The sequence below is a fragment of the Rhyacophila brunnea genome, unplaced genomic scaffold (assembly GCF_057557595.1).
Source record: "Rhyacophila brunnea isolate RB1 unplaced genomic scaffold, BYU_Rbru_1.0 scaffold_10, whole genome shotgun sequence".
Taxonomy (NCBI): Eukaryota; Metazoa; Arthropoda; class Insecta; order Trichoptera; family Rhyacophilidae; genus Rhyacophila; species Rhyacophila brunnea.
The window spans coordinates 265083-1418515 of NW_028232752.1; the positions used below are offsets into that span (position 1 = coordinate 265083).

The 1153433-nt window shown below is 34.5% G+C and overlaps 11 protein-coding genes and 1 non-coding gene across 19 annotated transcripts; 5 read left to right on the forward strand and 7 right to left on the reverse strand.

Moving 5' to 3' along the window:
• Positions 1–7927: 7927 nt before the first annotated feature.
• On the reverse strand, positions 7928–77320 carry LOC147078798 (uncharacterized). The gene is made up of 2 exons (XM_085955120.1): positions 76593–77320; positions 7928–7979 (listed from the first exon to the last, which is right to left on the reverse strand). Exons 1-2 carry the CDS (start codon positions 77318–77320, stop codon positions 7928–7930), a joined length of 780 nt encoding a protein of 259 aa, XP_085811246.1.
• Positions 77321–77626: 306 nt separating this feature from the next.
• On the reverse strand, positions 77627–78076 carry LOC147078799 (protein CFDP2-like). The gene has a single exon (XM_085955130.1). The coding sequence runs from the start codon at positions 78074–78076 to the stop codon at positions 77627–77629; it is 450 nt and encodes a 149-aa protein (XP_085811256.1).
• Positions 78077–129483: 51407 nt separating this feature from the next.
• Positions 129484–144757, forward strand: Orc2 (origin recognition complex subunit 2). Of its 2 annotated transcripts, none has more exons than XM_085949515.1 (7): positions 129484–130226; positions 133788–134182; positions 135584–135702; positions 137654–137845; positions 139203–139749; positions 140587–140820; positions 143972–144757. In XM_085949515.1, the coding sequence occupies exons 1-7, from the start codon at positions 130120–130122 to the stop codon at positions 144166–144168; spliced, it is 1791 nt and encodes a 596-aa protein (XP_085805641.1). In that variant the 5' UTR covers positions 129484–130119; the 3' UTR covers positions 144169–144757. The 2 variants fall into 2 exon arrangements, with proteins under 2 accessions (XP_085805641.1, XP_085805633.1); XM_085949507.1 differs by having other exon boundaries at positions 129484–130146; positions 133880–134182.
• A 9342-nt stretch (positions 144758–154099) lies between these two features.
• On the reverse strand, positions 154100–161798 carry Mapmodulin (acidic leucine-rich nuclear phosphoprotein 32 mapmodulin). Its single transcript, XM_085949527.1, has 6 exons — positions 161634–161798; positions 159443–159819; positions 158998–159086; positions 156661–156732; positions 156010–156168; positions 154100–155238 (listed from the first exon to the last, which is right to left on the reverse strand). Exons 1-6 carry the CDS (start codon positions 161679–161681, stop codon positions 155183–155185), a joined length of 801 nt encoding a protein of 266 aa, XP_085805653.1. The 5' UTR covers positions 161682–161798; the 3' UTR covers positions 154100–155182.
• A 2805-nt stretch (positions 161799–164603) lies between these two features.
• Positions 164604–170762, forward strand: LOC147078802 (huntingtin-interacting protein K). The gene is made up of 3 exons (XM_085949538.1): positions 164604–164763; positions 167974–168081; positions 170127–170762. The coding sequence occupies exons 1-3, from the start codon at positions 164614–164616 to the stop codon at positions 170220–170222; spliced, it is 354 nt and encodes a 117-aa protein (XP_085805664.1). The 5' UTR covers positions 164604–164613; the 3' UTR covers positions 170223–170762.
• Positions 170763–176746: 5984 nt separating this feature from the next.
• LOC147078803 (uncharacterized) lies at positions 176747–189940 on the forward strand. Of its 2 annotated transcripts, XM_085949597.1 has the most exons (6): positions 176747–176915; positions 179444–179584; positions 180980–181082; positions 183813–183938; positions 187295–187511; positions 189669–189940. In XM_085949597.1, exons 1-6 carry the CDS (start codon positions 176840–176842, stop codon positions 189822–189824), a joined length of 819 nt encoding a protein of 272 aa, XP_085805723.1. In that variant the 5' UTR covers positions 176747–176839; the 3' UTR covers positions 189825–189940. The 2 variants fall into 2 exon arrangements, with proteins under 2 accessions (XP_085805723.1, XP_085805731.1); XM_085949605.1 differs by lacking the exon at positions 176747–176915 and having other exon boundaries at positions 179393–179584.
• An 11740-nt stretch (positions 189941–201680) lies between these two features.
• Positions 201681–724204, reverse strand: rdx (BTB/POZ and MATH domain-containing protein rdx). Of its 5 annotated transcripts, none has more exons than XM_085949586.1 (8): positions 724046–724204; positions 478881–478954; positions 447016–447091; positions 222271–222463; positions 207696–208275; positions 205749–205927; positions 205098–205240; positions 201681–204498 (listed from the first exon to the last, which is right to left on the reverse strand). In XM_085949586.1, the coding sequence occupies exons 4-8, from the start codon at positions 222346–222348 to the stop codon at positions 204345–204347; spliced, it is 1134 nt and encodes a 377-aa protein (XP_085805712.1). In that variant the 5' UTR covers positions 222349–222463; positions 447016–447091; positions 478881–478954; positions 724046–724204; the 3' UTR covers positions 201681–204344. The 5 variants fall into 5 exon arrangements, with proteins under 5 accessions (XP_085805712.1, XP_085805704.1, XP_085805697.1 ...); XM_085949578.1 differs by having other exon boundaries at positions 724042–724204; XM_085949571.1 differs by lacking the exons at positions 447016–447091; positions 478881–478954; positions 724046–724204 and adding an exon at positions 425272–425884.
• A 6617-nt stretch (positions 724205–730821) lies between these two features.
• mei-38 (meiotic 38) lies at positions 730822–734829 on the forward strand. Its single transcript, XM_085948489.1, has 2 exons — positions 730822–731054; positions 733097–734829. The coding sequence occupies exons 1-2, from the start codon at positions 730923–730925 to the stop codon at positions 734681–734683; spliced, it is 1719 nt and encodes a 572-aa protein (XP_085804615.1). The 5' UTR covers positions 730822–730922; the 3' UTR covers positions 734684–734829.
• Positions 734830–751787: 16958 nt separating this feature from the next.
• On the reverse strand, positions 751788–792048 carry LOC147078806 (guanine nucleotide-binding protein G(q) subunit alpha). The gene is made up of 9 exons (XM_085949616.1): positions 791930–792048; positions 791255–791462; positions 780733–780917; positions 773990–774144; positions 772298–772426; positions 766394–766523; positions 764813–764966; positions 760951–761058; positions 751788–753300 (listed from the first exon to the last, which is right to left on the reverse strand). The coding sequence occupies exons 2-9, from the start codon at positions 791370–791372 to the stop codon at positions 753218–753220; spliced, it is 1062 nt and encodes a 353-aa protein (XP_085805742.1). The 5' UTR covers positions 791373–791462; positions 791930–792048; the 3' UTR covers positions 751788–753217.
• Positions 792049–819094: 27046 nt separating this feature from the next.
• On the reverse strand, positions 819095–1050409 carry Amph (amphiphysin). 2 transcript variants are annotated; one of them, XM_085949627.1, is made up of 9 exons: positions 1050277–1050409; positions 831879–832014; positions 830316–830506; positions 828538–828642; positions 827145–827315; positions 825628–825832; positions 822866–823081; positions 820281–820423; positions 819095–819844 (listed from the first exon to the last, which is right to left on the reverse strand). In XM_085949627.1, exons 1-9 carry the CDS (start codon positions 1050343–1050345, stop codon positions 819764–819766), a joined length of 1317 nt encoding a protein of 438 aa, XP_085805753.1. In that variant the 5' UTR covers positions 1050346–1050409; the 3' UTR covers positions 819095–819763. The 2 variants fall into 2 exon arrangements, with proteins under 2 accessions (XP_085805753.1, XP_085805759.1); XM_085949633.1 differs by lacking the exon at positions 822866–823081.
• A 7096-nt stretch (positions 1050410–1057505) lies between these two features.
• LOC147078808 (26S proteasome non-ATPase regulatory subunit 5) lies at positions 1057506–1071255 on the forward strand. The gene is made up of 7 exons (XM_085949545.1): positions 1057506–1057812; positions 1058895–1059039; positions 1060819–1061040; positions 1063133–1063385; positions 1066492–1066680; positions 1069776–1070099; positions 1070671–1071255. The coding sequence occupies exons 1-7, from the start codon at positions 1057631–1057633 to the stop codon at positions 1070862–1070864; spliced, it is 1509 nt and encodes a 502-aa protein (XP_085805671.1). The 5' UTR covers positions 1057506–1057630; the 3' UTR covers positions 1070865–1071255.
• Positions 1071256–1129816: 58561 nt separating this feature from the next.
• On the reverse strand, positions 1129817–1129889 carry TRNAK-CUU (transfer RNA lysine (anticodon CUU)). Its single transcript has one exon. It is a non-coding gene; the product is annotated as a tRNA-Lys (tRNA).
• Between the last annotated feature and the right edge of the window lie 23544 nt (positions 1129890–1153433).

Genomic DNA, 1153433 nt, shown 5'->3' on the forward strand with positions numbered 1-1153433 from the left:
AAAGTCTAAGGTCCGACCAATGCAATTATATATTCACATTAAACGATTTTTTCTCTCGTCAAAATAAAACATTCGCGTGCCATGCAAAATCATCTCGCGTGCGATAGGTTCACCATCACTGCCCTAGTTGTTATATTATGCAAGATTTGCGAGTCAGCAATCATGGAGGTTTTACAGTCATGGACAACTTCTTCCAGCATTTCTTTATGGTGTTGTAGGGTCAATACCCTACCATCCAGCATGACTTGGCAGGAAACCATTAATTTATAACTACAATGTATCTTGCAACATAATATTGTTAAAATTGCAAAACAAGCGATTTATGCGAGTCAATCAAATTTCAACAGAAAGCTTATTTAGCAAACTAATTCAATAATTCTATTAATCAATAATATCGCAAATTAATAAATATTGCTGTGTAAGTTTACCATGATATGCACAAAAGTTGTTTGTATGAAAATCAATCTTACTCAATCATTAAAACTGCATAATTGTTCAAATTAAAAACAATTATTTATACTTTACGAAACGAATCATGCATTGCACAATAAAATTCATAAGCATGATATTCAAAATATTCAAGTAGCTGATCGCAGCATTTTCTATTGTATCGAATCACTACAAAACACTCAGTAGAAGAAAGCAGTCAGTCAGTTATCAAAGATTTAACCGTAAGGTTATTGTCGCTCCGCCCGGTCGAACTTCGCAATAATCAGAACGCATACTCGTGATTCCACTCAGCTAAATTATAATCTGTAAACTTATCTGTAATAATTAAAACAATATTTATTTGGAAGGAGATAATAAAACCAGGGTTCATTTCATTCACGCACCATATTCTGAGTTATTCATTTGGGAGTCAAACCAACCTACCCTGCCTGTTCTTTATTCCATCTCACTTACTAAAGTGTTACCAGCTGTGGTAACGGTGACTTGTGAAAACCAATGACTCAGCCATAACATTGGTTATGGCGTTTCTCTTGCACGGTTCCGAGTGTAGAAAAGGATTATGAACGGGCTGCTGACTTTAGTTCTTATAGTAGTTGAATCCTGTCAGCGAATCTTTTATAAAATTTGCTTGCTTGTGGTGGTTTGAGATGTGAAACGATGTCTACATCATCGCCAATATAGAATGTCTATCTTTTCTTTCGAGTTTGAAACCAGCGCATCTTAGAATGACTTAAAAATCAATCATAAGTAGACTTTTTTCGCCAAAAAAATTGATGCGAATCATTGACTATGATTGATGGTCGTCAATTCTTGAACGCGAGAAATTCTCCTTTATATTTTATCGTTTTCTCTGACACTACGCGAGGTGGCACTAATGAATGAATCTCAGTAAATTGCAGAATTAAATCTTTCAAAATTACGCGAACTTCATTAAGTCGTTTTATTATTCTACAGTGCCACTTCGCCACACTGTAATTAATTATACTTTATTAGAAGCCATGTCTAGTTTCTCCTGGAAATTAAGCATTATTAAAAGATATTAATGATACCTTCTTTTATTATTGTGGTCATTTAAAAATCTAAATGATAATATAAAAATGACGTCCTAAACATTCTTCGCCGCATATATTGATTCTTTTAAGTTGTACTATTTTTACAACGTTTTTCTTAGCTCGTATTCTTATTTGTCCGGTGGTTCTTTGTCCGGTACAAATCTTGCAATCGATTTTTAACTAACTTCCCGACTAGCTAGACATTTGAAACTTTTAGAATATATCAGAACACGATGCCAATACATTTTTTTAAATAATTTTAGCTATCTTTAAGTAGAATTGAATTCATTTTCAGTCAATTCTGTTTTGTATGAAAAAGTTATTTCGACACCATTATTGGTTGCTAGGGTCTGGGGTCCTAGCAACTAAACTATTAATATATACGTGCGTTATTATGGAAATCAATATGACAATATGTCAAAATGACATTTCAGTATTATTTCAAGTACTTACATTTTTTTTGATCGTTTAAACTAGTCAAGTCAAGTTTATATGATTCAACAGAAAATTTAAAAAACATTGTATATAAAAAGTTCTTTTTATCTTGTACCTATTTATTTCTTTTATAGTGGCATTTTACGGATTGTTTTATATCTGTCCAAACTGTTTTGCGCACATTTTTATTACGTTTTCTAATAATTTATACCTACTTATTTTTATATAAATTTTTATATAAATTTTTATATAAATATTGTATTTTGGTAAGATAATTTTGTTTTGATAATATGAAACTATATAGGTAGTAACAAACCGCCTTTTGGCTACGGACGAATATGGGGAGTAATCACAGGGGGAGAGAAGTGGAATGTTTTTAGTGGAGAGGGGTTTTACCAGGATAAACACTCTGTTAGTGAACTGATTTATTGACATAGTAGAAATTACAGGATATAATATTTAGTATAGTATATATATAGTATATATTACATACATATATTTGATTACACAGCACGGCTGCGGTAAGAGGTATTTAGTTAAGAGTATACATAAGTGAAACGGCAAATAATTTTCAACAATAGGAAATTTCGCACTCATCGCCAATCGGAGAGCGGTAGTTGAGGTGTGAGCACGTCAATTTGTTTTGTGATGGCGTTGGAGGAATATATTCTTATATCGTGTAAACATGACTTAAAAACGTTTCGCATGTACTCGAAAAAGAAAACATGACAATGAATATATTATTATTATTACTAATGTAACAATAAATATAACATTAAATGGACGCATGTTGAATTTTTATGATAATTTATGTTTTGTTCGGCATACGCCCTTTGCATTATCCGCGCATCGCATAGTCACGATCTTTTTAGACCATGCCTCAGCTGAAATGAGGGTCAATGAACTTTGTGAATCTGGGGTAAGAACAAACAGAAATGCGGGACGAATCAGTTTTCTTACCGATATCGCTCGGAGAGCATCCAAATGGGTGCCGTCATAAAAAGAGGGTGTTAGTAGATATAATCAATAAAGCTTTTGTAAACGGAAAAATTCATGTGAACGTTTTTCAATTAATAGATATGTTATTGCATGTACCTACCATACTATCGTGAAACTCTTTTTTTATAAATTCATTGCAATAATTATGGATACATTTACCTTCAATACCTACATGCGCAAATATATAATATTTCAGTTACAGAATTATGGGCGAAGAATGTATTTTTTAAGTCATACTTCTTTAGGCGCGTTTGGAAAATCAGATCAGAGTGTATTTTTGGCGTGTGACATGTAATACATAATTTATTTTTTCACACAAAAATAAACGCACTCGATTGGATTCGAACCACCGATTGTTCGGTTATCAGCCGAATGCACTACCATTACGCCACAGTATGATACTTCAATCGTGACGATTATACAGTATAGTATAGTTTAGAATTCTTCCGTTGCCTAGGCAGCGAATTTATTATCGTCGGCCATTTGCAATTCCTTACTTACACAAACTATTAAACGTTATAGTGGCAGTTGTTACTTTAAAAACAAAAACAACGATACATCATTATATAATTTAGTAATATGAGTTAAAGTGTATAGAAATAAACCAATGGCGTTCCAATAAGCGGTCCTTTTTCTTGAGTGTGAAATTGAACAAGATAATTAAGAGCTAGTCGAAGAATCTAGGTTATCACAAGTTTTGTTTTTGTTTTGTTACGCCAAAGAAGTATAACTTCTAACGCGCGTACATAAGTACACACCGATTTTTTTCATAGATGTAGTAAATTAACAAATGACAATTTCTATACAGAAATACTACTAAAAGTTTCCCATGGAATTTAAGTAAATTCCAAGAATCTATAATATTGAGCCAATTTTGCTATCAATTATTTTCTTCGGCCACGAATCATCATGCAACTGTTACCAATAGAATGCTAAAAGTTACCTCATTATCAATCATTCTATGCTCGTGACTCGCTTTTAGTTTTCACAATCAAGAGTAGAAAAGTTAACAAACGGTTCGTGTAAATAAATTCGAGCTTTAAGAACCGGCTCGTATAAAATAGAAGCGAGCCTGTTGTACCTCATTATTACAAAGTGCGTTGGCGGTATGCTCGGCGGTAATGATATGCTTGTTAACGACAGTCAACTTCGCAGCTTATATAATATAAAACAGCAAGTCTTGTGTTACCTGAACTAAAAGCCTACCTCCCAATTACTTATTCTAAGATATGTGTACAAACGTGTGTACAAGTCCGGTCACTCCACTCGGCCAGGGCTCGTGACAAAATAGACACTACTGAAAACAGTGGTCATAGATCGCCAACTCGAGATATAGGTTCAAACATAATAATATTAAAACATCAGGAGAATTTTAACCACATTAGTAGATTTTATATGAAATGAATATATAGGGTTAACAAATTAGTACTATAGATATTTAAAACTCCATAGCATTATTTTTGATAATATAATTGACGTTTGTTTTCAACATTGCTTAGAAAATCATCATGGAAAGATTCACACTTGTACAGCATAATACAAATTGTTAAAATCTATTACAATAATAATGAATCTATTCGAGCTTCGTTTCTGGCATGACGTGAAATTTATGGTCAAAATAATCGACTTACAGAGCTTACTATTTGTAATTTAATTGAAAAATTCGAGTCAAATGGTAATGTTTGTAATGTTAAGGCTATATATACCTCAGTTGAGTCACGGTCTAAAAAAATCGTGGCTAGGCGATGCGCGGATTGCGGGTCGCGGGTGCAAATGACGCATGCCGAACGAAATATAATTTGTCATATAAATCCAACATGCGTCCATTTAATGTTCTGCTTATTGTTATATTAGTAACAATAATAATATATTCATTGACATGTTTTCTTTTTCGAGTAAATGGGTAACGTTTTTAGTCATCTTTACACGATTTAAGAAATAATACCCCCGTCGCCGCCATCACGAAACAAATTGACGTGTTCCCAGCTCGACGTTCTCTCTCCGAATGCCAGCGAGTCCAAAATTTCGTCGCGCCTATAGTTGAAAATAATTTGCCGTGTCACTGATGTATCGTCTTAAGAATCCAAAAACCCAGAACGATCAATTATACATTGCTATCAGGAACATAGACTTTCTTATGGCACTAGATGGAATATTCTTCATAAAGGTTTCCATTTGAAGGCGAAATAAAATACAACTGACACAGGAACTTAAACCGAATGACTGATAGAAATAGTAGACATACGTGGTTTTTATTATCACTGGTGACGAATTTTAATCGTTATTTACAAATGCGTATCAATGAATCATTCCATGCGTGCAATAAGTATTTGCACCGAAAACTCTATCAGTATTTCTTTCAGGAATGGACCTGAAAAGTGTAGACAACCGCTAGTGGAAACGCGTCGCTAGATCGAGAAGAAACTGACCAAAATGACATAAAAACAGAGCGTTGGAGCGGAGCTCGGAGGAGGAGCACGGAGCACTGGAGCAATGAGATTTTACCCGGAGCACCAAAAATTTGTACTGCTCCGGATGTTTTTATATTATTAAATTTTTGTCCTAAAATCCAATGAAAATAGTATATTTTGACACTTTGCAACATTGGAATTGTTTGAAATATTGCAACACTGCCAAGTCATAAATAACCTCACTTTTTTGAGGGAAGAGGCAAATAATGAGACACGACTTGCTGTCGGAATTTTGTTTAATAGAATTAATAATGAACATGACGATTATTTTAAAACTACTTATTTTTTAATATTTGTATACATATAATACCTACTTATTAAAGCTTTTTACCCGGAGCGGAGCAGACCCTGGAGCGAAGCCGGAGCAAGTATTAGGTCCCGGAGCGGAGCAACTCAAAAAAGGGTCCGCTCCAACCAGTGACGTCCCTAGATAAAATGCCGCCTCATTTTTTATAGAGTATTTTTATCATCCTTTTATGAATCCAATATCTAAGAAAAGTGTTGTATGGATACATTACTAACAAAATATCAGACTAATTATTCGCAAATCTATACGTGTCGTTTCTGGTCACCAAGGACGTCGAAAGGCAACGGAAGTAAACTAGATATCGCGAACCCGATAAAACCAGTGAGCTGAATTTTTTAATGGAAAGATATTTTCGTTATTACTAAGTTTAGGTAGCTATTTCTATACATTCCAAATGATTCTCCTTGATTTGCCGCCCTTCGAGTAACTGCCGCCCCCAAGCGACGCTCAATCTGCCTACCCCCACGGGACGTCACTGGCTCCAACGCTCCGCATAAAAACGCTCATTTATTTTAAATTTTAATAAATATCTGATAATCTGATGGTTCAAGTACCTAGTTAATTGGATTGTATTTTAAACGCGCTTAATTATTCTTCGATTTATGAAGGTCAAAATAATAATTAACACTGTCAAAAAACAATAAAAATATTATTCTGTCGAAATACCGACATGATTCAGATCCATCGGCACTATCAGTGATACGGTGTGAATACTATACATATACGGCTTAGACGTGTGTGAATCATCCTTTAAAAAAGGTAAAGGACACCTGTATTACAAGTACATATAATATATATCTAGCATGGCGGGGAATGGTAAGCAAAAGTAGTTTTTGAATCACTCACCTTGTGGACCGTCCTCTCCCTCTCCTGTCTCTACCGATCTCTGCCGGCTAGTCGCAGCTGTCCCACCCTCAACCTTCGGAAGCAGACCGTCTTCCACGCTCTGTACATTGTCAATACTTAATTTATGACGGATCACTTTGTCTGAGGAGACCGTGGAATTGCTTCGGAACCTCCTGTGGATCTTGTTCGCCAGAAATCTGATGGGGCTCGAATGGTTTGAGTTGACCCGCTCGCTCTCACTCCTTATCGCGACGGCTTTGCTCTCCACGAGCGCGGCGAGTACCGTCTCCAACCGGCCCACGTCCAAAATACTCTTATGGAAGGTATCGCAAGGCACCAGGTCATCAGTGGAAACCGCCTTGTCAGCCACTTCTGTGATTTGTCTCATCATTCATCCGACTGGCAATCCTCTCGCGGCCTTCGTTTGAACCGCGTAGCATCAGAATCTTAACTCACACGATGATCATTTAAAAGGATTCCCTTAAAACAAAAAAAAATCTCTAACGGGGCACTGCGTAGGTATTTTATATTTTTAATAAAATATTTTTTAATATCACTAAATCACAATTATTATATTATACCGACAATATTTACCACCGATTAATAATTATTATTAATTAATAATAAAAATGTAAATTGCAACGTTGAATATTTTTTTTCTTTTGATTCTAAAATATGACAATATACGCCATGATGTCTTTTTAACAATTTATACAATATAGTAAGTTAAAATATATTATTGATGTATTGCAATACAATGATTGTTCAATAATAATATTAATAATTACGTATCATTTGTTACCTTAAAATGTGTCAAAACTGAACTGGCAACCAATTTATTTTCGCTCGACTGTTTGTGCACAGTGGATAAATAATGTTATTTCAATCTACACTAAAATCACTTTATTACTTCGCGGATACGCATTCACAAACGAGTTCATACAGTACTTTAATTAGCGTTAAGTTCTGGGATTGTTTTCACTTTATTATGAATACGATAATAATTATTATATTATAAAAAACGTCCGTCCGTAGGTAAGATACATATTAAAGTCACAAATATTCACAACGCGTCAGATAGAAGAAGATGTTTGGAATTTATAGAAGAGCGGGTTGAATTTCCCGCTGGAAAACGTTTGGACGCACGTCTTTTGGAAGATCCGACGGCGTCCCAGGTATTTGCTCATCGAAAGCTCTTCATCCGACGCTCTGTCCTCGCCTCTTCACTCCTACTCGAACTCTAACGATCGTCTTTCAGTCGGAAGTGTCTCCGACCCGTTCTATTATTAGTGATCTTTTACTCAGCGGGGAAGTACGCGCCATTGTATAACACTTCGGTCAACTACTACAGGCAGACATATCGATTTCTATTGATACTTGTCATTATTTTCTCGCAACATGTAGGCGTCTTTGACGTATCTGAAATAAAAAAAAACATAGTTATATGTTAGAAAATATATCAGTGTCAAATTTGAAACATGAGTAGGTACATAAAAGGTTTCAGTGCAGTATCAGTTAAACAGATATAGGTACAATTTAATCCCAGGTGTTTTTCGTCCTATCTTCAATCAAAGGAAAACAAAAACTGTACTACTATTTCGATTATTTTTAATAATGCATTAATAATCATTTTACACACGTATCTATTATGAATATTAATTTATTTCTATCATTTGCTATTGTTACCCATATTACACATTCTACCAACCCAAATATGTATATAACTACCTACCAGTGGCGAAGGGTGGAGGTAGGCTGTTAAGATTCGCCATAAATAGTGCACGCCAAACTTTGTCAGGCATACGTATTTCTTTTCATTGAAATACGACTACAATTTTATTTACAGATGGTGTTTGTTAGTTTTTAAAATTCAACTAAACCCTGCGAAAACCATGCCATAATAGATAACATTTAAAATTATGCAATTAAAGTATACATAACTTTAGACATTTTATAGATAGAATAATATTTTTTTATCTACTATAGTTTGGTTTAGCCAGGACCTAATGAATTTAAAAAAATGTACCAACAATTTGCTTAATCCAACGAAAACAAATAAGTATGAATGAAGCAGTGTTTACAATTTTGTTGTATTGCCCAAAGAATACCAAAACTGTTATGGTTTGGTTTAGGCAGGGTTTAATTGATTTTTAAAAACTAACCAACACCAGCTGTAAATTGTAGTCTTAGTTCAATAAAAACAAATACGTATGACTAAAAAAGTTTAATGTGCACTATTTATAGCGGATCTTAACAGACTACCTCCACCCCTTGCTACTGCTACCTACTATGCCGTATTATGCCGATAGCAAGTACGCGCCGAACACTGCAACAATTAGCACTGTTATTATGATATATAAATGCAGTTCAAGGCTCACTATATTCAGGCAGTGGGGCGAAACTGTGAATTTCGATCGTAGTGTTAGTTATTACATACTTCGAATGCGATATGGTAAAATGGTTCCAAAACTCACAATCGACAACTGACCAATTGTGTAGCTAGCATACGACAGACCATGGAGAAAATGTAATAAATTTAATATTGATACCAACCACCTCCACATAACTGACATCATGACTTTTCGTGTATGCTATCGTCTCATGTAGACGAATCACAAAAGAAAGCACGTTATCATTTCTCATAACTTGTTATTAAATCTTACCATGTAAATTGTAAATGACAAATCTTCATAAATCCTTTGTTATGACCGTATGGTCTAAGTTATATAAAACGGGTGGGTTCACAATAATTATGAAACAAGTCCAATTTTTCAAATTGAATGTGTACCATGTCTATTTTAACAGTTCCTTCAGCAGTATAAAGAAGTATTTGCTAACATTATTTTTTTAATATTAATAAAGCCTGAATATATTTTATGTTTCGACTATTTATTTTACGAGTATCATCCACGATTAGGGAATCCAATCCCGAGCCAAAATTCAGATCCCGGGATTTCGGGATTACAATTTGACAATCCCGGGATCCCGGGACTGATCCCGGGATTGGGATTTTTTTCCATTGTTAATATAAAATTTTTATATTTACAAATAACATTGATAAAATCGGTCAAAAATAAATCTAGTATAATTTATACTATTGAAGACATTTATTGTTAATATTGTATACGTTAAATCTTGGAAATACACAAGTTTAATGGAGTAAATAATATTGTAATATAAATAATAATTTGAATTTAATATGAGATTGCTATTTCTGATAGTAAAGACATAATAAATAGATCAGCGAGATTTAAAATAGTAAAGCAAATAATCATGGCGTACTTATGGCCTTTCCGATTCATAAATGTAATTAGTCAGCCAAATATGAAACTGCCGTAAAACGTATGATACTCGTATCATGGTGGAATTACTTTGTTAAAAGTGCGAAGCATTGTTTTTTTACCAATCTTTCTCATTTTTAATAATCTATGTGAAAAAATAAAATGAATCGGCAACCTACACATCAAACTTCATTCAAACTCAGTTTATTTCTAATGTAGTTATTTTGTATTAAAAGTATTTTTTCTGTTATATTTTTCATAAAAATTTATAAAAAAATCAATCCCGAAATCCCGGGATTATGTTTATCAATCCCGGGATTCATAGGTATCGAAAATAGCTCGGTATCCCGGGATCCCGGGATTCGGGATCCCGGGATTGGATTCCCTATCCACGATGGCCGCGTGGCTTAAGCGCCGGTCTATAGTGTCGAGGGTCCCAGGCTCGAATCCTGGATCTGGCAAGTACACATATTGTTTTTCAATTTGTGTATGAGTCAAATTATGGACCTAATAGGTTGAGCAAGTGGCTGACATCCATTTCTCGTAAAAATAAAATTAAGCTTAAGCCACGCGGCCATCGTGAATGTTAAAATAAATAGTCGAAACATAAAGTATATTAAGGTTTTATTAATATTAGAAAATTAGTGTTAGCAAATACCTCTTTATACTGCTGAAGGAACTGTCAAAATGGACATGATTCACATTCAATTTGATGTCATATCAACAGTGGTATTGTCATTTATGAAGAAAATTGTAGAGCTACGATTGTGATATTAACACACAATATAGAAATCTGTTTTATCTAGCCACTGAAATAAAAAAATCGAATTTTATGAAAATTGGACTTGTTTCATAATTATTGTGAACCCACCCGTTTATATAACTCAGACCTTACGGTCATAACAAAGGATTTATGAAGATTTGTCATTGGTCGACGATTAAGCCGTGCGGTCATCGTGGCTGATTTATGTCACAATAAAATTTCAATATTTATAGGCATCAATCAATATTGTACAACTAAAATTGTTTTACTGCTAATTCTTTACCCCGATTATTGTGATTCGTTGTAGAAGAGAAATATTCGTAGTAAGTGTAAGTAGGTAATAATTACAAGATAAAAAGAACTTTTTATATACAACGTTTTTCAATTTTGTTGATTCATATAAACTTGACTTGACTAGCTTAAACGATCAAAAAAAATTGTACTTGATAGAAATAATACTAAAATGTCATATAGATTTCCATAGTAACGCATGTATATATTATTTAATAATTTAGTTGCCAGGACCCCCTAGCAACCAATAATGGTATCGAAATAACTTTTCATACAAAACAGAATTAACTAAAAATGAATTCAATTCTACTTAAAGATGGCTAAAAGTATTAAAAAAATGCATTGGCTTCGTGTTCTGATATATTCTAAAAGTTTCAAATGTCTAGCTAGTCGGGAAGTTAGCTAAAAATCGATTGCAAGATTTGTACCGGACAAATAAGAATACGAGCTAAGAAAAACGTTGTAATAAAAATAAAAAATAAATAGCGATATCAAAATTGCATTTTTTGCTTTAAACCAATAAAAAAGGCCAAAGTCAATTTGTTTTTCATCCACTATAAAAATGGTTGCAATAAGGCTTTTTTGTGCGTTGACGTAAATTAAAAAAATATTTCTTTGTAAAGAAAATTACATTTTCACAATAAAATTTCGTTTCATCTGATGGCGCATTGTGTTTTATGTTTTTATTATATTATGTACTCAGTTTAATATGTTTTTTCATAAAATATGGATACTGCAATAAAATTATTCAAAAAGCAAATATATTTTTTTATCTACGTTTATATGTTCTATAAAAGTTGTAGTACAAGATGCATAAATGCAGTAACTATGTACATGGTTACTTTATTTACGCATATGGCTTAAGGTTATGTATTTACCGGACGTCCCGATTTGCTTTTTAAGCAAATATAATTACAAGATAAAAAGAATTTTTTATATACAACGTTTATAAACTTTCTGTTGAATTATTATGCTCAAACTTGTACTTGATATGAAGTAAATAAAAACAAACAAACAAATATAGAATACTGAAATGTCATTTTGACAATTCATTTTGATTTCCATAGTAACGCACGTATATATTATTAATTTAGTTGCTAAGACCACCCCCTTAGCAGCCAATAATAGTCTTACTTTTTACGGATTTTTCTGAAATAACTTTCCATACAAAACAGAATTAACTGAAAATGAATTCAATTCTGCTTAAAGATGGCTAAAAGTATTAGAAGAATGCATTGGCATCGTATTCTGATATATTTTAAAAGTTTCAAATGTCTAGCTAGTCGGGAAGCTAGTTAAAAATCGATTGCAAGATTTGTACTGGACAAACAAGAATACGAGCTAATAAAAACGTTGTAAAATAGATTGTCCCGCGTGAGACAGATAAATTCACGATTATTCAACAAATACAAATTAAACGTTTAGATTAAAACAATTACTTGACCAATTCAACATGAGATACTCATGTGCTCAAGTTTACTGATACATTTAGCAGCAGAAAGAAACTCTTCAGGAAGTAAGACCATCAACCAAGTACAATATTAATAGGTGAGTGTCTGGAAAAAATACTATTATTTTGTTATTTTGATAGTGAAAAAGTTTTGTACCTAGTTTTTGTTGTGTCATTTATGATTGAAATTATAGAAATAAAAATTTATTGAACTATGCGTTTTTTAGGTTGTCTCGCTTTTTGCTCCTAAATCCCGTTTTTGTTTATTCCTTATGGTAAAAATCCCGATTTGATAAAATAATTATCTGGCAACGCTTACCTGCCAGTAAATCCATGCACGTATATAGGCACTATTAGCTAGAACAATTTTATTTTCATGACGAATAATGAGGATTGAGCCAATGAAAATGTGTCTCAAAATGTATCTCTACTAAAAGGCTAACAACGCAGTGTTGTTAATAGCTAAGTGATTAAAAAGTATGCTAATTCTGAAAGCAGATAAGGAAAAAGAAGACGGGCTTACGTAATATTTCTTCGAAACATCAGGTCGCAGTATTTATTGCATTCGCCCTTTTAATACCCCATTAGAAGCTTTACACGAAAGGCATTATCGGCGAATACGGCCCGTTTTCAATGTATTTAAATTTTATTTTATTTGTAACTCAACCGTTATCCCCTAATTTATGGCAGCTAGGCAATAAAAAAGCAATCAAAATGAAACTATCACAATGCCATAAAATAATACGACCCATGTGTTACACTTATAGGCACGACATCAGTGTTGTGCTGTAAACAGGTGTACATTAAAAAATAAATAAAACCATACAAAGAATATTGATGTGACTTCAAGTCATAACACTCATAACATAATATTATTGCTTACCTACCCAATCATACACACATACACGACTTCAACAAACTATAGAGTCAAAACTTTAATAACACACAACTGCCAAATACCCAAACTGGCAAATCCACATTGATAAAAAAGTAGTAAAATAAGAACGCAGTGATTTTTCGAAATAAAAACTAAGCGGAAATAGAGATTATAAAGGAAGATAACAAGAAAGAGTGGGTGGAGGTCAAGCGAGGCAACTCCAACAGGAGCGAACACTGTCGGCGATGTTGACAGAAATAGTATTCACATGGCCCCCACACCATGAATCGGCGCCCCAGGCCACGATATTTGGTGGGGCTCCCTATCTATGGCTAATTTTAAGGGCAATGTGATACTCTACAGCAGTGGTTTTCATGTGCGGCCCTGGTGGCCTCATGCGGCTTTTGCGGAGGATTTTGCTGCGGCCACCAGCGCTTTACAGAATTTCCAAAATGTATTTATAAAATTACATATGACATATCTCAAATTTCTTTCCACGCTCAAATAATGATCCTTAATGTGTTTTTGTGATGAGATCATGTGTGAAATAGTTCGTTTCTGATAGCTGACTATATGGTAAAATGGTCATCGCGGAAATAATAATTGCAGTCAGCTATTTACTGAGTTTGCCAAAATTGGATACTACGGGAAATGGTTTTTAAAGAATTTGTAATTGCGATAATGTATTTAATATCGCCGTTCAATATGCTGGATACGGATTGAGTTGTTTATCCCCATACATATGATTGTAAACAAATAATAATTTAAATACATATTTTTTCCGTTAGAAACTGAATCGTGTGTACACCATTGGTTCGAATAAAAAAAACAAAGTAACACGAGCTATCATCAATGATGACGTCGTAAAATAGGTTCGTTTACAAATTTTTAAGCGCGTACAGATGCGCCGGAAAAAACATCGCTTCGGCGGGTGATTACGCCGAGCACGGGCAACAATTTTCCGCGATCGCCCCATAAAATGCTGCAGGTAGCAGGCACGTTTTATGGATCAATTCGAACTTCCGCGGGCTGCCGATTATTGTCCGGCCCTGGCGTCGAGCGAATTTAGACAATTTTATTATAGGTAAGCTCGGAGCGGAAATACTGAAATTTTATCTTCTCTTCGGAGAGATTTATTAGGGGGACGCATTTATATTTTGCAGTAACCTATTAATTAACACAGTGAATCCATATTTTTAACATTTTAATCAGCATACAATTCAATTTGGCTATGTAGGTACTTATTGTGCAATTGTAAAAGTTAAAGTAATAATTGGATAAAATAAAAGTTATAAATAACCTTAAACATATAATATATAACAAATGGCTTCTCACCAAGAATTACAAAGAAAGATCCGTTAGCATCATCAGTAGGTAAAGGTACCTAATACATTAGTCATATTATAACAAGATTTTTTTCGCATTTACATAATTTATTTTATACTACCATGTCATTTCTAAATAATCATTAAATTATCATCTTCAGTATAATTGAATGCGTCCCCGGAAAAGGGGTCTATATAATACATCATGTCAAAAAGTAATTTTATTGACTAAAACGGGTCGCGTGATCTTGAGGATAGTTAGTTATTGAAGGAGATGTTTACAATCGAAGTGATGAATTCAGAATATCCGGCCATCTGCGGCGCCGCGGCGGCGTGTCTCGCAAGCGGGCGGTAGCTTCGGATATTTTCGTACGTTCTCAGCAACCTTCGCTTGAATCTTCTTGAATCATGGCAGACGAAAATAGGATTTGTTCCAATTTGCTCACGATCGTTCACGATTCCGGAAAACCTTAGATAATAGATTTTGGCATTCGTGGCAGACGATTGGGCCAGACGCAATCTGCCCATGTAATTTGAGTATAATATACCAATTCAATTTTTCACTACCAAATAGCACATTTCACACCACACCACATTTGCTTCCATGGGAAGTATAATAGTTCCGGGTAGCTAGTCATAATATTATTATTACATTACCAGTACCTACTACATACAAAATAAAGAGAGCCCCAGCACGGCTTGTAACAGATAGTCATAGCTAGAGATTCCAATCCCGGGATCCCGGGATCCCGAGCTATTTTCGATACCTATGAATCCCGGGATTGATAAACATAATCCCGGGATTTCGGGATTGATTTTTTTATCAATTTTTATGGAACATAAAATAAAAGCGAAAATATAACAGAAAAAATACTTTTAATAAAAAATAACTACATTAGAAATAAACTGAGTTTGAGTGAAGTTTGATTTATACCCATGTGTAAGTTGTCGATTCATTTTATTTTTTCACATAAATTATTAAAAATGAGAAAGATTGGAAAAAAGCAATGCTTCGCACTTTTAACAAAGTAATTCCACCGTGACCTCATGCGTTTTACGGCAATTTCATATTTGGCTGACTAATTAGATTTATGAAGCGGAAAGGCCATAAGTACGCCATGCTTATTTGCTTTCTATTTAAAATCTCGCTAATCCATTCGTTAAGTCTTTACTATCAGAAACAGCAATCTCGTATTAAATTCACATTATTATTTATATATATATATATATATTTAATATTATTTACTCCATTAAACTTATGTATTTCCAAGATTGAACGTAGATATACAATATTAACAATAAATGTCTTAAATATTATAAATTATACTAGATTTATTTTTGACCGATTTTATCAATGTTATGTGTAAATATAAAAATTGTATATTAACAATGGAAAAAAATGCTAATCCCGGGACCAGTCCCGGGATCCCGGTATTGTCAAATTGTAATCCCGAAATCCCGGGATCAGAATTTCGGCTCGAGATTGGATTCCCTAGTCATAGCATGTTCATTTCAGAACGCTATGACATGTGGTGTTACCGCACGTTATGCAAAATTGCCACCAAACTAATATTGTATTTTATTAAACACGTGTCGTATGCGGTAGGCAACAAATTCCCTACTAACATCGATCGCAAGCTGCAATGGCAACACCGGTGAATGTTTAATGTAACGATCAAAAGAATAACTTTTTTATTTCCACGCAGTGTTGCTCTCATCAGAGATAATTATAATTAACTTTTAGCATGCACAAAAAAGTAAATATTCCTCTTGCGGTGACAGTATATTAGTGGAATAAAAAGCTTTTTGTTGTAAATAAATTGCAGAATGAATACCATGAGTGTATTTCATTGAAAAGTTGTATGGAAATGAGACATTATACTATGGTCAAATAATAATGTAAAACATGCATGTGACGACGCAAAGCCTTCTATTGAATGCATACTTAATACCTTCAATTTAAAACTCAATATTGTAATGCAAATATTTCAAGAGCAATATAAAACACTATTATCGATTATATATTTCAACAAAGCTTTGCAATCAAAAGTACCTAGGTATATTATATTTCATATTTAAGCTATCACAAACCAATCATTGCATGTGGGTACAAATAATATTTGGACTAGAAATTTTTGAATACATGATAAATAAAATTAAACCTTGCTTTCGATCAAAACCATTAAAAAACTGTATTTCGCATAGAATATCCTAACAATATTCAATACTTACAAATGTGTCTGTATTAGCTTTTCTTGGTCAAGTATATTATATGAAATAACTTACTAAAACGTAAATAGGTCAAAGATCTTTGCATATTATTTGACTGGACATTATATTTTCACTCAGACATCACTTCTACAGCTCTGCGTGCAAACAAGCTTGATGCATCATAACTCATAAGATAAACTAAGCAATTGAAAAATTCAAATGTCTTACGTCCATAATACCTACGTGTTGTTAGTGTCGAATATCGTTGAATATGGGCTCATTATCTTGAGTCCTTACGAGGTTTTCTACAACTTGTATTAAAGCGTATCCAAAAGAAATTTACCTATTGTTTTTATTCTAAGTGGCATGTTGTGAACGTCTTAATGAATAATTTCTTATGTAATAATTAAATTTCCAAGATGTCTAAGATATCAATTGTTTTGTGATCGTTGTGTTAGTGAAAAGAAATTGTCGATCAAATTATTATGTAATAATACTCACTGAGCCGATACTATTTGCCACAGTAAACGAATAATAAATAATAAAAACTATTGTGGGGGGTGGGATTTCTCACTTACCATTAATAATTATAAAAAAAAATACAAGATAAAAAGAACTTTTTACATACCACGTTTTTAAATTTTCTGTTGAATCATATAAACTTGACAATTCTATGTATTAATAATTTAAGACAAATAAGGCAATTGTCAGCAAATCATTTTTTTTGCTATTTTGCAACAAACAAATATAGAATACTGAAATGTCATTTTGATTTCCATAGTAACGCAAGTATATATTAATAATTTAGTTGCTAGGACCACCTCCTTAGCAACCAATAATAGTGGATTGGATTACGGATTTCTTCCGAAATAACTTTTCATACAAAACAGAATTAACTGAAAATGAATTCAATTCTTCTTAAATATAGCTAAAGAATGCATTGGCATCGTGTTCTAACATATTCTAAAAGTTTCAAATGTCTAGCTAGTCGGGAAGTTAGTTAAAAATCGATTGCAAGATTTGTACTGGATAAACACCACCGGACAAACAAGAATACGAGCTAATAAAAACGTGGTAAAAAATACATTCCACCTAGACACAATATGTCACATCTCCTGAAGACTTGTGACATAATAAGTAGTTGGCAATAACCTGTGCTTATTAATTGTTAAACGTTACAAATTGTGAGGAACCAAAAAATATATAAAACATAATTAACTTTCTACCCAAAAAATTTAAGTGTCCGTCTTTTCATAACATCATTTTACAGATCAAGATATGAAGTATAATCAAATTTATATCGAAAATTGTGATTATGAATACGGCTTATAAAACATAAGTGTACTTCACTAAATTATTCAATAAGTATCTCATGCAATGACATATTAAATGGACGACTCACTTCATACCCGGCGCGCACGAGAAATTGTGCATGAAAGTCATTCACAGATGTATAGGTAGATGTCACGTGACCATTGACGTATCCGTTTCCATTATGCGATACAAGCTTCGAGAATTTATAGTAATATAACCTTTATTGTAATGGCGTATTAGTGTCATGACTCATTGCGTTAGAAACAGATTCTCGGTTACTTACGACTTCTCGGAGATTAGACGCAAGTGAGCCCAGCGAATCACAGGCGACTGACTGTCCAATGGTTCCTGTCATTCAATTGCAATGAATAAACATTCATCAATATCTTAAAATGGCATTTTATAAATAATAAATAATACTAACACATGCAAAGTGATATCCCATCTTTCTTGGAGTGTGTAGTAGATTTTTTTACAATTTTTAACTAGGCACATTGGCATTTTGTAACACAATAATAACGGTGGAGTCGAAACCTGACAGTCAGAAATTTTGTATGGGCAGACCCAGCGGTGTCGCCAGACAGCTTGCAAGCAGAATGTTCATTTGAGCGTAGGATACCGATATTAAAATATGAATTTTGCCATCCGGCAGACCCGACACAAAGTGAGTGTCATTTTATTTTCTAGATGCTTCGTCCATATTAATGTCATTGATCTCATGTATCAAATAGCTCAAAAACATAATTAATTTGTAAGTAGGCGCAAATAATATTTTCTTAAAAATGAATTGTGGAAATATTTCATCAAATTAGTCTCATCTATGGAATCCAATCCCGGGATCCCGGACAATTTTCGATACCTATGAATCCCGGGATTATTAAAAATAATCCCGAAACCTTCGGTAGACAATTATACTAATAATATTTTAATTGATTAATAATGTCAATAAATAACCATCGAACACTGTAATTTTGATAAATTTTGAAAATTTCGATATTCATTTTAAAAAACCCACTTAGGGTTTTCAAAGTATTAATAATATTACAATTAATAATAATGTAAAAATTCATAATATTGCTGGAACGAATAAGAAAATGTATTCTGTCTCTATCTATACACGTATAGTATTTAAGCAAAGGCAAACGGCCTATCTGAATAGTCTTGATAATGGTGTTACAACCGAAATAGCTATCGACAAACCTTTAAAAAAAACCTGTAGAATTTAATATTAATTATATTTTCATTTCTTGTAAAATGGAATTCTACCAAGTAAATGCTAACTCAATTAACAATTAATATGTGTACAAAATTTTGTTAGTGAAGTGTATGTACCTGCACATGTCACAGGGGGAATCGCCGGATGCTCACGGATAATAAATAACCATCTTTTGTTGTCATACGCAATCGTAAGAACATTAGAAAAATAATAAATTCGTTCATTTAACCGGCTAGACGCCACTGACGTTCTGGCACGCGACTGGCGTCTAACCGCCAGTGCCATAGACGTGCAGGCAGGCACTTGTTTCTACGCCGAATTTTATGAATGTTAGTTACCTTTTCTTAAATAAATTAAAAAAACTGTTTTACTTTCACATTATTATCTCGTATATTACAATATTATTGACTCCATTAAACCCATGTACGAGTATTTCCAATATTTAACGTACGCAATATTAACATTAAATGTCTTAAATAGTATAAATTATAATAGATATTTTTGACCGATTTTATCAATGCTATTTATATAAATAAATAATTACACGATAAAAAGAACTTTAAATATACAACGTTTGTAAATTTTCTGTTGAATCATATAAACTTGACTTGACTAGCTTAAGCTATCGTTTAAACGATCAAAAAATTTTGTACTTGATAGAAATAATTCTGAAATGTCATTTTGACATGTCATATTGATTTCCATAGTAACGCACGTATTTATTAATAATTTAGTTGCTAGGTCCCCAGACCCTTAGCAACCAATAATGGTGTCGAAATAACTTTTCATACAAAACAGAATTAACTGAAAGTGAATTCAATTCTACCTAAAGATGGCTAAAAGTATTTTAAAAAAATGCATTGGCATCGTGTTCTGATATATTCTAAAAGTTTCAAATGTCTAGCTAGTCGGTAAGTTAGTTAAAAATCGATTGCAAGATTTGTACCGGACAAATAGCATACGAGCTAAGAAAAACGTTGTAATAAAAAATATATATTAACTATCGAAAAAAACGCCAATCCCGGGATCGTCAAATAGTAGTCCCGGGATCAAAAATTTGGCTCGGTATTGGATTCCCTAGTCTCATCTACTGTTCAACGTGTTTGAAATAGCATAGCTATAGCGAGCTTACGGACAATTTAATAAGACAGTTAAATTAATTCTCAAAACGAAAGCTTTTAGTTGAAGCATCTACTTTACGATTGAGTGAAACTTTACTTGTGGATCTGGCTGTGGTATAATCATTCACAATACAGTATCTTGTATACCAGGATAGTCTGCTTTACATACAGAAGCAGTAACCAAACAATGGCACTTGGAACATCATTTTGTTAAATAATCTAATCTTAGCGATCGATTAATTTTAATTAATTTTCGTTCAAGTGTGTGAAGCTATCTTAACTAGCGAATATATTATTTATCTCGGGTTGTGTACTACACATATCAATAATCTGTCAAATGTGAATGCGGCACTGATAGCAAATATCAAAATAAAAATGCAAAAAACACTATAATTAACTACAACCAATTTTAAAGATTAAAAATATTACAATAATCTATTTTACTTACCATATTTTACGATATTTTTATTAGCTCGTATTCTTGTTTGTCCGGTGGTTGTTTGTCCATTACAAACCTTGTAATCGATTTTAACTAACTTTCCGACTAGCTAGACATTTGAAACTTTTAAAATATATCAGAACACGATGCCAATGCATTTTTTTAATACTTTTAGCCATCTTTATGCAGAATTGAATTCATTTTCAGTTAATTCTGTTTTGTATGGAAAGTTATTTCAGAAAAATCCGTAAAAGTAAAAGACTATTATTGGTTGCTAAGGAGGTGGTCCTAGCAATTAAATTATTAATATACACGTGCGTTACTGTGGAAATCAAAGTGACATTTCAGTATTCTATATTTGTTTGTTTGTTTGTTTTTATTTACTTCATATCAAGTACAAGTTTGAGCATATTGAGCATAATAATTCAACATAAAATTTTAAAACGTTGTGCTCAAGTCCTACAAAGAACAATTTAGTTAAATACAACGTGATATACCTATATATATACCTATTTATGCATTGTATAATATATTTTAACAGTGCCAATTTTTTGAAATGCAATTGATTTCAATTATATTATATTTAAACGAAAGTAACTATCTAATTTTTCAAGTTTTCCATAAACGTTTAAAAAAGCTTAGTCCAATTCAAGTTTTTTTTTCGAGATCTGGTGCACCCACCAATTCAGTTTCCCTGGACTATAACCCCTTTAGCTCAAAGTAAATTCGTCCTTGTTCTAATAATACATTATTTTCATCAATTGGTTTGTGAAAAAGTAGTTGTAAAATTGTATTTTTTATCTGGATTGACAGTTGTCTAAACAAACGAACCTGGTACTGGTCGTTATTAAATAATGTCAAGAAAGCACTACAAATTACATTATAGAATAATTATTTGAATAAGAATTGATTACTATGGATTTAATCCATACAATTTGGGTAATTTTGTTCATATCGATTTACTAATACTGAAATATTGAAATATCAATAAGCCCACGGTGGCCGGGGTTCGAATCCCGGGTCTGGCAAATTCAAATGTGTTTTGGAGACCAGAGTATGGACCTAGAAAGTTGAGCAAGTGGCTAACATACATTTCAACCTTCAATTTATGGAGACCCATAATATGATCTTCTTAGGATCTAAAATGGTTAAAATATATACATACCAATATATTATTTTATCAATTGGTTTCTAAAATTAAACGATACTATCTACTGTCAAATACCAATTATTATATATCATAAAACGTGGCCAAATGTGGAACGAACACCAATTCAAGACTATCACTGATTAAATAATATAATAATATGTAAGTACAATAGTACATAATAATAATTATGTTCGTTGTAAATGTACTCTTCAGCTACATCTAAAGCAGGAATTCCCAACCCGTGCCCGCGGGCGCCCACGGACATATTTATGTATTATTTTATAATGTGCATATTAAAATCGAAATACAGATCGCGACTCACTGATACGAATCTAAATGACTGCTTAATAATAATAAATCAGGAATATCCACATACATTCTTATTTATGAAAAATTGATTGAATGAATCCGAAGCCAAAGATCCGATTAATTAAATGTCATTATTTGTTCTTATATATTTTTTGAATACGACATTTATACATCTATCGACATAAAATATAATTAACGATCTCAGTTGATAATGAAGTACTTACTCGTCAATCGAATTTATCATATGATAGGTATAATGAGTAGCCGTTATCAAATCTTTCAATCAAGCAGTTCAAAAATAGTCTCCAAATTGAATAATCATTCCTCGCACACTGTGCTTATCCGCAATATACAGAAAACTACCAACGTAATAAACCCATACTAGCATGTCATATTAAAATGGATATGAGACAATAAAAACAGTGTTTATTGATCAATTATTTATTAAAAAAAACTACACAGTAGTTGAACAAAATACCAAATTAAAATATAATTGGAATGACGAACAACTACATATCCATATATATTTTTATTAACAAAGACTCAGTAGCGAAGGGTGGAGGTAGGCTGTTAAGATCCACCATAAAAAGTGCACATTAAACTTTGTTAGTCATACGTATTGTTTTTTATTGAACTAAGACTACAGTTTACAGAATATGGTATTGGTTTGTTTTTAAAACTAATTAAGCCCTGCCTAAACCAAGCCATAATAGTTTTGATATATTTTGGGCGATAAGATAAAATTGTGCATACTTTTTTATTCATACTTATTTGTTTTCGTTGGATTAAGAATACGTATTCATATTACACCTATTGTTGGTTCATTTTTTTTCATTTATTAAGCCCTGCCTAAATCAAACTATATTATTATATTAATAAAATATTCAAAGTTATATATGATTTAATTGCATCATTTTATATATTTTATATTTATAAAATTAGAGTATTTTTTACTTTTATTATGGCTTGGTTTCGCAGGGTTTAATTGAATTTTAAAAACTAACCAACACCATCTGTAAATTGTTGTCTTATTGCAATAAAAATAAATACGTATCTCTGACAAAGTTTATTGTGCACCATTTATGGCGGATCTTAAAAGCCTACCTCCACCCTTCGCCACTGAACAAAGTACATAAATACATACCTTTTTCTAATTATCTGTTTCATTATAGTCAATAATGTTTTTACATATCATACGAAACTTCATTAATATGTACAGAGTTATTAACTAGGAATGGTTAAAAAAGAGAACTAATATTTATATTAATTCGCTGCCTCAGTACACGGGTACACTATTTTACAAAAACCTGTAAGGAAAAAATGGCTGCCAACGTTTTTGGATACCAATAAGAGAGTGATTAGATATTTTTATAAAGTATTTATATTATATTATTATGTAAATATCATAAAAAATGAACATTTTATCTAAAATTATAAAGAACTATCTAAAATTCTCTCCCAAATTTAAATTAAATCAATTTATGTAATAAAGTGTAGTATTGCACTAAAACAATTATTATTATAATCCTTTACGGCCTATAGTGTCGTGGGTTCCAGGTTCTAATCATGGGTCTATGAGTAAGAGTATGGACCTAATAGGTTAAGCAAGAGGTTGGCATCCATTTCTCGTAAAAAAATCTGTTAATACAAACCTCCACTCTGTGGAGGCCCTTATGATCATATTAGGATTGGACATGGTCTAAAGAAGAAGAAAGAAGAACATTCATGTTGATGTCACACAAATTTATCTGAAATATTATGGTAAAATAATTTTCTACTAAAATAATGCAGCCTTACCCAGAAACTTCAACTTATTCTCCATATTTTGTAATTCATAAGCCAAAACTGACATTTTGTCAAACACCCTTGTACTGATGCAGCGTATGTCAAATATAATACTAAGGTATGTAAGGTTTATTGAAAAAAAAAAATATACCCACCATTACATTGTTACTTGTTAGCTATAAATGTGCTCCTGGTGAAAATGAGGTTGAAAACCCCTGGCTGAAGTATTTACATGATTCAGTACGGTATGCGAATGTGCGGTAAGTATTTAGTAGGTAGGTATGTGCTACGAATAGCGAGTATTTTCAACTCGTCTACAAGAATAATGCAGTCTGTTTCTGCCAAACTCTCGAGATCCGAGCTCACTGAACTTATCTGCAGTCTGCTGCAAAAACAATACAGAACCACGTCACACGATAAGATAACATTCAGAGCATTGATTATTAGGTGTACTACAATATTATGCTGGATGAGTTTAGTAAATGTTATCATCATCTCATCGTTATCAACATACACATATACAACACACAGAACCATCTTTCCTACTTAATTAACTAAAAATATTTACACAGACTTTATGTTTAACACAAAAAATAGCAATTTAGCAACACGAGCTACGACGCTACGTGAAGCGATTCACCACGATTTGTCGGCGATACTTTTGGAAACTAACTCAAACATATGTAGACCTTTTATCTTACTCTAGCGCGTGTCGCAGAGATTATAAGGGTGCCGAATACTTTCTCGCTCGCACTCATGCATCGTTTTTGTTCAGACCTTGAGATAACTATATTTTACATCTACCCACCAACGTACCCTAATAAAATTATCAATGTACCTATCTCTTTTCTAGAATCACATTATGCAACTAAAATAACTATTATTGTAGATGATAATGAGTAATGACACATGATTTTTTTTTGTCCATGTCCGATCTTAATAGGATCATAGTATGGGCCTCCACAGAGTAGAGGTTTGTATTAACAGATTTTGTTTTTTACGAGAAATGGATGTCAGCCACTTGCTCAGCCTTTTAGGACCATACCCTGACTCACACACAAATTGAAAAACAATATGTGTACTTGCCAGACCCAGGATTCAAACCTGGGACCCACGACGTTATTATTATTGTTATTGTTAATATTATTAGTGGTATATAATAAGTTTCCAAACTTTGGAATGGAATACTTGGCAAACCCGGAAATAGCTTATTTTTTAGGTTTGGTAATTCCTACTAGTAAAATTTAAAAAAAAATTTAGAAATATCAAATTGAGGTGATAGAGACTAGGTTATGCACATGCTCGAGTAAAGGCGTATTTTAGCGATTTTTCTTGTCGCTACATTTATGTAGACGGCGTATTTACTACATTGTTGTGCCATGTTATCGACTGCACACGAGGTTAACTGATTATAGGATGTAAAACCTCAGCAGAGCTATTCCAACATATTATCACTTAATTAACTCCAAAATCAATTCTAAAAATTAGCTAGCCGCGATCTGTCAAATGTCATTGAGTAACACAGCTAACATAAAAAAATTACAAAATAAAAATAACTTTTTATACACAACGTTTTTAAATTTTCTGTTTATTTATTTATTTATAAAAAGAGTATTACGGCATTACAGCTATTGGCCAATGCGCCATAATATATAATAAATACAAATGTATAAAACTATCTTAATTACAAATAACAATAAAAAGACAGCATGTGTAAATATTAATGAAATATGATAATTTATACAATTATAAATTTAGCCTATTTAATACGTCCACAAACATTATATAGTTAATAAAAAACAAATCAACCTTTATGGTGCCATCAAATATGTTGAATCATATAAACTTGACTTAACTAGCTTAAACGATCAAAAAAAGTTGTACTTGATAGAAATAATACTGAAATGTCATATTGATTTCCATAGTAACGCAAGTATATATTAATATTAATAATTTAGTTGCTACGACTCACTTAGCAACCAATAATAGTTTTACTTTTTACGGATTTCTTCCGAAATAACTTTCCATACAAAAAAAATGTGTATAGACATATCATATTGATTTCCATAGTAACGCACGTATATATTAATAATTTAGTTGCTAGGACCCCAGACCCCTACCAACCAATAATGGTGTCAAAATAACTTTTCATACAAAACAGAATTAACTAAAAATGAATTCAATTCTACTTAAAGATGGCTAAAAGTATTAAAGAAATGCATTGGCATCGTGTTCTGATATATTTTAAAAGTTTCAAATGTCTAGCTAGTCGGGAAGTTAGTTAAAAATCGATTGCAAGATTTGTACCGGACAAATAAGAATACGAGCTAAGAAAAACGTTGTAATAACGGAAACCTGTAACCGTGTTAACTAATTAGAATAGGCCCTGCTGGTATATGTATCTTAGTAAAAGTTATTTTTAGCAACAACAATAAAACTGATCCGAAGATTAACGTGGAATTCCTTTCTTACAATGAACACACACACACGATATTTAAACCTAACCATGCTAGTACTAATTCGACTCATAAATTTACTCATCACCCATAGTTCTATGGGTCGAGGTTAATGCTCAGTCCACATATTTTTTATTCTAATATTATGTTATTAAGAAACAATAATATTGTTTGTTTTGAAATACACTTTTCGTTATTTCTACCCTGCTAAACACAAATTTATTTTATTAAGTAGAAGTTGCAAATGACTTGACTGTAATAAGAATTTTAAAAATTGATTAATTAATTAGGTACTAACAATTACACCAAAAATCCATTGAGGGGATTTTCTTTATCTCAACGAATCCCGTAATATGGACCTACAATTTAATCAGCTTATACCAAAACGGATTGGGATAATCGTAATGGTGTGATTCAGACTCGGAGAGTGGAATAAAATTGTTATCTAAAGACTCCATTAGCAGAATATTTTTCAACGTCTCATTATTTGTCATTCTATCAAGCGTCGATTGAGTAAATTTATTTCTTTTACTGAAATGAATTTCGGACATCGTGGAAACAAAAAAGCAACGATTGATAAATGATTATGTGACTGCCTAAAAAAGCGTCCGAAAAACAATTTAGAAAAAGTGTCTTTCTATCATTTATCATTATAATACAAACAGTGTGACTCGTTTCCAGTTAATTTGAAAATGGAATTTAAGGAATCATTTTTCAAGATGGCGAGATAAATACCATAAATAATTAGCTTATCACTAATCCTATTTAACATTCTTTTTCAAGGAAAAGTTTGTTTACTGTATTTATAATAAATGAAATATTCTAGATTTTAAAGTTTTAACGATTTCGATAAAGTTGACAGCTATCGTATTAGAATGACTTCATTCCTATTCGTTTTTCGGTAATTGTAGAAATTTTGTTTTAAGGTAAATTATTCAAGGTTATGATATTTTTCATAAACTATTTTTTTGATAAAATCATCACAATTTTCGTCAGCATTTAAGTCAAAATTGATACACTCGACAAGGAAAAAGCGTTAATCTATATCAACTGTATAATTAATTATGTACATTGAGTTAAACCATTATTTTCAGTTTAATTGTTTTATTTTAAATATCGATTGTATAGGCACTAATGGTATTGGCTTAAAATGTTTTTATTGTCAGACGTTTGAACCATTTTAAATGTACTTATCATACTTTACATATCTTATTACATACGTACATATCAGACTTTTCGGACCCTGCGATTATCTGTATTTCTGGCACCCAACTCGAGCAAGTCAGCAGCTACGTCTATCTCGGACAGCAGGTGTCCATAGACGGAAGCATGCACGATGAAATTGCTCGAAGAACAAAGCTGGGATGGAGTGCTTTCGGATGTCTGAATAGTATCTTCAAGAGTGACCTACCAGTATGTCTTAAGCGTAGGGTGTTTAACCAATGTGTGCTACCCGTGCTCACCTATGGCTGCGAGACGTGGACCCTCAACACGAGAGATGTCCAAAGGCTAAGAGTCACACAGCGAGGCATGGAGAGGTGCATGTTGGGCATCACGCGAAAGGACCGTAAGAGAAACGAATGGGTTAGGAAGCAGACAAGAGTACGCGATGTAATAGACGTTGCCAAACAGCTGAAATGGAGATGGGCGGGGCACATTGCTCGCCGAAAGGACGGCCGCTGGACAAATGCCGTCATCCAATGGTACCCAAGGGGTACGAAACGGCCACAGGGTCGCCCTAAAAGCCGCTGGATTGACGAACTGGTAAAGTTCGGCGGAAATACGTGGCAGCGAACGACACAGGACCGAGAGAGTTGGAGAAAGCTTGGGGAGGCCTTCATCCAGCAGTGGATTGACCCCGGCTGATGATGATGATCATAAATTGATCCCTATAATTATTCACGGCAAGGATAATTTTATTATTGCACTCGCCGACATTTTCCAAAACAGCTAACCAAATAACTTACACTAATGGTCTCAGATAACCCAATAACGTTTTCAAAAAGAGTGATTTAAAAAATTTATTTGCACAATATGTAAAGCCGTATTTATTACCACGTTTTTCTTAGCTCGTATTCTTGTTTGTCCGGTGGTTGTTAATCCAGTACAAATCTTGCAATCGATTTCTCAATTCAATCATTCGAATTCGATTCAATCAATCGAATCGGACTTCCCGACTAGCTAGACATTTGAAACTTTTAGAATATATCAGAACACTGTGCCAATGCATTCTTTTAATACTTTTAGCCATCTTTAAGTAGAATTGAATTCATTTTCAGTTAATTTTGTTTTGTATGAAAAGTTATTTTGGAAGAAATCCGTAATCCAATCGACTATTATTGGTTGCGAAGGGGTATGGTCCTAGCAACTAAATTATTAATATATGCGTGCGTTACTATGAAAATCAAAATGACATTTCAGTATTCTATATTTGTTTGTTTGTTGCAAAATAGCAAAAAAATGATTTGTTGACAATCGCCTTATTTGTCCTAAATTATTAATACATAGAATTATCAAGTTTATATGATTCAACAAAAAAATTTAAAACGTGGTATATAAAAAGTTCTTTTTATCTTATAATTATTTTCTATTGTCTCTAATAACATTATACTTTAGTTTATTTACTCTAGTAAATCTGACTTTTGTCATGTCCATCCATATTGTCTCAGAAGATTTGAAAAACTTATGATTCAGAATAAAGACATAAACTAAAATAGAAATAAATATATTATAGTACTAATTATAAAACTGACCATTGTACTATTTCTTTAATTACATTGTTCTTACAAATAATTGTCAATGAAAACTGTAACTTCTGAAATTCATGAAAAAAATACTATTCACTTACAATCGATCCCATACATGTAATTCCCATTGTGTGTTCAAATATTTCATTCATTAATTGATATTTTATGTTTTTAGCCATCAATACTATCGTAGATAAAGTTTAACAGCTCCCTGGCGGTTCAGTCATAAGGTAAAGCCTTTTTCCTTTCGCCAAATGGCGGATCTAAAACAGATAAAAGACTGCGCAGATATCTCGCCACGATTGAGTCTAAACTTATTGCTACTGTAAAAATAAGAATGAGTTAACGTTGGCAATGGCGGGAATTTTGAAACTTCATCACGTAATTGAGGGACCGAGAGTTAAATAAGTATATAGATATATAATTACAAATTAAAAATCTATTTTCCGTAGTGTCAAATTATAACAAACTAGGTAATTAGCTGACCGCAATAATAAATTAAGCGTATCCGTTTTTCACTTAGTCAGTCATATATTGAAGCAAACGCCAGATAATAGCTGACTCGATTATTTCAATAAAAAGAATATTATTTTGATGATATAAATAGCGAATAATAATTCATCGGAAATGTCACTCGAATATACTTTTCCAGTCTGTTACTATCTCAATCTCCGTATCGTCCAGCACATCATCTCATTGTACCGAGATGAGGACCTCATAAGCTTAGTATTTTAACATAACTACTGTAACATACTATTGTACCGACCGTTACGCCGCAAATAAAACTCGCTCCTGCATCCATCTTCGACTTCTTCATCATCATCCTCAACATTATGACCACCACACGTTGAACCCAACATAAGTATAAACGACACGTTTAAATTAAAATAGGAATGTCAGGACCAGTTTTCACATCACAAAAATCATGGGAGTTGACAAGACTGTAGCCAGGGCTTCCGTGATCGGTCAGGTAAATGAGATAAACAGAAGACAAAAAGCGACTTCATAAAATATCGATTTTTATTTTATCTATTTACATGCATTTTCTTACTTATTTATTCCATAAACAGTAAAAAATATATGGCGCTATTTTATATCACAACTATTTATGTTTAAAAGTGTGGTTGCGCGGAGCGTACTATATATTTTTCAAGTTTTAGATTAACTACTTTTAACATGTTTTAACTAAAATATAACCCAATATTATCTAGTGCATGGATTCCCAAACTATGGGTCGCGAGCGAATATTGAGTGGGCCCTCGCCACTGTATACATGAATTAACGGATCAGACATTTTTGCAGTTCACGATAAAATTCGAGCGTTCATGAAAAAGCTTATGTTGTGGAAAAGTTGTATTGGGAATGGCAAGTATGATTGTTTTGAAACACTTGAAACTTTTATTATTGAAAACCAAGTGCAGCCTAAGATGAACGTACTGTCTGAAATTTCCAGTCATTTATCACTGTTAATAAATAACTTTGACGACTATTTTGGGAAGAGATGAAAAAGTTTGATTCGTTGCGTTGGATTTGTAACCCATTTCAAGACGACTTACCAACTAGTATGTCAACAAAAGCAAGTGAAGAACTCATTGATTTATCAGAAGATACGTCACTGAAAAATAGTTTCAATTGTAAACAGTTAACGAAATTTTGGCTCTCAGTTGCTCAGTTGCCTGTTCGATGAAGCAATGAAAATTCTCCTCTTCTTTACTACCTCATATCTACCAAATACCGAAATAAATTGGATATATCAAACTCACTGCGATTAAAAGTAACTAAAGTTGAAGTTGATGCAAAAACTGTAATGAAGAAAAATAAGAAACAAATACATCCTTCCCATTGAAATAACTTTGTAAAAAAAACCTTGCAGGTGTAGGTATTTAAATAATATAACAGCATTAAGTAGTTCCACGACTCGCCACTAGGGAATCTGAGCATTACCAATATGTATGCCCTCTTTTCTCTAGGACAGCTAAGAGGTGGGTCCCAAGATTGGAAATTTTTGTTAGATGGGTCGGAGCCCAGTCAACTTTGGGAACCACTGATCTAGTGTTCATTTCACTTGGATAATAGTAATCGGTTTTGTCCACTTCAGATGGTAAATAATATACAATAATACGTATTCTATTGGAATTAAGATTTGTACTATTCCATTTGAGTAATGGAGTAATGGAATAGAATGGAGAATTGCCGACTGAAGAGAAAGCCGATACATTCACGACTAGTCCTACCTTTCCACCCTTCCCGTTGTCTATAGATGACCTGTCATTGTCTATAGAATGCTCATAGTGACGCGTCTCTCGTGTTCACATATAGATGAGTACACCTTCTACAAATGTAATGCATAGATCAATGCTACATATTTTTTGGAAATCGATATTACCACCGGTTTTGTGTGAAGTACTAGTCTGACTTTGACAGCTGATGAATAACAGGAATGTATAGTATTTATAAATAACACTGATAGAGTTAAATATTTTATGTGAGAATTTTTTATAATTTAATTTGAAACGAGAAAGGGCGAATCAATATTTCAAGCAATCTGGGATCGATTTTGACAGCTGAAAAGTGGACCACTCGTTGCTTGTGCAAAAAGTTATGGTCAGGTTTTATTAATCTAAAGATGGCGGTGAATGGAGTCAAATGGAATAGTACAAAACTTAAATCTATTAGAATTTAAATTAAAATTCCATAAAATACCCTCGGTCAATAGTATTAATATGATAATATATATAAGTATTTATTTATACGAACAATTTTGAAAGGCAATATTTAAGTTTTTTAAATTTCGTATATACTGTCCTTAACCTTAGCGATAGGTAGTTTACCAGAACTTAGGAGCCTTGACAACAATAGTATACATATTTATCTGAGAAAATGTATCCAAATATGTTTCATCTTTGTACGAAGAGTTATCAAAATTATTTCATCCCTATCATTGGATAAGATTTCATTATTTTCATAGCAACATATGTAATTTAAATATTTTTGACTAGCACAAACAATAAACTTTGCCAATAAACATTAAAAAATAATATTTCTTAGGGGTTGGCTCTCGTGGTGCAGTGCGTAAGACGCTGGCCTTCCATCCGGGAACTCTTGGTTCGATTCCCGGTAAAGACATAATATATTTGTGTGATTTTCTCCAAGCCTGGGTGTTTGTGATTGTTCAAAATTACTAACAACCACCTTGTACGAAAATGTAAGGAGTTGGTTATTAATATTTTTTTTAAATATATATATTTCTTGGAATAGTATTCTCAAAAAGAGAATCGTCTGCAGACAGGGATGCAGTTTTCCAGATTGTTATCAACCTCTTTTGCAACTGATGTACTTCAACCCTTATAACCTAAATATTAACATTTATCTACATAATATATTAATCTGTGTTTCAATAATTTGGAATTTTCATCAGTGAGTCACACAGTGAGTGAGACAGTGAGTCACACATTTAATATCCATCAATAATTGCTGCTATTTGTAATACTCTAATTGAATTATTTTTATAAATTTTCAATTGAACCATTTTTCGACCCTGCTTTTGTCTTTCTGCGTTTTCAGGCATTATGCTCACTTACATATGGCAAATATACACACCGTGACCCCGAATAGGTATTTACTATTTATATAGGTACAATATCAACATGCTAAAATATCGTCACAATAGATTATTATGCCGCCCACGGTGGCCGCGCGGCTTAAGCGTTGGACTATAACGTCGTGGGTCCCAGGCTCGAATCCTGGGTCTGGCAAGTACACATATTGTTTTCCAATTTGTGTGTCAGAGTATGGACCTAATAGGTTGAGCAAGTGGCTGACATCCGTTTCTCGTAAAAAACAAAATCTGTCAATACAAACCTCTACTCTGTGGAGGCCCATATGATCCTATTAGGATCGGACATGGTCTAAAAAAAAGATTATTTTATTAGAGTTTGTATAACCAATTAGAGCTTAAATTTCAATGCCTTCAATTACTCAATAGTATTAAAATGTTACAGATATCCAATTTATACCAAAGAATATTATTCGGTTTACAATTCGTTATAAAACATGTTTGCTTAATAAAATGATAAGGTCGTGTATTTTTCATTTTCAATATTTTCTGATGTGACATATTATTCCAGTTCCTCTACATAATATATATGTGTGTTTATACCTTTCTGTCTTTTACTTGACAAATGTTGATATCAATAGGATAGAAACATAAAAACCAAAAACGTGGTCTTTCTCAACCGAAAGAAACGTTCGTAAACCATCGTTGACTGAATTTTGAATATTGATATCGACCTTTTTCGATACGACCTGTCTCGGAAAATGTGATTGAAATATTCAATGCCAATAAAAACGGACATCTGCGATCAAAATATTTTCTCGCTCATTTTCTTATGTTCGTTTATTTTTGTGAAATCTGAGAGAGACTACTATTTTTTACCATGTTTTTATTAGCTCGAATTCTTGTTTGTACGGTACAGATTTTTTCTTGTGTGTCCAGTATACATTTTTCTTGTTTGTCCATGATTTGTATTAGACGATTGAAGATTGTTAACTAACTTCCCGACTAGCTAGATATTTGAAACTTTTAGAATATATGAGAATACGACGACAATAATGCATTCTTTTAATACTTTTAGCCGTTTTAAGCAGAATTGAATTCATTTTCAATTAATTTTGTTTTGTATGGAAAGTTATTATTGTTCTTTGTTAAGGGGGTCCTAGCAACTAAATTATTAATATATACGTGCGTTACTTTGGAAATCAATATGATATATCAACATGACATTTCAGTATTCTCTATTTATTCAGTATTTCTATCAAGTACAATAAAAAGTTTTTATTTATACATAGAATTGTCAAGTTTATATTATGATTCAACAGAAAAATTAAAAACGTGGTATATAAATAGTTCTTTTAGCTTGTAATTATTATTTCTCAATTTACTTTAGTAGGTATATAAAATGGTTACAAGCTTCTTTTGAACAGGTATATTAATAAAATAAGACATCTCAATTTTATGCTAAAACATTCATAATTACTTAACAACGACTTGGACCAGTTCTCATCCAATGATCAAACCGGATCTGATCATAATAACAATTTTATTAAATTATACCATTTAATTGCTTATTATATGTTATGTTATTTACTATAATAATAAAAAGATAAGCTAAATCTGCAACCTTTTTGTAGCCTATATACTTTAAACTTCGTATCCGGAAATTTATACGTAAACAGTTCACGCGCCGCAGTACGTGAAACATGAGTTCGTGTAACATTTAATCAAATGACGAGTTCTTCGTTGAACATTTCACCGTGGAGAATATTTGTACGTATGCTACAACATGTGGCAAATTTTATGAGATGTCTTTACTAGGTTAGGTTAGGTTAGGGTTAACCTAATTGGAACAGTACTATTTGCAAACTATCGCCGCATTTTGTAAGATATGTACAAATGTATTCCACGGTGAAATGTTCAACGAAGAACTCGTCATTAAATTTGATAAAATGTTGTACGAACTCTTCACGAGTTTCGTGACTCTTCAAGAGTTCGAATGTTTCACGGACTGCGGCGTACGAATAAGTGTCCCACGATGAACTGCATACGTACAACTTACATGTAATCTTTAAACTTGGTACACAGGTAATACAGGTGTTCACGTGGTGTCAAAACATTATATTACAATTTAGAGGCTTATATAACGTTAATAAAAAATCAATAGGGCAGGGGGCCTAATGCAGTCAGGCTTAACTTAAAATTAATTGAAATTAGCATGAATAATAATAATAATTGAAAATATTAATACATTATAGTTGACACTCTTCACCAGGGTCATTCTTCAGTAAATTTACAGAGGTGGTTCTCGTTCAAATTGATTAAACCATATACTAAATTTTTCGCCGCGACGGCGTGACGGTAGGCGACATGCACCTCAATTTGATTCGCGCTTAAGTATCACTACCACCGTGCGGTTTCTGCACATATTTTTTTTTTGTTTTCAAAATTTTAGTTTCAAATACGACAGGTGGAAAACTAAATATTTTTTTTTATAAAACATTATAATATTACAATTTTAACAATTTTATGTTATTTTATGAATCTCTCCAAAGCAACCACTAGGGAAATCCTTTTGAAAACCGAGACTACAATAACATTGATGTCCCGTGAAATGAGAGCCATTGTCGTGTGTGTCACCGTTAACTATTCTCTTTCTGTTTAAAAATGTACAAACTTCAATAGAGTCTTTTCCGACAGTAAATACGTTCTTTTTAAATTCTTTTTGTAGATTTTCGTACAATATAAAAGTTTCCTGTCAATCAATAATTTAACGTTTGACCTAGTTTTTCATATTTATCTTGAGAATTTTGTTGACAGACGCAACGGACGGTGTATTTAGTAATATTTAAAATATATATTAAATCCAATTATATAAATATAATCAAATATTGGCATATATTATGAAGTACCTGCGTAACGCCTAAGGGCGGCACATTGAAAAATTAATGCAAAATATATTATAAGATTCATATTCATAAAATTTCTATTCAACGAATAATTCACAAGATTTAAGAATGTAACATTCTAATTATTGAACATACATAATTTTGAAAGCACTTCTGAGAAAATATATTATAACCAATAGAAAAATATTTTTGAAAAAAGTAAGACACCCCCGCATGAATCATTATAATTATTGAAAATACATAATTTTGAAAACAGTGATCCATGACGTCGGTTATGGCTCGATGACATTGAGCTACTTTACAAGCTACAAGCCAGCGAATTTACAATCTGCTTGTAAACTCGCCCAGTGTTATCATCGAACAAGCTAACAAGCAGATTGTAAACAATCTACCGAGAAAAGTTGAAAGCTGGGCTACTTTACACGCTACACGCTGGCGTGTGGGCTGATATGCGTCTGTGCAGTAGAGCGATAGTAGCGACCTCCCGTTAGAAAAATGAACTACTCAATACGTCCTGTCAAAATAGTATCAAAAATTACGGCTTCTGAACGAGTGGAAAGTTTCGTGTGTCATCGTCACAATCGCACTAGCTGACTTGCCCGCTTTTAAACTCATCGACAAGCAGCTTGTAAAATAGCTCAATGTCATCGAGCCTTTAGTAATTAAAGTAATACCTACTTTGATTTTAATTACAAAAAACGATCGCCAATAGTAGCTCAATTTGCAAAGCGCTTCAGTGAATATTAAAAGCCGTTAGTTAAAATTTGTCGCAATTAAGTATGGCACCTTTAGCATAGTGGTACGAGTATATAAGATGCAGGTTCGGTCCTGTGGGGCGTCTTACTTTTTTCAAAAAGATTTTTTCTATTGGTTATAATATATTTTCTCAGAAGTGTTTTAATTAAGGTAATTAATACACATAGTGAAAATTTCATATCTCTAAGTCATCAAATGCAAGTCAAAAATTCGTTCAATAACTAAATATATTTTGTAAACACAGTGCAAAGTGTGAAAGGTAAAAACTTCAAAGCTGATTTTTTCGGTGTGACCTTTTTTTGGATTGTGGCAATTTAGTTGCGGGGGTGCGATATATCAACATACAGGTGCACACTCAAAAGAGGTGGGAGTACGAGCCTAGGAACGAAAAAAAATGTAAATTATTTGGGTCAATGAAATATCACTTATTCCTCTTCGTAAAGACTTCATGAGAGAGAATCGTGACCCAGATGACTTGGCTATCGAACAGCCTTCTCAACGAGTTGACCTCACTCCTTTCAGCATTCCACGACACGCAAGGCCTGTGATCATTGGAAGACCCGTGATACTCATGAATTAGTGCAACTATCCAATGTCTGCTTTAATATTCTAATGCGGCATTTATAAAATACAAAACAGTGAGGACGACACAGAGAGATACTATAAATACGGGTTACATGTAAATTGTACGTCAAACATTTTACCGTAGTACAGTTTGCCGTGAGCTTTCTATCGAAAGCAGATGACCGTATACTATACAGTCTTCAATTTTATTAGATTTAATATGCACATTAATTCTATTTTCATAGCCGATTTTTGCAAAATTCATGAATAATTCAAGAATGGAAACCTAACCTAACAATTAATAATCCACGGCTATTTTCAAAATTTGTTTGCCGCTGGCTTCCTGTAAACCGACAAGAAGCGTGTTTTATTTAGATATGAATTTTATGTCAGTACTATACGACCCAACTGACCAAAAGAACACACTGACGGATACTCAAGCAGTTGTCAGTGTACAAAATGAGCAAAGTGAAAGCTTCAAAATTGAATCAGGTGTGAGACAAAGGGATGCGCTATCCACTATGGTATTTAACCTTGTGGTGGAATCCATAGCTCGTGAAACCAACATAAGAGGATGGGTAGTTAACAATACAACGCAGATGTGCGCTTATGCTGACGACATAGTAATTACAAGCAGATCCAAACAGAGGATGATCGACCATGGTGGCACTATGAAAATAAAAGCAGAAAACGCTGTGCTGCATATAAACCAGTCAAAAACTAAGTATATGGTCAGCACACGCAGGTACCGCTGCAGAATGTAGACATAGGACAGCATGCATATGAAGGGGTGGACAAGTTCAAGTATCTCGGATCCAGCCTAAATACCCAAAATAAGACAGCAGAGGAGATAAAAATCCGCCTTATCTCCGGGAATAAATGCTGGCATGCCTGCAAGCGACTGGTGGGGTCGAAAATTCTAGGCCGAAGAAGTACTCTTCTAATTTATAAAACAATTATAAGGCCAGTGGTCACTTATGGCTGTGAGACTTGGTGCTTAACTCAAAACGAGGAAAACAAATTAGCTGTCTTAGAGCGCAAAATACTCCGCAAAATCTTTGGACCCACGTTGGAAAATGGGAACTACAGAATAAAAATGAACCACGAGTTTGAAGAGCTGATTGAACAGCAATCATAAGATACTGTAAGTTCCAAAGACTATGATGGGCGGGACATGTGGAGAGAATGCCTGAAGTTAGAGCGCCAAGGATCATGACAAAGTGGCTACCCCAACGGAAGAAACCCAGAGGCCGTCCAAGAAGGAGATGGGCTGACGCCGTAGAAGTGGACTGGCTTCATATAGAAAGACCCGGTAACTGGAAAAGTGTGACGAGAGACCGGAGTGAGTGGAGAGCGGTTGTGGAGGAGGCCAAATCCCACCCCGGGATGTAGCGCCGTGGAAGAAGAACTATACGACCCAAAGGGTTGGACTGTCTTTAATATACGACCATATATTTCCTATATAACATTTCACGGTGAAGTGTGATGCGGAGAACTGCATACGTACAAATTTCCGGACACGTACTATATGATCCTAACAATGATGACCATTAGGTCACGCACATTCGATAACCACTTACGGATGCCACACCACACGATAACTCCTAGGCGAACATCAGGGAACTCAGTGGCGAACACCCTTAGCTATACCTTTAGGCGAGATGTTTATCGCTAGAATTAAAGTGCGAGTATCTGGGTATGGGGAATGTACCCGGAAATTAGACTCTATAAGTAATAGGTGAGGTAAATGTGAAAGTCAATGGCACCTGCTTAATTTTGTTAATCCCGCCCCCTTCCGCCGCCTGAACAATCAAATTTTCCGAGGTCGATATAGTACAGCTATTATTATCTAAAAAAATGTTGCCTATAGATCCACCAGTATAAGTTGTCCGCTGAGTAAAGGCGCCACATTCTAACATTATTTGACATATCATTTCAAACTTTTTATACTGAGATGAGCTTAGTTCTAAATTCAAACACCTGACGATTTATGATTCAATTCAATTCAATTAAATGTATTTATTTTACATATTGTGGACATTACAAATTATAAGTTAAGACGTTCACAACATGACATGAAACAGTATTATAAAGAAGAAAGAAAAAGAAAAGTAATAAAAGGGATAAAAAGTAAACATAATATTAACATACAAACGCAGTGAAAATACAATTAAACATCTATAGTAGTAGTTCAAAGAAGTACACCGAGTTTTCTAAGGAGACCCTATTTTTTAAATTTATAAAATAGCGTCCACCTAAACTCACCCTCACGCAAGTGGAATATATCAACACCCGAAGCAATTTAGTTGAACATAGTTATTGCCCTCCCAATTGGCATTACCAGTGCCAGGTTGGTTCTGCACCTTGGGAGAATAAACAACTGATGCTTCCTATTTCTAAGATAGTTATCAGGGACACACAGGTCAACACTGGTATATCTATAATAATATGCTACATAATATCAACTGAAGTGATAATATAAAGTTTCTAAAATTGGGATTCTGAGAGTTAAAAAGTTCCACGAATGTGAGGTCGTTAAATAGTATTTGATATCGATAAAAAGGTATTAAACTTCGCTAACACTTTGAATTGGAGTCTTTTAGTTCCAAAGCAAAGTTTTTCGATCTTGTCTTGGCTCAAACTTTCATCGAAAATAGTTCACATATTATCAGGATTCCGAACTTACCCACATCAAACGTTGAATAAATACATAATATTATATTACATTTTGTATCTAGTGCTTCTATTAAATAAAGTATATTCTGCTGTACCTATACAGCTAAATGCGATACATATAACGGGTGTTTTTCTCATAATTGCTAGCGTGACAGTTATTATGAAGAATTTGACATCCCTTCAACGACTTGTTTTCCATTTATCAGAAAATATACTAATTTCATTAAAAAATTTATCATGACCGATGAAGATTAATTTAAATTCAGTTGATGTATTAATATACTGAATAGTTGATTATTGGGAACGGAAAATGGAGGTTATAAATATTGATTAATCATAAATCTTTTTGTTTGGTGATATAGTAAAATGTGTTATTGTTTTTTTTTATTAACCCGATAAAAAGTGAGTGTCATTTTTTTCCAGATACTTCGTCCATATTAATGTCATTGTACAGAGGACATTGCCAAACACCGTGATTAACATCTTCAAGCTCACTGCCGCACTGGCATCTAGGGTCATTTATTATTCCCAAGCGAGCCAGGGATGAGGCGAGATTATAATGGTCTGCTCTACAGCGATTAATTGTGACAATTGTTTCCCTTTTTAACATTTTATTGGTATACCATGGTTTGTTTTCAGAACTATAATAACTTTGAAAGTACTTTTTAAAGTATGTATCTATAGTCTAAGACTTTTTCCCTTTGTTTTGTTAGACCTTGTTTTTTAAATATATTATCTGTTTCAGTTTTGGCTATTCTCTTGAATGTTTCAAAAAAGTCTGTATACGGTATGGGAATGTGTTATTGCTATATATTTTGATATATGTTAATAATTTAGAATATTTGGTTTAGTTGAGTTTTGTTTAATGAGTTATTATGTAATATTAATATTCAATTTCAATTTCAATAATCGCAATATAATTGTTACTGCCAAAACATTATTGGATGGATAATTAAATGTATTAGTAGGTTATTTGTGTCACCTTTGAATTTGTTTTAATAAATGCTTATTGTATACATATTATTTAGTTGAAAATGCCCCTCTGAGGCGGACGAAACTGGTCCAGATTGAATTAATAAAGTGGGAAAAGTACTCTAAAGTTTGCGTTTTATTAAATTAATAATATAACGAATATGTTATTACTTTGAATATAGGTCGATATCGAACGATGTTTCATTTTTTGTTTGAAATTGACAAATGCATCGGACACATTTCGCGCTACATTAATCAATAATCACTATTTACTCGAAGCATTTCATGAAGGAAAAAAGTTTTAAATTTTCACCATAGGGCATCATTAGAAAAGGGGAAATGGAGTAAGTTGATTCTACCATCACTACGAGAGGTGCCCTGGTTTGTAGAGTCTTCTTTGACGAGGAATGAGCTTAAGTTAATACTGAGGCTAAGAACAGGGCACACCATGGGCAAAAGATTTGATGTCCTCATGGGAAGAAGTGAATCGCAGCTCTGCGATGAATGTCATGTTTTAGAGGACATTGTACATATAGCACTGCAATGCCCCAAATATGAAATTCACAGAGTACAGCTGCGAATTGCAGATATCTATGAGAATATCGACGAATTGAAGGGTGTCCTGGCGGTGGGTAAGACGGAAGAGCTGGGCAAAATTGTAAAGTTATTTAACAGAATAGGAGTGAGGACCTGATCGACGGATCCCCTTCTAGAAGAGAAGAGGCGATATGACAGCGAGTCGCAGTTAAAGCCTCTGTAAAATCACAAAAAAAATAGTTTTAAACAAACTGGTATGTATTGTATTCTCTTTATTTAATAGTGTCGGATTTCTTACTATAAAGCTACTTAAATTGTTAAATCTTAAATCTTCGTGAACTATACAATAACTGAAACCTAATATTAGCAAATAAATTGACCAAATTACCCGAAAAAATATGAAGTCCTTATGAAGTTTCTTAGAAGCTTATTTTTTTAGAGCACGTCCTAAAGAAATTTCTTCATTGTCTTTATTATTTTAAAACATATAACTATTTTCCTTTAATTAATTCGTCAAACGATTACTTTACGACTGCCTTTCATACGAGGCATGCTCACTTTTCACTCTCTTGAATCTCTTAGGTCACTTCTGCTCTTGAAACATTTTTGCCTGCTATCACGAGGGATGGTTTCTAATCCTGGCGTCCTAAATAATTTAAATTTCTATGCGCCTGTCAATTACCTACGTAGTCACAGCCATGACCTATTCTGGGTCAGAACTATTTCCTCGAGTCAAGCCTATCAGGCACCATTAGCGAGGGGTGCAAGGTTAGCAAATCCGCTCCCGAAAGACATAGACATTTTCAATGATGTAGTTTACATTTTGTTTTTGAATCTTTATTTTACAATGTTTTTATTAGGTCGTATTCTTATTTGTCTGGTGGTTGTTTGTCCGGTACAAATCTTGCAATCGATTTTTAATTAACTTCCCGACTAGCTAGACATTTGAAATTTTTAGAATATAGCAGAACACGATGCCAATGCATTTTTTTAATACTTTTAGCCATCTTGTGAGTGAATGAATAGCTAATACCAAGAATTAAATAAACGGTTCATAAAAAGAGCTAATCGTATTTTCGACGTATTCGCAATCAAATTAGTTACGGTACATAAAAAACACTCTATACATGCAACATGATTTTTCCAATAAATTGACTATGCAATAACAAGCTTTTGATCTCTCTTTGTGACTGTGGGAGACACATTTTACCACCCTCGTTATATTTCGTAATATTTAGTACATATTATAACAATTAATAACATCCTGCAACTTCACTAATTTATCAACGCGCTGGCAATACATGAAAACAGGTGATACATTTCATGGTATTATTTTTAATTGAATATAGTAGGCACCTACCTATCTATTGGCACTGAAAAGTTTAGTCTGGCACAGCGTTTCTAAAACTATGTTCCACTGAAAACTGGATATACCTACGAAGTGATCAAATATGTTCCATAAGAATTTGTACATTTATCTACTACTATTTTATTTTTCCGTTCCGTTTTTCTGTCCTGCTCAAAAAGCTCAAAGACTTGAAATTTGATGTATTCTGTTAAAATTGTGGGACAGTTCGGTACTCCAAACAAGCTAACTTTAATCCTATGGATCTGGGGACGGTCAGGGGGTGATGTTCCGTGGGAAGGAGCGGAGCCCTCTGATGGCCGAAGGTATAATCACATGGTGATCGTAAGCCTAGTACCCACGTACGTTCTTGCTCGACGGTTTTGCTCGATTGAGCATGTTGACTTGGAAGCATGCTCGTCGTTGTGTCCACACAGTGAGCAACTCGACACAAGACGCTGTAAGTGGGCTCGCACATCAGAACTAGCCGCATGCGTCTTACAACGAATTCGTCGATGTGACGTCATCGTAAACCAAGAAACAAACGTTATCAAATGGAGCTTCGCAGATTGGCCGATGCAACTGCGACGAGAGACGATCCGCAGATGCAACATGTCGCATTTGCTACAGCCTGCATGTTGTATCTAAAAAAAGTCGACTCCGCGCAAGCGCACAGCCTGCGGCTATCGGCCATTTCTGTCTCTGTCTCTGTCTACACTGTCATTGCTCGCTCATCGCTGGTCACCGCGTTTGACGTTTGTTCATACAATCAACACAATAAAAATGGCAGACGAGAGACTTCTCCTTTTTCGCGATGGACGTTTGCCGCTAGGCAGATGTGCGAGGTTGTAGCATGCAACATTCGTCGGCGGTCTCAGAAGATTTGATTTATGGCCGTCAGGCACACAAGGCGAGTTGTGATGTGCGAGCCGGCTAAGGCTGCCGTCGCACCGCCATGACTTCGACCACGAGTGAGAGCGAGGCCACACGAGCCTTTCCGGTGCGTCCTCACTCCCTCAATCAAACTTCATTGAGCAAGAATTACGGACCTTCAATCATTTTCGAACAAAAAACCATCGAGCCAGATGGCACTCACGTTGAGACATGTTGTAATGAGCGTAAAACCATCCAGCAAGAACGTGCGTGTGCAGTTACTATAAGAGAGCATAAAACTAGTCACATGCAAATCACAGCGGAAACGGCAAAGCATCAATTCACGCAATACGCATCCGATTAGGCTCTGTGTAAGACCTGAAACTGAGAAAAGCATACATGTTGCAATACTCCATAAGTACTCCGTGGTAACTAACAACACTCGTAAAGTGGATATTCTTTTGCGTCCAATGTTCATTAGTGAATATTAATTTGAATAGGTAATAAATTTTGTAAACAATTTCTCACAAATTGCTATGTAAAATTGGGAGTATTTTATATATTATGTGTATAGTATTGCGTGACCAAATAAGTTTAGAAAACTTTGATACAGCAATTTGGACAAACTGAAATAATAATTCAACGTATTTTTTTAACACAAACATAATATGTAGGTAACTATAAACATAGGCGTGGTATATTCTCTAAGGAAATACAGTTTGTTTGTTTTTTTGTGACAGGTGAGGACACGATTAAGGGCACAAAAATAAACAAACAGACGAAAAACAAGAAGGACGGCAAACAAGAAAGACTTTCATTTATATTTCATGGCATTTTTCATAATTAAAAACTCTCAAAAATATTCGAGAGAAAGGTCACAATTTTATTATTATTCTTTGTACTTCTGTCCAACCTTAGTGTACCTACCTCTTTAGATCATTTATTTTAAGGTGGAAGCTTAGTAAAGCCTTCATATTATAGTAATGGTTATAAGTATAATACATAAAAACAACGTATTCAGTCCAATGAAGCTAGAATGTAAAAGCATGGAACCTTGTGGATGGAAGGTGAGCCTGTTGTAACATGGGCACTACTTCGGTTTATCTTGGATGATTTTTTTTAATTTTTGGAAGGTTTTTTTCCTAAGACCATCTCAAATATCTTCCGAGAGAAAAGTATAACTATGAACATTGGCAATCATTGTTGAATTTAATTAAGTGGTTTTATCTATGTAGTTGTATAGACCAGTGGTTCCCAAAGTTGACTGGGCTCCGACCCATCTAACAAAAATTTCCAATCTTGGGACCCACCTCTTAGCTGTCTTAGAGAAAAGAGGGCATAAATATTGGTAATGCTCAGATTCCCTAGTGGCGAGTCGTGGAACTACTTAATGCTGTCTTATTAAATTTGTTCTAATTGAAATTAAAAAAATATTTTTTATAAGTGTTACCAAGATGAATGAAAGACTGTTGAAATAACAAACACAACTTAAATAAAAAAAAATATTACTGAAATACCTACACCTGCAAGGTTTTTTTACAAAGTTATTTCAATGGGAAGGATGTATTTGTTTCTTATTTTTCTTCATCAGAGTTTTAGCATCAACTTCAACTTTAGTTACTTTTAATCCCAGTGAGTTTGATATATCCAATTTATTTCGGTATTTAGTTTTAATGTTAACCATAGCCAAAAATCCTAGCTCCAGCGCTAGCTGGCGATATTCCGCGACTGTGCTGCCATCTGTAGTGCATTGGCAATTCAAATTATTATTATTTTATCACAATATTTTCCGTGTTTATTTAATTTTTTAGGAATTATAAATAGCTGAATGAAATATCAAATTTATCACTTCCTATTTTTTTAATTCATGTAGACAGTGGCGAGGGCCCACTCAATATTCGCTTGCGACCCACTAGTGGGTCGCGACCCATACTTTGGGAAGCCATGGTATAGACAGCTTTTATATTATTAGATACGCTTAAAATAAAGAATGTATACTTACACAAAATCGAAGTATTATTATCGGAGTTTTTGTAGTTTCAATAGTGTAATAAAATTAATAACATAACTTAATGTTTTTTTTATTTATTTTTTTGTCATACTAAAAAAAATTAGACAAAACTGTAGGCTCGGAAAACAATGATAAAAAATCTTCAAATCAATCTTCAATCAAATTTGTTCGAATGGGAGATTAATATAATATAGACGATGATTTTTTTATTCATTTCTTACTTAGGAATAGCTGTTTATTTTTTATTATTCAAATTTTTACTTTGTAATAAACATAAGTGGTATATGCATTCATAATTATTGTATCGTTTCACCTATGCCCAAGGTACGATAATGCATATCTGAATTTATTGAACCCCTGTAGTACGTATTCCTAAAATTCTACTTTTTAAATTATATGTTTTCTTCCAAAAAAATTAAGTGTGCATGAAACGGTCAAGAACAGGATGTACAGAGGTAAATCATAATAATCACATGTATCACCTGCTTTCACGTGATATAGTTTCCAATCCTGATATTCTGGGAATTTGAATTTCTATGCACCCGTCAATTTAAATGCGTGGTCACAGCCATGACCTATTTTGGGTGAAAACTGTTTCCTCATGGCAGGCTCACCAAACACCAATAGCGAGGGCTGTGCGGTTGGTCAATGCACTCCCTAGAGATGTAGACATTTGTAATGATGCGCTATGTGTTTTATTTTTTTAAATTCTATTTTATTGTTCAATTTGTATTTTTCTTGAATTACTTTTTTTTTCCATAAAATTATTTTTTGGTGTGTTTTTTTCTCTACTAATTTGATTTACCTTTATTTTTATTCTAAATGTCACGTCGTGAATGTCTTGAATTAATAATTTGTTATGTGCCCAATGTGTCTTTTTTTTAAATAAACAAATCATCATCATCAGCTGGGGTCGATCCACTGCAGGATGAAGGAGCGTACCCTAGCTCTCTCCACTCTTCTCGGTCCCTAGTTCTTAGTGCCCATTGGCTATCACTGCATGACGGCATTTATCTAGCGGTTGTCTACTCGCTGAGTGACATTTCCAGCCCATTGCCATTTTATCTGCTTAGCGATCTCTATCACATCGTGTACTCTTGTCTCCTTTCTTATCCGTTGATTTCTTTTATGATCTTTATGCGTGCACCAAACATGCACCTTTCCATGCCACGTTGCACTACTCATAATTTTTGAATTTCTCTTACATTAAAAGTCCATGGTTTACATGAATACGTGAGCGTTGGTAACACACATTGGTTGAAAACTTTACATTATTATATACCTATATATGTATTATTATTATTGTATATACATCTTTTATAGTACCTATCGGTAGCGAAGGATGGAGATAGGCTGTTAAGATCAGACACAATGGGAGGTCACCTTTGAAGATAGTATTCAGATGCCCAAATATACTCCATGTCAGTTTGGTTCTGCGAACAATCTCGTCATACATACCACCACACCGTCAATTGACATTTTTTGTCCAAGATAGACGTAATTGCTGACTTGCTCGACTTGAGTGCCGTTTATCACGTCATGTATACCTACCATAAATTCTCACCATTTTATTAAAAAATCACAAAGTGAAATAAAGTCCAAGTTAGAACAGGTTCCCCCACTTTGAAGTAAACATATTTGATATTCATTATGTGTGGTGTTCTGGGCAAATCATTCAGCACTTATATAGGAAATTGCTGTAATTTTTCGACATGTTGATACAGCACTTATGATTTATGAAATGTAAATAAATATACGTTTACCTTTTATCGATTTGTATTAACAGGCCATAAACACGACGATAACGTTAATAATATTATATCGAATGAAAGGAAACCTGTCTGTAGGCAATAAACTGATAAGATTTTCGTTTCAGGTAAATACCATATTGAACTGTTTCGAGTAGAATATGAGGTAACATGTCAAAACAGAACATGTCAAAACAGAACATGACAAAACAGAAAATGACAAAACAGAACATGACAAAACAGCAGCAGGGGAAAAATGAAACATTAATTTTTGTGGAATCTATTTAGGTTAGGTTAAGTTAGGTTAGGTCATTATTTCGTTGTACCTAGTCACCCAATTATTTGAACATATTATATTGATTAAGACGAGATATCCTAACCTTGCCGGCAACACCGAGTTAAGTCCCGTTTATTTGAGGCTATCTAGCGATTAGGAATGCAGAAATTAGGTATATAATTTGATTTATTATGGCGTATTGAAAATCTGTGCTATTAAAAATCTATCAACATAATAGAGATAAGACAATTTCAATATTAAATTTATATTTTTCCTGAAAGGTCATAGTTATATTTATCGTTGTTCTGTTTTGTCATTTTCTGTTTTGTCATGTTCTGTTTTGTCATGGAACCGAATATGAATACGAATTGGAAAAAACTATCTTAGCATAATGATTCCATTTCCCTCCGATCAATCAAAGTTTACATATAACTCTGGTTAGGTCATGTGCATATTATAATATAGTATATAATCTTAATGACTATGAACTGGAAAATGTCATCGTCAAATGTCATACAAACTCGTCTCGATTGCAACACGTCAGTGTAGTTTTGTTGTCATTCATAAAACACATGTACTTTACTTAATTTACTGTCGCATATACTTGAACTAAAAAGGTTTATGAATGTTTCAGTAGTGTTATAGCGGGATTTGATAGACACATTGATTTTTTTTCATAAATGACAGTTAATCGTAGCGGCTTTTGATAGAGGCGATAAAATTTTCATGTAGAGATTTTATTAACGAATACAACGATATATATATATCTTAATTATTTCAAAAAAGTGTTATAGCGGGTTTTGAAACTCAGCGACACACATGTAGAATAGAAAAATGTTACATTGCGCATTTCGGCTAGCCGTGTGGTATCACTGTCTCGGCATGGTTTTAATTAATGTCCATGTCGCAGTCGAGACGATTTTATGTGTGCGACAGGGCAAGGCGTACGAAAATAAGCCCGTAAAATCTGCAAGTTAAGCTATTGATGACTGCCGTATAGCTGGGGTACCAACTTAGAGAGGAGAGAATCCAAAATTTCATCGCACCTATAGTTGAAAATTATTTACCGTTTTACTGAAGTACCGTCTTAGTAACGTCGCCCATCTACCATTACCTACAGATATAAATCGTGCCCGCGACAATGTGGTCATTGAAAGTTCTATTTCGTTGCTTATCAGTGAGCAGTAGTTTATTAATACCTGTTATTATCTAGTATAATTTTTAAATTGATGTTTCTATTCATTATAACTGGATAATTTTCTATTTCCTGGTCTTTGACATCTTGCCAAAATGCAATCACTGACAAAGGCTAAACACATTGTATTAAACATATTCTAACTAAACGATCTGATCTTGTCGTGTGTCTGCCTGCCTCATTACTTACTCGTCACTGTGAACACAACTAGGGATTCCAATCCCGGGAACCCGGGATCCCGAACTATGTTCGATACATATGAATCCCGGGATTGGTAAACATACACATTTTATTTTTTCACATAAATTAATAAAAATGAAAAAGATTGGAAAAAAACAATGCTTCGCAATTTCAACAAAGCGATTCCACCATGATCTCATACGTTTTACGACAGTTTCATATTTGGCTGACTAATTATATTTATGAAGCAGAAAGGCCATAAACCATGATTTTACTTTACTATTTTAAACCTCACTAACCCATTCATTAAGTCTTTACTATCAGAAACAGCCATTTCATATAATATAATATATAAACACTAAACACAATATTGATTCTACGATTATAAATGAAAATCGTTAGATTTGTAAATAATAATATGTAATTTTTTTTTTCGACCATGTCCGATCCTGATAGGATCATATGGGCCTCCACAGAGTGGAGGTTTGTATTGACAGATTTTGTTTTTTACGAGAAATGGATGTCAACCACTTGCTCAACCTATTAGGTCCATACACTGACACACACAAATTGAAAAACAATATGTGTACTTGCCAGACCCAGGATTCGAACCTGGGACCCACGGCTTTATAGTCCAACGCTTATGCCGCGCGGCCACCGTGGGCGAATAGCTCAGTGGTAGAGCATTCGACTGCATATGTAATTTAACAAAATTAAATTAACAATTCCACATATTATGTACGATGCAGGTAACATCCGTGAAGAGAATTTGAGAAATATAATAAATAAACCAAGAAACATTTAGTTAGACGTTTCAGCCATTTACACCTATACTGTCTTTTTTATAGAAAGTAAACTATTGCGCCAGAAAATGCTATTCTGGAGACCCACTGGTCACAGGGGGAATCACTGGATAATAATAACCATTTTATATATATACATACAAAAAATATATTAACTATCGAAATAATGCCAATCCCGGGATCCCGGGATCGTTGAATTGTAATCCCGAAATTCCGTGATCACAATTTTGGCTCAGGATTATATTCCCTAAACACAACCTAATAGCGATAAAGTCGTAACGGCTGGGTTATAATATGTGTAGCACGTAATATGTCTATAAATTGAACATGATCGAAACTTTACTATTACAATATCTTCAACAAAATCGTTCATGACAGAATTAAGGTGTTCTCAATTTGCCATGATAGATATACATTATAATGAATCTGTCAAACGCCTTTTTATAACTGCCATAAAGAAACTGTGTTCAGATTCCCACGATTTCGTTTGAGGGCATTATTGAAATATATGAAACGTATTAAAAAAGTAGCCGCATCGATTTTTATTGTCGTTCAGTTCTCATACTCTGCATTATTTACAGAGCCCACGTTGGAAAGCGAGATACGAACAATTCGTCCCTAGACATTTAAGAGCATTTTTACTGAAACGAAAAATGTTTTTTATTATTATTTCTCAGAATATAAATGATGAGTGTAAACTTTTCGTGAAAAAGTACAAACAATATTTTGAAAAAAATGGTTTACATTAAAAAAAATCATTGACATTTAAAAATATAGCCATCATTTATTACTATCAGTCAATGTTTAAGGGCCCAGGTGCCGTGTGAAGGTCGAAAATGAAAAAAAATGGGTTGTAACTATTTATGACCGAATCCTGAATAATACGTAGACTTTGTAGTAAATATTTTTATGTCATTATGATTCTCTGCATTTTCTCATTTAATAAATTATTATTTCTCGAGTATATAAAATATATTAATACCATAAAAGAGTATCATTGTTATTGCCGTCGTATTAAAATTGAGGATAAAGCCATTTTTTGAACTTCAGATCAATCCGTAGTTTTATTAATGTTTTGTAAACTTTTCATTTGAGTTTGTAATTAACTCATAATTTTGGAGAAATCGCAACATTTTTAGATGATTAATCTATTGGTTCAATCATCAAAAATAAAATCAACGTTTTCAGAAATATCCAAATTTTCTTCTGATCAGGGGTGGACAAAAGAGCATCGATAGCTTTAAATACATGGGCTGTATGTCACAAAATGTGTCAGTTCTCAAAGAGAGTTCACTAGAATGGAAATAGCTGAGACTCACGGCTGGACTGCAACTCATAACACCATAATATGAATGCTCAAATTAACCTTATCCCGAGCTTTTAAATCAGATGCTTACGTATACTATTGATACTTTCATGCTTCCTCTTGTCACATCTAAGGTACAGATGCGATGTTGAGTCAGGCTAGGTAGCGAACTATGGATGCATCAATACAGTCAGAACCTGGCCTGTCTTTTCTTAAAGCCAACCAGATATCGGCATCCTGAGAGGATAAAATACCATTTACATGTACGGTAAGCATCGTACAGTGGAACTAAATACCTACACGATGCTAACATAACCTGGAAAAACGCATGAAACAGGGATTCTTGATATCACGCCACAGTGTACATTTATATTCTCTACTAAATGACACTTGGATGAAGAGAGAAAGACAAAAACATGGTATCTTGCTTACTGGACGATGCATAAAGGTTATTGAAAATTCTGAAAGGCTTAGGTTCACTTGTGGATTGTTGTTATGTTATTAAGTAGTGATTTCACTTGTAATATCATCGCAGAACATTTCAATTTTTCTATGCAAAAAAAAATTGAATCGATGTATGGTACTCGATTCTACATGTAGTGCATTTTACTATGAATTTTAGCTAAAATATTGCATTGCTATGATCACATAGCAAGTGCATGCATTGTAATGCAAATGCTGGTCGATTCATTTTTATTTTGTAGTAATTGTTTTTTATTATTATCATTATTACACATTTATAATTCAGCGCCTGTCTATTCTACACACAAGACTGCTTTTCGGCCTCTACGGCAGCCATCTAGGGAAGGTTATCGGGGTATCGAAATATTAACACTTATTAACAGCAGCATTAGTTTTAACAGGACATCTCTTGGCTGTGTTAACTTTAGAGCGAGATAGACAGTTTTGATTGTTTAGACGGCTAACTTATTCTAAAAATTTATAATACCTCAATTCATAAATATGATAAAGTGATAATATTTATCACTTCATCACTTTAGCGGTCGATAAGTTTAGAATAGACCCACAGCAGTTTCATTTAATAAATAACAAAACAATAAATATTGAAAACAAAAACGGCAGCTTAAATTCTGAATATATTTAAGTCGTTAAAAACGTCTTATTTCTAAAAACAATATAATTGACTTGCCAAGATTTTACAACGATAAAAATTCCCTTTTTTGTTTCCAGAGCTTTCAAAATATGCAGTGTGATGATCGCACAAGCGAGAAGACTATGATTTCAGTAATTTGATCATATAATTTTTTTTGTACAATTTTTGTTATCGACATTGTATCTATGACAGTTCTAGAGAAAACAATATTTCTCTAAGGAAAGCGACACTTCTTTGTTTCTTTTTTTCAAATCTTACGTTCTTCTGTGTTATACTATGTCGATTGTTTCTTATTTTGTCACTATATTAATTTTACTATAGTTAACCGTTTAAAATGGCTCCGAAATTACACTATGAATGTAACAAGTTATTTGGTAAATTACATCGGCACAAAGATAAATAAATACAATTATAATTCTCCCCGAATGAGTTATAATATGACTCACGTATATCATAATTCAAAATAATAAATGTCTGCTACGCAAGAATGTAATCAGCCCTCTTTGAAATGTGACTACCTATCTAATAATCTACTTCACAAAGTACTTCCTTCGAAGCGTCTTCCGTGAATCAATAATATCTACCGGCGTCTCCACAGAACGTGAATTGAAGTAAAATGATTTTGCAAAATAGTCATAAACCAAATAAGACGTCATTCCATATATTTTTTCTCTAATGTTAGTAAAATAATACACATAGTATCAATTATTTTTTAATATTACAAAATATGTTCAAAAATAGAATAGTGAAAAGCTATTGCAACCAGCAAATTTTCCATAAATATGAATTATAATATAGTTAAGCCTAACAAGATAAGAAGAACATAAATATAAATAAATTACATAAGAAATGAGGATGAATAGTGAATAATTATGCGTAGGGTGTTCGACCAATGTGTGCTACCCATGCTCACGTATGGCTGCGAGACGTGGACCCTCAACACGAGAGATTTCCAAAGGCTAAGAGTTGCACAACGAGGCATGGAGAGGTGTATGTTGGGCATCACGCGAAAGGACCGTAAGAGAAACGAATGGGTTAGGAAGCAGATAGCAAGCAGAAGTACGCGATGTAATAGACGTTGCCAAACAGCTGAAATGGAGATGGGCGGGGCACATTGCTCGCCGAAAGGATGGCCGCTGGACAAATGCCGTCATCCAGTGGTACCCAAGGGGCACAAAACGGCCACAGGGTCGCCCTAAAAGCCGCTGGATTGACGAACTGGTAAAGTTTGGCGGAAATACGTGGCAGCAAACGACACAGGATCGAGAGAGTTGGAAGAAGCTTGTGGAGGCCTTCATCCAGCAGTGGCCGGCTGGTGATGATGATGATATCTATACTATATGTATGTTAAGAATTATTGCAATTTATACATAATAATATGGGTGATCTAGGATAGAACGGAAAGGAGAATAATAAGAAGGGAAAACAAAAAAAAAACATAATATTTAAAAATTCGATCAATGTCCATTATACAACATTTTGGACATAGAGCGTTTAAACGGAACATATGAATTATTGAAAGGATCAACGGTGGAGAAATACATATTGTAATTTAAACAAGAGCGCCGAATAAAAGAGTTTTGTGCATAATTAGAATCGCTACGACTGACATGGTACAAAGCTTGGTTTCGCGTAAATCTTGATGGACAATGGAAATCCACCCTTTCGAGTAGGTTTGGCGAGTCAACAAAACCATTGATAATTTTGAAATACACATTATTCCTCCCATAATCGACTGGTGACAAATTATATTTTAAGTTAGGTAATATTTTTCCACCAGTGTCATCCCGCGGGGGTAGGCTAATTATGCATCACATAGGAGCGGCACATTATATAGAGCGGCAAATGAAGAAACGAATACAAATATTACAACGTTTGAGAGCAGTGGCAGTTTTCCATGATGCAGACGATGCTGTAACACCATTAGAAAGTATGGACGCCACGATTTTAAAAAATAAACAAAGGATTAAAAGTCATGACGACATAACTATTATTGTATTGTATATAATCTATATATCCACGGTGGCCGCCCAGCTTAAGCGTTGGACTATCACGCCGTGGGTCTCCGGCTCGAATCCTGGGTCTGGTAAGTACACATATTGTTTTTCAAATTGTGTGTGAGTCAGGGTATGGACCTAATAGGTTGAGCAAGTGGCTGACATCCATTTCTCGTAAAAAAACAAAATCTGTTAATACAAACCTCTACCCTGCGGAGGCCCATATGATCCTATTAGGATCGGACATGGTCGAAAAAAAATATAATCTATTGTAATAAATATTTTAATGTCGGTTTATCATACATGTATGTTTTGCAAGGGTGCCTGTAAACCTGTCAAATTTTTGTTGTAATGTTAAACCTGTCTAATTTTCAGTAGATGCTGCGGAGAAAGAATTCAAATATTTTTAATGTATTTGTCTATTTAAAATAGTTAAAAATAATTAATAAAATCGCTAAATATTTATACCTAATAAATTTGCAGATACTTTCAAACGAAAAATGAAAGGGGACGGCATTCTAACGTTTAAGGGGGGACATGCTCAGCGTACGTCAAAATGAAGCTTTTATACTATTTCCAAAGCATGATCCTGGACATTCCTTAAACGTTGTAGATAATCTATTTACATAATTTTGAAGCCTTATTACCCATTATATTTATTTTAAACATTTGATGACTGCATAAAGTATTTTTATTACATAAAATAGAATTTTTTTAAACCTCTCGTTCTAATGTTTTAGAATATGGTCATGTTTCAGTACATCCATATGCAGCATAAAAACTCCATTTTGACGTACGCTGAGCATGTGGGCCGTTAAGGGCGGCACGTTGCCTAGAGACGTCACTGCTTTTCACTAATAATTCACAGTTAACACGATTTAATTGACTAGTTATCTAACACTATGGTTGTATCAAATTTAAATACGTTGTTTTTTTTAATAAGATCTGTTTGAAACCCTCGGTAGGTTTTACTAAATTTAATATTATGAACGTGTTGATTTATTAATACATTTAATGTATAACACCCATAATTTCTGATATATAATAAATTGAAATCATTTTCAATATACCTATTTAAAGAACAGCGAAATTGCCAGTGACATTAATGGAAACATGAGAATTCTTTTTTGCTTATACTGATCGATTATAAATGAACCCACAAAAGAAAAGAAAACTCCGTTTTGATGAAAACAAGAGCATGCACATTAGAGTTTTTTTTTTATAGCGGGAAAATTTATAAATACAAAAATAGATTTATACTTTATTGTCAACCAGATCCGACAGCATTATTTTATTATGAACAGATCTGTATGAACTCCAAATTTATATTTATATTTTTCATAATTCTTAACGGCCCACGTGCTCGTCGTAGGTCAAAATTGAGTTTTTATTGTATTTTCAAACCATGATCCTGGACACTCCTTAAACGTTATACCTATGTAATCTATTTATATAATTTTGAAGCCTTAATATCCTTTAAAGTTATTTTTAACATTTGATGACTGCATAAAGTATTTTTGTTACATAAAATAGTATTCTTTTAAACCTCTCGCTCTAATGTTTTAGAATATAGTCATATTTCGGTACATAACTGTGCAGTGGTGTTAAGATTTTTTACATTTATTAATTTTTAAACGCATTTATGAAAACATTAGTATAATTTATTATGAGTTAATTTTTGTAAAATATCCACGATAAAAAATTATATTAATAATCTCTGTGATCCCAAATTTGACAAGAATTGGGCATTTTATTATTCAAAAAATCGGCAAGATTTACACATTTGAAGATGATTCTAAAGATACTTATTATAAGCTATGTCTTTGACCATTCAAGTGTGATAAACATCTTATGAATAATAATTGCTTTATAATAATTATTGACCTAAGAATAAGGTAGTGTTTTTTTTTTTAAATACGCCATTTCTTTTGTCATTCCCCAGTAGTTAAGCTACAACATACGGCCGTAGCCATAAATTGACAAACTATAATTGAAGTAGGGAGTAAAATGATATTGACGCGCGTGTTTGAACATGTAAAATACATGCAAAGAACATGTAAACCTTAAATAAAATATAATAATTATAAAAATGGGATGCATGGAAGTGGCAGCGTTTGAATGCTAATATAAACCGATACCTCTCACCTTCATATATAAATGAATTATTTTATGTATTTAAAGTTGTGATTATATTGAAATGCATGTCGCATACCGTCACGCTGTCACGGCGGTAAATTTAGTCTATGGTTTCGTTATTTTGCACAATATTTTGAATGAACATGATATTTGTAAATTCAATGATGGAGTAACCTAGTAACGAGTCTCTGTAAATTCTATAATATTTTGAACGGAATTCAACCCGCAGACCATAGATAATAAACAACATTTTGACATTATTCGAAAATGTGTAGGCATGTATAAAATGATAAAAAAACGTGCATTGAGTCATACAGGTATCGATGCAGTGCAGTAAAACGTGAGGTGACCTCACTGTTGTTTTGGTGATTTCGCTAACTGACAATGTTCGGTTAAAGATTCAAACTGTGTTACGGGATAGGAGGATCACTCTGATAACATTTTGGACACCAAGAAAAATGACATTACACACATTTTTCTCGTACCTGCAGCTTACTGTGATGTCACGCGATAGTACGCGGCAATCACCATAATATATTTTACGCTTTACCATCAACGGGTGTCATGCGATATTTGTCCATAAAAAACTAGCATCGCTTTTAAGTGATCGTTCCCCAGTGTACGTCAATTTATGCGTTTTAATTGGTACATTTTTCTGTAATGAAAAAAACATCACATCGAAATGTTTGGTTTTAAGTTATAGGTATTTGTCTAAGAACAAACATCGCATATTTTTTAACCGGCTGTAGGTGAGCGATAAATATAATATATAATTTAACAATTACACGATAAAAAGAACTTTCTATATACAACGTTTTTAAATTTTCTGTTGAATCATATAAACTTGACTTGACTAGCTTAAACGATCAAAAAAAATGTACTTGATAGAAATAATACTGAAACGTCGTTTTGACATATCATATTGATTTCCATAGTAACGCACGTATATATTAATAATTAAGTTGCTAGGACCCCAGACCCTTAGCAACCAATAATGGTGTCAAAATAACTTTTCATACAAAACAGAATTAACTAAAAATGAATTCAATTCTACTTAAAGATGGCTAAAAGTATTTAAAAAAATCCATTGCTATCGTGTTCTAATATATTCTAAAAGTTTCAAATGTCTAGCTAGTCGGGAAGTTAGTTAAAAATCGATTGCAAAATTTGTACCGGACAAATAAGAACACGAGCTAAGAAAAACGTTGTAAAAAAGGGTAGATATCTGTAAGAGTTTGGGAAACGTTGCATAAATGAGGAATGACGAGAGTTTTAAAATAAAATTTAAATAATCACAAAGTCAAACTTTTCTAATTTATGCAATTTAATAAATCAAATTTAAATAATATGTAGGCACTTAGTGCTTAGAGGCAGCTTATGTTGACGATATACGAAACATACTGACGCAGGTGTTTTAAATACTTTCCTAATTAAACAAAACACTCGCTCAGCTGCGAATTGTAACTTTATTAATGATGAAATATTCTATTATAATAAACATTATTAGCATATCGCCATAACTTGACTTAATCCGGCTACACTTTGAGAAACATGCGGAATAATGTAAAATGGTAAACTAATTATTAATGTAATCAAATAATAATTGCCTAAATTTAATATGTAGACAAAATAATAAATTATAATGCCGAATTATTTTATGAAACAAAATAGATTATAGTAAATGCCTAGGTAAATTGAAAGCGCAATGCATGTACCTAGGTATATTGTAAAACGTAGACCTTTAATGTAAGATACAACCAAAAACTATAAGTAACACAAAGTGACGTAAAAATATGCATGTTGGCCATAACGCGGAAAGACCGATCACAAAAGATATTAATGCATATGTAGACATACAAATAATCGGTACGTTATAGAGTTAACCGGACATAATATCACTTGGCGATTTAAAAAATACTGCCGTACAGTGCAACGAAAGGGTTAATAAACGACTATGATATGAACTCGCCTAGTTTGGTGGATGTACGTAACCCCAAAGAACTAGAAACTAGCTAGAGAAAGAGCTAGCAGCTACAGATCTTCATACAAAACGACTACCGACAAAAATCTAACCTAAACAAAGAGCTAAATTTAAGTCTCAAAAATTGTATATAATATTAGTATAAAAAAGCTCTTAATTTTCTTGTCAAATTACACACTCAAGAAAAAGGGCCGTTTATTGGAGCGCCGTTGGTTTATTTCTGTACACTCTTCTTCTTTTTATTGTGCCATCCCCTAGCGGAGGTCGGCCACCACCAAAGCGATCTTATCTTTGTCATCTGCTACCCGGAACAGTTCGGTGGAGCTGCACTTGTACCAATCACTGAGGTTCTTACGCCACGAAATGCGGCGCCGTCCTCTGCTACGCTTCCCATTGATCTTTCCTTAAATGACAAGTTTGGGAATGCTGTATTTTTGTCTTCTCATAATGTGAATTATATAAATATTCTCATAATGTGAAAAATTTAAACTTGTGTACAGCTGACTGATTCGCAGCTAACTTCGTACTGTCGGGCATTTTCGTAACGGTGTTCGCGCGCAGCTCTCAATTTCAAACGCCCTAAAAGAAGTAAAACTCAAACAAAAATGTCAGGAACAAACGGTCATTTTTATTTAACGAGGAGAATATTTACTTTCCTCTGGTTACCAATCCATTCTGGAATTCCTGAAAAATGTTCTAATAACTTATACCTACACAAATTTCGCATGGATAACCTCATTCTATAGTCCAAACTTTCTGTTCAAATGTGTTTTTAAATTTAAATAATATTTTATGTAGGTAATAACCTAATTCGCTGAATAAAATCTTACCTTATACATAGTACAAACTATGGTTGAAAAGTTTTTCAGTTATCTTTCAAATAATATGAATCAAGAAAATTGTAATATTATGCTATGAATGTAATATGAAAAGTGTTTTATTATAAACGAAAGTTTTCAATGAGCAATATATTCGAAGTGTGCATTTTGGTATTTATAACGGGTGGTCACAAAACCTCTACTTTAGGAAAGTGGAAAGCGGGTCAGAAAATTCATCACCTCTCTGATATTCCACGCCATTCGTGGTTTAATAAAAATTCGAGTGGAGCAAAGCAAAGCGTTTGAATATCCTTTTTGTAGTAGCGGTCTGCAAATAAATGTGCCCCATTTTTTACAAAACAGTTTACTTATTCAACAAACTGTAAATTGCATGAGAAAATTCGATGAAGAAAATTAAATATCGTTTCGCTTCACCACTGAAATATCTAATACATCAATATTGTAAAATACTTCTGATACTAAAATTCAGTAAGCTTTGCAAATGGGAAAATAAATTGAAATATCACATAGCAATATGTGCTTATATAAATTTTTTATGAAAATTGAATTGAAAGTCTAAATTTTGAGTTTTTTAAATAGTAAAAAATCGTATTAAACGTTTTAAATATGAAAATCAAGACGATTTTCTATTATTGTGTTACATTCTCATATGGGTGGGTCCATTGCCGACTCAAGTAGAAAGCCGATACATTCACAACGACTGGTCCTACTTTTTCCGCCCCTCGCCTGCCATTGTTCTATAGAGTGTTCATACTGACGTGTCTGTCATGTTCACACAGGGAATGGTTTGATTTGGATAGATGAGTTAAATGATAAATAATACACTAGCATTAACACACCTTCTACAAATGTAATGTATAGATCAATGCTACATGTTTTTTGGAAATCGATATTACCACCGGTTATTGTATGAAGAACTAGTCTGACTTTGACAGCTGATGAATAACAGGAATGTATATTATTTATTGATAACACTGATAGTTATATTTGATTTGATTTTTTTTTTATAATTCAATTTGAAACGAGAAAGGGCGAATCAATATGTCAAGCAATCTGAGATCTGATTTTGACAGCTGAAAAGTGGACCACTCGTTGCTTGTGCAAAAAGTTATGTTCAGGCTTTATTAATCTAAAGATGGCGGTGGTGCGTCACAATAATTATGGATTTCTAATTCCAATGATGTCCAATTTTCATCAAATTCATTTTTTTTTTGTTTCAGTGGCTAGATAAAATAGATTTCTCTATTTTTGTGTTAGTATCACAATTTTATTGTAGCTCTACAATTTTCCGCATAAATGACAATACTAGTATTGATAAGACATCAAATTGAATGTGAATCATGTCCATTTTGACAGTTCCTTCAGCAGCATAAAGAGGTATTTGCTAACATTAATTTGCTAATATTAATAAAGCTTGAATATACTTTATGCTTTGACTATTTATTTAAATTGATACATGTACAAACTATCAAAATATGGTAAGTATATACAGTTAAAACTTTCCTGAATTTTACAAAAGGAGTTTTAACTTTAGGTCCAAATATTTCAGGATTCATTTCGATGGACTTGATCCATAATTATTGTGAACCACCCATATCTTGTGAATTATTTGTAGAATAAAAGAAATGGTTTATTAAAAATAGTATGCAAATTCTAGTAGACGTTATAACTACTTAAATATTTGGCGAGAGCCGCGCGTCGGTTAGTAATTAAGGCAATTAATGATTCCTTGATTTAAAAACACAAAACCGATAGTCAATAATAAGGCAATTTGATAAGCATTTCATGTAGGACTTACTAGTTTAAATTATCGTAATTAAGAAGGAGGCGCGTAGCTTAATTGGATAAAGCATATTGGCGCGATTCCAGTGGATATACTGGTTCAAATCCCGTCGGACGTCGTATTTTACAACGTTTTTGTTAGCTCGTATTCTTATTTGTCCGGTGGTTCTTTGTCCGGTACAAATCTTGCAATCGATTTAGGTATCAATAAAATAACAGTCTATAAACATCTAATATGCATTACTACTAAAGATTTGAGCAGGCAACGTTTTTCAGCGCCGCTGGCAAAAAAACTATTTTTTACAAAATTTGCTGTCAAAACTAGTATTATTTTTTGCCATGTTTTTATTAGCTCCTATTCTTGTTTGTCCCGTATAAATATTTCTTGTTTGTCCAAGATTTTAACTAACTTCCCGACTAGCTAGACATTTGAAACTTTTAGAATATATCAGAACACGATGCCAATACATTTTTTAATACTTTTAGCCAATGACATTAATATGGATGAAGCATCTGGAAAAAAAATGACACTCACTTTTATGTCGGGTCTGCCGAATGGCATAATCTGTTCTAACGCCATTACAATAAAGGTGATATTGCTATAAATTCCCAATGCTTTTTGTCGGGTCTGCCGAGTGGTTCGGTTCGAACGGGTTCGCTCAAATGAACATTGACACTAGAAACACTGTTCTAACGCCATTACAATAAAGGTGATATTGCTATAAATTCCCGATGCATGATATCGCATAATGGAAATTGCGTGACGTCTACCTATGCATGTGCGAATGTCGCTATGCGCGATTTACTTGCTAGCTACTGTATTGAGTGCGTTGTCCATTAATAATGTCATTGCTTTTAGCCATCTTTAAGTAGAATTGAATTCATTTTCAGTTAATTCTGTTTTGTATGAAAAGTTATCTCGACACCATTATTGGTTACTAGGGGTCTAGGGTCCTAGCAACTAAATTATTAATATATACGTGCGTTACTATGGAAATCAATATGACATGTCTGCGTTACTATGGAAATCAATATGACATGTCTAGTACAATTTTTTTTGATCGTTTAAGCTAGTCAAGTAAAGTTTATATCATCATCATCATCAGCCGGGGTCAATCCACTGCTGGATGAAGGCCTCCCCAAGCTTTCTCCAACTCTCTCGGTCCTGTGTCGTTCGCTGCCACGTATTTCCGCCGAACTTTACCAGTTCGTCAATCCAGCGGCTTTTAGGGCGACCCTGTGGCCGTTTCGTACCCCTTGGGTACCACTGGATGACGGCATTTGTCCAGCGGCCGTCCTTTCGGCGAGCAATGTGCCCCGCCCATCTCCATTTCAGCTGTTTGGCAACGTCTATTACATCGCGTACTCTTGTCTGCTTCCTAACCCATTCGTTCCTCTTACGGTCCTTTCGCGTGATGCCCAACATGCACCTCTCCATGCCTCGCTGTGTGACCCTTAGCCTTTGGACATCTCTCGTGTTGAGGGTCCACGCCTCGCAGCCATACGTGAGCACGGGTAGCACACATTGGTTGAACACCCTACGCTTAAGACATAATGGTAGGTCACTCTTGAAGATAATATTCAGACGTCCGAAAGCACTCCATCCCAGCTTTGTTCTTCGAGCAATTTCATCGTGCATGCTTCCGTCTATGGACACCTGCTGTCCGAGATAGACGTAGCTGCTGACTTGCTCGAGTTGGGTGCCAGAAATATAGATAATCGCAGGGTCCGGGTCGTCAGGGAAATCATAGAGCGCTACCAGGAATACAAACTGCCATTATATCTTGGTTTTATAAACTATGAAAAGGCGTTTGATTCCATCAAAAAATTCTCAATTATAGACGCCCTTAGCAACCAAGGAATTTCCAGACGCTTTATAAACATATTGAACAGTATATACAGTGATGCTACAGCATGCGTGAAACTCCACAAACGGTCGTGTAAATTCCCCATTAACAAAGGTGTCCGGCAAGGTGATATCATTTCACCTAAACTATTCACCGCTACTCTTAGGACTTATTTAGGAAACTTGATTGGGAGGAAAAAGGTGTTCCAATTAATGGGGAGCACCTCAGTCACCTGCGCTTTGCAGATGATATTGTTATACTCTCACAAAACCCGAAAGACCTCCAAGGTAGAATGCAAGAACTCGCGGATGTCAGTCAAACGGTCGGTCTAAAGATAAATGTCTCAAAGACAAAAGTGATGAGGAACAAGTTTATATGGCTCAACAGAATTTAAAAACGTTGTATACAAAAAGTTCTTTTTATCTTGTAATTATTTTCAAATAGTTATGTATGTTTGATTTTATATTATTAAGTACAGAGTATAGCTAGAAATGTTTTACAACAACTTGTGTGAGTTTAGCGATGTTATTTTCACTATCATAATGTGAATCGTCAATTCTTGCAGAAAATATATAATATTTGTAAAATATATAATACTAAACCCAGTTGACAATTTCCCTTTAAGCCTAAGCAGACGGAGTCCTTGGATATATTTAATAAATGGTGTGGTACTATTTATCTGTATGTAAATTAACGATACTATTTAATAAATACTATGTCTGCCATCTATATTTTAAAAGAGATTGAACCAACTACTATAATAATGGGAGTACCTATTGCAAACTTTATGCTTTACCATAGCGATATCAGATTTTTTAAGAACCATATACCCCTGTCATATTAGTTCAAAATAACCCCATTCCCTGGAAGTGATTTCCCTAAAGACGAAGCTTTGAATATACAAAGTATGTAGCACTTGTTTCCAGTAAGTACATACCGCTGAGAACATCTTGGAAACCATTTGATGATTTTAAATGTAAACTATTTTTTTAAATAGTGCATGAGATGAATAGTGGTATTAAATAGTGTCCCAACAAAATTATAAAATAATAAATTCGTAATTTAAATAATTAAAAATCTGTTTTTACATTATTTCTTACAGCTCGATACCTGTTACAGCTACGAAAATTCTTATTTAAGTATCTTTTAATTTTCTTTAACTTTTACTGGAAAACTTTTTGATATTTATAGCTGTTAATTATATCCAACCATGTCCGATCCTAATAAGATCATAATATGGGTCTCCACAGAGTGAAGGTTTGTATTAACATTTTTTGGTACGAGAAATTGACGTCAGCCATAAAACTGCACAGCAGGGGATAAATTTCAGATGGATCCCCCTCCTACGTCGACAATGATTGTAGACATGATGTATGCCAAGTTTGGTACTATCCCCAAAAAATGCAGTTTTCCTCTATAACACATTGATTAACCAATAAACATTGTATAATACGAGAAATCATATGCCAACAACTTACTATAAAAAAAAAATTTCGACTATGTCCGATCCTAATTAGATCATATGGGCCTCCATATAGTGGAGGTTTGTATTAAATGATTTTGTTTTTACGAGAAATGAATGTCAGCCACTTACTCAACCAATTAAGTCCATACTCTGACTCACACACAAATTGAAAAACAATATGTGTACTTGCCAGACCCAGGATTCGAATCTGAGACCCACGGCGTGATAGGCCGTCGTTTAAGCCGCGCGGCCATCGTATAGCGAAATAACTAAAAATTATCCACCATTTCCCAAGATGGCGGCAATAGCAAATAACGTGTTGATGACTCACTGTGTTTTACTATGCAAGCTGTATCTATTAGTATTCAATGTCATGCTGTGAACGCCTTCAATAGATAATTTGTAATATTACTGATATGCTTAATACATCAGGGCGATTTTAATTCTATTGACCGTTGCCAGAACTCTTCATTGAGGCTGCACGCTTATCACTTATCAACCACAGGCAATGCGGTTCCTTTCTCTGCCACGCAAACTTATATAATGCATACGTTTTTTTTTTAGACCATGTCCGATCCTAATAGGATCATATGGGCCTCCACAGAGTAGAGGTTTGTATTAAGATTTTGTTTTTTTTTACGAGAAATGGATGTCAGCCACTTGCTCAACCTATTAGGTCCACACTCTGACTCACACACAAATTGAAAAACAATTTGTATATTTGCCAGACCCAGGATTCGAACCTGAGACCCACGGCGTGATAGTCCAACGCTTAAGCCGCGCGGCCACCGCGGGTATCAAATTTAGTGTGCAAACGAATTTATAATCGGTTATTATTTAATTAATATCTGCAATATAATCAGTAGAATCCATTTTACGATCACACGATCTTCGCATTGTCGTCCACTATCAGGAACAGTATAATAGAACTGCATTTATAACAATTTATATATAATATATACAACATTTTTCCTCCGCTATGTGCATATACCATATATCTTTCTTTAGATAACTAGGTGTCTACTAATAATTATATATTAAAATTTTATAGCTAACAAAAATGATACTCCCAAAACATTAAGATGTATTGTTGAGTAATTTTTTAAAGCCAAATATTTATGACTTGTCAGTTTATTATTAATTACTAACTGTTCCATAGACTATTAGCTCAATTTTCAAAGGCGAGATTTCAAAACAAATTGTGATGAGATGAAATGTTTACGTTAACATATTTTATTTAACCAATAGGCATTGGGAAAGAACAAGGAATGTCCAAGGTATTTTTATTATATTTTATTTATATTATATTATAAGTATGTACATATTGTACTTTTAATTAACTATTTTTATAAATTTATATTATATAAATTCTTAAATGTTCAATAATTAGAATGTTACATTCTTAAATTTTGTTAATTATTCGTTGAATAAAAAAAAAACGGTGTGTGTACTTATGTACGCGCATTAGAACTTATACTTCTTTAGCGTAATAAAACAAAATAAGCCGTTACCTGAGTCTATTAATATTACAGTGGATTAGGTTGATGAAAACGTACGCGATTCAGCTATGTCTCATATCGCTCATTATAATTGTAATTTAATTATTGTATTAGACCAAAACTCATCTTTGCCATATAGCGGTTATAATCGATTCAGAAATGCCCATGATGAATTAATCAAAAATTAAATTTTATATATTTTTTTGAATTATTTACCAACTCAAGTCACAAAATTTATTTATTTATTGATATATAATTTTACTCATAAGTAATACTAACATAAATATAGCCTCAAACCTTGATACACAATCTCTAAAATGAAAAATAAATATGCAATCCAATGTAAATAAAGTTTTATGAATATAAATTAACAGTGTAGAACGTTAGTCTCCAAAAATTTGTTTATAAACATATATATTTATTATGATATTGGTTATGTTTAAAACACGTGCTCTTTACTTGGTTGTATTGAACGACTAACTAAATGACACTATGCGCATGCGCATGTACCCTTGAAATCGAAATGAATATAATCATAATAATAAATTATGTGTTACATCGGCGCGCGCAATTTCGTCATACGCCAATACGCCGTCTATTTTCCAAACCGCCAAAATAAGTTTAACTTCAAAAATAGTTAATTAAAATTTATTAGCAAGTTCAAGTAAGTAACAACAAAAAATCTTGCAGTGATCCATGACGTCGCTTAGTAATTAAAAGTAATACCTACTTTGATTTAAAATACAAAAGCCGATCGCCAATGTAGCTCAATTTAGAAAGCGCTTCAGTGAGTATTAGAAGCCATTTTAGTTAAAATGTGTCATAATTAAGTACGACTCCTTTAGGATTGTGGTCAATGTGCGTGGGCACGATACCCAAGAGATGCAGGTTCGATTCCTGGTGTCTTACTTTTTTTCAAAAAGATTTTTTCTATTGGTTATAATATTTATTTTTTCAGAAGTGTTTTCAAAATTATATATGTTCAATATGTATTGTGTTTTGTTTTTAATTTATGAAATCAAAAATGTGAATTAGTCTCATTTATCTATATTTAATAATATGTAGTCCACGTCAACAAACACAACAAAAACGTCAATAATTATAATATCGATTTCAAAGTCCTTGTATGTGATATACGCAACGCGCTGGGATAAAATACATTACTTACATATGTTTTTTTTCAATCTCCGCTCATCGCTCTGCAGTCTGCAGGGTGCGTTCAGTGACGTGGTTATATGTAAATTGTACGTTTATTAAAATTCGCCATATCACAGTTCACCGCAAGCTATCGTCTCGGAAAGAGATGGCCGTAGAGCATTGTATACAGTAAAGATTCTATTTTATTAGATTCAATAAAAACATTAATTTGATATTTATTGATATCAGATATCTGATAATAACGCTGTCATTATTAACATATATATATGACTTGATACTTACGAGCACCTACATGATAATCTACTTTTAAATCATACAGAATTGCATATACGATATGGTTATATTTCTAATTTACTTACTTGCCAATTTTCTCCTCTCGTTTCCTTATATTCAGGTGGTTTTTATTAAGTGTATTTTTTTCGACCATGTCCGATCCTAATAGGATCATATGGGCCTCCACAGAGTAGAGGTTTGTATTAAGATTTTGTTTTTTACGAGAAATGATTGTCAGCCACTTGCTCAACCTATTAGGTCCATACCCTGACTCACACACAAATTGAAAAGCAATATGTGTACTTGCCAGACCCAGGATTCGAACCTGAGACCCACGGCATGATAGTCCATCGCTTGAGGGGGAGAGGCACGCTAGCAGAGAACCTAGCGAAAAATTCGAAGCTTGCAATTTGAGATTTTTTTTTTGATAATTTACAATTTCAACTGTATAAATTAATTAATATGTATCTGAAAACATTAAAAAGAATTTTTATTTTTTTTTAAATTTAAAGATAAACTTAGAATTGTAAAAAAATGTAATAAAATGTAAATTCGTTGCCGGGTCACATCTTATTATTACATTATATTTTATGGTCATATTTATTATTAAAATTTAGTTTATTAAGTTTAAAATTTTTTGTCGTTTTGAATTTTTCTCAATCTCAATGATATTTTTACCACATTTTTCTTAGCTCGTATTCTTGTTTGTCCGGTGGTTGTTTATTCAGTACAAATCTTGCAATCGATTTTTAACAACTTCCCGACTAGCTAGACAATTGAAACTTTTAGAATATATCAGGACACGATGCCAATGCATGCTTTTAATACTTTTAGCCATCTTTAAGTAGAATTGTTTTAATTTCCAGTTAATTCTGTTTCGTATGAAAAGTTATTTCGGAAGAAATCCGTAAAAAGTAAAACTATTATTGGCCATCTTTAAATAGAATTGAATTCATTTTCAGTTAATTCTGTTTTGCACGTTTCGGGAAAGAAAAAAGTAATATTTACTACTCACTATTATTGGTTGCTAAGAGGGTCCTAGCAACTTAATTATTAATATATACGTGCGATACTATGGAAATCAATATGAAATGTCAAAATGACATTTCAGTATTCTATATTTATTAATACATAGAATTGTGAAGATTATATGATTCAACAGAAAATTTAAAAACGTGGTATATAAAAAGTTCTTTTTATCTTGTAATTATCTTCCCTTTATATGTCGTATATACGTACATGTTAATCTTAATTTATTTGTGGATTTTTAATATATTATTAAATCGGCTCAAGTTGTTATTGATATTCGCAGAATTAATTAATATAAGAATTATATTCGTGTATTAACCAAATAGTTTATAAAAAACTCACTGAATTTACCAAAAACTGACGGTCTTTTTCTTTCCACAGTATTCCCTCTTCATTTGTGAGCTGATGTTGATTTTATTCATGTATGATGATTAGCATGGCCACAGATCCAACCAACATGCCCAATGTTTAAAAATATACAATCAGATTGTTGGAAAACATAATATTATTAAAAGTCACTTTTTGCTAAACATTATCTCGACATTTGGGAAATATTTCATCAGCCAAAACTTGCGATGCAATATCAAATTATTTTACCAAGTATCAGAAAACAATGAATATGCACGTACAGGGAATGGGACGATTTGACACCGCGAACTGGCCTCCGCCGATTGGCCTCCGGTAATTGGCCGCCGGTACAATCGGCCGCCGGCCCAATTGGACGCCGACCCAATTCGACGCCGACCCAATTGGCCTCCGGGAGGATTGGACGCCGCACAGTTGAATTAAATGCGCAACGGAATAGACGTACGTTACGATTTGTTGGAGTAAGTAAGCAAGTCAGTTTAATATGCTTATATCTTCTCAGTAGTTGTACCTTATACATTTCGCGCTTGACACATTTTTAATATAGATTGAGAATAATTATTATGCCTTATGATGTTTATTAGAAGAAAATAAGTCTTCCCTCGCTGAAACTTAAAGATGTGCATAATCAATTAATTTATTGTCTATACACGGGTACTTATTTATATTTACAACAAATATTAAAAATAATGTTAGATGTTAGAATGAAAATTACATTATATTTCAGCGTTTTATCGACTTAATATTATAATAGAGCTTAAACATGTATATTATTATGCATAAATGCGTATTTTAAGATAGTATGAAATTAAAAACAAAATATTAATTAAGTAAGTATAAATGTTTCAGTAGTTTGATTGATAAACTACTTAGGTACTGGGTGCTGGACGAAATCCCGAATGCTGAAATCCCGAATGGCCAAAATCCCGAAAAATATAAAAATACAAACATCAATAATTGCGCAATTTTTGCAAGAGAGACAAAAACCCATTTTTTGTGAAAATATAAAAAAAATGTAAAATACACACATCAATAATTGCGCAAGCGTGCGATCAATTTTTGTAAAAGAGACAAATCCCATTTTTGCGGAAAATGGGTTTTCCGATTGCGCAATTTTTTTTTCAGGAGAGACCATTTTATAGAACGAATGGATTTTGTGTCTCTTGCAAAAATTGCGCAATTATTGATGTTTGTATTTTGTATTTTTTTTATATTTCCACAAAAAATGGGTTTTTGTGTCTCTTGCAAAAATTGCGCAATTATTGATGTTTGTATTATTTTTATTTTTCGGGATTTCGGCCTTCGGGATTCCGGCCATTCGGGATTTCAGCGTTCGGGATTTCGGGATTTAGGCTTTCGGGATTTTGGCCATTCGGGATTTCAGCATTCGGGATTTAGGCCTTCGGGATTTTGTCCAGCACCCAGTACCTAAGTAGTTTATCAATCAAACTACTGAAACATTTATACTTAGCAGATAACTTACTTAATATTTTGTTTTTAATTTCATACTATCTTAAAATACGCATTTATGCATAATAATATACATGTTTAAGCTTTATTATAATATTAAGTCGATAAAACGCTGAAATATAATGTAATTTTCATTCTAACATCTAACATTATTTTTAATATTTGTTGTAAATATAAATAAGTACCCGTGTATAGACAATAAATTGATTGATTATGCACATCTTTAAGTTTTAGCGAAGGAAGACTTATTTTCTTTTAATAAACATCATAAGGCATAATAATTATTCTCAATCTATATTAAAAATGTGTCAAGTGCGAAATGTATAAGGTACAACTATTGAGAAGATAGAAGCAAATTAAACTGACTTTCTTACTTACTCCAACAAATCGTAACGTACGTCTATTCCTTTGCGCATTTAATTCAACTGTGCGGCGTCCAATCCTCCCGGAGGCCAATTGGGTCGGCGTCGAATTGGGTCGGCGTCCAATTGGGCCGGCGTCCGATTGTACCGGCGGCCAATTACCGGAGGCCAATCGGCGGAGGCCAGTTCGCGGTGCCAAATCGTCCTAGACCCGCACGTACATAATAATATATAAAATGAAATAAGTATAATAAAAAAATCTTTTATTCAACGATTCGATATATCTTCAATAAAATTTCTTCTTTTTTCTTCTTTCGACCATGTCCGATCCTAATCCACAGAGTAAAGGTTTGTATTAACAGTTTTTTTGTGCGAGAAATGCATGTCAGCCATAAAACTGCACAGCAGGGGATAGATTTCAGGTGGATCCCCCTCCTACGTCGACAATGATTGTAGACATGATGTATGCCAAGTTTGGTACCATCCCCAAAAATTGCAGTTTTCCTCTATAAAACATTGATTACCCAATAAAAATTGTATAAAATGAGAAATCATTTGCCAACAACTTACTATAAAAAAAAAAATTTCGACCATGTCCGATTGTATTAACAAATTTTGTTTTTACGAGAAATGGATCTCAGCCACTTGCTCAACCAATTAGGTCCATACCCTGACTCACACACAAATTGAAAAACAATATCCAGACCCAGGATTCAAACCTGAGACCCACGGCGTGATAGTCCAACGCTTAAGCCGCGCGGCCACCGTGGGTGTCCAATTTAGTGTCCAAACGCATTTATAATCGGTTATTATTTAATTAATATCTGCAATATAATACTGAGAATACATTTTACGATCACACGATCTTCGCCTTGTCGTCCACTATCAGGAACAGTATAATAGAACTGCATTTATAACAATTTATATATAATATATACAACATTTTTCCTCCGCTGTGTACATATACCATATAATTATATTTCTTTAGATAACTAGGTGTCTACTAATAATTATATATTAAAATTTTGAAATTGAAAAACAATATGTATATATTTTATTATATACGAGTACAATATTTCAAAATACCTCAGATATATACCTACCAGAAAAAAACGACGCCAGACGGGACTTGGATACTGGATTCTCGCCAATGTGCTTTACCATTTAAGCTACAGGCATTCTTCCTAATTCACCTACGCATCGGAAACCTGGACATTAACTCTGCAAAATGAACGAGTCCTGAACAGGAAACCTGAAAGAAAAATTCTCCGCCGTATATATGAACCGATCAGGGACGGCACCAATTGGAGGAGAAGATATAATACTGAGCTCTACGGGCTATACGAACATTGCAGCGCAGTTCAATCAACTAAGATTGGGAAATTGCGATAGCTAGGTCATTTGCACCGTATGAATGACAATGAACCGGCAAAGAGAGTGATGTCTGGCAATCCAATAGGGCGTAGAAGAAGAGGCAGGCCAAAGATTCACTGGATGGATGGAGCTGCCAGTGACTGCCGTGTTCTAGGGGTACCAAATTGGAAAGCGGCCACACTGGATAGGGACAGGTGGAGGGAGCTGTTGGAGGAGGCCAAGACCCACACCGGGTTGTCGCGCCCTTGATGATGATGATTCTTCCTAATTACGATTTTAATTAGTAGTTCTTACATGAAATGCTTATCATATCGCGTTGATGTTAGCATGGGTTTTCGCCAACCGCTCTGTAATGATGTCAAAAAAAGTGGCACATTAAAATCAATTAACTGATTAATTATAATAAAAGTTTTAAAACTTTTGAATAAAGAAACATAGCGAAAAAAATACATTAATGTAGGTAAACAATGATAAATATCAGTAAAATATTTCTTTTTATTCAACGAGTAATTCACATGATTTAAAAATGTAACATTCTTAATTGAACATACATAATTTGATAACACATGGGGAAAATATAATTATAACTGCATTAAATTTTTTTGAAAACAAAACACCCAGCAGGATTCAAACCCGCACCCCCTGTGATTCGCGGCCATGTGCTCTGACCGCCAAGCTATGGATGTCCAATCTAATTGTGACTGAATTAACTAACGGTTCTTACAATTCTCACCGCAGCGCTTTCCAATTATTACGTTATTCTTTTGGCAAACGGCTTTTGTATTTTAAATCAGAATATTAATAATTTTATCTTATTTATTATTTATTATCAGGATCTCTCCAAATTTTTGTTATAACGTACTTTCAGTTGATAATAATTTAATGAACTATTTGTTTTATTCAACGAATAATTGACAAGGTTCTAAGTGACACACTTTTTTCAAAAATATTTTTTCTAGTGGTTATATATTTGTCACAGGTGTTTTCAAACTATGTACTTATATTAATTATCAGGATTAAACCGATTGAACTCGATAACTGTATTCCAGTGGCCATTTTATTTGCTTCCATTAGATATCAAACGATCCGGACGTTTGTTGTTCTTGGACATTGGACGCTAAAGACGCGCCCAGCGCGTAACGATTAAGATGGCCATTCGATATAATCAGCATGTTATTTAAATGTGGCAATTAAAAAATAGTTATCTAGCCAGCAGTCAATGTGAATCAAAACAATGTTTTAAGTTTTTGTTTCTAATATCGAACAGAACCGTATTCACTGATAAACGTAGTTCTTCGTGCACAAACTCTCCAACTCACTTCGCTAATGAAGCAAGCACCATTTTACAACGTTTTTATTAGCTCGTATTCTTATTTGTCTATCCAGTACAAATCTTGCAATCGATTTTTAACGAACTTCTCAACTAGCTAGACATTTGAAACTTTTAGAATAAGTATATCAAAACACGATGCCAATGCATTCTTTTAATACTTTTAGCCATCTTTAAGTAGAATTGAATTCATTTTCAGTTAATTCTGTTTTGTATGAAAAGTTATTTCGGAAGAAATCCGTAATCTAATCCACTATTATTGGTTGCTAAGTGGGTGGTCCTAGCAACAACATTATTAATATATACGTGCGTTACTATGGAAATCAAAATGACATTTCAGTATTCTATATTTGTTTGTTTGTTTATTTTTTATTTACTTCATATCAAGTACAAGTTTGAGCATATTGAGCATAATAATTGAACAGAAAATTTAAAAACGTTGTATATAAAAAGTTCTTTTTATCATGTAATTATTTTTCTTTTGGTCAAACATTTAAAACAAAAATAATAATTCTATTATAATATACAAAAAAAATGTTCAACGAATTCCAGCATTTACATTTTACGAATTATACTAATAAATTTATTATGATGTATGTGTTGAATAATAACGAAAATAATGATAACGTGATACTCATTAGGCACAAATTTATTCGTCGCAAAACATTTGTTTTACAATAATATTTTTTTATTATGGTTAGGGCTGCTGTGTATAATATATTATATCTACCCACACTAATTAGTTGACGTATTGCGTTTACCTACTATATAATACCATGTATATTCATATTATGTTATGTATTAACCTTAGGTATATCAAATTTGATACTCATAAGACTCAAGTTAATACCATTTCTATATTCATAAATACCTTAAAATGGATATTATAAATAATTAATTATTCAACTACTTACAAATCAATCAATTTTATAAATTAATTATTATTATATTATCATTCTCTTGGAAAATGAAACAGCAAAAGCTTAAATTAATTATTACTTTGTACCTAATATAATTCCAAGTTGCTATTTTCATAATATCTTAAGTATTGAGTTTCCAAAGAAATAATTAATTCTGAGAAACAAATAAATCGTTTTGTGTTATTGCTAACTACTTACTTGTCGAGTCTTTCAAACAAGAAACTATTCAATTAATAATCTTCTATCTATTCCCAAGAACTTTTATTTTATTCAAGGTGTTTCTAGGGCACGTATTTTCTTTGTAGACCCTAGTTCAGTGGTTCTTAACCTGGGTTCGGCGGAAGTCAAGACACACACCCGACTCATATGATTCGTGATGACACGCTCCGCTTGGCCATCATTGGCTGCAGGTGATCACGCAACGACTGTAAGTGAGATCGAAGATGTATCTGGAATCGGAGACATTTCTGTACCCGCGGAACTGAAGCAAGCAATTGCCACGCACTTAGACGAGCTTGCAAAGTTTCTCGACGGATACTTCCCTACAAGAGAGTCATATCCAGCATGGGTGAGACAGCCGTTCACGTTTAGTTTTAAGGGAACAGATGTCAATGATGAATACCTCGATGAAATCATTAAAATTCAGCAGAGCCAGGTTCAACAACAAAAGAACAACAACGCTCTTAACGTTATGGTGTCAACAAATGATAACGTACCCTGTTATTGCTAAGAAAGCTCTGAAGATTTTCATACCGTTTGTTACAACAAATCTTTTCGAGCAATCCTTTTCGTGGATGCTGGACATAAAACGATGTAAAGGAACAGACTTTGTTGCGAAAATGACATGAGAGTGGCACTTGCCAAGGTGAAGCCGCGCATTTCTGAACTGGTCTCTGAAAGGCAACAGCAGAAGTCACACTGATTTGCAGTAAATATTCATTATTATGTTTTTGTTTTTGTGTGAAAATCATGTTTTAATGGTTTTGTTCTTTGAACACAGTGATATTGATGCACGGTTCATTTTGTGCACCAGTAAAATATATACTTACCTATGTTTTGAATTTGAAAAAAATCATATTTTATTTTTCCAATTAAGAAGGGTTCGTTGAATGCGCATAATTATGAAACTGGTGGGGGTCAGTACCTCCAACAAGGTTAAGAACTACTACCCTAGTTGTTAAATTCTGTGAAATACTGGAAAAAAATATATAAAAATTGAAATATAAACCAGTCTTAATTTCGTTCGTTATTAAAAAAAACAACATTATTCACTTTTATAAAAAATACCTATTTTATTAGAAAATACATGACATCATCATCATCATCAGCCGGGGTCAATCGACTGCTGGATGAAGGCCTCCCCAAGCTTTCTCCAACTCTCTCGGTCCTGTGTCGTTCGCTGCCACGTATTTCCGCCGAACTTTACCAGTTCGTCAATCCAGCGGCTTTTAGGGCGACCCTGTGGCCGTTTCGTACCCCTTGGGTACCACTGGATGACGGCATTTGTCCACCGGCCGTCCTTTCGGCGAGCAATGTGCCCCGCCCATCTCCATTTCAGCTGTTTGGCAACGTCTATTACATCGCGTACTCTTGTCTGCTTCCTAACCCATTCGTTCCTCTTACGGTCCTTTCGCGTGATGCCCAACATGCACCTCTCCATGCCTCGCTGTGTGACCCTTAGCCTTTGGACATCTCTCGTGTTGAGGGTCCACGTCTCGCAGCCATACGTGAGCACGGGTAGCACACATTGGTTGAACACCCTACGCTTAAGACATAATGGTAGGTCACTCTTGAAGATAATATTCAGACGTCCGAAAGCACTCCATCCCAGCTTTGTTCTTCGAGCAATTTCATCGTGCATGCTTCCGTCTATGGACACCTGCTGTCCGAGATAGACGTAGCTGCTGACTTGCTCGAGTTGGGTGCCAGAAATACAGATAATCGCAGGGTCCGAAAAACAGTTCCTCATCACTTTTGTCTTTAATACATTTATTTTTAGACCGACCGTTTGACTGACATCCGCGAGTTCTTGCATTCTACCTTGGAGGTCTTTCGGGTCTTGTGAGAGTATAACAATATCATCTGCAAAGCGCAGGTGACTGAGGTGCTCCCCATTAATTGGAACACCTTTTTCCTCCCAATCAAGTTTCCTAAATAAGTCCTCAAGAGTAGCGGTGAATAGTTTAGGTGAAATGGTATCACCTTGCCGGACACCTTTGTTAATGGGGAATTTACACGACCGTTTGTGGAGTTTCACGCATGCTGTGGCATCACTGTATATACTGTTCAATATGTTTATATAGCGTCTGGAAATTCCTTGGTTGCTAAGGGCGTCTATAATTGAGAATTTTTGATGGAATCAAACGCCTTTTCATAGTCTATAAAACCAAGATATAATGGCAGTTTGTATTCCTGGTAGCGCTCTATGATTTCCCTGACGACCTGTATATGATCCATAGTACTGTAGCCTCTTCTGAATCCTGCTTGCTCTCTTGGTTGGTTCTCGTCTAGAACTGTTTCGAGACGGTTTGAGAGTATTTTCGTGAAAACCTTATACAGAATTGGCAGTAGACTAATTGGTCGATAGTTTTTCAGATCTTCAGTGTCTCCATTCTTATGGAGAAAAATAATGGAGGCATTTTTCCATGACTCTGGGATGTTCTCTTCGTGCAGACAAGACGTGAACAGACGTGCGAGCACATCGCTCACCGTCCTCCCGGCCCGTTTGAAAACATCGTTAGTCAGCCCATCTTCTCCCGGGGCTTTCCCACTCTTCATGCACATTATAGCATATTCCACCTCTGTGGTAGTAACCTCGGGAAGAGGATCTCCATATTCTCCGTTCACCGGAAGATCTGAGTTGATGTCAGTGTCATCTTTGTATAGAGCGCTGTAAAACTCTACAACAGTGTCCAGTAGATGATCCCAGTTACGCACGATACTTCCGTCTTGCGCTTTTAGTGTCGCGATCTGCCGTCTCCCTATTGACATATGCTGCTTGTTCTTATGTAAGCTCCTTCCTGACGCAACAATTGATTCTACAAGGTTCATATTGAACTTACGAAGATCTTCTCGTATGTTTTTACGTAGAGTTTTGCACAGCGTGGAGTATTCGAGATCATTTGCAACTTGTTTCTCGCTTTTCGTACTCCTACGCAGCTTCATAAGATCCAACGTTTCCTTTGAAAGTTTGCTTACTCGTTCAACCACAGCAGCAACTGTCTCTTCCGAAGATTCTATAATGATTTTTGTTACTGCCTCGGTGTTTTGTAGGGAGATGGGGTCATTTTCAGCTTGGAAAGCCGCTAGCCTGTTCTCCAGCTCTTGTTGGAATTCGACTCTGCTTCTCAAGCCTCTGCGGACTCTGGGCTTCTGCATCAGTTAGAATCTCTCACGTTTGATGTTAAATCGTACTTTACACCTTACCATTCGGTGGTCGCTGCCAGTATTAAATTTGTTAATGACTGTGCAGTCTAGAAAAATATCCTTCTTGTCGGTGAGGATGTAGTCGATTTTGCTGGTTCGTTTTGCTGGGCTTCGCCATGTCCATTTTCGAGAAGGCTTCTTTTTGAAGAATGAGTTCATGATGTAGAGATTGTGGTTTTCCGCAAACTCCACTAACATGTCTCCTCGGCCATCCCTGGTGCCATGTCCGAAGTGCCCGACCGCTACATCATCCTGGTGTTAAGATCCAATTCGTGCATTGAAGTCTCCCATGATGATAGTGAAGTGACATTTCCGTTTATTTTTCAACGAACTGATTTCTTCATATAGCTCCTCCACTTTTTCATCAGGTGAGTTTTGAGTGGGCGCATAAACTTGCAAAAGCAGAATCTGGTATCTTTTGCTGAGCTGAAGTGTTAAACTTGCTACTCTATCTGAGGAGAAATCAAATTCAACTATGCGATCTTTCCAGAGTCTGTGGATTAAAAATCCGACACCGCTTGTGCGTCCGGTCTTAGTCCCATTATAACAGAGTACATGTCCGCTGTGGAGATTGACGATATCGTCTCCTTGTCGTCTTACCTCGCTGAGCCCGACAACATCCCAATCAATTTTTTCGAGTTCTTCTTCGAGCTCTAGAAGTTTGGCGTTGCTGGATAATGTTCTCGCGTTATAGGTGGCAATGGTCATTGGTAGGCAGCCGTTACCGTCTTTCCGGGGATTCTTAGCACCCTCTGCCTTGCCTTGCTGACATGATATTATGAAATGCTTCAACTGTCAAAATGAATGTTTTTTCATACAAGATCATGGACGAATTTAATTTTAAATACATATTGTCATATTATGTAAATATTAACATTTCGCAGTTGGGCAATATTATTCACAAGAGACTGGAAAAACAATTTGTCCTATCACAACATTAAATATAATTGGCGGCAACATGACCTTTCTAGCATCGTGTCCAGAAACTTGTACGTATGCAGTTCGCCATATCACACTTCACCGTGAAATGCTGTATCGGAAATATATGGCGATATATTAAAGACTGTCCAACTGACGTAAAATTCATGTCTAAATCAAGGACGGTTTTTGTCGGTTTACACTTTATAGGAAGCTAGCAGCAAACAAATTTTGAAAATAGCCGATACTGGATTATTTGTTAGGTTAGGTAAGGTTAGGTTTTCATTCTTGAATTCATGAATTTTGCTAAAATCGGCTATTAAAATTGAATTAATGTTCATATTGAATCTAATAAAATTGGAGACCGTATAGTATACGGTCATTTTTTCCGATAGAAAGCTCACGGTGAACTGTCCCACGATGAAATGTTTTACGTACAATTTACATGTGACCCTTTCATACAGGATCATGGACGAATTTAATTTTGAAAACATGTCATATTATGTAAATATTAACATTTCGCAATTGGTCAATATTATTCACAATAGACTGTTATCCGACAATATGAATACGGCCTTTTTACTAAAATTCATGTTTTATATCCATCCAATGTCAAATAATCTTGCGGATCTTTTGCAATTTGTCCCATGTCTTAAAAAAATATTTCCAACGTTATAAAGAAAAAACAATTTGTCCTATCACAACATTAAATAAAATTGGCGGCAACCATAATAAAACACTAACTAAATAATATGCATAAAAAACTAATGGCTCCATATAAAATATTTTTTTATATTAGTTTTTTCGTTCTCCTGAAGGTCATAATATTTATATATATTTTTTTTTGTGATTTTACCGAGGCTTTGACTGCGACTCGCTGTCATATCGCCTCTTCTCTTCTAGAAGGGGAACCGTCGATCAGGTCCTCACTCCTATTATGTTAAATAACTTTACAATTTTGCCTAGCTCTTCCGTCTTACCTTGATACTACCAACAGGGTCTAGGACGATTTGGCACCGCGAACTGGCCTCCGCCGATTGGCCTCCGGTAATTGGCCGCCGGTACAATCGGACGCCGGCCCAATTGGACGCCGACCCAATTCGACGCCGACCCAACTGGCCTCCGGGAGATTGGACGCCGCACAGTTGAATTAAATGCGCAAAGGAATAGACGTACGTTACGATTTGTTGGAGTAAATAAGCAAGTCAGTTTAATATGCTTCTATCTTCTCAGTAGGTGTACCTTATACATTTCGCGCTTGACACATTATTTTTAATATAGATTGAGAAAAATTATTATGCCTGATGATGTTTATTAAAAGAAAATAATTCTTCCCTCGCTAAAACTTAAAGATGTGCATAATCAATTAATTTATTGTCTATACATGGGTACTTATTTATATTTACAACAAATATTAAAAATAATGTTAGATGTTAGAATGAAAATTACATTATATTTCAGCGTTTTATCGACTTAATATTATAATAAAGCTTAAACATGTATATTATTATGCATAAATGCGTATTTTAAGATAGTATGAAATTACAAACAAAATATTAAGTAAGTTATCTGCTAAGTATAAATGTTTTAGTAGTTTGATTGATAAACTACTTAGGTACTGGGTGCCGGACGAAATCTCGAAGGCCGAAATCCCGAAAGCCTAAATCCCGAAAGCCGAAATCCCGAATATCGAAATCCCGAACGCTGAAATCCCGAATGGCCGGAATCCCGAAGGCCGAAATCCCGAAAAATAAAAAAAATACAAACATCAATAATTGCGCAATTTTTGCAAGAGACAGAAAACCCATTTTTTGTGGAAATATAAAAAAAATGTAAAATACAAACATCAATAATTGCGCAATCGTGAATTGCGCAATTTTTGTAAGATGCACAAAATCCATTCGTTCTACAAAATGGTCTCTCCTGAAAGAAATTGCGCAATCAGAAAAACCCATTTTCCGAAAAAATGGGATTTGTCTCTCTTACAAAAATTGCGCTCACGATTGCGCAATTATTGATGTTTGTATTTTACATTTTTTATATTTCCACAAAAAATGGGTTTTTGTCTCTCTTGCAAAAATTGCGCAATTATTGATGCTTGTATTTTTTCATTTTTCGGGATTTCGGCCATTCGGGATTTCAGCATTCGGGATTTCGGCCTTCGGGATTTCATCCGGCATCCAGTACCTAAGTAGTTTATCAATCAAACTACTGAAACATTTATACTTAGCAGATAACTTACTTAATATTTTGTTTGTAATTTCATACTATCTTAAAATACGCATTTATGCATAATAATATACATGTTTAAGCTTTATTATAATATTAAGTCGATAAAACGCTGAAATATAATGTAATTTTCATTCTAACATCTAACATTATTTTTAATATTTGTTGTAAATATAAATAAGTACCCATGTATAGACAATAAATTAATTGATTATGCACATCTTTAAGTTTTAGCGAGGGAAGAATTATTTTCTTTTAATAAACATCATCAGGCATAATAATTTTTCTCAATCTATATTAAAAATAATGTGTCAAGCGCGAAATGTATAAGGTACACCTACTGAGAAGATAGAAACATATTAAACTGACTTGCTTATTTACTCCAACAAATCGTAACGTACGTCTATTCCTTTGCGCATTTAATTCAACTGTGCGGCGTCCAATCTCCCGGAGGCCAGTTGGGTCGGCGTCGAATTGGGTCGGCGTCCAATTGGGCCGGCGTCCGATTGTACCGGCGGCCAATTACCGGAGGCCAATCGGCGGAGGCCAGTTCGCGGTGCCAAATCGTCCCATTCCCTACTAACATTTCCACATTGCAAGATATAAAAAGTGTCCGTTCGCGCTGTTATCGCAAGGAAACTTAATTTTACATGGTAAAAGGCCTTAAAAAATATTTCTCTGTGCAGGAATCTATCCAGGGTCTTTATCCATTTTAACGATCTGTGCACATATATATTTTTATTAGTATCATAATGTGGTATATTATATTTTTCAATTTTCTCATACTTAAACTTTCACACCAAAAATGTCGCCAGTGGTGCAATACTATTTGGATGTTGATTGACATTATAACCATGTATTATTTTATTACAACGTTTTTTTTTATTACAACGTTTTTCTTAGCTCATATTCTTATTTGTCCGCTAGACATTTGAAACTTTTAGAATACATCAGAACACGATGCCAATGCATATTTTTATACTTTTAGCCATCTTTAAGTAGAATTGGTTTCATTTTTACTTAATTCTGTTTTGTATGAAAAGTTATTTCGAAAGAAATCCGTAAAAAGTAAAACTATTATTGGCTGCTAAGTGGGTCCTAGCAACTAAATTATTAATAATAATATATACGTGCGTTACTATGGAAATCAATATGACATTTCAGTATTATTTCTATCAAGTACATTTTTTTGATCGTTTAAGCTAGTCAAGTCAAGTTTATATGATTCAACAGAAAATTTAAAAAGGTTGTATATAAAAAGTTCTTTTTACCTTGTAATTTTTTGTTTAAATACATAAGACAGTAAAAAGAAGAAAATAAGACAAGTTTTCGACAACCAGCATCGAATGTGTTTTTTCGGGGAGGATATGAACACATTGTGTTGGTCTAATATTACAATGTATTCGCACGGTACCTTCTCTGGGGGATTGTATTTTTTTAAAAATGAGTATTATCGAGTCAATTTTAACTTGAATTTGAATTAAAATTCTACTTCATTTAAGTATCAAATCTTGACAATTGCAAAAAAATCACAAATGGTCACAAATAAGTAGGATGGCATCATTTATATCAAGGATGTTACCAAATATAGACTTCTGTGTCATTAATGTTCAAAATAAAAATATATTCTTTGGTAATGTAGGTACATAGGTGGGTGAAAAGCACTTACATTTCGTTGAGAATTACCGTATGAAGCGATTTTTGGCGAAAACTCTTCACATGTTCTGTTGAACTTTTTATAATAAAGCTTTTGTGCGGGCAGACGGTGAAATTGCTTGTCTTTCTTATCTTAAATGGGAAAAACTCAAAGAAACCATTCCGTGAGGTTTTATACAATATGTCCGCCAGTGACGTCACGCGGTACACAACTTAAAACATGACAGTGGATTAGAGGGGTCTCAAATCGAGGAAGGATACAAAGAATATAGAAAAAAAGAAAATATTTATAGGTATGTTGAAGAATACAGTTTTGATCATTTATATCTATATTTACTATTGTTTGGAGCATAGTTAAGGAAGAAAAACTAAACCAATCGGCATGCCTTATATTATAGTGTTTATTAGGCAGGATATTTTACATTCCAGTTCATTTACTGGCATGCGTAATCCTGATTTTTACGTCGGTTGGGTTCGTATTTTCCTCTCTCAACAAAAAAGTGTATTTTCCATACACTCTTAAAGATAGTTACTAGGTAGTAAAAACGCCTACATCGGTTCTCACATCAAAACTCATCTCGTGTGCCGCACAGTCATAAAACAAACCTTCCGAGAACTAAGATCCAGTGTTGCTTATGAAGACCGCGTACATCTACTAGCGACAGTCACGCGTAGCCTTCGAAACGTATAGATATTTGAATGCGGTGATCGGCGAGCCAGTATAGGAATGATCAATTCGTAGGTGTTTGTATGTGACTTCGATACGACTTGGAGCCCGAGAAGGATGCAACTTGTCGATTGCAACAGCCAGATGTTTTTTTCAAACGAAACAGTCGCATTCGACTAGTCTGTGGAGCTCCATTTGGCAACGTACGTTTTTTTGTTTGTGTTGAATAACCCTGACGTCACATCGACGTATTCGACACGTTTTTAGGCGAGACGAGTTTTGATGTGAGAGCCGACTACGATGCCCGAGCGGCTTAACCGTCGGCTTATCATGTCGTTGATTCCAGGTTTGAATCATGGATCTGGCAAATACACATATTGTTTTTCAATGTGTGGTTAGAGTCAGAATATGAATCTAATAGGTTTAGCGAGTAGCTAACGTAACATCCATTTCTCGTGAAAACAAATCTGTTAATACAACCTTCACTCTGTGGAGGCTGTAGAGGTTTACTCAACCTTACAACTGACGCATTATTGTTTATGCTCATTTACATAGCATAGACAATAATACGAACAGGAAATGCCAGTCAATAAATCAGTTGCATTTCAGCCCTTTAACAGTGTAGCCCATTTACGCGCAACTCCGCGTAACATTTAACCTTAAATCAAATCATAATGTAAACCTTCAAACTCAACATAAAAACTAATGTGAGACTCCTATATTAGTGCCGTGTGTATCCAAACTTTATTTCTACAATATAAAACAAGAAAATGCAACCACTGTATATCATTCCTCACTACCCCCATAACCATATCACGCACACTCAACGCAACCTTCCAGAACAGATACTAATGAGATCGGGGCTACATCAGCATCTTCGAGGTAACCCCCGATAAGTGGTGACCCCGATGCCTTATATTATATTCCTCTACGGATCGAACATGGTGAAGTAGTAGTAGTACAAAAAATATGTTTCTTTAAAACTTTATACTTACGTGGTAGGTACATTTTAGTTACGTATATTGTATGAAATAAACATGGGAATAATATGCCATATTGATTGGTTTTCGTATTTTTTTTTTTTATTTTGAAAAATAAAGATTTTTTTCCATTTCAATTTCAGTGAGATTGACCGAGTTTGGATGTTGTTTTTATTACAATAAAAAATAAGCTGCAATGGATAAAAAATTAAAACCTATTAATCCGGTATAGTATGCGACGCTGTATTACCAAAATACGTGTTACTTTTCATTCTGATGAAACGTTCTTAATTTAAAATTATTAAACAAATACCTATATATAAAAAGGCTTAACCTTTCATTATGTGACCAATGTACTTTAGATTTCTGGTTTTGATACAACGTCGAATTTCTCTATACCTTCCCATTCGTTTGATTAAATCAACATTGGTGATCCTGTCTCAGCACAGGGAATTTTGAGTATATATCGACTGTGGAAAGGAAAAAGGGCGTCATCCACACAAATCAAATTTAACAGGATGCACAAATACGTTTTTTTATAGTTTTCGGTCAAAGTTAAAATACAAAATATACATAACCTTGAAGTGCATGATAATTAATAATTTGGTTTTTTTTATCTCTAACCTGATATTATTGAGTTACTAAAAAAATCAATAAAAATGATTTTTAATAATTCGTTTTTCCCATGTCATTTCCCTCTTCTTTTTTTAAAAACTGCTAGCTAAATTTATTTAATAAATCGGCATCTCCAGCTTACATCCTTTGGACACAACGTGTATTTAGTCGTGTAGAACGTTATTATGCAATAAAACCTATTTTGAAAAAAATGAGGGTTACGCCCTTTTTCCTTTCAATAGTCGAATTTATATATACTCCAAATTCTCGAAAAACCTCGAAAGCCTCAATACCTTACATTAAACACCATTTTTTTAAGAATATAGTCAGCCACATATATATTATATAGCAGGTGGGATTTATTTAAATTCAGAAATAATTTTGTATGTAATTATAATGGTGTATCAATAAATCTCACTAATCATATGGTGATCTTTTCTAATGGACGCCACTGATGTATTCCATTGGCGTGCAGTGATACCTACGCCACAACATTCCGTTACCTAAGTTATCAAACGCAAAACGAAACGGGAATTTCAAGCGAAAAATAAAACAATCCTCACATTTTTGGAGTACGTATTTAATATTTTATGCCAACACCATCTGCCGCTCTTGTAATTATTATTTTTTTATGCAAGGCCATGCGGCTCTGCCTAATTTAAATTCAAACAAAATACACGTGAAGTAAGAATACAAATAATATTGCAAACTCTCTTACTGTTGGCCACGGTAATTTGAAAAAAATCTGCCTTTTCTCATTTGCCCATCTCCAATACAACGCTGTGCTAAATTGCATTGTTAGCATCCAGACCACCCCCCCACCATAAATTAAAAAATATAACATATTTTGGTGAATATCTGATGATTGAAGTAAGATTAAGCCATCCGGCAGCAGTTATTAACATTTATTACTTAAGTAGGTATACCAACGTCCCTATAACGTATTGCTTTGCACTTTCAACCACGATCATAATAATATATTAGAAATTCATCTTATTTTCTCTCTCAATCTAGTAAAAAGCCATATTTTCATTCTTTTCTCACATAAAGTTAACTTTCTGTACCTAAAATGTCGCCTGCTAAAGATACAATAAAATAATCTAACTTTATATTTAAGTACCTACCTACTATATTTTTGGGGGTTGCAATGAAGGGAATGAGAAATAGGGCGTTATCTAAGTAGTGTAGTATGTGTAGATAGACATCACTTATTTGTCAAATACCCTTTCAAGATGAATGGTCATCCTTTTGATAACATGTTGTGTCCTTCAGTGGCGACTTGTCGCAACAACTCGTAGGTGAGCATCCGTAGTTTTATCTACAGCCCAATAATTGTTCATTACTAGAGTTAAATTACGGAGTGTCTGGATATAGATAAAGTACCTATCTGGAGTTCAGAGGCGCCGGCTAGATTTTTTTAACCTAATAAATCGTTTTTTTATTATGGATTTTAACTATCTTTCATACAATTTACGCCTAAACCCGAAATTAAAAGTCAATAATGCATACGTTCGCAGTCACTCGATTGGAGCAATCGAACGTGTGAATCCAGCAGCAAAACTGCAATATCCAAATGTATGTTAAATATATGTATTATTAACATCTTACTTCTCGATTATCATTATGATGCCACATGATTTTCAGTACTTTAACCCCTCCCTCATTTCGAGAGAAAGGAGCACGTAGAGACAAAATAAATTGAAATTTTATCAATAGTTTTTACAGTACATTTGAAATATTCTTTATTACTTATTCAGGGGTGTGAAGCGTTACTTTCAGGACTCACGGGTCGCCACTGGAAACAGGTATAGGTATTCAGTCGTCAATTTTTATGTATAAATAAAGGATAAGCATTATTACATTGTCTTGTAGAAAAGAAGATAAAATATGCCTTCTTCATTGATTTTTGTTTAAGGAGTACTCTTCAACTTTGGTTGGTACTACCAGTGACGTCCCGACTTCATGGGGTAGCAAATTGAAAGGAAAACAAAGTATTTTTTTGTAATTGAAATTTAGTAATTATTATTTTCTCAGTTAAAGTCACGTCACCTTATCCCCTTTATTTGACTATACACTTTTAGTCATCATACGTCTCAGTGACGTACCTACATTAAGGGAACAATTATAATGCAATACTTTTATCTCTAACATGATGTCAATTCAGTAATTCACGTGTGCTTAGTAGCCCGAGGAGGTATTTGATGGCGCCCTTAACCAAAATTGATTTAATTATAATGATTCCATAGTCATATTTTCATTCAATGTTCTCATAGTCTTAATTTTCCTCACTGAAAATAAAAAGGATTTCAAGTTATACACATTTATATTTTTATAAAAATCAATATTTTTTTAAATAAATATAAAAAAATATTAAAACGATGAATTAGTCAAAAATCTAAACGACAAAAAATCTAAAACTTAATAAACTAAATTTTAATAATAAATATGACCATAAAATATAATGTAATAATAAGATGTGACCCTGCAACGAATTCACATTTTATTACATTTTTTTACAATTGTAAGTTTATCTTTAAATTTAAAATAAAAATAAAAATCTTTTTAATGTTTTCAGATACATATTTATTAATTAATACAGTTGAAATTGTAAATTATCAAAAAAAAATCTCAAATTGCAAGTTTCGTATTTTTCCGCTAGGTTCTCTGCTAGCATGCCTCTCCCCCTTAATGATACTATTTACAAATCATGTACAATTGAATGCATATCGAGGATACATTAACAAACACTCATTTTCATGTTCAACCATTTTCATCGAAACACAATATATTATGTAATTAGGTAATCACAAGTTTAGTGGTGCATGGATAGAGCATTCAATTAACTCATACCCCGAATATAACGGCTTTAATAGAAAGTAAATATCCGGTTTGTTTTAGTTGTATCCTGCCGATTGTATAATTATTGATGTTAACATCACAATATTTCATCCACAGCTTTCTATCAACACTTAGTAAGTACCTACTCTACTAGGGATTGCAATACCGAATTCAATTTTCATTCGAGGGATTAGTATTTTCCATCACAATCCCGGAATTGCCAAAAACATGACATTTCACTTAATATTTATCCCGCATTATTTGTACTAAAATATGTAAATATTATAAACATATATACAATGTATACAGGTGCCCCAATATATATTATAATATATACACACACTTGTGTATACACTTTTTTGTGATACTCGGTATATATGTGTATCGATCCAGTTACTGCATGATTGATTACGGGAAAAGTTATATAGTAAATAAAAAGAATTTTCCGTTCCTGTAAGCATAATACATAAATACTTGACCCTAACATTCCGAAAAAATGTAGTCGAACAATTTTATTATTATTGATCTTTATAGTAGAAAGTAATAATGTCTAAATGTTATCCAGTTCCAAAGACAACAAATAATAATGAAAAACAGTCAGGTAAATTCTTAAATTTTTAATGAACTCGACATTTTTCTACTACAGGGCTCGAAATTGACCGGAACGAACCGGAGCGCCGTTCCGGTTCAAAAATTCCCAAAATTATTGCACGTGAAAAAATCAATTTGACCGTCTGAGCTATATAACAAATTTAACAGTTATATTTATAAAATGCACATAAAATTAAATAATGAAGTATATTAATATTTTCGTAAAATTATCAAGCGCTCCCGTTCGTAATACTTTTCAATTCGGGCCCTGTTGCTACCAAAAATATTTAAATATAAATTGAAATTATGTTTTTATGTATAACGACGTCCTTGTATTAGATAAGGTAAGTCGACATCCGCTCGGTAATGCTATCAAAAAAATGTTAGGTTCTAATCGCTTATAACTTACTCTTGAAAAAATAAATATCCTGGAACAAAAATTCTACGACTGTGTAGAAAAAAAATCTGTGATGATGAATACCAGTGTTAAGCTGGTTCAAACCTTCAAGATAGACGATACAGATAGGGAAAATATCGATAACTGCGTCCCGGATCTCAACCGATCTTGATATCTCAACCGGTACATTCAATAAACTAAACAATGTCTTTCGCTGATTTTTCCCAAATCAACCTCGCTGACAAACATTATTATTACAACGTGTTTCTTAGCTCGTATTCTTATTTGTCTGGTACAAATCTTGCAATCGATTTTTAACTAACTTCCCGACTACCTGGACATTTGAAACTTTTAGAATATAACAGAACACGATACCAATGCATTTTTTTAATACTTTTAACCATCTTTAAGTAGAATTGAATTCATTTTCAGTTAATTCGGTTTTGTATGAAAAGTTATTTCGACACCATTATCGGTTGCTAGGGGGTCTGGGGTCCTAGTAACTAAATTATTAATATATACGTGTGTTACTATGGAAATCAATATGACATGTCAAAATGACATTTCAGTATTATTTCTATCAAATACAATTTTTTTTGATCGTTTAAGCTAGTCTAGTCAAGTTTATAATATGATTCAACAGAAAATTTAAAAACGTTGTATATAAAAAGTTCTTTTTATCTTGTAATTATTTTACAACTATGAACTCTCTGTCGTAATAGATTTTTGGGTTTCCACCGTGTGTACTTCTTCCTTCTTTCCTCGACGTTTCGGGCTCGTTGCAGAGTCCATTATCAAGAGATGATATGAAGGAAGAAGTACACACGGCGGAAACCCAAAAATATATTAGGATAAAAACAACCGTGAAAGCCTCAAACATTATAATTATAAACTCTCTGATTCACCGTTTTATACTTTTTAGGTATTAAAGATTTTTTCCACAAAACAAACTTACTAAAATGAATCCCGAGATCCAACAAACCCTAGTAGATACCTACAAAGTTTTAAAAACTAATTTTATCTCAATTTGTCAAGCAGCTGGTTTGCTTTCTGCAAAATCTCAATACTTTGCGAAATATGCCATGTTCTTATAAAATATAAAACAACCATCTATCCATTTACGGTTTCGAGGCTCGGTTTTTCATCGCAAAACCACGGATTTAACATAAAGCTTAGGTATAGTTTCTGGTTTGAAAAACCGCTGCCGGTGCGCGAGGACGTGGCTATGTAAACAGCGGTTGGGTCAACATCTGTTGTCAAATTCTCGAAACTTCAAACACAAAAGTTAATTTCTCAACAAAACTATGAAAACTGCGACCACGCGGAAAACCTGTGGTCTTGTAATATTGTTTCATATCAAATATGTGCATAAAATATCACGTTAGATTTGAATACCAGCGAACTTGAATTACAATGTACATACATTTAACAATGTACATTATATTATAAGCTTCCTTAGTTAAAACGAAACATTAGATGAAATACAAAGAAATTAAAATATGATATTTCCTCAAATAATCGTCATCTATAGAAAAATATTTACAATATAAAAAGAATCTTTTATTTACCACGTTTTTTAATTTTTTTGTTGAATCATATAAGCATGACAATTCTATGTATTAATAATTTAGGACAAATAAGGCAATTGCAATTAAATATTTTTTTTTGCTATTTTGCAACAAACAAACAAACTAATATAGAATACTGAAATGTTATTTTGATTTCCATAGTAACGCACGTATATATTAATAATTTTGTTGCTAGGACCACCCCTTAGCAACCAATAATAGTGGATTAGAATGCGGATTTCTTTCGAAATAACTTTTCAAACGAAACAGAATTAACTGAAAATGAACTCAATAAAAAATGCATTGGCATCGTGTTCTGATATATTCTAAAAGTTTCAAATGTCTAGCTAGTCGGGAAGTTAGTTAAAAATCGATTGCAAGATTTGTACTGGATAAAAAACCACCGGACAAACAAGAATACGAGCTAAGAAAGACGTGGTAATATAGATTATGTATTGACGACCAAGCATGGATTTACTATAGGGATAAATAATTAATTGTAGAGGAGGAAACTGTTTTTCCAGATTGTTATAAATTAAAAAAATCAACTAATATAAATAAAATTGTTATTTTTGACATTTTGGTTCGGATACTAACTTACTTAGGTACCTACTATGTACCGTTTGCGTAGTATAAAATGTAAAAATGTAATACAAATGCAAGCCTCTAATAGGCGGCATTTGGTTTTAATCGGGTAATTCACAGTCGTGAAATATTCGGCATTGAGTTGAATGTTGCTTCAGCCATTCTCACTCGGATAGTGGGATCTCTTTGCAATTTCATCCCCCGTGATGTGCACCCCCTGGCTCCAGGTATTTAAGTGTGTCGACGGTTTCATAGTAGTCGAAGAAATTGGAATTAGGATAAGGGTATTTATTACACAAAACGTTGGTATTCTTTGTGATGATTTTTAAACCGACGCGAGACGAATAATTGTTCTGCAGCACCTGACGATTGGCAGCCGATTGAGTTGTGGACAAGGCCAAATATATTTAGGCCGTGGTACTGAATTGAAAATTGCGATGGTAGTGCTAGTTATTGATTATCTTTAAATGCATTGCGGTAACCCGTTCGCAATTAATGAAAATTTCCAATTGAACATTTCGTTGAAATTATTATCTAGGACTCTAGGATTTAAGTTTTGTATTATTCCATTTGAGAATTCCACTCAAATGGAATAGTACAAAACTTAAATCTATTAGAATTTTAATTCAAATTCCATCAAGTAGGTACCTTTGGTCGATAGTATTGATATTACAAACTATTATCATTTATTTTAATATGCAACAATCATAAATTTCTACAAACAGTTTACCATATCAATTGAGATGGTGGGCTACGGTTAAAATTTTTGGCATTCTTAGAGCGGCGTTCATATTCATACACTTCATCGTAACATATCTCTTAAGAATGGCCTCTGCAATGAGCCCGAAACGTCGATGAAAGAAGGAAAAAGTCCACGCAGTGAAAATCCACAAATCTATAAAATATATACGGAGTTTGTCATAACGACCGTGTTTAGGAAAAAAGGCGTAACCCACACAGAACAAATTTTACAGGAAAGGCAAAAAACGTTTTTTGAATGATTTTGGTTCAATATTAATAAAAAAGGCACATACATAGGATGCATGATGATTGATGATTTGGTATAATATCTTTTCTATCTCCTAATAATTGAGGGTAAATGCTTTTTTCCTTTAATTAAAACTTAATTAAAACCTGATTTTAGATCATAAATCGGCATTTTGCGGCTAACTTCCTTTTTACAGAACGTGTATTATAGTTGTATACATCGTTAATATCTAATAAAACCACTTTTCGAAAAATCGAGGGTTACGCCTTTTTTCCTAAACACAGTCGATAAGCAATAACTGGCACTACTATCGAAGCTTACAATTTCGTATCAAGGCCTTACTGTAGTGTGGGCCTTGGTTTTGTAAAATAACAGCGTACTCCAGGTCGAACACCTTTATCGTCGTAGTGACAGCTATTAATTCCTCTATCATGTGCTATTGAATTTCGTCACAAAAAAAACAATATTGGAAAATAAATGTGAATTCAGCCGTTTCTTTTTATTGTTTTTCTTGTTTGGGTATATAATTCGTGTTAAAAAAATTGTTCGCTTTAAAATTGGTTGTGTGGTGGGCAAGGACATTATTCGAGCACCACAAATACATCATCTATACAAGTCGTGTCATTAACAGACAGTGGGAATGACCCGTCGAGCATGATTTATCATTTTGTGAGCGAAATTTGTATGAATTAAAGAACAACAAGACGTCCAAAGAACGTGATAATAAATGGATATGCTGAATGGAAAGCTTATGAAAGCCATTACGGTTATTGCCCGTCGCTATCATCATTTAAAAGCGTAAATAAAACCTCCCCAGGCACCCATTTACTTTATTTTATTTGTCAGGTAACCGTTTTCGCGATATTAAATACATAATGAGATAAGAACCACAATAATGGCCGCTAACGAGATGAGTTCTTTGCACTGAATTTTTATTTAGGGTGTTCAAACTGGAATGAATGACTACGATTGCCAACTACATTATATTTGAGCACATAAAATGCTACACCACATAACAATGAATAATCTCTGACAGAGAAAACGTACATACTAATTTTATTTTTTTCTGACCATGTCCGATCTTAATAGGATCATATTATGGGCCTCCACTGAGTAGAGGTTTGTATTAACAGATTTTGTTTTTTTACGAGAAATTGATGTCAGCCACTTACTCAACCTATTAGGTTCATACCCTGACACACACAAATTGAAAAACAATATGTGTACTTGCCAGACCCAGGATTCGAACCTGGGACCCACGGCATGATAGTCCAACGCTTAAGCCGCGCGGCCACCGTGGGTGTATTTATCTACAGTAAAATGTTACAGTGTTAACGCGCGGCTTCATTGATCTATAACTCTATAATATCGTGGGTCCCATGTTCGAATCTTGGGTCTGTCAAGTACATTTTTTTAATTTGTGTATGATTCAGAGTATGGACCTAATAGATTGAGCAAGTGGCTAACATCCATTTCCCGTTAAAACTGTTATACAAAAACCTCCACTCTGTGGAGGCCCATATTATTTTATTAGGATTGGACATGGTTGGAAAAATAATATAGGTATGTCAAATTATAAAATTAATAATTTGAGTTATGTTTAAAAATGTCAATTGAATTTTCGACTGTCCGGAGCTCGTCGATATGACCGAGTTTCGTGTCCGGACTCAACACGTAAAAATTGTCGCCTTCTTATGTTAATTTTCTGAAATCAAACACTTTCGTGTATTCTTTTGTGCCCTAAATTCACTTCATCTCAATTAGTTCGTGCATCGACATATTCAATACCTCAGTTAATCAATCTATAAACTTTTGCTGGATATACACATTGTTTTTTTTGTTGGATTTATTTTTACTGTTTTTTTTAAGACCATAATATATTGGAAAAAGTGATTTTTGTTTTCAAACACTTGTCTCTGTGTGTTCATCTGAGTTCAATATTTAAAAATATGTGTAATTGATTGCTAAATCGATATAAGGGATAACGTATTTACAATAATTAAATTGTCATGTTCTCATCGTCGTCAATCATTATTCTGATGAATGATACTTTATTTATATCGTGCGATTGGTATACAATGAATTAATGTTTGTGCAAATATTATATTGAGTAAGTAAACTTTTATTTCCCACCCATCTTTATTATTTCAACCTTGGAAAGGGAAAAGGGCGTAATCCACACAAATCGAAAACAACGTTTTTGTTATGGTAAAATACAAAAGACCTAGATATAACCTTGAAGTGCATGATAATTAATAATTTGGTTTTAGAGTTTAGATTTGTATCTTCAACAATTTATTACGTTGAATTCCTTTGTTCATTGGATTGTTATCCATTTAATCGCACGTAGAGTTGGGTATTTCCCGAGAAAATCTCAATCTCGAGATTCGGGATTTCCAGAAAAGAATTTTCGAGAATTCTCGAGATATCGGTAAATTTTAAAAAACCCGTAAAAATCCTAAAATCTGTGTAAAAACAAATTCCAAAAAAAAATATGATTTTTTTATTTATCTCAGAAGACAAACAAAATAGAAGTAGGAAAACAAAAATAATTCAAAACATTACTTATTAAAATACGATTTCAAAAAACACAGACTGTCAATCGCGTACGTTTTTGAGACACAAAATTCCCTGATGTTGCAAAAACTGCGCTCATTTTGAGTCGACGTTGGCTTAATTGTGTTAAATGTCCCAGTCTTTGAACGTTTTGTGTTTTCTGTTCACTTTTTTCAAATAGAAAATCGTTTTTTCAATTATAATAAAGAAATTCCGAATCCCGAGGAAAGATTCTCGAGATCCGGGATTTCCCGAAATGTTAAAAATTTCAATTCTCGAGATTCGGGATAGAAAATCTCGAAAATTTCTCGAGAATTCCCGTCGGGAAATTCCCGAAACCCAACACTAATCGCACGCGTAAGGAAAAAACTGCACATTTTGTAAAGAGCGCCAAATTTGGCATCTTGTCCACACCCATTGTCCACACTTAGGAAGAGGAACAACCTGAAATTTATCTTCGTCTCATTTATTAAATTCTCATTTGAGCCACATCTTACTTAGAAATATAAAAAAGATAGGAAGATTATTGTTAAAAAATACGTTAGTCGAAAAATACTAATAAAAAACAATCTCATTATATTTTTTACACGGCAGTCATTTTGGTCTTGTCCGATGGACTTCCAACAACATTTTAGAGCCTTTTTTGAATTCAGCATCCCCAAAAACATATAATTTAACACGTAACTTGCAAATATTAAATTAAATATGGGCCAATTTAGGAAACATGGTCGCAATTTTGTTGGGGGGATAAATTTCAGGTGGCTCTCCCTCCTAAACGTCGACAATGATTGTAGATGTATCCCAAGTTTGGTGCTACCCCTAAAAAGTCCAATATGCATTGTATAATATGGGCAATCATTGACCAACAACTATACAATTATACCTATTACAATATTGCATTGATAAAATACAGGCACGTAGACAAGGGGAGGGTTTCTGATTCTCCATCCTCCCCCCCCCCCCCCTTAGGACACAAAAAATAGGTGAATAGAATATGACTTCTTCTTCGTGACCTCATCACTGAGGATAGTGACTCTGATAATTTGGTTATCGAAAAGCCTTCTCAACGTATTGATCCCTCTCCTCTTGGCACTCTACGACACATAAGACCTGTGTCAGTGGTACTCATGAATTGGTGAAACCATCTGAGCACCAGTGGTAATAGCTGCAAGTTAGGTATTCACGTGTGGGTAGGTAATGTACCCATACGTAAAACATTTCACCGTGGCACACTGGCACAGTTCGCAGTGAGCTTTCTTTTCGGAAAGAGATGACCGTATACTATACGGTCTCCAATTTTATTAGATTCAATATGTAATATAATTCAATTTTCATAGCTGATTTTGGCAAAATTCATAAATTCAGGAATGAAAACGTAACCGAACCTAACAAATAATCTAGTATATCGGCTATTTTCAAAATTTGTTTGCTGCTGGCTTCCTGTAAAATTGTAAACCGACAAGAACCGTGTTTTATTTAAACATAAATTTTATGTCAGTAGGTACTATATGACCCAACGAGGTTGGATATACTCTTTAATATACGGCGATATATTTCCGATACAACATTTCACGTTGAAGTGTGATACGGCGAACTGCATACGTACAAGTTTCCGGACACGATGTACCCGAGGGTCCCCGGTTGAAACGGCGAGAAGCTATATGTAGTAAGTGAGATAAATTCAGAAGTCAATGGTCCCTACAAAATTACGTTACGTTGCCACTTTAAAAAATCAACAATGAATTACAACCCCTTTGATACGTCATGATGGATAATTTTTCAAAATGGACTCAAATCATTTTTCTTTGTGCGCACCTGAAAAAATAGATAATAGGTATATTATGTCACCATCTAATTTAGTATCGCTATGTGTACTTGCTTGTAAAAGATTAGACGTCATAACTGTCATCGATTATCTGATAATATTGTCTGACTGCATGTCATTTAATCACATAGTTGCTGTTGCTTTATATTGTGTTGGTAGACGGATTTATTTTATTTTCAGGGGAAAATCAATTAGCTGATTAATGCTTTCAACCGCCAACTTGTTTATCTATATGCATCTTTTGGTAGTTTTTCTTTATTTTTTTTCTTCTCGATTATATAATAAACACATATTGTGTGATTAGAATCGCCAGAATATCATTTAAAAAAAACATCTCTTACTGAGAGACATTACTGACGTTTATTTAAGAATTAGCTGGTAGTAAAAATATTCGACACATTCAATTCATTGTTTATTTTCATTCGTGCAATTCAAAACTCGATACACGTTACTTTTAAAAGTTTTAATCAGCATCTTTATTTATTTATTATATATGGTTGGGAAAATTATATTTGCCGTCATTCCTTATTTACCCACCTACCTCAAATCCTTATATATTATTGTCGCAAGACCAGGGCGACCAGTAGTTACGGGTCATCATACGACCGTGATTGCGAATAACATTGAGTTAGCTCGAGTGACACCAAGAAAGCGGTCTCGTGCGGGCTTATTATAGGTTAGCCGTCGTTAACAAAAGTATGGATCAAAACGCATACGTTTGACCTTCGTTGCGCTAAATCTGATACAGTTTGACCGAACGTCGCGTCTCTCAGACATCCTGAACTTTTTATCATCATTCATCCCAAAACCAAGTGAAACCATGAGAATGACACTCCGAACTGTCCGTTTACCAGTGCATGACTGCGTGAACACCGAACCGGCTGCAGCACGCGCCAGCCTTCTCAACATAAATGTCAGTGTCTGGCATCTTGTGGAAACCCTCCCCCCTAGATCCGTAATCCACCAGCATCTTCAAATTACAGTCTACTGCTAAAAGGGCCACCAATATATATTATAATCGTCGACGACAATGAGTACATACTTATCGCGAAATCAATTCATATTTATTTCATTTTCAATCGATTATTCTGAACCCTATATAGGTATTTTGTAGTTTGTAAATATGTGTCATTAAATTTCTGACAAAACAGTGAATAATTGAATTTTAAATAACCGTCATCAATGAATACTTTAATACCGTTTGAAATGTATGACCATTTATCTATCTACCAATATCAGAATAATAAATGAATTTCGTAGCGATACAATCTGAAAGTGAAATATTATTCCATAAAATATACGTCGTGTGGTTGGTACTCGTAGCAATCAACTTAAAAGTTTTAAGCAATTTTCTAAATTGACAAAGCATAGAAAATGCTTTCAGAAAATAATCGGTGATGACTAAAATATAACGTTTAGGCAAATAATGCTGATTGATTTTGATTACGTAGGTGTGGTAAACAGTATACTCCAGTGCCACACTATATTGTTTGACGTAGAATACGGCTTTTGTGGAAGAATTACCATTAAAGCCCGTAACGCAGTGGTCTCTAATTTTTACATGAGTACAGTGACGTCCCTAGACAAAGTGCTGCCCTTAGGCAGACTAAGAAAGCCATTCTCCTTCATTTTACAACGTTTTTCTAAGCTCGTATTCTTATTTCTCCGGTGGTTTTTTGTCCGGTACAAATCTTGCAATCGATTTTTAACTAACTTCCCGACTAGCTAGACATTTGAAACTTTTAGAATATATCAGAACACGATGCCAATGCATTTTTTTAATACTTTTAGCCATCTTTAAATAGAATTGAATTTATTTTCAGTTAAGAATTCTGTTTTGTATGAAAAGTTATTTCGACACCATTGTCGGTTGCTAGGGTCTGGGGTCCTAGCAACTAAATTATTAATATATACTTGCGTTACTATGGAAATCAATATGACATTTCAAGTACAAATTTTTTTGATCGTTTAAGCTAGTCAAGTCAAGTTTATATGGTTCAACAGAAATTAAAAACGTTGTATATAAAAAGTTCTTTTTATTTTGCAATTATTTAATTTCAAATTGTATGCTAGGTACCTACATAGTTTACTGAAACAAACACAAATGCAACAAAAATCTTTTTAAAAAATGACATACACATTTGGAGGCCCTCTTTTGAAAATTTGGGTATTACAATACAAAAATAAGATGTGTTGCCAGGATTTTTAATGCTTATATTAGTTTTTAACTAAGATGTCGGTTCTTTCTAAAAAAAATCAACAGCATCGTCTGCTTCATGGAAAGATGCTCATTCATTTGCTTCCCTTTATAATGTGCTGCTCCTAAGCAACGCACAATCTTCCTACCCCCACGAAACGTCACTGGGAACTTATAAATATATTTGAAAACAGGCGACAAATTCGCAATTCGCCAAGCATAATATAGAGAGCGGCCATATTGTGCATCCAACACAATATGGTCCTTTATCTGTACATATGTGTGTCAAGGAAAAGGTAAATTAGTTCGTAGAATTAAATCTCTCTAATAAAAAATGATAATAAAAATAAATAAAGTAAATTCACTACGCCACCGGTGAGCAAAAGAGTAAACACAATAGATACTCTCTTTCTGTCATGTCATGGGAGCTACTTGCATTTAGTTTTAAGGTTAAAATATTAGTAATGTGGTTTTGAAGATGGGTTCATAACACGAAAAATTCACTGAGGATGCGATCCACTTCGTGATCGAATGGAGCACAACTCCACCGCACATTTGCTATCATAAAAGAAGCAGTACCGGACAACTAGTATGTCATTGAATTTATGTGTTGGTTTTGTGGATAATTAAACTATGATATAAATATTATAGAATAAACAAGGCGTGTGCTGCATTCACAGCATTTATAGACCGGACGTCACTGATGAATACATATGTTTTAATTAAATTCGTATTTGAAGCTATAATAATAATTTTCATACACAAAGTTTTCCATTCGAATGAACTTTGTCAAATATTTACAAATAGATTACCTACAAAATAATAATATAATATTCAAAATAAATAACAAATAACCATTCGGTATAGAATTAATTTCACGCCAGGAGTTTTTTTTAATGAAATACAATTCGGAGCGAACAGCGATCGTAAATTTATTCCCGGGTACAAAAGGCTCTGAAGGAATTTCCTCTTGTTCCATCATAATAACAATAATTATTATTTTGTAAGCTGAGAACTTTTAATTAACAATCTCTTGTCCGCAGTGACGTCCCGTGGGGGTAGGCAGATTGAGCGTCGCTTAGGGGCAGCAGTTTCTCGAAGGGCGGCAAATCGGAGAATCATTAGGCACATATAGAAATAGCTACCTAAACTTAGTAATAACGGATATATCTTTCCATTGAAAAATCATCTCACTGGTTGGAAACAAAATGTATTAATTAACATACCTACAAAATTTAACAGGAGTGTATTTTTTGTCGGGTTCGCGATGTCTAGTTTACTTCCGTTGTCGTTGGAAATCACGTTCTTGATAACCAGCAATGACACGTGCACATTTTTTAAAATATAGGTAGGTGATTACATACTTGCCTAATTTAAAATTCATCCAAATATTTTTGCCAGTCACTCGCGAATTTTGGAAGTTGCCAGGTGTATTTTTATGTGTATCTGAAACCGTGGACTCACAATATTTCTATTGAAGCAGAGATAGCATTTAAATTATATGTACTATATATTTTCGGTAATGTCTACAACACATCTCTTAGAAATTTTAGTGATGAAAGGATAATGAGAAATACTGTATAAAAGTGGGGCGGCCTTTTTTCGCTGCCTAGGGGCGGCATTTTGTCTCGGGACGTCACTGCATGTCAATCCGCCAAAAAGGCCTAGCTAACTTATTAGATATTTTTGAATATTCATTTTCTCATTGCACAGCGTCCTGAATGAGGGAATTGCTCGATTCGAACTCTTAAAAAAATAATTATTATAATTACTATTCTGGAGGTCTTATTTCTCCAGGGAATCAAATTTCTGCGATACACCGAACCTTTTGCGAAAAGTAATTTCCTGAGATTTTCATAAATTATGTTTTTCCAAATTTATTTATTTACTCCGTAAAATAATATGGCATTATGTACCTACTGTGTTTTTTTTTTTGAGTAAAAAGTGAAAAATTTTAAAGTTATTTATTTATTTAAAACAGGACATGGCATTGGGGCATTGGGGTGTGGTTGTATTATAGACGTATCCTCAAAATGCCTTGTACTGACACTTGAGTGACAAAATATATTGACGTCATCAATTAAATGAGAAAAAAACACGAAGTTCTGCGTAGGCCATAAACCAACCGTAAAACTATAGTACCTTAATCACATTATGATATGAAGAAAATTTACAATTCTTTAACTCATTGTCCAAGGAAAAATAAACGATTAAGTAATAGTAGCAGAAGAAGACACCGCATTTCATGACTTAACACCATCAGTGATCAGTGCAAATGCAGCAGTACCCAGTGGCGAAGGGTAGACGTAGGCTGTTAAGATAAGCCATAAATAGTGCACATTAAACTTTGTCAGTCATATGTATTTGTTTTCATTGAAATACGACTACAATTTACAGATGGTGTTGGTTAGTTTTTAAAATTCAATTAAACCCTATGAAACCAAGCCACACTAAATAATACTTGTCTATCTATAAAATATCTAAAACAATTCCATTAAATCATACATAACTTTAGATATTTATAGATGGAATAATATGTTTTATCTACGAGTATTATGTTTTGGTTTGGGAGAGCGTAATGAATTTAAACAAATAAACCAACAATATGTAAACAGTATGCAACAACGAAAACAAATAAGTATGAATGAAAAAGTGTACACATTTTTTTCATATCGCCCAAAGTATATCAAAACTATTACGGATTGGTTTAGGCAGGGCTTAATTGATATTTAAAAACTAACCAACACCATCTGTAAATTGTAGTATTTGTTCAATAAAAACAAATACGTATGACTAACAAAGTTTATTGTGTACTATGTATGGCGGATCTTAAGAGCCTACCTCCACCCTTGGCTACTGGCAGCACCTAACTATTCCAGGTAACATACGATAAAACAACGATCGCCAAGATGGTATGAGAAGAAAACTGGATATTACAAATTATTATTTCAATACGTTCACAACATGACATCCAGGTTTAAAAGAGAATTGGTTATGATACCAAGCAAATATTAACATGAAATATAAACAATAAATTTAAATTTTGAATATAAAAACACAACGCATCATTGAATATATCTACGAATATTTGGGAGTGCACTGATCTCTAAGTCTCGTAGTCCTAGTGATGCGTGCCACGAGGATGTAGCTTTGATCAAGAAAAGGTTGTCACTAACCACTCGGGTAATTATTAACTGCTTCATATTTTTTGCCTAATTCCTGAAGATAATGACTACTGAGGCATTGCGAACAATCTGGGACAATCCTGCGCTGATCAGTTATTGTTGATGATGCCGCTCCATGTGGAAGGCGCACGCCCTCGCAACCTCCCCCATTAAGTAATTTACTAGTGTGCATAAATTCACATTTTTCAGATAATCGGATTTAAATACCATGGACAATAACGCAGATAAAAAAAGCTTTGAGCTTTTGAGCAGAAAGTAAAAAGCTAGCATACCTTGAAAAAGATAGTCGGAAAACACTCAATTATCGAAGTGAACAAAAAAATAAATTCATTGATGAAATTACTTCTAGATGCGCCCCAAAAAGCTTGAAGAAAATATTCTAAAGACTTCTGATAACTATTTTTGAGAATACTACGCACTAACGAAACGTTGAGTATACGTAAGTCATTTTTGATTCTTAAATGGCTTAACTTGTCGCACGATGTATCCTAGAAGCTTACTTGCACGTATAACTGTACAAGTTATATGCAAATAATAACACCACAATATTATGAGAAGAATATACATAACTTACAAAGTAATCAGACAGCTTCTTAAACAATAGATTAAAAAAAACAAACGTCCATTAAAAATAAATAATTCATTCAAAAACACATCGATCTCAATAGTCAGCGCTCAACATGTAATGTATCTATCATAAAAAGCGAAAAGTTACCAGTAACTTTGATGGTATTATGAAAATTAACTTGAAGAAAATATGTGGCGAAATTCTTTTGATTTTCAATGTCTTAATCAGTCCCTATTGACTAGGTGTACTTGTCAGACCCAGGATTCGAACCTGAGACCCGCGACACAATAGGCCAACGCTTAAGCGTATGAGTATGAGTCATGTCATATGAATTGTATGAGTCAGGGTATGGACCTAATAGGTTGAGCAAGTGGCTGACATCCATATCTCGTAAAAACAAAATCTGTCAATACAAACCTCCACTCTGTGCAGGCCCATATGATCCTATTAGGGTCGGGCATGGTCGGCAAATTCTTTAAAGATTTTTGGATAATTTTATTGTATTTAACTACCATAAATTTTTTTATATTGTTCTATTTTTTCTATAATAATTGTAAGTTTATCTTTGACTTAAAATATTTTTTTTCTTTTTATTGTTTTCAGATACATATTTATTAATTAACACAGTTGAAATTGTAAACTCTGTGGAGGCCCATATGATCATATTAAGATCGGACATGGTCGAAAGAAAGAAAGAAGTGACTAGGTAGAGGTTGTGATCGAAAATCCTCATTAAGAATCTCGAGAAATCAAGAAATTTTCGTAAAACTAAGCTGCTAATCGCAACCGGAATTTCTGTGATTTTCTTGTCAGTTGTCAGATCAAACGTTTTTTGCTTTGCTTTTAACCATTTAGCTTGCAAAAAACGCATTTATGGTTCTTTTTTTATGGTTTTTTTATGGTTCGCAGTTCGCACAACTATACATTTAGCATATTTAATGAAAAACACTACAAATTTCTTTTATTTTGTTAACTGTCGCCCACGCCCACGGTGGCCGCGCGTCATAAGCGTTGGACTATCATGCCGTGGGTCCCAGGTTCGAATCCTGGGTCTGTCAAGTACACATATTATTTTTCAATGTGTGTGTGAGTCAGGGTATGGACCTAATAGGTTGAGCAAGTGGCTGACATCCATTTCTCGCAAAAAAAATCTGTTAATACAAACCTCTACTCTGTGGAGGCCCATATGATCCTATTAGGATCGGACATGGTCGGAACTGTCAATTCATGGTGGAACTGCATTGTATTGTTGTTTTAATTTAATAAAACGCATTTTTTTGTAGTACTTATTCCACTTTTAATCAATAGATTAGTACCGGTTTCGTCCGCCTCAGAGGGACATTTTCAACTGAGACATTTGCAACTTCAACAGAAAATGTCCCTCTGAGGCGGACGAAACCGGTCCTAATCCTATTGATTAAAAGTGGAATAAGTACTACAAAAAAAAAATGCGTTTTATTAAATTAAAACAACAAAACTACAAATTTATCATGATACATATAAAATGTATCTGAATTTTCTGCCAATCGTATCAGCAAGAAATGGTAATTTCATAATAATGTCGATTTCTTGATAATTATCGAGAAATCAAAAACCTCGAATTCTCGAAAGAATAAGTATTATCGATTTAACTAAAATTCTCGATTCTCGGGAAATGAAAAAACTCAGATATCACAAGCTCTAATTCATAAATCCATAATACAAAAATCGAAATAATTTACTGTGGGATGCAGGATAAGTTCTATCGTATGTTTCTGTAGTGAGATTGCCTAATGATATTTTTTTACGAATTGTTTTCTTGTTACTTTTATAAGATACAATCGTATAAGTAGCTTATAAGACGGTTGTGTTTTTTTATAAGCATTTTTTTTCAAAATCCAGAAAGAATTAAGAAATCGAAACGATCGCGTTTTGTACAATCTTTCTCCCATGTAGCCATACTTATCAATAAAACATAACCAAATATACACACAGAACTAACTATTTTATATCATGGAAAATTTAATTATAATTTATAATAAAATTAAAATGATAGAACCTCGTGAATTTAATTCAACTAATTATAGTTTAGTCTGCTTTGAATTTGAACTATTGTATAGTACTTACACAATAGTACTTACATATTAATGTAAGCAGTGGCGGCCGGTGATAATAAAATTAGGGAGTGCAAATAAAGACATGCATGTTTCTTTTCATGGTATTGAAAAAAAATCTGCAATAGCCTTCGTGGTGGAGGTAGGCGAATGCTAAACGACGCTTCCATTCACGAACAGCATTTATTTGTTGTCAAAGTTACAAAGTTCAAGCCTCTGGTATGATAAGTATGATGCAAAAGGCAATAGGTACACACATTTTTCGATTTTTATTGTACCTAATTACACTTCATATGTGCTGACATAGTTACCATGTTTGTCACTCGTAACTTCCATAAATCGTAACTGATGTAAGTATTTTAGACGTGTGTCATTGAGAAAAAGCCGTAAAATCCTCATTTGTCATCCCACATCATTCTCATATGCGCGTTGTATCATTTTTATAAATACTGGGCATGGATCATTAATTTTCCAACGGGATATCACGTGTATTAAAAATTTGCCACTTTTGTACACCTCCACTCCAAAATTGCACTCCAAATGGGACTGATTTGAAAGACATTCAACATCAAAAATAATAGTAAGTATAAGTAGGTATATTGTATGTATTATGTTACTGACTTACTTTTCTGTAGATTTATTTATATTAAAATTATTTAGTGTTTAATTTTGAAATGTAAAATTATAAAATCGTATTTGTATGGTGAGATGGCTGTACCTAACTTAATTATCACAATATTACTCCAATCGATATATTGATTGATTCAATATTAATATGGCACATCAAACAACAGAGCATTTACCTCATAACGTCATAACGTATGAAATAATAATATACCTAGTATTTTTAAATACTGCGCGGGAACCTTTTACCTACTTCATACGTACGTACAATAATATTATTATAAACGCGCCAGTCAATGGCGACATCTATCGGTCATACTTGAAGCACTAAGAGGGAGGACATTGCTCAAAGCAAGGTAAAAATTGTACGTTCAGTGAGGTTACATTTCGGCAGCATGCAAAAAAATCGTCTACGGTCGGGCACTCGGGCGGTACAGGTCGTCTTTCGAACATTCAACAAATACTATGAAAGACGTACTTACATTTATACACATCTCCAGCTCAGCGGCTGGTTAAAAATATGCCAGAAATAGTTACGTGGATGCACTTAGCGGACGGGCGACATATTAAAGATAATTTACAATAATTAATTATTACAATAAATGTAGTTATTTGAATACGTACATATTATTACATAATAATTTGGGAGATCAGTGCACATTTGCTCCTATACAAGAGCCGTCCCTGAATGTAAGTACTATTGACTGATTATCAATAATATTATATTCATACAATATAATACGTTAAAACTTTCCACTAAAAACATTCAAATTAAATATTATATTGTACTAGACGGTAACCGGAAAAAAACAGAACATAACAAAACATGGGAAAAATGAAACATTAATTTTTGTGGAATCTATTTAGGTTAGGTTAGGTCATTATTTCGTTGTACCTAGTCACCCAATCATTTTAAACATATTATTATATTGATTAAAATCTGATATCCTAAGCTTGCTGGCAACACCGAGTAAAGTCCCGTTTATTTGATGCTTTCTAGCGATTAGGAATGCAGAAATTAGGTAAGTATATAATTTGATTTATTATGGCGTATTGAAAATATGTGCTATTAAAAATCTATCAACAATCATCAATCAATCAATATTAAATTTATATTTTTCTTGAAAGGTCATAGTTATATTTATCGTTGTTCTGTTTTGTCACTGTTCTGTCCATTTGTTAATTTGGTATCAGGTAGAACACGCCTCGCATGACACACTTTATTTTGTATTGCATTAAAATTGGCCTATGTCGTTGCATGGATCCTCTAGAACAGCGCTGTCCAACTTCTTTTAAGCCGCAGGCCATTTTTTCTTTAGCAAAAATTTCGGAAAAAGTCATTTTGAATTGACTAGTCAATTCAAAAGCACAATTTGTGTACAAAAGAAAATTAAAAACAACACATAACTAGAAATAATAATAAAAACAATAATAGATATTATTAAGTTAATTTTTTTGTAAAATTTTTATTCATCAAAAATTAATTACCTTAACAAAACAAAGATTATACTTATACGTACTTATAAGTTATTTAATGGGAGCATTGTGGCCTTAGTTGTTGAGCAACAATTTCTTTTATGTCAATATCAACATATGTTGTGGCAAGTCTAACTATATTTTCAATCGTGGAGTCCTTCAAGCTATTTCTATATTTTGATTTTATGTATTTCATGTCAGAGAAGGCACGCTCGCAGATAGATATATGTACTTCCGTAAGCTGGAAAAATTAAGCAGTATATCTTATTGTTTTGAAAAAGTATTTTTAATATTTAGTATTATAATGAAATGTTTTCATATTTTAATGCATGATGGGTAATTCTGAACACAATTTTATATTTTCTTTCGCCGGACATTTCACGTCAATTATTAATTCTGACAAAGTTCTGCTCCCCAATGTTTGATGAAAAATTTGCTGTACAGCTCGCGGGCCGCGAAAAAAATTGGCGGACCGCATATAGCGTCCAAAGTATTAAGATTGACATTCTCCCATGGAAAAATCGACAGTGATACCAAAAAAACTCCACCACATAAATAGCTCACATTTTGCCGTCGACTATTAAATTATGACTATTAAATGATGCCTTTGAGATGTGGTGTTGGTGCCGAATGCTTCGCATTTCTTGGACGGAGCACAGGACGAACCAGTCAATCATCCAGAGACTGAAGATAAAGGAACGGCTCTCGACGATATGTCTGAGAAGAATTCTGCAGTGTTTTGGACATATTGTCAGGCGAGGACCGGACAACCTGGAGAGTCTGGTAGTTTTGGGTAGCTGAGTGCACGACCAAGAAGAAGAAGATTAAATTATACTCTTATCGCGAAAATACATATCGAGTCGAGGTCGGGAAATCTTTTTGATTGCATTGAATATAGACGAACACGCTAAATTTAACGCCACATGCCAGATGAGATTTTTGTAAGCTAAACGTCGAGTGAAAATACTAAATCGGACAAGAAACGAGAAAAGTTGGCAACGCTGCAGTACCATAGGATTTTCTTCTATTTGTTATCTGGCCTGTTAGTTAATTTCGCTTTCATGTTAATATTATGCATTAAATAATTTAGCTGTAATTACTAATTATACTGAAATGACTCACGCGATCAGAAATATCGACATCAATACTGCCAATGTAAAATTCTAACAAATGTGTTTATATCCATTAACGAAGCGTCTAGTACAGTGGTGGCGTATCTATGGCACGCGAGATGATTTTGCATGACACGCTTCGAAGAGAGGAAAAATAGCCATAATAATAATAATAAATGACAGATCGCATTGTATAAAGCTTAAATTACATTGGCAGATTGCGTCTCAATCCAATCGTCTGCCACGACTGTCAAAATCTATCCTCTATGTTTTTCAAGGATCTGGAGCGATCGTGAGTGAAGTGGGTTAAATTCTATTTTCCGTCGTCCCGATCCAAGCGAAGATTGCCGAGAACGTACAAAGATATCCAGTTATACCAGTGGTGGCGAGATGATTTTGTATGGCACGCGATCGAAGAGAAAAAAAATACTCATAAAAATAAATGACAGATCGCATTGTATTAAAAATAGCAGGCAAATACTCTTCAAAAATAAGCATTACGTTTGACGTAAATATATAATTTCATAGATAGGTCCTTAGACTTTATGCGTCACATAAAATATTTTCGCACTAACCTCATCAGGCGGCGGGAATGCCGCGCCGCGAAACTCTAAAGTTGAACGATTTACAATGCTTGAGACCACTGTAGCGAGAGAATGCCTCATCTTATCGATGATGTCAATCCATGCGTAAAAAACCAAACTAATTAATACATTAGCAAACAATCTCATGTATACCAACAAAAAATGACTGAACAAATAAGAAACAAAAACATGGTGAAGCTAGTAGTAATAAATGTGAATCGAAATGTATGGCGTAATTGAAAAAAGTGATAAAGCTATTTATGTGTGTTATGTTCTGTGAGTGGTAGCTATCTAGAACATCATCATTTTTAAATAGATTTAAAAAAAATAAAACTATTTTTTGGTTGTAACTGCTCGGCACATCAGGCAGTTGAAAAATAACTTTTGGGAAATGTTGGCACGCGCACGTAAAAAGGTTCACCAACTCTAGTCTAGGAGCTAATTTATATTAGTCATAAACAAAATTAGTCGCAGCCATTTTCTGAAAAATTCGCGGTTGTACGGTAGCAACAATAAAATTTTATATTTTTGACTCTGACATCAACAGGATATCGACATTTATATAAACAATGATTTCTATTCATATTCTGTAAATATTGATTAATCTAATTTAAACGCGTCTGAACCGCGTATTTTTTAATTAATTTATTGCATAACGAATGAATGATGGAGCAACTCACTACTTTTACATAATAACACACAGTCGAAAATAATCATAACTTTATTAAGGGGGGACATGCTCAGCGTAGGTCAAAATGAACCTTTTGTTCTATTTTCAAAGCATGATCCTGGACATACCTTAAACGTTGTAGATAATCTATTTACATAATTTTGAAGCCTTATTATCCTTTATATTTATTCTAAACATTTGATGAACTACATAAAGTATTTTTATTACATAACATAGTATTCTTTTAAACCTCTCGCTCTAATGTTTTAGAATATAGTAATATTTCAGTACATCCATGTGCAGTGGTGTTAAGATTTTTTAGATTTATTATTTTTTAAATGCATTTACAAAACCATTAGTAAAATTAATGTTAACATTATATAGTGACATATTTACGATAAAAAAATATATTTTATAATCTTTGTGATCCCAAATTTGACAAAAATTAGGCGTTTTATTATTCAAAAAATGAGCACGATTAACATATTTGAAGATAATTCTAAAGATATTGGTTATAAGCTATCTCTTTGACCATTCAAATGTGATAAACATTCTACGAATAATGTTTGCTTTATAATAATTATTGACCTAATAATAAGGTAGTATTTTTTTGAAATACGCCATTTCTATTGGCATTTCCCAGTGACTAAGCTACAACATACGGCCGTAGTCATAAATTGACAAACGATAAATGAAGTAAGGAGTAAGATCATGTACGAGAGATGTCAGTCACTTACTTAACCTAGGTCCATACTCTGACTCATACACAAATTGAAAAACAATATGTGTACTTCCCAGACTCAGGATTCGAACCTGAGATCCACCACGCTATAGGCCGACGCTTAAGCCGCACGGCCATCGTAGATGTAAATAAATACATTTTATATATTTAATAAAAGCGGAGAGAGCTTAATTTCACTAAAAACCCAAGTGATATAATAGAGTTCATATATCAGCATAATTGAATTTGAATCCGTATGCAACACTGAAAATCTCGTGAGCTTGAAATACCTATGTACCCATATCCTCAATTAGCCCCAAAGCTATGAAAATCCTTCTGCCATGTTCAACTTAACGCATAATTTGCGTCAGAGATTATTTTCCAAGTAGATACACACCCCATTGAAGTCTAAATACCATGGGTCACCAAATTTGACGCTCTGGCAATCTTTTTTCTAACAAAATTATTTCTAAGCTATATTTTATATTCGACAATGGATACAGAAAATATAATAATATATATTTATATTATATAAGTAACCACCTTATTCTTTAGAATTGACAAAAACCTTATGCGATTCATATTTTTTACAACGTTTTTATTAGCTCGTATTCTTGTTTGTCCAGTACAAATCTTGCAATCGATTTGTAACTTACTTCCCGACTAGCTAGACATTTGAAACTTTTAGAATATATCAGAACACGATGCAAATGCATTCTTTTAATACTTTTAGCCATCTTTAAGCAGAATTGAATTCATTTTCAGTTAATTCCGTTTTGTATGGAAAATTATTTCAGAAAAATCCGTAAAAAGTAAAAGATTATTATTGGTTAATTAAGCTATTAATATATACGTGCGTTACTATGGAAATCAAAATGACATTTCAGTATTCTATATCAGTTTGTTTTTTATTTACTTCATATCAAGTACAAGTTTGAGCATATTGAGCATAATAATTCAACAGAAAATTTAAAAACGTTGTATATAAAACGTTCGTTTTATCTTGTAATTATTTAATTGATGGTTTTCATCACGGGTATGTGTAGTTAAATCACCGACCGTGTTTAGGAAAAAGGGCGTAACCCACAGAGAGCAAATTTTACAGGAGAATCAAAAAACGTTTTTTGAATGATTTTGGTTTAATATTAATAAAAAAAATAGGCACAGACATTGGGTGCATGATGATTGTTGATTTGGTGTAATATCTTTTCGATCTACTAATAATTAAAGAAGTTATTACAAAAATATCATTAAAATTGAGGGTAAATGCTTTTTTCCTTAAATTAAAACTTAAATAAAGCCCAATTAAAACCTGAATTTTGATAATAAATCGGCATTTGCGGCTTACTTCCTTTTTTACAGAACGTGTAGTTAGTTGTATACATTGTTAATATCTAATAAAAGCACTTTTCGAAAAATCGAGGGTTACGCCCTTTTTCCTAAAGACAGTCGGACATGCAATGATGTAATTCAACTTTCCCTTTGATATTATTACTATCGACCGAAGGTACTTACTTGATGGAATTTGAATTTAAATCCATTAGAATCTTTCCCTTTGATGATAATGAAAAATAAAGGAATATAATATATTGTTCAATGAATATCGCGTTGAGAAGGATTCACAAAGAAACTCCTATTCAATGTATCACAGGTGATTTATATAGGTTGAAAATAATTATTATAATATTCAATATTTTGCAGCAGTGGTTGCAAACTTTTTTGTTGCTTCGGCCGATTTTTGAATAAAAATATTATAAAGACCTGCGAAATTCGCATAATAAATAACCAAAATAATGAATTGATATTTTTGTATTATTATGATATTTTAAATTTTAGAGTAACGAAACGCAAATATTTAAATTAGCAAAATATTGCAATTTTATGATTTTTACTGGTATGTTTTTTGAGATATTCGAATAGTGGGCATTCTTAAAAACATATGTCAAGTTGCCGTTGTTTTTTTTTTGTTAATTTGGTATAACCTACTCGGAAGCTTTTAGATAAGCAAACTTCGCATTGTTTCCATATGGTATTTCACCAGTAGGTAGAGTTGGGTTTCGGGAATTCTCGAGAAATTTTCGGGATTATCCATCCCGAATCTCGAGAATTAAAATTTTTAACATTTCGGGAAATACCGGTTCTCGAGAATCTTTTCTCGGGATTCGGGATTTCTTTATTGTCAAATATTAATTGAAAAAACAATTTTCTGTATGAAAAAAGTGGACATAAAACATAAAACGTTCAAAGACTGATCGGGGCATTTAACACATAATTGTGAACATCGACTCAAAATGAGCGCAATTTTTGCAACATCAGGGAATTTTGTGTCTCAAAAGCGTACGCGATTGACAGTCTGTGTTTTTTGAAATTCTATTTTAATAAGTAAGTTTTGAATTATTTTTTTGTTAGTTTTATTAGTTTGTCTTCTTACATAAATAAAAAAATATTTTTTTTTGGAATTTGTCTGTTTTTATACTGATTTTAGGATTTTTACAGGTTTTTTTTTATAAATTTCCGATATCGATATCTCGAAAATTCTCGAGAATTATTTTCTGGAAATCCCGAATCTCGAGATTGAGATTTTCTCAGGAAATACCCAACTCTACCAGTAGGTACATATTATTATTATCATGACACGCGTGTCTTTCAATACGGAATGCTGTCACGCCAATGTTTCAGATTTAAATCTGCTTTAAAACGGAAATGCAGATATTATGTATAATATTATATTATAGATACGGAATAATATCTCCCTTTTTCAATTTGATAGGTTCTCAATATCGTTTTTAATTTCGACAGTATATTTTTCAACATTACATAGTATTTTATTTATTTTTTTAACCGTTTAAGCCACTAACCATGTTGCTTATTATCTTACTTTTTCGTCCAGTTTTAAATTAAAAATAGGTACTTACACATTTTATGCAGCATCTATTATTTTTTCAGCAACGTAGACCATAGACAATAGAGCATATAAAAATGCGACGTTGCTAATTTATGAAAACAGCCGCGATTGACCTGTTGGTCATACCTGACCTATTATAATTCAATAGTTGCCATTTAATTGGACGACATGTTGACTTTTCGGCATCGACTTGTGTTACTTACGGTAAGGGAAGAGCTGCTCAAGTCGGTTCAACCAGCCGTTGGGCCCATCGGACCGTCCGACCTGGTCGCCACAAAGGCCAATTTTATTGCATTTAGAAAACTTCACATAGAATGTTCGGCAGTTTTGTATTAGCTTTAATTTTTACTTACTGCAATTTTTAATATTGCCTCTACGTGCTCATCTCTCCCATGGGTAACCTACCTTAACTTAAAGTCATGTAAATTCAGTCTAAACACATTTGAGTGCATGGCGACCTTAGTCTTGGGTAAATGCTCCTGAGAAATTCCCAGTCTTCAAAAAATGCTTCACACCAAACTAAGGGTCCCATGATACGCCCGATTAAAAGCAGGTGTGGTGCGGGGCGGGTGTGGCTTGGTGGGGCCATTAACTTCAATGACTACTTATTCACTTCCGAAAATCAAATACACTCGTTTTTATTTCGAAAAATACGTTTCTAAATTAATGCATTAAAATTTTCTCAATGACACATAATAGGTGTACAGATATACCTGTTTAATTAATCAGTGCCCAACTTTGGCGTGTGCTTGAATTGTTTACCTGCTTTAGTTTATACGTTGTTCAGTGATTCAATATTGATAGTTTTATCTCTGCGGCACAAGCTTTATCAAATATGAAGATATATTTACATTATTCATGAAAAAACCAAACACTTTAAAATCTTATGCTGGCTCATTTCTAATGCAGTTAGATCCTGGCCTGGTGACGGTTGAAGGTCTTTCTACCCCTGTACGTTTCGACTGACCCCGTAAATTATTAATTTCATGAGGAAAGCCGAAAAACACCAGTGTTGGTATTGTCAAAATATTTGGTACCTACCTATATCAGTGGATTAGAAGAGCACAACTTTTGTAAAAAAAAAAAAACACAATAGAAATAAATAAAAATTCGTCATCGATTATAACTATATATTATAATATGTTCTGTTCAAATTTATAATCTACCAGTTAATTTTTTCCACTCTGGAGTAGAAATTAGCACACTTTTGTCTCCCGACTGGAAGTGTTAATAATATGTATTTTGATTCGTTCATGGACCAAAGAGCAGCGACGTCCCTTGACAAAATGCCGCCCCTAGGCAGCGTCAAAATGCCACCCCATTTTTATACAGTATTTTCTTATCATCTTTTCATGGCTCCAATATCTAATAAATGTGTTGTATGGATACATTAGTAACAAAATAATAATATACCACAAAATCTAATTTAAATGCCACATCTACTTCAAGAGACAATATTGCGAGTCCACGGTTTCAGATACATTTAAAAATACACCTGACAACTTTCAATACTCGGGAATCACTGGCAAAAATATAAAATAACCTATACTTAATTCAAATATAATACGCAAATCGACACGTGTCATTGTTGGTCATCAAGGACGGAAGTAAACTAGACATCGCGAACCCGACAAAAAAGTACACTTCTATTAAACCCTTTATGTTAATTAACACATTTTGTTTCCAACCAGTGAGCTGATTTTTTTAATGGAAAGATATTTCTGTTATTACTAAGTTTAGGTACCTATTCCTATATATAGCTAATGATTATCTTCGATTTGCCGCCCATCGAGTAACTGCCGCCCCCAAGCGACGCTCAATCTGCCTAACCCCACGGGGCGTCACTGCCAAAGAGGTTCAGCGAATCACCAACAAATCAAAACTATTAAGTTAAGTCCACACTGTACTCATTCTTAATGTAAATGTCATTTTTTTGCGAACTTTAAAAAGTTTTTTACGTGCGGAAATGAGCGGAAACCCGTTATAGGTGATTTGAAAATCAAAAAATTAAAATGAAACGCCTACAATAATTCTGTCATTTTCTAACCACTGATATTTTGGTTTACACCTAAGCCAAGATTTTTGTATTTATATCGAATCGAGATTTGATGCTGTCACAATATCAAAGATCGATTCGATCTAAATAAAAAGATTTCAAAATCTGCATTCTACATAATAAGTAAGTATTCAAAAATCTTTGTCACATTTAAAACAATATTATAAAGACAATAATATCCAAAAAAATACTATGCACTTACTAATACATTATTACAAGATAAAAAGAACTTTTTTATATACAACGTTTTTAATGTTGAACCATATAAACTTGACTTGGCTAGCTTAAACGATCAAAAAAAAATGTACTTGACATGTCATATTGATTTCCATAGTAACGCACGTATATATTAATAATTTAGTTGCCAATAATATCATACAAAACAGAATTAACTGAAAATGAATTCAATTCTACTTAAAGATGGCTAAAAGTATGAAAAAATGCATTGGCATCGTGTTCTGATAATATATTCTAAAAGTTTCAAATGTCTAGCTAGTCGGGAAGTTAGTTAAAAATCGATTGCAAGATTTGTACCGGACAAATAAGAATTTGAGCTAAGAAAAACGTTGTAATAAAAATCGAACGTAAATAATTTTAAATGAAAATTATCGGTAAAATGTAACATTGCAGTTTTGTGCAAAGTGAAAAATTCTGACACTTTGATGTCGAGTCGGCCGGCCAACAGCGTAAATCTCTCATCTTTCATGAAAATTTTAGGGATGACAAAACAGAAATAGCTTATTCAGACTTACGCTTAATCATACATTCAAAGGATCGAAGACAAGCCATAACCATTATGAACCTACTTTGGCTATTATGTTTTTTATGTGTATAATATAATATATATTACGAGAATTTTATAACTGGTGAGTAACCGAAGATATAAAAGAAGATGTAAAGATATCCATGCGCATAAAACCATCACGTTTAAGAGTATGTATGCTTCGTGGAAGTGCTTATTCTTAGTACATGATATGTAATAAAGTAATTTTTTTTCGCATCGCATTTTGAGTGGAGTAGAGTGGAGGTTTGTATATAGGCTATACTTCAGCTGAGGCATGGTCTAAAAATATCGTGACTACGCGACGCGCAGACTGTGTCATAAAAATTCAACATGCGTCCATGTAATGTTATGTTTATTGTTATATTAGTAATAATAATAATATATTCATTGACATGTTTTCTTTTTCGAGTACATGCGTGACGTTTTTTAGTCATCGTTAAACGGTTTAAGAATATATTCCTCCGACGCCATCAACAAATTGACGTGCTCACATCTCGACTACCTCTCTCTCCGATTGGCAACGAGTGCGAAATTTCGTTCCACCTATTGTTGAAAATTATTTGCCGTTTCACAGATGTATGATCTTAACAGATTTTGTTTTTACAATAAATGGATGTCAGCCACTTGCTCAACCTATTAGGTCCATTTATCTAATGACATTAAATTTAAATGCTCGAATAAGAGATAATATCTAATCATTCTGTGGTACATAAAAGGTACAAAATGACTGAAAGTTCAACCCAGGGGTTCCGGGAGAAATGGAAGCAGCTTAGAGAGATCTACATCCAGTACCTTTTATATAAATTGATTTTATCAAAAACCATACATAGATAATATTATAAATAACATAATGGTATTTAGTATCAATAGATATACAGACAATGAAATATAAATAAATAGGTAGCTGTGTAGGTACATATCAAAAAACACAATGACATATCATGATAGCGTGGCATCTAAACAAAATATCAACTGAGGCATTACAATTTAATAAGTATATATCTAAATAATTAATAATTATTACACACGATTACTTCGAATATTGTTATAATATATTCAATATGTATTATAATATATGAAAATTGACAACAAATTTGTAGGGTTATCGAGACTTTTCCCAGGATAACTATATTATTGTCTGTAACTTGCGCCTAGATTTTTGGTACCTATAAAAGTCAATAGCAGCTAAAACCTTTGTAATATATTTATAATATTCATACACATTGTAAATTCACTTCATATATAATTGATGCTTATATGCATTAATATTATGGGAATGTTAAATTTACGTATATTATAATATTGTCTACAAAATGGGCTAATTATAAATTTAATGTTAGTTCTCCGTCACATCGTGGTATTAAATATATAATGTAAAAGCTTTTAGCTTGAATAATGTGCCAATGTTTTCCTTAATAATTGTGTTGTAATAATAAATGTGAGAGTATTTTGTATTTTGTTGTTATTTTTTTATACAATATTAAATCAGTTTTACAAAATTTAATTGAATAAAATGTTTTCATACCTGTTGCCATTATTCATGTCCGCTTTCTTCCCACAAAAGCAACAGCGTGCAGATAATAATAATATCCAACTAAAGTAACAAAGAGGCACAATATAAAAATCTGTTTTAGTATAAACAGTCACATTTTCACATACACTGTTATAATGTTTATATTAGGTATAACAACAGACCGTGGGGAAACAATGGATTGGACGGGCCGCGACACGTGTTCCGCGCAGGGCGGTCCAACAGAAACTGCCGCCGACGTTATCAGAGAAAAGCGTCCCCATCATCCCTGGCTGTGCTCTGTGCCGTTCTCCCGGTATGACCCGATTCGCGCCCCCCCGCCCTGGCCTTCCAGCGGGAAAACTCAAAGCCGGTACTGGGAAACGCGGACAGGTGGCGCGCATGGCGCCGGCGCCAGCCGACACAAACGATTTTCCCGCGCGAACGTGTTTGACGCGTCAAGGCAATTTTCTTTGTTGGCATCGCAGAAGGCTATTCTGTTTTAACACGTGGTATAAAACATGGTATAGTCTTGCCCAACGTCGGCAAAGTTTAAACCAAAGAGATTGGACTCCTCTAATCTCTTTGGTTTAAACTGTTTTTTTATCAATTAAGGAGAAGTCCAGTGCTAATGGTAGTTCCACTAGCGGTATCTAACAACAGTTATTTAAGGTTATACCTCAGTTGAGGCATGGTCTAAAAAGATCGTGGCTAGGCGATGCGCGGATTGCGGGTCGCGGGTGCAAATGACGCATGTCAAACGAAATATAATTTGTCATATAAATCCAACATGTGTCCATTTAATATTCTGTTCTAATAATAATATTATATTCATTGACATGTTTTCTTTTTAAAGTAAATGGGTAACGTTTTTAATCATCTTTACACGATTTAAGAATTAATACGTCCGTCGCCATCACGAAACAAATTGACGTGTTTCCAGCTCGACGTTCTCTCTCCAAATGGCAGCGAGTTCAAAATTTCGTCGCACCTATAGTTGAAAATTATTTGCTGTTTCACTGAAGTATCGCCTTAATACAGTCGAACTCGGTTATTACGATCACGGATATAGCGAGATCTCGGATGTAATAAGGAAACATTCATTGGCATTTTATTTTATGATTTTCTTCATACATTTATTCACTGTTATAACGAGCAACTTATCGGATATTCCGAGCTAAAATATCGTCAAAATTTTTCTTAAAACTGTTAATGTGTTGATCGTTTAAAAACATTTCGACCCTAAGCAATAAAATCCGACTGGACAGGATGTCGCCGGGATCGCATTACGTTTATGACACTAGTTAAGTGTCTAAGTACCACACTAAGTACCTACCTAACTGGTGTTTTCGCTGACAATATTGAAAAAGTATCCGCGCATATGGTAGAAATAAGTAAAAAAATCCAAGGTTTGTGAAGTCAGTAGGTACCTAGGTACCAGGGTTCATTACAATAAACAACTTCTTTTGTAGTTTATGAATGCCATGCTTATTTCGGGAATTTTTACGATGGTTTTCAGATTTTTTATTTTCGACTTTTTTTCGACGTTTTGTGTTATGTGACCACTCATTTAAAAATACCTATTCTCTGATATAACGAGTAACGCTTATAATGAGCAAATTCAGTCGGTCCCATCTTCCTCATAATAACCAAGTACGACTGTATATTTTTCTGATCATTAAACACATTCATCATCATCATCATCAGCCTGAATCTATCCACTGCTGGATGAAGGCCTCTCCAAGCTATTCCACTTCTCTTGGTCATGTGCGTTGCGTTACCACGCACTTCCGCAGAACTTTATCATTTCATCGATCCAGCGGCTTCTTGGTCTACCTTGCGGACGTTTTGTACCTCTTGGATACCACTGGATGACTAAATTTGTCCAACGATTAAACATTAAACATCTAAAAACATTATAAACAGTATTACAGTATTAGTAAAACATTATAAAACATTATAAACAGTATAACATCAGTATTGATCCAAATTTAAATGTGATTTCGTTAAAAATCCTATTTTTATTAGTAATATCGTATTTTATGGTTATTTTGAAATTGGTCAATTCTTTGGTAATACATTGGCCGCGCAGCTTAAGCGTCGGCTTATCTATAGCGTCATAGGTCCCAGGTTCGAATCCTGGCTCTGACAAGTACACATATTGTTTTTCAATTTGTGTACGAGTCAGAGTATGGACCTAATAGGTTAAGCAAGTGGTCAGCCATTTCTCGTAAAAGAGCCTTTTTTAAAGAGGCACCTAGCGGAAAAATACGAAGCTTGCAATTTGAGTCATTTTTTTGATAATTTACAATTTTAATTGTATTAATGAATAAATATGTATCTGAAAACATTAAAAAGAAACATATTTTTTATTTTAAGTCAAAGATAAAATTTGTAAAAAATGTAATAAAATGTGAATTTGTTGAATCGGACCGCACCCTATTATTACATATATTTTGTGGTCATATTTATTATCAAAATTTAGTTTATTAAGTTTTCTAAGCATCACCTAAGCGATTTTTGACTAATTCATAGTTTTAATATTTTTTATATCTATTTTATTTTATCGATTTTTATAAAAAATATAAATGTGTATAACTTGAAATCCTTTTTATTTATATCAATCAACATTTATTTTACAAACGAAATATTTGTATTCCTTATGTAGCTTCTACCTACCACTCCTCGAGGTTCGATACCATACAGGTGGGAAAATTCCCACGACGTATCCGGGCGCTCTACCACGCGATTGCCGACGTAGTCGAGTAGGGTGAGAAAATTATAATAATTAATGTACATCTAGCTGGGTCGCAAACCAAAATAATATGTGCAATTCAAAAAGGTCAAGTATCAATATTTTCATTACAATTGTCATATTATATTAGAATGTGCAAATATTTGAATGTTATACCCATGGCCCCCACATCCTGAACCGGGCCCCAGGCTAGGATCTTTGGCGGGGTCTATTACCTACCCCCAAGGATAAAGACAGTATAATGCTTTCCAAATAGTAGCGTTTTCCAAATGGTGTACGCGGTAAAATTAATGTGTATATTCAGTGTTTTTTTTGTATAATTTAATCAATTTTTAATACATCCATTTAAATCAGGGGGGAGCAAACTGCGGCCCGCGGGCCGCATATGGCCCGCCGGGTATTTTTTGCGGCCCGCCATCATTAATTTTACTTCTGATTACGAATAACTTTTTTATATATTTTTTAAAAAATATTGACAATAGATTAAAATTTGAAGAATTTGTTGTATCGTAAATGTATTGTCTCAGTACGTCCTCCTTGCGTCTCGTCTCACACTATGTACCCACTATTTTCTACGTTAAACATCGTGACACATTTAAATAATTTTAACTCCGCGTTGCAAGGAAAAAAAATATATGCCCATGATATGGTAAAAAGTTTGAATGGATTTCAATTAAAACTCAAGTTATTCCTTCGACAAATATCGAATAACAACGTGGACCACTTTCCAACTTTGAAGTTCCTGAATATACCAGAATATAAATTTGAAGAATATGGTAAAATTATTAAAGCTCTGAATGAAAAATTGAGTCAAGTTTAGCAATTGTACGCGATCCATTTTCAATAGATATTGATAGTGTACCGACAGAGCTACAACTTGAGATTATTGATCTGCAGTGTGACACTGATTTAAGAGAATTGCATCGTCGTGAAGAAATCTCCAAATTTTACAATGCCCTTAATTCAGACAAATTCGACCAACTTAAAGATTATGCAAGAAAAATGTTCGTTATTTTTGGATCAACCTATATATGTGAACAAACATTTTCGATCATGAACCTCAATAAAAATTCTTTACGACCAAATATCTCCGATGCCCATTTACAAGCAGTTTTGAGAATATCAACTACAAAATTAACACCTGAATTTAAAAAAATGTTAAAAAATGTACAACAGCTTCATTATTCTCATTAATTTTTTTATAATGTTTATTTTTCGTGATAATAAATAGTGTATATCTAAAAATGGTATTTTACTTGCGGCCCGCCGCTCATTTTGAATTCTTGAATTTGGCCCTCCATCCAAAAAGTTTGCCCCCCCTGATTTAAATTATGGAGTTGTCGAGTACTGATACTTACAACGTACCGTACAACCACATAATTTTAATTAATAATATTATTGAAGGAAAATAGAGACAAGGAAGCAGGCGACTTTTTTTACTAGTGAAGTAAATTTGTGATGTGTGTTTATCTCACTTATCTGGTCGACTCGCCTAGCCGTGCCCCTCCTGGGACTTCTCAGCCCCCCCCCCCTTGTGGGGGCCATGGCTATACCTACTATAAACTATAATATTATAAATAAATGGTATCTAAAAATTTATATTTTTATCTGCATGCATGTTATGATAAATATTTTTTAAAGAGGCTACTATTTGCAAGCACAGTTCGTTCCAATATTTATCTTGAATGACATTTTGTAAAGAAAATTATATCTAATTGAATTTTCAGACAGTAGCCTCAAACCCGGTGTTATTACATACAAAATATCAAAACAAAACAATGAGTAACTTTCAAATGTGGCTTATTCCTAGTTTCAAATACGGCTGGTTTCACATTAGCCAATAGTAGGTCAGCCCTTCGGTCATGTGATTAACATTTTAATGAAGATTTAATGAAGATTCCAGATTGTTAAGTTGCAGAAACGGCTCAATCCAACCTTCACTTTTAAACACGGCTTGATACAAACATTAATAATAATTAATGTAAATATATTTTTTATTAATATTGTTATTAATAAGTTTCCATTTTTTTTCTATTTTAAATATACTATACTACAAATAAACTAAAAAATCATACAAAATAGTCTGTAAAATAGTTTATTGGATTTTCCGCAAAATATGTTTTTGGTAACGAGGCTACGAGCCGTGTTTTCAAATAGTAGCCTCGTTGTCTCATTTTATTGTTAAAATAAAAACTTATTCTGCGAATGGTATTTTCATGGAAACTATGTTTTTTTTTTGTTTTTTCAAAAAACCAATCGAATTTATAAAAAAGACAAAAATAAGCGAGAATAAAATATTTTATAAGTACGACGTGTATTAATTCTACCTACCTACCTACTCACACTAGTGCAGCGATTTCCAAACTGGGAGGAGCGGAGTGTTGCAAAGGGAGGCGCGAAAAGTTTAACACAATTAATGTAGCCACAGTTATATATATATAAGTATATTTTATAAAGCGGCTGCTAATTATAAACTACATAAAAACAGTCCTATAAAAGGTTGTTTGCAAATCTGTCTGAAAATATGGAGTCTAATTTTATAATACCTCACTTACATTAATATTGTGAAGCGCGCTGGATATCTAGTGAAAAAATGAAATAAAAGGGTCAAATAATAATGTTGAAATTTGAGGCAAATTTGTTTAGGAACGATAATTTTGTTGTTGAACTTGTCTATTTGGTTGAAAATAAAAACAAAAAAAATTAGTGAGTAAATCAATGCAAGGACCACTAATGCATTCACTGATTTAAAAAGGGAAAGTGCAATGCAAAGGCATTCATAAAAATTGGAGTTTTGGAAATCAAAATTACACAAAAAATAAGTTCGCCATGAGTTGCGCCAGATATATTGAAGCAAACAAAAATCTATTTACTGAGTTCTTGGTTAGTTTGCTAATGCACTTTTCACATTATTTTATTAATAGTAAAAAAGTCGCCCGCGGCGCTGCTTTGTTTCTTTGTTACAATTTGATGTGTTACCTAATGATGATTGATATACTTAAATGATAACCCCCCTGTATAATTTAGGAAACACTACATTAGAACAACACACTGCCCTTAACCTCAGCGATAGGTAGGTGGGCCCGTCCAGTGGCGCACCCAGGGGGTGGGCCAGGGGGCCATGGCACCCCCCAAAATAAAAATTATCAGAATGTAATTCACCAGCACATTTATAGAAAAATTTCTTAGATTTTAATTTCTAACACAAAAATTTCGAAAATGTCGGGTTTTTTTAGAAACCCAATCCCTAATGGAACTGTCAAAAAATTCTCGGTGTCCACTCGAATTCCGGACTGGTGTACACCGAGTACAATAGACAAAAGACCGATCAACGAGAAATTAGGCTGTATTGTGTTGTAGCTCTAGAGTCTAGACCAGTGCTTCTCAAACTTTTTCATACCACGGGCCCCCGAAATCAGAAAATAAAAATTCAAGGCTCACCTCCCCAAAAATTTTAGTCTTTAGTGACCAACAGTCAGTGGCGCACCCAGGGGGGGACAAGGGGCCCTGGCACCCCCATTTTAAAACATTTTAAACTTTTACCAAACTTTAACAAACCCCCGTTTTAAACATTGAAATTGAAAGCCAATAAACTATACCTTTGGGCTTAGACAAATAAAAATTTCTTAGATTTTAATTTCTAACACAAAATTTCGAAATACTAATGTCGGGTTTTTTTAGAAACCCAATCCCTAATGGAACTGTCAAAAAATTCTCCGTGTCCACCCGAATTCCGGAGTGGTGTAGGTCATAGCTTGGGAGGGCTGACAGGGCTCTAGCCTGGAGGCCCGGGTTATGGGGGGCCCGGCGTGTCGGGTTGACCAGATAAGTGAGATAAACACACATCATAAATTAACTTTAATAGTATAAAAAGTCGCCTGCGGCGCTATTATTCTTCATGGCCATGACCATTTTCAATTACTTATATAATTGTGCAATATATTTTTTGATTATTATGTGTCGATACTCGACAGCTCCATTATTAAAGTAGATGTATTAAAAATCGCCAATAATTCACCGTATAAGTACCCTTAATTTGAACTAAAACACAATTTGGAAAACGTTAATTTAGTGTTTCACACTGCCTTTAATCTTAGCGGTAGGTAGGGGGGCCACCAAATATCCTAGCCTGAGGGCCCGTTTCAGGATGTTAGGACCATGGTGTAGGTACACCGAGTGCAATAGACAAAAGACCGATAAACGAGAAATTAGGCTGTGAAGAAGAAAAAGAGCCTATGGGACTAATTTACATTCTCCTCCTTGGGCCCCCCCCAATATTATATCCTGGGTGCGCCACTGGGCCCGTCAAAGATCCTGGCCTGAGGGCCCGCTTCAGGATGTGGTGCCCATGATATAATCCATTTGTCAATGAACAATGATGAATTTGGATTGACTACTATTGAAATGGATTATGCTAATAAACAAGCACATTCATCGCATGAAAAACAAATTAATTAAAAAATGAATAGGTATAAAGTAAAAGTAATAAAACCTTGTTTTTTTTTTTCTTTTTTGTATTAGTACATTGTTGACTATTTAAAGAGGTGTCTGTATTATTTAATGAAATAAAGGGGGGGAGGCGCCAAGATTAGATTGTTTTAAAAGGGAGGCGTAGTAACATAAAGTTTGGAAGCCACTGCACTAGTGGCTTTGGCGTGCTGATTTCGTATTCCTACAGTAACGCTCATGGACCATTTCAGTTCGATCCTGACACAATAAGTAGGTATTTGTACTTCTGCTCAAGCCGAATTCAGAGTCTAAGTCCGAGCAATAAAGACAGGCATAATAGGATTAACTATACTGTAATTGTATTAGTGTATCTCAACCCAGTGACATCCTGTATATTATATGGATTAGCAGATCATGCGCTGCATATGAGCGGTTAATTAAAGAAGGAATGCGAATATAACCTTTGGGGGTAGACTCCGTGGAAGTGATTTTTCGCCGCGGTGATAAGATAACAATATTTTATTCTATTATATTATATATTATAGAAGATTTTATCTGCATAGAGCATAGCATAGCATTTCACACATAAATAAGTGTGGTATGGAATGAATTAAATTACATTTTAAGACTAATAATTATCTAATTTGTAAATTCATTAAAATATGTATTTACAACTTATGGCATAAGACAATAATATACCTAAGGATTTCGTCTGTATTGCATCCCACAAACCTTGTAATATTTTAATAATAAAAAAATAATATCTACCAGTAATAAAAGTGAAAGTTGTTGCTTACACTTTTCTTACAAACCTTATCCAGCCACAGGAAAAATGTCGCCTGCGTCGCAAATTTGTTTAATGTATGAAAGTATAAATTCAAAAAAAAATTTACATTAAATTTACAAGGTCAATTTATTAAATTGTAATCCTTCTGAGGATGGTGTTAAGTCTCGCCATTTTGACACGTGTTTCATCTAAATATGTGCCAAATTGCAATGCTGCAGTAAGTTTAACTAAGTTTCCAGTTCCGTTACTGTATTGTTTGAATACGGTTACCTAGAGGCATATTGAAATATACTTGCAGTGATCGAGACGTCCCGTTTCATTTTTAGTCTAAAAATGTATGCAACATTATTACATCCATGTTATCATCAGTAAATTAATAGCAAATGCAACAAAATTCTTGAAAAAAATGAGGTACAGTGTACACATAATCTACTTCCGAACAGTGGTGGTTTTAACTACGTGGAAATCTTGGGCGCTGACAAGTATGGAGGCCCCCTTTTAATGTTTTAAAACTAATATGTCAGTACTTTCTAACGAAGCGACCGCATCGTCCGCTTTATGATAAACCGCCACTGCTCCTAAAAGTTGAAATGATCATAGTCGTTCCTTCATTTTCCGCCCTTAAGCAACGTATGACTTACCTACCCCCACGGAACGTCACTGATCAATGTTATCTATTTTATTATTTTACATAATTCGACCCCGGCATCTTCTAAATCACATAATTCGAAAAATCCCAATATATACAATATAGGTGCTATTATAAAATCCTAGATGAAATGTTTTACCTAGCGGGACTCAAACACACATATATCGCATGCCGGGCGAGTGCTTCTTAACCATGATAGTACTTGGCTCAGCACTTAGCTTTTATTTTTAAAGCGCTCGCCCAATATGCGATAGATGTTTGTTCGAATCCTACTTGATCCAGGTTTTATTTAGGATTTATCTAATAATATGACGAATGATGAAAAATGCCACGATCATTATTCTCCATGAAAAGGGAGACCCTGAAAATCTGAAAAATTATCGGCCGATCAGTTTGTTGCCAATGCTGTCCAAAGCTTTCACAAAAGTACTCTCCAACCGCCTAGAAACTGTGCCAGACGAGAAACAACCGATAGAGCAAGCCTGAGCAAGAGGCTACAGCACAATGAATGGCACGCGAATGTTTTATTTTGAAGAGAAAATAAATACTTACCTACGTACGTATAATAATATAAAATATATTTTTACAAATAAATATATACCTCTATGATATTAAAAAATAATGAAAACTAAAATATTCAGTCAACAAACCCGAAATTTATCGGCAATCATTCAAATATAACAGCTGCTTGTTATGTTGACTCGAAAATAATCGCTAAAAATGGAAAACCGTTCAATGATGGGGAGTATAATAATAGGCCTAAAGATAAACGTCTCAAAGACAAAAGTGAAGAGGAACTGTTTTTCGGACCCTGCGATTATCTGTATTAATGGCACCCAACTCGAGCAAGTCAGCAGCTACGTCTATCTCGGACAGCAGGTGTCCATAGACGGAAGCATGCACGATGAAATTGCTCGAAGAACAAAGCTGGGATGGAATGCTTTCGGACGTCTGAATAGTATCTTCAAAAGTGACCTACCATTGTGTCTTAAGCGAAGGGTGTTCGACCAATGTGTGCTACCCGTGCTCACGTATATCTGCGAGACGTGGACCCTCAACATGAGAGATGTCCAAAGGCTAAGAGTCGCACAGCGAGGCATGGAGAGTTGTATGTTGGGCATCACGCGAAAAGACCGTAAGAGAAACGAATGGGTTAGTGAAGGCCTCCGACTTCCTGACTAGCTCAGGAACTTGGAAGTGGAGGTTCATTAATGTGGAGGAACAGGCAGGAATCTCATAGACGTGGAGTAACCAAGAAGTTACAGTAGAGAAGAAAGTCGATAACTCAAGGAAACACTGGTTAAACTTCATAACTGGTATATTATTATCAATGTTGTTACACAATTTAACTTATGGTCACCCTTTATTCAAAAGTTTATAATCAAATGGCAATGAAATAATGTTTATATGTAACTAGATTCTCGTTAGTCAATCACAATAAGTCGGATGTCAAAATTATTTAACATCTACAAGCCACAATTATCCAAAAGGAAAAGGTCTGAATTGTTCGCATCCGAAATTCACAAGTAAATAAATTATGAAAAGTCATTTATTTAAATCTCGAAATTCAAAAAAAGAAAACATTTGAAAACGTCTGATTTATTTATATCTCGAAGTCCACAAAAATAACCACATTTATTACTGATTAATTAAAAATTAATTCGAATATTATTAATTAATTATTTCAAAATTAACTTGATTATTATTAACTAATTATTTAACATTAACTTAATTATTTCTAATTAGTTATGCAGACGAGATCGCGTGGGTCCCGGGGCAACAAAGCGTCACAGAGACGCCCCCGGAATCCAAAAGCAGACTGATGATCGGATTTTAGAATCTTGCCTTTTTATCCGTTAGGGGTGATCGTATTTCTTACCCATTCAAACCGATACCGCCATATGCTACACATTTATATAAGGTTGACGGATGTCAGTCTATCAACCAAACATATAGTGATATCGATGTACATAATATGATTAATATTAATATTATTTTAATTACATTAATTACCATATACTATCAACGCCCGTCCATATGTCCCACTTTATTATTTCGCTAACACATTGCATATTACATTTCATTAACCATTATAATATTACAATTATACATTACCAATTATCTTATTACCAAATCATATTTTATATTTAATCTATCTTAATTAACCCTTTATCCAACATGTATTTAATCAAAATTTAATCCTATCACCTTATTACCCTATATTTACATGGTCTGCGACCGACTTATCTCTTCCACAGTTCACTCTGAGAAGTGGTGGGACTTGCCAGAGCAAACTGCGGGACTTCTACATGTATTAAATATTGTTCTGCTTTGTCGAGGGTCGTAATCATCTAACCGGTGGTACATTGACTACCAGGATCAGACCGAGCGGTTGGGAGGCACTACTCCTTATGGGAGCGCCTTCCGCAGGGGCGGAAAATTAAGTGTGCGTCATTAGGAAGCAGACAGGAGTACGCGATGTAATAGACGTTGCCAAACAGCTGAAATGGAGATGAGCAGGGCACATTGCTCGCCGAAAGGACGGCCGCTGGATAAATACCGTCATCCAGTGGTACCTAAGGGGCACAAAACGGCCACAGGGTTGCCCTAAAAGCCGCTGGATTGACGAACTGGTAAAGTTCGGCGGAAATACGTGGCAGCGAAAGACACAGGATTGAGAGAGTTGGAAGAAGCTTGGGGAGGCCTTCATCCAGCAGTGGATTGACCCCGGCTGATGATGATGATGATAATAATATTATGAATAAAGTAATTAAAATGCTCCCGCGATATCTTTGAAAATTTTGAAAACAAGGAAAAAATTATTCAAAGAACAAAGATATGACTTCGGCTAGAAACACAGTGAAAGAATCTTAAGAACCCAATAATTGTAATTTTTAAACTTTTATAAACTATTTTTTCATTTTTATGCCCGTGGAAAACTACTTGGCACGTCAGACAGTTGAAAAATAATATTTGGGAAATTTTGGCACGCGTACGTAAATAGATTCGCCAACCCTGTTATAGAATATAGACGAGGTACCTGGATTTCATTGATTACGAAAAGGCATTTGATTCTATCATAAAATCCTCAATTATAGACGCCTTGTACAGCCAAGGAATCTCTAAGCGCTATATAAACACCACCTGAGTAACATATAGGTACAGAGTGTGTAACAGCCAGTGTAAAGCTTCATAAGCCATCTTGCAAGTTTTTTTTTAGCAAGGGTGTCCGACAAGGCGAGACGATATCACCCAAATTATTCACCGATACTCTGAAAGATTTATTCAGACAACTTGATTGAGAGAACAGTGGAATCGCCATTAACTGTGAATACCTCAGTCACTTACGTTTTTGCAGACGGCATTGTTGTCTTTTCAAACAACCCAGAAGACCTTCAGAACAGGGTGCAGGAACTTGCAAATGAAAGCCGCAAAACAGGTTTAAAGATAAATGTCTCAAAGACAAAAGTAATGATAAACTGCTTTGCTGAACCAAAATCAATCCTCATCAATGGCACTCAAATCGAGCGAGTCAATAACTACGTCTATATTGGACAACAACTATCAATTGACGATGGTATGTATGACCAGATTGCTGGCAGAACCAGACTGGCATGGAGTACTTGGGAGCATGAATAGTATTTTCAAAAGTGACCTTCCATTGTTTTTTAAGCGTACCTAGTGTTCAACTAATGCTCACGTATGCATGTGAATTAGGAGAAATTCAAAATTTACGAGTAGCGCAGCGTGGCATAGAAATTTGCGTGTTGGGCATAACGCGTAAATATCACAAAATAAACCAATTTATAAGGAAGCAGACAAGAGTACGTGATGTGATAGATGTCGCTAATCAGATGAAATGGAAAAGGACCGGACATGTCGCCCAGCGATTGGCAATCGCTGTATAAATGCCGTCATACAGTGGTACCCAAGGGTCACTAAACGCCCACAGAGACGCCCGAAAACCCCTAGATATACAAGCTCATAAAACTCAGTGGATGTATGTGGCAGCGAACAACTAGGGACCGAAAAGAGTGGAAAGAGCTACTTCATTAAGCAGTGGATCGACCCCGACTGATGATGATGATGATGAAGATGGTGGTGGTGGTGTATGAGGTTTTTCCGAAATACGCACTACTTTCAATGAAGAATTTTAATTAAATCTATTCATAATAATACAAATATTATAATAAAAAATTGTTTTCTTAATGTGTTTTTTAAAAAATTTAATTATTCATAAATAAATATAATATTATGTAGGTAGCTCTACTATAACATTTCGCGGACCACCCCCGCAGAAGCCTTACAGCCGCCCAGGGGGCCATGACCCATGAGTTTGAGAAGCACTTCATTTTATATGATAATTCTTATTATTGGAGTTGATTTATCTACAATTTAATACAGAACTATTTTCAAAAAGATACGCCGTGTATATTATATATTTATTACTATTTGACCTACCTACCCATTTTCTATTAGCTGTTCATGTATCCGTATATTGAGTAACAATAATTATTGTTGCCTATTATATTATAATATTTTTGTGTTGGCTGTTGGCAGCACTGTTCAAAATTGCCGCGTTTTATTGTGTACCGTGAATTTGACAGTTGTGTTTGTTTAGTATGGAGATGGGTTAATTTAATTAATCTGGTTGAGAGGTTGAAAGTTTATAGTTTCGCTTTGTATACTAAGAATATGGTCTGAATGCCATGCTATCTAACGTTTTACTTATTTGAGCGTATACTTAAACTTATGAAAATTCTTCATTATAATACTAGTTCCGAGAAACATTGAATTAGAAGTTCACTAAAATATTTGAATTTTAATAATGGGCACTCCGAGATCTAACCGAAGGCAGTCGAAAGTATGCTACAAAGAAGATGACTCCTTCGAGGAGTTTACCTCCACACCAAAATCTTTATCAAAACGTTCAGTTGCTCTATCGACTTCAAATGCAGTTAATCTAACTCCATCGCGCCAGAGAACAACTAAAGATAATAAACCAATGTGGAGTCCAGCCATTGTATTGAAAGACATCATATACAATAAAAGTGGCAGCGATTCGATTGATTGTGGGAATTCAACCGAAAATACAAGTCTTCGGCGTGGTACAAGAATGAGGCATAAAACGCCTCTTGCAATCGACTCTGAGAAATCTCGAAAAGTAACAAAACATTACAGTTCTTCAAGTTCTGATACTGACGATACCAGCGATGGATATGTCATCGAAAAACCAACAGGCAAGTGGACTTCTAGATCTCTTAGAACATTATATGGGTCTTTTTACTGGTTCTCCGCCACCGCTCGCTGTCATCTGTCAGTGAGCGCAGTCTTGCCAACCGAACTATAATTATAGTACATTTTGGTTCTCGTACTATAAAAAAAAGTAACATTTTCATCCGCGTACTATTAAAAAAAGTATAGTACGTCAAAAATACCACAATTTCGAAAAATGGAATTAATTGAATTCACCGGTTGTGTGAATATTCCCTATTGCTTATTTCATTGCGTTTAAAAGTCGTAATAACGTGAAGCGAGGAACGTAGTAAGTATAATCGGTACAGTTCGGTTATGAGGAATACAGCGGAAAACACATTTTGAAAATACCCGATATACTGGATTATTTGTTAGTTTGGGTTAGTTTAAGTTAGGTTAGGTTAGTTTAACCCAACAAATAATCCAATATATCGGCTATTTTCAAAACGTGTTTGCCGCTGTATTCCTCATAACCGAACTGTACCGTATTATCTATATAATATAAATAATATAAGATCTCAGTGTGCGATATTAGTCTGTGGACGTAGTCTTGCGTTGTATATTCTAAAAAACTAACGTGACAGTTAATGACGGCGGCCGGTGTTAGCATTTTTCGGTCGTAAGAGGTGTTTTAATAAAGTAGGGCTTCGGAATTTCTCGAATTCTCTGTTATGTTTATGTGACAAACAAAAAACTTACATTTTCAACACGTCCTATAATTTTTGCCGAAATACTATAATGTCTTGGACCGTGTACTATAATTCGATGACAAAAAGATAGCTGAATTCCAAAATGGCGACTGACAGATAAAGACAACAGAGAACCAGTAAAAAGCACCCATTATATTTTATTTATACCATAATTCCCCGCCAGATTAAAATGTAGGACTATATTTTAAATAGTTACCTTTAAATTAAATTGTTATGCTTCATCGGATATCTATACTTAGGCTTGCCATACGTTGTAATTTTGCGTTTGACGGTTTGACGATATTATAGTATGTATTTTCTGACCCACATGTAAGAGATAGATAATTTGAGCGCTAAAACGCAGCATGAATTGGGTGATTTATGTTAATGTTATTAAAGTCATGGCCCCCATAAAGAGGGACTGAAAGGGCTTATGCCTGGGGCGGGCCTGGCATGATCTGTCGACTAGTTAGGTGAGATAAATATACCTCACAAATTTACTCTAACAGTAAAATATCTAAAAGTCGCCTGCATATTTCACTTACAGCATATTTAACATTCTCAAATATGTGACTGCGATGCAATTTGATTTGATGTGATGATTGATATAAGTAATTAAATGATAATCCGCGTGCGGAATTTTATTTTATATTCTGTTTCCTTACTAATAAAAATGGCTATTTGTGTCGCTAAGTTTCAAAACCCGCTATAACACTTTTTCATTTTTTTGAGAAAATCAATAAAAACTTCTCAGTTTATGGATAATGGGATTATTGATGTTTTTCTTTTTTTGCCCAAGGATGATTATTGGAAATATTTTGCATACCTATTTATATTGTATTCTAGTCTACTGATTAAATAAAAGACTTAAATGTTTGGTTACAGCAGCTTTTGTAAGTTACATAGTGTTATAAAACGGTTTTTGAAATACGCATTGAAGGTTATAGCGTATTTTTTTAGGGAATATTTTGTATTTTGAACAACTTAATGTCGGAATGTTCCATTGGTGGCGCATGGTAGGATGAATTAGGATTTTATTTTTATTTAAACTTGTTGCTACAAAAATGCTGTTTTCTCAACACCAAAATATATGCATATCTGAAATGAAACAGTTAATTAGATAAAATTTGCACAGTATATATTTCAGTGGCGAAGGGTGACTTTTGGAAACAGGTAGGCTGTGGAGAAAGCACACTTGTTAAATGTATTTATGGGAAATAAGAAGATAATCCGACATAACTACTGATGAATAGGTAGGTACACAAAAACCAATGAAATTTAAAAAGTCACTGATGGTATAAAATTAAGCAATGAATTTGAATTATGTATTTTCCTAAATATAAATGCAAGATACGCTTAAAATATATTGAAAATATCCGTTGTTGTGAATCTGTTCCATAAGAATTTATAATTTAACCCGTAAACTAGACATTTTAAAATACTTCTATATTTAAAACACAGGCTTAGATACAATATCAGATTTCAACTTACATAATTGGCTGAATAAATTGTCTTAGTCTATAAATAAACTGACAAATAAAAATCACTAGATAAATTATTTATTATTTTTAACAACAATCAATATTTATATGTGATTGAATCCCATAGAAATTATTTTTTTAAATTATCTTATAAATTATTTTGAATAAATGTGCACTTACATAAAATGGAAGCGCTCCTTAAATAGCTTACCAATTTATATGGGCCGCCCCAGACGTGTTGAAATTATGAGAAACAAACTTCATATAAAAAAAGTTTTCGGTTCACGCGAACGTAATGCATACAATATGTGAAGCGAAACGAGATGTAGCTTATTTTTTTAAACCTTCGAAACATGCCATAAATGGTGCTTATTGAAATAGTGGAAAAGATCGTAAAATTATTATGACAATTATACGATAGATGTCGTTGGGCATATTGAATATATTATTATGTGATTATATTATTTAATATGTCAATATAAAATTAAAAAATATTTTTCTTAAGAAGGTAGGCTTTAAATAATCGCCTAGTATGGAGTCTTCGCCACTGATATATTTATTAACTTTTTATATTAATTTATCTTCTTGGTATCAATATTTAGCGTTTACAAAATATTATTTATATCAGAACGAGAATTTTAAATGGTTTCGTGACAACTTATTCTTTGTAAAAAATATATTCGAGAAAATAACAGTTTTAGCCAGCTCATAATTAAATTACACGCCACTGGAAATTCCGGTCATGACCCATGCATTTTTAACACATTTATGTCTAATTTAACTTACTGTTTTTGGTGCATTTGTTTGGCTCAACCTCTTACTTGCTTTATTAACTGGACATTTAACCATATTTATAAGTTCTTCACACATTTTAAGACTAATCGTAAGATTATCACATCAACAAAATATCACTCCTCTCGCAACTCACTCTGATTCTCACTTTTTATTGGTCAATTGTGTTAAAGCGGATTTCGAATGTAACACACGGTGTTATAGCGGGAATTGATTGATTTTTTATGGCCTTTTTATTTATATCAAAATTTATTTTAGGTATGGTCCCAATATTGAAACTCGATTTGATATAAATAAAAAGGATTTTAAGTTTTATATTTTTATAAAAATCTATGTTTTTTAAAATAAATATAAAAAATGGTAAAACTATGTATTAGTCAAAAATCTGAACGCTCAAAAATTGAAAACTTAATAAACTAAATTTTAATAATAAATACGACCATAATATATTATAATGTAATAATAAGATATGACCCTGCAACGAATTCACATTTTTTTCACACAAGCTAAATAAAACTTTTTAATGTTTTCAGATACATATTTATTTATTAATACAGTTGAAATTGTAAATTATCAAAAAAAAAAATCTCAAATTGCAAGCTTCGTATTTTTCCGCTAGGTTCTCAGCTGGCATGCCTCTCCCCCTTAAGTCATAACATTTAGTTTACCAATATTTCATCAAAGTGGACTATTGATAAAAGAACTATACGACTCATATAATAGCATTCATTTGAAAAACTATGTTTTAATGACAGGTCTATTCACCGACGACGACGTGGAGGGCAAACAACTGTTCGGGTTCAAGACCAGCCATCGGAAGACGGATATGGTCAGGAAAGCCATTGAAGCTGCCATGGATAGTCCCAAGACTAGTAACCACTCCAAAGATACAACCCCAAAGAAAAACAAGTCAGCCGTAAAAACCTCCTCTTCCACATCTACTCCTGGACAACGGAGAATAAAGTCTCGGCTAGATGACAACAGCCCACCAAAATCTGGAAAAACACCAGTTGGGATCGAAAAAACACCTCACCGCTTGAGAAAGCGAATGCAAAACAGTATGTACACATAACTATTTGTAAAATATAATATACAATCACAAAATTATAAATTCAAAACAAAAAGCAATACAGGATATGCCCAAGTTATCATCCCACTTTCTAAAGCAGTGATGATCACCCCCTCGGCATAAAGCAGCCTCTGAGATGATTTTCTGCAGCCCGGCAGGGACTTTTCGCACCGTGAGTGTAAAACCAAGGCATCTGCAAATTTTTCAATTTCGAGATTAAATGCAAAACAACTGCAAAAGTCGTGAACTTGATAATGTAAAAGTGAAGTAACTGAAAGAACATGCAATATAATGTAGATATAAACCAAATATTATGGTTTTTTTTTAGAAACGAAGACTTCAAACCCTAATATATCCAAAATATGTCTATTGCAGATGCCTTGGTTTTACACTCACTGTGCGTTTTTTACAATATATCAAAGAATAATATTTTATTGTTTTGTCAATTAATCAGTTTGGATTAATTATGCAAATTAAAGAAAAGTTGCTCTTCGCTGTTGTAAAGGATTTAAGTAGTCTGCGGTCTCCATCCTGGGAATTATTTTGTCTATTGATTGAATAAATTCATTGAACTGAGATTTATGTGTTAGAGCAGCGGTTCCCAACCTGTGGTACGTGTGCCACCGGTGGTACGCGAAAAATAATCAGTAATGGCGGACATAAAAAGTATAAAATAAAATAAAAATAATATTTAAACTATTGTATTTTTTCTATAATTCATAATTTTAATTTATAATATACAGTACAGTTGTTAATATGTACAGTCGATGATCGAAAATCCAACAATCAATATCGTATTTTTGGAGTGCACTTTTAAATTAATAATAAATAGAAAATTTCGGTAATAAAGATATTTTTAAATACAATTTCATTAATATTATTATATTTAAAACAAAAATTTCGCCTGCGGCGTTGCTGTAAATTTGTAAAAATGAAAGTGTGAAAACTTAAATAAATTGAGTTCTGGGAAATATAGTCACCCTATAAAATTTATAATGCAATCATTTTTACGAAGTGGTACAATTAAGCGTGATGTACTACCAAGTGGTACGCGGGCCAAAAAAGGTTGGGAAACGCTGTGTTAGAGGATAGATGAAAACTACGCCACTGTTGTGTCCAAAGAACAAAACAGATATTAAGAGAGTTCACTAATAATAAATAGTCTTTCTGTCATAACTTTCGAATCATCATCAATTGTTAGGATTAGTTATCTTAGATAGATCTGATGATGGTTTTGTACCCCGAAACATCACTGTCAATATAAGTAACTCAAAAATTGTAGAATTAACAATGTTTTAAAACCATTGATTATTTAGTTCTCTCATTGTGTGACTTTATTGAAATCATTCTTTATCTATCTGTGAGGCCTATAATTTATTTTTATTGACAGGATTGAAGAAAATGATTCAAGACGATGACAGCGATGAGCCGTTCTCCGAGTCGGAGAGCGACTACTGTCCAGCAACAGACAACAGCATTTCGGCTGATGAAAAAAATGATTCTGACGAGGTATATAATATGTTTACATCATGAAATAAATATTGTTTACTGTTGGGTTACTGTCATTAGATTAAAAATATTGCCATGTATGTTCACTTAAATTCCAGATGCAATAATATTCTCTCACAATCAGCTACGTCACAATTATGACGTATGTTCAATAATAGAATGATACATTCTTAAATCTTGTGTAAAATAGTTCATTAAATTATTAGCAATTACAAATTTGTTATAAATACTGTAATTTAAAATACAAACGCCGATTGCCAATAATTAACGCAATTTTAAGTTCAAGACTATTGAAAAATCGTTAGTTAACTTCGTTGCAATGAGATAGGACACGTATAGCTTAGTGGTCATGCATTTGGGGGCGCAGGTACAAATCCTGCTAGGTGTCAGTATTTTTTTTTTTTTCTAGTGGTAGAAGTGTTTTCAAATTATGTATGTTCAATAAAAGAATGTTACATTCTTGAATCTTGTGAATTATTCATTGAAAAAAATTGTTTATTTATTGGATAGTATCAAGGATTCTTCCGGTTCTTCTCTTACCTAAGGTTGGAAACCATCTTAGAACTGACAGTTCATAATGTTGAGTCAGGCGTATCGGGTACCAATAGGGAGAGACGTAGACATTTTGAATGATGTGCTCTGCTTTTAATTTTTAGTTTATTTCATTTTTTTTCTCAAGACCAAACTTTACACCCCGTTTACACATGCATGGAATTACTGCTGACAGTACATATTGTTGCGGCCGTCACAAGAAAATGTATGTGTAAACATGTATTATCCTGCAGTTGCAAGATTGCACGCATGAATCAAGAAAGTTCGGAAACTTCTGAATTTTCATGCGACAGTTGGGATTTTTTCGATCTGCACCTGCGCAGTAGAATGTTAGTGACGAACCTGCCAGCAAAAAAATGAACTACACCGCGGAAAAACTCATTTTGTAGTTAACCGATTTTTACGACCTGTCAAATCCAATTCCATAAAATGAAAACATCGCGTCTCACTAACTCTTAAAGAATGAGATTGGATAGACAGTCAGCACTTATTGTCACGATAGTTTAAAATACACACTATTGCTGCCAGTAAATCCATGCACGTGTACAGGCGCTATAACTTTCTATTTTCATTTTAACTTGCCCTGTATATAACATTTTTTTGTTTAACCTAAATATGTGAATGTCATGATGAAATAATTTGTTACCAATATGTACAAAATATGTTTTAAATAAATAAATAGATATCAAAGATGAAGCGTCCAGCAATCATGTTTGCCTTTTATGGTGGGGCCAGACGTATGTGATGTAATGCAAAATTGTATGAACGGCACACGATCTCGATGCGAATACTGTTGTTCGAGTTCTCGAGCACCTTTGTGTTCATGTTAAAAATCGACAGCCGATGGATTAGCACGAACGTCACTACGAGCATTACATGTAAGAATCGTTGCTACATCCATACGACAACATACGCGTTACATTACATGCGTCTGGACACGGCCTTATGTACCACGTATTTTACTTTAAATTTGACCTTATTTTTCTTTTAAAACTAACCCAAGAAAAGGCGTCACCAAAAGGACTTATAATAAAAAATCGGTGTGTGTACTTATGTACGCACGTTAGAAGTTATACTTCTTTGGCGTAACAAAACAAAAACAAAACTTACGATAACCTAGATTCTTCGACTAGAAAAAGGACCGCTTATTGGAATGCCGTTGGTTTATTTCTATACACTTTAACTTATATTACTAAATTATATAATTATTTGTCATTGTTTTTATTTTTAAAGTAACAACTGCCACTATGATGTTTAATATTTTGTTTACGTAAGGAATTGCAAATGGCCGACAATAATAAATTCGCTGCCTAGGCAACGGAACAATTCTAAACTATAATATTATACTGTATAATCGTCACGATTGGAGTATCATACTGTGCACTTTGCAAATTTTCAGAGTAAAGATTCGCACAGTGATTCGTCTACATCAAGTAGTGATGACAAACCCTTAAAAAAACTCGTCAAGCACATTAAAGAGCCGGAAAAAATTGCCACTAAGCCATACTCTCTACGGAGAACCAGAGGAGACAGAGACAACAACTACATCATGAAATCAGACGATTATTTCTCAATGCATGGAAGCAAAAAGGTAAATGAATGATTCACTTATTTCTGATTTGTTTTAACAAGCGCCTGCTGTTACACAAATAATATAGAATGTTTATTGGTCTTACCCAGATTTTCAAATTATTATTATATATCGACACGTAGCTTGAAAATATCCATTATCGATTCTGTGATGCAAGCACACCACCGATGTGAATCGAGTAATTTTCCAACTTTCATATCATTGAGATCTTTCAACTATATATATAAAAAATATTGTTTTTTTGTCTGTCCGTCTGTCTGTCCCGTATGCATTCCTATACCATTCATCAGATTGAGATGAAACTTTGATGAGTTATTGTGTGCATACTAGAGATGGGAAAACTGGTCGATTTTGAAGACTAAGTATACTTACTACCAGTATAAAAAAATACTTATTATAGAAACTTGTTCTAAAATACTTACTAGTATTTGGAATACTATATAGAGCGTTTGGCGTGCGTATGCGACAAAAGTTTCATACTCAACTGAAACTAAAACCAACTCCATATTAATATTTGAAATACGGCTCAGGGAACTCAGACTGTGTATCGGCTTCAATAGAATCGCTAAAAATACGCTGAGCTCCGCTTGTCGAAAAGTCCCATTTATTATAAAACACATTTTAAATTTATGAGTTGTTTTTCTGTTAGGTTACAATATTCTTGTTAATAAAAATGAACAACAGTGATTTTTAAATTTTAAACATGTTTTGAACGGTCAAATAACAAGCCTAAGCCTATGCGTCATCTCACCACTGTGCTACGACACAAAATTTATGACCTATTATTCATACATTCAAACGCAATAGACTAATAAATTTAAATATACCTATATTCAAGTGCTATCTCGTTCGCGCGCATTTAATGTCAATAGTGTTGAAAGATTACCAACTGGCGAGTGCACAGAACAGCGAGTCGCGATGATATCATCACAAGTTTATTGGGCCACACATACTGAGTATGGGTAGTTTCATCCGAAACTTGAGTACACAAACTGGTGACAGTCTTGACTAGTCTTTTATTCGTATGTGTTCCTATACCATTTATCCTATTACAATGAAACTTTGGTGAGTTGTGCGCATGCCTGAGGTTTTTGAATTAGTACAACTATTTTACGATAGATGGTACGCGAATCGTTTCAATTGTTTTTCATATACTTTAGCTTTCCATTAACTTCTGACTTACCTTGTTTCACCATTTCGTAGAGAAGGAATACATATTTAATAACTCTATCTCAAAAACAGTGAAAAGTTATAGTTGTAGTATTGAGGTGACGTTATATATTGTAATTAATATTTGTCAATGTATTTAATTCACCATAAATACTTTATTGATAGTAGTAGTCGTATGTGATTTTAGGTGGTCACATCTAATCACACCTTGGAGCGCTTGAAAACTCCTCGACTCACTGAAGACAAACTCCAAAGTATCCTTAAAAGTCAGCAGATATCCAAAGAACACCAGACTGCAATCAAAGAATTGTTCGAGGACCACCAAAGACTCTACAATAAGTGGATATACCTTCTAAGTGAAGGATTCAGTATATTATTACACGGTATTGGGACAAAGCAGAAGTTAATTGAAGACTTTCAATCCAAGAAACTATCCAAGCACCCGTGTATAGTTGTCAATGGCTTTTTTCCCAGTCTTACGATAAAGGACATACTCGAATCCATAATGTTAGATTTATTGGATCTGCAAAGCGTACCGTCAAACATGTTTGAAGCCGTGAGGATAATCAAAGATGAAATGGGATGTATTCCGAACCAAAATGTCTTCCTGTTGATACATAATCTCGATGGAACCATGTTAAAAAATAATAAAACCCAAAGTATTCTTTCGCAATTGGCTAGAATTAAAAATATTAATTTAATCGCATCAATTGATCATATCAACGCACCATTAAGTGAGTAATATTTTTCTATTCTTTTTCATCCATGTCCGCTCCTTAGTTAAAGCATTTCGACACCACACGATGCCCTCAAGAATCAGTGTTCACAACTTCATTCATAAAAATGTGCCAGGTATGGTAAGAATAGGAGCTAGATGACAGGAAAAAATGATGGATGATCTCAAGATCAAAAAAAATGTGTTTAAACTAACATTTCAATAAAATAACTCTTACTTACATAATAAATTATTAAAACTCTTTCTACAACAAAAATCAAAGAATTTATTATTTCAGATACAGATATATTTTCAGATGCAGGTAATAGTATTGTCAGGCTTGCTACAAATTAATCTACAATGTGAAATGACTTGCAGCTAATTTAAACATTAGGTTCCTTCAACGTTTTTGTTGATATGTCGTCGGTGTTTTGTAAAAAGGGCGAATCAACCATTTTGGCGAAATCGAGATTTTAATGAAAATACAATATGTACCCCACTAGCTTTGTTGTGTAAAAACGGCGAATTTTTATCTCCACAGGAAAGTACTGAAAAACGATAATCGACTAAAATTAAATTAATTAAAATTACAAAATAAAAAGCAAATGTGACATATTAGGCCTTTTAAAATATTATATAATAATACCTATTACAATGACAGTATTCTTTCTAAGCTTTATTATAAACTTGTTAGATATTTATAATCATCTACAGGTAAAAAACAAATACATGTCAAAAGTTAAAAATCCTCCTCCTGTAAAGTAGCATTTTGGTTGATTCGCCCTTTTTACAAAACACCGACGATATGAGGTCATTTTAAGTTAGAATACCTAAACATAATAATTTCTTGTTTCAGTTTGGGATCACGCCAAGTTGAGCAATTACAATTTTTCATGGTGGGACGTTACTACTATGTTGCCGTACAAGCAGGAAACCTCGTTTGAGAGTTCGCTGATGGTACATAAATCGGGTGCGCTGGCGCTCTCCTCTCTCAAGAATGTCTTCCAGTCACTGACGACCAATGCACGGGGAATATTCATGATAATTGTGAACAACCAGTTGAAAAATAAGAAACAGCCCCATTATCAAGGTAATGTATATTCAACTTAATATTAATCATATCGTTTTGTGTTAGTTATCCATTCTATTCAGATTATGAGGTTTCAGAAGTTACGTACTCAATAAACCCAAAACCCAGGTAGGACCAGTGATGCCAACCGTACTATAATTATAGTACAATACTATAATTTTAATTCCGCGAAAAATGTAAAATACTATAATTTTACGCCAAATATACCAAAATACTATAATTTTAAAGGATTCAAGACGAAATATCGATGGCTTAGAGTTAAAATATTGTATCTCCATAAATCATAATATTGAGAAAACTGCAATTGAAAGTTTGCAAACCTTGGAAAATTAGATTTTGTGATATAAAAATAGGTATATATCTTTGGAATGGTAGGTTTAGAAGATGCAATATTTTAACACATAAAAATATAGGCTATATTTGGTACATTTCAGTACTTAACTCATTTTCGACCAAAACTGGAGATACAATATTTTAGCTCTAAGCCATCGATATGTTCCTGTACTATATATTTTTCAGAAAAACTATAATGTTTACGCCTTCGTACTATAAACAGCATAGAAAAAATGGCAACACTGGGTAGGACATAGTTATTCTAAAGGGGTTCGTAAACCTTTGAGCGTAGAAAGAAATTTAAGACAGGTCATGTGAATTCAACCAATTTCATAATTTTATAAATAAATTTTTGAAATATCATTCTGTAAAGTGCTGGTGGCCACACATGAGAATTGGTTAAATGCGACGGATGAGACGGAAACTCGGGAGATACAGGTTCGATTCCCCGTCGGGGTGACTTACTTTTTTTCAAAAAAGATTTTTTCTATTGGTTATAATATGAGGCGTAGATTACAAAACCCGCTCTAGAGACTTTTTTGAGTTTTGAGTAAATGACGAAAAACTGTTTTGGGCATATCATGATGATTTAAGTGTAATTTTAGATGTTAAATTTCTTCCTTTACATACGGAAAAGTATAATAAAATGTCAAATCTAATGTATAAGCTGTATTTATTCAAATACATGCAGTTTAATTATCCCAAGAGCGGTCTTTGTCAGTCTCTACCTGACAGAGCGGAGTTTGATGCGGAATTTTTTAAAAAGAGCGGAGTTTGTCGCACAGTGGTACATTGTCGGCAGGAGATGATAGTTTAGTAGCGGTCCGTATTTATTTTAATTATGTAATATATTTTCGAATTTACTTTGTCTAGAAAATATTTTGTAGCCATTCTTACCTAATGGCAGCTGTATATTTTTCGCATTGTACTTACATATTTAGCTGTTATATTGGTATGTAATATTTAAAAAAAATAGTGGTATTTACTTGTCTTGAAAATATATTTTTTTTAATTTAAAAAAATAGTTATTTAGTTGAATAGTGCCTACTTTTTACTATGTCAAATTGCCTTTGTGAAACTTTTTAATTTTAATATGTTAATGTCATATACTTATTTTTATTCTATAATAAACAAAAAAAAACCATTATCAAAAAATGTTACTTTTTCTGGAGACAATTAGTTATTACCTACATACCATGCAAATTATTTGTTTAATAGGTAACTAATCTTTAATAATGATATAAGTGCCCTAATAATTCTTAATAATTTTAATATTAATGACCATATTTTGAATCAGAAAGATATTTTTAAACCCTTAAAAGGTAATTATAAGATAATTTGAAATAACAATAACATATTTTTTAATAATGTCAGTAGCATAGATAAAAAAAACCCAGCGGAATTAAGTACCGGTCTTTACCTAACTAATCCCTGTATTACCTGTGTCCCCAAATACCATGTCTGTGGGAAACCCACCATTTCCTACCAACCTATTTATTAAATGTAAAAATAAAATGACAATATTTTAAGCTATATTATTCATAATCTACTTAGGTATATTAGATATTTTATAGCATTTAATTCAGAAAACCAAATCCGATAAACAAAAGTCGCGAAGTATGAGCTTACTTCGTATTACGTATTACGTCGTATATTCTGTTGTGCATGTTACTTTTTATATACAAATAATAGTAAACGTGGAATTTCTGAAATTTATTGCAAAAACGTATTATAAAAATAACGGTATTTCTACAAGATAGCACAGCATTGTTAACTATGTGTCGTTATTACAACTAAGCTAATCTACAAATTAATAAACATATTTGAATTAAAATTCATTATCGTTCATATTAACGAATGATACAATTTTATGACGAAAAAAACTAGTCCCATGGAGATAATGATAAGGAATGTCATTTATTATCAAGGGAGATGAAAAAACTAACCTAACGTAACATAACCTACTAAATCTATCATTTGTATAGTACAAATTATCAAACAAAAAGCATTTCCCCGATAGAAAATAGTTTTCCTTTAATTATATTTTTGACACAAACTAAATAATCATAAAAACGTGTAAGAACCTTATGATATTTTATTATATCACACAGAATATTAAATATAAATGACAACAAAAAATACACGTAAAACTAGAAAATAATATGAGCCACCACTGGGTTATTCATAACAATACAGCAAAATATAGTCAATTTTTAAATACGTTTCTTGGCGTAACAGGATACATTTCCAAGCAGCTGGATTTTTCAAACGCTTCCTTGATTGTTCTTGTTGAGATTCCATCACACTAACTATTGAAACATTCATTATTAAAAGTAAAAAATAATAAAATAATTGAAACTAAATTATGACGCGCACGAGAAAACGGTTTGACGGTTTGTATGGAGATTAAAGGATTCGTGAAGAGTCATTATTTAAATCGCGGCGTCTGATTGGCCGGTTACGCAGAGAGGGTTTTACCAGAACAACTTTATTTTCAGAGCGGGTTTAGTCGGTCCCCTCGATATTTATTTTGATTTTTTGAAGAAACAGAGAGGGATTTAAAACTCTCACCTAGAACAGAAGATAGGTCTTACGAAAGAGCTCCTGCGTACATTCATAACTTTTTTTTTTGAAAAATCGCCCAGAGCGGGTTTTGTAACTCTACGCCTCATATACTCTCTCAGAAAGTGTTTTTCAAAATCATATATGTTCAATAATCAGAATGATATATTCTTAAATCTTGTGAATTATTCGTTGAATAAAAGAAATAGCTGATTTGAAATGTTTGGTGTCCAAATGTTGATATTTTTGTTTTCAGGAATTGCATTCAAGGATCTGTATTGGTCAGCCCGCGAAGCGTTTCTGGTGAGTTCAGATCTTGCATTACGAGCACAGCTCACTGAATTCTTGGATCACAAACTCGTCAAGAACCGTCGTACGGCTGAAGGCATCGAAAACCTTATCATACCCATGGACAATGTGCTTCTCCAACAGTTCATTGATCAAAATGAATAGTCTACTTTCTCGTTGGATAAGTCTGTCTTACTTAAAACTTTTGCATTGCATTCTTTATTTATTAAACATTTTTTGCTGGAATTGAAACGTCTCATTCAAACTGCCCCTAAAATACATCAATTAAACAAGTAATGAAAACATTTGAAACACAAGTCGAATAAAACTTAAAATGTGTTGGTTTCAAAGGATAAGTGAAAATATAAAATGGACCTACATCCATACAGTTAGAAAACATTATTGATTGAGTGGTTTGATTTTGTAATCCCCAGCAGCATTTCCACCAAGTAAAAGGGTTAGCCTATCTTCAGACACCTTAAAACCAGGCATACTAGTTGGGATAATATATTACGAGGGTGGGTCAATAAGTCCTTAGAAAAGCCGACAGGTGGCGCGACTAGTACTGTAAGCGGTTTGTTTTCATGCAGCGGCACTACCGATTCAGTATGCTGCGAAGTTTCAATCAGATTGGTCGGGTTGTTGTGTGTTTCTCGTACATTTAAAAAAAAAAATTGCTTGTTTACAAAAATGGAGAAAATTGAGTTTAGAGCTGTTATTAAACATTTTAATATAAAAGGGTTAACAGCAAAGGAAATAAAAAATGAGTTGGATTTAGTTCACGGCACATCTGCTCCTTCACTTGCAACTATTTATAACTGGTTAAATGAATTTAAACGTGGTCGTACATCAACAAAGGATGAACCACGCTCAGGACGTCCTGTAGAGGTGACTACACCAGAAATGATCAATAAAATCCACGATATGGTGTTAAGTGACCGAAGATTAAAGTTGAGTGAGATAATTGAGGTTACAGGGATCTCAAAAGGTAGCGTCATTTCTATTTTACATGACAAATTGGGCATGAAAAAAAATTTTGCAAGATGGGTGCCGCGTTTGCTCACAGTCGACAATAAACGCAATAGGGTGGTGGCCTCTAAAGCCCTGTTGTCGCTCATGCAACGCAATCCGGATGAATTTTTTCGTCGCTTTGTGACTGTAGATGAAACATGGATACACCACTATACTCCCGAGACGAAAGAACAGTCAAAGCAGTGGATTGCGGAAGGCGAACTATGTCCAAAGAAGGCGAAAACCGTAAAATCAGCTGGTAAGGTTATGGCTACTGTATTTTGGGATGCACGTGGAATTATTTTCGTTGACTATTTGGAAAAAGGAAAAACAATAATAGGGGATTATTATGCATCTTTATTGGACCAGCTAAAAAACAAAATTGAAGAAAAATGGCCTCATTTAAACAGGAAAAAAATCCTCTTTCATCAGGACAATGCCCGTGTTCACACATGTTTACGATCAATGGCTAAAATTGAAGAATTGAAGTTCGAATTGGTCGACCACCCACCGTATTTGCCAGATTTAGCCCCCAGTGACTTTTTCCTTTTCCCAAACTTAAAAAAATGGCTAAGTGGACAACATTTTTTTCAAATGAAGATGTCATCGATCGGACAAATGCTTATTTTGAGGACCTTCCGAAAACTTATTTTTCTGACGGTTTAAAAAAAATTGAGAAACGTCTAACCAAGTGTATTGAGCTCCAAGGAGATTATGTTGAGAAATAAAAAAAAATAATAAAAAAAAAACTGTTTTAATGCTTTTTTCTAAGGAATTATTGACCCACCCTCGTATAATATGACTGATCTGGCATTTTTTTCTAATAAGCCCAGTTTCGTCTACATTAAAAATTTGTTGTGGCAGGTAATCCTCATTTTTATGATCTCTTCATAGCTTACTCTGTATCTGCATAACTCGGCAGTCTCACCTGTTACTTTGATGTTGTGTAGTTTATTACGGCCTTTAAAATTTTGAAACCGTCCGTGGCTTGCAGTCAATGTGTTACATAGTATCAACACTATCATCATTTTTACACTTTGTCTTCAAACCGACTCAAGGCTTTATCCTGTATGAGTATAAGGCTTATTGGAATTTGTTGCTGCATATCTTCCATCCATATATTCCTCTTTTTTTGGTAATTATTGTAGATTGCATTACTACTAATTTTTTTACATGATCCATAATAATAACATAATATTCTATGTAAACACAAGCTGGAGAAGAGAAGAAAAACAAACTGGAGCAAACAGAGCATATTTTAAAAAATCACAGAAGTACGAATTCACGCAAGTCGAGGACTTACTGTATTTCAATAGCAACCTTGCTACATACACTATAATAGGTATATTATAAAGATAGGACATTTGAGTGACTGGTTCAATTTAAACTATGGGAGCTTCCAAATGACTTGGCTGCTTCCGGTGACGACAACTGAAGAGCCAGACGATACTACTAATTACTATTGTAAATTATTGCAGTGAAAAAAAATACTGTCTCGCCAGTTTGGATCCTACAAGAGGAATAAATTCACAGGGTAGTTTATTCAGTTTATAATGGGATCCAAAACAAAGGTTGGGTGAATGGCTATAGATATACCGTCATGAATCGTCAGGTGTTCGAATTTAGAACTAAGCTCATTACAGTATTAAAAGTATTGAATATGTTAAATGCTAGCATATGACGCCCTCACTCAGTGGACTGGTGGATCTATAACAACCATTATCCATAAATTAAATAATCCATATTCTTCACCTTAGAGCAGAGGGGGGCAAACTGCGGCCCGCGGGCCGCATGTGGCCCGCCGGGTATTTTTTTGCGGCCCGCACATCATTAATTGTACTTCTGATTACGAATAACTTTTTTATAAAAAAAATATATTGACATAGATTAAATTTTGTTTAGCAATAGTACGCGATCCATTTTCAATAGATATTGATAGTGTACCGACAGAGCTACAACTTGAGATTATTGATCTGCAGTGTGACACTGATTTAAGAGAATTGCATCGTCGTGAAGAAATCTCCAAATTTTACAATGCCCTTAATTCAGACAAATTCGACCAACTTAAAGAATATGCAAGAAAAATGTTCGTTATTTTTGGATTAACCTAACATGTGAACAAACATTTTCGATCATGAACCTCAATAAAAATTCTTTACGATCAAATATCTCCGATGCCTATTTACAAGTAGTTTTGAGAATATCAACTACAAAATTAACACCTGAATTTAAAAAAATGTTAAAAAATGTACAACAGTTTCATTCATCTCATTAATTTTTTTGTAATGTTTATTTTTCGTGATAATAAATAGTGTATACTTATCTGAAAATGGTATTTTACTTGCGGCCCGCCGCTCATTTTGAATTCTTGAATTTGGCCGTCCATCCAAAAAGTTTGCCCGCCCCTGCCTTAGAGCAAAAATGGTTATTTATCATTAATTCCCTCTATAAACAGCCCAGGACTTAAACCTCCTTGGGTAAAATGTACTTGATTTCACCCTTATTACATAATTTATTGTACTGACCATGTCCGATCCTAACAAGATCGTAATGGGCCTCCAGAAGGTGGAGGTTGTATTAAGAGATTTTTGTTTTTACAAGAAATGGATGTTGTTAGCCTCTGGGTCCAAACACGCATGGAAATACATTTGAATTTCTGCCAGACCGAGGATTTGAAACCGGGATCTACAACAATATAGGTCGACACACAACCGCTCAGCCATCTAGGGCGCTACTACTTCAATAGTAATATTAAACTAATTTGTATCCATATAACGATTTTATTTGTTGATACGTTTCGAAAACACATTGATAATATGTAAATTATTGCAATATTCTATAACTATTTACTATTGGGTATAAAATAGTATGGTTCTCCAATTTTTGGCAGTGACACCAGATGTTAATCTGCATAAAATTTCTTCACATGCTCGATTGCAACTTACTGTAATAGTAAAATTACAAACATATGACCTATTAAAAACTCTATGCATGCACTTGAAAAAGAAACATTCCAATGAATATTTTTCCTAGCACGAAAATAATGAGAAAACTTTAAATTACACAAAAATTCAGATTTAACAACCATAATATCGTCTCATCATCATCAGCCTGAATCTATCCACTGCTGGATGAAGGCCTCTTCAAGCTGCTTCCACTTCTCTCGATCCTGTGCGTTGCCGATCGATTCAGCAGCCTCTAGGCTCTTGCGGACGTTTTGTACCTCTTGGATACCACTCGATGACTAATAGATTTGTCCAAAGATTGTCTCTTCTTCGAGCTATGTGTCCAGCCCATCTCCATTTGAGGTTTTGAAAGAACTCTTATCACATAAGGAAGCAGACAAAGGTTTGCGATAATAATATTGTCTATGTAAGTTTAATATCGTCGCCCCAAAAGCAAAAGCGCACATGTGCAATTTTGGTGGTTTTGAGTTATGAATGCAGTTTTCTTCGTAATTTTTTTCTCTACATTATGGGCAAAACGGCATTTGTGAAGTACCCATGATTTCACAATTGAGCAAAGAAAATAAAGGTTATTTGTAAACTGATCTTCATTTAATGTATAGGAAAAAGGTAACATGTACACGATTTTAGGAACTATGTGCAAGTTTACAAAAATAATATAGGAAAAAGGTAACAAGTGTAATTATTTAAAAGTGAGTAAGGGCCTTTGTACAAAAAAAATTATTTCGTTGCAGAAAAAGGGCAAAAATTTAAAAACATGTTGGCAGGGGACAAAGAGGCCAAAATAAATATTTTGGAAGATCACAATAAGCGTAAAGTGGACGCTCGCAAATCAAAAGATGAACATAAAGCTATTCATAAATGCATATAGGAAAAAGGTAACATGTGACTTAAAACCTCTTAAAAATCAAAAATTGACAAATTACATGTGTTCCAAATTTCATTTCAAAATATTAAGTAATAACCTCCACGATTTTTTTTCACTCCAAAAACACTTGAAATGCGTTTTTCTCAAAACTCAATTTATGCACAAGTGCCCTTTTGCTTTTGGGCAATGATATATGTACCGCGGAAGAATCACTTGCCGAAATGTTCAGGAGGAACAAAAAACCTTACAATTTCGTCAATAAAAAAAATAAATTTAAATGCAATTTATTGTGTCTTCCTGTTTTATATTAGAAAATATATTTTTACTATCGTATGCGTCTGTGCAAATTAATTGCGATAGGATTATTTTGTAAATCAGTTAGACCTTACGCGGTATTGCCGCAAGTCTCCGTTCATCCGCTGTATTGGATCAGGGATATACGCGGTCTTGCTTGCTTCTTTAGTATGGATAATTCATACGCAGTATTGATTTTAACCGAGTGCAAGTAATCGATTAGTCAATTTCAAAATTTGAATGCACCAATCAATGCGGCTTGTGCCGTTTAACCAAGTGCGCCAAAAATATGTATTTTGAACATACTGGCTCATACGCAGTATCGAACTTACATAGACGATATTATATTGTGCAGGATTTTGGATCATGTCTCAACTATTTATTATAGTCTTAATACATTTACCTATTTTAATCGGAGTCGAGAGGTTTTAGTAGCATTCATCATCCAAATGATCAAATTGATGTCCAACGCTTTCTTCCTTGTTTTCTTGCGTATGCTTGATTTATTACTCTATTAAAGATCAAGACACACGGAAACACAGACGGCGCTGCGTCAACACATGTCATACTTGATTCCAAATATATAAAATTGCAATGGTCTTGCTCGATTCCAATTGTATATACTCAGGAATCGAATAAGATCTGCGTTGCCGTGTGTATCTTGAAATGTTAACACGTTTAGTTCAATTTGAAGCAAAATATTTTAGGAAGTGACATGAGTAAAAGGCCATTGAGTACTTTATAATTATTTATTTCAAATATTGTGCACTTAACAGGTATGAGAAAGCTGTAGAAGATTTTTCACAAATAAAAATATAGTTAAGTCAATAACCTATGAACCTCTAGATATATAATATGCATTTTTTGTTATGGGATAAAAATTTTGGTTTACACAACATTGCGTGAGGTCTTGTATCGATTTGAGCATATCGTGATGTAATAATTTACAAACAAAATAATTATTACAAATATTATGTTGCCTTATAAAGACGATGCTTTATTATGCAAGAATGTTGAAGGCGATCGTTTAATCTCATACTATGAACTTTGACAAAATAATAATATTTACTTTTATAATGTACAATAAATAATAAGCAATGGCCGGTCTAGAAAAACAGATTGAAACGTCAATTGACACAGATTATCTGGATAAGGATAAGTCTTTACTATGTACAATTTTCCCTCCAAAGCGGAGCATTGAGATTATATATCTACATATTTTTTATAAGGAAGCCTCCATCCGTCGAAAAACAACATGAGAATTCACGATCCGCACCTTTGAAAGTTGGCACTCTGTCGTATACCGCCGATTGCGAGACGTACGGATGTCATATTTTATTAAGATCGGCAGTGGGGGGATTTCATAATCGTAAATACAAAAAAATAATCCCATACAATTTTTTTAAGACACGTTTATATTGTTAGTATGAATTTGATCTGTTTTACATCTACAATGTATTTACATTTATGAAACTAAATGTAGCAAACGTACCTGCTACGTGTAATTGAATTATGTAAGTGGTACTGCTAAGTTTTATACAAAGCGCGATACATATAAGACCTCAATTGTTGGTGAAACGATATTAACTTTTGCTCAGTCCACACGTAATTTTTTAATAAACCTTAAATTACATTTCCTCCGCGCACGAGGGGAAGATATTTTTAATCAAAAACGAAACTACACATACGTTTTACACAGCTAATAAAAAGTACAATAATTCTTACGATTAACTTCTTACATAGTAAGTATAAGAAAATATTATTTTATAAATATCTTTTAATTCCATGGATCATATTTTTAACCTCGCAATCGTAACCTGCAATTTGTCGATTCGCAACTTACTTCTAATCGGATAAACGCGGTCCATCCCATTCTCTTTATTTAATTTAACTCCCGCACTTAGAGAAAGGATTCCCGGGTATTGAGGCAATTTCATTTGGCTATCAATACGCACTACTCGAAAGGAATAAATTCAGACATATACATTTTAAAACACAAGATTTTGAATATATCGACGAAAATTAAACAGCTAAGTGCTAAATTTAAATATATTCACACACATTCACGGTTGTATGGCGGAAGTGATATGCACATACTCACTTACAGGCCATATAATTTACTTCATAAATACACGGTAACGTTTTTCTATTTTGATATCAGTGAAGAGAGATCAAATGTTTAATTTGACACCTTCCCCAGATGGTTGTAATACAAGACTATAGAGAGAGTAGTTAGGTTCAGAAATAAGTGGATGTAAAGTAGCAGTTTTATACATGTACCCACGGTTGTTAATTTAACAGCTACAGTTATTAAAAATTAAGCAAACGGAATTGAGTTAATATGTCTTATTACAAACAATGAAAGCTAAGAATTACGAATAATAAATTATCGTTAATGTTATTTTAATTTCATTTCTTGTACTATTTCCACAATTTTTTATTTTAATCCAACATAACACTTAAAATGCTATGATGTATTCTACGAGTTGAGTATCGAATAACACACGTAACAGCGGTACCGCCAGGTGTTTTAATTATATAACTGCTAGAGTAATTATTGAATTGGGATGTTAACGATAACATGTTGAGCAAGCGTGCCATCGCACTGAGCAAACACAAGTTCAAACTTCCATTGAAACATGCGTACTGACTGCCTTTTAAATAACCGTTGACAGAATACATTAGAATGTGTCACACTTTGAGGTTATCTCGGAAATATAATGAAATGGTACTATTGGGCGTTATGGGAGTTGCATAGTTGGAATAGACTTACAAGTTCGTTTTCATCTTTGCGACGTCTTCAGTTGGTTAAAAGACAAAACCGGTTTGGAGTAAATAAAAAATTGTGAAAATAGACCAATAAATCGTAGATATCATGTCTTTTGACCAAGAAATAACAGGGGAAAAAAATTAATAATGTTAATAAGTCACGTCATGATAAATGGTTGGTGAGGAGACATCTTTATATGATATTAGATTTTGCTTTGACAATACAATATATGAGGCGTCTAATTACAAAAAGCGATGAGTCCACAATTCAATATTTTCGGGAAACACCGTTTTTATGTTTCAAGCTTCAATTATTTGTTTTAACGTGAGATTATTTTTTCCGTTGTATTCTATGTCGAAATTAGAACCAAATGGCAATTTGTTTCAGCCGATAAACTCTTAAATGTAATAAATATAGGCAAAATAAAATTGGACGTAGCGCTATTTGTACCTCACTTTTTAATTTACTCCGCATAAGGCACATATTTCCGTGGCACTGTCATAAGTTTACCAGATGCTACAGCATGGGAGACGCCCTTTTCAATATTGAACATTCCCTTATTGGTTGACTTAAACACGCGCAAAATCAACCAAGCTTTAAATAATATGAAACACGGACTTGGCGCTTTTTGTAATAAATCGAGACTTAAAATATTTTTTTTCGTAGGGCTTTGTCGCGTTTTGGAATTTATAGATCAATACATATTGTGTAAAATTATACAAAGAATACGTGCGTATTTTTTTCTCGATTTTGACCAAATGTGGACTTATCGCTTTTTGGAATTAGACGCCTCATATCACCAATATTTTCAGTTGTTTTTTTTTTAAATTATTTATAAAGGAGAAACATAACAATAGAACAATCTATATTATAACTAAACTCTGAAGAGATCCAGTTGTAATTTCTCGAAACTCATTATCATACAGCGTAATTCGAGTGTTACAGTATACTGTGTGCAAATTTATAACTCCTTTAACATCCCATAGTTGAATACTCAAAAGGCCCTTAGTTATCAGATTACTAGAATCAAATACTTTGGCTTGGGAAGGTGTTTTCGTTAACCTGTTTGGTTGAATGCAGCAAATTTCATTTATATCCGTGAATCCTATTTCTAATAATATACATATTACCCGCAGGGTATAAAATTATTTTAAATATACCTAAGGCACGCACAAGTGAATGAATACTATCGAACCTCATATGCCTTACAATTGTACAACTCTTATATTGTCCAACATGGTCATTTATATAATATATTATGTAGTAGATTATCCTTTTCATAATAAATCCTTAATTAACTTTACCATATATATATATAATATTATATATTTATTTTTTTAATTGAAAAATATGGATATTATAAAATTTTATTTATATATTTGAAATATTTATTCAAAATGATCATTTGAAACATGTACTCTTCTATTGGCTATAATAATTTATATTAGATAATAATATTTGGTCTCCATTATACCATTTTATTGTGCATGAGGTAAGGTTATAAAAACTCGTGAATGCTGAAACAAACTTTGATAATAATTTGGAAGAGAATACAACAAAAATTGATACAATAGTGACATTATAACAAAAAAAAAAATAGAAATCTACATTTAACTAAATAGGGCATAGGTACCATAATGTTCCAGCAATTTACAACTGGCAATGCATATATATATTATATTCTTAATAACATGAAACAAATTGTTCTTTTTTTATGTTGTCGTGGAGCGATATTATATAATATAGTATAAACACTTTGGTCATTCTGTATATAATCATTATAAAGGCTAAAACGATTCAATATTGCAATTATAAGACTATTAAAAATAAATCATGCACTTCATTATTAACATATTTGGGATATGTCACGGAAATATGATTTTCTCAATGAGCGGGACATATAAAAAAATTCTTTAGTGTGCAATTAATATTTTCAAGATTAAAAGAGATCGTTTTATATATATATATATACATAAATTATATAAATAGCAAAGTTTGGTTTCCATTTTCAGGCTGTTTTACACTTTGACCACATATGCAACTATCGAGTACTGTACAAAATAACTATCTTTTAAGCCACGTGGCATTTTAAAACAGTTTGCATCGCAATACATTAACGTCACCTTAAGACAAACGTATCCTAAAGGATACAGCGGTGCATACCGAGCCGAATATTATATTTTATTTGATAAAAACACTGAAAAATAGTAAATTTATCGACTCTGATGAATGTAGAAAGAAAAGATAATTAAATATGTAACGATTTATATTATATCCGGGCGTGGAATGTATTTCGAATAAGCTCTATAAAAAGAAAACTGTAATCGTTATTTATAAGTAGAAAAGGGCTATAGGATTTATTGTAACATTAAAAGTAGTCGAATATTATCCAAGTGTGTGCGTGCATTAGATACATCAACATAATGATACAATTGACATAATATAATTGCGGAGAAGGTGGATCGAAAGCGAAACCAGAGAGCGAACAGACAACAGCCTCTGTTATTAATTAATAAAATAATACTCTATACATAAAATTACTTCAACGTTGAGTTTTATATTTATGATAAAACTAGCTGTAACGAGTCGCTTAGAATGTCGAACGATGGAAAACAATACATTTTGACTTTGGTAATAATAAACGTGCATGCGGTGAATCACGGCACTCTTGACAAGAGATACGATATTGAATTTACGGTCTCCGTAATGGCTACTGTGATAATTAATACATCTTTCGACTTTCAATGTGCACGCGAGATAACAGCGATCAAAAATATAATCTCAACTTTCTATTCACGACTATTTTTATGAATAAGTAGGGATGTAATTTTGTAAAATTAATACTAAAACGATTCACTAATGAAAAATTTTGAACTTTATTTCCACTAATAATATTATTTTAGACTGCATACTCATGCGAAACAATGGAAACATACACTTCTTTATACGTACAAATATAATATAAAAAAAAACAAACATCTGACAATGTATTCTTAAAGACGATGATAGATTCAAATAAGATTAACAAAAAAGCTGGGACTCCCATGATCGCCCCGATGTAAAATAATAGCCGGGCAGTCGATACGGTAAAAAATAAAATAATCATGTAACGTATCGTGACTGTAATATGTAAGCCCGCGGAAGGCCGTCATCGGCCACGGTGGCTCGTCCAACTAGTCCGGTACGCGACGGCTTCCTTTATTTACATCATGACACATTCAGAACCAGAACTATGATTTTTGTCACTTCAACAAACAAAACGGATTAAACTCAATTGTTTGATTCACTTTCTTCCAATTTTCGCTTCTTACCCCGGGTGCTCTCTTCTGGAAAAAAAAAAACAATGCAAATCAATGATATTATCAAACTATATTACATAGATTTTACAGTTGCTTTAGTTACAAGGTGATACAAAATAAAATAGTGTTAATACCATTGTTCATACCTGAAATTTTTTTTGACTAATGAAGGTCGTTTCGAAGCCTTACAATCGGCATTCCAGCCCAAACTAATTTCCCTTACATTATCGAAAGCGATTCTCATTATACCTACCAAAAAGTTATGGCGTGTCATGATCTTTTCTTTCTCGAATAACTGAATTCTTCGGTGTGGTTTGATGCATCCAGTGACTCCGGCACTTATAATATATCTAGGTAGCGAGTCGGAAAGATTTAACACTGAAACATTGCAACACCGATTGATATGACACGCGTACCATTTGACAAACCCATCCTTTCAATTGTCTTTAAAAGCTTGCAGTCATGTATTCGTGAAGTCGCTATATTTTAACATTCTTTGCATGTATCTTCACTTTGTATGCTCGACTTAAATTTCAAATACCAAACGACGGAAGTGGATAAGGACAATAAACTGTGTCAAAATATGGCTATAATTTATTACAACTGTCTCTACATATCTCTATTTCAAAACTACTTAGATTAGGATGTAATACCCCCTTGTCATTTCTGATGAAACGCATATTACGCTTCTTTGTAATGGTTTGGCACCGGGTCATTCTAACGAAGGAAAAATCTTATTCTAATTATGTCTGAAAGATTAAGAATGTAAAAGCGTATTGTTCGATTGTAGTTATTTACCTGGGTGATTGTTTGGCTGGTTGTTTGGCTGGTGGTTGCGGTCGCCACCTTCCGCTTCTCCCCCCTCTCCTTCTTCGTCTTCCTCGCCGTCCTCGTCTTCTTCATCCTCCGCCTCCTCTCCGTAGCTCACTTCGAAGTCACCCTCCGAACTCTCCTCGCCTGCACGCAGTCAACATCACGTTTGTCAAAATACATATTACTCAAAAATCTCTCCGTCAATATACATTTAATGAATACTATCTGCCGGATCATTTCACCGATTCTTAATTATATTAGACGACGTCCATTGGGAAATTCCGATACTTGGGATCAACGAGCTCTGGCTATGAGGTGCCCGCAAACCACCACTGTCGCTACCGTTAATGACCACCGTAATGGATTCAAAACGTAGAGCCAGCCTTACCAAAGGAAATAGGATATACGGTGATAACCCAATCATTTGGATGATTGAAAACAGTGCTACACTTTAACTTTAAAGTTGATTAAAGTCGTGCGTAATTGTTGTTTGGTTACATTTAAAAAGAAATTTAATGCTGACGAGCTTATTGAATGACACTAGACAATTAATAGCCCAGAATTAGATAGCGCAGAACACGCCTTAATCAACATCCAAATCATGGAATATGTGGAGTTGTTTTCGAGATGACTTACCGAGCTGATCATTGTAGACTGCACTGAGAGATAACTCATCTTCTTCTTCTTCCTCATCAAATTCTCCTGACGCTGTAAACATATGAACATTAAAATGACAAATATATACAGAATAACACATGCCTTCTCATTCCGGTGACCAATATGAAGCGGCTATACTTATGACACAGTCAGCTGTGAGAGAATTTGTTATTCAGGACCGATATACGATCCTTGAGGTGAGGAATGCCTCTCGGTTTCATGTTACAGTACCGATATTGTATTTTTTAATTGTAGAAAAATAATGGATCTAGAGCAAGCTTTGTGAAGATATAAATTCCCCGCCTGCAGAGTAATTTCATCTCGTATAAGACGCAATGCAATAAATCCAAAAATATCAATACATAATTATGGACCTCCAGAACCAATAAGAGACCGATAAAAGGCAAATCTATTGATTGATCAATATTATGTAACCATAGAATGTATTCACTGTTTGCTTTATCAATATTTTACACACATTTAATAGCGAGCAGAAAATGAAAGACATTAAGAAACACATTAAACTACGTAAGACATACATAAAAAAGAGCATATATTAAATCTATTATTGCGAAATTATGGATAGTTTGAAGAATGGATGATTGAAAGTCGGCATATGAAGATCTATAATGCATGCTTACGCCGAGTGATGGACCCCCAGTGGAAAAGCAATCCGTAAATTGTGTACATGATCAAAGGAAACGGTGCAACTTTCTCAACTATCACCGTGCTGTTATGGTTCGATGCTTTGTCATCCATTGTCAAGCTGGTCAGGTCCAAAGTGTGGCCTGGAAAGCCCCATACTCAGTTTTGATACTTTCGATGATAACCAAATCCAGTCAGCACATCAACACTATTGTTTATTCATTTATATGGCATTCACTTCTAAAAACTTAAAAACCAGATACTAATAATTTGGATTCGAGAAGACGGCAAAAGATTCAGGAATATCTTATATTCATACTATATATTACATAATCGGGTCTCTTTTTATGCGGTAGCTACATTCCACAGACCGCATAAAAGAAGCTAGGCTTACATTGAAAAATTAGGAATGCGATCCATGACTTTCCAAAACTTTAATCTTACACTTATTGATAAAAAGCCAGGTGTTGTTCGCATACGTCCAGCGTGCCCTGATTCAAATGCTCACTATTACGCAAACAATATGCTGGTCATTGAACTTCGGAAAAGAAGGGGGCGATATCGCTCCGGGATACTCAATCTCACTTGGTTTTAGCCGGATTATACTGGGGAGAGACGACACGGATCAATAAAAAACATGGATAATCCGAACTATGGTTTTTTCTTTTTAAAATACAGTCGAACTCGGTTATTGCGATCTCAGACGTAATGAGGAAACATTCATTGACATTTTGGTTATACCGTTATAATGATCAACTTATCGGATATACCGAGCTAAAATACTGTTAATGTGTCGATCGTTTAAAAACATTTCGACCCAAAGCAATAAAATCCGATCGGACAGGATGCCGCTAGGGACGGATTAAGTTTATGACACTTTAGTTAAGTGTCTAAGTACCTACCTAATAGTTGTTTTCGCTGACAATAATGAAAAAGTATCCACGCATATGGTTGAAAAATACAAGGTTTGTGAAGTCCGTAGGTACCGACCAGCGTTCATTACAATAAACAACGTCTTTTGTAGTTTATGAAGGCCATGCTTGTTTCGGGGATTTTTACGAAGGTTTTCAGATTTTTTATTTTCGCCATTTTTTGTTATGTGACCGCTCATTTAAAAATACCTGTTCTCTGATATAACGAGTAACGCTTATAACGAGAAAATTCAGTTGGTCCCATCTTCCTCGTAATAACCAGGTTCGACTGTACTACATATATATTTTCAAAAGCAGACAGTTATTTAAACATGTTGAATACTCATTATTTATTAAGAAAATCTGTGATTTTGGTTTTGTTTGCAGGAATCTTTCTAATATCTGTTCGAATTTTTCTAGGCAAGGTATATGTTTATGAAAGTGAGCAATTTTTAAAAAAATTTAACTCATGCACGGATAATCCGCAAACCTGATAATCGGGAGTTTATTGCAATATGACATTTTTCTTTAGATATAGTAAAATTATAACGCGGCACAATACAAAATAAACTATAATAATAAATAGAGTTCATAATGGATAAATTGATTTGTCTTTAAAGATTAAACTTACAGAAAATCATTACATAAATAGAATATTTTATACCGTTTACCGATACATAGTGTGGGATGGCTTCCTTCACAACATTCTCCAAATGTTACGAACTATGGAAAAAATAAGAACGGATTATAAAAAAATTACCCAAGTCTTCTTCGCTGCTTTCCTCATTTCCATTAAGGTCGTCCTCTTCTCCATCGGAGTCGTCAGCTTCACGATCCTGCTGATCGAACCTGCAACAGACATATCATTAGTTTGTGACAGTTCTCGCATACACTCATTATATTGGCATGTTTGTGATGTCTAATGCCATAAAAAGAATCTACTTAAGAGATCTCACTACGCCTAAATTACTGCCACGTTCTGGCCGAAAGGTTAATCAAAGCATACAAACAAAATAATGAAAATATTAAGTTAGTACAATATAATAGTACTTTTACTTTTTATATTATTTTTATGTACATTTAAAGTTTGATCTAATTGAAGTAGTTTCTTGAATGCGGTCTTGTATAGACTATTATTCTATAGCAATACGGCCTTCCGACAAGAAAAGGTTCCCCATAACCCGGTATAGGTATTTATCACTTACCCGTCGAGATATTTTAATGTCGGAATGAGGTTGAATACTTTCGTTCTGTATTCTTCTATTGAGGTCACATCGTTGTTGAACAGATCTAAATTTTTCAGTTTACTGAACTCCTTCAACGGCTCCAGCGTTTCGAGATCATTTATCTTATTTCCTGATAAATTTAAATATGCCAATTTGGGGCTGGCGCTCAGAAGGTTAAGTCCGCTGCAAATCCGGTTATCGGACAGTTCCAACTTCTTCAGATTTGCAAGTTTGGGGAAGCCTTTCAGAGAAGTCAATCCCACATTGATCAAACTCAACGATTGTAGGTTGACGTAGGCGTCTGTCAAACCGACGACGCTCGTGCTTCGGCAGTTGTCCAAATTCAAATCCTTCACCTGAAGAGCGAAATCAAAACATAACGTACTTAACATACCTACACAATTCTGAAAACATTCATGAGAAAATATAGCCAATAGAAAAAATCTTTTTTCGAAAAAAGTAAGGCACCCGGCTGGAATCGAACCAACGTCTTTTGGGTTTCGCGCCCTGTGCAATACCACTATGCTACGACTGCCATGCTTAGTTGTGAATTGTGAATTTGTGAAATTGTGAATTATTCGTTGAATAAAAGAAATAGTTAAGTAAAATTATTAGCAAGTTCAAGTAAGTTGCAATAGAAAATATTGGAGAGATCATAGAGATCAGAGAGATGAGGTAATTAAAGTAGGTAATAAATACTTTAATTTAGAATACAAAAAACTACACTAGAATACACTAGTGAGCAGGTATTATTAATAAAAAGCCAATAGTTAAAGTTTGTCGCAATTAAGCATCGCAGTCCTAGCATAGTGGTAATGCGCAGGGCGCGAAACCTAAGAGACGCTGGTTCGATGCCAGCCGGGTGTCTTACTTTTTTCGAAAAAAGATTTTTTCTATTGGCTATATTTTCTCATGAGTGTTTTCAGAATTATGTATGTTCAATAATTATAATGGTACATTGTTAAACCTTGTGAATTATTCGTTGAATAAAAGAAATAATTAATTAAAACGTATTTAAATATATAATATCACTGCATTTTGACATTTTGTTGGTGCGCGATTTTCAAATAACGCCGCTGCCTTGCGACGCTAGCGCCGAACCGGTTCAGCGGCCGTCGGGTGAACTGCGATTTGACAGCGCATCGATGCCGCCCTACATTCATAAATTAAAGAAATGACTTGAAAATGTAATAATTGTGCGCAATGAATGCCTCTAAATTTCGTTAAAAGTTCTAAGAATTGATTTTGGAGTCGTTTCTACGGTAATTATTCAAACATCGTACGTGATCGTTAAATGGCGACGTACTTCGTTGCACAAAAAAATGGCTGTGTCGTGTCGACAAATCACAAGCCAGCATTGTCAAAGTTTATTAAAATAGAAATACACAAAAACCGCGCACTGACAATAATTGACCGACGCGAGTACAGTAATTAATCAAATTACTTTATATAATACACATGCGAATGACACCTCTAATATGATTTTCAAATCTTTTATTCATTTTATTCAAATGGCTCGTTCAACTTTTCCAAAGGCGCGAAAACAATATGAGCGAATGCGTCGATTGAAGCGGTATTTGTATCTACAAATGTGCATATTTTTGACACAAACAATAATATCAATGTTGACAACGGCACTATGAAAATGTAGAAAAAAGTTGGCCTCGGACAATTACTGATCGATTCGAGCCAATAATCCCAGCGTAAAATGTGATAACATAACAAGTCGAGCATCGAGAAGTCCCGAGATGACATTCGACATTCCTACGTCAAATATGTAATGAAATCGCGTTAACGGTAGCGAAAATACACGATAACCCGACTAAACATTCATTTTAGAGGTGCTCAGTATAATAATTAGCAGGAAACATAATCGGCCACTCGACAAATTGACAACGCGGAGATCAACATTTAAAAAAATAAGCTTCAAAATTTCAATATGACCGAACGACTTTCGCACGCGCGTGCCGAGGATCGGACGAGGTTTATTAGAACGCGAAATACCTGTGTCGAGAAATCGAACATATTGAATTTACTTAAAACAAATAACACATGCTCATTAGGTAACTTATGCATCAACCACCATTGGCTTCGTAAAAATGCATCGAGTATGTATTGACAAAACAATGTATACTTTCGAGTATGAATGATATTTAAACACAATACTAACTTGCGATGGATTTCTGCCTCTTCCCTCGAGCGCTATCCTTTTCTCCATTATTAAAGAATTGAATTTAACAGAAATTAACACCACACACTGTATACGACAGACGTATTATAATAGCTCACCTACGCAACGCTAGCTTGGCTTTCAAAACAGAAATGGAAAATGGGCAATGGGAAAACGCTATCATAACTACGTTATGATTTTAGTCTCGATACGAAAAATTCAAATTTCTTTCTGATCTTTTCTATGAATTATTATTCATGCCTTTTAAACAAATTATTGATTAATCATTAATTTTCGTAAACACGCTATTATTACAGAAAATAACTTTTTATTATTCGTTTCACTTTATCGTTGATAGTAAAATAATAATATTCCTTTTACCGTAGGTACTGCACGTATTTGTTTAAAAGCAAGATTTTTTATCATTGAAATATAATGTTATAGCAATTATAATATTTTACGAAAAAAAAAGTGTTTGCTAATGCCAATTAAAATTTGTTTATTAGATAAATGGAAAGAATTTTTAACACAAATAATATTATTTTTGTAGCGTAGTTACCTTCGTGTCTACAGTACTGTAGTGATCATAACTGATTCTGAAAATCTCCAATCAACAGTGTGGTCTTTCTTGGCTCTATTGGTACAAAAATATTCAATTACTTTGGCGGTAATATTTGAAAATGTTGACTTACATTAATTTGTTTAGAATAGCATCGAGCAAAAATAGGTAGGCATAAAATTTACAAGAAAATGAAATTGTAAGTTTAACCACAAAGCAGATTAGAGCAGAGTTCCCTGGGTTTAATTTTCCTTCACATGTTTGCTAAATAATCGTAAATAAAAAATAACGCACTCTTTAGTAAATTAGCCCTAATGGTTTCGTACAAAAACTAACCTAATTTCTTTTTATATCGGCGATCATTCCCCGTCTATTACTGCTATTAGCCAGAACCTTCCTCTTCTAGGACCTCGCTTACCATAAATCTTCAAATAAGTGTTAAAATGGATATCAGCTCATGATGGTCAAAGTATGTAAATTTTCTAGTTTTTACTGCTTCAGTCATTTCTTTGGCCTCTTTCACCCTTGACATCGGTAATAACGTCCACAACCACATTCGGAAACCTTCATATTTTCTGTATAATATGCTGATATTAAAAATAATAGTAATTCATAATAAGGTTTACAATATATTTTTTTGAACATTTCCGATCCTAAGAAGATCATAATAATATTATGAATCTCCACAGAGCTCACCATTGTATTAACAGATTTTCGTCTTTACGAGAAATAGACATTAGCCACTTACTTGCTCAACCTATTAAGTACTTACATACCCTGATTCCAAAAACACATTGAAAAACAATATATTACGTATTTGCCATACCCAGGATTATCAGCCGACGCGTTTGCCGCTCGGAAATATCCTGGGCGTATTAATTACAATAATTATAATCACAAAATAATTTTATAAAGATAAAAGTCATTAATACAATGTGTTAGGTAGTAAGAGGTCCGAGACAAGAATGATGCTGCTTTTTTTCAGTTTTGCGATTGTTACATGAATGTCAACCAGCGCTCGAAATGGAAAAGTTTACGAACCGGAGCGCTCGACAGTTTTCTGATGATATTTTATGTGTATTTCATAAAAATAAGTGTGTGAGATTTTCTATTATATGGCCTATCTAGCTCAGACGGTCAAATTATTTTATCCACGAGACGGAGCGATAATTTTACTGATTTCACGCACAGGAACGGCGCTCCGGTCCATTTCGAGCCCTGATGTCAACTCTTTCCCATCTGGCGAGAGTCGGTAGTGTAATGTGAGATTTTTATTTTTATTTATTATTTCATATCGTGGAATGAAAGATTTGGAATGAGAGAAGAAAGAACACTTTTGACAGCCTTCACACCACACTTCCACTCTATATAGGTAGTGAGTAGGACGAAAAAGTAGCCAAAACTCTAATAAATTCTTTAAGAATAATTATTATTCTTCGTTAATTCCACGTTTTTGTATCAGTGGGGTAAATCATTGGTACCTAATAATGGTGATGGCTAGTAACGTCCCGTGTGGGTAGACTCATATTATAAGCTGCGTAGCACGTTTTAAACGGCGGCAAAAAGTAGTTTTGCGAATATTAATTCATCTTTTGAACACGTCAGTTAGGTAAGTATTTACTTGTGTGAGTTTAGACAAAATCGTCATAATATAGGCAGGTAGATTAGTATTTGTTTCATGAAGATTGTTTGATTGCAACGTTGATAACCGTACTCTCCAGATGTGTTCATTCTAAACGCCAGTGGTTGTGAAATAATGTCAGCATTTAATGTTTTGTATTGTATTTGGTCCTCATAATAGCCTAGAAGATAATAATAAAATTGAATATGGATATAGTAGATAATGAAGATGCAATTTTATATGAATTATTGTACGAAATTGAGACGAGGAGTCATTTAAAATTACAATACAGTGACTGCGGAGGTACCGTAAAACGGGGTGAAGTGGTGCCAACTTGTGATGGTTTTTTTTCCAAATAACTCTGCCATTTATTCTAGAGCTGGATTGTAATTTTAAATATATAATAAATGTGTCTTCGAGCTCATTATATTGTAAAATAAATAGATAATAACAATACTGGGAAAAAGTTATGGTCGATTAACTGGTCCAATCAAAAAGATTGGACTCCTCCCATACATAGGTACGTGAAAATTGCATAACCTGAAAATGCAGTTTGATCTTCGTGTATTTTCAGTCGATAGTTATACACATTTATTATATTAACAGTTACAATTTTCACCTTATAAATGTTTCCTTCAAAGGAGTTTCCTTCGATTTTAGTCAATTTTTTTGTTTTATACTTTTCTTTTAGATATGGCAATGGCAATAATACAGTGCCGACATCTTGACGAAATTTCAAAGACAAACTTCAAACAATTGAATTGAAATAAAAATTGACATCTAGTAAAACAAAAGTAAACATGGCGGACGACGAAGTCAACGGTGATTGCGATGAAGTTCAAGACAAAACTCAAAAGAAAGTCGCCAAACACGATAGCGGAGTCGCCGATTTAGAAAGAGTCACTGACTATGCAGAAGAAAAAGAAATATCTTCGCAGGACATTGTGGGCGTAAGTGAAATAATAAATTTGTGACATGTGGTTTCACCTCATGTCAAAGAGACATCTAATTACCATCTTTTTTAATCATTTACTTATGACAGAGAGCGATATAACAATTCTAGTATTATTATCATGCCTTTGGTACTTGTTAAGGGTGTATCATGATGGATTGCTCAATTCTATAAATATTTTTCTTTAAATACTACCAAATTGTGGCACAAAAACTATCAAATACTCATCAAGTTTAAGCTAATGTACTGATTTAAAATAACTATTTATGGAAGAACGAGTGTATCCATGTAATTACAATTCTTATGCAAAGTAACTACTGCCTTGATATTAAATGTAATAAAATCCCAGCTCCATCTTTTGGATCTTTTTACTGGTTCTCCGCCACCGGCCGCTGTCATCTGTCAGTGAGCGCAGTGATGCCAACCGAACTATAACTATAGTACATTTTGATTCGCGTACTATTCGAAAAGTTACATTTTCGTCCGCGTACTATTAAAAAAGGATAGTACGTCAAAAATACCACAATTAAAAAAATGCTATTTTTTTATAGTACTTATTCCACTTTAATTAATATATTAGGACCGGTTTCGTCCGCCTCAGTGGGACATTTTCAACGTTGAAAATGTCCCACTGAGGGGGACGAAACCGGTCCTAATATATTAATTAAAGTGGAATAAGTACTATAAAATAGCATAAATAAGATCTCAGTGTGCGATTTTAGTCAATGGACATGGTTTTGCGTTGTATACCTACTCTAAAAAACTAACGTGACAGTTAATGACGGCGGCCGGTGTTAGCATTTTTCGGTTGTAAGAGGTGTTATAATTAAGTAGGACATCAGAATTTCTCGAATCCTCCGTTATGTTTGTGACAAACAAAAAACTTTCATTTTCTCTACACGTACTATAATTTTTGCCGAAATACTATAATGGCTTGGACCGCGTACTATAATTCGATGATAAAAAGATAGCTAAATTCAAAATGGCGACTGACAGATTACGATGACGGAGAACCAGTAAAAAGCACCCATCTTTTAATTGTTGGGTTTATCAAACAAGTAAATACAATAGTGGCTAAGAGGATGGCTAACAGGTTACATCCAACCCTATTAATAGAAGCCTGCCGTGATATATATATATTATTCTTTTTAACATGCCATGAGGCTCAATGCCAGTAGTGTGAGTGAAACAATCACAACAAACACCCGGGCTTTGAGAAAATCACATAAATATGTTGAGACCTCACCGGGATCAAAACTCGCCTTATGCACTGGACTACAAGAACCGGCCCAGACAGTGATCTACATGTATGCTGTCTAAAAATGGTGATTTACCTTTTTAACCCTTAGAATGCTACGCAACAATATATCGTTGTTTTTGATATTGGCCACAACTATCGTCGTTTTGCATTTGATGCCTGAAATGTTAAGTTAATTTTGGAACATACTACTGCTTCAGCGGTATGAAACATTTTTGATATATTTAGTTTTATTGTTGTGTAATATAACTTGATTTATATATGTTTTGTGACTGGGTAGGGTTAGAACTTATAACTATTGTATTTTTTTTCATCACATCAGCATTTTTATAATAAAAGCATTAATTTCAAATACAAATTTCAGTTTACAATATAAACAAATTTCGTTTTTTATTTGTTTACAGTCAAATTCTGGGTGGAATTACAATTTTTTATTTAATATTATACATTTGAAACAGTGGGAAAAGTATTTTAGAACAGTGTTTCCCTAAAAATACTAAAGATTATACTAACTTACTTATTTATAATTTACTAAAGTAAAATACACGGATCGTGACTCCCTGAAGGGACCGTAGATTTTCTATTGAATTAAAGTGGATTTATACTATACAAAAACAATTTCATTTATAAAAAAAATAATGAAATAAAAATCATTTGCAATATTTTAATTGTTCCGATAAGCAAACACCATGAGGACCTTTTTCACAACTCAAGCATATTGTACGCGATCTTTTAACGAGGCCACCATTTTTCCTACTGCAAACAATGCAAACTTTTTCTTTTCGGCCGGGTAATTTCCTAATTCCACTATTTTGTATTATCCCTCGTGTGGGATTGTTTCCAATAGCTGTTAAAAATAAAAACTCGATAGTTCGTTTCGCTCGCACACATGGTCGTCAGTATGATAGAGCGAGAAAGAGAATTTCAATTAATTTTAAAGGCAGACGAAGTGGGGGATATCTAATAGCCTCATTATCTATTCAAAACGATAAACTAATTACAAAACGTGTTTTCATAATATTCCGATTTCGCAGAATCAATTAGAGTGGTAAGGTGTCTAAAAATAACACAATACTTTAATTTATCGACAATTATTGGTAGCAATCTTCGACCGGATTTTGCACAACATCGTAGCAGCCAAAGGGTTAAGATAGGCAAATATATTTTTTTAAATTTAATTTTTACGTTAAGTTGTGAATTTTTCTACTCGATACCATCAACCAATTTAGTAGCGTGGTACGATTTAGGGAATAGGGATCATGGTAAAGATATAGTACTTACTCCTTATCATTTTTGAGACCAAAAAACAGGGTGGTTGTTTCTTCTTTTTTAACACCACAACAGGCCATGTGACCCAACGACAATAGTGTAGTGAAATAGTAGTGTAATTAGTAATTATGTGAAGCACCCAGGTTTTGAGAAAATGACATATTTAATTATATTGTGACATCACCGGAATCCAACCTGGAGCCCCCGGATAATAGGCCAGCGCCTTACACACCACTGAGCTCTATATATATATATATATAAGTATATAAGTCAGGCACCATTTTAAACATATTCAGCGAAAAATATTTTTTAGATTTAATATGCGAGATTAATATAAGTATATAGTATGTTTTTTATATATAATATTATAGAGGAAATATAGAGTAACGTGCTATCTATCTGTTGTCTTGGGTTCAACATACATTCAGTTTTGAGTTTAGAAAATTAATTTTTATAAATAATTAATCTAAGTACGAGTTTTGGTTATATCAGACTAAAAGCTATGACAGCATGGCCATTGTCCAGTTGGCAGTATTGTCCCGATATCCAGATGGCGGTGCCAAATTGTCCCATTCCTATACACTATGTAGCGGCACAACGTGTCACCCAAAATGCAAAAGTCCTACTGTAGATTTCCAATTTTCTTTTTAATCTAACCGACTATCCGTGTTTTGATTGCAGGCTCTCTCACTTATAAGGGATCGTCGTAGTAAAGAAGCCGCCGAGAAAATGGAAAGAGAAAAGAAACTATTGCGGGTCCCAATCTCAAAAGAAGATGTTGATCTTATTGTAAGATGATGTTTTCTTTTATTATTTATCATTACAAGGTTTCAAAAAGCACCTTACCAATGGCTGGAAAAAATAGTATTACTCACGTAGAGCTCTAAAACCTCAATCCCTTTCAAGATTATCTTCTTGGGATTGTACACATTTGGGATTTCTCCCAGCAATCCTGCCATTGTACAAAGCATTTCTGTCATGCTTTTTGTTGTTCAAATTGAGTCGTTTTCAGTTTTTAAAACACTCATAAAACAAGGAGTGCTGTGTTTGGTCAAGATACTTGTCATATCAGTGAGCTTGTGCATTGTCATGACGCAGCTGCCGAATTCCCACTGGCCACAGATTCACACTCTTGCGGTGCTCGCTTATTGCCATCACGTTTGCAAGTTCTCGGACAGTGACAGTGTATGATCAAACTCCGTACATGTTCAATGACCTCATTTCAGCTTGTTTAGGGTTTACCAGAATGTGAACACTTTCCACTGCTCCTGTATATGGTGACATTGTTGCCTAAAGCGTGCTGAATCTACCGAATGGTTTCCGCTCGGTTATTGCCAAGCTCGTTGCTAGGTTGCTGCGCGAGTTCTGTCATTTCGCTCGAAATGAAAATCTGCTTAGTACACTCTCGTACCGTATAAGCTGACTGCCATCAACTGACCCTCTCTGCGGACGGGAAAAACTCACACATGCAAATGAAGGTATCGTCCACCTCTCATGCTTCCGAGGGAAAAACAAATGTCGAATATGGAACAGCCTTCATATAATATAATGTCTCCTCCCGTTTTGAAGGAGACAGGCAAAGGTTTAGGTTCGTTAGCTTGTTTGCTTTTCTTCGCTTCAAATTGGCGGGTTTTTCTATTCTAAGCCAAACAAAGGAATTTATTTCTCATAGCTCATTTTTACAAAAATCTGTAACGAAGGTTTTTGATTCTCAACGAAGCATATGTTTTTAGACAAGTTCTCATTCATGACTCATTGTTACAAAAATCTGTAAGAAAGGTTTTTGATTCTCGACGAAGAATACGTTATCTACATTTGTATGACAAAATGTATATTTACAGCTTCACACACCGGCCTCGGAGCCCAGGGAAAGCACTACGTTATTCCATTTACCCATATCTAACTGTAGTGCGTAGATTATTCTTGTTGCAAGCCTGCAGGGTTGGCAGCAATGCCGGAACCAGTGATTTTAGGTCGGCTCTGCGGTTATTTAGTGCCATACGATTGTAAGCCTGCATTTGTCAAATTTGTCCTATCCTGTGGTGGTCGTCCACTCGCTGAGCGACATGTCACTTGGTAACTTCTATCACATTGCGTACTCTTACCTGCCTCTATCCATCGGTTTCTATTGTGATCTTTCTGTACTATACCAAACATTGTCATGCCACTTTGATGTTATTGGTTTCGCCTTATTATATTTTTTACTAACTACCCTGCCAAGAAATACGGTAAAACTCCTTTATTTTATGTTTTTGAAGGGATTTACAAAAAATTCATTAATATAAATTAATTTTAAGTTATGATCTTGTTCGTCGTTTCATACTAAAATAGTTTTTTTGGCCCTCAATGTAAGCACCCTCAAAAAAAAAAAATTATGTATTAAATAAGAACGAAAAGTGTCTGTAAACGATTGTAATATTCGAAAACGCAGAAAGTCAAACATACCTAATTAATCGGCAACGGAAGATTGCCCACCAATTGGATTATGTCCTTAGCATTGAGCACTGCAGACGAGTCCATAAATAGAAACGTACATGTGCGTCTGCACCTTAATATACTTTTCAATGATTGCCATGGATTTATTCGGATGTCATAGAATTTGTAATATTAATAATATTATCATGTGTAAATTGTGGTTAAACTGAATATTAAATATACTAAAATGAAACAGGACTGCAAAAACTATACATAAATATCCAGAAAACATGGATTCCGAGCTCTTAAAGTCAGAGTTCCATTGTAAATAACTTACTTTCTCCATGACATGTGCCATGCTTTCGTGGTTTAGCATATGCAGTTAATTGTATTGATTGGTTTTTTTATGTGCATTTCAGGTGACAGAAATGGAGATTTCCCGCACTGTAGCAGAGAGAACTCTCCGCGAGCACCACGGGGACGTCGTCGCCGCCCTTACTGCCTTAACGGATTGACGGGAGCCCCGTATTATATTTAAGCTGTTAAACATTTGAAATTTGTAAATAGATATTGCATGATTTTATTATTACTATCAAATTAAACTACTTAATTTGCATTGTCGGATTCTTGTCAGCGCTGTTTGATGTTTTTGTATCTGTGAACAATAAAGAATGGCAATTTATAGTAATAATTATTATGCTTCTCGATGAATCCCTTCAAAATTAGGGTACATGTGGGTATTTTCAGAGAAGTCAGCAAAACTAATCAATCTCATGTTAATAATATTGTATATATAGTGTGTTTATCTCACGAGGGATCAACCCCACTCCACCTGCTGTGTTGTGCGCATACCAGTTTCTCTTTCTTTTGAAATTTGCTGCATCGCATCCCGCCCAGTAGAGTGGGGGTGAGCCTTCTTGAGGTAAACTCACTATACTGAGGACGATCAATTGCGTGTACATCACATGATCGAAAGGTGTTTTGTCGCGGTCGTGTTTAGAATGTAAAATTCGTACTCACCTGTATTTGTTGAATAATACAATTTTTCTAAAGTATCTTGGGTTTTTATTAATGTTTTTGTCCCAGGTAGTGTTATTAATCCCCAAATCTCTTGAATATGATCATGGTTAGAATCTAAGGTTAAGTAACTCATATGAAAGTATTGTAAGTAAAGATTTATGTAAAGTATGGCAGTTTTCAGATCTGTGAGGCCCCCGAGTAGCGTGGACTTAACTAATTGAATTTAAATAACTGATTATTGTTATTAGACTTAATAGTGGTGACAAGAAAAATGCTCCAATTGTAATGGGTGGGAAAGCATTGGATGGATGACTCACGGATTCGCAAAAAGCTACCATAAGCTAAGATAGCTTGATGTTCAGGGTGAAACAGATGTGTTTGAAGATCAAGATTTTACTAGGGGATGTGAGGAGGATATAGAGGAACAATGGAGGTCAGTCTTCCGTTTGGACTTTGTTTTCGAAGAAAATTTGACTGGTTGTATGGTGAAAAAATATTTTAATTATAGAAAACAAGTTCTCTATAATCGGTACTCGCTTTCAAAATATACCTTCATCTTTCACAATCTAATGCCATCTGGTCATCGCATTTGACCCCCTCCATAAGAAATCCAGGAGCCAGTCGGCGGGGAACGCCTGCCCTGGGCATAGAAGGAAATTTATGTTCGTGTTTATGTAATCTTATAATTATTATTGTCAGTGTTGCGCAGCAGGGGTAGAAAAGGAGCTCTATAAAATGGGAAAAGAATACATAGTTGGAAAATTCCAAGTTATAATTTTTTTTTTTTTCGTCAATGTCCGATCCTAATAGAATCAGATGGTCCTCCACAAAGTGGAGGTTTGTATTAACATATTTTTTTTTTACGAGAAATGGATGTCAGCCACTTGCTCAACCTATTTACAGTGGTTTACAAACTTAATGTTACTACGCCTCCCTTTTAAAAAAATCTAATCTTGGCGCCTCCCCCCCTTTATTTCATTAAAAAATACAGATACCTTTTTAAATAGTCAACAATCTACTAATACAAAAATGAAAAAAAAAATTATGTATAAAAATAAACAAGGTTTTACTTCTTATATAATATTCATTTTTAAATTAATTTGTTTTTCATGCGATGAATGTGCTTGTTTATTAGCACAATCAATTTCAATAGTAGTCAATCCAAATTCATCATCATTCAAAATAATATGAAAAGTGCATTAGCAAACTAACCAAGAACTCAGTAAATAGATTTTTAATTAACTATTTCTTTTATTCAATGAATAATTCACAAGATTTAAGAATATATCATTCTGATTATTGAACATATATAATTTAGAAAAACACTTTCTGAGAGCATACATTATAACCAATAGAAAAAATCTTTTTTGAAAAAAGTAAGCCAACCCGACGGGGATTCGAACTCCGTATCTCCCAGGTATACGCCCTGATCCGCTGCATTACCATTATGCTACGAGGTGACATACTAATAGCGACAAATTTTAACTATTGGTCAATATTAATACCTACTCATCAATGTTATTCCAAATCAAGCTACTTTGGCAATCGATTTTTGTTTCTTAAATCAAAGTAGGTAACTATTTACTTATTACTTTGATTACTAACCGACGTCGTGGAATTTCTCCAATATTTTTTAGATGTAACTACTTGCACTTGCTAATAATTTATAATTGACTATTTCTTTTATTCAATGAATAATTCACAAGATTTAAGAATATATCATTCTGATTATTGAACATATATAATTTAGAAAAACACTTTCTGAGAGCATACATTATAACCAATAGAAAAAATCTTTTTTGAAAAAAGTAAGCCAACCCGACGGGGATTCGAACTCCGTATCTCCCAGGTATACGCCCTGATCCGCTGCATTACCATTATGCTACGAGGTGACATACTAATAGCGACAAATTTTAACTATTGGTCAATATTAATACCTACTTATCAATGTTATTCCAAATCAAGCTACTTTGGCAATCGATTTTTGTTTCTTAACCCTTATCATACCGGACCCGGAAATTTCCGTGATTAATGTTTATTCCTTTTAATACCGGACCCGGAAATTTCCGGTTTTTTTCCGGGCCGTAATTAATTTAATATTTTCAGCCATCTATTGACTTTTTCAAAAAACTTTTGATGCATTTAAGTAAGCAAAAATTCAAACCATTCTTCTGCATCGTTTGTTAGTAGATACTACTACTATCGACTGGAAAATATTGTTTACAAAACATCGTTTTTTTCGGGTGTTGTCGCGATTTCGGCATTCGTGCTTACGTGTTCATTCAAGTGACAGCTAAAATATTGTATACTTTCGCAACAGAATTTGTCACTATTCAACAAGAAGGATAACACAAGGGTAAGCTTATATTTATGTTGGCGGTTGGCGAGAGTTGGGGACAGTTGGAGAGAGTTGGGGATAGTTGGAGACAGTTGAAGACAATTTTAGACAGTTGGGGAAAGTTGGAGACAGTTGAGAGTTTTATACAGTTGGAGACAGTTGGGGAAAGTTGGAGACAGTTGATAGTTTTAGACAGTTGGAGACACTTGGCGAGAGTTGGACACAGTTGGCGAGAGTTGGAGAAAGTTGGAGACAGTTGAGAGTTTTAGACAGTTGAAGACAGTTTTAGACAGTTGGAGACAGATGCCGAGAGTTGGAGACAGATTTAGACAGTTGGAGACAGTTGACGAGAGTTGGAGACAGTTGGAAACATTTGGAGACAGTTAACGAGAGTTGGGGACAGTTGGAGACAATTTTAGACAGTTGGAGACACTTGGCGAGAGTTGGGGACAGTTGGAGATAGTTGGAAACATTTGGAGACAGTTGGCGAGAGTTGGGGACAGTTGAGAGTTTTAGACAGCTTTAGACAGTTGGAGACAGTCGGAGACACTTGGCGAGAGTTGAGGACAGTTTGGAGACAGTTGACGAGAGTTGGAGACAGATTTAGACAGTTGGAGACAGTTAGTGAGAGTTGGGGACAGTTGGAGACAGTTGCCGACAGTTGACAGTTGGAGACAGTTGACGACAATTGGAGACAGTTGAAGACAGTTTTAGATAGTTGGAAACATTTGGAGACAGTTGGCGAGAGTCTGGGACAGTTGGAGACAGTTGACGAGAGTTGGAGACAGTCGAAGACGGTTGGAGACTGTTTTAAACAGTTGGAGACACTTGTCGAGAGTTGGAGACAGTTAGAGACAGTTGGAGACAGTTGGCGAGAGTTGGAGACACTTGAAGACAGTTGGAAACATTTGGAGACAGTTGGCGAGAGTTGGAGACAGTTTGAGACAGTTGACGAGAGTTGGAGACAGTTTTAGACAGTTGGGGAGAGTTGGAGATAGTTGCAGCCAGTTGGAGACATTTGGCGAGAGTTGGAGACACTTGGAGACAGTTCGGATTCTACGAATCCCAAATTAAATGAATTCACCAGCAATAATAGATTGTCTGGAATAATGTCCAGACATACTCTGAAGGCGATTCCACCGATTGCAAAAAAAACAGTATGCATCGCGAGTCTGCCAAGTATGTGCTGCGCATAAGAGGCGAGGAGAGACCAGATACCTTTGTCAAGGGTGCAATGTGCCTCTTCACAAAGGATCTTGCTGACAAAAATACCACACAATAAATAATTATTGATTGTATTGAAAAAAAATCTGAGTTTTATTCCAATGTCCCCATAAATATATCTTTTGTAAGCATTTTAGTACAACACTATGTAATGAAAGATTTTTCTGAAATCATGCCGGTGTGGGAGGGTTTTCTATTTTTTTTTTGCCGGTATTGAAACGGTTAAATCAAAGTAGGTAACTATTTACTTATTACTTTGATTACTAACCGACGTCGTGGAATTTCTCCAATATTTTTTAGATGTAACTACTTGCACTTGCTAATAATTTATAATTAACTATTTCTTTTATTCAATGAATAATTCACAAGATTTAAGAATATATCATTCTGATTATTGAACATATATAATTTAGAAAAACACTTTCTGAGAGCATACATTATAACCAATAGAAAAAATCTTTTTTGAAAAAAGTAAGCCAACCCGACGGGGATTCGAACTCCGTATCTCCCAGGTATACGCCCTGATCCGCTGCATTACCATTATGCTACGAGGTGACATACTAATAGCGACAAATTTTAACTATTGGTCAATATTAATACCTACTCATCAATGTTATTCCAAATCAAGCTACTTTGGCAATCGATAGTATGTCACCTCGTAGCATAATGGTAATGCAGCGGATCAGGGCGTATACCTGGGAGATACGGAGTTCGAATCCCCGTCGGGTTGGCTTACTTTTTTCAAAAAAGATTTTTTCTATTGGTTATAATGTATGCTCTCAGAAAGTGTTTTTCTAAATTATATATGTTAAATAGATTTTTGTTTGCTTCAATATATCTGGTGCAGAAATCATTTAAAAGTGGAAACATGGCGAACTTTTTTTTTTGTGATTTTAATTTCCAAAGCTCCAATTTTTTATGAATGCCTTCACTTTGTCTTTTTAAATCAGTGAATACATTAGTGGTCCTTGTATTGCTTCATTCTCATTTTTTTTTTAAATTTCAACCAAATAGACAACTTTAACAACAAAATTATCGTTCCTAAACAAATTTGCCACAAATTTCAACATTATGATTTAACCCTTTTATTTAATTTTTTCACAAGATAGCCAGCGCGCTTCACAATAGTATAGAAGTGAGGTATTATAAAATTAATCTCCTAACTAGCGTCCGTGTTATAAACTATGCATTTGCAAACTGCAAACCTGTGGCTACATTAATTGTGTTAACTTTTTAACTTTTTCGCGCTTCCCCAGGGAGGCGCGCCTCCCAGTTTGGAAATCGCTGACCTATTAGGTCCATACTCTGACTCATACACAAATTGAAAAACAATATGTTTACTTGCCAGACCTAAGGTTCGAAACTGGGAACCACGACGCTTAACAAAGTCACTACTGACTAGTTAATTACCACAACACGGTCACTGCTAAAGACACGCCTGGCGTGAAGCAATTAGCATGATAATTAAAAGTGGTAATTAACTCGTCAGCAGTGAAAGCACTATCTAAAGGCCACGCACCTGGCGCGTCTTTAGCGGTGAAAGTCGCGCAGCCATTGCACTGACGGCACTGTTTGTATACCAATGTTTACCATAGTAATTTATTATTGATTTTTTAAGGCGGATTAACAAAATGTAGCTGGTGCCGCATTTACCCCGTGGACCTGCACACTTCCGGGTGCTTACCCCATACCCAGACACTCTTCACCTATAACACAGGTGCTCATCCACAAGTTATGAATATCCAATGAATCCAGACGAAAAAAACTTACAGCTCACCATCTTAATTTGTTGAGTCGAAGATTAATTTTGTATCATGTCATTTTCACACATAATTGAATAGCAAGTATTATCAACTATCTGAAATATTCGCTGAAGAAAGGTATAATATGACAACTCGTAGTCTGCACCTTATACATTCAGTCATATTACTCAGGGTTAACGGAGAGTAACCAATTTTTGTAGTTTGAGAAACTGTGTGAATAATAATTATTGTCTGTATATTTTTCTTCGTCAATGTCTATTCCATAGGTGGAGCATATGGACACCATGCGGCGCTTCAAGAGACCATGTCAGTCATTTAACGCCTTCCGAAGAGTCAAGCCAACGACCTGTAGTCCATCATTTCTTAAAAAAAAAAATTTGATTACATTTCCAATATTATTTGTTGAAAATAAATACAACAGTCAGATAAAACCGTCTAAAACTGTATTTGAAGTAAACTTTGGCGCAATTTTCCTTCCTTTGATATTGTAATTTGAGTATAGGTAGGTATATAATCGTGGGTACCATTTTGGTATCTTATTTATCTTTCGTTATCTATTTGAATAGCGCAGCCTATCGCAGACCATCTGTTCTATTGGTTGATATTCTTTATACTGGATTATCTTTCACTTATCTCGGCCTGTAGTAGCAATATACAATATTGACAAACGAAACAAAATGTCCTAAGGAATTCTTCCATTTCATTTGTCTTTTAGTTATAATTTCAAACATTCCGTCGAGTGTCCTAATTAATTATGAAAAATTTCAGTGTTCAGTGACAGATAAAAATGTGGTGCCTTTTTGTTTTTTTGATTTTCTTTTCCAAAATAGCGGATTCGGAAAATATTTTCATAAGAATGAAAGGTCTTTATCTTGTTTTTACTATTTATTTGTGTGTTTTTCATCACTAATACTCTGTACTAATACACCGACAGTGACATAGGTGTGACGAAAAATATTCACCGTAATAACAGCGTAGCTAAAAAAAAAGATAAAAAATAATTATTCAATAATCATTTTGTTTAAAAGAGATTCATATGTGCCCACATTTTTTATTAAATAATCTTTATTTAAATTCAACGCAGTGTTAATGTTGTTATACGTGTGAATCTGAATCATAGATGGTTCTAATATATTTGATTCTAGTTGATTTGAAATGGAAATGTGTCTATAAATTAATTTTCATGGCACACATTGTTTACAATGAATAATTTAATAATATATAATATAATAATAATTATTTAAAAAGAAAAAAATGTGTAAGTAATTCAATATTTCAGTTTTATTCTGTGATATTTATTAAGGTGCTTTTATACGATCAGTTTTGTTATCCAATCAGTCTTCGATTCCGTCATGCTGTCTGTTAAACTGACATGTAAATGCAAAACTGAAGCGGCTGTTAGCGGGAGTTATTGGTTATTGTATCCGTTTTTAGAGTTGCCGGTTAAGTTGACATGTAAATTAGTATGTTCCCATATTTTTAATACTACTTTTCTAATTTGGATTGAAATATAATTTATTTAAATATAGGTACTGCATTACACCAACCAATATGTTTAGAAAGTAATTATAATAATAATAATATATATTTTAGTGTATAAAAAATACATAAATATACACCGCCGATTCCGAACAGAACTGGCAACTGCAACTCGGGTGAGCGGACAACTGATCGCCTAAATACACCGCCATTTCAAAACTGAACGGACCAAAACAGAAACCTCGACAACAGAACTGACATTTAAAAGCACATTTATAAACAAATTTAATTCTAATTCAATGTTGTATCCAAAACACATTGCTTAAGAAAAGTTGTTAATTTCATGCGATCAGCGGGATTCAAACCCATTGAACACGAAGAGAGAGTGCTAGCTTGCGCTCTATGGTGAACGATGGCACTTCGAATATTTAAATTAATATAACGCCAGCTGTGGAAAATTATCACATGGACACAAGAATGTGGCAGGGCCCTTTTAAAATAAAAATATATATTCAGAAGTATTATTCTTACTTACTTAACCCTTCTGAGATTATCTTCTCTTCTGGGGGGGCCCAGGCCGAGCGCTCACTGCGGTTTCTTCATTAACTTTACGGACAGGTCTAGATCCATCGCATCTGACAATGTGAGACTGGCCCATATGAGTATTTGCGGCCTCAGGACATTAATTATATTGGTCTCGACTTGTTCACGGACCCCAGCATTTGTACGGAGGCATCACCTTTGTTTTTCTTCAACCAGTCCAAGTATTCTTCGGAGAATGTTATTTTCGTATACATACTTAAATAGCCTCCTGTTGTTTCTCCGTTAGACTCCAGGTGTCACCCGTACAAAGCGATCGGTTTCACAGCCATGGGTACCTGGAATTTTTGGTAGTTTTGAGAAAAATTCATCTATTGAATTTGTGAACTTTATGTATTTATTTTTTATTTCATTACATTCTAAAGAGTATTTTGGTTTTCCATTTTAGGGGTATTTGAAAAGCACACCCAACCATTTTAGCGGGTTTTGAAAGTTACCCTAATTTTTGATATGTACGTTTCATACGTATTGACGGTTTTTGGCATTTTTTAAAGTTCAATCTTTGGCCATCATATCATCATCATCAGGGGCGCGACAACCCGGTGAGGGTCCTGGCCTCCTCCAACAGCTCCCTCCACTTGTCCCTATCCAGTGTGGCCGCTTTCCAATTTGGTACCCCCAGAATACGGCAGTCACTGGCAGCTCCATCTAACCAGCGAATCTTTGGCCTCCCTCTTCTTCTACGTCCTATTGGATTGCTGGACATCACTCTCTTTGCCGGTTCATTGTCATTCATACGGTGCACATGACCTAGCCATCGCAGTCTCCCAATCTTAATTGATTGAACTGCGCTGCAATCTTCGTACAGTCCGTAGAGCTCAGTATTATATCTTCTCCTCCAATTGGTGCCATCCCTGATCGGTCCATATATACGGCGGAGAATTTTTCTTTCAAAGATGTTCAGGGCTCGTTCATTTCGCAGAGTTAATGTCCAGGTTTCCGATGCGTAGGTGAGCACTGGCTTTACAAGAGTGCTTTTAGTTCGACGAGATAGTAAGCAGGACTTAAAATGTCTTAACAGACCAAAGTAGCATTTATTCGCAGACATGATTCTCTTGTTGATTTCTTCTGTAATATCATTATGTCGAGTTACAAGAGATCCAAGGTATATGAAACTGTCGACCGTATCAAACTTGTATGGCCATCATATAGGTAACAAAAATATCCATCTAAATACATACCTATCTAACTCAAAAACCGTTTTAGGGCGATTTGAAACTAGGCGTTTTATATTTGCAATACCTAATAATATGACAGATTTGTGCCAATTTATGAATTAACAATAAATTTTCATTGTGTTTTATTTTTGTAGCTTACCGTGGATACGCATCTCAATGCAATTCGACACTAGATTGCAAGTTTATATCTTTGCAATGTATTCACAACATGTGTCTATGCGCGGCCGATTATGAATTTGATAAACACGATGGAACGTGTGTATTGTCTAGCCCAAGTAAGTATAATAATATGTTATTTTAACATTCTTATCTTCTTAAATTCTTTTTTTGTTTATGTGCTACCTTCTAAAATTTCTTTAAATCGAAATCAGTGCTGTTCAACCTTTTTACTAAATCGACACATTGGATTGACACATTACTCTGAGCAACGTTTGATCTTAGCTATCGGATTCCTTTTGGTATTCTTAGAGCGACGTTTGCATTCATATACCTACACTACAATTCATCATAAAACATATCATCTCTTGATAATGGCCTCTGCAACGAGCCCGAAATGTCAAGGAAAGAAGGAAGAAGTACACACGGTGGAAACCCAAAAACCTATTAGGATAAAAAACATGAAAGTATCAAACATTATATCGTCACCGTTCAGGCAAACGTCACCAACCCTGAAAATGGCAGTTTTGAGTTGAGTATGTCACCTGAAGCGTAAAATTATGTTCTTTAAGATGCAAAACTCACCACGGTACATTAGTTAGTAAAATTTTGCTTAAATCCAAATTATTTGTTTTTCACTAAATGACTTTCGATAAAATCTTAACAAGCAAAAGTCATTATAGGTGAATAGACATTATTGACTATATAAAAAAAAAATCCTTCGTTATAAATATACAAGCAAAAGTCACTATACTATGGATGGTGAGTTTTACTGATCCTTCTTTTCGCTAACATTGTTCAGATTATTAACAAGCAAAAGTCACCAAACCATAATTGAGCTACCTTGCCTCCTTCAAAACCTTCCAGATGTTTTAATTAGCATCAAAAAGTAAAATTACCTTAAAGAAATTATTAAAAAGACATGAGAAAATAATTTAATGTAGATAAAACCTTAAAAACATTAAAATCTGATTTTTCCTGCATTTTCAAACTTTCAAATTGCGATATCTCAAAACTATGTTTTTAGGGTTGGTGTCTTTTGCCTGAACGGTGACGATATCGTCTATGTAAGTTCAATACCGCGTATGAGCCAATATGTTGAAAATACGTATTTTTGGCGCTCTCGGTTAACACAATCACTATGTACCTTTTAATAAATTTTTAATTGCCACATTTAAATAACATGCTAATTGCATCTAATGGCCGTTTAACGGGGACACTGCAGCCAAAGAAGCAAGCAAGACCGCTTATATCCCTAAATCCAAAACAGCCGATGAGCGGAGAGTTGCGGCAATACCGCGTAAGTTCCAACGACACATAAAAATATATTTTCTAATATAAAACAGGAAGACACAATAATCGGCATTTAAATTTATTTATCTTTTTTATTGATGAAATTGCTTGGTTTTTTGTCCCTCCTGAACATTTTGACAAAAGGTCCTTCCGCGGTATTGAACTTAGATGGACGATAAGCTATTAAGTTTTGTAAAAAAATCTTTTTTCTACTGCTCTAGCTCTTGGTGATCCTTGTGACGATATCTGCTATCCGAGCGACATACAGTGCATAAATAACTATTGTGAAATGTGTTTTGACACATCAGAAGGCCTGAGATGCAGGTATGCATTTGTTATATAATAATAAATTAAACATTTCACAGGGCACAGTTTATTACTGCCTCTTTTTTAAAAGTGTTTTTCCTCGGAAAAGATTCAAGATAATGTTATCATCTATACTTATTTTTTTAGTAGTGTAGTAGTAGTGAGACAATCATAGAACGCCTCCCTTGAGAACATTGGGTGCAGGACGATTTGACGCCGCCAACTGGATGCCAGGACAATTGGACAACTGACAGAACAATTAAATATGTGAAAGAAATAAATGTACTTTATGATTTGAACCAGTAACAAGCAAGTCTAATATAAACTATTTTTAATAAAGTGAGGTTTATAATTCTTGCAAAAGTTCCTGCGGATGTTGTACTTTCACATTCCGAAATTGCACAATTTTTTCCAATTGTCCGATCCTAATAGGATCATTATGGGTCTCAGATTAACAGGGGTCTCAGGGTAACAGATTTGATTTTCACAAGAAATGGATGTCAGCCACTTGCTCAACCTATTAGGTCCATACTCTGACTCATACACAAATTGAAGAACAATATGTGTACTTGCCAGACTCGGGATTCGAAACTGGGACCCACGATGCCATAGACCTACACTTAAGCCGCGCGGCCATCGTGGCTGGACAATAACAGTCATTAATATTCCGAAAATTATGCAGTAAGTATATAAATCTGTCTTTGCAACAACCATAAACCTCACCTTAGAACAGGTTTTTAGTAAATAAATACATTATATTTGTGGTTAGCATGGTACCTATCATCCGAATATCGGAGGTTAATGATTTTATTGAGTCCAATCGAGAAACCTGTTAGTCTATTTTCTGGTTTAAATTGCACCGTATTTGTATTTCATTCACCTGTGCGGCAAGTTGTCCTGATGTCCAGTTGGTTTGGTGTTCACATTGGACTCGATGCAACCTACTCCTTAAATTTTTCAATATTAAAGTAAATGGAATTATATCATCATCCTGGAACCTGACTGTAGTAATGTGAAAAACCATAATTTTCAGATATTTGGATTGTAAGATTTTAGCGTCACTAAACCGAGAGAGAATTTATTAGTATTGAGGTAGAAATCATTTGGTGGAATTAAAATATAGGGCCCAGAAATCGTACTGATAGAACCTGGCATCCAACGGTTGTGTATATATAGTAAGATACAAGTAATGTTTCGAGCCATTGCTAAACTGTAATAAGTATTTTAATACAGTCTATTCCAGTGCAAATCCATTATTTTATTATATACTTACACATATATATGTATATATTATATAGGATTGATTAATAATGAAAATTGTATAGTTGATTATATTCTGTATTTTTTGAGATACTCATTCCAACTATGTCGAATCCTGATACGATCATATGGGCCTCCACAGAGTGGAGGTTTGTATTAGCAGATTTTTGTTTTTACAAGAAATGGATGTCAGCCACTTCCTCAACCTATCAGGTCCATACTCTGACTCATACAAAAATTGAAAAATAATATGTGTACTTGCCAGACCCAGGATTCGAACCTGGGACCCACGATGCAATAGGCCGACGCTTGAGATATTACAATATGCCAAAACTATTCTGATTTAAAAAATAGATTAATTTTTTGCAGTCTGCCGGCATTTTTACATGAATCATAAATTTGATGTAACAATCAATTTATCGGTTATCTTTTTCATGCAGCCCCTCTCCCTTTACAGATATAAAACAATCACTAAAAATTAAATAAAATCCTGATAAGAAAGATAACATGTATTGATAATTGTATCCATAAGGAAAAACTGTTTGTTTTTTATATTAAAATATACCATTGTGAGCAGTATAAAAATATTTTAACGCTGTGAGGTTATTTTATCATTATAAATAAGTTGCTTGATCAGTACCGGTTTCGGGTCAACTGGAAACCTATGTCACCTGGATTGAGTTTACAAAAAAAAATATCTGGTCTGACAATGATTGTGAAGTGTAAAAACGCTCCAAAGATATATAGATAGGTATCTACATATTGATTTCAATTCTCAACTTCATTAATTTATTTTAGACATACCTATTTTATTATTTCATTGCTATTAATGATGTATTATTTTGTAAGTCGTAATAGATTCTTGGGTTGTCAAGGTATGTTTTCCTCGAGATTTTGAGTTTGTAGTAAAGACCATTCTCAATAAACTAAAAATTGCTGGAACACGCGGTGATAACTCAATAATCTATTACGATAATAAACAACCGTGAAAGTCTGAAACATTTTGCAAGTTCACTATTTTGATGTTCTTGTTAATTACCATTGAACTTGATTTAACTCCGCTTTTGACCAAGTAATTCTGGACAATCGGCATCAATTCGGTGCCACTTGGCTTGTCTTGATAAAAATAAAAATATTTAATTTTTTAATTTTAGATACTTAAAATAAGATTTAAAAAATGTTGAAATTAGACATAATATAAAAAGTTGTAGCAATTTTAGTAAACTCTTTTCAAATTCTCTACAAAGTTTGATCTCTTTTTTCCTTTTAAATATGTCTTGAATGGGTTAAAAAATGTTGTAGGTACATACTGTTTGTTTTTAAAGAATCTCAATCATTTTTTTTATCCAACAAATAATTTGCAAGATTTGAGAATGTAGCATACTTTTTTGAACATACATAATTTGAAATACATGTACGTACCTACTAGATTGGTTTTATTTGAAAGTTTTTTCTAGTGAGTATCTGAGTGTTATTTAATTTTTTCAGCAACCATATGCAAAACCAACACATGCTTCTGACTGCGACACAGATAGCCCTAACGGCCCTGCTAATTCTAGGAATATTGGCCGTCCTCATTTTGTTTTGGAAATTGTGCAGTAAATCATCATACAGGTAATAAATTGATCATATTTGATAATATTCAATATGGTAAATGTGCCGCAGAGGTGGATGTAAGATTTTACAACTTTCTTTTTAGACCTAATAATATTACCTCATATAATCTTAGTTTGTGATAATGGTGTAGAAAATGTATGAAAATTTCAAATTTTCAATTAACGATTATTGGATCGAAAAGCCGATGCGCCGACAGAAAAAGGTATTTATTATAATTATCTACATGGAATAAACTGTTTTCGTAAAAAAAAAAATATGAAAGCTCGTGTCCACCTCTGCGGCACAATTACCTTCAATATACAGTGAAACCACAATTTTACGTTTTTGAAGTGACTCAAAAAATCATACAAATTAGTTTGGAGCATATTATACATGTTCTTTTGGAACTGTTTAGTTATTAAGTTTACGTTTTTTCAGATGTGGAGTCACAATAGTCAGAAATGTTTTTTATGGATATTTTTTGATTGACTTCTGTGATGTGACGATATTACAATATGATGTAAGACCTAAGTAAAGGTCTTTTTAAACGTCACTTCTGTTGTCCTTTCAGTCAAGGTTTCTGTTTTGGTCCGTTTAGTTTTGAAATGGCGGTGTATTTAGAGTTTAGACGATCAGTTGTCCGTTCAATCGAGGTTACAGTTGCCTGGTCAGTTCGGAATCGGCGGTGTTTATAAGAAATTATAAGTGTATGTTGTCTAAGCCCTTAGACAAGATAAGTTATAAAACAAAACTTAAAATAATATATGTATAAATAAAACTGTATCGCTTTAACTAATTCCTTCTGCGACAGATAAGTATTAAGTGATTAAGTATTTATTATGATATTGATAATAATAATAATAGGTAGTACGGACAGATATGCAATGACATTATATTATGTTACCTTAACTTATAATAATAATCGATGAATGTACAAAAGATAAATTCCATATCTCAGTTTTTATTATAATATATACATTTGAATTCAGCAATCATTAGTTTAAGTAATAAACTAATAAATAATAAATCCTTTGTAGAAATTATATAAATTTTTTTTTTATTCTATTCCTTCATTGACTCCTTCTTCCCAATCTTTTTACACCTGTCGACCGGTGAAAATAGGAGATATATTTCGCGAACCGTTAACGCAAAATAAAAACTATTATTTATGTAGTATTTTGTTTATTAGTTTTTAAATCTTCGACATAACAGATATACTATAACAGTCTGGTTTTGAATTTTAAAAAAATCGGTGTGTGTCAAGGCCTGAACAAAAACGATGCATGAGTGCGAGTGAGAAAGTATTCGGCACCCTTACAATCTCTGCGACACGCGCTAGAGTAAAATAAAAGGTCTACATATGTCTGACCTAGTTTCCAAAAGTATCGCCATCAAATTGGGGCGAAACGCTTCACATAGCGTCGATAACTTGCGAGCTCGTGTTGCTAAAATTGCTATTTTTGTGTTAAACATAAAGTCAGTGGTAAATATTTTTAGTTAATTAAGTAGAAAAGATGGTTCTGTGTGTTGTCTTGAAATGTGGTAGCCGTATTGATAAGCAAGAAGATGGTATTACTTTTCATAGGTAAGTTGATACATGTTCGTGATAATTTATTTGTATTTTATTATATATTTTAATATCAGTGACCTAGTGTTTCTTTAAAATAACTTAAATTATGGATATCTTTATCTAATGGTTGCATTTCGACCGCTTAAAAATACTATATAACGTAAAAAAATAGAAAATTATATTTTAATTCTGAGCGTCTAGTGCGAGCACTTTGGGCGAGCACTAGCGAAATGGTCTATGGTCTCGAACATTTGTAGACGAATGCGTTTGCTCGCCCACAAACCAAACGCAAGGCACGCGTAATGAGTAATGTACCTATCACACTTAAAAATATTAAGGTTAGTTTTGACAGCTAATCACATATAAAAAGGAGTAGGTACAATTCACAACGTGAAAGAATATTTTTCACACAGCAAAATAATCTATACTCCTTATTCTATGGTCACTATGGTCGGCTATGATCACATCATTGCGCGAGACGTCATGTTTCAGATCTGTCAAATAATAAAGTATGATATAAGATAGAATTGACTTTTAATAGCCCCATATCAATAAAAAACTAGAATAAAGGAGGGCCGCTTATTGGAGTGCCGCTGGTTTATTTATAGACACTTTAACTTATATCACTAAATAAATTATTTAAATATTTCTCGTTGTTTTTATTCTATTTTGGCCAATAATAATAAATTCGTTTCCTAGGCAGCGGAACAATTCTTCATACATATAATAATAAATACGCTGCCTAGGGAACGGAATAAACTATAATATTATACTGTATCGTGTCACGATTGCATTATCATACTGTGGCGTAATGGCAGTGCGTTCGGCTGATAACCGAACAATCGTGGTTCGAATTCAATCGAGTGCGATTTTTTTTTGTGAAAAAATAAATTATGTGTTACATGTCACACGCCAAAAATACACTCTGATCTGATTTTCCAAACGCACCTTAAGAAGTATAACTTCAAGAATACATATCCACCATGAAAATTCTATTGCAAACGGATATAATCAGAAACTGTTCTGTAAATAAATTATTAATGATAGTGTGCAAAATGTTACCCCATATTTCTTAGAATAGTTGACAAACGGTGACTTAACATAATCTGTTTGAATGATACTAAAACAAGCTAGTATTTCCATTACCAAGTATTTTTTTTTAAAAAAATCATTACATTTTTGATAAATTATTTGGATAATCAAAATTCGAACTTTGCGAGTCGCGCGTCATAGGTTAGTACTAGGCTTTAAATAATCGCCTAGTATGGAGTCTTCCGTGTCCGGAAATTTGTACGTATGCAGTTCGCCGTATCACACTTCACCGTGAAATGTTGTATCAGAAATATATGGTTGTATATTAAAGACCGTCCAACCTCTTTGGGTCGTATAGTACTGAGATAAAATTCATGTATAAATAAAACACTGTTCTTGTCGGTTTACACTGTAAACTTTACAGGAAGCCAGCGGCAAACAGATTTTGAAAATAGCCGATATACTGGAATATTTGTTAGTTTAGGTTCGGTTAGGTACATTATTGTCTGCAATGCTCCACGAACAATGCGTAGTTTTTTCATCTCTAATGAAAATGACCGTATGCTATATGGTCATCTCTTTCCGATAAGAAAGGTCACGGCGAACTGTGCTACGGTGAAATGTAATACGTACAATTTACAAATAACCGCCATCACTACCCTAGATGATTTCCATTTGCAGTGAAAGACTTCTCTTAGCTCATTGTTTCTTGAATCAACTACTTTCTTACCGTCAAGAACAGCTAAAATTTAATATTTCAATATTTTTTCAGGCAGCAAGCTTCCAGGCGGCGCGGCAATTCCACTGCCAGGGGAAGAATCAGTACCACCAGCAACGGCTCAGCCAGCTCCTTGCAGCGGGCAGTGACGGAAAGATTGCGAGACGCCCCGCCCCCCTATTCCCGAGCTTCTATCGCGGTACCCCCTCCCGGTGACACCCCACCCCCTTATCATCTGCATCCAGACAATGGATATGTCAACGCATCATTTGTAAGTTGTTCATCCAAGAAATTGTCCTGTTGCCAAATCGCTGATTGAAACACATTAGACAATAATATGCTTAATGTAGTATCATTATAGGATTTAATTTTACCATCATTATAGTGAAATTTTTATAGCATGTTCTATCTCTGGTTCATGATGACCTATAAGAAATACCTATAAGCTTTTAAATAATGTGGACCTATTTTTTTTGTCCATAAAATGTTACGTTAAACAATCCGCGGAGGGAAAGCAACAATGATATTCGTTTTCACGAAGTGATAGGTTGTGGGGGCCATAGGAGTAAATAATTTTGATATACCCATTAGAAATGATCGTAGAAATGTTGGATTGACTGGATTTGCACCAATGTATTTTTCAAACTGAGCCACGTGCATCCCATCTAATTATAACGAAATTAACTAGTAGTAGTTACTAGTGGCAGTGTTCTTTTGCGGATACCATCTGTAAAGCATCTTGGCATTATGTTTGACAGTAAACTGTCGTTTTGTGATCATATAGCTCTAGTATTTGTAAAAAGTGTTTTTTTCGGATGTTTCCGTATTAAAAATTCTTTTTGATTCCCTAGTTAGAAGTTGGCTTGAGTGTGGGTCGATTGTTTGGGCAGTTATATGACCTTATAGTGGAGCGAGTTCAAAAGAAAGACTCCTTTACTTGATGTTTTATGGATACTATACGTGACTTTATCCAACTGACTTTCTCCTAGGCATGCGGACATGTTATTGTAGTTTAAGTGCTAGAAGATATCTGGCCACGTATTTTTTCCGACTTATACGTGGTATAAATGAGAACCCTGCCGTTTTTGGTAGTATTGACCTGTGTGTCCCTGATAACTATCTTAGAGTTCTCTCATGGTACAGAACTACCCTACCATTGGTGATGACAATTGGAAGGACAATAACTCTGTTCAACCAAATCAAAAAAAGATGTTGTTTTATAAATTCTTAACTCATTCAGAGTATGTCCATTTACTTTTTAATTTTTGTATTTACTCTTTTAATAATATTGGTTTTATTTCTTTATTTTTCATATCATATTGTGAACGCCTTGAATTTGTAATTTGTGAAGTTCACCATATATAAATAAATAAATTTGAATGTTAAAATTACTAGCTGACATTGATACCGCCTAAACCATGGCATCCTCAGAGGATCCAAGGCCATGAGGCCTGAATCATCATTGGGCTGATTCATGCAAACATGAACAGATCGACTGCGAGGCAAATTTCTAGCCCGTAAGCAAATAGTAATTATTAATATCATTTTTTAATATTATTACCTACATTAGCCTTCATCCAATTTTGACCAATAGGTATTAAATTCGTACACTTACCTACATAAATATTGAAAGCAAAGTTCCCAGCCATACAATGTACCTAGCACCTAGAATATCTGATTTGAGATTACTTTGAAAAAATATGTATTTGTACCTAGTTCAAATATTTAAAAATATGTACCTACCTAGCAAAGAAATACAGCCCTTTTCAAAGCAGGTACCTAAAAAAGGTCTGGCTGACTATTTCTGTGGTGTAAATGTATTCCGACAAATAAACGCCCTGTTTTCGCCTATAATTCCGCGTTGTCAATCAACATAAGCATGTCCCCGAAAGAAGCCAGCAGACGATATCACCGTGACTGACATTACATCATCATCAGGGGGGTCCAGTGCACCTCATCCTACACCCCCCCCCCCCTTTCGGAGGTGACAACATCAAACAAGTGTTTTCAAATTATGTATGTTCAGTAAAGAATGTTACATTCTCAAATCTTTTGAATTATTTGTTGAATAAAGAAATAGTTTAATCAATTTATTTGATTACTTTTGCTGAAGTTTTAGTTGAAGTTGGTAGTGAATATGGCAGGGTTCTAAATGACCGGAGCGCCGAGGAAATTGGTAAAATTATCGCTCCGTCTCATGGAAAAAAATATTTTGATCGTCTGAGCTAGATAGGCTATATAATAGAAAATCTAACAAACTTATTTTTATAAAATACCTACACATTATTTTATTACATTATTTATAAAATTTGGTAATCATGTAAACATCTTCAGAAAATTGTCGAGTGCTCCGGTTCGTACACTTTTGCATTTTGAGTGCTGGAATATGGGAGTTAAATTAAAACAATGTGTTTTTTGTTCCCTTTAGGAAATGGAGTGCAATATACCACCACCCGCCTACAGTTCCATCGTTAGTCAAATCGAGGTGATGGAAAATGAACTGACCAAGATTGACACGGGACCTTCCGATATAGAACCCAAAGGGGATGAAACGATGCCCGCATCAGCAGTCCTGCATATGTAGCATTTATTCAAACAAGTTCAATTTCTTTGCCAAACTTTACCATGTCAATTTATTTTATATACCAATAGTACACATCAATATATTCTCTCGAGAATGGCTTCTGCAATGAGCCTAAAACGTCGAGGAAATAATGAGGAAGAACCCAAAAATTTATTACGATAAAATCATTATTGCGGTTTTATTAGACCATCGATAGTTAAATAATGCAGCGACGTCTAATTCTTAATATGCCTTAAAGGTTATTCATACCAGAATATATTTTATTTTTCAGTAAGATAAATACGTACCAAGTAATTCGGTCAATAGATGTCGCTATGAGATGGTACCATTTATTGTGCATACCCTTAGTAATAAATTATTAAGAGCGTACTTACACTGACACTGAAACGGCAATTAATTTTCAACAGTAAGTGCGGCCAAATTTCTCACTTGTCTGGACTCGCCAATCGGAGACCGACAGTCGAAGTGTACGCACGTTGATTTGTTTTGTCATGGCGTCGGATGAAAATATTCTTAAATCGTGTAAAGATGACTAAAAATCTTTATGAAAATATGTCAATGAATATACTATTATTATTAGTAATATAATAATAAACATAACATTAAATGGACGCATGTTGGATTTTTATGACAAATTATATTTCGTCCGGCACGCGTCATTTACACAATCCGCGCATCGCCTGGCCACGATCTTTTTAGACCATGCCTCAACTGATGTATAGCTTTAATACTATCGACTGAATTTGGAAACAATGGAAATTGAATTCAAATAAAGAAATATTTGAAATTTTGTAAACCTTCATAACGTCAATTGTTTTTTACGATATGGGTTTTATTAGGCCACATGCAAGAGTATGTAAACAACTGACGAAAAAATAAATTAGAATTGTATGTAATTGATATTAACACAATGCTTACGGGCCCTTTTAATTAATTTTGTAATTAACGTGTTAATTTGCATTTGAAAAGTAATTAGCAAAAACACAATTTTGTGCGGCTCGTAAGCTATGGGTTAATACTAAGGGGTCAGCCATGATTTTCGAAATTCATCGCCTTTTTTTATCACTGTGACTTAAGTACATAACATTTTTTAACTCCCCCAGCATTCGTTGAAAATGGTAAATTTCAGTAAAAAATGTATTTATATTTTGTTAGTTTTATCATGTCACAATATCTCCCGTTATGGTTATATGGACAACCACTAATAGTAGACGTATTTTTATACTGTGTGTATATGTGTACATAGCCCAAAGTTGCCGAAAAGCGAAATCCGGGTTATTTGAAAATGATTTAATTGGAAGGTCACAAACTTCAAATAATTTTGAATATGATTATTGCAAATAAACTGACATGGCAGAATTTGAAACGGAGATTGATTTTTTTAAAATAGCTTTAAAAGTGTAGCAATTTAACCGCACTGATCACTTGTAAATACATACTTTAATAATATAGTGTTTTATTGTAAATATGTATATGTATATATTATTATAATATCTACATTAGTTTACTGCGAGAAACTAACAATAATATGGTTGTTTCGAGATATTGACTAAAAAGAATTCTGTTAATTCAATCTGTCATATTAATTATTGCAAAAGTTTGTAAATATGAGGCGTCCAAAAAGCGATAAGTCCACATTTGGTCAAAATCGAGAAAAAATACGCACATATTCTTTGTATAATTTTACACAATATGTATTGATCTATAAATTCCAAAACGCGACATAACCCTATGAAAAAAAATATTTTAAGTCTTGGTTTATTACAAAAAGCGCCAAGTCCATGTTTCGTATTATTTAAAGCTTGATTGATTTCGCGCGTGTTTATCAACCAATAAGGGAACCTTCAATATTGAAAAGGGCGTCTCCCATCCTGTAGCATCTGGTAAACTCATGACAGTGCCACGGAAATATATGCCTTATGCGGAGTAAATTAAAAAGTGAGCTACAAATAGCGCTACGTCCAATTTTATTTTGCCTATATTTATTACATTTAACAGTTTATCGGCTGAATTGCCATTTGGTTCTAATTTCGACATACAATACAACGGAAAAAATAATCTCACGTTAAAACAAATAATTGAAGCTTGAAACATAAAAACGTTGTTTCCCGAAAATATTGAATCGTGGAATTTTGTAATTAGACGCCTCATATAACAGAATTAAATTTTGTACAGATATTGAAGTAACAGAATGATGTACTTTATGGATTTCTTTATAGGATAATATGAACCGTTGAGAATCAAAACCCATTACCGGAATGACATTACATGTAAAATTTAAAATGTTACAAACTGAAATGGAAAAACGGTACCTGGTGTGTAGGTACTTTCAGTTAGTGAAATTTCATTGTAGGAAGTGTTTACCAAAAGACGGCATTCTATTATTCTGTATGTATGAACATAATATAAAACATGCACATAAATGCTGCATGTACCCAAAATAATTTTTTTCGGTTTACTCGAAACTACAAAAAATTAGTGAGTTCAATTGAACGTAGTTATGCAGAATGTAGCCAGTCCACAATAATGTCGAGCTGAGATAGTGGCGCCTTAGTAACAACATGATTATGAAAAATGTATGTAAAATGTCAAATTGTAAATAGTATTTTATTTCAAGAATAATTTTTTTGCGGCTAGGCTATTTTCAGCAGAATGTAGAGAAAACCTTCTCGCATCTGATCTATATCATATCTCATTTTTTTATTTTTTGTGGACTGGCTACTTTCTGCATAACTATGTCCAATTAGTACTCCATGGTTATGTGTAAACATTGTGTGTGTATCACTGGGACGAATGAAATTATATGAAGCAAATTTATTCTTTAAACAGATTGGTTTTTCAGTAAAATCAACGTATGTAATTGGTTTATGATAATAAGATGCATATCTATAGTTGGTTACCTGAGACTCTAAAGTTTTTAATTTGTAATAATGTAGAAGGATTTTTAGAGCACTTAAGCTTATATGCTTGTGTGCAGTGACATTGTGAAAAGGCCTCTTTCCTCGAACAAACGCATGCCGTAGACCATTTATGAAATTGTTTCTGCTTCCACACAATCACTCTACAGAGAAAGTCATCTATAACCAACCTAGCTGACTCAGTTTTCTAAGATTACTGTGCTAAAAATGATTTTTTGCTGTTTACACATCAAAATCTCTGGAATATGGGTTTTGATTCTTGACAGTTCATATTATAAAATGTTAGTAAAACTGTTAATCCTCTTAGGGGCCCGTTCATAGATTACGTGAGCACATTTATGCGGTGGGGCTGTACTGATTTTACTTATGTTTGCCGATAAAAGCCCAGGTGGGTCAAAAAATCTTAATTCAAGATTTTCATTAGGGGCCGTCCACACATGACGTCACACGATTTTGACTATTTTTAACCCCCCTCTTTTTGACAACTCCCTTAACGTTAAAAACATATTTTTTTTAAATATTTATCCTTACATCTCCGATCCCCAATATTGTGTTTTCGGTTTACTTTGTGACATCAAATTTTCTCTAACACCCCCCCTCCCCCGCGGCCTAGAGCGTAACGTCGTTGGCTTAGCTTGGCGTAGAGCGGCTTAGTCGTGGGTCCCAGGTTCGAACCCTGGGTCTGACAAGTACATATCGTCACTGTTCTGGCAGAAGACACTAATTCGAAAAAATGACATATTGAGTTAGTTATACCAAAATGTTCCTTATTTCAAACATCACCGTCTGGAAACCTTCTTAATAATGTAAACAGTCTTTATTTTAAAATCATCTTTTTTACGATTACTTAATAAACTCACATGATAGACGATTTCAAACATTTTAACAACTTCAAAGTCAAATTACTCAAAACTAGTATTCTCCAGTTAGTGTGTTCTGTCAGAACAGAGACGATATATTGTTTTCCAATTTGTGTATAAGTTTGAGTATGGACTTAATAGGTTGAGCAAGTGGCTGACATCCATTTCTCATAAAAACAAAATCTGTTAACACAAACCTCCACTCTGTGGAGGCCCATATGATCTTATTAGGATCGGACATGATCGAGAGATTAATACTAATTTTTTTATTTTATTGTTCAGCTATAATGTTTTAATTAACAATTTTCCTTAAAAATTTGACATCTTACACTTTATGGGGGAGGGGATGCGCTTTTCTATTTTATTTGAAATGGGAGGGTGTTCCAAAATCAACAAAAAATGTGCTTTCGTAACACTTGACTACTCATTTTTACTATATCCATATATTATCACATTGTTCATAACTTAGAAATAAGAAACTATGTAAAAAAAATATATACTATATTATATATAAAGCCAAACAAGATGTGGAACTCTTATTCTGACCTCTGTAGGTGAATTATGTAGTTACCTTCTTATTGTGATATTTTTACTAATTTTAGTCAAAAATTAATGTTTTATTGTTAACTATTAAAAGTAATAAAAGTTAGCAAATGTGAAACAGTAGATGATTATGCACCCATATCAATGGCGAAGGGTGGAAGTTATGAGGCTGGTAAGATCCAACATAAATAGTGCACACTAAACTGTGTGTACAGATCTATAAATTTACCTAATTTGATGCTTTTTATAATAAAAATATGTCTAAAACGATCATTAAAAATATTAAAATTATTAACACGCCACATTTTTTTGACAAAAAACGTCTGGAGTCACCTCTTTTCAAAACATTGATTATATCCACTTTGTCTTATGATAATAGTAGGTATAACATGTTCTCTTTTTGATGCACATCGATAATATTCAAAATAAATATTTAAATCGTGAAAATAAACGTTTCAGAAAACTAATTTGTGTTTATTTTGAACTATCCGGATAATCGAGGTTCCACTGTATGTATATTATATCACCAGTTGTTGAATGTCCTTTAACCGGATGGCTGCCAATGACGAGTTGACGGGAGTTGACGAGAGACGGAATGACGTTAATGAGTCAGTTTGAGTCATTATAAAATTGGTATTTGTATGTTGAGATTGCTGTACCTAACTTTAGATCACAATATTACTTTAATCGATATTTTGATTGATTTAATATTAATATGGCATCGTTTAACGGAGCATTTACCACATAACGTATGAAATAATAATATAGTATTTTTAAACACTGTGCGGGAAAGTTAAACCTACTTCCAAGGTGCGTACGTACAAAAGGCGCTAGTCAAACGCATCATCTGTCGGTTATATTTAGAAGCTCTCGGGGGGGAACACTGCACAGAGCAAGCTAAAAATTGTACGTTCATTGCATATCGGCAGCATGCAAAAAAAACGTGTACGGGCAGGCAGTACAGGTCCACATTCAACAAATACTATGAAAGACATACAGCTTAGCGCCGGTCAAAAATACGCCAGAAATATACGTGCATGCGCGTAGAGCAGCGATATTCAACCTGCGGCCCTTTAAGCTTTCATGTGCGGCCCGAAACACATTTATTATCAGGAATTTCGTATATCTTGAGATTCGTTTCGACTTTGACGCACAGATAGTGACCCCCGAAGAGGATTGTCATTATGGTCCACATCAGATCTGGTATAAGAGTGTTGCTATTGCACACAATTAATTTAAAAAACACGCATAATTTTTAAAATCTCAAAAATGTTTTGTAAAAAAAGGGGGGTATCATGATTTTTTTAGTCACACCAGTAGTGTTGCGGCCTGCGTTACTTTACAAATATATGTATTTGGCCCGAAGAAAAAAAAGGTTGAGTATCATTGGCGTAGAGGATGGGCGACAAATTAAAGATATTTTACAATAATTAACTACTTATTACAATATGTAAGTATTTGAATCGAACATATTATTACATAATAATTTGGGAGATCAGGGAACTCAGAAATAATGGGAACTGAAATATATAACGGGTAAGGCGATAGATAATAGCATTATGGCTGATGGTAAGTGTTGGATACACCTTATATCCGTCACCACCAGGCCTTCTATTTTTTTCCCAGGACGCAAAGATGCCAAATTTGTAGGTAAATAATGGACATTTTTTTATAATAATATATATGGGTGTTTCTGACGAGCCATTTGCATTCGTGCGATATATCACTAGGTGATTATAATATTATGGGAGGCTTGAAAATAATGTTCTAATACGGAATGGGCATTATCCGCTTCCATCAATGTATGTCCTTTCTCAAGGATTAATTGCTCCACTGTGATCGATGCACTCTTCGCATGATCACTCAAAGCACTTGCCAAAATACGATTTATATTCTGGTAATTGCAGCCATCTGAAATCAGAATTACCTTCTTGCATTTTTGTGGTAAATTCTGCAAATGATCCACAATGCAGCTAGTGAATTCGTTAGCTGTGAGTCCTCCGTCTGCTTCGTGCACCATGTATAAAGCGTTACATCGGCATAAAATTGGTTGAAACCTTTATCTGGATGGTACATAGATAATATTGGTCTCTGTCAGCATAATGGTACTTTATTGAAATAAACAAAATGATATGTAGTATTGTTGTAATAAGGCCAATAAATATATAGTTAGTGGTGTTCATGGCCCCCACATCCTGAACCGGGCCCCCATGCTGGGATCTTTGGCGGTGCCCCCTACCTATCTCTAAGGATAAAGGCAGTGTGATGCTCTACAGTAGTGTTTTCCAAATGGTGTACGCGGTAAAATTAATGTGTATATTTAGTGTTTTAATACGTCTATTTGAATTTAGGAGTTGTCGAGTGTCGATACACAATTAAATTTTTTATCGTACAACCATATAATTTTAAGTAATAACATTATTGAAGGAAAACGCAGGCGATTTTTACTATTAAAGCAAATTTGTGTTGTGTGTTTATCTCACATATCTGGTCGACTGGCCTCGCCGGGCCCCCAGGCTAGAGCCCTGTCAGCCCCCCCTTGTGAGGGCCATGGCGGTGTTCAAACACAACGAAAGTGATACGTTCAATAAGACATAATGGAACTCGTTGAAATTAAAGTATTATCCAGGCAAAAATACTAAAAATAATTGAAATACTTACTGCAATCCTGTAATATGTGATTAACCGATGTATTTATCGAAGAAATTTGTTAATTTTGTAATAATTTCGCTCTTTAACGCTCTCAATACGCACAAAAATAAACAAAGCGATTTACTGATAGATGCCAACAAAGCGGCCATGAAAACAATTAGCTCCTATCTGCCATACACTGCAAACATGCCATTCCCTGTGATCATAAATAAAGCCAATATTGTGCTCGGAAAAAATATCCTTTGTGATGTGTTGTCACATAGGATATTTTGAGATGCACGATTATGAGTGTCGGCACATGGGATTTGTTGTATTTCAGTTTATTTAAGAAACAGAATAAAATAACCACATAGGATATATTGTGTCATATGGAGAAAAAAAATCCGAATCTAAAGGGGGAAAAAACTCATTTTGCCTAAAAACGTCACATAGGATATATTGTGCTGGAAACGACGAAGTGATACAATACTTTCATTTGAAAGGCTTCAGTCCAACCAATATCAAAGCGGCTGACCACGCCAGAAATGGTGACGAAAATCCACAAAATGGTATTGGATGAACGTTGACTGAAATTGCGTGAGGTAGCAGACATGGTAGGAATTTCAAGTGCTGTACATTGACTGAAAATTTGACCATGAGAAAGCTGTGCACAAGGTGGGTGCCGCGATTACTCACAATGGAACAAAAACAGCATCGTGAGGATGTTTCAATCGAGTGTTTGGCGAGGTTTCACAGCAATGAAGTTTGAGTTTTTGTGTCTATTCATAACCATGGATGAAACATGGGTCCATCACTTTGTTACATCCCCAAATGGTCCCCATTTGGGGATGTCTCTGTGAATCTGGAGAAGCCCTGATCGGTACCAAGCCAACAAATAGTTAGGGTTGATTACGAAAATTAATAATAACAAAGCCAGCAATGCTGTAAATCCTGGCCGTTTAAAAATATCTGCAACATCGCCATTGTCACCTTTTCGACAACGCTTCTCGCTGGGAGCAAAACATAAAAGGGCCGAAAATACGCGGCAGACGGCCAGAAAGTAAACACTGTTAACTCGCGCTACGCATAAAATAAATTCTAAAAAAATGTAACCATTAGTAAATATTAACGTAAATAAATCTCGTCGTTTCCACCACAATTACGGTGTGTTATTTGTCCACCTCCAAGTCCCGAATCCAGACAAAAAACCATACAAAGAAACAAAGTGACAGCATCTTTCCACTTTCGTAAATGGAGGGAGATGACAACTTCACACCTGAGACAAAGGAACAGTCAAAACAATGGACTGAAAGGGGAGAATTGGCTCCAAAGAAGGCGAAGACAGTTCCATCTGCAGGCAAGGTCATGGCGTCAGTTTTTTGGGATGCGCGTGGGGTAATTTTCATTGATTATCTTCAGAAAGGAAAATCAATCATGCAAACTTATTGCAGCGTTTGAGTGATGAAATCAAGAAAAAACAACTGCATTTGGCGAAAAAGAAAGTTTCGTTTTATCAGGACAATGCACCAGTTCAGACATCCGTTATCGCAATGGCCAAAATCAATGAGTTAAAGTTCCAATTGCTTCCTCACGCATTCACGATTATTTTCTGTTTCCAAACTTGAAAAAATGGCTCTGTGGTAAAAGATTTGCCAACAATGAAGAGGTGGAGTCAGCGGTTGATGGCTATTTTGAGGAGCTCGACGATTCTCACTATAAACAGGGTATCGAAGCTATTGAACATCGCTGGAAAAAAAGGAGACTAGGTAGAGAAATAAAGATATTTTTTCCCAATTTTTTTGTGTTTTCTTTGTTAGGTCGGGTACTTCTGGGACTACCCTCGTAAATACTAAACTTGCAGAATGTTTTTTTATGTTTATAAATCTACATATTGGGTTGTTTTGGGGAGCTTTTTGCCACGAACACTTACCGTTTAAAAAATATTATACTTAATAACTGTGATGTTTTCACAATAAGGACTACTATGAAACTGTACTGACAATGTTTCTCGCAAGTTGAAACATGTCAAAGACTAAGAAATGTAGATGACCCGGCACATAGGTGGTCATCTTCTTTTCGTATAAGTATATCGCGTGCCAACTTTGGCACGATATAGTTGGCGGATATAGTGATCCCGCGCAACATAAAATTTCACTTGCGTGCTCGCGTTAGTCACACTTGATCTTCGCCTTTCGAGAAGTGAGTCGTAGAATTGTGTCTTCATTTCAATTTCATTCTTTATCCACGACGCTTTGACCTCAATTACTGCCTCCTGTGCCTCTCCTCTGGTTCTTAGATCTTCCCATGCGCCTCCAATTTTTCTCCAGTGGTGTTCCCAACCTTTTTTGTTGGGCGGAACCCATCTCGAGTATTTTGTAAAACGTCATTAAACCCCTTACCTATCTGACACATTAATAAATTATAAAAGAAACATGTAAAGCAGTAGTTATAACTATTAAGCAGATCAAAGATGGCACCTCTTACTATTTTTAGTCACATTTTATGTAAATTCATTATCTATTACAACTACTCTCATAAATTGTCGCAAATCTTTTTTGATCGACCACACGATTTGAATGTGTTGTCTCTCAAGCAACGCACAACCTGCCTACCTGAATAAGACAGTGGCAAAGGGCGGGTGTAAGCTGTGGAGATCTGACATAAATAGTGCACACTAAACTTTGTCAGTCAAATTTATTTGTTTTCATTGAATTAAGAACTGTTTGAGGCCTGTTTTAAATCTCGTGATAACTCAATAAATTGACTCCTGTTGCGTTACGGAAACGCGCCTCTGGCGGTAACGGTCATTACTGGTAACTCAATTTATTTTTATTCCTAGCTGCTTTAAGAGAAATGGATGTTAGCCACTTGCTCCGCCTATTAAGTGCATAATATGCTCAGAGACTAAACACACATTGAAAAAACATGTGAATTTGCCAGACAAAAATAGGTTACATTAAACTTTACTATTAATAAAATGCTTTCAAGTTATCAGTGGCGGGTTTAGGAACTTGGGAGGCCAAAGGTACAGACTGATTTTGAGGCCCCCTTGATAAAAAATAAAATAAAAACCACAAATTCCAACTTCCAACATACCCAGTAAAAAGAACAGTGCACTTTCACTATCCAATAACTATTGATGTGGTTATGTCATAGGCCCTTTTATTAACAGTTGCGGGGATTTCGTTTATGGTTTAGGTAACATTTTATACTTAATTTGAGAGAAATATGTATTTATTTAAATTTTGGTAATAATTGCATGACTGGTTTTAACTGTTTCGAGGCCCCTTTTTAAATCCACTGATGAATCGATTGTGTCATCTATGTTAAAGAAAATTATAGCTGCAAGTTATACATTATATTCATGGATGCAGCTTGTGCAACTTAGTAGGGAAATCTGAACATCTTTAGATTTACGATGTCGAGTATTTGTTTTATATAAATGTTAAAAGCTTAATTTTTGCATATCGCAACCTTACTATTAAGACCTTGTGAGTCCGATATTATGGAAAAATGAAGTTTATTCGACAAAATTTAAACAAAAAAATATTTTAAATCATATCAAAACCTCGGTTCTCTAGACTAGTATGCTCTCGATCTAGCGACAAATTTTAAAAACTCGTAGGTCTCGTGGTTTAAAACATGGAATTAAAATCTCGTATTTCACAAGCAGTGTTAGCAGATTCATCGATTAGAGAGATGTTTAAAATATTGTTTTTATTATGTTTTTTCCTTCCCCTTGACGCTCTTCTCAAACAGACTTAGGAGGTTTTAATATTAGGTGACGATATCAACTAATTTCAATTCTCTAAAAGAAAAAATTACCATTTTCACTTTTAATCGGAGAGTATTACGTGGTCTTCAAGAAAGTGGAGATTTTTACAAGGAATGGTTGTTAGCTATCAGCCTGAACTTATCGGGTCTGTGCTCTCCTTATAAATCATATTATAAAGAAAGATCTGGGATTCGAACCAGCGACCATGACGTAAGAGTTGGATACTGCCACCGGTGGTGGGTACCCTAACATCATGCTCGTGCACTGTACTTGCTGCAATATTTGTTACATCAAATTATAGACATGTTTCTTCTTATTATTTGATTAATTATTCGTTTAATTAATTATAACACAATTTTATAGTACTTATTCCACTTTTTGATTAAATTTTGTACCGGTTTCGTCAACAGTTGATAATGTCCCTTTGAGGAGGACGAAACCAGTACAAAATTTAATTAAAAAGTGGAATAAGTACTATAAAATAGTGTTTTATTCAGAGCGTTGGAGCGGACCCTTTTTTGAGTTGCTCCGCTCCGGGACCTAAAAGTTTTAATAAGTATTATATGTATACAAATGTTAAAAAAATTAAAAATTGAGTAGTTTAAAATAATCGTCATTTTCATTATTAATTCTATTAAACAAAATTTCTGACAGCAAATCGTCTGTCATTATTTGCTTCTTCTGTCAAAACAGTGAGGTTATTTATCACTCGGCAGTGTTGTCATATTATTTCAAATAATTCCAGTGTTGCAAAGTGTCAAAACATACTATTTTCATTGGATTTCAGGATGAAAATTTAATAATAAAAAAACATCCGGAGCAGTGGAGCACTACAAATTTTCGGTGCTCCGGCTCCACTCCTACTCTGGGTAAAATCCCATTGCTCCAGTGCTCCGAGCTCCGCTCCAACGCTCTGGTTTTGTTTTATTTAATTAATCAAATAATACAATGCAGTTCCACCATGAATTGACAGTTCACTCTATAAAAGAAATGTTTCTTCTTTTTAAAAAAGTAATTTTTCAGTACACTCCCACCAAATGTTAATTTGAAATCCACGTGCCGCCGCTGGTTGCTACTACTCCTCTGCACACGCTAAATAAAATTGAATTAAAGAAATAAAACAATCGTAAAATTGTATGACGTATTTAATTTATGGATGATGCAATGCAGGCAAAATTATTTTTGTGAAATTTGTAATAACATTTTTTTTTTTGTATTAAGTTCAGTGATTATAAAATAAAAAGTATACAACGTTCGATTTGATCGCGGTCTCGCGGCCACATCGTTCGCGGTCCGCCACAGGACCGCGCGACACGGAGCAAGCGAACAAACAACACTCGGCACTCGACACTCCTCTCCGACGGCTTTCACTTCGAAGCGCGGAGCGGCCTCCGTCGGATACAACACTCATTCCAAGTTAAATGCAGATTATGATACTATGCAAGATGAGACATATTTTACTTTATCACAGAACATTATGGCTTATTTTACAATAACATTTAACAAGGAGAGCTAACATGACCGCAAAGACTTTATATTTTATAAGAGTTACACATTCAGTGAAGTTGTTTTTTTTTTTAAATCATTTTTTCTTTTTTTCTTATTTACGAATTCATTCATGTCACAGAAAAAAAAGTATTTTGCGAGACGTTTAGTCAAAGTGTCAGTTCGCCCTGCAAATTGTGGATGTTGAAGGACTGGACTACGTTACGTATTTAAAAATTAAACTGAATTAAATTAACCCTAAAAATTTATCTTGTTTTAATTAACGTTTATTTAATTATATTCATAACTCTGTCAATGTGACATATACCTGTAACATTATTTTTGCTGGTTTAAATAAATATTATAGTTTCGTTACAAATTTTTACTATTGAATATCTATGGATTTCTTAATACATAACGTTGTCCAATTTTTGATAAAATTAAACTATTTTAATTCTGAGCGACACATCAAGATTTTTCTGATATAATATGGAATAATTATTAGCGAAAAATTGCTATCAACAAAGTATTTACAGAGTTTAATACGCTGTTTATATTACAAAATAACATTGAAAACACATTCTGCATAATAAATGACGGTTTAAACAATTCCCAGTGGATTTATCGACACCACTTTGTAAGTCATGTTACACATTTTTTTATATTCATACAATATTTAAACACAATGTCAACCGATACAATATTTGCAAGCTCCACTTTGCAGTATTATACTGTCTTATACATATTTACAACACAAAAATTGCAGACAATACTGTAGAAATTACTATCGGGAACGATCGGTGGACGCCGGGCATTCCGCTGAGCCCTCAGGCAGCAATTTGTAATCGGGTTAAATATTATACAGTATCGATTGACACGGTGGAAAAATGACAAAAAAGCAAATAAAAATAAAATAAGCAAAATAAACGGAAAAACAATAATTATGAATCTTCTAATAAAAGTAACTAATATAATAATATGAAAGGTTTTCATTTACCCCTTTGCATTTTGCATTTCGCATTACAGAGATCATTTTTATAATAATCAAATGGCCGAATTTGCAACAAAAAAAATACTTATTCAACAATGGTAGGAGAAAATAAAAAGTAAACACGGGCGGCCACTCGATTATTTAAGAAAAATCAAAACGACAACTAATTCGTAAGACCGAGGAACTTAAAATGCAACCCAAAAGTTCCACATATCACAATAAGGTTCATGACATGAACGCTACTAGCCGGAATAGGTCAACGTTCGACAACTAATCAATCGATGCCGGACGGGCGCATGTCCCTCCAATCGCCGCTTCAAATGGAACGGATCTATTTATTCGGTCAGTATTTTTACGAATTTACGGCCAGTATTTTAAATAAATCAGTAATGAAAATTTCAGCAAATAGAATACTGTATGTACTGCAAATCGCTAATTATTTACTATATTGTATACTTAAAATAGTATAATGACTATTGTGTAATGCGTACTGGCTATTTATTATTAAAAATACTGTCAGTTTGTTTTAAATACTGATCAATTGAATAGAACTGTTAATCGTTTGAAATTTACGAAAGGGATCAGAGAGACACGTCACCGTTCCGGAAAAGGAAAACATAATTTTAAACGCTACCAGAATTCGCTTCGGGGACTTGGCACATTTTTCATTTATTTTACGAAAATTTGGTCTCACCATTTTTTTTTATTATTTGTAATCTATACACGAACGCGAGTCGTCTCCCGGTCGCGCTCATCGTGGTCTGGTGGGATTCGTGAGATTCTACAATATTATTTATCATTACAATTAGCTAAATAGAGCAACAATATTACGATTATATCATTACTCGTTACTTATACCGTACTATCTGCGTTTACAATAATTATTAGACGTAGCGAAATCAATGTGGACTACAGTTTTGGGACGCGCACCACACTTCCGCTTCCATAAAAAGTACTTATTCCACTGAACACAATATAACATATTCACAAGAGACAATCGTCGAGTCGAAGCGGCCTCTTCTCCCTCCTGTGCCGAAATCACTCCGATGATGATGACGCTTCGCAGAGGGAGCCGACGGCCGCAGATGTGAATCTTCGATAAGGTGACGCGATTCGCGCGATCGGGCGTACTCCCGTTCTACAGGGGAGCCGCGTCATTTCTACGTAGATCGAATCGGCGTTCGACGGTCGGCGAGGCGTGATAGCTTTTCCACGACGGAGACATTATTTTCACAGGAAAGGAGTTACCGCATTCAATTTGTTTATCTTTATTCAATATTATCACAATGTCGGTTTGAGGAGCTGACTCTTTAGCGCTCACGCCAGCTTCATTCGCTTCCGAGGCGGACCGATGGGCGGGATCTGTTGCTGTTGAGTGGCCAGCGCTCGGAACGCCTCCGCTATCAAGTGAGGGTGTGACGAAATCATGTTCTTCCAGCCTGCTGTGTCCATCACGTCCGTCGCGTGACTCCTGCAATTCAAACAGAAACACATTAAATTAAACGGAAGTAAAACTAATGATACGATAAACTATTCATTCATAAGTGGAGTATATGGACATACTCATTATCTTAACACGAATTTTCTAGAAACCTAACCAAATTATAAACTTTTACTGATATAACCGAATGTTTAGAATTTTCATAGAAGTTCTTCACCAAAAGAAAATAATTATTCATTCAATAAACGAAATAACAATGTCACTCCGGAAAAATTTAACAAAAATAATTCCTTCAGCTTACGTTTCCGAGTAATTTCTTTTTAAAACACTTGAAACATCAATAACATAGAATAAAATATGTTTGTAAAAGATTTTTCATTACTGAAAAATGATAAAAATAGACAAGTCTCCCGATGTAAAACAACTATATTTACCATATTGTGCCGGAAATAGCCAGGCGGTAACAAGTCATACACGAGTCATACACACAATAACTGTGTTATATAGATTGCGTGGTGAATCTCAGGCTGCAATTGATAATGTTTATGGGCGCTAATCTCAGCCCATTAACGAATTATGGTCAATGTCCATCGTCTGACAGATTACTTAAATGTATATTTCACACTTACGTATTAATAAAATCTATGGTCTGAGCTTTGAGTTGGTCGGCAGAATGCAAGTCGGCCAGGATGAGGGTCTCGGCAGCCGTCTCAACCGACAGATTCATGCACAGCGCTTCTTCGCACATCACTTTTAACCTCTCCAGGGCATACTGAAATTAAAACAATGATAATATTAAAAAACGGTCCAATAATCTAGTCGTAAAGGATATCATAATCTAAGCTAATTATAGTTTTTTTTTATCATTATTTTATCTTCTTCTTTGTAAGGACTTCGTGACTGAGAATTGTGGCTCAGATGATGTGACCATCTTACAGCCTTTTCCGCGGCTTGGCACCATTCCTATTGACATTCGGCGGCACGTAAAGCCTGTCACAGGCATTCTTGATCTGGTCCATCCATCATTATTTTCATACCGGGCTAAAATAATGTTGATTGGAATGTTTTCTTTTTCGAGTGCAGGCATTGAGTTTTTTGTCATGTTTTTTTAATAAAACTAATTTCTTAACGATCCACCGAATGAAAAAATGTGACGCAGGCGCACATCTTGTTTTCATGGTTCTGACTGTGAAATTACAGGTTGCTTTCTCAGGTTTCTTTAAAGAATATTGCATTCTTTAATCTTCTAACTTATTCATTGGTATTTTTTTAATATTTACCTTATCGGCAGCGGCGAGTAAGTCGTCGGCCATTTTGTCGAGGTTTGGCGCTCGGCCTGTGTAGATGAAGCGTAACATCTCTCTTAAGACCTCGTGGTCTACGTCTGTGATGTCCACTCGATTCCGTTTGCGTTCTTCCATCTCGTGTTCGAACATCGCTGCAAACACAGGACTGCGCGCTGTGGAACCAAAAAAAAATCAATATTATTGGTAAATCATAGTATGGTGACAAGTGAAAGATCTGATTTTAAAGAATAACCATTTTCTTAGAAGATGGAGCAACTCAGGCTAATGATTTAATTGGCTGCAAGGCGTTTCGTATGGGAGGTTTATTTGAAGCAAGATTAGCAATTTTGCTGGGAGCTGTACTAAGATAAAATCACTTTGTATTAGTGTCACAAGTCTAATCCAGGTTTTTTTATATAATGAACTATCATAATTTTAGTCAGGCCTCGAAAAATTACGACCCACCATTAATGCGGCCTGGAAACTATATTAATTAGCTATCAATGAAAACTTGAAATAAAAAAATATAACTATCAATTCTACAGAAAAATACAAATCCCTTTCCGACACACTTAGCATCCATACACCTTACAGAACACTTTGCTAAATAATCTCTTTAGAATGGCCACTGCAACGAGCCCGAAACGTTGAGAAACAAAGGAGGAAGAACACACTGTGACAACCCAAAAATCTATTACAATAATTTTTAATTGGAAAATCACGTAAAATCGCAAATATCAGTAAAAGATGCAGACAATACAGGCCGCTATTATTCTATTAATTTAAAAGTATTCTATGTTGCCGACAGAGAATATTATTTTTTTATAGTTACCAACAGAATCATTCTAAAACTGTCATGGAATTGAAAAGTAAAATAAATACTACAATGATGATATCATTTTATATAGAACTAGCGATAGAACAAGACTTCATCCGCAAGAAATACGGAAAGAAAAAGTAGACAGATATATAATCATCAGTCAGGGTCGATCGACTGCTGGATGAAGGCCTACCCTAGCTCTCTCCACTCTTATCGGTCGAGATATACAAGAAATAGACTAGATTAATATAATGAATCATTCAATTTCTAACTGTACCGTAACAAATGGACAGACAGACACTCCAATTTTGTTATTAGTAATACAGATAGCTGATAACGAGTATTGATTCTACAGGGGACGGATCAAAAGGGGTAACAAATACATATTGATACATCTCACCTTCACGTGTATTTATGTGATTTAGCATGATGAGGGTTTATGCATGTAAAGTGTAAAGCATCTGTCATTCTTTGTGTTTTTAAGTGGTCACACCTATTGCATGTATAAATACAGAGCCCTATGCAGAATCCAAGATTTCGATCCTAAGGATAAGTTGACTATAATATAGACTATAATACTGAGTATAGAGTTAAGGAATCCTTAACCATAGACAACTTTTGTTATGAACACGCCCCCTTCTGTATTACCATTTACCACTGACAGCTGCTGTCAAAATAAATTCGCATGTCTATAAAACAGTCCATACACTCAAATTCATTTAACAATGTATCTCAATATGGATATTGATAGTGTTAATTCGTTTGGCATGTACTTGCAGAATGTTATTTTACTTTTATATGCCAGCCCGCAGAAATACAACATGCCAGATGATAGAATGACACATGACTCATTTTTAAATATGGTATTATTTTCAAGAGAAATGATCTTAACTAAGGACAATGTTTCTGCATAGTGTTTTCTGCTAAGGAAATTTTAGTTATGACAAATGTTTCTGCATTCCGCTCACAGGCATCACATCATAAATATTTTATGATATGATTTTTTTTAATTTCTTCATTTTTGACCGATTTTATAGGAAAATATATTATGCTCATAAAAGAGGATGTGTTGTTGAAAAACTGTTGGAAACTCTGAGATAAAAGATGCAGTATAGTCTTACCGGCCAGTATTGCTTTGTGCGCCTGGAACTCTCGTCCGCCGACGGCCAGCGTCACGTCCGAAAAGCGTTCATTGTCAAAAAGCACTCCGAGATCATCCGACAGGCGGCAGTCGGGAACTTTGAACTGCACTATATTTGACTGTCCACTGATGTTGATACTGTCCGCCACGACTGACACTTCACAGAATATCGTAAGTTTATCCTCCGGCAGCAACCCGTTGGCCTCGTCCAGCAGGAAGTCTCTCCTGATGAACTTCTTGAATCCCCAATCTTTCCCCTGCACGAAGCGGTATGCCCGCTGCGACTCCATGGCTTTGGTTTCCTCCCTCTTCGCGTTGAGAATGGAGAATTTGAACTTGGCGCGGACCTCTGATTTGTTGCAGGACACGAGGAGCAGGTATAGGGAGAGGTAGTCTTTGCTCTCCTCGTCCAGGCCTTTGGGGTTGACTCGCAGGCACCATTTGAGCTTGTCGCTGGCGCCCGCCGAGAACGTCGACGACTTCAGCACCTCGCCCATCTCCTCCCGGCAGAAGCTGAAGTTGTTTATCGTCCACATGTAGCTGAATTTGACCACTTTTACCTGAAAAAAAACAAGAAGACACCAGTATTAGTACAATATCATTATAAAACTTTAAATTTAGTATGGCAATTTGTTGGGTGTGGTATTTGAATGTGGCAAATATAGCAAATACTCATCGCAATAAAAGTGAGGGCTTTCTCAATTAGGCTACCAACATAACTGCTAATCCGGTCGATATTTTCCAACAAAGGCGCATCTACAGTATTCTTTTTTATGCCAATAATAATAACATTAATAACCAACTCTTGTACCCAATTTTCTTTCTTCAAGAGTAAGCGAGACGCGATTGTCATTTTATGGTACTATTTGACAGGTAGTGAAAATCGGTTAACCTCAAAATGAGTATAGTTCGTTTTTTTGCCGGCAGGTTCACCACTATCGTTCAACTGCGCATCCACAGATGGAAAAAAATCCCTACTGTCGCATGAAAATTCAGAAGCTTCCAAACTTTTTTGATTCATGCACGCAAACTTGCAACTTCATAATAATAAATATGTTTACCCATTCATTTTCTTGTTATGGTCGCGATAATACGTACTGTCAACAGTAAATCCATGCACGCGTAAACGGGGTATTACGCTACCTACATTATTTAATTGAATGAATCTATCAAATTGAGCCGCCTTAGATAGCTGTGCCATGCACACAGAATGGACGTGTCACGCAGAAACTGACATTCGGCAAACCGAAAGGTAAACGAAAATCCGGCCGACCTCGTACAAGATTGATGGATAATGTAGTGAAAATTCCCACTTAAGGTTGTAGCGCCAAAAAGGAGAAAAAATAAACGAATAATTACGACTGCTTTTAGTGTGTGTGTGTCAGTAAACTAAATGAATGAAATATTTTATATTGTGATATATATTTAATTTCCCTGTATGAAATACATTATGGTGAATGAATGAGTGAAAGCGTGCAACAGGTCACGTAACACAGCGTAAGTCAAACCATTCATACAAAAGTTGCAAATTTCGCCACCAGTTACAATAATAAAGAAATACCTGTGTATGTTTTTTCGTACAATTTAATGCAGTCTTTTTGGAAGCCCATTGGGCCGACTGGCCAGGTGAAAGTTCAGCGTGCAAACGTTTTTATCGCAAGAGTAAATATACCCGAAGTGAGCAGTCACACACCTGGAGAAAGTATTGCCCGAGATCAGGCAGTGCAGGTGAGAGATTCACAGACATAGGTTTGCGTAATGGGCTCTCATTACCAATCTCACCATATTCTAAAGCTATGAGTCACCGGTCTAAAACGACAGTTGTTGGCAACTGCGACAGTCCAACTGTTGCAAAATAAAACTACTTTGATTTGCGTAGACATTGCTATTGTAGGTTACAATAATTAATGAATTAAACCTTTCCAATCCAAGGGTAGGCGTTTGCTAAATACATAGAAAATATGTATATTTTAATTCTATAAAAGATAGGCCGAGATGCATAGAATGTCACTAATCACAATAAATAGGTGTTATTCGGGTATATAGTGATTACTGTTAAATGGAGAATTAATGTGCACGCTATGGATAATCTAAAGAATAACCAGTAATTAATTAAATACAGCTATCACATCTTTTATTCGCTTCCCAACAAAAAAATATAATTTAAGTAACGATTATATAGACAAACACGAAATACTGGCAGTATTAAATACGTACCTACTATTATGAAAATATACACGATATTAACAATAATTACCTAATATGAATTTCATTGCCATACGAATCAACAATATATATATATATATATGAATAAGAAAACATGACTTGAAAACATCTCAACGGGATTTGAACCCGTTCATGTATAACCTACTAGTTTAAATTGTCGTCATTAGATTCGTAGCCATAATTGGTTCAAATCCCGTCGAGTTTCGTATTTTTTTCAAATATATTTTTTCCTAGTCGGTATAATTATATCTGAGGTGTTTTCGAGTTATGCATGTTCAATATATGGAATATTCGGTTCTCAAAATCTTGCGAATTATTTATTCGAATAAAAGAAATGGTTTATTAATAAGAAAACACTGTTGAAGCGTCCATAGTATCCAATCATCATTTGAAACAAATGGCAATGCAGCGCTGCCTTGCCAATATTATAATGTTTGCATATTCTGTCATTCTATTTTGATAATAGGTATATGCATGGCTCTTCTCGACGTCATTTTGATTTAACATATCATCGATATTCTATGCATATGGATTATAGTAAAGTTATGAGTAGAATATAACAATTATTGTGATCTTCATTACCTACTACAATAGTAAATTAAATACTCTCTCGATCAAGTCCGTCGTACGTAAAGTTATAGCAAGCCGGTGGATGGTTTGATTGGCGTGGCCGAACCGTCAAACGGTCCAAACGGCGGCCCCGAAGTCCGCTTGGCGAAACCGCAGCTCGCGTGACGTAACGGCGGTTCAAGGCCGGCCGTTGGCGCCCGCGGAGGACGGACGCGCCCGGCCCTGTCCTTCCGAACCCCCGCGAGGACGTTCACCCGCCGACGGTTCGCGGAACAAACAGTTAGTCCTACGAATGCTAGGCCAGCGTCGATTATTTTCGCTGTTTGAAATAACAACATTCGCTGTCATCTTGATGTTTTCTTTAGAGTCATTCATTACGAACTTTTCAAGACACAATAATCTCTAGTGAATAATTAGACACCCACGATAGCCGCGTGGCTTAAGCCCCGGTCTATAGTGTCGAGGGTCCCAGGTTCGAATCCTGGGTCTGGCAAGTACACATATTGTTTTTCAATTTGTGTATGAGTCAAAGTATGGACCTAATAGGTTGAGCAAGTGGGTGACATCCATTTCTCGTAAAAATAAAATCTGTTAATACAAACCTCCACTCGGTGGGGGCCCATATGATCCTATTAGGATCGGACATGGTCGAAAGAAGGATAATTAGAGTAGAAAACAAGGCAGTAACAAAAATTAAATAAGTACATGATAATACAAGAAGTATAATTGAAGACAAATACTAAAGAGTAGCGTAACATGACATGGAAAAGTGCATGTTGGGAATATCGCGTAAAGATAAAAAAAAAAACCGCGAGAAAAAGTACGCGATGTGCATATCAAATGGGAATGGGTTGGATATGTCGCTCGGCGAATGGACAACCGCTCGACAAATGCCGTCATAGGTATAGTGGTACCCAAGGGGCACTAAACGCCTACAGGGACGCCCTAAAACCCGCCGGATAGACGAACTCATAACGTAACCTAGGGGAGACCTTTATCCAGCAGTGAATCGACCCCGGCTGATAATGATGATGGAATAATATATATCGACGTATGCTTCTATGCATGTGCATTGAAATTACAATGCGAGAAACTAGTGGCATCCATAAAATAGTATTGCTTCGGTAACAATTTGATTACATAATATATGGACTCGGAGATATGTGAAACGAACTTACGCCACGCGGACACTATGGCACAGTAAGTAGAATCAATTTCATCGATTACTGTGTAAAGATATGGGCGTATACCGTGGCGTAACTAACAAGAAGAACCCTTAAAAGTTGTGAAGGGAGCGTCCCAAGACCCCCATGGCCCATATTGTGAATTGTGTGTGCAAGATTCCTATTTTGTGTTTATAATATTACATCGGTCGAGACTAGGTGAGACGTTTACTTGTCTTAATGTTTAGCCCTATTCAATAGACACTCTACGTACTGGCAGTCGGTATGGACCGCCCCCACAGAAATGGGCTGGGCTCACCACACTGAATCGAAATCTACATCTTCACAAGATTATTTCTAAGAAACATAGTCTTATGTATATTTATTTTGTTAATTTTTAGCATACAAGGCAGTATATTGGTGAAGTGTTTTCATATAAATTACAATATTATATTAATTTCCACATGATAAAATAATACATCGATAAATAGGGTAAATTGGTCAATCAGTGCCATTTGTGTGTTGTTAATAATTCATATAAATCAGTGATTTGTATTCTAATGCCTTCAAATCTTGTTAATAATAAATAACAAAGTTAATGCAATTTATTTGTTAAAATTCGCGTCTCCGTTACCGATCCTCATTTTGTACCCACGTTGTCCTAGGACCAGTGCCTATGTTCCTATTCGCAGGCCGTTCACCCGAAACGGCAACGGGGGCCGCGCAATAACCACACAACGAGGGTCGACGCCCCTCCTCGCGGCGCTGGTCGCTGCGTGGAAGCCTCATTCGGCATGCGCCGCTGGTCCGCGACCGGAACAGATGGGACAAACTTTAGCACGTGCCACCTAGAGGACGATGCATCCCGTGGTCGACATTGAACTGATGGCCCCGCCGAGGAATGCGATATATACGAATCGTAAAATATACACTACACACCTCCCTTCACTTAATACCGAAAGGTATTTTACCCAGTTAGCAGGTCATTATGATGACATTCATCACTTCACCAGACAGTTAAAGCAACATACAGTTGTACAGTTAGCAGGGTAGCATTACTCGCCCTGTTTTTCTATATGCCTCCCTTTCACATATATACTTTGTAACTCGAGTATTAATGTTAAATTTCATTATCAGCATTGGTCAATCTACTGCCGTATGAAGGCTTGAACAAGCTAATTCCATTTCTAAGTACGTTTCCAGAATTCAACTATTATCCCGTCGATCCAGCGATCCAAAGATCTACCTTTCAGACATGTTCTACCTTTCGTGTACGACGGGATGATTAGATCTGTCTAACCTTCATTGAGCAATATAAATTATATTAGTCACCCTTGCAAAGTAATTGTTACATATTATTGCAGATTTATCATGCAAATTTTGGTCCGAAAAGCAAAGAGGCTGGCCAAACTGTTCTGACAGAAGCAACAAGTTACTATTAATCCTCAACTAATTTAAAAACATGGCTCGATTTAATTTTATTTCATACACACACTGTGGACAATATAGTTTAGTTTAGATTATTTACTGAATGTCAATAATTCTTCAGTCAAAATTTTAGTGATATTTAATAATATCTTCGTTTACCGGAAAATTGGGAAAACAATATATATATTTAGAAATGACTGCAAGGGAAAGGCATTTTAGTTATATGCCAAATAATGATACTTACATATAAATTGTACGTACCGCAAAGAGATGACTTTATAGCATTGCGATTATCGTGGAGCATCGTAGATAGCAATGTCCCAATTGTATATCAATTAATATCTGATAATAACGCTGTCTTTAATATCAGATATTTGATAAGTACGACTTGATACTTACGAGAACCTATCAGAATTTGATATAAATTATACGATTTCTAAAATACTTACCTACTTACCTTTTTTTCTGTCTGTACCTTCTATTCCGGTCGGTTTTATTTAGTCATGAAATTTATCGTAACGCTATGCGACCATCGGTTTCCGATACAACATCTCACTGTAACTGTCATACGATCAACTGTATTCGTATAATTTTCCGGACATAAGTCAATCACAGAACATATAATAAATTAAATTCCGATAGGCTATACTTTTAGTACATATATACCAATACAGTAAAGTTTGACGTAGGGTTTTGAATGTGTGAGTGTGCAATTAATAGTGTGTTGTAATACACCAATATTAAATGAGCATCAATGCATAAACCGAGAGCAGTTGTTAGTATTCGATGTATGACGTATTCTTGACACATGTTTAAATTTATCCCGTATTCTTCCTTACTCGAGATCGGGTACCTGCTTCTCCTTACCGGTCAGGTATTTCAGTTCCCATTATTTCTGAGTAAATATAATACATTTGAACGCCTAAGTGCAATATGGGTAATATGACCAAAAGCTATTATTTTTAACTGTCGGGCGGTTACATCAAATACGAATATTTTTTTTACGTAAACGACTCCAAGTTATGATCAAAAAATTTAAAGAGACACATTCATATTATTATTTAATGTTTTATATTTAAACAATTCAAGGCGAGCAAGAAAAAAATAGACTCGTAAGAACAGGCAAAGAACATACTATTGGAGACTTTCTGATTTTAATATTCAAATTATTCAACATTATTAAATTTAGAAAAAAATTGCACCCACGTTATTATTAATGAAAAACATTAAACCGACTGTCAAGCGTAAAATTTTATGTAGGGTTCAGCACGCGAAAATGTAACCGAGATTCGTTGGTTATGGCGTCGATGTTTGTATCACTAAATACCACATTATGTATTATTTAATTGGGGATATAAGATATAGGTACTAATACCCTCTTTTTGTGAGTCCACCTATTATATATAAACCAATCACCACGCATTGATCTTTCATTTAAAACACAAAATCCGATTGGCAAAATTAACGTAATTTAATATGCAATTCCAGATGTAAAAACTACTGGTTAATTTTGTCGTACTTAGGACGCACGTTGTTCATTTTGGTTGACGCCTACACCCGATTTAGTCAAGTCAATTCTACCAAGTTCATTCAGCAGCATTTACTTGATAATATAAATTACTTGATGCGTTTTTAGACGACGGCTATTTCGGTTATAACACCATTATCAAGACTATACAAGTATTATGTAGTTCAAACACCTGTAGAATTTGATATAATTTATATTCCACTCACCCTCACTTGAACGTTAAATAGTGTTTTTGAATTCAGTTACGACCTCCCTTCCTATCGAACCAAGACGCGTACCTATTAGGATTTCCATCAATATATTTAGATATGTAACTTTATCATTAAGTGTATATTAGAGTATTTTATTACGTTATTAGCTCGTATTCTTGTTTGTCCAGTACAAATCTCGCAATCGATTTTTAACTAACTTCCCGACTAGCTAGACATTTGAAAATTTTAGAATATATCAGAATACGATATATTCTAAAATCTTTAAGCAGAATTGAATTCATTTTCAGTTAATTCTGTTTTGAATGGAAAGTTATTTCAGAAAAATCCGTAAAAACTAAAAGACTATTATTGGTTGCTAAGGGGGTGGTCCTAGCAACTAAATTATTAATATATACGTGCGTTACTATGGAAATCAAAATAAAATTTCAAAATGACATTTCAGTATTCTATATTTGTTTGTTTTTTATTTACTTCATATCAAGCACAAGTTTGAGCATAATAATTCAACAGAAAATTTAAAACGATGTAGGTATGTAAAAAGTTATTTTTATCTTATATTTATTTAACTATGTATTAAAAATAGCCAAGAGTTCGTCTATAAAAAATTCAACATTCCGAGCCTATTTTGTCGAGATTTGAAGATGAATAATTAATTATACAAAAGGGGACACCCAAGCGGTTTTTCTATTGTAAGTTTTTATCGAATATAATAAATGACTTCCATGTTACAAGCTGGAAGTAAAAAGAAAACAATGGACGGTTATTGTTCTTAGTTTGATAAGATCAAGCTCAAGAAACAAAATCAGAATGTGTCAAAGGAATAATAATGTAAACATTGAAGGCAGAGAAATGTAAACGAATCTCATTAAAAAGATTAATATATTTTTAACTTTACATAGGTACACAGAAGAGCGAAGACCGAGAATTAAAATATATGGATCAAGATCTCATACTGTGTTATTCAAATGTGGCTTTAAGTCCAGACAAGGTCTACAACGACACGAAACTGTAAACTTCGATGGTAGTGCTAACTATTGCCTGCACTTCAAATACAATATGGAAAACTATTTGTAAAAAATGATGATAGTTGCATGCAACCGATAATCTTCATTTACTGCGAACAGGTTACCGCGTTCCATTCGAAAATAACTATAATAGTGGAACAACTTCACCTTGAAATTGCGCAGATTGCGATTTCTTTTACTAAACAGGGAAAATTTAATTATTGCTACCGTTTTTATTTCTGACTGCTATTAATTGCAATTACTTATACTATTTTCTGTCAAACTTAAACTATTGAACTTCACGCTCGACAATATTAATAAAGCAATTATTGTTGTCAATTCTTTGAATTGACTTAATTCTTGGTCAACGTATAACTTCGACTAAAATTTTTTAACCATGGTATTATTAAAATGACGCATATTTAACGTTAGCCCAGTTAATTAAATTAAATAATGAAAATGATGTTGGTGGCCGCAGCAAAATCCGCTGGGCCGCACATGAGAACCACTGCTCTAGAAGGCAGTGATCTGGCCCTTAGTCACTGGAATTATATTATTATGTTCTGCAGTTACATATTTCAAACCTATAATACCTGTTGTACAGGAATCTAATTTTATACTAGGTGAGAATATTTTTTGGTTAGAACCCGACACTGAAAATGATGTTGGTGGCCGCAGAAAAATCCTCTGGTGGCCGCACATGAGAACCACTCACTGTTCTAGATGGAATGAGCCGGGTGAGACATTCGAGCTAAAACTAAAATCAATTATTATGCCACGTCCAAATCTCTCGGGTTTATAAATTCGAGTTATTTTTTTAAAATATATAAGTAATGAAAACTGTGGAAATGTTTGCAAAACAATGTTGTATATTTAATTCATGTAACATTTATGCATAATTTTGTACCTATAAATTTTAAAAACACTTAGTATAAGTATAATAATTACAAGATAAAAAGAACTTTTTATATACCACGTTTTTAAATTTTCTGTTGAATTATATAAACTTGACAATTCTATGTATTAATAATTTAGGACAAATGAGGCAATTATCAACAAATCATTTTTTGGCTATTTTGCAACAAACAAACAAATATAGAATACTGAAATGTCATTTTGACTTCCATAGGAACGCACGTATATATTAATAATTTAGTTGCTAGGACCACCCCCTTAGCAACCAATAATGGTGGATTGGATTACGGATTTCTTCCGAAATAACTTTTCATACAAAACAGAATTAACTGAAAATGACTGCAATTCTACTTAAAGATGGCTAAAAGTATTAAAATAATGCATTGCCATCGTATTCTGATATATTCTAAAAGTTTCAAATGTCTACCTAGTCGGGAAGTTAGTTTAAAATCGATTTCAAGATTTGTACTGGATAAACAACCACCGGACAAACAAGAATACGAGCTAATAAAAACGTTGTAAACATGTGGAAAACTTTGCAAAACAATGTTGTATAATTCATGTAACTTATGCATAATTTTGTAGTTGCCAACAAATTTTAAATGCACTTAAATTATATATATTTTTTAATACATTGCACACTATAATATAATTATAATTATAGTGTAGCATTTATCCTACCTATATAAAATGGTTACGATAAAAAATATTAATAAGTAGAAAAGGTGATTTGAACATTTTTATGCAAGAATGGAGTGAGTGGGAAGCAAGACGACACAATATGAATATAGAAAGTCGGCAAATAAACGTTTCCTCACGATACGAACCGACTTTACTGCCAACCGGGATTACAACACTGTTGAAAGTTACTATTACGACATGAACACAACATTTCGTATCGAGATCCACGTTACACAAACCATTCAAGTTAACTTAACTCTTTTTTATTTCAAACAATATGGCTATATTATAATATTACTAATTCAGTGAATCACTAAACGGTATACGAATTTTTGGGTCACAATTCGTAAGCGATGGTGCCCACAGACGCGTCGGGCGCGCGAAGTCGGCGAATGCAGTGTTTATTCATAACCATAATCACTAACCATAATCACATAATGTTATAAGCGGCCCAAATAGCACAAAATAAATATTATTACAGCGCCTCTCATAACAAAGCAATAAAAATATTATATTATTTCGGGGCTTGTAATTAAAATTTACGACGACATTCTTCAACCAGCGATAAACTGAACACGCAATAAAATAAAACAATGACTTCTCTGTAATTAAATAATTGCTTTCCGCCCGTCGATCGACAATGCCTCGCGCAGCGTGTTTTTACTCGCTGTGGTCAATGAATGGACTCCATTGTATTTTATTTCATTCGTATCGCCGAGAAGCGGTGATTCGCGAAAAAACGATGATTCATGCGGCGCGCGCGTATAATGCGTCGCCATATCCAGTGGGCGCTGGCGTATTTGATTACGTTGTATTTTCAATGATTTATGCGCCACTTGTAGAAATTTTGCGCGAGTGCGGCGCCTGATGCGTTCTGTGGGCACCATCGCTAAGACACAACATTTGTGTAAATATAATATGTGTGCAAAAGATGACAGAGAGATAAGCATACAATCAGTAGTTTTAGGAGAGCTATACATTACATTTGTGGGAAATTTACTATATTAATTGAATTGGCGTTTACACAATAACATTCCATTGAAATGGTTTTTAAATAAGGTTTTTGTTCTATATTGATTGAGATATTTATGTCGACAGCTGTTAAACCTGCTTTCATAACGATATTTGGTACAGTTCGGTTATAAGGAATACAGCGGCAAACACATTTTGAAAATAGCCGATATACTGGATTATTTGTTAGTTTAACCTTACCAAACCTAACATAACCTAAACTAACTCAAACTAACAAATAATCCAGTATATCGGGTATTTTCAAAATGTAGTTTCCGCTGTATTCCTCATAACCGAACTGTACCCGATATTTATACCAGTGTTATTCTTTCTAAAGATGGGTTCATAGCCCGAAACAGACGTCAACATAAATAAGTCAATTATCTAAGAAATCATGATCAGCCGGGGTCAATCCACTGCTGGATGAAGGCCTCCCCAAGCTTTCTCCAACTCTCTCGGTCCTGTGTCGTTCGTTGCCACGTATTTCCGCCGAACTTTACCAGTTCGTCAATCCAGCGGCTTTTAGGGCGACCCTTTGGCCGTTCCGTACCCTTTGGGTACCATTGGATGACGGCATTTGTCCAGCGGCCGTCCTTTCGGCGAGCAATGTGCCCGCCCATCTCCATTTCAGCTGTTTGGCAACGTCTATTACATCGCGTACTCTTGTCTGCTTCCTAACCCATTCGTTTCTCTTACGGTCCTTTCGCGTGATGCCCAACATGCACCTCTCCATGCCTCGCTGTGTGACTCTTAGCTTTTGGACATCTCTCGTGTTGAGGGTCCACGTCTCGCAGCCATACGTGAGCACGGGTAGCACACATTGGTTGAACACCCTACGCTTAAGACATTATCTAAGAAATAATAAAATTAAAACCATCGAAATTTATTAATTTAGCGGGTCTACATTCGATGTTTCCCCTTTTCTCACTTACGCCTATCTGCTTTGGCATACTTACATATTATTTAACTATATACTTTTTTTCAAACTTGTTTCCTTTTTCCATTCGCACACGTATAAAGAAGATTGATACATTTAACTATATAAACACCGTGTACCAAATTAATTAAGTAGAAGTAATATATTTAAGACTATATAAATTAAAATCAACTTATTTCAACCTATTGCCTCGACGTCTGCCTAAAGCCATATCGTGTGTTTTATTTGTGAACAAAGTTCCAAAGAATATAAATATCTACTTCGATATCTATTCATCTATGATACTCGTAGTAACTGTCGATTTTAAAATTAAGCAATACATCTAGTAGGAAGGTATATCTACGTAGTTTTAACAATAACGAGGAACGGTTCCGTTCGTTTAGAAGTTAGCTGTCGGAACCCATGGAAACGTTTTGTAAAATCTCGTATTACGCTTGCTTAATTTTAAGCCTATGGTTCCGATAAGGTGGCAACATTGTTAATAGTTTTTTAGAATTTGTCAAACTAACGTTTCTGAAAAGAAAAACAAACAGCGATCAATCAACAATTATTAGTGTAACGAAGGGTATACTTTGTAATGGTAGAGATCTTAGAAAAGATGTGACTTAATAGCGGAAGAATATTTCCACTGAGCAAGACAATTTGAAAAAAAACTCACGCTGTTGACCTGGGAAGAAGTTTATGCAAAACTTTACACGATTATAAAATTATTAACAATGACACAATCAACTATGGCTTGGAAATAATCTTTAAAATGAAGTAAGTATATAACTGACAACTGTTGTATCATATTTGCTATACGACGAGAGGTGTGAAATGCCGCTGACAAATGCTGTCATACGGTGGTATCTAAAAGGCACCATTAAAGGTCCCATGGCCACCCTAAAACCCATTGCAGTGACGTGACGTCCCATAGGGGCAAAGTAGTTTATGTGAAACTAATATTTTTCTAGATATTTTAGCCCACAATTATACGGGTGCTCTACCTACAAGTAATAGTTATAATTATTAGGATCGTCAATGTCTGTTTGTGTAGTCAGCGCTGTATTGTTAGAATATTAAAGCAAACATTGGATGCCCCACGCAGTTGCACCAATTCATGCATGCTACGGGTCTTCCAGTGGTCACAGGCCTTGCGTATCATAGAATGCCTAGAGGAGTAGGGCCAACTCGTTCAAAAGGCTATTCGACAACAAAATCATCCAGGTGGCGATTCTCAGAAATATTCAATGCATTCCTAGTACCTAGTTTCCCCTTATATGCGTGCTCGAGTTTGCTGATGCCACTCTTATAAACCCTACGTCTATGTAGGGATTTTTAAATGTATGTAGGTATAATAAAAAAATACTCGATAATATATAGTAAAAAACGAGTATGACGAAATAATAGACAAACACAATAATCGCATGATGTTCCACATTGCCTTGAAATTAAGCAAACATCCGCGTCATTATGATGACTAGCTGAAGGCCCGCTTGCTTAGCTGACACACGGTTTGAAAGCAGAAAAAAACACAATCAAATCGCAACTACTCACCCAGCGTAACTTATTCAGCAAACATTCTGTGGCAGGTGAGAAAAGCATGATCTCTTATACTAGATGTTATCCAATACACAATAATAACTTTTATAATCAATATGAAATAAATTTAAAAGTGATACCGTACGAAAATACTAGTATTACCATTTAAGATACAGATTACTTCTTGTTTCGTTACAATGTAGAAGGCATGTCCAACGTTACAGTGGAGTAGGCTGTGATCTACAACACCATCCAATTGTCATTATTGAACTGAACAAATATATTTGGCATAGGACACTAATTAAACAATACCACTATTTGTCTCACATCTAAACTCGTCTCGTCTGCCGCACAGCCATAAATCAAACCTTCCAAGAACGTCGATCCGGTGTTGCATATGAAGACCGCGCACAACTACCTAGCGACAGTCGCACGTAACATTCGAAACGTATATGTAGATATTTGGATGCGGCGATCGACGAGCCGGTTAGGAATGACCAAATCGTATGCGTCCTAGCGTCTTCGACTCGCAGCCCGAGAAGCATGCAACTTGTCGATTGCAACAGTAGATATTTTTTTACCTCTCTTTCTTCTTTCTTTCTTTTCAATCTGCGGAGTTCCATTTGCCAACGTGTGTTTTGTGAATAACGATGACGTCACATCGACGTATTCGACATGTTGCAGGCGGGCGAGTTTTGATGTGAGAGCCGACGAAGGGACTAATATCGCGTTGTTATGACTTCTTTAGTCTACTACTACAGACATTCGAAATTCGAGAGCATTATGTCCAGAGCAGTGTTGGCGAACCTATGGCACGTACGAACATTTTGCTTGCACGTTAACTAACGACTTTATTGAAAGAATTTATTGATCGGGTAGTTGAAAATAAAAAAAAATATTCAATCAACAAACCTAACGAAATTTATCGGCAGCCATTCAAGTTAAACAGTTGCATGTTATTTTGTCTCAAACATAATCGCTAAAACTGGAGCACCGTTCAGTGATGGGGAATGTATTATGAAAGAAGCGTAGTTAAAAGACGTCCATCATTTTGGATTTTGATGCCTTTATCTCAGTACGCAGTGACGTCAGTGTAAGGCCCGTTTCACATGGGACGTGTGGCCCCACCGGCTGAATGGACACGTTCACAAGGGGACACACGAGCGTCACGTTCATTTATATGTAAATGCGGAATCTCGCCACGCCGGTGGCTTGCCATAGGTGTCCCGTGTGAAACGGGTCGAAGTGATCAACACGCCGGTGGCTTGCCATAGGTGTCCCGTGTGAAACGGGTCGAAGTGATCAACGGGTAGTAGTAGGATTTTTGATATTGCCTCAAAAGTGAATAATAATAATTACCTGTGTGAAGCACCAGTTCTCAGCGACGGGCGTGTTGCCGTCCTGCAGGGGCGGGCTGGGGACGCGGCTCACGGCCATGCCGCCGCCGCCGCCCGCCGGGTGCGCGTTCGACGACACGCGCCCCGACTGCTGCTGCTGCTGTGGCTGCGGCTGCTGCTGTCCGCCGGACGGACACTCGCTCGCCACAGGCAACCTGAAAGACCAACCAAACGAAACACATCAGTACACAGTTTATAACGAAAATTAAACATACGTGATACGAAGAACAAGACGACAGCATGTAAAGCCGCATTTAGACCAAGCGAACGAATGTTTGTTCTTCCCCCACTCCAGCGAAGTTCTCTTGACTTAAACGCTTTTTGTTGAGCGAGGATAAGAATTTCGTTGGAGTGGGGGAAGAACAAACATTCGCTCGCTTGGTCTAAATGCGGCTTGAGAAGAGTGCAGATCAATTCTATCTAATGAAGCTTTCGATGGAATTCGATGGCTTTATGTAGGTCGTGTCCGGAAATTTGTACGTATATAGTTATATATCTACCGTATAGCATTGATATCAAATCAATGTCTAAATAAAACACTTTAAAAAAAACCAAGTAGCAAGTCGTATGCACCTACCTATCAAATTAATATTATTATTGAAATTAATAAAATTGCAACATTAGGTACTATCTTCAATGCTTCACGAACAATGCGTCATTTTTTGATCTCCATGCTATACGACCATCTCTTTCCGGTACGACAGTTGACGGTGAACGAAACAGAGAATAACACTGCGAAACTAAAATTCGGAATAGGAATTCTCGATTACTATTATCTTAGACGTAGTGGTTGTGATTGCAGAAAATGCCAATTTTGCCTCCAGAGAAATTATTTTTCTGAAATTTCGATAATTCTCGTTTCTAGAGAAATCAACAATGAGATTCCCGAGAAACCGTCATTATGCAAAGCTGCCGACTGCAACTGGAATGAAATCTTCCGACAGTCATTCAAAACGGAATTTCTTAAATATACCTATGCCGGAAAACAATTTTTGGGCGGTAGAAATTTGTCCGTATTTTTTTTTTTGGCCGGAATATCCAATAGGTAATTTCGTAATAATGTCGATTTCTCGAGAATTCTGATAAGAAATCACAAAACCAATCTCGAATTCTCGAAAAAACAAATAATCTTAATTTTAAGCATTCACAAGCTCTAGTTAGACGGCAGCGGTTGATTTTTGGATGAATCTGCGATTAATGTCAATCATTAAATGCCATTCCGAAAGATCAAAGTGAGCAAATCTATCAAACAGAATCAAGTAGAGATTTAAGTTAATATCATAGGTTAAATCCAATAATAATTAATAACTCAGTCGATATACAATTATTTCTTGACACTTAACCTACTCAATTCTGATTATTGGCAACTGCAATAATAACATGTAACAGTGTAACTGTTTAGCAGGTAGGTACAGTGCGATTAAAAAGAATATAAAGACGCGGTCTAGATCCGACAACATGTTGCACTACATTACAGTGTGGCGCAAATATTTACACATTTTTGGAAATTACTCAAACCGGCAATAAAATTCTAGAGGCGAAAGTGGCGCGGCGTTGCAAATGCAAAAGTAACAAATGTAGCATAAACACGCCCTACTTATTTGCCGTGTGCGAAACACAGGTAGGTATTGAGATTACCTAGTCGTGTGTTTGCCAATTTGCTGATTCGACTTTGCATTACAAATTACGCTAGAAAGTGGCAAATTCGAAGTAAACTAGATCTGCACATTGCCCAACTGACTAAACCTAAGTTGAAATGTTATCTTATCGAGCAATATTAACAGTGCATAGAAATTGATAGATATGTATATTGGTACACACTAAATACCAGAAAAATGGGTTACATAAAGCTACATAGAACATATTCTGTGTTGCCTGGTTAGATAATTAAAATCACTAAGGCGAGATGTTTCAATTTTATTTAAACAATAATAAATTTTAATTTAATATTTATTTACGTATATTAATCTTTACAAATTCAATACGTTCACAATATGACATAAAAAACAAAGAAATATAAGCAGTAAGAAGAAAAACAGTATAAACGGTAAATACTAAAATTATAAAGTAGCCGAATGAGCTAACCCTATTTTATGAACTTATAAAACAACGTCCATCTAAATTCTAAACATTGTAAACTCATCCTCACGAAGGTGGATCGATATAAGAAGCGATTTGGTTTAACACAGCTGCCCAAATTAACAACGTCCTGTACATTGAGAGAAAAAATAATTATTGATGTTCACATAATTCAAAATAATCTTGCAAGATTATCAATTTTATTAATGTTATAATAGAGTATAGACAATTGAGTATAATATTATAGAACCAAGAAACCAAACTAAAACTTCATTGATTAGAACCCATGTATGTTTTCTAAATAAAATATATACACGTACAGTGAAAACGCAACAATGATGCGGTTCGTCGATTGTATATGTACGTATACGTACTAATACGCGGTCATCGGCTGCCAGGCATTTATCACGGCTCCTCATACGCATGCACACTATCGACCGACCGCATTATTGTTTCGTTTTTACTGTACTTACCTATGTAATAAATAACTATCTATCTCCGACAAATATTTTATGTTTAAATTAACACATTAACAAAATTATGCGTACCTACTTCTGCGCATCTATTCTACACACAAGACTGTTATCGGCCGCTATCGGCAGCTATCGAGGGTAGTTTTTCATATTTTTGTATTGAAGTAGTAGCACTTATTGTAACAATTACAATAAGTTAATGTAGTTGTTACAATAAGTGTTATGTTTTTAACTGCACCTCTCTTGACTGTAATAATTTTAGAGCGAGATAGACAGTTTTGACTGTTGAGACGGCTAACTTATTGTAACAATTAAAATACTTTAATACAAACATATTATGATAAACTACCCTTCTTCACTTCACTCTGTGTGCTTCCATCTACTTTTATTTTGTTACTTATTTTATTTATTTTCTTATTTTATTTCTTATTTTATTACTTATGTTCTGTATTTTCATTTTTAAAAATTATTAACACTTATTTTATGCCATGTCGTGAACGCTTTGAATTTATAATTTGTTATGTTCATTATATATAAAATACATAAATTTGATTTGATTTGAATGTATTATGAGGTTATGAACAATAGTTAACTACATACTTAGTTATATTAGATAATTTCTTGTCAGAAAAAAGTTGCCATTTTTCGCGATTCTAATAATTTAATATTAGTAAATTATATTCAGGGATTCAACACGAATTATGTAAAATATTATAATAACACACAGTATTATAAGTATAAGTTATTGTAGCGTGTCTTATTTGGTATTTATAACATAACTATTGTGTATCAATAAAAAGTATCAGCTGACTGCTGGATGGATGCCGACAATTAATTACGCCGAAATGTAGATATCTACCTGATGGTGCCCATAGAACGCGTCGAGCGGGCGAAGTCCGAGTATGCAGCGTTTATTCATAACCATAATCACACGTCTCGTGCCGCGCATTACCCTTCACCTATGTAATAAGCGGCCCAAGCAGCACAAAATAAATATTATTACAGCGCCTCTCATAACAAAGCAATAAAAATATTATATTATTTCGGGGCTTGTAATTAATATTTACGACGACATTATTCAACCAGCGATAAACTGAACACGCAATAAAATTAAACAATGATTCTCTGTTATTAAATAATTGCTTTTCGCCCGTCGATCGACGACGCCTCGAGCAGCGTAATTTTGGTAGCCGTGTTCAATGAATGGACTCCATTGTATTTTCTTTCATTCGTATCGCCGAGAAGCGGTGATTCGCGAAAAAACGATGATTCATGCGGCGGGCGCGTATAATGCGTCGTGAAATCCAGTGGGCGCTGGCGTATTTGATTACGTTGTATTTTCGTTGATTTACGCGCCACTTGTAGAAATTTTGCGCGAGCGCCGCACTCGCTGCGTCAATGGGCTTTATGCCTTAGACTATTGTGATATGATATATATTCACAAGCCTGTAACAGAGGGTTAATTATTAGTTGACACATATTGCATTTATTAAGCTCACCATCAAATCGATGGTGACACATCGCGAAATAAAATCTCTTCGGCATTATTAGACAACGATCGCGAGTGATAATAACTCGGAGAAAGAGCCCGTAGAGGAGGGGGGCAAAGATTGTGGTCCGCTGAACCCAGCGAGAGGGAAAAGCGGCGCGAAGAATGAATTTCTCTGAACTTTCTTCGGCGATCGGTTCGTCTAATGGCGAAAAAACGATGTCTTTTTTATGATTTATCGCTGATATCTCTGGCTGCACGTAGGTACGGCGGATCGAAGACTTGGCACAGGAGAATGTTTACACTGGTTACTTACACAGAAAAGAAAAGTGAAACATAATAAACAATATTTGAATTGACATGCATCTGCAAGTCTCTCTTTCATTTAAATTAAATGTAGATATAAATAGCATGTTATAAATATAAATGAAATATTGATTGATAAGGTTTTGAAATAATCTGAAAATACTTATACTGTATTAAAAGATAGTACCTACATTTTTTTGATACCATGAGATTGAGCGGTAAGAAAATTTGGTACAAGTCGTTTATGGGGAAGCCAGGCGGGAACCTAATTGTCATAGCCGATTGTTCGTTCAAAATTCATGAATTCAAGAATGAAAACCTAACCTAACTTCTTCTTCTTCTTAACTAACTTAACCTAACCTAAACTAACCCAATCTAACAAATAATCCAGTGTATCAGCTATTTTCCAAATGTGTTCGCCGCTGGCTTCCGCATAACCGACTTGTACAGAAAATTTATATAATTATGCATATCTACTTGTAGCGCCTGTACAAGTGCATAAATTCACTGGCACCAATAGTGTCTAAATTATACTATTGCGATAACATCGTCTACACTTAAAAGTGCCGACTGTCTCGTCAATCTCATTCTTCAAGCGCGAGCGAAACGCGTTGTTGTCATTTTATTGTGCTATTTGACTGGTTGTGAAAATTGGTAAACGCCAAAATACTTTGCTAGTCTACGCGTGTAGTTCGTATTTTTTCCAGCAGGTTCGCCACTCTCGTTATATTGCGCAGGATCAGATATCCAACTATCGCGTGAAAATGAAAAAAATGCTGAATTCTTTTGATCCATGCATGCAATCTTGCAATTTACATGGAAATACGTGTTTACACGTGCATTTTTTTTGTTATGGCCGCGATAAAACGTACTGTCAACAGTAAATCCATACACATGTAAATGGGGTGTTATCACTAACAAGTGGAAAACTGTCGGATATATTCAGTCATAATAGTCATCGACGAATTCATCAAATTCTATGTATAACGTAGGTATAACGAAGAAATATGGACCGATAATATTGGAAGAAGGTAGAGGACGCCTTGTCAATTAGAATTAATAATGTAGTACGATTGGCAACTTTCAAACATAGGTATAATGATAATTACATAAAAGTATAAAACGACTAGTTGTAGGAACACAAAATAAAATTTATACACCTACCAACTTCGCATAAAATGATGTAAACGTACTTTTCAATATGAGACTACTGCGGATGATTAAAATAAATTGTTGACAATTTAATTAATTTGTCAACAATCAAAGGAAGGTAGTTGACCGGATGTTAATTCAATACATTTGTCAGTAACATAGCCCCTTATCTGTAAACATAACCTTTGCACAATACAATTACATACGTATTCCATGTTTAATGAATCATCACGACTAGTTTTTTCTTCAGTTTCAATATAACATTAACTGAGCAATAATAGAGCAATAATAATTAACAACTGTGCAATAATAGTATCTACTAAGTATTGTGTTTTATTTTAATTAAAACAATATCTTTCTGTAAAGAATTAACAGTTAACACCATTGATGAAAACAAACAATTGTTTAATATTTAGATAAGAGATACGTATTTCTGTTTTTACACCATTGTCAAAACGATTAAATAATTACATGCAAATGCGTATTTTTTCATCGAATATAATTATCTAGTTTCCCCAGTGTACAAGTCAACTTTCGATTTGATAATTTGCCCAGGCGTACCATTATGTTTATGAAAGTACGCGAACGAAGCTATTGTTCGGCGGAGAACGATTTTCACGACAGGCAAAACACTTGGAAAATAAAATTTATGCAATCATGATAATAATATGAATTCGATTGTTGGCGGTTGTTTCGTATACCTCGTACGTAGGTACTTGGTCTCAATTTGTAAAACTTATCATTTCGCCAGTGACACGCTGACACTAATGAGCTAAAACAGAAACGTGAAATTTAATACACTAATTAAAAGTAGGCCGATGCAAGCGATAAAACAAATCCCGTGTATTATAAATGCATTTTATTACTAATAAGTCATTTTAATTACTAGTGTGGATAAATAAAATTGACACGGAATTTATTCGATTTTTACACACACTTGTTCTATAATAAATTTTCAGCGCATTTATTCTTTACACAACGCTGCTATCGAGGGTAGTTTATCATATTAAATTTATGTATTGAGATATTATAATTGTTAAACTGTCAAAACTGTCTATCTCGCTCTAAAAGTTAACAAAGCCTAGAGAGGTGCTGTTAAAACAAAGCACTTTTTCACAGTTCGGACGGTTAACTTATTGTATCAATTAACCGCCTCTATACATAAATATGATAAACTAGCCGTGTGCAGAGTAGATGCGCAGATGTCGAATAATCAAAATATTCAGATACAAAGTAAAGCGACAACGCTTAGTCCTTTTTATTGCATTTATATCTGGGAAGCGACGACGAGGAATCAATATTGATGATGGCACCATTTATAAAAAACAAATTTACAAATTTTGGCAAGAAGGTTATACGATATGCGGCCCCGTGAGCACCAGTTGAAGAAACTCTGGTAATGACAACGTAATCTATAAGCTGTGCAAGGTTCATCAATATTGGTATTTAGATCGAGAATTGACCGTAATACATTATATGTAAAGCAGGGATCACGCACACTCTAGTGCACGCCAACCAAGGTCTTGGGAAGTTGCTCCTGGGAAACTTTCGGCACAAATTTGAACAGCGCCTATCGTTCGTTACGCCACGGTATACGCCTGCATAACGGGTGTGGAGACGTGGCGGGTGGTGGAGGGAAAAGCAAGTATAACAATATGTCTATGATTACTTGTCTTATATAGGTATTATATGATACCTAATCAGTGACCGTTTCACATAAAGCAAGTGAGGAGTGTGTAGTTTATTATTTAAGAGTACCATTTTTCGAGTGTAAAAATCAATTAAATCACAGGCATAGTGTAAAAAATCCGCCACATTAACATTTTTCTATTGGTAATATCAAATATTGGATACATAGGTAACATTTTTGTAATTGGACCTCCAATTCTGTCAATTCTGTCAATTCATAGCGACAAAAATAATTATTTTTAAAAAATATTCATGATTTAAAATATTTAAATATTAAAGATCGTCAAACTTTGAATAGTCATCAGTTCAGTGATCAGCGTATCACAATAATTGCTGTGTGTAGTTTTGGTCTCTCATATTGGATAGGCATTATCACACTTTATCAATCGGGCAAAGTCTTTACTACCCGGAATTCTATCCTGCGATATACAACCCACATGCATATAGATACCTACTTGAATTTAATCTTCAAACTAATAAATAACACTTACAAATTAGAAATGATCCCCGAGGCTACGATATATAGGTAACTATTTGGTCAACAAAAATATTGGGGAGATAGAATTTATTTAGTAATGATTCCAAATATGTAGTTAATTGATGGATGTCTGTGAGAGTCAATCAAGCGTCACTTTTACAATAATTGAACACCGTTTCATGATCGATTTCACTTTATTAGAACTTGGAATTGTATGAAAATAAATAACTCAAAAATTAAAAACAACACGAATGACGTTTACAATAATAAATATGCGTTTACTTAAAACAGTCGATCGTTGTTTTACAATAATGCAATTAAAACAAATAAAAGAAATGCTATTAATATTATAATGCAATAATAAATGCAAACGAACCTCGTTATCAATCTGCACATGTCGCAGTGCATTTCACGCCAAGGGCAGATGTGTCACATGCACTTACAAGGCACTTCAAACAGCACGGATAAAAAAAATACTTAACACATAAATTTTATATACACATACATTAAACTATAATCATCTGCCGTACGTACGATCACTATATTGTATACTTTGAAAACAGAACAGCGCGAAAATTCAAAATACCGAATAAAATCGAACACATAAATTTAATTATTTTATCGTCTGTGTACATGTACACCCACGGTATTTTTTATTTTGATTATGTATTGAAAACAGAACACCACAAAATTTAAAAAACGAACACAAAAACAATAATAATAATAATTAAGAACACATAAATTTAGTGTCTATTCTACGATCGGCGGTATATACGTTACGTTCACTGTGCAATTTGAAAATGGAACGAAAATAATTATAATTACATTCTCGTTTTGACAGTATAGTAAACTGCCAAATTGCTTCAGTACGAGTGACTGACTGGCGAGAAAGTAAAAAATGAAACGGATAAGTAATATGGAGTTATGCACGCCGAGCCGCGGCTGACACAAAACTGAAATCGGCTAAACGCCAAACCGAGCCAAGAGAGTTGTGAAGACGGATTTGTAGGGGGAGAAAATTTGACGCCGCTCTGGTGAAATAACAGCGGGGAAAATCGGTCAGGCGACGCAACTACGCAAGTAGGGGCAGGTGAAAAGTGTCCAAGATGTTTTATTAGGCAGAATAAATTAATGTGACAGAATAAAGAGGAATATTTTGTTAATGTTTACGATTCATTTAATTACAATATTCGCGTTTTTTATACTCTAATAACGGTAGGTATATTTTTGTTTATAGAAAGTGTTCGTTCATTTTCATGAAGTTTCTTAGTAGAACGATTTACCTACTTATGCATCATAGATTCGGATTCATTGATTAACTGACACAAACAATGTCATTTTAATCGGATTATCCTAAAGCCTTATCCTTTTTTGGCCGTTATCTATATATGACCCCTATAAAGTGGTTAGGTGCACACTGTAGTTTAAAAAATAATGTGTAAAATACAGATTTATAATATAATTTCTTACGATCAGTAAAATTATTACTCATGGTAAATCACTCTAACGGTGATAAAATGTCAATACTTTGGTGGAACGACAATTTAAATTAAATTAAAACACCATATTGCAATGATACTTATTCGACAAAATTTAATAAAATATCAGGACCAGTTTTGTCATTGTTTCTCTCAAGAAATTTAATAGAATTATTTTTTAACAGAGATTTTCTTAAACTTTTGTTTTTAATTAAGTTGTTTTCTTATCTTAAATTAATAATTATGAAATAATGTGTTTTTCGTATTATTCGAGAATGTTCTGCTAAGAAGACGAAACCGGTCATGATCTTGATTACAAAAATTGTGTGAAATATATACCTAGTTAGTCATGATAATAATTGAAAGTACCCATTTGAATATAGGTAATGTAGGCCACGTAGAACATTAATTATGTATGTATTACGAAAAGGTGCAGAAATGACATCGGAGTAGTTGCAAAAATGCATTTTATCAAGTGCGTTGAATAAAATAATGCAACAATTATTGCATTTTGATACATCCAAATGAGTCCAAAAGCTACATAAAGTTTAGTGGTAATAAATTAAGGGGACGACGTTGGTGGGCCGAATTTTTCAAATTGCACAATTTATAATGTTGTTCATTTATACCTGGGCGCGACCGATTTTCAAATAATAGGGAGTGTCTATTTCATTTGGGGTAAAATTCAGCAAAAAAAAAACACAAGAATAATATTAAAAGTTCAAAAAATCTAGAATCGATCTGTCTGTCGCCCATATTTGAAATTGATATCGTAACATCTGTCGTATTGAATAATGATAAACGTCTTTACACTTCATAAACACTTACAATACCTAGTAGAAAGTTTGTAAAAATAAAATTCAAAAAATGCTAGTACAGCAGGACAAGTATCCAATGTAGTTAATTTAGTGACAATAACGTGTAAATAATTTGTTAATGACAGTATTATCATTGGCAAATTGACAAACAATAGTGCGCTTACATTTATATGAATTTAAAAAGAGAGATGACTGATTGGTAGGCGAGGAAAGTGCCCGGCGGAGAAGTGAAAGGGAAAGAAAGCCAAAGTGGAAATGCATCTAAGGCTTCAATAGAGCTATGCTCAAGAGATTGTAATGATACCTTTATTTAATTCACTGTGTTATTATTAGGAAATTATCATAATGATTGATACAATAAGAGTAGAAATGCATTTAATCTCTGGTGTAAAAGTGTGTTGATAGAATCTGAAAAGAACCAGTGGTGAACACTTTTCCACGGTTAAATTTAATAGAGGCGAATATGTATTATGTATCTACTCTCGTTCTGAGCATATTAATCGATCAACAATAATTAAGTACTTATACCAGTATTGTGAAAATTCCTTTCCATTCATTATTAATAAGACAGTTCCGAATGCTGAAATTGATTGACATTTCACGGGATGTATGAGGAAAGTGGCGCCGCAGGCAATAGTATTAAGTAATTTGTTTTAATTGCCATAATAATGATTTTAGCTGAATGTGCTAATTGGTTAAGGTTTTAAAAACGAACTTCCGGTAGGTAAACTCCAGTAGTCCAGTAAATAGATTTTTGATTGACACACTTGGGTTCATTGCATTTGTCTGTCAAAGTAAACTGAATTGACGTTTAATAAATCAGGGCAAATGCCGAACAACTCTGTTAAGATCCGCCATATAGGTATATGACAATATTGTGAACACTTTTTCATCCATACTTATTTCCTTATCTGTTTTCGTTGGATTAAGAATACATGCAACACATATTGTTGGTTCATTTTCAGAAAACAAATACGTATGACTGACAAAGTTTAATGTACATTATTTATGAGGGATCTTAAAAGCCTATCTCAACCCTTCGCTACTGAAACATCTTAATGCAAGATAAGATTATTACATCTTCTTCCTCGTGTCGATTATTCAGTATCATGGTTTACACTCAGTTGAGTGCTTTCCATGTTCGGTACTAGAGACTAACTTTTGACGTTCTGCTGGCCTTATCCATTTTTCGAGACACTCGCGGGTTATATTTGCTTCGGTCCATTTCGGGAGGATTGTTATTATTATAATATAATCATCGTCCACTTATTGTAAGGATGACAGCAAGAGAATATTAATAACTTTTGGAGAGCAGTAGCAGTATGTCGGGCAGTGAATCTATGGTACTTATATCTATATACAATATGCTGATAATGGTTCCTTGCGAGATCCATAGCCGCCATGAATAAATGCGTGCCAGTTTACCTCTATACATTGTTTGACCGAAGACAATAAGGACTGCGCTGTTTACTTGAGGTTAAAATACTCACAGCGCGTCGGAAAGGAGAACGCGCTCGAAAAAAGCAAACATTTGTCCATTGCCAATATTGAATGGTAAACATACCAAGAAAGAAGAAGTTTGTTCGAGTTTTATGTGCTTGCTTTTACGGAGCTATACCGAGATAGAGTGCACTCTGTGTGGTCAAACGTTCATCGTTTTGATGTTAGTCTTGATAAGTATCAAATACTAAATAGTTTAGAGTTTGGATTTAACACCTCGTGTATTTCTATACATAGTGTAACCAACCTTACTATTCAGTATTGACTCGAAACGAAGCGAGATTTCAATGAGAAGTTTGTCTATTAAAAAAACGCAAGTTATCACGAGGTCGATGTAGGTATTATTATTTATACGAAGATACTACATTCACATACTTATAAACAATAAAAATACAATTTTACACATTTACATAGGTACTTATAATTAATTTAGAATACAGAAAGTGTCAGGATAAGGCTTCATAGCACTGGATCACCGACATTTTTTTTAAATCAAAACGGGCCCAATGGCACCTATGCGGATCCAAAAATAACTTTTTGCCGATAGTGACCGGAGAAAAATATGAAATTTAAAAAATACGTCTCGTAAAATCTTAAGCCTGAATTTGAAAAAAAAAAAAACAACAATGTCAGCAAATATAATCACTTAAAATAATAATCCTTATAATTAATATGATGTAAAGTACAATGAAATCTAAATGGTAGATGTAGTGTACACTCATCCATCTTGACTCTTGAGGCAGCTAAGTACAATAAATTATTATTACCTGGATTCTGTAAAATAGACTTTGTTTTCACCTAAGTAAGCATGACGTACCTACTTTTCGTTTTGGGTGTTATAAATCTACCTGTCATCGGGTGGTACTGGACATAGACAATATTCGTCAAATTGGACATGCATCTACCATTCATTCATAGACGTCAATATATTTCAAATAATAAGAAATAGAGCTTAGGCATAATTGATGTTACCCGCTAATTGCCATTTTCTAGTCGAAGATACCGACGACGATGTATCTATAGTCTAAGCCGACAACTGCAATAAACTTTGCAAGCAATTTATGAAGGATATAAAAATTACCTGGAAGGAAATGCTAACTGCCATTTTAAATAGACGGCTTCATATTTAATTGGAGTGTGTTTCACCTTCCATTTGCATTTTTTGACAATGTGTGTACCTATGTATAATATCGTCACCTCAATACTACAACCAGATAACTTGATTTTCACTGTTATTGAGATAGCTATTGAATATGATTCTACGTTTCCTACTCTACAAAATGATAAAACTAAGTAATAGGCCATCCATGGACTGAAACCGTATGTGGTTTCGAACCGTGTGCCATACTAAGCTTATCTTTTCTGTTCATGAAAATATATTTTCACAAAGTATATTATAGGCATCTGATCGTATCCGTTTATACCATACAGTTACACTTACAAATAATTTAGTGAAAATATATTTTGATGAACAAAAATCATGTTTAGTATGGCACACGGATCTAAACCGCATACGGTTTCAGTCCATGGATAGCCTCTAAGTCAGAAGTTAATGGGAACTGTATTAATTTTGTGTTTGAAAATATTAGATAACTTTAAAACCATGAATGCATTAAAATAAATAAAATAATATATCTAGGTACAATAAGTTTCATATTACAATTGAACATTGTTTAATTATAATTATAGACAGGCGCAATTTTTATTTTAAATAATAATTATAGCCTAGATTTATGTTAATCAAGTAAAGTTTAAATTTAATTTTCCCAACAATGACCAAATCAGAGTTATCTAGTTGTAGTATTGAGGTGACGATATGTAAGTATACCATCACGCTAAGAAAATTTAACAAACACAGCATATTTCAGATTTATATTAAACATTAAACCCAGTCACATCATAATGTACCTATGTAAAAGTATATACTTAGCTCAATACCTGTGTGCCATATATTTGGTTGTGTGGCCCAGTCAAAGTTGATATGACTTCTCTGACAATATGCATACATTTAATTTAAGTATCTATGGAATAAGAATGAAATATATTAGTGATTCATACAAATTCAAAGGTTTGCGTTGCTAACCCCGATTACCTGAAATTATTTCCACTTCGTTGAAAAGCTTTAATAAAATAATGAAACACTAAGCGATATCCATTAAGGTGGTCAAAAAATACCCCAAACAAAGCAGAGAAATAAAATTGAATTTATTAACCCGGGGACTACCGGCGAGCCGTAATCCGACCCCACGATATAATGAAACAAAAAAAAATATCGGCGATCTAAATAATGCGTATTTTTTACAGGCGTTTTAAACTGGAAATAATTGATTTTAAAAGGCGATCTGTCTTCGCAGCCTCACACATCGATGAGACGAAAGCATTGTACTTAGGAAAGTCACAGTAATTCAACACGCCGTTAATTTTTCAACAAAAAAAGAATCTAGGTATTCTTATGTTGAAGATTTTAAATATACCTGTTTGGTTCTAACTTGTCAAAGAGGAAAAATAACAATAAGCACCTACAATTGATCTTTTATTGGATAAAGGCAAACTCTGTTGTTTTCTGTCATAGAAAAACTGCAGAATTTATCAATGAAGTTTGTTATTCTCGCTGTTGGGTACATCTGATATGTGCAAAAATCCTGTAGTTATTGCACTAATTCCAAATTTGAATTTGGGCAATGCGAATGGAAACGATAAATATAAATATAAAAATAATTAATGATATATGTTTGGCAGCATCTTTTGCAGTTTTAAATATTGGTATTTTTGAGCCGAATTATTTGGCGAATACATAACTTACAGAAATAATCAATGAAATTATTAATGGACAATGCACTCAATATAGTAGCTAGCAAGTAAATTCGCGCATAGCTATATTCGCACATGTATAGGTAGACGTCACGCAATTTCCATTACGGGATATTACGCATCGGGAATTTATAGCAATATCACCTTTATTGTAATGGCATTAGAACAGTGTTTCTAGTATCAATGTTCATTTGAGCAAACCCGTTCGAACCGAACCATTCGGCAGACCGACAAAAATCATCGGGAATTTATAGCAATATCACCTTTATTGTAAAGGCGTTAGAACAGATTATGCCATTCGGCAGACCCGACAAAAAAGTGAGTGTCATTTTTTTTACAGATGCTTCGTCCATATTAATGTCATTGTAAATAATGCAAGTTTAACGTGGGATAGTTTAATTTTGAAACAGATAACGCCAATTTACAAATATAACTTTATTTTATCACAATAAGATCAATACCAATAATATATAAATATACCGATAACGCCTCATGTACTCATAATAGTATACTGCACCCGCAGTGGAGTAGTGGATACGTTGTCAAATGGACAACAAACATTAGTTATATTACGAAAGTCGATATGCTCTCTATAGGTAAATCATTCTACAGTGGCATCATGGGCGATTCGCATGTGTATTAGTATTGTTAACAATTAATACAATGCTAGCAAACATGATCAATACAGCGGCGAGTTACTTTGGTGCCACTGTTGAGTGATTTACCTGTTCCTGTAAAATGCACGTCCCGGTTAGCGCTGCAAGAATATCACTCTTTTTACAAACAAAACTCTTGATATACTACCTACGTAACCTATCATATTATTATAAATGATTATTCAAAACAGATGAGAAGCATGATGATATCGAATGCGGCACTTATGAGGGATCTGCATTGTCCCGTCTGATTTGTAAGGGTGTCATTTGTTATTCTGAATCCTCGACCACCTGCGTCGGTTTTGACAGCTGGACTCACATTCGCATTGTGCTGACTGAGGTCTCACCCGGACGGCAGTCGCTAGGAATGGTGGGAGTTTGATACGCGCGACAGGGGGGTGTAGGTACACCCAGCGCGGTGGGTCCCGCGCAAAGTGAACGAACGACCGCGGGTTAAATGCCTTCCCCGCGGACATATATCACGGGTGAATCATCATCGTGGAATAAACCGCCATGCAGTTTTTTTAAACTTTCAATTTAGGCATGTATTTATTTTGAAATGCAAATCGTTGGGTACAAAAGACACGTATAACCCGTTGGATACTGTGTAACAAACACTAACACTATATTATTTTGACTCGCGTAACATAGGATTATTCATATTAAATTTATGCTATCATATTATGAATGTTAGACCTGCTAGAGTAGGAGCTAGGGACAATAATAATATACTTACATAATTTTGAAAACACTAATGAGAAAATATAGGAACAGGAACAAGAAAATTTGTCGCAATTAAGCATGGCATTCGTAGCATAGTGGTAATGCACAGGGTGCGAAACCCAAGAGACGCTGGTTCGATTCCAGCCGGGTGTCTTACATTTTTCGAAAAAGATTTTTTCTATTGGCTATATTTTCTCGTGAGTGTTTTCAAAATGATGTATGTTCAATAATCAGAATGGTACCTGCATTCTTAAATCTTGTGAATTATTCGTTGAATAAAATAAATAGTTAATTAAAAAACAATAATAATAATTGTACTAAGACAACATATGAAAAGATGTTCACTTGTTATCCTTTGAACCCATGTACCACCATCCAACTACTAGTTCTCTATGACTGCAAACAAACTTTAACAACCAAACCCATGTAAACATGGAGAATACCTTAACTTCGCAAACTATCATTATTATAATATTATCTAATAAATTATTGTTTCAATGTAGTTACGCTAACAACTTACTGTATCATTTTTGTTACTTTTTCCAAGATTTAACGAGTTGTTGTTTTTAGAAAAAATTGTTCTCGTTCTTATATAACTATAAGACACTTGTATAATATTCTGTCGTCTTTTTCTCATGGCATTTATTTTATCAACGATATAGCATTGTCATGGTTTTAAAACAAATTGAGTTATTATTTATGGTAACAGCTGTTTCGGGTCTTCACAATGACAAAATAAAATAGATCCTATGTAGTTAGTTATTAGCATTACAAAAGATGCCAACCAGCTGCTAAGAATCATGAACTGGAAAAGACGTGCGGAGGATCGTTCCGGCTGGAGGACGGCGGTGGAGGAGGCCAGGGCTCGACTTGAGCTGTAGCGCCATCGAAGAAGAAGAAGTTGGTTATTAGTGTCGTTTGTTGAACACCCATTATAATGGATTTCTACCACGTAAACACCTATTTAATTAATAAAGTCTTGCACCAGATTATAATTATAAAGAAAATGTAAAGGATAAGCGGACTAGAACATAATAAATGTCAATAAGTATTGATCCACCAGCATAAGTTGTTCGCTGAGTGAGGGCGCCACATGCTAACATTTGACATATCATTTCATACTTTTTATACTGTGATGAGCTTAGTTCTAAATTCGAGCACTTGACGATTTATGATGGCACCTATAAGTATCTATACTGCCCCACATAAGGAAAAAGACAGCATTTCGACAAAAATCACAAATTGAGTTGGTGTACTGATAATGCTCTACGAGATACGTGAATTTCTGAACCATTTGACATAAAATCAAAAGCAGTAAGTATAAAATTTATTTCAGTCTAAAAATCGACATATTGCTTTCGTTTTTTATTTATGAAAATGGTAGTTATTCTAAACAAGAAGACAATATAACGAGATTGATAAGCAAAAACACAGCATCGATTGACAATATACTGGTTTTTGCTTATATGTACCATAAATCAAAAGACTAAAAAAAATCTTAAGAAAAGTTAAAGACGTGAATGTCGCATTGTCTCAAAATGTGACTTTGGCGAATAGCTGCATTTTTGCTTATGGGGGCAGTATAGGTATGCATTGAATAAACCAATAGTTTAATTATTATATGAGCGATCCGACAAAAATAGTGCACAATTTTTCAGTCATACTTATTTATTTTCGTTGAATTTGCGGATGGTATTGGTTAGTTTCTTTAAAAGCACTGCCTAAACCAAACCATAATGGATAAATTAATATATTCTTCTATCTATTAAATATCGAAAATTACGTATGGTTTAATTGGTACATTTAAGATATTTTATAGATAAACGAATATTTTTTGACTATTAATCTATTATGGCTTGGATTAGGCAGAGTTTAATAGAATCTAACAAACACTATATACACATTGCAGTCTCATTTCAATGAAAACAAATATGTCTGGCTGACAATGTTTATTGTGCACTACTTATGTCAGATCTTAACAGCCTACCTCCACCCTTCGCCACTGCTGATTATACTTAACCAGATAATGGAAATCCACCCTGAATTCAAGAAGCTTATTTTTTGCAACGCTAACGTGTTATAACCAAATGATTATTATTTGACTTATTGGTGGCCATAAATTTTAACACAACCTTAAAAAAAACAATTTGTAGACCGATGGCTGATCGGTTGAGGTCAGACGGCCACCCACCGGTTTTATTGGAGACGTCAAGAGCTATCATTATGACGCGACAACCGTATTAATAATACCCCTAATCTTTGTTGGTAAACGTATCGCATTTCTCCACAGTGCAACCTGCTAATAAAAAGATGAATTTAAAAATACAAACAATGTTGCCCACTCGTCCGACTGCTGATGACTCACATCAGGCGCAGACAAATTTTCCAACGTCAGAAGAAAATTATAGGTCTGAACAGAAGAGGTCTAATTTTTTTAGAATGATTATAGTATTTACACAAAAAGGGGTATTTTGTAAGGGATGGCGTGCATTTAATTTAACATCGAATGCTTTGTTTAAAAATATTCGATGAGAATGCAACATGTCAGTCTACCAAACACAAATTGTCTTATTGATGAATAACGCATTAAATTCGGATAAAACATGATACTGGTTTATTCAATTAATTTTACAATTTTGAATGTTACCTATTTGACAGACAGACATCGATTTAACAATGACCGGTTAAATATAAAATTGGCATACCTACCTACGTTATTTTCGGCTCAAAACACGTGGCAGAATGAGGAGGTAAGGTTTTCGGAAACAGATTTGTTTCATATACCTACCTGATGGATACTAAAAAAACACCAGAAAATTGAGTAATTCCATTTCCTTTTAGTGGTACCTATTACTGCAACGATAAAGCAAGAGTCATATTATAATAAACCAAAGATGGAAAGGAGATTATTATGACTATCTGAGCATGTAGATAATATATGTTTGTTGTCTGAATTTTTCGGATTACACTATCTTAAACACTTAAACCGTTCGGAGGATGGGTTAATAGCCCGAGACAGCCATCAACGTAGATAACTCAATTTCATACTTAATGGAGTTTTGGCACGTAAACGACAATATACTTAATAATGTCAGTAGGTACCTATTTCATATGTTATTTACTTTCAATCGGTACTTATTCATCATTGGAAAAACCAATATAATGTTGGAAGGGTCACCCATCAATAAACGATGGCAACCTAGGGGCGGCAGGTTATATGAAAGTATGGTGAAGCAGGCTGGTATGGTGAGGCAGGCTAGTGATCAATGTGTGACAAAATTTCCACGTTAACATTATATTATATGGCTACGTTCTAATGACCAAAGTAAATCCTCCGTGACGCCCTGCATTTTTTTTATCGCAAGTTGTCGGGTATTATTGGCCTGCTTCATTCAGTTGTATGAGAAAGCCGATTTCTTGCCCCTCTTTTTATTTAATACCTCTATGATGGCAACCATCAATTGCAATGACAATTTACTGTCGTGTGCCTTTCAGTTCTTTTAGTTTATGAATTGTATCATTTTTGAGACCCGGCGGGCAAAGGTTCTGAAATGAATAATAGTAAACTGGTGATTTATCTTATACATTTTTTTTAAATCATAGAAGACAATTTGATGATGACTAATTACTAAGTATACAGCAAATTAGATAGTAGGTATTGCTATGCAAATTATACGTAAATTCCATTTGTAAAATAGTTGCATGCAGGTATGTTCGGCTCACCGACTGTTTTTACGATTCTAAAATGCAATAAAGCTTAAACCAAGAAATCCCAATGACGCGGTGTCGAGATGTAATCTCTAATAGCCTTGAAAAGCCACCCACGAAAAACGCTACCAAGTTCCGCTGCTGTGGATCCACGATTAGCATAACCCGAGCTATGTAACAATACGTTGAGAAATTGTTAATCATTGGAAATATGCTAAAGCTATAATTCGATCAAGTACCTAAGTACCCCGCCGTCAGGCAATGATTTTAATTTGCAGTAATCATGCTACTTAGAAGAATTTAAATGCACACAACTGCAATAAAAATATATATACGTCGTTGTCCTAACTTGTTGTAAGTACGATTCACGAGCTTTGAACTAATCTAGTTTGAAGATTGTATACTAATATAGCGCAAGTGCAAACATGAACCACCTAACGCAGCTTTCGCCAATCGACCCTTCCACCGTAAGCGGTATTCACGCAGGAACGTGTGTGGAGTTACAGGCAACCGATCTCGAATGTGGAAGAATATTATGCCATAAACTTCGAAACGTGTCAAGAATATGTCATACGTGGAATACTGACAACTGCTCTCGGTTTGTGCAGTGACGCTCATTAAATATTGGTGTATTCGAAGGTTGCAAAACACACTATTGCAAGTCTATAATGCGTCGTTAATTTTCGTATAACACTCACACATTTAAAATCCTGCGTCAAAATGTAGTGTATTGGGGTACCTATCTGAATTCTACTTATTAATCGGTTCTGTGGGCCCGACATTCTTGTGGGCGCGTATTTGTAATACTTAATATGTTTTCGGCCTATTTACCTAGGCACTTTAGTATTTAGGTGTTGTATTGGAAAGTGTACTACGCTAAGTTAAAATATAACTCTATATACCTACACCCTACATTGCAATAAGGGTAATTTTTACAGTTATTTGTCTGTGACCCACTCTCAAAGAATTTCCACTAATATAATAATAGTAATAATCAAGGTATATTTTGTTGGTTTCACAACTTCAACACATTCTATCAGACTTTCCCTTGGCTTAGGGCGTGACACCATTTATATGGACAACCTATAAGATAAGTTTGAATTATTTTACCAATTTATTCGTCTACGGCCTACGCTCAGGTTTGGGGAATAGTCACGTAGCGGGCACATAAAAAAAGGGTACGCGGTTTAAGGGGCATTATTTTTAATAGATATTCAAACGAATTATTAGGGCATTAGTGGTTATATAAAAAAAAACATAGCTCTCGTGAACGATTCTTTCAATTTGGAATTTAAATTGATATTATGGTCTAATAAAGGCTCATATTGATAGATGTAAAAAAATCAATTGCAACAAAGCTGAATGGGTCGAATAAAAAAAAATCAACATTATTTAGGTACTATACTACAATGTGAGGAACGCACAGGGAATTATGATTACAGCTTACAAAAGGGTTTAAGCATCAATAAAAAAATATTTAAATGTAAGGCGTAAAACCCACTTAACGCAGCAAGTGTGGCTCTCGCGCAAAATTTCACAAGTGGCGCGTAAATCAACGAAAATACAACGTAATCAAATACGCCAGCGCCCACTGGATTTGACGACGCATTATGCGCGCCCGCCCCATGAGTCATCGTTTTTTGGCTTCTCGGCGATACGAATGAACGAACATACAACGTATCCATTCATTGAAAACGGCGAGCAAAATCACGCTCCTCGAAGCGTCGTCGATGCGACGGGCGAGAAGCCATTATTTAAGAACAGCGAACTCTTTGTTTAGTTATTGCGTGTCCGATTTTAATTACAAGCCCCGAGAAATTTAATAATATTTTTATTGCTTTGTTATGACTGTTATGAGAGACGCTGATAATAATAATTATTTTGTGCTGCTTGAGCCCCTTATTACATAGGTGAAGGGTAATGCGCGGGTAGGAGGGGGCCTACTCAGTAGTGAGCGCGTCGAGCGCTTTTTTGGTGGGCTTTATGCCTAAGGGTAGCAAGATGATGTATATTAAAAAATATGGAGATCCAAAATTTTACTACTACTGAGTATGTTTGAAGTAGTTCTTCAAGCAAAAGAAAGTTTATTTATCCACTTGAATTAGTATTACGGATGGAAAGGAGGTTCTTCGATAGATATTTTAATTTTAGAGTAGAAAACATCAATGTTGTAAACTTGTAAAGGTGGGTACCAAAAGACTGGAAATAGAAAAATATTTAACTATTAGTGTTGACAAATCGCTCGTTGAATCACTATGTGCGATGATTATGACCATAGAATATGATGAAGAAATGTTATGAAACATTTTAAATTAAAAATAATCGTAAATATGTCATCGTCAAAGATGAGGGGGCCGCACCCAAATTAAAATAGAATATGACACCGAATTAAAATTTAAATGATAATTTTTGTTCACCGAAACAATTTTATGTATCTTGCACTGGACTTGTGTGTACAGGAAACGGGTAGATACCTACTACGCGAAAAGATTGTTGACAAAACTTTTAATCAAACCAAAAAACCCAAGTGAAATAGGTAAGTTGATGCCAATAAAAATCACGATGGAAAATTGACGAATCTAATAAATTGAATAATTCATAATATTGACGTTTTAAAACAATTATAATGTAGATTGTCAAGAATAATTTTTTTTCAACGAAGAAAACAGGTTCAATAACAATCGGACAGCGATAATAAATTTCAAATGAAAATACACAGTTGGTATTGAGATTTTTCAAGTTAGCAACAAAATTAGACTCGACAAAACAAAACTGGACCGAAGAAAATAATATTGTTATGATTGGGGTAAAATATTGAGAATCAGGACAAGATGTCTCGGGACGATTGAAGAAGATTGAGAATGGAGCATTAAAGAATGGAAGCATAAAGAAGGTCGATCGCCGCGGGGATGGCGTGATGCGCAGCGGGCACCCGCCGGTTGGCAGAGGGATCATAAACCCGACAAGCGGCCCGCGACCGTCTCCAACTCATAATGCACAATTAATTAATTAGGCCGACGCGGGTGGCCGGCTCCTAAATGACTACCCCTCCCTGCCCGGCCTAATGTCTGCGGCCCCGGGCTGAGGGAATCAATGAGAAGCCCTCTTATCTAACTCGCAACGACATGTGTGGTTTCGGTTCTAGGATTCGCTACTAAATAATAATTCTATCATTATGAACATAAATCACTGAACAATGAATGAATGGTAAGATAATATTAATTTCTTATCATTTGTATAGAGACCCAGCGGTAAAGAAATGAATTCGCAATGCCCAATCGAAATTGATTTTGCAAATTTTATATTACTATCTAGTACAGGGGGGGGGGGCAAACTGCGGCCCGCCGGGTATTTTTTTGCGGCCCGTCATCATTAATTGAATTTCTGATTTCGAATAACTTTTTTATAAGGAATTTTTTTTAAAATATTGACAATAGATTAAAAGTTGTTTAGAAATAGTACGCGATCCATTTTCAATAGATATTGATAGTGTACCGACAGAGCTACAACCTGAGATTATTGATCTGCAGAGTGACACTGATTTAATATAACTGCATCGTCGTGAAGAAATCTCCAAATTTTACAATGCCCTTAATTCAGATAAATTCGACCAACTCAAAGATTACGCAAGAAAAATGTTCGTTATTTTTGGATCAACCTATATAATATGTGAACAAACATTTTCGATCATGAACCTCAATAAAAAATATTTACCATCAAATATCATGCCCATTTACAAGCAGTTTTGAGAATATCAACTACAAAATTAACACCTGAATTTAAAAAAAATGTTAAAAATGTACAACAGTTTCATACTTCTCATTAATTTTTTTGTAATGTTTATTTTTCGTGATAATAAATAGTGTATATCTAAAAATGGTATTTTACTTGCGGCCCGCCGCTCATTTCGATTTTTTGAATTTGGCCCTCCATCCAAAAAGTTTGCCCCCCCCCTGATCTAGTATCTATGTGCCCCTTTTGTCTGTTTTAAGTTAATGTATGAACATCAACGGATCGGCATTTTTCTTCTTCTTAAAATTGCGAAAATAACAAAAAATAAAAAAATGTGTAACATCTGTCAGTGATGCAAAATATGTTTTTATGTAAAACAATGCAATATGATTATTACCTATTGCTTATTTTCATTCGTCCATTTTAAAGTTAACAATTTTTTTGTGCGAAATGCAGCCATTACAGAATCACTTCATATCCACAGCAATAGTATAACTATAACATTTATGTAGGTTTACCATACGTCCTGTATTTGTGGTAAGGTATTTATCTCTCGTCAAAGTTTTGTGTAACTACCGTATTTTCATATTTTTGTAACTACTAAATTAAATAGGTAACAAAAACACAATTGTCGTCAGTGTTTAGTATGTGTTTCCCGATATAAATGAATATATATGTACCATATCCCTGCTTGAATTAATGGCAAAGCTATTAATATAACACGAGTTTCGTACACGTTGGTAAGCATTAACATATTTTTAAAATATTCAGTATAAATATTTACAAGAACTCGGTACCTACTTATTTTTTTAAATTTAACCGAACACGGCAATGAACAGATAATACGTGAAAATATGATTACAAGCTGCTAATAAAATTTACACATTGTGGACATGTATTCCGGATGCCGCCAAAGAGTGCGGCACTTCGTACCCTTGTGGCACAGCCTCAAGGGTTCCGTCGCCGTGGCCGGCCCTCCCTCACCATGCAGCGATGCTACAAAAGCGACCTACGTGATGCAGGTCTGACATGGCGGGAGGCACAGGAGTTGGCGATGGGCCGAGGGAAGTGGCGCCAACTTGTGCTTGCCCTATGCCCCAATGTTGGGACGTGACAGGGTGAAAGAAGAAGAAGAAGAATAAAATTTACAATTGTAATAGGTAGTCAAAAAGAAAGATTCAAGATACGCAGAGTGAGAGAGATATATTTGACAAAAATAATAAGGGAGTAAACAAAGGAAACATTGATTCATATAATTACCATTTTCAGCATTACCATAATAGTAAGCCTACTACATAAATTAAGAAAAAACCTAGGGGGCCTTCTTTGTTTTGTTGCGCGGGGTCAACCGTCAGGTAAAAAGGAGAAAACGAAATCAACAAAACGCAGGTTGAAACTGTTGGGAAGAGCCGAACTCATTAGAGCGACCCCTCGCCATTATTTAAATTTACAAATTACATTTTTCAAAAGGCAAAAAAAAACATAACCGCCCCCCCTCCGCGTTGGATGCTGCATTTAAAATAAAATGAACATAATAAAATAGTTATATCCGTCTGTGTGATTACAGATTTATTTAGTTACTTACGTAAGTATAAAGTATTCCACATTTTTAATACATACGTCCAATATTTAAATTAATGGATTATAAATGTGGAATAAGCAATGTTATAATTGAATTAAATTATTGTTTCAAATCTTCTCGTAGATGTACTACATTTTTGGCATGGCTCTAGTCAAGTCTATAATAATGTTGATTTTTTGGTTAACGGTTTTACTAGCAGTTGCATTAATAACTACTATTTTTAATACTATTCTTCTTCCTCGTCGTCGTCTCATGGCTACGGATCATGACCACCCCGTAATCCGTATTTCCTTATCATCTCCAGGGTATTGTGACGGATGCTACGGGGTTTACCTACAGTGAATTCCTTCATCTGATCACTCGTAAATAGAGTTGGGTTTCGGGAATTCTCGTAAAATTTTCGAGATCTTCCATCCCGAATCTCGAGAATTTAAATTTTTTAACATTTCCGGAAATCCCGGATCTCCAGAATCTTTTCTTGGGATTCGGTATTTCTTTATTATCAAATATTAATAATTGAATGAACGATTTTCTATATGAAAAAAGTCGACAGAAAACACAAAACGTTCAAAGACTGATCGGGGAATTTAACACAATTAAGCCAACGTCGACTCAAAATGAGCGCAATTTTTGCAACAGCAGGGAATTTTGTGTCTCAAAAGCGGACGCGATTGTCTGTGTTTTTTGAAATTCCATTTTAATAAGTAATGTTTTGAATTATTTTTGTCTTCTTATATAAATTAAAAAAAAATCATTTTTTAAATTTGTTTTTACACTGATTTTAGGATATTTTAAATTTCCCGATATCTCGGGAATTCTTTTCTGGAAATCCCGAATCTCGAGATTACAATTTTCTCGGAAAATATCCAACTCTACTCATAAATAATGCATCTCGCAAACAATAATAACAATGAATAAAAAATAGATATTTCCTAAAATCACATTTTTAATAACAAAAAGTGAAAATAGGTACGATATCATTTTCATTTATAATAATGTCTGACAAAGGATATTACGGTCATAATATGAAAGAAGTAGATACCTGAGTACTTATGTTAAAATAAGAATACACCAGGTGCGACCGGGAGCCACAGAGTTAATTGATTCCATGCTAATCCTTTTACAAAAATATTCCAACTGAAAGAGGCAATTACTCGGTCAAAATTTAACATTATGAATCCCGTTAAAGTGCATTGAGATTTGCCACATTCGGTTCTTTCTTGATAGAACGAAGCCCCAATTGATTTGCATCGGGTCAGTGAAGTCAAACAGTTTTGTAAAAAATATAAATTCGTTAATATATATTATTATGAAATTATAATACCAAGCGATAGTGATAAGGTCAATGTCAAAAGTAAAAGAGGAAAATTATGTGGAGGCAATAACATACGTGCATAACTCTTTATGAGTTTGTTTACGAACGGTAATATTGTATATCCGCATTGATCGAGAAATATCTACACCGATATATACTGTTAATCGATTTTTAAAGTACGACTATTCCAAAATAAATTGAATTATAATCGCGTGCATATTATGGAACTCATTTCGAAAAAGAATCAATAAATAATTCAATTTATATAACCGGGTAATTGTAACATATTGTGTTAAATTGACCTGCAGTTATTCTGTTGACTGCTAGTGAGGTGTTAACTTTATTTAAGTTTATAATAATCGAGTCTTAAACCTATAATAAATAATATAAATTTGAACTATATATTGCAATACGAATAGATTAAACAAAAATGCAAAATATTCGAAGATTGTCACAGTTTCATTGACATGGCACAATGCTTTACTGTAAAAAGACAAATCTATGTTTAGTTTAATATTTACTTCACACCCTTTCGCGGTGAAGTAGTTAGTGCAGATAAACCACCCTCCAAACAAATCCGTGGATCTAGAAAATTGATTTTAGTTTTTTTTTTAAATTTTCAAGTGGTCAACTCCAAAAATATTTTTTTTACTGGCAAGCTTGATCACTGGTTGACAATATGTCATTTTGAGAACTCAGAATTTCAACATTAAATCGTTTAAAATCCTATTAAATATTGGACTAATGGATAGCAGACTTATTTTTTCAACCAATCATTTTATTGCAAAGCCAGATATCGTTTTGCTGAATACCACACAGTATAAAGGCTAGCAGAGAGATGGCGCGTTTGTTTGATTGGTAATAAACACAAAATTTGAGGTAAGAGGAATGAAAATATAGCATTATTTTATTTGACCAAATTTAAAAATTATTTTCTGATATGTGTTAGTATTAAACTACTAATGCAGTGTGACCATTAACCGGACTTATAAGGAGGGTAAACTGAGAATAAGCATCGATTGCTTATGTATAGACATACTAAAATAACAAAATAATTTTATTGCTCGGGATATTATATTCAGTAGGTAACTACTTACAGAGACAGGTGCTCGTGTCTGAATTATCAAAAAAATTATTTTGTTGGCGGATTCCGGCACGCGCGCCAGAGTTGGCTGTCACCGCCGAGTCGCCCATGCGTGGAACAGTGTTGCGGGTGGCATTATTGTGTGCAGAGAGAAGAGAGTCAGCGTCGAAGGTATTACCGTCTATGTTTGCATGGATGGGACCACCCCGGGCGAGTGTCGCGATGCCGCAGGTGAAACCAACCGAGACGCTGCGGAAAATCAATTAGGGGAAACTTGGGTGATCCGCACATACCCACTTAAGTAAGTTATCCTAAGAATATCAGAATTAACGGGAGTTTTTTTCCCCTCACTAATAATGCAAGCAGAAACACTGCAATAAACTAGTCAATCTCAAATTATTACGTTGGGATTTACTTGTTAAAAAAACGATACATCCAAAGTGGTGCATTTCACAGATTTTCCTTACGAGGAATATGTTTCAGCCACCATTCAAAACTATTCGATAATTATTAAAAATTAGGTACCTATACCAAATTAGCTAGGTAGGTACAATACAGACATGCAAACACGAAAAAGGGGATGATTTGAAAATTAGATTTGGAGAATTATAAAATTTGACACAGAAGTGGATTATGTTAATAATTTGTGTACTACCTACTAAATTAATTTTTGGCTATACATACAATGAATTTTACAAATTACAAATTCAACACGTTCACAGCGCGGCAGGGAAAAACAAAGAAATACTGTTAAAACAATAATATACCTATAAACAATATTAGTAAAAGAGTAAATTAATACACAAAGTACATAATATATACATTGAAGTAGGTTCCTACGCCAAATGATTACAGTCTAAAACAACGTCCACCTAAATTCACCTCACGCACGGCGGAATATATAAATATCCGAAGCAATTTGGTTGAACACAGTTAATGCCCACCGAATTGGCCCAACGAGTAGTGACTGTATAATAAGTTAATAACTATGATATATTAGAGGAATTGTCCATAAATGACGTCACACGACGTTCTTTGTATTTGACCGCCCCTCCACAGTTACAGAATCTGTAATCCCCTCTCCTAAATAATAAATTGCGTTAAGAATAATATTCTTATGGATTATATTTTGTGACGTCCCATTTCATACCGCATTATCCTCACTGTAATAAATCATCACAATGTACCATACCCTCTTCCCACTTTCAAGCGTGACGTCATATATGGACGATCCCTTAGCACCCCTTTCATTTCGCAATGAAAATATAGTATCTACGATCCTATTATAGAGGCACCATGAGATTATAGGCATGTAGATGGTATTAAAAAAAACGATCTTAACTAGAAATGAAGTCATGTTTTTTTAACATGTCAAATAGATATAATGATAATGCCATATTTTATTCACGCCTTTCCATCTCCAGGAAGCAGCGTCTCCGAATAATCATGAGTATAATCTTATAATTAATAAAAAAAAATGTATCATTTGCCATTAATAATTTAATGACGATTATTAATAAGACTGCTTATGCGAAGGCAAAATGATAATCCCTGCACTAAAACAGGACAGCAACAGTGCAAGACGAATGACGAAGACAGGGAGAGATATACACGCCGCGGGTGGCCCTCCGTTTTCACTTAACCCTCGAAGATTTACAGAAGTTCATACATACTCAGGAAAATGATAATATATATTATAAAACACATGCTCACACGACCATTTCACACATACAAGAAGTTCCGCAAACAGCTGTTCGTTTTTTTATTGTCTTATCGCTGGCGTATTTTGTAAACATGCAGTATTATCGAGTGCCACACCACCATCCATCACGAAATGTATTACAATAATTACAATATAAATGCAAAAGTATCAAGCAGATATTTTCGTGAGTCAAAAATTGAAAACTATAATAATAATAGCCGTCGCGTTTGATTCAACATAGGAAGTGTGGGAGCCAGCCGATGAGGGACGCCTGCAATGGGTAGGTAGGTATAAGAGAAACGCAACATCTTATGATCAAGTAGGCGCGCACCATTTAGGAGGGCATCCGTCCGATTTCCGATGGGACAGCCTCGCTATTGAACGTCGATTGTCATAACCACAGCATAGAAATGGGAAAAGCCAGTCGGCATGAGCTAATAATGTTTTGAAGCCAGTTTATATATACGACATGATGACGGCCAGGCCATTAAACGCAAGAAAAAGACCCACGAATGTCGCCCGCAAATAATGCTTCTACGTTACGAACTTAAATACATATCATGATACTACTATCCTTCAGGTGTATACGGCGGAGATACATGATGCTGGCATGACCTGTAATGACGAAAGAAGGCTGTCGAGCAAGAGGGATTCTTGGAGGCGCCTTATCGTGTCCATATGCTCCAGCTAAAGGGCGGACATGATCAAAAAAGAAGAAAATACACACGTAAGTATTAAAAATAAAATATTCTTAAACAGATTATGTTTATCCACAATCGCGAATTAAGCCTTGTGACAGCCTCATCTAGAAGGCAACCCACTTAACATTATTTGTCTGTTTCCTGGTAGATACGTTACTAGAATAGAACAAAAATGTTTAAACGGTGTCAACATCATTCATCTGCATTAAAATGTGTACGAAAGAATGAGATTTGTACGAATATACCCAGCTATTTATGAGCGGGGTCGTTTCCGTGAGCATTTTAATTCTTCAGATATTGCGTCTATTGTGAGCCAATAGCGGCGGCAAGATATTTTGCTGGTCATTATCCTTATGGTTTAGAAATACCCTAGTAATTGTATATCTTTCAGTTTTCAACTGACAAATAATTAATTGTTTATTTGCATTAGAATCATTAGATAAAATGAAATAATACCACATTATAATATGGTGATTTTATGAAACAATCGTCATTAACAACCATGGAAGTCTCAAAAATTATATTATGATATAATGATATTCAATTTTGAATTGCAGGAAGGGTGATTACTTGGTTCTTCGTTGGCTTTTTACGTGAGCACCTCGCGATCAAAAATACGCAAGGTAACAAAAGTCATGTTGTTATGATACTTTCAACAACATTATCTCGTCTAGGCAGAAGGTAGAAGTCAGAAGTAGAACTCAATCAAAGTAAATGAAATCTACGCATCCGGCCGATGTACAAACAGCTTCCTGAATGCCTTTGATATCTCGCATTGGCCTGGAAAATTCGATATCAAAGGAATACATCAGCCAAGATCAAAGAAAAACTTGTTTAAGTAATTTAAGTTAACAGAATAATCTAAGTTAACAGATATAAATGAGAAAAAATATTGAAATGCAACATACCTACACATTTAGTCTAGTTTTAGTAATATAACAAAATTGTGCGTAGCGTGACCTCCACTTTATAACAATTATTTGAAGTGCAAAATAACAGGTGTTAACGAATATGTACCTGTAGAGAAGTCAGTAGGTACCAATCAAACTTACAGATTAAATGTTGAATCATATTATAAACTTGACAATTCTATGTGTTAATAAAAACTTTTTATTGTACTTGATAGAAATATTGAATAAATATAGAATACTGAAATGTCATTTTGACATTTCATATTGATTTCCATAGTAAAGCACGTATAATTATTAATAATTTAGTTGCTAGGACCCCTTAGCAACCAACAATAATAACTTTCCATACAAAACAGAATTAACTGAAAATGAATTTAATTCTGCTTAAAAATGGCTAAAAGTATTAAAAGAATGCATTGTCGTCGTGTTCTGATATATTCTAAAAGTTTCAAATGTCTAGCTAGTCGGGAAGTTAGTTAAAAATCTTCAATCGTCCAATACAAATCTTGGACAAACAAGAATACGAGCTAATAAAAACGTGGTAATATGAGCATTTTTGTATTATAATCAATTCATTGGTCTGACAACACAATTCATTTAATTTGTTTCAAGATATGTTCTATATTTAAATTTGGTCTTTCGGCAATTTAAAGCTATCGCTATAGATAGAAAGATATACCAATTAAATTAAACTAATAAAATTTCGAATGACAGGTATTATAACTATGTATTTACATAAGTACAAATATTCAACTATCTACCTTTCTTTTCATATTAGTTATGATATCATTCAAGATTTAGCTCGGGAAAAGTGTGTTCATCTACAAAAATTAGATCATAAATTCAACAAGAAAAAATGTGTAAAAATCATCATTATTGACGACACTTACGTAGAGTAGGCACTACTGAGTACCGATACAAGTATCTGTCCATTGATCTATTTATAGCATAGTTTCAAAAGTCAGTCAATTAGATTAAAAATAATAAATAAAATATAATATGGTGTTCTTAACCATACAATTTAATGATACTGTTGTACTGTTAATAATTGGTCTACAAGAGTACAAAGTACGTCACATACAGCATAATAAATATAATAATAAATAATAATATTGAAATAGACGCCACTTCAAGTGTACACAAACTTAGTTGCAAGTTGTAGGCAGACAATACCGCTTTGTGAATTTATCAATGTTAAGATAAACCCGATCAACAAATACCGTATTGACACTGTTCATTGTATCGAAGTGTGCATTATTGCATAGTGTAACTAGGGTTGACACAATATGTATACCGGACTACGATAGGGTTTTCACGAACTGTATACTTAACCGAATTGCAGCAACGAAACAGAGAAAACGTTTACTAATTAACTATAACATTAAAATAATTAACAAAGCAGTAGTTTATAATTAGTATTAATGGTTATTTTCAAGATAAGATTAAAAACAAAATAAACCACGCATTGTAAACAGTAAATACACAATAACATATAACACTAAGTTTATGATATTTAACAAAGATCTATTATGGTTTCATCTTTCATCCACTTATGTTACGATTTATTAAAATTAATACTATAAGTATTGTGAGTTCGAAGATGAGGAATTTTGTCAGATGTGTCAGGTCGAAGGTGGAACCAAATCAAGAATACCACAAGTTTCACACTAACAAAAGCCAAGTCGACAGACAGACAGCCAAATGATCTGGGTAGCGATACTCAGTCACGAGGTCCCGGCGAAGAAGAAGACATGATTTTTCTACCAGATTAATTGTAAATTAATACCATAAAAGTAATATTTTTTTTAAATCTAAATAATGTATTTGATTAATTCCAGTACATTAAATTATATGGAAACCTCGTGTAAGCAGCATCGAGAGAAGGCGAAACAAGATCGAAAGTTATCGAGATATATAAGATCCTCTGGAGATGTATTACCACCTGTACAGATTTATCAATTGGTTGGCTGATTAAGACGGTACTTCAGTGAAACGGCAAATAATTTTCAACTATAGGTGCGACGAAATTTCGGACTGCCCGGCAATCGGAGAGCGAAAGTCGAGCTGTGAACACGTCAATTTGTTTTGTGATGACGACGGGGGAATTAATTCTTAAATCGTGTAAAGATTACTAAAAAACGTTACCCATTTACTTGAAAAAGAAAACATGTCAATGAATATATTATTATTATTAGTAATAGAACAATAAACATAACATTAAATGGACGCATGTTGACTTTTATGACAAATTATGTTTTGTTCTGCACGCGTCATTTGCACAATCTTCGCGTCGCGTAGTCACGATCGTTTTAGACCGTGCCCCAGCTGAAGTATAGCCTTAATAAACTCAGTAAATACAATAAAAGAGAAAAGAAGAAGAAACCTGTAAAGAAAAAATATTGGTACTGTTCGGTTAAAGCGGATACAGCGGAAAACGCATTTTGAAAATAGCCGATAAACTGGATTATTTGTTAGGTTAACCTAACCAAACCTAACCTAACCTAAACTAACCCAAACTAACAAATAATCCAGTTTATCGGCTATTTTCAAAATGCGTTTTCCGCTGTATCCGCTTTAACCGATAAGTACCAAAATATTATTTTATATGACGTTGATATTACGGAGAGCGACGTTTAACCTGGTAACAAATAATCCAGTTTATCGGCTATTTTCAAAATGCGTTTTCCGCTGTATCCGCTTTAACCGAAAAGTACCAAAATATTATTTTATATGACGTTGATATTACGGAGAGCGACGTTTAACCTGGTAACCAAGCACGACGTGTTTAGTAAAAAGAAAAACAAACAATCGGTAAAAAAAATGTGAGTACCTAATCCTGCCTAATTTTGAATAACCAGTTTTAATAACGGTTATATCATTTATTTTCCACGGTTGGCAACCTTGTTTCAAATCGAAGACCACCGCTTGAGCAATGACGGTGGTCTGAATTCTTGATGGACGACAAGACATCACAAGATGGGGTGCGAGGTGACCATTGACAACAATGGTGTCGCTGTTCAATGTTTGTGGTATGTGATATTACTCATATCCCGCCGGGTAGGTAATTGTTGATCTTTTGTTAGGGTAAGCAAAACAATTTATTGAATTGAAAAAAAAATGTTTGTTTACACTTGCAACTTGTTTACACACAAAGCAGAGGGCAAAACATAATACGAATACAATTGAATGGAATGGTTTTGAGTAAAAATGAACTCATAGTGAGTTAAATTATTGTTGAATAAACCATTGGAGTGTTTATATAATATAGAAATACTACGAAATAGTTTGCCAGGAATTGAATCCAATACCATAAATCGACACGTGGTGTTACTTATTAATCTATTTTTTCATAGCAGACAGTTCGTTCTGCGACTGTGCTAGTTAATGCAAATGGCATACTAAATTTACCCCGTTTTCAATCGATTATGTTGACTTACTCAGTGGATTTCTGTGTATAAAATACAGTTATTATTTTCATAGCTAATAATTATCTAGCATAAAATGTTGTCTGACTTGTCCTCCAAACAATAAAAACATAGTGAAATATCAATATTAGGTACAAGTCGGTTATTTAGAAGCCAAGCGGCAACCACGTTAATTGTAATAGACTATTTTGAGCCAAATTCATGAATTAAAGAATGAAAACCTAACATAACCTAAACTAAAAAATAAACCAGTATATCGGCTATTTTCAAAATGTGTTTGCCGCTGGCTTCCCTACAACCGACTTGTACACAATATTTTTTTCAAAGAATAGTAATCATCGACCACTTTAGAATCATATCTACTATTTGATTTTTTTAATATTATTAATTACCATGTCATTTCTTTTTCGTACAAGGTGGTTGAGGTGGTTGTCAGTAATTTTGAACAATCATAAACACCCAAGCTTTGAGAAGAATCACATACATATATTGTGTCCTCACTGGGATCGAAACCAGAGCTCCCGGATGAAAGACCAGTGCCTTATGCACTGTACCACGAGAGCCCCGCCTATTATTTGATTTACAGCACGCTGGAATTTACAATAGATTATTTAATTTTGAAATCGTTTTACTCAACGATCATTGGTGCACTAGCTATATTCGTTTAATCGAGCTCCGTGGTAAAGATTGATAAAAATAAATTCAATTCTTGTAGGTACGAACCTAAAAATATTTAAATACCTACCTATATTTGAAATGTCCTAAAAAATAAAAGTTTATGTCGACATAAAAACAAATGAGCAAACGTTCCATTTTGGAAATTTCACCGCGCGCGGAGATCAGGCGCCGAGATATCAAAAACGACTCATCAGATCGCATTCGTCTCTTCGGTCGGACAAATAAAACATTTAAAGGTAAGACAAGGGACCGAGTTTTGAATGCTCCGCGCGCAGATATCGCGAAAGGTGAAACTAGGAAGTGAACGAGCTCAAAAGTGAAATTATAAGAAAGGCGAGCGGTGCCGAACAGGCCGCAGGAGAAATTATCATTTTACGAACGGATTGTGTATTTATTTATATTTCGAGCGCGAGAGAGCAGCCGCGTGACATAACCGAACACGCGGGCGGACGGTAATGTAGAAATCGCCGGCTGCAATATACAATACGTTCGAATTTTGAAATCGGAAGAGTTCACAGTTGAATAAATCTGCAGATCAATTTATTAAATAGTAGGCCGGCTTACTTGAGATATTAACGTTGTGTTTTGATGCCAACTTTCGCTATGACTCAATCCTAAGATAAACCACCGTCAGATACGTCATTTTGACTAATGCCTCGGTTTTATCTACGCAACGACAGATAAACATGAAGATCGTTGATCTCATTTTCTGATATTTTGTAATTTATTGTGATATAAAAAATACATAGGTAATAAATATTGTTATTATAAGGAAACAGACGAATAAATGACATTTCTCAATAAAAGCCTTCGCTATTCGGCATAAGGAGATATCAGGTCAACTAGTATAGAAGCAATATTGAATAGGCTGTGGGCTCAACCTAGTCATCGATTACAATCTACCTGGCATACACGGTATTGAAAATAATGATAAATAATTGTTGTTTGCATTCACCACCACTTGGCTGTAGCATGAGCGCACACAGGTAGGGGTTTTCCGGCCCAGACCTTCCCCAGGACCTCAGGACTGTGGATAAGTGGAAGACAACACAACCATGGACCCCTCCAAACCAACCGCCTTGCACCATACTCGGTCTTAATCGAGCACATCACGAGGCCCTGCTCTATGTTTGAATGTGGAGCATCAGCAGTTTTTTTTACGCATGTGAATGTTTCAGGAGCATATACCCAAGACTGAGATCGCCACGCTCTCAAGTGAGCTTTGGCGTAATTTAATAAAAAGTGCCATGGGAGAGGAAGGCACGGAGACTCAACCGAAATAAATGAATTTAATGATATAATAAGATACAAAAATCAAAGCTAAAACGATACGGACAAACAAAACTATGTGAAGAGATCTTCACGTCCGCAATAAGACCCCGCATTTTTTTTAAATGCAATATAATTGGCCTTTGTGGCGACCAGGTTGGACGGCCCGATCGGCCCAACAACTGGTTGGATTGACTTAAGCATTTCTTCCCTCTCGGAGCACATTCTTGGACGTTCCCAGAGGATGTGGTTTGCATCCTGTAGTTCTCCGCTAAGTGCGAGTGGAAGACAGTTAACACATTAGCCATGCCCACTTCCTACGCACGGGAATAAATTGATACTGTGCACACTAACTATTGAATGGTACCACTATAAGGCTAATGATTAAACTAGCTTAAATTCATTGCTCACTTCAGATTAATTTATAATATGGTTTGAGATGTATTTAAAAGGGTGGCAACAACTAAAACTTATGCAATGCAGTGGGAATGTAATTGACCAAAACAAGACGTTAATAATTAAAAGCAGAACCATAAAACCAACTTTGCTTTATAATCAAAAAAATCGCACTACTACCCCTACTACAGTAGTTCAACCCTATCGACGTGGGTAGGTACCTACGTGTTGTTTATTCAAATTTAATTGCAGATTGTTACTAAACTTTAGTCGTATTGAGAATATGTTTTAGTATACTTCAGGTCGGTATGAATTAGTAAAATGTAAGTCACGTTAGGTAATTGGCAAAGTATAGATTACCTTCCGGGTAGACAAGACAGAGGCTAAGCACGACTTTTCCGAATAGAAAGGCACGACCGTAAACTTTTGAAGTAGAGTACAAAATAATATTCGATGACGAAGAAAATTAAGAGGGTGGAGGAGGAAATGTAATATTGTACTTGTTCCCATCAAGCAGAGTTTTAACAATTAATTAACTGGTGAAATAACAGTTAAGTTTTAGTACTTAAATTACAATACTGTATAAATTACATAAATAGTTTATACTAAATATTGTCAGTCATAATTATTTGTTTTCATTGAACTAAGAATACAATTTACAGATGGTATTGGTTAGTTTTTGAAAATCAATTAAACCCTGCCTAAACCAAACCATAATCGTTTAGGTATGATAAGGGCGATCCGACAAAAATAGTGCACACTTTTTCAGTCATACGTCTTATTAATTGTTTTAGTTGAATAAAGAATGCATATTACAGATGGTGTTGGATATTTTTTTTTAAAATTCATTACGCCCTGCCTATAGCAAACCATAATCGATAAAAAATATTTTTCAATCTATAAAATATCTTAAATTATGTATGGTTTAATAGCAATATTTAGATATTTTATTGATAAACGAATACTTTTTGACCATTATCTACTATGGCTTGAATTAGGCAAGGTTTAATTGAAATTTAAAAACTAACAAACACTATTATAAGCATTATAGTCTTACTTTAATGAAAGCTAAACGTTTGACTGAAAAAGTTTAGTGTGCACCATTTATGGCGGATCTTAACAGCCTATCTCCACCCTTCACCACTGACACCCAGTACATCATGAACGCGATACGACTGTATAAATTAACATGAAAAACTTATACTATTATGTATTACAAATAATACTTATATTATGTATGTGGAAATGTCAATATATTGCGTAAAAATCAGTGTGGCCAAGTTGACAAAGAGAAAGGTAGAGGCTAGCGCCGTCAATGTTACTTACTGGTCAAGAAAAGAAAATGAAAGTTCGAGGGTTTTCACGGCCAGCGGAGAGTTGCGCAACGTAACTGAAGAAAGTCTACGGTCAAGCGAAAATCTCCACACTGATAGTAAATCAAACACTAAATAAATAAACGCTTGTCTATGTATGACTAATGCCAGCGCTCCATTGGCGAGCCAAAAGTCCGAGGACAATAAATCGTCTGATTTGTCTATGCTCTGCTACTGATCAACGAACGAATAAAAAAGTAGAGCTGTCAAAAGTTGCGATTATCGTAATGTCTTCCGATAATCCTATAATTTTGTGTTATGTATATGTAGACTTGCATAAAATAATACATAGCAGTGAAAACAACACATGTTTTACGTTTTCTTTTATGAATTTCATAAATATAAATAAAAAATAATTGATAAATCTCTCATTTTCTAATGCATAAATTAACAAATTAATCAATGAAAATGTTTAAAACAATTACAGATTTTATTTCAATCCGAATGATTGCGTATGAATGTCAAATCGAATTTACTTCGTGATTGACGAACCAAGTCTGGCAACTCGGAGAGTAAAATATCAAACATGTTTGAAATCCAATGAGCCTGGTCTGCGGATCAAAAAGTCTACAGATCAGGGGTGCTCCACGCGAAAGTCGTCAGACTTGCGTGCCAATGGAGCGCCGGCATAAAAGTGTGGCCACACCGAAAACAAGTCGCGCGACAACTCGTTAAATTTTACGATAAGCATGATAATTATCGTAAAATTTAACGAGTTGTCGCGCGACTTGTTGCCGGTGTGGCCCCGGCATTATATTCATCTATATTGGAGAGCGGGGTTGTAGATGTTGACAGAACGAATTCATACAGCGACAATATTTTTATATTACTTCGACAAAACAAAAAGTGTTTTAATATCATCGAGTTCCTAAATCATACAGTTATATTATTACATTATCTCACTGATTAGATTTTTACTTACTTGCTGGTAGGTGATAATTCATGGTCAGTTAAATAATAATATCACTTGCTATTCACCACATAAATCCAGTCAAGTTTTAATTCAAATGACGAGCGTTTTGCTTGTTGTTGACGCTTATTGTGATTTGATTAGTAAATGAAGCACGTCCTGTGTCAACACGTAAAATAAGTGCATTATGTGGTTCCTACTTATAATATTTTAAAGTATTATATGTATTAAGTTTATCATTTCAAATACATCTAACGACACGAGTGGCATTAAATCGACCCCGTTTAATTAAATCAGCTTATTTGACTTTTCGGTTTCGGGACAAATCATGTGCATACTATTAATTGTCGAGACAGCCGCAAAATGAGGTTGAAAACCGTCTAACCTCTTTGGTTTTTCATAGTAATGCTTTATAAACTAAAGAAATAGTAATGATATACCTCGGTACAATGACATATTAAATGGACAACTCACTTCATATCGGCGCGCACGAGAAATTGTGCATGAAAGTCATTCACAGATGTATAGGTAGATGTCACGTGACCATATGACGTATCCATTTCCATTATGCGATACAAGCTTCGAGAATTTATAGTAATATAACCTTTATTGTAAAGGCGTATTTGTGTCATGACTCATTGCGTTAGAAACAGATTCTCGGTTACTTACGACTTCTCGGAGATTAGACGCAAGTGAGCCCAGTGCATCACAGGCGACTGTCCAATGGTTTCTGTCATTCAATTGCATTGAATAAACATTATCTTAAAATGGCATTTTATAAATAATAAATAATACTAACACATGAAAAGTGATATCCCATCTTTCTTGGAGTGTTTAGTAGATTTTTTTTACAATTTTTAACTAGTCACATTGGCATTTTGTAACACAATAATAACGGTGGAGTCGAAACGTGACAGTCAGAAATTTTGTATGGGCAGACCCAGCGGTGTCGCCAGACCGCTTGCAAGCAGAATGTTCATTTGAGCGTAGGATACCGATATTAAAATATGAATTTCGCCATCCGGCAGACCCGACACAAAGTGAGTGTCATTTTATTTTCTAGATGCTTCGTCCATATTAATGTCATTGCCTCGGTACCATTATATCGTCGGTGTTTTGTAAAAGGGGCGAATTTACCAAAATGCTATTTTACAGGAGAAGGATTTTTAACTTATGACATGTATTTATTAATTACATGTGGATGATTGATTATAAATGTTTATGATAAAGCTTGGAAAGAATACTGTCCTTATAATAAATAGGTATTATAATATAATATTTTAAAAGGCCTAGTACGTCACATTCGCTTTTTATTCGTAATACGAAGTGGATATTCGCCCTTACGATTATCGTTTTTAAGTACTTTCCGTAAATTCGCCCTTTTTACACAACAAAGTTAATGAGGTTCATATTGTTTTTTCATTAAAATCTCGATTTCACCAAAATGGTTGAATCTCCCTTTTTACGAAACAACGACGATATGTAGGTAACATTAATTGAATTATCACTATGTCCGTGATCTATACGTGTATGCAGATAATAATTGGATAACAGGGATATCCATTAACACTTTGTGACACCTCTTCTACGCGCAGGTACGTCGAAAAGTTCAATACATACAATACAAATTTATCGAGCGGAAGTACTCGTATAACCGGATATGTATTAGCTGAATCCCGCACCCTGGATATAGAAACTGTACGTCGAAATACGTTGCGCTTAATTCGACAGTGATTGAGTTATTAGTGTAATAATAAATTATTTACTTTAGTTCCCACTCATCAGTTTTGTTAATAATCACGATGGATAGTGAAGATAAAAAATGATACGTCATTCCGTATAAAATACATTGTCAAAGTTAATTCGAAACTGTCATATATTGTGTATAAATATTGCAACGCGGTATGAAGATATAGATGCATATCAACATAACCTGCATAATGCAGGTAAATAAATGGACATAGGAACAAACAGTAAACATCATGCATCAACATCTCCAAGTAGAGATGAAAAGACCAGAATCGCTTGAAGGGTAGATCATTGCTGGACAAACCACATCATCCAATGATATCCAGTGGTTGATATTAAAAAACCTGAAGCCTGCAGACAGCTACACGATCGATGATCGATTCAATTTAGCAGAAAGACAATACCAAAAAATAGGTAAGCGCCAAAGATAGACATAAATCCAGCAGGGACCAAGAGTGACTAAGATAATGACATAAATACCTAGTAAAGTAAAATGATTGTCTTAACAAGTTTCTTTTATTAAGTCTATGATATTTTTAATATTGACACATGTTTCGGACTATAAATCCATCTTCGGAACGGTCTCTACGTCCTACGATAACTAATCAATAATCATAAAGATTCAAACAGAAAGCGTTCATGATCAGATATAACGAGAGGGTGTATTATGTTAATATTTGCTTTCCTCCTCGTTCATAACAGTGGCGGAGCCTTCATATACTTATTTTTAATTCAATTAAAATTTATTTTATTTGAGTAGGTTTAGGAGAGAACTTTTAAATAAGTAGTCAATATCTAAAAAGAACATTTTTAATATTAATACATAATATTATGATTGTGCCTTCAAAGGACAGGTTGTGTTTTTTCCCGGTGGGTGTCGACTTCCCTTTGCGGCCGGTATGTCCCAGCTCTATATTATGAAGTAATAATATCCATTTTCTCCGATAACAATAATATTACTAGGCAAGTAGATACAACAATATAGATAACGATTATTTTATCAATAATAATTCAAGGTTCTGAGGTAATTACCATTTACACAAACTCGACGTTATCAAAACATAGGTTCAATAATTTCAAGGTAGGTAAATATTTCTACAACGATAGGTAACTAATTTGGAATATTAAACGCAATATTAATTGAGGTATCTACTACCTAAATGTCGAAAATAATAATTACCTCATGCTAAGATAAAAACAATATTTAATATTGTAACTACATAATATTCGATATTATTTATTTAACATTTGTAACCGTACAATAGCTGTTAAATACTCTTCTAAAATTCAAATCGATAGTTTTTTTTAGGTTTTTAACCTGGTGCGTTATCGTACCCAAGGACAAATGACTACCAGCTCAAAAACCGATTAGTAAAGTTTAATGTACCAACATACGATTTAATTAATACCGTTTCAGTTGGTGCAATAACCATTTAGGAAGGCGTACCTACTAACATATTTATTTTTTAAAAGTTTGTTAAAATCAGCAATATGAAAAATCAGCTACGATTTAAAACATAGGTTTCCCAAGCTCGGATTACAGCAAATATTAAAAGCACTTGGTAAAAAGTTTCTACGTACTTTACTAATGTTTCACATATAAATTTTCTTCATTCAAACATTGAAATTTATTTATATACATGAAACGACTATTACAAATTACAAATACAATACACATACATAATATAAAAAATAATAAATAGGTAAGTAACATTAAAAAGATTTATACAAACAAAAAAACATAGTAACTAGTAAGAAAAACACATAATCAACCTACCTAAAAGTAAATTCCTAAACTGAGTTAGCGACTGATTAAACCTTATTTTTAGAAATTATAAAAATATGTATTATTTATTATCCTTCAATAAGCAGTAACATTGTATAATTATATCAATACACATTTTTTTTTAAATTGGTTCTACAATCCGAAGTGGGTCTTAGCCACCTCACTGCATTAAAAACCATGATGTGTCTAAGCACACATTGAAAAAGCAACATGTGATTTTGCGAAACTCGGGATTCGATACCGAGACCCACGACAGGTTCGGTTTATAGATGTGGAATTAAAATCGATGTAGAGGAAAATACTATCTACCTTATGGATGTTATTATAGGACCAACAAATACTAACTTAATTGTTCATTTATATATTATTTATTCCCGTTGGGTTTGATAGAAATTCCAAAAATAATAAATACTTCGCCTGCGGCAGCATTTTCAGCATCGTAACGCGTTGCATAAATAACACTGCGCATTCAATACAATATTATGCATGGTAAACGTGCTAATCGTTCGCCGATCAAAGAAAATTAATGACATTAAAAAATATTTTATGTGCATACTAAACGTGATTTTTTATCGTAAATATTTTTTATGGAAATCATAGTACTTATTATCTAGTGTCCTTGTCGTCCAATAATCTCCACGCGGGCCTGCGTCTTCTGTCTCTCTCACACTCACTAGATTTTCCCGATTAACCTTGCGGTTACACATAATTTTATTAAAAATAGAGCTAGTAAATAAAATGTGACGCACGGTTTTCATTATAAGGTTGACCGAGAGTACAATATTATTCAGGAAATAAAATCGAGACACTTCGAACGTTATGTAATCTTGTAGTACAGTTTTGCACTGCCGATCGGACATTGCATAAAAGTAATGGGCGCAATAATAGTAATAGTAAAACAAACTATGACGTTGATTTTTTGTCCCTCTCTATCTCTTACAAGGTGTCAAATTAAAAAATATATCAAACGTTTTATTATTACATTACAATACATACTGAAAAATAATTCAAATTTAATTTTAGAATACAAATCAGATTAGTAAAAAAATACATACTTAAGTACATTAAAAATATCTGACAGCTGATGTTAAATTTAGGATTTTACAAAATTTTAACATTTTTACCATCAATTTTAGTGTCTAAAATCGTGTGCAATTAAAAAATAAATAAAAAGTATGAAATGTTAAAGTACATACATGTATTATTGAATTTTAAATTAGATAGCCCAGTCACCTACTGATAAAATAATTTAAGAAGTAGCATTTATAATTTTATTTAAAATATTGATTTTAATAAATTACAATAAAATTAGCACAAATTTTGAAATCAAATTAAATTTATAAAGAGAGACCAATCGGGTAATCTTGTAGTAGGTTTCCACTTCCGGCATACAGTTTTGATATAATTTAGCATTGAACTGAAGATGTGCTCATATTTATTAAACAAAACATATCCATCATAGATGACGTCACCGTTGTCGATTTGTTATTTATTTATAAATCAATGAAATAACTACTTACATACGAACATTGTTTGTACTGGGAAGAATACACCTTGAAGGAGAAGACAGTAAGTTTCTTTGGCGGGAGAAAAACATCAAGAATCGAAAGAGATCACTATATTTATCACTAAAACTTTGAACATACCAAAACTGAAGAAATCACAGAATTTAAACCGCAATCATAATAATGTGACTAAACTACAATTCGAAATTCAAATTTAAATGATCACAGTGTGGAAGGGACCGCGAGAGCTGAATCGATACAACATGGCATCGCTCGCACGCACTCGATACAGTACTAATGTGACGACAGAAAATAATATCCGATCGGCCAGATTGACGCCACACACGACGGGCCGACAGTGGATACCCGTTCGTGGAATTGGGCCCGACGGATTACAATAACCGTACGATAAGGGACCCCATTTTGTCGCAGCGGGAGATGTGAGGAAATTAATTATTATCGCGAGGCCAAATAATTGCAAAATTCTTATCAATTCGAACAATTTGATAGTAAGTAGCAATATATTTATTGATTAGATATATCAATAGAAAATACATAGTACATATATAGACCGACCTTCATGATATTAAAATATTACTGCAACCCAGCCACTATAAAATAGGTAATATAATTATTAATATTGTCTAGAAGGCGATCGATAAACACACAGATACCATACTAAACTTATTATAATCAAAAGTATGTACCATGAGATACACAAGTACACAACATAAATTACATTTTTAGCAAGTTACCTACTTAATTCAATGTTTAAGGGTCGCACAAAATTGTGTTTTTGCTAATTGATTTTCAAATGCAAATAACACGTTAATTACAAAATTAATTATAAGGGCCCCGTAAGCATTGAATTTATCAATTTGTTTGAATAAGAGAGACAAGATTTTTCAATTTAAATTTAAAAAAAAACCAATAAACGCAGAATAAGAAATGGTTAGTCAAGACGACCAGTACATGATTCATTCGCTGATGAGGTGTGAAATTATTTATTTAATCAATTGTCATTAATTGAAATTTAAACCGTCTCTCACTAGTCGAACCAGGTCCTGCGCACCTATTCTATACATAAGGCTGCTATCGGCAGCTGTCGCGGATAGTTTATCATATTATGTATTGAGGCGGTCAATTGTAACAATAAGTTAACCGTCTAAACTGTCAAAAAGTGCTTTGTTTTAACAGCCCTTCTCTCGGCTGTGTTAACTTTTAGTTTAGAGCGATATAGACAGTTTTTTTGGCTAACTTATTGTAACAATTATAATACATCAATACATAAATATGATAAATTAATCATATTTACCACCTTGTGTATAGAATAATAGACCCAAGGATCTGTCATAAACTATACGAAAAATAATATGTTATATATAATATATTATATTTTACTAGATTGCGTTGGTTTTCGTTTGAGTATTTAACAACTTTAAAGAAATGTAAAATTATTTGAAAATTCAGAAAATTGTGGTTAAAAATGTCCTATAATTAATTAAATATGTATAATCTTTCGGAAGTATTAAATATGTCACCAATGAAAAACACAATATACAACAATTGATGAAGTCGATGAAACTGTGCATTAGTCGTATGGCGACGTGGTGTAGAAGACAACACACAAATACTTCTCACAAAAAATCACATGATAAAATTAAATAGGCATTTAAATAAGATTTAAAAAAAACGATTAAGCTTTATATAATGCATAGCAATGAAATAAGGGTTTCTGAAACGATCCGTGGTCTTTGGTTCCGCTGAAGACTGTCGCAGTGTATGGCCCGCCCAGCGAATGAGTAGTTTGAAGTTTCATATTAAAAATTCAAGTTGACCCTCAAACCGCTGACAGTAAAGTTTATCCAGCTGTTCCGAACATACGAAATTAATTTATAGTCAAAAAGTAAACTTTATAACTCCCTTTTAGACATACAATAACTAATAATATTTATGAACAATCCACACAGAGTTGTTTGTTATTTGAATGCATTATTTTTAAGTTAATTTTAAAGAAAGCAGCGTAGGTAGTAAAATTGTGCAATACCTACTTATAATAAACAGAACGAATTTACGAACACTCTGAAAGCCCAAAAATACATACCTAATTAATACGTTGAAAATATGTTTGGTTTGACCCTGAAAGACTTTGGCGTCCACCTAGTAGAGCTAGCTCTCTATGCAGATTTTTATTGCTATGATTTTAGCAATGATGCTATAATATTTGAATAGTAATCATTATCGTTTTATTATTTTATATGTATACAAACGGCGCACGCACCTCAGAACATGTAATTATAATTAATGTTTAGTTATAAACGAGAATCACATTATACTAAATTAAAACTAAAAAAATATAATGTCGTAACACAGGTAAATAAATAAAATACAAGTGAAATTGATTAAAACTTCATTCGCCGTAGACATGGCCCCCACAAGGGGGGGCTGACAGGGCTCTAGCTTAGGGGCCGGCGTGACGGGTCGACCAGACAAATACAGATCTTAAATTTGCTCCAATAGCAAAAAAGTCGCCTGCGGCGCTAGGATTATTGCCGTTTTAAAATATATGGTTGTTGGGACGTATCGAATAATGATCAACAACTCCATAACTCGATGTGTTAAAAAATCGCAAACTTACACTGAATTTCATTTGACCTCGAACACCATTTGAAAAACAATACTGGACAGACTGCCTTTAACCATAGCGATAGGTAGGGGGGCGCCCCATATCCTGGCCCGGGGGCCCGCTTCAAGATGTGGAAGCCATGGGAGGAGGTATTGAACATATCGATATACGAAATATAAGAAATATAATGAATCCTTTGACATAATGAATGCATGTGAACGTTTAATGTTTAGAAAGCAATCTGAAATAGATAAGTACTATTAAAATAATACATTTATATAAACATTATATTTTTAACTCTTTCAGGTGTGTTTTGTAAAAAAATAACATGTAGATGTGTTGACGAACAACATTGTAAATTTTATTTACCTGGCCACTTAATGTTCAATTTGTTATATTATTGATTTTTATTTCATAGCGAAAAAGTTTTAATTAATAATATGTTCATACGTGTAGTCTGTAGTATACATACGTCATAATCACGTGTAAATCGGACCAACACAATATTATATACATACGATAGGTAAATAAAGTTATTATAAACACGATATAATTATTTATAAACCTTATGTTATGGATAGAAACCTCGGATTGTTTCACAGGTCATCGCACACGACCATCCTCTTCCGTAAACCGATAATTAACCTTCGAGCACGACGGAGAGAGGTCGTTTCAGCTAATCACCTCGCTAACATGACTACTGAATACTTACTATACGAGCAAAACAATAATATGACGGCCGAGTTTCAATTTCGAATAGCGCTCGGCTAGGTTTGAGTTTCGAACAGCGCTAGTTTGAATTTCGAACGCGGCTCGGCTTCACTCACTCAACTTGCCAGCGGCCAATAGCGAACATATTACGGCTGCGGTTCTCAAACTTTGGGTCGAACGACGAAGGTGTATTCCGAGATTTTAATCTGATTTAATCCATCCGGCAGATAACTGCAGTATCTACATATTTTACTGACGTCGCAAGACCATTGTGTTATCGTCTTTTTGAAGACTTCGCATATTATATCGACTGCTAAAAGGCAAAAGGACTTTATCCACACAGATCACATTTTACAGGAGGCACAAAAACGTTATTACTATGGTTTTCGGTCATAGTTAATATATAAAAATAGACATAAACTTGAAGTGCATGATTATCAGTAGCGAGGGGTGGAGGTAGGCTGATCCGCCATAAATAGTGCACATTAAACTGTTAGTATTATGCATTTGTTTGTTTTTAAAAATCAATTAAACCCTGCCCAACCAAACCATAATAGTTTTCGTATATTTTGTGCGATACGACTAAATTGTGCACAATTTTTCATTCATATCTACTTATTTATTTTCGTTGGATTAAGAATACATATTTCATTAAGCCCTGCCTAAACCAAACTATAATAGATAAAAAAATATGAATCTACCTATAAAATATTTAAAGTTACGTATGTATGATTTAATTGCATAATTTTAGATATTTTATAGATAGACGAGTATTTTTTTTACTATAATCTATTATGGCTTGGCTTTCGCAGGATTCAATTGAATTATACAAACTAACCAAATTGTAAATTGTACCCAATGAAAACAAATACGTATGACTTACAAATTTTAGTGTGCACTATTTATAGCGGATGTCAACAGCCTACCTCCACCCTTCGCCACTGATGATTATTAATATTTGTGTCTTATTTTCTCAATATGATATTAAATATTGAGTTAATTATAGAAAACTCAACAAAAAATATGGTATTTTAATATTCTTTCCCACTTTCCTTGAAAAAAATTACAAGGTAAATAATTTAGATAATAATTCGGAATTTGCAGCTTGTGTGCAATATATTATTATCCTATAAAACAAATTTTGAAAAAACTGAGGGGTAAATCCTTTTGACTTTCTAAAGTCGATGTGCATAATGTAAGATTTTGGTCATACTGAAAATGGACAAGTCAATTTAGGATTATTACCTACGATGAACATACGTTACGATTTTAAAAATAATTTTCCAACGCGCAACACACTTTGCCAGGCCCTAAATCACAAGGACTTTATCGTGTAGGTACCTAAAAGTCAGCTAACGGTTTTATAATTCAATCGAATTCCGCGGTAGCATAACAAAGCAAAATTATTTCCATAATATCATAGACACACGCATTTTCCGTTCAGAACAATTTGTCATGTCATTTGATGCAATTTCGGCAATGTGACAGGTACGTCCGCATATCAGTTACATTATAATATTTAATAGAGGCAATGTTATGAATACTTCTACGCGGGTTATTTCTATAAACTGTGTGACATATTTATGTAACACATAGCTACCTACAAATTGACTATTACTTGATAATAATGTATATTATATAGTAATACATCCCATTTCAGACCAAATTCAATAACTGAGAGAACGTACAAATTGACAGTAAACTTATCTAATTAACAGATATACTAAGATTATTTCGGGTCTAGGACGATTCGACGCCTGGACAACCGTGCGCCACGAAATCGAATGAAATTCGAAAATAAATAGACGTTCGTGAATTAAAAGTACTTTAAAAATTATTATTTAAATTATTAAATTGATATATAATACTTGGTGAGAATTTAAATATGCACACGTAAATAATGATTTAATTGCGCTATGTTTACTTTCCAATGAGAAGAGAGTTAAAAAATAAAACATTATGTTAAGAGCAAAATAAATAAGTAGATAGATAGAAACTGACTAAAATTCTACTTTCTGTATAACATCGTACCGAACGTATATTTATTTCATCACTGTGCTGCGCCCAATTGTCCTGGCGCCCAGTTGTCCCATTCCCACTATTTCACGATATTATGATTGTTGAATTCCGTGGTCAACCTTTCATAATCCACAGGTATAAAAAACTGAAATTTGATTGTAAATCACATAGGTACAACATGTGAACGAACAAACTAATTAGGTTACCCGCGTAAAAACCAGAGGCGATGTTTTAGAACTTGTCCTTTCTAAAAAGAATCTAAAAGATTGCCATGTTGTCAATATTATATAGTATTTCTGGGTTTAGTACCTATGTATCATTTTGCCATCACTTAAAACGGTACGTGGTACCTTCCCAGCTTTGTGCAGTGAACAGGTAAAAATAAATTTGCGATCTTTTTGAAAGGTGAAATTATCGCAAAATTAACGGAATCGGAGACAACAATAAGAGTAAAAATGGCGGTGTTTTCAGCACGACAAGAAAAGAAGCTGAGAAAGTCGGCAAAACTCATTTTACAACCGAAATTAGCCATAAAATTTACCACTTCGTCGGAAGACAATATTTTTGCAATGTAGAAGTGAAATATAATATTATACATTCTTCTATAACAGGATCAGTAAGTGTAATATTAAATATTTTAAGTACCTAACTGGCAAGGATTAGGTTAGTCTATGGTTGAACCACTTTTGGTCAATATGCAGATACCTTCCAAACTAAACTAAATTACTTACAGATTTTTCTAGTTTAAACTTCAAAACACTTTTTGACCAATACTTTTCATTCGATACGACGACCCTAGGCATAGGTAAATTGTTAGAGCCCATTTCACGAAGTGATTCTGGTGGCACAAATACAATAATAAATAATCTAAAAAAGATAGTAAATATCTACTTGAATGTTATTATTGAATTGAACACATGCTCGAAATAAGATGTATTGGGAGTGGTTTAAGTATTAATTTACATATTATAATGATGATACTGTTATAATAATTAATTTTGCTCTCTTCGCTTTCGATGAACAATAGATTTCAGTTTTGAATGAGAAAGGGACGAATTCGGAATATAACTCGCCTAAGACTAACAATAATTGTTTCGATTGTAATGAATTGAAACTTTCTTATTTAGTTGTCAGGCAATAAGAAGAATCGCTGAAGTTATCGGTCAACGTAAAAGCGAGCAGTCACGACTCGCTATTTAAAGAGATAGGAAAGATTAGAAATTGCGAACTTCAAAATGGCAATCGAATATTTTCAACATTGACAATAAACAGAAAATAACGATAGCAATAAATTGCAATTGGAGAGTTAAGAAATTATCGACAATACTACTTACTATCGATAATAATATTTGCTACTTTCCTTGTAAGCTACTTTCGTAAACAAAATAGTTTGGACTAATGAAGACGGAACACAATATCGAAGTCTTTGAATATCATTAATAAAAATTAAAAAAAAGTATTAGCATATATATTATTTTATGTTTGCTATAATTAAATTAATACAATGACTTTTGTATCAATAATTGACAGTCAGCATTTATTGGTCTTTGAAATTCGTTAGAAAAGGTAGTATGTACCCACATATGTATGGTTTAATTAATTGGTAACAAGAACATATTATTATTCTTTGCGTTCTTTGTAAAAAAAATGGCAGCCTGGATTTAACTTTTTCTGACATAAGCGCTAAAACCTCAGAAGAGAGTGTGTATTGTTCAGCTATATGAAGCCGTGTTTCTTGCGTATAACACACAGTAGATTAGTAAAACCTCAATTTTATTATTATGAACTTTATTATGAAATGTTTACCATCATGTTGCTTCTCAGTACGGCTACCAAATTTAAGCACATCCAAATTATTCCAAGTTATTCAAACCAATATTTACCGGCGACATGTACAAAACATATTTCAGTCAGCCATAGAAATTCTACCTATTGCAGAGAATATAACCGTGCAGAATGCTTTCTCGCACTTATGGTTCGTATTTGTTCAGGCCTTGGCTAAAACATGGACATAGCAAATATATCTCAAAGTACGAGTGTGAAGCTTGCTACATATGAACGGAAACCTGCGGTTCCACAACACTGATCATATCGGATTCTAAGTGGAAATTGGATCCAATTGGAATCAGGCAAGAGTGGGGATGCAGTACCCGTGTGTTAGTAAACTTTATTGTCTACAGTTTCATGTGAAGACACTACTAGCCAGCTACATACATAAATGCTTTTCTTTAGCACCATTTGTAGATAGGTATAGAATACGTATAGTTTATTACTAAATGGATCACCTAAATTAAACCTACCATCTGTTATTCTAACCTTTAAAAGACACGTTTTAAAACTACCACAATAATTGAAACAAAACAGTTCATATGCTTCCGTAAAGATGTATGCATTTTAATTTTATTAAAACTCACGTGATATCGAACATAGTACGTTAAATTATGGGCGCGGGAAGGATTTTAGTTCCAGAAACGACCGTAGTGATGTAGAAGACTTGATATTATAGAAGTCGCATTGTGTCATAATGATTGTCGACTTGTAACTAAAATAAGAAACCGAAAATACACGACGTAACATCCGACACGCCCCCTTGAGTAGACATGTGAGACGGCGCAATCACTACGATGCATTTGTGATGCAATGCCTGGCGACGCACGTGGCGCGTAGAGTGCAACGCACCGCACGCGCCGCGAGAGGGTTCACGCACGAAACCCCTGAACCGCGGATTTCGATCGGTTTACGTAACGAGAGCGACGGAAGTCGAATCAAAACTTTCACCAATGTAACAACTGACTCGCTTTTTTGTACGGAATTGAAGCGGTTTTTTTGTGACGTCTGTCGAGTATCGCCGTAATTGCTGTCATACCGAAACAAAACGACATAGAAATTTTAACTTTACGGGAAAGTGCAACTTGATTAATAACAATAGTATTTATCTGTTTAAAATAATAGAAAGTTTGTTGTCAGTCTATGGCCACACCATGCATCTTAATCGTATCATTCAAAGAAATTTCAGAGACTGGTCATGGCCACACCATGCATCTTAATCGTATCATTCAAAGAAATTTCAGAGACTGGTCTGTCTGGAGGGTTTGAGCTTAGCACCCTATCCCTGTTTCGAGTATCGACAGACAGTTACAATATGTAAATTGTACAACATTTCACCGTGGCACAGTTCGCCGTGAGCTTTATTATCGGAAAGAGATGACTGTATAATATACGGTCTCCAGTTTTATTTACTTAATTCAATTTCAATATGAACAATAATTAAACTCTCATAACTCATTTTGGCAAACTTCATGAATTCAAGAGTGAAAACCCAATCTAACCTAACAAATAATCTAGTATATCGGCTATTTTCAAAATTTGTATGCTGCTGGCTTCCTGTAAAGTGTAAACCGACAAGAACCGTGTTTCATTTAGACATGAATTTTATGTCAGATACGACCCACAGATGTTGTACGGTCTTTAATATACGGCCATATATTTCCGATGCAACATTTCACGGTGAAGTGTGATACGCGAACTGCATACGTACAAATTTCCGGACACACCGACAGACATGGAAAAGATAGCTAAAAAAGCTGACTACACACGCATAATATTTTAGAGATTGAGATGATTAAAAAAATTTAACAACGGCTTTCATATACCTAAAATAAATCAATTTTAAATATTCCAAGTAAGATTAATCAAATCTATATTTCAATTGCCTCACTCTCAAATGGGATTAAGTAACTTTATCAATCAGATTATAAAATGTTTAATTTCTTTAAAGCCACCTTCAACAACGAGCTACCAATACACATATTAACTCCACTAATGTAGAATAATTATTTCACAGTATTTACATTACAGTGGGTACATAAATGCATTTACATTCATTACGGTGTATTGAATAGTTCATTAGTATAATGTTTCCATGCTAAAGTAAAGCGTACAAGAGTAGGTGGGTAACCCACTGCATACAAAGATCAAGTAGGCAGTCGCAGTACAGCAAGCAATAGAAACGTACGAATAAAATACTCAAACGAATTCAACCATGCTATAAATGTGGCCAAGGTAATTAGCAAGAATTAGGCCTGTTTCAGACGGGACACCGGTGTCGCGCTCGATATAATATAGAAAGCCTTTGTATTATGTTTATGAACGCCCCAGAGCTAACGAGTCAACGCATAATTTCGCGTTATAAATTAGAACATAAAACTGGCTGCGGTAATAGAAACAAGTGTATCGGCGGCTTGAGAATGTAACGGCCGACGAAAAAGTGTACCGGACACGCGTTGACTCATTAGCTATGGGGTGTTCATAAACAAAGAATACAAAGGCCTCCTATATTATATCGCGCACGACACCGGTGTCTCGTCTGAAACGGGCCTTAACGTCACGGCTAGAGGTGTCTAACAAGCATTGACACTACGATACGATATCGTAGATATCGATATTTTTACACCGATAGGACACGAATACCAAATATCGCGACGTTTTGTTGTTGGTAATAAAGTAATTGGCATTATCAGTGGGTACTGATACAATAAAATATTATTATGTTATGAATATTATGACTCAATAATAAAATACTTCATTATATCGATTTACTTATCAAATCCAATAAGACTCTAAGATGAATTAATTAAAAATGATATTATTACATGATAATTTTTTTTAATGTCATGTTTTGAATCTGTAAATAAGTTAAAAAAAAAAAAAAACAATATAATGTTTCATTTGAACAGAAATGTTAAACCACTTTCATAAGATATAAAGATATTCCATTTAAGCATAGAATTCCTATTGATTTGAATCTAATACATCTAGGTAGGCACGAGTGTCGCTGAATATGCGAATAATATTATGAAATGATCACGTCAAGCCGTCCTTATAATATGTAGATATAATACTTATAATCAGACGATTCTCAGTCATTAGTCAATAGATGATATTATAGACAATATTTTATTGAAAAATCTCAATTATTCGTACACTATCGTTCGAGAAAGTGACCATCTTTATGTCAAAGTTTTTACACCGATAAGCATGTTGACATGTTAGGTATTAAAATTATTTGGTATAAAGGCATGCTATTAAAGCATACACTATCTTGGCACAACATTAAATAGCTGTGCATTACAAAAATCAATGCTATTCTATTTTTGGTATCACTCAAATACTAGGTAGGTACATATAAATATATCTCTCAAAAACATTTTAATTTTAACAGTTAGTCAATTTATCTTGTACTTCAATGTAAGTTACAGTTGGGTCATCAATTAGACATGAATAAGTTCATTAGACAACTGTGCATCTTTTACAAACAACCATTATCCAATACCAAGAAGTCATTAATCTGGCTTTTGACACATTTGCAGTTGGTTACTTTCTCTTATAGTACGACAATTAATAATATTATTATATTAGTAGGTACCTACCGTGCAAAAGTTTAAAAAAAACTTTGTGCAGCAAGTACAAATATGTTGAAGTCGAGGGTGCAAAATTTGGAAAGCATTGAGACAGTCCTTCACTCAAAATCAATTTACTCGTTCCTATGTGGCATTAATATTTATACCTAAATACACTGAACGGTGAATACGTTGGTACCTACATAATATTATGTACCAAAAGATACTGAAACAAATTAACGTTGATCGGAGAAAAAGTTCAAGCCAAGTGACTCAACTCTTCGGATTAATTTCACAGTAGCTTTGGTTTGTAATGCAAAGAAACTACAGATAATAAAATAAGCATTTCCGTTTCCACTAGCATCAGGGTTGCCAACTAAACGATTGCGGAATTATCAATTATTATGCTCGAGCTGGACAAGTATTACCTCAGTTGAGGCATGGTCTAAATAGATCGTTGCTAGGCGATGCGGGGATTGTGCAAATGACGCGTGCCGAACGAAATATAATTTGTCATATAAATCCAACATGCGTCCATTTAATGTTCGGTTTATTGTTCTATTAGTAACAATAATAATATATTCATTGACATGTTTTCTTTTTCAAGTAAATGGGTAACGTTTTTAGTCATCTTTACACGATTTAAGAATTAATACCTCCGTCGCCATCACTAAATAAATTGACGTGTTCACACCTCGACGTTCGTTCCAGCGAGTCCAAAATTTCGTCGCATCTATAGTTGAAAATTATTTGCCGTTTCACTGAAGTATCGTCTTAAACGACGACAGCTGCAATTAACCGATTCTCTAGCAATGCGGATTGATTGTTTCATATTGTTTACTAATGATAATCGCGAAAAGAGATTCGGCTGTACTTTGTTGGTTAAATTGGTAAAAAGTAAACAAAGTTTTGTTTTTGGTAATTCTAAACATTTCAGTTATGTATGTTGACAGTAAGCTGTTTCGCGTTATAATAATTAAACTACCCATCTTCGGATCGGTATATGATAACTATATTATAAAGATTTAGACAATAAACGTTCATTGTCATGTTAGAACGAAAATGTGTATTTTGTTAATATCCGCTTTCTTCTCTTTCTCCTACTTGATAATAATTTATCGTGAATTCCATACTAAATTAATAAATAAGAACGTCTATGCATTGTTACGTTTTAATTCATGATGCCTTGGTTTTTTTATAATGGAATAATTTACTACAATTTTCGCGCAAAAGTCTATCCCCCAATCACCACTGTCATCCAATATACCTACTACTGACTTCATAAAGCGCAATGAACTCACAGTCATAACATGCTGGTTATAGAAAAGTCAGTATAATGATGGTGGTATGGAACCCAGGGAACTCAGAAATAATGGTAACTGAAATACCTAACGGGTAAAGAGTAGCAGGTAACCGATATCGAGTGCGGAAGAATATTGGATAAACTTAAACTCGTGTCAAGAATACGTCATACGTCGAATACTGACAACTGCTCTCGGTTTAAGAATTGACGCTTATTTAATATTGGTGTTATACACACACTATTGCACGTCCATAATGCGTGGTTCTTTTAACGTTTAAAATCCTGCGTCAAAATGTAGTGTATTGAATATAGCCTATTGGAATTCTATTAATAATCTGTTCTGTGATAGATACTCATTAATTCTGGCAAACAATACAAAAATATAATAACCCATCTTAAAGTAATATCTGCATTTTTCAATCGTCTTTTGTTATTATGGTTTTGATAATGGTGTGATAGCCGAAATAGCTATCGACTAAAAAAATTAACATGTGCGTCACATTGTACCGTTAGGATGAGTTAATAAAGTTAATACCGGATTAACCGGTTTGAAAGCTTTCATTCGAACAAAGACAACCCTAGCTGTGACGGCCGACGGATTCACGATTCGATGAGCTTAGTTCACCGATGTACGCTTGCAAAGTTTAGATTAAGCGGCTGGCGGGGAGAGTGGGGGGCGGAGCGATGGTGTGCGCCGAACACCGACAGATTCCGTTCCACGTGTCGGGGCATAGTCTCGCCTTGACCGCCGCGGCGACGACGGATTACGACGTCCCCAATGCATACAGACAGGATGACTGGTACCTCAGTAGGTACGTCAAGTGAACGGTGACATGTAAATTGGATGAAAATGCCTGTATAAGTACAATTGAGCTGAAAGCATTTGTACACATTACAGAAGAGCATTGGAAACGAATGGAATTTTCATTGCTACGACTATTTTTCCAATGTTACCTACTAATCTTCAGCACTTTGATAATCTTTCCAATAAGTATTCCGATTAGAATCTGGCAAAAAAAGTACCTAGTAAATTGGTGAAGCATTTATGAAACAATATTATTGATTGCCGATCCGGAATTAGCTGTAGGTCAGGGGAGGGCAAACTCATGTGGCCCGCCGGGTATTTTTTTGCGGCCCGCCATCATTAATTGTTCTTCTGATTACGAATAACTTTTTTATAATTTAAAAAAAAAAACATTGACAATAGATTTGAATTTGAAGAATTTGCTGTTTCGTAAATGTATTAGCTCAGTATGTCTTCCTTGCGTCTCGTCTCACACTATGTAATGACTATTTTCTACGATGAACATCGATTTCAATAGATATTGATAGTGTACCGACAGAGCTACAACTTGAGATTATTGATCTACAGTGTGACACTGATTTAAGAGAATTGCAGCGTCGTGAAGAAATCTCCAAATTTTACAATGCCCTTAATTCAGACAAATTCGACCGACTTAAACATTATTGCAAGAAAAATGTTATCTATTATACTATATCTATATTTTTGGATCAACCTATATATATGAACAAACATTTTCGATCATGAACCTCAATAAAAATTATTTACGATCAAATATCTCCGATGCCCATTTACAAGCAGTTTTGAGAATATCAACTACAAAATTATCACCTGAGTTTAAAAAAAATGTTCAAAAATGCACAACAGTTTCATTCTTCTCATTTTTTTTTTTTAATGTTTATTTTTCGTGATAATAAATAGTGTATATCTAAAAATGGTATTCTACTTGCGGCCCGCCACTCATTTTGAATTCTTGAATTTGGCCCTCCATCCAAAAAGTTTGCCCCCCCCTGCTGTAGGTAATACATATCCACATTTTATTGAATATTGCACGTGTTGCATTTCGCCGTAGCACAGTTCACCGTGAGATGGAAAAGATGGCATATAGCTTTGAGATAAAAAAAATATATAACACGTTCAATAAGAACATTAATTTGGTATTGATTGGTATCAAATATCTGATAATGACGCTGTCTTTTATATAAATATATACGATATGATTGTATGTACCTATTTATAATTAAATTATCTACTTATTCTCTTATGTCGTTAATTTGTATTCAGATTGTTTTTATTTTACGTATTTTTAAGTGTTTTATTCAGATATATGCACATAATCTCGATACTATACGGCCATCGATTTCCGACAAAACAGCTCACGTAGAACTGTGATACAGCCAAACTGCATAGTGCAAATACGGACATGCCATGCCCCAGCATCTTAAAATCAGTAATCGATTTATTTTGATGATTGGAAATCACCGCGCTTCTTTTATGTACTTATAAGAAACACGAATATTTTCAAATTGATGACAACATCTATGCCCATGGTATCCAGCAACCAGTCACTCTGTATAACACACTGGTATCTCCACTAACTGCTTGTTCTGGAAACGAGGAGAGAGACGCTAGAATGAATAGCCTGTGCGGTCAGTGGCCGCCGCTAAATGCGAAGACGCCTCGATTATTGTTTTTTTTATTCGACGCTACTTCACTTCTGAATCGCTCGACGAGCAGAATGAATCACGATGATCGCCAGTTCCGGCGAAAATGGACCGGAGCTTTGGCTCATTTGATTGAAGTACTGTAAAACCGATCCAATTTGAATATTTAAAGTTGGTACCAACGGATAAAGATCAAATTAATGTATTCTTATAGACTACCATTGTTACTTATATCACTTGATACAGGTGATAGTAGTAATACAAGTTTACTTTTATTTTTACATTTTGCATTCTGAATAATAAGTGAAACTAAGGTTAATTACGCCGGATGTCGAGTGAAATGGAGCCCTAAAAATATAACTAGGTATCTATATTAAATATTCAAAATAATAAAGTTTGGAAGTGAGGAAGATACTGTTCCTTGTTGTAAATAATATTTGCACCTTTATAAACAAAAATTTTCTATGTAAGTAGATATACAGAAATCACTTGGACCAAGAAGACAGGTGTTAAGACGGCACTTCAGTGAAACGGCAAATAATTTTTAACTATAGGTGCGACGAAGTTTTGTACTCGCTGGCAATCGGAGAGCGAAAGTAGAGCTGTGAACACGTCAATTTGTTTCCTTATGGCAACGGGGGTATTAATTCTTAAATCGTGTAAAGATGACTAAAAAACGTTACCCAATTACTTGAAAAAGAAAACATGTCAATGAATATATTATTATTGTTACTAATAGAACAATAAACAGAACATTTAATGGACGCATGTTGGATTTATATGACAAATTATATTTCGTTCGCCACGCATCATCTGCACAATCCGCGCATCGCATAGCCACGATCTTTTTAGACCATGCCTCAACTGAGGTATAGCCTTAATAATATGGGCATATAACCTCCAGTCGGAGGGGGTAGAGAAGATATCTAGAAGAAGAGAGTATCGCCGGACAAATCGAATAATCCGTTGGCGGTGTCTCCGAGGAAGAAACCGTCCTAAAGTTATATCTGAAAATTATAGTTAAGTTCCGATACATTGTCGAATCTTTCCAAGAGATAAAGCTTAAACCTTACTAAGTACTCTTTTTTGTTTTAGACAGGCATTGCCTACTCTTTTTTGTACAGGAAATCAAATAGTTTCAATACAGAATTTTGATACTATGATACCTACAACCCATTTACTTACTTTTAAAAATCGCAATCCTAAGGTTTTATTGAACAGCTTAGTTACATGTATCAAAAATGTCACATCTTCACAATGATTAAAACAAACTATTACTCTCCACTTAATTGGACTCAAATGGAATAGAACAAAACTAAAATCAATTAGGATTAAAACAAAATTTTTAATAGTTTTGAAAATCAAATTTAAAAATTGATATATTTGACAATTTTTATTAAAAGCCTTAAATGGAGATGGGCCGGACACATGGCTCGAAGAAGAGACAATCGTTGGACAAATCTAGTCATCCAGTTGTATCCAAGAAGTACAAAACGTCCGCAAGGTAGACCTAGAGGCCGCTGGATCGATGAAATGATAAAGTTCTGCGGAAGTACGTGGCAACGCAATGCAAAGGACCGAGAGAAGTGGAAGCAGCTTGAAGAGGCCTTTATCCAGCAGTGGATAGATTCAGGCTGATGATGATGATGACATTTGACAAGCGCATTTATTCTATACACAAGACTGCTATCGGCAGCTATCGAGGGTAGTTTTTCATATATTTGTATCGAAGTATTATAATTGTTAACAATAAGTTAGCAGTCTAAACAGTCAAAACTGTCTACCTAGTTCTAAAATTTAGCACAGCCAAGAGAGGTGCTGTGAAAACATAGCACTTATTGTAAGAATTACAACTAACTTATTGTAATTGTTACAATAAGTGCTAAAAAGTTTGATACAAAAATATGAAAAACTATCCTCAATAGTTGCCGATAGAAATCTTGTGTATAGAATAGATGCGAACGACTAATTTGTGATTTACTATTGTTGTTTTAATCACAGTAAAGTGATATTACAAGTCACATACTATTCAATTTATTATATCGAACTGCTTGCTTTATTATTTTTGAATCTCATTTTGACGGCACGTGAATAAGATAAACTTCACACAAACAACTGGTAGATACAAACATATATAGTTGTTTACATTTACTTTTCGTGTTTGGAGTGAAAATTAGACAGCAGAAGTATACAACTCAACAGTTGGAAAGCTGCGGCATACGCAGAGCAAAGAAAGCGTGGTTTATATAACGCGCGGCTTTCCGATAAACGGATAATTTCTCAACATATTACGCGGCTTTTAAAATGGAATCTATGTACATGTGTACAACATTCGGAGTGAGGCGAGTTTCACAAATAAATCAAACATCTTGCGTAAAGGCAAAATGCATTTACGTATGTAGGTAAAACAGATTGCTGCAATGTCTCATGTGTAGTTCTACCAATTACCATTCTTGTGAAACGGCACGTGTGTTAAGTAGGTGGATGGCGTTCAACAGAGTGACAAACGAGGGTGGCAGAGTTAACACAATAATTCAGTAGAAAATAATGTTATATTTAGATATCGCGTTTTTATTAATTATATTAGAAGAACATAGGTATATAAATAATAATATGTAACAATAATTATCCAATTAACTATAGTAATTATAAGAAGAAAAGTACTTATGTACGCGCGTTAGAAGTTATACTTCTTTGGCGTAACAAAACAAAAACAAAACTTGTAATAACCTAGATTCTTCGACTAGCTCTTAATAATCTTGTTAAAGTACACTTTCAAGATTTTTCTTGAACTTACTGGAGCGCCGTTGGTTTATTTCTATACGCTTTAACTTATATTACCTACTAATTTATATAATTATTTCTCGTTGTTTTTATTTTGAGAGTAACAACTGTCACTCTCACGTTTGTTTGTTTACGTAAGGAATTGCAAATGACCGACAATAATAAATTCGTTGCCTAGGCAACGGAACAATTCTACTATCAAATTTGGGTTTGTATATAGCTGACTGATTCGCAGCTAACTTCATACTGTAGCGCACTTTCGTAACGGAGTGCGCGCGCAGCTCTCAATTTCACTCTCTACCAAACGCCCCAAAAGAAGTATAACTTAAAAAAACCGGTAGAAATCACTGTTCCAATATTTCATCTCAGTAAACAATAATCTTCCTTTCTTGGTCATTTTCTAGCGACTGAAGATCGTGACCACCTTGAAACTCCGTCATCCTCTGAGCGACAAGACTTTCCATGGCAGTATCTATTTACTCAGATAATCCGAGAGATTTCACAAATCAAGACTAATGTCCGCCGCATATTAAAGATGGTTAGACGCAACCACAAATAGCAAGAGTAGCAGTATATGCGTACAGAAAACAGTACATGTGTACAGAAACAGTTCAGAAATGAGGATATTACGAACGGGGAAGCTTAAGTGTCGCCCGTTTGCAGTGCTTTTGTCGAGCGTCCACGCAGTCATCTTCGCACCCCCGCGTAATAACTCTATTCTATACACGAGATTGCTTTTCGGCCTCTACGGCAGCTATCTAGGGTAGATTTGTATCGAAATATTAGTCCTTATTGTAACAATTACAATAAATTAGTTGTAATTGTTACAATACGTGATATGTTTTAACAGCACCTCTCTTGGCTGCATCAACTTTACGGCTAACTTATTGTAACAATTATAATGCCTCAATACATAAAATATGATAATGTGATATGAAGTATCGCGGTCGATAAGTAGGTATAGAATAGATCCAATGATGTATACCCCGAGAATGGTGTTACCTGCGACCTGCGACCTGCGATATGTGGTGGCGTACTATATATCCGTCATAACGGACGACGAGACAGAAAGTAATAACGCATTTTTGAAAGTTATTGCATTAAATTTATGGATTTATTACGCACTTGGATACTTCATAAAATTGTGACATAGAAAATACATTTAAGCACAAAGTATTAATAGCCTTATAGCACTGAGTAGGCCACGAAGAGCGCTCCTCTTTACGGGAATAAAACTTTAAAATACGTATCGCTTATCTCGTTCGTTGGATCTGACTTTCCAAAAGGTAAAACTTACTAGTTTATGACGCGTGAAAAGTGCATCGCTATGTACCAACATACTACAAGACACGTGTAGGACAGTATAATCGTAATGTAACGATGCATCTATTAAACACAGTATAGTAAATCCATGTGCGGAGCATCAATGAATACTTGGACCGTTAAATGCAATATTGTTTATTGATTATACACATAATCAACATTATACAATATAGAGAGAGATGCAATATTAACTGTATAATATTTTAAAATAGTCAAAAATGTATTTTCAAAGATTTGAAATTCTGCACATATGTGCTCATGCGGTGACAATAAATTCTACTAAAATTTGACTTAAAAACTATTTTTTTTGGTTTAATGGGGGTTAATCTGAAACTTTCACTGATGGATTCCTCCCTCACTTAATGTTTCCAGATATAAATTATCGGTACATCGATGTGTCTTTCTACCGCGAGAAAATAATATTCACTATTTTAAATAGTGTATAAAAACACTTACCGACTAAACCAACCGTGGGAAATATTCTGCTGTACGTAATCAACGATTCATGTTAAGCTCACCTGTAAAAAGAAGAAAAATTGTAATTAATAAATTGGAAAATAATATAGGTACATATAAGGAAAAACACATAACTACCAAATATATTACAATATACAATAGAATATTATTAACTTCTTAAAAAAATAAGAGATCGAGAAACGGATTAAGACTTAAGACGATACATCAGTGAAACGGTAAATAATTTTCAACTATAGGCGCCACGAAATTTTGGACTCCCTGGCATTCGAAGAGCGAACGTCGAGGTGTGAATACGTCAATTTGTTTCGTGATGGCGACTGGGGTATTAATTCTTAAATCGTGTAAAGATGACTAAAAACGTTACCCATTTACTTGAAAAAGAAAACATGTCAATGAATATATTATTATTGTTACTAATAGAACATGGTATGTAAAACTCCCACCTCCGCTCCCGTTATGTATATGCAGCCACGTCATACGCGGCCGGCTAACATAACCCTTACGTGTGCCAGATCAAAGACTTTAAGCCCTCATTTTGTCCCGAGCAGAGCCGCACGGGACTGGTGATGCAACCTTGCACCGAAGTGCGAATGCATGATGTTAATTTATATGGCAACTATCAGAGTGACTTTAATTTGAAGAGTCGCGTCACACACGTCAAACACGTCAATTTGTTTCGTGATGGTGACGGGGGTATTAATTCTTAAATCGTGTAAAGATGACTAAAAACGTTACCCATTTACTTGAAAAAGAAAACATGTCAATGAATATATTATTATTGTTACTAATAGAACAGAAGTGCCCACCACCACCCGTCATATATGCACAGCCGTGGATACGCACGGCCGCTTTCTATGACGCTTTAAACGGCAGTTTTCATTTATATATAACTTATAAGCGATATAATAACGATTTACTTCAAGTTATCACTGTATCATTATTCATTACATCAAACAGACAGAAAAAATCACATTTAGAAATAACTTATCATAGTGAATTATGATATATCTATGTAACACTGTGACTAAATTGACAATAATAACAACGAATTGTGATTGCACTTTCTAAAAAAAAAAAAACAATTAGGCAGATATGCTTAAATTAACAATGAAAACAATAGATGCACGTGTGTCAGGAAAGATCTTCACGGCACTGCTTACAATGGACACGTGGTGACTGGTAAATAAGTACCTAATTACGTACAAAGCGAGTGGTTTTTATGACGACACAGGTTACAGAGTTAGCTAGCTTCACGTAAACTAGCAATAAAATCTCTGAGTTAACGACTAGAATATGATCTTTCTAACGAATTAAGTAAACACTGCTATCTACCAGTATATCACATAAATAACGAATAAAAAACTTTTATTAATCAACATTTCAGTATAATTAGGTATGCTTTCCGAAAACTCGCGCGAGGAAGCGATCTGTTAATTATTTTGTACCTAGCCAAGTTATCAGAGATTCGGGTTCAAAAAACTTACATTTATCTTCAAAATAACGGACATAATATGCTTACAATTAAAACCATGGGTTCACAAAGTGAGTGATAACACCCCACAAAGGGATTTGAGGACATTGCTACCCGCAAAGGCTAATTGGTTAATGACTAAGTAGACAATACGAAATATATAGGTAACTTAATAATACTCATAATATACAAATTGGTAACACAACACCAGACTAATCCTTATCATTATTTACGTATCTACTATTATACTGTGATTAAATGGAGACCAATCAATTGTGTTTGTTAGTTTTTTGGTAATTTTACTTCAAATATGTTTGATTTACAAACTGGTTTTTTGTAATTCAAAAAATACGCTCACAATAAATTTGATGCAATCTAGTTAATTAAGTTAGTTAAGTTAATAGTTAATTATATAGTTAATTAGTTAATTAGTTAGTTAATAGTTAATTAATTAAAGTTAAGTTAATAGTTAAAAGTTAGTAAAGCAAATTAGTTGAAATCGTAATAGATTTTTCTCGGGGAAGGGATGGCGATGAAAAACTACATTTGAAAGTGGACGGTGAGTCAAAATAACTTTGGGAAAATGAATTTATGTCTAAACTCTAAACCGAGCGTTTTATATTTAAAATTAACACTGCACATTGTCAGTAAATTGCGATTAGCGAGTACCTACAGTTTTTGAAAAAGTCAAAATAAGTTTGTAATCGGTAGATACCTATCCAATTATATGAATGTAATTAAAGTGAAAGGACTCAAACTGAATCATTGTTACGTTAGATTTAGATGTGAAGCATATGGACACCACGCGGGAATTAGGTCGGGTTATATTAATAGAAGAGTTGTATAGAATAGAATATAGAACATACCTATTATATGGTCAATTAAAATAAAATTGATTGAATTCTTATAAACACTGTTGAAGACACAATTAATTACATCAAAGTATTTTGTAATTAAATATTGTATAGTAGCACTCTTTACACGCGTGGTGGAAGATTATACAAAACATCAACATATACTTTTATTAAATATATCCACTGTAACAAAACCAGTCACCAACAGATAATTATTATGTAAAAATAGTAATCAACAAAGACACATCTTATATAAAACAATTTTTATATGAATTTAAAGATATTTATCAATATACCGATGACGTAAAAGACAGAATTATTATCAGTTGTATCACCGATATTACTAGCATTAACTGAATGAAAAAAAATTTACATAGGTGGAGTCAAATTAAGTCCGTTTATTTTTGGCAATTACGAAACCGTCGAGGTGAAAAATTTCCGCGAAACGGACGATAAGGAAAGCGCAACTCGGCGCCGATCGAAAAGCGAAGATAACGACGTACGACCGCGTCGGCAGCGTCGGGGCGCCGCTGCACCTCACTACGACACGTGGTCGGGAAATAGTGATGGCGGAAGGGAGGGGAGAACAGCTGCGAAGCTTTGGCGGGGGGGAGGACCAGCTGTGCAGGAGGACGTGGGGCGGGGGGAGGACGGAGAGGTTCGAGAGATTCGTTGACCCGGCCGCGTGCTGCAACCAATTTAGAGCGCCCGTACAACATTTACATTTAAACTTAGGGACATTGATATTGGTACTTTAATTTAGATAAATGTAACTAAAAAAATAAGTATAACTGCATTGTAATAAGGGTTAATTTTGTAAACTGAGTCTGACATCTATATTGCAATATATTCTCATAAATTTTCATCAGTCTTTGACCTATTCTATAAAACGTGTAGACTTCTATGGGATGATGTATCCCATAGAAGTCTACACGTTGATGATATGATGAGGTATTAATAGTAGGTATAACACTTTGTAAGCATCACGTCGCCTTTCATTGATTGCAAATTGCTCAAAAATCTTTGATAGATAATTTATTACTATTATATATTAGTACTATGGCCCCTACAAGGTGTGGGGGGGGCTGACATGGGTCTAGCCTGGGGGGGGGGGGCTTAGGGGGGCCCGGCTTGGCCAGTTAAGTGAGATATACATACAGCACAAATTTGCTTTAATAGTAAAAAAAAAAGTCGCGATTAGTGCTTCATAATATGATGCTGCTTCTTCCGACCATGTCCGATCCTAATATGATCATATGGGCCTCAACAAAGTGGTTTTGTATAAACAGATTTTGTTTTTACGATAAATGCGGTCACTCGCTCAACCTATTAGGTTCATACTCTGACTCATACACAAATTGAAAAACAATATATTGGGTACTTGCCAGACCCAGGATTCGAACCTGAGACCCAGGACGCTGTAGTACGGCGCTCAAGCCGCGAGGCTGATATGATGCTGAGGTGTTGACAACTTAATAAATCGATTGGATTTATTTAAAAATACAAAAAACGCTAAAAATGCATCAAACACCCCTAATTTGACCTCAAAGAACCCTGGGGCTCCGAGGAATACCACGTGGAGAACACTAATGTAAAAAATCACACTGCCCTTCATCTTAACGATAGGTAGGGGGGCCCGCTCCCGGATGTGGGGGCCATGATTAATAAAAATAATTTCTGATAGTAATAATTATTTCGATTAATAATTACCGACTAAAAGGTAAATCATCGGCACATATTCATTTAAGGAGTAGGGATTAATATCGTAACAGACTAATTCTGCAAGAAGTAAATACTGACTACGAAAGAGGCCATCCATGGACTGAAACCGTATGCGGTTTAGATCCGTGTGCCATACTAAACTTATGATTTTTGTTCATGAAAATATATTTTCACTAAATTTGTAAGTGTAAGTGTGTGGTATAAACGGATACGATCAGATGCATATAATAAATACTTTGTGAAAATATATTATTTCCGTGAACAGAAAAGATAAGCTTAGTATGGCACACGGTTCGAAACCGCACACGGTTTCAGTGCATGGATGGCCTATAAATTAATAACTTTACTAAACTTAGAACATAACTTGACCATATATTCTTGCATTGCTATGTTTTGGGCAGTGGTTTCCCGACGAGGCCGTTCCCTAAAGCCATAAGTGCTAAATATTAGTTTACGTTAGAAATACTTACGCAAACCTTTCAACCATTATGATGTGTAACGAAATTGAAAATAAAGTCAATTGCAATTTATTTGCGAGAGAGATTGCGCAAAAAATAAGTACGATTTCTTTCGTAAGTACGTGTTACGAAATACAACTTATGAGAAAGTGATTATGCGATCGGCAAACAATATGATGTATTTTGTACGTACATAATTCGATCGGGTGAAATTTCACATTTCGACCGAGAGAACAGCGCAACAACAATGCATCCGAAAACGCCACCATTGTGCCGAGTAATTACGTAATTCGCGTCGAAACTTAAGACGCGTTGAAAAGCTGAATAATTGGGAAAGCTTTTGCAAAACCAATAATAATATTATATTTCTTACTACTGGCACATTGGTGATACATAATGAAAGAGAAAAGAGACGGCGAGTCGCACTCTCTGGAAAGAGACACACGATTGGAAAGTATCGAAAATGGGTTAATATATTAACGTTGAAACGTTGACAGAAATGAAATGAATATCTAATAAATATAAAACACTGCGAGCGTAACGATGCATTTTGGCACAGTGATAACTTAATTAAATCATAAAGTATGGACCTATCTCTTGTGTTTACTAATATTATAGGTATATAACTTTAGGCAGACATTTCTGTACCTATCGATATACTATATCAGCTATCCGTCAAAATATGTAAGAGAAGTTTGTGATAAATTTAGCATTTATTGAAGATGTCGCCAAATTATGTCATAACACGAGACGAATAATATATACCTTTTTAATTGACTTAAACCACTCATTTATAATATAATCGGATTTAACTAAGTAAAAGGGTCGTTATCAAGGAACACACAGATAATGGAAAGTGGATTATCTTCTCACTTCTGGTTCTGGGTGACTCTGTAAGAAGGTTTAAATCTCGAGTGTGGCGATAAACTTGAACACGAAACGAAACGCGCATTCAATATTGGATATATTTTATACATAGTTATATACCAAAACTGGTTTCAACGCCTTGGTCGATATTTCGCATTTGAATCTTATTAATTTGTTCTATTTTCCAATGTTTACAATGTAAAAATCAATAATTTCTGGAAAATGATAACAAACCGCCACAATCTTCGTTGATGTTTACCGGCCTGTACTTGTACTCCTATACTACTGCAATACCTGGCATCAAATTTAAAGTAATGACCGTGCAGCGTTGCTACAAGAACGATCTGCGCGATTCATGTCTAGCATGTTTAGAAATATGTTATGTGTTACGTAGAAATATGTAGAAGCAAATAACGCGGCCTTATGGCGGACTAGGGGTTGCAATAACGGTATCCCAGTAAGTACTTTTCGATGCCGAAATATCAAAAATCAGACAATACCTACCGATATATTCGATATTGACAGTGGAAACAAAATGTATGGATCAACATAAACGACTTTGATTTTTTTATCGGATTACGCGATGTCTGGTTTACTTCCGTGGCCATTCATCGTCCTTGGTGACCAGCAATGCCATATGCTAAAAAATATTTATATTTTAAATAGATTTTACATATATTATATTTATTGATAAATACTTCAGTTTTTTCCAATTATTTTACGAATACCGGTATTGATATTTTTATTCGGTATTGCAATCCCTATACTGGACTAATTAATGCGAGACTTTAGATAAAATGGTGCCAGATTCTTGTGGCAGTGCAGGCGACTCATATGGGTGTTGGTGTCGTCACTTTCAAATGACACCAAAACCGTTACAAAATGATTTCTTCGTGGCCGCGATGTCAGAAGAATCTGTCCTTCCCCTACTATTAATATGATAATATTGACAGCGATAATGATGTTTTTCTGATGGACCGATAGCAATAAAAAAAATGTGGAATTGGAACTAAACGATAAAGTCGCGACGTTATATTCTCATAATAGCTTTCTATTGAATAATTCACCATACATATTCATCAGTGTGACATAATGAAAACAAATCCATGAATTATTTAAAATCCTGCCCAGTTTTTTTTTAAATGATAATCGGCTTTTGCGGCGTACACATTTTGCGTATTCATGTTATTAAAAAAAATAACGTAAATATAATATATTATTATATAAATAATTACAACAAAAAAGAACTTTTTATATACCACGTTTTTAAATTTTCTGTTAAACCATATAAACTTGACAATTCTATGTATTAATAAAAACTTTTTTTTGTACTTGATAGAAATACTGAATAAATATTATAGAATACTGAAATGTCATTATAATATTTCATATTGATTTCCATAGTAACGCACGTATATATTAATAATTTAGTTGCTAGGACCCACTCAGCAACCGATAATAGAGAGTAGTAAATATTACTTTTAACGATTTTTTTCCGAAACACACAAAACAGAATTAACTGAAAATGAATTCAATTCTTCTTAAAGATGGCTAAAAGTATTAATTAAAAGAATGCATTGGCATCGTGTTCTGATATATTCTAAAAGTTTCAAATGTCTAGCTAGTCGGGAAGTTAGTTAAAAATCGATTGCAAGATTTCTACGGGACAAATAACCACCGGACAAACAAGAATACGAGCTAAGAAAAAAGTGGTAAAATGATGTAGAAAATAGAATTTAAAGTACTTACATGATAAATGATACTAAGTATTATATTATTATGACTTTAATAAAATTATTAAGGCTATATCTCAGTTGAGGCACGGTCTAAAAAGATCGTGGCTAGGCGATGCGCGGATTGCGGGTGCAAATGACGCATGCCAAACGAAATATAATTTGTCATATAAATCCAAAATGCGACCATTTAATGTTCTGTTTATTGATATATCAGTAACAATAATAATATATTCATTGACATGTTTCTTTTAAAAGTAAATGGATAACGTTTTTAGTCATCTATACACGATTTAAGAATTAATACCCCCGTCGCCATCACGAAACAAATTGACGTGTTCCCAGCTCGACGTCCTCTCTCCGAATGGCAGCGAGTCCAAAATTTCGTCGCGCCTATAGTTGAAAATTATTTGCCGTTTCGCTGATGTATCGCCTTAACTCAAAGCTTTGCGAACAGGCACCAAACCAGAACAGTTTTTTTTTTTTTTTTTAAATCGATTGCAAGATTTGAACTGGACAAAAAACCACCGGACAAACAAGAATACGAGCTAATAAAAACGTTGTAATAAATAATCAATGACCCAAGTTGGTTTAACGATTGATTCGTAATGATATTAGTGATTATCCCACGATGACTAAAGAGTGTTATATTAATTTTGATTCACGAGTCATGTAAATTTGTTTCTCGGCGTAGAAAGTGTACCTATGTAGAAAGTATAAAACTATTTGAATGGCCCACTCGAAAAGTGTTGCGTTGACACGAAACGAGCGTTCCGATTGACGATTACGCAACGCGTGCGAAGATTAGTAACCACAGCGCAAATTTAAAACGAATTTAACTCAATGTAAGACGACTGACCCTCTTGCAAAACTATTTCATTTGATAATATCAACATACGACTCGTTCCCACAGTTCATCAATAGAATCTGTAGGTACGGCATAATACTGCCCATCACTATTATAAAAAGGTTGTTGATCGGGCCAACCTTCTACTAACACCAAGTACACTCCATAACCTCGAAACGGTCAATGAGTTTGTATATCTGGGATCGACCATAAGTGGAAAGGGCGGATGCGAAGCGGAAATAAGAAGGCGCACACAGATTGCAAAAAATGCAATGACACGCCTTACCACTATATGGAAGGATCGGGGAATTTCGATTGCCACAAAAATGATGCTTGTGCAAACATTAGTGTTCTCGATATTTCTATACGGAGCCGAGTCGTGGACCCTGAAGGCAATTGATGCCTTTGAGATGTGGTGTTGGCGCCGAATGCTTCGCATTTCTTGGACGGAGCACAGGACGAACCAGTCAATCATCCAGAGACTGAAGATAAAGGAACGGCTCTCGACGATATGTCTGAGAAGAATTCTGCAGTTTTTTGGACATATTGTCAGGCGCGGACCGGACAACCTAGAGAGACTGGTAGTTTTGGGTAGCCTCCAGGGAAGGCGAAGCAGAGAAAGAGCGTCTGCGCGATGGAGCGACCATGTGAAAGAGCTGACTGGGGGCACCATCCATTCTGCCCTGAGAGAAGCGGACGATCGAGAAGGATGGAAAGTCTTGGTCGCTCAAAGGATGGCGAAATTTAAATGTGGTCACGATCCTCAGTCACGAGTGCACGACCAAGAAGAAGAAGAAATATAGTAAAGCCATAAAAATGATAATTGAAACGAGAAAGGCATTCGTGTATCAATCCATCTATACTGTATTGATTTGAGGGGTAAACGGTACAAGGGGCGGCGATTTCCTTTTACGCAAACATTCAAAAGGGGGCCTCGAAACAGTTCAAACCAAGCAATTGGTATTCAAACTTTATTATATTAATTTAGTCATTCGACTGCTTAATCTACAAACCAGTCAACTGCAATTTTGATGGCATTCTGTTATAAAGCATGTCTTCTACGCACACATAAAATTTCGTTAAAATGCGTTATCGTTCTTCACACAAAACAGTCAACTGCAGGTGCCAAAATTCCAATATCGTAAATAGAACAACTCCGCTCTTTATATTATAAAAGGGAAGCTAAAATAGTGTATTAATTCATAGTGCAGCTAATTTGTAAAACAAAATTCCATGTCGATGCTGCAGATCACAAACCTTCTAAGTCAAAAAATACGATTTTACAGGGGAAGGTTAAAACTGATTTATTTGCAGCATAATACGATGAATATGACATAGGAGTTTTAATTAAAAGATCAATAAACTGGGTTATATTTCTCTTTGACATGGGAGGTAAAGTTCAACAGATCCGTTAAATTTTTGTTGATTTTTTGATACCATAAAGTCAAAATCATAAAATTTGACATAGAAGGTTTGTGATCTGCAACATCGATGTGTTAAATTGATAGTTACATTATTAAGTTATTTCTCCTTCCTAAACAATTTGCTCAAATGGAGCTAGCCGGTTTGCCGATTAAGCAGTCAATATGTGAACAATAATGATATAATATTACTACTTATCGATTCGTGGTGTCAGGGCTTGCCTACTTGCATAATAATATGTCATAGCATTTTTTTGTCTGCAATATTTTTATTTTATATAACATCTTTAAAAAACCTGTTTATTATTAAATTGGCATAAAGACATCGCTGCCATAATATACGTTGAGAATGATGTATTGGGAGACGTTTTAATATTCATGACGCTAATTAAAACCAACTGGTATGTATGCATTGACGCCTTGCTAATGCATTTGGTTTTGTTACTGTGTGTATTGTATACAAATGCTGTCGTTTACATCTTGCTACATTACTGGAGAATGAATGAATGACGAACCATAACTGGTAAGATACAATTTTGAAAGAGTTCGAATCAATTGAACGGATCAGTGGCGCTAATTGACTCTTTAATTAACTTGTAAATGACTCCTTTCCCGTGTGCATCCGAAAGTCAAAATGTTCGCCGCCTCGACAGACGGACCGAGGCGAAAGAAGATCGGAGGAGAAGGGAGTGAGAGGACCAGCGCAGGCGAAAGAGAAAGCAGAGTGTTACGAATTTCCAGCGACTGTTTATTATATATCACGGGCTTTTCACTTCGAAAGCAGCCGGAAGACGAAGACGGCGATCTATTAATGAGATTGTGAAATGATCCCAAACGGACATTGCTGCACGGGCGTCGATAGTCAGACCAGTCCTACCCTGTTTGCGGGTTGGGTTGCCAACAACAATATTATATTTCAGAAACGACGGTTTTTTTCACAGATAGATTAACAGTGACATCTTTATAAAGGGACCTAGAATAAACAAAAATCGATACATGAAAGCTTTCGTTAATGTGCATTTCTTCTATGTATTTTTTGAACGATCTCCTTCTCTCGGTGTGGTCTTTTGTGTAAAGTTGTACATATTATAATTCAGTAGCGAAGGTTAGAGGTAGGCTGTTAGGATCAGCCATACAAAATGCATCTAAACTTTGTTAGTCATACGTATTTGTTTTTATTGAACTAAGACTACAATAATTTAAGATGGTATTGATAAGTATTTAAAAATAAATTCCCTGCCTGACCAAACCATAATATTTTTGGTATATTTTGGGCGATACGATAAAATCGTAAACACTTTTTCATGCATACTAATCTAAGTTCACCAATAAATTGTAGTCTTATTTCAATGAAAATAAATACGTATATGACTGACAAAGTTTAGCGTGCACCATTTATGGCGGATCTTAACAGCCTACCTCCACCCTTCGCCACTGTATTATATATCTATATTCTGGTCAAGTCGATCATATATATTAAAAACGTTTTAAGAGGAATATAATATAAAAGTAGATAGAGAGTAGCGATCAGATATATTAAGGTTGGTTTCCATCATAATAATTATATCATTAACATTAATAATAATTATAAATTTGTGTGAATGAATAAATCTGAAAACACACACACACAACACAACAAACAGTTTATGGAAATCACAAGTATCAATAAATTGACATGTTACATTAAAAAAAATTGGCTAGATTCCAGACAAACTTGGGGTGACATTATTTTGAGAACAATTTTTCACACTAAAAAGATAAATATGGCATAATTTTCTAAATAATAAAATTAACAATAATTTTCTTGATTAAGAAAGTGTTTACCATCACCGTTTAAAGATTTAAACGCTGTTGCATTAACTAGGTACATGTCAGTCATCTACAGTTGTGTTTTGATAAGCCAATCAACACAGTGATGCAGTAAAAATCGTTGATTAATTGATAGGTTTAACGCGTATTTGGTTTTTAACAATTTCGTGAAGCAATCAATTTCGTTATTGCTCGGTATATTGGTTTTATAGATGGTATAATATATAGACCATGGTTTCCCAAACTATGGGTCGCGACCCGGGAGCGAATATTGAGTGGGCCCTCGCCACCGTATACATGAAAAAAAAATAGGAAGTGATAAATTTGATATTTCATTCAGCTATTTATAATTCCTAAAAATTGAAACAAACTAAACCAACTAGAATGTAAACAAAAGCAAGTGAAGAACTCATTGATTTATCAGAAGATACGTCACTGAAAAATAGTTTCAATCGTAAACAGTTAACGAAATTCTGGCTCTCAGTTGCTGATAATTATCCTTGCCTGTTCGATGAAGCTATGAAAGTCATCCTCCTCTTTACTACCTCTTATCTATGTGAGGGCGGATTTTCGACTATGGTTAATATTAAAACTAAATACCGAAATAAATTGGATATATCAAACTCACTGCGATTAAAAGTAACTAAAGTTGAAGTTGATGCTAAAATTGTAATGAAGGAAAATAAGAAACAAATACATCCTTCCCATTGAAATAACTTTCTTGCAGGTGTAGGTATTTAAGTAATATTTTTTTTTATTTAAGTTGTGTTTCTTATTTCAATAGTCTTTCATTCATATTGGTAACGCTTATAAAATTTTTTTTTTTTATTTCAATTATAACAAATAAGACAGCATTAAGTCATTAAGGAATGCCACTAAGGAATCTGAGCATTACCAATATTTATGCCTTCTTTTCTCTAAGACAGCTAAGAGGTGGGTCCCAAGATTGGAAATTTTTGTTAGATGGGTCGGAGCCCCAGTGGCGCACCCAGGGGGGGGGGCAGGGGGCCCTGGCACCCCCCAAAATAAAAATTATCAGAATGTAATTCACCAGCACATTTATTGAAAAATTTCTTAGATTTTAATTTCTAACACAAAAATTTCGAAAATGTCGGGGTTTTTTAGAAACCCAATCCCTAATGGAACTGTCAAAAAATTCTCGGTATCCACTCGAATTCCGGACTGGTGTACACCGAGTACAATAGACAAAAGATCGATAAACGAGGAATTAGGCTGTATTGTGTTGAAGAGGTTTGTGTATAAGTTAAATGCAACAATAATTTTTTTTGTCCATTGTCAATTAATATTTAACCTCAATATTAAAAAAACGACAATAAAAATTCGGCGAAAAGAACGACTAAAACCACCACAGTCGGCGGTGGTGTAAATCAAAAGAACATTTTTTTTTTCGGTGGAATTTGGCATACATATTGTAGCTCTTGAGTCTAGACCAGTGCTTCTCAAACTTTTTCATACCACAGGCCCCCGAAATCATAAAATAAAAATTCAAGGCTCACCTCCCCAAAAAATTTAGTCTTTAGTGACCAACAGTCAGTGGCGCACCCAGGGGGGGGGGGCAAGGGGCCCTGGCACCCCCATTTTAAAACATTTTAAACTTTTACCAAACTTTAACAAACCCCCGTTTTAAACATTGAAATTGAAAGCCAATAAACTATACCTTTGGGCTTAGACAAATAAAAATTTCTTAGATTTTAATTTCTAACACAAAATTCCAAAAAACTAATCTCGGGTTTTTTTAGAAACCCACTCCCTAATGGAACTGTCAAAAAATTCTCCGTGTCCACCCGAATTCCGGAGTGGTGTAGGTCATAGCTTGGGAGGGCTGACAGGGCTCTAGCCTGGGGGCCCGGGCTATGGGGGGCCCGGCGTGTCGGGTTGACCAGATAAGTGAGATAAACACACATCATAAATTAACTTTAATAGTAAAAAAAGACCATGACCATTTTCAATTATTTATTTAATTGTGCAATATATTTTTTGATTATTATGTGTCGATACTCGACAGCTCCATTATTAAAGTAGATGTATTAAAAATCGCCAATAATTCACCGTATAAGTACCCTTAATTTGATAAAAACACAATTTGGAAAACGTTAATTTAGTGTTTCACACTGCCTTTAAACTTAGCGGTAGGTAGGGGGGCCGCCAAATATCCTAGCCTCAGGGCCCGTTTCAGGATGTTAGGACCATGGTGTAGGTACACCGAGTGCAATAGACAAAAGACCGATAAACGAGAAATTAGGCTGTGAAGAAGAAAAAGAGCCTATGGGACTAATTTACATTCTCCTCCTTGGGCCCCCCCCCAATATTAAATCCTGGGTGCGCCACTGCGGAGCCCAGTCAACTTTTGGAACCACTGATATAGACAATGAGGTATCTCTATCGCTATTACTATCGCGAATCAAACCTGAAAATGATTGTGAACGATTTTCACGCGTAGAACGTCAGGACGCACCATCAACACAGCGGAAAATCTTCAATCTCCATTGGTAAAAAAAAATGCAGTGTATATTTTTATATTCAAACTACATAATGTATATAGACGATGTCACATTACGTTAATAATGCATACAAATTAATTTATTAAATCAATTTAACTGTCGTTCGCGTGGTAAACTATTAAAATGGTTTTGAAAAAAAGTTTTTTCCTAATTCTACAATGTTTCAATAATTATTCATTGCAGATAACTGTTTCGGGTTACAAAATGTATGTTCAGGTAGATCTATCGATGATGATAATTATAATAAATAATACTATCGACCGAGGGTACTTGATGGAATTTGAATTTAAATTCTAATTGATTTGTGTCATTTGTTCAACCCGGGTTTCGCCCGACTGACAACGAATACAATTCATTCTCGCTTCAAAGCCCGCTTGAGAATGAACTGTATCAGCTGCCAATGTGCATTTACCATTGGTGAGTGCGCAAAGTGCCTGAAGATGCCGAAAGGCGAAACCCTGGTCACAAAAAATAGTCAAGTGGATTGAATAGTCCAATACTCAAATCAAATAAATGATAATAAAATAATTATTTAAAAAAAATATGATTGTTGTATGATATTAATTTATCCGCTGAGCTTAAAGATGTTGATAATTAATTAATATTAATAGAAAATCAATAATTAGTTATGCGCATTTGGATTATAAATTATAACAGCACAAAATTAATCATTATAGGTATCAATTATTGTGAATGTAAAGATATGTCGAGTTGTTTAATATACTAATTCGGCAAATGTGAGTGAGTCGAGAGTTTCATTGTTTCCAAACTGAATAATTAATTGAGTTGCGAATGTGGTGACTGGAGTCGAAAGCGGCGAAGCCATTCAGACGTCACTACGTAACAAAACACAGCGAAAGACAAAGAAGAGCAAGCGAATAATAATCGTTTATTACAGGCGTGTCCAAGCCAGTCATGCGGCCCGCAAAATTGACACTAATGAAATTCATAGAGTTGCATTCTGATATTTGATTCAAAGAAAAATTCTTCATAGAGAAAATTATGTGTAGCTACACAATAAGTGCCGCCCTTAAGAAAACTATGAATGCTGTCCCCTTACAGTTTTTTCAAATTGTCTGTAAAATCATTAGGTAACTACCTACTAACTTATTTTATTATTTATGCCCAGCTACCTTAAACATACACAAACAATATTCAAGTTGACATACATATAATCAATATACAACAAACAGAGACGGTTTTAGATACATGGAGGTCTGTGACACTGACGGGTTTGGAGGCACCCATTAAAAAAAGGTATGTGCGATAAACCTCAAATACAATATGTAATACAGTGGATATTAAAATACAATAATAGTGACGTATCGCTTGCTTTATTTCATTCACTGCCCCTATGCAACGCTTACCTGCCAACCCCCACGGGACATCAATGTTCACAATTAAGCCTAATTCATGTAATCGCAGTTTGGCAGCACGTAGATTTGTGAGCAAGTATTTTGAAGGATGAAGTATACGAAGAGCATTATATATTATTAAGTGTGGCTGAAGATGATTCGTCTTTACTTGAGGCTATACCTCAGTTGAGGCACGGTCTAAAAAGATCGTGGCTAGGCGGAGCGCGGATTGCGGGTCGCGGGTGCAAATGACGCATGCCAAACGAAATATAATTTGTCATATAACTCCAACATAATGTTCTGTTTATTGTTCTATTAGTAACAATAATAATAATATATTCATTGAAATGTTTTCTTTTTCAAGTAACTTTTTTTAGCGAATGCCAGCGAGTCCAAAATTTCGTCACGCCTATAGTTGAAAATTAATTGCCGTTTCACTGATGTATCGTCTTAATAAATGTGGTCCAGGGAAAACAAAATGTTGAACACCTATGATTGATTAGAATGTGCTCGTCGAAAATTGTTTAGCATTTTTTTTCAACATGGCCGGTTAAATAATAACCGCTGAGTTTTCTAAATAACTCTCAATCGTGAACTTTCGCGTTGTGTTTCCATCGAGCCGGCCGAGTGTCGGGTTAATTGGTGAAAGCCTTCGCTTTTACTGAACGTACGGCTCTTGTATTATATTATTATCGTATCGAGACTTTGATATAAAACTCTCAAACGGCCGGCAAGGGATATCGCCGACCAGTTCAAAAAAGGCAAATAAGCGAGCCCCACGAAACGTAATCAACCATAAACCAAAGTCGATTGGATTTATAATAGACAATCTTTTATGCTTTCCACCAGGGCGCCACAAAGAAAGCCAATTAGATTTTTGTAAGCCTGTTGATTATATCACATTTTTATGGGAAATATGAAAAAAAAACATTGATTAGTACAATGACTGTTCTTTTCGTCATAAGAAACATTAGGTAACTACATTATTAAAACCAATTAACACAACAAATTAATTTAATAATGGGTAAATTTTCCTGTTGACACCCACGGAAGCCGCGCGGCTTAAGCGTTGGACTATCACGCCGTGGGCCTCAGGTTCGAATCCTGGGTCTGGCAAGCACATGTTTTTCAATTTGTGTGTGAGTCAGGGTATGGACCTAAGGCATAAAGCCCACCAAAAAATCGTTCGGTGCGCTCACTACTGAGTAGGCCGCCTCCCACCCGCGCATTACCCTTCACCTATGTAATAAGGGGCTCAAGGAGCACAAAATGATTATTAATATTATTATTATCAGCGTCTCTCATAACAAAGCAATAAAATTATTATTAAATTTCTCGGGGCATGTAATTAATATCGGACACGCAATAACTAAACAAAGAGTTCTCTGTTCTTAAATAATGGCTTCTCGCCCGTCTTATCGACGACGCTTCGAGGAGCGTGATTTTGCTTGCCGTGTTCAATGAATGGACTACGTTGTATTTTAGTTAATTCGTATCGCTGAGAAGCGAAAAACGGTGACTCATGGGGCAGGCGGGCACAAGGCGTCGTCAAATCCAGTGTGCGCTGTCGTATTTGATTACGTTGTATTTTCGATGATTCACATAGAAAATGCGCGAGCGCCCCGCAAGCCTGCTTTAGTGGACTTTATGCCTAATATGTTAAGCAAGTGGCTGACATCCATTATTCGTAAAAAACAAAAATCTGTTAATACAAAACTCTACTCTGTGGAGGTCCATATGATCCTATTGGGATCGGACATGGTCGGAAAAAAAAATCCTGTAACATAACATGGATATTGAAAGTAATGGTAGAGTAAGTATACGCTTCATTTTGCACTCCAGCTCTAGGGTGACAATTATGTAATATACATATTCTAAAAATAATTTTTTTTACAAATAGGTATTATCTATTTATTTATATATTTATTACCTACTACATATTATATTAATACAAGTGAATATCATTTAATCTAATTTTATGCGAGGTAATCAGGCAAAGAAGTTATGAAACGTAATATACTCTATCCAGTACCGAACTAAAGATTGATAATATTTAGTATTTTATATATCGTAGTCCTGGAACGGAACACGGCAATACGTTTCTGTTATCTTTATTGCTCCAAAATAACACGGATATTACTCAGAGCAATTCCGCAAACAAGGCGATTATCTACAATAATTATCAACACACTGCACTGCGTCTTGATAGATTCAAAAAACGCACCCGATTGCATGTAATCGACGACATTTGACAGTTCCCGGGATAATTAACTGCCTGAATTGCTTTTGGAGTTAAGCGATGTGTGTTAGAACTTAGAATAGCCCTGCATAATATGTTGTATATTATACAACTATTCAGTAAAACTGTCATATCTAAATTCATTATTTTATGGAATTATTCACAAACAGTTAAAAAAACTTAGGTGAAACTTACAAAGTATGCACTGTTACGCGTAAGTTCTATGTGTACTTGTCTTTATTTTACAAAATTATCTGTATCTCTAGTTATTCATTATGGGTAAAATATTTAGTTTCAATTATGTCAAAGTGCCTATGTCACATATTATATTGAATTGAAATATGCCAATATACTTTGGCGGGTTTAGCTGGGATTAACACGGGTAAAATTCGCATGTACTAGGTATCTAACAATAAATAAATCCGAGTGCCTTAGTGGTCAAAGTCATACAATGTAAATTGTGTCAGATTAGCTGGATAGATAAAAGAATTACGCTAGAAACGAAAGTAGGTCTCTCAAAATTATCATGTTATCGATGCAATTGAGAGCAGACGAGATAAATAATGTAATATCGATCAATTTTGCACATATTAACTAAGCTGGATAGATTACAAAATGAGTTTACTGTTACCAAGTGTCTGGAGAGGGCAGACAAAAATTTAATAATGTATTGATTATAAGCAACTAGGTACATGAGATTCCAGAGACTTAAACAATAAATTGACAACTCACGAGTAGTTACCTAAATAAAAATCAATTTTTAATTCGTTAGTGTAATAATAATTATGTACATAATATAATCCAAAATTTTGGACATGCACGCTGACTTTCGAGTCCAGTTAAAGTAGGTAGGTATATAGATTGTAGTAACCAATCAAAGTCAACAATACGCAATAATTATTATTGCTTTATAAACACGAAATGAAAAAAAAGGATTATTGGATCAGATATTGAGCGATAGCAATCATTATTATTGGATCAGCTTTGTTTCAGTGGTAGTCGTTTTGATAATCGATTGAATAAAGTTTACATTTCTATAGAAACAAAATTATTATTTATTACTATAGTAATTAGGGTAAATAAATAATCGAGGATATATGAAACAAAATTTGTTTATAAATTAGGATTGTAAATAAATATACTTAGTACCTACCAGTAGCGTGGTGGCTTCTATATCTACATGGAATATTGAAACTAATTGAATCTTAACCGACGACCGTTGATTAGCAGTTTCGGTGTAAGTAATGATAACTCCGATATGCTAAACATAACATAAACAGTATCGTTATACTTAGAATCTTTAAAAGGAAAATTAATTAGGAAAATATATCACACGATAATGAAATAAATACATACTATGTATTTCAATATAGGTAAAGTAATTTATTGAAAACTTCGAGGCGTGCTCCGCATAACAGTATCTACAGTCCCCACGCCACTGCTGAGTACATAGGTAGTTAAAGATTTGGTAGACATGGTATGTTTAGGACAGGAGGGCGAATGTAGACGTTAGTAGTTAAGTTGCACAGTGTGTTTGTAGCGTAGACAATAATGTTGATGAAAATACCGAATGCTTTCAAAGTCTGATTAAATCTATGTCAGCAGACATAAGTTTGCGTTCGAAATAAGAACAAAGAAGAAGCGATATTGATCAAATTAGGTATATTATTATGCAGACAGCATTCGCAATATAGTTCGTTTATTTTTCACAAAGTGCGTGGATTTTGAAATTTAATAATGACGTGCCGAAACAGAAAAACACATTTTCAGGTATAAATAAATACAATAGAAAATAAAGTAAAGTCGTCAGGCTCTTTGCATTACAAGTAAAAAGAAGATAGACGGCCGGGGTGACATTGAAGAGTCCCAGACTACACGACGCATGCAATGCCGTCTGGGCGAACCGCATCGGGTAACCCCCCACCGAGCCCTTAATATTTAACACACATATATATTTATAAAATAAACAACTTAACATTAGCAGATGATACCACAATAATCGCTGCTGATGAAAGAAAACTCACAGAGCTGCTACACCGGGTAGAGGAAGAGAGTCACAAATACGGCTTCTTTATTAATAGGAATTAGACCAAGTTAATGGTTGTCGATCGGGCTAACCATCTACCAACAGCAAATACACTTCAAAACTTAGAAACAGTGGACGAGTTTGTATATATGGAATCGACCATCAGTGGAAAAGGCGGATGTGAAGCGGAAATAAGAAGGCGCACACAGATTGCAAAAAAATACGATGACACATCTTACCACTATATGGAAGGATCGGGGAATTTCGATTGGCACAAAAATGATGATTGTGCAAACATTAGTGTTCTCTATATTTTAATGCCGAGTTGAGTCATGGACCATGAAGGCAAGGGAGCGGAAGGCAATTGCTGCCTTTGAAATGTGGTGTTGGCACCGAATGTTTCGTATTTCTTGGACAGAATCATCCAGATACTGCAGATAAAGGAACGGCTCTCGACAATATGTCTGAGACGCATTCTGTAAATTTTTTGACATATTGTCCGGCGCGGACCGGACAATCTGGAGAGACCGGTGGTTTTGAGTGGCCTCCAGGGAAATCGAAACAGAGGAAGAGCGTCTGCGCTGGAGCGACCAAGTGAAAGAGTTGACTGGGGGCCTATAATACTGTGACCGCTCCAGGATTAAACCGGAGCTCCCGGATGAAACGCCAGCGCCTTACGCACTGAACTACGAGGCCGCCTTCAATACGTCATTATCTCTTGAGAATGGTCTCTGCAACGAGGAGAAAATAAGAACGAAGAACACGAACAACAATAACTAATTATAATCTATTTTATTTATATTTAATTTAGAGTTTTCGGAGACATGTGACCTGAACTGACATCGCGCCAGAACAATACTGAAAATAGAATATTCTTGAAACAATGCGCTTATGTCCTATGTGCATATGTCCGGGCGCCAACTGCAACGTATTGGTGGTGTTTATGGCACTAAATTGTTATCGTTTTCAAACCGTTGGACGCAATAAAAACGAAGTGTGTGGCTACCCAATTAAAATCCAATATTTTCTCTTCAATACTGCGAAGATGATTCACAAAGGCAGACAGACACATTGTGCAAATAATGAAAATCACCTTGACGCTCTGGCGAAGGAAAAACAAATATTTACGAATACAATATTTCGAAGAACATTTGAACAGGTGGTCACCCCATCGGCAAGGACGATGCGGTTATTTCAGTCGATATCGTCGAAGAGAAGGTCGCCAGGGAGTACATCATTAATACAGATACACATTATACCAGTGATCTTCAAACTTTTCATTCGATCCCTCCCAACTCTCGCTTTCACTAAATAATCTCGTTTGGCAATAAAATTGGCAAATTGACGACGAAGCTATTCATACATAACGGTGTACGCACAATATTACAGTAATGTATTAATTCACATAGTTTTGACAACGACTAGGACCGGTTTCGTCAATTGATTCGGTGGAAAATAATATTCTATAATCTAAACTAAAAGGATGAGTCGACCTGACTGTTAATAATGTGTGAACTCAGAAAGTACCTACCTACTAATTAAAGTTTCGTTTTTTGTTTCATTCATATCGTCACCTCAATAATACAACTAGATAACTTGATTTTCACAGTTTTTGAGAAGCTATTGAATATGATTCTACATTTCCTTTTCTACAAAATGATAAAACTAGGTACCTAAGTCAGAAGTTATTGGGAACTGTATTAATTTTGTGTTTGAAAATATTAGATAAATTTAAAACCATAAATACATTAAAATAATATACTTATCTACAATATATTTTCATACAATTGAACATTATTAAATTGTTCCCAATTAGACTAGCACAATTTCCCATTTTTATAGCTAGATTTATGTTAATCAAGTAAAGTTTAAATTTGATTTTCCCAACAATGACCAAATCAGAGTTATCTAGTTGTAATATTGAGGTGACGATATTTATGAAGATTTTTCCTGATACCCTACTGCATGGCCCCCACATGGGGGGGGGGGGGGGTGACAGGGCTCTAGCCTGGGGGCCCGGCGAGGCTAGTCGATCAGATAAGTGAGATAAACAGCAGCACACATTCGGCGCTATTTTCCTTCGATAATGTCATTACTTAAAATTATATGGTTATATGATAGAATTTTTAATTGTGTATCGACACTCGACAACTCCTTAATTCAAATGGATGTATTAAAATATACAACAAAATACACTAAATATACACGTATGCGTATTTTTTTTTAACAACTATACAATATCCAAATTTCTTTAAACGAAACAATACAGGTAAAATTCCATGCAATAGGGCGGCTGCATATTGATTAGATATTATTACCCAAAGGTAGCTAATCTAAATAATTTTCTCTATTTCTTCGCAGTCACCCCTGTAGAGGTCACTTCACGAGACACGTTTTGGAAACCAACTCAGTGCACCGGTCAACAAAAAAAGTACAAATAAATTGGCGCGATTCGTCTTTCGCTATTTATTAGAAGAATGCATTTTGTGAATGAACGAATATTGTATCGTTCTTAATTGGTTGTTATAACTGAATCACAATAATGATCCGGAGGAAAGGTAGCACTGGTGCGTCACTATCTCTGACACCACGAATCACTATGTATCCGAGTTTGTCACACAAGTTGATAATAATATTATGTACATAGGTAATATTTGCTAATTCATACATTTCGCAAACACAGTGCGTAAAGCTAAATTTCTATTTTAATAATAGGGTAAGGTTGCTATGATTGGACCACTTAACTTTGTGATGGTGTAACTCATCAAATATTATTGATAAAATAAAACAAATTGTTCATTTCAATGTATTATTTACTTTATTATGTATACACTTAACATCAGTCCAATAAAATTAACCATTTTCGTGATTTAACAGGAAAACCAAATTTTTATATGTTGCCGTCTTTGGACCACATGCTCCTTGATTGGACTACTAAGTTTCCATCATTGGACTTTGAAAAAATAATAATAATTTACACACGTGGTCCAATCAAGGTGCTTTATAATAATATTTTATAAAAATGAAACAAAAGCATTCTCCGATTCTTCATGGGCTATCATAAATTCATAGTCAGCAAATACCTACATCTTTATGCAGAGGATAAATGCCTGTCTTCAGAAAGCCATTTGCAGCCGTACCGACAGAAGCAGTCCTAGAATAGGTTTTTCCAAAGAGCATAGATACTTGAAATGTTGTCACACATCTCCCAGGGTTTTGACGAAGCCATTTTTCGGTTTCATCTATCTAATAACTACTCAGCGGCTTAAAAATTACACATCAGTTTGTGGAATGTATGTGCTGGAAGTGAAAGCATTACTACACCATGTCTATTTGCATATCTACTGCATCCAAGTTTTTGGTGTGGCTTGTGTGACCGTCCAATATAAGCAAAACTTTTTTTTCTGGAGATGGTTTTACATTCTCCACAAAATGTTGCATACACAGAAAAAATATTTCTTTATTAATATAGCCACTGTCTGGGTCGAAAGCAAATATTGAACCAGGTGGTGCTCCATCTTTCAATTCATCTTTTGCTCTCTTTCGTTTAAATATGATAAGCGGGGGAACGAATAGGCCAGCAGCATTGGCACAACATACAGCTGTGGTTGTTGTGCCACGTTGTGACCCGTTTCATCAATGTTGAATACACGCCGAGCATCGTTAATGTCATTTTTAGATATACAGAAGTTTATCAAAAAAATCTTTAATTGTAACTTGATTATCCGGTAGCTCTGTTGAATGAAGTAGCTCTCGGTTGTCGTAGGCTCAAGTTTGGACGCCGTTTCATAAACCCTTAATTTTTAAACCCATTTCTCTCCTGCAATTCGCTTTTCTTTATTAAATCTATTCTTTATATTATTTTGCTCAGCAAATTGAAATGCCAATCGCCCGACATCTACTGGAGTGATATCATACGTATCAGGTATAGGTGAACAACTTTCAAGCTCGAGAATTTGGTCGCAAAGCTCTGTCTCTAATAATTCTAATAGTAGATCACCTTCGGAACCAACTATCTGAATTTCTTCTTTGGATTTTTGATTGCTTTCATCTAGTCTTCGTTTCAGTGTCGCTTTTGGAACTCCAAACATTCGACTTGCCTTGTTCAAACCTACTTCTTTTTTCCTTAATGCCTGTAATGCCAATGACATGCTGGGCTCATTCCAGGTATAGTATTACCTCTCTTCGCCATTATGGAATGCAAAAAGAATATAATGTGAAAAATGTTATAAAATCATTCCCATGATTAGACCGGTCCAATGGTAGAGGTTATCCATGGTCCAATGATAGCAACTACAGGTGCTGTCACAAAAACAAGTTTCACAAAAAAACCAAAGTATTAGCGTAACAACTTACTATTATCATAGTTGCAAATAGTAATAAATTACCTAACATAATTGATGTAAGTACAACCAAATATAGTTATTAGAATCATACTTACATTCGTTTTAGTTTTACTTGATTGTTATATTTTATGCACGATGAATACACCAACGAACGTGACTCATTTACCACATCCAAGACGAGACTGAAACAAGAGAGGCGAGGAAGAGGCATGGAAAGCTTGCTTTGTGAGGTCACTGATGGTTTCTAACGTCTTTTATTTCTGATATACCTACGTGGTCCAATGAAAGCACTGGTCCAATGATCGCAACCTTCCCCTAATTAAGTAGGATATATACATTGTACTTACTCTTTGTAACGAGGTTAAGTATCTGGTTACATTGTTCACTGAAATACATATGTATTAAAATAATATTATTATCAGCAAAATATATTAAATACACTTCTACTACTGCCTTATCACTGTTATCACTTATCATGTTAAATCTTCTTTTATGAAGATAGAGAGTAAGACCCGTTTCAGACGGGACACTGGTGTCGCGCTCGATATAATATAGGATATTATTTCACAGTATATACATTACAGTGGGTAGATTAATGCACTTACATTCATTACGGTGTATTGATTAGTTCATTAGTATAATATTTCCATGCTAAAGTAAAGCGTACAAGAGTAGGTGGGTAACCCAATGATTACATACAAAAATCAAGAAGGCAGTCGCAGTAAAGCAAGCAATAGAAACGTACGAATAAAATACTCAAACGAATCCAACTATGTTATAAATGTGGCGAAGGTAATTTAGCGAGAATTAGACCCGTTTCAGACGGGACACCGGTGTCGCGCTCGATATAATATAGAAAGCTTTTGTATTCGAATAAAGGTGCCTTTGTATTATGTTTATGAACGCCCCAGAGCTAATGAGTCAAACGCATAATTTCGCGTTATAAATTAAACATAAAACTGGTTGCGGTAATAAAAACAAGTGTATCGGCGGCTTGAGAATGTAGCGGCCGACGGAAAAATGTACCGGAAACGCGTTGACTCATTAGCTCTGGGGCGTTCATAAACATAATACAAAGGCCCCTTTATTTGAATACAAAGGTCTCTTTATTATGTACGAGCGCGACACCGGTGTCCCATCTGAAACGGGCCTAACATTCATACATATATATATATAAATAAGTGAGGTTATGCGATATCCAGCCGATCAAGTAAATACGTATTATAAAGACAACAACATTAGGTGGAAGTATTGTCCAAATCAGGGAACTCAGAAATAATGGGAACTGAAATATTTAACGGGTAAAGAGAAGCAGGCAACCGATCTCGAGTAAGGAAGAATACGGGATAAATTTAAACGCGTCGAATACTGACAACTGCTCTCGGATTAGGCATTGACGCTCATTTAATATTCGTGTATTACACACACTATTGCACGTCCTTAGTGCGTGGTTGGTTCATTTTAGTAGGACACTCACACATTCAAAACCCAGCGTCAAAATTTACTGTATTGGTAATATAGCCTATCGGAATTCTAGTTATTATAAATTATTTTCTTTGGTCCAAATACTAAAGAAAATGCATCCATTTATCCAAATAAGCCACTAACATAACCACCATCTTGTATGAACTATTAATTTATGATTTTAATATTGTCATGGCTTTTTTGAGCATTTCATCAGTGTCGACTTGGCATAATATAATAAGGTTGAGTATTTTTATTTTATTGATTTATTAATCGAAAATTCCCTACTTCATATTCTGTTCCGACGTCACTGGTAAATGTATAAAACAATATAACAATCTACAATAAACGATGAGTAGGTATTTACGGTCATAATAATATTTACGGTCATAATAACGGTAATAAGGTATGTACGTAAAATAACCTAAATGATGTGACGTCTTCTATTTCTTAGACATAGCCCAAAACCTTTGGTCAAGAATATTTATTATTAATAACTATAATACTGAGAACATGTTAAACTTTTAAATACATTAAACGATTTTTTTAAAAATAAATCTGAATAATAATTTTTCGGTTACATTGTTAGATAATTTGTACAAAAACACTTCTACGACCGAAAATTTACCGATTCACAATTGACAGAAAGCAACGGACAAAAACAGGCTCATCGCGTTTTTTAATTTTTGAGATTTAAATGCCAATCTGTTCCAACAGAGGAAGTACTCAAGAATAGTATCATTAAAACTACCAAAATCAATTTCATTGCTTCATAATTAATGAAGGAAAAATAAAGTGTAGTCAAGGCAAAAATCAGCTTATTGTGTATGTAACTTGCACAAGGATACTTATGTTTTTATTATCCTTTTTCACTTTTATTATATTTCAAAATTAATGATAAATCAATATATAAATTCTTTTACGTATATGTTAAACCTATTTTCAGAACAACAACGATTTAATTCTTCTTTTTACTCTCACTCTCATGCACAATTATCATTTTGTCGATGAGCCTGTTTGTTTTTGCCGTGCACCCTTCATATTTCATCGTACTGCCACTCTATTCCAAAAATATAACGATATTAAAATGTATTTAATAAAAAAATCCAAACAAAACGAATAAGGCAGTAAAAGTAGATAAACCTTTTAAATTAGATACCTTGCGCCTGGTACCAAAACCTCGCAACCTGTATCCAACAAACAACAGAGACACGACCGTGGATTAGAAATTCGACTGTCACGTCAGACCGTCATCGTGGGCCGGCTGTCGTGATTCGGCGGCATTAATTCCGAGCTATAAAAATGGGGACATATAGAAAATAAAACACACTTTTGCTCTCCATTCATGATATGTAAAATGATAATACGACAAACACACTTATAGTGAGGTTTGAAGAAACGACACGAAAAATAGCTATTATCAAGCAAGCCTCTGCAATTGGGATTATATTTATAAGATTAGTTATATTATGCATATTTCCATTAATACATTTTAACTGTTTGTATTGAAACATTTTAATGGCGATTTCAGTAGTAGAAGTAGATCCTTTCAGAGAAAACTGACACCCGGGCAGTTAGAAAGTATCAATCCGTTTTCTTTCGATATGAAGACGCTACCCGGGACAACATGTATTTTTCCCCGCGCCCCCCCCCCTTTAAAATTAAAAGTAACTAGGCATTTAATATTATTTATTTAGATACAAAAAATATTTAATAAAAGCATATTGTATAAATCAGTTCTGGGAAAACTTTTTGGATGAAGGGCCACATTAGGAATATAAAATGAACGGAGGGTCGCAAGTAAAATACTATTTTTAGACATACGTTATTTTCTTATCATGAAAAAGGAATTCCAATACAAAAACTAAATGATTCTGTTATAGCCAACAATTTAATGAGAGTAGGTAATGAAACTGTTTTAATTTTTTTTTTAATTTCACATGATCGTTTTGTATTGAGATTCTTAAAACTGCTTGTAAATGTTCATCGGTGATGCTTGATTGTAAAGAGTTTTTATTGATATTCATTTTCCATTTCATCCAAAAGTCCGAGCGGAGTCTCGCAAGTCTTTGAATTTGTCAGAATTAAGTGTTTCATTTCAAATCGAGCAAATATATTGGGACCAAACCTAAATAAGATTTCATATAAATAAAAAGGATTTCAAGATATACACATTAATATTTTTTTTATAAAAATTGACTTTTTTTAAAATAGATAGTTATAAAAATATTAAAACAATGAATTAGTGAAATTAGTCAAAAATCTAAACGGTAAACTTGATAACTAAATTTTAATAATAAATATAACCATAAAAATGTAATAATAACGTAACCTATGTACTAAATATGTGACAAATTCACATTTTTTTACAATTGCAAGTTTATTTTTGACTTCAAAAAAATCTTTTTAATGTTTTCAGATACATATTTATTAATTGTAATTAATAGGCACAGTTGAAATTGTAATTTATCAAAAATAATTCTCAAATTGCAAGCTTCGTATTTTTCCGCTGGGTTCTCTGTTGGCACATAGGATCCCCCTTAAATGATTGTTTATTTAATATCTGAATTAATATTAACGGAACAGAGATATAGAGTACGTATTTGACATGGTTGAGTATATTTGGACTGTTCGTGTAAATTTGATGCTATTTTGATACACCTTCACACATTGAAGGCTACGAAACTATTGCCCAAGCCCTAAAACAATATAATTTCCAGTTAAACATCGCCATTAGGATGTATGTTAAATTATGCTGGGTTGGGTAGGTTATGTTCGGTATCTACATTTAATGGCAGTCTGTTAAAACAAAAAATAAAATTATTCACGTACATAATGATAAATGTGTATTTACGATGTGGTGCAATTCGACCTATTAACCAAACTAGTCAGCTAGAATCAATCAATATTTATTTTAATATTTTCGCAATAAACAGATAAATACAGATGAAAGTGATGGAAAAACGAGCTTTATCTGCATTGTATATCTACCTAATAAGGGTCAATTTCCAGACTGCGTTAATTTGCATTGGTACGTAGTTTTTGTTAAGAGCATATTTCAGTGAAACGGCAAATAATTTTCAACTATAAGTGCGACAAAATTTTGGACTCGCTGGCAATCGGAGAACGAAAGTCGAGCTGTGAACACGTCAATTTGTTTCATGATGGCGAAGGGGGTATTAATTCTTAAATAGTGTAAAGATGACTAAAAAACCTCACCAATTTACTTGAAAAAGAAAACATGTCAATGAATATATTATTATTGTTACTACTAAAAGAAATAAAACAATAAACAGAACATTAAATGGACGCATGTTTATTTTTTATGACAAATTATATTTCGTTCGGCACGCGTCATTTACACAATCCGCGCATCGCCTAGTCACGAGCTTTAATTTAAAATAAATGAAAATAATTAAATTGACAATTGTTATATTGTACGTAACTAGAAATGAACTCTACCTACATTGCAATAAGGGTGCCTGCAAGGTTCCTGCAAAAGGCATCCATTTTTTCTGTTTATATTATTAATATTATAAGGAATAGTGACTCCTACTGACTCTGACTTGATATAAATATCAATATTTGAAAACTGGGGGCCAAAGCACACCGCGCATCGCACGGTTTATTGCGGTGTGCTCCACCACTAATATGTACCTATTTATAAAATAATAATATGTCATCCGATCCAATGTTTGCACACTCCTCCACGTGTATCGCAACAGTTCCGTTGTCAATGGCAAAATAATTAGTTAAGTATGTAAGTAGGAAAACATAATAATATCGACAAACAAACAATATTACGAATCTACTCTTCCGCGTAGTGATTGAAGGTGAAACAATAGCGTGAAGTAAATATTACAAAATGGTGTCGCAAAAAAAGATGTCTCCATCGAACAAATATTGACCATACAAATATGACCTTACGTAAATAATAATTTACTATAATATAATGCCATGCTAAACATTATTTTAATAACATTGAAAAAAATTATAGTGGAACACCATTGATACTTAACTTTACGATTAAAAAAAAAATAGTTAAGGTACCTAAATTTAATAATAAGTATAGTAACCACACGAAAATAGTAAATAATGTGGCATTTGCATCTATAAATTCAATCGGTTTAGCTTCTTGTTATGTAAATATTATAATTAGCTGTATATTTAAACTTCGAATGATATGAAATATTTTACGAGGGCGATTTGAATTCGGAACAATATTGATACAGATTTTACATGTTAGATTTGAATTTCAAATAATCGCAATTGAGATATTATGGAGTATGTATTTGACGATTCAGAGAGTATTATCAACAATCATTAGTTAAATTCGTCGTAATTAGATAAGATAGGAACATTATAGCATGTGGTCAGTGCACATGTGCGCGATTCCCAAGTGAAGCATGTTGCAGCAATCCTGCTGGGTGTCGTCTTTTTTTCAAAAGATTTTTTCTAGTGGTTACATATTTCTCAGAAGTGCTTTGCCCAATAAAAGAATGTTAAAATCTTTTGAAATATTAGTTCAATAAAAAATGTTAATTCAGATATTACGAGGTATTTGACACGGTAGATTTGAATTCGCATTCACTGCTGACCAGTTAATTACCACAACTCGGTCAGTGCTCAAGACACGCCTGGCGTGTAGCAATTAGCATGATAATTTAAATGTGGTAATTAACTGGTCAGCATTGAATGTATATGTATCTAATGGCCACACGCCAGGCGTGTTTTGAGAACTAGACGTATTAATTTAAAAATAATATAGAGTATTTTATTTTGGCGGAGTCCAATTCGGAACACGTAGGTATTTTATTAATTTGTAAGAATTTGCTTTAAATAATTGTATTCGTTCAGAATATTTATAAATCCATTTTCGGTATTTTGAAATAATGGAACAATATTCGTCCAATGGACACAGACCTAGAAACAAATAGTAGGTACAAAATGCCCTGGGAATGACACGCACCGCACACCCAAGGCTTACTCACAATTAATAATTGTTGAGATGCCGTATGCGGCGAATCAGCGAGAGCGAATGAGACAAAGGCACAGAATTTAATATAATAAATGCGGTAAATGCCAAGTAACCTTCGTCATGTCGCTACGTGTTAATCTCTCAAAGGTAAAATCATTACGAATGGTTAACCTCACGATATATGTATTGACATAGTGGAAAACTATAAGTAAGTAATAAAACTACAATCTACAAATATTTATTTGCACCCAGCAGAAAGATTGATAAAACGAAGCTTTCGGGAAGGCAGGCATAAAGTCCACTAAAGCAGGCTTACGGGGCGCTCGCGCATTTTCTATGTGAATCATCGAAAATACAACGTAATCAAATACGCCAGCGCACACTGGATTTGACGACGCTTTGTGCCCACCTGCCCATGAGTCACCGTTTTTGGCTTCTCAGCGATACGAATTAACGAAAATACAACGTAGTCCAATCATTGAACACGGCAAGCAAAATCACGCTCCTCGAAGCGTCGTCAATAGACGGGCGAGAAGCCATTATTTAAGAACAGTGAACTCTTTGTTTAGTTATTGCGTGTCCGATATTAATTACAAGCCCCGAGAAATTGAATAATATTTTTATTGCTTTGTTATGAGGGACGCTGATAATAATATTTATTTTGTGCTCCTTGAGCCCCTTATTACATAGGTGAAGGGTAATGTGCGGGTGGGAGGGGGCCTACTCAGTAGTGGGCGCACCGAACGCTTTTTTGGTAGGCTTTATGCCTTAGACTGCAGTCTGCAATTTAGAGATCTTTATTTAGCAACGTATTTGTTTCGACTTATACGAGGTATAAATGAGAACTCTGCCATTCTGGGTAGTGTTGACCTGTGTGTCCCTGATAACTATTTTAGAAATATGTAGCATCAGTTGTTTATTCTCCCAAGGTGCAGAACCAACCTGCCACTGGTAATGACAATTATTGGGAGAACGATAACTATTATCAACCAAATTGCTTCGGGTGTATTCCACTTGGTTTAGGACTTTAGGTGGACGCTATTTTATAAATTCTTAAAAGAGGGTCTCCTTAGCAAACTCTATGTACTTCTTTGAGCTTCTATAAGATGTATAATTGTATTTTAACTGCTTTTGTATGTTTATATTTTGTTCTCTTTTTATATTTTCATTTCTATCCCTTTTATTACTTTTCTTTTTCTTTCTTATTTATAATAATGTTTCATGTCATGTTGTGAACGTCTTAAATTTATAATTTGAATACATATAAGTAATACAAAATAGCATAAACAAATAATAATTATCTTGGAATACAAAAAAGCGATAAAGTATGCATAAAACTCATTTAAGGGGATTTTCAGGGCCAATTTCATATAAACTTTGATCCTGTAAATATAATCAATAGAATATTTGGTGGCGCAAAAGAGAGGTTACTCGACCCAACCGAACACTGTTATTAAGATAGCCAATTTTAAATAAATAATAAATAATTAAAAATGTTACCAGACAGAAAACCGTATGTTTTTATACACTACATTCGTAAATAGTAAACAAATATGTGTAAATACACTCCATAACTGAGATGCGACACATAAACTTGTGTTTTGGCAAATTGCACGAGATATGCCTTACTGGGATAATTTCGATGCTAATTAGACCGTGCGCACTCGTTGAACTGTCAAATTCGGTCGACAGATAAACAACTACTCACTCATTATCTCTTTGCAAATGTGTACTACACTATTTTAATTACATGTAATTTGATTAAATGCGTTTAACTTTGACAGCCAAACTAATTTTTTAGCTGCTCCTGTTTGTTGCGTAAATTTGTAAAAGTTTCATTTAAAATGCTTGTTAATAATAAAAAATAAATAATTATATTAAATAAAACACAATATGTAGTACTGATTCCACGTATTTACATTATTTTATTTTAACTATGAAGTTAAAATTAATTATATTATAATTTAACCCAAAAATAAAGACAGTGGAAGGATTTTGGAATATTGTTTCGTAAACCATGCGCAATAAAAATAAATAAATATCCACAACTGAATGAGGTAAATCACTTTTCAAATTTAGGCCATTTTGAATTATTAAAGTTTAACATGCTTATAAAAATATGAAATAACAAAAATGATGCAGTTTTTTGGCTCTAAATTAAAACCAACAAAATATGTAAACTTAAACTATTTACATCCAAGATATAATATGACATATCTACTGTAAATAAAAACACAGTTTTTAGTTTGTACGAAAGGCATTTCAAAGGAATAGTATATTTTGATAATATTATAAGCATACAATTGCAAAATTTAGCCGCATCGCATGAATAAATAGGAATACTTAGGAAAACTTCACATTATATAATAAAATGAATACTTTTAATAAGTTACCTAACAAATATTTCTGAAAACACTAAATGCGTACATTTATATAAGTATATTACAATATTTGGCTACATAGCCAGAATTTATTTTCAGTGAATATTAATACCTCCATTTTATTAGTGTGTCAAATGCTACATTCTACATTTTAATAAAAAAAAAACTTTTATCTAGCATTATTCACAAAAATGATAACGGACAAATGGGTCGCTGAAACGTAATGTGACCTGATGAGTAATAAAATATTCCATTGTGTTTTTTTTTTATTTTTAGCAGATAATGTTGAAATGATAGGAGAAAAAAACCGTGTCAAACCGCATACAGCTTTTGTGAAAATGTCATTCCGCAATGTAATAAAAAACAATAATTATAAATACACTCGGGCAAAGTTTAGTCATGCGTTCGGGACAGAGCGAAATAATATTACTTCCTATAATGTACATTATCGGCAATAATGAATGTATCACTATCGGCACCATATTAATATAAAAGAAGATATCTGCATGGCAAACATTCATTGACATGACTATGTTTTAAATTAAATTAGGTACTTTCAAAAATATATATTTTTGCTGTCCTGAGTGAACAAATCGGGTGTTTTAAATTAAGGTATCAAAATTAAGTGCCCTAATTACCAATGGAGGCCCTGATCACTCCAAATTTTAGTTATAACATAATTGAACTGGATAATATTGGTACAGCACATTGGCGCGAATAATGTCCCGTCGGGTGTTTTTTTTTCAAAAATGATTTTTTCTAGTACTTAGGTAAATAATATCTGAGGTGTTTTCACATGATGCATATTCAAATATTGTACCGATAAATTTAAATGCGTGAATGAATATACATAACAATATTGTAATTTCTATATGCAAATATTTTTTTTTTATTTATTAAGGGCGGACATGCTCAGGTCAAAATGGAGCTTTAATTGCATTTTTAAAGCATGATCCTGGACATTCCTTAAACGTTGTAGATAATATATTTATATAATTTTGAAGCCTTTTTATCCTTTATATTTATTTTAAACATTTGATGACTGCATAAAGTATATTTATTACATAAAATAGTATTCTTTTAAACCTCTCGCTCTAATGTTATACAATATAGTCTTATTTCAGTACGCATTTATAAAACCATTAGGATAATTTATGTCGACATTATTATAGTGAAATATTTACAATAAAAAATTATAATGATAATCTCTGTGATCCCAAATTTGACAAGAATTAGGCATTTTATTATTCAAAAAATGGGCAAGATAACACATTTGAAGATAATTCTAAAGATATTAATTATAAGCTATGTCTTTAACCAAAGTGTGATAAACATCCTACGAATAATGATTGCTTTATTATTAATATTTTTAGTGTTTTTTTGGAATTCGCTAGTGGATAAGCTACAACATACGGCCGTAGCCATAAATTGACAAACTATAATTGAAGTAGGGAGTAAAATGATGTTATCGCGCGTGTTTGAACATGTACCGTTTAAAAAAAATCGGTAAAATATAATAATGAAAAGTTATTGCAACCAGCAAAGTTTCCATGTATACATTATAATATGGTTAAGCCTAACAAGATATATAATATAATATAAACAAAAAAACAATATAAACCACATTTACGAGAATGGGACTAAAGTGGTGTGATGTTGCAATTTCCGCTGGTGGGAGATAATTATTGCGATTTTATTGTAAATGTGAAAATATTTTACATTGTATTAAAGCTTGTATTCAGTATACAATATTATTTTTGGTTTTTGCAATAAAGTATGATACGATGTTCGGGAATCATAAGTAATTAAAACCAGAGCGTTGGAGCGGATCTTTTTTTGAGTTGCTCCGCTCCAGCTCCCCTCGGGACCTCTTGCTCCGGCTCCGCTCCGGGTGAAAAGTTTTAATAGGTATTATATTATGTAGGTATACAAATGTGAAAAAAAAGCCTACCTACTTGTAGTCGAACAACATCTCCTTGGCTACGTGTTAAAACTGTGAACTAACAAGCTCCCCACATTTTTAACCGCAATTCCATTATAAACCAACAAGCTCCTCCCTTTTAGTCGACAGCACCTTCCGGCTTTTTCCTAAATCTTCTTGTTGGAGAGTAGTTTTAAATTATCGTCATTTTCATTATTAATTCTATTAAACAAAACCGGCAGCAAATCGTCTTTCAGTATTTGCCTCTTCTGTCAAAAAAGTGAGGTTATTAATTATCACTCGGCAGTGTTGCCATATTTCAAATAATTTCAGTGTTGCATAGTGTCAAAATATGCTATTTTCATTGGATTTTAGGATGAAAATTTAATAATAAAAAAAAACATCCGGAGCAGTGAAACACTACAAATTTTCGGTGCTCCGGGTAAAATCCCATTGCTCCAGTGCTCCGTGCTCCACTCCAACGCTCTGATTAAAACTAGTAGGTACCTACAACGTATTGGTCGTGCCACGAAAAACACTGAAATTTTCGCTATAATCTTGGCAAACTAAATGATTAGTAGAATGTTACGTTAGTTACACATTGTAAACAATATGACAAAGTAAAAATTCTGATCGGGCTCAATGGTACGAATCGTGCGTTATTGAAGACCGAGCAAAAATCAACCACAGGCGCGCATCTGTCCCGTTTTGGCCGACGTCGATGGTCCACTTTGACAGAGATAAAAGACGCAATGATAATAAATCTATTTAATCTGGTGCCAGGATCAAAATGTGAGGACGCCCACGCGGAGTGATGGCAATGCGACGTCACCTCGCGCCTAAGGTTAGCGGCCAGCGCGTCGACTCGCGACCTTAGCGCCTGAAGTGATCCGGCAGTGATAATTTAATTAAATAGATCTGTGGGAATATCAGAATAACTAGCGTTCAAAAGATGAATCATCAATCATCACGCATATAATATCATGTGAAAATGATTAAGTATACAAGTCAGTGTCGCACCCAGGGGGGGGGGCAAGGGGCCCTGGCACCCCCCAAACATGAAAATTATCAGAATGATTTTAAACATTGAAATTGAAAGCCAATAAACTATATCTTTGGGCTTAGACAAATAAAAACACGGCAAAAAAATGATTTGTAATAATTCTCCAGCACCCTTTTTTGAAAAATTTCTTAGATTTTAATTTCTAACACAAAAATTTCGAAACACTAATGTCAGGTTTTTTAAAAACCCAATCCCTAATGGAACTGTCAAAAAATTCTCGGTGTCCACCCGAATTCCGGAGTGGTGTAGGTCATGGCTGGGGAGGGCTGACAGGGCTCTAGCCTGGGGGCCTGGGCTGTGGGGGGGCCGGCGTGTCGGGTTGACCAGATAAGTGAGATAAACACACATCATAAATTAGCTTTAATAGTAAAGCCTGCGGCGCTATTATACTTCATGGCCATGAACATTTTCAATTACTTATATAATTGTACAATATATTTTTTGATTATTATGTGTCGATACTCGACAGCTCCATTAATAAAGTAGATGTATTAAAAATCGCCAATAATTCATTGTATAAGTACCCTTAATTTGAACTAAAACACAATTTTAAAAACGTTAATGTGGTGTTTCACACTGTCTTTAATCTTAGCGGTAGGTATGGGGCCCGCCACATATCCTAGCCTGAGGGCCCGTTTCAGGATGTGGGGACTATGGTATAGGTACACCGAGTGCAATAGACAAAAGACCGATAAACGAGAAATTAGGCTGTGAAGAAGAAAAAGATCCTTTGGGACTAATTTACATTCTCCTCCTTGCCCCCCCCCCCCAATATTAAATCCTGGGTGCGCTACTGATACACGTAACTTTTATAGACTGGAGACACAATATCAATATAATTATAGGAATATCCAGCTATGGGTAGTTGTCACTGTTGTCAGTCAAAGTAAAGCAGTATTGCGCTATTAAAATCGAACAGGCCATAGGTACCTACTTATTTATTTTATTTAAATATGTAGACTTGTAGAGCCAAAAATAATATTACAGCAAAAAATAAACAACAATTACTCAATAAAAATAAAATATCTACGTCTCTAGGGAGTGCTTTGACCAGCTGCACAGCCTTCGCTATTGGTGCCTGATAAGTCTGACACGTCGAAGAAACAGTTTTATTCGATCTCACTTCAATTGATGATATTGATTATTTTATTTTTTATAAATTTTTATTGTAAATGTTGACTAATCATAATTATTTGTTGATATTAATGTTATTGTAAGTGTAGATTGTTTCATATTTTGTGGTTTGTTAATATTAAGGTGACGCATCAGTGAAACGCCAAATAATTTTCAACTGTACGCGCGACGAAATTTTGGACTCGCTGCCATTCAGTGAGAGAATGTTGACCCAGAAGCACGTCACTTTGCTGCGTGATGGCGACGGGTCAATTAATTCTAAAATCGTGTAAAGATGACTAAAAACGTTACCCATTTACTTTAAAAATAAAACATGTCAATGAATATATTATTATTGTTACTAATAGAACAATAAAAAGAACATAAAATGGACGTATGTTGGATTTATATGACAGATAATATTTCGTTTGACAGGCGTCATTTTCACCCGCCACCCGCAATCCGCGCATCGCCTAGCAACGATCTTTTTAGACCGTGCCTCAACTAATGCATGGCCTTAAAAATAATTTGTTTAATGCCCCTGACGTAGTATGAAATATTAATGTCCAAACTCATTGGTTTTAAATTAATCTGTTATTGGGAAGGTATTATTGGACGGATAATTATTTATGTACCTATTGTTATATTATTTCTATCGCTTTGGATTTTGTTTGATAAATATTGTTTTAAAAAAATGTATTCAGTTGAAAATGTCCCACTGAGGTGGACGAAACCGGTCCTAATCTATTGATTAAAAGTGGAATAAGTACTACAAAAAAATGCGTTTTATTAAATAAAAACAACAATAAAACCGTTTTCATCCAAAATAGGTTATGGTTGCGACCATGCATATAATTGACGGGTACATACATATAAATATCAGGAATGGAAACTATATCACGTGAGTAGAGAAAAATGCATCAAGAGCACGAAAAATGACCTACGAGCTTCAAGAGAACGAAAGGTGAGTTTGAAGAAAGCTAGTCGGAAAATACTCATTTGAGAAATTGTCAAAGGGAAAACTGTTATATACATTAAAATAATTAGTGTATCAATGGGTTTCAAAGTGGGCACTAAAAGATTGGGGAGGCACTGGAAGGTAAGGTGGGAGAGTATGGGAAGACGATAGGGGGTGCCAGGATGGTGAAATGGGACAAAGAACAAAAATCGATACTAACTCACAACTACACGTGTATGAAACGTTTTGTCTTTCGGAGTCATCAGTAGTCATGAATGAAAAAAGCACTTAATTGGATTTTTCAGGCATGTGTAATTTATGTGTTTACGCCAGCCTGTCGTACAGATAAAAATGTAAATAATAAAACTCACCAGTTCAAGATTGCTTTTAAATGTCTGAAGTTAAGTGATAAATCGATCAATGTTTCGTTGGGACTCACCTGTAAAAGAAAAAGAAAAATGGAATTAGTAAAAAGAACAAAAAACGTACCAAGATAATCAGATACAGTCAATGGAGTGCTGTGAGGATAATTAAATAACGGCCACTTTAGTCACCCAGAACACTCTAAACAAAGGGAAATAACATAATTAAATCATTTCGGTCAGTTTCGGCGTTGTAAACATGACTACAAAAAAGCGACAAAGCTTTAAAAATTACCACATCAAGCATGACAGACGTGATTATGTGTTAACTTTTCACCACAATGTTTTTGTTTCTTTTGTCGTCAACAAACTGCCGCCACATGAATACAAGATATATAAGTATATAGTTTATGACATGATCTAGTGTCGACGCGCAAGAGGGAGGTCGCTCAAAAGGTTTCTCAATACCTTCACCCATAGAGCACCAACCTTTACATCATGGCGGGGGAAATATAAAATATTTTAATTATCAGGGGCACATGGAAATCTATTATTGACTGATCACAAGCTTAAAAAGATGTACGTAGAGTCTGCCTTCTATACGCTGGCGTGCGGTTCCCCCCGCTTAAGAGCGTACATAAGTGAAAAGGCAAATAATTTTCAACAGTATGTGGAACGAAATTTCGCCGTCGTCGCCAGTCGGAGAGCGAGCGAGTCGACTTGTGAGCACGTCAATTTGTTTTGTGATGGCGTCGGTGGAATATATTCTTAAATCGTGTAAAGACGATTAAAATACGTTCCGCATGTACTTGAAAAAGAAAACATGTCAAGGAATATACTATTATTATTACGAATATAATAATAAACATAACATTAAAAGGACGCATGTTGAATTTTTATGACAAATTATATTTCGTTCGGCTCGCGTCATTTGCACAATCCGCGCACCGCCTAGTCACGATCTTTTTAGACCATGCCTCAACTGAAGTGCCTTAAGCATCTTAACACTGCATTCCCTCTTGTTCCCACCCATTATTGAAAGCTTGCAAAAGTCGAACGCGATGGCACAATGCTTTCCGCCCGCAAACGACGTGACGTGAACGCTAGCTTATAGAAGACAGACTCTAAACACACATTTTAAATGGTTTAAAACTGTAAATTGAACAAATTATAAGAAAATATTATTTTTTATCAAAATTTACAATGTTTATCGAAAAGTTTTAAATATAATCTTGGAAATGTTGACAACACTGGTGAGAGTGCATCAAATATCCACCTCCCAGCCATGCGTACGGCGGAATACAGGGATTATTGAAGATAATACAACGAGGACATTATTAAAAGCAACCACGACCATAGATAGTCGTGATTCCGTGATATTATAACGAAGAAGGGTTCCCATATAGTTCGCCTTGCATGACCAGCAATGCCGATCAATGCTAATTCGAAAATAAACACCTATTCAATTATGCATATACGCGATGACATCGGCAAACATGTAGTTGCTATAGATTGGTCGGTATAATAGGAAACGACACGAGTCGAACGTAACCGAGTGACGCTGTCGAGGCAGTCTATATTTAAACAGAACTACATATTAACTATACATAGAGTATGTAATCCAAGGAAAGGTCCATTCTTGCAATGCAATCTCAATGGCTAGATTGCAAACGATCAATCTTCCAACGTTTCCGTAATACGAAAGATACGATTCGAGTGCAACAGTTAAGTGAGATTTAACTGTTGCAAATGTTAGCCTTCGAAATTAGTAACGAACTTGTAAGAATGTAAAAAGACCATTGAAAACATTGCTTATGTGGATGTATGAGATTTGCGTGTTGATTATTTTAACTGTTTAATAAAATAGTATATATGTGATTTTTTATCGTGTAAAGATCGAAAACTATGAATTTCTTTCACAGTCAAAAATGTCTACGTTTCAAGGGACTTATATCCTCTCTGTTTTTTCTATCGAAACCTGATAAGACTGTCACGAAGATACAGATATGTTACATGTAAATTGTACATAAAACATTTCACCGTAGGCCAGTTCGCCTTGAGCTTTCTTACCGGAAAGAGATGCCCGTATACTATACGGTCTCCAATTTTATTAGATTCAATATAAATATTAATTCAATTTTCATTGCTGATTTTGGCAAAATTCATAAATTCAAGAATGAAAACGTAACCAAAAAAATTCTCCAGTATATCGACTATTTTAAAAATTTATTTGCTGCTGGCTTCCTGTAAAGTGTAAACCGACAAGAACCGTGTTTTATAAATGAGAACTCTGCCATTCTGGGCAGTGTTGACCTGTGTGTCCCTGATAACTATCTTAGAAATAGAGACCACCAGTTGTTTATTCTCCCAAGGTGCAGAACCAACCTGCCACTGGTAATGCCAATTGGGAGAGTGATAACTATGTTCAACGAAATTGCTTCGGGTGTTGATATATTCCACCTACGTGAGAATGAGTTTAGGTGGATGTTGTTTTATAAAATCTTAAAATAGGGTCTGCTTAGCTCATCCGGTGTACTTCCTTGTACCTATCTAATTCATCTACTGATATATCTCTTTTTTTATGTAATACTGTTATACGAGGGTGGGTCAATAAGTCCTTAGAAAAGCTGACAGGTGGCGCGACTAGTACTGTAAGCGGTTTGTTTTCATGCAGCGGCACTACCGATTCAGTATGCTGCGAAGTTTCAATCAGATTGGTCGGGTTGTTGTGTGTTTCTCGTACATTTATAAAAAAAATTTGCTTGTGGAAAATGGAAAAATGGAAAATGGAGAAAATTGAGTTTAGAGCTGTTATTAAACATTTTAATATAAAAGGGTTAACAGCAAAGGAAATAAAAAATGAGTTGGATTTAGTTCACGGCATATCTGCTCCTTCACTTGCAACTATTTATAACTGGTTAAATGAATTTAAACGTGGTCGTACATCAACAAAGGATGAACCACGCTCAGGACGTCCTGTAGAGGTGACTACACCAGAAATGATCAATAAAATCCACGATATGGTGTTAAGTGACCGAAGATTAAAGTTGAGTGAGATAATTGAGGTTACAGGGATCTCAAAAGGTAGCGTCATTTCTATTTTACATGACAAATTGGGCATGAAAAATATTTCTGCAAGATGGGTGCCGCGTTTGCTCACAGTCGACAATAAACGCAATAGGGTGGTGGCCTCTAAAGCCCTGTTGTCGCTCATGCAACACAATCCGGATGAATTTTTTCGTCGCTTTGTGACTGTGGATGAAACATGGATACACCACTATACTCCCGAGACGAAAGAACAGTCAAAGCAGTGGATTGCGAAGGCAAACCATGTCCAAAGAAGGCGAAAACCGTAAAATCAGCTGGTAAGGTTATGGCTACTGTATTTTGGGATGCACGTGAAATTATTTTTGTTGACTATTTGGAAAAAGGAAAAACAATAACAGGGGATTATTATGCATCTTTATTGGACCAGCTAAAAAACAAAATTGAAGAAAAACGGCCTCATTTAAACAGGAAAAAAATCCTCTTTCATCAGGACAATGCCCGTGTTCACACATGTTTACGATCAATGGCTAAATTTGAAGAATTGAAGTTAGAATTGGTCGACCACCCACCGTATTCGCCAGATTTAGCCCCCAGTGACTTTTTCCTTTTCCCAAACTTAAAAAAATGGCTAAGTGGACAACGTTTTTTTTTCAAATGAAGAAGTCATCGATCGGACAAATGCTTATTTTGAGGACCTTCCGAAAACTTATTTTTCTGACGGTTTAAAAAAAATGAGAAACGTCTTACCAAGTGTATTGAGCTCCAAGGAGATTATGTTGAGAAATAAAAAAAAATACAAAAATAAAAACTGTTTTAATGCTTTTTTCTAAGGAATTATTGACCCACCCTCGTATTTATATAGCTTTGTTTCTAAATGTCATGTTGTGAACGTCTTAAACTTATAATTTGTAATGTCCACAATATGTTAAAAAAATAAATGAATTGAATTGAATTGAAATTGAATTATTTAGACATGAATTTTATGTCAGTATGTACTATACGACCCAAAGAGGTTGGACCGTCTTTTATACGGCCAAATATTTCCGATACAACATTTCACGGTGAAGTGTGATACGGCGAACTGCATACGTACACGTTTCCGGACACGATACAAATACAAATACACATTTTTAGAACATCGACATAGCATAACCAAGTATATTCGAGACGTAGTTGACTTGATATTCCGAATCAGTGAATCAGTATTACTATAATATATGGCCATCACGACGTGGTGGAATAAAACAGTTAATAGAGCGATGCCGTCCGATAGAAGACAAAAATACATATCTACGCATCGAGTGCTCGCGTTAACGCTGATCATAAAACATCGTAAATTCTCAAATCTAGGTTAAACAAAGCACTAAAACCAGACGCTTGCAGAGCAAATATTCGCAACTACGAATATTCGTACTACAATCGGTAATCCAGGATTATTATCAAAATGGAAAGAGATGTTCTGAATTATTAAAAAAAAAAACATGATTAAACGGTTCAAATAATCAAAGCTTGTCTGTAGTGTATATGCGAGAAATGTGTCTCTGATACTAATTCATTTGTATTTTGATTTATTTAAAATTGTTAAAATACCTACTCACTTATTTAATTACCTAAAACAAAACTCTGTTACGATTGCATTGCGGCACATTATGCCGGGTCCACACTGGCTAAATTGTACGATAATTATCATACTTATTTTATTTATCGAGGTTGTCGCGCGACATGTTGCCAGCGTGGACCCGGCATATGGCTCATATTGTATCACGGCCATGCCCCCCAAATCCTGAAGCGGGCCCCCCAACCTATCGTAAAGGTTAAAGGCAGTGTAACGCGCTAGGATATATGGGAAGTATTTTTGTCGACAGTTGTCGAGTATTATTGACATACAATAATCAAAAATTGCATCGCATAACAAATTTTTTTTAAAGTAAAATTGCGCCGCTGGCGATTTTTAACTGTGAGAGAAAATTTGTGATGTGTGTTTATCTTACTTATCTGGAAGACCTGCCATGCCGGGCTTCCAGACTAGAGCCCTGTCAGCCACTCTCTTGGGGGGAGAGGGGCATGCTTCTATTCTAAATTATATATTATATTATTATGAACATTTAAATAATTAAAATTATTGCCTATGATTAATATAAACTGCAAAGTAAGTATGTACCTATTCAATTATTCATTCAAATTAATAAAGATTTATATCAGGTCTATCAAACGAAATGAAAATGTTATAGGTTCGGGTTGTATTAATTCGAGGCCAGGTCGCACATCTAATCTCGTTTCAACTGCAACATGTAGAATATATCGATGTAATTTTGGTGGTATTTACAAAATACAATTTGTAATTTATTTAATGTGCCTCCCCAGTCCCCGTCCTTGAATGTGGCATTTTAGTTAAAAATAATTAAATACATTTGATTGGGCCCAATCGTCCGAAGACCGGCCCTGATCACAGGAATAATATTTCATCAGAGTTTCTCTTTGTTTTAGTCAAATAGGTCCTTAGATAGATTTTTATGATTTATAAATATCTAGATAACTTTTAGTTGGATATTTGGAATACATATATTGACCTACCTAAATAAGCAGTCAAACAAATCTTGCTTTTAAAATTATTGTGTGGAAGGTTAGGTTCACTCGGACGAAATTATGCGAAACGTAAGCTAAACCAATTATTAATAATTTGGAGCACACGAGCTCAGAAATTTGCATAAGTAACATATTACGTACATGTGCATGCAATATTCTGAACAAAGATTAAATTGAGAATACAGTGTGACCTATACAACTAATTTATAATGACGATAACTTGTATTACGAATGTTAAACATGTCAATTTTGAAATATTATGTTTAGTAGGTACTGAATCTCTATGTATATTTTTTATGATATATTTTGACATGTACCACGTGCCAGGAATCATCATAACGCGTACGACCAGATTGTTTGATAGTAGTTATCGTAAAATTTTACATAGATAATAAGTGCAGGCAGGCCAAACAAGGTAAACTATATAGATTATTCTTAAAATATGCAGATGAGTTGACAGCGAACGTTGCTCAGAGTAAACGATTCTGTTTGATAATATTCGTACTATTTTGGCAGACCGGATAATGAATTTTTCTGCCAGATGAGATAATTAGCAAAAGCTTAACCCAATGCTTACGGGCCGCACAAAATTGTGTTTTTGCTAATTACTTTTCAAATGCAAATTAGCACGTTAATTACAAAATTAATTAAAAGGGCCCGTAAGCATTTATTCCAAAGGTTTGTGTATTGTGAGTAGTAGTGGCGAAGGGTGGAGGTATACTGTTAAGATCCGCCATAAATAGTGCACACTAAACTTTGTCAGTCAAACGTATTTGTTTTCATTGAATTGACTACAATAATTTACAAATGGTATTGGTTATTTTTTTTAATTCAATTAAACCCTGCGAAAATCAAGTCATAATAGATAATAGTCAAAAATACTCGTCTATCTACAAAGTATCTAAAAGTATGCAATTAAATCATACATCACTTTGGATATTTTATGGATAGACTAATATTTGTTATCTATTATAGTTTAGTTTAGGCAGGGGATAATGAATTATATGATTAATTATTATTATATATAATTATATGGATTAAGTGAAATATGTATTCTTAATTCAACGTAAATAAAATATAAGTATGAATGAAAAGTTTGCCGTATCGCCCAAAATATACCAGAACTATTTTCGTTTGGTTTAAGCAGGGTTTAATTTACTTTTAAAAACAAGCTAACATTAGCTGTAAATTATTGTGGTATTAGTTCAATAAAAACAAATAAATATTACGGTACTGTTCGGTTAAAGCGGATACAGCGGAAAACGCATTTTGAAAATAGCCGATAAACTGGATTATTTGTTAGTTTGGGTTAGTTTAGATAGGTTAGGTTGGGTTAGGTTAGGTTTGGTTAGGTTAATATCACTCCCGTTTATTTTGGTAAGTGAAAAACCAACTGTCACTTTTATTTTTAGTATCTGGTTTATCGTCTGCGTTTTAGGATTTGGAGGTAGATAATTAAAAGACACCGGAATTGTGATCAGAAACGGCGAGTTTATTTAACGTTAATATTATAATCGTTACATTTTTTTATAATTTAATTTTGCGGAGGACGAAATCGGCGTGTTGGCGATTTAGCTGTTTGTAGCGTTCTGCGCGCCATCTTGTGTCAACGAAAGCCGTCGTCCAAAAAAAAGCGACGTTGCAAATCTCCAACGGTTATAATCTACTCTACGGCATTGCTGGTTCGGCTCTGTTATTATTATTTAATTATTTTCGCAATCAGCCGTTATTATTTGTTGGCTTCGATACCGATTCGGGCCTCTACAGATACACAAAGACATCCCCAAATGGGGACCATACGGGGGTGTCACATTAACCTAACAAATAATCCAGTTTATCGGCTATTTTCAAAATGCGTTTTCCGCTGTATCCGCTTTAACCGAACAGTACCATATTACTAACAAAGTTTAATGTGCACTATTTATGGCGGATCTTAACCGCCTACCTCCACCCTTCGCTACTGGTGAGTAGGTACTGTTTGAATCAAGTAAGTTGAACGATGCATAACGCGATCGTAAGAGAGGGCGGGGGGAACGTAGTGACTTTGGTGCGGTTTCGGCCGCGAGTTTACGCAAACGCAGTTTTGTGGGTCACACACAGCACAAGAGAACGAGCGCGGTTCTCGAATTAGACAAAGCCGAGGCCAACCCTACACTCGGGCGAGTATGCTTGCTGCTGCGAGCAATCGATAAGCGACCAACATCGTTTCGGATCAACTACAATTTAAAAGAGATGAAGAATTCGCATGTATGTGATAATACAGGATATTAAACTGACATGATTCGCATTTGGTCGTACCTGTACCTATAGGTACTTAATTAAAATCAATTTGTGTAATGTGAGAAATATTCTTAATGTAAAAACTGTAAAGATATGTTAAAAGGCCATACCTTAGTTGAGACAAGGTCTAAAAAGATCGTCGCTAGGCGATGCGCGGATTGCGGGTCGCGGGTGCAAATGAGGCATGTCAAACCAAATATAATTTGTCTTATAAATCCAACATGTGTCCATTTAATGTTCTGTTTATTGTTTCATTGGTAACAATAATAATATATTCATTGACATGTTTTCTTTTTAAAGTAAATGGGTAACGTTATAAGGCATCTTTACACGATTTAAGAATTATTACGGCCGTCGCCATCACGAAGCAAAATGACGTGTTTCCAGCTCTACATTCTCTCTCCGAATGGGAGCGAGTGCAAAATTTCGTCGCGCCTATGGTTGAAAATTATTTGCCGTTTCACTGATGAATCACCTTAAGCATTGCACGAAAAGAGAAACAAAATGGATAAATAGACCCAGTCAAGGTATGCGGTGCGGTAGAGACCGCCAAGCTGATGAAATGTCAAATATAATGATACACGAGGGGCACTAAATGAACACATGGGAACCCTAGAACTCCCTGGATCTACGTAACTACTCATTAAGTTTAACGGTTGTACCTATGTGGCAGCGAAGAGCTGGGGCTCGAGAAGAGTGGAAGGAGCTAGGGGGCCTTCGTCCAGAAGTGGATCGACCCCGGCTGATGATGACGATATGCATAATCTGTCTCGATACTAAGCAATTATTTTGATACACATAGGCACACAAACATAATTGTACGAGAATTATATAAAAACATAATATGTTTGTACTTATATTCATTATATTATTTCATCTACTAATGAAATTTCATCGTGAGAAATTAGCGCCACCTTTAAATACTATCAAATTATTGAGACTGTAATAGTAACTAAGCTTTGCATGAACATCGGTTATTTACAGGGAGCACACTATAATGGAAACTGAAATACCTAACGGGTGTGAACTGTGGAGTAACAGGCAACCGATCTCGAGTGTGGAAGAATATGGGATAAACACGTGCCAAGAATACGTCATTCTAAGCTTGTCATTCGTTCTGACAACTGCTTTCGGTTTATGCACTGACGCCCATTCAATATTGGTGTATTAGAAGGTTGCAACACACACATTCAAAATCTTGCTTTAAAACGTAGTGTGTGGGGCAGATAGATTATCTCAATTATGTATTCATTTGTTCTATGGTTATTTAGCACGTTGGCAAAATAAAAAAAACAACAACTAAAATGAACTTTAGATAACAATTATTATGTATACTTCAATAACGCATTGATCACTGTCGAAGGCTGTTTTGTTATTTAGCTTGTTATAATCGTTTATAGATTCACTCAACAGGGAGCCTGCGTCACCACAATCATGTTTATATATGTTACGCCGAATGTGCGAAATTGATTATTACATGAAATGGGCAAAATTTTGCCTAAATCATTAGACAAAATATCTGGTGAGTGCATGAATTCGGCAGTAATTGGGTAACAGGGCCTTGTTCATGCATTGGACAAATTAGATAGTAGCGCTACTGTGGTATTTTTTGCCACTAAACTAAATGTGTGAAATGCTCGTGGATTGGTCAAAATGTACGTATATTATCTATGGTCAAAATAGGTGGTCGCGCTCCGGTGGTGTATTTTGCAACTAATCAAACTAACCAAATGTGTCAAATGTCATTGATTATAATATAAAAATATACTATGCGCAAAATACTATAACTATATATTATGATAACGGATAAATTTTTTTAAAAGGTATTTTCGCAATTTGATTCGTGCTTGGGTATCGATCGTGCAATGGTCGATTGTATGTTTTTGATAGTTTGTTGACACTTGTTAGCTAACCTCAAAATGGACATTCAGTTGAATAATTCAGAATTTCAAAACCTAACCTAACCTAACCCAAACTAACCTAATCTCTATATATATAAAAATCTCGTGTCACGATGTTTGTGGTCGAACTCCTCCGAAACCGCTAGACCAATTTTTATGAATTTTTTTTATGTATAATTGTTAGGTATGAGAATAGGTCAACAAGTATATTTCATACCGCTAGGTGATTCGGGTATCTCTATCCAGAAAAAAAAATCTTTAAAACTCGACCGATTTTTATGATTTTTTTTTATGTATATTTGTTAGGTATGAGAATTGGTCAACAAGTATATTTCATACCGCTAGGTGATTCGGGTATCTCTATCCAGAAAAAAAATTCTTTAATTTTTTTGACAATTTTTTTTGTATTTTTTTTTATTTGGCATCAAAAAATACTTATAATTCAAAATTTTCACCCTCCTACTTCCACCCTCCCATTTTTAAATCGCGATTTAAGTATTTTTGTATGAACAAATGAACCGTCGTTCGTATTTCAAACAGAACGAAATTATTTATGTTGTTGAATGACAGATGGCGCTACGTCCGAGAAGAATTCACATGGAGCGTCGCGTTATTTTGACATTTCATTCGGCATATCACAAGGCAGTGTGTGCAAAATGTTGTACGATTTATTTTAATTTATCTATTTTTATGTGCGTGTATTACAGTGCACAATGCCAGCAAGACGCAAGGGGGGCCATTTGGGCCGTCGAACGAATAAAGCAACAAACATGCAAAATAGTAGAGTAGAAAGAACAGACGAACAAATCCAACAAGATAACAAAAACGTGCGTGTAAGCATGTCGCAATTGCGTGCATCTCAATCACAAGAGGCACGAGCTGAACGAAATCAACAACGACAATTGGAACGGAGCCAAGCGCGCCGGTTCGTAGTTAACACACGCAGAGCAAATGACCGACAACGCCAACAAGTACATCGAACATTTACATCCGCTTCGTTCCTTCGTCTCGCATTCGAGTACGAGCCAGATATTGAATATTCCGCTCATCCGAAAGTGCTGATTGGTGCTATGGACAAAGAATGTCCCCATTGTCATGCGCTCAAATTCAAACATGAGTCAGACGGGATGTGTTGCGCATCAGGAAAAGTGCAACTACCAGAAATTGAGATACTACCAGAACCATTGAACAGCTTGCTCATTGGCACGGTTCCAGATTCAAACCTGTTCCTGAAGTCCATTCGCACATCCAATTCATGCTTCCAAATGACTTCGTCCGGAGCAACAGAAATAGTTCACAATACTGCGGCAAATGGTCAACAATTCCATTCTACGTTTAAAATCAAAGGTCAAGTATACCACAAAGTAGGCTCATTGCTGCTTATGCCAAACGAACCACATACATTTTTACAAATCTACTTCATGGGCGCGGCGGTGAGGACATCAATCATGTGGATGCACGTTGCGGCTACAATAGCCTCAATTCGCCTAATGCCAGGCGCATCGTCGGCGAACTGGACGCCCTGTTGAATGAGCACAATGAATTATTGAAATTCTTCAAAGCACACATGCACGAATTGCAAAGTGACAATCACGCTATTGTCATCAATCCTGATAAAACACCAGCTGGAGAGCACGTACGTCGATTCAATGCGACTGTTGTTGACGACATTGCTGGAATCATGGTTGGCGACCGCACATCGACGCGAGAAATCGTGATTCGAAGAAGAAACAATAATCTGGAGTTCATCGCTGACACACACCGTTCATACGACGCTCTCCAATATCCGCTAATTTTCTGGAAGGGACAAGACGGATATTGCATAAACATTAAACAACGAGATCCTGTCACAGGTAATTCATTCATTATGAACATCATTACTCATTTTGAATTGAGAAAATGAATGGTTGATGTTTTTTTGTTTTTATCGGCGGTCATCGTCTACAGTGCTCTATTCCTCTTTCTGTCATAGATCCCATCCCCACACACTTACGATACATTCGTTACTTTTTATTTAACAACCAAAATATTCACTAGAAATAATTTATATGGCAGAACAACGTTTGCCTGGTCAGCTAGTAATATTATATTATGTCCAATTATAACTAATAAAACCATCCGTATTAATTTTACTTTTTCTACTGTCATGTTGACAGTTTAAGAATTCCATGCCCTGGTGAATTCATGTACTCGGCAGAAAATTTACCTAATTCATGAATAAGGCAACAGGCTTGACTATTCCATGAATTAGCCAAAATTTAGCCCATTTCATGTAATAGTTAATTTCGCACATTCGTGTAACATATACAAAATGTGTCTAAGTTTTATCCCATAACCAAGTATCACTCATCTTTCACGAGTGCTACAATAACAGTCCATCCGGCCGGCGATCGCAGCCGACAATCTCGAATCTTTTGACTTATCGAAATGCAAAAAAAAAGTAATTTTTGATTACTTACAGAACAAACGAGTTTCATACACTTTCATTGCATATAACCTAGTTCACTTTAATGTCAGGGCTGTGTTTAGAGAGGTTACCGTAACGGACAGTGTAACAATGACATGAATGTGGAAAGTACGATTAATAATGTCAATACGGGTCAATACAATTCATCATCATTAATCGATTGAGGCTGGCATAGCTGTATAAGACTGGGCAGGGCATGGTTGCTAAAGACGCGAATACCAAAATATGGTCCTCGTCAGGAATCCAGGGAGAATGCGAGTTGTGGGTAGGTCATCACGGATGTGCTGGAAAGGTGGGTCAATAACTAAAAAGTCCGCAGACGACCACGCTAACTGGAGCAGTGTTGCCATGTCTACTGAAATTTCAGTAGATCTACTGATATTTTTTGCCAATATACTGAATTTTTGATTTTTTTTCGAAATTCAAGAAATCTACTGATATGAAATGATTTACGCACGATCTTTTTTGATGTGTTACACTAGAATTGACGAAGAAACAGCGATCGAAATGGAAAATTTTACGAACCGGAGCGCTCGATGATTTTACGAAAATATTAACATAGTTATCTAAATTTATGAGTATTTTATAAAAATAAGTTTAGATTAATTAAATAAAAATAGCTTTTTGTTTTATGGCCGATCTAGCTCAGACGGTCAAATTATTTATCTACGAGATTTTATTAATCGGAATGGCGCTTCGGTGCGTTCCGGTCCATTTGGAGCCCTGCGAAGAAAGCATTGTAACTCTACCCAAGAGCGCCATTTTACCCATTAATATAATCATTGTTTGCAAAAAAATTAATATTATTAGTTATTTTTATCCTTATTAGTCTTGAAGTATATCTAATATACTACATTTTCCAAAATCTACTGATATTTTATGAAATCTACTGAATTTTTTGTCAAAATCTACTGAAATTTTAAATTTTGACTTGGCAACACTGAACTGGAGTAAAGAGGAGTAAAGAGTGGACGACGCTAGGGCTAGTTTTGAGCTGCAGCAAAATTTAATGAAGAAGACTAGATATAATAAGTCGGTCATCAAAAGTTGTTTTTGCAATCATAAGTGAGTCTCATTTGGCACTCAGTGGACTCTAAAACTTCCAAATTTGAAAAAATATATAGGCCAGCTAGTATGTCAAATCTACTACATGCACTGACATTGTAGCGCCACGTGGTTTTTGCGTCGGTTACTGTCAGCAAAATCCAATATTCGATCCGGAATCCGGTATCTCTGGTCGTAACGATTTGTGACACATTACTCTGAGTCTGAGCAACGTTTGTTCTTTGCTAATCAGATTTCTTTTGGCATTCGTAGAGTTACGTTTGCATTCATACACCTATACTACACTTCATCAGAAAACATATCATTTCTTGATAATGGCCTCTGCAACGAGCCCGAAACGTCGAGAAAAGAAGGAAGAAGTACACGCGGCGAAAACCCAAAAATGTATTACGATAAAAACAACCGTGAAAGTCTCAAACATTAGATAACAAATCATTAGCGAAAGTTATAAGCAATTTAAATAAAATATAATAATGATTACTCAATAGTTAATACAGAGGTAATTTGAATGACGGTGTAAACGTCATTATTAAATTACAATTGACCAACAAGGTTACGGCTGAGAAAATGACCGAAATAATAATAAAAAAAACACTCATAAGACAAGACAACTATATGAAATATAATAAAAATACAACAGTGATACACACAATAATAATAATAAAAAAATGAATAAATGGGACAAGCTGATAAAGAGCAAGATCGGAATGTGTACCCGAAATAGCCCAAATTTATAACAAAGTCGCGTTAAATATCCAAAAAGACAAAAAACAACACACGCATCGGGCCTAGGGATTGCAATACCGGTATTTAAAAACCGGTATTCCAGTAATTTTCGATACCGAAATACAGTTTTAAAAATCAGACGGTACCGATATATTCGGTATTAAATGTAGAGATTTTACTGTGAAATAATAATTATACACTATAATATAATGGACTTGCGTAAGTATATAATTTTTTTGATGTTTTCTACGGATGAAGTACCTAGCTTATACAATAATGGAGAAATATTTTTTTTTTAACAAAGCAGTGGGCAATATTGTGTTTGGTTTTACTTCTTACGGGATAACAGTAAAGAAATTATTAAGTGTAAAAAGTGCAACAAATTAATATAACGTAAAGTACGTGGGATTACCAGTGGGGCACATATACATTTAAGAACAGCTCATAATATAAATTTATTGAAAGATCATTTGAAGAAGAAAGTGCCTATAGTTCAACTACTAGGTATTTGTAAACATCAGCATCTAGCTATCAGCTCTATTTTTAAAGGTTTTACATATGTACATATTTAGATATTTATGCTATAAAATATTACAACGTTTTTATTAGACCGTATTCTTATTTGTCCGGTACAAATCTTGCAATCGATTTTTAATTGTCTTCCCGACTAGCTAGACATTTGAAACTTTTACAATATATCAGAACACGATTCCAATGCATGTTTTAAATACTTTTAGCCATCTTTAAGTAGAATAAAATTCATTTTCAGGTAATTCTGTTTTGTATGAAAAGTTATTTCGGAAGAAATCCGTAATCTAATCCACTATTATTGGTTGCTAGGAAATTATTAATATATACGTGCGTTACTATGGAAATCAATATGAGTTTCAAAATGACATTTCGGTATTATTTCTATCAAATACATTTTTTTTTGATCGTTTAAGCTAATCAAGTCAAATTTATATGATTCAACAGAAAATTTAAAAACGTTTTACTTATACAAAAAGTTCTTTTTATCTTGTAATTATTTTGCTATTAAATTGTTTTTAAAGAGATCTTTATATTATAGGTATATTTATTGGTAGATTTTTTTCCCATGTATTTCACGAATACCGGTATTTAATGGGAAATGCCAAAATACGGGTAAAGATAATTTCATCCGGTATTGCACAATCCCTAGCACCGGTGTATGGAAAAAGTGACGGCGGGGAAATGGCACGGCGCTCAGGTGTCCCAGATCCGTGAGATACTGTATTAAAAATGGATTAAACTAATGCGTGCACTTTCGTTTACGCTTTCGCTGCTGAAGAGATAATGAGATTTTAATTGCCCCATTTAAAATGCACGTTAATTACATCGATCGGCCGCCTGGTCATTACGCACCGTGTGCGTCTTCCGCGTCCAAAGTATTAAAAGCGAAAGATACAATGCGAAAATTAGTCGACAATGCGTTTTTAATTGATACAATTTTCGGTACTGTGTAAACGCGCTGTCACTGGCAACAAGTGAAAATTTCGGGCCAGCAAAATATTAATTGCCCCAAATTGGTTTACTTGCATTAGTCAGAAAAGTGACCTAAATTAGATTGGGCGGTTAATTCATGGGGGAAAGTGTAATTGGGTAGCGTGTTGTTTAGATACTTCTAGTAGGTTTCATATTATATTAATGGATATTTCAGATAGAGTTTTTATAGAATGTATTTATATATAACATTTATGTACAACCCTGAATACGTAGTTATTATCAATTTATGTACATTGAAATTAAATTTACTTATACTTTGGTTAATTTTAATTTAGTTTGTGTAGTATTATCGTAATATTTGTCACCCTCAATAATTGATCCACTGCAATAATTGAGTATCTTCCCAATGTTTCAATATACCAAACATGTACAGTAAAAACGAAACAATGATGCGGTTCGTCGATTGTATATGTATGTATACGTACGAATACGCGATCATAGGCTGCCCGGCATTTATTACTGCTCCCCATACGCACGCACACTAATGACCGACCGCATTATTGTTTCGTTTTTACTGCACGTGCATGACGCGTTGTTCTACTCTTGACTTTTGAATCTCAAATCGAGGATCTACATTTATAATATATTATTACACAAAATAACGAAATGCATTGAAAAAAATTACAATCATTAATTACGTTAGTTATTTTTTTAGACCTTGGAATAATATAAAATGTAGAAAATGTAATAAAAATAAAAAAAATAATTAAGAATATATCAATTATTTATAGAACTGGTGTTTACATGATATATCTTCATTTTAATGGTTTTGAATATTTGTATAATTATTATATACCTACAGTCGATCGTTCCGAAGATGGGTTTATAGCCCGAAATAGCTGTCAACATAAATGACTCAATTAAAGTAGAATTTCATTACTTTGTAGAGGTTTTACCCAACTCTACAACTGACTATAATAAAACAGACAGACTCTATACTCATTTTTAGAGCATAGACAATAACGAAACGGAAACAGTTGTCAGAGAGTTTCAAAAATGTAGACGTTACGAGAAGCTTGTCCTTTCCTTAAAATCATAGATTAATATACTTTTGTGTATCCTGCCATGTAATACTATCAGTGTAATTGTGATTTATATAAAACGATATAAAAAACCCACGTGTGTTTCCTTAATAGAGACCCCTATAATATCACATCTCACATCCAAACGCAACCGTCTGAATATACTATATTGAGGGTAATATGACAACTAGAAACACCCCCCAATAACTTTTCACCAAGAAATAATAGTTAAAAACAACACTGTATCAACAATCTCTTCCCACGAGTAATTTTGGCGATACATTTTTAAAAGTTTTAATCCGTCTTATTCTTTTCGACTGACATTAGAATAATAATTATAACCGTTTGCACATCTTACGGCCATAACGCATGCCCATTTCTGTAAATTGTGTTAGTAGATCTCAAAATATAATACAAAAAAATAATGTAAAACAAGTACAAGGATGAAATGCACACATCTAATATTATTTTAAATCTTATAATAATACAAAGTTTAAAATATATGTATTTAAAATGAGTGATTCGCTGTATAAAGTAGAAGTGACACAGATAATTCGACGTGGGACTCACTTCATGACCGGTAAAACGACGCCAAAGGTAATATATTTTACAAAAGCGAAGAGTGGATAAATAATATTTCTAACATTGGGAACACTGAGAAGAAGACCTCGGAAAAAGGACGCTTGATCAAATGTGACATAATCGCGACCCACGACTGATTTAGTTTTGCAAGAATATTAAACACCAGAAAATGAGTGTTTCGTAATGTTCACATAGATATAAGTCCAAGTATTTATACAACACGTAATAAAGGTAGCATTATTAATAATGGACACTCTAGGTTTAACAGAATTTGAAAGAGCAAAAACTTTACAACTAAACACAATTTAGTGCACGTCTGTTATGATCGTTAATCCTCTCCACATGTATTTAAGGAAGCTGTAAAAACATTGATATCGAAGAGAGGCAGTAAACGGCACAACGATTTTAGGATGTCGTATTAGAGGAAGTTGCTACGAAATTAATGACCGGTCAAACAAGGATGCCTCTGTCCTGAAGGAGCTGCACGTTCTGGGCAGGCAAGGAAACGAACAGATTAACGACACCACGGGATCTCTTGTGCCACACATATGTAGCCGAGAGAGCTAGAGTGCATTGCAGAGAATTGATGAGGATAACAACAACGAAAAGAAGAATAGTGGACACATACCCAGCAATCAAATCAAATCAGCGAAAATTGCTCGGAAAATTTGGGTTCGTATTCCGTAAAGTAGGTATATTAATTAAAGAACGTCCAACCTGTTTGGGTCGTATATTAGTGTCATAAAATTCATGTCTAAATAAAACACAGTTATTGTCGGTTTACACTTTACAGGAAGCCAGCAGCAAACAAATTTTGAAAATAGCCGATACACTAGATTATTTGTTAGGTTAGATTAGGTTTTCATTCTTGAATTCATGAATTTTGCCAAAATCAACTATGAAAATTGAATTAATGTTCATATTATTGAAACTAATAAAATTCGTGACAGTATATATAGCATACGGTCATTTCTTTCCGATAAGAAAGCTCACGGCGAATTGTGCTACGGTGAAATGTTTTAAGTACAATTTACATGTAACCGGGATAACCACAAACAATACGGTTATACCTTCATCGCACCTACAATACAAAATATCAATCAGAATCGCCACCGCCTTGCGCAACAAAGAACGTTTATATAAGTAACGAAAGTAACGAAATACTCTTTTACATCAACGATATGGAATCTTCATAGTATCGCATAACAAGTTGAACATTTTAAATAGTATTTTTATGGTTACAGTTTTATATTGGTACAAGTAGTTTGTATGCAAGCGAGAGTGTGCTTTCTGACGAGATAATTTTAAAACAATCTAATGTTAAGTATCATTCAATACGAATATTATATTAGTATTTTCATTTGTGATTGATACAATAAGTGAACAAACCAACAAATAAACCGTATCGTCTAGTGAGTCGCACACAGCGTTCCATTTATGTCCCTGAAACTGTAGGCGGATGCATTATAGTTCAAAAACCCCGAGTTCTATGTTTAGTTTGCACTTTGCAGGATAACGCACGAGTAATTTGTCTGCGGTTAAGATAACATAGAAAATGCAGAGTGCATTATTGTGATTCATACAAAGTTTGATTAAAGAAATTCAGGTGTGTAGATAGGTAGATTTGAAATAAATATAAAATATGTAATAGGCAGATAGGTGTAAGTATAAGCACAAAACACACGGGGTAACGATTTAAGTATGGCGAAAACTTACGACTCGAACACTGTTAAAAAAATCGTGGCAGTCAAGAAGAGCAATGTTCATATTAAAATATTATTTAATGAATGGTTTGATGTATTTAATACAGGCATACCAAGCATCACAAGTTAACACAATAATAATTACAAGATAAAAAGAACTTTTTATATACAACGTTTTTAAATTTGCTGTTGAACCATATAAACTTGTATGACTAGCTTAAACGATCAAAAAAATTTGTACTTGACATGTCATATTGATTTCCAATGTAACGCACGTATATATTAATAATTTAGTTGCTAGGACCCCAGACTACTAGCAACCAATAGTGGTGTCGAAATTACTTTTCATACAAAACAGAATTAACTGAAAATGAATTCAATTCTACTTAAAGGTGGCTAAAAGTATTAAAAAACTGCATTGGCATCGTGTTCTGATATATTCTAAATGTTTCAAATGTCTAACTAGTCGGGAAGTTAGTTAAAAATCGATTGCAAGAATGGTACGGGAGAAAGAACCACCAGACAAATAAGAATACGAGCTAAGAAAAACGTTGTAAAAGTCATGTACAAAATAGGATTTAAAGTACTTACTTGATAAATGATACTAAGTATTATATTAATATGACTATGAATAAATTATTAACTCAAAGCTATTATTGCGAACAGGCACCAAACCAGAACAGTGGTTTGGGCCCTTTTGAAAATATCCCATAGTATTTAAAAAAAAAAAATTAAGGGAGAGGGAGGGGGCGGTGTTTAGAGATTTAGTAGGTGCAACTGATTTCAACGCTTACTCAGCCTATTAATTATAGCTTTTTGTCGCTACAACCATGAAATATCGCATTTTTTCAGATACATTACCCATACCCACACACTCCGCACTTTGAGTCTATCGATAAACACCTGGCCTGCATGTATTATTAAGGGTGTTCATCTACGAGTTATTCCGAGCTGTCGAATCAGTTGCACAAACTGTCTTAAGTATTATTATCGTTGGTGTTCGTTTGTGTAATTTTAGACATGCCACATCGGATTATAAAAGCATACATTGGGTACCGTATCCCAGATAGTTAGTAGCACCAAATTCTGAGTGTCACGAGCTTTCCAGTGGCCACAGGTTTTGTGTGGCGTAGAATGCCGAGAGAAGCGTTCGACAGACAAATCATCCGAAGCACGCTACTGACAAAAATAAAAATAAGTAATATTACATTTACCTAAATAATTTGTATTATTCTGTTTCTTGGGAGGGGGGGGTGTGGGAGTTCTGACTCTAAGCCCCCCTTGTCCCTTGTGTGCATGCCTGATTGTGACGAATAGTAGATATACTGAATTCAGTATCAATATAATAGGTACATTTGATATGCATCAATCTGCAGCACCATGGAACTCAGAAATAATGGGAACTGAAATACATAACGGGTAAGGCGATAGCAGGTAACCGACTCGAGTAAGAAAGAATCCGGGTTAAGCTTACACACGTGTCAAGCATACATTTTACGTCGAATACTGAAAACTGCTCTCGGTTTATGCATTTACGCTCATTTAATGTTGGTGTATTACACACACCATTGCACGTGCATAATGCGTTCTTCATTTTCGTATGACACTCACACATTCACAAGCCTGCTTCACCATGCAGCGTATTGAATATAGCCTATCGGTATTCTATTTATTATCTGTTGTGTGCAGCACATATCGATAGCTCAGTTCCATAGTGCCTACAACTAGGAATTAATAGTTTTGAGTAATGGCTGATCAAAGTTTGCTCACCTACTTACACTGACTTTGTAATTTTGTGGAACTGAAGAGGAGCGATATACGAATATAATGGCTAACATAACTCAAAACTTGAAATTGTTGTATGGAACTGATAGAGTTGTACTTATAGTATCCTAGCCTAATTTTGTTTTTGTAGCGCTAAAAACATCTGCAGTCAGCATGTTTTGTTCGGCGGAGGGAAATTCAGAATTCAACACAAAAAAAACGCATAGGGGTGAGAAAAGGCAGAAGGGAGGATTCCAAAATAAGCGGGCCGGGCCTTTGCGAAGGGTCGGTCTGACAGAGGGACGAATATTTGGGGTCCGGATCCGCAAATAGAAGGTATCCCCAGGCACATTACCCACTGATGATTTACATTTATTTATATACGGTGACGTATTTGGCAACACTGAAAACAAACAAATTGCAAATTATTCATTGTTTACTTTACAACTTACTAGACTAGACAATATTATGATAATGATATCACTGTTAACCTATACATAGTTGTTATCATTTTGTTATTAGTGTGATTATTTTAATAGGTAAGATAAGAACAATACAGCGATCAAAACCCTCGGCAGTTAGGAAATGTCTAAGAAAAACTGAACTACTTAACTTATTATTAAACAATACTGCAACAATGAGTATTTGGCCAATACTAAATACCAGCAGGGCTATTCTAAAATATCACTAAACACAAACAAATATCACATAAAATATCACAACTCCAAAATCAATAATAAAAATGATAAATTTAATATGTCCTATTCAAGCAGTTAACAATTATCCCGGGAGCCGTCAAATGTCGTCAATTACATGCATTTTTTGAAAAAGTAAGACGCAGTGCAGTGTGTTAACAATTATTGTAGATAATTGCTGTGTTTATTGAATTGCTCCGAGTGATATCAGTGTTATTTTGAAGTAGGTAATACTTAGGTATGGATATTTAAGTCAGTAATGCCAATTGATCGATAATAGGAAAATAAATATTGTTGCTCGTACTACGCCAAATGGGTAAAGATGGGAACACCTACTTTCATCTCCTTTAGTTCGTGACTATCGCGATAACATTTTTTTAAACATTATGTTGCTGATCTCTTGAAATTGACCACATACATAGTTTATGTTAAAAGTTAAAAGCACTCTTTACAAGACACTTGTAAAGACAGTGCTCACCTACGCATCGGAAACCTGGACATTAACTCTGCGAAATGAACGAGCCCTGAACATCTTTGAAAGAAAAATTCTCCGCCGTATATATGGACCGATCAGGGATGGCACCAATTGGAGGAGAAGATATAATACTGAGCTCTACGGACTGTACGAAGATTGCAGCGCAGTTCAATCAATTACGATTGGGAGACTGCGACGGCTAAGTCATGTGCACCGTATGAATGACAATGAACCGGCAAAGAGAGTGATGTCCAGCAATCCAATAGGACGTAAAAGAAGAGGGAGGCCAAAGATTCGCTGGTTAGATGGAGCTGCCAGTGACTGCCGTATTCTGGGGGTACCAAATCGGAAAGCGGCCACACTGGATAGGGACAGGTGGAGGGAGCTGTTGGAGGAGGCCAGGACCCACACCGGGTTGTCGCGCCCCTGATGATGATGACATAGTTTAAGGGCACATGTAAAATTCACGTCAGCGAAGCACGTGTGGTAAAATGATTTTTATATGTGATAAAAATTATCATCAAAACCAGATGAATCTCGTAATAAAATATCTGATATTTCTCTATGGCTAATTTATGAAGATTTAAAGGCTCAATCAAGCAAGAGCATTACTAGATTTTATTCGTCGGCTCTCTAAGCCGTTTAGATAGGTTACCCGAAGTTCTTAAAGTACTTTATTTTTCATACATAGTTGAATTCGCTTCTGTCGTGTGAAATCCACAGCACGTTATATATATTTACATTATATACTTAAGAGTCTACTGTTATGATTCACATAACGGAAACAACACCTCAGATTCCACTTCAACCACTATGTCGTTCAGGGTAGAAGGTATTATCTATATAATATGAACGTAACTATATATTAATGAATTCACTTTATATTGTAATCAGCATTATAGTTTGAACAACAGAAAACTAATACAGATCGTAGTCAACGACATTGATATTGAATATAGCATAGTAAATGTTACTATGTAATTGTAATTCAGAAACATCCTGTAGGGCGTTAATAATAAATAATATTGATTTAATTAACACAAATGAAGTTCAGTTAAAAATAAAAACAAATACCACCATGCTAAGCTGATAAAAACAAAGAAAAATGTCGATAGAAGAGACAACAAAGACTAATTATTAATAATGAGCAATTATGCATAACATTACAGAAGTAAATGAGTGGGGTCGTTCGTATCTTGCTAGTTCTGCACTGTCAGTAATAAATATAAAATTAATGGAATATTAATTATTATGGGAAACACAAACAAGAAGCTGTATGGATAGATGATAGCGGACATTACTGTCCGACAACAAGAAATCGGCGATAACAGGAAGTCGCTGTAGTAGAAGACTTCTCAGTGACGTATCTGTCATGGCGGCAACCCGTGATAGAGGCGTGTTTGATTAATGTATCGTCTCGCCGTTTGGATGCGACTCCTTTTCTTCTTCGAAATAAACCAAAAGTTTACTAATAATAATTCTAACATCACACCTGAACGTTTTTGACATATTTTTAACATAAAAAGCTTCAAATTATACAAATTAACAGATCCGTACATGATTAATTTGGGGGAGTTTTCTTCATTTGAAAACGAAAGTGCGATTACCTGCACTGGAGGAGATTGTTAGTTCACCGTTTTAAGACGTGTAGACAAGAAGTTCTTGTTCGAGAATACATATTTTATAGATTCTACACTTTTCATTTTACACAAGGAGACTTTTCAAAGCAGTTAAAAATAATTGCTATGGTCCATGATGCAATAAATGATCTTGGCGCCTTATTAATCGTATAATAACAGTAAAATAATTAACATTAGAAGTTTGTCAATAAGTACAAGTTGATGTGAAATAGTGACCATAAATCTGTAAGATAAAATGAATGAATAATTGCCAATGCCTTCTTATCAATTGACTTTCAAATGTTATCCAGTTGAACGACAAAAATCGACATGTTGGAAGGCGGCATATGACACACTGTGCCGCAATTTATATTAAAATTATACAAACTGTCGTGATCCATGCTTGTTTCTAATTGGATATATTCGGAATCGAGCAAGACCCCCGTAGTGCAAAGTGATGTCTACATAATTACATATTTTTTTAATATTGGAGCAAGATATAAATTTAATTATATTTAAATTGTGTGAAAAGATGATCCATGCAATATAATATTTATTGATATGAACGATCGACGAAGCGAGTCTTCGATAAAGCACGTGACGCGAAAGCTCCGCGCCGACGTTTGAAAGAAATCAAAAGCTCGCATTGTGATAATAAGCTTCTCCGCCGTTGGCGTCTTACGCCGAAGCCTTCCCATTCACCCTCCGGAATAATATCTCGACAGGCGATGGTAAAAGCGGCCAAACTAACCCATTTGGCTGTATTACAAGGTGCGATTGAGTCCTATGCGATCACAGTGATGTAAAGTAGTAAAAATAGTTGTAAACATTGAGATAATTCGTTGAAGTTATATGTAAAAAATATATCTACCTGTAGGTACCTATATTATGATGAGAAAATGTCGTGTATGCATGATATGTTTATCATCTGCTTTAATTGGCGAAATCATTTGGGGTGTAGGTAGTACCCAATGACATTATTAATGGACGACGCACTCAATACAGTAGCTAGCAAGTAAATTCGCTTGTATAGGTAGACGTTACGCAATTTCCATTATGCGATATCACGCATCGGGAATTTATAGCAATATGACCTTTATTGTAATGGCGTTAGAGCAGTGTTTTTAATGTCAATGTTCATTTGAGCGAACCCGTTCGAACCGAACCATTCGGCAGACCCAACAAAAAGCATCAGGAATTTATAGCAATATCACCTTTATTGTAATGGCGTTTAGAACAGCTTATGCTATTCGGCAGACCCGACAATAAAGTGAGTGTCATTTTCTTTTACAGATGATTTCGTCCATTTTAATGTCATTGGTCCACAGGGAAAAATTATGGAGGATTTAAATTTTAATTATTAAGGATTTATAATGAAGGTTCCAAATTCAACGCGACAGTAAGATTATTTTCGATCTGCGCCTGCGCAGTAGAGCAATAGAGAGCGAGATAGCGATAGAGAACATGCCGGTAAAAAAACGAACTACTCATTTTGAGCTCCAATTTTCAATACGACCTGTTAGATAGTAGTATAAAATGACAACCTCGCGTCTCGCTTACTCTTGAAGAATCAGATTGGAGAGACAGTCAGCACTTTTACGTGTAAACAGTTATTGTCATGACAGTTTAAAATAAGCACAATTGCCGACAGTAATTCCACGCACGTGTACAGGTGCGTCAATAGTAAAGAAACATTCAATTTAATGCACAATCGTCAGTAAAAAGCAAACCGAAATTTAAACTAAAACGATGTCGCCCAGTCTGATAAAGCCCTTCGCAAGGTGAAACGCAGAGGTTGCTCTATGTTGGTAGGAATGGGGTGAAAATCCTGACACGCGAAGGGAGAGACTCGAGAAAAATAACTTCCTATCGCCCCATTTGGTTACACGCGGTATGAAACCCTACCGCCAGATCGATCGTTGAGCTCCACAAACGATGGGTAGTTTATAATATTTATTCCAATTCTTACGGCAGTAAAAATTGACCTGAAAAACATATAACATTAGAGTGATAGTTTATCGTGACTAATGGCGTTGGATCACGAATAACGCACATAGATAAAATTTAGAAGTATAACAAATGTATACGAAAAATACCTTCTCGTAAATGATAAATTTATGTAATATCGGGTGGTTTTTTGGTTAGATAGAACTTAAAAAAGGGTTAACTGTCAAACCGAGCTGTAATACTGCGCTCACTTTCTGACATTTATGATCAGTACCTATGGTATTTTATTAATCGCTTGTTTTTAGGAGGCAACGTGATTAGTTTGCGACGGATACTGGGTGTGGGTGGTATGACTTTAGGAGCAACGAGGAGATAAAAGGGCGCACCAGGCAGCCTCTCATCACGCTGAGAGTGAAGAGGCGACGTTGGACCTGGCTCGGCCACGTGCTGCAGATGCCAGAAGAGGATTTCAACCTAGCTTGCCTGTTCTTCAAGCCAACCGGATTCCGGCGGCCTGGAAGGCCGCTAAATACTATCTATATAGTGTTTGACCTGGAACGATGCAAGAAGACTGGCGAGCGACAGGGATTATTGGAGGCGCCTAGTGGTGTCCATATGCTAAGGGACGAATATGGCCGAGGAAGATATAAAGTTTGACACACCATCATGAATAGAGTCACGATTGAACAAAGCTACATCAAATTATCCAAAAACCAGTCATCGATTCGCGTAACTTATAATTGCATTTTATCGCAAAATTGCGATGAGATTCATTTTTGACTCAACGGATTTATTAATAAGAACAATTTCAGCATATGGAGTGAGGCAATCCATAAGAGATTCTACAGATTCTATACATCTACATAAATACACCGATTGGTGCGGTTTAGACGCTGGTGGCATCATCGGCACCGTATTTCTTCAAAAATGTTACCGGAGCTCGCGTTATAATTTGGAGATCGTTACCGGACCATGATCAATGATTTTTTGTTTTTCAGAATATGGATGACATTGATCCGGATGAGATGTGGTTTTAACAGAATGGCGCTGCTGCGTACCGACCGCAACAATCGACTTATTTAAATCAAAATTTGGCAATAAGTTGATTTCGATAAATGGACCTCTTAACTGACCTCTAAGGTCGGGAGATTTGAGACGTCTGAATTATTTCCTGTGGGGCTACGTGAAGCTACTGATTTATGCTGATAATCCAGCAACAATTGGAACCTTGGACGCATTCGTGATACACGGACAACAGTGCTTGAAAAAGGAAAAACTCCAGAATGCATTTGTCAAGAACAGCCGCGGTGACTATATGACGTAATGCCATGTATTGTCTTTCGAATTCAGGTTGTATCGGGTTTAAAAAACATCCCTTATTTAGTTCTACACATTACGGGTTTTACACCATTATCAAAAATATAATGAGGAGCGTTAATTTCATTCGGGTGCACAATATAATTATGTAATCTGTTGACAGTCCAGCCGAGAGATTTATTGGAAGCATAGCTGCCGCAAAATGTCAGTGTATAGATTCTTTAGTCGTTACAATTTGAAACCCCATCGCGCGGGTAAACCTTTTGGTTTTCAGGTAAGTGAGTGTGAAACCCGGCAGACGGCTAGGGACCTTGAACGAAGGTCGCAGATCTCTCCAGAGTTGCCGCTACCTGCCTCAGGTGTGCGGTGCATCTCATCCCACATTATCCTGCATGTTTTATTGTGTCGGGCGAATTCGGCCCCGCTCAAAGTGATCACTGATCCCCGTAGGTAGACGCATTAATATATGACCAGGTAGATAGTGACGAAGCCGATTTACCTAAACTGAAAAGAAGTATCCGAATCGAAGCAGGTATGAAACATCTGCCATTATAGATATTATAAATAATACAAACCTTAAAGACCCGCGTGCCATATAACAGACACAAATGAATTTTAGGGAGCAAAGTCGTAACAATTAGGATATAGAATATAGATAAAATGTATAATATGCCATTATCAAGCTATGTATTTTCTCATACTAGAACATGTCATGATCACATATCCATAATCTAATGCCGGGTCCACACTGGCAACCTCGTTAAATTTTACAATAATTATCATAATTGATTAAGAAATTTTACGATAATTATCATACTTATCGTAAAATTTAACGAGGTTGCCGGCGACATGTTGCCAGTGTGGACCGGGCATAATATCCAGGGAACTCAGAAATAATGGGAACGGGAACGGGTAAGGCGATAGCAGGTAACCGACTCGAGTAAGGAAGAATCCGGGTTAAACTTACACACGTGTCAAGAATACGTTTTACGTCGAATACTGAAAACTGCTCTCGGTTTATGCATTTACGCTCATTTAAGTTGGTGTATAACACACACTATTGCACGTGCATAATGCGTGCTTCATTTTCGTACGACACACACATTAAAAACCCTGCATCAACATGCAGCGTATCGGTATTATATTTATTATCTGTTCTGTGCTAATATCAATACCACGAAAGAGTATTATTGTACATAGCCATTCCGGGGTTATTCGCATATTTTCAACTTATTATTTTGACAACATTTACGTTGTACATTAATTTAATATAATGTTTAATGAATATAATAAAGTTACATTAACGTATAGGCATATATTTGTCCTGAATTATCTGTGGCACACGAGATAAAACATATGAAAATGTATAAAAGACAGCGAGAGGACAGTAGGTACTTATTAAACATAAGATGTATAAATAATGCAAATTCAAAATTTGAAAAAATTGATATTTTAATTGGGTCGTGAAAGAAAACACATGATACTCTCATCGTTTGACATTATGATTACAGAGCGGTAATATCATATCTAGTGATTAGACTCTTATTTAGCGGGCGTTACTCTAATCATTAGACTGTTAAACTATGAGATTTAAGGGTCATTATACTCATTATAATAGGGATATGGTGCTGTATGTAACCTACAGTAACCTTAAATATACACAATCAATTAAAAATAGTCACGGAGAACCCACCAGCAAAGCGTCGCCGCTAGACAAATGAACGGAGTCAGTGATGGCATGCTCAGAATAGTTTCAAAAAGGTGGATACTCTACAAAGAATCCGCCAGGCTGATGCAGCAGCTCACTGACAAATAATTGAGTCTGAATCACCAGAACAAAGACAGAATACGTCTGAGAATGTTGACAGGCGGTCCTGCCACTTGGTAATATTTGCTAATACATTAATAATAGAGTTAGTATATAATACAGTAACGGTGAAGAAACGATTAAAAGGTAATAAATAATATTATTAGCAATGTAAATTTGACGCCATTTCGGTAGATCAAGCGACATTCCGCGAATTTTAGCCGTATCTTTATATCCCATAATTTTACAGTTTTCATTTTTTAAAGCCTGAAATGCGCACGGTTCTTCGGCGCAGTTATTATTTTGAAAACGATGACAGGTGAGCAAAACAAATGAAAATAGCATTGCTGTCATTCGCAATATATACTAAACAAATGTTAATCATTACATTATAGGTAGGTAACATACGTGCAGTTGATGCGGTTCCTCGAAATAATTCGGAACATTTTGCTAAGCATGAAAAAGATTTATTGGAAAGTTTTAGATGTCATTCGGGCCATTTGGATGACTTCAATATTGGCCGTGGAAATAATACATACTTCTACATACGCAAAACATTTTTCTTGACATTAAAAAATAACCATGGGAAAATAATAAAATAATCCTAAATAATTATAGATGCCAACACATCCTTGGATGGCCTTTTCCACCAGGTAAATATGTAATAATTATAGTAGTCAAAACTATAAAGTCGACATACTTTTGTCGCAATTTACAGAATGCGGTATCCCGAGACGGGGTCCCAACAAAACCGCCTAGACATTGCCGCCAAAACAATTTAGAAAAGAGACTATTTTTATTTTTACATAATATTAGTATAATACCTAATATTAGATTAAAAAAAACATACGAATAAAGATAAAAACAAAAAGTATTTAAAATTAAATTTCAATATTGTGTGCTAACCTAAATATTCTAAATTAGAAATACAACCATACAAAGGCATTATAATTACGGTCTTTCGGTTAATTGGATTTAGTAATAATAATTTTATGTAATATGTAGAAGTAATTCTTATGGTTTAAAAATGAACCTCAAGAAAACAAAACTATTACTTGTATCAAAAATAGCGACATCAGACACTAACACAAATTTTGTCATTAACAGTGAACCAATCGAACGTATGGCCAATTATAAATATTTAGGTACATGGGTCAATGAAAAATGGGACCAGTCTCAGAAAATAAAAACTAGAATTGAGATCGCAAGGAGCGCCTTTCTCAAAATGAGAGCCTCCTTAGCAATCGAGACCTTAACCTAGGTCTGAGACTGCATATGGTACGTTGTTATGTTCTCTCAATTCTTTTCTATTGTATTGAAGTATGGACGCTAAACCAAGAGATGTCAGAGACCTGAAGCTTTCGAGATGTGGCTGTATAGACGCATCCTCAAAATTCCTTGGACTGACCTGGTGGCATATGTTGAAGTTCTCAATCGAATGGCGAAGGACCGAGAAGTTCTACGTAGTATCGAAACCAGGACACTAAAGTACCCCAGCCACATTATGAGAGGACAAAAGTACAGCGTTCCCCAACTTGTCATTCAAGGAAAGATCAACGGTAAGCGTAGCAGAGGACGGCGCCGCATTTCGTGGCTTAAGAACCTCCGTGATTGGTACGAGTGCAGCTCCACTGAACTGTTCCCGGTAGCAGACGACAAAAATAAGATCGCCTTGATGGTGGCCGACCTCCGCTAGGGGATGGCACAATAAGAAGAAGAATAAAAGTGTTAAAAACTGATGATTTTAATTCGAAAAACCAAAAAAGCACTTGTTTTACTTATTTATTTTTTTATTTTTTGCGGGCGGTTTTGTCTAGGCGGATTTGTCCGGGCGGTATTGACGAGCAGTGGTACGGGCGGTTTTGGTTTTGCGACAATGTCTGGGCGGTATCCCGAGACGTATCAATTTCTTAATCATCTTATTATTCAAGGGAATATTTCCGGTTAGCGAGGCCATGGTAGAAAGAGCACGTTCTGTTTCAAGAAATTCTAAAGAAATAGCTTTCAGCTCAGTGCTCCATCCTTTTTTAGAACAGCGACAGGCACAATGAAAATATGGGTTAAAGTTAAACGAAGACTTCTGACAAAAACTTTTTGAATATGAAGAGATTAGCCGTGGATGCATTCCAAAATCGCCTCGTTAAGACTTCTAGTTTCACAATACATAATACACACGCTTATCCGATGAGTTGGTTGGCTATTCGCTGTTATTAGTGTCAATCCGATCGAAATGAGAGCGACGAAAAATGATTGTGAGAAACATCATTGGGTCGTCACGCGCGTCACTGCCGGCTGGAATCTAGGTTGAAACACTACACGACCGCGAGTGAAATCCGCAATCTACATACACGCCCCATACAATGATTGCCGCAATTGTTTCCACATAAACAACACATTTTATAATAATAACAATCAAACTACAAACGTAATATAAAGATTGCTGGTTTTGGTACTGCGCAAAAAACTAAAGCCACATAAACAAGATTGCCATTATTGAAAATATTTTCAGAACAGATTGCCGGATTTGATTCTACGAAGATTAATGTATGTGTGTGACTTGTATGAGCGAGATGGTGTTTATTTTTTTTCATTGTATGCAACATAATACAAAGAAATTCACACAATTAAATTAACATAATTTTTATTGAAAGCATAAATTTGTAATAACACCGACTTTCACATTTCATTTACTTACTTACAAAGACGAGCATATTATTTACAATATTACATCGTGAAGTATGTAGGTCCTAATGCCATTTTATATTAAAAAATAATTCTTTTTTTTCTATTGATCAACTACTATGATTTATGGATTAGTATAGACCAGGCATGGGCATACATGAGGTCAACGAGAGCCACATTCTGGTTTTTCATATCCATAAAGAGCCACAAATCGTAATTGCTATATTATAAAGTATAAAAAAAATACATAATACGCATACACCAACGCGTGCGTCTCTGACAGTTGCATTCATATACGCGCATCTTGTTGCTTACAACATTTATAAAGGAAAACTCGCGAAAATAGTATAATGGTAAAAGAAAATACCTAATTATATTTTTATATAGAGATATTTGGGAGCCTCACTTAACCCAACGAAGAGCCGCGTATTTGCCCACGTCTGGTATAGACCAAGTTATACGATTTGCATACCCATTTAACTACAGACGAGTGGTAAAGTCTCCGCGTATGATTATGGATTGAATCCCGGATCCGGAAAATTCACACGTATTGTATGATCTGTGTTTGAAGTTTGAACCCAGAGCGCGATGCAGAACCATACTTAGGAACGCAAGTAAATAAGATACGCGCCTATCTTTAGGAGGCCAATATCGGCCACTTAGAAACAATCAGTTAAGATACCTCTTTGTGCTGTGACTAACATTCACATAATATTATGATTGTAGATCCAATTTTAAAAAAGGTAAGTATACTGGCGAAGTACTACTAGGCCACACACCCAAAAGTATAAACATAGATGTCTACACCCTGCCGCCATGCGAGTGAATAAATGAATAAATCTCATTAGTATTAGAAGTCAATACATGAGACGTATGGTATAATTGAACAGACGAAATTTTCAGTTATAGTTTTACAGCAGAATTTTATTTGCATGTATTTTTGTTGTTTACTTTATGGTTGCTGCATTAGTCAAGAATGTATGCATAGAAAAACACACTGGTGTAATTCATTCAATTGGCTGACTATTTGAATAATGCAACATTGTGAAGGCCACACTGCGATCCGCATTTTATTGCACATTTTTATTGTTTTGTATTGCATATTGAATAAGTCGAGATTCTTTTTATTTTCTAAAAACCTTTCTTTAAGCACTAAAGTGCACGGTTGCAACATCAGTCCTATGCAGCATCGTTTCGGGACAAGAAAGTGTGGCATTAAAATCTTTTCATTCTGACACGTTTATAGCGCCATGGAAGGCGGCCGTGGAAAAACCGCGACTGCATATACATGGCGGGTGGAGATGGCGTAACTCAAATCTTGATTATTAGCCTGATAGGCCGGCCTGGAGTGGAGGTTGATCACTGGTGGCGTCGAAGGAATGACGTCAAGAGGGCGTGCACCTTCTAGAACCTAGATGGAGTGACCTCGCAAACAAAATGAGTGAATAAAGACGATACATCAGTGAAACGTCAAATAATTTTCAACTATAGGCGCTCCGAAATTTTGGACTCGCTGGCATTCGGAGAGAGAACGTCGAGCTGGGAACACGTCAATTTGTTTCGTGGTGGCGACGGTGGTATTAATTCTTAAATCGTGTAAAGATGACTAAAAATGTTACCCATTTACTTGGAAAAGAAAACATGTCAATGAATATATTATTATTGCTACTAATAGAACATACGTTAAAGTGCCCACCACCACCCGTCATATATGCACAGCCGTGGATATGCACGGCCGCTTTCTATGACGCATAAACAGAACATTAAATGGACGCATGTTGGATTTATATGACAAATTATATTTTGTTCGACATGCGTCATTTACACCCGCGACCCGCAATCCGCACATCGCCTAGCCACGATCTTTTTAGACCATGCCTCAACTGAGATAACAACTGAAAGAAATCACCGGAATATCACTCCTCAATAATGAAGAAAGTGATTCAATTTATTAATTTTCATCAATATGGAAATGGCCTGGTAATATATTTTTAAATAAGCATGTGAATGCAACCGGTGGTACGTTACAGTATGCATATCATTAGATTGAGAGGAAGAAGATATTATGACGTCATAAACAATGTGAATGCAGCGTAATTATATTATTATAAAACAAATTTAATTACAACATAGAAGGTGACGTTTGTTTCGTGGACCACAACAAAATTGTCATTGAGCTGTCAAACGTTACGCAGACAAGCCTCCGCCGGGTTATCGTAATGTACTGACTAGTCTAAATTTTAAATGAACACATGCGTTGAAAAAAAAAACATTCAAAATGGCGCTAATGTGATTATTATTAATTTAATTGATATTAAGGTCAATCTACAACAGCTTTGTTGCGATTTTTGATATTTCATTTTCGCCTGCCCGCAGCGAATGAGAAAAATAATTCATAAAGATATATTATTAAATTATTATATACTAATATCGATACTTGAATATTTGCAATAAAATAATATTTTATCGTAAGACAGTATTTTATCAACCAATTTTTCATTTTTTTTTTTTTAACATATTGTGTACATTACAAATTATAACTTTAAGACGTATACAATATGACATGAATTCATGCAACATTATTATAAAGAGGAAAAAAAATAAAAGCGATAAAAATTAATATATTATATAAAGAGAAAATAATTAATATAAACATACAGAAGCTCAAAGTTCGAAGAAGTACACCGGGTTTATACTAAGGAGGCTCTATTTTAAGAATATAGAAAATAGCGTCGACCTAACTCATCTCACGCAAGTGGAATATATCAACACCCGAAGCAATTTGGTTGAACATATAAATAGTTATCGCCCTCCCAATTGGCATTGCCAGTGGCAGGTTGGTTATGCACCTTGGGAGAATAAACAACTGATGCTCTCTATTTCTATGATAGTCATCAGGGACGCACAGATCAACACTGCCCAGAATGACTAAACTATAAACCAGGCCTGCGTAAAATATAGCATTGTTGATAACAAACATTATTACTTATTTTTATTCTATGTATATTATGCATAGTGTAAGTAAATACTATAATTATAGTATAGGAAGTGCATCATATTATTATACTGCATTACGCTTCCAAATCAGTCTATTATTGAAATAAATAATTACAAGATAAAAATAACTTTTTATCTTACAACGTTTTTAAATTTTCTGTTGAATTATTATGTTCAATGTGCTCAAACTCACTTGATATGAAGTAAATAAAAAACAAACAAACAAATATAGAATACTGAAATGTCATTTTGACATTTCATTTTGATTTTCATAGTAACGCACGTATATATTAATAATTTAGTTGCTAGGACCCCAGACCCCTAGCAACCAATAATAGTCTTACTTTTTACGGATTTTTCTGAAATAACTTTCCATACAAAATATAATTAACTGAAAATGAATTCAATTCTGCTTAAACATGGCTAAAAGTATTAAAAGAATGCATTGGCATCGTGTTCCGATATATTATAAAAGTTTCAAATGTCTAGCTAGTCGGGAAGTTAGTTAAATATCGATTGCAAGATTTGTACTGGACAAACAACCACCGGACAAACAAGAACACGAGCTAATAAAAACGTTATAAAATAGCCCTATAATAAAATATACACAACAGCTGAAAAATATTTTAAGCAATATAATATCAAATCATTGTTTAAAAAAAAAGAAGGAAACTGTGTTTAGTGTATGTATTTAATTACGCAGTGTTACCAATTCGCAATGTTGGCTTCTGTGTTATTTTTAATATTATTATATTATCAGAATATATCGTCGCTATTAGATACGTATATTAATAGTTTAAAAATAATAAAAAAAAATCGGATATTGCATCTTCATGGAAATGAACTTGTGTTATTGTAAATACGGCATTTTTACATAATAATGTGTGTGCGAAATTCTTAGCTTATATTGAGTCCAAAAACCTTGACCAGAGCAGCGAATATTTTTGAATATTTTAAGAATAAAAAGTTATCATTGGCATCATTACATTAAAACCGAGAGGTAACAATAAACACAAGAAGGTGGCACCACTTGTACGAATCAAAATATGCGTACGCATCAAATTGCGTAATGATTTACAATATTTACATAAACTCATACGATTAAAATAGTTAATAAAATATGATAATTTTATAACTCGAATAAATAAGCAGACGAGAGACATTTTGTATCTCATTCAAAAGTCAATATTTGTGAACCACGATTATTGATTAATTTTCACGATTGCTATTTTGTACGTTTTAAATGGTAAAGGCATCATGAAAAATGTGCTGTAAATCATTTCAAATTGACACTAAATACTCAATGAACACGCATGAAGATGCAACAACTTGCACAGAACACAGGTCCATAAAACATGTCTGTGAGTAAATTACCTACGGCACATTACGTCGGATTCGACATTCGACAACTTTACATGTGAGGTGATAAATCTAATCCACGAACATTTATATTACCATGGGCAGTGGGCACTATAGACAAACTTTTGTGGAAGCCATTATTATTTAATCTAAATATTTATTGGGTGCTTACTATTTTACCACGTTTTTATTAGCTCGTATTCTTGTTTGTCCGGTACAGATTTTTTCTTGTGTGTCCAGTATAAATTTTTTCTTGTTTGTCCAATCTTTCGATCGATTTTTAACTAACTTCCCGACTAGCCAGCCATTTGAAACGTTTGGAATATCTGTACAAATATATGAACAATGCATTCTTTTAATACTTTTAGCCATCTTTGAACATAATTGAATTCATTTTCAGTTAATTCTGTTTTGTATGGAAAGTTATTTCGGAAAAAAAATCTAGCAACTAAATTATTAATATATACGTGCGTTACTATGAAAATCAATATGAAATGTCAAAATGACATTTCAGTATTCTATATTTATTAATAGATAGAATTGTCAAGTTTTTAGGATTCAACAGAAAATTTAAAAACGTGGTCTATAAAAAGTTCTTTTTATCTTGTAATTATTTTTTATTATTTCAATGGAGTTCAAATAATAAAACAACGTTGCCAACAATAAATTATAATATCATTAAAGAACATTTTTTGTTTTTTGAATCTCGAACTGATTCGTAATAATTATCGTGCATAAAAATAGAATACATTTGAATTAGGAATAACATAATATGTGAAATTAACCTATCTGCCTACAACAATGACATTAATATGGACGAATCATCTGGAAAAGAAAATGACACTCACTTTATTGTCGGGTCTGCCGAATGGCATAATCTGTTCTAACGCCATTACAATAAAGGTGATATTGCTATAAATTCCTGATGCTTTTTGTTGGGTCTGCCGAATGGTTCGGTTCGAACGGGTTCGCTCAAATGAATATTGACATTAGAAACACTGCTCTAACGCCTCTACAATAAAGGTCATATTGCTATAAATTCCCGATGCGTGATATCGCATAATGATATTGCATGACGTCTACCTATACATGCGAATGCGCGAATTTACTTGCTAGCTACTGTATTGAGTGCGTCGTCCATTAATAATGTCATTGGCCTACAATACCGGATTTAAATAATCTTTCAAATGATAATAAATAAACACACGCATAACAATGAATGACAGAACAATTTGTTGAGTAAACTGCTGAAATTTATTGTGATTTTACTGGCACATTGTCTGTCAGACGCGGAAACAACGAGTGTTTGTTGCACGGGCTGGCAATATCGATTGCCGAACGATTAATAATACGCGAAGCATCGTCGCAATTTGCATTGTGAACAAAATTCACGATATTTACAAATGTGTCAGTTGAATAGAGAGCACAATATACTGGCTATGACTTTCTTAAAAAGTGAAATTGAATAATTATACTGAACGCGTGCAAATAAACTCACGTAAGTCGAAAATATAAACATCATAGGAAAGCAGTTTTTAAAAAAAAAGTTATAATAAACTGTTTTATAGACACTTAAATTAAATTAAATAGTCCGTAAGTACCTACATAAAACGCTATTCCCAATTTATTTTATTTTAACACAAAATTTAAGAATGCAAAACAAAACAGTTTAATGAGCATTTTGATAACAATGCATTTTTTTAAATGTTCGCAGAAACTCGTCGGCTGATAATGTCGACGTGTTTGAATCCCAGGATGACAAATTCACTATTTTTTCAGTAGGTAAATGTAAGGACCGAATAGGTTGAGTAAGTGCGTAAAAACAAAAATCTGTTAAGAGCCCACATGCCCAACGTAGGTCAAAATGGAGATTTTATCATAATTTCAGAGCATAACCCTGGACATTCATTAAACGTTGTAGATAATCTAATTATATAATTTTAAAGCCTTATTATCCTTTATATTTATTTTAAACATTTGATGACTGCATAAAGTATTTTTATTACATAAAACAGTATTCTTTTAAACCTCTCGTTCTAATGTTTTAGAATATAGTCATATTTCAGAACATCCATGAGCAGTGGTGTTAAAGTTTTTAAAGTCTGGACTGTACCTAGCAGTGGCGAAGGGTGGAGGTAGGCTGTTAATATCCGACATAAATAGTGCACACTAAGCATTGTCAGTCATACGTTCATAGTTCAATGAAAACATATACATTTGACAGAGTTTAAATTCTAATGGATTTACGTATTGCAATATGCCATTTGAGTAGTTTTTTTGCGACCCGGGTTTCGCCTTTCGACATCTTCAGGGGCTGTGTACACCTACCAAAGGCAAACATACACTGACTTTGGTAAGTGTACACAGCGCATGAAGATGCCGAACGGCGAAACCCAGGTCGCAAAAAACGACTCAAATGTAATAGTACAAAACTGAAATCCATTAGAATTTAAATTGAACGTAGTTATGCAGAATGTAGCCAGTCCACAAAAATGTCGAACTGAGATAATGGCACTTTAGTAACAACATGATTGTTAAAAATGTATGTAAAATTGTAAATAGTATTTTATTTCAAGAATATTTTTTTTTGCGGCTTGGCTATTTTCAGCAGAATGTAGAGATAACCTTCTCGCATCTGATCTATATCATTTCATTTTTTTATTTTTTGTGGACTGGCTACTTTCTGCATAACTATGTCCAATTGAAATTCCATGAAGTACCTTCGGTCGACAGTATTAATATTATAAACAGAGTTTAGTATGCGCTATTTATGTCGGATCTTAACAGCCTACCTCCACACTTCGCCACTGGTACCAAGTAGTGTTAATTTTTTTTTCTTTAATTGAGGGGATTTACAAAACTACGGATGATAGCATATATAGCAGTGGCGAAGGGTGGAGGTCGGCTGTTAAGATCTGCCATAAATATTGCACACTAAACTTTTTCAGTCATACATACTTGTTTTCATTTAAATAAGGCTAGATTTTACAGATGGCGTTGGTTAGTTTTTAAAATTCAATTAAACCCTGCGAAAACCAAGCCATAATAGATAATAGTCAAAAAATACTCGTATATCTATAAAATATCTAAAATTATGCAATTAAATCATACGTAAATTTGGATATTTTATAGATAGAATAATAATTTTTATCTATTATAGTTTGGTTTAGGCATAGCTTGATGAATTAAAAGAATGAACCAACTATATGTGTAATACGTATTCTTAATCTAACGAAAACAAATAAGTAAGAATGAAAAAATGTGCACAATTTTGTCATATCGCCTAAAATATACCAATACTATTATGGTTTGGTTGAGACAGAGTTTAATTGATTTTTAAAACCCAGCCAATACCATCTGTAAATTGTAGTCTTATTTCAATAAAAACATATACATTTGACTGAAAAAGGTTAATGTGCACTATTTATGGCGGATATTGACAGCCTACCTCCACCCTTCGCCACTGATATATAGTGTAGATACTAGATATTATTATCTGTTGTATGTATTGAATATTGAAACGCAAGCTCTGACAATGTTAAATTATATTCTATTCATAGAAATAATACATACTATGATGGTAGGTGGTTGTAAATATATTGTGAATACAAAAAGCGTTCACACGGCAATAATCACCACGCGAGACTTTCCTGAATCCCCTTACTATATTCATTTTCCCCATGCTTACTAACATCCATCCTGACAGACGTACACACACACAGAGTGAAGCTTTACTTCAACCCCCTTACTAACAGTTGCTTGTGGCAGCGCGAATGGAATCTCTTTTATAATAATGTTGTGATGGGGTAATTCTTGAATAGAAAGTCGACGGTAATTGTATAACATTCCGTGTCATCATTAAAATTACTCTGGTGAATTAATCAAAACTCAACAAAAAAAAAATATAAGACAATTAGGTAACTCTTAACCGAGAAAGATTTTATTTACCTAGTAAAATTTTATTTTAAAATAGTGTAATTAGTATTAAATTATTCAAACTTAGTTACTTAATCAATACCAATTTAGGCGTTAACACTATTATCAAGACTGTTAGTGTGTGGTATCTATAAGTGGGTAAGTGGGTATACATATATATACATCTGAGGTGTTTTCAAGTTATGTTCAATATATGGAATGTTACATTCTCAAAATCTTGTGAATTATTCGTTCAACAAAAAAAATGGTTTATTAAAGTAATATTATTAATAATTCACAATAATCATAAAATCAACCACGATTGTTTCAATGAAATTCAAAATTTATACCTATCGCACAACGTACTACCATTATTATAACGGGTTACTTAAAATGACAAGACACTGTTAGTAATCTTGTATACCTACCTGTTATTAAACCTAGTAAATTGAGGTAAATCTGTACTAAGTAATATTTAAGAAATATTATAGGTAAATTAATCGTATGATAACTGTAAATACCCGACCAGTTTACGATAAGCATGTATGTATTTTTACATATGACAGATAGATTAAAACGCTTTTTTAAATCATATCCTAAGAAGATCATAAAATGGGCTTTCAGTCTTCACACAGCGGATGTTGTATTAACAAATTTTTGTTTTTACGAGAAATCGGTGTTGGCCAATTGGTAAACCTATGAGGTCCACACTCTGGGTTCAAATACACATTTAAAAAACAATATGCATTTTTTGCCAGACCCGGAATTCGAACGCAGGACCCTCGACATTTTAAGCCGATACATTACCGCTCGGATATCGTGGGCAACCCTAGATCTGTGAATCAATAATTAAACAGGTAGACAAAGTACAGGTCGATTTTCTAATAAAGCTAAGGAACAAAGAGATGATTTCTACGGAGACGCCACACTAAGTGATCTCAATAACATCATCTCTCCGGGATTGAGTGGTCAATGTGAGACAATATTATAAATTACATTAAGGCCATGCATTAGTTGAGGCACGGTCTAAAAAGATCGTTGCTAGGCGATGCGCGGACTGCGGGTCGCGGGTGCAAATGACACCTGTCAAAAGAAATATTATTTTTCATATAAATCCAACATACGTTCATTTTATGTTCTGTTTATTGTTCTATTAGTAACAATAATAATATATTCATTGACATGTTTTCTTTTTAAAGTAAATAGGTAACGTTTTTAGTCATCTTTACACGATTTTAGAATTAATTGACCCGTCGCCATCAAGCAGCAAAGTGACGTGCTTCTGACTCGAGATTCTCTCAGGGAATGGCAGCGAGTCCAAAATTTCGTCGCGCCTACAGTTGGAAATTATTTGGCGTTTCACTGATGCGTCACCTTAAGCGACTTTCATTAGTTAAACACAATGTAGGTACCTATAGTACCAACCGCACATAATTTAATAAAGATCAGGCCCGATTTCATCAGGGTAACAGGATATTTCCTACTGAGAAAAATTAATAGTTTAATGATATCTACCATTACATGTTTTTATTCAAAATAAAAATAATACAACGTCATTCAATTCCACTCGAATATACCATATTATTATATTATAACTATTAACAGGTGTTGTTTTCATAAATTGTTATTATCAGCCATCACGAAACAAAGGCGAAAATATACGTTGCAACTACACAAAGATACGGAAAATGTTTACAAGAATATATATTTCGCGTAGACTCTTGTGCAGCTGAGAAAGGCTGGGGCCGGCCGGGGGCCCGAGGCGGTCACAGAGGGCCCCCTCTAGCGAGGCTCCACCGCTCGCAACCGCCCCCTCCGATGTGGGGCTCCGGGGTTATTGTCCCTTGGATGTAGGGGAGCGGACGACCCCCGTTTCGGATCCGGTCGTCGGTTCCTGGGCCGAGCCGGGACATGGAGACAGTGGTTACATACATTTTACGGAGTTGTTACATATATTGTTGATAGGCACCGTGTTCTGTAACCTAATCTAATCTAATACTTATTATATTGCAATAGTTTATATTATAGGAACGATTAGGTAAGTAATAAGTATTGATTATTTTTTTGCGATATAATGATAATATGTTGACGAGGATTTGCAATCCCATAATCTAAAATCATTAAATCTTGTTCCATTCCTTGGGATTGTAAATCTAAGTATCCCAATATTAGTTAGGTACACACGAATTCCATCGGTTCCTACATACTTTCGTGAACAAAATAAATAGTACACGAAAAATAGGTAGTAATAATCAATAATCCAGCTAAAAACAATTTAAAATTTATTAAGTAATACATACACAAAACATTCATTTTCTTTTGATTTACGAATGAGAAAATTATTATATCTTTGTTTTCATATTTGAAATTCTACAATATTACACTATTCCTCCACGTCACAAAAAATGGATGATATCTATTATTGACATAAATAAATAAAGGCAATTAATAAGAAATATTGGATATACCCACTGTTCTTTCAGAGATTTTTTAATAGGATAACATAATTCAACGTCTGCAAAATCATAGTAAAAAAACACTGAGCATTAATAGGTACCATGTTTATAGACATTTAAAAGGATTATTTTCAATTTGCGTTCACGAACCCAGAAACAGGAATCGAATTCGTTATGCCGGGTCCACACTGGCAACATGTCACGCGACAACCTCGTAAAATTTTACGATAAGTATGATAATTATCGTCAAATTTAACGAGGCTGTCGCGCGACATGTTGCCAGTGTGGACCCAGCATTGGCACTAATCCCGAAATTGCAATATCCAATATCGATACACGACGAAATCCTACAGAAGTTATCATTTATTGTAATAATTCATTATGCTGAAATCAAAACGATTAAAATATTGACATAACACGACAAACAAAACGCACATTTCATATCCAATGAAAAGCATTGATCATAAATCATAAAATTCTTAACATCGGTAATTAAAACGTAATTAAACGTTTATCTTTATTTAACAATACTTATTGGCGGTAGGTACTCACTACTAAAACAAATACATAATTAATGTGCTATTAATTGCTGTAACGGCAATAAGTAGGTACAATTTGAAATAAATATAATTAATGCAATAGCAATATTTTATTACTGTTGATAGTACAACTAATACAGAATTAACTACCTGTGATATAACAATATTAAAACTTACAATGAAGCGATAAATTTGAAATATGTAGGTAGTAATAATTTAAACTATTGTAATAAAATTACTTTGAGTGATATTTAAAATGATACACAGCTACTAATTACAGTTACTAATTAATATTACTGCATACCTAAAAGCAGTAAGTATAATATTATATAACATGGGCACTATAAATATGTGTCAGAACAGTTAAGTTTAAATGATTTAACATAAAAACTAAAAAAAAATATTATATAAATGTGGAGGGTAAACCACTGATGCACAATCAATGCCGGGAACAGCTGAGCGGTTAAAAACATTTTCAATGTGTGGAACACAAGTCAGATAGATTTCTTTTAAATTACAATCACAGAAGCTGTAAACATAACTCGATAGATTAATAATTCTTCTGGTTACTTTGATAGGTACAGTGGGTTCAATAGTTTGACGTCATCATCACCTTCATGTCGAATACGTTACAACTAAACCATTTTCACTAATTCTTATTTTAAGTAAATTAAATTAAAAACACTATTTATGGGGAATAATATAATAAATAACGTAATATTATCAGAGTAAATAAAATACTCGAATAATACGTATGCCAAAAATTGTACATATGTATTACATTTCGCCGTGTCACAGTTCAACGTGAGCTGTCGTACCAGAAAAATATGGCCGTAGAGCATCGAGATAACAAGTACTTACAGTAATATTCCAATTCTATTAGATTAGTTATATTAATTGAAAATTGACAATCACGTCAAATGTTCAATTTATAAATAAAAACAAAAATATTTTCCCGTTGCTTGTGCTTCCAGCGTCATTTAAACGTAACAGTTAAAAGGTATGTGTATTTATATGGTTTCATATTTTCTGACACATGTAAACAACAAGACAACAGTCTTGCTAATGTTGATTTTAATTTCTGACAACTAAGACTAAAGGCATAAAGCCCACCAAAAAAGCGCTCGACGCGCTCACTACTGAGTAGGCCCCCTCCCACCCGCGCATTACCCTTCACCTATGTAATAAGGGGCTCAAGCAGCACAAAATAATTATTATTATCAGCGTCTCTCATAACAGTCATAACTAAGCAATAAAAATATTATTAAATTTCTCGGGGCTTGTAATTAAAATCGGACACGCAATAAAATTAAACAAAGAGTTCTCTGTTATTAAATAATGGCTTCTCGCCCGTCGATCGACGACGCTTCCAGAGCGTGATTTTGCTCGCCGCGTTCAATGAATGGACTGCATTGTGTTCATTCGTATCGCCGAGAAGCCAAAAAACGATGACTCATGGGGCGGGCGCGCATAATGCGTCGTTAAATCCAGTGGGCGCTGGCGTATTTGATTACGTTGTATTTTCGTTGATTTACGCGCCACTTGTGAAATTTTGCGCGAGAGCCACACTTGCTGCGTTAAGTGGGCTTTACGCATAGGTTTTACGCCTAAGCAATCGGAACCATCCGGTTGGTTATTCTCCTAAAAAACCAACGTGAGTGAGTGAGTGCCTATTGTGGGGGCAATAACTGTCTACTACCAACCAAATCGCTTTCGATATCGACATATTCCACTTTCGTGAGGTGAGTTTACGCGTATCTTTCGATTTTTTAAATGAACTTAATTACATACACGTTTTATTTTTCTTTGCAGTTTTTGTCATGGTGGACGTCTTGCATTTGTAAGTTGTACTGTTCAGGTTGGCCCAATATTGTCAATGTATTGAGAGCGCGAAGATTCCCGAAGATGGGTCACGTTGTTAGATGCGATAGATCCAGAGTTCCCCATAAAGTTTATGAAGGAACCCCTGTAGGTACTCTGCCCCTTTGCAGCCCCCGGAGGAGATAGACAGTTAAGAAGGGCGAAGAGAGGATGAGTGTGACTGACTGGAGAGAGAGAGAAAGATACAGAGAAGAACAAAGGACATAGATACCTGGATGACAGTTGTAAGTAAGTAGGTACTAATTCTGTTGGGTATAATCTCATATTAAAATAGTAAAAATTTAGATTCAAATCATGCTACCACAGATCAGAATGAACCACACATTATAGACGTGCAATAGTGTGTGATGCAACCTTCAAATACACGAATACTAAATGTTCGTCAGTGCATGAACCGAGAGCAGTTGTCAGAACGAAGGAATGACGTATTCTTGACATGTGTTTATATAAGTTTATCCCACATTCTTCCACAGTTAAGGCCGTACATCAGTTGAGGCACGGTCTAAAAAGATCGTTGCTAGGCGATGCGCGGATTGCGGGTCGCGGGTGCAAATGACGCCTGTCAAACGAAATATTATTTGTCATATAAATCCAACATACGTCCATTTTATGTTCCGTTTATTGTTCTATTAGTAACAATAATAATATATTCATTGACATGTTTTCTTTTGAAGTAAATGGGTAACGTTTTTAGTCATCTTTACACGATTTAAGAATTAATTGGCCCGTCGCCATCACGAAGCAAAGTGACGTGTTTCTAGCTCGACGTTCTCTCACTGAATGCGAGCGAGTCCAAAATTTCGTCGCGCCTACAGTTGAAAATTATTTGCCGTTTCACTGATGCGTCACCTTAAGTATTTCAGTTCCCATTAATTCTGTGATCCCTGCATGCTACGTATGAATCGCAATTGAATATGTAGGTCATAGGTAGCTAGCTACCTTCCCGTAATTAAAGCCATGTTATAAATTCTGTCCATATTAAAAATTTGCATCTGCTTTGTAGGTATCACCTGTTACCAGAAATTCAATCCGATTGGCCGACACAAATGATTTCTTCCTCTCGATACGTTTTCATTTACACTTGTGATAATATGAAGTAATCGTACCTATAAACATATTGCATACATTTGCAACCGGAATACGGAGTGAACATTTTAATTGCTAAGCATTCCTGTTCCACGAGTTCAATGCAGCTGCTCTGACACGCGATGCGGCATCACAATACGTATGAATGCACAAGAATTGGAGAAACAGAACAAAAAGAAAATACCGGTAAATCGGTATAATATAGCTATTGCACACACGTAAGTATAACAGCATTTTGAAGTAACGCAATTGAAACGTGATATTAAAAAATAGAATCCAGTGAGATTTGGACTTACATCTTTCACTATCTTGTCATCTAAGCTAACTATCGATCCGTCAATAAAATGTGAGAATCAATCGAAAGGGATGGTTCAAGTAGCTTTTGAAAATCATCAAGATTTATTTAAACACGATTACAGATGGCGTACGCGTATGGTGTTAAACCAAATCTGTTATAAACCAAAATGATATAAAAATCGAGACCCCAGTTCAATAGGGGAACAACTCATAAAACCTTGTTCCAAGATAATGGCGTTTGAATTTTTTGCAGTAATTCTCATTTTAATTTTACCGCCTTGATTTCGATGAAAGTGTATGTTTTTTTTATATTTAATTTAGTGGAATTCATCAATGCAAAATGAAATTGTACATTTTAAAGAATAATTAAATAAATTTAAAAAAGAACCACGAGTTAGAAGAGTTAATAAAACATGAAACGGTGGTGAAATTCTGTCGATCCCAAAGACTAAGGTGGGCTGGACACGTTGAGAGAATGCCTGAACACAGGACGCCAACAATCATGACCAAGTGGATCCCACAGTGGAAACAGTCTAGGGGCAGACCAAAGAAGAGGTGGGCTGACTGTATCGAAGAGGACTGGAGAAAGATGGGGAGGGCTGGAGACTGGAGAGGAGCAGCCAGGGAAAGGAGCATGTGGAGGACAATTGTAGAGGAGGCCAAATCCCGCCCCGGGATGTAGTGCCGAGAAAGAAGAAGAAGAATGAAGAATTAACTAATAAATTTGATTATATAACGGAATTACTGATTAATCTCAGTAAGGGTTATTCGATTTTATGACACATTAAAGAAATTTTTGATTGTTTTTTTTGCTGAATTATAAAAAAAAATTTATTCTACATCGAATGGCATTCTTAACTCAAAACCTTTAAATTTTGAGTTGTTCCCCTATTGAATTGGGATATAAAATATAGATGTCCAGCACAGGGTTTTTGGAAGCCAGTAATGCCAGAAGATGTACTTTTTCATTTTAAAATGATTTTTAAAATTATTGGAACCAATGCGTAAAATATCCAACTAATGTGTACTGCTAGTGCTCACGTATGCATATAAAACATGGACGATTGATGAAAACCGATTTCTAACGAATTGACATTTGATCAGTTGACGGCGTTCTACAGAGAGAGAAAGAAACCGGCCCTGATCCTTATTGTAGAATAATTTATGTCATAATTTATTTTACTTTAATTAAATAACATAAAATATCGAAAAACGGGAAATCACTATCAAATTCACGACTACGTTAGGATATTATGGTATATATTATGTGTACCGACTTGATTGCACGTAATAAAATTAGGACATTAAAAAATACCGGTTATTCCGTAACCGGAAAACCGGTAAGAATTCCGGTGTATAAAATACGGTATTGCAAATGCAATTCATTCCCTAGAGTATGGCCATTGAAGATTGGGGCGTCTCGCAACATCTGCAGCAGAGGAAGACAAGATATAGGATATAGAATGGGGGAAGAAGCTAGTAGAGACCGTTTCATCTAAAGATTCCGCTCAATAAGGCATTCGTAAATCATCGTTGTTTTGTAAAAAGGGCGAATTAACCAAAATGCTATTTTACAGGAGGAGGATTTTTAACTTTTGACATTTATTTGTTAATTACCTGTGGATGATTATAAATATCTAACAAGTTTATAATAAAGCTTAGAAATAATACTGTCATTATAATAGGCATTATTATATAATATTTTAAAATGCCTAATATGTCACATTTGCTTTTTATTCGTAATACTAAATGAATATTCGCCATTACGATTATAGTTTTTTAAGTAAGTACCAACTTTCCTGTGGAGATACAAATTCGCCGTTTTTACACAACACAGGTAGTGGGGTACATATTGTAAATTCATTAAAATCTCGATTTCGCCAAATTGGTTGATTCGCCCTTTTTACAAAACATCGACGAATGTGTGTTCCATAATGTTGAGCAATTAATTGTTTATAAAATTTATACTTATTATCATTACATAGCTTAAATGTTTGTCTATTTTCGTGTGTCGTAGCACCGCTGGAATTATCTGCGAAAGGGACTCTACTTTACACTACGGCAAAGCGAGGAAAGTCTCCGGTCGCTGTGGTTCGTGAATGAAAATCGGAAGTGCGATGAACCCGGACAGCCCCAGTCCATGCACCCCTTGTTTCCGCCAACCGCATCAATATACCTAATATGTATACAATATATAAATGTAAAGATCAAAATAAACATAATACATAATACCTACTTACTGAATTATGGGAATATTCCGCATATATGGACCTGAGACGTAGGGTTGCCATTCAAAAAATAATCTAGTCTGTACATTGAATTCGGTTGACTTAAATGTGTATGTAAAATAATTACAAGATAAAAAGAACTTTTTTATATACAACGTTTTTAAATTCTGTTGAACCATATAAACTTGACTTGACTAGCTTAAACGATCAAAAAAAAATGTACTTGACATGTCATATTGATTTCCATAGTAACGCACGTATATATTAATAATTTAGTTGCTAGGACAGCAGGCCCCTAGCAACCAATAATGGTGTCGAAATAACTGTTCATACAAAACAGAATTAACTGAAAATGAATTCAATTCTACTTAAAGATGGCTAAAATTATTAAAAAAAATGCATTGGCATCGTGTTCTGATATATTCTAAAAGTTTCAAATGTCTAGCTAGTCGGGAAGTTAGTTAAAAATCGATTGCAAGATCTGTACCGGACAAAGAACCACCGGACAAATAAGAATACGAGCTAAGAAAAACGTCGTAATAATTAAACTACTCGTACATACTATCCCCCATAATATCGTCTTGATTTTTGTAGTTCTTTGATCGTAAAGCTGCACCATAAAAACGCGAAGCATTTTTAATAGAAACTACTTTATCTGAATTTGGGTACTCACGTATGAATACTTACGAACGATGTTTTGTATAATTATTATAATAATATACATTTTAAAATGTCCGGACATTGTAGCAAGCTGACCGCAGAAAGGTAAGTGAAAAGTTTTTGACGGAGACACAAATGAAATTATCTATTCTTTGTTCATAAAAATATATGCCGATCACCATCACTATAACAAAATTAATATAATATATTAATGCCTTTTTCTGTGGTATGTAATAAATTCGCTCGTATGGTATGATGTTAAGGCGGACGGGGGGAGTTAAGAAAATCTATCAGGACCACTGATTATAGCTTGTCGTCGATTCAACCACGGAATACCGCATTTACAAGATACAATCCACATACCCAGACATTCCACACTTTGCGCGTGGCTCGACGGTCATAACTATTAGAATATTTAATGTCCATTGGTGTAGTCCGCGCTGTCCTGTATTTTGGACATGCCGCATCGGAATATTAAAGCAAACATTGGACGCCATATATAATTGCATCAATTTATGCGTACCACGGGTTTTCCAGTGGCCACAGGTTTTGCGTGTCGTAAAACGCCAAGAGCAGTGGGGCCAACCCTTTAATAGGCTGTTCGACAACTAAATCCTCAGTCACGAGGTCCTGACGAAGAGTAAGAAAAATTATTATTCCATTTTCCCAAATAATTTTTAGGTATTTTTTTTGTTTCCCTTGTGCGCGTCTGACACAAAATAACAGCGATAAGATTTGATAAATAATGATGATTGTCGTTTGTGGTATTCTCGATTTAGTTCAGTATCCATTGCGAAACGTGTGAGATTTAAATCTCTAAGTGAAGTGAGTTTCTCTGGATGACAGGAATTGTAGCTGCCAATTTGATACAATACTCCCGCGAAATTGACTGTCACGAGAGCGCTGTGTAAGAGGGATGTGCGAGTAATTTAACAATAATAAAATTATAACAATTTTATTCTCACCTTGTGCTTGGTAAGATTTCAAAGTGTAGTCATCTTATTTGTATACAAATGCAGCTTACCTTTAACAAGAAAAAACACAAAATTAATATTAAATACTTATTAGATATATATTTTTTGGTTTCATTATAATATGTGAGTTGCCTAGTGTCATATCTCACATATTCATTGAAAAATATCAGTTATGATACCAACAGTCAACTTTATCAACGATTTTCACATGGTTCAAGTTTAAAGTGACTTTTGATACCCAACTATTTTTCTTTGTATACACATAGACGATACTTCAGTGAAACGGCAAATAATTTTCAACTATAGGCGCGACGAAATTTTGGACTCGCTGGCAGTCGGAGAGCGAACGTCGAGGTGTGAATACGTCAATTTGTTTCGTGATGGCGACGGGGGTATTAATTCTTAAATCGTGTAAAGATGACTAAAAACGTTACACATTTACTTGAAAAAGAAAACGTGTCAATGAATATATTATTATTATTAGTAATAGAACAATAAACATGATATTAAATGGACGCATGTTGGATTTATATGACAAATTATGTTTTGTTCTGCATGCGTCATTTGCACAATCTTCGCGTCACGTAGTCACGATCGTTTTAGACAGTGCCCCAGCAGCCTTAACTTTTTACGAATGTAATATCCTAATTTAACTCATAAACGACAAAATTGCAAAATGTGGGTTATGACTCTGGGCGAGCCATGTATAGTTTTGATTTAATTAATAATATTGTTAATAGAATTATTGGTAAAATCTCACCATTCCTATTAAATATAAGTACATACTACTAGCATTGTACCAATACTTAATCGTTGTGTTATTAGGTTATTACGCTTATTATATAATAATCATAGCAAAGTGAGAATATAGTAAACAGTGGACAAGTCGTTGAATCATTATTGGAGTGATTATATATTGATTATTTGTTTATTAAAGCTGACCTAACTCATTTGATATAGAATTAGCATATTTTAGTTGGCTCTACAATACATAGTGGATCTTGGCCGCCTCACAAAGGGGTTTCGTAACAAATATTTTATATGAGGAATACATTTCAATCACTTACTCAACATATTATAAGTACTCCAAACACACGCCGAAAAGCAAAATGTGAATTTGTCAGATGCAGGAGTTGAACCCACTACTTCATATTGCCTTCGCAGGCAAAAACCCCACAGACCCAAACTCTATTATAGAATACTAATATTATTCAAACAAATATGTATAAAATAGTCAAGAATAAAATAACATTTGCATCAAAGAGATTATTAACACCACAATAAATTATGCCTATGCAGTTTGTGTTAAAAAAAACACTTTATAGATATTTAAAGATAGGTAACGTTTTTACTGCTGTAACTTTGAAGTTATATAAAATCAAATTGGCAGCTTGCTGTTGATAACAATTAGACATAGTTATGCAGAAAGTAGCCAGTCCACAAAAATAAAAAATAGATATGATATAGATCAGATGCGAGAAGGTTTACTCTACGTTCTGCTGAAAATAACCAAGCCGCAAAAAAAAATTTCTTGAAATAAAATACTATTTACAATTTTACATACATTTTTAATATAATGTTGTTGCTAACGTGCCGTTATCTCAGCTCGACATTATTGTGGACTGGTAACATTCTGCACAACTACGTTTAATTTTGCTTTGATTATCTACTCAATAATCTGATGTTTGCAATTTTACATAATTGTTAATCTAAACTAAATAATGACAGTAACACTAATGTAGTGTTGTTATCGCAGTGTGTACCTGGTAAATACATCTGCAATGCGAAATGTCCTGGAGGTAAATAGAAGTAACCTTTTAATCGATTGTATATAATAGCTACGTCTGCATAACTATAGAATAGGTACAGATTTTATTCAAAATCTTTACCTTTCATTTTAATACATAATTATAATTGTATTATTAAACCACTTTTTGCATATTTATTTATATAATATACTTAATGATAATAATTAATTACTAACTGAGTAAGTGTATATAATATCGTCACTGTTCTGGCAGAAGACACTAATTCGAAAAAATGACAAATATTGAGTTAGTTATACCAAAATGTTAATAAATACACAGTCTTTATTTTAAAGTCATCCTTTTTACGATTACTTAATAAACTCACATGATAGACCATTTCAAACATTTTAACAACTTCAAAGTCAAATTACTCAAAACTAGTATTCTCCAGTTAGTGTGTTCTGCCAGAACAGAGACGATATGATAAGTGTCATGGATGTTGTGCATGTTATCTACCTACTGTATAAAAAACGTAGGTGGGGTACGTCATTGATAAAATTCACAATAAATCATAACTGAAAAAAAAATATACAAACCAGCAGGGCGAACAAATGGATTTTCAGCGCTGTATATTTATAAAAAAATATACATACATTGTATATTCCACATGGAGTGGTAATTCTAAAATACGCTCGTCCTACAGGTACAGAACGTTTTACGAGTCAAAACGAGGCGAAACTGGGTCAAAATACTACAGTGAAGCTCTGTTCTGTTCTCTGCGCTCTGTGTAGTGGGGTCGACAACACCAGTAGGCTTACTAAGAGGGTATCGGAAACCATTATGAAAGGGGTATGTTTAAAATAAATGAATCTATACACAATATTCACAAATTTGACAAAGTGCAAGTGACCGTTAGAGATCAGGCCTGGTAATGCTTATCCAAGTTTTACAGTAAACTACCTGTCAATTATTAATACAATGCATTTTAGCGATTGCAAGAACGTCATAAATATCATTATTTTGATTTAAATTAATCAGTAGTCCTTCCTTGGAGAATTTTGAAAACCTAGGTTAACGTAGGTATTAGCAATAATTAAAACGATAGCTAAATGGAAAAGAGAACTAACTCGGACAGTGAAAGATAATTTATTCGAATCACTTTTGGCCAACTTTTTTCTTCTATGATTTTTAGGTATATTTCTGGGGGGTTTTCTACAGAATGATAATAATATATTTTCAACTAATTTGTTGTATTGTATGGTCACAGACAATAGTTTCGTGGGGCAAACGACTTATTATATGGGATTTACGTAGACTGTAGATAATACAATACAATGTAATTGAAATAACAACTTTTGACGTATTCACTAAAGATTGCAATCTTCAGATTTGAAAAATAAGAGAAATGTTAAAATAAATTGTAGGAACATAATTAGAATACATACGTTGATACTTAAAAAATAACGTTTTGAAACAGTATTTTTTGTTAAATCTCTACTTTAATTGAGTAATTTACGTTGACAGCTGATTCGGTCTATAAACCTAAATTCAAAACAGTCGACTATAACCTATACTATAAAGTCAGACAAATAACTACATTACAATGAAGTTCTACCACGTAAACCCCAGTTCAATTAATATATTCAAGAATAATAATAGTATTATTAGAAATCTCACATTCAGTAGGTAACTACCAATTTCTTGATTAATGATTTCGTTGATACGAAGATTCATAATAATTATTATGCATATTATTTCCGGTCCGTAATCCCGTGAAGATTAATGATATGTTTCTGATATTTCAAATCATTTTATTTATAAATCAATCGCTTTATTTAAATTGCCCTTCTATGCTTCACAAAAAAAAAATGTTTTTTGTCATTAATCATACAAGAATTCGAGGGAACACGAAATCGCAAATACTAGTACCAACTACCCAGGCACGCACAGTAACAATTGTTTGGAAAGGGTCCATTTCGAAAAATATCTATAATCAGTTATATTATTGACTTTAGCGCGGCAAGAGGGGGCAGGGTTAATAAAATTTAGCAGATCCACATTTACCTCGTCTACTACTTATAGTTTCTCATAGCTTAAATTAAACCGTGGACCCCCGCATTTTACCGGGCACACTCCCCATCCCAGACACTTTTGAGTCCAACGCAAAACACCTGGACTGCAGCTATAACTAAGAGTGCTCACTAGATATGCAGCATCTGAATAATCAAGCAAACATTAGATGCACCAATTCATGAGTGCCACGAGTCTTCTAGTGGTCACACAGTCGTAGAATGCCGAAGATTGGCGCCAGCCCGTTGAGAAGAATGCTCGGCAGCCAAATGATCTGGTTACCGATCCTCAGTCATGAGGTCCTGAATACTCCATCTAGCTTAATAATTTGTATTTGGTTTCCTGGGGAAGGCCCGAAAACTCCCCCTTGCGTGCGCGCCTGCAACTACCAACTAAAGGAAAGTATTAAGGTTAGTATTATATTTTTATGACACTTGTCTTGTCTCCGTCTGTCAAACGATCAAAGGCCAATTTTATTGCATTTACAAAATTTGCGGCGTCATACTGCCAACGTAAAGATGTCTTCACTTAGAATGTTCGGCTGTGTTGTATTAGCTTTCATTTGTTACTTACTACACTTTTTAATATTGCCTCTACGTGCTCATCTCTCCCATGGGTAAGTACGTTAACTTAAAGTCATGTAAATTCAGTCAAAGCACATTTGAGCGCATGGCAACCTCAGTCTTGGGTAACTGCTCCTAAGACATTCCCAGTTATAAAAAAAATATGCTTCACACCAAACGTAGGGTCCTGCGATACACCCGATTAAGAACGGATATGGTGCGGGGCGGGTGTGGTTTGGTGGGGCCATTAACTTCAATGTCATTCGATTTCAGTTCGATTGGTTATGACGATAGAATATAATATGTATATAACAAGTTTGCTGTTATATATCTTTGAACACTCGTCTATGGTCTATGCACGTCCAAAGATAATTAATTAATTTATGTAGCTATTATTTCTGAAGTGAGATATATACATCCAACGCAATGCCCTAGTTGCAATCCTTGACAATCGTTCGTGAAATCTCCAAATAAGGTCGTTCGATTCCACCCACCGGAGAACCACGATTCCACGGGGGCAATTGAAGAGATCAGCCTCATACAAAAGAAGACAGAACTGGGCTATAATAAATTACATAATAATAAAATTTATTAATTGATGTAGTCCCAAGTCGCATTGTATGCGCGAACGGTGGCACCAAATAAATTCATAAAGCCCGGCTCGACTTGCTCGTAAAATAAATAAGTCTGACACAAAAAAGAAACGGGGACGTGCTGCTTTGGAATTAGCAGTTTAATATTTTATATCAACAAACAAATTATTTGCAAATGAGACCAGTTGAATAGGAAGAGGGGAATCAAAAAGCGTTCACAATAATTCCAATTTTGAGGTCATGGCTTATTTTTATATAGCTACTTATGTATCACCTTAAAGCAGGGGAGGGCAAACTTTTTGGATGGAGGGCCAAATTCAAGAATTCAAAATTAGCGGCGGGCCGCAAGTAAAATACCGTTTTTAGATATACACTATTTATTATCACGAAAAATAAACATTACAAAAAAATAATGAGAAGAATGAAACTGTTGTACATTTTTGATTTTTTTTTTAAATTCAGGTGTTAATTAATTTTTTAGTTAATATTGCTTAACAAAACTGCTTCTAAATGGGCATCGGAGATATTTGATCGTAAAGAATTTTTATTGAGGTTCATGATCGAAAATGTTTGTTCATATAATATGTAAGTAGGTTGATCTAAAAAAACGAACATTTTTCTTGCATAATCTTTAAGTTGTTCGAATTCGTCTGAATTAAGGGCATTGTAAAATTTGGAGATTTCTTCACGACGAAGCAATTCTCTTAAATCAGTGTCACACTGCAGATCAATAATCTCAAGTTGTAGCTCTGTCGGTACACTATCAATATCTATTGATCTACATACAATATCCACATCCAGAGCGAGATTACAATCCGAAATTTCTTTCCATTCATTCCCAATCGATGTTCAACGTAGAAAATAGTGGTTATATAGTGTGAGACGAGACGCAAGGAAGACGTACTGAGATAATACATTTACGAAACAACAAGTTCTTCAAATTTTAATCTATTGTCAATATTTTTTTTTTTAAATTATAAAAAAGTTATTCGTAATCAGTACAATTAATGATGGCGGGCCGCAAAAAAATACCCGGAGGGCCACATGCGGCCCGCGGGCCGCAGTTTGCCCCCCCTGCCTTAAAGGTACCAACTGTCAATTGGAATATTAGTCAATGGCGACATAATTAGGTAAGCAGGTGGGTAAATTGGTCGGAATTCGATGAATGCGGGTTTGAGTCCCGTCTGGCACCATATATTTTTTTAAAGATTTTTTCTAATACCAATGTATATTTCTGACCTGTTTCCTTTATGTACATATGTTCAATAAAGAATGTTAGGCACATCTTTAAATCTTGTGAATTATATCGTGTGTCTAGACTTCTAGACATACGTGTTATGTACTTTTATTATATATTACTTATATTATATAGTGGCGAAAACTCCATACAATGCGATTATTTAAAGTCTACCATCTGAAGAAAACTATGTTTTAATTGCCAATTAACGTATTTAAATTGATTGCCCACTTACATTAACAGACTGACATGTACGTACATAGCACCAAAAATGGCTCCAAGTAATTTTGAACATTTCACGCGTACAACACATACATACCATTAAACCCTTATTGTAAAAAATCACACACAAACAATGTCATAACTAGTGTCATACAATCACGTGACCTGATGCTGTAGGTATATAGGCCTGACGAATCATACACTGCTTATAGGGATGTATTTTATTGCAAATATATTTATTTCGAACGCAGTTGGTCATTACTTTTTAAAATATCTATTTTAATACCTGTTTTTTCCGTGTAATATATATCTATTAAAAAAGGTAAAATAATATGTTTTGTTACTTAAGTTTAACAAAATTCAAATTCAAGTTCTGTAAATATGGCGGTCTTAGGACTTTCTTTAAGTTAACTACCACAGCAAATCTACTTTCAACAGGTACCCTTCGCCGCTGATATTTATAATATAATTAATATACTATATAATCACAGTGGCATCATTATTTAGCTCATGTTTTTTTCAATTAAATATTGCCTTGCAGTCTGAATCTTTTAAAATATTTTTTTTCAATGGATTCACCATTTAAGTATTTTGCAATTTATAAAATATAACAATCGCTCGGTATTTCCCACATATTTGTGGTGAATACCAAGCAATGACATTATACAACATGGTGAACACAATATAGGTCATTATTATATTCGGGATAAAAGTCACAATATTATAATACCGGAAATAAGGAGCAATGTTTATGAAACCCGTAAAATGATAAAAATATTGAATTGCTATTTTCTCTCTTAAATACGGCAAGTAATCACTCTGACAAATACTCAAAATAATATATGAAGGACTGACTATAATAATAATTATCTGAACACCTCATCCTATAACGTAGTTATTAGCAGTGACGGCTCGTGGATAAGATATCTGGGGGTGCTGCGGTTGATTAAAAATAATAAATGCTTACTTGGATTATATTTTACTATTAACATCAAAATTAAATATTAATTATATTAATAAGTAATTAAAATAAAGAACTTTCCATAAATTGCTCGCAGAAATAATTTTTAACAATGTTGATAAATCATAAAAGCTATATTTCTTTCCTTCGCTGTCGCGCGCGCGCTCACGTACGAACGCAGAAACGGCGATACACTGTCTGGCCTGCAGTACCGATCAAGCTCCCAGCTGCGCGCCCCGCTCCCCGCACCCCCCTGCGACAATTCGACCATATTCGTTTGAAAACGGTAGCGCAGTACCGCGGTGTATGATAATTATTGGATATATCAGTGCGCGGGCGAGCTTAATTCACGCTTAAATAATATTGATATTTTCATATAATATACTATAATTCTATTTTTCTCAATTTCCTTGGGGGTGCTGCAGTTCCGCAGTGCATGTGGACGAGCCGCCACCGGTTATTAGTAAATATTAGCAAGGTTGGTTTGGTACATGGGTCGGTAAGAAGAACCCAAAAGCCCGGCACATTCGAATTCCACTAGGTGCAAGATTTTTATATGTATGTTTCTAAAGCTTTTTATTGTTATGTTAGCATGAAATTCGTGTAATTGAAATACTAATTTGTGAAAACACGTCGATAATTTAGATTACAGTGTACTGTATACTTATACTTTATAGTCATAGTGAAACTTTCTATTATAAAAATGACAAGCCGTATGGCCGTACACCCAAAAGGAGACGCTTTCTTGCTATTTGCGGTGAAAAAATGATATCGATCATACGAAAACAAAAGGACTTAGCGCATATGACTAGATTTCGCATACTTTGACATAATTGCTACAAGGCCGGTTGCAACATTTTAACATAACTAAAACCGCACTTGACATCCTTGTGAATTTATTAATGCACGCCTTAATTACTACTAATTAGCAAGACTGCAGAAATTCATGCACGATGGCCTTATGGTAATTAGCACCTGCGATATTATTAGTGTGTTATATTTTGTTAAATCACCATTGAACTTTTTGATTCATGAAAAACCATAATTTGGTAAATATTGAATCGATATACATAAGTACCTATCGAAGTAGGTAAATGTAAATGTTATTTTTCTACTTTACATGTATAAAGCCGCCAAGATGTGACTGTACGTATAGTATAGAGCAGGGATTGGCATACGTATTAGCATTGGTATCAAGAGATATTGGGAGCCGCACTTAACCCAACGAAGAGCCGCATGCGAACGATCGGTAAAAAGATATTCTGTTCCAGCATAAAAAACTAATTCATAGCAATACTTATGTTTCCAGGGTGTTTTAAAAATATTTTTAAACTTAATCATTTGATATATATTCGGGGAAAACCGCCATATTCAGCGTGTTGAAAAGCTTGCTTCACACGTGACATATCATATCATATCATCATCAGTCTGAATCTATCCACTGCTGGATGAAGGCCTCTTCAAGCTGCTTCCACTTATCTCGGTCATGTGCATTGCGTTGCCACGTACTTCCGCATAACTTTATCATTTCTCCAGCGGCCTCTAGGTCTACCTTGCGGACGTTTCGTACTTCTTGGATACCACTGGATGACTAGATTTGTCCAACGATTGTCTCTTATTCGAGCTATGTGTCCAGCCCATCTCCATATAAGGCTTTTAATAAATTCTATTACATCGCAAACCCTTGTCTGCTTCCTTATCCACCCACTCCTCTTTTTGTCCTTTCGCGTTATGCCCAGCATGCACCTCTCCATACCACGTTGTGCTACTCTAAGTTTCTGGATCTCTCTTTTACTTAGGGTCAATGTTTCACACGCATATGTGATCACGGGAAGCACACACTGGTTGAACACTTTGCGCTTGTGCACAGTGGAAGGTCACTTTTGAAGACATTATTCAGACATATCATATATAAACATATAATCATCCGGTCACTCCATATGAATATGGCTAAGCAATGTAGCTAGTCTAGATATTATATCCACAAGAGAAATGAGGTTTTATTGTGTTAGCGATAGCTCAATCAATACATTATTATGATTCTGATTGATGTTTGGAATCATTCAATGGTTACCAAGTTTATCTTCCAAGAAGTCATATCTTCATCGGGCGTTGGAATTAAATCGGTGACCCGCTCGCAACAAAGGACCGCGACTGAGAGAAAGAGAAATAGATAAGCGGCCGGTAATAATAAAAATAAATCAGAGAATGCCTTGTGTGTCGGTTGTGCCGGTCCAATTTTGAATGGCTTTCGAGGTGACCTCAAATCGGCGGACTGCTTCACCACTCCACGCCGCGCAACCTAGAGAAATGAGCCGAGCTCCGAAACCAGTTGCGCGGCAAAGTTTTGTTTTGCTCGCGGAATACCATGCTTATGCAGTGTTGCCAACTATTGACGACAAAAGCAGTTCAAACCTCCAATATGACAAAATTAAGGAAACATAAACTGCTACACTATAATTTAAGTTTATTAATTAATTAAGTCTGAATAATTTTATTTATTAACATGCGATTTTGGCTCATCATCATAAAGTGTTTGTATTAGATTTATTTATTTATATATATTAACACTACAACAGGCCAATGGGCCTAATGACAGGAGTGCTGTAAACTAGTATATTTAGTTAACTGTCAATTCACGGATGAAAGCCAAGACATAAGTATAATCTATATATGTAATGTTTGAGACTTTCGCAGTTGTTTGTTACGTAACCCAACAGTAAGTACACTTTTTTCATATTTACTATTATATAGTATACATTTTTATATTTTATTTTTAACACTACAGCAGGTCACGACGACCAATGACAATAGTGAAGTGAAACGGTAGCGTAATCCTTTGGTAATATTAAGAAGTGTAGCAATGACAAACACCCATGTTTTGGGAAAATCAGGTAAAAAATATATTGTGACCTCACTGGGGTCGAAACCGGAACCCCAGATGAAAGGCAAGCGCCTTACGCACTGGACGACCACGATATACATTAAAGTTAGTACGGTCAGAAGATGTTAATGATAAAAGGGAACGAAGGGATTAGTTTAAAATTAAATATAGTGGAATGACAAGTAGTTATTAAAAATTGGGATAAATGTTATTATTGGGAATTCAGACTGGTAATCTTCAGAATTGCGCAATGACCACTTATCACAAATATGGGAAAAGTGACGTTTGGGTACTTAAAGGAATTCCGAACATTTTGAGGAACACGTGATTAAGGAATGTGGAATAAGAGCGTAGTTAAGTACAAAGTTAGGATAACCAGAAGGGATACATGACTCTCAGGGTGGGAATTCTTTGTTCCATTGCCTGTAATAGAAAAGTCGAAATCGAAAAAGTAAATCGGAGATTTCTATAATAAGATAATTAAATATTATTTAGTTTTTGTGTTAGGTATAAGTTATATAGAAAATTAATGATTCTGCGGTATAATTTATCAAAAAATTAAGAAAATAACTAAAACCACTTTGTCACATTGACGACGATATTTTAGACGGGGTAAGAAAATAAACTATTTGACAAAAAAAATGATTCTAGATTTTTTGGTTAAAAAGATAGAACTGGATAAACAATGAAGAATGAAGAAATAAATGAGCATGTTTTTAGTCTTCTGTTATATATAATTCAATGGAATTTTACTGACAGATTTTTAGCTCTGTTATCTGTTGTAAGTCTTCAAACCTAGTCGTGATCTCAAAAAAAAAAAAAAAACGCTACATTTAACGTCAAGATCCAGACACGGTTTTTGGAAGCTAGTGAAAAATGCTAGATAGACATGCGCTAATGGTGTACAATAATTAATATCAGGTGTTTTGTACACATTTTGTCTAAATTGTGAGGTGATCATCGAAAAATTAACTTGTTTAATAGATTAGATTTATGCTTATGTAAGAAGACCGTAAACTAACCTCACCCAACTGATAATTGAATCAGCATTCTTTATATGAAGAATATTCAAATAAGGAAATGTGATTTTTAATACTACATAACACTTATTGGAATGACACAAATTTTATGATGCATTTGCAGCATTTGTAGTAAGTAGCGATATTTTTTTAAATTTAAATATCATAAATTGTAATACCACAATTAAGTTAAGAGTACAATTACAATGACAAATAGGACACATTAAAAAATACTAGTCAATACAATGTATGTATTTCTAACCTCTCAACAAATAGAAAAATAATAAACAAAAATCGAAGAAAGTTCACAGTTTAATTTTAATGATTCACACACCTCTCTGATGTTGATTTTATGGCGGTAAACAATCTTGAACATTATCAACATAAAACACAATAATTTAACACATACATCGCAGAACAACGTATTGTAAATAAAATGGTAGATACAAATCTATGTACAAACACTGACACTGTTTCATTCTTTGGCATCTTTCTTGGGCTATCTAATGATCATGACAATGGTAACAAAACATTATGGTCAGCATGTATTCTGTCATGATGTGTTGAGCCATTGTCGAATTTTTCATTAAAGTTGTATGATTCCCAGTGCAAAGGCAGTGTCCGCCGCACTCCGAAGTCGAGATTGTTTAATTTAAATGCAAACACGAAATACCACTTTTGCAAGTGACCTAGTGAACGATCGGGCCCGGTGTGTCGAAAAAAAGTGTCAATCAAAACGCTTCCAAGCCGAATCGCCCTGACATGGAATACATTCGTTTAATATGGTCTGCGAATAGTTACTAAATAAACGATGGCCAATTTTGTTTATTTCACTACAAGGGTTCGCGAGTTTAATTAAGGCTATCATCCTACGGTCTACGGTTTTGATTCAAGGATAATTATTAATCGCTGCGGAATATTGCGCGCAATCAATTAATCGAGGGAATAAACCCATAATACCCATTATGTAAGCACAATCTATTTATGATCAACTCTTTTATACGCCTGATCAAAAATAGCAACTGACTTAAAACCATAGCGTTGGAGCGGAGTTCGGAGCAGGATCACGGAGCACTGGAGCAATGGGATTTTACCCGGAGCAGGAGTACCGAAAATTTGTAGTGCTCCTCTGCTCCGGATTTTTTTTATTATTAAAATCTAATGAAAATACTACATTTTGACACTTTGCAACACTGGAATTATTTGAAATACGGCAACACTGCCGAGTGATAAATAACCTCACTTTTTGACAGAAGATGCAAATAATGAGAGACGATTTGCTGTCGGTAATTTTGTTTAATAAAATTAATAATGAAAATGACAGTATACATATATACATACTAGTCACCCGGAGCGGAGCCGGAGCAAGTATTAGGTCCCGGAGCGGAGCAACTCAAAAAAAGGTCCGTTCCAAGGCTCTGCTTAAAACTATTTCTGTACAATATGCATAATATGTATATAAATAAATAACTATGGTGTATACGTATACCTATTTGCTTTAAGATAGTTGAGGCTGTATTATCAAAGCTCTTTTATGAGGAATGATTGATGGCCACTTGCCTAAAAAAGAATCTTTTCTCTGAACCAAACACACCCACGGTGGCCGCGCGGCTTAAGCGTCGGCCTATAACGTCGTGGATCCCAGATTCGAATCCTGGTCTGGCAAAAACACACATTGTTTTTCAAGCAGACGAAGAACATTAATTCGAATGTAAAATTGTTGTGAGGAGGAAAAACAGAATGGAAAGCTTTTAATTCTTCTGAATAATAGTGCCAGAGATAGAGTATCAGGGGTCGGCAAACTCTTGGACCAAAAGAGCCAAATATGAGCATCACAACGGTTAAAAAAAAATTCGGGAGCCATACATATATTTTTATAAATATGATTTATTTCAGTGAATGTTATTGTTTATTTATCAGGTGAAGAAGATTTTGCGAATAAACCTAACGCAAATGTAAATTTTTTTATTGTTGAAATTATAAATATATTTTTTACAGAAAATGAGTAACATACAATTTTCACGCATTCCTTAAAACTAATGTGAACAATGACCGTCGTTGCATTTCTTTGGAGAGTGTCTGTATGTTTGGTATGTAACTTGTAGTTTTCAATTTTAGGCGCGACTCCAAATTCGCATCGATTATTTGGCTTCTCTAAATGCTATTTATATTATTCATGTTTGAAAATGATTGTTCACATACATATTATGTAGACTCGAATATGAGTTCGGAAAGCTATTCCATGTATTAATGTATGTATGTAATGTATCTACCTTATTACTCGTATGTAGATCTTTAAGAGCGCTCCGCTGAGTTGTAAAATTAAATTGCATTTTTCTCTCTCCAAATCCTCAATTTTAGTGGCAAGACCTACAAATTTGGAGCTACATAACTCTTTGCTTGTTAAATCCACAAAAAAATCTATTTCAAAAGTGCTCGCGTCAATATGAAATGGAGAAAAGTTTAATTTGTCGACTTTTGCAATGGGCGGATTTAAAACGACAACAATCATACCTTTTTTGTAAAAATGTGAATTGGGAATTTGGCAAAGAGCCACACGCCAATACCCAAAGAGTCACTTGTGGCTCGGAGGCCGCGGTTTGCCGACCCCTGTGCTACGACAAGTCAACACGCAAATAGCACTTATAACATAAGCGCGCAAAAACCACGTGACGCAACAGTGTCAGCATATGCTGTGTCGTAGAAGACTAGCTATAGAAGTCGGTCAATAGATAATAATACAGGTATGCATCATCAAATACGAAGGCACGCGATGGCGGGTCGATAGGTCCAGGCGGACGATGATGCGGCCGACTCTGGCCTCGCGAATCGCCACGATGATGACGATGCTGATGGCCGGCCAAGGTCGCGCGGTTTGGATTTTAATCTGCTCCACTTGCGAAACCCACAACATTTTTATTGCATTGGCCTGATAATGGAAAATCGAGTAAAAAAAAGCGTCGCGGATCGTCGTCGATCGGCGTGACAATGATTCCGGTACAATTAACTACACTATTATAAGAATCAATGAAAACTATTATAGTGTTATTAATCACCCCACGGTGGCGGGTTCTACTGGCGTATGGTAAAAATTACAAGTTTATAGAAAAGGGTGTGCGCTGTACCCATGCCTCCCACACCCCGAAGCGGGCCCCCAGGTCAGAATCTTTGGCGGGCCCCCCTACCCATTGCTAGGCTTAAAGGTAGTGTGATGCTCTACAAGTCTGCAGATGCGTTTTCTTAATGGTGTTTCAGGTAAAATTAAGGCTATTCGGTGTATTTTTAGCGATTATTTTGTAGTGTTGAATAAATTCAATTAATATCACATTATATTAACACACAATAATCAACTATTGTTTCACAGAACTTGATATTTTAAAATGTTAATACTCTGCAAGTAAAATAGCGCCGCAGATTTGTTATCAGGACGACCCGCCACGCCGCCCCTCCCCCCAGACTAGAGCCCTGTTGTGGGGGCCTTGGTTGTACCTACCTGCCCAAATGAAGTTTCGACTTGTGAGATTTGAGAAACGATACTATGTCACACGTTAGGGGCACACTAATACGACCGTACTATAAACGCTTATGTGAAGCTTCATGAAATAACACGCCAGTATTGTCGCATCAATTGGCTTGGACGTGTCTTCCATACACACTGCAGATGCACCGAGTGACGTGGCGCGACCTTGTGCTTGCCATATACACCGATACTGTGGCATAACAAGGTGCAGTAGTAGTAGTATGTACCACGAATAAAAATATTTTATGACACGTGTTTCTCTTACACTAAAGCATTATCGAGGAGCGAAGAGAGCTTTGTGAAGTGAGAAATGGAATACTATAACAAAATTTCGAACGTAACTATTGATATTATACTTGATTAAAAGCTCACCATGTGAGCGAAAATACGTGTTATTCGATACTTCTCACCACGTGTTGAATACCAAGTTAATACTCATTTTATGAATTATCATGGGTTACTTACTAGAGGTGAATTTAATATTTAAGACGGTCAATAACACCAACATAATATTTGTTATCCGATCGAATTTGCTTTATATGGCTACCCATTGCCCGATATAGTCAGTATTATCAGTTATTTTAATAAAATTTTATTGTATATAATCTTTTAGTTTAAACTATTATTTTTGAGAACAAAAAGCTACACAAAACCGTCTTATAAATTTGTACTGAGTCTACGAAGGGAATGTTGAATTTCTTGAAAATATTGAAGAATAAAAGTTAATACAAATGACACAATTTTATCAATATTTAAATTATGTATACACTATGAATATACTATTATATAAGCACATTTATCTATAGATAAATAAACTTGAGATGACACTTCGTGAGTTTAATAAAAAAAATGTATTAGAATATGTGGTACTGTTCGGTTAAAGCGGATACAGCGGAAAACGCATTATGAAAATAGCCGATAAACTGGATTATTTGTTAGTTTGGGTTAGTTTAGGTTAGTTTGGGTTAGGTTAGGTTAGGTTAACCTAACAAATAATCCAGTTTATCGGCTATTTTCAAAATGCGTTTTCCGCTGTATCCGCTTTAACAGAACAGTACAATCGGATGAAAACAATTTCATACACGAATCTTTTGGATAGAAAAGTATGTATGAAAGGTGTGATTAGAATTCGAACGACTGAAATTGTAAAATAAACTTTCACACAAACGAATTCATGGCTATAATATAAATATATTGGTAAACAAATATTACAATAACATCATGTCAAAAAAAATTTTAATGCTGATTTAACCATGTCTTTCCAGTATTTTTAGTGCAAATGTTAAAATCATATAACGTTAATTATGTGAGTAACTCAGAGAAAAGTGTAATTTATCGGCCTGTAAAAGTGATCAAAACTGATGATTAGTAGAGAAAAATAGAACAATGGTTAGGAAACTTGACATATAATAATGAATCTATGTATCCATTTTGCGACGCTGCATGCTGCATCGAATTAAGAATACGAACAGTGGGTCAAGGACTATTTTCTGATTACAGCTGAATGGAAAATTGTATGTATTCTGTATAAACCTTTGAATAATATAATAATGAAAGAAAAAATATTTTGATAAGCATCGTGCAAATTATTGATAATGTGGAATACATTAGTCAGAATGCAGGCGTAATAATCAAATTATTATAGGGAAAAAAATATTTCTCGAGGCATAATAATTGACAATTAAGTAAAACACGTACGTGTAGGTATAGTTAAATACGTATTTTTATTGTTAAAGGGTGGGTTCAACATATGTCTCGTTAGTGCGTAGCATTCTTGAATATGGGTCGATTATCTGGGATCTTTATGAGGTTTCCTATAAACTTATTTTAGAACGCGTCCAGAAAAAAAAATCTTCGATTTCTTTAATTTAAGACTATTTTCACTTCAATAATTCGTCAAAATAATTATTTTGCGACTGCCTTTCTACAAGGCATGCTTACTTTTCACTCTCTTGAATCTCGTAGGTTATTTTTGCCTGTTATCGCGAGGGATGGTTTCTAATCCTTGTGTCCTAAAGAATTTGAATTTACATGCGCCTGTCAATTACCTACGTGGTCGTAGTCAGATCAGAAGCGTTTCCTCGTGTCAAGCTTATCAGGCACTATTAGCGAGGGATGCAAGACTAGTCAATGCGCTCCCCGAAGACGCAGGTAGACATTTTCAGTGACGTGATATGTATTTTGTATTCGAAATTTTATTTTTCTGTATAAAATTGTAGTTATGTTTTTTTATTATCATAATTTCTCTTCTTCTCTCTTATGATGGTAATATTTGTTAGATATAATGTAAATCTAATGTTGTGAACGTCTTGAATTTAGATTTGTTATGTCCACAATGTTTGGTTTCTTAAATAAATAAATGCTAACGTAGCCAAGTTAAAATTGAATAGGGTATTTTTTCTAAGGTACGGAACAACTCAATATTATCAATAATTATGTCCCCAGTATCGTTTGTGTGACAAATTAGATACTGCAGTAGATTTACCCAAGGGGTGACACTTTTATCAGTGTCAATATGTACCTACATCATATTCTACTCTACTCTGTGTCAATGATACCACAGTATTCGATACAGTACAGCATGAACTGCACATTGTTGGCTGTGCATATTTTAGCAATAATTGATTCGGTTTAAATAGGACAGTAAGTTGTTCGAGCCGTGATCATCTGTCTGACATCGGTGTTACGCCAGCAATTCAGATCTCAGCCGCAGTTATTACTGGGCGTGCGAATGTGTGAGTCTATCTATATGTACTCAAATTTATGATGCGATTCCGGTCGTGGTTAAAAAAATAAATAGTGAGCAAAGTTAGTTAGTACTCATGGCTATGTGTAAACATAGCGTAAGTGTACAGTTCAATGGGAATAATTAATGAATGAAATAAATTTGAAAATAATATGATGTTCCTAGTCAAATCAAATCAAATTTATTTATTTTACATATAATGAACATAACAAATTATAAATTCAAAGCGTTCACGACATGACATAAAATAAGTGTTAATAAATTTAAAAATAAAAATACAGAGAATAAGTAATAACATAAGAAATAAAATAAGTAACAAAATAAAAGTAGATGGAAGCACACAGAGTGAACTTTGATAGACCCTATCTTAAAAACTTATAAAACAACGTCCACCTAAATTCACCCTCACGTAAGTGGAATATATCAATATCCGAAGCGATTTCATTAAACATGGTTCCTGCCATCCCAATTGGCATTACTAATGGCAGGTTAGTTCTGCACCGTGGGAGAACAAACAACGGATGCCCTCGATTCCTACGGTAATTATCAGAGACACACAAGCCAACACCACCAAGAATGGCAGAGTTCACATTTACGCCGCGTATACCTAAGTCTGAAAAAATATGTAGCTAAATAAAGATCCCTTCTAAATTTTAAGCTACAGTATGTAAGCATCCCTAAGAGAAAATCAGTGGGATAGAGCCACGGATAATATCCATACAGCCGAAAGTAAAGGAGTCTTAAAAATGAAATGAAAACAAGTGAATGTTATGTGTCTTAAAATATAGCATTTTTTATTTATTCATTACAATTATTACCTAATTCATTTGTAACAATAATATGAATCTACGATCGTGGTGTAATAAAAATAATTGGATAATTCAGGAAAATGTAGGCAGGTAATGTTAAGATTCATTACAGCTCACTTAACAGTATATAGCAGTGGGTCTATTCTATGCTTATCGACCGCTAAAGTGATAAAGTGATAAATATTATCAAACTTAGGGTAGGTTTGTATCAAAATATTAGCACTTATTGTAACAATTACACGAAGTTGGTTTTTATTGTTGCAATAAGTGCTATATTTTAAGAGCACCTATCTTGCTGCTGTTAAAATATCGCACTTATTGCAACAATAAAAACCAGCTTCGTGTAATTGTTACAGTAAGTGCTAATATTTTGATACAAACCTACCCTAAGTTTGATACTATTTATCAATTTAGTGTTCGATAAGTATAGAATAGACCCACAGGGGCAGTCAACTTGGTCCCTACCGCCCACTATTGGGCGTTCCAGCTTTCATGTTGAGCGGTAGGGGTTTTAAAAACATTTTCATTATGTTTTCATAAAATTCCACGTGACAATTTAAATTTCAGAAAATATACTATTTGTATTGCCCTCGCATAAGCTTAGTTCACGTTACGAAAGAAACTAAAAAAAATGAGCCAGATATCCAGTATTTAGTTTCGCAGCATCAGCCTCAGGGATCACATTAATAATTTAATTAATTGAATGTAATTTCATCATACCTCATGCTTATATGCATGCAAAGTAGAAAGATAGATTTAACTACTGTACGACAACATTATTTAGGCAACAACAGGAAGTCGCTCTTATCGCGTATAGAATATTTCACAGTGTTGTCATTTTTTGAGAAAACATATCCCGCAAAATTAGGTTTTAAGTTTATATCAATTCTATTCTCAGTAAGTTTATAAGTACATTAATTTATAAGTCTAATTATTGTTCAATAAATATCAATAGAATTTTTTTTTCAAATAATTTCACCTCTTAATTATTACTATTATATTAGGTTAATTATTACAGCGTAATTATTGAATTAGGAAGGAAATGTATCATTGAACCCACATTAACTGATAATATTGCTGCAGGTATTTATTAATTAAATAACTAGAACACAAATTATGAGTAAAAAAGTAGAAGTGAAAGATATAACATATTCAATATTATATTGATGACCCAATCACATGTTTTATAATTTACAAATGATGTCTTTATATCGTATTTTTAGTAAAATTGTTGTAGAAACACATACTGTGAAAATAATTTTCTATAAATTAAATTATATCCACCTTACATAAATTTTAAAACAATATGTACCTACTTATCGATTTTAAAATTAGGAAAAAAATAGGACAATTCATTAACTAACTAATGATCATTTATACTTAATTATTATACGTCTAAAAATATTAATAAAATAGATTACGATACACATAACTTTATAATATACAAACATAATTTCCAGTATTTGGGGAAATATTTCTAGTATTACAACACTGAATTTTGACATACCTGACATGACAGGAACCCGTAAAATGGGCTTGTTGAAAGTATTGTATAGGCTCGCCTTTTAAATACGACTCTTTTTCTTCTTCGCAATACATCAAAAGTTTACTGATAATAATTCGAACATCATTTCGTATTGTGTTAGACATCTTTTGAATATAAAAAGCTTCAAATTACGTAAATTGATAGATGCGTCCAATACGAAGTGTCAAAAATGTAATGAAAAATTTGGGGGCGTTCCTAATTTGAAACCGGAAGTTCGATTAGCTGTACGTAGTTCACAGATTTGCCACGTAGCCAAGATGAAGTTGCCGGACAATACAATAAGTTGTTTTATAAAGATTTATTCTGCTAAACTTAGCGATAGCCTGACATGAAGTATTTGGTAAGTAATTATTATTATATGCTTTACCTTGCTGTAACTCTATTTATAAATTTTGTAAATTAAAGTTACTTCCCTACTTCATAAATCACCATTACTGTGGAACCGGTGGGCGGTTAGAAAATTTTACTACGAACAGAGATACAAAAGTGGGCAGTAGGTATAAAACGGTTGTAAATAGTGTGCAGCGAAGGGGTGTCTTTATCCGTGGATACGCAAGACGTAGGTCATTCGGGATTTTGTTACTGTTTTCACGCGATCACTCCACGGAAAAATGCACCCATATCCGTAAGACGTTTATATAAAACTATCTAGGTTAAGACATCTTTATTTTAAACACAAAATAAAATAAAGTTACATGTATGTATGTAATTACTAATTACTGTTCATTTTTTGTAGGTACTCGTACAATAACTCATTGATTTGCATAGATCATAGACTTGTTCGTAGAATATATTGGACGACTAGTATAGTTGAGTGAGATGGCAATACTTTTGTAAGAATGTTCGCTGGTATTTGTGATCTAATTTGCATTTGATAGTGGATCGGCCAGCCGACGAGAGGCGAGAGCTCATTTATTAAGTGCCGATTAGTCGTTTTATTGACATCACTTAAGTATATGTAAACAAATAGGTACAATAATCATTGACATACTAATGGACGCAGCAAGTCAAAAATAAAAGCGTCCTCGAAAACTCATATAACCTGAGTATGCTCTTATAAGTTTCATTCTTTCGTAAACACATAAATACAGGTAAATATAGTTGAAAAATGAACTATGCCTGGATAGGAATAAGCGACATTATTTTTTTTTTTTTTTTAGAATTATTAATAACCATGTCCTTGCTTTTTCGTACAAGGTGGTTTGTTAGTAATTTTCAACAATCACAAACACCCAGGCTTTGAGAAAAACACATAATGTTTTTGTCATGACCGGGAATCGAACCCAGAACTCTCGGGTGGAAGGCCAGCGCCTTACCCACTGCACCACGAGAGCCGCCTAAGCGACATTATTGCAAATTTGTGTTCTTGTCAAAAGAAATAAAACAATGTTGAATGTATAGACGCCTCCTCAAAATTCCTTGGACTCACCGGGTGACATAATATGTTGAAGTTCTCAATCGAATGGAAAAGGACCGAGAAGTTCTGCGTAGTATCAAAAGCAGAAGCAGTACCTCGGTCACATTATGAGAGGACAAATGTACAGCATTCCCCAACTTGTCATCCAAGGAAAGATCAACGGTAAGCATAGCAGAGGACGACACCTCATTTCATGGCTTAAGAACTTCCGTGATTGGTAAGAGTACAGCTCCACTATACTGTTCAGAGTAGCGAGTACGATCACCCTGATGGTGGCCGACCTCCACTAGGGGATGGCACGATAAGAAGAAGAATTAAGTGTTGATTATTTTTTTCCAAATATTATAATAATTATCGTCACCTCAATACTACACAACTAGATAACTTGATTTTCACTGTTTTTGAGTCAGCTATTGAATACTAATCTACATTTCCTTCTCTAAGTTACGATAAAACTAGGTAAATCAGAAGTTAATGGTAACTGTATTAATTTTATGTTTGAAAAATATATTAGATAACTTTAAAATCATAAATGCATTCAATAAATAAAATAATATAAGTAGGTACCTATCTACGATATTTTTTTTCATAAAATTGAACATTATTTAATTGTTCCAATTAGACGACCACAATTTTCCATTATTATTTTAAATAATAATTTTAGCATGAATTTAAGTTAAGCAAGTAAAGTTTAAATTTTATTTTCCCAACAATGACCAAATCAGAGTTTTAGTATTGAGGTGAGGATATGATCCAAAACCCGGTTTCGTCTTGTGACATTATCACGTTTCCTTTCCACAAAGAAATAACAGCTAATATAATGAATAAATACTAAAACATGTAGAATAATTACGTTATTCTACTCATGAAAAGGCTAGTTTTCGCGATTGACGCGACATAGGTACATGTTCATAAAAAACACATGAGAAAACGAATATTTCAGAAGAAAGTAATTTTTCCGGAGATGATGTAAAATGTATTATTTGGTGTTATTTATACATCCAGGTTAATACATCTATGGCGCAACCCTCGGTGCTTCGATATTATCAGAGAAACGAGACGAAAAAAGCAGAAGTGATTATTGTACTTCCAATATTACAAAAATTTAATTTTGTATTTGAATGAATATCGTACGTAGCTCACACGCAAGATATATTAGTCATACTTATAGTAGAGGAATGCCGTACTGAAATACACATCGAACTCGAGAAATTGGCATCAGTACAAAAATGGTACACATGAATAACATAACGTCGCGAACAGCTGTTCTTGAATACAACATTAAAAAAACTCGAACAATGTAGTTTACTCAACAAGAATAATATTTTTCTCGTCACAATGTCAAAATATTTTTACCATGTCGGCAATTTTATTATCTTCGTAGTAGATTCCCATAAAGAGTCGAAATATATACAGTATAACCCCTATTTTACGTTTTTTAAGGGACTGAAGAAAAAAAACCTAATTGGAGGGAAAATGTAAGAGGGGGGTATTGAAAAAAAAGAACATTTAAATTTTATGTTTCTAAAAAAATAACGTTTTATTAAAAAACAACATTCAATTAAAATTTTTATTGAAAAATCGTTCGAATGTCACGACCCAATCATTGTCAAGTGCGCGTAACTCGCATATTTTGAATATTTCCGACGTAAATCGCGGGAAAGAAAAACGTAAATGCGGGTATTAAATGTACTGAAATACATCAGGACTGAAAAAAATACACGCAATTGCCGGGAAAACGTGAATTCCGGGCACGTAAAAACGAGGTTATACTGTATATCGAATAATACTCGTATATAGAATAATAATATCGTCATTTCGTCCACCTTGCGTAATGTTTTTGAACGAGTTTAAAAAATATATTAAAACACACTGTACCTCAAAAATGTAAATGTGCCCTTCCATATCCCATGCCCCATCATGAATGATGATGAATACTGAAATTAAATGCGTTACAAACAAGCTCAATCCGTCTGGGGAGATCCTTTGCTGATCTTGTTTTTGGAAACTAATATCCTACCCACCAGGAAAATAAAGTTATGAATCTCATTTTACGTTTGATGGATATAAAATTAATCACATTCAAATAAGTATAGGTATTAACATAGTCATAATTCTGAAACTATTTATTGTTGCATACCAACTAGAAAAGGGTTGGCGAACCTTTTTAGGTACGCGTGCCAAAATTTCCGAAATAATATTTTTCTACAGCCAAGCAGTTTCCACGAGGATAAAAACGAAAAAAATAGTATTTAAGAATTCTATTGAAAAAGTTTAAAAATTACAATTGAGGTCTTGATATTCTATCTTTCACCGTGTTTCTATTCAAAGCCATATCTTTTATTCCTTGAATAATTATTTCCTTGTTTCAAAATCTTCAAAGTGAGGAACTCCTGGTGTGTATCCGCTGTACGACCTTTCCAACACCAGGCTTCCACGAAAATATAGCATGTGTCTGAACCAGATGTGCTTATATGATGCATAAGTGAGGCTTGAATGGTTGGTGAGATTCAGGACCACGAAACGCATCGTGGAGTCATGCGGTAAGTATGCCTTTCCTGGAGAAATTTCAGCCATGTATACGTTGCCGGTCCTACTGTGACGGTGACTTATTACATCATTTTGTTTTCTAATCTAATGAATTTTTCTTTTTAAACCGAATTGTTTTTTTACTATCGCCATTTTATTTTATATGTCTGTTCTAAATGAAAATAAGCCAACATCTTGTACGATCGAGTGTGCATATTGGTACTGATAAGGCTATATGATAATATCACGTTTAATCAAGATTCAAGTTGCCACACAGATCGTGCTATAAAAGTGAGCATCGCGAAGATGAATAATTGCGAGCGAAAAAGGGTTATTGGGTCGATTTCCTACGACGAAAGACGAGCCGAGAACCGACATAAGATAGCGTGGAGAATTGACACGCGCAGCTATGAGTACTTCGATGTAATATGGAGAATCATCAAGACGTAGATCGTAGATTTGTATGAAAATAAACATTATGCCAAAGTTACTTATGTACATTATAAATTTACGTTAATCAGGCAAGGTATTTTCGAGTGCAGAGTCTTTTCATTAAACACTTAGTTACTGTTGTATCGAATTATAAATTCTACATTATACTTTAAGAGAAAAATATTTTTAGTTGTTATTTTGCGTATTTTGCGGGTCAGGCCAAAGCCACTCAAATGAGGAGAATTGCTATGATTTTAATTCATTAAATGTAATCAAAATATTACAAATACAATGCATATTATAACTTATCATACAATTACAAAGCTATCAGTTTTCAAGCAAAATACCGGGAGGTAGATAAAAGATAGACTGTTACGATTCGACATAAATAGTGCAATTATAAAATTTAATTAAACCTTGCTCAAAACAAACCATAATAGTTTAGGTACCTATGATGATATATAGGCGATCTGATAAAAATAATGCACACTTTTTCAGTCATACTTGTTTTTTTAAAGCTGAATTAAGAATACATAATATTACAGGTGGCGTTGGTTAGTTTTTTTTTAATTCATTAAGTCCTGCATAACCAAACCGTAATCGATAAAAAATATTCTTCCATCAATAAAATATCTAAAGTTATGTATGCTTTCTTTAGTGGCACAATTTTAGATAATTTAAAGATAAACGAATATTCTTTGATGGATATTCTATGGCGTGGATTAGGCAGCGTTTAATTTTAATTGAATTTTAAAAACTAACAAACCCTATAATCTTAGTTCAATGAATATAAATGCGTTTGACTGACTAAGTTTAGTGTGCACTATTTATGTCGACTGACAAATGCAAGTTAATACAAATAATTATCAACTAGTGTTTACTTACATTCAGTTATTTAAATAAAAGCTATTGAGAAATATTGCGTTTACCCTTTTTAAATACTAGTAAAAAGTAAATAATTACCTACTTACATATTTAAAATTACTTTTTTAATACCTACGTCTATCCATCGATATCCTCGGCCCTTTAATTATCAAAAGACTATTCAGAGTTTTGCATTCGTTTGTCAGTAGGACGTGTCTATAGTGCGGTACATCTTCCACCTTGGCCTATAGAGCGTCACTCTGTCATAGATATCTGAATAGCTCGAGTTGTACCTATTCACAGCGCCTAAAAGCGATTAGTTACATCAGTATCTTAAGAATTCAAGTATCCGCAAGCCTTCGTGATGTATGCTGCGTTTATATACGTGTATTATTTTATTAGCATGTCAAATCATTGTGTGCCGAGATGTTCATCAACATTTTAGTTCAATGAAATCGCTGCTGTCAAGTCGGCTATCTGCCCACAAGCGTGAAATTGCATGAACGCGACATACTTTACTTTAAGGTATCGTTTATATATAAATAAAACGTGTATTTTTAAACAAATTTTAACGCCCATGTCTATATTAAAACTACAATTAAAACAAACCACTTTTGTTATCGCGCTATATCGATTATATGCATGTAATAAAAGTGAGATCCTAGAGTAGCTTTAATATTAAGTGTTCGAGAAGTTTGGCCGATATAAGGTTGATTGCAAATATTGCATGATAATTCATACACTTGGCCATCCATGGACTGAAACCGTATGCGGTTTAGAAGCATGAGTAATTCTAAACTCATGATTTCTGTTTATGAAAATATATTTTCACAAAGTATATTATAATCTGATCGTATCCGTTTATATCATACACTTACATTACTTACAAACCTAAGAAAAATATATTTTCATGAACAGAAATTATAAGTTTAGTGGCCATCCATAGACTGAAACCGAAAGCGGTTTAGAACCGTGTGCTATACTAAACTTATGATTTACGTTCATGAAAATATATTTTCACTGTATCTGCCTTACTGGTGTGAGGGTAAGAAGTGTTTTTCATCAGACATGTCTACTCCTAAACAAACAAAATAAAATTTAAACGCGTTCTAGATAAATGTCGCCGTCGAACCGATATAACGCGTTCTTAATATAATATATCCCCGCATACGCAATGTACCTACAAACAAAATAATATAGTATAGTATATTTGTAATTTCTACTGTCAAACAAAACAATGTCCATCCTGACGTACCCCCTCCCACTAAAAACATTCCACCCATAACTCCTGCAATTCTGCGCTTTAACGCTCAGCAACTTAAAAGGGCGATTTGTCACTACCTACTAAATTATATGCTTGATTCCGCTTGCATTCTGACGGTGTTGCTTTACGGTAGCGAGTCATGGCACCTTACGAAGGCTCAGAACAAGCGTATACTGAGCTTCGAAAACAGATGTTTGCGACGGATACTGGTATGACTTTAGGAGCAACGAGGAGATAAGAGAGCGCACCAAGCAGCCTCTCATTACGCTGAGAGTGAAGAGGTGACATTGGACCTGGCTTTGCTACGTGCTGCGGATGCCAGAAGAGTATTTTAACCTAGTTTGTCTATTCTTCAAGCCAACCGGATTCCGGCGTCCTGGAAGGCTGCTAAATACTATCTATAGAGTGTATACGGCGGAGCTACGGGATGCTGGTTTGACCTGGAACGAAGCAAGAAGACTGGCGAGCGACATGGATTCTTGGAGGCGCCGCGTGGTGTACATATGTGTACTAAGGGGCGGATATGGCCGAAGAAGAAGACAATTACTAAATTTACATTACAATATTCTGACACACTGAGAATGACTTGAATTAGGTACCTCCGTAATATAATATGAGTGCATTGTGATAGCGGTTTGTGCTACTATTTTTCGTGCGTGTGTGCGTTGACAAAAAATTGCAAAAACGGACACATTTCAAAAGCGTAAAAATGACTAGTACAAAAACAATAATGTTATTTAAAAATGACTCCGATGTATAACGTAAACCGTAAAGCCACGTAGAAGGGTAATAATCGGGCAAAACGAGAATCTCGTTTGCAATACGAGGTCACGAACGCGGCACGATAACCTACTAAATGTAATAATTGAAATTTAAAGAAAAATCGATACGGCCGCTTATTTACGAGCGAGTGGTAGGCAGTCGAAGCAATGGAATTATTTTTACAATAATACACAGCCTTGTCACTTTATTGTTATGTTAAATGATAAAGTCAGTACAGTAGCTACTGCAGTTTATACCTTCGGCAGTAAAATTATGCACACATTTTATGGGTGCAAGGTGCAAGTCAAAGATGTCAAAAGAAACCTTGTACAGAGATGGATCTTAAACGTATGGTTCGTAAGTAATAGGAAACAAACAAGGCCTGAACAAAAACGAATCATAAGTGCGAGTGAGAAAACATTCGGCACGCTTAAATCCATCGCAATATGCGTTAGAGTAAGATTGAATTTGTACGGCTGAATTAAATATTTTTTGTACACGTCGCCGGTAAACATTGGTTTGAATGACTACATTAATTCAAAAACTGCAAAACATACATTTTTTTTGTTTTTGTGTTAAATATAGAATTAGAATAATTATTTTCAGTTAATTAAATAGAACATAATATAATATTGTGTTTTTAATTTGGTAGCCGTACTGAGAAGCAACATGATAGTAAAACGTTTAACATCTTTAATATAAATAAATAAAAATGACACATTAAATAGCTATTTTCTACACCCATCCCACAGTCTTGACTAATAATTACATCACATTATATTTGTCTTGATTAATCTATCTGTCTGTAACGCACATGCGGTCTCTCTCTGATGCACGTCAATAATTTGCATGCTAAGGCAGTGTGCGTATTTGTTGCGCGATCGCGTGAATAGAGCCACCACGTTGCATCCCTTTCATGCATACTCACGTAAAATAATTAGTATGTAGCTCACTTCTTAACCTATTAAATGCATTGTATTAAAATCGACGCGTTCTTTAGTTATTAATTATTATATTGATTGCTAATGATTGCTAATAATGTTGACATTGTCACCTAGTATTTTTTTCTAGTAATAATAAATGCGAGTGTAACACGTATCGAAAAAATATGTACCTACTACTGAAATTCTTGACAAATAATAGCGAATGGCCAATAACACGGTTATTTACATAAAAATATATATTTAAAATCTAGCACTATGTTCTGTAAAAGTGTTTAATTATTGTTTATAACTCAGTTCGACCCCGCTTCGTTACAGACAGATGTCCGGATACTATTACAATTGCACGATCTTCAAGGTATTTATAACCCCTTCAGATAATTAAATGTAACCCATTTTCTATGCACAATAAATTATTGGCTGATTTTATAACCCCTTCAGATAATTAAATGTAACCCATTTTCTATGCACAATAAATTATTGGCTGATTACTGTGGTGATAACTGAACGCGAAAGACAAATTAGAGGGTCCGAAAACATTCTAATATGCTTTACGTTTAGTTCAAGAACATTATTGATGGTGTATTCACCTAGAGATCGAGCTCGTATGAGATTCTGCGAAAGCATCTAATAATTATCATTCTAATTAAATTTGTAAACAGCTACCGAAAAAAACATTAATAAATTTAAATATTCATGATTTTTTATTGTCTTTGCATAGTATTTTTTTTCCATTAATTTTATTTATGCGTGAATGTTCGCTCTCTCAAAACGTAAATTTTATGACAGAGAAGAGAATTTAATGGGTGTTTTATTCTTTTACGATTTACCGTGCATAACTCTCCCTGAGACCGATACGACTCATAAACAAGGTTACGTTGCAGACACCAATGCACTTTTTCATTGAAGAATGTTGGTTCACGAATAAAAAATGTGCATGCATATTAATTTATATAGAATAAAATTATAGTTAGTAATGTTGATTTTATTTATGTTTTATTATTATCAATTTTTACTGAGATTTAAAAGCGATAAATCAACCAGCAGAAAACAGAACTAAATAAAAGACATAATATTTGTATCAGATCTGTAACAAAAGATTTTTTTATAAATAAATGATGTAATATTATGCACTAATAATAATATATAATACCTAGTTACATTATCTCTAAAAGTAGACCGATGACACGCAATTAAATTTTAATTTATTTTTTAACATATTGTAGACATTACAAATTATAAGTTTAAGACGTTCACAACATGACATGAAACAGAAGTAATTATAAAGAGAAGAAAATAATAAAAACGATATAAATGAAAATATAAAAAGAGAACATAATATAAGCATACAAAAGCAGTGAAAATATAATTATAGGTACATCTATATAAGTTCAAAGACGTATACACAGAGTTTGCTTAGGAGACCCTATTTTAAGAATTTATAAAATAGCGTCCACCTAAACTGACCATCACGCAAGTGGAATTTATCAACGCCCGAAGCAAAATTGGTTGAACATAGTTATCGCCATCCCAATTGGCATTACCAGTGGCAGGTTGGTTCTGTTACATTGCTATCTTCTGAAAACTGTACACGAGAAATCCATTGTTTCATACTGATTGCGTCATTAACAAAAAAAGTTAGTTTTTTGAAGAATGTTACCGGCGAGTACCGGACCGCCCCAAGATTGTAATATAATTTAATGCGAAAATTGAGCGTGACAGAAAAACTCAACGTAAGAACATTCCCGATTTTGGTTGATCGCTTTTAGCTTTCGTGTTGAATAAAAGACTTGGCTTACAACATCATACAATGTCAGCTAAATAACCAAGGATACCTTCGTTATCGTCGTGTTGAATATCCTTAGATTAAGACTCGTCAAATATAGGTCACGAAGATACAAAGGTTCTGTACCTACTTGTGTATCTATAACGGTGGCATTGTTCGTAAGATCGAGGTTTTTGTACGGAGATTGTATACACAGTGAATGCAATAGAGGTAGTTTTTTTTTTTTTTTTAAGATATACATAATAATATAATAGTCCCATTATCTGATTAGAGCTACGTTTCAATTTACAATACGATAGCTGTAATATTGTAATTCTTCATTAAGCCATGCCGAACGTTAAAAGTTTATATTTCAACCAGATCAAAGTATATCTGTATAGTTACTCTATTTGTATATAGTGATGTTATGTTTCCTAACTATTTTTCAACCGACACGAAGAGAAATGGTTAACAACCCGAGGTCGTAAAAAGACTAGTGTGTAATAATAAATATACTAAAATAATAATAATTGAAGAAAAATACCACCACGGGCGACACTATTAACAAGTTTTTTTGGTACTGTTCGGTTAAAGCGGATACAGCGGAAAACGCATTTTGAAAGCCGATAGACTGGATTATTTGTTAGGTTAACCTAACCAAACCTAACCTAACCTAAACTAACCCAAACTAACAAATAATCCAGTTTATCGGCTATTTTCAAAATGCGTTTTCCGCTGTATCCGCTTTAAGCCGCGTTGACACGGTCCAAGTACGATCCAAGTACAGTTGGACCGAGTGCCATCCAAGTAGACATATTCATACTAATTATTCCTATCCAAGCTACTTGGACCGCGTCCTACTCATCCAAGTTAACTTGGATAGGAATAAATAGTATGAAGCTGTCACTTGGATGGCAGTCGATCCAAGTGTACTTGGATCCGTACTTGGACCGTGTCAACGCGGCTTTAACCGAACAGTACCGTTTTTGTTTTTTTTTTAATAAATAGTCGTTCTTTGGCTTATGTTTAAACTAAGTACCTATTAATATTTATATAAGTAATTAATTCATTAATTAATCTGAAATTGTTAATTGAAGGTAGGTATATAACTATTGATTTAATGAACAATTTATTACATAAGAAATTCAATAACAGTAGCTTGATATTTGTGGTGTTGGTTAGTTATTTTAAAATTCATTAAGCCCTGCCTAACCTAGCCATAATCAGTAAAAAATATTCTTCTATCTATATAATATCTAAAATTGTGTACCTGTGTATAGTTTAATGCCAAAATTTTAGATATTACATAGATAAAACGAATATATTTTACAACGTTTTTCTTAGCTCGTATTCTTATTAAATTTGTCCGGTACAAATCTTGCAATCGATTTTTAACTATCTTCCCGACGAGCTAAACATTTGAAACTTTTAGAATATACCAGAACACGATGCCAATGCATTTTTTTAATACTTTTAGCCATCTTTAAGCAGAATTGAATTCATTTTCAGTTAATTCTGTTTTGTATGAAAAGTTATTTCGACACCATTATCGGTTGCTAGGGGGGGGGGGGGGGGTCTGGGGTCCTAGCAACTAAATTATTAATATACACGTGCGTTGCTATGGAAATCAATATGACATGTCAAGTACAATTTTTTTTGATCGTTTAAGCTAGTCAAGTCAAGTTTATATGGTTTAACAGAATTTAAAAATGTTGTATAAAAAAAAATCTTTTTATCTTGTAATTATTTACAGTTATCTACTATGACTTGGATTAGGTATGGTTTGATTGAATTTAAAAAACTAAGAAACACAATCTACACATTGTAGTCACTGTTCAATGACTGACAAAGTTCAGTATGCACTATTTATGTCGGATCTTAACAACCTACCTCCATCCTTCGCCACTGAAAATTAATAGTATAATAATTACTTATTGTCGGTTATGTTATTCCTTATATAAGTAATTTTTTTGAAAACTTGTGTTAGTATCTGATAATTTAAAAAGTGTCTCAGTCATAATAAAAAATAATATAACCCACAATATTATTAGAATCGGAGGAAATAGTATATCAAATAAAAACCTGGCATATTATCTGTAGAAAACAAGTAAAGTAGATGTATTTATGAGGTTCTTATGGGTTGTACCTATTCAATGACACGATGGCAGAACAGAGCAGCGGATAAGTACCTACTGGCTGCAAGAGCCATGGGGAGACGACCGGTCGCAACCGTATCGAGACCGTGACACACTTTCTTATGTAACTTACTTAAAATATTTATTATACAAAACGAAACAATGTCGACGTCGAGTGCTGCTAACCACCGGCCATGGGAGACGCAAACTGTTTTACGTTGATGCAGTCTCCACATCGTGCTGTGCCAGATTGCGAAAAAAAGAAATTTTAACACTTATTTAAACTATTAACTTAACATAGAATAAACTTGTTATTTAAGGATTTCTAAAAATTCAGCGTTTACTTGGTGACAAAATTGTTTACTACATATGAAAATTAAATACGTACCTATCAAAAACTTAGGTATTTTAGATTATAATATTAGCAATGATATAAGGGAAGAAGAAAAAATCCTGGTAAATTTGAAAATTACAACCCGGTAAACGTAGTGGTAATTTTAATTGGAAAATCGCGGAGTGGCTTCATTGATACGTGGCATGCTTACAAAGGGATTTTGATAAAATTACAATAAACAAGGCATAAATATATAATAACCGATATTTAAGAACTACATTGTCATAATTTGTTACAATATTTATGTACATTTAGCTTGATTTATATCTACATGAAGTATAAAATTAACCAGATCATAACGGGTAAAATAAATATCATCGAAGATCATTATTTATAATACCAACTGAACTGAGTACTTAATAATGCTGCATTATTTGTTCTCAGCGTTATCAAATTAGCATTTTACTTGGCAGATCCTCAAATATCTAGCTTACAAAATACGCATCTGGCAAATGGCGTTACATTTAGAGTTTCCAGATTATATCTTTACACCAGATTTGCCTTACAATCAACATGCTAGCCTTTTATACGTTGTATCAGCTATTTGATGACTAAATTTCATAACTGCATTTTTCATTTATATGCCTCGTTGTTATTTGCATAACAATAAAGTCTTTTTCAGGCTTTGTTTTTGTGAAAACATTGTTCACAATTACATGAAACGTTATCTTCAATTTTCAATTTATTTGAATATTAACTTTGAGAAAATCTATCATTTTTTCTGCCAACTAGCTTATTTTCATACCCCATTTGACATTTATGTAAATGACAGTTGGCAACGCTGTTTGAAATAATTATTTAAATCAAATCGAATTCCACTTGGTCAAATAATTTTGCAAGAACTTATTCCTTGTATGTTTTTATCTCTCTTTATATTCTTATACCTACCTGTTAAGGGGGACATGCTCGTCGAAGGTCAAAATTGAGTTTTTATTGTATTTTCAAACCATGATCCTGGACACTCCTTAAACGTTGTAGATAATCTATTTATATAATTTTGAAGCCTTATTATCCTTTATAGTTATTTTAAACATTTGATGACTGCATAAGTATTTTTATTACATAAAATAGTAGATATTCTTTTAAACCTCTCGCTCTAATGTTTTAGAATATAGTCATATTTCGGTACATAACTGTGCAGTGGTGTTAAGATTTTTTACATTTATTAATTTTTAGACGCATTTATAAAACCATTAGTATAATTTATTACAAGATAATTTTTGTAAAATATTCACGATAAAAAATTATATTGATAATCTCTGTGATCCCAAGTTTGACAAGAATTAGGCATTCTATTATTCAAAAAATCGGCAAGATTAACACATTTGAAGATGATTCTAAAGATACTTATTATAAGCTATGTCTTTGACCATTCAAGTGTGATAAACTTCTTATGAATAATGATTGCTTTATAATAATTATTGACCTAAAAATAAGGTAGTGTTTTTTTGAAATACGCCATTTCTTTTGGCATTCCCCAGTGGTTAAGCTACAACATACGGCCGTAGCCATAAATTGACAAACTATAATTAAAGTAGGGAGTAAAATTATGTTAACGCGCGTGTTTGAACATGTACCTAACCGATTTTTTTTAATTTTTTTTTAAACGGTACACGGTTTTTTAAACGGATAATAAGGCTTCAAAATTATATAAATAGATTATCTACAACATTTAAGGAGTGTCCAGGATCATGGTTTGAAAATACAATAAAAACTCAATTTTGACCTACGACGAGCACGTGGGCCGTTAAATAAAAAGAGGATATTTAGAAGTGCGTGTGGGTGTATTAAATGTAGAAAACATATAGTAGGTAACTTATCAATAAGAACTTAATGCATTATAAGGACTATGATTATTTATCAATAATACAGTAAGTGGCCTTAATTTTCCAGTTGCATTTAATACTTATTTCATAACATTTTCCACCGAGACTATAATAATATTGATTATCCGTTCGGAAAACTGTGTTAATAGGCTGGCCGTGAAAACGTTATTATTACGAACGCGGCGTTTTACGATAGAACAACACGATAACAATCGCGAAAATGCACAGCGATAAAATAATAGCATAATAGAGTAAGTCAGAAGTGAAGCGAATTTACGATGCACTAAGACCGATTACGAGCTGCAATCAAACCGCGATGCGAACAACGTGAGTTGGCAAGGTCGCGATGAGATTCGATTTAATTGCATAATGATCGATGGACAGCTACAAATATGCACAGTAATTTCATCAATGAAAATAAATAATCACCGTGCGCAGGTGATGTGTCTATTATTACATAGCGGATTGGTATTTTATGCAAGTAATTATGTAGTGTAACTATATATTTTTTTTTGTTATCGAACAATGCATAAATAATTACAAAACGATATAAAAGACTTCGATGTTTATTTATCATCTGATACAGCTGCTGAGAAGAAGCAGTATATTATTTTATTACAGGTAGGAAAAATGTTACATAATAATATGTATTAAAAAACACAGTATTGTACTGTCATTGTATTAAAACAACTATTTTCAGTTTATAAACCACTATGGAACAATGATCGAAAACATTACACGTTATGCACAGCTATTTATAAAGGAATTTGAACATATTCTAACAATCTAATCAATCTATAGAGTAGGCAAGAGTTTTCAAACAATTAAAATGTTTAATTGTAAAAGAAATTTGATAAATTCAATTCTTTCCTCATATAAGTAAGTACAATGCTGTTAAATAATTATTTTTTATCCATAATTGAATAAACATGCTACAATATTTCTTTCATGATTCTTTGTGTCTACCCCTTTAATTTTCCACTTTTATTATTCATTGATGATATGGTCGAAACGGGGATGCAAAACACAGTTAAGAGGAATAACACCACCCCCTTTTGATATACGCATCGTGATAAACGTTATGATTAATTCACAATCATCCATATTGTAAGTACAATTTTACGCGTATCATAAAACTTATAGATTTAACGTCACTTCAGCATTTACTATCCGGAATTCTACTCAACCATATATGTATACAAAAATTATATTTCGATCCAACCTTCATACTAACAAAAGTTATAACTGGGGTGAGAAATACATTTCGTTACCCAGTCACTTCATTCCCCATTGTATATTTTTAACAAATCGTACGTACATACGCATTATACCTAGCTGTAAATCATTATCATTAGCCTGAATATATATATTGTTGTATGAAGGCCTCTCCAAGCTGATTCCACTTCTTTCGGTCCTGTGCGTTGCGTTGCCACGCACTTCCGCAAAACTTCATCATTTTATTGATCCAGCGGCCTCTAGGTCTACCCGTGCGGGGAAGTATTGTACCTCTTGGATACCACTGGATGACTAAATCTGTCGAACGATTGTCCCTTCTTCGAGCTACATTCCGAGCCCATTTTCATTTGCAAACTATATTACATCGCAAACCCTTGTCTGTCTCCTTATCCACTCATTTCAATTGTAAATACTACAATCAAAATATTAGCAACGTTGGGTTTGTATTTTAAACTGTTTAATAATTAATATAAGTAGTAGGTATAAAAACTTTAATATTAAATAGATTGTAAGGTTAGGCGCATTCGAGAATAAATACACAATTTAGGATATTTACCTGTTGCATTAAAAATATAATACCATAAATAAATTGCGAATTCGTTAGTGGGAACGTAATACTCAGTATTATAATTCCTACGTGGAGTTAATTATCTTGGCATTTTAGCGCCATTGAACTTTGAGTATAATTTATTTATTAAGTACTGTGGCATATCGTAAGAAAAGGACATGTTCAAGATTTTCTCGTACGCGACACAGCAATGAAAGGCTCGCAGGTTAAACCAGGTGAACGAATGACGGCGCTGAGAGTGAGGTCGCCCGGACCGTTTGGTTAGTTGGGCCTAAGAGAAACGCATTTCGACGGTCATCGCACGGGACGTCGGTATTCAAGCCGAGAGGTTTCCTTGAGACAAGGGTCAGATCAAGAATACACTGGTATAGGTCGTAACAATGGTCGTAACTTACCGAGCTACTATTTTAACTGGTGTAATTTTGACAAAGTGTATAAAAGGCATCGATCAATCAGTGAGTGGGGTTTAATATTAATTCATGTCTACTATTTTTTGGTAACCGGACAAAACAGAAAATGACAAAACAGAACAGCCAGGGGAAAAATGAAACATTAATTTTTGTGGAATCTATTTAGGCTAGGTTAGGTCCGGTCATTATTTCGTTGTACCTAGTCACCCAATCATTTTCAACATAATTATTATATTGATTAAGATAATATATCCTAAGCTTGCCGGCAAAGTCCCGTTTATTTGAGGCTTTCTAGCGATAAGGAATGCATGAATTGAATTGAATATGAATTGGGTATATAATTTGATTTATTATGACGTATTGAAAATCTGTGCTATTAAAAATCTATCAACATAATAAAGATAGGACAATATTAAATTTATATTTTTCCTGAAAGGTCTTAGTTATATATTTATCGTTGTCCTGTTTTATCATGGAACCTATTTTTTATATTCAACAAATAATTCACAAGATTTAAGAATGTAATATTATAATATATAATATGTAAGTATTGAACATAAATAATTTTGAAAACACTTCTGAGAAAATGTCAATAGAAAAAATGTTTTGACACCCCGCAGGAATCCAACACAATGCTAAAGGCGCCGTACTTAATTGCGACAAATTTTAACAATTACATTCTTAAAGTAGTAGATTTCATGATCACGAAATTGTTAATATTTTTTTTAATCGTAGGGGTCTTCAAACGCAGTCGGTGTCTTCGTCAATAAATGCGCCACTGATTAGAACGTAGAATAATTAGAACTAGGCCAAATATATTATAGTAGTTGAAAATGCAGCATGTATTTTTTTACTAAGCCAGCGGAAGTTGAACGCTTGACCTACCAATCAGAAGTGGAACACAACAACGTCAGCTCTACGGGTCGGTCGTCGGATATAAAAAATGATAATATCCAGATTCCTATAAAATATGTAGGAGGCTACCGCAGAACAGATCTGGAGGCTACTAATAGCTAGGGAGCGGATTTATATACAAAAAAATGATTATATGCATGCACATAAATGTACTTAAAATATGTACTAAAAACGAAAAAATATGCAGTTAAAAATTGAGCCCAATATTAATGATAAAAATCGATAAAAAAATTATTCATTTTTATCATAATACTTCAATATAATAAATAACAAAAGAAAACACAAATTTAAATAATAAATATAAAGTACTTCTATAAGTGCAAATAATTAAATAAGAAATACAATATAAACTAAACACAACTTTAAAAAACAAAAACGACACACTCAACTATTTCTAAATATCTACTATCTATTTACTATTTTATGTCCGAAACAATAAGTGACAATATTTTTTTAATATGTTTTGGCATTAAATTTTTCCGCATGTCTAACAGATTTGTTTATATGCGGAAAACGACAACGTCCACACAGATGATTAGGCAAAATTTAAATAAAGGCTCCTGAGTTTTCACTTTTCTGGTTATGTAAATATCATTTTTGTTAATTGATGTTCTGGATAAAGTATTGGCGAATTTTTCGTATTTGTCTCCCATCACACCTGGGATGGAAGACAATATTTTTTAAGCATCTTCCACCATGTCCAGTGACTGGACCTCAGGCGACCTCATGCCTCTTTCAGTTTTTTGAAAACTTCGGGTTAAAAAATGTGCCTCGATCCCAGCTATCGTCGGGCAATCTACGATGCTTTATAAATGAGTGCAAAAGCCCATAAATATGCACCAATGTCTCAAATACGCATTTAAATGCACAATAAAACTTTGTTTTTTGATTATAAGTATCTCAAAAGGGATTTCTATGCAACTCTCATAACTGTATGATTTATGTACCTATGATTGATTATTTATATACCTATGATTGACTGTATGATTTATGTAACTACGTATAACTGGATAATTTATGTACCTATTGTTATAATATTTCTGTCGCTTTAGATTTTGCTTGATAAATATTGTTTTATAAAAAAAATATATTCAGTTTAAAATGTCTCTCAGAGGCGGACGAAACCGGTCCTAATAAATTAGGAATTATTAAAAGTGGAATAAATAATACAAAAATGCGTTTTATTAAATTAAAACAACAATACAATGCAGTTCCACCATGAATTGACAGTTAACAAAATAAAAGAAATCTCATAACTGTGCATACACCCTAACAAAACATGCACTATCAAATAAATCCGGTCCCTACTAATAACTCCCATCTCTTGAACAAAGTTGGCATTAACGGTTAACATAGTTTTATTTTATCCGAGGTTACAAAAACACAGCTATCATCCAACATCGCCAATCATGATTCGAGAAACATAACGAAACAGCAGTAGATAATGGTAATAGAGCCCAACCTCGCCGCGTTGCCTATGAGCTAGTAGGAAATAAATAGTACACGGCCGATTAATTGCACCGACCGCGGGGGCCGAGGCAATGACGTGTCGCCGGGCGCAGGGGGGCGCCAGTTTTGCTGACAGCTCGCGAAATGCAAGGAGGGGGGCGCCGGAGAATCCGGCCATGTGTTCGGCGTCGGAGCCAAGATACGTCACTATCAGCGATTGCATAATGCGCCAACGTTAGTAAGAGCGGTGATCACTGATTACTTTTCAGGTGGTCTAATTCAACACAAAATCATAACTATCGTGGTAAAAAGAGTTTTGACAGCACCTACAAGGATTCGAATGATTTTCTCGTGTGAGGTACAACACTTATTTGAATTCATTTTTAGAAAGTGTTTAGTGTGGTAGAATTATTAACCAAATAAACATTGGATATTCTACACATTGGCAGCATCGACACATGACAACCCATTTTGGTGTTTTATTACACTGTAATTAAGATGTATCGTCATGTGTAATGTTTGCTGTATTGCATAAAAAACATGGTTCACTGATTGTTTAATTTAATATAATATTTTATGGTAAAAAAAAGATTCTACATTATTTTAAAACATTATGAATAAAGTGACATGATATACAAAATTGACTATTGAGGATATAAGTGACATATATATGTAAAATAAATATAGTAAGGGACAGTTTTTACATCATAGCTGTGTGAAAAATGATTCAAACATCCAACTGTTTTGTATTCAATAATATTTTATTCCCAGCATTGGATTATAAATATTGTTATTGCATCGTATTTAATTTGGATGCTTTTTTGCCTGAAATCTACCCCTTCAAATACTGAAAAAGCTTCTAACATAAAACGAAAGAAATATTTTTTCTCAGCAGAGTAAATAATATTTTTCAATGAATCATTTTTGAGAAATTGACAGAATGTTTAAAGCAGTTATGTATTTGGGTGTTGTGTTGTCAGCGTGTGTTCTTCCACCGTCTTTTCTCGATGCAAAGGCAATTTTTCTGAACATGGCTTCTGCATAGAGCCCGAAAACAGGAAGGAAAGAAAGGTGAAGAACAGAAGGTGAAAGCTACAGTACAAAAACACAAATGTATATACCTAATTCATAATCACATATTTAAATGCATTTAGATCCTTCTAATTCTCAGACACTAAATAATACGTATATGCATTGTAGGAGGGAGAAAAAAAAGAGAAAAATGGGAGAAAATATAAAACAGAGTTGAGTTCCGCTACTAAACTTTGAATGGGTTCAATTTGAGTTACCACTGTGGGAGTCGTCGACGTGTCGTAGGTCAAGGTGTTGAGTATGATAATGAAGAAGTCGAAGATGGATGCAGGAGCAAATTTTATTTGTGGCGTTACGGTCGGTACAATTAATAGTAGGTATGTTACAATACTTATGATAATATTCTGAGGTCCGAATCTCGGTACAATGAGATGTTGTGCGGGACGATACGGAGATTGAGACAGTAACAGACCAGGCACTTAGATTCGAGTGACATTTCCGTTGAATTATTATTCGCTATTTATACAATCAAAATAATATTCTTTTTATTGGAATAATCGAGTCAGCTATCATCTGGCGTTTGCGTCAATGGTTGACAGACTAAGTAAAAAACGGATATGCAGAATTTATTATTGAGGTCAGCTCCTTACCGAGTTTACTATAATTTGACACTATGAAAAATAGATATTTAATTTGTAATTCATAATAATATATATTATGTGGAATATAATATCTACGAACGATATGGCGACAATGGAGGCTTTTCCTAAATAGCTGTGATCAAAAGAACCCATAGATGCCTATACAAACAGTTTAGTTATTACGCTGTGGCCACGTAAGTATGTAGGTATATAATATATATTTGTATGTGTGGAAAAGCAATCATGGGAAAGCGGAAAATGGGAAGATGTTATCGCACCCTCGGCGGGGCGGGCGAACCTCGCGCAGTCAGCACCCTTGACATTTCACCATCGCCTCCACCGCATTGTCACGAGGCACCGGCCTCCGGACACGCTGGACACACAATAGCTACAAACATATTATACATACCGCACAAAGGGTAACGTTACGACTGTGTGAGCAATCATATTTTCAAATACGCCGTGGAAAATTTAAATTTTAATTAATATTATTTGAAATTTGTAAACTTTCACATGGACCATTTATCACGAGCAGGGTAGAAATTTGTGTATTAAGGGCCAAATTAACCATTTCAAAAATGTTAAAATATGAATAAATATTTATTTTATGTAAAATATATTTACATAAGTAATAGATAAGCGCATTTAATCTTTAATCAAATCATTGTTCCAATAGTAAAATTGATTTTATCTGTTTCGAATGTTCTATATTTAAAAAAAAATCGTAAATACCTCCTCGCTATCATGTGGCTCTAATGCATAATATTTCGTGACGAAAATTCATTTCTTTTAAGATTTAAAGTTATACTTTTAATATATATTATTAAAAAAATAATTATATTAATGAAACAATCAATTAAATAAACGAAAAAAACTTATGCACACGACGTATAATTGGAAAATAAATAAATAAACACAAATAAATCCATCTTCAAACGTTTAGACCGTACCTACAGTATTACAAACTAACCATGGGTTAAGTCAGTCAAATAAAGCCACATATTATAGTATCCATACAGCTTCATGTAAAGAACCAAAGTTATGCTATAATGGACACAGTAAACTCATATAATATTATAGTAGTAGTATGGTAAATGATTTGAATCAACTACGGCTATACCAAGGGTGAGGAGGTGGGCTGTTAAGATTCGAAATAAATAGTGCACACTAAACTTTGTCAGTCATACATATTTGTTTTCATTACTACGAATATAATGGTGCTGGTTAGTTATTAAAATTCATTAACCCCTGCCTATACAAACTATAATCGATAAAAAAAAAATAGTATATAGTATAAGTATCTACAAAATATCGTATGGTTTAATGGCATTATTTTAGATATTTTATAGATAAATGAATATTTTTTTGACTATTATCTACTATGGGTTGGAATAGGTACGGTTTAATTGAATTTAAAAAACTAACAAAGAATATCTATATCGTCGGTGTTTTGTAAAATGGGCGAATCAACCATTTTAGCGAAATCGAGATTTTAATGAAAATACAATATGTACCCCACTAGCTTTGTTGTGTAAAAACGGCGAATATTCATTTAGTATTACGAATAAAAAGCGAATGTGACATATTAGGCCTTTTAAAATACTATATAATAATGCCTATTATAATGACAGTATTCTTTCTAAGCTTTATGATTTGTACTCTGTACTCTGTACAGGTAATTAACAAATAAATGTCAAAAGTTAAAAAAAAAAAACTCCTGTAAAATAGCATTTTGGTTAATTAGCCCTTTTTACACAACACCGAATAACGATATATGGTAGCCTTAGTGCAATGAAAACAAATATGTTTGAGTGACAAAGTTTAGTATGCACTATTTATGGCGGATCTTAACAACCTTACTCCACCCTTCGCCACTGGGCTATACATACTATTATTGAAAACTGAGTAAAAGTAAGTGACTGCATACACCTATCTACGTTTCTTATTTTAAGTTTCCTAAAGGGATCAAAAGCACATGTCATATCCGTGGATTATAAAAGGCATTCTAACCACGACGAAATCACTATCTACTCGGTCCTTATTATGACACAAAATATTATGGTACATTAACTCCGTGGGGCTGCGTCGCTGTGTTAGTATTTATAGAGATCCTTTGAAATCAGTTTTGACATTGTACCTTCGTCAAGCCGAATTCAAAGACAGATTGCGCAGTGTAATTTTACTTCGGGGCGGATAAGTTTGTTGGGATTTAACTGGATATGGACCGATAGTAAATTTACCATAGTAAATAGATATCAGTCAATTACAGAAGTGGTGGTGGATTAAAGTGATTTAATTGAGGTACCAAGAAATGATGTTACACAATACAAATGTTAATAAATTAAATTTACCCTTATCACAAACTTACGAATAACATGAGTAATTATGTAAATATTAAATTCGTTCCAAAATCGAATTTGAGAGCTTTTTGAAGCCATATTAAAAGAGAAGTACAGATACCTACTTTTGTTAGTCGTACAAAATCGGTGTTTGATTTGCAGACTTTATAGGTACTCTTTTCTCATATTACTTATATATTATAAGATAAGGACACAGAATTCTGGAAAATAAAAGTAGGAAACGTGTCAGATCATGAAACCAAGCTAATATAAATTGAACACAGATCAATATAGCATATGTCTTGAATGTGATTGAAAAATGAACCCACATTGAAATTACGTCTTTGAAGCATCTTTCGTATTCTGCCAAGACGTTCCCACTTCAACATTGAGATTTGTGACATACAATAATAATATATAGATGGGTTAACGCACCATTACTGTATGTTAAGAACAAATACAATTGTACACATTTTCACTTGAATGATACAAAATCATCACAATATTTTGTACATCATAAAGATATGATTGAAATTTTCAATTTTTTTACATAGGTATAGTGAACTTTACAAATTATTAATTTATAACGTTTACAACATGATATTTAGAAGAAAATAAATAGTAATAAAACAGTATTAAAACTCATTTAGTGCTAACACCGCGACTGGCGCGGTTACATATTTTTCTGACTCATACGCAGCGTAAATGGAAACTCAGCCATTCTTGGTGGTATTGGCTTGTCTGTCTCTGATGATTATGTTAGGAGTCGAGAGCATCAGTTGTTTGTTCTCCCAAGGAGCAGAACTAACCTTCCATTGGTGATGCCAATTGGGAGGGCAATAACTCTGTTCAACCAAAACGCTTTGGATGTTGATATATTCCACCTACGTGAGGATGAGTATAAATGGACGTTGTTTTATAAATTCTTAAAATAGGGTCTGCTTAGCTCATTCGGTGTACTTCTATAAACTTCTATATATGTATAATTGTATTTTCACTGCTTTTGTATGTTTATATTATGTTCTCTTTTTATATTTTCATTTATATCGTTTTTATTACTTTTCTTCTATATAACAATGTTTCATATCATGTTGTGAATGTCTTAAAACTTACAATTTGTAATGTCCACAATATGTTAAAAAAAAACAATTGAAATTGAAATTGACACTTACAATAAACAAGACATATATAATAACCGATATTTAAGAACTACATTGTCATAATTTGGTACAATATTTATGTACGTTTAGTTCGATTTATATCTACATGAAGTATAACATTAACCAGATAATAACGGATAAAATAAATCTCATCGAGGATCATTATTTATATATTTTTTTGTATTCACACTTTTCTACTGTTTAATAACTACGATCTATTTCTTTTTTTGTATAATACTGTTCTAATAATATTTCTTTGCTTCTAAATGTAATGTCGTGAACGTCTTAAATTGATAATTTGTAATGTTAGCTAAATGTAAAAAAAAAAAAAAAAAAAAATTGAAGCTTGCTGGACAAAATAGGCACCGAATGGTTGATGTATAAATATAGATACGCACGTAAATGATCAAAATACGTTCAAATGGGTATAATATGCAATTAATGAGATCGTATTATTGTATGTTTAGTCAGTTCAGTGGTTCATGGTTGTGCTTGTTTGCAACGCTGAAGATGTGGGTAAGTGAGACTCGCAACAATGTCTCTTCGGCATCAGTAAGTGAGCGCTGCTGCCTACTAGCACATGAGTCTGTTCACGTCTTTGATTCGCGCTGTATCGAGGTGGGCGCGGTATCGACTCGGTTCGCGATTCGCAACGCCGACCTGGTTTCGAGTAGAAACTAACGCACCAGTCACTGCTACTCACCGCGTACCTCTCTACTATCATCGGAAATATTGTAATAATGCAAGAGAGCGACGAGGGAAAATATACATCAATACGTGAAAAGACAATCAATAATATTAATTAGATATCTGTTCACCTGCACGTGAGTGTGTAACGAGAGAAATGAATGCCGCTTGTGAAAATTCAGACATTTTTTTCAATTTCTTTACAAATAAAATTACACGGTGACAGAATAAAAACGCAATATTCGCGGATGCAACAGACACTAATATTGTAAGGTATTTCAATGACGAAAACATAGGGTGACCCCACTAGTCTCATCTTTATGGAAAGAATCTGTGGAAAAGAAAGTACTTAGGTATTTACTAAATAAATCGTCAATTATATAAAACAAGGAGGAACTAGAGTCTGTATTCTATAAGCTGGCGTCACGTCGTTCGCGGACGGAGAGCATTGTGCCATCGCGTTCGGCTATTGCAAGTTTTCAATGTGAGGGAATGCAGTGCTGAATGATGAAGCGGGGGGGGGGGGGAGAACCGCACGCCAGCTTATAGAAGACAGACTCTAAATATATATATATATTTATTTAATATATCTACCTACTGTATGATATTTATTTATATACCTATGGGCCAAAAGTCCGTTGTTCGATTGATTTGATGAGCATACGTTAAGGCTATACTTCAGTTGAGGCATGGTCTAAACTAAATCTAAAAATATCGTGGCTAGGCGATGCGTGGATTGTGCAAATGACGCGTGCCGAACGAAATATAATTTGTCATAAAAATCCAACACGCGTCCATTTAATGTTATGTTTATTGTTATATGTATTACTAATCATAATAGTAAATTCATTGACATGTTTTCATTTTTAAGTACATACGTAAAGTTTTTTAGTCATCTTTACACGATTTAAGAAAATTTTCATCCGACGCCATGACAAAACAAATCGACGTGCGTACACTTCTACTGTCGGTCTCCGATTGGCGTGTCCAGACGACGAGTGAGCAATCTAGTCGCGTGCTACTGTTGAAAATTATTTGCCGTTTCACTGAAGTAAGCTCTTTAAAATTATGACCGTGATTGTAGTCAGGACAACATTTAAAATGAATTAATGCTTAACCTACGAAGTTATAAAATGCAGGTGTAAGGTGAAAGAAGAATCTGGAGGGGTTAACTGACTAATTCGAAAAACGAAGCCGAGAAGTAGAAAAAAAAAACTAAAATTGTATTGTAAAATTTTCATCACATGTGGAGTTTAACTGTAACAAATTACGTAGGAACCACCGAGATACACTACTATATTATGTTGGTGGATAAAAAACAATAACAAATTTTCCTTTTTACAACTGAAAAGTTACGTTTTTAGATTAACCCAGCTTAACTGACGGGTTTTAGTGAAATGCGACGTGTGGTCGATTTATGTAAAACTGGCGCTGATACAATAACACAGAAATATTTTGAAAAAAATATCAAGTAAAATTAGAGAGCAATATATCGAGAATTAGCTGAGGCTTAAACTAAATAAATATACTTACAATATATTATTATTATAAGTGCATTATTAAGAGAACTTTCTCTTAAAAAGTTGTTTTCATTCCAACATATTTTTTTATTTTAATAAAAAGATGTTCAATTACAATAAAAACATATTTTATTTGTGTGGTATGTCTATAGTATTTTGCAGTGACGTCCCTAGACAAAATGCCGCCCCTAGGCAGCACTGAAATGTATACCACCAAAATATATACTTACAACTAAAACATACATACCAAATTAAATTTAGATATAAAAAGCGAAATCACCAGAGTCTGGGGTTATATTTGATTGATATTTCTGACACATTTGGTTTGTACCATTTAGCAATACACAGATTCATTATTTTTTACACCATTTTTACTATAATATTATTGTACAAGATGACGTAAAGAAATACTTTGAACTATTTCTATATAATATACCAAATGATTCTCCTCGGTTTGCCCGTTCGAGTAAATGCCGCCCCCAAGCGACGCTCAATCTGCCTACCTCCACGGGACGTCACTGGTATTTTGTATGAAGAAAATCATTCAAACTCAGTCAATCTCACATAAATTAAAATGGCAAAAATATCTTTATTTTTCCAAATATCAACAAATATAATCTCTCCATAATTCTCTTTTACAATATATTATAATATGTATATCTAAAATGAATATTAAGCTTTGTGCACGACATGGTGCAAGAGCTGTTTTGGCCAAATTTGAAGACATATCTGTCTGTTTGTCGTGTATTTTATAAAGTTACGTGTTTAAAAACAAGATAAATAAGAGCAAAAGAGTACTACTTACCTAAGTATAAAATTTTTTAGAAATATTTTTTTACTACCTAATAACTACCTTTAAAGGTGTATGGAAAAAATATGAACCGAAGCCCTTAATAATGCCTACTATCTGATTTTTTAAAGTAATATTTTATCTACAGTTTATAAAAAAACCACGTAAATCTAAAGTGAGCATGGGCAATCTATGGTATAAAACCGTTACAATATTGTATGTAATGGGTGTGGAAAAATGCACAAATAGGTATGGTACGTTTTCCCAGCGATTCAAGCCGCGTCGTGCGGCGTGTTCAGAAGACGATTATTATTGACATATCGAGATCAGGCTATTTATAGCGTATAAGCCACTTGACATACTCTCCGAAGAGTGCACAATGGGGACAAAGGAAACAGATCTGACGCGCGCAAACGACAACACCGAAACAATGAATGCAGTGCAGCTGCAAGACCCGCTCGAACACTGGATCTTGTAGATGCATTATGCATGCATAAGAAATACACGGCAGATATTCTTACGCATATGTATATAGGTTGATTTCAACGGGTAGTATTAATGTCAGTTCGATAATTTAAAGGGCTTATTTATTTTAATATAATTAATTAAAACCAAATTAGTTTCTCCACTGAATTCTGTATTCGGGGGGTTAAATAATATTAAAAAGTTATCAGGTATGTAAAAAAACATCTCGATTACATACTAGACCCATTTTCAATATTATTTTTGATATGCGATTAATCTAGACATCAATAATAGCAATTTTCATACCATTACAAGCACATTATTTGTGCGTGAAACAGGATTCAAACATATAACTGCATTGAACAAATTAGATTAGAAGATAGCAGTGGCAAGCGAAAGATGTAGGTTAATATTCGACATAAATAGAGCACTAGGGTGCTGGTTTAGCTTTAAAATTCAATCAAACCCTGCCTAAACCAAACCATAATACATAGTTTAGGTATGCTATTGGCGATCCGGCAAAAATAATTCGCACTGTTCAATCATACGTATTTGTTTTATTTGAATTAAGAATACTTATTGTTATTACAGATGTTGTTGGTTAGTTTTTTTTTAATTCATTAAGCCCTGCCTCCCAAACCATAATCGATAAAAAATATTCTTCCATCTACAAAATATCTAAAATTATGTATGGTTTAATGGGAAAAAATAGCTATTTTATAGATAATACGAATATTTTTTGAGTATTATCTACAATGGTTTGGATTAGGCAAGTTTAATTGAATTTTAAAATTAACAACTCTATCTAGACATAGTAGTCTTAGCTCAAAGAAAATAAACACGTTTGATTGACAAAGTTTAGTGAGAACGATTTAAGTCGGATCATAACGGCCTACGTCCATTGGAAGATAGAATCGGTTAAAATTATCTGGCAGATTATTTATTAATATTTATATAGTACTTACCTTTTATATATTAATAATTCTATATTACTTAGGTAGAAGGACGCACGGTGGAAACCCAAAAATCTACTACGATAAAAAACAACCGCGAACGCCTCAAACATTATATTATAGTACCTATATTATTATATATTAATAGTTTATTTAACTTAATCTGATGCAATATCTGATAGGAAACCTTCTTTTACTTCTGTGATAATATTGCCAATATCTAATAATACGGGTTAGCAGGTCAAACTATTTGTCGATGTGAATTATAGATAAGCTAAGTCAAGATTGGCACATTTCATAATAACGTATGCAAAGCCTTCAATATAGCTACAAAATGGTAATATTTTACGATTGCTTTAAATTAATTAAACGGAGAATCAATGCCACATAATTGTCAAATGTGCAACTGCTGATTGGTTGATTAATATATAAATCATGCAAAATATCATTAATTAATTGAATATGTAACCAATATTGCCACAATACTTAAATAGGTAAATACGACGACCGGCGAGACTTGAACCCCCAACCACTAGATTCGCGTCAATGTTTACCAATTATTAAATCCCATCAAATTACGTCGAAATCATCTGATAGGTACCTCCTATTCATTTTTATTAAAACGTTTAACAAATTGCATTAATATTGGCCATCGGATTTTGTGGTTTGAATTAAGATACCAATAATATGTACTTATTAACTTAACTTATATAATATGCTCAATAAAGAAAGCTCCGTTTTTAAACTCTGTGAATTATTCGTTGAATAAAAAAATAGTTTATATATATATATATATTTCATTAACTATGATAAATAGTCAGAGGATGTTCCGACTGCTCTCACGCTACACTCTGTATTGGTGCAGAGTGCGACACTTTGTACCCTTATGGCACAGTCTCAAGGGTTCCGTGGCCGTGGCTGACCCTTCCTCACCCTGTAGCGGTCCTACAAGAGCGACCTAAGTACTGCAGGTCTGACAGGGCGGGAGGCGGAAGAGTTGGCGATGGACCGATGGAAGTGGCGTCAACTTGTGCTTGCCCTATGCCCCAATGTTGGGACGTGACAGGGTGGAAGAAGAAAGAAGAATATGATAAATAGTAGCACAGGTCATCAAGTAATATGTTAATTTAGTATGTAAAAAGTGAATAACTCTTGTCTGTGTCAGTTGTATATTTATCATAGGTAGATAGAGATGGGTAAATCCGGGTAGTTAGAACAGACACATATGTACAAAACGAAATTATATTAATATTTATTCGACAAATAGGGGAATAAGTCCGGCAGTCGGCGAAGTGCTCGCGCTATTGCGAAATAAAAATGAAAAAAAAAGTAATCAAAAGTGAAATGGACACACAAAAACGGATCCAGGACAAAGCGTCTCATACTGAGTCGACATGACAATGTCACAATCGCATGATTGGCCCATCAGAGTGGAGAAAAAAATAATCAGAATAAAACTGAGCTAAGAAATAATATTTCAATGACCTGGATTAAGTCGTAGTTATTTTTTTACAAACACGACCGCGCGTAGAGTGTGTGTATCCATTTAATGCGTTATCATTTTGTATAAAATATAAATAAATAAAACGCATAACAAAATTATTATAATTTATAAACAACACAACATGCCTGACCTATCTCTCCATTTATTGTGGCCAAAAAACAAACATTTGAAATTTGAATGTTTGCAACATCTTACACACCTACCACCAGTGTTGCCAACTGTCATTGACAAAAACATACCAGACGGGTTACGAAAACAAGCTGATTGGCAGGAAAAATGTTAGATTTTGAGAAAATAAAATTTCAATACATTTTTTTGCCGATCGAAAAAGTGCAAGAATTAAAAAAAAAATGAGTATCTATACGTGTAAAAATCTAACCACATTTTCCCAGAAACTCGTTCCAAAATTGACAAGCAATAATTAATTGATTTAACAACTTACGATAAGAATCCCGGATAATCGTCAATTCGATGCCAATTGTCTAAACACACATTAAATTATAATATTTGATACCATTATATTACTATAACGCCAAGAATGCTCCTATCGTTTCATCGTATTCTTAGATTATAGAAAAAAAATTGTATTGTTTTATTTCTCAAGCCAGCTTATCTTCAGCACATTTAAAGCTGTTGAAGGCATCAAAAAATGCTAATAAAAACGCATGCATTTTTCCAAGATCTAGATGCCTATCGAAAAATGTTCAATCGTCAAATGGAAATAATCAAATAATATGTACCTGCATTCATAATATGTAAATATGTACCTAATATACATAAATATGTAGGTACCTCTGCCTACCTAAGTTTTATAAAAATAGTGCCAATAATAATCACTTCAAACTGGTAAAGGTAAATCTCAAAGTGGCATTGCAATTGGCATGCAACTAGCGGATGAATTTGGAATCTAGTAAGACTTGCGTCGACACGCTACAACTGCAGTGCTGCGTGTCTTGAGCCTGTTTGAAAAATTCTCAACATGAAAACAAACTAAATTTCTGTTAAGATACTGTTATATACTCAATAACGTATACGATGACGCAACAACGTGAATGCATCGACAAATTAAACAAGTCCGGAGTATAGATCGATTGAAGGTGAGGTAACTTGTAGTATGCCATTTGCACTGACAGGCAAATTATAGGACGTTATTGCGCGTTATGAAAAAAACACAATAATCGATAAAAACCATTATGTTGTTCTTGGAATCAGCTGAAATTTTCTGCGAAAATTATTTAATATTATTTTTGTATATAAAACAGCACATCTGTGTCACAATTAAACATATTATCATTACGTTAAATATAAGTAATAAGTAGTGTAGGTAACTGCCTAATATCAAAATGACCATAAAACTCACACAGATTTAAGTAATATTATTTTTTGTTAATTTTGCGGTATTAACTTGTTATTTGTCTGTACTGTGCTGTAAACTTGTGTAAACCCATCCACAAAACGAAAATAATATAATTGAAGATGGGTTTATAGCCCGAAACACATGTCAACCTAATTAAATCAAATATTGTAGCATCAACATTTATTATAAAACCATTATCATAAAAAACAATTAATTAACAAGTACTTTTAAGCTAAAAACTGTATTGCTACTTCATACAAAAATAATATAGGTATGTAGTAAGTAGGTACTCTCATTAGAGAACACATGACAATCGTTTTCAAATCGTGCACACGTCCGTTGACTCATAAGTCAGAATGAATTAACCAAATAATAATGTATGTATAGATAATAATTTTTGATAGGCATGTATGTAATAGAGTCGACAATTCATTCAGATGTCATCATTCTCCGAGAACTTTGAAAGTTAAACGCACAAGGGCAAAAGCTTGGCGCAGCGACCGGCAACACACTGCACGTGTGGAGAGAAAGCTTCGAAAATTAAAATAAATGCGTTTTCTTTCTTCAGTCGTGGGTTGCTGCCGCAAAGACAAAATTAAGACCATGTGATAGATATTACGAAGTGGGTAAGAATTATCATTAACGCTATTTTTAACAAAATAATTTATTATAGTACTTAGTCGAACTAAATAATTTATAAATATAAATAAACCTATTGAATACAAAAAAAAACATTGGTAGGAACGGTTTTATCAGCTTAAATGGGGAGATTATTAACTGATTATTATTATTCTCTGAAAACATAGATTTAATTTATTATAACAAGAAAGCTAGATATATTTTTTATTTACTTATTTTGGAACAGATAAGTTCCTTGAATATTGTCAGATATACAAATATCAGATAAATAATGTCCCACTGAAGCAGGCGAAACCGGCCCTGATCATAATTAAATTATGTGGATAAGTAAGTAGGTACTACGTTAGTGTTTTACTTCAATTAATTAAATGTCTTTTGAAGAATTATTTAAGAAGTGAAAATCCAGATTACTTTAGTTATTTTTTCTATATAGCGACATAAGTATAATAACATCTAATTAGATTCAATATTTAAGTTCAACACTTCTACTTAAAACAAAATATAGGTACATATTAATATTACTAAGTAATTAATATTATCAAGTACTTTGTCCACTGTGTTATTAAGAAATGTCAAAATCTACTGTTTTTGGAATGCTGCAAAAAAATGCACAATACTTATGTATATTATAATAAATTTAAATAAACATGTTTTAATGCTAATATGGGTAAGTTTACGTTTACAGCGTTGGTAAAATTAGTATGCATAGCTAACTAAAAGGACAAGGACATGTTTGTATTCTATAGAGTATAGAATGTAATGCAGGTATACACAGCCCATAGGGAACAATGGAATCAGAATATCTACCTATATACACAATTCGAAGTAAAATTATTCTCGGAGCTGCAGTAGCGCGCAAAAAAAACTTTCTACATACTTTCGAAATAAGCATCAAATGCAGAGAAAACAGATTGTGTTTGAAGTTTTTTGTGTGATATAAGATATAATTTTACCTTGCTAGCGCCATTCTAACATTGGGTAATCCAGAAATGGTTGCTTTTAGAATATCCACGATTGAAGATTGTAGCGCAACCTGGCCCCAGAAAATGTTGAATATCCAAAGGGTCAACTTTCCGCGAGAAAGTTGAGTGGACCACAAATTACTTGACAAGAGTCAATTATAATCAATTCAATACAGATTATAATATAAAACACAATCCAACACTTGTTTGGTAACAGGAATCAGTAGCAATCACACATTAAGAATTCAGGAAAATAGATTCAATCACCACACAATTTTTTTTGACAGCGAAAAGAAACTTTATTATTAATAATTATTTCTATATTATAATTATTCACAAGTATTTTTCAGCAGATACGAAAAGCATTTCTTTTTTATTATTATATTATTTATCAGTTGATTATTTGAACACATTGGGTTTGTTTTTAAATAATAAAGGGAATAATGTGAAAATGATTGTAAGGACGCGGTTGTATGTGTAGACGTCAAAAAATCATTCGGCCGGCGACACGACGCGATGCGATCGGTGTGAAGGAATGAGGGTTTTTTGGCGTACTGCGAGCGTGTCGATCGGACGCGGTCGGAACGAGCGACGGCAGGCGACTGAGGCGACCGACGGCGCCGGCGGGGGGGCACGGCGCGGTGCCGGGGGCAGAGCCGCGCGGGGGCCGGCGGGGCGGAGGCTGCGCGAAAGGGCAGCGCCCCGGCCGGGGATGATGGCTTCAACACGTCTTCGCGGCTACTGTTTCCATTGCGGTGAACGATGTGCTCGATAAATATCACAATAATGGCTCGCATTTCGTTACAATTTAACGTTTAACCATCACAATGCAATACACAATTTGATCTAGATGCTAATAAGAACGAAAAGCCATGCTATTCTACAGACGATTACATTCTCGAACATTCCATTCCTACCTCGGAAACATGATAAAACTATAAAGAATCTAATCTTGAAAATGGTGTTACAGCCGAAATAATTATCGAATAAATCTTCCCAATTTTTATTTTTATTGCAAATTTCATTTATCGCCCATTAGAATTTGCTTCAAAGTATTCATCTGTAAACGACGTCATATCTTTCACGTCCACTGTTCCAGAATATGTTATTGTCAGGAAAAATAATATAATACTTACAACCCCTCCCACCACCCCTAACTCCCTAGTCAAAATTGTAACATTATGCCAGCGCTCCATTGGCGAGCCAAAAGTCCGAGGAGAATAAATCGTCCGATTTGTCTATGCTCTGCTACTGATCAACGAACGAATAAAAAATTCGAGCTGTCAAAAGTGAAAAGTTGCGATTATCGTAACGTCTTTCGATAATCCCATAATTTTGTGTTTTTTTTTATATTTAGGTTTGCAGAAAACAACACAAGTTTTACGTTTTCTTTTATGAATTTCATAAATACAAATGTCTGCGGATTAAAAAGTCCGCAGATCTGGGGTTCTCCACGCGAAAAAAAAGTCCGAAGACTGTAAATCGTCTGACTTGCGTGCCGATGGAGCGCCGGCATTATATCCCCTCCTTTAGGCGTGATGTCATATATGGACGACCCAAATAAGACTAGGTATATTATTATGTGAAAACTCAATTCCATATAATAGATACTTATAAAACCACATACTACCTAATCCTGAGAATAAAAATTGTACATGATTACAGGACCTAATTTACCCCAATATTGCCCCCCCCCCCCCCATGAAGCGTAAATTCTGCCCAGCATGATTATATTCAGTGTTAACCTAAGTCCTAAGCAGTAAAAATATACACGTATATATCATGGGTTGCTGCCAAAAGTCGTTAATTTAGGTATTTAGAGCTAACAACGGGTTATGTGTACATAATATAAAAATGTATTCTAGAAAAAACAATCAAGGTCACCAAAAACATTGAACATGCACATAAAACGCACAGAAATTAGCATTATGCCTCATTTCAGAGGGCATGTCAAACTTCAAGTTGCAATTAATTACTCCATAACATGATTTTGAGACTTACCAGGTTTTGGCAGAAACACTTAGTCACGCAGACAATAAATCGTATAAATAGTATGCAATTTCCTTATGGATTTGAGTTTACATATCACTAAATATCAATCTTTTCCTGAATAGTGACATGGGAAAACGGAAAACCGATGTGTCGTCTCGAAAAGAATAACGGACGAGAAGGCGAAACCTAAATGTTTGGTATAATTATATTATACTTGCCTTAATCTTCTTGCAAAAACCCTTTTTTATTAACAGGTAATAAGGCAAATTAATGGCACAATTTACAACAGTAGGTACAAGTACCATAGTATTACGATTAGGTGTCCACATATACAGCGGTGAAACAATGCGTAAGGCACTGACTTCTAATACTGGGGTTCCCGATTCGATTCCAGAACTACTTACTGTCCGACAACTATAAATCGGTGATAACATGAAGTCGCTGCAGTCGCATATAGAATACTTCCCCGTGACGGGACCTGTCATGGCGACAACGCGTGCTAGAGTAGAGGCGTGTTTAAATAATGTATCGGCTCTCCTTTTAAATGTGACTCGTTTTCCTCTTCGCAATAAACCAGAAGTTTACTAATAATAATTCTAACATCACTCCTGATCGTTTTAGACATAATTGTATCATAAAATTGCTACATCCGTACCACGGGAGCGTAAAATAAAATAATAAATTTGAGGGGCGTTCCTCATTTGAAAATGGAAGTGCGATTAACTGCACTGGATGGGATTGTTAGTTCATAGTTTTAACACTTGGACAAGAAGTTCTTGTTCGACAATAGTAGCAATATTACGGAAAATAATTTTCAACACCATGCGGAACGAAATTTCGGCCGCGTTGGCGTTGACATTCGGAGAGGTTAAGTCGACCTGTTCGCACGTAATTTTTTTATATAATGGAGTCGGATGAATATATTCTTAAATCGTGTAAAGATTATTTAAAAACGTTACCCATTTACTTGAAAAAGAAAACATTTCAATGAATATACTATTATTATTACGAATATAATAATAAACATAGCATAAAAGGGACGCATGTTGAATTTTTATGACAAATTATATTTCGTTCGGTTCGCGTCATTTGCAACCGCGACCCGCAATCCGCGCATCGCCTAGTCACGATATTTTCAGACCATGCCTCAGTTGAGGTATAGCCTTAACAGGTCATACGAAAATATGGGAGAAATTCTTTGGTGATTAGAAAAATAAGGCTTTTAAATTAATAAAATAACTTGATGCAGTAAATATTGAGATTTGTGTTGAGATTTTGACCGTCTTATAATTTCGAAGTTAACTAATGAAGTCAACAAACCAAACTTTATTATTACAGTTTTCTACGTAGTTGCTAAATACGTTCCATATAACTGACATAACAAGTCCGTGAGTGTAGTAGAATGCTGATGTATACGACACTTTACACAAGATCTGACGTTTTTACTGGGCAGTAAAACAATTTACACAACAAAGCAAAATATCTGTAGAGAAGTAGAGGAGATAAAATGCGAACAATGAAGGAGTTTGGGGCTTAAATTTGACTAAGGCTATTTACGACATGCTTTCACGCCGTGATTTATCATTGGGCTTTCGGAATAAAATCATCCCTCTGATTTTGTGTCTTTGATCATCCCTCATTGCAAAAAAGCTTCCTCGGACTAAATCGAAAACTCTTCCAGGTATACTGCTTAATACTTTGTTACCTTGGAGTTATAGATTGTTTCATAATATGCGAGCGATTTGATTATGATTGATCGTAGCATTTGGTGAAAATATAAATTAGGTTATTTAAAAAGTACATAGCACAGTAAACGTCATCACAGTATGATACAATAACGAAACTAGGAAATGTTCCACATTGTAAATAACTACATGGTTGTTTAGTTAGGGGAGTAACAAAAAAAAGCTAAGGGGGGGGACTAAAAAGACAAGCCGATACAATAGAAGCGACGTAAACACTAAGGGTCGTATGCATGAGATTCCCAAATACTTTATATGGCGTCCATATAATGACAAACTTATAAAATTTCATTCCCCGATCATTAATTAAAAATTTTGAAATTGTGAATGTGTCTGAAAGTGTACGAACGGTACCATATAAATTTAATAATTATAAATGAATAATTTATCATTTGTTTTATCACATTTATTTTATAATTCTACTGTACGAAAGGATAGAGTATTCCCAGTAAACATTTCCATTTGGTGGCAATACATACAGTTATATTATGACTAACTCTATTATGAGATGTCAAAACGGAATAAGAATAAATGAATGAATGAAATGAATAAACAGCACGACTAGGAACTGTTTTTAAAGTTCGCAAATGTTTTACAGAGTCTACAAAATGAACGACGGCTTCAAGCAAACGTTTGTTGTAATGAATGTATTATTAAAATTACATTTGAAAGTGACATATAAAGCAGCCATTTTGAATGACGTGTGACGTCAGATTGCTCACGTCACAAACAGTTCTATATGTTTATGGTGTAAAATCGGTTAAATAGCTTATAAAGAATTTCGTAATCTCATACATACGGCCCAAAGCACAGTAGACAAATTGTGAACCTATTTTATTGAATTCCACATTAATCCTCCTAATCGGCTCAAGAATTATTTTGAGATTTCCTGCAACCATCTTATTGTTATATACATACATACATCAAATGAGTTGAATAGAGTCAAAGCTCATATTTTCTTATTTTCTCATTTTTAGTAATTAATAATTCAAAGCGATTCTAAGTGCATCAATCTATCTATAGAGAGAAAAATAGTTGGATATCAAAAATCACTTTTAATTATGTAAAAACCATTTCCAAAAATCACGTCTTTCTAACCAACCAGGAATCTGTATTTTCTCGCACTGTCATCTGTCATGGCGAATTTTACAAAAGAGACATTATGAGATCCATATATAGGTAGGCACTTTTAAAAAATCAAATCGAAAATGTCACTCATTATTTCGTGATTACGAACAATAATAATCTAGTGTTTTTTTTGGGATTTACTCAAAACTTGATTTTTTGAGAATGTGAGATATGACTCTAAGCGACTCAAATTATCTTAATATCTAATGAAATCAGAATATTATTATTTCGAAAGTACTTCGAAAGGGATTGTTATTTGTAAATTAACGCGTAATTCAAATAATTTAGGATTTCAACAGAGTTCTATTAAGGTACAGACCAGATATAAATAATTAGAATCGACTGTTTTCAAAACAGTCAATGGAAAACAAGCCTAATTAGACAACTGTATTATTATAATATTAACCAAGACTAGGACCGGTGTCGCATATTAAACAGCCAAGTAATCACTCATATACTTCGAAGTAGAGTATACCATGAATAGATGATAATATTTTTGAGCGGCGAGCGAGGTCAATGGGATGAAAAGCTCCATCTTCGCTAACCCGGATCCTGGTCGTAAAAATGCCGACCTAGCCACGCGGATACTCTTTTTATGGGAACGGATGGATAATATAAATAATATTATACTGTTCTGATGATATGCCATCACCATCTTCTATGAAACAAAGCCCGGCAGAAGGGAGTAAACTGTTTCGGCATAAACAATATAACCTGATAAAAACCAAGACACTTTTCATACCTATACAAAAAAAAATCAATATCAATTTTGCTAAGGCAAGCGGGTACATATTGATTAATGATTTGACGCAGATGACACTATCGAATCGTCAGACGACCATAAAAGGGGCTTCGAAAGAGTAATTCATACCAGTCATACAATAAAAATATTAAATTATCGCGTGTTTGAACATGTACCGTTAAAAAAAAATCGGTTAAGTACATGTTCAAACACGCGCGTTAACATCATTTTACTCCCTACTTCAATTATAGTTTGTCAATTTATGGCTACGGCCGTATCTTGTAACTTAACCACTGGGGATTGCCAAAAGAAATGGCGTATTTCAAAAAAACACCACCTTATTCTTAGGTCAATAATTATTATAAAGAAATCATTATTCGTAGGATGTTTATCACACTTGAATGGTCAAAGACATAGCTTATAATGAGTGTCTTTAGAATTATCTTCAAATGTGTTAATCTTGCCCATTTTTTGAATAATAAAATGCCTAATTCTTGTCAAATTTGGGATCACAGAGATTATCAATATAATTTTTTATCGTAAATATTTCACTATCATAATGTCACTATAATATAAATAACTGATGGTTTTATAAATGCGTTTAAAAATTAATAAATGTAAAAAATCTTAACACCACTGCACGTGCATGTACTGAAATATGACTATATTCTAAAACATTAGAGCGAGAGGTTTAAAAGAATACTATTTTATGTAATAAAAATACTTTATGCAGTCATCAAATGTTTCAAATAAATATAAAGGATAATAAGGCTTCAAAATTATATAAATAGATTATCTATAACGTTCAAGGTATGTCCAGGATCATGCTTTGAAAATATAACAAAAGCTTCATTTTGACCTACGCTGAGCATGTCCCCCCTTAAATTAATACTTGCATACAATATACATCCTCAATTTAATCAATGGCAAATAACCATACGATACTATCAATTTTTCTATTGAAAAAACATCAATCGTTCTTGTCATTAAATTTATATTAATCTTAAGCAAATTGACGACAACCAATCACATTAGGTGATTATAAAACTGATCGAATAGACAGAGTGATATTCCCGGAAAAGCCGTGAAACAGCGAAGCCGCGTGCGGGTCTTGTGTTCTGACCGAGCAACAGAGGTCACAGCAATTTATAACTACTCTTAGCTGAAGGTAACGGGTTAATTCGTTCTGCAAACAAAATATTATAACTCAATCTTATGTTTGCGCTCATATAACTAAAAAAATAATATATAGCGGAAAACTGGTCGAAGGGCGAATACGAAATAACAATATGTAATAAAGTTATTACTTTATGTAATTTAAATTCAGATATATAAAGAATATAGATAGACATGATAAGGTGTTTAATTGATCACCTTTAACGGAAGGCCATTTTTAAATATAAAAGAAATGTTTTCACGAAACCTAACGTAACATATTATCATATGCATACACCGCGTTCCAATTTAAAATGTGTATATAATATGTATTATGAGAATTCAGGTGTTGTCATTAATAAAAATTTGATTGTGATTGCATACAACTGTAGCTTCAGTTAAATTTAGGGATTGCAATACCGAACGAAAATGTAAATACCGGTATTTCTTAAACATTAAAAACACAGAAGTAGGTTCTTATCAATAAATATAGCTATTCAATTTTTTTTTAAATATTATTTTATAGCAAAAACTTACATACCTACATTTATTATGTTGACATTTTAAAAATATATATTGTATTGTATTGTATGTAATTGTGGAACTAGTGATTTTTTTACAAATAATTTGAATATATTAATAATTTTAACTAAAGCCCTCAAAAGTTCATCAACTCCAAAGAAGTCCCGGCAGCAGGAAAATCTTCTTAAATTCAATGATTGTACAGTCATCAATAATTATAGAATAAATGAACATTTTGTCACGGATGTTTTCTATTTCGAAATAATATCATGATAATTCATCGCGATAATTAGGTACTTATATAAATATATTTGATGAAATTTGTTTTATTATTTTTTCACCTCTGTTGGATTCACTCATTATATTATTTGCATTTTAGCAGCACATAGCTTTTAATTCATTTTCAAAAACGTAAACGAGTGTACTTTCTTAATAGTGAAAATTCCGGTATTTTGGATTTTTAAACCCGGTATTTTTGGTAGAATACTGGAATTTTGGTATTGCAATCCCTAGTTAAAGTACAGGGAGGCTTAATGCTTATCAAAAACTTAAAATCCATCCATCCCTACTTGCATTAATTAATCGCGTCTCAGGTTATGTGATACTCAGTGGCTAAGGGTGGGGGTAGGCTGGTAAGATCTAGTAGATGATAGAAGATATAGTATATTATACTTATATCGAATTTACGTTGCCAATATTATTGTATTACCTCGTTATCAGTCGTTTATTGGTGCAGCTGTACGTTTGCGAACTTCCAGCTGTTTTATTCAGCTCTATTATTAATAAATATAGTAAAAATCGAAAGGGTGCCCCAGAGAGCTTGCCGACTGCACATAGGGCCGCGAATGTGGAGTAGGGCGGGGTGAACGCGACCCCGGGGTAACTCGAGGTCGCGCCGGCAACCGCTCGTCTCTCCGAGGGCATACCGATAATACGCACCTTGAAAGTTACTAGTAAAATTTAATTTAAACCCGCGAATGTTTATAATAGGTAAACGGTTTTCGCGTCTCACGAGATGGCGTAGTTAATGAAATGTCACAGAGGTCTTAATACTCTTAATGGCTCTCACATCGTGTTGTAAATGGTTAAATGTAAATTGTACGAAAAACATTTCACCGTGGCACAGTTCGCCGTGAGCTTTCTATCGGAAAGAGATGACCGTATGCTATTCGTTCTCCAATTTTATTAGATTCAATGTGAACATTAATTCAATTTTCATAGCTTATTTTGGCGAAATGAATTCAAGAATGAAAACTAACCTAACCTAACAAATAATCCAGTATATCGGTTATTTTTAAGTGTACTGACAAGAACCGTGTTTTGTTTAGACATGAATTTCATGTCAGTAGGTACTATACGACCCAAAGAGGTTGTACGCGTACGGTCTTTAATAAACGGCAATATACCTATTTCGGATACAACATTTCACGGTGAAGTGTGATACGGCGAACTGCATACGTACAAGTTTCCGGACACGTTGATTTATAAAGCCACAACGGCGTCCAATTCTAATTGCAGTAACTTAATATCTCATTTATAATTTTACATTTTCTAATTTTTTAAACATTATTTTGAAATCGTTGACAGATGAACAAAACAAATGAAAATAACGTTACTTCATTCACGCCACGTACTGAAAAAAACTTTAATGGGGAACGTTATGTAAAGCATGAAAAAGATGTATTGGAAGGTTTTATTAATTATTATGGAAATAATACTTTTATATACGCAAGACAAATTTTCCTCGACAGTGGTAAAAAAAATATGCAATTTTACCGACTTTAGAAGGGGAGGGGGGGGGGGTTAAGGCAATCCTTTTTTGTTATTTCCATAAGGTACGTTCCTAAATTATCGATGCCAGTACAAAGTTCATAATATGATAAGAAATGTCGTGCGTTCCTTGGCGTATATATATATATATATATTGCAGATGCCTACATATAATATTATAAATTTTATTATTAACACATTGATAATTGTCAAAAATGCTATAACCAAATGCACAGTTTTAAAAAATAAAGACATCGCTTGTTTTTCTCACGACCTCACTCTAAAAACCCGACTTCGGTGGTGTTAGGTTTAAGAGCATACATAAGTGAAAAGGCAAATAATTTTCAACAGTAGGTGGAACGAAATTTCGCAGTCGTCGCCAATCGGAGACTGATAGTCGAGGTGTGAGCACGTCAATTTGTTTTGTGATGGCGTCGTAGGAATATATCCTTAAATCGTGTAAAGATGACTAAAAAAACGTTCCGCATGTACTTAAAAAAGAAAACATGTCAATGAATATAAGTACTATTATTATTACGAATATAATAATAAACAAAACATTAAAAGGACGCATGTTGAATTTTTATGACAAATTATATTTCGTTCGGCTCGCGTCATTTGCACAATCCGCGCATCGCCTAGTCACGATCTTTTTAGAGCATGCCTCAGCTGAAGTGCCTTAACGTTGCATTATGATTATGCATTTCGCCTTTCCGTTTGTTTATAAGCAGTCTCCGTCTTTGGAAGGACATCAGCTAGCATCGAATTATCAATTATACTTCCGTAATATAAAGAACAGTTAAAAGATGAAACAATGCGAAAATATTCATAGCTCTTAGGCCATCCTCCCACGGCGCAACTTATGTCCGTCGGAACTGAAACTAAAATTCCAGCCAGTATCTAGCTAATGTATTTCAATGGCGGCTCGCTGACGGCGAGACCGGAATTTCTCAGCTTCAAAACGGTCGCGAAGAGATGCGACATGCTAGTCGTGCGGTCTCTGAAGTTTCCAGTCACCGTAAAACAGTGGTACCAACATCATTAGATTTCGGTGAAAAATCATATTTTCTTACCAAAATTGCTAGCACTTCGTAAAGCCGCTAGCGTCATATCGTAAAAACAGAAACAACCAGAGACGTCAAAACTCAAAAGTACAAGATGAGCGAAGCGAGCATGTTTGTATTTTCTTTTTGAATAGCAGGAGTGATGATCCTAACAAGCTCGAGGTAGCTTTCCTTGGACATTCTATAGAAAGCCAGAAATTTGGAATCGGTTTCTTGCAGTTCCTTTGCAGCAACAAATAGTCTGCAGTTTATGTTCCTTTCTATATAAGGATGAATCCAATATTTTCTTTTATTTTGACTCCTGTATCTGTTGTATTGATAGAAAACCAAAGTCTCCTCGTCGCTTTACCCGCTTGAAGACATTGTTTGTTAAATATTAACTTAAATTAAAATAACCTAAGAAGCGCGCGTGTTTTGTACAACACAGCTGATAGTCCAGTTTGACAGTTTGAGGTTATGTGATTATTATTTCAACTGAGTTTCAGTAGCGCCGTGTGCGAAGCATCACATTGGCCAGTTTATGAGATCCTTCACAAACCAGTTCTGTCAGATTTCAGTTGCGCCGTGGGAGGAGGGCCTTACTGCCAAATTTAATCGCCATTTAAAAAGTACAATCTTTAGCAGAAATCTTTGTACAACCCCTGTAAACGTAAAACACCATGTGCTTACAATATGGTCACCATTCATTGTCTATGGTGGGTCTAGCCTGGACTGCGGATATTAATCCTCGGCCATGGGAAGTGATTTGGGGTATTCAACGTGTCACGTTTAAAAAAAAAAGGTAATAATTCCAAATCAATTAAAAGTTTAAAAACGGAATGACCGCGCGTAGTGGACAATGGATTACTTTTTTTTTCCCGAGGAATGAACGAACAAATGACTGAACAGCTGTTATATAATATAATACAAAACGCGTGTGATTGTAAACTTTACCTATGCATCGTACGTAGATACCTGAAATTAAATAAAGAGGGAATAGAATCCCTTACCAACATAATTTTCTTTATTATTATAAGTAAATGTAGGTATATTGTAAATAATTGTTTATTATAATATAAAAATATACTTTTAACTACTTATATAATCGTCTCTGTTCTGGAAGAACACACTAACTGGAGAATACTAGTTTTGAGTAATTTGACTTTGAATTTGTTAAAATGTTTGAAATGGTCTATCATGTGAGTTTATTAAGTAATCGTAAAAAGGATGACTTAAAAATAAAGACTGTTTAATAAAATTATTAAGAAGGTTTCCTGACGGTACAGTTTGAAATAAGGAACATTTTGGTATAACTAACTCAATATGTAATTTTTTTAGAATTAGTGTCTTCTGCCAGAACAGTGACGATATATTTAAATTGAAATAATGTAGAGTTGGTTATTTATTTAATGTCAAGTTATTAAGGTTTAATACTTCAGCTGAGGCATGGTCTAAAACGATCGTGACTAGGTGAACGAAATATAATTTGTCATAAAAATCCAACATGCGTCCATGTAATGTTATGTTTATTGCTACATTAGTAATAATAATAGTATATTCATTGATATGTTTTCTTTTCAAGTACATGCATAACGTTTTTTAGTCATCTTTACACGTTTTAAGAATATATTCCTCCGACGCCATTACAAAAGAAATTGACGTGCTCACACCTCGACTGTCGGTCTCCGATTGGCGACGAGTGAGAAATTTCGTTCCACCTACTGTTGAAAATTATTTGCCGTTTCACTTATGGTATGCTCTTAATCAAAACAAACAAATAAGTTATTTTGCTGGTTTCAGAAAATATGTCATGCGCATTAGCTCAACAGAACTTATTACACTGAGTAGTGAAAGGTAATCTTGCAGGAGAATCAGATGGAAAAAGAACCGATCTAATCGTAACGACTTTATGACATACTATAACACTATAAGTATGAGCTTCTTTCAATAATACGTAGTGTTTACAAGCAATAAGCGAGATTTAAACAAAAATGGATATTTACTATGGGCAATTCGATGTCCACGACAAAGTATGACTTCATATATTACAAAAAAATATCCATCATTTGATAGCTATGTGAAAACAAAAAAAAAAACGTGCGTCACTCTACCCGCACCTCACCTCTTCATCGCTGCTATCTGATTACTTTTCACAATCTCCACCTTATAACTACCACACCCAGAAGGTAACGCACTTCCCTACATATTTCCACATTTCCGCTACATTTTTCCTTACTTAATGGAAACTCTGCCATTATTGGTGGTATTGGCTTGCGTGTATCTGATAATTATCTTAGAAATAGGGGGCATCCATTTTTTGTTCTCACAAGGTGCAGAACTAACCGGCCATTACTAATGCCAATTGGGAAGGCAATAAGTATGGGATATAGATATATTTCACATACGTGAGGATGAATTTAGGTGGACGTTCTTTTATAAGTTTTTAAGGGTCTATCAACCTAGTTCACTCTGTGTGCTTGCATAAACTTTTATTTTTCTTATTTTATTATTGTCTTATTTACTAATATTAATTACTATGTATTTTTATTTGAAAATTGTTAACACTTACTTTATGTCATGTGAATGCTTTGAATTTATAATTTGTCATGTTCATTATATAATGTAAAATAAATAAATTTGGATTTGAACTGTCAGTAAAGACAGACAAAGGCAAAGTTAAAAATTATTATTTTTTTGCGTTTAGGTGTATCATAGAAATAGTATACTATAGGTATACTCGATGATAAAATCACTGACACTTCGATTTTGTATTAGAATGTAGAGATTATAAAGTTACCTAAGGTATGAAAACGTTTCAGGATGTAAAAATGTAAAGTTTTAAATTTACATGACACCTCGTGCAAAAAAAAAATGCATGAAATCAAACAAGCAGTTAATAAAATCCGCCAGCTGTCGCAGTCATATTTTTTCAGGGTTACGGAAGCAATTAACAACGCCCACCACCATTTATCACGAGTATCGTGGCGTCAAGATGAGATGACGATCCGTTAAATAATGATAACCGGTATAATATAAATTAACGAGCCAAGATGGGTGTCTGTATATTACCATAAAATGGTCACATCAAAATACAATATAATGTTAGACCAGGCGTGCCCAACGCGTCGATTGCGGTATGAATTTCGGTCGATCGCAACTGAGGGTTGTGATGAAGAAATCTCGTCTCGAGGATTCTCGAGAAATAGTCAGAAAAGGCCAATCTCGAGAAATTAAGTTTTCGAAATTTCCAGAAAAATCATAAATGAGAATAAATATTTTTTTGACGATCTAAAAATATTAGCAAATAGAGGTAATTCCATAATAATGTCGATTTATCGAGAATCTCGAGAATTCTCCAGAAATCGAAAGCAAACCTCGAATTCTCGAGAATACAAATCTTCTTGATTCCGAGAATGCTCGAATCTCGAAGGAAAAAAATCGAGAAATTATAAGCCCTAATCGCCTGTGGGCATTTCAATTCAATTATTTTTTTAACATCTAGTGGACATTACAAATTATAAGTTGAAGACGTTCATGACATGACATGAAACATTATTACAAAGAAAAGTAATAAAAACGATAAGTAGGTATAGGAATTGAGTCGTCAACATTAAAACAAGCGCGTACATATTCAGTAGTAGTATAATATGATTTCATGAACATTTTGAAGGGGTGTATTAGCCATTTTTATTTTAGTTTCTTTAACCAGTTAACATGAAAGTTGTCTCTAAATTAACCACCAGGTTAAGCTTAAGCGCAGTACGTTCTTTACAAGGTATGTGAGTAGTTTGACAATGAGTGTCCAAAAGAAGACGAATGGGATATTGAGTATTTTTTTGAAAGACAAGTGTTTTGTTTAATTGTCTCCAGTCAAAAATAGGTACTAAGTTTGTTGGAGTTGGAGAATGACAATCGGGGAGTGTGATAGTTCACTGTCAGTTTCGGTAATGGATAGTAGATCACAGCACAACCTACTTGAAGTTGGACATGTCTGTATTAAACTATCGTAAAGCTGACAACTTAATAAAACGTCGATCACACCCTCAACAGTTTTACGTCGTTAAAAGTAAAGTTAATTAATACTACTCTGCAATACTGTATTCAGTAATACCGAATACATTCTATATGCATGTAAATCAGCGCCATAATAAACTAGCACGGCTGCAATAATTCGTAATGTAAAGAACGGAAGCGATGGTCGTAGATGGACTTGTACGTGAGAGAGCGGTTAACTATTATTTTTAACATGACAAGTTATATAAGGCTAGTATTTTAAGGGTGCTTTATTTGACGTCCCTAGATAAATGCGTGCCTATTTATTTTAAAATACAAACATAAAAATGTGATTTTATCACATAGGTAGGTACACTGTAAATTTACACCACATTTTTTCAACTCAAGGCGCGAAATTATTGAAATGTATAATTCATTTTTACAACGTTTTTATTAGGTCGTATTCTTATTTGCCCGGTACAAATCTTGCAATCGATTTTTAACGAACTTCCCGACTAGCTAGACATTTGAAACATAGAATATATCAGAACACGATGCCTAAGCATTTTTTAAATACTTTTAGCCATCTTTAAGTAGAATTAAATTCATTTTCAGTTAATTCTGTTTTGTATGAAAAGTTATTTCGGAAGAAATCCGTAATCCAATCCACTATTATTGGTTGCTAGGGGTCTGGGGTCCTATCAACTAAATTATCAATATATACGTTCGTTACTATGGAAATCAATATGAGTGTCAAAATGACATTTCAGTATTATTTCTATCAAATACAATTTTTTTTGATCGTTTAAGCTAGTCAAGTCAAGTTTATATGATTCAACAGAAAATTTAAAAATGTTGTAAGTATATAAAAAGTTCTTTTTATCTTGTAATTATTTAATTTAACGCCCACAATGGCCGAGCATTTACGCGTCAGGCCTATTATAATGACGTGGGGATGGAATCCCGGGTTTGGCAAATTCACATGTTAAACATTCACATTATTTGATAAAAACACACTTTAATTGTTAAGTATAATAAGTACAAAATAATTCCTACACTACATAAAGCCGAAGCCCGAAATCGTGAATTAAAAACATGATGTACCTAAGTTATGGCAAAATGTAGTATTTTAAATCACCGAGGGTTTAAAAATACATTACTGCAGATATAATAGATTCTGCATTAATTCAGTAAAGCTCTTCGCGAATCCAGGTAGAGAAGTTATCTTCGCAAACTTTTAACATAAAGCTTCAGGTGGATCGAAGTCTCATATTACACCGAATGAGCCAACACAAATGAACCCGGCCCGTAGACCCAAGACACGAGTAAGTTTTGAGTGTAAACTAAATAATATTATGTAGGGAGGGATGGCTATAACTTTCAGGTCTTACCCAACATAAAGGATAGAAATAGACAACGGTTAGAAGCGAAGATGTTGAAGACTTTCTTATATGTTTTGAGTTAACTAAACAACTTTTATCAGTATGTATTCAATCCTCTATTCCAGTGGTTCCCAAAGTTGACTGGGCTCCGACCCATCTAACAAAAATTTCCAATCTTAGGACCCACCTCTTAGCTGTCTTAGAGAAAAGAGGGCATAAATATTGGCAATGCTCAGATTCCCTAGTGGCGAGTCGTGGAAATACTTAATGCTGTGTTATTTGTTCTAATTGAAATAAAAAAAATATTTTTTATAAGTGTTAACAATATGAATGAAAGACTGTTGAAATAAGAAACACAACTTAAATAAAAAAATATATTACTTAAATACCTACACCTGCAAGGTTTTTTTACAAATGGGAAGGATGTATTTGTTTCTTATTTTTCTTCATTACAGTTTTAGCATCAACTTCAACTTTGTGTTGTGCAGTGAGTTTGATATATCCAATTTATTTCGGTATTTAGTTTTAATGTTAACCATAGCCGAACATCCGACCTCACATAGATGTGAGGTAGTAAAGAGGAGGAGGACTTTCATAGCTTCATCGAACAGGCAAGGATAATTATCAGCAACTGAGAGCCAGAATTTTGTTAACTGTTTACGATTGAAACTATTTTTCAGTGATGTATCTTCTGATAAATCAATGAGTTCTTCACTTCCTTTTGTTGACATACTAGTTGGTAAGTCGTCTTGAAATGGGTTACAAATCCAACGCAACGAATCAAACTTTTTCATCTCTTCCCCAAAATAGTCGTCAAAGTAATTAATAACAGTGATAAATGACTGTAAATTTCAGACAGTACGTTCATCTTAGGCTGCACTTGGTTTTCAATAATAAAAGTATTATTTTTTATTATTATTTTTTATAATTCATGTATACAGTGGCGAGGGCCCACTCAATATTCGCTCGCGACCCACTGGTGGGTCGCGACCCATAGTTTGGGAAACCATGCTCTATTCTATTCAACGATAAAACTGTGAAATCGAAAATCAATTGAATTATTCACAAATAAAATAGTCTTATTTCTAAATAAACTATTATTAGGAAGGCACTGAAGTAAACTGTGGGTAATGCTAATTGGGAGGGCGATAACTATGTTCAACGAAATTGCTTCGGGTGTTGATATATTCCACCTACGTGAGAATGAGTTTAGGTGGACGTTGTTTTATAAATTCTTAAAATAGGGTCTGCTTAACTCATCCGGTGTACTTTCTTGTACCTATCTAATTCATCTACTGATCTATCTCTTTTTTTATGTAATACTTACTGTTTTATATTTCTTTGTTTCTAAATGTCATGTTGTGAACGTCTTAAACTTATAATTTGTAATGTCCACAATATGTTAAAAAATAAATAAATTGAATTGAATTAACCTAAAAACTAAAATTATGCCTTTAAATCATATTTGATTTTAGATATTTTATACATAGAAGAATATGTGTTATCTATTATGGTTTGTTCTAGGCAGGACTTAAAGAATTTAAAAAAACTAAACATCATCTTTAAATCATGCATCTTAATTCAAAGAAAACAAATAAGTATAACTGAAAAAGTAGGCAATATTTTTGTTGGATCGCCCATAGTGCCCCAGAGCATACCCAAACTATTATGGTTTGGTAAGGCAGGGTTCAATTGAACTTTAAAAACTAACCTGCATCATCTGCAATTTGTATTCTTAGTTACATGAAAAGAAATAAATAGTATGACTATTTTATTATTTATGTCTAATACTCTAATGTTTACTATTTATATCGAATCTTAACAGCCTACCTCCACCCTTCCCACTGCTACCTACAGTTTGGGAAACAATTAGCTGCAAGATAAATTGCATTGCAGATTCACTGTTGGCAAACTTCATACGTGTAGTAGGTAGTTATATAGATTTATTTTCTAAATTGATTTTTAAAAAAGTTAGCTATGGCTATATTTGACACTAATCTCGATTATTTCTAGCCACGATTGGTGAATGTATGGCAGTGGCGAAGGGTGACTTTGGAAAATAGGTAGGTTGTGGAGATCTGAGAAAAAGAGCATACATACGAGAAATAAGAAGATAATACGATATTACTACTAATGAATAGATACACACTAATGACAACGAGACACTAGTTCAATGAAATTTAAAAAACTCACTGAAGACAGACAATTAAGTAACGAGTATAAATTACTTATTTTTAAAAACATTTATACACATCAAAAATCATTAGAAAAAGTTAAAAACAATCTAAGTATATTTATTATTCTACGATTACATTTCATAGTTTTTTTTTACAATTATCTAATTAGGTATTAATTATTTTTGACAAGTGCAGTCATGACAACAATAATATGCGCGGAGGTTTTCGGCTCTGCGATAGGAGCCTACCATATTTCATACAATTCGATAGACTGTCTGAGGTTACGTGACGTAAAGTCCATACGAAAAAATATCACAACTCCTTCACAAATAATCCGACATTTATTTACGTCAAGACAGAAGGCGCGCTGTGGTATATTTTTTTTTTAAACCTTTGCAGATTCTTATGTAATCTGTATAATACATTCCTACATTTATATACGACATATTATTTCGTTGGCAAATAAAAATATTTTTATAGAATATACAATAATCAATGATTATATAAATATGTCAATAGGCAATTAAAAACTATTTTTTTTTTTGAAGAAGGTAGGCTTTTAATAATCTCCTAGAATGGAATTTTCGCCACTGGTATATATGGACGAACCCGGATCTACCACTGAATGTGATATGTTAGAATTGCCCTGCAGATACTAAAATCGGGTCGTCCGGTGTGAGACGCCTGTAAGCGTGAATGATACAAGGTTGGTACTGTGCAAGAAAAAAATCAGCGCTCGGTTGAGTGTCCTTAGGTCCTACGCAGGCAGGATAACCGCACAAGGACGAACCCTCTCCTCCCGCAACCTCCGCCCACACGCACGTTCAGTGGGCGGACTTAGTGGTGCGCTGCCAATATTGTATTTACCACGACACAGTGGTTGGCAATCTAATCAATACTAAACTTCTTATATATTTCAGTCGTCTACGTGAAGCCATGGTAACTGAGAACAATGGAACGTATTTTACAAGAGCTGTATTTATTGAAGAGGCGTTGCGTTAACGTATGATTTACTTCATTAGAGGCACAACTTTCGATAAAGAAAATTATCGTAGGTATTTACTTTTCCAAGGCTAAGAAGATTGTTTTTAATTATTGTTGGTCAAACTTTTGAAAACGCTTATGTGAAAATGTATTATTATAACCAACAGAAAAACTCTTTTTTGAAAAAAGTAAGACACACAACCCGCAGGAATCGAACCTGCATCTCTAGAGTTTCGCGCCCATGCACATATACCACTATGCTAAAGGCACCATACTTAATTGTGACAATTTTTTTACGGTACAGTTCGGTTATGAGGAATACAACGGCAAACACATTTTTAAAATAGCCGACATACTGGATTATTTGTTGGGTTAGCCTAACCTAACCTAAACTAACGCAAACTAACAAATAATCCAGTATATCGGGTATTTTCAAAATGTGTTTTCCGCTGTATTCCTCATAACCGAACTGTACCATTTTTACTAATGGCTCTTAATACGGGTCTAGGACGATTTGGCACCGGACAACTGGACGCCACGGAATTCGAAAATAAATAGACGTTAGGTACTTATAGGTACTTTAAAAAAATATGTAATATTATTATTTATATTTAAATGATTATATTATGATTTAATAGTTGGTGAGAATGTAAATATGCAGACGTAAATAATGATTTAATCGTGCATATGTTTAAGTTCCAACGAAAAAAGAGTTATATAAAGCCTTAGGCATGGTAATTCTCAATCCGCAATAAAGAATACATTGTGTTAAGAGTAAAATGAATTAAAACTACTAAGTAGTAGATAGAAACTGATTAAAATACGTCGTCTATTTCTGTATACCTACGACAGTGCGGCGTCCAATTGTCCGGAGTCCAGTCGTCCCATTCCCCTTAATACTCTCTGAAGCGCTAACCAAATTGAGATACTATTGCTCTTACTTTTTTCAATAAAGATTTTTTCTATTGGATATAATATATTTTCTCAGAAATGTTTTCAAAATTATGTAAGTTCAACAATTACAGTGTTAAGTACATTATTAATTGAGTTAGCATTTACTTGGTAGAATTCTATTTTAAAAGAAATGAAAATATAATTAATATTAAATTCTACAGGTTTTTTTTAACGAATAAGAAAATGTATTCTGTCTCTATCTATTCGTATGGTATTTAAGCAAAGGCAAACGGCCTATCTGAATAGTCTTGATAATGGTGTTACAACCGAAATAGCTATCGACAAATCTTCTAAAAAAAACTGTAGAATTTAATATTAATTATATTTTCATTTCTGTTAAGTACATTCTTAAATCTTGTGAATTATTAGTTGAAAAAAAATAGTTAATTAGTCTTTTAAACATACATAATTTGAAAAACCTCAGATATAAATCGCCAGTCGGGACGTGAACCTGTAACCACTGCATTCGCGCCAGTATGCTTTAGCAATTCAGCTACGGGCATCCTCCTATATAATTATGACGAAATGGACCAGTAGTATTAACATGAAATGCTTATCAAATTGCGTTAATTTTGGCTATCGGTTGTGTGTTGTAATTTACCTCTATATAAGACCTTATGTTATCATCATCATAAGTCGATCCACTGCTGGATGAAGCCCTCCACTCTTATCGGTCCCTAATTCTTTGCTGCCACGTACGTCCACCGAACTTTATGATTTCTTCTATCCAGCGAGTTTATATAATATTATGCACGTTGTAAAAAATAAATAAAATTCCAGTAGGTATATATCTGAGGTGTTTCAAACCATGTATGTTCAATATTATATTATAGAATGTTACATTCTCAAATCTTGTGAATTATTAGTAGAATAAAATAAACACTTTATCAGTCAATTAGTTTTGAACACAGAAGAGGTTCCCTGGTTTTGAAGTTATAACATTGTTCCCAAGACTATGTAGATACGACTGGGTAACAGCGGCGACGGGTGGAGGTAGGCTGTGTAGATCCGGCATAAATATTGCACACTTAACTTGAATACAAATCGCAGATGCTATTGGTAAGTTTTCAAAATACAATTAACTCCTACCTATACTAAACCATGATAAATGCATGAAAATATTCTTCAATTTATAAAATATCTGAAATTATGTATGGTTTAATGATATGATTTAAATTTATAAATTAGCCAAAATCTGCAATTTGTATTCTCAGTTCAATGAAAAAAAAATGTGTGACTGACAAAGTTTAGTGTGCATTATTTTTGACGGGTCTCGATAGCCTACCTCCACCCTTCGCCACTATCTATCCACCATACTATACAAACTATAATTCTGAAATTTAATATTCATGTTATACTCATTGTGAAGCGTTCAACAATTTTTTTCTTCCAGCACTAACGTAGCGAGGGATAGAGTTGAGTATTTTCCGAGAAAATCTCAATCTCGAGATTCAGGATTTCCAGAAAAGAATTCTCGGGAATTCTCGAGATATCGGGAAATTTAAAAAAACTGTAAAAATCCTAAAATCAGTGTAAAAACAGACAAATTCCATAAAAATATGATTTTTTTATTTATGTAAGAAGACGAACGAAATAGAAGTACGAAAACCGAAATAATTAAAAACATTACTTATCAAAATGGAATTTCAATGTTGTTGCAAAAATTGCGCTCATTTTGAGTCGACGTTGGCTTAATTGTGTTAAATACCCCGATCAGTCTATGAACGTTTTGTGTTTTCTGTCCACTTTTTTCATATAGAAAATCGTTTTTTCAAATATTATTTGATAATAAAAAAATCCCGAATCCCGAGAAAAGATTCTCGAGATCCGGGATTTTCTGAAATGTTAAAAATTTCTATTCTCGAGATTCGGGATGGAGAATTCGGGAAATTCCCGAAACCCAACTCTAGCGAGGGAGCAGCACGGTTTTTTTAATGCCGTATGTATCTCAAAAAAAAATCCGTTCGCGTTTAATACTTTTCCGCCAATTGCGAATCGGCCATGTTGCTTGCGTCCAATTTCCATTCGTACATGAGTAAGCAATTCTCGATCCAGGGCGGAATATCAGTAAAAGATCGACCATGCCTGTGCGAGGAGTTAATTTAATAATTCGTACGCGGTTCGCGTCGCCAGATAATAAAGTGCACTCACCAAGAACGCGACCCGCGACTGACGCTGAGGAGGCGACGGCCTGCTCCAAGGGTGCCCTCTGACGATTGCGACGCTCCTGTAAGATAAACACAAAGTAATGAACAATCTCGAACGTTTATTATGCTTTTGCGATGAAGACTATACAGTTAATTTTGTTTGCCTTTATTTTTTCCTTAATGTGCTAGGCTAAATCAGGTAGGAGTAAAAGGGTTAATAATTGATTCTAATGCGAATCACATGCAATGAAATTCATCTCACAATACTGTATAGGTTCGAAAAAGACCACAGATATTTATAACTACCCTATTTTTATATGTGCCTATATAAGTAAATGTTGTTTGTTTTTGATATTTTCACCCTCCCATCGCATTATACAAAACAATATATTAATACTAATAATAATATAAAGCAGAACTACTATTCATTTATTTATTTAAGAAAACATAACATTGTGGACATAACAAATCTAAATTCAAGACGTATCACAACATGATATTTACATTATTACATATACCACAAGAGAGAAGAGAATATAGGAAATAATAATAACAAAAAAAATAAATTAAATTAAAACATACTTAAGTACAATTTAATAGAGAAATAATTAAGATAAAAAGGACTTTTTATGTACAACGTTTTTAAATTTTCTGTTGAATTATTATGCTCAATATGCTCAAACTTGTACTCTATATAAAGTAAATAAAAAACGAACAAACAAATGAGGAGCAAACATTCAAAAACCGATTTGTCACACATTATGAAAAATGCCGTTTATTGTCAATTCTGAGAGTCCATATTTAAATCTATGAAAGGAAACCAGAATCAGTGTTCAAAGAACCTTTTATCCTATAAAAAAATATAATGCCTTGATTTTCATTCAAATAGTGTTTTGCCCACAAGTTTCATGCAAATCGTGTTTTGTCCAAATTTCAAATCAAAAAATGAACCACTTCCGCGAATTTTGGATTATACAAAATACCAGGTTTAAAATTCTTTCCTTAAACAGTTTTATAATAAAAAAACCATTTTGAGTACAATATGTTTTTCTTGATTTTCTCAGCTCAACATCTGTGTGACAAATCACGTTTTGAATGTTTGCTCCTCAAATATAGAATACTGAAATGTCATTTTGACATTTTATTTTGAATCCATAGTAACGTGCGTATATATTAATAATTTAGTTGCTAGGACCACCCCCTTAGCAACCAATAATAGTCTTTTACTTTTTACGGATTTTTCCTGAAATAACTTTCCATATAAAACACAATTAGCTGAAAATGAATTCAATTCTGCTTAAAGATGGCTAAAAGTATTAAAAGAATGCATTGGCATCGTGTTCTGATATATTCTAAAAGTTTCAAGTGTCTAGCTAGTCGGGAAGTTAGTTAAAAATCGATTGCAAGATTTGTACTGGACAAACAACCGCCGGACAAACAAGAATACGAGCTAAAAAAACGTTGTAAAATAAAATTTTAACAAAAAACATACAATTTTATACAGAAAAATAAAGTTTCAAAAACAAAATGCGAAGTACTCTGCAATACTATTATTGGCTATCTTTCGGACATTGTATATTTTGTGTACACATTTAATAAATAAATAAACATGATATTATATAGGCACATACATATATATCAATAATATGTATAACATTTCTCAATGGGTAGATAATTCAGCAAATTGCCTCGCAGTGAAGAGATACTTTTTCCTCAACGATCTTCAAGTGATTTCTTCCTTGTCTGACGAGAGACGTCGTTCTGAAGAGAGTCAGAATTGGAGAGCGACGCAATGCTAATTGAATAAATTAGCTACTTATTACTTATCCGCAGCGATTTCGATACTAAAGATAGCGCGAAACGCACATCAGAAAACCGAGCACAGCGAAAGTCTAACACAACTAGTTAAAAAGTTGACTGTGAAAGAAAATCGGTGAAAGTATAATAACAAACAAATAATATGATAGTCGGTGTACTTTAAAATGATGCGTTCTCACTGAGAAGAATTTATGAAAATAATAATACGTACATGTTATCGTAGATATTTAATATTTACATACTTTTATGAGTCACTATTATTTAATACAGCGATTTCCAAACTGGGAGGCGCGCCTCCCTGGGGAGTGTTGCAAGGGGAGGCGCGAAAAGTTAACACAATTAATGTAGCCACCGGTTTGCAGTTTGCAAAATGCATAGTTTATAAAACGGCCGCTAGTTATAAACTACATAAAAAACAGTCATATAAAAGGTTTTTAATTAACTATTTCTTTTATTCAAACGAATAATTCACAAAATTTAAGAATATATCATTCTGATTATTTAACATTATATAATTTAGAAAAACACTAACTGAGAGAGTATATCACAACCAATAGAAAAAACTTTTTTTGAAAAAAGTAAGCCAACCGGTCGGGAATCGAACCCGGCATCTTCAACGGGTAAACGCCCCAAACTCGTCGCATTCAGCCATTACGCTACGGAAGACAAACTAATGACGACAAATATTTAAGCTATTGGCTATTAAATACCTACCACTCAGCGCTCTTCGAAATCATGTTACTTCGGCAATCGATTTTTGTTTATTAAATGAAAGTAGGTAGCTATTTTACTATTACAACGATTACTAACCGACGTCTAGGAATTTCTCCAATATTTTTAAGCAACTTCTTGTACTTGCTAATAATCGTTGTAATAGTAAAATAGCTACCTACTTTGATTTAATAAACAAAAATCGATTGCCGAAGTAACATGATTTCGAAGAGCGCTGAGTGGTAGGTATTTAATAGCCAATAGCTTAAATATTTGTCGTCATTAGTATGTCTTCCGTAGCATAATGGCTGAATGCGACGAGTTTGGGGCGTTTACCCGTTGGAGATGCCGGCTTCGATTCCCGACCGGTTGGCTTACTTTTTTCAAAAAAAGTTTTTTCTATTGGTTGTGATATACTCTCTCAGTTAGTGTTTTTCTAAATTATATAATGTTATATAAAAGGTTGTTTGCAATCCTGTCTGAAAATATGGAGTCTAATTTCATAATACCTCACTGATATACTATTGTGAAGCACGCTGGCCATCTCGTGAAAAAATGAAATAAAAAGTCAAATTTAATCATAATGTTGAAATTTGAGGCAAATTTGTTTAGGAACGATAATTATGTTGTTTAACTTGGTTGAAATTTAATAAAGATTAGTGAATAAATCAATGCAAGGACCACTACTGCATCACTGATTTAAAAAACAAAGTGAAGGCATTAATAAAAAATTGGTTCGCTATGTTTCCACTTTTAAATGATTTCTGCGCCAAATATTTTGAAGCAAACAAAAATCTATTTACTGAGTTCTTGGTAAGTTTACTAATGCACTTTTCACATTATTTTATTAATAGTAAGAAAACGTGCGGCGCTGCTTTGTTTCTGGGTTATTAAATATTTTAAATATGTGGTTGAAAGATATTGGCCTCGGGGCCCGCTTCAGGATGTGGGGCCCATGATAGAATCCATTTGTCAATGAACGACGATGAATTTGGATTGACTGAATTGAAGTGTATTGTGCTAATGAACAAGTACATTCGTCGCATGAAAAACAAATTAATTTAAAAATGAATAATATAAGTAGTAAAACCTTGTAAATTTTTTTAATATATTTTTTTCATTTTTATATTAGTACATTGTTGACTATTTAGAAAGGTGTCAGTATTATTTAATGACATAAAGGGGGGAGGCGCCAAGATTAGATTTTTTTTAAAGGGGGCGTAGTAACATAAAGTTTGGAAACCGCTGATTTAATACCTACATCAAGAAGTCAGATATTACACAAAATGAGGAAATATAATGATTCGATCTGCCTCCACTATAGCTAATAATTCAGGACAAAAATAACGATTACAATCTTTATGGCAAAAGTTTTCTAGAGACAAACATCTAAATCGCTTAAAAATAAGTCAACTATAAATAAAAATCATATCTGTTTAAGTAGCTACGCGAATAAAAAACTTCGTGTCGTTTCACTGCATTTCATATTTTTATAATAAACTTTTTAAATGACCAAGTTATTTATGTGAAAAATGAAAAAGCTAAGAGTGGAAAACATCTGGATTGTGTACGGAATTAGAGCAACGAAAATAGAATAAAAAATATTATTTAAGCTCTTGCTTTGCAAAGTTTAAATTATAAAAAACACTCTCATGCAGGGATTTTTAAAGAGTTAATTGCGAATACATTATCCGGGCAAATTGTAGCGAAATAAATAAAAACACTTGATAAAAAAGCTTTTAAAAGTTTTCGTCCGAAAACGGTACAGTGGCGTGGGGGTGAAAAATAAATAAACTTAATGCCCTTTTGCGTAATTATTAATCTATTATTCGTTTGTTGTTTGTATGAAACAATAAAAAAACACTCCCATCCAATATCCAACATATTTTTTTTATTTAAATATATCCGACAAGATAAAATCCACTGGAGGCAGACAGTCGATCATAAATTTACATAATATGAACTCTGCCTCCAACTAGTACGGAACGTAGAACTTTTTGATAGTTAAGTTGAGCAGATTCGAAATAGTTTTTGCCTTCTAGAGTCTAGACTACGTCATCATATTATATATACCCTTAAACTTGAGTCCAATTTAACCACACGGAAATCTTATTCTCAGATTTCCAATTATCATCATTCAATTTTTTTAAATAACAAAAATACCAACAATCATAACGAAATGAAAAACAAATTCATTACATTTATTATGTTTAACATCAGTAACGTTAATGCATGGACAAACTACAGTATAACCGCCCCCCCCCCCTCTAACATCCACATCCACCACCATATTCATTCCGTCACAAAAGTACAGTCCACTACGAAAAGCGCAACCAATACCATTAAACTAAATAATAAACTTTTTTTACCATGTCCGATCCTAATAAGATCATAATATGGGCGTCCCACAGAGTGGAGGTTGTATTAACATATTTTTGTTTTTTACGAGAGATTGATGTTAGCCACTTGCTCAACCTCCCTGTCCTTGTCCAACTTGTCCATACTCTGCGTCCAAACACACTTTGAAAAACAACATGTGATTTTGTCAGACCCGGAATTCGAACCCAGGACCCACGACACTATACCGTTACCGCTCAGCCATTATAGGCGTAAAACTTAGTTAAATATTTTTTAATAAGTAATAGAAAAAACCTACAATTAGATGTAATAATAAGATGAAACTGTTAAACGAATGCAGTTTTTATAAAAGTTTATATTTCTTTTTAATAGTTTTCAACACGCATTGATTAAATAATTGAAATGAACTATTTTTTTATTCAACGAATAATTCACAAGATTTAAGAATGTAACATTGTAATTATTGAACATACATAATGTTGAAAACACTTCTGAGAAAATATATATGACTTTATAACCAATAGAAACTCAATTTGGAAAGCGCTTCAGAGAGTATTAAGGGCAATTAGTAAAAATCTGTCCCAATTAAGTATGGCGCCTATAGCATACTGGTCTAGGTGCATGGGCGCGAAACCGGAGAGATGTAGGTTCGATTCCCGCTGGGTGTCTTACTTTTTTCAAAAAGGTTTTTTCTATTAGTTATAATATTATATTTTCTCAGAAGTGTTTTCAAAATTATGTAAGTATGTTAAATATTTTAAGCATTTTATATAAGTTATCAGTGAATTGTATTAAATTACATATTTTGTATTATGTCGCTAGATATCAGTAAATTACCCTTAATAATATTGGAAATCGTTTCCACGAACAAAGTTGACAAATCGGATACACTGTCAAATAAGTATGAGTGATATAATAAATCTATATTTAACGGACGCCCCTGCGTCAGGGCGAAAATGGAAACAAAGGGAACGAAGCGACGTTCGGAAAAATTGGTCGGTAACCTTCGCCACGCAAACAAATTTAAACTTTCATATATATTATCAAAGGGAAAGCAGAGCAAGAGAATTTGTACGTACACGTGCGTCTTTCAAAGCCGAACTCGAAAGCTGCGAACATAACATTTTGTAGTACTTCTTGCTCAAGTAACTAAATTTAATATACGTACATACTGTGGTTGTGAAATTCAAAAGTCTCCACAACTATAAATGTAATCTTTGAATGTCTACATCAGGGTTTCCCAAACTATGTTCCGCGAACAAGATATTATTATTGTTTTACTACCGTTTACTAGGATATATTTATGGGAAGCAGGATTCTCTTATTATCCTGCAACGAAATCAACGTTAGAAACAGTCACACCAGATATAATAACTCAACATTCTAATATTGTGCTTGGTATCAAGAAGATTTGCCATTCAAGGACCCAAAATCATCGAAATTATTGAAAGCTTCATGCACTTACTTATATTTGTATGTGTTATTTTTATTTAATAATTAAGTACTACCTATATATTGTTTTTTTATCATTTTTTTAAATGTATTGATTATGTATTATTTATTTATCCTACAAAGTTCCGTTAAGATTTCAGGAAGTGTTCCATCGGAGGAAAAGTTTGTGAAACCCTGTGACAGTGACGTCACTGCGAACAGTGTCACCTTTGAACAGACTTAGAATGCTTTCGTTTTTAGTTACAAATTATCTGTAAATTCGTAAGGTGCATAGGTATATAAGTATTTATTTTGTTATTTATTTTCTGATATCAAACAGACAAAAACACCAAAAATCTTTGAATTAACACACATATACTGTTGAGAATTAAAGGAGTACCACGAAACCATCTCTCAAACAGTAGTGGTTTTAGATACGTAGGTTTGGAGGCACCCTTGTAAAAATTTTGATTGTGCCATTACAAAATGTGTTGCAAATGTGTATTACAATCAATGACATATTAAATGGACAACTCACTTCATATCATACCCGGCGCGCACGAGAAATTGTACATGAAAGTCATTCACAGATGTATGGGTAGATGTCACGTGACCATATGACGTATCCGTTTCCATTATGCGATACAAGCTTCGAGAATTTATAGTAATATAACCTTTATTGTAATGGCGTATTAGTGTCATGACTCATTGCGTTAGAAACAGATTCTCGGTTACTTACGACTTCTTGGAGATTAGACGCAAGTGAGCTCAGCGAATCACAGGCGACTGACTGTCCAATGGTTCCTGTCATTCAATTGCATTGAATAAACATTCATCAATATCTTAAAATGGCATTTTGTAAATAATAAATAATACTAACACATGAAAAGTGATATCCCATCTTTCTTGGAGTGTTTACAATTTTTAACTAGGCACATTGGCATTTTGTAACACAATAATAACGGTGGAGTCGAAACCTGACAGTCAGAAATTTTGTATGGACAGACCCAGCGGTGTCGCCAGACCGCTTACAAGCATAATGTTCATTTGAGCGTAGGATACCGATATTAAAATATGAATTTCGCCATCCGGCAGACCCGACACAAAGTGAGTGTCATTTTATTTTCAAGATGCTTCGTCCATATTAATGTCATTGATTACAATACAATAGTATAATAAACCGAATGATGTTGCAGGTGTGAATAAATCAAGGTGAAATTGTCCACAATCAACAAACGTAACACAAATATCACAATCCAAAACATGCGTTCGGAACTATTAACACGGATTCACAGCGATACATCACAAAAACACTTGTTAAACTTATGATTCTTAAGAGTTATCAATCATAGATAAATGGATTTTAATTATCTCGCGGGGTATTTGGCGCTCGCCCAACCGCGGGGCCGTAGTATCGCTAGTGCCGGCCAAAAGAGTACCGATAACTCACACAAATTAGGATATTGGATCGAGAACGGCGCGGGATTAGGTCAAATCGCTCGGGCGATCCACACGCATGCGTTTTATTTTCGAGCGACGCACCGCGCGTTCGAATTCGGTGTTCCATTTAATTTTAGCTAATGCACGGTTTTCAAAAATGTCTCACCGGTGCGTATTTTCAACCGTGTCCGGAAACTTGTACGCATACACTTCGTCGTATCACACTTGAAATATTGTATAGGAAATATATGGCCGTATGACCGTCCAACCTCTTTGGGTCGTATAGTACCGACTGACGTACAATTCATGTCTAAATTATTTGTTAGGTTAGGTTTTCATTCTTGAATTATGCAAAAATCAGCTATGAAAATTGAATTAATATTCATATTGAATCTAATAAAATTGGAGACCGTATAGTATAGGGTCATCTCTTTCCGATGAGAAAGCTCACGGTGAACTACTGTGCCGCGGTGAAATGTTTTACGTACAATAATTTACATGTAACTATTTTCAACTAGTGAAAATTCACCAATGTAAAATAAAACACTCCAATTAGGTAGGAACTCGGAAAAAATCACGCCTTTTTATTCTAGATAAAAACAAATAATAAACATTAAAAAGGTATACATATTTGTCAACTATCGGTATCTTCTTCTTTTGGTGCCGTCTTCAAACGAAGGTTGGCGACCAACTTCCAGTAGGTACCTATACTTACCTCCCTATCCTGGGACAGTCGTATCAGATTCCCAACGTTTTAGACATGGAGCCACTTACAGTGGTTGCATATCCAAAAGAATCTTTTACATACGCTTCTGCTACTCTCTACATTTCTTTGCATTATGAGTTAGAGTATATTTTTTTGAAATTGTAATTTTACCATTGATTTTAAATTAAAAAAAAACATGTTTTACACCTTAACCGCAGTGGTTCCCAAAGTTGACTGGGCTCCGACCCATCTAACAAAAATTTCCAATCTTGGGACCCACTTCTTAGCTGTCTTAGAGAAAAAAGGGCATAAATATTGGTAATGCTCAGATTCCCTAGTGGCGAGTCGTGGAACTATTTAATGCTGTCTTATTTGTTATAATTGAGTTATAAGTGATTCCTGTATGAATGAAAAACTGTTGAAGTAAGAAATACAACTTAAATAAAAAAAAATATTACTTAAATACCTACACCTGCAAGGTTTTTTTTTTATAAAGTTATTTCAATGGGAAGGATGTACCTATTTGTTTCTTATCTTTCTTCATTACAGTTTTAGCATCAACTTCAACTTTAGTTACTTTTAATCGCATTGAGTTTGATATATCCAATTTATTTCGGTATTTAGTTTTAATGTTAACCATAGCCGAAAATCCGACCTCACATAGATATTAGGTAGTAAAGAGCAGGAGGATTTTCATAGCTTCATCGAACAGGCAAGGATAATTTATCAGCAACTGAGAGCCAGAATTTCGTTAACTGTTTACGATTGAAACTATTGTTCAGTGACGTATCTTCTGATAAATCAATGAGTTCTTCACTTGCTTTTGTTGACATACTAGTTGGTAAGTCATCTTGAAATGGGTTACAAATCCAACGCAACGAATCAAACTTTTTCATCTCTTCCCCAATAGTCGTCAAAGTTATTTATTAACAGTGATAAATGACTGGAAATTTCAGACAGTACGTTCATCTTAGGCTGCACTTGGTTTTCAATAATAAAAGTTTCAAGTGTTTCATGAATGAAATATCAAATTTATCACTTCCTATTTTTTTTAAATTCATGTATACAGTGGCGAGGGCCCACTCAATATTCGCTCGCGACCCATAGTTTGGGAAACCATGAGTTAGAGTATTTTTTTTTGAAATAGTAATTTTATCTTTGATGTTAAATAAAAAAACATGTTTGACACCTTAAAATGTAAACTATAAATTAATTGTCTCAAATTGCAGGTTTCGTATTTTTCCACCAGCGGAACGGAGCGTTCATCTTAAGTGCAGCACTTTGTTTAATTATGTCAGTTATGTGTGTATGCGTAGATTCTAACGTTTGATAAATTAAATGGAAAATAGCTGGCTCTTCATTCCCACTAATTGCTATTTTTATAACGCCCTAACAAATCTGGTTGGGCGATTTATATTCGCATTCATTCTTTCTTTCCACCAACCTCAAATCCCCAATTATTGTCACAAGACCACCACTCACGGGTCATGATCGACCGTGATAAAAGTTAAGTTTAGTTACTCCAAGACAGCCGAGCGCGTAGGCTCGCTAAATCTATCGAGCTTTATCTGATACGATACGAACGAGGACGCGTTAACTACAGAGTGATTCATACAAAAAGTATCTGTTCGACCATCGTTGCAGTAAATCTGTTACGGTTTGAGTGAACGTCGCGTCTATATCATCCATCCTAAACTCATCAACATCATTCATCATCCTCATATAATATTATCATCCATCAAAAGTGTACCGTCCATTTACCAGTGCGTGAGTGCGTTAAACCGAAGCGAATTCAGCGCGCGCCAGCACTCTCAACATAAAGGTCAGTGTCTGGCATCCTGTGTAAACCCCCCCACTAGATCCGTAATCCACCATCACCTTCAAAATTACAGTCCACTGCTAAAAGCACCACCAAAATCTTTACACATGATGAGCGCCGCGAAATAAAAAAAAGTTTGAAAACCACTGCATTAATCGATATAATTTCCGAGTAAGCTCTTTGCATACCGCATTATTTTAATGTTTCACAAAAACGAGAACTCACATTGTATATTGTTAATTGAGAGAAATATTATTACAGTTGACATATTATATTATTATCATTGTGGTCGCTGCTCTGTAAATATTAATTTTCCGATAATTTAGTGTTTTTGAGAATTAATGTTCATGGCAAATAAATTAAATTACGGAATCATTGTTGTTTGTGGTCAGTGAATGCAGCGTCAACAGTCAACACGGACAGCATCGCAAAATTTATCTGTTGCGTTGTGTGCTCACAATATGTTGATTTAATTTCATGATTTTAATGATCCTATCAACATGTCTCTCTGCTCAACAATATTAACGTAAAGAGTAACGGACAAGGCGCGAATTGGAAAATTATTCTTACGAACATTGGGATTAATTTCTCTTATAACAAACATAATTTGAAAAAACTTCTTACTACATGAAAAATATGCGAACCTGCGCCCTTTGGGATTCGCGCCCATGTGCCAGACCACTAAGCTATATGTGCCATATCTGAATACGACGTAGTTATTTAGTGGTTTTTACAAAACTCTCTGTAGCGCTTTCTAAATTGCGTTAATTTTGGCAATCGGTAATTGTATTTAAAATCAAATCAAAAACAAAATCTGGTAATACAAACCTCTACTCTGTGGAGGCCCATATGATCTTATTAGGATCGGACATGGTCGGAATGAATGAAATTAATATTAGGTAAGTACCTGAATTACTAACCGGTATCAGGATCTCTCCAAATTTAAGTTATAACGTACTTGCACTTGCTAATAATTTATCATACAATTTTTTGTATTCAACGAATAATTTACAAGATTTAAAATGTAAAATTCATTTATTGAAATAAAATTTCAGGTCCTAAGCATAAACAATGGGTGTGAACATGGTGTATGTCAAATTTGGCGCTCTTTTCGAAAAGTGCAGTACTTTTTCCCCATGTCTTTTAAGACACCGCGTCAGAATATGGTAGCAAACATTGGATGCCCCAGAATCTCGTGGCATAGACCAAACTTATCGTAGAAGACTGAGAGGGGTATAAATGAGAACTCTGCTATTCTGGGCAGTGTAGCCCTGTGTGTCCCTGAGAACTATCTTAGGGCTTGCGCAGACAGAGCGCGGTCAGGCGGTCTGCGTTCCGCGTTCGGAGTTCGGCGTTCTTTGTACTGTATGGACTTCATACTGTATGGGTACACAGCCGGTGGTCAGACCGCGCCGGTCAATTGGAACGCTGGAGTTCTGGAGTTCTATGCCCGGAATTACAAAGAACGCCGTACCTCCGCTGAGCAGTCACACAACATAGAGCGAAACCACACGGGGGAGTGAGTACGCAACAGCGGTGCTTTCTCACTTCCACTCGCAGTCGGAATATAGCGGTCAAGCATTATGCAGCGCTTGTGTCAGTACAACGTTTGTAAACAAATGGAACGCTTATTGTTGACCGCCACCTGTCTGCTGTCCCTGAACGTTAGCGGTCAACGGTCGGTTGAACGCAGAACTCCGACCGCTCTCTGTCTGCGCAAGCCCTTAGAAATAGAGAGCATCAGTTGTTTATTCAAGGTGCAGAACCAACGTGCCAATGGTAATGCCAATTAGGAGGGCGATAACTATGTTCAACCAAATTGCTTCGGGTGTTGAATGTTGATATATTCCACTTGCGTGAAAGTGAGTTTATGTGGACGCTATTTTATAAATTCTTAGAAAGGGTCTCCTTAGCAACCTCGGTGTACTTCTTTGAACTTCTATATAAATGGTCTCTTTTTGTATTTTCATTTTATCGTTATTACTTTTCTTCTTATAATAATGTTTCATGTGATGTAATGAACGTCTAAAACCTATAACTTGTATTGTCTACATTATAATTAAAAATAAAAATAATTGAATTGAATTGAAAGAAGGCTGTTCGATCGCCAAATCATCCGGGTCACAATCCTCAGTCATGAGATCATGTCGAAGAAGAAAGGGGTTTTTTAGTCCACTTAATAGTTTGTCAGAGGGCGGTCCGAACCCGACACTCCCCCCCAATCCTTGTATACGCGTCTGGTGTACTTCAGACGATACTTCAGTGAAACGGCAAATAATTTTCAACTATATGCGCGACGAAATTTTGGACTCGCTGGCAGTCAGAGAGCGAACGTCGAGGTGTGAATACGTCAATTTGTTTCGTCATGTCGACGGGGGTATTAATTCTTAAATCGTGTAAAGTTGACTAAAAACGTTACCCATTTACTTGAAAAAGAAAACATATCAACGAATATATTATTATTGTTACTAATAGAACATACGTTAAAGTGCCCACCACCACCCGTCATATATGCACAACCGTGGATATGCACGGCCGCTTTCTATGACGCTTTAAACGTGTCTGAAAGAAGTGATTTTAAGTGCTCATTCCGTCCCGAGACGGAGCCGCACGGGACTGATGCTGCAACCATGCACCGTAGTGCTTAAAGAAGAAAGTTAAGAAAGAAAATGTTTGTTTTTGGACTGGCTCTGCTGTCCGCTGACGTTAAGCGCTTTGTGTACCCGCATACTGAGTGTCACGAATTGAAATGGATGAGTCTACAGAAGAGTCGGGACTATCCCGCTCCCCATACGACGCTGCAAATTTCTCAAATGCCGCAAAGTTGGCCTCGGTTGCTACCAGATCTCCATGACCAATTGGGCCCGTGTGAGGACGGACCCTGGCAAACAGCTCCGCTCGTTCGAATTCCATAAGCGGGCAATCCCAGAGGATGTGTTCAACATCTTGGTGGTCATGCCCGCAGGTACAACCCGGCCCATCTACTATCAAGCCAAACTCGTGGAGTCTGGCGGCGAAGTTGCCATGGCCGGTGAGGAACTGGCTAATCCAGTGCGAAGGTTGGAGTCTTCTAGTTTGGTGCCTGCAGAATACGTCTGGAAAAAAACGGTAAGTGTGCCGCCCCTTGGGGGAGGCGGTCCACCTCGCCTGCCATGCCGCAAATGCGGTCTTGTACACAATGTCACTTACAGTCTTTCTGTAAGGAACGTCCTCGGATCTCTGCGGTGGTGTCAGATGGACACCGGCGAGTATTGTGCTGATCCCCCTCAAGAGGAGGGTGATCGATCCTCTGACTTGGACGTGCAGATCGAGGGGTAGCACCCCCGCGAGTACGGCAAGCGCGTCAGTAGAAGTTGTGCGGTAGGCTTTGGTAAGCGAGATCAGCGCAAGTCGCTGCCCGCTTAATAGTGCGCGTCTCACGAGAGTTAAGGAGTTTACTCGGGAATGCCAAATGCTGGAGGCGTAACCGGCAATTCCCATGAAAATTGCGCCGTATGCAACCTTAAGGGCTCTAGGCTTAAGTCCCCAATTGCTGCCCGCCATTCGGGCCATTCTCTGATAAGCCGAATTGGCCTTAGAGACGGCCGTCTTGGCGTGGTGAACGAAAGACAGCTTGTCATCAAGAATTACTCCTAGATACGTAACCCTTTCGGAGAAACGCACTGAGGTCTGGCCAAAACGAACCGTGGGCGGCCGTCGAGTTATGTTGACCCGAGAACTACCCCTGAGGAGGACAGCTTCCGTCTTGCTCGGGGCAAAGGTCAGCTTGTTCAGCAACCCCCAATTAAGGATTCTGCCCAAGGCGTCCGTGGCTGCACGCTCAAGTGCCGGTCGGCTCGTCGCCCCAACAAGCAGGAGCAAGTCGTCGGCGTACGCAACGAGCGTGCAGCCCGGAGGCAGTGGCAGGGACAGAACGTCGTCAAACAGAATGTTCCACAGAAGGGGTCCCAGGACGGAGCCCTGGGGACACCCCATGGTGGTCCTCCTGTGAATCAGGCTGGGGCCGGAGTCGTAGGTTATCTCCCTATTGCTGAAGTAAACAGAACATTAAATAGACGCATGTTGGATTTATATGACAAATTATATTTCGTTCGACATGCGTCATATGCACCCGCGACCCGCAATTCCGCGCATCGCCTAGCCACGATATTTTTAGACCATGCTCAACTGAGGTATAGCCTTAATACATTCGGACGTGGTCAGTTCACAATATTTTCACATCAAGCAATTTCACGTTATTATTTATATTTATTTATGTCACTGCAAGAAGATTGTAAAGGCCCGTCGTTGAGTAATAGCCACGTAAGTGTGTCAAAAGTGTATATACGACAGTCGAGACCGTCAAATCGTAAAAAAATGTGCTATGTGACATAAGCCGCTGACGTGAGACCCGAGAGAGAAGAGGAGGGCTGTGAAAATGAAATATTAATTTCTCGGCGGAGAGTTTCACTTGCCGACTGCTTTGTATGCGAGACGCGTGGTCGAGCGACTTCGATCAGACTGTCACGACAGAGCTCAATTCCCTGTAGAAAGAATTCAAGTAGAAATAAGAATACGACTAACAATTAAACAATATTTTTAATGTGTCTCTTTCAAAAAGGTTCCATTGAGAGTTCTTGTCTACTTTTCTATAACATAAAAAGAAAAGCTAAAACCTGCACCTTTCATTGTTCAATATATAATAATCAATATTTATAATCTCATGGTTCAGTGATTTCCAGAAGTTACAGGATTTGAGCGCAGAATCTTACAAAAAATCTGTGAGGTTCAAGCGATGATGTTACAATTATGTGCCCAGGGCACATAATTGTAACGTGCCCTATAAGGTGTCTTATGAGCAATACGTCGTCAGATTTATCAAAACTCACGTGAAACGTATATACTGTCACATAATCACGACTTTGATAGCTTACAAAGAGATTTGCGAACGCTGGGGTAATCAACGGAGAGCAATAGACTAAAATGGAGGAAGGAAACTTGTGGCACTAGTCCAAATGAAGGAAGCTCTTCTCCGTCCCCCTGAGCTGGTCAAATACAACAGGTTTTGGTAGAACAGTAAGCCCAGTCGCACATTGGAAATTGCCTCGACTGTGACATAGTTATAAATCAAAACTGGGCGCAATGTTGCAACTTTCTTCCTTGCGCAAGGCCATGCCGGTACAGCGACATGCGGTTAGCCGAAATAAATTAAAAATCAACCCCGCACATGTGCCGGTGCGACATTATTATACCTGCGCCCCATGTGGGGTGAAATTAGTTTGCTTGCGACAACAGCTATCGTAAGTAAAATGTCTATATTCATATATTATATTCAACACGCCGCATCTTGATGCAGGGTTTTGAATGTGAGTGTCCTACGAAAATGAAGCACGCATTATGCACGTGCAGTAGTGTGTGTAATACACCAAAATTAAATGAGCGTAAATGCATAAACCGAGAGCAGTTTTCAGTATTCGACGTAAAACGTATTCTTGACACGTGTGTAAGTTTGACCCGGATTCTTCCTTACTCGAGTCGGTTACCTGCTATCGCCTTACCCGTTATGTATTTCAGTTCCCATTATTTCTGAGTTCCCTGAGAAACATTCACCGAGGTAATCGTTAATTCTAGGAAACGGAGGGAACCTAAGGAAATAACAAAAAATTCACATAATTTTTAATAAGTAATATCTACCATGTGCCAAGGGTTGGCAACAGTCAGCTTGGCATATTATTTCGTGGGAATAATGCATTATAAAATGCAACGAAATACAGAATGCAGTAGCGACAGGATGCGGTCAGCGGATGACCGAACAGATGTGCTTTTGCAGGTTATTCATGTACGCAGTTTTTTTTACTCCAACGAATAATAAGTAATAACAGTAGGAACTTATCGATAATATTGGAATTATTAATTCACAGTTTGTATCCGGTTCCTTTCCTGAGTGCAAAACTTTATATTAAAACAATCAACATAATAAATACCTACCAGCGATCGCCTACAAATTCGTCAGAGTGCAAATAAAAAATAAATTAGACAGAGACCTACACAAAATAAAGAAACAGATTGATTCGTATTATTAATTGTTTGCAACATGTCCAAGTGGCGGAGAAATACAGGATATGATTAGATGAAAACCACATCCTTTGGGAATGTCCTAAAATGTGTACAAAAAGGGAAGAGCTGCTCAAGTCGGTTCAACCAGCTGTTGGGCACATCGGATCGTCCGTCCTGGTCGCAACAAAGGCCAATTTTATTGCATTTCGAAAATTTGCGGCGTCATACTGCCAACGTGAAGATCTCTTTATTTAAAATGTTAAGCAGTTTTGTATTAGCTTTAATTTGTTACTACAATAATAATTTAATACAATCATTCATTGCCTCTACGTGCTCATCTCTTCCGTGGGTACCTTAACTTAAAGTCATGTAAATTCAGTCAAAGCACATTATTTGAGTAATTTGACCCCAAGACTTGGGACATTCCCAGTCATAAAAAAAATTATGCTTCACATTCAAACGGAGGATCCCGTGAAACGGCCGATTAATACCGGGTGTGGAGCGGGGCGGGTGTGGTTTGGTGGGCCATTAACTTCAATATTAATTGTTTTTTTAAGCACACATTTCTCTACCCGCGTTATAAAAATATTATACCTATAATTTATATAGGAAAGAGGATGGAATAATAACGTTCCAAAACTATATGAAATCAACAGTGAAAGACATAATATAATAAATATTCTTAAATGACTACGTATAAAGGAACGGTTCCCGATATTATGTTTGAGACGCATTCTGCAGTTGTTCAGAACAGAGAGACTAGTGGTTTTGGGTAGCCTCCAGGGAAGGCGAAGCAGAGTAAGAGCGTCAGTGCATTGGAGTGACCAGTTAAATAAACTGACTAGGGGCAGCGTTCACTCAGACCTGCAACAAGCAGAAGATCGAGAGGGGTAGAAGGTCTTGTTCCCTAAAAAGATGACACACTTTCAAGGTGTTCACAATCCTCAGCCACGAGGGAATGACCAAGAGAGAAATCAATATTGAAAACTCGGGTTATATGATAAGTATAATAATATGAATAAATTTGTTCGTAACTGCATTCATAGCAGAATAAAAATACTATTGTCGAGGAAAAAAAATAATAAATTAAGTATGAGTGTAAATAATAAAACAGTTCACAGCAAATAATTCATTATTAATTTCAAATATATGACATAGATTTTCTAAGATACCTACTGGGAAAAGAAAAAACATGAGAAATATACATGCGTTGCACACATTATTTGCAAAGCAATTTGGAGAGTTGCCCGACAACCACTGACAACTTATAATTTATGCAGAATAATAAAATATTATATGAAAACCGGACGCAATTATTCGTCGTATGCATAGTTCAACAGCGTGTTGATGTCCTATGAGACAAGACTGTCATTTTTCTATACAAATTTGACAGGTAATAACTCATACATACAAGACAATATTAATTGTAAAGGAACAACAATATTAATAAATTTAATACCACAATATCTATCTTATACTATAATAATGTAAATGTGGATGAATAAAACTGGCATGTATGCATAGAAGATACACTATTATTAATACTATCGACCGAAGGTACTTGATGGCATTTGAATTTAAAATCGAATGGATTTAATATTAATACTTTCGACCGAAGGTACTTGATGGAATTTGAATTTAAATTCTAATGGATTCAAGCTCTGTACTATTCCATTTAAGTCGTTTTTTGCGTTTAGGTTTCGCCTTTCGGCATCTTCAGGCGTCGTGTACACTCACCAAAGGCAAATACACACTGACAACGAACACCCTTAACTCTACCTTATATAGTAAATCAATACAATAAAGTAGGTAAAAACTCCATTACCTACCTATTTAGTCAGAAATTACAACAAAAAATACAATAAACAATTAATTATGAATAGCTGAAGTAAAAAACCTAATTAGTAAAAACCCTCTCTTATTAATAACAATACACCGAACAGCATATTATTATAATAAATCGTCAAACCTAATAATAGGTCAAAATTCTTTATAACAATAAAAATACTACACTCAAGAGGTGTAAATCGTCAATTCTAAGAAAAAATAATTAATCGAGTTAACTAATGAGATATTAGTCTTTAATAATACTCTTACAAGGTACCTACTTTTAAAACATTATTTTTTAACAAAAACAAAATTATACATATAAACTCGCTTAATATAATATATAACTCACCTAATATAATATATATATATATTATACAAATATACATACCTAAATTCTCATCCATAGACTCTCATACAAACATATATAAATTTTGTGTCAATACAATTGACCATATATAGTCTCATAGGTAATACGTCATATAGGATATAACAAAGGGCTACTAGGAAAGCTAAGAATGGATTTAAGTTTTGTACTATTCCATTTTAGTCGTTTCTTGCGACCCGGGCTTCGCCTTTCTACATCTTCAAGCACTATGTACACTCACCAACAGGAAAATACACAATGTGAACGAATATAATTAATTCTAGCTTATATAAAAAATCAATACAATAATGTAGGTAAAAACTTTATCACGTATCTATTAAGTTAAGGATCATAATAAAAATGTAATAAACAAATTTAACAATAACAATAGTTTAAGTGTTTCAAACCCTAATAATAGATCATTAAATAATAATCAATAAATACTACATTCAAGAGGTGTAAAATCGTCAATACTGGGAAACAACAACAACGTATTGGGAATTTAGTGGAGTTAACCAATGAGATAGATACCTTTATCAATAATACATATCAGTCTTTAAAAAGTTATACATATTCTCACATGCTACTTTTTTATAGCAAATATTTCAGGACCCAGTGAATATGCCAATCGACCACATTTCAAGTCGTGAACTATAAGGCAGGGGGGGGGGCAAATGGCGGCCAGCCGGGTATTTTTTGCGGCCCGCCATCATTACTTGTACTTCTGATTACGAATAACTTTTTTTAAATATTTTTTTTTAATATTGACAATAGATTAAAATTTGAAGAATTTGTTGTTTCGTAAATGTATTATCTCAGTACGTCTTCCTTGCGTCTCGTCTCACACTATGTAACCACTATTTTCTACGTTGAATATCGTGACACATTTAAATACTATTAACTCCACTTGCGAGGAAAAAAAAATATGCCCATGATATGGTAAAAAGTTTGAATGGATTTCAATTAAAACTCAAGTTATTCCTTCGACAAATATCGAATAACAACGTGGACCACTTTCCAACTTTGAAGTTGCTGAATATATCAGAATATAAATTTGAAGAATATGGTAAAATTATTAAAGCTCTGAATGACGATTTTTCACAAAGATTTGGTGACTTGTGACGTGAAAAAAATTGAGACAAGTTTAGCAATAGTACGCGATCCATTTTCAATATATATTAATAGTGTACCGACAGAGCTACAACTTGAGATTATTGATCTGCAGTGTGACACTGATTTAAGAGAATTGCATTATCGTGAAGAAATCTCCAAATTTTACAAATGCCCTTAATTCAGACAAATTCGACCAACTTAAAGATTATGCAAGAAAAATGTTCGTTATTTTTGGATCAACCCATAATATGTGTACAAACAATTTCGATCATGAACCTCAATAAAAATTCTTTACGATCAAATATCTCCGATGCCCATTTACAAGCAGTTTTGATAATATCAACTACAAAATTAACACATGAATTTAAAACAAATGTTAAAAAATTTATAACAGTTTCATTCTTCTCATTAATTTTTTTGTAATAATAATTAATAGTGTAAGTATATCTAAAAATTGTATTTTACTTGCGGCCCGCCGCTCATATTGAATTCTTGAATTTGGCCCTCCATCTAAAAAGTTTGCCCCCCCTGCTATAAGGTATGAACCCTTGGCCTAAATAAATAATATCTAAACAATGGACGGTACTTTAGGTTGAAATTTTTATCCTGGGTGACTTACCTACTGCCGTCGCGTAACTGTTGAACATTTTTACTACGGGGTCTATATTAATTTAATGCCTGTTCAATATTATTTACTTTATTCAATAGCAAATTGTTATGTTATTGTCTCTGTCGACCGATTTAATTATTATTGTAAGCTTTAAAAGCTTCCTGTACCCACTGCGAAAATGTACGCTTTCCGATTTCCTTCCTGTACAAACATAATAGTTCCGCCGAACAGATTTATCTACGGTCCGGGAGATGGGGCAACAGGTAAAATATTTCGAAATTCTTCGCCAGTTGGTCTTCGTGACTCAATTCTACGACAAAAGATATTTTTCTTTGAACAACGCGATGTGGGAAGTATGAAAAGATTTGCGGGAAAATGATACCTACTTACTTACACATTACCAACTCGACACAATTATTCATTTTTCTCCGAGCTTTTAGAATCGTGAAAAAATACCAGATGTTAAGTGTAGCATTTATGTTATTTATTTAATAATGTCTTGAGAAAACCATTTCCGGAAAAAATATACCATTATTATACACTTGATGTTTCAAAATAACACAATATGCTAGTAACTAGGTAGAATCAGTAGTTGCTATATAAATCAAAGTAAAACTAAATATTATTAAATTTATATACCTACTGTTACACACCCGAATGGTCCCAATTTGGGGATGTCTCTGTGAATCTGGAGAGGCCCGAATCGATACCAAATCGACAAATAGTAAGGGTTGATTACGAAAATAAATAAATAATAAAACTGTAATATAATGTAATTTAACAAGAATGGCAACACACACTTTTTGCGCATTGCTTTTCTGAGCCGGATCTTGGCGCGCATGCGCAGAAGACAGGAGGAAGGATTTTGATAGTAAAATAAAAAAAAACACATTTATTCAAACTCCGCATATAAAAGAAATTGTAACTGTATAAAAATGTAACCATTAGATAATATTAAACGTAAATACATCTCGCCGTTGCCAACACAATTCCGGTGTGTTATTTGTTCACCTCCAAGTCCCGAATCCAGACGAAAAACTACAAAGAATAAAAGTGACAGCGTCCTTTCACTTACGAAAATGAAGGGAGATGACACTACGCACACCAAATATGCCCGTCTACATCATACATTTTATGCTGTAGAAATATTATAAGTACGTCCATATTATAGTGTGCGAAAAGTTTAAGTTGGTGTGAGGTGGCTTGAAGAACTAGAATCCCCTCCTCTCGCGTTTCAGTATTGAAAGCATTTGACGTTTCTTATGAGAGCGCGGTATCAGTCATTTATAAGTGTTATCTAATAATGGCAAAAGTTTTGAAAAGTAACAGCAGGAAGATTATAAGTCATCTTATCTCCTACTGTGAAGAAGAAAAACGACAAAATAAGCTCATTCGGCCCTTCAACAATGTTATCGAACGAGTTGCCGCGGGACAGGTACAAAACACACTTAAAATTTCAATCCTAGGTGTCCTAGGTTATTGGCAAAAAATGTAAGTACCTATATCATTGTATTTGAAATTTGCGAATATATATATATACATATTTAAGAAAGTGGGAAATAATATCTTCCAATCCTGGCAATACTCTCACAATACTTCGAAATCGAAAACAATACGAACGCCGCCGCCGCCAAGTCACACGTTAAACTTTTCCGTCTCTAGTGTTGGATTTAAGAGCGTACATAAGTGAAACGGCAAATAATTTTCAACTGTATGTGGAACGAAATTTCGCAGTCGTCGCCAATCGGAGACTGACAGTGGAGGTGTCACGTCAATTTGTTTTGTGATGGCGTCGGAGGAATATAATCTTAAATCGTGTAAAGATGACTAACAAACGTTCCGCATGTACTTGAAAAAGAAAACATGTCAATGAATATACTATTATTATTACGAATATAATAATAAACATAACATTAAAAGGACGCATGTTGAATTTTTAGGACAAATTATTTTTCGTTCAACTCGCGTCATTCGGACAATCCGCGCATCGCCTAGTCACGATCTTTTTAGACCATGCCTCAGCTGAAGTATATAGCCTTAATCTTTTCTTGGATAACGAAACGAAAACTATTACTCTAATAACTTGGATCACAAAGGTTAAGAACTCCTGATAGTTATAGTTAAATATCATTTTCATTACGGTTGGGGTTTTGTATATGTTGCAGGGTATGCACAGTGGGAGGACTTCGCAAGAGGTTCTTAAGCTTGATAATTTCCCTCAACTTAAATACATCAAAATAATGATCCGATCGTAAGGCGTAATACGATTAAGAAACTAAAAGCCTTCTGTACAAGCCACAAAGCCCATAAATAAACCCTTGCACTTACTAACAATGATTGTGTGAGTCCACACACATACCACAACCTGCTTGTTTTCAGATGATGACGACTGAAAATGAACAATGGAATAAGATCGACAATAATGACATACCTACATAGGTTTCATATCAATGGTTTTCAATACTTCGACAACATTGTTGACAGGATTTCGAACTCATCAGAAGTCGGGACAATCATATTTTATAGAAAACCTTATGCGAAAATTGCGTTATAAAAATATAATACCTATTCCTGACCAAGATACACATTTATGTGCAAATACTTAATGTATAAAATAGTGAAAATAATTAATATTGTTAATATGAATTGATACAAATTTTCAAGTTTTTTTTTAAATATTCTGTCACGGATAGAAAAAATAAAAGGAGTAAAAAATCTCGTGTGTCATCGGAAGTAGCGACGCGTAGTCCTATGGGATGTTGTTTTGAATAAAATTGGTAAGACGTAAAGAAAACTATCCTAACTAATTTAACATTTAATTTGATAGCAATGTTTGCAGGTGTGGACGTTCAAAACATCGAGTTTCAAAACTTTTAAACAGAGAAGTTTTTGTTGGGAGATAAGATGTTTATTAAAAAATGCCACACCGATGCCATGTGCGACAGTACATTAAGTTGCAGTCGAGACGAGTTCGTGTGTGAGACCGGACTGGGCTAACATGTAGTATCGCATATCGCACCCTCGCAACTAAACTGCCACAATCCAAAAACGTCAAACAGAGAAAATCAGCTTAGAAGTTTTTACCTTTCGCAGTTTTGTACTGAGTTTTTGAAATGTGTTTAGATATTGAATGATGTTTTGACTTGAATTTGATGACTTAGAGATATGAAATTTTCGGTACATATACTATGAACGATAGACAATGAAACGTAGTAATTAACTCAAAACACGTAAATTTGGACTTGTGGCGGTTTAGTTGCGAGGGTGCGATATGCTTCATAGCTTTGCACTCCGGCTGTAGGATGAAAATGGTGTAAATATATTGTAAAAATACGGGTTTTAGATATATTATCCATTTATTTTATTACTAAGTATTTATTTTAGTTTATTTTATTACAAAATGTATATACATAATTATTTGATCTAATTTTATGCGAGGTAATCAATCAGAGGCATATCAGTGTAGTAAAAAGTGCAAAGTTATAATATAACCTACACTCTACCTATTGTAGATGTTAAGTGAAAGCATATCCTGTTGATAAATTAAAAAAAAGATGGCGAACGGAAGCGGCAACGTACCGAGTGACAGCACGGATGTGCGCCAGACCATCGTCCTGGCGAGACAATCCTCGGTCCTCGGTCCTCGCACACAGCACGCGACCACCGAACCAGGCCATTTCTTTTTTTTTACGACGTTGTCATTATTACACGTCCAACAGTTTATCGCTCCTCCGCAGAATAAAATTTATCTCAGCTGTCAAGACGAGCGCGAGCCCATTATTATTTGCGAATAATTTAAGCACGGTTAATAAAGTTACAATGTATTTGTATATTGCAGGCTGCAGTGACGTCCTCCTTAGGTAAAGTGCCGCCTTTAAACAGACATGTTGTCCCCTGAATTTTTTAGCTTAAAATCATCTGAAAATTAGTATCAACTTTCCTGATTTCGGCGACTTTAAACAAACATAATTACAAGATAAAAAGAACTTTTTATATACGTTTTGAAATTTTCTGTTGAATTATTATGCTCAATATGCTCAAACTTGTACCTACTTGATATGAAGTAAATAAAAAACAAACAAACAAATATAGAATACTGAAATGTCATTTTGATTTCCATAGTAACGCACGTACCTATATATTAATAATTTAGTTGCTAGGACCACCCCCTCAGCAACAGATAATAGTCTTTTACTTTTTACGGATTTTTCTGAAATAACTTTCCATACAAAACAGAATTAACTGAAAACGAATTCAATTCTGCTTAAAGGTGGCTAAAAGTATTAAAAGAATGCATTGGCATCGTGTTGTGATATATTCTAAAAGTTTCAAATGTCTAGCTATTCGGGAAGTGAGTTAAAAATCGATTGCAAGATTTGTGCTGGACAAACAAGAATACGAGCTAATAAAAACGTTGTAAAATACACTAAATAATATCTTTAAATTGTCATACATACCAATCTACCTACTGATAATTATATCGTTTCAACAAAACCTATTCTCATACAGCGTTGGTTTTACTTATGTGGTGGTTAGTGGCGTCGACAGTTATAGGGTGGGTCGATTTCGAAAAATCTCCATAATAATTTAATAAGTATTAATTTTTAGGCGGATGGGGTGGAATTAATAAAATTTGGCAGGTGCCAATGATTTCCGCATTTACCCGGCGTAATACTAAACTTATAAACTTATGGTTTCTAACGGTATTATATATATATATTAATAACGGCTTCTTTATGGTCTTAAACCGCGGACCCCCGCATTTTTACGGGTAAATTACCCATGGCCAGACACTCAGACGGGTGCTCACCTACGAGTTATGGCCTTAGAATCGTTAGTGTCCGTTTATATAGTCCGCGCTGTCTTGTATTTTATTCAGAATATTAAAGCAAACATTGAATGCCTGCCTTACCAATTCGTGAGTGCTATGGGTCTTCTACTGATAAAGGCCTTGCGTATCGTGGAATGTCGAGAAGAGAGGGCCTATTCGACAACCAAATTATCCAGGTCACGATCGTCACTCATGGGAGTCATTACCAAGAAGGAAAAGAAGTAATATTCCATTAAAGTAAATAATTAATATTTTTCGTTCCTGTGATCCTTGTATGCGCGCTTGAAGCTTATAGAGGAATCGAACGACGAAAGCTAAGTCAGAAATAATATGAAATAACATCTAAAGAGCAACATATTAATTCAATGGAAACTGATTCGTTAAGTATAAAACATAAAACAATGAATTAGTAAGGTTAAATAATCATATTGTAAAAGTATAAGATAATCTGAGGTTACAAGACGTAAAGAATCAATACAAACGTGCTGTTTCTTTGCATTTACACTTTACATTATTTACAGGGTAACCTTACGATTACAATATGGCGATCGAGTCTATGAGGTCTCCCACCAAGGATCTTCAACTTCCGGTCGTTAGCCTTACGTACAGCAGGTAAGCCATAGGTAGGTGCACGCCGAGCGGTAAGCAGGCCAGGTGCGCGGAGTACCTGCGCGAGAATATCTTGTGCACGCAAGGATGCGTCGGGTATCGAACCCGAGACCGTCGCACCGCAGCGAGGTTCTTCGCCATTTAATTGCATACCTGTGACCATATTACGCGGAAAGGTCCAATTCGACTTCGACATATTTCTTGACGATCCGAATCGTTCACGAGAATAATTGGATTTTAGATCTTCGCACACGCGTTGATATGTGTAACTCATATAAGATATGAGTGCATTATATGCAGGATTGATGATATTTGGTATATTATCTAATACGTACTCATTTACTTTAGTTGGGTAATTACCTACCATAGGAAGGTACAATCATCAATATTCAAAATACACCAAATTATCCGTCAGATATTAATTTATACAGAGTACCTACATATTTTTTTTATATAATTACAAGATAAAAATAACTTCTTATATGTTTTAAAATTTTCTGTTGAAATATTATGCTCAATATGCTCAAACGTGTACTTGATATGAAGTAAATATAAAAAACAAACAAACAAACAAATATAGAATACTGAAATGTCATTTTGATTTCCATAGTAACGCCCATATATATTAATAATTTAGTTGCTAGGACCACCCCCTCAGTAACCAATAATAGTGGATTGGATTAGGGATTTCTTCCGAAATAACTTTTCATACAAAACAGAATTAACTGAAAATGAATTCAATTCTACTTAAAGATGGCTAAAAGTATTAAAAGAATGCATTGGCATCGTGTTCTGATATATCCTAAAAGTTTCAAATGTCTAGCAAGTCGGGAAGTTATTTAAAGTGAGTGCAAGATTTGTACTGGACAAACAAGAATACGAGCTAATAAAAACGTTGTGATAAAACAGAACGACCACAAAATCAGGGTACATTCAATCAGCGAACACAACATTTTATAGACATATTATATTAATACATTTTCATAAAACTAAATTAAAATGCCAATGAAGTAACCCGAGTGAAATTTTCGAAGAGGTTCGCGCTAACTTCAAAATGTCACGCTAAGATATTATAGTTAAAACTTTTTTTATATTAATTGTTTAACCTCGATTCAGCGGCTTCAAATGATTTTTTACAGCCAACTAACTAAGAATTGTTCATTTTTAAAAAAATAATAATCGTTTTAAATTTCTAGCCAAACCGTTCTAAATGATTTTTATCAAGCAGCCTCATTAACATGCCTCATTTTAATCGCGTGAAATGAAAAATTTTGCATCTAGAAATCGTTTTAAATTATATTAAAAGAAATTAGAATGGCAATTACAAGAAGTGGCTAGCTAATAATTTATTGACTCATTTACCTGTACCTATTTAATTAAATTCTACACGACATAAAAATCAAATCAAAAATCAATGAATTACATGTTTAATAATATATTAATAGTATTGTGGCGAAGGGTGACTTTTGGAAACAGGTAGGCTGTGGAGAAAGCACACTTGTTAGATGTATTTACGGGAAATAAGAAGATAATAGAATAGGTAGGTGCACAAAAACCGATGAAATTTCAAAAGCTCACTGATGGTATAAAATTAAGCAATTAATTTGAATTATTAATTTTCTTAAATATAAACGCAAGATACGCTCAAAATATATTGAACATATCCGTTGTTGTGAATCTGTTCCATAACAATGTAACCAGTAAACTAGACATTTTAAAATACTTCTATATTTAAAACACAGACTTGGATACAATATCAGATTTCAACTTAAATAATTCGCTGAATAAATTGTCTTAGTCTATGAATAAACTAACTGACAAATAAAAATCAGGAGATAAATAATTTATTATTTTTAACAACAATCAATATTTATATGTGATTGAATCCCATAGAAATTATTTTTTTAAATGTGCACTTACGTAAAATGTAAGCGCTCCTTAAATAGTTTACCAATTTATATGGGCCGCCGCAGACGTGTTGAAATTATGAGAAACAAACTTCATATAAAAAAAGTTTTCGATTCACGCGAACGTAATCCATACAATATGTGAAGCGAAACGAGATGTCGCCTATTTGTTTAAACCTTCGAGACATGCCATAAATGGTGCTTATTGAAATAGTGGAAAAGATCGTAAAATTATTATGACAATTATACGATAGACGTCGTTGGGCATATTGAATATATTATTATGTGATTATATTATTTAATATGTCAATATAAAATTAAAAAAATATTTTTCTGAAGAAGGTAGACTTTAAATAATCGCCTAGTATGGAGTTAAAGAGATCAGAAGACGAATAGTCATAAAATAAGAGGGTTATTTTGGAATCCGTACGCGTCTGAATTTCCATCGAAAAACGAACATCTAGATATAGGTACAAACCATTGGCGTGCGGTCCATATATTCTGTGGATCTGGAACGTCTGGAGAAATATTCCATATATCCAGAGTATTTACTGTGTAATAAATAGTATGTGAATATTTATCGTGCAATTTCATGGTGACAGGTAAGCTGTTCTGACATAAATAGTGTACAATAAACTTTGTTAGTCATACGTATTTGATTTTATTAAACCAAGACTACTTACTACAAATTACTCATGCTTTTGGTTAGTTTTTCAAGATCAATTAAACCCTACCTATTCCAAACCATAATAGTTTTGGTATATTTTGGGCGATCCGACAAAATTGTGCACACTTTTTCATTCATACTTGATTTTCGTTGAATTAGAAATAGGTACATATTAATATTACACTTGTTGGATATTTTAAAAAAAAATCATTGAGCCCTGCCCTGCCTAAACCAAACTATAATAGATACAAAAATAACCAAAATTGTGCATGATTTAATGGCATAATTTTAGATATTTTATGGATAGCCGAGAATTTTTGACTATTATCTATTATGGTTTGGCTTTCGCCGTTAATTAAATAACCGTTTAATTGAATTTTAAAAAAACTAACCAACGCCATCTGTAAATTGTAGTCTTAATTCATTGAAAACAAATACGTATGACTGACAAAGTTTATTGTGCACTATTTATAGCGGATCTTAACAGCCTACTTCCACCATTCGTCACTGATATTACCTACGTACATATTTTTAGAACATAGCAAAGCTACAGAGTCCATACCAATTCTCAACGGTCCGCCAAGATTCGATTTATTACAAAATACTAACTAGATAATTTATGTAGTACAGAGTAATAGCTAATAACATTCCCACAACCAAAAGTCATCGCACGCCACTGGTACAAACACTGCTGAGACAAATCTTCCCATGATGATCAGAATGTTGTACCTACCATATTTTAATGGCGGATATAAATCATCATTATTGAAAATGTATCCTGAATGAAAAAAGTGGAGTTATTTTTTTACCTCCCTTTATAAAACAATCCGTCCAAATTCTTAGTCGACATCTTCTGTTTGCATTTCTTCCCTAACAAACAAAGGATGGACGGTCATTGGTCACCATAGCGATGAGAAAAAAACGGAAAACAGTCAGCTGATATTCGAAAAAAAAACGGATAATGAGAGTGACATTTTCACACGTGTTATTTCATACGAGCACTATCGACACTATATTTAACGAGTGTTGAAATTATGGTTCCAATTTCTCATGTAAGTGTAGAAACCTGCGTATTTTGTAACCAATTACAATTTAACTAAAGTAAAAAATCTATAAGAGATACGACTTTGTACGCACTATGACAGAGACAATGCGTTTTTAATTATTGTTCATTTCAGAGAGCAAACAATGGCCAATCATAATTGATCGGTTACAGGCCGGAAGTGAAAGAAGAAATGAAAGTGACAGTTATTTTTTATTGTTTTGACAGTGATGCAACCGAAAACGTGCCGAATGGTTAAAATAAATGTTAAAGTTGACAGAAATCGTCCACAGATTAGTTCGCGCCTACGTAAATAATTACTAGAATGCGCTATGTCTAAATCTCTCAGTAGAAAGTCAGTTACTTTGTTTTGTTTTTCTTTTGTAGTACTATAAAAAGACGATTAAGGACAATTTAGTTGGGTCAGTTAAAATCAATTGTAACGTTAAGATTGTATTGCACTTGTCGTGAGAAAAACTTAGTAACTATTTGATATCATTACGAAACACCTTTCCATCAATTTTAATTCTACACAATATTATCTAGATTCTACAGATTTAAGTTACTGTTAAACCATTTAGTACGTACGCGATAGAAAAGAGATAATAACTATGTACATTGAAATTCTAATGGATTCAAGCTCTGTACTATTCCATTTAAGTCGTTTTTGCGACCCGGGTTTCGCCTTTCGGCATCTTCAGGCGTCGTGTACACTCACCAAAGGCAAACACACACTGACAACGAACACCCTTAACTCTACCTTATATAGTAAATCAATACAATAAAGTAGGTAAAAACTCCATTACCTACCTATTTAGTCAGAGGTTACAACAAAAAATACAATAAACAAATTATGAATAGCTGAAGTGTCAGTAAAAAACCTAATTAGTAAAAACCCTCTCTTATTAATAACAATACACTGGACAGCATATTATTATAATAAATCGTCAAACCTTATAATAGGTCAAAATTCTTTATAACAATAAAAATACTACACTCAAGAGGTGTAAATCGTCAATTCTAAGACAAATAAACGAGTTAACTAATGAGATATTAGTCTTTAATAATACTCTTACAAGGTACCTACTTTTATAACATTATTTTTTAACAAAAACAAAATTATACATATAAACTCGCTTAATATAATATAATATATAACTCACCTAATATAATATAATATATATATATTATACAACTATACATACCTAAATCCTCATCCATAGACTCTCATACAAACATATATAAATTTTGTGTCAATACAATTGACCATAATATAGTCTCATATGTAAAACATCTGAGAATGTAAGTGGTAATGAATTGTGATTTCATTACATTTTTGAAGGGGTAGCAGTAACCATTCCTATTTTAATTTTATTTAACAAGTTTTCCGTTATTTTACTTCGTGCAGTAGGCTCTTTTCATAGTAAGCCGACTCGCACATCAAAACTCGTCCGTCTGAAACGTGTCGAATACGTCGATGTGGCGTCATCGTTATTCACAAAACACACGTTGCCAGATGAAGCTCCGCGTATTGGTCGAATGCGACTTTTTAATTTGAAATATTGGTCATTCCCATACCGGCTCGCCGGTCGCCGCATCAAAATATAATATATACGTTTCGAGAGCGACTGTCGCTAGGTAGATGTACGCGGTTTTCATACGCAACATCGGAGCGACGTTCCTAGAAGGTTTGATTTATTGCTGTGCGGCAGACGGGCGAGTTTAGATGTGCGAGCCGACTAAAAGAATAGTTTGCAGATGATTACAGGGAGTGCCCAAAAGAAGACAATTAACATAATTTAGGAAATTGAGTATTTTATCGTGACGTTGAAAGACGAGAATTGTTTTTTTTTTTTTTAATAATTGATAACCATGTCTTTGCTTTTTCGTACAAGGTGGTTGCTAGTAATTTTGGACAATCACAAACACCCAGGCTTTGAGAAAAACACATAGATATTGTGTCCTCGCTGGGAATCGAACCCAGAGCTCTCGGGCGGAAGGCCAGCGCCTTACCCACTACACCACGAGAGCCGCAGATAAGTATTGTTGTTCTGTAACGCATCAGTGTCCCCAACTAAATATAATATTATGTTTCTTCAAGTTGTGAAGAATGACAATGGCGGATTTTAGTATATCACTTCCAGTTTTGATAATGAAGAGAAGTTATAATAATACTATGTATGATAATGAAGTAGATCACAGCTTACTTGAAGTTGGTCATGCTCGCGATAGGTTAATAATTTTATTATTGTTGATTTATCTACATTTTTTTTATGTAATTAATTTTAACTGAATTTTGTACTAGTGCAAAAACGAGGACAGAAAATAATGCAAAAGACTAGCAAATAAAATTTTTATATTACTTAAAAAGATACGTGGAAATATTATTTTCAGATTGAAGAACTACGGTAAGTGGATGCTATATTCTCCCAACTCAATGAATTCTTACGCCAGGGTCTATAATCTAAAACAAAGATGCATGAAAAAAATGTGACTTCGCCCAGACCATTTTGATGTGACAACATTTGATAAGGCAGGCGACTAAATAATGTAAAATCAGTGGAAGATAAAACTCACCAGAACTATCAGGAGGTCTCTTCGTCTTCTTCTGCTACCTCACTAGAACAACAGCATACACGCTACGAAGACACCTGTAAATAAATAAAACCATTACTAATATATTAGAAAAAAATGCCACACGGTAGTGCAACATGTCAACATACTTTGGTATGGCTAGTCGTTCATTTGTCAAGTTGATGGTTCTTCCTCATGCATAATGTGTCTATTTTTTTGATTGTCTACGGATTACGCTGATTTCTTATCTAAACGCTACTTTGTTGAGTTTTTAACACTTCACTTCAATGTATCCACCCCTGAAATCAATTAAATTTCAATCAAGCAAATTTTTATATAAAATTTACTCACTGTACTGTAAACATCTGTCAAACGATTATGAGAGTATCTTATCATTTGTTTTCTTTCACGACCTGATTAAAATAAACGATTCTTTTATTTGCATGTCAGTTTATTTTTCAAATTTCGAATTTTCGTTTACGTGTAATATGTTTTCTCTCACCTTTTAAAACGTCTTCTCCCTGTTTCACACATGTTTTCTATCATGCGTTAAAGATGCGTTACAGGTAAATCAAGACAAATATAATATACTTATTGTAATAATTGTTGTGTCGTTAGACATACTTACAAGTACATATAATACATATTATATATTAAAGAAGGTGGGATAGGCAAAAAATAATCATTTATGTAGTATATTATTTCAAGTGTGCGTCAGCAAGAGTCAAGCCGTTACGAAATTACAACAATTTTCTGGTAAGGAATTAAGTGAGAAATATGAAATATGACGAAACCGAAACCGATATCTGTTATCAAATTGCTCTCATGTAAAGAAATTATGACGCGTCGATACGATCCAATTGGTATCTGAAATTAATTATATTATCGACGGTCAGTAGATAAATGAGTCACCGAGACTGTCAATCAAATTTAGGCATACGTATAGGTAAATCATTCTACAGTGGCACCATTGGTACTTGGCGATTTGCAGTTGTGGTGGTATTGTCAACAGGAATTAAAACAGGCATTGTAACGAATAATGTCAACACAATTGTCAAAGTGTGCAACAATGTTGCGAATCATTTATGGTGCCGCTTTGGTAGAATGATCATCTATAATAATTATTCTTCTATATCCATAGAAAACTACGTATAATCACAGCGCAGTGGCAGCCCTGCTCGATGCGTCGTCAGTGTTGCCACGCTTTCACAACAACGAAACAATAATAATTTCTAAAACACGAAACATGCAGATGGGAAAAGTCGCGCGGCGAAATCACTTTTAGTTCGCTAATCGCCTGTTTTTTTACGCTTTTTGATGCGAATAATATTTAGAAACGAACCTACATAATAAGTGAAGTCGCAGCAGTATTACATCGATGTATGTCACATTTCATAATATTTTCTACGATATATGGCGCCAACAAAACTTTAATGGGCATTTTTAGCATTTTACTGACATGTGAAAGACTGCAGAAACAGATCTGCAATCAACAGTTATATAATACCAAACTAAAATGATGACATTAATACTATCGACTAGGTACAGATAGAAATTTATATTACAATCTAATTGTTGACAGTTTTGCAAATTCCATAGGAATCGACTTTAGCAACCCGGGTTTCTTCGTTCGGCTACACCCATAGAGGTATTAGGCTACACCACACGACCCACTAACAAACTAAATGTACTACTATAATAACTGAAAGATAACATTACAATATTATACCAGCTTCGCACGAGGTTGCTTCGTTGATCGATATATTATAATCATCTAAAATAACACAACAATTACAGTACCAACTTAATTAGATTTCTCAACATGTAGGTATACAATATATCAAATGAAAATAATACTAAACTGCACCTATGTATACTTATGTGGTAAAAATTCAAAATTGTATGGAACAAACAAATAAACATGTTATATTAAACATAAGCGAACGATTAGGAACCGGGAGTATTGGAAGGAGATAGCGGAGGTCTTCATCCAACAGTGGATCGATCTTCACCAATTATGATAGCATAATGTAAGATACAGTGACGAATAGTAACTTTGCTCATAGGTACTTGTCAGTCATATATACAAGACATAGGAATAAAAATAATGTTATCTTATGTAGGTACTACTGACGAATAGTTTGGTACACACTTATGTCAATATTGAATAATAACGTGTAATAAGCAAATATTGTAGTTAGTCAGTTAAAAAACGTATTTCAATTTTAGTTGTAATGATTTAAAGCTATACAAAAAATAATAATTATTTAATTTTTACTTGAAATACTTGAAAGTTAATTAAAAGCATTCAATTCTGATACAATTTGCCGACCTATTATGATAATTTACCAGTAGATGTCGTTTGGATTATTACAGCGTTTAAATGGTTGATTATTGGTGGTAAATATACCTACGAGGTTAAAAATATGTTGCGACAGCTATTACATCAAAATTTGGCGTCTGTTACTGATATAATTATATATAATATAAAAATTATTTTTATTCTGGTAGGTTCTAAGCTTAGGTCTAAATAGCTAATTGACTAGTAATGGGTCTTCGCCACTAGTAAAACCCCGTTTACACGGTTCACTTTTGACGATCATCGCGGAGGAATCATCCGCAGTGACCCTTATAAACGCAAATTCATCCTCGAATCATCGAAAGTGATCGTCCGGAATCGAAATCGAATAAAGTTAAACATGTTCTACTTTTCGATCATCGCGGATGATTGCACCACGCCACTGCCCATGTCACGCATGCGCACTGCGCCCCTGACTAATGTCATCATAGTATTTACATAAGTACGTAAACTGTCATTCTGAATTGAAAACAAACCGGTTAAATAAATACTCCCATGATATTACGTCGCATTACCCATGGTTTTATCCACCAACGCCACTTTTTCCTATTCCTCTACATACAACAAACATTCACTAATTGTGTGAATTCCAGCCTGCACTATTATTTCAATTGACGCCATTTTGAAATGATTTGAGTATTTCACTTTCGGACACGTGTAAACAAGCAGTATGCAATTCTCTCCGGATTAGGGAATCCAATCCCGAGCCAAAATTCTGATCCCGGGATTTCGGGATTACAATTTGACAATCCCGGGACTGGTCCCGGGATTGGCATTTTTTTCCATTGTTAATATAAAATTTTTATATTTACAAATAACATTGATAAAATCGGTCAAAAATAAATCTAGTATAATTTATACTATTTAAGACATTTATTGTTAATATTGTATACGTTCAATCTTGGAAATACACAAGTTTAATGGAGTAAATAATATTGTAATATAAATAATATTGTAATATAAAAAATAAATGTGAATTTAATATGAGATTGCTGTTTCTGATAGTAAAGACATAATGAATGGATTAGCGAGATTTAAAATAGTAAAAAGCAAATAACCATGGCGTACTTATGGCCTTTCCGCATCATAAATCTAATTAGTCAGCCAAATATGAAACTGCCGTAAAACGTATATCATGGTAGAATTACTTTGTTAAAAGTGCCAAGCATTGTTTTTTTCCCAATCTTTCTCATTTCTAATAATTCATGTGAAAAAATAAAATGAATCGGCAACCTACACATGGGTATAAAATCAAACTTCATTCAAACTCAGTTTATTTCTAATGTAGTTATTTTTTTATTAAAAGTATGTTTTCTGTTTTATTTTCGCTTTTATTTTATTTTCCATAAAAATTGATAAAAAATCAATCCCGAAATCCCGGGATTATGTTTATCAATCCCGGGATTCATAGGTATCGAAAATAGCTCGGGATCCCGGGATTGGAATCCCTACTCCGGATAATCATCCGCAGTGACTCGTGTAAACTAGCCTCGGCACTCAAGTAATGTTTCTGTGTGCGAGCCCACTATTCATGCGCGCCTAATTTAGACACATGAAATATGATGAAAAAATCGGATACCTTGCATTAACAACATTCTTTTCTTCTCCAAAAAATGACATACGGCCCAAGAATGAGAATAGGTACAACGCAGCAAGAAGATCTGTGGCGAACATTTTTGAGCAATCAGAGCAGAAAAAACGTATGTATGCCGCTGTTAGTTGGCTCACAACAAATCGCTTTTCTAGGCATTTTTTTTCTTTTTATAATAATATCGAAACGTGAAGAATGCGGACATCCACACAATTGAAAGACACGTTCAAAGAAGAAAATGATATGTTATTTTATTTCATTACAATGGCGAATAGAAATGATGACAAAGTACTCTACAATAAATACATTGACAGAAGATCCGATACAGTGAAACAATTTACGGTTTCTATTCCAGACTCTTTTGACGCAGATGAAGCTATCGACTCGTCAGAATATTTTAAAGAAGGCCTTGAAACCGTGCAAGCCAGTCATAAAATTGTTAAATTATACCAATATCGTAAAAAAAATATATATATTTCTCACTAATTGAGTACTTACATACTATACAATAATAGCCACACATAACAAAATCGCATGAATTAACACCAAGTGTGTATATATCCACTCAAACAGATACACAGTGATTGTACAAATGATTATTTTTAGTTACAGGATATGATTCTAGAAAAGAGAAACAATGATATCTTTACTAGGGAACTGTTGCAGTTAGTGAAGATCAACCTGATAGGAGATGACACGAAAAGCAGAGAATTTAAAAACGGATAATTACAAGATAATTACAAGAACTTTTTATGTATGTACCACGTTTTTAAATTTTCTGTTGAATCATATAAACTTGACAATTCTATGTATTAATAAAAACTTTTTATTTTACTTGATAGAAATACTGAATAAATATTATAGAATACTGAAATGTCATTTTGACATGACATATTGATTTTCATAGTAACGCACGTAATAATTTAGTTGCTAGGACCCCAGCAACCAACAATAATAACTTTCCATACAAAACAGAATTAACTGAAAATGAATTCAATTCTGCTTAAAAATGGCTAAAAGTATTAAAAGAATGCATTGTCGTCGTGTTCTGATATATTCTAAAATTTCAAATGTCTAGCTAGTCGGAAAGTTAGTTAAAAATCTTCAATCGTCCAATACAAATCTTGGACAAACAAGAAAACAAATGTACTGGACACACAAGAAAAAATCTGTACCGGACAAACAAGAATACGAACTAATAAAAACGTGGTAAAAATGGTTGACTTGTACTGAAATCAAAATATTCACATTATAATGCGAATTTGGCTCCAACTGCATGTGACAAAAATACGCGTAAGTATTCAAACTTTAAACATTTTGTAAAGCCGCGTTGACACGGTCCAAGTACGATCCAAGTACATTTGGACCGAGTGCCATCCAAGTAGACATATTCATACTAATTATTCCTATCCAAGCTACTTGGACCGCGTCCTACTCATCCAAGTTAACTTGGATAGGAATAAATAGTATGAAGCTGTCACTTGGATGGCAGTCGATCCAAGTGTACTTGGATCCGTACTTGGACAGTGTTGGAAAAGTGTTTTTTTAGAAATTATTATACCTATGTTATGAAAATTAATTTAAAACATAATATCATGCTGTATCAGCAGCACATTGCTGAAAATATGTGCAGTAGGTACATTAGTAAACATAACCTAAAAATCAAGAGGGGAAAATTAGGTTAAGTAGAGTAGGGGTAGGGAGAATACGAAACAACTTAGGTAGTCTAACACACAGTTAAGTATGAATTATAATTCCTTGGTGTCATCGTACGAGTATTTAAAGTTGCTGTCAGAAGGTTGTAAATTTAATAAATATACAACGCAGGTGGGTACATAATATAATTGAAAAATATGCATTCTGAAGAAAATTATGCTACAAACATAAGGCAATATTAATATTTAGTTTAATGGGCATAAGCCCAATATAGTCGAAGTCTTAGCTCTCCATAAAGTTTATGAAATAACCCATGTAGACACTCAGCCCCATGGCCAATAGCTTCAAGGCGTAAAACCCACTTAACGCAGCAAGTGGGGCTCTCGCGCAAAATTTCACAAGTGGCGCGTAAATTATCGAAAATACAACGTAATCAAATACGCCAGCGCACACTGGATTTGACGACGCATTATGCGCGCCCGCCCCATGAGTCATCGTTTTTTGGCTTCTCGGCGATACGAATGAACGAAAATACAACGTAGTCCATTCATTGAACGCGGCGAGCAAAATCACGCTCTGGAAGCGTCGTCGATCGACGGGCGAGAAGCCATTATTTAATAACAGAGAACTCATTGTTTCATTTTATTGCGTGTCCGATATTTCGCTGGTAGAATAATGTCATCGTGAATATTAATTACAAGCCCCGAAATAATTTAATATTTTTATTGCTTTGTTATGAGAGACGCTGATAATAACTATTATTTTGTGCTTCTTGGGCTCCTTATTACATAGGTGAAGGGTAATGCGCGGGTGGGAGGGGGCCTACTCAGTGGTGAGCGCATCGAGCGCTTTTTTGGTGGGCTTTATGCCTTACGACGAATTCGTTGATGTGACATCATCGTAAACCAAGAAACAAACGTTATCAAATGGAGCTTCGCAGATTGGCCGATGCAACTGCGACGCTGCTCTATGCGTCGAGTTGCGTTGGCCAGAGCCTGCATGTCGACATCGGCCAATATCGACTCCGCGCATGCGCACAGCCGCACAATCGGCCATTTCTCTCCAGACTGTTGCCGCGTTCGGAGCAGCCGCGATGCGGCGAATGTCGATGTCGCTAGGCAGATGTGCGAGGTTGTATCATGGAACACCGGCTGCCCGTTCTCGGAAGTTTTGATTTATGGCGGTCAGGCACACGATGCGAGTTGTGGTGTGCGAGCCGGCTTAAGTTTATGAAAAAACCCATGTAGACACTCAGCCCCATGGCCAATAGCTTTAAGAGGGACGCAGAAAGGCTGAGTGTGACGGACTGAAGAGAGAGTGAGAGCTCGGGATAGCGATTTCTAGAGGACGGTTATGCTGTCGGCTATGGACCCGAATGGTCTGTAGCGCCAGCTTAAGTAAGTGATATTTATTTTAACTTTGTGTAGGACAACATCGAAGATATTACAAGAAATCGAAGAAAAGAAAAAAAACATAATTGTTGGGAATAGTAGATCGTTTAAGGATCGTAAATTATCAACGTAGTTTTATATATTATATTATGATTAACTTTATTTATTATCATCTTCATGAATAATAATATACAGAGTAACAGATTACATTTTATTATGCGCGCGTTACAATAGACCTTCGAGTACTAACTAGGATCACGCCGTACACACAGGTGAAGCATAGAACAGTAATTAGTATTTAGCAGTGGCGCGCAGCCAGTGCTAGAGTTAAACACGTATTTATTTTATTCTTATATTATTACTTATAATATTTAATTATGTTGTTATATTAGACGGCTATACATCAACAATAATATATACCTATCAACCGTATGGGACTTGAACCCATTGGTATGGATTAACTGACCTACCTATGTGTCCAACGCCGACCAACAGATTTAGGTACGTATTCGATCAGTCAACAGTCTGTTACTTTATGATTTCTGCCAACAATAATTTAAGACCTACGTATAAATAATTAATTACTCGACATAATAAATTCCACAATAAATAGAAATTGTTTACTGAATATGTATTGTAGAAAATTAAAACAATAAAACGGTTTATAAATCCAATTACCTCCGAGCGTGTTTATTGCGAATTTTCCGGGAAAAAAGCACTGGTTATCTGTTTGAATTTTCCACAGTAACTTAAAATGAATAACATATTAATATTCTTGGCCTGTCACCGCAGGCAGGTTACATTCTAGTGAAGTCAATTGAAAACGTGTTCAAAACTCAGTAAAATAAAATAAATGCATTTCGAATGCATAACGAATTGGACTTCTCGCAAAAGACGAGGGTTGTATTTATTTTATTTTCTTACTAGTACTAATAAAAACCAGGAATTCTAACGTATGAGTGCAAAAGTAAATTTAAAAGGGGTTACGTTAAGGGAGAAGCACAAAGAGGGATGGGCTATTTTGAGGGATCACACAATGCACAGGGATCATAAAATAAATAAATGGAAAAGGAAGTAAAACCAAAATTATATTACCATCTCTTCTTGGTCGTGCACTCATGGCTGAGGATCGTGACCACATTTAAATTTCGCCATCCTTTGAGCGACCAAGACTTTCCATCTTTCTCGATCTTCCGCTTCTCTCAGACAGAATGGATGGTGCCCCCAGTCAGCTCTTTCATCACTTGGTCGCTCCATCGCGCAGACGCTCTTCCTCTGGTTCGCCTCTGCTACCCAAAACTACCAGTCTCTCCAGGTTGTCCGGTCCGCGCCTGACAATATGTCCAAAAAACTGCAGAATTCTTCTCAGACATATCGTCGAGAGCCGTTCCTTTATCTTCAGTCTCTGGATGATTGACTGGTTCGTCCTGTGCTCCGTCCAAGAAATGCTAAGCATTCGGCGCCAACACCACATCTCAAAGGAATCAATTGCCTTCCGTTCTCTTGCCTTCAGGGTCCACGACTCGACTCCGTATAGAAATATCGAGAACACTAATGTGTGCACAAGCATCATTTTTGTGGCAATCGAAATTCCCCGATCCTTCCATACAGTGGTAAGGAGTGTAACTTATAATATTACTATATTTCGGTTCAAATCCGTGCTAGTGTATTTTTTGTCGCGGTATCAAACTATGCCGATAGTTTGCTAAGTTATTTGGCCCACTGCCCGCCCGTTTCAGAAAAAAATATTCAACCTGGATATCCACTTTCTATAAGGGAAGAAACAGGAAGATGCCGTGACAAATTTGCATTCTTTTATCACTTATATTATATAATATGTTTCTACTTACCGAACATACTTAAGCAAGATGTTGTAAATAAGATGCCCCGATGTTTAAATTATTAATTATTTATGAAGGGACGGAGTAGTGTGAAAATAAAGAATTTTGAGTATCTTTGCGAGCTTAGTCTAGATCAGGGAGGGGGGGGGGGAAACTACGGCCCGCCGGGTGTTTTTTGCGGCCCGCCATCAATTGTACTTCTGATTATGAATAACTTTTTTATAATTTTTAAAAATATATTGACAATAATTTGTTGTTACGTAAATGTATTATCTCAGTACGTCTTCCTTGCGTCTCGTCTCACACTATGTAACCACTATTTTCTACGTTGAACATCGATTTCAATAGATATTGATAGTGTGCCGACATAGCTACAACTTGAGATTATTGATCTGCAGTGTGACACTGGTTTAAGAGAATTGCATCGTCGTGAAGTAATCTCCAAATTTTACAATGCCCTTGATTCAGACAAATTCGACCGACTTAAAGATTATGCAAGAAAAATGTTCGTTATTTTTGGATGAACCTATTATGTGAACAAACATTTTCGATCATGAACCTCAATAAAAATTCTTTACGATCAAATATCTCCGATGCCCATTTACAAGCAGTTTTGAGAATATCAACTACAAAATTAACACCTGAATTAAAAAAAATGTTCAAAAATGTACAACAGTTTCATTCTTCTCATTATTTTTTTGTAATGTTTATTTTTCGTGATAATAAATAGTGTATTATTTATCTAAAAATGGTATTTTACTTGCGGCCCGCCCCGCTGATTTTGAATTCTTGAATTTGGCCCTCCATCCAAAAAGTTTGCCCCTCCCTGGTCTAGATAGATAATCTGTAGAATTAGTAGGAAAAACCTTGTTTTTTTATTATCTTACATATCAACATTTAAAGACCACATAAAATATATTAATACCACAAAACAGTGCCCTTGTAAACGTTATCGTATAAGAATTGAAGATAAAGCCATATTTGACAAATTAGAAGTCAAATTATTATTTTATGAACACACATTTTACTATATCGTAAGTTTTCATGAAATTAACAACTTATAGTCAAATATATTCAGTAAATTATTCAGTGGAGTTTGTAGTTGACTCATAATTTTGGAGAAATTTCGTTACGTATGTATGTTTATTTGGAAAATATAGTAATCACTACGAATTTAACTACTATAATTTGTTACACAACACATTAAACACGTAAAAATAGTTTTCTTAAATATTTCTTCTGTTTTCTTTCTGCTTCCAACCGACTTTACAATAAATATCACTTATTCAAATTCAAATTTTTTTCATTTTTTTACGTATAGTGAACACACTACATAGTATTAATTTAAGACATTCACAACATGACATTTAGAAACAAAGAAACATTATTAAAACAGTACTTATTATATAAAAAAGAAATATTTCTGGCACCCAACTCGAGCAAGTCAGCAGCTACGTCTATCTCGGACAGCAGGTGCCCATAGACGGAAGCATGCACGATGAAATTGCTCGAAGAACAAAGCTGGGATGGAGTGCTTTCGGACGTCTGAATAGTATCTTCAAGAGTGACCTACCATTATGTTTTAAGCGTAGGGTGTTCAACCAATGTGTGCTACCCGTGCTCACGTATGGCTGCGAGACGTGGACCCTCAACACGAGAGATGTCCAAAGGCTAAGAGTCACACAGCGAGGCATGGAGAGGTGCATGTTGGGCATCACGCGAAAGGACCGTAAGAGAAACCAATGGGAAAGTTCGGCGGAAATACGTGGCAGCGAACGACACAGGACCGAGAGAGTTGGAGAAAGCTTGGGGAGGCCTTCATCCAGCAGTGGATTGACCCCGGCTGATGATGAAGTTATTAAACAGTAGAAAAGTGTAAATACAAAAAAATATTAATTAGACACAAGGAAGTATACATCGAATGAGCTAAGCAGACCCTATTTTAAGAATTTATATACTCATTCTCACGTATGTGGAATATATCAACATCCGAAGCGATTTGGTTGAAGAGAGTTATTGCCCTCCCAATTGGCATCACCAATGGCAGGTTAGTTATAAAGTGACACCTCCGAGTTAGGAATTAAAAGAACAAAAGGGCGATGATCGAGAGTTGGATCAATGAGGTAATCGAGTATAGCGTAAGTACATGGCAAAGAAATAGTGGAGGGTGGAAATAGCAAGGAAAGGCCTTCATTCTGCTATGAGTGCTATGGATCGCGAATGCCTTATATGACGATTATTAAAAAGAACATAGTTTGACTTTGATAAATTCTTATAATTAGCACTGATGTCAATAAAGAAAAATTATTGCTCCTACTAAGTATACTAATTCGAGTTTATGTAATTTATTCTATTATAATATTATAGTCTACGACGATGTGCGTCAAATCTTTCATAAAAAATAATAATAATTAATATACAAATATCGTAAGCTCACACGGGTAATAAATCTATGAAACTTAACAGTTTTTTTATTAAATTATAAAATAAACATTTTTCTAATATTCTATCATAGAATTAATGTTGTTAAATTAACAGTTGACAGCTGTTGAGATATTAGATTTATGAATATCGTTAATTTATTAGGGTAATTAATTCCACAAAATCTTTTTTTAAGGTTAATACAATATATTATGCAGTTATCATAAAACATCCTTGGGTGCACATACTTGGGACGTATAGCACACAGTAAATAAATATATTATACATTTTATTGAATTTAAGTGTTGTACTATTCTATTTAAAATTCCTTACAGTTTGTCGACAATCAATACACGCTCACTGAATGTATTAATAGTGAGTATGTATTCAAAACTTGTATTTTACAACGTTTTTCTTAGGTCGTATCCTTATTTGTCCGGTGGTTGTTTGTCCGGTACAAATCTGGCAATCATTTTACAACTAACTTCCCGACTAGCTAGACATTTGAAACATTTACAATATATCAGAACACGATGCCAATGTATTTTTTAAATACATTTAGCCATCTTTAAGTAGAATTGAATTCATTTTTAGTTAATTCTGTCTTGTATGAAAAGTTATTTCGATACCATTATTGGTTGTTAGGGGGTCCTAGAAACTAAATTATTGAATAATATATACCTATGTGCGTTACTATGGAAATCAATATGGAATGACAGTTCATTATTCAGTATGTCTATCAAGTACAATTTTTTTTGATCGTTTAAGCTAGTCAATTCAAGTTTATATGATTCAACAGAAAATTTAAAAACGTTGTATATAAAAAGTTCTTTTTATCTTGTAATTATTTATACTTGTTATTTTATTTAGTAAGTAATAACGTTTTTTACCATTTTTGTTGTATTAATTTATTATATTATAATTTTATCTGTATTCGTTACCAGTGTATATTTACCATTAGTGAGTGCGTAGTGTCCGAAAATGCCAAATGGTAATAAGTACATACTTTTTTTTCGACCATGTCCGATCCTAATAAGATTATATGGGCCTCCATTAGGTTTTGTTTTTACGAGAAATGGATGTCAGCCACTTGCTCAACATATTAGGTTCATACTCTGACTCGTACACAAATTGAAAAACAATATGTGTACTTACCAGACCCAGGATTCGAACCTGGGACCCACGGCGTTATAGGCCGACGATTAAGCCCCGCGGCCGTCGTGGGTGTTACTTACAACAACTAAAAGATAATTATTTCTCGACAATAATTATATCGATAGAATTCGAAAAAACATTCAAAAAGAGACATATTATTAAACACAGCATACTATATAATATCGATGAGCAAATGAAATGGTAATGGGCTGGATATATCGTTTGAAAAGTTGACAGATGCTGTCATACAGTGATACCCAAAGGTCACTAAACGCCCACAGGGACGCCCTAAAACGAATTGGATAGACGAACTCACAAAGTTCGGTGGATGTACGTGGCAGCGAATAAATACAGACCGAGAAGACTGGAGGGAGCTAGAGGAGACCTTCATCTAGCAGTGGATCGACGCCGGCAGATTATGATATAATATATATTAAAATAAAAAGAAATAACTCATTTTTATATAACTCGGGTCAACTTACCTCTCGTAACCCATTCCGCGCATCTCGTAGTAATTTTATTAGGAAAGTGATATATTATGGCGAACGTGAGGTTGACTACTGCGCGGTGTTTTTGTTTTACTAGATACATTTTACTATTTTTGTAACTTCGTTTTAGTATGTATGGGGGTACAGCATCTCTGTGAACGACTCATTGTTACTATGCTAAGTATTTTGGAATAAGTACAGGTAGGTAGTATCAATCAGATGGGAATATTATTTTTCAAGACAGTTCGTTAAAAATTAAATAATTGAAACAATACTATTATCATATCTAGCAATATTTTTTTCCATTAAACTTCCTTTCTGCATAACATAGAGACGTGTTAGTGCCTACTTCATAATTTCAATTTTCAATCTATTTTTTAACATATTGTGGACATTACAAATTATAAGTTTAAGACGTTTACAACATGACATGAAACATTATTATAAAGAAGAAGTAATAAAAACAATAAAAAAGAGAACATAATATGAACATACAAAAGCAGTGAAAATACAATTAATTATACATAATATATTATGGAAGTTTAGTAGGAAGAAGTACACCAAGTTTGTTAAGGAGACCCTATTTCAAGAATTCGTATAATAGCGTCCACCGAAAACCCTCACTCAAGTGGAATATATCAATACCCGAAGCAATTTGGTTGAACATAGTTAAAGCCCTCTCAATTGGCATTACCAGTGGCAGATTGGTTCTGCACCTTGGGAGAATAAACAGTGAAATAAACTGATGCTCTCTATTTCTAAGATAGTTATCAGGGATACACAGGTCAACACTGCCCAGAATGGCAGACTACTCATTTATTTATTTAAGAATACAAAACATTGTGGACATAACACATCTAAATTCAAGACGTACACAACATGAGATTTACATTATAACAAATATTACAATATAGAATATAATACAATAATAATAACAGAAAAACAAAATAAATCAAAACATACTTAAGTACAAATTAAAACAGAAAAATAAAATTTTGAAATCAAAAAAGATACAATTTTAGACAGAAAAATAAAGTTTCAAAAACAAAATGCAAAGTACATCATTGAAAATGTCTATGACTTTGGGGAGCGCATTTATACGCATACCTCGTATAAGTCGAAAAAATACGTAGCTAAATAAACATCTCTTGAAATGAGTACATAAGTAATGCATCTGCATCCTGTAATATAATAATGAAGACCAATCTACAAGAAAGTAAAAAAAGCTTTCACCGACCACAGTAGAAACATACGATTAAAAGTAATGAAAAGTTACTTTAAATCGTAATGAGAACAAGTGTCATATATTATCATACAACATAATATCACTCATGATACAGGTTAAATAAGTTGGAAGACTTACATCAACACAATACACAAACACAATTCCAGATCTAAAATAAACATCCTACCACAAAAACAATAAAATTATTCTAATGAATTAAAGTTTTATACCATTCCATTGAAGTCGTTTTTGCGACCCCGATTTCGCCTTTCGGCATCTTCAGGCGCTGTGTATACTCACCAAAAGGCAAACACACACTGACAACGAGCACTTTTAACTCTCACTTATATAATAAATCAATACAATAAAGTAGGTAAAAACTTATGACCTACCCAAGTCAGTCAAAATTATTAATACGTATTTCAATAAATAATGTTTTTCCTTAATTTTTTTTGTACTTATAATACTAAGTATATTGTACAGTTTGTATCAGTTGACCACGGAACATAAATTTTTTGTTCTGTGCAACTGAAAATGTCCAATTGAAGCGAACAAAAGCGGTCGAGATCGTTATTAAACTATGTAGAATAAGTATTAAAACAATAGTAAAAATACACTTTTCTCACCGAAAGAAAAATGCACTATAATGCACTACCAATAAATTCCAAACACAATCAACTTGTCAATCTGTGAAATAAAATGAACACGCTTGAAAAATACCTGTGTTGTTGGGACAGTCGTGTACAAGTGGAAGAAGTTAACACTTTTGCAAGAATTTTTAATTGCTGCCGAAATCAACCAGAAAAATAAGTCATCATTGAAAGTTAGATCAAAATTGTAATCGATATCTATGAATTAATTGAAAGACTTCGTTTCATGCACACTTAATACCGAGAAAAATGAGTTGTCTGTCTTCTGATATCAAATATGTCCATATCGTCACCTCAATACTACAGCTAGATAACTATGATTAAGTCATTGTTGGAAAAATTAAATTTAAACTTTACTTGATTAATATAAATCTAGGCTATAATTATTATTTAAAATAAAAATGGAAAATTGTGCTTGTCTAATTGGGAACAATTAAACATTGTTTAATTGTATGAAAGAATACTGTAGATATATTATTTTGCATCTATGGTTTTTACGTTATTTGATATTTTCAAATACATAATCAATACAGTTCCCATTAACTACTGACTTAGGTACCTAGTTCTATCATTTTGTAGAGAAGGAAATGTAGAATCATATTCAATAGCTATCTCAAAAACTGTGAAAATCAAAGTTATCTAGTTGTATTATTGAGGTGACGATAATATATAAAATGCAAACTTTGTCTCAGTTAAGAATATCACTGGAAGAAAAATATTTATCTCTAAGTTACAAAGCCATTTAATTATTGTCCGCATTTTATTCACCCGTCACATTTTTTTGTATTCGCATTCATACTGTTATGTCACCGGTCCGTATTATGTAAAAATGTTAGGAAATACTGAGCTAGACTACAAAAGACAAAGCATATTTACGTGGCTACTGGTAGCGTCACGAAAATATATCGGAGTTAATAAACAAACTGTCGGTTTTGCACGGTAATAGAAAATGTAAGCGGGCATGCACAGAGGCGTGCCACAACTCCCTAAAATAAAGGTAAAATATAGTCTTAGAGGATACGCGGTTTTGTTTGTCATCAAAGTATACAGATATTAATTATTGTACAAGCTACTCCAGAGCAGTGCAACCCTCCCCGTTCCATTAAAATATATTGAAAATTACCATAACACCTCTGCTCTGCACCTTGGTTATGAGATTTGTATAATTCGTATGGTCAAATTCAGAAATGACAACGTTAAGTAAGCCTTAACTGAGATATTCTAAAAGATAATAATAAACACTACGCTCGTTTTTCTCACTTCTTCTGATGTTAAGCATTTGATTTGAAGTGACTTAAGCACTAATGACCTGGCTGCATAGCTAACAATTAATTAAATCTATGTGCACTTTTGTATATAACCATGAAATTTGGGATGACGAGTAGGAATATTTTTTAAGAAATTGGCCGCTCGAAAATTAAACCAGGAGACCCTAAAATCTAAAATGGCGGAGAAAAATACAATTATCTATAATTACCGCTTAATTTTAATCCTTTTCAATAAATTCAAAGATAAACTTGAAAAATTATTGTAAGTCCATAAAATACCAATATGGTGATAAAAAATCATATAATAAATCTAATTGGATTGTTTTTCAATTTGAACATGTGTTTTATGATGCTGAACACAAATTCCATATTAAACTTGATATTTCCAATGGGAAGTAAGCCCATAAAAACAAAGACGACGGTCAAAAAACCATATTTTTATATTTTCTGATTAGATCAATTTTATTATTTGTTTATACAATTATATTAAGTGTATAAAAACGTTTACACTTTTGCAAAAAAATGTTTTATTAAAAACCACAAGTCTTTCTAAGTTATCTAATCAAAAGCCGAATAAATATATCTACACGTTTTTTTTTAATAATTCACAATAAATGCTTTCGTGAGGAATCAAGAATCACTCTGCAATTCGGGAAACTATAAGTCAATGTACCTAGTTTATCATAACACCATTACATCAATATTCATTTAATTGTGTGGATTAAATACATACTTATGTCGTATTATATAATATGAAGTGCTTGATCCAAAATATTAAATATTATTTTAGTTAATATAATATATTATATAACATACTGCAAATAATATAAAGTGCGAGCCAATGTCAAACCAAATAAATACTGACTAATCGTACCTACATACATGGTAGACTAGAACAGATGCGGCCGTCAGTGCACAATGCAAGGCAGACGGGGCGCGCTTTTCTCGGATGCATTTTATGAGACACCGCGTGGAAACGGACGTCGAAAAACTTAAGCTTTTAGCGGACGACGATGTGCGAAAAGCTTCTAGCTGCGCGACAGGGATTAAACGAAAGGATAATAACTCATTCAACATGCTCAGTGACCAGTTAGGTAAACGCTTCTCACGGATCAATAAATTCGTAGTAGAAATATCATAATATGACGTATTATTTGTATACATTACCACGTACATTTATTACATGGAATAATCAAATGAAAGGCATCGGATATAATGGTTACCTACTATTAAAAAACTAGAAAAAAATACCAGAGGTGCACGTTTATTTAGCTGATGGTTCTTCCAGATCCATGTTTCTATTTTTTTTAATGATTGTGTACCTACGAGGGTAGCCGTTTATATTTCGGGAATAACAAACAAAAACGATTTTTTTATCAATGAAAACAGTTTTATTGTTTTTCAAAATATTCTCCACGACAGTTAATACAATCTTCCATGCGTTTGAGCCGATCTGAAAAGCATTTTTGCCACTTTGTAGAAGGTAACTCCAAAACATGGTTTTTGAATGCATTAACCCCTCTTCTGGTGTAGAAAATCGTTGACCACGCAATTTATCTTTGACTGTCGGGAATAAAAAGAAATCATTTGGTGCCAACTCGGGTCTGTACGGCGGATGACCCATCAATTTGATGTGTGAGAGCTCGCATTGTCTTGATAAAGGATGATTTGACGCCGACTGTTGCTTTTCCTCATTTCGCCAAAAACTTCTGGAAAACAAATGGTTGTGTTCCATTCACAATTGACTGTTCTTTGATTCTCTAAAAGTACAATTGCGATATGGCCCGTTTTTCCGAAAAAACAAGCGACCATTTGCTTCGAAGTGCTTCGAGCGCGAGCAACTTTTGTTGGTTTAAACTAATTTTGGATGAACCATACGGTCGACTGCTGTTTACTTTCGGGGTCATACGTATAGATCCAAGATTCGTCACCTGTAACAATCTTATTAACGATTTTTGAAGCACCTCGATCGTATTTTTTGAGCATTTTCTTGCACCAATCTACCCGCGCCTCTTTTTGTGCGATTGTGAAATTATGCGGGATCCAACGCGAACATAGCTTCCTTACGTCTAAATGTTCATGCAAGATCATATACACGCTAGTGTTACTAATGCCCAGAGATGCCTCATTCTGACGGTATGTCACATGACGATCTTGCATTATCAGTTCACACACAGTCAAATTGCACCTAGCAACACCAGTGTTGCAAATTCCCGAAATAAAAACGGCAACCTATGTATTAGACAACACACTAATTTCTTAACCATGCGCCACTTTGTTGATGTTTTGACAATTTCGGGATTTATTCACTATATTTTTATATTTATCTTTATAAACCTGACGTGTAGTCGCTAGGCCACTGTGGGCAGATATACTCGTACACTGATTCTCTTGAAGACGATACATTGTTCCCTTACAAAATTATTATTTTTATTTTATTTTATAGTACCTACTTATTCCAATTTTATTAATTATATTTGGACCGGTTTCGTCCGCCTCAAAAGGACATTTTCTTACAAAATAATATAACAACGCTTCCTTCGGTATTTGCAAATATTACGTACTTACTTAAGAGGTTGAACAAAAACCTAATTCTACGCATACAGAGCTTTAATATGTAATATAGAAATATTAATTCAGGTTAATTCACATACATATATAATTAGAAAACCCCCAGAAACACACATAGAAAAAATCTTGAAAAAAAATTAGGAAATGGGCGGGACTTGAACCCGTATCCATTGGATTTCGTCCAATGTGCTTTATCAATTTAATCTAATTATAACGAAATTAACTAATATTTATGCAACTGGAGTCGATTTTCAAATATATCATTCAATTTGCTTTGAGAATATTTTAAAAGCTGGTGTCACATGCCTAAATTAGGTTTGGTAAACAATGAACTATGTATTATTATTGAGGTATTTAATCACGTAAAGTAGCAAAATAGGTAACCAACGGATGACGCCATCTGCTGAATATATGTTATTATTGCATTGGAAACAATGCACATACAGATAATATAAATTGTCTTTATTTTAGACATATTACCTATTTTTCCTTTCGATAATAATTATTGGTCAAACGATTTTTTTCCGATTGCCTTTCTTCCTATAAGGCATGTTCGCTTTTCACTGTTTGACTTTCGTTCGTTTTGCTTTTTTTTAATAAATAAATGCTGATAATGATTAGACAAGTTAAGACAGTTTTACCAATTAATCCGAATATTTATAGTAATAGTATTTTCAGAAAAAATAAGAAATGCATACTCATACAACTGACTGGATTGCCAATTTTCACACAAGGAAAAAAACAGACAATAATTCATATTAAAGTATTTAACTTGCTTGTAGAATAATAACGCAATATTAATAATAATATATAAGTTAAACAGGTGTAAATAGAACGCACGGTATCTATTAATTTCTGAGTTTATAAATTACTCAACAAAATATTGTACAATGACTGTGTAGTTCGAACTTTTATGTGGGATGAAATAATACGCAATAAGGTTTAATGCGCATACAAAACGATTCAATTCGCTCGATAAACATACCAATCTTAAATATACAGTAATTAATCACCATAAACAAATATACTTACTTATTTCACATCGATTTTATTTAATTAGATTACTAAATTACTAAAAATACATTTCTTTACTAGCCCTCCTTTTGGATATCTTAAAGTTGTGCCAACTTTTTGTATGGGGACGTCACCGTTGCATTTATTGTTTGATTCGTTAAGTCAGTTAGTAGTTTTAAAACCACGGCTCATTTAGTGATTCTTTCACTGGGCCCTAAATTTGTTTTTTAAACATTATTGCCAAAAAAACAGTTTGAATACCACCTCACCTACCATATAATCATACTATGGAGTACCTTTTGTCTAAGTTCCTACCTTTGAAACCACAAATTTAATGTGTGTTTAATCCAGATCAATGACCCAATGTGTTGAACGAAAGCTACCGACAATAAAATTACTCCCGACTCCTTAAAAATCCTGTTATAAAAAAAGCAATCGTTTAAAAATGCATTCAAATTCTATAATTGGATAATTGCACAATTTGCATGTAAACATCATCATCATCATCATCAGGGGCGCGACAACCCGGTGTGGGTCCTGGCCTCCTCCAACAGCTCCCTCCACCTGTCCCTATCCAGTGTGGCCGCTTTCCAATTTGGTACCCCCAGAATACGGCAGTCACTGGCAGCTCCATCTAACCAGCGAATCTTTGGCCTCCCTCTTCTTCTACGTCCTATTGGTTTGCTGGACATCACTCTCTTTGCCGGTTCATTGTCATTCATACGGTGCACATGACCTAGCCATCGCAGTCTCCCAATCTTAATTGATTGAACTGCGCTGCAATCTTCGTACAGTCCGTAGAGCTCAGCATTATATCTTCTCCTCCAATTGGTGCCATCCCTGATCGGTCCATATATACGGCGGAGAATTTTTCTTTCAAAGATGTTCAGGGCTCGTTCATTTCGCAGAGTTAATGTCCAGGTTTCCGATGCGTAGGTGAGCACTGGCTTTACAAGTGTCTTGTAAAGAGTGCTTTTAGTTCGACGAGATAGTAAGCGGGACTTAAAGTGTCTACAGACCAAAGTAGCATTTATTCGCAGACATGATTCTCTTGTTGATTTCTTCTGTAATATCATTATGTCGAGTTACAAGAGATCCTAGGTATATGAAACTGTCGACCGTATCAAACTTGTATGCACCAATATCTAACTTTGGTGCGACTTCTCGTGGTGTGACATAGACAGGCATGTATTTAGTTTTTGCCTCGTTTATTTGTAAACCCATTCTTTTGGCAGAGGCTTCTAGTGCTGTGAATGCCCTTTTCAGCGCCAATTCTGATATGGCAATGATGTCGATATCATCGGCATACGCCAGCAGCTGCACAGGCTTAGTAAATATCGTGCCGCTGCCACGGGCATCAATCTTTGCATCCCGTATCGCCTTTTCTAGCGCAATATTGAAAAGAAGGCATGCCAGAGCGTCACCTTGCCTTAGGCCATTCAGTGATACAAATGGCTCGGATATTTCCGCTTAAAGCTTTACCCGGCATTGTACTGGTGTCATTGTCATCTCATGTAAACATCGTATATATATATTTTTTTTCTACTTCGTTTTGTGTCAGCTGTGATTGTAGTCATGCTGAATGTCATTAATTGAGTCAGCATTAGAAGATAAAAATTATATTAAATTCTACAGGCTACATGATGTTTTTATAAGTCGTTTGCTATTTCTTCTATAACACCATTGTCAAGCCTACCGAAGTGATCTCTCTCTCTCTTTCACACTTTTACTATTCAAGAGTAATACCAACTTACTTGGAAACTATATTAGGTTAAAACAATTAATTCACCTTCCTACATGTTAAAATATAATATACTAACTTATTAAAGACTATTACTTACATGGATACCGTATTAATTTAAAACAAATAATTTACATGTCTATTAAAACGAGTGATTGAGTAATCTGGACAAATGCCGACTTAAACTTATATAAGAGATATCTGTGAAAGCATTTAATTATTACAAACTAGGATATGAACACATGGTACTGTACTTTCTTTCTTTGTTCAAGAAAATTGTTGAAATTACTCCCAATACAGCCACGAATACGAATAAAGAAAACACGGTGCAAGTCTAGTAGCTCAGGGCATACGACTCTCTCTCTTGAAACACATTAATTGAGAGACAGTTAAGGCTTAGATTGCGTTCACTGTACTCTCAATAATAATGGGTATGGCACGCGGTTAAGTAATTCTATGATGACTGGTTAAAAAGCATTGAACAATGTTTCGCAAAGCTCGCCTGTCTGAAACAGGACCGTATTGGATTACAAAATTTAGATATTCCATTACAATTAAACAATAAAAATAATATTTAAAAGATTCTAGCAGCTTGGACAGGGACAGGAGGGAAGGAAGACATTGAAAGAAAGCGAATAAGGGCTTAAGCAACTCCAGCAACGCCGCTCCAGATGGATGGAGGATGTTTGCCTATAAGGCTGTATTTTCCCGCTCCTTAACAATCGGGACAATAAATATGAAGAAGAAACAATGACACACTTTTCTTATGTATCTAGGTATTTAATTTGTTTAATATAAAGACTGGTTTTATCTGTCAAGACGTTAACTAAAAAATGTCTTAAACCGTTCAGTAATGACTAACGAGCTCTTGGTCAATAATATCTAGCCATGAGTATTCTAAGACGAAGAAAATAGACGACGTTTTGGCCATCCTCACATGATAATTAGATATTATTGAAATCGAACTAGGGAAAAAATAATAGCTTATTCAATTACGATGGCCTTGCCAAAGGGTTAAAGTGCAAGAATACTTATTAATATCATTACTCCGCCAATTAATTAAAAAATAAAAAGACTTGCACGTGTAAACAAAAATAATTACAATGCAGTGCGATAAAATCCTCTTGCTTAATTGAAAAAAAAATGACAAAAATGTACTTACCCACTACGTTAATCAATATATTATATTATTCATACCTGTCAGTTTGATAGAAATAAAAATTACATTGCGCTTAATCAATGTTGTAAACATTGTAGTTGGCTATCTCGGACATTGGCATCAGACCTGCCTCAGTGGATGATTCTATGGATGCGTCAGGGGAGGTTCAACCCAGCTTGCCTTTTCCTCGCGTCGTACAAACAATTAGTAAGTTAGTTAACCATTAAAAAGTTTACATATAAAATGAATCGGATGACAAATTGTTGAATGCGCCTCTGTTACACGTGTCTCGAAGGGTGCGGCCCACTTGCAGTCTGTTAGGCGAGCGAACGAAATCAGTCGAGAGGCGGAGGGCCCAGTTTCTCGAGCCCACGCGGACCCCATTTCAAAACGGGCACAGGTGAGCGGCTATTACTTTGTACTTAATTTATTACTGCTTACGTATCTCTTTCGAATTACGGCGGCTGCAGGTAAACAATGGAGGTTCCACTTCGGAATAAATGAGATTGAAAATAAAATTATCGCGCGCCGGGAAATTTATGCAGCGTCGTCTAAAAGCTTAGGCTCGCATGAACTGCAGTTTTCTGTCGACATTATGGCTGGTAGAGCATTGAGACATTTAGAAAACGACATAACGCTGACTTTCTTTAATGTCTCTGAATTAATTATGAAAAAAATATTCAGATCCCCAAGAAATAACAAAGTTACGACGCATTTGATTTTTGTTAAAAAAAAATTATATGGTTCGATCGTATCAAGAGGGTTAGAGCGGATCTTTTTTTGAGTTGCTCCGCTCCGGGACCCAATACTTGCTCCAGCTCCGCTCCGGGTAAAAGTTTTAATATGTATACAAATGTTAAATAATTTAAAAAGTAAATAGTTTTAAAACAAGTTTTTTAAACTACTTATTCATCATTTTCATTACTTAATAAAAAGTGAGGTTATTTATTTATCAATCGGCAGTGTTGCTGTATTTCAAATAATTCCAGTGTTGCAAAGTGTTCACTATAATATTTTTGTTGGATTTAAGAACGAAAATTGAATAATAAAAAAACATCCGGAGCAATGGAGCACTACAAATTAATTTTCGGTGCTCCGGCTCCGCACATGCTGCGGGTAATACCCCATTGCTCCATTCTAACATTCTGGTTCGAATGTCTCCAAAACCTCATGATTTTCAATGTGAATTTTAGGACTTGATTGATTTATTGATAGATCCCTGGCTGATGATGATGTAGTCGAAATGCAAACTTGAAAGATAACCATTTCGCAATAACATAATATTTACATCTATCAAATTACTATTAAGATACTTCAGTAAAACGGCAAATAATTTTGAACAATATGTGGAACGAAATTTCGCAGTACTCGCCAATCGGAGACAGACCGTCGAGGTTACTGCACGTCGATTTGTTTCGTGATGGCGACGGGAGTATTAATTCTTAAATCGTGTAAAGATGACTAAAAACGTTACCCATTTACTAAAAAAAGAAAACATGTCAATTGAATATATTAATAGAACAATACGTTAAAGTGCCCACCACCACCCGTCATATATGCACAACCGTGGATATGCACGGCCGCTTTCTACGACGCTTTAAACGTGTCTGAAAGAAGTGATTTTAAGTGCTCATTCCGTCCCGAGACGGAGCCGCACGGGACTGATGCTGCAACCATGCACCGTAGTGCTTAAAGAAGAAAGTTAAGAAAGAAAATGTTTGTTTTTGGACTGGCTCTGCTGTCCGCTGACGTTAAGCGCTTTGTGTACCCGCATACTGAGTGTCACGAATTGAAATGGATGAGTCTACAGAAGAGTCGGAACTATCCCGCTCCCCATACGACGCTGCAAATTTCTCAAATGCCGCAAAGTTGGCCTCGGTTGCTACCAGATCTCCATGACCAATTGGGCCCGTGTGAGGACGGACCCTGGCAAACAGCTCCGCTCGTTCGAATTCCATAAGCGGGCAATCCCAGAGGATGTGTTCAACATCTTGGTGGTCATGCCCGCAGGTACAACCCGGCCCATCTATTATCAAGCCAAACTCGTGGAGTCTGGCGGCGAAGTTGCCATGGCCGGTGAGGAACTGGCTAATCCAGTGCGAAAGTTGGAGTCTTCTAGTTTGGTGCCTGCAGAATACGTCTGGAAAAAAACGGTAAGTGTGCCGCCCCTTGGGGGAGGCGATCCACCTCGCCGGCCATGCCGCAAATGCGGTCTTGTACACAATTTCACTTACAGCCTTCCTGTAAGGAACGTCCTCGGATCTCTGCGGTGGTGTCAGATGGACACCGGCGAGTGTTGTGTTGATCCCCCTCAAGAGGAGGGTGATCGATCCTCTGACTTGGACGTATAAACAGAACATTAAATGGACGCATGTTGGATTTATATGACAAATTATATTTCGGTCGGCATGCGTCATTTGCACCCGCGACCCGCGAGGCGCATCGCCTAGCCACGATCTTTTTAGACCATGCCTCAACTGAGGTAGAGCCTTAATAACAAGCGTTCCACGAGACAATTTTAACACTGGGTTTGCAAGATTGTATCGAACGACTCGATGTTGCTTTGGATGATAAAATAACGAACAATAGGTACTCATTTCATTTAAATAATATGTTAAATAAATAATTGCGAACATTTCCTTATTTTCCAAACTATGCGCTATAAATCCTTGAAGGACCTCCTACGTATCAAATTCCTTGCGTCAATCAATACATTAAATTAAATCAGCAAGTAACACAAAATAATACTACAACTTACATTAGTATTCACACAATAGAAGTCAGTTATGTCGGATTGTTGCATACACTATATTATTTTGATTTATATTACTATCGATCCAATTGCTAATCGACCCAGTTCATAAAACAATCAGTAATTGAATCAATAAATCAAACACGTTTCCAATATAACAAATAACCATTAAGTACCTAGAGTGAATAGTACTTGTCCTAACTATTAGTTATACACAGTATTTACAATGTGTTACGTCGGTAACAGTGGTTATTCGACGATAAACCAGGTGTCTAATAACTCTGATCTGGATCAATTCCCAATCGAATCGCAAGATGATGTCCTTATGGGGGGACATGCTCGTCGAAGGTCAAAATTGAGTTTTTATTGTATTTTCAAACCATGATCCTGGACACTCCTTAAACATTGTAGATAATCTATTTATATAATTTTAAAGCCTTATTATCCTTTATAGTTATTTTAAACATTTGATGACTGCATAAAGTATTTTTGTTACATAAAATAGTATTCTTTTAAACCTCTCGCTCTAATGTTTTAGAATATAGTCATATTTCGGTACATAACTGTGCAGTGGTGTTAAGATTTTTTACGTTTATTAATTTTTAAACGCATTTATGAAACCATTAGTATAATTTATTACGAGATAATTTTTGTAAAATATTCACAATAAAAAAATATATTGATAATCTCTGTGATCCCAAATTTGACAAGAAGTAGGCATTTTATTATTCAAAAAATCGGCAAATCCGTGCCCTTAGGTGGTAGTTTCTCGTCGGGCGCTATCGAGAAGTCGGCATATTCGCTCCAAAATCTCCTTGGGTGACCGAAGGAAGCTCTTCCTAGATTGTAGGCGTGACTATATGCCCATGTATTGTATATCTTTCATCACACATGTGGCCTGTGCGATGTACATCGGCGACTACTTATCTACAGACATCCGGTCTAGCCAGAATGTGCACATTTGCCACAATAGTTGGTTTCAACGACCCGTATGTATCTACCTTTCGCACGTATCGTGAACGGTTTCATACAAAATATGCGCATACTAACTCAGCTAAGCCACACTTGAGGTAGTGGTGACCCCCGTCTTGGGTAACTCTGAGACATCCCCTGACACCTGCACAGTTCACACCATATGTAAGGTCTCATGATACTCTAGTCTAGATTAAGACTGAGTGTGGTGCGAGGCGGTTGGTTAGGAAATGTTGTGTAACTACTAAGGAAATAGGTCGCTGTGCCCCTACTACAAATTTGAAAGTGTTATTAATGTGATATAGCCTTTAAAATAATTGTGTAATATACAAAGAATCAAAAAATAGATAGTACATATCGATGGCTCAGTTCCATAGTGGAACAACTAGAAATTGGTAGTTTCGAGTAATGGCTGATCAAAGTTTTGACTCACCTAAACTGACTTGTAGAAAAGTGACGGTTTATTATTTGTATTATCTTTTTAGTGAAATATGTTATGAATAGTAAGTAATTTTAGGGCTCAAGTTGTTTATGCTAATTATGATAATGATTTTAATAGTTTTGAGCAATAATCGGACATAGCTCTCTATGGAGCTGACAACTCTGCATGAATACTGACAATAATTAGACTTATCACTATGGAACTGACAACTTTACAATATTGAGTTAACATAATGTTCTTTATTGGCGTCATCTCAAAACATCAGTCACTGATAACAGTATATCCACATATTGGGTAACCACAAGTGGCGAAGGGTGGAGGTAGGCTGTTAAGATTGACCATAAATAGTTCACAATAATTATATTGATCTGCTTTGAATATATTGTATTGAAATTATGTTTTCTTATTTATAAAAAAAAATGATAATTAATTTATAGAAACTGCACATCTAGAGAATCTTACAAAAATATTTAATACTTGTACGCTGTTTATAAGATTTTCTGAAAGATTAAAAATAATAATAAATTTATCAAATGTAATAAAAGTTACTTAATATTTCGTTCAAAGATTTATTTAGCAATATCTCCTCTGTAATACATTCTCTCCGATGCAGAACAGTTAATCTGGTTCTCGAAGAAACCTCAATCTTTTGGCGTAAGTACCTTATCTGGAACGAGGGCGAAGTAATCATGCTTCTTAAAAAGCAAACACGATGTTTTTAGGGCGTAAGGTAAACCAACACAATGCCTCCGTTCGCCACCTGGCTGTATTATCATATGCCAGGTAAGTATACATAATATGTACCTCTTTTTATAATATTATATTATAGCAGAAAATATTAAATTCCGAAAATAATGAAATCGGAGTGACATGAAATTTACTTTAAACATGAAACATAACCTAACCTTCTTGGATTACCGATAAAAACCAAACACGGTACGATTATCTTTACGGCATATGCTCCGCACTACTTAATTCATAATATATGTATACCAAGTTGCAGAACTCCATTATAATGTTTTTTTAAGATCTCACTACGTGCATACTTAGCTGCCTCGCACATACAAACTCGGCGCGACTGCTAGCAGTTAAGTTAGTTTTTTTTGTATAAATTATTTAGTTTAAATTCAAAAAACACGTGTAACTTAATTTAATGTATCCCAGCGTTGATACATTATTCGTTGGAAAGATAGTCGTTCGCGCATGCAACAAAGTTTGAAGACCTTGTCATGCACGTTGCTTTAAGAGTTTAAGTTTAAGGTGTAGTTGAAAAGTCGCCGCAAACGTTCCAAAAGTACAGAATCCATACTATTCATAGCGCTCGAGTCACTTTTAGCGCCGAAAAAACCAAAATGACAATGAACAGCGATCAAGATTTCAGCTTGAGAAAATAAATCCTTTCAACAATAATTGAACATCTACATCAATTGAAATAAAACACAATTTCTTGAACCTACTTATTCCACATAATTTAATAATGCCGGTTTCGTCAATTTTAATAAGCCATTCTAAACTGATGTAATGTCATATTATTATTATTTTCTATATTCTCTTCTTCTCTCTTGTGAGGGTAATATTTGTTATAATGTAAATCTCATGTTGTGTAAGTCTTGAATTTAGATTTGTAATATCTACAATGTTTTGTTGTCTTAAATAAATAAATAAATATTGTGGCTTACGAAACCAGTATTGAATAAACATTACATGCTGTACTATATTTTATGAATACAATGTTTTTTCCACCAATCTCTCTTCTTCTTCTTGGTCGTACCCTTATTCCTGAGGATCGTGACCACCTTTGAATTTTGCCATCCACCGATAATTGACTGTTAATATCAATAGAATTCGCTAAACACCTCAAATGGAAATGGACTGGACACATAGCTCGAAGACGGGACAATCGCTGGACAAATCTAGTCATCCAGTGATAGGTACACAAGAAGTACACAACGTCCGCAATGAAGACCTAGAGGCCGCTGGATCGATGAAATGATAAAGATCTGCGGAAGTACGTGGCAACGCAACGCACAGGACCGAGAGAATTGGATTCGGCTTGGAGAGGCCTTCATCCAGCAGTAGATAGATTCCGGCTTGATGATGATGAATACCAATAAAGTGAACCACCATGCATACCTATATTGAATGAATTACTGAATATTTCCGCATATTTTCTTAATTTTGTTCGTCTGGTTCAGTATTTTGACGTTTAGACTATGGATTGAGTCGCGTCTGCAATATTTTTTACGTTTCTGACTTCGGATTATGTTGTCGCCGAGTCGAATCTCTGTGTGCATGTCGCCTTACATACTCTGCAACTAATTTCAATATATATGCCCAACTGATGTGACAATCTCTATTGTTGATCACGCGTGTAAAAAGGCGAAAGAGTACACCAACCTAATGTCTTACTTTTGTCATGTGCTAGTGCTACTACAATTTACCGGACTTTACCCCATCGCATGCATTATGGCATTACGCCTTTCACCTCGTCGCAAGATGAGGTCGCAACCCGAGCTTACAGCATCACTATCAACGAACTGACGGAAACAAACTATTACTAAACTCTTCAATGTTTTCTGGAGCGTCCAGTCTCCGGCGAAGAGCGGTGCGCTTTCAGACATAGCATAGCTTCCGAAATAAATACCCTGTCTGCCGGGAGACCGATAGAGAATCTAGCGAAGTGTTTTGCATTAGGTACTGAAACTGAAGCATCTATCTTTAACACTTTTAGTCAACCTCGTTTGCACCACGATCGTTCACGCCGGGATAATCATATCTCGAAAGTTCGGATGCCTATATAAATGTACACTTAAAGGTAACAAACAAAACTAGATATTATGTATGTACGTTAAAAATGAGTTTTAATTTATTATATAATTTTAGTAGAACGAATTTTTTAATTATAATTTCATTACTACTTTACTGAACGATTATTACATAGGGGCACATTACATTCCGGAGCATAGGTCGAATTAAGTTCGGGTTTCTTGTAGTATGCCATTTAAATGATAAATTATCCGTTAAAATACTCGTAGCACCATGGCGTATCCCTTCGAATCTTGGTTTCGATTTCATGCCACACTATTTCGTAGGCTTCATCCTAAGTAGAGCTTATATTTTCTCGACTTTTTTCGTTACACAAGATTCAAAAATTCTCGTATTCAAGAATATATTTTTCTCGAATTAATCTCTATGATCCCAAATTTGACAAGAATTAGGCATTTTATTATTCAAAAAATGGGCAAGATTAACACATTTGAAGATAATTCTAAAGATACTAATTATAAGCTATGTCTTTGACCATTCAAGTGCGATTAACATCTTACGAATAATGATTGCTTTATAATAATTATTGACCTAAGAATAAGGTAGTGTTTCTTTGAAATACGCCATTTCTTTTGGCATTCCCCAGTGGTTAAGCTACAACATACGGCCGTAGCCATAAATTGACAAACTAAAACTGAAGTAGGGAGCAAGATAATGTTAACGCGCGTGTTTGAACACCTAACCATTTTTTTAACGGTAAATGCCTAATTCTTGTCACATTTGGGATAACAGAGATTATCAATATAATTTTTTATCGTAATTATTTCACTATAATAATGTCGAACATAAATTATACTAATGGTTGTTTTATAAATGCGTTTAAAAAATAATAAATGTAAAAAATCGTAACACCACTGCACATGTACGTACTGAAATATGACTATATTCTAAAACATTAGAGAGAGAGGTTTAAAAGAATACTATTTTATGTAATAAAAATACTTTATGCAGTCATCAAATGTTTAAAATAAATATAAAGGATACTAAGGCTTCAAAATTATATAAATATATTATCTACAACGTTTAAGGAATGTCCAGGATCATGCTTTGAAAATACAATAAAAGCTCCATTTTGACCAACCCTGAACATGTCCGCCCTTAAGGATTGAATAAAAAAGCATGTACTTATTAATGTCTTGTATAAGTACCTATTGTAGATTGTAATAACTATATTATTTTCCCTGGTACCGATATTATAATTTCGGGTAAAAATGTCTTCATTAAAATTTCTCGCAGCGCCTGTCGTTTTCTCATAATAATATAATTGAACAAATACGCGAATATGATAAAACAGTTACCTACTTATTACATAAAGCAGAGGCGTGCTCGGCGAGTTAAAATAAAACCGAGTGGCGAAAACCGAAACCGGGTCAACCGGCGATGAGGACGGATGAAAGAAACGGTCATGCCATTTTGTGCAAGAAATCATAATTTATGGACCGTTTCGCAACGTTAAACAGCACTCAAAGGTTACTGATACCGCGCACAGAGCGAGCTTTGCGAATTTATTTATATTTACTCGTTATACCCCTTTGTCTGTTGAGTCGAGTGACATGCAGAGCTGTTAGAGCCTTATTTTTTTGGTTCGGTTCGAAAGGCAACAAAACAAAATATGTCTTTTGGTTCTATCATATCAAAATTCGGAACCCCGATTCGATTTCAATTGTTTAATAAGTCAAATGGCTCACATAATAATTATACTTACTTCCCTAAGTAGTATCACGATCACGTTTGTTTTTTCTATTGAAAATAATACAATATTTAAAAATTCTCTTTCCTATAGTTTAGGTAAATTATTTTATAATTGTTAAGCAATGACAAAAATATGACAACTGCATTTTATAAATGCCATAACTATAAATACATATTAATATTTAATTATAATACTCTTATGTTTCCGTTATCAGTCATTGTACGTGATTCTACAGGCACCGCAAAATATTTTTTTAACATGGTAACACTAGCGTCAAGTGTCATTCTATCATCTGGCATCTTTTATTTCTGCGGGCTGGCGTATAAAAGTAAAATAATATTCTGCAAGTACATGCCAAACGAATTAACACTATCAATATCCATATTGAGATACATTGTTAAATGAATTTGAGTGTATGGACTGTTTTAGAGACATGCGAATTTATGTTGACAGCAGCTGTCAGTGGTAAATGGTAATACAGAAGGGGGCGTGTTCATAACAAAAGTAGTCTATGGTTAAGGATTCCTTAACTCTATACTCAGGATTGTCTATAGTTAAGTCATGCTTTTCGGCGACTTATCCTTAGGATCGAAATCTTAGATTGTGCATGCCGCTCTAAATTGTGAAATTGTATAACACGTTTCAACGTTCCTCCGTCCTTGTCCCTCCAAGCTTCCAAAGCTCCTTAGGTTTTATGTGCATTTAAGACATTATTTTTTTCAGGCATTCAGACTTCCCATGCTCCGCGGTTTTGTTATATTAATTATATTATCGACCGAGTGTACTAGATAGAATTTGAATTTAAATTATAATAGATTTAAGTTTAGAATACCATTCCATTTTAAACTTACCTTAGGTGAGTGCACATTGTGCCTGAAGATGCCGAAAGGCGAAACCTAGGTCGCGAAAAACGACTCAAATGGAATAGTACAAAACCATAATTAGTACTTATTTAGATAATTTTTGTTATCCGATTACCTCAATAATTGTTGAATCTGTTATTACATCAAGTGACTTAATAAGCAAAGGTGGTGCTGTCAAACACCAGCATACAACAACCCGTATCTTCAAAATGTTTGCCAACTTTACTGTAGTTGTACTAAAGATGTTATATTTAATATTTTTCTATAGAGATAAAGAAAAAACAAAATATGAAAGTGAAGCAGAAAATGGACCTCTAGTTGACTAATTTTCATACAAACTATGGCGTTATTAGGTGAAGCGTATATTGTAATAATATGCACACTACAAATTTCAGGTACCTATTCAAATTCAACCACACTAGTAAAAAGCTTTTGCAAAATATTACTTACATATTTTTTGTAGTAATAATTGGCTTCAGCGTGAGTGAATAATGTCAAGATTCGGAATGAAGGATGCCCCGGTTCCAAAATAATTAAGGGGTACTCAGGGCTGCGGGGTTCGGTTCTGGTTCCATTTCCAACCCTGGTGACATCTCAGCATGGATGTCGGAGCGACCGAATTTAACCTGATATTATGCTGTCTGGAGATTTTAAGCGAATTTTACGTGTCACGTTTCGTCTATTTTTAAGAATACAAAACTAATAATATATGAACACTATCAATGGCGTGCGTCTTCAGATGCTGTACTGCCACAGATATTGAAGAAAACCTTGTACAGAGATGTAGTTAGTCAAAACATATGAAAATGAACCAAAAAGTGACCAGTCAGGGACCAAGACTAATAATTTCTATAAAAACTTTCAAAAATTATTTATTACAGAAATATTTATTGCAGTCATTACGTGTAACAAAGGGGTTAAACTAGAAAGTTTCGGGGGAGTTTTTATTTATATTTATAAGAACCATGAGATCAAGATCAGGATTGAGATGGCAAGATCCACGGTTGAAAACATGAAACACCTACATATTTTGCAATCGAGACATACGCTAGGGTACTAAAGAGTGGACTATCTCCTGTGCTATAGTATTATACCCGAACTGGTCTACGGAACAAGCCAAGAGAACGTGAACGTATAGTTATAGTCAATATGAACCATTCATCATAATTATTTAACAAACATAATTTGAAAATTCTTCTGAGAAATATATAAATAAACGATAGAAAAAATATTTTTTGAGAAAACCCAACAGGATCGAACCTGCGTCTCTCGGGATTCGCGCCACGCGCATTGACCACAATGCTATAGGCATCTTATCTAATTGCAACTAATTTTAACTAATGGTTCTTAATACCAATGACATTAATATGGACGAAGCATCTAGAAAATAAAATGACACTCACTTTGTGTCGGGTCTGCCGGATGGCGAAATTCATATTTTAATATCGGTATCCTACGCTCAAATGAACATTCTGCTTGCAAGCGGTCTAGCGACACCGCTGGGTCTGCCCATACAAAATTTCTGACTGTCAGGTTTCGACTCTACCGTTATTATTGTGTTACAAAATGCCAATGTGCCTAGTTAAAAATTGTAAAAAAAATCTACTAAACACTCCAAGAAAAATGGGATATCACTTTTCATGTGTTAGTATTATTTATTATTTATAAAATGCCATTTTAAGATAATGTTTATTCAATGCAATTGAATGACAGAAACCATTGGATAGTCGCCTGTGATGCGCTGGCTCACTTGCGTCTAATCTCCGAGAAGTCGTAAGTAACCGAGAATCTGTTTCCAACGCAATGAGTCATGACACTAATACGCCATTACAATAAAGGTTATATTACTATAAATTCTCGAAGCTTGTATCGCATAATGGAAATGGATACGTCATATGGTCACGTGACATCTACCTATACATCTGTGAATGACTTTCATGCACAATTTCTCGTGCGCGCCGGTATGAAGTGAGTTGTCCATTTAATATGTCATTGCTTAATACTCTCTGAAGCGTTTTCTAAATTGAGTTACTATTGGCAATCGGCGTTTGTATTTTAAATCAAAGTAGGTATTAATTACTTACTAACCGACGCCACGGATCACTCCCAAGATTTTTTTGTTGTAACTTACTTGAACAACTTAATGAATAATTATTCTTAAATCTTGCGAATTATTCGTTGAATAAAAAAATAGTTCATACATATCTATATCTATAAATGCCGAGTGTGAAAATTCGATAAGTAGTAAATTATTAATATAATATCGGCCGACACATTTATCAGAGATAGCCTTTCTATTTATTATCACAGGCGTGCTTTTACGAATCAATATCTTCAATGAAATATCGCATTGTTTGGGTTAACGTTTACGGTGTGTGATTCTAGCGAGAGAAATTCATGCGATAGCATCGCGAATACATCTCTCTTATTGCCTTTCATAGAGAGGCAATAATATGCTAAGTAGGCACACTTGAATGAATAACTTTGTGAATAATATTGACAAATAATACGGCTCTGTGTACGATTAAATTTGCATAGTCATTTTTTTATATTCAGGCATTACACCTACATATCATAATAATATGATAGTTCAGTATATTATGTATTTTACAGTTGCGAAGGGTGGAAGTAGGCTATTTAGATCCGGAATAAATAGTGTACAATAAACTTTGTCAGTCAACCGTATTTGTTTTCATTGAACTGCTCTCACTGATCAACTGAACCCTGCTTAATCCAAGCCATAGTAGATAATAGTAAAAAAACATTCGTTTATCTATAAAATATCTCAAATTATACCATTAAACTATATATAATTTTAGATATTTTATATATTTTTCATCGATTATTGTAGGTACGAGGGTTGTCCAATAATTAAAGACCTTTATGAATTTTTGGCGACGCGGATGTTATTTCTCAAAAGATGGCAGCACTGGCGTGTAGCGTAGACTTCCCTTTCCAGAATGAGTGGTGAGCCGGCTCGGTAGCTGCTTCAGTATGACCTTTGCGTCCGTTTGAGATGGACGCTCCGCTGTCGAATACCGCCGACTACGACGTGCGTTCAACCATTCGGTTTCTCAACCAGGAGGGAGATCCACCCTGTTGAAATCCATCACCGTCTTACGTCCAATTATGGTAATGTGATGAACCAAGCGGAATGTCAGGAAGTGGTGTTCTGAGTTTTCGACTGGTATAACGAGTATTCATGATGAGGAGGGGAGAAGGAGGAGGTCCTCAATTGGTGACGTTTTGTTGAAGAAAATCAATGATAAAATTCGCGAAGATCGCCGTCTGACAGTCCGTGAGCTCGCAATTTTGATCCCAGACGTCAGTAAGTCTACCAAACAAGCGATTCTGAGGGAAAAATTGGGGTAATCAAAGGTGTGCTCTCGTTGGGTACCCAAAATGCTGACGGAAGCTCACAAACAAAATCGTGTGAAAAGCGCTTAGATCTTTTTGAAGCTTTTGGACTCATTCAAATGGGATGTCCTCCGTCATCTTGCTCATAACCGTGACCTGGCGCCGAGTTATTTCCTTCTTTTTCTTCACCCGAAGGAACATTTGGCCGGAAAACGACCGAAGAGGACGTGGAGGAGGAGATGAGAACATTTTTTGAGTCGGTGGGGCCGGAGTTCTACTAGGGAATCGAGAACCTAGTGCCACGGCTCACCAAGTGCATCGATCGTAACGGAGACTACGTCAAAAAATAGTGGGGATATGTATCTAAAATTTCATATGCCTTTTTTGTAAAAATAAAATTTTCCTGATTTTTAAAGATTGGTTTTTAATTTTTGGACAACCTCGTACAATATCTACATAACACTTTTTTCAAAAAGATTTTTTCTATTGGTTAAGTATAATATATTTTCTCAGAAGTGTTTTCAAAACTATGTATGTTCAATAATTAGAATGTTTAAATCGTGTGAATTATCCATTGAATAAAAAAATAGTTGATTAAAAATGCAATGTAAACTTCTGTCGGAAAATGAAAGAAATTGAAATTGAACAGTGTGTATTTAACGCAAGTGAAAGATATATTTATTTTTTTATAAAAAGTTAACTATAAAAATGATTAATAATTACGAGGCCTATGCGTTCTCGATTAAATTATCGATCGGAATCCGGCAGATAACAAAAGTCGGTTAAATCTGGCAATCACTTTACTTACTATGGCGAGGTCGCCCTTTCTAAAGTAATCGATTCACGTCACACACACACAGTCGGAAATGCACGCATACACCCAGACGCGGCGCTCTGTGTGTATCAAGTGAGAGGAGAGAACAGTAACAAACTGTGACCCAATAATGTCCATCGAAAGTTGGTAACTCCATCGCACGGATCCGAAGACTTGCAGCCGAGTTTGTGTAATGGCGAGGTGTCATAAAGAAGAAATAAAAACAGCTTTTAAAACCGATCTGGTGCGTAACAGTCAAGTGCCGATGAAAGTAATCAGAAGTCGTGTCAGGCAGAATCTCAGTAGCTAGCAGTAACGTCTCGCGATAGGCCGGCGTCAAACTATAATATAATGGATACTGAACCTGCAGTTGCGCAGCTACGCCATTGCAAGCGTAAATTGTCTAAATATCAGTCATGTATCTGTTACTAAATCAGCGGCGATTTACTTTGACGCAGATGACGCAATGGACTCGTCAGAAGATTTAAAGGGGGGCCTCGAAACGGAACAAATCAGTCATACAATTAATAGATATATTCTACCAAGGCAGGCGCGAACAGAAATATGGTTGAGGTGGTTGCATTTTTTAAAAAATACCTACAGTATGTTTTTATAGTTATTAATTTTGACTATTATATTTATAGGCCTCAAAAATTAGGGTTCATGCATCAGATTTCCAAAGCCGCCACCGCATCGCATGGTAATTTGAAAAAGCATCCAACTAAAGCTCCCCCGACAATGATTTTGGACGGGAAATGGGTTTCGAGTTTGGTTTTGTACGGATTTTTTTTTAAAACTGATGGGGGCCAACATTTATTGCTATGCCACCATCCGAATGAATGCAGGTAAAACAATGGGATGCAAGTCATTTTAAGTTGGTAAAAACTATAATGTAATATTCATTATTAGGAGTCACACTATTTTCTGTATTTTAGATCCCCCATCCCACGGACCCCACCCATCGTCACGTTTCGTCACAAAATCTCTTATTACATCACAGTTTTATTTAACCCCGTTGTCTATTCGTCAATAAATGGCTGAAAATGGTTGTCTTCTTGTATTAAAAAAGTTGTATAATTTTGTTGCTTTTGTGACGTCACATTTCCTACAACCCTCCCCCTAAGCCCTTCATCACAAATAGAGAATCCAATCCCGAGCCAAAATCTTGATCCCGGGATTTCGGGATTACAAATTGACGATCCCGGAATTGGCATTTTTTCAATAGTTAATATTAAATTTTTATATATACAAATATCTACCGTTGATAAAATCGGTCAAAAATATATCTAGTATAATTTATACTACTTAATACATGTATTGTTAGTATTGTGTACGTTCAATCTTGGAAATACATAGGTTTAATGCTTCCGCTTCATACATCTAATTAGTCAGCCAAATATGAAACTGTCGTGAAATGTATGAGATCTCATGGTGGAATCACTTTGTTAAAAGTGCGAAGCATTGTTTTTTCCAATCTTTCTCATTTTTATTAATCTATGTGGCAACACATGGCTAATAAATCAAACTTCATTCAAACTCAGTTTATTTCTAATGTGGTTATATGTTATTAAAAGTATTTTTTCTGTTATATTTTCGTTATTATTTGATTTTCCACAAAAATTGGTAAAAAAAATCAATCCCGAAAGTTTCGGGATTAGTGTACCAATCCCGGGATTCATAGGTATCGAAAATAGTTCAGGATCCCGGGATTGGAATCCCTAATCACAAATCATTAATTTATAACGACAATCTTCTCCCTCATTCACCGACGAGCACATCTAATTCGGCGGAAATACGTGACGTGACATCGCAAAATCATGGACCGCCAAGAGTGGAGAAGTCCTAAAGAAGAGGAGGACGATGATGATGATGATGGCAAATAGACGATTAGTCAGAAATCAAACGAACGAAGAAAAAATAACATAATTACATAACGAACAAACAATCACAATGTAATGCAGGTCAGCCTCTTTGTGGTAGGTTTATCTGGGCGATACGAATTTGTAATCAAATTACATTATGAACTTTACTTAGGTACCTACGTTTGGAATTACAACAAACTAACTGCCCACCAGTTGACCAATCAGATTGACCCGTTGCCCGATAATAATTATTATACGACACGCAATATATTTGTTTATTATGATTTAACAATGTCGAAACAAATCCAATAACCAATAACACTTTTAATACTGCATTTTGAACATATTATCTACTCCCAGAAGCAGCATATGGCTATAAAGTTGTGCGTATATCTATAGCGTTTGTTGAATGCGAAAGAATATACATTGATATAGTAATATAATAAACAGTCACAAAATACAAGGTATCCAAATTTACTAAATATGGTATCTACTCTTAACTTAAAGTCATGTAAATTCAGTCAAATCACATTTTAGTTTTGTCTTTCGTAACCAATCCCGAGACATTCCCAGTAATTAAAAAAAGATGCTTCACATCAAATGTAGAGTCCCCGCAATACGCCCGATTAATACATTGGACGCTAATGACGCACCTAGCGCGTAACGATTAGGTGGCCATTCGATATAATTAACATTCTATTTAAATGAGGTAATTAAAAAGTAATTATCTAGTCAGCAGTCAATGTGAATACACTCATTGTTGGTGAGGGACGGTTTGGTTGGGGGGGAGGGGGATTAACCTCAATGTCACAACACACATATGAAAAATACAGAACGGAATATGCTGCAATTTCTCTGAAATTACGAGTCAATTACAAACATAATTGAAAAATATACTGAATGTTTTTACGACAAATGGATGTTGGCTACTTGCTCAACCTATTAGGGTAATTAAAAACATTATGTGTCTGTACTTGCCAGACCCAGGGTTCGAACTTGGGACCCACGCCGTCATAGGCCGACGCTTAAGCCGCTTAAATGAAAATATAGTTTTATTCTCAATTTTAACACGACGTTTACAACAATACCCTTTCAATGTATATATTTTATTTACATGGTAATTAAATTTTAATTGATAAAATGAGAAAAGATAAGATATCATCATTACAATATAAGTCTTTAAAAAGTTTAATTTCGCTAAGCTCACGAATTCCCAGTAATAACCCGAAAATCTTTATTTTCGACTTATACACAGCACCTTGGCCTAATGATTTTTACTGGTGACCGGTAATCACGTGGGCTATGAAAATGGATTTTCTTTTTGTCCAGTTCTAAATGATAAAGTAAACAAAGAAACGGGGGAAAATTCTGACATTGCATAACTGATTTGTCATAATATGTTGGTTAATTTTACGGGAACTGTTTGTTTTCATTGGCTCTACAATCCGGAAGATGTTGGCTGCCACTTAAAAACTTTCGAAGTTTCTCAACAGATTTGATTACGGTAAACGGTTGTGCGAACAACTTATTAGGTCTATCTCTGGATCAAATTACACGATGAACAAAACAACACGTGAATATGTCCCAGTTTGAACCCGCAACCCACGGCTTTATAAGCGGACACCGTAGCCTTAGAATTATTATAATTTGAGGATGTTTGGAGGTATAACTTCATCAACTTTACTTGTTAATCAATAATGGCAGATAATAAAAATGATATAAAACACACGTCAAATATTATTAATTGATACAAATGAGTGAAGCAGTAATAATCAGTCATCTAAAAAAACATGCAATCCGTACGTCATGTCCTGTTGGTGAAACTAGTTTACCGCATCAGCGCTCAATGCATCGGTGGTATTGATGGCACTTGTGTTTTATTTCCTCGGCCGATATAATAAATTATGATTTAAATTAAAAAGGTGAGCAAAACGTAGAAAAGTGGCACAAAAAATATTTATTCATCGACCAAGGCCGTATATGAAAACATGCATTGATTGTGCGCGGGTCTGCGAGAAGAGACCGATGCCTATCAACAGATATAATAACATAACGTTTATGATTTATTATAAAATAGTACTCAATCCCTCCATTAAAGCATCAAAAGACCACAAAAATAACTGAATACGTGTATTAATTAAGGCGCTAAGTACCAAATTAATAAAAACTGACATATTTATAGAAAAATATTCTACATACCAACGCCAATAACTTCAACTATAGTCTAAGTGCCTCAAGCAAGTCAAAAAAACACAGCAAAATAATTAAACTTGTCGACGTTGTAAGTCCGTTGGCGTGTTTTATTTATAATGGTGTAAGTAGCACTGCAGTGGTTAACGGCATTCAATATAAAATAGCTGACGATGGTGTGTTGACACTTGCGAGTTCTTAATACCTAAAATTATAGAATCTGCCATGATTGCTTCACACTGTAAAACTACATTTTTCAAAAGGTCTTCTTCATGAAATTTTACTGCAATGACTCGGTATTTTGTAACTACAGGCAATACTACTTTTTGGTACTTAGAGCCTTATTTAATACACGTATTCAACTATATTCACTACATAATAACAATTAACAAATTTAGTTTTGTTACAAATGAGAACGGAATCATATGCACGAGGCGTCACGTGTCGGCTTATAATGTCGTGTATCTGGGGCTCGAATCTCGAGGCTGGCAAATTTATTTCATTGTAACTGCTTTATAACATTTTTGGTAATAATTAGTTTTTGTTGTCAATATGACCATTCATTGTCTCCCAATTCCTTATAATGTGTTGAAATTCTTACACTTTCATTTTATGTAGCTTAAGTACCTTAATGTGATTATAATAATGTTTTCTGATAAACTAGTTAAATTTGATTGATTTTTTTCTTTTCAGTATGTGTTTGGACCCGGAGCGTGGAGCATTGAGAGTGACAAACATCCATTTCTAGTGAAACAAAAACCTGTTTAAAAGAGAATTGTAGAGCCATTTAAAAACATAATATGATAAAATATAATAATATACAATATTAATATGCAGTACTCAATCCACATATTTTAAAATCATCAGACCCGGTTTCGCCTGATTTAATGGGGCACTGTCAATTGATACAAAATATACAATAACAATATTATAATAATTTTTAAAAGCACCTAACCTCTAACCTGTCCTGAGGGTCTATTCTATACACAAGGCGGCTATCAACGGTAGTGCATCTTATTTATGTATTGAGGAGGTTAATTGCTACAATAAGTTAACCGCCGAAGCTGTCAAAAAGTAACATTAACATTAATATCATTAATATCAACAAGTGTAGATTGTTTCATATTTTGTGGTTTGTTAATATTTAAAATAATTTGTTTAATGCCCCTGACGTAGTATGAAATATTAATGTCCAACCTCATTACTTTTAAATTAATCTGTTATTGGGAAGGTATTATTGGACGGATAATTATTTATGTACCTATTGTTATATTATTTCTATCGCTTTGGATTTTGTTTGATAAATATTGTTTTAAAAAAATGTATTCAGTTGAAAATGTCCCTCTGAGGCGGACGAAACCGGTCCTAATCTTTTGATTAAAAGTGGAATAAGTACTACAAAAAAATGCGTTTTATTAAATAAAAACAACAATACAATGCAGTTCCACCATGAATTGACAGTTAACAAAATAAAAGAAATCACATAATTAAATTTAACGAAAATATGTCGTAACGAAAAGCCATGTATGTAGGTGGCAGAAACTGTGGGTAACCACCAGGAAACAGCTGAAAGAATTATACCGATAAATGAATATGAAATAATTAATTGTTGATTGTTTGAAAGAAGCCTCAAAAAATATACAGAGTGAATAGCATACCGTTCACGGATTCGCCTACATCGCGGTAGAGCTCGCATTAAATATATGTATTTATTTAACCTAAGTAGGATAGCCCATTCATAATTTGAGCATAATGCTAGGGCCAGAGTCACAACTTTTGAGCATTGACCTACTAACACTACTCATTCGTTTGTGGGCCAATATAATAATATTATATACAAAACGTATAAACACGCATCTGCCTTTATCTCGTTTCATTAGGATTTCATACTATAATACGAGCGAGAAGGTTTACATACAAAATAAATAAATAATATCTATTGATCGTTAAACGCGTTTCATTGATTGGACTAAACAAGAACACGGCCCTGGATTTATCCAGATAATAATATTATCATTCAGGTACGTAGGTATTATAAAATTCAAACTTTTCCTTCAAGATTTTCTTATTAGTTTATGGATATTTCAGTAGTTCACATCATTATAAAAAAAAAACTATTCGCCCATCCTATTATTATTGACATCGAGTGAAAATATAATTTTCTGACATTTTACACACACACACACACATACCTATATCAGTGGTGAAGGGTGGAGATAGGCTGTGGAGGTCCGACATAAATAGTGCACACTAACCCTTTGTCAGTCATATTTATTTGTTTTCATTGAACTAATACAAATTGCAGATGGTACTGGTTAGTTTTTATTACAAAAATCCGGTGATTGTTTGTCCATTACAAATCTTGCAATCGATTTTCAACTAACTTCCCGACTAGCTAGACATTTGAAACTTTTAGAATACATCAGAATACGGTGCCAATGCGTTCTTTTAATACTTTTAGTCATCTTTAAGCAGAATTGAATTCATTTTCAGTTAATTCTGTTTTGTATGGAAAGTTATTTCAGAAAAAACCGTAAAAAGTAAAAAACTATTATTGGTTGCTAAGGGGGTGGTCCTAGTAACTAAATGATTAATATATACGTGCGTTACTATGGAAATCAAAAAGAAATGTCAAAATGACATTTCAGTATTCTATATCTGTTTGTTTGTTTTTTATTTACTTCATATCAAGTACATGTTTGAGCATACTGAGCATAATAATTCAACAGAAAATTTAAAAACGTTGTATATAAAAAGTTCTTTTTATCTTGTAATTATTTAAATTCAATTAAGCCCTGCCTAACCAAACCATAATGCTTACTAATACAAAGAGTCTGCTGCGCGGTAAAGGGAGACTAGACATTAGTTTAAAGCGAATGGAGTCACATCTTCTCTTTCTTTCATTCCTGCGGCAAGCCGTGAGTGATACAATACGAATCAAATTATAGGTACAACGAAGTCAAACGGGCTTCCGCTTCCGCATGGTTGATTAACATTTTAACGACTCAATTCCTATGGGTCTATGAAGCGATCGATTTAAAACCACCTCGCAATAAGTAAACAAGAAACAAACCTTTATTGAAAGATAACTGGTTTTTGACCTTTATGTATAAGTGCATAAAATCTCTCGGGACTTACCTGGAAAAAGAGAAAAAATATATCGTTAATAAAGCCATGTTGAAAGAATAAAATTATGATTACTGGGAATTGAATACTTACAAATTGATGAAAATTGTAGTCATTTTATTTAATTACCTACTAGCAAATATTACCAGGTGGCAGTACCACCTGACAACATTATTATACGCCTTCTCCCTTTCAAGCGGCGACGCTTTGCTAATGGTTCTTCCTCGCCCATAATGTTTATATTTTTACAACGTTTTTCTTAGTTCGTATTCTTATTTGTCCGGTGTGGTTCTTTGTCCAGTACAAATCTTGCAATCGATTTTTGACTAACTTTCCGACTAGCTAGACATTTGAAACTTTTAGAATATATCAGAACACGATGCCAATGCATTTTTTAATACTTTTAACCATCTTTAAGTAGAATTGAATTCTGTTTTGTATGAAAAATTATTTCGACACCATTATTGGTTGCTGGGGTCTGGGGTCCTAGCAACTAAATTATTAATATATACGTGCGTTACTATGGAAATCAATGACATTTCAGTATTATTTCTATCAAGTACAAATTTTTTTGATCGTTTAAGCTAGTCAAGTCAAGTTTATATGATTCAACAGAATATTTAAAAACGTTGTATACAAAAAGTTCTTTTTATCTTGTAATTATTTATTGTGTATGTTGCCAAAGGTTACAGTAGGTCACAGCACCCTATCACAATTATTAAGTATCTTTAAATATCTAGGATAACAGACTAATTTCTCGATACTCTAATCAGTCTAATCACTTGAAAATCATTGATACGATACTATGGGCTATAAAAATAATTTGTTTGACTGTTGGGGTATTTAAAAAAAATATATTTTAGTGCTACTAAAAACTACTGGCGATCTCGGTAAAATAACTAAATAGTAATACATTAATACTTAGTAGGACAACATGGTATGGAAAGGTGCATGTCGGGCATAACGCTAAAAGACCATCAAAGAAACCAACGGATAACAAGGCAGACAAAGGTACGCGATGTGATCGAGGTCGCCAAGCAGATGCGTATCCGGAAATTTCTACGTAAACAGTTCACCGCAAGACACTTATTCGTGCGTCGCAGTACGTGAAACATGAGTTCGTGTAACATTTAATCAAATGACGAGTTCATCGTTGAACATTTCACCGTGGAGTATATTTGTACGAATGCTACAATATGTGGCGAATTTTATGAGATGTCTTTACTAGGTTAGGTTAGGGTTAATCTAATTGGAACAGTAGGTACTATTTGCAAACTATCGCCGCATTTTGTAAGATACGTACAAATGTATTCCACGGTGAAATGTTCAACGAAGAACTCGTCATTTGATAAAATGTTATACGAACTCATGTTTCACGTACTGCGGCGCACGAATAAGTGTCCCACGATGAACGGCATACGTACAACTTACATGTAATCAAGCAGATGAACTTGCAATGGGCTATGCTATCATACGGTGGTATCCAAAGGCCGATAAACGACTATGGGGTTACCCACTGGATTGACGAACTCATTAAATTTGATGGATGTACAAGGCAGCGAAAAAGAGTGCAAGGAGCTAGAGAAGGCCCTCATGTAGCATTTTGGTGATGATGACATAGTAAGAAATAAAAAATAAAACATGCAAAATAGATTTTCCCAAATGCTCATAGTGAAGCAATGTTTAGTTTAAAGTAACATGAGTTGATACAGCGTTGACTTATATCCGGCGGGTTTAATCGGTTAATGGTGTTATGAAGCAATATGTAGATTATATCCTTTCGTACATATTTGTTATTGATTATCGAAATAGGCCAAACACTCGAAAGAACCTATAGCCACCACAACGGTGCTAAAAATGAAGGGCTCGTCAACCATTTATAGATTTAAGTACATATCGTCTCTGTTCTGGCAGAACACACTAACTGGAGAATACTAGTTTTGAGTAATTTGACTTTGAAGTTGTTAAAATGTTTGAAATGGTCTAACATGTGTATCTATATTATAGAATAGGCATTTAGCTAAATTCACATGGATTTGATGCATACACGTTAATTTCTGATAGTTCTGATAGTAAGTATTCAGAGCCATTTATTTGTCGGCGTATTGGTATTAAACGGTATGCAGTCAATCAGGTATCGCCTGACTATTATGGAGTGTTTTCAGCCATGAGATTTTGTATCGAATTTTCCCAAACTGAAGGTGGGCAACGTACGATTTTGTTTGTAAGAACGTCTCCATGAGCACGGCTACAAAATAAATCTCATTGGGTTTAAGCTTGTAGCCCATATAATCTTCTCATCAGTTAACTTATTATTGAAATTCGGCATCGTCCTTCTACCAAATCAAATGGGCAAAGTAACCGTAGTGCTCTTCAAGAATGGGTCTTTGGTACCAACACCCAGGGATTCCTGAAAATTCGTCTCCAACGACATCTCAATTGACGAGTGCATGCAAATTCAAATTTTGCAGAACATCAAAATTGGAAACCATATGTACATAGGAACAATAGTGAGTTTTTTTTTAAACTATCGTGACAATAACTGTTTACACGTAAAATTGCTGACTGTCTCACCAATCTTATTCTTCAAGAGTAAGCGAAACGCGATGTTGTCATTTTATGGTACTATTTGACAGGTCGTAAAAATCTTTTAAACTCAAAATGAGTCTCTACGGCCTATGCGGTGTAGTTCGTTTTTTTGCCGGCAGGTTCGCCATTTTATTGTTCTACTGCGCAGGCGCATATCGAAAAAAACCCAACTTCGTGACAAAAACTGTTTACACGTAAAATTGTTGACTGTCTCACCAAACTCATTCTTCAAGAGTAAGCGAGACGCGATGTTGTCATTTTATGGTACTATATGACAGGTCGTAAAAAAATTTTAACCTCAAATTGAGTCTCTAGGGCCTACGCGGTGTAGTTCGTTTTTTTGCCGGCAGGTTCGCCATTTTATTGTTCTACTGCGCAGGCGCATATCGAAAAAATCCCAACTGTCGCATGAAAATTCAGAAGCTTCTGAACTTTTTTTATTCATGCATGCAATCTTGCAACTTGCATGACAATACGTGTGTACACGTGCATTTTCTGGCCGCGATAATACGTGCTGTTAGCAGTAAATCCATGCACGGGTAAACGGGGTATATGTGACCTACGCTAATCGTAATTACGTAAGTTATAATAGTAACTAAGAGAAACGACATGACATAAAAAGACATTGAACCATGAGTTTGGCAACCCTCCTAAAACAAAGCAAAGCAAGTACTAGTGCTTTCAGGTAAAATTCCCGGTGAGATCACATTACAGATGCATGTGTAATTTAATCAAGCCTAAGGCCCGTTTCAGACGGGACACCGGTGTCGCGCTCGTATATATAGGAGGCCTTTGTATTCGAATAAAGGGGCCTTTGTATTATGTTTATGAATGAATCAACGCGTGTCCGGTACATTTTTCCGTCGGCCGCTACATTCTCAAGCCGCCGATACTCTTGTTTTTATTACCGCAGCCAGTATTATGTTCTAATTTATAACGCGAACTTATGCGTTGACTCATTATCTCTGGGCGTTCATAAAGATAATGCAAAGCCCCCTTTACTCGAATACAAAGGCCTCCTATATTATATACGAGCGCGACACCGGTGTCCCGTCTGAAACGGGGGTAGGTGTATCTGTGCTTATAATTATGTTATTAAAAAAACACACACACATGGAACAGTGAAGAGTCATTATATTAAACACACTGGTTGGGCCATTTATGTTCCCATTCCACTCCTTATCTCCTCACCCACCTCCTAATCCCCAGTGTTATTGTCACCAGATAATCAATAAGCAATTACGGGTGATGAGAGACGGTGTTACAAAGAACATTCAGTTGCATCTCGACAGCGGACACGTGCGGGCTTCTAATAGCTTTCCGTCGCTTAAGCGTTTGACTCAATAGATACAGACTCATTCATAAATTATCATCATCATTCATACACCCTCACATATAATCCATAAAACTGTGTCACAGAGTGCGGGAGTGTACGAACCGGGTGACCCAAAACAACTATACCGCGTGAGCGAAAGTTGAAACCAGACCACGGAGCCATCATACATCATCACAAAGGTCAGTGTCTGCCACTCTGTTCCATTGCCCCCACCTCTAGATCAGACCTCCTCATCTCCCCTTAAAATAACTACAGTCCACTTAAAAAGCTCAACCAGAGAGATATTAAAAAAAAATACAAACGGAAATATCGAAATAATTCATTAATATCCGGAGCAGTTAGTTTATTTAATAGTAATCTGAAATATCTGGTTAGGTTACGTTAGGTTAGGTTTGAACTCTACTATTGATTTGATAGTGATAGTACCCATCTAATACTTTCAAAAGGTGGTACGCGGAACAAAGTTTGTCAGCGCATACCTTGCGCACACATAATATAAAAACCTCGCTGAAGAGGACCTTCGATTCAAGGAAGTCCGCGTGGCATTGACCCGTTATCATCGTACCGAGTATTACCGTGCAATATGGAATCTAGGCTAGGCAATAATTGACGGCTACACATTGTAATAATTGTGATATTACATAAATGATGCCATTTTGCGGACACGCTTCCTGCCTTCGAAATCTATGCAATGTATTTGTTTTATTACTGCACAGTAACGGGAATATTTCGTACGTATGAAGTTACCGATCAATGTAAAATCATGTCATGTAACCGCGATTCTTATTAAAAATCTACAAATTATCAAAGTAAATGAAGAACGTATCTATCACACTTTCTTCGATAAATATCTGTAGGTATTATTGTATAATATTCTTTAATAGTCGGCAATGTCCCTCTGAAGCGGACGAAACGGGTCCAGAATAATATTAAATAATTACAAGATAAAAATAACTTTTTATATACAACGTTTTTAAATTTTCTTTTTTTGTCAAAGCTCAACAAAATAATACAATGCTCAATATGCTCAAACTTGTACTTGATATGAAATAAATAAAAAAAACAAACAAACAAACAAATATAGAATACTAAAACGTCATTTTGACATTTCATTTTAATTTCCATAGTAACGCACGTATATATTAATAATTTAGTTGCTAGGACCCCAGACCCCTAGCAACCAATAATAGTGTTTTACTTTTTACGGATTTCTTCCGAAATAACTTTTCATACAAAACAGAATTAACTGAAAATGAATTCAATTCTGCTTAAAGATGGCTAAAAGTATTAAAAGAATGCATTGGCATCGTGTTCTGATATATTCTAAAAGTTTCAAATGTCTAGCTAGTCGGGAAGTTAGTTAAAAATCGATTTCAAGATATGTACTGGACAAACAAGAATACGAGCTAATAAAAACGTTGTAAAAAGTAGAATGGTAGTTTTGTTTTATTTTAATTAATAAAATACATTTCCATCATGAATGAATAGTTGATACCATAAAATAAATTTCTTAGGGTCGCGATAATACATTTATGAATAAAAACAACGAGACGCGACAGCAAAAATGCAGTCGCACATTGTTTTATTGTAGTTTTAAAAAAGAATGTAGGTATTTCAGTGGCGAAGGGTGGAGGAAGACTGTTAAGATTCGACACACATAGTTCAAACTAAAATTAGTCAGTCAGATGTATCTACAATTAATATTGTACATAGTGATAGTTACTTTTTAAAAATCAATTCTTAATATAATAGATCATAGTCAAAAAATATTCATATATCTATAAAATATCTATAATTATGCCGTTAAATCATAAATACAATAAGATATTTTATAGAACAATATTTTTCATCTATTATAGCTTCGTTTAGGTAGGTAGGGCAATGAAATAAAAAAACTACTTACTAACACCATCTGTAATATGTATTATTAATTTAACAAAAACAAATTCTTCTTGTCGGATAGCCCATATCATACTTAAACTATTATGGTTTGATTTAGGCAGGGTTTATTTGATTTTTAATAACTAACCAGCACCATCCGCAATTTGTACCTTTAGTTCAAAGAAAACAAATAAGTATGGTCATGACGGATCTTTACAGCTTACCTCCACTCTTCGTCACTGGTAGGTATGGCTACCACCGCTTTCTTAGTTTTGAAGGCTTTAATCTTTGTTATCGGGACAATATTTAGCTTGTTATAATAAAAATTATATGTCATCACTTTAATGTAGTGTTTCTCAATATAGCACAGGGATGAAACAATAACAATCATAGCACCTTCATAGTGCATTTAATTCTGGATGTTGCATTTTTTGTTTTTTATTTTTTGTTTTATTAAGCTACGATGTCTCAACCAGGGGGATGAAAGTTCCATACAGCGAACGTGACCACATAATACTCAGTTTTCAGAATAGATGGTAGCACGGTCACACACGAAGTCGCATGATACAAGGCCATTTCAATGACCAATCAGAGCTCACCCATGGTCCAGCAAATCAACATTCGAGCTTTCGATCAGTCTTTTCAAATTTCATGTCAATTCTACATATTTTCAAAACAAAAGCAGTCGTCCAAGTGTCAAGTGTCAGAATAATATTGCTGTTCGGCGTTTTTAAACCATATTGATAAAAGGTTTTTCAATCCTATAGCTGATAAAATAAGTTAATGGGTAAGTCTACTTTTATTATATTATGTTTATATGTAGATATATACAATTGTATGCCCCTTGAAATTTCTTTGCAGTCGTGGTATCGAAATAATGATAGTACTCGTACCTTCCTATTGTAATTTTCACGTTTGCAAATCTACCAAGGCAAACATAAAAAATAGGTAGGTATATAAAGAAGATTATGTTTGAGTAAATTACGTACCTACCTATATAAAATGTCTATATTATATTTGCGCATTCTTACAAAAGTGTAAATGGCGACCATTGTCATTTTATATTTTGAGATTAGGTAGATTTTAAAATTATTGTTTCAGAATCTACATCAATATGTTGTTGATCGTCAAGCGATGAAAATTTATAAAGAAATCTTCAAGCTACACAATATATGAAATAATTAATGAAGTCATCAATCTGACAGGAAGTGCTGACAAATAATTTCCATGGTGGGAGTGCATTACTATTATTATTATTACATAACTATGTCCTCATAAATTTATATTGTTACTCATAATTTGTCAATATGATTATCATTGCAATAAAGTGTACCTATCTGAATTGAAATATCGACTTTTATTCATTTTTGTCACAATTTCGTTTTTATAATTATAAATACTTTTTTGGGTCCGGATCTATGGTTCTGTCATAACCAAAACTTCTAGTCACGCCAATAGATGGTGCCAATTATAGGGGGCATCTTCTTGTATGGAACTTACGAATCTATATATATATATACGTCTGTTATCTATGGTCTCAACTGAGTCTTATTTTGCTTTACGTTTACATATTTATATACACTGTTAATACACATTATTACAATTACTCATGCAGTTATTACAATTCAAATTTAAGAAGAAAAAAACAACCTATACATGCGATTTACGGAATTTGAGCCCAAAGTAATGCAAATTTCACTTATATTTAAAGCGATGTACGAAACGCAAACTTACATTTTACAGAAGATAATAAATAATACTAAAAAGTAAGTACATAAGTATATTAGCTGATAACAATGACATTAATATGGACGAATCATCTGGAAAAGAAAATGACACTCACTTTATTGTCGGGTCTGCCGAATGGTATAATCTGTTCTAACGCTATTACAATAAAGGTGATATTGCTATAAATTCCTGACGCTTTTTGTTGGGTCTGCCGAATGGTTCGGTTCGAACGGGTTCGCTCAAATGAACATTGACATTAGAAACACTGCCCTAACGCCATTACAATAAAGGTCATATTGCTATAAATTACCGATGCGTGATATGGCATAATGGAAATTGCGTGACGTCTACCTACCTATACATGCGAATTTACTTGCTAGCTACTGTATTGAGTGCGTCGTCCATTAATAATGTCATTGGCTGATAAGGATACTGTCATTTCCGTACCACCCCCAAAATAGGTCCAGAATTTGACACTATTGTTTCGACAAGAAGCTGCTCTGAATAACTGTTGAAACGTGCTGATATCCTAATTCGGTAGATTTCTCGTTCTGGCTTTATCGGAGAAGTTTACCATCGCAGTCCATTGACCACAGACAATATTATCATATATTTTAAATAACATTATTTTTCTACAATTTCATTGTTTACTATCATATGGCCGAGGTACTTAACTTACTGTTTTTTCCAGTTTTGATGGTGCGCCTAACTTCTTGGTCATTTCCTATTTAACATTTTAATTGTGCAGGCAGACATCACGAATGTTGAAATCTCGGAAAATGACGTTTTATAATATCGTCTGGAAATGGCTAAATTAATATATCAAATTAGATCGATTAAATAAAACCTCCCACGAGTTACTCTGTCAGTACATGGGATTCCAATCCCGGGATCCCGAGCTATTTTCGATACCTATGAATCCCGGGATTGATAAACATAATCCCGGGATTTCGGGATTGATTTTTTTTTATCAATTTGTATGGAAAATAAAATAAAAGCGAAAATATAACAGAAAAAAATACTTTTAATAAAAAATAACTACATTAGAAATAAACTGAGTTTGAATGAAGTTTGATTTACACCCATGTTTAGGTAGCCGATTCATTTTATTTTTTCACATAAATTATTAAAAATGAGAAAGATTGGAAAAAAACAATGCTTCGCACTTTTAACAAAGTAATTCCACCATGATAGCATACGTTTTACGGCAATTTCATATTTGGCTGACTAATTAGATTTATGAAGCGGAAAGGCCATAACTACGCCATGATTATTTGCTTTACTATTTTAAATCTCGATAATCCATTCATTATGTCTTTACTATCAGAAACAGCAATCTCATATTAAATTCACATTATTATTTATATTACAATATTATTTACTCCATTAAACTTGTGTATTTCCAAGATTGAACGTATACAATATTAACAATAAATGTCTTAAATAGAATGAATTATACTAGATTTCTTTTTGATCGATTTTATCAATGTTATTTGTAATTAAAAAAAATTTATATAAACAATGGAAAAAATGCCAATCCCGGGACCAGTCCCGGGATCCCGGGATTGTCAAATCGTAATCCCGAAATCCCGGGATCAGAATTTTGGCTCGGGATTGGATTCCCTATCTGTCAGTACATGGGATTTAGATATATGTACAGTCATTTATCTCAGAACGCCTTAAATAAGAATGAAACACTTGTAAATACCAATAACATGTAACAGTCGGGTGAAATTTAAATTTTATATTTCAATGCATACAGGTCAGTCGGCGACGTAATGTCACTCATATAGTATATTGTGATATGTGAAATTGTGTCACAATTTTTTGAACAATGCGAACGTTTTAAAAAAAATAAAAACACGATTTCTCCGCGCTCTGTGAGTCAATCGACACACATCTGCGTGCGGCATCACTAAAGGTGAGATATAAATCACTCATCTTCCAATATAAAAGACATAAACTCGATATTATTTAACAAACAAATAAACACTCGAATATATATTTACAAGTCTATTACCACAGTATTATATTATAAATGTAGCACACAACTCAAAATATGTGCATTCCGATTTGATAATCGATTCAATTGAATATATTATTCTTTTATTTTCCATGAATGCCTCGGCCTACTCCAACATATTTCTAATTATTAAGAGCCACCTGTCATGTAAGTACAGGATTCGTTCAATATTACGCTACTCTTCTTCAAAATCCGTCTCAATTCGCGTCCTAAATTCTGATAAATTGCCCAATCCTTATGATTACTAAGACTTCTATTTTAGTTAGTATTTGCATATACTTGGGTGGATAAGTATCTCCTATATATTATTATCCTAAGAGATTTTGAAAAACGCACCGACTTTTTTATTTAAATACCTTTTTGTTGATTAATAAAGGAATTCACTTCAATTTTTGGAGTCCCGAATCTACTTCCATTTGAATCCGGCACAATCTGATAAAACTCGACACAATCACAGATAATATCGTTTTTAAATAGCGTTTTATATCCGTCACCATACATTTACTATTTATTAATAATTTATTATATTAATTATATAATCTACTATTAATTACTATTAAAATATAATCCAAAACCACTTCACTGCCACTTATCTGTCAAACTGAAATAATAGATGATTGATTTTCAATTGTTTTTTTTTTGTGATATAAACAAGTTCATTTGACGTGTCAGAATTCAAATTTAGAATTTGCAGGAATAGTCGAAAAATGTGACATTTCTATTAGCACCCACAAATAATCAATTTCAATCAAGACATTTATTGTAATATGAAGATAATTTTAATACTTCTATCAATAAATTGAATAATTTCAGACTTAATAAATAAGAAACTACATTATATAGGTACATATTACGCTCTTCTCAATATTATAGTAAGTCGGCGGTGATCTGACAATAGTATATATCTGCAGTTTTGGCGAGTTCTAGGCTATTGGTGTATTTTGTACAAAATGGTGACGGATCGAATGGAAATATTATTGTTCAACGAAAAAAATCCTAAAATGCTCAAATTTGACGTGAACAATGGTGTCTATCTGCATCGAAGTGTCTAGAAACTAAAAAGAAATATTATCTATCTGCTTGATTTATTTTATTATGACATTACAATTTCCATACATCTTTAAATGACTGTTTTAGTACTAATATTAAATCATTTCACTTGAAAAATAAAAATAATACCAGACCGACAAAAACAGTTTTTTGAACCCCCTGAAAAATTGACTATAAATGTCAGATAGATACTATTGTCAGATCAACGTCGAAGTATCACATACTTCCATATAAAATAGATAGGTAGTTATCGTGATTCAGTAATAATTGTATTATTTGTTACATTTAGGTAGGTAAATGAAATTGATGTGACGTTTAATACAAGTAGGTTATTAAAAATTAATGATGTTTATATATTTTATAATAATAATTATTGTATATAAAATTACAGTAACCTTTCTTCTTCTTTTATATCATTAGGAACTATCAATACCTACGCAATAAAAATAACATTCTAATAATGCTTCTTTTATCATTCATCACTTATAAGTAAAATATAATATACTTATAGTGAAATATAGTCAATTATGACATTTTTATTATACAATTAGGTACAATATGTGAGTACATACCTGCTACGTTTTCCATTTTTGTACATGATAAAAATAACACTTTTTTTATTCCCCCACCCAGATAATTGGTTAAATAATAAATTTAGCATGTTGGAATTTATTCATTAGTATATTATTAAGTACTATAAATAATTTTAAAATCAAATACCATTTTTGTTCCAAAGCAAAGCATATGGACACACCGCTTCAGGGTGGTAATTACGAGTATCTTAAAAGACATTATGACAAGTAGTTTTTACATTTTTTCAATCTAATGGGATCTTCCCCCATTGAATAAATCAAACGTATTATAACGCAATAATCTAAATGTATGAAAAATTAGACTATCCTGTAGTGGCGATGGGTGGAGGTAGGGTCGATCCACCATAGATAGTACAGACTAAACTTTGTCAGTTCTACGTATTTGTTTACATTGAAATAAGAATACAATTTACAGATGTTGTCAGTTAGTTTTTTAAATTAAATTAAACCCTTGAAAAACCAAGCCATAATACGCATCTGTCTACAAAATATTTAAAATAATGCCATTAAATCATACATCATTTTGGATATTATTTAATAGATAGAATAATATTGTTTACTAATATTGTTTGGTAGGGTTTAATGAATTATAAACATGTGTAATAATATGTTTTCTTGGTTCAACGAAAACAAATAAGTACGAATGAAAAAGTGCAATATATAAACATAGTAGGTATATTCTATTAAAATGTCAGTGGTAGCAATCGGCGATTGCCAGCTATTTTGCTAGTCCTATCAGCCTGAGGTGGTGTCAGACGATATTGTAAAGGCCAGACTCCTGAATTGAATACGTATATGACCCCAAATTTATATTGGCTGTGGCGACTTGCAAATCGCAAAACTGACAAATCGGCGACATGTCAAACTGTCTGAGTGAATGAAAAACCATTCCGAAGGGAAAACTATGGCGCCGTCTATGTATACTTCACAATTATATTAATATCCAACGCCGCCAAACCGTCTGCAGGACCTAGCGAGACAGGCTGGCGACCGCCAGCTGGCTCCGCTAGTTCTTTTAAATATTGAAAGCATTGCAAATTTTTTTTTAATTTAAAAATGTAAAACGCTTTCTTTTTCGGCCATATCCGCCCCTTAGTTGGAGCATATGGACACCAAGAGGCGCCTCCAAGAATCCCTGTCACTCGCCAGTCTTCTTGCAATCGTTTCATGTCAAACCAGCATCCCGTAGCTCCGCGCGAATACACTATATATATGTAGTACTTAGCGGTCTTCCAGGACGCCGTAATCCGGTTGGCTTGAAGAACAGGCAAGCCAGGTTGAAATTCTCTTCGCATTACAAAATCTCAAAGTATTTGAATTTCCAGAAGTGATCCAATTTTATTTTACGAAGGTAATTTAAATTTTAAATCAGTGGCTCATTCACCCCGAGAAATACATTTTCAAGAAAGGTTAGTATACTAAGTCAATCAAAACTGTTATTGAATGTGTAAGTAGGGATATCGGTCATAAAAACATTACAAAAAATATATTATGTAAACCTCAGTTTTGACAGAGTAAAATAATATTTTTTTCCGACCATGCCCGATCCTCAAGATCAACAGATTTTGATTTTACGAGAAATGGATGTCAGCCATTTGCTCAACCTATTAAGTACATACTCTGACTCATACACAAATTGAAAAACAATATGTGTACTTGCCAGACCCAGGATTCAAACCTGGGACCCACGACATTATAAGCCGACGCTTAAGCCACGCGACCATCACGCGACAAAAAAAAAAGAAAATAATGTTAATAAAAATTATGCAGAAAATAAATAACGTAAATGGCCAATATCCCAAGGTGTCTGATATAACTGGTCAGGATATAGAGATGTATTGCAAGTTGATTGCCAACCTTGGATAGTAGATTTCATGAAAAGAAGAAGATAGTGGTATAGTAATATACGTTAACAATACAACATCATATTTAAAATCAAACGTCATTTTTAAACAGATGCTTTCAGAAAAGAATTTATCAAATCAATAGGCGGATGTGGAAGTAGATAAATGTATGTAGTATTATACAAAAACACTAATTTAATCTCATTGGTTTCGGCAAGCCCACCTGTCTCGGAAAAATGACTTGCTACCAGATTGTTAGCAACTGCAATTTTATCGTAAATAAATAAATAGCATGTGTTTTTTGCTGGACATTAACGGTAACAAGTTAGTAAATTGGTACGTTATAAAAAAAATCCACCACGAGGTGTTCAATACAATAAGTAATCTGCAGTGTGGCAAATCGATCAAAGAAATGAATGCTAATATATGAGGGGTTAACAGCGCAGTATGAATTAGTCCACATTTGACAAATTACTCCAAAATAAATATACTAACGTTTAATTTTGCACGAGTATTTATTTTTCCGCAAAAACCGACGGGCTGCAAGGCCAGCGATACACGGAAATTCCGTCTTCGGAGGATGCGCGACGGAACGCCAATACATTTACATTTTATTACATATAATTTGCCGTCATCGGGCACATTACGCGGAAGATCGGTTGTCCGTCAACGGGCGCTCATAGACTATAGATACATCTAGACGCCACCCGTTGCATTGCTAAATGAAGCTGCGTGCCATGCGTTTGGTTTGTGAGCGAGCGAACGCATTCGTCTACAAATGTTCGAGACCATAGACCATTTCGGTAGTGCTCGCCCAAAGTGCTCGCACTAGACGCTCAGAATTAAAATATAATTTTCTATTTTTTTACGTTATATAGTATTTTTAAGCGGTCAAAATGCAACCATTAGGTAATGATATCCATAATTTAAGTTATTTAAAAGAAACACTAGGTCACTGATATTAAAATATATAATAATATACAAATAAATTATCACGAACATGTATCAACTTACCTATGAAACGTAATACCATCTTCTTGCTTATCAGTACGGCTACCATATTTTAATACAACACACAGAACCATCTTTCCTACTTAATTAACTAAAAATATTTACCACTGACTTTATGTTTAACACAAAAAATAGCAATGTAGCAACACGAGCTACGATGCTACCTGAAGCGATTCACCACGATTTGTCGGCGATATATTTGGAAACTAACGAAAACATATGTAGATCTTTTATCTTACTCTAGCGCGTGTCGCAGAGATTATAAGGGTGCCGAATACTTTCTCACTCGCACTCATGCATCGTTTTTGTTCAGGCCTTGGGGGCGCTTAACATCGGCGTTTGCTCCGTCCTCCGCATACCGATCTTCCGTCAGCGTCAGATCGGCAACGTTGCATTGTACATTACTTAATGCAACGCGGCACATTCGGCGGATAGTCGACGTCGCATGCGCAACTAAATAAGCGTTGGCAGTCGACTGATAATCTGCCACGGAATATTGAATGTGGCTGCAATGTTTAGTAACGGATTTACCGCGACGGAACTTCCGTCTAGTGTGGGCCTAGCCTAAGTCTCGCGTCTAGCTCTGTGTGTTTGATCTAGAATAGTAAGCAAATTTGTCAATGACCATCATTCTTTTGAAAGATGCTTGGCATTGGAGAAGGTCAAAATATTCACTCATATAAATTAAATAAAAATTAACATTAAGTATTCAGATGACGCATTGAATGTTATCATATACTTGGGTACCTATATACCTAATCCATTTTGAAGAAAATCCTAAAGACAAAAGACAGACAATTTTATTCAATTATTGTATTTGTTTGGTGTTGCCTTTAAATTTTTAATATACATAATAGCTTTAACAATGTATTGTTATATCAGTTCAGAATGTCATAATATGAAAGCGGACAAAACCGGACTTCGTTAATAAGTTATGAGTAAGTAATTAATTATAATATATAGTATTTTATTTTAATTAATGTAATTTTGCGTCGGTGTGAATATGGTTTTGTTTTGTCGATATTTCTACATTGTCAACTAAACGATTAAATAAATTAATTAAAAAAAAAAATTACAAAAGAACTGAATTCACTAATTTAAATGTAATATGTATAAACATTTAACTGACAGGGTGACAAATATTGACGTCTTCAAACGAATGGAAAAGGACCGAAAGTTCTGCGTAAAATCAAAACTAGAAAGCTACAGTACCTCTGCCATGTTATGAGAGGACAAAAATACGACATTCACCACTTCATTTTCCAAGAATAAATCACCATTAATCATAACAGGACGAAACAACGTAATTTGCAGACAATAAAACAAAATATATCGCCTGGTGGGCAACCTTAGAAATATCATTGAAAAAAACCATTTTTTACCTATCTCAAAACTATCACACAGAGACTTAATCCTGTTGTGCTCTCAACCCCGCATGTATTATAAGCATATCCAGATCATTGAGATGACTTGCACTTTAACGAAATAATAACGTATTAAATTAAATGAATCGAGTTCTTGCATTCAGTGTGGCTTATGCAACCCGTTTGTATTGCGTTTTTATTCAACTTCCGTCTGTAAGGAGCTTTTGAGATATTGCAAAATAGTATGTAAGTACCGTGAGTGTGCGATTTTTAATACACTCGCGCAGGCTGTTATGTCACTGTGTTGGCAAAGATATTTCATTCAAGAGATTCATTATTTAACACAGTGAGAATCGAAATAAAATTTGTAACCATTGTAAAAGGACAATATTAGATAACTCGAAGTTATTCACTCCGATATTATTAAAAAACAGTAACTGTTAGGTAGTTAGGTATGTTAAAAGGTCTAAAATGAAGAATTTATGGTATCATTGGAAAAAATGCTTTAACAATTTATAGACTTCGCCAACAGGTGCTATTTTGGTCTGCAAGGGCTTATAAGGAATAAGGCAAACCAAAACAACCGCATATAAAACACTTCTACTCCCAGTATTGACGTTGTATCAGAATGCTGGGCATGCAGTAACTGGATACGAGAAATATGGATATCTTTGAAAGGAGAGTTTTGAGAAGAATCTTTGGAGCTGTTCAAGAAAGTGGCATTTGGGGGTCAATGTATAATGAGAAGCTGTAAGTACATACTTTATAGGGGCGAAAAGATCAAGTAGAACATGGATCGGTTACGTGCATAGAATGCCGGAGGATATAAAAGCAAGGCGAGCAATGGACGCAATCCCTGACGGCAAGAGAAGGCCTGGACGGCCGAAATTTAGACGGCTGGACAGCGCCACAGGAGATTTAAGAAATCTTGGTCAAAGCAACTGGAAAGTGTCGCCGCTGGATCGTCCAGGATGGAGGAAATTTTTGAAGACCTGCCAAGCATTGTAGTGCCATAAACGATGATGATATATATATTTTTTCCGACCATATCCGATTCTAATAGGATCATATGGGCCTCCACGAGTAGAGGTTTGTATTTTTGTTTTTACGAGAAATAGATATCAGCCACTTGCTCAACATATTAGGTCCATTCCCTGACTCACACACAAATTGAAAAAGAATATGTGTACTAACCAGACCCAGGATTCGAACCTGGGACCCACGAAGTTAAAGTCCAACCCTTAAGCCGGGCGACCACCGTGGTTAGTAAATATATAAATATATAGTATGATGATATACTGTGTGTCAAAGCCTATGTGTTTGTTCTAAATTACTAACAACCGCCTTGTACGAAAAAGCAAGGACATGTTTATTAATAATTCTAAAAAAAAATATTTAAGAAACGTATAATAACATCCTAAACTTTTAGAAATTTACCGATACAATAATAATTGCTATGTATGTCGACAACCGTTCATCTGTTGTGTTATTTTAAATGCATTCATTTTGTGTAATTAATTATAAATTAAACAAAGGTAAGTACAACGATATTAATTTCTACTTGGGCAGCGTAATTTGTAAGGAAAATGGGCCAAAGTATGTGGATAGATTTTCACCATAGAGCATCGTTAGAAAAGGGGAAATGGAGTAAGTCTATTCTACCATCACCACGAGAGGTGCCCTGGTTTGTAGTCTTCTTTGACGGGGAATGGACTTAAGTTAATACTGAGGCTAAGAACAGGGCACACAATGGGCAAAAGATTTGATGTCGTCATGGAAAGAAGCGAATCGCAGCTCTGCGATGAATGTCATGTTTTAGAGGACATTGTGCATATAGCACTACAATACCCTAAATATGAACTTTACAGAGTACAGCTGCGAATTGCGGATATCTATGAGAATGTCGACGAATTGAAGGGTGTCCTGGCGGTGGGTAAGACGGAAGAGCTAGACAAAGTTGTAAAGTTATTTAACAGAATAGGAGTGAGGACCTGATTGACGGATCCCCTTTTAGAAGAGAAGAGGCGATATGACAGAGTCGCAGTCAAACCCTCGGTAAAATCACAAAAAAAGGTTGTTCCGAATTGCATATACTTAATCAAAATAATGTTGCATTACTAAATCTATACAGATATAATATTGTGGCCGTACTAATCGTACATGATTCGATACATAAATAAAAATAGATTTCAAGTTAACCCCACTTTAATATAAGTGTAAATATATATATATATATATTTTTAATTAAAATAAATTTTCTATTATTCCAATAATAATTATAATATTATTGCGGACAGATTTGAGAGATTCAAATCAAATTTTCATCATGGCGCAAACAATGGAAGCGCGCAGCTTCGGCACAACAAAGAGAGAACCGACTCCGGAGGTCCTTGGAAGCGGTAAACGGCAGCCGTTACGATTCGGAAATAGAATGATGTGACCTTACGGAGGCCGTGGCAAGGTCAGAGTAGACGCCGCGTTGCGTAAGGATTCCTGTCACTCGAGCTTTCGTCGATATTCCGTGACGTATGTAAATTTTTTTAACTCTATCAGTCCACTCGGAGTATAGCAATAATATAATATATATGCCACATAAAATGAAGGCAATAATAATTAATACGAGGGTGGGTCAATAAGTCCTTAGAAAAGCCGACAGGTGGCGCGACTAGTACTGTAAGCGGTTTGTTTTCATGCAGCGGCACTACCGATTCAGTATGCTGCGAAGTTTCAATCAGATTGGTCGGGTTGTTGTGTGTTTCTCGTACATTTAAAAAAAAATTTGCTTGTGGAAAATGGAAAAATGGAAAATGGAGAAAATTGAGTTTAGAGCTGTTATTAAACATTTTAATATAAAAGGGTTAACAGCAAAGGAAATAAAAAATGAGTTGGATTTAGTTCACGGCATATCTGCTCCTTCACTTGCAACTATTTATAACTGGTTAAATGAATTTAAACGTGGTCGTACATCAACAAAGGATGAACCACGCTCAGGACATCCTGTAGAGGTGACTACACCAGAAATGATCAATAAAATCCACGATATGGTGTTAAGTGACCGAAGATTAAAGTTGAGTGAGATAATTGAGGTTACAGGGATCTCAAAAGGTAGCGTCATTTCTATTTTACATGACAAATTGGGCATGAAAAATATTTCTGCAAAATGGGTGCCGCGTTTGCTCACAGTCGACAATAAACGCAATAGGTTGGTGGCCTCTAAAGCCCTGTTGTCGCTCATGCAACGCAATCCGGATGAATTTTTTCGTCGCTTTGTGACTGTAGATGAAACATGGATACACCACTATACTCCCGAGACGAAAGAACAGTCAAAGCAGTGGATTGCGAAGGCAAACCATGACCAAAGAAGGCGAAAACCGTAAAATCAGCTGGTAAGGTTATGGCTACTGTATTTTGGGATGCACGTGAAATTATTTTCGTTGACTATTTGGAAAAAGGAAAAACAATAACAGGGGATTATTATGCATCTTTATTTGACCAGCTAAAAAACAAAATTGAAGAAAAACGGTCTCATTTAAACAGGAAAAAAATCCTCTTTCATCAGGACAATGCCCGTGTTCACACATGTTTACGATCAATGGCTAAAATTGAAGAATTGAAGTTCGAATTGGTCGACCACCCACCGTATTCGCCAGATTTAGCCCCCAGTGACTTTTTCCTTTTCCCAAACTTAAAAAAATGGCTAAGTGGACAATGTTTTTTTTCAAATGAAGAAGTCATCGATCGGACAAATGCTTATTTTGAGGACCTTCCGAAAACTTATTTTTCTGACGGTTTAAAAAAAATTGAGAAACGTCTTACCAAGTGTATTGAGCTCCAAGAAGATTATGTTGAGAAATAAAAAAAAAAATACAAAAATAAAAACTGTTTTAATGCTTTTTTCTAAGGAATTATTGACCCACCCTCGTACATCGTTTATAGTATAATAATATAATTTATTTATTAAAAATGCCTAAATCCCCCAATAAAATATCCTCCAATCAATAAGCGCCAAAAAACTCAGTTAAAGTATATGGTACTAAAAATATTAAAGCAATTATAATTATAACAGAGTACCTAAAGCAGAAGAAGTAAATGCTGAAATATAAATCTAATTTGAATTAATAACTATTTCTTTTATTCAACGAATAATTCACAAGACTTTAAGAATGTACCATTCTAATTATTGTACATACATAATTCTGAAAACACTCATGAGAAAATATAGCCAATAGTAAAAAAAAAAAAGAAAAAAAGTAAGACATCCGACAGGAATCGTACCTGCGTCTCTTGGGTATCGCGCCTGTACATTACCACTATGCTTCGACTGGCATGCTTAGGGGCCATCCATGGACTGAAACCGTATGCGGTTTAGATCCGTGTGCCATATTAAAGTTATGATTTTTGTTCGTGAAAATATATTTTCACTAAATTTGTAAGTGTTAATTAAGTGTAAGTGTATGGTATAAACGGATACTATCAGATGCTTATAATATACTTTTTTGAAAACATATTTCCATGAATAGAAAAGATAAGCTTAGCATGGCACACGGTTCGAAACCGCATACGGTTTCAGTCCATGGATGGCCTATTAATTGCGACAAATTTTAACTATTGGCCTTTTTAATACCTGTTCATAAGCGCTCTCCAAATTGAGTTACGGTAGGCGATCGGTTTTTGAATTCTAAAATAAAGTATTTATTACTTTTATTTACTAACCAACGTCACGGATCACTCTAATATTTTCTGTTGAACATTACTTGAACTTGCCAATAATTTTAATTAACCATTTCTTTTATTTAACGAATAATTCACAACACAACATACATAATTCTGAAAAATACTCAGGTTCGATTCCTGCAGGGTGTTTTACTCAAAAAAAGATTTTTTTCTATCGGCTATATTTTCTCATGAGTGTTGTCAGAATTATGTATGTTCAATAGATCTGATTATAAACGTAAAATATTTAAACACGCACTCAAATATAAAATAATTAAATAAAAATAGATTCACTATAAGGGCAGTGTAAACTATTACAATAGCCGCACGATAGACAGAGTCGTGAAATAGCACATCCATCTTACGATGGGGTAGAAAGCCCGCAGAATTACAACTGACATTGGTACTTAGTAACATAAAAATTAAAACTTGCTAGTAGGTATAGAAGAATTGAAAATAACAATAGAAAGAAATGTTTTGATATACCTAATAAGTACCCAGAAGATGACATTTTTCTTGGTTCTTATTGTCATAAGGAAAGCATCACTACATCTTGAAATACAAACATTTTATAAAACAAAATATAATATGATAGGCGCTTAATCCACACAATTGTATCAATGACCATGTCACTTTTAAGTGAACGAAACCGGTCCTGACTTATTAAATTATGCGGATAATGATAGCATGGAATAAATACTTTGTGTGTCTTTAGTTAGATAGAGTTTTCGAGCTTTCAAAGGAATCATTACTCGAAGTGGATTACACAGAAGCCTCCTCCTGACAAAGGGCCTGAAAATTATTCGGCCCAGATACAAAATAAAGCGCTCTCAAGGACTTCTGCCCAAAAACTTTGACATTTCGTCGTTAACGAGAGGCGCGAGTGAATACACCCTATGAATCAAAAGACACGTTTGCCCCTTAAAAATTATTTCTTATTTCACAGTAAATTGTAAATATTATATTCGGGTTTTAATTTATTTTATTTTATTTTCGGACCAAGGTTGAGATAATATTTACTTGTTGTGTAATAAGATATAAATAATCACTTTGTGTTACCATTTATCATTTAGGAAATATTCCAGATAGGGAAAGAATATAAATTAGATGGCAGGATAAAATGCTAGATTTTCGAAGAATTAGTCGTAATTTATTATATTGTTTTTTTTTTTTTTTTAAAACAAAGAACATATTATGTAATATGTGTAGTATCTAAACAATTCATTAGGTACGAAATCACTTAAAATTTGTATGTTACCTTTACTTTATTAATTAAAATAAAACACAATAATACTTAGTAATTATTCTATATAATAAAACTTGGTTTAGTAAATATTATAAAATAAAGCGAGATGTTATAATGACAATAGCTACAAGCAGGACATGTCATTACAGTCTCAACGAATCATTGTACAAAATTAAAGTGGTAGATAGCCCTCAGTGTCAGTGTGGGCATCCCACTCAAGATCTTAACCACATTGTCTGGCAATCTGATGCCTATGACCAGGAGAGAGAGGTGTTAATGAATAAATTGGGAAAATGCAGGTTATTCCCTCCTTTCACGATTAACTCGTTTCTGGCAAAACCAAATATTTCAGTTATGAAAATTGTACATGAATTTCTCCAAAAATGTAACGTAAATGTTTAGTGTGTAGTGTAACAAAAATGTAATTCTGTATTATTAATAATGTAACTATTTATGTCTGTAGTTGAAAAAAGCGTATGTATACTTTTGTAAACCATTGTAAAGCAGAATAGCCTTCCATTCAGGGAAGAGCTCAATTGCTTCCAAATAAAGAAAGAAAAAAAATTTAATCACGATAAATACTAGTTTCTTCCACTACAGTACGTATCTAAGAAAATTCTCGGTTAAAAAATGAATTAATTAAATTAACCACTATTGGTTACATAATAATATAAGGTAAAACGATCAGAATGATAATTTTCAATCAAATCTGGTATAATATTCCAGCACTTTTATGCGAACTTTTAAGCTATTTGCGGTGTAAAAAAAGCTAATACCGCCATATGCCAGATGTGTATTCTGCAAGCCAGACGCTTATTCAAAAATACTAGAAAATCACTAGTTGAGTGTTTGACAAGAAACAAACGAATTCATCGTCATTATCGTTTTTCCCTACCCTTCGCTTACTCGTTTTTTGTAGGCAATCACTTAAAATTTGTATGTTACCTTTACTTTATTAATTAAAATAAAACACAATAATACTTAGTAATTATTCTATATAATAAAACTTGGTTTAGTAAATATTATAAAATAAAGCGAGATGTTATAATGACAATAGCTACAAGCAGGACATGTCATTACAGTCTCAACGAATCATTGTACAAAATTAAAGTGGTAGATAGCCCTCAGTGTCAGTGTGGGCATCCCACTCAAGATCTTAACCACATTGTCTGGCAATCTGATGCCTATGACCAGGAGAGAGAGGTGTTAATGAATAAATTGGGAAAATGCAGGTTATTCCCTCCTTTCACGATTAACTCGTTTCTGGCAAAACCAAATATTTCAGTTATGAAAATTGTACATGAATTTCTCCAAAAATGTAACGTAAATGTTTAGTGTGTAGTGTAACAAAAATGTAATTCTGTATTATTAATAATGTAACTATTTATGTCTGTAGTTGAAAAAAGCGTATGTATACTTTTGTAAACCATTGTAAAGCAGAATAGCCTTCCATTCAGGGAAGAGCTCAATTGCTTCCAAATAAAGAAAGAAAAAAAATTTAATCACGATAAATACTAGTTTCTTCCACTACAGTACGTATCTAAGAAAATTCTCGGTTAAAAAATGAATTAATTAAATTAACCACTATTGGTTACATAATAATATAAGGTAAAACGATCAGAATGATAATTTTCAATCAAATCTGGTATAATATTCCAGCACTTTTATGCGAACTTTTAAGCTATTTGCGGTGTAAAAAAAGCTAATACCGCCATATGCCAGATGTGTATTCTGCAAGCCAGACGCTTATTCAAAAATACTAGAAAATCACTAGTTGAGTGTTTGACAAGAAACAAACGAATTCATCGTCATTATCGTTTTTCCCTACCCTTCGCTTACTCGTTTTTTGTAGGCAGCTCTCGGGAGGATGAGAAATTGGAGAAACTAATGATATTTAATCAAGTCAAGGAAGCGCTCCTTCCAGATGGACGAGTGTGCATAGTGTTTTAGTGCTTGAAGCTGCCGAAACTAAAGACAACTAAAATATATAGTACAAAACGTAAATCGATTAACATTTAAATTCAAATTCTATTCGATTTCAATTATTTTTTTAACATATTGTGGACATTACAAATTATAAGTTTAAGACGTTCACAAAATGACATGAAACATTATTATAAAGAAGAAGAAAAGTAATAAAAGCGACAAAAATAAAAATATAAAAAGAGAACATAATATAAACATACAAAAGCAGTGAAAATACAATAACACATCTATATAAGTTCAAAGAAGTACACCAAGTTTGCTAAGGAGACCATATTTTAAGATTTTTTTAAATAGCGTCCACCTAAACTCATCTTTACGCAAGTGGAATATATCAACACCCGAAGCAATTTGGTTGAACATGGTTATTGCTCTCCCAATTTGCATTGCCAGTGGCTGGTTGGTTCTGCACCTTGGGAGAAGAAACAACTGATGCTCTCTATTTCTAAGATAGTTTATCAGGGAATCAAATGGAACAGTAACTTAAATCCATTACAATTCATCATTTAAATTCAAATTCAAATTCCATCAAATATATTATCTAAAGCTTGGTAGATCAGAGTCTGGCATTCTGGACTTATGCCACATATTATTTATTCACCGAGACGATCCCTACACATGTAGAGTTGGGTTTCGGGAATTTCCCGACGGGAATTCTCGAGAAATTTTCGAAATTTTCCATCGCGAATCTCGAAAATTGAAATTTTTAACATTTCGGGAAATCCCGGATCTCGAGAATCTTTTCTCGGGATTCGGGAATTTTTCATTATCAAATATTAATTGAAAAAAAAAACGATTTTCTATATGGAAAAGTGGACAGAAAACACAAAACGTTCAAAGACTGATCGGGGCATTTAACACAATAAAGCCTACGTCGACTCAAAATGAGCGCAATTTTTGCGACATCAGGGAATTTTGTGTCTCAAAAGCGTACGCGATTGTCAGACGCAGCGATTGACAGTCTGTGTTTTTTGAAAGTCTATTTTAATAAGTAATGTTTTGAATTATTTTTGTTTGCCTACATCTATTTTGTTTGTCTTCTAACATAAATAATAAAAAAAATCATATTTTTTTTCGAATTTTTCTGTTTTTACACTGATTTTAGGATTTTTACAGGTTTTTTTTTCAATTTCCCGATATCTCGAGAATTCTTTTCTGGAAATCCCGAATCTCGAGATTGAGATTTTCTCGGGAAATATCCAACTCTATACACATGTATGCTCTTACCTAACCCGAAGTTTAGTTCTTCTATCACCATACTACTAATTTGGAGTAATTCAAATGTTATTGTTTCGTTAAATGTGGTTAAACCAAAGCATAATGAGCGTAGGTGTGTAGGAAACTGTCACTAATCAATCAGTATAAGAAATACGTATATATTTTTTTAAATTTAGTATAAAAAACGCTACAGATAATCAGATAAAAAAGTCAATCAAAATTGACAGGCAAGTTTTGATACTACCCACAATCAATAACCGCAGAATAAAACACTAAACGGAGAACAAAAGACGTGCTTTGTCCAGTGTGTATACCCTTCTCTCAAAAAGGGTTGAAAAATAAGCTAGGGAGGATTGCGCGTAGTCCGGGAGACTTCAGTTATATTATAACATTGACGGTAGGCGGATTTCGGAGGCGGGCGGCAAGCGCGGCAGGTCACGGCCGATGGGCGGAATTCCGCCTTGGAGTGGAAACGAAATTTTCGTCGCCTGAATTTCTGTTGCCTGGCCATGAGAAAGGGATGAGAAAAACTCTGTCGCTAAGTGAAGATTTCCGCGACTGTTGAGGTTACGAAACTGGCGATTTAAAGAAGCAGGGATTATTCGAACAATCACATTCATTCGTACCTATAATTATTACGATAATATTCATATATCTATACGTGGTACTGTAAGTGTAACATTTTATGATTATATACCTACATAGTACATACAGTCACCCTTAGCAGTTAGCTTACTTTGGAATAGACGGCAGAAAACTATTCATCGTGATTTCGTTTCGAAGGAGTGGTGTGTTTGAAAGACAAGTTCTCGCGCGGTCGTTACGTTTTACTTTATTCTACAACTTTTACATTCTTACAAAAATTAATTACAGGCATGGTTTTACACGTTTATCATCATCATCCACTGCTGGATGAAGGCCTCACCTAGCTCAATCCCCTCTTATCGGTTCTTAGTTCTTCGCCACGTACATCCACCGAACTTTGTAAGTTCGTCTATCCGGCGGGGCTTCCCTGTAGTCGTTTATTGCATTCGTCCAGCCGTTGCCCACTCCATTAACATTTCGTCTGTTTAAGGTGATTCATCAGTGAAACGGCAAATAATTGTCAACCATAGGCGCGACGAAATTTTGCACTCGCTCCCACTCGGAGAGAGAATGCAGAGCTGGAAACACGTCATTTTACTTCGTGATGGCGACGGCCGTAATAATTCTTAAATCGTGTAAAGATGACTTAAAACGTTACCCATTTACTTTAAAAAGAAAACATGTCAATGAATATATTATTATTGTTACTGATAAAACAATAAACAGAACATTAAATGGACACATGTTGGATTTATAAGACAAATTATATTTGGTTTGACATGCCTCATTTGCACCCGCGACCCGCAATCTCGTGTCTCAACTAAGGTATGGCCTTAACGATCTCTATCACATCGCGTACTCTTGTATGCTTCCTTATTCATTGGTTGCTTTTGTGGTCTTTTTGCGCCTTTCCATGCCATGTTACACTAGTTATAATATTTGGATTTATCTAACATCAAGAAAAACTTACAGACACATTACAATGCATCAGTATACATCTATCACCAACGCATTATCATGATGATAGTTTAAATGACCAGAATTGTTTAATGCAGTAGCTTTATTATTAATATTAAAATGACGAATTTCTTTTACTTACGTATAAATTAATAATCCCACTACACTGTTAAATTTGTGTTGGATTAGAATATTATCACATATTAACAACAATAATTGTCGTATAATAGAAACTAACTTAGAAAGCTCATAATGTACTGGGTACTAGAGATTCCAATCCCGGGATCCCGAGCTATTTTCGATACCTATGAATCCCGGGATTGATAAACATAATCCCGGGATTTCGGGATTGATTTTTTTATCAATTTTTATGGAACATAAAATAAAAGCGAAAATATAACAGAAAAAATACTTTTAATAAAAAATAACTACATTAGAAATAAACTGAGTTTGAGTGAAGTTTGATTTATACCCATGTGTAAGTTGTCGATTCATTTTATTTTTTCACATAAATTATTAAAAATGAGAAAGATTGGAAAAAAGCAATGCTTCGCACTTTTAACAAAGTAATTCCACCGTGACCTCATACGTTTTACGGCAATTTCATATTTGGCTGACTAATTAGATTTATGAAGCGGAAAGGCCATAAGTACGCCATGCTTATTTGCTTTCTATTTTAAATCTCGCTAATCCATTCGTTAATTCTCAGAAACAGCAATCTCGTATTGAATTCACATTATTATTTATATATATATATATTTAATATTATTTACTCCATTAAACTTATGTATTTCCAAGATTGAACGTAGATATACAATATTAATAATAAATGTCTTAAATATTATAAATTATACTAGATTTATTTTTGACCGATTGTATCAAAGTTATGTGTAAATATAAAAATTGTATATTAACAATGGAAAAAAATGCCAATCCCGGGATTGTCAAATTGTAATCCCGAAATCCCGGGATCAGAATTTCGGCTCGGGATTAGATTCCCTACTGGGTACCTATCTAATTTTCTACAAAATCTGACGATCATGACTGACTGGGATATCCTTGTACGTCAATTTATTTTTCTGATGATTTTGCAATACATTTTGCATGGAAACTTTGCTGGTTGCAATAACTTTTCATTATTATACATATTTAAAATTTTTGTGATCAATATGTAACTGTTTGTTTCCTTAATAAATAAAAAAAAAATACTAAGTACATATTATACACAAGTTGTACAAGTCTCATAATTTAAAAATAAATCAACACTTGCGAGTCCCCGATTTCTGAGCAAATATGTACTTATGAATACTTACATGTAATTATTACGATATGTTAATGGGTTAATTTAGTATATAAGTAATTAGTTATATATGTCAGTTGTATTATAATATATTACAGTAAATGCCTAAACATGTTGAAAGGAGAATTTCATGTCGCTAAAACTGATTCACTTGGGAAAGTACAAAACCGCCATCAATAATTAGGACAATAATTAACTATTAAATAAAATAAAATGAGTATAGAATGTTAATCCGATTCAAGACCTCAAAACTAAGGAAGGAATTCATATAAATCATAAGCCAGTTAGTATTTCTTATCTAAGACTTCTATCAATACAATTCAGTTTATTCAGGGCATCTGGTAATCTACCAATAATAGAGATTAGGTAGGTGGACATCTTAAATATATATTTGCTTGACATTATTAGATATAACGATTTTTTCATAGATTATGGATCACCACAGTGCAAACGCCAAAGCTATTCAAAAGATTATTAGATAAAATATGTATAGGGTAAGTGCAGGTATCGTGGAACACCTACCCTTTTTATTTTTGAGTCGACAAATGTATAGCACTTTTAATCTGTGTAAAACGTTTACTTTATAGATAATTTAATTGGGTATATGTAATGTAGAGAAAAGATGAACAATATATAATATAAACTTTATTTTATATTGAAGTTAATTTAAAAATGAGTAAATTTCACAATACCTGCATAGTGAAATAGTACTACAGGTGCATTGTAGATTGTTCAATAAAAATAATGGTAAACAACAATATTCGCAAAAATGGATCGATATTCAGCATTGGAACAAAACAAACCGTATTCATACAATTCTCATACTTGCAGTATTTACAAAACTGAATAGCGAAGTGAGTGAGACATTAAAATATTTTGAAGCTGTTTTATAACCCATATTTGAAATAATGGCTTCAATCGCAATTTCCGTGTCATATATGTTATATTTTTTTTCTTTTTTCCCTTGTTGACGCACTATTAACCAATAAAAACCAAGGAGAATATTAATTTAAAGCGCATATAAATTTCACAAAACTACGCAAGCAATGTGAAATATATTCCACAGTATATTCAACAAAGTATTCCACAATACCAACTTGGACCCAATGTCAATCTAATAAGACATAAGATCAATGACTAAAATCCCTCATAAATCACTTAGTGATATTTAATCTACGTGAAATACGGATTGCAATCACACGCAAATAATTCACTTACTTTTTACTGGATTATCAACAAATCAAAACTTAGAGTGAAAAAAGTGTCACCTTCCAAAAAAGAATAAAACATAAAAAATATGGAACTGTTATTTATGCCCGTATTCCACAATTCCTGCACTTACTCTACTTAAAAGCTCAATGCCTTGAGCCACCTCCATCCAGTCCAGACAAAGTTATTCTCTTCGATTTCCAATCTCGGAAAATAGGCCGCAAAATGAATTCTAAAATAACCACTGCGTTTAGCGAGCTACCTAAGTAGGATACAGATAAGAAATAGACACACAGAGATAACGCACAAATTATTGTAATCGTATTAATGCGGTGGCCTCAAAAATATGAACGAAAACTACATAACAATGTTCACGGTAGTGATGTCAAGGCGCAGACAAAGAAAACTCGACAAACAACATTACAATGTTAAAAAATGTAAATTTTGAAAACCCTCAGAAACAAAATATACTTAGTGTAATTTGAATTTGTATCTATCCCTGTACAGGTGAGTGCTCCTATTTATTCACTTGGCCAGGCATGTCGGCAAATTTTAAAAAGCGTGTACATTCAGTTGTTACAATTTCATCGAGACTTTTAAGGGGAAGTTAATGCTTCCCCTTAAAAGTTAAAAGTTAAGTTTTTATGGTAGACAGATAGTGGTGAAGGGTGGGGGTAGGCTGTTAAGATCCGCGATAAATAATGCACACTAAACTTTGTCAGTCATACGTATTTGTTTTCATTGAAATGAGACTACAATTTACAGACGGTGTCGGTTAGTTTTTAAAATTCAATTAAACCCTGCGAAAACCAAGACATGATAGATAATAGTCAAAAAATATTCGTCTACCTATCAAATATCTAAAATTATGCAATTAAATCACACATAACTTTGAATATTTTATAGATGGAATAATATGTTTTATCTATTATAGTTTGGTTTAGGCAAAGCTTATTGAATTAAAAAAAAAACAATATAGTAGATAAAAGAACTTTTTATATACCACGTTTTTAAATTTTATGTGGAATCATATAAACTTGACAATTCTATGTATTAATAATTAAGACGAATAAGGCAATTATTGTCAACGAATCATTTTTTTTGCTATTTTGCAACAAACAAATATAGAATACTGAAATGTCATTTTGGTTTCCATAGTAACGCATATATATATATTAATAATGCTATGACCACCTCCTTAGCAACCAATAATAGTGGATTGGATTACGGATTTCTTCCTAAATAACTTTTCATACAAAACAGAATTAACTGAAAATGAATTCAATTCTACTTAAAGATGGCTCAAAGTATTAAAAAAATGCATTGGCATCGTGTTCTGATATATTCTAAAAGTTTCAAACGTCTAGTTGGTCGGGAAGTTAGTTAAAAATCGATTGCAAGATTTGTACTGGATAAACAACCACTGGACAAATAAGAATACGAGGTAATAAAAACGTTGGTAATTAACCGTGTCGGATTGTAACTCACATCTCACAATATCCGGGTGAGTGCTATCTATCTATTAACCTGTCTATCTCTCATGTTTTTCAAGTTGTTATATTTCTGTGTTTTTAAGTTCCGAGCCTGAAGTCGAAGTAGGCAATGACTGCGGAGATACCATGTCAGGATTATTATTATCATTTTCTAACCCATAACGTTGGTCTAATCCAGTGGTCGGCAAACTCATTTATCATTAACATATTACTCAAATATCAACAGTACAACGATTGAGATTTCTTTTGAGAACCAAATTTCTTAAACTTAAATTATATATGTATTGTGGCACCCCCGTATGGACCCCATTTGGGGATGTCTCCGAATCGGTATCAAACCCAACAAATAGTAAAGCGCTGATTACGAAAATAAATAATAATAATAGAGCCGAGCCGGCAATGCCATAAATTATGACCGTTGGAGATATTGCAACGTCGCCTTTTTTCGACAACGGCTTTCGTTGAAAGCAAAACACAAGATGGCGGGCAAAACGCTACAAACAGCTAAATCGCGAACACGCCAATTTCGTCCTCCGTAAAATTATATTATTAAAAATGTAACTAGTATATAATATTAACTTAAATATTCCTTGCCGTTTCCAAAACAATTCCGGTGTGTTATTTGTTCACCTCCACATCCCGAATCCAGACGAAAAACCATACTAAAAATAAAAGTGACAGTTTGCTAATCACCTTACCAAAATGGAGGGAAATGACAGTAGGTACACTGTTTATTAACTTAATAAACTTTGGTTAAAGTTTTAAGTCTTAATTAAACTATAGGTACACTGAATAAAACTTGATATTATACGTAATAATGATCTTATTTATTGATAAAAATTACATTGTCAGTATGGTATCCTTAAAATAAAATAAAATTAAACTGACAAACACTCAATGTGAATAATGGCCTTGCATCTCCTCGGAAAGTTTGGGTAAGTCAGGTTTGTATGTTGTTGGCACGACTCCAGGTTCTCGCCAATAAGACGACTTCTCAAATTCTTCTCTAAGAAATCTCTTTACTAACCACAAAACTTGCAATATTTACATTGTTGGAGGATTGTATTCAGTAATTAAATACAGAACTTGATTTTTCTTGTCTCTTCTAATGTTTCTCAACTGCTTTCTTCCTTGCATCACCGATAGGATATTTAGTGCTAAATGACGTGACAGGGCGTGTTTAGTTGTAAAGCGTCTCTCCAAATTTGACTTCTTGTTATGCGCCAATTTTTCCCGACAAATAATACAGGTCGGTAGGCCATTTAAGTTTTGAATAAACACGAAAGTGTCGGTCCATTCAACTTTAAATTCACGGTTTTCGTCTTCCGTTTTTCTTTGTAACCATGTCACATAGGTCAGAGGGAATTTATGGCAGAACCGCACTCAAGGGGCCAAAGAGCCGCATGTGGCTTGCGAGCCGCGGTTTTCCGACCACTGGTCTAATCTAAGCTTAATCAAATCATATAACAGCAGTAATTTAATATTTACAAAAAATATCGGTGGCATATCAAAACGCCAAGGCTTCATGGAACTGACAGAAGGCTGGCAGTATTAGCCTGATTATGAAAACGGAGAAAACCCCGAGTCGAAGAGAAATCCTTGGCGGGCAGAAGAGACCTCAGATATTCGCGAGCAATATGAAACAATCGTGAACCATGAAAAATGCGACCTCACTAAGCTCGGCTTGTTAACTTTTTTATTGCGTAAATTTTATTATTGAACTAAATCTTACAGTTATTTTTATATCATGTCATCTACCATTCACAATTCATTTGTCAAAGGTTTTATTTTAAATTTAAAGAAATACATACCTCGTTTAATTGTGATAAATTAATTAACTATAGTCGAAGTCTACATGCATTTTGAAAATCATGAAAATCATTTATATACAAGGTTGCCCAATCGAGAGTGATGATTTGAAAAAAATGTTTTATAATAACATTTTTTGGAGATTTGTGATAGCTACTTACGGTGGACCAGGGAACTCAGAAATAATGGGAACTGAAATACCTAACGAGTAAGTAGTAGCAGGTATTCAATCCCAAGTAAGGAAGAATCCGGGATAAGCAACACGTGTCAAGAATACGTCGAATACTACTCTCGGTTTATGCATTAATGCTCATTTAATATTGGTGTATTTCATACACTATTGCACATGAATAATGCGTGTTTCATTTCTTAGGACACTCACACATTCAAAACCCTGCATCAAAATAGTGTATTATATATTGCTCATCGAAATTCTACTTATTATCTGTTCTGTGTTCTGAACGGTTTACTACAAAAATACTGTAAATATTTTATTGTGATACTAGTTTAAAAAAAAATCTTTCTGGGATCCCGGGAATATTAGAAATGTAATCCGGAATTTCAATCCTTAGTAATTAATACTAAATGTCAAAGAAATTAAATAACTTTCAATCATACTTATAAAAAATGAGGTATCAAACGAAATACAAAATAGTTATTCAGGTTAAAACTCTAGGAAAAATTAATAAAAACGGCAACTGTAGGTATAAGTACATAATTTTACATTTACGAAATTTATCTATTTTGTGACAATCACGAGTCTTCACAGGGCACTTCTTGAGATTTTTTTCGTAATCGTTTTATGCGTAAATATGTTAGGTAATCGACCCTACTGGATTAGGTATTATATTTTCATTCAATATTTATCATACTTATAAATGCATCGTTAAATAAGATCAATTTACATAAATGATCAAAATATACTTCAAGTACGAGTATTGCATGGATTACGCACGAATTTTAAACCAACGCTACAAAATACATCATAAAGTTTAAGGTAACTTTCAAATTTCGGTTATATTAAATAACAACACCTTGAAATCGCCTACGGACACGTTTATTTTTTTTAACCAATCAAAGGTTTTCGTGTTTGATTCGATATTATGTTTTGTCAATGAATAGACAAAAGTGTGGCCTGCCGCTTGACTTTAATAATACGTATTAACAATAATTATTGTTCTAGTAGATTTACGAGAATGCGTGACGACGACTAATAAATTCACGGATCACGTTGACTTCCGCGTCGACTAGAAACACTCAAAGTCCCGGATTATTTAAATTTACCACATCTGATACGACATGTAGGAATGATTCCACCTGACATCAATCCAACCTAATTTAATTTATTCTAGTCAATCAATAGACGCTCCTTATGTTTATGGAGTACCATAATATTATTTATTGAATAAAATGTTAAACACGATTTCAAAATACACAGATCGGCTTACTTACTATGATTTTGGGTTTAAGGGTCGAAATAAACCAGATGCAAAACGAGGTCGATGCCTACCGAAAACTCTCTTTCCGAACGTGCACTTACTCATTACACCCTGTTACGCTCCAGCATTGGCATATAGGGCATGATGTGGGAGTGTCGGACAAGGTGACAAAATTCTTGATGCTGTGATACAAGCATGAGGATTGTCGCATGCTCTGGCGGCATTCGGAACACACAATCAAACGATGTGAAGCACCCCTTCATATTTACGTCTGTCACCGAGGACTAACATGTCAGTTCACGATCTTTTTAACGTGGTCATAACAGTATACCCTTAAGGTTCAGCAGAAATATCGATTATCAAAGCTCAAAAGTTGACACGTCCCATACTCACACATGAGCACAGGTAGCACGCACGCGTTTAACGAGCCACATTAGGTCCTCACAGAAGAGTTGGTTGAATGAAAACTCCGCCATGTCCATCTGGATTCCAAATTAACTAGGTAGATTGTCATCGTCGGCAACCATATAGCACCATGTGCCGCACGTTATTTTAAATGTAGATATTCAGCAATGCCGACTATTAGCATCTTTAAGAAACCAATCCACTATTCGCGAGACCCGTAATCCCCGCCGACGCAAGTTTACAACATCACGTCGGTTACATAATTATTTTCTGTCTACTAAGTCCATTGTCATTGACTAAATCCATCTTAATCGCAGTTTCTTATCACCATAAATAATAATTCAATGTAAGCACAGTTTTTCGTCATGTTTTCTTGCCATTATACGATTATGAAAAGTTAGTATGGAGGTTTGGTTTTTGAACCACACATTTGTAAACTCAAGCGAATTCCCGATGAATATTAACGGCGAAATATTAACTTTAGTTCCAATACCCTTCATAATTAATGCCTTATTGACGTTATCAGAAAAACCAGTGAAGTGTTTAGGTACTCAAAGAGGTATTGTGCTCGAAAGCGTTCAATGAGTGAAATACCCTTGAAAGTTTGGGAACCCTAGCCAATCGAACTTCCTTCGTCGTGTCAATAAGGCTTTCATTTGCGAATTTATTTATAACAAACAATGGCGCCTGACATTTCGTCAAAATAATTGGATAAGACGACGATTCGATTCAAATTATATTCGGTTCGTATGTTTTTAATCAGAGTTAATTACTTTATAATACATAATTTTGAACAGCGTCACAAATTATCATTAAAAAAGGGTTCCTGTATTTAATGAAGAATGTTACATTCTTAAATATTTTGTTTTATTAAATGGAATAAAAATTAATTAAATTACAAATTAATAATAAGTTGACGGCCTACTCTAAAACTAATATTTGAAGATATTCTTACTGTTTAATACTACAGAATTTAAAAAAAAAACCTCTGGAGCAATGGGGTTTTACCCGGAGCAGGAGCGGAGCTGGAGCACCGAAAATGTGTAGTGCTCTACTGCTCCGGATGATTTTTATATATTATTAAATTTTCGTCCTAAAATCCAATGAAAATATTATATTTGACACTTTGCAACACCGGAATTATTTTAAATACGGCAACACTGCCGAGTGATAAATAACCTCATTTTTTTTACAGAAGAGGCAGATAATAAAAGACCATTTGCTGTCGGTAATTTTGTGTAATAGAATTAATAAAGAAAATGACTAATAATACGGTGTAACCAAAACTATATTGTTTACCTATACAATTTTTTTTTACCCGGAGCGGAGCTGGAGTGGAGCAACTCAAAAAAAGGTCCGCTCCAACCCTCTGCTTAGTTGATCAATCAGTATCCTGGACTGCGATACATATAGGTTCATATCTTATTCGGTATATTTGTTTTCTAATACATATGTTTGTTTTTGAGGCTGTTGAAAATTATATTATAGGTATATTCCAATAAAACTATTTATTACAAATTTTTAAATTATGTGTACGTAATACACTATTCAGTTTTGTATAATTACATGTAGGTATTTAGTCAAGTATGTAAATAAAAAATTACTATGACAGTCCAAGTGACCGAATATCATTATACGAATCATTTCCATAGGACAGTGTAGAAAACCACGCAAAATTGTTTTTATAAATTATAATTAAAAATTAAATTAAATATTAAAATAATCCTATTGACAAACCTGTAATAAGTTAATGGCTGCAAAATATTATAAGTGCTTCAAGAATTACCACCGAATTCTATTCATTTATCCAACAAAAGTATTTCCAAGCTAATTGAATTAATATTGACTGAGGGTATTTGATGGAAATTGAATTTAAATTCTGATATGAATCGGGTTTCGCCAGAAGTTTGCCTTAAGACTGGACTCGAAAATCTATTTCTATCCTATGGAATAATACATAACTCTCATTAATTAGAACGTTAAATACATTTATTTATTCATGTACTGATAAAAGCAAACAATTACTTCAGGGTTGATAAATGGTAAATAAAATATCTAACATTTTTATCACACATTTAAATAGTGATTATTTGTTTGGTCTACCTTTTGAGCACAATAAACATTTTTCACTCACATGAGAATTAGGCGGATAATAAGAATATGTGTGTTGGGCATTTATTTACAGATGTGAAAACGAGATAAGATTTTACTTTGTCGAAAAATGGCATTGAAAATATCAACGGATCGGTAACCGCTAACCGCATTTAGAGAGTCCTCCAAAAATATAACAAAACCATTGTTTATATTGAGTCCAACAACAGCTATTAGACGACACACAGATTATTAAGCGGAATTTAGAAGTTTTTTACCACAAGAAATAAACCGATGATGAAATTAGAATTACTTGTCAACATACAAATACATTATGCATTTAACAATATTTATAATATTGCCTACATAATTTTCATGAGTCGTTAGATCGCAGTATAGTGCAGTAAACTTAGGGTTTTACCTCTATAAGTAATTCCTCTAAAGACGACTTTGGATAAGTATAATAATCCTAGTGCCAGTAACAACATAGGTACCAAATAATATCAACATTCGTATAATACGTTGTGGCTACGGCCGCCATCTTGGAAAATGGAGGACGGTTTTTAGTTTTTCAGCGATATCTCATTAACGGCTGAAAATATCGAAAAATTATTCAAATAAAACTTAAAAAAATACACATCTTAAATAAGATGTACCTGCAAGTTATCGGAACAGAAAAAAACACAGATTTTGAATTTATTTGTGACGATTGAGTTAAGGCCCTTTTTAATTCACCAATGTACTACGGTATTTCTAAACACTTTAAATTTCCAACATTATACCGCTTGTACACGTGCATGGATTTACTGGCAGCAATAGTGCGTATTTTAAACGACCGTGACAATAACTGTTTACACGTAAAAGTGCTGACTGTCTCTCCAATTCATTCTTTAAAAGTGAGCGAGACGCGATGTTGTCATTTTATTGGACTATTTGACAGGTAGTGAAAATCGGTCAACCTGAAAATTCTTTCGTGGTTCGTTTCGTTCAGGCAAAGATCGAAAAAAATCCTACTGTAGCATGAAAATTCAGAAGCTTCCAAACCTTTTTGATTTATGCTTGCAAGCTTGCAACTACAGGATAATACATGTTTACCCATACATTTTCTTGTTATGGCCGTGATAATTCTTACTGTCAACAGTAAACGAGCTATTAGATTAATTATTGATACTTGTTGTTTTACTTAGTAATAATATTTTCACGTTTTTTTTATTGTATTAAACTGTCAATTATTAACTAGAATTAACTGTATTCCGTGTCTGTGCACTTTTGCCATTGGTGAATTTGCCATCGCAAAAAATGACTCAAATGTAAATATTATAAAGTTTATAATTTGGTATCAAATTCCGCAATATTATGTCAAATAACACTACAGTACTTATAGCGTTAAATGTGTATGTGGATTACAAGCATGCGTCGCGCTCTCAAATGGAGAGAATTGCACACTATATGTGCAGCACTCTGCGCCCTAGTTCTGCGGTGAAAACGCCCGCGTGATTTGCAAATAATAAACTAATTCCTCCGCAAACAATACTAAACACACACGTCCGTTACGGAGAGCTAGAGACACGCCGGGGAAATACTGCCATTGTCGTCATGTTTCCTTCGCGTGTGTACAAGTCACCATTTCACCGTTGCAGATATCGCCGTAGCTACTTCAATGATGGTCGCATTGCTCATTAGCCGGGTTGCATATCTAAAATCATCTCGACTGCAACACATCGAATATATCGACGTAATTTTATTGGTAATCACAGAACACATGTAACCTAATGTACACACTGCTCGATTTCATTTGGAAAAACGGCTGATATCACAAGCAACAAATTTCATCTGACAGGTAGCGCACTTCTTCACTCATTTTGGCTAGCTGCGTGACGTCACTGCCCCGCCATGGGGTCATTTATGCGCAGGGAAGAAAGATGCAGCATTTGATTTGATTTATGGCTATACACCAGACGAGACGATTTTCAATGTGTTACTGGGCGTAGGAACATCACAGGGTCGCGCCTTCGATACATTTAGATAAAAAGAACTTTTTATATACAACGTTTTTAAATTTTCTGTTGAATCCTATAAACTTGACTTGACTAGCTTAAACGATCAAAAAAAAATTGTACTTTGATAGAAATAATACTGAAAAGTCATTTTGACATGTCATATTGATTTCCATAGTAACGCACGTATATATTAATAATTTAGTTGCTAGGACCCCAGACCCCTAGCAACCAATAATGGTGTCGAAATAACTTTTCATACAAAATAGAATTAACTGAAAGTGAATTCAATTCTACTTAAAGATGGCTAAAATTATTTTAAAAAAATGCATTGGCTTCATGTTCTGATATATTCTAAAAGTTTCAAATGTCTAGCTAGTCCGGAAGTTAGTTGAAAATCGATTGCAAGATTTGTACCGGACTAAGAACCACCGGACAAATAAGAATACGATCTAAGAAAAACGTTATAATAAATAGAAAATTAATACATCGACTGAGGGTACTGAATTTGGATTTAAATTATAATTGATAATTATTATTTGGAATATACAATACACCGTAACGTTTGTGATAGATAGCAAGTAGGATGTTAGATGAACTTTTATTTCAATGAATTTATTTCGAGCAATGCGGAAATAAATTTCGATGTTCCCATGTCAAATTTTACCGCTCCACTCCAAACGTTCACACATAATATCCAAGGTGAAAATTTTTGACAACCCTGAAACAAATTGCGACAACATGATCGCATAACATTGGTCTCTTTGAATGAATGTTCCTATATTTCCACTTATTTCTACTATTTTCCAAAATACAAAATGAATAAATATGTAATTGATTTACAGCATAATATTTTTTTAGATGAATACAACTTGAAAGCTTTGGTGTAATTTGTGGCTACATGTAAATTGTACGTGAAACATTTCACCGTGGCACACTTCGCTTGACCGCATACTATACGGTCTCCATTTGTATTAGATTCAATATGTACATTAATTCAATTGTCATAGCTGATTTTGGCAAAATTCAAGAATGAAAACCTAACCTAACCTAACAATTAATAATCCAGTGATTTATTTAGACATGAATTGTATGTCAGTACTATACTACCTAAAGAGGTTGGACGGTCTTTTATACGGCCATATATTTCCGATACAACATATCTCAGTGAAGTGTGATACGGTGAACTGCAAGTTTCCAGACACGGTAATTTGTACGCCATTAAAGTAATAATTGTGCTAATACCTAATAAGTATCAGAAATAATCGGTAGGTAGGTATGCAACCAGAAATTTTGGCCAATATTGTACATATATTAGAAATGGTACTGCATTACTTTTTGTACCATATACCTACACTTAAATAATTATTGTAAAATCGTTTATCAGTATGCATCTGGTAACCGGGTGAAAAATGCAATAGCCATTGCCAATTTCTAGTATAATATTATATTATGCAAATCTCCTGTATATATTGTATAAACAGGAGTATATGACAGAACGTGCGAAAATGCCTCAGGACAGATGCACTCTGGGTGATAACTGGGACCATTGAACTAAAATGCCAAGTTAACCCTTTAAGGGGCCACGGCGGCTTTCACACGGCTCATGAAGATTTGCTTGAGCAATGATTGAGAGGGAAAAGATGGGCCAAAATTATAGCCTACGATTCTTCCTGTCACACTAAACATGTGTTTATATTGATCTGTTGGTGGTTAAAATAAATACAACTAATCTATTACGCTGATAGTGGCATTATGAAACTGAAAATGCACATGCTATTATAGTCGTTATATGAAGAGATAACAGTACGTATTCACTGACACCTGTCGGTACCTATCCAATCTCGTGTTTTAAATATATTTTTCCCGCAATCGACATTGTTTAGTATTTATTGTATTATATTATTGTTGGTCAGTAAAAAAAAAAACGCGTTGATTAATTTACAATGCGTTGACATTGGCGCTACTGTTTCGTATTTCGTTTTTTTTACGATTTTGTCTTTCAATAGGCCACGATAATAATATTGTAGTCACAAGCAATCGACCTCGCCAAAGAAATTTGGATTTATTTCCGCATTTCGCATTCGCCGTGTTACGACTTAAAGTGTATTTTTTTCGCAATATTATCATTATTCATTACGTAATAATTAATTCAAAAAATGTATATAATAATAATATTCTATGACACAATAATTTAAATTTAAATTTGTTTATTGTCAATTCTTTGAGGAAGGCCATTCAAATATTATAAATAAACCAACGTAGAAATAATACAAATATATGTTTACATTTTGCAAAGCCAGAGCACACCGGTATGCTTGCTAAAAGATTTGGGTAGGTAATAGCGGTGATAATCGGATTTGGGTCATGATCTAGAAAGCCTCAACACCGAAAGACAAAACACCGAATGTAACAAAATAGAACAATAATAAAACTGACCGGCGACCCAATTACAAAAGGAAACCATATTTTTAAAAATGTAATAAAAAATAAATTTGTTGATAGTTCGTCGATGATTTGAAGCACCGTTTCTACTGTGGATCTGATGCAGTTTTATGTAATTCATCTAAACGCGTCAAAATTAATGTCTGCGCTGCGCGGTTTAAGCGTCGGCCTATGCCCTATAGTGGAGTATAGCGTCGTGGGTTCCAGGTTCGAATCCTGTGTCTGGCAATTACACATATTGTTTTTCAATTTGTGTATGCGTCAGCGTATGAATCTAATAGGTTGAGCAAGTGGCTGACATCCATTTCTCGTAAAAAAACAAAATCTATTAATACAAACCTCCACTCTGTGGAGGCCCATTTAATCTTAATATATACCTATAATAATAATAAAAACCCCATAAAACTGGGTCAATATTTTATGCACATATCTCAATATGTAAGTAGTAGAAAGAAACCTTTTTGTGTTTGACTTAATCACATATTAGAAAATTCATAAAATAAATCTTGGATAGAATGGGATTCAAACACATATCGCTCGTAGCAATGCGTATGATATGATTTTACAATAATGACACACACTTTTCCACGTCAGTCTTGAAATTATTGTTTCCAATTACCGGCAGATCGCCAATGGAAAATAGCGTACATTAGGTTGGGTTCGTTTTTCAATTATCGTATTATGCAAAACATTCCAAGTAAGTGCAATTCGCGCAATCGAGTTTGCAACGATTTCAACGGATTATCGGAATAAACTGCAGTTCAGTAGGTAGCTGATATCGATCGCTCCACTTACAATTATGCAAAAAGAGAAAATAATAAATAATTACAATAACTGATATCGGCACATTAAGGCACCCGTCCACTAGTCAATACTACCTCTGAATAAGTTAATTTAATTAGAATATGCTAACCAGCTAACCTTTTGCGCAGCGTGAATGTTAGGTATTAACAATGATTGAAAAATATCTTTTACATTTATTCTTAAGTTTTAATTTCACCATCAGACTCGCAGATCAATCAGATTCAACGATCCTCCTGAGTAATCGTCAACTTTAAATACCAATTACACGGAACGATTCAGGAACCAACTAGATCTTATTGACGCTTTATTTGATTGGTTCATAATATACACTCAGTTGCTAGTGTTAACGAATTATAAATAAACCAAAAAATATCTATCGGCCAGCTTGATGAAAAGGCAACACTAAACAGTCTTCCTTCATAATATGTTGTTACTTTAAATAGTTTAACTATGATATCAAGACAAATAACGAGTTGCTGATTGTATTTATTAGAATATTATCTTTGTTTTGTATTATTAATGTATGTTAAAATAATGAATAAGGTTAAGCAGCTTTCATTATGAAAAAGTCAAATGTGTGATGTCAAACGCAAGACAGCGCAAGGTTAATTCGGATATTTTCGTACGTTTTCGGTTATCTTCTACACCCAAAATTAAGAATTGTTCCAATCCAGTCGTGGCTCCGGGGAACTACTCAAAGGTGATTTTTCACAACCGGGGGCAATCGGTTACACATGTAAATTATACGTAAAACATTTCACCGTCGTACAGTTCGCCGTGAGCTTTCTTATCGGAAAGAGATGACCGTATACTACACGGTATCTAAATTTTATTAGATTCAATATAAAGATTAATTCAATTTTCATGGCTGATTTTAGCAAAATTCATGAATTCAAGAATGAAAACCTAACCTAACCTAACTTAACCTAACAAATAATCCAGTATATCGGCTATTTTCAAAATTTGTTTGTAAAGTGTAAACTGACAAGAACCGTGTTTTCTTTAGACATGAATTTTACATCAGTACTATAAGACTCAAAGAGGTTGGACGGTTTTAAATATACGTCCACATATTTCCGATACAACATTTCACGGTGAAGTATGATACGGCAAACTGCATACGTACAAGTTTCCAGACACGCTATAAAATAGCATTTAGCTCAGTGCCATATCGTAAAGACAGGAACGGGTAAATAGTTACAAAAAATACAACATGTTCAATAAATAAATCACTTCTTATAGTTTTAAAACATGTTTTTAATTCTACGATCTAATATTTAAAAAAAAAAAACGTTGTTTTAAAACCATCTTAGTGCAGTTGTCTTCTACCACGTAAAGTCAACATAATTAATTAAACCACACATAACCGATAACAAAAAAATGGATAATTATTGTCATTCGGAAATATTTCTAATTTCAATAATTATTTTTGAAAAAGAAAAATCGGTAATTAAAAAAATACGGAAGTGACATAAAAATTATATATTATTATTTTAATATAACGGCCTTCAATATAAGATTGCGTAACAGTATGTAGAAATATAATTGATTTTGAAACTGTTAAAACTTAGTGGAAGGCCATTGTACATAGATACATATTATTAACAAAAGTTTTTTGTATGTTTCCCACATATATTTTATATAAAAAAAACGGTTCCGATTTTTAAAAAAGGTTGTTATTAATATATTATACGCCTGTGAAATATGTAGATTTTTTTTTGTTCTTAATTGACCAACGTTAATTTTAAAACTGTCACAGGAAAAGGAAAAAAAAGTTGACGGCGGCTGATACGTTATAAACGGTCGGTTCGTTGGACTGTGAAGCAGATGAATACATAGATAAAACAAAATAATAATAGTCGAATCAGCGCGAGGACAAGGTTGGGAAAATTAGAGTAACAGTACACACAGAATTTCATATTATATTATATATTATTATTATTATGATTGTTATTTGACAAGCGAATATATGAAGGTGAATCCGACAGCGTCATAATTAAAATGAAACAGTTTAATATTCAATATCATAAAATTATCTAATAATAATAGGTGATAATATATAATTTGTATTTTCGGGTTACATTGATATTCTTGTAAGGGGGGACTGGCAGGCCTGTAGCATAGGGGCCCGGGCATAGGACGGGCCCGGCGTGGAGAGTCGACCAGCCAAGTGAGATTAACACACATCGCAAATTTACTCTAATAGTAAAAAAGTCGGCGTTACTGTATTTCAGGACTGTAAAATGTTTTAAATATGTGATTGTGCGTTGCAATTTGATGTGCTGGTATGATGATCGATGTACTTATATGATAATTCCCGAGTAGAATTTGGGAAACACTGTTGTAGAGCATCACACTGCCCTGAACCTTAGATATAAGTAAGTGGGCCCACTAAAGATCCTGGCATGGGGGGCCGCTTCAGGGTGTGGAGGCCATGGGGTAGAGATAAAGATAATAATATGTTAATCTGTTCTGTGGTGGTGTATTGCACGCAATGACATTATTAATGGACAACGCACTCAATACAGTAGCTAGCAAGTAAATTCATGCACAGCGACATTCGCACATGTATAGGTAGACGTCACGCAATTTCCATTATGCGACATCACGCATCGGGAATTTATAGCAATATCACCTTTATTGTAATAGCGTTAGAACAGTGTTTCTAGTGTCAATGTTCATTTGTGCGAACCCGTTCGAACCGAACCGTTCGGCAGGCCCGACAGAAAGCATCGGGAATTTATAGCAATATCACCTTTATTGTAATGGCGTTAGAACAGATTATGCCATTCGGCAGACCCGACAAAAAAGTGAGTATCATTTTTATTCCCAGATAGATGCTTCGTCCATATTAATGTCATTGATTGCACGTCAGTTTCATGATATTTTAAAAACTTTTTCAAATTTCAAAATAATGACAAATATACGAAAAGGTTCTAGGCTGTCCTTCACCCCCCAGCGGCGCTATAAGGGAAATCTATGCGCCACATGTTTATAGTGACATCACAGTAGATACAAAAGGTCAGTCGATACCATGTCTTCCCACGCGCATAGGCGAATAGGTCGAATACTAAATATAGTCGCTATCACCGATAGTGTTTTCGTTGCTTCTGTCGTATACCCTTCCTTTACCATGTATACCTTTTTTTCGTACACGAAACGATGTCACCTATGTGGTATACCTATTTATTATATGACAAAGGGCGACTTTGTGTTTGCTCAATGCTCCGGTGCTGGAGCATGACAGGATGAAATAAGAAACGGTTTGAGAAATGGTGTATTTCAATATTTCACATTTTCGTTCAATCCATTCAAAGTGTCACAATGTCATATTTGCATGTAGTAACTACTTACAAGTTTTCCTGATTAAAAATTATACAGATCAGTTGATTACTTTTTAGTATATTTACCGTGTTGGTAAGGACACCAAATTTCAGATAACCTACCTCGTACAACAAATTTGGCCGAGTGATTGCCCGAAGCAAACAGCCCATAGCCTTAGAAACGGAATAATAATTATTTTGCTTTCACTTCCAGGTCAGAGAGCTTTGTGTATCGGCCGCTGAAAGCTTTCCCCGTAAGAGCGGATAGTAATCACGGAAGCTCGCTGTAAATGAACTCGAAGCTTTATCGAACACCGCATAAGCTATCAAAGAAGAGTACAAACCTAATAATGAACGACACCAACAAAGAGAAATTTGATTTGGTTTATGTCAACATAAAATTACGAAAATTCGTAATAGAACAGAATAATTTTCAATAAATATGTTGTGCCATTAACTACAAAGTCTCGAAGATGTCTTCTAATGAATCCAATATAAAGCCTAGCCAAGGAGTGTTTCGAATTAATCAATTAAAAAGAGTTAGTGCGTCTTTACATAATATCATACGGAGAAAACCTTGATTGAAATAGGTACCAAAAGTTATGTATCATTTTATTAATTGGTTCAAAGCATGACTTACAGTGTTTTTGTACAGCGAGTCAATTTTTTGATCCTGGCATCGGTTGAAATAAAACCTTTTGACTATAAGAGGGATGAAAAGATTTTTTTAAAACTAGGTAATATAAATATTCTATATTAGACAATAATGGTATTAATTAATATGTAGTGATGGCTTACTAACCCATATTATTTCGCTATCATCATCATCATCATCATCCTGAATCTATCCACTTCTGAATGAAGGCCTCTTCAAGTTGCTTCCACTTCTCTCGGTCCTGTGCATTGCGTTGCCACGTACTTCCGCAGAACTATATCATTTTATCGATCCAGCGGCCTCTAGGTCTACCACTGGATGACTAGATTTGTCCAACGATTGTCTCTTCTTCGAGCTATGTGTCCAGCCCATCTCCATTTAAGGCTTTTAATAAACTCTATTACATCGCAAACCCTTGTCTGCTCTCTTGTTGTCCTTTCGCGTTATGCCCAGCACGCACCTCTCCATACCACGTTGTGCTACTCTAAGTTTCTGGATCTCTCTTTTACTTTCGGTATATGACACACAAATTCGTACAGAGCCACCATGAGTCAAAGTATACATTTACGGATCACGGTAGAAAAAAATCAAAATTTTCAAATTATAGTTTCGAACAGATGTACCATAAACATAAATAAATTACGGATTTCGGGTATCTTTGGAAGATTAGTCTGAAAAATCTGTAGATTTACTGGAAAATATTATTATTATCTTATTTTAATGTCGTCTTTTTTCATTCTAGAAATCAACCTTACATACTCGATAACAATATTATTATTTACAAGTATTATTATCTATGTACTGTTATTGGTATTTATATTTAACGGCCCACATGCTCAGCGTACGTCAAAATGGAGCTTTTATACTATTTTCAAAGCATGATCCTGGACATTCCTTAAACGCTGTAGATAATCTATTTACATAATTTTGAAGTCTTATTATCCTTTATATTTATTTTAAACATTTGATGACTGCAAATAAATGTAAAGAAATAATGTAAATTTTGCCAATTTTTTGAATAATAAAATTCTTGTCAAATTTGGGATCACAGACATTATAAATATAATTTTTTATTGTAAATATTTCACTATAATAATGTCGACATAAATTTTACTAATGGTTTTATAAATGCTTTCATAAATTAATAAATATAAAAAATCTTAACACCACTTCACATGGACGTACTGAAATATGACAGAGCGAGAGGTTTAAAAAAAATACTATTTCATGTAATAAAAACACTTTATGCAGTCATCAAACGTTTAAAATAAATATAAAGGATAATAAGGCTTCAAAATTATGTAAATAGATTGTCTACGACGTTTAAGGAATCAGGATCATGCTTTGAAAATAGCATAAAAGCTCCATTTTGACGTACGCTGAGCATGTACCCCCTTAACATTATATTATAGTGAAATTTATTCGCCTAATTTTTTATTGAACATTGCAATTGACCCGTATAATGGGTATTTTATGATGGTTTAATACTTACTTTCTAAAATAATTAGATATCTACTCTTAATTATAAAAATAAATATGAGATTGGCTATGTGACAATATTTACAAAAATACATATTTTCTAATATAATACATATAATAAAAATGTTTGAGTTGTTCCAAATTATTTACCCAATGTATTTTTTAAGTATTATTTGACCCATTTAACCAGAACACGTAAGTAACGACGTCTTTGCAGCTAAATATGTCAAACTAACTAACGAAACTAAAAAAATATCGATAAACATTTTATATAACATACAGTTTCAAGTATATAATAAATTGTTTATAATATAATATTATGTAATTCCATCGCATTGTTCATTTGTCAATATACCTATGTGTGTCTATTTTGGAAGTCTTGCATAAATAATATCCATTCAAGTACAGAAGGCCGAGAGAATCGGTTTAGGGTAAAGTCCAGGGTCGCGGGCCCGGTAAAATAAGCCCCCGTTTCAGGTCACGGCCTGCGTTCAAGGCGAAGCTTTTCCGAAAAGGGGGGCCGCCCCGCGACTCTGCCATTTATCCCCCACCTGGCCCTGACAGCTTCAAGGGCAGAATAATCCACCCGCGTACATTACACACAGTTGAACGTTTTCTTCATATTTTAATAATTTCCTTCAGAAGGTAAGTGGATTGAAGTTTGGTTTTCACATAATTACTGAAATATGTATATCAAATGCTACGTATGTATTAATCACAATAAAACACATTTTGTAAATAAAACTGTGTAACAGTGTGTTTGCTAAATGTATTTCTTTTTTAACCACAAGCCAACTAAAAAAAATTGAAAACACTAGATACATATTTACAATTCTGGGACGCAATTATTGGAGGAAACCGGTTATGATATCGTATTTTTTACCACCAATATTTACGCGAAAGTTTCAGTAATACCTACTACAATTATTATTGGCAATACTGTCTGGTATGGGGTGTAAAATTACTATAATGAGAAGTGGAGAACAATTAGGGTGTTAAAGGCTGATAATTGGTATGGTATAACCAGGGAATAGGGAGGGTTAATATAACCAGGGAAGGGTATGAAAAGGCGTTTGATTCCATCAAAAAATTCTCAATTATAGACGCCCTTAGCAACCAAGGAATTTCCAGACGCTACATAAACATATTGAACAGTATATACAGTGATGCCACAGCATGCGTGAAACTCCACAAATGTAAATTCCCCATTAACAAAGGTTGTCCGGCAAGGTGATACCATTTCACCTTAACTATTCACCGCTACTCTTGAGGACTTATTTAGGAAACTTGATTGGGAGGAAAAAGGTGTTCCAATTAATGGAGAGCACCTCAGTCACATGCGCTTTGCAGGTGATATTGTTATACTCTCACAAGACCCGAAAAACCTCCAAGGTAGAATGCAAGAACTCGCGGATGTCAGTCAAACGGTCGGTCTAAAGATAAATGTCTCAAAGACAAAAGTGATGAGGAACTGTTTTTCGGACCCTGCGATTATCTGTATTTCTGGCACACAACTCGAGCAAGTCAGCAGCTACGTCTATCTCGGACAGCAGGTGTCCATAGACGGAAGCATGCACAATGAAATTGCTCGAAGAACAAAGCTGGGATGGAGTGCTTTCGGACGTCTGAATAGTATCTTCAAGAGTGACCTACCATTATGTCTTAAGCGTAGGGTGTTCAACCAATGTGTGCTACCCGTGCTCACGTATGGCTGCGAGACGTGGACCCTCAACACGAGAGATGTCCAAAGGCTAAGAGTCACACAGCGAGGCATGGAGAGGTGCATGTTGGGCATCACGCGAAAGGACCGTAAGAGAAACGAATGGGTTATGAAGCAGACAAGAGTACGCGATGTAATAGACGTTGCCAAACAGCTGAAATGGAGATGGGCGGGGCACATTGCTCGCCGAAAGGACGGCCGCTGGACAAATGCCGTCATCCAATGGTACCCAAGGGGTACGAAACGGCCACAGGGTCGCCCTAAAAGCCGCTGGATTGACGAACTGGTAAAGTTCGGCGGAAATACGTGGCAGCGAACGACACAGGACCGAGAGAGTTGGAGAACGCTTGGGGAGGCCTTCATTCAGCAGTGGATTGACCCCGGCTGATGATGATGATAACCAGGGAACTCAGAAATATTGGAAACTAAAATACCTAACGGGTAAGGAGTAGCAGGTAACCGATCTCGAGTAAGGAATAATCCGGGATAAACTTAAATGGCCTCGCGGCTTAAGGGTCGACCTAAAACATGGGTCCCAGGTTCGAATCCTGGGTCTGACAAGTATACACATTGATTTTCAATTTGTGTATAAATCATAGTATAGACCTAATTGATTGAGCAAGTGACTGACATCCATTTCTCGTAAAAACTAAATCTGTTAAAATACAAACCTCCACTTTGTGGAGGCCCATAGGATCTTATTAGGAACGGACATGGTCGAAGAAGAAGAAACTTAAACACCTGTCAAGAATACGTCATTCGTCGATTACTGAAAACTGCTCTCGGTTTATGCATTGACGCTCATTTAATATTGATGTATTACACACACTATTGCACGTGTATAATGCGTGTTACATTTTCGTAGGACACTCACACATTCAAAACCCTGTATCAAAGTGTATAGAATATTGCCTATCGGAATTCTATTTAATATCTGTTCTGTGGGTATTACGGTTAATATTTTTAATTGTTTCTAGAAATTTTAAACTATTAATTTCAAACTTTAATCACAAGAAAGAATTCTGAAATTATTATCATTGATAAGCGATGGTTTGCAAATTCAGAAAAAAAATTACTTTTCATCTGATAATAATATGAATTATATTGAATTGTACATGCTCATTCATTAGAGTCATTAGACGATAGTTAATTCAGTTGTCAAGACTATCTGAAGTATATAGTAGATATTGTTATAGGACTCAAACACCATTATCAAGAAAGCAAACCTGTAAAATTTAATACCATATATCATTTTGGAAAATTCTAGTAAAAAGTAAATGTTAACTTAATTAATCCAGTATCCATAATATGTTCATTAACCATATATTATTAATAAACACATTTTATAATTGATCATGGATTAACGAAAAGTAAACGCTGAATATATTTAAAAAATATTAAATATTAAATGATATACGTATACTTTTATAAGAGCTTAAAGCTAATAAGGCACTTTCTGAACATGTGAAGTGAACATATTATCCAGTGATTCATCACGCGTGCAAAACTTAGCCCATTAGATCCACACACTATGTAAAAGCTCCCGCGTAGCCTTGGCCCTCTATAAATTTAACCACAGTGGCAAAAGCGCAAACTAGGATCAATTATACGTATATCTGCTATTCAAGCCATGCCTATATAAACAGAAGGCGTATTAATCGAGTGAATGGTCAGTCTGGCAGTTGGGGGGTAAAATTAACTCTCTAAATTTACGGGGTGGACGGTATCTTCTTGATGTAACCGATATTTTAATAATTTTGTTGTTTATCGGTCATAACTCGTTTAAATGTGTGGCCACTAGGGAATCCAATCCCGAGCCAAAATTCTGATCCCGGGATTTCGGGATTACAATTTGACAATCCCGGGATCCCGGGACTGGTCCCGGGATTGGCATTTTTTCCATTGCTAATATAAAATTTTTATATTTACAAATAACATTGATAAAATCGGTCAAAAATAAATCTAGTATAATTTATACTATTTAAAAAATTTATTGTTAATATTGTATACGTTCAATCTTGGAAATACACAAGTTTAACGGAGTAAATAATATTGTAATTTAAATAATAATGTGAATTTAATAGGAGATTGCTGCTTCTGATAGTAAAGACTTAATAAATGGATTAGCGAGATTTAAAATAGTAAAGCAAATAATCATGGCGTACTTATGGCCTTTCCGCTTCATAAATCTAATTAGTCAGACAAATATGAAACTGCGTATGATATCATGGTGGAATTACTTTGTTAAAAGTGCGAAGCATTGTTTTTTTCCAATCTTTCCATTTTTAATAATTTATGTGAAAAAATAAAATGAATCGGCAACCTACACATGGGTATAAATCAAACTTCATTCAAACTCAGTTTATTTCTAATGTAGTTATTTTTTATTTTAAAGTATTTTTTCTGTTATATTTTCGCTTTTATTTTATTTTCCATAAAAATTGATAAAAAAAATCAATCCCGTAATCCCGGGATTCATAGGTATCGAAAATAGCTCGGGATCCCGGGATTGGAATCCCTAGTGGCCACTGTATTACTTGCATACCATTATATTATAAGCGATTCTTTATTAAAAAGTTTAAATTAAAAACAACCCCCACTGTATGTATGACAATATGATTCCTCTAAAAGCGAAACGGTTTCAATGAAAATATGAGTCCGGCGAAAAATGATGATAATTAATAAAATAACAACATTGAAAACAACATATTCTTTAACAAGCGTGTTTATAATATATTTCTCTACACTGAGATTTCAAACTACCAACAGCCTCACTCAGAAGGCAAGCAACCCACTTCCCATTACTTCCGTTTCCTGGTGGGTACACAATACACATCCACAGCATTGTTGACCAGACACTCACTCTAAAACACGTAGGTCTAAGTAAATTCATCAATGAGCTTTAAATTTCGGTCAGTTTGAAACGGATAAACTGAAAAATGTACCCGGATTACCGCTTCAGTGATATTCACCTTTTCTTTCTTCTTCTTCTAATTCTTAATGAAAAGCTTTATTACATTGAAAACCAGTACGAAAATAAAACTAAGTTATATTTACAAATTTATATTATACAGTGACACTAGGGTTACTATTAGTTTACGCTTACGGGGAATGGCAGGAAAAACTATATGGTTTCGAAACGAGGGATAAACTACTTCATTTTATGCTCGGATCCGAACAAACACATTTATTTTGATACTGATTTCCATCAAAGCATAATGTATATGGTAATTATAATATACGGTTATGGAATTGATCTTTAACTTATTGGCGGGGTTTGAAAATGCAACACACTCTCTCGGCCCGAAAATAAATTTGCCTGGGAAAGCTACATTTTAAATGAAATTTTGTTCGTGTTAGCAACGGCGAAAAACAACTCAGCTTTTATCTCTTCTCAAGTATACCAAATTCCAAAAGCCTATATTTTTCAATTTTGCCATGGCAGGGCGTCTTGTTAAAACGCTGCGAATTTCAAACAAAAATCAAACTGGCTTTGCTTTCGTAAATAATTAATCATGATCACCTTTATATCGTATCGATGTATTATTACGATAGTAACGACAGATACCTACTTACATATTATATATACTATTTTATAATACTTAATTCAAATAATTTGGTTACATTAGTGATATAACGCAGAAAATTCTGGAATGTACACGTGGAAAGGATGGGCGAAATTACAATCCCACACAGACCTTTCTCAACCCCGTAAAAAATATTTTAGTAATAATCAGTTTAGTGAAAATGATAAATACTAGAACTAGACTATTAAGTTAGGTATATTTCATAATAATATCGTATCACTGTGAATCGAAACAATTGTGCTAAGTGGCGTGATTTAGTTTCCCCGCCATTGTAGATCCCGGGAAGTTCGCTGTTGCTACCCAGAAAGCCTTCGACGCTGGCATGTATTCGCTAATACGTCATTTTCAAGGTCACACCGCGAAATTATTATATAGAAGGCTTTCACGTGCCGTTCGTATTACGTTATCGGCAGTGACGTGCGAATGATTACGCTATCAAATTGGAAAAGCGAGAAAACTGACATTTGTATAGAATATTTTATATTGTGTTTATTTTGAATGCCAAGAAAATATAATGATCGAGACTTTCACGGTTGTTTTTTTATCGTAATAGATTTTTGGGTTTCCACGGTGTGTACTTCTTCCTTCATTCCTCGACGTTTCAGGCTCGTTGCAGAGGACATTATCAAGAGATGATATGTTTTATGATGAAGTGTAGTGTAGGTATATGAATGCAAACGTCGCCCTGAGAATGCCAAAATCCGATTAGCTTAGAGCAAACGTTGCTCAGAGTAATGTGTCAATCGTTATGACCAGAGAATCCGGATCGAATACTGGATTTTGCTGATAGTGCCGGAAGCCATGATGTTTTTACCCGTAACCCATCATCTCTAATAATATTTTTAGGGTTTATATGGATTTCGATGGCCTCCTTTACCAATCGTGCGAAATATCCTTTATTCCGACCCAGTATCTTGGGTTTCAATGTCAAATTTGTTTCCAAGTCAAGAAAATAGTCTGTATTATCATAAAATTATTCGGAAAAGGATCAGAAAAATGTGAAATGCGACATGCGTCTCGGAAATATTATGTAATCGTAGTTCACTACGAGATGCTGTATCGTAAATAAATGACCGTAAACAATTGAGATCAAATTCAAGTCTAAATAAAATACTAACAAAATACAAAATAAAAAGTACCGGAATGCAAGGGAAAGACAGAAGAAAATAGGTAGGTGAGTAAATTAGAAATACAATCATACAGTATAATTTATATATAATTATCATTATATATAATGTACTCGTAAGAGTCGTAAGTAGGGATTACAATCCAGGGCTATTTTCGATACGTATGAATCCCGGGATTGATAAACATAATCCCGGGATTTCGGGATTGATTTTTTTTATCAATTTTTATGGAAAATAAGATAAAAGCGAAAATATAACAGAAAAAATACTTTAAAATAAAAAATAACTACATTAGAAATAAACTGAGTTTGTATGAAGTTTGATTTATACCCATGTGTAGGTTGCGATTCATTTTATTTTTTCACATAAATTATTAAAAATGGAAAGATTGGAAAAAAACAATGCTTCGCACTTTTAACAAAGTAATTCCACCATGATATCATACGTTTTACGGCAGTTTCATATTTGTCTGACTAATTAGATTTATGAAGCGGAAAGGCCATAAGTATGCCATGATTATTTGCTTTACTATTTTAAATCTCGCTAATCCATTTATTAAGTCTTTACTATCAGAAGCAGCAATCTCCTATTAAATTCACATTACTATTTAAATTACAATATAATTTACTCCGTTAAACTTGTGTATTTCCAAGATTGAACGTATACAATATTAACAATAAATTTCTTAAATAGTATAAATTATACTAGATTTATTTTTGACCGATTTTATCAATGTTATTTGTAAATATAAAAATTTTATATTAACAATGGAAAAAATGCCAATCCCGGGATTGTCAAATTGTAATCCCGAAATCCCGGGATCAGAATTTTGGCTCGGGATTGGATTCCCTAGTCGTAAGTATCAAGTCGCACCTATCAAATATCACCCAATCATATTATTATATAAAGTTAGAGAGACACATCTTACTATGATTTTCATGAAAATTAGTGGCCCCTACAGAGGAACACTTTCTTCGTCGTCTTTGGTAAATACACAACCATTACTATTATAGCAGTGAGTAGGTAATAGTTTTTGAAAACGCTTAGGCATAAAGCCCATTGACGCAGCGAGTGCGGCTTTCGCGCAAAATTTCTACAAGTGGCGCGTAAATCATCGAAAATACAACGTAATCAAATACGCCAGTGCACACTGGATTTGACGATGCCTTGTGCCCCGCCTGCCGCATGAGTCACCGTTTTTCGCTTCTCAGCGATATGATTTAACGAAAATACAACGGAGTCCATTCATTGAACACGGCAACCAAAATCACGCTGCTCGAAGCGTCGTCGATAAGACGGGCGAGAAGCCATTATTAAGAACAGTGTACGCTTTGTTTAGTTATTGCGTGTCTGATATTTAATTACAAGCCCCGAGAAATAATATAATATTTTTATTGCTTTGTTATGAGAGGCGCTGTATAAATAATTATTTTGTGCTTCTTGGGCCCCTTATTACATAGGTGAAGGGTAATGCGCGGCAAGAAGCGTGTGACTATGGTTATGAATATAAGCTTCTTACGCCGATTGCGCCCGCTCGTCCGTCTTGATGGGCTTTATGCCTTACTGTCAGTTCGCGACGGTTAATAATTGAACGCCGCATTGATAGTGATCGATACAGGCTGATCTCAGTACACGCCAATGCGATGAGGGAAAAAAACTTATTATAAATACAAGATAAAAAGAACTTTTTATTTACAACATTTTTTTAAAATTTTCTGTTGAATTATTATGCTCAATATGCTCAAACTTGTAATTGATATGAAGTAAATAAAAAACAAACAAATATAGAATACTGAAATGTCATTTTGACATTTCATTTTGATTTCCATAGTAACGCACGTATATATTACTAATTTAGTTGCTTGGACCACCCCCTTAGCAACCAATAACAGTTTTACTTTTACGGATGTCTTTCGAAATAACTTTTCATACAAAACAGAATTAACTGAAATGAAATAAATTCTACGTCAAGATGGCTAAAAGTATTTAAAAAAAATGCATTGGCATCGTGTTCTGATATATTTTAAGAGTTTCAAATGTCTAGCTAGTCGGGAAGTTAGTTAAAAATCGATTGAAAGATTTGTAATGGACAAACAACCACCGGACAAATAAGAATACGAGCTAAGAAAAACGTTGTAAAAAATATATTATTTTTGTCAGTTCGATTACATTTTACAGTACTAATGTATCACTATTCGAATTAATATATATCTACCTACTTACTAAATAAACTAAATAAATCAGTTTTCATCCTGACCTGACCTAACCACCCCCCATTCAACAACGGTTTCCCCCATCACTTCCGCGATCCCCGTCCCATAATTTCAAATAGAAACCAGAAGGAGGTTTGTTAGTACCTACTGGAAAACTTTATCATTTATTTAAGCATTTTCACTCGACATTCAATAATATTGCCCTGGGAATAATGAGTAAAACTAGCTCATGGACACACTGAGTTTATAAAAATCGGTTTGACCTATTGATTGATTTTACCTGACAGTATAACCACGTTCATGACAAACGTATTTGTATTCCCAGAGTTTTTCTTTTAGTGTATAAAAAAACCCCCGGGTACCCACATTTATATTACATATATTGCAAACAAAAGATGGTGAGAAAGGAGAACTTTTTAATAAATTGTAAAATAAATATGTATTAAGGGGGGATATGCTCAGCGTAGATCAAAATGGAGCTTTTATTATATTTTAAAAGCATGATCCTGGACATTCTTTAAACGTTGTAGATAATCTATTTATATAATTTTACGCGCGTTAACATCATTTTACTCCCTACTTCAGTTATAGTTTGTCAATTTATGGCTACGGCCGTATGTTGTAGCTTAACTATTGGGGAATGCCTGAAGAAATGGCGTATTTCAAAAAAACACTACCTTATTCTTAGGTCAATAATTATTATAAAGCTATCATTATTCGTAGAATGTTTATCACACTTGAATGGTCAAAGAAATAGCTTATAATTAGTATCTTTAGAATTATCTTCAAATGTCTTGTTAATCTTGCCCATTTTTTCAATAATAAAATGCCTAATTCTTGTCAAATTTGGGATCACAATGATTATCAATACAATTTTTTATCGTAAATATTTCACTATAATAATATCGACATAAATTATACTAATGGTTTTATAAATGCGTTTAAAAATTAATAAATGTAAAAAATCTTAACACCATTGCACATGCATGTACTGAAATATGACTATATTCTAAAACATTAGAGCGAGAGATTTAAAAGAATACTATTTTATGTAATAAAAATACTTTATGCAGTCATCAAATGTTTAAAATAAATATAAAGGATAATAAGGTTTCAAAATTATACAAATAGATTATTTACAACGTTTAAGGAATGTCCAGGATCATGCTTTGAAAATGCAATAAAAGCTCCATTTTGACCTACGCTGAGCATGTCCGCCCTTAAGTATATAAATATCATCAGAATATGAGTAGTATCTACATAAATTTGACCTGCTAAAGTGACACACCATAATTCATAAAAAGCACCTACCTAAAAAGCTCCTTTTTCAAAATAAAGCTCTCGCATTCAATAACGAAGACGTCGGAAAATTTACGACGCCGAATTTTCCCTCTTCGAAGCGTCGGAAAGTACAACTCAGCTGTAATGGTATTTTGCAAATGTGAGCTGTGGGAACATCGGAAACCCAAAGCTGATGAATAGGGTACACGTGTGTACGAGTCGCGGTTAGACCAAACGATTACTCGGCAATTCTACTTCGCTAATTATGAAAAAAAAGATTACTACTAAAGCAAAGAAAATAAAAATACGTATTGTGCATAAAATAAAGCAAAATTTGGATCTAAAATAAAACGAAAGTACTTGTTAAAATGTTTTATATAAGACTGCGTTGAAGTAGTTAATACGAGGGTGGGTCAATAAGTCCTTAGAAAAGCCGACAGGTGGCGCGACTAGTACTGTAAGCGGTTTGTTTTCATGCAGCGGCACTACCGATTCAGTATGCTGCGAAGTTTCAATCAGATTGGTCGGGTTGTTGTGTGTTTCTCGTACATTTAAAAAAAAATTGCTTGTTTACAAAAATGGAGAAAATTGAGTTTAGAGCTGTTATTAAACATTTTAATATAAAAGGGTTAACAGCAAAGGAAATAAAAAATTAGTTGGATTTAGTTCACGGCACATCTGCTCCTTCACTTGCAACTATTTATAACTGGTTAAATGAATTTAAACGTGGTCGTACATCAACAAAGGATGAACCACGCTCAGGACGTCCTGTAGAGGTGACTACACCAGAAATGATCAATAAAATCCACGATATGGTGTTAAGTGACCAAAGATTAAAGTTGAGTGAGATAATTGAGGTTACAGGGATCTCAAAAGGTAGCGTCATTTCTATTTTACATGACAAATTGGGCATGAAAAAAATTTCTGCAAGATGGGTGCCGCGTTTGCTCACAGTCGACAATAAACGCAATAGGGTGGTGGCCTCTAAAGCCCTGTTGTCGCTCATGCAACGCAATCCGGATGAATTTTTTCGTCGCTTTGTGACTGTAGATGAAACATGGATACACCACTATACTCCCGAGACGAAAGAACAGTCAAAGCAGTGGATTGCGAAAGGCGAACCATGTCCAAAGAAGGCGAAAACCGTAAAATCAGCTGGTAAGGTTATGGCTACTGTATTTTGGGATGCACGTGGAATTATTTTCGTTGACTTTTTGGAAAAAGGAAAAACAATAACAGAGGATTATTATGCATCTTTATTGGACCAGCTAAAAAACAAAATTGAAGAAAAACGGCCTCATTTAAACAGGAAAAAAATCCTCTTTCATCAGGACAATGCCCGTGTTCACACATGTTTACGATCAATGGCTAAAATTGAAGAATTGAAGTTCGAATTGGTCGACCACCCACCGTATTCGCCAGATTTAGCCCCCAGTGACTTTTTCCTTTTCCCAAACTTAAAAAAATGGCTAAGTGGACAACGTTTTTTTTCAAATGAAGAAGTCATCGATCGGACAAATGCTTACTTTGAGGACCTTCCGAAAACTTATTTTTCTGACGGTTTAAAAAAAATTGAGAAACGTCTAACCAAGTGTATTGAGCTCCAAGGAGATTATGTTGAGAAATAAAAAATAAAAATAAAAATAAAAACTGTTTTAATGCTTTTTTCTAAGGAATTATTGACCCACCCTCGTAGCATAATGGCCTTATGCGATTTGCCTGTATGACATCGCTAAAGGCAATTATTACAGTTGACGTAGATGCTATTTTACCACGTATTCTTGTTTGTCCGGTGGTTGTTTATCCAGTACAAACCTTGCAATCGATTTTTACTAACATCCGACTAGCTCTAGATATTTGAAACTTTTAGAGTATATCAGAACACGATGCCAATGCATTCTTTTAATACTTTTAGCTATCTTTAAGTAGAATTGAATTCATTTTCAGTTAATTCTGTTTGGTATGGAAAGTTATTTCAGAAAAATCCGTAAAAAGTAAAAGACTATTATTGGTTTCTAAGCGGGTGGTCCTAGCGACTAAATTATTAATATATACATGCGTTACTATGGAAATCAAAATGAAATTTCAGTATTCGATATTTGTTTGTTTGTTTGTTTTTATTTACTTCATATCAAGTACAAGTTTGAGCATATTGAGCATATTGAGCATAATAATTCAACAGAAAATTTAAAAACGTTGTATATAAAAAGTTCTTTTTATCTTGTAATTATTTATTTATATGTAAAACAAGATGTTACATGAAAATTAGCCATAACAAAATTACATTTAATTTCATAATAAACTTAAACATAATAATTAATATGAAATATGAAAAAGGTTACCCTTTGAAATTTCGTATTGTCTCACTATTGCTATCAAATAGTACATTGAAAGTAAGTACAATAAAGTTTTACAAAAATGTATGGACGTAGTACCGTCGAGGTAGGGAGTTGAAATTTGGACGATTTAGTTTTTGACCTCCTCTTCACTTGCTCAATCTGTTAGGTAAAACATTCATTGAAAAACGACATGTGAATTTTTGGTAACCGGACAAAACAGATATAACAGAAGTTGAATAAACATAGCATGAAGAAACAGAACAGTGACAAAACAGAACAAAAAAAATAAAACATTCATAATATTAATACTATCGACCGAAGGTACTTGATGGAATTTGAATTTAAATTCTAATGGATTTAGTTTTTTACTATTTCATTTGAGTCGTTTTTTGCGACGCGGTTTTTGCCTTTCGGCATCTTCAGGCGCTGTGTACACTCACCAAAGGCAAACATACACTGACAGTGTTAGAACATTCATGTTTGTCGTATCTATATATTAATTAAATACTTAACATTATCTAGATTCTAGTTCCATTGTTTACGAGTAATAACTATTTAATACGCTCACTGAATAAGAGTATTTATTGTATCCACTACGGGTTTTTACAAACACATCAAACACATCAAATAATCAATATTTGTTTTTTACTGTATCCTTTACGTAGGTAATAAGAAAATACATAATTTTGAAAAACACTTTCTGAGAGAATATATTATAACTAAAGACCGGATCTTTCAAGTCTTTAACCGTCAACCCATAAAAAAACACATTAAAATGGTGGACGAATCCAATATCCTAAGGAGACTTTTGCCCAAATGATTCTTAGTATGGATTTCTACAATTAGTCAGTTGTTTTTTCTGGCAGCTCAGGTGCGATGGTAATTATTGTAATTAAAATAATCGTCTTGCCAATATTTTAACGCGACGTGCGGGCGAATTCAAATTCGCAAACTGTAATTAAAAAGGTCGCATTACAAAATTGATGGTTTGTTTTATTGCAGGTAAGTAATGGTAAACCATTTTTATAAAATGCGTGTAGAATATGTTTTTTCATAATTAAATATCGAATAGCTTTTGCGTACCTACCACTAATATAAATACAAATATTGAAAGATTTTGTCCGCTGACCCGTTTTATGTTCTAAGTGTATCATATTGATACCTATTAGTATTACCAAGCAACAATACCGTACCTAGATATCGATAAAAAAGTCACATACCTAATTGTTTATTTCTTTAGATATTTAAGTATTTTGAGGATGCTCTGCCCAAACTGGTATATTTGATTATAAACTATTGACATTGAAGAATTTCATCAAATCGATCGTAAGAAATTTCATCTTCAAAATACCAGTGGCGTACATCTGTAGATGCGAAACATCCCTGAAAATATTCGTTTGAACCTACTATTATAATATTATGTATTGCGTAAGCCGTAATTGCATTCTTCTAAAGGTTTTGCAATATAATATTGCTTCAGATTTTCACTTAGTCATTGTATTACGTTAATATTTATTGTTGTTTAATTTAATAAAACGCATTTTTTTGTAGTACTTATTCCACTTTTAATCAATAAATTAGGACCGGTTTCGTTCGCATCAGAGGGACATTTTCAACTGAACAAGGGAAGACTTAAGTAGTTATGGTAAATATAACAGACGTATCTTGATATTCTCAAGTGGCCGCTGTTGTGCATTGTGTAAAAATCTGTCCTTACTCCGAGCTGATAAGCATTGATTTGAATCCTCGTTGAATTGGTTTTACAATAATATAATAATATGTTTTTTATTATATATTTTCGTAGTATCAACATATTCAGATTTGGTACGATTTTAATAATACACTAGCTGTCCGGTCCTTCTCATCATGGGAGCAAGTTTGATTTGTTATTTGGTAGTGAAAATAGAAGTAGTTTAGTGGAAATTTTAAACTTTGATTTCAATAATAGGTATATAAAAAGTGGAATATTATTAAATATTATAGATATTACTATTAACACCTAATTCTTCCACTCTATACGTAAGCGCTTCATTAATTTCTCTAAATAATATAGTATATCTACTAATAGCAGCGTTTCTATATAATTAAGTATCGATAAAGTCTCTTGCACATATTATCAATATCATTTATTTCATATTTCATTGTACCTACTACATCGTACAACTTATTTTTCTGAAAAACATAGGTTCCATAAATTATTAACGCATTTTTTAATTAAAAAATGTTGTAATATTCGAGTCCGTCCCAAAAAAAAGGACTCCAGATGTCCGGTGTCTAATTATAACCAATAGAAAAAAATCTTTTTTTGAAAAAAGTAAGCCACCCCGGCGGGGGATCGAACCCTGCATCTCCAGGGTTTACGCCCCATCCGTGCATTACCACTATGCTATGTCAATTTTAATACCTACCCATCAGCGCTCTTCCAAATCAAGCTACTTTGGCAATCGATTTTTGTTTCTTAAATCAAAGTAGATACCTATTACTTCGATTACTAATCGACGTCGTGGATTTCTCCAATATTCTTTATGATGTAACTTACTTGCATTTGCTAATAATTTGTAATTAACTATTTCTTTTATTCAACGAATAATTCACAAGATTTAAGAATATATCATTCTAATTATTGAAAATACATAATTTTGAAAAACACTTTCTGAGAATATATTATAACCAATAGAAAAAGGTGGCTTACTTTTTTCAAAAAAAGTTTTTTTCTATTGGTTATAATATTATATTCTCTCAGAAAGTGTTTTGCAAAATTATGTATTTTCAATAATTAGAATGATACATTCTTAAATGTTGTGAAGTATTCGTTGAATATAGAAATACATAGTTAATTGTAGGTAATAAGGTTTTTACCTTATTTTATTGTATTAAATTATTATATAAGCGAGAATAACTTTATTAGCTGTCGGGTCAGTGCGCGCATACCATTGGTGAGTGCGAAATGCGAAACCCGAGTTGCAAAACCGACCCAAATAGAACAGTACAAAACTTTTAAATTTTTAAAAATTTTAACTCAAATTTCATCCAAATGCGGTCGATCGATATTATTTTTTTTTTTGAAACGTGCGAAGCGTGAACCAACCGAACATTGTATTTGCCCAATTCTCTAAATCTACAGGGAAATTTTAATTATCAAATGGTCATACAATAGGTAATTACGTTTTTCCCCAAATAGACAACGTCTTTCGAACAATGGCTACACACAGATTCAATCATTCTTCCGCGGCGTCCGGGTCAAATCCTTGCCACGAAGCTCAGATAACTTCCCCGATAATGAATAATTCGCATTCATTATGCAAAGAAAGTTTCGCAAAGTTAAAAACAAGGGGGCGGAGGTGCGGCTCGACTTCAAAGTGAGTCAGATCTCCCGAAGCGCCCCCCATGTTCCTATAATTGAAACTCGACAACCGAGATGCGCGGGAATTTATTTTTTTATTGCCTCAAAAGTTTCAAAGAACAGTAAAGTAAACTTCCGTTTCAAAAGCGCGGTCTGTTACGTAAATAAATACAAACGGTCATTCCGCGATTTTTTAAATATCGGTTTCGTTAATTTATAAAGTCTTATACAACAACAAAAACAGCCTTAAAATAAAACAAAGCCTATAAACCTAAAACAATTAACTATTTCTTTTATTCAACGAATTATTCACAAGATTTTAAGAATGTACCATTCCAATTATTGAATATATATAATTCTGAAAACACTTCTGAGAAAATATAGCCAATAGAAAAAATCTTTGTTAAAAAAAGAAAGACACCTGTATCGCGCCCTGTGCATAATTTTAACTATTATCCTTTTTAATACCTGCTACCTACAATGTTAAATCGAATAACTTACGCCAATTTAATCATTGACAGTAATAATCTTTTTGTCAACAAAAGTTTCATATATTTAGGCTCCTTCTATATAGAAAAGGGATTTCTTGAACATAATTGGGTCCATTATTTGGATTCCTTATGTTTCCTATAAGCTTGTTTTAGAACGTGTTCAGAAGAAATTTCTTCGACATCTTTATTTTAATGTAAGTATATAACATACATAATTTTGAAAAACACTTTCTGAGAGAGTATATTATAACCAATATAAAAAATCTTTCTTTGAAAAAAGTAAGCCACCCTGACGGGGAATCGAACCCTGTATCTCCCGGGTTTACGCCCCATCCGTCGCATTTACCAATATGCTACGCAGTGACATACTAATTGCGACAAATGGGAGTATGTTCAATAATTAAAATGATACATTCTTAAATCTTGTGAATTATTCGTTGAATAAAAGAAATAGTTAATTGTAAGTATACAAATATTTTCCTTTTGATAGTTTCTCAAACAAGTATTTTCCGACTAACTTTCTTCAAGGCCTCGCCAGGCTCGCCTTTTATTTGAAGCTCGTAGGTCACTTCTGCTATTAAAGTAGTTTTCCATGATCTCACGTGGTATAGTTTCCAATCCTGATATTCTGGAAAATTTGAATTTTTATGCACCCGCCAATTACATGCGTGGTCGCAGCCATGACCTATTTTGGGTGAAAGCTGTTTCCTCGTGTCAGGCTCACCAGGCACCAATAACGAGGGCTGTACGGCTGGTCAATGTAATCCCTAGAGATGTAGACATTTTTAGCGATGCAATAGGTATTTTGTTTTTAAAATTCTATTCTATTTTATTCTTTAATTTGTATTTTTATTGAATTATTGTTGTTTTTCATTATACCTATTTCTTTTGCTATAAAATTATCTTTTGCTGTTGATTTAAGGGGGGACATGCTCGTCGAAGGTCAAAATTGAGTTTTTATTGTATATTCAAACCATGATCCTGGACACTCCTTAAACGTTGTAGATGATCTATTTATATAATTTTGAAGCCTTATTATCCTTTATAGTTATTTTAAACATTTGATGACTGCATAAAGTATTTTTGTTACATAAAATAGTATTCTTTTAAACCTCTCGCTCTAATGTTTTAGAATATAGTCATATTTCGGTACATAACTGTGCAGTGGTGTTAAGATTTTTTACATGTATTAATTTTTAAACGCATTTACAAAACCATTAGCATAATTTATTACGAGATAATTTTTGTAAAATATTTACGATAAAAAATTATATTGATAATCTCTGTGATCCCAAATTTGACAAGAATTAGGCATTTTATTATTCAAAAAATCGGCATGATTAACACATTTCAAGATATTTCTTATAAGCTATGTCTTTGACCATTCAAGTGTGATAAACATCTTATGAATAATGATTGCTTTATAATAATTATTGACCTAAGAATAAGGTAGTGTTTTTTTGAAATACGCCATTTCTTTTGTCATTCCCCAGTGGTTAAGCTACAACATACGGCCGTAGCCATAAATTAACAAACTATAATTGAAGTAGGGAGTAAAATGATATTGACGCGCGTGTTTGAACATGTACCGTTAAAAAAAAATTAAAAAAAATTCGGTTAGGTACATGTTCAAATACGCGCGTTAACATAATGTTACTCCCTACTTTAATTATAGTTTGCCATTTTATGGCTACGGCCGTATGTTGTAGCTTAACTACTAGGGAATGACAAAAGAAATGGCGTATTTCAAAAAAACACTACCTTATTCTTAGGTCAATAATTATTATAAAGCAATCATTATTCATAAGATGTTTATCACACTTGAATGGTCAAAGACATAGCTTATAATAAGTATCTTTAGAATTATCTTCAAATGTGTTAATCTTGCCGATTTTTTGAATAATAAAATGCCTAATTCTTGTCAAATTTGGGATCACAGAGATTATCAAAATAATTTTTTATCGTGAATATTTTACAAAAATTATCTCGTAATAAATTATACTAATGGTTTTATTAATGCGTTTAAAAATTAATAAATGTAAAAAAATTTAACACCACTGCACAGTTCTGTACCGAAATATGACTATATTCTAAAACATTAGAGCGAGAGGTTTAAAAGAATACTATTTTATGTAACCAAAATACTTCATGCAGTCATCAAATGTTTAAAATAACTATAAAGGATAATAAGGCTTCAAAATTATATAAATAGATTATCTACAACGTTTAAGGAGTGTCCAGGATCATGGTTTGAAAATACAATAAAAACTCAATTTTGACCTTCGACGAGCATGTCCCCCCTTAAGTACCTGTACTTTTTACTCAATGCAGTGTTGCCATCTTTTCAAAGTGTAATTATAGTACAGAGCCTCCAAAATTTTAGTATTTGGGACAAAAATATAGTACGCGTTGTCATCTGTTGAAAATGTTTTTTGTTTCTCATAAAAAAAATAACGGAGAATTTGAGAAACTCCGACCAAAAATGCTAACCGAAGAATTCAAGAATGTTCATGTAAAACTAAAGTCAAGGAATTTTTTTACGTTTTTTCGAGCAATTTTTTTCCAAGTTCTCCAAATCTTCTTATATTGCGAAATTATAGTACTTTGCACCAATTTATCCAACGGAAATACCGAAATATTAGTACTTTTTACACATTTTTCCGATATTCAAAATTATAGTATTTTAGGCGTACTATGCCTGTTTTATATCGTACATAGTACGCGGACCAAAATTATAGTACAAATACTATAATATAGTACGGTTGGCAACACTGACTCAATGTGTCTTTTATAAATGAATAAACAATTGTAGTAGCTATATATAATTATATGAATGGGTATTTTCATGAGTTGGAGGTTTTATACGGCCAATCGATGACGACATCTTACCAATCGTTAAAACACCCGAACCACTCGATAATGTTTTACTGATAAGCGAATCATACGCAAATCTTATTAATTGCATTGTGTCATAATAATAATTTTAGCTTGATTACATATTGCGCATGAGTCTCACAACATATTAAGTAAATTGATACATATGCAAAACGCACGTAAACCAGTAAACGGCTATGCGTTAATCGAGGTGTAAATTTAAAATTGGCTCGATGCAAGAGTGAAAAATCCCAACGCGCCGCTCGGAGAGAAACTCGCCTTTAAAGAGAGCGAAAAAAATGTTATACGTATGCGCTCATACAAAATGAGACTGCGTAATTAAAATCCGTGTCACTGAGCACGGAAATGCGATCACCTCTCACGATTGACTTTTCTCAATAGACCTAACGAGGCGGCTACTTAGTAGTCCAGGAGTCGGAAAAACGAGGTTCGAGAGCCACCCATGCCTCTTTGATACGCGCACAGATCTTAAGAAGCCTAATAACCGAGGATGTGGAGTATCTTATCCGGTGATGACGTCTCATGTAAGTTTCGTGAAGTTCAGGACGCCAGTCATATACTTGATTGGAAGAAGGTGGGGTTAAGAAAATTGAGCAGATGCCACTGACTTCAACATTTACCTAATCCGCCTACTGGCTTCTCGTCGCTTCAACCGCGGAATATTGCACTTTTTCAGATAAATTCCCCATACCCAGGCACGTGGCCCCCACATTCTGAAGCGGGCCCCCAGGCCAGGATCTTTGGCGGGTCCCCCTACCTATCGCTAAAGAGGCAGTCTGACATTATATAGTGACGTTTTCCAAATTGAGTACTTTTAGAGATTTTTAACACATCGAATTATGGAGTAAGTAAGTGATTATAATAAGTGAGTAAAATAGACTTTTTTTCTATTACAGCAAATTTAAGATGTGTAATTATCTAATTTATCAGGTCGACCCGCCACGCCGGGCCCCTAAGCTAGAGCAATGTCAGCACCCCCGTATGGGGGCCATGCCCAGGCACATTAAAACCTATGAGTTATTGCGTGGCGTCGAATCCACAAGTGGTTATCGAATACGCGTGGCGTGTGTGTGTATGTCTTGTCTTTTAGATATGCCGCATCGGAGTATGAAAGTAAAAATTGGATGCCCCGGATAGTTATGCCAATTTATGAGTACTCTTCCAGTGGCCACATGTCTTGCGTGTCATAGAATGCTGAGAGGAGTGAGGCCAGCCCGATAATAGTTCAAATCACTCGGGTTACGATTCTCAGTTATAACGTCCAGGTCATGTATCTACTCAGATTTTAACAAATGACCAGTTTTTGCGTTACAAACATAACATTTTCTCCCTATTGCTAGCGAATATTAAATGACATTACCATACGGGTAACAATAATTAGTATATAAAATTTTGTTTGTAAGAAAATAAGTGTCTATTAAATATAATATTGTTGTATTTATAAGGCAGTAATTACTAAGTATATAAAATTTTGTTTGTATGAAAATAAGTGTCCATTTTAATATAACATTGTTGTTTATATTATCACTCGAGGGTCAATTATGTTAGCAAAACACATCACAGGAACACCCAAATTTGAAAAAAAAATACTTACATAGATAATTTTGAAAACACTAAAACCAATAGAAAAAATCTTTTTGAAAAAGTTAGACCCCGCAGGATCGAACCTGCATCTCTCGGGTTTCGCGCCTACGCACATAGACCACTATGCTAAATGCGCCATACTTAATTGCGACAAATTTTAACTAATGGCTCTTAATACTCTCTGAAGCGCTTTCCATTGTGTATGTTCAATAATTAGAATGTTACATTCTTAAATCTTGTGAATTATTCGTTGAATAAAAAAAATAATCAATTTAAGATAGATGTATATTACCTCACCGACTATCGAACCCCAAATCCCATTTAATACATGAATTCAGTGCCGTGTTTAGTGTATGATTTTCTTCTTTGTGATATGGGAAATTTCGTCGTGCCAAAATTACAAAACTGCAAGCTACGTACCATACACAAATAAACTTTGCATGGAAATGCAGTCACCTACTTTACATGAAAATAATATATGTAAGCCCTTCAAATAAATATAAATCATTGTTCTGCTCATATTTATTTTTTCCCCACTCTCTCAAAAAGTTGCCGACCTCTGGACTAGTCTAATAGTGAATTCGCAGAGATAGAGCCCTAGTTAGTAGTTTATTAAAGTCATAACATTTCTAATATATAGATATTGAGTACTGAATTCAATAAAACAATCTAATACAGACAGATACTTACCTCAGCTTATGGTAGAGTGAGCATATTTAGTGATAGGTATCTACTAAGGTTTTTTAAGGTTTTCAATAGGAAAAAAATGTATATTTTTTTTAGTTTGAATTTTGATGTTAAGGAAAATATATTAATACTGTCACAAGAAAGAATGAAATTTGAAATGTATTTAGCAAAAGAATAATTGAGATTGGCAAATATTGAGCTTACTCCGTGACATGAGAGGTAACTCTGTGATGGTATTGCCCTAATTGTGTGAAAACGTGAAAAACTAAAAATAATAATTGAATAATAATATTCAAATATATAGAAACTCTACCAATGAAAATTATGTTAACTATATTATTTTTTGATGTCTAAGAAAACTATATTTTATTAAATAAAGCCGCATTATGATAACAGTTTCCACTACTTAAGACGATACATCAGTGAAACGGCAAATAATTTTCAACTTTAGCGCGACGAAATTTTGGTCTCGCTGGCATTCTGAGAGAGAACGTCGAGCTGGGAACATGTCAATTTGTTTCGTGATGGCGACGGGCGTATTAATTATTTAATCGTGTAAAGATGACTAAACACGTTACCCATTTACTTTAAAAAGAAAACATGTCAATGAATATATTATTATTGTTACTAATAGAACATACGTTAAAGTGCCCACCACCACCCGTCATATATGCACAAACGTGGATATGCACGGCCGCTTTCTATGACGCTTTAAACGTGTCTGAAAGAAGTGATTTTAAGTGCTCATTCCGTCCCGAAACGGAGCCGCACGGTACTGATGCTGCAACCATGCACCGTAGTGCTTAAAGAAGAAAGTTAAGAAAGAAAATTTTTGTTTTTTTGACTGGCTCTGCTGTCCGAGAACAATAAACAGAACATTAAATGGATGCATTTTGGATTTATATGACAAATTATATTTCGTTTGGCATGCGTCGTTTGCACCCGCGATCCGCAATCCGGGTATGGCCTTAAATACAAAATAGCCACTGGAAGCACCTCAAACTATAATTAAGGAAATCAAACCAGCCTGTTGGATGGTTGTAAATTGCCATGAACAGACATGAACGCGGTTGTAGGCGTAGGCCTCGATGATATTATGCTCGGTGGTTTTGAATTCTCCGAACATACAATGCCAACTGTCTTAATATTTAAGCAACGGTCAGCTCCACCATCACACATAATATGAGACTATCTAATGACAGATTTCTGCCTTTGCCAGCGTCAGGCTACTCCAAGTGTATGGCTGTGGCGAAGGGTGGGGGTAAGATGTTAAGATCCGCCATAAATAGTACACACTAAACTTTGTCAGTCATTCGTATTTGTTTTCATTGAAATAAAACTACATTTTACTGATGGTGTTGGTTAGTTTTAAAAATTCAATTAAACCCTGCGAAACGAAGACATAATGAATAATAGTAAAAAAATTCTCGTCTATCTATAAAATATCTAAAAGTATGCAATTAAATCATACATAACTTTGAATATTTTATAGATATAATATGTACTAATATTATTTTATATATTATAGTTTGGTTTAGGTACGGTTTAATGAATTTAATGAACCAACAATATGTGCAATATGTATTCTTAATCCAACAAAAACAAATCAGTATGATTGAAAAAGTGTGTACAATTTTGTCGTATCACCCAAAATATACCAAAACTATTATGGTTTGGATAGGCAGGGTTTAATTGATTTTTAAAAACTAACCAATAACATCTGTAAATTATAGTCTTATTTCAATAAAAACAAATAAGTAGGACTAACAAAGTTTCATGTGCACTATTTATGGCGGATCTTAACAGCCTACCTCCACTCTTCACAACTGGTGTATGGACATTTTGTAGACCTGTTTGCTGACGTCCAGAAAAGTTTAATTAGTTTTTAGTTGATATACTCTCGCAGAAACAAAATCTAAATGACAATATTATGAACAATTGCCTTTGCGCTCTTGTTTGTAACGCTGTCTACTCGTATAATTTGCAATGAAATAATAATTATGAAAGCCGCGAGTAATCTCATTTAAAGATACAAAATAATGCAGGGCGCCTACTTTACACACTGCTGTTTACCAATAAAGCAATTATACTCGTAATAGCGAGAGTCGGGATGTATTGCGAAAGCCCTCGCTCTGAATAATTCAGTTTAATACGGTAATGTTCCTTTCTCCTTTGCGCCATCGCGATTTTCTGAGATTTCCTATAGCATTTTACTTAAACTTTAACAGTATCATAATTTTTACTTTATTATAATGAATTCAACTAATATTTTTTAACTCTTAGTAAGTAGATTAGTAACCTAGATATGAAAATACATATTATGTCTTAATTATTTTCTATGGCATTGGCATGTGAACATTAAAACCAGGCGATATCATGGGACACCTTGTCGTGTTGAAACCTTCGAGATGTAGTTGAATACACGTACCTACCCTTAAATTCATTTAAATGACATGATGAATAATATCTACTAAAACGAATGGGTAAAATGTTCAGCGTAGCATCAGCTCCAGAAAACTACAAGTACCTACAGATCGTCATCCAAGGAAATATCAACGAATTTCTTTGATTGGTACACTTTAAGTGCAGCTCCGCCGAACTGGCGATAAAGCGAACATCACTCTGGTGGTGGCCGAACAACGATAGGGGATGGCACAAGAAGAACAGGATATATAAGAAATAATTACAAGATAAAAAGAACTTTTTATATACTACGTTTTTAAATTTTCCGTTGAATCATATAAACTTGACGATTCTATGTATTAATATTAACAAATCATTTTTTACTAGTTTGCAACAAACAAACAAATATATAATACTGAAATGTCATTTTGATTTCCATAGTAACGCACGTACCTATATATTAATAATTTAGTTGCTAGAACCACCCCCTTAGCAACCAATAATAGTGGATTGGATTACGGATTTCTTCCGAAATAACTTTTCATACAAAACAGAATTAACTGAAAATGAATTCAATTCTACTTAAAGATGGCTAAAAGTATTACAAAAATGCATTGACATCGTGTTCTGATATATTATAAAAGTTTCAAATGTCTAGCTAGTCGGGAAGTTTGTTAAAAATCGATTACAAGATTTGTACTGGATAAACAACCACCGGAAAACAAGAATACGAGCTAAGAAAAACGAGGTAAAATATTCACAAATAAATAGAACTGCACCAAATCCGGTCTTAATCCGGCGTATAACGGGACTCTATGTTTGGATGGGAAGCATCAGAATTTTATTTATAACTGGAGCAGTCACTCGAGACTGAGATCGCCACCCACTCAAGACGTTAGCTGAATGCAGAACTATCCAAACTCACATTTGAAATATTTTACAGACGTGTTCTTTGAAACATACTATTCATGCATCATTACATACATGCATAAGTATTCACATCAAAAGTCCTACTAAAGTATGACATTTATCTATACAAATAATAAATAATTTAAGTAGGTTGTTTGTAAAATATTAAGAATGTTCGATAGAATAATAGTTCTGCATTCAGCTGACAAACTGTGCTCTGAGTTCAAAAAATCTTTGAGCCAAGTAAAAAAACAATAATAAAACAGCAGAACTATCCAAGTGAAGAGTATTAAAAATTCTTTATAAATCCTTAGTAAGAAGCCGGCTTGAGAGTGGGTTGATTGTTTGGGCCCCGCATCAGTTGAAATATAACCTTATGGTGGAGCGAGTTCAAAAGAAATTTTTGAGACTTCTTTATTTGAAGTTATATGGATACTATCCGTGGCTTTATCCAACTGACTTTCTCTTAGGTATGCGTACATACTGTAGTTTAAGTGCTAGAAGATATCAAAGTTTGGCCACGTATTTTTTTCGACTTATACGTGGTGTAAATGAGAACTCTGCCATTCTTGATAGTATTGACTTGTGTGTCCCCATCTTAAAAATCGGGAGAAATCAGTTGTTTGTTATCCCGAGGAACAGAACTAACGTGCCATTGGTGATGCCAATTGGGAGGGCAATAACTCTGTTCAACCAAATCGCTTCGGATGTTGATATATTTAATCTACGTGAGGATGAGTCTATTACTCATGTGGACGTTGTTTTATAAATTCTTAAAATAGGGTCTGCTTAATTCATCTGGTGTACTTACTTCCTTGTACCTATATACTTTTATTTTTTGTATTTACACATTTATACTGTTGAATACTGATCTATATCTTATGTACCTAATACTATTTTAATAATATTGTTTTGTTTCTAAATGTCATGTTGTGAACGTCTTCAACTTATAATTTGTAATGTCCACAATATGTAAAATAAATAAATTGAAATTGAAAATCTTCACGTCGCAAATTTTCAAAATATAACAAAATTGGCCTGAAGTCACTGTCATTCATTCATTGAAAAATGTAATTATTCAGAATACTGCTAAGGCCCAGAAATAATCTTTTCGTTGACTATAACAGCGGAAGCCATGGTCATATTGTTAATCGATATATACATACACTTAAATAAAAAAGACATACCTCGAATGCCATTATGCATCTATCTTTTGCGACAGGTTATAGATATAACCTCGTAAAAACAGTTGATTGAGATAGGTCCTTTTAACATTGATTATCTTACCTGAAAACAAAAAGAGAAAGCATGTATTAGTCTCAATGCAAACAGTATGCATCACTAAAATTAAATCTATGCAAACGACCAAGGGTGTCTGAAATAAAATTTAAATTAGAGAGGTAGTAATAAATAGTATACGGTTTCGAATATAAACTGTATTAATTTCAACTAGATCTAACCGGAAAAAAAATCTTTTTTTTTTAAACGGTACATGTTCAAACACGCGCGTTATCATGATCTTACTCTCTACTTCAGTTTTAGTTTGTCAATGTATGGCTACGGCCGTATGTTGTAGCTTAACCACTGGGGAATGCCAAAAGAAATGGCGTATTTAAAAAAAAAACACTACCTTATTCTTAGTTCAATAATTATTATAAAGCAATCATTATTCGTAGGATGTTTATCACACTTGAATGGTCAAAGACATAGCTTATAATGAGTATCTTTAGAATTATCTTCAAATGTGTTAATCTTGCCCATATTTTTGAATAATAAAATGCCTAATTCTTGTCAAATTTGGGATCACAGAGATTATCAATATAATTTTTATCGTAAATATTTCACTATAATAATGTCGACATAAATTATACTGATAATTTTATAAATGCGTTTAAAAATTAATAAACGTAAAAAATCTTAAGGGGGGACATGCTCGTCGAAGGTCAAAATTGCGTTTTTATTGTATTTTCAGACCATGATCCTGGACACTCCTTAAACGTTGTAGATAATCTATTTATATAATTTTGAAGCCTTATTATCCTTTATAGTTATTTTAAACATTTGATGACTGCATAAAGTATTTTTGTTACATAAAATAGTATTCTTTTAAACCTCTCGCTCTAATGTTTTAGAATATAGTCATATTTCGGTACATAACTGTGCAGTGGTGTTAAGATTTTTTACATTTATTAATTTTTAAACGCATTTATAAAACCATTAGCATAATTTATTACGAGATAATTTTTGTAAAATATTCACGATAAAAAATTATATTGATAATCTCTGTGATCCCAAATTTGTCAAGAATTAGGCATTTTATTATTCAAAAAATCGGCAAGATTAACACATTTGAAGATGATTCTAAAGATATTTATTATAAGCTATGTCTTTGACCATTCAAGTGTGATAAACATCTTATGAATAATGATTGCTTTATAATAATTATTGACCTAGGAATAAGGTAGTGTTTTTTTTAAATACGCCATTTCTTTTGTCATTCCTCAGTGGTTAAGCTACAACATACGGCCGTAGCCATAAATTGACAAACTATAATTGAAGTAGGGAGTAAAATGATATTGACGCGCGTGTTTGAACATGTACCGTTTAAAATTTTTTTTTTAAAAATTCGGTTAGGTACATGTTCAAACACGCGCGTTAACATAATTTTACTCCCTACTTTAATTATAGTTTGTCAATTTATGGCTACGGCCGTATGTTGTAGCTTAACCACTAGGGAATGACAAAAGAAATGGCGTATTTCAAAAAAACACTACCTTATTCCTAGGTCAATAATTATTATAAAGCAATCATTATTCATAAGATGTTTATCACACTTGAATGGTCAAAGACATAGCTTATAATAAATATCTTTAGAATCATCTTCAAATGTGTTAATCTTGCCGATTTTTTGAATAATAAAATGCCGAATTCTTGTCAAATTTGGGATCACAGAGATTATCAATATAATTTTTTATCGTGAATATTTTACAAAAATTATCTCGTAATAAATTATGCTAATGGTTTTATAAATGCGTTTAAAAATTAATAAATGTAAAAAATCTTAACACCACTGCACAGTTATGTACCGAAATATGACTATATTCTAAAACATTAGAGCGAGAGGTCTAAAAGAATACTATTTTATGTAACAAAAATACTTTATGCAGTCATCAAATGTTTAAAATAACTATAAAGGATAATAAGGCTTCAAAATTATATAAATAGATTATCTACAACGTTTAAGGAGTGTCTAGGATCATGGTTTGAAAATACAATAAAAACTCAATTTTGACCTTCGACGAGCATGTCCCCCCTTAACACCACTGCACATTTGTGTACTGACATATGACTATATTCTAAAACATTAGAGCGAGAGGTTTAAAAGAATACTATTTTATGTAATAAAAATACTTTATGCAGTCATCAAATGTTTAAAATAAATATAAAGGATAATAAGGCTTCAAAATTATTTAAATAGATCATCTACAACGTTTAAGGAATGTCCAGGATCATGGTTTGAAAATGCAATAAAAGGTCCATTTTGACCTACGCTGAGCATGTCCCCCCTTAAATTAGAGTAGTGATTCCCAACATTTTGGAGTCACTTTTTGAAATTCGGGAAACCCTGTCTAAAGTCTGATGGTCTGCGTTAGGCCTAATAAGATTTTAAAAACACATTCAGGTATTAATTATATCGAAGTGATGACCGACTTTTTTATTAATTCAATTGAAATGCAAGGCCGTCGCGATGTGAGCTCCGCCAGTTTGACACTATTAACATTTAAGTGGGTTTGTTATTAAATGTACATTGTTTTCTCAATATTTTATGAAAAAAAATATATATTGAGACATGCCTCAATAAACACGGCGACCGCATTATTAAATTAGGTCAACGCCATAATGTGTGCTTATAAATAAACTCGGATATTTACAAAATGTGCATACTGCTTTATGATACCAATGTGTAGTAGGTATAGAATTATAGATAATCGATCAACAGCGAAGAATCGGTACAAACGATTCCTCGGTGTACTTCTTCATCTCCAACGCCTTTAACATTGAGCCACTTACGGAGATTGCGTAGCCAAAAGAATTACTTTGTACATAGGCTTCTGCTGCCCGCTACCTTAACCTGCATTATGAGTTTGATGGTAGCAATAAGTTATTTGCTCGTTTTAGAACAGAGCGTTGGAGCAGACCCTTTTTTGAGTTGCTCTGCTCCAGCTCCGCTCCAGAGTGAGTTTTAATAGGTGTTATATGTATACAAATGCTAAAATTTTTAAAAATAAGTAGTTTTAAAAAAGGTTTATTATTCGTACTTTTCATTATATGCTAGTAAACAAAACCGACAGCAAATCGTCTTTCATTATCTGCCTCTTCTGTCAAAAAGTGAGGTTATTTATCACTTGGCAGTGTTCCCGTATTTCATATAATTCCAGTGTTGCAAAGTGTAAATAATACCTAATATTTTCATCGGATTATAGGACGAAAATTTAATAATAAAAAAAACATCCGGAGCAGTGGAGCTTTCTGTGCTCCGGGTAAAACCCCATTGCTCCACTGCTCTGAGCTCCGCTCCAACGCTCTGTTTTAGAACGTCCGTCCTCATTACTAATGTGTATCAGCCCAGGATATCTTCATGGTACGTCGATACAGTCTCGACTCAAAATCTTATAATTGTCTGCTCCCTTAACGTTTAGGCTGCGACTCCCGACAACTCCACTATACAATTATTAAACATTTATCTTGATTTGTAAAACATAGGAATTTGTTCAACATTTTAATCATCATCATCACCCACTTTGATCCTTTCCCTCCTCTTGGTCACTAAGTGATTCACTGACATGCACCTACTTTTGGGTTTTACGCATTGGCCCAGAGGTTATATACCCGCCTAGCGGCACGCGTATAATATATTACCTGCGTACGTATCTATTGGTGTTAGCGCAGGAATGGCGCCTAACGTTTGTTACGCCACGGTATAGGTACGCCAGCATAACGGGTGTGAAGACGTGGCGAGTGGTGGAGGGAAAAGCAAGTATGGCCGACATCAGTAACTCCCAACATTCTGTAAAACCTCGGAGAACACCCCTACACGGCGGGTTTGGAATTCTCGCGGAACCCCTGACATTGCTCGCGGAGCCACAGGTTTTCTGGGAACCTTCTTTGGGATTCACTGGCATACATGCTGAGGGTTGCAATTTTGCAATCCTTGTGTTATCACCAAAATATTATGAATTAAACAAAAAAATACTAGAAATCTCTCTAAATTTATATGAATAATTAAGTATAATTATTATGCAGTTTCACCGTATCTCAACATACAGGGGTGCTACAACAGCGATCTACGCGAAGGAAGTGGCGCGAACTTGTGCTTGCCCTATGCACTAGGGTGAGAGGGAGCCAAGCTATTTGAGTTTGACCAGCACGTCCATGTGGCGGAGAACTACAGGATACAAAACCAAATCCTCTGGGAATGTGCGAGAATGTGATCCGAATGGGAAGAAATGCTCAACCAGCTGTTCGGCCTATCAAGCCGTCTGACCTGGTCACCGTGAATGCCAACTATGTTTTAATGAGAAGATCTCTTCACATAGGTTAGTAAGTATGTGTTAGCTTTGTTTTTACGTATTATAATATGTAAATTAAGATTTAGAATCATTTATTTTTGTAAATTCTTAGTGCTCGTTTCTCCCATTTTATTAAATTAAATCTCAGTAAACTCTGTCAAGCCATACTTGAGTGCGTAGCTACCTCAGTCTTATGCATCTGCTCCTGCGATATTCCCAGGCGTAAACAACAGCTAATGCTTCGCATCACCGACCGAGTGTGGTGCGGGGCGATTGATTTGAAGGGAACTATTAGTTAATAGTAGTATTAAGCATTTTATTTCCAATCCGTAAAAGTTAGATTAATGGTATTTTTCTTTCTTAGTAGTAAATGACGTTCTTGAATCGCTGTCAACTATAATCTTGTAATCAAAAAGTTCATTTCCTTCTAAGTATAGTTTGGGTAATGTCTAGGTAACATTGATGTGGTGATCTGCTAATCCGGATTATCTAAAACTTAACTCATAAATTAGTCTAATTATTATCTAACCAAAGTCATAAGATATTTTGTAACGTTCAATATAAAATATTAGTAGTAAACCGAACGCGGGCGCTCGTAAATTTACAAAATGATTGGCGTCCAATTAATTATTAACCTGCGCTGAATAAAATTACAGTATCATTCAAAATTGAGATATTATTACATTTACAAAAATTAAATAAAACAGGGTCGCCTCAAAGAAACTGGCGGTGGAAATGGTATCCACTGATATAAATTAACAGAAATTATAATACCTACTTACGTCGGCGAGAGTGAAACCGACCAGTAAAGTGAGGTGGCATGCATTGCAACACGCCAATAATATGATAGCGATTTGACCCACTGGAATAGTATCAATAAAAACATGATACTTAGCACTTTTTCACTGTAATTATTGTGTTTAAACCAGAGCGGGCTTTTTTGCTTGCTTGCCGTGACCTGGCACTTCGTAAACCGAAGTGTGTTAAGAATTTTATTATTTTTAATTTTCAGCAATAACATGGATGGTGTATATATTTTTAATGTTGAAAATCATGCATTTTAAATTGCAATATATATAATCCACGAATATATTTAATTTATCATTATTCAACTCGTAAATTGAGCGTAGGAGGAAAAAAAAGGTTTTAATACCAGATATTTTTGTTTATTTTACCATTCGTGGCCATACGATCATTATAGTCGAAAGCTATTTCGATTGTAACACCATTATCAAGACTGACATAACCTAATCATTGAAAAACGACTCAATTGGTCACCGAAATTTAAATCCATAAAACCATGTTGTAATAGAATTAAATGGATATCCAAAGAGAATGCATGGCAAGAGTGTGCAAGAGACACCCTCTTGATTTAGGATACAATTAGATCATGGGACCATAAGAAATGATGCATCCAATAATCATCAATTGAACAAATGTTACGCAATAATCCGCAGAATCAGAAGCAAGAAAACGCAAAAATTGTAAAGACTACAAAAATAAACGATTTAATAAAACGCAATTTTTTTTCTAGTACTTATTCCACTTTTAATCAATAAATTAGGACCGGTTTCGTCCGCCTTAAAGGGACATTTTCAACTCATGTCAATAAGTACTACATTATTAAAACAACGATACAATGCAGTTCCACCATGAATTGACAGTTAACAAAATAAAAGAAAACAAATAAACGAATTGTCAACGCTTCAGTAAAGGAATGAGACGGTAGATTCTCAGTGTGTCAAGCATCTGATTGAAAATTCACTCAACATGGCTGTTGACCGATCGCCGGAGTACCTATATTTTTGTAAAAACGAAATTAAGTTAAATAAACTAGAACAGTTTGAAAATAATAAATAATTATCGACAAATAATAAATGAAAATCTCATTATCCACGCCTCCCCTTTTTTAAATTTATATAAAATTCAAACCTCCACTTTGTGGATGCCCATATTATGATCCTTTTAGGATCGGAAAAATTAAATTCAATATAAATATACGTCCAATTTGATATTTTACTTAGATACTTAATTTTGTGCATCCTAATATAATATCTTATTATATCCGGCGATAGATATTTCGTTCCCGTCCTCTTATAATATTAATTATTTTATCATTTTACTTTAATATTTACAACATACTTTCTTTTCTACTTTATTGTTATATTGGTTGTTATTTGTAATTAAATCATTCTTATATTTTGTATCTATTATGCATTATGGTGCATTGGCCTGTCTCAGTAATGCTATAATACTCTTTTTTCTAAATAAATAAATAAAATAAATATCCTGTAAAAAAGTAAATTACCTAATTGTTTTAAATTATTACGATTTCCACGTTCATAGATTTTATTCATGAATAGTTCCAAAGTGAGGGAGAGAGATGATCCCGGTTCATTCTATGATTTTATACGCGTGGGCTGTCTGTAATTTTGTAGTCTTGATACGGATCCCCATATCTCTCACTCATTCTGACTATTCAAGAATATTACCTACTAACTTGAAAACCGTATTAATTTAAAACATTTAATTTACTTTGTTACAGTATTGACATGAGTGTCCCTGATAAATATCTTAGAAATAGAGAGCATCAGTTATTTACTCTCCCAAGGTGCAGAACCAACCTGCCACTGGTAATGCCAATTGGGATGGCGATAACTATGTTCAACCAAATTGCTTCAAGTGTTGATATATTCCACTTGCGTGAGGGTGAGTTTAGGTGGACGCTATTTTATAAATACTTAAAATAGGGTCTCCTTAGCAAACTCGGTGTACTTATTCTTTATAATTTTGTTTCATGTTATGGTGTGAACGTCTTAAACTTATAATTTGCAATGTCCACAATATGGTAAAAAAAAATCAATTGAATTACAGATTATTTAATATTGTTTCCGTGAATACGTACCTTTCCACGTCTTAATGCGTTACCATTATAAGAAGGCCGCGACGAAATAGCTATCGGCAAATAAAATATCACTAGAATTTAATATAATTTAATAATCAGTTTGTAAAATTTTCCATCGTTTGGCTCATCGGTGGTTACACTGCAATAATTCATAAACAATGTTTTTCAAAATGCATACATTCATGTACGCGTGATACATGTACTAGTATTTGTAGAAGACCGCCAATTAGTTATATTTTAATTATCGCAGGGAAATGTAGAAACAGAGTGGCCCCGATTCAACTTCAGCGTTGACCCTATTACAATATGCTATATGTACTGATAAATAGAGCATCCAGTGCAGTGTGCGAATTGATAAATTGTTTTGAATTGGGTCAGCGAAGGTAAGGAAGAAAAGTGTCACACTTTGGCGAGAGACTGCGATCACACAGCGATCTGCAAAACGAGCGAAGTGTCCCAAAGCGGGTCACCACTTCCGATGCACGTATAGATAAATAAAAATATTATGATTCACATACAAAATGTGTATTTATAACGATAATAATTATAACATGGGTGGCACACAATAATTATGGATCAAGTCTATTATAATGAATCCTGAGATACTTGGACCTAAAGTTAAAAACCTTTTGTAAAATTCAGGGATGTTTTTTCACTATATACAGTGAAAACATCCCTCAATTTTACATATACATGGATCAATTTAAATAAATAGTCAACATATAAAGTATGTATATTCAGGCTTTATTAATATTAGCAAATACCTCTTTATACTGCTGAAGGAACTGTCAAAATGGACATGATTCACATTCAATTCGATGTCTTATCAATACTAGTATTGCCATTTATGCCGAAAATTGTAGAGCTGCGATTGTGATATTACCACACAATATAAATATCTGTTTTATCTAGCCACTGAACCAATCTATGAAATTTATTTATGAAAATTGGACTTAATCCATATTATTGTGAACTCTTTAGTTTTGATTTCATTGATACCTGCTTTAAAAATATATATATATATAAAATGAATATTGGACTTAATCCATATTATTGTGAAACACCCACAGGTATATTGAAACAATTGTAAGATAAATAAAAAATAAGAGGATCGAGTTATGGATATTGGGCATCACGCGACACCACAAAAGAAACCAATGGATAAGGAGACAGATCAATGATTCACAACCGGGTTCCGCGAGAATTTGGAAAAGCTCACATAAAAATCTTAAAACCTTTTTAGTAATAGACTAATAAAAAGTAAGGTTTAAAGTGACCTACATTTAAGCAATGTAGTGCCTATTTATAAAGTTGACTTTTAAGGGCGGTTTACCTTAAACGTTGTAGATAATTTATTTATATAATTTTGAATCCTTATTATCCTTTATATTTATTTTAAACATTTGATGACTGCATAAAGTATTTTTATTACATAAAATAGTATTCTTTTAAATCTCTCGCTCTAATGTTTTAGAATATAGTCATATTTCAGTACATAAATGTGCAGTGGTGTTAAGATAAGAAATCTAATAATAATGATAATTATAAGAAATATAAAGGATAATAAGGCTTCAAAATTATATAAATAGATTATCTACAACGTTTAAGGTATGTCCAGGATCATGCTTTGAAAATAGAACAAAAGCTCCATTTTGACCTACACTGAGCATGTCACCCCTTAAGATTTAAATATCGCAATATAGTTATCATTAAGCGTTGCCAACTTAGTGTTTTTCTTACCAGATCCAGCATTTCTGAATCTAGCTTGCGTCTAGCATAAAACTTTTCATAATAAAGCTAAAATATTAAAACAGATTTATTTTAAAATTAACATGCTTGTCTTTTGTACCTTATATCTTGCTGGAAATCAATACCACGTGGCAGTACCACATGTCAACATTCTTGTCGATGCGAACAATCTGTTCAACGCGCAGGCAGATAGCGCTAACCGGGTAGCTTAATAGGTTAAAGCACATAAGCGCTTTACCAGTGGGTTTACAGGTTTAAATCCCGTCGGGTTTCGTATTTTTTCAAAAAGATTTTTTTTCTGGTAGGTATTATCTGAGGTGTTTCCAATTTATGTATGTTCAATATATAGAAGGTTACATTCTCAAATCTTATAAATTATGCGTTTATTAAAAAAAAATGGTTATAAAATTATTATAGCCTAAGATAATATCATCATCAGTTGTGGTCGATCCACAGTTGGATTAGGGCTTCCTCTGACTCCTTCCACTCTTTAGTTAGTTAGGTAATATAATATAGCCTAAATAGAATATGAAAAAAATATTACTTATTAATAATTAATTATAAACGGATGAGTTATTATAATCACAGATGTTGGTGAAAGTAATCTATATTAGTCTAAGAAACAGCAGATAAAAGAAAGAGAATAACAGAAGACACATAAAAATACATATAATTATATACACAGTCATTTCCACACCTACTGGAAATGGCGCGTTTAAATTAAGCATGTGAGTTATTATTAAGTGGGCCAATGTTGCAGAAATATGTATTATAATGATTGCCTACCTAATATGTCTTTAGAAGACTCGAGCGACAAGGATTATTGGTGCCGCGTGATGTCCACAATGCTCCCAGAAGCGGGCGTGGATTAAGAAGAAGAATGTTTATATTTAGTACACATATAGGTGGGTACTGTAATGAGAATCGTTGCATTTTTTATGATTCTAGGAACCCGTCAATACTTTCGCTTTATTTGACAGTTCTGAATACTACAGTAAACCAGGCAGTTATTATACTGAGTATATTAATAAAATTATACTATTATATATTAGTCAGTCATACACGGGTAGAGTTGGGTATTTCACGAGAAATCTCAATCTCGAGATTCGGGATTTCTTGAAATGATGAAATTTTGAATTCTCGAGATTCGGGATATTCAAAAAAGAATTCTCGAGATATCTGGAAATTTAAAAAAAAACCTGTAAAAATCCTAAATCAGTGTAAAAACAGACAAATTCCAAAAAACTATGTTTTTTTTATTTATGTAAGAAGACAAACAAAATAGAAGTAGGAAAACAAAAATATTTCAAAACATTATTTATTAAAATAGAATTTTAAAAAACACAGACTGTTAATCGCTACGTCTGACAATCGCGTAAGCTTTTGAGACAAATAATTCCCTGATGACGTTGGCTTAATTGTGTTAAATTCCCCGATCAGTCTTTGAACGTTTTGCGTTTCTGTCCACTTTTTTCATATAGAAAATCGTTTTTTCAATGAATATTTAATAATAAAGAAATCCCGAAATGTTAAAAATTTCAATTCTCGATATTCGGGATAGAAAATCTCGAAAATTTCTCGAGAATTCCCGAAACCCAACTCTATACACGGGTATTATAATGAGTGTTTAAATTTTAAAAGAAAGAAAAGTTCAATTAAGAATGAGATACGTGTGAATTTCCAAAATAACGACGAAGAAATTTGCACACAATTTGGCACAAACTGAAATGTTAAAAATTTCATAATTACCGAATTAAAGATTCATAAGTAATGCATCTAATTACATATACGAATTTACTTTAAATTTAATGGACTATGCTAATTTACTAGTACAATTTAAATGTGAGAATTTATTCCAAATGGACTATGCTAATCTAAACAGTGCAAGAGTGAGTATTTTTACATGAGAACAATATATTAAGTGTTCATAAATATAATTAGAAATGTTACTTAGCGCCATTTTATTATTATAATAATTTACGTCGTCCAATCGTATTAATTTATATACTTTCATTATTTTCTTTAGTGTCCATTGTTTTCTATTAATTAGTATTGTAAATAATTTTAAACATGGCATACGAAATAGATTACAAATGTAAGTTGTACGTAGGCAGTTCATCGTGGGACACTTATTCGTGCGCCGCAGTACGTGAAACATGAGCTCGTATAACATTTTATCAAATGACGAGTTCATCGTTGAACATTTCACCGTGGAATACATTTGTACGTATCTTACAAAATGCGGCGATAGTTTGCAAATAGTACTGTTCCAATTAGATTAACCCTAACCTAACCTAACCTAGTAAAGACATCTCATAAAATTCGCCATATGTAGCATACGTACAAATATACTCCACGGTGAAATGTTCAACGAAGAATTCGTCATTTGATTAAATGTTACACGAACTCATGTTTCACGTACTGCGGCGCACGAATAAGTGTCCTGCGGTGAACTGTTTACGTACAAATTTCCGGATACGTACGAAATGCACATGGTTTAATTTAGTAAAAGAGATTCACCTGTAACATGTAGGTATGTAACGGACTTAAACGAAATAGTAAATATTTCAGCTTGACTTAAAAATGTATCATAATATTTCCCATCTATCGATCGAGTAGTGACAGAAGACGCGTTTTCGAATCCTGCATCTGGAGTCTGGACCCTCCAATGTGATCATTCCAATGTGAAACCCAATGGGTTGAGCGAACGAGTGATAATTCTTTATAACAAAAAGTCTACTAATATAGTATGTCAATGCTCATATTATACTCCGCATAGGAGCGAAAATTTTAATTAAGCACCTAGTATTGGAATATATTTTATATAATTGTACGTAGTCATTAACACGCCTTAGTATATTATAAATCGTGCATAGCAATAGTAAGTTATTCTATCAATTTAAAAAAAAACGTATTCCACATAATTTAATTCAATGATCAAGACCGGTTTCATCCACTTCAATGGGACCTTTGTTCAAGCAGACAAAACCGATCCTAATCATTAATAAACTAAGTATAATAAGTATGCATTTACTACAGATGTTAACTATATTAATAAAAGGACGTTGACAAGTAGATTTATGTATTACTTGGTAATTGGATGGCTACGATGGCCGAGCAGCTTAAGCGTGCGCTTATAATGTCGGGGGTCCCAGCTTCGAATCCAGGGTCTGGCAAGTAAAAATATTGATTTTCAATTTGTGTACGAGTCAGAGTATGGACCTAGTTAGGGAATCCAATCCCGAGCCAAAATTCTGATCCCGGGATTTCGGGATTACAATTTGACAATCCCGGGATTGGCATTTTTTCCATTGTTAATATAATTTTTTTATATTTACAAATAACATTGATAAAATCGGTCAAAAATAAATCTAGTATAATTTATACTATTTAAGACATTTATTGTTAATATTGTATACGGTCAATCTTGGAAATACACAAGTTTAATGGAGTAAATAATATTGTAATATAAATAATAATGTGAATTTAATAGGAGATTGCTGTTTCTGATAGTAAAGACTTAATGAATGGATTAGCGAGATTGAAAATAGTAAAGCAAATAATCATGGCGTACTTATGGCCTTTCCGCTTCATAAATCTAATTAGTCAGCCAAATATGAAACTGCCGTAAAACGTATGATATTATGGTGGAATTACTTTGTTAAAAGTGCGAAGCATTGTTTTTTCCAATCTTTCCATTTTTAATAATTTATGTGAAAAAAATTAAATGAATCGGCAACCCACATGGGTATAAATCAAACTTCATTCAAACTCAGTTTATTTCTAATGTAGTTATTTTTTATTAAATGTATTTTTTCTGTTATATTTTCGCTTTTATTTTATTTTCCATAAAAATTGATAAAAAAATCAATCCCGAAATCCCGGGATTATTTTTATCAATCCCAGGATTCATAGGTATCGAAAATAGCACGGGATCCCGGGATTGGAATCCCTAGACCTAGTAGGTTGAGCGAGTGGCCAACATCCATATCTCGTAAAAACAAAATCTGTTAATACAAACATCCACTCTGTGGAGGCCCGTATGATCTTATTAGGATCGGACATGGTGAAAAAAAATTATAATTACTACATAATAATATGAGATGTGGTGAATACCACATGATACATCCACTTATTCTATCCAAAAGATTACATGACATCTATAAAACTTTTTACATAACTAGAACGTTACGTTGAGCAAAAAGAAATCTCATTATCGTCTAAGTATAGGTACTGACAGCTGATCAATCGACAGAGGGATGGCATTGACCTCGTTCCACTAACCCCAGAGCAGCGCAGGGTGGAAAAGCAAGAAAACAACAGTCGTGAAAATACGAAAGCGGGTGGCCATAGTGAATAAAATACTTATTTTTTAATGAAATGCTTTGCGGAATTTGGATCTCTCAAATGGTATAGTAGCTAAATGGGTGCAGAAAAAGTGAAAGAAGTTCGAATCCTGCTCAGTATATTATATTCAAGATTTTTTTCTTATGGTGGGACGAGAGAAATAAAAATCATATTAAATACAATATAATATATAGTGGGTACCAGTAGCAAATGGTGGATGTAGGTTTTAGAGATCCCACATAAATAAAACACACTAAACTTTGTCTAAATTACGTCACATTTTTTAACCTTCCTCCTATTCGTTAAACAGCATGAATGATTTCAGTATAATGTTCTAACGGAATATTTTATTCTCAATGAGGTTATAACTTGTTGCTGCAGTGATGTCCCTTACCATATCCCTGTCTACTGGACACTGGCGAAGAGTGGATGTAAGTTGTGAAGATCCGACATAAATAGTGCACACTAGACTTTGTCAGTTAGGTATACTTATTTGTTTTCATTGAATTAAGAATACAAATCGCAGATGGTGTTAGTTTTTAAATTCAATTAAACCTTGCCAAAATCAAACCATACTAGTGGAGGTAAGCTGTGGAGATCCGACGAAAGATCTACACACTTTGTCAGTCATACTTATTTGTTTCCATTAAATTCGATAATGGTTGGGTTTTAACAATAAATTATTTATAAAGTATGATTGACAAAGTTTAGTGTCCACTATTTATATCGAATCTAAGCAGCCTACCTCCACTTTCGCCATTGCTACCTGAAGTACCCGGCTTCGCACGAGGTCATGTGATTGATCGATATACATTTATCTTACTAACGTAAAACAATAGTCGTTACATTTTTCAATACATAACTATTACATTATCAGTTCTAGACACACGACATGTCAAAATGCCAGCCAAGTAAAACAAAAGAAGTTAAAATCGATACGAAAATATACAAACTTTATCTGTCGTGAAAATTCAAAATTGTAATTGGCAAAATAGGAAATGGAAATCAAACAAACATATTTTGACTTATAGATATATATATTATATAGTTCGATACATCGATGGATGTACTTGGCAGTAAATAAGTAGGGACCAAGAAGAGTGGACGAAGCATGGGGAGGCCTTCATCCAGCAGTGGATCGACCCCGGCTGATGATGATAATTCATACTGCCCTGCTAAGCAAAGACAGTGTTTTAGGTTTAAGTGAAATGTTTTAAACTACATTTTCTGTTATATTATGTAAAATTATTGGATTGTTTTGACATAATCTCTAAATAGACAGCCATGACCTATTTCGGGTGACAACGGCGAGGGCTGGGCGGCTGGTCAATGCACTCCCTAGAGATGTAGATATTTTTAGCGATAATGTTTAATTTGTATTTTTTTAAATTATTGTTGATACTAAAAAAATCGTGTTTTATTAAATTAAATCAATAATACAATGCATTTCCACCATGAATAATTGACTGTTAACACAATAAAAGAAACTTTGTTCTTTTTCTCTACGAAGTTCTTTTACTTGTAGGTACATTTTATTCTAAATGTCGTGTTGTGAACGTCTTGAATTAATAATTTGTTAAGTGCTCAATATGTCTTTTTTTTTTTTTTTTAAATAAATACCTATTAAATTATACAGATTGTTAACATAATTTATATTACCATATTGTAAAATGGAATTCTACCAAGTAAATGTTAACTCAAATAATTCATTAAAAACAGCCGTTCATGTTGTATTACAATTTGAAAGTCCCATTGAAGCGGGCGAGATCAATCATAACGATTATCAAATTATGTGGAATATAACAATTTTTAAATAAGCTTGTGATTTTGTCTTCGTAGCCCGGGTACAGGTACAGGCCCACTCGGTTCGAGCGCTTGACGAACCTTTTCAAAGTTATGACCTAAATAAAAGTATTTATAAGTATACTGGGTAGATACCTACTCGATTTCAATCAGTCAAGTGTAACGAGTAAAATGACTTAAGTATTTATTACAACAAAAATAATATAATTCGATTCACAATGTCCTTTGTGTGTAACATAAATAATGTATTGCTGGAGAGGCCCTGAACTATATTAATTGAGCTTGCCCGGCCCTACAAGCCGCGGCGACCGGCGGATACATTGTGGTAACAAAGAAAACTCACAAATCGCTCCGGAATATATAAAACAATTTTCTGCCACAAAGCACAGAGGTAGCGCCCGGCCTCAATGTCACGCACAATATAGAATACGTATACATAGAGACGTCAAAGAAGTATTGATACTTTTGACCGATACTTCAGTACTTACTTTGGCATCGATACTTTTATAAATATGTAGGTTAGGGTAGTGGCTACGTGCAGTGAAGTGCCACATAATAAACTGTTGAAGTATTGAACACTCCGTATGACATTCCCCACAAATGCAACAAAATGTATTTTTAATGGAGTGAGAAAATACATAATTACAAGATAAAAAGAACTTTTTATATACAACGTTTTTAAATTTTCTATTAAATCATATAAACTTGACTTGACTAGCTTAAACGATCAAAAAAATTTGTACTTGATAGGAATAATACTGAAATGTCATTTTGACAATTCGTATTGATTTCCATAGTAACGCACGAATATATTAATAATTTAGTTGCTAGGACCCCAGACCCCTAGCAACCAATAATAGTGGATTGGATTACGGATTTCTTCCGAAATAACTTTTCATACAAAACAGAATTAACTAAAAATTAATTCAATTCTAATTAAAGATGGCTAAAAGTATTTAAAAAATGCATTGACATCGTGTTCTGATATATTCTAAAAGTTTCAAATGTCTAGCTAGTCGGGAAGCTAGTTAAAAATCGATTGCAAGATTTGAACTGGATAAACAACCACCGGACAAATAAGAATACGACCTAATAAAAACGTTGTAAAAAATTATCATGTGGGTTCGATTCTTCGCGAGGTAACACTATTATATTTTATGTGATTTTCTCAAAGGCTGGTCGTTTATGTTGTTTCATTTCTATTAATAACTACCAGCGGCGAAGGGTGGAGGTAGGCTGTTAAGACTCGCTATAAATAGTGCACATTAAACTTGTTAATCATACGTATTTGTTTGTTTTAATTAAACTAAGACTATAATAATTTACAGATGGTATGGGTTAGATTTTAAAAATCAATGGAACCCTGCCTAACCAAACCATAATAGTTTTGGGACATTTTGGGAGATACGACAAAATTGTGCACACTTTATCATTCATACGTGTTTGTTTTCGTTAGATTAAGAATACATTACGCATATTGTTGTTTTTTTTAAATTTCATCAAGTCCTGCCTAAACCAAACTATAATAATTTAAAAAAAAAATAATCTATCAATAAAATATCCAAAGTTATGTATGATTTAATTGCATAATTTTAGATATTTTATAGATAGATGAGTATTTTTTTACTATTATCAATTATGGCTCGGTTTTCGCAGGGTTTATTTGAATTAAAAACTAACCAACACCATCTGTAAATTGTAGTCTTATTTCAATAAAAACAAATGCATATGATGATATGACTGACAAAGTTTAATGTGCATCATTTATGGCGGATCTACACAGCCTACCTCCACCCTTCGCCACTGCTAACTACACTACTGTTTCACTACACTACTTTCATGGGCCTCATGGCCTGTTGTAGTATAAAGAATATATATTTATATTTAAAAGAACATCACATTTTCTTTCGTGTAACAAAATTTCCATGTGGCTTATCAATGGTTTCAAAACATTTTTTGTTGCAATTCTACAATATTGAGATAATTACATTACCTTATTAAAGGTGGTGAATTATATACACAAAAAAATAAACTATATAATACCTATCGGTACACTGAATGAGTTAAAAGGTTCTATTTGACGCAAGATCCTTGCGCAAGTGGAATATAATAAATATCCAAAGCGATTCAGTTGTTGTCTTCCCAATTGGCACCACCAATGGCAGGTTAGTTCTGCAAGTTGGGAGAATAATCAAATGCCATCGACATAGATATATTTTTGTCAATATCGAATCATGACAGTATTTCCTTTGTTTGATTTTTAAAATTCCGATTGGCGATTAACATATTGTATCAGAACTTTTGCAATATTTTCATTATTTTCAGTGTAGCTTATTTCGATATGTGCGGGTCATACTGTCGTATGCATGAGATTCCCAAAAACCTTATAGGCTATATACTGCACGTTTGTATGCATGAGTACAAAACGTAATTAGCTGTTAAGTGACGTCACGAATGTGAGATCTCATTTGTCCTGGTGTTCGTATTATAAAATTTCATTCCCCGATAAATAATTCAAAATTTTGAAATTGTAAATGTGTCTGAAAGTGTGCGAACGGTACCATATAAATTTTATAATTATACATGAATAATTATTATGAACTTTAAATAATTTATCAGCTATTTTATCACATGTATTTTAAAATTATTCTACTGTACGAAAGGTTGTATTGCCAGTAAACTTTTCCATTTGGTGGCAACACTGAATACATTTGGTGGCAATACTGAATATTATTATGACTAACTTCACTTCAATGGGACTTCAATTATTATGAGAAATGTCAAAACAGAATTATAAGAATAAATGACAGAAAATGCAAATGATTTAGATCTCTGTATAATATTATCATTTATACCAATCACCGTATGACACTATTGATGTTTCCAGTATATTTTAGAGTTGTGCCTTGTTTATTACAGTTATCTTACAATAATTAACTAGGTAGGTAGGTACCTATTTTGAAGAACGCAGAATGCTTCCACTTGTATATTTTAATGCCAGATACAGCAGTAGGTACAATTTTTTGCGGTGGTTTAGCGGAGATATTTTATCGTAATCTTACGTAAGTCCATCTTATGTCTCCATGAGAAATATTGCAAGCGAAATAGGAACGAGGCATTTTATCAGTTACCTACTACCTATCTAGATTATAGACTAGGGATCAAAATTATACGTATTTTGTAAACAGCACGACTAGGAACTGTTTCTAGAGTTCGCAAATGTTTTACAGAATCTACAAAACGAACAAGGGCGTCAACCAAACGTTTGTTGCAATGATTGCAAAATTAAAATGACATTTGAAAGTGACAGCTGAGGTAGCCATTTTGAATGGCGCGTGACGTCAGATCGCTTACGACAGAAAGAGTGTTATAAGCTATTCGATGGAAAATCGCCCATAGATATGTAGTTGGAAGAGTTTTTTTTTATCACATTTATAATTGAACAAGTTTGTTTTCAGTCGATGTGTCCAAAAAACATATAATGCTCTCAGTGTGGATCACTAACACGAACTATTTTTTCAACGGCATATCGAAATAAATAGTCACCCGTATGAATATATAAATTTAGTGTTATATCATGGTTACCGTTCATAAAAAATACACTTTTTGAAATATTTAAAAATGATCGATATTTGCAAAGTATTGATACATTTTCTTTCGATATACGACTCTACAGTAGGTATACAATAGGGATAGTTATAAATATTTCGCTTACCTATCTGCCAGCCCACCACTATAAAACAGCAATACTATATTATATGCGATATAATTAATATAATGGCTGACGAATATCAAGCGTTTATAGAAGATTTATTCAACTTATTAAAATAAACGAGATAAATTACTGTTAAAAAAACGAAGAGTTACGCTACGGAAAATCGACCGCAAGATATATTTTATTTTCCGGATTTTTTTTACTATTTCTTTCTTTATCTCACGGTTGCCGCAAAACACAAGTCGCGAATTAATCTAGTCAAAATGGACAGCCGTCAAAATATAGTAATACATTTAAAGGTATCTCAGTTTTTAAACGCATGATTTTTCTTTGTTCATACTGACGTTTCTAGCCCACAGAACATCACCGTAAGTAAGTAAATGCTAATTCACTATAATAATTAAGTGTCTAAAAAAGTTTGCTTAAAATGTCGTCAAATCCATGAAACGTACCAAATAGAGTTCATTTACTTTGGTTCAGAATATCAATAAACTTAAAGGGGTGCTTTAAACTTTACTTTGTCTTATATAATAGACCTACCCTTTGACGGTGTTCGTCTACCTACAGTGACATGAAAGTTAAACAGATGCTCGAATTAATACCTTGATCAAGATTGATTTTATCGACCGCTCTGCAAATGAATATAGTAATATCAATCAGAGTAAAATAGTTTAGCTCCCCTGGCTGTAAGGGCCTCGCTGGAATAGCGAGGATCCCTATCCAAGGTTGGCCGCCTCCTCCTCGCGGTTTAGACGGGGAAGAGTTTGTCTTCTCTCGCGGAGAAATACCTCATAAGATAATAATTGATACTACACTAAAATGTTTGTATGAATTTAAAATATTATTTAAAACGATTCACGCTGATCTGTTGCAGAGAAAATTAATTTTAAATAGAAAGACAATCATTTTCGCTTTTATATTAATATCATCAGACAATAATAAAACAATGGAAAGACATTTTATTAATTAATATAAAATACCTACACTATACTATAATATTTATTCAATATAACCAACACAGGAGAAGGCTATCCAAGTATTCGAAAACAAAATTCTCTTAAGAATACTTGGGCCCGTTAAAGGAAACCAAAGGTGGCGCATCACTACCAACGCTGAGGTGCGACTGCGAATAATTTAAGCCCGATATAGTCCAATTGTTTGCGGTTCGAATACTCAGATGGGCCGGTTACGTTGTTAGGTGCGACAGATCTAGATCTCTCCATAAATTTTATGAAGGCACTTGGCCCCTGGGCTACCTTCGGAGGAAATGGGCGGGTAACGTCAAGAGTAACGCAGAAAGGCTGAGTGTGACGGAATGGAGAGATAGCTCGGGATTCAGATACCTGGAGGACGGATGTGCAATAGGCCATAAATATGATTGGTCTGTAGCGACAGATTCATAGAATAGTACAACACTTGAATCAATTAGAATTTAAATTCAATTTGCTTCAAGTACCTACCCTAAGACGTCAGCATTATTTTTCCTCTGTATGTTACCTATGCTTATGCTTGTGCAAACATTAGTGTTCTCCATATTTCTATACAGAGTCGAGTCATGGACCCTGAAGGCATTGATGCGAATGCTTCGTATTTCTTGGACAGAATACAGGACGCTCGACAATATATTGTCTGAGACGCATTCTGCAGTATTTTCGACATACCGACAACCTGGAGCGACTGATGGTTTTGGGTGGCCTCCAGGGAAGGCGAAGAAGAGGAAGAGCGTCGATGCACTAGAGCGACCAAGTGAAGAAGCTGACTGGGGGCACCATTCATTCTTCCCTGAGAGAAGCAGGAGATTGAGAGCGATAGAAAGTCTTGGTCGCTCAAAGGACGGCAAAATTCAAAGGAAGCCACGATCCTCAGCCATGAGGGTACGACCAAGAAGAAGAAGATGTTACCTATAATACGATGTATGCAATATTCGTGTGATATATTTTACTAAATATGCATATTTGTCTCAATATAACGTAGACGATATGCCACAAAAAAAATGGAAATATTGACTTTAAAAAAATCTCTGGAATTATTAATCTTTTTGCCAGATTAAATAACCTGTAAAGGTAGGTAGGTACTATAAAAATATTTCAATTTCTTTCATAGGAGGTATTCCGGCGTTAGCTATGATAATATAGGGTCTGTTACGGATCGATAGTCCTCAGCCGTCGCCGCCCCCCGCGGCCTTCAAGGGGGCCTTGTGGAGGCGGCGAGGACGACCCGCGGGACCCGTTTCGACTGAAGGGCCCCCGAAAACGGGGGCGCGCGATCCTTTAAAACAACCTTCAAGTACACGAATGGTTATTAATTAATTTTAAACATCGGAGAAGCGAATAATTATTAATTACGTAATTACGTACCCCTAACAAAAAACCAACGACAAAATGTGACCCGTTTCTTCAGTTTAGCGGTGAAAGAACAATGTGTTATTTTTATTGAAAAGATAGTTTTGTATACGATATTTTTCAGGATTTGATAGGTACCTATAATGTTTTTGTATAAATACGACGCTGTCAAAAAATGCATGTTATTTTTTCAATGTGTATTAAATTTGATCCGATGGGTTGGGCGAATGATTATTAACTGTTCCCTGTAAAAGGTTGTTTAAGGCGATGTCTTTACCCACCAGAGGCACCTAGCGGAAAAGTACGATGCTTGCAATTTGAGACGTTTTTTTGATAATTTACAATTTCAACTGTATTAATTAATAAAATATGTATCTGAAAACATTAAAAAGATAAATATGTTTTATTTTAAGTCAAAAATAAACTTACAATTGTAAAAAAATGTTATAAAATGTGAATTTGTCACAGTACTCCATCTTATTATTACATATATTTTATGGTCATATTTATTATTAAAATTTAGTTTAATAAGTTTTCTATGCTTAACCTAAGAGATTTTTAACTAATTCATAGTTTCAATATTTTTTATATTATTTTAAAAAACACCGATTTTTATAAAAATAGAAATGTGTACAACGAAATGTGAAATGTATTGAGACCATACCTACCTAAATAAAATTTAAACCTAAACTCAATTTAAGCGTTACCTACCTAATATATTTTTGTCTAATTTTCAAGGAGCCTTCGCCTTTGGCCATCATATAGATGGGAGACACTGCTAAACAACGAGATTAATATCTTCATACCAGCAGTGGATCGAGCCCGGCTGTCCTAATAAACGTTCTCTGGGACTGCCCGTTGATGGGATCCGACCGAGCGGATCTGTTTGCCAGGGTCCGTCCACACACGGGCCCGATTGGCCACGCCGACTTGATATCAACCAAGGCCAACTTTGAGGCATTCGAAAAATTTGCTGCGTCATAATATGGAGGACGGAATAATTCTGATCCCTCCTTAGATTCATCACTTTCAACCCCTGACTCCTCTGTTTCGAAAGAGTTTAAGTACACGGGTACAGAGGACACTTCATGTTATTAAAGATAAATGGCGGTAGAGCAAGTCAAGATTATTTTTATTTTCTAACTCTTTCTTTAAGCACTAAGGTGCATGGTTGCTACATCAGTCCCGTGCAGCATCGCTTCGGGACAAGGAAGTGTGGCACTAAAATCTTTTCATTCTGACACGTTTATAGCGTCATGGAAGGCGGCCGTGCACAAACCGCGGCTGCATATACATGGCGGGTGGCGATGGGGAAACTCAAAGCATGTCCTAATAAACACTGTCCTTTCCGCATGCGCTTTTATTTTTCACACGTCAATTTCTGAAGGTGCCAAAGGTATCATGTTGATATTCGCTGGACAAGTGCTACGTTTGAAAATAGAGCTGCGGCTTCTTCGCAAGAAATAGCACCGCCATCACTTAACTGGTTTTATCGCGCAGCCCGTCCCGAAGAAAAGGTGAGGTGAGCATCTTTGCCGGCTAACCTCCCCGAAGTGTCGTTAAGGTCTCTTTTTTGTGTTGCTCTGAGAGAACAACAATGATAACGACCTCAAGTGGATCGATCACAACGATTGCTCGGGAAATTTTACCGTGTGTGCGATGACCCTTGCATTAATGACATATATCTAATGATTGAAAATTTTGAATGTCTAAAATATCGATATTGTTACGTTAAAAGAACGTAGGTACCTAAGTGATAATCTGTAACATAACAACAGGAGAGCAATTTGTAATAATCACAAGATAAAAAGAACTTTTCATATACAACGTATTTAAATTTTCTATTGAATCATATAAACTTGACTTGGCTAACTTAAACGATCAAAAAATGTTGATCGCAGGTTATCGACGTTTAGTTAAGCAACAAACTAAGATTTGGCGGCGACACCATAGCAAATCATCTCACACATCTGTAAACTTTTTATCTTACTCCAGTTAGTGTATTCTGCCAGAACAGAGACGAAATATACTAGTATTATTACGAATATAATAATAAACATAACATAAAAAGAACGCATGTTGGATTTATATGACAAATTATATTTCGTTCGGCACGCGTCATTTTCACAATCCGCGCATCGCCTAGCCACGATCTTTTTAGACCAATCCTCAACTGAGGTATAGCCTTAACTTCTAAGGGCTCAGGCACTTGACAATGCCGTTAGTGTGCGTCGACGCAGGTCTTACTTGATTCCAGATGCATCAGATTACAATCTCCAATTGTTTTTTTTATGTATGTATGTCAATTGGAGTGTAGTGTGTGTGACCCCTAAATAGGGTAAGGCCGTTTCTCGTAAATTGTCTGTTGGATCAACCCTTACATAACTATAGTGGAAATGGAGAAACAGTGATTAATTATTGCATTATTTGTTCTTTAACTGTGTATTCTGGAGCATTCGCCTTCTATGTCACTCTGAATCAACAAAATAAATTAATACATCCCAGGAATAATAGTTAGGTACTTTAATATTTAGCGGTTATTTGATATTTTCGATAGTATGTATTTGGATTCACCGATGCCATTTGGAGGACACTTACTTTTCACTCCACCACCCGCCACGTCTCCACACCTATTATACAGGCGTATAACGTGGCGTAACGAACGTTAGGCGCTCATCAAATTTGTGCCGAAAGTGCCTCAGGAACAACCTATCAAGACCTTGGTTGGCGTGCACTAGAGTGTGCGTGATTCATACTTCGATGTCAATTCTCGATGAGAAAAGACCTTCTCGCTCGCCGTGAAATGCCGCAAATTTTTTAAAAGCTGAGAAATTTCCCTCGTAGATAACAAGTCGCAACGGCCGACCGGTCCAACTGAGGGTCGGACCGACTTGAGAAACTCTATAATGGTCCCAGCGACGAGCACAGAATGTTGACAAGGCAAACAGGAAATTTTGTCAACTGCTTTATCTAGATTCCAGAATATTCCACTTGATACGAAAAGAAGTTAAAAACCCACATCCTGAATTATTCTGTTTGAAACCGGACTCTCAATACCTCGAACAATCCGGTATTATCTGTAAATTAAAAAAAAAACAAACGAAATTCGATCCAGCATTTTACAACGTTTTTATTAGCTCGTATTCTTGTTTGTCCGGTGGTCGTCCAGTACAAATCTTGCAATCGATTTTTAACTAACTTCCCGACTAGCTAGACATTTGAAACTTTTAGAATATATCAGAACACGGTGCCAATGCATTCTCTTAATATGTTTAGCCATCTTTAAGCAGAATTGAATTCATTTTCAGTTAATTCTGTTTTTTTATGGAAATTTATTTCAGAAAAAATCCCTAAAAAGTAAAAGACTATTATTGGTTGCTAAGGGGGTGGTCCTAGCAACTAAATTATTAATATATACGTGCGTTACTGTGGAAATCAAAATGAAATGTCAAAATGACATTTCAGTATTCTATGTTTGTTTGTTTGTTTTCTTATTTACTTCATATTATCAAGAACAATTAGTTTGAGTATATTGAGCATTACAATTCAACAGAAAATTTAAAAACGTTGTATATAAAAAGTTCTTTTTATAGTGTAATTATTTTTAACCAAACGCCTGTAAGCGTGAAAATTGACATATTAGTTTTTTGAATTAAAAATTTTATATTCCACATTCCAATTACAAAACTTAAATCCATTCGAATTTAAATTCAAATTCCATCAAGTAGGTACCTTCGGTCGATATTATTTAATCATTTTACAATTGCAATCATAATTATGAAATCTCGCGCGCATTATAATATGTTAGGTACCTATACGTAATCCGTAGGTCAAAATGTCCGCGATCGTAATACTATTCATATGATAACCTAAAAACAATGTTGTTAAGTAGGCATAGAAATCGTGGCCCCGTCCAAGATACGATCGGGCCCAAGGATTGTTTGAAGTTTGAACACGGCGGAAGTAAACAATGTCCACACTCCTACGCGAGATGATCACTATTGATCACTTTAACTAAAAAACCCTTGAAATTAATATCACAATTAGCAGCGTTGAGGAAATGTGCGACGTTATTATATGAATCTAATTACCAATAGGTGACGGAAGTATGGTATTATTTACATTCTAGATTATGTACAAACTGGTAAAATGTCAAGAGTATTAGAAGTAAAGGATCAAGGTTTAGCTTAGGGCAGTGTCAATCAATAAGAAAAATCAAACATTAATTTTTAATGTTTCATAATTATTATCGTTGCCGCCCGCGTTCAGGAAATGCTTCAAGCCTTTTTCATGTAATATCTTTGTATTTGGGAGTTATATAGGTATATACTAAACCAGGGATAGCGAACCTTTTTAGGTACGCGTGCCAAAAAATTTCCAAATAATATTTTTCAACTGTCCGACGTGCCAAGCAGTTTTCTTATTTCTTACAACAGATGGTCGCCTACATTAACAGAATTAAAAATAATACTTTTATTACTCCAAAATAACAGGGATATCACTCGGAGCAATTCCATAAACAAGGCGACTATCTACAATAATTGTTAGCACAGTTAACACGTCTTATTTGATACCAAATGCATCCTATTAGAATCTCTAATTGGATAAAAAAAATATATCATACCTGACAGTGGGATTGACTTCCTGGGATGATTAACTGTCTCAATGCGACTTAATAATATCATATTTATCAGTTTTTTTTATTATTTTGGAGTTAAGTGATATGTTAGAATAGGTACCTCTAGAGTTTTATATTATTGGGAGTTTGGGAGATAACTGATTCAATGGATGGGGTTCAAGTCCTGTCCGGCGTCAAATGTTTTTGGTTTTTTTTTCTTCTAATGGGTATGTATGTCACTGGTATGTTTTATAATTATGTATAATATATTTTTAGCTATGGAATATTTATAGAAGCTTTATAAAAACCACAGTTAACACGTACCTACATCCCTCCTTTATCTAGTTCGTCAACTGTGTCAGGGCTCGTTGAGATGGGTTAAATATATTTATTTTATCTGTCGCAACGCAAAGGTATGCTATTTTAGTTTAGCTCACGATTCACTTAATTGACAATGCCAACCACTATTCCGCCCCCATTGTTTCCATCTCACCTAGCATAAAATAATTCTGTCATCTTGATTAATACTGTTGAAATTAATACCTTCGCACGTTTGGGATACCGCATTGCTTTGATACATTTAATTAAATAATTTGTACTAAATTATTAGAACGTTTCAGGATAGGTATACCAATATGGAAACACACAGTAGGTATATGGGTATTAGTATATTACTGTGGTGAAGGGTGGATATGAAGGCTATGGAGATCCGACATAAATAGTGCACACTAAACTTTGTCAGTCACAATTACTTGTTTGCATTGAACTAAGAATACAAAAATTGCTGATGGTATTGGTTTGTTTTTAAAATTCAGATAAACCTTGCCTAAAGCAACCCAATTAGATAAAAAATATTGTCATAATCATAAAATATCTAAAATTAACTAAATCATATATAATCATCAGCCGGGGTCAATCCACTGCTGGATGAAGGCCTCCCCAACTCATTCGGTCCTGTGTCGTTCGCTGCCACGTATTTCCGCCGAAGTTTACCAGTTCGTCAATCCAGCGGCTTTTAGGGCGACCCTGTGGCCGTTTCGTGCCCCTTGGGTACCATTGGATGACGGCATTTGTCCAGCGGCCGTCCTTTCGGCGACCAATGTGCCCCGCCCATCTCCATTTCAGCTGTTTGGCAACGTCTATTACATCGCGTACTCCTGTCTGCTTCCTAACCCATTCGTTTCTCTTACGGTCCTTTCGCGTGATGCCCAACATACACCTCTCCATGCCTCGCTTCCATGTCCCCGTCTTAAGCGTAGGGTGTTCGACCAATGCTACCCGTGCTCACGCATGGCTGCGAGACGTGGACCCTCAACACGAGAGATGTCCAAATGCTAAAAATCATATATAATATTGGGTATTTTGTAGAGAAGAATATTTCTATCTAATATGGTTCAGATAGGCCCGGGCTTAATCGAATTTTAAAAAAATCGCTGTGTTTTTATCGTACTTATGTAAGCGCGTTAGAAGTTATATTTCTTTGGCGTAACAAAACAAAAACAAAATTTGTGATAACCTAGATTCTTCGACTGGCTCTTAATTATCTTGTTAAATTACACACTCAAGAAAAAGAACCGCTTATTGGAACGCCGTTGGTTTATTTCTATACACTTTAACTTATATTACTAAATTATATAATTATTTATCGTTGTTTTCATTTTTAAAGTAACAACAGCCACTATGACGTTTAATAGTTGGTTTACGTAAGGAATTGCAAATGGCCGACAATAATAATTCGCTGCCTAGGCAACGGAACAATTCTAAACTATAATATTATCCAGTATAATCGTCACGATTGGAGTGGCATACTGTGGCGTAATGGTAGTGCGTTTATTTTTGTGTGAAAAAATAAATTATGCGTTACACGTCACACGCCAAAAATAAACTCTGATCTGATTTTCCAAACGCGCCTAAAGAAGTATAACTTCAAAAAAACATCGGTGTAATATTATGTAATATGTATTCATATTTCGATGAAAATAAATAAGTATGTCTGACAAAGTGTGCATTATTTTTTTTATCGGACCTCCACTACCTATCTCTACTTTTATGGGTTTGTGTAGGCAGGGTTTTATTTGGTTTTTAAAAACTAACTAAAACATCTGCAATTTGTATTCTCATTGCCATGAAAACAAATAATATGTATGACTGAAAAAGTGAACGATTTTGTCTGATCGCTCATACCCTTCGCCAGTGATTTATTATGAAACAGGTGCAAATGTGGAGGTGCAAAAAATAATTTCCATTCACGTTTCAGTCGTATAACGTGGCGTAATGATCAAGAAGTGCCCTTCAAAGCTGTGCTGGATACGTCCCAGGAAAGACTTACAAATGTGTATATTGAATTTAATGTGCATTTTGAAAATTATAGTCTCAGTTCAATGAAAACAAATACCTACGTATGACTGTAAAAGTTTAGTGTGCACTATTTATGTCGGATCTTAACAGCCTACCTACCTCCACCCTTCGCCCTATAAACGTGTCCGAAAAAATGTTGTCAGTGAATCCCTTTCAAGTGGGCAACGCAGTGCGCTGTTGTCAATCACAAAGGCCTACCATACAACTTCATCGGACGCGCTCCCTGTCTTGTCTGGGATGCCTCTTGATCTACACAATATAGACTATACAGGTACGCGGCGCATCCATGATGCTCCTCAAAGGTGGAGGATGGATGTCGGTGACTTTCATCTTACGCTTCCCCGCTTCGATGGTGAAAAACAACTATTCATGACAAAGCGGACTATTCATATAATGACGCTGGGTGCAGCGTTGGACACCTGGCAGAAAAAAAATGAGATGCCTTCACCAAAGGCAGACGACACACATATGTTTTTTTTCGAAATGTAAAATAGCGTAGTTAGATCAAGCCATTAACATAAATTACATAATTAGTACGATTCTTACATTTTTAATGAATTCATTTCCCATTTAAATTTCGATTTTTAACAGTAGCGGATTATCAAAATTTTGGTCCTTAGCCACGCATTCCTCTTTTTGTACTTTCGCGTTATGCCCAGCAAGCACCTCTCCATACCCCGTTGTGCTACTCTAAGTTTCTAGATCTCTCTTTTACTTAGGGTCTATGTTTAGTCCACATATTGGTATCAGCTATTTATTACAAATACCTACTGGATGTTGAAACAGTCAGTTATGTATATAACTCATTATTTATAGGCTTACAAAAATATAACTGCGATTACATACCTATTACATACAATAATGTGTAGATTTAGGTCAATGTTAGTTTTGTTTTCGGTTCAAGGCAAATAAATATATATGACAAATATTGTACCTAACCCTTTTCCAATTTCCTGAAAACATAGATAGCCGTTTTACAGTTAGTAATGCTAAAATATAAACATCTCGATGCGTTAAACGCGTTACTGAGGGTCCTGTTCCAAAAGCACAAACACACCTAGCGTGTTTTGATCGCAAACAATTTCGAAAGTCTATTACCGCCGTGACTGCGGCACGTACCGTCGGATGGCGACACCGTAGCGCCCGCACGGGAAATAAAAGGCGGCCGGAATGGCGGGAAAATAAGAAAATGGAAGGCTCGCCGCCCGACCGGATATTGTATTCAGGTCGGGCGCGCGGGAAGCATGTTGACTTTATCCCCGCAAAATCGTTTCCTTCGCGGGGGGAAGCGAAATGACACAGGGAGATGCGGGGAGGGGAAACTCGCCTGCAAGCGGCTCTAGGTAGTTGCTATCTGGATTCTTCAACAAAGAAACCTTTAACACGGTTAATATAGCTATTAAATATAGTCAATTTAATACTCACCCACCTAAAAATACATTAAGTTACGAGTAGTATAAGTAAATCGTAATAGAAGCGAATCGAGACAAAAATGTATTAGACACAACAATTAACTAATAGTCTAAACCTAAACTAATGAGCACCTCGTACTTATAATGCAATAAATAAACCATACAAGTGTGCTTAGATGAACCTTATTTAGCTTAAAATAACCTCCGATTTTCAGTGACTCAGTCCAGTGGCGAAACTTACTACTTTAATATCAGCGTACTTATTCAATATACGCTCAATTTATATTTATTCGAACACGGCCTGGCAATATTGCACAAGTACGCCCTAAGACTAAGACCTAACCAATGAATCAATATTCCATCTTACACTAACTTACAGTCAGTTCTGCGCGACGATGACAAGTTTCTTTATTCGCTTTTGTATCATTATACCATATACGAATATTAAATTATACAGCCTTTGCAATACGGGTGATATTCGGAAACTCATGATAACGATGCTAACACACTATAAAATGATATTCGAAAAACAGATAGCTATTAATAATTATCTTGCAGTGTGCTTTTCTGTCATTGGTACAGTTTCAAATCGACAATTATAAGCTTTATTATTAAGGGCGGACGTGCTCAGCGTGGGTCAAAATGGAGCTTTTTTTCTATTTTCAAAGCATGATCCTGGACATACCTTAAAGGTTGTAGATAATCTATTTATATAATTTTGAAGCCTTATTATCCTTTATATTTATTTTAAACATTTGATGACTGCATAAAGTATTTTTATTACATAAAATAGTATTCTTTTAAACCTCTCGCTCTAATGTTTTAGAATATAGTCATATTTCAGTAAGTACATAACTGTGCAGTGGTGTTAAGATTTTTTACATTTATTAATTTTTAAACGCATTTATAAACCCATTAGTATAATTTATGACGAGATAATTTTTGTAAAATATTTACGATAAAAAGTTATATTGATAATCTCTGTGATCCCAAATTTTACAAGAATTAGGCATTTTATTATTCAAAAAATGGCCAAGATTAACACATTTGAAGATAATTCTAAAGATACTAATTATAAACTATGTCTTTGACCATTCAAGTGTGATAAACATCCTACGAATAATGTTTGCTTTATAATAATTATTGACCTAAGAATAAGGTAGTGTTTTTTTGAAATACGCCATTTCTTTTGGCATTCCCCAGTGGTTGAGCTACAACATACGGCCGTAGCCATAAATTGACAAGCTATAATTGAAGCAGGGAGTAAAATGGTGTTAACGCGCGTGTTTGAACATGTACCGTTTAAAAAAAAAGATTTTTTTTTGGTTAGGTACATGTTCAAACACGCGCGTTAACATGATCTTACTCCCTACTTCAATTTAATAAGGCAAAAAATTTAATAAATATAAAGGATAATAAGGCTTTAAAGTTATATAAATATATCATCTACAACGTTTAAGGTATGTCCAGGATCATGCTTTGAAAATAGAACAAAAGCTCCATTTTGACCTACGCTGAGCATGTCCCCCCTTAAGCTATTATTCATCCAAGTTAAATATATCAATGCCTCTTATCACATCCCATACACTTCGTCGCTGAAGGATTGGTTTGTCGAATAGACCAAATGTTCAGGAGGCAAAAAACAAATTTCATAATCCTATATTTAAATACATGTAGATATTTATAATTATTTTTACAGCATATGAGTGATGTATTTATTACCATTATAAAGTAATTTAAAGAAAAGGATGGTTCTAGTCCATTTAGATACAAAAAAACATTCTGCATTAAAAGGTCGATTTCGACAACAACGGATATTCGACAAACCAATCCTATAGTGACGACTTGTCTACCTCCTCTGTTGGTAATTCTGCTAAATATAAATGTATTTTATAAAAATGTTTGTAAACAGTTTTAAAATGATGTCAATTTGTTTACAACAAATATATCTTGGTATGGATTAGGCAAAAAAGAGCATTCACGTGGACCCATGTAAAATAGTTGAACAATATTCTTCCAGAATTTACAGGATACTTCAAACCACTAAAACTAAAACGTGGCAATCCAGAAATAACAATTCAGGTATATATAGGCGATGGTAAGTATTAAATGGGGTCACGTATAAATGTGTTAATACTTCATCTGTAATGCGGCTAGGTTGATGCGAAGTAGGGTGCGATAGATGGGCCCTTTTCCGACCTCCTCTCGCCCCACTCAGTCGCTCCCGCTGTCGGAAAATCGCGAAGTTTTTCTTCCAGGGGAACGAAAAACGCCAGATGTCGGAGTGGAGCTAAATCGCACTCCAGCCAGCAAGAGTTTCCCCTCGTACGATTAAAAGAGTTAACCACGGCCTGACAATTTATACGATCACGCTGAATGGTTCTTCTTCTCGAGTTTTATGGCGTCACTCTGAGAGTTTTTGGATAGATTTTATGATGAAGTGCCGGTTGAATAAGGTGAGACGATCCGTAAAGGTACTCCAGCTACTTTCATGATTGGATAGGTATTACAGTTATCTGATAAATAGGTAGTAGATATTTATTATCAAATTTTCGTACAATAATTTGGTATCTAACCATAGAGAATAAAATATAATGAGTCCATACAATGTCGCGCTAAATGAAAACTTCACCCATGCGTTGGATTGTATTGGTGAGTGAACGTATATGGATGAAGGCGTGCGGGAAAAAGCACAATTATTGAAAGTATTGGATAAGCTTCATTAGTGGGTATTTTAAATATAATTAATACAGAAATATCAAAATATATTATTATAATATCGTTTTATAAATATTTTTTGAAAATATGATCAAATTAAAAAAGAAAAATGAACATACAATCAATATTGAAGTCACACATTTATACTCGTAAAGTAAACATAAAATATCAATAATTACAAAGGTATGATATCACATCACGTAAAAAAATACCTACCGACGCACAATACCAAATCGAACACAAAATATAGAGTCAATAGATTATAATAACATCAATGAAAATTACAAATTATTAAAACACAAAGTGGAAAACCCATCCAAGGACGTGAGAAAAAAATATTTTTACTGAATATAAGACTGGAATGTCTGTACTGAAAATTTAATCAATAATTATTAATTACCGGGTATACATTAAGTGTATCGAATGCAAGCTAGTAGGTATAGAAAATTGCATTTAAATACAAATATTTTATGATTATTTTTTGACTGTTGAAAGGGCATGGTATTAGAAATACCAAACACTTCAACATGTTTAGTCACATTTACGTAATTGTTTCTATTACAGTGGCGAAGGGTGAATATAAGCTGTTAAAATTCGACATAAATAGTGCACACTAAACTTTTTCGGTCATACTTATTTGTTTTAATTAAACTAAGAATTCAAATTGTTGGTGGAATTAATTAGTTTATTATAATTTAATTAAACCCTGCCTAAAGCAAACTATTACTAGAGATATTATATAAAAAAATATTCTTCTAACAGAAAATAACTAAAACTATACCATTAAATCATCTTTAGATATTTTATAGATAGAAGAATATTTTTTATCTATTATTTTAATTTCGGCAGGGATTAATATAATTTTATAAAACCATCTGCAATTTATATTCTTAGTTCAATTAAATAAATAAGTATAACTGAAAAAGTGTTATTTTTGTCCGATCTCCACAGTCTACCTCTATTATAATGGTTTGGTCTAGGCAGGGTTTAATTAAATTTTAAAAGACTAACCAATTCCACCAGCAATTTGAATTCTTAGTTCAATTAAAACAAATAAGTATGCCTGGCAAAATGTCGTGTGCTCTATTTATGTCTAACCTCCACAGCCTACCTCCACTCTTCGCCAATTTAATATTATATTATAAACAAGTTTGATTTCGTCCTAACGAATATTATTTTCAATTGGAAGTCTTGGTTATAATATAATAATTGTGGAAAATATAACAAAACATACTCTTGTGTTTATTTATAATAAAAATATTTGGTACTGTTCGGTTATACGGAATACAGCGGAAAACACATTTTGAAAATAGCCGATAAACTGGATTAATTGTTAGTTTAACCTAACCAAATCTAACCTAACCTAACCTAATGACATGACCCGGCTCACGGCTAGCTCAATAATGCTACCGGGCCGTCACTGAGGAGACTAGTGATGAACTAGGAGAGGTGGATCTCCTTTGTAGTATCACAACTTTTGAATTCCCGAATAAAACTCTCAGCTGGTGTGGTGCCGAATTTATTCAGGTACTAGAGTTCACGGTCACACAATAAGGTTAACTGTCATTGTTCCCGTAATTAAATCTCATTAAAGTATCAGCAAACTATTTATTTGTTCACTATAGGATCTCTGTGAAATCTTTCACAAGTTCCCAAAAAGTCACACCTAATTCAGAGAATGTATACGCAGATATTCTTTGGATATTTTTAATTCATGAAATATTTTCCCATAAGAAAGAAAATATAATTTATTCTTTGGTCACACAGATATAGTCACAAGAATAGAATTATTTTATTGTTGTTTATAAAGTTTATTTATGTTCACAGTGTATTTACAAATATTTATTTGTGTTTACAGACTTGTTTACAAAAGGTTTGCTTAATGTTTACAAATTTATTTACTAAAATTTGTTTTTATGTTTATGAATTTGTTTACTAAAATTTATTTTATGATTATGTTTACTTAATAAAGTTTCAAAAATTTATTTTATAATTCCGAAAAAGATTTGTAAAATTTATTATTACAAACTAAGTTTATTAATTTGTTTTTATAAAACAAATCCGATCGCGTAATTTATCCCGATTACGTCACCTCGTAGGATGAGTAATGAAAAATAAAGTTACTCCGCGTGTACGTCACTACCGGCAGATACGTGCTATTCGCGCTGCGTTTTAGCGGCCGACGTCACTACCGACAGATACGTGTTATTCGCGTTACGTTTTGCCCGCCGAAGGGGGACTTACTGGTACGTAGGAATCGCGAATGTACTGAGAACCGTGTCTCACAACTTGGCAGTGAGGACTGCTGCTTGTTGAAGATCGCCGGTGAAGAGTGTAGAAACTAATGATTTTACGGGAAAAGTGGTCGCCTTTTATACCCTTCGGATAGAGGTTTAACAGGAAACAGTCCGTAAGGGATAGCAGATGTATATCTTTCTCTCACGGGATAAATTTACATATATCTCCCGTTCCTGGCAACTTTCTAATAGAGATATCTTCTAATTAAATCGGGTTAAAATTACTCTACCTTATTTTCACAAAATAAAGTTTCAATAGGGGTGTTTCAAGCACCCTCTAGAACAAGTCCCTTAAATACGCGGTGGCGATGACGTAAGCAAAGTAGTTGATTTTATATGATTTTTCGTGTTCAAACGAAGGGGAAAGTTTCTAGCTTTCCATCGAGGTATCGGAATAAGTATTCGGGTACTAAATAAGGGAATGGCAGTCTTTAAATTTAAAATGTCAAAACGAAAGGTTGACACCCATGTACTAGTCCTTTCCACCACTCTCGGCCTTTTTAGGCCAATAGAATTTAACTAAGTTTTAATAAAACTGTTTGGAGCCGCAGAAACTTTCTCATTCGATATTTACCTTTCGGACGAACATTATTACGTGAAAATACTATAATATTATACTTAACATTTCAACTTAAATATATAAATGCTTAATCCTAACAAGATGTTATACACGAGCAGTTACTAACTTATTTAATCTTGCATAGTGACTTTTATATAGTAATATGGATGTAACCTTGAATCTATTTTTACCTCGCGAGCCAGCACAGCTGGGCCGTAAATTCTAGTCGGACAGAATTCAGTTAAGGTTCAAGGTCACGCGTCAATTTGTATTTTTAGTTGCAGTATTTAATTCTTTTATTTACCCAAGATGCGATTAAGATTTATTATTATTTATGGGTAGAAACCCATCTATGCCAGAATCTTAAGTTTTTCCAATTGTTACTTTTAAAATATTCGTTATAGTCAGTAAGTTATAGCATTAACAAAATCTATAATTATAATTACGCGTCTATAAATATAGGTACGCGTTTACAGTATTTTTATAACGGTAGTTAGCTTCTATCTTGTATTGATAAAATTAGTATTAAAATTCTTTATTCACAATTATACAGTATATAAATTTATAAATATTCAATTTTCTTTTTCAATTTTCATACACTTCCATTATTGCTATAAAAGTTATTGAAGCATGTACTTGCTAAATTTTACGTAAACAATCTCTCCCATAACTTATTTTCTAAGTTTAATGGAGATTTCCCGGAAATTATTTCCAAATTAGATCGCGCCCAAATCTACGCGACGTGTCATCTCGAGGTCTGTGGTCACAGCGTTCCAATTACACTGGAGCACTCTTGATTTTCGGAGGCGAAAATTTTTTTCGTAAAATTTTATTACATTTACAAAGAAAAGGTTAACAACATACATTTTACTTCCTAATACTAAACGATTACGCTAGTGGTTACCTGTTCATGGTCTTTTTGACCATTTCATTCTTGATTCTTCCATAGTTTAGAACCATGGGACTTATATATCCTGTCTGAACCGTGTCGTGAGGTTGTCGCAAGGCTATTGAGAAGTAGAATTGACTACAAGGCTAGATTTGTATAGTTATGTCGTTAAACCATACTCTGCCATAAACACTAACTGAAGGTCGGCGTTTTTGTTCGTGTCACTAACCTAACCAAACCTAACCTAACCCAACCTAATCTAACCTAAACTAACCCAAACTAACAAATAATCCAGTGTATCGGGTATTTTTAAAATGTGTTTTCCGCTGTATTCCGTATAACCGAACAGTACCAAATATTTTAATAATATGATCCAGTATTCAAGATTTAGGAGTGTTGCATTCTTCATTGAAAGTAGGTAAATACTTCTGAGCCCGCTTAGTAACATATATTATAAAAATAAGGTAAAAAATGAAAGCCTAATGAAAGTATTACAATCAGAATATCCTAAGTGGTGCACACATTCAGGAACTAAATTAATTTCATAATCCCACCGATGTCGCCAATTTAGTATGGCGAGAATATCCGCAATCGAATTGAAACAGAACTGTCTGGTTCAATTACTAATTGGCCTACCGCCAAAGGATATTATTTGATCATCGACAGTGACGTTATTACTAAGTATCTCTGAATAGCTAACTCATTCGATTGGTTGATTGAGTTAAATTGAATTCACACTAAGCACCTACTGTGAATGATGAGCATTCATGCCGCATTCAGAGATGAAGGGTTGTTTCTTCGGAAATTGAATCAGTGTCGACAATAAGTATAATATGGTAGAGGAAAAAATAGCTGGTTGTGCTGCTTTACGATAACACACGACACCTTACAAAGGCTTAGGCCCTAGAGCAGGGATAGCGAACCTTTTACGTACATTTGCCAAAATCTCCCAAATATTATTGTTTGACTGTCTGACGTGCCGGGCAATTTTTCGAGTGGTTCGAAGAGGAAAAATAAAATAAAAAATAGTTATAAGAATTCTATTAAAAAATCGGTGTGTGTACTTATGTACGCGCGTTAGAAGTTATACTTCTTTGGTGTAACAAAACAAAAACAAAACTTGTGATAACCTAGATTCTTCGACTAGCTCTGGTGTGGTGATTTAGAATCAGGATCACAAAATAAATAAAAGTGTTTTTTTGGTTCATCGAACTATCCAAATTATTTGTTTTTCTTATTGGTAGGAAGTTGAAATGGATAATAGTAGACATTGTACACAGCGTAATCGAATTTCCCATACAATCAGTATCCGTCAGAAATATATTTCGCAACATGCGGAATCTCGCCACGCCGGTGGCTTGCCACGGGCGTCCCGTGTGAAACCGGTCTATGGATCTGACAAGACCTAAGGACTCGGACATGATACAGCACTGCAGTTGCAGCGCGTTGACGCAGGTCTGATTCCTAAGAATAATTTAAAAAATAAACCCTTTATAATTATTATACAGAAAAGACAATAGGTAAACTTAAAATTAATTAAACAGGACTTTGCCGGAACTCGCCAAACTATGCCACGGCTCCCAGTTTAAATCAATTAGCAAGTAATAACGTGAGTTTATATCGGCACAGGAAGGAAGGTCGAAACGGCACTTGAGGCTGAGCGAATCTTGCACTGAGACGATGTAACCGTGAAGTTGGTATGAAACTCGAGAATTAGTCGAGATATATCGATAGGGGACTGTAACGCCGCCTACAAGAATAATTATTTCATTAAAAGACACCGTAAGGTCACATTTGCAACGTGTGTTCATATCATCGCATTTAAATTCTCGTTAAGGCTATACCTCAGTTAAGGCATGGTCTAAAAAGATCATGGCTGGGCGATGCGCGGATTGCGGGTCGCGGGTGCAAATGACGCATGCCGACCGAAATATAATTTGTCATATAAATCCAACATGCGTCCATTTAATGTTCTATTAGTAGATAACAATAATAATATATTTATTGACATGTTTTCTTTTTATTAAAGTAAATGGGTAACGTTTTTAGTCATCTTTACACGATTTAAGAATTAATATCCCCGTCGCCATCACGAAACAAAATGACGTACTGACACCTCGACGTTCGCTCTCAGACTGCCAGCGAGTTCAAAATTTCGTCGCGCCTATAGTTGAAAAGTATCGCCTTAAATTTAATATTTGTACAAGTCTTTTTTGCTACCCAGGTTTCGCCTTTCGGTACTTTCATTCACTATGCGCACTCACCAAATGCAAATGAACACTGACACAAAATACAAATAATTATTGTTTATAAAATAGGTAGTACGTATTTATTAGTAGCAGTGGCAAAGGGTGGAGGTAGACTGTTAAGATCCGACATAAATAGTGCAAATTAAACTTCGTCAACCATACGTATTTGTTTACATTGAACTAATACTACAATTTTCAGATGGGTTGGTTAGTTTTAAAAAATCAATTAAACCCTGCCTTACCAAGCCGTGACAGTTTAGGTATGCTATTGGCGATCCGACAAAAATAGTGCACACTATCAAAGATGGCCATGGTTAGTTTTTTTTTTAAATTCATTAAGCCCCGCCTAACCAAACCATATGATATTAAAAATATTCTTCTATCTATACATTATCTAAAACTATATTATTTGATTTAATTGCATACATATTTTATAGATAGATAATTTTACTATTTTTTTACTGTTATCTCTTATGGCTTGGTTTATGTAGGATTCAATTAAATTGTAATAATTACAAGATAAAAAGAACTTTTTACATACAACGTTTTTAAATTTTCTGTTGAATCATATAATCTTGACTTGACTAGCTTGACTAACGATCAAAAAAAATTGTACCTGATAGAAATAATACTGAAATGTTATATTGATTTCCATAGTAACGCACGTATATATTAATATTAATAATTTAGTTGCTAGGACCCACTTAGCAACCAATAATAGTTTTACTTTTAACAAAATATAACCTCATATTTTTGAAAATAAAATAATCCGTTAGAACATTACACTAAAATCATTCACGCTGTTTAACGAATGTGCGGGATTTCAAAAATGTAACGTAATTTAGACAGGGTGGTAAAAATCGTTTGTAACAAAGTGTGACAATGGGGTGAAAAAATCCGAAAATTATATGATGTCATTTTAATTTCACCTTCGAAGTTAATCAATTACAAAACCGATAGACAAATTCTCTATAGTAGTCTATAGTGTACTAAAATGTATCTGCAAGAGTATTCAAACGGATTTGAAATGAATACTAAAGTTAGATAATATAATGTGGCATTATTGCATTTCTTGGCTCCTGAGGTACCAGATGCATAGTCATGCTTAACTACCGAATAACGGTAGGCATCCGAAATCAGCCGTTTCGTGACATTTTTACTAGATTCAACCACCGGAATTAGTCTCCTTGCGCGACGACGTTCCCTACAGCTAGAGACGTCACATCGGAAGAAAAAGTATGAATACCTACCAGCAGAGCTATCGAGAATATGGCAACGCTTTTCCGTTATTTTTATTGTTCCAAATTAACATGAAAGCAATTCCATACACAAGGCGGTTATCTACCATAATTGGTAATTCGTAACATAGCGAAAATTTAAGTTGTGGTGTGAAATATACGTCTCTTATTATTTGCGAAGCTCGGTCGAATTCGGGAATGCTCATGCAGGCGTATGTATGAATTTCCCACTCGAACCCGCAATTTTGTATCGAAACGTCAAACAAGAATTGAACACATCAACTTAACCTAATATTTTATTAGTCATGTCATTTCAGTAGGTATGTATTAAAAATATAATATGTAACGGGGCCTTTTACGTGGGCGAATCGGCGAAGCGTTGAGCGGCACGCGCAACTCAAACGTATAACCGTGTGTGAAAATGTTCGTAAACAATTTTTTTTGGTTGTACGTTTGAGTTGCGCGCGCCGCTCATCGCTTCGCCGACGTCGCTCACGTAAGACGTAGTGTTACTGCTCGCCACTCGATATTTGACAGCTCGCGGGCAACTATAAATTGAGGCGGCGCCGCGACCCGTAACGTAGATTATTTTTCAAAATAGTCGCATCTCGCATCTCAATTTTCAATATATTATAATTGACGTACTCTATCTCGCTCTAAAAGTTAACACAGTCAAGACTGTCAAGAGAGTAACTTCTTGTGATAATTAACTGCCGGAATACAATGTTAGAATAGCCTCGCTGGTATCGGAATAAAATGATGCTTGTCCGCGAGGAATTTATTTCTGAAAAAAATCGTAATCGCTATCAAAAGAAAAGTATCAGTCAAAAAGTATACTAAATACTTGTTTGACGTCCTACCCACGGCGTTTCGATGACGATTTGTCCCGCCCAACGTAATCGTCAGATCTATATAAACTCTACGATATCAACCTCACCAGACGACGCTGTAAATTTCGTGATATTCCATTAAGGCGATACTACAGTGAAACGGCAAATAATTTTCAACTATAGGCGCGACGAAATTTTGGACTCACTGGCAGTCTGAAAGCGAACGTCGAGGTGTCAATACGTCATTTTGTTTCGTGATGGCGACAGGGGTATTAATTCTTAAATCGTGTAAATATTACTAAAAACGTTACTCATTTAGGTACGAGGGTGGGTCAATAAGTCCTTAGAAAAGCCGACAGGTGGCGCGACTAGTACTGTAAGCGGTTTGTTTTCATGCAGCGGCACTACCGATTCAGTATGCTGCGAAGTTTCAATCAGATTGGTCGGGTTGTTGTGTGTTTCTCGTACATTTAAAAAAAAAATTTGCTTGTGGAAAATGGAAAAATGGAAAATGGAGAAAATTGAGTTTAGAGCTGTTATTAAACATTTTAATATAAAAGGGTTAACAGCAAAGGAAATAAAAAATGAGTTGGATTTAGTTCACGGCATATCTGCTCCTTCACTTGCAACTATTTATAACTGGTTAAATGAATTTAAACGTGGTCGTACATCAACAAAGGATGAACCACGCTCAGGACGTCCTGTAGAGGTGACTACACCAGAAATGATCAATAAAATCCACGATATGGTGTTAAGTGACCGAAGATTAAAGTTGAGTGAGATAATTGAGGTTACAGGGATCTCAAAAGGTAGCGTCATTTCTATTTTACATGACAAATTGGGCATGAAAAAAATTTCTGCAAGATGGGTGCCGCGTTTGCTCACAGTCGACAATAAACGCAATAGGGTGGTGGCCTCTAAAGCCCTGTTGTCGCTCATGCAACGCAATCCGGATGAATTTTTTCGTCGCTTTGTGACTGTAGATGAAACATGGATACACCACTATACTCCCGAGACGAAAGAACAGTCAAAACAGTGGATTGCGAAAGGCGAACCATGTACAAAGAAGGCGAAAACCGTAAAATCAGCTGGTAAGGTTATGGCTACTGTATTTTGGGATGCACGTGGAATTATTTTCGTTGACTATTTGGAAAAAGGAAAAACAATAACAGGGGATTATTATGCATCTTTATTGGACCAGCTAAAAAACAAAATTGAAGAAAAACGTCCTCATTTAAACAGTAAAAAAATCCTCTTTCAACAGGACAATGCCCGTGTTCACACATGTTTACGATCAATGGCTAAAATTGAAGAATTGAAGTTCGAATTGGTCGACCACCCACCGTATTAGCCAGATTTAGCCCCCAGTGACTTCTTCCTTTTCCCAAACTTAAAAAAATGGCTAAGTGGACAACGTTTTTTTTTCAAATGAAGAAGTCATCGATCGGACAAATGCTTATTTTGAGGACCTTCCAAAAACTTATTTTTCTGACGGTTTAAAAAAAATTGAGAAACGTCTAACCAAGTGTATTGAGCTCCAAGGAGATTATGTTGAGAAATAAAAAAAAAATACAAAAATAAAAACTGTTTTAATGCTTTTTTCTAAGGAATTATTGACCCACCCTCGTACTTTAAAAAGAAAACATGTCAATGAATATATTATTATTGTTACTAATAGAAACATTAAATGGACGAATGTTGGATTTATATGACAAATTACATTTTGTTCGGCATGCGTCATTTACACCCGCGACCTGCTAGCCACGATCTTTTTAGACCATGCCTCAACTGAGGTATAGCCTTAAGCGCATCCATCTATTTACATTGACGACAAAACATAATTTTCCCCCGAAAACATAAAAAAATGTCAACTAGTTTCACGGATTAAATTGGGTTCAGTTTACCGTAAAGCGTTTATAATGTGCAAACATAAACACGGTTGGTTTTGTTCCCCCAATCAACAGCGCACGTTTTTGGCCGCGTGTATTTGTCGCGACGAAAAGCGTGTTTTTCGACAAGAATCGTATTAATTTGTCAGAGAAAAAGCGGTTGTTTTTGCGCGCAAAAAAAACCTTTGTTTCGGTTCGCCGGAGAAGATTTTCTTGCGTCCGTCGATCTGCAAAGTAAATAATAACGGTTGTATGGTCTCATTTAAATTAGCAACAGTCGCTTAGAATCTCGAATTACATGGAGACAAAACGTGCGAAAGACACAGCTCACACAACCGAAGGTAAATACGAGATAAATAAATAAATACAACAATATATGGAGTGGCATAACAAGGTAAAACTTTCTTGAATGTGTAACTATGGCAAGAATTATTGGCATATTTTGAAGATCTTAGAATTGGATTAACAAACAGTAATTCTATAAGCTGTATTCATCTGTTTATGAAAAAATGTTTACGAGTCTCTGCCTCAGGCAACTAAAGAACCCCGATAATTCCAAAAAAAGAGAGCCAACGTGCCACGTGCATTTATAATTTTTTTTTTCAAACATCTTAGAATTAACAAAAACTTCCGTTTTATAACTATTTTAAACTACGTTCCGACATGAGTTCCTTCTATGCCCACGCAGGCCTCCCCCAACAAAGCTAGTTGCCACACTTTCTACGATGTAATTAGGCCCGTTTCAGACGGGACACCGCTGTCGCGCTCGTGTATAATAAGGAGGCCTTTGTATTCGAATAAAGGGGTCTTTGTATTATGTTTATGAACGCCCCAGAGCTAATGAGTCAACGCGTGTCCGGTACACTTTTCTGCCAGCCGCTACATTCTGAAGACGCCGATACACTTGTTTTTGTTACCGCAGCCAGTTTTATGTTCTAATTTATAACACGAAATTAAGCGTTGACTCATTAGCTCTGGGGCGTTCATAAACATAATACAAAGGCTTGCTATATTATATCGAGCGCGACACCGGTGTCCCGTCTGAAACGGGCCTTAGTGTCTGCGGCATGTGGCGGTGTCAACGGCGACGAACTGGTGGGCGGACAGGCTAATGTAGTCGATTTTATGGCGTGCATTTGTCAATAATAAACCCTAATATTAACAGTTACTTAAGTTTTAACCTAACTCTGTCCAAACGCGTACTATTATTTGTGTAACGATTCGTTTACCTCCCTCCAATAGGTAGTTTTCGTCGATGCTTGGTAGAGCTCTGGACCGGCTTCATTATATTATATTCAGTGATACAACGGGAATGGGACAACTGGACGCCAGGACAATTTGACGCCGCACTGTCGTAGACACGTATACAGAACGTAGACAAGGCATTTTTATCAATTTCTATCTACTACTTAGTTGTTTTAATTCATTTTACTCTTAACATAATGTTTTTATTGCGGATTGAGAATTACCATGCCTAAGGCATAAAGCCCATTGACGCAGCGAGTGCGGCACTCGCGCAAAATTTCTACAAGTGGCGCGTAAATCATCAAAAATACAACGTAATCAAATACGCCAGCGCCCACTGGACATGACGATGCCTTGCGCCCCGCCTGCCGCATGAGTCACCGTTTTTCGCTTCTCGGCGATACGATTTAATGAAAATACAAAGAAGTCCATTCATTGAACACGGCTACCAAAATTACGCTGCTCGAGGCGTCGTCGATCGACGGGCGAAAAGCAATTATTTAATAACAGGGAAGTAATTGTTTAATTTTATTGCGTGTCCAGTTTATCGCTGGTTGAATAATGTCGTCGTAAATATTAATTACAAGCCCCGAAATAATATAATATTTTTATTGCTTTGTTATGAGAGGCGCTGTAATAATAATTATTTTGTGCTGCTTGGGCCGCTTATTACATAGGTGAAGGGTAATGCGCGGCGAGAGACGTGTGATAATGGTTATGAATAAACACTTCATACGCCGACTTCGTCCGCTCGACGCGTTCTATGGGCACCATCGCTAAGGCTTTATATAAAAATAAAAAACTCTGTTTTCGTTGGAACTAAAATGTATGCACGATTAAATTATTATTTACGTGTGCACAATTAAATTCTCACCAACTATTAAATCATAATACAATAATTTTAATTAAAATAATAAAATTAAATATTTTTTTTAAAAGTACCGATTTTCGAATTGCGTGGCGTCCGGTTGTCCCGGCGCCAAATCGTCCTAGAACCGATACAACGGTACAGTTAACATTTTCGCCACCTACTTTATTTCATATTTATTAAATTACTTATATTTTACATATCATTTAGTGAGGGTTATGAATTTGTAATATTCTCTGATAGAAAAATGTTAAATTTGAATGTCTCATATACGATACGTACGATAACTCACATACGACAAAAAAGTTAAGATTACGTTAAAAAAAAATCGTGTCCGGAAATTTGTACGAGTGCAGTTCGCCGTGTGATGTAATGGTCGTACATTAAAGACCGTCAAACCTCTTTGAGTCGTATAGTACTGACATAAAATTCATGTATAAATAAAACAAATTGTCGGATTACAGGAAGCCAACGGCAAACAAATTTTGAAAATAGCCGATATACTGGATTATTTATTAGGTTAGGTTAGGTTTTCATTCTTGAATTCATGAATTTTGCCAAATTCGGATATGAAAATGCTCCACGAACAACGCGCATTTTGTGCTATAGAAATGACCGTATTGATAAGATGGCTCACGGCGAACTGTGCTTCGGTGAAATGTAACTCGTACAATTTACATGTAACCTAACAAATTAACACCTTATTAAGTGACAAGGTAAGTCAAATAATTCCCGACGAAATATAAACAAAACTAAAACGGAATACAATATGTTAACTTATTCCACCGTGCGTGTTATCTTGTTTGGTGTTAACTTTCATCAATGTCAAATTTTCAACTATCTAAGCAGGTAAACAAACAAGGAAATGACGCGATAACGATAGTGATTAGGTGGGTATGTACTTAGTATACAAATTAATAGGCGAAAACTCTGTCCGCGAAAGGTTAAGCCGACACCAAGGTCGCTTACATTATTCATATCGGCTGCTATTAAAAACAAACAATAAACAAGACAGTCAAACGGATAATCTACCAATAATTACGCTATACACCGATTTCAGTTTTCCCATCAATTTATTCGATGAGGATATACTGTACGACAACATTATTTAGGCAACAACAGGAAGTCGCTCTTATCGCGTATAGAATATTTCACAGTGTTGTCATTTTTTGAGAAAACATATCCCGTGAAATTAGGTTTTAAGTTTATATCAATTCTATTCTCAGTAAGTTTATAAGTACATTAATTTATAAGTCTAATTATTGTTCAATAAATATCAATAGAATTTTTTTTTCAAATAATTTCACCTCTTAATTATTACTATTATATTAGGTTAATTATTACAGCGTAATTATTGAATTTGGAAGGAAATGTATCATTGAACCCACATTAACTGATAATATTGCTGCAGGTATTTATTAATTAAATAACTAGAACACAAATTATGAGTAAAAAAGTAGAAGTGAAAGATATAACATATTCAATATTATATTGATGAACCAATCACATGTTTTATAATTTACAAATGATGTCTTTATATCGTATTTTTAGTAAAATTGTTGTAGAAACACATACTGTGAAAATAATTTTCTATAATTTAAATTATATCCACCTTACATAAATTTTAAAACAATATGTACCTACTTATCGGTTTAAAAATTAGGAAAAAATAGGACAATTCATTAACTAACTAATGATCATTTATACTTAATTATTATACGTCTAAAAATATTAATAAAATAGATTACGATACACATAACTTTATAATATACAAACATAATTTCCAGTATTTGGGGAAATATTTCTAGTATTACAACACTGAATTTTGACATACCTGACATGACAGGAACCCGTAAAATGGGCTTGTTGAAAGTATTGTATAGGCTCACCTTTTAAATACGACTCTTTTTCTTCTTCGCAATAAATCAAAAGTTTACTGATAATAATTCGAACATCATTTCGTATTGTGTTAGACATCTTTTGAATATAAAAAGCTTCAAATTACGTAAATTGATGGATGCGTCCAATACGAAGTGTCAAAAATGTAATGAAAAATTTGGGGGCGTTCCTAATTTGAAACCGGAAGTTCGATTAGCTGTACGTAGTTCACAGATTTGCCACGTAGCCAAGATGAAGTTGCCGGACAATAGTTACAAGAGTTGGACCAATAATGTAAGAGAAATCTGCTCATGGACGGTAACTAACCTAGTTTCATATGCAGCGAATATTATCGCGCGATTATTGTTCGCAGATGGAAGCGGATAGAATGATTACACATTGAGCGGATTTTACCAGTATTAGCACGGTAGCAAAATTAAACAAAGAAGAAAGAAACAATCACATTTAGTGTGAAAGCGCGAAACGGTCAGTGAAGCTTCAATGACATTGAGCTACTTTACAAGCTGCTTGTTGGCGAATTTACCCCTACTATTTTTAAAACTCGCCCGTTTTTAAATTCTCCAACAAGCAGCTTGTAAAGTAGCTCAATGTCATTGACGCTTTACTATTTTTTTTTATTGACAAATGTATGGTAATAAGTAGAGCGTTGGAGCGGAGCTCGGAGCAGGACCACGGAGCACTGGAGCAATGGGATTTTACCCGGAGCAGGAGCACCGAAAATTTGAAGTGCTCCACTGCTCCGGATGTTTTTTTTTATTATTAAATTTTCGTCCTAAAATCCAATGAAAATAGTATATTTTGACACTTTGCAACACTGGAATTATTTGAAATATGGCAACACTGCCGAGTGATAAATAACCTCACTTTTTGACAGAGGAGGCAAATAACGAGAGATGGCTTGTTTAATAGAATTAATAATGAAAATGGCGCTTATTTTAAAACTAATTATTTGTTAACATTTGTATACTTATAACACTTATTAAAACTTTTTACCCGGAGCGGAGCAGACCCTGGAGCGGAGCCGGAGCAAGTATTAGGTCCCGGAGCGGAGCAACTCAAAAAGGATCCGCTCCAACGCTCTGGTAATAAGTAATGACGCATGGAGAGTTCGAACGGGCGATACGGCGTCTATATAAAATATTTTTTTTTACTTCATTTTAACACTACAACATGCCATGGCAATAGTGAAACAACCACAGAAACACCCAGATTAACGATACATTGTGACCTCGTCTAGAATCGAACTCCTGGTGAGAAACGTATTGGACTACGAGGGCCGCATTCTGATTAATTGGGTACCATCCCAGGCAATGTATAGATAAATTTTAACCGTACCCTACGTTTAAGTGTACCTACATAATATTACCCATACGATATTAATACATTGGAAGATAAAGACGCACCCAGCGCGTAACGATTAAGGTGGCCATTCGATATAATTAGCATGTTATTTAAATGAGCTAATTAAAAAGTAATTATCTAGTCAGCAGTCAATGTGGAGCATACATAAGTGAAACGGCAAATAATTTTCAACAGTAGGTGGAACGAAATATTTCGCAGTCGTCGCCAATGGGAGACTGACAGCGAGGTGTGAGCATGTCAATTTGTTTTGTGATGGCGTCGGAGGAATATATTCTTAAATCGTGTAACGATGACTAAAAAATGTTCCGCATGTACTTGAAAAAGAAAACATGTCAATGAATACACTATTAGTAGCAATATTAACAGCGTACATAAGTGAAACGGCAAATAATTTTCAACACTATGAGGAACGAAATTTCGGCCGCGTTGAGGCGCGTTGCTATTCGGATAAGTTAAGTCGACCTGTTCGCACGTCAATTTTTTTTGTGATGGCGTCGGAGGAATATATTCTTAAATCGTGCAACGATGACTAAAAAATGTTCCGCATGTACTTGAAAAAGAAAAAAGAAAAAAAGAAATATACTATTATTATTACGAATATTATAATAAACATAACATTAAAAGGACGCATGTTGAATTTTTATGACAAATTATATTTCGTTCGGCTCGCGTCATTTGTACAATCCGCGCATCGCCTAGTCATGATCTTTTTAGACCATGCCTCAGCTGAAGTATATATAGCCTTAAAGATACTTTCAATGACAGTATCCGACTGACAGTCTGTTAGGTATGCATTTAAAAGATCATTATTTAGCTACGTACCTAATTGTTCTGGCTTAAAATTCTGTATAGGTACATCATCATAGATAACACAACTTCGTCATTTATGAGGACTTCCAATAGTAGCCTTAAACAATAATATGTATATTGTCCTCCCAACAAATTCAAGTTACTTTAACCTATTTTCAACTACGATGCCGTCATAAAGACCTGTTGTAATATATAATATAAAATATGAGTAAAAATATTTTATGGAAATCGATATAATAAGTAGCGGCATTTTTGGTATCACATGTATTACATAATTTGATTAAACCTTCTCCATAGACGCACTTGCATAATAGTGATAATATTTTACTTCACAACACAACTGCAATTAATGCAACGCAAACACGCGTAGAGACCGATACACATTAGGACGTCGATCACTCAAACAAACATTCTCTGTCATTTTGACATACTATTCAAATCGATTAACGCCAGTAAAATAGTTCTTAGCATAAAAAACCATGAAGTTTATAATTTACAATTGAAATAATAACGTCATTTAAGTGAATCCTCTAAATATGATAATTTCAGACCTATACCTTTAAGTGAAACGGCAAATAATTTTCAACTACAGATGCGACGAGATTTTGGACTCGCTGGCAATCGGAGAGTGAAAATCGAGCTGTAAACACGTAATTTGTTTCGTGATGGCGACGGGGGTATTTATTCTTAAATCGTGTAAAGATGTTACACATTTAAAAAAATAAGAATATACGTAAAATAAAAAAAGAAAACATGTCAATGAATATATTATAGTTTTACTAATAGAACAATAAATGGACGCATGTTGAATTTTTATGACAAATTATGTTTTGTTCTGCACGCGTCGTTTGCACAATCTTTGCGTCCCGTTGTCACGATCGTTTTAGACCGTGCCCCAGCTGAAGCCTTAAAGATACTTTCAATGACAGTATCCGCTGACAGTCTGTTAGGTATGCATTTAAAAGATCATTATTTAGCTACGTAATTGTTCTGGCTGAAAAGTGGCTTAAATTAGAACTAAACCACTTTTACGGGAGTGTTCGTATGTGTCCGTGATAGCTATGTGAGAATTCGGCAGCATCCGTTGTTATTGTTCTTCCAATGGACAGAACTATCCTGCCATTGGTAATGATAATTGGAAAGTCATAAGTGTGTTTAACTTCACTTCGGATAACGATATAATATTCCAGTTGCATCAAGGTAAGTTTAAGTGGACGTCATTGTATACATTCTTAAAATATGGAATAATTAGTTAATTCTGTATAGGTACTTCATCATAGATAACACAACTTCGTCATTTATGAGGACTTCCAATAGACGACAAGAAGCTTTAGAGTTGGGATTTAAATTCGACAGGTTTGCGTGGTAAATCTTAACACATAATTTTCAAACGCGGTCAATATTTCGCTAATCAACTTTATTTATACAAGGACTCTCATATTACAACAAAATACACGAAATACATAATAATATGATAATATTCTACTGTCATTTAAACTGAATTACAAAAAAAACCGAGGGCTAGGAGTATGAATAAATACTTCTCATATTTCCTGATAACAAATCAGAAGTCGTGGCTTAACGTTTACATGTTAAAATAATATTGTTTTTCTATTTCTACCCATAATTGTTTGAAACGATTGTCCGCCGACCAATTTCCGGCTGTTCAACCGGTCGAACGACATCTCTCGGTATATTTAGGTACAGTTCGCGAATGGCGCGAAATTTGAAATTTATAAAAAACATTGTTTGTTTATATAAAATTATTATCTTTATAATAAATAATGCATTTTTTTACAAGCTCTACCAATGTATTATTATAATAGGAACGCAATATAATATAAGTTTGTATTTTTTTATAACACTGTTTTATTAAAATATTTATTATTTCACTGCTTCAATTGATTTTTTTCTCTGTATGTGTTATGTTATGTTATTAACGTCTTAATGTTAACACATAAAAACAAATAAAATTGTATTGAATTCCGGAATCACTTCGCTAAGTTGAATTTAGTAAGTCAGTGCAAATACTTAATTACGTGCCGACACTGGATTCGGTACAACACACTCGATGCGATTATTTTGAGAGGTAATTTTGCAGTTCGCCTTCGGCGTTGCCACAACATCGCCCTACTTATCATAATATTATTGAGAGACACACTCCAGTAGAAAGCGAAAATCATTTATGCGTACACAATAATGTATGCATAATACTTTGTTCATTTGAAGAGTGCGCTGAAATATTGGGCACGTCTGACACTCTGACTTATTGGTTTGCACCTAACAAGATTTAAGTAGTGCCTCCACGATCATTTTTTCCAGGGAAAGTTGTTGAAAGAGTAGGAAGTAGTTTTATAAAGACTTTCGTCTTGTTGCATTTACGTATCTTTCACAATAAATCCATTGCTTGGATTTCCGTAGAAGCATTTCAATAAACTAGCTAAAAGCATAACTGAAGTCACTCTTCAATATGCCTACTAAGTGAGTGATATAACTCGTAACTACAGATAAGGCTAACACTAATAAGATAGAAATGATGAAGTCAGTCGCCGTGGTCCAAAACTCTGAAGCCATGTCCGGTTTTAAGACGACCAATCTCAACAAAGATTGCCAATATTGAATGTGCATGTCATTTAAGTGATTAACTTAAATTCATATTGTAATACAGACGTAATTATTAGAAATAAAATGACACACTCTTTAATATGTGATAAGTTTATCCCATATATCTATATACTCGAGGATTACAGCTTCAACCAGAGGACAAACCCACATTCCCTGCTTGTAACTAACACTTACTAATTGTCCGCTATGGATTTGGATTAGGTTTTGGTTCTGGCTAATGATTAAAATAGTTTGAAGTGATTTTACATTGCAGATAACTGCAATGGTATGCATAGGCTGCACTGGGATAAATATACTTACTTATGTTACAAGCGTAAAATAAAGTATTTTTCTTACAATATTTAGATATGAACAATGAAATAACCATACATTACATTATAAAATATAGTATATGCCATGTCACAAGTTGCCATTATTTTTTTCAATGACTACCAATTCAACGAATCTAAAAACTTTCTCGAATTGCCATCAAGTGTTGTAGAGCAACAATTTCACACCAATCCAAGTAATGTTAAATTATCCTCAGACAGTAGGTAGGTATCTAATTAATCTAATTTATTAACTATCTTAGTGAATTATAGTTAGCATCTTCCAATCATGGATAAACGAATCGACAGCTACCTGTCAGCGACTTCATTTTTTCAATGACTTATAAGTGGACCTACTATCCGTTTATTTCCAATACATATTTAAAATTTGTTTAATTCTCATAGTTTTTAAAAAAATCTGGCGTAAGCGACGTTTAGGGAAAATCAGAAAACAGTATGTGACGGGTTGCCACTAGGGATTCCAATCCCGGGATCCCGAGCTATTTTCGATACCTATGAATCCCGGGATTGATAAACATAATCCCGGGATTTCGGGATTGATTTTTTTATAAATTTTTATGGAAAATAAAATAAAAGCGAAAATATAACAGAAAAAATACTTTTAATAAAAAATAACTACATTAGAAATAAACTGAGTTTGAATGAAGTTAGATTTATACCCATGTTTTTTTCACATAAATTATTAAAAATGGAAAGATTGAAAAAAAACAATGCTTCGCACTTTTAACAAAGTAATTCCACCATGATATCATACGTTTTACGCCAGTTTCATATTTGTCTGACTAATTAGATGTATGAAGCGGAAAGGCCATAAGTACGCCATGATTATTTGCTTTACTATTTTAAATCTCGCTAATACATTCATTAAGTCTTTACTATCAGAAACAGCAATCTCCTATTAAATTCACATTATTATTTAAATTACAATATTATTTACTCCGTTAAACTTGTGTATTTCCAAGATTGAACATATAAATGTCTTAAATAGTATAAATTATACTAGATTTATTTTTGACCGATTTTATCAATGTTATTTGTAAATATAAAATTTTTATATTAACAATAGAAAAATGCCAATCCCGGGACCAGTCCCGGGATCCCGGGATTGTCAAATTGTAATCCCGAAATCCCGGGATCAGAATTTTGGCTCGGGATTGGATTCCCTAGTTGCCACGTATTTGAAAAAAAAATACATGAGTAAAGTTATAATACTTAATATATTTTAGATAAAATAGTAATATTAGTTTGTTATAATCACGCTTGGAAGATGAACGTTTTATTTATAACAGCAGAAAAAACGGACGAAGCACCATAAGCGTTATTTTAAAAAGAAAATAACAACTTATATAATTCCTATATTTTCAATAACCGTGTAATGTAATCCTATGAAACAACATAACCTTTATCCGCGTTACCTACTTACCCCACAATTTTCTTAGAATTCGTAGAGTATTGTGCTGAGCTGTAGTTTTCAAAAAGTTTCCCTGCGAAAGTCTTTTGACTTGACGCTGCATTTTCCGACGACTTTTCTCGCATTGAAGTCTGTAGGTGGAATGCCTTACAAGCGCCTGCTTAAGTATTACTTAACATTTCTGGCATAGTTGATCATGGCTAATCTTTACTGATTAACAATATTACATAAATACCGATAGTCAATAATAACGCAATTTGATAAGCGCATTTCATTCATTTTTTTTTCAATTCATTTATTTTTTTAACATATTGTGGACATTACAAATTATAAGTTTAAGACGTTCACAACATGACATTTAGAAACAAAGATATATAAATATAACAGTATTACATAAAAAAAGAGATATATCAGTAGATGAATTAGATAGGTACAAGGAAGTACACCGGATGAGTTAAGCAGACCCTATTTTAGGAATTTATAAAACAACATCCACCTAAACTCATTCTCACGTAGGTGGAATATATCAACACCCGAAGCAATTTCGTTGAACATAGTTATCACTCTCCCAATTGGCATTACCAGTGGCAGGTTGGTTCTGCACCTTGGGAGAATAAACAACTGATGGTCTCTATTTCTAAGATAGTTATCAGGGACACACAGGTCAATACTGCCCAGAATGGCAGAGTTCTCATTTATACCTTGTATAAGTCGAAAAAAATACGTAGCTAAATAAAGAATTCTTCTAAATTGCAGACTGCAGTATGTAAGCATGCCTAAGAGAAAGTCAGTTGGATAAAGCCACGGATAGTATCCATACAACCTCAAGTAAAGGAGTCTCAAGAATTTCTTCTGTACCCTCTCCACTATAAGGCCATACTTCAACTGGTGCGGTGCCCAAACAATAGACCCACTCTCAAGTCTGCTTCGAACTAAAGAATTAAATAAAAGTTTTAATACCGTAACATCTGAAAAGACCCGGGAAGTACGCATGACGAAGCCCAACATTTTAAGCGCTTTGTTACAAATGGTAACTATATGGCTAATAAATGTCAGTTTACTCTCAAACGTAATGCCAAGATCCCTTACAGATGATATTCGTGACAGAACTCTGCCATGCATCGAGTATTGGAAAAACAACACTTTTGAGACTCTGGTAAACGATAAAAGATTGCATTTATCAATATTGAATTCATTTATGACCCACTAGTTTAAATTGTCGTAATTAGATAGGAGGCTCGTAGTATAATTTGTTAATGCACAGATTGGCGCACCACCAATGGTTATACGGGTTCAAATCCCGTCGAGTTTCGTATTTTTTTCAAATATGATTTTTGGGAATAGGACGACTGGCCTCCGGACAATTGGACGCCGCACTGTCGTAGACACATGTAGACGAGGTATTTTAATCAGTTTCTATCTACTACTTGGTAGTTTGAATTCATTTTACTCTAAGCATAATGTATTCTTTATCGCGGATTGAGAACTACCATGCCTAAGGCTTTATATAACATAAAAAATGCTTTTTTCGTTGGAACTTAAACATATGCACGATTAAATCATTGTTTACGTCTGCATATTTACATTCTTACCAACTATTAAATCATAATATAATCATTGAAGTATAAATAATAATATTGAATATTTTTTTTAAAGTAAATCATAATATAATCATTGAAGTATAAATAATAATATTGAATATTTTTTTTAAAGTACCTATAAGTACTAACGTCTATTTATTTTCGAATTCCGTGGCGTCCAGTTGTCCGGTGCCAAATCGTCCTAGACCCATTTTTTTCTAGTGGATATATTATCTGAGGTGTTTCATGTTGTTTGTTCAATATATGGAATGTTACATTCTCAAAATATTGTTCATTATTCATTGAATAAAAGAAATGGTTTATTACATAAATATTGTTATCTTGGCAAATTTAACTTATCGATAAATTTATAGCACGTAAATCAAACTTATTCAATAGGTACCAAAGATTAACTATCTTTCGAATAGTACGTCTACTGACATGTTCAATACCTGCAGTCGGACAGTAAAGTATTTCAATAAATGAGCTTTTTTGTAGGGTACCTAGTCATGTTGCATTGTATATATATATAAATATATATACATATCTGTTATGTCAATTTTATTCTACATTTCCTTTTTTTAATGAAAACTTGTACGTTGTTTATATCTATTTTTATCTCATTTTAATATCCTAAGTTATAATAATTATCATTCTAAGATACGTGCGCCGTTAAAACAATATTTTGGGAGTAGGTACATGGCCATGTTTATGTGGATTAATGCGAAAAAGCTGGAAAACCGTTTATTGTTTTTTATAAAATTATTTTTATAAATTTATAAATCAACATCCACCTATACTCATCCTCACGTAGGTGGAATATATCAACATCCGAAGCGATTTGGTTGAACAGAGTTATTGCCCTCCCAATTGTTTAGTTCTGTTCCGTTGGGAGAACAAATAACTGCGAAGTGACACTGTGAAACCCAGGACTTACAAGAAATACCATGGTTATCAAACTATCATATAAGTTGTATATTTAGTTATTACCATCTCCACGACTATACGACTATAATACTGTTGACTGAGTCACTTTTGATTTCACCAATTTGTAGAAAAATATAATATTTTTTTTGAAACGTTCTTGCATAGATAGATACAACTTAATCGACCAAATCAATCAAAGTGTAAATGATTTAACTGTTGACTGAATATTTAGACATATTTACGACGTATTTTATTGATAGTTTAAGACATTTGCTAATAAAATTTATCTTCTCGTATAAGAAACGACACGGTGATAAAATTATATTATTCAAATGGCAGTCAGATACGAGAGACTGGTGATGACCACGTCGAATTATTATTAAATATTTCTGAAGAAGACCATCATTGAGTCTCGACCTAAAAATACCTTTCCAAAAACCTAATGGCGCCCAACTAATAAACGCTTCACCTAAATACCTACATAACACAAGAGAAAAAAAAGTGACAACCGAGTTGTTTCTACTTACAATACTCAAATCGGTTGCACAAACAACAGCATTAAAAGCTTGTGTGTTTTCTCTCTCCGACTTCTCATATTGAATATTCCACTCTCTCGTTCGCACGCTAAAAAGTCAAATGTCAAAAAGTGTTATATCAAAACGTGGTGGTTAAAAGGTTTCAACAAAATTGAAGGCTTTTCTTTATTGTATGTTATATTCAACAAACAAAGAGCACAATGTAGTTATAAGAATATTTGTGATTTAGGGACTCTCAATTCAGTCTGATATAATTATATGATCGGTATTCGGTACTGAATGGTACTGCTCCAAAATATCAAATTACATTATAAATGTCATCAGGGTTTAGTTTATATTATTAACTATAACCTTCTCTGGCCGCGATCAGATTAATAAAACAACATTATACAAATACAATCAAATACTATTTTATTCAACGAATAATTCACAAGATTTAAGAATGTATAATTCTAATTATTGAACATTCATTATTTTAAAAACACTTCTGAAAAAATATATTATAACCGATAGAAAAAAATCTTTTTTTGATAAAGTAAGGCACCCGGCAGGAATCGAACCTGCATCTCTCGGGTTTCGCGCCCATGCACATAGACCACTATGCTAAAGCATTACAACAAAAAATCTTTGAGTGATCCATGACGTCGGTTAGTAATTAAAGTAATACCTACTTTGATTTAAAATACAAAAGCCGATCGCCAATAGTAACTCAATTTGGAAAGCGCTTCAGAGAGTATTAAGAGCCATTAGTTAAAATAAATATGGCGCCTTTAGCATATTGGTATATGTGCATGGGCACGACACCCGAGAGATGCTGATTCGATTTCTACGGGTGTCTTAATTTTTCAAAAAAGATTTTTTCTATTGGTTATAATATATTATTTTCTCAAAAGTGTTTTTAAAATTATGTACGTTCACAATCAAATACAGTTTTCCAAAAACTACAAATCGCTAAACATAATATATGGGAAAATACCGCATACGAATTTTATATATTAGATTTATTGATTCATTTAATATTGAAAATGTTTGAATATCATATTATCGTAATTCATACCGATAGAGATATTTTTACCGGTGAAATGCTGTACGAAAAAAGTGTCATCCGGTCACAATGTTATTCTGCCATCTGTCATTTGAATAAATATTCACTATCATAATATTATGCATACAACACAAATAGACCTCTCCAAACTAACCAGCTCCGCACCACACCAGGTCTTAACCAGGCGTATCATTAAACCCTACGTTTGGATGTGAATAATCACCAGATGTTTACACATGAATATTTAAAGAACAGTTACCCAAAACTGAGGTCGTACTGTTTACGTACGATTTACACGTAAGCCATCCAAACGGACATTTCAATGAAACTTGTGAATTTAATCCCACGTCCAACTTTAGCTTCAACGATGGGTGCCATCAACGACTTTAACGACATAAAAATATTATTAAAACCGGTAGTTCATACTCTTCTGGCATCCGCAGCACGTGGCCGAGCCAGGTCCAACGTCGCCTCTTCACTTTCAGTGTGATGAGAGGCTGCTTGGTACGTTCTCTTATCTCCTCGTTGCTCCTAAAGTCATACCACCGCACACCCAGTATTCGTCGCAAACATCTGTTTTCGAAGCTCAGTATACGGTTGCTCTGAGCCTTCGTAAGGTGCCATGATTCGCTTGAACGAAGCAAGAAGACTGGCGAGCGACAGGGATTCTTGGAGGCGCCGCGTGGTGTCCATATGCTCCAGCTAAGGGGCGGATATGGGCAAAGAAGAAGAAGAAGTTCATACATCGAATACCGGTATTGCAGTCCCTAAATGAAGCAATTAACAATAATGCTTACGCAATACAAATTTGACAACTTTGATAGCTGAGAATTTAATAGCAATGCAACTTTTCGAGGCTATAAAAAACATTATAGATACCTATCAGTGATCAATTAATATTTTTTAATATGTACTAAAATTATACATACTTATCGTATCTAGTTAAGCATAATTGGTTCTGTGATAAACTCATAAAACAAATTTAATTTGATACGCGCCGTGCGACGGAAATTTTCTCGATATGTTACTATACGTCCACGTATATGTCCACATATTACTATTTTCATAGCATTATCCAAAAAGCAACAGTGAATTGCTAACAATCCACGAAAAATCAACATTTCGGGCTGAAATTCCCATTATTGCTAGCCTCCGAACGCCTCGACGAATGGAAGAATGGAAACCCTGATCAAACTTCGAAATATAACAATATGGAGAAATGGGAGACCGCTGATCACTCAACCTGTACGTGCGGCGAGTTGCAAAGAATATTGAATACTAATTCGAGGGCTTAGTGTCAAACAACACTATCTACAAAAGTGCAACTTTACAGGAGAGACAAAAATCGTTATTTTAGATTCTTGTAACTCAACAAGGGAAATGTTTATTTAAAACCTAATGTTAATATTTTATAATTTATTGTGTATTGTACATTTATCTTGCTTATGATGACATAATATGAAAACAAGGGTAACTTATGTAATTAGCGTTAAACTTTACTGACGATTTAATAAGAAATTAGGAAAGATTGACATAACGTTGTTTGACTATCATGTAGCCGTAAATGTTAAATAACGTTATCTCAAAAAAAACAAAAAACAAAACACTTTTTTGTAGATAACGTTGTCTCACTTTAAGCACTCGAATTGTGCTTATGCAAGGCTTGCCCACTGAAATGCAGTTTCAATGAGATTCTACAAGCTGAGGAAAATGGCGTTGCTTTTGACAACTTCTGGAGTGACGACGTCTTGTAGCAACCGAATATTCCGACACGAAGAAGAAGACCAAGTCCCTACCGCAGAGTTTCGACTGTGTGCCTTGGTCATGGCCCCCACATCCTGAAGCGGGCCCCCAGTCTAGGATCTTTAGCGGCCCCCCTACCTATCGCTAAGGATGAGGCAGTGTGATACTCTGCAGTAGCGTTTTCCAAAATGGTGTACGCAATAAAATTAATGAGTAGGTATATTTAGTGTTTTTTTTTTGTATATTTTAATACATCCATTTGAATTATGGAGTTGTCGAGTATCGATACACAATTAAAAATTGTATCGTACAACCACATAATTTAAAATAATAACGGCGACTTATTTTACTGTTAGAGAGAATTTCTGATGAGTGTATCTGGTCGACATGCCGTGTCCTTCTTGAGCCCGGGCCTCCAGGCTAGAGCCCTGTCAGCCCCCCTTTGTGAGGGCCATGGCCTTGGTACATGCGCCAAGATACAAATACAGAATAAAACACGAGATTGTAATAATTAGTATTTACGAGTTTACTTGTTTCTTTCTCTGTAATACAGTAAGTAATACTGAGCGTCTTACATTCGATGGAGTTTCGGGTTGTGGCTTTGTCGTGTTTCATCATCATCAGTCGGGGTCGGTTCACTCCTAGATGAAGGCATCCCCTAGCTCTCTCCACTATTCTCGGTCCCTAGTTTTTTACTGCCACGCACATCCACTGAACTTTATGCGTTCGTTTATCCAGCAGGTTTTAGAGCATTACTGTGGGCGTTCAGTGCCCCTTGGGAAACACTGAATTCTGGCATTTGTCCACTCGCCGACCGACATGTAACGACCTCTATCAAAACAAGTAGGTGCTCTTGTCTGATTCCTTATCCATTTATTTATTTCGCGATCTTTCCGGGTTACGCCCAACATGCACATTTCCATCATGTTGCGTTACTCTTAAGTTTTTGGATTTCTCACCCATGCGTTCTTGCACTTTCGTGTTAATTATTTATTTTACGGTATGTACCTACTCGAATCACTGAACTAGCCGCAGTCTGTACACAATATAATATAATTGTCTATGAGTAACTACAATCAAAGCAGGAAAACTCTATAGTGGATTTGGTATACATTTTGCTTCTTTTGATAGGATTGCAATATATATGTATCGTCAGCGTATGGGATGTGTGTGGCCACGTACAGAATGAAATAGCCTTCGGCGAGGACGCACAAAACGGCAAATAAGCAAGTTATAATGAAGCGAAAGTATAAAAATAAATAGGAAAAACGTGTTGTAGTAACGGAAATATTATATTATAATCGCTTATCACTCTTTCGAGGCGCATAAGTCACTTCTGCCTTCTGCATAAGCTTACTATAAATACCTACGTCCCGATTTGACCAGGAACCCTACGTTTGCCGAGTTATATGTAAATTGTACGTAAAACATTTCACCGTGGCACAGTTCGCCGTGAGCTTTCTATGTATATTAGATTCAATATGAACATAAATTCAATTTTCATAGCTTATTTTGGCAAAATTCATGAATTCAAGAATGAAAACCTAACCTAACCTAACAACCTAACAAATAATCCAGTATATCGTCTATTTACAAAATTTGTTTGCCGCTGGCTTCCTGTTATGTGTAAACCACCGACAAGAACCCTGTTTTATTTAGACATGAATTGTATGTCAGTACTATACGACCCAAAGAGGTTGGACGGTCTTTAATATACGGCCATACAACATTTCACGGTGAAGTGTGATACGGCGAACTGCATACGTATAAGTTTCCGGACACGCGTTTGACGATAGGTCCCGGTCACAGAACAGATTAATAAATATAATTCCAATAGCGCAGGGATATACGCAGGGTTTTGAATGTGTGAGTAAGTGATGAAAATGAACCACACATTATAGACGCGCAATAGTGTGTTGCAACCTTAAAATATACCAATATTGAATGAGCATCAGTGCATAAACCGAGAGCAGTCTTGACACGTGTTTAAGTTTATCCCATATTCTTCCACACTCGAGATCGGTTGCCTGTTACTCCACACACCCATTCGGTAATTCAGTTCCCATTATTTCTATGTTCTATGGTCCCGTTTTATAATGCTATATAGTACCTATTATCAGATCCACACGCAATAGATCGATAATTTGAGCCCTAAAACTCCACATATGAATATTTTGTATTAGAAAAAACTATAGGTATAATTACTACTTTTTGTAGATGGCTTCGCAACATATCTCATGAATTGTAAACATTTTTGTTATTGATAATGTCAGTCATCGACAGTGCAAAAAAACTAACGTTAAATAATTAAAAATACTATAATAAACTATTTTTTATTCAACGAATAATTCACAGGATTTAAGAATGTAACATTCTTTGCTGAACATACATAATTCGAAAACATTTTTTTTTACCATATCCGATCCTAATAGGATGTGATACTATGGGCCTCCACTGAGTGTAGGTTTATATTAACAGATTTTTGTTTTTACGTGAAATTGATGTTAGCCATATGCTCAACCTATTAGGTCCATACTCTGACTCCAAACACAAATTGAAAAACAATATGTACCTATTAGTAATTAAATAAAACACAATTTTTGTGTGTGTGTGGAAAGTGGAATAAGTACTAAAAAAATTGTGTTTTATTTAATTATGGATAATACAATGCAGTTCAACCATGAATTGACAGTAAACACCGTTGACAGTGTTAACAAATTAGAAAGAAAGAAATTAAACAATATGTATATCAGGATTCAAACAATGCGTAAGCTGCTCCAGTGTTTTATTCAATCATGAATTTGATCATTTTTGATTTGATTTTGATATTTTTTTGAAATCTTGAAAAGAGTGATATGGTGCCGGACAGGACTCGAACATGTATACATCGGATTCTAATGTGCTTTAACAATTTAGCTACCAGCACCCTAAGTATATATGACGAAATTAGGTAACTAATATGTTCTAGAAAAGATTCAAGAAACAAATCCGTAATAGCAAATAGTAGCAAAATAATTATTTATAGCCTCGATATGCAAAACCGAATGAGTGAGAAGTTGACTGCACGTTGATCAGCGGTGTTCTAATTAGCCACGGAGAAAGTAGGCGAAAGATGCCGAAAGGTGAGCGCCACCGCGTATTTCGACGCGCACGCGGTCAACATTTTTCCATGCAGGAGCGTGCCATTTAATTATTTAGTTTTTTTAATTGAATTAAATCGACTACATACGTTCGGGACTATTGTAAACGTATATATTATTATAATATAACTGATTATGTAGGTATACGAATTGGGTTGGTTAATGCCTACAAAGAACAATTTTGAAAGCAAAGCAAGAAGTCTAAAATCATTATCTATAACTTTTAAAACCCGTTGGTTGGGGCAAATGTGGTCGGCCTCATCCCAATATTTCCCCCCTACCTATAATCCAAATTATTGACCTCCTATCAAGTCGTGTTTTCGGCATAGGGTGTCTTATACAAGCTTGTCATTATCATTCATATTATTTATAAGTGTATACCGTGCGAGTGATAACCAGAACCATTATCCTACTAGTGCGTGATGGCATGGCCAAAGACCTGCTTCAACACATAAAGCCGAACAACATCAAGGTTAGTACTTGGATTGGCTCACGTTTAAACCACCCTCGCCCAGCATCCACATACAAAATCATCTCAAATTACAGTCCACTATAAAAAACGCCGCCACCCTTGATCGCATTGAAAAAGTATAAGTACTTACCTACTTACTTCAAAATGAATTGTTCGAATTTCAAAACCCTCCGATATTCCCAATAACAAATTTCAATCCCTCTGCTTAATTCACCCATCCAAGGCCCTGTGTGTACAGGTCGTGGCACTAAATTGTGGATTTTACTATAGTACCAATTATTGCTTATACTTCGAATGCACTGTTTATAGAAAATGATTATTATTTTATATTGAAAAAATGGACACATTAATTAGATTTGACGTAATATACAATCTAAAGTCTTAATTTATTGCGAACGTATGACCACACGCCATTCGAACTATACGCAATAATTAGCACTACGATCGGAACTCACAAATTCGTGGCGCGGCCTGACTATAGATGGCCTAGCAACTATCTCTTTTCTACATAATATAGCTCATTTTCAGATATTTTTTTTCGACCATATCCGATCTTAATAAGATCATATGGGTCTCCTCAGAGTGGAGGTTTGTATTAAATAGCATGCTAATTATATCGAATGGCCACTTCATCGTTACGCGCTAGGTGCGTCTTTAGCGTCCAATGTATTAACAGATTTTGTTTTTACGAGAAATGGATGTCAGCCACTTCCTCCACCTATTGGGTCCATACTTTGACTCACAAAAAAAAAATTAAAACCAATATGTGTACTTGCCAGACCCACGATTTTAACCCGGAACCCACGACGCTATAGATAGGCCAGTGGTCGACAAACGGCGGCTCGCGAGCCACATGCGGCTCTGCCACAAATGTCCTCTGCCCTATTTGACATGGCTACAAAGAAGAATCAAAAAAAATGGAAGACAAACACCGTGAATTTAAAGTTGAATGGACCGAGACTTTCGTGTTTATTCAAAATTTAAATGGCCTACCGACCTGTATTATTTGTCCGGAAAAATTTGCGCATTCAAATTTAGGGAGACACTTTACAACTAAACAAGCGTCATTTCGCAGTAAATATCCTGTCGGTGATGCAAGGAAGATAGCAGTTGAGGAACTTTAGAAGAGTCAAGAAAAATCAAGTTCTGTATTTAATTACTGAATACAATCTTCTAATGATGTTAATGTAGCAAGTTTTGTGATTAGTAAAGAGATTTCGACAGAGGAAATTCAGAGTAAATTGAGAAGTCCTCTTATTGATGAGAACCTGGAATCGTGCTTAAAATTAAATACAACAACACACAAACCTGACTTACCCAAACTTTCCAAGGAGATGCAAGACCATTATTCACATTGAGTGTTTGTCAGTCATTGTCATGATATAATTTTATGGATACCTACCTTAGGTACAATTTAATTTTTATCAATACATAAGATCATTATTACGTATGCTATCAAGTTGTATTCAGTGTACCCACCTTTAGTTTAATTAAGACTTACAACTTTAAGTAACGTTTATTAAGTTAATAAACAGTGTACTTACCTACATATATTATTTGAGTTTAAGAAATTTGGCTCTCAAAAGACATCTCAATCGTTGTCCTATTGATATTTGGCTCTTTTGACTAATGAGTTTGCCGACCACTGAGATAGGCCAACGCTAAAGCCGCGCGGCCATCGTGGATAGTAGATAATTTAATTATAACAATAAATAAACTCAAACTTAATAAATACTAAGTGATAGCTAATTTTATATGATGACTGGAAAACAAGTACATAACGCTGAATTGCTTTAAAATATTATAATATTATTTTGAGTTTTACACGCGTGCCTAAGGTTAACCACAACCATTATAAAAAGTGACTGAGCGAATGGATAAGTGTGTTATTTACAATACACAATATAAACCGGTGATATAAGAACGTTGGGAAACGTGGCGCTTGAACATACAGCACCGACACCGACGACCAAGTCACACATATTTTGTTAAGTAACACCACACATGGCAATAATGAGGATTTCTCTGACATTTTCGGCACATTTTTTTTAGCAAGTTTTTGCAAAATTTTCACAGCTGACAGATTCCGATGGATTTGTTCCGTCAATGGAAAGCGATGGATGATTCAGCGTACAAAGGCGCCATCGTGTCGTATGCAAAAATGTGTACACCTATCCGTACAATAAAAAACACTGCAGATTTTAAATTTTCTAAAAGAAATTGTTGATAAAGTCGACTAATAATGGGAGGAAGTGAAAACTCAACGGTAGATAATATGCCACGGCAATACGTAGTTCGTGGAACATGGCATTGTTCGTAAATAAGCATATGATTAGCAGTGGCGAAGGGTGGAGGTAGGCTGTTAAGATTCGCTATAAATGGTGCACACTAAGCTATGTTAGTCATATGTATTTGTTTTTATTGAATTAAGACTACAATTTACAGATGGTGTTAGTTAATTTTTAAAAATCAATCAAGCCCTGCCTAAACGAAACCATAATAGATTTGGTCTAATTTGGGCAATACGACATAATTGTGCACAATTTTTCAATCTTAGTTATTTGTTTTCGTTGGATTAAAACTACATGTTACACATATTGTTGGGTCATTTTTTTAATTCATTAAGCCCTGCGTAAACCAAACTATAATAAATAAAAAATATTATTGTATCTATAAAATACTCAAAGTTATGTATGATTTAATTGCATAATTTAAGATATTTTATAGATATACATGTATTTTTTGGCTATTATCTATTATGGCTTGGTTTCTCGGGGTTTAATTGAATTTTAAAATCTAACCAACATTATCTGTAAATTGTAGTCTTATTTCAATGAAAACAAATATGTATGTCTGAAAAAGTTTAATGTGCACTATTTATGGCGGATCTTAACAGCCTACCTCCACCCTTCGCCACTGATGATTAGATATTAAACACAAATAATGCGCGTCCGGAAAAGCAGTTCGCCGTATGACACTTCACCGTGAAATGTTGTATCGGAAATATATGGCCGTATATTAAAAGAATACTTCAGTGAAAGGACAAATAATTTTCAACTATATGTGCGTCGAAATTTTGGACTCGCTGGCAATCGGAGAGCGAAAGTCGAGCTGTGAACACGTAAATTTGTTTCGTGATAGCGACGATTCTTAAATCATGTAAAGATGACTAAAAAACGTTACCCATTTACTTGAAAAAGAAAACATGACAATGAATATATCATTATTGTTACTAATAAAACAATAAACAGAACATTAAATGGACGCATGTTGAATTTTTATGACAAATTATATTTCGTTCGGCTCGCGTCATTTGCACAATCCGCGCATCGCCTAGTCACGATCTTTTTAGACCATACCTCAACTGAGGTATAGCCTTAAAGACAGTCCAACCTCTTTGGGTCGTATAGTACTGACATAAAATTCATGTCTAAATAAAACACGGTTGAAGCCAGCAGCAAACAAATTCTGAAAACAGCCGATATATTGGATTATTTGTTAGGTTAGGTTAGGTTAGGTTTTCATTCTTGAATTCATGAATTTTGCCAAAATCGGCTATGAAAATTGAATTAATGTTCATATTGAATCTAATAAAATTGGAGACCGAATAGTAGGTATATGTTCATCTCTTTCCGATAGAAAGCTCACGGCGAACTTTGCCACGGTGAAATGTTTTACGTACAATTTACAATTTACATGTAACCTAAATAATGACACTTGAATATATAATCATCAATTGTTATTAAACAAGCAGGGTCAAAAGGGTAAAACCTTTTATACCAATGGGGTGTGGCATCTTTTGAGATGCTCTTCAAAAGCATATTATACCAGCTATATTGAAATTGAAATTACAAGGTACATATATTTTTAGATTGTACTTAAAACATTTTTTGTATTAATTTTAAAATACATTATTTATACCTACTGAATACTCGATGACAGACTTTCAAATCAAACGAATGCAGTGGTGTTATTGAAATTGCACGTTAACAACAGTATATTAAAATAAACTTTTAGAAAATCATGAAAAGGATACTGTCAAATAGCAAGTCCTACAATACAGCACAATTGCTCTCATAGGGAGCAGTACCAGACAGGTGGTATATCATTGAATTTTTATATTGATTTTGTGGATACAAAGCTTAAACCACCATAATAAATTATTATAATGCATTATTTTAATAATTAAGGCGCGCGCCGCATCCACAGCATCCATGGACCGCACGCCACTGCTTGATGCAGATAAAGGAATATAAGTAATATCAATATATGTACAAGTAATATTATTATATTTATCAGTATACCCAAACAAATTATAAACAAAATATGTGGTGTTAATTGGAGGAAATGTACGAAAAAATATATATGTCTGACCTTTTTCCCGTTAATTGGGTGTCTTGTTCTTATAAATGATAATGAGATGTGAGTTTCTTACCTGAAAATAAAAGAAAACAAAGTTGATAATATATTACGTATTATTTTATAAAATCAATGGAAATTTCATGCGGTAATATTATTTGACAATATTAAAAATCAAAAACCCTTAAAATAATTTATACTTAAAGAGATGGAAATGTTATGGAGTAATTTCGATTTGAAAGTTTGACATGCCCTCTAAAATAAGGCATAATGCTATTTTTGTGTGCTTTATGTGCGTGTTCTATATATCGTATGACCATTATTTTTTTTGTAGCATAAATATTTATATATTATATAGACACAGCTGTTGTTAACTCTAAATATCTCAACTGTCGACTTAAAAACTTTTGGCAGCAACGTATGCATCTAATGCCACACAAGATGTTATGTTACCTGCTTTATTCTACTATCAAATGATTTATTATTAATTATTCTCTGTAGAATTATTATGAATATTCATTGAAACCGCAGTGTCAGAGAATTGAATAGATAGGTAGGTATCTACATAATTAATATAAATGCAGCATTGAGATGTTTAGTTCAGCCGTCTCAGATTTCCTTTACCATTGAAATAAGGTCCCGCGCTATCATCGAATAGTATAAAATGTGACGAGGTTACATGGCGAGATGGCCTCCTCATACGATATTACACACTTACTAATTATTACTAATTAAGTATAAACAACACTACTTTACGGAAGTTCAGTAAATAAAAATCGCTACAGTGAGGAAATCTCTGAGTACGAGTACATACCATCATATTTCTATTATATAAAAAGATTGGATGGAAACCCCATTCTCCAGGGTTAGTAGTTTTATGTTATTAGAAACTTGATGCTTTCATATATAATTTAGGAATACTTATGTCTCATGTAAAATAACATAAAAAGATTGCCTAAAGTCTCACGATAAAGTTGGTACATAATACTACCTAACCCTATCGTTTTTTTACTGCTGCCAAGGAAAATGTCTGAAAAAGTATCATTTAAACCAGGGGGGGGGGCAAACTGCAGCCCGCGGGCCGCATGTGGCCCGCCGGGTATTTTTTTGCGGCACGCCATCATTAATTGTACTTCTGATTACGAATACTTTTTTTATAATTTTTTTAAAAATATTGACAATAGATTAAAATTTGTTTAGCAATAGTACGCGATCCATTTTCAATAGATATTGATAGTGTGCCGACAGAGCTACAACTTGAGATTATTGATCTGCAGTGTGACACTCGTTTAAGAGAATTGCATCGTCGTGAAGAAACTCCAAATTGTACAATGTCCTTAATTCAGACAAATTCGACCAACTTAAAGATTATGCAAGAAAAATGTTCGTTATTTTTGGATCAACCTATATATTATATGAACAAACATTTTCGATCATGAACTTCAATAAAATTCTTTACGATCAAATATCTCCGATGCCCATTTACAAGCAGTTTTGAGAATATTAACTACAAAATTAACACCTGAATTTAAAAAAATGTACAACAGCTTCATTCTTCTCATTATTTTTTTTGTAATGTTTATTTTTCGTGATAATAAATAGTGTATATCTAAAAATGGTATTTTACTTGCGGCCCGCCGCTCATTTTGAATTCTTGAATTTGGCCCTCCATCCAAAAAGTTTGCCCCCCCCTGATTTAAACAGTAAAGTTGATAATAATTATTAATGATCCAAATTGTCAGAATGTGCTTTGTGCTGTGTGCTTCATGCTTTGCAAAATGTTGCACATTATTGCAAGGAAACACCGCAATACATAATATTCGTGTATAATTTAATCAATAACGATTTTTAGGGTGCGTAATGCGAATGACAGCATTTTAGTTTCGTGCATCTTCCATCGACTTCAAAATATCGTTTTAAAAATCGGAACTGGGTGGAAAACCCGTGTGCATTTCGGCATTTTTTTTTGAAAATGTAAAACTTTCATTCAATTCAAACTTTAAAAGTATTTCAAATTTAACACTGTCAAGCCAAGTTTTTCCCAGCAGATACTCATTTCAATTTCCTGTTAAGCAGACGAAACGAGTCACGATCTTTATTAAACTAAGCGGAATAGATAATCACGAGTGTACATATATTGTGTTTTATGATAATTAAAACAATGGCTTTCAACCAAGACGATTAAAACCATTCTAGCAATTAATAACATACGTGTAAGTATTTATATTTTTCTTTAATACCATTGTTATCGTTTGACTGATAGTGATAATCAAACGTGTCGAAAAAAAATCATAGTTTGATAATAAAGCAAATCAGTTTCGCGACACAAGAGCTGTCAGTAAATAATAGATTTAGAAGTGCATTAAATTATAGTATGACGAAAATAACTATATTCACTGCCATCTCTCGGTTGAACTCAAAAGTTTGTGAAATACCACGAGCGGAAAATGGCTCGTAGGCATGGCCCCCACTCCTGAGGCACATCCAGGATACTTGGCGGGCCCCTACTTATTGCTAAGGTTAATGGCAGTGTGCTGTTCTACAGTAGTGTTCCCTAAATGTGTATTACACGAAACCCCAGGGTTCCACAGGGTACAATTAAAAGCGTTCTGTGTATCTTAATCGATTTTTTGTATTTTTAAATAAATTCACTCTAAATATTCAGTCATTGGCACTCGGCATCATACTAGAAACACTGATAGCGACCCCATTTTGTGGTAGTCAAGTAACATGCAACCCTTCGCCATATTTGATAAATAACCATTTTTATTAGAGAGAAAATACACAAAATTCTACACGTAAATTATCATTTAATTATTATATTAATGCTTTCGACCGAAGGTACTTGATGGAATTTAGAGTATTATTAAAGACTAATATCTGATTAGTTAACTCGATTAATTATTTTTCTTAGAATTGACGATTTTCACCTCTTGAGTGTAGTATTTTTATTGTTATAAAGAATTTTGACCTATTATTAGGTTTGACGATTTATTTTAATAATATGCTGTCCAGTGTATTGTTATTAATAAGATAGGTTTTTTACTAATTAGGTTTTTTACTGACACTTACACAGCTATTCATAATTTGTTTATTGTATTTTTTGTTGTAATTTCTGACTAAGTAGGTAGGTAATGGAGTTTTTACCTACTTTATTGTATTGATTTATTATATAAGGTAGAGTTAAGGGTGTTCGTTTTCAGTGTGTGTTTGCCTTTGGTGAGTGTACACGACGCCTGAAGATGCCGAAAGGCGAAACCCGGGTCGCAAAAAACGACTTAAATGGAATAGTACAGAGCTTGAATCCATTAGAATTTATCATTTAATTGTATTAATCATCATGGTTACATGTAAATTGTACGTAAAACATTTCACCGTGGCACAGTTCGCCGTGAGCTTTATTATCGGATAAAGATGACCTATACTATAAATAGTCTCCAATTTTATTAGATTCAATATGAACATTAATTAAATTTTCATAGCTGATTTGGCAAAATTCATGAATTCAAGAATGAAATCCTAACCTAACCTAACAAATAATCCAATATGTCGGCTATTCTCGAAACTTGTTTGCTGCTGGCTTCCTATAAAGTGTAAACCGACAAGAACTGTGTTTTATTTAGACATTAATTTTATGTCAGTACTATACAACGCCAAGAGGTTGGTCGGTCTTTAATATACGGCCATATATTTCCGAAACAATATTTCACGATGAAGTGTGATACGGCGAACTGCATACGTACAAGTTTCCGGACACGAATCATCATATGCATTAAGTAAAATAGCGACTTTTTGTTACTATTGGAGCAAATTTGTGTTATGTGTTTATCTCATTTAACTGATCGACCCACCACGCCGGGCCCCCAGGCTAAAGCCCCGTGACCCCCCCCCCCTTGCGGGGCCCATGCTCGTAGGTATATATCAGTGGCGAAGGGTGGAGGTAAGCTGTTAAGATCCGCCATAAATAGTGCACACTAAACTTTGTCAGTTATCCGTATTTGTTTTCATTGAAATAAGACTATAATTTACAGAGGGTGTTAGTTAGTTTTTGAAATACAATTAAACCCTGCGAAAGCCAAGCCATAATAGATAATAGTGAAAAAATACTCGCATATCTATAAAGTATCTAAAATTATGCAATTAAATTATACATAACTTTGAATATTTTATAGATAGAGTAATATTTTTTATCGATTATAGTTTGGTTTAGGCAGGGCTTAATGAATTTAAAAAATGAACCAACAATATGTGTAATATGTATTCTTAATACAACGAAAACAAATAGGTATGAATGAAAAAGTGTGCTCAATTTTGTCCTATCGCCCAAAATATACCAAAACTATTATGGTTTGGTTTAGGCAGGGTTTAATTGGTTTTTAAAAACTAACCAATACCATCTGTAAATTGTAGTCTTAGCTCAAAAAAAACATATACGTTTGACTGATAAAGTTTAGTATGCAATATTTATGGCGGATCTTAACAGCCTACCTCCACCCTTCGCCACTGGTATATATCATGTAATTGTTCTCATATCGACATTTTCTCAAATCATCCCGGATTTATAATCACGTTGCATTCGTGGGAGTGATGTCTGTGTTATAATGACTCTACAAAATTAATGCAAAGCACGCGAGCCCGACAAGACGGTCGCTTCCTCGCCATGGGGAGACCTCATTCTAAACCAGATTGTGACAGATGCGCCAATATTATCGCATGGAATTACATAACGACCCTGCGGCACGGCTCGATTTGCTTTCAAAACTAAACGGAGTTCAATTCAAAGTCGTCCAAAGTGGGGATGGCCTGCACCGCAAAATTTGGGTGCGGTTGTGACACTGTTCGACGGTAGCTTGTATATTGGTATTAAATCTCTACGTCTTATCGAATTACAAGCATATTGCTATCATACCAAATAAAACAGGTGGAAACGTCTGAAATGTAGATATAAAGAGTTAAGTCTGTGGAAGTAAGTGGAAAATCAATGCACATGTTCATAGGACTAAGAGAAATATAATCAAACAATTGATCGATTAGGGTTGTTAATTATTATTAAACATCTATCGAAAATGCTTTCATTTATTAAACTATTTTTATTATTCAATGAATAATTCACAAGATTTGAAAATGTAACATTCTTTTTATTGAATTTACATAATTGAACACTTTATGCATATTCTTCATCTTATTGTGCCATCCCCTACCGCCGTCATCTGCTGCGCTTACCATTGATCTTTCCTTGAATGACAAGTTGGGGAATGCTGTACTTTTGTCCTCTCATAATGTGGCCGAGGTACTGTAGTTTCCTGGTTTTGGTACTACGTAGAACTTCTCGGTCCTTCCCCATTCGATTGAGAACTACAACATTTGTCACCCGGTCAGTCCAAGGAATTTTGAGGATGCGTCTATTCAGCCACATCTCGAAAGCTTCAAGTCTCCGTGACATCTTTTGGTTTAGCGTCCATACTTCCATACCGTAGAAAAGAATTGAGAGAACATAACAACGTATCATACGCAGTCTCAGACCTAGGTTAAGGTATCGATTGCTAAGGAGGCGTCCCATTTTGAGAAAGGCACTCCTTGCGATCTCAATTCTAGTTTTTATTTCCTGAGACTGGTCCCATTTCTCATTGATCCATGTACCTAAGTATTTATACTGGGTCACACGTTCGATTGGTTCGCTGTTAATGTGGGTAACGATTGGGTAACTTGTGTTGGTGTCTGGTGTCATATACCCACTAGATTATTTTAAAATATGACATTATTATTAACGCAATTTGATAAGCATTTCTTATAATAACTACTAGTTAAACCACACTGCAGCGAATCCAGCGGCTACAGTTCCATGTCCCGTCGGGCGTATTTGCATGAGGTGTTTTCAAATTATGTATGCTTTTATTTATAAAGGCTTCTTCTTACCACACCGCATGCGCTGGTCTTTGCAATTTTTGATACTGCGCATCCTGTCTAGCAGTATTGGGTTGCGCTCTCGCAAAGTAAAAATTTTAATCTAAAAGTTATGTCCTAAAAATGACGTTAAAACGGTATATTGCCAACCAACGCCATGGCAACATAGTGTAACAACAATAATAATAACCGCCTTTTCTTCATCCCTTATGACTTGAAAATCATGATCACTCCGGAATTGCTATTGTGGTATTCTTCTTTTCTTTCAACCATGTCCGATCCTAACAGGATCATATGGGCCTCCACAGAGTGGAGGTTTGTATTGGCAGATTTTGTTTTTACGAGAAATGGATGTCAGCCACTTGCTCAACCTATTAGGTCCATACTCTGACTCATACACAAATTGAAAAACAATATTATATTGTGTACTTGCCAGACCCAGGTTCGTGATATTCTAGATCAGCGTTATCCAGTTTTATCTATACTCAGCAAGCCTCGTGGTAGATGCTATTGGTTTTTTGGTGAATTCCTTGACTACGGCCCGCTGGTTCGACGAACTAATCAAATTCGGCGGAACTCCGTAACAGCGAAAAACTAAAGACTGAGAGGAGTTGAATGTGTTAGTGGAGGCCTTTATCCAGTGGTGAATCAACCCTGGCCGATGATTTTGCAGAAATATATGAGTAAAAAGAGATACATACATAATCTCTGAAACCGTATAACTTAAGTCTGATGACAAGGGAGTGGAGATGTTTCAAAAGACTAAGATCTACAGTAGACACCTTATAATATATCTGATGAACGATGGTAATCAGCAATTGAAAACAACAAAGACTCGACGTGGATGGACTTTCCGAATTAAAGTTGTTGAAGGGACCGTGGCTGATGCTGTGCGATGTAGATCGATCGTGCAAAGGCCAATCCGCGACGAAGGGAAAGCAAGTCTGGCGCCTGCGAGCTGGATATCAATGTGACCCACTAATCCCGAAACGACGCGATGCAACACTTCGGTTAGGTACCGACGAGTCCGCGGCACGATTAAACAGTCCCAAGACGACTTTTAAACAAATACAAAAATAATGTATCTAGTACAGTAGCTTATCAAGGAGACCCCATTCTAGGTACAGGTAAGTATAGTGTTCCTACTTATAGCTTTTTAATATTTTATTAAATTTCGCTTTTACTTACAATGTAGGTAGTTAAATTTTTCCACATACATATCACTTTTTCTTATCGTTTTGTTGAACATTTTCACGTAATATATCAGTATGAGAGAGACGTAATAGATAAAGAGCAATTATGACACAGATATATTATGAATATTAGGTTAAGTGGAGAATACTGATATTTTTCACGAATGTTTTATTTGATAGATCTGTATAATAAATAATCACATATAACAATCATAAAAAACAGACCTTAATTAAATTGGACATAATTAAAATCTTTCTGTTATATCTATGAACCCTCAAATGCATAATGGTAACCCTTTAATGGCCTTTAATTTATCTTACCTATATGAATGGCCCCCACAAGGGGGGGGGGCTGACAGGGCTCTAGCCTGGGGGCCCGGCGTGGCGAGTCGACCAGATAAGAGATATAAACACTCATCACAAATTCTCTCTTTTTATTTAAAATTATGGGTTGTATGATATAATTTTCAACTGTGTATTGATACTCGACAACTCCATAATTCAAATGGATGTATTAAAATATCTGCAGAGCGTCACACTGCCTTTATTTTTAGCGATAGGTAGGGGGGCCCGCCAAAGATCCTAGCCTGAGGGCCCGGATCAGGATGTGGGGGCCATGCCTAATATGTATTACTTTTCTAGTCGATCACATTACATATTTTTATTTTTATAAATCATCATGAATACCACAAAGTAAACGCTGAATATCATACATTTGCTGTCTTTTTTTGAAAGAACAACTTAAAAATGTATAATTAGAAATAATATAATATCATCACCTGTTAAGTAAACAGAATTGAAATTACGTAAATAATATTATGTCAATATTTGATTGCATCATAATGTACAGGTACGAAGAGATGCATGATGTCATTTGTAGAATATATAAATTGTTCACTGTTCAAAGAACTAAATAAATATTTCTTACATTAGCTCGATTGGTTAGCATTTCCTAAATAAGGAAGTCAAAATTATTATGTTCCTATCGACTCGAGAATACCTACTCATGCAAATTTAAGTTACTTGGCTATGGTATGGTAGGAATCCTATATTTAGTTAGTTATTTTTTGTCAATTCAATGCTACTTCGAAAAAATATTACTACCAGGGAACCCAGAAATAATGGGAACTGAAATACCTTAAGGCATAAAGCCCACCAAAGCGGCGCTCGGTGCGCTCTCTACGAAGTAGGCCCCCTCCCACCTGCGCATTATCCTTCACCTATGTAATAAGGGGCTCAAGAAGCACAAAATAATTATTATTATCAGCGTCTCTCATAACAAAGCAATAAAAATATTATTAAATTTCTCGGGGCTTGTAATTAATATTCACGATGACATCATTCTACCAGCGAAATATCGGACACGCAATAACTAAACAATGACTTCACTGTTATTAAATAATGCTTCTCGCCCGTCTATCGACGACGCTTCCAGGAGCGTGATTTTGCTTGCCGTGTTCAATGAATGGACTACGTTGTATTTTCGTTAATTCGTATCGCTGAGAAGCCAAAAAACGATGAATCATGGGGCAGGCGGGCACAATGCGTCGTCAAATCCAGTGTGCGCTGGCGTATTTGATTACGTTGTATTTTTGATGATTTACGCGCCACTTGTGAAATTTTGCGCGAGAGCCCCACTCGCTGCGTTAAGTGGGTTTTACGCCTAACAGGTAAGGAGAAGCAGGCGACCGATGTCCAGTAAGGAAGATTATGGGATGAATTTAAACACGTGTCAAGAATGCGTCATACGTTGAATACCTACTGACAACTGCTCTCGGTTTATGCACTGACGCTCATTTAATATTGGTGTATTGAAGGTTGCAACACACTATTGCACGTATGTATATAATGCATGGTTCATTTTCGTATGACACTCGCACATTCAGAGCCCTGCGTCAAAATGTACTGCATTGTGATATAGCCTATCAGAATTGCATTTATTAAACTGTTCTGTAGTTACTATACGGATTTGATTAGGGCTACCGCAAATGGTCACCCCGATGAATTAAAAGTGTCACCAAACCAATATGGCGTATATTGTGAAGTCGCACGGTTTTAGCAAAATATACATCAGCTGTAATATGATGGCAAAACATGATATTTCCGATTTTTTGGCATATTGATATAACTCAACCCCCATACCTTCGTTTCTGTGAGATCTGCAAGCTATCAAAATATGGTATGTCTAGGTCTTATTATAGGTTAGGAGAAATAAGCTATGTCAATATATTGTGATAATTATGTCAATCGTTTGAACTTCTTTCTAAGTTTAAAATTGATCTGAACAATTTATAAAAAACGGACATATCGTGTTTTGGCATCTCACTACAGAAATTAATTCGTATTTATCTGTCTGTAACGCAGTGCAACACAGCGGACGCGACAACAACGCTGACGGGTGACATTGGCACGTCTTGGTAATTTTGAAATAAATATACAGTGTCAAATATATAGACAAGTTTCGATGATATGATGAAAACGAAATTATCAGTTTGTTTTACTCGATGTGTATATTTTTGGTATCTATCAATGTTTTAATAGCAGGGTTTCTTTTATTTCGTCATGTAGGTACAGCTTGCTGCAATACTATTGAAAACATAAAAAAATTAAAATTCAGAATAATGCGCATTGAATATTCAAACATTTAAATGAAACATCGAGAAAGTTTGGTAAATAACTATATAAATACATAATTATAACATAAAAAGAACTTTTTATATACAACGTTTTTAAATTCTGTTGAACCATATAAACTTTACTTGACTAGCTTAAACGATCAAAAAAAATTGTACTTGACATGCCATATTGATTTCCACAGTAACGCACTTATATATTAATAATTTAGTTGCTAGGACCCCAGACCCCAGCAACCAATAATGGTGTCGAAATAACTTTTCATAGAAAACAGAATTAACTGAAAATGAATTAAATTCTATTTAAAGATGGCTAAAAGTATTTAAAAATGCATTGGCATAGTGTTCTGATATATTCTAAAATAGTTAAAAATCGATTACAAGATTTGTACTCGACAAAGAACCACCGGACAAATAAGAATACGAGCTAAGAAAAACGTTGTAAAATATACGTAGATTACAATACTTCAATAGATAGGTGACCTATCTACTTACCTAATTCTCAGATTAAAGGTTAATAAAATCGTTTTTTTTTTAATTCGTCAATTTTTTAGTTATCACTGTTGACAGCTATCGCGGGTTATAAAGTCATTCGCATAACGATGATGCATTATCAAAAACAGCTGCAAAAATCGATAAACCAAAAAATATTGTAGATTTAACAAATAGGTAGGTAGTTACTTTGTATCCAAACAATTATTAATATGTTAAAAAGTAAAGCTAAATAAGACTCAATTGAGACTTCAGAGCTTAATAAAAAAAAAAAAAAAATGCAAATTCAATTAATAACCCACAATTTAAAAGTCAACAAGAATACATATTGTAATCAAGCATGCCAACGTTAGTATGCTGACGAAATTAAAAATGCGATAATGACAACTAGATAAAAATTTTCGAATATAATATACTTAGGTACTAATTGGACATGGGACATTGCGCATCTCACGTCGCGATTCATTTCTCAACACCGATTACGACGACGGCGAAAGGTGACATCTCATTTCCAAGGCGAAAATAATCCGCAGGTAAAGAAATAAATACAAAATTACATATGTATAATGGTAAAATTTCCATGCGTACCTATTTAATCCGTTTCCACACGTATTGAGAGACGATGAATTCAATTGACACAAATAACGAGAGTTCCGGAATAAAATCAGGGATACGATTATCAAGTATCACCATTGAACAATACGAATACCAGTGGCGAAGGGTGGAGGTAGACTGTTAAGATCCATCATAAATAGTGCACATTAAACTTTGTTAGTCATACGTATTTGTTTTTATTGAACTAAGACTACACTTTACAGGTGGCATTGATTAGTTTTAAAAAAAAAAATTTTGGTATATTTTGAGCGATACGACAAATTGTGCGCACTTTTTCATTCACATTTTACTAGTTTCGTTGAATTAAAAATATATATTACACATATTGTTAGTTCATTATAATATATCATATATTACATTCGTTAAGCCCTGCCTAAGCCAAACTATAATGGATAAAAAAGTATTCTATCTATAAAATATCCAAAATGATGTATTGTATATTTTTTAAATATTTTAGAGACGGTTATTTTTTTACTATTATCTATTATGGCTTGGTTTCGCAGTGTTTAATTGAATTTAAAAAAAACTGACACCATCTATAAATTGTAAACTTAGTCCAATAAAAACAATCATGTATGATGACTGACAAAGTTTATTGTGGAATATGTATGTCGGATCATAACAGCTTACCTCCACCCTTCGCCACTGACGAATACATACGCATAGTTTTATTGTAAACAGTTTGGACTATACTTAACAAAAGGCAGGCTCGTGTAGTTTTTCTCTCACAACACTTAACGTCGATATCTCGAGTATAGTGTAGTTGAATTCGTACTGACAACAAAATTATTATTATGTAAGTTGGCTTTAATTCTTCTTTATAACCGCGATCTTTGACGACCTTTTTAGCATCTCGTTACTATGTACTTATGTGTGTGTTTTTTTATAGAGGTTATTTAAATATTCTAAATTATGATATTCCTGTCTTTTTGATTGCCTATTTATATATATATTTTCTTTTTAACGCGACAACAGTCGATAATCTCCAATGACAGTAGAGTGGTGAAACAATAATGTAGTAGTAAAAGGCTTTAAGAAAATCGCATAAAAATATAGTGACCTCGCCGGGAATCAAACCCAGAGCGACGGATGAAAGGTCAGTGCCTTATGCACTGGACTAGGGAATCCAATCCCGAGCCAAAATTCTGATCCCGGGATTTCGGGATTACAATTTGACAATCCCGGGATCCCGATAAAAATTTTATATTTACAAATAACATTGATAAAATCGGTCAAAAATAAATCTAGTATAATTTATACTATTTAAGACATTTATTGTTAATATTGTATAGTTCAATCTTGGAAATACACAAGTTTAATGGAGTAAATAATATTGTAAGATAAATAATAATGTGAATTTAATATGAGATTGCTGCTTCTGATAGTAAATACATAATGAATGGATTAGCGAGATTTAAAATAGTAAAGAAAATAATCATGGCGTACTTATGGCCTTTCCGCATCATAAATCTAATTAGTCAGCCAAATATGAAACTGCCGTAAAACGTATGATATCATGGTAGAATTACTTTGTTAAAAATGCGAAGCATTGTTTTTTTCCAATCTTTCTCATTTTTAATAATTCATGTGAAAAAATAAAATGAATCGGCAACCTACACATGGGTATAAATCAAACTTCATTCAAACTCAGTTTATTTCTAATGTAGTTATTTCTTATTAAAAGTATTTTTTCTGTTTTATTGTTGCTTTTATTTTATTTTCCATAAAAATTGATAAAAAAATCAATCCCGAAATCCCGGGATTATGTTTATCAATCCCGGGATTCATAGGTATCGAAAATAGCTCGGGATCCCGGGATCCCGGGATTGGAATCCCTACACTGGACTATGAGAGCAGTCATACGTATGCCATACATACATTGCGACCTTAGTCTTCCTCGTTTCTTTGGAGACATTCCCAGTTTTACAAAATAAAACATTAACTTCAATGCCTACCTATGTACAAAAATTAACGAGCTCTGCCCTTTGACCGTCAATTATAAGCTAAATATGGATTACAATGTTTAAATCAAACATGTTTCTTATGTACATGGTTTAATTATGGAATAATTACTAAAATATTATCATTCATTCATAATAGATTCATGCTTCAAGGTTTATCGTAGCAATGCAATGACTGCACATTTAATAATGTATGGAATAATTGATTGATAAAATTTCGTTTAACGCATTCGCTGCTGAGTAGATAATGAATTTTTAATTAGCACCTTTAAAATGCACGTTAATTACATCGATCGGCCGCCTGGACATTACGCGTCGGGTGCGTGTTCCGCGTCCAAAGTATTAACAAATGCAGGCGATAATAGGGTGAAGTTTTCTACAAATGAATCTGTAATGCTAAACGACATTTGTATAATTTGACACAATGATTACTTGGTCATTTTTCAGATTGACTTTCATATATTTAACCGCGTCCGGAAACTTGTACGTATGCAGTTCGCCGTATCACGTGCTTCACCGTGAAATGTTGTATCGGAAATATGTGGCCGTATATTAAAGACCGTCCAACCCCTTTGGGTCGTATAGTAGGTACCTACATACGTAAAATTCCTGTCTAAATAAAACACGGTTCTTATCTGTTTACACCACAGAACAGATAATAAATAGAATACCGATAGGCTATATTCAATACGCCGCATCTTGATGCAGGGTTATGAATGTGTGAGTGCCTAACGAAAATGAAGCACGCATTATGCACGTGCAATAATGTGTGTAATACACCAACATTAAATGAGCGTAAATGCATAAACCAAGCGCAGTTTTCAGTATTCGACGTAAAACGTATTCTTGACACGTGTGTAAGTTTAGCCCGGATTCTTCCTTACTCGAGTCGGTTATCTGCTATCGCCTTACCCGTTATGTATTTTAGTTCCCATTATTTCTGAGTTCCCTGGTTTACACTTTACAAGAAGCCGGCAGCAAACAAATTTTGAAAATAGCCTATATACTGCATTATTTGTTAGATTTGGTTAGGTTAAGTTAGATTAGGTTAGGTTAGTTTTTCATTCTTGAATTCATGAATTTTGTCAAAATCTGATATGAAAATTGAATTAATGTTCATATTGAATTTAATAAAATTGAAGACCGTATAGTATACAGTCATCCCTTTCCGATAAGAAAGCTCACGGTGAACTGTGCCACGGTGAAATGTTTTACGTACAATTTACATGTAACTATATTTAATTGCCATTTTGTAGAGAAGGTTTGCGTTTATCGCATTAGTTAAATAATTTATGTTTAGGTAAAGGGAACATTTTAAGTAAAAGAAAGGTTGTTTATTCTAGCGAAAGTTGGGTTATGAAACGTCGAATTTTTTTCTTTAGAGCAATTTCATTACGTAAAAAAAAAAACTGCAAAGGGACATTATTATAATAATTGCAATATTGAATTTTCGTCAATTTCTCTAGGCTAGTGTAATAACATGCCTGAATAATTAATTGCGTTCACATTACTTCATACTCGAAATGAGGCAAACAGGTCCGCGTATGTTTGCCATAAAAAGGTTTTAATTAGTGTTGCATTATGGTGGTGAAGGCGCCTCGAAGACGCCCTACTGACTGCTCATTGACATTTATGATGCCTGATGATGATAAGGATAAGACAGATTGCGCGTGTCAAGATTATCTCTTGTAGGGCCGCGAAGAAAGTGGCAAGTCCAAATACGGATTAGGCCTTCCCATCAATATATTATTATGTGCATCTAATTTTAGCCAATATCGGCCGCCTATAAAACGTGCAGTTATTTGAACTACATGCCTGAAAGGTTCAGTTTGTTTCTATTAATTTTTAATATTACAATAGGCCACAAGACCGAATGGCAGTTATCACAGATACCCACCGGCTTTGAGATGTATTCGTATTGTGGCCTCGCCGGGAATCGAAGCCGGAACCCCCGGATGAGACGGATTATATTACGAGGGCTGAGAGTCTCGACACACATACGCAAACACAGCAATAAGTCGAGTAACCTTGCGGTAGCCAGCGCAGGTTACCGCACGTAATTTATTGAGATAGAATTTTCTCACGTTTATCTTTTTGTAATCAAACTATTTTATTCAATACATAATATGTATACGAGATTTAAAAATGTTTCTGAGGGTTTCCAGATTAAATATATACACTATCGATGCTACATTCTTAAATCACATTGAATATTTATACATTAAATCGTTTAATTAAATTGTAAATCCCACCACAGTATAGGAATCAATGTTATTAACTTATTTTATTAAATTAATATGTGTAGTAGAAAGCGAGCAAGGGAAAATACGTATAGGTCTCTCAGCCAGAGTTGGTGCGACACAGATACGAAAGATTGTGTGTATTGGTGAATTTCTGAAGAATATAGTGTTCTTTTACAGGCTTGTACCCAGCGCTCAAAATGGAAAATTTTACAAACCAGAGCGCTCGATAATTTTACGAAAATATCAACTATATTATACTATACTAAATTAATTGTAAATGTGATTTATAAAAATAAGTGTGCTATTTTTTTTTTATTATTTGAAATATCTAGCTCAAACGGTCAACTTAATATTTCCACGAGACGGAGCGATAATTTTGTGGATTTTATGAACCGGAACGGCGCTCCGGTGCGTTCCGGTCCATTTCCAGCCCTGGCTGTACCTGTTTTTAATGCTTCTGTGTGAGTATTCGGTCGCCTCAACTCTGGTTGTGCGATCTGTACCTATTAAATGGGCTTTCACTTTATGAACGTAAACTTAAATTCTAATAAACTGACAATAAAATAAATCGTTCGCTTTAATCGGATTGTGAAAGAAAACGAATGATAGGATACTCTCATAATAGTTTGACAGATGACTTTAAAGTCTAAATAGTAATTATACTTCCAGGAATTTATTTTCAACACGACTTGATTCTGCTGAAAAAACCATTAGATACCGCGTCGTAAACTACTGAAGAAGGGCAAAAAAAGCATGTCGTCAGAATGCAGAACTACTCTAACTTACATTTGAAATTTTTGAGGAGAGTTTTTTGAAACAACTTACTGAAATTATTTATTATCTTTATGGATAAATGGATGCATCCTATTTTAGTAGGATTATTGATGAAAAAAATTAAGCATACACTTCTCCATATAAATAATAAATAACTGAAGTAGACTGTTTCAAAAAACTCTTCTGCGAAATATTTCAAATGTGAGTTAGAATAGTTCTGCATTCAGCTGACGATGTGTGACAAATTATTGCATATAAACAACGACATGTGTGTGAACAGGGTACAGGTAATGAAAATTTCTCTATACAACGTACGCACGTATTAAAAAAATCGGGAAATCTGGTATTTAATCTAACTTCCGTTCAATTCTACCTACTGCAAGTTGTTATTAGTCTTCCGCATGCTTGGTAAATCATAGCATTTCTCGCTGGGATTTAAAAAAACATGGTAGCAGCCAAAACCTTAAAATGACACACATTCACAAGAGTGTAGGTAAGTACCAAATAAATATCACACAAACTATCGCAGATCGCACAGAAAAAATCATCTCGAACAGTTTTTAATTGTGTCGATTTAATTAAAAAGGTTAAATTATGCAAAACAAATTATAATAAAATAATGCATAACCTCAGCCTGTCCGTTTAACGCTGACCATATTATATTAAATGTGTGAGTGTCCAAAGGATCGTATTAAGAAATATGTTTGCCATTGAAAATTTCCCTTTGAGGCGGACGAAAACGGTCCAAATTTATTAAATAAAAAATTGGAATAAGTATTAAAAAAAATTCCGTTTTATTAAATTAATCAATAAAAAAAAATAAGTATTATTACATTCATTTTATTTTAAAACGTCCTTGTCGGTAGAAAGTGGCCGATATCTGACATACGAGGATGGGTTGTCATTTATTCCTTCACCATATACACATATACACAAATTAGACCGAGTGAAAATATGATCTGAACAATGACGTTTTACATATGATCCATGATGGACGTTATAGTAGGTACATATGTAGAATAGAAAGGAAAGAAAATACAGAAGAATAGCTTGTAATAGAAAAATTATACAATATTTTAAATTTAAATGGAATGTTCAGAAATCTTAAAGAGGTGGTTTCTAATCTAAAATAATTTGTGAAAAGGAAGAAAATGTCTGGAGTCTTGATGAAAATAACTGACAAGATTATTGTATTATCGAATCATTGACGATAAGATAATGACATCTGAGTTCGAATCCCGCGTCTGGCAATATATGTTTGTAACCAAGGCATGGACCTAACTCTAATTAAATTGCTAACAACAATGTTTTGTTGTAAAAATACTCAGTAAGGACCCCATCATATCGTATTATCCTCTCTTCATACCTTTTACTTCATTACTGTGAATCATGATCACTGAAAATACAAGCATTTCCAACAATCTCCTTCCATCTACACCAGTGTCTGAAAATATAATAAAATGTAAAAGGCCTTAACGGCCCACATGCTCAGTGTACGTCAAAATGGAGCTTTTATGCTATTTTCAAAGCATGATCCTGGACATTCATTAAACGTTGTAGATAATCTATTTACGTAATTTTGAAGCCTTATAATCCTTTATATTTATTTTAAACATTTGATGACTGCATAAAATATTTTTATTACATAAAATAGTATTCTTTTAAACCTCTCGCTCTAATGTTTTAGAATATAGTCATATTTCAGTACGTCCATGTGAAGTGGTGTTCAGATTTTTTATATTTTTTAATTTTTAAAAGCAATCATAAAACCATTAGTAAAATTTATGTCGACATTATTATAGTGAAATATTTACAATAAAAAATTATATTGATAATCTCTGTGATCCCAAATTTGACAAGAATTAGGCATTTTATTATTCAAAAAATGGGCAAGATTTACACATTTAAAGATACTGATTATAAGCTATGTCTTTGACCATTCAAATGTAATAAACAATCTACGAATAATATTTGCTTTATAATAATTATTGACCTAAGAATAAGGTAGTATTTTTTTGAAATACGCCATTTATATTGGCATTTCCCCCCTTGAATGTACTTAAAAATGAAAGGTGCAGTTAGCAAGGTATGGTAATTTGAGTCTGCTGATGATCGGCACTTTACTTACGTATTATTATAATAATACCTATATCATCACTGGTTACTGATTTAATTACTAATTGTGTTTCGTTATTAATTTAATAGATACATAAACAAGCGTTAATTTGTCAATGCATCATTATGTTTGTTTGGTCGTTTAAATTTTAAATAATGTAGATTTCCAGGGGGACGTTGAGAAGTTTTTTTTTTTTTTGAAAAGGGGGCGGTAGACCAAATAAGTTTGGGAATCTATGATTTCTAGACCGAATCTATGTTGATTTGGGTTTATTTTAATGTTAAAATAAAAGTGTTTGATACAATTTATTGACTATGTACCAGTGAGTATTAAATTATTTTTATTATAATAGATTATCTAGTTCAAGGTTAGTGCTTAAGTTTTGTACCTAACGGTATTTGCTGAAGATGAATTCTTAACCTTTTACCCGACGGAGGAATTCAATAAAAAGACATTAATTATTGAAATATCAACGTATTTTTAAATAATTCATTCGCACAGGAATTTCAACTTACATTATTATGCATGATAGACCAAACCAATGCTATGACAAACGACACCATAAGGATACTACTTCGGACACCGAAAAAGAATTAAGTAAGTATAAGATTCATAAATATTTGATTACTTTAAAATCATATAAATTGCTGGGCCATAAAAATATTGGTGGCGGTTCTGCAAAAATATATTTTCTTACATGTATGCAAGTTAAAAGTACAGTGCGACTCATCATTGCAAAACATTCAACGCAGGAGAGCAAAGCACATACTAAAGTCACCGGCATAAAATCTGTCGTGTACAAAATCAAATATTACACACGACGCTCGCATGCTTTGTGTGCAACGTTGAACCTTGTACCAGCCAGATTTCGTTCCGGTGACTATACCCGTTATATTTTAATTATAGTAGAGGACTGCGGCTGTACTATGTCAGTGGAAGGCGGCCCAAGGATAACCTTACTCAAACAATGCGACATGCTTGAAGGCGGGTCACACTATATCGGCAGGAATTGTAAATGATGGGTCTAGTACCGGTGATGGTTATCGTTATAATAACGTCGGTTCTCTTATTAACCAGCCCTGGACGGGTTCTTCGAGATAGTTGTGAAATTTTTATAAATAAATGCAATATGATTGTGTAGGTACTAAATCGTTAACAATTGAACGCGCGACTTAATATAAGGCCTTGTCCAGATGGCGCGATAAACTCGCGTGCATTCTAGGTACATTGTGCTCGTGGCGTCTCATCTGTCGCGCGACAAGCGCAAGCACTCGCTCGATTCTCGACAACGCGACATTTTTATTGCAATTCCAAAATAAATTACGTCACCTAGCTTGTACACTGCCAAGAATACATCTTGGCAGTTATCGCAACTTATAAAATCTCAAAGGAACCGTGTATCACGATTGAGTTGTTAGTCTTTATTCTCGCTCTCGCGCTTGTTTTTAATGCTCATTCAAAAATGAGTTACTTCACCTAGCTTATTCACTGCCAAATGAAACGCGTTATATGGACACAGCACGCAGGCGACTTTTATTTTTACTATTAAAGTAAATTTTTGCTGTGTGTTTATCTCACTTATCTGGTAGGCTGGCCTCGCCGGGCCCCTCCTGAAACCCGAGCCCCCAGGCTAGAGCCCTGTCACCCCCCCCCCCTCGTGGGGGCCATGGTCCTGTGGGATTTTGAATTCAGAAATTCCGACTAGTACCTACTACGAAAATGCTAAATTATAGGAGGTATTATTTGCATACTATCTTACATATTCTTATGCAAATTCTACAATTGAAGTAGGTTGACAAAATTGCATACTGATAATATTATATTTAAGAAGTCAAAATTATCAATTACCACTTTCAGATGTTTATAGCTCGGCCAAACATCAAAGCGTTTTTATATACCTATCCTTATGTTTATGGGAGAATGTAACTTGGAAGTATAAATTATATGTTTGGTTTTTTTATTATTATTAATCCTAAATAACTGTAACGGTGTATAAATGTACAGCTAAAGAAGCCTAGCTTAATAATATACTTTAAAAAAATACAAACTAGTAGGTAACAAATACAATCTTTCGTGTAGGTACCATATTTTGAGAAACACGAAGTGGTACTTAATTGAATTGAATATCGAATGAACATGGGAGTGTATTTTATCAGGTTTTATTTTTGCTACTTATCTCATTTTATACTTGTAGCTGTAGCTACAGTTTATTTTTTATTCATTTTTAATACATCAGTTAATCTATACAACCAATCAAAACTTAATCACAATATCTATACGTGAGTCACTCACTCGATGTGGGTTATAAAGAAATACAATGTTGAGTCTCCCTGTCGGCAGTGATAACAGAACGCGATAACATTTCCATGATCGGTGTCATGGCGGAACAAAAAAATAATATCTAATCATAGAAAACTGTCAAATGTGTGCCGAGATGTGAAAGAGTGAAGCACAAATGAAAGAAAAAAAACATTACAACAAAACGGCCCTGATTCCATCGCGAGAAGGTTTCCACTAAATGGATTTATATAATGAGGAAATTTTTGTTAATTTTATACTATTGAGGTTATCGCTATTAGAACGGATTAAGTTTTAATCTAAAGTACCTACTTAGAAGAAATTATTACTAATCTATGTTGAATTAAATAGCCTTTAATTTTCTTAATCTCTTTATCTGATGTAATTATTTTGCTTAGAAAACAGGTTGCGGAAATTATTGTTAACCTACCCTCGAGATTAACAGAAATTACTAGAAACGAAAATATAAATTGAGTAAGTTAATATTAGAGACACAATACTAACAATAGCCACACAAAGGTAAGAGTAAATTGTGCGTTTTCTGAGAGTTTCCGAAACGAGAAGGGAGTTCGTCAGGGATGTGTTTTATCTCCACAGTTATTCAATATATATGGAGAGCAATAATGCGAAGAGCCCTGGATCATTGGCAAGGCGGAATAACAATTGGTGGCCAGAAAATAAACAACTTAAGATTCGCAGATGATACCACACTAATCGCTGCTGATAAAAGAGAACTCACAGAACTGCTACACCGGGTAGAGGACGAGAGTCGCAAATACGGCCTCCTTATTAATAGGAATAAGACCAAGTTAATGGTTGTTGATCGGGCCAACCTTCTACCAACACCAAGTACACTCCAAAACCTCGAAACAGTCGACGAGTTTGTATATTCAATTCAATTCATTTATTTTTTAACATATTGTGGACATTACAAATTATAAGTTTAAGACGTTCACAACATGACATTTAGAAACAAAGATATATAAATATAACAGTATTACATAAAAAAAGAGATATATCAGTAGATGAATTAGATAGGTACAAGGAAGTACACCGGATGAGCTAAGCAGACCCTATTTTAAGATTTTATAAAACAACATCCACCTAAACTCATTCTCACGTAGGTGGAATATATCAACACCCGAAGCAATTTCGTTGAACATAGTTATCACTCTCCCAATTGGCATTACCAGTGGCAGGTTGGTTCTGCACCTTGGGAGAATAAACAACTGGTGGTCTCTATTTCTAAGATAGTTATCAGGGACACACAGGTCAACACTGCCCAGAATGGCAGAGTTCTCATTTATACCTTGTATAAGTCGAAAAAAATACGTAGCTAAATAAAGATTTCTTCTAAATTGCAGACTGCAGTATGTAAGCATGCCTAAGAGAAAGTCAGTTGGATAAAGCCACGGATAGTATCCATACAACCTCAAGTAAAGGAGTCTCAAGAATTTCTTCTGTACCCTCTCCACCATAAGGCCATACTTCAACTGGTGCGGTGCCCAAACAATAGACCCACTCTCAAGTCTGCTTCGAACTAAAGAATTAAATAAAAGTTTTAATACCGTAACATCTGAAAAGACCCGGGAAGTACGCATGACGAAGCCCAACATTTTAAGCGCTTTGTTACAAATGGTATCTATATGGCTAATAAATGTCAGTTTACTCTCAAACGTAATGCCAAGATCCCTTACAGATGATATTCGTGACAGAACTCTGCCATGCATCGAGTATTGGAAAAACAACACTTTTGAGGCTCTGGTAAACGATAAAAGATTGCATTTATCAATATTGAATTCTAGTTTGTTACGCCTGCCCCAATTTAATACATTATCTATATCAAGTTGGAGCTGACGACAATCGTCCAAGGTGACAACTTCCAAAAAGAGTTTCAAGTCATCAGCGAACAACAAAAACATAGCATTTTTTATTACCAATGCTATGTCATTTATAAAAATCGTGAACAGCAACGGCCCTAAGTTTGAGCCCTGGGGGACACCAGAAAATGTGTAAAAGGTCTGTGACTGATAAAGGCCGTACGATACGTATTGTTGGCGGTTCCTAAAATAACTCCCGAATAGTTTCAAAAATCGATCCGACAATCCAATAAGTTGGAGTTTTTCCATCAGGATGTCATGATCGACCTTGTCAAATGCTTTCGAGAAGTCATTGTAAGAACAGTCAACCTGGTGGCCTCTATCCAGTGCCGATGACACATAATCGGTAAATACCATCAGGTTAGTTTCCGTTGATCGGCCTGCTCTAAATCCATGCTGTTCATTTATTATGAATGACTCAATTTTTGGATAAATCATGTTGTGCATAATCATCTCAAGAACTTTTGCTGGTGCAGAGAGAACAGCTACCGGCCTGTAATTCTCCACTGATGACTCTGTACCACTCTTATGGATTGGAGTAACCTTCGACATCTTCCACGTTTCCGGGAAGATACCTGTCTCCATTGCGAGATTAAATATATATGAAAGCGGGCCTTTAACGAAGTCAATACAACCCTTTAAAAAAAATGTAGGAACATAATCAGGTCCCAAAGAGCGAGTATTCTTCAGTTTTTTAATAAACTGAAGTACATAGCCCTCATTAATTGAAAAAATATCGACGGATTGGGCACCACATGACGGTTTTCCTGACGTTGAGGCAACATCCAGATTTGGAATACTACTTGCGTAGACAGACTTGAAATGACCAGCAAATGCTTCTGCCACTCCATGTCCGGTCACCTCTTCGCCCTTCCAACTCATCCTATCAGTAAACCCACCATCTCTTCTTAACGATTTTACGTAATTCCAAAACAATTTAGGATTTTCGCGAATGGAATCTCCTACCGTTTCCATATATGTTCGATAGGCCCGTCGAACAGCTTGTCTCACTTTCGAACGATAGATGCTAAACATGATATAGTCAGTCTGATCATGCCCAGCCTTCCATACTGTATGATAGTTATGCTTGACCTTAATGTCCCCAATAATCTCCCGAGAAAACCACCTCGGGTATCGCCTTCCACCACGACATGGCGACTTCCTCGAAAAACATTGATCAAAAATATTATACACAATATTGTAAAAACATTGTACCGCCTCATTCACATCACAAATTTCGAGCAACTCACTCCAGTCCACTTCACTCATCAATGAGTAAAGTAGCTTGAAGTTTCCGCCTTCAAACCTCCACCCGCCGAATTGGTTGGTTTTGTAAGAGGGAATTGGAGTCTGAAGCGGACGACTCGACCGAAACCTGAGCAGAAAAACTAAAGTTGGATGATACACATCTTCGCGTACAAGAGGAGATGTGCATCGTGAAAGCGATAAGTCGATATTGCTAAATACCCTATCCAAAAGTCCATTGCTAGAGTTAGAGACATCATTGTGCTGAGAAAATCCAAAAACAGAAGATAGAAATTCAAGGTCATCGCTGACTCTTTTACCACTACGTGCTGAGTTTAGATTAAAATCTCCCATTACAATAATCTTTCTATCTCCAATTAAGTTGATATTAGATAGCATACTCTCAATAAAACACTTATACACCTCCAAGTCACTTGCTGGTGGAAAATAAATGACGCAAACGTAAATAGTGTCTCCGTCGTAGTCTGGGATCGACCATCAGTGAAAAGAGCGGATGCGAAGCGGAAATAAGAAGGCGCACACAGATTTCAAAAAATGCGATGACACGCCTTACCACTATATGGAAGGATCGGGGAATTTCGATTGCCACAAAAATGATATTTGTGCAAATATTAGTGTTCTCGATATTTCTATACGGAGCCGAGTCGTGGACCATGAAGGCAATTGATGCCTTTGAGATGTGGTGTTGGCGCCGAATGCTTCGTAATTCTTGGACGGAGCACAGGACGAACCAGTCAATCACCCAGAGACTGAAGATAAAGAAGGCAATTGATGCCTTTGAGATGTGGTGTTGGCGCCGAATGCTTCGCAATTCTTGGACGGAGCACAGGACGAACCAGTCAATCACCCAGAGACTGAAGATAAAGGAACGGCTCTCGACGATATGTCTGAGAATAATTCTGCAGTTTTTTGGACATATTGTCAGGCGCGGACCGGACAACCTGGAGAGACTGGTAGTTTTGGGTAGCCTCCAGGGAAGGCGAAGCAGAGGAAGAGCGTCTGCGCGATGGAGCGACCAAGTGAAATAGCTGACTGGGGTCACCATCCATTCTGCCCTGAGAGAAGCGGAAGATCGAGAAGGATGGAAATTCTTGGTCGCTCAAAGGATGGCGACATTTAAATGTGGTCACGATCCTCAGCCATGAGTGCACGACCAAGAAATGGCGATGCTAGTACGGTCCCCAACCGATCAAATCCGCCCCTGGTTTGCAGGAGGGTAAACCAGGCGAAAACATCCAAATTATATACCGCCTTGTATATTAAATACCTCCTACGTGGTGATTTTAACGAAAATGAGTTATTGATACCACGTGATGCGAATTTTTTTTATATACCATCCGTATTATAATATTACTTGTGAAAGATCAAATAAAAAAATACAATCACCAAATAAAATCGATATTAAATTAATACTATGTGAGAGCATCCAAAATCATGCACGTAACAATTAATCCTATGTGAGCGTCCGCCGCAATGGGCCAGTACTAAAATAATCTTATGTGAACACGGTATGTTCACATATGATTCAACGTATTCAACACTGTACATAATATAGAATTAATCCTATGTGATAAATACATGGAAAAATTAAAAAAAATGATTATCAAATTTAGTATATGATTACGATCTACAAAAAATGTTCAAAATTAATATTATATCATTTACCACAATTTTTTTAAATAGTATTTTTCGATTATCTCAGAATATGACTCAAATCACATAGGAGGTATATAAACTATAGTGACGATACGTTCATATGAAAAAGGCAGCCTTTGCCACTGACATAGGTTTTGAATGCCGCTGTATGTCGAGGGGGGTCAGAGGATCATAAAATTAACATTTTATTGTCATTTTTGAGAAAATAATCGCAAAGTTGGTACAATACTAAGTTTTTTATTACGTGAATAAGTATACATTCGTTCTTAATACATTTCTCTCTACTGTTAATCGGCGTGATGTTCTCGGCCAATTTACACTAGAACAATTTCTTTCGGGCAAGTCACCCAGAGCCACGGCGCGCGATGTGACCGGATTGCATACTGCAACACAATATTGAATAAGCCAACACGTACAATATTCTCGCGCAGCATTAAACCGAACCAAGGCTACGGAATTGTGTTAATCAAACAATTGCAAGGATCCGAACTGATTTCACACACTCGAGTGCAAAGCTGTTTGAGTTAATTACCGGCCATACAGTCAAATATGTTATGACTCGATGCCCAAAATATTAAGAGCATACATAAGTGAAACGGCAAATAATCGCAATTCATATCACAAATAATATGCACGTGTTACGCCGAATGTGCGAAATTGAATATTACATGAAATGGGCAAAATTTTGCCTAAATCATGAAAAATGCAAGCCCGTTGCCCTATTCATGAATTAGACAAAATATCTGGAGAGTGCGTGAATTCGGCAGTAATTTTTCTGCCTACTTCATGTATTGGACAAATTAGATAGTAGCGCTACGGTGGTATTTTTTGCAACTAAACTTAATGTATCAAATGCTCATGCATTGGTCAAAATGTACATATATTATCTACGGTCAAAATTGCAAGCCGTTGCCTTATTCATGAATTAGACAAAATATCTGGAGAGTGCGTGAATTCGGCAGTAATTTTTCTGCCTACTTCATGTATTGGACAAATTAGATAGTAGCGCTACGGTGGTATTTTTTGCAACTGAACTTAATGTATCAAATGCTCATGCATTGGTCAAAATGTACATATATTATCTACGGTCAAAATAGATGATCGCGCTCCGGTGGTGTTTTTTGCAACTAATCAAACTAAACAAATGTGTCAAATGTCATTGATTATAATATAAAAATATACCAATCAATAACTACTAGCAGAAACTACAGTACTCAGCAGAAAATTTACCTAATTCATGAATAAGGCAACAGACTTGACTATTACATGAATTAGCCAAAATTTTGCCCATTTCATGTAATAGTCAATTTCGCACATTCGGTGTAACACATGCACCAAACGAAGACAATACTCTAATGAGTCTAATGAATGCAATAAACTATGATCATTTGAAAAGATTGAACTATGTTCATGAAAAATAACTATATTTTTTTTAGAATAATTTTAATTTAATCATCAAATCTTCAGCGTTTTTCGAAATGTCTGTTTACACTAAATAACAACAAACGGCATAAATTCTTTTGTTGTAAAGATATGAAAACGGTAATCATATATTCTTTATACCTACTATTTACTTATATTATATAGATTTTTTTTCCGACCATGTCCGATCCTAATGTCCGATCATCTGGGCCTCCACAGAGTAGAGGTTTATATTAACAGATTTTGTTTTTACGAGAAATGGATGTCAGCCACTTGCTCAACCTATTAAGTCCATACCCTGAATCACACACAAATTGAAAAACAATATGTGTACTTGCCAGACCCAGGATTCGAACCTGGGTCCCACGGCGTTATAGTCCAACGCTTAAGCCGCGCGGCCACCGTGGGTATAGAAGTAGTAGTATATAGAATTCCATGAGCTAATTACTTTTTTGTAATAAAATCGGTAACATCAAAATATTACAATACGCGCGCGGGTGAGTATTTTCAACAATAGGTGAGACGAAATTTCGCATTCGTCGCCCATACGTCGCCAAACGCCGAGCGGCATTCGAGGTGGCAGTAAGTACAGTAAAAACGAAACGATAATGCGATCGGTCGATAGTGTGCGTACGTATGGGGAGCCGTAATAAATGCCTGGCAGCCGATGACCGCGTATTCGCACGTATACGTACATATACAATCGACAAACCCCATCATTGTTTCGTTTTTACTGTACGTCGATTTCTTTTGTGATGGCGTCGTAAGAATATATTTTTATATCGTGTAAAGATGACTAAAAAACGTTATGCTTGTACTCGAAAAAGAAAACATGTCAATGAATACATTATTATTATTACTAATATAACAATAAACATAACGCTAAATGGACGCATATTGAATGTTTATGACAAATTATGTTCCTTGCGGCAGGCGTCATTAGCTCAATCCGCGGGTCGCATAGTTACGATCTTTTTAGACCATGCCTCAGCTGAGGTATAGACTTTATATATATGAAAAATCAACTTTCTTCTAATCAACTAATTTTTCTATCGTGTGTGCGGATCATCAACCCATCTGAGTGACGTAACTAGGGTTTGACCTGAGTCACATCTACATCTGAGTGACGTAACTAAGGTTGGTGTCACCCGGTGCGGTAAATTTGCACCCCCCCCCCCCCACAGACAAACACATACAATTTTTCATTAACACTCAAATTTTTAAGGTATTTATTAATTTCAGTGATTTTATATAATAATAACACTAGCACCGATAATTTATGAAGTAAATTGAAGTAGAACGGGACTGATATAGTGATCCCGCTCGACGTAAAATTTCACTTGCGTGCTCGCGTTAGTCGCACTTGACCTTCGCCTTCCGAGAAATGAGTCAAAGAATTTTGCATGTGATGGTTTCGTGCATTCGAGCAAAACTAAAATCTGGCAAAGGAAACTTTCTTTTAAAATATTTTTGTGTGAGGACTGTGCGGGGGATGAAAACATGTGTGCGGATACATTTTGGTAGGTGTGCGCGCGCACACACGCACATCTTACCTTACAAGGAACATTGGCTATGAAAATTGAATTAATGTTTATATTGAATCTAATAAAACGGTGAAATGTTTTACGTACAATTTACATGTAACCGTGTAAACCAGCCCTAGAATAGTTAAATTATTCACACAATCCGTAATGAGTTACTTTCCATCCCCTTTCCCATTCCCTCCCAGACGTACATTGCACATGCATGTAATTAGTACCGATCAATTCGAAATTTCGCGTTATGAATTCATGACGCGAAAAGCCATCCGAAGCGATCCCCCGCATCCGTCCTGAACGGGGTGTACGTTGTCGCTGGCTGGCGAAAGGCGACCACCCACCTCCGATGCACACCCTCCCTGCAGGCAGAGTTTCCGCCACGTCCAACTTCAAATTGCAATTCTAACCCTGCGACCCCATCTGCCCTTTCCGGAGTCACTTGCAACTATATTTTATGGGATACAAATCAACCAATAAAATAGATAGGTAATATGTCGCACCCCCAGTAAAATACTGTCGTAAGTCTGAAATGGGCGTTTTCGAGTTATGGATGTGGTTGGATTCGTATTTTTTTTTGCTATTTTAATAAAATACTATCGTATCTCAAACTCAAATAGTGTCGGAGAGAAAGCACTTAATACAGTACATTACTTTCCGAAAACTGTTGAATAGATAATAAAATAGTGTTGTAACTAAGTTACGACAGTATTTTACAAGAAGCTTTCTAAAAAACTAAAACAGTACTTTTCAAAAAAATACTGTTGTAACTCTGTTACTACAGGAAAATCTTGAGATACAGCGTAATTTTCTCACTAATTGCATGGATATTATTGTTCCAAAGTATTCAAACAAAAAAAACTGGAAGCAGCAGAGGCAACAATTTTTGTTATCAACAATTAAATGGAAGTAAAATACAAGAAGTATGCAAAAAATACTTTATCAACACATTTGGGGTGAGTGAAAGGTACTGCTCCACTGCATGGAAAACAAGAGATCTTCTTTCCGGAACGCCAATTCCAGAACAAAGAGATCACAAAAATCACAAAAAAATTAGTGATGTTTAAAAAAATTATATAAGAGCTCACATTAAGTCTTTCCCAGTGATCGAGTAACATTATTTGCGTGCACAGACGTCCAAATTGTATTTAGATGGTAAATTAACAATTGCTGAAATGTATCGGTTATACAAAAAACAACAAGCTGACAGCAATATGCCATTTGGAAAAGAACACTATTATACGCATCTATATTTAATGACGAATTTAATATTGGCTTCTTTAAGCCTAAAAAAAGATTTGTGCGTTGAATGCGACCTATACAATAATTCTTCACCATCAGATGAAAAAAAACAACTTCAAGAAAAATATGAGACACATCAACCTGGAAAAAAGAGGCAAGGGATGAAAAGATCAAAGACGTAGCAGAGTCCCGAACTAATGGCCAAAATAGCGTCATTAATGTAGCTGTATATGATTTGCAGGCTGTTTTACCGCTTCCTTGCGGAAATGTGTCAACTTTCTATTATAAACGAAAGTTTGGCAATGTACAATCGTACAGTCTATAATATCACTGAAAATATTGCAAACTGATACATGTGGGACGAGAGTCAAGCTGCATGAGGATCCAATAAAATTGGTAGCTGTGTACTCGATTACAATGCATGTAAAAAATATCACCACAATGATCATTTTATTTTTTACAGTGACAATTATGCCGGGCAGAATAAAAATAAATACATTGCTGCAATGTATTAACAAAAAATACAACGATCTCTCATAAGTTTTTGGTCACCGGGCATAAACAAAATGAAGGCGATATCGTCCATTCTACAATTGAGCAGCAGAAAACCAGGGCTCTAAAAAGTGGACCAATATTTGTGCCCAGCCAAATGATTACCATTGTACAAACAAGTAAGAAAACAGGACAACCATACATAGTTAAACCCATGACGACAAATAATTTTCTCAACATGAAAAAACTAGCAGATGAAATCGGTAAAAATTACAACACGGATGAAAATGGAGAAAAAGTTTTGTGGCAGAAGATTAAAGTTATAAAAGTAGACAGAGACTATCCATACATTATTTTTTTTAAAACCAGTTATCATGAAGAATGTAGGAAATTGAATGTTCGACAACAGCAAATAGGCAAACCGTTACCAATGGATGGTCTCAATATATCCAAAGCATATCAAGAGTGGCCAAAAATAACGACAATTAAAAAGAAGGATTTGCTTTCCTCTGGACCGCTAAACATCGTGAATTTTATTATGATTTTTTGCTTCTCTTCCAAGTGATGTTTAAAAATTAAAAATCGTATGTAAAAAAATTATTTTCGCATTAAATTAAATAATTAAGTATTTTTTTGTTGTTTTGAACTAATAATTGTATTTTTCTTTTTTTTTCAATAAATGTTTAAAGATTGTACCATAACTTAATATTTTGAAAACCTTCCTTTACAGTGCCCAACAAATTAGTTGAAATTATTAGAGTGATGGTAGGGAAATTTTCATAGAAAGTATTGAGTTGATTCAAATTTTACCATGAAATTGTCAAATATCCTAATAAAATACAGTCGTAACTCAGAAATATTCAAATATCTCCGTTTGTATATGTTTTAGAGAAAAATGATGAATACAGTTGAAAATAGATCATGTTTTTCCGTAAAAATGAGTAATAATTTTTACATTCAGACTTTTCCTGTATTTACAAAGAATATTTGAAACTTCAAATGGCTCTCCTGCAAAATGCCAATTTTTGACTTACTACAGTATTTTACTGGGGGTGCGATGTAATAATAATTACTTATAAATTCACGGTATTAATTTTAAAAAAAAAACAGACACACTATTAGGTAGTATTTATTCCACATAATTGAATATAATAGTGGAAAGGGCGGATGTGAAGCGGAAATCAGAATGCGCACACAGATTGCAAAAATTGCGAAAAAAAGACACGTCTTACCACTATTTGGAAGGACCGGGGTATCTCGATTGCCACAAAAATGATGCTTGTGCAAACAGTGTTCTCTATATTTTTATACGGAGTCGATTCATGGAACCTGAAGGCAATTGATGCCTTTGAGACGTGGTGGTGAAGCACAGGACGAACTAGTTAATCATCCAGAGACTGCAGATAAAGGAACGGCTCTCGACAATATGTCTGAGACGAATCCTGCAGTTTTTTGGACATATTGTCCGGCGCGGACCGGACAACCTGGAGAGACCGGTGGTGTTGGTTGGCCTCCAGGGAAGGCGAATCAGAGAAAGAGCGTCTGCGCGCTGGAGCGACCAAGTGAAAGAGCTGACTGGGGACACCATCCATTCTGCCCTAAAAGAAAAGCGGAAGATCGAGAAGGATGGACAGTCTTGGTTGCTCAAAGGATGGCAAAATTAAAAAGTGGTTACGATAGTGAGCCATGAGCGTACGACCAAGAAGAATATAATAGTGATCAGGACCGGATTTGTCCGCTGCAATAAAACATAAGCCATGACTGATAACAAATAAATTTTACCTTTAAATTTGTTGTATAAAAGAACCAAACTACTGTTATATTCATTTTGGTAGCCATCCTACCTGGTCGCCAAAAAGGTCAACGTCAATGTTTTTTTTAAATGCGGCGTCTTATTGTGGACGCGAAGTGTCCGTACTGTTTTGACATTTTATTATATTATGTAAATTAATTAGAATCGTGTATTTTTGTTAATTCTCGTGCCCCTTTCTCACATAGGCATTTTTTTATTAAATTAAGTCTGTAAACTCAAGTCAAACCACAATTGAGTGAGTGGCGACGTCGGTATTGGGCATCTGCTCCTGAGACATTCTCAACTGCTGATGCTTCACATTCAAACTCAGGTATTCGTGATACGTTCGATTAACACAGAGTGTGGTGCGGGGCAGATTGGGTTGGAGGGAACTATTGGGCAGTGACATATTAAGTGATGTTCTCAGGCATGGTTATTTCTGCGATGTGTTTGTAACCTTTTTTCGTTAGTACTGTTAACTGTCAATTATTGACAGAAAGACATTGTAATAATTAAAATAAAACATTAATATCATCCCATTCGCTCGAGCTAGAGAGTGTTTTAAATTGACCAAACTAATCATAAAACTGTATTGTTTACTCCCAAGTGTATTGTTTAATCCCAAGTGTATTTTACAGTTCATTTAACTGCATTCCTCAAAGTTTTAAATAGAAAACCAGTAGGTAACTGGAATGCAAAACAATCTCGTTGGCAATCACTACGCGAAAGCTTCGTCCAGAGTAAATACTAAATATAAGTCCAGGCACCTGCGGCAAAAGCTCGCTCGTGTATAATGTATACCCCTTGCCCCACACCCGAGCCGATCGCTAAAGCACTAGGTACATACTGCGAGTCGAGATCGCGACAAAATGTCACTGAGTGGGAATACAGTTTATAAAGAGCAGATGCAAATGTAGGTACCCAATAAACGACAAAGTGCAATGTGTGCATCGAGTGCAGTCGTACAAATATGTACAATAGTCTATAGTTCCGATGGTTACTTATAAATTGTACGTAAAACATTTCACCGTGGCACAGTTCGCCGTGAGCTTTCTTATCGGAAAGAGATGACCTATCTATACTATACGGTCTCCAATTTAATTAGATTCAATATGAACATTAATTCAATTTTCATAGCTGATTTTAACAAAATTCATGAATTCAAGAATAAAAACCTAACCCAACCTAACCTAACAAATAATCCAGTATATCGGCTATTTTTTTAAATATGTTTGCTGCTGGCTTCCTGTAAAGTGTAAACCGACAAGAACGGTGTTTTATTTAGACATGAATTTTATGTCAGTACTATACGACTCAAAGAGATTGGACGGTCTTTAATATATGGCCATATATTTCCGATACAACATTTCACGGTGACGTGTGATACGGCGAACTGCATACGTACAAGTTTCCGGACACGGATATTTTGATATAATTTTGAATTGCAAAATCTTTATCAACCACTATGAGCAAATCGTCGGTAATAGTTCCAGTACCAGAGAAAAATTGTACAATGGAGTGAAAAAGCAACTTGAAATATTGGATATGGAGTGTAGACCAATGACATTATCAATGGACAACGCACTCAGTACAGTAGGTGGCAAGTAAACTCGCGCATAGCGACATTCGCACATGTATAGGTAGACGTCACGCAATTTCCATTATGCGATATCACGCATCGGGAATTTATTGCAATATCACCTTTATTGTAATGGCGTTAGAACAGTGTTTCTAGTGTCAATGTTAATTTGAGCGAACCCGTTCGAACCGAACTATTCGGCAGACCGACAAAAAGCATCGGGAATTTATAGCAATATCACCTTTATTGTAATGGCGTTAGAACAGAGTATGCCATTCGGCAGACCCGACAAAAAAGTGACTGTCATTTTTTTCCCAGATGCTTCGTCCATATTAATGTCGTTGGTGTAGAGTGTGTAGACATAGATTCGATAATATTCGAGATATTATTTAACGTTTATTGTAACCGATCCAATAAGTACCTACGACAAAACAAAGACACTTTTGAAGTATTTTCAGGGCTCGAAATGGACCGGAACCCACCGGAGCGCCGTTCCGGTTCATAAAATCCACAAAATTATCGCTCCGTCTTGTGGAAATATTAATTTGACCGTCTGAGCTAGATATTTCATATAATAAAAAAATAACACACTTATTTTTATAAGTCACATTTACAATTAATGTAGTATAGTATAATATAGTTGATATTTTGGTAAAATTATCGAGCGCTCCGGTTCGTAAAATTTTCCATTTCGAGCGCTGAGTATTATCTATACACAAGGCGACTATCGATCGCTTAAGTGATTAGGCACTAGTATCTATAACATATTTGTATTGAGGTAGGTACATATTATAATTGTTACAATAAGTTAGCCGTCTAAACAGTCAAAACTGTCCATCTCACTCTAAAATTTATCACAGCCAAGAGAGGTCCCATTAAAATTACAACCAACTTATTGTAATTGTTACAATAAGTGCTAATACTTTGATACAAACCTACCCTAAGTTTGATAATATTTATCACTTTAGCGGTCGATAAGTATAGAATAGACCCTTCTAGTATTTTCACACAATAATCGTCGGTCCCTATTAAAAAAGTCGGATCTGAAATTTTGTCATTTTCGGATTATTATGTAAAAGTTATTTAAACACTTTAAACATTTATACCACAATCACAGTTTTTTTGTTTGTTTGAAAAATTTCGAGATATTCAAGTTAAAAATGACGGATCTACCGAGAGTGTCCGAATAACAATGTCGGTTCTTACCAACCGACATTGTTGGCTGGGCGTGGGTGAGCAAGATGCGTCGGATCTGACAGTTGCTGCTATGTTCACCGGACAGACGGATGTTTTTATAAACGTTTAGAAAAGTTTCTATAACCCGTATTTTTATTCATTATGGCAAGCAATAGGTGACAAAGGATATTTGATGAAACATCTTTCATTGCTCGTACTGAAAAATAGCATTTTGCAGATCCGACTTTTTTAATAGGGACCGACGTATAATCCCCTAACCCACTCTACCTGTGTGAATCGTTTTGAAAGTGGAATACCTAAAATATTTGTAAAACACATACCTAAGGACCACACACTTGGACTGGCCCTTTAAGAATGTTTATGTACTTATATGAATGTTTACTTGTTTGTCATATAGTGAAGTAGCGTCCATATTCTTATGTGTAGTAGGTATATAGTAGCTTACTGGTCAATAAGATTTATATCTACGTATAATATGATATACCTATTACATGTCCATAATAACAGGCTTTGATTTTCGGGAAATTTATTATCAGCGTTGCCTTCTGTGCAGGACTGGAGGAAGAAAAAGCCGGTGCGCCATTTATCACTGCTGGTCGCGACGCTAGGTATTCCAGCGGCGCACAGTCAACCCTCGTCAACACCCACCCCCAGCCGTACAATCCCTGTCACGAGATCCAGCGCTAATCGGATTTCGAATGATTCTTCTTTGACTTTATTTATACGTAAGCATATCCTGCTATAAGAAAACCTGCGAATTAGGCTGATCTTTGGTAGCACTTAAAACATATTATTATATATATTTACATGTGTATTGTACTTGTAATGAGCACATATTTGTATAACCTGTATGCTTGAAACCAGTAGCGAAGGGTGGAGGTTTTTTTTTTTTTTTTTTGAATTATTAATAACCATGTCCTTGCTTTTTCGTACAAGGTGGTTGTTGTTAGTAATTTTGAACAATCACAAACGCCCAGGCTTTGAAAAAAACACATAAATATTGTGTGTCCTGACCGGGAATCGAACCCAGGAACTCTCGGGTGGAAGGCCAGCGCCTTACCCACTGCACCACGAGAGCCGCCGAAGGGTGGAGGTTGGCTGTTAACATGAATAGTGCACACTAAGCTTTGTTAGTCATACGTATTTGTTTTTAAGACTATAATTATTATTGGTATTGGTTAGTTTTTTTTTAAATCAATTAAACCCTGCTCAACCAAACCATAATAGTTTTGATATACTTTGGACGATACGACAAAATTATGCACACTTTTTCATTCATACTTATTTATTTTCGTTGGATTACCTACGTATTACACGTATTATTGGTTCATTTTTTTTAAATTCATTAAACCCTGCCTGAACCAAACTATAATAGATATAAAATAGTATTCTATCTATAAAATATCCAAGGTTATGTATGATTTAATTGCATAACTTTAGATATTTTATAGATACACAGGTATTTTTTTATTATTAGCATCTAGTACTTATGGCATGGTTTTCGCAGGGTTTAATTGAATTTTAAAAACTAACTAACACAATATGTGTAAATTGTAGTCTTATTGCAATGAAAACAAATATGTACGTATGACTGATAAAGTTTAGTGTGCACTATTAATGGCGGATCTTATCGGCCTACCTCCACCCTTCGCCACTGGTAAATAGAATGAATCATGCAAACTAAAAAATACTATCTTCACATACTAAAAGATAGAAATGTGGTGACGAAATGCTCGTTCTATCGAACAGTCGTGACTGGAGGGCAGGGGCGTATTAGGAAGTAAATTCGCTCGAGTTATTCATAAAATTAAGTTTTACGTGCAATGTCGCAAGATTCCAGCGAATGCCGCAGAAATTAACATTTGTATTTTTTAGCAGGCACGGGAAAACGATTACAGAAATGGCCTATTGTTTCATACAGTATTGTCTCTTACATAACTTTGTTTGTATAACGCAGGTGTACTCAACCTGTCACACGCACGAACGGCGACTGCTATTATTTGGCACTGACCACTGCCATCTTTAGATTAATAAAGCCTTGGCATAATTTTTTGCACAAGTAACGAGTGGTCCACTTTTCAGCTGTCAAAATCAGATCCCTGATTGCTTGACATATTGATTCGCCCTTTCTCATTTCAAATTGAATAATAAAATATTCTCAAATCGAATATATTAACTATCAGTGTTATTTATAAATAATATAAATTCCTGTTATTCATCAACTGTCAAAGTCAGACTAGTTCTTCACACAAAAACCGGTGGTAATATTGTAGAATGTATGTATGCTGGTGTATTATTTATCATCTAACTTATCTATTCAAATCAAACCATTCCCTGTGTGAACACGACAGACGCGTCAGTATGAGCACTCTATATAACAATGACAGTTCATACATAGACGACAACTTGAGGGGCGGAAAAAATAAGGACCAGTCGTTGTGAATGTATCGGCTTTCTACTTTAGTCGGCAATGCACTGACCCATCATTCTACGAGGGCTACTTACTGCATAGAAATAATATTGAGCTATGTAATATAAAACTATTTTTTTATTTCACATAGAGAATATCGTCACTGTTCTGGCAGAAGACACTAATTCGAAAAAATGACATATTGAGTTAGTTATACCAAAATGTTCCTTATTTCAAACTTTACCGTCTGGAAACCTTCTTAATAAATAAACAGTCTTTATATTTTTAAAGTCATCCTTTTTACGATTACTTAATAAACTCACGTGATAGACCATTTCAAACATTTTAACAACTTCAAAGTCAAATAACTCAAAACTAGTATTCTCCAGTTAGTGTGTTCTGCCAGAACAGAGACGATATATTCTTGAGATATTAATAATTATTGTAATTTTCCCTGACTATTTACAGTGAAATTCATGAAAAAATCATCGTCATAAGAGAGCACTTTTTTAAACAAGTAACTATTAAAATAGTTTTCTTGTTAAGTGCAATTGTATACAAATATAACTGAATAAAACGAAAAACGTAAATGTAAATTTATGCCTAACGTTACTAATTATTAATAAACCTTTTCTTATATTCAACGAATAATTCACAAGATTTTGAGAATGTAACATTCCATAATATATTGAACATACATAACTTGAAAACATGTCAGATATATATATATATATATATATTATATAGGTACCCACTAGAAAAAATCATATTTGAAAAAAATACGAAGCTCGACGGGATTTGAACCCGATTTGGCGAGAGCCGAACGTCGGTTAGTAATTAATATTTCTTGATTTAATACTTATACAAAAACCGATTGTCAATAATAACGCAATTTGATAAGCATTTCATGTATGACCTACTAGTTTAAAATGTCGCAATTAGACAGGACGCTCGTAAGTAACATAATTGGTTAATGCAACAGTTGGGTCGATACAAGTGGTTATACGGGTTCAAATCCCGTCGAGCTTCGTATTTTTTTCAAATATGATTTTTTCTAGTGGGTAGGTATATATCTGAGGTGTTTTCAAGTTATGTATGTAACTAATTAGTTACATACACTATAAACTTAAAATGCAATAGATATTTAAAATATTTTTTAAATAAGTATATTGATTGTACTTTCACCTAATAGTAGAGTAAGAAAAATTGTATGAAATTGTTAATAAAAAGTACGTTTGACAAAAATCGAGTTATATAGTTTTACCTGTTCAGAACAGAATTTCCCGCGTAGTTTTTACCAGACATCTCATACACGCTTACATGCAATGTATAGTATATAATGTGTCGCTACATTTCAAAATCAGCCAAGTCCATCTTTATTTATTTCTGACAATTTTGTGCATTGCTGAAGAAATACTGCTTTCTAACATTTCTGCATGATCAAAATGTGGAATTTATTAATTTTAAATATTCTATACTCGAAATAATATAAACTTTCACCCGTGTATTTGAGAAAACAAAAAGCTCTCCTATTCATATATTATGGACTTGGCTGATTTTGAAATCTAGCGACACATATACGTTTTGCTTGAACGTAAATTACAGAAACATGACTAAAAACTGTACTGTTGCACTTGCCCTTCCGGCACGAAAATATCGATAAGAAACTGCGATTAGTTTAAATTTAATATACGAATCATCATTATTTAACAAACCACAAAACTCCGTGAATTCTTATAATATAATACATTCGTGCCCGGGGACTACTTAACGCTAAACCAGGAAATAAGATAAAAAGTTAGAATAATTGAGCGCATATTTAACGTATCCTCAATATTATTTGATTTCCACAGTGATAAAATATGTCAATGTCCTCAAAGGAATGGGGGAAAAACCGAGAAGCTCCGAGTAGCATAAAAATTAGAAAACGGGGACAAAAATACCTACAACATTCATTATCCAAGCAAAGATTAACTGAATACATAGTGGAGGATAACACCGTAGTTTGTAACCTCCATGGTTGGAGCGAGTGCAGCTCCATCGAACTGTTCCAGGTAGCAGACGACAATGTGAAGATCGCCCTGATTGTGGCCGATCTCTGATAGGAGAAGGTACAAGAAAAAGAAGATGAATACCGAGTGACGTAGTAAACGCTGAATCTTAGGAGTATACTGGTACGACCGCGTTACAAACACTCGTTCATATACGTGAACTGACACATTAGTAATCAGTGATTGACATACAGCCTCCTGCACACTGCAACAGTGCTACAAAAGCGATACACTCACTGCAAGACTCACATGGAGGAAGGGTAAGAAACGTAGAGATAAACTGAGGGCAAGATGCAGTAAGAAAGTAATAAACAAAGACTAAATCCAGGGCTCTAGCCTGGGGACCCGGTCTCATGGAGGGCCCGGCGTCGCGAGTCAACCAGATAAATGAGATAAACACAGCTCACAAATTTCCTCTAACAATAAAAAAATCGCCTGCGCTACTTTACTTCGATAATCTTAATATTTTGAAGTATGTGGTGATGCGATGCAATTTTTAATTGTGTGTCGGTACTCGACAACTACATAATAATTCAAGTGGATTTAAGTAGGTACTAAATAATTAAGTACAAGATAAAAAGAACTTTTTATATACCACATTTTTTAATTTTCTGTTGAATCATATAAACTTGACAATTCTATGTATTTATAATTTAGGACAAATAAGGCAATTGTCAACAAATCATTTTTTTGCTATTTTGCAACAAACAAACAAATTTAGAATACTGAAATGTCATTTTGAAATGTCCGGACAAACAAGAATACGAGCTAAGAAAAACGTGGTAATAAAATACAATAGCCTTAATTTTATCGTGAACACCATTTGGCAATCGCTACTATAGGGCGTCATACTGCCTTTAACCTTAGCGATAGGTAGGGTGGCCCGCATCAGTGGGGGCCATGACTGCATCGCTTGAAAAGGGCCTCAACAAAGTTCATGTTGAACACGTCTGTATGTAGAATGTTGCAAGTAGTGTCCGTGTGTAAATTTATCAGAACTCTTCAATCACCGAGAGAAAATAAATGGCCAGTCGCGACTATTTAATTCGACTCGAACAAGCGGCGAAAGAGAACGCAGCTTACAAAATAATGCTCGAGACTCCATTCCATGGAGACTGTCTAAATTAAATGACCCATTGTATCGAACCAATAAACCAGATCTGTCCGTCTCTCGATAATTCCGGCTTCCTTTCATTCGCGACTAAATAACTGTGCGTTTACCTCAGTTGAACTTTTTAAATTCTTCTGGATTTAGTACGTAATTAAATGTTAGGTACAAATTTAGAACGGATTAATGGAGACAGTACAATTGTTTAATGAACGATTATAACGAGTCAGTAAATCAATTATTATGATACGTGTTAGAACCAATGACATATTAAATGGACAACTCACTTCATATCGGCGCGCTCGAGAAATTGCACATGAAAGTCATTCACAGATGTATAGGTAGACGTCACGTGACCATAGACGTATCCATTTCCATTATGCGATACAAGCTTCGACAATTTATAGTAATATAACCTTTATTGTAATGGCGTATTAGTGTCATTGCGTTAGAAACAGTTCTCTGTTACTTACGACTTCTCGGAGATTAGACGCAAGTGAGCCCAGCCCATTTCAGTACATGCATGTGCAGTGGTGTTAATATTTTTTACATTTATTAATTTTTAAACGCATTTATAAAACCGTCAGTATAATTTATGTCGACATTATTATAGTGAAATATTTACGATAAAAAATTATATTGATAATCTCTGTGATCCCAAATTTGACAAGAATTAGGCATTTTATTATTCAAAAAATGGGCAAGATTAACACATTTGAAGATAATTCTAAAGATACTAATTATAAGCGATGTCTTTGACCATTCAAGTGTGATAAACATCTTACGAATAATGATTGCTTTATAATAATTGTTGACCTAAGCATAAGGTAGTGTTTTTTTTTAAATACGCCATTTCTTTTGGCATTCCCCAGTGGTTAAGCTACAACATACGGCCGTAGCCATAAATTGACAAACTATAATTGAAGTAGGGAGTAAAATTATGTTAACGCGCGTGTTGTGTTATGTGTATGTTAAATCGATATTATTTTTTTAAAAAATCAGCAATTATTTGTGAAAAATACGCATGTTTTATAGATTTTGGTATAATTAATTGTTTGGAGGCAACCTTTTAAATTTTCTATCAAATCGATTGCATCATTTGGGTCAAAGAAAATCATCACTGCACCAGCATGGCGAATTTACGGTCGTTATCCATATTAACGCTCTTCTTTCAAAAGATTCGCATCTTTATCGTCGACTGGAGACCATAAAAGTTCCCACAGCATGACCTGCCCGAGTAAATAAACGAATGCATTGAAATCGTTATGCAAAATAATCATTGTGGGTCCGATACATCTGCTTACGTTGTAGTCGTACAGAGCAGTCGCTTATATTCGCGAGTAATTTATTTATCGGGGCGACGTAGCCACCGCCCGCGACCTGAGATACGGGGAAATTGTACCGTAGCAGCTGATTTTCACGCTACATTTCTTTGTTCGCAATCTGTTTTTATTATTACCTCTGGAGATACTTCATCTCTTTTCAAACTGAAATTATAATTTCAATTAACGGAATAAAATTTTAAATAATTACAAGATAAAAAGAACTTTTTATATAGAACGTTTTTAAATTTTCTGTTGAATTATTATACTCAATACGCTCAAACTTGTACTTGATATGAAGTAAATAAAAAACAAACAAACAAATATAGCATACTGAAATATCATTTTGATTTCCATAGTAACGTGCGTATATATTAATAATTTAGTTGCTAGGACCACCCCCTTAGCAACCAATAATAGTCTTTTACTTTTTACGGATTTTTCTGAAATAACTTTCCATACAAAACAGAATTAACTGAAAATGAATTCAATTCTGCTTAAATATGGCTAAAAGTATTAAAAGAATGCATTGGCATCGTGTTCTGATATATTATAAGTTTCAAATGTCTAGCTAGTCTGGAAGTTGGTTAAAAATCGATTGCAAGATATGTACTGGACAAACAACCACCGGACAAACAAGAATACGAGCTAATAAAAACGTTGTAAAAACGTTAACCTCACAAAGGTATCAAAACCTCTGAAAATCTAGTGTTTTTTTTTTCTTTTCTCGACTAGGTTTTATTTAAGTGTCTTTAAACTCTTTCACATTTTTTGAGAGTGAAAAAATACATTTCACCGTCAGAGCTAGAGAAAAGTCACATATCTACAGATGTTCTATAATAAATGTTATCTATGACATTTTCGTTCAAGAAACCCAGAGTTATTTTTGGTCAAAAACACTCGCCTAAAAAAGCGCCTCGGAGACGATCAATAAAATTGTCAGTCGTCAATCAAAATTCTCATATTTGTCGTCAACTGAGAAAGTCACTAATGACGCAAATGGAAACCCTGCCATTCTTGGTGGTATTGGCGTGTGTGTCTCTGATAATAAGTATCTTAGGAATCGAGGCCGTCCGTTGTTTGTTCTCCCAAGGTGCAAAACTAACCTGCCATTGATAATGCTAATTGGGAGGCCAATAACTCTGTTCAACCAAATCACTTCGAATATTGACTATTGGATTAACTTTATAATGTCTTTAGACTATTTTTTAAATAATCGCCTAGTGTTAAACCTTCGCCACTGGTATAGGTATGCTATATTACACATAGGTACATGGGTCAAATGACATATTAAATGGACAACTCACTTCATATCGGCCCGCACGAGAAATTGTGCATGAAAGTCATTTACAGATGTATAGGTAGACGTCACGTGACCATATGACGTATCCATTTCCATTATGCGATACAAGCTTCGAGAATTTATAGTAATATAACCTCTATTGTAATGGCGTATTAGTGTCATTACTCATTACGTTAGAAACAGATTCTAGTTACTTACGACTTCTCGGAGATTAGACGCATGTGAGCCCAGCACATCGCAGGCGTCTGAGCAATGGTTTCTGTCATTCAATTGCATTGAATAAACATATCTTAAAATGGCATTTTATCAATAGTAAATAATACTAACACATGAAAAGTGATATCCCATCTTTCTTGGAGTGCTTAGTAGATTTTTTTTACAATTTTTAACTAGACACATTGGCATTTTGTAACACAACAATAACGGCGGAGTCGAAATCTGACAGTCAGAAATTTTGTATGGGCAGACCCAGCGGTGTTGCCAGACCGTTTGCAAGCAGAATGTTCATTTGAGCGTAGGATACAGATAATAAAATATGAATTTCACCATCCGGCAGACCCGACACAAAGTGAGTGTCATTTTATTTTCCAGATGCTTCGTCCATATTAATGTCATTGCATGGGTCAATGAGAAATGGGACCAGTCTCAGGAAATAAAAACTAGAATTGAGAACGCAAGGAGCGCCTTTCTCAAAATGAGACGCCTCCTTAGCAATCGAGATCTTAACCTAGGTCTGAGACTGCGTATGGTACGATGTTATGTGCTCTCAATTCTTTTCTATGGTATGGAAGTATGGACGCTAAACCAAGAGATAAAGTCACGGAGACTTGAAGCTTTCGAGATGTGGCTGTATAGAAGCATCCTCAAAATTCCTTGGACTGACCGGGTGACAAATGTTGAAATTCTCAATCGAACGGGGAAGGACCGAGAAGTTCTACGTAGTATCAAAACCAGGAAACTACAATACCTCGGCCACATTATGAGAGGACAAAAATACAGCATTCCCCAACTTGTCATTCAAGGAAAGATCAATGGGAAGCGTAGCAGAGGACGGCGCCGCATTTCGTGGCTTAAGAACCTCCGTGATTGGTACGAGTGCAGCTCCACCGAACTGTTCCGGGTAGCAGACGTCAGAGATAAGATCGCCTTGATGGTGGCCGACCTCCGCTAGGGGATGGCACAATAAGAAGATATTACACGAAACTGTACCTAAATAATCACCGAAGAAATACATTAAATTATATATTTAATTGACTATTCTACCCTACATGTCAGAATATATGTCACATATCCACGAGTATTAAAACAGTCATCATTGGCCTAATATTAATCCACACCGCAGCCCCTATAGGCAAGGAGTAGAGACACCATTAGTAAAATTACCCCCCCTGACCTGGTTTTAGGTAATGTAACCTGTCCTAGAAGAGAGCAGCGCAATCGAGAACGCGCTCGCGCCTTCAAGTACCTATACCTAAACAGAACTAGTTCGCCGCATTTGCTTATCTTTACGGTAAACAAACATTTTGACATCAAAAGGAATTAATATGAAAATGATTATGATTGGCAGGCGACGGAAATAATACTGCACAGGGCGTTGGCCGAACGCTTCACGTCCAGACTTCATTTCGTATAAAGTAGATCATCTCTTGCATTCTAGAGTCTGCGCCCAACTGCTGGTCGGCAAATAATTGTCGCCCATTTTAAAATTCCTAAGTAGGTATACAGAGAAACCAAATGAATGTCAATGCAGCGCTTTGTCTCTTAAGACGGTACTTCAGTGAAACGGCAAATAATTTTCAACTATAGGTGCGACAAAATTTTGGACTCGCTGGCAATCGGAGAGCGAAAGTCGAGCTGTGAACACGTCAATTTGTTTCGTGATGGCGACGGGGGTATTAATTCTTAAATCGTGTAAAGATGGCTTTAAAACGTTACCCATTTACTTGAAAAAGAAAACGTGTCAATGAATATATTACTATTGTTGCTAATAGAACAATAATCAGTACATTAAATGGACGCATGTTGAATTTTTATGACAAATTATATTTCGTTCGGCTCGTGTCATTTACACAATCCGCGCATCGCGTAGTCACGATCTTTTTAGACCGTGCCCCAGCTGAGGTATAGCCTTAAACAACACTGAAGCCATGGTTATAAACTATTTTAGCAAATATGCATTTTTAATAATTCAATAAGCATTTCATGTAACCATTAACCAGTTAAAATCTTCGTAATTACCTAAGTAGGATGCCCGTAGCTTAATTGGAAAAGCACACTGGCACAAAAGCACTTTAAATCCTGTCGGGTGTCAATTTATGTTCAATATTATAGAATGTTACATTCTCGAATCTTGTGAAATATTCGTTGAATAAAAAAAATAGTTTAATACTTACATACTTTGTTGTGAAAACAGTAATCATTTTACAATCTAGCATGTTGTCTTCTAAACTTATTTTCTTACCCTATCTAGCACATTTTTATGAACGACGGTCAGCAATACTTAATATCACCATCATCAACGAAACCACGAACACCTTGGGATGGACCTCACGTCATCTGAATATATCAGAAAGACGAATAATTGAGTTGATTTTTCCCATTAATTCTATGATTCCACCACCCCCGGCGTTTTATTATTATGTTACAATCAAATTATTCTTGAAGTCAAAACTTTGCCGTTTCATTTGTTTCTGTTTTTTTAAACGTTCGATTTCTAATAGCGTTCGAGGCTCAACTGGGCCCAAAAGAAGAAAAGGGCCTGTAGATGAAAATTACATTATGTTTGAATGCGTTTTTATTTTTGTTAATCGACCTTATGATTTCAGATTTCACCCAATTTTTTTTCGCACAAGTAAAAATATTATATATTATTATATACCACTGGCGAAGGGTGGAAGTAGGCTTTTAAGATCCGACATAAATCGTTTACAATAAACTTTGTCAGTCATACCTACATATTTGTTTTCATTGAACTAAGTCAACAATTTACAGATAGTGTTAATTAGTTTTTTTAAATTCAAAAACACTGCGAAAACATGTCATAATAGATAATAGTAAAATAATCGTCTATCTATAAAATATCTAAAATTATACCATTAAACCATTCATAATTTTGGATATTTTATAGATAGTATAATACTTTTTATCTACTATGGTTTGGTTTAGGCAGGACTTACTGAATTTAAAAAAAAATATGTGTAATAATAAATCCTTATTCTTAATTCAACGAAAACAAATAAGTATGAATGAAAAAGTACCTATGCACTAATTTGTCGAATCACCCATAACATACCAAAACTATTATGGTTTGGTTTAGGCAAGGTTTAATTGATTTTTAAAAACAAACTAACACCCTGTGTAAATAGTAGTCTTAGTTCAATAAAAACAAATACGAATGACTGACAAAATTTAATGTGCACTATTTATGTCGGATCTTCACAGCCTAACTCCACCCTTCGCCACTGATATATACTTACAAATAACGAAATACCCCTGCAAATATGAAAAACCATAATCTACCGAGTACCGACCCAAGCGACGTCATCAAATCTAAGAAAGAAAACACCCAATGTTTGTAGATACAATGAAAATGTAACATTATGAGGACATACGATGTTTCGCGGGTCAAGGGTGTAATATCGGGGGGGTGACCCACATGTCAATGCTGGCGAGTGCTACGAATTACTATGAAGAAAAATGAAAGTAGGTATGACATGAGAAATGAGCGACGTTTGGTCTGCGTATGAGTGGCAGCCTTAAGTAGGTACCGACCGCCCTATAAAGAAAAAGTAGATGAATTATTATAGCTCTAACGTACAATGTAAAAGCATCCAACATCCAAAGCAGGCTTTACAACATTAATATTACATGTTGAACAAGAGAACGAAATCTACTATTGTATTACGTACTAGCCAGTGTTTAAAATCACCCTGAAACTAACATTAATAATTAAGAGAGAATGAAATAATATTTTCGTCAGGACTTCAAGACTGAGGTTCAGTAGTCCCCAACTATTGACAAAAACAGTCAATTCAATTCAATTTTTTTTTAACATACTTTGGACATTACAAATTATAAGTTTAAGACATTCACAATATGACATGAAACAATATTATAAAAAAGAAAAAAATAGTGATAAAAGCGAAAAAAATGAAAATATAAAAAGAGAACATAATATAAACATACAACAGCAGTGAAAATACAATTATTATACATCAATAATAGTAGTTCTAAGAAGTACACCTTGTTTGGCTAAGGAGACCCATTTTAAGAATTTATAAAACAGCGTCCACCTAAACTCACCTCACGCAAGTGGAATATATCAACACCCAACTCAATTTAGTTGAACATAGTTATCGCCCTCCCAATTGGCATTACCAGTGGCAGGTTGGTTCTGCACCTTGGAAGAATAAACAACTAATGCTCTCTTTTTCTGAGATAGTATCAAGGACACGCAGGTCAACACTGCCCAGAATGGCAGAGTTCTCATTTATACATGCCAGATGGGGTACGAAAACAAGTTATTTGGCAATAAAAAATACTAGATTTTGTGAAAATAATATTTCAATACCTTTTTTTTGAAAAAAGTGCTAAAAGTATTAGCACTTATTGTAACAATTACAATAAGTTAGCCGTCTTAACAGTCAAAACTGTCTATCTCGATCTAAAATTTACCACAGCCAAAAGAGGTGCTGTTAAAACATAGCACTTATTGTAACAATTACAACTAACTACCCCAGATAGCTGCCGTAGCGGCCCAAAGCAGTCTTGTGTATAGAATAGATGCGCTGATACCAACGCTGCTAAGGATGCAGGTTCGATCCTGCGGAGTGTCTTACTTTTTTCAAAAAGATTTTTTCTATCGGTTATAATAAGTATATTATTTTCTCAGAAGTGTTTTCAAAATTATGCAAGTATGTTCAATAATTAGAATGTTACATTCTTAAATCTTGGGAATTATTCGTTGAATAAAAAAAATAGTTAATTAAAAATTATTAGCAAGTTCAAGTAAGTTACAAACAAAATATCTTGGATTGATCTGTGACGTCGGTTAGTAATTAAAGTAATAGATACCTACCTACTTTGATTTAAAATACAAAAGCCGATCGCCAAATAGTAGCTCAATTTGGGAAGCGCTGCAGTGAGTATTAAAAGGCCAATAGTTAAAATTTCTCGTAATTAAGCATGACTCATTTAGCATAGTGGACTATGTGCGTGGGCGCGATACCTGAGAGATGCAAATTCGATTCCTGCGGAGTGTCTTACTTTTTTCAAAAAGATTTTTTCTATCGGTTATAATATATTTTCTCAGAAGTGTTTTCAAAAAATATGCAAGTATGTTCAATGATTAGAATGTTACATTCTTAAATCTTGTGAATTATTCGTTGAATAAAAAAAATAGTTAACAAATATAATTTAGTCTCACAGTGTTGAACCCATTTTTGTTTAGGTAGTCATCGTTTACCTCCATCTAACAGGCAGCCTTCGCCGCTGACTATGAGTGAAGCGAAGACCAGACAACTATGCCCCATAAAAAGTAGGTTAATATAGTCAAATCATTGACGTCGCAATTCTTCAAATTCAAGCAGTTACGCAATGCACAATGCATAAATTAATGATGATACAGAATAAAAGCAGTGAATTTATAAATAACCAGTTTAAAATGCACACGTCACAGACAGGCTGTGGGCAGGGGGGGGGGCGTTTATTTTGGGAATAAAAAGGCGGTCATGACCCAATTGAGGGCGAACTCGCGAGAGGTTGTGCCCTCTCACTGTGGAATTGGGTTAACCTGAAATCCTCATAATCGACTATGACGGTGTACGTATGTAGGTAGTAGGTACCTACCACGAAAGTTTGTCTATTGTAATCTATATAATGAACTTTACCATTCAAGCTTATATGAAAATAGAAATTTAGCAAAAATCCCAATTCGCCTTCAATTCGCCCCAATTAAGTTTAGTACTTGTCCTTTTGATTGGTGTTAATTTTATAAAAACATGGTCCGATTTTAGTATTTATTATCTTGTATTGGCCTTGTAATATAATAATAATAATTATTATAATCTTGTTGTGGCCGCGCGACTTAAGGGGGAGAGGCACGCCAGCAGAGAACCTAGCGAAAAAATACGAAGCTTGCAATTTGAGATTTTTTTTTGATAATTTACAATTTCAACTGTACTAAAATTAATAAACATGTATCTGAAAACATTAAAAAGATTTTTTATTTATTTTTTAATTTAAAGATAAACTGGCAATTGTAAAAAAATGTAATAAAATGTGAATTCGTTGCATGGTCAAATCTTATTATTACATTATATTTTATGGCCATATTTATTATTAAAATTTAGTTTATTAAGTCGAGTAAACATCGATTTTTATAAAATATAAATGTGTATAACTTGAAATCCTTATTATTTATATCAAATCGAGCTTCAATATTGGGACCATGCCTAAAATAAAATTTGATATAAATAAAAAGGATTTTTCCGTTAGGTGCCTCTTTTCGCCTCTGATAGTATAAGCATCCCCCTTAAGCGTTGGACTATCACGCCGTGGGTCCCAGGTTCGAATCCTGGGTCTGGCAAGTACACATATTGTTTTTCAATTTGTGTCTGTCAGGGTATGGACCTAATAGGTTGAGCAAGTGGCTGACATCCATTTCTCGTAAAAAACAAAATCTGTTAATGCAAACCTCTACTCTGTGGAGCCCCATATGATCCTATTAGGATCGGACATGGTCGAAAGAAAGAAGAAGAATTTAATAATGTGTATGCGTTACAATATCATCAACATATTATTAGGATAACTTGTATAAATCAAATTCGAATAGATGCAGATATTTTAACAATTTTATCACTTTACGTATAGCTCCTACTTACCTAACTGAAATTTATTATGAGCATTTTAATTAAAGTCAGCATTGTGTAATTAGTTCAGTCATATTAGGTGAATATAATCACTTACCTGAAAATAAGTATTTATAAACGGTTACATGAATAAACAGAACATGATAAAATAGAATATGAAAAAACAGAAAAGCGAAAAATAGAAATATGACCTTTCAGGAAAAATATAACATTAAATATTCTAATTGTCGTATCTCTATTATGTTGTATAGATTTTTAATGTAAGTAAAAAAAACAAATTAAATAATTCTGCATAATCGCTGGAAAGCCTCAAATAAACGGGACTCAACTCGGTGTTGCCAGCAAGCTAGATATATCTCGTGTTAATCAATCTAATATGTTCAAAATGAAAAACAACTAAATAATGTGTTTAAGGCTATACCTCAGTTGAGGCATGGTCTAAAAAGGTCGTGGCTAGGCGATGCGCGGATTGTGCAAATGACCGTGCCAATGAATGTACCGAACGAAATGTAATTTGTCATATAAATCCAAAATGCGTCCATTTAATGTTCTGTTTATTGTTCTATTAGTAACAATAATAATATATTCATTGCCATGTTTTCTTTTTCAAGTAAATGGGTAACGTTTTTTAGTCATCTTTACACGATTTAAGAATGAATACCCCCGTCGCCATCACGAAACAAATTGACGTGTTCACAGCTCGACGTTCGCTCTCCGATTGCCAGCGAGTCCAAAATTTCTTCGCACCTATAGTAGAAAATTATTTGCCGTTTCACTGAAGTACCGTCTTAAGGGGGGACATGCTCGTCGAAAGTCAAAATTGAGTTTTTATTGTATTTTCAAACCATGATCCTGGACACTCCTTAAACGTTGTAGATAATCTATTTATATAATTTTGAAGCCTTATTATCCTTTATAGTTATTTTAAACATTTGATGACTGCATGAAGCATTTTTGTTACATAAAATAGTATTCTTTTAAACCTCTCGCTCTAATGTTTTAGAATATAGTCATATTTCAGTACATAACTGTGCAGTGGTGTTAAGATTTTTTACATTTATTAATTTTTGAACGCATTTATAAAACCATTAGTATAATTTATTACGAGATAATTTTTGTAAAATATTCACGATAAAAAATTATTTTGATAATCTCTGTGATCCCAAATTTGACAAGAATTAGGCATTTTATTATTCAAAAAATCGGCAAGATTAACACATTTGAAGATAATTCTAAAGATACTTATTATAAGCTATGTCTTTGACCATTCAAGTGTGATAAACATCTTATGAATAATGATTGCTTTATAATAATTATTGACCTAAGAATAAGGTAGTGTTTTTTTGAAATACGCCATTTCTTTTGTCATTCCCCAGTGGTTAAGCTACAACATACGGCCGTAGCCATAAAATGACAAACTATAATTAAAGTAGGAAGTAAAATTATGTTAACGCGCGTGTTTGAACATGTACCTAACCGAATTTTTTTTTATTTTTTTTAAACGGTACATGTTCAAACACGCGCGTCAATATCATTTTACTCCCTACTTCAATTATAGTTTGTCAATTTATGGCTACGGCCGTATGTTGTAGCTTAACTACTGGGGAATGACAAAATAAATGGCGTATTTCAAAAAAACACTACCTTATTCTTAGGTCAATAATTATTATAAAGCAATCATTATTCATAAGATGTTTATCACACTTGAATGGTCAAAGACATAGCTTATAATAAATATCTTTAGAATCATCTTCAAATGTGTTAATCTTGCCGATTTTTTGAATAATAAAATGCCTAATTCTTGTCAAATTTGGGATCACAGAGATTAGCAATATAATTTTTTATCGTGAATATTTTACAAAAATTATCTCGTAATAAATTATGCTAATGGTTTAATAAATGCGTTTAAAAATTAATAAATGTAAAAAATCTTAACACCACTGCACAGTTATGTACCGAAATATGACTATATTCTAAAATATTAGAGCGAGAGGTTTAAAAGAATACTATTTTATGTAACAAAAATGCTTCATGCAGTCATCAAATGTTTAAAATAACTATAAAGGATAATAAGGCTTCAAAATTATATAAATAGATCATCTACAACATTTAAGGAGTGTCCAGGATCATGGTTTGAAAATACAATAAAAACTCAATTTTGACCTTCGACGAGCATGTCCCCCCTTAATAATACTGTGGAGTTGGGTACGATTACCAAAATTAATTAGATAAATTGAGGTTTTCACGCCGAATGGCCAACATGCACTGATTCTATATATTAAAAATGTATATATATTTCATTTATAAACTTAAGTTTTATAAGTATTTAATTAATAAATAAATACGACAAAAATGAATGTTCTATTTTCCCCTGGCTGTTCTGTTTTCACACGGTGTATGCATTGTCTGGTAATATAATATATATATTGTTTTTTTTTCAATTTGTGTTTGAGTATGGATCGAATAGGTTGAGCAATAGGCTAACATACATTTCTAGTAAAAAATAATAGGTATATATATGTTAATATAACCCCCACTCTGTGAATGTCCATATATTATGATTCTCTCAGGATCGAACAGGGTGAAGTATTAGTATAGTTAGAAGAAAACCGCCGATGTTAATAAATGCTTTTTCGTTTCATTGTTACCAGGTATCATCCCCTTGAGCCCCTATGGTCAATGACATTAATATGGACGAAGCATCTGTAAAAAAAATGACACTCACTTTTTTGTCGGGTCTGCCGAATGGCATAATTTGTTCTAACGCCATTACAATAAAGGTGATATTGCTATAAATTCTCGATGCTTCTTGTCGGGTCTGCCGAATGGTTCGGTTCGAACAGGTTCGCTCAAACGAACATTGATACTAGAAACACTGTTCTAACGCCATTACAATAAAGGTGATATTGCTATAAATTCCCGATGCGTGATATCGCATAATGGATATTGCGTGACGTCTACCTATGCACGTGCAAATGTTACGTATGAATTTACTTGCTAGTGCGTCGTCCATTAATAATGTCATTGCCTATGGTAGAGCCGCCACTGGACACGTGTGTCGCTCACTTGGTAAACTTTTTCAAATATGGTCAACGAAAAAAAAATTGAATAAGAAACATATAAACAATATCGAGGTATAGGTATGTGGTGAATAAAAGCTGATCCCAATTTTTTAAAATATCATTAATTGAATTACCACTAAGTAAACAATAATCTTTTGTAGAGGTCGTAATTTTATTCATTTACATAGGTACCTTTCTTTACCACTTGGTATTCTGATACTGAAGCGAATGTCTACCGAAAACAGTAAGGCCCGTTTCAGACGGGACACCGTTGTCGCGCTCGTACATAATAAGGAGGCCATTGTATTATGTTTATGAACGCCTTAGAGCTAATGACTCAACGAGTGTCCGGTACACTTTTCCGCCGGCCGCTACATTCTCAAGCCGCCGATACACTTGTATTTATTACCGCAGCCAGTTTTATATTCTCATTTATAACGCAAAATTATGCGTTGACTCATTAGCTCTGGGGCGTTCATAAATATAATACAAATGCCCCTTTATTCGAATACAAAGGCCTCCTATATTATATCGAGCGCGACACCGGTGTCCCGTTTGAAACGGGCTTAACATGTAACTTTGACGCAATAAAATTTGGATAAACTCCATTTAGACAGGAATAACCAATACCAGGGACGATAATTATTAATATTTGTAATGTGTGTAGAAGGGATTAAGAGTAGAGAGTATGATCGAAATTTCTCGTCTCTATAAATCTCGAGAAATAATGAGAGAAGTTGATTTTCGTTTCGTGGATATTTTTTTTTCAGAAATTATTCGAAATGAGAATTCAAACGCCCCAATTATTTTTATGGCAATTACATTTTCGATTTCATTCCAATAACTTGGTAAGTATGTAGGGCATGTATAGCACGTCTCTTAACGATGAAATAAAAATATATTTACACCGTTATTTTTAATCTTCAAAGGTTGATGAATGTTTCTGTATTGGGATATTTTTTATATTATGAATTTAATAAGCACTCTCCCTGATGAGTTCTTTTCACAAGTCGAAAGGTCCTAGCCGGAGAGGACGGGGAGGGATCCAATTTGTTATTCGAGTAGGTACGAAATACAGCCTCACTGACAAAAAAAACATAGGTAAGCAATAAATTTGATGTTGCTAGGGTAAAAAAAATATGTACCTATTTATTACTGTCTCGGAGAATAAAATACGAGACCAATCAATCAGTACCAAATCAATAAATATCTATTATGAAGAACATAAAAAATGATATTGGAAGATTGAAAAAATAATGTATTCACTATCCAGTGGCTTATTCTACTTTTATATCTTACAATCGACTGCTGTTTAATTTAACCAAAGGGGTGGAAGATTTACGGGTGTCAGCGTGAAAATCACAGAACTTATGACTCCACTTTTAATTTCACAGATAATAATATGTACGAAGCAACCAGTGGTATAGTGGGACCATAGAGTTATTAAATAAAAAGAGGGGAAAGGAATTGGCTTTCTCATACAACTGAATGAAGCAGGCCAACAATAGCTGACAACTTACGAGAAATAGCGACGCGATAAAAAAAAATGCATGGCATCACGAAGGATTTACTTTGGTCATTATAACGTACCCATATAATATAATGTTAACGTGAAAATTTTGCCGCAAATTGATTACCAGCCCGCCTCATCATACTTTCATATAACCTGCCGCCTCTAGAGTGGGACGGAACGCCTCATGAACCACTGCTTTGAAGCCAGATTCTATGTAATCCTTTAAAACAGTCATGCCATAAAACGCAAGAAATAAAAATCGCATCGATTCTTCAAATATTACAAATATTGAATGCGTGTTTCGCTTACGTGACTAAACTTTAGAGTTTAGGGCAGGGGGGGGGACTGTTCGAATGAAGGGCCAAAATTCAGGAATTCAAAATGAGCGGCGGGCCGCAAGTAAAATACCATTTTTATATGTAGGTACACTATTTATTAACAAAAAAAATCTAATTAGAGGAACGGAACTGTTTTACGTCTTTTAACATTTTTTTTAAATTCAGGTGTTAATTTTGAAGTTGAAAAGGCGTTAAAAGATAAAAACATGAATCTTTTTCAAAAATATAATATTGCTCGCGGGCCGCAGAAAAATACGCGGCGGGCCGCGGTTTGCCCATGCCTGGTTTAGGGCATATTATGAGACAGAACGAACTATTGAAAATAACATAATATTCTTTAAACGTTTTTAAATTTTTTTTATTGTGACAACTGTCAATTCATGGTCGAAATGCATTTTATTTAATGAAACGCAAAAATTTTATACTTAATACTTTTTCCACTTTTAATAAATAAATCTAAACCGGTTTCGTCCGCCTCAGAGGGACATTTTCAACCCACCCACCCAACAAAAATTACTAAAATAAATTTGCGTTGTATTAAATTAAATTACCTAATAGTATTTAAATGTATGCCATATTTCTCCACACTCGACAATTAAACCTTCTTACCCACTCTTCACCCAGAAGACAACCCACTTCCCCTTGGCGGCTCTCGTGGTGCGGTGGGTAAGGCGCTGGCCTTCCACCCGAGAGTTCTGGATTCGATTCCCGGTCATGAAAAAAACATTTATGTGTTTTTTTCAAAGCCTGGGTGTGTTTGTGATTGTTCAAAACTACTAACGACCACCTTGTACGAAAAAGCAAGGTCATGGTTATTAATAATTCAAAAAAAAACCCACTCCCCCTATTTTTACATTCCTTGGATTCAAGTGAAAGGTGGATTTCTTGGATGAAGAATCTGCATAAGTCGTTTGACCAAAGCACGGAGATACTTTCTTTTATTGTGTTAACTGTCAATTCATGGTGGAAATGCATTGTATTATTAATCTGAGGCGGACGAAACCGGTCCAGATATTAAATAAAAGTGCACTGAGTTACTTTTCAGAGCCGTAATGGAATAGATGGAGATTAGAACAATGATAGCCGCTAACCATGGAAACTCTGTTCTGAGCCGCTAACCTTCGTTCAGAAGACGGTACATAAAGAGTAAGAAGAAAATGTAGTGATTTTTACATATAAGTCACTTTGCCTCTCGGGTACAGAGGGATCGGCATTGACAGGGTTCACAAAAATCTGGTACCTGATCCAGTTGAGTGATTATAATATTAATAGGGATGTACCTACGGGTAAAACATCTCGATTGAATGAGTCATACAGGGTTCGCAACATGTGAATCAATCCAAGCGAGCCGCGCGCTCGGATCGTACTAATTGTAGACAAAGGAGCCCGAGCGAGCCGAGCGATATGAACTAGCCGCGTCTCCCTCCGACGCGCGGGTGTGCGCCTCCGTGCGAACGAGACAACAGCAGTTGACCTGCGCTACTTTCGCAAACCAAAGGAGGTCATACTGAGGATCTCCTACTCTTTACCTCCCCCCAGTCCGCGATAAATGATACAGCGGTTGAGCACCTTTTCTCACATTACTAAGGAAAGAATATAGCAATAATAATAATATTGTTGCTGAAGTGAATGTTGTACCTATTCAACAAAAGCATCCAGTATGCCGAGATTCGCACAGTCAATAATTGGTAGCGACCGCAAATAACAATTGAAGGGTTGAAAGTCTATGGGGTCTAAGTGCCAAAAATGTGAAACTGAGATATAGCAAAAAAAAGAATACTAACTTAAATAAGAAAACTTACATTTTTATATTTTTACAAAGTTACAGAAGAACATCAGTATAATATTATAAGTTTACATAATTCTAAAGATAAAATAAAAAAAGGAAGAATAAAATATTTTAACATGGACAATACTGAAACGTACTATGTAGAGGGGTTCTATGTAGGGGCACATAGACCCCGTCCATATTTCAATGTATTTTGTGTGTCAAAAATGGTAGACTTAAGAACTTTACCCTTCAGAATATCATTGGACTTGGCATATAGATTGTATTGAAATAGAAAATTTGTTATGGAATTTTTGGCACTAAAACCCTATAGACTTTCAATCCTTCAATTAGTATTATTAATCAGTGTGTTCAGCGATGTGATAGAAGTCGTCAAGCAGATCAAGTGAGTAGACAACCGCTGGTCAAATGCAGTCATACAGTACCTAGTATGCAAGGGGTTACTATACGACCTGCAGGGATGCCCTAAAATCCGCTGGATTGGCGAACTCATAAAGTTCATTGGATATATGTGGCAGTGACAAACTAATGACTGAGTGGAAGGAGTGACCTCGGCTGATGATGATTAATATATTCAACGATTGCATGGCATCTTACCAGGGTCCAAGGGTCTCAACTTTTGAAAATCAATGTCATTTCCAAATCTTGGAAAAATACTGTTACCACTTGTCTCGGTTAGCTGAATCATGATTACTTAGTAGTGGATGTGATCAGATCACAAAGAGGCAGTACAGGTGGCTGAGACTTGTGCTCTGCACCATTCCTTTTTGACACTGACTGCTTCAGACTGCTACTCATCATGTATCGATGCTAAAAATATCAAATCATTTCATTGCAGGTCTCGCAATCTAGGTGGCATGTGACATGATGGAACGATGAAAATGATGCGACCTTGTGCTTATGGCTGCCATAATATGCTACGATACCGGAACGTGATAAGGTGAAGTAAATATATTTACCTTTGAGACAAGGCCGGTCTTTTTAAAATTTGATAACAATGTGAAACTATAACTAATATTTCATTTTCCTCTAAATATCCGACAAACCAGTCAAAAAGAATGTTTGAAAAAGACAAAAAATAACAACATTTGGACAGCTCTATTAGTTCCTTATAGAGTCAGTGAATGTCCTTCGAAACTTTTAGACCCTATCTGAATTATGTCACATCATTTTAATTTCACATATCGATTTCAGTACATATAAAGTTCTCACAGAATATTGTCTACAATCCCCTATGTAACAAAACAAGTCACCAAATTATATCAGACCAAGGCCTGAACAAAAACGCACCATATGTGCGAGTGAGAAAGCATTCAGCACTCTCCGCGATATGCGTTAGAGTAAGATAGAATTTCTACGACTCAATTAAATATTTTTTGTACATGTCGCCGGTAGATATTGATTTAGATGACTACTGTGAGCATATTGTGTTGCTGAAATTTATTGTTTTTGTGTTAAATAATGTAAAGTTAGTTGTCATTATTTTAAGTTAATTTAGTAGAAAATATGTTGTGTTTAAATATGGTAGCCGTACTGAGAAGCAACATGATGGTATACCGTTTCATAGTTAAGTTAATAATAATAAAATTTAGGTTCTACTGTGCGTTATACGCAAGAAACGTGGCTCCATTTTGCTGAACAATACCCACTCTTTTTATATTATTACTCTGAGTATCAGACTCCCCTTAGGCTTAGTCTTAGAGGATAACACCTTGAAAGAAATGCAAAATATGCAACAAAAAATGACGGGCCTAACAGCTGATCTTTGCATAATGCATATGGGAGATTGTGAAACCTCAAATAGCACAGAAAATTAAATAATAATAAAATTATTGGTGGAAAGATTTATAACGTAGGCAAAGGTTGGCAATCGCAGATAACGTAGCCCCTTTCTCCTCTGCCTCTGGTCATATTATGCAGTGACCTGAGGCCCTCATTCTGATCTGCTTCTGCATCAGTTCAACTTTAGTGGACCATCATTCACTACAAGATATCATCAATCTATCATTTCTGTGTTTTAGTATACTTAATTCTTTTCATAAATTGTATATATTTCTATACATTACCAACAGGCAATTTGATTCAATATCAATATTTTATACTTAATGTACAAATCAGCCAATGTATTCAATATGGGCTACATGGGTTAATAAGGTTAATTAATACATACTTAGTTCTCAATAGATTTACAATGCACACATTACAAAAAGTGGATCTTGCCTGCCTCATTTTATGAGAAATGGATGTTAGCCAAATGCTCGACACATTAGATCCCTGCTCTCAGTCCAAACACACTTTGAAAAATGACATGTGAATTTACCAGACGTTATAAGTGGAAATTTTACCACTCGTCCATAGTGACGCTTTAACAATAACCTTTTTATTAACCTATAATTGCATGATACCTATTTGCCTTACAGCAACAAACTGTATTATTGTAATAAAATTTTGTGTGAATGAAATTTTATTGAAAAACATACTGTTCTCTGCAGTGGACAAAGTGTGCTAACAAAATAGTTATAGTTTTTATTCACAGGTGCCACTGATATAAAACTTAAAATGTGGTCGATTAGAAAAGTAATATATAACTACATTAAAGTGTTGCCATCATGCAGTAAGAGTTAACTCCTCTGGAAAAACAGAATACTTCACCGATCTGTGTGCCACCATTGCCTTCGACGGCTTCATTGACTTGGAATGGCAACGTTTGAATACATCTTATCTCTCCACACTAGTACAGCAGTAATTTATTGCAAACAAATTTAAGTTCAGATTACAGAACAACAATTTCATTTTTTATGAGTGGAATAATTTACATTATCGCTAATTCAAGGGCTTAGTGTCAAACAACACTATCTACAAAAGTGCAACTTTACAGGAGAGCCAAAAATCGTAATTTTAGATTCTTGTAATTTAACAAGGGAAATGTTTATTTAAAACCTAATGTTAATATTTTATAATTTATTGTGTATTGTACATTTATCTTGCTTATGATGATGTTAAAATTTATAGGGATAGTTTTAAAAAAAAATGAAAACAAGGGTAACTTACCGATGGTGCAGATCACAAACCTCCTTAGTCAAAAAATACGATTTTACAGGGGAAGATTAAAACTGATTTATTTGCAGCATAATACGATGAATATGACATAGGAGTTTTAATTAAAAGATCAATAAACTCGGCTATTTTTCTCTTTTACATAGGAGGTAAAGTTCAACAGATCCGTTAATTTTTTGTTGATTTTTTGATACCATAAAGTCAAAATCATAAAATTTGACATAGAAGGTTTGTGATCTGCACCATCGTTATGTAATTAGCGTTAAACTTTACTGACGATTTAATAAGAAATTAGAAAAGATTGACATAACGTTGTTTGACTATCATGTAGCCGTAAATGTAAAATAACGTTATCTCAAAAAAAAAAAAAAAACACTTTTTTGTAGATAACGTTGTCTGACTTTAAGCACTCGAATTCTCAGTTACAAGTCGTTTTATGGTTTAACAATAAGCAGTTGCCACTGGTAGGTATATAACGGTGGGGAAGGTAGAACCATAAAATCTATACACTGTACAATGACTGCCAGTGCCTCGTACTGATAGATAATATTTAGTATAATTGAATGACTTTTATATTGTTTTTGATTCCACAACTAATAAACTGTAACGTGTGACTGTATTTTAAATTAATATCTGAAAAACCGAAACTGGAAAGTGTTAAAAACAAAAACTATTGGATATAGATAATATGGTCAAGTTTTTCTTATTATTTTGCAATGCAGTCTACACTCTGAAATGTACCTTCATTTTCTTTAATATGTAGATTGAATATAAAATAATAATAGTATCTGTAGGTTAGTATTAAAATCTGTTTTAAGAAATTATTGCGATGTAAAATATACAAGTGGACATGTTAGAACATAGTTGGTAATAAATACTCTATAAAGAAAATGAAAAAGTCAGATTATGCATTGTGTTTATACAAACTGCCAAGAGATGGCAGCTTTAATAATATTGAGAACAAATTGCAAAAAAAATGATTGTGATAAGATAACAGTGAAAATAATCATTTAATGAAAATGTAGATACTTTTACTTATATAGTGCCGTAATAATATATAGCCAAACATTATTTCAATTAAGCGTAACTGAAATAATTAAAAATGATATCATGAAAACCTACCTTCATACCAAATAATATATTTAAATTATTAATATAAAATAATAATGTTCTTTTATCGACATATCGACGCCTAACAGTAATTAATACTCCTCGAAGCTTTAATTATATATTATGTACTATTTTTATTCACTACTTCTATAAGTCTTCAATAAATGAAAATTGAAGAATTGCGAAAGGTGGATGTAGGCTGTAAAGATCCAACAGAAAAAGTGCACATTAAACTTTGTCAGTAATACATATATCTTTTTATTGAACTAACATAAGACAAATTGCAGAGTGTTGGTTATGTTTTAAAATTAAATTAAATCTTGCTTAAGCCCAGCCATAATAGTTATAGTCAAAAAATATTTGTCCTTCTATAAAATATCTAAAATCATGCCATTAAATTATACATAATTTTAGATATTTTATAGATAGAAGAATTTTTTAATCTATTATGGTTCGATTACGCTGGGGTTAGTTAATATTAAAAAACTAACCGGCACCATCTGCAATTTCTATTATTAGTTGAATGAAAACAAATAAGTATGACTGACGAAGCTTAGTGTGCACTATTTATGTTGCATCCAGCCTACGTCCATCCCTCGTCACTACAATCTAGTTTACGCAGAACACCATTCATGCTTTCATAATGAAAATAGTCTTAAAATTAAAATAGCAATTCTCAAAGCATCCATTCTATCAGTTCTGACCAGATTTTTATTAAGATATAAAATTCTAAATAAGAAGATTGTCACATTAGACTAGACAAACTAGACAAACTTGACAAACTGATATTTTTTAACCAATTTGGGTATAATATCCATCAAACAACAATATCTTCACTAACGTATTTTAAATGTAGATATACACAGCATGCTGAGGAAAAGGTAAAATCTATGTAGTGCTATAAAAAGGCAATAACTTATGTGCATAATATGAGGTTGACACCCACGGTGGCCGCGCGGCATAAGTGTTGGAATATCACGCCGTGGGTCTCAGGTTTGAATCCTGGGTCTGGCAAGTACACATATTGTTTTTCAATTTGTGTGTGAGTCAGGGTATGGAGCTAATAGGTTGAGCAAGTGGCTGACATCCATTTCTCGTAAAAAACAAAATCTGTTAATACAAACCTCTACTCTATGGAGGCCCATATGATCCTATTAGGATCGGACATGGTCGGAAAAAATAATGAGGTGGGTACTTATGTACTAATAATAAAATGGCTAAGTAATACCAAACCAAAGAAGCCGAAGAAAACTTGTATATAGATGGAGCCTAAACAAATGAAAATGAAACAAAAAAGGATCCCTGGTCTATACAATAGGTTAGCCACAAGTGGCTCACATTTCAGGTTCATTTGAAGAGAACTTCACACTTCTACTATGAGATATATTTACCAAATATCAGAACGTATGAAAATAACAATTCGTCACAATGCAACATGCTTGAGTAGGAAATCAGAAATGCCAACATAACAATATAATATGTGCAGTTTACCAACTTAACCATGATTCTTTCAATAGGTAAATTCATTCAAATATGATAATAGAAATGGTGTAAACGACACCATCTATCTACAAAGGCCAAATTCTTTGGTTAATACATTGTTTGGACATGTTAACAGAAGTGACATATTATTGACATATCGTCTGGACTATTTACATAATACAGTTATGAATTGAATTAATAAAGACCAATCAAAATGGTCTGATCTCATAAAGTTCAACGGGTGTACGTAGCAGCGAAGAACTAAGGTCCATATAGGATGGAATGAGATAAGAGAGGCTTTCATCCAGCAGTAGATCGACCTCTTTTGATAATTATTATGATTGATCCTGAGGAGACCTGATATTATATATCATATTATAGGTATGTTATGATATTAAAACACTACTTATAAAGTCCATATTACATATGTATTATATTCATTCTGTGGGTGGGTGTATATCAACTTTGACAAAAACTCATTTCAATGTCAAGAAGACGAATTTATCTATTATAATCAATAATCAAATGGATAAATTAGACATAAATACTTGTTAAACATAAGTAACATGATTTGACAACGATTAAACATAATATTGAGTTTTCAATTGAATAAGAAAAATTATTTTCATCAACAACATGAGTGGGACCATTTTTTGTAATTAGTTTTGATAACCTCTAAATTTTGACGTTTTTTGTGTAATATTAAAAAAACTCTCCTCATGAAGATGCATATTCATGACAACTAATAAACGTATGTACGTATTTAAACGATAAACAAGACATATAATTATACATCGTTTTGCGGGTGTAGTGTGAAGTGTTTGTGATTAAATCATATAAAATTGTCACGATTTTTATAGACAAAATGTAGGTATAAAAAAATATATCTAAGGTCGCCAAAAATAAAATCAGCAGAAGAGTGTTAAAAGGCATTCATCTTCATATTAATTATCGACTAGTATAGTATTTTATTGTCAAAAATACTGAAATGTTGAAAGAAATGTCAAGGACAAAAAGGAAAAATGTATTGTATAGGTTAGCATACTTGCCAGTCAACGTGCGATAGAGCCGTGTTGTCGAAGAGCCATTGAACCAAATGCCACTTAACTAAATTAACACAAAAACATACGTACAGAACAATTACAAAATAAAAGAATAAAAAGAAATACAAAAAAGTGAATTTTTACCCCTATATTAAAATTTACACTGCCCAAAAGTCACTTTTTACTGTCTTGCCACATGTAAAAAAGCAGATCATTTTAAACAAATTTCTTGAAAGAAAATAGAAATATCAAAGCTTTTTTAAACACTGGTAAAACTACCTACCTAAATTGTTAAGATTTTATTTGTACAAAATATCTACTGTAAGATTTGCATACTAAAAATCATTATAATATTCTTTTGTGGCATAATCTCACCCCATTCCTGAATGGATGGAAGAATTTTTGTGTCAAACCACCGCCATCTTTAGATTAAAGCCTCCCCCAAACCAAAGCGAATATTCGCAGCGAATTCGCAACGCCCTCGCTATCGCTGTCGCTACCGCTTGGATTTGATGCGAATTTCGCGTTTGGCCCCACACCAAAGCGTCAGCGACGCAGCCATAGACTAAATAATTTTATTTACGCGCCAGATTTAAAATTGTAAATATTATTTATATTTTACGCCAATTATTCTATAATTTTTATGAATTAAATATAAAAAATACACGTACACTATAGCGCTTTCAGAATTGCTACAACTTTTACCCACTTTGCGTAAAGTGTATTTTAATTATCTGAAACAAGGTGGCAGCATTGGATGCAGCCATAGACTAAATACATATACGAATGTCAAAGTGACAGTTGTGTGTTGACAAAATGTACACGTCTTCTGAATGCTTATTACACGCTGAAGATATAATGAGATGGCGTGCGACAAATTACATCGACATTTAATATAACCTTACTTTATGACAGGGCAAGATTGCCATGGCTCATAGGTAAGATAGATTTACTCAGTTTCATAACTGCACATATTATAAATAAGCATTTACCATGAAGGGTTAACAGGATTTGAAGGTAATATGCTATTGAAATAACATGTCTCCGTTATTTGAATTGTAGGTTTTGACTATTTTGCGTTTCTACGCAGAGGGAGCGTACCAAAAACGGGTAGGCCAAGTCTTCTGCGCAATGAGCCAGGCATCAGTAAGCAGATGCATAGGAAACGTGTCCGATGCTATAATAGCAGTGCTTAGTAATACTTACATACAGTCGCCATACAGCGCTGACAGTCTTTAGTGTTGTGTTGATACCCTCTGATCAATTTATACAATATTACAATGTACATGTCATGTAACTAGAGTAACTGCGCATAGACACATCAAGTAAATTACCTACTCAATAAGAATTTAACGGGAATATTATTTTGTGTCGGTAAAAATATTTTTTAATTTCAGACTTCAAGAAAGGGCAGGTTTCCCGAAAATCATTGGGTGCATTAACTGCACCCATGTGCGAATATACCCGTCATACTTGGAGACTTTCAAAAATGAGCGCAGAAAATTTTCTGTAAATGTGAAATTCGTAATAAATATCATAACATGACATTTATTTTTATGCAGGTATCTGACATGTCTGACATGGACATTCTGGCAGTGAGTGCCAGATTTCCTTTGAGTGTTTATGACCAATTCATATTTAGTGGATCGTTGGTAAAAACTGAAATGAAACATCTACAGAACGACAAGAATTGGGAATTTTGTTTTATTAGGGAAGTATGTTAAACTTTACTTTACTATGGCAGTACCAGTAACAAATATTTTTGTTTGGTTTATATTCATCCGTATTTTGTACAGGTACTTCAAAGGAATCAAAATTTTGCATAGGTATGAATATGATATTTAATGAAACAGTTTTTTAATTATTTAAATCCTGATTTCTAATATTTTTACAACTTTCAGTCGAAAACATATTCAAATTAACAGACTGTGTATATTGAAATCATTCTAGTGCCACCATAGGCCAGCCAGACTCACTACACGGCTGCCCGCTGTTTGACCAGGGATGTGATTGAGTGTTTTTGGATAATGGACCACACCAGATCGCATAGCTACAGCAACAAGTGCAAGACCAACCGTGGCTATACATACAGTATACATGTATATATTAAATATAATTTATGTATATTTATTTATGGCTTATACACTGAAACAAAATATGTCACTTAACTGTACTTGAATTGTTTGCAGGATCATTCAATAAAAAATACTTGGTTTAGGTTAAGAAAGTTTTAATAATCATTTTTGCACAGAATACAAGAAAAATATTTATATAATTATTAGAATTACAATGAGCTTTAAAAGTAACACGATATTGTAATAAAATGGACAAATATGAAAAAAAATAACAATAAATTGTATATAGATAGGTGACAGGGTTCAGATGATTCTGGCAGTGCAGGCGACTCATTTAGGTGTCAGTATTGTTACTTTCAAATGACAATAACACCGTTCCAATGTGATTCGGTCGTGCCAGAAGACTCTGTCCTTCCTCTATTTAGTAACCGGGCGTTTTACAACTTTAAATGAAAATTAAGTGGGTATATAGATAGTATATTTTTTCTAGTATAATATTATTTAATTAGGTGACTTTTTATTTCTTTATTACTTGAAATGGTGTTTATATGGTAGATGGATTATAATGGTTTTGAAATATAGTTATTTTTGTTAATGAGTCATTTACCTTGACAGCTGTTTCGGCACATAAACTCATTTTCGGAACATTCAACAATAATTTGTGATTATAAAAGAGCTACAGGTCACGTAGCAAATTAAATACGCTTAGTTAAATAATAAATACATACCAAATATTTTACAAAATACACCACATACATCCATCGAATATGGTATATAAAATACAGATTCAAGTATCAAATAATTCTTGGATAAATAGATGTTTATGTAAGTATATGTTTTTTTAAATACTTACATGATACTGTGTTGTATAACATTTAAATTTATATTTTTGATTTTGATTTACATACTTAAATGTACCTACATAAATTTGTAATGTACAGTAGGTACTTAATTACATTTTTAACATTAGGAAATTACCATTATTCGATTCTATCCACCCGCCATGTCTATAATCACCCCAACGCTGGATAGAAAGAGACATCACACAAAATTGGCTGTTTGATAATAAATGGTAGTTGAAAAATATTTTAGAGTATGATTATGTCCATAGAAACAGGTTTTAAGTCATTCATATTTGTCCGAATAATGTGTAGCAGAAAAATAGAAATTTTAAAAAGGGTCTATTCAGTATTCACCCCATTCTACGGCAAACATTTTTCTTAATAAAAATAGGTACATCAATAGAGGAATCATAAAATGGACCTTGGCCCTCGCCCACGCCTTATTCATCCTTGTATATTATATTATCACACTTAATGTTTTGGAAAATTCATTAACATTGTGCACAAATGCCACTTTTGTTGATTGACACTTCACTTAGTTGATCTCTTTGTTCACGTGAAGTACAATAAAAGTATGTAGCAGCGAAGAACTAGAGACCGAAAATAGTAGAAGGAGCTAGAAGAGGCTTTCATCTAGCAGTGGAATGACCCCGACTGATGTTGATGATGAAATATTATTTTATTCCTGTTAATGCCGGGGATTTCATTTTTAATTTCTTCTGGTGCTTTGTACCTACGTTGAAAGGTTGAAGATCTTTGCTAAAATTAAATTCATCACAAAGCATTAGTATATCTCCAACATCATTCAGGTAGGTATCCATGATGATAATATAATATTATGTACTTAGAGGAGGTACCTGACCTTTATATTTACATGCACATAAAATTATTAATCTTATTGCCTAATGCAGACCAAGATATACCTACCTACATAATATTACATGAACAGAAGTTTAAGAACATCTCAATTAAGTTTAAAATGTTTGTAGGTAGGTATACAAATTAATGTGAAACAGAAAACATTGGTTATGTTAGGTAGGTACATGGAACATGTAGATATTATCTTGGTTCGCGGTCGGCACTGGGCAAAACCAGTTTATTAGCTCAATATACCTATACATAATGAAGGAAATATATACCTAGTAGGTATATAGGTACATAATATCGTTTTTGTGATTGAGGTCTCTTGAGATCAAAAAACAAACAACCTAGGTACCTATGTCCTACTGTAAATAACCCGATAGTAAGTAGTATGTAAGGTTTTTGGTCTAAAACCTTACAAAATACCACAATGACGACATGGAGTACCTACTTATCTACCTATATGTATATTATATCTTTAGCTACAATAGAAATGCTATGCTGCATAATGTTAGATGCAAAAAAATAATCTTAAAGACTACCTATCTAACCTAAAAAAATATTATCAACGAATATAAAATGGGTATTTACGTGACCGATACCGAATATGATTGAAGTAGGTATTGTAAATGATACCTAATTATAACATTATTGATATGACTGCTCGTAAGTCGAAACCAAAACGTCAAACGATCGCAATAAGTTAGAACTGTCAGTGCCCTAACAATCAAAGTTATAAAGTTTCTGTTATTAAAGGCTGTGCATGACGCAAATTAATAATATGTATTTTTTAAATATCGGGACCTTAGATTAAAGTTATTTATTTATAATAGCGTATTCATCCTGTCAAAAAACTTTACATACTTTGGTTAGACAAAGATAAAAGATATTATTATGACGACCTTCATACCATTTTCAACAATTTCCCTGCCAATTTCATCCCATATCTTATCTTTCTTTCTCATGTTTTGTAGTCACTGTCAGAGAAATTATAAAGGATTGGATATTTCCGGACCAACTCGATCAGCTGCTCAATGTCTTCGCCATTTTGATTTTACTAATTCCCTTGGCGAAATTGTCCGCCGCGAATAAATTCGCTGTCGACAGAGTTCCCGAAAATCGCAGCGAATATTCGCTGCAAATTCGCACTCAAGACGCAAGGCGGTCGCGCAAGCGTGCTCTGTCCCGTAAGCCAATACGAGCTTGATTGGCGAATAATTCGCTGCGAATATTCGCCGCGAATATTCGCTTTGGTTTGGGGGAGGCTTAATAAAGCCTGAGCATAACTTTTTGCACATGCAACGAGTGGTCTACTTGTCAGCTGTCAAAATCAGATCCCAGTTTGCTTGATAGATTGATTCGCCCGTCTCGTTTCAAATTGAATTAATATAAAAAATTCTCACATCAAATATTTATCAACTATCAGTATTATTTACAAATAATATACATTCCTGTTATTCATCAGCTGTCAAAGTCAGACTAGTCATTCATACAAAAACCAGTGGTAATATCGATTTCCAAAAATATGTAGCATTGATCTATGCATTAGGTACATTTGTAGAAGGTGTATTAATGCTAATGTATTATTTAATAAATTTTATTCAATAATTCTATTCAATTCAATTCAATAAAGCTAAACGAGCCAGCAAGGCCAGTGTACCTAGTCGGCCTATACATATATATATATCACTAGATTTATCGTTCTGACAAAGTTTTTATGCAATAGTTGAAAATAGTTATTATGATCGAAATCCCAATAGTTTTGATATGTAGGTATCGATTTGAAATATAATAATTTTCACAGACAGCACCGCGATTTCCTAACTATCGACTCGTGTGGCATCAGACGACATGACGTAATTGTGACGTCAGCCAATACACGCTCGAAGCATGCCGCCCGCCCGCAGTGCCCACCGTAGATATTATTACGATGAAACACCTATATGTGTATGGTGACAATGAATAGCGCCGCTGTCGGAGTAGCGTTATATTCTCGAGCGCTATTATCACTCCGGTAGTACGTCACAATGATGTCATATGACGTCATGTCGACCGGGCAGCTGGCACTCGCAAGTTCTAACATCGGGCCCCAGCAGCCCGATTTCCTAACTATCGTCTCGTGTGGCACCAGACGACATGACGTAATTGTGACGTCAGCCAATACACGCTCGAGGCAAGCCTTCCAACGCACACGGCTCACCATAGATATTATTATGCTGAAACGCCTATTTGTGTGTGGGGACAATGGATAACGCCACTATTTTAGTAGCGTTATTTTCTCAAATGCTATTATCACTCCGGTAGTACGTCACAATGATGTCATATGACGTCACGTCGACCGGGCGACTACAACTCGCAAGTTCTAACATAAGGCCCCAGGGTCGTGTGTGTTGATAATTTTTAAATTGTAAATGGTATCTAGGTAGGTACCTACCTACTTACCTAGTCACATCTGCAAAAAATGCATGTGTGGAAAGTTCACGAGAACGTGCGTTGTACTACTTTCAGTACTTTCGGTGAACATTTGCTTGGAAATATGTCCACACTTATTTGTTATGTGGTCGTTAATAATGTCCATTTTCAACTGAATTTGAAAAAGACACTGCGTTATAAATAGATTTTATACATTTGTTTGCAGGTGGATTTATGTAGGTTTGTATCAGGCTTATACAATAATTTATAAAAATTAATAATAAACTAGTAATATTTTATGTACCTAATTACCTACTTATTTTATGCATTGATTGGTTCATGAATTAGGTACCTAGCTACATATTTCACAATACCTTTGAAATACAATGATTTCATTTTATATTTTGTACTGATAATTACTCAGTAAAATAAAAAAATATAACATCTACATTAATAATTAGTCATTGAAATTATTTTTAGAAAGTTTTGGTCTAAGTATCAACATTATCGCAATATTTTATTGTTGTCAATTATTTACAACTATAAATTGTCTATGGTTATAAAAGACGTTTATTTTAAATTTTAAATTTTTGATCGTTGATCGTTGAATGTAGGTAGTCGTTGGTTCTGTTTCAGTGAAGTGCTCTTGTTTTGTTTATATTTTAAAAAGATATTACTTTGACATTAATTATTATGGATCCTTTTGAATATATCGCACCCAATTCTGGTGATATTTTTAAAATGGCTAATAGTGATACCTCATTTTCTGATGAATATTTTAATGTCAATCGTGAAGACAATGAGGCCGATGTTTTCAAAAAACCAGTGAGTATACATAGAAAGAATTCCTACAATCATTATAGGTGTAAGATTTTAGCATACTATGTATCTCAATTGGTTGACTACACACAAAAAAACCACTTCTTAATAACACTCATTTCACTTCAGTCAAAAATATTGACAACAGCAAAGTTGTCAAATTTGAAATTGTTTGGTCTGGCAGTAATAGAAATGCATTTTGAATTGTGTACTTAATAAGTATACTTATTATGCTTAATTATCATATTTGAAAATAGAATATATCATTCTTACTACTATGCAGATTGTAGGACAATTATTATTGCTGACGCAAGCCAAATCTGACATTCTTATTTCATCCGACATTGACAAGCCCACTTAAATCTTAGTTACTAAATTTATTCATAGCTGATAAAATCAATCAAATTATATCCAAAATACAGGCTTTTTCTTGCAATATGAAAATTTTAAATTAAATGTTGAGTATTCAAGATAGGAGTAGGTGAAGTGAAGAACCGCTTCTTCCATATTCAGCATGTCTATTACTTACAGTGTCGAGGGGTGGAGATAGGCTGTTAAGATTCGACACAAATAGCTCACACTAAACTTTGTCAGCCATAATACTTATTTGTTTTCATTGAACATGGGGATGGTTAGTTTTTAAATTTCAATTAAATCCTGCCTAATCAAACCATGATAGTTTAGGTATATGCACTATCCGAAAATAGTGCACACTTCAGTCATACCTACTTGTTTTCGTTGAATGAAGAATGCGTATTACAGTATAATGGTGTTTGTTAGTTTTTTTAAATTCGTTAAGCCCTGCCTAACCAAACCATTAATCGACAAAAAATATTCTTCTCTATATAATATTAAAAGTAATGTATGGTTTAATGGCATTATTTCAAATATTTTCTAGATAAATGAATATTTTTTGAATATTTTCTACTTACTATGGCTTGGATTAGGCAGGGCAAAATTGGATTTTAAAAATTAACAAATATTACATAAAATTATAGTTATTGTTAGTGTAATATGTGTCAAACAAAAGGCATCTCCCCTGACAGAAAAAGTTATTCCTCATGAATTTCTATACGGGATAACGTTCGATGCGGTACTTACTTATTTACAACAATAGAAGGATGTATGAGAAAGCAATAGGAATGCGTTTACTCTCCACAAATGCGTAAAATCATGATGCAATGTTTTTGAATGTTTGAGTTAAGTACAGGGGCGTGGAACTGCTAAAATTAGTCCATACTTGAGTGCTTTCGTCTTCAACTTCGCTTCATCTTTCACTAGTATATTATATACAGTTGAACTTGGTTATTTACGAGGAAGATGGGACCGACTGAATTTGCTCGTTACAAGCATTACGCGTTATATCGTATGACATTTTTCGTGCCATGTTCTATTTAAGCATAGAACATAAAAAATCTGAAACCATCATAAAATCTTCGAAACAAGCATGGCATTCATAAACTAAAAAACAAGTTGTTTATTGTAATATGAAGTGCTGAGCCGCCGGCGCTGGTAGGTACCAACTGACTTCACAAAGCTTGGATTTTATACATGCAATTCCAACCATATGCGTGGATACTTTTTCAATGTTGTCGGCGAAAACACCAATTAGGTATTTAGACACTTAACTAGTGCCATAAACGTAATCCGATCCCGGCAGCATCGATCTAGTTAATTTCCCGGTCAGATTTTATTGCTTAGGGTCGGAAATGTTGTTTTTAAACGATCGACACATTAACAATTTTGCTCGGTATACCCGAGAAGTAGCTCGTTATAAAAGTAAATAAATTTATCGAGAAAATCATAAACTAAAATGTCAATGAATGTTTCCTTATTACATCGGAGATCTCGCAATTTCCGTGATCGTAATAACCAAGTTCGACTGTACCTACAAATAATTGTATTATTTCTTCATTGAAGTTACATGAATGCTTTCTTCTTTTCGCAGCTCATGTTTGGTTGGCACGATGCGTATTTCCATCGGTTTCAATTCTGTTCAAGTTGTTCAAAGTGTCGGAGATTATAATAATCTATATTTTTATTTTCAGATTGCCAATGTACAAATAAAAAAGGAGATTGTTTCGCCGACCCCGCAAGTCCAGATAAGCAGTCAGTTGCCCACCTCAGATAAACACGTCGTAGTGAAAAATGAATTAGTAACACCGAAAATAAATCGACCCGCTGGAGAGCACCGGCGGCGGTCCATGTCCGTCCATGCCGTCATGGAAAATGTGAAACCGGTCGATCATGCGACGGAGGCCATGAGATATGTTAATATTTCTTCTCAGTTCAAGTGGACGAATGATTCGACTGTCAGACCGCTGTCGACGGCGTCCTCTCAGAACAATTTGCACACGACTGCGAAATTCATTTCGTTGGCTGAAGCCATATATCACATGGAGAGGGACACTCCTAAGCGGTTTCATTCCTCGTCGAGGAAGCAAGAAGCCCGAGACGTGGACGCCGCTCTGAATCGGAAGAAAGTGCAGCAACTGAAATCCACCATTCCCAAATCGCCGGCTCTCATGAGCAAGACAAGGATTCGTCCCGTGCACGTGCTCTCCCAGAAGGAGATCGAAGAGAAGGAAGTGGAAGAGATGAAGAAGCACAAGATCAAAGCTATGCCCATCTCTAGTGCCGTTTTGAATGGGATGTGTCATCTGGGTCCCGTTCAACGGCGCCCGATCACTCAGCCTGAACCTTTCAATTTGACTCAGGTGAAAAAGAAACCGGTCGTATTTGACGAAAAGAAAGCTCCTTTCATCGCCCGACCGGTGCCCAGGTATGTATTGGAAAAACCGGTCGAGCCTGTCAGAAAGACGATTCCGCTCACCGTTGCTGTGACTCCGAATTTCAAATCGTACAGATCGCGTTCCCTGGATGAAGTCTCCAAACCGACTCTGAAGGCCCCCGTAGTCGCCCCCAAGAGAATCAAGTGCCCCATCCGAGAAGCGGACAGGGCGTGCGGGGCCTTCGGCGATCAGCCTGCTTTTCACACGGGAGTCCCCCTGGGACAGAAGGCCGCTCAGTATCCTTGCAAGCCTCAGCCGTTCTCCTTCGAGCAACGGGACAGAGAGAGACAGCAGAAGAAGATGGAAAAAATTGAAAAAGTTTACGAGGAAGAGAAAAAACTTCGCCAATTTCACGCGAATCCTATACCCAACGCTGTCAACAAGATCAAGTCAACGGCGAGTCCGAAATACCTGCATAAAAAGGCCAATCACAATAAAGAGAACGTGGCGGAGGATATTGCCGTCCACAATTTCAAAGCGCGACCTCCGCTCGTGCTGTTCAAAGAACCATTTGTCCCTGCCCGCATGGAGAGGCCGGTCTTGGAGCCCTGCCAAATTGAGTTGACCACTGAGAGACGAGCTCGGAAGAGAGATGAATTCAACCAGAAAATAAAATCGAAGGAGGAAAACCTCGAAATTATGAAAAGACAGGCCGAAGAGGAGAAGAGGTTACAAGAAGATAAAGAAAAGGCGACTATTCGGGCGCAGCTGGTCCACAAAGCCGGCCCTGTCCGACACTACCATCCCCTGATTATCCAACCTTCCAATATGCCCCTCACTCACCCCGAATCGCCGCATTTTGCTCTTCATAAACAAATCTGTAACAGTGGGAATGCCGAATAGTTATTTTCAGTTATCGGTTAATGTCATTTGGGATGCTGGGGATTGAATGAATACAAGTTCCATACATCGACTTCAAAGTTATACGTGTGGTTGTAAATTTTACATAACTATCTGTAAACGATGTCTTGTTTTCAAACAACCTATTTAAAGAGAAAAAAATGATTTTTATGTTTTTAGTGTTAGGAGAAGGAGAAGTCAGAGCAAAACACCATATCCATGGAATATAATGTAACGTTAGGAAAAAAATGATTCAGACTCCATGCAACCCAGTCAAGTGTTTGACCCATAAATGTGGTTGTGTGAAAACACTTCCCAATCATTTTTTTATTATATGTCATTTGTATTCCTTTAATCCTCAGTATCTCATTTATTTTTTAAACCAATTTGAAATGTGTATTTTCATTTTTAATGGTCATCAAAATTTATGTGTCAAAATGCCTAAAAGACATAAAATGTTGTTTTCATTTGGAATTAGCTAAAACACTTTGGATTTAGTAAAACAAAAATATGTATGTATTCATCTTTAGGTTTAATAGTTGGAATTTGTAAATACTTTTTATTTCCAGCGAGTATATTATAATAACCAATACATTAAATTTAAATAATATTATTTTAGTGGTGTTTTAATTATTTTTACTTACTCTTATTGAATCAAAATAGCCTTATTGAAAGTAAATATTATATTGATGGGTTAATCGATGCACAGATGTTGCATACCTATTCAATGTTGTATGTTTGGTATTATGCTCTTGAAAGACTCGAATTAATAGAAAATTTAAGGTGAGATGGATTTTTTTTTGTTTAATTTATTATGTATAATAAAATTTCAGTAAAACCTGGACATACATTTATCTGTGTACTAACCCATCGATGTACCTATGTTTTTTCAATTGATGCATTCTGGCAGGATTACTGGAGGCCCCGCTCCGCATGTGCATGTTGATTTTTGACCAAAATACGTCTCATTAATGAGGGGGGGTGGGGGGTGGACATGACACGGATTTGCATCTATGTGACCCTGTGAAATTTTCATAGCATCTTATAATTAACTCCTATTAGTAAATCTGAATTTTTCACACAGTGTAATATAAATATTAATAATTTAATTTTTGTACTCGGTAGCTATTTCTCAAACTTTACTGTGGCATTAAGGCCATGCATTAGTTGAGGCACGGTCTAAAAAGATCGTCGCTAGGCGATGCGCGGATTGCGGGTGGCGGGTGAAAATGACGCCTGTCAAACGAAATATTAATTGTCATATAAATCCAACATACGTCCATTTTATGTTCTGTTTATTGTTCTATTAGTAACAATAATAATATATTCATTGACATGTTTTCTTTTTAAAGTAAATGGGTAACGTTTTTAGTCATCTTTACACGATTTTAGAATTAATTGACCCGTCGCCATCACGCAGCAAAGTGACGTGTTCCCGGGTCAACATTCTCTCAGTGAATGGCAGCGAGTCCAAAATTTCGTCGCGCGTACAGTTGAAGATTATTTGGCGTTTCACTGATGCGTCACCTTAACAAATTACTCAGTATCCATAAGCATCGCCGCCTGCAATAAGGCTGCTATTATGCGGAATATCATCATTTTGTTTTGCCTTCATTATTTTCCGAATCCCATGGTTAGAAAATAATGATTCGCAAATTATTTGTGTTTACTTCTGAACCCTAGTCCACATCTGCGTATAACTGCCTGCAAACAAATGATACAATTGTTTGTAAACTTTTCCACTCCTTTTTATGAATGTTTATTGCGATAGTCTTTGTTTAAAATAAAACTTGACGGATGGCCACATCTGCAAAAATTGCAATCAAAATAAATGTGTGGACAGATCACGAGACCGCGCATTGCACTACTTTCGGTGAAAGAGTGAACATTTGCCTGGAAATATGTCCACACTTCTTCTTCGATGGCGCTACAGCTCAAGTCGAGCCCTGGCCTCCTCCACCGCTGTCCTCCAGCCGGAACGGTCCTCCACACGTCTTTTCCAGTTCCTGATTTTTAGCAGCTGGTTGCAATGACATTAATATGGACGAAGCATATAGAAAATAAAATGACACTCACTTTGTGTCGGGTCTGCCGGATGGCGAAATTCATATTTTAATATCGGTATCCTACGCTCAAATGAACATTCTGCTTGCAAGCGGTCTGGCGACACCACTGGGTCTGCCCATACAAAATTTCTGACTGTCAGGTTTCGACTCCACCGTTATTATTGTGTTACAAAATGCCAATGTGCCTAGTTAAAAAATGTAAAAAAAACTACTAAACACACCAAGAAAGATGGGATATCACTTTTCATGTGTTAGTATTATTTATTATTTATAAAATGCCATTTTAAGATATTGATGAATCTTTATTCAATGCAATTGAATGACAGGAACCATTGGACAGTCAGTCGCCTGTGATTCGCTGGGCTCACTTGTGTCTAATCTCCGAGAAGTCGTAAGTAACCGAGAATCTGTTTCTAACGCAATGAGTCATGACACTAATACGCCATTAGAATAAAGGTTATATTACTATAAACTCTCGAAGCTTGTATCGCATAATGGAAACGGATACGTCATATGGTCACGTGACATCTACCTATACATCTGTGAATGACTTTCATGCACAATTTCTCATGCGCGCCGGGTATGAAGTGAGTTGTCCATTTAATATGTCATTGGCTGGTTGGCATCTTTTGTAGCATTATCACCCCATCGTGTGCGTGGCTTTCCCACTGGCCTTTTTCCCCCTGGGTTTCCTTCGAGGATCTTCTTCGGTATCCGTGACTCAGGCATGCGTGGCCCGCCCAGTTTACCCTCTGGAGTTTTATGGAGTTAGAGAGTTTTGAATCTTGGTATAAGCGGTATAGTTCCGTGTTGTACCTAATTCTCCACTCCCCACCATCATTCATGGGTCCGTATATCCGCCTAAGGATCTTTCTCTCAAAGCAATCCACAATTTCAGCTGCTTTCACATTTAGCGTCCATGACTCGCACCCGTATGCAACGACTGTGCGTATGACGGTTTTATAGAGCCGCGTCTTAGTTTTTCTGTGGAAATTTCTGGATTTGAATAAGGGCAGCAATGAGAAGTACGATTTATTTGCAGCGGTTATTCGGGCTTTTGTTTCTTCCAGTTCCTCGTTCTCTTTTGTAATATTGGAACCCAGGTATGTGAACCGGTTGACAACCTCAAATTGATAGTTTCCAAAACTGGAACTTTGGCCCAGCCTACTCTGATTTTGTCGGCTTTGTACCATGACTTTAGTTTTGTTTTCATTTACTCTTAAGCCAATCTCTAATGCGGCCCTTTGGAGGTGGTCAAATTCTTTCTTCACAATCTGTACGGATCTACCCATCATGTTGAGGTTGTCTGCGTAGCCAACCAATTGGCTCGGTCTGCTTAATATAGTGCCGCTCCTTAATATGTCCACACTTACTGGTTAGTTAATAATGTATGCACATGTTTTCCATCTTCAGCTGAATTCGAAAATAACACTGCGTTGTAAATAGTTTTTATACATTTGTTTGCAGGTGGATGTATGTAGGTTTGTACGTGGCTTATACAATAATTTTGTGTGGTAATTTTTATTACTTATATGAAACTTTTATTAATATATTCCATTTATTCAATTTTAACACACATTATTAATATATTATTTATCAATCAATATTACCGAGTATTATTTTATATTATTCAAATAAATTAATCTTTCCTTTTTGAATTGAAAATATTGTCGATGTGTCAAAGAATGTTAAATTTAAGTTTTACTGTAAAAATTATTTCAATTAAAGTTTTTATATATTATAAACACTAGTTTTTATTTTGTTTAATTTTTAAAATAGTGTATAAAAAAAAATATTGTTTACTTAATTCCTGTTTATCCGACCCTAATAAAATCATGAACCTCCATAGGGTGGGGGTTTGTATTGACAGATTTTGTTTTTACAAGTAATGGATGTTGGCCACTTGCTCAACCTATTAGGTCCATACTTTGACTGCAAACACAAATTGAAAAACAATGTGTTATTGCACCCAGTATTCGAACCCACGATATTATAAACCGACCAGCCACCATATATAACCAATAAAGTAATATTTATAAAACTATTGAGATACTAGGTTACCCTATATATATAAAATACCTCTTCTGGTTCACTGGATACCTCAAGAGTTCCTAAAACAGCGACTGCATTACCTCTTTGGATTTCTATACTTATTCGCTGTCTCAGGTAATCAGTTGGATGGCACTCACCTGTTTTATCAGATTTTTATATATTATAGATGGAAGAATATTAAATTTTCTTATCTATTATGGTTTGGTTGGGAGAATTTTAAATAACTAGCCAACACCATCTGTAATGTATTCTTAACTCAATGATAATAAAGAAGTATGACTGAAAAAATGAGGATTTTTTTGTCGGATGGCGTATCTATAGCATACCTAAACTATTATAGTCTGGTTGAGGTAGGGTTTAATTGATTTTTAAAAACTAACCAACACCATCTGCAATTTCTATTCTTAGTTCAATGAATACGAATAAGTATGACTGCCAAAGTTAAGTGTGCCCCATTTATGTCAGATCTTAACAGCCCACCTCCACCCCTCACAACTGAAACGGATCCATATTATGAACTTTTTGTTTTACAACTCTTGGCGATTCCAGAACGTTTTAGTGTGGCTTAATGCAGTGGCGCACCCAGGATTTAATATTGGAGGGGGCCCAAGGAGGAGAATGTAAATTAGTCCTATAGGCTCTTTTTCTTCTTCACAGCCTAATTTCTGGTTTATCGGTCTTTTGTCTATTGCACTCGGTGTACCTACACCATGGTCCCCACATCCTGAAACGGGCCCTCAGGCTAGGATATTTGGGGGGCCCCCTACCTACAGCTAAGATTAAAGGCAGTGTGAAACACTACATTAACGTTTTTCAAATTGTGTGTTTAGTTCAAATTAAGGGTACTTATACAGTGAATTATTGGCGATTTTTAATACATCTACTTTAATAATGGAGCTGTCGAGTATCGACACATCATCAGCCTGAATCTATCCACTGCTGGATGAAGGCCTCTTCAAGTTGCTTCCACTTCTCTCGGTCCTGTGCATTGCGTTGCCACGTACTTCCGCAGAACTTTATCATTTCATCGATCCAGCGGCCTCTAGGTCTACCTTGTGGACGTTTTGTACTTCTTGGATACCACTGGATGACTAGATTTGTCCAACGATTGTCTCTTCTTCAAGCTATGTGTCCAGCCCATCTCCATTTAAGGCTTTTAATAAACTCTATTACATCGCAAACCCTTGTCTGCTTCCTTATCCACTCATTCCTCTTTTTGTCCTTTCGCGTTATGCCCAGCATGCACCTCTCCATACCACGTTGTGCTACTCTAAGTTTCTGGATCTCTCTTTTACTTAGGGTCCATGTTTCACACGCATATGTCATCACGGGAAGCACACACTGGTTGAACACTTTGCGCTTTAGGCACAGTGGAAGGTCACTTTTGAAGACATTATTCAGGCGGCCAAAAACACTCCAGCCTAGCTTTACTCTGCAAACAATTTCATCAAATATACATCCATCTATAGATACTTGTTGTCCCAGATAGATGTAGCTTTTCATCTGTTCGAGCTGAGTGTCATTGATGAGGATCTCTTTTTGGCCTGCAAAGCAGTTGAACATGACTTTCGTCTTTGTTACATTTATTTTCAAACCTACTTTGTTGCTTACTTCAGCGAGTTCCTGCATTCTGCTTTGGAGGTCTTCTGAGTCTTGCGAGAAAATTACTATGTCATCGGCAAAGCGCAGATGACTCAGGTATTCTCCATTTATGGGGATCCCTTTGTCATTCCAGTCAAGTTGCCTGAATAAGTCTTCAAGGGTAGCTGTAAATAGTTTAGGTGAGATTGTATCACCTTGTCGGACTCCTTTGCTGATAGGAAATCTGCGCGATGGTTTATGGAGATTTACAGATGCTGTTGCGCTACTGTATATATTATTGAAAATATTTATATAGCGTCCAGGGATTCCTTGTTTTCTGAGTGCGTCGAGTATTGAACATTTCTTTATCGAATCAAACGCCTTCTCATAGTCTATAAAACCCATGCATAGTGGCAGTTTGTATTCCTGGTACCGCTCTATGATTTCTCTGACGACTTGGATATGGTCCATAGTGCTGTATCCTCCTCTAAATCCGGCTTGTTCTCTCGGTTGGTTCTCGTCTAGTACATTTTGCAGACGGTTTGAGAGAATTTTTGTGAACGTCTTGTAGAGAATAGGGAGTAGACTTATTGGACGATAATTTGCTAGGGGACATGCTTGTGGAGTTTGCTGAAACCAACAATCTTCACATCATGAATTCCTTTTTTCAACATAAACCTACACGTAAATGGACGTGGAGAAGCCCGACAGGAAGGACCAGCGAAATCGATTACATCCTCACTGACAGAAAATATACATTTTTAAACTGTAAGGTGATCAATCAGTTTAACACCGGCAGTGATCACCGGATGGTGAGATGTAAGATAAGATTGAACGTCAAATCAGAAAGATCCAAACTGCAGAAGAAGTCAAATGCTCGCGTATACCTGCAGAACAATACTGAATTCCAAAATGAACTCAAAAATGCACTATCGGCTTTCTTAGATGAGAACGAAACCGTTTCCCTATCCAACGCGGAGGATATAACGAATATTATTCTACAATGTGCAGAAAAAACAGGCGTAAAAAGCTCAGAAGTTACACCTTCCACCAAGCTTTCGAAGGCAACATTGAATCTTATGGAGCAGAGAAGGAAAACCAAGAGCGATAGACAGGCACAAAACGATATGGAGTTTTCATCACTTTGCAAAACCCTCCGAAGGAAGATTAGAGAAGACCTTCGTAAATTCAATGTAAACCTCATACAAGCAATTGTGAAAGCAGGCAGAAGTTTAAACAAAAACAAGCAATGCTTGTCGATAGGAAAACGTCAAATCACAGCACTAAAAGCAAAAGATGGTTCTATCGTCAGAAATTGGGAACACTTGTTAAGCCGAGTTGAAGAGTTCTACAGCGATCTCTACAGTGATGACACTGACAATACGACTATAGACTTAGATCTTCAGAGAAATGGAAATTCGGAAGACCATACTCCCGAAATTACATCCTGGGAAGTAACCCATGCTTTAAATTACATGAAAAGTGGGAAAGCCCCCGGGGAAGACGGTTTAACGATAGATATCCTCAAAAAAGCAGGAAAGGATGCAAATGAAGTACTTGCACAATTGTTCACAGCCTGCATATGCAAAGAGGATGTCCCAGAGGTATGGAAAAATGCCAGCATTGTCATTCTTCACAAAAAAGGTGACAGAGAAGACCTAGAAAATTATCGACACATAATAATCAAAAAATATATTGCACAATTATATAAGTAATTGAAAATGTTCATAGCCATGAAGTATAATAGCGCCACATGATGTGTGTTTATCTCACTTATCTGGTCAACCCGACACGCCGGGCCCCCAGGCTTGAGCCCTGTCAGCCCTCCCCAGCCATGACCTACACCACTCCGGAATTCGGGTGGACACCGAGAATTTTTTGACAGTTCCATTAGGGATTGGGTTTCTAAAAAAACCTGACATTAGTGTTTCGAAATTTTTGTGTTAGAAATTAAAATCTAAGAAATTTTTCTAAAAAGGGTGCTGGAGAATTAATACAAATCATTTTTTTGCCGTCTTTTTATTTGTCTTAACCCAAAGGTATAGTTTATTGGCTTTCAATTTCAATGTTTAAAATCATTCTGATAATTTTCATTTTTGGGGGGTGCCAGGGCCCCTTGCCCCCCCCCCCCCCCCCCTGGGTGCGCCACTGGCTTAATGTAGGTTAAGCTAATTGTTAAGTTAATTGACGCTATGTGAGTGTTATCGACGCAATTCGTTTTGACATCATGTACTCATCTAAATAATGATGGTGTTCACTTGTATAAAAAATTTCTTTTACTGCCTCAACATTAATGCAAGGCATTTTTTCAGCGCGACCTCAATAGATACATCTCGGAGCACAAGTGTGAATTTGCTACAAATGGATGTGTAAAAGCTAAACGATTTAATCATTATCCTTAGTAATTCCTTTCTTTCCATATTACAGTTGAGCTTGGTTATTACGAGGAAGATAGGACCGAGTGAATTTGCTCGTTATACAACATTTTTCGCGCCACATTCTATTTAAGCACAGAACATAAAAAATCTGAAAACCATTGTAAAATCCTCGAAATAAGCATGGCATTACTATACTACAAAAGATGTTTATTGTAATGAACGCTGGTAGGTACCTACTGACTTCACAAAGCTTGGATGTTTTACATGCAATTTCAACCATATGTGTGGATACTTTTTCAATGTTGTCAGCGAAAACACCAATTAGGCACTTATTTCAGCCTAGATTGAAGGATTTAGTTTCAAATAAATAATTGCATAAATCACATGGTGAAAAAATTTAAATATTTTAGTATGTTAATAAGAGTAATAATAATGTATATTTAGTTAAAAATATAAGTTAACACAATGAAATATTTTTTAAATTTTTTGCCTTGTTTTTTAAAAACAAAATATTTACAGAAGGGCAGCCCACCAAATATTTTTGATGTCAAAATTGTCCCTTTGACGAAAAAGTTCGTTAACCCCTGGTCTAGGTCAGGGGTCGGCAAACTCTTGGACCAAAGGAGCCAAATATGAGTGGCACAATGGTTAAAAAAAAAATTGTGAGCCATGTGTCGCTGAGTTTCAAAACCCGCTATAACACTTTTTTGAAATAATTAAGATTATTAAAATCTATACATGAAAATTTTATCGCCTCTTTCAAAAGCCGCTACGATTAACTGTCATTTATGAAACAAAATCAATGTGTCTATCAAATCCCGCTATAGCACTACTAAAACATTCAAAACCTAATAATAAGTTTTTATTGATTTTCTCAACATAATGAAAAAGTGTTATAGCGGGTTTTGAAACTCAGCGACACATGTATATCGAGGGTATACTGACAGAAAGCATTAACTCATTAAAACAAGTTCTGAGATAATCGCAAAAAGGACTTGAATTTTTTTTGAAAGCGTTCTCCCATGTAGATTTTTTTTATGATTTAAAAACATTTTTTCTACATTATAAAGACACCTTTATGGCAAACACAATATATGACATGTTACAAGTCCTGTATTTTGTATACGCAGAACGCATTAGGTCATTATCATGCTTTCTATTAGAAAAAAAAAAAAAACAATATGATTTAATAATGTTTCTATTTTCTCACCATTATATCCTATACCTTTGTGCGTTTTACTAGGACGTGGAGCGTAAAATTGTCTACATTTTGGCATTTAAAACAGTAAAAACTGACATAATGCGTTCTGTCAGTATACCCTCGATATTTAAATGAATTAATTACATTTTATAATTGTTTACTTATTAAATGAAGAAGATTTCCCGAATAAAACTAACGTAAATATATGTTTTTATTGTTGAAATTATAAATATAATTTCTACAGAATATGAATTACATACAATTTTCATGCATTCCTTAAAACTAATGTGAAAATGACCTTCCTTGCATTTCATTGGAGAGTTTCTGTATGTAACTTTGTAGTTTTTAATTTCAGGCGCGACTCCAAATTCTCATCGGTTATTTTACTTCTCTAAATGCTATTTATATTGTTCATGTTTGAAAATGATTTTTCACATACATATTATGTAAACTCGATGAGTTAGGAAAGCTATTCCACGTATTAAAAATCTTAGTATCTACCATTCTACAGTTTAGAGCGCTCCACCTGTTGTGAAATTAAATTGCATTTTTCTGTCTCCAAATCCTCAACTTTGGTAGCAAGACCTACAAATTTGGAGCTCCATAACTCTTTGCTTGTTAAATACACCGATAAAATTGTATTTCAAACGTGCTCGTGTCAATATTAAATGGAGAAAAATTTAATTTGTTGACTTTTGCAATGGGTGGATTTAAAACAACAATCATACCTTTTTGCGTCAACCATCACGGAGGAAAAATTAGTCTCGCGATATATATCAATGACAAAAAATAAAAATTGTGAATTTTGCAAGTTTTTGTAAAAATTTGAATTGGGAATTTGGCAGAGCCGCATGTGGCTCGTGATCCGCGGTTTGCCGACCCCTGGTCTAGGTGAACGACTTTGGAATAAAATTTATTGTTATAAATACGCATGTAATATTACTATACATTACTAGCAATGCAAACAATAATGTAATTTAATAAACAAAGTGTTTCTTGTTTCGTTTACAAACTGAAGCTATATATATAAATACGAGGGTGGGTCAATAATTCCTTAGAAAAAAGCATTAAAACACTTTTTATTTTTGTATTTTTTTTTTATTTCTCAACATAATCTCCTTGGAGCTCAATACACTTGGTTAGACGTTTCTCAATTTTTTTTAAACCGTCAGAAAAATAAGTTTTCGGAAGGTCCTCAAAATAAGCATTTGTCCGATCGATGACTTCTTCATTTGAAAAAAAACGTCCACTTAGCCATTTTTTTAAGTTTGGGAAAAGGAAAAAGTCACTGGGGGCTAAATCTGGCGAATACGGTGGGTGGTCGACCAATTCGAACTTCAATTCTTCAATTTTAGCCATTGATCGTAAACATGTGTGAACACGGGCATTGTCCTGATGAAAGAGGATTTTTTTCCTGTTTAAATGAGGCCGTTTTTCTTCAATTTTGTTTTTTAGCTGGTCCAATAAAGATGCATAATAATCCCCTGTTATTGTTTCTCCTTTTTCCAAATAGTCAACGAAAATAATTTCACGTGCATCCCAAAATACAGTAGCCATAACCTTACCAGCTGATTTTACGGTTTTCGCCTTCTTTGGACATGGTTTGCCTTCGCAATCCACTGCTTTGACTGTTCTTTCGTCTCGGGAGTATAGTGGTGTATCCATGTTTCATCTACAGTCACAAAGCGACGAAAAAATTCATCCGGATTGCGTTGCATGAGCGACAACAGGGCTTTAGGGGCCACCACCCTATTGCGTTTATTGTCGACTGTGAGCAAACGCGGCACCCATCTTGCAGAAATATTTTTCATGCCCAATTTGTCATGTAAAATAGAAATGACGCTACCTTTTGAGATCCCTGTAACCTCAATTATCTCACTCAACTTTAATCTTCGGTCACTTAACACCATATCGTGGATTTTATTGATCATTTCTGGTGTAGTCACCTCTATAGGACGTCCTGAGCGTGGTTCATCCTTTGTTGATGTACGACCACGTTTAAATTCATTTAACCAGTTATAAATAGTTGCAAGTGAAGGAGCAGATATGCCGTGAACTAAATCCAACTCATTTTTTATTTCCTTTGCTGTTAACCCTTTTATATTAAAATGTTTAATAACAGCTCTAAACTAAATTTTCTCCATTTTCCATTTTCCACAAGCAAATTTTTTTTTTAAATGTACGAGAAACACACAACAACCCGACCGATCTGATTGAAACTTCGCAGCATACTGAATCGGTAGTGCCGCTGCATGAAAACAAACCGCTTACAGTACAATTCGCGCCACCTGTCGGCTTTTCTAAGGACTTATTGACCCACCCTCGTATCTACTACTTAGTAGTTTGAATTCATTTTACTCTAAGCATAATGTATTCTAGGACTTATTGACCCACCCTCGTACTTACCATAGGATAGCCTTTTCCATTCGCATAGGTTTGACGTGTACACAATTTCTGACAGTTCATACATAAATCATCAGGGCTGTTAATCGGTCGGCCTAATGGTATTAGCTGGTGTGCAGTCAATGGGGTGTTGACTGATTAGTATAGAGTGCCTTTCTTCAACCAATGGTGGAAAGTGGAATTTTCGTTTGTAGGGCATCTCCATGTATATGGTGAAAAAAATCAAACCTCATCAATACTTACCTACTTTTATAGAATAGCTTCGTATAGTATGTTGTTTATTTGAAAATTTAGCTTTGTAATTGAATTGCAATTTGTTGGCAACCAATTGAACGAGTAATTGAGTGTCCGGAAACTTTTACGTATGCAGTTCGCCGTATCACACTTCACCGTGAAATGTTGTATCGGAAATATATGGCCATTTATTAAAGACCGTCCAACCTCTTTGGGTCGTATAGTACTGACATAAAATCATGTCAAAATAAAAAACGATCGAAAATTGAATTTATGTTCACATTGAATCTAATAAAATTGGAGACTAGTAGGTATACGGTCATCTATTTCTGATAAGCTCACGGTGAAATGTTTTACGTACAATTTACATGTAACCGAGTAATTGAGTAAGCTGCATCGAGTTACTTTCAAAATAAAATCATAACAGCCGCTGACCAGATGGTTAAATGTCCCTAATAAATGTTATTTAATTATTTATATATTTTGCTTTATACAAATAAAATTGTGCTCAATAATTTGTTTGAAAGGTTGCCGACCACTGGTTTATATAATATTGAAAACAGAATCAAAACAACAGACGGGTAATGACATTATATTACTTCAATGTATTGTTAATCTGGCTGGACATAACTGCATACTTGCACAAGTTTTATAATATCCGTGTATGGCGTCAATATGTTGATAAGGGGCCGTCCATATATGACATTACGCTCTATGGGGGGGAGGGCGGTTTAGTCTGTGAGTCACAAAGTAAACATATAAAAGGATCTGAAAACACAATATTGGTGTCGAGTATTCAAGGATAAAATAATAAATATTAAAAAAAAGTTTTCGTCGGGAGATCAACAATGTGACATAATGTAGACAGGGGGGTAAAAGGTTATGTGATGATGGGGGGGGGGGGATAAAAATAGCCAAAATTATGTGATTCTCAGGACAGCTATTTGTAAGGTTGGTTTTCTGTGGTAAATCTGGAATGTTTTTCAATTTTAGTTGGATGAGAATTTACAAATGTTTTATTAAAATTTAAAGACATCCAAAAATATATAATCTGATTTACCACAGAAAGCCAAATGTACAAATAATTGTTCTTAGAATGTTTTTAGACTTATCAACATATTATTCACGCCATACACGGATATATGAGGTATCTAATTCCAAAAAGCGATAAGCCCACATTTGGTCAAAATCGAGAAAAAAATAGGCACGGATTCTTTGTATAATTCTACACAATATGTATTGATTTATAAACTACATAACGCGACATAATCCTACGAAAAAAATATTTTAAGTCGATTTATTACAAAAAGCGCCAAGTCTGTGTTTCATATTATTTAAAGCTTGGTTGATTTTGCGCGTGTTTAAGTCAACCAATATGGAAAAGGGCGTCTCCCATGTTGTAGCAACTGGTAAACTCATGACAGTGCCACAGAAATATGCGCCTTATGTGGAATAAATTAAAAAGTGAGATTAGCGCTACGTCCAATTTTATTTTGCCTATATTTATTACATTTAAGAGTTTATCGGCTGAAACAAATTGCCATTTGGTTCTAATTTCGACATAGAATACAACGGAAAAAATAATCTCACGTTAAAACAAATAAGCTTGAAACATAAAAACGTTGTTTCCCGAAAATATTGAATTGTGGACTTGTCGCTTTTTGTAATTAGACGCCTCATATGACCATATATCTTCATAAGAATACACAAACGGTATCAGTTTACGCTCATGAACATGTTCAGTTGTACCTGCACAAGTATTATATAGAGCATAGAAATTCAATCACTTCCGTGTCGCTTGTTTAGTTATAAGATATATTATACACACGGTCATGTATACTTTTTACCTTGCGAGTGTGCGTTACATTAATTGTAGCTCGGTTTAAGTGAGTTTTGAGACGTGTATAAGTTTGTGTGTGTTGTGTTGCACAATTGAAAGTAAGTAAAAACAGTCAGTAAAAAAAAGGCGAGATGCTGAAAAAAATTATATTTTATGAGAAATTATAATTTACAATATTTAGCAAACATCCATCCTCAGTCTGACCTTAAGCTATAATTTCACAATCTCCCACAGAAAATAAAGCAACATTAGACTATCTTATAAATTTCAGCAATAGTTGTAATTATACACTGAACTGAAAACAGTTATGTGAATATGCCACGATTATTATGTCGTGGCATTTCGTAGTATCATATAAACATTTCCCGCTATATTAGAAAAAGATCGTAACTACAACAAAATGAATGTGCGAATATTTATTTATATATTATAAGAATAGCTCTACAAATGAGACAGTCACTAATTTTGTCAGGTTAGGTCACAGAATACATTTACAATAAGTAAAATACATTCGATTGTCTATAGCCTGAGAGCGATTGGCTCACTCGCCCAGAGACTAATACAACCAAACAAATGCAGCCATTATATAGATAATAGATAATAAATCTCTAAAATCTCATTGCGCAGAATGCGGACGATCCGCAGTCGACTGTGGTCGGTCAGCTGTGACCTCGCCTAAGCCTAACCTGACGCGTGTTCATATTCACATCCAAAGTGAATATATTATTCAGACTTAAATAGGAAATGTCGCAGATTATGATCGAATGAATCGTATTTTAGTAAAAAAACTTATTTGGTTCTACAACTTTATATAAAAAAATAGAACAAGTATCCAATAGCAAAATGTACACTGAATAAACATTGCAAAATAATGTATCATTAATTACAAAATTCTTAATTTATTTTTTGACTACGAGTTTTAAATGTTTCGCGATGATAGTCGGCTGATAGAGGTCTGCAGTAAAACAACCGTGACTGTGAAATGTTTTTTTTTTTGAATATCGTTTACTTTCATTACTACAGACTTCTTAATTATTATGATAGTGGACGATAGCTCGTATCGTCCTAGATTGTAAATGTACAAAGTTTTAGTTAAAATGTGTGCAAAAACATCAATGGCACATGATAAAACTGGAAACCGAATCAATACGTCTGACAAAGCAGCACAATGTATTACACACAGTGCAACAGGTGTGAAAATTATCATATATCAATACATCGTCTGTTTCCATTACAAAATATTCTTGTGCTCCGTTGTCGTGACAGACAAATATGATCTTCAAATATAATCGTTTAATATTGGACACACAATTAGAAAATGCATCGCATCAGTACAGAGTGGACGCGGATTATGCGCGCTACCATCATAACGTGACCACACGTAGATTACGTTTTATATAAACATATAAATTAGTATTCCCTTACAAAATTTTATTATCTATTGACAAATAAAGAGGAAGAGATTTAAATCGGTAGATCGGTAGGTACATTAACAATTCACTATTCATTAGCCAATCCGGACAGGAAATCGAAACAATTTTACAATCCAAACAATCGTTACAACCGAGTATTTAAATATTTTTAAAAAAGCTAGTCAGATGAGAAATGACAACGTGAGATAATGCAGATTTATTATCCTTTATATTTTGGATGAGTAATATTAAAATTGCCGTTTAAATACACACAAAAATAAATGATACAACTTAAACTATTGTCTCGCACGTTCGCCAGCAGCCGCCTCAAAATAATTTAGATCCTCTCTTTCTGGAGAAAGGAATCACAGCTAGTTTTACGCCACAAAATCCTACTAATCAAAATGGTGTAATTAATTTTCTTTAGAATGTTAGCAAATATTAATTGATGTTATATGAAAACAATACATCTTCTACGTGTCTAAATTAACAGACAGAAAGTATAAATATTTGTAAGGAATTTTGAGTTCCAAAGTTGTTTTTGTTCGCTTTACCGCAAACCAATTGAATAATAATATTTTAATCTAGGAGTGTATCAATGTTTTCGATTAGGTTCACTGGATACTGAAGGTGACAATTTGTCAGTTCGAGTCCCGTGTCCGGTTGTGATGACTGTTACGTTAAAAGATATTCCCCAGAAAAGTCAAAGCTTTCCGAGAGCGTAGGAATTGTAGAGGCTTTCGAGGCATCAGTTGCGAGACAACAAGTGGTCTGAGATCGGCGTGTGGATTCAGTAAACCACGTTATTTTCAAGTTGATCTAGATAATAAACGATAAATTAACACAGGCTAACATAGACTGAAATCATACATTCAATAAGATGCCATTTTTCAATAACATACCGAAAAACAATACTAATAATTTTAAATAATTATGATACCTTATAAAATATCACAAATAATGAAAATTTTGAAATTGATTTCCATGACAACAATAACAGATAATAAAATAAGATTTGAAGATGACTCGACCCGGGTCGCAGTATATATTAGTCGGCGGTGACCGCCTATCGGCAAGTATCGCATGCTGTAGCGTTCCGTGAACGAGCTGGTCGAAACGCCCGCAGGCCACGGGCCACCGCCCGACCCGAACGCGTCCCGCGCCCTTTCGCTTACATCACGCCTCAATTTATTATTTAACACCTTTTTCGATGAAATTATGTATCAATAGGTTAAAATGACTTAAGACTATTTGATTTAAATTTATATACATATACAGATAGTATAGGTGTCCCTTTCGAAACGGAAATTATTGACTATTGAGTGTTTATAGGTGTCGCATGTTATATATATTTCACAAACGTACACGTTACAGATTATACTTTGATAATGTCATCCGTATCCGCTTTTGTAAAATTACATTTACATATAAAGTTTAAACGATACACAAGCTTTCCATTAATATATGTATATCGGGACACCCGATAAAAATGTATATGTACACATGTGTGAATGTATTTATAGGTATCAACGGCTCCTAAGATAATTTACCCAGACCGAAAGACAAAATATCTACTCGACAATCGGCAATGTTGAAAGAATAGACTGTCCGACGATCACAGAAATGACTACCACTATCGGTTTTAAAAAAATACAAACTTTTTCGCTACGATCGGAATGACGTTCATCAGATATTATGCCAATCTATAATATTATGTTCGTGTTTCATTTCACTCTTCAGGTGGGTTTTCAATGCGATGACGAGTTTGATTATTGATTATCGATATTCAAACATTATATAGACATACATTATTTCTCTTCATCGTGATATTATGACACACAATTTTATTAGGCTTGCAACAGTCTAACGACATTATTAAATAGTAATGTAATGATACACATGTTTATGTAATAAGTTAATTAAAAAGATATAAGACAGTATCACTGCAAATACAATATTTAATTAAATAAATCATTCATATAATATGAAGTACAGAAGAGTAACGAATATATTACAATACATACAAGAGCAGTACAAAACATTTTAGAATATTACCATTGAATAAACAAACAAAATGGATGATAAAAGAAACGCTTCAACCACTAGAACAGTCCGTGAGCCACAAAAATTATTGTTTGCTTTTTTCTTTGATATTAAATTCCCCAATCGAGTGACCGAAGACTGCTTGAAATAATCCCAAATTTTGTTAGAAAGGTGCGGAATTAACAGCAAACATGATTATTTCACATGTATTTCCTCACATTTTAGACATTGCCGTAAATCTGTCAAGTCTATTATTTTTGGTTGACACTAATGTTGGAATCTGAACAGCAAGGATTCAAATCAATAAACAACATTTTAATTAAGTAGACTGACAATTAGGGCGCTCATAATAGCATTTTACTCATTTGTAATCACGATTAATGAGATGTCTATGTCCATTTCCATGTCAGATGTTGACAGTGACCCAACAAAGGAACTCGGTGAAGCCAAATTTTATGCGTCTAACAGCGATTCTGAGTAATGCCCAGATACAAAAAGTCGACAACTATTTTTGAGTACATTTTACAGAAACGAATCAATAATTTGGGAAGATTTAATCCAGAAGGAGCTGAAAAGTGGCTGATGAAGAAATGTGAGTGTTTTATTTACACAATATAATATTAAATGTAAGTCATAAAAGGGGCAACATTTTGGACATACATAATAGAGGTATTTTCTATTTTATTACTATTATTTAAATTGAATTACAATCTGGGATTACTTGCCACGATTGTGATCATGGCTGTCGATAATATGGTGTTTGATAAATTTTATAATTAACATATTGCCATAAACGGAATAGAAGTATTTGAAAATCTGAATTAAACAGGAATGATTCAAGAAACAATATAATATATATATAAAAAAAAAAATACAACTAAAGCTAGATTTTTGTCGAGTACAAACTTTAATAAATAAATCTTTGAAAAACATACAAAATATCTTTGTCAAAATAAAATCATGCGAACAATGAACAATTAACAATAGTTTAAATATTTGGTTTCGCTCTGAGACCCAAATCAAAACAAAAACTTTCTCGGTAAACCGTTTCCATCAGAATACGAGTGATGTGTCAACTAGAAAAACATTTATATAAGCCTTGTCTTTCACATGCAATTATACAACTAAACGTAGGTTATAAACGTTTTTTCTGCACACCGTATCACTTTCGTGCCATCTTAGGAACCGTTGAATCCATATAATTTTTTAAAAATATATTAGTGCAAAGTCTTCATATCCAATTTCATTGGAGATACTTTTGATTGCTGATGTTTGTGGTCGTTTGATTCACCAAACCTCGCGGTACGTACGCACGCACCGTCCACCTCTACACCAGGTTGTACTCTTTCAGATTTGACTGAAGAATTGTGTCCTTCACTGCGGCAAACACAAATCTGATGTTCTCCGTGTCTGCGGGCATTCAAAATGCATATTAGTCATCACATATCATGACAATATTCAACATGTCTGTAAAATTTTATTAACTCTTTATTCTTCCACATAGTTACAATAAATTTCAACAGCCATAAATTCTAATACAAATATTTTCAATAGTGGTAACACTGTTTTAGGCTGCAATGTCTTTGGTTTCTATCTGTTTCATAAATAATTATTTCATTGGTTATATTATTATGTTAATAATGATTTTAATGTTGTGCTTAGAAAAAACATTCCTATTATACATACCAGTTAAGTTGTATTTGTAATTTTATTCAACACTTCAATGTTTACAATTATTTTATGGTATTACTATATTTTATGTGGTCATTAAAATGTTAATTTCGGAGATATGAAAAAACAAGGTAGGTATCATGACATATACCTTTTAAGTGTATAGATTATTTAGGCTAAGCTTGCAAAGATACCCCAAATTCCTTATTTTTGACCTTCACACAGCACTCTGGCTCTTACTTTACCTGCGATACTACAAGGTTCTAATTTTTTTTTTTTGAGAAAACAAACCTAACAGTGAAATAGTATTTTAAGCTGCCTCATTGTTATTTTTGTTTTTCCAAAAATAAACACTTAGAACCTTGTACCGTAAAAACCCCTAACTTCACCTAAATCAATTAAACACTAGAAACTCATGTTTTTACTATCACACCACTTTAAGCCACTAAGGCGATTTCAAAGATAATATTCGTCCTGTCACCACAAAATTTTCAAACAGCCATGTTTGTGTTAGTACCGTTTTTTCGAGTCCAGTTTGAAGAGATTTTTTCGGAATACCTATGAACTTTTGCTGATTTCTACGAATCTTGTAAAGGTAGGTTCTTCGTATTTTTAATATAATAGTCTGCTTGCCAAATGTAACATGCGATTTCCAACATTTATAATAAAACATCAATTATTTGAGTATGCAATGTCAGGCTATGTTTTGTGAACTACTTGTTCCTACACTTCCCCTGGCTTAAGGGTTGTCACAAAAAATGCTATTCTTGAAATAGATATGTTTTTAGACTAAATACTATTCATCACTTTGAATCACCACTTAACAATTTTTCTTATATTTCCTTTATTAAAAATTTACTATCTAAATCAATACATAAAAATGATACTATAATGCTTTGGGTTTTTATCAGCCCTAGCGTAAATTGGTAGGTTGTATGAAACGGTCATTGAAGTGATTCCTATCTTTAAAATATGTCAAATTGTCTCTAGCATAAGACCTAAATTTTCCTAAGGTCATTTTTAATAGATTTCGTGAGTATCTATAGACAATAATTTTTTACTGGACCTACTAAAACACATTAGGCGAAGTTAGGGGATCGTGCCGTAACTTCGACTATATAAAAAATAGTGATTTATTGTATTAGTATTAAAAGGGTGTTACTTCAATATAAATAAACACTATCATTGTGCATTACATAAGGTCTCTTAAGACTTCATATTGGTGGCAAAACGACTTTCTGTTAAAAAAAACCGGGTAAAGTTAAGGGGTTTGACGGTAGTTCTGCACTCCCATACTGTTAATCCTGATCTTAATAAAATGACATCACTGAGAATGAAAATAGAAGTAGAAATTTCCCACCATACAACAATATATTTGTCGCATTCACCATTCGATGTCCTGTTATGTTATTTGAACATTTCCACCACCATTATTAAATTAAAAAAGCAATAGTTATGTCATTAGTACGAAAGCTTCATGTTTTATTAGGTTATATTTTACATATCTTACCTTTTCTAAATGTCTTATGTCCTACTAGATGAGATATTAGCTACCATTCATTATTAGTTTCGAAGCATACATTATCTTTAGATTGTAAAGAAACATAATCACTAATAATATCTCCATGTTATTTTCATTTAATCCCATAGTTTGCATATTACCACTTATGTTTTAAAGAGACTAAAATCTAACAAGTAAGCCACACTGGAATACTCTATGGACTATTTTCCATGCAGGTTCAATGGTGAACGTATTTGTACATTAATTGAACTTGGCTGGCAATACACTGAACCCTCAATTAACAAAAATTTTGTTCCTCAAGTTGTCAGTAAATCAAATTATGTAGAATAATTTTTGAAATCTGTTATAGCGAAATTCTATTTCAGTAGCATCCGTTAACCAAGAGTTAAGTGTACTATAATGCCATATTAACAGGTCCTTACTCACTCAGAACATTGGTTTTGTTTATCTTAAAAAATATTGCCATGGCATAAACTGTTAATAAATAATTCTTTAATGTGGAATAAGCATTATAATGAAGGTATTATTTGCAAAGTCACCTGCACTTTTTATCATTTTAGAATTATTAAGAATATTGATTACTTTCCCACTATCAAATCCTTTCATAATTGCTAATAGCAAAATTTGGTTAAAATCGAGGCCCACATGCCCTGCTAAAAAGATGCCCAATATCTATCTGACGCGTCTGATTACAAAAAATATCAATTCAATATTAGTGGTAAATGACATTTTTCGTAGTTGGTTGGTTATAACATCGGTTTCTTTTACTCTATCGTATTTTCTATTGAAATTAGAACAATATACCCACTTCTATTAGCTGGTAAACCCTTTTGCAATAAATATAAAAAAATATAATTGGATTAATAGATTTTAAAACATCTTTGGTGTTTTAAAGGTTATAGATCAGTTTATGTTGTTAGACACTATGTCGCGTCATTTTAATTTGATTCTCTTTGAATTTGTAATTCATCATCAACCGTCTAGGTTCGGTCTTCGGAATAAAAGCTAATGGAGGAAACTGAATTTGCAACTATATCTAAATTGAACTGTTATTGAAATATTATTAATTACATTAATATCTTACCATTCCATCGTTAAACACCATTTTTAATGCTTTATTTCGTCTCTGTTCTGGCAGAACACACTAACTGGAGAATACTATTTTAGAGTAATTTGACTTTGAAGTTGTTAAAATGGTCTATCATGTGAGTTTATTAAGTAATAGTAAAAAGGATGACTTTAAAATAAAGACTGTTTAATTATTAAGAGGGTTTCCAGACGGTAAAGTTTGAAATAAGGAACATTTTGGTATAACTAACTCAATATGCCATTTTTTCGAATTAGTGTCTTCTGCCAGAACAGTGACGATTTATAAGTGACAAATTTATTGAAATCTATATTGCCTCACAAGCACAGAAAGGGTCTGTATGTACATTTGAAATATATATTAGAACTCATTGGCTCAAGTCAACGTACAATTTCACTGCAAAACTGTAGATCTTGTCCTCATAACACATTTATATACAATTAATTGGTATTAACCATTTTACCTAATCGTAGATACCTCCTTTTGTGTATAGTACAGTGGCACAACTAGTGTTATGGCTTAGTCATAGGCACACATTGATTAAATATATTAAAATGTATTTTAATTAGGCAACTATAAACATGCAACCTTTATGTTACTGTTTTTAATATATTGACATTTATCCAACAAAAATATAAAATAATATAAAATAATTTATTTATGAAAAAGCAGCTTAGTGTATAGGTTAATAGCAGACATATTGTACTGCAGTAATGGATGATGGAGGTAGGCTGTGGAAGTGCATAACCAATCAAATGGTAGAGAGATTTGACAAAAATAATGCACACTTTGTCAGTTCATACTTCTATGTTTTCATTGATCCAAGACAAATTGCAGGTGGTTTTTAAAATCCGATTAAGCCCTGCCGAAACCAAACCACAAATGATAAAAAATATTCTTCCAACTATAAAATATCTGAAATTATGTATGATTTAATGGCATAATTTTATGAATAAAATAACATTTTATAACATCTATAATGGTTCACTTTAGGCAAGGTTTAAATGAATTTTTAAAACTAACCGATCCCAACAATTTGAATTCTTAGTTCAATGAAAACAAATAAGTATGACTGACAAAGTTTAGTGTGATTTAGTGATGTCAAATGTCCAGTCTATATCCACAGTTCGAGTGCTTAAAGTCAGACAACGTTATCTACAAAAAATGTTTTTTTTTTTTTTTGAGATAACGTTATTTTACATTTACGGCTACATGATAGCCAAACAACATTATGTCAATTTTTTCTAATTTCTTATTAAATCGTCAGTAAAGTTTAACGCTAACTACATAAGTAACCCTTGTTTTCATATTTTTTAAAAACTAGACCTATAAATTTTAACATCATCATAAGCAAGATAAATGTACAATACACAATAAATTATAAAATATTAACATTAGGTTTTAAATAAACATTTCCCTTGTTGAGTAACAAGAATCTAAAATAACGATTTTTGGCTCTCCTGTAAAGTTGCACTTTTGTAGATAGTGTTGTTTGACACTAAGCCCTCGAGTTGTACTAATACAAAAGACGTGTAGTTTTGATTAAATTAAGTAATTAACAGATATATTTTAATTGTTCTAAAAAAACTATTATGTTTAAATTTAAGTTATTTTAATAGTCTGACATGAAATGACATTTACATTTAATCTGTTTGCAGAATATTGACAGATGAAAACTCCGATGCAGTAGACAGTTTAAGTGTAATTCAAATTACTAAATGTTGTCACTCGTTTGAAAAATAATTGTCATTATAATATGAATTCAACCGATTGTTTATTTAATTTTGGTTGAGGATAAGTCTGATTTCTGGCGATGAACTGTTATTCGATAACCTGTATGTGATGATATGCAAATGTTAAATAACAAATACTCACCTAGATTCGTAATCAATTAAGGCGCACAACATTCAGAAAAAAAAATAAAAAAGGAGAAAGAAATCAAAAACACAATGAACACATATGATAAAATTTTATTAAACATGCATATTGAACAGAACCAACATAAAAAAAACAAATTGTATGTAATATGGACATAAACAGTATAATTTAAAAAAAAATCATTGATGTTTCCAAAGTAGGTATGTAGGTGAGTGAATATTCGAGGGTTTAAGAATTGGTAATCTTTTGTATACAGAACTATAAGAAGTACTTGCAAGTGTCTAATTTCTTATAGTATTATAATATGTAGGTAAAAATCTTATACATATAAATAAGTAGGTACTTATTTTTTATAGATAGGTATAAAAATCAATCAATTTTAAACCGGGTATGGAAAAATTTTAAAAAGATTTATTGAAAGAATTTTGACATTAAATAGAAGGAGCCTAATACATTATTCCCACAGAACGGATAATAAATAGAATTCTGATAGGCTAATACCAATACTAGTTTTGAATGTGTGTCCTACGAAAATGAACCACACATTATAGATGTGCAATAGTGTGTGTAATACACAAATATTAAATAAGCGTCAATGCATAAACCGAGAGCAGTTGTCAGTATGCAACGTATGACGTATTCTTGACACGTGTTTAAATTTATCCTGTATTCTTCTTTACTCGAGATCGGTTGCCTGCTTCTCCTTACCTGTTAGGTATTTCAGTTCCCTGGTTATTTCTGTTATGACATTTGAAATTATCTTGCAAATGCGTGAGGCATGGTTAATTTGGTAAACACCACAAATAATAACAACGCAGAATTATTGCCATTCCGATTTTCTAATTCACATAATATGGTGGCCATTTCTTATGTTCATTATGATCACTCACTCGAGAGTGCAGTTAGTTACAAACGGTTTTACACAAGTTTTACAACTAAATAATAATGCTGAAATATAGTATTACTGTCTGTTTATAGGCCTTGCAAATTGGCAAATAAATGTCATAGCATTAGTGTGAAGTTCTTCACAAATGAACCCGCAATACGAATTCATTTGTAGCTAACTTAATCAGTAGACCAGTGGTCATTTTTTTGTTTCAACTTTATACATTTAGGCTCCATCTGTATATAATTAGGGTTTTAACATAATACATATGTGTTTAAACTGAAATGTGAACCTTATCAATAGGTGGGGTGGTCACAAAAAATTAATTACATGTGACAACGCGATATTGATTGACAATAAATATACTATCTTAAGCTAAATTAAACTCTTTTAAGGCAGTTTGCATGATTGTGTCTTTCACAGCGCAGAATACCAGTTTGATGTTTTCAGTGTCTGTGTTTTTATTTACATGACAAAATTGTGGGAAAAATATATATTATAATCCATCAAGTGACATGTGATCCCAGGCGAGAAAGCATAAAAGGAAATTAAATATATAAAAAAAAAAAAAAAAACAACATCCAAACACATAAACATTAATAAATTATTGATGTGAAAAAAAATAAGTAATTAAAACAATAAAATAAATTATTAATTCAGTGAAATCTTATGGCCAAATTACGTGAAGTCAGACAAGCAGATGCACGCTGACCGCTGTGAGCGATTGTCAATTTTAAATAATTATCACACAATGGTTCAGAAACCAAATCAACAATCAGCGAGCATCGCGTCATTTAATATAATTTGAACATTACATTACATCACTTCAATTATAACTAAAATTGATGTCATTTAGAAAATTAACCAAATGAAATGTAGTGTCGTTAATAATTATTTAACGGTCCAATTATTGCTTTTATCTTTAATAAAAATGAATAAAAATTACTTACATGCAGAATCCCAGTTGCATACACTTATCGAGAAAATAATAATATAATATTATGAAATAAAAAAAGCAATCAGCCTACTGACTTACAAAGCAATTATCCTACAAAGCATTAGTAAACATTATACCAGAGATAAGAAATATATTTATTTTATAAACTATCAAGTGTGCCATATTTAATATATATTTAATAATAAAATGTTAAAGCTCTTTGAAATTGTACATTTAATTAAGTTATACACTCCTTTCATGAAAACGTTTGCTTTTTTTATTAGCGGTAATATGACTATTCACAGAAATGGTGACATCACCTGGTCAATAATTGGTTCAGTCAAGAAAGTATTATCAATTAAGGTAGAGACCGAAAAGTTTAACGTGAGGGCTGGCGGCGGCGCTCGTATTGTTTTCGATTTCAAAGTATTGTGAGAGTATTACCAGGATTGGAAGATATTAATTCCAACTTCCTTAAATAGATATTATATATTTTTGCAAATTTCAAGTGTGTTTTGTATCTTTCATCGCGGAAACTCTTTCAATAACGTTGTTGAAGGGCCGAATGAGCTTATTTTGTCGTTTTTCTTCTTCACAGTAGGAGATCAGATAGATGACTTCTGTCACTTTTCAAAACTTTTGCCATTATTAACACGTCTAAATGACTGATACCACGCAGTTATAAGAAACATCAAATGCTTTCAAGGTGAGGTGAATGAATACTGAAACGCGAGGAGGGGATTCTAGTTCTTCAAGCCACCGCACATCAACCAAGTCTAACTTTGGGGCAGTTTTTTTTATGACAATGTTAGCCAAAGTTACTCAGATCAATATTAAGGTTAGTAGATCAATAGTAACTTAGGAGTGAAAATAGGCATTTACTGTTACCAACATTGGTATCAAATAAAATGCATTTAAAAGCTCAGATTCGATTATTTATAATATGTAGTAATGTATAATATTGTAATTGGTAAAATAATTATATTTCTTTTCGCATAAATAACCATCAGCCATTATTGAAGGAGGTAGAGTGACAGCGGCGCGCCCCATGCACATAATTAAAGTAGAATTGTCGTTACCTGTGGCACATGTAAAGTGCGAGTATATAATTTTCTCACTGTCCGGGTTGAGGTCAACGAACATCCGCAGGATGAATTCACGAGCTGCGATCGCATCACGCTGGGGACCTACAGCACAAACGTTTGCCAACAATCTACATTCAACAAATACTCGACGAGGACAACCGAGAGCCGTTATGAAAACTGGATACGCTCCGGAGATATACATACATGTTCACCTGGTCATAATATTATTAATCATACAATTGTTCAATAGCACCCACTGTTCAGCGAAGGCTACAAAGCCCACATTTTGTTCCATGGCTTATGGGTTTGGAACACTCAATTCAACATGTAGAAATAATAACCAGGTGAAGATGAATTTTTTTTCCCACAGGTAAGTAACGGCTTTTAAGAAAACATCTCTAGCATACAAAACACTTCATAAATTGTTGTCTTGGTGGCGAACACACTTATTTCATCACAAATGTACAAATATTTAAATAAAATTGTTTGAACAAACGACTTTAAAACCACCATATTGTATGGTAGTGAGAGATACACACAAACTCAGTGCAACTTCAACTTGTTGACTCTGTTAATTTAGTTGAGATTCAACAAAACACATCTAACTTAATATTATATTGACGCAAACAGCATCAACATGACATTTTTCATTATAAGAACGGCTTTTCATACTTGCAACAAAATTGTAAGAAGATAGGAGGAAGGAAAGATTCTTCTAGCATTGCGGCTCACGACAAAATCACTTTGTAACAGTGTAAGTGTCATTTGAAAGTAACAATACTAACACCTAAATGAGTCGCCTGCACTGCAATAAGAATCAGAGACCATTCTACTCAGCATGAATTTCTTTGCCATAGTATTCAATCATTTTTGGCTGTAGTTTAAACGGCTGCAGCATCAGCTTGCCAGATTGCACAGAACAGAAAATGACGATGAACAGCAATTGTAATAACATTTTTTTTAGTTGCAAAAGATTAAGAAATTTCATTCCAGAAACTGAAACACTGCATCGGTATAATTCTAACTGATGGCTATACCTAATATTTACGTCAAATTTTACCTAAGCCTATATGAATTCACTGTTTCTTTGTTTGATGATAGCGTTTCGTATATAGACGTCGATCCAGTATAAATATTTTGACAGGTTGGTTTTTTTGATGTATTAACGACGGATTGAATCATGTCTGCGTGTACGGGTGAGAATGCAATTTTGTTGGGAGTCCTGCCTAATTTCTGTGACCTAAAAGTGTTTTGATATTTATTTCTTGAATATTATATAGAAAGACGTGTTTTGTTTTTTCTCGGACATCTACAAAATATGGAATAGGTCGTTCACCACCAAGTAAATCAAAAAATATGTAACTAGATAAATTGAGGGGCTTGGGAGTAAATAATGTTAAGTGACAAATAATGTTCGAACAAAGATAAGGACTGGCCAATGATTTAAAAAATAAAATCTGGTTCCATCAAAGAATTTTGACTATAAATAGGAGCCTTACACGTTATTTCTGTTACAACGTTTGAAATTATTTACCAAACGCGTGAAGCATGGTTAAGTTGGTAAACACCACAAATAATAATGTCGCTGAATTGCCATTTCAAATTTCTTATTCACATTATATGGCAGCCATTTTTTATGTTAATTGTGGTTACTTACTCGAGTGCAGTTATAAACAGTTTACAGGATTGTTCAATGAAATAATAATTCCAAAGTATAGTATCATTGGCTGCTTATTTACTCATCGTGACGGATTGTCTTTTTATACGTCCTGTAAACTGGCAAATAAATGTCTAGCGCGTGAAGTTCTTTACAAATGAACCCGCTATGCAAAACTATTTGCAGCTAACGTAATCAATGGACCAATGGTCATTTTTTTACTTCAATTTCATCTGTGTTTCAAAAGAAAAATACGATGACCGATTTTTTTAGCAGAATTAGTATGTTGTATTTTTGTTTGAACATTTGTCATACGAATTATTAATTACCTACAGTAAAAATTACAATAAATATTATCAGTATAGGGTATCTAGCGTACTGAAAACGAAAACACTTTAACGGTATTGATTACAGTGTAGAAAATCTAGCGAATCCTTTTGTCAATGACAAGCGAACCTGTAGCCGCCGTGAAATGAGAATAACACATCCGATCCGAGTCGGGGTTCTGCGAAAGGTAAATCTGTAGGATGAATTCTCTTGCGGGCTTATCGTCCAACTTCGGTCCTGGTCAGTCGCGGAAACAGTCAAGAAAACACTCGGTCAATTAATATAACGACTCCATGTTAGCGCCGGTACACCATCTCTGTCGATACTCATGTCAAGTGATAAATGATGACACAGAATTATCACTCAATACACTATAGTATACAGCTGGTAATGCACCATTCTTCCGTAACATTTTGATCAAGGATAAAATTGATCGAATATCTGCAACTTAACCGGTTCTATGCCTTCAGCGAGTTTTCTTGCTCTATGAGGCCGTTTTCGACAGGCCTCACATACAAATTTTAAACTCAAATTACTAGCAACAGTTGATTGATATGCATAATCTAAAAAATTAAACACACAGTGACATCTGTTTGAATAATTATGAAATACTAAGCCACAAATTATCGATATTACAGCAATTTCAGTAAAAGCTTCGTTCTAGATTCAACGTGTCGTTAAAAATCTGCGACCTGTCAGATACTGCCGTAGTAATATCATGAGGCATAGAAAAGGTTAAGAGCACTTGGAGTCTAGATGTACATTTTTAGAAGCGGGGAACTAGACCAATATAATAACAGTAGTCAGAATACGTATTTCACTCCCATTACAAGATGCCGTCAAGAAAGGGAGCTGTGGTATCATCGTAAATTTTAATTAAATGCCTCATCGTTTTAGGCAAATTTGCTATAAACAGGCACGCCCACGAGTGGTTACGTATCCTAACCTAAAAGGTTGAGCAAGTGGCTAACATCAATTTCTAGTAAAAAACAAAAATCTGTACAGCCTCCAATCTGTGGATGCCCATATGATCCTCTTAGGATCGAACATGGTAATGTAATCATTTATAGTGGCTGATATATCACAAACATCTACGGAATTAAAAATGCCTTTGTTGTTTCATGTATATCTCTGCCACATATGCATCTTTAACATTCTTTTACACCTTCAGGATAATGGCAATTTAAGTTTCTTCCAGAAGACAAACTATTCAGTTGTGTTGGAAGACAGTCTATAATACTGCTGATATTGAAAATCCTACGCCACTTCAAAGAGTACAACAATAATAATAATACTCTCAAAGTGAACGCAAAGTATGTCAGTATTGTGGATATTGTTCACTATCAGTTGGCATCACTGGAAGCAGACGATAAATATAGTGAGCGGTATCCAAAAATCTGCAGTAAATTTGTAGAGACCGCATTTATTAAAATCTCTATATAGCAATCAGGTCAAAGGTCAGAAACAACACAGAGACTCCGAATGGATGGATCAAATTAAGAATGGCATAGGCTTTTCACTGACAATGGGCCATGTGTGCTAGCAAACGTCTGGAGGGATGACGCCAAGCCATGGAGAAGATTGTCGGACACACCAAATTATTTTGGACACGATTCTCAGTCATGAAATCCTAACGAAGAAGAACCTCTATATACAGATATGGTGAATAACTCTAAGATGAATGACAGTTTAAAAAAGAGCCACGAGTCATTTTTTTGTATTCAGCATTCTTTGAAATAATAAAATTACGAAAATGTGACATCTAGACTTTCAGCTTCTACGAGAAAATGATTCTGCATAGTTATAACTCCTCTATTCAGATAAAATGGTGGTTGCTTATAATAAAAATATAGTTTTTGTGAGTATTGTTACCATCGTATTCAGGGAAGTAGTCCACAAGGTGCGAGTACATAATCTTTTCTTCGAGTAGATCTTTCTTGTTTAAGAAGAGAATTACTGATGAGTGCTGGAACCAGGGGTATGTAATAATGGTTTTGAACAGAGCCTTCGATTCTTCCATTCGATTCTGGGAACACACAAAAAAATTAGACCAACAATTACACAATTTTAACCCATAGTGAATTTAAACATCAGCACAATAAAATTATAGTTAACTTTTAAACACTACAACATGCCATGAGGCCAAATTACAAGGATGAATTAATTACAGAAACACCTGAGGTTTGAGAAAATCATATAAATGTATTGTATACCTATTGGGAATCAAATCTAGAGCCCCGGACGAGAAGAAAGTGGCTGACGCATTTAACTATACGGGTCGTCGTTAATATATAATTTATAACAGCCTTACAAATAAACCTATTAGAAAAAATCTTCTGACTGGGTAGGATTCAAACCCACGTCTACTGTATGTTGGCTGAGTGGTTTACTAATTAAACTACCGACTTAACTCTTGTCTGTGCCACGAAGAATGTTTTACAAAAATCTTGTGTATAATTCAGTCAACCCTTATAATTAATTCTATAATTAATAATTCAACCAAGATATAGGTACAGTATTTTAGGGTCAAATAAATATATAATCTTCAATTAGATACATAATAAAAACTGTTCAAAAACACTGCCAATTATATCTCCAAAGTGTTGTTAGTTTTAACTGTAGAAATGCGTGTTTATGCGTGTTTCTGTGCATGGACTTGACAATAATTAATTGCACAGTTGTCGTATTGTGGTTATTATTCAGAATTGATCAGATCACACCGTTATATGACTTCATTAAAAAAAACAGCTTAAAATATTGTAAGGTTATGCAGATAAAATCTTTTTGATAGATTCAACATTTACTTGTGATGATCATATTTGAATACGTGTATTAAATAAGGCTCTACGTACCAAAAAGTAGTATTGCCTGTAGTTACAAAATACCGAGTCATTGCAGTAAAATTTCATGAAGCAGACCTTTTGAAAAATGTAGTTTTACAGTGTGAAGCAATCACGGCAGCTTCTATAATTTTAGGTATTTAGAACTCGCAAGTGTCAACACACCATCGTCAGCTATTTTATATTGAATGCCGTTGACCACTGCAGTGCTACTTACACCATTATAAATAAAACACGCCAACGGACTTATAACATCGACAGGTTTAATTATTTTGCTGTATTTTTTTGACTTGCTTGAGGCACTTAGACTATAGTTGAAGTTATTGGCGTTGGTATGTAGAACATTTTTCTATAAAAATGACAGTTTTTATTATTTTGGTACTTAGCGCCTTAATTAATACACGTATTCATTTTATAAAACACTCGGTATTCACCACATATAAAATTGATTTAAAGACAATTGTTTTGTTCACATACTTAGTTTTAATAAATTACTTTGCGATCGAAAAATGAGAATAATTTTTATATGTGGTGAATAAATTTAATAGACTACAGAAAATAAGTTTAAACTCTTAATATTATACAGGTACATAATAAAATGAGAATATATTACCTCGTTTTCAGATTCAAACAGAATTTGGTCATATTCACTGAGCGCCACTAAAAATATGATCGATGTGACATTTTCAAAGCAGTGAATCCACTTCCTTCTTTCTGATCTCTGTCCTCCGACGTCCACCATCCTGTTTCAACATTCACGATTCATTAGTACATTGACACACTTCCATAACATTTACCAAATCTACATTATTTAGGCTTTCTAGGCCGCAGCCTCGGTGATGCGGTGACTGACTCCATGTATATTTAAAATGCGGTTCATTTGATTGAACGACTTTGAAGAAATATAAATAGGTAAGTATCAGAATTTACATGACATATTTACGAATGTCGAATAGGCCAGTTCACTACAAAAGGTGACAATATATAAAAATGACCTGTGAAGTAGCTTTTTAGCACAGATAATAATTTTAACGAAATGGTTTTAATAATTAATAAATGTCTGAAGACTTTTTTCATTCAGATTTGTGGATAATTTAACGTCCAATGCATTGTTTTTAGATAGAGTTTTAACCATGGTTTACAATTTCTTTATCGATTAAATCACTGGTTATCATCAACCAGGTTCAGCCATCCAATTAAGGTTTGCAAAACTTCGAAAAGTCAGAACAAAGCATGTGTGAAAGCACGCTTTCTGTGAACCAAAAGTAAATATCTTGTGTAGATGAATCGTGTGTTTGTTTTTAATCGATTTTTTTTATAACTCTATGAAAGTTATACTTTACATTTTACATATAATTAAAACAACCAACCAATTGTATAAACATTATTAACAACATCCGTATAATATAAATTTCAGTTAGTCAATGTCATGCAGCATGCAAAATAGTATTCATAATTATAATAGATAATATATATACATACATAAAGTTTTAGTAAAGCCAAGCATTATTAGTAAAAATAAAAGCCATGCAAATACAATGTTTCTTTTGGTTACCTCGTTTTCAGTGATTTTCTTGGGGTTGGCAACAATTATAGCGGTGGTGTGACATTCCTTACTACGGATGCTAGGGGTCTTGTATATATTTTGTTTAATAATATAAATTAATATTACCTTTTACTTCAATTTTTATGAAAGCAGTGGGGGACTGGACATTATTAAATATTTAGTACAATACACTGGATAAATATGCTACGGAACAATGTATGAGACATTCCATTGTAAATTAATATTTGACCACAGTTAACGGTGCTGAACAAAGTAAATAAACAGAAAAAATTACCAAAACAACATCAGAACACATTAAAATTGTTCCTACATGGAATCAAATAAATAAAAGAAATTATGTTAGCAATTAAAACAAATTCCCTAAACTACTTTGCGTCATTATTAACTGAAGTTAATATTCACTTAATGGACATTATAAATGTGCCATATTACATTGAGATGACCCGATTCATGATGTAAACACTGTCAGCAATAAACAAATAACCTACCCCGCATACTTCTAGCGCACAAGAAGAAATGGTACCTTAGAACTTCCGAGGTGTTAACTATAATCGATTCTCGGAATATGTTTATGTTTTAACCATTGATATCACTACACATTACGGAGCAAGTTACTAACAATTATTACTAACGGTGGTGGTATAACATGTAAAAACAAATGTTCAAAGTATGAACAGACACTCGGTGTCAAGAACCCATCAGTGTTTGATATACACTAACATAAATTAAAATTTGAACTATTTGTGGCCTGGTCTCCAAGCTTGTACGATTTATGGACGAATAGTACAATTATTGCTATTTGCGATCACTGCTAATATTGACCGTACATGTCCAAGTTATCAACTACTGACATAAGCGAGACAATACTAACACTTTGTGGTCAATTCACTAATATTTTTTTGTTGTATTCTCTCTATAAAAGTAGTGCTAATTGAAAATAATTATTTTTCATACATTGATAACATACCATCTGTTCTACAGTAGATCGCAGTATGTACATTTTATATTGTCGACATATTAGTGTTCAACGATGTTTCGACACTTTAAATATTTGAGAGTTGGGTTTTTTGATGATTGATTCGATTGAATCGCAGCTGCCGTCAGGAATGCAATTTTGTTGACGTTTCCGAGTATAAATAATGTTAGTGTCGTGTTGAATGTCTATGTGCAAGGCGCCTACTAGTTACTAGTCACATATCCTGCGATTAGGCTTTCAAAACAGTAGCGTTTCATCCTTCAAGAGTACGGGGATTGATCATAGTTAGATGCGGGTCGGATGTAAGTATCTACGTGTTCGGTTTGAAGTCGAGGAGGGTTCGAACTGCGGTACATACACCTTTGGCGGGGCGGGGTGTTTGTTAGCGATTACGTACCTAAATATAATGGAGTCGAGATCGAAAGGGTATTCGATAATGCCGGTAGTGGGTGCTCGGGCCCTCAAAATGTCTTGCTCCGTGGGGAGGTAGTCGGCCTGTTCGATTCGCTCCATATCGCTTAAATAGCTGCAACAACATACCATCGCACGCTCGCGTCACAATCATTCCCGGCATGCAATTTATTTTACGAGCCATGCAGCGATAAACGCTTCTCACACATTAGAAAGATACACGAAGACACAGCAATAACCTGATAACACTTTTCCTGTGACAGATACCTACTCAAATATACTAGAAGCATCGTAGATGCATGAACAATAATAATAGTAAAATTCTGACTTGAATATTTACAAAACTCCGTAACAAATATAGCAGTGGCAAAGACTCCGTAAGTAAAGCAAGCAGTTTATATTTTGTTATTTTGACACAAGCCACAGAAGCATTGTAATCATGCATCAGATTGCGGTGATCCCTAGCAATTGCTTGCAGCACTCCAGAAGGCCAATTCTTGAATGAAGCAGTATTGCCGGTTGCACAACCTAAGCGCAAACCTACTACAACGAAGTATATTAAATGTCAACCGGTGGTGTCGGGTACAGTATGCAATTTAGTATACACGCTTTGCCGGTAGAGGCGCTAGTAACTATCCGTTTGACTTTGACATATTAAACGTCAAAAATTTGTACGTAGTGAGCAGGCTGTTATTCTATTTTTTCTATTACCGCTGAAAGTATTATTTTGAATTTAAATTCTCACTTAAATATTTATTGTGATTTTGTAATACAGAAACACACATGTTTGTTTGCAAAATACAACGGAAATTCCGTGTTGTAATATTGTTATATTGTAGACGTAACTAGCCTGTTTAAAGATTAATTGGCTACGTACTTCAACAATGAATGATTTAATCATGCAACGTTAACAGTAAGTACTGATTAAATATGAAGTCATTACCAAAATGGATAAAAATGTTATTTAATTTCTATGACATTCACAAACGATCCGTTTTGGCATGTTTACTTTCTATCTTACTCTAACGCATGGACATGAGGTATAAGCATACTGAATGCTTTCTCACTCGCACGTATTGATGTCGTTCGAAGCTCTACACACTCAATATCTCTTATAAAACTAAAAATTTTACATGCTTCAGTTAAGCGGTGTTTTTTACTGCTTCGTTCGTGAATTGCCCTTCTGTGCGTACTCTGAATTTCAGTGTGAAAAGTAATTGTCACAAATAGTAGGTACAAATAGATTTATTCTTTCACCTGTAAATATTGAAATTACAACATGAGAAACTAGCAACATCTATAAGTAGTAATGCACTGTAAACAATCTGATTGTACGAAATTATTTGTTCAATAATTGGTTCGAAATGTATAAAAACTACTAGCACCGTACTGCGGTGAAATAAAACAAATATTCAGAAATTTGTATACAATATGCTGAAGACTAATATTTGTAGATATTTTCGGGATAAACCGATTAAGTCCTGTTTGATGAACATTTAGGTATGTAGTCTTTACCACTGATAACCGCAAGAGTGTGAAGATATCGTAACAGTAAATTGGATGTCAATCTTTAAATCATGGAATCAGGTTATTACTGTATTTCATTTGTAATAATAAGCAAAAGATTAATAAATCATACAAAATATGTTAAGAGAGAAGAAATAAAGCTACGTCTTTCGTAGATAACTATATTACATCATCGAACAGCACGAGTATCCTAAAAAAAAATGCATGCTGAAAAAAAATTAACTTATTCATGAGTACAATAATAATTCCCATCCACATCGACAAATCCACACTAAAATTAAATGAGACAGAAAGAAAGAATAAAACGTTTTGTTGTGAATCATACATACATTTGATAAAATATTAAAATCGTAACTCACAATCAATTCATGCGCTTGTTCTTTCTTTCATATGTCATAAATAACATTGTGAAATTAATGAAAATTTATCTTTATACGGAAACATAAATTTTACATTTATTTCAAACTGAAAATAAAAACATATAATAAGCAATAAGTAAGTTGTTAATATATGTAACTGAGAACTGCATAATGGCTGCTAAAGTGTATTGAAAGTGTTTTATTTGGCATTGTAATATGTAATAACAGAAGGAGCTTAGAAGTTTTTTTTACAAATAACAATAATCAATTTGCATGAATTCTGAGAGCCTTATCACAATCCCACGATGGCCGAGTGGCTTGAATCCAATCGCACATTGAAAATCGTCATAAATCAAAACTGAGCACAACATGCAACTTTATTTTGTGCGTATAGGCAAGGCCGTGCGAGGACTGTGATGAAAATAGTTAGGAGACTCCATTTGGCAACGTCTGTTTTGCGGATAACTATGACGTCGCATCAACGTATTCGACACGTTGCAGACGAGACGAGTGTAGATGTGCGAGCCGGCTAAGCATCGGCCTATAACATCGCAGGTTCGAATTCTGGGTCTGGCAAATACGCATATTGTTTTTCAGTTTGTGTTGGAGTGAAGAGTATGGACCCAATAGGTTGAGCAAGTGAGCGACATCTATTTCTCGTAAAAACAAATATCTGTTAATACAAACCTCCACCCTGTGGATGCCCATATGATCTTATTAGGATCGGACATGGTAATGCATATCACAATCAAACATGAGTCACACATTGATAACTATGTTTATATTATATATAAAAAACTTAATGTCATGTTTTAAATAATAATATAATCATGGTACTTTAGCAACTAGAGCAATAGAGCGGCTGTCTCTAAAGTCGTGGGTTTGATACACCGGCTGGCAGAATTGCATGTTGTTTTTTCAATGTGTGTTTGGATCCAGTGCAAAGAGATAAGGGTTAGACAAATAGCCGACAGTCATTCCTCACAAAAAAGGCAATTAATATAACCTTAATGTGGAAGTACACACACTCCGCTAAGGAGTGAAACCGTTGTAAGGTTTTTCCAATTAATTTTATATACTAATAACTTTGTATTAGACTGGATGAAAATATGATTGGCCAATTAGACAGTTCAAAGTAAACATGCTAATTATTGATCCATATTGAAAGCAAATAATATGGATTACAAAGCTTGTTTTAATTAATTTTATACTGATGAAATTCAACGATACATCAAAATGCAAGGTATGTTGAATAGGTTATATATATATATTCATATAGTGGCAGCTTGTCGATGACATAAAACAGTATATTTATTTATTAAATAACACTTTGTGTTATTGTTTTGTACTGTTAAAACTGAAAGATTTCAATCTTGGGTACGCTTTATTTTAATTTCACTGGATAACCAATTTGATAGCCGCCATCAAATCGGAAACTGCGCGCCGCATGTGAAACAATATATTATAACCATTTCGACAATAAAACCATGCATAACCGAAATCGTAGAACAGGGCCAATGTTAAATACAGTTCAATACACATTGGCAGGTACTCAAGACAAATAATAAATATGTACACTATATAATAATATGATGAAGAAAAAACAGAGATGCAGAAGAGGCGTAAAGTTGGTGCATAATTTGCAGTCATCCCAAGACGGCAGGTGAAAGGGTTTACCTAAATCGGATTTCTTCCAGGTCAAACGGATATTCTATGATTCCTGTTGTGGGCACCCTGACACGCAGGATGTCTTGCTCGGTGGGCAAATAATTTGTTGCCGCCACACGGTCAATCTCCATCAAGTAACTATAACACACATATTAAGGCTAGCATCGGTCCATTAAATGATTAAACATGATCCGAGTGACGGACAGTAAAGAGTCTTGTATCCGCTGGGGGTCCTGTAGAGATATCAACAGTGAAGGGTTCTATAAGGTGCGCTAAGGTGTGAACTTGTGGTATCCTTCAGTAGGATGTTTCTCATTGGACAGTTACGAACAATATAACTAAACAAAAGCTACTGACACTTGTGATTTTCATGAGCGTGGTCCAGGATGCTCACCTATACCTAAGTCGCTGCGGCCTGTCAAACTAACAAATAATGTGTCCTAACACTTCTAATTATTAGAATATTTAGTATCTATTTATGTTGTCTGCGTCTCGCTGTCCTGTTTTTTAAACTTAGGGTGTGACAACATTAAAAGCAATATATCACGGTAAATAATATTCTATTCACCCCTGGAGGCGTGAGTGTGCGTGCCTGCTTTACATCATTAAGAGGATATTAAATGATTCATACAAAACCTCCACGGTAAAACGTTCCCGTTGCTTCAAAATTTGTGTCTATCCAATGGACACTGGATTTGAGTAAAAGAATATTAATAACAATCTACCTATTATATATTAATATACAGACGGTTCTTGACTTTCTTACAATTTGTTATTTCGTACATTTCTTAAAATATACATTTTTGTCGATAATCCAAAAACTGTAGTGAAGTCACTCCCTGAAATATTTTTCACTTATAAATTTATAAACATGAGTAAGAAACGGAGAAATTGCAGTAACGATACCGACAAAAAGAAATTAGGGACTCTCGTCATACGATTGAGACAGAGATGGACGTCAAATCTTTTGCTTTAATCGGCCGTTCGTACAACCTAAGGCGGTTTACGATGGAAATATGTTTTCAAAGATTGTTTCATGGATTGACAATCAACATCGAAAAGATGTCCCTCTGAGTTTTTCAATTACTGAAGCTAAGGCTCTTAGTTTGCATGAAGATTGGAAGACTCGATTAAAAGAAGATTCCAACATGGAATTACAAGCAAGTAATCATTGGTTTGACATATTTAAACTGAGGTATTCTTTACGTAATATAAAAATCACCGGAGAAACTGCCAGTGCAGATAAACATACTGCAAATGAATTTATTTTCTCATTGTCCAAAATATTTATAATTTGATATTTATTTTTACACTGCTCTACTTTCGTACATCCAACATTATGTACGAAAGTCGAGGACTGTCTGTATTTAGAAATTAAGTTACTGTAATGACTATGGTTTAAGTTTCTGTATTTTTTATTATAATTAACAGTACGGATAAAAAACTTCGTTGCCTAGTTTTGGCAGATAAGAAAAACTAGTAAGTATTTTATAATGCAGTATTGAATATTGTAGTAATTAAAAATTTCAGATCGCTAGATCGTTAGGAAAGTCATTTGATTGAAGTGGTAGCCAGGAAATTGTTAACATAGCGGAGATCTCTTCCAGTGTAGCAATCAGCGATGGTCTGAGTTGGGCCCGCAGTACCACTATTTATTTTAATGTCTATGCAATGTTACAGTAAAAGGTGGTGTGAACTAACTATTTGGCTGAGTCGGTGAGCTGATACTCCCTGCGGCGGTCGTAGCACTCTTGGATACCGGCATCCGCCCACAATCCTTTGATGGCTTCCACAAACGGGCTCTCGAAAGTTGTCACAGTTTCAAAATCGACACTGCGTATCAACTCTGCTCTTTCCTGAAATTCAAATTACACAATATTGAGTACAATCATCCAATCGGAGGGCGGTGAGATAAATTTAAACTCTCTCAAAGTAACTTGGATCAATATGTTAAAATATTCCTTATCAAATGTAAAAATTTAACTTATGGTTGAAATTCATATCATAGATATTATTATGTAGGTAAGTGAAACTGAAAAGAAAGGTTACCAAAGCTAAGAATTCTGCAAATAATTGTGCATTGCAGATCCATTCGTAGCAAGTATCATACTTATACTATGAAATTTATTTGCCAAAGGACTGAGATATAACCACCAAGTCTAAAATAAGTTTTTGAACTATCATCATTTAATTGAAAAACCATGTTCGCAAATAGTATTACGCAAGTAACTAAAGTAAAATGTGAAAACAGACCATTTTCTTCTCTATCTACAACGCATTCGATGCTGCCAACGTACAGAATATCATTTTTTTCTATTGCTACCAATTCAACTAAGTGTACCTATTTAAATCGTGAAAAGTTAAGAGCATACATCAGAAAAACGGCAAATAATTGTCAACAATAGGTGGGATGTAATTTCGCACTTGCTGCCAATGGAGAGCGATAATCGAGCTGTGAGCACGTCAATTTGCTTTGTGATGGCTTCGGAGGAATATATTCTTAAATCGTGTAAAGATGACTAAAAAACGTTATGCATTTACTCAAAAAAAAGAAACATGTCAATGAATATATTATTATTATTACTAATATAACAATAAACATAACATTAAATGGATGCATGTTGAATTTTTATGACAAATTATGTTTTGTTCGTCACGCGCCGTTTGCACAATCTGCGCGTCGTGTAGTCACAATCTTTTTAAACCATGCCTCAGCTGAAGTATAGCCTTAATGTGATTCCTTCTGGGTCTGGATATTGTTGAAACTATTTAGTCTCTTAATTTTTTAATACATAAAACAGTCGTCTAGGGGCCATGTTTATGTAGGAGTTGAACTTTATAATGTAACACCATCGTAATCGGTGTGAAAGATTCTAGCATTGACACGAATAAACTTAATTTATTCAATAATTTCTTTTATTCACTGTGATGTTTCATTATTACCCAATTAATGAGACTTAAAAGAGACTGGTCTACGGAGTCGAGCCTGGACGTTAAAGGAATGGACCATCAGAATACTGGACACCAAGAGACAATCAAATAAACCAGAACAACTTATATGTACGTAGCTACTATCGAGCGCATGGCTCCATGCTTTTGCCCAGAGGTATTAAATAAACTTTTGCCAGCCAACCAGCCTGTAATACAGATTAAGGATTCTCTTGGCTACACGACTTCTGTAAATGGCTCAATGTCCAAGGCGTTAGAGATATGATACAAATGGCCCAGGATAGGTAGATGGCGAAGCAAATAAACTTTGTGTCCGAAAATTTATACGTATGCAGTTCGCCGTATCACACTTCGGTGTGAAATGATGTATCGGAAATATATAGTAGTACATATAATAAAGACCGTCCAACCTCTTTGGGTCGTAATAAAAAACGGTTCTTGTCAGTTTACAGGAAGTCAGCAGCAAACAAATTTTGAAAATAGCCGATATACCTACTGGCTTATTTGTTAGGTTAGGATATGTACATGCGGTCTACAATCTCGGTGCTATAGAGATAACCGTATAGTTTACAGCCATCTCTTTCCGATAAGAAAGCTCATGGCGAACCGTGCTACGGTTAAATGTAATACTTCCAATTCACATGTAACCGATAAACTTTCGTACAATTATGGTAGAATCGACTATGGAGCATTGTCATGTTATTTATAACATGACACACTATTTTTTATGATGGCAATACTACGCAAAAGATCGACAGGATCACGCCTGCGCACGGGATAGTTTGTACGCAGTTCGTCAAACTATTTACGGCGCTAAACGAGATAGCGGGCTTTGTACATGAAGGTGAAGGAGGAGTCAGGTCTCAGTGTTCATCGTTCGAAAGAAGCAGACGTCTCTCTTAAGTTCCGAGCCAATGGAACCGGGGCCCATGGCTTCGATTTTCTGACGTTGATAATGGCCAACCAAAGGACGTCCCCCCACAGGCCAGGAGATCAAAGGAACCCCATGGACCCGGCACGTTTGAAGACGCACTCCTCGATTCCGTCCTGGAAGGATTCGAGGACAGCGAAGAGGTTGAAGGGCATTTGTGTTTTTGGTATTTAGTGTTGATTTCTTTACGTTACGGTCCACCGAACTAGCATTTGATTTTTGTTCCAAATTGTCTAAATATTATATTGCATTAGGCGCTCGTAATTCATTTGATTAATTATACAACTTTATACACTGTCGCCCGCAAGTAAATTTTATATATATTAATTATGCATCTGTTGAAATTTCTTTATCCGCGCTTTATTTAATTTACCTTTCATCAATATTGTCTATGCATTTCATAGAGTGGCGCTCAAATCCGAGATATCTATTAATTCCATTTTTATGCCTTTTATTAATATAGGAACATCCACGAATGAGTGAAGTAACCGGACAGGTAACTGAGGTCTTAGAGTTATTGTCAATCTACTCACGACCCTGCACTTCCCCCAAGTCTCATGCTCTCCGCGCTCCTATCCCATTCCTATTCCATCCAACTCCAATCCACTCCTCTTTTCCTTACGTCACAATCTGATCAATTGTCACAATTCCCATCCTATCCATACCTACTTCTATATCTAATATGACAGCATGTCGTTGTCGGAAGGTTTTAAGTCAATCGTATTGCTTATATGGATGTGATCAAATATTTTTTCAAACGGTCTGAACAGTGAACAATTTTGTAACAAGATCAAGTGTCTGACAATATTATTAGAAATGAAGAAGTTTCTGGTATATATTATAGAAACAGCTTGGAAACAATTTTATTTTATACAAATTAAATATGAATGTACAGAGTTGATGCAACATCATACAGCTAAACCGAGTTACATTTGCTGAAGTTGAAGACACGATAATCCCAATAATCCCTGTCGGTTAATCCAAATACATTTGATAAATAATCTCGAAGAGAATTACACACGAAGCCGTTCAAATATACAGTGGTAGTTAAATAGATAATATTGTGACAGTTGTCAAAAAATGAATATGACATGACGAGTATTGATCTCATCTTATGAAAGTACTTGTTCATAATAGTGATTTTATATTAAGTTACTATTGGATTCAATTACATAAATGAGTAAATTGTAGCAATAATCACTTATAGATTGTTTCGAGTATTTATAGATTAAAAATGTGAAAGTAGAGAAGCTTTTTTATTTACTCAAGTTCCAATACACTGAAATTTATTTAGTTAAGTGAATATTTCAAATCTCCATCATGACCACATCATGACCACACCATCAAGACGCTATGCCGATATCCACGACAACAAAACAAAGAATTCCACAAATTTTCAGTTCAGTACAGAAGTTCAGTTACTTCTATATATTACTGCGTGGTCGAAGAAAATGATAACAGTCAGTCAGCAACTGACCCTTGAATGCCTAGGCGAGTCTCAAAAAAAAAAAAAACCCTTTCATGCCGAAGTGCACATACCGATATTTTAATTATTCTTAAAAATAAGACATAAATTTTGTGACCATAACATCTTGGAAATTATATAAACTTCAAGCTACGTCCGCTATGTTCTATGTCTCTCGTAAAAAGTAAAATATACCCAATATTCAATTGCACTGAATCCGTGGTTCTAATTAAAGTCAAAACAAACGCTCCGACATAAACCCCCCCCCCCATATAACTACTTACTTACGTACTGCAATTTAACATTTGTACGCAATTGTTTATTGCACCAAAAAAATGTTAAGCTTAAAACACGAATGGAGTATGAACTCTGGCAAAAAATAACAGACCACACTGTGAAATGACTTGAACGTTATTTAATAATAATCAGCCTCAGTAACCTTGTAATCAATTTCACTTTCATAAAGACTCCATCTCCGTAGAAGGTTAGTTTTTATCATTGTTGGATCTATCAATGTTATACCACATATTAAAAGATCATAATAATAATATGACATAATTTCGTCTCTGTTCTGGCAGAACCAATGACATTAATATGGACGAAGCATCTAGAAAATAAAATGACACTCACTTTGTGTCGGGTCTGCCGGATGGTGAAATTCATATTTTAATATCGGTATCCTACGCTCAAATGAACATTCTGCTTGCAAGCGGTCTGGCGACACCGCTGGGTCTGCCCATACAAAATTTCTGACTGTCAGGTTTCGACTCCACCGTTATTATTATGTTACAAAATGCCAATTTGCCTAGTTAAAAATTGTAAAAAAATCTACTAAACACTCCAAGAAAGATGGGATATCACTTTGCATGTGTTAGTATTATTTATTATTTATAAAATGCCATTTTAAGATATTGATGAATGTTTATTCAATGCAATTGAATGACAGGAACCATTGGACAGTCAGTCGCCTGTGATTTGCTGGGCTCACTTGCGTCTAATCTCCGAGAAGTCATAAGTAACCGAGAATCTGTTTCTAACGCAATGAGTCATGACACTAATACGCCATTACAATAAAGGTTATATTACTATAAATTCTCGAAGCTTGTATCGCATAATGGAAACGGATACGTCAATGGTCACGTGACATCTACCTATACATCTGTGAATGACTTTCATGCACAATTTCTCGTGCGCGCCGGGTATGAAGTGAGTCGTCCATTTAATATGTCATTGAGCAGAACACACTAACTGGAGAATACTAGTTTTGAGTAATTTGACTTTGAAGTTGTTAAAATGTTTGAAATAATGGTCTATCATGTGAGTTTATTAAGTAATCGTAAAAAGGATGACTTTAAAATAAAGACTGTCTATTTATTAAGAAGGTTTCCAGACGGTAAAGTTTGAAATAAGGAACATTTTGGTACTAACTCAATATTTCATTTTTTCGAATTAGTGTCTTCTGCCAGAACAGTGACGATTTATTGGAAAGTGTATTTGAATACAGGTAAATTTCATGTATTGTCAGTTAGTACACCTGTTATGATTTACTTCCATATAACGCAGGTACATATCAATACGGAGATTAACTTATTTATATTACAAACGTGGCATTTACCTTGAATAATATAATACAATAATAATAAAAAATAAATATACATATTCAGAAAGACAGGCAATGTATGACTTACGACACAGGTATTAAAATCTAATCCACTTATGGCTTCCCAGTCCCAATGGCCTAGTTTCATGGCGGTCAGTAAAATGTACAAACTATAATGCCTATGAAAACATACATATGTGGCACTGTTACATCAAACACGGCCAAAGGCCTTCGAACACTGATTCTGATTTAAACACTAATTCATATTAACTTAAAACTAAACAAATAACACAGCTAATGGTGTCGTCAGATTGCCGTATATCAAAAATAAAAAGTTGGCAGTCTACATGTCGCCAGAAAAATTTCAAATTAGACTATTAGAATTAGGCAGACCTGTGGTCCGTAAGTGGTTACAATTAAAAGTGGCCATAAGTCATACTAAAAATTTTCACACCCACATTATAAACGCAGACAACGAAATATCCTAGTGTCCTTACACTCTATAAGTGACGTTAGAACAATATTAGAAACAGGTTTATTTATTCATCTCCGTGATAGTCAAAATGATATCAACTCAGCATCAGATCACTCTCATCTGCTCATACTACAATTAATAAGTCTATAGGAGTTTCGTTTCCATAAATAGAGGTTTTGGTGACCTGGGTTTTGCCTTTCGGTATCTTCAGGCACTACGTATGTCATGAATACAATTGACAATTAAAAAATTTGTTTATACACTAATCGATTGTAAAAAAAAATTAAATAAACTAGTTAATCATTAGTCGGGGTCGAGCTAATACTGGATGAAGACCTCCCCTAGCTAATATGACTTTTCTTGGTCCTATAGTCTTTTGGTACCATTTGGATGCCACTGTATGACTGTATTTGTCTAGCAGTAATCCACTCATCGAGTGACACCTGACTTATTCTCATTTCATTAGTTTGGTGACCTCCAACACATCACATACTCTTATCTGCGTCTATATACATAGGTATTTTTTGTGGTCTTTCTGCGTTATGCCCAACATGAACTTTCCTTCCCAAGTCGTGCTACTCTTGATTGTTTGATTTGTTTCACGTTAATGAAACTCTCTTAATAAAACGATTTATATGAAACATGCACTGTTAATATGTAAATAATATAGTTTAATCATTTGTAAGTTGTATACATGTTATCTTTTTTAAAAAATACAAAACACTTGTACATTATAATTCAAATTCCATCAAGGACTCTCGGTCGAGAGTATTAATAATTATAATATATCTACCAGGGAAGTTAACATAGAAATCATTCTAATTAGAGTTAAAATATTGATACTTCAATTATTGGACATGGTACATTCATTGTTATCAGATTCATAACTCTAGTATAATACCAAGTTATATCATCCACCTGAATGTCAATCGTCTTGTCAATAGAAGCCTATAACATCGGTGAACACTAGAATAGACCAAAGCCCCAATAGGGTTATTAATTATGATGTAGATTGTATACTTACAATGTTCCCCTGGACGCCGAACTGTATTTTGAGCAGATCCATGGCGCGAATCATGCTCTGCATGGCCATGAATATGTTCTGATAAACCAGCTTGATGAAGCCCCGCTTGTCTTCATCGCTGTAGCCGGATCCGTGGATGATACGCATCTGTTTGATGAATGTCGATTTGCCAGATTCTCCTGTGCCTATAAACACAATCACATATTGGTTCAAAGACACATTATAATATCTTAGAAACAGTTACTTTCAGTGGAAATCAAAATCAGACTATACTCAATACTCAAATTTCAAGTCATGCAACAGTCTGTCTATTTTAGTTGAAAATCTTTTTATGCTATATTCTACCTACTTAATTTATCCATCAGTGGAAAATCAAAATCTTTTCTTCACACATACTACCTAAGTGATTGGACATTAATTAGGGAAGGTATTATAACACTTGTATTGTGATTTCACAACTTTTTGGTAGCCATAGAAAAATGTATATTCATAATAAATTCAAAAAAATTTCATTCAGAACAAATTCAAGTTTCAACATATTATAATATATTATATCTCGACTACAACTGAACATTTAATACTTTAACGGCCCACATGCTCGTCGCAGGTCAAAATTGAGTTTTTATTGAATTTTCAAACCATGATCCTGGACACTCATTAAACGTTGTAGATTATCTATTTATAGAATTTTGAAGCCTTATTATCCTTTATATTTATTTCAAACATTTGATAACTGCATAAAGTATTTTTGTTACATAAAATAGTATTCTTTTAAACCTCTCGCTCTAATGTTTTAGAATATAGTCATATTTCGGTACATGAATGTGCAGTGGTAAAATGCGTTTAAAAATTAATAAATGTAAAAAATCTTAACACCACTTCACATTCATGTACCGAAATATGACTATATTCTAAAACATTAGAGCGAGAGGTTTAAAAGAATAGTATTTTATGTAACAAAAATACTTTATGCAGTCATCAAATGTTTGAAATAAATATAAAGGATAATAAGGCTTCAAAATTATATAAATAGATTATCTACAACGTTTAAGGAGTGTCCAGGATCATGGTTTGAAAATACAATAAAAACTCAATTTTGACCTACGACGAGCATGTCCCCCCTTAATAAAATTGACCTACTGATTCTAAAATTGTTCTGTGATGCTCACACTCTGAGTCACGGGAGATAAGTGTAAAATTTTCTATAAATGAATATTTTTAGGCTCTGTCAATATAGACAAAGATATCTTCAATGTCTTTGCATATTACCACAGTGAGTGTAAAGAATAGATGAAACTCAATTGTTTGGTTCATTACGTGGTTCGGCTAATGTATCAAAGTTGTTTAGGACTTAACAATCGTTTTCAAGAGTGAATAAAGTAAAAATTATGTCAATGGTGGATGTCAGATAAAACTTAAGAGGGCTCGCACATCAGAACTCGCCGCATGCGTCTTACGACGAATTCGTCGATGTGACGTCATCGTAAACCAAGAAACAAACGTTATCAAATGGAGCTTCGCAGATTGGCCGATGCAACTGTGACGCTGTGACGCTCCTGCATGCGACGAATTGCGTTTGCTAGAGCCTGCATGTCGATTTCGAAAAATGTCAACTCGGCGCATGCGCACAGCCGCACAATTGGCCATTTATGTCTCTGTCTACACTGTCATTGCTCGCTCATCGCTGGTCACCGCGTTTGACATTTGTTCATACAATCAACACAATAAAAATGGCAGACGAGAAACTTCTCCTTTTTCGTGTTTGACGTTTGCCGCTAGGCAGATGTGCGAGGTTGTAGCATGCAACATTCGGCGGCGGTCTCGGAAGTTTTGATTTATGGCCGTCAGGCACACAAGGTGAGTTGTGATGTGCGAGCCGGCTTAGAGATGATAGAGGCATATTATAGCATTTATCAATGCTTAAAAAACACTGACTGTTTCACTATTCCAACTTTTTAGGTTTTGAACAAATTCAAGTACAGAATATAGAAATGAAAATGTGACCACTTATTAATTTTATTACTTTAAAAGTTAAAAGAGAAAAAATAATTACTTGTTTTTTGATTGATATCTTTTATCAATTGTCCCCATCAAAACAAAACTAGCTCAATCAGATAATTATTACTTTATGCAAATTTCGCGGTTTTTCCAAATAAAACATACCTGTCTGAACCAATTTTCCAGGAATCGAGACAAGGTGAAATGAAGAGTATAGGTCAAAGAAGTACAAGGCAAACCAGATGCTTATTTAAACAAATTCGAAGATCAAAATATATCGTCAATGCCGAAAGATCTGTTTTATTATCTAATGTAGATACCTTCAACAGTCAATATTGTACTTGTTCTTTGTTAGAAAGTATAACTTGTCAAACTGAAGATTGAGCCTGCCGCTAAAACATCTACGATTAGATTTAGAGTAGATTCTCATCTTACAGCAAATATTTGAACCTATAATAATTTTTTCTACTTATAAGACAAGCGATATAAAAGACCATACCGAAATAATGCTCTGACACAAGAATAATAATTAACGAACAATCTATTACTGTACAAGTTATATGTATGTTTGCATTTTACTGTACATGACAGTGGCAAAGACCCAATAGTAAATGATTATTTAATGTTTACCTTGTGATGTAATAAAATCATTTATCACAACCTCAATATTGCGCCGGCTAGATGGCAGCGACTTACCTGCACGGTATAGTTTGTGCAAAAAATACGGAACACTTTTACAGCGTTTTTCGATTTGCGCGAGCTACAGTTTTACCAACCATACACACTGGCTTCCCGATATAAACCGGTTTGCGCAGGTAAGCTTGTGGTAAAGCATAAGCGTCTAGCCGGCGCTTTAGTAATGACTAGTACCAAAAATAATGCAAAATCACTCTATTTGTAAATACAGTATAACCTCGTTTTTACGTGCCCGGAATTCACGTTTTCCCGGCAATTGCGTGTATTTTTTTCAGTCCCGATGTATTTCAGTACATTTAATACCCGCATTTACGTTTTTCTTTCCCGCGATTTACGTCGGAAATATTCAAAATATGCGAGTAAAATATGTAGACGTAAGACGATTTCTGGTGATAAAATAAAAATATAAGAAATATATAATGTAAGAAAGTGTTGCTAGATAGTGACAAATACAGCATGACACTCTGATCCAATAGGTATGTAGGTTTATTTGGATCTATGTCAACCACTCTATTAACATATCGATGGCTCAGTTCCATAGTGCCACAACTAGGAATTAGCAGTTTTGAGTAATGGCTGATTAAAGTTTTGACTCACCTATACTGACTTGTAGAAAAGCGACAAAAATCGGCAATACGAGGACAACTAGTAATTTTGTGGAACTGAAGAGAGATATACGAATATAATGACTAACATTACACAAAACGTGAAATTTTCGACCTATCGTAGGTAGTATGGAACTGAGCCATCGATATATTGCAAAGAAATCAACAAAAGAATCATGTCAGTAAATAAACGCTACTTCAGTCTATAAAGACATTTTATGCTCCACCACGTATGTTTTACAAGACACTCTTGTAAAGCCTATGCTTGCATATGCCTACACGTTAATTCTGCCAAATGAATGCGCCGCAACATGTGAAGGAGAAGATGCAATGCAAAACCCTTCGGTCTGTACTATAACTATAAAATTGCAGCATAATTCATTCAATTACGATTGGGAGACTGCGCTGGGTGGGTCACATGCACCATATGAATGACATATAAACTAGCAAAGAGAGTAATGTCAAAGGACATAGTAGCTCTTATGTTTGGGATACCAAATTGGAAAGTGGTCACTACAGATCAGGACCGGTACGGAGGGTTGTAGAGGTAATCATGCACCTGACTATGAATTGATAACAACTAATATTATGCTTGTTGACTATATTATTATTTTGGTCAAACACCGAGATGACACCACGCCGTCTAATTAGATTGGTAAACACACCGGTTACGAATTGAGTAAGAAAATATAGGTACATATCGAGAATAAGGCAATACTTCAAACATCATGATTTTTGTCACAGCAAGTATGTATGGCAACATTGAAATGTGTGAAAAAATTAAAACAAAAAGGATTCTAAAGATACTCCATTTCCTAAAAAAAACCTCATGCTGTATATTTTGATTATTCAGATTATTTATATCAGTAATTCTTTCAGATAATCTAATTTTTACTGTAGATACTGTAAATGTGCATCAAATCGATTGATAAGCAATTGGGCATAAATAAAACAGAAGATTGCAAAAGCGAAAAGTTTTCGTATTGAATTATAAGGAAATAAAGTTTCACAGGGAATTCTTCACGTGGTAGAGATACCAACATAACAGTGGCAGACTTTTGGAAAAAGGTAGGCTGTGGAGATATGAGAAAAAAAATATACTTGTCAGATATACTTACGGGTAATAAGGAGATAATCCGATATTACTACTGATGAATATGTACACAACACAATGACACACATCATAAGAAACAATTATTTTTTTATTTTTAAAATCAATTTTTAATTATATCTCATTGAATCCAATAGATTTTTTTTTTTTATTAGATTTAAAATTTTTTTTTTAATTATTTGTATGTAGTTATTATATGCTTAAAGCGACAGACATCGACAATAAACATATTCCTAAAGAGTGTAGGGCCTACAGTAAGCGTATTCTGTAGCGCTTATAGATTCGGTTCAAATTTACAGACATGCTTGATGTTACGTGACGTCATAGCTATACAAAATGCAGTTTGGATTCTGTCAATTGGAATCCGAAGCTAATTCAGTTGAAAATAGATGGTGCTTGTGGCCACTTATTTTTTATTCGAAACTCAACTAAATTAAACGGTATTCTTAATTCTGACGATAGATGACTCAATTGCTTTATATTTTGCATACATATTTTTTATTTACCTATTTTAATATAAATCAAATACTTGAAGATATATTTTTCTTAGAAGGTAGGCTTTAAATAATCGTCTAGTATGGAGCCTTCGCCACTGCAACATAATAACGATTTTCAAACTAAAAAATATTCGAGAGATGTGGAACGGATGCTGCGCTGTATTAGCAGAAAACTTGTTTATTATTTGTAAAAAATGCATAATCCAAACAATCATTGATATATGAAATGGTTTGCTGATAATTTTACTAGGTGACTGCATTATCTTATAATGGTAAAAGCATCTTGTGAATTAACATGAAATGAATTAATATATGTATCATTAGGGTGTTGGTAATCCGAGTACCCTGAATCTCTGAATACAGTTTGATTTCTTAATCACAAGATCTCAGAATTGGAAATGCTTTTTTTTTTTTAAATACAACATATTTTAGTGAACTAGAGTAATCCAAAGACTCCGCTGGGTGGAACACATAGAACCGATGGATAATACATTACCAAAGCCAGATTGGGGAGGAGGAGGTGTTGGGAGACCACCGGTGGTTGGACGGTGTAGAAGAGTAACTCCAGACACTCAGTGTATTAAGCTGGCATTTAGGGCAAGAGATGAGATGGTATGAAGCAATATTGAAGAAGGCCAAAGCCCACACTAGGACGAACAATTTTTTTTGTTTGCAGTGAAAAATATTACTCATAATCAATGACATTAATATGGACGAAGCATCTAGAAAATAAAATGACACTCACTTTGTGTCGGGTCTGCCGGATGGCGAAATTCATATTTTAATATTGGTATCCTACGCTCAAATGAACATTCTGCTTGCAAGCGGTCTGGCGACACCGCTGGGTCTGCCCATACAAAATTTCTGACTGTCAGGTTTCGACTCCACTGTTATTATTGTGTTATAAAATGCCAATGTGCCTAGTTAAAAATTGTAAAAAAAATCTACTAAACACTCCAAGAAAGATGGGATATCACTTTTCATGTGTTAGTATTATTTATTATTTATAAAATGCCATTTTAAGATAATGTTTATTCAACGCAATTGAATGACAGAAACCATTGGACAGTCGCCTGTGATCGCTGGGCTCACTTGCGTCTAATCTCCGAGAAGTCGTAAGTAACCGAGAATCTGTTTCTAACGCAATGAGTCATGACACTAATACGCCATTACAATAAAGGTTATATTACTATAAATTCTCGAAGCTTGTATCGCATAATGGAAATGGATACGTCATATGGTCACGTGACATCTACCTATACATCTGTGAATGACTTTCATGCACAATTTCTCGTGCGCGCCGGTATGAAGTGAGTTGTCCATTGAATATGTCATTGCTCATAATGAATGGAAGGGTAAAGGGCAGTAGAGGCTTATACAGGAATAATACACTTTAAGTAGTGCAATTTCCATGACCTTGGTAATCTCATACAATTGGCCCTGGATAAAGACATGTATATAGAGTAAGTTCGTTGCCAACTTTCGATAACAGACGACACCGAGAGAAGAAGAAATAAATACTATAGAAATTGTGACTTCCTGTTTTCATATTTGCGACAAAAGAACACCGACATTATAATATTATACAATGTCGTTTTTGTATTTATCGAGTTTTTCGAGCAGCCGTCAATGAAGCAGTGGGTCGCAGGTTTAATCAAGCGGCTGAACAAAAAAAATACATGTTGTTTATTCAATGTGTTTGAACCAGAGCAAAGGCCCAATGGTTCGGGTGAATAGTCTACAACCATTCCCCGTAGACAAAAATTGTTAATATAATCTGTACACAAGACCAATTTGCTTTGTTTAGGAGCGAACATGGTAATAGACCACAGAACAGATTAATAAATAGAATTCCGATAGGCTATACCCCAATAGACTACATTTTAATGTAGGGTTTTGAATGTGTGAGTGTCCTATGAAAATGAACCACACATTATAGACGTACAATAGTGTCGTATTGCAACCTTCAAATACACCAATATTGAATGAGCGTCAGTGGATAAACTGAGACTCCAATTTAGACACATGTTCAAGTTTATCTCATATTCTTCCACACTTGAGATCGGTTGCCTGTTACTCCACACCTGTTTGGTATTTCAATTCCCATTATTTCTGAGTTCCTGCAATTGACTTATTTTTATAAAAATTTCAGATTTTATGAGACTGTTGATATTAAAAACACAATAAAGCACAAAAATTATATCGTAGTAGATTTTTGGGTACTGTTCGGTTATGAGGAATACAGCGGAAAACACATTTTGAAAATACCCGATATACTGGATTATTTGTTAGTTTAGGTTAACGTAACAAATAATCCAGTTTATCGGCTATTTTCATAATTTGTTTGCTGCTGTATTCCTGATAACCGAACAGTACCGATTTATGGGTTTCCACCGTGTGTCCTTCTTACTTCTTTCCTCGACGTTTCGGGCTCGTTGCAGAGGCCATTATCAAGTAAGAAACTCAAAAATCTACTACGATAAAAAACAACCGTGAAAGCCTCAAACATTACACAAATATTATTTTTAGTATTTCCAAAATAACTTAAATTATTTTTTATAGTATTAAGTACATTGCTGATTAATATGTAAATTTTTGTATGAATTTTTATAAGTATTATCATCTACTTTGGTACAATAGATGCATAACCATATTGTATAGTATAAGAAAATATGATTATGAAAAAATTTGATGCTTCCAAAGTATTGGTGTATTTATAGTTGAGTTGAGTATACGTTTACACGTGAATCATTGAGTTATGGAAAAAGCACAAATATTTATGCTATGCATAGCCAATACGAAAATTTTAATAGCCAAGTACTTGATATCTTGTGGCGATTCATTATAATTATTACCGATTTACAAAAATAGACTGAGAATATTTCTCTTCATATACCTTGTGGTGGTACAACTGTGTTAAACCGAAGAATATATTATTACCTTGGGAATTACTCACTTATTTGGTACTCACAGAATTTACCACTTCTCTGTTCCGACGCCCGTGTCTTTCGCTCGATATCGAGGTTACGATCAGACCACACAACAGGTAAAAGACTTGATGTTCTCATGGGGAATAGCGAGTTGCAAGTCAACGCATTAAATTTGAGTAACATCGAGTAAAGTTGCGAAATGTCTTTGAGAACAGGACGGAGAGCTTGGTAAAATTGTAAATTTTATCAACAAAATTCGAGGGAAGATCTGAACAATGGATCCTCACTCAGAAAAGAGGGACGTCGCAGTTTAAAGTCTTCATAAAAAAAAGTTTATGTCTATTGAGAATTTCAAAGCTGCATTATCATGATTTGTAAATACATATATAACATGGTATAACAAATGTATGTGAAGGTGATAATAGCTCTTAATATTATATTCTCACCTACATGAAATTTTAATACTATTATTTTGAGCTCATCACAGAGTCCGATCTAAGGATAGGATCCCCAGAGCATGAAGGAAAAATGAGGGCGGAAAAATACGTGACAATAGATCCCAGTTATGTGACAATATACATCACTTCGTTGATCCTTTTTCATTGTAGATTTTGCTACTCCATTTGAAGAATGTCGAATTTTCAGCTTATCAACACACCTACAAATTCATCATTTATCTCTGTTGATTAGATCATTCTGCAGTTTTTTGGACATATTGTTCGGTATGGACCGGATAACCTGGAGAGACAGGTGGTTTTGGGTAGCCGTGACCAGGGAAGGCGATGCAGAGGAAGAGTGTCGGCGCATTGGAGCTGACTGGGGGCAGTTTTCACTCTGCCTTGAGAAAAGAAGAGGAACGGGAGGGGTGGAAAGTCTTCGCTGAGAAGATGACGGAATTTTAAAGTGGTCACGATCCTCAGCAATGAGGTAAAGACCAAGAGAGAGCAGCGGGTAAAATTTCAAAACAAATTAAATCCACAAGCAACGAACACACATTTATCGGCATAAGATAAAATATTGGGATCATGATCAAGAAATCAATTACAATTCTTAATCAATGTGTTGACTCTATTTCGAATCTGTTCCCAAAACTGATTGACTACATTTACCAAGTGATTTACAAGTCTATAAACATATTATTATCCATAGCCCAAATGCCCACAAGTGGATTATGTGTCTGTATATAAAGTCACAGGTCGCAGCTTCGAATGCCGGGTCTGGCAAATCTACATGTTGTTTTTCAATGTGCATTTGGACCCATAGCACGGAACCAATAGGTCATACAAGTGGTTAACAACAAGATAGACATTGAATTGTAGATCCAATGAAATAAAGATATCAACTAGTGGCGCCCAGTAGGTCCAAACTTCAAAAAACTACAAAAGATGGGATAGTGAAGTTTTGCGGAAGTACATTGCATCACAGTGTACAAGAGAGAGTCTTCACCCGGATGTGAATTGATGCAGATTAATGACGATGATGGAGAGATTCTCAAGAGAATATATTTACAACATTGTATCCAACAATATTGTCTTCTTTTACATAATACATTTGTAACATCCTCATGATATGCCGGCAGTTGCTAAATTGAGTGCATGATATTTAATGACGATATTTACGAGATAATTAGAAACACATTTCTAATTTAACCACTGTTAACAATCAAATCTAAAACATGTCATTGTTACTGTCTTCCGCTTTATCCTATATAATCGTTGATCCTTCACAAAGCTATACGAAATATAATGTATGTCTTACTTGAACATAAAATGTGGTTTTTTGACAGTTGTATATTATTGTAATCTTTCTAAGTTGCATTATTGCTTTAGCAAATTCGCTTTTAAAAAGGAGGTCAAAAATCCAACCCCATAGCCAATATTTTCTGTTATTCAAAATGTCATAATATAAATGAATGGACAACATAAACAAATTAATATAAAAGTATAAGACTAATTAATAGTTACGAGTACAAAAGCAGTGTTATAATTAAGTACTAAAAATTTGACAGGATTGTGATAAAATATTTAAAACATGCAAATTGGGCGTGAATAGATAGGTGTTGTAGGTGTGACAAATTCTAATGAATTTTGTTTTTATAGGTAGTCAATGATTGAAATAGTTTGGTTAACAATGTAAATTTTCTTCTTATAATATTATAAATACACAATTATTGTGATACTGTGTTATTAAAATCGTATCATTTTTTTTTTAAATAAACCACAAATATTGTTTAATTATCTATGAAAATAAATTGAAATAATAATTGTGCAAATAATTTCACAGCAAAAAATACGAATTAGAAATAATGTCAAAAGTAGATAATTTGCGATAAAGAGAAATGAGTTGAATATGAGGTAGAAATTTTATGTTCGTTTTTTCGTCAATATCAGACAATGAAAGATGACAAAAGCGAAAGTTTAAAAGATTTGAATAACATTGATGTGACAAACTAGAAAAAATCATTCGAAAGTAGCCATAATAATAATAAAGTATCTAATGTAATATGCCGAGTTAAAATTGATAGGTGTAATGGGAGGTTAGTACACAATGACAGATAGGTGTAATTAAAAAAGGTACAAAGCTATGGTAATGTCAAAATTAGGTGGTAAAACTATGCGGAGGTGCGTAGGGTATCATGATGAGAGTTAATGAGATCGATCAGAAAGGTGGAGGGTGTTTATTTACCTAAGAGCAGTAGCTTGAGTTCCCTCCGGGCGTCGCGCTTGTCCCTCCGAAGCTGCCGCTCTATCTCCTGGTTGATTCGCTTCTGCTCTTTGGCCTCCTCTGACATGCAGCACTCCATGGTTCGTCACTCCGGAGGGTCGGGACCCTTCACTATCTGCTTGGAGCCGTTTCCCCGATGGCAGGGCCTCTCAACCAAGGCACACCACTCCTATAAAATACATCCCTTGAACACAAATCTTTCCACAAATACGAAAAAACACGTCCGCCGCGGCGATACGCGCACCATTAGCACTCACTCGCGATCGAAACAATAGTAAAAATGCACGTCAAGAATGAAAACCGACAACCCTCTCACACTGGGTGTGGTGACTTATGGCAGAGTATATACGTATAGGTACCCTGTCAACTGCCGATATAAACACCCGGAAATCCCTTTATATACCGGGCTGAAACGATGCGCCGCGGTCTTATAATCTTGTTAAAATGACTAGATCCGAGAAACCTATCGATCTGCGCTGCACGTGCTCATTAATAAGATTAAAAGTGCGAACAAATAGTCGATTGACGGGGGTCTGCCGACGACTGGAACGGCCTAAGCGTAGGTTACAACTCCATTTTTACGGTCAACTACGCGCTTATCGGACAAAATGCTGCACTGATCGACAAAATACGTACCCAAATGAACATCCATAGGGCACACCGCTGCGTTCCACGTCAGAATATTGCACAAAACACGAACTTACACAGTTTTGAGTATACGGCAGCCGCCTCTTCTCAATATGGCGGTGGGAGATGTTGAATGGTCCAGCGCGCGTGCGCCGACAGGAAGTCGCTAAAAACAACCACTGAACGCAGTGTTGCCATCTTTTTCTATGTTGATTATAGTACAAAAGGGTAAAAATTATAGAATTTTAAAAAAACTATAGTACAAAAACATTTTTCGTCTTTAATCCTTCAAAATTATAGTATTTTTGGCATATTTGCGTAAAATTATAGTATTTAACATTTTTCGCGGATTCAAAATTATAGTATTGTACTATAATCATAGTACGGTTGGCAACACTTACTGAACGACTGAATCACACGCGACCAACATTTTGCGCACTCATAATCTAAAAGAGCGCCATTTGATTTTTAGTTCTTTTTTTAAATATTATTATTCATTTATCTCACCATAATAATACTATTTTACAAGGAAACATTGCCACAAAATCATTCAATTATCCAAAAAGTATTTCGAGTGACTATTTGAAATTAACTAAAACAGTTTTTCACTCCATATAATTTATGAAATGAATACAAGAAGATATAGGTATATTTTCCAATACATTTAAGGTAGGTTTTCCATAAACATAACTATAGGTAAGAAGAATATAACCATTCATATACATTTTCTAAAACAGCTTACATTTTGGAATAGATAGTATCAAATTAAGCATTATTTTCATGCGGTGGATTAAATTATTTATTGAGACATAATAAAAATATTAGGTATTTTCATGACTAATAATAAAATTATTGTATGTACGTTTTGAATGTTTGAATCATACAATCAACGCAGGATACAATTAGATTTACTTACTAACTTATATATACTTGGGTAATTAAATGCATTTGAAATAATAAAAAACTTTAAATTAAGCAGGTTAGATTTTTTACTAATAGTGAATTACCATCAAGTACACGCTGAATCTTTTGAAATTACTTAAATTATTATAAAACTGGTTAGAGAAACGATTATTTTAAAACTACTCTATGGTTGTCGTGTTAAATTATATCAATCAACTAACCATTTGATTTATTTTACAACCGTTTTCTTAGCTCGTATTCTTATTTGTCCGGTGGTTCTTTGTCCAGTACAAATCTTGCAATCGATTTTTAACTAACTTCCCGACTAGCTAGACATTTGAAAATATAACATATTATTTATGGTATAATAATATATTTATACTTTTAGCTATCTTTAAGTAGAATTGAATTAATTTTCAGTTAATTCTGTTTTGTATGAAAAGTTATTTCGACACCATTATTGGTTGCTGGGGGTCTGGGGTCCTAGAAACTAAATTATTAATTAATATATACGTGCGTTACTTGATCGTTTAAGCTAGTCAAGTCAAGTTTATATGATTCTACAGAAAATTTAAAAACGTTGTATATAAAAAGTTCTTTTTATCTTGTAATTATTTATTATATAATAGTATCTAAGTAATAATTTGATTTAATTGCATAATAGTAAAAATATATAGTAATATGTTAATATTGGCATGACGTAACAATCATCATACATAAAAATTAGAACGGCTAATTACAGTGACGTTCCGTGGGAGTAGGCAGGTCATGCGTTGCTTAGGGGTGGCACAAGGCGCGAATACTAATAATAATACCATGTTTGAGACTTTCGCGGCTGTTTTGTTTATCGTAATATATTTCCACCGCGTGTACTTCTTACTAAACTTCTTACCTTAAAGGAAGATGTACACGCGGTGGAAACCCAAGAAAATATATTACAATGCGAATAATACCTACAGCTTTTGAGAGCAGTGGCGGTTTTCCATAAAGCAGATGATGCAGTCGCTATATTAGAAAGTACCGACATCTTAGTTTTAAAAAAAATCAGGTAACCTATTCCATTTTATATTGTAATAGGTACCCAATGGCTGTTTATCGTACAGGAAAATCTCGTCAGAGTCTTAGATCTCCTCGTACTCAAAAACACCGATGTTTGACAGTATGTTTCGTGGAAATGGTAGATGATGTGAAATATATTGTAATTAGGGAATCCAATCCCGAGCCAAAATTCTGATCCCGGGATTTCGGGATTACAATTTGACAATCCCGGGATCCCGGGACTGGTCCCGGGATTGGCATTTTTTCCATTGTTAGTATAAAAATTTAATATTTACAAATAACATTGATAACATCGGTCAAAAATAAATCTAGTATAATTTATACTATTTAAGACATTTATTGTTAATTTTGTATACGTTCAATCTTGGAAATACTAAAGTTTAATGGAGTAAATAATATTGTAATATAAATAATAATGTGAATTAAATATGAGATTGCTGTTTAGAAAGACTTAATGAATAGGTTAGCGAGATTTAAAATAATAAAGCAAATCATGGTGTACTTATGGCCTTTCCGCTTCATAAATCTAATTGGTCAGCCAAATATGAAACTGCCGTAAAACGTATGACATCATGGTGGAATTACTTTGTTAATAGTGCGAAGCATTGTTTTTTCTAATCTTTCTCATTTTTATTAATTTATGTGAAAACATAAAATGAATCGGCAACTTACACATGGGTATAAATCAAATTTCATTCAAACTCAGTTTATTTCTAATGTAGTTATTTGTTATTAAAAGTATTTGTTCTGTTATATTTTCGTTTTTATTTTATTTTCCATAAAAATTGCTAAAAAAAACCAATCCCGAAAGTTTCGGGATTATGTTTATCAATCCCGGGATTCATAGGTATCGAAAATAGCCCGGGATTGGAATCCCTAATTGTAATAAATTTACATATCTACTATGTATTTCGTTTATTCAACGAATAATTCACAAGATGTTAAGAATGTACCTACCATTCTAATTATTGAACAACGACAAACTTTAACTTCTTCTTATTGTGCCAACCCCTAGCGGAGGTCGGCCACCATCAAGGCGATCTTATCTTTGTCGTCTGCTAGCCGGAACAGCTCAGTGGAGCTGCACTCGTACCAATCACGGAGGTTCTTAAGTCACGAAGTGTGGCGCCGTCCTCTGCTACGCTCCCTATTGATCTTTCCTTGAATGACAAGTTGGGAATGCTGTATTTTTGTCCTCTCATAATGTGCCCGAGGTACTGTAGTTTCCTGGTTTTGATTCTACGTAGAACTTCTCGGTCCTTCCCCATTCGATTGAGAACTTCAACATTTTTTTGTCACCCGGTTAGTCCAAGGAATTTTGAGGATGCGTCTATACAGCCACATCTCGAAAGCTTCAAGTCTCCGTGACATCTCTTGGTTTAACTATTGGCATTTAATACTTACTTTGTTACGTACTACTTTGATTTAATAAACAAAAACCGATTGCCAATAGTAGCTTGATTTGGAAGAGTGCTGATGAGCAGGTATTATAGGCCAATAGTTAAAGTTTGTGGTAATTAGTACTTATGTCACCTTGTAGCATAGTGGACAATGCGCACGGGGAGTAAACCCAAGAGATGCAGGTTCTACTCAGTGACGTCCCCAGATAAAATGCCGCCCCTAGGCAGCGCCAAAATGCCGCCTCATATGTTAATACATTATTTTTATCATCCTTTCATGAGTCCAATATCTAAGAAATGTGTTGTATACATTACTAACCAAATATCAGACTAATTTTATTATTCGCAAATCTGCACGTGTCGTTTCTGGTCACCATGGACGTCGAAGGGCAACGGAAATAAACTAGATATCGCAAACCCGACAAAACCAGTGAACTGATTTTTTAATGGAAAGATATTTTCGTTGTTACTAAGTTAAGGTACTTAGCTATTTCCAGGGTTCGAAATGGAACGGAGCGCACCGGAACGCCGTTCCTGTTCGTGAAATCGGTAAAATTATTGCTCCGTCTCGTGGAAAAAAATATTTGACCGTATAATAGTAGATATGCCATATAATAGAAAATCTAACACACTTATTTTTATGAAATACACATTAAATTTGATAACTATGTCTTCTAACTATGATAACTATGTATTGTTCTTCAGAAAACTGTCGAGCGCTCCGGTTCGTAAACTTTTTCATTTCGAGCGCTGGCTATTTCCATATATTCCAAATGATTTTCATTGATTTGCCGCCCTTTGAGTAACTGCCGCCCTCAAGCGACGCTCAATCTGCTTACCCCCACGGGACATCACTGGTTCTACTCCTGCTGGGTGTCTTACTTTTTTCAAAAAGATTTTTTCTCTTTGGTTATATATAATATGTTTTTTCAGAAGTGTTTTTCAAAATTATGTTAGTATGTTCAAATTTACATACAATCTGAGACTAAAAATGAAAGGTTATGTCAGTCTCCGTCTTCCCGAGGGCGGCATTTTACGTAGGGACGGCACTGGATAATTAACATTAGTAATATTATGCAACTAGAAAAAATCTTCAGTGCGTACAAAATAAATAAATAATAATATTCTTTTATTTGCCATGCTAGATGAGATAAGAGAGTGGAAAACAATAAATTAGCTCGACACCTTCCTTATCGCTGAGCATGTAGATATCTACTTTACCTAGACGTAATCTCGAAAATTTGGAAAAATATAAATTAGCATTTATTCTTATCTTTGTGACTTGTGATAAATTAAGTACTATTATTTTTATTATTCTGTACCTGCAAATAAAATGATATTATATTGCCCGGAGTCTCGTTAGACCGGGATTTGACATTTTAACATGGAACATGTTTTACTCATGATCTCCGACGCAAAAGCGTTACGAAAAATAGACGTAGAATAACTATAAACGCGCAGCCCGCCCAGTAGCCTACATTCTGTGCGACGTATTGTTCGTCTGTTATTATTACTTCTTTAGTTTTATTATTGTAATTACATTATGTATTTTCAGAAAAGTAAACTAATTGTTTGAATCCTTTGGATTCGGTTACTTTGCCAAATAATTAATTTTCTTTCGAATTTGGACAACCAGCATTCCGAGAATCAGTAGACAAAGAATGTTCCATGTTAAATAATTTTAGCCGTCAGGGTTTAAGTAACCATCATCTGAGGGGACCAGGGGGGCAGAGCTCCCCGCGAGGCGCAAAGCGCCGAGTTTTTTTTTTTACTTCCGATTAGATTCTAACTGGAATAATACAAAATAGGTATCAACTGCAATGGTTTCCCAGAATTAAAAGAATGCAATGATGCAACCATGGAACTCAGAAATAATGGGAAATTAAATACCTAACGGGTAAGGAGAAGCAAACAACCGATCTTGAGTAAGGAATAATACGGGATAAATTTAAACACGTGTCAAGAATACGTCCTAGGTCGAATACTGACAACGGCTCTCGGTTTATGCGTTGACGCATATTTAATATTGGTGTATTATTGCACACTATTCCACGTCTATAATGCGTGGTTCATTTTCATAGGACACTCGCACATTCAAAGCCATGCGTCAAAATTTACTGTATTGGAATATAGCCTATCGGAATTATATGAATTATCTATTCTGTGGTTCCAACACACGACTAATGTTTCATCAATATTCAACGCATCATCCAATAAACTTTTCAATCAGATGTCGGCAACCTTTTGCCACGAAAAGAAATAAACGGTGCACAATCTTAATCAGTTTTACGTATATTGCCCAATTTAATATTATTATTATGGATATACATTTTACAATTTAAGTGTGTTATATTCTTGTTTTTATGACCTATCTACCTCAGCGCATATATTCTATACACAAAATTGCTATCGGCGGCTATCAGCAGCTATCGAAGGTAGTTTATCATATCTATATATTGAGGTATTATAATTGTTACAATAAGTTAGCCGTCTAAACTGTCTATCTCGCTCTAAAAGTTAACACAGCCAAAAGAGGTGCTGTTAAAACATAGCACGGTGACGCATCAGTGAAACGCCAAATAATTTTCTACTGTAGGCGCGACGAAATTTTGGACTCGCTCGCATTCAGTGAGAGAATGTCGAGCCAGAAACACGTCACTTTGCTGCGTGATGGCGACGGGTTAATTAATTCTAAAATCGTGTAAAGATGACTAAAAACGTTACCCATTTACTTTAAAAAGAAAAAATGTCAATGAATATATTATTATTGTTACTAATAGAACAATAAACAGAACATAAAATGGACGTATGTTGGATTTATATGACAAATAATATTTCGTTTGACAGGCGTCATTTGCACCCGCGACCCGCAATCCGCGAATCGCCTAGCAACGATCTTTTTAGACCGTGCCTCAACTAATGCATGGCCTTAACAATTACAACTAATTTATTGTAACAAATTATAATAACTCAATACATAAATATGATAAACTACCCTCGATAGCAACATTGTGCATAGGACAGATGCGCAAACGGGAAAATTATTTTTTCCATGAGACGGAGCGATAACTTTGCCGATTTCATGAACCGGAACGGCGCTCCGGTTCATTTCGAGACCTGATTAAACCCACCTCCTCCTAACTCATTAAAATCAATATTAAATTAATACTGATATTGTGAAATGAAATGGACCCCCCATAACATTTTTCGTGTCAGATTGTATTAAATTGAATAGTATAGCTAGCGGTAGTGGCGAATATGGCGACAAGTTTCAATGTTCAATGTAAAATAGAATTGATAGCCTTTGGTATTACCCAGTGGCGGCTCGACGACTTTCTAGGTGGTGGGGTTTAGTTATTAATTATCAAATAAATGTACAAGTATGTACCTACCTACATTTTCATATTATTATAGGTACGTTATGTACGAAGCTACTTATAATAATATGATGAGGAAATGAGTAATTTTTCAGAATAAATAATATGATTATCTGAGTCGTTACTTAATCACATCTAAAAATCGTGCTTAAAAATATAAACTTAATTAATAATAATAATTATTATTATAGATTTGCCATCATCAGTTTTGAACAACAACATACAGCGAGCATTTTTACTCGCCTATGGGGTCATTCTATTCGGTCCCTAGTATGCGTATAACAGGCGTATAATAACGCTAATGCATTCACATACTTTGTAGAAAGAGATTTGTACCGCAGCAACTGGATGGGACTGAGTGACCCCGATTAGCGAAAAATAGACGCCATAGCTTTCTTAATTTGTACATAGGTGTCACCGTGAAATAGGGCGTATTAAATGAACAAGTTATGTTATTATATAATTTACAATTATTGCTTTATTTATTTGTATAATAATAATCAATATCTCTCTAAAATATCGACGGGTTTAGATAGATGAAATAAATTAAATAATTCATTTAATTTAGTAGCTTTATTATGATAATTATAAAAATATCGGCCGTTTTTTACGCATTCTCCACGTGATACCGATGTGGGGATGGTCCCTATGAACCCTTAAGGTAGAGCCGCCCCTGGTATTACCACACACTGTCGGCCTGTATCCAATTCGCAGATCGATGGCATTGACAGAACTTGACACGTGGTTAGTAATGTCTTGTATTATAATATACATAATCCTTCAGGTGAGTGTAAATTGTTTAAACCTCGATAGCTCGTCCGGCATCGAGAGAAGCCACAATAAAATGTATAACATCGAAGTTTTCAGAGTAAACCGGCATGTAGTTAGGTACCTACATAATTATTATGACTGTTCCATAGGTATAGATAAAACATGCAACCTTGCATTATTATTTATGGTATATTATGTAGCTATTTAGGACATATTCACCGCCATTTTTAGATTAATAAAGCCTAAGCATAACTTTTTGCACAAGCAACGAATGGTCGACTTTTCAGCTGTCAAATCAGATCCCAGATTGCTTGACATATTGTTTCGCCCTTTCTCGTTACAAATTGAATTTAAAAAAATTCTCAAATCAAATATTAACCATCAGTGTTATTTATAAATAATATCAGCTGTTAAAGTCAGACTAGTCCATCACACAAAAACCGGTGGTAATATCGATTTCCAAAAAATATGTAGCATTGATAATAATAAATGCATTGAGTAAATTATTGTAGAAGGTGTGTTAATGCTAGTGTATTATTTATCATGTAACTCATCTATCCAAATCAAACCATTCCCTATGTGAACACGATAGAAGCGTCAGTATGAGCACCCTATAGAACAGCGATACTCAACCTGCGGCCCGCGGGCCGCATGCGGCTCTTTAAGCTTTTATGTGCGGCCCGAAACAGAAAAAACAAACTGTTGAGTTTTACTTTTTTCACTATTGTAATTTTTGACGAACAGATATGTATATATTATTATTATTCTGTTTTAGTTTATAATTTTTAAAATCTCTAAATGTTTTGTAAAAAAGGGCGGGTTTCATGATTTTTTTCGTCACACCAGTAGTGATGCGGCCCGCGTTACTTTACAAATATATGTATTTGGCCCGACGAAAAAAAAGGTTAAGTATCATTGCTATAGAACAATGACAGGCAATGACAGGTCACCCATAGACAACAACGGGAGGGGCGGAAAAGTAAGACCAGTCGTTGTGAATGTATCGGCTTTCTACTTGAGTCGGCAATGGACGTATTACAACACTGATTTTTTCTGTATTTTTTTGTAAATCTGAATATCCATCGCATAGATATACAGATTTCTTTACGATACGTGTTTCACTCATATTCATTCATATGATTGAGAGTGGGTCTATCGTTTGGGCCCCGCATCAGTCGAAGTTCAGCCTCATGGTGGAGAGGGTCCAGAAAAAAAATTTGAGACTCCTTTACTTTCGGCTGTATGGATATTATCCGTGGCTCTATCCGACTGACTTTCTCTTAGGTATGCTTACATACTGTAGCTGAAAATTTAGAAGGGATCTTTATTTAGCTACATATTTTTTCCGACTTATACGCGGCGGCGTAAATGGAAAATCTGCCATTATTTATTGGTGGTGTTGGCTTGTGTGTTTCTGATAATTATCTTAGAAACTAGCTTGCCATTAGTAATGCCAATTGGGAGAGCAATAACCATGTTTAATGAAATCGCTTCGGATATTGATATATTCCACTTAAGTGAGGGTGAATTTAGGTGGACGTTGTTTTATAAGTTTTTAAGATAGGGTCTATCAATAGTTCGCTCTGTGTGCTTCCGTCTACTTTTATTTTTGTTATTTTATTTTATTAACTTACATTTCTCTGTATTTTTATTTGAAATACTTATTTTATGTCATACTCGTGTACGCTTTAAATTTATAATTTGTTATGTAAAATATATGTAAAATAAATAAATTTGAATTTGAAAATCTTTATATGCAGTGCAAGGCACATTATATTTAGGCCTTGACCCAAAAACTGTGAATTTTGATATTGCTTATACTTCGAATAATGTTTGTGGAAAATAATGATTATCTTTAGTATCTATATAAAATAATCTAATATATAAAAATTAATATTTGTTTGTTTGTTCGTATTTTATGCGCTGCCATACATTTCATCCGATTGCGATAAAACTTGGTAAACTTATTGCTTGCACTTGCGCGAAGAGTATATGCTATATCTTATATATATAAATGAATGTCTGTCTGTCCCGTATGCGTTCCTATACTATGTAATGAAATTTTGGTTAGTGGTTGTATGCACAACCTCGAAGGTTTATGAATTAGAAAAATCATCACCTTCTTCTTCTTCTTCATTATATTTTCTTTTATTCGTATGGTTCCTATACCATTCATCATATTGCGATGAAACCTTCGTCAGTTGTTGTGGTAACACCCACAAAGGTTTCTGAATTAGTACAACCATCTTCTTCTTCTTCATTCTATATTCTTTTATTTGTATGGTTCCTATACCACTCATCCGATTACGATGAAACCTTCGTCAGTTGTTGTGGTAACACCCGCAAAGGTTTCTGAATTATTACAATCATCATCTTCTTCTTCTTCTTCATTCTATCTTCTTTTATTCGTATGGTCCCTATACCATTCATCCAATTGCGATGAAACTTTCGTCAGTGGTTGTGCCAACATCCGCAAAGGTTTCTGAATTAGTGCAACCATCTTCTTCTTTTTCTATGCTATATTCTTCTATTCGCATGCGTTCCTATACCATTCATCCGATTGCAATGAAACTTTGGTGAGTTGTCGTGCGCATACCCACGAAGATTTCTGAATTAGAAAATCTTCTTCTATTCGTATGCGTTCCTATACCATTCATCCGATTGCAATGAAATTTTGATCAAGTGTTGTGCTCACGCTCGCAAAGGTTTCTGAATTGATACAACCATCTTCTTCTTCTTCATTCTATATTCTTTTATTTGTATGGTTCCTATACCACTCATCCGATTACGATGAAACCTTCGTCAGTTGTTGTGGTAACACCCGCAAAGGTTTCTGAATTATTACAATCATCATCTTCTTCTTCTTCTTCATTCTATCTTCTTTTATTCGTATGGTCCCTATACCATTCATCCAATTGCGATGAAACTTTCGTCAGTGGTTGTGCCAACATCCGCAAAGGTTTCTGAATTAGTGCAACCATCTTCTTCTTTTTCTATGCTATATTCTTCTATTCGCATGCGTTCCTATACCATTCATCCGATTGCAATGAAACTTTGGTGAGTTGTCGTGCGCATACCCACGAAGATTTCTGAATTAGAAAATCTTCTTCTATTCGTATGCGTTCCTATACCATTCATCCGATTGCAATGAAATTTTGATCAAGTGTTGTGCTCACGCTCGCAAAGGTTTCTGAATTGATACAACCATGTTCTTCTTCTTTTTCTTCTATTCTACCTTCTTCTATTTGTATGCGTTCTTATACCATTCATCCGATTACGATGAAATTTTGACCAGTTGTTGTGCGCACGCTCATATTAGAATTATTTTCATATAGCCATATTGTATTACACAGATATTTTAATATTAAAAAAATAATTACCTCTTATTATTTTTTAAATATCTAAGATAAATATAACCACGAAGCGACCCTGTGCGAAGCCGGGTACTCCAGCTAGTATTATATAAAAATCAAACTATGTTTGTTTGATTTCCCATTCCTACTTGGTCCCAACAAAATCCAAAGTTTATTGTTCAAATTACCTTTCCTGCTAATTCCAATTTTGAATTTTTACCATAGATAAAGTTCCCAGACTTTGAATTCGATTTTAATAGTATTATCTTATTTTCTTTGAAGACACGACAATTAAAAAAGCGTTATTTGTTATATAGGTGCTATTTTTGTTCAATTTGGCTTTTTTTTAAATGGGGACCCCTTACCGACGCCTGGCGCTAAACATGCGGTATAAATCCGCCCCTGCGCATCTATTCTATACACAATGCTGCTATCAGCAGCTATCGAGGGTAGTTTATCATATTTATGTACTGAGGTATTATAATTGTTACAATAAGTTAGCCGCCTAAACTGTCAAAACTGTTTATCTCTCTCTAAACTAAAAGCAACCAAGAGAGGCGCTGTTAAAAAATAGCACTTATTGCAACAATTATAATACCTAAATACATAAATATGATAAACTACCGTCTATAGCCGTCGATAGCGGTCGATAGCAGCCTTGTGTATAGAATGGAGGCCCAGGAAGTATATTTTACTCCAACTCATAATGCAAGAACACGTAGAGCGTGGCAGACGTGCAGATAGATTCTCTTTGATATTCAATCACAATAAGCGAAGGTGTTTGGGATCTGATTCGACTGGCTGAAGATAGAGAGGTAATTTGGACGCCAATCTTCGATAGTACACGGCACCAGGACAGGCAAAATTGATATCGGCACGAGGCACGATTGACGCAACCATCTTTTTTTTACTATGAGGCCTCATACTACGTCCGTATTGAGCATCCAATGGCTCCGAGTGTGCCTTAATTCGCTATTTGCTACAAGGACTGGCCATGAGGACAACTTTACTTGTCGAGGGGGCTGAAAAGCCGGCAGTGCACGCGACTTATAATAAAATAAATGGCCGTGACTGGTTTACTCTCTTCGCAATTCCGAATATGGGGTAATCAGTAACGAGTAGGTACGTAAACCTGCTGGAATGTATCTAGGTATATACATTCGATGCGTCTATCCGCTGGGGTTTCATTTAATTGCCATGCATTTTTATTCTTTTTGATCAATTTATTTATGCATAATACATAAGCGCGCATACAGAAAATGGTTTGAGGTATATTTTGAAAAAAACTATACGGCGTTAACAATAGACATAGAACAAGTAGGTACCACTGACTTATCCTTAGATTTTAGTAGGCGCTTCAATCGCGAAATATCGCGTTTTTTCAGGTGCGTTTCCCATACCTCGACACTCCGCACTTTGGTTCAAGCAATACACACATGGCTTCGTGGTGCTGTGTTGGCCTTTCATCTGGGAGCTCCGGATTCGTTTCCCGATGAGGACACAATATAATATGTGATTTTGTCAAAGCTTAGATGTTTGTGATTGTATCACTTCTATCACTAAATACACAGTGTCATTGGGCCTCCAGGCCTGTTGTAGTGTTAAAAATAATATATATGTATATTATAGGTATTATATAAGTATCGATATCTTCTAATATATAAAAATCAATATTTGTTTGTTTGTTTGTTCGTATTTTATGCGCTGCCATACCGTTCATCCGATTGCGATAAAACTTTGTGAACTTATTGCTTGCACTTTCGCGAAGAGTATAGGCTATATCTTATACATAAAAATGAATGTCTGTCTGTCTGTCTGTCTCCCTGTCTGTCCCGTATGCGTTCCTATACCATTCATCCGATTGCGATGAAATTTTGGTAAGTGGTTGTATGCACACCTGCGAAGGTTTCTGAATTAGAAAAATCATCATCTTCTTCTTCATTCTACTTTCTTTTATTCGTATGGTTCCTATACCATTCATCCGATTGCCACAAAACTTTCGTCAGTTGTTGTATGCACACCCGCAAAGGTTTTTGAATTAGAAAAACCATCTTCTTCTTCTTCTTCCTCATTATATCTTCTTTTATTCGTATGGTCCCTATACCATTCATCAGATTGCGATGAAACTTTCGTCAGTGCTTGTGCCAACATCCGCGAAGGTTTCTGAATTAGTATAACCATCTTCTTCTTCTTCTTCATTATATCTTCTTTTATTCGTATGGTTTCTATACCATTCATCCGATTGCGATGAAACCTTCGTCAGTTATTGTGGTAACACCCGCAAAGGTTTCTGAATTAGTAAAACCGTCTTTTTCTTCTATTCTATATACTTCTATTCGTATGCGTTCCTATTCCATTCATAGGATTGCAATAAAACTTTCGTCAGTAATTGTGCCAACACCCGCGAAGGTTCCTGAATTGGTACGACCATCTTCTTCTTCTTCTTCTATGCTATCTTCTTCTATTCGTATGCGGTCCTATACCATTCATCCGATTGCAATGAAATTTTGATCAAGTGTTGTGCTCACGCCCGCAAAGGTATCTGAATTGATACAACTATTTTCTTCTATTCGTATGCGTTCTTATACTATTCATCTGATTGCGATGAAATTTTGACCAGTTGTTGTTTGCACGCCCGCGAAGGTTTCTGAATTATTACAACCATCTTTTTCTTCTTCTATTCGTATGCGTTCCTATACCATTCATCCGATTGTAATGAAACTTTGGTACGTTGTCTTGCGCATGCCCACGAAGATTTCTGAATTAGAAAATCATCATCTACTTCTATTCGTATGCGTTCCTATACCATTCATCCGATTGCGATGAAGCTTTTGTCAGTTGTTGTGGGCACACCTGCGAAGGTTTCTAAATTAGTATTATATAAAACACAAAGTTTGTTGTTTGTTTGTTCCATCCAATTTTGATTTTTTAACTACATATTAATAACATTAATAACGTTTGCATATTTTGGATTCGATTTTAATTTAGTGTCTTTTGTTTGACCTTTACTCCTATTAGAATTATTTTCATATTGCTATATTGTATTACACAGATATTTTAATATTAAAAAAATAATTACCCCTTATTATTTTTTAAATATCTAAGATAAATATAACCACGAAGCGACCCTGTGCGAAGCCGGGTACTTCAGCTAGTTAATTAATAAAAAAAGAATATATTGCTTGGCTGTAGGTTATATTAATGTTTACTTTCCTAACAAACTTAACTTTCCATTCCAAATTAAATAATTATTACGAGTGGCGCAACGTGGCATGGAAATGTGCATGTTGGGCATAACGCGTAAAGATCACAAAACAAACCAATGCACAAAGAAGCAGACAAAAGTACGCGATGTGATAGAGGTCGCTAAGCAGACGAAATAGTAATGGTATTGTCGTCATACAGTGGCAACAAGGAACTAGGGAATGAGAAGACTAGAGGGAGCTAGGGAAGCCTTCATCCAGCAGTGGACCGACCCCGGCGGATGATGATGAAATAATAGTATACTCACCCAACGATTCATATTTTTGATTTAGGTATGTACTGTTTTATGAATGTAGGTACTGGGTTTTAGATTATCAAAATAGCTGGCTCTTAAGCCTCAATTACATTGAGTTTCTTTACGAGCTGTTTATTGGCGAATTTAAAAGCGGGCGATTCAGCTACTGCGATTTGATGATTACACACAAAACTTTCCATTCGCTGAGAAGCCACAAGCCAGTGACTATTTTGACAATACGTAGTTCGTTTTTTTACCAGGAGGTTGGTACTGCGCTCTACTGCGCAGACGCAGTAGGCCCACACGCCGGCGTGTAGCGTGTAAAGTTGACCGGCTTTCAACTTTTCTCGGTAGAGTGCTTACAACCTGCTTATTAGCTTATTCGATGATTACACTGGGCGACTTTATAGGCAGATTGTAAATTCGCCAATAAACAGCTAGTAAAGAAGCTCAATGTAATTGAGGCTTAAAGCGACATTAGCGCCATAATGGTTGGACAGTGCTGCTAAATATTGTACAGGTTGATATTATATAATTTTATACCCACCCACGATGGCCGCGTGGTAGTCTATAGCCTCGTGGGTCCCAGGTTCGAATCCTGGGTCTGGCAAGTATACATATTGTTTTTCAATTTGTGTATGAGTCAGAGTATGGATCTAATAGGTTGAGCAAGTGGCTGACATCCATTTCTCGTAAAAACAAAATATGTCAATACAAACCTCCACTCAGTGGAGGCTCATACGATTTTATTAGGATCGGACATGGTTGGAAAAATTATTATCGGGTGGTCATTGGTAATTTTCTGGATCCGCCAGAGCTGTAGACAGATAGGGTTGAATAAGAAGAATTGAGTACCTAGGACCTAGGTCAATGCTCGATATTGTATGCGCCATTGTCAAAATTTCACGTAAGGAACAATACTGCATAATGCTTGGATACCACCCTAATTCATTTTCAAAAAGTGACCTCATTAAATTAACCAGAGTGCGTTGCGTTCCCTGACCACTCTCAGTAATAGTTCCATTAATATATTAAATATCGACAGTAAAAAAAGTTCAATATTTATTGTCCCCACACAGACGAAAATATCTGTGGAATATAATATATATAGGTAAGTGCCTAGATATCTACCTATTTTATAACATGAGCTTTTGTTTTTAGTTGGCACGCTAGCGATACGATTTGCCTACTATGCGTGTACTAATTAAATTAAATCATAATGTATCTTACAAAATATGGTTTATAGTAAAAAAAGAAAGTAAAGGAAATGTCGTTATTTCATTGACACCATTGATATACTACTAGATGAGCAGTTCCCATACAAGTGTCATTTTAAAAATGTACCACAAAAGATCTAACGAATATCGTCTTATAATATTTCCTTGTAGGTATAATGCGTTAAGACCGTTAACATGGATTCCCGAATTTCACCCGTATTGCCCTGGCTGTAAAACTAAATTTGCGTTCTTGGAATAGTGAACCTAAGGGTGGCTGCAACGCAAAACAGACAGAGCAAGTCGTCATGCGCTGACTATTAGTTAGAGTAAGATGCAAGCTAGACCGGGCTTACTCAGTAAGTTTTAACAAATGCCGACTCGCTGAAAATCGGGCGTCATTTTAAGAAGCATATGATTCATCCAGTAGTATATCAATGATTGACACTAAGAAATGACCGCAACGATTTTTTAAATCACACGGGAGACACCACATTTTAATAATTCGGACAATTTTGTGCAACTAAATCTGTCTAGACTTCCGTGGTTCTTAGGGTTCCGTGGATCCCTGGCATGGCTCCCACAAGAGGGGGGGGGGGGTGACAGGGCTCTAGCTTGGGAGCCCGGCGTGGCACATCGACCAGCCAAGTAAGATAAACACCACATCACAAAATTGCACTAATAGTAAAAAAATATCGTCTGTGGCGCTGTTTCACTTTAAGAATTTAAATAATGTGGTTATGCTATGCAATTTTTGACTATTGTCAATACCTAATATTCGACAAGTTCATAATTTTATTGTGCATACCAACATTAAAGTGGGTGTATTAAAAATACAAAAAATACCCTTAATTTGACCTCGAACAAGATTTGGAATATATGCAACTGTAGATTTTCAGACTGCCTTTAACCTTAGCGATAGGTAGCGGGGGCTGCCAAAGATCCTAGCCTGGGCGCCCGCTTCGGGATGTGGGGGCCATGGATTCCCTTGAGCTTCGCAAGGCGTGTTAGGGGCTAAGCGAGAAATCGCAAAAGCCACAGCTTGAAACAAATTTTGAAAAAGAGTAAAAACTGGGCCTATTTTTAAACAATGAAGTATTTTTGTAAAGAAATCAAGGATTATAGTTATTAGTAATCAAATTCGCCGCCCACTACGCGCTGTTCATTTTACTTCAGTCAAAGCGTTTAAAATTTTCACGATAACCTGCCCAAAAGCTTTGACCAAAATGTATAAGTATAAAAATAACTACCTACGAGTACCTATATCAAAATTTTCGGCTGCGGTGTTAATAAACTACTTGCTTTAAGACTAAAAAACTTGTAAATAGTAGGTAAGAGACATGGCTCGAAATGGACCGGAATGCAACGCACCGGAGCGCAGTTCCGGTTCATGAAATCCTCAAGATTATCGCTCTGTCTTGTGGGAAAAGTACTTTGGTAGTACCGTCTGAGCTAGGTAGGCCATATAAAAAAATCGAACATACTTACTTTTATTTACAACGTTTTTATTGGCTCGTATTCTTGTTTGTCCGGTGGTTGTTTGTCCAGCACAAATCTTGCAATCAATCTATAACTAACTTCCCGACTAACTAGACATTTGAAACTTTTAGAATATATCAGAACACGATGCCAATGCATTCTGTTTTGTATGGAAAGTTATTTCAGAAAATTCCGTAAAAAGTAAAAGACTATTATTGGTTGCTAAGGGGGTGGTCCTAGCAACTAAATTATTAATATAGACGTGAATTACTATGGAAATCAAAATGAAATGTCAAAATGACATTTCAGTATTCTATATTTGTTTGTTTGTTTGTTTGTTTTTTATTTACTTCATATCAAGTACAAGTTTGAGCATATTGAGCATAATAATTCAATGGAAAATTTAAAAACGTTGTATGTAAAAAGTTCTTTTTATCTTGTAATTATTATAAAACATATACAGGTCCGGAAAATTATCGAGCGCTCCGGTTAGTAAAATTTCCCATTCTGAGTGCTGGTAAGAGACGGTGTTTTTGTCTACTTAAAGAGCCGTACAGCAGTATTGTGCCTTGTGGGGGTTCCTCGAGTTTCTAAAACATGTCTAAATGGTTCCTCCAAGCAAAACAGGTTGGTAATCATTGGATTTGACGTATGTACCAGATATGTCATAATATTATCCCTAAATTTTTAAATGTTTTTCGGTCTTGATTCTTTAAAAATCTAATTCGCAGGGGCGGCTCTGCCTTAAGAGACCGAGGGGACAGTCCCCCCCATCATTCTTTAATTAATATTCAATTACATGTTCATATTACACATGCCTGCCACAATACATTGACTTTGTTAAGTATAAATTAATTATATATTTTATGTGTACCGTTTGCCCATCCTTGATTCTTGTTTCTTGGCCCAACCCTAATGCTCTATGTGAGTTTTGGCTCTACCTACATAGTACAATACAATGATACTTCTGGGGTCCAAATTGGGTGGCCCCTTTAAAATCAAAGCAATTTTATATTATGAGATGCTATATGCGATTGCCAGTTATGATTCTCAAAATTCATAAGTAAGCTGAATAATAAGTACATCTGTTGGCCGCTTTGCACGTGCCATCGTCGTGCGATGTACATTTTACCCAAATGTACCGATGCTGGACCGGGGACATCGTAGCAGATACCTGGTCCTGCATAAGTGTGAGTAGGCAATAGAGGGCGTATTATTATTATAATATACTATGAAGTTATCTTTTCGGTCGGCTGTAAATTCATATCCCATGACCCACCGGTTTAGTTTATTAGTTAGTTTGCCAGTAAGTGATCAAATATGTAATATATCTCCTTAAGTTTTAAAATATATTTATTAATACATAATAATTTATAATATCTTGAATAATTATAACAAAGGGTATGTGCTATTTCAGTTAATTAAATCAATATTAATTTGTAATACTTAAATATTAATTGTAAAGTACTAGTTGTGGATAGTTGAATTTCACGTTAGTAAAATAAGTTTGATAGATAATATTAGGTATTATGATGAATGAGGTGGTTTATTTATTGAAATATAAGTTACAAGTACATTGACATTTGAAGACAAACTAGAAGTGAAACGATTAGGACCTCACCAACCAGTCACCGCCAACAGATTTAGTTATTGTGTATGAACTAATCAAAACAAAAAAAAAACATTTAACTCCAAACAGTTTACCAAAAAAACATAGTTGACGGCAAGTGTATCCTTGAAAAGACTATTTTGTTTTCCTTGTAGCAATAAGATTCTTTCGAACGCAGGAGGCATATGAAGATGAAGTAATAGGTACAAAAAGATATGTTTTCTACGCTTTGATTAATATTGATTAGGTAGGTACTTATTAGATATTTCACGCCATCTGACCCCACTTACTAAAAGATGCTAGAGCCGCCACTGCTAATTCGACACTGGCAGTGGAGCCTTTAAACGCCCTTTCAAAAATCAGGACACCACTAAAATTTGTTTGGCTTGTTGGATGATTGACGGTGAAAAATTATGTACCTATTACCAGTGACAGTGACATACTTAGATAAAGTGCTGCCTCAACCATTTTCAGCCTTAAATTTATTTAAAATTCAGAAGGTAAGTATGTATCTAGTATCTACCTCATCAACATCATCATGATTGGCTCTAAAATCTGATGTGGATCTTCGCCGCCTTTCGTAATATTATATTTTTTACGAGAAAATTTTAGAGAAATGTTGTTGTATGCAACATGTCAAATTGTCGATAAAGCGTCAATTACATTGAGCTTCTTTACGAGCTGTTTATTGGCGAATTTAAAAGCGGGCGATTCAGCTACTGCGATTTGATGATTACACACCAAACTTTCCATTCGCTGAGAAGCCACAAGCCAGCGACTATTTTGACAGAACGTAGTTCGTTTTTTCACCGGGAGGTTGCTACTGCGCTCTACTGCGCAGACGCAGTAGGCCCACACGCCGGCGTGTAGCGTGTAAAGTTGACCGGCTTTCAACTTTTATCGGTAGAGTGTTTACAACCTGCTTATTAGCTTGTTCGATGATTACACTGGGCGACTTTACAGGCAGATTGTAAATTCGCCAACAAACAGCTCGTAAAGAAGCTCAATGTAATTGACGCTTAAGTACCTACAAACCTGTGACCAACTCCCTCAGTGGGTCTATTCTATGCTTATCGACCGCTTAAGTCATAAAGAGATAAATATTATCAAACTTAGGGTAGGTTTGCATCAAAATATTAGCACTTATTGTAACAATTACACGAAGCTGGTTTTTATTGTTGCAATAAGTGCGATATTTTAACAGCACCTATCTTGCTGCTGTTAAAATATCGCACTTATTGCAACAATAAAAACCAGCTTCGTGTAATTGTTACAATAAGTGCTAATATTTTGATACAAACCTACCCTAAGTTTGATACTATTTATCAATTTAGTGTTCGATAAGTATAGAATAGACCCACTGAAGTGGAAATTTTAGCACAACACTTCTCTTTCTTTTTAGGAAGACATGCGATGAAAATCATTAATATTATGATAATCGTATCATTCACTTGCCTTGATAGTTTGTACATTTCCATGAGCGCCACAGGAGGAATAACTTTCCATTTTTCAAAAAACTTATTCTGAAATCATGCAAAAAGGCTGAGATGGCCGCTGGAGAGAGAGCTCAGGATAGAGATACCTGGAGGCGGTTGTTTAGTAGATAGATCATTTTGTAAGTGAGATAACATTGGTGTGTGACTGCAAAACCAAAATGTTAAATGGCAATGCCTCTAAAAGTTTGATTTTAACAGATTTTTTAAATGAGAAATGGATGTCAGCCACTTGCTTAAACCAGCAAGTTCAAATACACATTGAAAAGCAGTAAGTATATGAATTTGTCAGATCTGGGATACTAAGAGACGTGTCACCACTCATTAATCTTTTTAATAAAAATGAATTCATAGATTAGTAAAATTAAATGTGAAAAGGCTACAAGATGAATGGGAACCGCTCATGGTTTTGCAAGAAGATCAAAAATCGAAGTTATATCAGCAGCCATCCCTCCCATCGCAGCCGGTGTCAATTCTGATGAAGACCTTTGTGTCACCAAGAACATTGTATGGAGATTAATTACTAATTTAATTATGATTATAATTGTGTCTATAACGCCCACGATGGCCACGTGGCTTAAGGGCCGGTCTATAGTGTCGAGGGTCCCAGATTCGAAACCTGGGTCTGGCAAGTACACAAATTGTTTTTCAATTTGTGTATGAGTCAGAGTATGGACCTAATAGGTTGAGCAAGTGGCTGAAATCCATTTCTCGTAAAAATAAAATCTGTTAATACAAACCTATTAGGATCGGACAAGGTCAAAAGAAGAAATAATTGTGTCTATACCAGTGGTTCTCATGTGCGACCACCAGAGGATTTTGCTGGGGTCACCAACATCATTTTCAGTATTTAATTGGGCTAACGTTAAATATGCATTATTGGAAATGAGTCATAACCAAGTATTTAAAAACCATTTTGATAATAGCAAGGTTGAAAAGTCAATTCGTGGCAACAATTGCTTTGTTAATATTGTCGATTTTTGCTACTACTGTATGAAAGATCATTCAGTGTAAAGCACTTCATTAAAAACAAATATCGGAGCCAGTTGACAGCTGATGTAGACTTAGAAGCAGCCATATAGCTCGCATTGGAAAAAAGTAGATTGAGGAATTTCCATTTGCATTATTTTTAAATAAATAGACATGTACTAAAATGTTAAAATATCTTTTATTAAATGGACTCGCCTATAAATAAATTGATCCATTTTTTTAGTAAATAAAATTTAGCTTTTTAATGTTTAAAATAATTTTTTCAATCACAAGAAAAGTGAAATTTGGTGCGGCTACCAGATGTCTCCATAGAACTGTCAATGTCAATTGTGCGGCCGCTGTTAAATTTCACGTGAGAACCACTGGTCTATACTTACTGCTTATTGTTGTTTCCACCATGAGCCCCGCATTACTCTGGGAATATTTACCATACCCAGACATGCAGCGCTTTTACGCATTTTTATTTCATTTTAATTCACAAACGTATAACAAGTCGATTTTAGATAAATTAAATATAGAAAAACTTTTGCATTCAAAATTTGAACTTTCCAAGTGTGTCAAACAAAAATCATCTGAGTGTCACGTGTCATTGGTTCGCCATCCCCGGTATAGCACCCCCTTTTAACACAATGCTTACGGGCCCTTTTAATTAATTTTGTAATTAATGTGTTAATTTGCATTTGAAAAGTAATTAGCAAAAACACAATTTTGTGCGGCCCGTAAGCTATGGGTTAATAGCGTTACTTTCCACTGGTTACTAATAGATTGCATGGTTACCTATTTTGAAATTTTATTTATACCAAATTCGGTAGATGGCCAATTTAATATTAAAACCAATTTTTGCACTTGATTAATCCAATAATAGTATAAATATTAAGTATCAATGCGACTGATTGTCGATTAAATATTTCTTCTTCTTCTTCAACCATGTCCGATCCTAATAGGATCATATGGGGCTCCACAGAGTGAAGGTTTGTATTAACAGATTTTGTTTTTTACGAGAAATGGATGTCAGCCACTTGCTCAACCTATTAGGTCCATACCCTGACACACATAAATTGAAAAACAATATGTGTATTTGCCAGCCCCAGGATTCGAACCTGGGATCCACGGCGTTAAAGTCCAACGCTTAAACCGCGCGGCCACCGTGGGTGCGGGGGTTAAATATTTAGCTGGTATTCAATTCAACTCTTGAGTTATTAAAGTCATTTTTTCAATCAGTATTGTGTATTTCGATCCAGGTAATGTGAGTTTGTAATATTTTCCACTTACTAAACCCTCTTTTTCCTTCACTAAATGGGGATTGACTGAATAGCTTCAAACCAAGCCTTGCAAAACGTTTTGTAAGATACCTCGACGTTGTAGACATACTAATCATAGTTTGGAAATGTTCATATGAATTCCTTTAGAATTATGAATTCATATATTTCAAAGTCTTTGAGTAAATGGTGTAAACAGATTAGGTACCTACTGCAATATGTACAAATATTTATGGATTTTATCTTTTTAAGTATAGGTACTGTCTCAGAGTAATAATATAAAGAGAGTGGGTATTGTTTGGCAAAATGAAGCTGTGTTTCTTGCATATAGAGCACATTAGAACCTCAACTTTATTATTAACTTAACTATAAAGCGTTATACCATCATGTTGCTTCTTAGAACAGCTACCAATTTGAGACACAATATATTAACCATAATTTCTATTAAATTAACTAAAAATAATTACCAACAATAAATTTCAGCAACACGTACTCGCAGTTTTTAAATGACTGTAGTCATCCAAATCAATATTTACCGATGACGTGTACAAAAAATATTAAATTCAGTCATATAAATTCTATCTTACTCTAATGCATATTGCGGAGATATAAGCGTGCCGAATGCTTTCTCACTCGCACTTATGGTTGGATTTTGTTTAGGACTTGGTTACTTTTTTATTGTAAGGATGCACCGGTTAAAGAGACAATACCTGTTCTTGATAGAATATTAGCGTAAGTTCCACACCGTCACGTTTCTGAAGATTTGGAAGATTATCAGTGGCCATTGACAAGTTGTCTTTGGAAGAAGGCTTAGAGGCCGTCTATTGGCTGAAACCGTATTTGGTTTTGATTTGTGCGCCATACTAAACTTCTGATTTCTGTTCTGAAATATATTTTTACTAAGTATTTTTCAAGTTACCGGATTCCTGGAAGGCCGTTAAATACTATCCACGGAGTGTATACGGCGGAGCTACACAAAACACGTTTTTAGGACATAATTATGTACTACTGTGCTTTAAAGTTCAAACCATCGATTGTATAATATTATGAATACCTATTTTCTCCATGAATAGTCAGTCATCCATGTGTGTAAATACAATACAACATAATTACATACTCTCCACTAATGTATTAAAAATAATATTTTTATTAAGATAGGTTTAAAATAATCACCTGGTAAGGAGTCTTCACCACAATTTTACAGAATGTGTCTTCAAACACTTGCAATTTAACATTCACTGTCGGTCATGTTCTGTAAAAGGGCTGTAACTGTCTATTCATTAAAGTGTTTGTTTCCTCGACATTTTGGTCTCATTGCAGAGGCCATTCTCAAGAGATAAAAGTACACGGTTATAGTAGATCTGCCTAACCATCAATAGTTGCGGATATGACCTTTTCTCATATGCAGGGCTAATGTGTTTAGATTGCACTTGTTGTATCGCCTTCTCACTTTTGGTGCAACACCATAGACTATAGATACATCTTGACGCCACCCGTTGCTTTGCTAAATGAAGCTACGTGCCGTGCGTTTGGTTTGTGTGCGAGCGACCGCATTCGCCTACAAATGTTCGAGAACATAGACCATTTCGCTAGTGCTCGCACTAGATGCTCAGAATTAAAATATAATTTTCTATTTTTTTACGCTATATAGTATTTTTAAGCGGTCAAAATGCAACCATTAGGTAAAGATATCCATAATTTAAGTTATTTTAAAGAAACACTAGGTCACTGATATTAAAATAAATAATAATATACAAATAAATTGTCACGAACATGTATCAACTTACCTATGAAACGTAATACCGTCTTCTTGCTTATCAGTACGGCTACCATATTTTAATACAACACGCAGAACCACCTTTCCTACTTAATTAACTAAAAATATATACCACTGACTTTATGTTTAACACAAAAAATAGCAAATTTAGCAACACGAACTCGCAGATTATCGATGCTATGTGAAGCGATTCACCACGATTTTTCAGCGATACTTTTGGAAACTGACTCAAAAATATGTAGACCTTTTATCTTACTCTAGCGCGTGTCGCAGAGATTATAAGGTTGCCGAATACTTTCTCACTCGCACTCATGCATCGTTTTTGTTCAGGCCTTGTGCAACACCCATCTTTTGCAAATGCAAACACTGCCTTGAGAGTGATTGCTGAAAGAACCGGAACCCATGACACTTTCAAACCTAACTCTTCACATTATGTATTAATGTTGTTGGGACTCTGGTGTATTTCATTGGGTATACTTTACAAGGTGCAAAAAGTATGGGCTCAACTCAAAAGAAGAGATAATACATGATGATAACCCAAAGATGACAAAAATAACTATGGAAGTCTAGAGATATATATTATCAGTCACGAAGGATGGAGGTAGGCTGTAGAGATCCGACATAAATAGTGCACACTAAACGTATTCAGTCATTTCGTTTTCATTGAATGAAGAATACAAATTGCATGTGGTGTGTATTGATTAGTTTTTTAAATTCAATTAAACCCCGCCTTGCAAACCATAATGGAAATTAGATAAAAAATATTCCACCATCTATAAAATATCTAAAAGTATGCCATTAAATCATACATAACTTTAGATATTTTCAGTGCTCGAAATGGAAAATTTTACGAAAATATCAGTATAGTTATCTAATTTTATAATATGTATTTTATAAAAACAAGTGTGCGTAGATTTTTTGTTATAATAATATGAATACATGTATTAATTAAGGCACTAAGTACCAAAAAAATAAAAGCTGATATTTTTATAGAAAAATGTTCTACATACCAATAACTTCAACTATGGTCGAAGTGCCTCAAGCAAGTCAAAAAAATACAGCAAAATATTTAAACCTGTCAACGTTGTAAGTCCGTTGGCGTGTTTTATATAAAATGGTGTAAGTGCCACTGCAGTGGTCAATGGCATTCAATATAAAATGGTAACGATGGTGTGTTGACACTTGCGAGTTCTTAATACCTAAAATCATAGAAGCTGCCGAGATTGCTTCACACTGTGAAACCACATTTTTCAAAAGGTCTGCTTCGTGCAATTTTACTGCAATGACTCGGTATTTTGTAACTACAGGCAATACTACTTTTTGGTACTTAGAGCCTTAATTAATACACGTATTCATATTATGGTCTATCTAGCTCAGACGGTCAAATTATTTTTTCCACGAGACAGAGTGATAATTTTGGTGATTTTATGAACCAGAACGGTGCTCCGGTATTTCAAGTCGTGGATATTTTACAGATTGAAGAATATTTTTTATTTATTATCATTTGATTTTGGTAGGGTTTAATCGAATTTTAAAAACTATCTGCAATTTGTATTCTCAGTTGAATGAAAATAAAGTATGACTGACAAAGTGTAGTGTGCTCGATCTATTTCGAATCTCCCCAGCGTAGGCTGCATCCTTCGTCACTGATTGCTTTTTTCTGGTAATATAAATATCTGGATGATTTTTAAGTGATAGATGAAAAAACCTGCTAACATCTAGGGGATTTTTTTTTGGTTCAAGCTTATGGATGGCGTGGAATTAGGAGGGATTTTTTTTAAAAACTACAAGGTGAAATAAGAGAAAAAGTTGAATAACAATGTTTATTCGTAGTAAAAACTGTACAATGCATTACAGACTTATTTAATATGGACCACTCATAAATGGCACAATATTATTCTAGTTCTGGACATTTACAAATATTAATTTATACTGAAGATGTATTCGTTCGAAAGTAAAAACTGACAGAACAAAATCCGTTGCATATTATTAATAATGTATAATATAGTTATAATTATATAATATTTAAAAAACGATTACAAGTGGTTTTAAAAAAAAAGGAGTAGAGTGAATTGATCATTGTTTACGCAGAATGGCAAGTGAAGTAACAAGTAACGTCCACGTCCACGCATTGTCAAGAATATGAATTAGAGTTAGAAGAAAAATGCCTTCTCAACAGTATTCTATTGTGATCTTAAAAACAAGATATTTATCCTAGAAAAGAAATGTGTACGCATTATCGATCGATCTTACATATATGTAAATGAGTTCAAACGCCTCCGTGACTAAATATTATTGTCATAATCCCACGTGGCGTACACATTTCTTCTTTGTATTAATGTTTAGCGAATAAATAATTAATAACTTCGACCTCTTCTTAATTTCTTTCAGAAGTGGTCCCTATTCTAAATAATTCATACAAGAATCTTACGGGTCAGCAACATACTGTGAATATATTAATTACTCAATGAGGAGACAGATGTATCGTAATAATATATCATTAATATGACCGTGATGATAGTCTACATGAAACGGGATCTCACTGAGACTTTCGTAACAGTGAGATCTTTCGCAAACCGTAAGGGATAACAAATAAAATAATAATATGATAGTTTATTTCAATAATATATTAGTCATTAAATACTACAGATAAAAGAAGACAAAAGCATTTTTTATATAAATAATACACTAATAATAAGATGCTGTACGATAATGTGGGTAAATTAATCGATGATGATGTAAATGCCACGAAGCACCGAAATATCATGAACGTGTAATTATAATTACTAGCGTAGATTCACAATTTATTATTAAATCGAAAGATATGTGGTATATTGTAAGAGATAAGGCCACTTTTACGATTTATAAAGGATTATGAAATAACTATTGTACAATAAAATGCATAAAATAGCTGTCACCTAAACCGAAAATGGGAGTTAATTAAAATGTCGTCGATTATAATATATTATAATTTGATGATTATTTTTTTTTATATTAATCGAGCGCTAGAAAAGATGGAAGACCAATTTTCAGCCGATTCTTTAAATAATTTAAACATTACTTTAAGGACACTCCGTTCGATTATGAAAGTAGATAACAATCGTATTTAACAAGATAGATTTAAAATATTACAATATCTGTATTAAATTTTTAAAAATTCATAATATATTATCTACCTTTTCTTCTATGTATTTTTTTTTTTTTTTAAATCGAGTCGTCCACTTTCATGTTAAAAATCAACGATTTTTAATCGAAAAAAAATCAATACCCCATGCTTCTCCAGATATATATTTACACTTGACACAATAATTATTGTAAAATTACATTTTTATATATTACAAAAATTTGACACATGATACTTTTAATTACTAAATAAATTGGTCAAATACATTTTGCATTATTCATTGTTGGGCAATAATATATTTAGTAAAAATACAAGTGATGATATTTTATATATTTTCGTTTTGTTCATGTCGTAAAAAAGTTTCAAGATAAAATTCTTTCGAGTATAACTACTATTATGATATTTTCATGGGTATTTTAACATGGGAATAGAGTATTTGAGTGACACTTTTGAGGCCATAGTAGGGGGTATTTGTATGGCAAAAGATGGTTAAGAGTTTAACAAGTGCAATATTGTAAACAATAAATAACGACTGCTCATATAGGACGGGTGAAGTTGGCGGGGAACATTCCCTTCTCGGTCGAGTTCTCCTTCATTCCCATTAGCCAGCCCTCCTCCTGAAAGCAATCAAATATAATTATTAACAACTAATCGCGACTCGTTTCATAAAGCTGCCCGCCAATATAAACCGCAAGACGTAAGGTTTGACCCCGTCGTACGCCTTTTGACCCTTCCGCCGTATGAAGTGTACGAGCGAGTCGGGAACACAGAAAACATAACGTCTTGTGGTTATGTCAGCATGCAGCGCGAAGAATTTATACTATTCTTGTTAGAAATATATTGTATTAATAAAATTAAAACACAATACGTAGCACTCATTCTACATAATTTATTTAATAATCATCAGGACCGATTTCGTCAGCTTTAATACGACACTATCAGGTGGTAAGATTGTACATTTTGTATCGTACCATTGTAGGGGACGAAATACACCAAACGATTATTAAATTATGTGGAATATGAACTAGGGTTGAATATAATGAGTTGACTTGCCTGTTCTTCTGGATCTTCATACTCGATGACCCTGATGGTGTCGCCCACCTCAAAGGACAGCTCGTCCTGATCCTCTCGCGTATAGCGGTAAGTGGCCCGCACCCGGTACAGCACGCCCGGCGGCAGATTCGTCAGAGTTGCTCCTACCGTGGACAGAGAAATTGCAATACAGTCACTTACTAATACTGAATTAAAATATAAAATTTGTCATATTTCTTTGAATTTTTCATTCAGCCATAGGTTAGGCTTAAAGCCCACCAAAAAAGCGTTCGGTGTGCTCACTACTGAGTAGGCCCCCTCCCACCCGCGCATTACCCTTCACCTATGTAATAAGGGGCTCAAGGAGCACAAAATAATTATTATTATCAGCGTCTCTCATAATAAAGCAATAAAAATATTATTAAATTTCTCGGCGCATGTAATTAATATCGGACTGAATGAATGGACTACGTTGTATTTTCGTTAATTCGTCCAGCTGAAAAGCCACACAACGGTGACTCATGGGGCAGGCGGGCACAAAGCGTCGTCAAATCCAGTGTGCGCTGGCGTATTTGATTACGTTGTATTTTCGATGATTTACACGCCACTTGTGATATTTTGCGCGAGAGCCCCACTCGCTCCGTTAAGTGGGTTTTACGCCTTACACATGATAGTTTCTATAATGCTTGTTCAAGGAAATTAAAATAATCCAAACCATAAACAATATTTTAATATGCTAACTGTGGATTTGTATAAAAACTTTTTACTACAAAATGACATGAGGGATTGACTACATAATTTATACTGTGATAATTTTTGATAGTTACAATAATTATAATACATATATAATTAAACAGAGTACACTATTCTTTTCAGGTATATATATACACTCGTAAAAATAAGCATAAAATAATGTTGTTCGACTTCTTTTAATGATTGTGATGTATGATTTTATGGTTCAGACTGAGAGTGAGTAGGATGTCTGGCGATGTAACTGGCAGCAACACCATACTTTCTTAATTGATAAGTTTCTTGACTTTAGGCTTTACACACTGCGTATATCTGAACCAAAACCGGAGTGGGCATTTTCCAGATGTACTTATATGCTGCTGCGTGGACTTCGTGAAGTCTTGCAACTTGCATGCTTTCTCCGGAGGAGTTTTAGAGTACACCAAGGTGAACTTGAGGCTGTTGCATGCATTACTACTAGTTCCGCAGTGACTAGTTTTGTCATTTTGGTTTCTGACATATTTATTTTTTAGCTTTGCCCATTTTACGTCTTACCTTCTAAATTGCTATATGATTATAATATTATATAAGTATTGAAAGTTATGTTTTCAGTTATAAAATTGGTATGTTGAAAAATGTCATTAGTATCTATCGAAACCACAACCAATAAAGAGTTAAACGCACTTTAGAATAATTATTTTTGTTATGTTGGTATTAACTTTTCTTTAAGGTTAAAAAATGTAACATTTTAATCTATTAACCTATAAATAATAATAGTATCAATATTATTGTAAAACTTTTAAATTCAATATTTTTGTAAATAATATAAAAATCAATTTGACTTCACAATGGCATAATAAAAATATGTACAGTAATTTTTTAGTAGCGATGTTGCAATAGTAAAAAGCCAACTTTTCACACATAAAAACACTAGGCGATAGATTAAGCGCATTAATTTATACAATATTGATAAATCCGATGAAACTGAAAGCAACTTGCATGAAAGATGAAGTAGTAAATTTTTAAATGGTCTGAACTGTTTAATACTATTTGCAACCGGAGCAGGAGTACGGAGCAGTAGAGCAATGGGGTTTTACCCGGAGCACTGAGAATTTGTAGAGCTCCACTGCTCTGGATTTTTTAAAAATATTATATAGAATAATGGATTCCAATAAATTGCAGGTGAAATGGCACGGCAGCTTGGTGTTTCGTTTGGACACAATGCTGTTCGTCATTTTATAATCAGCGCAGCAGAATCAGCTAGCACTGATCTCAATAATGTTTGGCTTAAGTATTTTACCTATTTAAAAATGGACGTGTCACCTCGCCGCGGAAATATAATTTTTCTCGCAATCAATGTGCAGTTCCACGATCAAAAGGAAAAAAAAGCTGTTTTTTTCATTTGTATATAGAAATTACCCGGAGCAAAGCTGGAGCAAGCATTAGGTCCCGGAGCGGACCAGAGTCCCAATATTGAAGAATTTAGATTCCCAGATTGTATACTATACAGAAAATATCATAATGTGTATACATTATTTGTGACCAATGAAAAGTCAGAAACAGTTTTATTGGTTGCGTCATGTTAAAAACCCAGCAATGGCATGGATGTTTACTTTTAGGACTCAGATATATTCAATGTAACCACAACTCATCAACTTTACGCTGCACTATATGACTGTGACGCTGTGAGGTTACCAATGAATCAACAATTGTAAGACAATAAGATTTAATATATTATAAAATTATATGTGAAAAAAAAAATTATATCAGGAAAGACCTGTATATGCTGAATAAAGCTGTACCGTAAGACCTCATCCAATATATATATATAGCCATATACATATGTACAATAGCCTACCCAGAACATGTACACTTACCGACTGGTATATCATAGAGTTCTTCGACATTTTTGTTGTTGTTTTCAGGCGTTTTATGCGTGCCGTTTCCATTGACAATGGGCGTGGTCGGTTTGACCTCTTCCGCTTCCGCGATCGGTTTAGATTCGGGCGCGGTCGGCGTGACGGGCGTGGACAATTTCTCGGGGGCGGTCGGAGACTTTTCGGGGGTGGACGGTGAGTTGTCACCCCATGCCGCTGCGGAAACGTAACAATAAAGCCATTCCACAAAAACACAAAAGGAAAAACACCCAAACACACAAAGTATATTTAGTAAGGTCCCCGTAATGACATTTGGGTTAAGCTAGGACAGATGTAAACCGTAATAATTTCTGGTCGTTTGAATTCTGAAGTCTACATTATTTCTAATTCACAAAGTAACTGACAATTAGTATAGTATGATCGAATAAAGGTAGCAGTTTTCATGCGTGATTATCATAATAAACTGTCATAGCGATGTTTGTGTGAAAAAAATTATATGTAATACAGCAGTAAGTCATATTTGTTGAATTTTAATTGCAATCAGCCATTCATTACACATTCAGATTTATGGAAGATTTTATGTTCGTGGTGTTGCTTGTTGAAAGACAGAATAGAAATATTTTGTAAAACATAGTATATTCTTTTGAGATAGAAAACAAAAAGAAAGAATATGAATTTAATGGTCAATAAAAAAAAAATATGACTACAAAAATAAGTACATTATTTGGGGTCTAGGACGATTTGGCGCCGGGACAACTGAGCGCCGCGCAAATTTGAAAATAAATAGACGTTCATGAATCTTAGGTACTCATTATTTGTATTTAAATTATTATATTATTATTTAATACATGGTAAGAATCTAAATATGGACAAGTTAATAATGATTTAATTGTGCATGTGTTTATGTTCCAATGAGAAGAGAGTTCTTTTATTTCTATATAAAGCCTCAGGCATGATAATTCTCAATCCGCAATAAAAAACATTATGTTAAGAGCAAAATGAATTAAAACTACGAAGTAGTAGATAGAAACTAATTAAAATTTCTCTTCTACTTTCTGTATAAAATCGCAACGTCTGTTTATTTCATTCGACAGTGCGGAACCTAATTGTCCTAGCACAGAGTTGTCCTATTCCCCATTATGAGAGAATTGAGTAAATAAATTAAAAATATCATTTTCTTATCGATATTGATAAAATAATTCTCATAGAATACAATATAAGATTTAAATCTGTCCGTTCAAGCCGAAAACCCAAAATACATTCATAGGGTGTGGTTGACTAAAAACATTAGTCAAACCGAGGCAACACTGGCAGTGTCGAGTTAGTTGTACAAATAAAACAATATCTACGGATGCTCGACAAAGTTAAACAATGTCAGATCTAATATTCGTAACAATGATGGTGTACAACTGCTTCTTGTAATACACAAAAAATACTCAGAAACAGCCAGTGATGACCTACTAAAATTTCATTTACCAGCTTGGACCAAGCAAACCACAAAAAAAATCAGGTAAATTATATTAAACATTACGAAACTACTTTCGTAACTTAGCATTTTAATTAATGTAATTCATTTTTAATTTTTATTTAAAACTATGTCTTTTCTCTTACTGTTCTCTATCAGTTGAATGTATTGCTGGTTTATTTCGGTACCCATCATTGCTAAATTAGATTCGTGAGTAAATTTAAAAGGTTCATTTTTTAGTTGTACAACTTATTAAATCAATAAATTATTAGTTGGAATTAAAAAAATTAGATTATGATTAAATTTGACAATATTAATTCTGGTAAAATGAATTATTTATCAATGTACCAATAGTGTAGGGAGTGAAATAAAACAGAATCCTTCAATGTAAGTCGTAATTTACACTTAACGAGATTAGTATGGAAAGTCTAGCAAGAAATTATAAAACCATTTCAATAAACAACGATTACACTGTTGTTTTTATACTATTGTATAACAACAGTTAAAGCAAGAAAATTATTGATAATAATTAATTCTTGTTGTTTAATTCAGTCATCTTTACAACATGGATGCCAGATAAAGACTATAAATTCATGACAATATGAGCACATAGGTAAAAAAATTATATTATACGAAAATATCGCGATATCGGTTGTATGCAATACTATACAGATTAAAATTATTATGAAGTTATAATATAAATAAAACAAACGGACACTTAACAACGGAAAAACACATAAAAAAGTTTAAAAGTGTATGTTGTAATACATAACATTTGCTCGTGTTTACGTTTAGGTGCTGGTTTATAGGCAAGAATTGTGAACTGGGCCATTTAAAGACCTTTGTAAGCCGCCATAGGCAATTATATTTCTAGAGGCCTGTCTGGATATTTACTATATATTTACATTATCAATGTTAAAAGTACTCGTAAATTGAAATGCACCATGAACACCTCTGAACTCTTGTTGATACAAAATCCTGTGTATTGTACATTTTAATATAAAAATATGTATTTTAAAGTAAAGTCTGTTATTTTTATTTAGGATTTTTTAAAATGTAATATTGTAGGCCCAAGCAGGTGCTAAACAAAAAATTCATAGACCCTAGCCCTAGAAACTGTGCCCACTCGGCCAATTGGAAAAAGTGACTCCGATTGTGTCAATTCAATCATTTATCTGCCATCGAAGTTTTAAAAATGAACTGTTCAGTCGTTAAGAGTGAGACATCGAAGTTAGTAAGTTGAACAACATCAAACGGTGGAAGGAGGGCGAGACCGCCTATGCTGATGTATGCTCACGTTGTATGGTGTTGGTGGGCGTGGCGTTCCCGTTCTGCGAGTTGAGCGTGCTGGACTTGTTGGCGTTGTTGGGGGAGGAGGGGGGCGAGATGTTGTTGTGCTGCGGGGAGGGGAGTGTGCCCAGCAGAGGCTTCTTGATTGTGTACGACCCCCGCTGGCTGTCCGTCGCCAGTTTGTCTACGATCGCTTCCAGTTCTGAGTATACCTGCAAATCAATTATTATCATAGTTTTAATACTTATGTGATAAATAATGTCTTGTCATAAGTTTTAATAGGTAGTCACATTTGACTAAGTCACGATACTGAAGATGACAACGTAACTTTTATGATTGATCGTGTTTAAAATTTCTATTTTCTGTAATATAAATTTTAAATATATAGCTGGATAGTACTGGTTCAATTGAATAAATGATCCTTGCATTTGAGTATAAAAATTCCAATGACAACACTACGTCAAACACGCTCAAGATGGCCATTCAATATTCAGATTTACAAATATTATCCGTCGACAGCAGACATGTAGAAATGCATAGAATTAACTCATGTCGACAATCGACATCTGATTTGGTTTCATCAACCATTGTTACTTCAGTTGCTTTCTTGATAACGTCGTGCCTTACTTCGGCGCCACACGTGTTCACCATCCATCTTCTTTGATCACTTCTAACAAAATAGTTGAAGAATTGAATGACGCATTTCATACACATATATGAGAGTTGTTGTTTAATACCTCGAACGCTTTATTCTGCAGATTATCCAATAAAATATAATTTTTTAAGAAACCTAACTCTCAATCACTCTAAATCTCACGATGGCCGAGAGGCTTAAGCGTCGGTCTATAATGTCGTAGGTCCCGGGTTTAAATCCTGGGTCTGGAAAATACACATATTGTTTTTCAATTTGTGTTTGAGTCAAAGTATGGACCTAATAGGTTGAGCAAGTGACTTTTTGACATTTCTCGTAAAAGCAAAAATCTGTTAATACAAATCTCCACTCTGTGGAGGCCCTATGTTATAATTAGAACCGGACATGATATAAAAAAAAATGTCTTCAGATAAATGGCAGTTAACCTTTTTACATCCGCGAATCACAAAAAAATCAAAAAATGTTTTGCAGACCACCAACGTTGGAATTAAATAATAAATATTTATATTTACACTATTTTCGAAACAATTGTCGAAATATAATACAACCCCACTCTAAATGTTAACGATTTATGACTATAACAATAGTGTCTTTCATTCCGGAAATAACTTTTTAATTCATTGTGAACCCTTGTAGGTGCACGAGTTCTGAAAGATATTTGTTACTTGAAATTTAATATAAGCTTTTAAAAATGGATACTAACTATTTATGAACTGCAGAAAATTTTTGCATACCGCCTACAAATCTTCGCGTATGGTCGAAATCACTTCTAAATCTCCATATTATTCAATAAGATAGTAATTAAATATGACTAATACGGAAAGGGGACAATCTCGCTCGGAATATTATATAAAATAGACATCAAAAGGTACCTTGGTTGTCTCGGAGTGGAATAGCTGCTCGGCGGCGAATAAGGTCTGCAGGTTGGTGACCAGGAAGAGCACTCGCGAGTCATAAAGAGCCGGCAGTTCGTCGTGCAGTTCCGAGTTCAGTATCTCATAAGTTCGCTTGGCTTCCTCTAATTGTTCGCGTCCACGGGTTATCTGAATAAAACACGCGTACAATATATCATTCTGCTGTGGAAGTTATAACATTAGATTTGTATGAATATGTTGCGATATATTTGGTCAATGAAGCCAAAACTTTCTTTCGCTGGGAACATCCACAATATTTATAGTGACAATAGTTGTATAGATGAAAAGTTAAAAAAATATGCCTTACTTACAATGTCAAGGGTCTCAGGTTTGAATCACAAATAAGACAAAATTCACATGCTTCATTCATCAATTTAATTCACATTGTTTTTCAATGTGTGTTTGGCAGTGGCGAAGGGTGGAGGTAGGCTGTTAAGATCCACCATAAATAGTGCAGACTAAACTTTGCCAGTCAAACGTATTTGTTTTCATTGAACTAAGACCACAATTTACAGATAGATGGTGGTCAGTTTTTAAAATTCAATTAAACCCTGCAAAAACCAAGCCAAAATAGATTTTAGTCAAAAAATACTCATCTATCTATAAAATATTTAAAATTATGCCATTAAATCATAAATAATTTTGGATATTTAATAGATAGAATAATATTTTAACTACTATGGTTTGGATTAGGCAGGGCTTAATGAATTTAAAGAAAGAACCAACAATATATTGTGTAATATGTATTCTTAATCCGACGAAAACAAATAATTATGAATGAAAAAGTGGGCACAATTTTGTCGTATCGGCCAAAATTTACCAAAACTATTATGGTTTGGTTAAACAAGGTTTAAGTGATTTTGTAAAAACTAGCTAACACCATCTGTAAATTGTAGTCTTCGTTCAATAAAAACAAATACGAATGACCGACAAAGTTTATCGTGCACTATTTATATCGGCTCTTAACAGCCTACCTCTACCCTTCGCCACTGGTGTTTGGACCGATGTAGGTTGAGCAAGTGACCAACATTCATTTCCTGTAAAAAACAATAAAAAAAAAAACTGTCGCTCTACTCTGTGGAAGCCCATATTATTTATCTTCAGGATAGAATATGGTAAAAAAAAATATTTTCATTTTTGTCCAGCAGACTCTTTTCACACAATGACACAGAAATAATAATTAATTATAAATAAACTGTCGGTTTGTCAAGAATTTTCCTAACATGATTATTTTACTTTAGAATATCAAATCACATTGTAATGAATAGGATTAAAAGAAATTGCCCAGCCGCTGTCATGAAATACTCAATAAGAGATGAAGAAATTAATTATTACGGTTTAATTATATTACCTTAACATCGTCTCTCCTCTTAGCTGAGTTTGCCTGAAGTCCTTGGAAGCTATGTCTTTGGCCGTCGTAGTCAACTAATTTGCGGCCGCGCTTGTCAACCTTTTTCTAAAATAAACAATAAGAAAATCTATAAATATCCATTACATTTGATTACATTGCAATGAAAAGAATTTCTTAAGAGATATAAAAGATCAAGAATAATTTATAAACACTCATAATTATTGTTTGAATTCGACAAATGTGATGACGAATTGGCTCGAAGACGTTCACCTCCCCTTTTGCCTGCCGGTCTGGTCGACATTTGCTATTATAATGATAGTCGCATGCATAGCCCCCACATCCTGAAGCGGGCCCCCAGGCTAGGATATTTGGCGGGCCCCCCTACCTATCGCTAAGGGTAAAGGCAGTGTGACGCGCTGCAGAAGCGTTTTCCAAAATGGTGTACGCGGTAAAATTAAGGTGTATTTTTAGCGATTATTGTATTTTTAATATGTACATCGATTCGAATTGTGGAGTTATCGAGTATCGGAACACAGTTAAAAATTGCATCGTACAGCCAAATATTATTATAACATTAAAGTAAAATAGCGCCGAAGGTGACTTTTTTTACTATTAGTTGTGATCTGTGTTTATCTCATTTATCTGGTCGACTCGCCGCACCGGGCCCTTCCTGAGCCCAGGCTCCCAGGCTAGAGCCCTGTCAGCCCCCCGCTTGTGGGGGCCATGGTTGCATGACTTTACTCATTATTTTAACAGTTAATACAAAACAAATATAATACAATCTCTAATAGTTTGCAGTGACATTTGAAATAAGAAAATATGAGGGGAGGTTGTTTACTTCAAGTTTTTAGCACTGGCAACACAATGTAGGTATGTTATCAAACAAAAGTCAAGATGATTGACTTGTTGACTCACTGCATGTTATTACTATTTAGGTTCGACCAATTGCTCATGGCAATCACAGTGAGTTGTCAAGTCTACGAGTAGTTTATGTAAAGAATCATAAAATCAAGCATGCTTATTTCACAATATATTGTCTGAACAAAACATAATAGCGCCTGTACACGTGCATGGATTTACTGGCAGCAATAGTGCGTATTTAAACTATCGTGACAATAACTGTTTACACGTAAAAGTGCTGACTGTCTCTCCAATCTCATTCTTCAAGAGTAAGCGAGACGCGATGTTATCATTTTATGGTACCATTTGACAGGTATAGAAAATCGGTTAACCCCAAAATGAGTATAGTTCGTTTTTTTGCCGGCAGGTTCGCCATTATCATGCATGAAAATTCAGAAGCTTCCAAACTTTTTTGATTCATGCATGCAAGCTTGCAACAGCAGGATAATACATCGTCGCTGTAGGATTGGTTTCCCATAGACCAAATGTTCAGGAGACGAAAAACAAATTTCATAATCCTATATTTAAATACATGGAGATATTTAAATTGTTATTTTTACAGAATATGAATGATGTATTCATTACCATTACAAAGTAATTTAAAGAAAGGGATGGTTCTAGTCCAATTTGATACAAAAAAACATTCTGCATTAAAAGGTTGATTTCGACAAAAACGGATATTCGGTAAACCAATCCTATAGCGACGACATGTTGACCCATACATTTTCTTGTTATGGCCTCGATAATACTTACTGTCAACAGTAAATCCATGCACGTATAAACGAAGTATAACTAAACTAAAAATATTAATGAGATGCTTTATTTTCACTGTTTTCTGGACGTGTAAAATTGGTGTAAGTATTGTAAAAGTGACTAACCCTCGTTTCTGGAAATTGTCCCTGGTAAGAGTTGAGTGGAATGAGGACTTGGTCTCCGAGTTTGTGGGAGAAGTCCTGCCACAGCATCTCCATGTTCTGCGCTTGAGCGTACAGCAGGTCGTGTCCCGACCAGTTGCTCTCGTACACGTCCGTGATGGCTTCCATCAGGGACTTGGAAGCTGTCTGAACGGCTGAAAATAGTATAGAATATTTTGTTAATTTTAATCATATCAATAATTGGTAATAGATTGATTGATTAATTAACAATATTTTAAAGGAAAAATTCTGACCATGACAATTGGGACAGCCCATTTAGAGGAGTAATATTTATATTTTTATGTGCAGGGCTTTTTTCTCCTTGAATTAATGAATATTGATATTCTAGAAACTAGAAAAAATTACTCATGTAACACAGTTAAATAAATAATTACAGTAAAATAATCAAAGAAATTTTCACCAAAACAGATTTTTGGTCAGTAAGTCTGTTAACATCGACTGTGGCTGGTTGAAGGATAGGTATAGAAAGTATAGACTGTAAATTCAAAATTATCTGCCAGGAATTCCACCTATAGATACTTAATTGACAATAACTGAAAAGTGATAAGTTGAAAGGCAAATATTGGCAACATGCTAATTGATTGCACACATCTGGTGAGAAAAATTATATATCTGTCAGTGGTGAAGGGTGGAGGTAGGCTGTGGAAATTCTAAATAAATATTTCACACTAAACTTTGCCAGTCATAATTATTTGTTTTTGTTGATGATGGCCTTACGCATCGGCCTATAACGTCGTGGATCCCAGGTTCGAATCCTGGGTCTGGCAAGTACACATATTGTTTTTCAATTTGTGTATAAGTCAGAATATGTACCTAATAGGTCCAGCAAGTGGTTAACATACATTTCTCATAAAAACAAAATCTGTTAATACAAAACCTCCAATCTGTGGAGGCCCATATGATCTTATTAGGATTGGATATAGTAAAAACATACAAACAAGAATACAAATTGCAGATGGTTAGTTTTTAAAATTCAATTAAATCCTGCTTAACCAAACCATATAGTTAGAAAATATCCAAACTTATGTATAATCTAATGGTATAATTTTATATATTGTATAGATAGAAGAATATATTTTTATTTTTATCTATTATCGTTTGGTTCAGGCAAGGTTTAATTGAATTTTAAAAACCAACACAATCTGTATTTTGTATTTTTATTACCTAGTTCAATGAAAACGAATAAGTATGTCCGACAAAGTTTGAACTGAAAGCGTGAACTATTTATGTCGGATCTCTACAGCCTACCTCCACCCTTCGCCTCTCATACCTACTTAAGTTTTTTTTTTGAATTTTGCTTACCGCCAAACAAAAAGTCTATGCACCCACAATGCGTAAATTTCATCCAAATACATCTACAAAATCAACTTACACAATAATGCACCGAGTCAAAATGTAATTTGTCCAATGTTAAATTTTTTATTGAAATCATGAGTGTCTATTGAATAATATAATGTGTGTGGTCTGCCTAAGGTAATGATTCGATATGAAGATGGTGTGCTGTACCTCTGATGCATCTTATGTAGTTGTTGAACTCCTTTTGCAGTCTCGTCGCCTGGTTGTGCTGACGAGTGAAGTTCTGAAGATGCTCGTCGAAGATATCGTCGGCGGTGCGGTCTACTTTGCCCAAATTTTGAAGAATCTGAAACGAAAGAGACAGAAATATTAGTCACAATTCTGTGAAAATCAACTGCCATAATAATTAAAAGAATGCACAATATTTGAGAGGAAAATGGGGAGAGGGGGTTTGATAAGAAACGTGTATTTGATTTTTCATTTACAAATAATTCTATATAGAATGCTACATTCTTACGTCTTAAACAAAAAAATAAACTAAATTTGCCAATGCCACATATTAATCGAGTTAGTAATATTAACACTATCGACCTACTTGATGGAATTTGAATTTAAATACTAATGGATTTAAGTTGTGTACTATTCCATTCCACGTTAGTAATGGTATTACCATGATTTAATATTAATTAAATTGTTTCTATTATTGAAGGGATTTGAAAACACCTCAGAGAGCGCAGTTATCAAGTAATATCAGCAAGGTTGGTACTTCAGTCGGTTGCGTAGTGGTAAAAGACCTCGTCCAGACAGTGGAAGATGTGTATTCGAATCACACTCCGTTCAAGGTTTTTCACACCTACTTAATATTATGTTTTTGAGGGTTTTCCAAGTTATATATTTTAAAATTGGAAAACTGTTCAAATGAAACATCTAATAATTAACTGGGTTTTAATCATGCAGTATCAACTGACCATAGATAAAAAATATTCGAAAAAAGTCATTGAAAACTTTCTATTACCTATCGGAAAGTGATATTTATTTTATTCACAATAATAATATGTAGGTATGTTTGGAATGTACCTATCAATTTAATATGTAAGTTAATGTTATTTGTTTTATTTAACTTAATCAACGAAACCTGAAACCTATAAAAATACCATTCTTATACATACATAGATTCATATACATACGCTGCGATATTTAATAAAATTAATCAGTTTATACAACACTGCAGAAATAAATTCAAAATTATTATTGCTGTTTACAATGTCATTGCAATAATGTAACTAAATACATAATAATAATATGCAAGGTGTTAAATAAATAAATAATGTCAGCATTACAATATTAACAATAAATATTGATCAAAACAAAATGTTGATATCGCAAAAATTAGCTTTTCCAATTGTTATTGTACTAATAATATTAGGGAGCGAAATAACTTACCCACAACATACTCATAATATCTCTGTTCTGGCAGAACACACTAACTGGAGAATACTAGTTTTGAGTAATTTGACTTTGAAGTTGTTAAAATGTTTGAAATGGTCTATCATGTGAGTTTATTCGTAAATCGTAAAAAGGATGACTTTAAAAAAAAACTGTTTATTTATTAAGAAGGTTTCCAGACGGTAAAGTTGGAAATAAGGAACATTTTGGTATAACTAACTCAATATGTCATTTTTTCGAATTAGTGTCTTCTGTCAGAACAATGACGATATTATCTAAATAAATATAATATGCTAAATATAATATATTGTTGTTATTTATGAATGACTACTGATTAAAATAGCTGCAAGTCATTTTTAATTACAGATTCATTTCCGACAAATTTCGCAGTATTATCGCCCACAGATATCGAGACAAAACCTGAAACTTGATTATGTTGCGAATGTATAATATTATGGTTTTCTTAATTAGGCATACACTGACCGTTTGATTGTTGCTCTGTACCGAAACCAAAACATTGGTATTAAGTATTAAACAACGCAAATAATATAGTACCTAGTTATAAAGTCCTGTGAAAGGATAGACCGCGTGAAAAATATTTTTAGAGAGGCTGACAGCCAAATACAGCGAGCCACTGTTATTTAGAATAATGTACTTAGATAAACTATCACGAAAATCGCGGATAAGTACCTACACAATATTTTTTTTGTGGCTACCAATTAAACATTAAACCATACTAAAAATGCAGCATTGTTTTAAATAATGCTGTAATACAAAAAATCGTATGACCCCCTTCAACTTATTTACCAATATGATACTATTAATTAAGTTAGCATTTACTTGGTAGAATTACATTTTACAAGAAATGAAAATATAATTAATATTAAATTCTACAGGTTTTTAAAAAGGTTTGTCGATAGCTATTTCGGTTGTAACACCATTATCAAGACTAGTATTTACTTTATCAATAATAGTCTTGATAATGGTGTTACAACCGGAATAGCTATCGACTAACCTTTTCAAAAACCTGTAGAATTTAATATTAATTATATTTTCATTTCTTGTAACATGATACTAATTTTTAATTTCCATTAATATGAACTCGTTAATAGAATAAAATGTTGACAATTCAAACTATCATTGCAATAATTATTATTTCCACTGCACAGACCACATTATTCACATTTGTCGTTGATTGTTGATGTTGCGTAATTTGTTTATGGATTGGCTGTTTAGGTAAATAATTAATAACCATTGCCATAACATATAAAAAAAAAGAATCGTTACTATGAATCGATTTTGTTTTTTAAAATAAGAATACAGGTGTCGATGATAAGGCACGATTTTCATCTTGACAAAACCGGTATTGAAAATCGAGTAAACTGGGTATCTTAACTAGAAGGTCAACTATTGTTACAATGCGTAAAATTTATGTAACGAAGATAACCAAAATCACAGTAAGTAAATAAATTTGGTAAGGGAATTGGTTGACTTTAACTTCTTTTATTCATATAAGGTGGCGTGACTATAAACAGTGACGTCCCGTGGGGGTAGGCAGATTGAGCGTCGCTTGGGGGCGGGAGTTACCCAAAGGGGGGCAAATCGAGGAGAATCACTAGGTATATAAATATAGAAATAGCTACCTAAACTTAGTAACACAGGAAATATCTTTTCATTACAAAAATCAGCTCACTGATTGGAAACAAAATGTATTAATTAGGTACCTACCTACTATAAAAGTTAAAACAGGATATTTTGTCGGTTTCGCGATGTCTAGTTTACTTCCGTCGTCCTTGGCCGTCACGTTCTTGGTGAACAGCAATGACACGTGCACACCTAATTTAAAATTTATCCAAATATGTTTGCCAGTCACTCGCGACTTTTGGAAGTTGTCAAGTGTATTTTTAAATGTAGACACCTATCTGAAACCGTAGACTCGCAATATTGCCTATTGGAGCAGAGATGGCATTTAAATTAGATTTAGGGGTATATATCTTGTTAGTAACGAATCCATACAACAAATTTCTTAGATATTGGAGTCATGAAAGGATGATAAAAAGTACTGTATAAAAAAATGTGGCGGCATTTTGGCACTGCCTAGGGGCGGCATTTTGTCTAGGGACGTCACTGACTGTAAATAACCTAGTTTCATTACTTGGCATGGAGGTATTACTTAAGCTTTTCCAGCGTAGTGTCCGAAAACTCTTAAACCGAATATTACTTACAAACTAACCGGAAGTTTTCAAATGCATCATAATTTAAACAGTTCACTGTGAAGTGACTGAGTGTATGATTTTGGCATTGTGAGGCGCTTCTATATAGGCTATTTTATACAAAATTAAATACATGTACCTATTGTCGTATGGTTCGGAATTCGTGACACTAAAATAAACACATAATTATTACAGTTATAGTAATAATAACATAGTATCTTCGAGATTGTTATTATTAGAGAAAGTACCAGTTGAGTCAGAGGAAAGGTTACCCAAAGATGGGAAGACGTAACGGTGTTGAGAAAGGTCAAGTCATGGCGGAAGAAGAAGCTAAAAGGTAAATAATTTAATGATAGACCATGCATTTATATTATTTCGTAAGTTCTGTATTCTGTAGAAACAATTAGTAGTAAAGAAAACACACCCCATAATAATTAAGGTGATGGTTGCAGTTATCTCTAAATTGAAAGTAAGTATGTAATATCCCCACGCTTATTCATATTCGGGGCATTAATAGGGAGAGGCGTCGGCCTTTCACCTGGGAGCTCCGGGTTCGACCCAGTAACGTTACAATATATTTATGTGATTTTCTCAAGGTATGTTGTAGTGTCAAAAAATAATGACATGTCAGTTGGGCGACCGAACGAGTGAGTGCTACTCAAATGAGAAGGTACGTCATATATACCTACCAAAGTTTATAATTATGTGTGCTCATTATTATTTATAGAAATTTTCCACAATAATTATCGACAATTTATTTACTATCATAATTGAGGAATAAAACGAAAATTGCAACGAATGTTTATGTTTATAAATAATTATAATTACTATAACTGAAAACGCAATTAAAATATGTAACTATCTGTCCGTTAAATACAATGTATTAAATACAAATTAAAAATCATGGATATTTATAAAAAATAATCCCACGGAATTACACGTAAAACAAATAGCACATTGTGTTATTTTTATAAAAATAAGCTAGGTATCTTTTTTCAGACAATAATAATTATTTCAGTCTATTTATTTTTTCCACATTGCAATAAGCAAATAATAAATCATATCTTTATTTGTTCCGTATCATTAATTCACAGTATGGAAGCTGCATTAACAGACTAATAAGAACTTTTATATCACAAGGAAACGCATTTATAGCTTTTTACTCTATTAATTTATGTTTATGGGACGTAACCACCTGAATTCACAAAATATATTGCATGTATACCTACTGAATGAAAAATAATAATATGTAAGTAATTAAAAAATGTTCCAAATTTGAAACAGCGGGGTAGAGACCATAGATAACAGTCGTATATATTATTATATATATATTGGTAGATACCGGCGAAAGCTTTGTTTACTCGAAAGAACAGATGAATGAACGAATCAATGATTCAAGTGATTGTAAATATTATTTAACTGAATGTTAGAAAAGGCGCTGATCTATTCATTATATCTGCTGTTGCACTGCTGCATAATATTGTCAGTATCACAGAACAGATAATAAATAGAATACCGATAGGCTATATTCAATACGCCGCACGTTGAAGCAGGGTTTTTGAATGTGTGAGTGTCCTACGAAAATGAAGCACGCATTATGCACGTGAAATAGTGTGTGTAATACACCAACATTACATGAGCGTAAATGCATAAACCGAGAGCAGTTTTTAGTATTCGACGTACAACGTATTCTTGACACGTGTGTAAGTTTAACCCGGATTCTTCCTTACTCGAGACGGTTACCTGCTACCGCCTTACCCGTTGGGTATTTCAGTTCCCATTATTTCTGAGTTCCCTGGTCAGTATAATACACAGAACGATGATTTTCTTTAACGCAGATCACGCAATGGATGAGAAAAAATAAAAGGGGGCCTCGAAACAGTTCACACCAATTATTAAATTAAAATATGCGCAATACTCACACATTTACTACTTATAAGATATTTTTTTCACCATGTCCGATCCTGATGAAATCACATGGCCCTCCACAAAGTGGAGGTTTGAATTAACAGATTTTTGATTTTTTTACGAGAAATGGATGTCTGCCACTTGCTCAACCTATTACACACAAACTCTGACTCAAACACAAATTGAAAAACAATATGTGTAATATTTTGCAAACCCAGGTTTCGAACCTGGGACCTAAGCCGCTCGGCCATCGTGGGTGTATTATATTACAAAATCATAACAAGATCCATGCGTAGGAATAAACGTTAATAATACGCATTGTCATACATCAGTGAGTTGGCATCACTGTCATTCGTAATAATAATTATTTTTAATTATAGCATGTGCTTCTAGAAAAGAGATACCTAGGTAAATTGATTATGTTTGCAAGGTACGTTGGTAGTTTGAATTAATTTATATGTTGTTTATTTATTTTTTGTCATGGGGATCTCAAAATCAATCACTACCTCGGGAATCCATCTATTTAAACCCGCCACTGAGTATAGATTTGATGGGTCCATCAGAAATGTGTACCAGTGGCGAAGGGTGGAGGTAGGCTGTTAAGATTCTACATAAATAGTTCACACTAAACGTTTTCAGGCCTTGTTATTTGTTTTGAACTCAGAATCGAATTTGCAGATGGTGCTGGTTAGTTTTTAATATTTAATGAAACCCTGCCTAACCAAACTATAATCGATAAAACTATTCTTCTAGCTATAAAATATCTAAAGTTATGTATGGTTTAATGGAATAATTTTAGATATTTTATTGATAAATGAATATTTTTGACTTTTATCTAGTATGGCATGGATTAAGCAGGGTGTAATTGAATTTTAAAAACTAACACTACACTATCTATAAATTATAGCCTTAGTTCATTAAAAACAAATACGTTTGACTGTCAAAGTTTAGTGTGCACTGTTTTTGTCGGATCAACAGCCTACCTCCACCCTTCACCACTGATGTATACAGAGAGTAGAAGAAAGATTCCCATCACAATCGGCTAGCCATATTTTTTTTAGAATTATTAATAACCATGTCCTTGCTTTTTCGTACAAGGTGGTTGTTAGTAATTTTGAACAATTACAAACACCCAGGCTTTGAGAAAAACACATAAATATTGTGTCCTCACCAGGATCGGACCCAGTACTCTCGGGCGGAAGGCCAGCGCCTTACCCACTGCACCACGAGAGCCGCCGGCTAGCCATATTGTAGCGACATCTAACTAATAAGTCTGCAGAGTGAGTAGCAGCTGACACGCGATCGTGGCCGGATACCCATCGAACCTGGGACAAAATAATAACGGCGAGGGTGGGCGGCGGTTCGGCGCAGGGCGGCCTTATAAGGACCTCACTAAAAACCTCAGAACGCCGCCCAGCCTGCCTCGAGTGATGACGACATTGCCAATGTTTTATGTAAACCGCTGAGCTCGGGCGAGTCGATTCGAAGACGAAATTAAATATCTAATATTTATACCGTGTTACTGTATGTATTGGCAATTTCAATTCAAATTCTTATCTATTTGATAAATACGCAATTCGATTGATTAATACATACTATATTATATTGAATCGAAGCTTTTATAATTATACCTATATTAAATATTAATTTGCCGATCGGTAAATTACTACATAATAATAACTTCACTTAAAACTCGTTCGACGCGGACGACACGGCTGCCGTGTCCCCGTTAAACGACCATTAGATGCAATTAGCATGTTATTTAAATGTGGTAATTAAAAATTAATTAAAAGGTACGCAGTGACTGTGTTAATCTACTCTATAATATAAAAAAAGTGAGCTCACTCACAATTTTCGCATAAGGGACTTAACATGTGTTAATTAGGTGACAATACATTATATATAAACTTTGGGCGCGGTCCGGTGCCACCACACCAACCCGTGAAATGTATCGGAACTATATGGCCGTATATTAAAGACCATCCAACTCTTTGGGTCGTATAGTAGTACTGAAATAAAATTCATGTCTAAATAAAACACGGTTCTTGTCGGTTTACACTTTACAAACTGGAAGCTAGCAGCAAACAATTTTTAAAAATAGCCGATATACTGGATTATTTATTAGGTTAGGTTTTCATTATTGAATTCATGAATTTTTGCCAAAATCAGCTATGAAAATTGAATAAACGTTCATATTGAATCTAATAAAATCGGTGAAATGTTTTACGTACAATTTTCAAACGTTTTTACAGATATATTCCTCGTGGATTGTTTCCAGAGAAAAATATATAAAAAAAAAACAAGGTTGTCGTCGATCTGACTATCTACTATAAATTGAAAAGAGTTAAGTACCGAAATTTTATGTAACCCTAAATGCCGGAAGAACTATTAATAGTTTAAAATGATTTATAAATAAAAAAAACAGGGACGTAATCGATTTAAAATTGCATATTATTGATGTGTCGTCAATTTTCGCGTGCAGAGAAGGGTCGGTACAGGATCTGGTGGTGATCGGGGGGTCATTAGTATTAATATTAATAAAATTCATCGCCTCATTCTATAGCACAAATATTATTACCTATAACCTGATACATTCTATGAATATTGGCTTAAAATTAAAACAGTTAACATTTATAAATAAATTGATTGCTATTAATTGCTAACTCAATCGATAAAAATATCTGTAAATAGCAAAACAACTACATTATAAAATATTTACAAATATATTAAAATTTATTTAGGGTATTAGGTCAAACGGCTTTTTAAGTATTTTACCAAATCTAGTTTTAATGGAGTAGTTATGGGTAAAGTTGTTTTTTTAAATACGAACATCTGTAACTAAAGAAGCTGCAAATTGTGCATGATGTATGAAATATTAATTTATTGTATGCTGAAATAAATAAAAATAACATACAACGCACAAAGGTGCAAATTATGGTGATTTGATGTGACAATATTATCTGTAAAGCCTCAATTACATTGGTTACATTAAAAGCGGGCGATTCAGCTACTTCGATTTGATGATTACACACAAAACTTTCCATTCGCTGAGAAGCCACAAGCCAGCGACTATTTTGACGGAACGTAGTTCGTTTTTTTACCGGGAGATTGGTACTGCGCAGACGCAGTAGACCCACACGCCGGCGTGTAGCGTGTAAAGTTGACCGGCTTTCAACTTTTCTCGGTAGAGTGTTTACAACCTGCTTATTAGCTTATTCGATGAATACACTGGGCGACTTTACAGGCAGATTGTAAATTCGCCAATAAACAGCTCATAAAGAAGCTCAATGTAATTGAGGCTTAAGCAATTAAATAAAAGCACATGCTTTTCCCTTGACCAACCAGACGAGAACCGCCCTTTAAAATTGTGCTGGAAATATTACAAGAGGAGCTTTCCAAAACATCCCCAATGAAAGTCACGCAGGATTCCTTCGTAACTGTGGTTATACCCAGATAAATAATGCTGAGTAAATGTCACTCGTGGAATCCAGCTATGATGGACTTGAGTAGTTGGTCACTTTCGACTGATGTATGGGGACGACACTTCCTGAGGATGTATGATGAGCACCCTGCTATCTAATAATTGGGATTGGAAAACTATGTACCTACAGTTACTGCCCTTCTAAGGAAGAAAGCAGTAACTGACTCTCACACAATTTCGAGATAAATGACATAATGTGTTTTTATTCAAACTTTAGTACTGCGAATTAATAAAAAACGGTGAAAATTTTTATTAGTAGGATGTTAAAATACAAATAAAGTAATAATAAACAAGCAGTAACTGCAATAAATAGGTGCAATTACTGGCTTTTTGCTAAGAAATTTGTATTATTTTAGCTGATGTACATTTTTTCACTAAAGATTTTAATGGTATTTTAGTGATAATACTGATTTTAAAGTGAACAGAATATATTATAGCTTTCAAAATTATCTAACGGATGGCATTCATAACTCAATTTCACAAATTTTGCGAGTTACTGCATTCTTTCTTCCTTGGAAGGGCAGAGTACAGATTATAGGGTTAAATACCACTAAGATAAATTAATGAACGGTATAGAAATAGATTAATAATCGAGATTAACGATTGGCAAGGCTGTGGGAATCTCCAGGCATTATCTTAATACTGGAGAAACTGTGATGAAGAGCAGTGTGGAAAAAAACAAATGTAAAAATGATAATCTACCAGATGAAAGGATTTGATAGTAATAAATTGCAATGATAATAAATTTGAGTAATGACTGTTCTTGAAGAGTAGAGATGTATTAAAATGAAATCATGCTAAAATGGCTGATTTCCAATAACCGCAATTAAGTATTTACTCACTAATCTAGCTGAAATATTATATAGTTCAAAGAAACCGAATCGTTGTGTAAATAAAATGTTCAATATGGTTGAAATAGATAAAACAAAAACAAAGCACCCAGAATAAATACTATGCAATATTAAATAATATATTGATATTTATTAGATGAATACTATATGGTTAAATTTATTCTAGAATAATATTACATTTCACTATCTGACTTAATTATGTAGATAAAGTAAGGAGACGGGTTGACGAGGGACGTAGATTAATTGTAAGTGCTAAATTATAGTTCTGAGAAAAACACGTTTCATTTTGCCAACAAGAGATAATGATTTTGTAGTAGTCACATCGAAATGATATTATTAGTGAGATGGAAAATAAAGAACATAAAAAAAAACTATCACAGCAGAGGCCGGGCTTATCTGCCTTATATTAAAACACTACCGATACCATTTCCAGGATACTTCGGAAACACGAGATCGAAACAATATTCTCAACATCGACAAAGGTCCGGAATGCTGTCGCGGATGGCCGAAAAAGTATATAGGGCATTCTCGAACGGTAAAGAAGCGTGTGAATGAACACGAGAGGGCATACCGACTTAAAACACTACACTATGTCAGCAATTGCCGAGCACTCCTTCGAAACCAAGATACTGGGCGGGAATAAAGGATATTTCTCATGATTGGTAAAGGAGGCCATCGAAATCCACAGAAACCCTGAACATATTAATAGGGATGATGGGTTACGGTAATAATTAGTTAAGGTAACAAACAGGAGTAGGTATGCGTTATAATAGAGTTTGACAAAAACGAGGACACGTAGCTCGAAGAGACAAGCTTGACGAATCTAGTCATCGACTGCTAACCATTACAGCGTCAGAAAGCTTGACTAAGCCGGCTTTCATATCAAAACTCGTCTCGCCTACAACGTGTCGAATACGTCGATGTGACGTCATCGTTATTCACAAAACGCAGGAGCTCCGCAGATTGGTCGAATGCGATTATTTCGTTTGAAAAAAACATCTGCCGTTGCAATCGACAAGTTGCGTGCTTTTCGGGCTGCCGAGTCGAGGACGCACACAAACACATACGAATTGGTCATTCCTATACCGGCTCGCCGTATTCAAATATCTATACATTTCGAATGCTACGCGCGACTGTCGCTAGGTAGATGTGCGCGGTCTTCACAAGCAACACTGGATCGCCATTCTCGGAAGGTTTGATGTATGGCTGTGCGGCACACGGGGCGAGTTTAGATGTGAGAGCCGACGAAGAGGCTGTCGGATTGTCGCTAAAGTTAAGAAGAGGAAATATATATACCGGCTCGCCGATCGGCGTATTCAAATATCTATACGTTTCGAATGCTACGCGCGACTGTCGCTAGGTAGACGTGCGCGGTTTTCACAAGCAACACTAGATCGCCGTTCTCGGAAGGTTTGATTTATGGCTGTGCGGCACACGTGGTGAGTTTAGATGTGAGAGCCGACGAAAGAGGCTGTCGGATTGTCGCTAAAGTTAAGTAGAGGAAATATATTGCAACACTGAGAGCAATCGCATGGAAATGATCTCATCCAGTAGTGGATTGATTCTGGCCGATGACGACAATTAGATAGTAAAATAGTTAAAATCCCCGATATGTATAGGAGTCTTTATAGGTGAATATGCCTAATTTCACTAAAGTTTCATGCCCTCCAATGTAACTTTTTAGTTTTTCACCTGTGCCAGATTTCATTTCATTGTCATTGGGTTTTCACAACGACAAATAGGATTTTTAATAATGTCGCGTCGAACGACCGCGTATTGAGGTTCTCTACCCGAGTGTATCGATGAGATTTCGATTTCGGCCCAATGTCACTTTTAGTTGAGGTATGCGATCGGCCAATGAGGGGGCGTTTAGATTGTTGAATATAGAATAGCCGCGACAGGACAAGATGTCCGACCATCACACGTGATATAAAAAATGGCGATGCTCAATCTCCGAATTAACTCACTAACCTAATTGACGAATCACGGTGATCTTTGGGCAAAGTTCAACATGGTAGAGCGGTGTTTACACAACCGGAACAAAGCAGGTGCCAAGGTTATCGCATTGTATTACTATCACGAGCTGTTTTATAATAAATAATACATAATGTCAACAATCTTATCTTTAGACGTTTAAAGTAAAAACATAGGTGTTCAAACTATTTAATTTCGCTGGGCCACATTGAGCGAATTGAGCGAAGAGGAATTCTCTTAATATATAAAATAAAAAGTGTCGGGTTATTTCTGGATGGGGTTTTTTTCGGAAGACTCAAAAACCATCCAATTTTCCGAAAAAATAAATATTGTCTTTCACAATAAAATGTGAGGTGGTCGCTGTTTTAATCAGAGCGTTGGAGCGAAGCTCGGAGCAGAAGCAAGGAGTAGTGGAGGAATGGGGATTTACCCCCGGAGCAGAGCGAAGCACCGAAAATTTGTAGTGCTCCCCTCTGCTACGGATGTTTTTTTTATTATTAAATTTTCGTCTTAAAATCCAATGAAAATATTATATTTGACACTTTGCAACACTGGAATTATTTGAAATACGGCAACATTGCCGAGTGAAATAATATAACCACACTTTATAATAAATAATGAAAGACGATTTGCTATCGGATTTTGTTTAATAGAATTAATAATGAAAATGACGAATACTTAACCTTATTTCAAAATTACTTGATTTTAATTTTTTTAACATTTGTATACGTACATATTATAATACCTATTAAAACTTTTTACCCGGAGCGGAGCAGACCCTAGAGCGGAGCTGGAGCTGAGCAACTCGAAAAAGGGTTCGCTTTAACCCTCTGGTTTTAATCCTTATCACCCTCCTTACTTCTACTTGAGCACAATTTATAATATTTCGATAGTTAAATACAGAAAATGACATAACAAAAGTACTACTTAAGAGCGTACATAAGTGAAACGGCAAATAATTTTCAACAGTATGTGGAACGAAATTTCGCAGTCGTCGCCAGTCGGAGAGCGATAATCGACCTGTTCGCACGTCAATTTGTTTTGTGATGGCGTCGGAGGAATATATTCTTAAATCGTGTAAAGATGACTAAAAAACGTTCCGCATGTACTTGAAAAAGAAAACATGTCAATGAATATATGTACTATTATTATTACGAATATAATAATAAACATAACATTAAAAGGACGCATGTTGAATTTTTATGACAAATTATATTTCGTTCGGCTCGCGTCATTTGCACAATCCGCGCATCGCCTAGTAACGATCTTTTTAGTTAGACAATGCCTCAGCTGAAGTATAGCCTATAGACGATTATCCGTGAAGGATTTTTTTCTTTTTACTTAGCCAAGGTGTACTGAAATATTTAATATAGTTTATGTGGTATGAACGCTTTCTGTATGTAATAAAATAGGTTGATTCAGATTCTTTATTCATATTGTGTTATTATATAGGTAATGTTTTTTTATATTCAAAGCTACGAGCTTTTTGATAAAAATACAACGTCACAATCATGTATATTCACGTGATTTAAAATAACCGTATGCGACTTTGAATGAGGGTAGATTTTTTTTGAGAAGAAAACCGGTCGTACGGAAAAATAATAGTAATATTACGCTCTCGAATGTCAGGAGTCCCAGCGCAGAAAAAATGAGACGAACGCCACCAATTATAGCATTTTATCATAAAAATTAAGTTCATATGACTTATATGACGTATGAGAGATGAGTTGGTGATGAATAGGCTTAAGATTTTTAAGTGCTAAAAAATGAATAATATGTAGATATAATTGGAAAATATGTTATTAAAACTTCATAATTATGTGCTATAAAACAAAAATAGGTGCTAAAAATTAAAGTAAGTATTACAATAAATCATAATATATATTTCAACAGTTTAATTTATTATTTATTCACAAATAGAAAACGTTTAACTAATAAATAAAAAAATAATGCTTAAAATTTTCGAAAGTAAATCTTTGACGATTTGACCCTAGAAAAATTTAATACTTACATGGAAAAACTTCCCTCCACTTCTACAGATGTTATTATTGCCTATGTAAATAAAACTATTTCTGAAGTAGAACAAATTGAAACATCTGAGGCATCTGATGGATTTTCCAAAACAGCTTTAATATTCTGCAGCGTTTGAAGTCCGGTATTTTTATTTAAAACACTATTTAATTTTGTACTTATTTTTATTCCAATTGTCCAGGAACATTTTTTTATTTTAGCAGCAGTATTGTTTAAAATATTAATTTGCTCCACTAGTGACTTGTAGATGATTCTAACATTTCAATTGTGTTTACTAGTGTTATTGTGTTAATTAATTTTGTGTTTATGTGAAAATATGTGCTTAAACCTAAAATATATAAAAATATGTAAGTAGTTCATTATCCAAACATATTTAAAAATGGGTGCTAACAAATGTTTCAAAATTGTCTGAAACAGATAGATATTTGGACGTATTTCTGCAAACAAGATCCAACCCTCACGTGCAACTTGTTGAGAAAATACAATATTTGAGTTAGTATTGATTTAAAATGATATGTGATTATTTGATTTTATTAAAGTATCCCATCAGATGTTTAAATTAAATAATCACAAATCATATTTTTTAAATCTATAATCCCTCAAATATTGAATTTTCTCAACATGTTACACATGAGGGTTGGATCTTGTTTGCAGAAATACGTCCATTTTTAATATTGTGTTGCGGGGGCCGCTCATTTTTTTTTTTAATATCTAAGAATCCTAAGCCTACTTATGACGTATGAGAGATGAGTTGAAGATGAATGACACCGGCGAAGTGACGAGAAAGCCACAAGTAGCTCGACATGACATTTTGAAACAGTTTAGTTTAGTGTCCAATAAATTGTTGATGGTTTCGAATAGCCGAATGTCCGCGGTTCGGCGCGAAGTTAATAACCCCGGGGTATTTCTGGCACTGCCAGCGGTCGCGAAGATCTCATTCGTCGTAACACATTCCGCCGCGGAAATCTCGCTGACCCGTGACGTCACGGGAGACAAAACTGTTTACAACGGGTAAACGAAAAAGAAAATTAATTAATTATTCACAATGTGGAACAAACAGCTCAGTGGCGATTGATTATACTTGTAGCTCTAGAGGTGCGTATTTTTAAGAATCAAAAAAATGTCGCAGACCAACCCTATTAGGTAGTAACACACTCTTTTTTATGACGCCACCCATATACTCTCCCGGCGCGCTATCAGTGATAAAACCGATTTGTCACAAATTTCGGTTTACGTTTACTCCGAATTCATTTGAACTTTGAATAGTGTTTTGAATTCAGTCCGACCCTATCGAACCAAGAAGACGTGTTCTTAAGGCGATACTTCAGTGAAACGGCAAATAATTTTCAACTATAGGCGCGACGAAATTTTGGACTCGCTGGGAGCGTTGCCATGTCTACTGAAATTTCAGTAGACCTACTGATATTTTTGGCATTATACTGAATCTACTGATATTTCTTCATTTCACAAAATTCCCACCAGCCGGGAAAAAAAACTAGCCATTTTTGAACTTGGGAATCTGCGGCCCGCGGCGAAATTTTTTTCCTAAAACAGAAATCTACTGAATTTTTTTTACACATTCTACTGAAATTAAAAATTTTGACTTGGCAACACTGCTCGCTGGCCGAACACTCGGAGACCGAACGTCGAGGTGTGAATACGTCAATTTGTTTCGTGATGGCGACGGGGGTATTAATTCTTAAATCGTGTAAAGATGACTAAAAACGTTACACATTTACTTGAAAAAGAAAACATGTCAATGAATATATTATTATTGTTACTAATAGAACAAACAGTAAAAGTGCCCACCACCACCCGTCATATATGCACAACCGTGGATAGAACATACGTTAAAGTGCCCACCACCACCCGTCATATATGCACAACCGTGGATATGCACGGCCGCTTTCTATGACGCTTTAAACGTGTCTGAAAGAAGTGATTTTAAGTGCTCATTCCGTCCCGAGACGGAGCCGCACGGGACTGATGCTGCAACCATGCACCGTAGTGCTTAAAGAAGAAAGTTAAGAAAGAAAATTTTTGTTTTTTGGACTGGCTCTATAAACAGAACATTAAATGGACCCATGTTGGATTTATATGACACATTATATTTCTTTCGGCATGCGTCATTTGCACCCGCGACCCGCAATCCGCGCATCGCCTAGCCACGATCTTTTTAGACCATGCCTCAACTGAGATATATATAGCCTTAACTAAATATTTCTCCAGCACACGCGCTGTGTAATCAAACATATTATATTATACTTGTAATTTCCGGAGTGAGTCCGGGATAAGCGTCAACCAAATGCGCGACGTATTGATTTTTTATTATCGATAGCACGTGGAGAACGTCCAACTCCAGACGGACGCCGTCACAAAATGAGGGTGTTGGTACCTATCGTATTTTTAACATTCGTTTATAAGCAGTCCTACATTGGCTTGTGAAGACGTTAATCTATTAAACCAGCATTACAAAATAGTTACTAAAAGAAACTAAAGCTCCTTCAAGTACTTTCAACGGCTACTATAATAAGAGATCATTATTTTGGATGTTGTAATATGATTTTTTAAAGTTTGCAGAAAATTTTCTTGTGTATAATTATGTAGTACCAATGCATGTGAGGCATATGCCCCAGATTACGCAGGTTAAATATAAAGGTATGTTACGCTAGGAAGTCTGAAGGAAGGGTGGAAGAACGCAGTGTGTGAGATCGGCCTTCAGACGGCAATTATTGGATTTAAAGTAAGTATTAATAAAATTACTATCGACCAATTAAAGAGCACCCACTCGATTTTGGGATATGTGGACAGAGTTATTGGATGATTGCAGGACGCAACACCCCTAGTTCCAGATAATGGTGATTGAAATGTTGTTATACTGTAAAACAACTTAATAATTAATAACAATTCCTACTACATACTGTAAAACTTCTTCTTTCGACCATGTCCGATCCTAATAGGAGCATATGGGCCTCCACAGAGTAGAGGTTTGTATTGACAGATTTGGTTTTTTACGAGAAATGGATGTCAGCCAGTTGCTCAACCTATTAGGTCCATACCCTGACTTACACACAAATTGAAAAAAAAACAATATGTGTACTTGCCAGACCCAGGATTCGAACCTGGGACCCACGGCGTTATAGTCCAACGCTTAAGCCGCGCGGCCACCGTGGGCGTAGAACTAGGCGTCGTATACATTTATAAATCTACGAAAAGATTTTTCCTATAGGTTATGTAATTCTCACAAGTGTTTACAAATTATGTATATTCAATAAAACGTGTAAATTAGTCGTTGAATATAAAAATAATCAGTTTATTTATTATAAAACTTGTGTTTACACTGCCAAGTATAATTTTACTGTGCATTGACTCAATGAAATGATAAAAAAAAATCAAATAAATAACTAAGAGAATGTGTCGTTTTATTTCTCTCCTTGACTGCGATAAAACAAAGAAAACTCCGCGAACGAATTATTTGTTTTTCCGTGCGTTTGCATGGTGTCACAGCGATGTACGCCAACCAGTTAAAAGCAAATAGAATTCCAACAAACAAAATGTGTTCCCCGTTCTAAAAACGTCCGGTGATATCAAAAGTATTTTAAACGGTGCTGCCGAACATTGCCCGCTCTATAAATAAGAAACCATTAAGATGCGGTGATTTAATATCCGTTATGCGTGTGACGTTTGGTCCGTTGGATGCTGCAGCGTTGCCACCAGATGTAAATATAAAAATGAATTAAAAGGACTGGGTACTCGCGAGGCAATGAGACCGAAAGAAAAATGCATTTCCCGCGACAAAAAAAGTGAAAGTCTGACGACAGATGGTGTTGGAACGGCATTGAGAAATATTAACGGAGTTAATAGCATGCCCATAATGTATGCGGGGGAAATCTAATGCGTATATAGAAAATGCAGTACGTATGTATTTTATATCGCGATGCGTGAATGACACATTTAAATCGTCGTGATAACAGGTATACTATATTTCGAGTTCTTAAAGTCAGACAACGTTATCTACAAAAAAGTGTGTTTTTTTTTTTTGAGATAACGTTATTTTACATTTACGGCTACATGATAGTCAAACAACGTTATGTCAATCTTTTCTAATTTCTTATTAAATCGTCAGTAAAGTTTAACGCTAACTACATAAGTTACCCTTGTTTTCATATTTTTTTAAAACTATCCCTATAAATTTTAACATCATCATAAGCAAGATAAATGTACAATACACAATAAATTATAAAATATTAACATTAGGTTTTAAATAAACATTTCCCTTGTTGAGTTACAAGAATCTAAAATAACGATTTTTGGCTCTCCTGTAAAGTTGCACTTTTGTAGATAGTGTTGTTTGACACTAAGCCCTCGATTTATACTAAACCACATTGTTAAATTGAATAATATTACCTATATGGTATTAAATTTTATTGTTTATCATTAAAGTAATAATTTTTAAACAAATTTACTAGGCTATAATAATATGGCCAATTTAATTACGGTTGAGTTATCATTTTTCTATTGTGTCAGAGTGAATCCTAGGGGAACAGGTGAACGGGGGGGGAGGGGCTCTTCCGTGGTACTTCGGACCCATCGATTATGGTTAGTCGGGGTGGACAAGAGAGTTTAGTCATGTACACATGTTACATTTCATAAGCCAGGTAGAAGTATTGGCCCATTACGTACAATGTGAATAGATAGATAATGTTGAGCGTGCTCCGTGACCTCAGGAGCCAGGGAAAGAAGAAGAATCATGTTTTTTGTTTGTAACACTGTATTTATGCAAAGTTAGTAATCTAGCAGCATAAGTTTGGAATATTATATTTTGATAATGGGCAGACATCGTGCAGTATGGGTGAAAAAGCTCAGTGATAAAAGCGCGAGAGCTTTCGTTACGTACACATTCACATATTTAGTTGTAGGTACATTTGTGAAAAGCTTAAAACAAAGCAGATCTGTTTACAGAACAGGTGAAACAACTTTACTCTTTAGTTATTATGTTATTAATATTGATTGTTGAATGAAATGAGCTTGAAAACTTAATTGGGTTTACTATTCCGATGATTGCTAATTAATTAATTATATTATAATTTATAACTTATAACAGAGGATAAGATGAAAACAAATGGCACAATTTTCGAACAGAGTCGTAGATTCCTAAACATTACAAACATTTAATCAGGGGTACAATTATTCACGTCATCCCTTGGAAAGCTGTCACGTTATCGATTATGATTATATTATACAAAAACGAGTACCTACACGACAAATGATAGAATTTGAGTCTAGAATTTTCCGGCAGACTGAAAAAAGACATTTATGATATTAAGATTATAAATACTTAGTTTCATAATATAATAGAACCGCAAATAACCATTACAAGACATTGTAATAGAAACATTAACTTTTAAATTATCTAGTTATGTTTATCCAGCGATACCCTGTATTCCGTTGACCGTCATAACAATATGGTTACATGTAAATTGTACGTAAAACATTTCACCGTGGCACAGTTCTCCGTGAGCTTTGACCGTATACTATACGGTCTCCAATTTTATTAGATTCTATATGAATATTAATTTAATTTTCTTGGCTGATTTTGGCAAAATTCATGAATTCAAGAATGAAAACCTAACCTAACAAATAGTCCAGTATATCGGCTATTTTCATTTTTTTTTTTGCTGCTGGCTTCCTGTAAAGTGTAAACCGACAAGAAACGTGTTTTATTTAGACATATATTTTATGTCAGTACTATACGACCCAACCGCGAAACATGGACCCTAAGTAAAAGAGAGATCCAGAAACTTAGAGTAGCACAACGTGGTATAGAGAGGTGCATGCTTGGCATAACTCGAAAGGACAACAAGAGGAAAGTTCTGCGGAAGTACGTGGCAACAACGCAATGCACAGGACCGAGAGAAGTGGAAGCAGCTTGAAGAGGCCTTCATCCAGCAGTGGATAGATTCAGGCTGATGATGATGATGATGACTATACGACCCAAAGAGGTTGGAAAGAGGTAATATACGGCCATATATTTCTGATACAACATTTCCCGGTGAAGTGTGATACGGCGAACTGCATACATACAAGTTTCCGGACACGAATGTTTCTACAGACACCGAGAGGGATGACTCTTTCGAAATTACTGTTATCCTTTCTGCCATATGTCTAAAGAACTACGGAAATCTCTGGCGACATAATGTAGTAGAACATAGAGATATTCATGTAACTATAATTATTATGCACGCCATATGTTTTAAATATTGCGGTAGATATGTCATAGTTTAAAAATTGACCTTCCGTTTAATTTCAAATTGAAGTATGTAGGTAAGGTATCAATAAGCACCATTGCTCGATACAGTAAATAAGTATCTACTAATGCAGCGGTCGGAAAACCGCGGCTCGCGAGCCGCATGTGGCTCTTTGGCCCCTTGAATGCGGCTCTGTTTCATATGATCAGTAGAAAAAACTTGCATGTGCTATGTGCTGTTCTTTCCCTTTTCGGTTCTATAATATATTCATGCGAACAATCTTTTTAAACCATGAACATTATCAAGAGTAAATTGACAAGTCTTAGTTGTCTTATTGATGAGAATCTGGAATTGTGCCTAAAATTAAAAACAACAATATACAAACCTGACTTATCCAAACTTTCCAAGGAGATGCAAAGCCATTGTTATCATTAAGTCATTTTCATGATTTAATATTTTGGATACTTTACTTATAATTTAATTTTTATCAATAAATAAGATCATTATTAAGTACGATATCAAGTTTTATTCAGTGTACTTATAGTTTAATTAAGACTTAAAATGAACTATTTCTTTTATTCAACGAATAATTCAAAAATCGATTGCCAAAGTAGCTTGATTTGGAAGAGCGCTGATGAGTAGGTATTAAAATTGACCAATAGTTAAAATTTGTGGCAATTAGTATTTCACGCCGTAGCATATTGGTTAAATGCGACGGATGGGGCGTAAACCTGCGGAGATGCAGGATACTCTCTCAGAAAGTGTTTTTCTAAATTATATATGTAAGACTTAAAACGTTGATTAAAGTTTATTAAGTTTATAAACAGTGTAGGTACCTATCTATTTAGTTAAAGTTTAAATATTTGGTTCTCAAAAGAAATCTTAATGTTGTACTGTTGATATTTGGTTCTGTTGACTAATGAGTTTGCCGACCACTGTACTAATGGAATAATAGCCATACGATGTCATGTTGAAACTGTGATTGAAATGAACAAATAGAATCATGGCTTCTGATTCTCACAGTGACCCCGGCAAGCGAATCACGCATCGGTGGGGCGAATCAGGTCGTGGGCGGATTGCCGGCACCGGCGAGTGGGCGGGGGCGCCTCGTCGCGAACGTTGACGCGCGATTTTACCCACTTCGCGAAGGTATGCGGGCGGCCGCCTGTCGTAGGGCTTCCTAAACGTACCAGTTACTTACTTAATAATAATTACAGTGCCAGTAATGAGGGGGCACGGTGCATTTATTATGTCACGTGTGCCTCCTATAATAAGGCACGCCAGGAATTCAGAATTAATTAATTAATTAAGTCTTATAATGCAGTTGCAGAGTAGTCCATAAAACCAGTGGCGAAGGGTGGAGATAAGCTGTTAATATCCGACAGAAATAGTGCACGCTAAACCTTGTCAGTCATACGTATTTGTTTTTATTGAACTAAGACTACAATTTACAGATGGTGTTGGTTAGTTTTTAAAAATCAATTAAACCCTGCATAAACCAAAACATACTAGTTTTGGTATACTTTGGGCGATACGACAAAATTGTGCACACTTTTTCATTCATACTTATTTGTTTTCGTTGGATTAAGAATACATCTTAAGACAGGGGGGGGCAAACTTTTTGGATGGAGGGCCAAATTCAAGAATTCAAAATAAGCGGCGGGCCGCAACTAAAATACCATTTTTAGATGTGCACAATTTATTATCACGAAAAATAAACATTACAAAAAAATTAATGAGAAGAATGAAACTGTTGTACATTTTTTTTAAATTCAGGTGTTAATTTTGTAGTTGATATTCTCAAAACTGCTGGTAAATGGGCATCGGAGATATTTGATCGTAAGGAATTTTTATTAAGGTTCATGATCGAAAATGTTTGTTCACATATATAGGTTGATCCAAAAATAACGAACATTTTTCTTGCATAATCTTTAAGTTGGTCGAATTTGTCTGAATTAAGGGCATTGTAAAATTTGGAGATTTCTTCACGACGATTCAATTCTCTTAAATCAGTGTCACACTGCAGATCAATAATCTCATATTGAAAATGGATCGCGTACTATTGCTAAACAAATTTTAATCTATGTCAATATTTTTTTTTAAATTATAGAAAGGTTATTCGTAATCAGAAATACAATTAATGATGGCGGGCCGCAAAAAAATACCCGGCGGGCCGCAGTTTGCCCCTCTCTGTCTTAAGACATATTTTTCGTTCATTTCTTAAATTCATTAAACGCTGCCAAAACCCAACTATAATAGACAAAATATATTATTCTATATATAAAATATCCAAAGTTATGTATGATTCAATTGCATAAGTTTAGATATTTAATAGATGGACGAGTATTTTTTGACCATTATTTATTATGGCTTGGTTTCGCAGGGTTAAATTGAATTTTTAAAACTAACCAACACCGTCTGTAAATTATAGTGTTGTTTCAATGAAAAGAAATACGTATGACTGACAATCTTTAGTGTACACCATTTTTGACTGATATTAACAGCCTACCTCCACCCTTCGCCGCTGATAAACACACACTTAATATTACTAAGTAAAACTAATATGATTTTAAAAAACAAAGCAAGAAAAGACAGAGGCTGGATGATTTTGAAATGTGGTGCTGAAGGTGAAGTGCATGAATGCTGTCTCGTGGAAGGTCTAAAAAACCAACGATTTCATAATCAACGAACTCCTGAGTCGAGACAAACACTCATCGGCTTGCCTTTGCAGGACGCAATCAATTTATTCGTCATATAGTACGAAGGGATGATGACAATCTGGAGAATAACTCATGATATTAATAGGTGAGGTCAAAGCGTCAGCTGAATGCAGATCTAACTTACATTTGAAATTTTTGAGGAAAGAGTTTTTTGAAACATCTTACTGTAATTATTTATTATCTTTATGGATAAATGGATGCATCATATTTTAGTAGGATTATTGATGAAAAAAATGGTGCATACACTTCTCCATATACATAATAAATAACTGAAGTAGGCTGTTTGAAAAAACTCTTCTGCAAAATATTTCAAATGTGAGTTACAATAGTTCTGCATTCAGCTGACGAAAGGTCTTAGAGGACGAGAAAAAACTGACTACAGATGTCACCGGTTTTCTGACACAGTTCTTGCGTATGCTGAGAGTGGTGAAGCCAATCCGTGGAGAAGGCTGTCACACGGCCAGATCATCAGGATCACGATAAAGTCTCGACGTAGAAGATGTTAAATAAAACTATTGAGTAATATACCTGATTAATTTATTATTTAATTTTAATGTTTTACACATAATTCTTAAACTTGATATAATTTTGAAAAACGGAAAAGAATGAATCACGATTAGTAGTTCGGAAGACCTAAAAACTACTGACATCTGATTTTAAAAAGTATACCTACGGCTAAAAAGTATACGATCGGCATATTATCGGAAAACCTTAAAAAAGCTCTCACAAAAGATTATGAGAGAAAACTAGACTAGCAGGTCAGAATACCTAAAAACCATCCCCAATCAGAATATGAAGAGAAAAAGTGTCATTAATAAATCTGAAAAAAATATACTCATATATAGGAAATCTAATAATATGACGCACATACAACACGAAGTTATTTTTTTATAAAATTACCAAGTATAATTTTGTTATCAAAAGATGGTAACACTGGTCACCTTATAAATTACAAATCATTCGAGACTGTGTTTGAGCGGAATGTATACTATTTAAAATGCATATACCTATTCAATAATTATTATTAGGGTTCTTTTATTTTGTTAACTGTCAATTCATGGTGGAACTGCATTGTATTGTTGTTTTTATTTAATAAAACGCAATTTTTATGTAGTACTTATTCCACTTTTAATCAAGATATTAGGACCGGTTTCGTCCGCCTCAGTTGAAAATGTCCCTCTGAGGCGGACGAAACCGGTCCTAATCTCTTGATTAAAAGTGGAATAAGTACTACATAAAAATTGCGTTTTATTAAATAAAAACAACAATATTAGGGTTCTGTTAAGAAAACGCATACCTAAAAAGGGGTCTATGGGTCATCTTCCATTATGTCTTTATAAATATAAAGGGATCTTTATTAAAAATAGTAAGTTGGCTTCCACTTATTGCGTCGAACTTGAGTCAGTTAAACGGTGCCACTTGGTAAATGTCTGGCAGTGCAATTGCTGGGTATAAAGGTTACGTGGATCCATTATGATGCCTGTGATGATTTGGCCTTGTTTTGCCTGGCCATTCTGTTTTGAATGATAGAACAGGTTAGTGCTTCAGTTAACGCCGCATTGTACGTCAATTCCGTCCAGCAGCTTTAAATTTGATTGTTCAATCGGGAAAATTCCAAGACTGCCTTTACAACAAACACGACGAGATGTCAGACCATTATTCAAAAATGTTGATTATAGTATAAGACGGCTTGTTGCAATGCCGTTGATTCCGCCAAACTAATTTTTAGTGATTCATCCTAAGCAAGCATACGACTTGCAATTTAGCGTAGGTACTTACAGTGCATACTGTGCAAATTAATCGTTGACTTGACTTGATCCATAATTATTGTAAACCACCCAATTATAGACGAATCAAATATAATATAGAGGCACGTATTGCATTTCACTCAGGTATTATAATAGTTTAGCACACAGAACAGATTAATAAATAGAATTCCTATAAGCTATATTCAATATTTTGATGCAGGGTTTTGAACGTGTGAATGTCCTACGAAAATGAAACACGCATTACACCAAGGCCTGAACAAATACGATGCATGAGTGCGAGTGAGAAAGTATTCGGCACCCTTATTATCTCTGCGACATGCGCTAGAGTAAGATAAAAGGTCTACATATTTTTGAGTCAGTTTCCAAAAGTATCGCTGGCAAATAGTGGTGAATCGCTTCACGTAGCATCGATAATCTGCGAGTTCGTGTTGCTAAATTTGCTATTTTTTGTGTTAAACATAAAATCAGTGGTATATATTTTTAGTTAATTAAGTAGGAAAGGTGGTTCTGCGTGTTGTATTAAAATATGGTAGCCGTACTGATAAGCAAGAAGATGGTATTACGTTTCATATGTAAGTTGATACATGTTCGTGACAATTTATTTGTATATTATTATTTATTTTAATATCAGTGACCCGGTGTTTCTTTAAAATAACTTAAATTATGTATATCTTTACCTAATTGTTGCATTTTGACCGCTTAAAAATACTATATAACGTAAAAAAATAGAAAATTATATTTTAATTCTGAGCGTCTAGTGCGAGCACTTTGGGCGAGCACTAGCGAAATGGTCTATAGTCTCGAACATTTGTAGGCGAATGCGTTCGCTCGCCCACAAACCAAACGCACGGCACGTAGCTTCATTTAGCAATGCAACGGGTGGCGTCTAGATGTATCTATAGTCTATGCATTACACCAATATTAAATGAGCGTCAATGCATAAACCGAGCGCAGTGTTGTCGTCAGTAATTCGACGTATGATATTGTATTCTTGACACGTGTTTTAAGTTTATCCCGGCTTGTTCCTTACTCTAGATCGGTTGCCTGCTATTTACTCCAGTTTATTTATTTTTTATTTCTGAGTTCCCTAGTTTAGCAGGATGCATCAATGGAATAATTAGTTTGTCATTAGACTGACACAAATTCGCATTTTTCAATTGAAATTTTAAATTGGAGGGAAAAACGCACGAATAGGTATCAAGCGTAAACGAAACCTTTGTTGACTGCTGTAAACTTCCACTATAATTTAAAACACCCGCGAATTTTTCCGATTGAGTTTAACATATTTATTAGGGCTTGCGCAGACAGAGAGCGGTCGGAGTTCTGCGTTCAACCGACCGTTGACCGCTAACGTTCAGGGACAGCAGACAGGTGGCGGTCAACAATAAGCGTTCCATTTGTTTACAAACGTTGTACTGACACAAGCGCTGCATAATGCGAGACCGCTATATTCCGACTGCGAGTGGAAGTGAGAAAGCACCGCTGTTGCGTACTCACTCCCCCGTGTGGTTTCGCTCTATGTTGTGTGACTGCTCAAATTCCTATGACGGGACTGGACGGGAGGTACTGCGTTCTTTGTAATTCCGGGCATAGAACTCCAGAACTCTAGCGTTCCAATTGACCGGCGCGGTCTGACCGCCGGCTGTGTACCCATACAGTATGAAGTCCATACAGTACAAAGAACGCCGAACTCCGAACGCGGAACGCAGACCGCCTGACCGCGCTCTGTCTGCGCAAGCCCTAAAGGAATTTACAATTTCAGAGATATCGAATGTTAAAATCGACTTTTCCGTTCAACGCGATACTTTGATTTGACACACATCTACTACGTAGTCAGTTACATGTTTTAGTTAGCCTATAAAAATTGCGTTTTTCCCGTGGAAATACCTACTACGCATATAAATTAATCTAATAACGCAGGAACTGTGTATTAAATAGGTATCATCTTATATGAGTATGTATACGACTACTAGTTGGGATAAGTAAATACCATTTATTTTGTTGCTAGATTCATTGTGCTCACCCTTAAAGACCATGACTTCACAAACAAACGGTTATAGCCCTTATCGACTTATCGCTATCAGTATATTCTAATAGTTACAACTCCAATAATAAACAAAATGGTTTATTTAGAATTGCTACACTGGGATATGAAATATTTATAAAAAAATGCTAAAAGTACTATTTTAACTACTTTTATATACTTTACCTACGCAAATTAATTGTCAGAGATAGTGAGTGTTCTGCGACGCATGTTTGTACAAAGACGCAGAGTGCTTTTATATGTATGAAAATAAAAGAAAAGCTTCCGAGTTACGATATCATAAAAATATTCACAATCAGCGAACTATGCCAGACAGTGTTAAATGTTTATTATGCTTATCAATATTAAATTCATTGCACTATTATAAGATAAGCCAACAATGGGAATGAAAATATATTGTATGTATGTAAACAAACCAGTCATGTTTTATTTTAATTTAATAATACAATTTGTTGTTCATTAGACATTAACGCATTACATATCTAGATAGTAAGTTAATAGTATGTATTATAGTATGATACAAGTATTTATATTAAAATTTATACAATATATGCAATGTAAATTGATAATATTTTTATATATTCCGATCACTTCGTCATGTGCGTTGTTTATGGTTCAGAGAGCAACTAATAAATACGAGAACGTAATATATAAACCAAGTATCTTAGATCAAAAAATAATAATTAATGAAAGGTAATATTATGTACTGTGTTAAATATAGATCAAAAAGAATGAATTTTCAAGTTTTATCTTTTCTCAAATATGTCTGCAATAAGTCAGAAATCTCAGAAAGGAACAAGAATGTCTATTTTAGCCATTTATTATTTATTAGGATTATTAGGGAAGGGGCCGTAGGTGCCAACAGCTGCTATAATGGTCCTTATAGGCACATTTTATACTCACGATATATAAAATAATATAAAACACGCCTATTCGACACTTTCTGACGGTGCTGCTTTACGGTAGCGAGTCATGGCACCTTACGAAGGCTGCGAGCAACCGTATAATGAGTTTCGAAAACAGATGTTCGCGACGGATACTGAGTGTGCGGTGGTAAGAATCTAGGAGTAACGAGGAGATAAGAGAACACATCAAGCAGCCTCTCATCACGCTAAGAGTGAAGAGGCGACGTGGGATAAGGATCGGCCACTAAATACTATATATACAGAGCAGTGGCGAAGGGTGGAGGTAGGCTGTTAAGATCCGCCATAAATAATGCATATAAAAACTTTATCAGTCGTACATATTTGTTTTTATTGAACTAAGACTATAATTTACAGACGGTACTGGTTAGTATTTAAAATCAATTAAAGTGTAATTGATTAATTATTAAACCCTGCCTAAAATAAACTATAATAGTTTTGGTACACTTTGGGCGATAAGACAAAAATGTGCACACGTTTTCATTCATTCTTATTTGTTTTCGTTAGATTAAGAATATAATATATTGTTGGTTCATTTTTCTTGTCAATGGTTATGTTCATTAAGCCCTGCCTAAACAAAATATCCAAAGTTATGTATGATTTAATTGCATAATTTTAGATATTTTATAGATAGACGAGTATTTTTTGACTATCATCTATTATGGCTTGGTTTTCACAGGGTTTAATTGAGTTGTAAAAACTAACCAACACCGTCTGTAAATTATAGTCGTAGTCCAATAAAAACAAATACGTATGACTATCAAAGTCTATTGTGCACTATTTACGGCTGATCTTAACAGCCTACCTCCACACTTCGCCACTGCTATAGAGAGAGTGCAGACGGCGGAGCTACGGGATGCTGGGTTGACCTGGAACGATGCAAAATACTGGCGAGCGACAGGGATTCTTGGAGGCGCCGTGTGTTAATATGCTCCGACTAAGGTGCGGATATGGCCGAAGAAAGAAGACGAGTTTTATGTAAAAAAAATAGCAATTTATTTCATAATTACCTAATATCGAGTCGTGGCTGTTTATCTAAAAGTTAAGCTGGGGCACGGTCTAAAACGATCGTGACTACGCGACGCGAAGATTGTGCAAATGACGCGTGCAGAACAAAACATAATTTGTCATAAGAAGTCAACATGCGTCCATTTGATGTTATGTCTATTGTTCTATTACATTTATATTCTGTTATGTCTATTGTTCTATTACGTTATATTATATTCTTAAAATAGGGTCTGCTTAACTCATCCGGTGTAGGTACTTCCTTGTACCTATCTAATTCATCTACTGATATATCTCTTTTTTTATGTAATACTGTTATATTTATATATCTTTGTTTTTCTAAATGTCATGTTGTGAACGTCTTAAACTTATAATTTGTAATGTCCACAATATGTTAAAAAATAAATGAATGAATGAATTACTAATAATAATAATAATAATATATTCATTGACATGTTTTCTTTTTCAAGTAAATAAGTAACGTTTTTTAGTCATCTTTACACGATTTAAGAATTAATTCCCCCGTCGCCATCACAAAACAAATTGACGTATTCACAGCTCGACTTTCGCTCTCCGATTGTCAGCCAGTCCAAAATTTCGTCGCACCTATAGTTGAAAATTATTTGCCGTTTCACTAAAGGGGTATTATTATTTCCAACAATTAATTATTAATCAATAATAAACAGTATTAAGAAAACGTTCAATATTGTGAGATAACAGTTATTTATTGCTAAGAGCATTGTTTTGAATTGGTTTTAACATCTGGTTCATTTCGCTACATTACGCCAGTATAAATTGGACAGAAGACGAATGATAGACTGCTACATGGTGTAAGTTGGTGGCTAGCAGGTACGGAGTTGGCTATTTAAAACCGAATTAATATTCGTATTGTGGCATGGTTTAGTATACCCACCGTTCAATCATAGAGCAATAGCACTTGGCCATTTCAAAATATTAAAGTAACGGCCATAGGATTGATTTCAATGGCAAGCTGAAAAATTCGCAGACTCGAAAAATATAGTCATAGTAGGATTATGTGGTAAATTGAGCATACTATTTAATACCACTAGCAACATTTGATTTTCTGTTCACTGTTGATAATAAATTTGTATTTTTGTGAATACGCAGATGTACTCCACATGAAATTAAAAATAATTACAAGATAAAAAGAACTTTTTATATACAACGTTTTTAAATTTTCTGTTGAATCATATAAGCTTGGCTTGACTTGACTAGCTTAATAATAAAAAAAAAATGTACTTGATTGAAATACTGAATAATGAAATGTCATTTCATATTGATTTCCATAGTAACGCACGTATATATTATTTAATAATTTAGTTGCTAGGACCCCCTAGCAATCAATAATGGTATCGAAATAACTTTTCAAAGAAAACAGAATTAACTAAAAATGAATTCAATTCTACTTAAAGATGGCTAAAAGTCTTAAAAAAATGCATTGGCATAGTATTCTGATATATTCTAATAGTTTCAAATGCCTAGCTAGTCGGGAAGTTAGTTAAATCGATTGCAAGATTTGTACCGGACAAAGAACCACCGGACAAATAAGAATACGACCTAAGAAAAACGTTGTAATAAAGTAAATTATATATAAGGGATCTTTGAAAATATGTCACAAACATTGCCATGTTATGTGTAATTGTTAAAAAATACGTGAATAACTTATATTCTTAATAATTTCATTTTGTTGACATTTCAGTTGTCGAAGCTTTATCTTCGGTGGTTGTCAAGACTTCTGAAGGCATGAAATACATATATTATGTTGAGCTTTTGGCTATATTTACAGATTTTATAGATTTGACCTGGAATCATTACTAGGTACCACGTAAAGTTTAAACAACCAGTCTATCATGGCAGTATTCTCAGTTTGTAAGGTTAAGTTATTTATTTCCTGGAATTATAACGCATATATCATGATTGAGTAGGTACTTGGAATAAACAGTAACACAACTCAACTGAGAGAAGACACCTGGAATGCTGACAGCATGCATCATCTTTGGTTGGGTCATTTATATTCGCATTCATCATTTCTTTCCACCAACCTCAAATCCTCAATTATTGTCAGAAGACCACCAGTCACGGGACATGATCGACCGTGATGTTTAGTTACTCCAAGACAACCGAGCGCGTAGGGTTGCTAAAACTATCGAGCTCTATCTGATACGATACGAACGAAGACGCGTTAACTACAGAGTGATTCTTACAAAACGTACCTGGTCGACCTTCGTTGCACTAAATCTGTTACGGTTTGAGTGAACATCGCGTCTATATCATCCATCCTGAAATTATCATCATCATTCATCAACCGCATATATCATCCATCAAAAGTGGACCGTCCCAGTGCGTGAGTGCGTGAACACCGAACGTGACCCAGCGCGCGCCAGCCCTCTCAACACAAAGGTCAGTGTCAAGATTCGTAATCCACCAACCATCACCTCAAAATTACACTCCACTGCTAAAAGCGAAACCACTCTTTAATAATGATAATGCGTCGGTTCGAAAATGACAGTTTCAATGGTGGCGATGGATACTATTAGCTTCCAATGACCTATCTGCCTTATTCACCTGCTACGACTCTATCAGAAATTCACTCATCTCGAAGTTTATTTTTCGAGGGTGCGAATTTATCAGCCTTCCCTGTTTATTATGTTTTCAATTGGCGAGTTTATTTTAAAAATAACAATGTTGAAAATAGGTCTACAACCAATTGTCATCATAAATGATCTTACCACACAGTCAAGGATTCAAAATCCTTGCTATTTGAATACAGATAGTCGCTTTGTGACCAATAAAGGTAGGCACAGGTACAACATTGACCTACGAACGGCGCGCGTATAGAATAAGTGCATTATTGGGCAGGCACGTGAGAGACAGGATGCAGAAAACGCGCGTGCGCATTTGTATTCTGTCTCTTTAATTAAATCAGTCAACGGCGGTGTGCAATATAATAATGGTGCAGCTAACGTTTATTTAATGACCATAATCTACCTCGTCATGATGTCTATAATAATCAATGCAAATTGTACTGAAAGGAGGAGACAACTGGTGGTAATTATTGATTGCTATTACCGCTTGCGCTTTGGTCTACGACTGGAAGAAAGTGCAACGGGCAAGTGCACGCTTGTCGAGCTTGCCGGTTAAACAGCATTAATCAACTAAAGCAATCTGTATACGGCCATATAAGTGTAAGAAATGAAGACTTAGGAATATTTCTTAAACTACCTAAATATGCTAAAAGTTTTTAAAATAGGGTCTATCAAAGTTCACTCTGTGTGCTTCCATCTACTTTTATTATGTTACTTATTTTCTTATTTTATTACTTATTCTCTGTATTTTTATTTTTTGAAAATTATTAACACTTATTTTATGTCATGTCGTGAACGCTTTGAATTTATAATTTGTTATGTTCATTATATGTAAAATAAATAAATTTGATTGAATTTGATTAAAAAAACTGTGAACTGATGAGTCAACACGGAAGGAAAATAGTATATTGAGGTGCTAGGGATTTTAAGGGTGGAAGAGCAATTATCAATGGTGCGTTAAAAATGAAGTAAACACTTAAATTAATTGAGTTAGCATTTACTTGGTAGAATTCCATTTTACGAGAAATGAAAATATAATTAATATTAAATTCTACATGTTTTTACATTCTACAAAACCTGTAGAATTTAATATTAATTATATTTTCATTTCTTGTGAAGTAAACAAGTTTAAATGAGATGCTTTGCTATGAAAATCACAACAGCATTTTATCTCCGGAGTTCATGGACTGATATCCAATGTAAAGAATAAAATATTTATAACTTTTCATAAAAAAACAGTCAGGTACACGGTTAATTTTTTTTAAAGCAACAATTTAATAGGTAAGTTCTAATCGACTTAAGTTGTTTTTGTACTATTCAATTTGAATCATGTTTTACGACCTGGGATTCGCCTTTCGGCATCTTCGTGCACTATGCATATTCACCAATGGCAAATGCACACTGACACAAAATACAGTTAATTCTAGTTTATATAACAAATTTTAAAATAACGTTTTCACGTTCTTTTCTCGTATTAGTTTGTTATATGAACGAGAATTATAAACTGTATTCTCTGTCAGTATACATTTACCATTGCACGTATACAGCCTGAAGATTCCGAAAGTAGAAACCCGGATCGCAAAAAATGCCTGAAGTATTATAATACTACAAAACTAAAATCATTTAGAATATAAATTAAGTTCCACCAGTACCCTCACCCTCAGACAAATAGTATTATTTTCCAAAGAATAAGTATTTATTAATACTATCGACCGAAGGTTCTTGATGGAATTTGAATTTAAATCCATTAGAGTAAGTATTTGGTATAAATTTCTAGCCCTAACTCAATCTTTACTTGTGCTACTTGTATTTCTTTATTCGTCAGCCCCTCAAATGGTCAAAGAATAGTCTTGTATTTTAGAGGTCTGCAAAGGGGAAGATTGGCTAGGTGGACGATATCATACGGATAGTAGTCAACACAAATGAAAACATCGCAGGACCAGGAATAGTGGAGAAGAAGAGACAAGGCAGATATTATTATCACTTTGCCATATTTGTCCATGTTAGCATTTTAATTGTATGTGAAATATTTTTGGATGTAGTAGCTATCTAATCTGAAACAATAATAAACATGAATATTCGCATCGCAATAACTCGTCGATTATATTATTACAGGAGAAAAGAAGCATTCACAGAGGCTCATAAATATGCAAGATGCATCATGCGGAGTAACTTCCGGCAAAAACGCAAGAACCGGGCTCCGGTTTTATGGTTTTCTTCATCCATCTCATCAAGTGAACACAAATAACACCTTTATATGTGGGAAACATTATTAATTTATTAAAAACATTTATGTTATAAATTAGATACCTACTAATAACGCAGAATATTGACTATAGTGTGGATGTATTATAATTATAACATATTTTATGAAATGTGTTTTTACCTAGCTCAGCACTAGCGAAGCACTTAACTATGTGACCTTAGCCTAAAAGCCACTGTATTGACCTTGTTTCAAATTTAATAAGTTACTAGGTAAATACATACACTGTTTTGCATGGAGAGATTAATAAGACATCTCCCGGGTGAAATTGGAGTAAATTCGTAGGAAAGACCGTGTATCATAATATATGAAAGATATCCAACCGCACAATATGCTGGAAGAGGTAAATACTCGTAGGTATATGCGACTCGGGAAACATAAATTTATGCGGTTCAAAAGAGACACGGGCGACAGGGCTTCCGCGAGTTTTGTGGATATACATTATGTTATTGCCTTTACTGGCTAATTAATAAAACGGTTTGGCTTAGCCTTTATTAATAAATTGATAAATTACAAGATTGATTAATATATAAGTAATATTATTCCATAACAACATTCTAAATCGAGAATTAGCTCTCTCAAATTGTCGTGCACGTGGACATCTCACCTGTATGTTTGGTGAGGATTATATTTGGAACTCGATACGGTAGACAAGTCCCACCTGTCTGAACTAGAATACTTTAATAAGTAGGTACAGAGAGTTTAGATGATTTTCACACGTTGCACAGCTTTTCATTGTGTTCTATTCTATAAATTCTCAAAAGCTTCCCCAGTTCCCCATAACTTTCTATTAAAAAAAATCCAAACAGTTCTTACAGAAATTTCCCATACTGAAAATATTATTATAGATACTAGGTACATAATACTTATATTTTAAATTTAATTCTATGTACGTAATGGGGTTTTACCAGACATTGCCAGTTGTAGACAACATAGTAATGTTTATTCGTTATGGCAACAACAACTGCAGCAATATGAATGCAAGATGCGCAACTTAACGTGATTAAAAAATCATTACACCTTTCACACCGTAACCTTTCATTATAGTAAGTAACTCGAAACGAAAACTGGTTTAAAACAATTACTGTTTTACTACACCAATTACATGATAATTCCATTGTTTTTATACAGTCATTATAATCAATTTTAACTTTTAATAACGCGATAGTAAATCAAATTAGCAGACGGTCTAATGAAGAGAATTTCCGATGTAGGTATTAATTATGTGCAAAGCTTTAAAAATAGCAAAAGCTTGATAAAATTTAAACACGCCATAGACAATAATGAAGCTTTACATACTTATATCATACATACCAGTGGCGAAAGGTGGAGGTAGGCTGTTAAGATCCGCCATACACAGTGCACATTATATCTTTGTTAGACATACGTATTTGTTCTCATTGAAATAAGACTACAATTTACAAATGGTGTTGGTTAGTTTTTAAAATTCAATTAAACCCTGAGAAAATCAAGCCATAATAGAAAATAGTCAAAAAATACTCGTCTATCTATAAAATATACAAAATTATGCAATTAAATCATACATAACTTTGCATATTTTATAGACAGAATAATATTTCATATCTATTATAGTTTGGTTAAGGCAGGGCTTAATGAATTAAGAAAAATACACCTACAATATGTGTAATATGTATTCTTAATCCAACGAAAGTATGAGTGAAGAATTTTTCATAATTTTGTCGTATCGCCCATAATATACCAAAACTATTATGGTTTGGTTTAGGTAGGGTTTAATTGATTTTTAAAAACTAACCAACATCACCAGTAAATTGTAGCCTTAGTTCTATAAAAACAAATACGTATGACTAAAAGTTTAATGTGAACTATTTATGGCGGATCTTAACAGCCTACCTCCACCCTTCGGTACTTATACATATCTACAGTTATCATAGTAATACTATATCGGTAATACTTGTGAATCGAGGTATTATTGTAATTTTAAGCATTTGGCTTAGGCAGACCAGTTTGATTTTATTTGAAATTGGCGCGTTTTTAACAAGATGCGCTTTCTCCCTAAGAAACTTACATGGGCCTTGAATTCATAACCATCGCATTGTTCAAGGTACCGATAGACTTTCTAATACGACGAAATTTGCGACTGAGATGGTTCTATTAAAATATTGGCAAGTGCAAGTTTAACGTTTGGAGAGATCCAGGCGTCGGCTAGGCATCTATTATTGGTACCTTGATTCAAACTCCAAAAGCCGGCTACAATATTAACGTAAATTAAGAAGTACTGAGTCGCATGAGTATTAATTAATCACGTCGTAATTAGGCAGGGCGCAGGTGACTGATTGGATGCGGGTTCGAGTCCCGTCCGGCACCATATTTTTTTCAAGACAATTAATAATGTTATTAGTTAAACTCGTCTATTAAATTTATATTATACCATTTTAAAGATAGACTGGTGCATTAGTTATTGTGTTTGATAAAATAACTGTTGCACCTACGCTATGATGTAATGACAACGACAATCACAGTGACACGCGATTTATTATAATAAGCGAAATTATCTTCAGCGTTGCCAGTAAGGTCTCGCGGAAGGAGTCAATAATTCCACTGGCAAGGTTATCCAAGCTAACCACCACCGACACGACAGTACTACTTTATGCAAAACGTCAGGTAATTATTGGTTATGCGAAATATTATGATAAATTAAACTAATAGCGAATAAGTATTATATATGTTACACCGAATGTGCGAAATTGACTATTACATGAAATGGGCAAAATGTTGGCTAATTCATGTAACAGTCAAGCCTGTTGCATGAATTAGGTAAATTTTCTGCTGAGTACATGAATTCGACAGGTTACGGAATTCTTGAACTGTCAACATGACAGAAGAAAAAGTAAATTTAATACGAATGGTTTTATTAGTTATAATTGGACATAATATAATATTATTATTATTAGGTTAGGTTAGGTTTAGTAATTCTGAATTAAAGTATTCAACTGAATGTCCATTTTGAGGTTAGCTATCAAGTGTCAACAAACTATCACAAACATTCAATCGACCAAGCACGAATCAAATCACGAAAATACTTTTCAATAAAATTCTTCCGTTATCATATTATGGTTCTAGATTTTTTTGCGCATAGTAAATGGATATGAACGTCATTGCAGTTATTGATTGGTATATTTTATATTATAATCAATGACATTTGACACATTTGTTTAGTTTGATTAGTTGCAAAAAATACCACCGGAGCGCGATCATCTATTTTAACCATAGATAATATAAATGTACATTTTGACCAATGCATGAGCATTTTGATACATTTAGTTTAGTTGCAAAAAATACCACCGAAGCGCTACTATCTAATTTGTCCAATACATGAACTAGACAGAAAAATTACTGCCGAATTCACGCACTCTTAATTCATGAATAAGGTAACGGGCTTGCATTTTTCATGATTTAGGCAAAATTTTGCCCATTTCATGTAATATTCAATTTCGCACATTCGGCGTAACATATATATTATGAAGAGATAATGAAATATAATAATATTTTGTTGTTAGTAACACTCTACAGTCTACATAATAATGTAATGGCCACACTAAACTAAGCCATAAAACAGTGAATTGAATATTAAATTTGAACAAATGGAGACTGATAGAACTGACGTATGGCAGGTGTGTAGGTGTAACAAGAAGTTTTGAGCCACGACTTAACTCAAATAAGTATTTATATAAGTAATAGCTGAATAGAATCTATGAAATAAAATCAATTGAATTTACATACCTACGCCATTTTAACTGTTTGATACAGGATTGAAAACTAATAAAACTGATAGGTATAAGTTAACTCAGTAAAGCATTTTTACAGAGATACTATTCTAGTTGCAGATCGACGATATGAACATGTTATCGCATATCCAAAATAAGGCCTACACCTAAAATTTCTATGGTAACAGGCATAACTCTGACTGTTTCAAGAAAAGAGGGCCGGATTGACGGCGCAGTTTAGCCTCTAGACTAGCGTCTCGCAGCGTCTACATTTTTGAAGCTCTCTTTGACAAAACTGACGTTTCCGTTTCGTTATTGTCTATGCTCTAAAAATGAGCATAGACAATTATATGTCAGATGTAGAGTTGGGCAAAACCTCTACAAGCAGCTCCCCATGGAGCAAGCACCGCACCGACTAAGTAGGTACCTATACATCGTGGTATGGAAACGGTATGAATAGAATCAGCCTGGAATTACTTTCATCGAACAATGAATTGATTCAGGCTGATGATGTTATGAAATAGGTATAAAACGGAGACGTGGGTTGCTGTTATAGGTTAAAGGGAAATAGTCTTATGATCAAATTTACAAAATACAGTATCCACTGATAACATGAAAAAATGGGTAGTATTTAATGCGAAATATAATAATGTTACCTATTGAAATAATAATGCACGAGAGTGATGTCACATGAGTGTTCTTGCAAGGCTGAAAAAGAAATTAAATAATAGTGCATGCAATTGCGGATGTTCCACGATAATAGCACACGGTGAGAATTGTACGCTAATTAAATGATCATCACATGTTTAATGTGACGTCACCATACATACCTTGGTTATGTAAGATCTAGGTATTTATATAAATAAAGGTATGAATAATGAGATGGATGATGGGCTTTGACGGCCAACGCGAGAAAATGGTAACCAATCGTCAATCTGTATTCCTTCAAGTAGATGTTGTGTAGGTACTGAGCACCCTACGTTTTATATTTCAAAATTATTCGTTAAGCACCAGATGAACCGTGAATTAGGCAGCAGAATGAAACGTGAAAATGCACAAGTCTATTTAGGTTCAGGCTACTGTCCAAAAAGACAAAAATCCGGGTATACCTGGGGCTTTACGGATAAACAAAAGAAGGCCATCCAAGTATTCAAAAACATAATACTTGGACTCAATTAATGTCTTGAAGGCGCAAAGACTCAGATAGGCCGGTCACGTTGTTGGATGCGATGGATCTAGACCTCTTAATAAGGTTTATGAAAGAACCCCAGTAGAAACTGGGTCCCTGAACCGTCCCCGGAGGAGATGGGTGGATAACGTCAATAGGGACGCAGAAGGGCTGATTGTGATTGACTGATGATAGTTCTGAATAGAGATTCTTAGAGAACGGTTGTTAAGTCCGTATCCGGAAATTTGTACGTAAACAGTTCACCGCAGGACACTTATTCGTGCGCCGCAGTACGTGAAACATGAGTTCATGTAACATTTAATCAAATGACGAGTTCTTCGTTGAACATTTCACCGTGGAGTATTTTTGTACGTATGCTAGAACATGTGGAGATGTCTTTACTAGGTTAGGTTAGGGTTAATCTAATTGGAACAGTACTATTTGCAAACTATCGCCGCATTTTGTAAGATACCTACAAATGTATTCCACGGTGAAACGTTCAACGAAGAACTCGTCTTTTGATAAAATGTTATACGAACTCATGTTTCACGTACTGCGGCGCACGAATAAGTGTCACACGATGAACTGCATACGTACAACTTACATGTAACCTGTTAAGTCGACCATGGACCTGAATGGTCCGTAACGCCAGCGTAAGACATTATATTTCAAAATGTGAACAACAGGGAACTCAGAAATACCTAACGGGTGTGGAGAAACAGACAACCGATCTCCAGTGTGGAAGAATATGGGATAAACTTAAACACGTGTAAAGAATACGCTTGCCCTCGTTCTGACAACTGCTCTCGTTTTATGCACTGATGCTCATTTAATATTGGTGTATTTGAAGGTTGCAACACACTGTTGCACGTCTATGTGTGGTTCATTTTCGTAGGACACTCACACATTCAAAATCCTGCGAAAAAATGTAGTGTATGGGGGAATAGCCTATCGGAATTCTATTTATTAATCTGTCCTGTGGTGAACAACTAAGTATTTTCAAATATCAATGGAGTATACAAATAGTCATAGGTATATTATGTTGATTATCATGCAAACTTATAAATGCTGGCGTTTATACATTTATAATTTACATATATTATGTTCTACCGGCAAGGTGATACCATTTCACCTAAACTCTTCACCGCTACTCTTGAGGACTTATTTAGGAAACTTGATTGGGAGGAAAAAGGTGTTCCAATTAATGGAGAGCACCTCAGTCACCTGCGCTTTGCAGATGATATTGTTATACTCTCACAAGATCCGAAAGACCTCCAAGGTAGAATGCAAGAACTCGCGGATGTCAGTCGAACGGTCGGTCTAAAGATAAATGTCTCAAAGACAAAAGTGATGAGGAACTGTTTTTCGGACCCTGCGATTATCTGTATTTCTGGCACCCAACTCGAGCAAGTCAGCAGCTACGTCTATCTCGGACAGCAGGTGTCAGGTGGAAGCATGCACGATGAAATTGCTCGAAGAACAAAGCTGGGATGGAGTGCTTTCGGACGTCTGAATAGTATCTTCAAAAGTGACCTACCATTGTGTCTTAAGCGTAGGGTGTTCGATCAATGTGTGCTACCCGTGCTCGCGTATGGCTGCGAGACGTGGACCCTCAACACGAGAGATGTCAGGCATGGAGAGGTGCATGCTGGGCATCACGCGAAAGGACCGTAAGAGAAACGAATGGGTTAGGAAGCAGACAAGAGTACGCGATGTAATAGACGTTGCCAAACAGCTGAAATGGAGATGGGCGGGGTACATTGCTCGCCGAAAGGACGGCCGCTGGACAAATGCCGTCATCCAATGGTACCCAAGGGGTACGAAACGGCCACAGGGTCGCCCTAAAAGCCGCTGGATTGACGAACTGGTAAAGTTCGGCGGAAATACGTGGCAGCGAACGACACAGGACCGAGAGAGTTGGAGAAAGCTTGCCTTCATCCAGCAGTAGATTGACCCCGGCTGATGATGATGATGTTCTACTATAGAATAGATTTGGTAGTTATTTACTTATCTACGGAATATTTTTAAGCAGTACCTACTTATTACTATCACTACCGTGTTCTAGTAGGTATTTCTGGTCAGTCGATTTAGTATTATTCAATAGATAAAATAACATTGATTTCTCTCTAGTAAGTACAGTTAAGAGATGTGTTTCCGCTGGTAAGTACGAAAATAATGTAAAATGACATGTCCATTATTGAGCGACGAGTCGTCCGTCGATTTGAATAAGAAACGCAAGCCGCTGGAGCTATCATTCAAAGTAAACATTTCCAAGTGAGCGAAGTAAGTATTCATTTATTACTGTGTTCCCAAACGGTTTTTAACACATGCCCGCTTAAAACGGAAGATGCCCCAGAATTGAATGCATGCAAGATATCACTCACGAACGTAACTTGGCGATGAAATAAGATATTTTTAACAAATACCAAACAAATAAAATAAAAAATCACCTGGACAAGAGTAGTAGGTTTGAATACTGTGGCTGGATCGAATTTACATGTGTGTTTGGAATCAGGAGCATTCAATGGGCAACAGACGTCATGAATGAAGATAACACGAAATAGCGCCGCAGGCAATACTGAACTGAATTTGGATGGATGTTTATAAAGAAATAAATTATAATAACTATAAGCCCAGTCGCACATTGAAAATCGTCTCGACTGGAATAATAGTCATAAATAAAAACTGAGCGCAACATGCAACTTTCTTATGTGCGAATAAGCTAAGTCGTACAAGGACACTGACGTCACACGGCAAGCCAAATTGAATGACGAAATGCAACATTTCGGGATTATACGTATGCGCTGCATGTCAGGTGAAAATAGTTGCATGTGCCTCCAGATGGTTTCTTTCCAATCTGAAATGTTATATTCCGACAGTGTGCGAAGGCACATAAGATCATATCGACGTATTCGACACGTTGCAGACGAGACGAGTTTAGATGTAAGAGCCGGCTAATGCGTCGAGATGTTACAAAACGTGAAGTTATATAAAGCCACGTGCAGACACGACCATTAACCACAGTCACACGTGGTTGCCGCATGTTGCGGACGGCATTTTTCTTGCTACCACTCCATTCTCGCCTAAATAGTTGTCGTTGTCAGTGATTTATGACACGAATAATGAACACGTGGATTGCAGTTGCAGGTAGTTTATGTACATGCGACCTGTAGAGTAGCCACTAATGGGGACGTTCATTCTCAAGAGATCGTGTCTGAGCTAGCCTTAATAGTTTACACTGTTTACAGAAACAAGAAATCACTATTCAATGTTACAAGCATTATTTTTTTTACAAATATTTGTATTGTCGATTTTAAAAATTGAGTTTGAAACTTGAGAGTGGGGTGTTACTTGTACTGGGAGAAGATGTCACCGCAGTTTGGAAAGCGCAGGTTCGCTCGTTGGCTATTGCCTGTCTCTGGTGAAGATAGAATACGATGGCACGGATGAGTGCATTGTGTAGTACCGTGCGAGACTGTTCCTGTGTACATCCAATTCAATGGCATGACGAATTGGTAGCACTTAAGCCGTCTTAACGACACGGAAATATACTGCATTGAGCAACGTTGTATAATCTATATCTTTAATGAAATTAGCTGCGACTGCAAGCATCTACTGTTGCAAATCACACGTTTATACTTTTCATTTTTATGCGAGGATTCCGTGCGCTTGTCACTCGGGCAGCAGGTGTATGCGAGGAATTTACGGTGTCGTGGACATTAAGCCGAAGAGAAAGTCCTCAGTTTGTGATCTGTCAAATAGTAGTGGTACCGAAAAGACATACAATTTTCAAATTACCGCCCTAAAAGCCCCTGAATCAAGAAATCAGTAATTTTAGGCGAATATCCGTGATAATGAAAACAATCATACGGAGAGACTTGGCGATGAATTATACGTACCCGAAAACAAATTGCGTTAATTAAAAGGCGCAATTTTCTTAGAGATATATTTTCTCATTCAATTCAGTAAATAGTGAAAATAACAAAATGATTAGGTATCTTGTAACCAGCGTATTGGAACGGAGATCGGAGCAGGACCATGGAGCAGTGGAGCAATGGGGTTTTACCCGGAGCAGGAGCACCGAAAATTTGTAGTGCTCCACTGCGGACTTTTTTTTATTGTTATTAAATTTTCGTTCTAAAATCCAATGAAAATATGATATTTGAGACTTTAAAACACTGCAATTATATGAAATACGGCAACATTCCCGAGTAATAAATAACCTCACTCTGATTGACAGAAGAGGCAAATAATGAAAGACGATTTGCTGGCAATATTTTTTTTTTATAGAATTAATAATGAAAATGACGAATAATAAACTTTATATTAATACTACTTGTTTTTTTTTATTTAATCCGGAGCGGAGCTGGAGCTAGTATATGGTCCCGGAGCGGAGCAACTCAAAAAAGGGTACGCTCCAACCCTCTGATTATAACATTGTTAAATTAGGAATATCACTACAATATTGGATCAAAGTATTTAATTTCGCAGGGATACACTCAGTAAAAAGAAATTCTGTTGGAGAGCAAATAGATATGTTGTCCTTTTTTAGCCCTTCCTAACAAAAAAAAGAGAGGTTTTTAGTACACTTTTAAAAATAAAGGAACACATTATAATTATTTCCCGGTACATTTGGAGACCTGTATCACTAAACGTTAAACTAAACCGGCAGTTAAGATTTATAAGTATGTTTTAGTGTCGACAAGGCAACTGAACCTGACTAATGAAGAAAATAAAATAAAAAGGGAGACGTTCTTTGATTATCAAGCGAATGTTTGTATTTTAATGGGCGCCTTGATTTATATACCAGAATATATGTTCCATTAATTATCACCAAGATCAAGGGATTAGGAGACAATTTACTAGAGTGTTGTTTTAATTTACACGACGATTCAGTATCAAAACATACACACATAATAACATCTCAATGTCGACAAAACTGAAAAAATTGCTGGGAGCTTAACTAAAATAATTTAATAGACTATTTTTTAAATTTAAATTATTGACAAATGCATGTAAGTTACAATTAAAATTTGGATACACTCTGACGATGGTTCTTTCTTTTTTTCTTTCGACCATGTCCGATCCTAATAGGATCATATGGGCCTCAACAGAGTAGAGGTTTGTATTGACAGATTTTGTTTTTTACGAGAAATGGATGTCAGCCACTTGCTCAACCTATCAGGTCCATACCCTGACACACACAAATTGAAAAACAATATGTATACTTGCCAGACCCAGGATTCGAACCTGGGACCCACGGCGTCATAGTCCAACGCTTAAGCCGCGCGGCCACCGTGGGCGTGGGCTGACGATGGTTAGTATGTTAATTAAGGTAATTGATACTTTCATTCAAAAACACAAAAGCTAACTGCCAAAATTAACGTAATTTGTGAAGCGCTCCAGAAATGTAATTGTCATAATTAGATAGGACGCATACGGCTTAATTGGTAAAGCATATTGGCGCGAATCCAGTGGAAGTGGGTTCGAGTCCCGTTGGGCGTCGTATTTATTTCACATAGATTTTTTGTATACCTACATACATCTGAGGTGTTTTCAAATTATGCGTGTTAACTATTATTATTTAAAAAAAAAAGGGGAAATACGAACTAATAATAGAGCAATTAAGTATTCAATTTACTATTAAAACTTGTCAATTATAAATACCATTGAGTTCACATTATACATACAATTTTACAAAATACAAGTTGAAGACGTTCGCAACACGGCAGGTGAAAAATATAAAGAAGTACAAAAAGTAAGTTTACTTAACATAAAGCAACGTCCAAATAAACTCACTCCATCAAAGGGGAATATGCCCATCAATAATTAACAATTTGTTTACCATACTATTAATTATGTTGTGTTCTGGTGGTTTGTGCCATACAATCTTTATAAGAAATGAGCCAAAATGGGCGCTTGAAGTTGAACGATGGCAAATTTAAATACTTCCAAAATCGTCGTTACGTATGCATGTGGGTTAAAAATGTATTAGGATCTTTTTATAAGGATGTATACTATACCACTTCCATGTATGGAGTTCCAAATACATATTATGTATGAGTTTTGTTATACGTCATTATGAAAGAAAAACTCCGCATTTTATCGCATTTATAAACATAGTCGCTTATCATAAAGCAAACAGTTTATAATAATAATCCGTGAAATATTATCAAAAAATCTTTTACAAGTATGTACAACATTTTAAAGTGTGCCCGATAAGCGCCACAATGGATACTTAACCAAAAATCACTTTCAAAAATATTTTATCTCACAAGTTATATGCGGGTATTATATTATTTTACGTTGATTTTAATGGTACCCAGCTGTGATCAGTCATTAACTACACTTTTATCGTATCTACAGATTGCAATTAAGATCATTTACAAAGACAATGTTGTGTAAATAAATTGGGGCTCACGTGTATTGCTATTATCTTTATTAGATAACATACCACGATGTATAATAATTGGCTGCAATCATTTAAGTCAATTGGTATTTTTTAGTTACACAAGAAAACTATTATGAAAATTGAGAACTGCAGCTATTTTTTTTCATTTAAAAAAACGTAGCTATTTATTATGGAAATTGTGTTTTATAGATTCCAGAAAGATGTTTGAAGATTGTTTGACTGAATACATGTACGTCAGCTGAATGCAGAACTATTCTAACTCACATTTGAAATCTTAAATGTTTTTTGTAAACAGCATAGTCAAGTTATTTATTTTTTATAAATTTATACCACATTTTTCATCAACAGTTATACAAAATTATGTTGTATACATTTATTCATATACATAATTAAAGTAGGTTGTTTCAAAGAACTCCCTACTAAAAAAAAATCAAATGTGAGTAAGAATAGTAATGTGCATTTTTGACGATTTGCAACGAAAAACAATATTCTCTACAGTGTCAGAATTGTTTTTCGTAAATAAAAAAGAAAATGACAGCTCACGTTACGATATGCGATATCATATTCATCTTAATCAGTGGTATTCAGAATGTGCGTATAAAACACACGTTAGCGCCTGGCTACGTTGCAAAAAACTTATATTGAGTTTATCTAGGGTTCTGAATGGAAGAAAATTAGCTTCAAAACGCTCACGCACTGTTTTTGTTTAGCACTGTGGACGAAATGAAATAACATGGTGAAAAGGCTAAAAAAAAGCTCCCCACATGATTGATTGATTGATTCTGGATGGAGAGAATTTATTTGGAGAGGGCAGTTAAAAAAAGGGCACAGTGAAACAAAAGTCACACACTAAACGCCCCGTGGAACGAAAAAGAAATGAAAACACTGCTGATACTTGTGATAGTTTACTGCAAGTATAAAAAACTGACCGAAATGGGAAGAGCTTTAAGCTATGCGAGTCGCTCCCATCAGCTGCTGAGTACATCGAGTCTAATATTATACTATTACAATCAAGAGCTTATTTGTTATTACAACTTCTCTACTTTATTTCATGTCATTTATTATCCATAATATGTCTCTTATATCTTATCTTGTTATGTACATCCACTGCTGAAACTTGTATGTACTCAGTATTCAATATTATAATATAATTATTTATGTCTCGAATATTCATTCATTCAGAGGGTAATAAAACCGTTTAGCGTATAATAAGTAGGTACCATTGCATGGTAGAAATGGGTAGCAATATTCACAATACAAAATGTCTTCTGATTATCCCCACTCTTGCGATACGAATTACGGGTATCAGTCAGCAATGCAATGTGCAGTGAGCCGTTGACTAGCCATCTCAGATTACAAAACAGCATTGCATGCACTTTGATGCACCATCGCATTGAGTATATAGATGCCCTAAGCTTGACGGGCAAGTGCAATGTGTAATAATTGTGCAGTTATAATTTAATTACTGGCAAACAGTGGCAAGAAATCGTAACAATTTAAATACGAGACAACAACATCAGTAAACATGATAATCATCAATGCACATATAGTACAAACAGATAAATAGGCATTGTTGACTTAGGTGTGCTTATGGTTATCAAATAAGAGATATAATATCCTATTTGGCAGTGGCAAAGGGTGGAGGTAGGCTGTTAAGATCCGCCATGAATGGTGCATACTAAACTTTGTCAGTCATACGTATTCGTTTTCATTGAAATAAGACTACAATTTACAGACGGTGTTGGTTGTTTTTGTTAAATTCAATTAAACCCTGCGAAACCAAGCCATAATAAATAATGGTCAAAAAATACTCGTCTATCTATAAAATATCTTAAATTATGCAATTAAATCATAGGTACATAACTTTGAATATTTTATAGATAGAATAATATTTTTTATCTATTATAGTTTGATTTAGGCAGGGTTTAATGAATTTAAAAAAAACGAATCAACAATATGTGTAATATGTATTCTTAACCCAAAGAAAACAAATAAGTACGAATGAAAGGTGTGCACAATTATTTTGTCGTATCGCCCAAAATATACCAAAACTATTATAGTTTGGTTTAGTCAGGGTTTAATTATTGATTTTTTAAAACTAACCAATATCATCTGTAAATGTGTTCAATAAAAACAAATGCGTATGACTAACAGAGTGTAATGTGCATTATTTATAGCGGATCTTAACCACCCTTCGCTACTGCTATTTGATAACCCTGTATTTATTATTCACCTAACCACCAAACCAATGCGTGTACCCATATAGGTAGAAAATGCCGCAGTTTTATATACAAAAATTGTGCCTAAACGTATTACATGTCTAATAATTGTTTTAAGTTCTGTGTTATTCCATTAGTTTAAAATATTCTATAACTACAACTGTAGTTAAGTTATTTGGTAACACTTTGAAATCAACACAGGTTAAATGCAATTTAAAATTAACTATTTAAGTTTGATAATGTGTTATTAATGTTACCTGGTATCGCTTTAAATTAAGTTTAAGTATAAAGGGGTGTGATACAGCACGTGCTAATAATAAAGCTATTGTTTGTTACCCTATACCAGTAACTACGTAGTCTTATAATTCAACAAGAAATAATAATACGATTGCACTGAATTCGCTCGGATGAAAATTATGGCGGGAGTTTTTCCCGCGAAAACGGCGCGGTTAGTTTCCACTTTCCACGCACGCGCGCCGCCGCGGTAGTACGATGTTGCCATAATAACGCCGTTTATTAGTTACGCCCAATAAGGAAGCGTGCCGCAATGACGATGGGTTGGTAAATAAATAAATGCATTTACAGGGCAACCCACGTGAAAGAAGCGATGGGAAATAATATTATTAAAACTCACGTAGAAAGGCACTTAGTTATGAAAGACAAAACCACTCTTATCACTGAAAAAAATTCACGGAAATAAAAGCCGGTAAATGTACATAAGTATTAAAAAAAAAATAGCAAAATGTTTCGATTTTCGTGTAGCAATTAAGTTTCAAAATGGGCAGAGTGCCTTGCATGAGTTTGGAGTAAAGCATATTTCTCATTGTGGACAAATATGGCTGAAGTCTGCTGCTTAACTACGTTAGGATGGTATGTGGCTATTAGTTCTCTTAGCAGAGCTTATTCGCTCGTCAGTGCCCTCCTCACTAGCGATGGAAACGAGTCACTTAAACTTGAACATAATATTAAGTAAAGACCTACAAACTTATCTGGAGAATGGCCAAAAATTTAACTACGAACTACCATAGGACGCCACATTGAAAAACGTCATTCGAATGTCAGATTTTGCCAGTAAAAAGTTACGAGTCGTGATTGGGTAGTTTTCGACAGTGGCTCTCCCATCTCATTCTCCAGATAAGTTTGTAGGTCTGTAAGTCTTCGCGTCAATTACATGCCATGTCTCGTTTTTACTGATTAGGTCATTCGAGTCACGAATAACAAAAATTCTCATCGACCGCATTCACGGAGGACACCTGGACTTGGTTGTCTTCAGAGCGTTCACTACTTCGATTAGTGTCAGATTCTTCTGGCAGTGTAGTCGACTCATTTAGGTGCTGGTTTCGTTATTTTCAAATCACACCAACACCGTTCCAAAATGATTTCGTCGTGGCCACAATGCCAGGAGAATCTGTCCTACCTCTACTGTCCGACTCACTCCTGCTTCCGCGTTGGCTGGATGGAAACGTAGATTCAGTCATATGTAACTGAATCAGTGATGAGGCATGTGCATAAAATCTGGTGTACGACTCTTTCACGGGCAGCCTCTGACTCACATGTAGCAAGTCAGTCGCGGATGAACGACGAATGTCTAATCCTCATAGTTGACTTGATTATCCCCAGAAAATCGTCGTCCTACGACATTACAGCGACAAGTGATCGATACAGTCATTAAATTAAATCACACATAATTTAAATTAAATAATAAATGCATTTTTTTTATACCTACGTATTATTAATATTACGTGGGACTGATTTCAGTGAATTAAAGTGTTATAATATCTAAATCAAATTCATATTTAAAATGTTTGCAAAAAAACAACATTGCCCAATTATTGATTATTAGAAACATTATAGTTTTACATACGTATTTCCATACTCGCCCACTATGATATTTAAGTCCGCGAGTAATAATAATACATTGGACCCGTAATGAATCAGCACCTTTAAATTAATTTGGAAATCGCTCAGTATTCCTTGTTAGTGCAATATTTTATCTCGCAACTTGCAACACTGTATCCAGTGTCGGTAAACGACCGCTGACAGCGCGAAGGATTTTACCGATGGCATGGAATCAATAATGACATTCCGCCATACAAAAATGATAACTTAAATGCAGTTTTCATTGCTTTATTGCAATGTAATTGAATTAAATTCGTATGCGCGACATGCAGTTTTAAGTAATACATACATTCAAAGGATATGTATTATTGCGACGTTTTATAGTTAACGTTGTGCTGTAAAAGCATCGCAATAAATAGATGATAACGGTGTTTTCCAGGAAAGTGTGCAATTATACCGAGAACGAAGTCAATTTAATTTTATATTATCTAGTGGTTCACGTACGGAACATTTAATTTTATATTATCCAGTGTCTCACGTACGGGAACATCATGGTTATTAATACTACTGAGAAGAGACATTCTTGATTTGGTCTGTCCACCTGGGAGGGTTTCTATCGTCCTCTCCAGCATTCGACAAGACTTTTAAAACAAGGGTTTTGATTGTTCTCCTACCAGTATATGACAAAAAACTGTTCGGCAAAGGAAAACCGAGTAATTGAAAACAGGAATAACGAGACGCAACCACTGTTATAGCCCCGTTTTTTTTAGCCTATCTTTGTATTATTTTCTAGTATTATTAAGCAGCATAATGAATGTCTGGAAACGCGTTTGACAAAGATTTGCTTTATCGTACCATTAGTGCAGGATCCCATAGACTTTTCGTATACATAATATGCGGAACGCATTCTGACAATTGGAATAGGTTCTAGGGGTCACAAAGATATATAATGTCGATGTTGCCAGGCGATATTAGTAGTATTTTTTTTTATTGAGGTTTTAATTTTTTTTCTTATAACCCGCTAAAATTGTTCTGAATTCTTCAATAAACCAAGATCGAATCAGGGATTGATTTAAAATGCAATAATTGTACCATGCCATCGGCATGGTCGTAGAATGGTTCGTCCCATTTGAAAAAATAAAAATAGCGGGTAGTGCAATGTGTTCAAAAAATTATTGATTCTTAGGATTCTCTAGGATTGATCCTCTTAGGGTGATTCTATACAAAAATGCTACTAAATAAAATAATTTAAGCCAAGGAGGATCCTAAGAATCGATAATGAATGAATGCACTACCCGCTATTTTTATTTTTTCAAATGGGACGAACCGTTCTACAACGATGCCGATGGCATGGTACAATTATTGCATTCTCAATCAATCCCTGATTCGGTTTTGGTTTTATTGAAGAACTCGGAACAATTGTTGGTGGGTTATAAAAAAAAAAAAAAAAAATTACCACTAATATCTCCTGGCAACATCGACATTATATATCTTGGTGACACCTATAACCTATTCCAATTGTCAGAAAGCGTTCCGCATATTATGTATACGAAAAGTCTATGGGATCCTGGACTACATTGTTATTATCAATCTAAACGACTGGAATGCAATGCATCTTTATCGCTCATAGTTTCAAACTTATTTCTAATGGATATTGTTTTATAGGTAGGTATACACTTTTATTATCAAACTAAAACGTCTGAAAATGCCATATGTAATTTAATGAAGTTTATTTTATATAAAATAAAAATAGCTTTTCAATTCAGCTTTCACTCAACATTAAAGATAGACGCATCGACTGCATTCAAGCACTGTATCGAATCATACTGTTAACAAGTTATTGTCTAAAACATAATCTATTTTATATAGGTATATACTTATTATTACCAGAGAACTTAGAAATAATGAGAACTAAAATACCTAACCGGTAAGGAGTAGCAGGTAACCGATCTCGAGTAAGGAATAATCCGAGATAAACTTCAACACGTGTCAAGAATACGTCACACGTCGAATACTGACAACTGCTCTCAGTTTATGCATTGACGCTCATTTAATATTGGTGTATTACACACACGCACGCACGTGCATAATGCGTGTTACATTTTCATAGGACACTAACACATTCAAAACCTTGCATCAAAATATAGTGTATTGAATTTTTTTTCCGACCATGTCCGATCCTAATAAGATCATTTGGTTGTATTAACAGATTTTTGTTTTTACGAGAAATGGATGTCAGCCATTTGCTCAATCTATTAGGTCCATACTCTGACTCATACACAAATCGAAAAACAATATGTGTAAGTGCTTACCAGACCCAGTATTCAAACCTGAGACCCATATAGAGAATATTGCCTATCGGAATTGTATTTATTATCTGTTTTGTGATACTGAGTAAGTGATAAAGTCAGTTTAAATAATTATAAGAGGTGTTTATATGAAATTGATTTCGTTCTATAACACCAACACTAAATTTTAAATAGTCTAGCATCTGTCTTTTGCTCTAAGCGTCCAAATCTCAAATTATTGTAAGTTGATAATATTATTTTTGCCATGTATAAGTAAGTAATACATCATGGGCATAAAGACGATCTTTCACAAGTGATGTTTAACTACATAGAAGTTCGTAATTAATACGGCATAACTACAAGGGTGTGGGTGCGAAACATTCATTAATTCAATACATAGTTAAAAATATGAAGAACGGGTGGACGTTTTAGGTCGACGATTCACTGCCTGCATTGCACAATGTCCTCTCGCTCCATCATCAGCGTTTCTTGGAGGGGCAGCGGCAAGCGATCCTGCCATCTCAGGTGGAATGGGCGAGCTGCCGTCACGATTGCCAAAGTGGAAACACCTTCATACGCCATTTACGGCGGACTAGGAAGCGGCATTTTGAAACAGTCATGCGGCAACTTTTTGCAGTGATGGATTTGCAGCATAGTAAATTAATGTATTGTAATGGGTATAGGCGATTACGAATAATATTAATTATTTAAAAAAAATATGAACAAAAAGATTTCTTAATTGTAAATGAAATTAGCATATAATTAAACATCCAATGTAGGTCGACAATTTCAATTATATCTTCTTATTGTGCCATCCCCTAGCGGAGGTCGGCCACCATCAAAGCGATCTTAGATTTATCGTCTGCTACCCGGAACAGTTCAGTGGAGCTGCATTCGTACCGATCACAGAGGTTCTTAAGCCACGAAATGCGGCGCCGTCCTCTGCTACGCTTACCATTGATAAACTACTAATTAAAAACGTGTAGTTTCTATGCAATAGTTTAATAATATAAAAATAAGCTATGAGCTGGACAACCAAGTTGAATAGTAAATTGTTTGAAGATTCTTAAGATCACAAGACTGCGATATTGAAAGAATGTCAGTCGTTAAGACTTCTATATTGACTGACCAAGTGAGTACTCTAGTGGAAGCGACATGGAGGTCGTCCACCAAAGATATGGAATTCCTGTGTGGAGGAGGACAAGAACAAGGTAGACTGGTGATAGATAAGAATAGGTAGAGAATACTACTTGTGTAGAAGATGAAGCCCCGCATGGGATGTAGAGCCAAGAATAAATGAAAAAGAAGAATCAATTGATATTCTACTAAGAAAATGCAAACACAAACAATAAGCTGTATCTAAATGCCAACTAGCAGCTGACTAGTCCACAGCAAATTCATTAAATACTTTGCAACTTTCAAGTAAATTGAAATTGGGTCAATCTAATCGATCCCTACATTATAGCACCTGTATACGTACATGTCTTTACTAGCACCATTAATGTGTAAATTAAACTAATGCGAAAATAACTGTTTACATATAACCGTGCTGACTGTTTCGCCAATCTCATTCTTCAAGTGTAAGCGAGACGCGTTGTTGTCATTGTAGGTGCTATTTGATGGGTTGGAAAAATTGGTAAACGTCAAAATGCGCTGCGCTGTATTGTTCACTATCGTTCTACTGCGAATGCGCATACGTCATGCATGTTCTAAATATCGCGTAAAAAATCAGAAGCAGCTGAACTTTTTTGATCAATGCATGTAATCTTACAACTTGCACGATAATAAGCACTGTCAGCAGTAAATTCATGCACGTGAAACAGGATACTATTTCAAAGATAAATTTGTAAGACATGAGAGATTCAGAAATTAATCTTCAATTTAAAACATGCACGTAGGTACCAAGTTTTAATTCAACATGTGGGTGATATCAAAGGAGTCGCAATTTACATATTATATCCATACAGAAATGTCATAGCAATTTCCTAGTGCAGTGTTGTTTCGCTGACGTGTAATGCGGTGTATTACATAAATTGCCGACTAACCGCCAGTTGGCAATCTCTGCCATAAATCACTGCGCGATAGAGAAGAGAAGAGGCTGTACGCGTTACATAATAAATAATTCAAATAAATAAATAATAATATCGCATAGTGTACACGCCATCTTGTGATATTATTATTAGACGATGTCTCTCGCCTACGGAAGTTCTCTTGTGTTCTCACCTACGCCACTTCGCGAAAGTTGAAAGTTGAGTGGATGGTGTTGCTACATGATTGGTTTGTTCAATGTACACATAACAATATGATATGAGACACAAAATACAACACACTATTTATACTTCAAATTTTAACTAGATATATACGAGAATATTCCAGGACATTGATAGTTTCCTGGAAAAGGTAAATTACTACTTAATGGGTGGTATTGAGCCTGCAATTAGCTCAACCTGCACAGCGATCTGATAACCGATCATACAAATACCGGCAATAAAATTCGCTCTTACTACTGGAAATCGGGAAGAGCTTTTTCATGGCGACTAAAAAGATTTCAGAGAAAAGGTGAGCAAGGAAGATTGCCACGGCCTTCCTGATAGCGCCAGACGAATATCTTTCACTGGGTTTATGTAAGACTTCGGTATTTGGAGGACGATACACTGATCAAGAATCTCATAATAATATGACGATGTTTTGATGGTCCCAAAGACTGCAAATCCGTAATGACGCCAATGACATTGGCATAAGAGTAGCCAAAGCGTGGATGGTTTGAAGTTTATGTGGATCTGTCGCACATGCACGATAGAAGAAGACACACCACACCGAATGCAATTGATAACAAACAGAAAAAAAGATACAAGAAGTTAATATATGGGAAGACATTTAAATGATGACAAACATGCTATACCATCGTATTTATATTATGACAAATTCATCTTAATATACCCAATCGTTATCTAAATTCAAGTTGCAAATGGTGACTGAAGAAAAGAAATTTTTATTTTCGTGTAGTGCCGTTTTCTATCGAAGGTTTAGCAAAAAATGTAGTAATTATGACTTCTAAAATTAATTACTAAAAGGCATCTCTTTGACTGTCGATTTTGTCAGAACTTTTCCAACAGACAAAAACATCTGAGATTACGAAACTGGTCTATGCCATTATTGAAACACTGCGAATAAAAAGCTACACTTCATAGAATTTGTTTTCAATAAATGAAACTAAAGGAAATATTATATTTAGGGTGTTCTCATAATATTATTTTTGAGAAAAATGGATGTTGCACATACTTATAATACTTTCCTACAAATGATATGTTTACAGCACCAAATGTGAAAGAGTCAGACCCCGCAAGATTACTATTTTTTCGATTGTTACAACACATTTGAACCCGCGTTGGTCGATTTCCAATTTCGGAAGATCATTGTAATATCAATAAAATTTATTACAATAATGTTTATTTTGGATGTTCTCATATTGGCAAAGGAGCAAAATAATTGCTATCAATACAAAAGGATCTCATTTTCGAAGGCGGAAAATCATTTTGAAATGACTATAGTGACCTTTGCAGTATATTTGTTTATGTGACTTACTGAGGCAGACAGTTTAGCGAAACAGGTCTTGATTGACCGCCTAAACGGCATGAGGAAGGACACGTCATGCTACGACATGATCTGCATTGGTCGGTAACCCGTTTGGTAAATGGAGAAAAGTCGTGAACAGAATATGGACGGCTCACAAAAGATCACGATAATCAATAATGTGTCAACGACTGACTGAAATGAATTGTAGAGAAAAATATCAGTGTTGCGCCATCGGCCTACCTGTGACTCATGCAAATTAAAACTAATTTTCGCGTCATTAGTCATAGGTAAGCCGACAGCTCAATTCATCCTGACAGTGAAAAGTGTAATGTGTAGAGGTTTCGTATATAAACCTACAAACTGTCATGTTGTTGTCTACGGTCATTGATAGACCATAGAGAACTTCGCAAAAACGGAAAAGGAAACGGTAGCAACTCGACTGTCCTAGAACAGTTGTATTTTGGCCTTTCAACAATGTAGTTAATATACGTAACTTTCAACCTAAATTCAAATTATAATGTAAGTTAACCTTCCAACTCAGCATAAAAGATAGTCCTTTGTTAGTGCCGTGTTTATCCAAATTTTATACTACAATATAAAACCAAGAAAATACCACCACTGTGTATTATTCGTCTCTACCCGAATTTACCATATCACGCACACCCAACACAACCTTCCAGACCAGATAATCTTAATATAGGGGCTACATCAGCATCTTCGATAACACCCGATAGAAGTTCGAGTCCCACTTGGTAGACCTTTTTTCTAGAACAGTTAATGAGTTTTTTTTAAAGAATGTATTTTATATAAAATAATCTAACATTTTAAAATCTAGTATGTATATTATCTAGTACCGTGTCCGTAAACTTGTACGTATGCAGTTCACCGTATCACACTTCACCGTGAAATGTTGTATCGGAAATATATGGCAGTATATTAAAGTCCATTCAACCTCTTTGGGTCGTGTAATACTGACATAAAATTCATGTCTAAATAAAACACGGTTCTTGTCGGTTTACACTTTACAGGAAGCCAGCAGCAATCAAATTATGAAAATAACTGATATATACTAGATTATTTGTTAGGTTAGGTTTTCATTCTTGAATTCATGAATTTTGGTAAAATCAGCTATGAAAATTGAATCAATGTTCATATTGAATCTTTCCGATAAGAAAGCTCAAGACGAACTGTCCCACGGTGAAATGTTTTACGCACAGTTTACATATGTAACCATCCAGTACCGTTCACGGTTTGTTGTACTCATATAATATGGTTCTACGTTCTATTATCAATTTCCAAAAGCAGCGGATTACAATTTCCTTTCTACGTTAATTGGCATACAACAATGATTGCAGCGTTTAATTGCAGTGACGCGAAACCCGAAGAAAACGAAACGCTTCCCGCTATCGCCCACGCCACAAGGTTGCGTGACACAGACAGTATGCGCTGAAAGAAAAAACCCCACGCAGCAGGAGGCCGACCAAGATAACGGAAGGCCAACTGATGACAAAGGGAAACTCGGCGATAAAAACAAAATGAAAATGAACAAAAAAAACCATCGGCGCTATCCGGCAGACTATAACAGCGTCGTGCATAACCGCTTAGCCGGATTAACACTAAACTGAGAAGAGCTGTTATTGTGGACACTTTCTTCGATTTGTAAGATAATCACACTATTATAAGCCGTGTTATTAAGATTAGCCAGGCAATTTGACAAAAGCAAGTAAAGTACTTCTTAACACTACCACAGAATTAATCACAGCCGTATTTATTTCTATAAATTATAAGTAATATCAGTCAGGATCAATCCACTGCTGAATACGCATATTTGCACTGATTCCATTCCTTTCGGTCCCGCAGTGGCGAAGGGTGGAGGTAGCCTGTTAAGAACCGACATAAATAGTGCACATTAAACATTGTCAGTCATACGTATTTGTTTTCATTTAACTAAGTCTACAATTTACAGGTGGTGTTGGTTAGTTTTTTAAAATTCAATTAAACACTGCGAAAACCAAGCCATAATAGATAATGATCAAAAAATAATCGTCTATATATAAAATATCTAAAATTATGCCATTAAACCATATATAATTTTGGATATTTTATAGAAAGAACAATATTTTTTATCTAATATGATTTAGTTTAGGCAGGGCTTAATGAACCTAAAAAAACACAGAAAAGAAAAGGAAAATAAAAAAAAAACTAACCACATAGTGTAATTATGTATTCTTAATTCAATGAAAAAGTGTGCACAATTTTGTCGAATCGCCCATAACATACCAAAACTATTATGGTTTGGTTTAGGCAAGGTTTAATTCATTTTTAAAAACAAACCAACACCATCTGTAAATTGTGTTCAATAAAAACAATTACGAATGACTGACAATGCTAATTTACACTACTATGTCAGATCTTAATAGCCTACCTCCACCCTTCGCCACAGCGGTCCCGTGAGATACGTTGTATCCAATGATGTATCTACTTTACAGCAGAACTCAATTATCTCGTCGGTGGAGCGGGAAAATCATATACTTCGATGTTTTTCTTCCAAAATATATACACATATCGATTGCGAAAATAGTGCATATTACAGACAGTCCGACATGACGTACAATTCACATTTCAGGATATCGTCTGGTTACACACAGACTGCGATCATATAAGTATTAACTGAGAATTATTGTGATCTTCTGTATTTATTAGTATTAATCATTTACATCGTAGAGTATCTATTACCAATCACCGAGGTTTTCTTCTGAAAGCACGGTTTCCGAAAGGGCTGTCCGTTCGAATAAATGTCGTGTAGTCGTCTTGATCGATTGGCCAAAGCAGTCAGTTCGATATTCGTTTGAAATTGGCGCCTTTTTAGCAAGATGCGCTGCGATGCTAACATAAGTGCTTTCGGATTTTGACACTTAAAAAGAGACTAGAGTTGTCCTTCAACCGAACTCGAAAACATCCAATTCAAAATGTAACTTCTTCAGGGATGTTTTCCCCCCATTTTTAATAACTTAAAAATCAATCTTATTATGCACCTGTATAATGTGCTTTGTTGAATGTATAAATTATTACCGAAATAATTAATGTGCGTGGTCGGATCCGACCGTAAATGAAGTAGCTATTATCAATTACCTACCATTCGAATAGAAAACATATCATATTCTCTGCCATTCACCGTAAACTAACATAGCCTAACTATCATAATACCTACAATCCAACCATGTTAAGATCCACCAGTATAAGTTGTACACTGAGTGAGGGCACCACATGATAACATTTGACAAAGCATTCAATACCTTTTACACTGTGATGAGCTTAGTTCTAAATTCGAACACCGGACGATTTATTATGATAACTATATATATATGCTTATAGGGCAAACCTGTGCGCCTTTGAACGTTCGTTACGGTACGTTTTAGTCAGAAAAATATAATATGAATATGAAGCGCCTAGTTTCAAAAGTCCCTAAATCGATTTTAGGTAGTTCTGAGAAAAGTGAGAAAAAATCATATCTATTAAATCTGTAAACTTTATGTATTTATTTCTTAATTCGTTACATTCTAAAGAGTATTTTGGGTTTCTATTTTAGGGGTATTTGAAAAGTACACCGAACCATTTTAGCGGGTTTTGAAATATACCCTAATTTTTGATCATACGTATTGACGGTTTTTGGCGTTTTTTAATCCATCTACATCTACATACATATCACATTCAAAATTTTTCAAAAACCGTTTTAGGGCCTTGTGAAACTAGGCGTTTCATATGTGGTGTTGTAACGGGTTGTAGGTGAATACAAATAGAATAAAATTTATTCTATCTCCTTATTATTATCCTCCTATTATTAATTTAATATTATTAATATATTAATAATATTAATTAAATTATTTATTTAGTACAGCCAGTCGCTTCAGTGTGAAAGCAGATTAGTGTCCACGTCGGTGTTTACAATAATATCATAAAATAGCTTCGTATAAAACCGACTCTGATTAATTTTACTGATATTATGCTAATAATAATGTGTTTTAATTGTACACTTGAAAATGCAGTGTTCAGCTGCATGACGCTTGTTCCGTTATCAAACGGCCTTGGCGGTTTAGAAGATCCGCCTATCAATAATAAACAATCCAACAATGCCGAATGAAAGGGAAAAATCCGAGTTGCCATATTGAGATATTCTCTTGTTAATAAATCGCTTCCTTTTGGCATTATCCAATGCATAAATAAACACAACAGAAAAATGTGCACCGGCCGAGGAATTCGAAATCAAAATCTGATGAATGAAAAATTGCAACATACAAATGATACTGAAACCGCGCACCGTTAAGAACTGCCTTCTGTAAAGTAACCTATTAATTGTCAAGGTTATCTATCTATCATTGCAGTATTAAACATGAAATTATAAAATGTTATTATTTAACAAAAAAATAATGATAGATTATTACGAATCATAATGAAATAACAAAATGATGATCCAAGTTATATGCTTAATCAAATCGTTTCGAATTAATTTCGCTTGACCATGAATATGTGCGATTAATGAAAAAACAATTACTTTGAAAATGCGCTAGTAATATATTTGGACTTTGCTTTTCGTATTATATTACAAATAAAGGAAAAACTACGACTAGACAATATATTACAAGAATTGGCTTGTTATTGTGGGATAATAATATTATAATGAAAAATTGATAATACAGTTTTGATCGGAGGCGAATCAAAATGAAACATATTATTATGTATTATTTAAGAAGCGATTCCGTGGCGCGTTTTAAACGAATTACGTATGTGAGTAAAGTTTTAACACCCATTGTAGTAATGCATGTGTTACAAAATGTTTGAAACAATGTCGTATTTAGTATTACAAAACAATTAATATCTTCAGATATAATAGTCACCTAGAGACTGAACAGCTTATTTGCGACAGGTTACGAAATTCTATCGTCGGCAGTCCGCGTACAGAAAATCGACGCGAGTTCATGAGAAAAGACAACACAGACGCGATTTATTCATGAGCCATGGGATCAGGACTCAGGAACAGTTGCCCAAGAATAAGGTCACCATGCACTCAAATGTGCTTTGACTGAATTTACATGACTTTAAGGTTAAGCGTACTTATGGGAGAGAGTAGCATGTAGAGGTAAAATTTAACACGTTGATCGCCATGGGGGTCACCGGTGACCGGCATTGGATTACGTTCAGGGGGCCATGGGGGTCACCGGTGACCGGCAAAGAAGACCTGCCTTAGAGTTGTTCTACAGCGCCGGCGGGCACGCGCGCAGTGCATTTTTCAATACGCGGTGACCGGCATGGCCCTTCTGTATATTACTGCCACTTGGCCTGAAAATATGTCTTCCCAGTCACAAAATATAGGCTCACTATAGTAAAGAATGTACATAATGAAAAAAAAAAGTTTTCCTTTTAAATTGTAAATGTGTTTTTGTTGATAAAAAAATAAAAATTAAATAGATTATAAAAATGTAAGTTATAAAAAATATGTAAATATAAAAAAAATAGAATAAAAAAAATGATTATAAGGTATGTATACGTATATTTCCAGTTTATGTGTATCCAGGTATTATACTACCCAATTTGAAAACTTTTATTCCGTATTTGTGCCTTTTCTGTTTATTATACTATCTAAATCTAAATATAATTCGACCGCGAAATGGCACCATGCTCTCGTCAACACATATGGACAGGTGACCGGCGAAGTGGCCGGCCCGGCGCAATAGAATAAATTAACTTGTTGGCGCCGCGACGGACACATGGGGCCGGCACATCATAAAAATCTATATTTACGTAAAAAAATCATCAAAATGAAAAAAAACATTATATTCTTTCATTACCTATCAAATAATACCTTAGAGACTAATAATCATTTTTTAACTATTTTATGTAAAACTAGTTGGCGATCAATGTGTTAAAAATGTAGTAAGTAACAAAATAGGTACTGACACAAAACTGCCGAAAAATTTAAGTGAAGAAATCTTCATGTTGGCAATATGACGCTGCAAATTTTCAAGATGCAACAAAATTGACCTTTGTGGCGACCAGGTCGGACGGTCCGATGGTCCCAACAGCTGGTTGAACCGACTTGAGAAGCTCTTCCCTATCCGTACACATTTTAGGACCATCATAGAGGATGTGGTTTGCATCCTGTATTTCTCCACACTCTGGACATATTGAACATACATAATAAACTGCAAATTATAGTCATCATTCGGTATTTTTATAATCACACAAAATCACAGTCGAATATCTCAGACATGATTCAATTCGCCAACATATTATAAAATATTAATTTACATGTTTCTACCGATCGCCATCGATTGCTGTAATACTAACAAATCATAAGATCCGTTTCAGACGGGATACCGGTGTCACGCTCGATATAATATAGGAGGCATTATTTGTATTCGAATAAAGGGGCCTTTGTATTATGTTTATGAACGCCCCAGTGCTAACGAGTCAACGCGTGTCCGGTACACTTTTCCTTCGGCCGCTACATTCTCGAGCCGCCGATACACTTGTTTTTATTACCGCAGCCAGTTTTATGTTGTAATATATAACCCGAAATTATGCGATGACAATTAGCTCTGGGGCGTTCATAAACATAATACAAAGGCCTACTATATTATATCGAGCGCGACACCGGTGTCCCATCTGAAACGGGTCTAACGATCAATCTTGTAATAGTCCAAACTATTTGAAAGTAATTAATTGATTAACGGCCGCCATATTGACGTTAGCGTAAGGACCAACAAACGGCGAATGGAGGGAGTAAAGAATTTATTTTGCAAGGTATCCGCGTGCGTGGGAAATGTCAGCCGATAATAGCAAAGGTAATGGAGGTAACGACTCGACAGCACGCCTAGGACAGACCCGGGGGAGGTCATCGGAACAAATGGCCGCAATACTTCCATAGCAAATGATTACTTATTGTCCTCATACAATATCGTTCAGTAAATGGCATCACAATAATTAGAATTGCCTTGTTATCCTTCGTGCAGATGAAATGGATGTTAGGCATGCGAGACTGGATCAGGCTACAACTGATTTGTGTGAAAGTTTGACTACACTGACACTGCCTATCCCAAGTAATAAAAAACCGGGTGTAGCTGTAAGAAGGTATACTTATCGAGCGTGGAGAAATATGAGATAAACTTGACCACGGCGAGTTAAATGGATTCAATATTGGTAATATTTGAGGATATTTAGTGGATGCAAGTCATAAAGTAAATCCGGCTTCAAAGTATTGGTCTATGGTGACTGAATTTCATATTTATATCTTATTAATCTGTTATGTAGTCTAGCTAGCGCATAGTATTGAGTTCAATTGTAACTATTCATTCATTCGGTATTGCAATCCCTAGTTACACAGAAGATAACGAAAATACATTGTGGCAAAACTGACTCTTGGTAATGTACCAATATAGGATAAAATGGAGGCCCACGTAACGTAGTCGAGTGCGTAAGGCACCGGTTTGTCAAGATTTGTGATTTTATCAAAGCCAGTGTGTTTATGTGATTGTTTCATTTATACTACTACGTGATTATATTAAAAAAAGAAGACATTTAATATAAGAATACTATCGGTAAATTAAGTTTCGCTCTGAGGTAAAAAAAAAATATAGAAGCAAGCGGCTCATAAATTGGTGGAAAGTATGAGGCAAACCGTTTAGAGGCAATGAGTGTTTATAAGGGCTTTGGGACGAATTAATCGGTTACATTGGGGTCAATGATTGACGTTAATTTTGGTGAATGACCACAACATACGAAGTAATCGTAGAAAACTTTTCTAAACGAAATGCTCCGATCTATTTAATGACGTTTGAATGAGAAATTAAGATAAGAACACGTCTTTAATTAAACGAGAAATGTTACAATTAGTATGGGGAAATTCATTGGTAGATTATTTAATCCAACACCATAGTATTTAGTATGTAAATACTCATTTTAATTACATAATAAAATCGCGGGACTTTGTGGTCATTGTCCATAATGCATATAATATTATTGTGTACTTAATACATTTCAGTACTACAATAAATATTAAAATATTCTCATTATAACATAACAAGCCTTTATTTTCCAATCATCCAATACTCTTCAGGTAAGGTTAAATTTAAAATAAAATAATAACACCGCAATCGGATAGGTACTTTATTTCTATGTACACTATATAATTTTTTGAACAAAAAACGATTCCTTAGTGCAGTGGTTTCCAAACTTTATGTTACTACGCCTCCTTGTGAAAAAAAAATCTAATCTTGGCGCCCCCCCCTTTATTTCATTAAATAACCTTTTTAAATAGTCAACAATGTACCTACTAACACAAAAATGAAAAAAAATATAAATAAACAAGGTTTTACTACCATTTTTAAATTAATTTGTTTTTCATGCGACGAATGTGCTTGTTTATTAGCACAATCAATTTCAATAGTAGTCAATCCAAATTCACCATCGTTCATTGACAAATGGATTCTATCATGGGCCCCACATCCTGAAGCGGGCCCCGAGGCCAGGATTTTTCAACCACATATTTAATAGTCCTGAAACAAAGCAGCGCCCTTTTTTTTACTATCAATAAAATAATGTGAAAAGTGCATTAGCACACTAACCAATAACTCAGTAAATAGATTTTTGTTTGCTTCAATATATCATTTAAAAGTGGAGACATGGCGAACTTTTTTTTTGCAATTTTGATTTCTAAGGCCCCAACTTTTAATGAAAGCCTGCACTTTGTCTTTTTAAATCAGTGAATGCATTAGTGGTCCTTGCATTGATTTATTCACTATTTTTTGAAATTTCAACCAAATAGACAAGTTTAACAACAAAATTATCGTTCCTAAACAAATTTGCCTCAAATTTCAACATTATGATTTGACCCTTTTATTTAATTTTTTCACGAGATAGCCAGCGCGCTTCACAATAGTATGAATATAAGTAAAGTATTATAAAATTAGTCTCCATATTTTCAGACAGGTTTGTAAACAATATTTTATAGGACTGTTTTTTTGTGGTTTATAACTAGCGGCCGTTTTATAAACTATGCATTTGAAAACTGCAAACCTGTGGCTACATTAATTGTGTTGAACTTTTCGCGCCTCCCAGTTTGGAAATCGCTGCCTTAGTGGTAATTCATTATGCAGCAGAAACATAGACCGTAGAAGAAGCTAATTAAGATGTTTTTGAGGTATGGTATTAAAGGAGTGATCATGACCTCCTGGACTGTTAGGCTTACTAAAAAATCCATCGTTGAAGGAGTGATGATTAAAACTGACTCTTCTACTGAAAAATCAGATATTTGGCGTCGGGTCTAGGGCAATTTGGAGATATTACTCTTGGTTAGCAGCATCAACAATAAAAGAGAAGACATAAGCATGTCAGGTCAATCAAATCAAGAATGCGACGGGATCTTCATTTGTGTCTGTAATACACTCTGTCTAGAGACAACTAGATGATAATGGTCTTCAGAATAGGAATTACTTACGAATCCTCAGTAATTGTGTAACGACTGAGTAGAATTAGGCATAAAGTCCACTAAAGCAGGCTTGCGGGGCGCTCGCGCATTTTCTATGTGAATCATCGAAAATACAACGTAATCAAATACGCCAGCGCACACTGGATTTGATGACGCCTTGTGCCCGCCTGCCCCATGAGTCACCGTTTTTCGCTTCTCAGCGATACGAATTAACGAAAATACAACGTAGTCCATTCATTGAACACGGCAAGCAAAATCACGCTCCTCGAAGCGTCGTCGAAAGACGGGCGAGAAGCCATTATTTAAGAACAGTGAACTCTTTGTTTAGTTATTGCGCGTCCGATATTAATTACAAGCCCCGAGAAATTTAATAATATTTTTATTGCTTTGTTATGAGAGATTATTTTGTGCTCCTTGAGCCCCTTATTACATAGGTGAAGGGTAATGCGCGGGTGGGAGGGGGCGTACTCAGTAGTGAGCGCACCGAACGGGTAAAGATAATCTTATAAAATTTATATATCAGTTTGTATTCACCTTAAACAAAAACTATCGTTCTAAATAATTAAACACGTGTGGTGTTAAATGATTAATGTGGTAAATACCGGGTGATACATATTAGATTACACTTCGATCGTTTACAATTAAAACGTTTAAAGCACATAATTATATAGTGGGTCAATTTTGGTTAATTAATATTGAGTTGGTGTATTATAGTTCATGTTTTTACAATGTATAAATATTGTATGTATGTGGAAAATACCTATATTGTCAAGGACTAATCGTGGTATCAAATCTGAGAATTGTTGGTTTATCTATCAGTGGCGAAGGGTGGAGGTAGGCTGTTAAGTTCTGACATAAATAGTGCACACTAAACTTTGTCAGTCAAATGTATTTGTTTTCATTGAACTAGGATTACAATGTGTAGATGGTGTTTGTTAGTTTTTTTTTTAAATTCAAATAAACCCTGCCTAATCCAAGCCGTAGTAGTTAATAGTAAAAATTATGTCATTAAAGCATATTATATACGTTTAGATATTTTATAGATAGAGGAATATTTTTTGTTGATTATGGTTTGGTATGGGCAGGTCTTAGTGTAAGTAATTTTAAAACTAACCAGCACCACCGGCAAAGTGTATTATTAGTTCAATAAAAACAAATAAGTATGACTGACAAAGTTTAGTGTGCACTATTTATGTCGGAACTGAACAGCCTACCTCCACCCCTCGCCACTGTTATCTATTAATTATGGCATTCGAGTGAACTTTCAATAAAATTGACGTTTGCTAAAACACGTTTTTAGGACATTATGTACTACGTCTGTGCTTTAAAGTTTAAACCATTGATTTTATAATACTATGAATACCTATTTGAGCAATGAATAGTCTAGTCATCCATGTGTAAACATACTATACAACATAATATTATTATAGCCTGTATCGCGTCATATTTATATGGTTTGTGTATCAAAGCGTCGCATCACAAAAAAAGGACTGAATGTACAAAAAATAAAAAATAATCATGTTAACCTGACAAATGATGCGATGACAGCAATAATATTACTCAGTAACTGGATACCTGCCCATACATACAATTACGCAGTGTGATTGCCGCAATTTCGTGCTGGAGATTTGTAGAGAGATGGACGATTAGCATGATATGTGATATGGACACGAAAATTGCGCATTAGAGTGTTTCGTACAAAAAACAATTGTCCAAAACGATTTAGCAACGCTATTACTTTGCTTTAGCGGCAAAACACTTTCGGAATAATTCTATTTAAGCGTCCGAAAAATTAAAACGCATTTCTGCAAGTAATTCATAATATAATATTTCACCACTAGAGCACCACGAATGGATGCAGTAATAATACATTTGAATTGCAAAATAATTCAGTTTATAACATGATACCACAAAAAGTATTTTAATGCATTTTAGTGAACGTCTGCATAGCATTTAGTTACATTTACACAATAAATTGCGTTGGATGCAAATTTTCTATTAATTAAATTATTGAAATAGTACAACTACTATCTGCAGCTTTTGATATTAAAATAACGAAATATATTTTCTAGTGAGTTTTATTTATGATTATTAATATTAATTAACGCAACATAGCAATAAAACTGCATTCTGACAGTTTTTAACCCTCATTAAAGTTGCAGAGTCTACAACAGTTTATATTGTTCATTTATTATTATTTTTTTTTTCTTCTTTATTTGGAAGCAATTGAGCTCTTCTCTGAATGGAAGGCTATTCTGCTTTACAATGGTTTACAAAAGTATACATACATTTTTTTTTTAACGACAGGCATAAATAGTTACATTATTAATGATACAGAATTACATTTTTGTTACACTATACACTAGACATTTACGTTACATTTTTGGAGAAATTCATGTACAATTTTCATAACTGAAATATTTGGTTTTGCCAGGAATGAATTAATCGTAAAAGGAGGGTATAACCTGCATTTTCCCAACTTATTCAATAACACTTCTCTCTCCTGGTCATAGGCATCACATTGCCAGACAATGTGGTTAAGATCTTGAGTGGGATGTCCACACTGACACTGAGGGCTATCTACCACTTTAATTTTGTACAATGATTCGTTGAGACTGTAATGCCCTGTCCTGCTTCTAGCTATTGTCACTATTACATCTCGCTTTATTTTACAATGTTTACTAAACCAAGTTTTAGGAGATCTACTATAAAAGTTGTTCATTTATTATAATAATTAATTAATTGAACACAAATATTAAACCGTATTATGCATTTCCACAATTTTATTACATTCGCTATTTACACAGATTTTGGCTAACAAGCGTGCATCATGACAAGATATCACGATAACGTAAGTATTAACAATTTTGTAACCGGTAAGTGTTGAAAATGAGTAATTATTATTAAAATATGACATAAGTAAACGTTAAATTAGGGCATATTAATCGACATGCATAGTCTAATACAGGGTTTCCCAAGCTATGTTCCGCGGAACACCAGTGTTCCGCGACAATTTGGAAAGGTTTTATACATTGCAACACATTTAAAGATCTTCTACTAAGTAGAAGTAAAATAAGTAAAACTAAAATAAGTAAAGAATCTACTTTATATTGAAACGCGAGTGATGATCAATCTCCACAGATGTTTATGGCGTCAAGTATCTAGGTACAGGCGGAGGACCATCTTTTCTCAATAAATTATGAAGGAGTTTCCAAAGTATTTTTAGAACACATACATATAACTTGAAAATAAATCTTTTGCAATATCTTCCGAAAACTAGTAAAGATGATTCCTGGGTTCGGAATCCATTTTCCATGACAGCTAAACCAGCAGGCTTAAGGGGGGGGCTGAAGAGCTTGATATTCAATTATAATTTAGTATAAAAAGGACCTCGGCGTCGTAAGCACGATAATTTAAATCGATCTTTTCGCAAAAATCACTAATCATCGGAGATTTTATTTCAAGAAATATAAGTATTATTGATATTGTCGGCCGCTGTACATTATTATTTTATAAACACCTGCTCGTTGTCCGTCGATCAGAAAACAGGGCTGTCAAAATAATATATGAATTAATATTTTTAAAATGTTAGTTTCATCATAGTTTTTAATCAAACCTGTGCAAGTACATACTGATAACTTGGGTGGATTTCGTAGCAAACATACTATTGATATATATACGGGTATATTATTATTATAACCCAATTCAAATTGAACATAGGTTGATACTCAAATACTTTTATAGTATATTTATGATTTCGAGAAAATAATACGATGGTATATAATCCATATCAATTATTTGAAAACATTACATTCGCATGTACATGTATAGTGTAAAGATCAGATAACTGTTTACTTTGCAAGATAACATCAAAATGTGTATATACTTATGTAAATGACGAATGACATTTATGAGTGAGCACGGCTGAAAGCTTGGAAATGTGTTTTTTTCTATTTCAAAATCTTTTAATTGTGTAGTATTTTATTACAGATTCAATGCCAACTTCATATAACTAATAAAAAATACTGTTTGTTTCTACGAATAAAAAAAGACAGGAAGGAAGATGTGTACAAATCACGGCAATCAGAAAGGCCGGCAAATATGGCCGACAATGCGTGATACCCCTTAAGGGGACGTTCTACAGAATTGGCCTTTAGAATTGAAAATATGATTTTTTTACACGTGGTCCATAATATTATCTGGTCTACTAGTTAATATGAAAAGGTCGCGTCAAAGTTGTTTGATTTATTTGTTTTATTATATTTTATTGATTTATTTGGTGCAGTCAGTTAATCTATACATTATTTTGGTTCTTTACGCACAAATTGATACCAGAATTTCTCCGATCAGACGAGGCGTTATCTCACTACAGTGGTCTCAAGCATTGTAAATCGATCAAAATTAGAGGTTCGCGGCGCGGCGTTCCCCGCCGCCTGATGAGGTCAGTACGATGATATTATATATGACGCATAAAGTCAAAGGACCGACCTATACAATTATATATTTACATTAAACGTATTGCTTATTCCTGAAGAGTATTTGCTTGCTATTTTTTTATATAATGCGATCTGTCATTTATTATTATTATAGGTTTTTTTTCTCGTCATACGCATGCCATGCTAAATCATCTCGCGTGGTACTGGTGGGACGCGTGCCATAGGTTCGCCACCACTGATATCGATATTATAGACTTTAACAACAGTATAATATGACAAACGAGTGTCAAAAGTTAGATTGAATGAATATATGAAACTAAATTGAATGAATTCAAACAATAATAAATTATCGAGACAGGACAACCTAGCAAACGTTTATTATACATTTTTATGCGACACTGATTGCTTTTAATAGAATATTTAAAAGCAACTTACCGTTCAATTGGCACAAAATATTGATTAGCTCAGATATACCACCTGAAGGCTGATTTATTATAGGATTAGAGGCCGTCCACTCACCTGTAAAAGAGAACAATAAAATAATAAATTATTTGTACATAATAAATAATAAAAACAGACAATCGCAAATCATACCAAGCATGCAGAAGTTGGGCAATTTTTGGGATCGTAATGGGATGTTGTAAGTTAACATAATATTGTAGGTAAAGGTTACACTTTGAATGGCCAACAAAAAAATATATCAGTAACACTCAGTAACGTATAGGTGTTTGATGATATTATGCTAGTCTACGAAGCTTAAATCGTTTTAAACTTTGGGTTGTATAAATTTCGGTATCTCTAATTAATTTATTGTTGTATGATATATTAGTAGTGGTGCTCCGTCCCAACCTCTGTACGTTACGCTAAAAACGACGACGCAAACTAAGTTCCATTATCTCGAAAAGTAGATCGATTACACCCATATTTTTATATATCTTTATCTGGAAACCATTAATCGGGGATCTGTTATTAAAGTATACGGTCTCAAATTTTATTAGATTCAATATGAACATTAATTCAATTTTCATACTTAGCTGATTTTGGCAAAATTCATGACTTCAAGAATGAAAACCTAACGTAACCTAACAAATAATTCAGTAGGTAGGTATATCGGCTGTTTTCAAAATTTGTTTGCTGTCCTGTAAAGTGTAAACCGGCCATATATTTCCGATAAACCATTTCACGGTGAGGTGTGATACGGAATACGTACCTACAAGTTTCAGGACACGTAAGAGATAGTGCTAATAGAACGCGTCGAGCGGGCGAAGTCGGCGTATGAAGCGTTTATTCATAACCATAATCACACGTCTCTTCCCGCGCATTACCCTTCACCTATGTAATAAGCGGCCCAAGCAGCACAAAATAATTATTTTTACAGCGTCTCTCATAACAAATCAATAAAAATATTATATTATTTCGGGGCTTGTAATTAATATTTACGACGACATTATTCAACCAGCGAAATATAGGACACGGAACAAAGAGTTCCCTGTTATTAAATAATTGCTTTTCGCCCGTCGATCGACGACGCCTCGAGCAGCGTAATTTTGGTAGCCGTGTTCAATGAATGGACTTCTTTGTATTTTCATTAAATCGTATCGCCGAGAAGCGAAAAACGGTGACTCATGCGGCAGGCGGGGCGCAAGGCATCGTCAAGTCCAGTGGGCGCTGGCGTATTTGATTACGTTGTATTTTTGATGATTTACGCGCCACTTGTAGAAATTTTGCGCGAGCGCCGCACTCGCTGCGTCAATGGGCTTTATGCCTAAGGATTTAGGGTAATAAGCAAAAAAAGTTCTCGACTCCTGCTGAATTTGTATTTATAGTTTTTACGCATGCTTATTTGAATCACATTAACCATTCCACCCACGAATACGTAGAGCAGGTGCATTATTGTATATACATATTGCACATCGGTACAATGTTAATGTTGTAATGTTTTATGAGTCAAAATCACAATGCAATCTCTGGTTGGGGCGTAAAATAATGGCAAGATAATTGATCGTTGTGCGATATAGTAATGTGCAGGTAGGTCTATGTTTTGGGCAGCGAAACGAAGGTGTGCAGCCAACGCGATTGCGCCAAGTTCAAGTGGTGTCAATTAGGAAACAGTCGCTAAGCGGGGTGAATGCTCTGACACCAGTGCCAAAAGGGCGGGAATGATTAATTGAATACAATTATTATATTATTAATAAATTCGTACTTTTGATACAATCGATCGATAAATTAATCAGCGTTATCTTTGACGCCGATCGAGAAAAGACTTGTCAGTTTGTTTAGTTATTAACTGAATCTCGGTGCCCTTGCTACTAGTAGGTAGTCGATAGTGAGAGTCAGATATGTCTGCAAATACATTTAACTTAATGCGATATATTATATAGATATACCAAGAGACGTGTAGGTATGCTGTTATAATTTGACATAAATAGTGCACACTAAGCTTTGTCAGTAAAACGTATTTGTTTTTATTGAACTAAAAATACAATTTGCAGATGGTTAGTTTTTAAGATTCAATTAAACCTTGCCTAAACGAAACCATAATAGTTTAGTTTATGTATGCTGTGATCCAACAAAAATAGCGCACATTTTTTCAGTAACACTTGTTGAATTAAGAATACACATTATTACAGATGGTGTTGGTTAGTTTTTAAAATTCAATAAGCTCTGCCAAACAAAACCATAATCGATAAAAATATTTTATAGTTAGAAGAATATTTTTTAACTATTAGGTATCTACTATGGCTTGGAATAGACATGGTTTAATTGAATTAAAAAAAATAACAAAAATAACCTACACATTGTAGTCTTAGTTCAATGAAAACAAATACATTTCACTGACTGAAAGTTTAGTGTGCACTGGTTATGTTAAATCTTAACAGTATACATCCTCCACCCCTCGCCACTGACGTGCATTAACGATTGAAACAAACTATATGTCAGCTTACACCGTGTTCTTACGTGGCAATGTTTGTCGTTCAATCATGTGTTGAATGACAGTTGAACGTCAATTCATCACATTTCAACACAGCTTAATCAACTTGTAAGTTCAATCGAACGACATGAGGTCCTTTCTACTTTTCCTTGAATATTCGAGTGTACCAAGAAACCAAAGTGATAAGATAACACTCGCATCGGAAAGTTAAACTAAACTCGTTTGTTACACTTGATGCCATCTTAATTAAGGGGGGACATGCTCGTCGAAGGTCAAAATTGAGTTTTTATTGTATATTCAAACCATGATCCATATTAATAATTTAGTTGCTAGGACCCCAGACCCCCCCTAGCAACCAATAATGGTGTCGAAATAACTTTTCATACAAAACAGAATTAACTGAAAATGAATTCAATTCTACTTAAAGATGGCTAAAAATACTAAAAAAATGCATTGGCATCGTGTTCTGATATATTCTAAAAGTTTCAAATGTCTAGCTAGTCGGGAAGTTAGTTAAAAATCGATTGCGAGATTTGTACCGGAGAAAGAACCACCGGACAAATAAGAATACGAGCTAAGAAAAACGTTGTAATAATCGGTGTGTGTACTTATGTAATTTTGGCGTAGCAAAACAAAAACAAAACTTGTGATAAACTAGATTCTTCGACTATCTCTTAATTATCTTGATAAATTACACACTCAAGAAAAAGGTCCGCTTATTGGAACGCCGTTGGTTTATTTCTATACACTTTAACTTATATTACTAAATTATATAATTATTTATCGTTGTTTTTATTTTTAAAGTAACAACTGCCACTATGACGTTCAATAGTTTGTTTACGTAAGGAATTGCAAATGGCCGACAATAATAAATTCACTGCCTAGGACACGGAACAATTCTAAACTATAATATTATACTGTATAATCGTCACGATTGCAGTATCATAATGTGGCGTAAAGGTAGTGTGTTCGGCTGATAACCGAACAATCGGTGGTTCAAATCCAATCGAGTACGTTTATTTTTGTGTGAAAAAATAAATTATGCGTTACATGTCACACGCCAAAAATACACTCTGATCTGATTTTCCAAACGCGCCTAAAGAAGTATAACTTCAATAAAGCGAGCTACGAAAAAGTTGTAAAATCGCCACGTGCGAACAAGGCACTAGCTAGAAAACTTAATACAATATTGACATGGGGCAATGCTATTATTCTATTTTGAATTTCAATCGGTTTAAAAATGTTACAATTGTCCGGCGAAAGAGCCTTCTTAGTAAAATCCGGAAACAGTTAATAATTTCGTGCATGATACCGGTTTTTGCCCAAACAAGAGAAAATAACAGAGGAAATCTTTAATACGTGCAATGTTTTTTTACGATTGGGCAAAATGCATCTTATACGAGATGCCGTGTAACAGTTGCTTATATATGTTGTTAAATTACCTACTGTTAAATTGATAAAGGAAATTACGTGAAATTTTCATAATACGACATGCAATAGTACATTTTGAGACAATCCACACACATCTGGTGGATCGATTCATAAAAATAAATGATTGATGAAATTATCATTTCCCACAGTGAATCGAGAGAGAAAGATGATGAGTCCGCGACCGTTGGGCGTGCGGAGGAGGGAGAAGAAAGCGCGATAGCCTCGCCCACCAGCCACCACGATGGTCTGCGCACTTTCACTCAGCGCCCTACTAAACTAAACTCGTAGCGAGGAGAAAAAAAACAAGACATGCCCTTTCGTAAGACTACGTTATATTATTTCTTGATGGAAATTGTACCGTTGTTTAATACGCGACGTGTTTTGATTTAAAAGAATTTAGGATAGTTAAATAAGAGAGCGGACAAATGCAGTCATAAAGTCAGTTAACGACCGGAAAGGCACCAAGAAGATTGGAATTGCACTAGCAGCAGATCGTGCTCGGTTGATGATGATTACGTGTATTTAATCCCGTATAAGTCATCATGCATATTTATATTGGATGTATATTTGATGAAATTGTTCGCAGAGTAAAGCTAGGCTGGAGTGCTTTTGGCCGCCTGAATAATGTCTTCAAAAGTGACCTTCCACTGTGCCTAAAACTCAAAGTGTTCAACCAGTGTGTGCTTCCCATGATCACATATCCGTGTGAAATATGGACCCTAAGTAAAAGAGAGATCCAGAAAAGAGTAGCACAACGTGGTATGGAGAGGTGCACGCTGGGCATAACGCGAAAGGACAAAAAGAGGAATGAGTGGATAAGGAAGCAGACGAGGGTTTGCGATGTAATAGAGTTTATTAAAAGCCTTAAATGGAGATGGGCTGGACACATAGCTCGAAGAAGAGACAATCGTTGGACAAATCTAGTCATCCAGTGGTATCCAAGAAGTACAAAACGTCCGCAAGGTAGACCTAGAGGCCGCTGGATCGATAAAATGATAAAGTTCTGCGGAAGTACGTGGCAACGCAATGTACAGGCCAGAGAAGTGGAAGCAGCTTGAAGAGGCCTTCATCCAGCAGTGGATAGATTCAGGCTGATGATGATAAGTCATCGTGCAGTCACCAGCGGTATATGGTATGGTTGATATAATCACATACCGAAAACTAACCTTTTTATACCAAGGCCTTGACCGCCTATTGTCCACTGAGTGAGGATTCGCTGTTCAGGTCCTCCTTTCTCCAATTCTGTTATTAAAGAACTCCTACATAGTTCGTCCGTCCTTTTTGATGACATGGCACATTTCAGTTTCTCGCTGTTCTCAAAGAATCTGCGAGTCGCATCTTTACAATGTATCGTTAAAATTTGGGGCACTGTACCGATCTGTGTACAATGTAGTCCTGAATTCATTGTAAAGCTGTTAATTGCTTCTCCCCATGAGAATAAACTATTCATTTAATGACATTATTTAAAAATATATATTATATTCGTTCCGTTATATTTAAATATACATCAGTGTTGCCAACCGTACTATAATTATAGTACAATACTATAATTTTGATTCTGAAAAAAAATGTAAAATACTATAATTTTACGCCGAATATGCCAAAATACTATAATTTTAAAGGATTCAAGCCGAAAAATGTTCCTGTACTATATTTTTTACAGAAATACTATAATTTTTACGGCGATGTACTATAATCAGCATAGAAAAATATGGCAACACTGATATACATATAAAGGATTGTATTTTTTAATATAAAACACACACATAGTTAACTTTGTGCGAATATATTTATTTCAATCGATAATTTGGTCATAGGGAACAAAATATCATTCAAATGACCTCGGGTTATCTTGCAGTTCACTATCCAATTTTCGATGACTTTTTCATACATTTAGTGAAGATTTGCCATTTTCATAGTTTGACTGTAAGATTTGTATTCTGTGTGCGGTAGAGAAATGCTCTATTGTGTAATGGTAGACTTTCAACCAGTTGATTTACTATAATATAGGATAGGCCTTTAGCTAAATCCACATAGATTTGAAGCATACACATTTCATTGGATGGCGTATTGGTATTAAACGGTATGCAGCTAATGAGAATTTATAACGGGTTTGCCCAAACTAAGGTGGGCAATGTACGATTTTCGTTTGTAAGAACGTCTATATGAAACCAAACCCCATTGCTTTCAACTAACTGACAAGATGTCAAAAATACGCGCGAAATATTTGACAGGACGATACAATTATTATTAATGACAAGTAGTGAAATTCGTACCACGAGTTGGATAAACCGTATTAAGCAGAGCTCTGTATTTATGTTATTTTTATATTGGTTTATAAACGTAACAATAAAAATGCAAAAAAATAGTGATAGTTTACTATCAGTAGAGAACTAGAGACAATATAATTAGATAAAAGAGTAATACAATTAGGGAAATAAACCAAAGACAAAGGTTGTGTTAATACACTCAGCACAAAAGTTCCTGAATTGTAACCATTGCATGATAATGCTTTTATGATATTGTGGATAATATCAATGAACCCGGATATATTGGCCAAATTCGTCAAATTGGAATGCCTACGTTAAAATATAATGTATACCGCTTTGACATGATAATCGTGTTATCAAGAGAAGACATGAGTCAGGAGGGTGGGGGATGAATTTTGATTATTAATGGTTGTTTAAAAATGACACATAGGTACGTAGTGCACATTATTACATAATAATCAATTGGAAAGGCCCTCTAGGGTAACGCCTGCGAAAACACTTCTATGCACACAAGCCACCTGAAAATTAACAATACTACGTCATTTGAGTATTATGTTTTCCATTACATTTAGCTCATATATTATTTTGCATGTCTGACAATTAATAACATAGTAATATTGTGTATTTTTTAAATTATGCATGCTAAATGCGCGAGTCAGGTGAGCATTGCGTGACACAAAAAGAAATGATCGATATTGCCATAATGAAAAAATTACACAGTTCATTGAGCCGCGATAATGATAAGTTATTTACCATTTTCATTAGGAAATCGATTCGCTGGATGTGGTAACACCGGCAGCATGGCCATGGAATTTATTTACGCTAACTGTTCTGATCAGGTCTATCTCGCAAGTGGTTAGTTTAGTAGAGTGCTACTAGAGAGTGTATCCAGCTGTTACCGCTAATTGTTTTTTTTTTGTTATTTTCATAGATTGGTCGCTTGGCAGAAGCCGAAATAGTGAAAAAAATATTTCATTGATTCATTCCGCCGGAGAATTCTAATAATACGTAATTCATAGCAAATAAGGGGGTCACTGTAACGCATTGATTGCAACGGTAATAGGCATTATTACATAGAATGGATCGTAATTTTGATTATAACAGCGCGACGACGGAAAGAATTTGGTCGCATTTTCAACTGCGTTTCTTTTTAAATCGAAATTAAATAAAACTACGACAAAAATATTACTCATGACGACGGAATCGATTACAGATCTCCTCAGGTGGAAGCAAACGGACACCACACGGTGCCTTCAAGAATTATTACTACTAGCCGAATACACAATATATTGTACAATATTTAGTCACCGGAATCCAGTTGTTTTCAATCAATAGTTACTAAATCAGCGGCAGGTTAAGCCTCGATTTTGGTATATATGGTAGATCGTGGCATAGCAAAATTTTCAATGTCAAACCTTCACATAAGATGTTTTATCTTTTAATCATAAAACAAGTCATATTATTGCTGCAATGCCATCCCTGTTTCATCCCCACTATAATCGCTTTTCTTTGATTATATAGGAAATCGATACACTGGAAAGGTAATCAAGGGTCGACGCATACATATATAATATTATTCTTCTTAACACTACAATAATACATGATCCCCTATGACAATAATGTAGTGAAACGGTATAGAGAAAATCACATAAATATATTGTGAGTTGTGACCTCAGCAAAATCGAACCCGGACACACGAAAGAGGGAGGTTGCTTACTAAATGGTACTACCATGGTGGTAAATGGATATACGTATATAACTAGAACATATACAAAGATAAACGATTCGAAATTTATTCGATGTCCTTATTTTAAGATAATATACCTATAAAAATTTTCCATTCGATAATTCGTCCAACGATTTTTTTCCGACTGCCTTTTCTACAAGGCTTGTTCGCTTTTCACTCGCTTGACCCTCGTAGGACACATTTTGAGACCTGCTATCACGAGGGATGGTTTCCAATCCTGGCGTCCTAAATAATTTCAATTTATATGCATCTGTCAATTACCTATTCTGGATCAGAGCTGTTTTCTCGTGTAAAGCTTATCAGGCACCATTAGCGAGGGGTGCAAGACTAGTCAATGTGCTTACCAAAGACATGGATATTTTTAGTGATGTGCTGTGTATTTCGTTTTTGAAATTTTAATTTGATTGTATACCTAATATTGTTTATTTTTTCCTTCTCTCTGCTAGGGTAATATTTGCTATATTATATTAGACAAGTATGTATCTTTATTTAACTTGCTTGATTATAACCAGCTTTTTTAAAAAATTAAATTTCATGTTGTGAACGTCCTGAATTCTGATGTATTGTGTATGTAAATAAATAAACAATTATTATTACAAACGAAAGACACAGTATATTATGGAAGATATAAAGGCATTTGAGGGTATACCCTAGCCCTTGATATTTGAAAATACTTAGTTGTTCACCACAGAACAGATTAAGGCTATAAGTACTTCAGTTGAGGCATGGTCTAAAAAGATCGTGACTAGGCGATGCGCGGAATGTGCAAATGACGCGTGCCGAACGAAATATAATTTGTCATAACAACACAACATGCGTTATGTTTATTGTTATATTACTAATAATAATAGTATATTCATTGACATGTTTTCTTTTTCAAGTACATACGTAAAGTTTTTTTAGTCATCTTTACATGATTTAAGAATATACTCCTCCGACGCCGTGACAAAACAAATTGACGTGGGCACACCTTAACTCTCGGTCTCCGATTGGCGACGAGTGCGAAATTTCGTCGCACCTACTGTTAAAAATTATTTGCCGTTTCACTGATGTATGCTTATATGCACCGAAAAATGTTTGTTGAAAAGCAAACCACACAAGTGACTATTTAATGCTACATTCCAGCGGAGCAAAAACATCGAAATCTAATTTGAAATCATGTGATATGTTGATTAAGATGCCAACATAGGACACATTTTTTTCGGTGAGCTGATTTGACAAACCGCAACAGCAAACAAAATGATGAAGTGCGGTTTTGCCTTTCAAGAGTCAATATGTATTTAGCAACACAAGTCTCTATGGAGTCTGTCTCATCGGTTGACTTGGTCAATCGTTGAAGAGTCAGGTCTATGCTTACCACAGAGTAGTCAAATAATTTGTGAATACGAGGTAGGTACATGATAAACACAAACATAATATTGAACTAAAGTAACAGGAATGAAACAGCAGGGCGCGCCAAGCGGGGGCGTAACGGGTGCGTATCACCAGGGCCGCAATAGTCAGGGGGTGGCAAAAAACTCAGAAAATAAATTTTATAGTAACTAGCTTATTATGTATCTATTTTTAAAAGTACAGTATTATAGTGAATTTAATTAACACGTTTTTCTTGGCTCGTATTCTCGTTTATCCGGTGGTTGTTTATCCAGTACAAATCTTGCAATCGATTTTTAATTAACTCCCCGACTAGCTATACATTTGATACTTTTAGAATATATCGGAACACGATGCCAATGCATTCTTTTAATACTTTTAGCCATCTTTAAGTAGAATTGAAATAATTTTCAGTTAATTTTGTTTTGTATGAAAAGTTATTTCGGAAGAAATCCGTAATCCAATCCACTATTATTGGTTGCTAAGGAGGTGGTCCTAGCAACCAAATTATTAACATATACGTGCGTTACTATGGAAATCAAAATGATATTTCAGTATTCTATATTTGTTGCAAAATAGCAAAAAATGATATGTTGACAATCGCCTTATTTGACCTAAATTATTAATACATAGAATTGTCAAGTTTATATGATTCAACAGAAAATTGTGGTACTTATATAAAAAGTTATTTTTATCTTGTAATTATTTTATAATAAGTATCTACGTATTATTGCAGAATATATTTAAACAATGTGTAGTTACATAATAATAAGCACATTTATTAGATCAAGATCTCCGATATATTACTATTACAATAACTGTAGAAAAATATACTTAAAAGTATTCTCTCGAAGTGCCCATAGAACGAACGGTTTAGAATGCTATCATAATAGCCATAAAGGTATCTACAAACATGTAATTGTATATAGCTAGGCAATTAACCGAAGGGGCATTATTATAATGAACTACTTTGACGGATAGAAAAATAATCGCCTGCTGTACAATTTTCAATCATACTATTATTATTTATAATATAAGTATTTTGAAAACAATAAAATAACTATTTTTATTTCATATTGGGGGTGCAATTTCAGGTTGGCACCTAGGCGGCGACTGCTCTTGGTGCGGCCCTGACATAAAGAGACGAATTAAGAAATCGGCGAGCATGCAAGTAAATTACTTTCTTTCGACGTTCACCGCATACATTAAAAGTTCATTATAATTTATAATAACCAAGAAACTGGGCAAGCGTTTCGTATCGTAAAGACTTAACTGTCAAATAACAAGACGTGTAAAATATTTACCTAAAAGCGACAAGATAATCATGCATCGTAAACAGGTGATAAACCAACGGCATTGCAGTTTTAGTATTAGTTAAATTGGAAACACACAATAATAGTGAAGAAAGCACATTTTACTGTGTACCTATTTGAAAATATAGGTAAATGGTTATTGACGTCATCAGTATCGCAAGTAAATTATAACTAGCTGGTTCAGAAAATAAAATTTCGTAAAAGAAGAAGAGATAATCCCTGGACAAATCAAGTCATACCAAGAGGTAGAATTGAAGGGTTGAAAGTCAATAGGGTCTAAGTGCCAAAAAATCTAGAACAAGTTTTTTGCTTCAATACAATCTATTTTATGCCAAGCCTAATGATATTCTTAAGGGTCTAAGTTCCTAACTCTATCATTTTTGTCACACAAATACATTGAAATATGGGCGGGGTCTATGTGCCCATACATACCCTCTACATAGAACGTTTCAATATTATCGATGTTTAAATATTTTATTCTTCCTTTGTTAATTTCATCTTTAGAATTATGTAAACTTATACTATATTGATTGATGTTCTTCTGTAACTTTGTAAAAATAAAAGTTTTCATATAAGTATGTATGATTTTAGTCTGTTTTTTGTTATATCTCATTTGGCACTTAGACCATATAGTAGACTTGCAACCTTTCAAATTGTTTACCTATATGTAACTATGCGGTAACGCAATGTACAGGACCTCTAATAATATAACCAGCTTGAAGTGGCATTTATCCAACAGTGTTATTGATCCAGGCTAAGAAATTATAACGATATTTTATCAAATTATTAGGCAGAGTAGATTCGTAAAAGTTAATTATGCGAAAATTCGTTCGTGTGTTTAAACTTTGAAGGTTCACTAAAAATAGCAAACTTTATTCGCAGACAGTAAAGTATATAAACCCCATTTTATACAAAATTACAGGAAACGATCAAAAGATATACAAAGCAAATAGTCAGTATTTTTTTTATTTATTATTAGATTCTAAATTTCAAATACATTCGAGTCGTCACAAAACATGTCATTGGAGATAGAGCCACATTCGGAGAGAGACTTAGTTAAAATGCAGTAAGCAACACATTTTGACCCGAAGAGACACAAAACACGTCAGGAATGCAGAATAATAAATAGATTCTTGATCCACGACACATTTTAATAAAAAAAAAAATAACGGAGGTCAACCGCTGTATTCAAACTGTGCTAGAATTAGAAACAACTTTGAAACATTCAAATTCTGATCAGAATAAATTATAAGACCGCTTTAGACATATCTTCACACATCAATGAAATACTATATGGTTTTTATCATACTGTTTTAATTTTATCTATAGTTTAAGCATGGCGTCGAATGTGCCTGATAAAAGTATGTTAAATCCATTATTTAAACACAATAGTAAGATGCTAACGAATTTTAAAATTTATTTTTAATATTGTGAAGAATTTTAAGGCAACTGATTTTTTTATAGTTATTATTATGCAAAACATCGTTAATTTATTTAAATCACAAAATTATAACTGTAAATAACGACCATAATCATATTGGTCGTCAAAATCATTCAGGATTTAAAAAATGTACTTGAATATAGCAGAGCTCTGGGATCGTTTAGGTACGGGAATATACCTATAAGTCAATTTACAAAATATATATCAGTAGGTACCTAATCAACACCACAGAAACAAGCATTTTTCTGTACCCATGAAATCGAAGGGAATATTTGAATATTATTATTTATTATCACATAATATTATCATCAGCTGTCGTCGATTCACTGCTGGATGTAAGGTTACCACATTGCGATTTTCATATCGAGTCGTCACGTCACTCACCATGGTTGTTTCTGGATCTGAAACCCTCCCTCGCATTTATTTCCATCGCTATATATTCAGTGTGCGTTCGATATTGCGTGGAGTTTTAATGCCCAAACCGTTGTGGATTATTTCGAATGTGGAAGTAGTGTGAGAAGTCTCTCAATGTTGCCAGATAGAGAGTATACGCTATGTCAATACGTAAATAACACGTGACGCACCGTGACGTGACGTGGGAGACTTGTTATAGAAGTTGGTATATAGCTCCTTTTATACATGTCGGTTCATAGTTCTTCGCTGCCATGTTGACCCAGATAGTTTTAGGTTGATCCCGTGATCGTTTGGTGCCTCTTAGGTAACACTGTGTGACTGCATTTGTCCATTCGTAGAACAACACGTCCGGTCCATTGCCATTTCATTTGTTGTCGGCGTCTTGACGAGAGATATTATGTATAACGAGATTGCATGCAAAATCAATAATGTATTTAGGCGCTTGAATAGTATATTCAATTTAATAATCCTCGCACTGTGCCTAAAGCATGAAGTGTTCAACAAATGAGTAATACAAGTGCTAATGTCGTGTGCATGTGAAACATATACAATTAAATTCTAATGGGTTTAAGTTTTGTACAACCTATTCCATTTGAGTCGTTTTTTGTGACCCGAGACACTAGCTGAAAAGTATGTGTTTGCCTTTTGGTGAGTGTACACAGTGCCTGAAGATTCCGAAAGGCGAAACGCACTTAAATTTATTAGAATTTAAATTCAAATCGGTCGATAGTATTAATAACATAATAATATATACTGTTAATGTAAGAGAAATCAAAAAAATATGAGTGGCACAGGAAGGTGAACGTTGGGTATAACGCGGAAATACCACAAAACAAATTAATAAAATTTATTCATGGAGGCATAATACAAGAGGATTGTATTTATCTATTTCCATAAATTTTGCAAACCGAATGCATTTGGCTTAGTACTGAGTCCATTTCCGCGTAAAATTTGAAAATTAAAATTCGAACGTCATTCGCATGCAGTAAGGGCCGCACCCGAGTCATGTCTGGCCCCTTGCAAACGGCCTACCTGCGTACCTACCACCCGAAGAAACTTTCATTGAGTGACCAACTTATTTGAAATTAATTCACACTCGCGTAGAAGAAAACGTAAACCGTGGGCCGGCCGTTCGCTGCGCGGAGGCACAGGTGGCATCGAGTCATCGACGGGGCCGTCAATCGAACGGGTCGGAAAAGCTCGACATGGAAACACTGTATTTCACCTGAATTTATCACGGTGTTATTTTGGTATCAAGCAGCGTTGGGCTAATATGCTAGTTGAAATGTAAATAAACAAAGATACTGATAAATAGGTACTGTAACTTTATGACTAACCGTGACTAGGGAATCCAATCCCGAGCCAAAATTATGATCCCGGGATTTCGGGATTACAATTTGACAATCCCGGGATCCCGGGACTGGTCCCGGGATTGGCATTTTTCTTCCATTGTTAATATAAAATTTTTATATTTACAAATAACATTGATAAAATCGGTCAAAAATAAATCAAGTATAATTTATACTATTTAAGACATCTATTGTTAATATTGTATACGTTCAATCTTGGACATACACAAGTTTAATGGAGGAAATAATATTGTAATATAAATAATAATGTGAATTTAATATGAGATATATTCTGATAGTAAAGACATAATAAATGGATTAGCGAGATTTAAAATAGTAAAGCAAATAATCATGGCATACTGATGGCCTTCCGCTTCATAAATCTAATTAGTCAGCCAAATATGAAACTGCCGTAAAACGTATCATATCATGGTGGAATTACTTTGTTAAAAGTGCGAAGCATTGTTTTTTTCCAATCTTTCTCATTTTTAATAATTTATGTGAAAAAATAAAATGAATCGGCAACCTAAACATGGGTATAAATCAAACTTCATTCAAACTCAGTTTATTTCTAATGTAGTTATTTTTTATTAAAAGTATTTTTTCTTTTATAGATAGTTATAGTTATATTTTCGCTTTTATTTTATTTTCCATAAAAATTGATAAAAAATCAATCCCAAAATCCCGGGATTATGTTTATCAATCCCGGGATTCATAGTTATCGAAAATAGCTCGGGATCCCGGGATTTTGGATCCCGGGATTGGAATCCCTAACCGTGACTAACTTACAACACTATTCGGCAGATAGCTACAAGTCGGATTTTGAATTTGATGTTGGGTGTGAGTTTTAAACCAACATTAGTCAGCACGTGGTAAATATTTATTTCTACAAGGACTTCACATAAAATACTCAAAATACTTATAATGTTACACAGTTAACTACAGTAATTATACAGAAAACTACGCCATGGCGTACCAACAGCTTACCTACGCAAATAAGGGTGGTGTGAATTTACACAATTAAATTAAATCTAATAGTAGAAACACAGAAAACAGGTTGTTCGATTGGAGTGCCGTTACAGGAGAGAAGCAGTATTTTGATGTTTCAACCAAAACTTTATGACAAATATGTAAACTCCCCTATAGCGTTCCGCCTTGTAGAGAAGTTTCCTATAGCGGCCCCCCGATAGCGTAGTTTTTTTACACATGTGTATGTATAAAATTTTTGAAAAATCTTTAATTTGCAGTTGTCAGGAATTCACAAAATACACTTAAAAGAACGTAACCTCGAGTTTTGTATGGGCGCGCCTAACCCCCTACTATAACGTACTATTCCTAAAAACAAATGAGTGATGATTAGTCAAATACGCAATCGTAACAAGATAACAATACACAACCCTTACCGCGCCATTATTATGTTGGTAACAGTACCTAGGTACGTCATAAGGATGCTAAGTAATTAATTTGCACAATCGTCTATTTTGATTTCCGGTAGGTTGTGACACGTCGGGAATATGTTTGACATGTTAGGTTATGATTTGTGAATTCACAGCATTCAATGGATAAACATGGTTAATTCTAAAATCGTCGCGCGTGGTCAATATTTTATTGTCGTTTGCATCGGTTGCATATGCCTGGTGGTAAAGTAAGTGAAATCTGTCGGACGCAAAGTGGAGAGGAATGCCACTCACAAAGGCAGTCCACTCCGAGCCACCGCTTGCCCTAGTTTCAGTTCAACTCTGCGATCCTAAGAGCATGGGGAAAATCTCGAGAGACAATTGACGACTATTAAATAATAACAACTACTTAGCCAGTCATAATGCAATTATAGGTATTATTTAATTATTAAAATCGTATTGTATTAATGGCTACTTTTTCATGGTATATTACACATATATACAAGAAGCACAAATTTTGAAATGACTGAGTTATGAGGAGGATAAAAATGCAGTATTCCGTATACGTTAACAGAGTAACGTAAGAATTTCTATGACATGTGCAACTTTATCGAATTTTTCATAGTAATCAACATTGAGATGGGGAAAATACTATTATTGACGAGCATCGAACTAATCTAAATATAATAATATTAATACTATCAACCGAGGGTACATACTTTATGAAATTTGAATTTAAATTCTAATGGATTTAAGTTTTGGGTACAAGTCAGTTTACGGGAAGCCAGGCGAGAAGCGCGCTAATTTACATAGCCGATTTTGGCAACATTCATGTATTCTATAATGAAAACCTAACCTAACCTAACAAATAATCCAGTATACAGGCTATTTTCTAAATTTGTTTGCCGCTGGATTCCTTTAAACCTAGGGGCGGCAGGTTATATGAAAGTATGGTGAAGCAGGCTAGTATGGCGAAAAAGTATGGTGGGGCGGGCTGGTAATCAATTTGTGGCAAAATTTGAATGTTAACATTATATTATATGGGTGCGTTATAATGACCAAAGTAAATCCTCTGTGATGCACTGATTTTTTTTATCGCGTCGCTATTTCTCGTAAGTTATCGGCTATTGTTGGCCTGCTTCATTCAGCTGTATGAGAAAGCCGAATCCTTGCCCCTCTTTAATTTAATACCTCTATGCTTTAAACCGACAAGAACCAAGTGTTGTACAAAGTATTCCATTTGAGTATTCATTTGAGGATTCCATTCCAGGTGATCAAATGGAACAGTACAAAACCATTAGAATTTAATCTAAATATAATTATACATTTGAGACCGATTTCTTTGAGCAGCGTTCGCAATTCATTCCATCTAATGAAAATTACAAATTGTTTGTTGTTTACAACCATTGACATAAAAAAACAATGAAAGTGGTTGGATATACTTTCGACTCATAACTAGGGATCCCGAGCTATTTTCGATACCTATGAATCCCGGGATTGATAAACATAATCCCGGGATTTCGGGATTGATTTATTTTATCAATTTTTATGGAAAATAAAATAAAAGCGAAAATATAACAGAAAAAAATACTTTTAATAAAAAATAACTACATTAGAAATAAACTGAGTTTGAATGAAGTTTGATTTATACCCATGTGTAGGTAGCCGTTTCATTTTATTTTTTCACATGAATTATTAAAAATGAGAAAGATTGGAAAAAAACAATGCTTCGCACTTTTAACAAAGTAATTCCACCATGATATCATACGTTTTACGGCAGTTTCATATTTGGCTGACTAATTAGATTTATAAAGCGGAAAGACCATAAGTACGCCATGATTATTTGCTTTACTATTTTAAATCTCGCTAATCCATTCATTATGTCTTTACTATCAGAAACAGCAATCTCATATTAAATTCACATTATTATTTATATTACAATATTATTTACTCCATTAAACTTGTGTATTTCCAAGATTGAACGTATACAATATTAACAATAAATGTCTTAAATAGAATAAATTATACTAGATTTATTTTTGACCGATTTTATCAATGTTATTTGTAAATATAAAAATTTTATATTAACAATGGAAAAAAATGCCAATCCCGGGATCCCGGGATTGTCAAATTGTTATCCCGAAATCCCGGGATCAGAATTTTGGCTCGGGATTGGATTACCTACTCATAACCCATTTTTGTGGCAACAATGGTAATTATTTACTTTTGCATTAAAATTTTATAATATGATGTTATGTGACATTACGTGAAATTAGCAACCAAATAGACAAATGTTTTAAAATTCGAACATTTTCCCAACTGTCAGCTTATTAACCATGAGCTATGAGCTTATGCTTATACTTGTCATTGCCATTTGAATCTATATAACCAGCGTCCAGATGAGTGGTTGAGTTTCTTTTGTTGTATGATACTGAAACATAACATAATTTTGTAATCATGACGTAAAATTTAATGACTCAATTGTTTAAAATAATATATAATGGCATTGAATATGAAATAAGGAAACGAAATAAGAACTGTACAAGATCGGTTTTCATGGACTACTTGTTGAAATGTTTGAAAACAAGTAAATTTGCTGTACCTAAATGTTTGTTTTACTGGAAAATTTGAGTGTGGTTATTCCATTATTACACGACAAATTATCATTTTATTAATCACAGCGAATTTTTCCCCGCAAGAACCCGCAGTAATCAAATCTTAATTAAAAAATAATATAAATCATATTAACAATGGAGGACAATGTTTGTTTTATTTAATGGCCATTTGTCATTATTTCTGTCCAAACACGTTGACCGCGACTGCGACAAATTAAATTGATTAACCAAGTCGAACGATTTGGTTGATAATATTTTTGCACATTACGAAAACGAATATTTTAGTATAGACAGATTGTTTATAACGATAACAAGTGATCAAAGTAATGTCCTATTCTGAAGATTGAAGATAAAACGTTGTAAGTAAATATTATAATGACAAGACAATATGTAACCATGTACGAGTATTTAGAATGTAGATATGTATACTTACTTATAGTTTTATTCGTTGGGTATTTTTTAAGGTCTCATGTTATGCATACTATGAGATAATACTACAAACATACTCGTACGGGTAGATATATTTCGGGCGGCCATGGAAGATATATTTTGCAGCCTAAGCGATAGTGCCCATAGAACGCGTCGAGCGGGCGAAGTCGGCGTATGAAGCGTTTATTCATAACCATAATCACACGTCTCTTGCCGCGCATTACCCTTCACCTATGTAATAAGCGGCCCAAGCAGCACAAAATAATTATTATTACAGCGTCTCTCATAACAAAGCAATAAAAATATTATATTATTTCGGGGCTTGTAATTAATATTTACGACGACATTATTCAACCAGCGAAATATAGGACACATAATATAAAATTAAACAAAGACTTTTCTGTTATTAAATAATTGCTTCTCGCCCGTCGATCGAAGACGCCTCGAGCAGCGTGATTTTGGTAGCCGTGTTCAATGAATGGACTTCTTTGTATTTTCATTAAATCGTATCGCCGAGAAGCGAAAAACGGTGGCTCATGCGGCAGGCGGGGCACAAGGCATCGTCGAGTCCAGTGTGCGCTGGCGTATTTGATTACGTTGTATTTTCGATGATTTACGCGCCACTTATAGAAATTTTGCGCGAGCGCCGCACTCGCTGCGTCAATAGGCTTTATGCCTAAGAACTACGTTTAGGCAACCAGCATATAGTCAAAAACACGTCTTAGACTCCGATTTCTACAAGCTGGCGTACACGTCATCGCGTCGCATTGACGATGGGGTTGGCGGGGGGCGGACGTAATTCAGTGTTAGAATGCTGAAGCGGGGGAATTTAGGAATTTATTTCCACTAGTTCATAAAAGTACCGTGATAACGTGTACGCCAGCTTATAGAAATCGGACTCTAGATCAGTGGTTCTCATGTGCGGCCACGAAAGGATTTTGCTGCGGCCACCAGCGCTTTACAGAATAATATTTCAAAAATTTATTTATAAAATTATGAAATTGGTTGAATACATATGACTTATCTTAAATTTCTTTCCACGCTCAAATGATAGTATAATGTGTTCTTGTGATGAGATCATGTGTGAAATAGTCCGTTTCTGACTTTTCTGCCAAAATAGATATGTACTAAAATGTTCAAATGTCGATTATTAAAAATGGACTTGTCTATAAACAGATTGATTTTTTTTAGTAAATAACATTCAGTTTAAATTCTTCAATCACAACAAAAGTGGAATTTGGTGCGGCCACCAGACGTTTCCATAGAACTGTCAATGTCAATTGTGTGGCCACAGTTCAATTTCACGTGAGAACTACTGCTCTAGATGGTTGGCCCATGAGTACACGATGAACAAAACAAGTTACAATTCGCAAGACAAATGGCGACTGAAATATTGACGGACCACGTACAAAATGGATGGATACTGTTGAGGGAAAACTCAAAACACTGGGAGTACAAACTAGATGGAAGCTGGGAGACTGTCAGTAGTGGTGAAGGGTGGGGGTAGGCAATGGAGATCCGACATACATTAAATTTATCAGTAATAGGTACTTATTATTTTCAATGAACCAAGCATATAAATTGCAGATTTTTTTGGTTATTTTTTTTAAATTCAATTAAACGCTGCCTAAGCCAAGCCATTATAGTAGGGGTAAGCTGTGGAGACCCGACAAAAATAATGCAGACTTTGCCAGTCATACCTATATGTTTTCATTTAACTAAGAATACAAACTACAGATAGTGTTGGTTACTTTAAAATTAATTAAACCTTGCCTCAACCAAACCATGGGCATAATTTTATATATTTTATGGATAGAAGAATATTTTTTATCTTTTATCTATTATGGTTTAGTTTAGGCAGGGCTTAATTGAATTTTTAAAACTAACCAATACCATCTGCGCATGTATTAGGATTACAATAAATTTGTTGTAATTGTTACAATAAGCGCTATGTTTTAACAGCACCCCTCTTGGCTGTGCTAATTTTTAGAGCGAGATATACAGTTTTGACTGTTTAGAAGGCTAACTTATTGTAACACTTATAACACTTCGATACAAACATATGAAAAACTACCCTCGATACCATTCTTGTGTATGGAATAGATGCGCTGGAATTTGTATTCTTAGTTTAATTAAACAAATAAGTATGTCTGACAAAGTTTAGTGTGCACTATTTATGTTGGATCTTTACAGCCTACCTCCACCCTTCGACACGAACTATCAAGATAGTCAAAGCAGGGAAGAGAAAAAATATATCGACAAAACTAACAAAATAATTATTCCTTACGCAATTTTGTCTTGTATCAAATTCAATATAAACTATTGCAATAACGAATACACTTTGGTATTTTGAATCACAATAATATTAATTATATAAAGGATATCGTGCGTAACACATTATTTGTTTTTAGTATGAGATACATTTTCGAGTCTGTGTACACTGCAGCATCTTCTCCAAGTAACACATAGGCAAGGTACAAAGTAATAAACGAGTAAACAAACAATAGGTCGTGAATCTTTCGAGATATCATACCATTATTTTGTGGAGAAATTCGCTAAAAAGGAGCTACGAAATACCGTGACACAAAAATACAACTCACAACATTACTATCTCGAATGGTGTATGTATTTTAGGCATTTTATTGTACGTCTGATGACGTTATCGTAAAGAACGTTCATAATCTAGATTTTGCTATCAATACATACAACGTGTATGATTCAAGGCATTGGAGTTTTCAATTAGAATGTTAACACAGACAAAATCACATATTTTTAAGAGATTCAGTTATTACTTGTTGGTAATTTACAAGGACTGCATATGTTTAAAAAGATATTTCAGATTTCACGACACGTATTTCGTTCACATGGTGAGAGTTCTGAAGTATAAGTAGGTACCAAATTTTATTTTTTTATCAAAAGTAAATTTTCAATAAACGGTCCGAAATTTTGAGAAAAAAAATTGAGAGTGGAACAATTTTGGGAGTTTAAAACTTAAATAATTAATTATTGATACTACAACGCGACAATTAATGCATATACTAAGCTTTATCGTAACTTGACAATTTCAGCTGTCTCTTGATCACATTACATATTTTATGGCGACCACACAGTATTGATGAGTGTTTTATAAACGCAACTTGGTACTCATACTTGATAAAAGCTTAATATGTATACTTATAAAAACTAATATAGATAGTATTATTGATTTTTTTATGATAGCAACCTTCTGGATTCACCTTCCGCCTGTTCCCGGTCGTAAAACCGATTCGCGATGCAATTGGTTTACGAAGTATCCCAGATGCACAAAGTTCACTGTCCTTATTCGAAAAATGTTTTAGTAGTAAACCCAATAGGTATTGTACATGCGTTGTACAAAGAAATAAATAATATTTAGTTGCGTTCTTAATTTAATAGGTACTTCTCCCAGCACACGCGTTGTGCGGACACAATATTGTAGGTATACCGTATATGTAATTTCTAATGAGGACTTCCTAAAGCAACCCTCACTAAAGAAATTCCACCACACATTCCCGCCACCCCCCCCCCCTATTTCCTATGTCTAAAAAAGATATTACATATAATATGTAGTGCAGTGTGATAATCTCATAATATTGACGGCTACAAGACAGGCTTACTCAATTTTGGCGCCAATACAGCTGGTGTCTGTCTTACGGGGGCGTTGGCTTTTCGCATTGTTTATTGAATAACTCTTTTATTAATGCTACGAACTGTCAGATAGAACATATTCCACTTGATACATAGAGCACATCTTATACATATCTATCGTGTAGTGAATAATATTATGAGAACCAAACTTTACCACTTAACAATGTTATTTAATTACTGCGAATTCACTAAATAAATATAAAAAATAGGGATGTCTAGAATTAGAAGCACAGTGTGCAATAAAGAGTTGCATGCTGGGTATTATGTGTAAGAACAAAAACGAAATATTTAAATATGGAAAACAAACAAGGGTATGCGAAGTGGGACAGTTTGTAAAAAATCCATAAAGTGCAATGTGCATTGCACAAAGATTGAGGGCTGAGAAGGATGAAATTAGCTTGGAAGGGTCTTTATACAACATTGAATTGATCCGGGCTGATGACATTAATTAATTAATTTATAAACGGAGAAAATATATAAAATATAACACAAAATAATAATAATAAAACATTATAGTTGGGTAGGACAATTAATTTATAAGAATAACAAAATAGTATTTATCGTTGAATTTAAAAAAATAATTGAAAAAATAGAACAACATAACTGCAGCATGTCAAATTATGAAAACCAGTGGAGCAGTTAGACGGACAGCAGAAAAAATGTAGTGCTTGAACGGATGTATTGAACATGTCAATAGAAAAACTATTCGAAAGAGAATGAAACCTTGGTATTAAAGAATATACAGAGAAGTTGGTTGGTCGGAAAAGGGTCGCAATTTCTGTCTGCCTAGTAGGAACACGAAACTGGGTCATACTTAACAGTTCAGGGCAGTCGAAAATTGAATTTACGGCTTCAAACATAACCAAAAGCTGTTTTGTTTTTCACGTGGACAGATTAGTTAAGGAATTATAATTGTAAATAAAATATAATATGTTCGACCTGACAACAGTGGCGAAGGGCGGAGGTAGGCTTTTAATATCCGTCATAAATAAAGCACATTAAACTTTGTCAGTCATATGTATTCGTTTTTATTGAAATAATACTACAATTTACAGAATCATGGTGTTGGTTAGTTTTTAAAATTCAATTAAACCCTGCGAAAACCGAACCATAATAGATAATAGTCAAAAAATACTCTTCTATCTATAAAATATCTAAAATTATACAGTTAAATCATTGATAACTTTGGATATTTTATAGATAGAATAATATTTTTATCTATTGTAGTTTGGTTTAGGCAGGGATTAATGAATTAAAAAAAATAACCAACAATATGCATAATATGTATTCTTAAACCAACGAAAACAAATAAGTATGAATGAAAAAGTGTGCTCAATCTTGTCGTATGGCCCAAAATATACCAAAACCATTATGGTTTGGTTGAGCAGTGTTCAATTGATTTTTAAAAACTAACCAACACCATCTGTAAATTGTAGTCTTAGTTCAATAAAAACGATACTTATAATATTAACCAACAAAGATTAATGTGCACTATTTATGGCGGATTTTAACAGCCTGCCTCCACCCTTCGCTACTGCCTGATAAATACTTATAATACTGTCGAAAACAGAACAGACTGTTGGTATTAGGTATTATAAGCGAAGAGTAATTTCTAGCAATTCTAGACTTATCATTTATAAGTAGCTTCGTTTGTTGGATGATTCACCATGAGTTACCACAAAATCGAAAGTAACCATGGTCAATTAAGTATTAAATGAGCCATCACTCCATTACTAAGGATTGTGCTACAATCCGGAGAGAAATGAATGATGTGTGACGTGTTGTTCGACTGTGTAAATGAATCCTCAATTAAGCGCATGAAATTGTACTTCACAAAAGCCAAATAATGGGAGACAAACATCTCAATCTTTTCGTGATAATTAGCCCACCACGAGTCGTACAATTTGAGGTGAATACACTCCCATCCGCGCGATGATTCCGCTCACGCTGAGAAAAATACCCCTGAATTAAATATATTATACGCATATGATATAATTAGGGAATCCAATCCCGAGCCAAAATTTGAAAATCCCGGGATCCCGGGACTGGTCCCGGGATTGGCAATTTTTCCATTGTTAATATAAAATTTTTATATTTACAAATAACATTGATAAAATCGGTCAAAAATAAATCTAGTATAATTTATACTATTTAAGACATTTATTGTTAATATTGTATACGTTAAATCTTGGAAATACACAAGTTTAATGGAGTAAATAATATTGTAATATAAATAATAATGTGAATTCAATAGGAGATTGCTGTTTCTGATAGTAAAGACTTAATGAATGGATTGGCAAGATTTAAAATAGTAAAGCAAATAATCATGGCGTACTTATGGCCTTTCCGCTTCATAAATCTAATTAGTCAGCCAAATATGAAACTGCCGTAAAACGTATGATATCATGGTGGAATTACTTTGTTAAAAATGCGAAGCATTGTTTTTTTCCAATCTTTCCATTTTTAATAATTTATGTGAAAAAATAAAATGAATCGGCAACCTACACATGGATATAAATCAAACTTCATTCAAACTCAGTTTATTTCTAATGTAGTTATTTTTTATTAAAAGTATTTTTTCTGTTATATTTTCGCTTTTATTTTATTTTCCATAAAAATTGATAAAAAAATCAATCCCGAAATCCCGGGATTATGTTTATCAATCCCGGGATTCATGGGTATCGAAAATAGCTCGGTATCCCGGGATAACGGGATTCGGGATCCCGGGATTGGAATCCCTAGATATAATACATCATTAATATAAACTAAAACTGTGCCGTTAAATGTGACATGGAAAAATTATATTAGTCATTAATCGATTCCAGTGGCGAAGGGTGGAGGTAGGCTGTTAAGATCCGACATAAATAATGCACATTAAACTTTGTTAGTCATACGTATTTATTTTTATTGAACTAAGACTAAAATTATTTATAGATGGTGTTGGTTAGTTTTTAAAAATCAATTAAACCCTGCCTCAACCAAACCATAATAGTTTTGGTATATTTTGGGCGATCCGACAAAATTGTGCTAGTTTTTCATTCATAGTTATTTTTTCGTTGAATTAGAAATACATACATATTACACATGTTGTTGGTTATTTTTTCAAATTCATTAAGCCCTGCCTAAACTAAACTATAATAGATAAAAAAATATTACTACTTATATGTATAAAATATCCTAAATTATGTACGATTTAAAGGCATAATTTTTGATAGTGTGTAGACAGACAGAGTATTTTTTTGACTATTATCTATTATAGTTTGGTTTCGCAGGGTCTAATTGAATTTTGAAAACTAACCAACACCGTCTGTATATTGTAGTCTTAGTTCAATGAAAACAAATACGTATAACTGACAAAGTTTCGTGTCCACTATTTATGGCAGATCTTAAGAGCCTATTTCCACCCTTCGCCACTGATCGATTCTGACACATGCACAGATGCAAGTGGATGTTGGAGTGTCCGGAGTGGCTAAGAAAACGGTGTACAGGTACCTCTTAAATTTCCTCGTACTCGATCACGATTTCAGAAGAAAATACAGCGTTATATTTAACAAACGTATTATTGAAAACACTTATTGACTTCTCATGGTGGGATGAAATTGAAGAAGACTTCGGCACGATTCGACAGGAGTATTTCAATTTCAAGAAAACTGAGGCAAAACATCTGTAGTCGGTCTCCGATTGCCAGCGAGACCGAAATTTCGTCGCACCTATAGTTGAAAATTATTTGCCGTTTCACTGAAGTACCGTCTTAAGAACCTCCGTGATCGATACGAGTGCAGCTCCGCCGAACTGTTCCAAAATAGCAGATGACAGAGCAAAGATCGCCATGATGGTGGCTTAGATGATGGCACGATAACGAAAAGAATAAAAATTATTACTGTCATAGTAAAAAATGGTGATTCTGATGTGACCAAGACCACTTAGCCAAAATTAAAATATAAGTGCTGTCACACAAAATTATCACTCCAAGATGGAGCATATGGACATGCAGTGTTTCTATATTATAACTCTTGTGAACACATTTATTTACTCTGGGTCAAAAAAAATAATAAAACACATAATAAAAATATAGTACTTAAGTACTTATTTAAAGTACTGTAATTGCAAGTACACGTATTATTTTTCAATTTGTGTGAGTCAGGGTATGGACCTAATAGGTTGAGCAAGTGGCTGACATCCATTTCTCGTAAAAAACAAAATCTGTTAATACAAACCTCTACCTCAGAGTTTCCCAATCTTATTTGTGCCATGCCCCACTTCAACGCTTCAAAAATCTCTATGCTCCCCCTATCAAAATTTCATAGTTAACTAATAAATTCTAAAAAAAATGAATTGCTTAAAATAAAAAATGCACATAGGCAATAAATACCATTTTCAATTTTACTTTCGTAAGTAAGTACCTACCTATGTATAATAATAATTATATTAGATGTACAACTCGGAAGAAAATTAGTGCGATCCTTATGCTTGATGTGAGCTGCAAAGAGTTTTATGTGAGGTACTAATTTGGTAAATTTTAATTTTAAATCTCCACAGTTTATGATATCAAAACATTGATATACTACTAGATAAGGAGTTCCCATACAAGTGTCATTTTAAAAATGTACCACAAAATATATTACGAATATCGTCTTATAATATTTCCTTGTAGGTATAATGCGTTAAGACCGTTAACATGGATTCCCGAATTTCACCCGTATTGCCCTGGCTGTAAAACTAAATTTGCGTTCTTGGAATAGTGAACCTAAGGGTGGCTGCAGCCCAAAGCATACAGAGCAAGTCGTCATGCGCTGACTATTAGTTAGAGTAAGATGCAAGCTAGATCGGGCTTACTCAGTAAGTTTTAACATTGGCCAAGTCGCTGAAAATCGGGCGTCGTTTTAAGAAGCATATGATTCATCCAGTAGTATATCAATGTATCAAAACGATGTTTTTTCAGAAACATATCATTTACAGCGCTAAAGCGCCGCATTCAACTAAATATTATGATAGGAATGGCAACAGTAATTTTCTCGAAAAGTCATGGTAGCAATATAAAAAAAATATTTTCGAAAATGCATTTTTTAACAAAAAAAATGTACCAAATATTTAATGCTTGCACATTGCCCCCCAAAACATTCAAATTTTTCCCCGGTGGGGCGTACGCCCCACGTTGGGAAACACTGCTCTACCCTGTGGAGGTCAATATGATGCTATTAGGATCGGACATGGTCGAAAAAAAAAACTTATTCAAAAATCAATCTAATACGAAATTTTAATTTTTGAACTAAAACGACTGCAAAAACCTCTGACTATTACAAATCAACATAACGTAGGTGTCGTAAACTGGATACCATTTAACGTTAACCTGAAAGCATATGTTTTAAAATTCAAGGTAATAACAAAAAATCTATGTTTTCCGGTTTTGCCGAAACGGTGTGAAATGTTTGCCAAAATTTGAAACGGGCACACAAAATATTCTCTTTCGCATGCCTACGGTAATAGCGGTGATTTATAGCAAAACGTCGGATCGTGTCAAGAATTGGCCGTTTAAAAATGGGTCAGTGGAACTAATATTACGAGACGAATGGGCGGTGTGTATCTATCTGTATACCATTTGAGAACATTGAACCGATCGGCCGAGTAGGAAACAAACAAGCAACAACTTTACTAACCAAAATATCGGTGATGGTAGTGAAAACGATTCGTCAAAGCTACTGTTTATCAAGGTGCGACACTTTCCGTATCCGTAAATTTGTACGTAAACAGCTCACCGCAGGACACTTATTCGTGCGCCGCAGTACGTGAAACATGAGTACGTGTAACATTTAATCAAATGACGAGTTCTTCGTTGAATATTTCACCGTGAAGTATATTTGTACGTATGCTACAACATGTGGCGAATTTTATGAGATGTCTTTACTAGGTTAGGTTAAAAAAAAAAAATTCGACCATGTCCGATCCTAATAGGATCATATGGGCCTCTACAGGGTAGAGGTTTGTATTAACAGATTTTGTTTTTTACGAGAAATGGATGTCAGCCACTAGCTCAACCTATTAGGTGACCTGACTCACACACAAATTTAAAAACAATATGTGTACTTGCCAGACCCAGGATTCGGACCTGAGACCCACAGTGTGATCGTCCAACGCTTAAGCCGCGCGGCCACCGTGGGTGTCTAATTTTAGGGTTAGATTAGGGTTAATCTACTTGGAACAGTACTATTTGCAAACTATCGCCGCATTTTGTAAGATACGTACAAATGTATTCCACGGTGAAATGTTCAACGAAGAACTCGTCATTTGATAAAATGTTATACAAACTCATTTTTCACGTATTGCGGCGCACGAATAAGTGTCCCACGATGAATTGCATACGTACAACTTACGTGTAACCGTGTATCTGTATACCATTTGAGAACATTGAACCGATCGGCCGAGTAGGGAGCAAACAAGCAACAACTTTACTAACCAACATATCGGTGGTTGTAGTGAAAACGATTCGTCAAAGCTACTGTTTATCAAGGTGTAAAACTTTCAACATAAATGTTTAGTGCTCGGTATAAAAACACACAGTGATGTCCCTAGACAAAATGCCGCCCCTGCGGGTCTATACTATAAACAAGGCTGCTTTCAGTCCGCTACGGCAGCTAAATAGGGTAGGAAAATATCGAATTATGAACACTTATTGTAACATTACAATACGTTGTTAGCCGTCTGAACTGGCAAAACTGTATATCTCGGTCTAAAATTTATCACAGCAAAGAGGTGCTGTTAAAACATAGCACTTATTGTAACAATTATAACTAAATTATTGTAATTGTTACAATGTGTTAATAATTCGATACTTTCCTATTTTATCCTATTTAGCTGCTGTAGCGAACCGAAAGCAGCCTTGTGTATAGAATAGACCCGCTGGGCAACGCTGAAATAACGCCCCACTTTTAATACAGTATTTTTTTTCATCCGTGCAGGTGTCGTTTTTGGTCAGCATGTACGTCGAAGGGCAACGGAAGTAAACTAGACATCGCGAAACCGACAAAAAATTACAGTCCTGTTAAACCTTGTATGTTAATTAATACATTTTGTTTCCAACCAGTGTCCAGTGAGATGTTTTTTTTTTATGGAAAGATATTTTCGTTATTAGGTACTTACTAAGTTTAGGTAGCTATTTCGATATATTATACTAAATGATTCTCCTCGATTTGCCACCCTTCGAGTAACTGCCGACCCCAAGCGACGCTAAATCTGCCTACCCCTACAGAACGTTACTGCGAAGACGAACCCATTGGATTGACAAAACTCGGCGGATGTACATGGCAGCGAAGAACTAGGGATCGATAAGAGTGAAAAGACCTACGTAATGCCTTTATTCAGCAGTGGATCTTCCCTGGCTGATTTATATGGCACTGTTTCCGAGAAATCTCTTCCTGCATTTCCAGTTATGGACACTCTATATAGCATTGTGGCACAGTCGCGGATACGCCGTCGAGGCCGACCATTTTTCGGACTGCAGTGACGCTACAAAACATTTTGGCATATATACTCAATTAGGCAATACCTAAATAAAAGATATACCTACATATTATGACAAAATATAGATGATTGTGGTAATGGATATTCCAGATGTCTGTTCATGCCTTTATAGCATTGTATTCTATTCTGCTGGCGGTATACCGGACATAATCTAATTAGCTCAGTAGCTGATAAATGAATTATACCCATATTGCAACAATAACTTACTATTAGGAATATTTGTGAGCTTTGTCTGAATAATTTGTAGACTTTGTAGGAAAGATGTATGTAGGTATACGACATTATAATATGTCTCATCATTTCATATTCTACAAATCAATATTTCATGATCATAATATAAGTATCTTATTATATTATATAGTAAGTGTCACCGTTTGAAAATGATAATAAACCCAAATTTTGGTACATTGGAATCCGTAGTTGCATATAATTATAAAATATTCTGTAAATTTTCTATCAGAGTTTGCAATTGACACGTAATTTTCGGAGAAATGTAATTAAACATAATATAGTGACAGAGAAAACGCCTTGACTTTGTCAGTGCGCGACACAGTCCGGTGTTAATGAATAATACAGGTTCACTAACCCGCGGCTGTTGGGCAAGCGAAAAGTTTGGCCATCGAGTGAAAGACGCGCGGCTTGTGCACTTGTTGCCAATAATTTTAATAAACCTTTATATTCAAATATAATTATTTGACAAAACACTTACAACAAAAGTACAATTCCCCATATAAATTAGGGGGCGTAGAAAAATATCCCACTATATCCTCACCTATTATACAATGTAACAGGTGTGTGTTCAGTAATTTATATGAAAACACGTCTTGTACGAATGAACATTAACCGAAACCATACGAATGTCAGAAAAGCATTCAGGCCGAATGGAATTATTGTCATCAATCAAAAACACTTGCCGAAGTAGTATTTTGTACGAATTGATAAACATGTGGGTATATTTATTTGAAATACGATGTTACTTACTTGAAAACAATTATGTTCCAGTTAGATTACATAAGATAATTATTAGTCACAATCATTTTGAACAGTACTTTGGTAGGTTTTAAAATTTAAATATTAATAGTTGTACAATTTAAATTAATCACAAGAATACAAATTCACACATTAACAAAGAGGTGGTCGATGAAAATTCCATTTGGCCTTAATACTTTCTGCGATTTAAAAACAAAATCGGGATTACGTTTTCGGTAGATATTCTTTCGTATAAATGAGATGCTTTCAGAAAACGTCTCTCGCGCCCTCTGTCCGCCGAAAGGATTCCGTGTTTCTCACGCATTATAGCCTGGTGGCTGGTTGTATTTCTTCCACCCTTACGTTTAGTATAAATAATTACAAGATAAAAATAACTTTTTATATACTTACCACGTTTATAATTTTCTGTTGAATCATATAAACTTGACAATTCTATGTATTAATTTAGGACAAATAAGGCAATTGTCATCAAATCATTTTTTTGCTATTTTGCAACAAACAAACAAATAATATAGAATACTGAAATGTCATTTTGATTTCCATAGTAACGCACGTATATATTAATAATTTAGTTGCTAGGACCACCCCCTTAGCAACCAATAATAGTGGATTGGATTACAGATTTCTTCCGGAATAACTTTTCATACAAAACAGAATAACTGAAAATGAACTAAATTCTACTTAAAGATAGCTAAAAGTATTAAAAGAATGCATTGGCATCGTGTTCTGGTATATTCTAAAAGTTAATAATGTCTAGCTTGCCGGGAGGTTAGTTAAAAATCGATTGCAAGATTTGTACTGGATAAACAACCACCGGACAAACAAGAATACGAGCTAAGAAAAACGTGGTAAAAATGGAGGATTTCTTGATTCGGATACAGGAAGTGTGAACGAGGGAGTGTACCTAACATTAACAAAATACCTACTGATCAAACATTGCAAATTTTTCTCAGTGTACAAAAACACGATTTTAGCACTAAAATAATTTGCAGAAAATCTCTTTCATGCTTTTGCATCATAATCAACAAAGTCGGGTTGGCAAAGACTAAAATGAATGAAAAAAATCGCAGCGGTGACCCCGCCGATCCGAGGTGTTAGCAACAGAACAGCTGGAGGGTTCGCTCTCTGAAGAGACGAAAGTGGGTCGAGTGAGCACCGAGGTATCTACCTATCGAGAGGAATGCGGTTCGCAGCATCTTGACGTAGTACGTCCAAACCTGCATTCACATCGGACAAGTATTGAGGCCCGCGAGATTTAAACAGTTTCGGTGCTCGCACCGCACATTGTGAAGTAGGTAGATATACTATTTTATTACCTATTCAAAAATTTTCCATTAATACGATTGGTAATATTGACATAATTTTAAAACACTAATTGATCTTACCTAATTACGACGAAATTGGCTAGTATTCTCGTACATCCGAAGCGTAAATTGGTTGTTCGTTATAGAGCGAAATTAATGCATGCGGGTTCGAGTCACGCCCGGTGTCGAATATTTAAAAAAAAATATCTTATATATTACAAACTGAAGTACCCGGCTTCACACAGGGTAGATTCGTATATACATTTATCTTATATATTTAAAAAATATTAATAAGTAATTGTCTTTTTAATATTAAAATATCTGTGTAATACAAAATGGCAATGTAAAAGTAATTCTAATAGGAGTAAAGGTCAAACAAAAGAACACTAAATTAAAATCGAATCCAAAATATGCAAACGTTATTAATAGTATTAATATATAGTAAACAATTCAAAATTGGATCGAACAAACAAACAGCAAACTTTGTATTTTGTATAATACTGATTTAGAAACCTTCGCAGGTGTGCGCACAACTGACAAAGGTTTCATCGCAATCGGATGAATGGTATAGGAACGCATACGAATAGAAGAAGATGGTTGTACTAATTCAGAAACCTTCGCGAGTATTGGCACAACAACTGACGAAAGTTTCATTGCAATCGGATGAATGGTATAGGAACGCGTACGGGAGAGATAGACAGACAGACATTCATTTTTATATATAAAATATAGCCTATAATCTTCGCGCAAATGCAAGCAATAAGTTGACAAAGTTTTATCGCAATCGAATGAACGGTATGGCAGCGCATACAATACGAACAAACAAACAAATATTAATTTTTATATATTAAATACCGACCACGGTTTCCGGGCGGGTACCTCGTCTGCTTATAATGTCGTGGCTTCCGGGTTCGAATCCCGGATTTGGTAAAAAATCACATGCTGTTTTTCAGTGTGTGTTTGGACCTAATAGGTAGATCCATAATATATCATAAAAAATCTATTAACGCTATGTTTATATATTATACATTTGATGTGTTTTTTTAATGATGTAAGTATCTTCAATAAAAAAATGTTACCTTTTCAAATCTAGTAAAATTATTATTATGAATAATAAAGTTTATTTAATACCTATAAATAAGTATACATAATATATATTATTAAGTCCTGATACTATTGTCTGGTTGATACTATTTAACCACATAAGCGAAATGAAGTCATTCTACAATAGTTCAATAATAATTACACAGTTTTCCCGCCGTAGTTACCAAAGGGCCCCGTCTCTGTAACAATGGGTGTGGGATAGATTGATTCCCGAACCTAGCGAAAATCCCAAGTTTTTTTCTTTTCAATGTGTGTTTGATCGACATAGATAGATTAGGCGAATAGTTAATAATCATTCCCATTATAATGTTAATGTAGCATTCATTCTGTCTTTATAAATAATATAGAATAATATGAATAATTAGTATCGTGGAGTGGAAGACCGAGCGGAATGGAGGTTTATGCTCGACGCGGTCGACGTATATAATAACGCCACAAAGAATAAATAAAAACAAATGATTGATTTCGTATCTATCGTATACACGTAAAGAGAAATACATTTTTAGGTTAACAGGTAACCTTTGGAATTGATAAATGAATTGGTGTATTTCGGACATTATAACGTATTCCAATGATTCGTATCGATAAGTTGAATTGATACAGCGCATTATTTTGTACGGGATTGAGTAGATCTCAACTAAACTGATCAACCATTTCTAATTTATAGCGTCTTATACCTTTTCGATTCTCTAGTTTGAAAGAGCTGCCATAAAACAAAAACAAAACTCTTCAGATAGTCAATTAACATAGACACATTGTACCTAATTAAGTACAAGGCAATTCAAGAGACTAATTATTTTAAAATTAATTATTTAATAAGCTGTTTTCATAATATTATAATGATACTTGATAATATGATAGTTTCAACATGTAAAACCGCCTTTGCCAAAATTCTAGTAGCATGTTTGAGAACGAATGAATGTTAACAGTTAGGAAAATTAACATGTTTGACATTTGGTTAGCCGGCAGGTCGTGTTTGATTGAAAACTATTATCAAATACATTCTAAAATCATTATCACGAGGTCAAAGACAAAGTGAAGATGGCAAACAGTGGTCGGTATCATCAATTTTTCAGTTTCAGACGTGAATACATGTTTTTTTTTAAAAGTAAGTAACTGTTGAAAGAATTTGTGTACATTAAATTCTTGTACAGATGAAATGTTAAAAATATCAAGCCATTGTACCTACGCATGGCGAGGGAAAACCTTGGGATATTTTGGCAGTCTGACAATTTATTCACTATAACTGTGTCACATTTAATTCAGAAGTCACATTAAAAAATCTGGGCCCGAGGGGTAAGGCAACTTACATTAAAAAAAACACGACTTTTTCAATCCAAACGAAAACTGAAGTTCTGACATTGTTTTAAGTTTTTTTATTTCTTGATAAATAAAGACATTATTTGTATATAATTGTACAATTGTTATATATAAAGACAAACGCATTCCTTCCGTGCATACAATGTGGTTTATGATGATAACATTGATAACAGAAAAATAACGCAAACCAATATTATTGTGTTGAAGTATCTTTATAAACATTAATATTTTAATATTAATACTATCGACCGAAGTTGACGATATACGCCTATTGATTGTATTATTATTATTATTAGTGACATGGTTTTTTACAAACGTTTCAACTATTCATAATTTGCTGACGAAAAAGTTTTTAACTACATAGTTTATTGTATTAATATTAATTAATTTATTATATAACTTAGAATTAATTGTATTCGTTTTCAGTGTGTATTTATATTTTGGCGAGTGTGCATAGGGTGCATACAGAAGCCGAAAGGCGAAACACAGGTCGCTAAGAACGACTCAATAATTGGAATAGTACAAAACTTAAATCCATTAGAATTAATATTTTATTTTATGCGATAATTCTATGTAAAGAAGATTCTTAAATCAAATATTATTTCTATTGCACTGTTGTCGTTTTACTAGACATAAGAAAAAAATAAAAACGCGCCATTTTTTTAAAGTAATGAAATTTAGTTTTGTTCTTTTCTTGTGACACAAATGGTTTTCATTCAAGCCATCAACCACCGTCATCGGTTCAGTGGTTTTTGTAGAATTTGGTGTAGCCAGGGAGCTCAGAAATAATGGTAACTGAAATTCCTAACGGGTAAGGAGAAGCAGGAAACCGATCTCGAGTAAGGAAGAATACGGGATAAATTTAAACACGTGTCAAGAATACGTCATACGCCGAATACTGACAACTGCTCTCGGTTTATGCATTGACGCTCATTTAATATCGGTGTATTCATATTCAGGTTCATTTTCGTAGGATACTCACACATTTAAAACCCTGCGTCAAAATTTACTGTATTGGTATATATGTTACACCGAATGTGCGAAATTGACTATTACATGAAATGGGCAAAATTTTGGCTAATTCATGTAATAGTCAAGCCTGTTGCCTTATTCATGAATTAGGTAAATTTTCTGCTGAGTACATGAATTCGCCAGGGTATGGAATTCTTGAACTGTCAACATGACAGAAGAAAAAGTAAATTTAATACGGATGGTTTTATTAGTTATAATTGGACATAATATAATAGTATTATTATTAGGTTAGGTTAGGTTTTGTAATTCTGAATTAAAGTATTCAACTGAATGTCCATTTTGAGGTTAGCTATTAAGTGTCAACAAACTATCACAAACATTCAATCGACCAAGCACGAATCAAATCACGAAAATACTTATCAATAAAATTCTTCCGTTATCATATTATAGTTCTAGATTTTTTTTGCGCATAGTAAATGGATATGAACGTCATTGCAGTTATTGATTGGTATATTTTTATATTATAATCAATGACATTTGACACATTTGTTTAGTTTGATTAGTTGCAAAAAATACCACCGGAGCGCGATCATCTATTTTGACCATAGATAATATATGTACATTTTGACCAATGCATGAGCATTTTGATACATTTAGTTTAGTTGCAAAAAATACCACCGTAGCGCTACTATCTAGTTTGTCCAATACATGAACTAGACAGAAAAATTACTGCCGAATTCACGCACTCTCCAGACATTTTGTTTAATTCATGAATAAGGTAACGGGCTTGCATTTTTCATGATTTAGGCAAAATTTTGCCCATTTCATGTAATATTCAATTTCGCATATTCGGCGTAACATATACATTTCAAATGTTTACTTGCTGTCAAAAACTTGTCATTGTCAGACAAGTCATCTTACCATTTTCAATACTAACAACAATGTAAACAAATACTTTAATAATGAACAGCCTCCAGCTAGATAGCTAGAAGATAACGGAATGCAACGAGTCGTTAAACTTCTTGGTTTTCAATACGAGTGAATTAATATTTTATAGACCGCAGTAGAAATTCTTTAGGCGGCGCTAAATGGACAAATTTATGGCACAGATAGTGAGGCTAACAGTTTTTGAAATTGAAATCCGCAAAAACATTTACAGTACATCTATACGTAACTCTATAATAATTAATACTATACAAACAGACCTCTTTAGCGTATATAGTTATTTAACAATTCCATCAGTTGGGTCGACGAATTATTTGCGAAAGTATGCACTATTTGTATTACATAACAAGCCCTAAAAGTGTCTATAAAATGCTGATAGTGGAATATGGGATAGAACCCAATACATGTCAACTGTTGTTCAATATTATGAATGACTTGTCAAATAAATCAACGTGTTGTTTTATAATTATTATTTATGTGTGTCCGACACACAGCCGAACAGCCTTCGGTGATTGAAGTTATCACGAAGAGACGATTTACGTGGCTGGGACACGTATTCCGGATGCCGTCAAAGAGTGCGGCACTTCGTACCCTTGTGGCGCAACCTCAAGGGTGTTGTCGCCGTGGCCGGCCCTCCCTCACCCTGCAGCGGTGATACAAAAGCGACTTACGTGCTGCAGATCTGACATGGCGGGAGGCGCAGGAGTTATGCGATGGACCGAGGGAAGTCGCGCCAACTTGTGCTTGCCCTATGCTTAATGTTGGGACGTGACAGGGTGGAAGAAGAAGAAAGAAGATGTGTGTCCGAATCCAGTGGGTTAGTTGAGCGAATAGCTAAGTATGTTGAAATAACCTCATAATATTAATTACAATATTTACATAATAAGTATACTTTGAGTGGAAAATTATAATAATACATAAACATATTAGCGGAATCAGACAGCCAAATTAAATTTCAAACCAAGTCTCGTAACTAATTAATAAAGACAATTAAATTATAATATCCCTTTGAGAGTAACAACTAACTACGTCAAAAGCAATCATCCATAGATCACTTATCATGCAAATTGAAATTATAAATGGTGTTGTTATTTTCAAGAATATTAACATTAATAACATAACTGTTGCAATCAAAATCAGATAGCCAGAGTAATTATTACTTAATGCAGAAGTATGGAGTCTATGATATTGCAATTTATATTGCTTTCCCTGCATTCTGAGATTTATATTATGATAAGACAATCTAGAGAGCTAAGGAATAAACAGTTAACTGTAACAATACATTTGTTATGATACGGGAAATTTTAATTCACTAAAAAATAAATTACATTTTAAACGATATAAATCTTTAATGTACAATAAATATTATGGTAAGAAAGGATTGAAGAATTATTGACAAGAAAATTCGTTTGAACTGAAGAAATACAAAATATGAGACAAGAAAACTATTTCACAGCACACTAAATGCTTGTTTACACGGGTTTAGCACTAATTATTAGTACTCGCTGTTCGCACTAAACCCTGGTTGAAATTATGCAAGTATTTTTTAAATGACTCGTCACTCGACTAAAATAGGTACTTAGCATAATCTAAACCATTCGTAATATCGACACTGCAGTGTTTACTGTCAAATCTGTCAGACTCATACAGATATTATTATTTCGTGAAAACATGTATGCGGGATTGGTTGAAAATGGGTGACCAGTGCTATATGCATGTGTGAACACATTTGACTTCCGTTTAGTTGAGTTGATTATAATATTATATGTATAACGTTAATTCGAACTTGTGTGTGGAAAATGCGTGTACCTTCTACAGAGGCCTGCAAAGGACTGGTTGAATAAGGGCCGCTAGATATATTATACAGATGAATATGGTTGAAATATGATTTCTACATACATTGCAATAACGGTGATAATAGCAGATTTTCATCAGACGTCTTTGACCTATTCATCAAAATGTGTCTACTTTAATAAGTATTTACATTTTTCTGGTTACCATTATAGTTTCCTGTTAAGTATTATATTATATTATATCAATGGTTGAAGTATTGAAACATACATTTTTTATACATCCATGTATTGTAGCATCCAGGGAACATTATTAGTATTATCTGCCATAATGATGTACAGATAATAAAACATTAGGTATATTGAAAAATCAACTGGATATTTTTGGCAATGACAAATTAACACTTTCAATCGCTACGAACGGGTGAACGTAAAAATAAAATTTCCAGATAATACACGTTTAGTCGAAAAATCCGATAAATAATAAATTTAATAAAATAACAATATAAAACTATTTAACTACAGGTATTAGATTGTCACTGATATTCCATATACGTCTGATATTCCAGCGGCTGGAACCCATTGTAGAAGGAATACACGGGCACTACCAAGGAGGCTTTCGACGAGGGAGATCATGTGTTACTCAAATATTCACTCTAAGGCAGATTCTAGAAAAGACCACTGAATTCAATATTAACACGTATCACCTGTTCATCGATTTTAAGGCAGCTTATGATAGCATTAATCGATACCGGCTATACGAAGCAATGCGAGAATTTGAAATTCCGACGAAAATAATTAAACTTGTAGAGATGACAATGACACCAAAAGCACTCTTTACAAAACACTTGTAAAGCCAGTGCTCACCTACGCATCGGAAACCTGGACATTAACTCTGCGAAATGAACGAGCCCTGAACATCTTTGAAAGAAAAATTCTCCGCCGTATATATGGACCGATCAGGGATGGCACCAATTGGAGGAGAAGATACGAGTATAATGCTGAGCTCTACGGACTGTACGAAGATTGCAGCGCAGTTCAATCAATTAAGATTGGGAGACTGCGATGGATAGGTCATGTGCACCGTATGAATGACAATGAACCGGCAAAGAGAGTGATGTCCAGCAATCCAATAGGACGTAGAAGAAGAGGGAGGCCAAAGATTCGCTGGTTAGATGGAGCTGCCAGTGACTGCCGTATTCTGAGGGTACCAAATTGGAAAGCGGCCACACTGGATAGGGACAGGTTGAGGGAGCTGTTGGAGGAGGCCAGGACCCACACCGGGTTGTCGCGCCCCTGATGATGATGATGATTAGATTGTCACTAGAATACGAGAAAAAACTGTATATTGCCGACGGTAAACAGACATTAGGTTGAAACATCAACCGGTTAGTTTGGTATCTTTTGACGTCCAACAATGTCGTTTTAATGGCTGTATTTATTCAAGAGTTGATTTAAAACTTTGACGCCGGTCACTTGTAGTTAGTTACCTGGATTGACCCCTGCCGACGTCACCGTGATGACAAGAAATATAAATAATTATTATTTATATCTATGAAATGAACAACGATCAATATTTTAGACATGCCATCATTTAAAGAAGTAAAGCAAATTGAGACTGACACTTACAGTGAGCGAATGGGCATTAAATTAACATGTGAAAATAAAGCGAAAAAAGATTTTAAAGGAACACAGCAAATGTATCTTAGGTGATTACCTTAATCACCTAAGATATACTTAAGATAACCTTATCTTACTTATTGCCATTTTAATAGCACTGACCTGTTAGGGAATATTTTCTACAATATATTTAAGAAAAAAAGATTTATTATAACAGGCAATGAGGTCCAATGAGTGGTATAGTGAAACAGTAATGTAGTTAGTAATCCATATGAAACAATCATAAATTCATAGACTTTGAGAAAAATACATAAATATATATCACAATATATTTATGTCACCATCACAAGAATAGAACCCGGAGCCTCCGGATGAAAAGCCAGAGCCTTATGCCGTATCCACATTGGCAACAAGTTGCTGGCAACCTCATTAAATTTTACAATAACTATCGTAAAGTTATCGTTTGGACACGGCATTACGCACTGGACTACGAGTGATTAGATTTGTTCATTACCCAGCAACAAAATGTTATTTTTTGTCAAATGTCACATGTCTTTTAAGGTTATAGATTTGACCTAATTTTAACCCTAATCGTTTTTCGCTCTTCACCTTCACCCATCTCCAACTTTCTCCAACCACTGTGCCGCTGATTATTTTGGCCAAGCCATCGAAGTCTCAGCCGTCGAGTCTTATTCCCTTTCCTGCGAGGAATACAGACATATCCCACCTTTCGAGTGACATTATTTCTTCATTACAACCAATCTCCAAATGCCATTTTCTTCTACAGTCCTTGTCAGAACATCTCCTACCAAAATTAAGTGTCCAGAGTTCTAATCCAGATCTTAAACATGAGCGCATGAGAGTTTTATAATGTTGTGTTGGTTAGTTTTGAGAAGACCCCATTCTTCAGAAGCATTAGGAGAAATAAATTACAATGTTATAGATACCACTAGGTGGCTTTTTTCCTATAGCTAGGAAGCATTCGGAGAAATAAATTACAATGTTATAGATACCACTAGGCGGCTTTTTTCCTATAGCTAGACCAATAAATCGGTCAAAAACGGAGTTACTGCCGGATACATCTGCGATATCGTCAATATGAATTCAAACCGCGTGGGTTACGGCGACAAATCGTCTTGGCACTAAACACGAACTTGTTGCTTAGAAATCCGAGATTCCTGCATGCGACGTTTCGCAAATGATAGCGATTCGTAAGAGAAACTTATAGCAATAATCACAGAAACGTTCACTTTTTTGTTACAATTTCTTCCCCACCTAAATCGGTTTGTTTATGTTATTATGATGTGCTTAGTTTTATTGTTTGTATGCAGAGATATCACGGCTAAGTGATTTAAGGCGATTTCGTTCCTAATGAGAGTGATAGTCGGAGCTATTACAATACTGCTAAATGGATCATAACATTCTGAACACGAGAGAAACAGAGGACCGTGAGAGGTGGAGAGTCATATTCGCTCTGAAGATGACCGCATTTCAGCGTGGTCACGATCATCAGCCATGAGGGTGCGACCGAGAAGAGAAGTATTTTTTAACCGTGAAATATGAATACAAAATGAGAAAAATGCAGCAAAATTTCCACTAACTTATTGATAAAAATAACTATTTCATTGAAACTTATTCTCAAGAAAAAGAAATGGGAATCCCGATAATATTTATTTATTTTATTTATTTAAGAATACAAAACATTGTGGACAGAACAAATTTAAATTCAAGACGCACACAACATGAGATTTACATTATAACAAATATTACAATATAGAATATAATAATAATAATAACAGAAAAACAAAATAAATACAATTTTACAAAGAAAAAAACAAAATGCAAAGTACATCACTGAAAATGTCTATGTCTTTAGGGAGCGCATTTACTGATCTTGCACCCCACGCTAATGGTGCCTGATAGGCTTGACACGAGGAAACGGTTCCGATCCAGAATAAATCATGGCTGCGACCACGTAGGTAATTGGCAGGCGCATGTAAATTGATATTGAATATTGATGTAACATACTCTACTACAGTGATTGCCAACCTATGGCACGCGAGATGATTTTGCATAGCACGCGAATGTTTTATTTTGAAGAGAAAAAATACATAATTATAATAATTTCAAAAATATTTATTTTACAAATAAATATGTATAATATTAAAACATAATGACGACATAGCTATGCGTATTTACTTCGGTGTTTAATATTATTTTTACGAATACTATTTACCAATCGATGCGGAAACGGAAATGACGAATTTCATGCATACATGACAGATCGCTTTGTAGTATAAAAAATAGCAGGCAAATACTCTTCAAGAATAAGCATTACGTTTAATGGCATAGGTGAGTCCTTACGCTTTATGCATCATGCATAATATTATTAACGCACTGACCTCATCAGGTGGAGGGGAAGCATGAAAAAAGCATGGTTAAAATGCTCCCACGATCTCTTTGATTTTTTTTAAAACAAGTTACTTTTTAAACTTTTTTTAATAGAATTCTTGAAAACATCCTTTACCCTATGAAAAAGTGCCTGGCACAGTCAAAAAATAATATTTGGGAAATTTTGGCACGCGCGCGTAAAAAGGTTCACCAACTCTCCTCTACTACAGTCACAAAAATAGTTTATAATGTATCATCGTCATACAAAGAGTAGGCCGTATGTTATGTTAAAAAAAATATGGCAATCCGTGTCATTCAAGTCCGCTTATTAATTTCCTAAATAAAAATGCAAATGGCTTCACTGTGACATCAAAATTATGAAGGTCAAAGATGATTCATACAGAATTACTTTGATAGTCACAATAACACAAACGAATTGGATATGTTTAGTAAGAAAATACGAGTTTATCTTACCAATTTACGGGACACAGAAAACCAGTGGCGCACCCAGGGGGGGGGGGGGCAAAGGGCCCTAGCACCCCCCAAAAATGAAAATTATCAGAATGTCTTAAACATTGAAATTGAAAGCCAATAAGCTATACCTTTGGGCTTATATAAATATAATAAAAACACGCCAAAAAAATGATTTGTAATAATTCTCCAGCACCCTTTTTAGAAAAATTTCTTAGATTTTAATTTCTAATACAAAAATTTCGAAACACTAATGTCAGGTTTTTTTAGAAACCCAATCCCTAATGGAACTGTCAAAAAATTCTCGGTGTCCACCCGAATTCCTGAGTGGTGTAGGTCATGGCTGGGGAGGGCTGACAGGGCTCTAGCTTGGGGGCCCGGGCTGTGGAGGGCCCGGCGTGTCGGGTTGACCAGATAAGTGAGATAAACACACATCATAAATTAGCTTTAATAGTAAAAAAAGTCTTTCGATTATTATGTGTCGATATTAGACAGCTCCATTATTAAAGTAGATGTATTAAAAATCGCCAATAATTCACTGTATAAGTACCCTTAATTTAAACTAAAACACAATTTGAAAAATGTTAATGTAGTGTTTCACACTGCCTTTAATCTAGGCGGTAGGTAGGGGGGCCGCCAAATATCCTAGACTGAGGGCCCGTTTCAGGATGTGGGGACCATGGTGTAGTTACACCGAGTGCAATAGACAAAATACCGATAAACGAGAAATTAGGCTGTGAAGAAGAAAAAGAGCCTATAGGACTAATTTACATTTTCCTCCTTGGGCCCCCCCCCCCCAATATGAAATCCTGGGTGCGCCACTGCAGAAAACAAATATAAAAACTGATATAAACAATTTAATTTACATAATCGAAGGAGATTCGTTGGCACGAAGAAAATACGCCTAGCGTTATACGGAATTAATTTTTAATGTGATGTGCATGTCATCAATATTCATAATGGTGCGATAACTGTATTCATTGGAATAATATTGACAAACTAACTGTAGATAAAACTTACGAAATTAACTGAATAAGGAGTAAATTATTAAATTGTCACGATTGTCAGTTACCCTACGCATCACACAAATAAATTATTGAAATGACTGTAGCGGATAGGAACTCACACAGGGACACTAACTGACTTTCGATGTCTGTAAAGGCATAAAGCCCACCAAAAAAGCGTTCGGTGCGCTCACTACTGAGTAGGCCCCCTCCCACCCGCGCATTACCCTTCACCTATGTAATAAGGGGCTCAAGGAGCACAAAATAATTATTATTATCAAAGCAATAAAAATATTATTAAATTTCTCGGGGCTTGTAATTAATATCGGACACGCAATAACTAAACAAAGAGTTCACTGTTCTTAAATAATGGCTTCTCGCCCGTCTATCGACGACGCTTCGAGGACCGTGATTTTGCTTGCCGTGTTCAATGAATGGACTACATTGTATTTTCGTTAATACGTATCGCTGAGAAGCCAAAAAAACGGTGACTCATGGGGCAGGCGGGCACAATGCGTCGTCAAATCCAGTGTGCGCTGGCGTATTTGATTACGTTGTATTTTCGATGATTCACATAGAAAATGCGCGAGCACCCCGCAAGCCTGCTTTAGTGGACTTTATGCCTAAGTTATTGAATAATATGTTAATAATCGGTGTCCAAAGATGTCAGATAAATCTGCATCTGATCGTAATCGGCGAGTAGTTACGTACCGTGTGAATTTGGTAGGATGCCGATTGCCGGGTTGGTCTTCATTCGCATCGGGGTCATATGCAATAAAGACGGCTTTGCTGAAGGTGAATGGCAACGCGATACCTGTCGCAATGTTTTCGAGAGAAGGGACACGCCTCTGAACACAAGTACTGTAACGCTGTAAGGGACCGTTCAATGATCAATAGATTATAACTACATCATAGTAGGTCTACGTACTCAAACAATAACAGGTGAAATTGGGCTTATATCAGTGGTAAAGACTCCATACTAGGCGATTATTTAAAGCCTACCTTCTTAAGACAAATATTTTTTAATTGCATATTGACATACCTATTTATATACTTAATCACTTCATTATTTTATGTTATATACTTAAAAATAATTTATTTTGCCAACGAGAGATGTTTTACATGTAGGAATGTATTACAGTATTACACAGTTTACAAAACAACTGCAAAGGTATTAAAAAATATACCACAGCGCGCCGTAAATAAAAATAAACGCCGCGACGTCTCGACGTAATCTCCGATTATGTGTGAAATAATTCTGATTTTTTTCGTATGAACTTTACGTCTCGTAACCTCTGCAAGTTTGCTGATTTGTACGAAATAAGGTAAGCTCCTATCGCAGAGCCTAAAACATTCGCGCATAATAATGTTGTCACGACTGCGCACTTTGTCCAAAATCATTAATTAGATAATTAAAAAAATAATTTCAACGGCGTTTAATCGAATATTAATAAATAAGTAAGTATAGATTGTTTTTATAAATAAAAATAAATTTTATTTAATGATTTTTGATGGGTATACATGTTTTGAAAAATACGTAATTTAAACACATCGCTCATTTTTATATCGTCAATGAGTTTTTGAACTCTCATTGAATTAGTGTGTCGTTGTCATTTACCAGTGTGTACCTATTCATTAGTAGTAAATATCGTACTATTCTCGTAAGTATACCTGACAAGTGTGCTCTTTTTATCAGATCTCCACAGCCTACCTCTTTCCAAAAGTCACCCTTTGCCACTGGCTTATATAGTCAAGCCTGTGATACAATAAAATACAAGATATATGAGATATTATTATCACATCTATCGCGAGTTAAATACATTTAATAAAGTGGCTCTGTTGTAGCGATATAAACTTCGTAACATATTGCAAAAACGTCAAATAATTCCGTGAGATATGTGACACACATTTTAGTTAGCATTACGATTCTGCAACATCGTTTGAATGCGGCCCACACCTGCTCGCGGGCAATTAGACACCTACCTCTGCGTCGTTACATGCCAAGAGGCTGTAAAAAAAACACAACAGCGAGTTCCTACGGTTTATTGTCTGCAATGTATGGTAAACAAATATACACGTGACTTATAAATACACTAAGCATGCACGTACATCTTCTGTGATGTAACTAGTAAAATTGAATATTAAATTTATACATGGAACTATGGGAGTGAAAGATAACAAAATGAAACGATAGAGGAAGATCGAGCCCATACTAAGGAAGGAAACTTTGAAGCTTTATACAACAAAATAGATTCAAACAATATAATGGGAGTAGAGCTGCAGGAGATTTATAAAAAAAAACCAAAAAGCTACATTCAAAAACACAACGCAATAATATACCGAAAGACGAAATCCGGGTCTCAAAAAAATGCAAATGGAAAAATATAAAACTTAAATTATATACTCAAATGCCATGCACGATTTTAACGACCCATGCATAGGCGATGTTTAATATTAACTATATAACTAACTGTACCTATGTTAATTGTCATGTAATTAACACATCGACCAATGTCGCTAGATAGTAGATTTTCTGCCGAACTTTGTCTAGTTAAAATTTAGAGTGTTCAGTATGGTGCATGCAGAATTGAGTATTTACTTGACCAACTAAATAATTCAAAACAATGGTAAATATTCGCGTGTCTATTAGTCACATTTGAAGAAGTGTATATTATTATAGTAACATCACAATTACCCTATTTGCGTTTAAAATAAAAATAAAATAAAGAATGATTTACGGAATTAAGTCGTTTGATCGTGGGATTTCCGCATTACCTCTACATACCTACAAGGTTTTGGATTTTTCCGGCCGAAAGAATGTCAAAAGCAACTGATGGAATTTACAGACACTGTTAAAATGTAGTATTGTTTTAATTTTAGAAGCGATTTGAAGAAATACGCCTACAGGTAGCATGGTGCTATTCAATAAAAAATGGATTATTTAAAACAAAAGTATATCTAAAAATAGATAAGTAGAAACAAAAAATAACCGAATTAGAAAAAAACCTTTTAAAAAGTTGCATATTATAAAATAATTGTTATGTTAAATAATCGGTACAAGTATTTTTAATTTTTTACCACGTTTTTCTTAGCTCGTATTATTGTTTGTCCGGTGGTTGTTTATCCAGTACAAAACTCGCAATCGATTTTTAACTTCCCGACAAGCTAGACATTTGAAACTTTTAGAATATATCAGAACACGATGCCAATGCATTCTTTTAATACTTTTAGCCATCTTTAAGTAGAATTGAATTCATTTTCAGTTAATTCTGTTTTGTATGAAAAGTTATTTCGGAAGAAATCCGTAAAAAGTAAAATACTATTATTGGTTGCTAAGGGGGTGGTCCTAGCAACTAAATTATTAATATATACGTGCGTTACTATGGAAATTAAAATGACATTTCAATATTCTATGTGTAAATGTTTTTTTGTTGCAAAATAGCAAAAACATGGTTTGTTGACAATTGCCTTATTTGTCCTAAATTAATACATAGAATTGTCAAGTTTATATGATTCAACAGAAAATTTAAAAACGTGGTATATAAAAGGTTCTTTAATTTCGTCTAATATTATGTACGTGTCCAGTATGTTTCAAGTTATGTACCTATGTTCAGTGAGGAATGCTACATTTTTAAATCTTGTATATTATTCGTTGAAAATACCATCGCCTTGATGAAGTTTGAATTCTAATTCTTTTAAGTTTTCTACTATTACATTAGAGTTATTTAGTGCGACTCGGGTTTCGCCTTTCGGTATCTTCAGGCACTATCCGCACTCACCAATGGTAAATCAATAAGAAAAATGTTTTGATTCGCAAGAAAATGGGCAGATTAATGTCATGTTAAAGAGTCTATCGATAAAAATCAGCGAAAACTGCAAACAAACTTGGACTTGTACCCTATTCGTATACGTAGAAAAATACTTTATAATATTATTATAACATACTATACTATTATAATATACTATAAAAGGTTTTAATTTGAATGTATCTGTAGACCCACAGTTTGAAAGTTTCAAAATTATAATATGACAAGGTTTAATTATAATTTCAAATTCTAGAAACAAAAATCCGTTCCAATGAGATCTGATTCTGTATGAACGTGCGTTATAAGTAAAAATTATTGACGATTTTCCTCACTACGGTCGACGTAATTCTGCGAGTCGTCGAGATTATTCACCTAATTTAGACATCAGCAAATCAGGTAGCCAGTCCATTGAATAAAACGTAGATGTCAGTAGATAATGACGTTGTATCACCATCATTCATTTTAATCGTCCGTGTCAGGGTAAATTTTTCGCCCATCCAACAGACGAGATTTTAATTGCAGCCTCACACAACCGCGATAACATCTAATCAAATAGTGTAAACGGCACTGATAAGCCCACACACACGTGAATGACAAGATAATAAGAGAAAAAATACGACCGATCATTTATATGCGAGGCCCCACACAGATGTGCTAAGACGTGAAAATGAATTTCGAGGCGTGCATGCAATTTGATAAATTAACTAGAAAATAACAGTTGAAGCGTCATATCGCCCGGAGAAAAAATACAGGTTTTTTTACTGATGAAACAAAATGAAGAAATAGTCACCGCCAATAATCGTTAGTGATTTGTACTATATGGATGATCTAACAAGAGTAATCGATGACTTAAGAATATTCACTGACTAAGTCGGTGACTGAGGGTGACCAATCCCGAGACAAAATTCTGATCCCGGGATTTCGGGATTAAAATTTGACAATCTCGGCTAATATAAAAATTTTATATTTACAAATAACATTGATAAAATCGGTCAAAAATAAATCTAGTATAATTTATATTATTTAAGACATTTATTATACGGTCAATCATGGAAATACATAAGTTTAATGGCGTAAATAATATTGTAATATAAATAATAATGTGAATTTAATATGAGATTGCTGTTTCTGATGGTAAAGACTTGATGAATTGGGTTAGCGAGATTTAAAATAGTAAAGCAAATCGTGGTGTATGGCCTTTCCGCTTCATAAATCTAATTAGTCAGCCAACTATGAAACTGTCGTAAAACGTGTTAGATCATGGTGGAATTACTTTGTTAATAGTGCGAAGCATTGTTTTTTTTCCAATTTTTCTCATTTTTATTAATTTATGTGAAAAAGTAAAATGAATCGGTATCTTACACGTGGGTATAAATCAAACTTCATTCAAACTCAGTTTATTTCTAATGTAGTTATTTGTTATTAATAGTATTTTTTCTGTTATATTTTCGTTTTTATTTTATTTTCCATAAAAAATTGATAAAAAATCAATCCCGAAAGTTTCGGGATTATGTTTATCAATCCTGGGATTCATAGGTATCGAAAATAACTCGGGATCCCGGGATTGGAATTCCTAGTCGTAATAACACGATATAGAAAAACCGCAAGATGACAAATACTAAAAAAAAAAAACATAGCGCTGATTTTCTCAATTTTCCAAGACAGTGTTAATACTTGGACACCGAGAGTCATATAGGAAAACAATCCATGAATGAAGTTATGGTGTAGGCAGAGAGCATAACAATAGGGGAAAGTATATCTTCTGGGCGTGGCTGTGCGATTGTTGAGAGTGGATTGAATAAACTTAAACACGTGTTAAAGATTATGTTATTTTCAATATTTACGCTTGTAAAAAGTATTACAGTTTGTCACGTAGTCACCTACGTCGTAGTGTATTGGTAATATTCGAGGACATTCAGGGGGCTTTGTATTTCTTGAATTTAATTGCCTCATCATCATTAGACATTCAGTCACAAACCAAAACTGCCTTCAAACTATTAGCCTATGGCGATTGGCTTTTGCATTTCTGTATTATTCATCTGTTCTGTTGGTGTTGGCGAAGAATGGTTTCCTAATTCCATGTAGGGCAAGAGCTTAGCATCATAAAACTACGATGCCTCTCATCAACCTACACGAAACGTGACCGTCTATTTTTCGGCCACATTGCTTGAAGAGATGCGAGCAGCTTAGAGAGAAGAGCCATCACCGATAGCGTCAAAAGAAAGCTCCTGGACATGGCCTTCACAAGGGGGAGCTGACATGGCTCTAGCCTGGGGGCCCGGCGTGGTGGGTCAACCAGATAAGTGAGAAAAACACACATCACAAATTGACCTTAATACGTAGATTATATAATTCCCTAATAGTAAAAAAGAGTCTTGATAATGGTGTTACAACCGAAATCGCTATCGACAAACCTTTTTAAAAAAACCTGTAGAATTTAATATTAATTATATTTTCATTTATAGTAAAAAAGAGGCCTGCGGCGCTAATTTTCTTCAATTATTAACGTTGATTATGGTTTTAAAACATGTATTTATGCGATGCAATTTTTGATGTGTGTCGATACTTGACAATTCACTAATAATTCAAGTCGATATATTAAAAAATACTGAATACTCTTAATTTTACCTCGAACACCATTTGGAACGTTACTGTAGAGCGCCATACTGTATTTAATTTAAGTGATAGGTAGGTAGGACTACCAAAGATCCTGGCCTGGGGACCCACTTCAGGGTGTGGGGACCATGCTCAAAAGAGGGTCGCGAAAGATTTAATTGCAATTGGCAACGCTTGTAATTTCAGTGATCGTCATCCGAAAAATGGATTGTTTGATATGCCAATACAGATAACGAATGTTTATGCATTTATCTTTTTTGACGATTATTTTAAGACGGTTTAATTTCAACGAAGTTTGAACAAAATCTTTTATTTATGTTGGGTGCATGATGTTGTTGATAATAATATATTGAAAGTGTGTAGGTGATCAGAGAAGACCGTTTCTATTCTGTACACCGGTGGAATTTTTATTAAATCATTAGAAAATTCATAGAAGTAGAATGACACATAAAAAAAACAATCTGTTTTATTTTCTTTCGAAAATTAATACAAAGGCTTCGTGGGCATTGAACGTCAGATCGATGTCTCTTTTAGCGCTTAAAACGATCGCCATTATTAAACGATCAGCTACAATAAAATTCATTTTCCCATTATCCACTGACAGTAGATCGTGACATATTTTTTTTACTATCCATTTCACTCGCATCGGAGATAATGATAATTCGAAAGTGACCATAGAGCAGAGTTTCCCAATTAAATTTACTCACGGAACTCTATAAAATATTTTTGGCATAACATAAAAATGCGACGAAAAAATCACGGTTCAAGTTTAAATACGTACGTTAAAATTGAAAGGTACATTTTTTAGAGCTTGCGCAGACAGAGCGCGGTCAGGCGGTCTGCGTTCGGAGTTCGGCGTTCTTTGTACTGTATGGACTTCATACTGTATGGGTACACAGCCGGCGGTCAGACCGCGCCGGTCAATTGGAACGCTAGAGTTCTGGAGTTCTATGCCCGGAATTACAAAGAACGCCGTACCTCCCGTCCAGTCCCGTCATAGGAATTTGAGCAGTCACACACCATAGAGCGAAACCACACGGGGGAGTGAGTACGCAACAGCGGTGCTTTCTCACTTCCACTCGCAGTCGGAATATAGCGGTCTCGCATTATGCAGCGCTTGTGTCAGTACAACGTTTGTAAACAAATGGAACGCTTATTATTGACCGCCACCTGTCTGCTGTACCTGAACGTTAGCGGTCAACGGTCGGTTGAACGCAGAACTCCGACCACTCTCTGTCTGCGCAAGCCCTTAGGGTAAGTTAAAATACGACGTAAACTAGCGGTTTGCTAACATTGCCTTGCACTGTGCTTTAGGATAATGTTCATTATTCGGCTTGTCCTTTTTCTCTGCAAATTTTGGAATAGGAGATCCAACTGCTACTGATCTGTTTTCTTGATTTTTCGCTTTATTATATTCTGGTTTCAGTTACAATAATTGGTTGAGCAATTTGAAGTGGATTATAATATTTCTATTCTTTAAAGATCCATCATATATTATGGTTGAAATTTTCAACAAAGCAGATGACTGCAATGAACAAAAAAGTAGAATTTACATACAAAATAACTTTGAACATTTCAAAACACTTTACAAATTATGTATGTTCAATGATTAGAATGTTACATTCTTAAATCTTGTGAATTATTCGTTGAATAAAAAAAATAGTTAATTAAAAATAGCTTTGTTTCAAACCATTATAACGGAGCTCTACCACATCCACGCCAATTCAATTAATAACATCGAACATTTTTTGTACAAATGTAGGATGATGTGAGGGTCGATGGTGTTGTAGATTAAAGACAATCGTGGTTATTCGTGATGATGGATGAGTGAGAGTTTATTAACGGTTACATAAGTACAAGGGTACAATCGGTACAATAATATAAATAAACTGACAGTACATAGACTGAGATAGTAACGGACCAGGTACTTAGATTCGAGTGACATGTCCAATGAATTATTATTCGCTATTTATACAATCAAAATAATATCTACCCATTATAATTTAGGAAATAACTATATTAATTGAGTCAGCTACTTACTGTCATTTGCGTCAATGGACAAACGAGTAGCTGACTATTGGCATAAAATATAGATATCGCGGAAATAACCTTTGCCGTAAGCTATTTACTTATTGTACTATAATTTGACACTACGGATATGCATATTAAAGAATTTGTAATAGCGGTACAGTATTTAATATCGCCTATCAACCCGCTGACACATGTAATGAGTTGTTGATCGTCATACAAATGTGTGTACAGCGCGTGTAACCAAGTTGTCACCACTACATGTACTGACAACGATGATGAAGTGGTGTCTCTTCTCGCCATGCGAAATATGTATCAAAATACGGAGTGTAACCAATCACAATAGTTTACCGCTAAACAGATGCGGTTGTATACAACCTATATTGTAATACTTATGTAGTTTCTTGATTAAATTAGAAATGCAGTTTAGTATACAAGCTGTACAGTAAAAGCGACCTAAATGAAGTACTTACTACCTAGTCCGTCAGATAAAAACATACTTATAAATATTAATGTGTACATTTGTTCGAGAAACCCTTAAATTTACCTTATTTGAGAAACGATGATTGGAAAGAGAAAAGTTAGACGGCATGCGACGCTGTTGGTTGGTGTGTGGTTGTCGGGCAGACCGCGTGTGTTTACAACTGGATACACGTGTTTGCCAACGTAAACAAACATAAATAGTTATTTCCATTAATCTCAACTTTCGGGCAAGCCATTGAGCGTTATAATCCGATTGATCGACATGTGTAAAAAACACGCTTGACTCCAACTGACTAACGAGGATAGATTTGAGGTTTATTTCAACCATATATTATGTTACCGTAAGTTACACACAGTTTTCTTTACGTCAACTTGACGAAGAAAATTTAAAACTTAAAGTTGATCGTTACAAATTCGTTATGTAACATCAATTTTGGCCAATATTTTTTTCATTTTATTAAAATTAATATAGGTATTTACTCGGACAATATATTGCGATTGATCGGCAATCCTTTACAGTTGACACTTACTTAAACATACACAATTTTGAAAAACACTTTCTGAGAAAATATATTATAACCAATAGAAAAAATCTTTTTTGAAAAAAGTAAGCCACCCCGGCAGGGATCGAACCCTGCATCTCCCGGGTTTACGCCCCATCCGCACATTACCTCTATGCTACGCGGTGACATACTAATTGCGACAAATTTTAACTATTGGTCACTTTTAATACCCACTCATCAGCGCTCTTCTAAATCAAGCTACTTTGGCAATCGATTTTTGTTTATTAAATCAAAGTAAATCTTAAATCTTGTGAATTATTCGTTGAATAAAAGAAATAGTTACTTATATAATATAAGTGTTATCGAAACATTTCACATGGGCATAGTACCCCAATTTAGCAATTTTACTGGAGTAATTACTATTATATAAAAAAAACTGCATATAAAATATTTTTTATTTACCTACTTGCAGCTGCAGTTTAAGTGTTCACCGCTCGCGTAAGTAACTCGCAGTATCGAGTGTGAGGGTTATGAATGTGTATAGGGAGTTCGGAACGCACGTTGGGTAGTTGGAACGACGCTACGAGCTGCGGACTCAACAACTACCGTAGCAAGTCGCACAAAAAACGGTATGATAGATGCATGACTATTGACTACGACCCATCACTAGTTAGTGGTCGTGGCCCAGGCGTCAATGCCGAATCACCATAATTTGCTATATTTGTATGGACAATAATTATTGTAGCTGATTTACAAGTGGGACTGATAAAATAATACAATAATTCATAAACTCATATTCCAGTGGGTCTCAGATTTTTGGATTTCGCAGCATGACGATAACTACATTGAAGAAAATTTGTATTACTATTTTAATTAGTATAATGTTTAGAATATTTAATAAAATATTTTAGTGATGTTGTTTTAAGCATTAAAATACAGATTCTGATTAATTACGTAAATTTAATGCGCATGAAATAAGTATACTGTATAAATTATAAATGGTAGGTAGATTGCGTTAAAATAACACGAAATGCTATAAATTATGGGTATTAAAATATACAAGAATCTATTAATGTGAAAATTGATTCTGTGAAGTTGCAATTTACGTGTTTTTCAAGGAAATTATCTGACACTTGCGTCACGTGTAAGTAACTATAAATATTACATTAAACGGATGTAATAATAATGGCATATAACAGGGATGGCGAACCCTTTTACGTACGCGTGCCAAAATTTCGACTGACGTGCCGAGCAGTTTGTCATGGGGAAAAAATGGTTTTAGGAGTTGTGTTAAAAAAATAATGATGTTCCAACTGATGATACCACTCACGGAACATAGCACACATATTATAACTTTATCACTTTTTTCAATTACGCACTACATTTCGGTCTGCCAATTTCGAAACTGTCAAACAGAATACTACTAACTCCACCAAGTTTTTGTTTCTTATTTTTGGTACAGCGATTTTTGTGGGTAGAAATGAAATTGTTTGTTACTTTAATATTTAGTTTGGTTCTTTTACGCACAAATTGACATCAGAAATGATTATCTCACTACAGTGGTCTCCAGCATCGTAAATCGACCAAAATCAGAGGTTCGCGGCGCGGCTTCCCCCGCCACCTGATGAGGTTAGTGCGATAATATTATATGTGACGCATGCAGCCCAAGGACCGACATATGCAATTATATATTTACATTAAACATAATGCTTATTCTTAGAGACTATTTGATTATTATTATGGGTATTTATTATGGGTATTTTTTCAAAATTCTTCAAAATAAAACATTCGAGTGCCATAGGTTCGCCACCACTAGCATATAAAGATGCACAGTCGACCAATTCGCATCTGGATATTGATATTACAGTAATATTAACGAAAAAATAGTACAATACATTTTTTTTAAAGGGAGGAACTAAAGTGAGCCATTGTGTCGTATTATTGAATGAGAAGGTGCATGGTGAAGCTTTATGATTATTATTGATGTGAAAATAGCGCGTCAGTATCTGGTCCGAGGACCCAGTAACGTTCGGGTGCATGCGAACTGTTTCTCGTGTAGATTCAAAAATAAACTTTCGAGTTTTCCAGCCAAATGTTTTCCACTATGAAAACACACAGAGCTTGGAACTTCTAACGCGCGAGAATTGTGAAAGAGATTCGCTTCGCTGTATTTCTTAGCTTAAGATCATTCAAAAATTAAAAGTTATTACGTTGGTATCGAAACGTTGTAGGTATATCAAAGGAAAATACCACAATACCTCCACTTGAGAGGTGGCTGCATAGATGAAATCGCGGTTACCAATTACGTATAAGATTACATCTCTCTCGATCAGTTTTCTATAAGAGAAATTACAAAGAGTTTCCCTTTATCCACAGTGAAATAACACAATATGGTAGAATATCTTGTCAATTTGTTGACGGCATTGAGTTGCCATTTTGATACTTTGAGAGTTGGTAGCTCGACAGGTAACAGCTGAATGACATACCCGATGCCTAGTTCATACAACGTTACGTGAATATGTACATGAAAATTGTATACATTATAATTACAAGATACTCGAAAGTTTTATCACAGCCGTGTGATAACGTTTATTACCCAATATTATTTTATCAAGGGCGGACGTGCTCAGCGTGGGTCAAAATGGAGCTTTTTTTCTATTTTCAAAGCATGATCCTGGACCTGGACCTTAGACGTTGTAGATAATCTATTTGTATAATTTTGAAGCCTTATTATCCTTTATATTTATTTTAAACATTTGATGACTACATAAAGTATTTGTATTACATAAAATAGTATTCTTTTAAACCTCTCGCTCTAATGTTTTAGAATATAGTCATATTTCGGTACATAACTGTGCAGTGGTGTCATCAAATGTTTAAAATAAATATAAAGGATAATACGGCTTCAAAATTATAGTAATAGATTATCTACAACGTTTAAGGTATGTCCAGGATCATGCTTTGAAAATAGAACAAAAGCTCCATTTTGACCTACGCTGAGCATGTCCCCCCTTAACACCAAATCTACAAAATATGATTTAATGTAGAATTAGTCCTATTGAAAATACATAATTCTGAAATACGAATGAACGTGCAGCCAATACGAATACACTAATCATACATAAAAAATGGCCGTCATTATGTACAACGACCGATTTTAATATTTGTGGAGTTTACCAACATAACCATGCTTCAATCTTGAGACTCCTTTACTTGAGGTTGTATGAATACTATCCGTGGCTTTATACAACTGACTTTCTCATATGTATGCTTACATACTGCAGTCTGCAATTTAGAAGAGATCTTTATTTAGCTACGTATTTTTTTTGAATTATACGAGGTATAAATGAGAACTCTGCCATTCCGGGCAGTGTTAATTTGTGTGTCCCTGATAACTATTTTAGAAATAGAGAGCATCAGTTGTTTATTCTCCCAAGGTGAAGAATCAGCCTGCCATGGTTAATGCCAATTGGGAGGGCGATTACTATGTTTAACTAAATTGCTTCGGGTGTTGATATATTCCACTTGCGCGAGGGTGAGTTTAGGTGGGCACTATTTTATAAATTCTTAAAATAGGGTCTCCTTAGCAAACTCGGTGTACTTCTTTAAACTTTTAGATGTATAATGTTTATATTATGTTCTCTTTTTCTTTTCTCGTATTCTTATTTGTCCGGTGGTTCTTTGTCCGGTACAAATCTTGCAATCGATTTTTAACTAACTTCCCGACTAGCTAGACATTTGAAACTTTTAGAATATATCAGAACACGATGCCAATGCATTTTTTTGAATACTTTTAGCCATCTTGAAGTAGAATTGAATACATTTTCAGTTAATTCTGTTTTGTATGAAAAGTTAATTCGACACTATTATCGGTTGTTAGGAGGGGTCTGGGGTCCTAGCAACTAAATTATTAATAATATACGTGCGTTACTATGGAAATCAATATGACATGTCAAATTGATATTGCAGTATTATTTCAATCAAGTATAATTTTTTTTGATCGTTTAAGCTAGTCAAGTCAAATTTATATGATTCAACAGAAAATTTTAAAAGTTCATTTTATCTTGTAATCATTATATTTTCATTTTTATCGCTTTTATTACTTTTTTCTTCTTCTTTATAATAATATTTCAAGTCTGTTGTGAAAGTCTTAAACTTATAATTTGTAATGTCCACAATATGTTAAAAAATAAATTGAATTGAATTGAATCCATGCGCTTGCAAAATGTCGTAAGACAAAAGACTCCTTATATTTAGGTATAGTCGAAGAGAATAATATGTAAACGCAAAACACATGATCCACATGATGAACCACAATATTTTGTACCTAACTACTTTGAAATAAAATATCGCAAGACGTAAAATATACTTACTGAAATATTTTTGTAAATTATTCTATTAACATTTTATAATGTGTGGTTAGCTAAATAAACGTAATTGGGAAATTAATCAATAGATTAACTTTCATGGAAATCGTCAACACATTATTTAAGTATAGGGAACACCGACTAATAAATCATTCATTATTAGACGATTACAAAATTATAATCCGTTAAGTACAACATGGCACAGAATTTTTGATCGCCTAAAAAAAAGAATTAGCTAATACTCATAAATTTTATCATCATCTCTATCTCCCACATGCATGTTTTTTTACGAGATTTCACTACTTTCACCGTTCGTTGTTGGCACATAAGGAAATAATAATTCAACATTATTTCCACAATGCATGCAATAAAAATGATTTGCAGGTGTTGTTGTTTTTTATTTTGATGATTTGCCAGAGATAAAATAAAATGTTAAAATTAAAACATAATATAAAATTCGAGATTATTTAGTGATATTAAATTAACTCTGGACCACGATGGCCGAGTGGCTTACGCGTCGGCTTATAATGTCGTGGGTCCCAGGTTCGAATTCTGAGTCTGGAAAATACACAATAATATATCGTTTTTGGAGTCAGAGCATGGACCTAATAGGTTGAGCAAGTGGTAAATATCCATTTCCCGTAAAAATAAAAATCTGTCAATACAAACCTTCACTCTGTGGATGCTCATATGATCATATCGTCACCTCAATACTACAACTAGATAACTCTGATTTGGTCATTGTTCGGAAAATGAAATTTAAACTTTACTCGATTAACATTGTGCATGTCTAATTGGGAACAATTAAATAATATTCAAATGTATGAAAAAATATTGTAGATATATAATTTTATCTATTTAATTCATTTATGGTTTTAAAGTTATTTAATATTTTCAAACACAAAATTAATACAGTTCCCATTAATTTCTGACTTAATACCTACTTTTGTAGAGAAGGAAATGTAGAATCATTTCAATTCAATTTCAATTTATTTATTTTTTAACATATTGTGGACATTACTAATTATAAGTTTAAGACGTTTACAACATGACATTTAGAAACAAATAAATCGTCACTGTTCTGGCAGAAGACACTAATTCTAAAAAATGACATATTGAGTTAGTTATACCAAAATGTTCCTTATTTCAAACTCTACCGTCTGGAAACCTTCTTAATAAATAAACAGTCTTTATTTTAAAGTCATCCTTTTTACGATTACTTAATAAACTCACGTGTTCGACCATTTCAAACATTTTAACAACTTCAAAGTCAAATTACTCAAAACTAGTATTCTCCAGTTAGTGTGTTCTGCCAGAACAGACGAAATATAAAACAGTATTACATAAAAAAAGAGATATATCAGTATATAAATTAGATATGTACGAGGAAGTACACCGGATTAGTTAAGCAGACCCTATTTTAAGAATTTATAAAACAACATCCACCTAAACTCATTCTCACGTAGATGGAATATATGAACACCCGAAGCAATTTCGTTGAACATAGTTATCGCCCTCCCAATTGGCATTACCAGTGGCAGGTTGGTTCTGCACATTGGGAGAATAAACAACTGATGGTCTCTATTTCTAAGATAGTCATCAGGGACACACAGGTCAACACTGCGATGTCAATAGCTATCTCAAAAACAGTGAAAATCAAGTTATATAGCTGTAGTATTGAGGTGGCGATATTAAGATCGGACATGGTCAATAGAAAACGAAGAAAACATAAATTATCTTTGGATATCGAAGTATAAAATGAATAAGAGCTATAGACAGTTATCATATAAATACCTTTATTTACCATATTAAAACATGTTTAAATAGCATACATTTGAAAAGAAACTAGTTATTTTCATATCGGGTTGTAGCCAAGAGGGGGCGAATTGTGTATTATTGTATTCAGTATAAATCAGTTTGACTTTATTCATTTATTGAGTAAGTAAGAAACGGTCAGTCGGTCATGAATACTTTACTTGCATAAGAAATTTTCTTAATTAATAAATAAGTAAATTAGAACATAGGTAATATGAGACAAACTGATTTTTTACGAGGCATGATTTTTAGCCGTTCGTTCTACCGATCGGGTCCATTTCATGCTCTGGAATAAAACACATATTGATAAAATAAACATGTCACATTGAATCCACACCCACGAATTCAAAGACGAGCGAACGGTAACAACTCCTGCAGGCGTATTACTAAGTTATCATTATTAATATTATATTAGTGAGAAATAGTGAAACTATAAATCAGGGGGGGGCAAACTTTTTGGATGGAGGGCCAAATTCAAGAATTCAAAATGAGCGGCGGGCCGCAAGTAAAATACCATTTTTAGATATACACTATTTATTATCACGAAAAATAAACATTTCAAAAAAATTAGTGAGAAGAATGAAACTGTTGTACATTTTTTTAAATTCAGGTGTTAATTTTGTAGTTGATATTCTCAAAACTGCTTGTAAATGGCCATCAGAGATATTTGATCGTAAAGAATTTTTATTGAGGTTCATTATCGAAAATGTTTGTTCACATATATAAATTGATCCAAATATAACGAAAATTTTTCTTGCATAATCTTTAAGTTGGTCGAATTTGTCTGAATTAAGGACATTGTAAAATTTGGAGATTTCTTCACGACGATGCAATTCTCTTAAATCAGTATCACACTGCAGATCAATAATCTCAAGTTGTAGCTCTGTCGGTACACTATCAATATCTATTGAAATCGATGTTCAACGTAGAAAATAGTGGTTACATAGTGTGAGACGAGACGCAAGGAAGACGTACTGAGATAATACATTTACGAAACAACAAATTCTTCAAATTTTAATCTATTGTCAATATTTTTTAAAAAATTATAAAAAAAGAAAATCAGAAGTACAATTAACGATGGCGGGCCGCAAAAAAATACCCGGCGGGCCGCAGTTTGCCCTCCTCTGCTATAAATTATAATAATACTGAATATATCTCGGTGTAAGCATACTGAAGCCATGCATTTCATATTTAAATAGTTAATATATTATTATTATTTATATTAAAATATAAATCTTACATCACGCTGTGTTTGAGAGAAATAATTATTTATAGATAGTTTGTATGTTTGGCAATCACATTGCGCAATGACATTTTCATACTTGTATAATAATGTTATATTATTTAATAGATACACTCACAAATCAAGGCCTCCATAATTTCATTGATTGCAACAGCATGATTACGTAGATGCGTAGGTATACAATTCAATGGAATATAGAAACATTAATAGTTTAATAACAGGGAAGCGTGCCATAGTGAGGCCAATATGATTATTATCAATGTGACAATATAATATTGCACGTAGGACTCGCTTAAATTAAAATGCAAGCATCCGTGACGCTCGCTACTGGAGGTGCGCCATGGTGGCCATATGCTCCACCTAGGAAGCGTACATGGGCGAAGAAGAAAAGTAAGGACGACCAAAAAATCTATCCATCTGTATGTTCTCAAGGCCGCAATAAATGAAGATTTCCTATTGCACATTTCGTTTACCATTTATTTCAAAATGAAACAATCATCATTTCCTACAAAAAGTATAACATATTGCAATCGAAGTATGAGCAATAACTAGCAGTACCATCGAAGTTTAGAGTTTTGTGTCACGGCCTGACTATAGTGAGCAGTGGCGAAAGGTGGAGGTGGGCTGTGGAGATCCGACATAAATAGTGCACTCGAAACTTTGTCAGTCATACTTATTTCATTGAACTACGAATATTACGGAGATTGGAGTGTGTAGTGTGTACCCATAAGACATTATAGAATACAATGCCTGATTTTTCTTAGTCGTATCAGCCATTCAATGGCTACAGGATATCGTCATATTTCAAGAATTCTTAACAATTGTCACTAGACTAAGTTGTCGACCGATTAAAAAAAACGAATGAAATTTCTTAAGATGCAATTTTGTAAAGTCTATTTCTCGAGAATTTCGACAATTCTCGAGAAATTAATAAAACTATTTCAAGAATTATTGTCGATTCTCGAGAAAAGAAGACGCCGAGAAATCACAAGCTCTATATAGGTCGCAGTTGGCTAAATTAGTAAACCACATTTGCTGAAATCTCATGTATCTTGTCCAGCGTCATTTCAACAACATTAATTTCTAATAGATATACATAATTTTGAAAACACTTCTAAGAAAATATATTATAACCAATAGAAACTGCATCTCTCGGATATCGCGCCCATGCACATAGACCACTGTGCTAAAGGCGTCATACTTAATTTTAACTAATGGCTTTTAATACTCTCTGAGGCGACATGCTATATATAATAGATATGTTGCTGAGTGTTTTCAAATTACGTATGATAGTGCTATACATTTTACACTGGTGTATCTAACATAATTTGAAGCCGTCTAAATTAAAACAATGTCAGTTTATTACAAATAGTTAATATTATTCAAATGCACGTTAATTACATAATTAACTTTCTTTTTCATTTCGGCACTGCCATGTTAAGAATTAATCAACGTGTTTTAAAGCACACGCTATAAAATAATTGAAACATAATAAAATGAACAAGTGCCGAATATATTATTAGCGGTGTATAAGCAAAAGTGAACATGTGTATTTATTGAAGTTACGCGGATTTTACGCTCCAAGTAATCTATCTACTCTACGGCACATCGGTGCACATTGGAAGTATTGCGTAAACATGTATTTTATTATACACTAGCGAATGCCTAATAAAACGAAATTGTTTTCGGCATGACAAAGCACAGAAAGCGCATAGCTCAATCAAGGTAATTTAAAACTTTCCACTTTTAAACAATGATAGAAAAATTACGGTAAGGTGCTTGCACCTGCCATTCTTTCTCGCTTGCGGAATTTTAAATAATCGAATGCAATTAAAATAACATATTCTTAGACTATTGTAGACGCGATGATCACATTCGTTCAGCGAAAAAATGCGATTTTTCTATCAGCAACAGTTACGGCTAGGTTAATACGAAATGTTATGGCAACAGTAGATAGGTATAGGAATACAAATCGAGGATTTGAATTATCAGTAACTACTACCAGAGACCTCCAGTGCAGGTAGGTAGTTTAAGCTTTATTTATGGGCAGCACATTATAAGGCGGTGGGAAATTGAGGAAGAAATGCGAACGAACCTACTATTATGTGGACATCCGTAATATTCGCCTGCGGCGCCATATTTATTTGGATGTTTGCACGAAGCAGGAATTTAATGAATTTATTTGTATACATACCTATATCAATTTAAAATATCCATAAAGAAGATAATATAATAACATAACCTTCGAGTCTGCTTATGGTCGGCATTTCGAATTAAATGTATCCATCCCTCTGTATCTTAATAGGTCTCATCTAGGTGAGGGTTTCCCAAGATTTTACAAATGGGTTACAGGGTTATATATAGGCAGTGGCGGCTCGTGGATAAGATATTTAGGGATGTTGCGGTTGATTAAAAATAAATGTTTATTTGGATTATATTTTACTATTAACATCAAAATTAAATATAAATAATTAATTATATTAATAATTAAAATAAAGAACTTTGCATAAATTGCTTGCAGAAATAAATTTTAACAATGTTAATAAATCATTATAGCTATATTTTTTTCCGCTCTGACGCGCGTGCTCACGCGCGACGCAGAAACGGAGAAATACTGAAAACGGACTGTCTGACCGGCAGTACGAAGCTGCGAACACCGCTGCCCGCGCCCCTCCGTCGCCACTCGAGAATATTCTATTGAAATCGGTACTGTGCAAAGTACCTACCGCGCTGTATGGTAATATTATTGGACATTGGATGTATCGATGCGCGGGCGAGCTGATTACACGTTTAATAATATTGATATTCTCATATAATATACATAAATTTATGTATATTACAATATTACATTTGTCTCAATTTGCTTGGGGTTGCTGCAGTACAACAGCAGTGCACATGGTCGACCCGCCACTGTATATAGGTAGGTATATTGAATATTCAATAAAGAATAAAGAATGTTACATTTTAAAAATCTTGTGAATTATTCGTTGAATAAATATAAATTACTCGTATTTCTTATGGCAGCGCGAACAGATATGTACCCACAATGGCCACAATGTAAAGTATACATAATATGTCCCAAAATCAGTTTCAATTGTAGAATGTGTGGAGTTCGATGCGTGTGACCACTGTGGGAGTCATCGACGTGTCGTAGGTCATGGTGTTGAGGATGATGATGAAGAAGTCGAAGATGGATGCAGGAGAGAGTTTTATTTGTGGCGTAAACAGTCGGTACAATAGTATGTTACAGTATCTGCTTAGAAATAATATGTACCTAATCATCTTTACACTAGTTTTCGTAACAGGTGGTGACAGAAAATATAAAGGAAAATAAGACTACAACATGAAATTTGGCAGTCAATAACAATGCAAAGCTATGCACAGTCTGACCCAGATGCAGCGATTATGAGCCGCGTTCTTGAAACAATCGATTCTCTTTCGGGAATCTAAGTGCTAATAATGTCTTATATTGTTTATATGAGATTACTTTTTAGGCAAGCGTGTGCGCTAAATGCATGACGACCTCGTTTAATGGTAACAATATTTCATGTGAAAATATGACGGCAGTAAATAATCGTGTTAAAGACGTCGCATGCTCTCTCGGAAGACAGACTACAATCATAACCAGGGTTTCTAAAATAACCGATTTATGAAACTTCCGTAAATCCAGGTAACGATTTTGAGAGATTTAAGTTAAAATTTTTCCATATAGTTAATATTTCTATTATAATGTCACATAGATAAGTAAATAAAAAAAATATCGATAGGTTAGTACACAGCTGATATTTAAGTCATCTGGATCATACCTGTATGCTGTAAAAAAAATAATATATCCAAATATGGTACTTATTTGAGAAGATAATGTCTCATTCGAAAACATAACATGTCTATTTCGCCTTAGAAACACATTTTAGAAAACACGCCTTAGAAAACTTGACAGCATATTATTATGTAACTCATCATTGATATACAATAATAAAAACCAAATATATTTTATTTTACATTTCTAAAACATTCTATCAGAAATATACATATATATTTGTCCGATACATTTTGTTTGGCTTGATAGTTTACTGCAAATTAAATATTGTATTTTTATTAAGGGAGAAAACAATCACCTCCTTTTATAGTCGATCTTTTGATGTTGAATTCGCATGCGTTAAATTCACTACACGGAAAATTTCATATATCGTGGGTATCAACCGCATATGGTTTGGACATACGTACTTGTGATTGAGGCTAATCCCAAGTCACTAAGCATAAAACCCCGTTCGCACGTGCATGGATTTACGACTGCTGACAGCACGTATTATCGCGGCTACAACGCAATGCACGTATAAAAACGTATTATCGTGCAAGTTGCAAGATTTCATGCATGTATAAAAAAAGTTCAGAAGCTTCTGAATTTTCACGCAATAATTGGTACTTGCGGTACGTTGCGCATGCGCAGTAGAACGATAGTGACGAAGCTGTCAGAAGAAATACGAACTATACCGCACAGAATATTTTGACGTCTACCGATTATCTACGAACTTGTCCGAACTCACCAACCTTTCTGAATCCGTCAAATTCACATAGCGTCTCGCTTACGCTTGAAGAATGACAGTCAGCACTTTTACGTGTAAATAGTTATTATCACGATATTTTAAAATACACACTATTGGTGCAAGTAAATTCATGCACGTGTACAGGCGCTATAACGTTAAGACTTGCGTAACATGAGCATTCCTTGGGGAACTTTCTACCATCCACCAAACTAAAAAAACGTTGGCATGAATTGAAGAAGATGTATCTAATGTGTGTCTAGCGAACACTTTTTCTAAGAATATGATTTTGTATCTGTGTTTTTCTATTATACAATATAACTATAACGCTGAATGAGTGAACGTTGATAAAAACAAGTTATGAATAAAACCCGAAAACCGTGATTATACGTTTAGAATTTTCTAACGCAAAAGGCCCTGCTTCTAACATGTAGCATTCAACTTGACTGGAAGCGTGTGTGATGCTGACGATCTGTCACCTGGTTCCCACCGCACAACGGTAAGACATTTCATTGCTTTATTTCACAATTAATTAGCACGCTCGCGTCCGATTATGATTATCGCACTGTGCTTCCGTTTAACCGTTTAACTTGTGCCAGAGCGCGTAACTTCAAGACGAATAAATGACAAGATGGAATAAGGCTGGCAGGTAGATCTCGTAAGTTTATGAAATCGCATAACGTAAACATGTATAATTTAAACGATTTTTTTTCAAACATAAGAATTTAATATCTCATTCATTATTTATATAATATAGGCTTAGGATTCTTAGGTATTTAAATATTTTAAATACCCCACAACAAAATATCAAAAAAATCTTACGTGTTTCAGACAATTTTGAAACATTTAAGCCCTATTTGTTAGCACCTATTTTTAAATATTTTTGGATAATTACATATTTTAGGTTTAGGCACATATTTTCACATAAACGCAAAATTAATTAACACAATAACACTAGTAAACACAATTGAAATGTTAGAATCATCTACAAAGTCACTAGTGGAGCAAATTAATATTTTAAACAATACTGCTGCTAAAATAAGAAAATGTTCCTGGACCAATTGGAATAAAAATAAGAACAAAATTAAATAGTGTTTTAAATAAAAAATACTGGACTTCAAACGCTGCAGAATATTAAAACTGTTTTGGAAAATCTATCAGATGCCTCAGATGTTTCTTAGAGTAAAAATAGTTATTATCAGTTTAATAGAAAACACAAACCCCTACCTACAATTTTTGTCTGAAATATTTTTTTTATTATGACCAGACCTTATGAAGAGGGCAAGGCCTCTTCTTTGCCTCTTGTTACTAGGCTATGGCTATGTTACAAACAACGGCGATTCAGAAAATAAAATTAATGACAGAATAGACATCGCAAAAGGGGCAATGAACAAAATATGGGAAAGTAGTGCCATATCAAAACGGACGCCTGGTCAAGACTCTGGTCTTCTCCATCTTTCTTTAGTGTGTTAAGACATGGACCATACAATAAGAATGTGTTAGATTGATTTGTGGCTTTGAGATGTGGTGGTGTAGTGACGATTACACGGAAGGCAAAGAGGTGAATATTTACGTTTTGAATGAAATAAACGTGAACAGCCGGCTTTCTAAAACATATCTCCAGAGAGTTATGCAGTTATTTATCCACATCCAGAAAAGGAAAAAAAATATTTGGAAAAGTTCATCGTTAGCGAAAAATTATACACGTGTAGGTACACAAAATTAAAAAAATATATGTAAAGTGAGATACCTACTTAAATATTTTTTCAGTTTTGGAAGTAAATTATTATTATTTAAAATTTTATTATATCTACTCTTCAAAACTATTGTAAGAAAAATAATAATTTATTCAGTGAATTTTTGGCAATCGTTATAATCATTTTTTGTACGTTTAAATGAGATTTCCAATAAACAGCTGCAGTTCCCGCCGTAGAGACGGGAAAATACTATCGGATGTTAGATTTTGTCTTTTATAGTTTAGTTTAGGATCTGCAAATTTTATTAATTAAAATAGAGAAGGAATCATTAGTTCTCATTCTTAATTCTAATCTACTTATAATATTGGGTTTAATTGAAAAGCTACGGACTCACTTAACACTTACATAATAGGTTATAATATTATAAATTTTCGGACAAGTACGATTTTCTTCAGTGAGCAGACACTGAGGGACAGGTGATCAACTTTACTGATCAATGATGACAAATTCTTCGTGCAATGTCAAATGCGCGTTTGTTCATATTGGTAATTTGTAATGAAGCAGCTGACTCACCTGAAATAAAAAGAAAACAACAAAATCAATATAGATTGGCAACAATAATACATATAGGTAAATAAATAATTATTGATAGGTAGAAGATATTATAATTCATAAAAAGACTGAAACGAATAGTAGCGATTGAAAAATGTAGTAATAGAGAATCACAATATTGATTGCAATGCACTGATAGTAATTTCTGTACTAAATTGTTGTATATTATTATATTGAATTGGTATTATATTGAACTGATATAACTTCATTATAGGTACTTATAGCTTTGAAACAAATTTTCGTTAAGTTATAACATTTATAATTATTGACATTTACAGCTGTTTCGAGTTATAAACCCATATTCAGAACGATCGAACGAGACCTAAGATTAAAAATATCTACTACATAATTGAACAAAATACAATATAATAATATTCATATTTATTCCTCGTAATTTAATAATGATCAGGATCGATTTCATCCGCTTCAACAGGGCATTTAACGGTTGGAACAGTTGAGAATATTTGATTGAAGGGGACGAAACTGGAACTGACCGTTATTAAAATATGGAATGACTATGTATATATTGTGTTTTAATTTAACTAAAAGGTACAATTTCTTCACACCAAGAATTATTAATAGTAAACACTGTTAAAGTGATAAAATACTGGGCTTTCATTCTTGGTTTCAATGCCGTGTCAGATAGGGTGTTCACGGTAGCAGATTTGTTTAATACCTTTTGTAAACAACAGTGGCGTAGTGCAGTTCCATGCTTATTTTATTTATATTATGAAAGATTGGTTACTTTCTGAAGAAACGTTTATAGCACGAAACAGATGTCAACATCAATAACTTAAAAATAAAATTGTAATAATTATAAATAAGCAAATCTCTTAAAATATAGCGTATTGAAATATAATATAACATGAAATAATATAATATTGTAACATTGCTGAGATACTAACGAACACACGTTTCGTTAGTAAACTTTCAAAGCTGTCGAAACAAATTTTACACAATTTCAAAAACAAGTGAATCATTTCATTCCAACGAAAAAATGCACCATGCTTGTGTGCAATAACAATGAAAAAATATTAACATAATAATTTCGTCGCATTGTGATTTTTTAAGAATTAACGAAAAATTACAGCAGTTTTATATTAAAATGCCATCGAAGATCGTATCAAACGAGTGGATCTGATAAAAAAGACAGTGGGAAAATTAATAGTAGTGGGACGATTTGATAATCTGAAAAGAAATGCCGAGGGGCATCGCAAGCCGTGAGAATGGGAGACAAATTTTAATGCCAGCTGCAATAATTCGTTATTAGGTTATGCACACTGACTTGCTTGCTTTTCCGGCAAATTCATATTAAATGTTGGAGATAGATATTTGAAGTGTTCCAAAACCTTCGCTGACACTGGAGTGTACGCGATTTAGTGAAACCTAGCAAGCAGAAAGACCCCGCATTTATGCTAAAACTACCTACTGTAGAAATCGAATAGTCGCCCGATTTAACCGAGCGTCGGACTAACCGTTACGTTGGCAAATCGCTAAAAACAAAAATAGGGGATGATATTCATGGTGTCTATTGAGGACTGCTAAGGTTAAAATTTTGGCTAAGTGTGTCCATTACTTTATAATAGGTACAGCAGAGAATTGTTAACATTGACAAAGATTTGGATAATCCGTTATATTGAACTGGAAGAAATATTTTATATACTTTGGAAAACTTAGGATATCAATAGTTTTATAAATATTACTTTACTTATATCGTTTAATTTTACAACTTTTCTCACTTATTTTGTTTTACTATTTTATTATTATTAATGTTTACCTATGTATTAATTATTCTCAATGTAATTATAATCTGTAATTGGTTGCAAGTTGCAATGCATAAAACATATAGGTATTTATAAAAAATATTGACCGTAACCATAAAACAAAATATTTATATAAAATATGATTGTAATTTATATTAATTTTCGTGAGACATTCAAATAATAAAAATTCACATGAATCAAACACGGTCTCGATTTCGAAAGGTGAAATAATAAATTATATTTTACAAAAAAAATATAATAAAAGCATCAATCATATGTTTTGACAGAAGGGGGCATGTAAAGAGAATATTAGTACAGGTAGAGTAGTGTTAACATATTGCGAAATCCTAACTTCGTTTACACGCTATAAACGTTTTAGCTAATTTCGCTTATCTCGGCACAAAATGTTGGTTCAGGCTTGTTTTCGGAGGGCGCTCAAGATGTAGGTATCACTACCTACGGATTTTTCTGTTGACGAGAAATGAATCTAGTAATTAGTTTTAACAACCCACACGCATCGATATTTTGTAGACAGGCATCGTTACAATGTAGAAGTGATTGTTAACTATGAACCGTGTCTAATAAATCAGACGCTAGACGACGAGCTTTAGTTTATTTTTATGTATGAACTACGTAGCCAATATAATATACGAGCTTAATGTCTGTATTGTCAATGATAAATTCCGATGAAGTATCCGATAGTTCACAGTTAAGACAATAGTTTAAATTAACTTCGAATGTAGGTATTATGTATCCACACAAATGTAACAGAGGATTTCAAATTTAGAATAAGACGAAGATAGCCATCACCCGTGGCCCAGACTTAACTTATTTCATTATTGACTTTCCAATAATTAGTAAAATAGCCTTGATACAAATAACTTGGTCTCTTAGTAATGAAGAAATTTAGAAGAGTCGCAGCACAGTGGCATGGAGACGTGTATGTTAGGCATCACAAGTGAAGATAGAAAAGATGATTGAATGGATAAGGGAGCAAACGAGCGAGAGTAGCTATGCGACGTATTTAAGTATATAAAGACACTCTACATCTTTCTATGAAAATAGATCGAATTATAGCTATTATAGTAGACAGGATGGGAGCTAGAAGAATACGATAATTAAAGTGACACCCGAGGTATCACCGAAAGGACGCCACGGAGGACCAATGTACACTGAATTAAAGAAATATTAAGACGATACAACAGTGAAACGGCAAATAATTTTCAACTATAGGCGCGACGAAATTTTGGACTCGCTGGCAGTCGGAGAGCGAACGTCGAGGTGTGAATACGTCAATTTGTTTCGTGGTGGCGACGCACAGTAGGAGAAAAGCCCAAAAACGTGGCCAAAACCCCAGAAATGAATTTTCGAAATGGGGATACTTGAGAAGTCAGTCAGGTAGAGGACTAATGACTGCATTTATTCAATACAACTTCTGGAGGTATGTAAAAAATATTTTTACATTGGTTGAGTCTAAACTTAATGCATAAATTATTGAAATGTAGTATAAACTTTTGCATAAATAAAATTGAATAATTTTGAAAACTTGCATTTTCAATTATTCGAAAAGTTATATATTTTGTCACATTTTGCAAAGCTCATGGTCTAGGCCTTTAGTTTATTGTATAAGCTTGCGAAATTTACAAAAGTTACCTGCGGAATAGGTGCGTTTTGTGCTTGACAGGCCATTTTGTTTACTATAATTTAGCTTTTGAATGCGTAATCAGTGACCTTCAAAACCCGCATATACCAATTTTTGTCATGATCTGACACTTTTTTAACATCCATGTCTGCCATTTTGGATTGGCCATTTTGTTTACAATAATTTAGATTTCGGATTCGTAATCAGCGATCTTAAAAACCCGTATATACCAATTTTTATCAAGATCTGGTACCTTTTTAACATCCATGTCCGACATATTGGATCGGCCATTTTGTTTATGATCATTTAGATTTCGGATTCGTAATCAGCGACCTTGACAACCCGTATATACCATTTTTTGTCAAGATCTGGCACCTTTTTAACATCCATGTCCGCCATATTGGATCGGCCATTTTGTTTACGATAATTTGGCTTTCGGATTCGTAATCGGCGACCTTCAAAGCCTCTGTATGCCAATTTCTATTCAAATCAGAGGTCATTTCAGGTTATGGCCACGATTTTGGACTTTTCTTCTACTGTGCGACGGGGGTATTAATTCTAAAATCGTGTAAAGATGACTAAAAACGTTACCCATTTACTTGAAAATGAAAACATGTCAATGAATATATTATTATTGTTACTAATAGAACAATAAACAGAACATTAAATGGACGCATGTTGGATTTATATGACAAATTATATTTCGTTCGGCATGCGTCATTTGTACCCGCAACCCGAAATCCGGCCATCGCCTAGCCACGATCTTTTTAGACCATGTCTCAACTGAGGTATAGCCTTATGATACAACTGAATTACGTGGCATCGAAAAACAAAGGGGCCAAAAAGAGTGGAGGAAGCTTGAGAGGCCTTCATCCATCAGTGGACTGAAACAGGGTGATGATGTCACAAAAGAGATTTTTTTTTTTTAAATAGTTGTGTTACATTCGATGAACGTTTTTAATATAATTGGAAATATGGCGGTTTCTTTAGACATTTCGCTTTGGTTATTACGAGCTGTTATTATTTGCGATTTTTTAATTGTATCCAAATATTTTATAAACGGTGTTTTTTTACTTAAAAAATAATTCCACTGTGATAAAACAAAAGTGTGAATCTTGTTTGAAACATTTCATATAAGTAGTTACATCTCAAAGGCCTCAACTGTCCATTAATTATGATTTCCATAGCACATGCCAAACAAAATAATCGAAAACCATAAACCTCAGGCCATTATTGCTAAGGAAGTGAAGTGTTCCATTTTGACGAATGTACTCAATGCTATTTCATTATTTTTTTTAATTATGAGAGAACAGGATTTCAGAACTCCCCAGCGCATTATCATATTCTAAGGAAAGGTCAAGATCAGAGGAAGATGTCGCATTTTCACGGTTTAAGAATCTCCATGATAAACTGTTCCGCGTAGCAGATAATAACGTAATGGTCGACCACTAATAAGGAATGGCATAAGGTGTAGTCTATAACAAGACAAATGTAATAATTTTCGCCTGCCGCGCTCACTAATACAAATATCGTTTTATACATACGACAGTGCTATAGATAATCAGTGACGTCCCGTGGGGGTAGGCAGATTGAACGTCGCTTGGGGGCGGCAGTTACTCGAAGGGCGGCAAATCGAGAAGAATCATTAGGTATATATAAAAATAAGTACCTAAACTTGGTAATCGCGGAAATATCTCTCAAATAAAAAATCAGCTCACTGGTTGGAAACAAATGTATTAATTAACATAAAATATTTAACCGGAGTGTTTCTTTGTCGGGTTTGCGATGTCTAGTTTACTTCCGTTGTTCTTGAACGTCACATCCTTGATGACCAGCAATGACACGTACAGATTTGAGAATTATATTTGAATTATCGGTAGGTACATACTTACCTAATTAATTTATCCAAATATTTTTGCCAGTCACTCGCGAGTTTTGAAAGTTGTCAGGTGTATATTTAAATGTATCTGAAAACCGTGGACTCACAATATTGTAAATTGAAGTAGAGATGGCATTTATGATAGATTTAGTGGTATATTGAACATTATATAATTTAGAAAAACACTAACTGAGAGAGTATATCACAACCAATAGAAAAAACTTTTTTTTGAAAAAAGTAAGCCAACCGGTCGGGAATCGAACCCGGCATTTCCAACGGGCAAACGCCCCAAACTCGTCGCATTCCGCCATTATGCTACGGAAGACATACTAATATACCTACCACTCAGCGCTCTTCGAAATCATGTTACTTCGGCAATCGATTTTTGTTTATTAAATCAAAGTAGGTAGTGGTATATATTTTGTTAGTAATGTATCCATACAACACTTTTCTTAGATATTGGAGTCATGGAAGGATGATAAAAAAATACTGTATAAAAATGGGGTGGCATTTTGGCGCTGTCTAGGGGCGGCATTTTGGCTAGGGACGTCACTGTAGATAGTGAACGTGAATGATGAAAACGAATTTGATTTATCTTGAAAACAACGTGTGACAACTTTACTCATTCATTCACACAATATAACAAAAACAGAAGCTCAAAATGCCAGTGTCACGAAACAAACGATTAATAAAATCCCTGTTTAAGGCCACCATGTCAGTGAGCCTCGAATTGGTATGCTAAAAAAGGCTTCACTTGTCTGGATCCTGTTTTTGGTCACATGATCGCTGCGTGAGAGACGTTTGCTTTTCCATTTAAGGATTAGGATTCAAGCTAGATTCGCCCACAGTTTTTTTTTTCGTTTTGAATGACACTTCCATAAATTAATATAAATTAAGTTAGCACTGTGGGTATCATTACTATCGAGAATAAGTAAAATTATAGAAATCCATACCTAAGTATTTATTCAATTTTAGATATGTAAGTCAACGTATGTAAAAAATAATATTATATTATGATTATAGTGAAGTGGGCGTTCGTAAGACTTAAATGTTAAACTGCTTACATATTCCTGGTTACAAATTACAAGAAACTGTGAACGGAGCATTTCAATAGTCGGGCCCACATACCCACATGCCCAAAAAGGCCCAAAATTAGGTCAAAATAGAGATTTTATGGTATTTTCAGAGCATACGCCTGGACGTTGTAGATAATATATTTGTATAATTTTGAAACCTTATTATCCTTTATATTTATTTTAAACATTTGATGACTGCATAAAGTATTTTTATTACATAAAATAGTATTCTTTTAAACCTCTCGATTAGAATATAGTCATATTTCAGTACATCCATGTACAGTGGTGTTAAGATTTTTTAGATTTATTAATTATTAAACGCGTTTATAAAACTATTAGTAAAATTTATGTTAACATTATATAGTGAAATATTTACGATAAAAAAATATATTTATAATCTCTGTGATCCCAAATTTGACAAGAATTAGGCATGTTATTATTCAAAAAATGGGCACGATTAACACATTTGAAGATAATTCTAAAGATATTGATTATAAGCAATGTCTTTTACCATTCAAATGTGATAAACATCCTACGAATAATGATTGTTTTATAATAATTATTGACCTATGAATAAGGTAGTATTTTTTTGAAATACGCCATTTCTATTGGCATTTCCCAGTGGTTAAGCTACTACATACGGCCGTAACCATACATTGACAAACGATAAATGAAGTAAGGAGTAAGATCATGTTAACGCGCGTGTTTGAACATGTATCTAACCGAAAAAAATCGTTTTTTGTTCAATTTAAGTCATTTTTTCTTTAAGCTTTAGCAAAAAGATTTATTGCAAAAGTACGGAAGTCCAACATACGGAGTTTTAGTCCGAACGTGAGTATTTTAACTAGATTAGATTAACAAACTATGTTAAAACTGCTGTTCTGCAAAATATTGAATATGTGACTTCAATACTTTTAGCTGTAAGATACAGTACTTTATAAATAATGACAACTCATTTATTCGCTCTAATATCATAGATGGTGAATGAATGTTATGGGAAGGGAATTTCACTGGTGCGTTTTTTATACGTGCTAAAATTAACGAATCTGCGTAACTGGCTTCCGCAGCGCACGCGTTTCAGTGGTGCCGGAGCGGGCAATCTCCGGCCGCAATTGTTGTATTTATAAACCTCTTGGATGATAGCCAGGGTCAGTGAGAAGTTCCCTGAGTCAGCGACGGCGAACCTTCTAGCCAACAAAATAATATATTCGCAATAATTTAAAAAAAAACTGAATCATTAATGCGCAATCAATTTTGTCGAAGATTAGTCCCCGGTGGAAGATCATAATAACAACATATTAATAATAACTGGTTGTATGTACTACTTAAGCATGAACCGGTTTGCTATGTCAAACAGACATGTAGGCACAACTGATTGTTGATACACAATTTGGTTTTTTAAATGTATTCACAACAGATTCTTCGACGCGCCGCGTGGAGGCATCCACGGAGCGGCCATAGGCATAGAGTGCGAGGCAGAACTATCTGGATTGAGTTGGCAATACACTCTACAATCGATCCAGATCCAGAGTTGCTAATTTAGCGCGACTTTTGGCGTGTTGACCGTATTCCAAATGATTTCATTCTGGGCCACTGCCTTTTTCCGTAGATTTACTACCCGCAATATGACGTATTTATCATCATGTATGGATACTGTAGGCGACGCAATCTAAGTTGCCAATATGAGCCTCTTAAAGATAGACGCGTATCTTAAGGAGTTACTCTTAAGAGATGGGTATTTCCAGATAAAATCTCAATCTCGAAATTAGGGATTTCCCGAAATGATGAAGTTTTGATTTCTCGAGCTTCGGGATTTCCAGACACGAATTCTCGAGAATTTTCGAGATAGATTAAAAAAAAATACCTGTAAAAAATCCTAAAGAAGACAAACAAATAGAAGTAAGAAAACAAAAATAATTCAAAACATTACTTATTAAAATAGAATTTCAAAAAATACAGACTGTCAATGGCTGCGTCTGACAGTCGCGTACGCTTTTGAAACAAAAAACTCTCTGATGTTGAAAAATTGCACTCATTATGAGTCGACGCTGGTTTAATTGTGTTGAACTAAAATCACACGATCGCACACACTCGAACTCAAATGTTGTTATTTTTTTCAATTTTTTCAGTTTTTTTCCCCATTAATATTTGATAATAAAGAAATTCCGAATCTCGAGAAAAATTCTAGAGCTCCGGGATTTCCCGAAATGTAAAAAATTTCAATTTTTGAGATTCGGGATGGAAAATCTCGAAAATTCTTAAAAAGTATGATTCTGCACCGCGATCATAGTCTAAGAAGGCATCCTTTGTAGTACAATGTGTAAGATGCAGGCAGTGGCTTGTCATTCGGAAGCTTTGGTTTCGATTAACGATAGGGTGACCTAAAATCCACTACATTACTGGTTCGCTAGTAATTTCTCTGATTTTTAGCGAGTCACCAGTTAAGATTCTGTATACGTGTCAAAGGTGTGTGCTCTCTGCTTCAGGGAGTGATCGCACAACGACCATCGCCACCGGAGCGATAAAACATTGAAAAAACTGAGCGAAATCGAAAATTTTCAACCGACCTTGCCCATCTAGAATATTTTTTTCGCCTCTCTCAATAATATCTCCCGCGACCTACGCCCGATACGTTTTCCACAGTGACGAGAGCTTCCTAAATAATCAACGCGATTTATTTATGCACTGTCTCTTCATTACTCACGGCTGTTATTCACAAAAAAATAGCTACTTTTGTTGGCAATGAATGCATGATTATCATTGATCATACCCAAGTGTCAGACTTGACTAATTGTCACGCATCAATTTTTCTACCTATCGTGTTAGCAAGAATTAAAGATGGGTATTAAAATTGCGTCATGGCACCTTACGAAGGCTCTCAGAGCAACCGTATACTGAGCTGCGAAAAAAGACGTTTACGACGGTTACTGGGTGTGCGGGGTGGTATGACTTGCACTTGATGAGCAACGACACCGCACCAAGCAGCCTCTCATTACGCTAAGAGTGAAGAGGCGACGCTGGTCTTGGCTCGGCCACGTGCTGCGGATGCCAGAAGAGAACCTAAACCTGACTTGCTTGGCTGGCGTCCTGAAAGGCCGTTAAATAGACTTAGAGAGACAGGGATTTTTGGAGGCACCGCGTGGTGTCCATATGCTCCGACTAAGGGGCGGACATGGAAGAAGAAGAAAGAAGAAGATTAAAATTGCAACTGATCTGCCAAAACAACCTTTATATTTTTAAAGTGTTCCACCAAATAAGATATGAACTAAACATGTGTTTCCGTTGGTCAAGTAGGTATAATATAGTCTTCTCGTCTTTACTTGGTGTTGAGACTTGGCTGTGGTGCTTGTTGAGTGTGTCGAGGAATCCGTGGATGGCAAAAGACAAAAATGAGTAGTGTATGCTGAGTTGAGCTGGACAACAGATCATGTTCGTCGCGGATACAAAGTGTAGGGTAGTTTTCCCACGCTCGTCAGATGTGACGACATAAAAGAGCCAACTGTGCAGTTTTTCATAACATAAATATATAAGCCGGCTCTCACATCTAAGCTCGCCAGTCTACCGCACAGCCATAAATCAAACGTGCCAATAATGGCGATCCAGTGTTGCATCTGAAAACCGCGCGGATCTACCTAGTGACAGTCGCATGTAACCTTCGAAAGGTATAGATAGATATTTAGATGCAGCGATCGGCGGGCCGGGATAGGAATGACACGTTCGTAGGTGTTTGTATGCGACCTGGCGTCTTCGACTCGAAGCGCGAGAAGCGTGCAACTTGTCGATTGCAACAGCAGATATTTTTTTTAAACTAAACAGTCGCATTCGACCAACCTGCGTATATCTCCATTTGGCAACATGTGTTTTGTGAATAACGATGATGTCACATCGACGTATTCGACACGTTGCAGGCGGGAGAGTTGTGATGTGAGAGCCGGCTAACGTTAAAAAGCGATTGGTGGCCTGGTTCGGCCATGTGCTACGGAGACTCAACCAGACCTGTCCTTTTCCAGCATGCAATTATGTATATTCGGGGGAGCTATCACTATGATCATCTGGGTAGCAGGTAGAAGATAGGCTAGCGACATATGCTTTGAAGTGCGTCGTGGTGCTGGTTTGTTCTAGGTAAGGAGCGAACATGAAAGAAAAATTATAAGTACGTTAAATAAATAGTTATAATAATTATTATTAGAGAGACAATACATTTTTTGCGTAGGACAACATAAAATTGTTTCACCGTATTTAAAAATATGACAGAGGAGTCCCAGGTATTGTTTACCTACAAAAACTGTCTACAGCGAAAATAGATACGCGGTAGATCTTAACAAGCGTGATTAAGTATTATTAGCAAGGTCAGTATTTTTTTTAATATTGTAGCTTTTAGTCACCGAGATGAATTTATAAATTTAATAATACAATAAGCACGTATGGTTGTATCACAACCAATCCAGATTTACCTATGATATCATAATACGGCTATCACGGATGGACTGACGTAGTTATATTATGATGATAATTAATATGAGACCGCCAATTTTCTTACCGATTATGACAAAATACCCATCAAGCACCTACCCTCCCTAAGCCATTAGAAATAATTAAATTATTATTAATTTATATTTTAGTTTTTATCTAATAAACTATCTCTTTTATTCAACAGTTAATTAGCAATGTTTGAGATTGTAACATTAAATATAATTAACACACCTATCTAATTTGAAAACACTGATTTTTTTAATACGACACCCGGATTTAATTGATACCTCACTTGATTTAATACACAAAAACTGATAACCAACACTATTAACGCAAATTGATAAGCATTTCATGTAAAACTACTAGTTAAATTCGTCTTAATTAAGTAGAATTCTCGTAGGTTAATTGGAAAAGCACATTGGCGCGAATCCAGCGGTTACAGATTCATGTCCCGTCGGGTGTCGCATTAAAAAAAAGATTTTTACATTAGATGTTTTCAAATTATGTATGTTCAGTTTTTATCTATACATAGTTATATATTGCCTTTTACAGGGTGTAAAAGCCTTATAAAAGCCTTGTAAAAGCCCTCAAACGAATGAATGAATAATTTGACATAATTCTCAGCTTGATAGATAATTTTGGAGATTCATTTATTTTTATAAATGCGTGCGTTTCAAAAGGTCCCATAACAAGTCTAGTTACTAGATCTTCGTATAAAAACTATTTTGAATAATTCATATTTAAAAAAATATGATTGAATAATTTAAAATTAAACACGATACCGCGAATTTTATTTTTGTCCTTGACAATGCCTAGACTAGTCACGTTTAACTGTGTTTTTTTGCATCGTGCAAAAAAAGCGCAAGCCGAAAGAAAATAGCAGTGAATTTTTAAAGCATTGATTAATTCGCGATAAAAATAACGTCAGTTCATAACATCATAGAAACGACACGTGAGAATTAATATCTATTATGAAGATGAGCCTTCAAAAGATGTATACAAAATATTATAACTAGACACACTTTACACCTGTTATACCTACAGCCTGAATGGAGAATACATAATGAACCATGCCAGAGATCGGCAGACTTTTTCATAAAAAATAGTCAAGTAGAAGTGGCACAAAAATTTGAATTTTTTGAGGGAGTCTCTCCTATAATAAGTAGCGTAAATGACAAATGATAAAGTTCACCCGCACGCTGGACTAATCGAATAAAGAACACGGCAAAATCTTCCATGAGAATTATGAAATAGGAACTACTCATGAATACTACGATCCTAGACATGAGACGATGACTCACGTGGGTAACGAATTCAATCTTTCAGGACCGTCGACACACGGGTCTAATTAGCCACGCCGACCTGATATCAACCTAGGCCATGTTTGAGGAATTTAAAAAGTTTGCTACGTTGTATTGATGACAGAATTATTCTGATTTCTCATTAGATTCAAAACTTTCAACTCCTGATTCCTCTGCTTTTGCATAGTTTCAGTACACGGGTATAAAATACTGATGGAAGAGACAGTCAAGATCATTATTTTAATTTTTAAAACTCTTTCTTCAAGCACCGAGGTGCATGATTGCTACAACAGTCCCGCGCAGCTTCGTCTCGGGACAAAGGAGTGTGGCACTAAAATATTTTCATTCAGTTACGTGTATAGCATCATGGAAGGTGGCCGTGCACAAATCGGCTGCATATACATGACAGGTAGACATGTGGTAACTCAAACCTTAGTATCTAAAGGTTTATATTATATTATAAATGAGTCAAATCAGACATTAGGAAAACGGTTATTAACGTCTACCTATATAGTATATACCATGAGTGGGCATACATGAAAACCACATTCTGGATTTTCATAATAAAGAGCCATACCATAGTCATATTTTCACGTAAATACAAAATTCAAATTTAATTAAATTAAAGGAAAATTATTAGTAATTAATTAATTTAAAGGAAAACTGGGGAAAGAAAATACCTATATTTTTATCAAGAGATATAGGGAGCCGCACTTACCGAACGAAGAGCCGAATTTGCCCACGTCTGCTATAAATATACTTATAGACGAAAACATAATGGACAAGGACTTAATTGGCATTACGAAAAATTGTAAGAAAAGATAGTTCAGTATTTCTGAAAAAATAACTGTCCTGAAATAATAAACATTAATGGAGACATTTTTTTCGAGCGATATTCTGGCAAGTTTTGGAAGTATTCCAGATGTATTTTAACATTCAATATTAATTCGGTAGAGTCGCAGTTTGCCGACCCCTGACTGCTATGCCAATGAGAAATGACATGATTATTATAAAATAATAATTTGACACATCCATAGATAGGATACGGTACTTCGCGCCTGTTAAGTTGTTTTATTGTGTGTGGAAAATATTTGCCTTGACACCGTACCAATAATAATACCGTACTACACCACATTGTTGAATATTATAAAAAAAAATATCAAAGACATGAATGAATTCAAAATGTCTATGCAGCATGGATCTTATACCTATTGGGCTAAACCCACGAATCATCGCAGGGTGACTCAAAAATTTGCATCAACTGGAGAAGGTATTACTTGGTGTTAGTGATAAATCGATTTCACTTCGCAGTCATCACTGCCATACTTTTGTAATCATTTAAGAACAAAAATTATTGAATTCTAATGGATTCAAGCTCTGTACTATTCCATTTTAAGTCGTTTTTTGCGACCCGGGTTTCGCCTTTCGGAATCTTCAGGCGCCGTGTACACTCACCAAAGGTAAACACACACTGACAACGAACACTCTTAACTCTAGCTTGTATAACCTTATATACCTTTGGTGAGTGTATACGGCGCCTGAAGATGCCGAAAGGCGAAACCCGGGTCGCAAAAAAACGACTTAAATGGAATAGTACAGAGCTTGAATCCGTTAGAATTTAAATTCAAATTCCATCAAGTACCTTCAGTCGATAGTATTAATATTAAAAATTATTGAGATGTTGCCACTGTCTTGTACAAATATATTTTTTTTACAGAAAATTCGTATAAAAAGAGGTAGACACGGAATGTTTACTAATTTTCAGGGGAGCCAAAAATATTGATTTTTTGACATCTTTGTATGAGATCTCACAAGTCTTTTGTATGAATTTTAGTATTTCAGGGACATTGATTTAACTCATCCGTCTCGTTTATGCATACATATGCACGCAGTATGTTTCGTTTGGCTTTATTATATTTATTTTTAAAGACTTACCTGCCTTTCGCACACAGAATTAATAGTGTGAATAAACCAATGACATTATTAGTGGACGATGCACTCAGTACAGTAGCCAGCAAGTAAATAATTCAAACGTAACATTCGCACGTGCATAGGTGGACGTCACGCAATATCCATTATGCGATATCACGCATCGAGAATTTATAGCAATATCACCTTTATTGTAATGGCGTTAGAACAGTGTTTCTAGTATCAATGTTCGTTTGAGCGAACCCGTTCGAGCCGAACCATTCGGCAGACCCGACAAGAAGCATCGAGAATTTATATCAATATCAACTTTATTGTAATGGCGTTAGAACAGATTATGCCATTCGGCAGACCCGACAAAAAAGTAAGTGTCATTTTTTTCCCAGATGCTTCGTCCATACTAGGGATTCCAATCCCGGGATCCCGAGCTATTTTCGATACCTATGAATCCCGGGATTGATAAACATAATCCCGGGATTTCGGGATTGATTTTTTTTATCAATTTTTATGGAAAATAAAATAAAAGCGAAAATATAACAGAAAAAATACTTTTAATAAAAAATAACTACATTAGAAATAAGCTGAGTTTGAATGAAGTTTGATTTACACCCATGTGTAGGTTGCCGATTCATTTTATTTTTTCACATAAATTATTAAAAATGAGAAAGATTGGAAAAAAACAATGCTTCGCACTTTTAACAAAGTAATTCCACCATGATAGCATACGTTTTACGGCAATTTCATATTTGCTGTCTAATTAGATTTATGAAGCGGAAAGGCCATAAGTACGCCATGATTATTTGCTTTACTATTTTAAATCTCGCTAATCCACTCATTATGTCTTTACTATCAGAAACAGCAATCTCATATTAAATTCACATTATTATTTATATTACAATACTATTTACTCCATTAAACTTGTGTATTTCCAAGATTGAACGTATACAATATTAACAATAAATGTCTTAAATAGAATGAATTATACTAGATTTATTTTTGATCGATTTTATCAATGTTTTTTGTAAATATAAAAATTTTATATAAACAATGGAAAAAAACGCCAATCCCGGGACCAGTCCCGGGATCCCGGGATTGTCAATTTGTAATCCCGAAATCCCGGGATCAGAATTTTGGCTCGGGATTGGATTCCCTAGTCCATACTAATGTCATTGGAATAAACAGAACATCTCGTCTTTTTCTGTGACAGCGGCCGCAAATAATGGTTTATTCTTTTAGTCTTGATAATGGTGTGACAACCAAAAAGCTATTTACTAAAATACTGTATGTAGAATTTAATAATTTATTACTACTTGTAATAATACTATTAGTAATATTATTAAATAATACTATTATACTATTTTTTGTAAAACCGAATTCAATTAAGTAAAAACTGTCACAATTAGAAAGTTATATATTATTGATATGTCTGACTTCAATGGTGTTACTTTACTTATCAATTGCCGGTGGAAAGACTTCATTAATAACAATAAAACACTATAATATTATGTAGTACTTACTACACAATATCGTTTAGGTAATAATTGAAAATTTAGCTACCTAATCGTTTTACATAACAGCCATAAAAGTCACAGATTTTTTTATAAAACAATGTTGTGAATAAGTGAAAATGCGTGATAGGCAACAATAAATATGGTAAGACGATCATAACACTGACAGGTTTCAAAAAGGACACCCTGCCAAGTGCCTTCCACTATTACATAAGAAAAATCCTACATAAATGTGCATACAACTCTAATTTACACTTTATTTAATTTCCTTTCTACGGTATGTGCAATCCAAAGGCGTTCATTGGGCTACGTTTTATCGAGAACACACGCCAAATGCAGAACTTATGTAGAAATCACTTGAGTGTATCTAAAAGGGCTAACTGGTATCTCAAATACCTCACTTAGCATCAATCAACGAGGCACGAGCACAGGTTTGGCAAATAGATACGCAAGATTCACATTTAAGCCTAGTTCATAACACCACAATAATGCGTTCCGTATCCGTGTATGTTGGTATATTGTAGTTTTGAAATCAGTTTGATTGATGAATATTTAGTGCAAGAGGATAGGAAAAAAGGACTGTACGAACTAATTTCTGCGTATTTACAATAACTGAATCATTCAATACTGGTTATCTTGGGTAAATATTGGTCGCTCACCGATACCCATTGATGTTGGAAGGTTTAGAAGTGCGCAACATTTAATATGGGGGTCACATTTACAGAGACAAAAAATGAACTGCAACAATGCAAATTATAAAGGGCGACAAATGAAGGAATGCAGTGGTGGTTTCCATGAGCGGACGATGCAGAAAGTATCGAAATCTTAGTTTAAAAAATCACAAGACGCTTTTTCAGCGCGTCAGACCTCCGTGGACCTACAACCAACGCTATATGAGAGTAGGATTCGTAGAAATTCTCTAATCCTCAGTAAATGATATGCCATTATTTTCCGGATTTTTGTTGTATTTCTCTGTTTAAAGAGTTTAAGATAATAAAATAGGTAGTTATGCACCTAGAAATTTTGAAACTAAAAATGAAATGGGACGGCATGGTAAATATGCATAAAGAGGGCACTGCATATAATTATGCAAGTATATACATATTGTATCGTCTGTAACTGTCGCGAAAGAAACGTTAACGGTTGTCAAACCAAAGTATGCTCATCCTTTGACACCCACCACTTCTGTTCACCATTTCGGCCATATATATACTTAACGAATAAAGCAATGGTGTGATCGTCTCAGGAAGATCTCCCCTCAGTTCTTCGCATTCAATCTAACATATTGACAATTATAGACACACGAATACAGTCGTAAATTTGACAGGTTGTGAGATTTACTCTACGGACACTGAACTGATACGGAAATATGTAAATTTGCCATAAACCTGTTGCCGATCAAGAGTATGATTTCGTCATTATTATTGGTATCAAATGAAATCGGCTCACGCTGGCCATCGTCCAACAAAATTGCGTTACATAATAAATATAATAATTACCCCAGTATTGCCAGTGAAGAAAACTTTACGGTCTGCATAGCATGCCTATAAAATTACTTGGCAAAAAAAACATAACCGGCCTGTCGGTGACATCATCATTGTATCATTCGACGTAACTATTCAATTCGAACAGATGATGTAAATTGATTCTATTGGAGATGCAAACACAATCGTTTAATTTTATGACAATTCGTTGCGAATATTGTTATTTGTTGAATGTTTTGCACGGTATGGAAATTGATTAATTAATATTGTTTTCCTAAGAAACTAAACTTGATACATATTAATCTTTACAAATTCATTTTATTAGTGATACATAAAATTAATAGAATGGCAATGCTTGGGTGTGGTTAAGAATTTATTCCAAAGGTGACTATATATCTACAGACCGTGGCACTGAATTGCGATTTACGATGGTAGTGCTAATTATTGATTATTTTTTTAATATAATACAATAACCTGTTCGCAATAAATGAAGAGTTTCGATTGCATATTTCCTTCAAATTATTACCACCTATTTCAATATGCAACAATCATCATTTTCTACAAATAACTTACTATTTTGCATTTGAAGTATGAGCGATAACTATCACTTACTAGCACTATCATCGATGTTTAAAGTTTCGTGTCACGGCCAAATTGTATTAAATAAATACAGCCGTTTTCTACTTTTGATATTATATTGTATGGTACTGACAATTCTTGGTGAAACAAATTACATCAATTGGACGGCCATACGCAGAGCTATGTGCTTTGAATAATAAGGGTTATGGGACATTGCATCATCCCAACCCGTTGAGTCCTTACTTATTTACGTCACCATGTTCGATTTAAAGATGATCATATATGGGCAGTGACACACACATGATTTTCCGCCCCTGTGGGGGGCGCTCCCATAAGGAGTAGTGCTCCCCAGCCGCTCGGTCTGACCTTGGTAGTCAATATGCCACCGGTGTAATGATTACGACCCTCGACAAAGCCGAACAAAAACGGACGATATGACACATAGGTATAAGTCCCGCAGTTTGCTCTGGCAGGTCCCACGACCTCTCAGGGTGAACTGCAGATGTATAAGTCGGTCACGGACCATGTATATATAAGGTAAAGTGTTATAGGATTAAATTTGAATTAGATATATATTGGATAAAGGGGTTAATTAAATTAGATTAGATGTAATATAAGATTTGATTTGTTATTATAATAGGTATTGTAAATTGTAAATTAATATGTAATGCAAGGGTTAACGAGGTAATAAAGGGGGACTTATGGATGGGCGTTAGTAGTATATAGTAGTTAAAATAATTAAGATAATTAAGGAATTAATGTAATTTAAGTAATATTAATATTAATCATATTATGTACATCGATATCGCTATATGTTTGGTTGATAGTCTGACATCCGTCAACCTTATATAAATGTGTAGCATATGGCGGTATCGGTGATCAGTGTGGATTTGTAAGAAATACAACCACCCCTAACGGATAAAAAGGCAAGATTATTAAATCCAAAAGGCAGTCTGTTTTGTGGGTTCCGGGCGACGCCTTGTTGCCTCGGGACCCTTACGATCTCGTCTGCATAACTAATTAGAAATAATTAAGTTAATGTTAAATAATTAGTTAATAATAATCAAGTTAATTTTTAAATAATAATATTCGAATTAATTTTTAATTAATCAGTAATAAATGTGGTTATTTTTGTGACTTCGGATATTAGTTGACTCTTGTTTATTGAGTCTTCGAACTGTGAACTTCGAATATTAATTGATTTGACTTTTCTTTTTTCTTACTAATTGTGGTGTATGGATAATAACAATAAATCGAGTTTCTTTTAATTATTATAAACTTTGGGACTTTCGATACCTATGTGAATGATACTTTTGGACTATAATCCTTGATGAAGGAATGCCATAAGGCCAAACATATTCTAATAACAATAAAATACGAGTTCTGAAGATTTCATCTGGTGTTTAATTGACTTTGTGCCCCGTGACTTCTTGGTTACTCCACGTCCATGAGGTTCCTGCCTGTTCCTCCACATTAATGAACCTCCACTTCCAAGTGCCTGAGCTAGTCAGGAAGTCGGAGGCCTTCAGCAGCCTCACGAAAACGTTTCTTAAATCATTTTTTTTTTACGATAAATGGATGAAGCCGGCTGTCTTTCTCTAATCTTTTCTCGCCTTCAACGTGTCGAATACGTCAATGTTACGGCATCGTTATTCACAAAACACACGATGCCAAATGGAGCTCCGCAAATTGGTCAAATGCAATTTTTTAGTTTGAAAAAACATCTACTGTTGCAAGCGACAAGTTCATGCTTTCTTCGAAAACGCCAGGACGCATACGAACACCTACGAATTGGTCATTCCTATACAGGCTAGGTAGATCTGCGCGGTCCATGTGCAACACCGGATCGACGTTTTTGGAAGGTTTGATTTAAGGCTGTGCGGCAGACGAGGAGGCCATTCACAACACTAGAAGCCTCTGCCAAAAGAATGGGTTTACAAATAAACTAGGCAAAAACTAAATACATGCCTGTCTATGTCACACCACGAGAAGTCGCACCAAAGTTAGATATTGGTGCATACAAGTTTGATACGGTCGACAGTTTCATATACCTTGGATCTCTTGTAACTCGACATAATGATATTACAGAAGAAATCAACAAGAGAATCATGCCTGCGAATAAATACTACTTCGGTCTGTTAAGACATTTTAAGTCCCGCTTACTATCTCGTCGAACTAAAAGCACTCTTTACAAGACACTTGTAAAGCCAGTGCTCACCTACGCATCGGAAACCTGGACATTAACTCTGCGAAATGAACGAGCCCTGAACATCTTTGAAAGAAAAATTCTCCGCCGTATATATGGACCGATCAGAGATGGCACCAATTGGAGGAGAAGATATAATGCTGAGCTCTACGGACTGTACGAAGATTGCAGCGCAGTTCAATCAATTAAGATTGGGAGACTGCGATGGCTAGGTCATGTGCACCGTATGAATGACAATGAACCGGCAAAGAGAGTGATGTCCAGCAATCCAATATGACATAGAAGAAGAGGGAGGCCAAAGATTCGCTGGTTAGATGGAGCTGCCAGTGACTGCCGTATTCTGGGGGTACCAAATTGGAAAGCGGCCACACTGGATAGGGACAGGTGGAGGGAGCTGTTGGAGGAGGCCAGGACCCACACCGGGTTGTCGCGCCCCTGATGATGATGATGATGGCAGACGAGGAGGCAGATGTGAGAGCCGGCTAAGCCACTTGCTCAACATATTAGGTCCATTCTCTGGTTCCAAACACACATTGAAAAGTGGAAACATATCGTCGGTGTTTTGTAAAAAGGGCGAATCAACCATTTTGACGAAATCGAGTTTTTAATGAAAATACAATATGTACCCCACTAGCTTTGTTGTGTAAAAACGGCGAATTTTTATCTCCACAGGAAAGTACTTAAAAACGATAATCGACTAAAATTAAATTAATTAAAATTACAAAATAAAAAGCAAATGTGACATATTAGGCCTTTTAAAATATTATATAATAATACCAAGTATAATGACAGTATTCTTTTTAAGCTTTATTATAAACTTGTTAGATATTTATAATCATCTACAGGTAAAAAACAAATAAATGTCAAAAGTTAAAAATCCTCTTCCTGTAAATTAGGAACATTTTGGTTGATTCGCCCTTTTTACAAAACACCGACGAATGGAAAGATATCAGCTTTTTATTCCCAAAATCAGAGCATATCACATGGATAACATGTACCTACCTAGGTATAAAACATTGTAATTATTTTTATAGCATCGTATAACAGTTTGGATGTTTTGGCATGACTTGTCTGTCACTTATAATTAATAATATCAATATGTGTTCATGGAATAGTAATAAAGCATCGGATGAAAACAATACCTTATTTACAAATTTTAAAAACAACAACTATGAAGATAGTGCACTTTTCGCATAATATTCAATATTATGTACCTCAATTAGTGGTTTATATACTACACAAGTTGCTTTGTTGTATACAGGTGCGACCTTCAGAACGTGTTTTCAATAGTATGCTTAGAATGCAACACAAAATTATGCAAGAATTTTTTGCATGGTAATAATTCTCAACTCCCCAAAGCATAATCAGACCTCATTGAATATTAGTGTTTGTACATACACGTTTAAAATTCAGATAATCGGCAATTAGGTATGTAAAAACGTAAAAATGTATTGTTGAATGTGTGGTACTTAACGTAATCTGGGATATAAATAAATAGAGGTGCGGCGACTATGGCAATGGAGTAAACGCCGGCTATGATTACTAAACATAATATGGGTACGACTACAAACTTATTTATTATCATTATCAATGGATTTGTGTAGTTATGGCGTTGCAATTTATAAAGAATCCTATATCTACCGTCACCAGATTGAGATAACAGATTTCATCCAGTTTCAAGTTATATAAAAATAATTACAAGATAAAAAGAACTTTTTATATACTTACAGCGTTTTTAAATTTTCTGTTGAACCATATAAACTTGACTTGACTAGCTTAAACGATCAAAAAAATTTGTACTTGACATGTCATATTGATTTCCATAGTAACGCACGTATATATTAATAATTTAGTTGCTAGGACCCCAGACCCCTAGCAACCAATAATGGTGTCGAAATAACTTTTCATACAAAACAGAATTAACTGAAAATGAATTCAATTCTACTTGAAGATGGCTAAAAGTATTAAAAAAATGCATTGGCATCGTTTTCTGATATATTCTAAAAGTTTTAAATGTCTAGCTAGTCGGGAAGTTAGTTAAAATTCGATTGCAAGATTTGTACCGGACGAAGAACCACCGGACAAATAAGAATACGAGGTAAGAAAAACGTTGTAATAAATTTAACTGTCACTATGTTTTAGTATGTACAAGTCTACTTCAGGCCTCGTGTACGTAACTTCGCCTTTTTGCTATAATAACCCATCCTGGTCTCTCCCTGTCCCAGGGTCTATATTATGTAGCGTTTACAATTGCTTTGTTTTTTCCGTATCCGGATCTAGACATAATTATCATGTCCGGCCGAATAATCTAAACTAATCTTAGTTTTGTGCAATGTCTCAATAAAGGTGTGCCTCGCTGACATCTAATATATAAAAAATAATATTTGTTTGTGGGTTTGTTTGTTTGTTTGTTCGTTTTGAATGCACTGCCATACCGTTCATCCGATTGCGATAAAACTTTGTCAACTTATTGCTTGCACTTTCGCGAAGAGTATAGGCTATACTAATATATAAAAATGAATGTCTGTCTGTCTGTGTGTCTGTCCCGTATGCGTTCCTATACCATTAATCCGATTGCGATGAAATTTTGGTAAGTGGTTGTATGCATACCCATGAAGGTTTCTGAATTAGAAAAATCATCATCTTCTTCTTCTTCTTCATTCTATTTTCTTTTATTCGTATGTTTCCTATACCATTCATCCGATTGCGATGAAATTTTGGTAAGTGGTTGTATGCACACCCATGAAGGTTTCTAAATTAGAAAAATCATTATTTTATTCTTCTTCTTCATTCTATCTTCTTTTATTCGTATTGTTCCTATACCATTCATTCGATTGCGACGAAACTTTCATCGGTTGTTGTGGTAACACCCGTAAAGGTTTCTGAATTAGTACAACCATCTTCTTCTTTTTCTTCATTCTATCTTCTTTAATTCGTATGGTTCCTATATCATTCATCCGATTGCTATGAAACCTTCATAAGTTGTTGTGGTAACACCCGTAAAGGTTTCTGAATTAGTACAACCATCTTCTTCTTCTTCTTCTTCTTCATTATATCTTCTTTTATTCGTATGGTCCCTATATCATTCATCCGATTCCGATCGTCAGTGGTTGTCCCAACACCCGTGAAGGTTTCTGAATTTTTACAACCATCTTCTTCTTCTTCTTTATTATATATGTATTCTTTTATTCGTATGGTTCCTATATCATTCATCCGATTGCGATGAAACCTTCATCAGTTTTTGTGGTAACACCCGTAAAGGTTTCTGAATTAGTACAACCATCTTCTTCTTCTTCTTCTTCATTATTTCTTCTTTTATTCGTATGGTCCCTATATCATTCATCCGATTGCGATGAAACTTTCGTCAGTGGTTGTGCCAACACCCGCAAAGGTTTATGAATTTGTACAAACATTTTCTTCGTCTTCTTCATTATATCTTCTTTTATTCGTATGGTTCCTATGCCATTCATCCGATTGCGATGAAACCTTCGTCAGTTGTTGTGATAACACCCGCAAAGGTTTCTGAATTAGTACAACCATCTTCTTCTTCTTCTTCTTCTTCATTATTTCTTCTTTTATTCGTATGGTCCCTATATCATTCATCCGATTGCGATGAAACTTTCGTCAGTAATTGTGCCAACACCCGCGAAGGTTTCTGAATTAGTACAACCATCTTCTTCTTATATTCTATCTTCTTCTATTCGTATGCGTTCCTATACCATTCATCTGATTGCAATGAAATTTTGATCAAGTGTTGTGCTAACGCCCGCAAAGGTTAATGAATTGATAAAACTATTTTCTTCATCTTTTTCTTCAATTCTATATTCTTCTATTCGTGTGCGTTCTTATACTATTCATCCGATTGCGATGACATTTTGACCAGTTGTTGTGCGCACGCCCGCAAAGGTTTTTGAATTAGTACAACCATCTTCTTCTTCTTCTATTCGTATGCGTTCCTATACCATTCATCCGATTGCAATGAAATTTTGATCAAGTATTGTGCTCACGCCCGCCAAGGTTTCTGAATTGAGGCAACCATTTCTTCTTCTTTTTCATCTATTCTATCTTCTTCTATTCGTATGCGTTCTTATACCATTCATCTGATTGCGATGAAATTTTTGTAAGTTGTTGTGCGCACACCTGCAAAGGTTTCTAAATTAGTATTATATAAAATACAAAGTTCGTTTAATCCAATTTTGGTTTGTTAGTGCATATTAATAACATTAATAACGTTTGCGTATTTTGGATTCGATTTTAATTTAGTGTTCTTTTGTTTGACCTTTACTCCTATTAGAATTATTTTCATATTGATATATTGTATTACACAGATATTTTAATATTAAAAAAATATTTACCTCTTATTATTTTTTAAATATCTAAGATATAACCACGAAGCGACCCTGTGCGAAGCCGGGTACTTCAGCTAGTTTTATATAATTATCAATCTGTGTTTTAAATTCAACCATCATATGCATATTTGTTGTCTTATTCTTGTATGAATCTCCCGGTAAATAGGTACCACCCAGCGGTCCTCCCTTTTCCTCTGCAACGAGTGTCTTGGAGGAAGAGGTAATACTACTTGCCTGTCATCCCTCAAGCGGTTCCCTGAACACACATTAGAAGATATTTCGGCATTATACTATGACTACATACTTATAATCTATTATCTAGAGTATGCCTTTACAGTTTACAGCAACCACAAATCGCTGCCCAATTATAAGCATAGTTTAAGTTTAAACTAACACCACTTGCCATTGTTTTATCTAGATTCTAGACCTATGACGTTTAACTTAAGGCTATACTTCAGTCGAGGCATGGTCTAAAAAATCGTGACTAGGCGATGCACAGATTTTGCAAATGACGCGAGCCGAAAGAAATATAATTTGTCATAAAAATTCAACATGCGTCCATTGTTATGTTATTGTTATATTAGTAATAATAATAGTATATTCATTGTCATGTTTTCTTTTTCAAGTAAATGGGTAACGTTTTTTAGTCATCTTGTACACGATTTAAGAATATATTCCTCCGACGCCATCACAAAACAAATTGACGTGCTTACACATCGACTGTCGGTCTCCGATTGGCGACGAGTGAAAAATTTCGTCCCACGTACTGTTGAAAATTATTTGCCGTTTCACTTATGTATGCTCTTAAAGGAATAATACACACATTTTAAAGGGTTCGCTTTTTAATATTGCCGCTAACTCCCACTAACGACTTATAAAAATGTATGCCCAATAGATGATTTGATGATTTGCCCCTGAACCACGTTCGGTACTGTTACGAACTACCCTTAAACGCTGACAGTAATATTTTCTTCTGGAATATATTACGTACATTTTCCGCCATATTTACTTCTTATTAGGTTCGTCATCTTCGCGACGGCCCGTGTTTTCTCCAAATTAAAAAGCTTATCACTACCCAAAACACAATTAAGTAAATAATTTTTAATTATTTTCCAACATATTCTCACAAACCTTGTTTCGTCTCGATTATAAACTTTACAAATATCTGAATAAGCGGAGTCAACTGTGTCACAATGTAAGGCTTCGAAGGGATTAGTGATTCGATAATACCTATATATAATGAACGCAAAAACAGTAGCATCACCGTAATGAGTATGTCCGCATGGTGGGTAGGAGATAGGCGCCAATCGTAAACAAATAACCGCAAAGAAAAAAAATCTCCTTATTATTGCGAATGATTTCAATATAAAATATCTACCAATAATTGAATATCGAGCCTTCGCCACTATGTATGTAGGTATAATACGAAGGCTTCATGCCAAGTGACTGACGCGTAAAAATATTTTAAATACGAGAGTTTTATAAACACACTACCCATAAGATAAGTAATAAAAGTACTATGCAAATAATAAGCGACATCTATAAATACTATGCAATTATTTGGTCTGTAATCCTAACTAATATATCTATGAAAAAAAAATAGGTGATAAGCGCCGCATTTGGAGAATAATATTTTCTAATTAAAAATAATATTTTGAATATTGTATGTATGTACGTGCAATATTTAATTGTTTTTTTTTTTAAATATTTGAATCCAAACCACCTACATAAATACAATCCAAAGTAAGAGAAATGCAGTGGATACAGTATTGCTTGTATGAAGCGTATATTATTCTACCTTTGGTACAAAGATTGGAGAAAATGTACATAGGTTTTCTCGAATCCGGGGATCGGTATCGAGCATATTAATCCCGAAAACCGACTTATAGTGAGCTTAGGTCAATAGTGGAAAGGCTGATGATAAGTTGATTTCAAACTGTAGAATAAAGAGAATTTCGTGTCACGTACATTTAGTTACTTTGTTATAAAACGATATCTCATCGGCTTACTAAATCACTCCAGATTACAGCATTGGCCTCATTCTCAATAACGAAATAATTTCGCGACTCTGGGACTATAATATAATCGAGTGCATCTCGAGTTTGTCGGCCAGAAATAACTCCAGCCGGTGTTTGTCGGCTAGGCGACGCGCCCGAGGAAACGAAAGCGAGCGTTCGCGGGTGATTTTCCGCGGGAGACGCCGCCGCCGCGGAAACGCGGAAGTGAGTCACGGAGGCGCCCCGCCGCCCCGGCCGGCGTCCCGACGCCCGGAGACGCTGTGCGACTGACCCAAATATAAATTGACTCCGTTCAGACGGACAGACCTAGAAGAATGTGTCCCGTCGTGTCGTGAAGAATTTCCGATAAGTAAGCGAAGACATTAAATTTATTTTATTTGTTTACAAAAATACACGAACAAAAAGTTAAAATACATCTGTCATTACAAACGATTAGATACATATTGAAGGACCTACGATTATATTTGTGACAAAAAAGATTATAAGTAACTATTTATATGTGAAAAAGAATTCAGATATAATATCTATCTAACTGCTTTGTATAAAAATATTCTTATTAAAGTTATTCCTAAAATTAGATTGCACGCAATGAACTCATGTTTATTCCTATTATTATTAATGATGGTTCATTTGACAATAAAGCCTAATTTACATTATGTTACTTTCGGTAAATTCCCGATAGTTAAATAGAAAATATATTTACAAGTGTATATTGCCTGCATAAATGAACACATTACAAATTATAACCCAAAGTGAACGTATGTCCCTCTGAGGCGGACAAAACCGGTCCAAATTTAATGATCAAAGTGGAATACCTAAGTACTACAAAAAAAAAATGCGTTTTATTAAATCAAACAACAATACAATGCAGTTCCACCATGAATTGACAGTTAACAAAATAAAAGAAAAAAAAGTATAATAGGTGAATGGATTGAATATAATGATGCTTTTGAAATACCTTAAAAACATAACTAATATTCAATTTAAACTTAATGTGACTTGAACCCACACCCATCGCAATTTGACTATTGTGCTTTACCAATTGAGCCATCGACGCTAAAACCAATCACACAGAATTTTCTAATAATATTCATCCGGCGTGTTAATTAATTCCGTTACAATTGGCGACCATCTTTATTAATTAACTATCTTAGAAATTAACTAGTTCTGAATAGGTAGGTAGGTTTCTGAATATTTTTTTGTTATGAGAAACGTTTGTTAGACATCTGTCCAACTAATTATGGCGCATAAGGAATTGTACGAATGCAATTGGCCGTATCACAGTTCACGCAAATATACCAGACGCAGGATACGAATCCGCGATCGACGGATAGTGACACTATCTGTAACGAAATAATTAATTAACAAGGTCAAAGAGAAGATACATTAACCGTTACAGCATCAATTGATAACAGATACAGTTATAAAATGAACAAGATTATACAAATTTTAATCGCTGTTGCATGAAGAAAAATTAAATTTAAATAAATTACGAGTCGTCTTCAGAAAAAAAAAAACTAAACTGGAACCTTGTTAAAGAATCTAAGTTTTTGTCTGTCCGAATGATCACCAATGAAAAAGTTCAAGAAGACGAATTTAACTCACCGTGAAGCTCGTTAATTCAATACGAGACAAAAAAATGTATTACTGGTGCAATGATTCAGTATAGCAATATATTTTTCATGTCAAGGAACGAGTTGGCAATAAATTAGTAAATCTATAATTCTCACGGTTGACGAAAAAATGCAGTGTTATGTCTGGGGGTGGGCGAATTCAATAACAAAAGCTTACGATAGAGGTACTGCATTAAAGACGACGATTACATCGTCTACAATATTTATATGAATTTAAATTTATGCCGAGTGGCTTCTTTTACCTGTGATCTCAGGTGAGCGGCAAGTGACGACAGACTGTCACTTTCTATCACTCGTCGGAGCACCCCGAAGCTGTTGACTTCAAGTCTGCATGTTTGATATTTTATTTTACTCGCCGAGTTGCCAGTATTCGTCCATCAACCACTACAATAGTCCAATCTGAAGTTATTAAGCAATCATTGAGACCCAAAAAACCTAAACTTTTTTTATTTGTGAATTTGTTTAATTACATAATATTATTAGAAAATGAGAGATTTGGCAATTATTATTTTATTTGAATTTATGAAATTGTTAAAAGAAAACATAAAATGTGTGTTGTTTTCACTCCTAGGTATATAATTTTCTGTCAACCATGCCGATCCTATTAAGATCACATGGCCCTCCATAGAGTGGGGATTAATAATTGTATTAAGAGATTTTTGTTTTTACAAAAAATCACTTGCTCAATATATTAGGTCCATACTCCAAACATTAATTGAAAAACAATGTGTATTTGCCAGACACAGGGTTCGAAGCTGGGACCCACGCGATTATAAACCAACGCGTAATTCACATCACATGTACCTAAACAACATAACATTTCAGGATTATCCGTAAGACATTACGATATGTTTAACTGTCAAATCTCGACTTTTTACTCGTTCGCTAATCGTCCGTTGGTCAGAAGCAGAGCATAGCCAAATCGGACAACTTATTGTCCTCGGACTTTTGGCTCGCCAATAGAGCGCCTGCATAACAGCGAGGGACACAAATACGAAAAATATTATTATTGTGAAGTGGACACTGGTGCAAAGAGTAAAAACACAACCGTCATTTACGACGTCGGTGTATCTACGATGGGAAAATCATTCGTTTATGTTTATGTCATAGTTATTCTATAGAGTATAGATAATGAATGTCAACTATTTTTAAATAAAGATGTTTTTTAAATAATTTCACGTTGTTCCTCAAATAATTTTCGGGTCCGCCGATAACGCCATCATTCATCATCATCAGTCAACAGGTGAGTGTGTCTCGGGTGGCGAGGGGAGGGGAATTGAATGTCAATGACGTACTGCGCTCACCGTGGCGCGGGTGCTGCGGGGAAGGACAGGCGGTAGAAAAAAGCAGGTTCACTAGCGGAGCATCCATCGCACCGTTACTTTTCGCAGTGATGTTCAAAAGACTTCTGAGTAGGTATCATATTATTTATATATCAACCATTACACACTAATAATCTAGAAAACTCGTGGTTTGTATTTTATATAGTATTTGTTACGCCTAGTTTGGTGACAGTAAGTTATGTTTGTATTTTATCAGAGTGAGTTAGGTGAGAATACAGTTTCATGGACTCTCGGTGCAATATTGATGACAAATTATATATTTTACCATGTTTTTATTAGCTCGTATTCTTGTTTGTCCCGTACAGTTTTTTCTTGTGTCCAAGATTTTTACCTAATTTCCCGACTAGCTAGACATTTGAAACTTTTAGAATTTATCATAACACGACAGGAATGCATTTTTAATACTTTTGGCCATCTTTAAGCAGAATTGAATTCATTTTCAGTTAATTCTGTTTTGTATGTTTCGGAAAAAAATCGTTAAAAGTAATATTTACTACTCACTATTATTGGTTGCTAAGTGGGTCCTAGCAACTAAATTATTAATATATACGTGCGTTACTATGGAAATCAATATGAAATGTCAAAATGACATTTAGGTATTCTATATTTAATAATACATAGAATTGTCAAGTTTATATGATTCAACAGAAAATTTAAAAACGTGGTATATAAAAAGTTCTTTTTATCTTGTAATTATTTACTATATAGATCGGATGATTATTTAATTAGTTACCTACTCACTGGTCATTGGGCAGGATATTAATGAATAGTGCGTAAATATGAAAGAGCATATTATTATGTAGTCTTTGGTTAATTTGATATGTGCAAAACTGATAACATGCTTCATTCAAGAGTTCGAACTTTTGAAATCTTTCTGTCAACCGAGAAAAAAACTGCAATGAATAATTATACAAAATTAACCTTAAACTACTATAATTATTTCAAAATAACGGATTGGCCAAATTAAGGTCAGAAAACTTAAATGTGCCAATCTCGAAATTACCAATGTTGTACTTATTGCATAATATACTGTCAGTGAGCAACCAGAAATGAGTTATGGGCAGGCCTTTACCTAGCAGTGGATTGATTCCAGCTGATGGTGACAACTATGTACCTAGATAAGCAATCTGTAATTTGCAACTATCTTGTATCCTGCAGAAAAAAGCTCTCATATTTTCCTGATAGTCTATATATATATATATATATATATATATTAGTTATATAAAAAAACATCTCAAATTTCAAGGTTTTAAGTAAATAATGCCATTCGATCTAGAAATGTCTATTCTTTATGATTCAATAAAAAAAATTAAAAATTTCTCATACCAAAATCATATATCATAAAATCAAATAACCCTTTCTTGGATTAATAATGAATTCAGTTATAAACGGGAATGTACGAGTCGATTATTTGTTAAACTGTAAAATTTTATACACTGCTAAGTTTATTTTTGCTAAAAATTGCTAAAAACATTTTCAAACGCCATTATCTTAGAACAGGGTATTTTGAGTTGTTTCCCCATATTAACTAAGGTATCGATATATCCCATGAAGTTTTGGGGGTGGTGCGGTACTGCAAAGAGTCTCCACACAATGTCCTTAACAAATAACTGTTTAAATTCTAATGAATTCCATCAAATACCCTTGGCCAATAGTATTAAAATAACTATTTAGTCAACGACACTATCTATCAGAAACCTTCACTAACAAATTCATTCCGATACATAAAAAGTGGGTGTCGTCGATTTACTTTTAGATAATGATAATTACCTAGTATTATCATTGATTCTCGGAGCCCCACTAGTATCATTATGATAAAATTATATAAACACTTTGAGAACTAGTGAAACAATAGGATTGATGCGTGTGCGGTAAACCATTACCCTTTTATATTGCAAAGCAGAATTAGAAAGAGTAGAAGTTCGCTACCGCGATTGTTAATTCAATTACTATGATAAAATCTATATTTACTACAAAGAAAATATGCGCCTACCATTACAACATTGGTAATAAATACCTACATTACGTAGGAACCGTTGTTTTGGCATTACCGCAAAGATAAATAGAAAAATAAACAATTGATACCTACAATAAAAAAAGTCAAGCGATAACCTAAATGTACCTATTGAAAAAATATACGTATTTCGTCTTGAAGCAGATAATTGACATCGCCTTTTTAAGAAGAAACGCTTCTGGACGCATTTCAAGCCCCGATTCGCGACGCATTTGGTGTACGATACGTACCTCAGATGCTTGAATTTCATTCACCATATTATGAACAATGAGTTTGACATCAGTATCGACCTCCCCGCGGAAGCAACGGCTATTCCTCAGCTGTGGCATCGTCTAAAAAGATCATAGCGAGCGAGCCGAACGCAACATACTTGTCATCAAAATTCAACATGCGTTCATTCAGTGCTATGTTTATTGTTCTATTAGTAATAATAATAATATATGCACTGACATGTTTTCTTTTTAGAGTCCAGGCATAACGTTTTTTAGTCATCTTTCCAAGATATAAGAATATATTCTTAGGACGCCATCACAAAAAAAAATCGACGTGTTCTCACCTCGAATGCCGCTCGGCGATTGGTGACGAATGCGAATTTTCGTCCCACCTATTGTTGAAAATTATTTGCCGTTTCACTAAAGTATGCTCTTAACTTAATACTTCTCAACGCACACGCGTTGTATAAACAAAATATTATACATAATTTTATAATTTATAATGTGTCAATAAATCAAACCAATTACCAAAGCAGTGTTTATAGTGTACCCCTCATCTCTCTTCTCTTCTTGGTCGTGCACTCATGGCCGAGGATCGTGACTATATTTAAATTTCGCCATCCTTTGAGCGACCAAGACTTTCCATCCTTCTCGATCTTCCGCTTCCCTCATATCTCCATAAAATATTCCATCCTCTCTTTCTCACAATTCTACATGATGATCATGAGGGTTCGATCGACTGCTGAATTACTGTCTCCCCATAGCTCATTCCATTCGTTTCTGTTAATAGTTATTCGATGGGGCATTAATGAGCTTGATGAATTCACCGATCCAGCGGGAAAATTATAATATTAAAAATTAATAAGACTAGGATGTAATCAACGATATCAAACAATCTTTATAATTTTAATATAAGTTTGATTTTTTTCCATATATTATAATATAAAAAACTTGTACACGTTAGTAACTGTTAATATATACCTGTTTTAAGAGTAACCCCGATCGAATAAAATCATCAAAACCATTCACAGTTTAAATATTTCGATTTTTTACTCCGGCTTCAATGTCTTCAATAAAAACTATCAAATAAGAAATACTTACCAGTGCTACAGCTGATTTTTCAGGTTATATTAGCTACAAAACAGGTTTCGATAAAACTATCTCAAACGTGTTGTTTCTATTTTAGATAGGTATTAAATTATTAATTCAACCACATTGTCAATGATACCTACTTGTCATTATTCTTTGCTGCCAGTTAGGGGGACCTTGGTTTTAGGAACACAACTAAAACAAAATCGGGGGTAACTTTAATTTTAAAAAATAATTACAATATAAAAAGAACGGTTGAAAATTTTCTGTTGAATCATATAAACTTGACTTGACTAGCTTAAACGATCAAAAAAATTGTACTTGATAGAAATAATACTGAAATGTAATTTTGACAGGTAGAGCCGCCCCTTTAGAACTTCCGATTGGATCAAATAAATAATACTTAATTAATTAATGAACAATTAGAAAATCAAATCTTATGAATTTGGAAACAAACAAGACCTGCGTCATTTGTGTTTGAGCCCTTGCGTGACTGATCAAAAAGTATATTAATTTTTAAAAATTATATCTTTATCTCGATGTTTAGTTGTTTTCTTAATACGAATCGTAATTATCTACATAAAAAAATGTAAGGGTAGGTACTGAAAATAAAATAATTACAAGATAAAAAGAACTTTTTATATACTTACAACGTTTCTAAATTTACTGTTGAATCATATAAACTTGACTTGACTAGCTTAAACGATCAAAAAAAATTGTACTTGATAGAAATAATACTGAAATGTCATATTGATTTCCATAGTAACGCACGTATATATTAATAATTTCGTTGCTAGGACACCAGACCCCTAGCAACCAATAATGGTGTCGAAATAACTTTTCATACAAAACAGAATTAACTGAAAATGAATTCAATTTTACTTAAAGATGGCTAAAAGTATTTCAAAAAAAATGCATTGCCATCGTGTTCTGATATATTCTAAAAGTTTCAAATGTCAAGCTAGTCGGGAAGTTAGTTAAAAATCGATTGCAAGATTTGTACTGGACAAAGAACAACCGGACAATAAAGAAAAACGTTGTAATAAACAACTACTGAATTAATGAAATTAATCAATGCAATGGATTCTACGAGAGCAACAAACGCGCTGCAGGATTGACACAGAAAGATAATAATAACATATAGATGGCAACAATGGATTGAGGAAAATGACATGACTGTGCTTGTCCTATTATACTACTAGGCGGAAAAATTAATATCTGAAATAAGAAATGATTGTTATCGATTGGCTGCCACAGTTAGTTAGAGAGTAAAACCACAACAAGAAAACACTGTAAAAATACACTGTATAAAAATAGTGTTAAAATGTACAACTAATATATTAGTAGCTACAACTGATGGTTGTTAGTTAAATTGTGTTGACCTGACGAAAATCAAGTGCTAAACAGTCAAATTGAAAAGTAACACTTCGCGCTTTTAGTCCGATTTGATAAAACATCACGCGTCATATTATGTGTGAAGGTGGTTGACGACTTTAGATATTGTGGGCACACTTTTGAGCAAAATGAAAATTAAATTCTATTTTAGTTTTAGTGAAATTAATTAATAGTCCACGATGGTCGCACGGCTTAAGCGTTGGCCTATTGTGTCGTGGGTCCCAGGTTCGAATCCTGGGTCTGGCAAGTACACATATTTTTTTTTTTTTTTTTTGTGATTTTACCGAGGCTTTGACTGCGACTCGCTGTCATATCGCCTCTTCTCTTCTAGAAGGGGATCCTTCGATCAGGTCCTCACTCCTATTCTGTTAAATGGCTTTATAATTATTTTGTCTAGCTCTTCCGTCTTTCTTTCTTTCTTCTTTAGACGCCAGTGTTTTATGCACCAGAATCGCTCTCCTCCGTATCCATCCCTTCTGTATTTTCGATACATCGTGTAATCATTGAATTTCAGATAGTCTAATTCAGACCTCAGCCAAGTCTCTGAGATTAATGCTATTGAAATTTTTTGTCTTATTAAGTAGAGTTCTATATCATCCTTTTTTTGCTTCATACTTCTGGCATTCCATTGTAAAATCCTAATTTGTTTTTTATTATCCATTTTGCTCCAGAACCTCCCCTAGAATTTCCTTTAAGTGTCCTTCTTTGAATTGTTTGCATACCCAGTCCACTGCTTTAATTATTAGTTGTTTAATGATCTGCTGCCAGTCTCCCCCTTTCAGCAAGACTTTCATAATTTCTCCCATCGCGTTAACCTCTGTCTTCCCCTTTGAATTTTTCTTATTTTTTGTAGGCTTTACGCTACTACCTGTAGATATTATTGTTGAGCCTGAAGCTTCTACCACCGCTTCTTCTTTCTTTTTGTTTTCCTTAGTTTTTTGAATTGTTTCGCTTTCATCTCTTTCTACGATTTTTTTTTGTTTTAATATGTCAGCATAGCTATTATTTAACATATTTTTTTTTGCTTCCTTGAAAGGTATGTTCATTTTTTTCATTGCTTCTTTGCAATTCTTTTCCTCTTGCCACTTTGGGCATTTTTGGCTGTTTGCCGCGTGGTTACCTTTGCAATTGATGCACGTAATTTCCTCATTTTTTTCGCAGGTTTTGTGGTTTTCACCACACTTAGGGCACGTTTCTACTGTACGTCCGCAATTGTTCGCGATATGCCCATATCGCCAGCATTTGTAGCATTGCATAACCCTGAATACATACGGTTCTACAGCAAAAGAGACTCCATATATGTAAATTGTTCTCGGCAATATTTTCTCCCCAAATTTAATACTGACTGACGAGGTCTTTGTCAGCTCTCCTGTATCACCTTTTCTTGTCAACCTCTTAAGGTTGATTACTTTTGCATCACTTTTGATTTCCATTTGCAGTTCTTGGAGGTCCATATCAATATCGACTTTTCTTATTACTCCATAAGAGCAGGAGTCATTCTCTTTGGTCACAAAACCGAGATCTTTGAGTTCTCCAGCTTGTTTCACTTTATCTGCTTCTTTTTCGTCTTCTACTTGGATGTACGTCTTTAAATTTTTATTGTAAATTTTCTGTACTTTTACTCCTGCCTTATGCAGCATCTGCGCTATTTTCAATTTTAATGGAATTTTACTTCCCGTCGCTATCATGACGATGTTTTGGTTTCCCTTTGGAGTGACCCCAGAGTCTCTTCTGGGTTTTTTTCCAGAGGTCACCGTCTGCCATTCTTCTTCTTTTTCTCCAACCACTTCCTCTTCATCATCGTTTCTTTTCTTCTTCGTTTTTTTGGTTTCATTCACTTCCATCGTGGTGTTTTCCATTTTATTGCTTTTGCCGTTCACGCGGTCTTGGAATTCGCGCAACAGTGTGAACAAAAAACAGTGTGGACAACCCCTCGCTTCACAGCGTTTGACGCACTCCCCGCACAACGTGCACTATCCGTGCAACAATAAATATTTTTCACTTTTTCTCAAGCACTGGCACTGATTGTCAAAATCACATGGGACCACACATGTTGAGTTTATTGTCAAATTCATTTACAAACAATATTATTTTTGTTGTATCCCGTATGTATAACCGTTCGCGAGTAACCAGGCGAATAGCGTCCCGAATACGCAAGCGAAGTTGTACAACCTCACTCCACCGCTGTTGGCTTCCGACTGAAGTACACATATTGTTTTTTCAATTTGTGTATGAGTCAGAATATGGACTAAATAGGTTGAGCAAGTGGCTGACATCCATTTCTCGTAAAAACAAAAACTGTCGATACAAACCTTCACACTGTGGAGGCCCATATGATCCTATTAGGATCGGATATGGTCGAAAGAAAAGAATTGATAGTAAACCATATAATTACAATGAATAAAATTTGCACCCATAAAGACTGACAAGTTTTTGTCAGAAGGTCCAATTACGAATAAAATTAAAAAGCGAAATTTTACTCGACTATTAGGAAAGATTTCTTCTTCTTGTGCCATCCCCTAGCGGAGGTCGGCCACCATCAAGGCGATCTTATCTTTATCGTCTGCTACCCGGAACAGTTCAGTGGAGCTGCACTCGTACCAATCACGGAGGTTCTTAAACCACGAAATGCGGCGCCGTCCTCTGCTACGCTTCCCATTGATCTTTCCTTGAATGACAAGTTGGGAATGCTGTATTTTTGTCCTCTCATAATGTGGCCGAGGTACTGTAGTTTCCTGGTTTTGATGCTACGCAGAACTTCTCGGTCCTTCCCCATTCGATTGAGAACTTCAACATTTGTCACCCGGTCAGTCCAAGGAATTTTGAGGATGCGCCTATACAGCCACATCTCGAAAGCTTCAAGTCTCCGTGACATCTCTTGGTTTAGCGTCCATACTTCCATACCATAGAAAAGAATTGAGAGAACATAACAACGCACCATACGCGATAAAGATTACATAGAAAATTCGTGGAATACGGCCAGGTCGAAGGTAGGAGAACAATGAACAGACCAAATCAATAGTGCTTCATCAAGTTTCCCACTGATGAATGCCCTGTGTACCGTGAAGGGTTAAAGCGCTGCTAGAAGGCAAAATATTTTTTGTCAAGATGTCCTAACGAATAAGTTCCATTAAAATCAATTATTTAACTTAAGTTTACTGGCGTTCCGTACCTAAGAATCAATAACATGGCACAACTTTTTCATACATGCCAAATTAGTGGGTATAAGCTTTGTTACAATACAATGTTTAAAAAAATGATAACATACAATACGTTAGTACGTCTTATATTATAGCATTGACTGATAATACCAAACCTGTGATTACATTTACGCAAGAGTTGTAACAGATAACAGGTTTCTAATGTAGAGTAATCATGGCACTTTCTTGTGATCATTGCCAATAAAATGTATAGACTTATACACAACACGAGTATGCCTGCAGCAAACCTACAGTAAAATTACAGTTCGCGTTAATTTTATTCACTACGCAATCACACTGTTACGGTAAAACACAGCGAAGCCCAGCCCACATTATTAAATTTCTGGTAGTAAATCTTTCAGGTGTGGTTGACGACGGCTGCGTTCAATCAATTAACAGGCACCTGATAATAACGAGAAAGTGTGACACTGAAGAAGAAGCGATTTGTGACTCTGGGTAATTTATACGTCACGTCTTGTGAATAAATTGCCCACCTGAATTCCCGTTTTACGAGTTATAATACTTATAACTGAGTACCATGTTCACAATTGGTTATGATCGTGATACTGGCTTCATCTTCAAAACCATTTGAGACTTTTTTTAGAGTGATTTAAACGCCGAAGTCTTTGCTTGTTTGAGTTGTCAAAAGTCTTACAATCTTACAGGATATGTAGGCAGTTGTTCAACATAATAGCAAACATAAATGATTGAGTAGGTACCTGTATACTTAGAGTGAAGTAGAATAATCTAGTTCCAGGTGATAATACTTACATACCTATTTTAAAATGAAAACAAAATTTGCATGCGTAGCTACCTTTTTTATTTCTACCAGTGAGGAAGAATGACTTTTGGAAGTATTTCAGCTATGGAGATCATAGTGGATACTTGTCTGTCATACTTACAGGACTTAAGATAATGATAATATAATATTGTCAATTAAAGGTGGTATGTATGTCGAGATATCTCGCAAAAATAAACTGGCATGAAGTGCATTTGGGTATCTGAATAGTATATTCAAAAGTGACCTCCCATTGTGCCCCTTACACGTAAAGTGTTCAGCCAATGTGTGCTACCAATGCTTACGTATACTGATGATGACTATAATGAATATGTAAATACGAATGTCAACAAAGAATTAAGAAAGTAGATGATGTTAAAAATATTAAATGATTCTTGCAGAAAACTTTTATTGAATGATCTAATTTTTTAATAAATTATGTTGGTAATGAAAAGGCTCCAAACTGTAGTGTAATTTTCCTATTTGTTACAATAATTTGTCAGTAGATGTTACAGTATAATATACAAATTATGATACATTTACGTGCAGATTATTAGATACATCTTTTGAACGCCTATGGCCTAAAAACGACGTACAAAGACGCAGCGAGTCCGTTAGTCCTTTATTGATATAATGTAATGTAAAGAATATTCTTATTTAAGTAGGCTTTAACTTTAAAATAACCTAGTAAGGAGACATCGCCACTAATTTTTGCAGACCGCGGTGAATACGATTTAAATTTTGGGTTATTTTATTTTTGTGTCTATTTATTGTTTATTTGGGTATAACAAGTAGAAATTTCGAATAATTGTGGAATATTTTGAAACAAACAAACAATTCACTTGCTCGCGACCTTTGCTGGTCAAACATAGGGTAGGTGGAGTAGCCAGAGAATATACATACATTAATTATAGAGGTAGAAGAGAGCTATGGAAAATGAAGATTTAAATTCTAGTGATTAATTAAATTTTCCAGGAAACTGTATATTTTATAATTGACAAAAGATACAACACGTTAGAAGTATGGAAGATAATTGAATATGTCAATTACGTACCCAAAGTACTATAGTTTAAAATTGACGGTAGAATCACGTAATTCAAATAAAGGTAGTTGCAAGAAAAATAAATGACACTGCAAGTAATTTAAAAAATATTTTGCATCACATATTGATCGTGTCACAACACAGTAAACAACAAACTTACAGCACATTTGTGCATAAAATAAACCGACGCCTGCGACTGGCGCCTGAAAAAATACACTGGCCAGCCGCTAGGCAATTAGCGTATCGAAAGTAAACTAGCTATTCACGTGAAAATGTCCATTAGGCGTAAAACCCACTTAACGCAGCAAGTGTGGCTCTCGCGCAAAATTTCACAAGTGGCGCGTAAATCAACGAAAATACAACGTAATCAAATACGCCAGCGCCCACTGGATTTGACGACGCATTATACGCGCCCGCCGCATGAATCATCGTTTTTTCGCGAATCACCGCTTCTCGGCGATACGAATGAAAGAAAATACAATGGAGTCCATTCATTGAACACAGCGAGCAAAATCACACTCTGGACGGCGTCGTCGATCGACGGGCGAGAAGTAATTATTTAATAACAGAGATCTCATTGTTTAATTTTATTGCATGTCCTATATTTCGCTGGTTGAACAATGTCGTCGTAAATATTAATTACAAGCCCCGAAATAATATAATATTTTTATTGCTTTGTTATGAGAGACGCTGTAATAATAATTATTTTGTGCTGCTCGGGCCGCTTATTACATAGGTGAAGGGTAATGCGCGGTAGGAGACGTGTGATTATGGTTATGAATAAACGCTTCATACACCGACTTCGCCCGCTCGACGCGTTCTATGGGCGCTATCGCTTAGGGTTGAAACAGACACCATGACGATCTGGCACATATATGCTAAGAGCGATTTAGTGTCTATAATCATATCTATGCCATTCCGACATATTATACATACATATTGTATGACAGCTATAACATCGTATTTACACTATGACATAGGACGCCAACATAAGAAACGGGTTTTTCGGCATTTATATGACCGATCGTCAGTCTATTTGAGCCATTAGATTCAGTTTTTAACTGCACTTTCTGGAAGTGACCATTTTTTCTCTATTCATTCAAATAAAGACACGAAATGATCTGACAAATAAACAAATCATACGCGTATTTAGTTCCCAGTAGCATTTCAAAGAGATTTACAAGCTAATTAAGTTAATCATGTAAAAACCATTTTAAAACGAGGTGGGACCGAATGAACATAATTAAAAGGAATGAAAGATATGTTCAACTGACGGAAGCGCACATTCAACAACTGTTTTTAATTAAATATACAAGCTATGGTAGAAAAAAATGCTTTAATGGGAAATATGAAAGAATCAAGCATTCGCTATAATTAAAACTGGTGATTTATTTTAGAGTCAAATTACTGATGTAACAACAAAACAATAGTTTAAACGAAATATATGTATTTATATAAGCAGTTGAAATATTAAATAGTAACCACTAAAAGAGACCTACAATATTAAATTAATATACTGGACGTACCTATGAAATATAGCAACAGCAACAGCAACAGGTAATACGCTTGTCACAAGTACATTTCACAAAAAACGGAGAAATTGCAATGTTTCACGGATGAAACAAATTCAAATTATACGGTGAGATGCAGATTTTATCTTTATGAGTTTTAAATAAATAAAAAATATTATTTCTAAGGAAATATGTAGTTTCCTATGCGATACTAAAATGATACCTACCGATTTGAAAAACATGACTATGAAAAAGTACAATATTGGTAAAAAGGGATGGCTGTAGTGCTGGGTATTTCGAGAAGGATACACCTGTCCATTTGTCCAATCATTTTGTTGTTACCTGTCAGTTTATTTTGTTAAAAAAAGACAAGTTGAGCACATAACAAATTATTAATTCAAGACGTTCACAACATTATATTTAGAATAAAAAGTACAAGTAAATCAATTAGAAAAAAAAATACAAAAATAGAAATTAAACAAATAAATAGAATTTAAAAAAATTCTATTTATTTGTTTAATTTCTATTTTTATCTCTAGGGAGTGCAGTGTATTGACCGGCCGGCCGCACAGCCCTCGCTATTGGTGCCTGGTGAGCCTGACATGAGGAAACAGCTTTCACCCAAAATAGGTCATGGCTGCGACCACGCATGTAATTGACGGGTGCATAAAAATTTTAATTTACCAGAATATCGGGATTGGAAATTACACCACGTGAGAACTGAGAAAAATGCTTTAAGAGCAGAAGTGACGTACGAGCTTCAAGAGAATGAACGGCAAGCATACCTTGAAGAAAGTTAGTCGGAAAATACTCGTTTGAGAAGCTGTCAAAGGGAAAATAATTATATACATTAAAATAAAGATGTCGAAGAAATTTTTCTTTATGACTTGAAGATAATAAATTGCAATGGCGAAGGGTGACTTTTGGAAACTGGCTGTGGAGAAAGCACACTTTTTAGATGTATTTACGGGAAATAAGATGATAATCCAACATAACTACTGATGAATAGGTAGGTACACAAAAACCGATGAAATTTCAAAAGCTCACTGATTAAGCATGAATTAAGCAATTAATTTGAATTATGTATTTTCTTAAATATAAACGCAAGATACGCTCAAAATATATTGAAAATATCCGTTGTTGTTAGTCTGTTCCATAACAATTTATAATTTAACCCGTAAACCAGACATTTTAAAATACTTCTATATTAATATATATTTAAAACACAGACTTAGATACAATATCAGACTTCAACTTACATAATTGGCTGAATAAATTGTCTTAGTCTATGAATAAACTAACTGACAAATAAAAATCACGAGATAAATTATTTATTATTTTTAACAACAATCAATATTTATATGTGATTGAATCCCATAGAAATTATTTTTTTTTAATTATCTTATAAATTATTTTGAATAAATGTGCACTTACGTAAAATGTAAGCCCTCCTTAAATAGCTTACCAATTTATATGGGCCGCCGCAGACGCTTGAAACTATGAGAAAAAAACTTCATATAAAAAAAGTTTTCGATTCACGCGAACGTAATCCATACAATATGTCAAGCGAAACGAGATGTCGCTTATTTTTTTAAACTTTCGAGACATGCCATAAATGGTGCTTATTGAAATAGTGGAAAAGATCGTAAAATTATTATGACAATTATACGATAGATGTCGTTGGGCATATTGAATATATTATTATGTGATTATATTATTTAATATGTCAATATAAAATTAAAAAATATTTTTCTTAAGAAGGTAGGCTTTAAATAATCGCCTAGTATGAAGTCTTTGCCACTGACAAATTGACATGATCTTCTGCAGGTAAGTAGGTACTCGTATATTAATTAACGAAGGGTTTTAATTTTGTACACATTGACCAATGCACTTTTTTTACAATGCAATTTCATTACCAGTCAATAATATACAGTGTTATTTTATGAGAATTTCTAACATTTTGCAATGGGTAGTTAAATAATAACAAATTCTAATTCTGCACAAATTTAAAGATTACCAATAACCATGTATTTTGTTTTAACGTTTGAATCAGATGATATACCTACACTGTACCGGGTATAATATATCAAGTAATTTCAGCAATTTATCACATTCATTACAAGATATGGGCACTTGTTAGAGGAGGATTTTTGGCTCTTTATCGGACACATTAGTTTTACTCGAAGATCGAAAGATGAATTTGATTAAGCCGCAGTATTCGAACCCATGGATTATGAGGCGAATATTATGTAAAACTTGTGTATCCAAATACACAATACTATTCCGAATTCATGCGATTCGCCCTGCGATTATCTGCATTAATGGCACCCAACTCGAGCAAGTCAGCAGCTACGTCTATCTCGGACAGCAGGTGTCCATAGACGGAAGCATGCACGATGAAATTGCTCGCAGAACAAAGCTGGGATGGAGTGCTTTCGGACGTCTGAATAGTATCTTCAAGGGTGACCTACCATTATGTCTTAAGCGTAGGGTGTTCAACCAATGTGTGCTGCCCGTGCTCACGTATGGCTGCGAGACGTGGACCCTCAACACGAGAGATGTCCAAAGGCTAAGAGTCGCACAGCGAGGCATGGAGAGGTGTATGTTGGGCATCACGCAAAAGGATCGTAAGAGAAACGAATGGGGTAGGAAGCAGACAGGAGTATGCGATGTAATAGACATTGCCAAACAGCTGAAATGGAGATGGGCGGGGCACATTGCTCGCCGAAAGGACGGCTGCTGGACAAATGTCGTCATCCAATGGTACCCAAGAGGCACGAAACGGCCACAGGGTCGCCCTAAAAGCCGCTGGATTGACGAACTGATAAAGTTCGGCGGAAATACGTGGCAGCGAACTACACAGGACCGAGAGAGTTGGAATAAGCTTGGAGAGGCCTTCATCTAGCAGTGGATTAAAAAAGTGTAAATAGTGTAATAAAATAAAGAGTGTAATAAAAAAGTTAGTCACAATAATTCAGCGTATTAATTTTATGGAAAAAAAAATAATATAATTGCATTGGGAGTAGAGTAGATAACGACAATCGCATTTATTCATTTTACTGTCGACTTGGACATATCAACGGACATAATAGAGTGCCAATTCTTGGATATGGCGCGTTTTTTCATTATCAATGTCAGATAACGCAGCATGAAGAAAAAATATGCGACGATTTTATTTATAAACATTTAGTTATAATATTATTCATCCCACGCGATTTCTGAAAATCACACACAATGGTGTCAAATTTGCAAGATCGTTACCGAAGTATATTATATATTAAATTTATTTATTATATATTTATTAGGCAGACATAAGTACGCGATCGGATGAAATGGCAATGGGCTGGACACGCTCGGCGAGTGGACAATCGCTGGACAAATGCCGTAATACAATGATACCCAAAGGGCACTAACCGACCACAGAGACGCCCTGAAACACGCTGGATAGCTCACACAGTTCGGTGGATGTAGGTAAGTACACGATAGGGAAGAAATAGGGGAAGTTTTCATAAAACATTGATACCGGCCGATGATGATTAGAATTTGAATAGAATAGAAATTGGAAATAACTACATATAAAAAAACTGCAGGATCTCATATTAATATTACATATTATTTTATGGATATACCCAAGGGGTGTGTGCACAGGTATACGCACAGGACAGAGAGAAGAAGAATCAGCGTGGATGGGCCTTCATCCAGGCAGTGGATACATTCAGGCTGATGATGATGACGATATCCAAGGAACACTAAACGCCCACAGTAATGCCCTAAAACTCGGTGAATAGACGAACTCATATAGTTCAGTGGGTGTAGGTACGTGGCAGCCAAGAACTAGGGACGGAAAAAAGTGGAGGGCGCTAGGAGAATCCATCATCCAACAGTGGATAGACCCCGGCTGATGATGATATTTATCATTCTTACTATGTAGGTACGTTATGTTACCAGATTACTTGATATAACGCTTACTTTTAAAGTACGGGTAACGCAGCCGAGAAAATCGATTTAATCGGCCAGATAACAGCAGGTCATCGATTTGGGCGTGCACGCAATTAAAAATGTAAATATTATAGTGAACGTAGGTATGTTAGTATCAAGGTTATCACGTTATCAAACATAACTATGATTGATACTGTATACTTATTATATGCATGCGGAAGAACAATAAAAGTTGGTCAAAAATGCTGTTTGTTTTTTCAAGAGGCCCTTTATTTTTGACAATACGCGGAAGTTGAATTGTTGTAAGCAGTGACGTCCCTAGACAAAATGCCGCCACATTTTTTTATACAGTAATTTTTAATCATTACATGACTCAAATATGTAAGAAATTTAATGTGTTGTGTGGTGGATACATTACTAACAAGATATAGGTATAGCTACCAATAAATCTAATTTAAATGCCATTTACTTCATATATCTTCAATAGACAATATTGTGAGTACATAGGTACATTTAAAAATACACCTGACAACTTCCAAAACTCGTGAGTGACTGGCAAACATGTTTGGATAAATTTTAAATTAGGTATGCACGTGTATTTGCTGACGTGACAAGAGTGTGACGTCCAAGAACAACGGAAGTAAACTAGACATCGCGAACCCGACAAAAAATAAAGTACTGTTAAGAGTTTTATAGTACCTACCTACCTAATTAATATACCATTATTAATTAGGTTTCCAACCAGTGAGCTGAATTTTTTAAGAGCATACTTCAGTGAAACGGCAAATAGGTAATTTTCAACTATAGGTGCGACAAAATTTTGGACTCGCTGGCAATCGGAGAGCGAAAGTCGAGTTGTAAACACGTCAATTTGTTTCGTGATGGCGACGGGGGTATTAATTTTTAAATCGTGCAAAGATAACTAAAAAACGTTACACATTTACTTGAAAAATAAAACATGTCAATGTATTCATCATGTGTCAATCAAGATATTCGAATCGCAGCTTTACTTTAGCAAGGGTGTGTGGCAAGGTGATATGATTTCTATACGAAAATTCATTAAGGCAAGCAGATTGGGATGATAAAGGCATATGATTAGACGGGGAATATTTCAATCGTCCAAGTCCCGCAGACGATATAATATATTATATCAAGGGCATGGTCCCCACATCCTAAAGCGGGCCCTCAGGCTAGGATCTTCGGCGAGCCCCTACCTATCGCTAAGGTTAAAGGCAGTGTGACACACTACATTAAAATTTTTCAAATTGTGTTTCAGCTCAAATTAATGACACCTATTCAGTGTATTATTATTTTTTCTATTTTTAATACATCTCATTGAGTTGTCGAGTATCGAGATGCAATAATCAAAAGTTACATCGATCATTTATATAATTTTAAATGTTAATGGTCATGAAGTATTATAGCGCCGCAGATGACTTTTTTTACTATTAAAGCAAATTTGTGATTCGCCGGGCCCTCAGGCTAGAATCCTGTCACCCCCCCCCCCCCCCCCTTGTGTGGGCCATGATCAAAGGGTATTCAACTAGGGTATTACTATCTGACAACAGCGTCTATCTCGCAGATTTCCCAAAAACAAGGGAGTCCAACAAGGTGTTATTATGATCTATCCAAAGTTGTTCACAGTATAATATACATAAACGAAAAATGTTTGGTTTTAGGTCGCATACTTATCTTTGTGCAAACGGCAAAAAGGAAATTAGTAAGCCAAATTAAACAAACTTAAATTTGTAAATTTCTCATAAGAAGTTGTGCGAAACTCAAGCATCTTTTGGCTCCTCTGATTGTAATTTTCGACTTATCAACGTGTTGGTATAGTCAACAGGGAAATGTAGGGGACAATGTTGTCTCTGTATCTGACTTTTAGTATAAGGGCAGCCAACGTCCACCGTCTTAGCGCTAAACGGAAATAACAGCGATACGCCCGGGAACATTGCCAAATATGAAATCATGCATCATTCTGGACGAACGCACGGCGCTCGCCCTGACCCCGGAACGGAATCGATACAAACCCGAAGGGGCACGGCCGCTCGGACAGAGTGCTCGGCGGGAATAAGGCGTCCAGTGGCCGTTTGTATTTAGATATGAACGCAAATAAAACTAACGTCTCCGGCGGACCGGCGAAAGGTTATTTATTCCTGAGAAAACGGGCCATGGGATGATCTCGTTTCAAAAGCCCAGAAAAACTTAACCAAAAAAAATTAATCAGAACAAAAAAAAACTGCACAAAACCATATAATGTTTCCACCGTGAAAGAGAAATTTCAATTTCAATTTTTCAGTCCATCGCTGACATGACAACCAACAACAAAAGACATAATTCCACAATAACACGCTTGCAAACCAAAAATATTCCGAAGCAATACGCATTGACGAATTAGTTTTAATACGGAACCGAATTGATTCGGAACAGAACAGGTATATTGATAATTTATATTTTTACATCAGTTAGACATTATGGGATTTAAGACAGGTTCGTCTATGAAGTGTCGCGGTAATGATTATATCTGTTAATAAGTAGAGTGATATCCAAATTAGATGTGGCTCGAATAAGGCGAGAGGCAGGTGAAACAACGGCATGGGAACTGATATGACAGGGGAAAAGACTATTCTTTGGAAGGTCAGGATGTAATTTCAGATGAAGAGTCACCAACTTAAAAGGAACATTGTAATCCCCTCCCGGTTATCATTAAAGAAAAGACTGGTAATGAATTTTAACGGAAGGGTGCGGCACAAATATTATACTAGAAATACGGAAATAGGCTGATATACAGAATGAAGATATATATACCGATTTGATTTTTTTTCAAATCAATGACATGTACTACAACTGTTGGATCTTGGCACCCCTTGCCGTTTCATTTTTATGTATACAGTTAGTGCCTTTAGACACGTACTTTAGTATTACACTTGACCCGAGTGCATGAGTGAATCCGCGTGAACGACAACGGTTGGACATAGGCGCGCGTACATCTATCCACACCTCGCTACTTACTCCACGGCTGATATCTGACAATTTTACCTAATTGTTACAAGTGCATTATTTATCTTATTTTTTTGATTTATCGAGATGCACTGTACTGAATTAATATCAATCAGCAATGAAGTAAGTACGCGGTGTAAGTTTATCAATATTGGTAGAGTAGTTCTTGATAGTCAGATCGACAAAAATGTGTTTAGAAATGTATCGTGGAAATAGTAAAAACGCTAATCAAAATCCAAATATTTCAATATCACAGACAATTTATTATTACTATAAAACCTATATCTTTCTTAAGAAAACTCTTTACGATGCGGCCAAGATCCACATAAGATTGTAGACACAATAATAATAATATTTATATACATATTAGATATTTATATACGTATATTGGGGAAACCTCAGAAACGTAACTATAAATGACCTAAGTAAGTAGTTGTCATTCAGTAGAATTTAGTTTAAAGTCAATGTCAATGTTACATGATGTCAAATATTAAATGATATTGAAATATTAGATTGCAGGTTATGAAACGACAGTGGAAAGATATTATTTTAAATAACATCAAATCACGTAGACATTTATCGCCTACATCCATCACTTGGACACGATACAGGCGGTCGTCGACCAAACCACAATAATCAAATTTAAAAAAAAACATTTTAAATAGATACACAGAAGTAAATGAATATAAATTGTCACTACCTATTACTAAGGATTGGGTCACGGCCGATAGATTTGCTAAGCTAAAACTCAATTTTGGAAAAGCATTATTTATTACAGTCATATGGAAAGCGAAATTTGCAAGGCAACTGAGGAAAACAAACACAAGTCAAAAACCGTAACGAAAAGTGCGAGATCGCAGCCGACGATCTTACAATTGCGATAGTAACGTATTGCCGTATAATGAAAGTTGGTCGCTATGGTAATTGCGGCTACATACTGGAGTAACTACTAGGTGTTCGGAAGTATCATCGTCATAATCGGTGGCCTCTCAGGGTCGGTCCTAGTCCTTTTAAGAACAGGGAAGGGCCAGTGGCATCTTTGTTGACACCGTCCAAAAAAACTGGTCTGGTATTCAGGATTTTCCTCAGCGTTTGGGCAATGTCCATTCTTACATGTCCCGCCCATCAGACTCTACCAAGTTTAGCGAATACATCGAGCGGACGCCTTTACGCCTTGGTTATAGTTCAACACTTTAACACGTATTGCTTAGATCGACGGAATACATAGTCGTTGATTCGGAAATCTAGGGAAGTACTACTCAGAATGGGCATATATATGTACTTTAGTTTCTGTTTCATTTATGTTTAAGGCCATATTTTGCTTCCAGAGCAAAAGCTTCTCGTAGAGCATATCTGGATCTGATAATGATGTCTATGTCTTTAGCTTGTGCAAGAATCTGTACTGAAAGTACATTTGTGTCTACTTTTGAATCCCGCACAGCTTTCTCTAGGGAGATGTTAAAGAATATACATGCTAGAGCATTACCTTGTCGAAGATCATTACATTTATAGTGGCTCGGCGTGGCTTTGTATGCAATACGATATTTAGGGTGCCTATTGGTTGGCATTCGAATAAAAAACTGAACTCAGTACCACGTGCACACATATATATAAAAATATGGCTGCGAAAGATGACACTGTATTGACTGGTATTGGTTCGTTTAGCTTGGGTAGCTGCTTCATATCTGACGCCTGGATTGGGAATGCTATATACAGAAAAACAGTTTTTTATGAGAAAAGCTTTAATTTATTGAATTACAAAAATCGAAAAGAGTGAGCAGTCAAGCATGTGTTCACAGTACCTTTGCCAAAAAGTGGAAAGACGGGGCGTTCTGTATTTAATATTTGGAAAGGAATAACAAAAAGAAATGCCAAGATAAATACAGTATTGTTTATGAAAGAGCTGACATATTGAAATTCACGTTAGGTAAGTATTGCAAACATGTAATATATACGGTGGCTTCAACTGTTTTTGCTTCATATAGATGACGTTTACAAACTGCTGCAGTACCAATTTATCTAATACATAAAAATCAATATTTGTTTGTTTGTTCGTATTTAATGCTCTGCCATACCGTTCATCCGATTGCGATAAAACTTTGTCAACTTATTGCTTGCGCTTGCGCGAAGGTTATAGGCTATATCTTATATATAAAAATGATTGTTTGTCTGTCCTGTATGCGTTCCTATACCATTCATCCGATTGCGATGAAACTTTGGTGAGCTGTTGTGTGCACACCCGCGAAGGTTTCTGTATTAGAAAAACCATCTTCTTTTTCTTCATTGTATCTTCTTTTATTCGTATGGTTTCTATACCATTCATCCGATTGCGATGAAACTTTTTTCAGTTGTTGTGCGCACACCCGCGAATGTTTCTAAATTAGTATTATATAAAATAAAAAGTTTGTTGTTTGTTTGTTCCATCCAATTTTGATTTTTTTTACTACATATTAATACTATTAATAACGTTTGCATATTTTGTATTCGATTTTAATTTAGTGTTTTTTGTTTGACCTCCTATTAGAATTAGTTTCATATTGCCATATTGTATTACACAGGTATTTTAATATTAAAAAGATAATTACTTATTATTTTTTTTTAAATATCTAAGATAAATGTATCCACGAAGCGACCCTGTGCGAAGTCGGGTACTTCAGCTTGTAATTAATAAATATGAAGATGATCCACCATTCTGATCCGTATGAAGGACACGAATCTCCGAAATATAGCGGTGTGTGTTTTAAATTCATTAAGCCCTGCCTAAACCTAACTATAATATAAGAAAATTGTATTCTATCTATAAAATATCTAAAGTTATTTATGATTTAATTGCATAATTTTTGATATTATATTGATAGAAGAGTATTTTTTGACTATTATTTATTATCGATTCACAGGGTTTATTGAATTTTAAAACTAACTAACACCGTGTGTAAATTATATTAGTCTTATTTCAATGAAAACAAATACGAATGGCTGACAAAGTTTAGTGTGCACTATTTATGACGGATCTTAACGGCCTACCTCGACCCTTCGCCACTGGTGGAAACAGTGAAACTGAATTCGAGCACCGGATGATAAATCAGGGTGGCATGTTTGGCAAGGGAAATATTATAATCCATAAAGACGAAAAACGCCATTGATTTGATGAATCAAAATAAAAGATGTCATGAATATAAATATTAATTGTTACGGAGTAACGGATTGGTTATAGGTACCTGTTCACCCTATACCAGACCATCAGAGTAGACTAGACAGAGAACGGGCCTCGAACAGGTGAAGTCAGTACCCGGAAAGAACGATATAACAATATTGGAACATGTAAAACGGCATTGTACACATTCTTGCGTAAGTATAACACAATGTAATTTAGTTACATCTATAATCTAGACGAGTACACTATTATTAGAGTGATAAGGGAGTAAGGCCCGTTTCAGACGGGACACCGGTGTCGCGCTCGATATAATATAGGAGGCCTTTGTATTCGAATAAAGGGGCATTTGTATTATGTTAATGAACGCCCCGAGCTAATGAGTCAAAGCGTGTCCGGTACACTTTTCCGTCGGCCGCTACATTCTCAAGCCGCCGATACACGTGTTTTTATGACCACAGCCAGTTTTATGTTCTGATTTATATCGCGATATTATGCATTGACTCATTAGCTCTGGGTGTTCATAAACATAATACAAAGGCCCCTTTATTTGAATACAATGGCCTCCTTATTATATACGAGCGCGACAGCGGTGTAACGTCTGAAACGGGGGTAAGGCCCACTTCAGACGGGACACCGGTGTCGCGCTCGATATAATATAGGAGGCCTTTGTATTAGAATAAAGGGGCATTTGTATTATGTTTATGAACACCCAGAGCTAATGAGTCAAAGGGCACTTCCACATTAGGGTTGGCAGTATCAAGGTTTTCAAAACTTCAGAATTTTAGATTGATGGTCTAGTTTCAAAATACATACTTGTGAATTTGATTCAGCCGCTGGAGACGAGCACGAATATGTTTTATATCTACTACTCTACCGCGGTACAACATAAAATAAACATGTGATATAATGGATATCACCACCATGTTGTTAATAGTACGATTGTATGTATATACGAAATAAACTACTTTTTCATAAAACAGTACTGAAATCTGACCTTCATCTGCACATTGAAGTGTTCAAGTGTTCATCAGTTGATAAATGCCGGTGCATAATATTGTATTAATTATCTTTGAGTAGTCAGCTTACCTGAAAAAAGAAAGAAAAATACATTTAAAAATATTGTTTATAATTAAGTAGGTAACTGCTTTGCAGAATCAATGGAACTCAAATTAAACAGTTCGGAAATTATGTACGTAGGCTATTGGACAAGAATTGTATATAGATGAGAGGAATTTCTAAAAAAAAATATTATCGATGTATCAAAACTGCGACTGGGTGCCAAGGCCCCCACATCCTGAAGCGGGCCCTCAGGCCAGGATCTTGTCGGGCCCCCTACCTATCGCTAGGGTTAAAAGCTGTGCTCTACAAAAACGTTTTCCAAATGGCGTTCCTGGTAAAATTAAGTACTAGCACTTATTGTAACAATTACAATAAGTTAGTTGTAATTCTTACACAAGAAGCAGCTCTCTTGGGTGTGCTAAATTTTAGAGGGGATAGGTAGTTTTGACTGTTTAGACGGCTAACTTATTGTTACAATTATAATACTTCGATACAAACATATGACAAACTACCCTCAATAGATGCCGATAGCAGTAGTGTGTATAGAATAGATGCGCTGACTATTATTAAAATAAGTGCAATAAGTACCTACTATCATTGTGTTTTATTGTAATTGCTATATTGCAAGCTATAAATCTGGTTAGTAATATGATTTAAATCACAAATGTATTTCTTGGCGGAATATGAACGCCTCAGATATGCACCTATTACCAAAATTATTCGCAAGAATGACATAAAGGTCTGTAGTTTAATAAATATGTGTCCAAATCCCACTCGGTCGATATTATTTGTCTATGTTTTTTTCTAATCGATAATAATAATTATAATGTTTCAGAGGTTTACAAATTATATATTAAATTTTCTAACATACATATTGTGTTTTCTCACCACAACAACCCACCTCACACTACACTCTATCTTAATCGACCTTATCACGAACCCTTATATTTGGCTGTGAAGTATCCGCAGTTTTTTACACCTCCGAATATCTCAGAAGATTGAGGTTAAGGTTGAACAGCTCACTCAAGTGTGCTTTGACTTAGTTTAAAAATGATGATTATTCTGTTTTCTAGTAACATAAAATAAAATTCAATTATTGTCTACAGTTCTAGGCTCCGATACAATTTCCCAGACGCAACATTATTATCGCCGCCGAGTAAATTGAAAATTGCAATCATAAAGTACCGCACGGTCTGAAATAATGCGGCGGTCCACTTTCCCCGTCTTCGGGGGGGCGGCGCCTCGTCGGGGGCGCGCCTATGCGTGAAGAGCGGTACGTTTGGGAAATCTGCCACCGCCGCATGCGCGTCCATGCGCGGACCGGTCACAATCCCGGAAGGAAATCACACGTGGTACAAGCATAATGAGATTGATCACTTAGAAACTAGAACGAAGGTGAGAAATGCACTTAGGCAGGGTCCGTGATTGAGTGGTAGAGGTTCCTGCTTAACGGCCCACGTACGCCACGTAGGTCAAAATAGAGCTTTTATGGTATTTTCAGAGCATAAGCCTGGACATTCCTTAAACGTTGTAGATAATATTCTATTTATATAATTTTTGAAGCCTCATTATCCTTTATATTTATTTTAAACATTTGATGGCTGTATAAAGTATTTTTATTAGATAAAATAGTATTCTTTTAAACCTCTCGATCTAATGTTTTAGAATTTAGTCATATTTCAGTACATCCATGTGCAGTGGTGTTAGGATTTTTTTAAATTTATTAATTTTTAAACGCATTTAGGTATAAACCATTAGTAAAATTTTATTGTTGTTAACATTATATAGTGAAATATCTACAATAAAAAAATATATTTATAATCTCTGTGATCCCAAATTTGACAAGAATTAGGGATTTTATTATTCAAAAAATGGGCACGATTAATACATTTGAACTTTGACCGTTCAAATGTGATAAAATATCCTACGAACAATGATTGTTTTATAATAATTATTGACTAAGAAAAAGGTTTTTTTTTTAATACGCCATTTATACTAAAGATACTAATTATAATCTATGTCTTTGACCATTCAAGTGTAATAAACATCCTAAGAATAATGATTGCTTTATAATAATTATTGACCTAAGAATAAGGTAGTGTTTTTTTTGAAATACGCCATTTCTTTTGGCATTTCCCAGTGGTTAAGCTACAACATACGGCCGTAGCCATAAATTGACAAACGATAAATGAAGTAGGGAGTAAGATCATGTTAACGCACGTGTTTGAACATGTACCGAACCGAAAAAAAATCGTTTTTTATTTTCAAAATAAATCATTTGCGCAAAATCATCGCGCGTGCCATAAGTTCGCCATCACTGCCCTACAGTGTCATCTTAACTTGCTTAAGGCCATACCTTAGTTGAGACATGGTCTAAAATGATCGTCGCTAGGCGATGCGCGGATTGCGGGTCGCGGGTGCAAATGAGGCATGTCAAACCAAATCTATAATATAAACCAATAATAATAAACTAAATAACCAAATATATATACCAAATATATATAAAGTCTTATAAATCCAACATGTGTCCATTTAATGGTCTGTTTATTGTTTTATCGGTAACAATAATAATATATTCATTGACATGTTTTCTTTTTAAAGTAAATGGGTAACGTTTTAAGTCATCTTTACACGATTTAAGAATTATTACGGCCGTCGCCATCACGAAGCAAAATGACGTGTTTCCAGCTCTACATTCTCTCTCCGAATGGGAGCGAGTGCAAAATTTCGTCGCGCCTATGGTTGAAAATTATTTGCCGTTTCACTGATGAATCACCTAAACCAAAAGGAAAAACTCCGATTTCAAAAAATACACCGGTAAATTAATAAAACCCGAGAATCGTAAAGGAGTATAATATTGTGAAGACTCGAGTCAATGTCTGTTCGTTTAAAAGTTTACAGTTTTCAAAGATTAATAGCCAATGGGTACAAGCGATCCGCGAATAAAAACCGCATAAGGCCAAGGACGCAACCGCAGACAATCGTGAGCAAATAAACTATGGGAATAATAATTATTAACTGTTTTCTAAAAATAAATCGAAAACTAGTACTACTGCCTCTGCGATTCAATCGTATTTTGATTGCACGCCGGTTTAAAATTAGAAATCAATGGTGAACGTTTTAAATTAGCCAGATAACTAAATCTATTGAAGTGTATTATACAGAATAACTATGGCTATTTAAAAAAAACATAACCACACTAATAACACAATAATTAAGCGATCAATCAAACAGCTTAGCTGGCGTATTATAGGTAAATAGTATGATTGATAAAAAGATTCACAATGAATATTAGATAGGCAGATGCCTCAAAGTAAGATACAAAATTATTATAGACGGCCTTTTATACTCGTCTTTTCAGAACTCACGATTGTATACCCATTGAAGAAGAGCTTGTGGCCCTTGGACGTCAGTATTAGGGATTGCAATAACGAATGAAAATATCAATACCGGTTTTTCGGTATTTCTTAACGAATACCGGTATTCGTTAAAACATAAGTACCTACTTATCAGTAAATATAGCTGTTACAGTCTGTTTAAAACCATTATTTTATAGAAAAAAAATCCTACCTACATTATTATTAAGGTGACATTTAAAAGTATGTCGTATTAATCAAAATATTGTAGAATTGTTGATATTTACAAATAAATAAATAATATATCGATAATTTCAACTAAATCACATAAAAAGGCTGGTTCATGTGTAAATAAGCGCGCTGCTGGAAAAGCTTATTCATTTTAACACTTGTACAATCATCAATAATGCTATTATAGAATAATTGAACATTTGTCACGGATGTTTTTTATTTCGAAATGATATCAGTATGTTAATTTATCGAGACAATTTTATAAATGGGTATATTTAATGAATTGTGTTTTATTGTTATTTCACTTATGTTGGATTCAGTCAATATTTTGCATTTTATCAGCACATAACGTATACATTCAACTGAATAGGAAATACAATACAAACTAACGAAGAAATAACATTAAATTCATCATTAAAAACGTAAACGAGTGTGGTTTCTTAATACTGAAAATTTCGGTATTTTGGATTTTAAAAACCGGTATTTCGGTATTGATAAATACTGTAATACCGGTTTTGAAATAGTCATCCCTAGTCAGTATGGCGGGGAAAGTCTTACACGCTGATATCTTATTAGAATAAACTAGACAGAAAATAGCCAAATATGTTTATATGAATTTGTCGATGGTCGAAAGTCGATGGTCGAAAGTTTGATATATTTGCAGTTATGTTTGTAATATGTAATTAGCTAATTATTAGTAGATAATACTTTAAGATGGTATGCGAGTGAAGAAATCTACCTGTAAGATACTGAAAATGGTTTAAAAATCGGCAAAGGAATACAACAAGTCATTTGGCACTACTCTTGGACATGATTCAAAGAGTTTGTATTATACGTAGAGGGTATCAGTTATGACTTAAAAACTATATAAGTGTAGTTCGATTGAGAAATATTTTCTGCGTTGGGGGCATTGTTGGTAAATAATAAAAAAAAAACTCGGCAGTGCGTTGACGATTTGCTGTTTAGGATTTTACGTAATTGTTCATCTAAGTAAATATTTCGTTGTATAAACAAATTCTGTAATACAAAATACAAATAATTTTTACTACTGTGACCGAGAAAATAACTCAGAGCGTAGTGTTAGACTTGCTAAGTATGAATATGCAATGGGAAATGATTTTATCATTAGCTTTAGAAACCTTTTGAAAGTTTTCATTTTAAATATTTAAGCCATATCTTCAAATGCGTTAGTTTTCTTCAACACTATTGAAACTTAGCATCTGAACAGTAAATTATTATGACTCATTGATCACGAGCAACTTACAGCATCCTTCGACAGTTGCGCTAGTTACGGATATACTTAAATGACTTAAATGATTTTCCACTAGATGGTATCGTCAATTTTCATGTATATTAAAAATTCAATTACTGCCCGATAATTTCATTCAATAAAAAAAATCTGTTAGATTAGCGACATTCATTTTAATTACATTATATTTAATGCTGATAAGTAAAATAATATTTATAAGAGAGCCATTGAACAATATTTGAATATAAATATTTATCTGTTTCCACTACTGCTACGTACATTGCTCACTTGGAATAGTATTAACAACTTAACACGTTTTCTGCAAGTAAAAAATACATATTGCAGTTATAATGTATTTTGCATAATGTAGATTTCTTCGGCCGTTGACCGAATACATATTATTCAATTAGATGGAAAATGTTTTGGCTGGTGAAATCACCCAATATTACCATACCCAGTGAAAGTGACGACCACAATATCTTGCCTGCAATGAGTTATTACAACTAAAACTCAGAATAAATTACTAAAGTGTATTATATATTGGTCTACCTCTACCATGTCGAGTTTGCAATATAAGAGTTGAAAATATCTGTCGAAGCAGTGGTTCCCAACTACAACTCGCCGAATCTTGCTTTGGTTCTGTTAAAACGTAATTTTTGGCTATTTAGTCATTTGAATATCCACAACTTACTTAGCGTTAGAAAATGTACAATATTTACTGATAATTAAAATAGTACACGTGCATCAGTAACCAAACTGAGTAAATCGACGACTACAAAGGTACATACAAAATTTTACAACATTCTGTAACTAATAAGAAATAAGGTCTTGTAATAATAAAATATTTATTAATTGAATTAGTTGGTAGAATTCCATTTTACAAGAAATGAAAATATAATTATTATTAAATTCTAATTTAATAATAATTATATTTTCATTTCTTGTAATAAAATATTGCTTAAATATTGACAAATCATAATATGAAAACATTTAAATTAGACACTATGAAAATAATAACATAACTATATACCTACACAGGAGTCTATGGGGCGTAATCTAATATTAGGAATAAAATTAACTTTTCATACAAAGAAGTTAGGTGTACTTTTTAACTATTTTTTCGCTCGTATACATTTAATCCTCAGCACCTCATTTGACTGATATTATACGAAAAAATTTATAATTTATTTAAGGCTATACTTCAGCTGGGGCACGGTCTAAAACGATCGTGACTACGCGACGCGAAGATTGTGCAAATGACGCGTGCAGAACAAAACATAATTTGTCATAAAAGTCAACATGCGTCCATTTAATGTTATGTTATTGTTCTATTACTAATAATAATAATATATTCATTGGCATGTTTTCTTTTTTAAATAAATGGGTAACGTTTTTTGGTCATCTTTACACGATTTAAGAATTAATTCCCCCGTCGCCATCACAAAACAAATTGACGTGTTCACAGCTCGACGTTCGCTCTCCGAATGCCAGCGGGTCCAAAATTTCGTCGCGCCTATAGTCGAAAATTATTTGCCGTTTCACTGATGTATCGTCTTAAAATTATAATGCGTCGGCCACATAGGGGTTCACGATACTTTACAGCATAGTAGTAGATTCCCCTTTTCCAAAACAGGTTGGGTATTACTGGTACAGACAGAAGAAAAATATCCCAAATTATGTGCATTACATATCTAGATATTATGCATCTCAGAGCAAGTGTGTGCCAATATCCAATTTTTATAAATTATTCTAAAAAATTATCATATCTTTCGGGGCCAACTCAATTTTTAACTTTTCACCGGAATCCAAGAATTCTTAAAATCGTAAAGTCGGGCATGAATTTTTCCATAAAGGATTTTCGGACTTAAGATACACTGGCCCTTGGATACGGATATTATGTTTAATGTAACTGAAGTCATCCAAAAAATAACATGACAGTTAACATCATTACAGTGGTACAGAAATACTTTGAGTATTGCCGTTTGAACTTTTAAATTAATCGTTTCAGTCTCCAATTGAAGATAGTCTACTTATTTTATTTTCCGAGATTTACCGTGACATTTAATCAAATTTAAACAATACCGATGGAATTAAATTCAAATTAAACCGAGATTAGTCACGCAGATTAATTTAAATCTAAATTGAATGTTCCGAGACATTTTTACAAAAGGGGTAAACAAATACGATAATTTATTATTGTTGGTCGATCGGCGTATCGGCCGCGTCTCGCTTGACACCAGCTGTATGCATAGACCCGCGGTATGTCTAGGAATATAAACAAACGGTTCCTTTAGAGTTTAGAGTTTAGTTAGACTATAGTGTTTTCCATCTTATTGTGGAAGGAAGCCTTGAAATGTGGTGCTGGCGAAGACTACTGTACAGTTTTACTGTCTGACTGCAATGTGTTGTAGACTTTCTATACCACACTGTTTTTTTTCGTTGAGGGACATAAAGTCTTGAGGAAAAAATTAGGTAATGGGCAAGATAAACGAGAGAGGTTTATAAGGTCGAATGATTATGTGACAGAAATCACTGAATAACTTCTAGTATCCACCAGCTGCCTGAAAATGGAGTCAGTTGATTCTGCAAAATTTCTAAAGAAGAAGAATAAACAATAGATAATATCGAATCATTCAAAGATTAAACTAACATGACTAGGAAAGAAGACCTATTAGAAAACTCGTACACAATATAATCATTGTCACACGCTATTACTGTTATGACATTTGAAATTATTTTGCAAGTGCATGAAGCATGGTTAGGTTGGTAAACTCCACAAATATTAAGATCGCTAAGTTGCCTTTCCAATTTTATTACATAAGAAATGGCAGCCAATTTTTATGTTAATTGTGATTATTTACTCGAATGAACTTGTAAACGGTTTTACACAAATCTTACACGATTCTTCAACTAAAAAATAATGCCGTAGTGTAATACTATTAGCTGGTAATCTATTCATCGTGGCGGTTTGACTTTTTTTGCTTAAATTTCATATATTTAGGATACACCTCTATATAAAAAGGTTTTTTCAACATCTTTGCTTTGTCCCGAGTGAAATTCAAACACACGTCTTTCACTTGCCAAGCGAGAAGTCTCGACATAGCGACCCAAGTGTCTGATATGTATATGTTACGCCGATTGTGCGAAATTGAATATTACATGAAATGGGCAAAATTTTGCCTAAATCATGAAAAATGCAAGCCCGTTACCTTATTCATGAATTAGACAAAATATCTGGAGAGTGCGTGAATTCGGCAGTAATTTTTCTGTCTAGTTCATGTCTTGGACAAATTAGATAGTAGCGCTACGGTGGTATTTTTTGCAACTAAACTAAATGTATCAAAATGCTCGTGCATTGGTCAAAATGTACATATATTATCTATGGTCAAAATAGATGATCGCGCTCCGGTGGTATTTTTTGCAACTAATCAAACTAAACAAATGTCATTGATTATAATATAAAAATATACCAATCAATATGTAACTGCAATGACTTTCATATCTATTTACTATGCGCAAAGAAATCTAGAACTATAATATGATAACGGAAGAATTTTATTGAAAAGTATTTTCGTGATTTGATTCGTGCTTGGTCGATTGAATGTTTGTGATAGGTAGTTTGTTGACACTTGATAGCTAACCTCAAAATGGACATCAGAATTACAAAACCAAACCTAACCTAACCTAATAATAATAATATTATATTATGTCCAATTATAACTAATAAAACCATCCGTATTAAATTTACTTTTTCTTCTGTCATGTTGACAGTTCAAGAATTCCATACCCTGGCGAATTCATGTACCCAGCAGAAAATTTACCTAATTCATGAATAAGGCAACAGGCTTGACTGTTACATGAATTAGCCAAAATTTTGGCCATTTCATATAATAGTCAATTTGGCACATTCGGTGTAACATATACATGATTGAAATGTTTTCAAATTTTGTTAATATTTTTTTAAATAAAAGTATTAAATAAAATTTAACAAAACTGAATAGTACAGTCAGTTAAATCCGTGAGACCTATACAATGAAGTATCGCACGTGTCCGTGGAATATTTTAAAACGAAAATCTTACGGCAATACTGCTTGATTCATATTTTAAATGCGCTCAATTCAAGCCTCACCTGTCTTTAGTAAGGCGATTAACAAAAATAAAATAAAACTACGCGTCGAGTCGGGTGGGCGGATAAACCTGCAAACGGCCTTCAACAAAAAAAACTTCGTCACACAAACATTGTCAATGAGTACAAAGATTTGGAGTAAACAGCTGTTTGTTATACAAGCCGATAATAAGACTATTTTGATACAAGCGTCTGATAATGATACTAAGTAGTTTATCTTTACCTCGATAAGTCTACGTCATAACGTATGTAATTTGAAAACACAGCTTTTTCAGGAGAGGCAAATAATAACAACTTTATTCTCTGTTTTTAATTTAGAAATAAATTTTCTTCTATGAAATATCCATTTAGTATAGTTAAAATCACGAAAAAAATGTTATGTTTCTTAAATTTATCGCACTCAAGGCCTGAACAAAAACGATGGATGAGTGCGAGTGAGAAAGTATTCGGCACCCTTATAATCTCTGCGACACGCGCTAGAGTAAGATAAAAGGTCTACCTATTTTTTAGTTAGTTTCCAAAACTATCGCCGGCAAATCGTGCTGAATCGCTTCACGCAGCGTCGATAATCTGCGAGTTCATGTTGCTAAATTTGCTATTTTTTGTGTAAAACATAAAGTCAGTGGTAAATATGTTTAGTTAATTAAATAGGAAAGGTGGTTCTGCGTGTTGTATTAAAATATGGTAGCCGTACTGATAAGCAAGAAGATAGTATTACGTTTCATAGGTAAGTTGATACATGTTCGTGACAATTTATTTGTATATTATTATTTATTTTAATATCAGTGACCTAGTGTTTCTTTAAAATAACCTACATTATGGATATCTTTACCTAATTGGTTGCATTTTGACCGCTTAAAAATACTATATAACGTAAAAAATAGAAAATTATATTTTGATTCTGAGCGTCTAGTGCGAGCACTAGCGAAATGGTCTATGGTCTCGAACATTTGTAGGCGAATGCGTTCGCTCGCCCACAAACCAAACGCACGGCACGTAGCTTCATTTAGCAATGCAACGGATGGCGTCTAGATGTATCTATAGTCTATGATCGCACTATACTTTCAACCGATCAGTCATATTGTCGGAGATACGAGAATGCGTTGCAACTTTACTGTGAATATTACTGCAGCAAACACGTATCTTGACTTACGAGAAAGAGCTTCAGTACAATCATTTGTCGGAGTTCAGTATTCTGTATACTTACAAACACGTAACTCAAGATACGAGTTTATAATATTTATAAAATTCTTTTATTGTTATACGAGTTTGTGTTATTGCTTAAATCTATTATGTTGTAAAGTATGTTTTGAGATACGTGTTAGTGGAATTTGTCCGTATTCAAATTCTGAATTCATTTACATCAAACTCAAAACTGACAAAAATTGAGATACGTGTTTGTAGAAAATTATAGACGATGAAGCAGTGTCAAAATTTAGATCTAAATTGGAAAATTGTCGGATCCGATGAAGTTAGGTTAGGTAAATCTTTCTTAGTATGGAATCATAATCTATTCGCACAAATGGCAGTAATGGAGAGGATAAGTCAGGTTGGGCTAATCTGTTACATTGTTATTATTCTACAAACATCAAAATTTCTTCGAAATATTATCCATGACATTACACATAAAATAATAGACACCGGATATACATAATTAAAACAGTAAATATAGGTCAGGGGTGTCATTAAGGTCGATCGCGAAATGATTTTAGGTCAATCGCCAAAACTATTTTATTTATTCATAATTTGAAAGTATAATGGAATTTTATTTATTATACTTACATATTTATATTATCCAAATTTGTAATTATTTAATTCTAAAACCATAAAACAGATGGTAGCAATGCCACCAAATATAATATTATATTAACTTGAACGGATAAACATTTGGAATCACGTTTGAGATACTCTCTAAGCTCTAAGCCATGGGTGGCCAACCCGAGGCCCGCGGGCCGCATGCGGCCCGCTGGGTATCAACTTGTGGCCCGTGGAGCAGTGAGAAAATATGTCATTAGATGTACTAATTTCGCAAATTGAGATTCGGTATTGGCTCAAGATTTTAAAAAGCACCGTGTGCTTTTTGCTGCATTTGCAACGCCATTCTCCGTAGACGTGAATTTATTACCGGGAAATTTACAAATGGAACATTGTAAAATATGTTGCGATGAACGGTTAAAGGAGAAATTCCATCAGATTGGTTTGGAAGAGTTTTACAAAACATATTTGGACAAGGAGTAATATCCTGCAGTTTACAAACATGCTCTAATGATGACTTCGCTATTTGGAAACACGTGTGAACAGCTTTTTAGTCGGATGAAGCATATCAAATCCCGGGTGAGAACACGAATCACTGATGTGCATTTGGAAAACTGTCTGCGTGTAGGAACAATCTCACTCGATATCGATATTGATGCAATTAGTTCTGCCACACAAAATCAAACTCCTCACTAAAATTTATTATTTTTATATTATTTTGTTTATTTTTTATTATTTAAAAAAGTCTAATCTAATAAATATGTTTGATTCTCATTTTTGTTTTATTTTATTAATATATAATGTATATTTCTTTTTTGTTTTGTATAATAAAAAAATCGGTTGTGCGGCCCGGTAGGAAATCTCATTTTTAGAATCCGGCCCGGCTGCTGAAAATGTTGGCCACCCATGCTCTAAGCCGTCTAAACTCTAAGATCAAAATAAAATAACCACAGTTATGTAAATAAAAAAAAAACTATGTACAACTCATTCATATTAACGCATTACTATTTTTTTCTCAATACGAAACTAGCATTTACTACAAACAGTTTAGTATATTACATTTAAACTATAAGCATAAGGAATGACTAGCGTTACGATAGACTTATCACGAATATGAAATAATCGAAAACGGGATAAATGATACCATAATCCCTTTAGCTATCACGCAGGAAAAACGTTTATGTATTATTTGCTCTCTTGAATAAGAAAGGGGTAACCGCAGTACCTACTATTTAAATTAATGAACGCAAAACAAAAAAATAATTATTATTTTTAGACACTTCTGAATAGGGATTCCAATCCCGGGATGCCGAGCTATTTTCGATACCTATGAATGCCGGGATTGGTAAACATAAACCCGAAACTTTCGGGATTGATTTTTTTTATCAATTTTTCTGGGAAATAAATTAAAAACGACAATATAAAAGAAAAAAATACTTTTAATAGCATATATACATTAGAAATAATCTTATTATATTATCTTTTCATAAATAAATAAAACTGTTTTACTTTCACATTATTATTTATACAACAATATTATTTACTCCATTAAACCTTAGTATTTCATAGATTAAACTTCTTTTCTTCTTTCGACCAAGTCCGATCCTAATAGGATGACATGGGCCTCCACAGAGTAGAGGTTTGTATTGACAGATTTTGTTTTTTACGAGAAATGGATGTCAACCACTTGGACTATAACGCCGTGGGTCCCAGGTTCGAATCCTGGGTCTGGCAAGTACACGTAGATTGAACTTACACAATATTAACAATAAATGTCTTAAATAGTATAAATTATACTAGATTTAAATAATAATACTATCGACTGAAGGTACTTGATGGAATTTGAATTTAAATTGTAATGGATTCCAGCTCTGTACTATTCCATTTAATTCCACCTAAGTGGAATAGTACAGAGCTTGAATGCATTAGAATTTATACTAGATTTATTTTTGACCGATTTTATCAACATTATTTGTGTATATAAAAATGTTATATTAACTATTGAAAAAAAAGCCAATCCCGGGATCCCGGGATCAAGATTTTGGCTCGGGATTGGATTCCCTACTTCTGAATCTTCTGATAATTAACTATGATACCAGCCGGCAGACGTTGTAGTTAAAGTTGAAATCAATGTAAATATTTACAATATTATAAATTACTATAAGCCAGATTGCGTTCGACTGGGCATATTATATAAATAAACACTTACTTCTTGAAATTAGAGGCACAGAATGAATATGGTGACATGGTAAAAGATGGCCCGATGGTTTATTTAACACAATTCAAAATATTATGAAAAATGATTTATTTTTATTTGCAGAACCTCGGACTTAATCCGGCCATTGAATCATTATCCTATTGAAAAGATTCTCTGGCGAGAATGATTACGTATTAGGTATGCAAATACGCTATATTGTTATGCGATTTATTTTATATCTACTAGTTGCAAGTATCCAACCAAGCAAGACACATATTTCAACACGTATTATGATTCCGAAGTATTGTAGTTGTAGACATAATCTTCTATTACTTATTATACGAAAAAAAAAAACAAATAATGTAATACCCCGTTTACACATGCATGAATTTACTGCTGACAATACGTATTATCGCAGCCATAACAAGAAAATGCACGTGTAAACCTGTATTATCGTGCATGTTGCAAGATTGCATGCATGAATCGAAAAAGTTCGGAAGCTTCTGAATTTTCACGCAACAGTTGGGTTTGAACGATATCTGCGCCTGCACAGTAGAACAATAGTAGCGAGCGACCCTGCTGAAGAAAACGAACTACACTCATTTTGAGATTAACCAATTTTCACGACCTGTCAAATAGTACCATAAAATGACAACTCGTGTCTCGCTTACTCTTGAAGAATGAGTTGGCGAGACAGTCAGCACTTTTACTTGTAAACAGTTATCATCGCGATAGTTTAAAAAACACACTATTGGTACATCCATGAACGTGTACAAGCGCTATACTGCTAAGTCAACATCGGCAAATAATTTTTACAGTTCCAGGTATATTTATCGAACAATTAGTTACATATGAATATTAAAATTATTATACAAATGCACGATAAAGGGAGCAGGGGTGCACGTATGTGATAGAATATAGATGTAGCTGAACTGCAGATTTTATGTCAATTCATATATTTAGATAAAGCAAGCGCTATTAGAAATTACACATTTAATACGTTTACATGACATGAAAAGGATAATTAGTTACATTGTTTATACGAATAAATAAAATAAAACATAAACAGTGTAATAAGATAGTACGCCAAATAAGCTAAGTAGACAATATGGTAAAAATAATTGTCTTAGCTATCACTTTCGTCTCTCACAAGTGGAATATGTCAACATACAAAATGTTTGGACATTTTATTCGGCGCGAAATAGATAACGTAACCTAGAGACTGTTGGTTTTGTGTACGAGTAGCATCCAGCGAAGGCGAAGCGTCAGCGCGCTGTAGCGACCGAGTGAATTAGTTTACCGGGGGACCGATTTCACTTTGCCCTGAGAGAGTATCCATACAGCCTTAAGTCAATGGTTTAATGGAATGGGCAAGTCAAATCGATTAATTCAATTCAGTGATCAATTGAAGGACCAAAGAGTAGAATGCATTCATCCTTTTAATGCTGATTCAGGCTGATTAAGATGATGGCAGAGAAAGAAAATAATCCAAAGAATCAAATTAATTTAAAAAGAAATTTTAACTCGAGAAAAAGACTTTCCTTCTCTTAGAATAGTAAAGTTGCACTTTCTTTAGTCTGAATATTCAACTGGTTTGAAACCAATTGAAGCTGCAGTAGTTTTACTTGCACACAGTTAAACGCAAGTTAGAAGTAACTCAACTCTCGTCTGAGGCAAAGATTAGTATAATGTTTTCTCTAGCTATACGTCGGATCACGACCACTCTCTCGGGCCGTATAAATTATCGATGGACTGTTTTTAAATGGCAAGACCACATTAATAAAATTAAATCGGAGGACATAAATCGATCTAAGCGGATTTGAAAATTGTTACCTTTTGCGCAACGGCTCCAGTTTCAATTAAATTATCTAGAAACAATAATCTCAATTCTTATTTAATATAATAATTGATGAATAACGACATATTGATAAATAATTCTTACTGGCAAGAGAGTTTATCATGCATATTATATGAAAACATTAACATGTGATGACGAATAAAGACGACCCACGTTCCAACGTAGGTATTAATGTTCAGTAAGTCAGAGACCAGTTGTTCTGTTCTCTGCTAAGTCAATTTATATGTACGAGTATTATCATCAACCGGGGTCAATTTACTGCTGAATGAAGGCCTCCCCGATTCCATACATTCTTTTCAGTCCTTAGTTCTTCGCTGTATATCCACTGAACATTATTTAGGGCATCCTTGAAGTCGTTAAGTGCCCCTTGGCTACCACTGTATGACGGCATTTGTCTGACATATCCAGCCGATTACCATCTGCTTAGCAACCTCTGTCACATCGTGTACCTACTCTTGCCTGCTTCCTTATCCATTGATTTCTTTTGTGGTCAACATGCACCGTTTCATGCCACGTTTCATTACTAGAATCTAATATAGATAATATGAAAACATTTCATGCATATGCACACTAGAAAAAATCATTTTGTAGAAAAATAATTACAAGATAAAAAGAACTTTTTAAACACTTACCACGTTTTTAAATTTTCTGTTGAATCATATAAACTTGACAATTCTATGTATTAATAAAAACTTTTTATTGTACTTAATAGAAATACTGAACAAATATAGAATACAGAAATGTCATTTTGACATTTCATTTTGAATTCCATAGTAACGCACGTATATATTAATAATTTAGGTGCTAGGAGAATAATAACTTTCCATTCAAAACAGAATTAACTGAAAATGAATTCAATTCTGCTTTAAAATGGCCAAAAGTATTAAAAGAATGCATTGTCGTCGTGTTCTGGTATATTCTAAAAGTTTCAAATGTCTAGCTAGTCGGGAAGTTAGTTAAAAATCTTCAACCGTCCATACAAATCTTAGACAAACAAGAAAAAAATTATACTGGACACAAGAAAAAATCTGTATTGGACAAACAAGAATACGAAGTAATAGAAACGTGGTAAAATACGACACCCGACGGGACTTGAACTTGTATCTTCGATAATAATTGGAAAAGAACACTGGCGCAAATCTAGCAGATACAGGTCCAAGTTTCGTCGGGTGTCGTAGGTTTTCTACAAAATGATATTTTCTAGTATTTATATACATGAAATGTTTTCAAATTATGTACATATATTCAATATATAGAATATTGCACTCTCAAATCTTGTGTGTTATTCGTTGAATAAAAAAGTTACTAGTATTGTTTTGATTTCTCCTACATTAACAGTCCATGTTTCCACGCATACGTGAGCACAGTAACTATTGTATAAATAATTAGTAGTATAAAATCATTGATATACTAATCAATGTATAAAATACACATTTTAGTTGTGGGATAGAATTCTCAGAAGACAATTCAAAGAGAGATGTAAGGAAAACCGGAGTTTTGAGGAAGTTTCCTTGAACGCGTTTGCGGAAAACACACAATTAAATCATTTGAGTGCTTGATTATTAAAAAAAATATATAAGCAGTGTTACCACTACAGAATAATCCAAATGTTAATCGGATTAGCGTTGACACAGCCAGCTGTTTACGCGGCAGTTCACTCGGTTAATCTCTCCGGCAGCTGAGTAATTTAACAGCATGCATAACAGCTACTCTTGAGGACTTATTTAGGAAACTTGATTGGGAGGAAAAATATGTTCCAATTAATGGGGCGCACCTCAGTCACCTGCGCTTTGCAGATGATATTGTTATACTCTCACAAGACCCGAAAGACCTCCAAGGTAGAATGCAAGAACTAGCGGATGTCAGTCAAACGGTCGGCCTAAAGATAAATGTATCAAAGACAAAAGTGATGAGGAACTGTTTTTCGGACCCTGCGATTATCTGTATTAATGGCACCCAACTCGAGCCAGCTAAAGTCAGCAGCTACGTCTATCTCGGACAGCAGGTGCCCATAGACGGAAGCATGCACGATGAAATTGCTCGCAGAACAAAGCTGGGATGGAGTGCTTTCGGATGTCTGAATAGTATCTTCAAGGGTGACCTACCATTATGTCTTAAGCGTAGGGTGTTCAACCTATGTGTGCTACCCGTGCTCACGTATGGCTGCGAGACGTAGACCCTCAACACGAGAGATTTCCAAAGGCTAAGAGTCGCACAGCGAGGCATGGAGAGATGTATGTTGGGCATCACGCGAAAGGACCGTAAGAGAAACGAATGGGTTAGGAAGCAGACAGGAGTACGCGATGTAATAGACGTTGCCAAACAGCTGAAATGGAGATGGGCGGGGCATATTGCTCGCCGAAGGGACGGCCGCTGGACAAATGCCGTCATCCAGTGGTACCTAAGGGGCACGAAACGGCCACAGGGTCGCCCTAAAAGCCGCTGGATTGACGAACTGGTAAAGTTCGGCGGAAATACGTGGCAGCGAATGACACAGGACCGAGAGAGTTGGAAGAAGCTTGGGGAGGCATTCATCCAGCAGTGGATTGACCCCGGCTGATGATGAATGATGAATTCAAACAAAACAGTAACTTATCAGATAAAATAAGAGATTATTTAGAATCTTATAGTAGGATATCTAATTAAAATCACTGCATCGGAAAACTATGCAAGGCTTCGCGCTTAACTAAAAGCCGACACAAATATTTAAACCTGTGGGCCAAGTGAAGTCTACTACGCGCATTTAGCGAATTTACAACTTGTCAATTTATCCGTGAAATTTAGTTGACATCTTGAAATCGTACAATTACTCAATGCATAGAATCGGACACCATGGCGTGTGGTGTTGCCAATATAATGTACTGCGCTACGGCATGTTTGTTGCTGACGGTAAAATTGTAACGTTGTTTGATCGCCATTTGTACTTTGTATTGGCTTATGCCGGGTCCACACTGGCAACATGTCGCGCGACAACCTCGTTAAATTTTACGATAATTATCACACTTATCGTAAAATTTAACGAGGTTGTCGCGCGACATGTAGCCGGTGTGGACCCGGCATTATACACATGTCGAAAACATAGTGCCGAATTGTCATAAGTGTATGGTATGATACAATATGTGGACACGTTAGCAGAATATGTCAACAACGCAGTAAAGACATATGTACACGCTTATTAGAAAAAAAAACCCTTATTGCAATGTAAATCAACATCAGTCTTGAAAATATATTTATTTATTTGAGAAAAAATATCTTTTAAATAAACATATCTGTGAGCAAGATTATTTACGAGGGCCCCTTTATTATTTAGATTCAGCGTTCACAAGTCAATGGTCGTAGTTATAATAAAAAAATAAACAAAGGTCATTTTCAGTGAACGGTAATATATTTTTGTATGTTAGATATTATATTACTATAGTGAGACTTTTTTTTCCGAGAAAATCTCAATTTCGAGATTCAGGATTTCCCGAAATGAAGAAATTTTGAATTCTCGAGATTCGGGATTTCCAGAAAAGAGTTCTCGAGAATTCTCGAGATATCGGGAAATTAAACAAAACCTGTAAAAATCCTAAAATCAGTGTAAAATCATACAAATTCCAAAAAATCATGTTTTTTTAGTCTGACAATCGCGTACGCCTTTGAGACACATGATGTTGCAAAAATTGAGCTCATTTTGAGTCGACAATGGCTTAATTGTGATAAATGCCCCGATCAGTCTTTGAATGTTTTGTGTTTTCTGTCCACTTTTTTCATTTAGAAAATCGTTAATATTTGATAATAAAGAAATCCCGAATCCCGACAAAAGATTCTCGAGATCCGGGATTTCCCGAAATGTTAAATATTTCAATTCTCGAGATTCTGGATGGAAAATCTTGAAAATTTCTCGAGAATTCCCGAATCCCAACTCTAGCTGTATGTACCTAGTGGAAAAGAACGGAAACGGGTGGCGTGGGCATAAAGATATTCGTGGGACAGATTTTGAGTTTCCCAGTAAGCCGTGTCATCTCTACAAATAATTTAGAAACCGCACTGTTTATTAGGATTAATTTAATTTTACACTGTAGATACTCTTTCTGGTCTGATGACACTTTGTTTACAATGACGTTTACACTATGGAACAGTGTGGTTGTGTAGGAAATCGTTATCAATATAATTGAATATGGGGTATTTTATTGAATTGACAATGTTGCGTTGGTTCCCTGTGTGAAAGACGCCTTTTTTTTTAATAAACACTTATAAAAGAAAAGGAAAATGAAATGAATCATTCACCCTACCATTCGATTAACTAGTACCTATTATACAGTACCTATTTTGTGTTCATAATCTAATATGTAATAAAATATTTATTTAAGAGTATTTATTATAAATGCAGACTCAACTGAAATATACCCGCATACATATGAAACAAAAAATGGGTCGACCGATGTACGCCTATATTATGGGAATAGGATTGTTGCGAGGTGAAAGTTTGAAGAGCTTTTCGTTGTAACTAAAACAAACTAGATAAAAGCTTTTAAAAATACCGATGGAAACAGAAATTGTTTTGGTTGAGACGACTGGATTATTTACGTCTATTGTCAAGCATCAGCATCTATAGGCGCAAGGTAAGGTGACTTAAATGAAAAACGCAAGATTTATAACATACATTTTGATCGATTGCATTAGAATCATGAACTATTTACACTACTGTACGAGCTGAAGTAGGCGGATTTACTATATTTGAGACATCGAATAATGAAATGTTCAAAGTTAATTAATACGAAAAGTAAATCGACGATTTTTTTCGCATTATGTCTGAAATCCGACTATGACGAATCTATCGGCGAAGGTTTTAGATTGATAGTATAAGAATTTCATTTAATTACTTATTAGATTAGAAATAGAGAAAGTAGGTATGTATACTTGATTGAAACGCTTTCGAACAGAAAAGTCTCTTATATTTGTGTTAATGGCTCCAATGCATAAGTATTTTTATTTTTTGATTTGTTCGCATACGTCGATGTAAGAATATGTTTTTCTTTAGATGTGTTTTTTAGAGATTGTCCTATTGAAGCTGATGAAACTTGTCCTAATCGTAATGAAATTAATTGGAGTGAGTATTAGGTATAAAGTATTGTGTTTTATTTTTATTAATAAAATGTCTGTCCAACAATAAATTGACTGTTCAATTAAAATGATAAAAATCATTCGCAATTATTTCAAGCGAATATATACAATTCAAATTTTAAAACGAAAAAAGGACTTAACCCACACAAATAAATTTTACAAGAGGCACTAAGACGTTTTTGTTATGATTTTTTGTCAAAGTTTATACAATATACATAAATCTTAAGTGCATGAAGATAGTTATTTTAATGTTTTATGTTACTAATGTTATATTAATTATTGAGGTAATTAAAGAAAAACCAATAAAAATAATGGTTAAATCCTTTTCCCCACTTAACTACTTGTTTAAAATACATTTATATAAGGTAGATTTAGACAATAATTCGGCATTTCCATCTAACATTATAACAGCATTTGGACACAGCGTTTATTTAGTCGTGTTTAATGTTATTTTCAATAAAACCTATTTTGAAAAAGATTGAGGGTTAATTCCTTTTTCCTTTCTACAATCAAATTATTGCAATATGTATCATAAAAAGAACTAATTGTATCCACTGTGTCTTTTTTGTCATATTCGACGAAATCAATAAGACAATATTTGTACACTATATAATATACCTAATCCAATTTATTATTTGCAATTAAAATGTTATCTTTGCGATTAGTCGCCCTATAGGCAGCCCGAATATACAAGGATTATTGCATACATTTATATTAAACATTTACACATTTTATCAGGAAGCACATACCAACTTGAATGAACATTGAAGGTGAACGCCAAACGGAAAGTAAGCTAAACGCATTCCAGATCAACTTGTATCTACATAAATTACACCAGTGGTACACTAACCGCGGTCCGCATGCCGTATGCGAACCTCCAGAGGCCCATCCGACAAATTATGAATACAAATCCATCATATCGAAATAATTACAGTGATTAGGTTTTCATTGAAACATGGTAAAATGGTTTAATACCTTAATTATTGCAAATAAAATGTATTTATTAAACACGTTGTGGATATAATACGTTCACAGTGGGTATGTCATTTACATTGTTTTTCAAACAAATAAAAAAGAATAAGTTAAAAGGAAAATGGAGCATGAATAGGATGAAGTAGAAAGACAATAAAGATACAGTAGGAAAAGTTAGAGATATACGAGTCAGTTAATTAATCACACTTTTAAGGAATTATAAAACGACGCCTATGTAAATTATTTTTTAGTTTATTGTGATACAACTAGGTGAAAATCTCTTCACGCAAAACACATGCGTGGAATTAGGCACGAAAAACTTACTAGTAAAAATCTGATTTATCACATTTGGAGGAAGACGGAAGTGTTGCTTATTCTTCGAATATTCGAATCTCTGTCGATGTTAGAACTATAGTGTGAGTGAGCTGACACTGAGTACGTTTCATAGTTTCATCTTGTAAATATGTGAGAATATCATTCGTTACCAGCAGCAGAATATTCATGTGCGGCCTATTCAGAACAACTGATGTCTTGAGGATTGAATTAATACAAGTGGGCTGATGATAAGTTGACTTCAAAGTTAAATATGTGTTTGTACATACATAACAGGTATTTTAACACTGTGTCAACACAAAGTCTCGTTATCAAAATTGCCTGTCTCAATTCAATTTTTGTGTTTTAATGAGGATAAATTAAACCAAAAAATTCAATTAACTATTTTTTTATTCAACGAATAATTCACTAGATTTAAGAATGTAACATTCTAATTAATAATCTCATTGAATATACGTTCAATAATTACAGTGTTACATTGTTCAAGTAAGCTACAACAGTAAAATATCTTGGGAGTGATCCGTGACGTCGGTTAGTTATTAAAGTAATACCTACTTTGATTTAAAATATAAAAGCCGATAGCCAATATTAATAGTAGCTCGATTTATAAATCGCTTCAGAGAGTAAAAAAAGAGCCATTAGTTAAAATTTGTTGTTATTAAGTATGGCGCCTTTAGCATTGTGGTCTATGTGCATGGGCGCGAAGACCGAGATATGCAGGTTCGATCGTGCGGGGGTGTCTTACTTTTTTCAAAAAGATTCTTTTCTATTGGTTATAATATATTTTCTCAGAAGTGTTTTCAAAAATTATGTATGTTCAGTTACATGTGAGGCATCTAATTACAAAAAGCGACATGTCCACAATTCGATATTTGCCGCAAACTACATTTTTATGTTTCAAGCTTCAATGATTATTTGTTTTAACGTGAGATTATTTTTTCCGTTGCATTCCGTGTCGAACCAAATGTAAATTTGTTTCAGCCGATAAACTCTTAAATGTCATAAATATAGGCTAAATAAAATTAGACGTAACGCTACTTGTACCTCACTTTTTAATTTATTCCGTGGCACTTTCATGAGTTTATCGGATGCTGCAGCATGGGAGACGCCATTTCCAATATTGAACGTTCCCTTATTAGTTGACTTAAACACGCGCGAAATCAACCGAGCTTTAAATAATATGAAATACAGACTTGGCGCTATTTTTTTCGAAGGGTTTTGTCGCGTTTTGGAATTTATAGATCAATAAATATTGTGTAAATCTACACAAAGAATACGTGCGTATTTTTTTTTTGATTTTAACCAAATGTGGACTTATTGCTTTTTTGAATTAGACGCCTCATGTCATGTTTGAATATTTGAAAGTTCATTTTTAATTCGATACTGTAACTACTTAAAATGAATAATTTGGCCCTAATGATAGAAACGTTATACATCACTGGAAGGCACCTTCGCCTTGTATTTTGTATGCCAGCCCCGCTCGTGATATCGCTAAGTATTTTGGTTGTTTTTTTCTCTCTTGTTTGGTTGTCAGTAAATGCTTTTAACGTGTGCCTCATGAGTAAGTCCGTTTTGACAGTTCTCTCGGCGATCTACGTCACGATCAGTCCGTGTCGTCATACCCAAATAAGGAGATGCGCGGCTGAGAGCTAACAACACTTGATTTCCTTTAGAAATTGCTCGACGCGCATATTGTATTAGAATTAGATTATGTTGTACAAGAGTACCAGACCCAAAGCGTCAATAGACACCCCGACTATTAACTACTGGATTTCGATCTTTTGATTCCGGGTGATTTGAAAAGTTAAAACACAAATAAGAGCATTCATAACTTGAAAACATCTCAGATACCCACTAGAAAAAAATCATATATTATTTGAAAGAAAATACGAATCTCGACGGGATTTGAACCCGTATAACCACTGGGTTCGAGCCAACTGTTGCATTAGCCAATTGTGCTACGAGCGTCCTGTTTAATTGCGACAATTTAAACCAGTAGGTCATACATGAAATGTTATTATTGACTATCGGTATTTGTGTATTAAATCAAGGAATATTAATTACCTTAATCACTAACCGACGCCCGGCTCTCGCCAATTATTTTAGTTATAATGTCTACTTGAACTTGTTAACCAATTTTAATAAACTATTTCTTATATTCAACGAATAATTCACAAGATTTTGAGAATGTAACATTCCATATATTCAACATACATAACTTGAAAAATCTCAAATATATAGATACCCACTAAAAAAAATTATATTTGAAAAATATACAAAGCATTTCATGTATGACCTACTAGTTTAAATTGTCACAATTAAACAAGACGTTCGTAGCGTAATTGGCTATTGCAACAGTTGGCGCGATACCAGGGATATTACGGGTTCAAATCCCGTCGAGCTTCGTATTTTTTTCAATTTCTAGTGTGTATATCTGAGATGTTTTTAAGTTATGTATGTTCAATATATGGAATGTTATGTTACATTCTCAAAATCTTGTGAATTATTCGTTGAATATAAGAAATAGTTTATTACAAACAAGACCATTCGATAGTAGAAACTGGGAATACTATTTTATTTTAGAGTAGAAATTAAAAGACAACTTTAACAATATTGGAAATAATAGAAGGACACAACATGCTATTCCCGCTTAAATAAGAATTTTCACAAATAACCAACCAGTGAATAGAAATATGTCGTAATACGATATTTTAAAAATTGGCACGAGAAGAATAACTCTTAACTAAGTTTTTATTACGAGAAATGCATCATAATATTCATTCGCTAAAAGTTCATGCAGTCAGCTGCACGGATATAGCTTAATATTACACTCGGTCCACCTTCTAGATCCAAATACAGATTGAAAAGCAACATGCGATTTTAATAGACGCGAGATTCGAACCCACGACATATAAACTTTATCCCGCGGAAACTTTTGACAGCAGTGGCGAATGGTGGATGTAGGCTGTGGAGATGCGACAAAAATAGTGTAGGTACACTTTTGTCAGTCATACTTACTTGATTTCGTTGAATTAGTACACATTGCATATGGTGATGGCTATTTTTTGAATTCAATTAGATCCTGCCTAAAAGAACCATGTCAATGAAAATAAATAAGTTAATAATAACACTATTTATCAGTGGCGAAGGGTGACTTTTGGAAAGAGGTAGGCTGTGGAGATCTGATAAAAAGAGCACACTTGTCAGGTATAATTACGAGAATAGTATGATATTTACTACTAATGAATAGGTACACACTAATAAATGACAACGACAGACTAATTCAATGAAACTTCAAAAACTCATTGACGACATAAAAATGAGCGATCTGTTTAAATTACGTATTTTTCAAAACATGTATACCCATCAAAAATCATTAGATAAAATTTATTTTTATTTTCATAAACAATCTATACTTACTTATTTATTAATATTCGATTAAACGCCGTTGAAATTATTTTTTTAATTATCTAATTATTAATGATTTTGGACAAAGTGCGCAGTCGTGACAACATTATTATGCGCGAATGTTTTAGGCTCTGCGATAGGAGCTTATCTTATTTCATACAAATCAGCAGACTTGATGAGGTTACGAGACGTAAAGTCCATACGAAAAAAAATCAGAATTATTTCACACATAATCGGAAATTTATTTACGTCAAGACGTCGATTATTTAATTTACGGCGCGCTGTGGTATATTTTTTAATACCTTTGCAGATTGTTTTGTAAACTGTGTAATACTGTAATACATTCCTACATATACGACATCTCTCGTTGGCAAAAAAAATTATTTTTATATAACATAAAATAATGAAGTGATTAAGTATATAAATATGTTAATATGCAATTTAAAAATATTTTTCTTAAGAAGGTAGGCTTTAAATAATCGCCTAGTATGCAGTCTTCGCCACTGCTATTTATGTCGAAAATCCACAGCGTAGCTCCACCTTTTGCCACTGGTATATATTTATACTTTTTCTGCCTAGATGTGTGCAATCAATTAGCATGTTGCCTATCTTTGCCTTTCAACTTATCACTTTTAAATTGCGAATTACAGTATTCCTGGCAGATAGTTTTGAATTCACAATATATATCCATTAAGCACCCTTCGTATTACCCCTGCCTAAAATCAACCATAAATATACAACATATTCGTATATCTACAAAATCTGGTATCTAAAATTATGTGTGATTTAGTGGAATATTTTTATATATTTTATAGATAGACGAATATTTTTTATTATCGAATATCACTATTATCTATTATCGCTTGGTTTACGCAGGGTTAAATTGAGTTTACAAAAAAAGTAACAAACACTAACTGCAATTTTAAAACAGACACACGTTGGTATGACTGACAAAGTTTAGTGTGCACGATTTATGTCGGATCTTAACAGCCTACGAACACCCTTCGCAACTGCGTGACGTGAGATCGCGGCCTTTACTTATATTACAATAATAAATGTTTAATAAAAAAATAATTGAGTCAGCATTTACTTTGTAGAGTTTTATTTTATTGAAATGATAAAATAATTTATATTAAATTCTACGGATTGGTAAGGTTGCTGGTTTATTTGTTGATATTATTTAGGTCATCACACAATACTTACCAAGACTACACACTCTAATTTCTTTTATTTTGTTAACTGTCAATTCATGGTGGAACTGCATTGTATTGTTGTTTTAATTTAATAAAACGCAATTATTATTTTTTTTGAAAATGTCCCTATAAAGCGGACGAAACCGGTCCTAATCTATTGATTAAAAGTGGAATAAGTATTACAAAAAAATGCGTTTTATTAAATTAAAACAACAATAGATACTACACACTCTGTCAACTGTCTACACTTGTACGTCAAATAGTTATCAATTAATTCTTCACGGGTATGAGTGTTGCCATATTTTTATATTACACTGATTTACAAAGATGTAAAATTTATAGTATTTCTGTAATAAATATAGTACACAGAGCATGTTTCGTTTTGTATCCTTAAAATTATAGCAAATTTTTAATATAATACATTTTCGCGGAATCAGTCGGTTAGCAATAATACTGACGTGATGTTGAACAGAAATTGAACACCTACGTGCGCTAGATTCATCACGAAAAATGGACACCTTGAAACAAATTTGAGAAAAACCTATGCGCACCCTACGCATGCCCTGCGACGCATTCCTCTAGCGCAGTGGTTCCCAAAGTTGACTGGGCTCCGACCCATCTAACAAAAATTTCCAATCTTGGGACCCACCTCTTAGCTGTCTTAGAGAAAAGAGGACATACATATTGGTAATGCTCAGATTCCCTAGTGGCGAGTCGTGGAACTACTTATAGCTGTCTTATTTTTGTTCTAATTGAACAAAAAAATTATAAGTGTTACCAATATCAATGAAAAACTCTTGAAATAAGAAACACAACTTAAATAAAAGAAATATTACTTAAATACGTACACCTGCAAGGTTTTTTTGCAAAGTTATTTCAATGGGAAGGATGTATTTGTTTCTTATTTTTCTTCGTTACAGTTTTAGCATTTAGTTACTTTTAATCGCAGTGAGTTTGATATATCCAATTTATTTCGGTATTTAGTTTTAATGTTAACCATAGCCGAAAATCCGACCTCACATAGATATGAGGTAGTAAAGAGGAGGAGGACTTCCATAGCTTCATCGAACAGGCAAGGATAATTATCAGCAACTGAGAGCCAGAATTTTGTTAACTGTTTACGATTGAAACTATTTTTCAGTGACGTATCTTCTGATAAATCAATGAGTTCTTCACTTGCTTTTGTTTACATACTAGTTGGTAAGTCGTCTTGAAATGGGTTACAAATCCAACGAAACGAATCAAAATTTTTCATCTCTTCCCCAAAATAGTCGTCAAAGTTATTTATTTTATTAACAGTGATAAATGACTGGAAATTTCAGACAATACGTTCATCTTAGGCTGCACTTGGTTTTCAATAATAAAAGTTAAATAGCTGAATGAAATATCAAATTTATCACTTCCTATTTTTTAAAATTCATGTATACAGTGGCGAGGGCCCACTCAATATTCGCTCGCGACCCATAGTTTGGGAACCCATGCTCTAGCGAACGAAAAATGCACGATTGTACACATTATTATTAGAGATAGAAAGAACTTCACGAGAATCTCACATATTTACTATGTATTACGATTGGTGTATTTTGAATATATATTTTGAACAATGGCAAGCTCGAATAATGGCATATCCTTTTAAATAAAGTATTACAATATTTTTATTCAGTACACAGATAAATAAATTAATAATTTAAAATTAGTAGATGATAAGTACCACTTACGCAAAGAGATTGAAAGCCGTCCAACCTCTTTGTAAGTACGTATACAATGATACAAGCTTTTAGTAGCATTGAGCAGAGGAGGGAGCCAACTAGATGAATGTTTGTAAACCGGTTTGAAGGGTAGATGTCTGTGGTTGGCCGACATTTATCTTCATTTGCGTAGGATAGGGTTGATTAAAGAAGGGATGCTAATAATATCTCCCGTCTATTAACCATTCTGAGATTGGTAAAATTTAAACTTAGCTACAGTATAATATTTAGTGGTAAGTAGAATAGAATCATAAAAATCATAGACTGACATTATATTTTGAAAGATGAAATTTTAACAGTTGCTTGGTTAAATATATTTAAATCGCATTAATAACTATACAACTATTTATTTATCTATATTATGGTCCACTACCTTGTAATGAACGTATCACGTAAGAATATTATTATATCAGTGAAAAATATCAAAATAGGGCATAATACGTACATATTATAATATTATTATCGGCGTATATTTTGAAATAATAATATGTAGGCATGTTCTATTTTCAAATTAAGTAGGAATCTACTTTAATCATTTTTATTCGGTACCTATGCGATAAAACACTGAAAAATTTCAGAACTTAATAACAGTGAAATTCGTCCAATTCAGTGTAAACGTTATACAATTAATGCGTGTAATCTGAGAAAATAAACTACAATTGTAAAGTATATAACACAAGTATACCATCAAATACAAACATTATTTTGATAGTTTGGATTGACCAAATGGAATGTCAGATAACTTAGAACAAGTAAGTGGATGTGTACCGATCTCGAAACTGCAAACCTTGAATTTATCATTATCTGACCGAAGATGAATGAATCTCAATGAAAAATGTATTATTCGATATAATTGTGATCGATAATACGATACCAGCGACGAGGCGTGGAGGTAGGCTGTTAAACTTCGACATAAATAGTGCACATCATCAGTAATACTTATTTGTTTTCATTGAAGGAACCAAGAATAAAATTTGCGGATCGTGCTGGTAAGTTTTTAAAAAACAATTAAACCCTGTCTAAACCAAACCATAATAGTTTAGGTATGCAATGAGAGATCTAACAAAAATAGTGCACACTTTTTCAATCATACTTATTGTTTTCGTTGAATTAAGAATACATCGTCGGTGTTTTGTAAAAAGGGCGAATTAACCAAAATGCTACTAATTTACAGGAGGAGGATTTTTAACTTTTGACATCTATTTGTTTTTTTCCTGTAGATGATTATAAATATCTAACAAGTTTATAATAAAGCTTAGAAAGAATACTGTCATTATAATAGGTATTATTATATAATATTTTAAAAGGCCTAATATGTCACATTTGCTTTTTATTTCGTAATTTTAATTAATTTAATTTTAGTCGATTATCGTTTTTAAGCACTTTCCTGTGGAGATAAAAATTCGCCGTTTTTACACAACAAAGCTAGTGGGGTACATATTGTATTTTCATTAAAATCTCGATTTCGCCAAAATGGTTAATTCGCCCTTTTTACAAAACACCGACAACATAATATTACAGATGGTGTTGGTTATTTTTCTTTAATTCTGCCCATACTAAAAACAATAATCGATAAAAATATTGTTTTAAGTATCTATAAAATATATAAAATGATGTATGGTTTAAAATCATTTTAGATATTTTATTGCTAAACGAATATTGTATGACTATTATCTACTATGGCTTGGATTAGGCAGGTTTAATTGAATTTTTAAAATTAACAAAGTGACAAAGTGTAGTGTGCACTATTTATGTCGGATCTTAACAGCATACCTCCACCCTTCGCCACTGTACGATACGATACTATAGTTAACATACAAGCAATAAATACTTGAAGGTACGTAAACATTAAAAAAAACACACTTCAAAAACAACATTGATTGATGAACTATGTTTGACATAATTAAATTTTTATTAAAAGTTTGTTCATTGAATTAAAATCTTTAAAAACTGAATGACACACGTTCTGAATCGTTAAATAAAATCATTATAATTCTAGTTCACAGTAAAAAGGGAAAAATTGTCGAAAATTTGAAATACAAAAAGTGACAACCCTGCTACTTATTTCAAACTACGATTCAGTTTTTTTTATATGAAGATAAAGGGAGGTTTATTATTATAGCGGGTGACCACAGTAATAATATATTCAAAAATATAAACTGAGATTGGAATTCCGAATAAGAAACTGATAACTATTAGATTATGGTACTTTTCCATGTATCACAATATTACATGCTACAATCTGACAATCTGTAAATATTATAGGTATTATACTCGTACAGTGTGGTGAATTTACGTGTGAACACTTCAAAATAGAAGTACTTGTTTTTTTTATTATTTTGAAACCATGCCAGTAGTTTTTTTGAATGGCTTTCCGTTTCCGCGATTTTTTTTTTCATTTTCAGCGTGTACTTATACTTGTTAAATAATGTTGTATTATGTATTACTAATGATTTTTTTGGAAAATAGGTAGGTAAAGTAGAATAATTTTTCCCTAGAATAAGTATTTTCCATCACTAAAGCTTAAAATTATTAAAAAAAACTACACTAAACAACACAAAATCTTTAATTCTCTCTTACAGAAAATATTTTAAATTAAGAACGTCAAGTAACTTCCACTTCTGCTCAAAATAAGTTTCATTTTACAGATATTGTAAAGTTTTCGTTCCTTGAAAATATAGCACAAAATTTGCTAATTACGTAATTTTTTGAGAAAGAAAAAAAACTTATTATTTTGTGTGTCGGTTGGGAGCATACAAATTTGCAAAAAATGATTAATATGATAAAAAGGCGGCTAGAAGCTAGGCTTTGAATTTTGTCACACGAAATTTTGAGTTTATTCCGGGACCCGGATCACGGCATGCCACTCGGCGACACTAATTTTAGATTGGAGTATTGGCCTGGAGAATACGAATATATAATGACGCTCGACGCTCAATTAGGCGCCGGGAAAGATACACACCGAGTCCTGTGGATTAATTTCACTCCAGGAAATCGAATCACGCCAAGGAACTGACCGATATCAGCTGTCGCGTTTTGTAAACAATACGAATCTCGGACAATGGTATGCGAAATCGAAGAGCGAATGATAAAACTTCTCCGCGCAACAGGTGGAATATCTTCTCGCAAGTTTAGAATTATTCCGACGTGCCATCCGTAAACTGAACGTCGAAAAAAAAACAAACATATCGCCGATAAACATTCTAACCCACTTTTCGATCACAGAAGTAAACGTAAATAAAGTCACTAAAACATCACAGATAACTCTGGTAAAGGAGATTTCAAGCCACACGGATCTTATTCACATCAATGACATGGAAATGGTGAAAATTACCTTTTCTTTCGCCCGCCCTGCATGTTTTTGCACTGTTTTCGCGATTAAGGCACCTTTACTTTCTGCCATTTTTGCCACTTTTCATTGCCGACTGTCCGACTTTTACGAGTCCCGTGCGATCTGCAGGTCGACTGACAGACAGCGCCTCTAGCGCACTTCGTCAAAGCTCACGAATCTTTCAAACAGCTGACGATTGCACTCGCTGAGAAATTTGAAAGCAATAAGCAGAGGCCGCCACTCATCGGCTGTCGACTCAAATCAGATCAAGATCATAGACATTAAACTATGTCATAGACTAAAATATTGTAAAGCGGAATAATAATATAATGTGCTTGATCAAATTTTCCAATGTTAATTTAGCATTAAATACTCATTATTTAGACCAGCGGTACCCAACCCGAGCTCGCGAGCAAAGTATTGCTCGCAGTGTAAGTCGAATAATTTTATTATATCCGAATATGAGCCAGAGAAAAAGAAAAAAACGGGCATACACTTACAATTTTCAAGAAGATTGAGAAGAGAAATATTTTTTTTATTTATTTTAAAAACAAATGTATTTGTTTTATTTGCGGTTCAACGGTTGCTATTGGAAAAAAATGCAACGGAAAACGACATTTTACAACGGTTAATAAAAAATATGGTACCTACTGTATACCTATACTATTAACAGCAGCTTAAGAAATTTTAAAGTGAAAGAATTGAAAGCCACATTATTTGCCCAACAATCTAGTGAGATATTCCGAGTGCTGTGCTAGCTCAGGGTGTTAGTAGAACCCGGGATTCACAAAAAAAACTAAATTGAAATCTGTTTCATGGTAGGATTAAAATGAAACTCGTTTTATTTTGGTCGATTTATATTCTTAGATTACTCCAAAGAGATTGAAGTCCAATCTCTTTGGATTACTCATGTTAGTTACACTTCCAAATGTTTTATGGTCTTAATTTTAGTTTCGTTATTTATTAATGAAAGGAGTTTTACCTACCAATACAACTTTTATTATTCATGTTGACTTTGAAGTCATTGAGATAGGGTTTGCTCTTTCTTCTTCGCGTAAGGTTATATTCTACTAATTTATTTTCCCCTTTGTTGTCGTTGGTCATTCCTCCCTTTTTATTTACTGGTCATACCTGCGCGTCCCTTTTTTATGTAGGGAGTTTGGGCCCCGTTGTCTTCATTATGATATGGCTCAAGGAACCAGGTAGAAGTTACCTGGACTTCAAAGTCAACATGAATAATAAGAATTTTATTGATAGGTAAAACTCCTTTCATTATTCGAATTTGACTTTGAAGTCCTTGAGATATCTGTTTGTTATCACCTGGGCGGGTATGTTAGAACTTGCGAGTCGTATGGTCGAAAACCGTGTGGTATGACAAGTTAGTATCGCCCGTTTCATACCGTATACGATAACAACTATTTTTGAAGCCACTCGCTACGGACTATTTTAACTCGCGAGTGACTAGTTGGCAACATCGCCAAAACCGAGAAAATCGGTGTCTATGGTACAAGATGAAACGTCAAAAATGAAATGTCAAACGAAATCATTATTTTTGTTGGTTATGTTTGTGTATAATTCCTACAATATTCGATTGATTTAGTATAATATGATATAGATATATGTACGTAGAATATAACCTTACATAAATGCGAAACCATATAATATTATTACACTGTAAAACAAGATTTAACAAAATAAACACAGTGTCTTCAATAACATTTATTTTTATGTAGGTATTTATTCATTACAAACCATTATAAAACATTAACATAATTAATTGAACTCAAGATAACAGAGTATTAAGTAACATTGTGAATAGGTAATATAATAATTCGGCATCTTTATTGTTTATAAATTGGTAATGCCGTGTTCTTTCCGTCAGCGAACTCATTCATTTTGACGTTTTGATTTTCAAGGTCACTGTCACATACGAAACGAAATATCAAAATAAACATGGAAATCGGGTAATATGTACATGAATTCACGTCCTTCGTCGTGCAAAAGTAGCAAAAGAATGGAGAGGTTTCAATTAAGTGATCTTAATTGAAATGAGGTAGGTGAGGTTATGTCCGTCTCAACATTATACCTACCTACGACTTTTTAATTCTCCATGGATATAATATTATAAACGTAATAATGTGTCAAAATATAACATACATCTTCTATGTCTTTGATTAATTTTAATCTATACAACCATATTCATTTTTTCGCATTGTAAACTCTTCACGCTTGTAGGTAGGTACTAGTAACATTAAACTTAAGATACCTAATAAACCTATATGGCGTGAGAATTTGTAAAATATATCTCACAAGCTCTTTGTTTAATCGAAAATTACGTATAAATAGTGCATTACTGAGTGAAAAAGCATTTTGACATAAGTTAACATAATTATTTGATCTGTTTCGCGGATGATTACGTGATCCTAAAAGTGCCGCAAAAGTAGGTAACTATTTATGGGATTGACATATTTTACAATAATTGGGTGAACGATACAAATCTATAGCAATGCTTTGGCGAAATATAAAATAATAATATGTAGGTAATTATTCTCGCGAGCCCAATAATAAAATACTATCTTTTCGCAGCCTAACCTTTCACTTTTATTTGACAGTTGAAAACTAAACTGCGTTATCGGCGCGAGACATCAGTGCGCATGCTCACATACTCAACTCGTATGGGGGACTATGGTCACGAGTGCCCTTTGGTATGGGCAATATTGTCGACACAGATTATGACTAATTCAGGTAGTGATAAGTTTCGACATGCCTTATTTCGATAACCTACGTCACTTTCGCGAATGACTACGATGTTTCACACGACTCGAGGTATGCCAAATTCCTGTATGTGACAATGATTCATTGACGAGGTATAGACCATCGTAACTTTCAACGTATAGGGTTGAACAGAGAAGTTAATGGGTTCTTTTCCCCTTCTGATGGTGGTGTGTCCATCATTCTCTGGTAGTTGTCGTGAAATATCGACTCACTACGCCAGTTACCTCTCTTTAAGATATCATCTATTGGGTATATTTACAGTTTAAGCAAGCCACCACTAAGCGGACACTGCCTGGTGGTTCTTGTACCCCTGCTTCCAACAGTACTGACCTTATCCAATTCCCTATAACTGTCCTGGTGGCTGGTTATGGTGGTCCTCTTAAAGATATCAATATAACCGAAATATCCCCACCTTTCTCTCTCCTTGGGTTTGACACGCAGACGAGTTTCCTTAACCAGAATACTGGGTCGATGTTATGACACGTGGAAGTGCTTAGCTTCCATTCCAATTGACGATGCTTGGCGGTATCTGTCTTTGCGCCAAACATTGGCCATACAATTATGTGGTGACCTTTATCCACTAATCCATTGTCTACTATTACTGAGTAGTGTGAGGTCATGAACCCTTCGTCCCGATGCGAGAAGCAGCCGAGTAGCTGTCCTGCGAGACATTTCGAATAGGTTGGACTCCACCGGTGTTGTTTTCCTAAGATGATCTACCACTCCTCCTGGATCCCAAACCGGTGGTTTGACGGGTTTCATTTTATGTACCAAAATTTCCTTTAACATATTGTGTTGTACCACCACGTTGATGCTGATATCTACAATGATAATCAGTTTGCAAAATGTGGCTATAGCTGACTTATGCACCAGTATGGTGTTGTACGACAAACCCTCCATGTTGCGCATGTAGCCTAGGTATCTGGCCAATTCCATTGGTTGAGGGCTATTATCATCCATTAGGTTCATGTTACACCATGTCATTGTCTTCCATTTGTTCCAAGCTGGTTTGTAAGTTTTTAGAGTCGAATGCCACCATCTGGAAGTAAGGAGTGCCCTTTCTCCCACCATTCAATTTTATGTTATTTCACCCCACCCGAAATTATCCATAGTTAAAGGGACAGGTCCTGTGTCCCTGGAGGTGGACGGTTGGTCTCCATACCTACGAGTGTCGTATGTAGGTGAGGTATTGTATAAGGAGGTATTACCGCCCTTTTTCGTAAGTCCACTCCCCAAAAGCATTATTTCCAGCTCGGTGCCACTAGTAAGTACTTCCCTTTTGCTGAGTTCATGTGCGCTAGGACTTGTGGAAGTAAGTTTGGTGGGGGAAATATCCACGCCAGTCTCAAGTCCTATACTCGGCTGAAAGCGTCGTGAAACAGCGCGCCACTGTGTGTAACGTCTCGTCAGACGTACGTTGCAACGACATGTGCTGTTTCGCTTGCGAATAAATCTACCTCAAGAGCTCCCCATCTTTGAAACAGGGGGGTGGTTGTGGTGTTGATGAGGTGCCATTCGGGAATGAGTTACCTGCGGGAGAGATGATCTGCCACGCAGTTGTAATTTCTGCGGAGGTATTGTGCAGTAAACGTGATATTTGCTCGAATGGTAAATACTAGTATCTGTCGGCATAGGTTTAGGAGGGTGACAGATTTTGTGCCGCCCTCGTTGTTGATGTATGCCACCACTGTTTTGTTGGCTGTCTGCAGAAGCAGATCTGATCCTATATTTGCTTGTACCCGAGATTGAATTGCAAACATTTCCTTCCTGTTGGAATGCCATGCCATGCTAACTGGCCTTGTTTCCACGTACCTGATAGGTGGTGATCATTCAGTTGGCTCCTCAGCCTGTGTTGGCTGCGTCTGTCGTCAGTAAGTGATTGAATGTCGTTCTGTGTGTCAACTCTCAGGATCCTATGACCTGGGGCCACGACATGGCCTGTGGTGGGATTGTCGTCTATTGGCGAGTATGGGACCTCGACAATATTGATGACTGGAGCTTTGTAGCCGTCGGCAATGTAACCTTTCTCGTGGAGGTAGGATGCGAAGTTAAGACGCCCCAGAAGGGATTGAACATGTGCCTGTTTGAGGGACCAACTGCCTTTTTGTACCTGCGTTGTGTCAACTCTGCGGATACTATCGCCTAGAGCCACCACATGATGTTCTGTTGGGCCTGTGGTGGGATTGTCATCAATTGGCGAGGATGGGACCTCGGCCATATTGATGACTGGAGCGTTGTAGTCGTCGGCAATGCAACCTTCCTCGTAGAGGTAGGATGTGAAGTTGAGTCGCGCCAGAAGGGATTGGATATGTGCCTGTCTGAAGGACCAACTGCCTTTTTGTACCTGCGTTATGTCAACTCTGAGGATCCTATCGTCTAGAGCCACCAAATGATGTTCTGTTGGGCCTGTGGTGGGATTGTTATCAATTGGCGAGGATGGGACCTCGGCCATATTAATGACTGGAGCTTTGTAGCCGTCGGCAATGCAACCTTCCTCGTAGAGGTAGGATGTGAAGTTGAGTCGCCCCAGAAGGGATTGGATATGTGCCTGTCTGAGGGACCAATCGCCTTTTTGTACCTGCGTTAGCAGATGGTGACGAAGTGCTACACATTTCTCCGGCGACAGAAACCTCCGCTTGTTGTGTGTGTCCCACATGATGTCCAGGAACCCTCATTTTTGGCTTGGGATCAGACAGGATCTTTTTATATTTATTAACCACCCTAAAGGCTGTAGGAAGGTTATCCTGTATTCCACCTGAACCGAGACTGTTTCTCGGATTGGTTGGCTACTAAGAAGTCGTCTAGGTAAGTGAATATTCTCAGCCATTCTTTCGTAGGCGTTCGGCGACCCAATTGGTCAGGGATGGAAACATAATCAGAACGGCTGATAGCACGAACGGGAGACACGTGAATTGTAGGAGCTCCCCTCGGTAGGCTAGTCGAACAAATCGACGATGTTGAGAAGCCATAGGTACCTGGAGGCACGCCTGGCTTAGATCTATTATTACTAGCCAGTTTTCTTTTTGTAAGACGGCTGGAACCTCGTAATTGTGAATTAGTTTGAATGGCTTTGGCTGTAGGAACGCATTCAAACGCTTTCGGTTGAAAACAGGGCATAGGGTCCCGTCTTGTTTCTTGATCAGAAACAGGGTTGAGAGAAAATGTCGTTGAGAGAGACCCGCTTTTTCTAGAACCCCTGAGTTCTATAACTACTCGATCTCGAAAGTGACCTCTGCTGATTGTTGCGTTTGAAATTCTTTCCGTAAAAGTAAAGAAGGACTTACCAATGGTGGTGTCCGCACAAAAGGTATGCGGGCTACGGAGGGTTTTTTTTACCAATGAATGTTGGGGGGGCACCCTACGCCATCCAGACGACTCCCCGAAAGTCTCTTAGGCAGCCCCCAATGTTGTTGGTCGTCCAGATGCGGTCACTTCCGCTTGGAGTACGGACCCCTGGTGGAGCCCGTACCTCCCCTGGAGAACTCCCTTCCCACAGGACGTCTCCCCTTGGGAGTACCCCGGCTATAATGTGAGTTCGAGGGCCTTCCGGGACTTTGAGCTCGGAGGAATCCTTGATAGTGCCTCCCGAGTGAAGGTATCCTTCAATGAGGACGAAATCACCTGGCGCCGAGCTTGCATGATCTGTAAGCATCTGAGTCATGTCCTCGCAAATTTGATGATGCGTTGTCCCCAAAACTCTCTTCGATTTTTTGGTACAGGCCTATCGCTGTTATGATGTTTTGAGGATTGGTTGCCCAATCCACTAACCCTTGCATACTCTTCCAGAAGCTGTCCCGTTTGGAAAACATCGCATTATGGAGGGCCGCGATGGTCCTCTCCGTCAGATGGTCAGGTGATGACGAGTGGTCGTACCGACGCAACTCGTCATTTAGACCTAACTCTACGAACGTAGGGGCCGCCAAGAATTGTTTTTGGGCGTTGTGCCACTCCTTGCCGGTCCCCCTGCTGAAATAAGGCATGTTATGAGGATTCCTCAAACATCAGAATCTTAATCGACGCTCGTACGTTGAACTTTTCCTCCTGTAGCAGTTCTGCTTTGCCTTTTGGTGTCCATTGCTTTTAAGCTTGTTTAAGCTAATTGCTTTTAATGCTTGCAAGATAATTTTTTGATAGTTAGAAATGAAATGTCAGACGCAACATTTAAACAGTAAGAGAGCCAAATCCAGAATGAAGACAAAGGGGTCCAAAAATCGAATATAACGTCACGCGAAGAAGAATGAGCAAACCCAATCTCAAGGACTTCAGTCAAATTCGAATAATAATTATTATCGTTCACAACTCTTAATCTATGGCCTTTCACTCCGTAACCCATTTTTCATTTCCTTACTTCTAAATTTTAGACTCATATTATATTGTTACATCGATCGGCTACAAATCCTCATTATAAAAAAAAAAAAAATTAATATCCAGATTGCCATAAATTTTTTGAAGCGGGCAGCACTACAATAAAGTGACAACTGACGACGATGACAATGACAGTTTGAAAACTATAGAGAGAATACGATACGATAGAACCTTCCACAATTTTATTTACCCTGTTTTGCGATAGGTTTCCTCCAGGATGTCTGATGCTGAAAATTGGTGTCAAGAACAACTTAGAAATCTAAAGAAAGAGGAATTGAGATGTGTGGCCCTCAACGATATACGAGACCATTTGAATTCCATTCCATCCTTCGAAGCCTCCCACAAAGTTAAACTAATGAAATTGCCACATATTTTTGACTGTCTAGATAGTTCCGATGCGTAAGTTATTATATTAACTTGTTATATTACTTTTATTACAAGAACATTTGCTAAATTGATTGAATTTTCCCAAATATCTTCATCATAAATTAGGCTTAGATATTGTTTGTTTTAACCTTAAAATAGATTTTATCTTCACTCAGGACTACATTTAGGTAGTAATTTTGGTATTTCTTAACGTACATATTGAATTAACCATGGGAGATAGTGTCGTAACAATATACATATTTTATCAATATAGATTTCAGGGTAGTTTTGTTATTGCGACTACCACATTGCATTGGAAATCGCCAAACACTGTCAACAGTGAATGTAGGTAATATAATATTTCGTTTAATATATTATCTTGAAGCTAAAAGTTGTGGGTGCGTTTCATAACATGCAATATAGTGTATTTATGTCACAAAGGCTCACACCCACTCTGCAGGACGTGCAATAGCAAAATTCAAACAAGGTATTGGTCCTGACTGCTTTCATCACAAGCCAACATCCATAGATAATATACGTAAACCGACATCTATTTATGGTATTTCATTCATAAAATTTTTTGTAAAAACTTCCTAGTTTATAAAGAAAATGGAAATTTGTGAAAAACCAGTCTTTTTTCAACATCCCTGATTATTCGTCTATCGGTATAGGACCAAGTTCCAGTCTCACCTTTACCAAGTGACCCCTTGCGTTGCAGTTTATCTTGTTGATTGCCAAGGTTTCACACTGATCTCAGCTGTGTCCAGGCTCTTAACAACGGACCATTAACCTAAGTACAGTTACCATAATAATAATAAGTTTTTCTTCCTGATTATTAATTTTTATCTTATTCATAATTATGTAAAGCTTTTCTTCTTATCATTTGAGGTAGAAAAAAACCACGTAGTAGGAAGATTAAATTCTACGTTTCGCTTAATTTGGCAACAACCTTCCCGCACATATCACCAGTGTTGGCTGGTGGCTCAGTAATATAATTTATTGGGAGTGCACTGAAAATTTACTTTTTTTAAAAAAAAATTTGATCACACATACACTGTTGTTTGCCACTTAATTCCGCCAATATAAATAATTAATGATGGTGCTTTATTTTCCAGAAAACAAATTAATTCAGCGTGTGAAGTTTTAGAAGTCTGCTTCTCAAACCTTTCCATTGGTTATGTTGCGGAGAATGCTAAAAATCATATTCTGAAAGCTCTGAAGCATAATAATGTCATTGTTCGGCAATTGGCCATTAATGAAGTAAGTATTAATTAACATCCACCAAACTGACCTCCCTTTGGGGATTAGGCCGAAACCGGCTTCTAACTGTCTTATAACAATGAGTTAGCTGAAACGGAGATGAAATTATGTTTTATTAAATTCTTTAAGTAGTGCTCTAAATATTCAAAATTAGGCATAAGGTGTATAGCTAACCTGGCCCACAATTTCGAGAAAGCGGGCATCAGGTATATGAAGTCGTGCTATTATAGCGCACGCCGGGATCAGAGATAATGAGCAGATGTGAGCTCGCCCCTTGCCTGCTGCTTATTTTTAATTCTTTAATTTATTGAATATTTATTGTATACTGTACACTGTCTGTCTTGATCATTAATATATAAACACTCCACTCAAAGGTCTCCACCCAATTTCTTGTTTATTGGACTCGTCAACTGTCAACAGTATACCCAAATTGATCATCCATAAGTTATTTATAATCAGACAATAAATAATTGTTCACATACACATCACATTTATTCGGATAGCCAGTTTTTTATATATAAAGATCTATGTATCTTTCTTTATCCGTAGTGTGGTTAGTTCTTTTCGTACATTTGTAAGTTACAATTCCAGGACAATAATTTCATACATTCAATCTGCTACCATTGCATTATTGAAGTTATACTTCTTTAGGCGCGTTTGGAAAATCAGATCAGAGTGTATTTTTGGCGTGTGACATGTAACACATAATTTATTTTTTCACACAAAAATAAACGTACTCGATTGGATTTGAACCACCGATTGTTCGGTTATCAGCCGAACACACTACCTTTACGCCACAGTATGATACTGCAATCGTGACGATTATACAGTATAATATTATAGTTTAGAATTGTTCCGTTGCCTAGGCAGTGAATTTATTATTGTCGGCCATTTGCAATTCCTTACGTAAACAAACTATTAAACGTCATAGTGGCAGTTGTTACTTTAAAAATAAAAACAACGATAAATAATTATATAATTTAGTAATATAAGTTAAAGTGTATAGAAATAAACCAACGGCGTTCCAATAAGCGGACCTTTTTCTTGAGTGTGTAATTTATCAAGATAATTAAGAGATAGTCGAAGAATCTAGTTTATCACAAGTTTTGTTTTTGTTTTGCTACGCCAAAATTACATAAGTACACACACCGATTATTACAACGTTTTTCTTAGCTCGTATTCTTATTTGTCCGGTGGTTCTTTGTCCGGTACAAATCTCGCAATCGATTTTTAACTAACTTCCCGACTAGCTAGACATTTGAAACTTTTAGAATATATCAGAACACGATGCCAATGCATTTTTTTAGTACTTTTAGCCATCTTTAAGTAGTATTGAATTCATTTTCAGTTAATTCTGTTTTGTATGAAAAGTTATTTCGACACCATTATTGGTTGCTTGGGGTCTGGGGTCCTAGCAACTAATATATACGTGCGTTACTATGGAAATCAATATGACATTTCAGTATTATTTCTATCAAGTACAAATTTTTTTGATCGTTTAAGCTAGTCAAGTCAAGTTTATATGATTCAACAGAAAATTTGAAAATGTTGTATATAAAAAGTTCTTTCTATCTTGTAATTATTTTTATAGATGTCAGTAGTTTGTTGCATTCTTACACCTTATAATTCCAACACCTATAGATAGAAGAATAAATCAATTGGTAACTACATACTTACTGCTTTTTGAACTCTTAAAGTTTTATATAAATTGTGACTAATTGTCTAATTATTATTGATTCTCTGAAGCAGTTCCCTGAAGACATACTTAACTTTTTTCAGATTCACCGGACGGTTTGCAGTGATAGCAAACTTATTCCGTTACCCGAATACATGGATATAGCAGTAGCAGTCGTGCAAACCATATCTGATGAAGAGTTAAAAGTGTCGGTGAAAGCTATGGAGATTGTCACAAAAGGAGTGTGGTTCGCGTACCCTGAACTGGTTTCAGAACTTAGAAATACATTACAAGGAGACTCCTCTGCAAGATGTAAATGTTATGAGGTATGTTTGATGATTTCCAATAGGTTCAGGATTCGGCAATACATTATAAATTGTGGTAATCCATGATTCATTTATAAAATTTATATTTTCATGACGCAATGATATAAACACAAAATAGAACTCATTGGCTGCGAAGTATATTATAAATAAACTAATTTAACCAGAAATTAAATAAATAGTTTCTCATGTAATAAGTATTGGGTAATCAAAATTCAGAAAATGGCAACATTTCTAATTGTGGAATGCAGTGGCGATGCGCCCTTGAGAGCGCTAGAGCGCTGAACACCCACTCAATTTATGCGAAAAGATTTTTTTTTTTTTAAATAACTATTTCATTTATATTTGATTTATTAAAAGTGTTCTGATCTATTACGGTAGTCATTAATTCATATACAAAAACAAATTCTAATAAGTATGTGTTTTTAACCGGCTATTTTAATTAATGTAATGTACAATGTTCATGTTCACGCGTCGCGCCAGCATCGTTCCGTATGGTTTCACTTTGCCGAATGCCTCGCCATTCAGGAGCGCATTCCCAGAGCGCTCAAGTAAACATGCCTTGTAATGAAAAGAGTGCGACAGCAATAATGTTCGTCTGTAGCTGGTGGTGTGAAATAGCAATACTTCTTGGAGCGCCGCTCAAACCTCCCGAACACGGATTCGTATTAATTGTCTGTTATTTACAGCTTGGATATTTTTTATAATGCTGATGTTGCCTCAGCATTATTAAACATTTTAATAGAAAAAAATCTTATTGACACATTTACGAAAACGGTTTTATTATTAAACTTAATTTGCACTATTTCGATGACGTCAGTGGAAAGTGAAAGATATTTTTCCACACTCAAACGGATAAAGTATTTTAGCAGAAACACCATCACGCAACCAAGATTGAACGCATTATATATGCTCAGTATCCAAAAAACAATGATACAAAACATTCCTGACTTGAACAAACGTGTGATTGAAAAATTTGTGCCGATGAAAAACACAAGAACGGATTTCTCATACAAATGAACAATAACATAGGTACTTAAAAAAAAAAGTGAACTCCCAGTAAAATAACTCACTGGTCGCCAGTAGTGGAATGCGACATCGGCTTACTAATAAAGATTTTCATAGCTGTCGTTATATTTTGATTGATGCATGTCTTTTGAAGTTACTTCGATTTAACGTAACTCATTCTATGCAACCTGGTCATAATCAACACGCTCCGCTTTTATGGGAAAAAAACCATGCGTGTACCTATCAAAATATATTAAGTAATGAAATGCCTTCATCCATTTTTTTTTTTACTGTGTCCGATCCTAATAAAATCATATGGGTCTCCACATAGTGAATGTTCGTATTAACAGATTTTTGTTTTTACGAGAAATGGATATTAGCCACTTGCTCAACCTATTAGGTCCATACTCTGACTCCAAACACAAATTGAAAAACAATATGTGTATTTGCCAGACCCAGGATTTGAACCTGGGATCCACGACATCATAAGCCGCTCGGCCATTGTGAGCGTATTACTCTTATTCATATTATATTAAAGTGATGCTGAAGACGGATTGCTGATGGTAAAGATTAAATTAGATGCAAGTAACTTCGCATTGCAGATTCATATGTAGCAAGTTTCACACCTGAGTTCTGAGAATTATTTACTGGAGTCGCACTGAGATGTAATCGCTATCCGTGTCTGGAAATTTATACTTATGCAGTTCGCCGTATCACACTTCACCGTGAAATGTCGTATCGGAAATATATGGTCATATATTAAAGACCTTCCAACCTCTAAGGGTCGTTTAGTACTGCGATAAAATTCATGTCTAAATAAAACACGGTTCTTCAGCTTATTAGGTTAAGTTTTCATTCTTGAATTCATGAATTTTGCTAAAATCGGCTATGAAAATAGAGATGACCGTATAGTATACGATTATCTCTTTCCGATAAGAAAGCTCACGGCGAACTGTGCTACGGTGAAATGTAATACGTACAATTTACATTCTTATCAAGTGTTGTACTACAGGAAATTCGTGTTACTCTATCTATTGTGTTATGTAGTTCATTTTCTAAGATTACTTTTATTGTTGACTGTTTTCAGACTATCGTCAATATTGCAAAGAAATCACCAGAGGATCTGGAATCGTGTGCGAAGGAGGGATTCTTTCAAGTTATGTTTGCCGAGCTTAAAACGGCTGATGTACTTTTGCAATTGAATATCCTCGAATTATTTGCAAACCTCGCTGTCTCACCTCACGGATTGAAATATCTTGTTGATAACGGAGTTCTTAGAATGCTGTCAGAATTGATTGGTAACCTGGAAGGAAACCCTCTATCTAATATACTCATACCTGGTAAGTATTGTAATATACCACCTCCAGGTAGCGATACCTCTCCTCCCCTCCACTCCACTCATTTAAAATTGTTAAAGACATTTTTGGGAGACACGAAATTAACGTAGAGTAAAAACACGAAAGATAACTTTACAGATTCTGTTTATTTTTACATATTACGTGTTTAAAGTTACAAACATTATCGAGTTAAGCAGTTTACATTATGTCATGTCGACAAAAATATCTTTATTAGCCCTGCGACAGATGGCAGTAAGAGGTACTGTCCGACAACAAGATGTCGTCGATAACCAGAAATCGCTGTAGTCGACTAAATAAGAGGGGCTTGTTAGTTCAAAGTTTTAACATGTGAACAAAAAGTTCTTTTTTGACCTGTCTCAACAACAATATCTCGTCGATAACTGGAAGTTGCTGTAGTCGATTAAACAGGAGTGGCATGTTAGCTCACAGTTTTAACACGTGGACAAGAAGTTCTTGTTTGACAGTATATCTGAATACAATCTGAAAAGGGCAATTAACACAATTTTGCCCTAGAACTTCGAGACAGAGGGATGGGGGGGGGGGTTATGTTGCCGCATGTGACAGACAGCATGATAGCTTCTAAGACCAAGTAGGATTTTGCAGACAGTTTAGGACATAATTTCAGTAACTCAATACTATTAAAATAAAACACAAATTGTACAGCAGCGGCACGTTGATCTTTTCATCTGCTTACAGTAGATAGGTAGTGTATTGATAAAATACAAACACATTTTGAAATATTTATAGTTTCAGTAAAAATACATAGTGTCACAATTATAACCAATGCTGTGAAAATCACTTTAAAACAAAATGAATTGAGTATAAACAATGACATATTAAATGGACGACTCACTTCATACCCGGCGCGCACGAGAAATTGTGCATGAAAGTCATTCACAGATGTATAGGTAGATGTCACGTGACCATTGACGTATCCGTTTCCATTATGCGATACAAGCTTCGAGAATTTATAGTAATATAACCTTTATTGTAATGGCGTATTAGTGTCATGACTCATTGCGTTAGAAACAGATTCTCGGTTACTTACGACTTCTCGGAGATTAGACGCAAGTGAGCCAGCGCATCACAGGCGACTGCCCAATGGTTTCTGTCATTCAATTGCGTTGAATAAACATTATCTTATAATGGCATTTTATAAATAATAAATAATACTAACACATGCAAAAGTGATATCCCATCTTTCTTGAGTGTTTAGTAGATTTTTTTTACAATTTTTAACTAGGCACATTGGCATTTTGTAACATAATAATAACGGTGGAGTCGAAACCTGACAGTCAGAAATTTTGTATGGGCAGACCCAGCGGTGTCGCCAGACCGCTTGCAAGCAGAATGTTCATTTGAGCGTAGGATACCGATATTAAAATATGAATTTCGCCATCCGGCAGACCCGACACAAAGTGAGTGTCATTTTATTTTCTAGATGCTTCGTCCATATTAATGTCATTGAGTATAAACAATAAATTACATGTGGGTTAATCTTAATTTTACTGAACAATCATGTATGTATGTAGTAAAGACCATTTTCAATGTGTTTCAATATATTCAGGATCTTATTATTTTTTGATGTAAAACTACATCTTTGGATTCGGAAAGGACCGACCGCTTGATAAGCACACACTAAATAAGTGTTACATTAGAATCATTTATAACTTTTGAAAAATAAACATGGTAAAATTATACCAATGGGTCGAAAAGTCACCTAACGATAAATATCAGGCTTAAACCGGTTGGATCTTCAAGGTTAGCTAAACAGCCTCGATAACTGCGTTCCAGTAAACATTTTATGCTCATAACTTTGGGAGATCTCTACTGACAATTCTTTTTTTCAATAACATTCGACAAAATATTTTTTCGGTACTTTCGCAACATATTGCACTCGCCAATGGCGAAGGGTGACTTTTTGAAAGAGGTAGGCTGTGGGAGTAACCATGCATGTCAGATATATTTGGGGAAAATAAGAAGATAACCCAATATTACTAGTGATGAATAGGTACGCTAAAACGAAGAAATTTCAAAAGCTTAATTGGTTTGTTATAATTAGTTCATAAAAATAAGCAATTAGCTTGAATTACTTATGTATTTTCCTAAACATTTATAAACGTAACGTACGCTCAAATTATATTACCTATCATCTATGAAAATATCCGTTGTTGTATATGTATTATGTTCTATAACAATTTATAATTTAATACTGTAAAACTAGACATTTTAAAATACTTCTATATTTAAAACACAGACTTAGGTAGGTACAATATCAGATATCTAAATTGTCTAACGAGTGAACTAATGAATAAATAAAAATCACGAGATAAATTATTTTATATTTTTAACAACAATCAATACATATTTATGTGATTTAATGCCATAGAAATTAATTTTTTAAATTGTCTTCTTATTAATTATTTTGAATAAATGCGCTCTCGCGACGCAAGCGCTAACGAAACAGCTTGTACATTTGTATGCGGGACGCCAGACATTTTGAAATTATGAGAAAAAAACTTCATATTGAAAAACCCGTCGATTAACGCAAAAATAATCCTATACAATATGTGAAGCGAAACGCAGCGTGTTTTATTTTTGTAAACTTTCAAGAGATGCCATAGATGGTGCTTATTGAAATATGGGAAAAGATCGTAAAATTATGACAATTGAACGATAGATGTCTTTGGGGCATATTGAATATTATATTATTATTTGGATTATATAAAAACGTTAATATGAAAATAAAAAATATTTTTCTTAAGAAGGTAGGCTTTAAATAATCGCCTAGTATGGAGTCTTCGCCACTGGCACTCGCTGATCGATCAATTTAACTCTATGTCCATAAACTGTACAGTTCACTTCAATAATGAAACATATATTTTTTTTAACAAGCCCTGCACTGATCTTTTAGCCTGTATGTGCTTGATGAGGGTTTTATATATTTTTTTTAAATTTCCTTTGATATTGATGAAGTGTCTGGAAACCATAGTAAATCATGATCCAATTAGATATTCCAATTCAATGAATTTCATGAAAAGTCGGACATGATAATTATAATAATCATAATGTGTATTTTTATTTCTAGGTTTGATGAGATTTTTTGGTAACATCACACATTCATATCCGATGGAAATTTTTGAAAATTATCCATCCGTAGTTGATGCGCTTTTTCACTCGATAAAGTCAAACAACGCATCAATTTTACCAACTGCTCTCGACACTCTTGGATATATAGGATCCACTATTATCGGGAAAATTGCCTTGGGAACATTAGGTTTGTATTAAATGTCATTGTTTTATAATGTACGTACAGTAAAACCTCGTTAATACGAATTCCGTGGGACTGAAAATCGAAAAAAAATTCGAATTACGAATTACGAAATGTATGGGGGGAAAATATAAAATTTTCTTGATTTTCATTAATTTCGTTTCTACTCATAGATGTGCCTACCAATTGGGTCATAAAATGTCAGGATTATTTTTATTACCATCATAAAATATGTAATTTTTGATGTTTTAAGGAAAGTCTGTCACAATTTTCAATGACTGGCCCATGAAATAGTGTACTTTATTACGATTTATTGAATATTTTTATATGCCAGGGACTCTGAAATCATTTCGAATTACGAAATTCGAATTAAAGGTATGGTTTTATATGAAAATAATGTTCAAGGGACTTTTTTTTCGGGAAAATTTCGAATTACGGCGAATTTCGAATTATCAGTGTTCTTACTAACGAGGTTTTACTGTACATATAAATTTATGCCATTCTTCTTCTTTCTTTTGACCATGTCCGATCCTAATAGGATCATATGGGCCTCCACAGAGTGGAGGTTTGTATTAACATATTTTGTTTTTACGAGAAATGGATGTCAGCCACTTGCTCAACCTATTAGGTCCATACCCTGACACACACAAATTGAAAAATTATGTGTACTTGCCAGCCCGAAGATTCTAACCTGGGACCCACGGCGTTATAGTCCAACGCTTAAGCCGCGCGGCGACCGTGGGTGTATACTTACATTATTTTGTACGGCACCCTGGGATGCTGCAACCATGCCTCAGGCTGTTTGATAAAAATAATTGATCCAGACAATCTTAATTCAATGCGGTGCATGACCACAATGATACATCCCATTGTTGCACCGGTTTGTTCAAAAATACCTTTATGAAGATAGTATTAAGATTCACATTGATTCAAGATCTAAGGCTTTCTCCTGTATTAGCATAAGGCTTATTGGAGTTTGTTGCTGCATATGAAGCACTTAGTTTCAAATCCCCCTAAATCGGTTTTTGAAAATTTTTGAGTGTAATAGATGGAAATTTTGGTTACCTATATGGTGGCCAAAGATTGAACTTTAAAAAATGCCAAAAACCGTCAATACGTATGATCAAAAATTAGGGTGAATTTCAATACCCGCTAAAATGGTTTCTTGTAAAAAACAAAATCTGTCAATACAAACCTCTACTCTGTGGAGGCCCATATGATCCTATTAGGATCGGACATGGTCGAAAGAAGTGCTTTTCAAATACCCATAAAATGGATAAGCCAAAATACTCTTTAGAATGTTTGAATTAAATAATAAATACATAAAGTTCACAGATTTAATAGATATGTATGAGTTTTTCTCATTTTTATCAAAACTGCCTAAAATCGTTTTTCTCATACAGTAAAGCCTCGTTAAGGCTATACCTCAGTTGAGGCACGGTCTAAAAAGATCGTGGCTAGGCGATGCGCGGATTGCGGGTCGCGGGTGCAAATGATGCATGCCAAACTAAATATAATTTGTCATATAAATCCAACTTGCGTCCATTTAATGTTCTGTTTATTGTTCTATCAGTAACAATACTAATATATTCGTTGACATATTTTGTTTTTAAAGTAAATGGGTAAGTATTTAGTCATCTTTACACGATTTAAGAATTAATACCCCCGTCGCCATCACGAAACATATTGACGTGTTCCCATCTCGACGTTCTCTCTCCGAACGGCAGCGAGTCCAAAATTTCGTCGCGTCTATATTTCAAAATTATTTGCCGTTTCACTGATGTATCGCCTTAATAAGAACACGGATAATTCGAAATTCGCCGTAATTCGAAATTTTTGTGAAACTCGAACATTATTTTCATGTAAAACCATACCTTTAATTCGAATTTCGTATTTCGAAATTATTTCAGAGTCCTGGCATATAAAAATATTCAATAAATCGCAATAAAGTACACTATTTTATGAGCTAGTCATTGAAAATTGTGATAGACTTTTCTTAAAAAATCATAAATTACTTATTTTAAGAAGGTAATAAAAATAATCTTGACATTTTATGACCTATTAACACACACAGAACTGGAAATTTGGTTGGCACATCGATGATCGCACGATATCCCCTTTTCTTGGTAATTATCGTAGAATACATTGGTACCTATTGATGTTTTTACATGATCCATGATTCGAATTTTATTGAGTATAAAGCAGAGGGGGGCAAACTGCGGCCCGCCGGATATTTTTTTGCGGCCCGCCATCATTAATTGTACTTCTGATTACGAATAACTTTTTATAATTTTTAAAAAAAAATATTGACATAGATTAAAATTTGTTTAGCAATAAATAGTACGCGATCCATTTTCAATAGATATTGATAGTGTACCGACAGAGCTACAACTTGAGATTATTGATCTGATGATTTAAGAGAATTGCATCGTCGTGAAGAAATCTCCAAATTTTACAATGCCCTTAATTCAGACAAATTCGACCAACTTAAAGAATATGTAAGAAAAATGTTCGTTATTTTTGGATCAACCTATATATGTGAACAAACATTTTCGATAATGAACCTCAATAAAAATTCTTTACGATCAAATATCTCCGATGCCCATTTACAAGCAGTTTTGAGAATATCAACTACAAAATTAACACCTGAATTTAAAAAAATGTTAAAAAGTGTACAACAGTTTCATTCTTCCCATTAATTTTTTTGTAATGTTTATTTTTCGAGATAATACATAGTGTATATATAAAAATGGTATTTTACTTGCGGCCCGCCGCTCATTTTGAATTCTTGAATTTGGCCCTCCATCCAAAAAGTTTGCCCCCCCCTGGTATAAAGGTTCAAAACGTAGAATGACATATTTTTTTATATCACGAATTCACGTAAGTTGAATTCGGGAAAGTAGAGGAAATACTGTATTAGATTTTTTTTGATGAAATATTGTTACGGACCAGAACCCGCATTCATTGGTTTACTTATGATCATGGCGGTTTACCAATTAACCATGTTAAAATATACCGCCACAAAGAAACACATCTTTTGTAAGTTAATAAAAGCCTTCATATCTGTTTCATTATATTATGTATTTTAATAATTATTCTAGGTTACCTCATACCTTCATCTATAGCCGACATCGGCTCTTACATTAAAAACTCCCCGACGGACCTTCGTTTGAGAGCCCTTCACTGCGTTGATAATTTAATTGCAATCAAAAATGACGAGCGACAAAATGGGAATGCCGTTGATCAGAGAGTTGTTTTGATGACTAGAGAATGGTTCAGGCAGTTGTCCGACAGACCGACTTCGGTTGAGGTGATATTCGGAATGTGTAAAAACCCTTTCCCAGACATCCGATTGGCTGCTTTTGGCGTGCTGTCTGCGATATGCCAGTATCAGTGGGGTGAAGAGATTGTCAGAGATACTCCAGGTTGGTTTTGTAATATGTACTTTCGATACCCTAGATCAGCGGTAGCGAACCTATGGCACACGGTGGAATTCTGGTGGCATGTGAACGAATTGTAGAATCATGTAAAACCTCAACCATTGGCACGCAGAATGTCCCAGACGACATAGCATCCAGAATTTCAGAACAAACCAAAAAAAAAAAACTCTGGCAGAAAAAAAATATTTGGCAGACGATGTAAAAAAATGTATTGACCTATGGAAATCAAAATTTTTAAATTCTTCAGTAAATTGCCTGAAAAGATGTTAATGAAGATCACCACAGGCCAATCCGGGGCCATTTATTTATTATTTGAACAGAAATAATCTTAGATAGATATTTTGGACTGACCGGGATTCAAATTCAAGTCTTTCACTTTCCATCTACTTACTATTAACCACCGATCCATATTTCATAAAAATATGAATCAAGGAAAAAACATTACTAACTACGATTAGTAATTCCATCAGCATTTCTTCAAATTACCTTTGACATTGTTGCACTTGCTAATATATGTATACAATTTAATTATTAAACATGATTTCTATTATTTCAGGCCTCTTAGAATTCCTGCTGGACCGTGGTGCGCAACATGATAAAGATTCAAAGCACGCCATATATGGAATTATAGTGCAATTGTCGAAATCAAACATTTTTGATGCCAACACCGTTGTCAAGTTGCAGTCTTACATTAAGCAAGGTCCATTCTACATCCATATCTTGGATGTTGCCATCGAGGGTGCGGACTAAAGAGTGCAATCTACATATATAATTACATATTCATCAGACCATCATGACGATTCTTGGTTTAACAAAACTAAGTTACTTAAAAATCTTTCTGTGTGTACAAAAGGTTCCGTTAGTGTTCTGGCATAACTATCAATTTTCGATCCTAGACAGAGCATGTGGGTCTCCACAGAAAGGGGTTGTATCAGCAGACTTTTTTATGATGAATGAATGGCTAGCAAGGCTATTGGGTATCTCTGGATGAAACACACATTGAACCTGCACATACGGATTCATAGATGGGCGCTTTGCCTCTATTCCACCGTGAGCTAGCAAGCGATTGAATCTCAATTTATGATGATACAATAAAATCACTGCTATAAGGTTGTCAAAATGTCTTCATTGTGTTCATGACAATAAAATTGGCCTCAAATCTTATTTTTCTATTACAAAATTGGCAGCAGTATATATGATTTTCAAGAGTTGACAATGTGCTTACATTCTTACATAACATAGAAGTAGATGTGTAAAATTCAAATAACACTCCTGTCACTGTCCTGTCCTGGCATCTTTAGACATGTGCAACTTTCCAATACAAAATAAATTTGGTATGGAATTTTTGCTTTACAAATTCATCAACAGATGTCTGAACATACACTTGAAATATATATTATATATAATATATTATATTTTGTATTTTTTTCATAGATGTCAGTCATTTAAAAAAAATGATTTTACTCACCTAAATGTCTTTCACCCATAAATTTTTTTTCCATCTATGTCAGATATAATCATTTTTTAGTGTGGTCGTAAATGACAAGCGTCGGCCTATAACGTCATGGGTCCCAGGTTCGAGGCCTGGGTCTGGAAGTACACATATTATTTTTCAATTTGTGTATGAGTCCATAGTATGGACATAATAGGTTGAGCAAGTGACTGACATCCATTTCTCATAAAAATAAAATCTGTTAATACAAACCTCTTCTCCGTGATGGCCCATTTATGATCTTATTAGGATCGGATATGGTCGGGAAAAAAAAATAGCATCCAAAGTGATGGCGAGTGAAATGGTTGCAAAATCGTATTAAAATTGTTATTCCTTTTATGAATAGGCTTGTATTTTTTTCGATGCAGTACATGCACCAAATGGATTGTATAAATGGCTAGCTTTCAATCCTCTTACAACTCTCTAGAAATCTCCAAATTGTGGCGTTCCACATGCTACGTTTTGGAGTGGAAATGGATATTTTTAGCAAGCGTATTATGGAAAGGGATTCATTTTGTGACCACGATATTATTCATTTGGATTACGAGTAATATTTAGCATCCGGGGGGAGTATGCTAACAGACACATTTATCTGTTACTGTGTAATTTAGAACATAATAGTAAAACCTTGTTAATACGAATTCCACTGGACCGAAAATCTTTCAAATAAAAATCTGTGCAAATACCATGCCTCATTAATCCATTAATTGAAGTTAGTTGAGCTAGAATTATAAAAATATATTCTATTTTTCCAATTTGTCAACACAATTTCATTGGTTCTCAAGTAAAACTATGTGAAAATTCAATAAACAATCAACAATTAAATATCTACAGCCCTGAAATATGTGAGTTATTGTTTTTCCTTTGAGTGGAGTGCAGTTGTGCCACTGATGTGTTAATGGGTCATAAAATGAATACGTGTATTAATTAAGGCGCTAAGTACCAAAAACAAAAAAGCTGACATTTTTATAGAAAAGTGTTCTACATACTAACGCCAATAACTTCAACTATGGTCTAAGTGCCTCAAGCAAGTCAAAAAAATACAGCAAAATATTTAAACCTGTCGACGTTGTAAGTCCGTTGGCCTGTTTTATTTATAATGGTGTAAATAGCACTACAGTGGTCAACCTCATTCAATATAAAATGGCTGACGATGGTGTGTTGACACTTGCGAGTTCTTAATACCTAAAATCATAGAAGCTGCCGTGATTGCTTCACACAGTAAAACCACATTTTTCAAAAGGTCTGCTTCATGAAATTTTACTGCAATGACTCGGTATTTTGTAACTACAGGCAATACTACTTTTTGGTACTTAGAGCCTTAATTAATACGCGTATTCAAATGTCTGAATTATTTTTTATTACATTCATAAAATAAGCAATTTATAATGTTTAAAAAAAATGTCTGACACAATTTTGAATGACTGACTCATGAAATATTTATTACGATTTATTAAATATTTTTATATGCCAGGACTCTAAAATCATTTCGTATTACGAAATTCGAATTAAAGGTATGGTTATATGAAAATAATGTTGAAGGGATTTTTTTTTCACGAAAATTTCGAATTACGGCGAATTTCAAATTATCTGTGTTCTTATTAACGAGTTTTTACTGTAGTACTTTCGTTTTAACAGTACATATATGCGCATGCTAAGATAAGCCTTATATAGCTGTTCTCTCTATGTAAACTTATTACAGCCGTTGGAAGGAATCGCTGTTTCATTATTGTTTTGTATTTGTAAATATTTTACCATATATTTTTGTACAAATTATGTCAATTTTGCATGTTATTGAACATTAAATTTCTTCATTTTATTATTGTAAAATAACGAATGTTCTGATTTAAAATTATTAATTAGTGACTAATTTTGTATTTAATTTTAAGATTATATACACAGAAGACGGTGCATGTTTTGTAATAAAAACAGTTTGTAATTGGTACAAAAATGGTGTTTTATTTTCCTTTCCGACTTCAGACTAAAATTCAGAGTTGGCTTTATCCTTACACTACCTGTTTGGCATCAAGCCTTTTATAATATATTTGCCCGTAGTTGTCTTAAGATTCTTTTAGACTAGCCGTGGGCAACCTTTGATAGTTCTGGGGCCAAATTATCATTATATCTCCGAGGCAAGAGACAGGCCAAATTTTTAAATAAAATAAATTAATATTAAATGAATTAAAACAGGTTACTATGTAGGTACTTCGTATTTCATTTATTTTAATAATGAATGAGGCACCGCACATCAGATACCTCTACGGACACCGCGAGACTAAAGCATGTCATTCATTAGTCATACTTGCCTTGCGCAGGTTCTTGTTGCGCCAGTTTTGCCATACATGCTCAGATGAACAGAACGAACAATCCAGCGGATGGATTCAACTGTGAATGGCATGCTTAATTTCACCAAGATATACTATATGACTAGGTTGTATTTGATACTAAAGTGTTGACTTGCCACTTTTGAAACTAAAATGAGTTGAAATGGTCATTTAAAATTAAATGTACGTAAGCAATCCAGTCTTACAGCAGTGAGTTATTTTAGCTTATTGTCAATCATTCGTTTATTGTTGTTAATTAAAAATGAATATATTCAAATACTTGATCAAACAAAATAATAATTATGTATTGTTCACTAAAAATAATGAAATTGCTACTTTTCATTATTATCCTTATCAGTGGCGGCCGGTGATTTTTTGGATTGTAATTTTTGAGGGTGCGCTGGAAACTTACCTTATTAAAAATGAAATCAATTTGGCGTTGTTTATGATTTGACAAAACGTTTTGACGTTATTGACATTTGGGAAATTACCTGTACATTTTATAGTTTTAATAAAACATAGCGAGTTACTTAAATCTTTATTGGATTGTATCTCTTATAGTAGATAAATACTTCTTACTTTTAACGGAACCCATCTTATTCTATATAAGTACATGTATATTTAGCAATTTGTACACTGTATGAATAATGATTATTATGAAACTGCGCTTTGTGAAATAGTATTAAGATTTATTAGCTTATCACTAGAATTCATGAATTAATAATTTTCTATATTATAAATAACCGACATCATTTCGCGTTTAGTCAACACACAGGGTAATGAAATATTAATTTTCCAGAAATGTGGTAGGTAGCAAAATTATTTTTATGTTCATTGATTAAATTGGAGTACGCATAAATCAAAATATCTTACCTTGCTTACTTTCTTACTTTTCGCGGATATGATTTTATAAATCCATAAAACTCTCACACTCCGGAAGGTTATTATTTACCTCAGGTAAAGCAGAATTTTTATCGATGACATCTTTATACCACGTCAAGCAAATCGGTAAATATTATCTCAACTACATAACGAGTGAAGTACATTGCAAGTAAATGGATCGCCATAATAAACTATTAAAATGGCATTAAAAAACTATGTACGTTTTGATATGTATTTAATTTAACACATAAACGTAACAATTATAATTAATCTTATAAAATGAATACAACGGTGAGAATTAATTAGGTATTTTTGATTAATGTTATTTGGACGAAATTATTTGATATTCAAAGCATATTTTCAGTTATATAATGTTTGAGGCTTTCACAATTGTTTTTTATCGTAGTAGATTTTTGGGTTTCCACCGTGTGTCCTTCCTTCTTTACTCGACGTTTCGGGCTCATTGCAGAGGCCATTATCATATCATCTCTTGATAATGGCCTCTGCAACGAGCCCGAAACGTCGAGTAAAGAAGGAAGAAAGACACACGGTGGAAACCCAAAAATCTACTACGATATTTTCAGTTGATTTTAATACACTTTTACTCCAAATTTGTTACTGAAATCACCGCTCGAAATGGAAATGTTTACAAACCGGAGCGCTCGACAATTTTCTGAAAATATTAAGGCGATACTTCAGTGAAACAGCAAATAATTTTCAACTATAGGCGCGACGAAATTTTGGATTCGCTGGCAGTCTGAGTGCGAACGTCGAGGTGTGCATACGTCAATTTGTTTCGTGATGGCGACGGGGGTATTAATTCTAAAATCGTCTAACGATGACTAAAAACGTTACCCATTTACTTTAAAAAGAAAACATGTAAATGAATATATTATTATTGTTACTAATAGAACAATAAACAGAACGTTATATGCACGCATGTTGGATTTATATGACAAATTATATTTCGGTCGGCATGCGTCATTTGCACCCGCGACCCGCAATCCGCACATCGCCTAGCCACGATCTTTTTTGACCGTGCCTCAACTGAGGTATAGCCTTAACATAGTTATCAAAAGCGTATTTTATAAAAATATAATATAAATATAAATAAAAAGAGTTTCAAGTTATACACATTTGCATTTTTTATAAAAATCGATGTTTTTTAAAATATATATAAAAAATATGAAAACTATGAATTAGTCAAAAATTGAAAATTTGAAAACTTAATAAACTAATTTTTAAAATTAAATATAACCATAAAAATAATGTAATAATAATGTAACCTATGTACCAAATATGTGACAAATTCACATTTTTTTACAATTGTAAGTTTATCTTTAAAAAAAATAAATCTTTTTCATGTTTTGAGATACATATTTATTAATTAAGATGGTTGAAATTGTAAATTATCAAAAAAAAATCTCAAATTGCAAGCTTCGTATTTTTCCGCTAGGTTCTCTGTTGGCATATAAAGCATTAATATTTTAAACAAATTGTTTATTCACAGACAGAACGAATTATAGAGACGCCAAGGGCTCAAACACACAATACAGTTGGCGTGCGTCGACGCATTCAAATTTATTTATTTTTACATACCTACCTTGAATATTACAAAAGTTATAAATTGAAGACGTTCACAACATGACATTTAAAAACAATGAAACAGTGTAAAGAAGAAATAAATATATGCTGTATCACGAAAACAGTATGAAAAGTGTAAAAGGTACAGAAAATATATAAATTATGAAGTGGACCCTATTTTAAGAATTTATTAAACAACGTCCAGCTATACTCATCCTCACATAGGTGGAATATATCATGTCTTAGGTAGGTACTCAATTCCAATGGGCCCGTTTAGAACTTCCGATTGGATAAAATAAATAATTAGAACTAAAGATGGCGGTGGTTTGAGCCCTTGCGTGACTGATCAAAAATTATATTAATTTTTAAAAATTATATCTTTATTTCAAGGTTTAGTTGTTTTCTTAATACGAAACGTAATTATCTACATAAAAAATGTAAGGGTAGCTACTGAAAATAAAATAAGCGTGGCAGTAAATTCGAATATAGCCTAAATAATAATCATGGCTGCAGATCTCTTCGTAAATCACCCAAGAGTAATCGATGATCACAAAGTATCTACATTTTTTTACAATTTTTTTCTTCAAGCAGCACACAACAAAGTCGAAATATAAAAAAATACTCACTTGATCTGGCGATACAGAAAACTCAGTTCCATGATTAAGTTAACTGAGCTCTCTCTCGCCAGTCGGTCACACTCAGCCCCTCTGCGTCCCTCTTGACGTTATCCAGTCATATCTTCCAGGGACGGCCCAGGGATCAATTAGTGCCTACAGGGTTTCCTTCATAATCTTTACGGAGAACTCTAGATCCATTGCATATAAGTTGCCTTGCGCCCACAAGACTATTATTGGGCTTAAATTATTTTAAAAAAATCGGTGTGTACTTATGTACGCGCGTTAGAAGTTATACTCCTTTTGCGTAACAAAACTTGTGATAACCTAGATTCTTCGACTAGCTCTTAATGATCTTGTTTAAAATTACATACTCAAGAGTATTATAGAGAAAAGGGTTGCTTGTTGTAGGGCCGTTAGTTTATTTCTATACACTTTTACTTATATTACTAAATTATATAATTATTTCTCGTTGTTTTTATTTTTAAAGAAACGACTGTCACTCTGACATTGAATCGTTTGTTTACGTAAGGAATTGCAAATGGCCGACAATAATAAATACGTTGCCTAGGCAACGGAACAATTCGACTATCAAACTTGCGTTTATAAATACACCTGACTGATTCGCAGCGAAATTCATACTGTCGCGTACTTTCGTAATGCGTCAATTACATTGAGCTACATTACAAGTTGTTTGTTGGCGAATTTAAAAGCGGGCGATTCAGCTACTGCGATTGTGATGATGACACACAAAACTTTCCATTCGCTGATAAGCCACAAGCCAGCGACTATTTTGACAGAATGTAATTCGTTTTTTTACCGGGAGGTTGCTACTGCGCAGGCTGCTACTTTACACGCTACGCCGGCGTGTAGCGTGTAAAGTTGACCGGATTTCAACATTTCTCGGTAGATTGTTTACAATCTATTTGTTAGCTTGTTCAATGATGACACTGGGCGACTTTACAGGCAGATTGTAAATTCGCCAACAAGTAGCTCAATGTAATTGACGCTTTGCGGTGTGCGCGCGCAGCTCTTAATTTCACTTTCAACCAAACGCCCCAAAAGAAGTATAACTTCAAAAGTATTGGGATAATAAGAGAAAAAAATCCGTCGGAGGCGTTGTTTTTCAATCTCGAAGTACTATTTTCAATAGTATTATTTTTTTGCAATAAAATGGCCATCTATTCCAACTTCCCCCAACCAAATTTCCTGTAGTTATGTTATGCAAATTTTTTCTCGTATCAGAATCACATAAGAAAATAATCGCTAGGAAAAATCGTTAACTTTTATATAGCAGTCTGTCCCAAACCTTAACATGCAAATGTTTTTCGTATCCAGTGTACGTACCTACGTATATACGGTATGTAGGTATACAGTTGCTGTTGTAGATAATATGCGTCTTTTAAACTCGTTACTTGAATATGTATGCGTAATTTGAAATCTATATGAAATTTCTTACAAATTAGTTTTAGCATAAGAGAGTTCTTATAAGTTTATACTTGAAGGGTTTTTCCCGGGTCAATAATTCCTATAATATTTATTTTCCCACAAAATTTTCTTCAGCGTCTGTGGCGTTGTTATAAATATTGGCCATATATGCAAAAAGTATGCAAGGGTAAAAACCAAGGCCAGAACAAAAACGAACCATAAGTGCTCACTAGCACTACGTAAGCATTCGGCACGCTTATATCTCCGCACTATGCGTTAGAGTAAGATAGAATTTCTTCGGCTGAATTAAATATTTTCGGAAACGTCGCCGGTAAATATGTATTTGACTGATTTAAACATGATTTGACTGATGATGAGATGCTGAGAACATGCTGAGACTGATTTGACATTCATTTAAAAACTGCCAAGATGTGATGCTGAAATGTATTGTTTTTGTGTTAAATATAAAGTTAGTGGTAAGTATTTTTAGTTATTTTAGTAGAACATAATATGGATACCTAACTATGTTGTGTTTAAATTCGGTAGCCGTACTGAGCAGTAACACAGTGGTATAACGTTTCATAGTTAAGTTGATAATAATAACATTGAGGTTCTACTGTGCGTTATACGCAAGAAACACGGCTTCATTTTGCCGAACAATATGCGCTTTCTATATATCGTTACTCTGAGGTACAAACCATCCAAAATCAAAGTCGACAATTTTTTTCTAGCCGATCCTTTCAATTTTTTCTTCCGATCCAATCGAGTTTTCCATCCAAACTCAATATGGAGAGATTTTTTCTGCTTTCCTTTCATTTTTTCCCGTTATTTTTAAGTAAGTTTAAAGCTAGGTACAAGTTATTTTTCGTCAAAAATCAATGTCGGCTGGAACGACCAAGTGAAGGAGCTGACCAGACCAGGGACACTGTCCTGAGAGAAGCAGAGGGTCGAGAGGGATGGAAAATCTTGGTCGCTGAAAAGATGACAACATTCCAAGGTGTTCAGGATCCTCAGCCATGAGGGAACGGCTAAGAAGAAGGATAAGATGAAATACATAATAATATATAAATCATGATAAATATTTTTAATGAAACATACTTGTATAGTTCGTATTGTTACCGATTAAAAAAATAAAAAAAAATCGGTTAGGTACATGTTCAAACACGCGCGTTAACATGATCTTACTCCCTACTTCAATTTTAGTTTGTCTATTTATGGCTACGGCCGTATGTTGTAGCTTAACCACTGGGGAATGACAAAAGAAATGGCGTATTTCAAAAAAACACTACCTTATTCTTAGGTCAATAATTATTATAAAGCAATCATTAATCGTGGGATGTTTATCACACTTGAATGGTCAAAGACATAGCTTATAATTAGTATCTTTAGAATTATCTTCAAATGTGTTAATCTTGCCCATTTTTTGAATAATAAAATACCTAATTCTTGTCAAATTTGGGATCACAGAGATTATCAATATAATTTTTATCGTAAATATTTTACAAAAATAATTTCGGCATAAATTATACTAATGGTTTTATAAATGCGTTTAAAAATTAATAAATGTAAAAAATCTTAACACCGATGCACATTCATGTACTCCAATATGACCATATTCTAAAACATTAGAGCGAGAGGTTTAAAAGAACACTGTTTTATGTAATAAAAATACTTTTTGCAGTCATCAAATGTTTAAAATAAATATAAAAGATAACAAGGCTTCAAAATTATATAAATAGATTATCTACAACGTTTAAGGAATGTCCAGGATCATGGTTTGAAAATGCAATAAAAGCTCTATTTTGACCTACGCTGAGCACGTCCGCCCTTAACAAGTAATTCCACCATGATCTCATACGTTTTACGGCAGTTTCATATTAGGCTGACTAATTAGATTTATGAAGCGGAAATGCCATAAGTACACCATGATTTTTTTCTTTACTATTTTAAATTTTGCCAACCCATTCATTAAGTCTTTACTATCGGAAAAAGCAATCTCATATTAACACAATGCTTACGGGCCCTTTTAATTAATTTTGTAATTAACGTGTTAATTTGCATTTGAAAAGTAATTAGCAAAAACACAATTCTGTGCGGCCCGTAAGCTATGGGTTAAATTCGCATTACTATTTATATTACAATATTATTTACCCCATTAAACTTATGTATTTCCAAGATTGAACGTATACAATATTAACAATAAATGTCTTAAATAGTACCTATAAATTATACTAGATTTATTTTTCACCGATTTTATCAATTTTATTTGTAAATATAAAAATTTCATGTTCACGATGGAAAAAAATGCCAATCCCGGGACCAGTCCCGGGATCCCGGGCTTGTCAAATTGTAATCCTGAAATTCAGAATTTTGGCTCGGGATTGGATTCCCTACACCCAACTATCTACAAAGGATTTTGAAAGTATGCCCAAACGAAAAACGATGTCTGTAAAATTTTAATCATATACTAATTTTATATTCTAATCATTTGCAAATAGGTATTGTATAATCAATATTCGAAAAAAAGGTACAATTTAGTTATAATTTTCAGAAAAAGTATTGATATTTGCGACTTCTATTAATCATAAAAACGATATTACAACGTTTTTCTTAGCTCGTATTCTTATTTGTCCGGTGGTTGTTTGTCCGGTACAAATCTTGCAATCGATTTTTAATTAACTTCCCGACTAGCTAGACATTTGAAACTTTAGAATATATCAGAATACGATTACAATGCATTTTTTCAATACTTTTAGCCATCTTTAAGTAGAATTGAATTCATTTTCTTTTCAGTTAATTCTGTTTTGTATGAAAAGTTATTTCGACACCATTATTGGTTGCTAGGGGTCTGGGGTCCTAGCAACTAAATTATTAATATATACGTGCGTTACTATGGAAATCAATATGACATGTCAAGTACAATTTTTTTTGATCGCTTAAGCTAGTCAAGTCAAGTTTATAAGGTTCAACAGAATTTAAAAACGTTGTATATAAAAAGTTCTTTTTATCTTGTAATTATTTTTAAGTATTTTATTAATCTATTGCAGAGGTATTAAAAGTAAAATGAAAATTTTGTTTCAAATCAATGCCAAATGTTTTATGAAGTTTCTTTTTGTCTGCCCCCCTAAGTCCGTGCCCTGTCAGCTCCCTTGTGTCAGGCCATGATCATGGTTTCCGTTGGATGAAGGGTTTCGAAAGATTTGTGCTGAACGATATTGCATATTACTTTAAGACTTTGAATACGACCAAAACTGGTGAAATAAATTGATAGAAAATACAACGTAAATTAAAATGCTAAAAAGGGAACTTGGCCATTTTAGTCATACTATTTTCCGAGAACATTCTGTATCCGCTGATGCCCCATATCGTCATTAGGTGAGACAAGCCACAATCAGAAACAAACAAAAAAAAAAATATGAATTTAACCATCATCATTTTTTTATGTAATGTAATTTATTTTCGCCATAGTTGGCCTGGTTAGTACAGCAAACTTTTCTTATTTCACACAATATCTACACGTGTCTAAAACGTGACAAAATCATACGAAAAAAAATGTTTAAAAATCTAATGATTTATAGAAACTGATTATTTAATAAATGATATGCTTACTTAAATAAATGCCAATTTTTATTTTTCGTATATTTATTGCAAAAAGGGGTTTATTAGATTATAACATGGCCCCCACAAAGGAGGGGCTGACAGGGCTCTAGCCTGGGGGCCAGGGCTCTGGTGGGGGGCCCGGCGTGGTGGGTTGACCTGATAATTGAGATAAACACACATCACAATTTTGCTTTAATGCGGAAAAAAGTCACCTGCTATTCACGGCGCTATTTTATTTGTAAAGTTTTAACATTTTAAAATGTCTAGTGTGATGCAATGTTTGATTATTGTGTGTCGATATTCGACAACTCCGTGAATCAAATGAATTTATTCAACAATGCAAAAAAAAATGCTGAAAATACACAAAATATGTATTGTTGTCTTTATTTAATAAAACGCAATTTTTTTGTAGTACTTATTCCACTTTTAATTAATAGATTAGGACCGGTTTCGTCCGCCTCAGAGGGACATTTTCAACTGATAGTTTTCGTTTGAAAGTTGAAAATGTCCCTCTGAGGCGGACGAAACCGGTCCTAATCTATTGATTAAAAGTGGAATAAGTACAACAAAAAAATTGCGTTTTATTAAATAAAAACAACAATACAATGCAGTTCCACCATGAATTGACAGTTAACAAAATAAAAGAAACACAAAATATGTACCTTTAATTTTACCTGAAACAACATTTAGAAAACGATTCTGTAAAAAGTCCCACTGCCTTTAACCCTAGCGATAGGTAGGGGGGCCCGCCAAAGATCCTGGTCTGGGGGCCCGCTTCAAGATGTGAGGGTCATGGATTATAATAATTATGTAAATAGGTAAGTACATTGTTTTAATTTGAAAATAGAATATGACGATACCCAATAGGTAGCTGGTAAAGTAAACGATTCATAACTGTGGCTCTAGGATGAAAATGACCTAATTTATTCTAAAACTACTTTTATTACATAAATCAATTATTTATTTAATTATAACTACATTTTATTATATTAATACAAGTGAATATCATTTGATTTAATTTTATGCGAGGTAACCAGGAAAAGAGGCGTATCAGTGTAGTAAAAAGTGCAAAGTTATAAAACGTATACACTACCTACGTTTGATGCATAAAAACGTAATTTTCCACTATTATTGAATTGTTGACTTGGCAGTGTTTGTAATTAGACGCCTCATGTATATCAGCGATTTCCAAATTGGGAGGCGCGGAGGGTTGCACAGGGAGGCGTGAAAAGTTTAACACAATTAATGTAGCCACAGGTTTGCAGTTTGCAAATGCATAGTTTATAAAACGGTCGCTAGTTATAAACTACTTAAAAAAACAGTCCTATAAAAGGTTGTTTGCAAACCTGTCTATATGGAGACTAATTTTATAATACCTCACTTCGATACTATTGTAAAGCGCGCTGGCTATATTGTGAAAAACTGAAATAAAAGGGTCAAATAATAACGTTGACATTAGAGGCAAATTTGATTAGGAACTCCCGTGTATAATTTAGGAAACACTACATTAGAGCACCACACTGCCCTTAACCTCAGCGATAGGTAGGTAGGCCCGACAACGATCCTGGCCTGGGGGTCCGCTTCAGGATGTGGGGCCCATGATAGAATCCATTTGTTAATGAACGATGATGAATTTGGATTGACTACTATCAAGCGCTCGAAATGGAAAAGTTTACGAACCGGAGCGCTCGACAATTTTTCTGAAGATATTTACATAGTCATCAAATCGTATGTGTATTTTATAAAAATAAGTGTGTCAGATTTTCTGTTCTATGGCCCTATCTAGCTCAGACGGTCAACATATTTTTTCCACGAGACGGAGCGATAATTTTACAAATTTCACGAGCCGGAACGGCGCTCCGGTGCGTTCCGTTCCATTTCGAGCCCTGCTACTATTGAAATTGATTGTGCTAATAAACAAGGACATTCATCGCATGAAAATCAAATTGATTTGAATTGAATGTAGGTAATGTAAGTAGTAAAACCTTGTTTATTTTTTCTCCATTTTTGTATTAGTACATTGTTGACTTTATAAAAAGGTGTCTGTATTATTTAATTAAATAAAGGGGGGGGGAGGCGCCAAGATTAGATTTTTTTTTAAAGAGAGGCGTAGTAACATAAAGTTTGGAAACCACTGATGTATGTTTTGATCCAATGCAAGGAACGAGTGGCTCACAATCATTCCTCATAGAAAGTTCGTCAATGTAACATCAACTCTGTGGTGAGGTGATCGATATGTTCCGCTTTAAGACGAAAACAGTAATAATATTTACTTTTATATTTTCAAACGACAGAACGTATTTTTGGAGTCCTGGTTTTGTGAATCAAAATTATTAAATAGACTTATAAAATAAAATAGTTATTTTTTTAGCAAAACACTGACTAATCACTAAAGCAGGGGTGGGCAAACTGCGGCCCGTCGTGTATTTTTTTGCGGCCCGATATCATTAATTGTACTTCTAATAACGAATAACTTTTTTTATATATTTTTAAAAAAATATTGACAATAGATTAAAATTTGTTTAGCAATAGTACGCGATCCATTTTCAATAGATATTGATAGTGTACCGACAGAGCTACAACTCGAGATTATTGATCTGCAGTGTGACACTGATTTAAGAGAATTGCATCGTCGTGAAGAAATCTCCAAATTTTACAATGCCCTTAATTCAAACAAATTCGACCAACGTAAAAATTATGCAAGAAAAATGTTCGTTATTTTTGGATCAACCTATATACGAGGGTGGGTCAATAATTCCTTAGAAAAAAGCATTAAAACAGTTTTTATTTTTGTATTTTTTTTTTATTTCTCAACATAATCTCCTTGGAGCTCAATACACTTGGTTAGACGTTTCTCAATTTTTTTTAAACCGTCAGAAAAATAAGTTTTCGGAAGGTCCTCAAAATAAGCATTTGTCCGATCGATGACTTCTTCATTTGAAAAAAAACGTTGTCCACTTAGCCATTTTTTTAAGTTTGGGAAAAGGAAAAAGTCACTGGGGGCTAAATCTGGCGAATACGGTGGGTGGTCGACCAATTCGAACTTCAATTCTTCAATTTTAGCCATTGATCGTAAACATGTGTGAACACGGGCATTGTCCTGATGAAAGAGGATTTTTTTCCTGTTTAAATGAGGCCGTTTTTCTTCAATTTCGTTTTTTAGCTGGTCCAATAAAAATGCATAATAATCCCCTGTTATTGTTTTTCCTTTTTCCAAATAGTCAACGAAAATAATTCCACGTGCATCCCAAAATACAGTAGCCATAACCTTACCAGCTGATTTTACGGTTTTCGCCTTCTTTGGACATGGTTCGCCTTTCGCAATCCACTGCTTTGACTGTTCTTTCGTCTCGGGAGTATAGTGGTGTATCAATGTTTCATCTACAGTCACAAAGCGACGAAAAAATTCATCCGGATTGCGTTGCATGAGCGACAACAGGGCTTTAGAGGCCACCACCCTATTGCGTTTATTGTCGACTGTGAGCAAACGCGGCACCCATCTTGCAGAAACTTTTTTCATGCCCAATTTGTCATGTAAAATAGAAATGACGCTACCTTTTGAGATCCCTGTAACCTCAATTATCTCACTCAACTTTAATCTTCGGTCACTTAACACCATATCGTGGATTTTATTGATCATTTCTGGTGTAGTCACCTCTACAGGACGTCCTGAGCGTGGTTCATCCTTTGTTGATGTACGATCACGTTTAAATTCATTTAACCAGTTATAAATAGTGAAGGAGCAGATATGCCGTGAACTAAATCCAACTCATTTTTTATTTCCTTTGCTGTTAACCCTTTTATATTAAAATGTTTAATAACAGATCTAAACTCAATTTTCTCATTTTTGTAAACAAGCAAATTTTTTTTTTAAATGTACGAAAATAAAAAACAACAACCCGACCAATCTGATTGAAACTTCGCAGCATACTGAATCGGTAGTGCCGCTGCATGAAAACAAACCGCTTACAGTACTAGTCGCGCCACCTGTCGGCTTTTCTAAGGACTTATTGACCCACCCTCGTATTATATTATGTGAACAAACATTTTGGATCATGAACCTCAATAAAAAATCTTTACGATCAAATATCTCCGATGCCCAATTACAAGCAGTTTTGAGAATATCAACTACAAAATTAACACCTGAATTTAAAAAAATGTACAACAATTTCATTCTTCTCATTAATTTCTTTGTAATGTTTATTTTTCGTGATAATAAATAGTGTATATCAAAATGGTATTTTACTTGCGGCCCGTCGCTCATTTTGAATTCTTGAATTTGGCCCTCCAGCCAAAAAGTTTGCCCCCCCTGCACTTAAGTATTCTAAATGTGATATGGATCGGAAATAGCTGATCACAGTGATCACCAATGTTTTTTTTAGCGAATTTCATTCGCTCTAATTTTTATTGTGGACTTAGCTGATTTGGCGAAACACTGTTGCTAACAACAAAAGCAATCATCGACCCTTATTATTATGTTCCCTTTAACCGAATAAAAAGTTTTGCGATAGTCGATATAATATACTAACTTATCAGAAAAGGTTCTCGCGCGCTTTTTGAGCGGGGTATAGCTCGGCGTGGGGCGAGGGGGGAACTAAACACGGCAGAGCGGCATTCGTTTTCGGTCGCCAGTTGCGAGTTTGCAGCGGTCGTGTTGGTATACAGGTGCGCACGCCCAGTTCAAAACCGGTCAACTTTACGCAGTTCAAACAAAGTTAATTAAATACACGAAAAACTTCAAAGTAAAAACGTCAAAAAAAGTGTGATAATTGTTAATACTCCCTAAAAGTGTGTAAAACAAACTTACAGCCGATCAAATTTAAGTATTTTGTCTGTTTTTTTTCGTTTTAAACAATCCGTTAAGTCAGGTGTGCTTGGAATTTTGACGTTCGGTGATACACCTTTCTGTTGTGTGGTGATTATACCTAATAATTCAAAATGTGGCGGTTCGGTTGGTCAACGTTGATCGCAACATTGTTTGTTTTCGGTCTGCTAGGAACAACAAATGGAAAAGCGCAGAGTGTGGAAGAAAAACTTAGGGATGATCCAGATTTATCTCAGGTGAGTGTTTTTGCATTTACAATATTTACATAATAATTGAGCCAATCACATGAGTCAATCGGAAGCAGGTAGATGAATTCGATCACTGCATGACTAATGTTTATCCCTGACCACTCAGTTTTTACAAGTTTCTTTATATTGTATTAATTTTTAATCAATTAAAAAAATAATGTCGTATCAATTATTATAAGTGTTACCAGTTTTCAAGCTATTGTATCTAGGTAGTAATTATTTATATCTCATCTCATGTTAAAACACAATACACAAGTTGTTTATGATATTTCTAATATTTAAAAAATATTTTTATTGCTTATTGTATCCAGTGGCGAAGGGTGGAGGTAGGCTGTTAAGATCCGCCATAAATAGTGCACATTAAACTTTGATAGTCATACGTATTTGTTTTTATTGAACTAAGACTACAATTATTTACAGATCGTGTTGGTTAGTTTTCAAAAATCAATTAAACCCTGTCTAATCAAACCATAATAGTTTAGGTATATTTTGGGCTATACTCTTCAATCATACTTATTTGTTTTCGTTGGATTAAGAATACATATTGATGGTTCATTTTTTTTAATTCATTAAGCCCTGCCTAAGCCAAACTATAATATATAAAAAATATTATTCTATCTATAAAATATCCAAAATTGTATCTGATTTAATGGCATAATTTTAGATATTTTATAGATAGACGAGTATAGGTATTTTGACTATTATCCATGATGGCTTGGTTTTCGCAGGGTTTAATTGAATTTTAAAAACTAACCAACACCATCTGTAAATAATTGTAGTATTAGTTTAATGAAAACAAATACGTATGACTGACAAAGTTTAGTGTGCACTATCTATGGTGGATCTTAACAGCCTACCTCCACCCTTCGCTGCGTACTGTTGTATATCTACAACACAGAGTATGCAAACATTTTGATCTATACAACCTACATAATTTTATGTTTATTATAAAGATTTATACATTTTTTAATAATGTACCTACCTACTATTGAAAATTTAGATTTTCTGGTTTCAATATAATAAATTTTACCAAAACGATAAAGTTGACGCAGGAGGTGTTTGCTTTGCCAAAAAAAAATCAAAATCTTAAGGCTATACCTCAGCTGAGGCATGGTCTAAAAAGATCGTGACTAGGCGATGTGCGGATTGTGCAAATGACGCGAGCCGAACGAAATATAATTTGTCATAAAAATTCAACATGCGTCCTTTTTATGTTACGTTTATTATTATATTCGTAATAATAATAGTATATTCATTGACATGTTTTCTTTTTCAAGTACATGCGGACCGTTTTTTGATCATCTTTACACGATTTAAGAATATATTCCATCGCAAAACAAATTGACGTGTTAACAGGTCGACTATCGCTCTCCGAATGGCAACGCGGCCGAAATTTCGTTCCACATACAGTTGAAAACTATTTGCCGTTTCACTTATGTACCCACCGTTTAAAAAAAAATCGGTTAGGTATATGTTCAAACACGCGCGTTAACATCATTTTACTCCCTACTTCAATTATAGTGTGTCAATTTATGGCTACGGCCGAATGTTGTAGCTTAACCACTGGGGAATGCCAAAAGAAATAGCGTATTTCAAAAAAAACACTACCTTATTCTTAGGTCAATAATTATTATAAAGCAATCATTATTCTTAGGATGTTTATCACACTTGAATGGTCAAAGACATGGATTATAATTAGTATCTTTAGAAATATCTTCAAACGTGTTATTCTTGCCCATTTTTTGAATAATAAAATGCCTAATTCTTGTCAAATTTGGGATCACAGAGATTATCAATATAATTTTTTATCGTAAATATTTCACTATAATAATGTCGATATAAATTATACTGATGGTTTTATCAATGCGTTTAAAAATTAATAAATGTTAAAAATCTTAACACCACTGCACATTTATGTACTGTACGTAAATGTACTATATTATAAAACATTAGAGCGAGAGGTTTAAAAGAATATCTACTATTTTATGTAATAAAAATACTTTATGCACTCATCAAATGTTTAAAATAAATATAAAGGATAAAAAGGTTTCAAAATTATGTAAATAGATTATCTACAACGTTTAAGGTATGTCCAGGATCATGCTTTGAAAATAGAACAAAAGCTCCATTTTGACCTACGCCGAGCACGTCCGCCCTTAAACGCAATAAAATGTCATCGCAATATGTATGTACCTGCTTTAAATTGATACCGACTTGTGCAAATTACAATAATATTATCTATAATGGAAATATTTCCCTACAATTTTATTTGCCTGTCGACTTTCTCATACTTTATTAGTGGCTACCTAAATCGGAAAAAAGTTTCTTTCAGAAATATCGATCTATTTTATTTTTAGATGTTGTCTCTCTATCGATTTAATCATAGTAGGTATGTAGTTGAACATTTTCTTTAAATTTATTACCTACCTACTTAGGTAGGAAACTGAAAAAAAGATCTAGGTTAGCAAATCGGTAAATACGTTTTTATTGAATGCTTTTACAGATTTCTGTTTTCTTCTTCCAGTATCAACGCTTATCTAAAAAACAAAACCGCGTATCGTTGTGAAATCGGAAAAATCATTCATTTAATTTGAATGTAGAAACAATGGCGCGTTAACCGCATTTCTTTTTATGTAGCCGTTCTGTATTATATTGTGGTTTTATAATAAAAACAACAATATTATCTTCAGAAACCGTACAATTTTAGTACAATTATTGTCGTTTATTGTGAAATTTAATTAATTCTTACTAAGTACTCACCTACGCACCAAGACACGACCTCTGGAATTTATTACTATCTAACTGTTTTGCTAATTATTTATGAATACGTTATCCAGATGATAGTTATACCACTATATTAGTCGAAACCCAACACCCACGATGGCCGCGTGGCTTAAGCGCCGGTATATAGTGTCGAGGGTCCCAGGTTCGAATCCTGGGTCTGGCAAGTACACATGAAGCGCCTAGTTTCAAAAGTCCCTAAAACGATTTTAGGTAGTTCTGAGAAAAATGAGAAAAACTGTTTCAGGTAGTTTTGAGAAAAATGAGAAAAAATCATATCTATTAAATCTGTGAACTTTATGTATTTATTTTTTAATTTGTTACATTCTAAAGAGTATTTTGGCTTTCCATTTTAGCGGTATTTGAAAAGCACGCCCAACCATTTTAGCGAGTTTTGAAATTTACCCTAATTTTTGATCATACGTATTGACGAATTTTGGCGTTTTTTAAAGTTCAATCTTAGGCCATCATATAGCTCACAAAATATCCATCTAACTCAAAAATTTTCAAAAACCGTTTTAGGGGCTTTTGAAACTAGGCGCTTACATATTCTTTTTCAATTTGTGTATGAGTCAGAGTATGGACCTAATAGGTTGAGCAAGTGGCTGACATCCATTTCTCGTAAAAATAAAATCTGTTAAGAGCATACATAAGTGAATTGGCAAATAATTTTCAACAGTAGGTGGAACGAAATTTCGCAGTTGTCGCCAATTCGAGACGGACAGCGAGGTGTGAGGCACGTCAATTTGTTTTGTGATGGCGTCGGAGGAATATATTCTTAAATCGTGTAAAGATGACTAAAAAACGTTCCGCATGTACTTGAAAAAGAAAACATGTCAATGAATATACTATTATTATTACGAATATAATAATAAACATTACATTAAAAGGACGCGTGTTTAGAATTTTCGATTTGAATACTTATGTATAAATTCGATAGGATGGTTTTCTAATGACTAAGAGAGCGATGCAGAATCGTTGACGTTGAGCAGCCGTTCTAACAAGAAAAACACGTTATATGTTCTTTCTCTCTTCCACTTAGGCGTTCTAATAAGAATTGTATAGGTACTGAATACGTTTTTCTCACTGAACTTAGGTCGTTGAAATCGACCCCATATAGTTAGGTGCGTATCTTAAGGACTTACGTATGGTTCTGCATCGCGCTCATAATTAGGTACCTAAGTTGGGTAAATCAATTTCAAATTCTGATTATAAATTCTACATTGAAAATCGTCTCGTCTGGGAATAGTCATAAATAAAAATTGGGCGCAATGTTGTAACTGTCTTCTATGCACATTGGCAAGGCCACGCCGGGACAGTGATTTGCAATATTTTGGAATTATACTGCGCTCCATGTCGAGTGAAATTGGTTGCTTGCTACACCAGTTGTTTTTTTCCAAACTAAAATGTTGCATTCGAGAAGTGTGCAGAGGTACATTAGGTTACATGTGTTTTGTGAATACTAACAAAATCACATCGACATTTTCGACGTGTCGCAGTCGAGACGTTTTCAGATGTGCGACACGGCTAAACGATACATTAATCAAGCTTTTGTAAATTTATTTATTAATCTATATTTGATGTTTATTGGTATTTTTGCTGTTTGTAGAAGTACGTACAAGATGGGCCAAATCATTCAAATAAAATAATATGTAGTACGTTCCGATGAATAAATAATATTATGCAGTGGCGAAGAGTGGAGGTAGGCTTTGAAGACACGACATAAATAGTGCACTATAAACTTTGTCAGTCATACTAAACTTATTTGTTTTCTTTGAATTAAGAATACAATTTTCAGATGGTGCTGGTTAGTTTTAAAAAAAATCATTAAGTCCTGCCTAAACCAAACCATGTTTTAACGAATATTTTTTGACAATTGTTTACCATGTCTTGGATGAGGCATGGTTAATTGAATTTTAAAAGCTAACAAACACTATATACCTACACATCTTAGTGTCTTATTTCAATGAAAATGAATACGTTTGACAGACAAAGTTTCCTCTTTCTTTCTTCTTCTTCTTCTTTCGACCATGTCCGATCCTAATAGGATCATATGGGCCTCCACAGAATAGAGGTTTGTATTAGCAGATTTTGTTTTTTACGAGAAATGGATGTAAGCCACTTGCACAAAGTTTAGTGTGCACTATTTACGTGTATGTACGTATATTAAGGCCATGCATTAGTTGAGGCACGGTCTAAAAAGATCGTTGCTAGGCGATGTGCGGATTGCGGGTCGCGGGTGCAAAAGACGCCTGTCAAACGAAATATTATTTCTCATATAAATCCAACATACGTCCATTTTATGTTCTGTTTATTATTCTATTAGTAACAATAATAATATATTCATTGACATGTTTTCTTTTTAAAGTAAATGGGTAACGTTTTTAGTCATCTTTACACGATTTTAGAATTAATTGGCCCGTCGCCATCACGCAGCAAAGTGACGCGTGTCTGAATCGACGTTCTCTCAATGAATGCGAAGCGAGTACAAAATTTCGTCGCGCGTACAGTTGAAAATTATTTGGCGTTTCACTGATGCGTCACCTTAACAGCCTATCTCCACCCTTCGCCACTGATATTATGTGTACATGGAATGTAATCTAACGCTAGGTCTCTCATTAAACACTGGCAATATTGAAGAGTTTAAAATCAAAACACTAGTGCCTACTTGTAAATATAATAAAATAAATGATTACTTGTCTTATTGTCAGTAACTATTGTCTTATATTATTCAATTTAGATTTTAACTTTGTAATAATGTAATATAATGAAACAATATCTTCAGTCATTGGTACCAACTTGTATTATTAACACTACAGAATAATAATTATCCTGAATACTAATTGTGTGGTTTTTAAATCATTCTACGTGATAATATTATTATTACCTTGTTTAATAGTATTGCGTCATAGACTATAATCTATATTATAGAGTAGTTATAATAGTTAGGTATACATAGTCATAGATAATATTATAAATTATAAAACATCATGCGGGTGAGTAACCAGCGGCCGGCCTCTGCCCATTCACGGCCAACACTTTTTAATTGAATAATGGAGATGATAATATTATAGAGTGAAGATGACTTTTGTTGTTATCTACTTATTATACAAGGCGGCATATTTACTGAGCCATGGAATGAATAAGTAATAACCTAATAACATAATTTAGTATTATATAAAAGTAATCACAGGATATTGGAATAATGATCTATCTTTAATACAATTTGTTTACAATGTTGCTGGGCATCGAAACCATCGACAATAATAAAACAATTAAAAAATACCACTTATTTATTTTTTATTCAAATGCAAAACAAAATAGATAGATATCTCACTTAAACTATCCGATCGAGTTGTCAGTGTGTACTGCAGGCCTATGTTATAACTGGTGATATGAAGTCACCCGAAGACATGACGTAATTGTGACGTAAGCCAATACACGCTCGAGGCAAGCCGCCCAACGCACACTGCTCACCATAGATATTATTATGCTGAAACACCTATTTGTGTATGGGGACAATGGATAACGCCAGTATTTTAGTAGCGTTATTTTCTCGAATGCTATTATCACTCCGGTGGTACGTCACAATGATGTCATATGACGTCATGTCGACCGGGCGACTACAACTCGCAAGTTCTAACATAAGGCCCCTGTTCGACTACAAGATCTCGTCGATAACCGGAAGTCGCTGTAGTCGCATGTACATGTCATGGCGGCAGCGCGTGTTTAATTGATGTATCAGCTCTCTTTTTAGATGCGACTCCTTTTCTTCCTCGCAATAATCGCAATCTCGCAATCGGTACTGTTTGGTTATATGGAATACAGCGGAAAACGCATTTTGAAAATAGCCGATAAACTGGATTATTTGTTAGTTTGGGTTAATTTAGGTTAGGTTAGGTTGGGTCAGGTTAGGTTTGGTTAGGTTAATCTAACAAATAATCCAGTTTATCGGCTATTTTCAAAATGCGTTTTCCGCTGTATTCCGTATAACCGAACAGTACCCTTAAATTGATAGACCCTTACACCACGGAAGCGTAAAATGAAATGATAAATTTAGGGGCGTTCCTCATTTGAAACGGAAGTACGATTAACTGTATATGAGGGGCTTGTTAGTTCACAGTTTTAATACGTAGACAAGAAGTTTTTGTTCGACAATACTCGATACTGTATGACAGACGTGGGGCAAATTAAAAAAAAGTACAGCATTAGGTATGCAGATTAGCAACCAATGCCTTGATGATAAACATGTACATACGGGCTTCCTGCAATTGCAATCCTGGGATTTTGGAATCAAAAAATCAAGCGCGCTATCCCGTGATTGCACAAAATGTGATGGCATAATAATGACTGAATATTATTGCACAATGTCTACATAATTTAACGATTTAAAAGGAAATATTGATTCGTCGGAAGATTTAAAAGGGGGCCTCGAAACAGATCGAACCAGTCGAACAATTATTAATTTATAAAATGGGGGGCTCGAAACAGTTGAAACCTATCGTACAATTATTTTGAATTATATTCAAAATTTTAAACAGATGCATATTTCGCACGGATTGAGTATACGATATGATCTAAAGCACAACAAAATCCATGCAACTATAGATTCACCAGTATACGTTGTCAGCTGAGTGAGGACGCCACATGTTAACATTGGACACATCATTCAATACTTTTTATACTATGATGAGCTTAGTTCTAAATTCGAACACCTGACGATTTATGATGGTATATCCAAAGCTATAAAGCTTTCTTGTGATATTAGTTAGTCTTTCAACTATCGACAGATAAAATGCACAGTAGAATTTAATATAATTTATAAATAATTACAAGATAAAAAGAACTTTTTATAAACCACGTTTTTAAATTTTCTGTTGAATCATATAAACTTGAGAATTTTATGTATTAATAAATACTTATTTTTTGTACTTGATAGAAATACTGAATAAATATTATAGAATACTGAAATGTCATTTTGACATTTCATATTGATTTCCATAGTAACGCACGTATATATTAATAATTTAGTTACTAGGACCCCTTAGCTAGCAACCAATAATAGTGAGTAGTAGGTAAATATTACTTTAAACGAATTTTTTTCCGAAACCTACAAAACAGAATTAACTGAAAATGAATTCAATTCTGCTTAGAGATGGCCAAACGTATTAAAAGAATGCATTGTCGTCGTGTTCTGATATATTCTAAATATATATTGCATATTTCAAATGTCTAGCTAGTCGGGAAGTCAGTTAAAAATCTTGGACAAACAAGAAAAAATCTGTACCAGACAAACAAGAATACGAGCTAATAAAAACGTGGTAAAATGGAAGTAAATGCTAATTTAATCAATTACATAATTTATTGTTGTTGTCGAGTGTTACTAAACTGTAGTTGGTAGTGCTGTATTGAGAATTTCATGTAGGTCTGATTTTATTAATTACACCCCTTTAGTAAAAAGAACTAATCACCTTTCGTTATAAACATTAAATTTCTTTGTTTCTTTCCGTCTACACGTTTGTGTTGGCCTCGGAACAATATCGATTCTTATTATGTAATTTTATGCGGAGGAAACTTTTCGTTGGCTCTCTCTCTCATTTTAAGTAAAGAGTAGTTTTATTTTCTTCATTTCAAACCACAGACAACCTCTATTATTTTTTTTTAACTTTGTCGATGGTAACTAGGTAGCCGGAAAGTTGGCAATATTGGGTCAGTCAATAAAAGTATAAGTATTGGTTTCAGTTGCTTGTATAAATGCTTATTGCTAGGGTTTGCAATCGCGATATCGCACTAGAGTAATTCTTGACACCGAAAACCCGGTATTTAAAATATTGTTAGTTTTAGTTTATACTTCAGCTGAGGCATGGTCTAAAAAGATCGTGACCCATGATCGTGATCCATGCTCTGTATATCCACCCACCACGTGATCCATGCTCAGGATAGGATCTCGATGTTATACGTATTACGTATTTGGTTATTTTGTCACAATCTGAACACAGGATGTGAAGGATCACGATTCGCCGGAGTGAACAGGTGATGGATGCCACAGGATTCTTTCAAACAAAGAGCCTCAAAGCCTGAATGGTGGAGTCTCGTCTCGGGGTAACTAAGCTATTCCAGTAATTGCATCTAGCGAGGAGAAAATAATGAAAAATATAATTTTTTGAATTATAATTACTGAGCTGCAATGAGCGTAAAGTGCTACGAATTTCAGTGATTGACCGTAGGATCCCTGAAAAAGACGCTGCTCTAAAACCAATTAAGTATCTCACTTTCTTATAAACGTCTTGAAGTCTTGAACTATATTGGTTGGTACATAGGTCGGTCCAATTGTGACTTCTTTTTATTTGGAAGTTCCTTAAAGACGTGTTGATAAATTATGCGAATGGCTGGCTGTGACCCCATTGATTTATGTAAAATGTAGACTCAATCAGTACCCAAGAATACGGCCCCAGTTCTTTTTCTTTTTTATTTAAAATATATTTATTCGGTCGCTCGGAGCGCGCATAAATCATGGAAATTTATACGGGGGGACATTTTGTGCTAAACCCTGTTGGAGCAAACATTTTCTATCTTAAACTTTCTAGCATCTGAAGCTTACAAACACTTTATTTTCGCTTCGGCGTTTTTTTGAAATTGATAAAAAATATTGCAAGTTCTTCGCGTTAAATAATGTCCTAGCAGGATGTTCGTTTCTTCCGGTTTAGAAGTTTTTTCTTTTTTATATACCTACATCTGGACTGCGTATTGTCGTATGTGTAAAATAGAACTTTGTCGGTTTGTTGTCAGTTGAACATATACTTTGGGTTTGGTTAAAATTACGTAGATAGGTACTCTGAACCAGAGCTGTTAGAACGCCTAGTTTTTATTAACGACCCACATGCTCAGCGTAGGTAAAAATGGAGCCTTTATGGTATTTTCAGAGCATAACCCTGGACATTCCTAAAACGTTGTAAATCTCTTTATGTAATTTTGAAGCTTTATTATCCTTTATTCTTTATTTTAAACAGTTGATGACTGCATAAAGTATTTTTATTACATAAAATAGTATCCTTTTAAACCTCTCGCTCTAATGTTTTAGAATATAGTCATATTTCAGTACATCCATGTGCAGTGGTGTTAAGATTTTTTAGTTTTATTAATTTAAAACCCATTTACAAAACCATTATTAAAAATAATGTTAACATTATATAGTGACATATTTACGATAAAAAATTATATTTTATAATCTTTGTGATCCCAAATTTGATAAGAATTAGGCATTTTATTATTCAAAAAATGGGCACAATTAACACATTTGAAGATAATTCCAAAGATACTGATTATAAGCTATGTTTTTGACCATTCAAATGTGATAAACATCCTACGAATAATGATTGCTTTGTAATAATTATTGACCTAAGAATAAGGTAGTATTTTTTTGAAATACGCCATTTCTATTGGCATTTCCCAGTGGTTAGGCTGGAACATAAGGCCATAGCCATAAATTGATAATCGATAAATGAAGTAGGGAGTAAGATCATGGTAACGCGCGTGTTTGAACATGTACCGTTTAAAAAAAAATCGGTTTGGTACCGTCTTAAAAGGTTCGGTTCCTCGTTCAGTTCTACTTAGGTATATTATGAATTCTTTATTCTAATTCCAATACTCAAAAAGTATCTGTCATTTTTTTAGATATTCACAGTTCTTACCAGTGGAGTATATGGACACCACAATTTGTAGATGTCTAAACGTTTATGTTGGAATGTATACTATAAGTTTCCAAACGGTCACTCATTCAAGTACTAGTAACATCATCATCACCTGGTGTCGATCCACTGCTGGATAAAGGCCTTCCCTAGCTCGCTCCACTCAAATCGACCCCTAGTTCTTTGCTGCCACGTACATCCATCTAACTTTGTGTGCTTGTCCATCCAGCGGGGTTTAAGGGGTCCCTGTGGGCGTTTAGTAGCCCTTGAGTACCACTGTATGAGGGTATTTGTCCAGCCCATTGCCATTTCATCTGCTTAGCGGCCTCTATGACATTGCGTACTCTTGTCTGATTCCTTCAAATACCATTACATACATATTCTATATAACATTATATAATTTGGAAAAAATTTGACATCAGCTACGAATCAAAGTAGCTAACCTATCTATTATTAGTGTCTTGATCTTCTTCTTGTTGTGCCATCCCCTAGCGGAGGTCGGCCACCATCAAGGCGATCTTATCTTTGTCGTCTGCTACCCCGGAACATTTTGTGGAGCTGCACTCGTACCAATCACGGAGGTTCTTAAGCCACGAAATGCGGCGCCGTCCTCTGCTACGCTTCCAGAATCCAGAAAAGATCAATTTCTTGAATGACAAGTTGGGGAATGCTGTATTTTTGTCCTCTCATAATGTGGCCGAGGTATTGTAGTTTCCTGGTTTTGATACTACGTAGAACTTCTCGGTCATTCCCCATTCGATTGAGAACTTCAACATTTTTGTCACCCGTTCAGTCCAAGGAATTTTGAGGATGCGTCTATGCAGCCACATCTCGAAAGCTTCAAGTCTCCGTGACATCTCTTGGTTTAGCGTCCATACTTCCATACCATAGAAAAGAATTGAGAGCACATAACAACGTACCATACGCAGTGTCTTGATACAAAACACAAAAGCCGGTAGCCAATATTAACGCAATTTAAGATGCGTTTCGGTTTCATGACAGTGAAAATTTTCATAATTATTTGGCACATTGGCCGGAATCCGATGAATGCAGCTTTGGGTACTATCTGGCACCGTATTTTTTCAAGTTTTTTTTATAATATTTATGTTTCTAAACTATTTAGGTACTTATATAGGTACCTATATAATTAAAATTTGGTACCTACCTACATTTTTTTCCGGCCGTTTCAAAGGTAAATTCAACCCTGTATCGAGGTACACGTTTTCGTAAAGAGAGTGAATAAATAAGAGTTGTCCCCTTAAATTAATATACATTTCTATGAATTATTAAAGTACACCATTATGAATTTATTACTGTGTCTTAAATGCATACTAAATTTCATATTAGTACCGCATAATGAATTTTATTTGTGATGCCCACTAAAAAAGTATGTAATTACCTATCTAATAATATGCTGTCTATAATAATAATTTGTAAAGGGAAAATATTTTCAATATGGCAACATCGAATCGATATTTATTTTTATGCATTATATTTTGTATTGTGAATGCACCAATGAGAATCAATCTTGTTTTATTTCTGATTTCCGAGGAGTGCCGCTTCTGTTGTCCGCACTGGCCTGCTTCCTTTTCCGGTGGACAGTTAAACTACCCCACCCGTTTCCCGCGGACTATTTTCATATTCTGCGTTGTCACGTTGGATGCCTGTCTGACCTACGCAATACCATTTTATATCGTATTTATTATTTATGGTTTAGCGGCAGGGGTTTAATGGATAACTGCCTTGTTTTAGGGAAAATAAAATATAATATACATTGCCTTTTTTTATAGTTACAAAATTATGTTCAACCGTGTGTTGGATGTGGCTTTCTCTAGCATTTACCTCGACGAATGTATGTCCAATTACGTTAAATTTTGGACTACTAGAATATTCATGTACGACTCGACTAATAAATCTTTACCCTCCTTGTACCTTGAACTAAATAACAACTTATACCGGGTCTAGGACGATTTGGCACCGGGACAACTGGACGCCACGCAATTCGAAATTAAATAGACGTTAGGTACTTTTTAAAAAAATATTTAATATTATTATTTATATTAAAATTATTATATTATGTTGTAATAGTTGATGAAAAATTAAATATGTACACGTAAATAATGATTTAATCGTGCATATATTTAAGTTCCAATGAAAAAAGAGTTTTTTTATTTTATATAAAGCCTTAGGCATGGTAATTCTCAATCCGCAATAAAAAAACATTTTGTTAAGAGTAAAATGAATTAAAACTACTAAGTAGTCGATAGAAACTGATTAAAATTCCTCGTTTACGTTCTGTATACGTGTCTACGACAGTGCGGCGTCCAATTGTCCTGGCGTCCAGTTGTCCCATTCCCCTTATACCTAATATATATCTACAAATAATCTTTTGTGGTATGTATTTAATCATTATTGGTCATTTCACAAGTGCAATCGTATACATAATAATTTGTATGTGTACAATGTATCATAATTAAAATTTACATATTTTTCAATCAATGATACGTATTTTTAGAGTAGGATCCGGAGGGATATTAAATGGCCTACAACCAAGTTCTCACAAACAACAGATATACGTAAAATCATTTAACCTTTCGTTATTACTTATACATAAACGCACCAGATTATATGGGTCTCCACGGATAGGAGCTTTGTATTAACAGATTTTTATTTTCCCCCGAAATGGATGTCGGCCACTTGCTCAAACTATTAAGACCATGGCCCACATATCCTGAAGCAGCCCCCACCTACCTATCACTAAGGGTAAAGGCTGTGTGGCGCGCTACATTAGCGTTTTCCATGGTGTACGCGGTAAAATTAAGGTGTATTTTTAGCGATTTTTTGTATTTTCCCATCTATTTACATCCATTTGAATTATGGAGTTGTCGAGTATTTTAAATATTAGAGTAAATTTGTGGTCTGTTTTTATCTCACTCATCTGGTCTACTCGTCACGCCGGGCCCTTCCTGAGACCGGGCCCCTAGGCTAGAGCCCTGTCAGCCCCCCCCCCCCTTGTGGGGGCCATGATTAAGACCTACGACATTATAAGCTGACGCGTTTGCCGTTCGGCCACCATCAGAAACATACCTAATAGAAAAAAAATTGAGACAATGTTTTTGTGCCTGGTGGGACACGAAATTGTAACCATTGGATTCCGACCAATGTATTTTATACGTCTTCTTATTATTTCTCATCGCAATATCCCGCGACTGGATTCAACATCCTAAAAGTCCTCGATTCTTTTCCTTTCTTCAGTTTCTCAGCCTTTTCCTGGTCTTTCTTTCAAAGTTTGCTTCTAGGTCGCCTCCCCTGGTCAGGATCTTTTGTCCTGCTTTTGTCTTTGCGACTTACATAATCAACCAATAAACCTTTCGTTATTACAAAAAAGTGATTAACAACATTAATCATTCTTGGAAAATACAAGTTTTCGTCGAGGTAACGAACAAAATATTAAGTGTAGGTATCCCTTTAATATGAGAAATTATTTTAATTCAATGACGGGGAACCCCTGTTATAAATTATCGCAATGACAGTTCGACGAACAATGCAATTATTCTCGGTCCATGTATCCACGACAACTCTTTTAAGTCTCTTTGTCAAGAAAAGTGTTGCCATCACTCACCGACGAACTAAAGTTAATCTGGCAATTAGACACAGCACCCGTCTGACTCAATTATTTATGCTCCTTGCTTTTCAGTCACGGGAAATCTTCTAGTAGAAGTTTCTTTTAATTATTCTGAGCGGCTCGCCATGGGAAATGTAGATTTGTTAGGTTGAGAGAACTGACAATTAAGAACATAATATTACATATACCTATTTACTGTTATTTTTTAATATAACGCCATGCTAGACTTAAAGAATAATTATTAACAAACACTGATTATTTACCTTAATTTTTGTCTATTTTAGTGGATTTTCCATACTTTATAACGAATGGCGATTCTGTCTGGGACGTATCATATATCTATGTGGAAAATCACTGCAAATAAACAAAAAATAACTAACATAATTAAGGCCACCGCACGTTAACGCCGTCTGTGGTTGCGTTTTAAAAAAATATATATGACACAATATACCCCGCACATATATACCGCGCCGACTGGATTCTACATTTCCTACGGCGGAAGGGTAAACAGGCGAGCGGGGGGTGGACCCAGCGTTTGGTGGTTCATGTTTTGCGGACAGCATTAGTGTTTGTCATTTCTATTAAAACATACCGTTTACACTAGTAATTATCAGTGGCGAAGGGTGACTTTTGGAAACAGGTAGGCTGTGGAGATATGATAAAAAGAGCACACTTGTCAGGTATACTTACGAGAATAGTACGATATTTACTACTAATGAATAGGCACACACTAATAAATGATAACGACACACTAATTCAATGAAACTTCAAAAACTCATCGACGACATAAAAATGAGCGATGTGTTTAAATTACGTATTTTTCAAAACATGTATACCCATCAAAAATCATTAGATAAAATTTATTTTTATTTTTAAAAACAATCTATACTTATTTATTAATATTCGATTAAACGCCGTTGAAATTATTTTTTTAATTATCTAATTAATGATTTTGGACAAAGTGCGCAGTCGTGACAACAATATTAATATGCGCGAATGTTTTAGGCTCTGCGAAAGGAGCTTGCCTCATTTCGTACAAATCAGCAGACTTGCTGAGGCTACGAGACGTAAAGTCCATACAAAAAAAATTCAGAATTATTCCAAACATAATCGGAAATTTATTTACGTCGAGAAGTCGCGGCATTTATTATTTAATTTACGGCGCGGCGCGCTGTGGTTTTTTTAATACCTTTGCAGTTGTTTTGTAAACTGTGTAATACTGTAATACATTCCTACATATGCGATCTCGTTGGCAAAATAAATTATTTTTATATAACATAAAATAATGAAGTGATTAAGTATATAAATATGTCAATATGCAATTAAAAAATATTTTTTTTAAGAAGGTAGGCTTTAAATAATCGCCTAGTATGGAGTCTTCGCCACTGGTAATTATAGACTGCTAAGCCTCAGAAAGGTGTGAAAAGTTTTATATTAGGTATAGTTATTATTTAGGTATCGTTGTTTGATACTTTGTATGCTTAAAAGAGCTTATCTGGTCCCTATCTATGCCCTTGCGAAATCGAATTCATTGATTTACCTACCTGAAACCTTTTATATTAAATGTGTTATAAACGTGTAATTTAATATGAAATATCTAGGGGTGTTTTTTACGTAAAATGCATTCCGTTTATGCATTCCTATCTATCTATGATAGTTTCGCTGTAGTTTTTGTTAATTTTTTGTTTCTTGCTAGGGAGATATATTTAACCTTTTAAACATATTAATATGTAAAATGAAAGCGGACCGAAGAGATTTTCGGCCGCCCTCTTGCAATGCATATTTCGCACGTATGGACGGGGGCGGCCCTGGGTATACTATATTAATCGTATAATTTAGTATGAATTAAATACTTACTGGTGCAAGCACCTTTGTCTAACCTATTATGCTCTTACTTTATTTTATTATATAATGCGCGTGACGTTTTAACACTATAGCCGAAAAGGTTAACCTGACCTTTAACCGAGTATTTCTGTGAACACGCTAAAGGGCGCAGTCTAGATACCTACATATTATAACGAAGGGTAGTATAAGGTACTATGCTCGAATACTTCTCTTCTGCGAACAAAATAAGGGAGCTCTTTTCAGAAAATATTCTATAAGTATTTCTGGCGAATAGTGCCTGTTGTACCTTATAATTGTTGAGGAAAATTCTAGTTCATATTAAATTAGTATGTTCTGTTCTAAGCCGGGCATATTATTGTCCTCGGCAGCGCTTTTCCGAGGGATAATGATTATATATTTGCCTATCTCATTGGGTCTGGATCACTGGATCAAATGTAAAACAAAACACAATATGTAGTTCTCTTATTTGACGCAAATAACGCAACGGATTCGTCAGAAAATTTAAATCGGACTCCAATTAATGCTGGCATATTCGAGAATACTTAACACAAATAATATATATATATATATATATAATGTACGTAGCACTCAGATATTTTCGAATGACCCAAAGTATTACAAAAATCCTGAAATTATTATTTAGAAAACTTAAAAATAGATTGACAATTTTTTATCGTATGGAACCTCTAAATCAGGGGCGGGCAAACTTTTTGGATGGAGGGCCAAATTCAAGAATTCAAAATGAGCGGGCGGGCCGCAAGTAAAATAACATTTTTAGATATACACTATTTATTATCACGAAAAATAAACATTACCAAAAAACAAATAAGAAGAATGAAAGTGTTGTACATTTTTTCAAATGTAGGTGTTAATTTTGTAGTTGATATTTTCGAAACTGCTTGTAAATGGGCATCAGAGATATTTGATTGCAAATAATTTTTATTGAGGTTCATAATCAAAAATGTTTGTTCACATTTATATAGGTTGATCCAAAAAACATTTTTCTTGCATAATCTTTAAGTTGGTCGAATTTGTCTGAATTAAGGGCATTGTAAAATTTGGAGATTTCTTCATGACGATATAATTCTCTTAAATCAGTGTCACACTGCAGATCAATAATCTCAAGTTGTAGCTCTGTCAGTACACTATCAATATCTATTGAAAATGGATCGCGTACTATTGCTAAACTTGTCTCAATTTTTCTGAAGTCACCAAATCTTTGTGAAAAATCGTCATTCAGAGCTTTAATTATTTTACCATAGTCTTCAAATTTATATTCTGGTATATTCAGCAACTTCAAAGTTGGAAAGTGGTCCACGTTGTTATTTGATATTTGTCGAAGGAATAACTTGAGTTTTAATTGAAATCCATTCAAACTTTTTACCATATCATGGGCATATATTTTATCCTTGCAACGCAGAGTTAAAAGTATTTAAATGTGTCACGATGTTCAACATAGAAAATAGTGGTTACATAGTGCGAGATGAGACGCAAGGAAGACGTACTGAGATAATATATTTAAACAACAAATTCTTCAAATTTTAATCTATTGTCAATATTTTTTAAAAAATATGTAAAAAAGTTATTCGTAATCAGAAGTAAAATTAATGATGGCGGGCCGCAAAAAAATACCCGGCGGGCCGCAGTTTGCCCTCCCCTGCTCTAAATCATTAAAAGTGCCACTGCAGATGTGGGATTTTAATCCTCAACTAGGGCTTTAGGGAAGGACCCTTTACTTTACTAAGTATTTTTTCGTTAACGTCACAGAACATATAATAATAAGAATTCCTATATACCAATACAGTAAATTTTGAAGCAGGGTTTTGGATGTGTGAGTGTCCCACGAAAATGAAGCACGCATTATAGACGTAAAATAGTGTCAATGCGTAAATCGAGAGCAGTTGTCGCTTGTCGGTATTCGACGTATGACGTATTCTTGACACGTGTTTAAATTTATCCCGTATTCTTCCTTACTCGAGATCGGTTGCCTGCGTCTACTTACCCGTTAGGTATTTCAGTTCCCATTATGTATTACTGAGTTCGCTGGTTAGGTAATGTGTTATCTATTCACTGTCGACGATTTCATTTTAAAAAGTTTTCTATATTCTTTGTTAATTACAATTTACTTGAAACGAACGTAGGTGCAGTGCACAAAAGTAGGTACTTACTTGTTATATTATTCTACTTTTAGCTACTTGTAACTAGATACTAATCTTGACTGCGTCTATTGTACAATCAATTAGCTGATACCCTGTTTAGTTATTGCAACACCGAATGAAAATATCAATACCGGTATTTCGGTACTTCCAATTGAATACCGGTATTCGGAAAAATATAAAAAACAAAAAAACCAATATAAAAAAATCTGTTTAAAATATTAATATTTTATAGCAAAAATATCTAAATACGTAGCTATATATATGTTACTTTTAAAATAGGTAAAGGTAAGATATGGTAAGATATGCTGATGTTTACAAATATCTATAAGTATAGTATGTACTTTAACTATTGGCACTTTCTTCTTTGAATGATCTTTCAATAAATTTATTTTATTCAATTAAATTCATTTATTTTACATATTGTGGACATTACAAATTATAAGTTTAAGACGTTCACAACATGACATTTAGCAACAACGAAATATTATTAAAACAATATTATGTATATAAAAAAAGAGATAGATCAGTATTAAGTTATTCTACAGTATAAATGTGTAAATACAAAAAAAATATATAGTTACAAGGAAGTACACCGGTGAGTTAAGCAGACCCTGTTTTAATAATTTATAAAATAACGTCCACCTATACTCATCCTCACGTAGATGGAATATATCAACATCCGAAGCGATTCGGTTGAACAGAGTTATTGCCCTCCCAATTGGCATCACCAATGGCAGGTTAGTTCTGCTCCTCGGGAGAATAAACAACTGATGCTCCCGATTTCTGTGGTATGTGTCCTACTGGTAATTCCACTTAAGGTTTTATTCCAATTTTTACATTTAGCAACTTCTTTACTTATAAGTACCTACCGTAGGAAGTAAAACCAAATATTGCTCAATTTAACTCACTTTACGCATTCATTTATACATTTTATATCCATTTTCAATACCGAAAATATCGGTAATGTCTGATTTTGAAAACCGGTATTTTGGTATGGAAAAATACTGGGATACTGGTTTTAAAATACCGGTATTGCAATCCCTAACATTGTTGCCATAATAGTGAAGGAATTAACTAGTGCCTGGTAGACGTCGCATCTTTACTTCTCCAACGACATCTGTTCCTTGGAGATTGAACAAGGTGCTCCTTGAGTAATATCTTTATTGTTTTTAATTGAACATCCGTGCAGGCAGCCAATTAATACGGGGCAGTCTTTGATACAATTCCGGACCGGATTGCCAGCGTCTACCAGACAGATTATTAATTCTCTTTGCAACCAGTGTTTTACCTAAGCATGGCGCACACCCGATTTTAATCGATTGATTGTTTAGTTATTTAGTATGCCAGTTTGTGCGTCTCTTGTAGGACTCGCTGTCAGTAGTGTTGGTTACATTCAATCAGTCAGCCGGTAATATAAGAAAATGGCAACCCGACAAAACCGCCCGGAAATTGCCGCCAAACTAAATGCGCCCGTATCAGTACTCGTCAATACCGTCCGGAAAATCTGCCTAGACAAAACCGCCCGCAAAAAAAAGAAATTTAGATAGGTATTTACGATAATCAGCGTAATTTGAGATTTAATCCGTTTCAGCTTTTAGTAGAATAATAACATAAATCATCAGTTTTTAACATTTATTTAATGCCTTTGTATTGTATGTAGCATTTCTAGTTTAGAATATTTCAGAAGGTTAGTACAAAATATTGTTTTTTTTCTTTCTATTGTACAGTATCTTTATTCGTATGTTTTTTTATTCGTGTTTTTAAAATATAGTATTATGTAAAAATAATTGTCTCATTTATAAATTGTTTTGGCGGCAATGTCTGGGCGGTAATGTCCGGCCGGTTTTGTCGGGACCCCTAAGAAAATGTGGTACTGTTCGGTTATACGGAATACAGCGGAAAACGCATTTTGAAAATAGCCGATAAACTGGATTATTTGTTAGTTTGGGTTAGTTTAGGTTAGGTTGGGTTAGGTTAGGTTTGGTTAGGTCAGTGGTCGCCAAACCGCGGCTCGCGAGCCACATGTGGCTCTTTGGCTCCTTGGGTGTGGCTCTGGCACAAATGACCACGTACGGGCTAAAACAGTGAAAGATAAAACCGTCAAAATGTCTTCGAATATAACCAACCAGCAAGTCGAAGATCTTAAATTGGTTTCAGCTTTTTCACTAGCACTAGTTATCGAGTCTTGTGACATAAATGATACAGCACAAGTTTCACGTTTTGTACGATTTATTTCATCTACAAGTCCTAAAGAAGAGCTTGTAGGATTATTGCCACTCAAATGTCAAACGCGTGGAGATGATATTGCAATTGCTGTAATTGACTGTATGGAAAAACATCATATTCCACTCGATAGAATTGTGTCAATTTGGGTAAGCTTATGGATAAAGAATAACTATGGAGCTCTAAATTTGAACATCCCTGAGCTGATATGGACATATTGGAGAAAAACAAATGTGAACATGTTTCATAGCACCAGTTTAGTAGACGGCCTTTGGACGACCTGGAGAATGAAGACAATATGATGATTTTTAATACCTGGAGTAGTATTCCTACTGGACTCATATAATCAGTTGAAAAAACTAGCGTTTGCTGTTCTTTCCCTTTCCGGTTCTTTTTCAAGCATGGACCTTATCAAGAGTAAATTGAGAAGTCGTCTTATTGACGAGAACCTGGAATCGTGCCCAAAATTAAAAACAACAACATACAAACCTGATTTACCCAAACTTTTCAAGGAGATGCAAGGCCATTGTTCACATTAAGTGTTTGTCAGTCATTGTCATGATTTAATTTTATGGATACCTTACTTATAATTTAGTTTTTATCAATAAGTAAGATCATTATTAAGAATGATATCATAGTGTACCTACCTATATAGTAAGTTTAAGAAATTTGGCTCTCAAAAGAAATCTCAGTCGTTGTTCTGTTGATATTTGGCTCTGTTGACTAATGAGTTTGCCGACCACTGGGTTAGGTTAACCTATCAAATAATCCAGTTTATCGGCTATTTTCAAAATGCGTTTTCCGCTGTATTCCGTATAACCGAACAGTACCGAAAATGTATACACGCCCTTCTGTGTTGTGCAATAATATGCAAAAATAATTTAAAGGATTAGTTACCACTTGGAGACAAACATAGACAATATTTATTATATATTTGATTGGATATGTATTTCCTTGAATGATGTGATAATTAACGCGTGGCCGAGTTGACCTGTTAACTAAGCCGTGATTGGATCCATTTTCCGGGAATTTTGTCAGCGGGGTAACATGGAGTCAGGAGAAAAATCGTCATTATTTCCTGTCCTAATGCATGAGATCACTCCATATGCATTATTATTTAATTTCTGGTTACACTCAATGATTTTTGGACCAATAAGGAAGCAGGCAAGGTATACATATTTTATTGAAGTATGATTGAATTGGTAGCTCTATAACTTATTCACAACTTTGGATACTAACTACATATTATCTCTTCTTGGTCGTTCCCCCATGATTGGGGATTGTGACCACGTTTGAATTTCGTGATCTATGAGAGATCATATTACTAGCTATATCATCATGGCATCTACAGTCGTCACGTTGCAACGTGACGTTCACCAACGCGTTGGTGAAAACACACTTTTTCATAGTCGCTGTTTCCCCCCCCCCCGGTAATATATATTTCAAGCCCTGGAAGATATTATGAAGTTCGCGTTTTTTAATTTTCAATGATTGTTTGAGGTTTCTCATTTGTACAAAATATCTTTGCAATATGCCGGCAAACTAATCAAAAATATAAACTATCTACATTCTACTCACGTCTAGCGTTAATTTGATAAATAGCTGGTCTCTGTCCGCCATTGTTTTCCTTTGAGATTAGAAGTGTTGCAAGTGTACAAAATCAGTTCAATATTTATTTTATGGCAAGTGTACACTATATAAGAGTAGGTATTTATTGAATAAAGGTGCACACACAACGTTACTAACTGTAGGTTGTGAGACGCACACCAATGAAGCTATTCTTAACAATTATCACTTTGGCACGTTTCATTGATCAAAATTAACACAGAAGTCAATTCAATAGTTAGCAAATTCGTAATACCGCGAAAATTGAGGTTGGTAGACATGTTGGTCAAATTCGGGTATGTTCGTGCTGGCAGATACGCCCGAACCCAAACGGATACGACCTAACTTAAAAATAATTTTGTATTGACACGTCAGACATATCAACATAACCTACAATTATATTAGTCATGTCACTCATGTCAATTATGTAATTGCAGCAAAACAAATATTATGTTACTACTAGCTGCTAGTTGCCACTCGATATTTGACAGCTCGCGAGGAACTTTAAATCAAGACGGCAGCCGTGACGTAATCATATTTTAAAACAGTCGGATTTTGCATCTCAATTCTCAATATATAAAAATGACGTTCTTTTGTCCCGCTCTATAAGTTAACACAGCCAATAGAGGGTCTGTTAAAATACTTTTTTCAAAGAAGAAGGCACTTTTTGACAGTAAATACGGTTAATTTATTCACATAAATTACCGCCTGAATGCGTAAAGTGATAAATGTGATATATTTATCATATGTAGCTCTTTTTAGATGATATGTTAGAATAGCCTCGGAAGTGTGGAAAGAACACTTTGCAAGTTTTAATTTTTAACCCAATTTTGAATGATGAGAATAATGCCATTTCACAATGTTGTCAGGGACACTAATTGAGGAGTGACAATATACCAATTATGTGGATTTAAATTTCTGTCGCCAGACTGTGACGATACCTGGTATATTATGTTTACTTTAGCAGCATAACCGGTAGCCATAACACAGTTTTTAATAATTACTGTGGGTAATATTCCTGGGAATATTATACGTAATGCGTATCTATCAGGGTTTGCAATCCCGGTACCCGCTAAATATGTTAAGCCCAGAATCCCGGAATTAGAGACGATGATCCCCGAATTACTTTTTATATTAAGTATAATTTTTATCAAACATAATGTAATATTTTTGTAAATTAAGAGAGATGAAAGAAAATGGGCATTTTCTGTATGATGTATTACCTACTTTATTGTATTGATTTGTTATATACTTGTAAGTTAGAGTTAATAGTGTTCGTTGACAGTGTGTGTTTGCCTTTTAGCGAAAACGACTCAAATGGAATAGTACAAAACTTAAATCCATTAGAATTTAAATTCAAATTCCATCAAGTACCTTCGGTCGATAGTATTAATATTAATTAAATTTGAATTGAATTGAATTTGAATTTTTGGAAGTAGATGATGAGGTGAAGATAATATAAGGTCGTTGTTGTGTGTATGTTTGGAGGCGAGTTTATTGTTCATTACAAGAATACACTGAATACAACATAACGTGAGATTATAATCACGGGTAATGGTGCACTGTTAAGATCGATGTGATTATATTAATGAACTGAGAGACTTGATTCAAGTGGAATGACGTTGATTATGTCGAGTAAAGGACTCGTGACAATAGTAGTGCGTCTCGTGATGGACTCGATGAGTTGAGTGAGGATTCCTGTATTTTCCTTCCAATATATACAAATGTGGTACATAATATCTTACAAGATATATTTTCGCAATTGACCAATCATAATAAACCCTACTGATCTAGTTATGATTGAGGAGATGCTGACGATTATTATCGTTCTATAATTTTTTGAGTTCTATGATTGCTACAAATTTGAATTTGAATTGATTTAAATTTTGAATTGAATTTTGAATTGAAATTGAATTGAATTGAAACCCGAAATCTTAAAGGCTCATTTAGACGATGCAGGCATTCACTTTTTGTTTATACGTGTCACCGAAAGTGAAATACTCATTTCATTCCAAAATGGTGTCAAGTGAAATTGTGGTGTAGGTTGAAATTCAAACAATTTGTGATGATTTGTTATATGAATGTAGAAATTTCATCGAGAGAAAGAGGGGTAGGAAAAAGATGCGTCGGTGGATAAAACCATGGGCAATGCGACTTAGTATCATGGGGAATATGATGGCAGTACTCAGGGGCGCAGTGCGCATGCGCGGAATCATCCGTAGTGATCAAAAAATGATCAGAAGTAGAACAAGTTGAACTTCATTCACTTTTGATTCCGGATGATCACTTTCGATGATTCGTTGATGAATGTGCGTTTACACAGGTCACTGGAGATGATTACTCCGCGATGATCGTCAAAGGTGAATCGTGTAAACGGGACTATAGAGATTAACAATTCTGTCCCGGATTGATCCTAATCCCTGGTGTCTCTATTACCGCTGTCCACGCCTACACATTTTACAGCAATTACTGTCGCTAAAATAATATTTGTAATTTTTTAATACAATAGAGGACAGCCACATTAACGTGACGCGTTTTGACTAGTCCATTAAAACTCAACGTCTGTCTAATAATTTCCGGCCTCCGTTTTTCCGGCCGCTCAACAGTGAATTATTCGTAACCATGTTATTCGTCCTATGGGCGCTGTGAGAGCAATAATTTATTTAATTGATTTCATTATGAGTCTGCAGATTTATAAGAACTAATAGCCATTAGTGGAGAGTAGAGTACACAATAGAGAACAACATTAGGTAGATAGATACATTTTGAAAGCCCATATTTTGGGACCATTTTACTCTGAGATATTGTATTGTGTATACTAATAAGTAATAACCCATTGTGCGAGAAAATAAATAAACACGCCATCATCAAGGTATTTTCGATATAATATATCAATAATGCCTATGTTACGCCGAATGTGAGACGAGACGCAAGGAAGACGTACTGAGATAATACATTAACGAAACAACAAATTCTTCAAATTTAAATCTATTGTCAATATTTTTTTAAAAATTATAAAAAAAGTTATTCGTAATCAGAAGAACTATTAATGATGGCGGGCCACAAAAAAATACCCGGCGGGCCGCAGTTTGCCCTCCCCTGCTCTAGAGTCTAGAATGTTCTGTCATATATTTCATGCTGTAAAAATGCAAAATTTGGAGATTATCACAGTCCCGATACAGATGTTTTAATTTTAGGCATTAATTTCTGGAATAAACTTGCAACGATTGGTTGCCATGGATTATGGTTTGAGGGATCTCAGAAGAAATCCCATGTTTTAGGATACCATTTGGCAGCTGAATCTCTTGGCAAAAACATTTGTAATATTATGCCAGCATTACATTCTTTAACCGGCTGCGACACCTCTAGTCGAATATGTACAAAGAAATAAGCTTTAACCATCTCGTCAATGAGTTTTGTTCAGGATGCACTTTCAGCTTTAGGAAATGGTTTGTTGGATACCACAGCAGTTTCAAGACCTGGAAAAAGATTGCACTTACTTATTTTGTCAACAAAAAACAACAGCGGATGAGCTTCGGCATAAATTTATTTCCTAAAATATTGGATTTAGTTTAAATTTGTCAAGAGTGATATGCACATATGATTCATTGTATTTACACTGTTTAAAGGCTTCAGCATAAGTTTATTTATGAAAAAGCTCATCTGATCCACTATTTGAGCCTATTGATTTCCTACAACTTGACTATGAGTTACGAGAAAATAATTCGTATCCAAGACAAATGACGAATGAACCTCTACCAAATTATTTAGTTAAACCATGCAAATGTAATTCGAACTGCTGTACATTATCACGTAGTTATAAAAAATCGGCTTTGACATGTATATCATTGTGCAAATGTATAAGTAGTGTTTGTAAAAACTGTGATCATGATACTTAAAGAAGTTTGAACACTTGACTTGTTGTTTCTTTTTTTTAATAAATGTGTACTTAGTGTGGTTAGTGGTTAGTGGTTATCGTTATTTAACTTATTCACCTACCTATATATTATGCAACCTACGCCGTTTCTGGATTAACCAAAATACTAAAACTAATGTCATATGCATAGATATAGTGAAGAAACATATCTGGGTGATTCTATACAAAAATGCTACTAAATAAAATAATTTAAGCCAAGGAGGATTCTAAGAATCGATAATTTTGAACACATTGCACTACCCGCTATTTTTATTTTTTCAAACGGGACGAACCGTTCTACGACCATGCCGATGGCATGGTACAATTATTGCATTTCCAATCAATTCCTGATTCCGTCTTAGTTTTATTGAAGAACTCAGAACAATTTTTGGTGGGTTATAAGAAAAAAAAATAAAAACAAGACTTTATATATCTTTGTGACCCCTAGAACCTATTCCAATTGTCAGAATGCGTTCCGCATATTATGTATACGAAAAGTATATGGGATCCTGGACTATATCGACGATTAAATTCCTAACCACATCCTTAGTCACACTCATTCATTATAATATCATAATTCATATGATATACGAGCATACTCGTAGATAGCTGCAGGAAACGTTGATTTGAATTTTTAAAAATTGACTCATAGAACAACAATACTACATTTGAATGCATTCGTGTTGACTGATGACAGATTTTTTTTATATTTATAATATTACTGTCGTTCTGTGACACTTTATTGAAATTGATTAAAATACGTGGCATTTGCATTTTATCACTGATAAATTGATAATACTATGCATTGCATGATTGGTTGATATTAATATTGTATATATAAATATACAGGGTCGCGGCAAGTGGGGTTATTCGGGGTGCGACACTTCCGGGCGACAGGACTCAGGGGGTGGCAGAAGTACGAAAAAATGCTTTTAGAAGAAATATGTTTTATTCAATTGAACTGAATCTTTCGATGAGATATATTATAAAATGCATATTATATACAGTGCCTACTACCAAAGGGCGGCTCTTATCATAGGGCGGAGCGGCAGATCGAAGAGTTAGTGCGAAATAAACAAACATAATATTCTTATTTAGGTGATTAAAATCTCCGATCTGGAGCTAATTCATCAGTCATCACAGTGGTACGCAGAACTGCCGAGAAGTATTATTTCAAACTCTCAATAAAATGAGTCATTGTCGTAGCGTAATAAAAATAAATAAAACGTTTCTGCAAACATATTATATTTGTTTGTGTGACGTGGCACCATAAAATTAGCGAGGTATAAGCGATGGTGCCCACATAACGCGTCGAGTGGGCGAAGTCGGCGTATTCATAACCATAATCACACGTCTCTCGCCGCGCATTACCCTTCACCTATGTAATAAGCGGCCTAAGCAGCACAAAACAATTATTTTTACAGCGTCTCTCATAACAAAGCAATAAAAATATTATATTATTTCGGGGCTTGTAATAAATATTTACGACGACATTATTCAACCAGCGAAATATAATGACATGGAATAAAATAAAACAATGGGTTCTCTGTTATTAAATAATTGCTTTTGGCCCGTCGATCGACGACGCCTCAAGCAGCGTAATTTTGGTAGCCGTGTTCAATGAATGAACTTCGTTGTATTTTCATTAAATCGTATCGCCGAGAAGCGAAAAACGGTGACTCATGCGGCAGGCGGCGCGCAAGGCATCGTTAAGTCCAGTGGGCGCTGGCGTATTTGATTACGTTGTATTTTTGATGATTTACGCGCCACTTGTAGAAATTTTGCGCGAGCGCCGCACTCGCTGCGTCAATGGGCTTTATGCCTTAGGCATAAAGCCCACCAAAAAAGCGCTCGACGCGCTCACTACTGAGTAGGCCCCCTCCCACCCGCGCATTACCCTTCACCTATGTAATAAGGGGCTCAAGCAGCACAAAATAATTATTATTATCAGCGTGTCTCATAACAGTCATAACAAAGCAATAAAAATATTATTAAATTTCTCGGGGCTTGTAATTAAAATCGGACACGCAATAACTAAACAAAGAGTTCGCTGTTCTTAAATAATGGCTTCTCGCCCGTCGCATCGACGACGCTTCGAGGAGCATGATTTTGCTCGCCGTTTTCAATGAATGGATACGTTGTATGTTCGTTCATTCGTATCGCCGAGAAGCCAAAAAACGATGACTCATGGGGCGGACGCGCATAATGCGTCGTCAAATCCAGTGGGCGCTGGCGTATTTGATTACGTTGTATTTTCGTTGATTTACGCGCCACTTGTGAAATTTTGCGCGAGAGCCACACTTGCTGCGTTAAGTGGGTTTTATGCCTAAAGACTACATTTGAAGAAAAGCTACTTGAATCATAGGTTTGTTTCTCGGATAGTTAAAAAAGTCGCGCGATTATCTCATTATGCAACTATTTTTTTAATAAATTTTGCTCTATTTATTTATTTAAAATCACTACTTACACGTTATAATTCAGAATGCTAATAAGTATTGGAGGGTGCCGGGATCTACCATCGGTTACATTTAGATTCAATATGAACATTAATTCATTTTCCATAGCTAATTTTGGCAAAATTCATGAATTCAAGAATGAAAACCTAACCTAACCTAACAAATAATCCAGTATATCGTCTATTTTCAAAATTTATTTGCTGCTGGCTTCCTGTAAAGTGTAAACCGACAAGAACCATGTTTTATTTAGACATGAATTTTACGTCAGTAGGTACAAGATATCGTAGTAGATTTTTGGGTTTCCACCGTGTTCCTTCTTTTCTCGACGTTTCGGGCTCGTTGCAGAGGCCATATAGTGTAGGTATACGAATGTAAACGATACGGCGAATTGCATACGTAAAAGTTTCCGGACACGCCTACTCTTGACGCGGCCCTGTCAATTTGTTTTCACCGATCCCGGGTCTGGATTGAAAATATTGTCCTGGGTGCAATGCCGAGTTTGAATTGCCTTTAGCAATACGACTGTACCTATAATTATTTGAAGTCATTGCCCTGTTTAAAAAAACCGTTATTATTATCATATATGAACATAGTTTAATGCACTTTGTCGTTTTTTCAATCAATCAATAGAAATCCAATAATCGTGCTGGCGTGATGCCGTTTTTGTTTCCTTTCAACATATTACTTCTGTAAACGAATTGTGATTCATTTGTTATTTTATTTGTGATTCGAGTGCTTTTGCGAAGGGGAGTTCCCTTTGTGAAAGGGGTGCATGCTGCATTTTAAATGAATCCGACGGTAAACTGCAATTCTTGCACCGCCACCCGCTGGCTTTGACGGCGTGGCGGAACAACTGACAACTGTTTGAAAATATTAAATATAAAAATATGTTTCACTAAAGGTACCTACCCTTGTTACTATAGGACAGGGTTGGCGAACCTTTTTACGTACGCTTGCCAAAATTTTCCAAATATTATTTATACAAAATGATGATGTTCTAGATAGCACTCACAGGACATAGTACACTGACGATTCTTTGAATTATTACGCCATACATTTCGGTCCACCAATTTTAAAACTGTCTGCCAGAATTAATACTACTAGCTCCACCACGATTTTGTTTCTTATTTGGTGTAGCCATTTTTTGTTTGTTAATCTATCCATTATTTTGGTTCTTTACGCACAAATTGATACCAGAATTGCTCCGATCAGACTTGGCGTTATCTCGTTACAGTGGTCTCAAGTATTGCAAATCGATCAAAATTATTGGTTCGCGGCCCGGCATCCCACGCCGCCTGATGTGGTTATAGCGATAATATTATATATGACGCATAAAGCCTAAAGACCGACCTATGCAATAGTATATTTACATTAAACTTAATGCTTATTCTTCAAGAGTATTTACCTGCTATTTTTTATACAATACGATCTGTCATTTTATTGTTATTATATGTATTTTTTCTCTTCAAAATAAAACATTCGCGTGCCGTGAAAAATTATCTCATGTGCCAATAGTGGCACGCGTGCCATATGTTCGCTACCACTGCCATATGATAACATAAGTAGAACACGGCTGCTTGTGTATTTCCTTTATGAAACAAACGAAGTTAGTTATTACGTAGTGAAGTGAGGCATGGATAGTGGATGTTGTTATCCATTCTTACAGGCTTATGAGTAAGTTAGTAATAGATATTATGAAGTGAAATAATTACTACAAAGTCTTTACCGGCTCTCACATCTAAAATCGCCTCGTCCGCCGCACAGATATAATTCAAACCTTCCAAGAACGTCGATCCGGTGCTGCTTATGAAGACCGCGCACATCTACACAGCGACAGTCGCATGTAACCTTCGAAACGTGTAGATATTTGGATGTGGCGATCGGCGAGCCGGTATAGGAATAACCAATTCGTAGGTGTTCGTATGCGTCCCGAGAAGCATGCAACTTGTCGATTGCAACAGTAGATGTTTTTTTCAAACTAAAAAGTCGTATTCGACCGATCTCCAGAGCTCCATTTGGCAACGTGTGTTTTGTGAATAACGATGACATCACATCGATGTATTCGACACGTCAAAGAGACTCAAGTCGGTCCAACCAGCTTTTCGGCACATCGGACCGTCTGACATGGTTGTAGACAATTAGAAACTTTAGACAATTCGCGCTGTTATACTGTCAACATGATGGTCTCTTTGGTTGTGGTTAAATCGTCTAATTACCGTGAGCCTCAAATTTTGTTTGATAGCCATGTTTGCATTTTTTTATAATACTATAATGTTTCGATACCTACATTTTCTTTCGATCTGACGATCCTTATAGTAATATAAAATAGAACTAAGGATCTCAGTCGATATCAAACCTTTCAGTCAAGCAGTTCACAAATAATCTCTTAATTGAGTAATATCTTTTATTGTGTTAACTGTCAATAATTCATGGTGGAACTGCATTGTATTATTGATTAATTTAATAAAACGCATTATTTTTTAGTACTTATTCCACTTTTACTTTTATAATCAATAATTTAATAATAATTGTTCTTCTCATGTTATGTTTGTCCGCAATATACATAAAACTAGCAAAATAATAAAGCCATAATATAATGTAATATTAAAATAGACATGAAACAATAGACAATAATAAAACAGTTCTGTATTTCGTCGCTTAAGAAACAACACCGCGGAAGTCAATTAATTAAAATTTTCAGGGGCAAACAAAAACCGTCTCAAAAAATTGAAAATTGATACCTTTTAACTTATTTTTTTTTGTGTTTAGTTAAAAAAAATTTTTTTTTAACTAACTAACAAATAGGTATCTTTAGAATTATCTTCAAATGTGTTAATCTTGCCAATTTTTTGAATAATAAAATGCCTAATTCTTGTAAAATTTGGGATCACAGAGATTATCAATATAATTTTTTATCGTAAATATTATACTAAAATTATCTCGTCATTAATTATACTAATGGTTTTATAAATGCGTTTAATAATTAATAAATGTAAAAAAATCTTAACACCACTGCACATTCATGTACCGAAATATGACTATATTCTAAAACATTAGAGCGAGAGGTTTAAAAGAATACTATTTTATGTAATAAAAATACTTTATGCAGTCATCAAATGTTTAAAATAAATATAAAGGATAATAAGGCTTCAAAATTATATAAATAGATTATCTACAACGTTTAAGAAATTCCAGGATCATGGTTTGAAAATACAAAAAAAACTCAATTTTGAACTACGACGAGCATGTCCCCCCTTAAGCGACGATTTATTAATCAAATATGTATCCATATACAAAAACTAAACTTAGTAATTTGGTATTACAATATAATTTAAATATCGAACAACTGCACCCTAAAGCGTCAACGACATTGAGCTACTTTACGAGCTGCTTGTTGGCGAATTTACAATCTGCCTGGAAAGTCGCCCAGTGTCATCATCGAACAACCTAACAAGCAGATTGTAAACAATCTACCTAGAAAAGTTGAAAGCCGGTCAACTTTACACGCTAAACGCCGGCGTGTGGGCCTACTGCGTCTGCGCAGTAGAGCGTAGTAGCGACCTCCCGATGAAAAATCGAACTACGTTCTGTCAAAATAGTCTCTAGCTTGTTGGCTTCTCAGCGAATGGAAAGTTTTGTGTGTCATCATCACAATCGCAGTAGCTGAATCGCCCGCTTTTAAATTCGCCAACAAACATCTTGTAAAGTAGCTCAATGTCATTGACGCATAAGCATAAAATAATTTAAAATGCGAACCGGTGCATCATGTGTAGAGATTCCAATCCCGGGATCCCGAGCTATTTTCGATACCTATGAATCCCGGGATTGATAAACATAATCCCGTATCAATTTTTATGGAACATAAAATAAAAGCGAAAATATAACAGAAAAAATACTTTTAATAAAAAATAACTACATTAGAAATAAACTGAGTTTGAGTGAAGTTTGATTTATACCCATGTGTAAGTTGTCGATTCATTTAATTTTTTCACATAGATTATTAAAAATGAGAAAGATTGGAAAAAAGCAATGCTTCGCACTTTTAACAAAGTAATTCCACCGTGACCTCATACGTTTTACGGCAATTTCATATTTGGCTGACTAATTAGATTTATGAAGCGGAAAGGCCATAAGTACGCCATGCCTATTTGCTTTCTATTTTAAATCTCGCTAATCCATTCGTTAAGTCTTTACTATCAGAAACAGCAATCTCGTATTAAATTCACATTATTATTTATATATATATTTAATATTATTTACTCCATTAAACTTATGTATTTCCAAGATTGAATGTAGATATACAATATTAACAATAAATGTCTTAAATATTATAAATTATACTAGATTTATTTTTGACCGATTTTATCAATGTATGTGTAAATATAAAAATTGTATATTAACAATGGAAAAAAATGCCAATCCCGGGACCAGTCCCGGGATCCCGGGATTGTCAAATTGTAATCCCGAAATCCCGGGATCAGAATTTCGGCTCGGGATTGGATTCCCTAATCATGTGTGGTATAAAGAATTAATACATAGTTTATTAATAAACATTCTTTTATTAATATTATTTTTGAAGATAATCTCTGAACGAAATGATTACTAATTATGCTAATTGTTTACTAATCTTTCTTGGGTCGGGAATAATATTGAACAAACGTGATTGATAATAGAAAGTAATTAAAAAATATTGCACGTGCGTGTGGGAATTGCACTGACATATTATGAGAGTGTTTATATTGTGTTTCATATTGTTTAGTCTGACATTTTAATTATCATAGTTAAATGTAAATGTTATGTCAGCTGCAGATATGTACGTCATAGTTTATGCGAAGCATGACTATACATTTGTATTGAAAGATTGATTCCCCGAGAATTAGATAAGAAATGACAGGGAAGAATAATTGGAAATTGAGAAGAGTGGAAAGAAAGAAGGGAGGCCTTCACCGATGCACTGACCCCGGCTGATGACTGTGTTGCATATTACTAAACTTTGACTGGTGTATTAAATCAATGGTACACGTCTGTTTACTGGAAGCCTTGCGGGAACAGCGGAAATTTTCATGGCCAATTTCGGCATGAATTCATGAATTCAAGAATTTCAACATAACCTAACCTAAAAAATAATCCAGTACTTATATCGGCTATACGTGTTTGAACATGTACCTAACCGTTTTTTTTTTAAACGGTAGATGTTCAAACACGCGCGTTACCATGATCTTACTCCCTACTTCATTTATTGTTTGTCAATTTATGGCTACGGCCGTATGTTGTAGCTTAACCACTAGGAAATGCCAATAGAAATGGCGTATTTCAAAAAATACTACCTTATCAAAGACATAGTTTATAATTAGTATCTTTAGAATTTTCTTCAAATGTGTAAATCTTGCCCATTTTTTGAATAATATAATGACTAATTCTTGTCAAATTTGGGATCACAAAGATTATAAAATATATTTTTTTATCGTAAATATGTCACTATATAATGTTAACATTAATTTTACTAATGGTTTTGTAAATGCGTTTAAAAATTAATAAATCTAAAAAATATTAACACCATTGCACATGGATGTACCGAAATATGACCATATACTAAAACATTAGAGCGAGAGGTTTAAAAGAATATTATTTTATGTAATAAAAATACTTTATGCAGTCATCAATTGTTAAAAATAAATATAAGGGATAATAAGGCTTCAAAATTATATAAATAGAAGGAATGTCCAGGATCATGCTCTGAAAATAGCATAAAAGCTCCATTTTGACCTACGCTGAGCATGTGGGCCGTTAAATTTTGTATAATTATGACAGAACGAAGTAAAAACCGTTTTAGGTAGGAAAATAATTATTATCGTGACCCACATTAGTGGGCCTTGCACTTGCTAGGACCGGCCTTGTTTATGCGAATAAAAACGCTATGAAATCAATAATGTATTTTATCATATTATTACGTAGTAGGTACTTACCCACCTTTTATTTCAATTGGCAATCTTCTAGTGCTAATATTTTATGGATGCTTTGGCCGTTTTTTAGTTACCACTAGGGAATCCAATCCCGAGCCAAAATTCTGATCCCGGGATTTCGGGATTACAATTTGACAATCCCGGGATCCCGGGACTGGTCCCGGGATTGGCATTTCTTCCATTGTTAATATAATTTTTTTATAATTACAAATATCATTGATAAAATCGATCAAAAATAAATCTAGTATAATTTATACAATTTAAGACATTTAATGTTAATATTGTATACGTTCAATCTTGGAAATACACAAGTTTAACGGAGTAAATAATATTGTAATTTAAATAATAATGTGAATTTAATAGGAGATTGCTGTTTCTGATAGTAAAGACTTAATGAATGGATTAGCGAGATTTAAAATATTAAAGCAAATAATCATGGCGTACTTATGGCCTTTCCGCTTCATAAATCTAATTAGTCAGACAAATATGAAACTGCCGTAAAACGTATGATATCATGGTGGAATTACTTTGTTAAAAGTGCAAAGCATTGTTTTTTTCCAATCTTTCCATTTTTAATAATTCACGTGAAAAAATAAAATGAATCGGCAACCTACACATGGGTATAAATCAAACTTCATTCAAACTCAGTTTATTTATAATGTAGTTACTTTTTATTACAAGTATATTTTATGTTATATTTTCGATTTTATTTTATTTTCCATAAAAATTGATAAAAAATCAATCCCGAAATCCCGGGATTATGTTTATCAATCCCGGGATTCATAAGTATCGAAAATAGCTCGGGATCCCGGGATTGGAATCCCTAGTTACCACAGTTCCCATACATCCTTCCTTTTGTGTTTGTGGTCTTATCTTTTCTCGCGGTTTCGAAAAGCCTTGCCCTATAATATTATAATGTAGCCTTGTATGATATTTAGTTTATGTATAGTATTATAGTGTTTCTTTTAATGTTTACGTGGTATGTATATCTTTTATTTTATTACCACGTTTTTCTTAGCTCGTATTCTTGTTTGTCCGGTGGTTGTTTATCCAGTGCAAATCTTGCAATCGATGTTTAACTAACTTTCCGATTAGCTAGGCATTTGAAACTTTTAGAATATATCAGAACACGATGCCAATGCATTCTTTTAATACTTTTAGCCATCTTTAAGTAGAATTGAATTCATTTTCAGTTAATTCTGTTTTATATGAAAAATTGTTTCGGAAGAAATCCGTAATCCAATCCACTATTATTGGTTGCTAAGGTGGTGGACCTAGCAACTAAATTATTAATATATACTTGCTTTAGTATGGAAATCAAAATGACATTTTAGTATTGTATATTTGTTTGTTGCAAAATATCAAAAAATGATTTGTTGACAATTGCCTTATTTGTCCTAAATTATTAATACATAGAATTGTCAAGTTTATATGATTCAACAGAAAATTTAAAAACGTGGTATATAAAAAGTTCTTTTTATCTTCTAATTACTTTATTTTTATTTGTTTAAAAAAGACACATTGAGCACATAACAAATTATTAATTCAAGACGCTCACAACATGACATTTAGAATGAAAAGTATTCAAACAGTCGAACTTGGTTGAATTTGCTCGTAATAAGCGGTACTCGTTATATCAGAGAATAGGTATTTTTAAATGAGCGGTCACATAACAAAAAACGTCGAAAATAAAAAAATTGAAAACCATCGTAAAAATCCCCAAGCATGGCCTTCATAAACTACAAAAGAAGTTGTTTATTGTAATGAACGCTGGTAGGTACCTACGGACTTCACAAACCTTGAATTTTTCAACCATGCGTAGATACTTTTTCATTATTGTCGGCGAAAACAACGATTAGGTAGGTACTTAAACAGTTAACTAGTGTCATATACGTAATCCGTACCCGGCGGCATCCTGTCCGACCGGATTTTATTGCTTAGAGTCGTTATGTTTTTAATCGATCGACACATTTACAGTATTTTAGCTCGGTATATCCGATATGTTGCTCGTTGAGACAGTGAATAAATGTATAGAGAAAATCATAAACCAAAATGTCAACGAATGTTTCCTCATTACATCCGAGATCGTAATAACCGAGTTCGACAGAAGTAGGTATTTTTATTATTTTCTCGTCATAATCATAGTAAACTAAACCCATTATATTTTTTGACGTTTACATAATATCAAGAGTGTCTCCTCCAAACTCAATAATTTAAATATAGAACACAATAAATTTATGGCATTCAATTGTTTTCTTTTGACGTTTGTTAAAATATAATGATAAAACATACCAAAGGATTACTTGATCGAATGTTTCCTCATTACATCCGGGATCTCGCTATGTCCGAGATCGTAATAACCGAGTTCGACTGTATTTTGTTTTATTCATTAGGCGTTGCCTTGCGTAGCGATATTTTATAGCTCCCTTCAACGATATTATTCTCAATATTCTTGCAAAACACAGTGTGAAATGGTTATTTCGTCCGATTATATCTTTTTTATAAAGTCATATCACGTTTTTATTAGCCCTTATATCACGTTCGAAGAAATTATTCCATCGAGTGTCAAGTATTTTCACACGAAAAAAAGATTACATAAGACTTTCCTCGGCTTATCCTCAGACCGATTCACGGGCGTTGTTATGAAACACCACCCTTACACACTTGGCTGCATTCTAATGGATACTTATGTCAACTGTACACTCTCGTACGTATGAACTCTCATATTTTAGCATGACATCTCCTTTATTGAATTTAAAATTCCTTATCTCCATATGTAAAGTCGCTGTCATACGTGTGTATCTCATGTCGCGATATGCTTTCGCTGTCGCAAAAATGCTTATCTAAATTCCAGACGAGGACATAATATAGCGCATGCATAGGGTTGACTAAAGCTTCCATTTTTAATAACATTACATTATAATTATTATCATGTGACGATATTAGAACAACAATGGCGAAATTCGCACAATATGATACCCCGTTTACACGTGCATTACAGTGGCGGCTCGACGACTTACTAGGTGGTGGGGTTTAGCTATTAATTATTACATAATATACATATCTAACTACGTCATTTCATATTATACGTTATTATGTACCAAGCTACTTATAATAATATGATTTTATTAATGAGTAAATGAGTAATTTTTCAGAATAAATAACATGATTATCTGAGTCAAGTGGCGCGTAAATCATCGAAAATACAACGTAATCAAATACGCCAGCGCACACTGGATTTGACGACGCATTATGCCCGCCTGCCCCATGAGTCATCGTTTTTTGGCTTTTCGGCGATACGAATTAACGAAAATACAACGTAGTCCATTCATTGAACACGGAGAGCAAAATCACGCTCCTCGAAGCGTCGTCGATGCGTCGGGCGAGAAGCCATTATTTAAGAACAGCGAACTCTTTGTTTAGTTATTGCGTGTCCGATTTTAATTACAAGCCCCGAGAAATTTAATAATATTTTTATTGCTTTGTTATGAGAGACGCTGATAATAATAATTATTTTGTGCTGCTTGAGCCCCTTATTACATAGGTGAAGGGTAATGCGCGGGTGGGAGGGAGCCTACTCAGTAGTGAGCGCACCGAACGCTTTCTTGGTGGGCTTTATGCCTAAGAAGCGTGCTTAAAAATATTAACTTAAAATTAAATTAAAATATTAATAATAATTGTTTTTATAGACTTTACAGACAGTTTTGAACAACGACATACAGCGAGCGTTTTGAATCACCTAGGGGTTATTTGATTCGCTCCCCGGTATGCGTATACTAACGCTAATACATTCACATCCTTTGTAGAACGAGATTTGTACCGCGGCGACAGGATGAGACTGAGTGACCCCGGTCTTCTAAAAACAGACGCCATAGATGTCACCGTGAAATAGAGTGTATTAAATTTAATTAATTATTTTAATACCGCGTAATCATCATTATGTTAATACATAATTTACAATCATTGCTTTATTTATTTGTATAATATGTAATAATAAATATCTCTATAAAATTGCGACGGGTTTAGATGGATAAAATAAATTAAATAGTTAATTTAATCATGTAATTGTAAGTATATTATGATAACAATATCGGACGTATATTTTTGACATGATAACGGTGTGGGGATGGTCCCTGTGAACCCTTAAGGTAGAGCCACCCGTGCGTGCATAGATGTACTGTGCGCAGTAAGAAAATGTATGGGAAAACATGTATTATCCTGCTGTTGGCAAGATTGCGTGCATGAATCAAACAAGTATGGAAGGTTGTGAATTTTAACGCGCAAGTAAAGCGCCTGCGCAGTAGAACGATAATGGCGAACCTGCCGGTAAAAAAACGAACTACTCATTTTGACGTTAACCGATTTTCAATACGTCCTGTCAAATAGTACCAAAATGACAATATCGCGCCTCGCTTAGGCACTCTTGAAGAATGAGATTGGAGAGACAGTTTTACGTGTAAACAGTTATTGTCACGATAGTTTAAAATAAGCACTATTGCTGACAGTAAATCCATGCACGTGTACAGGCGCTGTGATCAATAGTGTATTGCTAAATATAAGAGATTTCATTTTGTGCTCAATCATCATTTTTTGTACGGATTTCAATTGGACAGATCAAATATTTGGTTAGATCTGCATTAAGTATATACAGATCGAAAAATGATTCCTAATAATTTATTCTTGATTTTTTAAGGCAGCGGGAGGGACCCTTGATTCCCTTCATCGACCCTTGTAATTTTCCGGGAACATACCCCATACCCAGACACTCCGTACTTTAATTTGAACTCCTACACATCTATTCTATACACAAGGCTGCTATCGGCGGCTATCGAGGGTAGTTTATCATGTTTATGTATTGACGCGGTTGATTGTGTTACAATAAGTTAACCGTCTGATCTGTCGATAACTTTTAGAGTGAGATAGACAGTTTTGACAGTTTAGACGGCTAACTTATTGTATCAATTATAATAACTCAATACATACATATGTTAAACTACCCTTGATAGCCGCCTTGTGTATAGAATAGATGCGCTGGACCGCAGCTACAACTAGGGGTGCTTAACTACGAGTTATTGGGAACTGTCGCAATGGTTATAAAATACATGTGACCTAACAGTTATTATTATGATCGTTAGTGTCCGCTTGTGTTATCCGCGTTGTCTCATATTTTATACATGTTAAATCAAACATTGGATACTCTTGAGTCTTGATGATTCCACCGATTCATGAGAGCTACGGGTCTTCCACTGACATTGACCTTGCGTGCCGTAGAATGCCGAGACCACAGAACAGATAATAAATATAATTCCGATAGGCTATATACCAATACAGTACATTTTGACGCAGGGTTTTGAATGTGTGAGTATCCTACGAAAATGAACCACGCATTATAGACGTGCAATAGTGTGTGTAATACACCAATATTAAATGAGCATTAATGCAAAAACCGAGAGCGGTTGTCAGTATTCGACGTATGACGTATTCTTGACACTTGTTTAAATTTATACTTCTCCTTGCCCGTTAGGTACCTATTTCAGTTCCCATTATTTCTGAGTTCCCTGGCGAAGTTGCGTCATATAGTACGTTACATGTTTAACTATTAAACTTCATAAGTTATGATAATCGAGTCGTCGCAATTGGTTTGTTAAGGCTATAAATACCTCAGTTGAGGCACGATCTAAAAAGATCGAGGCTAGGCGATGCGCGGATTGCGGGTCGCGGTTGCAAATGACGCATGCCAAACGAAATATAATTTGTCATATAAATCCAACATGCGTCCATTTAATGTTCTGTTTATTGTTATATTAGTTACAATAATAATATATTCATTGACATGTTTTCTTTTTCAAGTAAATGGGTAACGTTTTTAGTCATCTTTACACGCTTTAAGAATTAATACCCTCGTCGCCATCACGAAACAAATTGACATGCTCCCCGCTCGACGTTCTCTCTCCGAATGCCAGCGAGTCCAAAATTTCGTCGCACCTATAGTTGAAAATTATTTGCCGTTTCATTGATGTATCGTCTTAATGCATTTCTTATGGCAACCCTAGTGCCGAATGCGGTGATGATAACATCGTGGATTTTCGAAATAGGGACATTTTGAGATACTTTCCGTGACAAGGGTTGCAGAAAGGTCTGAACACGGCCATTGTTGTCCGAGTCTACAGAATTCGGCCATCGAGATTCGATGGTATTCAATTTTCCGTGAAATTTAAACTGCTCGAACGGGTTCCTCTTTACTAATATGTCACCCGACGAGACCTTGCGTCAGCTGTTACTCTTTGTATGGAACAAATCACCTGACAGTGTCGAACAAATATTTTTATTATTTGATGTAACATTGTAACATATTATTGATATTACGTCAATCAGTGGCGCACCCAGGATTTAATATTGGAGGGGGGCCAAGGAGGAGAATGTAAATTAGTCCCATAGGCTCTTTTTCTTCTTCACAGCCTAATTTCTCATTTATCGGTCTTTTGTCTATTGCACTCGGTGTACCTACACCATGGTCCCCACATCCTGAAACGGGCCCTCCGGTTAGGATATTTGGCGGCCCCCTATCTACCGCTAAGATTAAAGGCAGTATGAAACACTAAATTAACGTTTTCCAAATTGTGTTTTAGTTCAAATTAAGGGTACTTATACAGTGAATTATTGGCGATTTTTAATACATCTACTTTAATAATGGAGCTGTCGAGTATCGACAAATAATAATCAAAAAATATATTGCACAATTATATAAGTAATTGAAAATGTTCATGGCTATGAAGTATAATAGCGCCGCAGGCAACTTTTTTTTACTATTAAAGCTAATTTATGATGTGTGTTTATCTCACTTATCTGGTCAAACCGACACGCCGGGCCCCCCATAACCCGGGCCCCCCGGCTAGAGCTCTGTCAGCCCTCCCAAGCTATGACCTACACCACTCCAGAATTCGGGTGGACACGGAGAATTTTTTGACAGTTCCATTAGGGATTGGGTTTCTAAAAAAACCGGACAATTTCGAAATTTTTGTGTTAGAAATTAAAATCTAAGAAATTTTTCTATAAAGGTGCTGGTGAATTATATTCTGATAATTTTTATTTTGGGGGGCGCCAGGGCCCCCTGCCCCCCCCCCTGGGTGCGCCACTGACGTCGATGTTCATTTTGATTTACGTAAGCAATAGCCCGTGTATGATTAGTTATATTGTCAAAACATTGTTTACATGTAAGGTTATAGAAAAGCCCTGTGTGAAGGTCGAAAATGAAGAATTTTGGGAAACTATGCGAGCTTAGCCTAGAGTCTAGACAATTTGTAGACTTGTAGGAAAAACGTAAATATCATTATGACACCTTGTCCTTTTTTTTAACATTTAATGATCATAAAAATAATATGTAAACGTGTCAAACATCAGCGCATCTATTCTATACACAAGACTGTATCGGCAGCTATCGAGAGTAGTTTTGTATCGAAGTATTAGCACTGATTGTAACAATTACAATATGTCAAATTCTAATGGATTTAAGTTTTGTACTATCTACTCAAATGGAATAGTACAAAACTTAAATCCATTAGAATTTAAATTCAAATTTCATCAAGTATCTTCGGTCGATAGTTTTAATATTACAATAAGTTAGTTGTAATTGTTACAATAAGTGCGATGTTTTACAGCACCTCTATTGGGTGTGCTAAATTTTAGAGCAAGATGGACAGCTTAGGCTGTTTAGACACTTATTGTCACAATTATTATACTTCTATACAAATATTATATGAAAAAACTACCCCCGATAGCAGTCTTGTGTATAGAATAGATGCGCAGATGCCCGTGGTTATAGCACTTTTTCAAATTATTATTTAATTTATTATCAAATATATTCGGTAAATTATTCAATGGAGTTTGCAATCGACTCGTAATTTTTCAGAAATTGCAACATTGTAACACTTAACTCTAATTTATTGTAATTGTTACAATAAGTGCAAATATTTCGATACAAACCTACCCTAGTGTTGAGGCCGAAAAGCAGTCTTGTGCATAGAATAGACGCGCAGATGTAGGAAATGATATGTAATATGTAGGTACATATTATTATTCTATGTAGTAGAAATTTAACTAAACTCGAGCACTAAAGATTTTCGTTTTGGTCTATAATCGTGCCAATTTGCGAAAGTACGCTGTCAGCCATCTTAGAATTATTTTTAAATCTAGGTAAGTATAAAAATAAGTAGATATTAGATTACTTTAGTTATTGTATGTTTTAATGTTAATTTATTTCCACAAAAAAATATTTTAGATAATTATTTGCTGTAAGTCATTATAATTTTCAGTGATTATTACATTATAAGCGCCAATTAAATAAATATGTGTACAGACTTGATTAATTGCAGAAAATTAATAATATAAAACTGATAAGAAGTACAATAATAAAAATGAAATTTAAAAAGAATTCAAAAATATTTCGCCCAACGTGGGGCTCGAACCCACGACCCTGAGATTAAGAGTCTCATGCTCTACCGACTGAGCTAGCCGGGCAGTTGACCACTACGACAAATATGTTATTTTTAAAACCTTATGATTTTCTTTTCTGTGGGAGTGATTATTTTTAAAAATTAATTTCATATTTTAAAATTGAAGATATAATAATATAACAGATATTATATCTATATATTATATATATTTTCAATACCTACTCATTAATTTAGTACCCATTAACATAGTATAACCACTTTGGCACCTGTTTGATAATTGTTAAAATATGTGACCTAATTTAGATACTAAATATGCACAATACTTATATATTATATAAACGCAATATATTATGATAGTAGGATGTTTAGCAATAATAATATGTGAATTTGCTAGACCCGGGATTCAAACCCGAAATCAACGACTTTATAAGCCGGTACATTACTGTCTCCGATCTGCAAAATAATGAATGAATCGCTGTATAAAAATACTTTAAAGCATTCTCTCAAAGTCTCAATTGAATCTGTTGGCGTCCATGGATAATAGAACCATGTTTTTCAGAAATGTAATATTAATTATTTATAACAGCAATACTTGGTGGTCCATTGAGACAATTTCAAATCGCTTCACGCTATCCAACTTTTGATAAGTGGATATTAAAAATAATACAGAAAATATTTTGTCGTATAACATTAATATTTTAATAAAACTACTTAAATAAATCTTTTATATTTCGATATGCGGCATAGGGTGGGCGGACATTTTGGATTTGCACCCACGCAGCAAACACCCTTGTCATTTTTATAATAACATACTAAGGTATTCTGTCAATCTGGACGTATTTATTACGATTTTATGGTGACTGTAGCAGTCGATATGCTATGATGGTTAATAAAAATTTAAAAACCACATGAGGTTCAGTAGCTGACGGTTTCCTATCACTGGCGCAGTCGATTCGAAAGAAAACAGCTGAAATATTCTCATTTGCATACCAGCTAAAAATAGCGCAGGAAATGTCATTCCAATTTCAAAAATTAAGCCCCGCGCAATCAACTAATTGCTTATTTCGCTCGAGGCGCTCTCTCTTGAGGTGACGTAGAAATGCAGTAATTGTCAGAAGGGTGGCGCGAATTTACCGCAGGGTCGTCCTTGACCGGAAACCACCTTCCCCAGTCCGCGCGGCAAAAGCCCATTTCCGCCCGCCATAGGTCGCGAATACAACGAAACGATGCGGCCGAGCAAGCCGAAGAGTTTATCAATTTTAATCATCGATTTACAGGATAAGTCATTCCATACAATATCTCAACACTAATCTTCAAAATTCAAAAATCACATAACTAATCATATAAACAGGTACAGTAGACTTGTAAAGCCATCACCCCAAACAACAGCCTTCGATTCGACTTCATTTATGGCCGAACTTTAGCATATAAGATGCAGGTGTACCCACCAGATGTAAACACCATTTTACCGCCACTGGACAATTTCAGTTTTAAAGTATACGCTTCATAACTTTGCACTCCGGCTTTATATATTATCTATTTATTTATTTATTACCTATTACTATACTATATTACCTACAAGTACATTATATCATTTGATCTAATTTTATGCGAGGTAATCAGGCAAGTGTAGTAAAAAAGTGCAAAGTTATATAACGTATGTACTCTACATTTACGTGTATTATCTATAATTTGACCATAGATTAGACCTGACGAAGTGAAAGATTTGATGAACCGTGTAGACAGCAAAACGAATGCCTCTGCTTGACGCATGCACAAACCTTCTCAGTGTAAAACCAGAATTTAAATGTTGAAGTGAAAGATCCTTAACCCGTTTCGTCAAGTTTGGATTGTTATTGCATTTCTTATGGCAACCCTAGTGCCGTATGCAGTGATGATAACAACGTGCATTTTCGAAATGGGGACATAGGGACGTAGTAAAAAGTGCAAAGTCAACGCGTTTATGACGAATAATATCATTTCCGGGAAATATTGCAATAATGGTAATTCACCTCATTTCAACCGTAGCAAACAACTGGTAGGTCATTGGCCTTCAATTTGCGATGAGCAAGTCAATTATTCCCTCGACTGACTGATATGCGAGTGTAACAGAGAAGTTGCAATGCATTGTTTTCACCAGGGAACTCAGAAATAATGGAAACTGAAATACACAACGCGATAGCAGGTAACCGACTCGAGTAAGGAAGAACCCGGGTTAAACTTACACACGTGTTAAGAATACGTTTTACGTCGAATACTAAAAACTGCTCTCGGCTTATGCATTTACGCTCATTTAATGTTGGTGTATTACACACACTATTGCACGTGCATAATAAGTGCTTCATTTTCATAGGACACTCACACATTCAAAAGCCTGCTTCACCATGCGGCGTATTGAATATAGCTTATCGGTATTCTCTTTATTATCTGTTCTGTGGTTTTCACCCATAGTATGCCTCTCGGTTTGTTTCAATTCGTTTTCCATTCAATTGCATGATAGTAGTTTCAGTAGTAATAAGCGGATTTGTCGTTTTTCTTCGTCGATTCCGCGTAGCTTTACTTTGTACGCAAACCTTTCGGGAAAGGCCAGCGTTTTGATTCGATCCCAATGCTCCCTTGTTTGACGTGACACCTTCTATTGAGTAAATTTTAAATTCAAAATTTCCATTGTCACTTATCGTTGCGATATAGGGCTATAAATAATTTGCGCCTCGAGATAAAATCGGATTAAAGGTGGCCCTAAGAAAAGTAACAAAGCTCCGACGCCCTCGATTTGACATTTTGTGTTTCGGGTCAAATATCGATCTTCGACTTGTATGTAAGTACATAACGAGAGATAAATAGTTATCAATGTTTTATTTTAAGAACATTTTATGAGAACATAATATAGTTTTTAAAAATTTGCAAATTGATAAGATGGATGATTACGTAGATCAGTGATTTCCAAACTTAACCCAAGGTGTACGTGAAGGATTTCAAGGGTTACGTGGTATTGATTTTTTTTTTAAATACATTAGTAAGTAAGTAGCAGGTAGAGTATAGTTCATAACTTTGCCCGTTTTAGAATGAAAATTATGTAATATATTCTAAAAATGTATTTTTTATATACTTACTCATATATTATCTATTTATTTATTACTACATTCATATTATATAATATCATTTGATCTAATTTTATGTGACGTAATCAGGCAAAGAGGCGTATCAGTGTAGTACATGGTTTTCCAAACTATGAGTCGCGACTAGGGAATCCAATCCTGAGCCAAAATTATGATCCCGGGATTTCGGGATTACAATTTGACAATCCCGGGACTAGTCCCGGGATTGGCATTTTTTCCATTGTTAATATAAAATTTTTATATTTACAAATAACATTGATGAAATCGGTCAAAAATAAATCTAGTATAATTTATACTATTTAAGACATGTATTGTTAATATTGTATACGTTCAATCTTGGAAATACACAAGTTTAACGGAGTAAATAATATTGTAATTTAAATAATAATGTGAATTTAATAGGAGATTGCTGTTTCTGATAGTAAAGACTTAATGAATGGATTAGCGAGATTTAAAATAGTTAAGCAAATAATCATGGCGTACTTATGACCTTTGCGCTTCATAAATCTAATTAGTCAGACAAATATGAAACTCCCGTAAAACGTATGATATCATGGTGAAACTACTTTTTTAAAAGTGCGAAGAATTGTTTTTTTCCAATCTTTCCATTTTTAATAATTTATGTGAAAAAATAAAATGAATCGGCAACCTACACATGGGTATAAATCAAACTTCAAACTCAGTTTATTTCAATTTTTTCTGTTATCTTTTCGCTTTTATTTTATTTTCCATAAAAATTGATAAAAGAATCAATCCCGAAATCCCGGGATTATGTTTATCAATCACGGGATTCATAGGTATCGAAAATAGCTCGGGATCCCGGGATTGGAATCCCTAGTCGGGACCCACTGTATACATGAATTAAAAAAAATAGGAAGTGATAAATTTGATATTTCATTCAGCTATTTATAATTCCTAAAAATTTAAATAAACTTAAGTTACGGAAAATATTGTGATAAAATATTAATAATTTGAATTGCCAATGCACTACAGATGTTTTGGGGAAGAGATGAAAAAGTTTGATTCGTTGCGTTGGATTTGTAACCCATTTCAAGACGACTTACCAACTAGTATGTCAACAAAAGCAAGTGAAGAACTCATTGATTTATCAGAAGATACGTCACTGAAAAATAGTTTTAATCGTAAACAGTTAAAGAAATTCTGGCTCTCAGTTGTTGATAATAAAATTATCCTTGCCTGTTCGATGAAGCTATGAAAGTCCTCCTCCTCTTTACTACCTCATCTCTATGTGAGGTCGGATTTTCGGCTATGGTTAACATTAAAACTAAATACCGAAATAAATTGGATACATCCAACTCACTGCGATTAAAAGTAACTAAAGCTGAAGATGATGCTAAAACTGTAATGAAGAAAAATAAGAAACAAATACCTACATCATTCCCATTGAAATAACTTTGTAAAGAAACCTTGCAGGTGTAAGTATTTAAGTAATATTTATTTTTTTATTTAAGTTGTGTTTCTTATTTCAACAGTCTTTCATTCATATAGGTAACACTTATAAAAAATATTTTCTTTATTTCAATTAGAACAAATAAGACAGCATTAAGTAGTTCTACGACTCGCCACTAGGAAATCTGAGCATTACCAATATTTATGCCCTCTTTTCTCTAAGACAGCTAAGAGGCCGGTCCCAAGATTGGAAATTTTTGTTAGATGGGTCGGAGCCCAGTCACCTTTGGGAACCACTGGTGTAGTACAAAGTGCAAAAATATAAAACGTATAATCTAACTCTAAGTATTGTAAGTACTCCACGATAGCCGAGCGGCTAATGCGTCAGCTTATAATGTCGCGGGGCCCAGGTTCGATCCAGGGTCTGTCACACACATATTATAATATAAGTTTTAGTTAATATATAGTTTTTCATCGTGTGTTTGGAGTCAGAGTGTGGATTTATTAGGTTGATCAAATGCACACACCCATTTCTTGTAAAAAAAATGTTAATACAAACCTCCACTCTGTGGACGGCCATATGATCTTCTTAGGGTCGGACATGGTGAAAAAAGAGTCCGCGCAATCAACAACAGCGCGTCCTCCTCTACCCGCACCCCACCTCACCTCACCACTTTATCTACTTATAGATATGGTCAAATAAATAGGTACGCCAAATGTAATATATATATATTTACATTTTCATATAGTATACATTATAAACTTAAATTTCATTAATTAATAATGTATTAATTAAAATAACACACAGTATAATATTATAATCCTCATAATTTTATAATGGTCAGTGCTGGTTTCTCAGTCCTTGATAATCGTGATGGAATATGTATTTATAAAGCATTGCGTTTTATTTTGATTATGTAAAGTACCATGTAAATGTCAAGATTACTAAAAATGACTAGAATATAATTTGGATTGGTAATTGTAGCTGCTTAAGTCTAAACGATGGCCGCGTGGATTAAGCGCCGGTCTATAGTGTCTAGGGTCCCGGGTTCGAATCCTGGGTCTGGCAAGTTCACATATTGTTTTTCAATTTGTGCATGAGTCAGAGTATGGTCCTAATAGGTTGAGCAAGTGGCTGACATCCATTTCTCGTAAAAATAAAATCTGTTAATACAAACCTCCACGCTGTGGAGGCCCATATGATCCTATTAGGATCGGACATGGTCAAAAGAAATAAGTCTCATATTACAATTATTATTAGTCGCCGAAAGTGTGGTACTCGGGTAGATATATGTCTCTAAAGGGGTACTAGCATGGCGTAAGTTTGTGAAACACTGATGTGGATACGTGAACACATTAAAAAAATGTTTTGCAGTCTTTTATCACAATCATACATTTTGGTTATTATTGTAATTAATTCTTATTAGCAGCGCAAAAATTTGTTTTTAATTTATTTAGGTACTTACCTACGTCTCATTTACGAAATTAAAATATTTGTTTTTTATTCAAATACACCTTTTTACACAATTTTATAAATTTCCACAATGCTCGTTTTTACGCTTCCCATTATCGCCTTTCGGCATTACGTACACATAATCTACTGAGGATTAGAGAATTTCTCCGGAAGGTACTCTCAAACAGGTTTACCTACTTTTAGATAAGTGAAGTTCTGAAGCGCTGAAAGGTATGGAGTCCACCTTGTGATGCTTTAAAACATGTCAGTAGTTTCTAAGTCAGTGACCGCATCGTCCTTTTTCATGGGAAATCGCCTCTGCTTCCAAATGTTCTAATAATCGTATTCTTCATTTGCCACCCCTTCATATTTTGCCGCCTTTAAGGAACACATTAATACATGACCTGCCTATTCCCCACGGGAAGTCACTGTATTTTCCACTTTCCTGAAAGATGCCTGTATCCAATGTTCCCTGTAAGGTGTGTGCGTGTCACATGTATAATTCTTTGACTCATTTCTCGGAAGGCGAAGGTCCAGTGCGACTAACGCGAGCACGCAAGTGAAATTTTACCTCGAGCGGGATCACTATATCCGTCCCGTTCTATCGCGTGCCAAAGTATACGAAAAGAAGATACGTATTTTAGTGTTTATCAATGACCATCTATGTGCCTAGTACTCCACATTTCTTAGGCTTTGACATGTTTCAACTTGCAAGAAACATTGTCAGTATAGTCTCATAGGAGTCCTAGTTTATTTACTTCAAAAATTATCGTTGTTAGTGGTATTAGGTAGGTACTATATAAAATTACTGAAATTAATAAATATCCCTTACAATAAAAGTTTTAATGAAAAATTGTATGTGTGCGTTTGTGGGGGTGGGGGGTAAATTTACCGCACCGGGTGATGGCCCGTCACTGACGCCACTGCTCAGATGTGTTGATGATCCACACACACAATAGAAAAATTGGAAGGAACGTTGACTGCAGGCCTATGTTATAACTGGTGATATGAAGTCAACCGACGACATGACGTAATTGCGACGTAAGCCAATACACGCACGAGGCAAGCCGCCCAACGTACACTGCTGACCATAGATATTATTACGCTGAAACACCTATTTGTGTATGGGGACAATGGATAACGCCAGTATTTTAGTAGCGTTATTTTCTCGAATGCTATTATCACTCCGGTAGTACGTCACATTGATGTCATATGACGTCATGTCGACCGGGCGACTTCAACTCGCAAGTTCTAACATAAGGCCCCTGTATCCATTGTAAGTTTCGGATTACTGCTTGCCAAGATAGAACTGCGCCTTTATTCTATTGCCCCGTTCACGATACATCGCACTTGCGTATATTATTGCGTAATACACAATTATTATTGGTACCTAAGTCTTTTTATATGTACAGATTTTTGTATTTCTTGACAATCTTGAATTTATTGTCACGTTAATAATACCAAACACTTAAAGGGCCACTTACATTGAGGTGCATGTCGCTTGGTCGCATGGGCTGCTGCTACGGGAAAAAAGTGTGTAATGTCGTTGTTCTTGGTGTTTAAAATTTTATCAGACTGATCCCATCCCGTAGCACATTTTGAACCGTTAAACGAACATTGTCTGTTGGCAAAATCTGCCGTAATCATTAAAGCAAGAATTAGCACACTTCACGTTGAACTGCACTGCATCGGCACCTGCATGATTCAATGAACGACAATTGAACGTTTTTATTATATTCCACATGCCAACACTTTTCGTCTATCACGTCAAACTGACGTTCTTTTTTGTATTTAGCAGTTGGCACTATGTAATTTCTAAGAGGATGTTGTCTATTATCTATGGTCTGCAGGTTGTGTTCTATTATCTATGGATGTCATGCCACATGTATTTTAACGTACGCATACGTAGAAACTTAAAAGTGAATAGTTAATAATAATTCAAATTACTAATATATTATAGTAGGCACTCTTCATCAGTGTCATTATTCAGTGAATTTACGAGATGGTGCACGTTCCAAATATTCTGCAAAATGACGAAACCATAGACATTTTTATCGCTGTGAGTTCCCGCTTTACACTTTTTTGCCAAATAATAAAATAACACATTGTTACTCTATAGTCTATCTATGCTATAAGACTGTAATAAAATTCAAAAGAAAGAGAAAACATCTTTTCCGAGACGTCAATACAAGGTTAAGGGGGGACATGCTCGTCGAAGGTCAAAATTGACTTTTTATTGTATTTTCAAACCATGATCCTGGACACTCCTTAAACGTTTTAGATAATCTATTTATATAATTTTAAAGCCTTATTATCCTTTATAGTTATTTTAAACATTTTATGACTGCATAAAGTATTTTTGTTACATAAAATAGTATTCTTTTAAACCTCTCGCTCTAATGTTTTAGAATATAGTCATATTTCGGTACATAACTGTGCAGTGGTGTTAAGATTTTTTACATTTATTAATTTTTAAACGCATTTATGAAACCATTAGTATAATTTATTACGAGATAATTTTTGTAAAATATTCACGATAAAAAATTATATTGATAATCTCTGTGATCCCAAATTTGACAAGAATTAGGCATTTTATTATTCAAAAAATCGGCAAGATTAACACATTTCAAGATGATTCTAAAGATACTTGTTATAAGATATATTTTTGACCATTCAAGTGTGATAAACATCTTATGAATAATGATTGCTTTATAATAATTATTGACCTAAGAATAAGGTAGTGTTTTTTTGAAATACGCCATTTCTTTTGTCATTCCCTAGTAGTTAAGCTACAACATACGGCCGTAGCCATAAATTGACAAACTATAATTAAAATAGGGAGTAAAATTATGTTAACGCGCGTGTTTGAACATGTACCTAACTGAATTTTTTTTTATTTTTTTTTAAACGGTACATGTTCAAACACGCGCGTCAATATCATTTTACTCACTACTTCAATTATAGTTTGTTAATTTATGGCTACGGCCGTATGTTGTAGCTTAACCACTGGGGAATGACAAAAGAAATGGCGTATTTCAAAAAAACACTACCTTATTCTTAGGTCAATGATTATTATAAAGCAATCATTATTCATAATATGTTTATCACACTTGAATGGTCAAAGACATAGCTTATAATAAGTATCTTTAGAATCATCTTCAAATGTGTTAATCTTGCCGATTTTTTGAATAATAAAATGCCTAATTCTTGTCAAATTTGGGATCACAGAGATTATCAATATAATTTTTTATCCTGAATATTTTACAAAAATTATCTCGTAATAAATTATACTAATGGTTTTATAAATGCGTTTAAAAATTAATAAATGTAAAAAATCTTAACACCACTGCACAGTTATGTACCGAAATATGACTATATTCTAAAACATTAGAGCAAGAGGTTTAAAAGAATACTATTTTATGTAACAAAAATACTTTGTGCAGTCATTAAATGTTTAAAATAACTATAAAGGATAATAAGGCTTCAAAATTATATAAATAGATTATCTACAACGTTTAAGGAATGTCCAGGATCATGGTTTGAAAATACAATAAAAACTCAATTTTGACCTACGACGAGCACGTGGGCCGTTAAGATAGGCCTATAAAATAAACCATATCACAATCATTCTGGCTTCACACCAAATATCTTTCACTCATATTTTATTTCCCCACAAAATAACCTCCCACTTATGCGGTACTAATTACTCGAACTAATCTATGGTTCGAATTTATTCCTCTAATAAAAAAAAGCCAATAAAGTTTAACGAGTTTTATTATTTTCTCATGTTGGTATTATTGCCTTCGCTAAAAATAGTGTAACGAAATTTGGGGTAAGTTGGCAGCGCTGATCGATCAAAGCGCGCGAACCGTCTCATGCGTCATGCGCCATTTTTCATCCCCGACGTCAATAAATTCATATTGCATAACTTTCAATTCCGCAAATGACGAATACCTACCTCTTTTACTGTTATGGAAAAATGCGGCGTAACCTTCTTTGAATGAACCGTGGGTAGGTATCGATGATATAAAATTTACTATAAATACAGTCGAACTTGGTTATTACGAGGAAGATGGGACCGACTGAATTTGCTCGTTATAAGCGGTACTCGACATATCAGAGAATAGGTATTTTTAAATAAGCGGACACATAACAAAAAAAGTCGAAAAAACCATCGTAAAAATCTCCGAAACAAGCATGGCCTTCATAAACTACAAAATAACGCGCCTCCAGAAGTACACTGTAATATGTGAAAATCAGCCATTTTCTAGGTGGGCTGAAACAAACTTTTTGAACCATGTTTATGGTACTTGATTTAATGTGAAATGGCTTTACAATGTCCATTTTCTTTTGTCGAATTGGAAAAAAATATATCTTTCTATTGGCATTAATTTAAAGATTAAAATGACAGTATTTTTTGTAAAAAAAATAAATATTTGAGTTACTTCCTTGTTCTTTTAAAAAATTAAAATAAACTCTGGGCTCAACTGACTCAGTATTGTAACTCAGTGCTGCCTGCCACTTATTGAAAAATGAATTCCCAGAAGGACACTGGGGCATCTCAGTTACCCCAGTGTTCGGCTAGGGACTTGTTTTTTTGCTATAAAGATATTGTATTAAGGACAATGGAGTATCAGAGTTACTGGAGTGTTCTTCTCGATGTTTGACTCAATTTATTTAAAAGAACACTGAAGTTAGGTGGATATCTTATTAAATATTTTTTTACAGATACGCCTGTGTTCTCCTGAGATAGAGAAATAAAAATGTAATTGAACTGCATTCATAACTCAAAACAGCTAAATTCAGACTTACGTCAGTGTACTTCTGGGGGTGCGATAAGTTGTTTATTGTAATGAACGCTGGTATGTACCTACGAACTTCACAAACCTTGAATTTTTCAACCATATGCGTGGATACTTTTTCTTTATTGTCGGCGAAAACAACAATTAAGTAGGTACTTAGACACTTAACTAGTGCCATAAACGTAATCCGTCCCCGGCGGCATCCTGTCCGATCGGATTTTATTGCTTTAAGGTCGAAATGTTTTTAAACGATCGACCCAACAGTATTTTGGCTCAATATATCCGATAAGTTGCTCGTTATAACAGTGAATAAATGTATGGAGAAAATCATAAACTAAAATGTCTACGAATGTTTCCTCATTACATCCGAGATCGTCATAACCGAGTTCGACTGTAGTATATATTTTAATTATTGTCTCACCATAATCACAGTAAACTAAACCCATTATATTTTTTGACGTTTACATAATATCAAGAGTGTCTCCAAACTCAATATTTTAAATATAGAACAAAATAAATTTATGGCTTTCAATTGTTTTCTTTTGATGTTTGTTAGATAATGATAAAACATACCAAAGGATTACTTGATCACATTGTATTATTTTATCACCTAACTTCCTTGATTATTGTTGTTTAACAGTCGAATAACCTAATGTTATTTGCAAAGTTTGCATTGAACATTGTCGATGTAATAAAGGCAATGATGCTGCTTCTTTAGCGTTACTGAACTGCTTTCTCTTCTAATTGCGTGAAAGCTTCTAACGAAATTAACTATAACGTCGCAAGTTTCAAGGGGGTGAGGGGTGGACTAACCTAACCTCAATGGTTGGCATCAGGCGCAACTGTTTCATTTGCTGCCCGCAAATAACAGCGGCGGTACCTGAAGAAATAATTGGCAGGGTAATTAATATAATATTAATATTATCGACCGAAGGTACTTGATGGAATTTTAAATTAATAATTTAAATTCAAATGGTTTTAAGTTTTGTTCTAGTCCATTTGAGTCATTTTTTGCGACCTGGATTTCGCCTTTCGGCATCTTCAGACACTATGTAAACTTATCAAAAGGCAAATAAACACGGACACCGAATAATATTAACTCTAACTTATATAACAAATTAATACAATAAGATAGGTAAAAACTTATCACCTACCTATTCAGTCAAGGGTCACAATCAAAAAATATATCAAACAAATTATGAATAGTTGAAGTAAGAAAAAACCCTTTACCTTATCAACAATAATACACTCAATAAGCATATAAAAAATCGTCAAAACCTAATAACTAATAATAGATCATTAGTAATTATAAACAGTAATAATGACAAGATAAAAAGAACTTTTTATATACCACGTTTTTAAATTTTCTGTTGAATCATATAAACTTGACAATTCTATGTATTAATAAATACTTTTTTTGTACTTGATAGAAATACTGAATAAATATAGAATACTGAAATGTCAAAATGACATTTCATATTGATTTCCATAGTATCAATAATTTAGTTGCTAGGACCCCCTTAGCAACCAATAATAGTGTTTTACTTTTTACGATTTTTTTCCGAAATAACTTTCCATACAAAACAGAATTAACTGAAAATGTTAAACTATTAAAATAATGCATTGTCGTCGTGTTCTGATGTATTCTAAAAGTTTCAAATGTCTAGCTAGTCGGGAAGTTAGTTAAAAATCTTCAATAGTTCAATACAAATCTTGGACAAACAAGAAAAAAATTGTACTGGACAAACAAGAATACGAGCTAACAAAAACGTGGTAAAAATAGTGCAATATCAAGGGACTCACGATTGTACTCGGTCAAAACTAAATGCCGCCTATTCGACGCTTGCAGTCTGATCGTACTGCTTAGGTAGCGAATCATTTGGAATCATGGCACTTTACGAAAGCTCGGAGCAACCGTATACTGAGCTTCGAGAACAGATGTTTGCTATGTAGGTATATGGGTGGTATGACTTTATATTTTTCTGTATTAAATTATACTTAAGTATGTTTTGATTATTTTTTTTTTTTGTTATTATTATTGTTATTATATATATATATTTCTTTTTCTATATTCTCTTCTCTCTTGTGAGGGTAATGTTTGACTTATAATGTAAATCTCATGTTGTGTACGTCTTGAATTTAGATTTGTTATGTCCTCAATGTTTTGTATTCTTAAATAAATAAATAAATAAGAGAACGCACCATGCAGCCTCTCATCACACTGAGAGTGCAGAGGATTAACTCACTAACTGTTTAACGGTTTTTTGGAGTTATGTTTATATATATTTATATTATTTATTTGTCTAAAATCCTTGTTGTTTACGAATTTTATTAATGTTAAAATAATTAAATTAAAATGATAAGTCGGATGTCATCCTAATAAATTATTCGGTTAAAAAAGGCGGCACTTTTACACTTAATTTAATACGAATTAATGCCCCTTTTTACCCTTTTATTCCCGGTTGTGCACTTCACTTGGAATAGAATCGTGAGGAAGTCATTTGCCGGCCATGTAAGTGTGCCTTGGCGCACTGAAAACTTTGGAAAACTTAAATGGAGGCGGTCACAAGTGTTATTGGTGCCCGGTGTATACAGACATTTGGGAACAACTAAACGGGCAAACAATCTTGATGCATAAATAGCGATGTCATCCCTATCTCATTCACTTTAAATATTTTAAATTCCCCAATGTGATGTTGAACAGATTGGTCTTTTCTAAGTCAGTGGGTCGACGGTTTGAATTCTGCGATTAGTCCAATTAGCATGATTTTTTACTAACCCTATTCATTATCATCATCACCCTGAATCTATCCACTGCTGGATGAAGACCTCTCCAGGCTGATTCCACTTCTCTCGGTACTGTACGTTGCGTTGCCACGTACTTCCGCAGAACTTTATTATTTCATTGATCCAGCGGCCTCTAGGTCTACCTTGCGGATGTTTTGTACCTCTTTGGTACCGCTAGATTTGTCCAACGATTGTCTCTTCTTCGAGCTATGTGTGCAGCCCATTTCCATTTGCGGCCTTTAGCCAAGTCTATTAAATTGCAAACCCTTGTCTGTTTCCTTATCCACTCTTTCCTAATTTTGTTCTTTTGCGTTATGCCCAGCATGCACCTCTTCATACCACGTTGTGCTACACTAAGTTTTTGGATCTCTCTTTTACTTACGGTCCATTCACATGCATATGTGATTACGGAAAGCACACACCGGTTGAACACTTTAGCGCTTTAGGTACCCTTCTAATAACCTTGCTTTTCCCTCCACCACCCGCCACGTCTTTTCACCCGTTACGCAGGCATATACCGTGGCGTAACGAACGTTAGGCGCTGTGAAAATTTGTGCCGAAAGTGTCCCAAGAGCAACTTCCCAAGACCTTGGTTGGCGTGCACTAGAGTGTGCGTGATCCCTACTTCGATATAATGTATTACCGTCAATTCTCGATGAGAAAAGACCTTCTCGCTCGCCGTAAAATGCCGCAAATTTTTTAAAAGCTGAAAAATTTTCCCTCGTAGATACCAAGTCACAATGGCCGACCGGTCCAACTGAGGGTTGGACCGAGTTGAGAAGCTATTCCCTTTCAACCGACATTAATAACCGTATATTGTAATTCATTTGGAATTTATATGTTTTTTTTAAAATTTGTAGCGAGTCGGGAATAATATATCATTTTGTATTCTATTGAGATCATAAGGTTGTGTGTAAAGATCACGTCGGGATCACTAGTTTGGAAAAGTGGCATTGATGGTATTGGTTATATCAAGTGAGCACACAATTAATTATTATTTTATACGCAGGAATTTAAAACACGTGTAAAGGGGAGTTTGAAGGAAACATGCTGGTTTTGTACTCGGTAAAGATATGTGTCCTGCCAATCCTAAACCTATGCTACTTGATAGAAAAATGCAGGAAATGTAATCTACTAGCGGTATTGTGGTTCATTAATTAATTATAGTAAGGCTTTTGTGGTCTCCTAGGAGTTGTGGCACACCTTGAAAGTCTTGTATCCTTTCCCCAGATCTTTTCAATCGTGGCAAACTAATTATCAAAAGAGAAAAGATTTGGGAAAATCGTATCTCTCTTGGAGCTTAAAAAATTATCAACTTGAGATACCTATTACGTATTTAACGTATTGCTTATAGCACAATCATTCGAAGAGATGGCTATCTTGTCCCAAAGGGACGAAAAAGAATGTAATTCGATAGGACTAACGATAAAAATACCTATCGAAGATCAAACTGAAACTCTTGTCTTCCTAATTTGTATAGGTAGTATGCATCTGAGAGTTGGATGGTTAAAGCAAGAGAATATGATCCTGAAAGCAAACGAACCAACGAATTCGTTATCAGCAAACTCCAGATTCGAGACAGATTCTCCTCGGTTTGCCAATTGTTTGGTGACATTGTCAGCAGGAAGGATGACAATCTGGGGAAAAGTAGTGAAATTTGTTCAGCTCGAAGGTTTGCGAGAGCAAGGAAGAGCTCGCTCAAGTTGGACGGATCAGATTCATAATGCCATGGGTTTTCATTGACTAAATGGCGAGAGATTTGAAGAAGCCTGCCAGATCGCAAAATCATTCGGGTCACAATTTTCAGGCATGATGTCCAAACCAAGAATATACGATCCTATGAATATAATATAAGTACACATATTTATGAAAGAAACTATTCCCACTAAGGGCTAATACACACGACAACGCAAATGTCGTTGCTTGAAAACATGTCTTCTTGATTACGAATGCATTCACTTGGAATGAAGTAATACCCAATGACATTGTTAACACAATGCTTACGGGCCCTTTTCATTAATTTTGTAATTAACGTGTTAATTTGCATTTGAAAAGTAATTAGCAAAAACACAATTTTGTGCGGCCCGTAAGCTATGGGTCAATGGACGACGCACTCAATACCGTAGCTAGCAAGTAAATTCGCGCATTCGTATGTATAGGTAGACGTCACGCAATTTCCATTATGCGATATCACGCATCGGGAATTTATAGCAATATGACCTTTATTGTAATGGCGTTAGAGCAGTGTTTCGAATGTCAATGTTCATTTGAGCGAACCCGTTCGAACCGAACCATTCGGCAGACCCAACAAAAAGCATCAGGAATTTATAGCAATATCACCTTTATTGTAATGGCGTTAAAACAGATTATGCCATTCGGCAGACCCGGTAATAAAGTGAGTGTCATTTTCTTTTCCAGATGATTCGTCCATATTAATGTCATTGGTAATACCACTCCAATTGCTTTCAACAATTCCAATTAAATACATTTGGCATTAAGTAAGATGTCGTGTGTTTTAGCCCTTGGTGTAGAAAAATAGATAAATTTAATAACCTGATTGAATAAAATAATTAAATCGATAAGTAAATATATATATTTTTCGTTCAAAATAAAACCAATTATGAAAGAAAAACATTTGTATCTGTCAAAAGCAGCTGACTAATTTGCATAAGTTTTTGCGAAGTATTTAAATTCAGATTCTGTCAATATCGCTAAACATGGCTGTAATTTATATCATTTTATTATGTCAGGAAGTTTTGGCGCGCGCGGGAAACTTCCTTTCGCGCGAAAATATTTCAATAAGGCATTATTTCTCGAGCCGCTCTTGAGAGAGTGCTATAGGAGGATATGGAAATATGACGTTTGGAATGCTACCAGTGAATTATTGCGACCTCCCATCGGAATGGATGTATAATAAATACTTCTTAAATATATTCACATAAAAAATGGGCTCGAAAAATGCGGAATATTTATGATGTGAAAGCTTTTTAAATCCTTGAAGTTTTTTGTAATGCCTTCTAGATCTAGAATTCGGTGATGAACAACCTTTCTTTGCAAAGTCCAAACAAATGTTTCAGGGCCATATAATATGCTTATAAATATTTTAGCATAACTATTGTCGATACTGATTATATTACAAAACAATATAATATTTTTTATTCTTTCGATATAGTATTTCAAAATAGGTTAGGTTTAGGGATTGCAATACCAAATGAATATATCAATACCAGTATTTCTTATTGTATTATAGAAAAAATAAGTACCTATCAATAAATGTAACTATTAAAATCTATTTAAAACACTATTTTATAGCAACCTCAAGTTATTTTTATTCTTCTTTCGACCATGTCCGATCCTAATAGGATCATAATATGGGCGTCCACATAATGGAGGTTTGTATTGACAGATTTTGTTTTTACGAGAAATGGATGTCATCCACTTGGTGAACCTATTAGGTCTATACTCTGACTCATACACAAGTTGAAAAAAAAACAATATGTGTACTTGCCAGACCAAGGATTCGAACCTGGGCGCAATGACGCAATAGGCCAACGCTTAAGCCGCGTGGCCATCGTGGATGTAGTACCTACCTACATTTATTATGTTGACCTTTGTAAATATGAATATATAGAAAAATCTCTCTGAAATTCAACTTTTGTTTGAAGTACTATCAACGTTGGATCAATAGTTATAGAATAATTGGAAATATATGCCACGAATGTTTTCTTTTTCGAAATATGTTAATTATCGCGACAATTCTATAAGTACATTTTGAGGGATTTTGTTTTAATGCTATTTAACTTTTGTTTGTTTCAGTCAATATATTTGCGTTTTGGCAGCATCTTATACACTAAAATTAATACTTATACAATATAATATAGCAATGAAAACTGAAAACATAACATTACTGTATTGAACAGTATCGATAAATAATTGAATACCGGTATTGTAATCCCTAGTAAGGTTAGGTATGGTTTTATTTGTTAGTGTCATTCTTCTTCTTCTTCGTTGGGACTAGGGAATCCAATCCCGAGCCAAAATTCGTCAAATGTCAAATTGTAATCCCGAAATCCCGGGACTAGTCCCGGGATTGGCATTTTTTCCATTGTTAATATAAAATTTTTATATTTACAAATAACATTGATAAAATCGGTCAAAAATAAATCTAGTATAATTTATACAATTTAAGACATTTATTGTTAATTAATATTGTAGACGTTCAATCTTGGAAATACACACAAGTTTAACGGAGTAAATAATATTGTAATTTAAATAATAATGTGAATTTAATAGGGGATTGCTGTTTCTGATAGTAAAGACTTAATGAATGGATTAGCGAGATTTAAAATAGTAAAACAAATAATCATGGCGTACTTATGGCCTTTCCGCTTCATAAATCTAATTAGTCAGACAGATATGAAACTGTCGTAAAACGTATGATATCATGGTGGAATTACTTTGTTAAAAGTGCGAAGCATTGTTTTTTTCCAATCTTTCCATTTTTAATAATTTATGTGAAAAAAAAATGAATCGGCAACCCACACATGGGTATAAATCAAACTTCGTTCAAACTCAGTTTATTTCTAATGTAGTTATTTTTTATTAAAAGTATTTTTTCTGTTATATTTTCGCTTTTATTTTATTGTCCATAAAAATTGATAAAAAAATCAATCCCGAAATCCCGGGATCATGTTTATCAATCCCGGGATTCATAGGTATCGAAAATAGCCCGGGATTGGAATCCCTAGTTGGGACCTAATGACTGGGGATTGTGACACGAATAATTTGGCTCTGCACTATTTCTCTTGAACCTACCTATCCAATTGAACAAAATTTAAACCCGCATTCAAGTTAATTACATAACTGTGTAATCATATTAATATTGATTTTAAATGCTTCATCTGTCCGTATATTTCGTAGTATATTAAATGTATTGTTAGTATAAACCGTTTGACAACAAAATTATTCACAGTTTACACGCCCTTTAATCAATTAAATAGCCCCCCACAAAACCGGAATAAATAATAATTCTTTCCATAAGCTCTGTCCCCCCATACCTATTCGCAACATAATAGGTTTAATATTGTAAAGCTATTTAAAGAAATATTTCAGTTAAATGAACGTAAACAAACTTGAGGACATTTTTTGCACTGTGTATGTATTCAATCAAACATAGGGATTATTTTAATAATAAAATAACAAGCTCCAGATTGAACAAACTGCCAGTGATCGTCAACTGAATGCCCGTCATTGTTTTATAATACTTATAATTATTTTATTTATTTTGTTTTATAAATTTTACAAATCGTCTTATAAATCGGTTACGTTTCACCGTGACACCGTTCGCCGTGAGCTTTCTTATCGGAAAGAGATGACCGTATACTATACGATCTCTAATTTTATTAGATTCAATATAAACTCTTTTGATTAATATTTAATTACCACATTTAAATAACATGCTAATTATATCTAATGGCCACCTGATGGGCAACGCACCAGTTGCGTTGGACGCAGTGAATGGGTTTTACTTTTTAATTTATACAGTAGTTACACAGTAGTTATACAGTAGTTAATACAGTAGTTAATACTTCATACAGTAGTTGACCGTTGATTATGTCCGGAAACTTGTACGTATGCAGTTCGCCGTATCAAACTTCACCGTGAAATGTTGTATCGGAAATATTATATGGCCGTAAATAAAAGACCGTCCAACCTCTTTAGGTCGTATAGAACTGACATAAAATTCATGTCTATATAAAGCACGGTTCTTGTCGGTTTACACTTTACAGGAAGCCAGCAGCAAACAAATTTTGAAAATAGCCGATTCACTGGATTATTTGTTAGGTTAGGTTAGGTTTTCATTCTTGAATTCATAAATTTAAAAGTAAAACACATTTATATTTTTATAAAAATCAATGTTTTTTAAAATAAATATAAAAAATATTAAAACGATGAATTAGTCAAAAATCTAAAACTTATTAAACTAAATTTTAATAATAAATATGACCATAAAATATAATGTAATAATAAGATGTGACCCTGCAACGAATTCACATTTTTTTACAATTGTGAGTTTATTTTTAAATTAAAAAAAATATAAAAAACCTTTTTAATGTTTTCAGATACATATTTCTTAATTAATAGATACAGTTTAAATTGTAAATTATCAAAAAAAAACCTAAAATTGCAAGCTTCGTATTTTTCCGCTAGGTTCTCTGCTTGCATGCCTCTCCCCCTTAATCGCATAATAATAAATATAGATTGTTTTTAAAAATAAAAATAAATGTTATCTAATGTATTTTGATGTGTATAAATGTTTTGAAAAATACGTAATTTAAACTCATCGGTCAATTTTATGTGGTTACTAAGGTTTTGAAATTCTATCGTATTAGCGTGTTGTTATCATTAGTGAGAACATATTCATCAGTAGTAATATAGTATCTATTATTTTCTTATTTCCTGTATGTATACCTAACAAGTGTGTTCTTTTTCTCTAACCTCCATAGCCTACCTCTTTAGAAAGTCACCCTTCGCTACTGTCAAGATCTACATTAGATAATGACTACTCTCAGTCGTTGATATCTGATTCTCCTCTCTCTCTTCTAGTACTTTTTTATCTGTGATGGTACTACAGTACTACAGATACCTACTTCTTATTATGTCATCTCTATTGGAAGTAAGCTACCACTAGGATGATACTTCCACGTCAAGAAATGGTACAGCTCCATTTCTTTCAATCTACATTGTGAATTTTATCATAGATTGTTTAAATGGGCTAAAAACTCATTTAGAGCTTCTATACCGCGAGGCCATATTAAAGAAGGTCGGCGGTCCAAAGGAGGCCATTGAAATCCATAGCAACCCTGAAAATATTAATAGGGATGATGGATTACGGTTAAAATCGTCATGGCTTCCGGCACTATTAGCAAAATCCAATATTCGAGCCGGTATCATTGGTCATAACGATTGACACATTACTCTGAGCAACGTTTGCTCTTAGCTAATCGGATTCCTTTTGACATTCTTAGAGCAACGTTTACATTCACATACCTACACTACATTTCATCATAAACGAAATCTATTAAAATTGTGATAATCTGTTTTCTTCTTATATTTGCTGTCTTATATTAAGTTATTCTTGTAATCAAGGCATTGCCGTCAACCATCACGGTAAAGATTTCTTCTTCCACGGCGCTACATCCAGGGGTAGGATTTGGCCTCCTCTACAACCGCTCGCCACACTTCTCCAGTTACCGGGTCTTCCTATATGAAGCCAGTCCACTTCTACGGCGTCAGCCCATCTCCTTCTTGGTCGGCATCTGGGTCTCTTCCGTTGGGGTAGCCACTTCGTTATGATCCTTGGAGCTCTAACTTTGACTCTTCGTCTTTGGGACTTACAGTATCTCATGATTGTTTGCTGTTCAATCAGCTCTACCAACCTGTGGTTAATGTTAACGGAAGAGGTTTAAGGATGTCCATATTAATTGTCACCCTGTCAGTACAAGGAAATAAGAAGGTCTCAACTCTCCGTAATATTTCTTGCTTTATCTGTTTTCTAACCCCTGCAAAATTGTTCGTATAGTGTGAAATGATGATTTTTTTAGCAAGGATTTATAGAATAATCTTCTCCCTACAAAAGCCGTCGCCCATTCTTTTGGGATTTGTTAAACGGATTAGTGAACGTTGATGTTTACACATTTCCCGTCGCTCTTCTTTATTGTGGTCACGTGAGTAGATGTGTAGAAAATCTCGGACGATTCGTCGCCGAACGAAAATAGTTTTAATATTGTGACACCTTTAAACTTTGGGTTACTTTTGAATGGATGGCAGAAAGCTTAGTATTAGAATTTCCTTACGTTGGTTCGATACAAAAAAGATGGTAATAAGACCAATATAAACAGAATTTTAGATAACATTCCGGTGTGATCAGTATAGTGTAGTTTGCTTAATTTGTTAAGCTCATTGGTGGAAATCCGATTGATGCAGGTTTGATTCTCGCTCGGCACCACCTGATTAAAAATTGTTTAATTATTACATTATCTAATCAGTGTTTTTGAACCGTTGTGCCAGTGTGGTGCAGTGATGCCCCGCAGTGGCGAAGGCTTCATACATAGTAGGCGATTATTTAAAGCCTGCCTTCTAAGAAAATAGATCTTCAAGTAAATATTTTAAATTAAAAAATAAATAAATACACTGAGAATTCCAAGATAATTGATAGTCATATATCGTCAGAAATTAGAAGTACATAGGTAGTTTTATTTTATAATTTAGTAAGGTTTATAACCATAACTAGCGCCGTCTGGATTCAACTATATTATGAAAATTAGAATTTAAGATGTGGTTTGTATGCTTGACGCCACTGACGTCAGTCGCTGTCTGGCTTTTTATTCCGAAATGATAGGTTGTTTATTTAGCGCTTACATCCGTAGAGGAACATTTATTCAACATAATTATTAATAAGAACATTATTTAAAAAATAATTTATATGGAATTCAATCACATATACATATTGATTGTTAAAGATATAAAATAATTTATCTCGCGATTTTTATTTATCAGTTATTTATACCTAAGTCTGTGTTTTAGATATATAAGTATTTTAAAATGTCTAGTTTTACGGGTTAAATTATAAATTGTTATGGAACATATTATACACAAGAATGGATATTTTCAAAGATGGTAGATAATTTTTTTTGAGCATATGTTACGTTTATAAATGTTTAGGAAAATACATAATTCAATCTACTTGCTTATTTATAAACTAATTGAGCTTTTGAAATTTCATCGATTTAGTGTACCTATTCATCAGTAGTAATATTGGGTTATCTTCTTATTTCCCGTAAATATATCTGACAAGCATGGTTACTCTACAGCCTACCTCTTTCCAAAAGTCACCCTTCGCCACCGGTGCCCCATGAGTATTCTCCTCGTGTGGCACTCAAGTAACTTATGTTTCCCCTAGAGGTGAGTTTGAAATACTGTCACCAGTTTGTGTACTCAAGTATCGGATGAAACTACCCATACTCAGTACGTGTGGCCCAATAAACTTGTTTGGATATCACCGCGAGTCGCTGGTTAGTTGGTAGACTTTCAATACTATTGACATTAAATGCGCGTGAGCGAGATAGCACTCGAATACAATTGTATTTTAATTTATTAGTCTATGCGTGCGAATGACATCATCTTATGTATATCTATATATTGTCATAAATTTTCTGTAGCAGCATATTATTCCCTTGGAAATGTGAGTGACTGAGGTGACGCAGTTTACAATAAAAAAAATCATTGTTATTCACATTTTGTTAACAAGAATATCCCTTCACTGCATGTTTTTTTTTTTTTGAAAAATTTTATTTTTTCTTGGTGTCAAAATGCCTTGTAAATGATGGAAAAATAATGAAAAAATTATTTTTTGAAAATATCATTCAATTTTGTATGTTACTGCGTGGTGTCGCAGATTTACGACATTTGGAAATCATACATTTTAGTATGACAAAATACAAAACCAAATGAAAACAATTATAAAAAACTAATGTACACACCTTATTTGATGTGTAGATATTTTTATTCAACCAATTTCAATCTTCTGTATATTTTTTATTTATTTATTTACAAATGCGGATTTTCGCGTACATACGAATTCGTCAACTGACAAAGCAGAAATGCAGAGACTATAATGCAGAAATGCTTTAATTCTTGAAATGTCCAAACAAAATCCGTAATGTAGGATGTTTATGGTAAAACAGTTTTCTAGGCATCGAAAAAGGATATTATTTGATAATTTACACAGATGGCATTGGCTATATCGAAATAGTTTGAAATGTCGCAAATTTGCGACACTATGCAGTAAAGGGATATTATAACATAACATAAAAACAGCTCATAAATTTTAAATGTGTTTAAAATTTTATAATAAATGGGACATTTCGAAAAGACCAGATCAGTGTACTTTTAACGATTCTATTGAAGCCGATATTTCAAATACTAATATGTAGTTAAGTTTTAGTTCCAGTTTAGTATGAGACGCCAAACGCTTT

Excerpts from the sequence above, each read along its gene's own strand:
- LOC147078798 (XM_085955120.1), bottom strand. The coding sequence starts at position 77,320 with ATGCAGAAGCCCAGAGTCCGCAGAGGCTTGAGAAGCAGAGTCGAATTC. Across the intron at positions 7,980-76,592 it reads CACGAAGAGAACATCCCAGA|ATACGTCAAAGACGCCTACA; the intron begins GTCATGGAAAAA and ends TTTTTATTTCAG.
- LOC147078799 (XM_085955130.1), bottom strand. The coding sequence starts at position 78,076 with ATGACCATTGCCACCTATAACGCGAGAACATTATCCAGCAACGCCAAA.
- Orc2 (XM_085949507.1), top strand. The coding sequence starts at position 129,735 with ATGGGCACTCCGAGATCTAACCGAAGGCAGTCGAAAGTATGCTACAAA. Across the intron at positions 137,846-139,202 it reads CAATGCATGGAAGCAAAAAG|GTGGTCACATCTAATCACAC; the intron begins GTAAATGAATGA and ends ATGTGATTTTAG. Across the intron at positions 139,750-140,586 it reads TCATATCAACGCACCATTAA|TTTGGGATCACGCCAAGTTG; the intron begins GTGAGTAATATT and ends TTCTTGTTTCAG.
- Mapmodulin (XM_085949527.1), bottom strand. The coding sequence starts at position 161,681 with ATGGAGAAAAGGATAGCGCTCGAGGGAAGAGGCAGAAATCCATCGCAA. Across the intron at positions 159,820-161,633 it reads GAGGCAGAAATCCATCGCAA|GTGAAGGATTTGAATTTGGA; the intron begins GTTAGTATTGTG and ends TTCGCTCTTCAG. Across the intron at positions 159,087-159,442 it reads ACATTAAAATATCTCGACGG|GTTCGATCAGCAGGATCGTG; the intron begins GTAAGTGATAAA and ends TGTCTGTTGCAG.
- LOC147078802 (XM_085949538.1), top strand. The coding sequence starts at position 164,614 with ATGGCGGACGACGAAGTCAACGGTGATTGCGATGAAGTTCAAGACAAA. Across the intron at positions 164,764-167,973 it reads CTTCGCAGGACATTGTGGGC|GCTCTCTCACTTATAAGGGA; the intron begins GTAAGTGAAATA and ends TTTTGATTGCAG. Across the intron at positions 168,082-170,126 it reads AAGAAGATGTTGATCTTATT|GTGACAGAAATGGAGATTTC; the intron begins GTAAGATGATGT and ends TGTGCATTTCAG.
- LOC147078803 (XM_085949597.1), top strand. The coding sequence starts at position 176,840 with ATGTGGTGCCTTTTTGTTTTTTTGATTTTCTTTTCCAAAATAGCGGAT. Across the intron at positions 179,585-180,979 it reads GTGTGTATTGTCTAGCCCAA|CTCTTGGTGATCCTTGTGAC; the intron begins GTAAGTATAATA and ends CTACTGCTCTAG. Across the intron at positions 181,083-183,812 it reads TCAGAAGGCCTGAGATGCAG|CAACCATATGCAAAACCAAC; the intron begins GTATGCATTTGT and ends TAATTTTTTCAG.
- rdx (XM_085949552.1), bottom strand. The coding sequence starts at position 265,878 with ATGTTTTTCTCCCGCCAAAGAAACTTACTGTCTTCTCCTTCAAGGTGT. Across the intron at positions 205,241-205,748 it reads TACTCGCCGCTGCCGATAAG|TATGCCCTGGAGAGGTTAAA; the intron begins GTAAATATTAAA and ends TTTTAATTTCAG. Across the intron at positions 204,499-205,097 it reads ACCATAGATTTTATTAATAC|GAGTCACGCGACGGACGTGA; the intron begins GTAAGTGTGAAA and ends TTTGAATTGCAG.
- mei-38 (XM_085948489.1), top strand. The coding sequence starts at position 730,923 with ATGGATCCTTTTGAATATATCGCACCCAATTCTGGTGATATTTTTAAA. Across the intron at positions 731,055-733,096 it reads CCGATGTTTTCAAAAAACCA|ATTGCCAATGTACAAATAAA; the intron begins GTGAGTATACAT and ends TTTTATTTTCAG.
- LOC147078806 (XM_085949616.1), bottom strand. The coding sequence starts at position 791,372 with ATGGAGTGCTGCATGTCAGAGGAGGCCAAAGAGCAGAAGCGAATCAAC. Across the intron at positions 774,145-780,732 it reads TCGGCGTCCAGGGGAACATT|GAAAGAGCAGAGTTGATACG; the intron begins GTAAGTATACAA and ends TTTGAATTTCAG. Across the intron at positions 761,059-764,812 it reads CTACTTCCCTGAATACGATG|GTCCCCAGCGTGATGCGATC; the intron begins GTAACAATACTC and ends TTTGTGCTGTAG.
- Amph (XM_085949627.1), bottom strand. The coding sequence starts at position 1,050,345 with ATGGCAGAAAGTAAAGGTGCCTTAATCGCGAAAACAGTGCAAAAACAT. Across the intron at positions 828,643-830,315 it reads GACAATTTCCAGAAACGAGG|AAAAAGGTTGACAAGCGCGG; the intron begins GTTAGTCACTTT and ends TGTTTATTTTAG. Across the intron at positions 820,424-822,865 it reads ACTCTATGATATACCAGTCG|GAGCAACTCTGACGAATCTG; the intron begins GTAAGTGTACAT and ends TGTCCACGGTAG.
- LOC147078808 (XM_085949545.1), top strand. The coding sequence starts at position 1,057,631 with ATGTCTGATGCTGAAAATTGGTGTCAAGAACAACTTAGAAATCTAAAG. Across the intron at positions 1,066,681-1,069,775 it reads AATTGCCTTGGGAACATTAG|GTTACCTCATACCTTCATCT; the intron begins GTTTGTATTAAA and ends TAATTATTCTAG. Across the intron at positions 1,070,100-1,070,670 it reads GATTGTCAGAGATACTCCAG|GCCTCTTAGAATTCCTGCTG; the intron begins GTTGGTTTTGTA and ends CTATTATTTCAG.